At 38.7% G+C, this 1153433-nt stretch overlaps 47 protein-coding genes, 11 long non-coding RNA genes, 4 other non-coding genes and 1 pseudogene across 86 annotated transcripts; 36 read left to right on the top strand and 27 right to left on the bottom strand.

The window, feature by feature from the left end:
* The first annotated feature begins 29005 nt into the window (after positions 1–29005).
* LOC141658119 (small nucleolar RNA R71) lies at positions 29006–29112 on the top strand. The gene has a single exon (XR_012549023.1). It is a non-coding gene; the product is annotated as a small nucleolar RNA R71 (small nucleolar RNA).
* Positions 29113–91973: 62861 nt separating this feature from the next.
* On the top strand, positions 91974–94561 carry LOC141655719 (replication protein A 70 kDa DNA-binding subunit B-like). Its single transcript, XM_074462784.1, has 9 exons — positions 91974–92135; positions 92546–92813; positions 92959–93058; positions 93145–93272; positions 93360–93438; positions 93519–93630; positions 93847–94025; positions 94147–94267; positions 94427–94561. Exons 1-9 carry the CDS (start codon positions 91974–91976, stop codon positions 94559–94561), a joined length of 1284 nt encoding a protein of 427 aa, XP_074318885.1.
* Positions 94562–137377: 42816 nt separating this feature from the next.
* On the top strand, positions 137378–137889 carry LOC141656225 (uncharacterized). Its single transcript, XR_012548432.1, has 3 exons — positions 137378–137486; positions 137572–137733; positions 137821–137889. It is a non-coding gene; the product is annotated as an uncharacterized LOC141656225 (long non-coding RNA).
* Positions 137890–154658: 16769 nt separating this feature from the next.
* Positions 154659–154765, top strand: LOC141658244 (small nucleolar RNA R71). The gene has a single exon (XR_012549140.1). It is a non-coding gene; the product is annotated as a small nucleolar RNA R71 (small nucleolar RNA).
* Positions 154766–161131: 6366 nt separating this feature from the next.
* On the top strand, positions 161132–161821 carry LOC141655718 (uncharacterized). Its single transcript, XM_074462783.1, has one exon. The coding sequence runs from the start codon at positions 161132–161134 to the stop codon at positions 161819–161821; it is 690 nt and encodes a 229-aa protein (XP_074318884.1).
* A 7967-nt stretch (positions 161822–169788) lies between these two features.
* On the top strand, positions 169789–176465 carry LOC141657784 (uncharacterized). The gene is made up of 10 exons (XM_074465123.1): positions 169789–170343; positions 172228–172287; positions 172432–172680; positions 173000–173076; positions 173743–173819; positions 174805–174937; positions 175016–175203; positions 175813–175864; positions 175952–176008; positions 176262–176465. Exons 1-7 carry the CDS (start codon positions 169914–169916, stop codon positions 175169–175171), a joined length of 1182 nt encoding a protein of 393 aa, XP_074321224.1. The 5' UTR covers positions 169789–169913; the 3' UTR covers positions 175172–175203; positions 175813–175864; positions 175952–176008; positions 176262–176465.
* A 1892-nt stretch (positions 176466–178357) lies between these two features.
* On the top strand, positions 178358–180855 carry LOC141657785 (F-box protein CPR1-like). The gene is made up of 3 exons (XM_074465124.1): positions 178358–178483; positions 179357–180528; positions 180691–180855. Exon 2 carries the CDS (start codon positions 179390–179392, stop codon positions 180491–180493), a length of 1104 nt encoding a protein of 367 aa, XP_074321225.1. The 5' UTR covers positions 178358–178483; positions 179357–179389; the 3' UTR covers positions 180494–180528; positions 180691–180855.
* An 811-nt stretch (positions 180856–181666) lies between these two features.
* On the top strand, positions 181667–184857 carry LOC141657782 (F-box protein CPR1-like). Its single transcript, XM_074465122.1, has 3 exons — positions 181667–181800; positions 182311–183611; positions 184326–184857. Exons 2-3 carry the CDS (start codon positions 182455–182457, stop codon positions 184372–184374), a joined length of 1206 nt encoding a protein of 401 aa, XP_074321223.1. The 5' UTR covers positions 181667–181800; positions 182311–182454; the 3' UTR covers positions 184375–184857.
* A 2282-nt stretch (positions 184858–187139) lies between these two features.
* Positions 187140–193397, top strand: LOC141656224 (uncharacterized). The gene is made up of 2 exons (XR_012548431.1): positions 187140–187355; positions 192952–193397. It is a non-coding gene; the product is annotated as an uncharacterized LOC141656224 (long non-coding RNA).
* A 2078-nt stretch (positions 193398–195475) lies between these two features.
* LOC141657781 (uncharacterized) lies at positions 195476–197208 on the top strand. The gene is made up of 2 exons (XR_012548865.1): positions 195476–195959; positions 196677–197208. It is a non-coding gene; the product is annotated as an uncharacterized LOC141657781 (long non-coding RNA).
* A 3357-nt stretch (positions 197209–200565) lies between these two features.
* LOC141657780 (F-box protein CPR1-like) lies at positions 200566–208415 on the top strand. Of its 9 annotated transcripts, XR_012548861.1 has the most exons (6): positions 200572–200674; positions 201095–202402; positions 203356–204418; positions 205581–206146; positions 206445–206491; positions 206640–207034. XR_012548861.1 is itself a non-coding variant. In XM_074465121.1 (2 exons), the coding sequence occupies exons 1-2, from the start codon at positions 201249–201251 to the stop codon at positions 202830–202832; spliced, it is 1161 nt and encodes a 386-aa protein (XP_074321222.1). In that variant the 5' UTR covers positions 201128–201248; the 3' UTR covers positions 202833–202916. The 9 variants fall into 9 exon arrangements, 1 of the variants encoding a protein (XP_074321222.1); XR_012548858.1 differs by lacking the exon at positions 205581–206146 and having other exon boundaries at positions 200566–200674; positions 203450–204418; XR_012548857.1 differs by having other exon boundaries at positions 200576–200674; positions 203450–206146.
* Positions 208416–298212: 89797 nt separating this feature from the next.
* LOC141655717 (uncharacterized) lies at positions 298213–298758 on the top strand. The gene has a single exon (XM_074462781.1). It carries the CDS (start codon positions 298213–298215, stop codon positions 298756–298758), a length of 546 nt encoding a protein of 181 aa, XP_074318882.1.
* Positions 298759–322512: 23754 nt separating this feature from the next.
* Positions 322513–322779, top strand: LOC141655716 (small ribosomal subunit protein eS27z-like; annotated as a pseudogene).
* Positions 322780–343413: 20634 nt separating this feature from the next.
* LOC141657779 (hydroxymethylglutaryl-CoA lyase, mitochondrial) lies at positions 343414–348340 on the top strand. Its single transcript, XM_074465120.1, has 8 exons — positions 343414–343907; positions 344715–344882; positions 344969–345119; positions 345453–345632; positions 346432–346512; positions 346617–346780; positions 347148–347284; positions 347823–348340. Exons 2-8 carry the CDS (start codon positions 344716–344718, stop codon positions 348194–348196), a joined length of 1254 nt encoding a protein of 417 aa, XP_074321221.1. The 5' UTR covers positions 343414–343907; position 344715; the 3' UTR covers positions 348197–348340.
* Positions 348341–360519: 12179 nt separating this feature from the next.
* Positions 360520–377114, top strand: LOC141657773 (protein argonaute 4A-like). Of its 3 annotated transcripts, XM_074465112.1 has the most exons (22): positions 360520–360601; positions 361790–361845; positions 362562–362781; positions 362867–363315; positions 363393–363529; positions 363628–363725; positions 363926–364023; positions 364123–364285; positions 364379–364495; positions 364586–364693; positions 365026–365088; positions 365176–365289; positions 365379–365544; positions 365643–365893; positions 366005–366138; positions 366244–366309; positions 366469–366532; positions 366617–366728; positions 366814–366887; positions 366980–367074; positions 367175–367206; positions 367298–367713. In XM_074465112.1, exons 3-22 carry the CDS (start codon positions 362566–362568, stop codon positions 367474–367476), a joined length of 2736 nt encoding a protein of 911 aa, XP_074321213.1. In that variant the 5' UTR covers positions 360520–360601; positions 361790–361845; positions 362562–362565; the 3' UTR covers positions 367477–367713. The 3 variants fall into 3 exon arrangements, with proteins under 3 accessions (XP_074321213.1, XP_074321214.1, XP_074321212.1); XM_074465113.1 differs by lacking the exons at positions 367175–367206; positions 367298–367713 and adding an exon at positions 376963–377114 and having other exon boundaries at positions 361790–361865; XM_074465111.1 differs by lacking the exon at positions 361790–361845 and having other exon boundaries at positions 360551–360601.
* Positions 370920–372537, top strand: LOC141656223 (molybdate transporter 1-like). The gene has a single exon (XM_074463064.1). It carries the CDS (start codon positions 371009–371011, stop codon positions 372434–372436), a length of 1428 nt encoding a protein of 475 aa, XP_074319165.1. The 5' UTR covers positions 370920–371008; the 3' UTR covers positions 372437–372537.
* On the bottom strand, positions 376208–844677 carry LOC141657771 (protein CELLULOSE SYNTHASE INTERACTIVE 1-like). 4 transcript variants are annotated; one of them, XM_074465108.1, is made up of 8 exons: positions 844233–844677; positions 843689–843856; positions 839712–839782; positions 836023–839068; positions 831951–834495; positions 830856–831310; positions 829491–829607; positions 828684–829196 (listed from the first exon to the last, which is right to left on the bottom strand). In XM_074465108.1, the coding sequence occupies exons 3-8, from the start codon at positions 839720–839722 to the stop codon at positions 829053–829055; spliced, it is 6318 nt and encodes a 2105-aa protein (XP_074321209.1). In that variant the 5' UTR covers positions 839723–839782; positions 843689–843856; positions 844233–844677; the 3' UTR covers positions 828684–829052. The 4 variants fall into 4 exon arrangements, 3 of the variants coding, with proteins under 3 accessions (XP_074321209.1, XP_074321210.1, XP_074321207.1); XM_074465109.1 differs by having other exon boundaries at positions 844008–844321; XR_012548856.1 differs by lacking the exons at positions 828684–829196; positions 829491–829607 and adding an exon at positions 376208–376628 and having other exon boundaries at positions 830775–831310; positions 844233–844346.
* Positions 377147–377951, bottom strand: LOC141657778 (diphthamide biosynthesis protein 3-like). Its single transcript, XM_074465119.1, has 2 exons — positions 377847–377951; positions 377147–377613 (listed from the first exon to the last, which is right to left on the bottom strand). The coding sequence occupies exon 2, from the start codon at positions 377580–377582 to the stop codon at positions 377331–377333; it is 252 nt and encodes an 83-aa protein (XP_074321220.1). The 5' UTR covers positions 377583–377613; positions 377847–377951; the 3' UTR covers positions 377147–377330.
* On the top strand, positions 379290–382578 carry LOC141657770 (uncharacterized). Its single transcript, XM_074465105.1, has 6 exons — positions 379290–379419; positions 380597–380650; positions 380738–380786; positions 381294–381334; positions 382150–382209; positions 382311–382578. The coding sequence occupies exons 1-6, from the start codon at positions 379354–379356 to the stop codon at positions 382362–382364; spliced, it is 324 nt and encodes a 107-aa protein (XP_074321206.1). The 5' UTR covers positions 379290–379353; the 3' UTR covers positions 382365–382578.
* On the bottom strand, positions 383770–386110 carry LOC141656222 (10 kDa chaperonin, mitochondrial-like). Its single transcript, XM_074463063.1, has 3 exons — positions 385849–386110; positions 384931–385070; positions 383770–384013 (listed from the first exon to the last, which is right to left on the bottom strand). The coding sequence occupies exons 1-3, from the start codon at positions 385951–385953 to the stop codon at positions 383965–383967; spliced, it is 294 nt and encodes a 97-aa protein (XP_074319164.1). The 5' UTR covers positions 385954–386110; the 3' UTR covers positions 383770–383964.
* On the bottom strand, positions 390979–396478 carry LOC141657768 (uncharacterized). Of its 2 annotated transcripts, none has more exons than XM_074465104.1 (5): positions 396380–396478; positions 396194–396288; positions 392369–392439; positions 392186–392272; positions 390979–391598 (listed from the first exon to the last, which is right to left on the bottom strand). In XM_074465104.1, coding segments are annotated over exons 1-5 (540 nt in total). In that variant the 5' UTR covers positions 396382–396478; the 3' UTR covers positions 390979–391313. The 2 variants fall into 2 exon arrangements, with proteins under 2 accessions (XP_074321205.1, XP_074321204.1); XM_074465103.1 differs by having other exon boundaries at positions 391249–391598; positions 396383–396475.
* Positions 399368–418982, bottom strand: LOC141657772 (uncharacterized). Its single transcript, XM_074465110.1, has 35 exons — positions 418599–418982; positions 417242–417409; positions 417040–417129; positions 416739–416875; positions 416527–416617; positions 416185–416267; positions 415950–416056; positions 415296–415448; positions 414791–414855; positions 414041–414128; positions 413819–413897; positions 413616–413724; positions 413432–413491; positions 413189–413307; positions 410442–410811; positions 410163–410347; positions 409739–409811; positions 408365–408515; positions 408096–408265; positions 407650–408000; positions 406566–406733; positions 406133–406426; positions 405765–405941; positions 405224–405487; positions 404282–404380; positions 404011–404195; positions 403343–403678; positions 402628–402781; positions 402431–402541; positions 402127–402294; positions 401788–401914; positions 401129–401284; positions 400946–401058; positions 400806–400865; positions 399368–399788 (listed from the first exon to the last, which is right to left on the bottom strand). The coding sequence occupies exons 1-35, from the start codon at positions 418803–418805 to the stop codon at positions 399609–399611; spliced, it is 5448 nt and encodes a 1815-aa protein (XP_074321211.1). The 5' UTR covers positions 418806–418982; the 3' UTR covers positions 399368–399608.
* On the bottom strand, positions 420134–423021 carry LOC141657767 (tubulin beta-6 chain-like). Its single transcript, XM_074465102.1, has 4 exons — positions 422888–423021; positions 421574–421974; positions 421161–421430; positions 420134–421076 (listed from the first exon to the last, which is right to left on the bottom strand). Exons 2-4 carry the CDS (start codon positions 421965–421967, stop codon positions 420394–420396), a joined length of 1347 nt encoding a protein of 448 aa, XP_074321203.1. The 5' UTR covers positions 421968–421974; positions 422888–423021; the 3' UTR covers positions 420134–420393.
* Positions 429421–429503, top strand: TRNAL-UAA (transfer RNA leucine (anticodon UAA)). The gene has a single exon. It is a non-coding gene; the product is annotated as a tRNA-Leu (tRNA).
* On the top strand, positions 456591–459186 carry LOC141657774 (putative pentatricopeptide repeat-containing protein At1g69350, mitochondrial). Its single transcript, XM_074465114.1, has one exon. It carries the CDS (start codon positions 456717–456719, stop codon positions 459156–459158), a length of 2442 nt encoding a protein of 813 aa, XP_074321215.1. The 5' UTR covers positions 456591–456716; the 3' UTR covers positions 459159–459186.
* Positions 459268–464356, bottom strand: LOC141657775 (uncharacterized). The gene is made up of 3 exons (XM_074465115.1): positions 463654–464356; positions 460791–460954; positions 459268–460554 (listed from the first exon to the last, which is right to left on the bottom strand). Exons 1-3 carry the CDS (start codon positions 464255–464257, stop codon positions 459487–459489), a joined length of 1836 nt encoding a protein of 611 aa, XP_074321216.1. The 5' UTR covers positions 464258–464356; the 3' UTR covers positions 459268–459486.
* On the bottom strand, positions 499635–503928 carry LOC141657776 (leucine-rich repeat receptor protein kinase EMS1). 2 transcript variants are annotated; one of them, XM_074465117.1, is made up of 2 exons: positions 503725–503928; positions 499635–501282 (listed from the first exon to the last, which is right to left on the bottom strand). In XM_074465117.1, exon 2 carries the CDS (start codon positions 501114–501116, stop codon positions 499980–499982), a length of 1137 nt encoding a protein of 378 aa, XP_074321218.1. In that variant the 5' UTR covers positions 501117–501282; positions 503725–503928; the 3' UTR covers positions 499635–499979. The 2 variants fall into 2 exon arrangements, with proteins under 2 accessions (XP_074321218.1, XP_074321217.1); XM_074465116.1 differs by having other exon boundaries at positions 503729–503916.
* LOC141656221 (uncharacterized) lies at positions 504744–506690 on the top strand. Its single transcript, XR_012548430.1, has 3 exons — positions 504744–505570; positions 505675–505969; positions 506195–506690. It is a non-coding gene; the product is annotated as an uncharacterized LOC141656221 (long non-coding RNA).
* Positions 532334–533167, bottom strand: LOC141656220 (uncharacterized). Its single transcript, XM_074463062.1, has 4 exons — positions 533068–533167; positions 532858–532942; positions 532643–532738; positions 532334–532492 (listed from the first exon to the last, which is right to left on the bottom strand). Exons 1-4 carry the CDS (start codon positions 533145–533147, stop codon positions 532385–532387), a joined length of 369 nt encoding a protein of 122 aa, XP_074319163.1. The 5' UTR covers positions 533148–533167; the 3' UTR covers positions 532334–532384.
* LOC141655714 (F-box protein CPR1-like) lies at positions 554525–555718 on the bottom strand. The gene has a single exon (XM_074462780.1). It carries the CDS (start codon positions 555716–555718, stop codon positions 554525–554527), a length of 1194 nt encoding a protein of 397 aa, XP_074318881.1.
* LOC141657766 (jasmonate-induced protein homolog) lies at positions 587886–589625 on the top strand. The gene is made up of 3 exons (XM_074465101.1): positions 587886–588034; positions 588223–588568; positions 589352–589625. Exons 2-3 carry the CDS (start codon positions 588242–588244, stop codon positions 589541–589543), a joined length of 519 nt encoding a protein of 172 aa, XP_074321202.1. The 5' UTR covers positions 587886–588034; positions 588223–588241; the 3' UTR covers positions 589544–589625.
* On the top strand, positions 598348–600388 carry LOC141656219 (uncharacterized). Its single transcript, XR_012548429.1, has 3 exons — positions 598348–598399; positions 598497–598605; positions 600307–600388. It is a non-coding gene; the product is annotated as an uncharacterized LOC141656219 (long non-coding RNA).
* LOC141657765 (uncharacterized) lies at positions 682044–684243 on the top strand. The gene is made up of 3 exons (XR_012548855.1): positions 682044–682133; positions 682957–683303; positions 683938–684243. It is a non-coding gene; the product is annotated as an uncharacterized LOC141657765 (long non-coding RNA).
* On the bottom strand, positions 684966–687009 carry LOC141655713 (uncharacterized). Its single transcript, XM_074462779.1, has 5 exons — positions 686819–687009; positions 686413–686485; positions 686202–686295; positions 685459–685575; positions 684966–685365 (listed from the first exon to the last, which is right to left on the bottom strand). Exons 1-5 carry the CDS (start codon positions 686849–686851, stop codon positions 684966–684968), a joined length of 717 nt encoding a protein of 238 aa, XP_074318880.1. The 5' UTR covers positions 686852–687009.
* On the bottom strand, positions 687721–697942 carry LOC141657764 (citrate synthase, mitochondrial-like). 2 transcript variants are annotated; one of them, XR_012548854.1, is made up of 21 exons: positions 697871–697942; positions 697549–697607; positions 696325–696387; positions 696175–696216; positions 695847–695912; positions 695672–695737; positions 695415–695528; positions 694581–694644; positions 694288–694370; positions 693894–693943; positions 693727–693804; positions 693035–693163; positions 692903–692945; positions 692679–692765; positions 691415–691516; positions 689829–689936; positions 689701–689751; positions 688946–689019; positions 688774–688825; positions 687913–688324; positions 687721–687809 (listed from the first exon to the last, which is right to left on the bottom strand). XR_012548854.1 is itself a non-coding variant. In XM_074465100.1 (20 exons), the coding sequence occupies exons 2-20, from the start codon at positions 697597–697599 to the stop codon at positions 688229–688231; spliced, it is 1419 nt and encodes a 472-aa protein (XP_074321201.1). In that variant the 5' UTR covers positions 697600–697607; positions 697740–697805; the 3' UTR covers positions 688020–688228. The 2 variants fall into 2 exon arrangements, 1 of the variants encoding a protein (XP_074321201.1); XM_074465100.1 differs by lacking the exons at positions 687721–687809; positions 697871–697942 and adding an exon at positions 697740–697805 and having other exon boundaries at positions 688020–688324.
* LOC141656218 (uncharacterized) lies at positions 761835–764044 on the top strand. The gene is made up of 3 exons (XR_012548428.1): positions 761835–761959; positions 762057–762165; positions 763883–764044. It is a non-coding gene; the product is annotated as an uncharacterized LOC141656218 (long non-coding RNA).
* On the top strand, positions 767884–772502 carry LOC141657763 (uncharacterized). The gene is made up of 2 exons (XM_074465099.1): positions 767884–768166; positions 770493–772502. Exon 2 carries the CDS (start codon positions 770499–770501, stop codon positions 772416–772418), a length of 1920 nt encoding a protein of 639 aa, XP_074321200.1. The 5' UTR covers positions 767884–768166; positions 770493–770498; the 3' UTR covers positions 772419–772502.
* On the bottom strand, positions 773333–777928 carry LOC141657762 (prohibitin-1, mitochondrial-like). The gene is made up of 6 exons (XM_074465098.1): positions 777739–777928; positions 776417–776594; positions 775649–775765; positions 774488–774658; positions 774138–774350; positions 773333–773817 (listed from the first exon to the last, which is right to left on the bottom strand). Exons 2-6 carry the CDS (start codon positions 776591–776593, stop codon positions 773611–773613), a joined length of 885 nt encoding a protein of 294 aa, XP_074321199.1. The 5' UTR covers position 776594; positions 777739–777928; the 3' UTR covers positions 773333–773610.
* Positions 779932–785462, bottom strand: LOC141657777 (elongation factor 1-beta 2-like). Its single transcript, XM_074465118.1, has 6 exons — positions 785221–785462; positions 784295–784411; positions 783424–783502; positions 780870–780990; positions 780371–780484; positions 779932–780275 (listed from the first exon to the last, which is right to left on the bottom strand). Exons 1-6 carry the CDS (start codon positions 785304–785306, stop codon positions 780112–780114), a joined length of 681 nt encoding a protein of 226 aa, XP_074321219.1. The 5' UTR covers positions 785307–785462; the 3' UTR covers positions 779932–780111.
* On the bottom strand, positions 792126–797447 carry LOC141657761 (transcription factor GAMYB-like). Its single transcript, XM_074465096.1, has 5 exons — positions 797332–797447; positions 796605–796693; positions 795116–795476; positions 792969–793929; positions 792126–792650 (listed from the first exon to the last, which is right to left on the bottom strand). Exons 3-5 carry the CDS (start codon positions 795467–795469, stop codon positions 792379–792381), a joined length of 1587 nt encoding a protein of 528 aa, XP_074321197.1. The 5' UTR covers positions 795470–795476; positions 796605–796693; positions 797332–797447; the 3' UTR covers positions 792126–792378.
* Positions 844678–851282: 6605 nt separating the features above from the next.
* On the bottom strand, positions 851283–854621 carry LOC141656217 (uncharacterized). 2 transcript variants are annotated; one of them, XM_074463060.1, is made up of 8 exons: positions 854292–854621; positions 853326–853582; positions 852632–852703; positions 852480–852547; positions 852264–852405; positions 852099–852176; positions 851923–852012; positions 851283–851671 (listed from the first exon to the last, which is right to left on the bottom strand). In XM_074463060.1, the coding sequence occupies exons 2-8, from the start codon at positions 853548–853550 to the stop codon at positions 851570–851572; spliced, it is 777 nt and encodes a 258-aa protein (XP_074319161.1). In that variant the 5' UTR covers positions 853551–853582; positions 854292–854621; the 3' UTR covers positions 851283–851569. The 2 variants fall into 2 exon arrangements, with proteins under 2 accessions (XP_074319161.1, XP_074319162.1); XM_074463061.1 differs by having other exon boundaries at positions 851283–851662; positions 854292–854620.
* Positions 854622–854827: 206 nt separating this feature from the next.
* Positions 854828–859693, bottom strand: LOC141657760 (uncharacterized). Its single transcript, XR_012548853.1, has 4 exons — positions 859485–859693; positions 858527–859291; positions 855220–858150; positions 854828–855130 (listed from the first exon to the last, which is right to left on the bottom strand). It is a non-coding gene; the product is annotated as an uncharacterized LOC141657760 (long non-coding RNA).
* Positions 859694–861105: 1412 nt separating this feature from the next.
* Positions 861106–864604, bottom strand: LOC141657759 (uncharacterized). Of its 2 annotated transcripts, XM_074465095.1 has the most exons (3): positions 864311–864604; positions 861684–863050; positions 861106–861389 (listed from the first exon to the last, which is right to left on the bottom strand). In XM_074465095.1, exons 2-3 carry the CDS (start codon positions 862995–862997, stop codon positions 861351–861353), a joined length of 1353 nt encoding a protein of 450 aa, XP_074321196.1. In that variant the 5' UTR covers positions 862998–863050; positions 864311–864604; the 3' UTR covers positions 861106–861350. The 2 variants fall into 2 exon arrangements, with proteins under 2 accessions (XP_074321196.1, XP_074321195.1); XM_074465094.1 differs by lacking the exon at positions 864311–864604 and having other exon boundaries at positions 861684–863253.
* A 33767-nt stretch (positions 864605–898371) lies between these two features.
* LOC141655712 (uncharacterized) lies at positions 898372–900593 on the bottom strand. The gene is made up of 3 exons (XM_074462777.1): positions 900536–900593; positions 899176–899731; positions 898372–898867 (listed from the first exon to the last, which is right to left on the bottom strand). The coding sequence occupies exons 1-3, from the start codon at positions 900591–900593 to the stop codon at positions 898372–898374; spliced, it is 1110 nt and encodes a 369-aa protein (XP_074318878.1).
* A 2102-nt stretch (positions 900594–902695) lies between these two features.
* LOC141657757 (RINT1-like protein MAG2L) lies at positions 902696–907253 on the top strand. The gene is made up of 5 exons (XM_074465093.1): positions 902696–903081; positions 903234–903338; positions 904308–904426; positions 904795–905884; positions 906336–907253. The coding sequence occupies exons 1-5, from the start codon at positions 902787–902789 to the stop codon at positions 907172–907174; spliced, it is 2448 nt and encodes an 815-aa protein (XP_074321194.1). The 5' UTR covers positions 902696–902786; the 3' UTR covers positions 907175–907253.
* Positions 907254–908710: 1457 nt separating this feature from the next.
* On the top strand, positions 908711–914333 carry LOC141657756 (cyclin-dependent kinase C-2-like). The gene is made up of 12 exons (XM_074465092.1): positions 908711–909021; positions 909977–910058; positions 910172–910262; positions 910347–910376; positions 910815–910924; positions 911026–911098; positions 911181–911301; positions 911436–911553; positions 911954–912093; positions 912173–912230; positions 912672–912742; positions 913323–914333. The coding sequence occupies exons 1-12, from the start codon at positions 908912–908914 to the stop codon at positions 913849–913851; spliced, it is 1533 nt and encodes a 510-aa protein (XP_074321193.1). The 5' UTR covers positions 908711–908911; the 3' UTR covers positions 913852–914333.
* A 934-nt stretch (positions 914334–915267) lies between these two features.
* On the bottom strand, positions 915268–920167 carry LOC141656216 (L-ascorbate oxidase homolog). The gene is made up of 4 exons (XM_074463059.1): positions 919903–920167; positions 919143–919748; positions 916930–917442; positions 915268–915812 (listed from the first exon to the last, which is right to left on the bottom strand). The coding sequence occupies exons 2-4, from the start codon at positions 919694–919696 to the stop codon at positions 915512–915514; spliced, it is 1368 nt and encodes a 455-aa protein (XP_074319160.1). The 5' UTR covers positions 919697–919748; positions 919903–920167; the 3' UTR covers positions 915268–915511.
* Positions 920168–927560: 7393 nt separating this feature from the next.
* LOC141655710 (uncharacterized) lies at positions 927561–927971 on the bottom strand. Its single transcript, XM_074462776.1, has one exon. The coding sequence runs from the start codon at positions 927969–927971 to the stop codon at positions 927561–927563; it is 411 nt and encodes a 136-aa protein (XP_074318877.1).
* A 3840-nt stretch (positions 927972–931811) lies between these two features.
* Positions 931812–934738, bottom strand: LOC141656215 (L-ascorbate oxidase homolog). Its single transcript, XM_074463058.1, has 4 exons — positions 934314–934738; positions 933289–933894; positions 932619–933131; positions 931812–932331 (listed from the first exon to the last, which is right to left on the bottom strand). The coding sequence occupies exons 1-4, from the start codon at positions 934571–934573 to the stop codon at positions 932031–932033; spliced, it is 1680 nt and encodes a 559-aa protein (XP_074319159.1). The 5' UTR covers positions 934574–934738; the 3' UTR covers positions 931812–932030.
* A 1199-nt stretch (positions 934739–935937) lies between these two features.
* On the bottom strand, positions 935938–936010 carry TRNAR-ACG (transfer RNA arginine (anticodon ACG)). The gene has a single exon. It is a non-coding gene; the product is annotated as a tRNA-Arg (tRNA).
* Positions 936011–941654: 5644 nt separating this feature from the next.
* On the top strand, positions 941655–947793 carry LOC141657755 (uncharacterized). 3 transcript variants are annotated; one of them, XM_074465089.1, is made up of 4 exons: positions 941655–941926; positions 944063–944204; positions 944479–945339; positions 947556–947793. In XM_074465089.1, exon 3 carries the CDS (start codon positions 944494–944496, stop codon positions 945295–945297), a length of 804 nt encoding a protein of 267 aa, XP_074321190.1. In that variant the 5' UTR covers positions 941655–941926; positions 944063–944204; positions 944479–944493; the 3' UTR covers positions 945298–945339; positions 947556–947793. The 3 variants fall into 3 exon arrangements, with proteins under 3 accessions (XP_074321190.1, XP_074321192.1, XP_074321191.1); XM_074465091.1 differs by having other exon boundaries at positions 941655–941948; XM_074465090.1 differs by lacking the exon at positions 941655–941926 and adding an exon at positions 943339–943677.
* A 55772-nt stretch (positions 947794–1003565) lies between these two features.
* LOC141656214 (uncharacterized) lies at positions 1003566–1004597 on the bottom strand. Its single transcript, XR_012548427.1, has 3 exons — positions 1004493–1004597; positions 1004069–1004384; positions 1003566–1003640 (listed from the first exon to the last, which is right to left on the bottom strand). It is a non-coding gene; the product is annotated as an uncharacterized LOC141656214 (long non-coding RNA).
* Positions 1004598–1015718: 11121 nt separating this feature from the next.
* LOC141656213 (endoglucanase 12-like) lies at positions 1015719–1021236 on the top strand. Its single transcript, XM_074463056.1, has 4 exons — positions 1015719–1016243; positions 1017559–1017866; positions 1018895–1019668; positions 1020610–1021236. The coding sequence occupies exons 1-4, from the start codon at positions 1015835–1015837 to the stop codon at positions 1021009–1021011; spliced, it is 1893 nt and encodes a 630-aa protein (XP_074319157.1). The 5' UTR covers positions 1015719–1015834; the 3' UTR covers positions 1021012–1021236.
* Positions 1021237–1021767: 531 nt separating this feature from the next.
* On the top strand, positions 1021768–1024136 carry LOC141655709 (endoglucanase 12-like). Its single transcript, XM_074462775.1, has 5 exons — positions 1021768–1021951; positions 1022018–1022325; positions 1022551–1023148; positions 1023239–1023411; positions 1023738–1024136. Exons 1-5 carry the CDS (start codon positions 1021768–1021770, stop codon positions 1024107–1024109), a joined length of 1635 nt encoding a protein of 544 aa, XP_074318876.1. The 3' UTR covers positions 1024110–1024136.
* Positions 1024137–1025100: 964 nt separating this feature from the next.
* LOC141657754 (type II inositol polyphosphate 5-phosphatase 15) lies at positions 1025101–1035221 on the top strand. Its single transcript, XM_074465088.1, has 9 exons — positions 1025101–1026256; positions 1027876–1028128; positions 1028962–1029772; positions 1030125–1030249; positions 1030522–1030606; positions 1031422–1031833; positions 1033134–1033257; positions 1033540–1033900; positions 1034632–1035221. The coding sequence occupies exons 1-9, from the start codon at positions 1025500–1025502 to the stop codon at positions 1034986–1034988; spliced, it is 3285 nt and encodes a 1094-aa protein (XP_074321189.1). The 5' UTR covers positions 1025101–1025499; the 3' UTR covers positions 1034989–1035221.
* A 1195-nt stretch (positions 1035222–1036416) lies between these two features.
* LOC141657753 (acetolactate synthase small subunit 2, chloroplastic-like) lies at positions 1036417–1043538 on the bottom strand. Its single transcript, XM_074465087.1, has 12 exons — positions 1043229–1043538; positions 1041981–1042194; positions 1041720–1041803; positions 1041046–1041114; positions 1040300–1040383; positions 1039674–1039823; positions 1039343–1039429; positions 1038911–1039015; positions 1038692–1038814; positions 1037868–1038020; positions 1037045–1037110; positions 1036417–1036729 (listed from the first exon to the last, which is right to left on the bottom strand). Exons 1-12 carry the CDS (start codon positions 1043435–1043437, stop codon positions 1036646–1036648), a joined length of 1428 nt encoding a protein of 475 aa, XP_074321188.1. The 5' UTR covers positions 1043438–1043538; the 3' UTR covers positions 1036417–1036645.
* Positions 1043539–1097171: 53633 nt separating this feature from the next.
* LOC141657748 (uncharacterized) lies at positions 1097172–1102760 on the bottom strand. 3 transcript variants are annotated; one of them, XR_012548850.1, is made up of 4 exons: positions 1102201–1102760; positions 1101472–1101824; positions 1100981–1101350; positions 1097172–1099978 (listed from the first exon to the last, which is right to left on the bottom strand). It is a non-coding gene; the product is annotated as an uncharacterized LOC141657748 (long non-coding RNA). The 3 variants fall into 3 exon arrangements; XR_012548849.1 differs by lacking the exon at positions 1097172–1099978 and having other exon boundaries at positions 1100604–1101350; XR_012548848.1 differs by lacking the exon at positions 1097172–1099978 and having other exon boundaries at positions 1100604–1101027.
* A 9313-nt stretch (positions 1102761–1112073) lies between these two features.
* LOC141657752 (COMPASS-like H3K4 histone methylase component WDR5A) lies at positions 1112074–1116258 on the top strand. Of its 2 annotated transcripts, XR_012548852.1 has the most exons (3): positions 1112074–1112838; positions 1115688–1116030; positions 1116088–1116258. XR_012548852.1 is itself a non-coding variant. In XM_074465086.1 (2 exons), the coding sequence occupies exons 1-2, from the start codon at positions 1112179–1112181 to the stop codon at positions 1115973–1115975; spliced, it is 948 nt and encodes a 315-aa protein (XP_074321187.1). In that variant the 5' UTR covers positions 1112096–1112178; the 3' UTR covers positions 1115976–1116067. The 2 variants fall into 2 exon arrangements, 1 of the variants encoding a protein (XP_074321187.1); XM_074465086.1 differs by lacking the exon at positions 1116088–1116258 and having other exon boundaries at positions 1112096–1112838; positions 1115688–1116067.
* A 4772-nt stretch (positions 1116259–1121030) lies between these two features.
* On the top strand, positions 1121031–1122519 carry LOC141657751 (uncharacterized). Its single transcript, XR_012548851.1, has 2 exons — positions 1121031–1121149; positions 1121599–1122519. It is a non-coding gene; the product is annotated as an uncharacterized LOC141657751 (long non-coding RNA).
* Positions 1122520–1124013: 1494 nt separating this feature from the next.
* Positions 1124014–1132036, top strand: LOC141657747 (uncharacterized). 2 transcript variants are annotated; one of them, XM_074465082.1, is made up of 15 exons: positions 1124014–1124182; positions 1125205–1125902; positions 1126108–1126420; positions 1126722–1126868; positions 1126955–1127043; positions 1127207–1127299; positions 1128129–1128255; positions 1128689–1128753; positions 1128842–1129016; positions 1129232–1129429; positions 1129525–1129572; positions 1129696–1129827; positions 1129954–1130036; positions 1130720–1130835; positions 1131546–1132036. In XM_074465082.1, the coding sequence occupies exons 2-15, from the start codon at positions 1125307–1125309 to the stop codon at positions 1131617–1131619; spliced, it is 2256 nt and encodes a 751-aa protein (XP_074321183.1). In that variant the 5' UTR covers positions 1124014–1124182; positions 1125205–1125306; the 3' UTR covers positions 1131620–1132036. The 2 variants fall into 2 exon arrangements, with proteins under 2 accessions (XP_074321183.1, XP_074321184.1); XM_074465083.1 differs by having other exon boundaries at positions 1124017–1124182; positions 1125217–1125902.
* Positions 1132037–1133941: 1905 nt separating this feature from the next.
* On the top strand, positions 1133942–1140333 carry LOC141657750 (V-type proton ATPase subunit H). The gene is made up of 11 exons (XM_074465085.1): positions 1133942–1134226; positions 1135382–1135507; positions 1136348–1136450; positions 1136562–1136634; positions 1137396–1137461; positions 1137569–1137686; positions 1138203–1138400; positions 1138606–1138731; positions 1138971–1139096; positions 1139279–1139458; positions 1139767–1140333. The coding sequence occupies exons 1-11, from the start codon at positions 1134191–1134193 to the stop codon at positions 1140013–1140015; spliced, it is 1401 nt and encodes a 466-aa protein (XP_074321186.1). The 5' UTR covers positions 1133942–1134190; the 3' UTR covers positions 1140016–1140333.
* Positions 1140334–1141955: 1622 nt separating this feature from the next.
* Positions 1141956–1142543, top strand: LOC141655708 (uncharacterized). The gene has a single exon (XM_074462774.1). The coding sequence runs from the start codon at positions 1141956–1141958 to the stop codon at positions 1142541–1142543; it is 588 nt and encodes a 195-aa protein (XP_074318875.1).
* A 1177-nt stretch (positions 1142544–1143720) lies between these two features.
* LOC141657749 (chromatin assembly factor 1 subunit FAS1-like) lies at positions 1143721–1153056 on the bottom strand. Its single transcript, XM_074465084.1, has 12 exons — positions 1152420–1153056; positions 1149642–1149741; positions 1149342–1149489; positions 1149144–1149267; positions 1147794–1148158; positions 1147405–1147722; positions 1146816–1146897; positions 1146586–1146723; positions 1145459–1145872; positions 1145222–1145365; positions 1144145–1144187; positions 1143721–1144055 (listed from the first exon to the last, which is right to left on the bottom strand). Exons 1-12 carry the CDS (start codon positions 1152813–1152815, stop codon positions 1143898–1143900), a joined length of 2430 nt encoding a protein of 809 aa, XP_074321185.1. The 5' UTR covers positions 1152816–1153056; the 3' UTR covers positions 1143721–1143897.
* Positions 1153057–1153433: the final 377 nt, after the last annotated feature.

Here is a 1153433-nt window from a genome sequence, read left to right as displayed (position 1 = left end):
GAAGCCGATTTGGCAGCTTCACCTGCCTTTGCCCTCTCAGCTTCCTCCCTGGCCTCCTTCACCTTAGCATCCCGGGCCGCCTTCTCCGCAGCCTCCTCAGCGGCCTTCGCCGCCTTTGCCTTCTCCGCCGCCTTTGCCTCCGCAGCAGCCGCCTTCTCATCAAGAAGCCGGTCAAAATCTTGCCACGTGAAGGAGCTTTCAGGAAGGAGCTCTTTAATTACATCCCTGGTAGCATCTTCGGCCTGGTCCCGTGATCGGGCACATATGTCAGGGATGATGCGTTTCGGCGTCTCAATGTCCTTCTCCCTACGGGCAAGGATAGCCTATGTGTTCTTGTGCTCCTTCGCCTCGGTAGAATGCGAGCCTTCCATCTCTCCTCTCGCTCAACCATGGCCTTATAGCCGCCCTCAAATTTGTCTTTCTCCTCCGGCGACTTAGCGGCGTCGGCCTCCCATGACCTCAACCTTGGCTCTCTCGGCTAGGACCGCTTTTTCAGCGTCCTCCCTAAGCTTTCGCTCAGCGAGGAGGTCCTTCTTGGCGGTCTGGGAGTCCTCCCTCGACCTCTCAGCCTCCTTCTTAGCAGCAGCAAGATCGAGCCTAAGCCGTTCAAGCGCAGGGGCAGCTCGAGCCATGACCGTTTCTTGCTCCATAATATGAGCGCCGGCTAGTTTAGTCCACTTCGCCAGCCTCTTGGACAACCTTGCGCCCTCCGCCACAAGCTGAGCGGGGGAAACCTTCTGGGATGAGGAGTCGGCGGTGACATTTTGATCGCCCGTCTGCATAGGCTGCTTCTCCAATTGTCGTTCAGTGCGAACGACAGCTGGCGGCGGTTGATCTACAAAAAATCCAGACAAAGCATCCATGTCAACATTCATTGACATGTCAGAGAGCCTGTCATCAGGAATGCCCAATGAACCTGCTAAATCCGAGCCATGGGTAAGATCCGTACCGATCCCGGCCTTCTTGGGCGGAGGGCCTGGTCCCTTTCCTTTCCCAGCCTCTGTAATAGAATAAGAAAGCGCGGCGTTGCCTCTTTTCTCTTATTTGAAGGAGAAGGACCCTCCACAACGGTGACCTCCTCTTCAACATCGACGACCACCTGCCTCTTTTGGACAACGGGGATTGAAGACTGAGCTGGAGTTGCCGCCGTTGCCACCGTAGACGTTGTCTTAGGTCTCCGGCGCGGCACGTTACCGGCAATATGCGCTTGAGCCGCCGCCACATCCAGTGCCTTCAACTGCTGCTCCATAAGTTCGTGAGGGGCCGGTCTGCGATCACGTGGCGCGGCCTTAGGATGCAGCTCAACAACTCTCCCGTTCTCGTCAAGTCCCAACCTCTCGAGGATGGAGACAGGCAGTTCCGGGCCAAATCGGTCTGCAAAAGAAATGAAGCAAGAGTTAAGCAAAAGAAATAAACCAAGGCTCAAATACAGAAACATAAAAAGCAAAGATGGGCCTCATACCGACCCCACTCACCCTGGCTGAGGGCCGGTATGAGGCCGACGTGGCAGAGCAGCTCATCCTGATGAACGATCTGCGTCGGAGGCATCCATCCCTTCGGCGTGCCATCCTTCTCAGCCTCTAATGACCTCATTGCCGCGTTTCGTCCTCATTAAGATAGACCTTCATGGCGTCCATCTTAAGCTTATTCCGGGAGACATATTTGTCATGCTCCTCTTGATTCTCACACCGCAAATTGACGCGGCTCTGAAAGGACCGGGGCAGTGGATAGTCCTCCGGAACCTCGACGTATACCCACCGCCCCTTCCAATCCTTGCAAGATGTCAACTTGGAAACGGTGACATAACCCGCCTCGGTCTGTATGCTATACCACCCCGTGCCACCTAGGGTAGACTGCCGAAGATGGTGGAGCCGGCGGAATAGGTTCACCGTTGGGGCCTCCCCTTTAAAAAGACATAACCATACAAAGCCAATAATCGTCTTGATGGCCAACGGATGCAGTTGGGCCACGGCGACATTCATGGCTTTAATTATGGCGACAACGTATTCATTCGGAGGAAACCGGAGCCCATACTCCGGTGTCCGATGTACACGCAGAGTACAACCCTCGGGAGGGCAACAGACGGCCTGATCACCCTCAGGAACAATTATTTTATACCCCCTGCCGAAGGAGTAATGATCTTCAAAAGGTCGAACAGAACAACTAGCAAACTTGTTCGTCGAAGCACGATCAGGATTGATCGAACAGGCGTCGCCGTGCCACGAGAAATGCGGCCTCTTTACGACAGAAGGGGTCGCCTCATCATCGTCATCATCAAAACCCTCCAAAAATTAAGGATCAATTTCAGGAGAAGGCGACTTGGGACCCCCAAACCCTATCGGGGTGACAACCAGTGGCTCATGTTCATCAGGATGCGACGGTTCGCCCCCAAATAAGCAGAGGTGCGGCTTGAGCATGCGAGAAGACATAGTGACAACAAAAACTTAACAATTAAAAGTTGGAAAAATTTGTTTGTTTACCTTGGAAAAAGTGCTACGCCGAGTAACGCTTTGAAGACTAGAGAGAAATTTCTTCGAAAAAACTAAGAGAGGGGAAATTTTTTTGAGAAAATGAAGTTTGATGGCCAAAAAACGGGGCACACTGCTCTATTTATAGAGCAAAGCCCATGAAGCGGACCAATCAGGGCAAAGCCCATGAAACGTCCACCAATCAATGCCAAGCCACATGTCAAACATGCAACCACGGAATGTCAATCGACATACAGTTACAAATCTTCTTCGACACGCTCCTTGGTATCTACTTGCTAACGGCCAGCTGATCAACAAAGCAAAGACAGCACCGGCCGGGGGCAATCAAAAGCACACGGCACTCTCAACCTTGGTCTCGGCCAGCGCCATTTTCTTTTCCACATTTGATGTCCATTACACATCCATGTGGAGGGGGGGATACGGTACGGCCTGAACAGAACCAAGCCGAGGAAGAAGAAGCCGGGGAAGAAATTCAACTTGCGCAGAATACGCTCAACACTCATCGAAGGTCCATACCACGGCATAGACTACGCTGGGGGCAAATTGATGGGCCATATTCTGCACCCGCTGACCGAGTCAACATATTGAGCAAGGTCAAAGATATCCACAGCAAGTCAACGTATTAGACGGCCCTAACTTAAGCGCGCGCGACTGTCGGCTGTCACTTGGGTCTCGGTCTCGGCAACTAGGCAGCCGAGAAACACATCCGCGTACTCACATCCAGTCCCCTCGGCATGGAGTCAACCAGGCCAGCCGGCCTGCCATGGGTCCCCCGGCCGAGGGTAGAACAGTCTTTCCACCTGCTCTGCCACTTGGCCACTACGTGACAAAAGGTGAAAGTCTATAAATACTCCTCAATCCTCATCGAGAAAACGATCCACAATTCATCCTAAAACTCACTAATTAATCTGGTATAAACTCTCTTATCTCTCTACAATATACTTTGCCAAGTAACACACAACTTAATCTCTTTAAGTTTACTGACTTGAGCGTCGGAGTGAGTACGCTCGATACCAAGTCGAGCCCTCAGTTTTTTCATCTTAAACAGGAAAGAGCGAAAGGAAGAGACAAGCAAAGACATCATTCAACAAGCTTACGTGGTCATAATCCTGCTCCGGAATTACACCCGGAACAAAAAGTATGAACCAAATGTTCCTCTGAGCCCACTTTAGGGCCCACTCTCGACGAGTCTCGGTAGTATGTGCCAATGCAGTCTGAGGAACGGTGTCAAGCTTAGGAATCTTCTTCTTAAGGCCCACTTGCCTCATCAATCTCTCCGGGAAGATTCATATCATGAATTTCAAGCCAGGAATGCGAACTTACCGAGTAGGATCTAAAGATGAAACTCCAGTGACTGACCTGAGATGCCACCATGGCACAATCCATCGGATCAAAGGACCACCTTCATTGTTAAACTTGTTCTCCCAATAATTGTAAACCCAAGTGAAGTCCACCATGTAGAGCCTGGTTCTCATTGCAACCGACCGAGCATGATATCCTGGCACATTAACTGGGGATCGATCAACCGCAAACGCTCCATGAGCCAAACCTACCAAGAAGACGGGAATTAATGCCTAACCACAAAAAAAAAAAAAAGACGATTGGCATTGTACAAAGTGGTTCTTACGTGCAAAATGATAGGACTTCCCAAATAAGGAAGCTCGCGGTTGGCTTTTCTATTATCCAGCCCCAAAATGATCTCTCCTAGGCACAGACACGCTGGGCTCTTGCGCAGCTCAATTTGTTCAACCAAGCTCAAGTAACGAGGATCCCCTCTCATTTCCTTATCAACATGCCCTTGAAGGACATAACCATGCAGTAGGCAAAACCCGAATGCCCTACGCCTCGCCACATAAGAGATAGAAGGGTCTTCCCTGTTTATGAATCGATCAATAAAGTCAAGCATACGGACTCCTTTTGAGGTCACAAGACGGTCAACCTCAGCTTTAGTCAGTCCAAGCAAATCTCTAAATATACTTTTGTACCCTTGAGAGCTAGAGGGTATGGCAGGCGTGTAACACCCCGTAATTTCGGACCGTTATTATTTTGCGAAAGTAATTTATTAATCAAGTAAAATGTGATATTAATGTATTTGAAGTAATAATAATTCAAAGAAATATAATTTTATTATATTTTGAAGTAAAGTATTTATTTTGATAGTTTCGAAATGTTTAAAAATAGTTTAAACCGTGTAAAAACTTTTTATTTCGAAAAATGGGCATATCGGGAAAAAAATGACAACCCTTTTGAAAATTGGATAAACGATTTTGGAAATGGGTCGTATGAGTATTCAATTTTCTTGTAATCTCGTGTTTAAGAACTTTGGTCTTGTCGGAATTTGCGTTTGACAAACGGTTCTAATTATCGTCGAAACGAGCCAAAACCGACTCGTAAAATCCCGCCTAAAACCCGTCTCCCTCCTTTCCTTTCCCGCGGCACACCCCCTTCCCCTTCCATTCTGATTTTTTTTTCTTTCTTTTCCATCTACTCCAAATAATTCCCAAATCAAAAACCACCATTTTTATACAAAATCCAAGCTAATTTCACCATAATTCACTCGTTTCTAGTCCGATTTTCACAAAATTTATATTTTCGGAATCCTCTCTTCGAGATCTACATCCTTGTAGGTTTTAATTTCAGTTTTCATTAAGTCAATTTAAGACGATTTTGGCATAATTTCGGTTTTTATGCTAATTGTTGTGTTTTTATTGTTTATTTAGGTGAAGATTTAGAGGTCGAGTTTGGGGACTCGTATATTGTTGAAGATAGTGGTTAGTTGGCAGATTAGGGTTTGGTGTTCAAGGTGCCAATTGCTCATTTTGTTGCTAAAGGTAACTATTTCGAGTTACTCGACGAATAAATGTCACAACTTTGTTTTCTTGTATGATTTTGTGATTGTTGTTTGAGTAGTTAATTTTCACATGATAATATGGGTTAAATGCATGTCTAATTCATGTCTTTTGTTAGTTTAAGTTAACATATTAGTATGGGGATGATTAATTGATGCTTCAGACGATGTTAAACTGAACAAAAATGGGGAAATGGAGGGTTAGGGGTGGCGGCCAGCAGGCCCGGCAGGCCCAGGCAGGCCCACGGCTGCCTTGGGGTTGGCCCGGGTTGGTCCGTTGCTTGTTTCGCGGTTTTTCATGCATTATTTGTCATTTCGGGTTTATTAATGTTATAATTAGTATAAGTAACAAATGGGTAATCTTTTGAAATGAATCATATTAGTAGTAAAAAAATTATGTTGATGGTAAAAATTATGTTTATATTGGTAGTTGCACATGTTAGGATAGATTATAAAATGAAATTTTAATGAATAGGCTCAAAATGAATTTTATAGCGATAATTGTAATGTTTGGATGATTATCAAAATCGAGCCTTGGTCCCTTTGACTGAATCGATGTCAGTCAATTGTGTGATTGGTCAGCCGCAATTTAACCCGTACCTGTCGCAGGACTGGGGTTGCGGGTAAAAATTTGGTTGGATGAAAATTAATGTGAAAAAGGGATAATTGGCCTTATTCTTGTTTTAGGCCATTTGTTAAGTTTTTAGTTCACATGTGTAGTTGGTTGAATTTAATAGTTTCTTATATTGTAGAAACGGCCCTAGATTCCCTAAAACCTTTAATATTGTTAATATTGCTAGAATTGGAATTGGTATTGGATACTTCTTGCAGGTTGTTGTGTTTGTCATAGATAGGCCTTTATAGTCTTTGACGAGTATATGTTCACTGCTTAATAGCCTTTGTGTTCCTGACTTGGTGGGTTTATATCCAAGTTGGGGCATGACCTCGTTACTTATTTTGAGAGTAAGTGGTCAGCTTAAGTACTAGCCAACCCTTTGGTGGACTCCTTAGGGTACTCATGTGGTTTTATCATGAGTCTTGGGTGCGGTGGTGTGTATCCGCATGTCTAGGTCTGCGCAGATTTTAGGCTAGGGTTGTGTTGTGTCTTGGCCATGTTTTGATAGAACCTCTGAGCCAAGATACCGGTTCGATTACCTTCCCTACCTCGTGGTATAGACTCGAGTTACAGAGTGACTATTGACGGGACTAAGAACTTATGCCTGTCTTTGATATATTGTCCTTTCTTGTATGGTGATTTTATGAATTGTAATAGGTGAGATGTAAGCCGGTTATAATTGATAAAGTTTGGATTACTGGTTGTTATATGTTTCACATGATAGTTTAATTTGGTCAGTCTAGTGTTAATATGTTAGAATACTTGATAATTAAATTATTTATCATGTTGTTTACATGTTACACTACATGTTACACTAAATATGACATTTCGTGGCTGGGAGGACTCGAAGTTACTCCCCACTGAATTGTGGCTTTCGTGTTTGTATAAAATGCGATCGACAGGTTGATGATGATTAGATGGGGTCACAGACGAGCTAGTGAGCAAAAGAACCTTGGACCTAGTTTGGCTATTTTTGTAGTAAACCTTTTAACTTTGGTTGTGTATATATTTTGAAGGGACATATGTCTCCCTCTTTTACTTTGGTTTGTATCACTATATTTTCTTGTCTTTAGCATAGTTATGTAAATTAGTTTGTTAGTATTTGCAGGTTTTGGCACTCTACATTTGGGAATGTTTGTGAATGGTTTAGAAAAGTTTTTAAAATTACAGGTTTTATCTAGTTGAACCAATTACAAACATATCCTGTCAGTTTTTCTGTAGAATTTACGTGTTTATTTATCGCTAAATGTGAGGGTGTCACAAGGCGCATGTTCCGGATCCAATCCTCCAATTGCAGCAATTTCCTCAGGGAAAGGACAGATATCGCCTCCAGGGAAGGCAAACACATGGAAATTAGGATCCCAATATTCGAGACAAGCATCCAAGAAAGGTTTCACAATCTTCACCAATTTGAGGCTCAAGATTGATCCCAAATTAAAAGCACCCATGTCATGCTTCTCAACGTTTGTAAACTCGTTTGTCCACTCTTTGAGACGGTTTTCAAAGGCATCCATAACTTTTGAATTTTTCTATGAAAATCCGAGAGTTTTTATGAAATAGACAGAAGATAGACGGAGGAATTATGTGAATAAAAGCTTCCCCGACGTCTCTATTTATACTAAAATTTGTTTCCTAAATTCCGTCAGAACTGACCAACTTGGGAAATGGCGCAGCACCTGCTGCGCCTCTTCGAAGGGTCGCAGCTCGTGCTGCAACTCTTCCCCAGAAGGATTTCCGTGATTTTCCGCTTTGGATCTTTCCTAATTTCTTTTGGGTATAATTTCCTATTCCTATAGGTTATTATTTTGGTAATTCGGTCAAATTACCATATTTTATGTTTCCTAATCTTCCGGACACGCTTTTCGAGACGAAATCGACATTTTCGCCAACCAAGCACACTTACCCATTTCATTTTATTTTCCTTTTTGGGGGAATCATTTCACTCCCGTTTCACATTTTATTTCAAACCTACACATTTATTTTTAAGTTTTTCTTTTAGGGGGTAGCCCTCCCTACCGCCCCGTCCGGTCATTTTTGGCAATTTTTTTGCATTTCGCTCATTTCTGGGCAATATTTTTCACACTCCCTCATTTCTGGGCAATTTTTCGCATTTTTAGGTCTTTTTTCTCATTTTGCGTTGATTAAAGCCATATGTATAGTGTGTGTTTTACGTGAAATTCTATGTAAATTTCGGCAGCATGACTGCGTAAACCGTCATCTACCAACCTGTTTCTAAGCTAACCTGCAGGAACAAACGTACAACCCGGCAGCAAAGGCATTCAGGCCATCATATATACAACCAAAATGCTATATGTACATCAAACTGGGGGCTCTCGCCCAAAAAAAAGTCCGAAATGAAGTCATAAATGTACAAAGTATATACAATACAACCGACGACAACAAAAGCGAAGACAACTACTCATACTCGCCACCCTGCTCGGCGACCCTCGCCTCGAGAGCAGCAATCTCGGCGCCCCTGACCTCCAACTCCCTCAACAAGCGAGCTGTCTCCTCCTACGACCGTGCCAGCTCACGCTCCAGGTCGCGCTCCCTCTGCAAGTGACAAAGAAATGCCTCATTTAAATCATTTCAAACAAAACGCGAGAAATTACAACAAAATTCAAAATAACGGGAATGAGAGGTTCATACCTGTCATCCTCGGCCACCAGCAAGTGCCTCGATGGCTGTAGCCCGCAGCCGGTTGGTCACCCTCCACAACGCCACATGCCGAGACGGCGCCACCTGCATTTCAATAAACAAAATATTTTCAATGAAATGAACAAATGTGTGCTTATACAACAGCAGAAGTCGACCGAATCTGGGGCTTACCCTCCTAACCAAGTGCTGCCACTCCTCCAGGCCAGCATCTGTCACCTCCTTGCCGAAGTAGCGGAGCTCGGAGATCCTCGTCATCCCCGCCGCGTCAGTGTACTCGAAGGTCTCGGGGTACGCTGGGGGCTCGATGCCCGCCACCTCAATCTCCTGCAAAATTTAAATGAAGTCTTTACATGATGATCATTCGTCGTTTTGTCAAATCAATTCAAAAAAGGGAAAATGAAATACTTACCACGATCGGCCAGTACTCCAGCCTCTGGCGAACAAACAGAGAGTACTCCTCATCAAGAAGGAGAAGAGCGTCGCCACCAACGTCCGCCAGGTCAGCCTCCCTCTCAGCATCATAAGGCTTCCTAAACATCGTCCGAGGAGGATCGATGAGAACCGTGAAAGCATCACGAGAACACTGAGGAGTCAAACGCTCGCCCAGATACCACACTGGACTCATGGACATCCTCAGCAGTAACCGACTTGAGCTCTTAGGTCGAAGGACCTCAGCCACGAAAGGTGGAGCGTGGGGGTAGTCCACCCATGGTCTGGGCACCCACTAAAACAAGCAAGGTGTCATTCTTATGATTACTTCTGAGAAGCAATGAATAACAATGAAAGCAAGTGATTGAAAATACTTACGTCACTCAGCTTCAGGGCATTCACGCCCCGTCAACAAATATCGTAAGAAGAACGCTGGCTCTTCCTACGACACACCACCCAGTCCCTCATAACTGGGTAAGCCCTCAGCTCAAGCTCCGTCCTCTTGGGCGCGAATCCCGGAAAGTAGGAGTACACCCACGCCTGCAAAGCGAGACAATCGATAATGATCTTTCACGATTCAATAAAAAGAAGAATTAATGATCTTTCATGATACGAAATGAAGGTTCATACCTCCAACAGCAGTCCAGGACCGACAGTAGCAGGAGAAGTCCCCTTCTCCAGCAGCTTAGGATGCACCATGGCCCTCATGTAGCGAGTGAGGACCGCAAAGCCAGGAGTGACCCAGTCCCAACGACCTAGGTCACTCAGGTCAGAAAGAAACGGAAGAAACTTTGTCGATAGCCTCTCTCCCCTTGTCTCCAAGGTAGAGTGAAGACAAGAACCACCAGAGCCACATACGAGCCCTCTGCTCCGCAGTACTAGCAGGAGGAGCCACCTTCCTCCCATCCATCGTCACCAACGCCGGGATCTTACCCGCAAAGTAATCCCTGACGTAAGTACTCGTCACTAACTCGGGAACCGCAACAGCACTCTCCGCCAGGTTCCAGCCGATCAGCCTCCTGGCCTCAGCCGAGTCCACCCTCATGGTCGTCGACGGCCACACCACAGCCTCCTCTCCACACGGCAGACCATAAATTATGCCGTAGTCCTCCAAAGTGACCCCGACCTCACCAAAAGGCATGTGAAAGGTCGAGATCGTGTCCCAGTACCGATCAAGGAAGGCTCGAATCAGGCAAAGGTTAGCCTGAAGCTTCCTTTCCTTGATCACCCTCCACGCTCCCACCAAGGCTCCGAAAGCTCCTAGCTCGATGATGGCCCTCTCCTCCTCCAACAGTCTCTCGTAGGCCTCCATCATCGTCATGTAACCGTAGAAGGACCTCAAGTTCCCAGCCTCCTGTATCGATTCAAGGAAATGCTATCTTTAGCACGAAAGCGAATGAGAAATGAAATTACTGGAGAATAAAGGAGGAATATTAGAAACGAAATGACAAGTCTAAAGCTAACCAAACTCCTCGCCGTCCTGTAAGACAGGTGGCTCTCTGCTGCCTAAATGAGATGTCGGCCATCCCATTTCTCAGCCCACTCGGGTGCGCTCGCTAGCTGGCGACCACCTCGTCCGACATTGGCCCGCCTCGGGACCTCCTCCTCAACGACCTCCTCAAACACCTCCTCAAAAGCAAGAGAAGGGTCGAAGTCGGTGTCCACGTCCATGGGAGCCCTCCCCGACATAGAAGCCATGTCACCTGCAAAATCAAAGTAAATTAGGCCGCGTCAAATGACGACGAGCCTCGGTGAAGGTGATTTCAAGCCTTTCAAGCTCCGAAAATGGCCTTTTCTCGCTATCTTTTGCCATTTATTTCAAAACCCGACCGCTCATATGGTAAAATGGGTCAAGTTAAGTTTAAGTTCAAGCCTAGTCATGGGTTTGAGTCGGAATTTCGGCAGCATTTCGCTATAGCGGCGATTATGCCCTAGAAAAGTGTCTTGAAAACGCCGTCACAAATCAAAAATCCGAAATGGTAAGAAGTTTACCCATCACACAAGGATTCCAAATACCAAATTTCATCACAAATGGGCAATCCTAAGGCCATTTTCGAAGCAATTTTTGAAATAGCTGAGAGACCGTCTCAATTTTACTCAAATGCTCAATACTCAACAAAAAATCAAAAAGAACACATGGTTATATTCCTAACACTACCAATTATCCATTTCTAATATCAATTTTACAAGGAAAATACATTTGGGGGAAAAGCCCCAAATTTTCGAGTTAATTGGCTTGAAAATCCTAATTTTTTCGATACAAATCAAACAAAATACGGATATTAAAGCAAGAATGAGACACATACCTCTATTAGTAATGATTAATGGAAGGTTTTGATCAAATTTTGGTGGAATATCGGTGGAATTTGAGAGAGTTTAGAGAGAATTTGTGTTTTGTTATTATGATAAAACACGGGTTTTGTCGAGTTTTTGCTCAGACAGGGACGAACTCAGGAAAGGACGCAGCAGGTGCTGCGCTTCTTCCAAGAGTCGCAGCTCTTGTTGCGTGTAATACCCCGTATTTTAATGATAAGTTATGAGAATAGTTTATGTAATTTAATAATTCATTAAAGGCATTTCTAATAATGAATTACAAATAAGACGATAATTAAATAATAAAATAAGTAAAACAAGTCGGGAATTGGGCTTAGCTAATAATTGAGTATTGGACCATGTGACATTAAGTAATTGGACTGAAATTTAGTATAATAAGGTTAGAGTATAATCGGGATTTGCATCGGAAAATAATTATAATATAATATGGAAAGGTAGTAATTATATTATTACTAATAATAATTTATGACAATAATAGATTAGTAAAGATAAAATAAGGGAATCCTACCTATGATATATGTAATAATAATAATATAATTGTGATAATAATAATATAATGATAATTATAAAAATAGTAATTCCTATATTAATTGGAATAGATAAATTATATAGTTTCCTAATTGACCTCGCATTCTCTATAATCCTACCCTATAAATACTATATTAAATCTGAGAAATAAATCACAAATTAAGAGGAGGAGCTTTTGGAGACGGGATTAGCAAGCGGTAAATAATAGGTAACAATTTCTAATCTTGTTTTATTTTCTTATACAGCTGAATGTCAGACGATCTTATGACACTTAGAAACTTACCCAAACCTTGACGGAATGAGACCAAACTTTGGGAGGTGGTTCGTGGGGTTGCAAGGGTTGGAATGGGTGTAGTGGTGGTGTCAGGGATGGCCTAGGGTGGCGGTGGCAGGCGGCTAAAGGTGGCTGGTCAGGGGGTGTTGTGGGTTAGGTCATGGGTATTTGTAGTGGGTAATTGAACCCCTAATTGGCCGAGTCTTGACCTGGGCATGGTAGGGTTGTGATGGGGGGAGGTAGTTGACCACCGTAGAGGTGTTGGCGTGGTGTCAGGTGGCGGCTGGTGTTGGTGGTGGCCGGAAATCGTGAGAACAGGGGTTTTGTCGCAGCTGTTTTAAGACGAGTGTCGTGTCTTCGTTAGGGGACCATTGGGGGAAGTGGGGACCACTCCTGGAACCACCGTGGGACAGTGGTGTCAATGGTGGTGGCCATAGGTGGTGTGGGTAGCTGTGGTGGTGTTGGCGAGTGGTGTTTTACACGGGGATTGAGAATGGTTGGTGATGTGATAACGGGTTGTGAGGGGGCTGGTTAGGGCGCGATTTTTAGGGCTGCTGGTGGTGGTTTCACAGGTGGTAGAGGGGTGGTTGGGTGAGTCGTGGTGTGGTCTAGGAGGTGGCAGGTTGGGTGTTGAAGGTGGGGGTTTGTGGTGTTGGGTATGGTGGGCTTTATGAGGGGTGTTTGTGACGGGTTTTACATGGGTGGTTGTTGGGTTTGGCTTTAGTTTTAAGACGGGTTTTTATTTGGGTGACTCGAGTTTGTAATTGGGTCGGGTTTTAATATCGTGACCTTTAATAATTATAGTAAATAATTAATTTGAATAATTAAATAAAATAAATAAATAAATAAATGAATAAGTAAAGTTAGTAATTATAATTGTTGAAATTGTTATTATTATATAGGTGACGGAAATTGTGAAGAGTTTATAATCGGATATGTGAGCTTTAATTATTGGATTGCGTAATTGGAGTGCTTGCTTGCCAGGTAGGAATTTCCTACTCAACTCGGTTTTATTGTTCAGTGAATGAATATTTAAATGTGACGATTTATGAGGTGAAGGTTAATATTGTGATTTATTGGAAATAGAGTAATTGTGTATATGTTGGTTGAGCAGTAGGACGGGATTGTCATTGAGTATTGGATTGTTGGAGAGTTGATTATTTAGTTCAGCATAACACGGAGGGTGTTACTGCCAGTTGTGCATAGCGAGCAATCGTTACTGCCAGATGAGCATAGTAAGTAATTACTACTGCCAGTGATAGTTGTGCATAGTAAGTAATTACTACGCCAGGTGAGCATGGTACGCAAGTACTCGCCGATTGAGCATAGCACGGTGTTAAGGGGTTGTGCTCGCGAGACGTAAGTGAATTGTACGGATGAAGTGATGAGAATTTGAAGGATGTTTATTTTGGTTGGATTATTATTATTGTTGTTTAGTGTTATTCCTACTCAACCATTGGTTGACATGTTTGCTTCTGTGTCAAAATAAAACTGATGCCTACTTTAATTGATGGCATCCTGTGGTGAACCATTTAATATTTCCGGTTAAATGGGGAGCAGATTTAAATAGCAGGTTTTGAGTTAGCTGGATATGGGGAGCTTGGGCGTGTGAGCTTTCGGACCTGCAGGAGTCTAGATCACAAATGTAGTTATATCACTTTATTTATTTCCGCTGCTAGTTGTTAATATTTATATTAAGTTTTAGTTGATTAAAATTGTAAAACTTATGTAATCATTAAAGTTTCAATTTAAAGTACTTTGGTATTGTTGTACCTTGTTATTCACTACCTCGGGAAACCGAGATGGTAACGCTCTCATTTACTTGGGAATGTCTAGCTAAAGACTCCCGAATAAATGGGGGTGTTACATTGCGCCTCTTCCCCAGCTTCCCTCCAACTCAATTTTCAAAAGTTTGTTACAAGTTCGTTATTTATGGGCCCATCTTTGGTGCGCCTCTTCTCCAACACTATATATCATACATTTGGTCCCTTTGATATTTATCCTTCGTCTGGACCAGTATCTTCGAGAAAACTTTGAATCGTCGCAGTATTTTATCTTCGAGCAGACTGTGAATCGTCGCAGTACTTTATCAAACCCAACAAAGATGTTTCATCAAGACTTCGCTTGCAACAACGAGCGGATTTTCGACGGTGTTTCGACACGCCTTTATCAATATCCTATTATTTTCCCAGCGAGAGTTCATGACAACTGATTGTACTTCTCAATAGATGGAGTTCACTTAAGACCGACGCGAGCATATTTCCCCCAGCAGTTTCTACCGACGTCCTGCTATTCTCAACGTTCCTTCCTGTGACTCTCCTGCCTTCAGACATCAAGTTATCTTCGGATCAAAGAGTTTTGCCAAAGCGTCTTCAGTCTTGCTTCACCCAGGGGTATCTCAAGTATGGTTTCTTCTTATGGTTGGCGAGCCTCCTTACGTAGTCTAATGGACTTTAAAAGACCCTCCCCGGAAGTCGACAGACTCTAAAATGTTCCCGACGACAGGTCCTTGGCTCAGATCCTTGAGCCGCCTCGCGTCGCCATAGTCGTCAGGTTGTAATCTTCGATTGACCTGATGGCTATACTTTGACTTTCGCCTTGTCCAAGCCTCAGTCAAAGTGGGGGCTCTGTAGATACCTCATTTCTGCACCTCCCGCAAGCCACCCGGTGATGATTGGGCCGCATGTTTGGTACACGGAATGATTTATGACAGTTCGTAAGTTTATCGTCAAGTGATAGCTCAAATACTTGTGTCTACCCCTTAGTTGTCATCTACACGCCATTATGGTTATTTTGACAGTAATTAGAGTTCATTTGGAGTCCGGGTCAAAAACCGTCTTCATTTTATAATAAACCGTTTAAAATGCCGAGTCAGAATGTTCTGGAATATTCCGGATATTTCTGTTCCATAATTAACTTTTATACATCTTTTGGTAAAATATATCCCGAAATCATATTTTGAAGAATAAGGAAGTCAAGATCTACCGCAATTCCATAACAGAAACGCGGAAATCTTTCTTCCGCGGGAGGAAACCTCTGGGGAAAGGACGCAGCACCTGCTGCGCCTCTTCCAAGGGTCGCAGTGGCTGCTGCGCCTCTTCCCCAATCCTTTTCTGCGTATTTTCAGATCTTTTCGAGATTTGTTTCCAAAGTTTCAGTCATACCATAATTTCTCCATGTGATTAGTATAAATAGGGACCTTCGTTCCTCATATTTCTCACGCGAGTGTCCGCCCTTCTCTTCTCCCTTTGCATTCTAAGATCGTCTCTAAGCTTATTGACGTCTACGTGCTTGATCAATCGACCACGTAAGCTCAGATCCTTCTGAGTACCAGTCTCGTTGCATGACCGACCAATTTGACCAACTCCACTCAATTAATCAAATCAATTCAATTTAAATCCTCTAACGAGGGCACTTTCATCATACATTCGAGTCGAGCAATCACTAATCGTTAACTTAGTTAATCTCGTATCGTCAAACATGCAAGGCTGAGGGTGTAGATCCCATATTTCATTATTGTATTTTATTATTGTATCAATTAATGTAAGGTTTACGTCAAAAATATGTTTAAAACCGATTTATAAAACCCTTGGTCAAACTTATTTTTACGGATTAACAGAAGACAGACGTCGAGAAGAAATGCAGCAACTGCTGCGCCTCTTCGAAGGATGGCAGCATCTGCTGCGCTTCTTCCTAAGGCTGCCGCAGTTTCTGCCTTTCTTCTTCTTCCTTTGTTCTTTGTTAATTCGTCTCTTTTGTTCTGTTTTTTTTTTTTCTTATTTTCCTCATATTCCATTCACCTAATAATTATAATACATAGTTTATAATAATTTAGCGCCTTAAACCTCGACTTAAATCCCTTATAATCAATATTTGCGGGTTTTCGTCATTAAAATCAAACCCGGATTTTAGAGATTCGATTTGTTCATATCAAATCTCTGGAATTCGACTTTTGTATATATTTTCATCTGTTTATCATAACTTTCTTAATAGTTCAACCTAAACAAACCTAATTAATTTGTACTAATTTAACCTAAATAACTTGTAATTAATCTCTTATTAGTTTTAGTCCGCTCAATTTGTTTTTATCGCTTTTATGACTAATTCACGTGTAAATAACCTGCTAAATCACTTTCATCCGAGTCAAATATCAATAATCGATCATTAAATCATCAACGAACATTAACAACACGCAGTTCTGACTTCACAGCCAGAACTCACCTCAGGAACAGACGCAATGACCACTGCGCCTCTTCCAAGGGACGCAGCATTGCTGCGCCTGTTCCGGGATGACTCCTGTCTCTGAACTTCCGTTCTTGCTTTGACCTAATTCATTATTTACGTATTAATCGACTTTTAACCCTAATATCACCTCTTAATCTGTCCGTATTTTCTAACCTAATTATTTTTCCTTTCTTTTCTCAAATTATCCGTCTTAAATATATTTTTGACGTAAATCATTAAACCATTGTAATTATTGTAATCTATTTATTTATTGTACTTTATCATTTTGTATCGTTTGTTTGCTTGTTTTCACATGTAATCAATCTTAAACCCTAATTCGACATTAATGTATGCTAAATTACATGTCCACCGACATAGTTAATTTTCACATGCTAGGATCAAAACATTGGATGTTGCATTGCATGCATATAATCGACAACATATCGAGTATGAATAATTTCCCTAATCATTAGTAGAGGCCGCTATAGAGGCGGACGGGATTAGGCGTTCGATCAAAAGAGCTTCCTAATACGTACCCTCACCCCTTACTCCAGATCTCTGTGAACATCCGTGTTCATTGGCATCCACGAGAGTCATTCTAGACATAGAATGCTAAGGGTAACGAGTTCTTAGTGTCTATGTCATTACTTTGTGTCTTGACATGACGCGAATCGAACGGTTTCTAATTTTTCACAATAAATTGGTGGCGACTCCACAAATGCAAACGCTTGTTTCCTAAGCGCCCCCGTGGGCCCCCCGTGTCCACAAAACAATTAGACAATACTATATCAACCTAATTTAACATTTTATATACTTGATTTTGCATGGCTTCCCTAGCCCCTAGACTAAGCAAAATTAGCTACTCATAATGCAATGTAAACTATAAACTTTGTTGTAAGAAATGCTAAACATGATTGTATGAATTATATAAACTAAATGATATAACATGTAATAAAAATAATACTAATGTAATATAATAAACGTGCTAACGAATAACTATGAGATAACTAATTAGAAATGTAGAATTGTAAACTAGAAATAGAAATACCGTAATGGAGATGAACTTGCAAGGAAGAACAAATAACCAAGTGAACTTGAATAAGGAATGCTTTTATTATAACTTGAATGTAGAACAAAATGTTGAAATATTACACTAAGGAAAGCTTAAACAACTTGTAAACTAAATATGAAAACTAATGAGAGAAATTATGCTTAAGGCTATTGTAAAGTGTATGAAAGACGTGAGAATCAGCTCCTCCTTGGATGCATACAAGTTCCCTTTATATAGGACTTGGAAGTGAAAAGTAAAGAGCCTAAAGACAGCCAACCCCGATCGGGGTTGCCAGCCCTGATCGGGGGCGTGTGTTTCTAGATTAATTCTCTTAATTACTCAATTAATTGCTCGAGGAATCTCTGTGTTTATGTTTAATGCTCCTTAATCATCCGGTAATGCTCTAAATTCATAGAATCCTAAGCTTCTTGGTATCCAATGCTTACACCTTAATATGAACCTTCATTTTTGGGCTTGACTTTGCTTTTGACTTCAATTGTAATTCTTACTTCAATCCATCAAATCTTCATGCAAAACCCATGCAAATACTTCATGCTAGTCCAATCTTGTTCCTATTTAGCTTAGTGAACTTGGTGTATGCTAAAATAATAGGAAAAAGCCTCTAAATGCTTAGAATCCTACAAAAATGTAACAAACACAACAATACACCTAGAACAAAAGATTAGCTTATAAATATACTATTTAAAGTATGATAAACAATAAAAACCGAGCTAAAATGAGGGGTAAAATTATATATAAAATGAACACATCAAACTCCCCCAAGCTAAACCCTTGCTTGTCCCCAAGCAAGAAACCAAATCCCATCAATTGCAATATCCCAAACAAGCTAAGCATAATGATTTAGAAACCCGAAACAACATGGGCAAGGAATAAAGCAAAACATGGATGAGATTTAAACGACGGCGTAGCATGGAAAACTTTGAATGAACCTTTAACCTCTTGCATGATCTTTTGACTTATGGACTCTCACGGTGCACTCAAACTCTTTTTATGCGAAAGGACAATTTTGGGAAAGTCCGGGTCTTGCCATTCCGAGACCTCTTCCATTTGCACATCCTCCGCAGCCCGAGAGGATTCCGCCTCACCTCTTCTCCTCTTAGAATCACCTTGGGTAAGAGGTCTTCTTGGTGCCATTTTTCTAAAATTTAAGACAAAAATTCATCTTAAGGCAAACCAAAATTCATCCAAATAGACATAATAGAACAAATTAGTGAACTAATTCATACTATAAACATGAATAGAGTATTCTACAATCAATTTCTAGTACAAATAAGCACAAAATCAAATTCCCCTCAATTAGAGTTAGGGTTTGCAAAACTTGATTAAATTGATTGAAATGGATGAAATTAAAGAGAAAAGGGGAGAAAACTTACTTGTTGATGTTAATGGTTGATTGATTCTTGCAAAATGATGAAGAACAAGATATTTCTTGTGATTTTTAGTGAAGAATAGTGAAGAAAATGATAGAGAAAAGAGGAGGAATGTACCGTTGGGTTGTGTTAGAATGATAGAAAGAGTTTTGCTTTACCCGTGTTCAAGAGAAAAGCCACGAAAATACCAACCCACGTCCCCGATCGGGGCTGGCAACCTCGATCGGGGTTGACCACTTCTTCGCGTTTTTGACTTGCTTCCGTGTTTAATCTAATTCCGTCCCATTTTTCGAAAACTACGCCCCCGAACGGAGTTCTTGCATGGGGAAGCGTGCCATATTCTCCTCTAAGTCTCCTTTCTTCATTTTCACCTATAAATCACAAAAAGAAACATCGTCAAGTCGAGTATTTTATTACTAATCTACGAAAAACAGTAAATTGTAGAAAATTAAAAACAAAAATAAATAAAAGCAAATAAAAAGCCTGGGTTGCCTTCCAAGAAACGCTGGTTTAACGTCCCGCACGACGTAAGAAGCTATTTGATCAAGTTTCGTCCTTGAGCTTGCCACCAACAAAGCTCCATTTCTTAGCTCCTTTTGCATTCCGCAACCATTTGAAATTGTTCAAATAAAATTTCCCTTTCTTTTTGGCACTCTTAGCAATAGTGCCCTTGGCATCGTCACCTACAAAACAAACAACACCAATATCGTCCTCAAACAAATCTATTAGTAAGGATCCAAGCGTAGTAGAGGCATTAGGAGAGTCCACAGTGTTAAATAAATAACAAGACTCTTGTAACATTGGGCTTTTAATGGTATTGTTTTTTCTAAAGGAAACCCGGTCATCACCCACTTCTAACGTCAACCTCCCATTTTTCACATCAATTAGCGCACTCGCGGTGCGTAAAAATGGCCTACCCAATATAATTGGGGTTTGTGAGTCCTCGGCCATATCAAGTATGAGGAAGTCAACGGGTATGAACAACTTGCCAACTTTGACGGGTACATCTTCTAAGACGCCTAAAGGCCGCTTTAAAGAACATGATACTTGTGCATTTTAGAACATCCATGTTGAGTTTTTCACAAATTGAATAGGGCATGACACATACACTAGCACCTAGGTCGCAAAGGGCCTTATCGATTTGATATGTGACTATAGTGCAAGGAATAGAATAGCTACCGGGGTCCTTAAGTTTCGGAGGAGACTTGTTTTGTAAGAGTGCACTACACTCTTCGGTGAACGCAATGGTCTCAACCTCATTGAAGGATCGCTTTTTTGAGAGGATTTCCTTCATAAACTTTGCGTAAAAGGGGACTTAGGTAAGTAATTCAATAAATGGGATGATGACTTGAAAATTCTTACAAACTTCCAAAAACTTACCGAACTTATCTTCCTCCTTGTGCTTTGCTAGACGATGGGGAAACGGTACTTTAACAACTTCCTTTGGAGGAGCATCCTCCACATCTCTCACTTTCACTCTCTCATTTTCAATAGGAACATCCACCTTCTTTGAAACGGCATCACTCTCCTTAGCTTTAGGAGAGACTTCCTCAACAATTTCCTCGTCACTTTCTTTAATTTGGGCATATGGGGCTCAACATTCGTGGCATCAAGCTTGCTATTTCTCTTTAGCATCAATAACCGATGAGGAAATGGCACACGATCTTTAACAAGAGGCTTTTAACTAGCCTTCTTTTTGTCATTTCCCCCAAGCTTGGCCTTTTTAACAACCACCTCGTCATCCATGGTCATAGAGGGTCCATCATAGCTTATACCACTTCTCAAGGAGATAGAATTAACGGTCTCGTGTGGTTGCGTACCTTAGGGTGGTAGTTGGCCGATTTTCCTTGAAGAGTTAGATGAGGCTAGTTGAGCCACTTGTTGCTCCAACATCTTGATTGCAGCACTATGAGCTTGATCATTCTTTTGGATTTGAGACAATAATTCCCTTTGTATTTGTACTATCAAGCCCTCAAGTTTACCTCCTCCTTGGTTGTTTTGTTGTGCATTTTGTGGTGGAGGTTGATTTTGTTGGTAGTTTTGTTGAGGTGGCCTTTGTTGGTTTTGATAACCCGGTGGAGGATTATACTTTTGTTGTTGAGGGACATAGGCATTTTGTTGTGCTGGAGGTTGAGGGCTAAGCACATTTTTGCTAGTTGATCCGGACGATGTCGTCACTCATCCAATCAAACACATTTATAATACTCAACATACAACTAGTTAGCGGTAAGTCGAGGTCGATCCATGGGACGGTGTGCTTTTGGTTCTAAGTCTATCTATCTCAATTTATGCTAGTGTCACGATTTGATGGGGTTTGTAGTTGTGTTCTAGGCTAATGCAAACAATAAGGTAAAACAAGCAATAAAAGGAAGGATGTAAATAATTGATAAAAAGTGCTAGGATATCATGGGGGAATAGGGGATTCATGGTGTTGATCATACAAACATGTTCACAATGTTGCAAGCAATTAATGTTGTGGGGGAACCGAGTTGGTTTATGTCTTACGGTTCATAGGAAGAGTTGGGTCCCGGAGCCGAATCGATTAGATTGTACAACACCTACAAGTCGACTTACTTTCCTCCTATTCAACTTCTATGCATGGTCTAACAAGACTCGAGTTGGTTTATATCTTACAAGTCAAGTTGAGTAGATAAGAGATGGTAAAAATGCAAGGATTCATAGGCTTAGCATTTCATCAAACATAACATGTGCATAAAGTTGACATCACAACAAGCAAGCAATTTAATCATGTGAACATATTAGATTAAGCATGAATCAATCCCCATGTTTGTTTCCCTTAATTACCCACTAATCCTAGCTAAGAGACTACTCACTCATTATCAAGTTTAACATGCTAACAAGGTTGTCAATCATATTAACAAGGTAAAACATGATGAACAAGTAAGAAAGATTAACAATAATTAAAACAAGGATTAAGAGAGTTATACCTATGGAGATTCCAAAATAATAATGCAAAGAATAATAGAAGAAATTGATGATTGATGGAAGGTTGTCAATCTCCCAATAATAACCCAATAATCTTCAATTACCCAATAATAAACTTGAATAATAAACTTGAACAATAATTAAGGAGAGATTAATGTGTAATTTGTGTGGAAAGATTGAGATTAATCTATTCTAATCTACTCCTAATCTAATCTAAGAAAGCTTGATTTAATCTAATAAAACTTAGTTCTAATCTAATAAAACTTGATGGTTTGATTATTACAAATGGGGTATTTATAGTGGAAATTAGGTGGATGCATTAGGGTTAACTAAGGGCTAAACTAGTAATTACACTTTTGAGATTTGAGAGCGGGGAGAAGCCGGTATTTTTCGAAGGAAGGGCGTCTTTCATGGAGCTTGAACAACACGAAAATTGTCTTTGTGTAAAGGAATCCGAGCGGATTAGTGTCGGGACGGGCGGATTGTAGCAAGGGAATCCGAGCGGATTTGGAGCAAGACGCTCGGGCAAAAAGAGAGGAAATCCGAGCGGATTTGGAGCAATCCGAGCGGATTTGGGAGGACGAGCGTCTTCAGCGCGGGACGCGCGGATTCTGTACAGCTTCTTTGTTTGAGCTCGGATTGTAAAACGGACGTCATTTTCTCATCCGGACTCCTATTGGAGTGATTCAAAAGCCTAGATCGCTTGTTTTTTCGACGCCGTTCCATCTAGCATATTTTCAGAGCCAAAGGAGCAACCCTTGGTTTACGTTCCGAGCAGTTTTCTTCATGAATGGCTTCCTTGCTTTTCCTCCTTGCTTTAAACCTTATGACCCTTCTATATACTCTTTATTCCTACATCTTTGGTCATCATTCTTGCCTCTTCTTCATACTAGTCCATCTAATATCATCAATAAGCTTCCAAATATGCACGAAAGACGGGAATTTCCGCCTTATTATCTCCTTTTCTACAAAACATATGAAATGCGATAGAAAAGCAAATAGGAAGGTTTTGACGGATAAAATGGCCAAAGAATGTTATAATAGTATGCAAAATAGGCTCAATTAGGGGACTAAATGTGCGTAAATAATGTTCACATCAAATATCCCCAAACCGAACCTTTACTCGTCCCGAGTAAAGAGGTGACTAAAATCAGACCTTTATTTAAACTAACCTAATAACATAACCGATATGAGACAATTAGCGGGTCTCACTCCGCCCCTTCAACTCACAACAAGACAACCATGAGGTAGGATGCCTTCTTGCAAGGCAAGGTGGGTCTTGCCAAAATGGCGACACATCCAATCATTAAGCATACAAAATCAAGTAATGGATGCATCTACAAAAGAATAGCCACTTTCCTCATCTAAGTGGCGGAAATTATCTACAAGGGAAGCAATTCAAGGGTACACACTCCTTCATAGATACAATTTTTTCAAACTACTAAACCTAGAAGGATACCAATAAATCACCTCCAAATTGTGTCAAGCTAGGGTACCTTTGTCCTCAATCGTTAAATGCTTTTGTCAAGAGTAGACTCCCTATGGCGTTAGAAACACTGGAGGATCACGGAATTCTCCCTCTTGCCTAGACAAGAAGAAGGGTCGTCCCCTCTCTACCAAGCACAAAAATGGATAAGATGGAAAAGGGATCGATAGTATTTGAGTTTCATTTTGGGAGTTTGCTTTCATTGTTGTTTTTCCCCCCAATTTCTTGTGGCATATAACATTTGAGAACACTTTCTTTTTGCCATTTCTTTTTGATTTTTGGCTTTTCAACACTTGACAACTTTCAACTTTTTGCATTTTCTTTTGAACATTTTCAAAGTCACCCCAATTAGTAACGAGGGTGCCTTATATTTAAAGCTTTAGGAGTTCTATTTTTGCTCCTCTTTTCATTTGATGCATTTTTTTGCAAACTTTCTTTCACTTTTCATTTCATTGAACTCAAATTGATTTCTTTTTTTTTTTTTGCCCATTCCCTTTGATGACAAAAATATATGGTAGAACATGGATGAATGATGGTTGCATGGTTTCAAGGGTCACCTTGGAATAAACGGTAGCCAAGGAGTTATCACACCACAAGGTACTCTTGACTAAGCCTTAATCCATGGGTCAAAGGATACTATCATGACACATCCTAGGGTGTTTTACAAGTATTCTAACAAGCAAAGTCTTAAGAAGAAAAAGTATCTACTAGGGCCTATATACACTTGTCAAGCTTCCGAAGTAGACGGTTTCGCAAAATTTTTCTAACCATGCAAACTACATGCCATGATGCAACTAGCATATATACATCCTAATGCAAATGATTCTACCAACTAATATGCCATATAAACTAAATGCAAGTCCTAAGTTCACATTGTTTTTACCGCATCAATCAAAATAAAGCCACATAGTCATTAACATAAAGAGGAAAAAGGAGATTGGAAAGATCATACCATGCGGTCTTCAATATCCTCATGTCTCGGATGTGGCGTAGTCGATCAATGTGAAAAAGGATGGACAAACACAATATATACAAAACAATATGTACAAGACTACACTAAAAAGGAAATGAACTTGTTTTTGGATTTTTGAATTTTTCAAATTTTTATGGTTTTTTGTTTTTATGAAATTAAAAGACATATTTTTATGCATTTTTGGGATATAAATTCCCATCCCCTACTTTATTTTGGACATTGTCCTCAATGTACATGTAGGAGTAGGAATGAAAAAGAAATACATGTTTTTGGATTTTTGATTTTTTTGAAATAAAGTACAAATGCAATGATATGGTATGAATGAATGCATGCTCTAACTAAATGCAATTCTATATGACATATATAACAAATAAATGCAATCTAAACTATACTATATGATGCATGATTTCTAGTAAACTATGGTCACTTATGATCAAACCTCCCCAAACCGATTTAAACACTATTTCTAGTGTAGAAAAGAAATAGGTTTGGTCATTAGTAACTATGCATGAATTCTAATCTATATGCAACTATTTACATGAATCATGTGAGATATATTACAATGCAAACTATACTATTTGAACTCACTAATGTAAATGCAATATGAAATATAATACAAATGCAAGCTAAATGTATATGTATATAACTAAATGCAAGTGGAAAAGTAATGCAAAGTGAAAGGAAAGGATATCTTACAAATGGTGGTTTGAGGGAGGACTCCACCAAACTCATTCCTTGTTGCCATGATTATTGATGTTGTCCATGTTGCTTAATGCTCTCAACAACCGGTCAAAGGCTTTTGAATGGGCTTCATGTAAGCATAAATAGGAGATTGGTGATGTCAAAACGTAGTTTACCCATCTTGGCTTGGAATAGAACTTGCCAAATACTCTCCCATTTGTTTTGCCCTTGGCACTTGGCTTCTTACAATGCTTCAAACCAACAAGCCCATGATTTTTGTCAATGCAAGGTATGAAGTATTGCCCATATTCATCCGGAGGCTTCCACTCTTTACCACCTCTTTCAAATTCTATGATGATAGAGCATTGATTCATCAATCCTTCAATAGTAGAAGGAAAGTTCTCATTTCTTTGATGAGGGGATAGTTGAAGGATAAGATGTGGAGGAGTCAACTTCTCATCATTGAGGTCATTCATGCTTTCATTATCTTCACTTTCTTCTTGACCCTCCTTAGAACTTGAACCATTTCCAAAGAAAAGAGCTTCAATTTCTTCCAAACTATGATCAAAGATGCCAACATCATAGTTTTCCTCTTGACCTCTCAATTCCCCAAAGATTGCAAGTTCAAATTCATCAACCTCTTCTTTCAAAGTTTTACCTTCACTCCCATAAGTGTCAAGGGAACACACTTCCTCCACATGGGTCAAAGAGGGAAATTGTGGTGGGAGGTCTTCCTCATCATCATCATAGGTATCCCAAATTGGAGAAGCAAGGCTAGTGTGTGAGCTAGATTCATTAGACAATTTAGACAAAGTGCTTGTCTCATAATTGGCCTTCAACTCACATTCATCATTGCTCTCCACCCCAACATTATGCTTCAATTCATCATCCACTCTTGGTTCATAATCAATCAAGCACTCCCCTTCCTCAAAAGTTACATCTTCATATTCACATCCATCATGAATGTTTGTAAAGTTGGGTACAAGTTGGAATATGGGATGTTCAATACTTATGAATTTAGGAGGTGGTGGGGGATTCACAAGAGTAGCTTCATAATGCCATCCAAATTCTTCTTGACCCTCATTATTTTCCCTTTCTTCTTCATTTAGCATTTGGGTGGCTTCCATTTGGGCAATTTGATTTGCCAACTTCTCGCCATTAGTAACAATGTTTTTGAGAACATTGTCCCTAGCTTGGCTCTCTTCTAGCATTTTCAAGAAGAGATTTTGTTGGCACCTTAACATTTGGAGAATCACACTTTGCATGTCAAGATTATGCTCATTCTCTTGTTGTGAGCACATGGGAATTTGGTGGTATGGGTGTTCATTATAGGATGACATTTGGCATTGATTGTAAAGTGGGTTTTGGGAGGGTGGTTGTTGTGGATGTAGGATGTGGGGGCTTTGGTAAGAAAAGTTGGGGTAGTGGTTAGGACTTTCATTGTATGAGTTGTAAGGTAGGTTTGTTTCAACTTGCTCCAAAAACTCCCCATACCCATGGTAGTCATACTCAAAAGATTCACCACATACTCCACGTGCCAAGCCTTCGGTCATCATCATAACTAGGACAAAGATATAACTACAAACAAGGAAACTACAAGAAAACGGTAAAAACAATCCTTGAGGAACAAGTTCCTCAAGGTGAAAGCAAAATCAAAATAGACAAACAAGTAAGAACTTAATCACATAACACCGTCCCCGGCAACGGCGCCATTTTGATCCGGACGATGTCGTCACTCATCAAATCAAACACATTTATAATACTCAACATACAACTAGTTAGCGGTAAGTCGAGGTCGATCCATGGGACGGTGTGCTTTTGGTTCTAAGTCTATCTATCTCAATTTATGCTAGTGTCACGATTTGATGGGGTTTGTAGTTGTGTTCTAGGCTAATGCAAACAATAAGGTAAAACAAGCAATAAAAGGAAGGATGTAAATAATTGATAAAAAGTGCTAGGATATCATGGGGGCATAGGGGATTCATGGTGTTGATCATACAAACATGTTCACAATGTTGCAAGCAATTAATGTTGTGGGGGAACCGAGTTGGTTTATGTCTTACGGTTCATAGGAAGAGTTGGGTCCCGGAGCCGAATCGATTAGATTGTACAACACCTACAAGTCGACTTACTTTCCTCCTATTCAACTTCTATGCATGGTCTAACAAGACTCGAGTTGGTTTATATCTTACAAGTCAAGTTGAGTAGATAAGAGATGGTAAAAATGCAAGGATTCATAGGCTTAGCATTTCATCAAACATAACATGTGCATAAAGTTGACATCACAACAAGCAAGCAATTTAATCATGTGAACATATTAGATTAAGCATGAATCAATCCCCATGTTTGTTTCCCTTAATTACCCACTAATCCTAGCTAAGAGACTACTCACTCATTATCAAGTTTAACATGCTAACAAGGTTGTCAATCATATTAACAAGGTAAAACATGATGAACAAGTAAGAAAGATTAACAATAATTAAAACAAGGATTAAGAGAGTTATACCTATGGAGATTCCAAAATAATAATGCAAAGAATAATAGAAGAAATTGATGATTGATGGAAGGTTGTCAATCTCCCAATAATAACCCAATAATCTTCAATTACCCAATAATAAACTTGAATAATAAACTTGAACAATAATTAAGGAGAGATTAATGTGTAATTTGTGTGGAAAGATTGAGATTAATCTATTCTAATCTACTCCTAATCTAATCTAAGAAAGCTTGATTTAATCTAATAAAACTTGGTTCTAATCTAATAAAACTTGATGGTTTGATTATTACAAATGGGGTATTTATAGTGGAAATTAGGTGGATGCATTAGGGTTAACTAAGGGCTAAACTAGTAATTACACTTTTGAGATTTGAGGAGGGAGAAGCCGGTATTTTTCGAAGGAAGGGCGTCTTTCACGGAGCTTGAACAACACGAAAATTGCTGTAAAGGAATCCGAGCGGATTAGTGTCGGGACGGGCGGATTGTAGCAAGGGAATCCGAGCGGATTTGGAGCAAGACGCTCGGGCAAAAAGAGAGGAAATCCGAGCGGATTTGGAGCAATCCGAGCGGATTTGGGAGGACGAGCGTCTTCAGCGCGGGACGCGCGGATTCCTGTACAGCTTCTTTGTTTGAGCTCGGATTGTAAAACGGACGTCATTTTCTCATCCGGACTCCTATTGGAGTGATTCAAAAGCCTAGATCGCTTGTTTTTTCGACGCCGTTCCATCTAGCATATTTTCAGAGCCAAAGGAGCAACCCTTGGTTTGCGTTCCGAGCAGTTTTCTTCATGAATGGCTTCCTTGCTTTTCCTCCTTGCTTTAAACCTTATGACCCTTCTATATACTCTTTATTCCTACATCTTTGGTCATCATTCTTGCCTCTTCTTCATACTATTCCATCTAATATCATCAATAAGCTTCCAAATATGCACGAAAGACGGGAATTTCCGCCTTATTATCTTCTTTTCTACAAAACATATGAAATGCGATAGAAAAGCAAATAGGAAGGTTTTGACGGATAAAATGGCCAAAGAATGTTATAATAGTATGCAAAATAGGCTCAATTAGGGGACTAAATGTGCGTAAATAATGTTCACATCACTAGTATAAAACAAGTTCGGATGGAATTTTGAATTCGGGTTATAGGTATTGAAAAAGGTACCCGGTGGATATGAACTTTGTCTAAAAGCTTGAAAAGCATTTACCTCCTCAATAGTAGCTCGGCAATGAGCGGTGTAATGACCGGCACCTCCGCAACCATCACAAACAATGATTTGACTTGTTGAAGACACGACATTGAGTTGTTGTAGGGAATCTCTAGCATCTTTTTCCGCCAATTGTTGTTGGAGTAAGGCAATTTGAGCTAGCAAGACGGAGTTGTCGGAGGATTCTTCTTTACCTTTGAGTGGCACACTTCGGGAATTGACATATTGTGCATCATGGACCGCCATATATTCGATCGTGGCTTGAGCAATATCGGTGTCAATTTAATCAAACCGCCCATTGTTGGCGGAATCAAGAATCCTTCGAGACTCGGCACAACATCCATTGTAGAATGTTATAGCTAGAAACCAATCATCTAGCCCATGATGTGGGAATTGCCTTTGTAGCTCCTTGTACCTCTCCCAAGCTTCATATAAGCTCTCAAGAGCTTATTGACGGAATCCGGTGATTTGGCTCCTCAAAGTTTGAGTTTTCTCCGGTGGGAAAAACTTTTGATAGAAATCAAGAGCCAATGTCTCCCAATTGGTGATTCCCATGGCGGTGCGGTCAAGGCTATTGATCCAAAGCTTGGCCTTGTCCTTCAAAGAGAAAGGGAAAAGTATTTCCCTTATTTGGGCTTGAGTGAAGCCCGTTTGACGTATCATGGAGCAATAGTCACAGAAATTTTGCACATGCAAATTGAGATCCTCCAAAGGACTTCTCCCAAATTGCTTCCTCTCCACAAGGCTAATAAAAGCCAGTTTGATCTCGAAGTCCGGCGCGGTAATTTGAGTAGTTGTGATACCGGCCGGAAGCATGGCCGCGGTGGGCTTTGAGTGATCGGAAAGTTTCACCATCTTTTTGGTAGTAGGTGGTGGTGGAGATGATGAACTTGAAACCTCCTCCTCTTCAAGAAATTTTAGATCGTCTAGGTAAGACTTTCTAGCACTTTCAACTTGCACGGGAGAAACGGCTTCTTTCACTTCCCTCCAAAAACGTCGTCTTCTCCTAAAGGTTTTTTCGGGATCGGAATCCGGTGAAAGCAATTCTCAACTACGAGAGGACCTGGGTATAAGACAACAATTTCTAGGAAAATAAAAAGTAACGGTCTCAAGGAACAAGTGTTCCTCAAGACAAAAGAAAACAAGATAAAAAATCGACAATTCAAAACGTAATAAAACCGTGCTTCCCGGCAACGGCGCCAAAATTTGATAGGTTTGTCGTATACCTATGCAAAGATAATTACCCTAGACACAAATTAATGTAGCAATAGGGGTCGAACACAAGGAGACGGGAATTGCGTTGTAAAATGCTATGGGAAAATTTCTATCAAGATCGATTTCGTTTTGTTTTGTTTGTTTTTTGGTTTGTTGATTAACAATGATAAAAATGTAAACTATATGTTAAAAGGGAGTCTAGGGGATTCGGGTCACACATGCAAAGGTAAATATACGATTATGATAAACTCGGTAATAATAACATTGTCAATTGATTAGGCTTAGAGACACCCACCTTACGGCATTAGTGTCAACCATATATCGGGTCCTAGAGAAACTTTCATCCATGACTAGGTCGTCCTACTACACATGCTTAGTCTAATTCAATTCCGTGCCTCTCGACTTTAGAACGAATGAACAAACTTAATCGATGAATAAGGCCTTTAAACATAGATTAAACGTGACGATGCAAACATGTGATAGAAACAGTTAGACAATACTATATCAACCTAATTTAACATTTTATATACTTGATTTTGCATGGCTTCCCTAGCCCATAGACTAAGAAAAATTAGCTACTCATAATGCAATGTATACTATAAACTTTGTTGTAAGAAATGCTAAACATGATTGTATGAATTATATAAACCAAATGATATAACATGTAATAAAAATAATACTAATGTAATATATTAAACGTGCTAACGAATAACTATGCGATAACTAATTAGAAATGTAGAATTGTAAACTAGAAATAGAAATACCGTAATGGAGATAAACTTGCAAGGAAAAACAAATGACCAAGTGAACTTGAATAAGGAATGCTTGTATTATAACTTGAATGTAGAACAAAATGTTGAAAGATTACACTATGGAAGGCTTAAACAACTTGTAAACTAAATATGAAAACTAATGAGAGAAATTATGCTTAAGGCTATTGTAAAGTGTATGAAAGACGCGAGAATCAGCTCCTCCTTGGATGCATACAAGTCCCCTTTATATAGGACTTGGAAGTAAAACCTAAAGAGCCTAAAGACAGCCAACCCCGATCGGGGTTGTCAGCCTCGATCGGGGGCGTGTGTTTCCGGATTAATTCTCTTAATTCCTCGATTAATTGCTCGAGGAATCTCTAGCTATGTTTATGTTTAATGCTCCTTAATCATCCGGTAATGTTCTAAATTCATAGCATCCTAAGCTTCTTGGTATCCAATGCTTACACCTTAATATGGACTTTCATTTTTGGGCTTGACTTTGCTTTTGACTTGCTTTTGACTTCAATTGTAATTCTTACTTCAATCCATCAAATCTTTATGCAAAACCCATGCAAATACTTCATGCTAGTCCAATCTTTTTCCTACTTAGCTTAGTGAACTTGGTGTATGCTAAAATGATAGAAAAAAGCCTCTAAATGCTTAGATTTCTACAAAAATGTAACAAACACAACAATACACCTAGAACACAAGATTAGCTCATAAATATACTATTTAAAGTATGATAAACAATAAAAACCGAGCTAAAATGAGGGGTAAAAGTATATATAAAATGAACACATCAGTTTGTTGATTAACAATCCATGCTTCATACTTTTTTGCTTGGGCTTGGAAACACACTCTTCCATAGTCATGCTTGGTCTTCGTTAGTCTCGTGAACTCGTATGCTTGCTATTTGACGGAAAAAGCTACTAAAAGCTTAATTTCCTACAAAACACAATGAAACAAGCAAATACAACTAGAACACGAAATTAGCTCACATAATCACTAAAACTAGTGCAAATGACGTGTAAAAATAGAGCTAAAATGGGGATAAAATCATGTATAAAATGGACTTATCACATATAAGTTAAAAAAAATCAATATATTTAATTATCTATACGATAATATATCTTATCATCATTTATTTTTTCATATCTTATCATCGTTTCTTTTTTTAGCGTTTATAATTCTTCCCACCAGTAAAAAAAAATTCTCCCAATAATCTTTCAACACAATACTAACCATTTAATCTAATTTGAATTATAGTTTACAAATAAATTTATAGAAATTTCTATTTTGAAAAAGTTCTTATAAGTTGAATTAATTACGTAGCTAAAAAAATGAAGATAATAATAATAATAATAATAATAATAATAATAATAATAACAACAACAACAACAACAACAACAACAACAACAACAACAACAACAACAACAACAACAACAACAACAACAACAACAACAACAATAATCGTGAATAAACACTAATAAACATAACAATATCGTAGCAAAATAATCTTTATTCGTGGCGAATGTTTAGTAAATTGTGGAAATATATTTTGACGATATATTATGCCAATATAGGTATTGATTAATAAATTTTTTTTCTTACGGGCCCTTTTTGTCATCAGAGCTCAGTCCGACCGCAAATTTGGGTTTGCATAACACCACCAACGTGATATATAGCTAATTACGTGAATTTCACGAGTAATAAAACTAGTTAATTATATTAATTGTTGTTTTTTATAAGAGAGAATTCTAAGCTACCTAAAAGGCCAACACTATCAACATGCTTTTCATCTCCGTCAAAGAATGAGACAACTAAAATCATTAGATCCTTAAAAATATAAATAAGCTCGATAAAAAAGTAGATTTTTTGACAAGCAAAATCAACATGTTTTTCTACATTTTTGCAGTTTATTTCTTGAAAGATTTGGAGTTTTTTTTATAAAGAAAAAGTAGGTAGTTTTGATTTTCTAATATAGCCAAATATTTCTGCTATATCTATGACAGTAACAATAATGCAGTATAGAGAATAGAGATAGTAAATATCATACCTTGTGAATCATCAAGGTTGTCTTATCAGTAATACCACCAAATTCCACATTTTCTTCTTGCTTTTTGATTGAGGTCACTACCAGGCAGTACCAGCATAACTAGTTTTTTTATTAGAACTCAAACAAATCTTCTGATCAAGGTATACAACTTGCTGTTGCATGAACATAATTTTACATCACTTGCATATCTATATCTATATATAATATAAAAAGACAAGATTAAACATTACCTTTCACCATTCATCTTTTAAGATCATTAGAACATGCAACCTCATCATTATTATTTAAAAAAAAAATTGAGAAATTATAGCATTAAACGCAAATGAAAGCACAATAAATATTAAAATTTGTGTTTTACATGTTAAGAAAATTAAACTTAAAAGTAAAATCAGTATATCTAATTATCTATACGATAATATTACATGGCATGTCGTGTGTTTAATTAACGAAATTTTACATTTTTCTTAGCTTGTTATGACGCCATCTCACAACTATGTAAAATTATTAAACTAACCCTTTCACTTATATATTAAATTTACTAAAATTCCTTACAAAGGTGTCCGTATATTTTGTAACATATTGGTAGGCTATCACACACCTATGCAAAAATAAATACCCTAGACACAAATGAATGTAGTACGTAGGGGTCGAATTCACATAGAGACGGTAGTTGTAAATTAGTTGTTATTGGGTGAATTTTATCTTGAGTCGATGAGGTTGATTGATTGATTTGATTTATGTTGATGTAAAACAATAATAAAGAAGAAATCTAGGGAAGTCGGATCACACATGCAAATATATGTAAATGTTTATGTCAAACTCGGATTAGATAGTAATGATAATTGTTTAGGCTTAAAGACACCCACCTACCGATATTAGTGTCAACCATAGACCGGGTCCTAGAGAAACTCTCGTTTATGACTAGGTCGTCCTACTACACATGCTTAGTCTAATTCCTTTTCGTGCCTCTCGACTTATAAAAACGAATTAACAAATTTAATCAAAAATTGTGATCAAGAATCAAAGATTAACAATAAGGTACATGTATGTTATTCTACAAACTATTATGTGATCACTAAGCATCCTAATTTATCATGTTACAAATACTTTTTATGCATGGCTCCCTTTATCCCCTAGACAAGATATACTACCCTTGCATTATGTAAATTAAGCTAATGATGAACAAAATGGTAAACATAATGATAAAGAAATAATATTAGAAATAAATTACCTCAACAATGGAAATGGAAATGGAATTGGAATTGAAGAAACAATGCAAAAGGAAATAACTTGGAAATGAAAATGTAAATAACTTAAATTAAAATTGTTTATAACATAATGGAAATGCTAAAGGGAAATATAATCTAACCTAAACTAAGAACTAAAATGAGAGTATAAAAGTGGTGTAGAATGTGTGTAAGAAGTGTCTAGGAAGTATTTGTAGTCTACACCCTTTATATAAGAAATGAGGGTTGAAACTTAATATAAATACAAGGGGTCAACCCCAAGTATTTTCTCTTAATTGCTTGATTAATTACCAAAGGAATCCTAAGTGAGTTATTAACTCAACTTCAATCCTCCGGTTAAGGTGCTGTTTGGCCAAGCTTTAAAACTGTTTTTCTAACTGAAAAAGTAGTAGCTAGGCCAAACACCCTAAATTATGGAGTTTTAAAACAGCTTTTAAAAAGTCAAAAAGTAATAACTTACCCCCAAAAGTAGAAGTAGGTATTTTCTACTTCTACTTCTACTTCTACTTCTACTTTTCACATAAAGTGCTAAAAATTTATTACTAATGTGTTTTTTTTTTGTTTTTTTTTTTCCAGAAGAGCATTACTTCTTTATATCAGTTGGTCTTGCTTCAGACGGGTTATTTTGGTTTGAAATAATAAGATGAGATTTTGTAACTATTTTACAACCAAATGTAACCACTATTGAAAAACAAGTTATGATAAGCGGTAACACTGGTTGTATCATTGTGGTTACATTTCACCATAAAATGATCACATATGACGAAAAGCTAAGTGACCATCTAAAACAAGAATTTGTATCTTTACAATTCTTGTTATAACTCCACTTTTTCTCTTCTCGGCTTGACTAAACTTATACTCCGTAGAAGTCTTACACCGTGAGACCGTCTTACGGTGTGATATCGTCTTATAATTTGTGAGACCGTTTTACATATAAGTAATATAATTAACAAAAAAACAAAGTGAAAAAATAGGATAAAAGTAAGTAGGCCAAACATATCAATTTTTTAAGAAACTACTTTTACAAATGTTAGGCCAAACAACTTCAACTTTCTTAAAAAGTAGTTTCTTAAAAAACTCATTTTAAGAAGTAAAAACACTTTTACATAAACTTGGCCAAACAGCACCTAAATGCTTAGTGAGCATCCTAAGAGCATCCAATGAACATCCCAAAACTTGTTTCAAATCTCTTCACTTCTTGATTAAATGCTAAAGGGATCTAATATGAGTCACTAATCTCATCTTAATTCACCCGGTTAAATGTGATATTAGCATCCAAAGAGTATCCTAAGCTCGCTCTAAATTGACTTGGTCTTTGGACTTTCTTTTGAGCTTGACTTTCATTTTGCATTATCAATCCATGCTTCATACTTTCTTGCTTGGGCTTGGAAACACACTCTTCCATGGTCATGCTTAGTCTTCGTTAGTCTCGTGAACTTGTATGCTTGCTATTTGACGGAAAAAGCTACTAAAAGCTTAATTTCCTACAAAACACAATGAAACAAGCAAATACAACTAGAACACGAAATTAGATCACATAATCACTAAAACTAGTGCAAATGACGTGTAAAAATAGAGCTAAAATGGGGATAAAATCATGTATAAAATGGACTTATCACATATAAGTTAAAAAAATCAATAAATTTAATTATCTATACGATAATATATCTTATCATCATTTATTTTTTCATATCTTATCATCATTTCTTTTTTTAGTGTTTATAATTCTCCCCACCTGTCAAAAAAATTCTCCCAATAATCTTTCAACACAATACTAACCATTTAATCTAATTTGAATTATAGTTTACAAATGAATTTATAGAAATTTCTATTTTGAAAAAGTTCTTATAAGTTGAATTAATTACGTAGCTAAAAATATGAAGATAATAATAATAATAATAATAATAATAATAATAATAATAATAATAATAATAATAATAATAATAATAATAATAAGAATAATAATAATATTATTATTATTATTATGAAAAGACATTTACACTTACATCTGAATTTTGATTTTCTGCCTTTCTGTAATTCCCAGAAAACCCATGTGCTCCTTGGTGAAAAAAACTTTATTTTCAGAGGCTTTGCCAGAGTGTTTAAGCTTAATTATGAGCTGAAATTCAGTATTTGTGAAAAAAGCATACATGTTGTTTTCTAATTCGGGAAGTTGGTAAATAAGCGTATATGAAGGATAATGTGGTGCGATAAAGGCTTGATTTAGAGAGTTTGATTCAGAAAGGGATGATTTTACTATGTAATAGAATGAGTTTTGTGGAGGATCATTAGTGTTTGTGCTAGAGGCAACGTTTTCATGTGGGTTCTTAAAATATCTTGCGGCTGCATGAGACATTTTTAGGGTTTAGTAACAGAGAGGAGTGAAAAGGAAGGAAGGAAAGAAGAAGAGATATGGTAATAAAATTGAGATGAATGGGGGGTGGAGTAGGGTTTTATGATGAGCCACATTCAACCGTTTTCTTTTAGCTTTGTTTAAAACTAGTTTTAATCCCGTGCAAAAAATGCACGGTTTATTTTTTGATTATCACATACGAAATATTTTTCGGTCAATACGATTATAATTAGAAGTATTTAAAACTTTATTTACATTATTTTTAAGCGAAGCAATATCATAAAAAAATTATTATTTTGAGATTATGATTTCTAATATAGTGTAGATATATGGCAGTTATACGACTTTTAGATTTTGTTAATGGTTTTTTTTGTCCAATATTAATTTTGGAGATTTATAATTATTTAGTAAATCTTTTCTTTTTCTTATGATTTCAAGTCATAAAGCTGTATATTATAGCTCTTAATTTTTAGACTATCACTAATTTTTAATCTTAGTGAGTGATGTTTTTTAATATGATATTTTATTTTAATCTTAGTGAATAATCATCAAGTCCGTCAAATTTCTACTTTTACTATCCTTTTTTTCCCTAAATTTAACTTTAATTGTCTTCTTTCTAAATTTGGTTAGAAAAATGGGTAAACTATCAGTATTATCCCTACTCTTTTAACTATCACTCCTCTTGACAAAATGACAATATCTCTTATTTCTCATGATTAAAGGAATATAATTGTAATATTACCCTTATTTCTTAATTTATCCAAAAATAAAAAGTAGGAAAAAAAAGTGGAATGAAGGGAGTATAAGAGTGTACGTAACATTCATGGTTCCTTATCTAGCAACTATTTGTATCTAGCTAATTACTATTATTAAGTTAGGTTATTCTATGATATAAGACGGTTTTACAAAAGAGTTAGTGAAATTTTATTTTACCTTAACCCAACTTTTAACCTAAAAAGATAGTCCGTATATATTACGGCCCATTCTAAATAGATAGTAATCACATGTATGTCAAGCCCAAAGACATACTCTAATGAGTCCACCTCTTCCATTGAGTCCCTAAGTCCTTCTAAGGGCCATTGGATGTACTAAATGGATGGTTGAGATGGATGGAGAGGAAAGCGATTACAGACTATTAAAAAGAAAAGGAAAAAAATGTGGATGGTTGGATTGAAGAGGATGGTTGAGATTGAAAATAACAAAAAAATATTCTCACTAATCAATTTCTATCATATAATTAATTGTTTTTCACTCTTTAATCGCTAATTTAATCACTTTTGAGTTTGAGTGATTAATGAGTATAAATGGGATATTGTAGGAGTTTTACGAGTGTAACTGTAACTTGTAGAAGTGTAAATGTGATATTTTAAGGCGGTTTTTTGTAACTCTGATATTGTAGAAGTTTTATGAGTGTAAATGTAAGTTGTAGGAGTATAAATGTAATCTTTTAAAGCGGTTTTTCTATATAAAATTTTTGAATTTATACAAATTTAAAATTTTACAGGTGTAACTCTTAACATTTTACGAGTGTAAATTTGAAGTTTTTCGAGTGTAATTTTGATTTTGTTGTGCCGGAAATTTTGAATTTATATAATTTTAACATTTTACAAGGGTAACTTTGATGTTTTATGAGTGTAATTTTGATTTTTTTATGACGGAAAATTTAAATTTATATAATTTTAATATTTTACGAATGTAACTTTGATGTTTTACGAGTGTAAATGTAATATTTTAAGAGTGTAAATTGATTTTTTAGGCAATTTTTTTATATAAAAATTGGAATTTATATAATCTTAACATGCTACGAGTGTAAATTTCATGCTTTACGAGTGTAAATGTAAGTATTTTAAGTGTAAATTTGAAGGTATACGAGTGTAAATTTGAAGTTTTACGAGTGTAAATTTAATGTTTTACGAGTGTAAATTTAATCTTTTGAGTGTAACTTTGGTCCTTTACGAGTGTAACTTTAGTCCTTTATGAGTGTAACTGTAGTCCGACCACCAACAAACACCACCACCGTCCGACACCACCAACCCACCCTCATAAAAAAAGTAGACCTTTTAAAAAAAACCTGAAAAATAAGGCAAAAAACTAGATCTGAAACCAAAATAATAGAATACAAGTGTAACTCTAAGGAAATATGAGTGTAACTCTGATGAAATACGAGTGTAAATCTTAAAAAGATATATATAACAAGACGAATTTAAACAAGTCGAGATTAGAAAAATATATAAAACAAAAACAGATTTGAAAAAATATAAAACTAGTGTAAATTTAAGGAAATACGAGTGTAAATGTGAGGAAATACAAGTGTAAATTTAAAGAAATACGAGTGTAACTGTACAAAAACACAAAAAAACCAGATCTGAAACCACCAAAGTGTAACTTTGACATAATAAAATATAAGTGTAAATCTGAAAAAAAAAAATATAACAAGACAAATTTAACAAGACGAGATTTTAAAATATAAAACAAAGCGATATTTAAAACACGAAGACTGAAAAATATATACTTCCTATTTTCCAGATCTGGGTTTGAATATGAACAAAACCGACTTGAATCCTCCCCTTATATAAAGGCAAGTGTTAATGCCACGACATTAAATGTTAATGCCACTGGATCTTACCTCATAAAGTTAGAAGATATAATTAAAAATTATAGAAGTGCTTCACCTAATTGTCGTGGCATTAGTGTATTGTGTCGTGGCATTATGGCTCCCCTATATAAAGAGAGTAAGGTGATCTACTATTCCTAGGAATAGTAGAATGAATACTTGAAATTATATGTTTGTTTATTGGTTTTTGGGTTAGTTTTTGTGGGTTGGTGCATTTGGATCATTGCAATTACATCCCTAACCCCTTAAAAAGTTTATACTTGAAGTAACTGTAGCTATGAATAGTGTAGAAGCAAGTTTCCCCCCTACCGTTGGATCTTCCCCTCTGTATCTCCACCCTCCATTTTTCATTCACTTACAACCACATCTTCTGCCTTTTTTCCAAAGCCACTCATTCCTGTCTCACGCTCATTCCTCACTACTCATCCCACCCAGTTCCTCACAAATATCACAATACCATTATGATGCGACGATGCAAATATCTTTCTTCACTACAGGCATCCATATAGGTAGTTATCATCCTCTATGATGCTTTTTTTGTTGATTTTTTTCATTGATTTTTTTTCAGCTTAATTTTATTTGTTACGATTTATTGTTAAATATATGGTTGTGGTTGAATCAGGCGATCTTAAAAAAAATAGGGCTTGCTCTCATACAGAAGTGCTCTTTGTTAAGTGAGTAGTTTCTTGTTGTCAGTCCAATATGATTGTTGTCAAGTTATTTCTGTTTACTTCTTATGTCGGAGTGTGATAATGATTTTAGGGTTGGAAAGTGGTTAGATTTGGAACTACCTGCAATTTGTTTGCGTTGATTTGTAGGTTCCGTGAGCTGCTTTGAGCTTTCCAGTTTGATTAAGATGCTGTTAAGCTTTTTTTAGTGTTAATCCTTTTACTTATGTCTCCTCGAAAGGTATTTTACTCCTTATAAGCGTTTTTCCTTTCATTTTTATGGGGTAAACTCCGGGACTTGCGCCTTATTAGTAATTTCCCGTTCCTTTTTTTTATTTTCTGATTGTTCAGGTTTGGTTCCATTTTTTGAGGTTTCTCACTGACTGGATCTGCTGTTATTAGGTTTGTTTACAGTTGTTATTTATTATTATTGATTGATTATACTACTACTTTTTTTACCTTCATTATTAGTATTCGAATTATTACTGATCTCATTATTATCGCCACAATCCTGGGCCTGGAGCTGTGGACATGAACACGGTCTTGGGGCGGGATTCGGCATGAGCCTGGAGTCGTTCGGACCTTTGAGGAGATGCTTAACTAGGAGGGCTACTGTTTTGGATGGTGTGTTAACAAGGTATTATTAGTATTGTTATTGTTATTCCTTCGTAAGACTTTTATTTACTCTTCAATTGTTGTGCATTCAGTTTTGTACTGTCATAATATCAGCCTTGTTGCTGTCCCTATATCGATTGTATAACGCTTTATCTTTGTTGTGACTGCAGTTTTTCGTGAATTGCGGTGTTCCGGAGTAAAAGGCGACGAATGGCTTTGTGTTGTCTTCTCGGCCCAGATTGTGGTTTGTGTAGTGCCATGGGTATGGGGTTATCATCTAAAGTCTGCTTGTTTACTTATCTCTGCTTGAGAGACTTTGCTATTAAGCTAATGATATGTTCTTTCTGTTCATTTGTTTCGTAGGATTCTAAACAGCTGTTGATTGGCGCCGTTGAACAGGTTGGCCTATTTCTTGGGGCATACGTTCCAATACAATTGCGCTACATCTTCCTTTATCGATTGTATAACGCTTTATCTTTGTTGTGACTGCAGTTGTTCGTGAATTGCGGTGTTACGGAGTAAAAGACGACAAATGGCCTTGTGTTGTCTTCTCGGCCCAAATTGTGGTGTGTGTAGTGCCATGGGCATGGGGTTACCATCTAACGCCTGCCTGTTTACTTATCTCTGCTTGTGAGACTTTGCTATTAAGCTAATGATATGTTCTTTATGAAAATTTGTTTTGTAGGATTCTAAAGAGCTATTGATTGGCGTCGTTGAACAGGTTGGCTTATCTCTTGGGTCATACGTTCCAATACAGTTGAGCTATATTTTCCTTGTTCGTTTGACCTGATTTGTTACTCCCCGTAGTGACCGCCTAAATTTGTGACCATTAAGTTAATTAATTAATTTACTATTTGCAGGTTGATTTTGCGGTAACCATGTCAGCAATGGTTAATGTTCTTTCTTTTTTTGGAAACTGCAATGTAAGCATTTTCACACTTTCTCTATTGTTGTGCGGCTTCGGTTGCCAAGTTGCTCTGGTTTATCTTAATCCTTAATGATATAGTAATTAACCTCTTACAGAGTTTTTACTCGTGCAATGTAATGATGAATAGTGCTGCCCCAGGTTCACTTTTAAGCCGTTGGTGTTTCTTTTTGAATCTCCACCGTCTAATTCTCCTTACCTTGCACTCACATCCTCATTTACACATCCTCACACAGTTATTGCGATGCCGCTCTCCCATCAAACCCTGACACTCTATCGTCAGAACAAATCCTACAAGATTTCGCTAGGAATTCAGAAATCGTGCATTGTCTGCAAGGTATTTCCTTGAACATTAATTGAGTTTGGCTTAGTTTAGTTATTATTCAGGATAAGGTGTTATAATTGTTCCTTTATTAGATATAGATTGGTGTTGGTGTTTTGATAGCTCTTGAGCGCTTACCTTATGTTGGTCGTAAATTGATTTAGGTGTGATTGTTGTAAGATTATTGCTATGTAAATGTCGTGTCCGTATTAGAACTCTAATTATACTTTGTTTAGGGGTTATACTTTAGCATTGTTGTGCTCTTCATTATCGTCGCTGTTAACGTTGGTGATGCAATTGTGGTTGTTATTATTGTTGTTGTTATTATTAACAAATTGTTCATTAGTTTGTATGTAGGATCGACAAGCTTGATACACTCATGTCTTTGGAAGTGTGGTTTCTAATTGTTTTGTTGCCTAGACAGTTTTATAACTGAGTATTAGGCTTAAAACTCCTTGTCGCTGACGGTATTCTTGTTTTAGTGGTTGTTACTGTTGTGGTTGTTGTTTTTTTGTTGCTACTGTTATTTCTGAATTATTTGTTGTTATACATATAGGGCTAAAGAGTAAGGTAAAGCCTTGTCTTGAACACCCAGGTGGCTTTCCTATTCAGACATGACAGTGCCTGGTAGGCGCCTGCAGGATCTGCTTTTTTGTGGAAAATTTTTGAAGGGTTTATCTAGAGAAAACGGAATTCTTGAACTTTTTTAGACTTCCTAACCTTTTCTGTATGTTATTTTTCAGTTTTTCAGATTTCTTGAACCTTTCGAGATTTAGGCAATGTTTTGTGTGGTTGCTCCTGCCATGAGTGAGCTATTCATCCTCTTTTTTTTTTTTTTTTTTTTTTTTTTTTTTTTTTTTTTTTTAATGTTTGACTACTTTTTAATTACATTTAAAAATATGTACATCTTGGATTGATTCGCTGCATTTACAATTCTTTTTTTTTTTTTGTGTTTTTAAACAGAGATGCATTATGTATGTCCTGGCCTTCGAGAAGCGTTTTTTTGCGCCTACGGTTATAAGCAATTTCCCTTTTAACGCCTGGTTGTTTCTTTAGCTGAAGTTGTATTGTTTTATTAGATAGACTTTAATGATATATTCTGAGATGTGTACATTTTGGTGGTCTCACACTATCAGGTGCTTACATCATACTGACTGCTGGACATTTGGAGTATGGCTGACAGCAAAGGCGACAAAAGATAAGGCTGATTCTTTTTGTTTCCCTCTATGTGAAAGTCCCCTCTTTTGAATGTCTTCCTTTTTTTAAAAAACAAAAAAAAATGCTTTAGAGACTGTCCTAACTTGTACTTTATGTTGTCTTGTGAATTGACGTGTTTTTTGAACTTTACCAGTTGTCGGAATTGTCCTGCGTTGTTGTTTTTGCCAAGGGTGGGCTATTCATAGGAGCCAGGAACAGCCTTATCTCGAACACACAGGGGACTCTCCTACCTAGAAAAAATGGTGCTTGGTAGGCGTTTGTAGATTGTGCTGTCTGGGGATTTTGGTTTTTGTATTTATAGGGGGGGGGGGAATGTTTTTGAACATCTCCTAACCTTTGCTGTATGTTTTTCCTTGGATTTACAAATTTCTTGAACTTTTCTAGAAATGGGAAATGTCATGCGTAGTGACTCTTGCCAAGAGTGAGATATTCATATGTTTTTTAAGTTCAACGACTTTTTATAGTGGTTTTAAAATTTACAGTTCAGTTGAATTCCTTTCATTTACAGGTTTTGAGAATAAAACAACAGAAATATGTATTAGTTATGTACTGGCCATTCGGAACCGTTTTCTAGCGTCTACGGTTATAAGCAAATCCACTTAAAGCGCCTGGTTGTTTATTTAGATGATGCTGTATTGTTTTATTATTTATTCTTAAATGATTTATTCAGAGATGCGTGCTTTTTGGATTCCGTTTTTTTATGTTTGGCTACTTTTTAATTGCATTTTAAAATATGTACATCTTGGATTGATTCGTTGCATTTACAATTCATAATTATTTTTTTTTTCTTTTTTTTAAACAGAGTTATGCATTATGTATGTCCTGGCTTTCCAGAATCGTTTTCTTGCGCCTACGGTTATCAGCAATTTCCCTTACAACGCCTGGTTGTTTATTTAGCTGATGTTGTATTGTTTTATTAGATAGACTTAAATGATATATTCTGAGGTGTGTAACATTTGGTGGTCTCACAATATCAGGTACTTACATCATACCCAATCCTGGACATTTGAAGTATGGCTGACGGCAAAGGCGGCAAAAGATAAGGCTGGTTCTTTTTGTTTCCCTCTATGTGAAAGTCACCGCTTGAAAATAACTATTCTGAGGTGTGTTAATTTGGCGACCTTTAAATACCAGGTGGTAGTTCTAACCAGGAAACTAAACATGTGGTGTACGCCTGCCAACGTAGGCGGCGATAGATAAGGCTTCTTTACTCGTGTTCCTGAATTTTTAGAGGCACAACTTCTGGCCATTATCACTGATCTGTGATTATTTGAATTAAGATTTACGTGTGGGTGGGTTAGATTGGGCAGGTAGCTGCTGAATGCCTACAAATTGGAAAGATTTATTGTCCTTGTCAGCATAATCATTTAAACAATATCCTGCAGGTTGCGTTGTCACTCTGAGGGTTATCTTTAGTAGTTAGCAAATGTGCTTGACATATTAATTTTTTTTTTAAAAACGTGGATTATCTTTCGGTATGGCTAGGCATGCTGGACCTTGTGGAATTGGCAGAACAAACGTATATCTGTGGCCAAGTGGTTATGCCTCGGACTGGTGCATTTTGACAGGGGGTCAGGGTATGTGTGCTGAAATGATCGGCCACCCGTGTACCAACTAACACTGGTGGACCCAAGCTGCGCTACCTATGAGGCTTTGTTGGCTGACCCCAAACCAATGAAAGTTCTTACATTTTTTTTTTAGAAAAAAAAAAGAGAGAGAGAAAAAAAAAAGAATTCTACCTGCGTCTTTGATGCTTGTAGTGTCTTGAAATGGCAATTTTGCTGGTGCTTACCAGTTCGGGTGTAGGTGGTCCTAGGACAGGCCGCTAAACCTAACATTTTACGGTACAATGCATAAGCGATACCTTGATGAGTTCGACTAACATTTTCATGTTTGTGCCTGCAGGTATTAACCGTTTCGAGTTGTAAACTGCCAGGCTGCAAACTGTAGTTTACACACCCACGTCCCTTGTGACACTAACGTTAAGTTGTGTGAATTGCAGATAAAGCAACAAATTAAATCCCAAAGTGTTTGGGCAGGACGCCGTGCAACTTAGCTTGTTGATTTGGAATATGGAGTGGGGTGTCGCCTTTATCGGACAGGTATTTATAAGGCACCAGAAAAAAGGGTCAATGTGTATTAGTCGTGCCTGCAAAAAGTTTTGAAAAAACACATTAACAGACTAACTGTTGGCGGCATATCCGTTTTTGTTTTAAGCGTCGACTCCCTCTTACCCCCCCCCCCCAACCAACCACCACCCCTACCCTCCCCCCTTCTACGTAGCTTGCCACGCGTACCTGGCGGGCATCCCACAAAGCCAAGGCATTATCACTATTGCCACAGACGTTATTTAAAGGGAAGGCAACGATTGGAAATTGTAACCATTCGCTGGTGCATCCAGTGATGCCCTGATGGATTTACTCACATGTTACAAGTAACTATATTTCTTAGCCGTTTCTTAACGGGCTTCAAATATGCCTGGTTATATCGAATAGTGTAATCACCAATTATTGTTGCTACGCCAAGCATGTTCATACCAACCATTGCTAGGGCTAATTCCGAGTTATAATCTTGGAATTTGGAAGTTAAAGTGCAATACCGCTACACATGCATACAATCTATCGGTACGTTTCGCTTCTCTATGCGTTTTAAAAGAATGCGCACTGCTGCATTCGTGTTAACACAACCCGTGCCCTGTGCAATCGTAAATGGTGACGACGATCCGTGACCGGCAGTTCTCTAAGCTCGTCTTTTCCTCCTTTGCTTGTGTGTATACTATGTACTTACCATGCCCATGTTTTTCTCATGGACAGCTATATGTAACGTTGGCAAAGGCACTGAAGGCGTCACAAATTACAATGACCACAGCGTCGAGGCCAGTAACAACACTCGCAACTTTTGACAAGAATGTCATGTCATATGAAGCTTCCTTCCTTGCTGGTAAAGTTTCAGCAACTACCACCTAATGTAACACCCCCTCATACCAAGGTACCTTACCAAGGACTACCCTAGCATGAAAGGCTGTTACCATCTCGGTTTCCCGAGGTTAGTATATCAAAGTTACAATTTCCAAACAACATTTATCAAAGTATAAAAAGTTATGAAATACATTATCTCAGACCAACTCAAAATAAACGTACGAGGTCTCAATACAAATGAGATCCAAGACATCTAAACTCATAGGAAGCTAGACTTGACGTGGTGACTCCCCCTGACTGTCCCATAGCTAAACATCTGCATTACCTGTCACAATCTGCTCACCATCCCCGAATGGATCACCGCAGGTTTTACAAAACAACAACACGGGGTCAGTACTACTCAATCAATATAAGACAACAACAATACAACCAGCTGATCATCGATCTCACACAAGAATCGACTACACACCGAAGTGTGTAGCCTGCCCATTACCCATCGCAACAGGTAATCCTCGCCGCCAGTGGGTGATCGCAGCCCATCCCCACCTAGTCCAGCTCATCAACGAGCGACTAACAATCCCTGTCCCTTAATGTGCACATCCCCTCCCGTGGCGGGTTCCACGGAGGGCGAACTAGGGTGTGAAGCCACTCCCGCAAGTGACTCCACCACAATCACAATCACATGACATCACAGCCATCTCAATCCGCTCATACCAACGTCGTCACAACAATCTCCATACTCCGATGATCAGCAGATAACAACAATTACAACAAGCACAATCTCAAATCAATTGAGAGTAAACTGAGTAGGGAAACCCTACCTTAGCAATCCGCTTACGCTGCAATCAACCATACGAATGCATAACGAATATCACATTGTCACCTACAACAATAATCACATAATACAATTACACTTTGCACAATCCCATTTTCCCCAATTCCATATATACAGTAACCCCAAAAGAACACAATTGACAAGGGGATGAAACTTACCAACAGTAGAATAAGAAACTACACGCAAGGATCACGACGATTTGCACACACAACGAGATTAGAGGATGATTAGGGAGTGATTTGGGAGAGATCGTAGAAATGATAAGGCTTTCCAATGATATTAGAAACTGACGCGGAAATAAAATACCCTAAACATTCCCTAATCAAACCGTCGAAATAACACTCCGCCAAACCGGACACTCGGTCGAGTAAGTGTATACTCGGCCGAGTGTCCCATACTCGGTCGAGTGTTCACTTTACTCGGCCGAGTGTTCCTCGGTAGAACCAAAACAACACACATCCTCAGCACTACTCGGCCGAGTAGGCTCTACTCGGTCGAGTAGTCACCAAGGAAAAACCGTAGTGTTACACCTAAAGGTAAGCTAAAGCTGAAAACACTGCTACTTGTCATTTACTTCTATGAACACATTAATGATATACATTTATGTATGGCAAAGAATTACAGATTTTTTGTGTATTTTATGATAGGTCGTCTCAACAATCAACACTAAAGAGGTCCATTTGGAAATCAACATTTGCAAGCCACGATCTATGGCTTACTATGTGTGGAACCGACATGTAAAGAATGTGTTACCTGATTTTTGAACGACGCCGCATTCTGTTGTCATGAAAAGCTGGAACAGCTGCCATTCGTGCCTCCTCCTATATTTTGCTGCACAGCTGATATCAGTTGTTTGCGAATCTTGTAAACTCTTGTAAATAACTGTAATGCACCAAATGCTGTATGTACTCAAAACATGTCACTACGACACCCTCGAAGTTTAAATTTGAATTACTGGAAAGTTGATGTCAAAAATCTCCCTACTATATGTCAATTAAATATGAGTTCCAGCACTGACATTTGTTCTTTTTGGGCAAGCACCTTCTAATGATTCAACCACAAATAAGTGGTTAACAGAGCATTTGCAAAGGAGGGGAATAAGCTCCCCTTTTGACTTCTCTTTCCTCGAATGAGGAACACCATTGTTGCACCCACCTCTCCATTTTTTTAGGGTTCCACTGTTTCTAGAGAAGGCTCTCAACAAAAAATATCTACGCATGCCATCTGCCTTATAAACAATCTAATTTTTAACATTTACAAATTTTTAAAAATAAATGTTTCTAGGCTGTCTTCCTTTTGAAAAGAAGAAAAAAAGACATCTACGTATTCATTTGCAAACGGGGATTATGGTCTGACAAAGTTTAATTGCTAAAAAAATGAATGGCCATCCATAACTACCGGTAACAAATTTAGAAAAATAGTTAATTCAATTCCTAAGCTGAAATATTAAACTAAGTAATTAGATTAAAATGGAAAAAAAAAAGAAAAAAAAATGCTAAATTAGAAACAAGGCATCTCATGTGTTTTTTTTAAAAAGAAAAAAAAAAAAAAAGGCACAAACGAAAAAAGGACATACCTCGAAAAAAATGACCTTTTTTTTAAAAAACAAAAAAAAAAGTATACGAATAAATATCTAAAAAAAGTAATAATCTAATTATCCTTTATACAAATTTAGACGGGTTTACCCATTTACAACACACTATAGTTTTAATACCCAATAGACAAATGTATCAGATGATCAAGCTTTCCCAAATAAAGAATTAATTTAAAATTCAGAAAAGTTTTACAAATTCCGTATATATAATTGCCCTCAAAGGAACTTTTCGTTAATACACTCCAACACTCCATAAGCCATATGCGGCTCTGTATTTGCTGTCACTATTGTGTTCTAGGTGAGTAATTCACAACGAATGTGCAATATACTTACAGTCGATTGGCTACTACAAAAAAAAAAGAAACGAGGCACATTATGCCAAGCAAACAACGGATAATCTAATCTTCATGCGTAATTATCATACTTAACTTTGATATCAAATAGCTAGATGCATACGAAGGTAGTTGATGTACTAACATAACATATTAATGAGCCAACTTAAAGGACCATATGTTTGAATTACCGTCAAATTAAACGGTACTTCACCAGCTATAACTGGTCTTGATATTTACATTTAACAAAATGGTTTAACAATGGATATAAGTATCAATAATACAAAGTTATAATTCACAAGTTTGGCGTACATTTATACGTATATTATCTATGTTATGTTTATTTGGGTGTAGGTATCAAATCTGGATACGGATCAGTTTTAAGACTTAAAGGTTATTTTGTTTTTCTTCAATATACCTATCTTTTGTGTTAAATAGATAGTGCATCCAATTAAACTATATAGATTACTTTAAAAGAGGTATCCCTTAGAACAATAGTCTAAATAATCACTTTTGATCGTAAATATAAAACTTCAAATTCTGCATTTCGTGCCGGTTACTGTTATAGGATTCATTTAAATTTTTACTATATAGCTAAAATAAACATTATATAATCAAAAATAAATTCAAGAAATGATAGGGTGCCGAATATCAAAATTAAATGGTTAAGCTTAAAAAAATAAAGTACGTCCTAATATAACATATTAATAGGCCACTTTGAGAACCATATGATCGTATTTCCCTAGAATTTAACAGTTATTCACTAGCTATAATTGTTTCTGGTGATTACTTTTTAAAAATGGTTTAACTATATGACAAGTAGAACCAATTGGGTATGAATGATCGAATTAAACCTCAAATTATTTCTTTAAATAGAAAGAATAACAGAGCAGTAAGACACCCAAAAATAGAAAAGGACAACAAATGATTAGAACAGAAGGAGAAAAAGGTAGCATGGACATTTAATCAGCCTAAATTATGTACAAAACACAAGGCACAATGACATCAATTTGATGTGCCATCACTGTTCATTTGAATGACTAATGAGACTTCCAATCCCAACTAACCACAAGAAAAGATAGAGTTTTGCATTACTCTGCCGCCTTGGACAACGGGAATTGCTATTTAACATGCAAATTATACTAGCTTTCATCATTACTAATTAATAGCTCGTCCACCTAAATTCTCATTAACAAAAACTCTACCAATCACAAGACAATCAATTCATTCTATTCTAATTAACATAAAATTATTGGCATATAAAATTATTGTTTTTTTTTTTAAAAAAATAAAGAGACATGCCGAGATTCAAATGCACGAGGCCTGTTTACGTAAATGAAGCGGACAGGAATAAGTTCGTCAGAGGTTACAAAGATTGGAAGAAGGGTACGTTTGTTGGTCAAGATATCTTTACAACTAACAAGGTAGAAAAGGAAATCAAGAGTGGTGATGAAGAGGCACACGAATTTCTAAGTTTAGAGCATTTGGTGACCGATGTCTTCAACAAGCTTGACAAACCGGGGAAAAAGAACATGTCTGAGGTTTGCAGATGTTGGGCCAAGTGGTTCATAATCGGCACTGACACATCAAAGGTCAGTCGTGATTATAACTCACAATTGGTAGGGGAAAATGATGGGAACATGATTTGGCATTACAGGAAAGGCAGGTTAGTCGTAAGATTCTGTGCATGTAACTACCGTGACACTGTGAAGGAAAAGCGAGCATTTCACACGAGGTTGGAGAAAATACGAGCGGCCGAAGAGAGGTACATCCTTTACGCTTCCGAAGCGTCTGGGAGTGAAGGGTACTACGACTCTGACTAAGTGCCAAGGCTTTCCGTAAGCACGTCTGATTTTCGGTTTAAAGCATTTTAAAATAGCCTAACCTCCAGTGTCGATATTTTGCATGTAAATTATGGACTTATGTAGGGTGATTGCAGGTAGTTATGCAATGCTATGCAGATTAAACATCTCCAAACCTGCTAGGCTTGCCTTTGTTTACAACATTGGCCATTTTGAACTTAGATTGTGATGTTTAAGAAGTGTCTACGTCTAAGTTTGTTTCCTAAAACAATGTTATTAGGGGGTCTGTAATTTAAGTGTATATAAGGTCATGGGCTGCAAGCCTTTATGCAACTGTAGTATTAGCAGTTGTTCTTCGCTTACTGAATAATATGCAGCGAACTTTCAACTAAACGCGTTTGGTTACATTACATGTCACAATGTTCATTTTGCTGTATTGACAGTAGTTCACAGAATACCCTAAAAAAAAACGGCGTCTACTTAGCAGTAAGGATATAAGGTTCATTATATTTTCGACAACAAACTATAGCTACTGATGGGGCATATTCTGCACCGCTGACCAAGTCAACATATTGAGCAAGGTCAAAGATATCCACAACAAGTCAACGACTCAGACAGCTTAGCCGATGCAACCCATCGGCCTGTCACCTGGGTCTCGGCCTGGCAACTGATCAGCCGGGACACATATCCGCGTACTCATATCCAAGACCCTCGGCCGGCCTGCCATGGGTCCAGCGGCCGAGGGTAGAACGGTCTTTCATCCTGCTAGCCACTTGGCCACTTGGCCACTACGGGACAAAAGGTGAAAGTCTATAAATACTCCTCAACCTTCATTGAGGAAAGGATCCACAAATTAACCTAAGAATCACTATTCATCTGGTAATATCTTCCTTATCTCTCTACAATACATCCTTAGCCGAGTAATAACAACTTATCCCACTAAGTTCACTGACTTGAGCGTCGGAGTGAGTACGCTTGGCACAAAGCCAAGCCCTCGCCTGTTCATTGTTGCGGTGTGAGGCCGAGAGGAACAATAGAGACGTGAGGAATCCAACTCGAGACATCATTCTACAAGCCACGGGTGGTAACAATACTTGCTCTGGAATTACACCCGGAACAATTGGCGCCGTCTGTGGGGAAGACACTAGAAGCTAGTCACATTCATTCCCAAACAAAAAAAAAATACACACAAAAAACCCACCCCCAAAGCCAAGAAGATGTCGAAAGAACAAGAGGCATTCGTGACCGACGAAACCGAATTCTACCAAGATGATACCGTCCACAAATCTGGAGTTGTGCAACCCTCCGCCGGTCAAGTGATTCAACCGGAATACGGGATGCCAATAATACCGGATACTCCGCTGCTTGCCGACCAGGTCACCATCATGGGACATGTGGTTGACGTAGCAAAACTGAAGATGCTCCTGGATCTAATCGAGAGTACGCCGGCTCACACTGTCACGCCGACAAGAGCGACGGAAACCGTCCAGGAGACCAGGGCCCAAAATGTGACCCCCAGAAACTTAAACGGAGCATTAGGAGAAGCCGACCTCGTAAAGACACGGGGGAGCCCAAAGTGGTCGTGGTGAACCTAAGTCCTTCTCGCACTCGTGAGAAGACTGCGTCGCCGCGGCACGAACGAGGCACACCCCGGGGGAGCGAGAGAAGCCCAACTCGTCAGAGTTGGAGAAGAAGCCCGACTCGCGAGTCGAGGAGAAGTCCTTCTCGCTACGAGGAGAGAAGCAGGACTAGGAATGCGAGGAGCCGATCGCCGCGTGTCGTCCGACATGTGGTCGCAACCCTCGGCCGCCACGTCCTTGATACTCCGGTGTCGACTAAGCCGGGTTACCACCTATAGCATACAAAGGGGAAGGTGACCCGACCGACCACGTCGAGGCTTACGAGTCTCACATGTCGCATGGGAGCAACCCGATGAGGTTTGGTGCCGAATCTTCCCAACGACACTGCATGGGATGGCACAGAGTTGGTACAAGGGGCGCCCGACGGGTCGATATCTGTTACGCCCGACCTAAAGGACGCATTCTTAGCCCAAGATATTCCCGCAACAAGAGGAGGGCCGTGGAGACATCGGACCTCCCGACTATCGACAGGAGGGAGGCGAGTCTCTCCGGAGTTATGTGAAGAGGTTCGACGCCAAGGTTGACAGAAATTCGTGAGTCGAAGCAATGAACCGGCAGCCTTCGCGCTAATGAAAGGCCTCCCAAGAGGAGACTTAAAAGACGAGCTCATCAAACGCGGCGGCTCGACCTTTGACGCTTGAAGATTGGCCGATCAAGCCATTAAAGTGGAGGACTACCACAAAATGGGTAGGCCCAGTAGGGCCGACCACTCGAGAAGAAGAGCCACCGGGAGAACAACCCGAATGAAGAGCGCCGTGACAATAATAGGTCACGGTCAAGCGATCTGCCAGAAACATGACTCGGCGGGCGCGGGGAGTTCGCACCGTACTACCGTAAGCGTTCAATAATCTCACCCCTCCGGTCGATCCGCGCCGAGGTCTTCACCCCGAGCAAAAACGAAGGTCGAAGTGGGAAAGGCCCCTAGGGCGAGAAGTGACGGTGACACGAGCCGATCGTGAGTACCACGCCACACCGCCACTTAACAAACGATCACGCATTTGAAAAACGCTATTGAAGATCTAATCCGAACGGGAAGTCTCGGCAAATACGTAGTCGGGGCCGAAAAACGATACCGACAGGACAAATAAGAAATCCGTTTTCGAGCGAGTAGGAGTAGTCAATGTCGTCATCGGGACAACGAGAACGGTGGGTCCGCTCATGGGCACAAACGGCACCTGAATGAACCATATCAGGCCATCAACTTTGTGCCCAACACAGCAACCCCCGCTTCCAACATCCCCGACATGACCATTGGGAAGAAAGACTACGAGGGAGTCATCGCCCCTCACAATGACCCACTTGTGGTCCACCTAGACATAGCCAACCGCTTGGTAAAGAGATGCCTGATTGACACGGGCGCCTACACGAACATTATGTACAGAGAATGTTTCCTCGACCTCGGTCTGAAGGTTGAAGACTTGAGCCCCTACAAACCGTTGTACAGTTTTTCTGGGGCCGGTCTGGTACCCTTGGGATCAATCAAGCTACCAGTAATGTTCGGCGAGGGAAGTGCGGCCAGGAATGTTATGTCCGAGTTCGTGGTTATTGACGGCTCGTCTGCCCACAACGCCCTCATAGGCCGGGTCACTTTGAGCGAAGCCGACGCTGTGATGTCCATCCGGGCCCTAACATTAGTGTATATCTCGGACCGGGGGGAGGCGCATAAGCTCATCTCGAAGAACGAGGAGGATCCCGGTTTATGGGAGGTTTACGCTAACGGCCCCTCCACGACGAATAGCTCGAAGGCCGACATCGTTATTATCAGCCCAAACGGAGACGTGTTTGAGCACGCCTTGAAGCTTACCTCATTGGCCTCAAATGAATCCAGGTACGAGGCGGTGATAACCGGAGTTGAGCTAGCTAAAACCGCCGGGGCAGAGCGTATCATGGTGAAGACAGATTCACTCTTAGTGACCAACCAGATCAGAGGAGAGTACGAAGCCCAGGACTACGGGACGATAAAGTATCTAGTGAGGGTGCGAGTGTCGCCGTAACTAAAATCCTTCCGATAAAGATACACCCCCAGATCCGGAAACGACCGGACCATCGGCATGGTCGAAGGAGCAGAGTCCGAGGAGGTAGCGATTGATCCGGGCCGCACCGTAACCGTCGGTGTCAACCTGGAACCAAAATTCAGAGCCGACCTCCTGGACCTGCTGAGGAAGAATAAAGTTGTTTTCGCATACTCAGCGGCCGAGATGCCAGGCGTGAGCCGGGAGGTGATTGTTCACAAGTGAACGTACTCTCCACCGCCGCCGATCAAACAGAGAATAAGGAACTCCTCGGCCGAGAAGGATGAGGCCATCAAAGCCGAAGTAGATAAATTACTAGCGGCGGGTTTCATCATGCCTTGTACTTATCCTGAGTGGTTAGCCAATGTTGTAATGGTGAAGAAGTCATCGGGGGCATGGAGAATGTGTGTAGACTTTACCAACCTTAATAAAGCATGCCCCAAAGATTGTTATCCCTTGCCTCGAATAGATAGTTTAATCGACGCCACGGCGGGCTACACCATCTTTGAGCCTTTGGACGCCTTCTCGGGGTATCACCAAGTATTTATGGCCGAGGAAGACATGCCTAAATGCGCATTTATCACTGCTAACGGCACATACATGTACAAAATGATGCCGTTTGGTTTGAAGAACGCCGGAGCAACGTACACAAGGCTGGTGGACAAAGTGTTCCAAAATAAAAAAGGACGAAACATTGAGGCTTACGTCGACGATGCTATTGTAAAAAGCAAGTCCGACAGCGAGCATTTGGCCGATTTACACGAGACATTTTGTTCACTAAGGAAATACAAGATGAAGCTCAACCCAATGAAATGCAACTTCGGTGTCCGGGCAGGTAAATTCCTAGGTGTACTTGTCAGCGCCAGAGGCATAGATGCCAATCCGGACAAAGTCCGAGCAATCCTAGACCTGCCGGAACCAAGGAATCGAAAAGAGGTTATGATGCTCACCGGGAGAATGGCGGCTCTCGCCCGTTTCATCTCTCGGTCAGCCGACAAAAGCACCCCATTCTTCAAAGTGTTGAAGGGGAACAAAGACTTCAGCTGGGGGGAGGAACAGAGCACACGCCTTTCAAGCAATCGAAAGCTCATCTTCGACTCTCCCAACTCGTCTGTGCCGGTCTTGGCCGGGGAAACGCTATACCTATACATAGCGATTACCTCGGCCACACGTCGGTCTTTGTGATCATCAGGGAAGAGGATAAACAGCAACACCCAATCTACTTTGTCAGCCATACGCTGTTGCCCGCCGAGAGAAATTACCCATTAATTGAAAAAGCAGCCTTCGCCGTCGTCGTTGCCGCGAGGAAGTTAAAACCCTACTTCGACGCACACCCCGTGACGGTCCTAACCGATCAGCCATTGGAGAAAGCCTTGGAAAAATTCGAACGATCCGGCAGGCTCATCAAATGGGCAGTGGAACTCTCCGCCTTCGGCATTCAGTACAAACCAAGGCCTTCGATAAAAGGGCAAGCACTTGCAGATTTCCTGGCCGAATGCACATATCAAGAAGAGCCAAACCCAGGTGTATGGGAGATTTACACCGACGGCTCCTCCACGACGAATAGCTCAGGAGCCGGCATCCTTATCATCAGCCCAAACGGGGACGAGTTTGAGTATGCCTTGAAATTCACCTTCTCGGCCTCGAACAACGAATCCGAATACGAGGCAGTGATAACCGGAGTCGAGCTAGCTAGGGTCTTTGGAGCAGAACACATTGTGTTGAAGACAGACTCACCGTTGGTTACTAACCAAATCGAGGGGAGTTTGAGGCTCGGGACGACGAATGGTAAGGTACCCGGAAAGGGTAAAGGCCGACATAGCGAAATTGAAATCTTTCCAAATCCAATGCGTTCCCAGATCCGAGAACAACCGGGCCGACGCTCTCTCAAAACTTGCCAGCTCAACCATCAAGAATATCACCAAACCGTGCTAGTAGATATCAGGACCGCTAAAAGCATCACCGACGCACTCTGCACGGTGGGCAACATCGAGGCCGTGACAACGTGGATGACTCCCATAATGAAGTACAAACTTGCAAATGAGTTGCCGGAGGACCGCATTCTCTCGGCCAAGATAAAGAGGATCGCCGCCAGGTACGTGTTGTTTGAAGGTGAATTATACAGAAGGTCCATAATAAGACCACTCTTAAAATGCGTCGGCCCAGCCGACGCAGAGCTAATTTTGACAGAAATTCACGAGGGCATCTGTGGTCATCACATGGGGGCAAGAGCGCTGGCCCACAAAGCTCTCCGAGCCGGCTACTTCTGGCCCACCATGCTTGCGGATTCCAAGGCTAAAACCAAGAAGTGCACGAACTGTCAAATGCATGCTCCGGTGATACACGCTCCTTCCCGGGACCTACAACCGGTGCTTAATCCCCTTCCCTTCGCACAGTGGGGGATGGATATGCTAGGGCCATTCCCAACGGCCTCCGGAGGAAGGAAGTTCTTGATCGTCGCCGTTGACTACTTCACCAAATGGGTTGAAGTCAGTAGCAAGACGCAAAAACCACGTGGCCGTCGAAAGGTAACTGGGAAAATGTTATAACTCGTTTGGATTACCCCAAGTAATGGTATTTGACCACGGCCGGGAGTTTTGGAGCGACTGATAATGAATCGGCTAGAAGAGCTTGGCATCAAGTTTGCATACTCCTCCGTCTGTCACCCACAGAGCAACGGGCGGCGGAGGCGCCAACAAAACCATCCTCAACGGTTTGAAAAAGACAGTTGAAGACCTTAAGGGAAGGTGGGTCGATGAACTACCCGGTGTCCTGTGGTCCCTTCGGACCACGGAGAAAGAAGCAACGGGGTACACCCCCTTCCACTTAGTCTACGGCTCCGGCGATCCCCCAATCGAAGCGACGGTGCCAACATTCGTAACGGCTACCTTTAACCCCGGTTGAAAACGAAGAGGGCCTAAGAGCCTCCCTAGACCTGGTCGAAGAAAGCCGAGATACGGCACGCCTCAACTTGGCGGTATACCAAAACCGGATGAAAAGAGCCTACAACCGAAGAGTCCACAAAAGGGACTTAAAAACAGGAGATCTGGTCCTAAGAAAGTCGGCCGCCACCAACAAAGGAAATATTCATGGAAAATTAACGCCAATCGGGAGGGACCCTACAAAGTAGTTGAAGAGATGAGGCCGGGTACATACCGCCGTGACATGAGGGGCGTGCCTTTGATGAGCCACTGGAACACCGACAACCTAAGAAAATACTTTGTATAAGCGGCGGAGGTGTCCAAAACCATTGTCGGCACCCCGGCGCGTGTTTATATCTAGTGAAGAAACATCCAAATTTTCCGTCGATTTATCTCCTCCGTGGTCGATACGCTAGAAGAAACGTATACTCGGGCAATTGAGACGCAAATCTAGCGATCAATATGCCTACACAGCTTCGAACGCCGTCGAAGCCGCAACCCCGATTACCTCGGCCAAAGCCGAGAGCGACGGGAACACGCGGTCGATACGCTAGAAGAAACGTATACCGTGTAATTGAGACGCAAATCTAGCGATCAATATGCCTACACGCTATTTAACGCCGCCGGCCGCAACCCCGATTACCTCGGCCAAAGCCGAGAGCGACGGGAACACGTCGGTCGATACGCTTAGAAGAAACGATACTCGGTGCAATTGACGCAAATCTAGCGATCAATATGCCTACACGATTTAACGCCGCCGGCCGCAACCGATTACCTCGGCCAAAGCCGAGAGCGACGGGAACACGTCGGTCGATACGCTAGAAGAAACGATACTCGGTGCAATTGAGACGCAAATCTAGCGATCAATATGCCTACACGCGATTCTAACGCTCGTCGAAGCCGCAACCCCGATTACCTCGGCCAAAGCCGAGAGCGACGGGGAACACGTCGGTCGATACGCTAGAAGAAACGTATACTCAGTGCAATTGAGACGCAAATCTAGCGATCAATATGCCTACACAGTTACGAACGCTGTCGAAGCCGCAACCCCGATTACCTCGGTCAAAGCCGAGAGCGACGGGGAACACGGCCGACACGCTAAAGACGTTAAACACACAGTTGGGACATGCATTCAAACTGCCTCGGTCATGCCGAGGGTAGGAACGAAGGCACTCAATTAATAACGCAGAAAGACAAACGAGGAATTGTGATCGAAGCCCTGGCCAAGCCAAAGGCCGATAAAACGAACTTTATTGAAAACAATTACAGAGAAAGTACAGACGACGGCCGTCCCCATAGGGATAAGCCTAAACACAACCTACCAGGAGTTTTACTAACAAAACAAGGGAAAGAAAAGCAAAAGATTACAGACATATCATTTGAAGCGCCAAAAGTGGCAGGGAGGAAAGGCTCAATAGTTGGCCCCCGAACAGCTAAAGCTATCCGAGATGCCGGGTGAGTCTGGTGACGACCGCCCGTCTCCCTATGCCTCGTTGCCTCCATCGCAGTCAAAGAAGCATCTTCGGTGGCCGGCTCAGAGGAGGGCTCGACATTTTCAAGTCCCTTTAGCCTCTCACCCTCCTTCACCTTTGCATCGTAGGCCGCCTTGGCCTCAGCTATCTGAGCCGCCTTCGCCGCCTCCGCCTTCTCCGCTTGCCACTTCCGCAAAGATCGCCATCTCATCCAGAAGCTGCTCAAATTTATCCCACGGGAAGGAGCCGTCAGGGATGAGCTTTTTTATTGCCTCCCTGGTCGCCTCCTCGGCCTGGTCCCGGTATTGGGCGCACAGTTTAGGGAGGAGATCATCTTGAAGCATTTCGATATCCTTCTCCTTTTGAGCAAGGGAAGCCCGCGTATCCCTAAGCGCCTCCGCCTGGTTATGGAATAAATCTTTCCACTCGTCCCTCTTGGCAACCACGGCGTCATAAGCGCCCTTGAACCGGTCTCGCTCCTCCATCAACTTGGCGGTGGCAGCATCAGCATCCTCAACTTTGGCTCTCTCGGCCACCAGCAGCTTCTCAACCTCCTCCACACGCCTCTTGGCAGCAAAGAGGTCCAGCTTAGCCTTCCCGGCTTCCCCCCTTGAAGCGGAGAGATCAAGCTTGAGCTTCGCGATCAACGGCGCAGATTGGGCCACGCTCTTTTCCTGCTCCATGATGTGGGAGCCGGCTAGACGGGTCCACTTCACCAGCCTCTTAGATATTCTCTCACCTTCCGCCACGAGCTCGTCGGAAGAAATCTTCTGGACCGAGGAGTCAACGGTGACATTTCTATCACCTGTCTTCTCAGGCTGCTTCTCGAGCCGCCGCTCAGTGAGAACGGCAGCCACCGATGGCGGATCTACAAAAAATTTACACAGAGCATCCACGTCAACACGCATCGACACGTCAGAAAGTCGGTCATCGGGAATGTCCAACGAACCAGCTAGGTCTGAACCGCAAGTTAGGTCCGTACCAGTCTGGATCCTCTTAGTCGGAGGGCCGGTTGGGGCAGTCTTCTCCCCAAAGAACGGTGGAAGCAGGGCAGTGGCACTTTCCTCTTCCTCAGAGGAGAGGGGACCTGAGCAACGGTCACCACCCCACCAGTGATATCGACGACCTCCAAATGATCCTTCGGGACCGCTGGAGTCGAAGATGGGGCTGGCACTGACGCCGCCGCCGTTTTGGACGCCGCCTTCTTTGTTCTTTTCGGCACGCCTCCGAGAACCCGTGCCTGGGCCGCCTCCGGATCCAAACCCTTAAGCTGCCTGTCCATCAGCTCTTTGGGAGCCAGTCTGCGATCAAGCTTGTTAGCCGTAGGACGCCGTTGAACAACCTTCCCGTCCTTATCAAGCCCCAACCTCTCTAAGGTCTTCTCGGACAGACCCTGGCCAAACCGGTCTGCAAGAAATCAAGCAAGAGTTACATAAAGGAAGCGAAACAAAGCTCTAAAACAGGAATACAACAGGCAAAGATGGGCCTCACACCGACCCCACTCACCCGATTGAGGGCCGGATGAGGCCGACGCAGAAAGCGGCTCATCCCGCAGATAATCCGAGTCGGGGCAGCCATCCTTTCTCAGCATCAAACAGCTGCCTCGCCCGTTCTTCCTCCGCAGTAAGAGGGACCATCGAAGCGTCCATCTTAACTTTACCCCGGGAGATACATTTCTCGTATTCTTCCCGGCTCTCACACCGTAAGTAAACAAGGCTCTGGAAGGACCGAGGTAATGGGTAGTCCTCAGGCACTTGGACGTACACCCACCGCTGTTGCCAGTCCTTACAAGAAGTAAGCTTGGACACGGAGACAACGCCTGGCTCCGTCTGCACGCTGTACCACCCCACTTTACCGGAGATCGAAGGCCGTAGATGGTGAAGGCGGCGGAATAAGTTTACTGTTGGGATCTCCCCCCTAAAGAGACAAAGCCACACAAAGCCAACTATCGTCCTCATGGCCAACGGATGCAGTTGGGCCACAGCAACATTCATAGCTTTGATGATGGCCACGACGTATTCATTCAGAGGAAACCGGAGCCCATACTCCAGATGCCTGATATACACGCCCGATGTGACCAGGGGGAGGGCAACGGACCCGACCCTCCTCGGGGATAACGATCTTGTACCCATCACCGAAGGAGAAATGGCCTTCGAAAAGATTCCCGCCGGAGCAGTGGCGAATTTATTAGTCCGGGCGCGATCAAAACCGGTTGTGCAGGCCTCGCCATGGTCGGGATAGACGGCTCTCAACAACAAGAAAGAGTCCTCTCACCATCGAAGGAGTCCTCTCATCATCATCGCATCATCATCCTCATCCTCCAACTCCTCCTCCGAGGTGGTGGATCAACTACGGGAGAGGGAGACCTAGGACCCCCAAACCTTATCGGGATGGCCTCTAGTATCCCCTCCCCATCAAGACGCGACAGGGAACCCCAAGCGCTAGTCCCAGCGTCGGCGAGAAGACATGATAGCAATGATTATTTAACAAGAGAAGAAAGGAAATTTGTTTGTTTACCTTGAAGAAAACACTCACGGAGTAGCAACCCGAAAATTAGAAGACAAAGAAGGCCTTGGAAGTTTAGAGAGAAGAAAATTTTGGAGAATGAAATTGGTGGCCAAATTCACGGAACAACTGCTCTATTTATAGAAAAAAAGCCCATAAAGAAGGACCAATCAGAGAACAGCCCATAAAGCGTCGCCAATCGATCGAACAGAGACACGTGTCGGACATGCAACCACGGAATGTCAATCATCGCAACGATTAAACGTCAATCAACGCAATAAAGTGATCAAGCGTCTTCAACACGCCCTTTCATATCTCTGCCCATTCATCTTCCTCAACAAATTCCTAGGTATCGCTCTCTCCGCCGCCACACGATCAACCATGCTAAGGAGCACCTACTGGGGCAATCAAAAGCAACCGGCACTCCCAACCCTGGTCTCGGCCGGCGTCACTTCCTTTTCCACATCGGATGCCCTTTACACATCCATGCGGAGGGGGGATATATATGGTACGGCCTGATAAGAACCCGGCCGAGATAGAAGAAGCCGATCTGAGAAAAGTTTCAAAATTACTTTCGCAGAATATACGCTCAAAGATACATCGGAGCCCATACCACGGCATAGACTACACTGGGGGCAAATTGATGGGGCATATTCCGCACCGACCAAGTCAACATATTGAGCAAGGTCAAAGATATCCACAACAAGTCAACGACTGGGGACAGCCTTAGCCGATGCAACCCATCGGCCTGTCACCGGGTCTCGGCAACCGATCAGTAGGGACACATATCCGCGTACTCATATCCAAGACCCTCGGCCGGCCTGCCATGGGTCCAGCGGCCGAGGGTAGAACGGTCTTTCATCCTGCTAGCCACTTGGCCACTTGGCCACTACGGGACAAAAGGTGAAAGTCTATAAATACTCCTCAACCTTCATTGAGGAAAGGATCCACAAATTAACCTAAGAATCACTATTCATCTGGTAATATCTTCCTTATCTCTCTACAATACATCCTTAGCCGAGTAATAACAACTTATCCCACTAAGTTCACTGACTTGAGCGTCGGAGTGAGTACGCTTGGCACAAAGCCAAGCCCTCAGTTCGTTCATTGTTGCAGGTGAGGCCGAGAGGAACAATAGAGACGTGAGGAATCCAACTCGAGACATCATTCTACAAGACACGGGTGGTAACAATACTTGCTCTGGAATTACACCCGGAACAGCTACCAATATAGTCTGCGCTTAAAATCCTAATTGTATTTACTAACTTTCTTAGAAATCATTTATATTTCAAAATTTAGGGGGAAAGCTGGTCACTTTTGATGTTAATTGGTGATTGATTAATGAGTTTATTGGTTAACAACTTCTGTTATACTACAGTTAGTTTACGAACAGTTTTTTTTAGGATTAATTCCGATAAGGATCAATGGAAGTTGCTGAATTAAACTGACTTGACTGTTTCAATAGGCATTTGAACTATGATTGATTTCTAGGCAATAATTGGATATATATGAAGAGTCAATTTATGGACAAGGTAAGTAGAATTTACAGTTCATAACGCAATTTAAACAAAACTATTTTAAGATGGTAGTGATTTACAGACAAATGTCTACGGCATACAGAAATTTAGCCTCTGAATTCAGTTCACAGCTCAGTTACAGTCAAGCAGTAGTTCGATTGCAGAACATTAGCTTAGCCAACTTACAACGATTAAAACTGAATAGTTGAAATCAGAGTGTAATATAAAATAATTAAGTCGAGTGCATCATTATGTATCGTAGTTACTCTCGATATTAAGATTTGTTAAGGTGTATGTTAATATATACGGAATGCTATTTGTGGGATTAAAAGTACATCTAACCGGTTCATTTTCAGTATTACTTGAGGTATAGTATAGAGTCAAACAAAGTTACATTATTGGGTAGTCACTGCTATTGTTTTAGTAGTTAGAAAGGACGATGGTATAGTATGGTTGACGCTAATCGGTGATGTAATTTGATATTAGTAGGCACTTTAAAATTGTTAAGTTCAGAGATACTTACTATAAAAAAGACTTTTTTACCCAAATGGAATTGGTGACTTCAAGGTTGTATTGACTATTTCAGATGATTGCCTAACGATGTCGTCACATGTCTTTGTCCGAATGCGTTGCTAGAAAACTGAGTTATCATTTTTTAAAAGTGGATTGTGTTCAGCGCCGGTTACATTATATTTAAATATTGTGAAAAGTCAAACCTATCCGTCAGAAACATTTCATGTGCACTAAATCGTTTGGGACAGATCGTTGAAGTATCTCGATTATGTTGTGTTCATCTAAGGTTAATATCATTCAGGACTAGGTCACTCGGGTTACAATTATTACAGTTATCTGCATTGTTCTGTGTCGTATTTTGTCTGCGATAAAATATAACGAGCATTTCCAGTATGTTATTTATGTCAACCAACTGCAGCCAATCTAGGTATTAAGCCTCTATGATATTGAATTATAGACTAACAAATGTATCTAAGTGCCAGTATATTTACTAGTTAGTAACAAGATCTCTACTGCCTACCTTATGCATTGTATCTTGACAAGTTAAAACAACACAACTGAACATTTACTTCTGGAAAAAACTTTTGTATTTGGTATCTCAGGCACATAAGCCTCCACATATTTTATGGATAGCAAGTCAGATGGACTTAAACTACTCACCTTAACAATTTCACATAAGCCTCCACATATTTTATTGAAAACTGTAATTTGATATTAGTAGGCATTTTAAAATTGCACATATATTAGTAGGCACTTTAAAATAGCCGAAAAAAAAAGCAATATAACATTTTAAACAGTTGCCTAGGGCTACTTTGCGAACATGTTGCCTTTTTTATAAAATTCAACCTTCTTCTTCTTCTTCTTCTTCTTATTATTATTATTATTATTATTATTATTATTATTATTATTATTATTATTATTATTATTATTATTATTATTATTATTATTATTATTATTATTATTATTATTATTATTATTATTATTATTATTATTATTATTATTATTATTATTATTAATGACAACGACAATCTTACTAAATACTATGACGATCCTAAAGATTTTTTTTCAGATTTGGTCTACCATTCAACAAAGTTTAACGAATTACAACAAGGAATAGAACTTATGCTTTTGGAAATTTAAGAAAGAACTGTTAACTTGAATAAAAAAACGCAAATAATATTAATCAGACCAAAGGAGACGAAAACGGGGAAAAAAAATGTATCAGGCAACACGAGAATTATTGACGAACAATGAATCAGTATCTGAATTAGACAGTATTCAATGGCCAATAAATAGGATTGTATAAATATTAAGGATTGAGATTAATAGGGAATGGTAACAGACAACCAAACCAACATATACAATTAATATGGCTGGAAGTTGGAAAGATAATGTATGAACATAGTAGAACAGTGTTTTGGGCGCAAAAGTGACTGCCTAGATTTCAGACCTAAGAGTATATATAACATTCAGATTAGACTCAATCAAATGGCAAAAACGTAAAGAAAACAACTAGGGCAAAAAAATATATATATATATAGGAAATGGGAGATCAATTTGTATACCCATACACATGCATCCTTGCTAATGTGTCGGGGAAAATGGAGGAGGATCGATATGTACCGAGAAATTTAGAAGCATTACCGAACATTCTCGACAGATATGGGTATACTATAGAAGGACTAACCATTACCAATTGCACAAAGGCAGAACATTTCAGTGGTATAGTTCGCATTGAATTTGGAAGTGAAGATGAGTCGTGCAGATTAGCATTCAAATTGCAAGAGAAATTTGAATCAGTAGGACGTAGCAGACAAGATTTCTTTTCCGAGTACAAACCAAGACACGGACCATATCTATGGGTGGCAACAAAAAAGGATGCAGAGTACTTTCCCTGCACACCGATGTGTAAGAAGGTCCCTTACATATTGCGACAACAAGGAAGGCAACTCGCTGATAAGGGCCAAGTTTGCATCTACAGTTGCATTAATCTCAAACTTTAAGATATAAATTAATACTATTGTTGTCATCACTTTTAAACAATGCATTTCGCGTCCCTATAAATGTCGTTCATCAATTAGTGGCTGTATAACTGTGGTTTAAATATGATATCTAAAGTGCGAGTTAATGTCCTGTTATATTTACCTTTCACATTTCATAATTACTTGCACAGTAGATTGGATGCGTGTGGTAATGCATGTGTATAGTAGTTTTACTTTATTATTTTGTCTTTTAAAAAACACCTGTGCTGCCCCTTTACCCTTGAATTTAAGAACATACATCCGTATTGCTACTTTTGAAACCCGCGGACTTTTAACATATTATTCGTAGTATCCTTATCCCAGTCCTAAATTATTTGTAACTGCTTCTCGTGATTGTTAGAGTCCTACGAACCTCGCATACCCTTAGGTTGGTCTGACTGTTTTTCAGGCAATAGTATTGGTCTGCTTTAAGTATATTTTCACTATTGAAGCATCGTGCTTGTTTTCTCGACATTGAATTTATCGTAAATTGTGAGTATATATAAATACAATAACAAAACTGTTTTAAACGTATATGAGAAATATACTAATAAAGTAGCCTATACTTTAATTAACGATCCATGTATAAAAAAAAAAAAGGCAAGAGATGACTAACTAAATGACCTAATGTTTTAGAATGAATATGTACAAGTTTTTTGTTATTTTTATTTTCCTCCTTTTTAAATTTAAAATGGAATTATATTAGATAGTTTAAAAACAAAAATGATGCGATTTGTAATGTTTTTATTGATGCCAACATCCAAAACTTTCCATATATTCCAATTTGTTTTTTTTTTTTTTTTTAAAGAATCTGAAAATAATATCTTATGATTAGGAAATGGTTAAAATCGTTTATTATTGCAACTAATTTGCTATAACCGGTTTCATATTGTCTCGTGATAAACTCAAGCACCATTTGAGGTGATTAGCAGTCGTATTCGATTTACTTATAAATGATTTTACACCACAGACTGGTTGATGTGCCAATCATAAACTTGTACTCTCACCGACGCACGACGAAAAATTAAAACGCCTACTTTCTTATGCATTACTTTTTAGGCTCTGACTTTGAGATAGATAAGTATCTTCCTGCAAGCCTTGAATTCGTCGTTATCAATCGCTACCCTATTATGAATGCCGATTTTAAGTGTGCGTATGTGTACACGTGTGTGTGTGTGTGTGTGTGTGTGTGTGTGTGTGTGTGTGTGTGTGTGTGTGTGTGTGTGTGTATATATATATATTTATATACACACACACACATGTATGTGTAATTGTTATCTTGGAAAATTAAGTTTTGAACGGTACAAGAAACTAAGCTATTTTTAAAATTAACTTTTACATTTTTTTTTCCGTCACCGCAACCAGCCAACTTCGCACACACCTTATGTCTACACCAGGACTGAAAATAAATTTATTTATTTTAAATGTTTTTTTTTTATTTTTTAAAAAGAAATAAAAACAAGACCCCAAAAAAAAAAAAATGTTCCGGAGATAGCGTGTTGTTGCAAGGATGGGATGGGTTCTGCATTGTGCTTAGAAAATAAAACGATTGAAACAACAAATTTACGATAACTAATACTCTGTACATTTCTATCGGGAATTTAGCAACTTGCACCGTCCCACAAATTCAGGGTTGTCCGGCATCAGCCTGCTTGTGTAAGCAAGTCAACCAAACAAAGAAAAGTCTTACAACAACCCCACACAACAATATGAGGCCAACATAAACAAAGAGGTACAATTGCCATTACCTATCACTATTCTACTTAACAGTGCACATGGAAAACACAATTCCTAGAAATGTGCAAAGCAATTTGTGGCCTGCAATAAGTAATTAAGATTACCATGAAATAAGGGTAGAAATTGTACAACAGGTATGACACCATGCTAAAATAACTTTGCCAACTAACAGCTACTACAATTGGCTTACATTCTAACTAACTCTTTCCATATGAGATACAACTATATGTTTCAATTCATTACTATGAACGCTTAGATTGTATATATAATTACATACATTAACACAAATGGGATGCTTGTAATTGCTATGAACGCTAAATAAAGAGATTTAACATAACGATCTTAATGCCGCATTTCATTACAACAAAAAGGAATAGGATAATCACATACATAAAAACAATCACAAAAAAAAACAAAGCAATAAAGAGAGGCACACAAAAAGGTAAATGTCATTGCCATAAACTGCTTCGGTCTTCTCAATTGCAACAAGGCCGGCGTTAAACAAAAAAAACCAGGCACTTCCTTTATGAAACGCTTATTAGTAATGCATAATGATCAAAAGCTCAAGTTTCATATGTTAAGGTCTAAAAAGGTAAACAACAACTCTAAACCAAAAATAAAGAAACACAAAAAAAAGGGAGGAAATAAATTTGAACAACACACACACGTACGCACACAAAAGGGAATTAAACAGATAGTAACTCAAGATTAAGTAAATACTTTGTTATCACTAACCACGGATTTAGCCTAGCCCCTAACTGAAATGATCTAAAAGTAACTCTTGAACATTGGTTATCCATATAAAGTAAATGTTATAAACCGATTAACCCGAGAGTCGCAATTATACTTGCTTCAGTAGTATATTTATAAAATTTACTTAGAAACAACCAATGTGTTCTTGTGTTATATACACACACACACACACACACACACACACACACACACACACACACACACACACACACACACACACACACACACACACACACACACACACACACACACACACACACACACACACACACACACACACACATATATATATATATAGAGAGAGAGAAAAATATGTGTGTATACTTATTAAAGTACTAGAACCTTAGTAACTAAACACTAAAGGATAACTATGAGTCAAACTAACCCAACAGAGAGTACCATGGGTAATGCATCAGAATATACACCACCGTCTCCCTCAGACTTAACAAAGGTAATTTCTGCACATGTTATTACATCTAGATTTCTAACGTTTGTACGTATTCATTAGTAGCAAATGCATTCTATAGGTTAACTTCGAATGTTAATTTTTTGCGCTCCTATAGACCATTTTGGTTATGTTATGACGTTCAGTTTTCCGCCTGTTTCTGTAATAATGTGCATCCTTACTGCTTGGTGATAGCACTATGCGCATGTTACTGTCTGTGACTTGCTATTCATAGTGCAGGCTAAATGAAATAAACTATATGAAATGAGCAAGGTAAACAAGGAATAATGTGCTTTGATGTGGGTAACTTTGGACATTGAAATTTAGTTGGAAAGAATTTGCAGTTTTGTTGGCATACGTGAAATGATCTGTTACGTACCATAATTTTATATGTATGTGTGTGAGAATTCAACTGTTCAATCAAATTCTGAATTTATAGTTTATGAGGATCAATTTAAATAGCAAAGATAGGCCACACGATTTGACACACTTAGAAATATATCCATTTTAAGATCTTAATAATAGATTCATGCTGTTTAAATAAAATTAGTATACTACTAAAATTTTAGACTAGGTCTAACTTTAGTTTAGTAACATAGTAATTGCTTGTGTTCGATAGTGTGCCACGTGCATTGAAACGTGCATAAACCAACTGATGTGTTGTAGTGTAAAATAACTCGCATATAGTAAAAAATGTTCTAAAAATATATGTGTAAACCCTAAATCTAAACTCTTAAATTTAGACCTGCTTGTTTAACTTGACCCCCATGAACGGTAACACACTTGAAATAACCTTAGATCCACTCATCGCATGCTTTGGGTAATTTACTTCAAAAACAGCCTGCATATTCCTTTTCCCAATAGATAAAACGGCTGCTGTTTTAACAACATTGGCAACAACCCTTATTAACAAAAGATATACTCAAATTACAGGGTTTATGTGCTGCACCTACACAAGTAGTAATACCTTTCCAACCCTTGATTGAGCAAATAGCCGAATGTCTAAGATTCTCGAGTCCTGAGTATCGGTATGTTAATGGGACCAGTAATAGCGTCTACCTTTCACTCCGCACAGAAAGTGCGCCAGTAGCCTTAATATACACTGGTGGTCCAGCATTAACTCCTGAAGAATCATGTGAGCATGCAGCAATGCAGGCTGTTCGTGATATCATGACCAAGTACAATGTTACGGTTAGGGATTTTACCCATACCAGGAGAGAACTGATGCAAAGGATGGGTAGGCTTTACAGATTGAAAAGGCTAGAGTTAGAAGAACTTATAAAAGGCAATAGAAACACCCCACTAAATGAGGAGCCCACGGAGGCCAAATCGGGAACCCCCAAGAGTGTTACTCTTGATTATGTTTCCCTATTGGAGCTTCTAACCCAGAAATTCCCAATCCACTGCACGACACTGCATACTCTTAGGCATGGGAAGGAAAGGTATACTGCATTTATAACTGTGTCCGTTCCAGGAATGGTAACTGGAAACAAGGAATTCGTGAGCGACTGCTTCAACTTTCCTGAGTGCGCAAAATACGATGTAGCCAAGAAGGCAATTGAATACATCATGCCAATTTTAAACCTTGAGATTATAGATGCAAACTACGATACTCCTGACACTAATCGTATTGCCCTCGACTCAGCCCTAGAGCGAGAAACCTATCTTCCTACAAAAGCACGGCTAACAGGCGTAGAAGAGGAATTTGAACCATCGTGCTTATTCCTTGAGGAGGGGGCCACAACTCCACGTGCTGCTGGCTTTCAGATCCCTCGTCCCAAGGACCCTCCACCTCCACCTAAGAAATTAAAGTTTTGCACAACTTTCACGCATAAGGCACATGTGCGCCCTGCACGAGCTAAGCCCCCCACTATTTTAGAGTTTCAAAAGATGTGGAGGCAATGTTTGACCGTTTCAAAAAGGCATAAGTACATGGTCTACTAGGAATCCCGCAAATAAAGACAAAAGTTTGGTTAAAGTTCTATTTTGGCACCAAGTGTTTGATGTGCAGGCTGACAACCGCACCAACCCTCCGTTTTCGGAATCCTGCTCAATAGGATTATCTTGTAACCTTTTGACACTAAGACAGTGTTTATGTATATAAGTTGTACTTATGTTCCCGTATGCTTGTAATATATTTGGGATGAACGTTTATGTTCCCTACTACTTCTTATTTGTAATTTTATGCTTGCATTTCCTATCCAAGAAACGATGCATTCGGCGAGGCTATAGAACTGTCTGGAGCATCCTTACAGCTTATATTTACAGACTGAGACTGGTTACCACCCGTTTTATCGTAGGCCGTACTCCTACTACTAAAACAAAATGTCTATAAGTAAACTTATGACTGTATAATACAAATAGGAGATACACCCCCATCTAATAGTTGAATTAACACGAATAGTATATGAAGTGGACAACTGAGTGAATGAAGCTTGTAATTCTCAACTGCATATTTAGCATGAATTCTAATATATTACGTGCTGTGCTTTAAATAGGTGATATTAATTTCTATATGAAAAGGGAAAATACCCTCTTTCAAAGTAGTCGAGCCCTAAATACTTGAATACCGTTGTTAGTTTAACATTAAATATGCCTTATTTTGAGAGTATATGTTTTGAAAAAACAGGTTGTGACAGGCCAGTGTAATTGCGACCATTTGCTATATGATATTTAGTAGACATGTAATCCTTCGTTACAGTTACCGCATTTGTTGCAACCGGAACTGGGTGTGATCAGTAGTCCGTGGTTTGTATAATCTCCCAATCTTAACCAGTTGACCAAATAACTTCCTCTGTTTTACGGTGTTGTTTGGAAAAGTGATCTGCCCCCCCCCCCCCCCGTAACACTTTAATTCACAATCTTACATTTCCTAACTTATACTGTTGCAGACACAAGGATGTAGCTTGACACGGAGCCGTACCCCACAGGCAGTCTGTACCATGGCTGTAACACCTCCTACACCGATTAGGCGTTCGAAACGGTCTAGAGCGACATTCGTAACTGCTGACCATTCAGAAACAAGGTATCGTTTACAGCGTGCAATCCTTTATGGGTAGAACTTAACAAAAAAAATATTTTACTTTATACACTGTCAAATGCAGTAATGTACCTGAAACGCCTATACGACCGAAGCCTAAAAGGCAAAGGAGGTCCCGAGCCCACCGACAAACAAGTGAATCACATTTCCAAACTGCTGTTTATGTTACTGGTATATCGTTAAAAGGAAGTGAAAAACTAACCCCTTTGGAGCTACTGTTTGCACAGACTTACCTGCAGCTCACGTTGCACAACCATTGCCTACAGACCAGTTGGTACTTCCACAGGGTCGAGTTTGTACTAAATGCAACGCCGTAAAGATTGCATATGAATCCCCATTGTTCTGCTGTGTTGATGGAACAATCCACTTGCCTACAAATGCATTTCATTTCCAAACATACGCAAGGATGTATAACAACCTCTTTGCCTTTAGCTCATTGGGTGGAGATTATATAGCATCCACTCAGAAAGGTATTTACGTCTTTCAACTTCATGGCCAAATCTATCATAACATACCTAAATTGCTTCCCGATAATTGTAAACCCAAATATTTGCAGCTATATTTCTACGATGGCCAACATGAAGCATTGAATCGCATTGGATGCTTCCCAGAAATCAGAGGGGATATCGTTAACACCCTTATACAAATTACGCATAACAATCCTTATGCACGTTTCTTTCGATTCCTAAGAGAACTACCTATTAATGAAAATACCCAAATAAGAATTCACAGGAATACTGTCCTAGACCAACGGGTGTATAATGCACCCACGTCTGATGAGGTTGCTGTTATCTGGACAGATAACTCGTCATCTAGCGAATCTAACACAGCATACATAACTGTGACTGCGAAGGATAACCAGTCCCATCGAATAATGTATTACTATGTGTTAGGCCCAGTTTAGCCTGGTCTGACCATAACCTGGCCTGACTCAACAAGGCTGATTGATCAAGACAAGAACCGGACAAATCTGACTACTGTTTAACTGCTGAAGAATATTATGGCAAGAAAACTACTAAATCCTGGAAAAGAAGCCTGATAGTCAGTAAATCATAGCTTGGCGGAGTACTAAAAATAACCTGGATCAAGCAGATAAACAAGAAATGCGATTGAATAAGCCAGATAACCGTGCCCTATTCTTAAGGAAGACCAAGTCCAAACCTAGAACTATATAATCCATGAATCTGGACGGAAAGAAAGGAAAAGGCTAAGGATTGGTTGAGTTGAGAACGGGTCAAGCAAGCTAATAGGAAGCATGCCCTATTATTCCGGTGACAGTTCCTACAATTTGGGGAAGAGGTTGCTGATTATAGACGTTGCTCAATATAAACGTTAGGAGGGAGAAAAATATAAATAGGAGATTTCCAACAATTGTAAAGTCATTCATTATTGCTTAATTTTATCTATACTTTATCTTTTTTTACTCTTGAGCATTTGAATATTCTTTCAACATTGTGCCCGGTATATCAAAACAATAAAAACGTTATTCTTTATACTCATTTCTTTCTTTGTCATTTATTCATACCATTCTAATCTTATAGAACTAGATACCCTGATCACTATATAACTAAGCCGGATTCCTTCAGGAAAATCCTGCTAAAACAATTGGCGCCCACCGTGGGGCATCTAGTTCTTCAACCAATAAAATTCTCCTTATTATCTCTCAATTAATATTCACACACAAAAATGGTGGAACTCACCGCTGAACAACAATTAGCGGCTGCTCTGGCCAAAATCAAGGAATTGGAAACAATCCAAGAGAAAGCGGCTCAGTCAAGTAAATCAACAGTGAAGGAATCGAGTCTAGCCTTGAAGAAGAAATTGGAAAATCGGGCTTCGGGCTCCAAGACCAGATTCGAACCAGGAACCCCATTCTCATCCATCATCAAAAACATAGACTTCTCTAATTTTGGAACCCCGGAGAAGGATACATTATCCAAGCACTCCAACTATTCCCAATGATGAGACAAACAAAACCGAAGCCGCAATAATGATGGCTATGCTTCAGGAAATCCAAAACTCCACAACAAAATAGAAAATATACCCGGAGTACGGACCACTCGTGGCAAGTAGAAGTTGAGCTTTGCGGATTCACCCTTTGCAGATGAAATTGCAAAGATTGATCTACCAAGAAATTTCTTGTCCCATCCATGAGAACCTATGATGGAACTTCTGATTCACAAAATCATGTTGCCATATTCAAACAAAAAATGTTGGCTGCCTCAATACCCAGTGAACTCAGGCAAGTCTGTATGTGCAAAGGCTTTGGCACAACCCTGACTGGGGCAGCATTACAATGGTTCATCAATCTCCCAAATGGAGGTATCAAGAATTTTGCAGAATTGATCAATGCCTTCAATCAACAATTCGCAAGTAGCAGAGATATGGCCAAGAGACCAAGCAACCTGTTCAGGATAAAGCAGCTTCCTGAAGAATCTCTCAAGGAATTCTGGCCGATTTGTCAAAGAAAAGGTGGCCATTCCAAGATGCGATGAAGAAACAAAGCAGAGAAGCATTCGTGCAAGGAGTCCTGCTCGTGGTGATATTTATGCAGATCTGACCAAGAAAGCATGTCCAACCTTTGCCACCGTTCAATCCATCGCCTTAGAGCATGTCAGATTAGAAGAAGACCTCAACTTCAGGACGAACTCATCCGGAGGAAAGCAGGGCTATGGACATACTAACAGGAAAAGCTCCTAACAGAGAAAGGAAGCAATCCCGGATCGGCACCATATTCCGGGCCGAACGATCCGAAGTCAATATGGCACAAGAACATAAAGGTAACCTCTCTAGCCTCCCAACTATTCCTGAATATAACTTCTCTATTAATACTGCAGGATTAATCAAACGCTGGAAAACCGGGAGATGCGGTCGGATGGCCAAAGAAGTCCGACAATCCAATCCCAGGAAGGATCCAACAAGATGGTGTGACTTCCATCAGGACATCGGACACACCACGGAAGAATGCATTCAGCTCAGGAAACAAGTGGCATATCTTCTAAAGAAAGGCTACTTGAAAGATATAATCCAATGACCAAAGAATAAAGATGAAGGACAAAATAAGAGAGACCCGGGAAGCGGCGAGAGACCCTCCTCCTCCTCCTCCCATCTATGAAGTCAAATTCATAAATGGAGGATCGAAATCTGTGGTCCGACCAGACTCTGCAGCCAAGAGGATATCCAGGGAATCCGGACTTCAACCTCCTCCCAAGCCCGTGTCATTGCCTGCTATCACCTTTGATGACTCGGATCTGCAAGGAATATCAGGTCTACACCATGATGACTGGTAATCACTATGCAAATCGGCACGACCAAAGTATCAAGAATCGATAGATGGAGGAAGCTCAATCAACCTGGTGATGCTTGACGTCCTTAAAGCTATGAAGATAGACGAAAGCAAGATCATAAAGAAATCCAGCGTCCTGGTTGGATTCAGTGGAGAAACAAAAAACACCACGGGAGAAATCGGCTTGCCTACCTATGTGGAGGGCGCGGCTTCATATGAGAGATTTGGAGTAATGGATTGCTTATCCTCGTATAATGTAATCCTGGGCAGACCATGGATCCACAATGTCAAAGCAATCCCATCAACATATCATCAATGCGTGAAAATTCCAACAGAATGGGGATAACCACCATCGAGGAGAACAAATTTGCTCAGAATGTTACACTCAGGCTTTGAAACCCTCAAAGTCGTAAGTCCCTTGCATAGCAATTAAAGTCACCTGTCGGGGAAGAATATATAGCACAAACACAGATGGAAACAGGAGAAGTCATATTAGACCCAGAATTCCCTGACAGAAAAGTACTTGTAGGGTCGATGCACCGACTCAATCGGACCAAATCTGGTCGGCTTTCTTAAAACTAAAATGTCTTGTTTTGCTTGGTCACATTTTGATATGACTGGTATAGATGCTAATGTTATTACTCATAAGTTGAACATTGACAAATCCTTTAAGCCTCAGACAAAGAAAAGAGAAGAAAATTTCTGCAGTAAAGGCACGAAATTATCAACCAAGAAGTTGACAAGCTCTTTGGACATGGGAATGATCAGGGAAGTGATGTACCCGACCGGCTTGCAAACGTGGTAGTCGTCAAAAGAAAAATGGCAAATGGAGAGTCCGTGTAGATTACACCGACTTAAACAAAGCCTGCCCAAAAGATCCATTTCCCTTACCACACATCGATGCAATGGTAGATGCCACTGCAGGCCACGAAATGTTGACATTCATGGATGCCTCCAGCGGATTCAATCAAATAAAAATGCATCCAGCAGACCAGGAAAGCACAGCTTTCATCACTGAAAGAGGTATATATTGTTATACTGCTATGCCCTTTGGATTAAAAAATGCAGGTGCAACCTACCAAAGGCTAGTCAACATGATGTTCAAAGATCAGATAGGAGACACCATGGAAGTCTATATAGATGACATGGTAGTCAAATCAAAAAAGGCAGAAGACCATGTCAAAGACCTGGAAGTAGCCTTTCAAATATTGGAAAAATTCAATATGAAGCTCAACCCACAAAAATGCCACTTCGGAGTCTCAGCAGGCAAATTCTTGGGCTACATGGTGACAAAGAGAGGAATAGAAGCCAGCCCTGAGCAGATCAAAGCTATCCTGGAGCTAGAACCACCAAAGACAGTCAAAGATATACAAAAACTGACTGGAAGGATAGCAGCCCTGAACAGGTTCATTTCAAGATCATCAGAAAGATGCAAATCGTTTTATAACCTGCTAAGGAAAAACAAAGACTTCCAATGGACCCCTGATCATCAGGCTGCCTTTGAAGACTTGAAAATATATCTATCCTCCCCCCCTTTACTGGCAAAACCAGTCAAAGATGAACCCCTGACAGTATACCTGTCAGTCACAGAAACTGCTGTCAGTGCAGTCCTGGTCAAAGAAGCAGACGGACAACAGCACCCTGTCTACTATGTAAGTAAAAGTCTACTGGATGCAGAAATCAGGTATGGATTACTAGAAAAATATGTTTTAGCTTTAATAATGAGTTGCACAAAATTAAGACCATATTTTGAGAGTCACCCTATAATAGTTAGAACAAATCTTCCTATTAAGTCTGTACTTAGGAGACCAGAATTGTCCGGACGAATGTGCAAATGGTCAGTCCAGCTAAGCACATACAATATAACGTTTGAACCAAGGACAGCAATTAAATCACAAGCACTAGCAGATTTTGTGGCTGATTTTAGTCCAACCCTAGAACCTGACCTAATAAAAGAAGTAAATAAACTGACCAGCGACCAAACAGACCTAGAATGGACCCTATTTGTCGATGGAGCAGCCAATACAAGGGGCACAGGCCTAGGTGTAGTACTAAAATCACCACAGGGGGATAAGATAGTACAGGCTATAAGTTGTGCATTTGAGGCCACCAACAATGAGGCAGAATATGAAGCCCTGATAGCCGGATTAAAGGTATGTATTGATCTTGGTGTGCAAAATTTAAAGGTACGCACTGATTCCCTTCTTGTCTCCAACCAGGTAAATGGCATATATACTGCAAAAGACCCCAAAATGATGCTTTATCTAGATGTTGTTCAAATGCTAAAATCAAAGTTTAAAAACTTTAATATTGACCAAATTTCCAGGGACTTAAATACCCAGGCCGATGCCTTAGCCGGCCTAGGGTCCAACTTTAGTCCCCTTGATTTTGACAAAATACCCATTGTGCATTTATTAGAACCTGCAATAAACAAACAAGATGAAAGTTTCCCAATCTACATTGCTAATTCTTGGACGAAACCTTACTATGACTGGCTACAACAGGGAATCCTACCCTTAAATAAGCAAGATGCCAGAGCACTGAAAATAAAAGCTGCTTCGTATACTATTATTGACAACGTGCTTTTTAAGAAATCGCAGGCCGGACCTTACCTCAGATGCCTGGAACCACAGGAAGCTGAGCAGATATTATCAGAAATCCATGAAGGATACTGTGGAAATCACAAAGGTGGAAGAAGCCTGGCAAGCAAAGTACTCAGAACAGGATATTATTGGCCCACCTTAAGAGCCGATTGCCTGGATTTCAGCTCTAAATGCAAAGCCTGTCAGATTCACGGACCATACATCCATCAGCCATCTGAGGAACTACATTCCATATCCGCACCCTGGCCGTTTATGAAGTGGGGCATGGATATAGTAGGAAAACTACCTCAAGCACCCGGACAGAAAGTTTTCATGCTAGCAATGACTGATTACTTCTCCAAATGGATAGAAGCTGAATCATACAGGCAAGTCAAGTCGAGAGAAAGATGTCATAGCATTCATCAAACATAATATCATATGTAGATATGGCATCCCCTCTGAAATAGTATGCGACAATGGCACACAATTTGTGGGAAAAAGAACAGCAGCCTTCTGTGCTCAATGGAACATCAATCTGGTAACATCCACGCCAGGATATCCAAAAGCCAACGGTCAAGCTGAATCCAGTAACAAAGTGGTGATCAGCTGTATAAAGAAAAAGCTGGAAAGAAGAAAAGGTAGATGGGCTGAAGAGCTCCCCCTGGTCCTTTGGGCTGAGAACCACGCCTAAAACATCCACCGGCCAAACCCCTATTCCTTGGTCTATGGATGTGAAGCGATAATTCGCCTGAGGTGGACATTCCATCGGCCAGGTGTAGCCTAAACACAACAACAAACAACATACCTCTAATGGAGGATAGCCTGGACTTAACGGAGGAGCTAAGAGATGCAAAGAAGCATCGATTAGCAAAGATACCGACAAAGAGTTGCGAAGCTACAACAAACTGTCAAAGCCAGGGTATTCAGGGTAGGAGATCTCGTTCTCAGGAAAGTTTTCCAAAACACAAAAGAAAAGAATGCTGGCAAATTGGCCCCAACCTGGGAAGGCCCCTATCTGATTGATTCAATTGTTGGCCAGGGAGCTTATAGACTACAAACCCTGGACGGCGAAATGATCCCGAGAGCCTGGAATATTACACATTTAAAACTATTTCACATATAGAATATATCGCACAATCCAGGTATAACTTTTTACTTCAAATACTTCTTGCCTGGAACCTACATGTATGATACTTGCAATTACATGAATAAATGCCGTATATGATTTCTTCAATTTATATGTCCAAACACTTATTTATATTCTCATATTCATTTAGCGAAATCTTCAACACTTGTTTTACATATTGCATTTTAATTAAAACAAATCTCAAAGATTGGGGCCACCCCACCAAATATCCAACGATACCCAAAATTGGGTTGCAAAATAGGCCTTTAAATATCGAGCTCAACATACAAGCCCGGAACATCTATTCCTGAATTGTATGACATAGGTGGTTATAAGCCCTCCAGACAGGCAACAACCCCACCCATAACACATTAAACTGGCATGATCATCGAATAATCGCCCGATCGATCGAATAATCGCCCGATCGGTCGTAAAATCGCTCGACCAGTCGAATAATCGCCAGATCCAAGACATATCCAACATCAATACCTTATCAAAACACAAAAAGAAACAAAACAAAGACCAAATATTTATTCACCCAAAATACTGGTCCCACCTAATAACCATCCATCCCAGGGACATTCCCCCTGGATGGGCCAAAAAATTCCTTAAAACTCTAAAAATTCATTCCAGGGACATTCCCCCTGGATAGACCAAAACCCAAAAGAAAAAAAACTAAGTTATTTTTGAGCCGAAGAACCGACTCACAACCATCCACCATCTCCGATCACGGACTTTGCCTTGGAAGGAGGGGAATCCACTTCTTCTTCTTGACCCATATTGGCCAAATCGGATATCGAGCATCCGAGTGTCTCATCTCGGTCCGGATTCCAATCACCCGATCGATTCTCGGGTCCCTCATAGCATCAACCCGACCTTTTCCGAAGAAGTACCGAGCCGCATCGCATCCCAACCTCGCCTCCACTAACTCCTTTTCAAGCAGCAAGCTCTTCATTCTTTTTCAACCCGATCTGCATTGCCCGCTTCTCGGCCTCCAACTCCCGACTGACCGACCTTCTCGGCATTTTTTGCGACCACCTCACAAACTATAGCGCCCCTGGTTGACTCCTTAGCTACCGCCAATCGAGATTGGAGCACCACTTCATTACCCCTGGATGAGTGCAGGTCATGGTTTAGCCTATCCAGCTTTTCCTCCAAGCCAGTAACCTTGGCACAGGCGTCCCTAAACCGACAAGCGAGCTTGACCCCAAAGATCCAACCCCGCGTACATACAAAATCAATTAGGCAAATACAAGGTAAAACAAAAAGCATATAAACTATAAAAAACAGATCCCTCTACAACTAACCTCTCTAGCACGGGAAGCGAGTTCAAGAAGCCTTTGTTACAAGAGAAGTCAGAATAGAAACCACCCTGGTAGATGAATCAAGGGTACTAGCAGACAACAGTTGGTCGCTCATCCTTGCAGAAAACTCATCTATCCGAGCCCGGGCATCATCCATGTCATCAATCCTAGCAGGGCACCGCCTTATACTCCTAAGTGGCCGAGCCGGGATAATTTGTTTCCCTCCTTCCTCCTCTTCCGAGAATATCATCTCTCTCTTCCTTTTTGAGCCCGGACGACCTCGGTGACACTATCCCGGGCGGATCTTGAGGAGGCTGGACATCGAAATCGGGATATCCAAAGTCTTGTCACTCCCACTAGTCTCCTGGCTCTTGACCTGCATTCAAGCAATCCTAGCCACCCCACCTTCAAATCCTTGGCGAAAAGCTAGCCTGACCTAGCGAGAAGACCTAAACACCGGATACATAAAAAATATACGTAAATATCAAACCAAAAAGCGACAAGAAGACAATGCCAAAATAAAAGCATGCAGAAGACGTACGGGAAAGAGCAAGTAGAACTAGGCTTGCCTTTGGGTACTCGACCCCGATCGTTTGGTCTTCATATACCGGGGCAACAACTCCCTGCCCAAACTGGCTGGCCAGGTTCTTTCCTCCTCAGGAATAGCAAGGAAAGCATCTATCCTGGAAATAGCCTCCTCATCCAGAGGATCACAACTCCAATCAGGAGCTACAAAAACCACCAAAATTACACAGGTAAGAATCGAAATCCATCAAATTCATATGATATATCGCAAAATAAAAAGGTACAAGGAACCTACCACTCTCAAGGAGGATATCTCGAGTAATCAAAGCCTCGATCCCAAAGTCTCGGTCCGGACAAACAGGAAAGTCTTTGCCCAATTCTTATCATCTCCAGAATCCAGGTTAGTAATTAATGGAGACATTTTCGATTTTATTCTCAAATTAAAACGACCATCAACAGGATTTTTCATATGATAAACTCCTTTAATATCGTTAATAGTAATTACAAGATTATGTTTAGCACATAAATTTTCAATAGAGTGGATAAGTTTCCAAACCATTGGCATAATCTGAAAAGGTGATACCTCCATAGCACGAATGGTATCAATCATCAAAGGAGTAAAAGGCAACTTACACCGCTTTGAACGCCCATTCAAAAATACAGAACCAACCAGGTGAGACCAGTTGGCCCGACCGGGGCAGGATTCGGGATCCACACTTGGTAGATTCGGGAATTATTTTCTTCTCCCTTAAAATCTTGTCATAGTTCGTTTTTAGCAAATTCTCCTCAGGGAAAGAAGAATCAAGAGATTGAAGAGCAAAGTGAATACGAGAATCCCGATACTTGAAAGCCCACGAAAGCGGGAGGATCAATTTCCTTACCTCCTCCTCTTGAATATCCGTGGATTCAGGCTCAACACAGTAGCAGCAGCAGCTCCGGGAAGCGGGCGTTTTTGGCTCCCATATTTTTAGATTGTTTGATTTATTGAAATTGTCGAGAATATGCAAAGTAACAGAACAAGATTACTGAGAAGAAGGGAAGAATTTCAGAAGAATTTTAGAAGAATATTTAGCAAAGAAAGTGGAGGAAATTTGGTGAAAGATAATCTTGCCCTAAAATACCGTATTTATAGAGAAGTGAATAACGGCATGAAAAACCTAGGAATTGCAAAACTGTCAGCATGATGTCACGTAGCCGTTGCAGTGTTCAACGGTAAATAGGAGTCTAAGAGTCATTGATTAAGTGTAAGTCTCTTTATTGGTTAACCCGGTAAATTTGACATCTCACCCCTGGCCGGATCCAGCACGGGTAAAATGTCAAGGGGCAATTGTTAGGCCCAGTTTAGCCTGGTCTGACCATAACCTGGCCTGACTCAACAAGGCTGATTGATCAAGACAAGAACCGGACAAATCTGACTACTGTTTAACTGCTGAAGAATATTATGGCAAGAAAACTACTAAATCCTGGAAAAGAAGCCTGATAGTCAGTAAATCATAGCTTGGCGGAGTACTAAAAATAACCTGGATCAAGCAGATAAACAAGAAATGCGATTGAATAAGCCAGATAACCGTGCCCTATTCTTAAGGAAGACCAAGTCCAAACCTAGAACTATATAATCCATGAATCTGGACGGAAAGAAAGGAAAAGGCTAAGGATTGGTTGAGTTGAGAACGGGTCAAGCAAGCTAATAGGAAGCATGCCCTATTATTCCGGTGACAGTTCCTACAATTTGGGGAAGAGGTTGCTGATTATAGACGTTGCTCAATATAAACGTTAGGAGGGAGAAAAATATAAATAGGAGATTTCCAACAATTGTAAAGTCATTCATTATTGCTTAATTTTATCTATACTTTATCTTTTTTTACTCTTGAGCATTTGAATATTCTTTCAACATTGTGCCCGGTATATCAAAACAATAAAAACGTTATTCTTTATACTCATTTCTTTCTTTGTCATTTATTCATACCATTCTAATCTTATAGAACTAGATACCCTGATCACTATATAACTAAGCCGGATTCCTTCAGGAAAATCCTGCTAAAACACTATGGGTGCTACGATCCTTTGAAGTACCCATTACTTTTCCCATACGGAGAGTGTGGGTGGGTGCAAGGGCTTCAAAAGCTAAGCCCAAATGCAGCCCAGAAAGGAACCAATGTTCATAACAGGGTATCTTCGGAACTAAGCCAGACCGTCGAGTGCCTGTTAGAAGATGAATCAAACCGTATGTAACCTTACCAGTATAACTTACTTACGTGATTATAGATTTTCAGTAAGTGGTAATAAGAGCGACATCTGCATTAGCTAATTGTTTGTGCATGACAATAACAGGTGCCGTACAAATATATGGCCCAAAATCCAAGATTGTTTCATGCCGCCGGTATTATTGTTACAAATTGCAAAACCGCCCCGGAAATATGCTGCTTAGGACAGGACGGTGTTTTCAGCAGTATGTGGTTGACATGTACATTAAGATCGAAAACACCCAACTTGATTATTTTCGAAACCATCAACAAACGATACGGGCTGAGTTATACCAAGGAATTCTTGATACTGTTGGGGCATGCGAGCATCATGCGGCAAACATTGGCAAGAGGGTTATTTTGCCACCGTCTTTCTTGGGAGGACCCCGAGACATGAAAAAGAGATATCTGAACTCAATGGCTCTTGTTCATAGGTTTGGGAAACCAGATCTGTTTGTCACCATGACCTGCAATGCTAACTGGCCTGAGATAAAAGATCAACTAGCCTCAGGAGAGGAAGCTCAGAATAGACCAGACTTAGTGGCTAGAGTATTCCATGCTAAGCTTCTAGCGCTGAAGAAACAAATTGTAGAAAAGCAGATCTTTGGCGAAGTAGCTGCGTACGCATATGTAGTTGAATTCCAAAAAAGGGGTCTCCCTCATGTCCACTTCCTTATCATTTTGAAAGATGGGTACAGGCTGAAATGCCCAGCAGATTTTGACAAATTTGTTTTTGCTGAAATACCGTCTATGGCAAACCCATCCCTTCGTAAGTCTGTGCTTAAGCACATGATGCACGGTCCTTGTGGCAATCTTAATCCTGCATGTGCGTGTATGAAACATCCCAATACACTAGGGCGCTGCAAGTTTAATTACCCAAAGCCCTACACGTCTAAAACTATAATTAATGGGTCTGGATATCCGGACTATAGGAGGCGCAACACAGGCGAGGTGGTTGTTATACGGAAGCACGATATGGACAACAGATGGGTTATCCCTTATAACCCATACTTATTGGCACTGTTCGACTGCCACCTGAATGTTGAAGTATGTTCAACAATGCACGCAGTGAAATATTTGTATAAGTATATATAAAAAGGCCACGACAGGGTATCCTTCAGTTTAGCTGAAGGTGAAGAACCTCAAGCAGTAGATGAAATTTTGCAATACCAAACAGGCCGGTGGGTATCTCCATGCGAAGCAGCTTGGGGAATATTTGGTTTTGATCTATTTGAGACACAACCACCGGTGATGCCCCTGCAGGTGCACCTCCTAAACATGCAGACAATACGCCTCCGGCCAACAGATAATTTGGCTGATGTAATTGCTGATGAAAAAAGAAGTCGCACACCCCTAGCTGAATTTTTCAGGACAAGTGCTACCGAAGGATGTCCCAAACTATTGTACGGGGAATTCACAGAACACTACCGTTGGGACACTGGATCTAGAACTTGGGAAAAAAGGAGGAACAAAGTTATTGCAATTGGCAGACTGGTTTTTGTAGCGCCAGCCGAAGGTGAAAGGTTTTTTCTAAGGCTGTTGTTACTACACATCCGAGGTCCCACCTCATTTGAGTATTTGAAAACGGTTGACGGATACGTATGTGCAACGTTCCAAGAGGCAGCCTTGCGACACAGGTTGCTTGAAGAAGAGGATGCCGCTGAATTATGTATGGCAGAAGCGTGCGCAATGCAGATGCCTATTGCACTTCGCCGCCTTTTCTCAACATTGCTAATTTTCGCCCAACCAAAGGACCCATCTTTGTTATGGAGTACACACTATGAATCGTTGTCAGATGATTTCCGATTTTAATTTCCTGACGACCCACTAAAAGTTAGTCAGCTAACAGCTCGTGCAGTCGAGAGGTATTTAGAATCTATGGGAAAGACAATGGCAGAGTTTGGACTGGATCATCTAGATACCTGTACTGATGACGACGTTCGACGCACTAGAGATATAGTTGATGCCCTAGATGCAGCAATACCTGAAGACTGCAGATTGTGTAAATCACTGTTGAATCCAGCTCAGAAAGAAGCATTTACAACAATTATGGAACATATACAGTCCTCGAAACAAGGAGCATTCTTTATAGACGGACCGGGTGGCACCGGTAAAACTTTCTTATACAAAGCATTGTACGCTGAGGTGCGCATGATGGGAGAAATCGTCTTACCTACAGCATCTTCAGGAATAGCTGCAGCTAACATACCCGGCGGGCGAACAACACATTCGCAGTTCAAAATACCCTTGGAATGTGACATATCTCTGGCATGTGACGTCCCCAAGCAAAGCAGCCTAGCTGCATTGATCCGTGCAGCAAGCTTGATAATTTGGGACGAGGCTTCAATGTCGAAGCGCCAGAATATTGAGTCTCTAGACCATCTTCTTCGAGACTTGTGTGACCCAACCCAACTTTTTGGGGGAAAGGTAGTTGTATTCGGAGGTGACTTTCGGCAGACACTTCCTATTCTACCTCGAAAATCACAGCATGAAGTCGTAGAAGCGAGTTTGTTCAGCTCACACCTCTGGCCAAGGCTTATTAAGTTTAGCCTGACTGAAAACCTCTGTGCTAAAGATGATCCGGAATTTGCAAAGTTTTTACTTGCACTTGGCAATGGCGAGTTACAGACAAAAGAAATTGAAAACATTGAACTACCGGATGGTATTGTTAGAGTTCTGGACCAGACAAATCCAAATCCAATTGCTGATTTAGCGGCACTTGCATTTCCAGAATTATCACTTGGGACATTTGACTCCGACCTATTTACAGATCGAGCAATTTTAACACCCTTAAACGACGATGTTGATGCCATTAATGACGCTCTAATTGACCAGTTTCCTGGGCAATCTGTAACGTACACAAGTTACGATTCAATGTTAGATGACACCTGTGCAGTCTATCCTACTGAGTTCATCAACAAATTAAATCCTGGGGGAATGAGTCCTCACAAACTTATACTTAAAGAAAATTGCCCTGTTATTATGATTCGGAACCTCCAGCCATCATTTGCCTTATGCAATGGCACACGACTGATATGCAAGAGGTTCTTACCAAATACAATTGAATGTGTCATTATGATTGGGCAAAACAGGGGAGACATCGTGCTGATACCACGGATCAAACTCCGCCCAGCTCCTTCAGCTAACTATCCTTTTCAATTCCAGAGGAACCAGTTTCCATTAAAGCTCAGCTTTGCAATGACAGTCAACAAGTGTCAAGGACAAACTTTAAGCCAGGTAGCTGTGTACCTACCTCGCCCGTGTTTCTCTCATGGGTAGCTATATGTCGCACTATCCAGAGCGCGGAAAGCAAAACAAGTTACAGTTGTCGCGGCACCAGGCCCAGGAACAGTTCCAGCTACCTCTGTCAGAAACGTCGTATCATATGAAGCTCTAACCCTTTCCGGAATTGTATCACCTACTACCACTTAAAGGTAAACTATTGCTGCTGACTTACTACCTGAACATTACATCTCTTGACGGATTATTGTTAGGAATTTAATCACAACGAATATTAACGATTTTTAATTGTATTTTACAACAGGCTTTGAATAAACAAGTAACACTGACGCTGTGCACCTGGAGCTACACACTTCTTGTACATTATCTACGCCTTACTATGCATATCGCTGCCATGTGAAAAAATGCATTACCTCAGCTTTGATTGGACCAGCGCTATTTTGTGATGAAATCTCAGCTCAATTGTTTAGTTGCCAGATGTGCCAGCTGCTATAAACTATAGTCCAATGGACGATTAATTAGCTTTTGGAAATATGTATGCCTCAGCAATAACTAAAATTTACAGTGCTCTACTAAATATTCTCTGTGCTAGGAATTGAACACTTAGGGTGTCCAATAAATAGAAGTTAGATTCCATAGAATGTTTATGTGAAAAAAGAACTTATCCTCTATGTAAACCAAATATTAGATATAATATTAAGGGTGATATTTTGGGAGGATGAAGCTTTTAATGATTCAATTCCAAGGAAAAAAAATACTCCCTCCAATTTCCTTAATTGTTCCTCTTTCCCTTTACATCCATTTTTCTTATTATTCCCTCTTTCCTTTTTTGGACAACTTTGTGTGGTGTAAAATCAATTTGATGTGGGGTCATGTGTATTGTGTGGTCCAAATTGATTCCTTTATTTCTTATGCCAAAAAGAAAGGGCAACAATAAATGAAATTGAAGGGAGTATCTATAATGGAACCTCCTTAAAGGGTATTTTAATCCTAAATAGATGGTATCTCAAAAAAGTTGAACGTAATTATACATGTATATGTGTACAACTACTTACTAACCATATTCACAATATCTAATGTAGTAATGCCATTATAACCTATATATTTGCTATTCAAGCGTAGAATTACTAATATCCATCTCACAACGATAGGACATAGAACTGCGTTATCTTCTAACAAAATATAATAATTCAATCAAATATAAACTACACGCAAAAACAACGGGGTAACTGGACAAAACAAGATAAAACAACTTAAATATTAAAACAAGGCAAAACACACACAAAAAAACAAAACCAAAAAAAAGAGAAAAAAAAAATGAAAAAAGAAAAAATGCGTACACGAAATAATAATAATGATAAAAATTAAAAAAAAAAACAATATTGTTTTCAAAGATATGCCTTGTTAATTGTTAATCATATATGAAAATTAATAAACTACTTAGTCTATACGGAGTATACAATTTTAAACGTAAATAACCGTTTACGGTACAGTCAAATATTACTACTAATTGACAATTCCACCCAATCAACAAGACTTACCACAATAAAAAGTACAATAGCTCTACATACCACATATATACAACTACCCTCACAAAATCCTTCCCTTAATACACTCCAACACTCCATAGGTCATAGGCATAAGGCTAATGACTGTAGCATAGTACTTCAATGTGTCCCTCTATCAGTAAAACAATATACCAAAAATATAAACCACACCACTCCTCAATACTGACTTTCATAAAAACAAGTAAAGCAAAGCTTTCAAAACAAGACTAACTGGAAAAATTGTATGTGATCTTACGATCTTCCTTCGACAGGAAACAATTCTAAATACCAACTGTGAAAAAGGTAACTTCCTTTAGACTGCTTTTACTTTCAACTATGTGTATTAGTAATTTACTGTTTACACTTTCAGTTTTTGTAATAACATGCATGATTATAATGGCAACTTTACAATGATTAGATTTGTAATATTTTATGGTTATGCTATAGAGAGTCCTACATCAATGGCATTCATGCTATTTATGTACAAACATTTAGCCTTGTTTAAATTTAAGGGCTTTTAAGTTCTAATGGTGTTAGAGGTCAAGTCAGGTTACCCTTGTTGCTCTGTTTAATACCTGCCAGTGTACAATTGTCAAACTGCTTAACAAGGCTTTCTTTTAGACCAACAACAGTGAGATACAGGTAAACGGGTCGTCGAACAATATAGCATAGGGCAAATCCAAATATAAGCCTGACGCAGTTGAAATCTAAACTTATCGCAAGTAAAAGACAATTCTCCTTTCAACACATTCATTACATTGACAGTGTACATACTATATTGTTCCTGAATTTCACGTGATATTGGAAACTATGAAACTTTCAGTTAAAATTGCACCTTCATATGTCTGGAACTCAAGCGGCATTGTTGTATTTCAATTTGCAATCAGATTATTTAACTAACAGTGCCGTTCTGTAAAGAATACCCAGAAATTATGTATTTAATTAACCTGAACACTTGCTTACATTCTCGCGGTGTTGCTTTCTATGCAGTGCACCGCCTATCATGACTGAAGGCAGGGTATATTTAGATGAACTGAACAGCAACAGCACAAATTACAGGGTCAAGGTTAAGGTTTTGCAGAAAGGGAAAGCCCAAAAATCTGCAAGAGATGTCCTCTATCAGACGGTGGTGCTGCAAGATGATAAGGCAAGTAACGTTTCTATTATAGTGTGTATATCTTGCATGCCAAGTTTATAGGAATGCCACTGTGTGTTATTAATTACCAGCCATCAATTTGTTATTTGTGTACTTAAGTCGTCTATATAGCTTTGTTGGATTTTGTCTACATTGAGTTGGTTATGTAAAACCTTTTAAGCCCAGCTTACTTTACATTTGGTAGGTTACTTCATGTAGATGTCATTGCGTTTCTGTTACTGTGTTTATAGGAACCCAAATAATAACCATCGCTCTTTACGTTTTGTAGACGACTACTATGAACACTACTCGCCGTATTTCACAAAAACTGCCGTGTTTTTTTTTTTTTTTTTTGAACTGAAATTATTTTTCTGAGTTTGAGAGACCTCTGTACAGGGACATAAAATGCGAGGGGTTCTATTTGGGGATCAGGTTGCAGCTCATGAAGAAGCGATCATGTGCAACGGGGTATATGAAATTGCAAATGCCCCAATCAGGCCAATGCAGGACCAATATAGGCGAGATCCTGCTGAAGTTCCATACACAATGGGTTTTGGGAAGCAGACACTCATCCGCCCGCTTGCAACTGCACCTGAGGCCTTACTGCCAGAATACCAGAATGTTTCTCAAGTACCAAAAACAGCAACACCTTACGACATATTTGGTAAAAATCGAGTATGCAGAATGACTTTGCTTACTTACATAATGTTTCTGTTTATTAACAAAAAACAAAATGATCCTACCAGACGTTGCTGGAATCCTGTTGTATGTCGAACCAGCTGCACGCGAAGTTCCCTCCAAACAAGGCCGCAAAAACACTGTTAGAGAGATAGTTATTACTGACCACAGGTAACGGTTGTCACAATTTTTAAAAACATACTGGACATACTGCCCTCCCAAAAAACTACCACCACCATCTATGGCCCAGTACTGAACAACCAATTGTAGTCTCAGCTTGGAATGATCTTTCAGAAGGCGAATGTGATAAGCTGGCTTCCTTGGTCGATAAATTACCTGTAATTGGCTTCACAGCTTTACGGGTCTCCAGCTATAGAGGTATAACCTATAACAGTGACATAACGCTTATCATGTTCCAATATATCTGCTGTATTAAACTGAGTATCATGCAGGCTTCTCATTAACATGCACCATGTCAACCATAATCAATACGGATCCTACAGGTCCTAAAATAACTGCCCAGATAGAATGGTATGATCTCTTCAGCTATAAACCTACGACATTATTTTCCAACTTCATTTTCAATGCTTAGTTAAATACCACCGCCCTTACTAATCACAGTTATCTTCTGTAGGGGGGGCCGAAACAGAAACTCCCTGAAAGATTTACAGTCAAGAATTTACAAGGTCAGGGACCCTAACACACCTACCCCTCTAATTACGTTGGGTGACCTCACTAAAAAAAGGTATAAGCAAATGGCCTGCAAGTGATCATCTTAGGAAAACAATATGTTATATGTCCACACTTAATATTGAATTGCCCTTACGTCCACTGTCTTACATTCGATGTCTCATGTGTAATTCGCAACAGGCAAACAAGACACTTCAGGACGAGCGGTACAAACTGAACGTCACAGTGCTAAAAGCAGACCTGCAGAAAGTTAATGCCTACTTAGGCTGTTCAAACTGTGGTAGGCGTACTGACTATGCTTCCGGAGAAACTTTCAAGTGTGAAACATGCACTAAAGATAGAGTTGTGTCAGAACCAAGGTAGACTACACGCACATTTCCTGTAAATGACGCACTCAAACTGCCTAATGATTAAACACGTTTATATTAGTAATTTATACACTTTAAACGCAGGATTACTTTCAATTGTGAAGTCTCAGACGGAACTGGACATATGGAAATAACAGTATTCACAACAGATACAGTTGCAATGTTCCAGATGTCGGCTGCAGATATATTCCATATGAAACATACGGTACGTTATCACATTTAAATAGCGTCTGCACTTATACCACTACAGAGCACTCTCCGGCATTCATAACAGCTGACCTTCCATACGTGAATAGCGAACAAATTAACAACACCATTTAGGGCCCAATCAGTACAACTTTAACTATGTTTTCTCAAACAAACCCCTAACAAACATTTTGAATGTAAAAAATGAGCACATGACATTGTGGTAGACCAACTAAATTAGATAAACAAGTAGGCTGGTTCAGCCAAAATACTGATTTAACATCAAAGCGTCATGAAACATAAACGCTGACCTAAGAAAACATTACAGATTCAATTCAAGAAAATGTCCTATTTGTAATCTCTAAGTTGGGCTATCCCTTACAACAAACTTTTAAAACTTTGGTGACGCCCAAACTCACAAGCTATTGTCCTCTCTTTCAGGACGACAGTATAACATTCAGGAAGGCTTGTGGACCTTTAAAGAATGGGCCCTTGGTAATTGAAGTTTCACCAAAGATTGCGCTATCAAGGAACAATATTTTGCAATGGGCTCTTCGCAAAATTGTTGCAGTACCATCACAACACAAAGATGCCTCAGAACAACCAGAAGCTAACACGGACGAACAAAACGAAGCTCACAGTTCAGAGACTGTGCCGATCATAGTCGGTTCAAATCAGCCAGCCTCGGTAGCTAGGAAATTACAATTTGAAGAAACAGAACAGCCCTCTACAAAACTGACCCTGGTTGATGTTGCAGTGACTTCCGACTATCCATCGTTACGAAAGCTTCCTGCGTCAGTCGTTTCAAATACTGAAAACATACAAATGCAGCCTGAAGCTCCTTCTAACACTGCTGAAAATGAAATTACTCATGCACCTGCTGTCTCTACTAATACGACTAAAACGCTTTCTGTGCCCACAACCCCATTGCTGAAACCACCCAAGGCTGAGAAAACTGCTCATGCACTCTAGAAACCCCAGCACAGAGCACTCCAAAGCGCCACACTACCAAGCAGGGTTCTGGATCGCCTACCAAAAAAAGGAAAAACACCAGCAGCTCAGCTGCAACCCAGTAGTCCCAGATTCGAACACTTACAAGTTGTACGTCTGCAGCATATGTGTAAATAGTAACTAAGACTGCCTCCTCTACTTATAAAGCCTTGACGGTGCACCTCCCATCCATTTCTGGAAAACGGAATGGTTGTATAGAGGCTATAGGGCGCCTCTAGCATTTTGGGAACACTTTTGCATACATAGCATTGTGTTCCGACCAAAAAGCATTCTGAGTTTTGCTTTTGGGGTTAAATGTATTGTTTTGGACCTATGCTACCCCAAAAAAAAAAAAAGAACATCGGAACTATTATGTTTAAGTAACTAATTAACGATCCAGACCGAGTTTCTTTTATGAATTAATCATGTTTATTGTTCCACTTAAATAATCATCTATGCGTAATAATTACGAGATTAAATTTCATAAATAAGCCCTATGAAAGTAATGGTTTCATTTAACAACGTGTAATTTACTCTCTAAACGTCTGCCAACAAAAACATTTGACAGTAGCTCTCTAAATTGGTCTGCCCTTTCACTGGTATACATCCATAAGCTTTACAAACAGACAGTAGAAAGTTAGCATTTTAGCGGGACAAATAAAACAAAAAAAAAAGTAAACAGTAACAATGGCAACAAAAAGAATATAAAAAATTGACACTGCACAAACCAGATGGTTCTATTGACAGTTGCACCTACATCTAACCAGTCCGTTGGAAACTAACTACATATCTTGCCTTCAAAACACAATCCCCTAAATTAAGCAAAAGAAATGTACTACTCAAAAGATAACAGTCTCCACAATATCTAAAGAGTATATGATTAGACCTTATAGAACATGCATAAATACAACATAGATAATCCATCAAACAATATTAAGATAAGATTAAAAGTATTACATAGAACGATATTACAATGTTACACAACAACAAAAGAAAAAACAATAATATAGATTCTGTTCTCGTTTACTAAACACAACAGCTTAAATATTGTTCTCGGCTCACCACATACTACACACCCACACCCCCACAACAAAAAAAAAACCATAAAAGCACTATCATAAAATTCAGAGATCTAACCACATATTGTAGAGGCAATCTTACACATCTTGCTCCAGCTTATCCAAGGTACACACATTTTTTCCCTGTTATTCTTCGAACCAAATCTAAAAGGCTAGCAGTCAATCACAAACAAACTTTTACGTAGTTTACCACAGAGATTCTGAATCTAAAATCCATCTAAACTTATCATACATAGCTGAATAGTAGTTACATTATTCGTGCTATATATTGTATCTGTACATCAAAGGATTTATTCTTGTATTACTGCTCCATTTCTGAAAAAATGCAGATCAGTATGAGACCTTTGAGGAAACATATTAGGGAATTCTCTGGCACAACTGGTCCGTACACTATTAAAGCACGGGTCATTGATATAACAAATGTGCGTTCAGCAACACCTGGAAGCCCCTTAGAGTACCAAGAAATCACCTTCCAAGATGACGAGGTACCTTTCAGATAATTGTATAATATTTCCTGATTAACAAAACTAACTTTGATTGCTAAACTACAACGACATTATATATCAGACACCTGCTTACTTGAGGTGTCCAAACAAATGTCATTGTTTGCTAAAAGTCGCAAAATCAAATTAAGATATTGCCTGAATTATTTTTTTTGTTGTTGTTTTGTTGAACTTCATCCTCTTAAAACTTATACTAATTTGACGTAGTCTGAACAGTTTTGTGTATGATTGTTGGTACGTTACATTTTCCCCGTGCATGACCAATTGTCCCCGGATTGACCTAATTATAATCAAAGGTCCTAAAATCGAAGCTATCATGTAATGCATACTCATATGTACTTTAACTTAACCACGACAAACCACAGTAACAGGACACGTTCCTGTCTATGCAGGGTACTATTATGAAGACCTACCTCTTCAATGAATCCTTAGAAGCATTTGAGGATATTATGCAAGAAGGCAAGGAATATGACATTGCTAATGCTAGGGTCGAACCAATACGTGCAGACACTTCAGGAAGTTCAGGAAATCAAATTTATGAAATTGATTTCAATATCGACACGATTATCTTACCTGTGCCCGAACTAGAAGTTTCTAATATGCCTAATTACGTGTTAATTGGAACTATCCCTAGAATAGTATCGCTTGATGTTCGCTACGGTAAGTTACAGAGCCATGAAATGTACATTCCAGTTTCAACTAATAATACACATACAATAGCAAGTGAAAGAAAAAAGATAGACAAAATAAAAAAAATAATAGATACATACGCCAAACTGCCATTTAACTATATCTACAATCCCAGATGTCTTAGGAGTTCTTATATATGTGGACCGGCGCTGCAATGATGCTAACTACAACTGTCGAACCTCAGATGCTTGCGAGGTAGTAATTGCTGATCACAGGTAAACTTTTAATTGTTGACGCCAAACTATGTATACGAAATGCTATACAAAGTCCAGACTTTACAAACGTCTCTTCCTGCATGTAGTCATCAGCAGGTGATGATGATAATAGCTTGGACAGACTTAGCCATTCAAGAATGTGCAGCATTACACTCTGTTGCAACAACCTTTCCAGTAGTTGGCTTCACAGCTCTGATGCCCTCATACCAGAAAGGTCCGATCTGAGCCTTGCCACATAAGTATATAGTAACTAAGAACATTGAAACTTACTTACAACAAATTATGATCTCTTATATTGCAGGCTTCTCACTCATAACAACGCATGCATCGTTCATAATTTTAAATCCACAAGTAGAAAAGGCGGTCTCACTCAAGGCTTGGTAAGCACGCATTAAATGTTTTGCGTGTCTATATGATATATTTGCTTGCCATATATATACATTTATTTACATTAATATAGGGCTAAGGAAAACGAAAACATGCTTAATGCAAAGAGACAACAGATATTCGAGTGTCGCCGTCCAACGCTCACACGCAGGATAACAACCATTGAAAGACTCCTCGAAAAGAATGTAAGTTCCATATAAATGTTACCTACATATTACACCCAAACACACTATTAAATGCAACAAACATACCTTATGACATCAACACTCATCACCAACACAATAAGTGTGCACAAGATATCAATACCGTTGTGAAAGGTATTTTTTTCAAGAATAATGAGCATTTCTCCCACAGACGCGCATATATAGAAAGCATTGATTAACAATTGGTACAAATTACAGGCGTACAACAATTTACAAGAGGAATTCCACTGGCTGCACGTTAAGCTGAACAACTTTAGCAAAGACGATGTACACCTGTACCTTGGTTGTAGCTTTTGCGGCACAAGTAGCAGTCAACCTAAGGGCTCTGTATATACATGTACTTCATGTTTAACAGCAAACATCATCTCAATTCCACGGTAATAATTCAACAATGCAAATCCCCCCCCCCCACCACACCCCACACCCAACCAACCAACTAACAACACTACAAACAAGACCATTATGGGTTCTTGACTGCACTCTGGTTTGAATATACAGAATGAGAACTACATTTGAAGCAGCAGATGCGTCTGGGGAATATACTCTAACGGCATCCACTACCAATTCAGAAAAGCTTGTAGAAATGGAGGCATTGATCTTGTATGACATGACTGTGCAGGTAACAACATTACTATACATGGTACCTTGTATATTTGCTGTCTGCCAAGTCCAACTACAAGCCCATAATAAGTTGTGTATATTATAAGAAACCTCATAACTCAATTTTAAAAAAAAAATGATCAGCTTACAATTTATGCACGCGTTTTGTGGTCTGCAGGAACGGGAAAACTACCTCGAGTACATCGAATCCAAAATTCTGAAAACCCATCTGTATGTACAAGTCGTCCCTACAACAGCTCTTTCCAGAACACAGCAACTAGAGTGGGTGCTACAACAAGTTTCTCTAAACTAAAAAAGCAAGACGTTTAAAAGCTACCTTGGCAAATTTTGACGCACTTCGTTCTTTTTAGCATTAACAAAGGTCGCCTAATATTAGGGTTGCACTTTATAAGCTGTAAAGACTTAAAACTAATTAGCTCTTGGCAGTTGCAGTTATTTAAAAATCAATAGCTTATAGATGCGGAATGTCTAATGTGTATAAATAACTAATCTTTCTAGAAATACTATTGTGTTTCCTTCTTATATGTTGTATACGCTGACGATATACCTTAAAAAAAACGAAAGAACAGTAACACGAATTGGGGGTCCGCGCCCGGGAGGGTGCGGCGCAACAACTAGTTTATATAAAAGAGAGTAAGGTGATCTACTATTCCTAGGAATAGTAGAATGAATAGTTGAAATTATATGTTTGTTTATTGGTTTTTGGGTTGGTTTTTGTGGGTTGGTGCATTTGGATCATTGCAATTACATTTTTTGGGCTGTTTTGTTTGGAGCTCTTAAACCTTGCCTGGTAGCCTTTTACAGTTTACTCTTATCGAGATTGTTAGGCTTGCCTTTTTTACACTCTTAACTTTGGCATGTTTGTACACTTTACCTTCTTTTTTTTGCTCACCTTTTAGTTGAGCCGTGTTACAGTTTTCGTTTCTCTTGGCGCATTTTTACATTTCTCGCTTCTCTTCGCCCTTTCTTCTTTTGCACAACTTTTAGTTGGCCCGTGTTACAGTTTTCGCTTCTCTTGCCCCATTTTTACAGTTTTTGACTTCTCTTGGACCATTTGTGGAAACGTACAACATTATTCCACTCTTAAGTCTTGCCTGTTTTACACTTCCCCTACCTTCGTTTGCTAATTTTCTTGCATTTGCTCCATTCCATGTTGGAGAGATTAGATTACTCGTACAACCAAACATTGAGAAGGAAAATCCATGTTCATCACCAACGGAAACATATTCAGAAAGTTTATTGTAGGCCAAATCAGTGTGCGTCCCAATACAAATCAGTACACTCATACTACTACACAAAACCGTGTACAATAAATCTTACATTGAACATAATTCCACAGCAATATTTGGCCCTTAAGTCAAAAACATAGTTCACAAACCAAACGACAAGGCAGTTGTATGACGATTGAATACACACCTTTGCACAATGCTAGCATATAATCATCAATTTAATTAAACAAGGACAGATATACAACAAAGACACGAATTATGTAGGCCACAACTATAAGCCAATGAACAACCAATTTATCTCATTTAAACAAGGACATATATACACACAAAGCCACGAATTATGTAGGTCACAACCAGGGGCGGACCCACCTGGTAGCAAGGGGTGGCGTCCGCTACCCCAAACGTAAAAAAATCGGTTTAGCGAATCGATTTTTGCTACCCCAAATATTGTTGAATAGTGGATAAATAGATATTAGTGCATCAAATATACAACAAATATCAAGTGGTTTAGTGGTAAAGGCTTTGTTTCTCACTAATGGTCCTGGGTTCAATTCCCATGAAGTGCATTTTTCCCTCTTTTTTTTTTCTCAACGCATTGATGCTTTGGCCTTTGGGTACCACATTTTTATGTTCTCGAATCTTTTCTCGAATCTTTTTTTAGAGAGTTTTTATGTTTCGAATCTAATCTTTTTTTAGAGAGTTTTTATGTTTCAAATCACCATAAATTAGTAATAAATATAACATGAATTGATTACTTTAGTTTGAAAGTAACAAAATTTTAAGTTATTATGTAAGCGATCATTGTACTCGTTATAAATATTGTAAATTAGATTAAACAAGTTATGTAATGTATATTTTTTTCGATTCTAAAATTTATTGATATACATGTGGCTAAATTTTTTTTGCTACCCCAAACTTTAAATTCTGGGTCCGCCCCTGGTCACAACTATAAGCTAACGAAAAGGCAATTTATTGCTTCTTTTTGTTTTGCCTCGAATTAGTGAAAAGCATTGGATTCTTTGCCGTATCTTACCATTGCCATTTTAAACTTTGCATAATTTTGACGTATATATAAGCCGTCTCATAAGGATATTGTAAATTGTAATTTAAGTGTGTAACTTTACAAATTTTTCTATCAGGCGACTTTACATAAAAAAGTTTGTAAAACGAAAATAAAAGACTTCGGAAATAAACAAGATAAGTAAGATATAATAAAATATTATAAAAGGTCATTGTTAATTAATAAAAGTTGCTTCCTAAAAAAATTGAGTAGATCTTCTAAGAGATGATCTTTTAATAAGTTTATTGGAGACTATTTTAAAATTTTAAGAAAAAATGGTACTAAAGATAATAAAATAAGTACAAATTATGATTAAAGATAAAATGCGTACATTTATTATGTAATTAGGAACGAAATTACCATGTCCCGATCAACAATAGGGTCACAAAATACAAATAAAAGGGTACAGAAGACGAAGCTTTTTTTTCCACGCTTTTATCGAGTAATACTTTTCTGCAAGCATTTAAATTAGTTTGATCGAAACCATGTTCTAAAATTGTTTGCAGGAACGGGTTAAATTCGCAAGAATACTTCGTATGGTCATTCTTAGACATGTACGAGTTGATGTTGGGGACCAAATATGCCTTTGGCCATATTGTATTGATTTCAATGACCCGAAATTTACCTGATATCCCAGGCTCTTCCAAAGGAGGTACTCCAAATTTTCGAAGGCGGGAAAAGTGAGCATTGCTCGGAATAATACCTCCGCCACGTCTAGAAGAAGGCCCCATGTCCTAAGCCTCAACTCTTCCTAAGGATTGGAGTCTCAGATTTTTTGAAATATGTCAAATTAATTACATTGTGTCAGAAAATGAAGCCTGTTTTGGCTACTTATAATCTTTATAAGTTGATTAGTGTTTTGATAATATCTGTATTTATTAAATTTTGTATTATGGAAGTTTAAGACAAACATGTCAAAGAATGTGACTTGTCAGGACATTTAACCATCAAAACATTTGACCTTGTAATAAGGTTTTTTTTGGTAAAAAACTATCTTTTATTTATGGTGTTCTGTGAAATACAAGGTATATATTACAATAACTAAAAGATTTTCCAAAGATTAACTTAGGTTAGAAATCATTATTGCAGAGACAGTAATAAAACTCTTTTAAGAGCTCTCTCTGACAATACTTAAGAGAATCAAAATATTTTGGGTTATGACTTCTATTTATAATTATAAGATCACCTTACCTTATGGTAATCTTCCGATGTGGGACAATTCTAATATTTATACATAATATATTCACCACACTTACATTACTTTTCAGTGTAAGACAAATAACATACTAAGTATACCATTTTTTTCGCATCTACTTTGACATCAACCCGATTTAATAATGAGAAAATACAATACAATCTACACTCTAATGATAGCTTTTTTTTGTCACAATCTAATTGTATAATTTTCATACGATACTTTTTTATCAAATGAAATATAAAGTTTTTATATCAAAATTATAAACATCACTTTAATATAATATAGAAAATGTATATATATATATGTAGATACCACATTTCTTCACCTCCCGCAAACCACCCGGTGATGATTGGGCCGCATGTTTGGTACACGGAACGATTTATGACAATTCGTAAGTTTATCGTCAAGTGATAGCTCAAATACTTGTGTCTACCCCTTGGTCGTCATCTACGCGTCGTTACGGTCGTTTTGACAGTAATTAGGGTTCATTTGGAGTGCGGTTCAAAAACCGTCTTCATTTTCTAATAAACCGTTTAAAATGCCGAGTCGGAATATTCCGGATATTTCTATTCCATAATTTTAATCTTTTCATCTTTTGGCAAAATATATCCCGAAATCTTGTTTTAAACAATAAGGAAATTGAGATCTACCGCAATTCCATAACAGAAACGCGGAAATCTTTCTTCCGTAGGAGGAAACCTCTGGAAAAAGAACGCAGCACTTGCTGCGCCTCTTCCAAGAGTCGCAGTGGCTGCTGCGCCTCTTCCCCAGCCCTTTTCTGCGTATTTTCAGATCTTTTGTAGATTTATTTCCAAAGTTTCAGTCATACCATAATTCCTCCGTGTGATTAGTATAAATAGGGACCTTCGTTCCTCAAATTTCTTACGCGAGTGTCCGCCCTTCTCTTCTCCCTTTGCATTCTAAGACCGTGCTCTAAGCTTATTGACGTCTACGTGCTTGATCAATCGACCACGTAAGCTCGGATCCTTCTGAGTACCAGTCTCGTTGCATAACCGACCAATTTGACCAACTCCACTCACTAATCAAATCAATCTAATTTAAATCCTCTTACGAGGGCACTTTCATCATACATTCGAGTCGAGCAATCACTAATCGTTAACTTAGTTAATCTCGTTTCGTCAAACATGTAAGTTTGAGGGTGTAAATCCCATATTTTATTGTTGTATTTTATTATTGTATCAATTAATGTAAGGTTTACGTCGAAAATATGTTTAAAACCGATTTATAAAACCCTTTATCAAACCTATTTTCACGGATTAATAGAAGACAGACGTCGAGAAGAAACGCAGCAACTGCTGCGCCCCTTCGAAGAGTCGCAGCATCTGCTGCGCCTCTTCCTGAGGCTGCCGCAGTTTCTGCCTTTCTTCTTCTTCCTTTGCTCTTCGTTGATTCGTCTCTTTTGTTCCGTCTTTTCTCTTATTTTTCTCATGTTCCATTCACGTAATAATTATAACACATAGTTCATAATAATTTGTCATCTTTAAATCCGACTTAAATCCCTTATAATCAATATTTGCGGGTTTTCGTCATTAAAATCAAAACCGGCTTTTAGAGATTCGATTTGTCCATATCAAGTCTCTGGAATTTGCCTTTTGTATATATTTCCATCTGTTTGTCATAATTTTTCTTAATAGTTTAACATAAATAAGCCTAATTAATTTGTATTAATTTGTATTAATAACTTGTAATTAATCTCCAATTGGTTTTAGTCCGTTTTAAGATTCATTCTTTATCGCTTTTATGACCAATTCGCATGTAAATAATCTGTTAAATCATTTCTACTCGAGTCGAATATCAATAATCGATCATTAAATCACCAACGAACATTAGCAATATGCAGTTCCAGCTTCACAGCCAGAACTCACCTCAGGAACAGACGTTGTGACCACTGCGCCTCTTCCAAGAGACGCAACATTGCTGCGCCTATTCCGGGGTTAATTCTGTCTTTGAACTTCCGTTTTTGCTTTGACCTAGTTTATTAGTTTACGTATTAATTGACTATTAATCGTAATATCACCGCTAATCTGTTCGTTTTCTAACCCTAATTATTTTCTTATTTTCCTTTTCTTTTCTCAAATTATCCGTCTTAAGTATATTTTCGACGTAAATCATTGAATCATTGTAATTTTATTTATCGCATTTTATCGTATCTTTATTATCGTTTGTTTGTTTTCACATGTAATCAACCTTAAATCCCTACTTCGACCCTATTGTATGCTAAATTACATGTTCACCGACTTATTTAATTCTCACATGCTAGGATCAAAACGTTAGATGTTGCATTGCATGCATATAATCGACAACATATCAAGTATAGATAATTTCCCTAATCATAGAGGCCGCTATCGAGGCGGGCGGGATTAGGTGTTCGATCAAAAGAGCTTCCTAATACGTACCCTCACCCCTTACTCCAGATCTCTGTGAACATCCGTGTTCATTGGCATCCACGAGAGTCATTCTAGACATAGAATGCTAAGGGTAACGAGTTCTTAGTGTTCATGTCACTACTTTGTGTCTTGACATGACGCGAAGTATTCGAACGGTTTTCAATTTTTCACAATAAATTGGTGGCGACTCCACAAATGCAAACGCTTGTTTTCCCAAGCGCTACGTGGGCCCCCCGTGTCCACAGTTTGGCGACTCCGCTGGGGAGTAATACACTTACGTGTTGCCAAGGGCGAAACTTGAACAAGGTTAGGGTATAGTTTATATGAGACAGTTGTCGGTTTTCATTACTTGATCTTCTTAGATCGTTTTATTCGGCCTTCCTAGGCCCAACCCAACCCATTCGACCAAACGTCCCATCTGGACGGTCCAAATTCTTATCTGGGCCTAAGGATGGATAGCGATTGACGTCAACCATACCATGATGCTTACTCATGTTTGTATCAAGGGCCTTCACTACTAGAGTGAATGGACTAGGAACCGACCTTACTCTTGTTTGGCACGGACCTCTCCACAGACCCGGGTTTGATTGCTCGGTATGGCAACCCACCCTTTTAAGCCAAAACTCTTTAAATGCACTCAGCATATCGTTATAATGCCTGTTTTAATGCTTGTATCATATGTGATCACCATTTTCTAAACAAAACCATGACGAATTTTGTAAAATCAAAAACCTTTTTTAAGATGTAAATATTTTCGAAAACTGGCGCAAATTAGCGCAAAATAAGTCGAAACCCTGTCCAAATATCGAGTCAAAATTCGGGTCTCAAAACCCATTTCAAAACCTCACTTCGAGTCAACACTCCTTCAACTACACTGCAGTTGATTAGGACAAACATTTCAAAACTTTGTCATTTTCAAACCTCACTCGACACAAGTGGCACACTCCCACTTCACAAGTCGAGTCTTTCCTTTGAGTAAGTGTGCTAGAGTGGTCGATCGTGTTTTGATTCGTCGTCGATCTCTTATCCAGTTTCCAAGATGCCTGAAACTAGTACCATAAGCGCCAGCGGTCAACCCCCAAATGGTAATGCTCAGATCCTAGCTGCGCTTGCTCGTCTCCAAACAAGCCAAGTCCAAGTTTATGATCGCCTCAACACAATTGAAGGCCGAATTGTTGCTGTAGAAACTAGACTCCCTCCTGCAGAAGATGAAGTTCCTAGTGAATTTGTGCCCGATAACCTTCCACCCTATGTTGGACCAGAAATCAACCCTCCAGTAGGTCTTACTAAAGCTGAGAAGCGACTCCAATATTTGGAGGAGCAACTAATGTACCTCAAAGGATATGATATCTATAGGGAAAACAATCACAAGTATGAGGCCGTGAGCGCCAAATTGCCAACTAACTTCAACATGACTGATATCCCAAAGTTCAAGGGACATGAAAACCCTTTGAACCACATTCGTGCTTTCAAAGACTACATGTCTATCAAAGGCATCGAACCTGAGATGTTCTTAAAGATCTTTCCTTCGTCTCTCGATAGCATTCCTAAGCAATGGTTCTACTCTCTAGAGCACAAGAAGATTGCCACCTGGGATGACGCCGCAATCGAGTTCGCTAAGCAATACGCGGATAATGCTGAAATCCAAGTCAATATGCGCATTCTAGAGGTTCTTACCCAAAATGAGAAAGAAGGCTTCACCGACTTCCTAAGTAAGTGGAGGAAGACTAGCACACAACTTGTGGAGCATCCGGATGAAGCTACCTTTGTGGAAAAGTTCGTGGATAACTTAAGACCCATTTATGCAAATCACTTGAGGTACCAAAACATTAAGACCTTCAAGGATTTAACTGTGCTAGGGACAAGAATTGAAGATGACATCCGTAAAGGACTCTTGTCCAAAACGGTGGGTCGTGGATATCAAGGTTCGACGAGTCGTTTTTATGGCTCTACTAGCAAGACTGATGAGGTTAATATTCTCGAATCATCAAAGAAGAATAACCCCCAAAGGAAGTTCACAAACATTGGCGACACGTACTCCAATGCTTTGAAAAGGTTGATGAAACAGGGTAAGCTCCAACCCATAGGGCCTACACCTGATCCAGAAAAGAAGTCCAAGTTCTGGGACGAAAATTTATATTGCGAATATAATAGAGGTAAGGGACACGATACAGAGAAATGTTACAAGCTAAAGCATGTCCTTCAAGATATGATCGAAGATGGTCGCCTACCCATACCTCCTGGAGGTAAGCCTAACAATACTCAGAATCCTCTTGGAGTTCTGATGATCACAAATGAAGAATCTATCTTAGATTGTTCACACCTTATCTCTCCGATCAAGGAGGAAGTCAATGGAATATGGGCAGACAATGATGAAGATGTCTACTTCCAGGATCTTCCCTTGATCAAAAGTGCCAAAAGTGTTACAGATGAGATTATCGCCACGATGCTTCGAGACAATCACCCCACAGCGTTAATCACTGAAACCAGTTCAGATCAGCAAAAAGGATGGAGAAAGTCGATCAAATGGACAAACAATCAAGGAAGACACTTCAAACTCACCACTGGAGAAGGAGAGATGTTCAAAGGAGAACCCGAAGACAACGAATTCGAGTCAGAGTCGGAGTCGAAGTCGGAGTCGGAGTCGGAATCAGAGTCGGAGTCTAGAGAAGTCCCTAGAGAGTCTCCTCCTATCGTCAATCCCAATCCCCTTGTTTCACCAAGCATAGCATCAAGTAGTCACAATAGCTTGGGAAATGTCTCAACAGCTGTCCCTTTACCGCCACTGACTACTGAACAGATGGCTTCTTTGTTTCAACAATTTTCAAATTTTAATATGAATAAATCAGATTCTGCTCACTCTTTGTGTTATTTTGAATAAAATTCTATTTACGATGATAATGAGGATGATCCAGACCCAGACTCAATCGAACTACCTCCCTACATAGCTAAAGAAATATTACAAGAGGGGGAAGGGGCACCAGTTATAGAGAACACTGAACCCATCAACGTAGGAACCGAACTAGAACCCCAAGAACTTAGGATAGGGACAACCTTAAGCCCAACCGAAAGGGCCAATTTCATAGACCTCCTACACGAGTTCAAATACGTTTTCACTTCGTCCTACAAAGACATGCCAGGGATTGACAGGGATATTGCAGAACACAGAATTCCAATCAAACCAGGTTTCAAACCTGTAAAGCAGAAACTTCGTCGGATGAGGACAGAATGGGCTCTTAAAATCAAAGAAGAAGTCGATAAACAATTCAAAGTCGGGTTCATCAAAGTTTCCGAGTATTCAGAGTGGGTGGCCAACATAGTACCCGTACCCAATAAGTATGGGTGAATCCGAGTTTGTGTTGATTTCAGAGACTTAAACAAAGCGAGTCCCAAGGACGACTTCCCCCTACCACACATCGACATATTGGTAGACAACACAGAAGATCACGCGTTGTTGTCCTTCATGAACGGATATGCAGGATATAATCAGATCAATATGGCCATAGAAGACATGCATAAGACTGCCTTTGTTACTCAATGGGGCACCTATTGCTATACTGTTATGCCATTCAGTTTAATCAATGTTGGAGTTATATATCAACGCACTGCGACCACACTGCTACATGACATGATGCATAAAGAAGTAGAGGTGTACGTGGATGATATGATTGTCAAGTTCAAAGATAGGAAGGGGTACATTGATAACCTTTGCAAATTCTTCCTAAGACTGCGAAAGTACAAAATGAGGCTCAATCCTAAGAAATGCGCATTCGGGGTGACATCAGGCAAACTTCTGGGATATGTCGTCAGTCAACGGGGAATAGAAATCGATCCTTCCAAAATCAAAGCTCTAATCGAAATGCCACAACCTCAGACAGAGAAGGATGTTAGGGGATTTTTTAGGCAAGGTGTAATATATAAGTCGATTCATATCGAAACTTACCATGATCTGTGAACCCATTTTCAAGAAGCTCAAGAAAACAGATCATACCGTATGGGATAACGACTGTCAAAGGCGTTTGACAAAATTAAGGAGATACTAGCCAAACCACCAGTGCTCATGCCTCCTCAACGAGATCAACCTCTTGGTTTATATCTCACAGTGACCGAAACAGCCATGAGGGCTATGCTAGCACAAACCGTCGGGAAAGAAGAAATAGCTATCTACTACCTTAGTAAGAAGTTCTTGAAGTATGAATGCAAGTACACACCTCTCGAAAAGACATGCCTCCCTCTTGTGTGGGCCACAAAGAAGCTACGTCATTACATGCTTAGCTACTCCGTCAAGGTGTACTCCAAAATGGATCCTGTCAAATACCTCTTCAAAAAACCCGTTCTCAACGGACGCTTGGCAAGATGGACCTTAATGCTCTCAGAATTTGATCTTAAATACGTACCTCTGAAGGTTATAAAGGGGCGTGCCGTTGCCGAGTTCTTCGCGGATAATCCCATCAATGACACCCAAGCAGTAGACACATGGTCATTCCCAGACGAGGATATACTACAAACCAATGTAGACTCTTGGGACCTTTATTTTGATGGAGCATCGAACCTAAGAGGATTTGGAATAGGAGTGTTGCTCATTTCTCCTGAAGGCGAGCATACACCACTTTCTGTCAAACTCGACTTCGAGGTGACAAATAATGCAGCAGAATATGAAGATTGCCTCATTGGGCTACAAGCGGCAGTAAGTTTAGGCATCAAAAATCTCCGAGTTCACGGAGATTCATCCTTGGTCATCAACCAAATTACAGGATCTTGGAAAATTCGAAGTGAAAGTCTAGCACCTTATCAGGCTAGGATAGATCAAGTTGCCCAATTCTTCGATCAAGTGACCTATCTAGACTTACCTCGAGAAGAAAATCATTTTGCAGACGCTCTTGCAAAACTTGCATCTCTGATTAACATGCCAGACGACATGGTATAAATGCCTTTATGCATCGAACGACGGTTAGAACCCGCCTATGTGCACCAAATTACAGATAAAGATGAAAACCCAGGGGAGCCTTGGTTTCAAGCCATTCTAAACTTCAAACTCAATGGTACATATCCACCAGATATGGATAAGAGAGGACAATGTGCTATACGCCTACTAGCTTCTCAATATATCCTCATGCACGGAGAATTATACAAAAGAACACCTCTTGGTGTGGTTTTACGTTGCCTTGATCATTCACAGGCACAGAAAGTGATGGAAGAAGTTCATGATGGAGAGTGTGGCCCTCACATGAGTGGACCAATGATGGCAAAGAAAATCACGCTCCTGGGATACTACTGGACCACAATGGAATCCGATTGCATCAAGTATGTCAGACATTGCCATAACTGCCAAATCTTCGGGAACGTGCAACATGTCCCTCCTTCGCTACTCTACACCATGACATCTCCTTGGCCATTTTTTGCTTGGGGAATCTACATCATCGGGAAGATCACCCCAGCCGGAATAGGAGGTCACTGTTTCATTCTGGTGGCTATCGATTATTTCACCAAATGGGTTGAAGCGGCATCTTACACTAGTCTCACAGCCAAAAACGTGGCAAAGTTCATATAAACCAATATCATTTGTCTATATGGTTGCCCACACGAAATCATCAGTGACAATGGATCACATTTTCAGGCTGAGACTAAACAATTGCTAGCCAAGTACAAAATCAAACATCACCATTCTTCGCCATACAGGCCAGAAGCTAATGGCGCGGTGGAGGCAGCTAATAAGAATGTCGTCACAATCCTCAAGAAAATGATTGACAATTATCGCGATTGGCCCAGTAAGATACCATTCGCCTTATGAGGTTATCGCACATCCGTTAGGACGCCCACTGGGGCTACTCCTTTCTATTTAACTTACGGCATGGAAGTTGTACAACCAGTTGAACTAGAAATCCCATCCTTACGCATTCTACTCGAAAGTTAAATTCCAGAAGCCGATTGGAAGAGAGATAGGTATGAAGAACTCATTCTCTTGGATGAACGAAGGTTGCGCGCATTGCATAATGTGCAAACATATCAGGCACGTATCAAACGAGCCTTCAACAAAAGGGTTAAGCCTAAAAACATCAAAGAAGGAGACGTAGTCCTCAAATCAGTTAGAGCGCTTCTACATGTCGATCCACGAGGAAAGTTCAAACCCAACTGGGCCAGACCATTCTTAGTCAAGTCAATACTCCCGGGGGGTGCGGTTAGGATCACAGACCTAGATGGGAATGAATTTGCTAATCCAACTAACCTCCACCAACTGAAACGATATTATGCTTAGCATAGGACAAAAAACGCGCCTCGCATAACACCCACGTGCCGCTCATGCGACACGAAATAAAAACGGCCCCTGGCTCGCTAAAATAAACCTTATGTCACCTTGCTCTTGCATTTTGACCATTAGTCATCCTCATATCATCAAATAAATTGAATTGTATTTTAGGAGTAAGTAAAGCTCGTGCTCATTTTCTAGTTCACTACAACCTCTTGCTTAGAACAATTATTCTTTTACATTTACTCGAACTACATTTACTCGAACTACGCGCAAGGGTTTGATTTCATTTTTTTAAATGAATACGTAGGCAATCCTTCACAGGATACAACCCGCCATCATTTTAAATGTAAATAGAAGGACAATTGCATTTGAAATTCGACAAGAATAATAAAAGAAAATCACAACAGTTTCATAACTAATTAATCTTTTATTCATTTCTTTCATAAATAATAATAATAATAATACGCCACATAATATAAAATGCTGAAAAATAAATAGGCTAGGATTCTAAAAACCCCACCATCTATTACAAATAATAATAATGATAATAAATAATACTACGACTTAGGCTACTCTTCTATCTTTCCCTTGCCTTTGTCATTTTTGTCATACTTCTTGTATCGACCACGAGCCGGGCGCTCCTGTGGTATCTCAGACCTAATAACCAAAGATCTCTCTCGCGGTCTAGCCTTACCATTTCGATCAACCACCATCTGTGCGGCAGGAGCGGTCTTCGGTTTCTTCGACGGGTGAACGGCTCGGAATTCGGCCTCTTCCTCCCCCGCCGTCAAGTACTTCTGGTTCTCCTTTGCTACCTCACGAATCTTGTAGTCAACGGGCTCGCGCTTCCTCAACTTATCGCGCTCCTCGGGAGTAGTAGCCTTCCGCCATTGCAAATATGAATCTGATACCCATAAGGAACCAACAGGAGAAAGTATAAACCACATGTTCCTCTGAGCCCACTTGAAGGCCCACTCTCGACGACTCTCGGTAGTATATGCCAATGCAGTCTGAGGAACGGTATCAAGTTTAGGAATCTTCTGCTTAAGGCCCACTTGCCTCATCAATCTCTCCGGGAAGATGCATATCATGAATTCCAAGCCAGGAATGCGTACTGACCGAGTAGGATCTAAGGATGACACTCGAGTGACTGACTTGAGGTGCCACCATGGCACAATCCATCTGATTAAAGGACCACCTTCATTCTTCAACTTGTTCTCCCAATAGTTGCAAACCCGAGTTAAGTCCACCATATAGAGCCTGGTCCTCATCGCAATCGACCGAGCATGATATCCTGGCATATTAACTGGGGGCTCGATCAACCGTAGATGCTCCATGAGCCAAACCTACCAAGAAGACAGGAATTAATGTCCAAAAAAAAGAAAAATCGAAAAAAAATAAAAAAAAGAGAGGTTTTTACCTGCAAAATGATAGGACTTCCCAAATAAGGAAGCTCGCGGCTGGCTTTTCTATTATCCAGCCCCAAAATGATCTCTCCTAGGCACATACACGCTGGGCTCTTGCGCAGCTCCATCTGTTCAACCAAGCTCAAGTAACGAGGATCTCCTCTCATTTCCTTATCAACATGCCCTTGGAGGACATAACCATGCAGTAGGCAAAACCCGAATGCCCTACGCCTCGCCACGTAAGAGATAGAAGGGTCTTTCCTATTTATGAATCGATCAATAAAATCAAGCATACGGACTCCTTTTGCGGTCACAAGACGGTCAACCTCAGCTTTAGTCAGTCCAAGCAAATCTCTAAACTTGCTTTTGTACCCTTGAGAGCTAGAAAGTATGGCAAACGCATTTTCTGGATCCCATCCTCCAATTGCAACAATTTCCTCAGGAAAAGGACAGACATCACCTCCAGGGAAGGCAAACACGTGGAAATTAGGGTCCCAATATTCGAGACAAGCATCCAATAAAAGTTTCACAACCTTCACCAATTTAAGACTCAAGATTGACCCCAAATTGAGAGCACCCATGTCATGCTTCTCAACGTTTGTAAACTCATTTGTCCACTCCTTGGACGGTTTTCAAAGGCATCCATAATTTGTGAATTTTCTTCTATGAAAATAGGAAAAATTTTATGAAATAGACGGAAGAAGGATGGAAGAATTATGTGAATAAAAACTCCCTCGACGTCAATATTTATACTAAAAGCTGTTTCCTAATTTCCGTTACAACTGATTAACCGGGGAAATGGCGCAGCACCTGCTGCGCCTCTTTGAAGGGTCGCAGCTCGTGCTGCACCTCTTCCTCAGAAGGATTTCCGTGATTTTTCCGCCTTGGATCTTTCCTAATTTCTTTTGGGTATAATTTCCTATTCCTATAGGTTATTATTTTGATAATTCCGTCAAATTACCATATTTTATGATTCCTAATTTTTCGGGCACGCTTTTCGAGACAAAATCGACATTTTCGCCAACCGAGCACACTTACCCATTTCATTTTTATTTTCTTTTTAGGGGGAATCATTTCACTCCCGTTTCACATTTCATTTCAAACTTACACATTTCTTTTTAAGTTTTTTTTAGGGGGTAGCCCTCCCTACCGTCCGGTCATTTTTGACAATTTCTTTTGCATTTCGCTCATTTCCAGGCAATGTTTTCACACTCGCTCATTTCTGGGCAATTTTTTGCATTTTTTAGGTCATTCTTCTCATTTCGCGCTAATTTAAGCCATATGTACAGTGTGTGTTTTACGTGTAAGTCTATGTAAATTTCGGCAGCATGATGGCATAAACCGTCATCTACCAAACCTGTTCTAAGCTAACCTGCAGGAACAAACATACAACCCAAACATCAAAGGCACTCCGGCCATCATATACACAACCAAAATGCTATATGTATATCAAACTGGGGGCTTTTGCCCTAAACAAGTCCAAAAGTCCAAAACAAGTCCAAAAGTCCAAAACGAAGTCCTAAATGTACAAAGTATATACAATACAGTCGACGACAATACAAGCAAAGACAGCTACTCCTGGTCATCACCCCACTCGGTGACCCTCGCCTCGAGAGCAGCGATCTCGGCGTCCCTGACCTCCAACTCCCTCAACAGGCGAGCTGTCTCCTCCTGGGACTGCGCCAGCTCCCGCTCTAGGTGGCGCTCCCTCTACAAATGACAAAGAAATGCCACATTTCAATCATTCCAAACAAAGTGCGAGAAAATTACAACAAAATTCAAAATAAAATAAGTGAGAGGTTCATACCTGTCGTCCTCGGCCGCCAGCAAGTGCCTCGATGGCTGTAGCCCGTAGCCGGTTGGCCACCCTCCACAGCGCCACATACCGAGACGGCGCCACCTGCATTTCAATAAACAAAATATTTTCAATGAAATGAACAAATGTATTCTTATACAACAACAAGAGCCAACCGAATCTGGGGCTTACCCTCCTAACCAAGTGCTGCCACTCCTCCAGGCCATCATCTGTCACCGCCTCGCCGAAGTCGCGGAGCTCGGAGATCATCGTCATCCCCATCGCGTCAGTGTACTCAAGGGTCTCAGGGTACGCTGGGGGCTCGACGCCCGCCTCTTCAACCTCCTGCAAAATTCAAATGAGGTCTTTATTCGATGATCATTCATCATTTTGTCAAGACAATTCAAAAAGGGAAAATGAAATACTTACCACGACCGGCCAGTACGCCAGTCTCTGGGGAACGAACAGAGAGTACTCCTCACCAGGAAGGAGAAGAGCATCGCCACCAACGTCTGCCAGGTTAGCCTCCCTCTCAGCGTCAGAAGGCTCCCTAAATATCGTCCGAGGAGGATCAATGGGAACCGTGAAGGCATCGCGAGAGCACTGACGAGCCAAGCGCTCGCCCAGATACCACACTGGACCCATGGACGTCCTCAACAGCAACCGACTCGAGCTCCTAGGTCGAAGGACCTCAGCCACGAAAGGAGGGGCGTCGGGGTAGTCCACCCAAGGCCTGGGCACCCACTAAAACAAGCAAACAAGGGGTCATTCTTATGATCGCTTCTGAGAAGCAATGAATAAACAATGAAGGCAAAGTGATTAAAAATACTTACGTCACTCAGCTTCAGGGCATTCACGCCCCATCAAGAAACATCGTAAGAAGAACGCTGGCTCTTCCTACGACACATCACCCAGTCCTTAACAACTGGGTAAGCCCTCGGCTCAGGCTCCGTCCTCTTGGGCGCGAAGCCCGAAAAGTAGGAGTACACCCACGCCTGCAAAGCAAGACAATCGATGATGATCTTTCACGATTCGATAAAAAGAAGAAGTAATGAGTTTTCATGATACGAAATGAAGGTTCATACCTCCAACAGCAGTCCAGGACCGACAGTAGCAGGAGAAGTCCCCTTCTCAGCAGCTCAGGACGGACCATGGCCCTCGTGTAGCGAGTGAGGACCGCAAAGCCGGGAGTGACCCAGTCCCAACGACCTAGGTCACTCAGGTCATAAAGGAAGGGAAGAAGCTTCGTCGACAGCCTCTCCCCCTTATCTCCAAGGTAGAGTGAAGACAAGAACCACCAGAGCCACAGACGAGCTCTCTACTCCGCGGTACAAGCAGGAGGAGCCACCTCCCTCCCATCCATCGTCACCAACGTCGGGGTCTTACTCGCAAAGTAATCCCTGACGTAAGTGCTCGGCACTAGCCCGGGAACCGCAGCAGCACTCGCCGCCAGATTCCAACCAATCAGCCTCCTGGCCTCGGCCGAATCCACCCTCATGGCCGTCGTCGGCCACACCACAACATCCTCTCAACACGGAAGACCATAAATCATGCCGTAGTCGTCCAACGTGACCCCGACCTCACCAAAAGGCATGTGAAAGGTCGAGGTCGTGTCCCAGTACCGATCAAGGAAGGCTCGAATTAGGCAAAGGTTAGCCCGAAGCTTTCTTTCCTTGATCTCCCTCCACGCTCCCACCAAGGCTCTGAAAGCTCCTAGCTCGATGATGGCCCGCTCCTCCTCCGACAATCTCCCGTAGGCCTCCATCATCGTCATATAGGCATAAAAGGACCTCATGTTCCAAGCCTCCTTTATCAATTCGACGCAAAGCTATCTTTAGCTCAAAGTGAAAGAGAAATGAAACGGCAAATGAATAAGGAAAGATGATGAGGAAATGACAAGTTCAAGACTTACCATACTCTTCACCGTCCTGTAAGACAGGTGGCTCTCCACTGCCCAAATGAGATGTCGACCATCCCATTTCTCAGCCCACTCAGGTGCCCTCGATAGCCGGCGACCACCTCGTCCGACGTTGGTCCGCCTCGGGACCTCCTCCTCAGCAGCCTCCTCCTCGAACACCTCCTCGAACACCTCCTCAAAAGCAAGAGAAGGGTCGAAGTTGGTTTCCATGTCCATGGGAGCCCTCCCTGACATAGAAGCCATGTCACCTGCAAAATTAGAGTAAATTAGGTCGCGTCAAATGACGACGAGCCTCGGTGAAGGTGATTTCAAGCCTTTCAAGCCCCGGATATGGCCTTTTCCCGCCATCTTTGGCTGTTTATTTTGAAACACGACCGCTCATGTGGTAAAGTGGGTCAAGTCAAGTCTAAATTCAAGCCTAGTCATGGGTTCGAGTCGAAATTTCGGCAGCATTTCGCTATAACGGCGATTAGGCCCTAGAAAAGTGTCCTGAAAAAGCCGTCACAAATCAAAAATCCGAGATGGTAGGAAGTTTACCCATCATACAAGGATTCCAAATACCAAATTTCATCAGAAATGGGCAATCCTAAGGCCATTTTTTAAGCGATTTTTGAAATAGCTGAGAAACCGTCTCAATTTTACTCAAAATGTTCAATACTCAATGAAAATTCAAAAAGAACACATGGTTATGTTCCTAACACTACCAATTATCCATTTCTAATGTCAATTTTACAAGGCAAAATCATTTGGGGAAAAAGCCCCAAATTTTCGAATTTTTAGGGTTGAAAACCCTAATTTTTTCGATCCAAATTAAGCAAAATACGGATATTCAAACAATAATGAGACACATACCTCGATTAGTCATGATTAATGCAAGATTTTGATCAAGTTTTGGCGGAATATCGTTGGAATTTGAGAGAGTTTAGAGAGAATTTGTGTTTTGTTATAATGAGAAACACGGGTTCTGTCGAGTTTTTACTCAGACAGGGACGAACCCGGGAAAGGACGCAGCAGGTGCTGCGCCTCTTCCAAGAGTCGCAGCTCTTGCTGTGTCTTTTCCTCAGCTTCCCGCCAATTCGATTTTCAAAAATTCGTTACAAGTTCTTTATTCGTGGGCCCATCTTTGGTGCGCCTCTTCTCCAACACCATATATCATGCATTTGGTCCGTTTGATATTTATTCTTTGTCCAGACCCGTATCTTTGAGCAGACTATGAATTATCGCAGTACTTTACCTTCGAGCAGACTGTGAATTGTCGCAGTACTTTATCAAGACTTCGCTTGCAACAACGAGCAGGTTTTCTTCGACGGTGTTTCGACACACCTCAATTATTTTCCCAACAAGAGTTCATGACAGCCGATTCTACTTCTCGAGATATGGAGTTCGCTTAAGACCGACGCAAGCAGATTCCCCCCAGCAGTTTCTACCGACGTCCTGCTGCCCTTCAATATTACGTTTTATTTCTCCTCGGAGTTTGACAAAGGAAGAAGTCTCAGGTATGGTTTCTTCTTATGACTGGCGAGCTTCCTTACGGAGTCTAATGAACTTTAAACGACCCTCCCCGATAGTCAACAAACTCTAAAATATTCCCGACGACAGGTCCTTGGCTCAGATCCCTTGAGCCGCCTCGCGTCGCCATAGTTGTCAGGTTGTAATCTTCGATTGACCGGATGGATATACTTTGACTTTCGCCTTGTCCAAGCCTCAGTCAAAGTGGGGGCTCTGTAGATACCTCATTTCTGCACCACCCGCAAACCACCTGGTGATGATTGGGCCGCATGTTTGGTACACGTAACGATTTATGACAATTCGTAAATTTATCGTCAAGTGATAGCTCAAATACTTGTGTCTACCCCTTGGTCGTCATCTACGCGTCGTTACGGTCGTTTTGACAGTAATTAGGGTTCATTTGGAGTCCGGGTCAAAAACCGTCTTCATTTTTTAATAAACCGTTTAAAATGCCGAGTCGGAATGTTCTGGAATATTTCGGATATTTCTATTCCATAATTTTAATCTTTTCATCTTTTGACAAAATACATCCCGAAATCTTGTTTTAAACAATAAGGAAATTGAGATCTATCGCAATTCCATAACAGAAACGCGAAAATCTTTCTTCCGCAGGAGGAAACCTCTGGGGAAAGGACGTAGCACCTGCTGCGCCTCTTCCAAGAGTCGCAGTGGCTGCTGCGCCTCTTCCCTAGCCCTTTTCTACGTATTTTCAGATCTTTTCGAGATTTGTTTCCAAAGTTTCAGACAGTCATACCATAATTCCTCCGTGTGATTAGTATAAATAGGAACCTTCGTTCCTCATATTTCTCACGCGAGTGTCCGCCCTTCTCTTCTCCCTTTGCATTCTAAGACCGTGCTCTAAGCTTATTGACGTCTGCGTGCTTGATCAATTGACCACATAAGCTCGGATCCTTCTGAGTACCAGTCTCGTTGCATGACCGACCAATTTGACCAACTCCACTCACTAATCAAATCAATCTAATTTAAATCCTCTTACGAAAGCACTTTCATCATACATTTGAGTCGAGCAATCACTAATCGTTAACTTAGTTAATCTCGTTTCGTCAAACATGTAAGTCTAAGGGTGTAAATCCCATATTTTATTGTTGTGTTTTATTATTGTATCAATTAATGTAAGGTTTACGTCGAAAATATGTTTAAAACCGATTTATAAAACCCTTTATCAAACCTATTTTCACGGATTAACAGAAGACAGACGTCGAGAAGAATCGCAGCAACTGCTGCGCCCCTTCGAAGAGTCGCATCATCTGTTGCGCCTCTCCCTGAGGCTGCCGCAGTTTCTGCCTTTCTTCTTCTTCCTTTGCTCTTCGTTGATTCGTCTCTTTTGTTCTGTCTTTTCTCTTATTTTTCTCATGTTCCATTTACTTAATAATTATAACACATAGTTCATAATAATTTGTCATCTTTAAATCCGACTTAAATCCCTTATAATCAATATTTGCGGGTTTTCGTCATTAAAATCAAAACCGGGTTTTAGAGATTCGATTTGTCTATATCAAGTCTCTGAAATTTGCCTTTTGTATATATTTTCATCTGTTTGTCACAATTTTTATTAATAATTTAACATAAATAAGCCTAATTAATTTGTATTAATGACTTGTAATTAATCTCCAATTGGTTTTAGTCCGTTTTAAGATTCATTCTTTATCGCTTTTATGACCAATTCGCATGTAAATAATCTGCTAAATCACTTCTACTCGAGTCGAATATCAATAATCGATCATTAAATCACCAACGAACATTAACAATATGCAGTTCCGGCTTCACAGCCAGAACTCACCTCAGGAACAGACGCAGTGACCACTGCGCCTCTTCCAAGGGACGCAGCATTGCTGCGCCTGTTCCGGGGTGACTTCTGTCTTTGAACTTTCGTTTTTGCTTTGACCTAGTTTATTAGTTTACGTATTAACTGACTATTAATCGTAATATCACCGCTAATCTGTTCGTTTTCTAACCCTAATTATTTTCTTATTTTCCTTTTCTTTTCTCAAATTATCCGTCTTAAGTATATTTTCGACGTAAATCATTGAACCATTATAATTTTATTTATCGCATTTTATCGTATCTTTATTATCGTTTGCTTGTTTTCACATGTAATCAACCTTAAATCCCTACTTCGACCCTATTGTATGCTAAATTACATGTTCACTGACTTAGTTAATTCTCACATGCTAGGATCAAAACGTTGGATGTTGCATTGCATGCATATAATCGACAACATATCAAGTATAGATAATTTCCCTAATCATTATTAGAGGCCGATATCGAGGCGGGCGGGATTAGGTGTTCGATCAAAAGAGCTTCCTAATACGTACCCTCACCCCTTACTCCAGATCTCTGTGAACATCCGTGTTCATTGGCATCCACGAGAGTCATTCTAGACATAAAATGCTACGGGTAACGAGTTCTTAGTGTTCATGTCACTACTTTGTGTCTTGACATGACGCGAAGTATTCGAACGATTTCCAATTTTCCACAATAAATTGGTGGCGACTCCACAAATGCAAACGCTTGTTTTCCCAAGCGCCCCCGTGGGCCCTCCGTATCCACAATATATGGGACAATTCTATTGTTTATACATAATATATTCACCACGCCTACATTATTTTTCAATGTGGGATATATAACATACTAAAAAGTACATATCTTTTATATCAAAAAATTTTGGGTTAATACCTAAGTTTCAAGGATGCCTCCTATTTATATTTATAGAATCACCCTACTGTATACTATTCTTTCTATGTGAGATAAATAATTTAATTATTTAGACGTAGTATGTTCATAATGTCTACATTATTTTTCAATGTGAAAAAAATAACATACCAAGAAGTACATGTCTCTTCTTAAAAAAACCACTATTGTATACATATTATTTTTCTTTGAAGGTAAAACCGCTTAGTCTCGATCATTAGATAAGGATCTCTACATCGTACATATAACGACTCATTAACGCTCTATTACTGCATTCAGAAGACAACCATTACTAAAATCTTTAGTTTTGTACTGTGTCAGGAGACTACCATTAGTAAAACCTTTAGTTTTGTATTTTTTGATTTTCTTGTTCATGTTCTTAACTCTTTCCCTGGTAGTTCTCAACGATTTCCACTTTATTTTTTATATCATATCGTAGATAATGATAGAAAATCTTAAGAGCTCTTTCAAACAATATTTATGAGACTCAAAAAATTTTGGGTGGATACAAGTTCCAAATATGCCTCCTATTTATAATCATAGGATCACATCACCTTATACTAAACTTTCGATGTGGGACAATTCTACTATTTATATGTAGTATATTCACCACACCTACATTATTTTCCAATGTGGGACAAAACATACTAAAAATTACACAATTTTACATACTAAGAAGTTTTAATATATGCAAATAATATAAAATCTATACTCTAATAATAGCAATTTTTACCACGAAGCTAAGTATATTATTATAATTTTTTTAACGATATTTCTTTGCCAAGTGAAATGTAAAAGTTTGATATAAAAATTGGAAATATCACTTGAATATAATTTAGGAAATATATATATTATAATAATTAAAAGATTCTCCACCTTATTTTTTACATCAAAAATTATTATTATTATTATCATTATTATTATTATTATTATTATTATTATTATTATTATTATTATTATTATTATTATTATTATTATTATTATTATTATTATTATTATTATTATTATTATTATTATTATTATTATTATTATTATTATTATTATTATTATTATTATTATTATTATTATTATTATTATTATTATTATTATTATTATTATTATAGAAGGATGCGCGCAGCTTTCATTAATTGAAAAACAAAAGTTTACATGAAATTGGTGGGGAGCCGAGAAACAAGCTGGGCTCCCACACCCTTAGCAACAGCAAAGCTAAGTCTAGTAAAAATGTAAGCGGCCACCCGAGCCCCCGCATCCTGAGATACCGAGAATTTCTGGATCCGCTTGAGCAAAGCAACAGCATCCGAACCCAACTCCCCAAGTGATGAGAAAGAGAAAGGAAGGAAATCATAACCCGCTGCCGCGCACAAATCCCCATACTTAGCACACTTACGCTGAGCAGCATCAGCAACAACCCGGCCAGGCACAAAATTCGTCATCCCAGTCTGAGTCAAAGGAGAAGACCCGGTCAAGTCAACGCACACATCACGCCCCCTGTCCCAAGAATAAAGCAGCAAATCCGCAGGACGAAGAGAACCCCCATGCCCGTCAACCAAACCAACATCAACCTCCTTTCCTGCAGAAATACCAGATCTATAGCAGATGTCGAAAAGAGTATCACGGACGACGTTATGACGAGGTTATTATTATTATTATTATTATTATTATTATTATTATTATTATTATTATTATTTGCAATTATTTGCAATTATTTGCAATTATTTGCAATTATTTGCAATTATTTTTGTTGTTGTATGTGAAAAAGGACGTAAAAATATATCAAGTTTCGGAAGTCAAACTAAATAATATTGCAATTATCTAATTAGCTAATACGAACCAGACTTATTCAACAAAAATAAAATAATTTAGTTTTGCAAATTATCTTCTTCCATTTGTGCAATTACATCATCACAACAATCATCATCATATGTGCTAATATACTGATAGCCACAAGCTCGCCGTATTACATGAATAATTTTTAAATAAAAATGGACCGTCTCACATTGTGAGACCTTCTTATTTTATAATGTGTTGTATAATTTTTTTATTACCCAAATTATTATTAAATCGAAAAATATTATGATAAATAATACTCCCTTCGTCCCGGTCATTTGTTATCTATTTCCATTTTGGGGTGTATCAGTGAATTGTTATCTATTTCTATTTTTGGTAAGCGATATATGTAAAGGTAGTGTGTAAGTGGATGAAATAATATTATTATATTACTTTGTTAGACACTCACTTGCATTTCTTCGGTACGGAGGAAGTAGATTATTTATTTCATAATATACTTAAACATTTTTAATTAATAATTAAGACAAGTCAATTCATTTCAGCTCTCTCAATTTCAGTTCAGCCTCAATAAGCTCACTTCAGCCTCATTAAGCTCATTTCAGTTCAGCTCAGTTCAGCCCTAATAAGTTCGGTTCAGCTCACTTCAGCCCCAATAAGTTCAGTTCAGCTCTATTCAAATTTAAAAGATGATAGGTTTATCGTGTACCTATGCAAAGATAATTACCTAGACACAAATTAATGTAGCAATAGGGGTCGGACACAAGAAGACGGGAATTGCGTTGTGAAAAGCTATGGAAAGATTCTTATCAAGGTCGATTTCGTTTTGTTTTGTTTGTTGTTTGGTTTGTGATAGACTTGTCGTATACCTATGCAAAGATAATTACCCTAGACACAAATTAATGTAGCAATAGGGGTCGAACACAAGGAGACGGGAATTGCGTTGTGAAATGCTATGGGAAGATTTCTATCAAGATCGATTTCGATTTGTTTTGTTTGTTGTTTGGTTTATTGTTTAACAATGATAAAAATGTAAACTATTTGATAAAAGGGTGTATAGGGGAGTCGGGTCACACATGCAAAGGTAAATATACGATTATGATAAACTCGGTAATAATAATATTGTCAATTGTTAAGGCTTAGAGACACCCACCTTACGGCATTAGTGTCAACCATAGACCGGGTCCTAGAGAAACTCTCGTCCATGACTAGGTCGTCCTACTACACATGCTTACTCTAATTCAATTCTATGCCTCTCAACTTTAGAACGAATGAACAAACTTAATCGATGAATAAGGCCTTTAAACATAGATTAAACGTGACGATGCAAACATGTGATAGAAACATTTAGACAATTCTATATCAACCTAATTTAACATTTTATATACTTGATTTTGCATGGCTTCCCTAGCCCCTAGACTAAGGAAAATTAGCTACTCATAATGCAATGTAAACTATAAACTTTGTTGTAAGAAATGCTAAACATGATTGTATGAATTATATAAACTAAATGATATAACATGTAATAATAATAATACTAATGTAATATAATAAACGTGCTAACGAATAACTATGCGATAACTAATTAAAAATGTAGAATTGTAAACTAGAAATAGAAATACCGTAATGGAGATGAACTTGCAAGGAAGAACAAATAACCAAGTGAACTTGAATAAGGAATGCTTTTATTATAACTTGAATGTAGAACAAAATGTTGAAAGATTACACTAAGGAAAGCATAAACAACTTGTAAACTAAATATGAAAACTAATGAGAGAAATTATGCTTAAGGCTATTGTAAAGTGTATGAAAGACTTGAGAATCAGCTCCTCCTTGGATGCATACAAGTCCCCTTTATATAGGACTTGGAAGTGAAATGTAAAGAGCCTAAAGACAGCCAACCCCGATCGGGGGCGTGTGTTTCCGGATTAATTCTCTTAATTCCTCGATTAATTGCTCGAGGAATCTCTATGTTTATGTTTAATGCTCCTTAATCATCCGGTAATGCTCTAAATTCATAGCATCCTAAGCTTCTTGGTATCCAATGCTTACACCTTAATATGGACCTTCATTTTTGGGCTTGACTTTGCTTTTGACTTTAATTATAATTCTTATTTCAATCCATCAAATCTTCATGCAAAACCCATGCAAATACTTCATGCTAGTCAAATCTTGTTCCTACTTAGCTTAGTGAACTTGGTGTATGCTAAAATGATAGGAAAAAGCCTCTAAATGCTTAGATTCCTACAAAAATGTAACAAACACAACAATACACCTAAAACACAAAGATTAGCTCATAAATATACTATTTAAAGTATGATAAACAATAAAAACCGAGCTAAAATGAGGGGTAAAAGTATATATAAAATGAACACATCAGTTTGTTGATTAACAAAAATTAAGATGTAAACTATATGATTAAAGGGAGTCTAGGGGAGTCGGCTCACACATGCAAAGGTAAATATACGATCATGTTAAACTCATGTAATGATAACATTGTCAATTGTTTAGGCTTAGAGACACCCACCTTACGGTATTAGTGTCAACCATAGACCGGGTCCTGGAGAAACTCTCGTCCATGACTAGGTCGTCCTACTACACATGCTTAGTCTAATTCAATTCCGTGCCTCTCGACTTTAGAACGAATGAACAAACTTAATCAATGCATAAGGCCTTTTAAACATAGATTAAACATTAAGGTGTAAACATGTGATAGAAACAATTAGACAATATTATATCAAACTAATTTAACATTTTATATATTTGATTTTGCATGGCTTCCCTAGCCCCTAGACTAATGTATTTAGCTACTCATATTAAAGTGTAATCTATAAACTATGTTGAATAAAAGGCTAAACATGATTGTAGATATGATATAGACTAAATGATATAACATGAAATGTGAGATTAAACTAAGTAGTAGAAATGAAATGCTACCGATGTAGTTAATGAAAACGTAAATAGAAATCTAAACTAAATAAACAAGAGTAAGAATTACCGAAATAAGAACTAGAACTTGAATTGCAAAGAGAACCAAATGCTTGAATTAACTTGGAACCAAATATTTAACATCAACAAAAACTTAACAATATTGAAACTAATTATGAAAACTAATGAGAGAAATTATGCTTAAGGCTATTGTAAAGTATGAAAGACGTGAGAAAATGAGATGCATTTGGATGCATACAAGTCCCCTTTATATAGGACTTGGAGGTGAAACGTAAAGAACCCAAAGACTGCCAACCCCGATCGGGGTCAGGTCACCCCGATCGGGGACGTGTGTTTCCAGCCCGATTGCCTTAATTATCCTCTTAATTGCTTGGAGAATCCTATGTTGGTGATTAATTGAGCGATTAATCACACAGTTAAGACCTTCATTCTTGGCATCCTAGGTAATTCTTACTTCAATCCATCTGATGGTAGTCAAGCTATACCTCGCAAGTGCACGATTTTATCGTTGTACACTATTAAGGGTCGATCCCACAAGGAGTTGAAAAGATTACTAATTGTTCTAATCCTATCGTTTAGCTGAGTCCGCAATAAGGGATGAAATGGTTATACTAGAACTACTAAAGACAAAGGAGAAATTAAACTAAATAGAAATTGGTAAATTAGCAAGAGGGAAATGAAAAGTTGTAAATCAAATAGATTAAAAACCTAAGACTCGGTTCTTCCCAAAATAATTTGTAACTCCACACAATTAAATCTCTAGGCTAATCATAAGGGTAGATAGGTGAGGAGGTGATGGCTCTAATTCGCCTAAGACCCCCCTCTCGGGTTCGAAATAGGACACTAGCACTACCCACCAACCCCCCTCTCGGGTTCGAAGGTCGGAATCCCTAACTCAATACCCGACTTCCCCAAAAACATGCATTTTTCCAAGGTAGTCCAATAGTTTCTAAGGTCATTAAGCCCCATCAATTTCCGGGTCATCCCACTCCTCCTCTCGGAGGTCGATTTCAAACGCTAATTTAGAGGTGCCCTACCCGGTTCTCCCTTTCGGTCTCAACCTAGGTTAGCAATAGGGTCGAATTCCGGGTATCCAAATCACAACCTAACCAACTCTCGTTGGTGGACAAGGGTCATAAATCGACACTACCCAAAATTCAATCCATAAACCCAAATCAATCCTCTAAACTACCCTCACCAATTTCCCCACATAATTAGCCTTTATGAGATTCTTTTTTTGATAAAATGTAAGCTTTCATTAAATCAAAAGAGAACGGAAACCATATCCCGATCGAACGAGAAATTAATCTCATTCGTCGAACAAACCCAAACAGCCCAAGCCCAAAGAGCATTACAATGGACAACAAAACCAAATTACAGAAATCTTATCTAGAGGAATCTAGTTAGAACGACCCATCGTCTTCCTCCTTCATCCTACTGTAGGCTACCAAGCAAACATCATCGCCCACACAATAATCTCATCCAATCATCCTCCTTTCTCTTCGATCTCTTCTGTGTTTGAGCAATCCAAATCTTGAGATCCTTGATTAAGTTTTCAGCGACTTTATGAGGTCTTAGCAGCTGCATCTCAAACTTGCATGTGTTCCTTTGCCTCCAAATGGAATAGATGAGAGCATTAAGAACGCCATTTACGACATCTCTCTTATACCCGGATCCATGGAATTGGATTCTCCAATCTAACAAATTTTGTCGAGGTAATTGAATGCCTAACCAAATCTCCACGATGCTAACTATATTATTACTGTAGCTGCAGGAAAAGAAGAGATGATCCAGCTGTTCCGCTCCTACTCCACAGATATAACAGGTATCGTCTGAGGTAATGCCAATATCTTTAAGCTTTGCATTAGTAGAAATAGCTTTGTGATGATAAAGCCAAGCTACCAAGCTATGTTTGGGTATCGTCAACTGGTTCCAAACCATCTTTGACCATTGCACCTCCTGAGTTTTCTCTCTGAGGAAATCATATCCTTTAGCTATGGAATAATCCCCTTCTCTTTGCTCTGTCCAGTCTTTAAGTAGATCTCTAACTTGACAAAGTTTCCTCCAATACCAGCTAGTGTCGGGTGTGGGACAGTAACTATGCCATTCTTGCCCTTTGAGATACGTGTGGTTGATCCACTTAACCCATAAATGATCAGCTTTATGAGAAATCCACCACACTAACTTGCCCAACGCTGCTTTGTTCCACACATAGTCATTTTTAAGCCCTAAACCCCCTTCTGTTTTGGGTCTGCAGACCTTGTCCCAGGCTACCAAAGAGGTTCTAGTATACTCACTTCCTCCATCCCAGAGGAAATTTCTGCAAATTGTCTCAATGCGGGCTATCACTCCACTTGGGAGAATGAACATTGTAGCCCAATAATTGTGATAAGTTTTTAGAACAGCTTTAATGAGCACCAGGCGCCCTGCATAAGAAAGCTTTCTTGCTCCCAATCCCCTAATTTTAGCAGTGATCTTCTTAATAAGAGGAGCACAATCATGGGCATTGAGCCTGGTAGTTTTGATTGGCACTCCCAAATATTTGAAAGGGAGACGGCCTTCAATACAACCTGAAACTTGAAGGATTTCTCTCTTGACTGTAGCTTGCATTCCATTGAAATAGGCATTGGATTTCCCCTTGCTTAACCTCAATCCAGAAGCTTTAGAGAAGGTAGCATATGTCCTCAGTAAAATCATTATAGAGTTCACATCCCCCTTACTAAAAAGTAGGAGGTCATCTGCAAACATGAGGTGAGAAAGCCTCATGGGTTTACAGAGAGGGTGATAGTGGAACCCCATAGTCTCAGTAGTATAATCAAGTAATCTGGTCAGGTACTCCATGCATATAGTGAAAAGAAGAGGAGAAAGTGGATCTCCTTGTCTCAAGCCCCTTTGACCCTTGAAAAAACCAAACATGTCTCCATTCAAATTCAGAGAATAGGAAGCTGTAGTCACACACTGCATAATCCATTCAATGAACTTCCTTGGAAATCTCATAGCATATAGCATTTGATGTAGAAATTCCCATTCCACAGTGTCATATGCTTTTTGGAGGTCTACCTTAAATAGGCATCTTGGGGAGGCCGTACTTCTAGCATATAGTCTAATGATGTCCTGACAGATAAGGATGTTCTCCATGATACTCCTTCCTTGAATAAAACCTCCCTGGTTCTGGGAGATTATGTCAGGCAACACCTTTGCAAGCCTATTACAAAGTACCTTAGCTATGCATTTGTATATGACATTGCAACAGGCAATAGGTCTGTATTGTAGCACAGTTGAGGGTCTGTCCACCTTTGGGATCAAAGTTACCAAAGTAGCATTAACTTGCTTGAGCATACTACTGGATCTAAAAAAATCCAGAATGGCCTCAGTGATGTCATCTCCAACAATATCCCATGAATCCTTAAAAAATTTGCTACTATAACCATCAGGCCCAGGTGCCTTATCATTAGGAATGTGGAAAATAATATTTTTAATCTCCTCTTTAGTGACTCTTGCCAGCAGCTGCTGTTTATGGGTTGCAGTACATGTTTTCCCCTTCCTCACAATATGCTTGTTAACCTGCTCAGTGTGACTTTGAGAACCTAGCAGTTGTTGATAGTAATCCAAGAAGGCTTTCTGTATTCCTTGAGCATCTGTGTGCAGTTTATTATTATGGTCTCTAATTTCATGGATATAATTCTGTTGTCTCCTTGCTTTAATGACCCCATGAAAATAGGCACTGTTGACATCTCCATCTGTGATCCAATGTGCTTTGGCTTTTTGCCTTAGATATGTATAATTTGCAACTTGGAGTCTAGCAGCTTTCTGATTAGCTTCATGTTCAAGCCCCATCAGGGCACAATCCTGTGGATGATCCATGAATTTGTTTTCAGAATGAATAAGTTCAGTCATGGCTTGATCTGCAGCATTTTCAACATCTGAAAACTGGCTTCTGTTCAATTCCTTTAGCCTGGGTTTGAGATTTTTTAATTTCTGAACAACCCTGAACATTTTAGTACCCCTATCTGGTTGTGCCCAAGTTTGAGAAATGATATGTAGAAATTGTGGGGCAGAACTCCACATATTGAAGTACTTGAATGGTCTATTGTGCTGACCCTCACTGTCCACCCCTTGTATCACACAAGGGCTATGATCAAAGGTACCTTCAGGTAAGAACTTGGCCACATGAGTTGGAAACTGAGTAGTCCAATCATGATTGACCAAGAATCTGTCTAATCTACTATACACTCTGGATTCTGGTACCTGCTTGTTATTCCAGGTAAAGTACGCTCCAGTTGCTTGACTGTCAATCAAATGGCAGAAGTCCAAGCAATCTTGTAAAGGTTCAGACTCAGCCCTTTATGAGATTCAATTAGTGAAATTACTCATATTGGGTCAAACCGAGTCCTAGTGGAAGACTACTCACTAATCATGGTCCTAATTGCAAGATAAACAATAAAGATGGAAACTTTGAGCATAAACATGGTGGGAAGATGAATTTTACTTCTAAGCATGCAACAATCCAACAATAATGATGAAGAAAGATAAATTAAACTAATAATGAGGATGATTAAACTAAAAGACACAATCTTTAGCAAAAACAACTCAAAAATTCAATCTTTAACTCAAGGGAATCAAAGACTCAATCTTTGGGTGAAAATAACAATGGTGAACAAAGAAAAGATGAACAGGAGAGAGAAAAACAACAATCAAAACAACAACTCTCAACAACTACTAGCAAAAGGGAACTAAAATCAACTATTGAAAACAATTGATGAACAAAGAAGAAAAAGGAAGAAGTAAAGAAGCAATACCAACTATGGAAGGATGAATAATGATGAAGAACAAAGTAAGAACAATAATAATAATCTTTGATTGATGAAGAATGATTGATAAGTTACAAGGGATTTGAGTTTCTCCTCTCTAACCTTACAAATTTCTTCTCAAACTAGGATTCGATCCCTAATTTTCTGGGAAATTAAGTATTTATATCAAGTACAAAGAGTTAGGTGAGAATACAAGAGAGAAACGAAATGCATTTAGGGGTATAATTATGCCCGGTCCGGGCAAAGTTTTACCCGGTCGGGTATAATTATGCCCGGTCCGGGCAAAGTTTTACCTGGCGGGTATAATTATGCCCGGTCCAGGCAAAGTTTTGCCTCTCGGCCGTAATTTGTCCTAGTTACTTCCATTCTTCAAGCGAATCACCTTCCAACTTCGTTCTTCTTATATCTTGGAGCACGGTACCTACAAAAAAGGGTTCATAAGTACGGGAAAAATGCTCAAAACATGTCCTACGCGAAGAGTGAAGGGAAAGTAATCGGGTAAAGCTCATACTAACTAAATGAGTTTATAATGATTCATTTATTATGACAAAAATGGGTCCGGGACATCAAAATATGGGGGTTAAAATGGTGTTATCAAATCTCCCCACACTTGACCCTTACTCGTCCCCGAGTAAGTCCAAAACCTAAGCACAAGAGACTACTGTAATATCCATCAAGAGTGTGTGCACAATATAAGCATCACTCAATTATTCTAAACTAATAGCCGATTGAGTATTAGCGCACTCAACGCCCCTTCAACTCACAATTTGACACTCATGAGGGAAAAGTTCCCTATTGCAAGGCAAGTTGGGTCTTGCTACAAAATTGCGATGCATCCATTATGAAAACATATAATCAAGCTATTAGAATGCATCTAATAAAAATGGTCCACTTTCCTCATCTAAGTGGCCGGATTTTTCGAACAACAAAACACGGTCTTGGTCGGGAGTACCGTCTCAGAAGTGCCAATTGAGGTGCCAACCCCTTAAGCATGGCTCAAGCAACCCTCGTGTGACCAATGCCCAAGAAACAAATTCAAGAGCGGGGTAAGGGGAGAAAAGGGCAAGACCGCCGAGAATTACAAAACCGACACGAGATTCAACCAAAGGACCCATGACTAAGGGGACCAAGGCAACGACATCCTCACGGTTTTCACTCGTCACTCAATGAAAGAACAACGTGATTTTTGTGACAAATAGTAACCAAAATCACTCAACTAACTCAACTAGCGAAAATGTGCCCGCAATCTAATGTGTAAGACCGTCCTATGTCCTATGAAATGCAACAATGGTAGAATGCACACGAAGTGAAGCAAGGGTTAAAACGGGGCTAAGGAGAAGGTCGAAACGGGATTGGTGCAAGCACCGTTTGGACATGTGGGGCTCAAATCAAGAATTGTCGACACATCACATCCCATATTTTATTGCAACACATGAGACACGTCTATGCCCTAACATAGCATTTGTGACAAAAATTATGCAAAAATTGCATAAACCCAACTCAAGTAGGAAAAATTTGATAAGACTCCTTTTATTTCAACAAATGGTAACGTCTACACCGTAACAACGACTCGGTTTCCCAAGCCATGCAAAAAAATGTGTAAACCCGACTCATCTTTGGAAAAACATCAATTCGCCCCTTTTTTATTTAGCAACGGCTTTTTCTACCCCATTTATTGATGAGGAGGGGTGTTGTTTGCCTTTTTCTTTTCTTTATAACGTATATACAACATGACTCACTATTTTTTGATTTTTCACGACATTTTCACTTTTCTATTTTGCTTTTCATTACAATTTTACAACCTCTTATTTATATACAAAACCAAATTCACATCGAAATCCGACCCAAGTGGACGTGCAAGCCATCCACCGTCACGACCCAAATCACCTCCTACAACACAACTACAAAAACCGACCAATTCTTGATTAAGGAAGGGTGGTTATGGGAATGTAGCTATTTTAGGTGGGTTCGCCAAATGAAAAGGCTAAGCTCAAAGGGGGTGAATCAAAAAGGGAAACGATGTAGGGGAGAAAACAAGGCTATTTGTCTATGTGAGGTTCATAAAAACTGATTTTTGCTTCATATCATGTGCACAAAAATGTAATACAATTTCACGGTCTAAGGACGATGCGACACACTTATGCGTAATGATGTGACACGCCTCGCGAGGAGACCTACTCTCGAACCTAGATGAGGGCGGGGTATGAATGTACCCACCCTAGGAGGCTCTACCCTTACCTTTGAGTAGCTAAGTCGAACCAAAGGTCTAGTCTACGGCCCTAGGTCTCACAAGATCGGTCTAAACTCATTGGTCAAGCCCTCCTTCCTCGGCTAACTAAGAGGCCACTGGTGCGAGTCACGAGGAGGGGAAAGGCACAATTGGGCACAATAGCTCATCATGGGGGTACTTGGTTCCCTTCCTTGACCATGTTCTTTCTTAAAAAATTATATACAAACTCAATGCAACATGAAGGAAATGCAACACATATTTACATGTGAACAAATGCATGCCAAAATTTTAAACAAACATGAAATGAAACGTGCAACAAGTTGGCTAATCCTAGCAGCACATCAACACTAAAAATCCAAAGTTCCCCGAAGGAACATCCAAGGCACAAAAAAAATCCCATCCTCCTCCATATTATACAACAATATAAAAAGAGAGAGAATGCAAAAGGAGAAAGGGGTAAGAACGAGTTTACCAAGCGGTCTTCTAGTCTCCTTTTTGCCTCAAATGGTCAACGTGCTATGCCAAAGGTTAGACAAAACATATATATACAATGCAAATTTTTTTAAATTTTTTTCTGAAAATTTTCAATTTTTAGGCATTTTATCTAAATTTTATCAAATTTACAAGTATTTACAATTATAAACAAATATTCACAAGAGTGGATATTTCCCTCCCCACACTTGAGATGTACATTGTCCTCAATGGACAAAAGCATAGGGAGTGAATAAGAAAAAGAAAGGAACCAATGTTGTCAGGATCGAGATTCTACTTTGGATCGATGGGGAGGGTAGGATCGAATCGGTAGAATCGGATCGTAGAATCGCAAGATTCTACAAACTCACTAAATATAATTTTTTACTTGGTAAAAACATATAATTGAAAATCAAAACACTTATTTATTAATATTTATTCATAAAATATTGGTAATTAATGATTTTAGTATCATTGTATGAACAACTTGCACGAAATTTGGGTTTTACGGTGTCATTATATAAAAAAATATATTAATTTTTTAATTATGGAATCGGATCGTAGGATCGTATTATGATCCCATCTCTAGAAATTTTCAAATTAATAGGATCGTAAGATTCTACAACTATGATAGAATCGTAGGATCCAGGATCGGTCAAGCATTTTTGGATCGTAAAATCGTAGAATCGTTGGATCGAATCGCGATTCTGACAACAATGAAAGGAACATATTTTTTTTTTTTGTTTTTTTTTTTCAAAGGGAAAATAACATATTTTTGTGATTTTTGTTTTTGAAAAATTAAAAAGACATATTTTTGTTGATTTTTGATATAAGAACTCCCTCCCCATACTTATTTATTTACATTACTTCCAAATGGAAATAAATGTGTGGAGGAAATTTAAATGAAAAGACATGTTTTTGTTGTTTTTTTAGGCCCTCCCCACACTTATTTATAGACATGGGAGGGCAATTTAGTGAAATAAAATAACATGTTTTTGGTGGTTTTAGTCATTTTTCAAATTTTTAGTTGGTTTTTATTTTGAAAATGCAATGCATGCTCTATTCTATGTGCAATATTGAAATACAATGCAAGCGATATTATATGGATGCAATAACTAAATGTGACAATATATTACAAATTGAAAGCTAATGCAAACCTATATGAATGCAATTATATGAATTTCTAACTAAATGCATGCGAGAAATTAAACATGAATGAGAGAATTTGGATTTAAAGGAGAGATCATACTTGTCATTTTGGATTGAATATGGGGAGCATACCGAAGGCTTTGGATTTTTAATTGGGGAGCAATATGACACACCCGACTACATCAAGGGTGTTGGTGCTAGGTGAAACGCACTGGACCAACTCTAGTCAAAAATACACTCAAAACAAGGTGAAGTAATACAAGGTCAAGGGTAAGGCAATAACACAAAGGCACCAACACAACCAAAACTACCAACCGGAAAGAAAACCGACATGGAAAGACAAACATAGAACCACCCCGCATGACACTCTTTACTTCTAAAAAAGTAGAAAAATCGTCTAAAGTGCACAAGAGTGAAAGCCGGAGTAAACAAGTCACCAAGAAACACACCACCTATTGGTAAAGGTCGGGTGGTGGTTGGGTCGGAGGGTCTTGGTTCCCTTGTTGACTCCATAAGTGGAGTGCATCTAGTTGTGCCGACATGTCGGCTTGGACTCGAGAGATGTCACGGAGACGGTCGGTGTTCCGTCTACTATAGAGGAGGGATGTCGTGGCCATATTCCTCGTATCTATCATATAACCACGACTCTCCTCAAATATTCTATGATTTTCCATGACAATACGTCGGGTTTCCTCATTATAAGTTTGAGTGCTCAAACTAAGGTCCCGAGCCTCTCTCGAAAAGTCCCTAGTTTCTTTCATCAAGCCAAACATTTCCTCCCATTGATTGGAATTAGGTCCTTGGTATGAGTATTGGCTAGGTTGAGGTTGTGATTGGGGTTGCGATTGGTACCTAAACTCGGTCTCTTGGTGCATAGAGGCGGTGAAATCAAAATCGGAAAAGAAATCATCATTGGTAGTGGGGTTTTGTGGAGGGGAGCTAGGACGTTGGTCGGTCTCCATGGGGGTTGAAGACCCCCCAACGTCAAAGGTAGATTGGTATACTCCCCCTCCTTGTTCTTGTGTATGGACCTCCGGTTGTGGTTGTGGCCGGGGTGGGGGTTGGTGACTAGGTGCCTCTACATTGTCATCAAAAACTTGGGGTTGAGGTACCGTGGGAACTTGCTCGATAGGCTCCCTATCCCCTGGTCCATATAAAATGTATCCCATTTCCCAATCATACTCCTTCTTTTTCCACTTACGGTTCACACGCTCAAATTCATTGTCCCGATAAGGCATCCCCCAATTCAATGGGTTTGAAATTGTGGTGGCGGTAGGATTGGGTAAAAGTATAAATCGGTCATCGGTGATAGCATAGAATAGGTGACCCTTAATATCCCGAAGCCAAGGCAAATGGTCTTCCTCAAGCCAAATTCCCCCCTCCAGACTAGCATGGTTATGTTCAACCCCGAGTGAATCCGCTAATATCGAAATAAGCCCCCCACAAGAGATAATAGGACGGAGCTTAGCACTTATGCCAAGGAAGTGCTTGGCAAGGGCTGTGGGGATATCAACGGACCGCTCACATTGGAGAACGGCCTCTTGTATCAAGTAGAGGGCTAAGACACTACAATTATGATGTGTCTCACCCGAGGAGAAAAGGGAGGAAGCTAAAATCCTTGCGAAATAACGAATTACCGCATTTCTAATTTTGATGGAGCTTTCCTTACCACTAGAAAACTCCACCCTCCGAGAAATACGCCTCCAAAAGGCGTTACGGTCCGCAATGTGATCATTAGTTTGACCCGGTCTATATCCACCCCCCGGACAAGACCTAAACCCGAAGTGCCCCCCAAAGTCGGACAGGGACATACGGTGGAATTTCCCCCCCAATTGGAATGAGACAGAGGATTCACTATAATCATCTTTGAATTTCGCCTTGAAGGTAGCAAGGAATTCCGCCGCAAGGGTCGGGTAAGTCAACTCTTTAGCATCGTAAATTCTATAAATTCCTATTCTATTGCAAAGCTCGGCCACCTCTCCATTAATTCCCATCCTTTCTAAGGTCTCCCCACAAGCCCACCTAGTAGGCTCCCAAATTTTCGTCATCAATAAGTCAAATAACTTGAGATGCTTACTCGTTTTAAAAGTCACATTATAAACGGAATTAGTAAATCCGGGAGGAGCATTTACCTGTGACCTTGAAGATGAGCTGCCAATATTTAGAGCCCTTTGCCTTTTTGTTGCCATACTTCTTCACCTTGCTTGAAAAACCCCTAAAACAGTGCTCACCCTTGAAATAGATCCCGAAGTTGTCCCTTGAAGCTTCACAAACCCGAAAAAAACACGAAATTTTGCATCCCAAAACACGATGATAGGCTAAGAACGTCCCCAAGCTACTAAAAATGGACGAAAATTGATGAAACGGACGGAGGGTATTTTGGGAAAAAGGGGGAAACTCAAAATTTTTATGGGGATCTAGGAGTAGGGGTAGCAGGGATCACTTGGGTGAAATTAGGAGTGAAAAAGATGGAGGGGAAGTGTCTAAAATGGAGGATTAAGTTGAGTTATGGTGGAGTTTTAATGGTGGTTTTATGATTTTTGGAGAGAGAGTGTAAAAGGTAGAAGAAGGTAAGTGGAAATAATGAGAAAAAGGTGAAGGAAATCAGCCAAAATGGGCTAATTTCGAGTGACAGCCGAGGGGCATAATTATGCCCGGTCCGGGCAAAGTTTTACCCGGCCGGGTATAATTACGCCCGGTAGGGGCAAACTTTTACCCGGTAGGAGCAAACTGCTTTTAGGCCTATTTTTGAATTTTTTTCTGTCCTCCGAGAGGTATAATTATGCCCGTCACAGGTATAATTTTGCCCCTTGACTGCAAAATTTGCTATAATTCATCCTTAGAAGGCAAAATAGCACTCAATTCAAGCAAATTTAACCCTCAAAAGCAATCCCGAACTCGGTGTCGCCTTTCCATTGTTCCTTCAAACTTAGTTACACCCCCTCGGGACTCAAAACTTAACTCCTTAGACAACCGACTCCCATCTATTGACTCTCCAACATTGCAAGAATATTATTGCATGGGTTGCCTCCCATTGTGGACAGCGGGCCGCCCACGGGGGCGCTTGGTGAGGGTCGAAAACAAGCGTTTGCATTTTGTAAGGAGTCGCCACCAATTTTTATGGGAAATTGGAACCGTTCGAATACCTCGTGTCATGTCAAGACACAAAGTAGTGACATGAACACTAAGCAATCGTTACCCTTAGCATTCTATGTCTAGAATGGCTCTCGCGGATGCCAATGAACACGGGTGCTCACGGAGATCTGGAGTAAGGGGTGAGGGTACGTATTAGGAAGCTCTTTTGATCGAACGCCTAATCACGCCCGCCTCGATAGCGGCCTCTACTAATGATTAGGGAAGTTATTCGTACTTGATATATCGTCGGCTATATGCATGCAATGCAACATCCAAGTTTTAATCCTAGCATGTGAGAATTTTAACTAAGTCGGTTGACAATTAATTAGCATACAATTGGGTCGAAGTAGGATTTAATATTGATTTACATGTGAAAACATACAAGCAATAAAAGAAATACAATAAATATAAATTACAATAATGAAAATTACATTAATTACATTGGAATAGGCGATTTATGTCGAAAATACCTTTAAAACGGACAATTTGAGAAAAAAGAGATAAAAGAATAAATAAAAGAAAGAATAAACGAACAGGAATTAGCGTGATATTACGATTAATAGTTAGTTAATACGTAAGCTAATTAAACTATGTCAAGCGTAAAACGGAGTTGGGACGAACTCGGCCAGAAAAAGCGCAGCAGAGCTGCGTCCTTTGAGAATAGGCGCAGCGAGATTCTTTGCGAAATCATTCCTTGGCTTCGATTCAGTTCCGTGTGAAGCCGTAATTGCAAGCCGTTAATGTTAATTGATGATTTAAAGGATTAATTTAATTATTTACTCGGATGAAAGTGATTAACAGGTTAATTACATGTGAATGATGGTCATAAAAGCGATAAATATGAATGATACGGATGCAAACGAATTAATTACATGATGAAATAATGATGAAAACATTAATGAGTCCTATGTTGAAATAAATCAATTAGGCTAAATACGACGGATATACAACGAATATGCAATGAACATGCGAATAAACAGATGAAACTATATCAATGACGAATTCCAGAAACTCAATATGAACAAATTGAATCTCTAAAATCCGGGTTTGAATTTTATGACGAAAACCCGCAAATATTGGATTATTTGGGATTTAAGTCGGATTTATGATGATTAAGACATGTTAACGATGAATGAATAATATACATGTGATTATTAAATTATCATGTGAAAGAATTAAAGAGAAACATACGGAAACAAATAAGAAAGACGAATTACAGAGGACGAAGAAGAAGAAAAAAGCAAGAATCGCGGCGGCCCTCACGAAGAGGCGCAGCAGGAACTGCGCTCCTTCGAAGAGGCGCAGCAGTTGCTGCGTCTTTTCTCGACTGTCAGTCTTCTGAAAAATCCGTAAAAAAAGGTTTTAAAGACGGTTTTAGAAATCGGTTTTAATGAGGTATTTTCGACGTAAACTTTACATGAGTGATACAATAAAAATAAATACAATAAACAAATAAGGATTATACACCCTCAGACTTACATGTTGACGAAACGAGAAGGACTAAGAATATCGATTAGTGATGCTCGACGCGAATGCAAAGAGAGTGCCCTCGTAAGAGGAAAACGATTAAATTGATTGATTAATTAGATTGATTATTGGTGTAGTTGGTCAAACTGGTCGGTCATGCAACGGAGAGGCTGGTACCCGGAAGGATCCGAGCTTACGTGGTCGAAAGTTCAAGCACGTAGGCGCCAATTAGTAAGAACAAAGTCTAGAATGCAAAGGGAGAAGAGAAGGGCGGACACTCGCGTGAGAAATATGAGGAACGAAGGCTCCTATTTATACTAATCACGTGAAGGAATAGGGTTTCGGAGACTCTTTGGAAGTGAATCTCGGAAAGATGTGAAAAAGATACGTAAGACATGCAAAGAAGGGCCTGGGAAAAGGCGCAGCAGCCACTGCGTCCCTTGGAAGAGGCGCAAAGACTGCGTTGCGTCTATTCCAGGAGGTTTCCTCTATTTGAAGAAAGATTTCGCGTTTGAGTTATGGTAGGACGGAAATAATTCGATTATCTTATGAATATTACGGGATATTATTTGCCAAAAGATAAAATTTATAAAATATGGAATAGAAATATCAGAACATTCCGAGAATATTCCGACTCGGGATTTAACGGATTATCGAGAAAATGGAGACGATTTTTTACCCGGACTCCGAATGTACTCTAATTACTGCCAAAACGACCGTATCGGGACGTAGATGACAACTAAGAGGTCGACATTTAATATTTGAGCAATCACTTGACGATAATCTTACGAACTGTCACAAATCGTTCCGCGTATCAAACATGCGGCCCAATCATCACCGGGTGGTTTGCGGGAGGTGCATAAATGAGGTATCTACAGAGCCCCCACTTTGACTGAGGCTTGGACAAGGCGAAAGTCAAAGTATAGCCATCAGGTCAATCGAAGATTACAACCTGACGACTATGGCGACGCGAGGCGGCTCAAGGGGTCTGAGCCAAGGACCTGTCGTCGGGAACATTTTAGAGTCTGTCGACTATCGGGGAGGGTCGCTTAAAGTCCATTAGACTACGTAAGGAAGCTCGCCAGCCATAAGAAGAGACAATACCTGAGATACCCCTGGGTGAAACGGGACTGAAGGCGCTTCGGCAAAACTCTTTGGTCTGAAGATAACTTGGTGTCTCAAGGCATTAGGGTCACAGGGAACCTGAAGGAATCTCTTAACACTTCAAGGCTAACTCGAAGGCTATCTCTCTCGAAGGACCGAAAGGGGTTATACGAAAAGGGGTTATCTCGAAAGATATGAAGGCTTTGATTTGGGAACACGGAGAACGGCACCTGGTCGAACTCCGGGGAAATAAGAAATATTGAAAGCAAGCAGGACGTCGGTAGAAGCTCTGGGAATCGCTTGCGTCGGTCTCAAGCGAATTCTGGCAAAACTTGAGGTTGAATCAGCTTGCGTCGGTCTCAAGCGAACTCTTGTTGGGGAATATATTGACGACTAGGAACATCTTGATCGTCATGAGAGAAATCTTGAGTGAGCAGTACTGCAAAATACTACTGCGCTGGATAAAAGGATTTTGAGCAATACTGCAAAATACTGCTGCGCTGGATAAAATGGATTTGAGCAATACTGCAAAATACTGCTGCGCTGGATAAAATGGATTTTGATATGCAACAGTCCGCCGCTGGCTGATGAAATGCGGGCCGGAACGAAAGAAAATCATCGAAACGGACCAAAAGAATATAACAGCGTCAAGGAAGAGGCGCACCAAAGATGGGCCCACAAATAACGAACTTATAACGAATTTTTGAAAATCCGTATGGAGGGAACACAAGGAAGAGGCGCAGCAAGAGCTGCGTCTCTTGGAAGAGGCGCAGCGCCTGCTGCGTCTTTTCCCCAAATTGGCTTTCCTGCGTAAAAACGCGAAATCAGAAGGGATTGTGTTCATTATTTCGAAACACAATTCTTGCGTTTTCTCTCTCAAATCTTCACCATTTCCGCCAAGGTTTGATCCAATTGCACTAAACATTACTAATCGAGGTATGTGTTCCAATCTTGTATTAATCATCTACATTTGTTGAATTTTGAGCCGCGAGATTTAGGGTTTTCGACCCTTTTGATCGAAAATTTGGGGCTTTTCCCCCAAATGGATTTGTCGTGTCAAATTGACGTTAGAAATGGATAGTAGGCAATGTTAGGAACATAACCATGTGTTTGCTTCGAATTTTCATCAAGTTTTGAGCCCTTGAGTGAATTTTGAGACGGTTTTACAGCTAAACCGTAAATCGCTTCGAAAATAGCCTTAGGATCGCCCATTTGCGATGAAACTTGATATTTAGGATCCTTGGATGATGGGTAAACTTTCTACCATCTTGGAATTTTGGTTTGTGACATCTTCTCCAGGACACTTTCCTAGGGCATAATCGCCGTTAAAACGAAATGCTGCCGAATTTCCGACTCGAACCCGGAACTAGGCTTTGAATTGGACTTGACTTGACCCAATTTATCACATGAGTGATCGGGTTGGTGGTAACGTGGCCAAAGATGGCAAGGAAAGGGTGTTTTCAGGGCTTCGAAGGCTCGAAAACTCCTTAACCAAGGCTTGTCGTCATGTGACGCGGCCTGAATTTACTTTAATGTCGCAGGTGATGAGGCTTCTACTTCTGGGAGGACTCCCGTGGAGATAGACGCTGTTACCGTTGAGGAGGCTTTAGAGCAGGCCTTCACCGCTGCGGTGATGGCTGCTGAGTTTCACGAGGAGGAGGCCGTCGAGGAGGAGGAGATCCCGAGACGAGCCAACATCGGGCGAGGAGGTCGTCCGAGGGGAGCTCTGCGTGGGCCGAGACCTGGGAGAGTAGGCACCTCGTGTGGGCTGCAGAGGGTCACCTGTCCTACAGGACGGTGAAGAGCTTGGTAAATAGGAATTCACTACTCACTACCTATTCTCTTTCATTCTTTTTGTCCAAATTCCTTTCAAATTTCAGTCAAAACTAAAGATAGCTTTGTTTCAAATCATTATAGGAAGCCGGGAACATCAGGTCGTTCTCAGGTTACACGACAGCGATGGAGCACTACGAGCAGCTGTCGGCGGAGGAGAGGGCCATGATCGAGCGTGGAGCGTTGGTCCTCCTGGTTCGTGTCCGGAGGGATATCGTGAAGAGGAAGTTGCGGGCTAACCTTAGCCTGGTCCGCGCTTTCTTGGACCGATTCTGGGATACGACTTCCACGTTTCACCTGCCTTTCGGTGAGGTGGGAGTCACTCTGGAGGATTACGGCATGATTTCTGGTCTGCCGTGCGGGACCGAGGAGATGGTGTGGTCGGAGACTGCTATGAGGGCGGATTCGGCCGAGGCGAGGAGATTGATCGGCTGGAACTTGTCGCCGAAGGGTTGCGAAGGGGTTTAGTACCCAAGACTTACGTCCGAGACTACTTTATGGGAAGACCCTGGTGGTGACGATCGATGGGAGGGAGACGGCTCCTCCTCCTTGTCCGGTGAGCAGAGGGCTCGTCTGTGGCTTTGGTGGTTTCTGTCTTCGATTTACCTCGGAGACAAGGGCGAGAGGCTATCGACGAAGCTTCTTCCCTTCCTTTCTAACCTGAGTTCCCTAGGGCGCTGGGACTGGGTCACTGCTGGTTTTGCGGTCCTCATCCGCTTCATGAGGGTCATGGTTCGTCCGGAGTTGATGGAGAAGGGGACTTCTCCTGGTGCTGTCGGACCTGGACTACTGTTGGAGGTATGAACCTTCCTCTTTCAGACCAAAGTAAATTCCTTTCTTTACCAAATCACGAAAGATCGTCATTGATTATTCTGTTTTACAGGCATGGGTGTACTCTTACTTCCCGAGTCTCGCGCCCAAGAGGACGGAGCCGCTGGAGAAGGCCTATCCCGTGGTGAGGGATTGGGTGATGTGCCGGACGAAGAGCAAGCGTTCTTCTCACAACGTCTACCGGTGGGACGTGAACGCCCTTCAGCTGAGCAGCGTGAGTATCCCATTTATGCTCATTTATACTTCTTATGCTTTGCCTTCAATTGACCATAGAAATGATCTTCGCCTTATCTTGTCGCAGTGGGTGCCCAGACCTTGGGCGGAGTACGCTGGAGCGCCTTCTTTTGTCGCTGAGGTCCTTCGACCTAGGAGCCCGAGCCGGCTGCTTTTGAGGACGTCGATGGGTCCTGTGTGGTACCTGGGCGAGCGGTTGGCTCGTCAGTGCTCTCGGGATGCGTTGACGGTTCCCGTCGATCCTCCCAGGACGATGTTTAGGAGCCTTCGATCCGAGAGGAGGCGGACTTGGCCGGTGCTAGTGGCGACGACCTTCTTCTCCCTGACGAGGACTACTCGGCGTTCCTTTACTGGGAGGTTGGGCGTCGGCGGTAGTGGTGAGTATCTTTTACTTTTTCTTGATTTGATTTCACGGCGAAAGATCATCGATTAACGAGAGCTATTTGTCTTTGCAGGAGGTCGAGGCGGCGGGTATCGAGCCCCCAGTGTATCCCGAGACCCTTGAGTACACTGACGCGACCGGGAGGACGACGATCTCCGAGCTGCGTGACTTTGACGTAGCTGTGACGGATGCTGGCCTAGACGACTGGAAGCATCTGATTCGGAGGGTGAGCCCCTTGCTTATATAATTTTCGTGTAAGAACACATTTGATTGAATTTGTTCAATTTGCTGAGAATTCCTTTTGAAAATGCAGGTCGCACCGTCCCGGTTCGTGGCATTATGGAGGGTGGCCAACCGGCTACGAGCTACTGCCATCGAGGCACTCGTCGGTGGTCGAGGTCGTCAGGTATGAACCTTATTTGACTTTTGATTTTGATTTTTTGATTTCCAATTTTGCTTGAACCGATTGACATGAGCCAATTTGTTGTCATTTATTGGGGTGACCGCGATGGAGCGAGAGTTGACCTGGCGATCTCGGGAGGAGACCGCCGCTTGGCCGAGGAGCTCGAGGTTCGGGACGCCGAGATCGCCGTTCTGGTGGCGAGAGTTGCCGAGTTGGAGGGCGCCCAGCAGTAGCCTTGTGTAGTTTTGTAGACTTGTATATTTTGGACATTTGATTTTGAAACATTTTTGTACTCTGTTTGGGGCGCAAGCCCCCAGTTTGCTTGGATTTTTGGACTTTATTCGGGGCGCAAGCCCCCAGTTTGCTTGTAAATTTGTATATACGATGGCCTGAGTGCCTTTGCTGCTGGGTTGTGTTGCTTGTACCTGCAGGTTAGTTCTTGAACAGGTTTGGTAGACAGCGGTTTACACCGTCACGATGTCGAAATTTACATGGAAATTACGCAAGACATACATTTTATATACATAAGGCCTTAAACCAGCGCAAAATGAGACTCAAAAGAGCACAAAAATGCAAAAAAATGCAAAAATTTTGTCGGAAATGACCGGACGGTAGGGAGGGTTACCCCCTAAAAAAGAAAAAAGAGAAATCTGTAAGTGTAGAAATGAAATGTTGAAATGAAAACAAAAGAAAATTATTTCCTAAAAAAAAAAATGAAATTTACTTCCTAAAAATGAATAAAATGAAATTCATTTCCTAAGAATAAAAAATTTAAGTGTCATGAAATGGCGAAGGTGTCGATGTCGCCTCGAAATGTGTGCCCGCGAAAATAGGAAACTTGAAACATGGTAAACTGCTCGTATTTACCAAAATAAAATCCCGTAGGAATAGGAAATTATTCGTTATAGAATTAGGAAAGATCCAAACGCGGAAATCACAGAAAGTGAGCCTGGGGAAGAGGCGCAGCATGAGCTGCGTCCCTTTGAAGAGGCGCAGCAGGCGCTGCGCCTGTTCCCAAGCCGGTCCGTTCTGGCGGATTTTTGGAAACAACAATTAGCATAAATAGAAGCGTCGACGGGGCGTTAATTTACACAATTCTTCCGTCTCTTCCTCGTCTATTCACATAAAACTCTCAAAATAAATCTTCAAGAGAAAATTGTCATCATGAATACTTTGGAGATCCGCCTGAAGGAATGGACCAACGAGTTTTCGAATATGGAGAAGCACGACATGGGTGCTTATAACCTTGGGTCTTTGTTGAGTTTGAAATTCATTAAGGTAGTAAAACCGTTCTTGGATGCTTGCCTTGACTATTGGGACTCAATTATCATGTTTTCGCGTTCCCGGGAGGCGATATTTGCCCATTTCCTGAAGAAATTGCTGCTATTGGTGGGTGGGACCCCAAACATTTACCTGCCATTCCTTCCACTTCACAAGGGTATAAGAGCAAATTCAGAGACTTGCTTGGACTGACTAGACTTGAGGTGGATCGCTTAGTTACCCCGAAAGGCGTGAGAATGTTGGACTTTGTAGACCGATTCATTAACGGGGGCCGACCCCTCTGTTTCCCATGTTGCCGGGGAGGAGGGCATTTGGCTTTTGTTTGCTGCACGTGCACGTCTTCCAAGGACACGTTGATGAAGATTTGAGAGGTGACCCCGTCTTTTGGGTCTTATTGAGCAAATGGAGCGCGCAGAGCCCAGCTTGTTTATGCTTAGGGGAGATTATTTTGGGCTTGGATAATAGGAAATCCAACCGCGATCTGCCGTTTTTGGGGAGTCCCGTCATTTTGCAGGTAAAAGACATCTTTTCTTTTTTTTTTCTTTCTTCTTTTCTTTTTTTTTTTTTTTTTTTTTTTTTTTTTTTTTTTTTTTTTTTTTTCGTGTCTAATACCTGCTTTTGGTAGGTTTGGCTTATGGAACGGCTCCGATTGATCGAGCCCCCAGTTCATGCACTTTCCTATCATTCTCGTATGATTGCGATGAGGACGCGGTTGTACATGGTGGACTTCACCCGGAGTGCGATTATTAGAAGAACAAGCTGAAAAGTGATGATGGCCCGTTGATTAGGTGGGTTGTACCGTGGTGGCACCTCAAGTCCATCCTTTGGAGTGTCTTCTTTGGATCCCACTAGGTCCGTGCGCATTCCGGTATTGGAGTTCATGGTATGCATCTTTCCGGAAAGATTGATGAGGCAAGTTGGGTTGAAAGGGACGATCCCTAGGCTTGATACCGTCCCGCAGACTGCTATGGCGCTTACTACAGAGAGCCGAAGAGAGTGGGCCATTAAATGGGCCCAAAGAAACATGTGGTTTTTGAGCTTCTCCGCCAATGCTTTGTGGGTGTCGGATTCTTATCTGAGGTGGAGAAAGGCTGCAACTCCGGAAGAACGCGAAAGACTGAGGAAACGCGAGCATGTTGACTACAAGGTGCGCGAGGGAGAGAAAGACAAGGAGAAGCATTTGACAGAGGGAGAAGAAGAGGCCGGATTTCAGGTCATTCATCCTTCAAAGAAATCAAAGACTACTCCTGTCGCAGAGATGGTGGTTGGCAAGAATGGAAGAGTCAGGCCTCGAGAAAGACCGTTGGTGATTAGGTCTGAAGTGGTGCAAGAGCGCCCAGCTCGAGGTCGTGACGGGAAATATGACAAGAATGACAAGGGCAACGGGAAGATGGAGGAATAGCCCGAGTCTTTATTTATTATTTGATTATTATTATTATTGTTGTAATAAGAAGGAGGGATTTTTTAGAATCCTAGCCTATTCTATTATTATTATGTAACGTACTATTATTATTTTGGAAATGAATAAAAGGTTAAATGGTTATGAAACCGTTGTGATTTTCTTTTATTATTCTTGTCGAATTTCAAATGCAATGCAAATGTCCTTCTATTTACATTTTTAGATATAATGGGTTGAATCCCGTGAAGGATTGCCTACGTATTCACTTAAAAAAGCGAAATCAAACCCTTGCGCGTAGTTCGAGTAAATGTAAAAGAATAATTGTTCGAAGCAAGAGCTTGTGATGAACATAGAAAAATAAGCATGAGCTTTTGCTTACTCTGGAGGTGCGAATTTAGTTTATTTGATGATATGAGGATGGCAATCTTGTCAAAATGCAAGAGCACAGTGACACTTAGCTTATTTCAGCTTGGCCAGGGGCCGTTTATTTAGTGCCACAAGAGCGACACGTGGGTTTACGCGAGGCGCGTTTTTGTCCTATTCTAGGCATAGTACCGTTTCAATTGGTCGAGGTTCGTGGGGTTTGAAAACTCATTCCCATCTAGGTCTATGATTCTAACCGCACCCCCTGGGAGTATGGATTTGACTAGAAATGGTCCGGCCCAATTAGGTTTGAATTTTCCCCTTGGGTCGACAGGTAAAAGAGCTCTAACCGATTTGAGTACCAAGTCTCCTTCTTTGATGTTTCTTGGTCTAACCCTTTTCTTGAAAGCTCGTTTGATACGGGCTTGATATGTTTGGACATTGTGCAAGGCGCGCAGCCGACGTTCATCCAGGAGGATGAGTTCTTCATACCTATCCTTCTTCCAATCGGCCTCCGGGATTTGGCTTTCTAGTAGAATACGCAAGCATTGTATTTCTAGCTCGACTGGTTGTACGGCTTCCATGCCGTAGGTCAAATAGAAAGGAGTAGCCCCAGTGGGCGTCCTGACAGAGGTACGATACCCCCATAAAGCGAAAGGTATCTTGCTTGGCCAATCTCTATAGTTGTCGATCATTTTCTTGAGAATCGTGACAACATTCTTATTTGCCGCTTCTACCGCGCCGTTAGTCTGTGGTCTATAGGGCGAAGAGTGGTGATGCTTAATCTTGTATTTGGCTAGCAATTGCTCTGTTTCGGCTTGAAAGTGTGACCCATTATCGCTAATGATCTCATGTGGGCAACCATATCGACAGATGATGTTGTTTTGTATGAATTTTGCCACGTTTTTAGCCGTAAGACCAGTGTAGGAAGCCGCTTCTACCCATTTGGTGAAATAGTCAATCGCCACTAGGATGAAACAGTGACCTCCTGTTCCGGCTGGGGTTATTTTCCCAATTATGTCAATTCCCCATGCGGAAAATTGCCAAGGAGATGTCATCGTGTAGAGCAACGAAGGAGGGACATGTTGTACATTCCCGAAGATTTGACAATTGTGGCAGTGTCTCACGTATTTGATGCAATCGGATTCCATTGTGGTCCAATAATACCCCAAACGTGTGATCTTCTTTGCCATCATAGGTCCACTCATGTGGGGACCGCATTCTCCGTCGTGGACTTCTTCCATCACCTTTCGTGCCTGTGAATGATCAAGGCATCGTAGGACTACACCAAGAGGTGTTCTTTTGTATAATTCTCCTTGCATCAGAATGTATTGGGAAGCTAATAGGCGTATAGCACGTTGTCCCCTCTTGTCCATATCCGGCGGATAGGTACCATTAAGCTTGAAATTCAGGATTGCTTGGAACCAGGGCTCTTGTGCGATTTCCTCTTCATCGGTGATTTGATGGACGTAAGCCGGCTCTGACCGTCGTTCGATACACAAAGGCATTTCCATCATGTGATCTGGCATATTTATCAAAGATGCAAGTTTCGCAAGAGCGTCTGCAAATTGATTTTCCTCCCGAGGTAGGTGTAGGTATGTTACGTGATCAAAGAATTGAGCGACTTGGTCTATCCTAGCCTGATAGGGTGCGAGGCTTTCACTTCGGATTTTCCACGATCCTGTAACTTGGTTGATGATTAGTGATGAATCCCCATGTACCCGGAGGTTTTTGATGCCTAAGCTTACCGCCGCTTGTAGTCCAATGAGACAAGCTTCATATTCTGCGGCGTTGTTTGTCACCTCGAAGTCGAGTTTGACAAAGAATCGGTGTATGCTCACCTTCAGGAGAAATGAGCAACACTCCTATTCCGAATCCTCTTAAGTTTGATGCTCCATCAAAGTACAGATCCCAGGAGTCTACATCTGTTTGAAGTATATCCTCGTCGGGAAATGACCAAGTATCTATGGTTTGTGCGTCGTTGATAGGATTTTCTGCGAAGAATTCGGCGATGGCGTGACCTTTTACGACTTTCAGTGGCACATATTTAAGGTCGAATTCTGAGAGCATCAGAGTCCATCTTGCCAGACGTCCGTTGAGGACAGGTTTCTCGAAGAGGTATTTGACTGGATCCATTTTGGAGTATATCTTGACGGAGTAGCTAAGCATGTAGTGACGTAGCTTCTTCGTTGCCCACACAAGAGCGAGGCATGTCTTTTCGAGTTGCGAGTATTTGCACTCATATTCCAAAAACTTCTTACTTAGATAGTAAATGGCTCTTTCTTCACTTCCTACAGTTTGAGCCAACATGGCGCCCATGGCAGTTTCAGTTACTGTGAGATATAAACCAAGAGGTTGATCTTGTTGTGGCGGCATGAGCACTGGTGGTTTAGCCAATATCTCCTTGATTCGGTCAAACGCCTTTTGACAATCATCATCCCACATGGTGTGGTCTGTTTTCTTGAGTTTCTTGAAGATAGGCTCACAAATCATTGTAAGTTTCGATATGAATCGACTTATGTACTGTACTTTTCCCAGGAATCCTCTGACTTCTTTTTTTGTTTGAGGTTGTGGCATTTCGATCAGAGCTTTGATTTTGGAGGGATCTATTTCTATACCTCTTTGACTAACGGTGTATCCCAGGAGTTTGCCAGATGTTACCCCGAATGTGCATTTCTGAGGATTGAGCCTCATGTTGTACTTTCGTAGCCTTGCGAAGAACTTGCGGAGGTTCGCAATATGTCCTTCTCTTTCCTTGGATTTGACGATCATGTCATCTACATATACCTCAACTTCTTTGTGCATCATGTCATGTAGGAGTGTAGTTGCGGTGCGTTGGTATGTAGCTCCGGCGTTGATCAATCCGAATGGCATTACCGTATAGCAATATGTTCCCCATTGGGTGACGAATGCGGTCTTGTGCATATCTTCCATGGCCATCTTGATTTGGTTATAACCCGCATATCCATCCATGAAGGATAGTAACGCGTGGTTTGCAGTATTATCGACCAATATGTCAATGTGAGGTAGAGGAAAGTCATCTTTTGGACTCGCTTTGTTCACGTCTCTAAAGTCAACGCAAACACGGATTCTCCCATCCTTTTTGGGCACGGGTACTATGTTAGCTACCCAGTCAGAATACTCGGAAACTTTGATGAACCCGGCTTTGAATTGCTTATCAACTTCTTCCTTAATCTTTAGAGCCCATTCTGTTCTCATTCGTCGAAGCTTCTGTTTCACAGGTTTGAAACCTGGCTTAATCGGAATCCTATGTTCGGCGATATCCCTGTCGATCCCTGGCATGTCTTTGTAGGACCAAGAGAAAACGTCTTTGAATTCATTTAGGAGGTCTATGAAATCGGCCCTTTCGGTTGAGCTCAAGGTAGTCCCTATCCTAAGTTCTTTAGGTTCCAGTTCGGTTCCTACATTTATGGGTTCGGTGTCCTCTATTACAGGTCCCCCTTCCCCTTCTTGTAGTATTTCTTTGGCTACGTAGGGAGGTATTTCGGTCAAGTCTGGGTCTTGGTCATCCTCAGTATCATCGTAAACAGAATTGCACTCAAGATAACACAAAGAGTAAGAGAACCCGATTTATTCATATTAAGATTTGAGTAAAGTTTAAACAAAGAAGCCAACTGATCCATGGTCAGTGGCGGCAAAGGACGATGGTGGGGCATTTCCGAACTACGTGACTACTCGAGGCTAAGCTAGGAGAAATGAAGGGAGTGGGGATGACAACAGGAGTAGATTCTCTAATGACTTCTCTAGACTCCGACTCTGACTCTGAATCCGTCTCCGACTCGAATTCGTCGTCTTCTGGTTCTCCTTTGAACATCTCTCCTTCTCCAGTGGTGAGCTTGAAGAGTCTTCCTTGGTTGTTAGTCCATTTGATAGATTTTCTCCACCCTTTCTTCTGCTTTGTGTTGATTTCTGTGATCAACGCGGTGGGGTTGAAGCGATCGTCCTGAAGTATCATAGTAATGATCTCATCCTGCGCGGCCCTAATGAATCGATCTTCTCCAAGCAATAGGCTAACAGCTTGTTCGTCTAAGCAAGGTGCTTGACGGGTTTTGACGGTAGGAACCGTTTCTGGAGGAATGAAGTAGCAATCGTGAAAGATCTCGATTCCGGCTAACTTCCTCTCAAGATAATGCCAAGGTTCGGGAAATCCGTGGAAGAGCTCTGAACTTCCTTCTTGAACAAAGTATCCATTTAAAGTGGGAAGATATGGCCTCATTTGGACTTCTACGTGCTTGCGGTTTTGGACTTGGGCGAGCATTTCGAGGACTTCCTCTTTTGTAGGTTTGTACCCTAGTCCAAGTGGTATTCTTGTTGAGTTGCCTTCCTTGTATGGTGCGAAGGTATTCTTCCGAATTGGGTTCAAAGGCATTCCAGGGAAGTATCCCTGGGACTTGAGTATGTGGTTGACCACCAAGTTGGAGTAGGGATTATAGTATAAGGGTGCCAACTCACTTTCTATGACATTCACACTTTGGAAGCCCCCAAGTTCGTATACGGGATCCGCAAGGACTTGATTGTTTGATTGCTTCTCGATTATTGCCTTGATGGGTGACGAAGTGATCGTTACTACTTTGCCATTTAGTGGGATCTTAATCTTTTGATGAAGGGTGGATGTTACCGCTTTGGAAGCATGAATCCAAGGCCTTCCCAGAAGTATGTTGAATGAAGCTTCGATGTCCACTATTTGGAAGTTAACCTTCCGTTCGATTGGTCCCGTGGCTATGGTTAGGTTAGCAAGTCCAACCACTTTTCGTCGTGTACCGTCATATGCACGTACACCTTGATTGGTGGGAGTCCAATCCGACTCCTTCATGCCTAGCTTGTATGCCGTTTTGAGGGGTATGACGTTGACCGCGGAGCCATCATCTACCAAGGTCATTGGCATATTCTTCTTTAGACAAATGACAGTGATGTATAGAGCAAGGTTGTGACTAGCGCCAAAAGGTGGCAAGTCTTCGTCTGAGAAAGTAATAGGATTACTTAGCTTAGGTGATTCTTGGAAGACCAAGTTGACTACATCTTCAGGAGTGGAGTTATGTGCTACATTCAATTTGGCCAAAGCTTGCAGTAAAGCTTGGCGATGTGGAAATGAGCTTGCTATTAATTGCCAGACTGAAAGATCAGCCTTGGTTTTCTGTAATTGCTTGAGCAAATGATCAGTGGGGTCATCTTCGTTGTCACTTGGTGTGATGACGTTGGTTGGACCGTTTTGAGTAGTATTTTGATATGGGCGACCCGAACGAGTTAGGTGATCCACATCTTGGTCTTCACCATTTTGGACTATTTTCTTGACTAGGGAGTTTTCAATGAGATACTCGTCCTCATCGTCATCGGCCCAAACCCCATTAACTGCAGCTAGTTCCTTCATTCTCATGATGTCACTTTCTAGTCGTACGATTTGATCGACTAGTTTATCAACCACGGTGACTACTTCTTGCATAGTGGCATTTTGAGAGAAGATCAATGGTACACGTTCTTTAGGTATTGCGTTGGGATTGCGCAAGGTCGTTACCATGTTTTCTAGTTCCCACACTTGTCTATCTACATTCCTTGCCCATGTGATGAAGTCGGAAATGGTAGGGGAGATAGTGGAGTAGAGCCTTTCTTTCTCAATTGCATGAATTTCATTTTCGGTGGGAGAAATGAGGTGTGAGCAATCTAAGGTAGATTCGTCACTTGTAATCACTAGAACTCCAAGAGGATTCTGAGTGTTGTTGGGCTTACCTCCTGGTGGTATTGGGAGTCGACTATCTTCAATCATATCTTGAAGCACGTGTTTCAACTTGTAGCACTTTTCTGTGTCGTGCCCTTTGCCCCTATGGTATTCACAGTAGGAATTTTCATCCCAGAACTTGGACTTCTTTTCGGGTTCGGGAGTAGGTCCAATGGGTTGGAGTTTTCCTTGCTTCATTAACCTTTTTAGAGCGTTGGAGTACGTATCCCCAAGGTTTGTGAATTTCCTTGGTGGAGTAGTTTTCTTAGATGGCTCGAGAAGGTTAACTTCGTCAGTCTTGCTAGTAGAGCCGTATGAACGACTTGTGGACCCTTGATATCCTCGACCTACCGTTTTGGACAAGAGTCCTTTACGGATGTCATCTTCAATTCGTGTCCCTAGTACGGTTAAGTCCTTGAAAGTCTTGATGTTTTGATATCTCAAATGGTTGGAATATATGGGCTTGAGATTATCCACAAACTTTTCCACAAGAGTAGCCTCATCCGGGCGTTCAACTAGTTGAGTACTAGTCTTCCTCCACCTACTTAGGAAGTCGGTGAATCCTTCTTTGTCATTTTGGGTAAGAACCTCTAGAGTACGCATGTTGACTTGGATCTCGGCATTATCCGCATATTGTTTCGAGAACTCGATTGCGGCGTCTTCCCAAGTAGCGACCTTCTTGTGATCTAAAGTGTAGAACCATTGCTTCGGGATGGTGTCAAGAGATGAAGGAAAGATCCTTAAGAACATCTCGGGTTTGATGCCTTTGATAGACATGCAATCCTTGAAGGCACGGATGTGGTTTAAAGGGTTCTCATGTCCTTTGAACTTAGGGATATCCGTCATGCTAAAGTTAGTTGGCAATTTGGAATTGACGGCTTCATACTTGCGATTGTTTTCCCTATAAATGTCATCCCCCTTAAGGTACATCAATTGCTCCTCTAGGTATTGGAGTCTTTTCTCAGCTGCAGTTGTCCCTATGATAGGATTCTCATCTTTAGACTCGTCATCGGAAAAACGTAGTACTTCACCTTTAAGGGGAGGCAACCTTCCCTCTACATCAAAGATACGGCCTTCGATAAGTTCAAGGCGGTCATAGGTTTGTTCTTGAGTAATTTGCATTTGGGCTAGCGCGGCTAGGATTCGATCATTACTGTCTTGAATTTGCTGGAGGTTTGTTTCATCACTTGATCCGGGCATCTTGGAAACTGGATAAGAGATCGGCGACGAATCAAAACACGATCGACCATTCTATCACACTTGCTAAAAGAAGAAAAGTTTTGACTCGGGAAGTGGGTGTGTGCCACTTGTGTTGAGTGAGTTTTGAAGAAAGACAAGGTCTTTGAAAATGTGTGTCCTAGTCAACTGTAGTGTAGTTGTAGGAGTGGACTCGAAGTGAGGTTTTGAAATGGGCTTGTGGCCCGAATTTTGACGCGACAAACGGACGGAGTTTTGACCGGACTTTGCGCTAATTAAAGGCCTATTTCGAAATTCTTGTTTGAAAAAGGATTTTGATTTTTGAAAATTCGTCATGGTTTTGTTTAGAAGTGGTGATCACGTAGGGTTTACACATTTATACAAGCATTATAACGGGATGCTGAGTGCATTTAGAAGGGTTTTGGTTTAAAGGGTAGGTTGCCATACCGAACCATCAAACCCGAAGTCTGTGGAGAGGCTCGTGCCAAACAAGAGTAAGGCCGATTCCTAGTCCATTTCCTCAAGTAGTGAAGGCCCTTGATACAAACAAGAGTAAGCATCATGGTATGGATGACGTCAATCGCTATCCATCCTTAGGCCCAAATAAGAATTAGGACCGTTTAGACGGGACGATTGGTCGAATGGATTGGGTTGGGCCTAGGAAGGCCGAATTAAACGATCTAGGAAGACCGAGTTATGAAAACCGACAATTGTCTTGTACAAATTATTCCCTAACCTTGTTCGAATTTCACCCTAGCTACACGTAAGTGTATAATCCCCAGTGGAGTCGCCAAACTGTGGACAGCGGGCCGCCCACGGGGGCGCTTGGTGAGGGTCGAAAACAAGCGTTTGCATTTTGTAAGGAGTCGCCGCCAATTTTTAAGGGAAATTGGAACCGTTCGAATACCTCGTGTCATGTCAAGACACAAAGTAGTGACATGAACACTAAGCAATCGTTACCCTTAGCATTCTATGTCTAGAATGACTCTCGCGGATGCCAATGAACACGGGTGCTCACGGAGATCTGGAGTAAGGGGTGAGGGTACGTATTAGGAAGCTCTTTTGAACGAACACCTAATCCCGCCCGCCTCGATAGCGGCCTCTACTAATGATTAGGGAAGTTATTCGTACTTGATATATCGTCGGCTATATGCATGCAATGCAACATCCAAGTTTTAATCCTAGCATGTGAGAATTTTAACTAAGTCGGTTGACAATTAATTAGCATACAATTGGGTCGAAGTAGGATTTAATATTGATTTACATGTGAAAACATACAAGCAATAAAAGAAATACAATAAATATAAATTACAATAATGAAAATTACATTAATTACATTGGAATAGGCGATTTATGTCGAAAATACCTTTAAAACGGACAATTTGAGAAAAAAGAGATAAAAGAATAAATAAAAGAAAGAATAAACGAACAGGAATTAGCGTGATATTACGATTAATAGTTAGTTAATACGTAAGCTAATTAAACTATGTCAAGGCAGAAACGGAGTTCAGGGACAGAACTCAGCCAGGAACAGGCGCAGCAGAGCTGCGTCCTTTGGAATAGGCGCAGCAGTTGCTGCGTCTGTTCCTTAGCTCAGTTCTGGCTGTGAAGCCGTATTAACACTTAAGTTCAATTTCCGCATCATTTTCATCATTTCCATGCTAGAAGGTGAATGAACACTAGAGGTGAAATGGTGTGCTTGAGAGTGTTAACGTCCCTCACGCCGCTCAACGGTGGTGTTTGGCTCACTTCTTAGGTCCAAATGGTAAGTAGGTCTAGTAAAAGGGGCACTCCCATGATAAGGCTTAGTGTGGACTAAAGCCTCAATTTCTTTCTTTTCTTCGGGTAGACTAATGGAGTCTTGCCTACCTATCTTCCAAACCATGTTAGGGTAAGCATCCCTAAACCAATTACAATAAAGAAAATACTCATAATCTAGCCCAACCCCTTTTTCCCTAGACACAAGCAATGGTCTCAATTAGACCTGGCAAAAGCAACCCGACCCGAAAAATTTGACCCGAGACCCGAAGTGACCCGAACTACATCACCCGAATGTGACCTGAAAACCCGAATTGACCCGACCCAACCCGAACATGACCCGAGCTTTCTTGACCCGAACTGGCCTGACCCGAAAATAACTCGATCTGAAACCCCCAAACCCGAAAATGACCCGACAAAATATAACTCTAATTGAACCGAAAAGACTTGAAATGAAAATTTCTCTATTATTCATTGACCCGAAAATGACCCGACCCGAAACAACCCGACCCGCTAGACCCGGAACTGACCTGACCACAAACCCGAAACAGACCCGAAACCCGAAATGACCCGTCCCGACCCGAGTTAACCCGAAACCAATGAGAAACCCGAACTGACCCGACCCGAATTAACCCAGCCCGAACCCGACCCGTTGACCAGTTTTGCCAGGTCTAGTCTCAATGTGGTGTTCTCTTGGTTGAACCTACACAAGTGGTGAGCAATTTTTGTAACCAACCCTCCTAAGACAATACAACTATTCTTGGGGTTACATTGTTTGGTCAAGTGGACCGCAAAGTGGTAGGGGATATTGATTCCCCATGCATCATCACCATTAACATTCAAGAATGCACCCAAAATGTCTACCTCAATTTTCCTCACCGAGTGAGGCTCATTTCTGCCAAAAAAGGTCCATCCGATAAACCTTTGCCAAACCCTTGTGTCGGGGTAATATAAATATTGATGAGGGCAATGGTCCCAACTTCGAAAAGGGAAGTGAGAAATGGCATTCCATGTCAAAACGGGGTTATAAGAGTCGGGTGATTCGGTAGGTAAGTCTTTATGGGGCAATTGGAAGATATTAGCGAAATCCGCTAGGTCCATCTTATGGTCTTCATTAAACAATTGGAAGGTCACAAAAAGTACAACACCGGGTTTCCTAGACCTATGAAACTCAATAGAGCTTAAGAACTCAAGGGTGAGTTCGGGAAAGGTCTTATAATTCATTGTATAACAATGCTTTATACCAAGATTTTTAAACAAAGTCTTAACATTTTTCTCAATTCCAGTGTTGTTTAAAGAAGCTTGATTGATAAATTTAGTTGGTTTTATACCTTTGCTCTTTAGGATGACCCAATTGTCATATTGCTTTTGTGAATTGAAGATCACTCCAGGAAAATCCGGGTCTTGCCATTCCGGGACCTCTTCCATTTGCACATCCTCCGCAGCCCGGGAGGATTCCGCCTCACCTCTTCTCCTCTTAGAAACACCTTGGGTAGGAGGTCTTCTTGGTGCCATTTTTCTGAAATTTAAGACAAAAATTCATCTTAAGGCAAACCAAAATTCATCCAAATAGACATAATAGAACAAATTAGTGAACTAATTCATACTATAAACATGAATAGAGCATTCTACAATCAATTTCTAGTACAAATAAGCACAAAATCAAATTCCCCCAATTTGAGTTAGGGTTTGCAAAACTTGATTAAATTGATTGAAATGGATGAAATTAAAGAGAAAAGGGGAGAAAACTTACTTGTTGATGTTAATGGTTGATTGATTCTTGCAAAATGATGAAGAACAAGATGTTCCTTGTGATTTTTAGTGAAGAATAGTGAAAAAAATGATAGAGAAAAGAGGAGGAAGGTACCGTTGGGTTGTGTTAGAATGATAGAAAGAGTTTTTCTTTACCCGTGTTCAAGAGAAAAGCCACGAAAATACCAACCCACGTCCCCGATCGGGGCTGGCAACCCCGATCGGAGTTGACCACTTCTTCGCATTTTTTACTTGCTTCCGTGTTTAATCTAATTCCGTCCCGTTTTTCGAAAACTACGTCCCCGAAGGGGGTTCTTGCATGGGGAAGCATGCCATATTCTCCTCTAAGTCTCCTTTCTTCATTTTCACCTATAAATCACAAAAAGAAACATCGTCAAGTCGAGTATTTTATTACTAATCTACGAAAAACAGTAAATTGCAGAAAATTAAAAACAAAAATAAATAAAAGCAAATAAAAAGCTTGGGTTGCCTCCCAAGAAGCGCTGGTTTAACGTCCCGCACGACGTAAGAAGCTATTTGATCAAGTTTTGTCCTTGAGCTTGCCACCAACAAAGCTCCATTTCTTAGCTCCTTTTGCATTCCGCAACCATTTGAAATTGTTCAAATAAAATTTCCCTTTCTTTTTGGCACTCTTAGCAATAGTGCCCTTGGCATCGTCACCTACAAAACAAACAACACCAATATCGTCCTCCAACAAATCCATTAATAAGGATCCAAGCGTAGTAGAGGCATTAGGAGAGTCCACAATGTTAAATAAATAACAAGACTCTTGTAACATTGGGCTTCTAATGGTGTTATTTTTGCTAAAGGAAACTCGGTCATCACCCACTTCTAACGTCAACCTCCCATTTTTCACATCAATTAGCACACCCGCGGTGCGTAAAATGGCCTACCCAATATAATTGGGATTTGTGAGTCCTCGGCCATATCAAGTATGAGGGAGTCAACGGGTATGAACAACTTGCCAACTTTGACGGATACATCTTCTAAAACGCCTAAGGGTCGCTTTAAAGAACGGTCCGCCATTTGCAATGTGATACTTGTGCATTTTAGAGCACCCATGTTGAGTTTTTCACAAATTGAATAGGGCATGACACTTACACTAGAACCTAGGTCGCAAAGGGCCTTATCTATTTTATATGTGCCTATAGTGCAAGGAATAGAATAGCTACTGGGGTCCTTAAGTTTTGGGGGAGACTTGTTTTGTAAGAGTGCACTACACTCTTTGGTGAACGCAATGGTCTCAACCTCATTGAATGATCGCTTTTTTGAGAGGATTTCCTTCATAAACTTTGCGTAGGAGGGGACTTGGCTAAGTAATTCAATAAATGGGACGGTGACTTGCAAATTCTTACAAACTTCCAAAAACTTACCGAACTTACCTTCCTCCTTGTGCTTTGCTAGACGATGGGGAAACGGTACTTTAACAACTTCCTTTGGAGGAGCATCCTCCACATATCTCACTTGCACTCTCTTATTTTCAATAGGAACATCCACCTTCTTTGAAACGACATCACTCTCCTTTGCTTTAGGAGTGACTTCATCAACAATTTCCTCGTCACTTTCTTTGGGCATATGGGGCTCAACATTCGTGGCATCAAGCTTGCTCTTTCTCTTTAGCATCAATAACCGATGAGGAAATGGCACACGATCTTTAACAAGAAGCTCTTCACTAGCCTTCTTTTTGTCATTTCCCGCAAGCTTGGCCTTTTTAACAACCACCTCGTCATCCATGGTCATGGAGGGTCTCGTGTTGAGCCCTTCTCAATGAGATAGAATTAACGGTCTCGTGTGGTTGCGTACCTTGGGGTGGTAGTTGGCCGGTTTTCCTTGAAGAGTTAGATGAGGCTAGTTGAGCCACTTGTTGCTCCAACATCTTGATTGCGGCACTATGAGCTTAATCATTCTTTTGGATTTGAGACAATAATTCCCTTTGTATTTGTACTATCAAGCCCTCAAGTTTACCTCCTCCTTGGTTGTTTTGTTGGGCATTTTGTGGTGGAGGTTGATTTTGTTGGTAGTTTTGTTGAAGTGGCCTTTGTTGGTTTTGATAACCCGGTGGAGGATTATACTTTTGTTGTTGAGGGACATAGGCATTTTGTTGTGGTGGGGGTTGAGGGTTAAGCACATTGTTGCTAGTATAAGACAAGTTCAGATGGAATTTTGAATTCGGGTTATAGGTATTGAAAAAGGTACCCGGTGGATATGAACTTTGTCTAAAAGCTTGAAAAGCATTTACCTCCTCAATAGTAGCTCGGCAATGAGCGGTGTAATGACCGGCACCTCCGCAACCATCACAAACAATAATTTGACTTGTTGAAGACACGGCATTGAGTTGTTGTAGGGAATCTCTAGCATCTTTTTCCGCCAATTGTTGTTGGAATAAGGCAATTTGAGCTAGCAAGACAGAGTTGTCGGAGGATTCTTCTTTACCTTTGAGTGGCACACTTCGGGAATTGACATATTGTGCATCATGGACCGCCATAGATTCGATCGTGGCTTGAGCAATATCGGTGTCAATTTAATCAAACCGCTCATTGTTGGCGGAATCAAGAATCCTTCGGGACTCGTCACAACATCCATTGTAGAATGTTATAGCTAGAAACCAATCATCTAGCCCATGATGTGGGAATTGCCTTTGTAGCTATTTGTACCTCTTCCAAGCTTCATATAAGCTCTCAAGAGCTTGTTGACGGAATCCGGTGATTTGGCTCCTCAAAGTTTGAGTTTTCTCCAGTGGAAAAACTTTTGATAGAAAGCAAGAGCCAATGTCTCCCAATTGGTGATTACCATGGTGGTGCGGTCAAGGCTATTGATCCAAAGCTTGGCCTTGTCCTTCAAAGAGAAAGGGAAAAGTATTTCCCATATTTGGGCTTGAGTGACGCCCGTTTGACGGATCATGGAGCAATAGTCACAGAAATTTTGCACATGCAAATTGGGATCCTCCAAAGGACTTCCCCCAAATTGCTTCCTCTCCACAAGGCTAATAAAAGCCGGTTTGATCTCGAAGTCCGGCGCGATAATTTTAGTAGTTGTGATACCTGCCGGAAGCATGGTCGCGGTGGGCTTTGAGTGATTGGAAAGTTTCACCATCTTTTTGGTAGTAGATGGTGGTGGTGGTGGAGATGATGAACTTGAAACCTCCTCCTCTTCAAGAACTTTTAGATCGTCTAGGTAAGACTTTCTAGCACTTTCAACTTGCACGGGAGAAGCGGCTTCTTTCACTTCCCTCCAAAAACGTTGTCTTCTCCTAAATATTTTCTCGGGATCAGAATCCGGTGAAAGCAATTCTCCACTACGAGAGGACCTGGGCATAAGACAACAATTTATAGGAAAATGATAAGTAACTGTCTCAAGAAACAAGTGTTCCTCAAGAAAAAAGAAAACAAGATAAAAATCGACAATTCAAAACGCAATAAAACCGTGCTCCCCGGCAACGGCGCCAAAATTTGATAGGCTTGTCTTATACCTATGCAAAGATAATTACCCTAGACACAAATTAATGTAGCAATAGGGGTCGAACACAAGGAGACGGGAATTGCGTTGTGAAATGCTATGGGAAGATTTCTATCAAGATCGATTTCGTTTTGTTTTGTTTGTTGTTTGGTTTGTTGATTAACAATGATAAAAATGTAAATTATTTGGTAAAAGGGAGTCTGGGGGAATCGGGTCACACATGCAAAGGTAAATATACGATTATTATAAACTCGGTAATAATAACATTGTCAATTGATTAGGCTTAGAGACACCCACCTTACGACATTAGTGTCAACCATAGACCGGGTCCTAGAGAAACTCTCGTCCATGACTAGGTCGTCCTACTACACATGCTTAGTCTAATTCAATTCTGTACCTCTTGACTTTAGAACGAATGAACAAACTTAATCGATGAATAAGGCTTTTAAACATAGATTAAACGTGACGATGCAAACATGTGATAGAAACAATTAGACAATACTATATCAACCTAATTTAACATATTATATACTTGATTTTGCATGGCTTCCCTAGCCCATAGACTAAGGAAAATTAGCTACACATAATGCAATGTAAACTATAAACTTTTTTGTAAGAAATGCTAAACATGATTGTATGAATTATATAAACTAAATGATATAAAATGTAATAAAAATAATACTAATGTAATATAATAAACGTGCTAACGAATAACTATGCGATAACTAATTAGAAATGTAGAATTATAAACTAGAAATAGAAATACCATAATGGAGATGAACTTGAAAGGAAGAACAAATAACCAAGTGAACTTGAATAAGGAATGTTTGTATTATAACTTGAATGTAGAACAAAATGTTGAAAGATTACACTAAGGAAAGCTTAAACAACTTGTAAACTAAATATGAAAACTAATGAGAGAAATTATGCTTAAGGCTATTGTAAAGTGTATGAAAGACGTGAGAATCAGCTTCCCCTTGGATGCATACAAGTCCTCTTTATATAGGACTTGGAAGTGAAACGTAAAGAGCCTAAAGACAGCCAACCCCGATCGGGGTTGCCAGCCCCGATCGGGGGCGTGTGTTTCCGGAATAATTCTCTTAATTCCTCGATTAATTGCTCGAGGAATCTCTATGTTTATGTTTAATGCTCCTTAATCATCCGGTAATGCTCTAAATTCATAGCATCCTAAGCTTCTTGGTATCCAATGCTTACACCTTAATATGGACCTTCATTTTTGGGCTTGACTTTGCTTTTGACTTTAATTATAATTCTTATTTCAATCCATCAAATCTTCATGCAAAACCCATGCAAATACTTCATGCTAGTCAAATCTTGTTCCTACTTAGCTTAGTGAACTTGGTGTATGCTAAAATGATAGGAAAAAGCCTCTAAATGCTTAGATTCCTACAAAAATGTAACAAACACAACAATACACCTAAAACACAAAGATTAGCTCATAAATATACTATTTAAAGTATGATAAACAATAAAAACCGAGCTAAAATGAGGGGTAAAAGTATATATAAAATGAACACATCAGTTTGTTGATTAACAAAAATTAAGATGTAAACTATATGATTAAAGGGAGTCTAGGGGAGTCGGCTCACACATGCAAAGGTAAATATACGATCATGTTAAACTCGGTAATGATAACATTGTCAATTGTTTAGGCTTAGAGACACCCACCTTACGGTATTAGTGTCAACCATAGACCGGGTCCTGGAGAAACTCTCGTCCATGACTAGGTCGTCCTACTACACATGCTTAGTCTAATTCAATTCCGTGCCTCTCGACTTTAGAACGAATGAACAAACTTAATCAATGCATAAGGCCTTTTAAACATAGATTAAACATTAAGGTGCAAACATGTGATAGAAACAATTAGACAATATTATATCAAACTAATTTAACATTTTATATATTTGATTTTGCATGGCTTCCCTAGCCCCTAGACTAATGTATTTAGCTACTCATATTAAAGTGTAATCTATAAACTATGTTGAATAAAAGGCTAAACATGATTGTAGATATGATATAGACTAAATGATATAACATGAAATGTGAGATTAAACTAAGTAGTAGAAATGAAATGCTACCGATGTAGTTAATGAAAACGTAAATAGAAATCTAAACTAAATAAACAAGAGTAAGAATTACCGAAATAAGAACTAGAACTTGAATTGCAAAGAGAACCAAATGCTTGAATTAACTTGGAACCAAATATTTAACATCAACAAAAACTTAACAATATTGAAACTAATTATGAAAACTAATGAGAGAAATTATGCTTAAGGCTATTGTAAAGTATGAAAGACGTGAGAAAATGAGATGCATTTGGATGCATACAAGTCCCCTTTATATAGGACTTGGAGGTGAAACGTAAAGAACCCAAAGACTGCCAACCCCGATCGGGGTCAGGTCACCCCGATTGGGGACGTGTGTTTCCAGCCCGATTGCCTTAATTATCCTCTTAATTGCTTGGAGAATCCTATGTTGGTGATTAATTGAGCGATTAATCACACAGTTAAGACCTTCATTCTTGGCATCCTAGGTATGTTGGAATCTTATGCTTTCCACCTTGACTTGGACTTGAATTTGGGCTTGACTTTGATTGTTGACAACATTTGCATTACACACATTAGTCCATCAATTTCTCCATGCAAAACCCATGCAAATACTCCATGCTAGTCTAATCTTGTGTTCTTACTTAGCCATATAATTCTAGTTGCTCATCTTGTAGTATTTTGGCTCCAAAAAGCTTAAGTATCCTACAAAACATGTGGAAACAAGCAATTGCAACTAGAATAACAAATATTAGCTCAAAACACTATGATAAGTGCTAAATGACATGAAAAATGGAGCTAATAAAGGGGGTAAAACAATATAAATTATGCACTTATCAAAAGAACAGGTCCTTATTGTTCGTTCGTATTCCGTATACGATTGAGAACACATATTTTCGAGCATAAAAACATTTTCCAAAAAATACTACATAATAGAACATTACAAATAGGCCCGTGCATCGCACGGGCATTAAATCTAGTAGTTGTAAAACGGATCCAACCATATCCTATTAATGGGTAAAAGCGGTTATTATAAGCTCCCATTTTACGACAAGTTTGTGTACCTAAACCTGCCAAACAGGTCAATCGTTTCGGTTTCGGATCAGGTTAAATCGGTTCGATTTAAATGGTTTACCCCTATTTTCGATTTCAGTGTTATTTTGACCGGATTCATTTCAGTTAGTCACTTTAATTGGTTTGTGCTATTTCGAGTCGGTTACAGTTCGGGTTAGGTCAAGTTCAGTTCAGTTCAATTTCGAGTCATAATTTTCTTGAGTTTTCGATAAAAAAATTTAGCTTTAATGTATTGTACACTTTACGATTTGAATGTAATTATTAATAATATATTAATAAATAAAGAATCAATGAAAAAACACCAAAAATATGAGTAATTACTTTTAGTCAAAGTCAATTGGTTCGGTTCTTATCAGCTCCGATATATTCAAGTTCGGGTATCATTCGGTTATTATTGAATTCGATTAAGATTCGGTTAGATTCAAATTGAGTTGGGTTTCAAGTACTATTCAGGTTAGCCATTGGATGTTCGATCGATGATCAGCTCAAATATTTTCGATCGGTTTTATCGTTAAAAAAATAGGTTTTGTGGGTCTTAGGCCCTGTTCTTTCTGGCTTTTTAGAGCTGAACTGAATGGAGCTGAACTGAACTGAATTGAATGGAGCTGAGCTGAATGAATCGAATCGAGCTAAATCGAACTAAATGGAGTGAGTGAATCGAATCGAATCGAATAAGTGAGTGAACTTAAATGAATAAAACTAAACTGAACTAAGTTGATTGGAGCTGAATTGAACTGAAATAATATTAATATTAATACTAAATATAATAATAATAATAATAATAATAATAATAATAATAATAATAATAATAATTAATTAATTAATAATAATAATAATAATTATTATTATTATTATTATTATTATTATTATTAGAAGAAGAAGAAGAAGAAGAAGAAGAAGAAGAAGAAGAAGAAGAAGAAGAAGAAGAAGAAGGAGAAGAACACTAAAATAATAATAATAATAATAATAATAATAATAATAATAATTATTATTATTATTATTATTATTATTATTATAATTATACTAATTTGAATGATTAACTAGGTAGCCACCATGAACCACGGTTCACCATCAATCTAATTAGGTGAAATAATGGAGCACCGATTTGCTAGATTGATGTTCAAATTCTAGCCGTTTATCATCCTAATTTGACTGATTAGGTAGCTATCACGAAGTACCAACAATCCTTATTTAATTAATTAGATAAACAAAAATTGACGGACCCTAATTTCATCTTTAACAAATAAATAAAATTTGGTTGATTAATTAAAACTCAACAAATAATATTAATAATTGATAACAAGTAAATTAATTTATTATTTGATAAATTAGAATCCATCTTGTAAGTTTTAAGTCATTTGAGCAATTAAATTAAGTTTTAGGAAAAAATATTGATTTAAGAGTTCACCTGGTTCAGTTGTAGGTGAAAAGGGTACAAAATAGAACGTTATGAAAAAAAAATGTATGTAAAAGAGTAAATTTCGTATATGAAAAAATAATTAGATAAATAATAGTAATATTAAAATTAACAATGTTATTAATAATATTATTATTAATTAATATTCATATTCATATTAATAATCCCCCTATAATTAAAAGAATAAGAATCCTAAAAAAAATTTCCGCCTAAGTTGATTTATCTCTAAATGGGCCTTACTTTTGTCATAATTCTACACCTTAGCTGGGTTAAAGTTTTTAGCCTAAATAATCAAGTTTGCACCATTTATGACTAATAAAATAATAACCATAAATAGTGCATAGATGAGTTAGTACCGTAATCTTCGGAGATATCTTTTTGTAACTATGGAAGGTTCTATAAAACTAGAAAATTCATGGGTCTCAAACAAGAAAACGTGAATTCTTTTTAAATAAGGTAGATATTGATAATTTAATTGTATTCACTAAATAAGAAAATTAGTAATTATAATGTATTTCATTATATAATTCTTTTCATTAAAGTTAATCTTTTCTTCAAATTATATAATTTTCAATGAACACTAAACTATAATATTTTAATTAAAATATAAATAATATAAAAATATTAAATATTAAATCTTTTATTGATCCTATTATTTGAGAATGACTTGACTCATACTATGTATAAACAAAATTATAAATCGTTTTGATTACTTTCATAGAAAAAAGAATCAGAGAATTTTTAAATTGGACCCTCATTAGTTTTGTGATATAAAAAAAATACATTTCAGCACATTACTCAATTCTCTTAGATTAGTTTTCAGTTTTTTTTCCTCGAAACAAACTCAATAACGAGAAAAATGAACAATTACGTTAATGAGATACCACTATTATTTTACAGTTCAATTTTTTTTTCTCATATCAAAATATAATTACGTGAAATATGAAAATAGTATGATTAAGTAATACAAAAATAAAAATTCTTTAAATACATCACAAAAGTGATGTTCATGTGTGCAGTTAGTTGACCAATATATGATGTAGATGGGGAATTAATATTTGATGGGAAAATAGGCATGTTTTCATTCACAAAGCAACAACCAGCAGCTAGGGCAAACAGAAATAGGCCAAGGGAGGCATTGGAGACAAAGCCTATTGAATATATCACAAAACAAGTTATCAAACAATGTCTAATTGAGCAAGTTATACCAGCTATTAAGAGTGTATGGCCAAAAGGATTAAGCAAGCATATATGCATACAACAAGACAATGTCAGGCCTCATATCAAGATTGATGATCCTGACTGTATTGCTACTACAAACTCAGATGGATTTCATATTGAGTTACTTTTTCAACCTCCTAACACACCAGACCTAAACTGTAATGAGCTTGGCTATTTCAGAGCATTACAGTCATTACAATCTAAGGAGGCATCAAAGGAAGTGGATGAGCTAGTAAATGAAGTGATGCAAGCATTTGTGAATTACAGTCCAAGCAAACTTAACAACATTTTCTTATTATTACAAGCAGTAATAATAGAGATAATGAAATGTAAGGGTCATAACAATTTTTCACTCCCTCATATGGGAAAGGGTCATCTAGCTGCAATTGGTATGTTACCAAGTAATTTAATGGTCAATGAATATTTGGTAAGACAACGTATTGAATATATGCATAGAATAGGTAGAACACAAGGATTAGAATACCTAATGAATGAACTAGGATACCATGTAGAAGCTTTAGTTGTTCAGTTAAATGGAATGTAATGCATTGTAAGTTGGCAATTTGAAAGTTATGTAATTTTGAAGGGCGTGTGAAATGCAATGTGAAATGCTAAGTTCAGTTTTATGTTCAGTTTTAAGTTCAGTTAAGTTTACTTTAATGCAGTTATACATCAACTTTCAGGCCTATTTGGCCTCATCATTGAGTTGTTTAAAAGTATTTAAGCCTCCTACACACACACACACAATGAAGGTAAACCATGCTTATCAAATAATAACAGTAATGAATAAGGCAACAATAAATAAAGCTCTTAAACCATTAAGGAACAGTCATCATTGAGCACTCATACTGCAATTGAAATTGTTGAGCACACACATCCATTCAATGGTAGGCCATATTGTGGCATAACTACTTTAATTTAATGGCCATTAACCTATACTAATATTTCATCCATTCAACTCCACCATAATACCAACTCCTCTCATACCATTAAGGTAAAATCATCATTGAGCTAACAAGATCAGAATCCAATACTTCAGCTATAAACATAATACCCTAACACCAACAATATCATAACAACATCAACTCTCTGTCCTTTTTAGCCTCATCATTGAGTTGTATAAAGTATCCAAGCCTCATGCACACGCACAAAATGAAGGTAGACCATGCTCATCAAATAAAAACAGTAATGAGTAAGGCAACATCAAATAAAGTTTTCAAACCATTAAGGAACAATTATCATAAAGCTCTCAAATTGCAATTGAAATAGATGAGCATACACACCCATTCATTTGTATACCATGTGGTGGCTTAAATACTTATACTTAATGGCCACTTACCATTCAACTCTATCAAAAATCTAACTACTCTCAAACCATTAAGGTTCTTTTATCATTGAGCTACACTAATCTGCTACCAAAAAAACAACCAACTCACCCCAAACAACAAGACCCTCTCAATCCAGTAAGGAACATTCATTGAGGTTTTGTAAATTCAATACTACAGAGTAGAGATAAATTGTTGTAAGCAAGTAGACATACACAAAAACACAACACTAAACCAAATAATTGTGAACTAAAACCAACAAGACATAACTTTAAACACAAGAAAGTTGTCAAACCAATAACATTCAACTATAAACAATAACAATAACATGATACATACTTTCAACCAATATTAAATCCTCCATTGTAATATAACAGCAGCAAATACACAACACTAAATCAAGTAATTGCTTGTGAACTGAAACCAACAAGACTGAATTGTAAACACAACAAAATTATCAAACCAACAACAGTGAACCGTAAACAATAACAATAACATGAAACCTACAAATAAAAGAATCCAACCAATAAAAGATCTACAAAAAAAAGAAAAATATGAAAACAGAATGCAAACAAAACTACAAAAATACACACAAATCCTACAAATAATTCCTAATAGTAGTTAAATCTCATCAGCAGTTAAATAAAATGTTCAAGGTATAAAAATAATAATAAAAATAATAATAAAAGGTTTAGATTTAGGAATTAAACCAACACCTTTGAATAATTAACGCTTAACATTGAATTTAGCCGCATAAGCCATGAATTTTTTTAAGCTTGATAATAGAGACTAATTCTCCACATATTTAACATGCGCAATTTTTTTCTCATCAAATTTTCGACGCTTCTCAGCCATTCTCTTCAGATAACCATTTAAGTACCTTGTGCATGGTGATTCAGGCTCACTAGATCCACCACCCTCTACAACAATAGGACAGATACCAGGCAACTCAGCGTTCTCACGGGACTTAAGAATAAATAGAAAACCTTCATCGAACTCTGTTTCTTCAACTTGAGACCTTAAATCATCCGGATCTAGGGAGTCAGGCACTATTTGGTTTGGAGGAGATGGTTCAGGAGCATATTCATCATACTCATCAACTAACAAAGACAGATCTTTGGAGTCAGACTCTATCGTATTTAGAGAAGGAAAGTCAGGCTCAGATTCATCATCTTTAGATGAACCAAGCCTATACCAATCCAAAACACATTGAAGACACTCCTTGGAACAATTTGCATGTGAAGGCGCCATATTAATCTAAGAACGAAGATGAATGCTTTCAGTGATGGAGGGTGAAGAATAAGGACGATTATTGAAATAGGATGAAGAATAAAGACGATTATTGAAGGAGGATGAAGAATAAGGATGAGATCTTGCAAGTGACAGAGGAAATGGGGGAGAATAAGTGAAGGAGGCGGCGTTAGAAAGAGGGAGAGAATGGAGGATTAAGTTTCAGAATAATCTAGAGAGGGATGAGAGGAGTAAATGGGATATGAGTAGTTGGTTGTTGGTATTTGGGGTATGGAAAAATCTAGAGAATGTTGAACGGATTTTAGGGTATATTGGGTTGGGTTAGGAAAATTTGGAGGGAAGGCTTAGTTTAGTGGTTGGGTTAAGGGTTACAAATTGGCCCAGTTTAGTATTAGGGTGAGTTTTGAGTGTTTAATTTAGTGGGCCAACTAGTGGCATTGTGGGTAAATAAGAGATTGCCATGAGGATAAAATGGTCATTTTTCATGCTTTTTATGGAAAGTGGTAAAGTGGGGTTGAATGAATGAAAATAAAAATATGGTAGAGTGAAGTTAAATGGAGGAAGCATATAGCCTTCCACTAAGTGTTTTCATGGAAAAAATTTCAAAAAACGAAAATGGCACCGTTGACTACCTACATTGCTTTTATCACGAAGGCAGCTACGCGATCACTTGAATTGGGGCACCAGATATGGAGCAACGACGCGACTAGTAGTATCAAGCGAGTACACTCATCTTAAACAAATCCGTCCTCCCTTTAGGGACCGTCAGATCTAATCGATCCAAAGGCTGAGATCATATCCAACCAGCCAGTTAGCGTATGCGTATCACATACTCCCTCCTATTCACAATAAATTTTCCCTTTTATTTTTCACAACAATTAAGGAAGCATATCGCCCACCATATAAATAAATTTGGACCACACAAATACACTATCATACCAACCAATTAAATTTGGACCACACATACTAAGGGCAAAAATGTCATTCATTTATAACAACAAAACCTGAGTCACTCTCATTTATAAATATAATAAAAAGACAATCAAAAGCATAACATTTCATCATTCAACTATTTAAGAACAATTTATCAAGCCACATCATCATTTCTTATTTTGAAAAGAAAAAAGAAAACATTAATAAGCAAAGATTAGAGAGAAAAATAACTGGAAAAAATATCAAAAAATGAATTTGTAAACATTAAATAAAAATAACTAACATAATAAACATTAAACTTTAGCCTATTTAATTTTAAAATAAATTAAACAATAATTAAAAATTAAAATACATACTAAATTTTATAGTTGCACGTTTATTGTTGTAATAAGATAAAGACAAATAAAAGCAAAGAGAGAAAAATAACTGGAAAAAATATCAAAAAAAAATGCACTATAGTGCAAGAAGAAAAAATAATAAGCAAAGAAAATAAAAGATCAAACACATCAGGTGACCCATAAAAAGAAAAATAGAAAAACAACGTAAAATGTAAAAAATTAAAGCAAAAACACATCTCGTGCCAAAAAAAAATAGAATAACAAAGTAAAATATAGAAAAAATAACATAACACCCACTACGCACCAACAACCAAAAACATAAGCACAAACGTAACAATATTCGTGACAAAATAATAATAAACTGTGGCAAAAGCTTAGTACTTTGTGGTCATATACATAACAATAAATATATTTTGATGATATATTATGAGAATATATGTATTGATAAATAATTTTTTTTCTTACGAGTCCTTTTTGTCCGTAAGGCTCAGTGTTATCGCAAATCCGGCCTTGTATAACACCACCACTGTGATAACATAGCTAGCCCCGTGAATTTCACAGGTAATAAAACTAGTTTCTCTCATTCAATAGGATATTCTTTCTCCCTCATCGAAGTTGCTCTACATTTTCGCGTTCAATTCATTAATTTGGCTCAGAATTTCATCCTCCGCTGACAAATTTTTCTTCAATTAATTGTTACGGTTAGTTCGCTCATGTTTTTCCTTTGTTATTTTTGTTTTCTTCCATTTATTTGTTAATTACGCCTAAATTTTTAAAACCCTGGCTTTACTGTTGAGTTCGTGATCATCGTGTGCGAGTTTTTCAATCAAATTTGTTTTCCGATGGAAATTTACCTTACGTCTATGTATTTGATGTTTATTCTCTATTCTAGTTGATTATCAAATTTGTTTTCCGATGGAAATTTTAGCTTATGATTCAACTATTATGGATTTTGTTTCAGATGTCGATTCTCGAGATTCATATCTTCCAGATTAGAATCATGTAGAGTACTTTTGTAACAGATGTTCTAATCCATTGAGTTGGAAAGAGTCGTGTAGTTTTTGTTTCTAGGGAATTAGGGAAAGATGCTGCGAAGAACCCTAGCCAGCGCCGTTGTAAGTCTTTCGATTTAGCTACTCTTCTTATTGTTTTTTGTTTTTCAATTAGTTTAATATTGTTTTTTTTTTTTCAATTATTAGTTTAATATTGTTGATTTTTTAGTTTAAATATTGTTGTTTGTTTGTATCAATCTTATTCTTAGATTTTTGTTTTCGCATCTGGCTTTCTTCATATCAATTTATGTTTCTTTTTACTCCTCTTTCCATCTTCTTCTTCCTTTTCATCAATCAATTTTATGTTTTTTAATTGATTTTTGTCTTGTTTTGTTTTTGATTGAATACAGAAATCCTAGATTGCCCTAGGAATGTTAAAATATTATTGAGTACTTTGAGTGATTAACACTATTGTTTGTGTGTTTGATTTCATTTCAGATTTCAGCAAGGGCATTTTCAAGGAATTTTACCCGGTGCTCAGCCTCGTAAGCGGTTCCTTTTGACACCTCTCATGCTCCACAACAGGTTAAAATCCTCTTTCTATCTTCTTCTTCCTTTTCATCAATCAATTTTATGTTTTTTAATTGATTTTTGTCTTGTTTTGTTTTTGATTGAATCCAGGAATCCTAGATTGCCCTAGGAATGTTAGAATATTATTGAGTACTTTGAGTGATTAACACTATTGTTTGTGTGTTTGATTTCATTTCAGATTTCAGCAAGGGCATTTTCAAGGAATTTTACCCGGTGCTCAGCCTCGTAAGCGGTTCCTTTTGACACCTCTCATGCTCCACAACAGGTTAAAATCCTCTTTCTATCTTCTTCTTCCTTTTCATCAATCAATTCTATGTTTTTTGATTGATTTTTGTCTTGTTTTGTTTTGATTGAATCCAGGAATGCTAGATTGCCCTAGAATGTTAAAATATTATTGAGTACTTTGAGTGATTAACACTGTTGTTTGTGTGTTTGTTTTCATTTCAGATTGCAGCAAGGGCATTTTCAAGGAATTTTACCCTGTGCTCAGCCTCGGAAGCGGGTCCTTTTGACACCTCTCATGCTCCACAACAGGTTAAAATCCTCTTTCCATCCTTTTCTTCCTTTTCATCAATCAATTATATGTTTTTTGATTGATTTTTGTCTTGTTTTATTTTTGATTGAATCCAGGAATCCTAGATTGCCCTAGGAATGTTAGAATATTATTGAGTACTTTGAGTGATATATACAACGTAAATAATAGTAGAATTGTCCTACATCATAAAAATAATCCAAGTTTGGTGAATATATTACTTATAAATAGTAGAATTGTTCCACCTCGAAATATTAGTATAAGGTGGGGGTGATTATATGATTATAAATAATAATTAACCCACGTATATATTAATCTTTTATTTTTTTTTGAAAAGATGTTTTAAGAATATGTAAACAAATCATTAGACATAGAATGTAAACATTAAACCCTTATAACGTTTTTTTTTTTGCATTATAAATAAGTTAATTACCCCGTTGCAACGCACGAGCATACATTCAAACTAGTTCATAATATTTCATACTAGTAATTGATAGTAAAAGAAACTATTTGAGGGGGTTACCATCGATCAATGGTTGATGGAAGCGTCAGATTTAATTGATGGAGGCTAGGGTTTTTTAGAGAGAAGGAGGAGAAAGTTTTAATTCGTAAAGATTTTTTAATTGACTTTTTAAGCTGTAATATCTCGAATTTTTTTTATTTTTAAACATTATTTTAAAAACATGATTCAACTTAAGTTCGCGATTTCTTTTAAGTTGAATTATTTTAAACAAAATATACCAATTTGTAGATTTATAAATTAAAAATAAAGTTACTCTGGTATAAGGTGGTTTACACTTTACACTAATACTAGTATTGGTGCCCGACTTCGCCCGGGCTACCTCTAATTACCAATAATTTTTTTCCATTAAATAAAATTACATAAAATTGCATAATCCTTAAATTTATCATTAATATATTTTTCAATGACATAGCCTAAAATTACGATTATATAAATTTTGAGACAAATTCACTATTCCCGCTATTAATATTTTACTCTTATTTATGAAACAATAGTAATATTTACTTTCACTACTCTCGCCGTAATTATTGTTACTGTCATTACTGCCGCATTAATATTGGTTATTGTTACTGTCATTACTGCCGCATTAATATTGATAACTTCATTACTCTCGCAGTAATTATTGTTACTTTCACTATTGCCGCATTAATATTGATTATTTCACTACTCCCGTTGTTGTTTCTACCACTTTCACTAATCTCGTTGATAATATTGTTACTTTTACTGTTCAAATGAGTGATTACTATCATATAATTATATCCAATGTTACTACAATTCTTTTTTTACTGACGAAATTACTTTTATTACTTAGGCATGCAATTTTAAGAGGATTATATATTTATATAAATATATTACATATACGCATTAAATCAAATCGAAAGAATTATGCAATTTTATATATCATGGAATCTAACTTGAATTATTTATAACCTACTTATATTATATTTTTGTATGTTAAATAATTAACATCTCTATACATCTAATAAACTATAAAGTTTAATAAAATTGCATAGATTTTAAATTTAATATATAATTTTATGATGATAATAATTAATACCATAAGCGTGCATGTTTATACTAATTAATTATTTTATTTTAAGGAAATTGACCATCTTCTAGTCTTCTATAAATATTTAGGAAAATTATCAAGCATTTTCTTTCTTTTAGTCTCTTTGAAATTGACCATCTTAATTAATTATTTTATTTTAAGGAAATTAGTCATGTTTTAGTCTCTTACAAATGTTTAGGAAAATTACCAAGCTTCTATATAATTTAATTTTAACCCAAACTATATAATATTTGCATTGAGATCCCTTAATCGTGTATATCACACGGTGCTAGTGATTTAAAACTATATAATATAATTAATTTGTATAATTTTTTAAACTACATTGAAATCTCTTGGTTTCTGGATTTAATATATAGTATTGATAGTTGTAAAACGAATCCAACCAAATTCTATTAATGGGTAAAAACAGTTATTATAAGCTTCCATTTTACGACAAGTTTGTGTACCTAAACCTGCCAAACAGGTCAATCGTCTTGGTTTCGGATCAGGTTAAATCGGTTTGATTTAAATGGTTTACCCCTATTTTCGATTTCAGTTTGATTTTGACCAGATTCATTTCAGCTAGCCACTTTAATTGGTTTGTGCTATTTCAAGTCGGTTACAGTTCGGTTAGGTCAAGTTCAATTCAGTTCAATTTCGGGTCAAAACTTTATTGAGTTTTCGATAAAAAAATTTAGCTTTAATGTATTGTATACTGTCCAATTTGAATGTACTTATTAATAATATCATTAATAAATAAAGAATCAATGAAAAAACACCAAAAATATGAGTAATTACTTTTAGTCAAAGTCAATTGGTTCGGTTCTTATCAGCTCAGATATTTTCAAGTTCAGGTATCATTCGGTTATTATTGAATTCGATTCAAATTCGGTTCGATTCGAATTGAGTCGGATTTCAAGTATTATTCAGGTTAGCCATTGGACGTTCGATCAGTGATCAGCTCAAATATTTTCGATCGGTTTTCCGGTTAAAAAAATAGAAAGTTTTCTGGGTCTTATTCACGAAGCCCGATCAACTTAGAATAGATCCAATTGAAAGAAATTGTGGCGAGCATCAAGCTCTCAGAGGTGTGTTGTTCTCTCATGGCTCACTCGTATTACCCACATCTCCTAACGCCTCGGCTAGACCTGCTAAACAGGTCAGGTTCGAATCCTCCCAAACCCGTTGTTCACAGAATCGGGCAGACCCGAATGAAGAAGATAATCCGAATCCGAATCCGAGCTGGAGCAGTTAAAGATTGGAAAGAGTATGAAGAAGCAGTGAGGGATAAGGACCTTGGTAGAGCTCTTAAATTCTTAAAGTCAATTGATGATGCAAAGTATTCAATTCAGTCTACAGAATCGTCCGAGTCGACTCGGAGTCGGACCGAGTTAGGGTTTCCAGTAATTGAGAGAGATTGGGAGGTTTTGGATACATGTTTAAGTGCAGATGATATGAAGCTTGTTGCTAATGCTTATCAATTTCTCAAGGATAAATCTCTTTTGCCCAATTTTGGCAAATGCACTAATATTGGTAATTCACTCTTTTTCTTCTTTGTAGAAATTGAAGATATGGCGATTAATTATTACTCCCTCCGTCTCAATCATTTGTTTAATTTTGATTAAAATGTCCCTTACAATGAATATTAAAGGTAAACAAATGACCGTGATGGAAAAAGTAATATTTTTGTGTTTGTTGGGTTACATTAGCAACTAATTAACTGCCACATCATCGCTTTACGGAACAAGAGTAACCGAATCTAACTGTTGGTAGTTATTAATAGCGTCTGGGGGTAGAAAAACAGGGGTACAGTTGAGAGTAGGCAGGTTTCCCATATACCTCATTAGCTATGTTGCTCGGACTCTTCAATATTACCTCGTGTACGTGCAGTGGCAGAGCCAGGATCTTAAGTCAGCGGTGGCGGAAGGGTAATATTATAAGGCGACCTTGAAAAAATTCGAAAATTTTAACTAAAATTTTCGGAATTTCAAACCTTAGCAAGGCTACCGCCCCTGCTAACCCCCCCTCGGTCCACCACTGTGTACGCGTGTCGAACAGTGGACACTAGGACATGGATAGGATACTCGGACATTTCATTTTGGACCAAAAACATGATTTCCCCCCACCCCCCAAAAAAAAAATAGCCTAGTCGAACACTTGGATGTGCACCCGAATTGGATACTTCTAACTGAGTGTGGGCGACATAGCATATTAGCTGTTTTAAGATTTCAACTGCATGTTTTTTGAGATTAAAGCTATGGTTTTGCGAGAGTAAAACTGCAAGTGATGGACATGGTAGGTATTGGAAAAATCATGCTCTTGGCCTGGAATGAAGTGTCAAGATTACATAGTTTTTCTTCCTTTTTAATGCAAAAGCGTAAACTAGGTAGTATCACCACTTATTTCGAATTTAATGTATTGCGGGAATCTTGACCCATGAAGTGAAATGACTGAAAAAAAGAGAGAAAAGTTGGAATTGAAGGTTGAGAAGTTGAAGATTGCGAGAGTGGTTGAGGAATAGAAGTATTTGCATAATGTATGACCAATTAATCAATGAATTTGCAGTATGTAAGATTATTTGGACACTTTATAAATGAAAATTGAGCTTCATTGCAGATTAAGGAAAGTTAGAAGTTAAGCGAACAACTAATCAAAAGTTATTGATTCTTGAGATTGAAGAGTTTGATGGGTTAAAATTTAGGGCATATGATCAAGTTTGTGGGTGAATTGAATAAGATAAAATTTTGGATGAAGAGTTTTATGCGTTTTGGATGGAGTAAGGCTTATTACAAAGAGCAATTTCTTCTTTTCAGCTTCATTCCCCCCGGAATTAGGATGAGGTATCAACTCTTTGTCAAAAGTTGCTTATAAGGTAGTAATTTTGAAAAGAAAAATTTAAAAGGTAGTTTGAAAGTATTTAATTTTATTTTTAAATATAGTATTTGTGCTTAATGTTCTCAACTCCTGTGAAAAAATACGGCCATTCAACGTCACCATATTTTGTACACTGATTTGCTCAAGGGATGTATATTTTCGTGCAATTTGGTAATTAGACCTTATTTTCTCTTATGAGAATCGCTTTTGAGCCGGTGGTTAGACATTTGCTCACTTGTTCTCTGACTAGGTTTGTTGTTTACATTTGTTTGGGAAGACATGAACATATGTGTTGTTATTGTTTCCTGTTTTTGTAAGAAATATATGGCTGTGAGTTAACCACAAGACTTGTTCTTTAATTCAACTTTTATAGTTCCAAATTGCAATTATATCGTACTTGCTTTTTCTTCTTCTCAAGCTTTGTAGTCCTCAACTTCGTAATCAGGGATGCTGATCTCATGAACTCCCCTCTACATTATGTACTAGTAGTTATTATTCTTTCAGTAAATTTGACACCGTCTGTGTTTTAATTAATGTACTCAGTTATTGAAGGACCGCGTGATGTATCTCCGAAATTTCTCATGTCTTCAACTGGCTTGGAAGGTTTGTACTCGATTTACTGATGACATGAATAATTTATCTAGATACCCGCAAAAGTCACCATAGTTTCAGTTTTGCAGAATATGAGATTAAATATCTCATCAATTATATATATGATTTCTCATTGTGAACTTTTTCCTCTTGCAGTGTCCAAACTCGCTCCAAAGAAGTGGGGTATTTCTGGCACTTCCAGTGCTGTTTTATTTGCGTTTCTTGGTGGTGTATCTTATCTACTTAACCAGGGAATAGATTTGAGGCCAAATCTAGCAGGCATTTTGGGGTTAGCTTTAGCTGACTCTATTTTTCTTGGTGGCGCCTGTCAAGCTCAGATCTCTAGTTATTGGCCTCCATATAGGCGCCGCATCCTTGTTCATGAAGCAGGGCATCTTTTGACAGGTAAGCTATTGTGAGTTGTGACTCTATGAAAGAAAATGTTAAATTTTTTTACTAAATGATACACAAAATGGCAGGATTTGGTAAGACCATCAGAACCCTTTATCCCACCATTTACAAGGGGTACTGGGGTAAAATTGTCGTTACCAAGGTGACTTTTTTTGTAGAATTTAATACCAAACAATAGCTAATATCATTTAGACGGTAAGTAATGGACTAATGGCTATGGCGGACAACTCTACCCAAGTTTGTCGACGTCCTTTTATATAAAAAATTGCTGCAAAGTTGCTGAAAAACGTCTTTTATTGTAATGCATGAGCAGCATATCTCATGGGTTGTCCCGTTCGGGGGGTTATTTTGGATCCAATTGTGGCAATGCAGATGGGCATTCAAGGGCAGGTATATTTGGGTCTTCTATCATTCAAACAAGCTTTCAAGTCTGAGTAACAAATCCCATTTAACTTTTCAAATTTGCGTTTCATACAACATACCTCTCCTTTATAAGAGGCAAAAACTGTAATTTGAGGCTTCCAAATGGGTCATCCTGCCTGAGACCTTGATGATTTATTGTGCCAACATTCGCAATAATAAGAGCATTTGGTGCTCCTTATTATAGGAACTAAGTCACTACTTATATTTTGAAAGACACTATTTAATTGATGGCAAACTGGTAAACATTTGATCTGAATCCTTCTCTAATGTTATTAAGAGTTAAGACTGAATTTTCATGTTATGTCGTTTCATGTGACGGATACCTTGGGAAGTCTCAGCTTTGCACCATCCTGCCGCGCTGTCTCCGAATTCCATTTTTTTCTTTCCTGTTAGAAGATTAAAAAACCTTGCTACATTAATTGTGAAAATCCTTTCTTTTTACCTCTAAATGCTGCAGTACTTTGAACCTTTTTCTACTATGTTAGTAATCGACGGCAGTCAACCAGGTTTGATTGTACTGGATAGTCATCTGTCATTCATTCAGTCTCCACAAGACTGCAGGACTTATTAGATTTGTAGAGGTTGATGCTTAAGAGCATAATTATCCTATTTTGAGATCTACTTTTGTTTCAGGCGGGAACCCAGTTTTGGGATGAGAAATTAGAGAAGGAGCTTGCTGCAGGGCGACTTAGCAGTTCATCATTTGACAGGTAATTGCCCGGATTGCAATAATGTCACGTTTGATATTATTGGACTCAGAAAACCAATCTCTTTCTGTAACATGAGGCGTAATCGTGATCGCTGAATTTAAATTTAATGCAATCTTGATCACACCCTACATCGTTGAAACTTGAAACTATCAGCTCGGTTACATACTAAAATTGAAGGAAATGTAGTTGATTAATGTTCCAGGCGTTGAGCCGTATCTGTCTTCTGCAGCTGCTATGTTCAATAGTAGGGAGCTCATTCCATTTCAACATTAACTCTTGATCCGTAACTTCTATAGTAAATTCTCATTGAGGTCTGGTGGTTTTCTTTGGCCTTCGATTGCATTAGCTTGCCTTTTAACATAAATTATCGTTCATCATGAAAAAACTTTGAATCCTGTATTAATATGATTTCATGATTATAAGATGCTAAGATGCTAATCGAGACATGATGCAAAGCTCCTGGCCTCCCGCCAGTGACGGGGTAAGGGAATTGGAGTGCGCTGCCCTATCCCTATGTTAATAACACAAAGAAGCTATTTTCCAAGAACCTATAATGAAAATTGCATCGGTTGACTACTGCTGTACAATTAAAAGAAGTGCAACTGGTTTAGTGAGCTGGTTTGCTTTTTTCCACCATAAGCAAAACCTAAGAATAGTGGCAGGAGATAACACAACAATATATAGAAATCAACAACTCTCCTGTGAGACCACCGTACCATAAGCTTATGGTAAGACAGGTCCACTAAGAGAGTAACTCGTAGCAAATATCATACATTTATTTATAATTCAATTTTATTTTGACAAATGGACATATTATAATAATAGCGGACATATTTAAGTTAGACTTATAAATAGGATATATGAGGGTTATTATAGAATACCTGTTCAACTCCTTCTGTATAAATATTCTCAAGAGCACAACCAAGCAATCTTTATGTTTGTTTGGTTGGTTTTGTTAACCAGTTTCTGTCAAAAATTTGCTCAGGTACTGCATGGTACTTTTTGCTGGTATCGCAGCTGAAGCTCTTGTGTACGGTGAGGCCGAGGGAGGAGAAAATGATGAGAATTTGTTTAGGAGCATCTGTGTGCTTTTGCAACCGCCTTTATCTGTTCCTCAGGTTTGTTATTGACCTAATTTAACAAAGACGAAAAAGAATTCAACTGTATGAAATGATGTGCTCTCTCTCTCTTTTCAGATGTCAAACCAAGCTAGATGGGCAGTTTTGCAGTCTTACAATTTGCTTAAATGGCACAAGGATGCACATAAAGCAGCTGTTAAAGCTCTTGAACGGGGTTCTAGTCTAAGCAATGTTATAAAAAGTATCGAGGATGCCTTATTATCAAAGGGATAATGAGATTTTAAAGTTTCATTTCACCAGCAAAGGTATCAAAAAATTTACATCATAATCTTAGAGCCATAGTCCTTAATTTACTTTTATCTAGTCTAGGTTCATCATAATCTTAGAGCGATGAGTTTTTAATTTACTTCTCCTCCAAGGGTACGGTGCGACCGTTGTTGTATTAGGAGAAGCGAATCCAAGGGGCGGTTAGGTTGGGTTTTGGTTTCACTTTTATATAGTCTAGTTTAATCAAATGTGGAGGTTTGAAAAATTGGTTAATTAAAGTGAGTAAAGCATCAAATAATAAATGACAGTAAAATAGTCTAAGCAAGCAAATGACAAGTTGATACCTTAAAATCACTAATTAGGGTATTAGGGACATTAATGGGGTTCATATATCTAATGGAGTTTCAATGGGTTTTGAAATTTTACCAATCGAAAAATTACAAGTGCTTAATCAAGGCTCCCAACAAAAAAAAAAATTGAAGGGGGACAATAAAAGTGGGATGGAGGGAGTAATAAAATTGGTGAATAATACTACCCTAAGTTATTTATTAGGCTAAATAAGAGCCTCTTAACCCCTTACTCGTCCTCAAGTAAGCACAAGATTAAAACTAAAGCATGTTTTATTTTGTCCAATTTGTCTTCTTCAGGTTGCCTATCTAAATCTCGAAACGATGGACACTGCAAACGTCAACTTTCAAGGTTGCTGATTTTGTTAGATGCTCAGATGGCCATCTTTGTGTAGAAAATCTTCTTATGCTCGACCATTCCAACTATGTTTATGCTTAGGAAGAACAAGAAGTCAGAAACTCAAGCTAACTTCTACGGAGCATATTTTCCAGCTAGGTACATAATCACAAAGCACATTGTTTTTTGCATGCATTTTTTTTTGATCTATCTTCGTTTTAGTTTGGGTTTGGGCCGATGTTGTTTTATCACAAAGATATAAGCAGATATGCATCTTAATTGGCAAAACCGACTGCTGTTTAGGTTACGAATTTTGATCTTTTTGTAAGACAGAATGCATAGAAGTAGCATTGTCACGTATATTGATCTATAAGTTTAGTGCTGACGCTAGTGTTTCTCTTTCATTTTGCAGACATTAGTACAGATGCATGCAATACATTTTCATTTGAATTATATACGACGAGTATTGGTGGAATCAAGTTTGGTATCGCCTTAACGAGCTATAGACTGGGTCCATGCCACCCTTGAATCCTTGATTATGTAAATTGATTTCCGAGTTGTATCTCGCCTTTGGCTTTTAACAATAGCTTTGGCTAAATTGATGTTTGACAGGTTTCCTTGAGTTGTCTCGCGTAAAGTTTTTGACGAGTTAATCGTAACTGCAAGAGTTCAGATGATATACTGGATGAGATTATCTTTAGGCATATAAGAGGTGAATTTCACTTGTCCAGGTAAACTTGGTTAATGGCAGGAATAAAGAGGATAGTAGAAACGCTCGCTGGTAGAAATGCTCGTCCTTGTTGAGCAATAATGTTTTTTTTTTAAATGTACAGTATTTAAGATCTGATTTCGTCGCAGAAATTGATCTATACTTTTTTTCACGGAATTCTTTGAGCAAAAATAAATAACTTTATATCTTGTCGTAATGTTTCATAAGTCATAACTATATTTACGGTTAAAGTTTGCGAATATTGATCTTAAAAAGTCAACTGGGAACATCATGTAATTACGGAGGAATTATATAAATGTCTGAGTATTCTATATCACAAATTTATAAAGAAAACATGTGCATTTTGCACTAATTTATGACTAGTTAGGTGAATTACTTCACTTTTATTTATGTTCATATTCTTATTCGATTTGGGTTAAGTAAGATATGAGAAACATCAATCTATTTATATATAATGAAATCTTAAATGTTAATACTCCGTTTCAATTATATTATTTTCCTATGATTACAATGCTAAGGTAATTTATTTTCGCAGTACATTTTTTACTCATTACAGTACTTTTTTCACAAAACTTTCCATTTACTACCCTTCAATAAAAAAAGCTCAAAAAACCCTATTCTCCCAATTCCTAATTACTCTACAGAAACTTTTCAAATCAATCCAATTTCTTTGATTTGAATGCATAAAATGTAGTAATTGATTCATCAATTATGAATTATTGAACCTAATATGATGGCTAGTCGGTAATTATGGTAGGGGAAGCAACATAATTTTGCAGTGCAATGATTGATTGATATGTATTCAAACATAATTGTTGTTCTTTTTCCGTAATTTTTCCCATTTTCTTGTCAAAATTCTTCCAGTACATTTTATTTCACGTTTATTTTTCCAGAAATCTATCTATGCAGTATAACTTGACAGTAATATTAAGAAGAAGAAGAAGAAAGAGAGAGAGAGAGAGAGAGAGAGAGAGAGAGAGAGAGGAGGAGAGTGGGGGAATGGCGAGGGCAATTTGGGAAATAGTGTACTACAACGAGTAAAATGCGTACTGCGAAAATAAACACGACATAAAACCTGGCAAATGTGTCATTCAGTTCGATTTCGGATCGAGTTAAGTTGGTTCAGTATAAATCATGTGGACTTAAGTTTCAGTTTCAATTCCATTTCGCAAGGTTTATTTGGGTTAGCCATTTTAATCGATTTATGTTGTTTTCGAGTTGGGTGCAGTTCAGCTCAGGTCATTATCACTTCAGTTGAGTTTTGAGTCATAATTTTCTTGAGCCAAGGTAAAAAATTTAGCTTAAAGATACCTTAGACCATGTATAATAAGGAAGATTGACCTCCTCGTACTTTTCAATTTGAATGTAATAATTTATAGGGTTATTCAGGTTCAGATATTGTTTGATTATTGTTGAATTCGATTCCGCTTCGGATCGATTCAGATTGATTTGGGTACTATTCAAGCTACTCATACTGGATGTTCGATTGGTTATCAATTCAGTTATTTTCAATTGGTTTTCCGTGTTCGGGTTTATTTTAACAGGTCTACTCGAGACCCAAAAATAACCTGAATAGTGTGGCTCAAACTTGACTTAATAGACTCGGAAGTGCGCTAAAATGACCCAATAGACTCAAAATGACCCAAAATAACTTCTTTAGGACAAATCTTGACCCAAATGATCCAAACGACCCGGAACATCCCGACCTAAAAATAACCCAAACCATGTGATCCGACCCAACTAAGCCCAACCCGAATAACCCATTTACCCAAACTATTGCCACCTATTTACACCGTAAAATTCCTAGGATTATTTCTGGGAGATTAGTGAAATTGGGATTAATGTTCTAAAAAATGGGTTAATTGTGTTTTTATCCTGCAATTCTAATCAGAAATCGCAATTAGGTATGAATCAATTCACTTCTATTCATATTCATATTCTTATTCTGATTATTTTGTTATCTGTGTTTCTTATTGAAAATTGGGGATTTGTATTGTTTTTGTTAGAATTGACGATATAATTGATCAATGTTTTACTCTTTTTTTTAAGCAAATTCTGTTTCTTTTTCAATCATGCATAATGGGTAGCAATAAATTTGTTTGAATTTCGATTTAGTGATCACAGGTCTGGAATTAGGGTAACTTTAAATGGTTAATCTGGGTTTTCGCTTGATTGTAATTTGAGGAAGATAAATAAATAATTAAATAATCAGTAGCCTGATTAAGATAAGTATAAATTTGATTTTTAGTAGCCTGAAAATTGCACAAAATGTCAAAATAAATAAAAAACATTTCATTTTCGGGGAGAAAAATGATTACGCATCTGAGGTAGTACCTCATACCTTGTAGTTTTGAGCATATAAGCATTTTTTCTGAGCATATTACCATTTATAACTATAGTTTTTTAGCTTTTAGTGTAATGTTTTAGTAAATATGCTCAAAAACTTTATAAAGCTCAGAAAATAAACAATAAGAGGTACTACTCATATGTATAGTCTATGAACTGGTTTTTGGGTTACCCGGGAACATGAAATGTTGTACATAAATCTGCCAATGAATTTCCAGGTTGTTCTATGTATGCCACTGAGACTGAAAAAACGACGTATTAGCCAATCTATAGTTTACAAATGAAAAGTTTAAAGTTTGTTTCACCAACTAATTCGAAGTTTTTGAAGACATTGTTGTGCTTGCAAACTGTTTCGTGCACAAAGGCGACGATTTTTTCTCTTTAATTTGGGTGGCAAGCCAAATGATTAAAATATTGTATTTGTTTGACAGGTTAAAGAAATTGGGACGGAGAGAGTATTAATAATGTCGACTTTTCCCATTGATTTACTCACCGAAATATTATTACTCTTGCCCGCAAAAACTTTGCTACGATGTGCGGTTGTCTGCAAATTATGGTATCATCTTATTAGAGATCTTCATTTTGTTAATCTTCATTTGCAACGATCCCTTGCAACCAAAACCAACCTCCATTTTGTCATCAGAACCCCAATGCTTCATTTGACTGATTTCGACACTTTTGAGAACATCCGTGAGCTCGATTACCCTTTCAAGCATCCTGAGCATGGTGGCGTTGACGTGGTTGGTACATGTAATGGCTTACTCTGTCTTCTTGAAAGTGAGTACTTCCAGCTAATTATATACAACCCAACTACGCAAACAAATAGGTTACTCCCTTGGTTGCCTGTAGAGGAACAGTTAGCTTACCCTCATGGGCGTTTCAATTTTGGTTTTGGGTTTGATACCGTCTCTCAGGACTACAAATGTGTTAGGATTGGTCAGACCTATTCTAGCGACCCAGATTCTTATTATTGTCGAGTCATGGTTTATAGCTTCAATAATCATTCCTGGAGAAGGGGCCCCGATGTTCCGTATTTTTTTTATAATCATTATAGGAGCGATGCGTTGCTCCATGAAACAATGCATTGGGTTGGAGCTGGTTCAGGCGATGATCGTATGCCGCGACCTATTGTCGCTTTTAGTTTACAAGACGAGAGTTTTAGCTCTTTGACACTACCAGAGTTTAATGCGGAACATTACAGTTCCTTGACTGTACAAGTTTTGGATGGATGCTTGTGTTTTTTAGTCAGTTACTTAGGTGATTGCGATGTATGGATCATGGAAGAATATGGAGTGTCGGGATCATGGAAAAAGCTTTTTAAGGTTGTACTGCGTATATTTATAGAGCACGTGGACAGAATAATCTGTTATTCAAGTAGTGGCAAGGGATTATTTGTTAGAATTTCTCCTCTTCAGGTTGCTTATCTAGACCTCGAAACGATGGAAACTACAAATGTCAAGGTTGCTGATTTTTTCAGATGCCTAGATGCCCATCTCTGTGTAGAAAATCTTCTTATGCTGGATCATACCAACTATGTTTGGCAGAAACGAGGGCAAGAAGAAGGGTAAAAAAGAAGACAAGAAATAAAAAAAAAAAACTCAAGGTACATGATCACGAAGCACGTTCTTTGTAATAGTTGAAATGGCAAAAGCGACTTTAGTTACGAATTTTGATCTTTTGTAAGACAGCCCATAGAAGTAGCATTGTCACGTATATTGTTGTATAAGTTTAGTACTGACGCCAGTGTTTCTTCTTCATTTTGCAGACGTTAGTACAGATGCATGCAATACGTCTTCTGTTTGGATTGTATACAGCGAGTACTAGCGGCATCAAATTTGGCATCACCTTAACAAGTTGTTTCTGTAGACTGGATCCATGCGACCCTTTCCTGTACATTGATTTCCGAGTTGTATCTCGACTTTGGCTTTGAACAATGGTTATAGCTAAGTTGATGCTTTGACATGTTTCCTTTGGAGTTGTAACACTTAAAAAGTTTTTCCCGAGTTAATTGTAATTGCAAGAGTTCAGACGATATATCAGTGTGACACTGTGACGGCAACAATGTTTACTTGTACGTTATCAAAACGTTGTAGTACAAGTTCTTGGATGAGATCTTTAAGCTTACAAGTTACAACAGGTGAATTTCACTTGTCTGGGTAAACTTGATTAATGGCGGGAATTAAGGGGCTACTAGAAAGTAGAAACACTCATCCGCAGTAAAGCGGTAAGTGGATTATATATTTATACATCCGATGTATTACCACCAGTTTTATAGTTTTTGAGCATTTTTTGAGTTTTGTTTTAAAAATTATGAGTTTTACTTTAAAGTTTTTGAGTTCATTTACAAAACATTAAGCTCAAAAAATTACAATAAAATTCAAAAACATTACAAACTTTGTTAATTTGAGTTTTGACAGGAAAAAAAATTAAAATTTAACTTATAAACTTTAATAAGCTCAGAAAAAATACACATACGCTCAAAAACAAATAAAGTTTGTGGTAATAAGCTCAGAAAAAATACACAGATGCTCAAAAACATGTAAAATATGAGGTAATACATCTAGTGTATGTTCCTTTTTTCTCGAAGTAAAGTTTTTCAAAATGTAGTTAAAATCTGATACCTTTTCAACGGAATTAACCGTTTTTCCTTGTGATATGGAGTAGGACTTGACGTCCATTTTAGAGCTCCTAAAAATAATCCAAACCGTATGACCCGACCTGACCAAACCCCAACCCGAAACACCTTGAAATTCCAAGGATTATTTTGGGGAATAAATTTCTGTTTATCAATCACTTAAGTTTCTGAAAAATGGGTAAAAATAACAAATCCTTAACAAGAATTTATTCTGCAATTTTAATCAGAAATCGCAATTAGGTATGAATTACTTCACTTTTATTACTATTCATATTCTAATCTGATCCTTTTGTAATCTGTGTTTCTCATTGAAAATTGATTAGTGTTGTTACTCTTTATTTAATCAAATCATATGCTTAATTGGGTAACAATTAATTTGGTTGAATTTCGTTTTCATGATCACAGTTCTGCAATTTGGGTAACTTTAAATAGTTGAAATCTATAGTTACGAAATGAAAAGTTTAAAGTTGGATTCATCAACTAAATGATTCTGCCTGCAACCCGTTTCGTGCATAATTATGTCGATTTTTCTCTTCAATTTGGGTAGTTTGGACATTATTTCATACTCCCTCTGTTCCGTGACTAATTTACACTTGCTTTATTTTGTGAGGGGGAAATAAAGCAAGTGTAAACTATTGATTGTGACGGAAGGAGTAGGAATGACTAATGAGTCAAGTAAGGCATGTGGTCTTTCAACAGAACGATAGTCGATTGTATTTGAATGATTAAAGTATTGTATTTGTTTGACAGGTTAACATGTTAGGAGAGGAAATTCAGAGTGCATTGTCAGTAAATTCAACTGTGAGCCACATTTTTCTCTTGTATTTGTCTTTTTACTAGAAAGGGGACGATAATTTTGGGATTAAGGAAATTGGGACGAAGGGAATAATAATAATGTCGACTTTTCCCGTTGATTTGCTGACTGAGATATTCCTACTATTGCCCGCAAAAACTCTGCTACGATTTAAGGTTGTCTGCAAATTATGGTATCATCTTATTACAGATCTTCATTTTGTTAATCTTCATTTGCAACGATCCCTTGTAACCAAAACCAACCTCCACTTTGTTGTTAGAACCCCAATGCTTCATTTGACTGATTTCGACACTTTTGAGAACATCCGTGAGCTCGATTACCCTTTCAAGCATCCTGATCATGGTGGTGTTGGTGTGGTTGGTACATGTAATGGCTTACTTTGCCTTTACGAATTTGAATACTACCAGATAATGATATACAACCCAACTACGCAAACAAATAGGTTACTCCCTTGGTTGCCTACAGAGGAACAATTAGCTTACCCTCATGGGAGTTTCTACTATGGCTTTGGGTTTGATTCCGTCTCTCAGGACTACAAATGTGTTAGGATTGGTCAGACTTATTCTAACGACCCAAATTCTTATTATTGTCGAGTCATGGTTTATAGCTTTAATAATCATTTCTGGAAAAAAGGCCCTGATGTTCCATATTTTTTTTATAATCATTATGAGAGCAATGCGTTGCTCCATGAAACAATACATTGGGTTGGAGCTGGTTCAGGCGATGATCGTGTGCCGCGACCTATTGTCGCTTTTAGTTTACAAGACGAGAAGTTTAGCTCTTTGGCACTACCAGAGTTTGATGTGGATCAGTACATTGCCCTGAATGTAGCAGTTTTGGATGGATGCTTGTGTCTTTTAGTCAGTTATTTATATGATTGCGATGTATGGATCATGGAAGAGTATGGCGTGGCTGGGTCATGGAAAAAGCTTTTTAATGTTGTAAAACATGAATCTATAGAGCACTTGGAAAGGATAGTCAGTTATTCAACTAGTGGCAGGGGATTATTTGTTAGGATTTGCTTTCGTCAGGTTGCTTATCTCGACCTTGAAACGAAGGAGACTACAAATGTCAAGGTTGCTGATTTTGTTAGATGCCTGGATGCCCATATTTGTGTTGACAATCTTTCTATGCTGGACCATCATAACTATGTTTATGCTGAGGATGAACAACAAGGCAAAAACAACGGCAAGAATAAGGGTAAAAAGAAGAGAAGAAATAAAAAGAGAAACGCAAGGTGAAGATAATTGCTATCTATATATCTAGATCAATTATCCATTACTTTTGTTTCTATAATGCTAATTTCTACTCCCTCCTTCCCGGTCATTTGTTTTACTTTGGGGTTTTGGCACAAAGAATGGGGAGGAGGCATTTCGGGTGTTGTTATTGGTGACAAGTGAACAATATGTTATGTGGATGATTAAATTACCTTTCAAAAATATTCCTAAAAAGGAACGGTAAACAAATTAATGAAACACCCAAATATGGAATAGGTAAACAAATAAGCGGAACGAAGGGAATATCTTTTTCAGATAGGCACATGATCATGAAGCACAATGTTTCTTTTTGCATGCGTTTATGATTTACTCATCTATCTTCGTATTAGTTTGGGATTGGTTCAATGTTGTTTATTACAAAGATATACTCCCTGCAACCCAATCATTTGTTTACCTTTTTGATTCTTTGATAGGGGTATTTTAATTAAAGGTAAACAAATGATTGCGATGGGGAGAGTCGAAAATATAAGCTTAGTACTGGCACTAGTGTTTCTCTTTCATTCTGCAATTAGGACTAATGCATGCAAATATGCAATAAGTCTTCTATTTGATTTAAACACGGTGAGTATATATCTGTAGACTCGTTCCATGCCACCCTTGATCGTGTGGATCGGTTTCTGATTTGTGTTTGGCTTTTAACAATGGCTATAGCTAATATGTTGATGGTTTGACAGGTTTTCTTTGGTGTTGTCACGTGTAAAGTTTTTCCGTACCCAATTGTAAGTTTGTAACTTCCAGAGTTCAAAAGATATATCGGTGTGAAGCACAGTTACTATGCTACGATCTACGAAGCATGTACTATCAAAACGTCATTAATCTCGGTGAACTGAAGTAAGTGTAGTTGTCATATCACAAAGTATTTAATTGCGGAGTTAGCAATATAAGTAGTAGTACAACAAGTTGTAGTTCTTGGATGAGATCTTCTTCAAGCTCATAATAGGTGATGAACTCACTTCTCCATGTAAACTTAATTAATGGCCTACTCCACATGTATAAATAAGAGAGGTTACACTTATTGCTTTGCATAAGGTTGTGTTTAGAAAAGGTAACTGTGTGCTTGGATAAATTTACTGAAGTGAGCAACATTATTGATTAGTGCTGAACTGTGAGGCTCTTTTCGAGTTAATAATATTTACATTGTTGTGATCTTTGATGTGTTGTACTAGCGAACTCTGTAAATAGTACTATCATTTTTTTTCATGTATCCCTATACTATATATGTGCTGATTGTTTTAGTACTTTGTTATTTGGAAATTAAGAACTGAGCTCTTGCTTAAGTATTGGAAGGGGGTTTTGCGGTAAAGGTTTACCCTCCTGCATAACGCGCCTTTCAGTCAGCAACATCTGCATTTGTTGAGCAAGATGGGAGCAATCGGAATTTCCGCACTCTCTTCTTGAGGGGGGGTGTGAAAGGAAAATCCTTAATGATGTACTAATGAAGGTCCACAGAATGAATCATGGAACTAAGAAAACTGGTAGATGTGCATCCAACTCACAAAAGAGGTTAGAATGTGGATCCCTACTTAACTTTTTTTTATTCTCAACTAAAGATTGTTAGCTTTTGTTTAAATGTTGCTTCGTCTGAAAGCAGCTTTTTTTTTACTAACGATTGTTAGCTTTTCTTTAACTGTTGCGTCGTCTGAAAGCAGAAAAATATAATGAGTAGATATTGTAAGAAAGTTCAACTATTGTTCAACATAAATAATTTTTTTAGGCGGAGGTATCCGTCTTAAACCTTAAGACGGGTCATGGGTCAAATAGATACCAAATTACATGATAAGTTACTTTAGAAATACCAAAAGTCGTTTCTTTTTAGTACCATGTGGTAGTATTTAGATCCGTTTTAGAAATAAAACGGATACTCGTCTTAAAATTCAATGATAAAGTACTAGGAGTATCAAAGAAGGGCATGTGATGATGTGACAGCCTGTATTCCAAACTTTCCTGTGTCAGACGATAATAAAACAAAATTTAAAAGGTACTAAAAAGAGTAAACTATTGGCTATAAAAAATCATAAACAGAGGAATGTTTTTCTGCAATTCCAGTCAGAAATCAGAGTTAGGTATGAATCACTTCGCCTCTATTTCTATTCATATTTTAATTCTTTAATCTGATTCTTTTGTTGCTTATAAATTAGCCGTTCTTTTTATGTAACGAGACCGTCTCACACAATACAGCTCAAAATTTGATTAATGTTGACTCTCTTTCATTTTAATCAAATTCCGTTTCTTTGTTTCAATCATATGATTAATTGGGTAGCAATAAATTTGGTTGAATTCCGATTTAATGATGTATAGGTTAGAATTAGGGTAACTTTGAAGGGTTAATCTCAGTTTTCGCTTGATTGTAATTTGAGGGAGATAAATAAATAAATACGAAGTAATAATCAGTGGCGGACATAAAAAATTTCTTGACAGGATCCTTATTAAAATATTGTGACTATGATTGTGTGCCGCAACCTATTGTTGCTTTTAGTTTACAAGACGAGAATTTTAGCTCTTTGACACTACCCGAGTTTGGTGTGGAATATTACAATTGCAAGAACGTAACAGTTTTGGATGGACGCTTGTGTCTTTTAGTCAATTATATAGATTGCTGCGATGTATGGATCATGGAAAAAGACTTATAATGTTGTAAAACATGAATATAGAGTGTTCTTCCTAAAGATAGTCAGCTATTCAAGTAGTGGCAAGGGGTTATTTGTTATTAGGGGTCCTCCTCGTAAGGTTGCTTATGCCGAATTCTTCGGAATGATAGACACTACAAATGTCAAGGTTTCTTATCTTGACCTCAAAACGATGGAGACTACAGATGTCAAGGTTGCTGATTTTGTCAAATGCAAAGAAGGGTAAAAACAAGAAAAGAAATAAACAAAAGATGAACTCAAGGGTGAAACTAATTACTATGTTACTCAATTATCCAGTACTTCGATTTCTAAGGTAGAAGTAATATTTGTAGACTCAATCCATGCCATGCCATCCATGCCATTATCGTGTAGAATTTATTTCTCAGTGTTGTATTTCGACTTTGGCTTTTAATTCCAATGTTTACAACTAAGTTGATGCTTCAACAGGTTTATAACCGGTGAAAGTATACCTTTCAAGATTGATCCGGGCCGACTAACCTGACCCCGAAGTGACTAGAACCAGTATGATCCAACTCGAATGTTTATTATTTCAAACTGTCTATTATCAATAAAGAACATGATAATAATAGACCCGAGAATAACTCGAACCTAATTTGATCCGAATTCTTTCAAACCCGAAACATGACTGACCTGAGTTGACCCGACCCGGTTGATCATTTGTCAGATCTAGTTGAAAATAAAAACAGTAGTAGCGGGAGTTGTGTAAGTAACAATAGTAGCAACGAGAACACTGAGAGTAACAACAATAATAACACTAGTATTAAATGTGTCTCATAATTTTTAAAAAAAATAAAATAAAACAGATACAAATATTTGGACGATGACATTTTGTAAAGCCGCTAAGTTTCTTAGCGGTTTCATATAAAAATTGGAAAAAAAATAAAAAGTCATGACGTGGACACTATAGACCCAAATAGTTTCAAGTGAACCCTTATTATCTAATTATTTTGCTAATTAACACTCATTAACCAAAAAATTCCTTGAGTTGCTCACTGAGATATTCCTCCGCTTGCCTGCAAAAACTCTGCTACGATTTAAGGTTGTCTGCAAATTATGGTATCATCTTATTACAGATCTTCATTTTGTTAATCTTCACTTGCAACGATCCCTTGCAACCAAAACCAACCTCCACTTTGTTGTCAACACCCGAATTCTTCATTTGACTGATTTTGACACTTTTGAGAACATCCATGAGCTCAAATAAATACCCTTTCGAAAATGCTAATCATGATGGTTTTACAGTTATTGGTACAGTTAATGGCTTACTCTGTCTTTTGGTAAGTAAAAACAACCCTATAGAATTTGACAAACAAGAATTTGGACAAAGTAGAAGTTTTGTACGTGTGTTGTCTGCTTGTTCCAAAAGGAATTCACTAATTTATACAACCTAAGAGGAAGCTAGAACTAGGTAAAACCAAACGTTTGGTTATCCTATAATAAAGCTACATTAGTGCTAATAAAGATATGTACTAAGTATTATGTTAATCTAATAATAACACAATAGTCCAACACCCCCCCTCAAGTTGGAGCATGGGAGTCGGAAATGCCCAACTTGTCAAGCAAAACCATGAACTGCGGACGACCCAAAGCTTTAGTTAATATATCAGCCAATTGTGCTTGAGTATGGACATAGCATGGTAACACAACGCCATTATGAATATGAGTACGAATGAAGTGACAATCGACCTCTATATGCTTGGTCCTTTCATGATAGACCGGATTGTTGGCGATATGCATAGCACTCTCATTATCGCAGTGTAACAGAATAGGTGCAGGGAGATGAATTCCCATCCCTTCAAGCAATCCTTTCAACCACAAAATTTCACATGTAGCGGCGGTCATGGCTCTATACTCGGCTTCAGTGGAAGATAAGGCAACCGTGGCTTGCTTTTTAGTTTTCCAAGAAATAGGAGAACCACCGATACAAACGAAATAAGCAGTAATGGACCGGCGCGTAATCGGACAACTAGCATAAGCCGCGTCACAATATGCTTCAAGTCAAGAACCGAAGAGGCGAAAAAGAATCCCTTGCCCTCGGATTATTTTTCAAATAACGAACGACCGACTTAAAGTAAGCGGCGTCCCATTGTGTAGCTGTCGGTTTGTGCATGAATTGGGACAAAACATGGACCGAATAACTAATATCAGGACGAGTAAGACAAAGGTAAATTAATTTACCCACCAACCTTCGATAACTTGTACCGTCGTCGAGAGGAGCATCCTTAGCAAGAGCAAGTTGGTGTTTTTCATCCATGGGAACACTAGCAGGTTTACAACCAAGAAGGCCCGTCTCGGATAATAAATCGAGGGTGTACTTACGTTGACAAAGGAATAACCCCTTCGAACTGTGGGCAACTTCAAGCCCCAAAAAATATTTTAACTTCCCTAAATCCTTCATATAAAAGCATGTGCTTAAGTAAGATTTAAAGGCAGCTATAGCACGTGAATCATTGCCAGCTATTACCAAGTCGTCCACATAAATAAGTATGTGCATCTCAACTTTAGTCTTGCGGAAAGTAAAAAGTGAATTATCGGAAGCGCTCATAACAAAACCATAAGAAGATAAAGCTGTAGCAAGTTTATCATACCAACATCTCGGAGCTTGACGGAGCCCGTATAAAGACTTGTGAAGTCGACAAACTTTACCTTCGAATCCTTTACTAAAGCCAGGCGGCATGCGCATATATACTTCTTCCACCAAATCACCGTGAAGAAAGGCATTATGCACATCCATTTGATGTAATTCCCACTTTTTAATAGTGGCTACGGCTAAAAGAGTGCGGACAGTAACCATTTTAACCGTTGGAGCAAAGGTCTCTTTAAAATCAACACCGGCTTCCTGACGATTCCCGAGTACCACGAGGCGGGCCTTAAAGCGTTCAACGGAACCATCATATTTGTGTTTAATTTTAAACACCCACATACAACCAATAGGAATTTTCCCAGACGGTAAATCAGTCACAGTCCAAGTTTTATTAGATTCAAGAGCAATTATTTCGTCAGACATTGCTTTTCTCCACCTAGCATCGCCCATGGCCTCTTTAAAGGACCTAGGCTCAATATCCCGAGTAATCGCTGCAAGAAAATGACGGTGGGATTGCGAAAATTTATCATATTTCACAAAGTGAGATAAAGGATAAGAGCTACCTGAGACGGAATTGGCGGTGTTGGGTGACTCATTGAAGACCGTGTCAATGCAATCCCATTTAACATAATCTTTGTGATTTTTATTCGGGATCTTTTCGCGCTTGCCACGCCCCAAATTAGCACCCGTCGAACCCCCTGCAATATTCATTTCAGAACCAGAAATAACAGGGGCACTGTCTCTGTGAGTAGTAACGATGCAGTCCTCCAACGCGTCCAACACAGGCCCACTGTTTGCACCAGACCCAGTCACGGCACCACCTGCAGCAGTGCTACCGTGCTGATCAGAACTAGGTACGACGACCCCTGCATCCTCAGAACCAGTCACACCACTTCCACTGTCACCCACGCGAGAGTCGGGACTAGAAAAAACAGGCTCGACATCAGGGACAACAAACTCCTCCTCGACAAAAACAGTGTCATCATTTGAAACATTCGACCCGACTCCTGCTTCTTTTGAATAAGGAAAAATTTCCTCAATAAAGCGAACATCACGGGAATGGAAGTATTTACCCGACTCCAAATCAAACAAAGTCCAACCCTTTTTACCAAACGGATAACCGAGGAAAACACACTTCCTACTTCGACTATCAAATTTGTCAGTAGGATTGACATTCTTCGCATAAGCTAAGCACCCGAAGACCCGTAGCAACTCAAGATTGGCGGGTTTACCAAAAAGTAATTCAAAAGGTGTTTTGCCATGTAGAATGCGACTCGGTGTTCTATTTATCAAATGGGCAGCTGTTAATACACACTCGCCCCAAAATTTAGTTGGCAACGAACTCTGAAAACGCAAAGCCCGAGCAACATTAAGCAAGTGCCGATGCTTTCGCTCAACTCGAGCATTTTGTTGTGGGGTTTTGACCATAGAAGTTTCGAAAATTATGCCTTGTTCTCGAAAATAAGGAATTAAAGGTCTAAGCTCCGTGCCATTATCACTCCGTACTCTTTTAACAGTGGAATTAAATTGCCGCATAATTAAGGCGAAAAATTCTCTCATAAGTCGTGGAACTTCATCTTTCGATTTGAACAAAAAAACCCACACACTACGGGAATAGTCATCGACAAGTGAAAGAAAATACCGTGACCCACAAGATTGATTCGGGTCATAGGGACCCCAAACATCACAATGCAAGAGTTCGAACAAGTGCACCGCATTACTAGTACTCAACGGGAAAATGGATCGAGTTTGCTTAGCCCGAAAACAAACATCACAGTATTTATTATTATCTAAATAATGCTTAATATTCTTAATTGACGGAAAACACTCCATTGCCTTAAAAGATGGATGCCCTAACCGTTTGTGCCATAGACCGACATTCCCAGCAGCTTCGATTGCATTGACACGTCTTGGTTTTTCCATAGGCAGATGATAGAGCCCATCTATGAGTGCACCCTCACCAATCCTCGTCTTCAAGATACGGTCCTGAATAATACAAGAAGTTTTAGTGAAATTGATACACGCATCGTGGGAGGTTAACAATTGTGAAACGGACAAAAGGTTGCAAGTAAAAGTTGGCACAAAAAGCACATCATCCAGCGTGAAAGCAGAATTAATTCGGGCCTTGCCACGATGAGTGGCTTTTAAGCGTGCTCCGTTCGGCAAACCGACTGCAAGAGGGTTGATTTTAACACACTCAACCAATAGATCAAAATCTCCACACACATGTGTAGAAGCACCTGTATCGACAATCCAAGTGACCGCGTGCTTACCATGAAGACGAATATGATTAGCATCAATGGCGGGTTCACCGAACACCGCATTAGTTTGAGCAGTTGACGAGCTCGCCCCTGTTCCAGAGACCGAACGTGGCCCACGACCCTCCGGATAGCCGTACTTATCCCAACAGTTTGGCTCACTGTGGCCGGGTTTCTGACAGTGGGAGCATTTCAGACGTGGCTTCCCCTGTTTTGTCCCCTGCCCACTCTTTGGAACCGCAAGCGCCATGGCCGAGGGAGTCTCCTGGGTAATACGGTGTACTTCTTCTTCCTGCACGATACGAGAGTACACAGAATCCAAGGAAGGTAACGGTGTGATACCCAAGATATTAGAACGAGCAGTTGAATAGCAAGGAAGTAAACCCATTAAAAATTTCCGAGTTTGCCTCGTTTCACGACGCTGGCGTAACTGGACGGAAATATTACACCGACAACCGGTACAATCACAAGACGGAAGGACGTCATAATCATTGACATCATCCCAAAGTTTCTTTAATCTACCATAAAACTCCATGACAGATTCATCATCTCTTTGTTTGCAATCGGAAATTTCCGATTCCAAATGATACACCTTTATGCCATTTCCACGAGAAAAACGAGAACGGATATCGTCCCATAATTCCACCGCCGTATCGCGATATGATATGGACGATCGAATTGTGGGATCAATAGTATTAAAAATCCAAGCAATTACCGTGTAGTTAGCAGTGGACCAATCGTCCAGGTCCTCTGACTCCTCCGCCGGTCGCTTGAGGGAACCATCAACGAAACCCAGCTTCCTCTTTGCCCCCAATCCGTTACGGAAACCTTTAGCCCATTCCGTGTAATTCGAGCCTGTCAACACCACATGAGTTATTTTGGCAGAGACTCCATCGGAATGAGAAAGAGCGTAGACGGGTTTGGTGATATGCGGCGTGGGATTGGGTATTAAGTCGCCTGACATGGTTAGGATTCGAGAATGCGAAACCCAACTGATACCATATAGAATTTGACAAACAAGAATTTGGACAAAGTAGAAGTTTTGTACGTGTGTTGTCTGCTTGTTCCAAAAGGAATTCACTAATTTATACAACCTAAGAGGAAGCTAGAACTAGGTAAAACCAAACGTTTGGTTATCCTATAATAAAGCTACATTAGTGCTAATAAAGATATGTACTAAGTATTATGTTAATCTAATAATAACACAATAGTCCAACAAACCCGCTACTTATATACAACCCAACTACGCAAACAACTAGGTTACTCCCTTTGTTGCCGGTAGAGGAACAGTTAACCTGTAGGGAGGTTTTCAACTTCGGGTTTGGGTTTGATACCGTCTCTCAGGACTACAAATGTGTTAGAATTGGTCAGACGTATCCTTTCAACCGAAATCCTTTTAGCCGAGTCATGATTTATAGCTTCAATAATCATTCCTGGAGTAGGGGCTCTCATTTTCCTTATTTTATTCATAATGATTATTATTTTATTCCTGCGTTGCTCCATGAAACAATACATTGGGTGTCAGACTATGATTGTGACTAATGATTGTGTGCCGCAACCTATTGTTGCTTTTAGTTTTCAAGACGAGAATTTTAGCTCTTTGACACTACCTGAGTTTGATGTGGAATATTACACTTGCAAGAACGTAACAGTTTTGGATGGACGCTTGTGTCTTTTAGTCAATTATATAGATTGTTGCGATGTATGGATCATGGAAAAAGACTTATAATGTTGTAAAACATGAATATAGAGTGTTCTTCCTAAAGATAGTCAGCTATTCAAGTAGTGGCAAGGGGTTATTTGTTATTAGGGGTCCTCCTCGTAAGGTTGCTTATGCCGAATTCTTCGGAATGATAGAGACTACAGATGTCAAGGTTTCTTACCTTGACCTCGAAACAATGGAGACTACAGATGTCTAAGGTTGCTGATTTTGTCGAATGCAAAGATGCCCATCTCTGTGTAGAAAATCTTCTTATGCTGGACCATGCCAACTATATATGTTAATGTTGAGGAAAAAGAAGGGCAAGAAGAAGGGTAAAAACAAGAAAAGAAATAAACAAAAGATGAACTCAAGGGTGAAACTAATTACTATGTTACTCAATTATCCAGTACTTCGATTTCTAAGGTAGAAGTAATATTTGTAGACTCAATCCATGCCATGCCATCCATGCCATTATCGTGTAGAATTGATTTCTCAGTGTTGTATTTCGACTTTGGCTTTTAATTCCAATGTTTACAACTAAGTTGATGCTTCAACAGGTTTATAACCGGTGAAAGTATACCTTTCAAGATTGATCCGGGCCGACTAACCTGACCCCGAAGTGACTAGAACCAGTATGATCCGGCCAACTCGAATGTTTATTATTTCAAACTGTCTATTATCAATAAAGAACATGATAATAATAGACCCGAGAATAACTCGAACCTAATTTGATCCGAATTCTTTCAAACCCGAAACATGACTGACCTGAGTTGACCCGACCCGGTTGATCATTTGTCAGATCTAGTTGAAAATAAAAACAGTAGTAGCGGGAGTTGTGTAAGTAACAATAGTAGCAACGAGAACAGTGAGAGTAACAACAATAATAACACTAGTAGTATTAAATGTGTCTCATAATTTGGTTTATAAGTAGTATTTAACTTAATTATAATTTTGAGAGATGTTATATTAATAACAAGGTAGGAGAGAAAGTAGGGAAAATAACAATAGTAACAACGGAATTGATATACTACATACGGTGTATATATGAATCGATATACGGAGTATTACCTAGTAGAACGGGAAAGTTGACTTAACCCGAGAGTCAAAAATGACGTGAATTGTGTTACCTAAACTTGACTCGATAAATTTAAAGTGACTAAGTGAGCCAAAATGGCGTGATAAACTCGAAATGGTCCAAAATGTTCTTTAGGCAAAGTCCTGACCCAAAATATCAGAACATTCCGACTTAATAATAATCGAAACTAAAGTGACCTGACCCAACGCCAACCCGAATGACCCATTTAACAAGTCATATTACCCAAAAGTCCTAGGCTTATTTGGGGAAGATGATTGAAACTTGAAAGAATGGGTAAATTATGACAATTACAAATCCTTAACACGACCAAAGTTGGCTGGTGTGAGTGGTAAGGGCTCTCATCTCTTAAACAAGTGGTCAGGGGTTCGATTCTTGATTCTTGCGAATGAAAAAGTCAAACTTGGGATGGCCAACCCATTAAATCGCTTGAAGATCCGGGAGATCGGGCTTTAACCGCTTGTCGGTGAGGATACTTTCTGGTCAACACCAAAAAAAACAAATCCTTAACACGAATTTATTCTGCAATTTTAATCAGAAATCGCAATTAGGTATGAATTACTTCACTTTTATTACTATTCATATTCTAATAATTTAATCTGATTATTTATTATCTGTGTTTCTCATTGAAAATTAGGATTTTGTATCGTTTTTGTTAGAATTGACGATAAAATTGATTAGTGTTGTTACTCTTGATTGAATCAAATCATATGATTAATTGTGTAGCAATTAATTTGGTTGAATTTCGTTTTAATGATCACAAATCTGCAATTAGGGTAACTTTAAATAGTTAATCTATAGTTACCAAATGAAATTAATTAGTGCTTTACTCTTTATTCAAAGTTTTTGAAGTCCTTGTTCTGCCTACAAACCGTATCGCGTGCAAATGTGTCGATTTTTCTCTTCAATTTGGGTAGTTTAGACATTATTTGAATGATTAAAGTACTGTATTTGTTTGACAGGTTAACATGTTAGAAGAAGAAAATCAGAGTGTGTGCACTGCACTGTCGATAAATTCAACTGCTAGCCACATTTTTCTCTTGTATTTGTCTTTGAATTAGAAAGGGGACGATAATTTTGGGATTAAGGAAATTGGGACGAAGGGAATAATAATAATAATGTCGACTTTTCCCGTTGATTTGCTGACTGAAATATTCCTACTCTTGCCCGCAAAAACTCTGCTACGATTTAAGGTTGTCTGCAAATTATGGTATCATCTTATTACAGATCTTCATTTCGTTAATCTAGTAAACAGAATATAAATTCTATCCGAGCTAGATCGATCTTTATTATTCACTAAAGAATGATCAAAAAGTGGGATTTTTAAACAAATGAGGAATTGGGTTAAAATGTTACGAGAGGGAAATGAACTGATGTCTACAATACCCGGGTTTAATCAGATACAATTTGAAGGATTTTGTCAGTTCATTGATCAGGGCTTACCGGAAGAGCTTTATAAGTTTCCAAAAATTGAAGATACAGATCAAGAAATTGAATTTCAATTATTTGTGGAAACATATCAATTGGTAGAACCCGTGATAAAAGAGTATGGCGTGTGTCTTTTAGTCAGTTTGATACCAGAGATCAATGTGGAACATTACATTTCCCTGAATGTACAAGTTTTGGATGGATGCTTGTGTCTTTTAGTCAGTTATTTATATGATTGCGATGTGTGGATCATGGAAGAGTATGGCGTGGGTGGATCATGGAAAAAGCTTTTTAATGTTGTAAAACATGAATCTATAGAGCACTTGGAAAGGATAGTCAGTTATTCAACTAGTGGCAGGGGATTATTTGTTAGGATTTGCTTTCGTCAGGTTGCTTATCTCGACCTTGAAACGAAGGAGACTACAAATGTCAAGGTTGCTGATTTTGTTAGATGCCTGGATGCCCATATTTGTGTTGACAATCTTTCTATGCTGGACCATCATAACTATGTTTATGCTGAGGATGAACAACAAGGCAAAAACAACGGCAAGAATAAGGGTAAAAAGAAGAGAAGAAATAAAAAGAGAAACGCAAGGTGAAGATAATTGCTATCTATATATCTAGATCAATTATCCATTACTTTTGTTTCTATAATGCTAATTTCTACTCCCTCCTTCCCGGTCATTTGTTTTACTTTGGGGTTTTGGCACAAAGAATGGGGAGGGAGGCATTTCTGGGTGTTGTTATTGACTGACAAGTGAACAATATGTTATGTGGATGATTAAATTACCTTTCAAAAATATTCCTAAAAAGGAACGGTAAACAAATTAATGAAACACCCAAATATGGAATAGGTAAACAAATAAGCGGAACGAAGGGAATATCTTTTTCAGATAGGCACATGATCATGAAGCACAATGTTTCTTTTTGCATGCGTTTATGATTTACTCATCTATCTTCGTATTAGTTTGGGATTGGTTCAATGTTGTTTATTACAAAGATATACTCCCTGCAACCCAATCATTTGTTTACCTTTTTGATTCTTTGATAGGGGTATTTTAATTAAAGGTAAACAAATGATTGCGATGGGGAGAGTCGAAAATATAAGCTTAGTACTGGCACTAGTGTTTCTCTTTCATTCTGCAATTAGGACTAATGCATGCAAATATGCAATAAGTCTTCTATTTGATTTAAACACGGTGAGTATATATCTGTAGACTCGTTCCATGCCACCCTTGATCGTGTGGATCGGTTTCTGATTTGTGTTTGGCTTTTAACAATGGCTATAGCTAATATGTTGATGGTTTGACAGGTTTTCTTTGGTGTTGTCACGTGTAAAGTTTTTCCGTACCCAATTGTAAGTTTGTAACTTCCAGAGTTCAAAAGATATATCGGTGTGAAGCACAGTTACTATGCTACGATCTACGAAGCATGTACTATCAAAACGTCATTAATCTCGGTGAACTGAAGTAAGTGTAGTTGTCATATCACAAAGTATTTAATTGCGGAGTTAGCAATATAAGTAGTAGTACAACAAGTTGTAGTTCTTGGATGAGATCTTCTTCAAGCTCATAATAGGTGATGAACTCACTTCTCCATGTAAACTTAATTAATGGCCTACTCCACATGTATAAATAAGAGAGGTTACACTTATTGCTTTGCATAAGGTTGTGTTTAGAAAAGGTAACTGTGTGCTTGGATAAATTTACTGAAGTGAGCAACATTATTGATTAGTGCTGAACTGTGAGGCTCTTTTCGAGTTAATAATATTTACATTGTTGTGATCTTTGATGTGTTGTACTAGCGAACTCTGTAAATAGTACTATCATTTTTTTTCATGTATCCCTATACTATATATGTGCTGATTGTTTTAGTACTTTGTTATTTGGAAATTAAGAACTGAGCTCTTGCTTAAGTATTGGAAGGGGGTTTTGCGGTAAAGGTTTACCCTCCTGCATAACGCGCCTTTCAGTCAGCAACATCTGCATTTGTTGAGCAAGATGGGAGCAATCGGAATTTCCGCACTCTCTTCTTGAGGGGGGGTGTGAAAGGAAAATCCTTAATGATGTACTAATGAAGGTCCACAGAATGAATCATGGAACTAAGAAAACTGGTAGATGTGCATCCAACTCACAAAAGAGGTTAGAATGTGGATCCCTACTTAACTTTTTTTTATTCTCAACTAAAGATTGTTAGCTTTTGTTTAAATGTTGCTTCGTCTGAAAGCAGCTTTTTTTTTACTAACGATTGTTAGCTTTTCTTTAACTGTTGCGTCGTCTGAAAGCAGAAAAATATAATGAGTAGATATTGTAAGAAAGTTCAACTATTGTTCAACATAAATAATTTTTTTAGGCGGAGGTATCCGTCTTAAACCTTAAGACGGGTCATGGGTCAAATAGATACCAAATTACATGATAAGTTACTTTAGAAATACCAAAAGTCGTTTCTTTTTAGTACCATGTGGTAGTATTTAGATCCGTTTTAGAAGTATCAAAGAAGGGCATGTGATGATGTGACAGCCTGTATTCCAAACTTTCCTGTGTCAGACGATAATAAAACAAAATTTAAAAGGTAGTAATCTAGAAAACTAGTTAAGGTACTAAAAAGAGTAAACTATTGGCTATAAAAAATCATAAACAGAGGAATGTTTTTCTGCAATTCCAGTCAGAAATCAGAGTTAGGTATGAATCACTTCGCCTCTATTTCTATTCATATTTTAATTCTTTAATCTGATTCTTTTGTTGCTTATAAATTAGCCCGTTCTTTTTATGTAATGAGACCGTCTCACACAATACAGCTCAAAATTTGATTAATGTTGACTCTCTTTCATTTTTTAATCAAATTCCGTTTCTTTGTTTCAATCATATGATTAATTGGGTAGCAATAAATTTGGTTGAATTCCGATTTAATGATGTATAGGTTAGAATTAGGGTAACTTTGAAGGGTTAATCTCAGTTTTCGCTTGATTGTAATTTGAGGGAGATAAATAAATAAATACGAAGTAATAATCAGTGGCGGACATAAAAAATTTCTTGACGGGATCCTTATTAAAATATTTCAGCTATTTGTTCATATAAAAAACTACTATTAATTTAATTTTTCTAGCCTGAAAATTGGACAAAATAAATTATTGAATTTCATCTTCCTGTGTCATGGGAACACGGAACGCTTTACGTAGGTCTGCCAATAAATTTTCAGGCTATTCAACTTTGGGTTTGGGTTTGATACCGTCTCTCAGGACTACAAATGTGTTAGGATTGGTCAGACTTATCCTTTCGACCGAAATCCTTTTAGCCGAGTCATGATTTATAGCTTCAATAATCATTCCTGGAGTAGGGGCCATCATTTTCCTTATTTAGATTGTTGGGATGTATGGATCATGGAAGAGTATGGCGTGCCTGGATCATGGAAAAAGACTTTTAATGTTGTAAAACATGATCATAGAGTGTTCTTCCTAAAGATAGTCAGCTATTCAAGTAGTGGCAAGGGGTTATTTGTTATTAGGGGTCCTCCTCGTAAGGTTGCTTATGCCGAATTCTTCGGAATGATAGAGACTACAAATGTCAAGGTTTCTTATCTTGACCTCAAAACGATGGAGACTACAGATGTCAAGGTTGCTGATTTTGTCAAATGCAAAGATGCCCATTTGTGTGTAGAAAATCTTCTTATGCTCGACCATGCCAACTATGTTAATGTTGAGGAAAAAGAACTAAGGCAGAAACAAGGGCAAGAAGAAAGGTAAAGACAAGACAAGAAATAAACAAAAGATGAACTCAAGGGGAAACTAATTACTACTCCCTCCGTACCACACCAAAAGTAGTAGGAAAAAATTGAGTATTTAAGAAAAAGTGGAAAAAGTAAGGGTAAAGAGGGAAAAAAAATAGGTGGGGCATGTAATTGTGGGTTTAATTGGGGGTTGGTAGGTGAGGTATGTAATGACATTTTGTGTAAATATCAAATGAGTATAAGGATAACTTGGTAATATTGTGGGCCAAATAAGAAATGTTACCTTTGGTGTGGTACGTCCGTTTATAGTAAGTGTTACCTTTGGTCTGGTACGGAGTGAGTATGTTACTCAATTATCCAGTACTTGAATTTCTAAGGTAGAGGTAATATTTGTAGACTCGATCCATGCCATCTGATTATCGTGTAGAATTGATTTCTCAGAGTTGTATTTCGACTTTGGCTTTTAATTACAAATGGTTGGTTACAACTAAGTTGATGCTTCAACAGGTTTCCTTTTGGTGTACAGTAATAAGTGTAGTTATATCAGAAAGTACTTGTTTAATGGCAGAAATACTCGTAGTACTGTTGTAGTACAAGAAATTCTTGGATGAGAACTTTAAGCTTATAACCGGTGAAAGTATAGATTGATTTTCGATCAATTTAATTTCTTTACCTTACCCAAAAAAAAAAAAAAAAACGGTGAAAGTATACCTTTCAAGATTGATCCGGGCCGACTAACCTGACAACAAAGTGACTCGAACCAGTATGATCCAACTCGAGTGTTTATTATTTCAAACTGTCTATTATCAATAAAGAACATGATAATAATAGACCCGAGAATAACTCGAACCTAAATTGATCCGAATTCTTTCAAACCCGAAACATGACCGACCTGAGTTGACCCGACCCGGTTGATCCATTTGTCAGATCTAGTTGAAAATAAACAGTAGTAGCGGGAGTTGTGTTAGTAACAATAGTAGCAACGAGAATAGTGAGAGTAACAACAATAATAACAGTAGTATTAAATGTGTCTCATAATTTGGTTTATAGTATTTAACTTAATTATAATTTTGAGAGATGTTATATTAATAACAATAAAAGTAACTAAAGTAAAAGTAGTAGGAGAGAAAGTAGGGAAAATAACAATAGTAACAACAGAATTGATATATTACATACGGTGTATATACGAATCGATATATTACCTAGTAGAACGGCGAAAGTTGACTCAACCCGAGAGCCAAAAATGACGTGAATTGTGTTACCTAAACTTGACTCGATAAATTTAAAGTGACTAAGTGAGCCAAAATGGCGTGATAGACTCAAAATAGTCCAAAATATTCTTTAGGCAAAGTCTTGACCCAAAATATCAGAACATTCCGACTTAAAAATAATCGAAACTGAAGTGATCTGATTCAACGCCAACCGGAGCGACCCATTTAACAAGTCATATTACCTCATTACACCCCAAAAGTCCTAGGATTATTTGGGGAAGATGATTGAAACTTGAAAGAATGGGTAAATTATGACAATTACAAATCCTTAACACGAATTTATTCTGCAATTTTAATCAGAAATCGCAATTAGGTATGAATTACTTCACTTTTATTACTATTCATATTCTAGTAATTTAATCTGATTATTTTATCATCTGTGTTTCTCATTGAAAATTAGGATTTTGTATTGTTTTTGTTAAAATTGACGATAAAATTGATTAGTGTTGTTACTCTTTATTTAATCAAATCATATGATTAATTGGGTAGCAATAAATTTGGTTGAATTTCGTTTTAATGATCACAAATCTGCAATTAGGGTAACTTTAAATAGTTAATCTATAGTTACGAAATGAAATTAATTAGTGTTTTACTCTTTATTCAAAGTTTTTGAAGTCCTTGTTCTACCTGCAAACCGTATCGCGTGCAATTGTGCAAATGTGTTGATTTTTCTCTTCAATTTGGGTAGTTTAGACATTATTTGAATGATTAAAGTACTGTATTTGTTTGACAGGTTAACATGTTAGAAGAAGAAAATCAGAGTGTGTGCACTGTCGGTAAATTCAACTGCTAGCCACATTTTTCTCTTGTATTTGTCTTTGAATTAGAAAGGGGACGATAATTTTGGGATTAAGGAAATTGGGACGAAGGGAATAATATTAATAATAATGTCGACTTTTCCCGTTGATTTGCTGACTGAAATATTCCTACTCTTGCCTGCAAAAACTCTGCTACGATTTAAGGTTGTCTGCAAATTATGGTATCATCTTATTACAGATCTTCATTTCGTTAATCTACATTTGCAACGATCTCTTGCAACCAAAACCAACCTCCACTTTGTTGTCAGAACCCCAATGCTTCATTTGGCTAATTTCGACACTTTTGAGAACATCCTTGAGCTTGATTACCCTTTCAAGCATCCTGACCATGGTGGTGTTGATGTGGTTGGTACTTGTAATGGCTTACTCTGTCTTCGCCAATATGAATACTTCCAGCTAATTATATACAACCCAACTACGCAAACAAATAGGTTACTCCCTTGGTTGCCTAGAGAGGAACAATTAGGTTACCCTCATGGGCGTTTCAGTTTTGGCTTTGGCTTTGATACCGTCTCTCAGGACTACAAATGTGTTAGGATTGGTCAGACTTATTCTAGCGACCCAAATTCTTATTATTGTCGTGTCATGGTTTATAGCTTCAATAATCATTCTTGGAGAAGGGGCCCTGATGTTCCATATTATTTTTATAATCATTATAGTAGCAATGCGTTGCTCCATGAAACAATACATTGGGTTGGAGCTGGTTCAGGCGATGATCGTGTGCCGCGTCCTATTGTCGCTTTTAGTTTACAAAACGAGAATTTTAGCTCTTTGACACTACCAGAGATCAATGTGGAACATTATATTTCCCTGAATGTACAAGTTTTGGATGGATGCTTGTGTCTTTTAGTCAGTTATTTATATGATTGCGATGTGTGGATCATGGAAGAGTATGGCGTGGGTGGATCATGGAAAAAGCTTTTTAATGTTGTGAAACATGAATCTATAGAGCATTTGGAAAGGATAGTCAGTTATTCAAGTAGTGGCAAGGGATTATTTGTTAGGATTTCTCTTCTTCAGGCTGCTTATCTCGACCTCGAAACGATGGAGACTACAAATGTCAAGGTTGCTGATTTTGTTAGATGCTTAGATGTCCATCTTTGTGTAGAAAATCTTCTTATGCTGGACCATACCAACTATGTTTATGTTGAGCAAGAACAAGGCAAAAACAACGGCAAGAAGAAGGGTAAAAAGAAGAGAAGAAATAAGAAGAGAAACGCAAGGTGAAGATAGTTGCTATCTATATATCTAGCTCAATTGTCCACTACTTTTGTTTCTATAATGTTAGTTTCTATTTTTTCAGCTAGGTACATGATTACGAAGCAGGTTGTTTTTTTTTTGCCTGCATTTATGATTTACTCATCTATCTTCGTAGTAGTTTGGGATTGGTTCAATGTTGTTTTATCACAAAGATATACTCCCTCCGTCCCAATCATTTGTTTACCCTCTTTAATCCCTGTGAGGGGTATTTTAATCAAAGGTAAACAAATGATTGGGATGGAGAGAGTAGCAAATATGTGCCTTAGGCGTAAGTGGCGAAAGCGACTACATTAGGTTACGAATATTGATCTTTGGAAAGACATAACCCATAGAAGTAGAAGATATAAGTTTATTACTGTAACTAGTGTTTCTCCTTCATTATGCAGATTTTAGTACCGATGCATGCAATACGTCTTCTATTTTGATTAAATACTGTGAGTATTAGCGGAATCAAATATGGTTTCACCTTAACGAGTTATGTCTTGTTGACTCGATCCATGCCATTGTCGATCGTATAGAAATCTTTAGCTCAATTGTATGATCCAGGACTGGGTCGGGCCAAGTCCGCATGGATAAATAAGAGAGGTACACATTGCTTTGCATTAGGCGGTGTTTAGTAAAGAGAGCTGCTATTCGTTGACTCGTTGTCAACAATTTTACGATTTAAGGCATAACTCGGAGTTAAAGGAACCTTTGGATTGTTGTGTTATACCTCACAGCTTTTTAATAATTGCTTCGGTTAGTGACTAATTAGGTATTGGAACATTCTTCTGAACAGAAATTGTATTGTTTCAGCTTTATGTATTTTTGCTTTAATACTTTTATTATCATGTTGGGAGGTGTATTCTTCCTGACTCGAGTGTTGTTTGCTCTTGTATTTGAATATTCTGTATCCGCCTTTTTTGACGTGTTGCAGTAGTGTCTTCTAGTCTGCATCACCTAACGACGAAAATTATGGGGTGTGGTTTTTGTACAGCACACTGCCTATGACTGTATGATAATTGTGACAGATATGAGGTTGGGCTCTTGTGGTGGTTGCGTAGAGTTGTAGACTCAACGTGAAAGATTCTGTAGTTGCCAGTTAGTCGATACTGTGTTATAGGTGTGTAAATCTCAGTGTAATGGTTTGTTGACCATACTTTAGAGACGTGTGCTTGGATATGCGATCATGAAGATGATAAGATATGTTACTGATGATGATGTGCGCTGTTTGGAGCGTGATATTTCCAACTGATCAGAGCATGGATACAGAAAATTTCCTTAATCCTAATAATTTTAATGCACCTTCACATGATTGGTTATGCCAGAATCTGGTGATTGGTGTCGTTGATTGGGGAAGTGTTTTGGATGAGGTTCTAAAGACAGATAAACTTGTTGATTTTGACGATGCTGATCACGACAATTATTGCATTTTGGAAAAGAAAGAGGTGTATAGAAACAGTATGGTTGAGATTGTTTGGAGGAGTAGGACTGTAGAAGGGTGATGATGTATAAGAGGTGGGTTTCTGAAGACGGTGCGTGAGAAGGAGAGGGCAGCAAAGTAGGAACAGCACCAGCAGGACACTGCTATCAAAATTGTCTTAGACGGGAATGCAGTTTGGCCTCATTTTGATTCCTGATTCTGAATGAGTGATCCAGGAGAAAAACAACCTTTTAATTCACTCGACCTCCGTTAACCTTGGCTCCAAAATCTACTTTGGGAGAATGCATGACCCATGTGCGAGGATCCTCCACTTCGGCAAAGGCTAACTTATCACGTTCAGGTTTTCGACACTGATCACCAAGAGCATGGAATATACTTAAATCATATATAGCGGATGTACTCCGATGGTTTGTATTAAAGTAAATGCAGCTTGGAACAAGGATTCGAAGACCCCCAATGGGGTGGAATGTGGATAGCTTATTACACCTACATTGAGACGAATTGAGTTCGCGCAAGTGAAAGGGTTTGGTTTGAAAGATCCCTCCAAGCGAAACCGGTAAGTTTTAAAAAAGTTGAGTTTTTCTACATGGTCCCCTTGTGTTTTTTTTGAATTCTATGTGGTGTCCCTCGTTTTGTCGTAATTTTACTTCTAAATAAAAACCACAAAAAACAAAAAATATTCAATCACCATACATCAAATAAAGACAAGGATTGAGAATAACTATATCAAAACAGTACACAAAAATTGCCCAACCATCCAATTTTCCATGCTTTTTCTCCCTTTCATATTTCTGGCCATTGTTCATTTGTTCAACATATTCATGACATTAATTAAATTAATTTAGTAGGGTACAATTGTACGGAGTATTAACCATAAATGTCACCATCATCAACCATCTTAGGAAGCCATGAAATGTGGAATTTATGTCCGAAGTTGTTATTTAAATCGTGTTTAGATGAAATTATTTTGCAAAGTTATGTGGGTTGTGCATGGGTTTTTGTTTATAATAATAAGGTTTACACTTGTAATCTAGAATTTGTTAGAATTTCTGTTAAGAAAAAAATTGGACGGAGGGAGTTATTATAATGTCGACTTCTTGCGTTGATTTGCTCACTAAGATATTCCTACTCTTGCCCGCAAAAACTCTGCTACGATTTAAGGTTGTCTGCAAATTATGGTATCATCTTATTACTGATCTTTATTTTGTTAATCTTCATTTGCAACGTTCCCTAGCAACCAAAACCAACCTCCACTTTGTTGTCAAAACTCCAATGCTTCATTTGACTGATTTTGACACTTTTGACAACATGCTTGAGCTCGATTATCCTTTCAAGCATCCTGATCATGGTGGTGTTGATCTAGTTGGTACTTGTAATGGCTTACTTTGTCTTTCCAAAAATAAAAACTTCCGTGACGAATTTGAATACCACCAGCTAATGATATACAACCCAACTACGCAAACAAATAGGATACTCCCTTGGTTGCCTAGAGGGGAACAATTAGCTTACCCTCATGGGCATTTCAACTATGGCTTTGGGTTTGATAGCGTCTCTCAGGATTACAAATGTGTTAGGATTGGTCAGACATATCCTGGAGACCTAGCTCGTTATTGTCCATTCATGGTTTATAGCTTTTGTCAAGTCATGGTTTATAGCTTCAATAATCATTCCTGGAGAAAGGGCCCTGATGTTCCTCGTTTTTTTTTTAATGATTGTAGTAGCAATGCGTTGCTCCATGAAACAATTCATTGGGTTGGAACTGATACACACAATTATCATGTGCCGCGAGCAATTGTGGCTTTTAGTTTACAAGACGAGAATTTTAGGTCTTTCACACTACCAGAGTTTGTTTGGAAACAATACAATCGCCTGAATGTACAAGTTTTGGATGGATGCTTGTGTCTTTTAGTTTATGATTTATATGATTGGGATGTATGGATCATGGAAGAGTATGGCGTGGCTGGATCATGGAAAAAGCGTTTTAATATAAAACATAAAAGTGTAGACTACTTAGCAAGGATAGTCAGTTATTCAAGTAGTGGCAGGGGATTATTTGTTAGGCTTAGTCGTCGTCAGATTGCTTATCTTGACCTTGAAACGATGAAGATTACAAAGGTAAACATTGCTGATTCTGTCGGATGCCAAGATGCCCATCTCTGTGTAGAAAATCTTCTTATGTTGGACAATAATGCCAACTATGTTAATGTTGAGGAAAAAGAACTTACGCAGAAACAAGGGCAAGAAGAAGCGTAAAAAGAAAAGAAATAAAAAAGAGAAACTCAAGGTATAATTAATTTACTTTTATTTCTTTAATTAATAATGAGTATTTTTCTCATGTATGGTGATTTTCTCATCTCTGAGTTTCTTCGTATTAGTTTGGGATATGTTTGATGTTGTTCTATCACAAAGATATACTCCCTTTGTCCCGTTTTTATTTTTTGTGAGGGGTATTTTAATTGAAGGTAAACAAATACTGGAACGAAGTGAGTAGCAGATATGTGTCGTCGTATGTGGCAAAAGCGACTACTTTAGCAGATATATGAGTTTAGTACTGACAGTAGTGTTTCTCCTTCATTTTGCAGACATTAGTACCAATGCATGCAATACGTCTTCTGTTTGGATTAAAATGGTGAGTATTAGCCGAATCAAACCTGTTATCGGCTTACTGTGTTATATCTGTAGACTGGATCCATGCCACCCTTGTAGATCAATTTCCGAGTTTTGCCTCGACTTTGGCTTTTAATAATGTGACTATAGCTAAGTTGATGCTTTGACAGGTTTCCTTTGGAGTTGTCACGTGCAAAGTCTCTCTACCCAATCGTAACTTGATCAGAAGATGTATCGGTGTCACGCACAGTTATAATATTACGGTATACGAAACATGTACTATCAAAACGTCAGTTAATTTCGATGAACTGAAATAAGTGTAGTTGTATACCAAAGTACTTGATTGCAGAATTATCAATATAGTTATATACGTAGTCGTACAGCGAAATCTTGGTTATACAGGAGGCATTCAGCAAAGTTCTGTCCAATTTGGTCCAAGCTATATAGTCTGTCCATCCTGCTTTGTTTGTCCAAAGTATATTCACAGCTTGTACTATGCTGAAAAATTCTTGTGTCCTCTTGGAGGACCGTACTCCTTACACCTAATAAATAAAAAATTTATTTCCCCGTGTCCCAGGAATACGGAACGGTGCAAATAGATCTGCCAATGAACTTCCAGGTCGTTCTACGCGTGCCATAAAGACTGAAAAAACGTTGTATTAGCCAATCTATAGTCATGAAATGAAAAGTTTATATAAAGTTTTTGAAGTCCTTGTTTGCTCTGCAAACCATTTCATAGGAATGATTCTTGTAATGCATGTGGTCTTTCAATAGAATGATTATCGAGTATCTGAATGGTTAAGTTTTAACTTTGTATGATTGAAGTATTGTATTTGTATATCAGGTTAAGATGCTAGGAGAAAAAAAATCAGAGTACACCATCGATAAAATTCAACTGCGAGTCACATTTTCTCGTGTATTTGTCTTTGCATTAGTAAGGGGACGATCATTTTAGGATAAATAAAAATTGGGACGGAAGGAGTAATAATAATAATAATGTCCACTTTTCCATTTGATTTACTGACCGAGATATTCCTTTATTAATCAGTTACATTGATATATGATTTATTTACACCATTTTTTCTCTTTATTTTCATGCATTTCGACTCCGTTTGAGTCGTTTTTTGTGTATCTTACCTTGCATTTTATACCCCGATTCCCTAGTCTATGATATTATGTCCGTCTTGCAGGATTTGGGGCGGAAATAGAGGAATCGGAGCAAGGAAGACGATTCGAGAAGTTAAGCATGAAGAGAGAAGAGGAAGGAAGGCTCAGAAGAAGTTCCCAGCCGGTAGGCCGGCAGCTGGCTGAGACTCCCCCTATACTTGGCCAAGGAAAAAAGGAAGGAAGAGTTACAGCGAACTCCCGGCCGGGCAAGCCACCGGCGGCCGGTAAGTCGGCTGGGAGTACAAGAAGAAGAGCCAAGTTACAAGGAACTCCCAGCCGGGCAATCCACCGGCAGCCGGTCTGCCGGCTGGGAGTGCAGGATGAAGGATGGAAGTCAAAGGAAGGAGTGAAAAGTCAGGAGGACTCCCAGCCGGTGGACCACCGACAGCCGGTCCACCGGCCAAGCACACCTGATGACTTAATTTTCCTCAATTTCTTACAGAGAACTCCCAATCGGGCAGACCACCGGCGGCCGGACCGGTTGGGACTTCCTTTTCGCATTTTGATTTTGCTTGTAATTTCCAACCTAATTTCCATGTAAACTATAAATACCCCATCCCTTAATCATTTGTACACACAACCCTAGATCTGAAATTATTTCCCTAATTTTATGCAAACTCTCTTAAGCAAGCTTTAATATTTCCTTAATCAAACCTTAATTACTTCATAAATTAGCTTAGAATTAGTTGTTCTCAATTGTTTACATTTAGTATTGGGTTGTAAATTGAAGATTGGTGAAGATTATTCTTCTAGTTAATCCAAGATTGCAACTTTGTCTTAATTCTTCTTTTATTATTGTTTATCCTTCAATTGTTTACATTTCAAGTTGCTTGATTAGTTATCTTATAAACATGATTTTCTCTACTTGTTTCAAGTCTTCATCTTTTGTGTTTGTTATTGCAAGTATGTGTGAGTAGCGCCTTACTAGGATGAAGGGGGATCTCTTGTATAATTCTAGGGGAGGATTGAGACATAGGAGGAATGAAACTTTTGAATCTATGCTAGTTGATTTTGTCATGCACACAAGGTGTCTGTGAGAATGCTTGAGTGAGAATTTGAGCATGTAATCTATCTTTCTACTTGTTGGGTGAGAGCTTGACTAGTAATTAGGAAACACATGCTAAAATCAAGGTTGGGTTAATTAGGTAAGAGCTTAATCAATCTTACTCTAGGGGTTAGTCTCATATCGAGAGATCGAGTCTTCCTCTTGCATATGATCTTGGTTTCATCTTTCTATGTTTTTGTCCCTCCTTTCCTACTTGAGTGAACTCGGTGTCCTAGTTCTTTTAACCATCGTCCTTTATCATCTTAAGCTTTAGTCGTCTCTCTATTGTTTTTTTTTTTTTGAGGGGAGTCTCTCTATTGTTTTAGTTTAGTTTCTTAATTAGCTTAAATCAACTTACTTCCTTTTATCGAACTAAACTAGTAGCTTAGACAAACAATCCTAGAGCCATAACAACCGTCCTTTGGGTTCGACCCTCGCATACACGACGAAAACTCGTACACTTGAGAGGTTTATAAATATAAAATTACACAACAAGTTTTTGGCACCGTTGTCGGGGACGGCGATATTGGATAGGATTATTTGTTTTCATCTAGACTTAGTTCTTTTAATTGTTTTTTGTTTTCTCCCTTTGTCCTAGTGCAAACTTTGCATTAGGACTATTTGATCTTTTGTTGAGTGCATGAGTAGGTGCTATATCAGACCTCTTTTCCCGCTTGATCGTGAGATCGAGAAAACATTTCGGGCAAGAAGAAGACAAGCTCTATCGGCAATACGAAGATCTCCACCTTTTGTTAACCCATCAAACACCCATACTTTCACAATTGAGCATCTGAATACTTTACCCTCTTCCTCCACCCTATCACCTCTGTAATACTACGGTTTTCTATGTCTATGGGTACTCTATCGAGTGGGGCTTACTTTGTCGAGTAAGTATGTTTGGTTTTCGAAATAGTGTTCTGCTGACGGGTACTCGATCGAATAAGTGGGTTACTCGATTGCGTAAGAGGCACTCAATTGAGTAAGTGGCGTACTCAATCGAGTAAGTTAGTTTTTACGAGTATTTGGTCGGTTTTTTATAGCAACGCGAGATTTGTATATAAAGGATTTCTACCAGTTTCTTTTTACTTTTACATCATTCTAAGTTTCACAAAAGAGAAAACAAGGTTACGTAGCTCTCCTCTCTCGCATTGCTATCAGATCCCAAAGGCTTAATGTGTCAGATCGTCGTGTTCTTTACGCCGTTGAGTTCGCCGTGTCGTGCGTAAGCTTCTTGTATAATTTTTATAGCATTTCGTTGATTTTGGTTAAAACCCTAATTGGGTAGTTTTGGGGGTTTTGGGTGTATTGTGTGGCTTTGGTGGTAATTGTATATATATGTGTTATAGGAGGAGGATTCGTAGAGGAACGTTATTGATTAGCTGCTGTGACGGCCTTGTGGTTGCTATTCCAGGTAGAGTTTCACTACTCAGTATTGATTACATGATTGTGTTGGTAATTAACTGTTGATGTTATATAACGTATGGGCATTAGATTCTGATTTGGTGATTGTTGGTAGTGTGTTGTGATTATCGTATAACTGTCTGTGGTTTGCGAGGTACATCCTCGGCTGAGTGGGTCACTTGCGGGAGTGGCTTCACGCCCTTGATTCGTCCTCTGTGGAACCCGCCACAGAAGGGATGTGCACATTAAGGAACATGGGTTTATCGTTCGGATGAGATGAACGGGGCTTAGGTGGGAACGACTGCGGTCCCCCACTGGCGGTGTGGAATACTTGTTGCGATGAGTATTCTGGCAGGACTACACACAGTCAGGTGTATGGTGATGTGACGGAGTTGGTGGGTTGGATTGGTTTGTAATGTTGTTTTGTTGCAGCTGTTTGTTTTGTGTAATCAGTACTGACCCCGTTTAAATGTTTTAAAAACTGTGGTGATCCATTCGGGGGTGGTGAGTATTGTCTAGCTGGTATACTATGGATGCGCGCGGGATTAGCTGGGGATGGAGTTGCCACGAGTCCGATAGTAGTCTTCCGCTGTGTTGTCTTTATACTTTTGTTACTTCAGTTGTAGTTTGGTTTTAGATCTGTTGTGCTTTATTTTACAGTTGGTTTTGTTGTGTAATCACTTAAACTTATTTATTAAAATACGTTCTTTTATGGTCGATTTGATATACATTGCTTCGGGTAACCGAGATGGTAGCACTTTCATGCATTAGGTGGTCTTGGTAAGGCACCTTGGTGTATGGGGGTGTTACAATGTGGTATCAGTGCCACGATTTTGGAACCTGTAACTAATGAACCCAATGAATCTAGAGAGTCAAAATAAAATGAACCCGGGTAGGAGTTGTTAAGAGCTAATGCAAAGACTTGGGAGAGGTCCTAAAGTCGCGAACTCGCCCTACAACTTTAAACCGGTCACTATGGGGTGTCATGGGATCGCTATGTGTTTACTAATGTTCTATTGCGTATGTTGAATGATATGTTGTATAGAAATGTTGGAAAATGATTGCGGTGGAAATGTGGAATGGGGAATGTAGTAAATGATAAAGTGTTGTGAATAAGCATGTTGCATGGTAGTTGGTTTACAATGTTGTTTGTAATTGTTGGAAAAGTATATGAGAATGATGAATGATGTGGTGGAAAAAGAAAGTAGTTCATATATGATAATATGTGATGAATGATGATGTTGCAGGATGGATGACTTACAATGTGGCTATACTAGTAACATGTGATTAGGGGTTGTGATATGATTATACATAATTTTGTTTAGGTAAAGTTATATAATAAGTTCATATACTTGTCTATTGTTGTATTTGATAAGGCTAAAGTCGTATCACCAAATCAAAATAAAACTATCTCAAAACTAACAAGAATAGCTAGTGGTAAGACAGGTATCGAATCCACAGGAAGGCGATAATAGTCAGTCTGTAAATATTTAAATTGTCTAAAGGTAACCGTTTTCTTGGGGGTTTGTTTTGTTTGTTATCTAACCAACTAATTGCAAGTAATTTAAAAGGGTTTAAAACAATGATATTAAAGGTCTAGGATTTTCTGTTCACTAGGACGATTATATGGAGTCTCTTAATCAATTGCTAGATCTATCAAGTTGTCTAAGGTCACAAGATCGGTCGATTCTATTTATGCCCTTTAGATTAATTCTAACATGCGGTCGCTATAATTAGAAGCAATCTATCTGATTATCGCAGCCTATATTAATTTTAACCCGGTCGGTGAAAGGATTAATTCGCTACACTAATTAACAACTCAGGCCTAAGTTAATTAACTAGAATAAGAACAATAATCAAACGACAACTTATATGATTTTTCTAGCAATTAATCAATTTCCCTTTTCTAATTAACCTAGATCCCCTTCATCCTAGATGAGGGAATTAGCTACTCATGACTAAAGCAGTAACAACAATAATGATAATTGAAGACATGATAAAAAACATGAAATAAGAACAATAATTGAATAACATAAACTTGAATGATTAATTATTGAAGAAAGATTAGTACCGTAGCAAGGAAAGATTAAAGCTAGAGAGAGTATTCAGCCGTTCTAAGCAAAATAAAAGCATAACCTAATAATCCGGTACGAGTTTCTAATTTATAATACAAATAACTGTTTTAGGAAAATCCGGAAATAAATCTGCCAGAGAGGTTCCTCGATCGAGCCTGAGGTGACTCGATCGAGGATGATTGCTCGATCAAGCCTCAGGGGACTCGATCGAGGAACCAGCTTCACAGATGTCTTCTTCGTTTCTTTCACTTCTAGCCTTCATGCTACCTCGTTCCTCATGCCATGCTCCGTGTATTCCACTATGCCATCTCCGCTATGCTCATCTTAGCTTGATTATCCTCGTAATGCGTCATTTTTGCATTAAAACATAAAATAGCGGCAGTATCGACAATTCACTGAAATAAGGCATATAAATGATATAAAGGCACGAAAACGGTATATAAAATGGTATGAAAGGAGCTATAAAAGTATATATAAAAGTGATACATCAGTATTATATGCACGTGTTAGATGAAGAATGTGGTTGAAATGGATGAATTGATTGGAAAAGATGAAGTGACAATTGCATGAGAATATAAATTTGTGATTATGAATATGTTTAAGTGACGAAGTGAATTTGTAATATTGTTGTATTAGTAACATGGAAATAGGATTTGCAATGTATGAGTATGTTTTGTGTTACGAAATGTTATAAAATTAAAGCATGCGGGTAGTACATGATTGATAAGTTGAATGTTATATGAGCATGATAGATGTTATTGTTTGGCTTTTGGTAAGTAGTAACATGTGGTTAGGGATAGTGTTTTTACAAGTATCGAGTTGCTTTTGTTCACTTTGTTGATGTTTAAGTTGTTTGAAAGAAATCAAATAGTTATGTTGTTCGATTATAGAGAGGTTGTCTTTAAACCATTATAACTTGAGATGTATATATGATTTTGATGTGATTCCAATTGGAGGTGATAGCTTCTTCTGTTACGATTCCAACGATAGGTCACACGCCCACAATGACCAAGAAACGAGTGAGATATGACCGTTTTACAAAATTGGACAGTGGTGAGAAATGCGTAGGGTACTCGATCGAGTGGCCCTTACTCGATTGAGTGCTCCTCTTATTACTCGATCGAGTAACCCTTACTCGATCAAGTAGCCTTGGTAAATTCTTATACGTGCTTCTGACCTTCACCTACTCGATCAAGTAGGCTGTACTCGATCTAGTGACTCCTATTTTGGGTCATATGCTTATCTTTTGACTTTGTTGCATATTATGTTTAATTCAAAGGTGTTATTTTACTTCTTTATGCATTGTTTTACATGTGTGTTGGTCTTGATGCGTAATTTACCTAATCTTATGGTGTAGTGAGTGGCACCTTACGGTGGGTATGAGTTTGGTGGAGAGGACATGACTTATATGTAGTTGTGATGGATAGTGGAAAAAAAAGGAACATTGATGAGATGATTGAGGCATGGTGCAAGTTTTGTGAGACATGGTGAGTGAAATAATTGCGAATTTGAGTAATGTAAAGGTAAGTTATGTGACCAAGGAGTGATGTAAGTGTAAGGAACGTGAGAATGAAAAGGTTGAAAGGAAGGATGTGAATGGTAGCAACTTGGGATGTGTAAGGAATTATAGAGGGATATGGTTAGATTGTGTTGGTTAAGAATATATGTAATGAACGGTCGTTGTAGGAGGATGGAAAAGAGTGGTATATAGTGAATTTAGATGGAGACATGTCGCTACGTGGATTTGTAGATAGTGAGTGAGTTTGAGAGATTTGGTTTATTAAGAGGTGAAACTAGTGTGTGGTTTTCTTGGGCAATTAACGATATGAAACGAGTTTTGATTTGTGAGTGATAGCATGATGAGAGAAGATCCATGGTAAGAAAGATTGAGATGGTACTGATATGAAATAATGGAATTTGAGTTTTGGAGCAACGAAAAGGTAACTGGATTACTAGAGAGTTAGGTACAAGGAGTAAGGAGATGAAATATTAACTGGTAATGTTGAGTATAAAGAGAAAGAAGGATAAAAGTAAGTTGAGAAAAATATCGACCGGAGTTATGTGATATAGAAGTAAGGGATCGTCGAGATGTACGATACTATCACGAGGATGTGAGTTAATGGTTATATAGGAGTTTTGGGACAGCATGTTATGAGTTTCGAGGAATTAAGGAGAGTAAAAGTCGGTAAAATATTGACACGATATGAGATTTTTGGTGGGGAGTTAGGTGACGATATGACTACGGATAGAATTGGAATGAATGATCAGGTAAATGTTGTTGATGGATATGATGTACGTTATTTGGGATGCTAACCGAAGATAGGAAAGAAACCGTGCTATTTAGAGATGAGTGTAAGAGGTTTGATGTACGAACGATGGTAGTGTTGAGGTGTTGTAATTAGTGGTTAAGGGCGATGATAAGCAGGAAAGATAGCCATTTTAAAGAAGTTGAGTTTTGTAGAGGTCGGATTGGTATGTATGGTTGTGAGGGGGTATATAATGTGGACATAGGAGGCGGTTGCTAGTAGTTGAGTATTAGCTGTATCGTTATATTTAGCAGGAGGTGATGGTTATACGAATGGGAGAATATGTTATGATGGGCATACGAGTTAAGCTCGGGTGAGAGGTAACCTTTATCAAGTGGTAACTTACATGATCAGGATTGACTAGTTAGATGTGATTACGGGTCTTCATGTGTATAAATGTTTGTGTGAGGTTCTGACCTCACGAGAAGTGGTATGGTATGATAGTTATAAAGTTGTTATCTGAATATTCTGTAATATAGGTAGGGTACGGTAATCTAATGGAATAATATTCAAAAGTGATGGTTTGGGTGATCTAGCATGGCTAGTTATACTTGTATGTGTATTCATGATACATGTTTATTCTATGAAATGGTGTGGATGATATTCATGCGATTCTTATCTGTTCATTCCGTGTAATATGTTGCGTTGTGATCTAGTAAGGCGGTTTTGAGTAAGTCTTCTTGTCCAGGAAGTTATACTGAGTCAGTGTTTATGGGAATTGTGTAAGTTGTGATGTCTATCGATGTGGTTGTTGTGCCTCGGGTGGTGCTCCAGGCAGGGTACTTCGTGTTGTGACGTGGGTATTTTCGCGCTGCGGTACGGCTGATGGTGGCGGTGTTGCGATGCCGTCATCGGTTGTGGTGGAGTAGGCGGGATGATTATGAGACGAGTTTTCGAAAGTACATACCAGTTATACATAGATTGTTGTTTTGTTTGATGCTTCTTCCTGTGAGCTTTGGTCTGTACATATAGACGGTTGTTTTTTTTATTGATGTTTCTTACCAGTTTCAGCTTGGAGTGAGGGTAGAGTATGATATGAAAGAGAGTTGTGTATGTTTCCGTTGTTGTTATGATATAGTAATATTCTGTTGATGGGACACAGTTGCGAGAGGTTGTGGGAGTACTTGTGACCTTCTTTTAGACGAGGCATTGGTTGACATAATAATGGTAAGTGATTTGTAGAACATGTGTTGTACTGATCTGGAAGTTGCAGGTGGTTCATAATCTTTTATTGGGACAGTGAGTGTAGGGTGTTGGGAATTAGTATCGTGTTAAGATATGGATGAGTTTTGCGGTAATGAAAGAAAAGAAGTGGAGGATCTAGTGTGAGTGTGTGTAATAATTGTGAATCGTCAGTTATGAGTATGGAGATAGGTGCATGTAAAAAGGATTATGTCGTTTTGGCGGTAATAGGGAACAATTGAAGTATCGGTTATGCTAAGGATTTTGTGGTATAGGTTAGGTGGTGTGCCGATTGAATTGAGGTATGAGAACTGTTAGAGTAAGAGAGCCTTGGAAATAGGAATGGTTATAGGTGTTGAGGTTATAGGCGGTTATCTTTGACATGCAGTGATGATGAGGATAATGAGAAGGTATAGTTAAGGATCTAGTATTAGTGAGTTACGAGGACGTAACTTCTATCTTAAGAGGAGTAGGATGCGACAATGAGAGCTTGATGGTTGTACATGTTGCGGTATAATTAGGAGTTTGAGCTTTGGTGTAGAATAAAGGATGGATTTTTATTGTGGTTGATATTGTTAAAAGGTCATGATCGTGCTTATAGTAGTTCGATATTTAGGAATGGGAGAATACTTCGATAGTGTTGACAGTTGGATGATAATGTTTATGAGTGTGAGTAAACTTTGAGGACGAAGTTTTTTTTAAGGGTGGTAGAATGTAACATTCCGTTTGATGTTTATGAGTGTCTTGATAATGAATTTTTCTAGTGGATAATATGTTAGTGAGACGAAGTTGGCGGCTTTGGTGGATGGTATTTGGTAGTGTATGAAGTTAGTGTCGACAGACTATAATGTAGTTGATACCATATCGTGAGCCGTATTCTGGAGGTAGGCATAGTTGGTAGAGTTGGTGTTAAGAGTTCATGTTTTATAGGTTGCACTACGCCAAATAAGACATCCAATAACGGTCAAATAATGCAAATTACCGTTTTTAAATAGAAACACGGGACCGTTATTGCAACGACGGTTGTTAAATATATACAACGGTTGTACAAATAACAAGCGACCGTTATATAACATCAAGAACCGTTGTTAAATCTTAAGAACGGTATCAAATCCGTTGTCGTAGTTTACTATTGACATCGCCTTATCCTTCCAAAACCGTTTTTGATAACTGCTACCACAAGTAAACCACTTTTTGACAACTGCTGCCAAGGTAAAAAAGTTTAAAAATTGCTACCATATTCATTGGTTCGGTTAAAAGTCAGTACCAATCAACACCGAAGCCCAAATTTTGACTTGAAAAGACTAAAGTACCCCTTCTTTCACCTTTCTTCTTCTTTAACTTTTCTCTCTTCCTTCTTACCCAGCCATATGACTTCCCAACTTTATCACTCTTCTCTATCAAATTCACTTTCATCACTCTTATAATTTTCAACTTCATCAGCCTATCAGCCAAAAAGTGGTGGGTCGGGATTTGAGTGTCTTTATATGATTTAGGAGGCATGACTTCTTTGCCACTTAATCATCATCAAATCACAATGTAGTACCTTCTTCTCCAACATCTACTGATTTATTGTATTTATTTGCCACTATATTTGTTCTTCATCATACCATCTAAAATATCCACATCCATAAGTTAAATCGGGTTTAAAAACTTGCACTTAATGAACCTTCTCCCAGAGTTCTCTTCTGAACATACTTCAATAAGGCTACCGGAAACCAATATCCACACTTAGCAGCCTATAGATCGACCCAGCATAAAAAGCCCTAAACATTGTTGCAGGATTCAAATAACAAAAACCCAGATTTTGTAAAACTCTAATTTGAAAACAAAGGAGAGATTTAACAAGAATTAATGGAGTAGAATGGGAGAGAGTGAATGAATTGAAAGAAAATGTTACCTGATAATAGATTCAAAGTGAAAGATTGAATGAATAGATCTAATTGATGAAATAAAAATTAGGGAAAAACAAATGAGAAATGAAGAGGGATTAATGGAGTTGAAGAGTTTAATGTGTAAGGAAGAGTGAATGTTATAAAGAGGGGGGGAGGGTATAAAAGGAATAGGAAATATAACTTAATCTAAAGATTTGAAATGAATGGCTCAGATGATCTCATTTAGCCTCGTTTAATGAATTGGTACTAACTTTTAACCGAACCAATGAATATGGTAGCAATTTTTAAACTTTTTTTTTTACCTTGGTAGCAATTCTCAAAAAGTGGTTTACTTGCGGTAGCAGTTATCAAAAAACCCAATATTATATATAATAACGGTTCATTTCGTTATCTTATTTAATTGAATGTCAAAATTTAACAACGACTTTATTGCGTGCAAAACCGTTGTTATATTCATCTGTTGACAACCGTATGTAACCGCTATCTATTTATATTGATGAAATTTTGTCAACGGTTCTGCTTAAATAAACCGTTGTAAACGTTTTGAACTCGACAACGGTTATCGTTCGTTATCTTATATTTTTGGCGGTTTGAATGGGAGGGAAAATATGTCAACGGTTATTTATCTAAATAAAACCGTTGTCAAATAATTGTTTGCAACGGGTTGTTTTTAACCGTTATCGTTTTTATTTTTTTTTAAAATGATTTTAGCCTGTTCTAGCAGCTGCTGAAATGCTATTTTTTCAGCAGCGTTTGTAGCAGATGCTGAAATGCTATTTTTTCAGCTGCTACTAAAAAATAGCATTCCAGCAGCTGTGTAGTGCAAAATTTAATTCCTGTATCAAAATATTACACCCCGCAATCAATTAAACCCAGTTTAAAAACAGTACAAACAAGATGATCAACAGCCAAAACATAACTGCTATTGAGAAAACAAAAGAAACCAATACATAATGGATCTGTATATACACACTCGTACATAAAGAATGAGAAAACTATTGAGACGTCACTAATGAAATAACTGGCCCACATATTTCTCATCTGGTTGATGTCCTCTGGCGAATATTCTGGGGCTTTGTTGCGTATTTGTGGAAACTACAATTCAAAATAGACATAATCAAAATAGATGTAATACATGGAAGTATACAGAATTGAACTCAATTTACGTCTGAAATAGTTTTAAAATCACACTAACCCGTATCGGAATGGTAGATAGTTTTCTGTGGATAACCTCCCACATGGACTGGCAAACGTAAAAACCGCATTGTTTGTCGTCTGGTGCTTTAGGAGACTATTATATAAATCACACACAAATCAGCTGAATTAGATAATCAACCTCTCGCATAAACATTAATTAAATGATACGAGTAATTATTAAGAATTCACTTACTAATGGTGTGATAAAATTGGGAACAACGTCGCTTTCATATTTCCCAAATGGACATAATCTTTTTTTTGCTTCAAAAACACTAAATCATAAATATACACACATGCCATTATTATTTGCATATATATGTCTCAAGTCATACAATAAAAATGACATTATTGAAGGTTGTAAACTTACTCGGTTATCATCCTTACACAACTGTCATAGGGTTTGCCTTCGCGAGAGTCAATCCAGTACACTGTTTTTGTTTCCACTTGGATTGCCAGTAGCACCCAATGCTTCCTATTCATTTTGAGACATTGAACTGTTAGTTCATTTACACGCATTTAAGCATGTTAATTTCATTACAATAATCACGTACTATACATACATATTCTCATTGTAGGGGGCAAGCCATAGTTTTTTGGATGCCATCAACCGACGAGCGATACTATTGATTTGTTATTCGTATGAAATTCTATTAACAGAGAATGCCTTAGGACTCAAGAATCCGTAGGCGTGAAATGGGACCTTCCACTCATCGATCTAATTATTCAGGTACCTATTACGCCACATGGAACAAAGAATGTTATTGTAATTGATAATTTAAACAAACATCATTATTCGTAAATGACTTACTTCATCCAAATCAAAATGTGAACAACATCTAAATTGTCAAGGTTGACGAATTCCATCAGTTGATTCGGGTCCAGTATGGCTACATCATCTGCGGCCATAATTTCCTGTTCAATGTTAATCATGACTACATCCCCTCTAGGTGACTTCTTTACAGCCAGGTTGTGCAAAGCCATCAGCGAGGCGAAGCAGTTTTCATTTTTTTCTTGTAGTCACACGATTCATAATAATAATCATAAGCAGGCTTGACTGCAACAACTTCCGTTGAGATAGTAGTAATTGCTTTAGCTGCTGCCATGGCTTTGCTTAACTTCTGCAAATGTAAAGATTAAAGTACTTGTGTTAATATTCGTACCCTAATATATTTAAAGAACAATTAATAATTAACGTCTGCGTATACGTACCTTGGGGATGACAACATTGATGAGGTTATTAGGCCATTGCACATAAGAGCTCAGGGCTTCTTTCAAATACGTGACCTCCTCAGTAGGAAATGGTACTTGTACTTCCCCATACTCGTCTTTATATAATTGGGACACTTTCACTTTACAGCAATTGTGACGAAGGGCTATACCATGAACCTTAATTTGTTGAAGCCGGTCGTAAGCGAACACGTATCCCCTGGCAACAACAACTTTCTGTTTCCCCTGTAAATAGAACAGACGACAGGGCACCTTGTAATCGCCCTTCATGACAACTTTAATCAATTAGTACACATACATTCACTACCTTTAATAAATTTCATAAGTAAAAAATGTGTACTGAGATAAATAATTATAAACTAGCAGCTCTTACCTTTTTCGGTGTAGAAAAGAACGTCTGATCATCAACTACCTCAATCTCTTCCTGTGTCACGGCCTCCTTTTGTACATTAACACTTGTCTGATATCGATCCTCGGCTCCCACTTGAGTCTCCTGAGCCATTTCCTTCTCCCTTGCCATGTCCTCCTCGGCTTCCTTCTGTACATTAACACTTGTCCATATAACACGTACTGATTTTCCAAATCATATAACACATTGTATATATATAAGACATAAATATTATTACCTCTTTTTCCTCCTCCTCATCCTCCTCCTCCTCCTCCTTCTCCTTCTCCTCCTCCTCCTCCTGCTCCTCCTCATCTGCTTCCTTTATGACTTTTTGAACCATATCCAACTCTTTTTCTGATGGATTTTCCCCAGTTTCCAACATTCTCATCATCAACCAGGCTATTTTATGTAGTTGTGTAGTAGGATTAATGTCAGCATATATAGTTATAAATTACGTTGGTTCAAATACAGTATTTATAAATTACCTTATTGGAATCATCACCATTTCGAGTAGTTTTCGCAAAATACTTACTGATACCAACATGCGTCGATACTTCTCTCACACGACCTGGATGCTCTGCTTTGCCGATTGCCCTAGCAAAAATGTCATCACGTCCTTCGGGCTTCCATTTTTCTTCCTGTACCTCCTTCTCACAGATCCTCTACATACACATAAAACCATTAAGCAACACACAATTATTTAACTCCGACTACCAGTGGTAGGAGTGACATATTTATTCAAACTTACAATTTTCTCTTTGATTTCCTTGTCATATTCAGTTTTCGTCTTTCCATTCTTAGGAGTGTGACCTTCCACCCAAGCGTCGTGACGACTGAATTTTCCAAGCTTTGCCTACAATTCATTCATCACATTGATATCCTCTCAAAATATGTATGATTACGATGAACATATATAACATCCGACTAAAACACCTAATAGTCTAATACTATAAGAATTATGTACTTACAAGTTTCTTCTTAATCAATCTATAACTACCTCGGGAGCCGTAAAAGACGGTCTTTTTCTTTGAATTATTCGCCTCGTTCCTCTCACTCATATCCTTCATCAAATAAATTGTATCAAGAAACGTAAGGATGACCAAACACTAAAGTAAGTATAATTCTTTACTTATTATTATTAAGTTACCTTAAACTTGTCATACTGCCTATAAGCGATATAGCTATCCCAATGGTCTTGACTGACATACGGATACTTCTTTGTTGGTGGGTTCTTGTTCATCTCCCCGGTTTCCTTGTTGAACAAGTGGTTCTCAGCCATCTTTAACTTCCAAGAATTGAGGGCTTCCCCTGTCTTTGATTTTAGGTACTTATCATACTTTTCGGGGACAACGTAAGCTAACTGCATATATGATGAGCATAGTTGGTACAAGTGTTTCGGCTAATACACATATCAAGTAGTAACTTAATTTCACCAAAAACATTTATTATTGTATATATACATAACTTTATCCTGCTTATTAGCATGGTGTTCCGTATTTTACTCAGTTCATTGATACGCGGCGTACTGAGAGGCACATACCGTCTTACACAACAACCAATCCAACTCGCAAAATACCCGGCATACTCACCATATGGCAGCCAACTCCGCCTGTAAGTGTTTTCGGGCATTCACTGTCGGTCCCAAGCCTGGATAAAGGAGGAGGGTTGCGGTAGGTCTGTGGCAGCAAGCATAAAAACTTAGTCACATTTTATGGACATGAATCGGAATTCATACGTGTGGATTTTTAGTATTTGATGTTTTTTTGACATATTTAGTGTTTTTTATTTAATTTAAAGAAATTAAATTATTTATTCTTCTCTCTTTTATTACACTTTTTTACCAACCACTTTCTTATAGATTTTACTTGGTTCATTCCGGATCCTTAATTCTATTTCGGTTTTTAAAAATTGTTTTAATCTTTTCTCTCGATTTAAATTTTAAGTTTTATAAAAGAAATCCGGAATTCGATTTTAAAACCCCTAAGTTTACCTTGACTTTCCATTACATTTTCGTTCTTCCTTTTTGTTTTTCATTTTCCCTTTTTTTATTCGCATTTTGAGACTTGCGTTCACCCAAGGACGGTTCGAAAGGATGATTCATGTCAGCCGACCCCAAATCATTTTGGGATTAAGGCTCTGATGTTGTTGTTGTTGTTGTTGTTGTACTCAACATATGGCAGCCCCGTATCTTTATCTCATTGTAAAGGATTATGTATATTTGAATTTATTGCTTCTAGGGAAACCCCGTGGCGCATTCGACCCGAAGTGTGTTGCAAATTATTCTCATCACCTGAGTCGTCGCCTGACGCATTTCCATCGTTTCTTTTACGCTTTTGGACCATATCTAAAGCAGAAATTAATAAACAAATAATAACAATGCATACTTATAATAACAAACAAATCTACCGAGAGGAACGTTTATTACTTCTTTAAAGAGGAGAATCCGGATTGATCTGGCTCTGGCAATGGCGACGATGACGATGACTGCGACGACGATTGGTAGGCTGGTGGTAGAGAGGAATCTCAATGTTTGAGAAAAGGGGGGGGGAGCTCGGCGTATATTATGTGTGAATAATACGGAGTATAACACTTGCAAGACCTTGTTTATTGGAAAGTAATAAGCACGGTATAAGAAAAACCGTTATATTTTGTTTCCAAACAGACAACGGTTTTGTTTGAAACCGTAATTGATTCGTACTATCTACAACGGTTCAGAAATTACCGTTGTCTGTAATATTTTCACGTTGTTTGATTTTCCCGCCAAGAAATAAAGCATTATTTTTATATACATAACAACAGCCTGAACTGTTATAACTGTATACGTCCTTAACAACAGTTTGGGTATACCCGTTTTATTTTATATTTAATTGTGTTTGATTTTACCGCCAAGAAATAAAGCATAATTTGGTATATGCCAGCTAATTACAATATGTTTCTTAGAAAATCTTGCTTATATTTCCATTAATTTAAAGGATTACAAGTTTACACATAAAGAGTACAAAATACCACCTTACATAATAAACTAGGTAAATAACAATTAGAAGAAGAAATTTGACAATTAACTTAAGCCATGCCTCATTATTTTTGAGTTCTACGATATCCATGGTTAACTTCTTGCATTCTTCTTTTGCCTTCAATATTTCACTGTCATTTCCCCGCTTCGATTCTTCAAATTGATATTGTATACTTCTCACTTGAGTAATCTCGACATCCATGCTCTTTTTATCATTCACTAACCTGTTTATAACCTTCCTCTTCCACTCAGTCATTGGTTCATCAACCCACTTGAAGTAATTGCATCCACGCATTTTAGTCTCGGGATTATAGAATTTGCAAGTAAGAAACTTTCTTCCCGGATTTTGCAAAGTCCAAAAAGTCCTCAATGCTGCCGGAACTGAGCAATTACATGTCCCTGTTGAAATAGAGGAAGAAGAAGAGCTACCACTTGACATAATTTGAGTAATAAAAGAGAGAGAGAGAGAGAGAGAGAGAGAGAGAGAGAGAGAGAGAGAGAGAGAGAGAGAGAGAGAGAGAGAGAGAAAGAAAGAAAAAAATGAAGAAATAAAGAAAAAAAGAAAAAAATAAGGTTATTTAAAATAATGTTATTCAGCAATTGCATAATTTAACAAGGTTCTTATAAGAACCGTTGTAATTATCTTATTAATATCATCGAATTTCCATTTATTTTTAGAGGTGTTTATGATCTAACACGGTTTTTATGCACTACCGTTGTCATTTTTAGAGGTGTTTATATTCAAGATGAATGTTATTAATAAAGAGTAGAACAAGGAAAAAACGAGCATATATTAAAAAAACGAGCATATTATACAATGGCGAAAAAAAAAACAGTACAACAAGGAAAAAAAAAGAAACACAATAAAAAATAAAAACGACAAAAACAAACAGCTAACTAATTAGTAAATTAATTAATCAAACACCTTAACAGGAGTTTGACGAGGAGATGGGTACTGAGGATAAACTTGATTATAAATCAAGCTTACTATATCGGCATCACGACGGTGATCAAAATGAGGCACTTCTTCGTCTTCCCATGATTTCGGTACATGAATAAAACTGTACGGGATGAACTTTCTCATCAGATGAGCGTCCTCATCGGTGGCAACCCATATGTAAGGCCCAACGTATACATAACGATCCTTAGGGTCACCGTCATAATAGTCACTTTTGCCCCTTTGTTTGTCACGTGATGCATACCTTGCAGCGAGTTGTTTTGCTTGGCGAAAATCGTTAAGGCCATCCCCTCGAAACACGATCAGAGCATATCCAAGAAACCCACGACCATAATTCCAAGCCGGGTGGATTGCCCCAACATTTGAAAATCCATTCTCAATGAGGATGTCCCTCAATGGATTAAGAGACAAAGAAACTCGCTTCCCAGCAGAATCGCGTATGACTGGGAGATTGTGAATTATGCACGTAATCGGGTTGATATAGCGGGTTACCGATTGCTGAGATGGTGAGACACCCATTCTTTTAATAAATTATAGGGATATTCTACCGTGTACCCTCATGGTTTTCGGTTTTCTACGTTGTACCCCTCCTTTTTTTTATATTCTATGGTGTACCCCTAAACTCTATACATTAGTCTCTATCATGACCTTATTTATTGTCATTGCTAACTTAGTTTCTTAAATGACCTATTAAATCGTCTATTTATCATTCCAATTACTCGATAACCTACTCAATTAATTATTAGTTCGCCGATTACTCATTAGCCCAAGAAATAGTATACGAAACTTACTAATTTCAAAAAATCTCCATTATCATGTCATGAACCATAACATATGTTTTTAATAGTAGCTGGTGCTTATTAAAAGTGATCTGTGATGTTTCTTATATAGAATAGTGATACAACATTAATAAGTAAGAATAAAGGTCAAAGTACGGTCGTTTAATAGTGATAAAGTTAATGGAGAGTTAAACGGGGTTATGATGGAGATATAAATAAGAAGTTTAGGGGTATAATGTAGAATTTAAAAAAAAAAAAAAGAGGGGTAAAACATAGAAAACCGAAAAATTCAGGGGTACACCGTAGAATATCCCATAATTATATTATTATATGTATGTATATGTAGATTATTAAAAAAGTAAAGTAGAAAAGTTAGTAATAATAAAGTGATTCTTATTGTTACTGCAAATGTGATGCTATTTATAGTAGTATAATAAAGTTATAATTAATTAGATTAATTTCATCCATACGTTACATTTAAACTTGTATTAATTGTGCACGCATGCATGAGGTGAATAATGGTCAAACAACCTGTTCCGGGTGTAATTCCGGAGCAAGATTTGTTACCACGTAAGCTTGTAGAATGATGACTTTGCTTGACTCTCCCTTTCGGCCTCTCCTGAAACAATGAACAAACTGAGAGCTCGGCTTGGTACCGATCGAACTCACTCCGACGCTCAAGTCAGTAAACTTAAAGAGATTAAGTTGTGTGTTACTTGGCAAAGTATATTATAGAGAGATAAGGGAGTTTATACCAGATGAATAGTGAGTTTATTTGATTATTTTCGGATCCTTTTCTCAATGAGAGAAGTGGAGTATTTATAGACTTTCACCTTTTGTCACGTAGTGGCCAAGTGGCAAGTGGCAGAGCAGGTGGAAAGACTGTTCTACCCTCGGCCGAGGGACCCATGGCAGGCCGACTGGCCGAGTTGACTCCATGCCGAGGGGACTTGGATGTGAGTACGCGGATATGCCTCCCGGCTGGCTAGTTGCCTAGCCGAGACCCAGTGACAGCCGACAGTCGCGTCGGTTAGGTCGTCTAATACGTTGACTTCTTTGTGGATGTCTTTGACCTTGCTCAATATGTTGACTCGGTCAGCGGGTGCAGAATATGCCCCATCAATTTGCCCCCAGCGTAGTCTATGCCGTGGTATGGACCTTCGATGAGTGTTGAGCGTATTCTACGCAAGTTGAAATTTCTTCCCCGGCTTCTTCTTCCTCGGCTTGGTTCTGCTAAGGCCGTATCATATCCCCCCTCCACATGGATGTGTAATGGACATCAAATGTGGAAAAGAAAATGGCGCTGGCTGAGACCGAGGTTGAGAGTGCCGTGTGCTTTTGATTGCCCCCAGCCGGTGCTGCCAAGCTTGGTTGAACAACGGGCCGTTTGGCAAGTAGATACCAAGGAGCGTGTTGAAGAAGATACGTCGATTGGCATTCCATCAAGGAGCGTGTTGAAGAAGATTTGTAACTGTTTGTCGATTGACATTCCATGGCTGCATGCTTGACACGTGGCTCGGTGTTGATTGGTCGACGCTTTATGGTCTTTGACCTGATTGGTCCGTTTCATGGGCTTTGCTCTATAAATAGAGCAGTTAGCCCCTGATTTTGGCCACCAAAAATTCACTTTCTCAAAAAAAATTTCTTCTCTCTAGCCTTCTTTGACGAAACTTCTCTCTAGTTTTCGAAGAGTTACTCGGCGTAACACTTTTCCAAGGTAAACAAACAAATTTTTCAACTTTTATTTATTAAGTATTTGTTGTCATGTCTTCTCATTGATGATCTTTGGACCTAGTACTTCGCGCCGGGGGCTCCCCGTCGCGCCCGATGAAGAGGAGGCACCGGTTGTCACCCCGTTAACCGTTGGGGGTCCCAGCCGCTTTCTCCGAGATTGATCCAAAATATTTGGAGGATTTCGAGGATGATGATGATGATGTTGATGATGATGGTGATGATGAGGAAAGGGCTCATTCTCGATGAGGGAGGCCGCGTCTCTTGGATCACGGCGACGCTGTTCGATCAACCCCGATCGTGCCACGGACGAATAAGTTCGCTAGTTGTTCCGGTTCAGATCTTTTCGAGGACCATTACTCCTTCGGCAGGGGATATAAAATTGTTATCCCTGAGGAGGGTCAGGCGGTCTGTTGCCCTCCCAAGGGCAATATCGGCGTGTACATCAGACACCTGGAGTATGGGCTCCGGTTTCCTCTGAATGCATACGTTGTGGCCATCATTAAAGCCATGAATGTCGCCGTGGCTCAATTGCACCCGTTGGCCATTAGGACTATAATTGGCTTTGTGTGGCTCTGTCTCCTTAAGGGGGAGGCCCCAACGGTTAACTTGTTCCGCCGGCTTCATCATCTTCGGCCGTCAACCCCCGGTGGCACGGGGTGGTACAGCGTGCAGACAGAGCCGGGTTACGTTACCGTTTCCAAAATTACATCTTGTAAGGACTGGAAGGGGCGGTGGGTATACGTCGAGGTGTCGGAGGACTATCCGCTGCCCCGGTCCTTCCAAAGCCGCGTCAATTTACGGTGCGAGAGTAAGGGAGAGCACGACAAATATGTCTCCCGGAGTAAGCTCAAGATGGACGCCAGCAGGGTCTATCTTAACGAGGATGAGAAGCGGGCAATGCAGCTGTTTGAGGCTGAGAAGGATGGCACGCCGAAGGGATGGATGCCCCCGACGCAGATCATTCTTCAGGATGAGCTGCTCTGCCACGTCGGCCTCATACCGGCCCTCAGGCAGGGTGAGTGGGGTCGGTGTGACGCCCATCTTTGCTTTTTATGTTTCTGTATCTTGGCCTTGGTTTATCTTCTTTCGTTTAAGTCTTGCTTTGTTTCTTTTACAGACCGTTTTGGCCCGGATCTGTCTGCGGATATCCTCAAGAGGTTGGGACTTGGCGAGGACGGGAAAATTGTTGATTTGCATCCTAAGGCCTTGCCGCGTGATCGCAGACCGGCTCCTAAAGAACTCATGGACCAGCAGTTGAAGGCACTGGATGTGACTGTAATACTCCGTATTTATGGTCTTGGGGGTACTCTATCGAGTAGCCCTTACTCTGTCGAGTAAGGGTATGTTGCAGAATAAAATAGTTTCTGACCTGTTGGGCACTCGATCGAGTAGGGGGGTACTCGATCGAGTAGGGGGGTACTCGATCGAGTACCTTGGGTACTCGATCGAGTGTCCGGTTTTACGGGGGAGTTTTCTCGGGTTTTGTTAATTACGCGATTAAGGTATTTAAATCAATTCGTCTTTATTCTAAATCACTTTTTACAAAACCTAAAACCTGTTTAAGAGAGAAAGCAACTTGTCTTCTTCCTAATCGCGTTCTTGACAATTCCCGGAGTTCAGACGGTCGGATTGCATCGTAGTTTGTGTCGTTGGATTCCTTGCGTCGAGGGTAAGCTTTTAATATAATTTATATACTGTTTTGTTAAGGTTGATGAAACCCTAATTTGGGATTTGGGGATTGTTATGAGTAGTATTTGAATAGTAGTCTTTATGTGTTATATGTTAGGAGGAGAATTCATAGAAGAGGCGTTTTGAGACATTTTGTAGATACCGTCTGCGTGTTGTGCTTTCCGGGTAGGATTTCTACTCGTATTAGTCCCATAATGGGATATTGGTGATGTGCTGTAGTTAGTTGATTGATATATGATGATTGTAATTGTAATTGTGATTGTGATTGTGGTTGTGTTTGTGATGGTTCTCGAGATGCGTTCTCGGCTGAGTGGGGTCACTTGCGGGAGTGATCTCACGCCCTAGTTTCGCCCTTCGTGGAACCCGCCACGAAAGGGGATGTGCACATTAATGGACAGGGTTATCGCTCGTACGATGAGCGGGGCTTAGGTGGGAACGGCTGCGGTCCCCCACTGGCAGGGCTGGTCCAGTGGACAGTCAGTGATTGAGACGGTTGGTTGGATGTTTGTGTGTGTGTGGCAGTTCAGCTGTCTGTTTGTCTTATTGTTGTTATCTATTTTGATTGTGTGATTAGTACTGACCCCGGTGTTGTTTTGTAAAACCTGCGGTGATCCATTCGGGGATGGTGAGCAGATATTGAGCAGGTATAGAGATGAGTACTGGGATAGCTGGGATGGCCACGACATGACGATAGAGTCTTCCGCTGTAGTTTAGCATTTATTTATATTTCAGTTGAGAATAGATAGTTTGGAATAATGTATTGTACTTTCAGTTTGGTTTCGAGGATTGTATTTATTCATTAAACTATTTACAATAAATGTTGTTTCTGTTTTGTCTATTTGATTATCATACCTCGGGCGACCGAGATGGTGATGTCTTCATACCTGAGTGGTCCTGGTAAGGCACTCGGAGTATGGGGGTGTTACAAATGGTATCGAGCGACGATCCCGAAACCCGTAACCAATGAACTTAATGAACATAGGAGTCAATTAAAATGAACCCGGGGTAAAGGTTGTAGGAGCTAGTGCAAAGGCTTGGGAGACGTCCTAAAGTCGCGAGGGGTCGCCCTACAACTTTGAACCGGTCACAGGGGAACGTGTTTGTTGAGTCGTCTGTGTGATTGTTTAACTTGTGCAACAAAGTGATGAAGTGTGTTGATTGTTTGGTGTTGAAGTAGAAGGTTGAGCATGTGAAAGAGAATAATTATATGATTGAACATGTTAATGAGTGATAACAAGTTGAATGATTTACGATGTGGCTTTTAATAGCGTAATGAAATGAATTCGTAGTTAGTAGAAGGATGCGTAACATGTTTATGATGATATAATATGATTTATAAATTTAGCATGTTAGTATGTGACGTAATATGCGGGTATCTCTTACGTATTGGGGGTACTTGATCGAGTGAGACTGACTCGATCGGGTAAGTTTTTGGCGATTTTGAGTCCAGAATCGAGCTTTGGGGCACTCGATCGAGTAACTAGGGGTACTCGATCGAGTAGGGGGTCACTCGATCGAGTAGCATAGATACTCGATCGAGTGTGTATGAGATCAGAAGGTCTGTTTGCTTCTGGAGTTTGGGTACTCGATCGAGTACATGGGGGCACTCGATCGAGTAGCCCGTTACTCGATCGAGTGGGTTTGGATACTCGATCGAGTGGGTTCTGGGCAACGCGTGTTCGTGTTTTGAGGTTTAGTACGCGTGTTTATGTTTATCCCTTTCTTCTATAGCTTCAAAATGCCGCCCAAGAGAAATGCCTTGTACGCGAGAGCTGAGCTTATGACTACAGATGACATCGTTAAGATGTTGGAACACCAAGACGCTCTTACAGAGACCCTGAAGAGAGTAAACGAGGACAAGGATAAGAGTAAGGAGAAGGAGGTTGACCACGCTAAAGTCAGCCTCTATATCGCGAGGTTTAACCCGAAGGAGTACAAGGGAGTTGAGGAGCCTAACCACCTTGATAGTTGGCTGAGGGAGATGGAGAACATCTTTGGATTTAGTTCGCCGTCTCCGATGAGATGAGAGTGGATCAGCCGCATTCTATCCGAGGGAGGGTGGCAAATGGTGGGATTCGGTGAAAGTGAGTGCCAAGGAGATATATACCAACCAGGGGTTACCTGCTATACCTTGGGAGGAGTTTCGTAGGGCTGTGAGGAAGGAGTTCGTACCAGAGCATGTGAGGAGCAAGTTGAGGGAGGAGTTCGACAAGTTTAAGATGACGGCTGAGATGTCGTGGTCGAGTACTACAGGCAGTTCAATGAGAAATCCGGATATGCCGAGGACATGGGTTTGAGTGAGGAGAATCGGCTTTGAGGTTTGAGAGAGGGCTAACCACGAAGATTATGGATAAGTTACCCGTGGGAGTCCTTACTGATGTGAAGGAAGCATATGAGAGGGCCGGGAGAGCCGAGAGGCTAGTGGAGATGGCCGGAGAGGTCGGTGGTGAGAAGAGGAAGTCGGAGAGCGAGGGTGGTGGCCAATCTAATTTCAAGAAAGGCAACCACAATCAATCTAAGGGATTTTCTTCGGTTCGGGTTTAGTCTTTGGAACTTCCTTTGGGCGAGGTCGTGGGAGTGTGAGCAACAGTGGGGAGTGACCCGCTTTGGTTGTGGTGGCGTAGGCCACAAGAGACATGAGTGCACGAGCGCACCGGGATCTTTTCGAGACTCGCACGAGCTTTGCGAGCAATGAACACATTGGTGGATCATGGCCAAACCGGGAAGTCGAGCTATCGTAGTGGAGGCAACCGCAACGGCGGTAATTCTTATCGAAGACACCGATGAACAACAACAACAATCAAGGGTCGGGTGCTAAGCCGACGCATCCTAATCTTGTCCGGGGAGGTGGGCGGAAGACCGATGGCAAGTTGTTCATGATGGACAAGAAGGCGGTGAGGAGGATGCGCACGTCATCACCAGTACATTCCTTGTTAATGGTATTCCTACGTTTGTTTTGTTTGATTCGGGGCTTCTCGATCGTTTGTGTCTTGAGTCATGTAAAGCGATTGGGTCCGAGGGTATATGAGTCTGTTAGGGAGCAAGTTTTCATACCTTCGGTGAGTCTCGTATCGTGTGGGAGGTTGTTTAGGGATGTATCTTTGATAGTTGGGCAAGTCGATTTCCCCGTAGACTTGCTAGAGTTTCCTTTTAATGGTTTTGAGATGATAGTTGGGATGGATTGGTTAGGAAAGTATAAGGCTAAGATAGACTGTCATCAAAAGAAAGTGTCCCTAAGAGGCCCTAAGGGTGTTAGTGTGTCTTATCGTGGGTTTCTAGTCAAACCCAAAGTTAAGTTGATTGCAGCTGTCACCTTGAAGTCGTATCTGAGGAAGGGATGTCCTCTGATTTTGTGCCATGTGAGAGATGACCGGATAGAGAGCCCTAGCGATTGACGAGATACAGTGGTGGGAGAGTATGCAGATGTCTTTCGAGAGGAGATTCGGGGTTGCCACCGAAGAGGGAGATAGATTTCACCGTTGAGTTGAAGCCAGGGGACGGGGCCGATCTCTAAGGCACCGTCACCGTATGGGTCCTAAGGAGATGGAGGAGCTTAGGAAGCAGTTGGATGATTTGATAGAGAAGGGATACATTAGACCAAGTGTATCGCCTTGGGGAGCACCAGTTCTTTTCGTGAAGAAGAAGGATGGAACTTTGAGGTTATGCATAGATTACCGGGAGTTGAACCGTGTGACGATAAAGAACAAGTATCCTTTGCCAAGGATAGATGACCTGTTTGATCAGTTGAGTGGTGCAACGGTCTTTTCTAAGATCGATTTGAGGTCGGGATACCATCAGGTGAAGATTAGAGATGTGGACATACCGAAGACGGCTTTCACGTCGAGGTATGGCCATTATGAGTATGTGGTGATGCCATTTGGGTTGTCTAATGCGCCGGCAGTGTTTATGGATTTGATGAATAGGATCTTGTACAGTTCTTGGACCAGTTCGTGGTGGTGTTTATCGATGATATCTTAGTCTACTCTAAGACTAAGGAGGAGCATGAGGAGCATCTGAGGATAGTGTTGCAGACTTTGAGAGATCATGAGTTGTATGCTAAACTTTCTAAGTGTGAGTTTTGGTTGGAGAAAGTTGCTTTTCTAGGGCATGTAATCTCTAAAGATGGGGTAGCTGTGGATCCGGCGAAGATTGAGGCAGTGACAAAGTGGGAAGCAGAAGAATGTTCGAGGTGAGGAGTTTCTTGGGTTTAGCTGGATACTACAGGCGGTTCGTGAAAGATTTCTCCAAGATAGCTAGACCGATGACAGCGTTGATGAGGAAAGAAAACAGGTTTCGTTGGGATGAGAGTTGTGAGAAGGCGTTCCAAACCTTAAAGGAGCGTTTGACCACAGCTCCTGTCTTGGCATTACCTGAAGGGAGCGAGAATTTCGAGGTTTATACAGATGCTTCGAAGAATGGGTTGGGATGTGTGTTGATGCAGAATGGTAAAGTGATCGCCTATGCTTCTAGGCAGTTGAAGCCTTATGAGGAGAACTACCCTACTCATGACCTGGAGTTGGGTGCAGTGGTGTTTGCTCTCAAGATTTGGAGACATTACCTTTATGGAGCAATCTTTAAGGTATTTTCTGATCACAAGAGTCTCAAGTACATTTTCACGCAGAAGGAGTTGAACATGAGACAGAGGAGGTGGATGGAGCTGATTGGTGATTACGACATGGAAATCATCTACCATGAAGGAAAGGCCAACGTTGTTGCTGATGCTTTGAGTAGAAAGAGTGTACATTCCTTGTGTACAGCTCTATCTTTGATGAGGCTAAGAGATGAGGTAGCGAGCTTTGGGATTCATATGATGCAGAAAGGGGATGCTATGGGTGATATGACAGTACATATGGAGTTTTATGATGATATTCGAGGTAAACAGGCTTTGGATCCTAAGATAGTGGAGTGGAGAGCTGGAGTAGAGAAAGGGACAAAGTGTCGGTTTTCCATTCATACGAGATGGTAGCTTGAGGTTTGATGGTAGGTGGTGTGTTCCTAATGACGAGGAGTTGAAAAAGACAATCATGACAGAAGCGCATTGCACACCATATTCAGTTCATCCGGGTGGAGACAAGCTTTACAAAGATTTGAAGAAAACGTTTTGGTGGCCTGGGATGAAGAAAGAAACAAATTTGAGTTTGTGTCCGTTGTTTGACATGCCGAGGAGAGTTAAAGGGGAACAGAGAAGACCACAAGGTAAGATTCGGTCTTTAGAGGTGCCTGAGTGGAAGTGGGAATCCATTTCCATGGATTTCATTGTGGGTTTACCTAAGAGTCAACAAGGTAACAATATGATTTGGGTAATAGTGGATCGGTTGACCAAGTCAGCTCACTTTGTTCCAATGAAAGATACATGGACTAAGGCACAATCGGCTATGGCCTATCGAAAGAACGTGCTTAAGTTACATGGAGTCCCTAAGGACATAGTGTCTCACAGAGATGCGAGGTTTATATCAAGGTTTTGGAAAGAGTTGCAGGAATCGTTGGGAAACGACTTTGAAGATGAGCAAGCATTTCATCCTGCGACAGATGGGCAGACGAGAGAACAATCAAGACTCTTGAGGATATGTTGCGAGCTTGTGTGATGGATTTTGGTGGTAGCCGGGAGCAGAGGTTGGACTTGATAGAGTTTTCTTACAACAACGGCTATCACACAAAGATAGGAATGACACCGTTTGAGGCTTTGTATGGGAGGAGGTGTAGGAGTCCAATCTGTTGGGACGATAGTGTCGAGGCAAGTGGTTTTAGGACCAGAGATGGTACATGAGATGGTAGAGCAGATTAAGATGATCGGGAACGGATGAGAGCAGCTCAGGATCGACAGAAGAGTTATGCAGATCTACATCGTCGGGACATAGAGTTTCAGGTTGGGGACAAGGTTCTTCTGAAAGTGTCTCTTATGCGCGGAGTTATGAGATTTGGGAAGAAAGGCAAGCTAAGTCAGAAGTTTATAGGGCCTTATGAGATCTTAGAGCGAGTTGGGGAAGTGGCTTATCGTTTGGCTTTACCGGCTGCTTTGGAGAGAGTGCATAATGTGTTTCATGTATCGCAACTGCGGAAGTATGTGAGTGACCCGTCACATGTGTTGGAGGCAGAAAGCTTGGAGCTGGATGAGTCTTTATCATACCTTGAGGTGCCTAAGCAGATCCTAGACCGAAAGGTTAGAAAGACCAGGAGTGGTGAGACTGTGTTGCTTAAGATTCTTTGGTCTAACCATGAGACTGAGGAAGCTACATGGGAGGCGGAGGATATCATGAAAGAGCGCTACCCTTTCCTTTTTGATCAGGTATGTATGGTTACGAGGACGTAACCTTGTTTCTTTTAGGGGGGTAGGAGATGGTCGCGAGAGTTTTTAAGAGTTTTTACACCCCTTGTATATGTTGTGTCGGTATGTTTGTCGGGATAAGTTGGGTTAGTAGCATGTTTTACGTTGTGTTTATGTTGACCTTCGAGTCGGGAAGCTTATGGGAGTACCTTTGTTTGGTAGTGGTTTGAACTTCGGGGACGAAGTTCCTTTTAAGGAGGGAAGACTGTAATACTCCGTATTTATGGTCTTGGGGGTACTTTATCGAGTAGCCCTTACTCTGTCGAGTAAGGGTATGTTGCAGAATAAAATAGTTTCTGACCTGTTGGGCACTCGATCGAGTAGTCGGGGCACTCGATCGAGTAGGGGTACTCGATCGAGTACCTTGGGTACTCGATCGAGTGTCCGGTTTACGGGGAGTTTTCTCGGGTTTTGTTAATTACGCGATTAAGGTATTTAAATCAATTCGTCTTTATTCTAAATCACTTTTTACAAAACCTAAAACCTGTTTAAGAGAGAAAGCAACTTGTCTTCTTCCTAATCGCGTTCTTGACAATTCCCGGAGTTCAGACGGTCGGATTGCATCGTAGTTTGTGTCGTTGGATTCCTTGCGTCGAGGGTAAGCTTTTAATATAATTTATATACTGTTTTGTTAAGGTTGATGAAACCCTAATTTGGGATTTGGGGATTGTTATGAGTAGTATTTGAATAGTAGTCTTTATGTGTTATATGTTAGGAGGAGAATTCATAGAAGAGGCGTTTTGAGACAGCTGTAGATACCGTCTGCGTGTTGTGCTTTCCAGGTAGGATTTCCTACTCAGTATTAGTCCCATAATGGGATATTGGTGATGTGCTGTAGTTAGTTGATTGATATATGATGATTGTAATTGTAATTGTGATTGTGATTGTGGTTGTGTTTGTGATGGTTCTCGAGATGCGTTCTCGGCTGAGTGGGGTCACTTGCGGGAGTGATCTCACGCCCTAGTTTCGCCCTTCGTGGAACCCGCCACGAAAGGGGATGTGCACATTAATGGACGGGGTTATCGCTCGTACGATGAGCGGGGCTTAGGTGGGAACGGTGCGGTCCCCCATGCGTGGTGGTCCGGTGGACGATCGAGTGATTGAGACGGTTGGTTGGATGTGTGTGTGTGTGCGATTCAAATTGTCTGTTTGTCTTATTGTTGTTATCTATTTTGATTGTGTGATTAATCGACCCGGTGTTGTTTTGTAAAACTGCGGTGATCCATTCGGGGATGGTGAGCAGATATTGAGCGGTATAGAGATGAGTACCGGGATAGTGGGATGGCCACGACATGACGATAGAGTCTTCCGTAGTTTAGCATTTATTTATATTTCAGTTGAGAACAGATAGTTTGGAATAATGTATTGTACTTTCAGTTTGGTTTCGAGGATTGTATTTATTCATTAAACTATTTACAATAAATGTTGTTTCTGTTTTGTCTATTTGATTATCATACCTCGGGCGACCGAGATGGTGATGTCTTCATACCTGAGTGGTCCTGGTAAGGCACTCGGAGTATGGGGGTGTTACAGTGACGGCGGCTCAGGCGAATGTTGCCAGTAACGTGCCGCGCCGCAAACCAAAGGCAACGTCTATGGCGGCGACGGCGTCAACTCCGGCTCAGCCTTCAATCCCTGTGGTCCAAAAGCAGCAGGTGGTCATCGATGTTGAGGAGGAGGTCACTGTTGCGGAGGCTCCTCCTTCTTTGAATAAGAGAAAAGAGACCGAGTCTGCCGCCGCTGCCGTTACCGAGGCCGGTAAAGAAAAGGGTCCTCCAACCAAGAAGGCCAAGTGTGGTATGGATCTAACCTGTGGCTCAGATTTAGCTAGTTCATTAGGCGTTCCTGATGACAGACTTTCTGACATGTCAATGAATGTTGACATGGATGCTTTGTCCGAATTTTTTGTAGATCAACCGCCGCCGTCTACCGGTCCCTCTGAATGGCAATTAGAGAAGCGGCCTGTGAAGACGGGTGATAAAAATGCCACCGTCGTCTCCTCCTCCCCGAAGCCTTCCCCTGCCCAGATTAGGGCGGAGGGCATAAGGTTGTCCAAGATGCTGGCGAAGTGGGCTGACATGGCCGGTGCTCATATTATGGAGCAAGAAAAGGTCATGGCTGAAGCTGCCCCTGTGCTTGAACGGCTTAGGCTCGAGCTTGCCGCCTCTAAGAAGGAGGCCGAGAGGTCGGCGAAGGACTTCAGTGTCGCTAAGAAAGACCTCCTTGCTGAGCGAAAGCTTAGGGAGGAAGCTGACAAGGCGGTCCTAGCCGAGAGGGCCAAGGTTGAGGCTGTGGAGGCTGACGCCGCTAAGCTGCGGGAGGAGCGGGACAAGCTTCAGGCTACTTTCTACTTTGCTGTTGATAAGAGGGAAGAATGGAAGTCTCTGTATACGGCTCAGGCGAAGGCGCATCGGAACACGAGGGCTATCCTCGCCCGGAGGGAGGAGGACATTGAGACGCTCCAAAATGTCGTCATCCCTAACATGTGCGCCCAATACCGGGACCAGGCCGAAGAAGCCACCAGGGAAGTGATCCGAGAGCTCTTTCCTGAAGGCTCCTTTCCGTGGCAAAAATTTGACCAGCTGCTTGATGATAAGGCGGCTGCTGCGGAGGCGAAGGCTGCGGAGGAGGCAGAGGCGAAGAAGGCCGCTGAGAAGGCGGCCCATGCTGAAAAGGTGAAGGCGGCCAGGGAGCAGATGGCGAGCAGAAACAGGCATAGGGAGACGGGCGGTCGTCACCGGATTCAAACGGCCCTTCAGACAGTTTCAACTGTTCGGGGGCCAACTATTGAGCCTTTCCTCCCTGCCATCTTTTTTTTTGGCGCTTTCAATTCTTATGTCTGTAACCTTTTGCTGTACCATTCTCTTTTTTTGAACTTTGGTAGGTAGTGTTTAGGCTATCCCTATGGGGACGGCCGTCGACTTCTTTCTTTGTATTACCTGTAAACATTTCAATAAGAGTTTGTTCATTTTGCCTCCGGCTTGGCCGAGGTCTTTATCTCATTCTTATCTGAGTTGTCTTCTTTCGTTATTAGTTGAGCGCTTTTTTTTTTTCCGTTTTTACCTTCGGCTTGGCCGAGGCAGTTAGAATGCGTATCTCAACTGTACTTAACGTTTTTAAACATGTTGGCATGTCGGTCGCTTCCTCCTTCACACTCGGTCTGGCTGAGGCGTCATATTTGCGCTTCCCAACCGCCGCTGTGAACATGTTAGCGTATCGGTCGTTGTGTCCCCGTCACTCTCGGTCTGGCCGAGGCAATCGGGGTTACGGCGCGACAGCGTTCGTATCTGTAGACGTGTTGATCGCTTCCTCTTTCGCTCTCGGTTTGGCCGAGGCGTCCGATTTGCGTTTCTCAACCGTACTTATACGTTCCTAAGCATGTTGGTCGTTGTGGCGAGTATCAACTGTTGTTGGCAAGTCGCGTTTCCCTCGTTACTCCCGGCTTTGGTCGAGGCAACCGAGTTTACGTTTTGACTGCTTTCCGTATCTATAGACATATTGATCGCTTCCTCTGCCACTCCCGGATTGGCCGGGGCAGTCAGATTTGCGTCTTAACAGTGCTTATACGCTTTTATACTTCGGTAGTGACTGCCCGGCTTTGGTCGCGGCGTCTACTCTGGCATGACTATGGAGGGGACAAGTATTTTGATGGAAAACTTGGATCACTTTTTATAAGGTATAATCATACGTTGGGGTGTCCACAACGGTCCCGGACACCTCCGCCGCTATATGAAATATTTCCTTAGGTTGTCCGTGTTCCAATGGCTCATTAAAGGCACTACCTCCATATCTGTCAGCCGGTATGTCCCCGGCCTCATTTCTTCAACCACTTTGTAGGGTCCTTCCCAGTTGGCCGTCATTTTACCATGGATGTTTCCTTTGTTGGTCGCGGCTGACTTTCTTAGAACTAGATCTCCTACTTTTAAGTCTCTTTTGTGGACCCTACGGTTGTATGCTCTTCTCATTCGGTTTTGATACACTGCCAAGTTAAGCCGTGCCGTGTCTCGGCTTTCTTCGACCAGGTCTAGGGAGGCTTTCAGGCCTTCCTCATTTTCGACTGGGCTAAAGGTTTGCGTTCTGAATGTCGGCACCGATGCTTCAATTGGCAGGACGGCTTCAGACCCATAGACTAGGTGGAATGGACTGTATCCCGTTGCTTCTTTCTCCGTGGTTCTAAGGGACCCACGGGACGCCGGTAGTTCATCGGCCCACCTTCCCTTTAGATCTTCAACCTTCTTTTTCAGCCCGTTTAGGATTGTTTTATTAGTCGCTTCCCGCCTGCCCGTTGCTCTGAGGGTGGCAGACGGAGGAGTATGCAAACTTGATACCGAGCTCTTCTAGCCAGTTCATCACCATGTCACTCCAAAACTCTCGGCCGTGGTCAAATACCATGACTTGGGGTAACCCAAAACGAGTTATGATGTTTTCCCAGATTACCTTTCTCACGGCCGCCGTGGTCTTGGCGGGTACCGCGACAGCTTCGACCCATTTGGTGAAGTAGTCAACGGCGACGATCAGGTACTTCCTTCCTCCGGAGGCCGTCGGAAATGGCCCTAATAAATCCATCCCCCACTGTGGAAATGGCAGGGGGCTAAGTACTGGTTGCAGGTCTCGGGAAGGTGCGTGTATCACCGGAGCATGCATCTGACAATTCTTGCACTTCTTGGTCTTAGCTCTGGAATCCTCAAGCATGGTGGGCGAGAAGTAGCCGGCTCGGAGAGCTTTGTGGGCTAGCATTCTTGCCCCCATGTGATGTCCACAGATGCCTTCGTGAATCTATGTCAGTATGAGCTCTGCGTCGGCTGGGCCGACACATTTCAAGAGTGGTCTTATCACGGACCTTCTGTATAGTTCTCCTTCGAACACTAAGTACCTTGCGGCGATCCTTCTTATCTTCTGGGAGAGACTGCGGTCCTCCGGTAACTCTTTTGTTAGTTTGTATTTCATTATCGGAGTCATCCACGTCGTCTCGGCTTCGATGTCGCCCACCATGCCGACGGTCTCAGTGATGCTTTTAGCATTCCGATATCCACCAAGACGGTTGGTGACATTCTTGATGGTTGAACTGGCAAGTTTTGAGAGAGAGCGTCGGCTCGGTTGTTCTCAGACCTGGGGATGCATTGGATCTGGAAAGATTTCAATTTTGCAGTGTCAGCTTTTACCCTTTCCAGGTATCTTACCATCCCATCGTCTCGAGCCTTATACTCTCCTCTGATTTGGTTAGTCACCAATAGTGAGTCTGTCTTCAACACAATGTGTTCCGCTCCGGCAGCTCTAGCTAGCTCGACTCCAGTTATCACCGCCTCGTATTCGGATTCGTTGTTCGAGGCCGAGAAGGTAAACTTCAAGGCATACTCAAACTCGTCCCCGTTTGGGCTGATGATAAGGATGCCGGCTCCTGAGCTGTTCGTCGTGGAGGACCCGTCAGTGTATACTTCACATACTCCGGGATTTGGTTCTTCTTGATATGTGCACTCGGCCAGGAAGTCTGCAAGTGCCTGCCCTTTTATCGAGGGCCTCGGCTTGTATTGAATGCCGAGGCCGGATAGCTCTACTGCCCATTTGATGAGCCTGCCGGATTTTTCGAATTTTTCCAATACTTTCTCCAATGGCTGGTCGGTTAAGACCGTCACGGGATGTGCGTCGAAGTAAGGTTTCAGTTTCCTTGTGGCAACGACGACAGCAGAGGCTGCTTTTTCGATCAGTGGGTAATTTCTTTCGGCGGCCAGCAGTGTATGGCTGATAAAGTAGATTGGGTGTTGCTGCTTGTCTTCTTCTCTGACGATTACGGCACTGACCGTGGCCGAGGTAACTGCTATGTATAGATATAGCGTCTCCCCCAGCATCGGCCTGGACAGGGTTGGGAGAGTTTGAAGATGAGCTTTCGATTGCTGCTCGAAAGCCGTGCTCGTTCCTCCCCCAGTGAAGTCTTTATTCCCCTTCAACACTTTGAAGAATGGGGTGCTCTTGTCGGCTGACCGAGAGATGAAACGGGCGAGAGCCGCCATCCTCCCTGGCCAACATCATAACCTCTTTTCGATTCCTCGCTCCGTGAGGTCCAAGTATTGCTTGGACTTTCTCTGGATTGGCATCAATTCCCCTGGCGCTGACAAGCACGCCGAGGAACTTACCTGCCCGGACACCGAAGTTGCATTTCATTGGGTTAAGTTTCATCTTGTATTTCCTTAGTGAACAAAATGTTTCGCTCAAGTTGGCCAAGTGCTCGCTGTCAGACTTGCTTTTTACAATAGCATCATCGACGTAAGCCTCGATGTTTCGCCTTTTTTGATCTCGAAACACTTTGTCCACCAGCCTAGTGTAAGTTGCGCCAGCGTTTTTCAAACCGAACGGCATCATTTTATATATGTATGTGCCGTGTATGGTGATGAATGCGCACTTAGGCATGTCTTCTTCGGCCATGAATACCTGATGGTATCCCGAGAAGGCGTCTAGCGAGTGCTCGGCATAGTGTAGCCACTGCCCGTTGTGTCAATTAAGCTATCTATTCGAGGCAAGGGATAACAATCTTTAGGGCATGCTTTATTAAGATTTGTAAAATCAACACACATCCTCCACCCCCCTGATGACTTCTTCACCATTACAACATTTGCTAGCCACTCAGGGTAAGTACAAGGCATGATAAAGCCCGCCTCTAATAGTTTATCTACCTCGGCCTTGATGGCGTCATCCTTTTCGGCCGAGGACTTCCTCATCTTCTCGCTTGATGGGGCGAGCGTTGGAGAGCACATTGGCCTTGTGAACGATCACCTCTCGGCTCACGCCTGGCATCTCGGCACCGAGTACGCGAAGACGTCTTTGTTCTTCCTCGCAAGTCTAGGAGATCGGCTCGAATTTGGCTCCGTGCCGACACCGACGATTACGGTGCGTCCCGGGTCAATTTCCACTTGCTCGGTCTCGACTCCCTCGACCATGCTGACGTTGTTGGTGCTCATCGGATCACCCTCCTGTCGTAAGGATGGGCTCTTCCCCTTCTCTGATTTCTTTGCCACTTTGAGGGATTGCATGTTACACCCTCTGGCAGATATTTGGACATTGACAACTTCGTCTCTCTCGTCCTTTGAGACGAGCTTTTGTGCTTCCCCCCGGTCCGAGACATACATCAATGTCAGGGCCCGGATGGACATTACAATATCGGCCTCGCTCAAAGTGACCCGGCCTATTAAGACATTGTAGGTGGACGAACCATCAATGACCACGAACTCAGATAAAACATTCTTGGCTGCATCCGTCTGGACGAACATCACCGGCAACCTGATTGACCCCAGAGGTACCAGGCCAGCCCCCGAGAAGCTGTATAGTGGGTTGGTGCAGGGGCTCAGGTCCTCAATCTTCAGACCGAGATTGAGGAAGCATTCCCTGAACATGATGTTCGTATAGGCGCCTGTATCAATTAGGCACCTCTTAACCAAGTGGTTGGATATGTCCAGGTGGACCACCAGTGGGTCGCTGTGCGGGGCTACGACTCCTTCGTAGTCTTTCTTTCCGATGGTTATATCGGGGACGGTGGAAGCGGGGATCGCTGTGGTGGGCATAAAGTTGATGGCTTGGTAAAGCTCATTTAGGTGCCGTTTGTGCCCATTAGCTGATCCTCCATTCTCGTTTCCTCCGATAACCACCTGGATCACTCCCATCCTCTGGAATACTGATTTTCTGTTCGCCCCGTCGGAGCTCGTTTCTGGGGCCCCAGCTACGTACTTGCTGAGGGCCCCCTTTCGGATCAGCTCCTCGATGGCGTTCTTCGGATGCCGACAGTCGTCGGTCTTATGGCCGGGCTGGCCGTGGTAATCGCAAAATTGGCTTGCGTCGCCCTCCGCCTTCGTCTTGGGGGGTCTTGCCCACTTCTGCCCTTCATTCTTGCTCAGGGCGAAGACATCGGCCGGTGATTTGACCAGGGAGGTGAGACCGTGATACCGCTTCTGGGTGTATGGTCCCGAACTCCCCCCGGCGCCCGCCGAGCTCTGTTTCCTGTTAGATCTTTTAGGCCGTGACCTATTCATGTCACGGCGACCTTCATCAGCGTTGTCCCGGCGGCTCCTCCTTTTCGGGTGCCCAGCCACCGTGGCCTACCCAGGTCTTGTGGTAATCCTCCACCTTTACTGCACGGTGCCGCCATCTTTCTGGCGGAGTCCAGGTTGAGGTCCTCGCACTTGATCAGCTCATTTTTGAGCTCGCCTTTCGGGAGGCCTTTCATCAGTGCGAAGGCCGCCAGCTCGGTGTTCAGCTCACGGATCTGCTGAGCTTTCGCATCGAACCTCTTCACGTAGCTTCGTAGAGACTCGTCCTCCCCCTGTCGGATAGTGAGGAGATCCGATGTCTCCATGGCCCTTCTCTTGTTGCAGGCGTACTGGGCTATGAAGTTATCACTTAGATCGGCGTAGCAGTATACCGAACCATTAGGCAGCCCCTTGTACCAACTCTGGGCCATCCCATGCAGGGTTGTTGGGAAGACTCGACACCATACCTCATCAGGCTGCTCCCATACCGACATGTAAGACTCGAAAGCCTCGGCGTGGTTGGTTGGGTCACTATCCCCTTTGTATGATAGGGACGACAGTTTTAGTTTGGTTGGCACGGAGACTCCGAGGACGTAGGCACTGAGGAGCTGTCTGACCACGTGTCGAATGACGCGTGGCGATCGGCTCCTCGCAACCCTAGTCCGGCTTCTCTCCTCGTAGAGGGAAGGGCTTCTTGTTGCCCGACTTTGGATAGTCGGACTTCTTTCTTCATTTCTTCGGGGCGGGCCTCGTTGTTGCCGCGGCGACGCTGTCCTTCCGCGAGTGGGGTAAGGACTTTGGTCTGCCACTGGCAGCACGTGCTCCGCCGGCGTCCTAGTATGCATGGCTTCTTGTATCTCCCCGGACAAGTTGTTCGGGGTCACTTTATGGGCCCTGGTCACCTGCGGGTGTGCTGCCGTCACCGTCGTTGCAGCGGGGGTGATCGGCGTATTACCCATCAGGTCCAGGAATAGCTTTAATTTGGCTGCATCGACCACATGTCCCATGACGGTGACTTGGCCGTGACGGTGTTTCGGTAGTATTGGCATCCCGTACGCGGTTGAATTACTCGGGCCGGGGGGGCGCCCAATCTCGAATTATGGACTGTGTCATCCTGATAGAATGCAGTTTCGTCGCTCACAATTACTTCTTGTTGTTTTGACATCTTCTTAGCTTGTTGGGTGGGTTTTGTTTTGTGTTTTTTTTTTCTTTTTGTAAGGGATTTGACTAGCTTTTAGTATTGAATTCCCACAGACGGTGCCAATTGTTCCGGGTGTAATTCCGGAGCAAGATTTGTTACCACGTAAGCTTGTAGAATGATGACTTTGCTTGACTCTCCCTTTCGGCCTCTCCTGAAACAATGAACAAACTGAGGGCTCGGCTTGGTACCGAGCGAACTCACTCCGACGCTCAAGTCAGTAAACTTAAAGAGATTAAGTTGTGTGTTACTTGGCAAAGTATATTGTAGAGAGATAAGGGAGTTTATACCAGATGAATAGTGAGTTTATTTGATTATTTTCGGATCCTTTTCTCAATGAGAGAAGTGGAGTATTTATAGACTTTCACCTTTTGTCACGTAGTGGCCAAGTGGCAGAGCAGGTGGAAAGACTGTTCTACCCTCGGCCGAGGGACCCATGGCAGGCCGGCTGGCCGAGTTGACTCCATGCCGAGGGGACTTGGATGTGAGTACGCGGATATGCCTCCCGGCTGGCTAGTTGCCTAGCCGAGACCCAGTGACAGCCGACAGTCGCGCTTCTGTTAGGGGGTTGTCTAATAAGTTGACTTGATGTGGATGTCTTTGACCTTGCTCAATATGTTGACTCGGTCAGCGGGTGCAGAATATGCCCCATCACAACCAATAATAATAGGGCATACATTGGTAAAACCACAAACTTTTCAGTTTTGGATCTGTATTTAAAACGGTTATAAAAAAAACCGTTGTTTATTGGTGTAATATGACAACAGATTTACAAAAAAACCGTTGTTGATATATGAAATATGATAACGACTTAACAAAGAACCGTTATCTTTTTGTGTTATACATACGGTCAAAGAATCAATACTGCAACTTTGAATCAGAAAAAGTAAAAACTACAGGGCATGCATTAGTCAAATCACAAACACTAGAAAATCACAGATAATTAAATAATTTCTTTTAAAACGGATACTGTCCAACCGTTGTTGATATGTGAAATATGATAACGACTTAACAAAGAACCGTTATCTTTTTGTGTTATACATACGGTCAAACACGCAATACTGCAACTTTGAATCAGAAAAAGTAAAAATTACAAGGCATGCATTAGTCTTGTTAAGTAATTGGATCGTTGTGTTTTTACTAATTGGACAACGGTTTTTTGATAACCGTTGTGTTTCTTGTTAATTAATTGGACCGATTATTATTTAGCTTTTACCGTTTTCACTTTCTAATTCTTGACTTGTTAAGTTTCCAATTCTTATCTTATTATTATACCGGTTCCAATTCTTAATTTCTTATTATACCGTTTCCAATACAACCCAAACTCATTATATAAGTAGAATTATAATTTTCACAATCTTAACTTGTACCATTTGCACTTTCCAATTCTTAACTTGTTAAGTCCTCCATTAATTCCACATCGATTATGTCATCAAGTTCATCAACTTACAATGGTTCATATTATTCATCCGCTGACGATGATGATGAAGCATCATATGAACCTCTTGTAGGACCCCCAAGTAGATTTATGTACGCTAAACCCTTTACGTGTATCATTCACAATCTCCCGTATACAGAGGACGGGCATGGAAAGGCTATACTCTCGTACAGCCTTGACTGGTTAATAGGTTTGATTCGGTTAGCCGGATTGAATTTGGTTCAAACTATCTACCCGGACAATGATGCGCATCTTGGCTTCGGGAGGTGTGCCCTCATCGAGTTTGGCGGGGGTGAGGAGTGGGAATGCTTTCGTCAGGCTTGCAAACTTGAGCGGACATTCTATAACAATGACTCTTCGAGACTCTGGTTTGATCAGGATGAACAGCGGGTAGGCCCATATTTATGGGTTGCGAATGAATCTGACCGTCTCCTACTACTTTCGATTCTGCACCGCCAAGGTCGCATTGCCGAGCAGGGGACGGTGCCTTTGCAATGGGAAAACGACTGTGTGGATTGGGCTCAAGGTGAAAGAGACATATATGGTGATATTGTCTCTGAATTCCAGAGGATGGGGTAACAAAAAACATACTCCCTCCATTCAACTCCACACTACACATTTGCTTTTTCACGTTTGTCAACGCTTGTTTTACGCGATTTTTTTCTTTAGCTTGATATTTTAATGTACTCCTAAAAGCCTAAGTCATTATAATAAAAGTTTGATATTTTTGTGGTGATATTGTCTCTGAATTCCAGAGGATGGGGTTACAAAAAACGTAACAAAAAACATAAATAATTAAACTTTAATTCAAACCACCACCATAATCCAAATACAATTTACAATGCCAGATAATAATTAAAGACTTAATTATTAGAATCCGATGAAGTATTAGGATACTCATTATGAATTTCGATATAGATAAAGTCGTAGATCGGCCCTTCATTTTCACCGGGAAGCGCAGGTGGAATGGCCTCTCTCTCCCATGACATAGGCACGGTGGCATGAATGTGATGCTTCCTGCAATGTTTCAGCAGATGATGATCAAGATGGGTCGCAACCCATAGATAAGGGCCTTGTTGTTTATCATCCGAATAGAAGTCCTCTTTCCCCGCATCTTCCCCCGCAAATCTAGCCCCTAATTCTCTTGCCTGACAAAAACTATCATGGCAGTTGGCTTCATCAAACATGATAAAAGCGAAGCCTACAAACCTTGCTTGTTTATAGACACAGGGTACACTTTTTTAACCGCGGTGAAACCGGAGTTATGAAGCATTTCCTTCAACCACCCTAAATTAGGGTTTAAACCCTTTCCATTCACACCATAATGAACCGTTAGATTATGGAGTTTGCAAGCAAAAGGCTGTGCGTAATGAGAACGTGATTGTAGCTCACCAGCCATATTTTTTTAGAGAGATATTTAAAAAGAAATTAGAGAGTAAATGTTTGATAATTTAGAATTTGACCTAAAATATTATGAAGACATACTTATAGAATTATTTTGGTCAAATTGAATATTATTGGTCAAATTGAATATTTATTAAAGTTCAGTTTTGAATGCAGTAATCAAATTGAAAAATATAATCAAATAATGACAACGGTTGAATTGAAACACCGTTATCTCATAATAGACAATAATAACGGTTACAAAGAATCCGTAGCAATAACATAATAACGAGTAACAAAAACCGTTGCTGGTGTTAATTTAGTAACGGTTTTCGAAATGCCGATATCTTAAACTGGTAACGGTTTTCTAACAATCGTTGATAAGAGTGATTCTATAACGAGTTTTTAGGAAACCGTTAAAAGTTTTTGACAACGGTTTGTTAATCAGCCGTTGTCAAATTATAATAACAACGGTTTTCGTGGGAAACCGTAATTCCTATTAGCGCGATCTAGGTTTCCGTCAATATTTTGAAAACGGTAATCTAAGTTTCATTATTAAATGCATTAAACGGTTTTGATATGCTCCTTATTGATTGCCGGATTTGGCGTATTGTTGGGGTTTTGGTTTGAGTTCTTAGTTGCATTGTTGTTTCTTGATCGAGTTAGTATGTTTGTTTTGAGTATGGGTTGAACTTCGTGGACGAAGTTCATTTTAAAGAGGGAAGACTGTAATACTGCGGTTTTCTATGTCTATGGATACTCTATCGAATGGGGCTTACTCTGTCGAGTAAGTATGTTTGGTTTTCGAAACAGTGTTCTGCTGACGGGTACTCGATCGAGTAAGTGGGTTACTCGATCGAGTAAGAGGCTCTCAATCAAGTAAGTGGCGTACTCGATCGAGTAAGTTAGTTTTTACGAGTATTTGGTCGGGTTTTGATAGCATCGCGAGATTTGTATATAAAGGATTTCTACTAGTTTCTTTTTACTTTTAAATCATTCTAAGTTTCACTAAAGAGAAAACAAGGTTACGTAGCTCTCCTCTCTCGCATTGCTATCAGATCCCAATGGCTTAAGGTGTCGGATCGGCGTGTTCATTACGCCGTTGAGTTCGTCATGTCATGGGTAAGCTTCTTGTATAATTTTTATAGCATTTCGTTGAGTTTGGTTAAAACCCTAATTGGGTAGTTTTGGGGGTTTTGGGTGTATTGTGTAGCTTTGGTGGTAATTGTATGTATATGTGTTATAGGAGGAGGATTCGTAGAGGAACGTTATTGATTAGCTGCTGTGACGTCCTTGTGGTTGCTATTCCAGGTAGAGTTTCCCTACTCAGTATTGATTATATGGTTGTGTTGGTAATTAAATGTTGATGTTGTATAACATATTGGCATTGGATTCTGATTTGGTGATTGTTGGTAGTGTGTTGTGATTATCGTATAACTGTCTATAGTTTGCAAGGTGCGTCCTCGGTTGAGTGGAATTACTTGCAGGAGTGGCTTCACACCCTTGATTCGCCTTCTGTGGAACCCGCCACAGAAGGGATGTGCACATTAAGGAACATGGGTTTATCGCTCGTATGAGATGAGCGAGGCTTAGGTGGGAACGGCTGCGGCCCTCCACTGGCGGTGTGGAATACTTGTTGTGATGAGTATTCTGGCAAGACTACACACTTCAGTGTGTAGTCAGGTGTGTGGTGATGTGACGGAGTTGGTGGGTTGGATTGGTTTGTAATGTTGTTTTGTTGCAACTATTTGTTTTGTGTAATAAATACTGACCCCGTTTAAATATTTTCAAAACTGTGGTGATCCATTCGGGGATGGTGAGTAGTTGTCTAGCAGGTATACTATGGATGCGCGCGGAATTAGCTGGGGATGGAGTTGCCACGAGTCTGATAGTAGTCTTCCACTGTGTTGTCTTTATACTTTTGTTACTTCAGCTGTAGTTTGGTTTTAGATCAGTTGTGCTTTACTTTACAGTTGATTTTGTTGTGTAATCACTTAAACTTATTTATTAAAGTACGTTCTTTTATGGTCGATTTGATATACATTGCCTCGGGTAACCGAGATGGTAGCACTTCCATGCATTATGTGGTCTTGGTAAGGCATCTTGGTGTATGTGGATGTTACAACCTCTCCAATTCCACACAACTCTCCACCAAACAACTCTCCAATCAACTCACCACAAAATTCACCAACGCATTCACAATACTCCATCCATACCAACAACACCGAATCTCCTTAAAACAACCTAGTGAATGACGACATGGTGGATCAACCTATGGGATATTACAATAAGTCGGATCCCAATCGGGCTTGTTCGGCAATTGACTATGGAGCTCTTACTCCCAACACCTTTGAGATTCGACACCATGTGATAAATTACATGCAACACGATGTCTACCATGGGATGAAAAGTGAGGATGCCCATCAACACCTCACAACATTCAAGGAGAAAGCGGGTTCTATCAAGCATAATGGGGTAACCGAAGAGCAAATACTCCTAATGCTTCTCCCTATCACCTTGAAAGACAATACTAAGAAGTGGTTAAATTCTCATGAGCCGGGTACATTTACCACTTGGGAGGCTTTATCCAAAGCTTTCATCAACAAGTTCTACCCACCATCTAAAATCGCAAGAATTTGCCATGACATTCAAACCTTCAAACAAAGACTCATGGAAACTCTAAGTGAAGTTTGGGAACGTTTTAGATATCTCCTCTCATCTTGTCCACACCATGCTATCCTAAAATGTATGACCACCCAAACCTTTTTCCAAACTCTTGAACAAAGTTTCGAGACATGATCGTGGCGGCATCCGGTGGTAATTTTGACAACATGAACAATGCTCAAATCACGAAAATGATCTAAAATATTACCGATATGGAGAGTAGTTATGCTAGAGATGTGGACTACAAGAGTGAAGGGCCTTCTAAAATAGAAGTGGAATACAAGGCCAAATTGGATGACTTGACCAAGAAATTTGAAGAGTTTAAAATGGAGAAGAAACATGGGGACTTAAAGCATGTCAATGTCATTCCAAGGTTTATTATGTCCAAGAACCTAGGTCTCCTCCTAGACACTATCCTCCTCAAATAAATTGTGAATATTGTGGTGGTGTGGGGCATATAATCGATATTGCTCATCTATTCCACAAGATGACCAATAAGAATGCTTTGCTCTTCAAGGGCAAGGTGCACCGAGGGTCTCTTACCAACACCATGAGACCTTCTACCATGCCTTCCCTAACCAAGATCCCAAACTTTCTTATTCGGGGCAACCATTGAACCCCAAGTATCAACAACCACAATACATGCCTCCACCAAAGCCCGAACATTCTAGGAAATACAATCAAAACCAAGTTCAAGGCTCCAACTATCGGGGTCAATGTAACACCTCCTCATACCAAGATGCCTTACCAGGACCACCCTACCATGAAAGTATGTTACCGTCTCGGTTGCCCGAGGTTAGTACATATCAAAAGCGTCTGAACGAAACACATTTATTAAAGTTCTGTAAAGTATAAAGTTTACAACATCCAAATCCAAATACTGATTTAACAAAATACAACTCCAATGTCTGACAATAAAAGAAATCAAACTAAGACTCAGACGGTGATGCTATGACTGGTGATGACAATACTCCCATGACTGTCCCCAAGCTCACACTAGCAATACCTGTCAAGCCTGCTCACCATTCCCGAATGGATCACCGCAGATTCCACAAACAACAACGGGGTCAGTGTTACTCAAATAATAAGACAAACAAACGAAGTAATCAACTGATCATCTCCAATTCCCAATCATCTGTTCTCACACAGTAACCGACTACACACCGAAGTGTGTAGCCCTGCCAGATTACCCATCGCAACAGGTAATCCTCGCCGCCAGTGGGTGACCGCAGCCGATCCCACCTAGTCCAGCTCCTCAACGAGCGACAAACAATCCCTGTCCCTTAATGTGCACATCCCCTCCCGTGGCGGGTTCCACGGAGGGCGAACTAGGGTGTGAAGCCACTCCCGCAAGTGACTCCACCACAATCACAATCACATGACACCACAGCCGTCTCAATACCCTCACACCAATATCGTCACAACAATCTCTATACTCCGATGAACAACAGATACCAGTAATCACACAACAAACATGTCTTACAAAGAACAGTAAACTGAGTAGGGAAACCCTACCTTAGCAATCAACAGTGGAATGAACTCGAACAATCATAAAGGCTCCTCTACGAAGTCTTCTCCTATACCATAATCATATAACACAATTACACATTGCACAACCCCCATATTCCCAATTCCGTAAATGTACAGTAACCCCAACGAATACGAGTAACATAGAAATAGAACTTACCAACAGTAGGATGAGGAATTATACGCAAGAACTCCGAAGATTACACACACAACAATGATTAGGGAGTGATTAGGGAGAGATTAGGGTTAACGTAGAAATGTTGAAGTTGAAATGATGTTTTAAAAAAACTGACGCGGGATATAAAAATAATCTTAAACACTCCCTAATCAAACCGTCAAAATAACACTCGCCAGACCGAATACTCGGTCGAGTAAAGTTATACTCGGCCGAGTATCCGCTACTTGGTCGAGTATTCACTATACTCGGCCGAGTATCCATCGGCAGAACCAAAACAACTCACAACAACAGCACTACTCGGTCGAGTAGGCTCTACTCGGTTGAGTAGTCACCAAAGAAAATCCGTAGTATTACAGTCTTCCCCCTTTAAAAAGAACTTCGTCCCGACGAAGTTCACACTCCACTCTCAAACAAGGCACAACACAACGCAACAAAACTATACTAACCACATGTAACAACACCAAGGAACTACACAAGTCACCACAAAATTCACTACCCCGACTAAAAAGCAAAACAACAAAACAAGACAAAACACGACCGCGACCATCTCCTACCCCCCTAAAAAGACAACGGTTACGTCCCCGTAACCAAACATACCTGATCAAAAAGGTTAGGAAAACGTTCTCATATAGCTTCCTCGGGTTCCCATGTGGCTTCCTCCACATTATGATTAGACCAAAGGACCTTGAGTAAGACCGTCTCACCATTCCGGGTCTTACGAACCTTGCGATCAAGAATCTCCTTAGGAATCTCAGCGTAGGACAAGGATTCATCAAGCTCGATGTTCTCCATTTCAAGGATATGCGACGGATCGCTCACATACTTCCGAAGTTGAGATACATGAAAAACATTGTGTACCCTATCCAAAACTGGTGGTAATGCTAACCTGTAAGCTACCTCGCCAACACGGTCCAAAATCTCATAAGGACCTATAAACTTTTGTCTTAGCTTACCCTTTTTCCCAAACCTCATAACACCTCGCATAGGTGACACTTTCAAAAGGACCTTGTCACCTACCGCAAACTCAATGTCCCTACGGTGTAGGTCGGCATAGCTCTTCTGACGATCTTGAGCTGCTCTCATCTTTTGCCGAATTAACTGGACTTGCTCAACCATATCTTGTACCAGATGTGGCCCTAAAACCACCGTCTCAGAACTATCATCCCACCAAACTGGACTTCGGCATTTCCGGCAATACAAAGCTTCAAAAGGTGCCATCCCGATGCTTGTATGATAACTGTTATTGTATGAAAACTCGATCAGATCAAGCCTATCTTCCCAACTGCCCCCAAACTCCATAACACATGCCCTCAACATGTCCTCTAAGGTCTTGATGGTCCGTTCTGTCTGACCATCGGTTGCCGGATGAAAGGCTGTACTCATCTTCAAAGTTGTACCCATCAACTCTTGCAGATCTTGCCAAAACTTGGATATGAACCTCGCATCACGATCAGAAACAATATCTTTAGGTATACCATGTAACCGAACCACATGCCTCCTGTAACCCAATGCCAGCTGCATCTTAGACCAAGTATCTTTCATGGGAACGAAATGGGCTGACTTGGTTAACCGATCAACAATCACCCAAATCATGTTGTTACCTTGCTGTGACCTAGGCAACCCCACAATGAAGTCCATGGATATCGACTCCCACTTCCACTCGGGTACTTCCAAAGACTGAATCTTACCTTGTGGTATCCTTTGTTCACCCTTGACCCTTTGACAGGTCAAACATCTGGCTACAAACTCAGCTACATCTCTCTTTATGTTTGGCCACCAAAAAGTCTTCTTAAGGTCTTTATAATGCTTGTCACCACCCGGGTGAACTGAATAGGGAGTGCAATGAGCCTCCGTCAAGATCACTCTCCGCAACTCTGCATCCTCAGGAACACACCATCTCCCATCAAAACGAACACTCCCATCTGTATGGATAGAAAACCTGGACACCGTTCCACTCTCTACCCTAGACTTCCACTCCTGAATCTTAGGATCAAACTCTTGCTTACTCTTGATGTTCTTATACAACTCTGGCTCGATCGTCAAATCCCCGATGGTATCCCCCTCTCGAATCATAAAGATCCCCAACCTAGACATCTCATCCCTCAACGGCAAAGAAGGACATAGCTGTACATAGCGAATGAACGCTCTTCCTACTCAGTGCATCTGCAACAACATTAGCCTTACCCTCGTGATAGACGATCTCCATATCATAATCTCCGATCAGCTCCATCCACCGTCTCTGTCACATGTTAAGCTCCTTCTGAGTGTAGATATATTTTAGACTCTTATGATCAGAGAACACCTTAAAAGTTGCTCTATAAAGGTAGTGCCTCCAAATCTTAAGAGCGAACACAACTGCACCCAACTCCAGATCATGAGTAGGGTAGTTCTCCTCATATTGCTTCAGCTACCTCGAAGCATAAGCTATGACTTTCCCTTCCTGCATCAAAACACAACCAAGACCATTCTTTGAAGCATCGGTATATACCTCAAAGTTCTCACATCCCTCTGGCAAAGCTAGGATAGGAGTTGTGGTCAAGCGTTCCTTTAAGGTCTGAAACGCCATCTCACAACTCTCATCCCAAACAAATCTGACTTCCTTCCTCATCAAAGATGTCATAGGCCGCGCTATGGTAGAGAAATCTTTCACAAATCTCCTGTAGTAGCCAGCAAGGCCTAAGAAACTCCGAATCTCAGCAACATTCTTCGGCGATTCCCACTTGGTTACGGCCTCAATCTTACTAGAATCCACAGATACTCCCTTCTTAGATATCACATGGCCTAGAAAAGCCACTTCTTCTAACCAGAACTCGCACTTAGATAGCTTGGCATAAAGCTGATTCTCTCTCAAGGTCTGCAAGACTATCCTCAAGTGCTCCTCATGCTCTTCCTTAGTCTTAGAATAGACTAAGATATCGTCGATGAAAACAACCACAAACCTATCCAAGAACGGTGTAAAGATCCGATTCATCAAATCCATAAAAGCTGCTGGCGCATTGGTCAACCCAAAAGGCATCACCACGTACTCGTAATGGCCATATAGAGATCGGAACGCTGTATTAGGAATATCCTCATCTGCTATCCTCAGCTGGTGATATCCCGACCTCAGATCAATCTTGGAAAACACACCTGCTCCACTTAGCTGATCAAACAAGTCATCAATCCTAGGCAACGGATACTTGTTCTTCACTGTGACACGATTGAGCTCTCTGTAATCAATGCACAGTCTCATACTCCCATCTTTCTTCTTTACAAAAAGAACTGGAGCTCCCCACGGTGACACACTAGGCCTGATGTAACCCTTGCCTAGCAACTCATGTATCTGCTTTTTCAACTCTGCCAACTCTTTAGGTGCCATACGGTAAGGTGTTTTAGATATAGGACCCGTTCCCGGCTTAAGCTCCACGCTGAAATCAACATCCCTCTTGGGAGGCAAACTCGGTATCTCCTCAGGAAAAAAAATCTTCGAACTCTCTAACCACAGATATCTCAGAAGCTGTCGGTGGCTCTACTCGGTGGTCTCTCACATGACAGAGAATCAAGGGACACTTCTTCCTCAAACATGACTTTAAAGTCATCACAACTATGAACCTACACTTAGGCTTTACCACAAACCCTCTATAGGACACCCTAATACCCTTGGGATCCTTTAAGGACACCCTCTTTTGCCGACAATCTATCCTGGCATCATACTTACCCAGCCAATCCATCCCGACAATCACCTCGAACCCATCCATAGGAAACTCTAACAGGTCTACTGGTAAATCTACCCCTCCAACTACCATGGATACTCCCTTATACAACTTGAGACACGACACAGACTCCCCCGAATGTATGAACACATCATCTTTTACAACCTCAAACCTTCCTAAACCCATAGACACAGCATGACTCTTAGACACAAAAGAGTGTGTAGCCCCTGAATCAAACAAAACAAAGGATGGTACGTTATGAACAAGAAAGGTACCGGTAACTACATGAGCATCATCCTGTGCTTCCTGCTTGTCCATCATGAAAAGCTTCCCACTGTTTTTCTATCCTCCACCCTGAAGCATTGGAGGTACTTGGCTTGGCTGCCGAATCCTGAGTGGTGCTGTTGTTCTGGCGCTGATATGATCCACCACCACTGCGGTTGTAACCGCCCTGGTTGCCCTGTCTACCTCTATTGCCCCATGAACCTCCCGGTCGGTTACTAGCAAAACTCTGAGTCGGCCTCTGAGAAAAATTCCCTGACCGAGCTCCTGAACCAGTGTCGGGCTTGTAGCTCGTGCATTCCCGTCTTTTGTGGCCTATCCCACCACAGTTGAAGCATGTAAGGTTAGAGTTGTCACTCACACTCCGACCTCCATTCTTTCCCCAGCCCACGAGATCCTCCCGAGAAACCACTCCACCGAGAAAAAGCCTTAGCATGGTTGAAGTTCCCCTTCTTGTTGGTCGTCGACCGTTGCTTCTTCTCTTGTCGGCCTTCCTCTTTCCGCGGCAGTCCTCTCATCGATCTCTCTTGAGAGATCTACCATTCTCTCAGCTTGACCCGCTCTCAGATACACTTCCTTGAGGTCAATAGCAACCCCGGTTGGCATACGACTCACGATCTTAGCAGATAAACCCCTCTCAAAACGGAGAGCCAAACCTCTCTGTCCTAGATGCATGTCCTCAACATAACGAGATAGCTCCAGGAACCGATGGTAGTAGTCAGTGACTGTCATCTCATCCGTCATGGTGAAGGAATCAAAGTCGGATCTCATCTTGTGTCGGATATGCTCCGGCACGAACTGCTCCCTCATAGCACTCTTCAACCCAGACCAAGGAATAACTCCTTCCGCCTGGTAAAAAGCTCTAGCATCTTCCTTGACGTTTTGCCACCAAACTGCAGCTTCACCTCTTAGGTAGTACACTACCTGCTCGACGATCATGTCTTCGGGGCACTTAACCATTTCCATGAGAGCTTCAATCTCACGGTGCCACTTCTCGAGTAGCTTTGGTTCACCTACCCCATCATATGTGGGAGGGTTGAAGCGAGCAATGATGATGCTGAGCTGAGTAGCATCCATCGACTTCTCGTTCCCCTTTCCCACATTTTTGAGAGCTTTAAGGAGAGCCTCTTGTTGCTCAATCATGCGAGCAACCTCATCAAGAGTCATCTCAGAAGCTTGGATCTACGCGGGAGTTCTTTTGGGCGGCATTTTGAGCTGACAAGAAACAAGGAAACGTAAACACAAAAGCCTATGGCTCAAAATGTAACAACCTTCCGCCAAAAGAACACTCGGCCGAGTATACAACCATACTCGGCCGAGTAACGACTACTCGGTCGAGTATCATAGATACTCGGTCGAGTATTCGACTCCAGAAGCGAACGTCAAAAACTCAAAAACAACACTCGGTCGAGTAAAACAACACTCGGCCGAGTAGCCACTACTCGGTCGAGTATACTTACTTACTCGGTCGAGTTATCACATACAGTAGCCACTGCTACTCACTGCCAAACAATACTCGGTCGAGTACCTGCCCTGCTCGGCCGAGTCACAAAATAGACGGGTATACAGTATAAAGTTCTCTATCATGCTCACTATTCCCGCAGCAAACACATAACATCAAGGACTTAAATGCCACGTTATAACCATATCAACATACAATTCATGCATATTCTAATTCCAACATAACAAACATTCACAAACCCGTCACCTCCACCATTTCTCCAATCACCACACTTACAAATTTCATCACATACCCTTTTTAATTATCAACTATTACCACATGCATCTTCACATACATGTACATACCAAACCTAACTCTCATCACACTTCCCCATGTTACCGGCTCGAGTTAATGAGGGCCAATTTGCGACTCCGGGACGTCTCCCGAGTCTTTGCGGTAGCTCCAAACAACTCTCCCCGGGTTCATTTTATTTAGACTCCCTAGGTTCATTAAATTCATTTGTTTAGGTGCCGGAATCTTCGGCTCTGATACCACTTTGTAACACCCCCTCATACCAAGGTGCCTTACCAGGACCACCCTACCATGAAAGTATGTTACCGTCTCGGTTGCCCGAGGTTAGTACATATCAAAAGCGTCTGAACGGAACACATTTATTAAAATACTGTAAAGTATAAAATTTACAACATCCAAATCCAAATACTGATTTAACAAAATACAACTCCAATGTCTGACAATAAAAGAAATCAAACTAAGACTCAGACGGTGATGCTATGACTGGTGATGACAATACTCCCATGACTGTCCCCAAGCTCACACTAGCAATACCTGTCAAGCCTGCTCACCATCCCCGAATGGATCACCGCAGATTCCACAAACAACAACGGGGTCAGTGTTACTCAAATAATAAGACAAACAAACGAAGTAATCAACTGATCATCTCCAATTCCCAATCATCCGTTATCACACAGTAACCGACTACACACCGAAGTGTGTAGCCCTGCCAGATTACCCATCGCAACAGGTAATCCTCGCCGCCGATGGGTGACCGCGGCACCGATCCCACCTAGTCCAGCTCCTCAACGAGCGACAAACAATCCCTGTCCCTTAATGCGCACATCCCCTCCCGTGGCGGGTTCCACGGAGGGCGAACTAGGGTGTGAAGCCACTCCCGCAAGTGACTCCACCACAATCACAATCACATGACACCACAGCCATCTCAATACCCTCACACCAACATCGTCACAACAATCTTCATACTCCGATGAACAACAGATAACAGTAATCACACAACAAACATGTCTTACAAAGAACAGTAAACTGAGTAGGGAAACCCTACCTTAGCAATCAACAGTGGAATGAACTCGAACAATCATAAAGGCTCCTCTACGAAGTCTTCTCCTATACCATAATCATATAACACAATTACACATTGCACAACCCCCATATTCCCAATTCCGTAAATGTACAGTAACCCCAACGAATACGAGTAACATAGAAATAGAACTTACCAACAGTAGGATGAGGAATTATACGCAAGAACTCCGAAGATTACACACACAACAATGCTATGGGATGATTAGGGAGTGATTAGGGAGATATTAGGGTTAACGTAGAAATGATGAAGTTGAAATGATGTTTTAAAAAAACTGACGCGGGATATAAAAATAATCTTAAACACTCCCTAATCAAACCGTCAAAATAACACTCGCCAGACCGAATACTCGGTCGAGTAAAGTTATACTCGGCCGAATATTCGCTACTCGGTCGAGTATTCACTATACTCGGTCGAGTATTCATCGGCAGAACTAAAACAACTCACAACAACAGCACTACTCGGTCGAGTAGGCTCTACTCGGTCGAGTAGTCACCAAAGAAAATCCGTAGTATTACAGTCAAAGACAACATGACAATACCAATTATGTCCCATCTCATTAAAGAAACAATTACCGCAACCAACAACAAAACCCTCCATAACAACAACAAGGATACCAACAAGAGTATCAACAACAAAACCCACCGTCTCGACAACCTTTCAACCAACGACAAGGGTACTCTTACCCACCTCCACAAAATCAACAACAATACATTGAACCACCAAACTCGACCTCCTTTCTTGAGAAATTGTTAAGAGAAATGGATGCAAAGGCTGAGAGAAGAGAGGCTCAAGTAGACCAACAATTCAAAAGATTGAAGACCGAGCTCATAAATGTCCAAGCACATGAAATGACATGTGACTCATACATGACCAATCAAAGCCCTTCTTCTTCACAAAGAGCCCCACATTCATTGCCTCTTCAAGGTTCTCGTCCTAGGGATAGACCACCACCACACCAACAAGCTCATGTGGTAACCTTGAGGAGTGGGAAAGATTTAGAGGATCCTTATAAGGATTATGAACCCAAGAGAAAGAGAGATGTGATGAAAGATGGTGAGGAGAGTCCCCTGTGGGAAATAAGTCTGTATACTTCCCTTAAACTAGAAGGATTATAACGATTTAAAACAGATGATCAATGGTCATAAAATAAAATACATAAACAAAAGTAAAGGATTCAGAAATAACCTTTGGTCCTAGCAAATATGGCCTAAGAACAATATCAAAATTGATATTCGCCTATTAGTTGCACCCAAGACGATCTGAGATATGCCCTTTGATTATGCTAGAAATCAATCTAAAATTTTCTGTAAAATTTAATTGTCTTTGTGTTCTTGTGATGAGAAAGAGGAGGCTAGGTCAAGAAAAAGCATTAGGGTAGAAATAATTCTCCCCTTTTCTCTTATATAGACCGAATTACCAATTCAATTAGGAAAGATATTATTCTCCTAATTTTCGGCCAATAATGACCAAAATAAGGAATAAAAATTTCCTTATTTTTGGTCTTTCCAAAAATATATAAAGTGTGTTAAATTGTCATCTAGTGAGGATCGAACCCATGACCTCTTGGATTGTGTACCCTAACTATTACCACTATGACACATTCAACTTGTTGATATTAAATACAACTGATTATATTTAACTACGAATTAACAGATTAATTCGTCCAAACTAACCTTATATATATTTAATTAAATATAACTTATTATATTTAATTTACGAATTGATTAATTGTCTCAACTTAATATTATTTAATTTTCATTAAATAATTATCTCATCAACACATTGACTAACTTTTTAGTCATTTTGGGCATCAATGTAATTATATTTCTATAACCACATTTCTCAAACACGTCCTATAGGTGTGACCTTTAGGGACCAGTTGATCACCGCCATCTGTATGATAATAACGTCAAACTTTCTAGCAAGCCAACCGTTATTAGGTAAACGTTAATCAACTGATTAAATATACGAAGTATACCCTTGTGAACCTGTAAGAGATTTACAAATGTTATCACACTAATTTGTGGAAGACACAAGCTCCAACAAACTCCCACTTGTCCTCACAAGTGTATGTGCGATAACCGATTCTCATATCCTTTAAAATTTCTCCCACTCAATGTAAAACAATTTGCAAATCCGAATTCACAAAGGTCGTATTTTATAAGCGATCAGTATCAAGAGTGGTTTTCCCGACTAGAGAGTAACTTAACTGATAAACGAATCAACATTCGAGCATGGCCATGCATTTCAGTTACAACTCCTCGAGTGGCCCTGAGAAATAACTATACCTGATAAGGGATGGATATTTTCCTCAACTCGAATCCTGCAGACGTAAGCACAGTATAAAATGACCCAGAAAAAAATCTACTTAGCCCCAGTTACGGTAGACCGTGAGAAAGAAACCAAAGTCACCCAAAAACTGCCTTAATCTCAAGAGACAGTCGATAGTCAAAAGAATCGACTCTTAGGATCACCATGGAGGTCTTATCCACGACCTGGCACCGAATGTTATAAAACATTTAGGACTCCATGTCGATGTCACAATTGTGTCCTACGAGATATCCGTATAAATCGCCTCTGTGATTGGTCAGTCAACCTTTTGACTTATGGCTCGTTGAACCCACCATCAACCAACGTCACAAAATAATTACCTTGAGTTATCAGCTCACGTGGGCAATTAAGGACCAAAATATAATGTTTGTTCAGTTCACTTTGTGGTGTTCAAAATTGTCGTACAAATCCACATGAAAAACAAAATATATAAATATCAAAACGATGATGTCGTATAGAGTACATAAGAAAATGAATCTAATCCATAAAAGAGTACTACAACTTAGGAATACGTTTAATTCCCATGGAATTAACATGCCCTTCATGCTTATCTTGTCGTAATGGTTTAGTGAGAGGATCTGCTATGTTATCATCTGTAACAATCTTTTCTATCACTACTTCCTTTTGCTCCACGTAATCTCGGATTAGATGAGCTTTCCGTTGTACATGTCTAGACTTGTTGCTAGACTTTGGCTCCTTAGCTTGGAAGATGGCACCTCTATTGTCACAATAGATGGTGATCGGGTCATTCGAACTAGGCATTACAGATAGTCCTTGTAAGAATTGACGCATCCATATCGCTTCCTTTGCAGCTTCAGACGCGGCATAGTACTCGGACTCAGTCGTAGAATCTGCTGTAACACTTTGTTTGGAACTCTTCCGGTGATCAGCGCCATTAAGAGTAAAAACGAATCCAGACTGAGATTTTGAGTCATCTCGATCCGTTTGGAAGCTAGCATCTGCGTAACCGGTTGCGCATAGCTTTTGTTCGCCTCCATAAGTCAATGCCCAATCTTTAGTCCTTCGTAGGTACTTAAGAATGTTCTTGATAGCCATCCAATGTGATTCACCTGGATGCTGTTGGAATCGACTTGTCATACTCAATGCATATGCCACGTCCGGACGTGTGCATATCCTGGCATACATGATTGATCCTATGGCCGAGGCATAAGGAATCCGCGTCATGCGCTATTTCTCTTCCGGTGTCTCTGGTGCCTGAGACTTGCTCAAATGCACCCCTGGAGCCATGGGAAGAAACCCCTTTTTAGAGCTAGTCATGCTGAATCTCTCTAGGATCTTGTCTATGTAAGACTCCTGACTGAGAGATAACATCCGACGTGATCTATCTCGATAGATACGGATGCCCAAAATTCTCTGTGCCTCTCCCAGATCTTTCATCTGGAAATGGTTCCTTAACCATACTTTTACCGAAGTTAAGAGAGGTATGTCATTCCCAATCAGGAGTATGTCGTCGACATACAATATTAGGAAGACAATCTTACTCCCACTCGACTTGATATATAGACATGGTTCCTCGACCGATCGAGTAAATCCATTTTCTTTTATCACTTGGTCGAAGCGATGATTCCAACTCCTAGAAGCTTGCTTAAGTCTATAAATGGAACGCTTAAGCTTGCATACTTTCTTAGGATGTTCAGGATCGATAAAACCTTCGGGTTGTACCATGTACAACTCTTCCTCTAAAAAACCATTTAAGAAGGCGGTTTTCACATCCATCTGCCAAATTTCATAGTCATGAAAAGCGGCAATCGCTAAGATAATCCGAATGGAACGCAGCATGACTACGGGTGCAAAAATTTCATCGTAGTGCAAGCCTGGCACTTGGGTGAAACCTTTAGCAACTAGTCGTGCTTTATAGATATCTTGTTGACCTTCCACATAATGCTTTATCTTGTAAAGCCATTTGCATTGAAGGGGACGAACCTTAGCAGGTAAGTCAACAAGATCCCATACGTTGTTCTCATACATGGAGTCCATCTCGGATTTCATGGCTTCAAGCCATAACTTTGAGTCAGAACTAGTCATGGCACCTTTATAGGTTGCGGGTTCACTACTCGTTAAGAGTAGAATGTCATCTATGTCATGTTCCTCGACCATACCAATGTATCTGTCCGGAGGAATAGAGACTCTTCCCGACCTCCTAGGTTCCTCAGGAATATTCACCGCAGCCGGGATTGAAGGAATTGGTTCCTCCAATGGTTGCTCGGTATTTGGTTCTGGAATCTCCGACAGGTCGAAGGTTCTATCACTCTTTGCATTCTCGAGAAATTCCTTCTCTAAGAATGTCGCACTAGCCGCAACAAAAACACGTTGTTCGGTTGGCGAATAAAAGTAATGACCAAGTGTTCCTTTAGGATAACCTATAAAGTATGTCTTGACCGATCGCGGGCCGAGCTTATCCTCGTGTCTCCACTTGACATAAGCCTCGCAGCCCCAAACCCGTATAAAGGACAAGTTAGGGACCGTTCCCTTCCATAGTTCATATGGAGTCTTGTCAATGACTTTAGACGGACTTCGGTTAAGTATTAGCAAGCGGTGACGAAGAGCATAACCCCATAATGAGTCGGGCAACACGGTGTGACTCATCATGGATCGAACCATATCAAGTAGTGTTCGATTTCTCCGTTCGGACACACCATTCAACCGAGGTGTTCCGGTGGAGTTAAGCGTAGGGCAATCCCACGATCCTTAAGGTGTTGATCAAACTCGTGAGAAAGATACTCGCCACCACGGAGCGAGCGCAGTGTTTTAATCTTTCTACCCAAAGAGGTTGTACCCGATTATGGTATTCCTTGAATTTCTCAAAGGATTCACTTTTGTGCTTCATTAAGTAGACATAGCCATATCTACTTAAATCGTCCGTGAAAGTGATGAAATACCTATAGCCTTCTCGTGCGGTGATTGACATAGGTCCACACACATCCGTATGTATGAGTCCTAATAGGTCAGCAGCGCGCATTCCAACACCTTTGAAGAAAATTCGAGTCATCTTACCAATGAGACATGATTCACACGTGCCAAATGATTGAAAATCAAAGGCCGAGATAGCTCCATTCTTTATGAGTTGTTTTACGCGTTTCTCATTAATGTGTCCCATACTAAAGTGCCATAGATACGTTTGATCTTTGTCACCAACCTTTAACTTCTTATTCATTACGTGTAATATTTTGGTGGTCTGATCTAAAACATAAATTCCGTTCATGGAGACTGCCTTGCCATAAATCATATCGTGTAATGAGAAAATGCAAGAATTATTCTCTATTACAAATGAAAAACCAAGTTTGTCAAGTGTAGAAACTGAAATAATGTTTTTCGAAAGACTGGTACATAATAGCGATTATATAAAAATAACTCAAATCCGCTAGTAAGTGGATCACGTATGTTCCCCTCGAGACGGCAGCCACTCGTGCTCCATTCCCGACACGCAGTCCACCTCACCCTTTACGAGGGGTTCGATGTTTCGGAGCCCCGGCACATGATTACACGATGATGAGAACCACAACCAAGTATCTAGTACCCAAGTTCCGTAACTTGCGTGGTTAATCTCAATCATATGAATAAAAGTAGAAGAGAAAGAAGACACACCAACAGGTTTAACGCGACCTGCTTTTATGTCCTCATGATAAACAGGACATGTGCGCCTCCAATGCCCAGTCTTGTGGCAATGATGGCATTCCATGTTTTCGGTCTTGCTCTTTGTCGTGCCTGATGAGTTACTTGCCTCACCAGGCCCACTCTTACCTGATCCCGACTTCTTAAACTTCGGTTTACCTACCGCTAGGTCTGCTTGAGCTTTGCCCTTACCTTTGCCCTTGTTTGACACAACGAGAACATCCTGTTTCAAGCTCCCACTGAACTTCATGTCCTTCTCGGTCTGTACGAGAAGGGAGTGTATTCATGGGGACTTTTCTTCAAATCATTCATATAGTAATTCGCTCTAAAGAGCGCAAAACCATCGTGGAGTGAATGAAGCATGCGGTCAATCACAATGTTCTCGCTGATTTTACAATCAAGCGCCTCCAGTCTCTCGACATTCTCAATCATGCTGAGAATGTGTGGGCTAACCGGTTGGCCCTTCTGGAGTCTCGCATCAAAGAAGCGAGTGGTATGCTCATAGGTCACGATTCTCGGTGCTTTCGAGAATTCCTTAGTGAGCGTGGTGAAAATCTTGTTTGCACCTTGGGCTATGAAGCGTTTCTGCAAATTGGATTCCATTGCAAAAATGAGTACGTTTTTAATCGCACCCGCTTCCATGACGAAGTCGCTATACGTGGAGACCTCGTTAACTCGAGCCGTGGGGCCTAGGGCTGGCGGGAGGGGCTCGATCGAGATACTTGAGCTTCCCGTCGGCGGTGGCGGCATTCCGTAATGCCGCCTCCCATTCCGCGAAGTTTGATCCATCATTCTTCAGTCTAGTAGACTGATTCATCTGATTCTTAAAGATCCGAAGCCAGGACTCACGGTCCAATGTGGCACTTGGCATTGGGTTATCGAGGATGCCAGCCATTATGTTATTAGCAGTTAAAAAATCGTGATCTACGCTGAAAAAGAAAGAAAAACAAAAACGAAATAAGCAACTCATCGAGGTGATTTAAGTCTATTAAAAATTCATTTTAATCGTGTAGACTCATTGCACTTGCATAATTGATTTCCCTCAAGAATAATACAAGTGATCCCAAGACTCAATTTCCGTAAATTGATAAGCCAACTGTTTAGCTAGTTCTTCCGTAAGAACTCTTGGTCGATAGATTTCCGTAAATCCTATCTATAGTCCACCATAATCACAGGATCGTACGAGTGACCATAGTGTTGAGATAAAATAAGTCAATCAGATCCAACTTACCCGACGTAGAAGGGGTCATATTATGCCTACCGACGAAGAAGGGATTCATTGGAGTTCGACCTATAAAGACTGTTCTCAATTTTTGTTTATACGAGGAAGATCCCATCAACTTAGTTTAAATTCATTTTAAGTGAACGAAAAACTAGCATTGCATGAATGAATTGACTTAGGTGATGGCTTAATTAAAACGTGTGATATCTGTATATCAAAGAAAACTAACGCGTGACCTCTATATGAGTCAGTTTTCATGCAATTATTAGGTGGTTTGGTTTTTAGGCGGAATATGATGCAATCTATCGTTACGAAAAAATAAATAAAAGAATGCAAAACGTAAATAAAAATTCCTAGTGTGGCCTATCCTAGTAAAAAGAACATAATACAACTTTGGAATCCACCGTTGGACCCGAGAAGCTTGTCTTGATGTTCCATCTTTTTCATGCCGCGGGAGTGAGCATCCGGTCTCCATCTTTGGTCTTCTCAAAATTACAATTTAAAATTACAAAATATAAACCTATTTACATTCTAATTAAAACTGTAATTACAAGAAAAAAAATAAAATGGAGATACGAGATCTCAAAATACAACCAAGACCGTGTTCCATCATTACGGTAACACGTTCTACTAAGGCCACACTAAGTTACAACCGTTTGTAAAAATAAATAAATACGTAATGTAAGCATTCAAAACATTCAAAATAACGATAAATAAAATGCATCAACTAAAATAAAATTTATTCGTGACATAATTCCGTAATTATGTTAAATTTATCCAAACCACCAAAGACAATTAAAATTATGTGACAAAACCGCTTTAATCAACTTAATTTTAATTCATTACAATCCGTTACTTTAAATTGCTTTAAAATAACTAAATGGTACGTGAGTGAACCGTTTCACTATCAAGCGAATGCATAAAATCCGTATTATGCACATGTTAAGGCCAAAAAAAAAAAAAAAAACTCAAATTTTTTTTTTTCTTCACGTCTGGCCGTGAACAGTACCAAATTTTTATTTTTTATTTTTTATTTTGGAGCTGAAAACCGAGAGCTCAAAAAGCAAAAAAAACAAAAAAAAATTCCAACGGTACACATGAAAACCGAGAGCCTCAACAATCAAAAACAAGATCGATTTGTTAAAACCAATTGCAAGTTAATCTAATCCGTATAGAATTGAAACTACAATTGATACAACTTTAACATATTGCAATAATTATCGATTAAAATTACAATATGCAAAGAACAAAATAAAAACAAAACATCAACAATTACAACCGTGTAAACTGGACACGGTTCCCAAAGCAAAACGCAACAGCCAAAAAAAAAAATCTGCCGAGAGGAAAAAGGCTGCCGCACGGTTTTTTAAGCAACAAAATTATCGAATCAAATTCGTTTGATGAAAATCACATAGAAAAATTTACGTGGCCTCGCTCTGATACCACTTGTGGGGTAATATCCGTATAATACCCTTAAAATTCGGACTATAACGCAAAATTAACATGTGATTTATGGTCATAAACGAAAATACAATAAAAATGATAAAGGTAAAGAATCAACCTCGGGTCCTAGTGCAATTCGGCAAAATGAATAGAAATCAACGTAGATTTCCTCCTAATTGTTGCACCCAAGACCGTCTGAGATTATGCCCTTGTGCTAGAATGTATTCTCTAATTGCCTTGCAATATTGAGAGAATTTGTTGTGAGTTTCTTTAGATGTGAGATCTAGGTTTTGAGAGAAAAACTAGTTTTGGAGCCCGTGAAAATCACGGGATCGTTAATAATTGACTGTGTTTAAGTGTTTAATTTGTGAATAACTTATATGGAGTAGTCCAGTCCCCCTCTCTCAATCATTTGTTTATTTTTAATTAAAAAACACTCACAAATAATTATAAAAAAAAAAGGTAAATAAATGAACACGACTGAGAGAGCGGTATTTTAAAACAAAAGTTTAATACACTCCAAAATTTGTATTCTTGATGATATGCAAACCAAAATGTGAATAGCTTGGTTGTTTTGTACCGAGGACACAATCCGTCAAATTGAATTTTCGGGTACTTCTGGTCTTATGGACAATCTTAACGTCATAGAAGTATTGGAACATGAATTTGTGTTCCATTGTCGTCCCCTGTTTTCAAAGGATTTAAAAATATGAGTACAAGTTTCTACCAAAAAAATAAAACATTAAAAGAAGTCACTCTTCCATATATGAACAAATTGCATTGAAATTTATTTTCTACTACATATGCAGTTAAAAACCTCCTAACTTCGAAATATATAGCGTGATTACTTTTCATTCATTATCCTTTCTTTCTCTACAAATATATAACCTTCTTATTACTTCACTTATAGTAAGTACACATATATAGATATAGAATTTAAATAAATACTCCCGTCAAAATTCTAAAACTCGTACAATATGTATAATTATGCTAGTCTCGTAAAAATATTTCTTATCGAGTATGCAAAATAATTACGCGACGTTCAAAGCACATCCATTTTAGGATCGCATTAACATATACATACCTCCTACAATAACATCATTAATTAAATTATCAAGTTAATTAATTGAATTGACACCTCCAATTAAGACTATTAAATATAAATACATGAACAAAAAGAAAAGGAAAAAGGAGACACAAAATTCCAATAAAATACCTTAAATTACAAAGAGAACAAAAAAAACTGACTTTTGTAAGGACGGGTAATGTTGGTTTGGACAACCTGGTATCAAATAAGACAATATGAATTGGTATTTTGATGAGATTTTATAGAAAGAAAATCAATGACTCTCAATTTTCTCGTTTGAGTTGCTAATGATTCTTCAATTGCTTGTTTAATTAACGGTTCTTCAATTGCCTCTTTAATTAGTGTTTTTCAATTGTCTCTTTATTATTTAACCATTGCTTTGACCGGCTTAAAGATTACAGAATATGAAAGGTTTTTTTCACCAACTAACTTTGCATTTTGCCTCCTTATTTAACCATTGTTTTTATTTTCATTTTGGTGCATTTTAAAGTACTTTGCCCTATGTTTATCTTGAAAAAAATGGTCGTGAACTTTTATGTGAGCAACTTTAACAACTATTCCAAATAATTCCAAGGAAAAGTTACATATACTTAAAATATCACATTTTCTGTTATAATAATATACTCCGTAGTATATATAATATTAGATTTGGGACAAAAAGTAAGGGAGTAAAGAAAGGATCAAAACTTTATAGGTGAACTCTAATAGTTATTATTAGTAGTATAAGATGAGCAAAACTAATTACACATTTCTCGGAATCACGCAATAAATAGAGATTTATGCATATACGATTCTAAACATAGCTTCTTCATATTCGACCATATATTCATCAAACATTATAATCAAAACAATACTATTATACTTTATACGAAATATTAGCCTTTCCTAATTCAGGAGAAAATAAAATATAAACAAATCATTCAAAAAACCAAAAAATATTGTGAGTTATAGAATAGTATATTTGATGGAAAACAAAAACATGATTTAAATGCTTGAAAGCATTGGAATAAGCATTGGAATTGGAACAATGAATTGGAGAATAAGAATCGGTTTCTAACTAATTACTATTTATGCATATTATAACACTATGATAAGATCAAATTGACATATGTGCATCGTACTTTAACAATTTGGCTAAGCAATTTGATTTGTAACCTATTTGACAAAATAAAAATAGAACATAAGTGTTACAAAGGAGACTAAAGTGTAGGAAAGAGTGAAGGACAATAATGTAACAACATGTCAACAACTTATTAAAGATTTTTGCTACCATTCGATATTTCAAATACACCATTATAGAAAAAAGAAAAACCGACAAAAATGAAAGAGTCATCCAAACCAAGAAAAAAAATCTGTAAAGAAGATCCATAGCCATTATTTCGAATCTCGTGCATTGTTATTGATATATGAGTATGTCATCCTCCTATAATATTAATACAAACACACACACACACAAAAAATAACTAATAAAATTCTGATTAATTCAAAACATAGTAAAAATAAAAAGTGAAACAATTAATTTAGTTCTCATTGTATAATTTACCTACCAATTTTTTGAATAAAGTTGAAAATTCATTCTCCTGCATTATTAATAGAAACACAAAAAAATAACTGATAAGATTCTAATTAATTCAAAAATAATAACAATAAAAAGTAAAATAATTAATTTAGTTCTTTAGCTATACCTTACCTACCAATTTTTTGAATAAAGTTGGAAATTCATTCTCCTGCAATATTAATACAAACACAAAAAATAATAACAAATTAATACAAAACATATGTAAAATAAAAAATGAAACAATTAGTTTACTTTTCTATGTATACTTTAGGTGCTATTTTTTTGAATAAAATTGAAAATTAGGGTGAATATAATAGCTATATATATGAAAAATTCTATTACAAATTCTCTCAAAATTTTATGAATGAAAGAAAATTTAAAAATATGGTACATAAATACGAAGTATATATAGTAATGATGAAAGGAAAGTTAAAAGGTCATTTAATTAAATAATGGAAATAATGGTTAAATAAATAAGGTAGAAAAATAAAAAAAATTATGAGAGGGGATCAATGTTTTACATTTTTTTTTCTTTCTTTTTTGTGTTTATACCTTATATTTTTTAATTTTCTTAAATTTGTAATCCATATCACCTTTTTTTTACCATGTCACATTAAAAGTTGTCACATCACAATTAAATTTGCAATGTCACATTTTTTAGGTTAACCTTTTAATAAGATTTTATAGGTAGATAGAAATTATTATAGGTTTTATAAGGTTTATAGCCATTATACAACCATAAATTCCAATATTTTAATTTTATTTTTAATTTATTTTGTGGTATTATTTAATTGGATAATTGATTGCCAAGAAACTCAAGAGGTGAATTAAATAGGAAAAAACGTTAATGAAAATTATGGGTGTTAACTGTTAAGTAATATAAAGAGTTTTTTCAATTTATTAACATATTATATTATAAAAATTAATTAAATAGAAAAATAATTTAATTAATTTGGTGGGTATTAAGTATTATGAAGAGTTTTAGTCAATTTATTACAATGTTTAATTAAAAAAATGAATTAAATAGGAAAAAATGTTAATAAAAATGGTGGGTGGTAAGTAATATGAAGAGTTTTAATTAATAAGTTTTAATTAATTTATTAACATGTTTTATTACAAAAATTTCAATTTAATTATAAATTATAAATTTTATTAACATGTTTTATCACAAAAATTTCAATTAAAATGTCAATATTAAGTATAAATTATGAAATTTTGTTGTAAATTTCTAAGGGTTACATAAATTTGGGAAAACAATATATTTAATATACAAAAAGCTTTTAAGAATATAAATAATATCTTATAATATTATAGATAAGTGAATTAAATTAATTTATAGATAAATGAATTAAATTAATGCCATGTAATTTTTCTTACCTAATCAAAAAAAAATGTAATAATAAATTAATGCCGGTTGACGAAATGAGCTGAAAAAGGGGGATTGTCGTTATCGGTAGCAACGGTGATGACGTGAGCTTCAAATGTCTGGGTGGCTTTTTTTATCATACGTGGCATTATCTACGTGGACTTAATTAATCGTTTTAGGGTAGCCTTTTAATAGTATTTATAGATGTTCTCAAAACCCTAAAAATTTTGCAAAAAAATGATTAGGTTAGAAAGGAGGAGAAGCTCTCCTTTTGTTCCTTCACTCGGCCAACCGTGAGCCTACATGGGGAAGTGGGCTTCCACTTCCTCTTAATTTTACCTCGTGGTCCGGTTCGTAAAATGCTATATGTATATGACACGCTTTTATTATAAATCGTCATCGGTTATCGGTTATTAAAACATCAACTAATAACACGGATTAGTTGAAATATTAATACATGTCCGACAAAGACAATATTGTATAATTAATTCAATATACATCAATTAAATATAATCGTTAATATTTAATTTACGAATTAACTGTTTAATTCGTTTTAGCCATTATTATTTAATCTGGATTAAATAATTATCTGAACATCGCGTTTGACTAATTATTAGTCAATGACTCCGACTAACTGCTTAGTCAACTTTGGCATCAACATGACTGTATTTTCATACCGTCACATCTCTCAAACATATCCTATAGGTGTGACTTTTAGGGACCAGTTGATCACCGCCATCTGTATGACAATAACGTCAAACTTATCTAGCAAGCCAACCGTTATTGATAAACGTGGACCAATTGATTATAATACAAAAGTATACCCTTTGATCCTTTTAGAGATTTATAAGTCCTTGCACTAACTTTAAAGGACACCAGCCCCAACACCGCGATGTTATCATCCGTCGTAATCTTGTCAATCACTATCTCTTCTTGCTCCACGTAATCACGGATCAGGTGAGCTTTCCGAAGTACATGTCTAGATTTGTTGCTAGACTTTGGCTCCTTAGCCTGGAAGATGGCACCTCTATTGTCACAATAGATGGTGATTGGGTCATTCGAACTAGGAACTACCGAAAGCCCTTGTAAGAATTGACGCATCCATATCGCTTCCTTTGCTGCCTCCGAAGCGGCATAGTACTCGGATTTAGAATCTGCTACAACACTCTGTTTGGAACTCTTCCCGGTGACCGCAGCACCATTAAGAGTGAAGACGAACCGGACTGAGATTTTGAATCATCTCGATCCGTTTGGAAGCTAGCATCTGCGTAACCGGTTGCGCATAGCTTAGTATCGCCTCCATAAGTCAATACCCAATCCTTAGTCCTCCGTAGGTACTTGAGGATATTTTTGACTGCTATCCAGTGTGTTTCACCTGGAGTCTTTTGGTACCGACTCGTCATACTCAATGCATATGCCACATCTGGACGTGTGCATATCATGGCATACATGATCGAATTGCAGAAGCATAAGGAACACGACTCATGCGCTCAATACCTTCAGGCGTCGTGGGTGACTGAGACTTGCTCAACTGCATCCCAGTCGTCATAGGAAGGTTCCCCTTATTGGAGTTGGTCATGCTGAACCTCTCAAGAACCTTATCTAGATAAGACTCCTGACTAAGTGATAACGTCCGTCGTGATCTATCTCGGTAGATACGGATTCCCAAAATGCGCTGTGCCTCACCCAGATCTTTTATCTGGAAATGGTTCTTCAACCATTCTTTAACCGAAGATAGGAGAGGAATGTAATTCCCAATCAAGAGTATGTCATCGACATACAATATCAAGAATACAATCTTGCTCCCACTCGACTTGATATATAAGCATGGTTCCTCGACCGATCGAGTAAAACCATACTCTTTTATCACTTGGTCGAAACGATGATTCCAACTCCGAGAAGCTTGCTTAAGTCCATAAATGGAACGCTTAAGCTTGCATACTTTCTTAGGATGTTTAGGATCTATGAAACCTTCGGGTTGCACCATGTACAACTCTTCCTCCAAATAACCGTTTAATAAGGCGGTTTTTACATCCATTTGCCAAATCTCATAATCATGAAATGCGGCAATCGCTAAGATTATCCGAATGGAACGTAGCATGACTACAGGTGCAAAAATCTCATCATAATCCAATCCTTGCACTTGAGTGAAACCTTTTGCCACAAGTCGTGCCTTATAGATATCTGGTTGCGCGTCTACAGAACGCTTTATTTTGTAAAGCCATTTGCACTGTAGAGGTTTTACCTTATTAGGTAAATCAACTAGATCCCATACGTTATTCTCATACATGGAGTCCATCTCGGATTGCATGGCTTCGAGCCATAGCTTTGAGTCGGAACAGGCCATAGCACCTTTATAGGTCGCGGGTTCATTACTTTCTAGAAGTAAAACATCATTCTTCTCGACCATACCAATGTATCTGTCCGGAGGATGAGAGTCTCTACCCGACCTCCTAGGTTCCTCAGGAATATTAACCGTATCATCGTTGGAGGTACGACTTCCTCCATCTGTTCCTCGGTTGTTGGTTGGTTGGAATCTCCGACAGCTCGAAGGTTCTATTACTCGACTTGTTCTCGAGAAATTCTTTCTCTAAGAACGTCGCACTAGCCGCAACAAAAACTCGATGTTCGGTTGGCGAATAGAAGTAATGACCAAATGTTCCTTTTGGATAACCTATAAAGTATGTCTTGACCGATCGCGGGCCGAGCTTATCCTCGTGTCTCCACTTGACATAAGCCTCGCAGCCCCAAACCCGAATAAAGGACAAGTTAGGTACCGTTCCTTCCACATTTCATATGGAGTCTTGTCGATGACTTTAGACGGACTTCGGTTAAGTATAAGAGCGGTTGACAAAAGAGCATAACCCCATAATGATTCGTGCACTACTTGTGTGACTCATCATGGATCGAACCATATCAAGTAAGGTTCGATTTCTCCGTTCGGATACACCATTTAATTGAGGTGTTCCAGGTGGAGTTAACTGTATAGCGATTCCACAGTCTTTCAGGTGTTGATCAAACTCATTTGAAAGATATTTGCCACCCCGATCTGAACGGAGTGTTTTAATCTTTCTACCCAGTTGGTTCTGTACCCTATTCTGGTATTCCTTGAATTTCTCAAAGGACTCACTTTTATGCTTCATTAAGTAGACATATCCGTATCTACTCAAATCGTCCGTGAAAGTGATAAAATATCTATAGCCATCTCTAGCGGTAATTGACATAGGTCCACATACGTCCGTATTTATGAGTCCTAATAGGTCACTAGCGCGCATTCCAACACCTTTGAAGGAAATTCGAGTCATCTTGCCAATGAGACATGATTCACACGTGCCATATGCAGAAAATCTGAATGAGGGAATAGTCCCATTATCGACGAGTTTCTTTACGCGTTTCTCATTTATGTGCCCCATTCGACAATGCCATAGATAGGTTTGATCTTTGTCGCCAACCTTTAATTTCTTATTATTCATGTGTAATACTTCCGTGGTTTGATCTAAGATATAAATTCCATTCATGGAAACGCTTTTGCCATAAATCATTTCATTAAAAGAGAAAATACAACTATTATCCTTTATTGAAAATGTAAAACCGTCTTTAGCCAGCATTGATACGGAAACAGAAATAATGTTCTTAGATAAACTGGTACATAGTAACAGTTATTTAAAGATAACTCAAAACCACTAGGGAGTTGGATTACATATGTTCCCTTCGAGGCAAAGACTACTCGTGCTCCATTCCCGACTCGCAGTCCACATCACCTTTTTCGAGAGGTATGATGTTCTTTAGGCCCCGCAAATGATTACACAGATGAGAACCACAACCAGTATCTAGTACCCAAGTTCCAAACTTGCATGGTTAATCTCAATCATATAAATATAAGATGACATACCAACAGAACGACGCGGCTCGCCTTGATGTCCTCACGGTAGACGGGACAGTTCCTCCTCCAATGTCCGGTCTTGTGACAATGGTGGCACTCTATGTCACCGCCCTTGCTCTTTGTCTTGCCCTGTGAGCCACTAGTCTCACCAGGCGCACTCTTACCGTTTCCTGGCTTCTTAAACTTTGGCTTACCTACAGCTAGGTCGCCATGAGCCTTGCCCTTACCTTTACTCTTGTTGTGAATCGTGAGAACATCCTGCTTCATGCTCCCACTCAATTTCATATCCTTCTCGGTCTGTACGAGAAGGAGTGTAGCTCATGAGGACTCTTTTTCAAGTCATTCATGTAGTAGTTCGCCCGAAAAGGGCAAAACCATCGTGAAGAGAATGAAGCATTCGGTCAATGACAATGCTCTCACCGATTCTACAATTGGTGACTCAGTTTCTCGACATTCTCAATCATGTGAAGAATGTGTGGGCTAACCGGTTGGCCCTTCTGGAGTTTCGCATCAAAGAAGCGACAGGTATGCTCATATGTAACGATTCTCGGTGCCTTTGAGAACTCGTTAGTGAGCGTGGTGAAAATCTTGTTTGCACCTTGGGCAATGAAGCGTCTCTGCAAATTGGTTTCTATTGCAAAGATGAGTACGTTCTTTATCGCACCCGCTTCCATAACGAAGTCACTATAAGCGAATGACTCGTCGGCTCCTGCATTTGGGCCTGGGTTGACCGGTATTGGCTCAGTTAAATACCTGAGCTTACCGTCGCGATGGCGACATTTCGTAGTGCCGCCTCCCGATCCATAAAATTGGACCCATCATTCTTGATCGAGTGGACTGATTCATTTGGTCCATGAACATTTTTAGCCAGTTTGAACGATCTAGTGTGGCACTAGGCATTGGGATTGCGTTATTTCCAGCCATTTGTTGTAACAGTATTATTGATAATAAGCGTGTTCTACACTGCGAAAGAAGAATAAAATAATAAGCATGCATCGTTTTTATTTTAAGTCTAATGAACTAATGTCATAACGCGAAGACTCAAAAACATTTATACAATTGACCTCCCTCAAGAATTATATAAATGACCCCAAGATTCAATTCTCTGTAAATTGATAAGCTAACCTGTTAGCTAATTCTACCGTTAGAATTCTTGGTCGATAAATTTCTGTAAATACTATCTTTAGTCCATCATAATCACGAGAAACTCTTCGGACTACAATGTTGAGGTAAACTAAGTCAACACAACTACTTACCCAACGTAGAAGGGGTCATATTAGGCCTACCGACGAAGAAGGGATTCATAGATGTTTGCCCTTATAAAGACTAATCTCAATTTCCGTTTTAGAGGAAGATCCCATCAGCTTTATTTAAATTCATTTTTAAGTGAACTATAATCTAGCATGCGAGAATGATTAAAATAAGGTGATGGCTTAAAGACTGTGACATCTGCATGTCCATGAAAACTAACATACAACCTATATGAGTCAATTTTTATGCATTTTAGTAGTAGGTGGTTTGGTTTTAGGCGGAATATGATGCAATTACTAACATGTGAATGAAAAGCAATAGAATGAAAAACGTAAAAAAAAAAAAAAAAAAAAAAAAAGTCCTAGTGTGGCCTATCCTATCAAAATGAACAATAAATACAAGTTTGGAATCCATCCTTGGACCCGAGAAGCTTGTCTTGATGTTCCATCTTGATCCACATAGTGGGAGTGAGCTCCAATCTTCATCTTTAGTCTTCTTTGAAATACAATAAATAAAAATTACATAATTGACCTATTAATTACATTCTAATTTCAAAAAATCCAAAACTAAAATAAAGGAGATTCGAGATCTCATAATTACATAAGAATTATGTTTCCTTCATTACGAAAACATAATTAACTAAGGCCACACTAAGTATTACAAATTACAACCGATTGCAAAATTAAATACGTAAATAAAAATCATTCATTCGATTCATTCAACATAATTAAAAGCATCAACTAAAATAAATTAAACATACATAATACAATACATTAATTATGTTGATTAATTTATCCAAACCACCTATTTAAATTAAATTAAGTGACAATTCCGCAATTTAATCACATTAATTTCATACTTAATCCATATTAAACTTGTAATATGAATTCTATCCGTCAAAAATTTTAAACTGCTTTAAAATAACTCGGTATCATTAAATTGTGAACCGATTCACAATAACTAATTGGCCAAAATAAAAAATAAAAAACAAAATCCAATTTTTTTTATTTAAATTGGTCACGGCAAAAAAAAACAGAATTTTTTTTTTTTTATGTTTCAGCTGCACGGCTGAATATTTTAAAAAAAAAACTTTTCCTATTTTAATTTGGTAAATAGGAAAAACAAAGAAAACTTTCCATAATTTTTTCTTTTCTATTTCGGTAAAAAGGCAAAAAAAAATTTCCTATTCTTTTTTTTTTTCTTCTCTCTCGGTTTACCAAAAAAAAAACAAAACAATTTTTTTTTTTTATACGGTAAACCCTAAAAAACGCCCTTCCCCCCTTTTTTTTTCCTCTTTTGCGGCACTTATGCCCTAATTCAAAGATATGATGAAAAAGTTTAAGTTGCTATTAGGACATGATTTAGCAAATACATTAACAAACATGATTAATCGTATATGCTAAAACTATATAGCAAAAACGAATTCTTATATCAATGACATGATGATACTATATGTAATTTAACTTAATCTGCATTAAATCAAAATCTACCAAATTCTTCATATGATAATTTTAACCGATTAAAACAATGATATGATCTATAGAAATTGGTTATATATCATCAAACAAAAGGAAAAACGAAAAAGGAGAAAGAAAAAAACAGGCCGAAAAAAAAACGAAACCCTAATTTTTTTTTTCGAAAATCAGGTTATTGTTTACATACAATTTTTATGAAAATCATCAAGATTAAAATCGTAGCCTAGTGCTCTGATACCACTTGTGGGAAATTGTAGACACCTCATTTCTGCACCTCCCGCAAACCACCCGGTGATGATTGGGCCGCATGTTTGATTCGCGGAACGATTTGTGACAGTTCGTAAGATTATCATCAAGTAATTGCTCAAATATTAATGTCGACCTCATAGTTGTCATCTACGTCCCGATACGGTCGTTTTGCCAGTAATTAGAGTACATTGAGTCGGGTCAAAACCGTCTCCATTTTTCGATAACCGTTAAATCCCGAGTCGAATGTTGGAATGTTAGGATATTTCTATTCCATATTTCACGAGTTTTATCTTTTGGCAAATAATATCCCGTAATATTCATATAAAATATTAAGGAAGATCGGATTATTTCCGTCCTACCATAACTCAAACGCGGAAATCTTTCTTCAGCAGGAGGAAACCTCCTGGGAATAGACGCAGCAGTGCCGCGCCTCTTCCAAGAGACGCAGATGGCGCTGCGCCTCTTCCCAGGCCCTTCTCTGCATGTTCCACGTATCTTTTTTATATCTTTTCGAGATTCACTTCCAAAGAGTCTCCGAAACCCTATTCCGTCACGTGATTAGTATAAATAGGAGCCTTCGCTCCTCATATTTCTCACGCGAGTGTCCGCCCTTCTTTTCTCCCTTTGCATTCTAGACTTTTTTCTTACTAATTGGCGCCTACGTGCTTGAACATTCGACCACGTAAGCTCGGATCCTTCCGGGTACCAGCCTCTCCGTTGCATGACCGACCAATTTGACCAACTACACAATAATCAATCTAATTAATCAATTTAATCAATCGTTTTCCTCTTACGAGGGCACTCTCTTTGCATTCGCGTCGAGCATCACTAATCGATATCTTAGTTTTTCTCGTTTCGTCAACATGTAAGTCTGAGGGTGTATAATCCTTATTTATTTATTGTACTTTTAATTATCGTATCACAATTGTAAGATTCACGTCGAAAATACCAATTAAAACCGATTTCTAAAACCATCTTTAAAACCTTTTTTATGGATTTTCAGAAGACTAACAGTCGAGAAAAGACGCAGCAACTGCTGCGCCTCTTCGAAGGAGCGCAGTTCCTGCTGCGCCTCTTCGTGAGGCTGCCGCAGTTCCTGCTTCTTTTCTTCTTCTTCGTCCTCTGTAAATTTCGTCTTGTTTTGATTGTTTTGTTTGCTTGATTAATTCTTCGTCATAGCGGTATATAATTCACATGTATATTAATCATCATCATTAATTCGTATAATTCATTGTTAATCTGACTTAAATCCCGAGTAATTCAATACTTGCGGGTTTTCGTCATTTAATTCAAACCCGGGTTTTGGAGGTTCGATTCATCCATATTGAATCTCTGGAACTCGTCATTGATACATTCTAACCTGTCTTTTGTCATGTATTCATCATTAGTTCGTCATATATCATTATATCTAACCTAGTTAATTGATTTCAACAGAGGACTCATTAATGTCTATCATTCATTCATGTAGTTAATCCGTTTAATTCCGTCTCATTCATGTTTTACTGTTTTATGACCCATTCATATGTTAAACAACATGTTAACCACTTTCATCCGAGTAAATATCATCAATTAATCCATTAAAATCATCAATTGACATTAACGATTTGCAGTTCCGGCTTCACAGCCAGAACTCACCCTTGGAACAGACGCAGCAACTGCTGCGCCTCTTCCAGAGGGCGCAGCTCTGCTGCGCCTGTTCCAGGATGATTTCTGTCTCTGAACTCCGTTGTTGCTTTGACTTAGTTTAATTAGTCTATGTACAATCAACTATTATCCGTAATATCATCTTCTGTCCTGTTCGTTAATTTCTTTCTTTTATTCTTTTTCTCAAATTATCCGTTTTAAAGGTATTTTCGACATAAATCGCCTAATCCAATGTAATTAATGTAATTTTCATTATTGTAATTTATAATTATTGTATTTCTTTTATTGTTTGTATGTTTTCACATGTAAATGAGCATTAAATCCTACTTCGACATTAATTGTATGCTTAATTAATTGTTTCACCGACTTAGCCTAATCTTCACATGTTAGGATTAAAACTTGGATGTTGCATTGCATGCATATAGCCGACGATATATCGAGTACGAATAACTTCCCTAATCATTAGTAGAGGCCGCTATCGAGGCGGGCGGGATTAGGTGTTCGATCAAAAGAGCTTCCTAATACGTACCCTCACCCCTTACTCCAGATCTCCGTGAGCACCCGTGTTCATTGGCATCCACGAGAGTCATTCTAGACATAGAATGCTAAGGGTAACGATTGCTTAGTGTTCATGTCACTACTTTGTGTCTTGACATGACATGAGGTACTCGAACGGTTCCAATTTCCCATAAAAATTGGTGGCGACTCCATACAAAATGCAAACGCTTGTTTTCGACCTTCTCACCAAGCGCCCCTGTGGGCGGCCCGCTGTCCACAGTTTGGCGACTCCGCTGGGGATTATACACTTACGTGTAGCTAGGGTGAAACTCGAACAAGGTTAGGGAATAGTTTGTACAAGACAATTGTCGGTTTTCATAACTCGGTCTTCCTAGACCGTTTCATTCGGCCTTCCTAGGCCCAACCCAACCCATTCGACCAATCGTCCCGTCTAAACGGTCCTAATTCTTATTTGGGCCTAAGGATGGATAGCGATTGACGTCATCCGTACCATGATGCTTACTTTTATTTGTATCAAGGGCCTTCACTACTTGAGGAAATGGACTAGGAATCGGCCTTACTCTTGTTTGGCACGAGCCTCTCCACAGACTTTGGGTTTGATGGTTCGGTATGGCAACCCACCCTTTAAACCAAAACCCTTCTAAATGCACTCAGCATCCCGTTATAATGCCTGTATAAATGGGTAAACCCTACGTGATCACCACTTCTAAACAAAACCATGACGAATTTTCAAAAAATCAAAATCCTTTTTTCAAACAAGAATTTCGAAAAAATAGGCCTTCAATTAGCGCAAAATCCGGTCAAAACTCCGTCCGTTTGTCGTGTCAAAATTCGGGCCACAAGCCCATTTCAAAACCTCACTTCGAGTCCACTCCTACAACTACACTACAGTTGACTAGGACACACATTTTCAAAAACCTTGTCTTTCTTCAAAACTCACTCAACACAAGTGGCACACACCCACTTCACGAGTCAAAACTTTTCCTCTTTTAGCAAGTGTGATAGAATGGTCGATCGTGTTTTGATTCGTCGCCGATCTCTTATCCAGTTTCCAAGATGCCCGGATCAAGTGATGAAACAAACCTCCAGCAAATTCATGAGAGTAATGATCGAATCCTAACCGCGCTAGCCCAAATGCAAATCACTCAAGAACAAACCTATGACCGCCTTGAACTTATCGAAGGCCGTATCTTTGATGTAGAGGGAAGGTTGCCTCCCCCTAAAGGTGAAGTACTACGTTTTTCCGATGACGAGTCTAAAGATGAGAATCCTATCATAGGGACGACTGCAGCCGAGAAAAGACTCCAATACTTAGAGGAGCAATTGATGTACCTTAAGGGAGATGACATTTATAGGGAAAACAATCGCAAGTATGAAGCCGTCAATTCCAAATTGCCAACTAACTTTAGCATGACGGACATCCCTAAATTCAAGGGACATGAGAACCTTTTGAACCACATCCGTGCCTTCAAGGATTACATGTCTATCAAAGGCATCAAACCCGAGATGTTCTTAAGGATCTTTCCTTCATCTCTTGACACCATCCCGAAGCAATGGTTCTACACTTTAGATCACAAGAAAGTCGCCACTTGGGAGGACGCCGCAATCGAGTTCTCGAAACAATATGCGGATAATGCCGAGATCCAAGTCAACATGCGTACTCTAGAGGTTCTTACCCAAAATGACAAAGAAGGATTCACCGACTTCCTAAGTAGGTGGAGGAAGACTAGTACTCAACTAGTTGAACGCCCGGATGAGGCTACTCTTGTGGAAAAGTTTGTGGATAATCTCAAGCCCATATATGCCAACCATTTGAGATATCAAAACATCAAGACTTTCAAGGACTTAACTGTACTAGGGACACGAATTGAAGATGACATCCGTAAAGGACTCTTGTCCAAAACGGTAGGTAGAGGATATCAAGGTTCCACGAGTCGTTCATATGGCTCTACTAGCAAGACCGATGAGGTTAACCTCCTCGAGCCATCCAAGAAAACTAGCCCACCAAGGAAGTTCACAAACCTTGGGGATACTTACTCCAACGCTCTAAAGAGGCTAATGAAGCAAGGTAAACTCCAACCCATTGGACCTACTCCCGAACCCGAAAAGAAATCCAAGTTTTGGGATGAAAATTCCTCTTTGTGAATACCATAGGGGCAAAGGACACGACACAGAAAAATGCTACAAGTTGAAACACGTGCTTCAAGATATGATCGAAGATGGTCGACTTCCAATACCACCAGGAGGTAAACCCAACAACACTCAGAATCCTCTTGGAGTTCTAGTGATTACAAGTGATGAATCTACCTTAGATTGCTCACACCTCATTTCTCCCACCGAAAATGAAATTCATGCAATTGAGAAAGAAGGGTTCTACTCTACTATCTCCCCTACCATTTCCGACTTCATCACATGGGCGAGGAGTGTAGATAGGCAAGTTTGGGAACTAGAGAGCATGGTAACAACCCTACGCAATCCCAACGCAATACCCGAAGAACATGCGCCACTAATCTTCTCTCAAAATGCCACTATGCAAGAAGTAGTCACCGTGGTTGATAAACTAGTCGATCAAATCATACGACTAGAAAGCGACATCATGAGAATGAGGGAACTAGCTGCAATCAATGGGGTTTGGGCCGATAATGATGAAGACGAGTATCTCATTGAAAACTCCGTAGTCAAGGAAATAGTCCAGAATGGCAAAGACCAAGATGTGGATCACCTAACTCGTTCGGGTCGCCCATATCAAAATACTACTCAAAACGGTCCAACCAACGTCATCACACCAAATGACAACGAAGATGACCCCACTGATCATTTGCTCAAGCAATTACAAAAGACCAAGGCTGATCTTTCATCGGCAATTAATAGCAAGCTCATTCCCACATCGCCAAGCTTTACCGCAAGCTTTGGCCAAGCTAAATGTAGCACATAACTCCACTCCCGAAGATGTAGTCAACTTGGTCTTCCAAGAATCACCAAAGCTAAGTAATCCTATTACTTTCTCAGACGAAGACTTGCCACCTTTTGGCGTTAGTCACAACCTTGCTCTATACATCACTGTCATTTGTCTAAAGAAAAATGTGCCAATGACCTTGGTAGATGATGGCTCCGCGGTCAACGTCATACCCCTCAAAACGGCATACAAGCTAGGCATGAAAGAGTCGGATTGGACTCCCACCAATCAAGGTGTACGTGCGTATGACGGTACACGACGAAAAGTGGTTGGACTTGCTAGCCTAGCCATAGCCACGGGACCAATCGAACGAAAAGTTATCTTCCAAATAGTGGACATCGAAGCTTCATTCAATATACTTCTGGGAAGGCCTTGGATTCATGCTTCCAAAGCAGTAACATCCACCCTTCACCAAAAGATCAAGATCCCACTAAATGGCAAAGTAGTGACGATCACTTCGTCACCCATCAAGGCAATAATCGAGAAACAATCAAACAATCAAGTCCTTGCGGTTCCCATATACGAACTTGGGGGCTTCCAAAGTGTGAATGTCATAGAAAGTGAGTTGGCACCTCTATACTATAATCCCTACTCCAACTTAGTGGTCAACCACATACTCAAGTCCCAGGGATACTTCCCTGGAATGCCTTTGAACCCTATTCGGAAGAATACCTTCGCACCACACAAGAAAGGCAACTCAACAAGGATACCACTTGGACTAGGGTACAAACCTACAAAAGAGGAAGTCCTCAAAATGCTGGCCCAAGTCCAAAACCGCAAGCACGTAGGAGTCCAAATGAGACCCTATCTCCCTACCTTAAATGGATACTTTGTTCAAGAAGGAAGTTCGGAGCTCTTTCATGGATTTCCCGAACCTTGGCATTACCTTGAGAGGAAGCTAGCCGGAATCGAGATCTTTCACGATTGCTACTTCATTCCTCCAGAAACGGTTCCTACCGTCAAAACCCGTCAAGCACCTTGCTTAGACGAACAAGCTGTTAGCCTATTGTTTGGAGAGGACCGATTCGTTAGGGCCGCGCAGGATGAGATCATTACCATGATACTTCAGGACGATCGCTTCAACCCCACCGCATTGATCACAGAAACCGACACAAAGCAGCAGAAAGGATGGAGAAAATCAATCAAGTGGACCAACAACCAAGGAAGACTCTTCAAGCTCACCACTGGAGAAGGAGAGATGTTCAAAGGAGAACCAGAAGACGATGAATTCGAGTCGGAGTCGGAGTCAGAGTCGGAGTCTAGAGAAGTCGTTAGAGAGTCTACTCCTGTTGTCGTCCCCACTCCCTTCGTTTCTCCTAGCTTAGCCTCGAGTAGTCACAGTAGTTCGGGAAATGCCCCAACCACTGTCCCTTTGCCACCACTGACCGTGGATCAGTTGGCTTCTTTGTTTCAAATTTACTCAAATCTTAATATGAATAAATCAGGTTCTGCTTACTCTCTGTGTTCTTTCGAGTGCAATTCTGTTTATGATGATACTGAGGATGACCAAGACCCAGACTTAACCGAAATACCTCCCTACGTAGCCAAAGAAATATTACAGGAAGGGGAAGGGGGACCAGTAATAGAGGACACCGAACCCATCAACGTAGGAACCGAACTAGAACCCCAAGAACTTAGGATAGGGACTACCTTGAGCTCTACCGAAAGGGCCGATTTCATAGACCTCCTAAATGAATTCAAAGACGTTTTCGCTTGGTCCTACAAAGACATGCCAGGGATCGACAGGGATATTGCCGAACATAGGATTCCGATTAAGCCAGGTTTCAAACCTGTGAAACAGAAGCTTCGACGAATGAGAACAGAATGGACTCTAAAGATTAAGGAAGAAGTTGATAAGCAATTCAAAGCCGGGTTCATCAAAGTGTCCGAGTATTCTGACTGGGTAGCCAACATAGTACCCGTACCCAAAAAGGATGGGAGAATCCGTGTTTGTGTTGACTTTAGGGATTTGAACAAAGCTAGTCCAAAAGATGACTTTCCTCTACCTCACATCGACATATTAGTGGACAATACTGCAGACCACGCATTACTATCCTTCATGGATGGATATGCGGGTTATAACCAAATCAAGATGGCCATGGAAGATATGCATAAGACCGCATTCGTCACCCAATGGGGAACCTATTGCTACACCGTAATGCCGTTTGGATTAATCAACGCCGGAGCTACATACCAACGCACCGCAACTACACTCTTACATGACATGATGCACAAAGAAGTTGAGGTATACGTAGATGACATGATCGTCAAATCCAAAGAAAGAGAGGGACATATTGCGAACCTTCGCAAATTCTTCGCAAGGCTACGGAAGTACAACATGAGGCTCAATCCTCAGAATTACACATTTGGGGTAACATCTGGCAAACTCTTGGGATACGTGGTTAGTCAAAGAGGAATAGAAATAGATCCTTCCAAAATCAAAGCTCTGATCGAAATGCCACAACCCCAAACAGAAAAAGAAGTCAGAGGATTCCTGGGAAAGGTACAATACATAAGTCGATTCATATCGAAACTTACGATGATTTGCGAGCCTATATTCAAGAAACTCAAGAAAACAGACCACACCATGTGGGATGATGATTGCCAAAAGGCGTTTGACCGAATCAAGGAGATATTGGCTAAACCACCAGTGCTCATGCCGCCACAACGAGATCAACCTCTTGGTTTATATTTCACAGTAACTGAAACCGCTATGGGTGCTATGCTGGCTCAAACCGTAGGAAGTGAAGAAAGAGCTATTTACTATCTAAGTAAGAAGTTCTTGGAATATGAGTGCAAATACTCACAACTCGAAAAGACAAGCCTCGCTCTTGTGTGGGCAACGAAGAAGCTACGTCACTACATGCTTAGCTACTCCATCAAGATATACTCCAAAATGGATCCAGTCAAATACCTCTTCGAGAAACCCGTCCTCAACGGACGTCTGGCGAGATGGACTCTGATGCTCTCAGAATTCGACCTCAAATATGTGCCACTGAAAGTCATAAAAGGTCGCGTCGTCGCCGAATTCTTCGCGGAAAATCCTATCAACGACGCACAAACCATAGATACTTGGTCATTTCCCGACGAGGATATACTTCAAACAGATGTAGACTCCTGGGATCTATACTTTGACGGAGCATCAAACTTAAGAGGATTCGGAATAGGAGTGTTGCTCATTTTCTCCGAAGGTGAGCATACACCAATTCTTTGTCAAACTCGACTTCGAGGTGACAAACAACGCCGCAGAGTACGAAGCTTGTCTCATCGGACTACAACAAGCAGAAGTTTAGGAATCAAAACCTCCGAGTACATGGGGATTCATCACTAATCATCAACCAAGTTACAGGATCTTGGAAAATCCGAAGTGAAAGCCTTGCACCTTATCAGGCTAGGATAGACCAAGTGGCTCAATTCTTTGATCACGTAACCTACTTACACCTACCTCGAGAGGAAAATCAATTTGCAGACGCTCTTGCGAAACTTGCATCTTTGATAAACATGCCAGATCACATGATAGACATGCCTTTGTGCATCGAACGACGGTCAGAACCGGCTTATGTCCACCAAATCACCGATGAAGAGGAAATCGCGCAGGAACCCTGGTTCCAAGCAATCTTGAATTTTAAGCTCAATGGTACCTATCCACCCGATATGGACAAGAGGGGACAACGTGCTATACGCCTATTAGCTTCCCAATACATTCTGATGCAAGGAGAATTATACAAAATAACACCTCTTGGTGTAGTCCTACGTTGCCTTGATCATTCACAGGCACGAAAGGTGATGGAAGAAGTCCATGATGGAGAATGCGGTCCCCACATGAGTGGGCCTATGATGGCAAAGAAAATCACACGTTTGGGATATTATTGGACCACAATGGAATCTGATTGCATCAAATATGTGAGACATTGCCACAATTGTCAAATCTTCGGGAATGTACAACATGTCCCTCCTTCATTGCTCTATACGATGACATCTCCTTGGCCATTTTCTGCATGGGGAATTGACATAATCGGAAAGATAACCCCAGCCGGAACAGGAGGTCACTGTTTCATTCTAGTAGCAATTGACTACTTCACCAAATGGGTAGAAGCGGCTTCCTACACTGGTCTTACGGCCAAAAATGTGGCAAAGTTCATACAAAACAACATCATTTGTCGATATGGTTGCCCACATGAGATCATTAGCGATAATGGGTCACACTTCCAAGCCGAAACCGAGCAATTGCTAACCAAATATAAGATTAGGCATCACCACTCTTCGCCCTATAGACCACAGACTAACGGCGCGGTAGAGGCGGCAAACAAGAATGTTGTCATAATCCTCAAGAAAATGACTGACAACTACAGAGATTGGCTAAGCAAGATACCCTTTGCTTAATGAGGGTATCGTACATCAGTTAGGACGCCCACTGGGGCCACTCCTTTCTATTTGACCTACGGCATGGAAGCCGTACAACCAATCGAACTAGAAATACCATCCTTGCGTATTCTACTCGAAAGTCAAATCCCTGAAGCTGATTGGAAGAAGGATAGATATGAAGAACTCATCCTCCTGGATGAACGTCGGCTACACGCCTTACATAATGTCCAAACATATCAAGCACGTATCAAACGAGCTTTCAACAAAAGGGTTAGGCCAAGAAACATCAAAGAAGGAGACCTAGTACTCAAATCGGTTAGAGCTCTTTTACCTGTCGACCCAAGGGGAAAATTCAAACCTAATTGGGCCGGACCATATCTAGTCAAATCCATGCTCCCAGGGGGTGCGGTTAAAATCACATACCTAGATGGGAATGAGTTTTCGAACCCTACAAACCTTGACCAACTGAAATGATACTATGCCTAGAATAGGACCACACACGCGCCTCGCGTAAACCCATGTGTCGCTCTTGTGGCACTAAATAAACGGCCCCTGGCCAAGCTGAAATAAGCTAAGTGTCACTGTGCTCTTGCATTTTGACAAATTTGTCGTCCTCATATCATCAAATAAACTAAATTCGCACCTTGAGAACAAGCAAAAGCTCATGCTTATTTTCTATGTTCATTACAAGCTCTTGCTTCGAACAATTATTCTTTTACATTTACTCGAACTACGCGCAAGGGTTTGATTTCGCTTTTTTAAAGTGAATACGTAGGCAATCCTTCACCGGATTCAACCCAATATATCTAAAATGTAAATAGAAGGACATTTGCATTGCATTTGAAATTCGACAAGAATAATAAAAGAAAATCACAACGGTTTCATAACCATTCAACCTTTTTTATTCCATTCGCTTTCTAATAATAATAGTACGTTACATAATAAAAATAGAATAGGCTAGGATTCTAACAATCCCTCCTTTTTATTACAACAATAATAATAATAATCAAATAATAAATAAGGACTCGGGCTATTCTTCCATCTTCCCTTTGCCCTTGTCATTCTTGTCATACTTCTTGTCACGACCTCGAGCTGGGCGCTCATGCACCACTTCAGACCTAATCACCAACGGTCTTTCTCGAGGCCTGACTCTTCCATTCTTGCCAACCACCATCTCTGCGACAGGAGTAGTCTTTGATTTCTTTGAAGGACGAATGACCTGAAGCCCGGCTTCTTCTTCTCCCTCTGTCAGATGCTTCTCTTTCTCTTTTTCTCCCTCGCGCACCTTGTAGTCGACAGGTTCGCGTTTCCTTAGTCTCTCGCGCTCTTCCGAAGTCGCAGCCTTTCTCCACCTCAGATAAGAATCCGACACCCATAAAGCATTGGCGGAGAAGTTCAAGAACCACATGTTTCTTTGGGCCCATTTAATAGCCCACTCTCTTCGGCTCTCGGTAGTAAGCGCCACAGCAGTCTGCGGGACGGTGTCAAGCCTCGGGATCGTCTGCTTCAGCCCAACTTGCCTCATCAATCTTTCCGGAAAGATGCATACCATGAACTCCAATCCCGGAATGCGCACGGACCTAGTAGGATCCAAAGAAGACACTCCAAAGGATGCAGACTTGAGGTGCCACCACGGCACGACCCACCTAATCAACGGGCCATCATCACTCTTCAGCTTGTTCTTCCAATAATCGCAGACCCGGGTGAAGTCCACCATGTACAAACGCGTCCTCATCGCAATCATACGGGAGTGATAGGAAAGTGCATGAACTGGGGGCTCGATCAATCGGAGCCGTTCCATAAGCCAAACCTACCAAAAGCAGGTATTAGACACCGAAAAAAAAAAAAAAAAAAAAAAAAAAAAAAAAAAAACGAACGAAAACAAAAACAACAAAAAAAGAGAAAAAGAAAAGGTGTCTTTTACCTGCAAAATGACGGGACTCCCCAAAAACGGTAGATCGCGGTTGGATTTCCTATTATCCAAGCCCAAGATAATCTCCCCTAAGCATAAGCAAGCCGGGCTCCGCGACTCCATTTGCTCGATAAGGCACAAAAGACGAGGATCACCTCTCAAGTCTTCATCAACATGCCCTTGGAAGACATACACATGCAATAAACAAAAGCCAAATGCTCTCCTCCTAGCAACATGAGAGACAGTAGGGTCAGCCCTGTTGATGAATCGATCAATAAAGTCCAACATTCTCACACCTTTCGGGGTAACTAGACGATCCACCTCAAGTCTGGTCAGTCCAAGCAAGTCTCTGAATTTGCTCTTATACCTTTGTGAAGTGGAAGGAATGACGGGTAAATGTTCGGGATCCCATCCACCAATAGCAGCTATTTCTTCAGGAAATGGGCAAATATCACCTCCTTGGAACGCGAAAACATGATAATTCGGGTCCCAATAGTCAAGGCAAGCATCCAAGAATGGGTTTACAATTTTAATGAGTTTCAAACTCAACAAAGACCCAAGGTTATAAGCACCCATGTCATGCTTCTCCATATTCGAAAATTCATTAGTCCATTCCTTCAAGCGGATCTCCAAAGTATTCATGATGATAATTTTCTTTTGAAAATTTATTTTGGGAATTTTATGTGAATAGACGAAGAAAAGACAGAAGATTTATGTGAATTCAAACTCCATCGACGCTTCTATTTATACTAATTGTTGTTTCCAAAAATCCGTCAGAACGGACCAGCATGGGAACAGGCGCAGCACCTGCTGCGCCTCTTCAAAGGGACGCAGCTCATGCTGCGCCTCTTCTCCAGTCTCACTTCTATGATTTCCGTGTTGGATCTTTCCTAATTCTATAACGCATGATTTCCTATTCCTGCGGAGTTGTATTTTGGTAAATACGGGGAGATTACCATGTTTCAAGTTTCCTAAATTCGCGGGCATGCATTTCGAGGCGACGTCGACACCTTCGCCATTTCATCACACTAAATTTCATTCTCTCTAGGAAATAAATTTCATTTTCCTTTTGGGAAATAATTTTCTTTTGTTTTCATTTTTTTAACAAATTTCAACATTTCATTTCTACACTTATAGATTTCTCTTTTTTCTTTTTTTAGGGGGTAACCCTCCCTACCGTCCGGTCATTTCCGGCAAAATTTTTGCATTTTTTACGTTCTTTTGAGTCTTTTTTGCGCTAATAAAGGCCATATGTATAAAATGTATGTTCTGCGTGATTTCTATGTAAATTTCGGCAGCATGACGGCGTAAACCGTTATCTACCAAACCTGTTCAAGACCTAACCTGCAGATACAAGCGACACAACCCAGCAGCAAAGGCACTCAGGCCGTCATATATACACCAAATGAAGCAAATGTACAAGCAAATTGGGGGCTTGCGCCCCAAACAAAGCCCAAAAATGTTCAAAATCAGATGTACAAATCTACAACACTACACAAAACTACTGCTGGGCACCCTCCAACTCAGCAACTCTCGTCGTAAGAGCGGCAATCTCGGCATCCCGAAACTCGAGCTCCCTCAACAAGCGAGCTGTCTCCTCCCGAGACTGGGTCAGCTCTCGCTCCGAGTCACGGCCAGCCTGTAAACAGAAGTAAATTGGCTCATGTCAATCAATTCAAGCAAAATCGAAAATCAAAGAAAAAAAATCAAAAGAAATCAAATGAGGTTCATACCTGACGACCTCGACCACTGACGAGTGCCTCGATGGCAGTAGCTCGTAGCCGGTTGGCCACCCTCCATAGCGCCACGAACCGAGAGGGCGCGACCTGCATTTCAAAAGAAATTCTCAGTAAATTGAACAAGTTCAATCAAATGTGTTCTTACACGAAAGGTATATAAACCGGAGGCTCACCTCCGAATCGATCAAATCATCTAGGCCAAAGATCCGTCATCAGCCTACGTGAAAGTCACGCAACTCGGAGATCGTCGTCCTCCTGGCCGCATCGGTGTACTCAAGAGTCTCGGTACACCGGGGGCTCGATGCCCGCCGCCTCGACCTCCCGCAAGGACAAATAGCTCTCATTAATCGATGATCTTTCGTCGTAATTCTCAAAATCAAATCAAGAAAAAGTAAAAGATACTCACCACTACCGCCGCACGCCAACCTCCCGTAAAGGAACGCCGAGTAGTCCTCGCCAGGGAGAAGAAGGTCGTCGCCACCGGCACCGCCCAGTCCGCCTCCCTCTCGTCTCGCAGGCTCCCCGAACATCGTCCTCGGAGGATCAACGGGAACCGTCAACGCGTCCCGAGAGCACTGACGAGCCAAACGCTCGCCAGATACCACACAGACCCATCGACGTCCACAACAAAGAAGCCGACTCGGGCCCTTAGGTCGAAGGACCTCGGCCGACAAAAGGAGGCGCTCCAGCGTACTCCGCCCAAGGTCCTGGGCACCCATCGCGACAAGATAAGGCAAAGATCATTCCTATGATCAAGCGAAGGCAAAGGATAAGAAATATAAATGAATACGAGTGGGATACTCACGCTTCGGTGAAGGGCGTTCACGTCCCGCCGATAGACATTGTGCGAAGAACGCTTGCTCTTCGTCCGACACATCACCCAATCCCTCACCACGGGATAGGTCTTCTCCCGCTCCGTCCTCTTCGGCGCGAGACTCGGGAAGTAGGAGTACACCCACGCCCAGTAAAATGTAATAATCAAGAACGATCCTTCGTAATTCGATAAAGATAGGAATTCGCTATCAAAAGGGAGGATTCATACCTCCAACAAGAGTCCGTGTCCGACGACACCGGAGAAGTCCCCTTCTCCATCGCCTCGGGACGAACCATGGCCCTCATGAAGCGGATGAGGACCGCAAACCAGCAGATGACCCGGCCCCGCCGCCTAGGGAACTTAGGTCGAAAGAAAGGGAAGAAGCTTCAGCGATGACCTCTCACCCTTGTCTCCGAGATAAATCAAAGACAGAAACCACCAAAGCCACAAAGTAGCCCTCTCGCTCGGTGTGCGGCAGGAGGAGGAGCCGTCTCCCTCCCATCGATCGTCACCGCCGGGTCTTCCCCGCGAAGTAGTCTCGAACGTAGGTACCGGGTACCAAACCCTAAGATCGCAACACCTTCGGCGACAAGTTCCAACCGATCAACCTCCTCGCCTCGGCCGAGTCCGCCCTCATGGCGCTCTCCGCCACACCATCTCCTCGGCCCCGCACGCACTGAGATCATGCCGTAATCCTCCGAGTAACTCCCACCTCACCGAAAGGCGGTGAAACGTGGAAGTCGTATCCCAAAATCGGTCCAAGAAAGCGCGGACCAGGCTAAGGTTAGCCCGCAACTTCCTCTTCACGATATCCTCCGGACTCGAACCAGAGGACCAAACGCTCCACGCTCGATCATGGCCCTCTCCTCCGCCGACGGCCGCTCGTAGTGCTCCATTCTTTGTCGTGTAACCCGAGAACGACCCGATGTTCCCGGCCTCCTATAATGATTTGAAACAAAGCTATCTTTAGTTTTGGCTGAAATTTGAAAGAAATTTGGACAAAAAGAATGAAAAAGGACAGTAGTGAGTAGTGAATTCCTATTTACTGACTCTTCACCGTCCCGTAGGACAGTGACCCTCTCTGCACCCACACGAGGTGCCTACTCTCCCAAGTCTCGGCCCACGCAGAGCTCCCCTCACCGACGACCCTCGCCCGACGTTGGCTCGTCTCGGATCTCCTCCTCCTCGACGACCTCCTCCTCGTGAAACTCAGACCATCACCGCAGCGGTGAAGGCCTCGCTCTAAAGCCTCCTCAACGAGTGGCGTCTATCTCCATGGGAGTCCTCCCAGAAGTAGAAGCCTCATCACCTGCAACGTTAAAGTAAATTCAGGCCGCGTCACATGACGACAAGCCTTTGGTAAGGAGTTTTCGAGCCTTCAAAGCCCTGAAAACGCCCCTTTCCATGCCATCTTTGGCCATATTCCCGCCAACCCAATCACTCATGTGATGAATTGGGTCAAGTCAAGTCCAAGTTGAAGCCTAGTTCCGGGTTCAAGTCGAAAATTCAATAAACATTCCGCTATAACGGCGATTATGCCCTAAAAGGTGTCCCGAAAAAGTTGTTACAAACCCAAAATTCCGAGATGGTGGAAAGTTTACCCATCATCCAAGGATTCCGAATATCAAATTTCATCGCAAATGGGCATTCCTAAGGCTATTTTCGAAGCAATTTGCGGTTCAGCTGTAAAACCGTCTCAAAATTCACTCAAGAGCTCAAAACTCGACAAAAAATCGAAGCAATTACATGGTTATGTTCCTAACATTGCCTACTATCCGTTTCTAACATCAATTTGGCATGGCAAATCCATTTGGGGGAAAAGCCCCAAATTTTCGATCAAAAGGGTCGAAAACCCTAAATCTCGCGGCTCAAAATTCAACAAATGTAGAGGATTAATGCAAGATTAAGACACATACCTCGATTAGTCATATTTAAAGCAAGCTTTTGGATCAAACCTCGACGGAAATGGTGAAGATTCGAGAGAGAAATCGCAAGAATTGTGTTTCGAAATAATGAATACAATCCCTTCTGATTTCGCGTTTTTACGCAGGAAAGCCAAATTGGGGAAAAGACGCAGCAGGTGCTGCGCCTCTTCCAAGAGACGCAGCTCTTGCTGCACCTTTTCTTTGTGTTCCCTCCATACGGATTTTCAAAAATTCGTTACGAGTTCGTTATTTGTGGGCCCATCTTTGGTGCGCCTCTTCCTTGACGCTATTATATTCTTTTGGTCCGTTTCGATGATTTCCTTTCGTTCCGGCCCGCATTTTATCCAGCGCAGTAGTATTTTGCAGTACTGCTCATATCCTTTTATCCGGCGCAGTAGTATTTTGCAGTACTGCTCATATCCTTTTATCCAGCGCAGTAGTATTTTGCAGTACTGCTCATTCGAGATTTCTCCCACGACGATCAAGATGTTCCTAGTCGTCAATATATTCCCCAGCAAGAATTTGCTTGAGACCAACGCAAGCAGATTCAACCTCAAGTTTTGCCAGAGTTCGCTTGAGACCGACGCAAGCGGATTCCCCAGCAGTTTCTACCAACGTCCTGCTGCTTTCAATATTTCTTGTTTCCCCGCGCAGTTCGATTAAGTCTCAGGTATGGTCTCTTCTTATGGCTGGCGAGCCTCCTTACGTAGTCTAATGGACTTTAAACGACCCTCCCCGATAGTCAACAGACTCTAAAATGTTCCCGACGACAGGTCCTTGGTTCCGACCCCTTGAGCCGCCTCGCGTCGCCATAGTCGTCAGGTTGTAATCTTCGATTGACCTGATGGCTATACTTTGACTTTCGCCTTGTCCAAGCCTCGTCAAAGTGGGGGCTCAGAGACACCTCATTTCGCACCTCCCGCAAACCACCCGGTGATGATTGGGCCGCATGTTTGATTCGCGGAATGATTTGTGACAGTTCGTAAGATTATCGTCAAGTGATTGCTCAAATATTAATGTCGACCTCATAGTTGTCATCTACGTCCCGATACGGTCGTTTTGGCAGTAATTAGAGTACATTCGGAGTCCGGGTCAAAAACCGTCTCCATTTTCTGATAACTGTTAAATCCCGAGTCGAATGTTCGGAATGTTAGGATATTTCTATTCCATATTTCACGAGTTTTATCTTTTGGCAAATAATATCCCGTAATATTCATATAAAATATTAAGGAAGATCGGATTATTTCCGTCCTACCATAACTCAAACGCGGAAATCTTTCTTCAGCAGGAGGAAACCTCCTGGGAATAGACGCAGCAGGTGCTGCGCCTCTTCCAAGAGACGCAGTGGCTGCTGCGCCTCTTCCCAGGCCCTTCTCTGCATGTTCCACGTATCTTTTTTATATCTTTTCGAGATTCACTTCCAAAGAGTCTCTGAAACCCTATTCCGTCACGTGATTAGTATAAATAGGAGCCTTCGCTCCTCATATTTCTCACGCGAGTGTCCGCCCTTCTTTTCTCCCTTTGCATTCTAGACTTTTTTCTTACTAATTGGCGCCTACGTGCTTGAACATTCGACCACGTAAGCTCGGATCCTTCCGGGTACCAGCCTCTCCGTTGCATGACCGACCAATTTGACCAACTACACAATAATCAATCTAATTAATCAATTTAATCAATCGTTTTCCTCTTACGAGGGCACTCTCTTTGCATTCGCGTCGAGCATCACTAATCGATATCTTAGTTCTTCTCGTTTCGTCAACATGTAAGTCTGAGGGTGTATAATCCTTATTTATTTATTGTACTTTTAATTATCGTATCACAATTGTAAGATTCACGTCGAAAATACCAATTAAAACCGATTTCTAAAACCATCTTTAAAACCTTTTTTATGGATTTTCGAAGACTAACAGGTCGAGAAAAGACGCAAAGAATCGCCGCGCCTCTTCGAAGGAGCGCAGATTCTCGCCGCGCCTCTTCGTGAGGCCGCGCAGATTCCTCGCTTCTTTTCTTCTTCTTCGTCCTCTCGTAAATTTCGTCTTGTTTTGATTGTTTTGTTTGCTTGATTAATTCTTCGTCATAGCGGTATATAATTCACATGTATATTAATCATCATCATTAATTCGTATAATTCATTGTTAATCCGACTTAAATCCCGAGTAATTCAATACTTGCGGGTTTTCGTCATTCAATTCAAACCCGGGTTTTGGAGGTTCGATTCATCCATATTGAATCTCTGGAACTCGTCATTGATACATTCTAACCTGTCTTTTGTCATGTATTCATCATTAGTTCGTCATATATCATTATATCTAACCTAGTTAATTGATTTCAACAGAGGACTCATTAATGTCTATCATTCATTCATGTAGTTAATCCGTTTAATTCCGTCTCATTCATGTTTTACTGTTTTATGACCCATTCATATGTTAAACAACATGTTAACCACTTTCATCCGAGTAAATATCATCAATTATTCCATTAAAATCATCAATTGACATTAACGATTTGCGATTCGGCCAAAGCTTAACTCACCCTTGGAAATGACGCAAAGAATCGCCGCGCCTCTTCCAGAGGGCGCAGCTCTGCTGCGCCTCTTCCAGGATGATTTCTGTCTCTGAACTCCGTTGTTGCTTTGACTTAGTTTAATTAGTCTATGTACAATCAATTATTATCCGTAATATCATCTTCTGTCTTGTTCGTTAATTTCTTTCTTTTATTCTTTTTCTCAAATTATCCGTTTTAAAGGTATTTTCGACATAAATCGCCTAATCCAATGTAATTAATGTAATTTTCATTATTGTAATTTATAATTATTGTATTTCTTTTATTGTTTGTATGTTTTCACATGTAAATGAGCATTAAATCCTACTTCGACATTAATTGTATGCTTAATTAATTGTTTCACCGACTTAGCCTAATCTTCACATGTTAGGATTAAAACTTGGATGTTGCATTGCATGCATATAGCCGACGATATATCGAGTACGAATAACTTCCCTAATCATTAGTAGAGGCCGCTATCGAGGCGGGCGGGATTAGGTGTTCGATCAAAAGAGCTTCCTAATACGTACCCTCACCCCTTACTCCAGATCTCCGTGAGCACCCGTGTTCATTGGCATCCACGAGAGTCATTCTAGACATAGAATGCTAAGGGTAACGATTGCTTAGTGTTCATGTCACTACTTTGTGTCTTGACATGACATGAGGTACTCGAACGGTTCCAATTTCCCATAAAAATTGGTGGCGACTCCATACAAAATGCAAACGCTTGTTTTCGACCTTCTCACCAAGCGCCCCCGTGGGCGGCCCGCTGTCCACAGAAATAAGTCTGTATACTTCCCTTAAACTAGAAGGATTATAACGATTTAAAACAGATGATCAATGGTCATAAAATAAAATACATAAACAAAAGTAAAGGATTCAGAAATAACCTTTGGTCCTAGCAAATATGGCCTAAGAACAATATCAAAATTGATATTCGCCTATTAGTTGCACCCAAGACGATCTGAGATATGCTCTTTGATTATGCTAGAAATAAATCTAAAATTTTCTGTAAAATTTAATTGTCTTTGTGTTCTTGTGATGAGAAAGAGGAGGCTAGGTCAAGAAAAAGCATTAGGGTAGAAATAATTCTCCCCTTTTCTCTTATATAGACCGAATTACCAATTCAATTAGGAAAGATATTATTCTCCTAATTTTCGGCCAATAATGACCGAAATAAGGAATAAAAATTTCCTTATTTTTGGTCTTTCCAAAAATATATAAAGTGTGTTAAATTGTCATCTAGTGAGGATCGAACCCATGACCTCTTAGCTTGTGTACCCTAACTATTACCACTATGACACATTCAACTTGTTGATATTAAATACAACTGATTATATTTAACTACGAATTAACAGATTAATTCGTCCAAACTAACCTTATATATATTTAATTAAATATAACTTATTATATTTAATTTACGAATTGTGATTAATTGTCTCAACTTAATATTATTTAATTTTCATTAAATAATTATCTCATCAACACATTGACTAACGTTTTAGTCATTTTGGGCATCAATGTAATTATATTTCTATAACCACATTTCTCAAACACGTCCTATAGGTGTGACCTTTAGGGACCAGTTGATCACCGCCATCTGTATGATAATAACGTCAAACTTTCTAGCAATCCAACCGTTATTAGGTAAACGTTAATCAACTGATTAAATATACGAAGTATACCCTTGTGAACCTGTAAGAGATTTACAAATGTTATCACACTAATTTGTGGAGGACACAAGCTCCAACATCCCCCTCCTTCACCCACAAGTAGGGTTGACAACACTAAGAAGGGAAGGTGGGTGAATACCTTGAAGATGATGAGAACTTTGTATTGGAAGAAATAGTGGTTGAAAGAGACCAAGAAAGAGTGGTTGAAAAAAGACTAAGGGAAAAGAAAGGAATCAAGTGAAGTGGAAAACACCAAGCAAGCTTCCACTCCCGAAATGACCAACAACCCTCCAATACCATTTCCTAATAGAAGTAGAGTAATGAATGAGGAGAATAAATTTTCCAAATTCTTGGATATGTTGAAGAAAGTTGAAGTTTCATTACCTTTCACTGAGGTAGTGACACAAATGCCGCTCTACAACAAATTCTTGAAGGATGTGTTGACAAAAAAGAGGAGCATTGGAGGAGATGGTCTAGTGGCTCTTAGGGGCAATGTATTGCGGTCTTACTCAATCCCATGTCGGAAAAACTACAAGATCTATGTTGTTTTTATATTCCATGCATGGTGGGTAATGTGAGTATCAAGAGGCCACTTTGTGATCATGGTGCTAGTGTTAGAATACTTCCGCTCCCTATTGCAAGGAAGGTTGGTTTGCATAATATGATACCTACCTCTATGACCTTGAAACTAGTCGATAGGTTGGTACAAAGGCCAATGGGGGTCATTGAATATGTTTCGGTTAAAGCGGAAAATTTCTATATTACGGCGGACTTTGTGGTGATCCCCGAAGACCAACAAACTCCTATTATCCTCGGGAGGCCCTTCTTGGCAACCGGGGATGTCAACATAAGTGTTAAGGAATGGAAGCTCACTTTCAAAGTGGGAGAAAATGTGGTTGAATTTTCTTTGACCGGAGCAATGTCAGAACCAATGTTTGAGAGTGTCTATTCGGTAGACATGTTAGAAGAAGCAATTGAAGATGCAAAGGATAAATGCTCGGAGGAGCATTTGAAAGAAGATTATGAAGCTTTACCATCAATTCTTGATGAAAATGAGGGTAAGAACCCTCCAAAGATAGATCTCAAACCTTTACCCCTCCTCCCTTGAGTATGCCTTCTTTCCTGGTTATCATCAATGCAAACCTAATGGCATCTCAAAAGGAAAAACTCTTGAATGTCCTCAAAGAAAACAAGAAAGCCATTGGGTATAGCCCTAATGATCTCACGGGAATCGATCCTCGAATATGTATGCACCGCATCACACTTGAGGATGAATTCTCTCCTTCCGCTCAACCTATGAGGAGGTTGAATGAGAAATTGAAGGAGGTGGTGAGGAAGAAAGTTGATAAGTTGCTTGAGGCCAGAATCATATACTCCATCTCGGGAAACGATTGGGTTAGCCCGGTTTAAATTGTCCCCAAAAAGAGCGGTATGACCGTGGTTGAGAATGTGGAAGGTGAACTCATCTCCACCCGACCGGTCACGGAATGGAGAATATGTATTTATTATAGAAAGTTCAACTCCGCCTCAATCAAAGATCATTTTCCATTGCCATTCATCGATCAAATGCTCGAGAAACTTGTAAACCACTAGTATTTTTGCTTTCTTGATGGGTACTCCGGGTTCTTCCAAATACCCATACACCCGGATGATCAAGCAAAAACCACTTTTACTTGCCCTTATGGTGTCTTCACATATCGGAGAATGCCATTTGGGCTTTACAATGCTCCCGGAACATTTCAATGGGCTATGATGTCTATCTTTTCTAACTATATTGAGAAGTCTATGAAGGTGTTTATGGACGACTTTAGTGTCCATGGCACCTCATTTGATGATTGTTTGAAGAACCTCTCCCAAGTGCTCCAAAATTGCATCCAATACAACCTTAAGTTGAATTGGGAAAAATGCCATTTCATGGTGCAAGAGGGACTGGTTCTTGGTCATGTCATTTCTAAGAAAAGGATCCAAGTGGACAAGACCAAAGTTGAGGTGATTGAGAAACTTCCCCCACCCACCAATGTCAAGGGTGTGAGGAGATTCTTGGGTCATGCAGGGTTTTATCGACGGTTTATCAAAGATTTTGCAAAAATTTTGAAACCCCTCACCTCACTTCTTGCCAAGGACACTCCCTTCGTATTTGATGAATCTTGTGTTGAGAGCTTTTGTAGGCTCAAGGAAGCTTTGGTTTCGGCTCCAATTGTGAAACCACCCAATTGGGACCACCTCTTCGAATTGATGTGTGATGCAAGTGATTTTGCATTGGGAGCGGTCTTGGGTCAAAGAAAGACAAGAAGCTTCATGTCATTGCTTATTTTAGCAAGACCTTGGATAATGCTCAATGTAATTACACCACCATGGAAAAAGAGATCTTGGCGGTGATGTATGCTTTTGAGACATTTCGGCCATACCTTCTTTGCTCAAAAGTAACCGTGTACACAAACCACACCGCCATCAAGCAACTCGTGGTAAAAAAGGATGCTAAGCCAAGGTTAATTCGTTGGGTGTTGTTGTTACAAGAATTTGATGTCACAATCAAGGATAAATCGGGATCCGAAAATCTTGTTGCGGATCACTTATCACGGTTGATGAAATAGACTAGAGGGGATATTGATGACGGGATTCCCATTGATGAGTGGCTACCCGATGACTCTATCTTAGCTATCACGCACTCCGACCCTTGGTATGCAGATATTGCTAACTACTTGAGCTCTAGCTTTATTCCGGAAGAACTTCAGAACCAAGCTAGGAATAAGTTGAGATATGAGTCAAGGAGGTATGTGTGGGGAGATCCTTTTTTATATAGGAGATGTAATGATGGAATTTATAGAAGATGTGTCACTCACGAGGAAGGGAAATCAATCCTTCAAGCTTCCCATGCTATGACATATGGAGGCCATTTGTCCACCTCTAGGACCGAAGCTCAGGTTCTTCATTGTGGATTTTATTGGCTCTCTCTATTTAAGTATGCTTATGCTTTAGTCCATTCATGTGATTCTTGCTAAAGAAGAGGTAACATTGGTAGGCGAGATGAAATACCTTTGAACAATATCTTGGAAGTTGAACTCTTTGACGAATAGGGTGTGGACTTTATGGGGCTGTTTCTGTTATCATTCGGCAACCAATATATTTTGGTTGCGGTGGACTACGTGTCCAAGTGGATAGAAGCAATCGCCGCCCCTACTAATGATTCACGAGTGGTTTCCAAAATTTTCAAGGAGTATATATTCCCCCGCTTTAGAGTACCTCAGGCCATCATAAGCGATGGTGGGTCACACTTCATCAACCGCACCATTTATGTTTTACTCAAGAAATACGGCGTCCGACATAAAGTAGCTCTTGTCTACCACCCCCAAACTAATGGGAAAGTGGAGGTATCAAATCGGCAAATCAAGGCTATTCTAGAGCGTGTGGTGAATAGGTCTAGGAAGGATTGGAGCACCAAACTCAATGATGTGCTATGGTCTTTAAAGACCGCCTACAAGAACCCGATAGGCACTATTCCTTATCGCTTGGTCTTTGGCAAGTCTTGTCATCTACCTGTCGAGTTGGAACACCGGGCAAGATGGGCTCTAAAGGAGCTAAACTATGACTTAGATGTTGCGGGAAACAAGCGGTTCCTCCAACTCAATGAGCTTGATGAGTTAAGGTTGGATGCTTATGAGAATGCCAAACTCTACAAGGAGCGGACTAAGCAATGACACGATTCCAAGATCACTGGAAAAGAAATTGGTGTAGGGGACAAGGTCTTACTCTTCAACTCCCGGTTCCAATTGTTTCCCCGGAAGTTGAGATTCCGATGGTTGGGACCCTTTGAGATAGTGACCGTGTTCCCATATGGCTCCTTTGAGTTGAAAAACAACAAAGGTGAGTGCTTCAAAGTGAATGGGAAATGAGTAAAATTCTTCTATGAGGGTCAACCTATCGAGACCCAAGGTGAAATCGAGTTGGAAGAACCCCTATCCTTGGGGATGAGTAATCTCAATCATGAACAAGAAATGGTTTGTTGGAGTTCCACAAGAACCGCCATTTGTACATAGCATGCATTTAGATAGGTAATGGGAATTTTGGAACATTGATACTGGGCAAGTTGGATTGATGACGAGATGTCATTGTGAAGAAGACCAGGGCTCAATGGACAACAAGAGCATAACCTTCAATTGACCGAATCCCGACTTGATGAATCGGCTAAGAAAGAGGAAAACATGCAATTCAAGGCCAATTGAAGAAGAAGTTTTTAAAGTTGAAGAGAAATAAAGAAAACACGAAGACATGTACTCCCAGCCTGCCCACGGGCCGCCGGTGCATGCACTGGCTGGGAAGTTCCTGCATAAATTCAAGAAAATTTGAGGAAATACTGTGAAGGCTCTCCTAGCCGGTTGGCCGGCAGCCGGGCCACCGGCTGGGAAAGCAGTTCTTGGGAAATTGGTGTAAAATGACGTGGATCGGGGGTGTGAGCCGGCAGCCGGTCTACCAGCTAGTAACATCCCATTTGAGGAGAAAAGGCAAAAAATGAAGAAGGGTAGCTCCCAGCCGGCAGGCCGGCAGTCGGTCCACCGGCTGGGAGAACAACTGAGAGAAAAATTAATTTAAGGTGTAATCCCAGCCGGGGCACCGGCGGCCGATCCATGGACCGGCTGGGAGTTCTCTGATCATTTTTGAAAAAATCTGAAACTACCCATACTCCCAACTGGGGCACCGGCAACCGGTCCTTGGACCGATTGGGATTACTCTGACGGGTTTTAAAACACAAAAAACACCCAAATCAAACATAAACACCACGACTCTCCCTCCCCCTAGATACCCCTTTATCCCTTAAAACTCCACCAAACACCAGCAATCCACCACCAACTCCCTCTATTTCCCTCACCCTCTCATCCAATCAACCGTGGCACCAAAGAAAAGAGTCCGAAAGGGTGATTTGGCACTTCACCAAAATCGAACTAGTGGCGGCCGTGGCTAGTGACATGAGTCTCGATCCGGCTTTTCCGAGACTCCAATTCAGTTCTATCACCATGAAAGTTAAGTTTGTGCTTTTCAAACAACGTCCCCTTCACCCGACTCGATTTATTGATCGCCAATCGATGCGAGACCTAGGGTTAGATCGTGTCACCCATGATTTATTTGAGGGGGTTGGTATGAAGCTAATGTGTGATTTGCAAGAAAAGACTTACTCTAGACTCACTTGGGAATTCCTTAGTTCCCTTAGGATAGATAAGCACCGTCAAAATCAAAAGGTCGCTTTCTTGCATTTTCGTCTTATGAACAAAGACTTTTCATTGACCTTACCGAACTTTGTGGCGCATTTTGTGATAGATCCGAGCCCACCTCACAAAGCCGCCATCCAAATTTGGCATATATACATGGGGTGGACTGTTTTTGGCCGAGATGAAAATCACAACTTCCGAACGGAGGAGTTGGAAATTATCGGCTCTTACCTTTGCTCCAACCCTACCACCTTGAAAACCTGTGTGGCTCAACATATGGCCCTCCACCTTCACCGACTAAGCAATTCACCGAGGCAATCGACCCCAATTGTCGTGGGTGGCCTCATCACCCACCTTGCCAAACGCCTTATCCGGAAGTTGAATTTAAATGACATTAACTTCATCACCGGGGAGACTATGCTCACAAAGGATTATATCCAATATACCCTCAATTGGATAAAGAAAAACCCCTCGGGACAAACAAAACTATTGGCAAATCCGGGTGAACGGAGTGGATAAGAATTTCATTCCCCTTCTCAACTCGGACAAAATGAAAGTAGTCCCGAATTCACCGTACTACTTGCTTGAGATTGAGGCGGATGAAGACACTTCTACCGCCCAAACCCAAAACCCAAATCTCCTCTATGTGCGTGAGCGCCCGGTCATCGCACAACCCTCTTCGCGGTACACCATGCCTACCTCTCCTTTCTTCCCCGGACCATTCCAACAAGGGGAGGATCCTCAAGCCACGCATCCCAACCACTCCCGCTCCATCCTCAACTTATAGAATTCATGGAAGCCATGAAGGGAATGCGAACCGTCGCAAGTGAGAGGCTTGGTTTGCAACAAATAATGGACCGCCTCTACTTTGACCAATAGGTCGGGCAATTATCCGTGTACGACGACTATATAAGGAGGAAATACCGGCACCCCTCCGGCCTTCACCCCTCCTATTACCTTGCTCCGGATGGTGGGCATCCTACGGACGACACTTTTGTCTACGGCGACATCAACATGCACCCGGATTATTTTAGTGCTCCAGTCTTCCCCACTCCGGCTTCTACTCAAGGGGAGGGGTATGACACCCTGTGGTTCAGAGGAACCCCTTCTATCTTCGGTGGAGGAAGTGATGCTAGTGACTCGGGGGCGGTACGTAAGGTGGATATCGACTTGACAGTCTAGGGGTTTGATATGGCTGGCCCAATGGCCATGAACACGGATGATTTTATCCGTGAATCTGAGTTCGGTATCGGGAATGATGATGATGATGATGCGGACACCGAAATCGAGGAGGCCGGGTAATGACAGCCATCCTCACTCCCATTCGATCCAAATTCCAAGTATGATCCCTTTAATCCAAATCTCTCATTCATATTTCATTTTTGTATGCATTTAGCTAGTTGTAATCTATGTATAATTGTATGTCATATAGTTGCATTAGATTTAAATATTTGTAAAAAACGTCACATATAGGATTGCACCCATATAGGCTAGCTTGCATCATATTTCAATTTGTGCATTTAGTTAAAGCATGCATTGCATTTTATTCAAAAATACAAAAAATGAAAAAAATTGAAAACTCTCACAAAAATATATTTTTTTTCTTTTCATAATGCCTCCTATCCACACTTCATCCGTCACCGGATGTTGTATATAATAAGTGTGGAGAGGAGGCCAAAAAAACCCTAAAAACAAGTTATTTGATTTCAAAAATATCATAAAAATACCAAAAATATGTAAAAGTAAGTTTTTGGTGAGTTATTTAGTTACTCATCTCCATTATGTTTCAATAAGAAACATTTAAGTCCATGATGGAGGGACTTAATTCTAATAAGCTACATACCTATATCTTTCAAAGTATAAACTGGTTAAGTCACAAACGGAATAAATTAAAAAATAGATTACCTGTGGCTATTCGGTCCATTTTGCCCCACAAGGTACGATATACTTTAACTAGATTTTGTGTCTTCTTCCAGTTTATTTGCGAGAAAGTAATTGATCCCGTTGACGCGAAGTCTTTGCAAAACCTCGTTGTCACCTCTCTTTGTCTTTTGGAAATGTATTTTTTATCCTCGTTTTTCACTATCATGGTAAACCTGACTATTCACTTAGTTAGGGAGATTTTGTATCTTGGCCCCGTGTACTTGAGATACCAGTATCCTTTCGAAAGATTGATGAAAGTGTACAAGGACTACACATCTAATCGATATCGGCTATAAGGTTGTATTGTTGAGCGCGTTATTCTCGATGAAGCTCTTTCATATTATTACGCGCACCTCTCCAGTGACGAGTTAAATGGAGTTCTTAAGAATCGCCATAGTGACTGTATGGTAGGAAAAGGCATTAGGGGTCCTGTTGAAAAAATTGTGACACGTGACATGTTGCATTTAGCACATATGTATGTGCTTCACAACGATGATGAGGTGTAACCTTATATTCAGTAGAACCAAGATGAGTTCAAAGACGTTTACCCAAACAAGAGCGAGATGTGGATTGCAAACGAGCATAACAAGAGATTTGGAGAGTGGTTTAGGAATATTGTTTTAGATTATAAGAATCAGTATGGTGATGACATATCTCCTAGGTTAGTACGTCTCATCTTAGGTCCAAATGCGAGAACAACCTTTTATAGTGATTTTGCCAATAATGGATATACTTTTTACACCCGCGAGCAAGATGAGTATAGCACAATGCAAAATAATGGTGTTTGTTCTGAATTTGAGGCGCTGTAGTTTGCTAGTTCAAAAGATAAAAATCTTATTTGAGGAAAAATGCAATATTATGGTGTAATCCAAGAAATATTGGAATTTGATTACATTGATTTCAAAATACATGTATTCCGATGTAAGTGGGTAGATAACAACAATGGTGTTCGAAAGGATAATATGGGATTTACTTTGGTGAATCTTGATAAGGTTGGAAATAAGGATGATCCGTTCATAATGAGATCACAAGCTAAAAAGGTGTTTTATGTCAGTGATCCTATGGATAAGAAGTGGTCTGTTGTACTATCTATAAGGAATAGACGGGGTGCACCGGATCGTGGTGATGATGATCAGGATATCATATTTGAGAGTCTAGCACTACAACAAATAAGGACAAAGGCGACCATAGAAGGCGACTGTTCTCAATCGCCATTATAAATACAGCGACTAAGAACCATCGCCCGCACTTGGTAGCAAGGTTTAGTCACCTTTGGCGACGGGTCATAGTCGCCAATTTTGGCGACTGATTTTTTAAAAGCGGGCGACTGATAATCGTCGCAAATTAGCGACTGATTTTTCTATTCAGTCGCCAAATTGGTGACTGTCATCCGTCGCCAATAACTGGCCACGTACCTCCATTTGGGGGCAATTGGCGACGGTCATCAGTCGCCAATTTGGTGACGGTTTTCAGTCGCCATTTTGGCGACTGTTGTCAGTCGCCATTTTGGCGACTGTTGTCAGTCGCCAATTTGTCGCCATTTTTAATTTTACATCATAAGGTTGGCGACTATTTTATGTCGCCAAATGCCCAGTTTCAGTCGCCAATTGTACATGTTTTTAGCCTAAAAATCGTTTTTGGCCTAGCCAAATACGTAAAAACCTGCAAATAAACCAACAACACCAGCTGAGAACACAAGGGAAGCCAAACACGACCAAATTTTATAAATAAAATCATGTTTCATACACACAAGTACGAGTTTTGGTGCTCTAACATCATCCGACAATAAGACAGTTTTTTCTAAAAAACTACATAACCGGGAAACTTGCTCCCGCTCCACTACCACCTCCATAATTAGGATCTCTAGGATCATTGGCTTGCGGGCGCCACCCACTGTTGCAATTGGTGAAAAAGGAGTTCATCCTATCCATTTCCTCCTTCATCCTCCTTATTTCTTCATCTCTCTCGGCATCCCGCTTGTCCTTGGCGGCTAATTGAGCTTGGAGCACACTTACGATACCCGGGGTATAAGCTTGTTGTTAGGAGGAAATTGACCCTCTTCTTGTTGGAGGATCGTAGTAAAGCTCTTTTGCCGTCCCGGATCCGTACACATCTTTGGAACCCCTCAACAAGATCTAACCATAGCTCGTTGTCGTCAATGTCCGGGTTGTTCTTCTTTCGGACAAGGAATCGATCCTAAAAAATTGATAAAATGTTAATGGTTAGAGGTTACTTGTCTAAAAACGGATAAAACATATACTTCACACATTAAGAAATGTTTTTTTTTACACTTACATATAAGTCTTGATCTTTTGCCTTCGTGAAGATCAACTTGCCCTTGCTTGTCTTCTTTGCGTGAGTGTCAACAAAGAGATCTACAATCGTGGGCATCTTGCCCTTATTTTTCTTGGCCTTCCGGAAAAAAAAAAAAAACAAGGAATTGTTACTCAAACATGATAACTAATAAGACTAAATTAGAAGACTATTAAATTAAAAGTTAAGACTAATAACTTACACTTGACAACACTCGATCATGGAAAGATTGAAACCCTCCGTAATGAGTAGGCTCAACTTCCGCGTCCTTTTCTCCTCCTCTCTTGTTGATTTTATTCCGGGCCGATGCTTCCTTGAACTCGGGACTGTTCCGGGACTTGGTAAATTCCTCATATGACGCACCTATAATCATTAAAATATCAACTATTAATATAGATTCAAAATATGTAATGAATTTTAACTAATTACGGGTATTAAAAGGAACTAAATACCTTTCATGAAATATGACGCCTTCTTCCTCCTAGACACCTTATACATGTTGTCCCTTAGCCTCTTCTTGCCAATGTCATTATACCTTTGCCAAACTTGGCGCTCAAGGTCGGTTGGCCAATAGAACACACGCTACAAAAAAAGTAAACAAACTCATGATAAACAGATCAATAATAAGAAAATTAGAATAAATAAATTATATCTAATAATATATATTTTATAAATAGGTACCCGGAGGTTGTACATCTCCTTATCTTCATCACTAGCGTTACTCCAACAAGTGACGCCGTACGTCATGTTCTCTTGGGTGCTAGTAGTCACTCCACGAACAACCGACTCTTAAACCTGAAATCAAACATGTTAAAAATATAATTATATGAGGAAAAATATAATGTATAACATATGTCTAAAAAAAGTCATTTATTACTAAATAAAAAATTACAAACTAGGATGAATAAAAAATTACCAAAGACCGGTCGGATCAAGGATCATCCTGCCGTCAGTATGGCGGGGTATAGTGGCCTCCTCCTCCTCCTCCTCCTCACTCAACTCCGTAGTAGAACGGTTAACATCCACCTCCGACTCTCGGGAGCTACTACCTCCCCCACTAGAGCCGCCCCGATGCCTACCTCCTCCACGAGCCATGCGCACTACAATTGAAGAAAAAGTGTTAGCAGATATTACAGGATAATTATTATAAGATACAAAAAAATAAAACCTAATAAACAGATATAGAAGAAGAAGATAAAACGCTAATAATTGTTTCCAAATTTTGATATGTATATTTTCATTACCTTCTCTTACTCATCATCATCATCATCATCATCTTCTTCTTCTTCTTCTTCTTCTTCTTCTTCTTCTTCTTCTTCTTCTTGTTCTTCCTCCCTCTCCTCATCATTCTGTTCTTCTTCCCCCTCTTCTATCTTATCCCTCTCCTTATCATTCTCTTCTTCTTCTTCCTCTTATAACTGCTCCTTCACTTCTATCTCATTTGTATAAATAATTTCATCATGATCAACTGGGGAAAAAACTGTTTCTGATACAACTTCTTCTTGGAAAAAAGATGTATCAACTTCTGATCGTGCCTTTGTTTTAAAAACTGCTCACCATTACTTTTGTTGTCTATCATTACTTGTGCTCGGAAAAGATGCAAAATAAACTTGATGAGCTTGTTGTGCAAGTATAAATGGGTCATATTTAGAGTAGGTTCGAGTATGATTCACTTCCACGAGTTTGTAACGATCATGGACTCTCGTTTCAGCTACGGAATTATCCCTCCATTGACACTTAAATAAAACAGTTTTATAACCCCGATCACGGCCATTGTAGCACAACTCAAAGATATTCTCTAATATGCCATAATGAGAAGAAATAGTAACTCCGTAGTTTCATCTAGCCTCACAATTAGATAGCACATAAAGGTGGGCACGGTTATACTCCTTGTCATCCAGAAATCTTGTTCCCCCAGCTGATGAACACCCTATTTTATCTTGCATTTGGAAAAACTTGGGTATACTTGTGTCTAGTTCATCCGCTTCATCAATACTCAAGTGTTTTTGCTTTGGTCTCAATATTTTTTTCAAAGTAAAGAGAGCAAAAATTGGCAATCTCTTCCTTTAGGTAGGCATTGCATATAGAACTTTCCACACGAGCTTTATTACTAATTTTTTTCTTCGCATGATTAAGAAACCTTTCGAAAGAATACATCCACCTATATTGGACGAGTCCACCAACTTTAGCTTCATATGGCAAATGGATAAGTAGATGCTCCATCAAATTGAAAAAAGAAGGCGGAAATATCATCTCAAGTTTACACAAAATTTCTGGTATTTGCTCTTCTAAACGACTCATGTCCTCAACTGATATCGTGGAGGAACATAAATCTCTAAAAAAATGACTTATTTCTGTAACTGCATTCCAAACGGTAGTCGGGAGTAAATTTTTAAAAGCCACGGGCAATAAGCGCTCCATGAAAACATGACAATCATGACTTTTCAACCCTTTCAACTTCAGTTCCTTCAAATCAATACAACGGCTCAAATTGGATGCATATCCATCGGGAAACTTCAAGTTTCTTATCCAATCACACAATACCTTTCTTTGAGCTTTGTAAAGAGCAAATATGGCTTTTGGTTTAGCCTCATCCTTACGAATATGAAGTTTAGGACGATCACAAAATTTCTTCAATTCTATTCTTGAAATAATATCATCACGTGTCTTTCCTTTTACATCCATAATCGTATGAATAAGTGTAGATACCTCATTTCTGCACCTTCCGCAAACCACTCGGTGATGATTGGGCCACATGTTTGGTACACGGAACGATTTATGACAATTCGTAAGTTTATCGTCAAGTGATAGCTCAAGTACTTGTGTTTATCCCTTGGTCATCATCTACGCGCCATTACGGTCGTTTTGACAGTAATTAGAGTTCATTTGGAGTCCGGGTCAAAAACCGTCTTCATTTTCTAATAAACCGTTTAAAATGCCGAGTCGGAATGTTCTGGAATATTCCGGATATTTCTATTCCATAATTTTAATCTTTTCATCTTTTGGCAAAATATATCCCAAAATTATATTTTGAACAATAAGAAATTTGGGATCTACCGCAATTCCATAACATAAACGCGGAAAATATTTCTTCCGCAGGAGGAAACTTCTGGGGAAAGGACGCAGCACCTGCTGCGCCTCTTCCCCAACTCTTTTCTGCGTATTTTCAGATCTTGTCAAGATTTGTTTCTAAAGTTTTACCGTAACCCTAATTCCTCCGTGTGATTAGTATAAATAGGGACCTTCGTTCCTCATATTTCTCACGCGAGTGTCCACCCTTCTCTTCTCCCTCTGCATTCTAAGACAGTGCTCTTTGCTTATTGACGTCTACGTGCTTGAACTTTCGACCACGTAAGCTCGGATCCTTCTGAGTACCAGTCTTGTTTTGCATGACCGACCAATTTGACCAACTCCACTCAATTAATCAAATCAATCTAATTTAATTCCTCTTACGAGGGCACTTTCATCATACAGTCGAGTCGAGCAATCACTAATCGTTAACTTAGTTAATCTCGTTTCGTCAAACATGTAGGTCCGAGGGTATAAATCCCATGTTTTATTATTGTATTTTACTTTTGTATAAATTATTGTAAGGTTTACGTCGAAAACATGTTTAAAACTGATTTATAAAACCTTTTATCAAACTTATTTTCACGGATTAATAGAAGACAGACGTCGAGAAGAAACGCAGCAACTGCTGCGCCCCTTCGAAAAGTCGCAACATCTGCTGCGCCTCTTCTTTAGGCTGGCGCAGTTTCTGCCTTTCTTCTTCTTCCTTTGTTCTTTGTTGATTCGTTTCTTTCATTCGTCTTTTCTTATTTTCTTCATATTTTATTCGTAATTATAATACGTAATTCATAATTATTTTATCGCCTTTAATTTCCGACTTAAATCCCAAGTAATCAATATTTGCGGATTTTCGTCATTAAAATTAAACCCGAGCGAGTTTTAGAGATTCGATTTGTTCGTATCAAGTCTTTGAAATTCGCCTTTTGTATATTTCATCTGTTTATCATTATCCATCTTCATTAAATTGCAATAGATAAACCTAATTAATCTGTATTAATTAAACCTAATTTGTAATTAGTCCTTAATTCACTTTAATTCGTCCTAATTAATTTAAGTTTGTTTCTTTATCGCTTTTACGACCAATTCACATGTAAATAACCTGTTAAATCACTTTTACTTGAGTCGAATATCAATAATCAATCATTAAATTCACCAACGAACATTAACAATATGCGATTCCGCTTCACACTTTAACTCACCTCAGAACAGACGCGTTGATGACCACGCTGCGTCAGCGCTTTTTCAAGGGACGCAGCAAAGATCGCGCTGTTCGGTGATGTCTGTCTCTGAACTTCCGTTCTTGCTTTGACCTAGTTTATTAGCTTACGTACTAATCAAATATTATTTGTAATATCACCAATAATCTGTCTGTTTTTTAACCTTAATTATTTTCCTTCTCTTTTTTCAAATTATCCGTTTTAAATGTATTTTCGACGTAAATCATTAAACCATTGTAATTATTGTAATTTTAATTATTGTATTTTGTTTATTTTATATTTATTATCATTTGTTTGTTTTCACATGTAATCAACCTTAAATCCCTACTTCGACCTAATTGTATGCTAAATTACGTGTTCGCCGACTTAGTTAATTCTCACATGCTAGGATTAATATATTGTTTGTTGCATTACATGCATATAATCGACAACATATCAAGTATAGACGATTTCCCTAATCATTACTAGAGGCCGCTGCCGAGGCGGGCGGGATTAGGTGTTCAATCAAAAGAGCTTCCTAATACGTAACCTCACCCCTTACTCCAGATTTATGTGAACATTCGTGTTCATTGGCATCCAAGAGAGTCATTCTAGACATATAATGCTAAGAGTAATGAGTTCCTAGTGTCTATGTCATTGCTTTGTGTCTTGACATGGCGCGAAGTATTCGAACGGTTTCCAATTTTCCACAATAAATTGGTGGCGACTCCACAAATGCAAACGCTTATTTTCACAAGCGCCCCCGTGGCCCCCCCGTGTCCACAATAAGTAGCTCAAAGAAGTTCTTCTCTATGTGCATCACATCCAAATCGTGTCTGATCAGCATTGTTTTCCAGTCGAGAAGCTCCCAAAAAATACTTCTTTTAAACCAACCATTTTTTTTCTTTTTCAACTCTTTAAACTCTTCTTCAGTCTCATCGATAGTTGATGGCAAATCACGTACAACCTCTCATACCTCATCCCCTTGGAGTCGAACCGGAGCACTATCATGCACCTCCTTACCTTTTAAGAAATATTTCTTGTTCTTTCTATGGATATGTCCATCCGGTAAGAAACATCTATGACAATCAAACCAACTATTTTTTTTGGAATTAGGAAGATAAAATGCTTTACTCCTATCCATGCAATAAGGACATGCCTTTCGCCCAGCGGTTGCCCATCTGATAGTATACCATATACAGGAAAATCATTTATAGTCCATAACATTGAAGCTCTTAGTTGGAAATTTTGCTTCTTCGACACATCAAATGTTTCTACACCAACTTCCCACAAATACTTCAGTTCTTCCACCAACGGTTGTAAATAAACATCCAGATGGTTTTTTGGGTTATCAGGACCGAGGATAAGTAAAGAGAGGAAAATAAATTGTCTTTTCAGACAAAGCCAAGGAGGTAAGTTGTACGGCGTGGTCATTACGGGCCAACACGAGTAATTTCTACCAAACTGACCAAAATGGTCAAACCCATCTGTACACAAGCCAAGTCTCACATTGCAAGGTTCCTCGGCAAAATCAGGATATAACCTATCAAAACGCTTTCGCTCCTCTCTGTCACTCGGATGACACGTCTTTCCTGGTGTACGAGGATTTTTTTTTTGTGCCATCTCATTTGGTTGGCAAGATTTTTCGTGGCATACATTCTTTGAAGTCTTAGAGCTAATGGAAAATAAATTAATGTGTTTGCTGATATTGGTTTCTTTCTCTTTCCACTCCTCTTATTACCCTTCTTCCCCTTCAAAACAATATTTCCCTCACTTGTCTCATATTTATACCTTTGACATTTCTTACATTTGTCAAGCAAAGCATCATCTTTCCAAAAAAGCATACATCCTGTAGGACATGCACCAATCTTTTCATGTGAAAGTTAAAGACCTTTAACCACTTTCTTGGTATTGTAGAAATTTCGGGTCATAACATTATTATCGGGTATAACATCCTCAACCAACGTAGCAATACTATCAACAGCTTTAAATGGCATATTATACTCACATTTTAAAGCAACTATCCTGGATGCAACTTGTAACAATGTCATTCTGTTCCCCTCATATAAGGTTTTTTCGGAAGCACATAGCATGTCAAAAAAGGCTTTTGCTTTTGGGTTTGGTAGTTCTTCATCAATCATTGGTACACGATCGTCATTAATGAAATCATTAGAGTGAAAGGCATCAAGTACCATATCTCTATATGGGTTCTCATTTTGTTGGATTTGAAGCTCTTCGGGATAATATTTTTCTCCATGGGAGATCCAATTGTAGTAGTTTGGAAAAAAATCATTTGTAACAAGATGCTCTTGTACTTTAATGTCAAATAAATATTTAAAGTTTTTACATTTAGTACAAGGACACCTAAGTTTATGTTGTTCCAAATCATATGAATCTTGACATCTAGCAAATTCAATAAATCCACGAACTCCCTTTACAAATCTAGCGATAGGACGTTTCTTCTTATCTACTCTTTCTTCGTACATCCAACTACGTTCAGATCTCTTCATTTTAATCTAGACGATATATAGCAAACTAACCATTTTAAATAATATTTAATTTCAACAAAAAAATTTAACTTTAAATTTGTACTAACTTATCACATTATAGTACATCAACAATGGTTATCTCATCCTCCATTTTATGCTAACTTCAAGATTTCAATTGGGTCCTTATCACTCCAACCTAAATCCATCAATGTACGTCTCGAGTCACTAGCAAACACACATTTGTGATTTATTAATGAGAAAAAAATTCGGCAGCAATTCCCCTTAGTTCTCCAAATACACAATGTGGAATAGATTTATATTCCACATATGTATTCAGAGAACATTGAAGAAATTGCAACCAAACTCTTTTATCATTAATAAAATCACAACTATATGTTTACTACCTAAGTGACTTGAAACGTATAAAGACAGTCCCAAAATGGAGACTATTCAAGAATTGCTTTTAATGAATAATTCTTGAACGGGTACTAGGTCATTATATATTAAACAAGTTGTCAAAAAAATAAATAAAATTTTAAAAAATACAATTTATACATCATGCTCATTCTAACTTAATTTCGTCAATTATAAGGCAAATTTGTTTTATAACTAAAGTATGAAAAAAATTGACAATACTAACATTATACTACCTTCAACAATACTAACATTATACTACCTTCAACAATGGTACCGTACAAGCTCGGGCATGGAGAAGAAACCCCTCCACCAACTCACACGGCAAACAATATAGACCCCAAGCAAACCACCCGGAGATAACCACAACACCGGTCACACCGGCATAACCTTGTCCGGGACACTCTCTTCGACATCTGCTATAGATCTGGTATTTCTGCGGGGAAGGAGGTTGATATCGGTTTGGTTGATGGGCATGGTGGCTCTCTTCGTCCTGCGGATTTATTGCTTTATTCTTGGGACAGGGGGCGTGATGTGTGCGTCGACCTGACGGGTTCTTCACCTTTGACTCAGACTGGGTTGGCAGATTTTGTGCCGGGCCGGGTTGTCGCTGATGCTGCTCAGCGAAAGTGTGCTAAGTATGGGGATTTGTGCGCGGTAGCGGGTTATGGTTTCCTACCTTTCTCTTTCTCTTCACTCGGGGAGTTGAGTTCGGATCTTTGTTGCCTTGCTCAAGCGGATCCGAAATTCTCGGTATCTCAGATGATCTTGGGGCTCGGGTAGCCGCTTACATTTTTACTCGTATTAGCTTTACTATTGCTAAGGGTGTGGGAGCCCAGATTGTCTCTCGGCTCCCCACCAATTTCATGTAAACATTTTGTTTTTATTATAATGAAAGTTGTGCGCATAATAATAATAATAATAATAATAATAATAATAATAAAAAAAAAAAAAAAAAAAATAATAATAATAATAATAATAATAATAATAATAATAATCGTGACAAAACACTAATAAACATAACAATATCGTAGCAAATTACTATTAATCAGTGGCAAATATTTAGTAAATTGTGGAAATATATTTTGACGATATATTATGTCAATATAGGTATTGATTAATAATTTTTTTTCCCTTACGAGTTCCTTTTGTCATCAGAGCCCAGTCCGACCACAAATTTGGGTTTGCATAATACCACCAATGTGATAACATAGCTAATTTCGTGATTCACGGATAATAGAACTAGTTAATTATATTAATTGTTGCTTTTTATAAGAAACAATTATAAGCTATCTAAAAGGCGGACACTATCAACATGCTTTTCATCTCCATCAAAGAATGAGACAAGTAAAATCATTAGATCCTTAAGAATATATAAATAAGCTCCATAAAAAAATTTAGATTTTTTGACAAGCAAAATCAACAAGCTTTTCTACGTTTTTACAGTTTATTCCTTGAAAGATTTGAGTTTTTTTTTGTAAAGAAAAAATACGTAGTTTTGATTTTCTAATATAGCCAAATAAATAAATTAAGAAAAGTGGTACGGAGTATGATTTTAGGTAGCTTAGAATTTACAAACAAAATATAATATAAACAAGTTAAATGTTTTGATATCTATACCTTATTCAGCAGCTTCCTTTGTAATTTTCTCTCTAACTCCATTTCTAACTCAATCGTAGTTTCAATATCATGAACAGATCTGGTATCTTCAAATTTTGGATGATATGCATTCAAACTTATATCACTAGCCCACTTATCATTAAAATTTCTAGAAATATTTGCAAAACCAAACAAAAAATCCATATTAGCAAACATTATACTCCGAAATTACTAGCTCGGCAAAAAATTAACAAGAAGAAAATATTAAAAGACATTTACACTTACATCTGAACTTTGACTTTCTGTTCTTCTATAATTCCCAGAAAACTCATGTGCTCCTTGATGAAAAAAACTTCATTTGCAGAGGGTTTGTTAGAGTGTTTAAGCTTAATTATGAGCTGAAATTCAATATTTGTGAAAAAGGCATACATGTATTTTCTAATTCAGGAACTTGGTAAATAAGTGTATATAGAGAATGATGTGGTGCGATAAGACCTTGATTTGGAGAGTTTGAATCAAGATATGGAAATGATGATTTCACTGTGTAATGGAATGAGTTTTGTGGAAGAACATTATTGTTTGAGCTAGAGGCAACGTTTTCATGTGGGTTTTGAAATATCTTGCGGCTACATGAGACATTTTTAGGGTTTAGTAACAGGAAGGAGTGAGAAGGAAAGAAGGAAGGAAAGACGTAGTAATAAAATTTAGATGAATGAGGGAATGAAGTAGGGTTTTATGATGAGCCACATTTAACCGTTGTCTTTTAGTTTTGTTTGAAATGGACGACTCCAAGCGTTTATATGACGCTCTTTGAGAATTCAAACATTACCTCTCACCAATACTTATCCTTGAGCTCACATGTGTGGTAATTGGTAATACGTGTGAAATTGTGGGGCAAACCTTGTTAACCTAACTAGTATATATACATCCCGCGCAATGGACGGTATATATAGAGTATTTATTTTTCAGGGTGTTATTTATAATGGAAAATTAAAGTTATGAACGTGTATTTTTATGAAATCTATATATAATGTTTTACCATAAAATTAAGAATTCCATTTTATAAATTTTCTCCAATTATTTTAATGATTTTTTATGAAATCTATATTTTTTTACGATAAATTTGTTTGGAAAATTAGAAGGGTTCTGTGCGAAACCCACATATCCGGTCCCTTCAAAAATACGAAAATAATAATTATAAATATAATTTATGCTAAAAATCATCTTTTTTTTTCTAAACCAAATACGAGTATTATTTTATTAATATGATTGAGAGAATGATGAATTTTAAAAAGTATTATCTCAAATTCTTCACCTTTAGTTCTTATTATAAATTAATATAAAATATTTTCAAAATTATTAAATATAGTTAGTCCTAGAATTTAGGGCTGATTGAATCTATATATTACATGACAGTGTGTAAAGATATTATTATGCACGAGTGATAACTATGCCGTGAACGGACATTTTCTATGTCTATTTAGTTTAACGATCAACATTTAGGGCCCCATTCTCGGGACCCTATCCAATTGCACCACTTGTGTTGGAGTATGGTGTTGCTCCAAACTAAAATATGTAGTAAACTTATCCCACATTGGTAGAATAGTGGGGGAGTTACTACTTTATATATGGGAGTGAGTTATCTGGTGTTAACTAGATAATAGTGCAGAGACTATAGTCTCCCCACGTGCGCGCCGCCAACGCCGCCCGGCCCGGCTTGTGTCGTGTTCGTGATACGTAGTCGTGGGGCTACGTTTTTTCTCCGGGTCCAAACTAATTCCTCGAATTCTAGCTGTTGGAATTCTAGTCGTTGGAACATTATTACACAATAATATCTATACTTATTTCACTTTTTTTGGGCTACGTTTTTGCTCCGGGTCCAAACTAATTCCTCGGATTCTAGTTGTTGAAATTCCAGTTGTTGGAACATTATTACACAATAATATCCATACTTATTTCACGTTTTATTGCAATTGATTACAGGTTTTATGGCCATTAATCTGCAGATTTCTGGTATCCAATATGACTGTTGGAGCCTTTCTTTCTGTCTATAAAATGTTCAACCTTTTACACTTTTACACATCAGAAAATACACAAGACACTTTCTTCTCTTTTTTTCTCTTCTACATTCTATCATTTTGAGCTCGAACACTTCCCACTTCCGTCTGTGGAGTGCGCCATTGTGCGGAAGGAGGTGTTAACCCTGGAGTCGTTGACCAAGCACTACTAAAAATATAGGCAATAACACCCCATTAACAACACATACTAATGCGTAATAAGTAATAACGTTGTCAATTGGATTATTTCATTTTGGCGCAAATCAGTGAAAAGCAATAACAACGGTTAATTTGTTAAATCCGTTTTTAATGATAAACACAACGGTTGCTTAACTAGAAACCGTTGCCAATTAACTGAGAGTAATAACAACGATTTAACAAGTAATACTTAATAATGTTGTTAATTGGATTATTTTATTTTGACGCAAATCAGTGAAAAATAATAACAATGGTTATATCTGAAATCTGTTGTTATTACTAATGACAACGGTTATTTAGCTAGTAACCGTTGTCATATTAAAGTAATAACAACGGTTAATAGATTAGAAACCGTTGTCATTAGCTTTAGTGTGTAAAAACAAAAACAAACTCCCACATGGAGCACGCAAACACACAACACACAAACATAAACAAAAACACAAACACATAAACAACCGCACTCTCCCTCGCCGTCGCTCTGTCATCTCCGTCACTGTCGTCGTCGTCTCTCCCTCATCGTATTTGTCTCTTTACAGGTATATATCTCTTCAATATGACTGTTAGTGTGCGAGAGTTTCTCTCCCCATTTTCAGCCTTGACTGCTAAGTTATAGGACCTGTTTTGACTCCTCTAACTACTCTCAGTTTTTTCTATAAAAGAAGCACTCTACTGCACTTCAGAAACACAACACAACACTCACTCTTCTCTCTCTCTCATTTCTTTACTTCTAATCTTATAATATATTTCTGGGTAAATGCTTATCATCGTTCCAAAGCTCCTGCCTCGAGTGGGCGAGTCTAGGTGCTGCAGTGTCAGACCTTGGGGAACCACTGGCGCTTGCTGATTGCCACCAAAGTCGAGCCGAAATAGTTTTCAAGGCAGAGGCCTTTATAACTCGTCGCTGCAAATCGGTTATAATCTCTGATCTCATTCTTTCGTTGTTATTGCACCTTCGTGATAACACAATTCACGGGGAAATAACCTAAACTTGTTCAATTGCCATTAAGTAATTCACATTTCCCATGAATTAAGTTCCTATATGTTGTTTGGTTGGAGCATCTCAATTCCCATGGTTTTTGATAATAAATATTGTTTTACCCTTTATAACATCAATTACTCTAAAATATAAAAATTTTAAATGGTTACAAGGGTAAAATAGTAATTCTCAAATATAAAACATGTAGACATTGGGAATGATCAAGGGAGGCAAGGTAAGTCAATTCCTACATCATGTAGGAATTAAGTTCATGTAGGAAGTTCCAATTCAGGGGCGGCCAATGAAATTTCGAGGCCTTGTCTAACTTTTACTGAGAGGCCCCATATAATATGGTCGTAAAAAATTAACATGTTATTTTATTTTTACCGACCATTGAATTTTATCAATTGCATACTTTTATAATTAACAATTGACTGTATATTATTTTACTAGTAATTTTATTTAAGAACAACATATTCTACATGTTTTAAAATAATAATTATTGTATTAATAGAGACTAATGTACGAAATCTGAATTATATAAAATTTACTCATCTCTCTAGTTGCCTAATGTATGGTACTTCAATAGCGCTCCGTACATTGCAACTTTTGGTAAACTTGTTGGTACAGGATCAACTCTCAACTAGATTAATTTTAAGAACGTTGAACTTGAACATAATAAAGAAATCCATTGAAAATTTAATAAAAAAAATGCCCCCAATAAGGTTCGAACTTGCGTCAAGGCATTCAGTCATGCAAACAAATCTACTACACCACTATGCCACTCTCCTTATCTTGCTACAATTTGTAGTCTGAAAATACAAATTATGAGGCCCTTTACCCCTTCGGGCCCCGGTTCGATGAACCGAAATGCACGCCCTATGGGCCGCCCATGTTCCGATTCCTCCATTTTAGTTAAAAAAGACAACCAAACAAGTGGCTAAAATTCTAATTCATGTGATTTTCAAGTTCTCATGTTTTTAAGAGGTAACCAAACAACTGCTAATATGTACAAGTCCAAACTATCTAATAATCCTCGTATATATATGTTTCCTAATAATTTGTTCTTGTATGTGGAAAATTTGTATTTGTAATCTCCTATTTACTAAATGAATAGGTGATTCTACGTTTTTTCCGGTCTAACTATATTAACTTCTAATTGGGCATTTAATTTTGCAATCTACTAAACATACTGTGGGCCAAATCTGCAAGCTCAAAAAATATAACGTATAAATATAAAGTAAAAAATAACTATAATAACGTACTAAACTGGAACAATCATCAATCATTGTTATAATTAAATTATCTCATTAATTCATAATATATTAACAAGAATTAATTTCGCAATCATGCCAAAATTAACTTGAATAATAAAAGACTGGGCCGAGTTTTTTTATTTACAGCTGGAAATTTTAGTTGATTGGTTACGACATCTATCATTGCTAACACTAAATTTATAATTACTACAAAAAAGGCAATTTCAAAATCAATCAGTCGCAAACAATTTATACCATATAAAAAATCGACTTATACAGCCACAATGTCAACCATAACTTTAATTTGTTACCCTTTATACAACCTTTAACGTAAGAAAAAAAATCCCCATTAATATTTTCAAATTTACCAGATCTCATAAGACCCCACCTTTCACTGATCTTAATATGGCTTCATATATATTCCAAATCTCGAAATCTCGATATTTTGCAAATCATTTGTCTGCAGTTTTTCTCCATATATTAAACAAAAAATAAATAAAAAATTCATTGCCAAAATTAACTTAACTAATAAACATGCAAAGCTGGAAAATTTAGTTGATTGGTTCATATATTCCAAATCTCGATATTTTGCATATAATTTTCTGCAAGATATAAAAAAATCTTGCCAAAATTAACTTGAGTAATAAACATGCAAATAGTATTGCAATTTATTATACACTATGGTGTGAGTAATTATTTTAGTTTTTATTTTTATTTTGGTACAATAAGTACTACTTTTAGCAATATGAATAATTTTTAGTAACATGTAATGAGATTATTATTTTTAATAATAAAAATAATAGAGGTTAAGACAAAGATAATTTAAGTATCAACTAACGGTAGTAAACATCCTTTTTCTTACCTCTTAATACTATTATTATACATATTTTAAATTTAGTAAATTATAATATTAAATTAAAACTATAGTTAATTTATGTAAATAATTTAATTTAGAACGACTCTATGTAATAAAATCTATAAAATGCACAAACTTATGGGGTCAATAACCACTTACGCAAATAAAATACATACGACTAAAGTTATAGAGAGTAATAGGGAGTAACCTTATCTCCTAGAATACGATATAAAATCTTAACTTAACATATATATAGTAGTATATACGTGAGCAGCAAGTAATAACTGAGTTGTTCTCATTATTCTCATTATTACTTAATAATATTATCTCTTTATTATAAAAGCTACGAGTATAACATTTAGAGCTTTTCTATTGGTTCCCCTTTTTAGGGATTAAAAACCATTTTGTTTGTGTAGGGACCACCATGTTCTTTGATGGCATTTAATTTTCTTATAATTTTAATGATTCCAATAAAACAATACATATGTTAAACCATATAATATACATTTATTTACTACCATAATTCGTGAATAATAGAGCGACCATGAAAATTTATGAACATAAATTTGAAAAACGAATATTGAAAACTATATTCGGTGAATATTCCGGGAAAAAAATATAATTGACAATAAATTAACGAGTCAAATAATAATAATAATAATAATAATAATAATAATAATAATAATAATAATAATAATAATAATAATAATAATAATAATAATAATAATAATAATAATAATAATAATAATAATAATAATAATAATAATAATAATAAAACATAATACATAAAAATAAAAAATATTGATAAACAACAAATATAAAAAAAGTGAAAAATATTCTTAAAAAACAGAAATAAATCAAAGAGAAAAAACTTTTTGGCGTAAAATAATTGATGTATAAGTTTAGTAATTGCAAATAAACCATAGATCTACAAAGTTAAATAACAAAAATCAAAAATAGTTTTTAAAACATACACTTGAATAATTTATCACACTTAATTTTTATGTTGAATTATATTTGCGTTAATTTGTCAAACATATATATAAATAACAAAATATTTTAAAACAGATCCGTACATTTGTTGTACGGACATAAAACTAGTAATAATCTTATATATAATAAAATAATACAAAAAATCTTTCTTCTTATTCACTGGGTCAAAGCAACTGCAAAGTTAAGAAAAACATTTTTAAAACCCTACCCTAGCTGACCGTGTTAACCGTGTACTTATAAAACAAACTCTGTCTTTCTTCTTGAACACATCCTCCTCAAATCCAACAAATTGCCTTAAAATAATTTCTAAAAACAAAAAACGGTGTTACAAAACGATATAGATTTATTGAATCCACCGACGGAAGTCGAGAAAAGGAAGCACAAATTGAAGAGATTGGTTCCAATTCCTAACTCTTACTTTATGGACGTCAAGTGCCTTACCGAGAAGTGTTTCATCTTGACCACCATCTTTAGCCACTCTCAAACCATCATCGATTGCTCTTGATGTCAAGCTATTCTTTGTCAACCTACCGGTGGTAAGTGTCGCCTTACAGAGGGTTTATCTTTCCGTAAGAGGCGGATGTGATGATTCAGAAATGGTTTCTTTGTTTTTTTAAGTACATGTGTTAGGGTTTTGGGGTGTTCGAGTTTGTTACTTTATTTTATAATAATAATAATAATAATAATAATAATAATAATAATAATAATAATAATAATAATAATAATAATAATAATAATAATAATAATAATAATAATAGTAATAATAATAATAATAATAATTAGGGTTTTCTAGTCGGAATTCTTATTTAAGATAGTTGTCAAAGGGTTATTATTTGAACCGAATTCGATAATTTGTTTCCGTTTCACAATAATAACTTGTTTTTAGTTTTAGGTCGTTGTCGAAGTTCATACTGGATGATTATTAATGCAATTATTATTTTAAGAAATGTTTTGGTAATTTATGCAATACTCCCATCTACCAAGGAGTCTTAACAAGACCTTCTCTAGCACTCTAGCAGGTACGAGCGTTACCATCTCGGTTGCTCGAGGAATAGTATATCAAAACGTGAATAAAAGAACTATTACAATTAGTTACATATTTTAAACTCAACACCATAAAAGAAACATACAACTGATGAAACAAAGCAACTACGGTGAGACTACTTCATGCCAAGACTCGTGAAAGACATGCCATTGCAATGCACCCAGATAACCTCTATATATCAACACCTGCTAAGATTGACTGTTCACCATAATGGATCACCGCAGACACATAACAAGAAGAAAACACAGACAAAACCACACAAGGTCAGTAACTGAAGAACATCATACGAAACATGGTAGAACACAAGCACAAACCTCCAACTCTAGATCATCACCAATCACCTGTCTACATATTAAATTGTGTAGACCAGACATAATACTCATCGCAACAGATATTCGCACCGCTAGTAGAGATCGCGGCCTTACCACCTAAGCCCCGCTCAAAACCATAGAGCGAATAACCCATGACCATTAATGTGCATATCCCCCTTTTGACGGGAACCACAAGGGGCGGAACAAGGGCGTGAAGCCATTCCCGCAAATGACTCCACTCAGCCGGGGACGTACCCCACATATACACAATCATACTATTATACAATCAGAATTACCACACAATACACATAACCACTAATCAACAGTACTGAGTAGGAAAACCTACCTTTAGCAATCAGCAGCCAACATCGCATATATCCATATGAAGGCAAGGCAACCTCCACCAACACCTATCACAACCAGTAGGAAACCCATATTACTAACAACCATAACCATAAACAAAACCTAAGAATGACAATGATGACTTACCTATGCCTGGCATACCGGCGATAAAACCGCAACCCGACTCGAGCCTCCGTCCCCATGGTGTTTCCAAGTGTGAGGGATCCCAAAAAGGTTGAAAGATCGTGAGGGAGAAGAAGTGTCGTCGATTAGGTTTTGGGAGAAATGAAAATGAAAAACTGATTTGGGTTTACAACTTCACGATTTATATATTAATCGTTGAACCCGCCATACTCGATCGAATATGGAACTTACTCGATCGAGTGGCCTCTACTCGATCAAGTCACAAGACTACTCGATCGAGTGGCCTACTGTAACACCCCCATCTACCAAGGAGCCTTAACAAGACCTTCCCTAGCAGATACATGCATTACCATCTTAGTTGCCCGAGGAATATTATATCACAACGTCAATAAAAGAACTATTAAAGTTTATTACAAGCTTAACTCAACAAAAGAAAAGATATAACTGATGAACAAACAACTATCAACTACGGTGAGACTACTTTATGCCAATACTCGGTGAAATACTCGTCCCTCCAACGTACCCAGATAAGCTCCGCATATCAACACCTGCTAAAACTGATTGCTCACTATAATGGATCACGATAGACACATAACAAGAAAGAAAGACAAAAAAAAACCACGCAAGGTCAGCAACTGAAAATTAATAGACAACACAAGATACAGTACAACACAACAATCTCCAACTCCAATAATCCATCAATCACCTGACGAACCCGTAGGTAAAGTCCTGCCGGATTACCAATCACAACCGGTAATCCACACCGCCAGTAGGATCGCAGCCTTACCATGTAAGCCCTATTCAAAACCATAGGGCGAATAATAACCCATGTCCATTAATGTGCACATCCTTCTTGTGGCGTGAACCACAAGGGGCGAATCAAGGACGTGAAGTCATTCCCGATGATGACTCTACTGAGCCAGGGACGCACCTCGCACGCAACCACAACGATACTATCACGCAAACAACGAGATTATACACCACATATGACAACCAATCAACAGTACTGAGTAGAAAAATCTACCTTTAGCAATTATCAGCAACACCGCATTTATCCATACGAAAAAAAGACAACCTCCATCCATACTTATCGTAGGGAAAACCCTATTACTAACAACCATAACCACAACGAAACTTAAGGATGATGATGATGACTTAATTATGCTCGGCATTCCGGCGACAATACCGCGACTCGACTCAAGTATCCATCCCCATGGTATCTCCAAGTGTAAAGGATCTCAAAAGGTTGAAGGTTTGTAGAAGAGAAAGTGTATCGATAATTAGGTTTAGGAAGAAAAGAAAAAATACTGATTTGGTTTACGACTCACGACTTATAACTTATCACTGAACTCACCGTACTCGATCGAGTATAGGACTTACTCGATCGAGTGGCCTCTACTCGATCGAGTCACAAGACTACTCGATCGAGTATCCTACGCTAAATCGAGTTCCCCCATCCCATATGTTACTATAACGCAAGGTCGCTTGTGTGAAATGTTCTAAGGGTCTAACATGTGTCCAAGGTCACTCAACAGGCAGTCAACGGATCCCTAACGGGACGGGTATTACAGTATCCCCCCTTTAAAAATACTTCGTTCCCGAAGTTCAACTCATCCCCTCCCACAACCCGAAAGTGTATTCTAAGTCAAGATAACCAACCACAACCCAACCTCTCATGCCGACTAATCATCATCATCCTCTCATGCGAACATACTATCAACCACAACTTCATTCCGAGTCATCATTCACATGTTAACAATTAAGAAGGTACACAGCCACAAACTACCACTTCCATTTTACCAAACGGATTTAACACCATATAACGTCATACACCATACCAATTCGACACAATCAATTTACCTATTCAACAAACAATTAAACTATTAAATATTCCATGCATAAATCACCGACTAAATTATTCAACAAGCGTTTAAATCATCTAATCAATGATTAATATAACCAGCTACATGATTAAATTACTTCACGGATGATTAAATTACTTGAACAACAATTAAATTATTTAACATAGATAACAAATAAATTACCAATAAAGTGCTTAAAAGACGACATTTTTGGCATTTTTTCACGCGCGACTTACTCTTCCTCTCTTAAGAGAAACTTCATCCCCGGAGTTCACCTTTAAGATGAACCATATTATGATAAAACGTAACCATCACCTATCCTTGACATTACGAAATTAATATGCATTCACGTGGGCATATAGGATGAAAATAAATAACACAAAATGACTAAATTATGCGCAACAATACCACTCGATATATGTAAAAATTAAAAGTAATCTGCCGATGTGACATCATGATATTATTGTCGTCAACATAGTGCCACGTAACCATCCCAAAAGAATCACCAAACGATTAAAGGAATTTAACAACTTCATAGAACGACCATTAAAGAAAAGAAATTAGTAACCATACAAAATTACGACCATTGTTTATCTCTTGGATACAACCCATACAAAGGTATAAAACACGATATAATGATCAATGATCTTAATAACAACATATAGCGTCAAAAAGGTACTCCCATAATGCCAAGTAACGCCAGAAAACGGTTTATAAACACAAGTCGGGGCACTCGATCGAGTTAGGCTTACTCGATCAAGTACAGAGTTGGGTACTCGATCGAGTTTGACATACTCGATCAAGTATGCAAAGATCAGAATGCCTCTTAAGATGCACATACAGCCTACTCGATCGAGTTGAGGGAACTCGATCGAGTATCCTCAGTTCAGAATGTTCTCCAATGTGTGACAAGCAGAGAAACATACCAAAGTTTGGGGTTTTATCCCTGACATCATTGTACCTACGCGACAAATCCAGCAAATTCAAACAGAAAATACGACCTTATGGCCAATTACAAACCAAAATAAAATCCAAATACCAACAAAACAAATGTAAAAAATCCACACAAGTCCACTAAAACAAGCATAAACAAGGAAGATCGCTCGAGGTGAGCGCCTCGATCCTCCTCCATCTCATCATCTCCTCCTGCTCCCGAGGTGCCAGCTCCCGACGTACCTCCTCCGGTAGTAGCTCCCGTGCTGGGGTCTCTCCCGGTCCTCCATGGTGCAAGGCATCCATAGGGGTAGCTCGTAGGGGCTCCCCATGTAGCTGGATCCACCCTGTAGGAGTGAAAGACACTACTGTCGTTCCCCACGCCGCGCCACCAAACCAGTTGGGCCAAGCTGGTCTTTACACCCTGAACATAGGCCATCTCGTAAAGGTTCTGGAGCACCAAGGCGTTGGACACTCTATCTGTAAGCTCGCTCACCTGCATCTGCGGGCTGATAGAAGACGGGTAGCTGGGGTACTGGTATAGAGGAGGTCCATGATGCACAAACTGAGACTCCCCAACCATCTCTCTTGCTCTCTGGGGTCCTCTCCCCTCCCGAGGCACCTGGTCCTCCCTTCTGGCATGGTCTCCCCCAAACGGTTCAAGCATCTCCTCTAGAAGATCATCCATGATCAAGTACTTCTGATCTAAAAGGTTAGCCTCGACACTTCCAGGGGCAGCCTCAAGCCACGGCTCGGTCATAGGTAGGTGGTTTGGGCCAGGCACTCTCATCCAACTCCTACTTCGCACTCTCCAAGCTACACCCCCATCATCCAAAACCCGCAACCACTTCTGATGAATGAAGTAGGCCTTATTCAAGGTCGGGACAACCGGGGTCATGGGTTTGAGAGCTGAAGAAGCCTTAAAGGTGGTTAACCTCTGAGCTAGCCAGGTGGCGATAACACCGCAACTAAGGTGGCGAGTCGAAGACTTAGCCATCAAGACCAAACTAGCACATACTATAGCCGGAGCACTGTAAGCAAACCTCTTCTCCCGGGTGGGGTTAAGGTAAGATATCAACATCACCTGATAGGGCTAAAGTTGTATCACCTTAATCAAAGAAATCCTATCTCAGTACTAACAAAATAGCTAGTGGTAAGACAAGTATCGAATCCACAGGGAAGCGGTAATATTCTTTTTGTTAATATTTAGATCGTCTGAAAGTAACCGATTTTCTTGGGGGTTTGTTTGGCTTGTTTTCTATCAACTAATTGCAAGTGAAATAAAGATGATAAACAATAATATTAAGAAGTCTAGGGAATAGGTTCACTAGGTCAGTTATCCGGGGGTGTATCTTAATCAACTATTAGGTCAATCAAATTATTTAAGGTCACAAGTTTGATTAATTCTATTATGCCCTTTAGATTCAGTTTAACATGCAATCGCTATAATTAAATACAACCTATCTGATTATCGCAGCCTATATTAATCCTAACCCAGTCGGTGAAAGTATTAATTCGCTACACTAATTATAGAATCAGGCCTTAAATCAAATAATTAGAATAAGAACAATAATCAAACGATAGTTTATACGATATTACTAACTATAAATTCATAATCCCTCTTACTTCTGTTGGAGTAAGTGTCCTCAAAAATAGTGCGATCACATGTTTAATTCTCATGATAATAATACACAAGGGATGATTCAATTATATAGTCAACTGATCAACATTAATCGGTAATGATTGGCTAACTAAAGTTTGACATTATTGTCGTTTGACAGTGGTGATCAGTTGATCTCTTAAGGTCACACCTATAGGACAATTCTCTTAATAGATAAGTTAATTAATTGTATATCGATACAAGTTAATTAACTTCTTAAAATTAAACAATTTGTTTTGTGAGTGAGAATGAGTATCTTATTGTAATTTGATTAAATAAGATTTATTTTAGTAATTAAAAGATTTTATTACTAAAATTGATTATTGTTTATGAAACAATTAAAATAAGAATGATTGGTTAATTATAATTACAAAATGTTGTGAATTATATTAACATGACCCGTTTTATGCCATGTAATTATGAATTACTAGATAATTTGTTATTTGTGATTTAATTAATTTATAGATATTTAATTGTTAAATATGCATTAAATTGATTAATAACATGTTACATGCTACATGTTACATATTGTATGACCTTATTACAAATGACAAATTAACTAACATAAAATGGATGTCCATTTTATGAGTGAACCGAAATATTGGAGGGTTTTGGGGTTAGTGAGTATTTTCTTTTAATTGTTAAAATAAGACATAATCATTACCTAAAACTAGCCTTGCATACCTATGTTTTTAGAGAAGAGAAAAAGCAAAGGTGAAGGCCATGCATTGGCCTTCTTCACTCCCAAAACCGGCACCCCCTCCATATAATGAGAAAAGTGTTCTCATTTTTTTCCTTAATGGAATTCTAGCATTATTATATGATAATTCTCCCACATCTCTAAAATTAGTTTTAGATCTTTAACTTGTTCAAACAATATTCTAATAATTCATCCATATTACTAGTGTAGTAATTAGTATATTATTAGAACTTTATATTAAGGATTACTACTAGTATTATCTAGTTAATCATATTAGTAGTATTAAGGAGTTTTTATCTTGGATGCAACATTGAGGAGGATCTCTACACTTGAGATTTGTTGGAGGATCATCCATTTGCATTATAGCTCAAGAACAAGTGAAGGTATGAGACCTTACTTGTGCCCATTTCGTGCATTTCTCAATATAAGGAAACCGTTTTTCTTATTCTTGTGTTACGCATGCACTAGATCTTCCATGACTAAGTTAAAATATTAATTAGATTACTATTATAAATGTCTAATAATAGTTATATGAACCTAACAATTGGTATTAGATCATAGGATGTTGCATGCATAATCGATCTATAGTTTTTTCGAGTTATTAGTAGCTTAAATAAAACTAAAAATTTGTGAATTATTAGATAATGTCACGAAATATTATTTAATAGTGTATATTATGGCCCTAAAATGTATTTAGGTCATTTTGATGATTTATGGTATTTTATTGTTTATTTTAATGATTTTTAGTGATTTTATTACATTTTAATGGGTAAAATGGTATTTAAAATACTAAAAATAGTTCGACTTAGTTTTTGACCTTGAAATTTTTATATGACCTCACATGCATATTTTAATTATTGTATGTAAATTTTCGTATAATTTTTATTTATTTTGCATGATTTATGATTTTTATGAGATAAAAATGGAATAAATGGAGATAAAATAGTTTAAATTAGTTAAACATCGAAACAGGCCATGAAATTTTAATATGTTGTCACATGCATATTTTAATCACTGTGTGTAAAATTTAAGATGAACTTGATTCATTTTGCATGATTTACGAATTTTTAGTGTAAAAATAACATAACTAGTGACCACTTTAGCAAAAATAGCTAAAACGAATTACATGGCATGAGAAAATTATCTTAGGTTGAATTTATATTCCACTTATCAGATCTAAAGTTGAAAAATTGATTAGATTAATTTTCATATTCTTTAGATGTTTTATTTGATAAAATCGATAAATCGCAACTACATTTTTCTCGAAATAAATTCGAAAATTTTAACCTTGATTTTTGACATTATGAGTGTCATATATATATTCCAAAATATTAAAAAATTTAAAATTCAAATTTTGAAATTATTGTAATTTAATTTTGAAATTATTAGATTTTCTATTTTAAGAAGGCCATACTAGGAAATTTATTTATTGCTTTGTATTTATTCTTTATATGTTACATGCATTGCCAAATCGCCATAAACATCACATGCATATCATATCGAGTATTCGACCTTGTCAATTATAATTATCGATAGATCACTAATTTAGTTCACTTAAAAGAGATAGATAATAAATTGACAAGACCTTCACTTTTAAAAGATTGAGACTTAGCCTTACCAAATAGTAGGAACCCATGAATCTTAATTTTATAAGCAGTACAATACGATTTTTCGGGGTACTTCATTTGACGTTGGGTAAGTGAGGTAATAAGTAGTTATTACACTTCGAAAATTTGGTTGATCTCAACGAAGGTATTTGCGACCGTAGGCGCAATAGGTTCGGGCTAAAGATGAAATTAACGTAAATTCATCGACCGAGAGTTCTAATTATAGAAACGGTTAAAAGGGTTCACTCACCAAGTTATATTAATAAGAGATGTAGAGGGCCCGTAGGCTCACATCCAAAGATAATATGAATTTTGGGTCTCGGAATCATTTATATAACTGGGTGAAGGTCATTATATAAATGCTAAAACTTGCTAAAAAGTAGAAATTCTTGAAGTCAGTGAGAGCGATAAGAAGTAAGTACCTATCTTAATTGTTAAGGATAGAACTAGGCTAAAAAGAGAAGGTGTTAGACACTAAAATTGATACAAACCCCAAATAAGTAAAGATCAAGGAAGTTGCGCGTGTGACTCCAACATATTCCTCCTTGAATATCTATGACAGTGACATTGCATTCTTGCTAATTACCACATCATGAGTATTTGGCATACATAGGTGTGTTAGAATTAACGACCCCATTCATGATTTCTTGTGGATTTCATTATAATATTTGGCATTATCGTTTGACGACTAGCAAAGATAAATTCAGAAATTTACATGAATGGAACTAGGGTCGTTGTCATTTCATCCATGGACATATAAGTGTTATAGTGTACTCATTTTAGTTTTGTATTTAGAAATGTACCTCAATAATTGTTATGATGTACACTAACTCTAAATAAGAATATAATTCAAGTTTTTGTAGAAAAACGCAAAAATGGTTTTTCTATTATGCAACTAAAACAAGCGTTGTGCCCTTACATACCACGATTAAATTTATGGTGAGATCATACAAATCAAGGTAATTATATTCAAACTAGATATAAATGTCATATATACAAGACTCAAGTTGGTGACCCCTATCATATCTCAATTCTCTATTGAAAATCATATTTAGAAACTAGTTTTAACTAGTCTCCCAAACCATTTGATTGATAATCTTCTGGTGCATGTGAATCTTGTAATCAAAGCAAGTTAATTCATGACTTTTTTTTCTGGAAAAGGATTATGAATAGAGCAAGATATTCGCCCTATTTACACTTTGAAGTGTATGGTGAATACGATTTCAATCAGAGAAAGTTATTACTTCTTCATCTTTTTTACCAACGAATTAGGTAGATACTTGATATCCACTTAATGAGGTAAAAAGAGAAATTCCTTGAATAAGTTCAATGAATGTCTAAAAGGTATCAATACCTACAGATCATAAAACCAAAGTATTAGTACTTTGTTAAAATGGGGAACAATAAAGTGATGACTTTTATCTGCACCAAAGAGAGTGTGATATGGTATCGCAAGTTCACTTTCATTACGATATGATTGAATCTTTACATTATAGTTGGAGGTAGTTTCTGTTATAAAATTTGTCTGGCATTTAAATTTTCCACTAATATAAAACATGGTTAAAGCAATCATCTACTTTTCATATGAGATATAATTAGGCATGTTACCTGAATTGTAGCTTGTTTCGATAGTAAACATGTGCTCTCTCTTCCTACATGATCACAAGAACAAAGGGTTTGTGGCTCGTGATACCGTCTCTTAAAGAAAAGAGGATTATTTCTTAAAGATAGAGTGGGAGAAAATGTCCAAGAGCCACAAACTGAGAATAAGACGTAGGAAGATGTTCCTTCTTGGTCAAAATCAGTAATTATTTCTTCTAAACCTAAGTGGATAGGAGTCATGTTACATTTTGAAAGTAACAAACTTGTAACTTATTAAGATGCTTTATCTAGCTTCAACTCCGCAATAGTCTGAACTAAACATAAAATATGTTTCTATAACTTGGTTGATTGGTGGTAAGAGGTTTACACCAATTGCAACGCTTCGTTAAATTCGGATTTAATAATATTGTTTGACTGTTTGATTTTAAAATCATCTTGCATGAGTTTTGTAAATCGCAACTATCCTAAGGTAGGATACGAACTTAAGAAGAAATCTTAAGTAAACGTTAAGGAGTTGAATTGTATGTTTTGATCATGTGATAAATTGTCGAGTAGTTCTATTTATACATGGAGTTTAATGGGAGTAATATGGTGAATTATGGAAGACTTAGGAGAAGAATAATACATCTCTAAAGTATCCAGACCTATAAAGATAGTTCTAAGAGGATATTAGCGTTAAATGAATAATCTTATGTTAATAAGAATCTTGACAAGTTCAAAAGTATTGAACATGTAGAAATTGAATCCACATGCTTCTGTTGCGGGATTAATTCATTACACTAAGATGTATCACCATTCTTAAACTTTGGAGTATGACGAGAAGTTACAAATCGAATCTTTGAGAGAAATCCCTATATAGCCATATAGTTCATTGGTTAGTACTCAAGAAGTACTAAAGATATGAAGCTAAGTGATTAGTAATGATATGGATTTATGTGCAAGGAGTTACACAAAAATCATATTCTAAATACATAAGGATGGTTAGAGAACCATCTTGGCTATATTATTTAAGGAGAAAATCTGCTAGAAACATCCTAGGCAGTTGAACAATTAGAAATATACAACGGAAATTGAGTACACTTGCAATAATGAGATATGCAAGAAGGGAAGGATGATATTAGGATTTGGTTTTATGAATTGGAGGAACTATGGTAGTTCGTTCCAATAACCAAAGGTCCTATCCCCACACACTGTGAGGAAAGTGGGAGTTATTCAAAGGCAAGAGACCCTATGTCCAGATTGGATCTAGACACGTACTCAAAGAAATTCTTATAATACAAGATTATTCACAAGAATGAGAAATAGTATATAGTAAGGTTAGGAAAGTCTAAAGTGTTGCTAAAACTTGCTAACCAAGGCATTTTCATAGGCTAAGCATGATAAGTCATGCCATGTGACACCCCCATACTCCAAGTGCCTTACCAGGACCACTTAAGGTATGAGAACGTCACCATCTCGGTTACCCGAGGCAATGATAATCAAATGACAATAATGAAATGTACTTAATAAGAATAAAGTTTAAGTGATACAAGTCAAACTCCAAAACTGATAAAAGGAAATACAAGGTTCTCAAAATTGCCAACCACTAAACAACTACAAAAAGTTCGACACAACGGAAGACTTCTAAAACTGCAACGTGAAGACTCATCCCAGATATCCCATGCGCATCGTCTCATACCTGCTCAATAACTGCTCACCACCCTCGAATGAATCACCACAGTTTTTAAAACATTTAACCGGGTCAGTACTGATTACATAAAAACAACAACAACCATAATGAAACAGAAACACAGACAGCTCAAACAGCTCAAACCAATCCCCAGTCTCCATCTCCAATCTCCACACAACTGACTACACATTAAAGTGTGTAGCCATGCTAGTATACCCGTCGCAACAAGTACTCCACGCCGCCAGTGGGGGACCGCAGCCGTACCCACAAAATCCCCGCTTATCACCACTGAGCGATAAACCCAAGTTTCCTTAATGTGCACATTCCCTCTTGTGACGGGTTCCACATAAGGAGAACCAAGGGCGTGAAGCCACTCTCGCAAGTGACTCCACTCAGCCAGGGACGCGCCCGAAATATCACAGACAGTTATACAACAACAATTAATCAACAACCACTAAATCAGAATCCAATGCCAATATGATAATACAACAACAGTAATCACCAACCACACTTATGTAATTAATACTGAGTAGGGAAAACCCTACCTGAAATAGCAATCGCCAAGATCGTCACAATCAGCTAATCGAAATCGTTCTTCAATGAAATCACTTCATATCAAACATACAATCATACAATCACAATATAACATCAACAATACTCCTAAAACCCCCAAATTACCCAATTAGGGTTTAAACCAAAGTTAAGGGATCAACATAAAAACGGTATAAGGATCTTACCCACAACGCTACGGACTCAACAGCGCAAAGAACACTGAATTCCGACGACTCAAGCCTTGAGATTTGATTACAATGTGAAGAAGGAGAAGTAACGTAACTTGTTTTTGTCTTTTATGAAACTTAGAATAGGGTAAAATGAAAAGGAACTGACTAAAGATGATTTTATATCCTTCTCGCGATACTATCAAAACCCGGCAAAATGACCCGTAAGACTCACTTACTCGATCGAGAAAGTGACTTACTCGATCGAGTGACCCTTACTCGATCAAGTCCCCAACATACTCGGTCGAGTACCCTACATGCAGTCTACTGTTTTGCGTAAAAAGCTACTTACTCGACAGAGTAAGCCCCACTCGATAGAGTACCCTTAGACACATAACACCGTAGTATTACAGTCTTCCCTCCTTAAAAGGAACTTCGTCCCCGAAGTTCAACCCATACATACAAACAAACATACTAACTCAATCAAGACACAACAACGCAACTCACAACTCAAACAAAACCCCAATCTATAACATGAACTCTTAACACCAACTCCACCAACTATTCCTACCTCCACAACATGGCTCACGATATCGTATCAACTACATCATAGTCTTTCTCGACACTAACTGGTCAAACAGATCTGTAACACCCCCATACTCCAAGTGCTTTACCAGGACCACTTAAGGCATGGAAGTGCTACCATCTCGGTTTCCCGAGGCAATGATAATCATAAGACAATAACGAAACATACTTAAAAGTAAATAATGTTTAAAGTGATTACAAACCAACTACAAAACTGATAAAAGAAATACAAGATTCTCAGACGGTCTACTGCTAAAATTATCAAAGCTATAAAACATCGTCTGACACATCGGAAGACTTCTAACTGCCACGTGATGACTCATCTCAGCTATCCCATACGCGTCATATCATACCTGCTCAATAACTGCTCACCACCCCCGAATGGATCATCACAGTTTTTAAAACAATTAAACGGGGTCAGTACTAATCACACAATTTATATAATCCAACAACACAACAAGCAACACAGCTCAAACGGTCACACACACAATCACACCCACTCCAATCAATCTCCGTCACCAATCGTCCACCTGGACACCGCCAGCTGGGGACTGCACCGCACCCACCAAATCCCCGCTCATCATACCGAGCGATAACCCTGTCCCATTAATGTGCACATCCCCTCCCGTGGCGGGTTCCACGGAGGGCGAAACTAGGGCGTGAAGCCACTCCCGCAAGTGACTCCACTCAGCCGAGAACGCATCTCGAGAACCAGAGACAAACAATCACAACCATCAAACAGCAATCAATCAACAACCGTCACAATACCAATACGATAATATTCAACAATCACGAAACACCAACAATGCATTATGGGACTAATACTGAGTAGGGAAACCCTACCTGGAATGCAACACAAACATCAGACGATCTAGCAGCTGTCTCGAAACCTTTCCTCTACGAACCCTTCTCCTATACACATAATCATACAATCACTACCACATCAACATAAACATAGAAAACTCCCAATCCCAAAATTAGTGTTTAACGAAACTTAACGAAATACTATAAAATTGGTATGTAGATCTTACCCCTGACGCATGGAACACTATGATGCAAAGAACGAGATGATCCGACACTCCTAGCTTTGGGGATTTGCCAACAACGCAACGAGAGAGAATTACGTAACTCCTTTTTCTTTTGAAAGGTTTAGAAAGGATAAAAGTGATTAAAGAAACTGACGGAAACTTTTTATATTAAACTCGCGTTATTAGCAAAACCCGACAAAACAACCTCGTAAAACACACTTACTCGATCGAGTAACTGACGTACTCGATCGAGTGCCGCCTACCCGATCGAGTACCAAGGCTACTCGATCGAGTACCCTACAGGTCAGAAACTATTTTAAACTGCAAACTACCCTTACTCGACAGAGTAAGGCCCACTCGATAGAGTACCCAGAGACTCATAAAACCGTAGTATTACAAGATCATCTATCCTTGGTAAAGGATACTTATTCTTCACTGTAACCCTGTTAAGCTCTCTGTAGTCGATACACAACCTCAAACTCCCATCTTTCTTTTTCACAAACAGAACTGGTGCTCTCCACGGTGATACACTAGGTTTAATGTATCCTTGGTAAAGGATACTTATTCTTCACTGTAACCCTGTTCAGCTCTCTGTAGTCGATACACAACCTCAAACTCCCATCTTTCTTTTTCACAAACAGAACTGGTGCTCTCCACGGTGATACACTAGGTTTAATGTATCTCTTATCAATCAAATAATCCAGCTGTTTCTTCAGCTCCTCCAACTCCTTAGGACCCATGCGGTATGGGGCCTTAGAGATTGGTCATGTCCCTGGTTTCAGCTCCACATTGAAATCTATCTCCCTTTTTGGTGGTAAACCTGGTATCTTCTCCAGAAAAACATCTGGAAACTCTTCCACCACTGGTATCTGATCAAATGTCGAACTCACAATACTATGGTCTCTCATATGGCATAGGATCAAAGGACACCCGTTCCTCAGATAAGACTTCAATGTCACCGCTGCAATCACTTTGACTTTGGGTTTGACAACAAACCCACGATAAGACACACTAACTCCCTTAGGACCTCTCAAAGAGACTCCCTTTTGGTGACAGTCTATTCTAGCTTTATCTTACCCAACCAATCCATGCCAACTATCATCTCAAAACCGTCCATAGGAAACTCTAACAAGTCCACTGGTAGGTAAACCTGCCCAACTATCATAGACACACCTTTATACAACTTCCCACAAGATACAGACTCACCCGACGGTATAAAAACATCCTCTTTTACAGACTCAAACTCTCTCAAACCCAAAATCTTAGCATGACCCGACGATACAAAAGATTATGACGCCCCCGAATCAACAAAACAAAGGTAAAGACACCATTAACAAGAAAAGTACCCGTGATTACGTGAGCATCATCCTCAGCTGGCTTCTTGTCCATCATGAAAAGCTTGTCATTGGTCTTCTGTCCACCTCCATGGAGCCTACTAGCAGAAGTAGATGGCTTAGCAGCCGTCTCCTGTTTGTTGTTCGTTGTTGGTCTCTGATATGAATTACCGCCATTACGGTTAGCCCCACTGTTGTTGTTCTGACCACCCTGATTGTTCCATGACCCAGCCGGTCTGTTACTAGCATAACTCTGAGACGGACCCTGAGAGAAACTCCCCTGTGATGGTCTCTGGAAACCCCTGCCCACATCACTGGTGCACTCATGTCTCTTGTGGCCCATACCGCCACAGTTAAAGCAAGATATTCCCCGGTTGCTACTACCACCACCTCGGCCACGCCCATAGGAGGCTCCACCACTGAACCCCGACCCTGATGAGTAAGCTCTCGCTTGGTTATGGTTTCCCCTCTTGTAACTAGACTGGCCACCACCCTCTCTCCCAGCCTTCCTATTCTCGAGACCTCTCTCCCTATTCTCCTTCTCCATCTCTACCAACCTCTCAGCTCTTCGGGCGCGCTTATACACCTCCTTAACATCAGTAAGGACTCCTACAGGCAGCTTCTCTATGATCTTATATGTCAGATCCTTCTCAAACCTCAAAGTTAGGTTCTTCTGGTTCAACCTCATATCCTCAGCATACCTATAATTCTCATTGAACTTGTGGTAGTACTCAGCCACAATCATCTCCGGAGTCATTTTAAAATCCTCAAACTCCTCTCTCTGTTTGCTACGGACATGCTCAGGCACAAACTCTTGGCGCATAGCTCTCTTGAACTCATCCCAAGGTATAGCTAACTTCCCTTGTCTCACATACAGATCTAAAGCACTCTCCCTCACCTTATCCCACCATTCTCCGGCCGCATCTCTCAAGTAGAACGCAGCTTGTTCCACTCTAAAGTCCTCAGGACAATGAACCACATTAGGAATATTCTCCATCTCCCTATGCCAATTGTCGAGCAAAATTGGCGCTCCGGTGTCCATGTATTATTTTGGGTTGAAATGGGCTATGGTGACACTCATCTTAGCAAAATCCACCCCAGCCTCTTTATCCTTCCCAAACTTCTTTAAGGCCCCAGTCAGCGCCTCTTGATGCTCAAGCATCTTGGCAATCTCATCAATACTCATCATCTCGGCTCTAGCATACAACGCAGATCTCTTTGGCGGCATCTTTGAACTATATAAGAGAAGAGGTAAACATAAACACACATCCCACAACTTAAACACGTATATGGCCTGTGCAGAACTTACTTGATCGAGCAACACAACCCACTCGGTCGAGTTGCCCACTTACTCGATCGAGTGCCTCAACTCCAGAACCTGACCATAAAGCCTCAAAAACCTCACTCGATCGAGCCCCTGACATAATCGATCGAGTTGACCTCGCTCGATCGAGTCCCCCTACTTACTCGATTGAGTGCCCAAAAGGAGTACACTGTCCAGAAACGATATACACCCCACTCGATCGAGTCACACCTACTCGATCGAGTCATGTTGACTCGTATACTACCCGCATGCTCAACTCAACTACTTTCCAACCAACTATATATATAACTCGATATACATACGCATGTATATATAACAAACAACATCCTATTTCACATGTTTCTAATAAGCCACATTAGAAATCAATCATCATGCAATTCCGTTATTCATATCAACACATATACTCATGTCACTTACTCACCTTTCACCACAACATTCTCCATCCTCCACATGCATTCATCCACCGATTCATACAACACATTTCTATATAGATATGCAACATACTTAGATAAAAACATAACGATCCCAAGACACACCCCATAGTGACCGGTTCAAAGTTGTAGGGCGAGATCGCGACTTTAGGACGTCTCCCAAGCCTTTGCATTAGCTCCTAACAACTCTTACCCGGGTTCATTTTATTGACTCCCTATTCTTTGGGTTCATCAGTTACAAGTTCCAAAATTGTCGCTCTAATACCACTTTGTAACATCCTCATACTCCAAGAACCTTACCGGGACCACTTAAGGTATGGGAATGCTACCATCTCGGTTACCCGAGGCAATGTATATCAAATAGATAATAAAGAAACGTACTTTATTAAGTAAGTTTAAAGCGATACAAGTCCAAAACCAAAATTGTTAAACACAATACAATTGTGCCCAAAAAATACTAATCCAAATAAAATAAATAAATGTTTAAGACACAGCGGAAGACTTCTAGACATCTCGTGGCAACTCAACCCAGCTATCCCATGCGCATCATCTCATACCTGCTCAATAACTGCTCACCATCCCCGAATGGATCACCACATTTTTCAAAACATTTAAACGGGGTCAGTTACTGTTTACACAAAGCAATACAACAGAAACAATACAACAATCATGTCAGAATACTCATTGCAACAAGTATTCCACACCGCCAGTGGGGAACCGCAGCCGTTCCCACCTAAGCCCCGCTCATCTCATCCGAGCAATAACCCATGTTTCTAAATGTGCACATCCCCTCTGTGGCGGGTTCCACAGAAGGCGAATCAAGGGCGTGAAGCCACTCCCGCAAGTGACTCCACTCAGCCAAGGACACACCTCGCAAACCACAGACAAGCAATCACAGCCAACCACATTATACAACAACAATTACCAATTACCGATTCCAATATGATATAAATCAACAACAATGATCAACCATCAACAATACTATGTAAACAATAACCGAGTAGGGCTGGAATAAGTAACCACAAGACCGTCACAGCAGCTAATCAGTCATGCTCCTCTACGAAACCTCCTCATATAACACATATACATACTATTACCACCTAATCAACATAATACACCCAAAACCTCCAATTCTACCCAATTAGGATTTTAAACAAAATCAACAAAACAATATAAAAATTATACAAGAATCTTACCCTTGATGCGACGAACTCAACGGTGTAAAGAACACGACGATCCGACGATCCTAGCCCTTGGGATTTGCTAATAACGCGGAGAACAATGCAACGCAAATCTTTTCTCTCTTTGAAAGATTTTAGAAAAGTGAAAACTTATTAAGAAAAATGACGAAACCCTTAAATACTAATCACGCGTTATTAACAAAACCTGGCTAAAACAACCCGTAAGACCAACTTACTCGATCGAGTAAGTGACTTACTCGATCGAGTGACCCTTACTCGATCGAGTGTCACATGTACTCGATCGAGTGCCCATGAGGCATACTACTATTTCGTATAAAAACATACTTACTCGACAGAGTAAGCCCCACTCGATATAGTACCCATAGACATGGAAAATCGTAGTATTATAGGGTGAAAGCGGGTTGAGTTATATCGGGTTCAGGTTATGTTGGGTCAGTGATGGGTTAGAGTCGGTTCGGTTCATGTCGGGTCATCTTCGGGTCGGGTCATCAACGATTGACAAGTCGGGTCGGGTCATTAGCGGGCCAGTGCCAGGTCAATTTTAAGTGAAAATAATTAAGAAGAATGTGAATTTGATGTTATTTAAACCATTATTAAGCCAATTTATTATCAGGTCATCTATCGGGTTGAGAAAATATCGGGTCACGAGTCGGGTCAGCTCAGGTCGGGTTCAGGTTGAAAAAAAATAAGGCCGCTATTGGTTATCGGGTCAGGTCGGTTTCGGTTCACCCATATTTCGGGTTGTATCTGGTCGGGTCGGGTTCCTCGGGTCGGGTCAGCTTTTGCCAGCTCTAGCATTAAAGTCGCGCATACTCTTGCTCATGCGAGTCCTTGGTGGCTATGGTAGATATAGATGGGTCGAGGACCTTCCCAAAAACATTGTGAGCGTTGTTTCGATCAATTTTGAGTTGATGCATTAACCTCTGCGTGTTTGGAGCGAAAGAGGTGTATAGAAACGGAATGGTTGAGATTGTTTGGAAGGAGTATGATGGTGATATTGTACAAGAAGTTGGTTTTCTTAAGACGCGCGTGAGAAGGAGAGGGCAACAAAGCAGAAACAACAGCATCAGGACACTGCTATAAAGAAAAAATGGAATATTTTCGTCAAATCAAGGGATTATGCTTCCTTTGAGCTTAGTTTCGAATGATTGCTTTGTTCGTGGAGCATGATTATTCGGAGATGTCTCGTTCACTATACAAGAACTACTTAATTTATCGGAATATAACCAGATGATAGTTTTGGAGGGGTTTACGGCTGTTTCCAACATCATTTATCCTGAATAAATTTTGTAAAATTGGCAGTAGGGTTGTTTCTTCTTTGCCGAAATATGAAACGTAGCCACCTGGAATCTGAGGCCAAAGCGCGTAAAATATTTATACGACAATAAACTACATTAGAAGAGAATCCTTCCCGTCGAATGTCTAATTTTCATCTCTAATTTCAGTTTTATCTTCACAATTTTCAGTTTGGCCGTACGTCATATCTGTGTCGATTATAGCTAAGCTTGTCAATATCGGACCGTGGCACATGACATGTAAATGCCTATATCAAGAATCAAATTTAGCATTACCGAGCAAGGGTTGAGTGTCTTTTAGGTTGTTTTGATCACAAATTCTCATTGAAGACGGATAAAATCCTTCTCTTTAAAGAGGCTTCTCTCAAAGAGCTAAGTGTGAGGGCAAGTGGGGAAAGGGCCGTGAGAGGTCACAAGCTGAAGACTCTCAGAAGACTAATTGTGTTTTGATATCATGGATTCATGTGGCAACCAAAGTCTTAGGAACATTGAATTGAGGACCGCAATGGGGTGGAATTATAGCTTATTTAAAATTTAATGATCATAACATTAAACTATGCCATAGTATTGATCAAATATCGGACTTTTATTATCTAGACAAATATAATGAATTTGATGTCCAATTTTCGATTCGAAAATTAATCGGGTGTCAAATATTCGAAATCTTTCAAACCAATATTCGATTCGATTTCATATGTGAAAGTTTCAAATTCAGATTGTTACTGTATTAAATTTCGGATCAAATAAAAATCTATTTATTTTTAGGATCATTGGGTATTTGCTCAACCATACATCAAACATACCTGACAAAATTGACATGTCTCATATGGCATGACCTGGCACCCGAACTCAACGCCCGAGGTTGAATAGAATCCAAATTGACCCAACTTAATATAACTCAATTCGAATGTTTATTGTTTCATAATGATTATTATTAATTCAGCAACTCTCCTATAAGACCGTCCTATAACATATGACTGACCCAAAAGGAGAAAAGCCCAAAGTTAACATATAATTACATTCATATTTCAGTTTTATTTTGATTACCCGATATTTTATAATGAATACCGACATATTTAAATATGCAAGTTATCAAGATAAAGTATTATGCTAACAAAATAAACAATTTTTTTACAGATTTATTAACTTACTTAGTTGGGCTTTGGGCCATTAGGCTAGTCTTTTGCTAAAAATGGTCCTATAGAACAATTTGTGTTATTCATAAGTAACTTGATAGTATTTAAACCAAAATGACGTGAGCCCGAAATCAACCGATTCGATCCCAAATGTTACAAACCCGAAGCTGATTCAACCGACCCGAATTATCCCGAACCCGACTCGGTGACTGGCAAGAGGAGACTAAAATTGAGAATGTCCCCCAAGTCACATATTTTATACAATAATAATAATGGACCATTGTAATTGGTGGGAAAAGAGCACATAAAAATTGACCAAACTCCCAACTAAAAATTGCCCAACCACCCAATTTTCCCTCCTTTTTCTTTCATTTTTCTGGCCATTGTTCACCACCTTCATAAAATTGATAAATTAAATTAATTTATTAACCATAAATGTCACCATCTTATGAAGCCACACACCTCCTTTATTAATTTCATTCACACACATTTTTATTTATTTATTTTAATTTAATTTTAAATTTAATTTTGAATTCAATATGTGTTGATCTCATTTTCTGCACCAAACAACAAGAATGATTGATGAACTAACTCTCTTTACCTGATTCATGTTTATGTGTTACTTTGCCTACCTCAACTAACCCACCTACATTTCATTTGCCTTAATTTCTAAAACAAAAAAAATTGACAAAAAAAAGGGAATATTTTTTGTCAATTTGGGAATCTAGGGTTTTTTTATTCCTGAATTTTTAGGGGATTTTTAGTCCTTCTCTTCAACAATTCAGGTTTGTTTTGCTTAACCTTTTCTGGGTTTTTGATTTGGAAATATATGATCAATGAGCTGAACGAAATTGGGGGAATTAAATTGAATTTGAATTATTGAAATGTGTAATTTATGTCAGAAAATTGTTATTTAATTATTGTTTAGGTGAAATTATGTTGTAAAGTTATGTGGGTTGTGCATGGTTTTTGTTTATAATCAAGAATTGTTAGCATTTCTGTTAATCAAGAACTTATAATTATGGTTTCATTTTTCATTTCTTAGTGCATTTGTTTCTTGAATTGCTTGTGATTTCAAATAGTTTACTTTACTTTATTTTGCGAGGGGAGAATAAGTAAACGTAAACTATTGACTGAAACAGAAAGAGTTCTCGTTTGTAAATTGTAATAGAACAAGAAAGTCTAGTGTTGATTATTTGTTCCCTTCTTGTTTATAGTTATTTGTTGTGTAATTCAATATGGTTCTTAAGAGTGATGGTAATTATTTATGCACAAATTCTCGTATGAGACTGTTTCATGATAATATTACCGCGATTTATTTATTCAAATTATGCACATTAAATCTGGTTATTAAAGTGTTATAGAAACAATATATAGCCAACATGGCTAATTCTCATGAATCAACTTAGTTTAAGACTTTATGAGCAAGAAGGTTTCTTCGGTATTATTTATGATTTTTGTCTGACTTAGCTTGTTGTTTTCGTACATGATGTACATTGGTCTCTACAAATCGTGAATGAGCTTAAAGGTTGATGATTTCTCAATATGGCAAGAGTCGAGGCAGCTGATTAAGTTTTGATGTGTGCTTGTAGGATGTCGAGTTTGCAGGAGCCCCTTGGTTTTGACAAGCTACCTAGCATGAGCACTATTGATAGAATTCAGAGGTTTTCATCGGGTGCTTGTCGATCACAAGGGGAAGACTTGGGCATGGGAGTACGCTGGATTGAAGGAAGCCGATGCAGCACATCCAACAGCTGCAGGTCAGCGTACTCTCTTGGGATACGTCTCTTGTAAATGCATAAACTGTCTGCTGTTTTTTTTTTTTTACTGATCCCTCGTTTTTCAGTGAGGATTCTGAAGATCGTATGGAAGAAGTTTTTCCTTGGGGTAGGAAAAATCGAGACAAGTTCCCAGGCGACTCTTTCACCCGAAGGAGCCTGAGCCTAGGTAGGAATCATATGGCTCGAGACAACTGCACTAGTATCACAAGGAGTAAGGTAATAAAAACTAGTCTCCATTGGCTATCCTTTGTCTTGTGGAACTGTGAAATGATACCTTTTTTACCTTCATTTGGCAATAAAAACTTCTGCGGAACGTCTTATATGTGAGACTATTTTCTTAACGCTTTAGTGAATAGGAATACAGAACGATCTGAGTTGCTTACACGTGACACTGTCACATACGAGAGTAACCGTTATTTGGTCTGTTAAAGCATCCTTGTGAGTGGCAATGTGCATTTGGTTTGTGCATTTATTTATTTTCCTAAGTTTATACTTAAGTAGTTTCGTCTGTTGGCGTCATTCTTTTTGTGGTATTTTCGATTGTTTCAGGCTTTTTGTGGAATACCAACGCAAGTGAAAATTGTTGAAGTTGGCCCAAGAGATGGACTGCAAAATGAGAAGAACCTGGTGCCTACCCATATTAAAGTTGAGCTGATCCGAAGACTAGTCTCTACTGGGTTATCTGTGGTTGAAGCTACAAGTTTTGTCTCGCCAAAATGGGTACCTCAGGTATTAAAACTTAGTATTTGAGTTGACTGAGTTCTCATGTATTTACTTGCACAGGTTTTGTTCATATGAACTGAGTTCATTATGCTCCAATTTAAATTTTGGTTTTTTGTGTGACGCGTAAAATTCTATCCGGCCTTGGAAGATGCAGAGCCCAATCCAGTGCTCTTCTTTTCCTGCCTTAAAAAAAAATACACTTCTCCCACCCCTACCCACCCATCTTGAGATTGATTGAATCCGAGGTTTACGATTTAAGACAGTTTCTTGGTAAAACACTGAATTATACTCCCTCCGCCTCAAACAAATTCTTTACATTTGCTTTTGGACACTATTCACAACTCAAGAAAATCTTTAATATTCTCGACAATATATAAGAGAAAATATAGTCATGTGGGATCTTGTTTGATTCGTCTCTCTGAATAAATTAAGAATATCAAATTTTTATAATTTTTATCAAATACAAAATGAAAGATATTGATGGCGCAAAATGCGCCTCGATAAATATGAAAAAGTAAACGTAAAGAATCTGTTGAGACGGTGGGAGTACATTAACAGTGAGTGAGACCAACCCAAATCCTTTTAGGTATTTACCAATTAGTTATAAGGCCAATGGTTAGCACTTGTAAAGTTGTCTCGTATATAAAGTTTTTGTGTGAATTTAATTTGAATGGACATTATCTTTCATGTTTTGAGTTGGGGAAAACAATTGTGGTTAGTATAAGCCTTAATTTGGTCCTCCACAAGTTGGACTATCACTTCATGGTGCTAACCAGTTTTTTCTCTTTTCCAAAAATGTGTGCAGCTATCAGATGCAAAAGATGTGATGAACCAAGTCCGGCACGTTGATGCTGCACGTCTCCCTGTGTTGACCCCAAATTTAAAGGCAAGTAAATTTTCATGCTTTGGAGTTTGGACTTTCAGTACAAGTGTGCATATGTGATGTAGATTAGTCTCTTCAGTCTTCATAATTCGTCATTTTACTTATAGGGATTTGAAGCAGCTATTGCAGCTGGTGCAAAGGAAGTTGCTGTTTTCGCATCAGCTTCAGAAGCTTTCTCAAAGTCGAACATAAACTGCAGCGTCGATGAGAGTCTTGCTCGCTATCGTGCTGTTGTTTCAGCTGCTAAAAAGCTTTCAATTCCAGTTCGCGGGTATGCTTTCATCTGACTTGGCAAACCCGCTCAGCTTCTCATCTGGGTCGATTAATTACGGGTGGATATTTTGGGTATGGGTCAGTGCTGATTAATCTCTGAGGTGGTTTTATTCAGTCGGGTCAATCATCTCATCTTCGAGTTGGGGCTATTAAGGTTTTGTGTTTCAAATTAGTCATTTTCGTGTAACTGTGGATCTGTTCATTTTCGGGCCATATTTTCCATTCTTGGTGTACTTCGGGTTGTTTTTATGGGAGTTCCAATAACTTTTATGAGTTCAAAATTTGTTATAGTCTTAGCATGCTTGTTTATGTCATATTTTTGTATCTATCTAAATTGATAACTCAAATGTAGAATGCTTTTGTAGGTATGTATCATGTGTGATTGGTTGTCCTGTGGAAGGGCCAATTCCTCCATCGAAAGTGGCTTACGTTGCTAAGGAACTTTATGACATGGGCTGCTTTGAGATCTCCCTCGGTGATACTACCGGAGTTGGTACTCCAGGTAATGTCCTAAACCCAACGAATCCTCTAGGCCATTTATTCTCATACTCATCACTAAAAATTTCACATCTTGGCATTGTTACCCAATGCACGTCTTGATGTTGGTCAACAAGAAGTCTTGAATCTCAATAAAAATCTTACGCTTCCTGACATTAGATGATTAGATTACTTGGGCGTTCTGACCGTTTTTTCGGGTGTAAATGGAGCCACGGTGGTAGGTTTGATGCTAATGGTTTCTAACCCAGGTCATAAGTACCAGTGTAGTGTACCACCCCTCGACTTTACCAAGTAAGCTAGCTGACGTGTGCTGCTCATGTTCACCGTCTCACATGCTCATTCTAATATCTAACATTTGTTATACACAGTATGTGAAATGTGTTTTATTCTCTAATCTGGCCTCATTAAATCAAATTTGATATATTCCATGCCGCCTCAAATCCTCATTCTAACATTTTGTAATCACGGTGTATAAACACGTTTTTTAGTCTTCCATGCCGCCTCAAATCCTCTCTCTCATACATGTTCTTCCTTGAGTACAGGCACAGTAATTCCGATGCTCGAAGCTGTAATGGCTGTTGTTCCTGCTGAGAGCATTGCTGTACATTTTCACGACACTTACGGTCAATCTCTTCCCAATATTTTGGTCTCGCTTCAAATGGGGATAAGCACAGTCGATTCCTCAATAGCAGGACTCGGGGGTTGCCCCTACGCAAAGGGAGCGTCGGGAAACGTGGCCACCGAGGATGTTGTGTACATGCTTCATGGACTTGGAATCCGGACTAATGTAGACCTTGGCCAGCTGCTGTCAGCTGGTGAGTTCATCTGCAAACACTTAGGTCGTCTGTCTGGTTCCAAAACCGCCATTGCATTGGGCCGTGTTGCTGCCGACACCTCGAGGATCTCAACTTTGTGAAGGTGATGGCATGAGATGAATATCATCAACTCATCAAGTAAAGAGAGGTGAATTTGTATCAATTATATATTCTGAAAATGTATGAACTACTTATTACATACACATTGGTTGGTTAATGAAATACGGTATACGCCATACAGAGTATAAGATAAGATGCATTATACTCCAAGTTAAGACGACACTCAGAACCAATTTAAATAAGACAAAAATAAATAAATAAAACGGTTGTGAGAAGTCTTAACTTAAGACGGTCTTAAGCAAGATCTACTCGTTCGTTCGTATCATACATCGCATCGACTTCCGACTAATTTTATACTGTAACTTAAATAAACTACACTGCATGCCGTATGAAAAACCAAGCAAACTATGTATCGCCATCAAGTCCAACATGGACAACAAACATTGAACTTTTTTTTAAAAAAATGTTCAGGTAAAAAGAATATTGCGTTTTAGGTTTGCCTTGGTAAAAAAAAGGACGGTAAAAGAAAGATTTGACTGCGGAACCGTATAAGGTAGGAAAGTCTCAAGTATAGTTCTAAGGGAAGGAATTGACACCTATTCCGAGCAGGGAGAACATGCCATACGATAGAGAGATTCTAAAATTGTAGAGTAAACTATTTACACATTATAAGTAACTCAGTCCGTCTTGCTTTAAACCGTCTTATTTCAGACCATAATAAGACCTCTCACAAGTGAGAAGCACATGGGTGGTGGGACACTCTCATGTGCTTTCCCACTCACACCCTAAATGGGTTTTTTGTAGACCTGGCAAAACAGGTCAACGGGTCGGGTTCGGGTTGGGTCAATTCGGGTCGGGTCAGTTCGGGTTTCTCATTGATTTCGGGTTAACTCGGGTCGGGACGAATCATTTCGGGTTTTGGGTCTGTTTCGGGTTTATTGGTCGGGTCAGTTCGGGTCAAACGGGTCGGGCTGTTTCGGGTCGGTTCATTTTCGGGTCAATGAATAATAGAGAAATAGCCATTTCAAGTCTTTTCGGTTCAATTGGAGTTATATTTTGTCATTTTCGGGTTTGTTGGTTTCAGAACGGTTCATTTTCGGGTCGGATCAGTCATGTTCGGGTCGGGTCCGGTTTTCGGGTCACATTCGGGTGATGTAGTTTGGGTCACTTCGGGTCTCGGGTCGGCTTTTTCGGGTCGGGTCAATCAGGTCGGTTACTTTTGCCAGGTCTAATTTTTTTGTGAGAAAAAATGGTATCCGTCTGATTATTTCAGACGGATATAGCGGTCTGAAATAAGAATTTGTGTAACTACGATCGGTTTTGTTATTAACAGATTTGGAAGTACGGCTACCTTACGAAGTGACTTTCTCATAAATAGAACTAACATTCAATTCAATAACAATAACAATAGTGTTAATTAATGAAAACAAAAAAATAACAAAGCCACTACGTGAATATTCTACATGGTATCCCTCAATTTTTCGACTTTCTACATGGTACTCTTACATTTTTTAAAACATACATAGTACCCCTAATTGTTGTCATTATCACTAAATGTACCCCTAAATTTTTTTTCCGTTAATTAAACTCAGTTTTAGGTGTTAAATGATTACTTGGACGCGTAACCAATCTTGTCTTTTATCATCCCATGACATAAGGACTTTATTAGGCTCAATATTCATTTCTGGACGTAATAATTTGGCAAGGAATCAATAAATTTTTCGTCAAATTTAGCCCATATATATCAATAAATATTAGGATCGGGATGGAATAATAAATGACAAATTTGGTTACGTGTCCAAGTCATTACCTAGCGCCTAAAACCAAGTTTAATTGATGAAAAATAAAATTTAGGGGTACACCCAGTGATAATGACAACAATTAGGGGTACCATGTATGTTTTAAGAAGTGCATGGACACCATGTAGAAAGTCGAAAAATTAAGGGGTACCATGTAGAATATCACTTGTATTAATAATGTCATTTACGAGTTACGGCCGTGGTAGAGTAATTTTCATACGAGATCAGTAAAAGCTTAGGTAGTACATCTTCCATTTTTTTATATATGTCGTTTTAGACTTTTGTACAGAAGAATTTATGAAAACTAAAGGCATTGATTATGGAAATCTTGAAAATAAAATATTATTATCCTTAACACTACCTCTTATTGGTTAATTCTCTCCTCAACTAATCAATTAAATGCATAAAAAAAAAAGTGAATGTGTATGGGAAAGAAAAAAGTGCATTGGAAAAGAAAAACAAGCTCTGAAACCACATACTCCCTCCTATTCTAAATAACTGTCCCATTTGCCATTTTCGTCTATTTACATAACTGTCCCATTTGCCATATTTGGATATGGTTTTTTACTTTCCTACCCTTAGCTCTTTTCTTTATTTACCACCTCAACCACCCATAACCCATCATATTCAATATTTTTCATTATTTAACTCATATATTCTTACCCCTATACAATAATTTTCATTATTTTAACTATATTCTTTAATTTCCGTACCATTTCCTTACCATTGTCCAAATGGGACACTTATTCGGAATAGAAGGGGGGCTGATTTATATCGACGACGTTTTAGTAAATATCGACGACGTTTTTCAAAAAAAAGACGATAACTACCCTTCTACTCATCTAACACTTCCTCTCAAATTCAACTAAAAATCAACTAAATTAAAAAAAAAAATCAACAACAACAATTAACAACATGACGGATCCCGAATCACCGGTACTTAAACAACTTAATCGTTTCATTATTTGGTTATTTTTTTTTTTGTGCATCGTTAAATCTGTTTGATAATTGATTTACATCACGTATTAACCTTTTTTTTTTTTTTTTTGGCAGCTGTAAAAGAAAACTTTCTTACAATCTCATAGCTCGTTTCGCTAGTCGATGAGCCACAGAATTCAGGCTTCTAGGAATAAAACTAAAACTAATACAATGAAAGAAAGGTAAACTAGCTTCAATATCAAGTAGGATTCCTTGTGTCAAATGGTGTCCGTTCTCCACTCCTGTGATCTGTAGCAAGATCTGTAGGCAATCAGAAAACACATCCAAATGAAAAATCCTATTAGCGCTAGCCCATCTTAATGCTTCTCGGATACCCTTTGCCTCAGCCTGTAAAGCAGATTCAGACCAAAAACTCCTGCCGCCTTCAAAGATGATAGAACTGTCATGGTCGTACGCCACCCAGCCAGCAGCAGACACTAATGACGTATGCCATCCAGCATCCACTTTGACCCTAATAGTATTACACCCTCTGCCCGTGCCTATCAGATAAACCGGGAAACTATTTTCCAGTTTTTCCCGAACTTCATCACGCTGAAGACCAGGGAAAAAACCCTTTGTTCTTACCATCCCTTGGGTAGCCTCATAAGCAGCAATTGCCTCAGCAGTCGTCTTAGTTTGTAAATTGTAGAAAGCCTCGGGCGAGAATGAATCCCCTCTAAAAACGAGATTATTACGGGTACACCATATGCACCAGATGGTAGCAATCAGGCTAATAACCAAAAAACTCCCCGTTATCAGCTTCCGAAAGGTAATTAATCCAATTAATAATCCATTCTCCAACAGGCATATGGGAATCGTTGCAAGTTCGAATTCCCAAATTAGAGGAAGACCAGATCCTAGCTACAATATCGCAATCTCGGAATAGATGATTCAAAGTCTCGACATTATCCATACCATAACAAAATCTACATGAATGGTCCACACCTATTCCCCTTTTTTGGAACTCCGACCCATTAGAGACGGAATTAGTAAGGATTCTCCAAACTAATACTTTCCATTTCGAGGCCCGTGGAGTCTCCATGACCTCTTTTTACAGAAAGCAACACATGACCTGCTAATTCTAGATAAATCCTTCTCATTACAAGCCTTGTTAAGGTAAGAATCGAGAGCAATACCATATCCGCTTTTAACCGAATAAGTACCTGAAGTAGTATGCTTCCAAAAAATCATGTCAGTAGGTTGTGACGAACACAAAGGGAGGGCCAAGATTTTAGATCGCCATTCTTCACTGAAAAGCTCGGTTATTAGCTCTTATTCCATTCCCCTGGCCCTAACAGAAGGTCTTTGACCTTAAGATTTAAGGCAATCGAGACTTGACCCAGATTTAGGCTAGGGTTCATGCTAGGTGTTTCCCCATTAACCCACTTAGTGCTCCATATGTGCATGTCGGAGAGTTACCCCACTTTCCAAGCGCAATTTGGGAGAATAAGATCAAGCCCCCGCAGCAGACTTCTACAACCCCATGACAGATTCGAGGTATGTTTTGCGGACATGGAAGCAGGACCAAACGAGGAGGGGAGTACTTTGTCTCTGAAAACTTTCCCAAAGAGCGTGTCTTGCGCCGTGATCAACTTCCAGGCTTGCTTGGCCAGGAGAGCTTGATTTAGACAAGAAACGTTCCTAATCCCAAGACCTCCTCTACTTTTTGGAATACTTAGAAAATTAATACTACACCAGTGCACCGTCTTAGACGATCTCAAGCCCGCCCACCAAAAATGTGACAAAAGAGAATTGATTCTCTTGGCCACACTTACCGGTATTTTAAACACCGATAGGAAGTGGTTAGAAATAGTGGACAGAACAGAAGAGATTAGTGTAAGCCATCCGGCTGGTGACAGAAAGATCCCATTCCACGAGGAGATCCGCTTCTTAACATTGTCAACAAGCGTGGAGAAAATATCTGCTTTTGAGCTTTCAAAATCCGTGGATATACCCAGATACTTACCAATGCCCTTGTTATTCCGGATGTTAAGGATTTTAAGTCCCGCAGAAGCACGACGAATCGGAGTGCTTGGGCTAAAAATAATACCAGATTTTTCATAATTGATAGTCTAGCCCGAAGCCTCACAAAACCGCCTAAGAATTCCATCAAGCTGTCGAAAAGCATCCTTTTTATCCGTCAAAAAGAAGATAGAGTCGTCAGCGAAAAATAAATGCGAGAGAGGTGGAGAGGACCGGCTAAGCTTAATGCCCTGCAACCGTCCACAACTAATAGCAGCAGAGATATTACGGGACAAAACTTCCATACAGAGAATGAATAGATACGGAGATAAGGGATCCCCCTGCCGGATGCCACACCTAGGCCTGAATTGTTTTAAAGGAACCCCATTGAGTAACACTTCATACGAAACAGTAGACACACAGTTCATAATTAATTTTACCAAATTGTCAGGGATTCCCATGCACCTTAAAGTTTTAGAAAGGAAGGTCCAATGGACCCTGTCAAAAGCCTTGCTCATATCAGCCTTAAAAGCAAACCGACCATGGCGGCCTTTTTTATGACCGTTGATGTTGTGAATTGCTTCGTGAGCCAAGAGAACATTATCACTAATATGTCGTCCCGGAACAAAGGCATTTTGAGAGTCCCCTACAAGATACCTCATAACCCTTGCAAGCCTATTAGCGATACACTTGGTGATGATTTTCATAATAACGTTGCGTAGACCGATAGGACGGTAATCTTCTACTGTCTCCGGGTTCTCACATTTTGGAACAAGCGTAATAAAAGTTCTATTCATTTCTTTGGAGATAAAACCTGAATTGAGGGCGGATAACGCAGCATTAATAACATCGTCCTTAACAACATGCCAACATCTCTGAAAAAACGCAGCTGGGATACCATCAGGTCCCGGCGACTTTAACGCCCCTAACTGAAACGTAGCACGTCTGACATCCTTGGCCGAGAAAGGCTTCTTAAGAAAATCGACATCGTCGTCCTTGACCCGAACATCCACATTGGAAAAAAGATTAGAGCTACTCGACTCCCTTTCTATATCTGCTCCAACAGCCTCCTCATATCCCGGGTTAAAGATATTATAGAAGTGATTAAAGAAAAGCTCACCCACCTGATTCTCATCAAATGTCCAGGCATCATCTTGCAATTTTAAGCCGAGGATAAAATTATGCCCAGCACGACCCTTAACCCAATTAAAAAAATATTTAGTACAAGTATCCCCATCAACGTTCCATTTCAGTTTTGCTCTCTGCCTCCAGAACATGGCGAATGCTAAAGAAAATTCTTTAAGCTCCTCATGAACCTTATTGTATTGTTCCTCATTACCTTCATTGACAGCCACATCCATCGCTGCCTCTAATTTTTCATCAAATTCTTCCCATTTTCTATTCCATTGAAATCTTTTTTCGATGGACCAGTGTTTCAATTCATATCTTACTGATGCAAGCTTTCTCATGAGACGAAAAGCAGGCGAACCCCTAATACGTGTCCTCCATGTGTTCTGGATAAGACCCAAACATTCCTCATTTTCCAAATTCCACCATTCTAGTTTGTAAGGTTTTTTTGAAGGGCGTTTGATCAGATGGAGATTGAGCTCAACGGGAGCATGATCAGAAAGTTGGATTGGAAAATGCTTAACTGCAGTGTTTGGAAAATTAAGTAACTACTCTTTAGAACCGAGAGCTTTATCAATACGCTCATAAACTCTTTTGTTTCCCTTTCGGTTATTGCGCCATGTAAACCTTGGCCCCTTAAAAGGGATGTCCACAAGCTCGTTATCAATTTTCCAGCAATTAAAACTATTAGCCCCTGCAATTGGTCTTTTGCTTCCGCTTACTTTATCACATTTGTACTCAAGATTGAAATCACCAAAAATAATAAACGGGTACACGAAAGATTCAATCCAAGTCGAAAGCTCCTCGAGAATCGGCAGCCTTAATGAACTATTCGGTTCACCATAGAAGAGGATCAAGTACCATGGCAAGCTAGCATATTCATCCACCAGGAGGATAACAAAATTACTATACACTACAACACTTTTCATTTTTAGACCCTTCCTCCATCCAACCCAGAGCCCACCTGAGGCTCCAAGAGCATCAACCCCGTCAGACTCCACAAAACCAGAAGAACGAAGTAACGAGTTTACATGATGGACACTACACTTAGTTTCCGCTAGAAATAAGAAATCATATTTATTACTACTTACTAACGCTCTTAATTTAGGAATTGCAGGGGAGAGCGTATCATTGAAATCCCTACAATTCCAACTCAAACCTTTCATGGTGCACGAGGAGGTTGAATAGGGCCAACCTCCGCAACTCCCATATCAGCAAACTCGATGCCAGTAGCGACATCATCATCATTATCACTAGGATTCGACAAATCCATATCTTCAATGTTGTCACGGAATCCATGGTTTTTATTATACAAACCATGTTGAACCGAACTTCTAGCATCATTTAACTCAGCAGAAAAACCCTTATCCCTCATAACCCGTGCCTTCTTAACTATAAGAGTCACGTAAGCCTTTGCATAACCCACCGATATAAGCGCACCTTCATTGCCAGTAGCAGGATCCGGTTGAGACAAGCTTTTCCTCTTCTTAATCCCAGCAACACTAGCACGATTTTCACTCTCTAAGGGCACAGAAATATGATTTGATTCCGCCATCCCCAAAAACCAATGAATTACATTTATATTTAACAAGATGCAAATCCTTTATAGCATGGTCCCCAACTACTTCAAAGAACCGGACCTTTCCCTTAACATTATCAAGCATCAATGCCATTGAGAGAAGAAACATCCATCCGCAATTCCTTACCCTTCCTTACAACTGCAGTTGGTGCCAATGCACCAGTAGTACTCTTTCGCCTTACTCTAGGGGGTATAACAACACCCTTCATCCTAACTTTCTCCCCCACATTCAGAGATTGCCCAAAGTTAAGAGGCAACATGGGATTAACCTCCCCCGAAGCTCCACTCGGAATGGAGACTACCACAGAACCTCCATCAGACGTAGTAGTAATCAGACCATCAGACGAGGAAGCGTTAGAGGAAGCTAACATAACCTTGTTGGTCTGAGATTGCTTAATCATGTTCTTTGCCTTACATGACAACAAGATAGCGGCAAAGACTAATATGAGAACCAAAGATTACAAAGTGAAACTTGTAATCTGCTAGTATCTTTAATGTGTGATTTCTTTTCAACAATGTTCTATTCATAAAGCCTAAAGTGGCTGTAAAACACAAGCGTTTTGATTTGCTTATTATCGGATGAGCTTTTAGACTCTCATTGCGTTTTCCTGGGACTAGATTACAGTAGTTAATGAGTTCAGTCTTTCTCCTTTTAATAACCGCATAAGTACGATAATTCGGGTCCGGAACATCATTAACTACTGGAAATGAAAATGGGCATGACGAAAGGATAAAAGATGAATAATGAACCTTTGGCAGATCATTTGTGCGTGCCTCTTCCTCCACTTGAACCCTTTTTTGTTCTGGCGTAAACTCAGTTGTAATTTTCGATTCCCCAGTGTTCTCAACACTCGACTGAAGTTCCTCTATATCCGCATCGTTGAGCGTTTTAATTTTGATATTAAGGAGAATAGCTCTCTTATGGTTAAAGAAAGACAGCTTCTTTCCACTTTGTAGAGATTGATATGCTTCTCTTGATATGCAAACTAATTGGTTGGATTTTCGATCGAAGAATTGAAGCTTGGAATGGCTTTCTGTATTATCTCCAGTAGAGCCACTCATTATTAGAACTTCTCCTCCAATGCAGATTATTGTAATTGTTGTTTTCGGAGAAGTTGAGTCGTTGTCCAATCGAATCCACATAGGCTGAGCTAATCTTTTATTCTGTCGGCACTCTTCAGTGATCAAAAGCTCCGTTGATTGTATCGTTAATTTCATTCGTCGGCAAATTCCTGTTCAATTGAATGAGAGAATGATCTGGGGATTTTTTGCAATTTTTTAGGGTTCGAGGTTCTGATTTGGGGTTTTTTTCTCTCTCTAGGAGGAGAGTTCAAACTGTCAAGCAACACTGATTATCTGTTGCGTTTCACGTATTAACTTAGTAATAGCAAACATTGCGATTTTCTGCGTAAATCTGAAATTTGTCCCTCGAAAGTTGAGCCATGGACGAAAGTTGAAAACCAACGTTCAGCCCATGGTCCAAACGTTGGAAATGAACGTTCACTGTGGTCCAAACAATGGAAATCCACGTTCACCGTGGACCAAACGTTGGATTTCCACGTTTGGCCACGGAGAATTTTTTTTTTTTAAAAAAAAAAAAAAAAAAATCACCATGGGCAAACGACCAAACCCAACGTTTGTCCATGGGCAAACGGCCAAAACCATCGTTCCTCCATGGCAAACCTCAAAAATTCACGTTTCACCATGGATTTTTTGTTGAGTGTTGGTGGTGGTGGTGTGCGGCGGCGGCCGTCAGGCAGCATGGTGGTGTGGTGGTGTGATGTTGTGAAAAGTTGGTGGTGGTGGTTAATTGGTGGATTGGTTTTTTATTGTTTTGGTTTTTTGAATTAGAGAGGATAGTTAGTTTGTTAGTGAGAGAGTAGGAGTAGTCGACGTCTTTTGCAATGAAAACTTCGTCGATATTTACTAAAACGTCGTCGATATTTACGAATCAGGAATAGAAGGGAGTATAAACTATAAAAAGTTAATTTCTCTATAACGACGTATATTATAAAATGAAGGGAGTAGCTTTTTAGTCACTACTTCCTTCATTCAACTCCACTCTACCACTTTCCTTTTTCACGTTTGCCGACGCGTTTTTTATGCGCTAAATATCATTAGTTACGTATTTGCAAGAATTATAAAAATTAAATATTTTTAATTTACTCGTAAAGAAGAATTAAACAAGATCTCACATGAATATATTTTCACTTACGTAACGAGAGAAAATTGAAATTGAATACTCACTTGTGAATAGTGTACAAAAATGAAATTGGTAGAGTGGAGTTGAATGGAGGAAGTATTTATCAATAAGTGATGTTTAAACAGATCAAAGCGTCTTGCTTGTGACGGGTTAATCCCGTCACAAGCTGAAGACCTCTCACAAAATGGGAGAGGGACAAGGTGGGGCACCCCCATGTGCTTCCCACTCACCCCTTAATGGGTATTTTGTGAGAGAAAACAGTATCCGTCATAAACTTGTGACAAATATCGCCCGTTTTCAATGAGATTTTGTGTAAACAGATATGATTTGACATCCATGTGGCTATTAGTAAGCATTTGTCATGTCAATCAAGTAATTAATTGATGAAATTTGGTTTGGTTTCTACCCCTATTCAACCGTAGTCCGTCTCATCGGACATTATCCGTTACAAGCTGAAAATGGATAGTGGTGCTTTCATAAAGTACAAGTGGGCGTGGATAAGTGGGGTATCCATTTCCCCTCACTTGCACTATCCAATTGCATTTTGTGACGAGAGAGACACTATCTGTTTTCAGCTTGTGATGGATAGTGTCCGTCTTCAATAAGAATTTGTGATTCAACGGTCATTTATAGCAATTAAGATCTTTTTCATTTCTTTTACTTAATTTATTATTCATTGCTGATTTCTTTATATTACTTACTCCATTTAACTCCACTCTATCACTTTGCTTTTTACGTTTGTCAACACATATTTACATGGTAAATATCGTTAGTTACGTATTTGCAAAAATTATAAAAACAAAATATTTTTAATGTACACGTAAAGATGAATTAAACAAGATCTCATATAAATATATTCACTTATATGTATTGAGAGAAAATTAAAACTAAATGTTCACTAGTGAATAGTGTAGAAAATGGAAAGTTGTAGAGTGGAGTTGAATAGAGGAAGTACAAAATATGTTATTTCACTCCCACATCATCATCATCCATTACTTTCGTTTGTGATCGTTAAATCGAGTCATGAAATAATCTAAGTCGTTCAAATTAAATAGAAAGGGGATAAATGTAGAAAATCCAAATCCCCTATTTGCTAAAAGAATAGGTGATTTTTATTATTTTCCCGCCAAAATGCATATTCTTTAAAAAGAAAACTAATGATAATTATTTTCATTCACTAAATAAGAAAACTAATAATTACAATTTAATTCATCTACTATATTTTCATTAAAATTATTTTTTTTTTCATCAAACTATAATATTTTAATTAAAATAATAAACTGATATATAAAATTATAAATTGTTTAATCTTTTATTGATGCTATTATTATATTATGAGCTTACCCTGTTAAAAACAAAACTTAAATCATTGTTATTAGTTTCTTGACAAAAAAACATTAAAAAAAAACTCATTAGCTTTAGCTAAAAAATATTTTCATTAAAATAGATTTCAGCTCATTACTTAATTCTTCTTAACTATTTTAATTTCCATTTTCAATTTATCAAATAAAATACAATGATGAAAAAACAATTATAATGTACCAATGTTATATATAAGTAATTTTATAAAAATATTAAATTTAAAGTATCATGCATGTATTGCACGGGGTCTAAACTAGTTGAAAAAGAGTTTGATTGACTTTCATTTGCAATGAGTTTTGTTAATTTAGTCAAGTACCGTAACTTTTAAATTCTAATCTTTAGAGTTTTCAACTATAGTCTATAGTTTTCTAGTTAATTAATGTATTATGTATAGAAAATTTACATCTTATACTTAAATTTTATATCGATAAAAATTGGATTTTTAAGTGGTTAAATTAAAATATCAAATACAAGTAATTATTTTGTATAGTGTTTAAAAGAGATTCGTTCGCGGGATTTAAAAGCGGGAAACCAAGCACCAATGTACAACGTAACGCCATGAGATACCAAAAGCACCACTTTATTTAAAAATCCCTCATCATATTCATTTAATTTAATTCCATATATTATTATTATTACTCGTAATATGCACTTTGTATGGAATACAAGAAGGCACGATATAACTAAATGATCCGTTATTGATAGTGGTTAAATTAAAATATCGTATTTTTCATTTTAAATTTGTTTTTGTGAATTTTTTTTAAAAAATGTAAATATTTTTTTATATCACAATCATTTATACTTCCTCCATCGACTGTACTAGTCAATTGTTATCTATTTCTCTTTTTGGTGTATCACTCTATTATTATTATTATTATTATCTATTTTTATTTTTGAAAAGTTTACACAAGTAAGCAAGTGGACATTAAAAGTAGACAAGTGGACATTAAAAGTGGACAAGTGGATATGTGAGAGAAGTGTTTACTTTATCATTATTTTTCTCTTTTTTTGGCCATTTTCGAGATCTTTGTGTCAAAAATAAACAGATAACAAATTATCAAGACGAAATTATGGTCAAAATTTTAAAGTAGCGAGTTGTTGTAACCCTTAGAAAATAACGCTGATGATATTTAAAAGCGAATGGAAAATTATTTTATCCGATTTTTTTTAATATAATTTTTGACCCCACATCTTATCTTTGTCCTCATTTTTACCACTTATTTTTAATCTCTTTAATTACATATCGGATTATAAAATGGATGGAAGGAGTAAGTAACAACACTTTATTACAAGTCCTTTTATTTTCTCACCCATTTATAATAGACGATTAGGTGGATAACATTATAACTCAAGTTAATATTGAAGTCTCTTTATTTTCACACTTCATTAGATTGAAAAAAAAGTGCAAAGAAGAAGTTGAGAGCAAAACCCTACGGTTTGTTCTACCCTCCCACTCATTAAATTTTTGTTTCTTCTTTATCAAGTATTTTTCATCTTGTTTTGTTATTTCCACATGCAATATGGATTAATTAATTATTGTTCTCGTGATTTTGGTGTTTTTTTTTTGTGCATCCATTTTAAGAATAGTGAATTTTTCATGTTTTTGTGAGAACTTATGAACAAATGAGTGATATTTTGGAATTTAAACATTTCATTCCTTTGGTTGATTCATTTTATTTACAAAAGTTTGAGAAGAATTTGGTAGCAAAAGTATTAGAATAAAATGAATCGAAAAAGCGATCCTTTAGTAACCTACTCTTAAATATCTTTATTTATGTCCGATTATAATTTGTTTATCTATTCTATTTTGAGATGTCTTATTCATTTGTTATATTTTTTTATTGGAAATGTTTATGAGTAATCTGATCATCCATATATATGTCTGATTGTAGTATTATTCGCTTATTATCTAATAACAATAATCCAAATGGTCCATACTTCTCTCATTCTCTCAACATCAAAATTAAAGGTAAACAAATGATCAGAATGAAGTGAATATGGAGAAAATTAAAAGGAACATACATCGGATGTATTACCTCAGATTTATTTGTTTTTGAGCATATGTGTATTTTTTCTGAGCTTTTTATGACCTCAAACTTTACTTGTTTTTTAGTATTTGTGTATTTTTTCTGAGTTTATTATAGTTAATAAGTTAGATGTAATTTTTTTTCCGTCAAAAATCAAATTTAACTAGACTATATGAAATATTTTTGAGCTTTGTTGTAATTTTTTTAGTTTAATATTTAAGGAAATGAACTCAGAAACTTTATTGTAAAACTCATAATTTTTAAAACAAAACTCAAAAACTTTAATATAATGCTCAGAAACTATAAAGTTGGTAGTAACTAGTGACAACTTTTTTTCCATATATTTTGCATGTGTAAATAGAAAACATGAGGCACAAAATGGTACAAAGTTAATTATTCGCTTGATTGACATTTAAAGTGTACAAAATTAAACAAATGGTCCATACTTCTCCCATTTTTAGCGAATCATGTCGAACAGTCCATTTTTCTACAAGTTCTTTAAATGGTAGCTTACGTTATACTACAATAATCATGAACATTTTTTTTTTTGTAATTCAACTCAGTTTTTATATTTTAAAGTCATTTTATTGGTGTAGGTCAACTTCAAGTTATACTGTAGGTTCGGGCAGGGTCAATTCGAGTTATCAATCAGGTCGGATCAATTTCTTTCAGGTTTAGTACAACATTACTTGCATGGTACTCCGTATATTTTATGCTTGAATTAATTAGACCTGTCAAAATTCGACCCGACCCAAAAACCCGACCCGTCCGACTCGTTTTTAGGGTTACAAACCCGGTTTTTTTCCGACCCGTGACCCGAACCTGAAATGACCCGTTATTTTAGGATCGAGACCCGACCCGAACGGGTCGACCCGTTAGGTCAAGGGAAAATCATGAATTTTATTAAAAATATTAATATTTATATATTATATTTAAAAATATAGTTAAAAATTATTTTTTTATTACTTAAAATTAAAAATTCAACTAAAAAGTCAATTTTATATAACTTTTATAATATTTAATAATAAAATAATTATTTAAAAAACTTTATTTTAATAATTCTATCAATATAATTATTGTATAGGATGAATATGATTAAAATAATATTTTAAATTTAAAAAATCGTTTAAAAAAGACCCGTACTTGACCCGACCCGCATTCTGACCCGACCCAGGACCCGACCCGCCCGACCCGTTTGACAGGTCAGCTTGAATGTTTTATTGTTTCAGGTTTAGTACAGCATTACGATCATGAAGTTTAGATCGACATAATATATAGTCGTCACCTAGAAATGAAAACATGAGGAATTGCATTCTTCTTTAACTGACAATGTTTATTGCTGTACTGTGTTGTCTTTGTTTGTAATAGAAACATGGCGAGCCATAAACATGAGTCGGGTCTTCCTCCTTTGCCTCCACTTGTGCCAGGTGTTACACCAATTGTCGTCCTTCCAGAGGAGTCGTCAGCACCAAAACGTGTTCCCATGCCACGAAGAGGATTAGGTACGAGAGGTCAGAATATTCGGCTCTTGACCAACCACCTTCAAGTCCGTATGCCTAACTCAGACAACTTCTTCTATCAATACAGTGTAAGTAATATAACCGTCCGTCTTACACAGAACGTACTCATACAATGTTACATTTCTAATATAGATATGTATGTTGTGCGTGCAGGTTAAGATAAGTTATGAAGATGGTCATCCTGTTGAAGTCAAAGGCATCGGGAGAAAGGTTCTCGACAAAGTACTTGAAACTTATGGAGGATCTGAACTACATGGTAAGCAGTTTGCTTACGATGGAGAGAAGACTCTTTTCTCTCTCGGACCTCTAGTAGGTAACTCTGAACTACAAGGTAAGCAGTTTGAATGTACTGTGGTGTTGGAGGATCAACGCTCTAATAGGTCTGGTGGGGATGGTAGCCCGAGTGGTGGAAGTCCGGGCCATGGTGATAAAAAGAGACTCAAGCGACCAGCGCGTTCAAAGATTTACAAGGTTAATTTGAGCTATGCTGCCATGATTCCTTTGAAAGCAATAACTGATGCATTGCGCGGTCAAGAGACTGAACAGTTTCAAGATGCTGTCAGAGTACTGGATATCATTCTGCGACAAAATGCAGCAAGGACGTTAGTCTTCACTCTTCAAGTCCTTCCACTGTTTATTTTTTATCGGAATATATTTTACCCTATGCAATGCAATGCAGGGGTTGTCTGTTAGTGCGACAGTGCTTCTTTCGTGATCACCTGCGCAACTTTGTTGACATTGGTGGTGGAGTGCTTGGATGCAGGGGATTTCACTCTAGTTTCCGGGCTACTCAGGGTGGTCTCTCGCTAAACATGGGTAGGCCGTATGCTCTTTGATTTGGAATTGGAAGAACACGAGTAATTTCATTGTTGCGAGTATAAATCTCTACCTTATTCACATCATGTGTTGTATAGATGTGTCAACCACCACGATTGTTCAGCCCGGCCCTTTGCTGAACTTCCTCGTTGCAAACCAGAATGTTCGTCATCCTCAGTATATTGATTGGACCAAGGTGACTCCCTTCATCATTTACATTTTACATATACCATGTGCTGAAGGCTGCCAGGATTTGAACTCGTGACCTCTTCGTCACACTGGCTCTGATACCATGATAGATGAAACCATCTCAACCAAAACCTTAAGGTGATGGTTGAAGCCCAACTATTATATTTATTCCTATTAATAAACTCGTATATGTTTGCCTTGTCACAGGCTAAAAGAACTCTGAGGAATTTGAGAATTTCCGCTCAGCCAACTAACATGGAGTACAAGATAACCGGGTTAAGTGACAAAAGCTGTAGACATCAAACGTATGTTACGGACTTACAGAAATAACTTCTCGTTGGCTAGTTATTTTTATTCAGCAAGTGGTGTTGCGGCGATAAACAGAACTGTGTTATTTCCTGCAGCTTTGAACTCAGACAGAAAAATAGTCAAGGAGAATACGAGGGTGTTGAGATAACTGTCTACGACTACTTTTTGAAGCACCGCAACATTGATCTCCGTGACTCTGCTGATTTTCCTTGCGTTAATGTAGGGAAACCAAAGCGGCCTGTTTACATTCCTGTCGAGGTAACGCTACACCAAGGCCTGTTTACATTCCTTCTGATCTTCATTTGATACAGTATTTTGAGCTTCCGTCATTTTTTCCCCTTCAAATGACAGCTTTGCAGCTTAGTTTCGCTGCAACGCTACACCAAGGCTTTATCGGGTTCACAAAGAACATCACTTGTAGAGAATTCACGTCAGAAACCTCGCGACAGAATGGCTGCCCTGACTGAGGTTTGAATTACTACTAATAAATAAAACGATTTCCTAGTTTAAATTCACCGTCTGGTAGTTAACAGTTTTTTATTGCCATTTTCATTATAGGCCTTGAACACCAGTAATTATGGATCAGATCCTTTGCTTCGCTCATCTGGCATTGCTATCAACAATCAATTTCTTGGAATTGAAGGCCGGGTGTTGACAGCACCAAAGGTAACTACATCAATTTCGATGCATTGGTAGACTCCTGTATAGACTTCAGAAACACGTAAAACAATTTTTTTTAATGGCGAGGGGGTTGAGTCCCCCCGGGCCCATGCATTCCCGCACCACCACATGGACCATGTAAGCCACCCCCTTCAGGGGCTGCAATGGCCAAGTGATCATCACCCGAGCTGGTAGTCAAACCCGGGACCTCTCAACTCCTGCATTTCTAAAAGCTTCAATCTTTAACGGGGCTACCACTGGACTAACACCACTTGGTTCACGTAAAACAATTTTGTCTGTGCATTGTCGAAACTGTATGCTAATTTATGTATCTGCAGCTGAGAGTCGGAAATGGTGAAGATTTAATCCCACAAAGAGGTCGATGGAACTTCAACAAGAAGGTACTACACTACGAATTCAACGCTTACCTTCTTTGATCAATGTCTCCTTATGCAATGCTGGTATTGACAGTATGTGCATTTATGTAGACGCTGTTGGACGCAATAAAATTGGAGAGATGGGCAATTCTTAACTTCTCTGCACGTGTCGATATGGACAGCTTGAAGAGAGACCTTGTAAAGTGTGGGCAAAACAAGGGAATGGTAACATTAATGCATACAACCGCGGCTTCTGTTCTTTCTATATATATATATTCTAATAACATCTTATGTTTTTTTCTCATTTTGTTAAGAGGGTAAATTATCCCCTTGGTGTTTTTTTCGAGAGTTCTCAAGATCGAAGTTATCCAGCGGAAAAAAGAGTGGATATGATGTTAGAAAATGTGCAGAGCGAACTGCGTGAGCCGCCTCAGCTTCTTCTGTGTATTCTTTCAGACAGGAAAAATTCTGACATTTATGGTTAGTTTCTAGTGTCCTCTCCCCTACTTCCTTTTTAAGTTTAAATTTACGTATTTTATAATTTCTATATTAATGGTTGCCATTTTTGAATATTAAAGGTCCTTTGAAGAAGAAATGTCTTGTTGATCTTGGTGTTGTGACCCAATGCATCGCCCCAAAAAGATTAAATGATCAGTATCTGACAAACGTCTTGCTGAAAATAAATGCTAAGCTTGATGGACTGAACTCGAAACTTGCAGTGGAGGCTGCTGAGTCAATACCTCTGGTTTCTGGAGTTCCTACTCTAATTATTGGGATGGATGTCTCACATGGTTCGCCTGGACGTGCTGATATCCCGTCAATTGCAGCAGTAAGACTTGTTTTACTGGTTCTCACTTCTCAGTAACGTAGACAGTGTTCTACTGCTTGGTGACTTACGCCAGTGTCGATTTTTTTTTTTTTTAATCAATGTTGTATTTAGGTTGTGAGTTCTAGGAGATGGCCATCAATTTCTTGTTATCGAGCTGCAGTGCGTACACAATCTCCCAAGCTCGAAATCATAGATGGTTTATTCAAACCTGTCGCTGGTACTAATAAAGATGAAGGCATGGTTAGGTATGAATGTGTATGATCATCTGGTAATAATTGCTAAATGTGATGTCATAACCAGAGCTTTTCTGCTGAGGCGCTGACGGTACTTCTTTTGTTGTTGTTATCCAGGGAATTGTTGTATGACTTCCACGACAGTAGTTCCGGAGCGAAGCCTGAACACATAATCATTTTCAGGTTGATTTTCAAAGATTAGTCGCGCGGTTTCATTACTCATAGTAGACTGTCTGTACATATATGTTGCAGTGAGAATGTTTTCTAAATTTTACTGTCGAAACTTTACGTTCATCAAATTCGTTGGGTGACGACTCATTTGTTTGTGACTGGTCTATTCAGGGATGGTGTCAGCGAATCACAATTCAGTCAAGTCTTGAACAAGGAACTTGATAAGTTTAAAGAGGTGTTTTACAGTTTGTACTATTTTCGATCTTATTCCTCATCTACAACACCAACTAATCATTATCTTCCTCCGTTTTTTGGACAGGCCTGCAAGTATTTACAGGAAGATTATTGTCCAAAGTTCACGCTGATTGTAGCACAGAAGAATCATCACACCAGGTTTTTCCTGCACAACTCTCCAGACAACGTACCACCTGGTGAGTCATCTTACTGTTCTGATCCTGTATATTGCAAAATACCGACTTCTCCTGTAACAGTTGTAATTTTTGTGTGACTGTGAAGGAACTGTCATTGACAACACCATCTGTCATCCGAGGAACAATGACTTCTTCATGTGCGCCCAGGCGGGAATGATAGTGAGTATCAGATAAATAAATTATGATTATCTTTGCATTCTTCTAATAAAATGTTAAAAATTAATTAAACTTTATACGCTCAATGACTGCAGGGAACTTCAAGGCCAACGCATTATCATGTGCTGCATGATGAGATTGGTTTCGCAGCTGATGATTTGCAGGAACTAGTTCACTCCTTATCCTATGTGTAAGTGTTTGAACACGTCTGTCAGTCCGTGTATGGTGTATGGCATATTACCTGGTTTCATCTCACAAAATGTATCATTGTGTATAATATTAATGTGCAGGTATCAGCGTAGTACGACAGCGATCTCTGTTGGTAAGTACAGTTGTTGTTGCATTGCTCTTGAAATTTTATTTGCAAAACCGTGCTGAAATGTACTAATACTGTTTGGTATGCCCTGGTGCAGTGTCGCCGATTTACTATGCTCATCTGGCAGCAGCACAAGTAGGGCAGTTCATCAAGTTGGATGAATTCTCAGAGACCTCGTCAAGTCAAGGAGGCGACATCACTACTGCTGGCAATATCCAAGTCCCTCAGCTTCCTCCTTTGAAGGCTAATGTCCGGAACTCCATGTTCTTCTGCTGAACACCTTCAAACTTTCGTTAAGTAGTTACTGTTAAAATGCAGATACTTTTATCATCAAGGCTTTTGTTTTTTCTATGGGTTGAACATTGTGGTGGACAATGTTACTCGGACACTTAACTTAAACTGCCGTGTTGTGTGTCCGACAATAAGGCAAGTGGTGGATTAGCTTGGTTTTCAATTTTTGTAAGCAGTACTCCAACCGTGATTAAAAGCAAGTTTCCGTCTTTATTCTGTTAATTAAGTTCCTTAATGATTATGAGTTTTGAATGTCAAATGTATATCCGAGTGTCATAGGGTAAAAAATCAGCTGGTCTTGTTTAAGTTTAAAACGAGTCAAAATCGTAAACAAATGAACAAAATGAAGGGAGTATTTTATAAATTTCGACCATCTAGTATTTCTGTGTCCCTACTCCCGAGCAGTGTTTGTGTATATCTTAGAGTGTTATTCACCCTTTTTTTTTTTCTCTCCAACATATTTCAATATCCTACTCCGTTTGTTCCAAATTAATAAAACAAATATTATTTTAAACATTATTAGAGAAAAAGATCAAAAAAAGTTTAGGAGGTCTTTGGCATTTCTCTAGAAATAAGATGCAATTAACAAAAACAAAACAATTCCACATGTTTACTTTATTATTAAGGAGTATTGTTTAATGGCACTCTTAATTCGTGTGCCATATGATGAAATAGCTCATCCATTATAAGCATCATATGTAAACTAATGAGCCAATCCATTTACTGTCAATTACTCCGTAATTTTAAGATAAAACTTTCTTAGACGTATGAAGTAGACTCTCTTCTTCTTTTATGAGTGCCAGACCCGATAACAAAATTTAGGTGTTGTTTGGCCTTACTTGTGTAAAAGAGCTTCTCCTTTTTAGAAGGAGTTTTTTCACAAGCTACTTTTTGAAAAAAAATTATTTGTTTGGCCATACTTTTGTAATAGCTACTTCTTATCAAATTTATATGTTTGGCCTAACTTTCTATCTAGCTGTTTTTTTTTAATACTCGTTTTGTTTGTAGAATCATTATTTGAATAAAAACAAATTTTTAAAAATTTAATGTAATCACTCGAGAATTGTACTTAAAACATATGATTACTCTTCAAAATAGTTTTATACACCTTTGTCGAATCAAAATTACGCCGATAAATAGTTGGAGTTGATGATTGATTACATGGTACTTTAATGGTGTGTATGTGAGAGAGACAAAGGATTGTGCGGAAGAGTGTAAATGGAAACACCAATAACACAAAGATATAAAGGGGTAAAGATTTTGGAGGCAAAAAAAAAAAAAAAAAAAAAAAAAACAATTGGCGCAAAACACTTGGATTTTTTGGTGCTTCCTTGAAAAGTAGAATGAGAAGTAGAAAATTGTTACTTCTACTTTTTGGGGCCTAGAATGAGTTTTTGACTTTTCAAAAGTAGTTTTACATTTGTATAAATTATACTGTTTGGTCTGACTTCTCATTTTCCAGTTAGAAAAGCACTTAAAAAGCTTGGCCAAACAGGCCCTTAACATGCCAGGACATCATGTTACGCGTTTGAATATGAAATGAAGGGGGATTTTGTTAAGCAAATAGCAAAGGTTATATTGGTCTTTCTTTGTTAATGATAAATTGATAATATGAACGTCACTCTCAATCGAAGTTGTCAACCACAGCAAACTGCATTGATTAATAGTGCACTCTACGTCAAACACAATTCAACTGTTTTTTACTTATCGGACTTTTAGACTATTATGAATAAAAAAGACAAATTGAAGAAGGAGGGTTTACTTATTAAGTTGCTTTCAGTATTCCGAAAACAATCTTTTTTAAGTATTTATGAACTTAGTTTATGCCTTCTAAACTTCGAGTCTACCGGCCACGGATAGTGTTTTTCCATTCTAAACAAAACCTTATTATACTCGTAATATATAAAAAAAGTCAACGATCCATTACTCAACACTCAACAGTAATAAATTCATGCGGAAGTGGTCATGCATGCCTCTTTTATATCGCCATCCATCCAATTCCCAACCTTACTACGGAGGTATGCCTTACCCGAGTTACACCTAAGGCCTAGGGTCCCTGTCTATATGCACAAATTCTTATTTATGACAGATATATCCGTCATAAGCTTGCTTATGACGGGTAAAATATTATCCAGCTGAGTAAATAAAGACAAACACTTTGTAATTCCCTAGACTTGTTTTATCTATACAAGTGGGAAATACTTGATCCGTGACCCGTCATAAGCTTGTGACGAATATACCCATTACAAAGAAGACTTATTGGTCTATATGAATAAGACGATCACATTTTGTGAGACGATTTGCTTTACACAAATTCTCATTGAAGATGGGCATATCCGTCACAAGTTGAAGACTTCAGCTTGTGACATAAGACTTGTTGTTTACTTTATTACAACTATTAATGTAACTTGTTTTAAGTTTAAAATGAATACGTCTATTTTAAATAAAAATTTGTGAACTTTAAAAAGTTTTATGAATATTCACGACCGTTTATGAGTATATTTGTTAAAACTTGACCTTATTAGTTCTATTAATTCTTTTAGGTATGAGACTCGTAAATTTTGACCCAGGATCTGGTTGATCGTGATTCAAGCTAAGCCGTCGATTAAGGTTGGAATTGATCTAGACCGCTTGACTAAAGGCTTAAAATTAAGTTGATGTATGATTGACATTTTTATATTAATATATTCCGTAGTAAATAATAATTATTTAAAAATATTTTTTAAAGTGAATAGGCTAAAAATATATACTTGATTTTCAAAATGGTAAAAAAATACGTCATTATTTTCCTCTTATATTCTGATCCTAAATTGGCCCGTGACATAAAATATGTATTTCATAACCAATAAATCACAATAGCCACATCCCGTGGATCATATTTGTTTCTATTACAGCCCTTGTTATAAAATGACCCTTTAGTAAGGGGCCAATTAGATGCTCTAAAATGAGAAGAAATCTCAAATACTCCTAGGCATATCCCTCACATATTATACTATATACTCCGTATAAGATTATACTATGACAATTACTTAAAAAGTGATCATTTTAAGATTAAAAATGACTATTTTATATTAAAAAGTGAACAATTATTATTATTATTATTATAAAATGACCAGTTTGTAAAATTGATCACTATTTATTATAAAGTGTTCACTTATTATCCGTTGCACGACGGTCATATCCAATTATTACTACGAGTAGGTCTTCTGAGAGACGGTTTCTCAATAAATTTATTGAAATACAATTTTAAGAAAAAATGGCATTAAGATATTAAAATAGGTACAAATCATAATTATAAATAAAATTGGTACATTTCTTATGTAAAAGAATCACGAATACAAATAAAAAGGTATAAAAAACTGGTCTCTCAGTTTTAGACTTTTAGTGTACAACCTACAGTACTATATATATATATTCCCATGTAAAATACAAGTGTTTATGCACCTACCAACCTCTCTATTGAATACACCAAGGTTTGATAAAGAGTAATTCACAAAATTCCATTTAATTTTTCCAAATGGATTCACAAAACCAACTTGAAATGTCACAAACTCAACCATCAAACCAAAAAAACGAAAAATTCCCCTACAAATTATGGTACAACCTTAAAGAAAACCTTAGTTTTAAGTCAAAATGGGGTGAATTAAATGGTGCAATGGGTGATTTAGGCACATTTATACCTATAATCCTAGCCTTAACATTATCAAGAAATCTTGATTTAGGTACTACCCTTATATTCACAGGCATATACAACATTATCACTGGTGCAATCTATGGTGTACCAATGCCTGTACAACCCATGAAGTCGATTGCGGCCGTCGCTATATCGAATCCTGACTTTGGTGTACCGGAGATAATGGCTGCGGGTATTTGCACTGGCGGAATTTTATTTGTTCTTGGTGTTACACAACTTATGCAACTTGTGTATTGGTTGATACCTCTTTCTGTTGTTAGAGGTATTCAATTGTCACAAGGTTTATCATTTGCAATGTCTGCTGTTAAATATATAAGGTCTAAGCAAGATTTTGTCAAGTCTAAGAGTTTAGGGAATAGACCTTGGTTGGGTTTGGATGGTTTGTTGTTGGCTATTGTTTGTGCATGTTTTATTATTCTTGTAAATGGTGGTGGAAAAGAGAGGGAAAATAATGATCATGAGAATAATGATGAATTAATTAATAATTCTGATGAGATCCGCTGCAATAGTGCTGGTATGATCGCATCTAAAAAGAAGGGTTTTAGGAGGGTTTTGTTTGCTCTACCAAGTGCTTTCATTATTTTTATATTAGGGGTAGTTTTGGCAATTGTTAGAGGACCTAAAGAAGTGGGCAAGGGTTTTAAGTTTGGACCCTCTTCTATCCAAATGGTCAAAATCTCTAAACAAGCATGGAAAGATGGGTTTATCAAGGGGACAATTCCACAATTACCCTTGTCGATACTGAACTCTGTTATTGCTGTGTGTAAGCTGTCGTCTGATCTATTTCCCGAAAAGGATTTCACCGCCACATCCCTTTCAGTCACGGTTGGGATGATGAATTTAGTCGGGTGTTGGTTTGGTGCCGTGCCAACTTGTCATGGTGCCGGAGGCCTAGCCGGGCAATACAAATTCGGGGGTAGGAGTGGAGCGTGTGTCGCACTTTTAGGCGCGGCCAAGTTGATAATTGGCATTGTCTTAGGGAGTTCAATTATTAAAATTTTGGACCAATTCCCGGTCGGGGTCCTAGGGGTGCTCTTATTATTTGCTGGCCTTGAGCTAGCCATGGCTTGTAGGGACATGAACACAAAGGAGGAGTCATTTGTTATGCTACTGGTCACGGCTGTTTCCCTTGTCGAATCAGGAGCATCACTCGGGTTTTTGTGTGGAATTATTACTCATTTTCTTCTTAAGCTTAGGATCATGGACAAGGTGCAATCTTTCCCTGCATTATGGATGCAAAGAAGCCAATGATCGATCCTACATTCTTATGGTTAAAATGTCGAGTAACAATTTAATTGGATGATGCCCGTGTGATGTACGATAATTGATTTTTTTTAATTTTTTTTACAGTTATAATTGAAAATTTCGTACTTTATTGTGAAGTTATAATTTTTATTCCTTTGTGTGCGAAGTTGTTTTGTTGATGACACCAAATATGGTTATCGCGTTTGAATGTTTAATAAGACTCTAATCTTGATCAAATTATTATGAATTCGTTTTCTGTGTCTGGTGAACGAGTAATTAACTTATTAGGAAATCAATTAAAAAATACGAGTAATTAATAAAAAATGGTACGAAAAGAAATAAAATGGATATGTATAATACAAATTGAGATACTAATTAAAATGCTTACAATACATGATAAAATAGGTACAAATATTGCGAAAACATATAAGAAATGAGTGACATTTGAGCCATAATAATAACTAATAGTCTAATAGAAGGGTCTGGAAAATAAATAAAAAGGATATATTAAAGCGGTTTTTTAATAACTTATTGAGAGACATGTTTAGACATGAAATACAAAGGGTAAATAATGCCTTAACCACCAAGTAATAAGGTTAAAAATTGTTATTGACATGTGAAAGTCACCATTTTAGAAGGAAGAGTAACGTCGTGGGAAGGCAAACATCTTAAATTTGCGCAACAAGGTATATGTGATATCATGCAGTCGGTGTAAAAGCCTTTCTGTAAGCACTCGGGGCGGCCGTCGAGTGCGACATTACTTGTTTCATCAGTCGACGGAGTATCGGTGTCGCATAAACCGGTGGTGGCTAACACTAACACCGCAAAGGCAGCAACCATGATTAATATCATCTTATTATTCATATTTGTTTACTAAATTATTATTGAGATAAGAATTGTGTGTTTGATAATAATGAATGAATGCCTTTGAACTCGACTCACCCTTTTTATTCTTGTTCTAATTTTGTCGTCATTTTCTAATGTTTGAATTGTCAACACTGACTTTTCTATTATACATAAAACTTTGTACTCGTTTTAAACCTTAAAACAATCTTATCTTTATTAATTCAGAAGACAATACTTCCAGGACGTGCCACATCATTAATTCATCTTTTTTTTTGGAAAATTCATGTTATGGTGGACTCGTTAGTGTGCAATGTATTATTTCTTCAGAATTCCGGCTATACAAACATGCGACAAATTCCGTCTTAGAACAAATACTATGAAATAATATTATGAAATAATTTTATACATTCCGAATAAATGAAATTAATGGCATATAAGCGGAATGAATTACAAATCGGAATAAATGAAACTAATTACAAATAAATGAATTACATTATCTTAAAAAAATAATAATAATAAAATTACATAATTACGAGAAGGAATTACATTTATTTACGGGATTGAATTGTTAATTGCTAATTCTTCATGTTAATATTTGTTAATTCAGATTGTTAATGTTAACATTATCTATTACACATTAATCATGTACATCACGGAATGTCATCTATTGCCCAATTATTATAATAGAAATGCAAATTTAAATATTCATCAAAAAAATATTCATATCGATCTAATACATACCCGTGCAATTTTGCACGGGTTTAAAACTAGTTAAATATAATAGATGAACAAAATAAAATGTTAAGGACTAAAGATGTACGCAGTACCTATCAAAATAAAGGTACTATTGACCTGTTTAATTTTAAAACTAATAAACATTCATAAAAGACTAACTATTTCCAAAAAGAAAAATATAAATATTAGTGTTAATATGGAGAATAATTATTCAAGGTGAAGATAAATAAAGCTTGGCCATACAATGAAGTTATGTTTTGGCAGCTAGTCGTGCTTGTGACGGGCTAATCCCGTCACAAGCTTGTGATCTCTCACAAAAAGGGTGAGGGAACAAAGTGAGGCACCCCCCATGTTCTTCCCACTCACCTCTTAATGGGCATTTTGTAAGAGGAAACGGTATCCGTCACAAGCTTGTGACGGATATCGTCCGTCTTCAATGAGATTTTGTGATGTTTTGGACCCATATCTTCAACAACTTGCACTTGAATTATGTTCACAAATTAAGAAAAATCTTGAGCATTAGTCTAGGGTCGTTCCCGACATCTTGGGGTCCTGTTTTGTGAAACAGGTTAAGGCTCCGTTTGACAATGTATTTCAGGTACTTTATTTAGTTAAAGTAGTTTATTTGACCAAAATTTCAGGTATCTCATTTTTGTTATAAGCGTGTGGCAAATAGCTTATTTAACCAAATAAGCTAACTAAAATGTACCACCTGGTGAGTCGTCTAACTGTTCTCATTCTGTTCTCATTGATTGTGAAAGCAGAGGGACCGGATGGTATACCCATAGAAGTTTGGAGGTGCTTCGGGGAGAGAGGGATTGAATGGGTAACCATGCTCTTCAACAAGATTTGGAGGAGCAACAAGATGCCATCGGCTTGGAGGAAAAGCACTCTTGTCCCTTTGTACAAGAACAAAGGTGATGTCCAAGAGTGTTCCAATTATCGGGGAATTAAACTTATGAGTCATACAATGAAGTTATGGGAGCGGGTAATCGAGCAAAGGCTTAGGAGATATGTAGACATCTCGGAAAACCAATTTGGATTTATGCCCGGGAGATCGACTATGGATGCGATTTTTATCATGAGACAGTTGATGGAATACCATCGGGACAAGAAGAAGGATTTGCATATGGTTTTTATTGACTTGGAAAAGGCATATGATAGGGTACCAAGAGAAGTACTTTGGTGGGCTTTGGCGAGAAAGGGTGTGTCGCGAAAATATATTGACCTCATAAAGGACATGTATGAGGGGGCTAGTGCAAGTGTTCGCACTAATGTTGGGAGAACGGAAGAATTTCCTATTACCATCGGGGTGCATCAAGGTTCCGCACTTAGTCCTTTTCTCTTTGCTATAGTTATGGATGAGTTGACAAGGGATATTCAGGACATCCCTTGGTGTATGATGTTTTCTTGACGATATTGTGTTGATTGATGAGACAAAAGAGGGGTGGAGAGAAAGTTGGAATTGTGGAGGCAGACTTTAGAGACTCGTGGGTTGGTGGCGAGGAGTAAGACCGAGTATTTGAGGTGTCGATTCACTAAGGTGGCGGGGTTGAGATCGACAGAGGCGGGGAGTATTATTTTTGATGGGAATGTTGTTGAGGGTTCGGATTTTTTGGATATCTAGGATCTATTATTCAAAAAGATGGGGAGTTAGACGGAGATGTGGCTCACGGAATTAAAGCGGGATGGTTGAAATGGAAGAGTGCTTCGGGGTTTCTATGCGATAAAGATATGCCCCAAAGATTAAAGGGAAAATTTTATCGCACGGCAATTAGGCCTGCCCTACTTTACGGCTCCGAGTGTTGGGCCGTGAAACATTGTCACATTCAAAAGATGAGTGTGGCGGAGATGCGCATGTTGAGGTGGATGTGCGGACATACGAGGAAAGATCGGTTAAGGAATGAGGTGATTAGGGAAAAGGTTAAAGTGGCGCCAATAGAGGACAAGATGATGGAAAACCGACTAAGATGGTTTGGCCATGTGAGAAGGAGACCTATGGGACGCACTTTTGAGGTTAGGAGGTGGAGACTTGGAGAACGAGAAAAGGTCCCTAGAGAGGAGAGGAAGACCGAGAGACAGACATGGTTGAGAGTGATAGAGCATGATATGAGAGTTATGGGGCTTGAGGAGAGTATGGTGACGGAGAGGGCACAATGGAGGGAAAGGATACATGTGGATTTTTAGTATTTGATGTTTTTTTTGATGATTTAGTGCTTTTATTTATTTATTTAATTTAAAGAAATTAATTTATTTATTTTTCTCCCCTTTATTACACACTTTTTCAACAACCACTTTCTTATAGATTTTACCTGGTTCATTCCGGATCCTTAACTCTATTTCGGTTTTTAAAAATCGTTTTAATCTTTTCTCTCGATTTAAATTTTAAGTTTTTATAAAAGAAAGACGGAATCCGATTTTAAAACCCCTAAGTTCACCTTGACTTTCCATTACATTTTCGTTCTCCCTTTTGTTTTTTATCTTCCCTTTTTTATTCGCATTTTGAGGCGTGCGTGCACCCATGGACGGTTCGAAAGGATGATTCATGTCAGCCGACCCCAAATCATTTTGGGATTAAGGCTCTGATGTTGTTGTTGTTGTTGTTGTTGTGAAAAAACTAACATTGACAGCAGTATCTGTCATCCAAGGAACAATGATTTCTTCATTTGCGGTCAGGCGGGAATGATAGTATCAGATTGCAGGGAACCTCAAGGCCAACGGATTATCATGAGCTGCATGATGAGATTGGTTTTGCAGCTGACGATTTGCAACAACTAGTTCACTCCTTATCCTATGTGTAAGTGCTCAAACATTCTATCAGATTTTTTAACTCTGATTTGTAATAATCAAATTATCAGAATGTCGAAAATACTTACGCTGACTGTCAGTCCGTGTATGGCATCTGCCCTGGTTTTTAATGTATCAGTGTGTATAATAACAATAATGTGCAGGTATCAGCGTAGTACGACAGCCATCTCTGTTGTTATGTACAGTTCTGGCATTTCTCTTGAAATTTTATTTGCAAAACTAACAATTTCCATTGCTCATTGTGTTTGGCCTGTCTGTAATCCATCTTTTTAAGGTAAACAATTGAGTGAGACGGAGGGAGTATATATCTAATCTAAATATCTGCAATGATTCAAAACTTTTTCGCATTTCAAGGAGCATAACATTCCATCTGCCAATTTCGATAAAGAAAAAATTAAGCTCAATACTCGTCTTCTACATCAAAAATTCCAACAGCAATCAGAAGCATAACATTTCATCTACCAATCTATAAAGAAAATACAAGTACAAAAACAAGGTAAAAACTGATCCATCAAGCGACAGCGATAGGCGGCTGTTGCTTAGACTGCGGAAAATGAGTAGAATTATTATCAGAATTAAAATCTTCAAGATTGTAAACAACAGTGATGTAGAGAGAACAGCTAGGACAACGAGCGATCTCTTCGCCAAGACGGAGATCGTCTTTAGTGATTTGAAAGAGGTCTCCGCAAGGGCAAGGGTAGGTGTATGCTTGTATCCCTTCGTTCCACTCCATGTCCTCTATCTCTACTTCGTCGTACGACATTGATTCCAAATTAGGGTTTTGAGAGACGAAGCTGAATGGAAAGGAATGAAGTAAAATAATTGCGGTTATGCAAACAAATTACGGTATGTATTTTCGCAGTACGAGTTTTACAGGTCGGTAATGGCTAGACCAAGGGGGTCGAACAGAGAATATAGGCTAACAGGTCGGTAATTTCGGGTTTGGGTAAAATACGGGATTAATATTAGCAATCCAAGTACTGTATTTATTAAACTAATAATAGCAAATTCAATAAACAAAAATTACCAGGAATAAAGAATGAGATTGAGAGGAGAGGTGAACTGCTGGTGAAGGCCGAATTCGAGAATGAGGGAGAAGAGAAGAGAAGAGGAGAGAGAGGCTTACGGTTTTTCAAAAAGAAATTAGAATGAGATTCTGTGCTTGCCTGCTTAGTTGGTTATTATTCACTTATTTGGGATGGGAATTGGTTCGGTTTATCGCGGCGGTGAATTTCTGAACCTAAAAGCATAGGTATGTTTGGGTTTGGGTTCGGGTTCGGGTTTAAAGTCTGTTTCGAAATGTTAGTCGAGTCAAGCGGATCGGATCATTTTCGAGGTAATAATTAAGAGAGAAAAAAAAGTACATTTTAAGTGGGTCGGATCAGTTTTAGTGATTGATGGTCATTTTTGGGTTGGGTTGTTTCGGAGTGGTTTGGGTCGGTTCAATTACGGTTAGATCTGGTAAACGGGTCAATCGGGTCGGGTTCAGGTCAATTTAGGTCTCTCATTGATTTCGGGTTTCGGGTCAAGCGGTTCGGGTTACATCGGGTTGGCTCATTTTTGGGTCAATGAATAAGAGAGAAAATATCGTTTTAAGTCTTTTCGGTTCAATTAAAATTATATTTTGTGGGGTCATATTCGGATTGGGTGGTTTCAGATCGGGTTAAGAAAGCTCGAGTCATTTTCGGGTCGGACTGGGTTAGTTCGGGTTTCGGATCACATTTAGGTGATGTAGTTTGGGTCAATTCCTAGTCTTGGGTAGCCTTTTCAGGTCGGGGTTACTTTTGTTAAGTATAGTTACGTTTCATTCTAGGATCAGGTCAATTCTGATTTTGGGTTACATCAAAGTGATCAAACTATCAAAGTATTAGCATATCAATTTCAAATCTCGGGTCAATCTTTTTTAAATTGGAAAAGTTTTACGGATCCGGTTATATCTATCCACAAACATTCCTACTTAGAAGTGTATTTCCTATCAAAGTAAGAAATTGAAAAACTAGCCAATTTTTTTTGGAAAAACTATAAAAGAGAACATTGATGGGAGATGAATAAATTAAATTAAATTAAATTAAATTAAATTAAATAAATTTACCTCGTGCACTTGTAACTTAACGACTAGAGTCGTAATTTTGTCGGGTGTGTTTATATTATACTCCCTCCAATTCATCATAATGATCCCATTTGAGATGGACACAATACTTAAGAAAAATGAATAAAAATGAATAAAGGACAAATGTGGGGTTTGTTGATAGGAGAGAGAGATGAATTATTAGGAGTTAAATAAGGAGTTGTGGGGCCAAAACATTAAGAAAAATAATAAAATAAGAGTAAAAGAGTTGTGTGGGGTTTGGTAATAGGAGAGAGGGATGAATAAAATAAGAGTAAAAGTTACCAAAAAAGGAAAGGGGAACATTACTTGAATAATCCGTTTCGGGAAAGAGGGAACATTATAGCGAATTGGAGGGAGTACAAACAAACAAGTACAAGAAGGTTTGTTAAAGTTGAGTTAAGAAGATCTACCACACCAAACTTCCATGGATTCTCACGAATTTAACCGCCTTCTTCTCCTCTTCCCTGTTGTTCGAACTCGCCATTACTCTGTAATTTTTTTATCTCTTCTCTCTTTATTTATTTTAATTATATTATATGTTTTGGAGCCTTCATGTGGGTTTTTGTGTATTTGGATTTAAATTCATTATTTGGATTTTATTTGTGATTTTTGAGGAAGAAGAAAGATTGAATCAATCTTTTAATTGAATTGAAATCTAGGCATAGGCTAGAGGTGTAAACCGGGTCAAAGCTGGTCGGGGTCGGGTCATATCGGGTTCTGTTGTGTTGGGTTAAAAACCGGTTTGGGTCGATTACAGTTCATAATATCGGCTTATGTCATATCTGATCATCACCGGGTGACAAATCACATGTCAGATCGAGATAGGTTTGAATCAGTTATCAGCATATATTTTGTCATACTCCCTCTGTCCCGGTCATTTGTTGACTTATTCTATCTTGGGTGTCTCAGTCAATTGTCGTTCTTTCTATTTTAAGAATGAACTTATAAGCAATTTGACCATTCACACTCAATTTGGTCCACTTGTCATTTAGTAATTGACCCCTCCTCTTTCCTTGGTCTTTGTGACAAAACCAAAGGACGACTATTGACCGGAACGGAGGGAGTATAATTAATTTTGGATCAATAGTTTAATATTAAAATGATTTATAGGTATATTTAATTTAGGTTTGAGTGAACAATTAAGATGAATGTCAATCCGCTAGCTGCGCTTCAAGCTAGTGATGTTTTAGCTAGTGCATCACTAAGATTATGAGTAGCTTCTTTCTGGGGTTAGAGGCGACAATGTGTACAATTAGGCTACTCTAGTTTCCTAATGCTGGTATATGGCCTGGAATCCACGGATTGATGTTGTGCTGAAGCGTGAATACCTCGTGTTGGGCCTCTGCTACACCGGTTTCCACTGTCCATAATAGTACGATATTGTTTGCTTTGGGGCAAGCACTCACGGATTTACATTTGGGCTCCTTCCCAAAAGGCCTCGTACTATTATATTCTTTGGACACTTACAAAGATGATCTTTAACCTTTACACTACCAATGTGGGACATGGGTTTGCACCCTAACATTTATATGGTGGGAAGTGTGATGGGTGTATAGATTCATGTAAGGTTTTGGGTATAGAATATCTTGAAGTGATTTAACTGAGTTGTCGGTTTTTTTAATACTTTGTGTTCTCCATCTAATTAGTATGTTGATTCTATTAAACAGCAGGCTGATGCACAATCATCGCGTCAAGCAACTTCTGGAGTAACAAGGAACGAGGTATTCTTTTGAGCTTTTTGGTGGTTTTGTGCTGCGAGATTGGTTTTGTTAGCGTATGTGTCTTATGTAAAGCGTTTTCGTGAGCAGGTAAGAGACTGGCAAGATGCTTGGGGTGAGCAAGAGACCAAGACACAAGGTATTCATTAACAAGTACTCCGTATTTGTTTTATACTTTTAATTTGTCGGAAATCTTGCTTTCGGTTGGGTAAGGGAGTCGGATATACGTACTTCTTTCCCCCGTCTTAAAGCACAGCGAAGTTGTTTATGGATGACAGATAATGATAATTGCGCTATAAATTCATGGACACTCCACTAATGTACGATCCAAGAAGCATAGTCCATTTTACTTTATTCCGTCATTATCCAAAGCCATAGAATAATTTGTCGTCAGCACAATTGAAAATGAACAGAGTGAAATTACGTATTTTTAGAGTAGATATATTTTTAGATAACCCGAGTAATTCTTGGTAAAACCGCAGCCAGCCAGAAAGAGACACTGATAATTTCACTGGCTCTATATGAGAATCAATAAAAATATGATTTTCAATTTAGTAGGATTGCAAGACGACATGTTGTCTTGAATGACGCACATAGTTTGTTAGATGATTGATTTAACATATTTATTCGCTTTCTCGTGTCACAGATGTCTTCTGGGGTAAATTAAGGTCTGCTGCCGAACAAAAGGTAAGCCTCAGAATTAATTGATTTGCAATTTTCTAGCTTCTCCGAAGCATATGAATTTTGTTTGTTATGGTTGTCTTTCATCAACTCTGGTTGCTCTTTAGTTGTACGACTTTTACCCTGAATTTGGTTTCTAGATAGCAGGCGTGTAATTATCTCGAACCTTGAATTTTTGTTGGTGATCTACAAAGGGTAGTGAATGTTAGCTTTACGGTGCTATTCTTTTTGTAAAGTATTTATCCGTATAAAAATGCTCGGTAATAGCACAGAAGTAGTTCTTCCTTGCTGCCTTTGAGGGAGGCCTTGATCATTTACGCGTATATCTTCTTCAAATTCAGACAACCTTGTATGAATTCTGTATCTTTGTAGAGAGCATGGTCAAATTAGAGCAAACATGATTGACCTAATAATAGAAACGGGAAATATAGCAAATTCTATATCCCTGATGTAGAGAACCCTACATAAGCGCCGTAGGTTTTCGACTCATTTAGTTGATGTTCTCGTATAAGAGGGATTACTAAATTATTTACCAAACTAATTGCAACGATCTGATGAGGAATGTAATATTTGATTCCCATGAATACAGCATTCCTTGTTATTTCTTTAATGTTTTATGGTTCTATCTTTTGCAATGTGTACAAGTTTGAATGAGTGGATATGTCGGGCCATATGAAGAGTTGAAGTAGCATAATTGATACCCGTTTACCCTTAATTTCTCTTAATATTCTGACTGATCGACACTGATAATTAAGAACATGAGTATCCAATGAGCTTTCCGTTTACTGGCTGTATAATTAGTGCTTGGCGTCCATCTGTAGGTTGGTTCGGCAGGGGCAGAGAAGTTCTGCGACGCCTTCCAGAAAATATATCACAGACTGGTATTCCTCTACGGCTTTTCTGTTTCTGTCTTTACTCCAACACTGTTCTCGCTTGTTATTCTTACCGCCCTTCTTATATGTTTTGGTGCTGTTTATTTTAGGTGTACAAAGAATTAAGTAAAGAAGTCATTGAAAACTACTTGAATTCGTGTTGACATGTTTCAAAGGATTCACCGGTAGGGAATGCCTTGCTGCCGGACTGCCTTCTGTTCCGGAATTCTATTCGCTGCAAGACTCCGCATAAACTTGACTGCGGACTCTCTTTCCAGTAGTTTTATGATTGATTTCATCTGTACTCTATGTAACTTATAAGATGATTCTTCCAAGACACATTGTTGATCATAAAAGTGCCGGTTTTTATTCTTCACATGTTACTCTAGAAGAATTTTTGGCAGCAGTCTTTTTTTTTTTTTTTTGGGTCGGTTTTTAAAAATCGTTTTAATCTTTTCTTTCGATTTAAATTTTAAGTTTTTATAAAAGAAAGACGGAATTCGATTTTAAAACCCCTAAGTTTACCTTGCCTTTCCATTACATTTTTCGTTCTTCCTTTTTGTTTTTCATCTTCCCTTTTTTATTCGCATTTTGAGGCTTGCGTTCACCCATAGACGGTTTGTAAGGATGATTCGTGTCAGCCGACCCAAATCATTTTGGGATTAAATGATGTTGTTGTTGTTGTTGTTGGTGCGGAAGAGGGGCTTTTGCCCCAATACAAAACAGAAACTAAATAGGAACTAAACGGGGAATAGCAGCCCCATGTAAGTCTTCACGAAGAATCGTACGAATACCGTCGGGAGTATCAAAGAAGGTAGGCAGCCGTTTTTTTTTTTTTTGTGCAAAAGAGAAGCCCCGATACAAAACAGAAACTAAATAGAAACTAAACGGGGAATAGCAACCCCAGTAAGTCTTCAGGTAGAATCGTATGAATACCGTCAGGAGTAGTATCAAAGAAGGTAGTGGTAGACTTGGAATTAACCCCTTCATTAGCTAGCCAATCCGCCGCACGATTAGCTTCGTGAAAAACATGCTCCATTTTAACCGTCCAATGCCAACGGACCAAGGTGCATTTAACGAATTTATACTATGCATAAGTAAATTTTGAAAACCCGGATTTTAAAAGGACAAACTAGACCCCAAACCTAACCAATCGACTTGTATCGTCTATCATCGTCTAACCTAAGAAAGTCGCTTACATACAAATTTCCATGGACAGAGCCGATAAAACAAATCTGAACTAACTTAACCAACAAAGCCAATTTTAAGATACGACTGGTACGAAATCCAAGGCCAAAGTGATATGAAATTGAGGCAACCTGTGTAATTGTTGTACGACTGAAATCGCGCTAATGTAGAAAGCCAGAAAGGCACAACTACTTTTGCACTTGAGTCCTTACGGTGAAGACTAATGGGACTAACAGGGTGATTCACGGCGAAGTGCAAATGTGCAATGCAGTACTGCTACATAACTGTCTGATTGCACACCTTCATTAATTGAAATGCATCAACGTATCTGGAAACGTTTATGCAACTATAATATTTAGGGAGAGAAAAAGAGATCACAAATGATCCAACTCTAGTTCAAACGTCGATTAAAATGAGCCGTCCAAGCAAGTTACAATCTCAAAGGAGCATTACTAGTATAAGTTCCATAACAAGAACATGACAATTTAATTTGTGATCTAACTTCATTGAAATCATAGGTTCAAACAACACATCAGGGCTACTATAGCTGCGATCAAACCGCCACAAAACCAGAAATCAGTCGTGCAGAGTTCCAAGAACGTCCTCTTCCCTATAGAGATGGTATCTGCAACCAGTATTCACAGCGCCCACATATCAGTAAAACTTAAGTTGAAGTATTAGATCTTTTACTGGAGTATTTACTGCAGTAAAACTCTACCATGATCAAAACAACGATAATAGTTGATCAATAATATAGGATTGTTTCCCAACAGCTCTTTTTTTGGTGAAGGGAATCATGAAGATAATTTTGATACTGACGGAATTTTAACCCAGGTCTCCTGAGTACACCATGTCGAAAGAGAGGATTTTGAAGACTCGCATCTATGTTCAAGTTATCTATCTGAAAAAAGAAAAATAAGCACAAACAACCGTTTATGTAAAAATGTACTCCCTCTGTCCCGAGCAAAACATTTGCTGTCCTTTTCTATTTTGGGTGTCTAAGTCAATTGTTGTCCTTTCTATTTTAAGAAGCATTTGATGAACAATTTGGTCATTCGCACTCCATTTGCTCCACTTGTCATCTAATAATTGGCTCCCTTCTCTTTCCTTGGTCTTTGTGCCAAAATCAAAGGACAACAATTGACCAGTTAGGAGGAAGTAGAAGGCAACTTCACCTCAGCCTTACCACAGCATATATGCCATATACTCGTCGGCATACCAATAAAATGTAACTTTTATGTCTCCAATAAAATCAATATCCTCACTATAAAACAGTCCTCCAATGCAATACTTGACGGACTTTATTATTTGGGTCATACGAAAATAGCCCCCCCTCTTTGAACACAAGGTAAACTTGCATACATCCGACCACCTTACTCCTCATTTGCAAGAGCTCTTGGTACACTAGGGTAAGACTATGGTGATGGTGCATACGCTAAAGACTCCTCAAGTATCATAATTGTACGAGTATCGAGTGAAGAATATATGAAATGTCAGAATATACAGGGCTATCAACGGAGTAACAAAGAAAGAGAAACAAACGTTTTATCTAGAAGCTTGAACTCTTGGCCACCATATTCAGGCAATAGAACAGTGTCTCCTTCCTTGAGGCTCACTGGAATCACCTTCCCATCATTAGTACGTCCTCCAGGGCCGACTGCTATGACTTTCCCGGAGTTCAGCTGCAACACATTAACAAGAACATGCTTACTTCTTCCATCATTCAAATTGTACTACTAAAGCTATTAGCATCGCATTCACCTCTACCTCAATCATTTGTTTACCTTTTTAATTCTTTGTTACGAGTATACACTAACCACATTACATACTTTCCATATTCCTATTCCTAATATTCCCCCTTGACTTTGTATTACATTTTCGCTCTCCCTTTTGTTTTTCATTTTTTCTTTTTCTATTTGCATTTTGAGGTGCGTTCATCCAGGGACAATTCCCAATCATTTTGGGATTAAGGCTCTGTTGTTGTTGTTGTTACTTTCTACACAATATTCAAACTTCCTACTTTTTTAAGGCACACAGCCACATACATGATTACATGGGATTTGTAAGTGGCATTTGGTAACATAAATAATTAACCGAGACCCCCACAAATGAAATACGTAAACAAATGACTGGAACAAAGCGAATATCAATCAACCAAGAATGCTACCACATACCCATCTCAGATAATCACAATTTATGTGAAAAGTAGCAAACTTTACGCAAATCTCATAAATCAATAAACATTATCCTTCACAACTTAATCCAAACAAACAATTTAGTTTATAAATTATGTCCAATTAAACAACAAAAATTTATAAACTAAATTAAGATACTAACTTGTTAATAAAATACTTCCTTCGTCTCCTTTATTTGTTTACCTTTGATTAAAAATACGCCTCACAATGAATAAAAAAAGGTAAACAAACAATAAAAGAAAAGGGGGGATTAATTAAAAGGGACCTTGGCAGAAGATTCAGGAAGCAGGATTCCAGCAGTAGTTTTAGCAGGAGCAGTAATCTTTTCAATCAAAATGCGATTCAATGTTGGTATTAATCTCTTTGCCATTATTGAAGAAAATCCCAGAAATAATTGATTTGAGTTGAAAAATGAGTGATTTGTTGAAGAACACAAGTGTGTGATTATATAAGAAGTTCAGATGGTGTGATCTGCAAGAAATTAATGAAAAGGTACTAGAAGTTTCTAAGCTAGTTAAGGGTAAATTAGGGATTACTGGATTAGGGTTTATGTGAGATTTATGGACGACTGGAGGTGGTTTGGTGACTTTGGTCCTAGACTAGAAACTTCCACTCCTAGTCAATCAGGTGGGTCAATCGGGTTGGGATCGGGTTATTTGGGTTTGCAGGAAGGAATACGAGATAACAGTCAGTTTGCGATAATAAATATTTGGGTCGGATTGAATGTAGTTGGATCAATTTGGATTTCAGGTCAAATTCGGGTCCTTAATTCAGGTGTGCAACGGGTTCAGGTCAGATATTCACACCGTGTCATTCGGGTGGGGGCAGTTTTTCAAGTCTACTTGTAGTCACTTGGGGTTTTGAATCTTTTGTTAGTAGGAGCAAGTGTAATTGATCCACATAGTTTTATGGGTTCGATGATGGCTTATGCAACAGAGCTCTGTGTATGGCACATGTATCACAATCGCCTACTTTGAGTTGTCGATTTTCAACTAAGAGTAAGTTTAATGGTTGGCTATTTGCTACTAGCTTGATAAATTCACATCATATTTTAAGCCATAACAATTTTAAGCTACCATATTATTCCAATGGTTTAGTCAGCTTTCATAAATTTAATTTAATTAATTAAAATATGTAACTAATTTTCCTATTGGTTGATTTTAAGTTGTTGACCACTTTAAGCTACTAGCTTAAACCAAGCCACTCTACATGGCTATCTCCGATGGTTTAGCTAGAGGTAGACACATTGGGTCTGGCCGGTCGGTGCAGGGCAAGGGCGGGCTGGCTGGGTAGAGCGACTGCACGGCACTAACATAGGACCGGCTGGCCGGTTTTGGTCGTGCCTGCACACCGCACTATAGGGGCGGGCATTTGGTTAAAAATTTTTTTTTTTTAAAAAACGGGGTAAAACCGGTCAAAAAAACCCAACACTAGCACGGCCCGTATGGTTGACCGGCTGGCCATGTCTTGCCGACGGCCGCGCATTTCTGGCCCGTAATGTGATCTTGGGTCGGGCATTTGGTCTTTGGTGGCCCGCTATGTTGTCCAAATTTCAGTATAATATTACTTGAAAGTAATTTTATGAAATGTGCGAAGTCTCGCTTAAACTGTTGGACTTGATAAAGGTAAATCTTAAGCTTATTCTCTTATGAAAACGGTAAAAATACCTTGATAATATGCATTCCCGTTGGTACAAAGTATGTAACAAGATGAATTGAAAATTTATAACCGTTGGTATTATTATTATATTCTTCATTTGTAACCGTGCTACGCTCAGCGGTAGCCTTTGTTGCTACCATATTAAATAATAGTCAGCTTATTTAGTTGCGGCACTGTTATATCTAGGGTCCAAACTCAAGACAAATATACAAGTCAACAGTCAATACCGTGGCGACACCGTGGCGAAAGTCGAAAATTTATAGAGAGGGGTTGTAAGGAAATACATGTGAGTTGGTTTCATACCATATTTGAGGGTTTGAGCATATATGATGGTCATACGAGTAATAATAATACTCCCTCCAATTCTGCCTATAGTTCCCTCTTTCCTTTTTGATGATAGTCACGTTTTGTTTCCTCTTTCCTTATTTGGTAATCTTTGTGTGGTCCAAATTCATTTTCATGTGGGGTAGGGTGTTTTGTGTGGTCCATATTCATTTTCTTATTTTTGTCTAAAAAGAAAGTTTTGGGAACTATAGGTAGAATTGGAGGAGTAATAATGTAGGCGGTTGAGTATTTGTGCTGATAGTGACTCTTTCTTTTTAACAATGCAAAACAAGTTGTGTGGTTGGCGAGCAATAGCAATAGTAGTTCTTAACATTGGGGTTATCACTAAGAACCATATTTTTAAAGTTCTTCTATTGCATTGAAAAGTTGTTCTTATTTTTAAGAATAAAGTTCTAAAATAAGAACCAAGTTTTTAAATATGGGAATGTGTATAACCAATAAATTAGCTTTGTAAAATGTGAAAAACACTTCAACATTGTCCATTTTTAAGTAAATTTCTTTTAAGAACTTTTATATTAAGTTCTTCCATTGTAAACAAAAGTTCTTAAGTATTGAAATTAGCTTTGTAAACAAAAGAACTTTATATAAAGTTCTTTTATTGCTATTGCTCTAAAACAATTTCAATTCTGGGTAATAAGTAGCTTCAAAGCTAACTTATGCAACTCCTCACCATACTTACTTTTATGACCCCCAAAACCCACCATTGAAATATTTTTGTCTTAGCTATCAAATCGTTCAATACACACTCATTGCAATGTATTATGAATTTCACATTAGGGGTGTTAACGAGCCGATCTGAGTTCGAGCTTGGCCTTGCTCGACTTGTGCTCAAGAATCAAAATTCAAGCTCGAGCCGATCTCGAGCTTATCCGAGCCTGAAAAAAATGTGTTCGTTATAAGGCTTGCGAGCTTTAAAGCGAGCTCGAGCCAAATTAGAGCCTAAATCGAGCTTATATAAAATTATTTATTTCTCTATTTTTTTTGTTCCGATATTTTCAATAATAAGGTTTGAAAGTTACATTTGGCAAGTCAACGAGACATTTGATACATGTGAAACAAAGATATAATCATGATATAATATTTTTATAAAATATGACCAATATCTTATGTAATCACACAAGTTCGAGCCGCTCACGAGCTTTTTGAGTCGAGTCAGCCTTTGCTCGGCTTGACTCGTTCTTTCTTTCGAGCCGATCTGAAGTTCCGAGATTTAACTTTGACCGGAAGCCGATTTAGAGTTCTTCATGAAACGATCTCGTCTCATTAACGCCCCTATTTCATTAAGCCTAACAACGGTCAAGTTGGCTGTCCATACATACATAGGCCAACAGCCAACTAACTAAATTCCAACAAGTTTTGGTCCTCAATTGTAAAAACAAAAATACATATGAATAACTAGCTTCATGGTCCTCAATAATCCTTTTTCAAACCAAGGAACGCAGGCGTAACTAAATTCGAAAAATAACAAATCAATTTATTAATATGAATAAAGTAATAAAAAAACTAAATGATATTACAACCTTAATTATTAAAGGTAAACAAATGAAATGAAAAGAATAAAGAATGATCAAACATTGACGGGGTTACACAAGAACAAAAGAGAGGTAGCTGCTGTGTTAGAAGACGAGTTGGTGGTATCAACTGCACCTAACTTCTCGTAATAATCAACACAAAACAAAGACAACAAGAGCTGATGAGCACCCTGCTTACTCCAAACCGGGCCGACCCGACCAACCACCGGCCCAACACATAACATGTAAAGACGTTTATACCCCCCTAGTGCAACCACTAGTGCCCGCACCCCTGGAGGAGGCGACACGTGTCTGAAACACACGTGTTCCCATATAGAATCATCCGACGTGGCAAGGTGGGACCATAGTCTACACACGCATTCCGCCACTCCTAAACTCCGACCGTCTAACCTCTTTAGTACTTCCACTACTATATCCCTGTTCTCATTTATCCTGAAACGCTTCGTTTTGGTTACACCATTGTCGTCCTTTGATGATGCTTTTTGGTTTGACATTTTTTTTTATTTATTTTATTTAATTTTGTTTATTTATGGTTTTGAGAGGAGAGATAGTAGTGTTAACTTATATACTAGAAGAAGTATAAAGAGGGGAGAGAAGGGGACAAGAGGAAAAGTGTGAACAAAATGAAGTAAACAAGTAAAACCAAATAAATAAATAAATAAATATATAAGTTGGGTGTTTGGAGGAGTGAGAGTGAATATATATAGATTATTTGAAGTTAACTTGTGTCATTTAATTCTTGATAGCTTGCTGATGGAGTGAGGGGAAGAGAGAGACCATAGCAGCGCGGATTTTTAAGACTTTGTTTCTAGCCTTTGTTGCTTTTTCCCTCTTCCCAACCCCGCTGCATTTACCCTTTTTTTTAACTTTCTTTTCAACTTTGCATTTTAACTATACCTATATTTTCATATTTGACTCATTTCTGGGTCGATTTTTTAAAGTTATACTGTACGAGATAATGGTCAGTTTGAGATAATAAACATTTGGGTCTAGACCTGTTAAACGGGTCGGGCGGGTCAGGTCTCGGGTTGGGTCATACGGGTCACAGGTTGAGTTAGGGTCAGAATACGGGTCAAAAAATAATTTTTAACGTCTTTTTTAAACGATTTTTCAAATTTAATTTTTTTTTTTTTAAAAAAGTAAAATATATTTAATATTATTATTTTAATCATATTCATCATATACAATAATTATATTGATATAATTATTAAAATAAAGTTTTTTGAATAATTATTTATCATTTAATATTATAAAAGTTATATAAAATTGACTTTTTAGTTGAATTTTTAATTTAAGTAATAAAATAATAATTTTTTAACTATATTTTCAAATATAATATATAAATATCAATATTTTTAATAAAATTCATGATTTTCCCTTTGACCCAACGGGTCGAAAAAAACGGATTTGTAACCCTAACAAAACGGGTCAGGCGGGTCAGGTTTTCGGGTCGGGTCAAGTTTTGACAGGTCTATTTGGGTCGGATTGAATATAGTTTTCGAACAATTTGGGTTTCAGGTCGAATTCGGGTCCTTAATTCAGGTGCGCAACGGGTTCAGATCGAGTATTCACAGCGGGTCACTCGGGTCGGGTCAGTTTTTTCTGTCTACACTTATAGTTCACTTGGGTTTTGAATCTTTTGTTAGTAGGAGCAAGTGTAATTGATCCATACTAATTCCATAGTATTGATTACGACGGCGGTGTTATGGTATGAGATCGACAAACAATAGTCTAAGACGCCTTCATAATTTTATGGGTTCGATGGCCTATGCCACAGAGCTCTGGGTATGGCTTGTGTATCAAGATTTGCGTGCAAGGCGGAGAAATCAGACGTGACAACTGACCAGCAGTCCACGGAGCTACATCGAGAATCATCATAATGATGTAAAAATACCTTGATAATATCCATTCCCGTTGGTACAAAGGACTCCGTATATAACAAGATCCAACATTATCCGAGTGTCTCAGAGGGCCCAGCAAATCGCCGGAAAGGAGGTTGGATTATATAAGCTGAATTACTCATTGTTAACTAAATTGGGCTGAGTATTCCAGAATGACTACACTTTCATTTTAAGAAGTCCTTAACACAGATGAATCAAAATTTGATAAAACACACCGAGAGACACTGCGACAGCAAACCAAGGACATCGGTACAAAAGAGACTTCACTATTTGATTCCCCGGTTGAAATTTGCTTAATGACGCTGTTTTCCACCGCCTTTCTTCTTGCCATGATTCTTGTTACCACCCTTCTGCTTTGTCTTCCCTTTGCTGACTGGAGGAGGGCCATGATCTTCATCTCTGGCAGTTGGAGTTGTTTTTAATAAATGTTTAACATCAAGAACTCCATTTCGGAAAACCCCTTGACTTGACTTGAGAACAGAATCTTCAAGCTTGCGTCTCTCGGGACGTTGCTTGCTGCTGCTGCTGCTGCTACTAGTTTTCACCATACTTTCCCCAGAACGTCCACACAACAATTCCTGCACAAAGAAAATGTTAAATGATTTCATGTCATTGAACACACCACCAACTTATGCGAGACGGTCTCACGTGTGAAATCATCCCACCCAAAAAATTAAATGAGGAACACGTTAAGGGCTTGGGTTATTCTCAACAAAAGGACTTCTCATAACAGATGGTACGATGTGACACTAGCCCAATTCAACTCGAATCCCATCAACAACAACAACAACAACATTACCCCAGTGCCTCAATGGCTCCCGCAAATTGCGGGGTAAGGGGGGGTCGGATGTACGCAGCCTTACCCTTGTGTTAGAAACACAAAGAGGCTGTTTCCGAATGACCCAAGATGAAAATTGCGTCGAGAAATGTATCGAAGGACTGCTACTTCACAAGAGAAAGAAGCGCAGCCACTTTAGTAAGCCATTTTGCTTTACTCCATCATAATCCAGAACCAAAGAGTAATGAGTCTTTGGCTCCATTGGAAATATGGAGAATAACTCGAATCCCATCAACCCACAAAAAAAATTAAAACTAATAAATTACGGGACCATATTAAATGAGAATTTGTGAAAACAAATAGACATCAAGAATCCAATTAAACTACCTGATGTAACCTCTTTTGTTCTCTAATTTTGTGGTTCTTCATTTGTAACCGTGCAACGCTCAGTGGTAGCCTCTGTTGCTTAGTAGCCTTTCACAGATAGAAATAATGGTAAGCTTATTTACTTGCAGCACTGTTATATCTATGGTCCAAACTCAAGCCAAAATATACAAGTCAAATCAATACCTTGCCACCCAAAGAAACAACTTTCTTGTTTTGTAAATCTTTCCTCTCTTTCCATGTCATGTCGGAGGATCCTGAAGCATTATCAACAACAACAACAACAACAACATCAGAGCCTTAATCCCAAAATGATTTGGGGTCGGCTGACATGAATCATCTTTTCGAACCGTCCATGGGTGAACGCACGCCTCAAAATGCGAATAAAAAAGGGAAGATGAAAAACAAAAAGGAAGAACGAAAATGTAATGGAAAGTCAAGGTGAACTTTGGGGTTTTAAAATCGAATTCCGTCTTTCTTTTATAAAAACTTAAAATTTAAATCGAGAGAAAAGATTAAAATGATTTTTAAAAACCGAAATAGAGTTAAGGATCCGGAATGAACCAGGTAAAATCTATAAGAAAGTGGTTGGTTAAAAAGGGTAATAAAGGAGAGAAAAATAAATAAATTAATTTCTTTAAATTAAATAAAACAACACTAAATCTGTCCAAAAAACATCAAATACTAAAAATCCACATGTATCTTTTCCCTCTATTGTGCCCTCTCCGTCACCATACTCTCCTCAAGCCCAAGAACTCTCATATCGTGCTCTATCACTCTCAGCCATGTCTGTCTCGGTCTTCCTCTGCCTCTAGGGACCTTTTCTGTTCTCCATCCTCCTAACTGGTGCGTCCATAGGTCTCCTTCTCACATGGCCAAACCATCTTAGTCGGTTTTCCATCATCTTGTCCTCTATTGGCGCCACTTTTACCTTTTCCCTAATCACCTCATTTCTTAACTGATCTTTCCTTGTATGTCCGCACATCCACCTCAACATGCGCATCTCCGCCACACTCATCTTTTGAATGTGACAATGCTTCACGGCCCAACACTCGGAGCCGTAAAGTAAGGCAGGCCTAATTGTCGTGCGATAAAATTTTCCCTTTAATCTTTGGGGCATATCTTTATCGCATAGAAACCCTGAAGCATTATACAATTTTTAAAAGTTTGCAAATAAATCCAAGTCTCTTCACCAATACAATATGATGCATAGATAGCCAGATGGTCCAAGGGGTTGGTCAACCTCTTTATATAAGTGCAGAGATGGGTAGATGGTGTATGTGTACCGATTGGCTAACCTTTATACAAGGTGACGACGGATACTAGAGACCTTGTATAGTCAAATAAGCAACTTTCCATGTAAAACCATGCAAGCAAAAAAATATACATTGGTGATAGATGGCAAAAAGGCATAGGGAAGCTATAATAATATATTACATTCACGATTGTTGCTTATCCTAGTTGGCTAGTCACAAAGAATGTTAGCAAGCCGCAAGGATCAAATGTAGGATCAAATAAACTTCTCCATCTAATAAAGCAAAACAGCCTCAAACTGAAAGAACGTTCTTAAAATGTGACTAAGAAATGGTGCCGACAACCCAAACTCATTTTGACACAGCCGCTTCAGATGGTTCGAAATGCCAAATTTGAAGGGTATAATTCACATTCAAGACAGCTTTCGGAGACACCGTGGCGAAATTAATTGAAATTTGTAGAGAGGGGTTGTAAGGAAAAATGTGCACAAGATCCATGCCACATTTGAGGCTTTGAGCACATATGATGTGATACACATGTCGAATAAAGTGTCATGCGAGTAATAATAATGTAAGCGGTTGAGTATTAGTGCTGATAGTGACTGTTTTCGCTGGCGATTTTAATGCTTAAAACTTATGGTCATATATCATGATGCAAAACAAGTTGTTCTGTGGTTGGTCACTATAACAAAACTCCCCTTCATGGGTAAGAAGTAGCTTCAAAGCTAACTTATGCAAATCCTCACAATACGATTATGACCCCCAAAACCCACAATTGAAATTTTTTGCCTAGATTCAAGAAATTTGACTTAGCTTCAATAACTCAATACCCACTCATTTTGCAATGTATTATGATTTCACATAAAAATGCTCACTCAGATCAACGGCAAAACTCCAAACAAAGATGGTTCAGACACGATTTTCAGCACAAATTAGACAGATTCAAGATTTCATTCAGGCTAACATCAAGTACACTAAGTTGGTTGTCCATACATGCCCTACTAAGTTCCAATATGTTTTGGCCCTCCGTTGGATAGGTAAGATAACCAATTGTAAAAACAGAAATACACATAAAGAACTAGCTTCAAGGTCCTCGATAACCCTTTTCCCGGCCATATGGAAAGGATTGTCACTTGTGTAAATTGATCTAATTTGTTCTAGCACAGTTAAAATAACCAAAAATTCAGCGATAAATACTGTTTTGGTAGGTCCTTAAGAAGGGTGGGGTCCCTGATGCTTTGATACAATAATGAAAGGAGAACTTTGTGGAAAAATAGAGGGGATATGACCATAGATTATAGCTGGGTGACTCAAACTTGCTAGACTGATTAGGAGAAGAATAAGGAAAAAACCAAGGAAAACAGACGTGGTACTTCTGAAGTTCAGTTTCAGGTTCCAATTTTAATTATAAATTAAGACTAATCCAGTCGCCAAAGTATCAAGTGATTTCCCCCACCCCTTAGTCGCAGCTCCCTCCTCCGGAAGGAAAATGAAAAAAACAACATACCGTGTAGAAAATCTAAAGTTAGTATGAAGAGGTCAGACCAACAAATCAACCTAGAACAAAAACTGAACCTTTTCAGAACACACTCAGCTGTTTTTTTCCGAAATATTGCAAGAGTAACCTTACTCGTATCCAATGGTCTGTCAAAGAAGATATCAACCAGAATCCCTCTTCTTATCCGGCTCGGGGAAACGAGGAAGTGGAGGAGGAGGATGGCAGCGTCTCAAATCTGAACTTGAAGCAAAATGGGTCAGGTTTAGACCTGTCAAACGGGTCAAACGGGTGGGTTTTGGGTTCGGACAAATTAACCTTGCAGATTATAAACTTTCCGATAGTGCACTGCAGACCTTACTACTAAACTGAACCACACTACAAAAAAACAAATCAGCCAAGAATTTTAAACCACAAACATTCCACTTCTCCAACAACAAACAAGAGAATTCCACCCAGCTCAGCTCAATTAACAACATATCCGAATTATAAATTCCACAACAAAAGTATAATTTCGAACCAAATATTTGCATCTACTTTCACTTAGCAGCAGTAGCGGAAAGCGTCAACAATTGTAATATACTCACTCCGTCGCAATCATTTATTTAACTTTGATTAAAATACCCGTCACTACAAAACTGAACCACACTACAAAAAACAAATCAGCCAAGAATTTTAAAGCACAAATCACCACAAACATTCCACTTCCCCAACAACAAACAAGAGAATTCCACCCAGCTCAATTAACAACATATCCGAATTATAAATCCCTTTATACTAAAAGAATAAGAAATCTCCAAATTTTCCCGCCTAAATGAATTTGGCTATAATTGGGCTTTCTTTATATCATATCTGTAATTGGGTTTTCATTATATTATATCTACAACTAAATTATACTGAACTTTTCTTTTTCCACCGATTAATACAATTATGTCGCAAACTTCATATTTTCTTTAATATTCCTTTCTAAAAAGTCGCGCATTCGCGCGGGATCTATACTAGTTCCACAACAAAAGTATAACTTTCAAAGTAACTCGACTAAATTTCGAACCAAATATTTGCATCTACTTTCACTTAGCAGCAGTAGCGGAAAGCGTCAACAATTGTAATATACTCACTCCGTCCCAATCATTTATTTAACTTTGATTAAAATACCCGTCATAATGAATCCGTCTCAATGAATATAAAAGGTAAACAAATGACGGAGACGGAAAGTTAATTAAGCGTAATAATAAGAGATAAAAGAGAATAGAAGAAGAATACCTAGAAGTTGAACTTCTTTGATAATAGAGCGAAAGTCGATAACTTTGCCATTAATCTCCATGATATTCTTCGACTTACCACTAGGCGGTTTACCCCTAATCACAAAAATTAAATTAATAATACGGTAAAAATACGATTGAGATAATTGTACAGTGAAATAAAAAGAGAGTAGAGAATAAAACATACATGATGATGATATGTTTGTGATGTTATGGAAGGAAGAAATTCAAGGTTTGAGCTTTTCTTGAGGTTGTTTTTTGTTAATGGCGGAACGGCTCGGGGAAACGAGGAAGAGCAAGAGGAAGTGGAGGAGGAGGATGGCAGCGTCTGAAATCTCAACTTAAGGAAATGGGTCAGGTTTAGACCTGTCAAACGGGTGGGTTATGGGTTCGGTTATTTTGGATTCGGGTAAAATACGGGTCGGGTTTATTTCGAGTTTGAAGAATACGGGTCGGGTTTAGGGTCAGATTAATGCCTTTTTAAAAAAAAAATCATTTTCTTCAATTTTACTTATATACTCTTCATTATTCTTAAATTTTTATTATTATCTAGTTTAATACGTAGTATATGATATTAGTAAGATTAAACATTTTTTGCTTAATATATTCAACATCACACCGTTATACGAACCGGTCGATACTGGTTCCGGGTCGGGTTGGGTAAAAAAAACGGGTCAATCAACATCTTTTTCTGTCATTTTTTAAAACTTCGTTTATATGTAATTCTTACCAATTATACCTTTTATCTCGTCTTGTTCGTCTTAGTCAACTTTAATTGTCACCATTCTCGCCATCATCATCATCATCATTATCCCCACTAACTCCTTAAGTACGACAATGAGACTCAAATAAGATGACAATGTTGACGTGACATGTGATCTGAGGTGATGAGGTGGCAGTGCTGACGTGGAGTGCGGTTCCACGTAATACGATGAAAGTGACGGTGTGGCACACACTTCGAAGTGATGATGTGACATGTGATCGAGATGATGACGTGGTAGTGCCGACATGGAATGCGGTTTGATGTAACACGGTGAAAGACTGAAAGTAATGGCGTGGAACACACTTCAAGGTGATGATGTGGCATGTCGTACGGATCAACGTAATATGGTGAAAGTGACGGCGTGGCACACACTTTGATGCGATGACGTGTCATATTGTTTAAGGTGATGACGTGGCATTCCGTATATATACATATCTTTTCTTAAAAATTTTTAAGGCAATACCTATTTGACATTATCAAAATTAAGGAAGATATATTGTCTTGACCCAATGGTCAACCCGTTACGGGTCGGGTTTCGACCCGCTATTTACGGGTCAAAATGGGTTCGGGTATTTTTGGGGTTCGGGTTGAAAAAACCAAGTTATTTGCGAGTTGGGTTACAATCGGTTTTCGGGTCGGGTCAAGTTTTGACAAGTCTAGTCAGGTTATGTTTGCTTGCCGATTCTCATGTAAGACGGTCTCTTAATATAATAATACTCGTAATGATCATATCTTTTTTTTTAGGGAACTCGCAGCAGCTACCTTCGATGTGCACTGGGTAAACCCTCGGGTGTACGTGATAGCCTGCAAACCACGTATACTAGGTCTATTAGGCATGGACTCAGACCAAGAATGCTCCACAAGATTTTGATTTATATCTTGGGTGAATAAGAGCCGCTGGAATTTCTTAAGACAAATATAATTGTTTAAAGATCAAAACGAGTCAATAACATCATCTCGAATAGATAAATGAAATAAGGTTTTTGTTAGGCCTTATTTCGCTTAATTTCAGCTCTCGTTTAACCGACTTCAGTTCAGCTCAGCTTATTTCAGCTTTATTCATCTCAACAGACTTATTTTGAACTTTACGTTTTGAAAAGAGTCAATGATTGAAGTACTTAAAAGTGAGTCTCAAAAGAGTCTACCATTAGATTGTTTACACTTTTCAAAACGTAAAAAAGAAATATTTCAAATATTTCAAAAATTGTAAACAATCTACTTAATGATGTATTACATCAGATGTACTACATCAGATGTATAATCCACTTACTGTGAAATAGAGGGAGTATTATAAAAATAAAGAGTATTTTATTGTGATCACTATTTAAGCAGCAGTAAGTCTTGTACGACGATGAGACAGAGAAATACAATCTTGCATTTGTTTGTTGTGAACTCTTCATCGTCCGAATATGACTGTCGCATACTGATATAGATAAAGGGAGAAGTCACCCCAAAACCTAGCTCAAATGTTGGACTCACAAGTTTTAACAAGACCAATGTGAAGACATTTATTTACAATGCATCGTATCATTCACGATGCTCCGCATCCAGGGTCCTTGCATGCTGGCTAGACTTTCTAGCCTCGACGTACGATGCAATGCCGACGTCAGCAGTAGCAAGCTTTGCGCTAGAACTTTTTCCAAGCCCCCGGTCGAACACTACAATACTGACATCATCTCTTTGGGCACGGGGATGCAGAAGGGTGGTGGGCCTGGTGGGTGGCTCTCTGATACCATTGATATAGATAATGTGAGAACCTATCCAAAAACTAGCTCAAAGGATAGTATAGCCCAATTTTTTTACATTTGCCATGAATCGTATATTTGTATCACACAAAATCATCAAAGAATTACTCCGTATTAACTAGATCACCTCATACTGCACGTTGAAAGACGCCTAAGCGCAAATCAGGTTTAGTCATTGGGTTGCCTTAAGATCGAATCCAAATTTGATTCACATTAATATATAGCAAGATTTTGGATAGTTTGGATTAAAAGTAACACAAATTCTTATTTGTGACGGAGGGTATCCGTCACAAACAAGAGACGGTTACCATATTGTCTCACAAAAAACCCATAAGGGGTGAGAGAAGGAGCACATGGGGTGGGATCCCACCTTGTCCCCTCTACCCATTTCCACTCACAAATTACCCGTCGCAAGATCCGACCCGTCACAAGCAAGACTTATTGAGTAAGTAATGTCTAATTTTACCAACTCCACGAATGTACTATAAGCAGACCGTGTGGCTGGTGTGCAGATCAATGCAAGTTATTTCAGCGTGAAAATAAGTCGAATAACATTCCAACATGATATTCGTACTTATCTCCCGCGAGCAATAAGTAATTGGATCCATTGTTGATCTGTCAATCAGAGTTGAGTTCAAAAAGTATGAATGCCAATCAAGCACCACAGTTCTAGTAAATTGAGTGTCTCTTACATTGAATAATAATTTAATATGTAATCGCAAATGTAACAGATGAATATTCTGATCTACCAAAGCTGCAAACCCATTTTAACTAATAAGCGTCTGGCTCAGACGCTCAGTGGGTTTCTTAACTCTCACTTTGACGATCTGACTCTATTGCGCGCGCATGTGTGGAGGTATCGTCCCATAATTTCCCTAAGTCGACATCAATTAGTTGATTAGCATGAGCTACAAATTTTCAAGGATAACAAGACAGTTCTTCAGCAATGACTTGGCCTGATCATTCTTTTCGGTTTCATACAATTCTGAAACACTTTCCTTGAGTTCTTTATCTACGGCAGGTTGTGGTTGAACAGCTTGGCATAGATCGAGCACTTGTAACAAGCACTCTGCTGCAGCAACATGGACCTGGAAGGGTAGATTAGGAAATTAAAATTCTGAGACCATCATGAGATAAAGGAGATGCTTACCATCATCAGAAAGCGAATATCTCAGAAAAGAACCATGTTAATGGAAGCAATGTAACTACTATCAACGAAACATGATGTGTTTGGTTGTCGGGGTATTAAGTCATTACATAATCAAAACAGAGTATCAACTATCAACGTCTCAACGAATTAGCCCAAAAGGAAAACTATATTCCTGTCCAATTGATTTATGCTTTTAAATGGGGACGACAAAAAATAAGAAAGGCATAAGTTGGAAAATTTGTGTGCAATCCAATACTTCTACAGTTATACCCCTTCCTATTCTTTAGAATTTCCCATTTATCAAAATTTCCCTCTCAGATTTTGAAAAGTGGAGTAATTCTATAGACATGGAGGAGAAAAAGGAACATACATCGGATGTACTACCTCAGATTTTATTTGTTTTTGAGCATATGTGTATTTTTTTTTGAGCTTATTACCTTAAACTTTAATTTTTAGTGAGCATGTGTGTACTTTTTGTGAGCTTATTAAAGCTAATAAGTTTAGATTTTAAGTTTTTTCCGTCAAAACTTAAATTTAACTAAGGTTATATGTATTTTTTTTTTTGAGTTTTTATTATAATTTTTTGAGCTTAATATTTATTTAAGTGAATAAACTCAAAAACTTTATAATAAAACTCATAATTTTTATAACAAAACTCAAAAACTTTATTACAATACTCAGAAACATAAGACAGCCTTTCATGTATTACAAACGCATCAACCGTATAATAAGGTGACAAAATACTGTGTGGTCATCTAGTAATTCCCTGTCTGTTCAAATATTATTAATCAGATCAGTGACCGGATTGGTCAAGCAAAGTTATCATTTAGTTCCATACAAAGACTAATGGAAGAGGATTTAATGACAACTAGAGGAAATTCCATTATACAAACCCATCTTCGGAAAAAAAAAATTATTCACAAGGAACCATAAAGGAACAAGAACCACAACATACCTGACCAATCTTTACTGTGATAATACAGTCAACTATTTTGCTTGAAACAGTGGAGAAGAGCTGAAATAAAGAACACGGACATGTCAGATACCAAACTATATTCAAGAATGAATAAAGGGGATAAAAATAACGGGCAAAACCTCGTGCACAAATGATGCAACACCAGCAGTTGAAATATCTTCTTGAGATCCTACTGGAGTGGCTTTTAACTTGGAACAGAGCTTCTTAATTGACACAAATGCTGACACTTTGTCTGTTCAAAAAGAGGGTATGAGAAACAATAACTGTACACACTTGAGGCAGGAAATTAAATTGCACATTACCTGCCCATGGCAACGCAGGAGACAAGGCGTGAGATAACAAGGACATCAACTTTTGCTGTTGTTTAAGCACGTCGTCTAAGGAGGCGATATTTATGGACGACGTAGTACAGTCTAAAATCTTACTACGTGGTACATAGCTCTTTTCTTCACCCGAATCTGCATTGGTATGGACGAAAGTTCAAAAATCATTAAAGTATCATCGATTTAAATTATCTTATCATAGGGCATGTGACCGATTTGTGTTAGAGATCCAGACATGAACTTCAAATTAAGTGACTTCCTTTTACATAGTAATCACCGAATAAGTAGTACTGTAGTAAATCTTTGCACGAAAATAGACATAAAATTGGTCGAAGAGGCCAGACCAAGAATTAAAGTATTAAACACAGGACAGTATGGATCAAATCATCTCATTTAGGACAAAATCCGGGACTCAGGCAGCCTACCTCAAATACAAATTACAGTCTGGGAGCATTAGTAATTATTATCAAGTCTGTTCTAAGTCCCTCATGAAAGCTTTCCCTTTTCCCAGATATAATAGACAAAAAGCAAGAAGGAATTCTTAACATAAGAAGTACTCCATATAATGGAACTAATAGCAAAATTAATAAAAGTTATGATAACAAAGGGTGCGATAGAAGATCTGCAGGTGAGCTTACCGGCTTTCAGAGAACCACTTCCTGAGGGTTCTTGTATAGTTTTAGTTCCAGCAGTTGGATTGAACATCTCGTATAACAAGGGGAAGACGACATTAAAGAACTCTGGTGAACCAAAAGCACTGATCACCTAAAAGAGAATGGCAGGATACTGTTATTGTCAACCTTATAGATTAATTAATATTAAAAAGAGCAATGTTATTGTCAGTCAACATAAAATGAGAGATTGGAAAAGAGAGCAAAAATTATATGAAGACAGGTATGAATGATGCTAGGGTTCCAATAAGGGAGAAAAAGGAAAATGTAGCAGCTCATAGATAGGCTTTGGGTAGCATACAATACCTGCTCTAGAGCACACAAAGCTGCTTCTTGAAATTTTTTGTCCTTCTTAGCACAAGCAGTGGTAATAACGCTTAAGATAGCATTTGGCACCGATGAGTCATGAGAAGCTATAGCCTTGTGGCAAGATGTACAAAGGGAAGCTAAAGCTGGCAAAAGAGCATCCTTACCCTGTTCCAGATCGTTCAAAAACCATATTTGAGGGTCGGAGTTGAGCCTTAGACTGAATTGGAGGATTATTTACATAACCAACAAAAATATGTAAAACTCAAGTCTCAAGAAAGAAGTAATGAAAAAACTACGCCACCTCCCAAAGTCGACCAGGGATCTCCTTCAACAATAAGTTGAGCAGCACTTGACAATGAGTAGACAGGGACTCCCGCAATGTTTCACTAAGCTTCGTAATTGCCTGAGCAGCCTGTTATGGATCAAAGGAACCAATATATAGCTGAAGATGATAATGTAAACAACCAAACTTCATGACGGAAAACGCAGTGCACTTACATTTCTTTTGGAACTCCATGATGATGACACGAAGCTTTCAGTAATCAATGATACAATCTCTCCCAAATACAATTGAAGTGTCACATTATCACCACTTGTATTTTCTTCCCACAGCTCTTCAAATAGACCAGAAACATGCTTGTCATCTTCAAATCTGTAATAGTTTCATGAATAGTGTCTGTAAATTAAGACGCTGAAAATACTACCCCAGAAGTATAGTTTCAAGAATAGTGTCTGTAAATTAAGACGCTGAAAATACTACCCCAGATCCAGCATCAGCTTTTACAGCACAATAATAACATCCTTAAGATTGAATCACATAACTCTAACTCATGAAGCAAACCAATTCTCCCCAATAACACCTGACTTGGCATTTTAGGATAAGGTAAGTTGCCCATTAAACTTTCAAACTGCATTCAGCATGCAAATAAGCTTTCGGACCAAACCCAGGGGAAACATCAGAATATGTTTAGCCCCATAGAAAGAATGCCCCAGGGTATGGTGTATTACACCCCTTACCCACTCAGGTAGGACTGTAGTCCCCATACTTCAATGGGACAAAAAAATCATACAGACACGATTTTGCATGATATGAGAGAAGGCACGCTCACATCCTCAAATGTAGTTCAGAGAGAGAACAAGATCAGAAAATCCAAGTTCAGAAAAGCAAGCAAAAGATATATTTTTTTCTCGTAACCAGAAGCGCATTCCACACCTTAAAATGAAGATAACAGGTATGAGTGTCACATAATAACCACTCAAAACATCGGAAGCCATGGAGGCACAGCTTTTCAACAGAATTGCACAGGAAACCTGGGCATTCCTGTCACCTGCTTGTAATGCTGCAATGTCATCAATGATTTTTTGGGCCTGTGAAGGAGTTGAATACTTCAGTACCAATGCAAAAGCACTAGCAAACGCACGTTTAGCAGAACCACTTTTTTCTTCAATGACAGCAGGAAACAAAATCCTTAACAATACTCCTGTGAAGGGTTTGATCTCGAGGTTAACTCTTTGCACCAGTAAAGTGATAAAAGAGGCTACACCAACCCTGAAACCCAACCAAAAATTAATTAATTGCTACACAAATGGATCAGCTAAAAAAGGACTGAATTAAGTTAAAATGGATCATTTTGGTTAGCCAACAGCTAACATAAATACATAGCCCGCGTGGGGGGTATTTAGTTATTTACGTTGATCAGAGGAAAAGATATGCATAAGCTCCTAGGTCGTCTGCATATCAGGGAAAATCAAACAGCTAAAACAAAGCTAAAAAGCCAACACCATGAACACAACCCCACTAAAAAGATACTTATGTAAGAAAAGTTTGAGATGAAACATCATGTGCATTGTCAACAGAAGCAAGTCACTAGGTTTCTATACCTGGTATTGAGACCAACTCCAGATCTGACTAACTGAGAAAGCTTGGGAACCAAAACATCTAATGATGGCTTGTCCACTACATCCACGCAGAGTTCAAGAGTTTCCCACATAGGAGAGCCTTTTGCAATTGAAATCCGTAAATTTTCAAGCTTATCCTTCTGTATACCAACGTTTGCTGCATGAAGCTTGCCATAAACATAAATGATATCTGTCAGTTTTAGTCCTTAAAGCCAGCAGCACACCGAGATAGAAAGTTTGTATTTTACCATACCTCAACATAATTGAGCCCTGGATCTTCTAAGCTAGACAGACTTTCCAGCATACAAGTCACTAGATCTGCCAAATGTGGACGGATAGCAACACCTGCACCCTGTAATGCAAGAAAAGTATCATAACTAAGTAAACCACCACCACCAACAACAACAACAACATCAGAGCCTTAATCCCAAAATGATTTGGGGTCGGCTGACATGAATCATCCTTTCGAACCGTCCATGGGTGAACGCACGCCTCAAAATGCGAATAAAAAAAGGGAAGATGAAAAACAAAAAGGAAGGACGAAAATGTAATGGGAAGTCAAGGTGAACTTAGGGGTTTTAAAATCGAATTCCGTCTTTCTTTTATAAAAACTTAAAATTTAAATCGAGAGAAAAGATTAAAACGATTTTTAAAAACCGAAATAGAGTTAAGGATCCGGAATGAACCGGGTAAAATCTATAAGAAAGTGGTTGGTGAAAAAGTGTAATAAAGGAGAGAAAAATAAATAAATTAATTTAACAGAAAACCATGTCAAACCCCAAAAAAGTACTCCATCATCAACATGCAATTGACTAACAAGTGTAATGAAGTTCATGTGGAATACATCATAAGCAAAAATTGACATAGCAAATCAAGAAGTTATGTTAGAACATCATCACGAGTATCAAGGAAAGTCCTATTGTCCCATATTAGAATAATTAGCCAACAAATTACACTGTCTGAAAGATTGTAAACAACACCCACATGTAATGCATAAATCTCTCCAGATACAATTTAAATGCAGGCCCACACCGTTCCCTACAACTCCAAATAAGATATTTATGCAGTAGGTAAGCACAAAAAAAAAAAAAAAAAAAAAAATTGCCACAATGTGTCATCCTTGCACAGTGATTTGCATTTTATTATGACAAAGTCTCATAAAGGATGAATAAAAAAAAATTTATTTCATGCAAACCTTTGCAAGCTTCATAACCACTCCAATAGATGCCTTGCGTATGCTGTCAACTTTACTCATAATACCTTCAGACAACAGCAGTGGTAGAACAACATCCATGGCTTTGCTGGTATCTGATTTATCAGTGAGAGAAGCATCACAGAGCCTTATAGTGAGGGAACTGACAGCACGGCATAACTTATCACCGGAATTTCTAACGGTCTCCTTTATATCATCCATAGCACGGAAGGCATTAATCCAAATCCTCTTCAAATGCTTTCCAACCTGCCAAAATATGGGAGTGACAGTGAACATTAGATAAAATGTAATGGTCAATTGAATTGAGGAACCCAGCTAACAGGAAGAAGTAACGATGGGCCTCAAGACAATAAAATTATATTTGATTCCCAGCAAATAAATGCATGTTCAACAACTTAACACGCACTCTTAGTACCTTATGTACATCTCATACAAAAAATTATCTAAAAGCAAAAAAATCAAGCCCCTAGAATAAAAGGATTGTTATTTATAGCATCCAGAGTCTTCATAACATGTTTCTTACTTGTTCAAACCTGCGTCCTTGAATTATATCTGCTAGAGCAAGACATGAAGACTGGCGAGAACGCCAAAGCCTGGATCCACATTGCGTTAATAGGTCGTCAATTATAGGATCTAGGAGTTCATCAATAGTTTTCTTTGGATCAGCTACAAGTGACTTCCATATGTGTGCCATAGAATCCTGAAATTAACAGAAATAGAATTTAAAGAATAACATGTTTCAACAATATGCTCATTACTGTCGACAGAAAACATCACAGCAATGGTAAGTTGGAGAGCGTAAGACAAAAGATCATTCATACAAATATGCAAGACTAGTATGGAATATGGATAATGTCAAGCTCTGGAAGATCAGGATTCAGGAACACTCACTTGCACATTCTTATCAGGATCATACTGATAGCGTACTAGCCTCGGAACTAATACACGAAGATGAGGTTTGAGAGCATCCCCAGCGTGCTTTGCTATTCTTGAAAATCCAAAAGCAGCTCCCCTCTTAGAATTTAAAGCCGCCTGATAATTAGCTAGGTCCATGAACTTATATATCAGGTCTGGCTGGCCCATCTCATTTGCCAGGTTGCAGAGCTCCTTGTATGTAGTCAATTTACCCCCACTGGGACTTTCACCAATAGTGCCTTCTTGAAAGACTTGTGAATCCTCTACCAACTAAAGGTTGCAGACAGAAAGAAAAAACAGAAGAAAATCATTAGTTTTCTACCACACACCATTTATCGCTGGATCAAGTCCTACGCTATCGCTGGATCAAGTCCTACGCTATATGCTCTGTAATATGCAGTGTAGTTACCTTGACAGCTCTCTTCCTCTTCCCTGAGCCAGTCAACGTGCCAACAAGTGCATTCACCAAATTCTTTTTCATCTGTTCATCACCAAGCTCATACACAAGACTCATTCCTTGTGATGCTAGCTCCTGAGTAAGTTCATTTTGCTCGCCCAATAGGTGCGAGAAGGCTTCCTGTTTATAAGATGGAAAGGTTTGTAAGTAAATTCACCGTGGTCACTCAATTAGCATTCACGACTATGAAAATCCAAACCCCATCAAAGAGAAGGTGTATGAAAAGTTTTCGAGATTTTAATACATGTTGGTACAATATCAGACCAAAAAGTATTCTTTAGACCGATGCAATGACGCCTGAATTACAACGACGACAACAACAACAACATTACCCCGATGCCCCCAAAGACTCATGCGGGTCATGCCTATGCCAAGGTAGGATGGGGACCACATCCCCGATTTATGAGTGTCTACAGGCATTGGGTTAATGAGAGTAATGCAACAAAAGCCAACACATCGTGTAAATTTGAGAAGGAAGTTGCAAGACATGGTAAGAGTCAATGGGTTTGAACAATAACCGACAAGTACAACACACATGAATAAACCATTAGCTACCATTAAAAATATATCATAACAACAAAAGCCTGGTAAGGGTGTTCACTGTTCAATTATAGTGTTTGAAGAGATTCAAACTTTAAGAATAACATTCAAGTTATTGATCCATAACGCTTACCCCCTCTCTCCCGGAAAAGGAAACAAAAGATGAAGAACCCTCTCTTCTAAGTGAACAGTGCTAACAAAATAAGTGGCATGGGAAAAAAACAAAAGGCTTATGCTCAATAGAAATCCATAGCTCTAAAACATTAGACATAAAGCTCCAGAAGAAACTGCTCATCCTCAAAGATTCTTCGCCCAGCAGCACCACAATTCTCTTTCATTTGTTAACAGTGAAGAGGCGACAGCCTTATCTCAATGTATATGTATGCAAGATATGATTTGGTCCAAATAAAAATCAAGTCAAAGTCAACAGAACACTACTAGACAGTAATCTTACCATGTAACATTGTAACAACCATATTATAGTGTAACAACCAACCTGAATCTCAGGAAGCAATTGCTGAATAGTAGGGTGATGCCCACAATACATAGTTAATGATAACAACCAAACAGTCCCCGCACAGCGCTCCTCTTTTCTGCTACTGTATAAAAGATCGTCAAATATCTTTTTGGTTATCGAACTCCTTGCCAATACTCTAGCATCGACACTAGCTTCATTCTCTTCGGTATAGGTTTTCTTTAGCCAAGAGGAGGATACATCTTCCAAAAGAAAATTTGAAGTCATAGAGAGCGAGGTGTAATTGGTTTTCAGAATAATATCAGCATTCACAGGAACAGTGCCCCAGAGAAATGCGAGAGCCTCCCCAGCAGCAAATAGAACATCTTCAACCTGTACCGATTTCAGATTTTCACTTTAGCATGCCACTTTCCATATAAGACATACAACTATATCATTAACAAGACATAAGCAGATAGCAATGACACCTTTGAGCGGCAGAGACCAAAAATCAGCTCCAGGGCAATGTCGAGGGATGAAGGTGACACTTCCTTCATGCATATATGCCCCAGAGCAATAGCAATTTTCTTTATTGCTTTTATATCTTCTCCAGCTAAGAGTTTAGTCAGCTTATCGCGCACAACAGTCAACACGGACTCTACAAATGTTTCAATGACAGCAATTAGTAATCGTTAACTATTACAAAGTACAAAGTAAATCAAAAGGCACCAATGGAATTCAGTTTTGTATGCGCCACCTGGACCATCATCACAAATAACTGGCGGTAGTGAACCACGCAATCCGATATGTCCAAGTGCCTGCATTGCAATTGAAGCTAATGCTGGAGTCTCAAGGTTGACAACATCAACCAGACGCTTGATTGTACCAGGAAAAACCGCCTCTAACATCTGGTGTCAAACAGAATACAAATAAATCCTTCTGAGAAATAATCGTGCATTTTATCTAAATCACCAACATAGAAGGCACAACTCTGTTCTATTTATGACAACTAAAATATGTAACAAAAAATATATAAAAGAACAGTGCCAGCTTTCTATTTAAAACCAGGCTTTAACCAACAAAATTCCAAGAATCACTGTGCAACCACTTCACAACCTAAGGCTATGTTCTTTAAACAAAAAACATTACAAAGAGGGAGAACATAGAGGACAAAGCCTCCTTGTTAAAGCATTGCATGAGTTTTCCAATTCTTTGAAGCAAGGCATTGACACACCCTTGAAAGCATTAATTGATTAAGCCGAAAGCACCACCTCCTCCAAGCAATCTTCTTTTATCACCCTCTCCACCATCTAAATCTTTTCCCCCTCTTCTTCCACCTTGACACACCAACCCTTTCAAATTTTACAAAGTTTATCCTCCCAGTATTCCCTGGCCACATAATATCACCCTTGTATCTGTCATTCAATCTCTGGTCTACACTCTACAGTCACTAACTGCCTAACTCGCTCAAAATACATACCATAACCACCATTTTACACTACTACAATGTTATCCATGTACCAGGCGATTAATCAATCATGCATGACAAAAATCTTGGATTTAGACAACAGCAAAAAATAGATCCAGCAACAATTATGTAATGCAAGGATAGAAAACGCATGCTGACGAAGAAGAAACCCATTAAGTTCAAACCCTTCATGCTAGCAGGGAAGACACCATAAATGACCGTATAACATGGGAAAGGCCATAAACAGGTAGGTTGTGGAGATCAAAGAGAATCTAAAGGTGACTTAACAAGCATTATGTATCTCTTATGATAAAACTAATGTGTCTGATTCAAGTGAGAAAAACGCAAACCCCTTATGTCTACCTCCTTTAGAGATGCTCCACTGGTACCCAAAATTCCAAATGCTTAAAGTCTTAAACCACTAAATAAATATAGAACGTAAATGGAATAAGCCACATTGTCCGCTCAAAGCCAACTATTTTAGAATAAATCCAATGACATAACTCTGCATATAGCAGTACCACAAAGGTCAGAAGCTGAGAAAATGCATCACATATTCACATCTTACTCCAACTCCTCTGACACGCCAATCACATTGGGCACTAAACAGAAATTGTAAAACCATAAGCCACGAGTCCATATAAAAGTATACAACTATCGAACCTCAGGTGCTTCTGACATACTCTCAGCAGTGACAAATCCAATTGCGCATAGTACTCCATGCTGTGTTTCAAACCTGAAATCAAACAAACCAAGAAAAAGACGTTCAGTAAAAACCATTAAATGTAATACTTCCATCAGTCCCAAAAAGATTGTATCAAATTTTATTCAAAGAAATACAGTAAAATCCCCTCAATGCCCTTCTAAACTCATTAGAATTGTTGTCCTCCCCTTGACCACTTTCAGTTGGCATATTTTGATTCACGCTACAAACAGAAGAGAATATAACCATTTACATCTATTAATTGAAAGTGGTCATTTTTATTTTATTTTATCTGTATGGGTGTGTGTGTGGTGGGGGGGAGTGGCAATGCTGCTTCGTCCTTCTGGGAGTAGAAATTAGAAGTAATAGTGTACTGGAACAAACCTCGTGTTTTGTGTTCCGCTATCAGTAGAAATCAATTCACTTATCAGCGTAGATGTTGCAGATGCATGGCAAGCTGAAGAAGCTATACCAAGCAAACGAGCAGCAGATTCACGAGTATCCATGTCAATGTGTCCTAGAAATTGTTTTAGCCAATGTACTTTTGAAGCATACCGAGATGCCAATAGCTGATAGACAAAGCAGAAGAAATCAACACCGGAGAATAACAAGTAGCAATAGAGGAATTGATAATTTAAAAAAGACGTAAGTACGTAACGATACCTTAGGACAATAAGTTGCAATTACAACTAAAGACTTGGAAGCATTAGCGTGCAACTCAGCAGATCCTTCAACAGCCATTGCATGTTCTATAAGCAAGCACAACACATCTACTGTAGGCTCGAGTCCATCTGAGTTTGAGTCTTTTTGTGACATCTCAAACTCGAAGCACTTAAGAAGAAATTTTATCATTGCATCATATGTTTTAGATGGAAAAAGAAGTTGTTGTTCCCTCATTTCCGTGCACTCCAAAACTTTTGGTTGCTGCTTGACAATATAATCCAGCATGTCTCTCACTCTAGGATAAATAAGATCTATCTTTTGGCTAATAAATTTTCCTTCATCCAGGGCCAATCCCTGTATTGCCATTTCCCTACAAAGAGAAATATAGGTAAGAGACAAAAGTAAATTAAAATCATTATGGAGTAGAAACAATTGAAGTAATTACCATATCACAATTCACAGGGATGCATGATTCTAAATCCTAGAGTGAAACTCATGAAAAATACAGAGATACATAAATAACTAGCACAGGTTCTACAGGAACAGCGTGCCGTAAATCCGGGACACACTGCTCAGATGATACACTCATCCATGAATCAAACAAGATAACTAACACCCCGGCTTCTCGCTCTATCTCTCCGTCTCCGTCTCCTTCCCCTACCCTTATCTCTGAATCCCACATCCAAATTCCACGGTTTGTGCAACTGTAGAAGTACAAAAAAGGGGAGAGGGAGGAGGGTTTAGATTAATGCAGGTTTGCAGGATTTACAAAGTGGTAGCCAGATAACATACTCCTATGGAGCGGGCCATGTGGGAGATAACGATTATCAGCTACCAGAACTCCAGAAATGTTTATAGCAGAAACTCTGGCAGTCTGGCAGACAGGCAGTGGAGTTATCTTAATGGCTGGCAGATCAGGAAAAAGGTAGTCAGGTCCATGAAAGCCTCCACGTAGGTCAAAACTACTTTGAACTTCTACCTGACCCTGAAGGGACACTATTGTCTATACTCTATACTACTATAGGAAATTTCAATTCCGATTTCAATACCATTTTTGACAAAATCAAACAAATATTGCATCAAACCCATCATAGCGTAAAAGAAATTTAAGTACATACTAGAGGCGATAAAGATGGACTCAGAGACGGCAAGTGAGAAAAAATTACGATAAAAATAGAGCTGAAAAACAAATTAGCAAAGGCGCAAAACAGAACGTAAGTTGACACGCACACACCACACATCACCAAACAAAAACACAGAAAGGTTTATGGCAATTCCCTAAATGAAAACATATACATCACAAAATACACACACTATCTACCATGGATACTTTATATGAATTCATATATACTACTCTATCCTAGTCTATTTAATCTTCCCCTTTGTTTTGAGGGAAAACTAAGAAAGATGGCAAATTCACCCATCTACTATTCTACTCTAAATCCCTCATATTACCACACTCTCACATCACTCACTTGCCTCTCACCCAACATCCACCCATTAAACCATAATCGCGAACCTGTCCCGAACGACCACCCACACAGCCCAAAACCACCGCAACCCAGCCCCAGACAGCACCTACCCCCGGAATTTGGGGACCAATTCTCCCAAACACCACTTACTCACCGCAACCCAACCCCAAATACCACAAAACCGCCGCAAGTCCGCAACCCAGCGCCAAATACTTCCAAACCGCCGCAAACACCACCAATCCAGCCATAACCACCACCAACCCAGGCAAAAACAATCATGTTTCCTCACATACCACCACTGGGCGTGCTCCCTCACCGCCCCAAACGCCCACCTCAACACCAAAAAACATGCCAACTATTCCAAATTTGACCTCTTCCTCTGAAACCACCACTCCACATGCTCGAAATTTGCCTCATAGCCCTCAAAAACTCTATATCTAAGGGTTTCAAGGGTGATGGTAGGAATTCGGGGGTGGGTCATTGAGGGTTAAGTGGGTATTTTGGGTGGGTGGATCATGTTGGTATGGGAAGGTGATGTTGACGGTGGTTTTGGTGGGGTGGGGGCGATTTCAAGGCCGCCGGTGGTGAAGGGAAGAGAGTGGTAGTGGTAGTGGTGGTTGTGGATGATGGGTGTAAAGTGTAATGAGTGGTGGGCATGAGAGAGATGGGATGAAGCTAGAGGTGGCAATCGGGTTAGTCGGGTCAGGTCATTATAGGGGTCATATCATTTCAAGTCATTTTTTTTTATCAATTTTAATTTTAGACCATCATTTGGTTTGGTATTAAGTCAAACATATCAAGTTAAACACTAAATAACTTTCATTTGTATCAATATTAAGCTTAATAATTATCGGGTCATCAATCTTATCCGGTCAATGTCGAGTCAGGTTATATTAGGTCGGGTTTGGGTCATTGATTATCAGGTTGTATCGGGTGGCGGGTTCAAAACAGGTCGGGTCAAATCAATTTTGGGTTGCTATTTTTTTTGGGTTCTGTAGGAGCGAGTTTATTGGGTCAGGTCAAGGTCAAGGTCAAGTTCGCGAGTGGGTGTGGGTGTGTTTTGTCTATTCATGATTCATGAACAATATTGTATGTCCAAATAAGGAAATAGGGAAGAAATGGTGACTAAGCCCACTGAGGAAATAGGGAAGATTAAAAAAGATTAGGAGGGAGTATAAGCTTTTAGATATCCTATGGCTCAAACAGATTATAAAGGATACAAATATTACAAGTGAAAAAGAAAGAATTAAGACTGGAAGCACAGCTTAGAGCTACCTTATGTCCAACTTCGGATCTGCTGCTGCAACCATGCATAAAAAACGGCTAGGACAGTGCTGCAGATCAAACAAAGATGTAGCCCACCTCACTGCAGAAAACCGCACCTCACTTTTGTCCTAACGAGCATATACAAAAAACAAAAGGCGTCCAATTGAGGAAATGGATTTTCACAAGGGCGAGGCTGATAAACAGAATCCGGTTTGGTTAAGGAAAAAAAATCAAAAATCAAAATTGACGCACCACTTGGGAATTATCAAGTAAGAGTTGCTCCAAATCTATTAATATGTTTGATGGAGCTCCCTGTTGCAGAAAAAGTCACAACATGCCACATGTGAGTGAGAAATAATTCTGGATTACATCAGTGAGTGTATGGTTATTCACTTATTCAGTCTCACAGGTAAAACTGCTGGCATGACTGTATTACCTTATAGGCAACGGCAAGGGAAATCGTAGCCTCTTGAATAACTAAACGAAGAAACTGAGACTCAGACTTCAAAGCATCAAAAAGTCGAATAGCCATGTCTATCTTATCCCTGTAGAATCATCAAAGCAGAAGACGCTTTCAGAATAAAACACTGAGAATAAGTCAATACAGCTAGGCCATGCGGGATAGCTATTGTGAATCACCTGAAAAGCTGAGGCATGCGCTGAGCAAGAATTCCAATTGCTTGATAAGCAAATGTCTTAGTCTCTCTAGATATAGCATCTGAGCAAACAAATGTAACAAATCATTATGACAAGCTCTACCCCGTAAAAACAAAGTTCAGCATGAAAAACTAACGCGCTGCTTTGACTTACAAATATTTGTACAAGTGTACAAACCATGAATCTAGTTATCTAGCAATATACCTGTTTCCTGATTGCTTGTTCCTTCAAGAGATTTCAGTATCCCACTTAAGATAAGTGGCGCCATTAGCTTAAGCTGATCCATTATTGCCTGAACAAAGAAAGGACAGTGGAAAAATCATGTAACACGACAAGCAATGAAGCAAACCGCTCAGTCATGAAGCCTTAAAAAACAATATAGTAACAAGGCCCTTTCACAGACCATAAGAGCAGAAATCGTTAGGTTTTACTGGTTATCGATGTCCACTATGAAAAGCATAGTCAAGCGAAAGGAACGTAGGCAAATAACTGAAATTACTCCCATTGAACAATCGCAAGGATACCCACCTTCACCAAGACACCAACTACAATTGCCACATCATACAGAAGAAACTACTGGAATAAAAACCAAATAATCTATAATCTATGCATTCATTTTTCATTTAATAACAATCACACAGTTCTCAAGAATAGAAAGCAGTTTCTTTTACTAGAATTTATCAAGGAATAACATTTAATCATGAAAGAAATTAATAAATGTAAACCAAAGGATTTTTGTATCTGTGCATACAAAAAAATAATGTTTCAAAAAGCTGAAATGTTATCATCTATCTACCACTGAATGCATGCATTTCAAAGGCTGAGACCTTAAGGGAAAAAATCAGCAGGATTTGAAGATATCAAGATTTTGAACTTCCAGGAAGTGATTATACATGCAACAGTGACAGGTTATTCAACATATTAAGTGAAACGCTTCTAGCTCAGATCCCTCACATGTTTAAGAACCCAGAAGGCAAACTCCATTCCTGACTGCTTCAACCTTGGTGCTGTGCCACTTCCTAATAACAAATTAAATCACATTCAAGGTAGAAAATCAGATGGGTTTATGGGTATACACAGAACAACATAAATTTTCCTAAGTTCACTCTGGAATGTTTCCATTTTGAGTGGAGCCAAAGCTTCACTATTTCTTAGATTATGATAGAATAAGCAAATGACTCACTCAATTGATTGCATTTCTTTCAATTTCAAAATAGCATTTATTCGATGTGATTCTCAAAGCAATTTTCATAACGAGTCATTTAGAAACGAAAACAGCTTGTCTGTGTTGACAATACATGGGTACGGTTCCATAGATCAGTGTTGAACATAGGGATCACGACTGAATAGTTTAAGAGAACAGACGTTCAAAATCTCCAGACATCAGAAATCATGAATTCTAGAAAGAGCTTTGCGCAGACCTTATTTTCAATAACCATAGAAAGCATAGAAAATGTACCATAGATACAGGCAAAAATGCACTGCAGTGTTGAAGGGAAACAATTTGCTGCTGTGATGGACCGACAAAAAACAGACATCAGCCTGATCTTCAATGAGTAATTTGCAGGTAAAACTTTATGTTCAGGAGCAACATTTTCAGCAGTTGTACTTCCTGTGAGTAGAGAAAAAGGGGTCACAAGAACGAGATATTTTTGTTAAACACAATCTACTCAAAAGTTCTTAAATAAAACTATAAAAAAAAAACCTGATGCAACATAAAGAGAAAAGATGATTGGTAAAACAGCCAGATGACATTTAATAGATGCTCATCTCAAAATGAGATAATGCATAATATGCAAGGTGTGACTATACAGCTTATTTAAGAGTTATCACCGTGATGTCTTTATCAACAAGGAGATTGTAGAAATTTCCAATCAGCTAGATCGATTTGAATGAAATAAAAGAGATTCACTTTCTCACATTTATTTTTAATAAGCTTCAAACCAACTGTATTTAAGGACTAATTTCAAGAATGTCTGAAATCAGAAGATACGACAATTTGGTAGAACCCAAAGTAGCAATACGGAAGAAGTGTTTGGAATTCTAAAAATGAAACTTCAATAAATAAAAATCAATATCTGTGCTCAGAAAAAGATGATCTCAAGGAGATTACCATTGAACAATAAAAACAACTTCGTGATAAGAGCTCGATTATCTAAATCAGCAGCTGCACCTTTCTTCTTCAAAAGCTCCTCCCCTCTCTTGGTAACAGTCTCTTGACTTGCATATATTCATCAACATACGTTATCAGGATGTACACCTCTTAAACAACGGAAAAAAACGGGATGCAACATCATAGAAGGTGGATCACCACAAGCCAAAAACACAACTTCATACAGTAAGAATACCTATCTGCACAGGCAGCCAGAAATATGGAGTAACCCATCTCTGCTGGAAGGTCCATGGAATCAATGATGTTGAGTATACCCAACTAGAGGAAACACAAAGAACCAGGTTAAAAAGCAGTGAAACTGTAGAAAAACTGCGAAAAAGAAGCTAAAATAGTCAGTAACTAATGCTCTTTAATTCATAATATTGATATCAATTAGCTGCGGGGACACCCTTTGCTCTAACCCTCCTTCACATAAGTCACACAACAAAACAAATTCTCTTTACTAGTAAATAGTTATCCATTCTCAAAGAATGACATCAAATCCTAAGGCATAAAAAATGTATAAAACGGATGTTACCTTCTGTTTCAAGAGGTACTCATTCTTTATCGGCTGTTTCCCAGTAATACGCTCCGCCTGAGACATGGAAAGACCAGCTGGACATGCTCCGCTGAGGGGAATCATATCAGAGGATATAGCAACAAGAGAGAGGGGGATAAAAGGACGAATAAGGGAAATAATTGTGAGAATTATGGATGTTTATGGTAGCTTTGAGAATGCTAGAAACACACCTTTGAGATGACGGTTGATACAAAATGGCATGGAGGCAAAATTCAACAAATAATTCACAGTCCTGGGAACCTCTAATCAATCTATACTTCACAGCAACCTCATCCTCAACATTAACAGAATGGGCTTCGCCAATTACCTACTTCCAGCAAAAAAAAATTATAAACAGGGCGTCCAAAGAGTTGCTTCGGAATAATGGTAAGAGAAACAGAAAAAATTATTATACAGTGGCCCTTAAAATGTGGGAAAGTAATGATTCTAAAGCTCGAAAATGATAGTTTGTATCAGAATGTGGAAGTATACCTTCAATACCACTCTTAGCACTATTGCTTGATGCTGAGGAGGAAGCTTCGAAATGTTTACCAAGAGATTTGGAGCCATGGTTTTCTTATCCTAAACATGAACCATAACAAACGAAATATTGTTGAAAAGACTTCTACATTAATTCACGAGTAACTTAATTCTTTCCAATTCAGCCGAAGGAATATAGACAACAAACTCAAACCTCTATGCGTGATCGATCAAATGCCATCTCAATATAAATAATGCAGAAGTTCCGAACCATAGGAGCAGCTGTAGCTTCAGTATACATACTCCACAGATCCAATAATGGCAAGCCAATTTCTAGTTCATGTTTCACTCGCTTGTTTACATGACTCAATATCTCAAGTACCTATTTTCAATTCAGAAGAAAGATATATCATCAGATATAATCACAATCCGGCTCAGGGTGCATTATGTAAATGCATTCGAAGGTAGCTATATTTTCAAATATCTCAACATGTGTCTGTGAAGTATAAAGTAAACCATACATATGCTACTGTTTGCCCATCTAAAATTGCATTTAAGGTAACACTCTTCTAACAGTTCTAAGAACGTGATCAGGCACAAAAGCCAATACGTTGATACTTGCTAAATTGATCTATGGGACACAACAGTCGCATTAACCCAGCAACATCATAGCAGCTAACTGCAATACAAGTTGATTGAATGATCCATAGCAAATGATCATATTCAAGAACGATTCATTTCCGCTACCAATACACTGTACTCAGCAATGAAACGCAACACCATAAATCTGGCGTTCGCATATTCGATATGCTATTCGCAGACTAGGCACCACATAATATCAGTGATTACATCAAAATACGTCTGACAAAGTGACAATATCACACTGAATTAGAACTGCCAGAAGCAAATGCAACGAGAAATTACTCTATCCTCAGCACTACGCACCATACAGAATTAATTGCGACAACTCAACATCCGTCTTTCAAAATTATTAACTGCTAAGCCTACATGACTGTAGCATAGACCTAGATACCAAATCAACTATTGACAAAGGACAACCCAGGAAATGTAAAAAAACACTCAAATTACAGGAATTAAGTGAATGGTCCCCGGAAACCACGCTATTCGACAACTACTCAATCCTACAGCCAATATTCTGTGCATTTCCAGATCCATAAATTCTACTTCGAAATTTCAGCATTAAGCACCGCACATAATCGACTACTACAATTCAATAATCGCCAACAAAATCACGCTAACACAACAATAACCGGAGCATAAACACAATCAAAAATCTCAAAATCAATCAAAAACACTCAAAATTACAACATAAAATTGCGAACAAACAAAAAAAACCAAATGAAAACCGAAATCATAGAATCAAGGACTACAATTTACTAATTGACAACAAAATCACTCTACACGACAAAATCTGAAGCATAAACACAATCAAAAACCTTAAAATCAATCCAAAAAACTCAAAATTACGAAATTAAATCACGAACAAACAAAAACGCGAAATGAAAAGCAAAATCATAGGCAAAAAAGAGAAGAATAAACTGAAATTCGACCTTATTGCGAACAAGAGACGATTGAGTACATAACGCAGCAATAGCGCGAGGAAGAAGCCTGGAGAGCAAATTTTGAAGCTTAGAATCGTCGCAAAAAGCTAAGTTAGTGAGCATTTTATCAAGCATTTCTTCTCTCTCTTTGTCCGACATCGTCGCAACAGTTGACCATGGCGTCGAGGGTGACGTGAGCGATGATGCATCCGCCATTGATGTTCGAAGTGTAAGCTTTTTCGAGTAGTGAGATATATTTCAAAGGTGAGTAAGGTTTCCAGGAGTTGAGCAAATTGTATTGGTAATGTATACTGAATGTTTTTGCGTCTGGTCCCTTGCACAAGTTAAGTTAAAGTACCCTAACCCGTCAAAATTAGCTCTTTCTAAAACAAAAATCATTACTATAACCCTGCAATTTTGTACTCCGTCTCATCATATATCTACGTTTAATTTTGACACAAAAATCTAGGAAAGTTGAGAGTATCAATTATAACAAGTAGATCAAACTAAGTATGGAAGATTTGTCCATCAAAAGCATTTTCAAAATAGAAACGTAAACAATTGACCGAGACACCCAAAATAAAATAGTTAAACATGACTGGAACAAAAAAATAGTTAAACAAATGATGGAACAAAAAAATAGCTAAACAAATGACTGGAACAAAGGGAGTATATCCTAAATATAATAGTGTACTATTAAGTTATTTTTCATTAGCATTGGTGTTAAGTTGTTTTAGTGAGATTAAAAGTTCCGAGCTTTGAAGTGATGAAAATTTCTTGCTGAAATCATCTTTAGCTAAATTATTTAGTAAAGTTCAAAGAATAAGTTGTTAGCTTCGGACGTGGCGAAAAAAAAATCAGTCCTACATTCCTAGGTACACCTCATTTATACCAATTTAGATCCTCTTCATTTCTTCTTCTCTTCATTTCCTTTCAACGGCCCAGATTATATTTTAGAACGATCTAACCGTGCAAATGGTTGATACGTAGTATAGTAATGTGAGAGGAAATGAACAAGAAATGAAGAGGATCTTTACTCCATTTATAGGTAGTATAATTTGAACTCGCTCCTCTTGGTATTCCCTCATTTTCACTATAATCGCCGTACTTGACCATTTACGGTCTCTACGAGTCTACAATGGCAATTTGACTGTATGTTTCGGCATTTTATGCTACCCTTTTGGGCTGAAAATATAGCTTTCTATAAGTGTTTTTATTACTTCATTAGACTTTTTTACATCATGCAAATGTTTGGTTAAGATAATAGTACGGAGTAGATTTTTATTTTTTTAGACAAAGGTGTAGTATTTTATAGAGACTATGAAAAAGGAGATGACAAAGTATACCGTATACGATTACATACCAAAAACTAGCTATCATACAAACTGGAGAATACTAGGGTCCCCAAAACAATTTCTGCAAGTCTGTCTCATGCAAATTTGTGTTTATTATGAGAGATTGAGAGCAACCTATTGATATGGCATCCATCTACCCACTAACTCGGTCAGTCGAACCGTCTCCATTTGTGGTGATAGAATACGATGGAAAAAGAACATCACAACATAATATGCTGGTAATCCTTGATTCATTCTGAAGAACATGACAACTATGGTCTATGAACTACTATGTCATATGCCATATTAAACGCACAAATCTGAACACAAGCATACCACAAACATCCAAAGTACAAAACACTGGCAATAGAATCGACGAAAAAGAGAGTATATAATACATAAGACTACTACCACCCAACTCTCACTAGAACAGGAAAACAGGTCATTTTTCCGGAACTTAATTATCCAAGTTACTGCTGGTACTCATCCAATCCGTCCTCTTCCTCATCTTCATACTCTTCTTCATCAGCGGTGGCATCCTGATACTGCTGGTATTCTGAGACGAGGTCGTTCATGTTACTCTCAGCTTCTGTGAACTCCATCTCGTCCATACCTTCACCAGTGTACCAATGCAAGAAAGCCTTTCTCCTGAACATAGCTGTGAACTGCTCGCTCACCCGTCTGAACATCTCCTGAATGGAAGTTGAGTTTCCGATGAAGGTTGAAGCCATGGAGAGACCGACTGGGGGAATGTCACAGACACTCGACTTGACATTGTTAGGGATCCATTCAACAAAGTAGGAAGAGTTCTTGTTTTGGACATTGATCATTTGCTCGTCAACTTCCTTGGTGCTCATCTTACCACGGAACATGGCAGAGGCAGTGAGGTACCGCCCGTGACGTGGATCAGCGGCGCACATCATGTTCTTTGAGTCCCACATCTGTTGGGTAAGCTCGGGTACTGTTAGAGCTCGGTACTGCTGGGAGCCACGTGAAGTCAGAGGGGCAAACCCGACCATGAAGAAGTGGAGACGAGGGAATGGGATAAGGTTCACCGCTAGTTTACGGAGGTCAGAGTTAAGTTGACCAGGGAATCGAAGACAGCAGGTTACACCACTCATGGTAGCAGAGATCAAATGGTTCAAATCACCAACTGCAAATTAAAAGTTAATTGGATCAAACATCTTGCAGATATAATAGATCGGAGAAGAAAGTTGAAAGGTTAAAGTATACTCACAGCTAGGCGTTGTGAGCTTGAGAGTCCTGAAGCAAATGTCGTAGAGAGCCTCATTGTCGAGCACCATACACTCATCTGCATTCTCAACGAGCTGGTGAACAGAGAGGGTAGCGTTGTAAGGCTCAACAACAGTGTCCGAAACCTTGGGCGATGGAAAGACTGAGAAAGTAAGCATCATGCGATCAGGGTACTCCTCCCTAATCTTTGAGATGAGCAATGTACCCATTCCCGATCCAGTACCGCCACCAAGTGAGTGACATACTTGGAAACCTACACAATCACACGCATTCAGTAAGACAGTAACAGCAAATCAATATCTCAATATTTAAAAATTTCTTAATCTGAAGTATTTCATCACCAAGATAGAGAAAAACGAACAAGTGACCAATAGCAGCGATGTCAAATGGATATACCTTGAAGACAGTCACAGTTTTCAGCCTCCTTCCTTACGACATCAAGAACAGAGTCAATAAGCTCAGCACCCTCGGTATAATGTCCCTTAGCCCAGTTGTTTCCAGCACCAGACTGTCCAAACACAAAGTTATCAGGACGGAAAATCTGTCCATAAGGTCCAGTCCTCACACTGTCCATAGTACCAGGCTCAAGATCCATAAGCACTGCACGGGGGACAAATCGACCGCAAGAAGCCTCATTGTAGTAGACATTAACCCTCTCAAGCTGTAGATCTGAAGTACCGACATACTTTCCGGTAGTATCAATGCCATGCTCAGCACAGACAACCTCCCAAAACTTGGAACCAATTTGGTTACCACATTGTCCACCCTGAATGTGAAGGATTTCCCTCATTTTGATTCTGCAATGACATAAAATCAATTGTTTCAGTGATACGTCAAAAGCCAATTTAACAATTTTAATCAGACAGATCAGCAATTCCACATTACAGTATTCAGTTCCGATTATTCAATTTACACTGTCTACTATAAAATGTAGTCAAACACTCGTATTCAACAACACGAATCTACGATAGATAACACGTAAATCATGTACTTAAAATAATATTCCCATAATATTCCCATAATAAGACAACCATCTCAGCTGCGAATTCTAAATCACATAAATCCGAAGGAGACTCTGATCTAAACCAAACATCTCAAAATCCTCGACAAGATTTACGATCTAGTATCGTAAATTCTAAACTATCTCAAATACATTCACATTATCAAATCTGACCAGCCACTACAACAATCACTCAATCTTAAAACATACACTAATGACACTCATTTTTTTTCCTATAACAGGTTTCTAGTACTTAATCCCTAATTCATCGACAAATATCGAATCGAATACTCTCGCAAAACCTAATTAATTCAATCAGGAATTACACTCTCTCCTCAACAAACAAAGCTCATAAATCATAATCAACAACTACATCAACAACATATACATTCTACACAATGCTAAATCAATAAATCTACAATTTCAGAAACAAATCTCTAAACTTAAAACATTAAACATAATCATGCATCTTACTGTAAATCGTCAATTACTCTATAGATCTAAACTTCTACCAATACAATCACATCAAAACATCATAATACATTAATCTGCTACAATATAAACCTTAAATCTTCAACAGATCTAGAAAATGTTACGACATTTTAGCACAAAAAAAACGATCAAATGCTCAATTTACAACACAAAAACAAATCAAAATGCAGTAAAAAAAATCAAAATAAATCAAAGAATTAGCAGAGAAACGAACTTACAGAAGATGAGACTGTGAATGTAGATTTGAAAAATGAGAGAATTGGGGGAAAATTGAGGAGAGAGAATGAAGTATGAATTATGAAAGGGTAGAAATGAACCCTAGAAATTGTTAAATAAGAAAAATCTGCAGACTGTAAATTAAATAAAATAAATTGATGATAAATAATTCAGGGGTATATTTGTCATTTAAAGGTGGGAGATAATATTAAATATAAATGTTTCCCTCCAATTTGAGGAAGAGACGTTGGATTGAGAAGATGGACAGTGAAGATGTGAGGAGGAGTTGTCGGTTTTCAAAATTTGAAAAAGTTTGGGATTTGAAATGACGGAAATAGGTCTTGGGGGACTTGGGATGGGAGAGTGGTGTGGGATGTGTGAGTGTTGGAGATTGATTGTTCACGTGACAGTTACGTTTTGCCGATTTGTGTTGTGGTGTGGGCCGTGCTTTTGGTTTATGTTGAAAGCAATGTGGGGATAATTTTGATTAGTGCTGTCCATGTTAGTGATGAAAATTAAAGAATTTGATTTTATATGAGTTTATAAAATAAATCTTTTGTTATTCTTAAAGTTGGCAAAAGCTGATCCGATCTGAAGAATCGACCTGAACAGCCTGAAATCTGACCTAATAGAACTCAGAAATTGGGTGAACCGAAACCGACTCGATCCGAGGTCAAACCAACAACTGAAAACTAATATGTCCCCGACTCGAGCCCGATATTAACTCAGCCCGATTTTGACCCGACAATAAAATTAGCTTAATGATAGTCCAAATAAGACCAATTTGATATTTATCTTAATTTTTAAGCTTAAAACTAAAACAAAATACATCTTTAACTTGTTCTAACAGGAGAGACTATCAATTAAATAAAGAAATAATATATGTTTATAGGCTGACCCGATAGTGACCTAAGTTAAACCCGTCTCGACCTGTTTCCCGATTATGACCGACCCGACAATGATCCGAAATAAACCGTAACCTACTTGAACCTGTTAACAACACGGCACAACCCGAACCCGATATTACTTGGCTCGCTTTGACCCGATGATAACCGACCCGAGTGATCTGATTGTCGCCGCTAATTATTCTCTACTGTCTTATTCATCCTACATGACAACATGAACATATTTGACTCAATTTAAGTTTAAGACTAACATCTTTGTTTTAAATGGGAATTTGTCTTTATTACCCGGTTCGTCTTTCTTAAAAATTAAGACGGTATATTAACTTTAGTACATATTTTCACCATTCCAATTAGTTTTATTGTTCTCGTTTCTCCTAGATTTATTCCAATCATTTCATACTTCCTCCATCTCGAGCATTTTTTTAGCTATTGCATTTTCATTTCTCAGTAATCTGTTTACCTTTTTAAGTAATATATATTGATTTTTATGGGTAATTTGATTCTATATAAAAACATTAGGGTCTACTTGTAAGTTGTAACCAATAACAATGATCATAAATATTCCCATCTTCTCACTGTGGTATTAGTATCAACCAAGTTGATCAAATAAACCGAAACAGAGGGAGTACCGGAGTAACATGCTTTTCATTTTCTGTAGAATAAATGGAATGATGCTAGGTCCTCTTATTGGCAGGCTTACTAAGTAGTATGGCATCTCTTTAAGGTGAACCGATCAGTGAGGATTGACAAAATTGACCTGATCTAAAGAATTCAACAATTAAATAGATGATTAATATTTGAATTGACCTGAACTTGCTCAAATTTCACTAATCTAGAAGGTTAAAATTTGATCTTTGTTCATAAAAAGGCTTGATCTAAACTCGACTAATTTTCGAGTAAACTCAATTTTTTTTCTTAAGATTCCAATGTATAAGAAAAATCCCAAAATTTAATACTCATTTTCGACTTGCACTAGCAACTCTAGCCAATGATCACTTGATGGTTAGCTCATCAATCAACTCACTAGTTTAGACCCCGTGCAATAAATGCACGGTATATAAAGTTTTTTTTTTTAATAAATTACCTATATAATAGTGTCTCAATAATTGTTCGTATTTTTGTCATTATGTTTTTTTTCCGAGGAAAAAAGTTGAAAGGAAAATTGAATAAGAGAATTTAGTTATGTGCTGAAAGTTAATCTAAAGAAAATAGTTTTTATATATACCCTAAAACTAATTATTTCAATTTATAAATTATATCAATTTTTTTCTTGCGAAAACATAGTTAGTGATTTACGGTTCTGTTTGATACGTAGGATGGATCAAGTCTTTCTCAAATAATAACATTAACAAAATATTTAACAACTTATAATTTTGTATAAATTTTATTAATCCTCTATTTACTAAATGAATAGGTGAACTCTCATTTTTTCCGCCTAAACCATATTCCTAAAATGTAACTTAGTATTTTTAACATATATTATAGGTATGGTAGGTGATTAATGACACAATCTTTTAAATTTAATATTTTGCATATTTTACATTCTGCATAAATGTATCCCCATTCTTATATGATAAAAAAAATGGTATACTTTTGTTTTAAACTAGTTGCCCCTCCGCGCGCGTTGCGCGCGGAGATTCAAAGATAAAATTTGTATTTTCGTAAAACTATTTTGTTTGCCATTAACGACATACAATATTTGATTACGAATAATTGTACAGCAGCTCTAGCCTTCGGACGCTTGTACAGCTTTGCCCATATTTCCGTCACCAGAGCAATATTTGGAGTGTTCGTTACTACTATGATACATCAAATATATATGGAGAGACAAAAAAGGGCAATTCAACAAGAAGCTTCGACAAGCGGACAAGCCTCATTCTTTGCTATTCATAGTCGGTATGTGCTTCAGTTGTTCCTCTCATTGACCATGGGTGCCATCTCATCATAATATCAAACATGATCTTGTTCCACATATCAATCGGTCAAGGCAAGCACCAATGCACACAATCGTTTTGAACCCGTTCCTTGATCCCATCGGCAAATGGGTTAGGATACATGTAAGGACCCGGGTGACCATCGGGCCTTAACATCACCAATTCACATCCAATGTCGCGACCCTTACATTAGGTGTGGTATTTTGATCTCTGTTTAACAGCCTTAGCGTCTTCTACTTCATCTAACTCGCCTTTCCTCATATTAGCATCCATACCTTCAAGAAATGACCTATTGAATAAACCAGTGATGAATACTACGATCGACGTGTCTGCTTCAATGTCAAAAGGAAAATGAATATTGCGACAATTACCTGGACAAAGCACAAGAAACTTCAATTACTCATCTGATAATGGATATTAAGGGACGCAATGAATACCTCGATGCCACAAGAGCTCCCACGAAATGTGGGTCAAAGGGACGCAGACTAACTCCCGTGTTAACACAGACTTGCTCTTGTGTTAACAAAGAGGCTGTTATGTTGTCACATGACTGAAAATAAAAAATGTATTCGAGCATTGCATTGAACTCTCTACTGCTTCACAATAAAAAGAAGTGCAACCACCTTATTGAACCATTTTATTTCATTCCATCAAAATCCAAAACCTTATAGGTAGTCTTTGACTAACAACAGAAATAAAATGAATAAGAGATGGCAAAAGAACAAGGAAAACCTGTAGTATCAGTTATTCTCAATTTAATAAATATAGTGTTGACGTCTTTCCTTTCTCCCTGCACTGTAAGGTCTCTAGTTGGTCCAGAATGAGAATCGTCCGCTTGTTTTGTACTGGTATTAGAATTATTTCGAGTAACCCCTGCAAGTTTTTACAGTTGATTAAAAGAAAGGTGAGAAAGACCTTAAAGTTGTCTAGCAAACAAGCAAAGCCATGCCTGGATGTTATAAATTAACATGCAAGGAGCGGCCAATGTTTTCTGCTGGATCAACATCTGACAAGAAAGGATCCCACCGGAGTTCTTTGGCAGTCAATCTTTCAAGCAAGTGAGCAATACACTTTTCTATAAATCTTTCGGTGCATCAACAGTAAACTCAATGCCATCAAGAGGGGGAAATGCCATCTCCTAAACTTATTATCCTCCCCGTTTGTGTACACTAAATTAGGAGGTGAAACAGACGATAACATGTATAGCAACAATTCCAACTGATTTCTTGCCATAGAATCTCCTACAAAAGCCAAATGTTTCCCTTCAATAATCCACAAAAATGATTCTGGATCAAACCTTTGAAGATTACACTACCTAGATCTCCATTTCCAATAAAGATAACCCATATCAGGCCTCCCATGGCCTATGCAATTCTGCCCATCCTTAATTGTTCCACAACTTTTAATTAGTATAAAAAGACCTGACAAATTGAGAATTTGTGGGGAAGGAAATTCTTGCTACGACATGAGCAGTTTGAATGTTCAATTTCGCTTGTAACATAGAACATAATTGAAAGTTAAAAAAATAAAGCACAACCTACAATCATAATTAATCTGAGCAAAGTCGAAACATATCCATTGCTCTGATCCTTCAGACGATCTGCTCAACACTCTTCGGACAATCAATGGATCCTCCTAGGGCAGCTAGATGAACCCCCCGCTCCCCTACCAGACATACAACAAGCAAACGGAAAAAATGAATTAAAATTTAATATTCTGGAAACTAAAGCTAAAACTGCATCGATTATTTACAGAGATAGAATTCGTTCCAAAGCAACATAGAAGTAAAAAAAAAAGTGCCTCTGTCTTTCACTCACCCAAGGAGTTGGAAAGGAGTTTGGTAAGTAGTGAGGTTTCTTTTAATGTCAAGATGACAAAACATTTCTGAAACTGTGATGGAAGGGAAACATGTAGTGTTCAAACTACAATCAGGCGAGAAATCAGATTGTATATTGCACCAAAAGTAACACCCAACATGAAGTAACGTAAGAGTACCAGCATGCTCATGCTCATGACCCACTTTGGACAGCATGCTCCAAAGATACCACAATGCCCTGCCTGTCAGCAATATTGTACGTCAAAATCACCAAGTAAAATACGCAATTTTTTAAGGACGAGCACAAATGGCAACATAGACAACCAAAAAAGTGGCCCAACGTCAGTAGATATTAAACCTAAAGTCACTCCTGGGAAAAAAAAGTAACTTAAATATCATGTTCTCTTTCGCCTAGAGTATGATTGGTCAAGTTAAGTATAAATAAACCTCTAATGTCTTGGATTAACCTAAAACATGATGGTGATAGCTACACAAGTTGAACTACCCACATGATCTTTTAAATAGGTATGTTTGAGGAGGTTATGAGCGTTTCTAAGTTAATATGAACTTAGAATATAATCTGAGCTATAAACTGCGTAAGTGCATACTCTCTGAAACTTATGAAAAACTTAATACCGAATTAAAGTACCCTACCTCGAAGCCCAATTATGTTTAGGCATGAGGCATGACACTGGCCCTGGATAAAAGGACGACGCTGACCCTAAACTGAGTAATCATTGGTCTTGATCCAACTTAGTAAACATAGAGCTAAATATGCATAGGGGATAACAACGCCATTTGAGCGATGATGCAGGAGTAACTATGAAACTCAATTCTGTTCAATATAAAATTATAAATGGAAAATCACCTTTTAAAAAATCCATTAAACGCAAATTCATGACGCTATAAGCTGCCCAGACCTAGATTTAACGAATCAAAGCTTAATATCCAAGTTTTGCTGAGATTCACATCAGCAATATAAGATTCGTCAACCCAAAAAGCGCAAAGGAATTAGCACAAATCAATCGAAAAATGAAGAATCAAGGTAAGAAACAAAACCTTGACAAATGAGTTCGTTTAACTAACTGAAACTCTAAATCCAAAATGAAAATAATGCCAACAATCAATGGATTTCTCATCTTCCTAACTCGTTTTTGTAAACCATAACGCAAAAAAAGAAATAACTAACTTAATCTAAAATGAAGCTGTGTAATAGGAGTAATTGCCAAAGGATTGCACGAAGAGATCGAGTTTGAATCAACTACCTGCACCCATCTTTGTTGCTATTGTCCTTTGGTTTCACTTTAGCATGACCCCACCTTTAATAATCGACAATCGCCTGAAATAAAATCGCAATATCGAAATAAATAATCACATACTGATAAAGCCAATCATATATGACGGCAATAACAAGGTATAGTTACTAAACAAACCCAAACGACATAAAGAAATCAGAAATTTAGGTGTAATTCGAAGTCTAATCCAAACACCTAAATTAGAAAACCCTATTAATGAATGAATGTCTCCGGTAAAACCAAATTTAGGTATAATGTGGGTAGGATAGGTGATGAACAAACCTGCCAACGCTCCACCGTCACTTATCACTTTTGGCCACCACTGACGTCGAAATTAAGGTACAGATAATGAAGGAAGAAGGTACAGAGAATGAAGGAAGAAGCGACCAAGAAAGAGAAAGAGAATGATAGAGAAACAGATGAGCGAGAAAGAGAAAAAATATGTTTAGGAATATGTTTAGGGTGAGTGAACAGTGGCGCATGTGCAGGGGAGGCTCCTGTTACTGCTCTACTGTAGCTAAGGCAATATTTTCCAAAGTTCATACATTTAGAAGGGTCTTAGATAATTGTACAATGAACATTAAAGCTGGTTTGCCCGAGTGGTTAAGGGGGAAGACTTAAGATCTTCTGCACATAAGTGCGCGTGGGTTCGAACCCCACAACCAGCATTTTAAATCTTTTCAAATACCTTATTTGCACGATTTTTTAGACAATAATCTTCTATTTACTAAATGAATAGGCGAATCTAGAATTTTTCCCGCTCAAATTTTTTTATCTATAAATATTGGGCCTTAACATGTTTAATAGCTATCTGGTATTGGGCTTAACATTTTTGCTCATTCTATAATCTATACAAATGTTGGCCTACCTTATATATAATTCTTATTTGTGAATATTTATACAAAAATATATTCTACCAAAATATTTTACACTATGTCATATTATATCTCAAAAATTCCGTGCATTAGTACGGGATCTACACTAGTAATATATAAAGACGTTAAAACAAAAAATTTCAAATACCTTGTCAGATTTCAAAAGTTGTTGGGCCAAACTAAAAGTTCATTTTAGACATATATACATAATTTCATATTGAGATAGTTGAAAGATGAGTTAATGGTAAGATTAGTACCTGAACTTTGCTTCTTTTTTTTCCAGTTAAGGGTTTGAACTATCAAACTTTACAGTTAAGGGTCTCAAACTTAACACTGTTAACTTTTGGTTGTTAAAGCTACTCATAACAGCCATATTGTTCTTGAAACACACAAAAAACCAGCTATAACAAAATATTGTTAAAGCTACTCATAACTAGCCATATTATAGTGTACCCAGCTCCATCATTTGTCCTTAAATCTTCCGCTAGCAACATTAGAAACCAACTACAAGACTCGGTATTCTCCACATCCACCACAGCCCAAGCAATAGGGAACATTTGATAATTCCCATCCCTGCCAACAACCACCAACAATTGTCCTCCATAAGGACCTTTAAGCCAACAACCATCGATCGAAATAAATGGTCTACACCCAGCAAGGAAACCTTCCCTAACTGCAGCAAAACAAATATACATTCTACGAAAGACATTATTTTCAAGCTGAAATTTTACAGTATTATTTTGATCAGACCTCAAAATCTTAGCAGCGAAATTATTCAATAAACCATATTGCTCTTTGTACTCCCCAACAATTAGATTTAAAGCACACTTTTTAGCTCTAAAAGCCATATGCAATGACACTTTAAGCCCGAGTTCGGTCCATACGGATTGAATTATCTGGTGAAGTTTCAGATAAGGATTTGATTTGAACTTCTTCAAATAATGTCGAGCTATCCACTTACAAGTAACTTTCTTCACCATATGCTTTCTTCCACAAGAATGAACTCCGTTGTAGGTCTTTACTTTCAAATGCTTTTTATTTTTCATTACTTGCGCACGACTATCAGAATTCTCCCGCCTTTTTTCGGTATGATACGCGTGGGTCTGATTCATTATTTGGGAAGGTTATTTAATGGTGTTAAGTTTGAGTCCCTTAACCGTAAAGTTAGATAGTTGAGACCCTTAACCGTAAGAAAAATAAAAAATCGGGTACTAGTCTTACCATTAACTCGTTTAAAGATAGATTATTAGTGTAGATCCCGTGCATATTTACACGATTTTTTAGACAATAATATATAAAGACGTTAAATATTATAATTTGGTAATACTCCGTATGATTAAGCGGTGTAAGAGAACAAAATTGATAGTTTACACACCCAATAAGATTTGTTTTTTGAGGTACACCAAATAAGATGATGTTTAGACTTAACCTAATTAAATGAATAATTTAGATCGTGTGCGAATGCACGATTTTTTAGATTGTAATATGTAGAGAAATTAGCATTTAGCAATTAAACTATGGGGTGTTGGGTAAATGGCATATTGGCCGATTTTTAGCATATTCAAAGATTTTAACATGCGTGATCAATCAATATGCTAATTTTGAGTGGTGTTAGTCCAGTGGTAGCCGAGTTAAACCTTGAAGCTTGCAGAAATGCAGGAGCTGAGAGGTCTCGGGTTCGACTACCAGTTGGGGCGATGATCACTTGGCCACTGCAGTGGTGCGGAAATGTATGGGCCCGGGGGGATTCAACCCCCTCGTCATCAAAAAAAAAATGCTAATTTTAGTGTTTGGTAAATAGTATATTGAAATAGCATATTTAGGGTCAATACTCAATATGATGCTTAGGGGTGAGCAAAACCGGATATCCGATACGGTTTTGGAAACCGTATCGGATATCCGCTTTTTTAAATCTCCTTTTTTAATATCCTTATCCGATGCGGTTTTTTCGTGTATCCAGAAACCGTATATCCGGTTTTTCCGTATATCCGGAAACCGTTATCTGGTATCCGTTTTTCAGCCTCACTTATGTAATTTAAATTTTTTTTTTTTCTATGTGTGTTTGTTGGTTTTTTTCGTAACTTGAAAGTGTTTTAAAAAGTTATAAGGGTAAATAACTTATAAAGTTTAATACTAATAAGGTTTAAACACCAACATATTGTATATTTTGTGATTTTTGTATATATTTTAATATTTTATTCTAGAAAAAAGGCAACCGTATCGGATACCGTATATCCGGTTTTATATTTTACCGATCCTTATCCGATACGGTTTTTAAAGAACCGTATCGGATATCCGGAATTTCGTATCGGATATCCGGAAATCCGTATAATTAAATCCGTATAGCGTATCAGATACGTATAATAAAACCGTATCGTATAATTTTGCTCAGCCACCACAAGGACCATGCATTCCCATAAGGATATTTTATTATACATATATCGGCATATCCGTATAGCATATCGGCATATCATACATCATGCAAATTATATATATATATATAAGAGAGTTTTTTCAAGCGATCTAAGAGCGTCCACATCATCAAAAATTGTCCCATATGTTTCCTATAATTTTCCTATTTTATAATAGAATTGTCCCACATCGAAAGATTAACATACGATGGCTGATCCTATGATTATAAATAGGAGGCATTCTTGGAATTTATGTATCAACCAAAAATCTTTTGAGTCTCTTAAATATTTTCTTAGAGAACTCAAGTATCCTGAGAGACGGTCCCTCCTTCCCCAAGTTTTAGTGAAAAAATATAGTGGAGAGCTTTTAATTATTTCCTATATTAAATAATAAAAATTAATACACCAAACAAATAAAACGTAAATACAATTGTAACTTTGTAAGAAGATGAAGAAAATTGTATACGTAAGTACAATTGTAACTTTGTAAGAAGATGAAGAAAATTGTATGAGGTATTGACGTATTGTCACATGAGTCATGGATAAATAAAACGTAAATACAATTATAAATAAAACGTAAATAAAATTGTAAATAAAACGTACTCGGTAGTTAAGTTCGCAGTATATGGTTCATGTTCTTTGAATAAGAAGAGTCATGGAGCTATAAGTTTAAGGTCGTCATAAAATAAGTAGTGATGGACGAGTTACTTCTTGGTTTGTAAATAAGTGATCATCACATATGCAAAAGATTGAGCTTTTGACATGTTTGACTTAACAATCTACTAAATTGTGTGTTTTGTAAATGACATATTAAAATAGTAGATTGAGCTCCGATCTACTGTTTTCCAACATGTCGCTCCCACGAGCATAATCACTTTAGTAGATTGTATAAAATGAATATGTCTATAATTTACACATGTATACAACAATCTATTAATCTAAACACGCTAATTACCAAACACTTATACTAAATCTGTTAATCGTAATATACTAGTCAAACATGCCAATCAAATCTGTCATTTGTAATCTGCTTAACCAATCTGCTTCTGTTAATTATAATCACGAGTACCAAAACAGAGCCATCGCTATTAGCAAAGATATTCAAAAAAAATGAGAGATTCCGCTAATATGCTATCTGAATATGCTATTAACCAAATACGTAAAATTAGTAGATTGATTGGTCAAACTGCTATTTAAGCCGGAATTTACTAATTTCACCAAATATGCTGTTACCAAACAGGGCCTATAAATAGGAGTTATCATTGGAACTTATAAACTAACTCAATTTTTTTTGAAGCTCTCAACTATTGTATAATTAGATTAAATTCATGGTAAAAATTATGTGAAATCTATAAGTTTTTATAATAAAGTATACAATCTCTCGAGTATTGTATAATTAAATATGAGTTAATTATGTGAAATCTATACTCTAATAATATTATTTTCATAATTTTTGTAACGATATTTTTTTGACAAATAAAATGTACTCCCTCCTATTCCGAATAACTGTCCCATTTACCATTTCCATTTATTCACATAATTGTCTCATTTGCCATATTTGGACATGTTTTTTTGACTTTCCTACCCTTGACTCTTTTCTTTATTTACCACCGCAACCACCCCTAAACCACCATATTCAATACTTTTCATTATTTAACTCATATATTCTTACCTCTATACAATACTTTTCATTATTTTAACTTCATTCCTTAATTTTCGTGTCATTGTCCAAATGGGACAGTTATTCAGAATAGGAGGGAGTATAACTTTTTATATAAAAATTAGAAATATCACTTGAATATAATATAATATAAAAGTATAAATTATAATAATTAAAAGATTGTATACTTTACTTTTTACATTCAATAATATTATTTATGATACTTTCCTAAATTAATTTTTCGGAAACTCCGCCTTGATAATCATCTGACGTCGGACAATTCGACTATTTATATATACTATATTCACCACACTTACATTATTTTTCAATGTGAGATAAATAACATACTTAGGAAAACATCATATACGGTATTTTCTCATTATTAATTGGGCTGAATGTCGAACTAGGTGCGAAAAAAGATTGTGTACTTCTTACAATGTTATTTGTCCCACATCGGAGTTATCTTTGGAACTATCTTTTAAGGAGTTGTTTGGTTCACTATGGGAAGATAAAGTTCCTAGGAAGTTAAGTTCATGTGAATTTGTAATTCATGTGAATTGTAAAAATGTTGTTTGGTTGTCATGTGGAAAATGAATTCATGTGGGAAGTTGCACTTACCAAGGGGGGGCTAGGTAAGCAACTTCCTACATTATGGAGGAATTGAAGTTCCTTACTTCCTTGGGAAGTTATAATTCCCATGAAATGGGCAACCAAACAACATCATATTTAAGCAATTCATGGGAATTTCTACTTCCCATGATTTAAGAGGACAACCAAACAACCCCTAATAAGTCTCTTAATTATTGTCTTATTAGAGTTTCTATTATTATCTCCTTAATAATAAAATTTATTTATTAATTAATTATTTTTCTCGCATAATTAATAAACGGTAGGTATCTATGTATTTATCATTTGTTTTCTTTGAAATAGATATTTTAATCATATGTAAACAAATGATTAGATCTAAACATTAAAATTTTAAAATATTTTTTTCATTATGACCAAATTGCAACGCACGTGCATTCAACCTAGTATTGCAATATAAGGAAGTGATATTAACCCCGGTTTCGTCCTATTATTACCCGATTATGAAATTGCACTAGTATTCAATTCAATATTCATATTCATGCCGGGGCAGAAAAGGAAAATCCGAAAAGAACATGTGAGGTGGGGGGTTAGCATTGCTTGTTTAAGTAGCAAACTAGCAACAACTCTTATATCGTTATTATCTGCAATTGAATGATGTAGATTGTAGATCTATGAATGAAGTGATAATAAAGATGTAGAGTCACATGTGACAGGAACGTAGTAAGGTTTATATTCCATCACATGTGATCCGCCAGCCTTCTCTACACACATACTTACTACTGACAACAACCCTCATTATATCATGTCTTGCTTTCAACATTTTTCAACATTTGATCTATACGGAGTATAATAATACTATTATAAGTACAATTCTTTGATTAAACTTCACTCATCCTTGCTCACATTCCATCTCAAGCATCTTTTTCTTGTACATGTTGATATATACGGCCAAACATCAGCAGCTTATCCTACTCTTCCTCATGTAGCTAGCTCCCTTCCTATAAACATGGTACTTGAATTGGGGGGAGGAAATAACATTATTGTTTGTTACGAGACCGTCTAATTAGTCAATTACACATATGCGGAGTAATTCACTAACAAATTTGTACATTATCTCATCTATAGCCATCAATTCTTTACATTTATTTTTGACACATATATAACCTAAATAAAGAAAAAACGTATACATGCCTTCAAAAATATAAAAAAAACTGAAAAGATAACATATAGAATCAAAAGTTTTTTGTACATAAAGGTAAACAAATAAATGACCAGGAGATAACACTCAAATAAAACTGATGGGGCATATTCTGCACCCGCTGACCGAGTCAACATATTAAGCAAGGTCAAAGATATCCACAGCAAGTCAACACCTTGGACAAACTTAATCGACGACCGGTCGGCTGTCACACTTGGGTCTCGGCTAGGCAACTAGCCGTGGATACACATCCGCGTACTCATATCCAAGACCCCTCGGATGGAGTCAACCAGCCGGTGGCTCGCCATGGGTCCCTCGGCCGAGGGTAGATCGATCTCTTTCCACCGCGCCGCCACTTGGCCACTTGGCCACTACGTGACAAAAGGTGAAAGTCTATAAATACTCCTCAACCCTCATTGAGGAAAGGATCCAAAATAATCGATTAAACACACTAATCTGGGTATAAACTCCTTATCTCTCTATAATATACTTTGTGCCAAGTAACACACAACTTAATCCCTTTTAAGTTTACTGACTTGAGCGTCGGAGTGAGTTCGCTCGGTACCAAGCCGAGCCCTCAGTTTGTTCATTGTTTCAGGAGAGGCCGAAAGGAATAGTCAAGCAAAGTCATCATTCTTCAAGCTTACGTGGTAACAAATCCTGCTCCGGAATTACACCCGGAACAATTGGCGCCGTCTGTGGGGATCAATACTAAAAGCTAGTCAAATCCCTTACAAAAAAAAAAAAAAAAAAACGCAAAACAAAACCCACCGAGCAAGCTAAGAAGATGTCAAAACAACAAGAAGTAATTGTGAGCGACGAAACTGCAATCTACCAGGATGACACAGTCCCTCATTCTGAGATCGGGTAGTCCCCCACCGGCCGAGTAATTCAACCGGCGTACGGGATGCCGATAATACCAGAAACACCGCTGGCCGCCGGCCACGTCACTGTCATGGGATATGTGGTCGATGCAGCCAAACTGAAGCTATTCCTAGACCTGATGGGTAATACGCCGATCACCCCCGCCGCAACGACAGTGACGGCAGCACACCCGCAGGTGACCAGGGCCCATAAAGTGACCCCGAACAACTTGTCCGGGGCAATACAAGGAGTCATGCATATTAGGACGCCGGCGGTGCCCGTGGTGTCAGTGGCAGACCAAAGTCCTTCCCCACCTCGCGGGAGGACAGCGTCGCCGCGGCAACAACGAGGCCCGCCCCAAAGAAATGAAGAAAGAAGTCCGACTACCCAAAGTCAGACAACGAGAAGCCCTTCCCGCCACGGGGAGAGGAGGGGGACAAGGATTGCGAGGAGCCGATCGTCGCGTGTCATTCGACACATGGTAAGACAGCCCCTCAGTGCCTATGTCCTCGGAGTCTCCGTGCCGACCAAACTGAAGATGCCGTCCCTATCATACAAAGGGGAAAGTGACCCAACCGACCACGCCGAGGCTTTCGAGTCTTTCATGTCAGTATGGGAGCAGCCTGATGAGGTATGGTGCCGAGTCTTCCCAACAACCCTGCATGGGATGGCCCAGAGTTGGTACAAGGGGTTGCCTAATGGTTCGGTATACTGCTACGCCGACCTAAGGGATAACTTCATAGCCCAGTACGCCTGCAACAGGAGAAGGGCCGTGGAGACATCGGATCTCCTCACTATCCGACAAGGGGAGGACGAGTCTCTACGGAGCTATGTGAAGAGGTTCGACGCAAAAGCTCAGCAGATCCGTGAGCTGAACACCGAACTGGCGGCCTTCGCACTGATGAAAGGCCTCCCGAAAGGCGAGCTCAAAAATGAGCTGATCAAGTGCGAGGTCCTCAACTGGACTCCGCCGAAAGATGGCGGACCAAGCCGTAAAGGTGGAGGATTACCACAAGACTGGGTAGGCCACGGTGAAGCCGGGCACCAAGAAAGGAGGAGCACGGGAGAATATCGATGAAGGTCGCCGTGACATGAATAGGTCACGGCCGAAAGATCTAACGGAAATGAGAGCTCGGCGGGCGCCGGGGGGAGTTCGGGACCATACACCCAGAAGCGGTACCACGGTCTCACCCCCCTGGTCAAATCACCGGCCGAGGTCTTTGCCTTGAGCAAGAATGAAGGGCAGAAGTGGGAAAGACCCCCCAAGACGAGGGCGGAGGGCGACGCAAGCCAATTTTGCGATTACCACGGCCAGCCCGGCCATAAGACCGACGACTATCGGCATCTGAAGAACGCCATCGAGGAGCTGATCCGAAAGGGGGCTCTCAGCAAGTACGTAGCTGGGGCCCCGGAAACGAGCTCCGACGGGGCAAACAGAAAATCAGTATTCCAGAGGATGGGAGTGATCCAGGTGGTTACCGGAGGAAACGAGAACGGAGGGTCGGCTAATGGGCACAAACGGCATTTAAATGAGCTATACCAAGCCATCAACTTTGTGCCCACCACAGCGATCCCCGCTTCCACCGTCCCCGATATAACCATCGGAAAGAAAGACTACGAAGGAGTCGTAGCCCCGCACAGCGACCCGCTGGTAGTCCACCTGGACATATCCAACATGGTTAAGAGGTGCCTAATTGACACAGGCGCCTACACAAACATCATGTTCAGGGAATGCTTCCTCAATATCGGTCTGAAGATTGAGGACCTGAGCCCCTGCACCAACCCACTATACAGCTTCTCGGGGGCCGGCCTGGTACCCCTGGGGTCAATCAGGTTGCCGGTGATGTTCGGCCAAGACGATGCGGCCAAGAATGTTCTATCTGAGTTCGTGGTCATTGATGGTTCATCCGCCTACAATGTTCTGATAGGTCGGGTTACTTTGAGCGAGGCCGACGCTGTAATATCCATCCGGGCCCTGACATTGATGTATGTCTCGGACCGGGGGGAGGCACAAAAGCTCGTCTCAAAGGACGAGAGAGACGAAGTTGTCAATGTCCAAATATCTGCCAGAGGGTGTAACATGCAATCCCTCAAAGTGGCAAAGAAATCAGAGAAGGGGAAGAACCCATCCTTACGACAGGAGGGTGATCCGATGAGCACCAACAACGTCAGCATGGTCGAGGGAGCCGAGACCGAGCAAGTGGAAATTGACCCGGGACGCACCGAATCGCTTGCGGTGTCGGCCGGAGCCAAAATTCGAGCCGATCTCCTAGACTGCCGAGGAAGAACAATGACGTCTTCGCGCACTCGGCCGCCGAGATGCCGGCGTGAGCCGAGAAGTGATCGTTCACAAGTGAACGTGCTCTCCAACGCTCGCCCGTCAAGCGTAAGATGAGGAACTCCTCGGCCGAAAAGGATGACGCCATCAAGGCCGAGGTAGATAAACTATTAGAGGCGGGCTTTATCATACCTTGTACTTACCCGGAGTGGCTAGCAAATGTTGTAATGGTGAAGAAGTCATCAGGGGGGTGGAGGATGTGTGTTGATTTTACAAATCTTAATAAAGCATGCCCTAAAGATTGCTATCCCTTGCCTCGAATAGATAGTTTAATAGACGCAAATGCAGGCTACACTATCCGAGCTCGCTCGACGCCTTCTAAGGGTACCATCGGTATTCATGGTCAAGAAGACATGCCTAAGTGCGCATTCATCACCATACACGGCACATACATGTATAAAATGATGCCGTTCGGTTTGAAAAATGCTGGCGCAACTTACACTAGGCTGGTGGACAAAGTGTTTCAAGATAAAAAAGGGCGAAACATCGAGGCTTACGTCAACGATGCTATTGTAAAAAGCAAGTATGACAGCGAGCACTTGGCCGACTTGAGCGAAACATTTTGTTCACTTAGAAAATACAAGATGAAACTTAACCCAATGAAGTGCAACTTCGGTGTCCGTGCTGGTAAGTTCTTCGGCGTGCTTGTCAGCGCCAGGGGAATTGATGCCAATCCAGAGAAAGTCCAAGCAATACTGGACCTACCGGAGCCGAGGAATCGAAAAGAGGTTATGATGTTGACCGGGAGGATGGCGGCTCTCGCCCGTTTCATCTCTCGGTCAGCCGACAAGAGCACCCCATTCTTCAAAGTGTTGAAGGGGAATAAAGACTTCAGCTGGGGGGAGGAACAGAGCACAGCTTTCAGGCAACTGAAAACTCATCTTCAAACTCTCTCAACCCTGTCCATACCGATGCTGGGGGAGACGTTATATCTATACATAGCAGTTACCTCGGCCACGGTCAGTGCCGTAATCGTCAGAGAAGAAGACAAGCAGCAACACCCAATCTACTTTGTCACCCATACACTGTTGCCCGCCAAAAGAAATTATCCACTGATTGAAAAAGCGGCTTTTGCTATCGTTGTTGCCGCAAGGAAACTGAAACCTTACTTCGACGCGCATCCCGTGACGGTCTTAACCGACCAACCATAGGAGAAAGCATTGGAAAAATTTGAACAATCCGGCAGGCTCATCAAATGGGCAGTAGAGCTATCCGGCTTCGGCATTCAATACAGGCCGAGGCCCTCGATAAAGGGGCAAGCACTTGCAGACTTCCTGGCCGAGTGCACATACCAAGAAGAATCTCAGCCCGGCGTTTGGGAAGTATATACCGACGGGTCCTCTAGGGCAAACAGCTCAGGAGCCGGCATCCTTATCATCAGCCCAAACGGGGACGAGTTTGAGTATGCCTTGAAATTTACCTTCTCGGCCTCAAACAACGAATCCAAATACGAGGCGGTGATAACTGGAGTCGAGCTAGCTAGAGATGCCGGGGCGGAACACATTGTGTTGAAGACAGACTCACTATTGGTGACTAACCAAATCAGAGGAGAGTATGAGGCTCGAGACGACGGGATGGTAAGATACCTGGAAAGGGTAAAAGCTGACACCGCTAAATTCAAATCTTTCCAAATCCAATGCTTCCCCAGGTCTGAGAACAACCGAGCCGACGTTCTCTCAAAACTTGCCAGTTCAAGCATCAAGAATGTCAGCCGGACCGTGCTGGTGGATATCAGGAATGCTAAAAGCATCACTGAGACCGTCGGCATAGTGGGCGACATCGAAGCCGAGACGACGTGGATGACTCCGATAATGAAATACAAACTAACAAAAGAGTTACCGGAGGACCGTAGTCTCTCCCAGAAGATAAGAAGGATCGCCGCAAGGTACTTGGTGTTCGAAGGAGAACTATACAGAAGGTCCGTAATAAGACCACTTTTGAAATGTGTCGGCCCAGCCGACGCAGAGCTCATACTGACAGAGATTCACGAAGGCATCTGTGGACATCACATGGGGGCATGAACGCTAGCCCACAAATCTCTCCGAGCCGGCTACTTCTGGCCCACCATGCTTGAGGATTCCAGAGCTAAGACCAAGAAATGCAAGAATTGTCAGATGCATGCTCCGGTTATACACGCACCTTCCCGAGACTTGCAACCAGTACTTAGCCCCCTACCATTTGCACAGTGGGGGATGGATTTATTAGGGCCATTTCCGACGGCCTCCGGAGAAAGAAAGTACCTCATCATCGCCGTTGACTACTTCACCAAATGGGTCGAAGCTGTCGCGGTACCTACCAAGACCACGGCGGCCGTGAGAAAGGTAATCTGGGAAAACGTCATAACTCGTTTTGGGTTACCCCAAGTCATGGTATTTGACCACGGCCGAGAGTTTTGGAGTGACACGATGATGAACTGGCTAGAAGATCTCGGTGTCAAGTTTGCGTACTCTCCTCCGCCACGCCACCCTCGCAGGCGGCGGGCGACGACTAATAAAACAATCCTAAACGGGCTGAAAAAGAAGGTTGAAGATCTAAAGGGAAGGTGGGCTGATGAAATACACGGCGTCCTATGGTCCCTTAGAACCACAGAGAAAGAAGTAACGGGGTACAGTCCATTCCACCTAGTCTATGGGTCTGAAGCCATCCTACCAATTGAAGCAATGGTGCCGACATTCAGAACGCAAACCTTTAACCCAGTCGAAAATGAGGAAGGCCTGAAAGCCTCCCTAGACCCGGTCGAAGAAAGTCGAGACACGACACGGCTCAACTTAGCCGTTTACCAAAACAGAATGAGAAGAGCCTACAACCGAAGGGTCCACAAAATGGACTTAAAAGTAGGAGATCTAGTCCTAAGAAAGTCGGCCGCCACCAACAAAGGAAACATCCATGGCAAAATGACGGCCAACTGGGAAGGACCCTACAAAGTGGTTGAAGAAATGAGGCCGGGTACATACCGGCTGACAGACATGGAGGGTGTGCCTCTAATGAGCCACTGGAACACCGACAACCTTAGAAAATACTTCGTATAGCGGCGGAGGTGTCCGAGACCGTTGTGGGCACCCCAACGCATGATTATATCTAATGAAAAGTGTTCCAAGTCTTCCATCAAAATGAAGAATCCCCCTCCATAGTCCTACCAAAGTAGACGCCGCGGCCAAAGCCAGGCAGTCACTCCCGAAGTACAAAAGCGTATAAGCACTGTTGAGACGCAAATCTGACTGCCCCGGCCAATCCGGGGGTGGCAGAGGAAGCGATCAATATGTCTATAGATACGGAAAGCAGTTAAAATGTAAACTCGGTTGCCTCGGCCAAAGCCGGGAGTGACGAGGGAAACGCGACTTGCCCACAGCAGTTGTTACTCGCCACAACGACCAACATGCTTAGGAACGTATAAGTACGGTTGAGAAACGCAAATCGGACGCCTCGGCCAGGCCGAGAGTGAAAGAGGAAGCGATCAACACGTCTCAGATATCTAACGCTATCGCGCCAGTAACCCCCGATTGCCTCGGCCGGCACCGAGAGTGACGGGGACACAACGACCGATACGCTAACATGTTCACAACGGCGGTTGGGAAACGCAAATCTGACCGCCTCGGGCGGTGGAGGAAGCGACCGACACGCCAACATGTTTAAAAACGTTAAGTACAGTTGAGATACGCATTCTAACTGTCTCGGCCAAGCCGAAGGTAGAAACGGGAAAAAGCGCTCAACTAATAACGAAAGAAGACAACTCAGATGAAAATGAGATAAAGATCTCGGCCAAGCCGGAGGCAAAATAAACAAACTCTTATTAAAGTATTTACAGGTAATACAAGAAAGAAGTCGACGGCCGTCCCCATTGGGATAGCCTAAACACAACCTACCAAGAGTTTACAAAAAGAGAAGGAACAACAAAAGGTTACAGACATAAGACATTAAGTGCCAAAAGATGGCAGGGAGGAAAGGCTCAATAGTTGGCCCCCGAACAGCTGAAGCTATCCGACATGCCGAGTGAATCTGGTAACGACCGCCCGTCTCCCTATGCCTGTTTCTGCTCGCCATCAGCAGCAGTAACAACATCACCATCAGTGGGCGACCCAGAAGCCGACTTGGCAGCTTCGGCTGCCTTTGCCCTCTCAGCTTCCTCCCTGGCCGCCTTCACCTTTTCGGCATGGGCCGCCTTCTCCGCAGCCTCCTCAGCGGCCTTCTTAGCCCTCGCCTCCTCCGCATGACCTTTGCCTCTCCGCAGCAGCCGCCTTATCATCAAGCAGCTGGTCAAATTTTTGCCACGGGAAGGAGCCGTCAGGAAAGAGCTCTCTGATTACTTCCCTGGTAGCTTCTTCGGCCTGGTCCCGGTATTGGACGCGCATGTTAGGGATGACGTCAGTTTGGAGCATCTCAATGTCCTTCTCCCTCTGGTCGAGGATGACCCTCGTGTTCCGATGCGCCTTCGACTGAGCCATATACAGAGACTTCCATTCTTCCCTCTTCTTAACAGCAAAGTCGAAAGCAGGCTGAAGCTTGTCCCGCTCCTCCCGCAGCCTTAGCGGCGTCGGCCTCCGCGGCCTCAACCTTGGCCCTCTCGGCTAGGACCGCCTTCTCAAGATCCTCCCCGAGCTTTCGCTCGGCCGAGGAAATCATTTTCGGCACTCGGAAGTCCTTCTTCGCCTTCTCGGCCTCTTGCTTAGAAGCATCAAGCTCAAGCCTAAGCCGTTCAAGCGCAGGAGCCGCCTCAGCCATGAGCTTCTCTTGCTCCATAATGTGAGCACCGACTATTTCATTCCACTTCGCCAGCTTCCTGCACAATCTTGTGCCCTCCGTCACAATCTGAGCGGCGGAAATCTTCAGGGACGAGGAGTCGACGGTGACATTTTGATTGCCCGTCGCGATCGGCCGCTTCCCCAATTGCCGTCAAGATGGGGACCGGCCGGTGGCGGTTGATCTAAAAAAAATTCGGACAAAGCATCCATGTCAATATTCATTGACATGCCAGAGCTTGTCATCGGGAACGCCTAATGAACCAGCTAAATGCAACCGAGCCACAGTTAGATCTGTACCAGGCTTGGCCTTCTTGGTTGGAAGACCCATTTCTTTACCGGCCTCGGTAGCAGCGGCAGCAGCAGACGCTGTCTCTTTTCTCTTACGTAAAAGAGGAGATTCCTCTGCAACGGTGACCTCCTCTTCGACATCAACAACGACCACCACCTTCTCCTTTTGGACTGCTGATGACCGGGTTTTGCCGTCACTTCCGGTACCAAAAACTATTTGTAAAGTAACCCAATTTAAGTAGTATAAATCGGGGTCGAACCACAAGGATGGTGGGGTTAGGCTACAAGTCTTTGTCACTAGTTCTAGTTTAGTCGGATGCAAAACATGTGAATGATTACTACGCTAACAAACTAGGCTAAAACAATAGGTAAAAACACACACAAGACGGAAACAAGAGAGGAAAAAGCTAGGGTCTTTGGGTTTGTTTGGGTAGGGAGAGGGATATGCAAAGGTCTACTAGAAATGGGTCACGGTTTCGGTCAAGGAATCGAAGCTAGTTTCCTAGTCACCTTAAGTTCACCATAAAACTTTCATATTATGTCAAACTCATCACATACATGCTATCAAACACTCTTATTCACTCTCATGTAAAGAAATGTTAAGCAAAATTCAAAGAAAGGTAAGAACTTTCATTCACCCATTTCATCGAACACCTTCAATGCAAATATGTAAAGACTCGATTTTTAACCCATATTCAAATGTAAACAACTCATTATCATCCCTCATGTTTACCTAAACTCCCTCTTTAACCCTAGACTAATTCTACTCAAACATAGTTAACACAAGCAATACACATACACCAATACTAACCATGCCAAACATGGTTAGCAACAAGATTAAACAAACAACATAAGATGAAATGAAAAACATGTAAACAATTGAAATAGAATGAAATTAAGATAAGAAATATACCAACTTAAATTAAAGGAGCAAACTTGGATTGAAAAATGGAGGATGAATGTCTTCTTGTCTTCCAAAATTACAACCCAAAATTAATTGTAAACTAATTAAAGGAGAGAAATTTGAATACTAAGAACAAAAGAAAGATTACAAATTTAATTAAAGAGAAATTTAGAGGAAAAATAAGATGGGTTTTTCTATCTAGATCTAAACTACTCCTAATGCCTACTATTTTTCTATTTCTCTTCTATTGCTGCGTCTGTCTAATGTGTGCGTCTAAAATGTAGAGTTTTCAGTGTGTTATATAGTTCCACAATAAAGAATGAAACGACATGAACATTTAACAAAACGCAACATCACTTAAAATAGGGGCAAAGACGTCTTTTCAGCTCTTCTTAATCTTTTCTTCAAAAATGCATCCAGTCCAAGTGAATTAATCAAGCACAAACACCCAATCTTTGATGAATAATGGTGGCTCGTCGTGGGCTCAGTAGTTCGCAGGTGAGCACAGCCAGGCCATCGACGGAGAACGGATTTCTCTAGTGGCAGGTGCAAGACGAAGCTGTTGCTCGAGTTAATTGGTGCGGCAGTGGTGGAGTTTGGTTCAATTAATGGTGGAGGTGGAGAGGAGAAGCGGAGAACGAACTGAAGGGTAGCCGCTGGTTGTTGTCGGATTCGATGTGGGGGCGGCCTGATTTTAGGAGAGATCAGGGGAGTCGAGTATGGTGGTGGTGCAGCTGAGATGCGGGTATGGCGGAGAGACGAAAGTGGTGTCAGGGCTGTGATGATCTGAATTGGACTCGGGTTGCTGTTGGAAAGGCCGACTGAGTTGCTGCTTGTGGGCACGAATGAAGGAGGTGATATGGTGATGGGTTCATTTCGGGTGGTGGTACTCGGAGTTGGTGTTGCCTCGGTGGCTTGAGCAGGTGGTGGTCGGGTTTGATTAATGGTGGTGATGATGTGAATTGATTGTGTGTGTGAATTTGAGATGGAGGGTGAAAAATTGAGTTTACTGGTAAGATGAAGAGTTGATGATGGTTTTTGGTCAAGATTTATTTTGGCCTTTGACTTTCTCCTTGTCCTTGTTTTATCATATGCTCTAGTCAATTTATTTTGGTTTGTCTTTGACCCGTCTCATTAACTCGGATTTCCTTTATTCACAATCCACACCTACAAAAATTAAACAAACGAAAGCAATACCAATTTCTCCGAAAATGTGACAATGCCGACTAATTATTATAAGTTAGCTAATTAAATGAGCTTTTTAATCAATTAGGCACGCAAAATCGAGTCGGAATAAGGTATAAATGAGGGGTAAAATACTACCAAAATACTACTCATCAAATCTCCCCACACTTAAACCTTACTCGTCCTCGAGTGAGCTCATTAAATTAACTAAGACCCGTAATAAAAAAGCACTATCTAAACTACTAATATCCGATGAAAGGCAATTAACGGGCCTTCTCCGTCCCTTCAACTCACATTGAAATGCAATGAGGTATGCATTCCAATGCAAGGCAAGTGGGGGCTTGCGGAAAATTTTGATACATCCAACATTTAAGCACGAAAATAACACATAGGATGCATCGCAAAAAGTCAAGCCGCTTTCCTCATCTAAGCGACCGTTTTGTTTTCAATATCAAAGGTCTAGGTCGGGATATACCGGCTCAAAGTCTCAACAAGGTATCAACCCTCTACGAGTGGCTCAAGCAACCCAATACAACAACCAAGATGCCAAGGAAACAAATTCAAAGGCGGGAAAAAGGAAGCAAGGCTAAAAGTCCAAGATTGACATGACACGACACAAGATTCTACCAAGAGAGACCCATGACTAAGGGGACCTAGACTACCGACTTCCTCGCGGTTTTCACTCGTCACTCATTGAAGAACGGGTGTTTTCATGTGACAAAAATTAACCAAAAACACTCACCTACTACGACTCGTGAAACGTGCCCGCAATCTAACGTGTAATTCTATCCTATGACCATGTGAGATGCAAAAAGGAAGAATGCACACAAGTTGAAACAAAAGGTTGTAACGGGGCTTGGGGAACGGGTCAAAACGGGAATGGTGCAAGCACCGTTATGGATAATGAGAGGTTACATATCAAGAAATTGTCAAATTTCCCTTTCTTCCCAACTTATTACAACAAATGAATGAATCAAAAAGAACATGATATTAGTTGCCTAAATCACACAAAAATTTGAAAATCCGACCCATTTGGAAAAACATCATTTCCCCTTTATTTTGCAACGCCTTTTTCTACTCCTTTAATGATGCATAAGGAGTGTTGCTCGGCTTTTTCTCATCAAACATAATTCAAATACATAACAAGTAAATTTCTTTTCTTTTCATATTTTTTTCTTTTCTATTTTTCTTTTCTTTTTCAAAACCTCTTTATTCAATTTCTTGCCAAATATAAATACAAATGTTCCAACACACGTGAAGTGAGCTCAACTTCACCAAATTAGGACTCAATACCCCCAACTCATGCAACCACAACCATGACAACTTCTTGATCGAGGAAGGATGTTTTTGGAATGTAGTTGATATAGTAGGTTCCAAATGAAAAGGCAAGGCTCAAGGGGGTTAAACAAAAGGTTGTCCTAATCTAGAGGGTAGAAACAAAGCTTAGTTTGGCAATGTGAGGTTAAAACAAGTATATGCAACGAGTTTGTTTCAAAATTGTGTACAAAAATGAACACCTCATGGTCTAAGGGCCGAATGACACGTTTATGCGTATGAACATGACACGTCTCGCGAGGAGACCTACTCACAATCCTAAGCGGGGGTCGGGTATGAATGTACCGACCCATAGGAGGCTCTAAACCTCACATGTATGTAGTTAGGTCGAAGTCAAGGCCTAGCCTACGGTCCTCTTGGTCTCACAAGGCGGTCAACACTTTTCTTTCAAGCCTCATTTCCTGTATCTCAGCTGCACCACCACCATCCTCGACTCCCCTGATCTCTCCTAAAATCAGGCCGCCCCCACATCGAATCCGACAACAACCAGCGGCTACCCTTCAGTTCGTTCTCCGCTTCTCCTCTCCACCTCCACCATTAATTGAACCAAACTCCACCACTGCCGCACCAATTAACTCGAGCAACAGCTTCGTCTTGCACCTGCCACTAGAGAAATCCGTTCTCCGTCGATGGCCTGGCTGTGCTCACCTGCGAACTACTGAGCCCACGACGAGCCACCATTATTCATCAAAGATTGGGTGTTTGTGCTTGATTAATTCACTTGGACTGGATGCATTTTTGAAGAAAAGATTAAGAAGAGCTGAAAAGACGTCTTTGCCCCTATTTTAAGTGATGTTGCGTTTTGTTAAATGTTCATGTCGTTTCATTCTTTATTGTGGAACTATATAATACACTGAAAACCCTACATTTTAGACGCACACATTAGACAGACGCAGCAATAGAAGAGAAATAGAAAAACAAAGAGGCATTAGGAGTAGTTTAGATCTAGATAGAAAAACCCATCTTATTTTTCCTCTAAATTTCTCTTTAATTAAATTTGTAATCTTTCTTTTGTTCTTAGTATTCAAATTTCTCTCCTTTAATTAGTTTACAATTAATTTTGGGTTGTAATTTTGGAAGACAAGAAGACATTCATCCTCCATTTTTCAATCCAAGTTTGCTCCTTTAATTTAAGTTGGTATATTTCTTATCTTAATTTCATTCTATTTCAATTGTTTACATGTTTTTCATTTCATCTTATGTTGTTTGTTTAATCTTGTTGCTAACCATGTTTGGCATGGTTAGTATTGGTGTATGTGTATTGCTTGTGTTAACTATGTTTGAGTAGAATTAGTCTAGGGTTAAAGGGGGAGTTTAGGTAAACATGAGGGATGATAATGAGTTGTTTACATTTGAATATGGGTTAAAAATCGAGTCTTTACATATTTGCATTGAAGGTGTTCGATGAAATGGGTGAATGAAAGTTCTTACCTTTCTTTGAATTTTGCTTAACATTTCTTTACATGAGAGTGAATAAGAGTGTTTGATAGCATGTATGTGATGAGTTTGACATAATATGAAAGTTTTATGGTGAACTTAAGGTGACTAGGAAACTAGCTTCGATTCCTTGACCGAAACCGTGACCCATTTCTAGTAGACCTTTGCATATCCCTCTCCCTACCCAAACAAACCCAACGACCCTAGCTTTTTCCTCTCTTGTTTCCGTCTTGTGTGTGTTTTTACCTATTGTTTTAGCCTAGTTTGTTAGCGTAGTAATCATTCACATGTTTTGCATCCGACTAAACTAGAACTAGTGACAAAGACTTGTAGCCTAACCCCACCATCCTTGTGGTTCGACCCCGATTTATACTACTTAAATTGGGTTACTTTACAAATAGTTTTTGGTACCGGAAGTGACGGCAAAACCCGGTCATCAAAATGGCGCCGTTGCAAGGGACAAATTAAAGAATATTTCCTCCCTCATTGGAGGAGAATGATCAAAACCAACAAGCAAGGGACAATCAACAACATAGGAGACCCGATTAGTCTCCTTGTCCCTCACTTCTCCCTTCCACTCATCCATTTCAAACACAAGTTTTTCAAAAATGGGAGGGGAGACATCATAATCATCAAAGGTATCAAGAAGGGGGGTTTCAAACGACTTACCCATGCAAGCTTTATCAAGTAAAGGAGCATCATACTCCACATCAAAAGTCATAACCTCAAGCAAAGGGGCATAAGAAATGAGGTCAAGGTCATCGGTGGGTATAAGGGACTCATCCTCACCGCAAAAAGGTACCTCAAATCTCTCAAAAACGGGTTCACCAAGTAGGTGCACCTCACATTCCCCTTCACAATCGGTGCTCATACTCTTCTCCTCATCAAACATAACCTCCAATATGGGTGTAAAAGAAATGAGGTCTATGTCATGGGTGACTACAAGGAGTTCATCCTCACCACAAGAGCAATCCTCAAATCTCTCAAAAAGGGGCTCATCAACATCAAGAGAAATATCCCCTCCCTCATCAAGGCTATCCAAGGTATCCACAATCTCATGGTCACAAATCTCAATTCTAGTAACATCCTCTCTCATAAGCAACTCCCTTTTCACCACCTCATGGTCCACATCAAAAGACACACCCTCAAATTCACATAAACCAAGGTACTCAAATTTCTCACTAAGAAAACTACTTGGTTCATTTAACCTCACATCACCATCATCAAATTTCACGCTCTCTAACTCACAAACATAGTTTGGTGAATCATCAATCGGAAAGTGGGGTGTAGATTGGAATGAGGGATGCGGAAGTTCTCTTGAAAAGGTGCGAGGTGGTTCACAAAAAAAGTCAAAGACATGCACATCATTAACATCATTCATCATATAATCATCAATGGGGATTTGGGGAACATAAGAGGAGCATACATCATAATTTTCTCCAAAATCACCACATGGTTCACAACTTGATGAAAAAGATTGCATATTACAAGTATTCATCGGGAGAGGGGGGTAGGCATATGAAGTGCAAACTTGAGAAGTATGTCCTACTCCTCCACATGTCGTACAAGTGGAATAGAAATCATTTACACCATGCATATTCATAGGAAGTGGGGAAAAGTGATAAGGAGGGGCATCATGGTTAACCATTCTTGACTCGGAGCTTCTAGCCAAGTAAGTAAGAAGCTCCCACCTCTCACCATAAGTCATGCAAGTAAATGTCCCATTACAATGTTGCTCAATGTCATCCCTCACTTCATCAATAACGCCATTATAGATCATGTGGCAAAACTCCCACTCTTGAACATCCAAATTAAACATGTAGACATGTTGCTCAAGTCTTTCCCAAAAAACATGAAATGGTTCATACGGAAATTGCGGATAATCAAATATCATTTTTTTTGTGTTTTTCAATTTTTTTCAAAAACAGTAAAAGTGACTAATCCTAAAACTAAACTAAGTCTTATATCTAACTATGCACCATCCCCGGCAACGGCGCCATTTTGATGACCGGGTTTTGCCGTCACTTCCGGTACCAAAAACTAATTGTAAAGTAACCCAATTTAAGTAGTATAAATCGGGGTCGAACCACAAGGATGGTGGGGTTAGGCTACAAGTCTTTGTCACTAGTTCTAGTTTAGTCGGATGCAAAACATGTGAATGATTACTACGCTAACAAACTAGGCTAAAACAATAGGTAAAAACACACACAAGACGGAAACAAGAGAGGAAAAAGCTAGGGTCTTTGGGTTTGTTTGGGTAGGGAGAGGGATATGCAAAGGTCTACTAGAAATGGGTCACGGTTTCGGTCAAGGAATCGAAGCTAGTTTCCTAGTCACCTTAAGTTCACCATAAAACTTTCATATTATGTCAAACTCATCACATACATGCTATCAAACACTCTTATTCACTCTCATGTAAAGAAATGTTAAGCAAAATTCAAAGAAAGGTAAGAACTTTCATTCACCCATTTCATCGAACACCTTCAATGCAAATATGTAAAGACTCGATTTTTAACCCATATTCAAATGTAAACAACTCATTATCATCCCTCATGTTTACCTAAACTCCCTCTTTAACCCTAGACTAATTCTACTCAAACATAGTTAACACAAGCAATACACATACACCAATACTAACCATGCCAAACATGGTTAGCAACAAGATTAAACAAACAACATAAGATGAAATGAAAAACATGTAAACAATTGAAATAGAATGAAATTAAGATAAGAAATATACCAACTTAAATTAAAGGAGCAAACTTGGATTGAAAAATGGAGGATGAATGTCTTCTTGTCTTCCAAAATTACAACCCAAAATTAATTGTAAACTAATTAAAGGAGAGAAATTTGAATACTAAGAACAAAAGAAAGATTACAAATTTAATTAAAGAGAAATTTAGAGGAAAAATAAGATGGGTTTTTCTATCTAGATCTAAACTACTCCTAATGCCTACTGTTTTTCTATTTCTCTTCTATTGCTGCGTCTGTCTAATGTGTGCGTCTAAAATGTAGGGTTTTCAGTGTGTTATATAGTTCCACAATAAAGAATGAAACGACATGAACATTTAACAAAACGCAACATCACTTAAAATAGGGGCAAAGACGTCTTTTCAGCTCTTCTTAATCTTTTCTTCAAAAATGCATCCAGTCCAAGTGAATTAATCAAGCACAAACACCCAATCTTTGATGAATAATGGTGGCTCGTCGTGGGCTCAGTAGTTCGCAGGTGAGCACAGCCAGGCCATCGACGGAGAACGGATTTCTCTAGTGGCAGGTGCAAGACGAAGCTGTTGCTCGAGTTAATTGGTGCGGCAGTGGTGGAGTTTGGTTCAATTAATGGTGGAGGTGGAGAGGAGAAGCGGAGAACGAACTGAAGGGTAGCCGCTGGTTGTTGTCGGATTCGATGTGGGGGCGGCCTGATTTTAGGAGAGATCAGGGGAGTCGAGTATGGTGGTGGTGCAGCTGAGATGCGGGTATGGCGGAGAGACGAAAGTGGTGTCACGGCTGTGATGATCTGAATTGGACTCGGGTTGCTGTTGGAAAGGCCGACTGAGTTGCTGCTTGTGGGCACGAATGAAGGAGGTGATATGGTGATGGGTTCATTTCGGGTGGTGGTACTCGGAGTTGGTGTTGCCTCGGTGGCTTGAGCAGGTGGTGGTCGGGTTTGATTAATGGTGGTGATGATGTGAATTGATTGTGTGTGTGAATTTGAGATGGAGGGTGAAAAATTGAGTTTACTGGTAAGATGAAGAGTTGATGATGGTTTTTGGTCAAGATTTATTTTGGCCTTTGACTTTCTCCTTGTCCTTGTTTTATCATATGCTCTAGTCAATTTATTTTGGTTTGTCTTTGACCCGTCTCATTAACTCGGATTTCCTTTATTCACAATCCACACCTACAAAAATTAAACAAACGAAAGCAATACCAATTTCTCCGAAAATGTGACAATGCCGACTAATTATTATAAGTTAGCTAATTAAATGAGCTTTTTAATCAATTAGGCACGCAAAATCGAGTCGGAATAAGGTATAAATGAGGGGTAAAATACTACCAAAATACTACTCATCAACTGCAGGGATTGAAGGTTGAACTGAAGTTGACGCCATCGCCGCCGTAGACGTTGCTCTTGGCTTTCGGCGCGGCACGTTACCGGCGATCTTCCTCTGAGCCGCCCCCGCATCCAAAACCTTCAACTGCTGATCCATGAGTTCGTTTGGGGCCGGTCTGCGATCGCGTGCCGTGGCCTTAGGATGCAACTCAACAACTCTCCTGTTCTTGTCAAGTCCCAACCTCTCGAGGACGTCGACAGACAGTTCCGGGCCAAAGCGGTCTGCAAAGGAAACGAAGCAAGAGTTAAGTAAAAGAAATAAATCAAAGTTCAAAAACAGAAACATTAAAAGCAGAAATGGGCCTCACACCGACCCCACTCACCCTGTTCGAGGGCCGGTATGAGGCCGACGTGGCGAAAGCGACTCATCCGAAGAATGATCTGCGTCGGGGGCATCCATCCCTTCGGCGTCCTATCCTTCTCAGCCTCAAACAACTTCATTGCCCGCCTTTCGTCCTCATTGAGATAGACCTTCAAGGCGTCCATCTTAAGCTTATTCCGGGAGACATATTTCTCACGCTCCCCCCGACTCTCACACCGCAAATTGACACGGTGCTGGAAGGACCGGGGCAGTGGATAATCCTCCGGAACCTCGACGTATACCCACCGCCCCTTCCAGTCCTTGCAAGAAGTAAGCTTAGAGACGGTGATATAACCCGGCTCAGTCTGTATGCTATACCACCCCGTGCCACCCACGACATTCTGTCGAAGGTGGTGAAGCCGGCGAAAGAGGTTCACCGTTGGGACCTCCCCTTTGAAAAGACACAACCATACAAAACCAACAATCGTCCTGATGGCCAACGGATGCAGTTGGGCCACGGCGACGTTCATGACTTTAATAATGGCAACAACGTACTCATTCAGAGGAAACCGGAGCCCATATTCCAGGTGTCTGATGTATACGCCGATACAAACCGGGGGAGGGCAACAGACGGCCTGACCCTCTTTAGGAATAACAATCTTATACTCCCCGCCGAAGGAGAAATGATGTTCAAAAATTCAGAACGAACAAGCGGCGAACTTGTTTGTCCAAGCACGATCGGGACCGATCTTTACAGCGCGCCGTGATCCAAGAGATGCGGCCTCTCCTCATCAGAATGAGCCCTTTCCTCATCATCACCATCATCACCATCATCATCAACATCATCATCATCATCCTCGAAATCCTCCAAATATTTTGGATCAATCTCAGGAGAAAGCGGTCTGGGACCCCCAACGGTTAACGGGGTGACAACCAAAGTGCCTCCTCTTCATCGGGCGCGACGGGAGCCCCGTTGTAAGTACTAGGTCCAAAGATCGGGTAAGACATGACAACAAATACTTAACAAATAAAAGTTGAAAATTTTGTTTGTTTACCTTGGAAAGTGTTACGCCGAGTAACGCTTAGAAGACTAGAGAGAAGTTTCGTCAAAGAAGGCTAGAAAGAAGAAATTTTTTTTGAGAAAGTGAATTTTTGGCGGCCAAAATCAGGGGCTAACTGCTCTATTTATAGAGCAAAGCCCATGAAACGGACCAATCAGGGTAAAGCCCATGAAGCGTCAACCAATCAACGCCTAGCCACGTGTCAAGCATGCAGCCATGGAATGTCAATCGACAAACAGTTATAAAACTTCTCCAACACGTTCCTTGACAGAATGCCAATCGACGTATCTTCTTCAACACGATCCTTGGTATCTACTTGCAAACGGCCCATTGTTCAACCGAAGCGGCAAAGACCGGTGCCGGGGCAATCAAAAGCACACGGCACTCACAACCTCGGTCTCGGCCGGCGCCATTTTCTTTTCCACATTTGATGCCCTTTACACATCCATGTGGAGGGGATACTGATACGGCCCTGAGCGAGAACCAAGCCGAGGAAGAATAAGCCGGGAAGAAATTTCAACTTGCACGAATACGCTCAACACTCATCGAAGGTCCATACCACGGCATAGACTACGCGGGGTCAAATTGATTGGGCATATTCGCACCCGCCGACCGAGTCAACATATTAAGCAAGGTCAAAGATATCCACAACAAGTCAACACCTTGACCAAATTTAATCGACGCGACCGGTCGGCTGTCATTACTGGGTCTCGGCTAGGCAACTAGCCAGTCGGGATACACATCCGCGTACTCACATCCAAGACCCCTCGGCATGGAGTCAACCAGGCCAGCCGGCCTGCCATGGGTCCCTCGGCCGAGGGTAGATCGATCTTTCCACGCTCGCCACTTGGCACTACGTGACAAAAGGTGAAAGTCTATAAATACTCCTCAACCCTCATTGAGGAAAGGATCCGAAAATAATCAGTTAAACACACTAATCTGGTATAAACTCCCTTATCTCTCTACAATATACTTTGTGCCAAGTAACACACAACTTAATCCCTTTTAAGTTTACTGACTTGAGCGTCGGAGTGAGTTCGCTCGGTACCAAGCCGAGCCCTCAGTTTGTTCATTGTTTCAGGAGAGGCCGAAAGGAATAGTCAAGCAAAGTCATCATTCTTCAAGCTTACGTGGTAACAAATCCTGCTCCGAAATTACACCCGGAACAAAAACAAATGTTAAAAATTGAATGGTCTCAAGTCTCAACGTCATCTACACCTTACCAATTAAGTAACAACTAGACACGATGTTATTGGATTTTGTTACATCCAGAATTGTTAAATCTGAACGCAATTAGTCAATATATTTGAATCTCCTAAAAACAATTTTAATTGGAATATAATTTACATTGTATCTATTAGATTTGAAAAATAGGATCACATATAAGTTGTTATCCATCTTGTCGTACGAAACTTAAAGAGTGCGTGATCAATCACCATTCATATCAACAAATGTTTTTTCTTCACCCTTTTTGGTACTAACATTCATTTTCTTCGAATATACTACATTATATGTGTTAGCGTATCACCAACCAATTTAACGATTTTCCTAATTCAATGTCCTTGCATATCAAATCATCAATTCATTATCTAATTTCGTCCTATAAGTTATGGCTAATAAATTAAATGATCATCCTCTTAGCAATTTTTCCTAATTTACCTTAAAAAAACACATTAGAATTTAAATCTTCCAAAATCTGGCCATATATAACCTTTCAAATTATGGCTATCTACAAAGTAGAGATGACCAAAATGCCAGCTCGTCTCACAAGTCGAACCTGAGCCACCATACGTCAGGCAGACCCGCCCAAACCCGTAAAAAAACTAAAAAAATGAAGATTTTGTCTACCCGGAGTCCTGGACCTAACTCAGGCAACACGCAAAGGCTAGAGTGGCCAACCCGACTTGCTTTGGTCCGACCCTATGTCCATACCTAGTGCCCACCCTAACCACCTCAAGAACCCAAGTAGGGATGGAAATAGATCGGGCTGGATCAGGTTTTGCGAGATCCAAACCCGATCCACTTACTTAATGGATCCATATTCAAACCCAATCCATATCCAAAATTTTGAAATCCATTTCCAATCCATTCTGCCTTTTTCAAATCCATATCCGCTCCAAATCCATACCCGATCCACCATATAATCCAAAACCCGATCCAAAACATCCTTTGGTCATATAAAAATTCATCTAATATGACAAATTTGACATTTCAAGCTTAATAAATCCAAATTTTTCAAAAATATTTGAATGGATCGGGTTCGGGTATGAATGAATCAGGTTTGAATTTGGTTCGGGTTTTCCAATGGTGGGTTTGGATATGGGTTTTTAAATAGTTGATCGGTTATGGGTTTTCAAAAGTTGGATTTGGATCGAACTTTTTCCTTCGGTTCGGTTCGATTTGGTTTAGGTTCGGTTTGAGGCACTATTGCCATCCCTAAACCCAAGTCACACTAGTGACAGCACAAATTGCCATCACTTTGAAAATCTGTTACAAACTCACCATTTTCCCTCCAAAAACAAAACCTACAAATTTCATCACTTCACAAATCACAACTCACCATTTCAACAATCCAAACCTTCTTCTATGAACAATCATCCTCGTTTTTCGCCTTTAATTTCTCCGATTTCCTCATTACTTAAACCCCAATTTTCGTCTCTTTTCTCAACATCTTCATCTCAATTTCTCTCATCAACTACCGTAGATTTGCTCCCTCTGCTTTCCTCCATTAAATCCCTCAATCAAACCAAACAATCCCACGCTCTCGCTCTCGTATACGGCTCCCTCCCGTCAAGCGTCTCTCTTTCCGCTTCCCTTATTCTAAACTATGCCAAATTCGGTTCCCCACTTTCGAGTCAAATTCTTTTCGAAAGTACGGTTTTTTACTGTAGAACTACGTATTTGTGGAATACCCTTTTGCGGGGTTTTGCTATTGCTGGTGTAGATGATGTTTTTTGTGTGTATAATCGTATGATTCGGACCGGTGTTCGACCTGATGATCATACTTTTCCTTCTGTTTTTAAGGCATGTGCTGATCGTCGTTTCGTTGAGAAGGGTAGAGAGGTTCATGGGTTTGCGATTAAGGCGGGTTTTGATAGAAATGTGTATCTGGGAAATACCTTAATGTTGTTATATAGTGGTTGCGGATATATGGGGAGTGCACGTAAGGTGTTTGAGGGTATGCCTGAGAGAGATGCTGTTTCATGGAATACTATGATCGGGGCGTTGTGTTCTCATGGGAGGTTCGATGAGGCGGTTGGTTCTTATTTGGAGATGAAGGCAAGAGATGAACTTTTGCCGAATGCAGTTAGTGTTGTAAGTGTCTTACCAGCTTGTGCGGAGCTCAAGGATGAGGTATTGTCAAGGGTGATTCATGGTTATGTGGTTAAGGTTGGGACGATTTGTCAGGTTCGCGTTGGTAATGCATTTGTGGATGTGTATGGAAAGTGCGGGAAGATGACGAGTGCTGTGCAAGTTTTTGACGAGATAGCAGAGAAGAATGTAGTGTCTTGGAATGCGATAATTACTAGCTTTGCGCATACCAAGTGTTACGCTGATGCCTTGCGTATGTTTAGGTTAATGATTGAATCGAAGGTAAAGTTAGATGGTGTCACTATCTCTAGTATGCTGCCTGTAGTAGTGGAGCTTGAGTATTTTGATGTGGGAAAGGAGCTTCATGGGATTAGCATTAGAAAGGCACTTGACTCGGATCTATTCATCTTGAACTCATTGATTGACATGTATGCGAAATCAGGACATATAGCTCAGGCTTCTGGTGTTTTCGATAAGATAAGTAAGAGAAATGTCGTTACATGGAATGCCATGGTTGCTAATTTTGCTCGAAATAACAAGGAGTTAGCTGCAATTGGACTTGTGAAGCAAATGCAAGCTGTAGGTGAAACTCCCAATTGTGTCACGTTCACAAACGTTCTTCCAGCTTGTGCTCGAATAGGTGCAATTGCCCCAGGCAAGGAAATTCATGCAAGGTGCATCCGAAATGGAATTGCATTCGACATATTTGTTTCGAATGCATTAATAGACATGTATACAAAATGTGGCTTCCTGAACTTGGCCCAAAATGTATTTGACAACTCCCTTCGAGATCAAGTATCATACAACACACTAATAGTAGGTTATTCACAAAGTGAAGAATGTTTGAAATCCCTGTATTTGTTTGAAGAGATGGGGCTCATAGGTTTGGAGCGGGATACAGTTTGCTTTGTGGGTGCTATCTCGGCTTGCGCAAATAGTACTTCACTGAAACCTGGCAAGGAGATTCATGGATTTGTCATGAGACGATTGCTTCACACACATCCTTTTGTTTCGAATGCTCTCTTGGATCTTTATATGAAATGTGGGAAAATTGACATAGCTCAAGAAATATTCGAAAGAAATCTCAAGAAAGATGTTGTCTCATGGAATACAATGATCTTAGGTTATGGCATGCTTGGCAAATTCGAGATAGCTATTAATCTCTTCGAAGCAATGCGAGAAAACACTATAAATCCCGACTCAATTTCATATATAGCGGTTTTATCAGCTTGTAGTCACGGGGGATTTGTTGAAAAGGGGAAGAAATACTTTGACGAAATGCAGGCTAAGAACATCAAGCCGACTCACATACACTACACTTGCATGGTCGACCTTCTTGGCCGAGCAGGACTAATGCAAGAGGCTTTAGATCTCATTAGAGATCTTCCGTTTGAACCTGATGCTCATATGTGGGGTGCTTTGCTCGGGGCTAGTAGGCTCCATGGGAATATAGACGTGGCAAGATTGGCTACAAAACATCTCTTTGTGTTACAGCCTGAGCATTCTGGATATTATGTGCTTTTTTCTAACATGCTTTCAGAAGCCGGGAGATGGGATGAAGCAACAGAGGTCCGAGACCTCATGAAGTCCCGAGGGGTCAGGAAAGATCGCGCGTATAGTTGGGTTCGTGGCCGTGGTAAGGTTCATGCTTTTATGGTAGGGGAAGAATATACAGACAGGTCAGGACTAGATTCGTCTCTTGCATATTCTGCTTGACATTATAGCTCTTTGATGTATAAACTGTTATCTTTAGCCGGCGACCACAATTCAGATTTATTTTGCAGAGGTCAAGTAATTTAGCTAGTGATAAGCTCTACACAGCATAAGAAAATGATCTTACAATTGTACCTGTCATTCATCGGAAACTTTTTTCGTGTGATTACAATGCCAATCAATAAAGCTTTCAAAAATGACATTCTATTTTCAGAGAATCCTCTTTCTGATACAATTTTGGTTTACTATATACTAAAATTCACAGTACTGTCGACAAAAGAGGATATTACATACAGAGTGCCTTGGGGGTATGCTAACGATTGCTGGTTTGTCATGATTGGTGACAAACTACGGCTTTGCAAGACGAGTCAACATCGATGATCCACATCCCCAGTTGTTGAAGACGGCCTCTTACTATATCAGCGTCAGTTGATGGCGACCAAGTAATCATCTTCGTATTAGTTGATACTGACTGGTTCATGTCGGTTGTCTCGAGTTTTAAACTCACTCCAGTATCATCAACGATGTTTAATCTAATTCCTATGTTATCGAAAAACTTTTCAACAACGTCACCAAAACTTCCACCATCACGACCAACTAGAGACTCTGTCATATCAGCAAGTCTCTGCACAAACACATCACCCCAAATATTGCGAGAGGAGGAAGAGATCCTAACAGCAAAGTGCCGAGACCCCTTGCCAACATAAAAGTCAGAGGTACGATCACCGATGTCAAGTAGTGGGTTGTTGGTCAATGGAAGCATATTTCCGGAGATAACCCAAGTGTCAAACCAAGACTCCAAACATTTTTTTATTACATACGCCTGCACCACTGTCTCGCTAATGAGTTCATGATGGGAATTCTTACCTCCCGTGATGCTGTCAAAGACCGACTCTGTCACAATCACGGGATGTCCTCTTCTCGGTAAATCCCTCAACAAGTCCGATTTCCGTTGTGGGACAATAAAAATGTAATTGCGAATATTAAGCCTCTCAAAGTGACAGATCAAATTGTTGATGGCCTTCTCTGAAGCTTGCGATACACTGACCAACAAAATCGGCTTTTGAAGTTCCATGGTGTGAAGGATAGATCCTACATCATCAAGTACCTTAATGACTCTTCCCGGAAGTACTTTCCTGAAGCAAAAATCATACCACTGTATGTTACTCAAAGGATTCATAGTGACAAGATCAATATCACGAGAGTTTCTATCCAGAAGTTGGGAATCTGGCCCAGCTGTTTTCCCATAATTTACACCGGCATCTCTGTGAGAGACGGTAAGAGCCCGTTCATGAGGAAAATTTGTATAGATGTTAAAATAGCCGTGTGAATGAATGAACTTAATGAACCATGGTGTCCATATCCGCTCTCCCATCTTTTTGTACCATCCATTTGTCACCTGCAAAAAACACGGAACCTTAGGAATTTCGAAACTGTTTCGCAGTAAATTTTATGTGAGACGATCTCACATCTGAAACCAACCCAAATTCTTATTTATTCCTCATTTAAATAAAGGGTCGATGGGTTGGTTTCAAATGTTAGACTATCTCATACAAGCTTTTCAGGTACAGGCTATATCGGCAATAAGTACTTTCTCATAAAAAAGTAGTTGATTCGGAAGAAAAAGAAAACTACCATTCCCTCCAGAAACGGCTTAATTCCTCTTGCTTTGTGATCATCATACCAAAGGCGGAACTCTTTCCAGGGTCTTGGAAAGAGAAGCTGGCCCCAGGTTCCAACTAATTGGTATAAAAAGAGTTTAGATTCACTATCCAGATTCATTTTGTTTCCATGTTTACCTGTAGTAACAAAAAGCATTGCAGAATGTGATAAACTTGGAGCCGCAGATGATTCCAGAACATAGAGATCACAATATCGCCATTATTTCAACTTTCAAGGTAAAACAAGACTCCTGGTTTTTACAATAGTCATTCTTACATTACGAGCCATTCATCTTTCAAAAACTCATTGAAAATATTATGGAATATATATTCCTATGATTCATTTAGCTGCTCTCTGAGGATGAAGTTTCATAAATTTTTCTCTAAGTATATCTTGTTTATCTGAAGTCAAACCTCACCACGAAAAACGACTTGAATAACAGAATGGAGGGGAAATATGTGAGATATCCACAATCTTTCTTAGCTACTACAGTATATTTTAATGTAATAATGCTAGGGTAACGACTTGTAGCGGTGTCTAGGAATTGAGAAATTAAACCAACAATGAAAACTAGAAAAACTGTTCTGAATAAGGTGGACAAAATCTGTTAAAAGCCTTTCAGTTTGAATTTGATGTCGTACACATGTTGTAATGGAGGCTAACTGGAAAATCCGTATCCTGAACTAGACCCAACAATGAAACTACCTTCCATATAAAATGGGGTTGCTACCAATATTAAAAATATATACCTAAAATAAAATTACTCTATGCAGTAGTAATTTTCCAACTCCAACGAAAGAAACCAACTTGTAACATCAGACGGAGTATATGTAAGAAGAGTAACAGCATAAATTGCTCTTTTGGTTAGCAGGAGGCTAAAAAACATAAGTTCCCAATTCCCATCCAAGAGCAATATCATCCACAGCGCCCATTAATTCTACTGCTAAGATGTCCTGATGTACACGCTAGTAGCGAATAAGCTCTTAGTAGCTCAATTCAGGTTAAAATTAACTATACCATATCCATACTTTCCTCAACCCAAGATTTTGTTCCACAAATTAGACATAAGAAGCCAACTTCACAAGCTGATGATCTCCTCGAAAACCCTTCGCAAGGAAAATAAACAAAAAGAACTACGCCAACCAAGAACAACTCCCTTGTATTGAACTTCCTGATTGGGATAAAACCCAATGACATAAATGTGTTTTGAAATCAAGTAAGAAGCTCAAATCCTCAGTACTTGATAGTTGATACTTATATCTCATCAAATTAGCAAACAAAAACAAGCTACCCAGAAAAGCTTAACACTAAAATCTTCTCATTAACATATCCACAACTGCTAAATGATCCTCAGTAATCATCGCAGTCCATCTTAAAAGCCAAACATAGAATCAAAGAATCTAACTTTATCGCATTTAATAAATGACCATGTACTACACAAACAGAATGGAGGGGAAATATATCCACAATCTTTCTTAGCTACTACATATTTATGCATTAATGCTAGGGTAACGATTTCTAGGAATTGAGAAAGTAACCCAACAAAGGAAACTAGAAAAACTATTCTGTTTAAGGTAAATACAATCTGTTAAAATTTAAAATCTTTCAGTTTGAATTTTATGTCGTAAAAATAGAGTTATGGTGGATGCTAACTGAAGATCAGTATCCTGAACTAGACGCAACAATGAAACAACCTTCTAAATAAAATGGGATTGCTACCAATATTAGAAATATAACTAAAATAAAATTTTCCAACTCCAACGTATGAAACCAGGCAACTTGTGACATTATATATCTACGCAGAGTAACGGCGTAAATCACTCTTTTGATTAGCAGGATGCTAAAAAACATGCATTCCCAATCCCATCAAAGAGCAATATCATCCACATTACAAAATGCCAATTAATTCTAATGCTAAGGATGTCGTGATGTGCACGCTAATCGCGAATAAGCTCCTAGACACTCAATTCAAGAAAAAATAACTACACCATATTCATACTTTCTCCTCAATAATTCTCCTAAGATTTTGTTCCACAAATAAGCCATAAGAAGCCAACTTCACAAGCTGATGATCTCCTCAAAAACCCTTTGTAAGGAAAATAAACAAATAGACCTACATCAAAGAAGTACAACTCCCTTGTATTGAACTTCATGTTTGGGGATAAAACCCAATGACATCCAGAACAAATCTTCTCACTAAACACATCCAGAACTACTAAATTACCCTCAGTAATCATCACACTCCATCTTAAAAACCAAAGAAAGAATCAAAGAATCTAACTTTATCCCAACTAATGAATTATCATGTACTCCATACTAAACAACCAAACCCACTTCATCTAATTCCCAACTATCAATCTTATCACCCTAACTCATAAAATACACCACCACCATGACCACGACCAACATTTACCTAATACCCGAAGGGCTCTCCCAAATCACGGGATTAAGGGGTTGGATGTATGCTGCCTTACTTCAGTCTTAACAATACAAGTCATTTCCGAATAACCTAAAAATCTAAACTGAAAATTGCGTTGAGAACTAAATTGAATAACTGTTTCTCCACAATAGAAAGAACCGTACCTAATCTAGTGAATCATTTTGCTTTATTCCATCGTAATCTACGACCATAAGTATAAATTAACTTCGGCTCCATCAGAACTGGATAAATTAACCCATACATTACATTACATCACTAAACAAAACAATAAACAACCAAAAACAAGTAGAAAGGGTAAGGAGGGTCGGATGTACGCAGCAAAGAAGCGGTTTTTAAACGACCCAAAATGAAAATTGCGTCAAAAACAACAAAAAATTACAGGGAATACCTGCCTACCTGGGACAAACCTAGGACGTTGAAGAGAAGCACCAAAAACCCAAGGACTAAAATTATTGTCATCATAATAATAAAACAAAATCAACTTCTTCAAAAACAAATAATAATGCGGCGAAACCTCAAGATCATCTTCAACAACAAAAACAAAATCATGATCATTAACAGGCCACCAAGCTTCCAACCATTGTCCTTGCAAACCCACATTAACAGTTCTATAATGAACAACTTTAACCCCATGTAACCACTCAAACCCATCAACAAACCCTAAAATCTCCTTAAAAGATTCCAACTTTTGTCCCACATCGGTGGAGAAAGAGGAGTTGGGGAAGTGGTCGATGTATATATGGAGATGGACTGTGTCATTGGCGTAATTGGCGGATGATAAGGAGTGTAGGCAGCGGGTTAGGGAGTGGAGGCGATTGTAAGCTAGGAGTTTGATTGTGAAGGTGAAGGTGTGGTTTTGTGGGGAGAGGATTTGGGTTGGGAGTGGTGGGGATGGTGGGGTGAGTGTGTAGTGTGAGAAGAGGAGGAGGGTGATGAGGATTAGGAGGAGGTAGAGGAGTGTGAAATGGTGTTTTTTTGGTTGTGGTGGTGGGAGGGCCATGGATGGTGGAGGAAGAGGAGTGTGTGATAATGGAGGGTTTGGTCATTTGCCTAATTGGTATGGAATGAGTGTGGGTGTAATTGGGGATTTGGATCATTGTGTGAGCAGAGTCCATCTCATTGAAGACGGCCACTATCCGTTACAAGTTGAAGACGGATAGGGACCATCTCATAAAATGTACAAATATGTGGGAGGGTAGGCGCATTTTTTCCGGCTTATTTTCACCCATTTCGATTAATTTCATTTCTATTGATTGATTATTTCGATTCGATTGATTCAGCTCCATTGATTGATTAACTCCATTCGATTGATTATTTCGATTGATTATTTCAATTTCCATTAAATTCAAATTTCATTTAAACTTTACTAATTTAAATAATAGTTATTATTAATTTTGTTAACAATAATACTATTTTTTAAATATTAATATTATTTATTATTTATTATAATTATAATTATAATTAATAATATTGTTAATAATTTATTTATTTATTATTATTACTATTATTATTATTATTATTATTATTATGATGATGATGATGATGATGATGATGATGATGATGATGATGATGATGATGATGATGATGATGATGATGATGATGATGATAATGATGACTATTATTATTAAAATGAATAATAATGTTATTAATGTTAATGTTGTTGTTGTTGTTGTTGTTGATATTATTATTACGGTTTTTCTATCCTATGCCCACTAGGCATAGGATAAGAAACCTAAAAAGGGAAGAATTAATGATGTTTTTCTTGAAATGTGATAAGATATTGCAATTTTCCATAAAAACATCATTAATTCTTTCCTTTTTTAATTTCTTATCCTATGCCTAGTGGGCATAGGATAGAAAAACCCTTATTATTATTATTATTATTATTATTATTATTATTATTATTATTATAATTATTATTGGTATTATTATTAAAATTCATAACATTTATTGGTATTATTATTAAAATTCATAACATTTATTATTAATATTATTAATGAGGCACACCGAACCGACTTGACTCACTTACCAATACGGGGTCTTACAAGTCAACACGCTTGCCAACATGGTTACAAATTCGCTTGGTACCCTACGAATCACAAATCGTTAAAATCGAATTCTATCAAGTTGAATACTGAAAATACATGTAACACATTTTCTATAAGCGAATCGCGAATCGGTAAGGCGTATTCATAGCGAATATGATAACCGTGCTTGTCAAACCATCATTAAAAGAGGGCACAGAGACCTTAGCTTCAAGCAAGGTCCCGACTACCCACCATTACCGTAAGGCATCAGAGAATGACCTTTTGCATACCCTCTGAGGCCTTTGTTACGCGTGAAAGATCCATCCGAAGAGAGCAAGCATTGGCTCGAGATGCCATATGAGAGTAGGGCGTTGACTCGACCTGAATTCGAGCAACGCTTACTTGAGTGTTTTTATTCTAAACAATTATTTTACTAATATCATTATTAATATGACCTTATTATTTATTATTGTTATTAAAAAATATTATTAGTAGAAAAATACTATTTTTTCATTATTATAATTTATGATTATTCATATATAATATTATAATTTTTTTCTTATAAATATTAATTTTAGTATTAATATTATACTATGAAATATGAATATGAATATATTATAGTTGATAATAACAATAATATTGAATACTATTATTATTATTATTATTATTAATATGATTATTTGATTCAATTATTTCAATTGACTTTATTCGATTCGATTCGATTCGGCTTGGCTCACTCTATTCGATTCGATTGATTGATTGATTCGATTCGACTCCATTCGATTCGATTCGATTCGATTCGGCTCCATTCGATTCGATTATTTCGATTCGATTCGATTCAGCTCCACTCCATTCGATTCGATTCGATTCAATTCAGCTCTAAAAAGCCAGAAAGAACAGGGCCTAAGTGGGGTATCCAATTCACCCTCACTTGCATTAATCATTTGCATTTTGTGAGAGGGATACTATCCGTCTTCAGCTTGTGACGGATAGTGTCCGTCTTTAATGAGAATTTGTGTGAGTACAATTTCTTTTAGATAGTCTATTTTAAAATGGTTATGTTCGTGTTATAAGGGTAAAACAAGTTCCATATCAATAGATCGAATAGGTAGAATTTCAATAACGCATGTAGCTAGCCATGTATGTCGAGCTGTGCACTAGGCCAGGCCAAGGGGCGGGCGGGGCTAAGTGCTAGCAGTTTAGACATGACACTAAATAAGAATCGGGCAGGTTTGGTCAGGGACGAACCCAACCCACTTAGTAGCGGGCCAGGGTGGACCGGGTTGTATCACCTTTGTTTTTAATCTTTTAGTGTTGGGACCGGGCCGCTGGAACTCGGCCCACGAGACCGAGCTGTGTCGGATTAGACCACTACGATGCACACCCCTGCATGTACGTCCTTATTATTTCCCCAAGTGTAATTTAATTTTTGTTTAGGTCATAAGAAGTAAAGTCCTCCTATCTACTAAAAGAATATGATTTTTTTACGTTTTCCCTCTAAAAGCATCTTTTTAAATAAGGGAGATAATTACAATTACGTGCATTCACTAAAAAGGGAAACCAATACTTACATTTTTATTTCATTAAATTATTATCTTTTAATTAAAATTAATCTTTTTATCAAATTATACGGAGTATTATTTTCACCTAAATATAAAATATAATCTTTTAATTAAAATATAAGTAAATGATTATAAAACTATAATTGCTAAATCTGTTATTGATACTATTATTTGAGAATGACTTGACACATACTAAATATAAAACAAAACTCTAAATCACTATTATTACTTTCGTGACAAATTTTTTTGAGAGAACTAAAAAATTAAAATCACTAGCTTTGTGGATAAAAAAATATTTTGTTTAAAATATATTTCAGCACATTACTCAATTCTCTTGATTAACTATCAACAAAGCAATATACAGTAATGAGAAATATAGACAATTAATTGAATATCACTATTTTATAAGTAATTTATTTATAAAAAACTATATATATCTTACATTTATTACACGGGGTCTAAAATAGTTCTCTATAAGATACACACAACGACACAGACACTGCTCGGGAGTCGGGACACACAAATACTAGACGGTCAAAATTTATAAAATACTACATATGAACACACACAGATTCTCCTACGAAAATAAAACCTCCCACATCTTATCTATATTAATACAAAAGACAATACTCAATTCTCAGCGCGCCACGTCATTAATGCAGTTTTTTTTTTTTGGGAAATTCATGTTATGGTGGGACCCGTGAGTGTGCAATGTATTTATTTCTTCAGATTTCCGTCTTTTCAAATATGCGATAAATTTCGTCTTACAACAAATTCTATGAAATAATATTATGAAAAAATTTTATGAATTAATATTATGAAATAATTTTATACATTCCGTGTAAATAAAATTAATAACATATACGCATAATGAATTACAAATGCAAGTAAATGAAATTGAATTACATAATTTTTAAAACAAAATTACATAATAATAAAATTACATAATTTCAAGAAGGAATAACATTTATATACGGCAAACGGCATCACATAAAACGCAAATGAATTACATACATATGTCAAAGTTGATTATATTTCTTTTATCCGGATGTAAAGTTTTTTATGTATGCAATTTTTATTTACAAGAGCAGATTACATTATTTCCTTATAAACCAGTGTATGTGAACACGTGTTTGTAACAAATTTAAACATAAATTATGTAGATCGTAGATTTAGTCCAACTAGATAAGTACAATAGGAATGCAAAAACAAATATACATCCAAAAACATTAATACCGGCCCAAATATATATCCGTGCAATTTTGCACAGGTTTAAAACTAGTAAAACATTTAGACCCACATCCAGACTAAATAATTTTCACAGGTCACCTCATATAGATAAGATTCCCTCTTCCCATTTTGAATCCACTAAGGCCCTATTCTTTTGGACTTAAAGTCCATCTCTATAAGTTAAGTTCAGCAAAATTAAGTTAAGTTCAGAAAAGTTCAGTTCCTATAAGTTAAGTTAAGTTCAGCAAAATTAAGTTCAGAAAAGTTCAGCAAAATTAAGTTCAACAAAATTAAGTTCAACAAAATTAAGCAAAATTAAGTTCAGCATAATTAAGTTCAGAAAAAATCAGTAAAATTAAATTCAGAAAAGTTAAGCAAAATAATAAGTTTCATAATATTGACGAGTTTTAAAAAATAGATATAATTTTCGTTCAAATCAGTTGTATAAACAATCCGAGATTAATTATTATTCTATATAATTTTTTTTTAAAAAAAGCATTTATTTCAAGCCCATAGGCCATATTCTTCCATATCCCCTAAGGCCTAACCCACCCATTAAAACGACACAAGCATCAAAACCCTCACAACCCTCACTCTTCTGCCTATCCCATTTATTATTCACAGTCGTCACTCCTCGGTCCTCTCTATCTCCAACCGTTTTCATTCAAAACTCCATTTTTCTTCAGGTTTATTTCCTTTACTTTCTCCATTTTGTATATTTTTTTAATTAGTCTGGTTCTGATTTTATACGGATGCACACTCTTGGGATACCTGTTATACAACATGAGAACATCCTAGGGACAACAGATTCAGGCATGTTTGATAAGAAGCGGAAAAAAGCTATGTGCAAGGTGCGAAATAACATAGTCAAGAACATTTGGCGAGGCAATGGATTTGACGGGGTGAGCTCAAATGAAGATGAAGAAGAAAGTGACGAGGAAGATGATAATATGGAACTAGATGATTAGAAAGAAAAAAAAAATTAATGTGATTTACTTTTTATTTTTATTATGTATTAGGTAATGTGTACGAACATATTAATTTATATAAATAAAGTATTTTATAATCTTCACTTGTGTTATTATTATTATTATTATTATTATTATTATTATTATTATTATTATTATTATTATTATTATTATTATTATTATTATTATTATTATTATTATTAGTAGTAGTAGTAGTAGTAGTAGTAGTAGTAGTATTAAGTGAAATTAAATTAAGTTAATTTAAGTAAGATTATTTTAGTTCGGAAAAGTTCAAGTTCAGCAAAATTAAGTTCAGAAAAATTCAGCGAAATTAAGTTCAGAAAAGTTCAGCAAAATTAAGTTCAGCAAAATTAAGTTCAGAAAAAATAAGTTAAGTTCAGCAAAATTAAGTTAAGTTCAGAAAAATTAAGTTAAGTTAAGCAACTTTAAGTTCAAAAGAACAGGGCCTAAGAATCTATTCTATCAATTGTGAATATTTGTCTCATTTCGTACAAAAAATAATATGTAAATATTTTACTGAGATGGAGGAAGTATAAACGACAAAAAAGAGTGTCAATGCTCAATAAAGATTGGTAGCGTCGTCTTGATAGATACACAACCTTTGTTTAGACTATATAATGTCGTATGTTTACATAGTTAATTTAAAATTGACCTATATGAACTATGTAATGTTTATTGAGCAAATTTTAAAAAGTATAGATTCGATTAAATAGAATAAATAAAGGTTTTTTTGATAACTGCTACCACGTATAATTCAGATTTTACTAACTGTTACCAAAGTAAAATTTCCTTAAAAACTGCTACCAATATTGTCGGTTCGGTTAAAACTAACTACCAAATTACCACAAACCTCCACTACAAGAAATCAGTTCTCAGGCGACTAAATTAGGCGACAGATTTTCGTCGCTAAATGCAAAATGGTGACTGAAATTCGTAGCCACATCCCCGTCGCAATGACTAGTCGCCTAAATTTTCTCGGGCGACGGATTTCGGTCGCCAAATTGGCGACGCCTGTTTGGTCGCCATTTTGCAACAGATAGGCTACAGAATATGGTCGCTAAGATAGCGCGACGAATATGCCTGTGGTTGCCAATTTGGCGACCGATAAAGCAACATCGGCAACTGAACATGGTCGCTAAAATGGCGACGGATATGCCTGTGGTCGCTAAAAATGGCGACGGATTGAGCATGATTAGCGACAAAATTCAGTCGCTAAAATGGCGTTGGCCATATCGTCGGTCGCCAATTTGTCGCCACCTTTAAAAACGAATCAGAAAGTTAGCGACAAACCGTGGTCGCCAAAAGTTCATTTTCAATCGCCAATTTTTCTGATTTTGCAAGAAAATTTACATTTAGCTCGAGCCAAATTCATATAATTTGAACCTGCAATTAAAACGTACAACCCAACAACATGGACAACATGTAACACCCCCATACTCCAAGTGCCTTACCAGGACCACTCAGGTATGAAGACATTACCATCTCGGTTACCCGAGGCAATGATAATCAAACAACAATGAAGAAACAACGTTTATTATAAATGATTAACGAATAGTTACAATCCTCCAAAACAAACCAAAAGTACGGTACATGTTCTCAAACTGACTGTTCTAACTGAAATGTAAATAAACTAAAAACTACAGCGGAAGACTCCTATCGTCATGTCGTGGCATCCCAGCTATCCCAGTACTCATCTCAATACCTGCTCAATATCTGCTCACCATCCCCGAATGGATCACCGCAGGTTTACAAAACAACACCGGGGTCAGTATTAATCACACAATCAATATAAACAACAATGATAAGATAAACATGCCTTAATCAATCACACACACACACACAACCAACCAATTCCCATCATCTCAATACCGATCGTCCTTTGGACCAACCCCGCCATGGGGACCGCAGCTGCCGTACCCACCAAATCCCCGCTCCACATAGTGAGCGATAACCCTGTCCATTAATGTGCACATCCCTTCTGTGGCGGGTTCCACAGAAGGCGAAACTAGGGCGTGAAGTCACTCCCGCAAGTGACCCCACTCAGCCGAGGCCACGCCTCGCGAACCATCAACAACGATCACAACCACAATTACAGTACAATTATTATATCAAACAACCAAATACAATACATCAACCAATATCCCATTATGGGACTAATACCGAGTAGAAATCCTACCCGGTATGCACACAATCGCAGACGGTCTCTCTCTTTGAGTCAATAAGCCTCTTCTATGAACCCTCCTCCTATCATACAACACATAGAGGCTACCACATCACATACTACACATAAAACCCCCAATCTCTAAATTAGGGTTTAACCAAATCAAAGGAAATACAATAAAAAGGGTACATAGATCTTACCCTTGACGCAAGGAACTCAACGGTACGAACAACGACAAGAACCGGACCGTCCGAACTCCGGAATTGCTAAGAATGCGATTAAGAAGATGAACTTGTTTGCTTTCTCTCTTAAACAGGAATTTAGGTTTTGTAAAAGTGATTTAGAATAATGACGACGAAGCTTAAATACCTTAATCGCATAATTAACAAAGCCCGAGAAAACTCCCCGTAAAACCGACTACTCGATCGAGTACCCAACAGGTTAGAAAGGGTAACGCTCTTTCATAGCTTCCTCTGGCTCCCATGTAGCTTCCTCGGTCTCGTGGTTAGACCAAAGGATCTTAAGCAAAACTGTCTCACCACCCCTAGTCTTCCTAACCTTTCGGTCTAGAATCTGCTTAGGCACCTCAAGATATGATAAGGACTCATCTAGCTCTAAGCTCTCTGCCTCTAACACATGTAACGGGTCACTCACATACTTCCGCAGCTGCGATACGTGAAACACATTATGCACTCTCTCTAATGCAGCTGGTAAAGCCAGACGATAAGCAACTTCCCCAACTCGTTCTAAGATCTCATAAGGCCCTATAAACTTCTGACTTAGCTTGCCTTTCTTCCCAAATCTCATAACCCCGCGCATAGGAGACACTTTCAAAAGAACCTTGTCCCCAACTTGAAACTCTATGTCCCGGCGATGTAGATCCGCATAACTCTTTTGTCGATCCGAGCCGCTCTCATCCGTTCCCGATCATCTTAATCTGTTCCACCATCTCATGCACCATCTCTGGTCCTAAAACCACTTTGCCTCAAAGCACTATCGTCCCAACAGATTGGACTCCTACATCTCCTCCCATACAAAGCCTCAAACGGTGCCATACCTATCTTTGGTGTGATAGTGTTATTGTAAGAAAATTCTATCAAGTCCAACCTCCGCTCCCGCCTACCACCAAAATCCATCACACAAGCTCGCAACATATCCTCAAGAGTCTTGATTGTTCTCTCGTCGCCGTCTGTCGCGCAGGATGAAATCTTTGTACTCATCTTCAAAGTTATTCCCAACGATTCCCCGCAACTCCTTCCAAAACCTCGATATAAACCTCGCATCTCTGTCAGACACTATGTCCTTAGGGACTCCATGTAACTTAAGCACGTTCTTTCGATAGGCCATAGTCAATTGTGCCTTAGTCCATGTATCTTTCATTGGAACAAAGTGAGCTGACTTGGTCAGACGATCCACTATCACCCAAATCATGTTGTTACCTTGTTGACTCTTCGGCAAACCCACAATGAAATCCATGGAAATGGATTCCCACTTCCACTCAGGTACCTCTAAAGACCGAATCTTACCTTGTGGTCGTCGCTGTTCCCCTTTAACTCTCTGGCATGTCAAACAACGGGACACAAACTCTTTGTCTCTTTCTTCATCCAGGCCACCAAAACGTTTTCTTCAAATCCTTATATAGCTTGTCTCCACCTGGATGAACTGAATATGGTGTGCAATGTGCCTCTGTCATGATAGTCTTTTCAACTCCTCATCATTAGGAACACACCACCTACCATCAAACCTCAAACTACCATCTGTATGAATAGAAAACCGGGACACTGTCCCTTTCTCTACTCCAGCTCTCCACTCAACTATCTTAGGATCCAAAGCCTGCTTACCTCGAATATTATCATAAAACTCAAGCTGTACTGTCAAATCACCCATGGCATCTCCTTTCTGCATCATATGTATCCCAAAACTCGCTACCTCATCCCTCAGCCTCATCAAGGATAGAGCTGTACACAGAGAATGTACACTCTTCCTACTCAAAGCATCAGCAACAACATTGGCCTTCCCTTCATGGTAGATGATCTCCATGTCATAGTCGCCAATCGCCTCCATCCACCTCCTCTGTCTCATGTTCAACTCTTCTGCGTGAAGATGTACTTGAGACTCTTGTGATCAGAAAATACCTTAAAGATTGCTCCATAAAGGTAATGTCTCCAAATCTTGAGAGCAAACACCACTGCACCCAACTCCAGATCATGAGTAGGGTAGTTCTCCTCATAAGGCTTCAATTGCCTAGAAGCATAGACAATCACTTTACCATTCTGCATCAACACACATCCCAGCCCATTCTTCGAGGCATCAGTATAAACCTCAAAATTCTCGCTCCCTTCAGGCAATGCTAAGACAGGAGCTGTGGTCAAACGCTCCTTTAATGTTTGGAACGCCGTCTCACAACTCTCATCCCAACGAAACCTGTTCTCTTTCCTCATCAACATTTGTCATCGGTCTAGCTATCTTGGAGAAATCTTTCACGAACCGTCTGTAGTATCCAGCTAAACCCAAGAAACTCCTAACCTCAGTAACATTCTTTGGTGCTTCCCACTTTGTCACTGCCTCTATCTTCGCCGGATCCACAGCTACCCCATCTTTAGAGATCACATGTCCCAGAAAAGCAACTTTCTCTAACCAGAACTCACACTTGGACAGCTTAGCATACAACTCATGGTCCCTCAACGTCTGCAACACGATCCTCAAATGCTCTTCATGCTCCTCCTTAGTCTTAGAGTAGACTAAGATATCATCGATAATCACCACTACAAACTGGTCCAAGAACTGTCTGAAGATTCTGTTCATTAAATCCACAAACACTGCCGGCGCATTAGACAACCCAAACGGCATTACCACATACTCATAATGGCCATACCTCGACGTGAAAGCTGTCTTTGGTATGTCCACCTCTCTAATCTTCACCTGATGGTACCCCGACTTCAAATCAATCTTAGAAAAGACTGTTGCACCACTCAACTGATCAAACAGGTCATCTATCCTTGGCAAATGATACTTGTTCTTTATCGTCACTCGGTTCAGCTCCCTGTAATCTATGCATAACCACAAACTCCCATCTTTCTTCTTCACGAAAAGAACTGGTGCTCCCCACGGCGATACACTTGGTCTAATGTATCCCTTCTCTATCAGATCATCCAACTGCTTCCTAAGCTCCTCCATCTCCTTAGGACCCATACGGTACGGTGCCTTAGAGATTCGCCCCGTCCCTGGCTTCAACTCAACGGTGAAATCTATCTCCCTCTTCGGTGGCAACCCCGGAATCTCCTCGGAAAAACATCTCGCAAACTCTCCCACCACTTTGGTATCTCATCAACTGTCGGACTCTCTATCCGGTCATCTCTCACATGGCACACGATTAAAGGACATCCCTTCCTCAGATAAGACTTCAAGGTGACAGCTGCAATCAACTTAACCTTGGGTTTGACTAGAAACCCACGATAAGACACACTAACACCCTTAGGACCTCTTAAAGACACTTTCTTTTGATGACAGTCTATCTTAGCTTTATACTTTCCTAACCAATCCATCCCGACTATCATCTCAAAACCGTTAAAAGGAAACTCCAGCAAGTCTACAGGGAAATCAACTTGCCCAACTATCATAGATACATCTCTAAACAATCTCCCACAAGATACAGACTCACCCGAAGGTATGAAAACTTGCTCACTAACAGACTCATATACTCTCAAACCCAACTGTTTAACATGACTCGAAGACACAAACGACTGAGAAGCCCCCGAATCAAACAAAACAAAGGTAGGAATACCATTAAGAAGGAATGTACCGGTGATAACGTGCGCATCTTACTCAGCTGCTTTCTTCTCCATCATGAATAACTTGCCACCGGTCTTTCGCCCACCTCCTCGACAAGATCTTGGCCGAGGTGGTCGGCTTAGCACCGACCCTTGATTGTTGTTGTTGCTCGCTGGTGGTTTCGATAAGAATTACCGCCGTTGCGGTTGCCTCCACTCGGTAACTCGACTTCCCGGTTTGGCCATGATCCGGTCGTTGCTCGCAAAGCTCGCGCAGTCTGGAAAGATCCGGTGCACTCGTGCACTCATGTCTCTTGTGGCCTACACCACCACAGCTATAGCAGGTCACTCCCCAACTATTACTCACACTTCCACGGCCACGCCCAAAGGAAGCCCCAAAGATCGAACCCAGGACCCGGAAGAAAATCCCTTAGGCGATTGTGGTTGCCTTTCTTGTGATTCGATTGGCCACCACCCTCGCTCTCCGACTTCCTCTTCTCACCACCTAACCTCTCCTGAGCCATCTCCACCAACCTCTCGGCTCTCCCAGCCCTCTCATAAGCTTCCTTAACATCGTAAGGACCACGGGTAACTTATCCATAATCTTAGGGGTCAACCCCTCTCAAACCTCAATGCCAGATTCTCCTCACTCAAACCCATATCCTCAAAGATACCTAGACTTTTCATTGAACAACTGTAGTACTCGCCACAGACATCTCAAATAGTCATCTTAAAACCATCAAACTCTTCTCTCAACTTACTCCTCACATGTTCCAGCACAAACTCCTTCCTCACAGCCCTACGAAACTCCTCCCAAGGTATAGCGGGTAAGCCTTGGTTTGTATATATCTCCTTAGCACTCACCTTCTTCGAATCCCACCACTTGCCACTGCCTCCCTCGATAGAACGCAGCCTGTTCCACTCTCATCTCATCAGACAAAGTGAACCAAATCTAATATGTTCTCCATCTCTCTCAGCCAACTATCAAGAAGGTTAGGCTCCCCAACTCCCTTGTACTCTTTCGGGTTAAACCTCGCTATATAGAGGCTGATTTTTGAGTGATCAACCTCCTTCTCCTTATCCTTATTCTTATCCTCATTCACTTTCTTTAGGGTCTCAGTAAGAGCATCCTGGTGCTCTAACATCTTAACGATGTCATCCATGGTCATAAGCTCAGCTCTCGCATACAAAGCAGTCTTCTTGGGCGGCATCTTGAAGCTATATATAAGAAAGGGTAAACATAAACACACGTACTAAACCTCAAAACACGAAAACACGCTGCCCAGAACCCACTCGATCGAGTTCCCAAACACACTCGATCGAGTAACGGGCTACTCGATCGAGTGCCCCACGTACTCGATCGAGTACCCAAACTTCGGACCCAAACGGACCTTCGATCTCTTACATACTCGACCGAGTGGCTAGGATACTCGATCGAGTGACCCCCTACTCGATCGAGTACCCCTAGTTACTCGATCGAGTGCCCCAAAACTCGATTCTGAACTCAAAACCGTCAAAAACCCACCCGATCGAGTCAGTCCCACTCGATCGAGTCATGCTAATTCATAAAAGCTACCCGCATGTTACGTCATATGCTAACATGCTAAACTTTATAAACCACATTATATCATAATAAACAAGCTACGCATCTTTTCTACTATCTACGAGATCATTTCATCATGTTATTGAATGCCACATTGTAAATCATCCAACATGTTATCATCTCATCAACAAGTTCCCACATATCACCATTTTCTTTCGCATGCTCAACTTTCTACTTCAACACCCAACAATTAACACATTTCATCACATTCTTACACAAGTTAACCAAACACACATACGACTCGACAAACACTTCCCCCATGTGACCGGTTCAAAGTTGTAGGGCGACCCCTGCGACTTTAGGACGTCTCCCAAGCCTTTGCACTAGCTCCTACAACTTTTACCCCGTATTCATTTTAATTGACTCCCTATGTTCATTAGGTTCATTGGTTACAGGTTTCAAGATCGTCGCTTTGATACCATTTGTAACACCCCCATACTCCAAGTGCCTTACCAGGACCACTCAGGTATGAAGACATTACCATCTCGGTTACCCGAGGCAATGATAATCAAACAACAATGAAGAAACAACGTTTATTATAAATGATTAACGAATAGTTACAATCCTCCAAACCAAACCAAAAGTACGGTACATGTTCTCAAACTGACTGTTCTAACTGAAATGTAAATAAACTAAAAACTACAGCGGAAGACTCCTATCGTCATGTCGTGGCATCCCGGTCCTATCCCGAGTACTCATCTCAATACTGCTCAATATCGCTCACCATCCCCGAATGGATCACCGCAGTTTACAAAACAACACCGGTCAAGACTAATCACACAATCAATATAAACAACAATGATAAGATAAACAGACATGTTTTTAACTGTCACACACACACACACAACCAACCAATTCCCATCATCTCAATCCGACCGTCCACTTTGGACCAGCCCGCCAGTGGGGACCGCAGCCGTACCCACCAAATCCCCGCTCCACATAGTGAGCGATAACCCTGTCCATTAATGTGCACATCCCTTCTGTGGCGGGTTCCACAGAAGGCGAAACTAGGGCGTGAAGTCACTCCCGCAAGTGACCCCACTCAGCCGAGGCCACGCCTCGCGAACCATCAACAACGATCACAACCACAATTACAGTACAATTATTATATCAAACAACCAAATACAATACATCAACCAATATCCCATTATGGGACTAATACTGAGTAGGAAATCCTACCTGGTATGCACACAATCAGACGGTCTCTACTTCACGAGTCAAAAAGCCTCTTCTATGAACCCTCCTCCTATCATATAACACATAGAGGCTACCACATCACATACTACACATAAAACCCCCCAATCTCTAAATTAGGGTTTAACCAAATCAAAGGAAATACAATAAAAAGGGTACATAGATCTTACCCTCGACGCAAGGAACTCAACGGTATGAACAACGACAAGAACTGACCGTCTGAACTCCGGGAATTGCTAAGAATGCGATTAAGAAGATGAACTTGTTTGCTTTCTCTCTTAAACAGGAATTTAGGTTTTGTAAAAGTGATTTAGAATAATGACGACGAAGCTTAAATACCTTAATCGCATAATTAACAAAACCCGAGAAAACTCCCCGTAAAACCGGCTACTCGATCGAGTACCCAAGGTACTCGATCGAGTACCCCCTTACTCGATCGAGTGCCCCAGCTACTCGATCGAGTACCCAACAGGTCAGAAACTATTTTATTTCGCAACTTACCCTTACTCGTCAGAGTAAGGCCTACTCGATAGAGTACCCCAAGACTTATAAATACGGAGTATTACACAACACACAAGATGGCCACTAACGTCACATTTTATACAACGACTGAACGACCTCAAATCCGAATCCAAGTTATTACAAGTTACTAACTAACTAAGAAAGTTTGGTTCCAAATCCAAGTGACGCCAATTCACAAATCTAACTAAAATGTCCGGCAGGTCACAAAGATAACTAAAAGGATAAACGACCAACAACTCACTCAACAACACGACAAAGTAGCTCCCGCTCCACTACCGCCTCCTTCGGAAGGATCTTTAGGATCCTGATTTTGTGGACACCATCCCGGGTTGTAAGACAAGAAGTAAGTGGTCATATACTCCATTTTCTCCTTCATTTTCCACAGTTCTTCATCCCTTGCGGCCTCCTTTGCTTCTCATGCTTCCTTTTCGGCCTTCCTTTCTTCTCTTTCGGCCTCAAGTGTAGTTTGAAGTTGAGCCACGAGGGCACATATGTTTGTTTTTGAGAGGCGGGTGTTCTCGGATTTTGTCGGTCGTAGTAAAGTTCTCTTGGCATCTTACCCTTATTCTTGGCCGCCTTTCGGAAAAGAAAAACAAAGGATAAATTATAAAGACTAATTGATACTTTAAGTCCTAATCTCAAATATAATCTAACTTATATAAAAAATTAAATATACGACGTACACTTGACATTGCGCGATCATAGAACGATTGAGAACCTCCATAATGAGTAGCCTCAACTTGTCCATCTTTCTTTCCTTCCCTTTTATTGATATGTGCTTGAATCGACTTCTCCTTAAATTCTTTGGTATTTCTTTTGTTCATCAATTCTTGATATGCATTTGCTATAATAAAAAAAAATTAAATACAAAAGTGACTAATTAAATAGATAAATTTGACGATAATTTGAACTAATTAAATACAACCATCAAAAGTAACTAAATACCTTGCATAAACTGATGCGCTTTCTTCCTTTTAGCAATCTTATACATGTTATTTCTTAACCGCATTTTAGGCCAATGAAACTTTTGCTACACAAAATAAAATATTCGTTAGTGAACACAAATCACTAATAAGCTAATATAAGAAAGAAATAGAATACATTTACATTAAAATATTAAAAAACATACTCGAAAGTTATTGAACTATCCCTCCTTATCTTCTTCGCTCGCATCTAACCAACAAGTGATACCCTTGGTCATCTTTTGGTGAGTACTAGTGGTAACTCCTCGAACTACTTTTTTGGAATTAAACCTGAAATTAATAATGTTAAATACAAATTTAGATTAAAAAATGTTTATATTAAAAAAAGTTAACTATTAATAAAAATAAATAAAGATAAGATCTTACCAAAGGCCCCTTATGTTAATTATGATCTTGTTATATTTGGTGTACGTGATAGGGATTCCCTGATTCGCCTCCTCCTCCTCAGTCTTTTCCTCCTCTATGGACTGCTCAACCTTCGTGTCCTCCTCCTCATGCATACTACGGCCCCCACTAGAGCCACCTCGCTGTCTACCACCTCGACCGCATGCCATTATATAACTACAATTAAACAAATAAAATTGTTATAAAGTGTTATTAAAATAAAACACAATAATAAAACATAATAACATAAAAAGGTTATTATAAAACACAATAACAAAAATTGAATATTAGAAAACACAATTACAAATTAAAAATTGTTAGCAAAAATATGAAAAAAATAATACCAATTTATCTTTCGTCATCGACATCATCATCATCATCATCATCCAACTCCATATGATCATCCTCCCCCCCTCTCATTATCCTCTTCCTCTTGTTCTAAACTTCTAACCCCTCCCCTCCCGCTTCTTTCTCATTCACGTAAATGATTTCATCAACTGGAGATAAAAATGAGTTTGATATAATTTCTTCTTGAAAATTTGTTGTATCAAATTTTGATCTTGCCTTTGTCTTAAAGACCGCCCATCATTGCTTTTGATGTTTATCATTACTCGTGCTTGGATAAGAAGCGAATTATACACTTGATGAGCTTGATGTGTAAGTATAAATGGATCATACTTCAAGTATGTTTGATTATGATTAATTTCTACGAGTTTGTAATGATCATGGACTCTTATTCCGGCTACGGAATTATCTTTCTATTCACACTTGAATAAGGCGGTTTTATAAGCACGATCACGCCCATTATAGCACAACTCAATGACATCCTCTAATATGCGATAATATTCATTGTCATCAAGGAAAGAAATTGTAACACCATAATTGCACCTAACCTTCCCACGTTTTAACCTTTCGTGAAGGGCCAAAGGCCAAACTTCTTACTAAATCATCTTGGATATTGCACTCAATCACATGGTTCCGAAACCACGGTGGAAATTGATCATCATATTTATTCCAAACATCACTTCTGCTCACATTAAGATGTTCTTTAATGAAATCTGTCACAAATTGCATTTCATATGGCTCCAAGATTTCACAATTAGAAAGAACGTAAAGGTGAGCACGTTTATATTTCTTTGTCATCCAAATATCTTCTTTCCCCAGTTGACGAACACCCTTCATCATCATGTGTTTGGAAAAACTCTGGTAAACTCTGGTAAACTTCTCTCTACTTCATCGGCTTTATCAATATTTAAGGTGTTTGCTTTGGTTTCTATGTTTTTCGAAGTAAAGAGAGCAAAAATTTGCAATCTTTTCCGTTAAATAGGCATTGCATATATATCCTTCCACCTGAACTTTATTACCAATTTTTTTTTCTCCAAATGATTAAGAAACGTATACATGTAATTGATGAGGTTATTTATTAATAGGCTAAATTATATAAATAAAAAATAATTAGAATTGCAATATTACTAGTTAATTCTAACGTATCTTTCAATGGATACATCCACATATATTGGACGGGTCCACCAACTTTTGCTTTATAAGGCAAATGGACGAGTAGATGCTCAATGGAATTAAAGAATGAAAGAGGAAAAATCATCTCAAGTTTACATAAAATTTCTGGAATTTGGTCTTCAAGACGAACATGTCATCAACCGATATTGTGGACGAACATAAATCTCGGAAAAATTGACTAATCTCTGTTACTGCATTCCACACGGTAGTTGGGAGGAGATGTTTCAATGCAACGGGTAATAAGCGCTCCATGAAAACATGACAATCGTGGCTTTTCAACCCTGCTTGCAACTTCAAATTCTTAAGATCAACACAACGTTTGAAATCGGATACATATCGATTAGGAAACTCCAACGTTCTTAACCACTGACACAATGCCTTCCTTTGAGATTTATCAAGAGCAAAAATAGCTTTTGGCTTAGGCCCTTACGAATGTGAAGTTTTGGACGATCACAAAAGCTCTTCAACTCTTTTCTTAAAGCAATAGTATCCTTGGACTTTCCTTCTACATCCATAATCGTATGAATGAGTTGCTCAAATAAGTTCTTCTATATGTGCATTACATCCAAATTGTGCTTGATTAACAATGTATTCCAAATACGGAAGGTCCCAAAAAATGCTTCTTTTAAACCAACCGCTCTTCTTCTTCTTCAACTCTTTAAACTCTTCTTCAGTACCATCAACAATAGATGGCAAATCACGTATCAAATCCCATAGTTCAACCCCTGGAAGCTGATCCAGAACATTATCTATCACTCCTTACCTTTAATAAAAATTTTCTTGTTCTTTCTATGTAGATGTCTATCCGATAAAAAGGTTCTATGACAATCAAACCAACTTATTTTTTTTGGAATTAGGAAGCCAAAATGCTTTGCTCTTGTCTATGCAACAAGGGCATGCTTTTTGTCCCGCGGTAGACCATACAGATAGCATACCATGGGCGGGGAAATCATTTATGGTTCATAAAAGTGAAGCTCTTAGTTGAAAATTTTGCTTTAAGGACACATCAGATGTTTCCACACCAACTTCCCATAAATGTTTTAACTCTTCTATCAACGGTTGTAAATAAACATCCAAATGGGCTTTTGGGTTCTTAGGATCGGGAACAATTAGCGACAAGAAGATAAATTGTCTTTTCAAACATAACCAAGGTGGTAAGTTGTATGGCGTGATCATCACGGGCCAACACGAGTAAGGTTTACCAAATTGGCTGAAAGGGGCAAATCCATCCGTACACAAGCCATGTCGCACATTGCGGGGTTTCTCGGCAAAATCAAGATAAATCTTATCAAAACACTTCCATTCTCTCCATCACTCGGATGACACATATTTCCCGATGTACAAGGATTTTCTTTGTGCCATCTCATTTGTTCGACAATATTTTTTGTTGCATACATTCTTTGAAGCCTTGGAGCAAGAGGAAAATAAATTAATTGGTTTGGTGATATTGGTTTCTTACTCTTTTGACCCCTCTTATTACCCTTCCTGCCTTCTCCTTTCAAAACAATATCTCCCTCACTTGTCTCATATCTACCCCTTTGACATTTCTAGCACTTGCGCAAAACATCATCTTTCCAAAAGAGCATACATCCTTCAGGACACGCATCAATCTTTTGATGCGGAAGCGGAAGGCCTTTAACAACTTTTTTGGTATTATAGAAACTTCAGGTCATGGCGTTATTATCAGGGATAGCATCCTCAAGCAAAGACGCAATACCATCAACGACATTAAATGACATATTAAACTGACATTTCAAGGTTACTATCCTAGAGGCGGTTTGTAACAATGACATTATGCTCCCTTCATATAAGGGTTTTTTCTGAAGCATTTAACATTTCAAAAAAGGACTTTGCTTATGGGTGTGGTTCTTGTTCAATGATAGGTTCGTGGTTGTCATTATAATTAAAAGTAGTAAACTCCAAAGCATCAAATACCATATCTCTATATGGGTTCTCATTTTGTTTGATTTAAGGTTGTTCGGAAATTGGAGAATATGATTCTCCATGACAAATTCAATTATAATAATTTGGACAAAATCTATTTGTATAAAGATGTTCTTCTACCTCAATGTAATATAAATATTTTAAGTTTTAGCATTTAGTACAAGGACACCTAAGTTTATTTTTTACCAAATCATATTCATCTTGTTGTTTAGCAAACTCAATAAACTCAAGAACCCCTTTTACAAATCTACTAGTAGGACGTTTCCTCTTATCTACTCTATCTTCGTACATCCATTTGCGTTCCGATCTCTTCATTTTAATCTAAAAAATATTCCAAACAATTTTGTAACAATAAATCATACAACATTATACTACTTATTTTTTAAAAAGACTAACAATTTACTAAAGTAATATCATACTATTATACTAATTTACCACCTTCAACAATATTAATATTACACAATACAAAATTATACTAATTTGGTAAATTCACCAATACTAACATTAGACTAACTTTAATTATACACTACAAACACTATACAATACTAAAACTATACTATTTTTTGTCAATTAAGTATATTAACATCATCAAAATCACCAATACATTGCCAATTACAACCCTAATTCAAATAATATTACCAATTTCACAAAACCCCCCAATTTATATTCACCATAATTATCAATTTATACCAACCGTAACTAATTAAACATCATAACAACATCCAAATAACTAACTACAAGAACAAATTCAACAAACAAATAAAAAACTACACTATAATTAACATATACTAACAACATTAATATTAACTAAACTAAAATTAAAATATACTAACCAAAATAAAACTACATAACCTAAAATTAACACACTAAGAACACAAATATGCTAAATAAACGAATTAAAATGACAAATTAAACAAATAAAACTAAAATTAATCTAAGAAATTGAAATTATAAACAAAAATACATACCTTCAAATGAATTTAGTGGTCGTTGGTGGTGGGGTCGGAGTGGTCGCCGGTGTTAGGGTCGGAGTGGTGGGGTGGCGTTGATGGCAGCGGTGGTGGACGTTGGTGGCAGCGACGTCGGATCTGGTCGTCGTTGGTGGTCTCCTCTTTTTTTTTTAAAGTGAATTAGTAAAGTAAGAGAGAGGGGAAGGAAATCTGGTTTAGTATTAGTTAATTTGGCGGGCGACGGATATTGGCGACGGAAGCATTCACGGTCGCCAAAATGGCGACGCAATTCAGTCGCCCCTTTCAATTTTTCGGTCGCCATGTACATTTAATGTACGGAACAAAATCGTCGCCAATTTGGCGACGAAAGTCAGTTGCCCGAATTATTTATCAGTCGCCAGTTTGGCGACCATTCTTTTCTGTAGCCTAGTTTGTTCGACCGAGACCGCAACTCTTGTAGTGCTCCTATTTGCGCATGAGAAGACAACAATACATTAATACCTCTATTTGACACTCCCCTCACTCATATCATTCATTTACCCAAACAGACCCCCTCTAGATGTAACATAATCTTTTAACTTCCCCCATCCTTTCACCTAAACTAAATTACTTCCCAGTTAAATTGGGGATGGGAAAATCATCTCAACCCTTTAAACTTCTTCCCCAAATTGAATCCTAGATTAGGTTCTACATCTAATCTAAATCCCCAATTTGTTCCAATCTCAGGTACGTTTTTACTTATTCCCCAAATTCCTCTCTTTTCGTAGTCAGTCGTTTTTAATTTCATTGTTTGTTGGATTCACCATTGCCCCCATTCGACATTGCTACAAACCTAGAAAATGAAAAATGAAGAACCCAAATTTGAAAAATTACAATGATCAGATCAAATAGAGGAAGAAAAAAGAGGAGATAGAATAATTACTGAAAAGAAAAGTCGAAATAAGAAATGGGAATCAAATTTAATGGAATAAAGAGAGATATACTTTGAGAATGAGAATTAAAATTGGTGAAATTGAAAATTAATTGAGGTATTGATGAATGAATGAATTAGAAATATATGAGGGAGGGGATAATGGCATTAAAAGAAGAAAAATGACAATTTGAAATGGATGGCCGAGATCTTCTCTTTTTGCTTCCTAACTTGATGTGGTATTTAGTTTTAAACCGAACCAATAATATTGGTAGCAGTTTTTTAAAAAAATTTTAATTTTGATAACAATTGGTAAAATCTGAATTATACAGAGTAACATTTATCAAAAAAGCCTAAAATAAATAACAAGCTAAGAAAATAAAAAATGATCTAATATTTCTATTTTTACAACTACCAATGGTGCTCAAAATTTCATAGGTAAAAACAATATCATTTTTATAATTTTAATACGACTTTTCAACGAATAATTCGCACGGTATCCCTGAAGTTGACCACTTTGCACAAAATATTCAAATTTTTGATCCGAAAGACTTATAGAGGTCATAACTCATGTTTACGAACTCAGAAAGTGAAGATTTTTTTTCTTCAAATCGATCATCTTTCCGAGTACTACGATTTCAAAAAAAAAATTTGACGAGTTTGGAACTCGTGACCAGGAGATATGCTCACTCAAAGTTTGTTCGGTCGAAAAAACTTTGACGCACAATAACTCTTAGTAGCGGAATCCAAATGCGATACTTTTTTTTTTTTTCAAATTGTAGTTCTTGGAAAGATGAGCGATTTGGAAAAAAATTCGTCACTTTTGAAACCCGTAAACACGAGTTATGACCTCTTTAAAATTTCTGGATAAAATTTTTGGATATTTTATACAAATTAGCAAACCTTAGGGATATTGTGTGAATTATCCAAATTTTTAATTAAAGCATCATTTAAAATCCACATGTTGTAATTGTTGGTGCATGAATCATGATGGCATCGTATTCGCGCACCATAAGATTACAAATTTACAATAATATGCATGAAGATCTCTTGTACGTACAACTTGCATCAATCGCCTATAAATATCGACACAAGATTGTCATTTTAAAGCAAATTAAGCGTAGCATTTCTTATCTAGCTTGCATTGATCAACCTAAAGGTATATAATCTTATTTTTTTCTCCTATTTCTAGCTTTAATTATCACTTCTTTATTATTTTCATGGCAAGTTTGTATAAGATCATCAGTTTAATTAACGTGACATATATATGTGATAAATTGATAACTGTTACAGACTATAAATTATTTAGTTGTTTAGGGTGTAACTTTCAACAATGGCTTCAAACCAAGATCAAGGCTCAGTGGTGGGGGCCGTTCAAAATAACCGGACTCAAACCCTAAAGTTGTACGGAACCTACAGTTGGACCGGGAGTTTCGTAGATGGGCCTGTTGGGTCTATCAATGCGGGAAGCACTGTCCAATTTGGACACCAGGGGTCCAAGGCTGCATTAATTTATGGTGAAGATGACCAAGCTTCCAATCCTGCTGGATACCTCCTGGCTTGGTCCATGTCTGACGGCCCACTTCGGGTAACTGTTCTATGCTCGTTTTGTCTTAATCATTTATTTATCTTTATTTTTATAGATGGGCCCACGTTGATGATAGCTTAAGCAAAACCCTAAATTAATGAAACCCTAGAAATTATTCAAGGAGTACAGCTAAAGGTAGACAGTGGGCCGGGTTTGTGTGGGCCGGACTGGGTTGGGTTGGTCGAGAGTGAGCCCGAGCCCACATTACGGGTTGATAGTGGGTGGGTTGGGGCGGCCAGACTAGGGATTTGGTGGCCCTGAATGAACCAGTCCGGTTGGGCAAAAAAAGGATAGTGGACCAGACGGGTTGGGTGGTGTAGGCTGGGAATGAGTGAGCCCCAGCCCGGCCTGGTTGGAATAAAGGTATTTCTAAGAATGAATTTAATTACCTTCCTCATCTTTCTACATATTATTATCGATTTTTCTAACGTGTGCCCTATTAATGCTGAATGCCGGAATATGTTACGGAGTAAAATTAATTAAGCTTATGCTTCTTTTGTGTTGTCCTAAATTGGAATAAAGGTGTACGTGAAATGCGGACCATTGTCTCAAGTGTACTACGACGGATGGGAAAACGCAGCACTCACCAACCTTAACTCCTCCGGCACTGATAGCTCCTATGAAGACGACAGCACGTCGAGCAGTGCTCAAGCTACTATCCAGGACGCAAGCGGTACATTCCCCCTGTCCGAAGTTGGCGCCAACTTCAACTAAAACTGTTATCATACATCCTCGTACCAGTTATATGCATGTTCATCATAAATTCTTGTTTAAGACGATCGTACACTATTTTAGTGTGTGACGTGTTTTAAGAGATTAATTGATACGAGTTCATGTTTTGATATACTTATAAAATATATGAAATAAATGTTTGGGAGTTAAATATGTGATTATAAACCGATCAAGCTTAGACGGTACTAGCTAGTGAGATAGATGCAACATGCATGCATGTTGGATATCACTTGTTAATTGTTACTCCGTATAATAAAATAATGATCTTGATTGTGTTGGGATGTAACTATGTATACATAATAAGAAAAAAGCTTTATTTGCAATGGCTCAGAGCCATCAACATTAAACAAGCTCAGACCAGTTAATCATCATATCCAGGTCTTTAGTCAGAGGCTTTGATATTATGTTAAAAACCATATCAATCAAAAGTTTAAGCTGATAGTTATAGTAGATTGGTTTTATACTCTAACAGGATTTAGCTTAGGTTCGGTTCGATTCGAGTTGAGTCGGGTTTCATGTACTATTCAAGTTACTCATATCGGGTGTGCGATTAATTATCAATTTAGATATTTTTGGTTGATTTTTCGGGTTCTGGTTTATTTTGCCAAGTCTAATTATTCATCAAGTTGAACAAAATTTGGATTATTAGGTGAAAGGGAATTTTAGGTTTGAATTTGTGTTGTATTGAGAGCTAAATATTTGTTGATCACAAATTCTTATTTAAGACATATATTATCTTAAGTTTAAACGGGTCAAATATACCTATATAGGATGAATAAGATAAAAGCAGAATGCATTGAAAAATGTAAAAGATTTGTCCTATATACCCATGTGGGTTGATATTTGCTCCGTCTTAACCTTAAGACGGATAGTACCGTTTTAAGCAAGACTAGCCGTTTGTTAATATAGTTTTACAATTTAATTTTTTGTCATGGGAGTCTAAAGTGAATCTGTAAAACCCTCGTTTAACCAAAAGGCTTTAGCAAGACATTCTCAGTTAAATGTGACTGTTATCATTTCGGTTGTCCGAGGTAGCGAATAACATAAGACGAATAATAAAAGGTCTTTAAATAAAATTGCATAAATACTGTCACCCCATCATGTGGGAGACATAATAGGAAAAAAAGAAATTCAGTGGGTCCCTCACCCCATCATGTGAAAGGTCTCTCAATAACGTTATTGAGAGACCGCCTCTCTGGAGTTTTTGTATTATTAAATACAGTGGAAGTCTAATTAACTGAATAAGCTAAGTAAATATCGTCATAGCTAAGTGACCGTCTCCTCTTAGTACTCAAACCGTCCCACTCCCACGCAACAGCATCCAAGCCATGCATGAAGGCTAACCCATTAGCAACTCCCTTAACAATCTTAATCCTCAATTTCCAAGATAAGGGTGATATCCAATACCCTTCTGGTTACTCGGGAGGCAATGATGGTAGGTCTTGACAAATCACACTTTAGATAATAGAAATGGCAATAATATATCTCAAAGTGCTTATGTGTCAATAAGAGAAGTGATGGGACACAAGATGAGACACGAAATGGGACAGAAGATCTGCACTGATATTAAACGAGCTAATATCTCGGTCAAATACCTATATATAAAATTATTATTATTATCCTAATAAATATAAATCTAGCTTTTTCCTCTTAATAATTTACTAGTTTAGCTCACGTGCAATATATGCAAGGATTTTTATTTATTTTTATTTTTTTTAGTATATTATATTTATGAAATTTAAAGTAATTAATCTTTTTTTTTTACGTTTCTCATCGTTATATTTTAATTTGAAAAATCAAAGTCAAAATCGTATTAATCATGAAATGAGTATTTCAATGAAAGTTTTTCCTATTACCGAAAGACTAATGGTGTTATTTTATAAAATTTTATTGATAATATATTTTTAGCCGCAACTTTTTATCGTAAAAAATTAATGATTTTTTTTGTATGATTCTTCAAAAAAAAAAAAAGAATTCATTTTTATATCGTAAAAAGATTGGAGATAATTTTGTGTAGAATGTAAAATACTAAATGACATAAATATATAAATCTGAAAGATTATGTATATTATAGCCCACCATATTTATAAAATATGCTAAAAATAACAAACTTTATTTTAGGAAATATGTTTAGGAGGGAAAATTTAGAGTTTTACCTATTCTTTTAGTAAATAGGGGATGAGAAAAATTATCCTAATCGAAGTAGATCTAATAATTTATGAGAAACTAATTCTACTAGGAGTAGATCAATTATTTATGAGAAAAATAGTACTAATAGAAGTGGATCTAATAATTTATCCATTATTCTTTACAAAAATAATAATAGGATAATAACTTTATAAGAATATCTATTTTAGAAATATTTATAACGCAAAAAGGTCATATAATAAACTATAAAAGTGTTAAATTTGCTTATTTTATAAACATACAATTACTCTTTGTGAGAAAAAAAAAAAACAAAAAAGATCCTAATTGATGAGTGGTTACAAGCAGTGCAGATCTTCTGTCCCATTTCGGGTCTCATCTTGTGTCCCATCACTTCTCTTATTGACACATAAGCACTTTGAGATATATTATTGCCATTTCTATTATCTAAAGTGTGATTTGTCAAGATCTTAAGGTGATGGGACACAAAATGAGATATAAAAGTGGGACAGATGATCTCAACTCGGCTACAGTGCAGATCTTCTGTCCCATTTCGTGTCTCATCTTGTGTCCCATCACTTCTCTTATTGACACATAAGCACTTTGAGATATATTATTGCCATTTCTATTATCTAAAGTGTGATTTGTCAAGATCTTAAGGTGATGGGACACAAAATGAGACATAAAAGTGGGATAGGTGATCTCAACTCGGCTACAGTGCAGATCTTCTGTCCCATTTCGTGTCTCATCTTGTGTCCCATCACTTCTCTTATTGACACATAAGCACTTTGAGATATATTATTGCCATTTCTATTATCTAAAGTGTGATTTGTCAAGATCTTAAGGTGATGGGACACAAAATGAGACATAAAAGTGGAACAGGTGATCTCAACTCGTTTAATATCTCGTCTTCCATATAACATCTCGTTTAATATGACATTGATTTAGTCAATCATATCATATCTTGTTTAATATGGCATTGATTTAGTCAAATATTGGTTTTGATATGATCCTAATTGACAGGATATCTTGTATTATATAAACATTGATTGACTAATGAGAAAGGCAAGCTTGGACGATACAAGATATCCTATCAATAGGAATTCTAAAAAGGTTGAACTCTTTAATATCTTCGAAAAGTTCCTACTTTATATATATGTGTATTGATTGATAATTGATTATTTAACGTACACAAATATAATATAAGTAAGTATGTTATATCTCAGAAACTATTAAAAACATTAATTTTTTATTTACTCTTATTTTAAATATATTTATAACTACATAAATACCACCTAAAAACATCTTATCATCACTTTTTTTTTTAAAAAGAAATTCACCCACTACTCTCATTTGATTATAATTTTGGTTGTTCTTTTGTTAGTGCATAAGGGCATCGTATTCACGCACCATAAGATAATTAAAGAAACGGAAATAGGGTAAAAGTTTCTGTATTGATAATAATTCACATAATACATGACAACGTCTTATATACACCCTAAAAGAATATATGCAAGATCTTGCTTTCCTATTCTAAGGCCTATAGTTAAGGTAATCACAATAGCTTACACAAGAATTAAAGTATATACGGAGAATATTATGGGCATCGAAATATCTTCTCAATACTCCCCCTCAAGTTGGGACACTCGGCAATTTAACACCCAACTTGGACTGAAGATATTCGAATGCTTCTCCGCCCAGGGCCTTAGTAAATAGGTCTGCTATTTGCTCCTTGCTCCGAACATGTGAAGCTGTAATGGTTCCTTGAACGAGATGATGACGAACGAAATGACAGTCTATCTCAATATGTTTCGTTCTATCATGAAAGACCGGATTTTTAGCAATGTGTAGTGCAGCTTGATTGTCACAAAATACCTTCATTGGCTGGTGGTGCTTTACTCCAAGTGACGCAAGAAAAGATTTTAGCCAAATGAGCTCACTTGTTACTCCAGCTAAAGCTCTATACTCGGCCTCTGCTGTGGACTTTGCTACTGTAGTTTGCTTTTTCGCTTTCCATGACACCGGTGTGTTCCCTAATGCCACGTAATACCCAGTTAACGACCTACGTGACAAAGGACAGCTTGCATAATCGGAGTCCGAGTATCCCCGCAACGACAGATCACATTGTTTATCAATTACAATTCCTTTTCCCGGGCTGTTCTTAACATATCGTATTACCCGTAACGCAGCATCCATATGTTCCTTTCTCGGAGCATGAACAAATTGCGATAGTATATGTACCGAATAAACTAAGTCAGGTCGTGTTATTGTTAAATAGATCAAACAACCCACCAGCCTGCGGTACTTCATAGGGTCACGTAACATGTCTCCATCCGCCAGCGATAAATTGTGTTTCGGTTGGATAGGGGTACTTGCTGGTTTCGCCCCTTCCAAACCCGCTTCTGCAATTATCTCTAACGCGTATTTTCGCTGGCTAAGAAAAAGTCCCTTGTTTCCGTGTGCTACTTCTATTCCCAAGAAGTATCGTAATTTTCCAAGGTCCTTTACCCCAAAGCTCCGGTCAAGAAACTGTCTAAGGCGTATGCTAGCCTCGTCACTGTTACTCACAATGATCATGTCGTCCACATATACCAAGAGCCCAAGAAAAACTCCATCTTTATTGTATGTAAATAACGAGTAGTCGGCCAAGGATTGTACAAAACCATACTTTATCAATGAATTGGTCAATTTTGCAAACCAATTTCTGGAAGCTTGTTTTAATCCGTAAAGTGATTTTAGCAATCGACATACCTTATTTTGGCCCTTTGTGTCGTATCCTGGTGGCATTCTCATATAGACCTCCTCACTCAAGTCACCATGGAGGAAAGCATTGTTTACATCTAATTGAGCTATCGACCATCCTTTCGCCACTGCCACAGCTAGAAGACACCTTACACTCGTCATTTTGGCCACTGGAGCGAAGGTCTCATGGTAATCAACGCCTTCTATTTGGGTATATCCCTGCGCCACGAGCCTTGCTTTATAACGCTCTATAGTCCCATCTGCTTTGTATTTAACTTTGTATACCCATTTGCAACCAATGGGTCGCTTTCCTGCTGGTAAATCGACCACCCTCCAAGTACCATTAGTTTCCAAGGCATTTATTTCCTCGGTCATAGCTCGTCTCCACTCCGGTGTTTTGGCCGCATCAAAGTAATTATGTGGCTCTCGTACTGCGTCAACTTTTGCTAAAAAATTCCTGTAAGATTCTGAAAAATAACTGGTTGTAACATAGTTAGCTATTGGGTAACGCGTACCTGCCTTTGACGATGAAGACTGAGACGAAGGAGTGCTTGGAACGGGGTTTATTATGCGGGTCGATTTACACACATAGTCACTTTTCCAATAAGGGTCAAATTTTTGGCGAGCACCTCGACCCAATTGTTCTTCAACTACTTCACCACCTTGAGCTGCATTATCAACTTCAGGAGTTGACTCATTATTTTCAATGATTTCTTCCTCCTGCTCTTTATCCAAATTATCACCGTGGACTTTTTGATTCTCCTCAACATAGGGGTTTGCATTTTCAACATTGATTTCATTTCCTGAATTGTCTAAATTATCGTAGCACTGCTCGAAATTGTCGAGCTGAATACGTGAGTCTACCCCATCAGATGAATGTGACTTTGCTATATTTGAATGATCATTTACTAAGTATGGAAATACGTGCTCATAAAAAACGACATCCCTAGACACAAACGACAATTTTCGCTTCAAATCATACACTTTCCACCCCTTTTTACTTTGTGGATATCCAATAAATACACATCGTTTGCCTCTTTCATCGAATTTATCTCGGGGCTTGTCTTTATTGTGAGCATAACATAGACTACCAAACACCCGCATATTATCAAGTTTTGGTTTTTCTCCATACAGTAATTCATAAGGTGTCAATCCATTTAGTATTCGAGTAGGAGTCCTATTAATGAGATATGCAGCAGTCAAAACACAATCCCCCCAAAACTCAATCGGAAGGTTTGCTTCAAACCGTAGGGCTCTAGATTTTTCTAAGATATGTCTATGTTTTCTCTCTACTCTTCCATTCTGTTGTGGAGTGTCAACATTACTGGTCTGAAACTTGATGCCACATTCATTATAATATTCTTTCATGGTTCCTGACAGAAATTCGGTTCCATTATCACTTTGAACTATTTTGACTTGTTTTCCGAATTGAGTTTTAACCATTTTGCAAAAATTAATCATCAATTGGCTCACTTCTCCTCTATCTCTCATTAGAAAGACCCATACTCCTCTACTTCGATCATCCACAATGGTCAAAAAATAGTGAGCTCTAGTTAGACTCTCAGCATGGTAAGGACCCCAAATATCGCAATGAATAAGAGAAAACAAATCACTACTCCGTTTATTATTTAATTTGAAAACAGAACGAGTTTGTTTAGCCCTACAGCAAGAGTCACAAACTTCACTAGAATTCCAAAACAAGTCACTACCAATTAAAGGCTTAAAATAAGGTAAAATACTGCTCGAAGGATGACCAAGTCGTCTATGCCAGAGTCGTGCATCATTCCTTGTACTCGTCCTTGCTACAGTGTCTTCCCGATCATTCTTCAAGTAATAAACCCCGTCCTTGAGCTCACCCCGTCCAATCTTCATCCTCGTAGACTGGTCCTGTATAACACAATAGTCAGGATAAAAGGTTACAACACAATTATTTTCCCTAATCAATTGTTGTACAGAAATTAGGTCGCAAGTCAAAGACGGGACAAATAACACATCTGCTAAAATAAGATTTTCATTTATTTTAACGCTTCCATATTCATGTGCTATTATATGAGAACCATTCGGCATTCCCACTGTAGACGGTCTACCAATGACTCGTTGTTGGAGTAGCTCACGTCGACCAGTCATATGGTGTGATGCTCCACTATCGATCATCCAACTGCCAAAAAACATACCTGATAATTTCTGATTTTGACTACCTCCTGCCTTTCCTGCTAGAAAACTGCGAACACGGTTTATTTCCTCGGGTGTTAGGTCGTTACGCTGACTGTCTCCTTCGCTTGTGGCCGTGGCATTAACAGTCTGATAATCATCGCCTCGACCACCTCCACGACCTTGTCCACGGCCTCCTCTCCTTCCACGGCCTCGGCCTCTAGAAGGATACCCATGTTTCTGAAAACACTTGTCTTCTGTGTGCCACGGTTTTTTGCAATACGTGCATCGTGGCGGTTTTATTTCCTCCTGTTCGCCATTCGCATCACCCACGGCTGCTTGGACAGCCATTGCAGCTTCAATCACTTCTTCCTTGCCCTTTGTGACGGCTTTATGCCTTTCCTCTCGCAAAACTAAGGCATAGGCTCTGCTTAGAGACGTCACATCATCCTCCATGAGCAAGTTTGAGCGAATGTGTCCGTATTTAACCGTGTCGAGTCCCATCAGAAATTGGTGGACTTTCTCTTCCTCACGTTCTTTAGTAAAAAACGTCGCTGCTCCACATGTGCAATTCGGCATCTTGCTGTAATTACCCAACTCATCCCATATTGATTTGAGTCGAGTGTAATAGTCGATGACTGACTGGTCTTTACCTTGCTTGCACTCATTAAGTTCAGCTTTCAATTGATGCACTCTTGGTGCATTGCCAGCGGAAAAGCGCTCTTTCAATTCCTTCCATATCTCAGGCACCGTTCCGGAGAAGGTGATGCTCGAATGAAGTCGTATTTCAATGGCGTTTCTTAACCATGCTTTAACCATGGCATTGCACTGACGCCACGCGACAGCTTCAAGAGTTTCTTCTTCTCCGGGTAATACTTCTGGTCTTTTAATCGTACCTTCGACAAAAGCCAACTTATTTTTGGCGTCAAATCCATTCCTTATTGCGTCAGCCTAAAGTTCATAATTATCACCGTCAAACTTGATTTGTGTTAACGACAATGAAGGACTATCCGAAGGATGGAGGTACAGAGGGGAAGACGGCGGGATTGTATCGGCTTTCTTGCCACTGCCGCTTCCTTTACTTGCTTCGGAAGAAATAATTGGTCCCGTCATTGTGGTGTTGTGTAATTGGTATTATGGTTGTGATAGGAAGGTGAATTAATTAGAGACTCAGGATCGATGACAACTGCTCTGATGCCATAAAGAAACGGAAATACGGTAAAAGTTTCTGTATTGATAATAATTCACATAATACATGACAACGTCTTATATACACCCTAAAAGAATATATGCAAGATCTTGCTTTCCTATTCTAAGGCCTATAGTTAAGGTAATCACAATAGCTTACACAAGAATTAAAATATATACGGAGAATATTATGGGTATCGAAATATCTTCTCAATAATAATACTTCAAACCAGTTGGAAATGACTGACGAGGGGAAAACTGAGGTGAAAAAAACATCACATAGCTTTAGGACGACCGGAAGCGTAAAAAATAATCGGCCGGGTCAAACTCTAAAGCTATATGGAATCCACAGTTGGGCTGGGGATTTTCTCCAAGCGCCCAATGGGTCCATCAATGATGGAGGCTTCACCCGATTTGTGCAGTATGATTCCAAGGCTGCACTCATCTATGCAGAAGAAGATCAACAAGCTTCCAATAATCCTGCTGCATACCTTCTGGCTTGGTCTGCTATCGACCGTCCACTACGGGTAACCATATGACTCTTCCTATATTTATTTACGTTTATTTTAGAGTTTTTTGTGTTTTACCACCTATTGAGTACAAAACTTTACAAGTTACCACCTATTGAGTGCATTTTTACTAATAGCCACCTATTTTTTAACATAATTTCACAATTCACACCTATTTTGCATTTTATTGACGTTCTTTCTTATTTATCGTCTTGTTTACGTTTTATCTACTATCGGTTATATTCAAGGACCAAACTACCCCTTATTATTACACACACTCCCTCATACAACCTTTACAAAATTAGACCTCCAGCACCAATCTAATTGAAGGCGTCATTCACTATCAGGGTTCATCAATTTAAGATGCCAACTTCGAGCATGCATGTTTTCCCTCTTTCTTATTTTCGTTTTCGTTTTCGTTTTCGTTTTCAATTTATGGAAATGCAACAACAATTAGATTTGTTTGTTAATTGTTTAGCTTTATTTATCTTTCTTCATACTGGGTTATTTTATGATAATTTTGGGTTATCCATGCTCTGAAATCAAGTAATTCTGGGTTGTTGAAATCAATTTCTTGGTTTTTTATGTTCTAAACTCAACAATTATTGGGTTATTCTCCTCAAATTTCTGGGTTCTTATGTTTCGAACTCAACAATTTCTGGGTTGTGCAAGTTGAAAGTCTTAGTTCAATAATTTCTGGTTTTTACATCAGTTTACACTCAATGTCAGATATAATGTCGTCATCAAGTGAAAGTAGTGCAATAGTGTTGGTGTTAGGAGTGCGACTGTGGACTCCCGGCTGTCCTTGGGGAATCATAGACACCAAACAACATAGGGAGGAGATTTGAAGGATGTAGAAAGTTTAAACCTAATGTAGGAAATCACCGGGAAGCTTCAATATGATAATCAAATACCCAGATTTGATTTATAGGGTTCTAATAAAAATTAAAGAGAGATTGTAAATCAAAATTGGATGACGAGAAATCAAGTGACTTGCGTTTAATGAGTAAGAAGATGGGGACTTTGTGTAATAGTAAGGGATAAAGGGTAGTTTGGTCTTTGCATGTTACAAAGAGTCGACAAAACGTAAACGAGACGATAAATAAAAAAGAACGTCAATAAAATGCAAAATAGGTGTTGATTGTGAGGGTTACCTTCAAAAATAGGTGGTTATTAGTAAAGATCGACTCAATAGGTGGTAACTTGTAAAGTTTTGTACTCAATAGGTGGTAAAACACAAAAAAACCTTTATTTTAAAATCAATTATTTCCAAAACCATGCGACTATGATGTATAGCGAGGCTTTTTTTTTTTTTTTTTTTTTTTTTTTTTTTTTATTTTTTTTTTACTGAAAAGAGCTGAACTGAATTTAATGGAGCTAAACTGATTGAACTGAATTTAATGAAGCTGGTCCGAATTTAAATAAGATTAATTTATGAAAATATGAACGGAGCTGAATTGAAATGAGTTAAAATTAAGTTCAAAATTAAAGAACTGGGCTGGGGCCTAGGTAGCACGGACACTTTTCCTAATCAGCCGTTCCGTGTCCGACACCGTGTCGGACACCGACACTCCTCGGACACACGTCGAAACGTGTCGGACACCTACAAAGCCGTGTCTAACTTTCTACATTTATTTGGGCACGTGTCTGATGCGTGTCCATGGTATTTCGGCCGTGTCCAACGCGTGTCCGTGACTTTTAGACATCATTTGGGGTGAATGATGTTCTTTAAGCGTGAAATGAGCTGTCGAAAGAGATAGATTAGAAGATTCGTTTTGATGGTAAATGAAAACGAGTTATAATCAAGGGCAAGTTTTAGTTTCACTTATTTAAATTTAATATCAAATACTTTTATAAAAATAAAATCGAATATTTATAATTATAAAATATATATTTTATTAAATTTAAATAACGTGTCCCGTGTCCTAAATTTCAAGGGATGCCGTGTCACGTGTCCGTGTCCGTGTCGTGTCCGTGTCCCGTGTCCGTGTCCGTTTTTGTGCTACCTAGGCTGGGGCTAATTCCAGGAATCAAATATAAAGTTGACTACTGTAGATTTTAAGCTATACTAATTGCATTGATTGACGAGCTAAACATAAAAGAATCAGTTGGTCTTGCTTCAGACGAGTAATTTTGATCTCAAGTAATAAGACAAGATTTTGTAGCCATTTTACAGTCAAATGTGACTACTATTGATGTTGTGCGGAAGCGATACGGAGTAGATGCAAAAATAAAAGACACAAAGATTTAACGTGGTTCACTATCAATGCGATAGTTACATCCACTAGGGCGAGGGTGAATAATTCACTGTGTCGGGAGAATTACAGATTTACAAAAGATGAGCATTGAGTTTTTCTATATCTGCCTCTTAAAACTCTCAACATTTACCTCACAAATCTCTCCTTAAAGAATAGTTAAGTTAGAGTACTGTTTATATTTTAATCTACCCTAACAATGACTAATACAATTAGGAAATATAATAAACAAACTTATTAAAATAAGCTAAGGAAACCGTCCTTTAGCCAGCTAAAGAGCAAAGATAAAAAATATAGGAAAACAAGAAAAAGTCTAACGGGACCCACTAACTTTCATAGAAGCAAAGTAAAGTCGCAGGCTAGAGTGCCTGAAATAAGTCTTCAATGACCGAAACAAGTGCGACCCGCAGCACTATCGCCCGTCTTTCATCTTCTTTTCTTCCTTAGGCTAATTTTCCATTCTTTAATCTTACTCCGACATATTCCCGTAAGCGACATACGAGTCACATACTAACCATTGAAAAACAAGCTACCATAGTATAAGCTATAACACTGATTGTACCATTATGGTTACATTTAACCATAAAATGATCACAAAGTGAACTAATCTCTTGTGTGGTAAAAAAACGTTGAGTTTTTTTTTAAAATTTTAATTTTTTTTTTTAAAAAGAAGGCGACCATAAATAAATGACAGTTCTCTAATAAAAAGAATACTCCTTGCTTGGAATTTAATATTTCTGACATATGAATGATTATTAAACTACATTTTTGTTTTTCTTTTTAAGAAAGTGACGTCGAGATTGGTCGTCATCCGATAATGCTAACTTATTTTCTTTTTCCATTAATTGAAAGGTGTACGTGAAGTGCGGACCACTGTCTGAAGTATACTACAATGGCTGGGAAAATGCAACACTCGCTAACCTGAACTCTTCCGGTGGAAAGAGCTCCGCCCAAGACTGCGGCACATCAAGCAATGCTGAAGCTTATATTGATGCCGATTTCCCGCGTTACTCCGTTGGAGCCACCTTCAACTAAAACTATACTCATATTTTCGTATTATTACTATATCCTATTACCTATATAAAAAAGGGTGATGGTTGACTGAAAGAAGGACTTTGCTTAAATTTTGCGGACTTTGCGTAGCTTTTAATATTCCCCAATTCCACCTTTGTCCTTCAATCCAACTTTTCCACCTGACAAATTTGCCCCTCATATTAGTCATATACTCTGTATAAAATACGAATGTAATATAAAACATTGTTTACTTCCAAACTATATACTTACCTGACACATGTATTTAAATTGATGATAAATTGACACCTTGCTATGCCGAATGACTAAGAAACTTTCATAAATCCTTATACCATAATTTTTATGTACCTATACAACAAAAATTAAATTAAGTCCATCCGTAGTCTTAATTTTACCGACAAATACTAATAAATTATTCCTACTCAAACTTCATCTACCTTATCAAACCATTGTATCCTCTGTAAATCAAGTCCATCCGTAGTCTTAATTTTACACATGTATGTCAAGATTACACCATACGTACACACAAGTTGTGGCATGAATATGTATGGTATTGTCAATCACTTGTGAATTGGGATCAATATAAACTTCAAATCCTTGTATGGCTTCGCTTTCAGCAAACCACTATTTCGGTTACGAGGCTACAGAATTCAACATGTCAACAACTTCAGACATTAGAGGCCTTTCTTTAGGCTTCTCACTTGTGCACAACTTAGCGACCTTCATAAAATTATAAACTTCGTCGTCCCTTAAACTCTCTTTAGGAATACTAGTATCAATAACTTCTAGGTGCTTATTTTCCGACATCCTTTTCTTGGCCCACTCGACCATCCACAACTCACACCCATCGTCTCTGACAGGCCAGTTGGGCCTTTTACCAGTGGCTACCTCGAACATCAAAACCCCAAAACTATAAACATCGCCTTTGACAGAGGCTGCTGTGTAACCATTTCTGTACTCTGGTGGCATGTACCCCATGGTACCGGCAGCTTGGGTAGAAACATGGGAATGAGCACCCTCAATGCTTCGGGCCAGCCCAAAATCGGCAATGTGGGCCTCAAAGTTGTTGTCCAATAACACATTACTAGATTTGATATCCCTATGCACAATAGCAGTATCCAAGCCATGCATGAAGGCTAACCCATTAGCAACTCCCTTAACAATCTTAACCCTCAATCTCCAAGATAAGGGTGATATCCAGTGCCCTTCTGATAACTCAGGAGGCAATGATGGTAGGTCTTGTAGCCACTCATCAAGGCTACCCTTTTCAATGAACTCGTAAATAAGAACACGATCAGGACCCGACATACAATACCCTAGCATCTTGACAATATTTTTGTGACGGAGCTTTCCTAGGGTTTCCATTTCTGCCCGGAACTCACGAAGCCCTTGAAAAGCATCGGGGCTGAGCTTTTTAAGAGCGACTGTAACCCCGTTTGCTAATTTTGCTTTGTATACCAACCCAAAACTACCGTCACCAATAATCAGTTTGGGGTTGAAGTTATTAGTAGCTTCATTTAGCTCCGCCATTGAGACTTCCTGGAGGCAGGGGTCGAAAGAAGCTGACTCGCCAGCGGTGATGGAGTTGGAAGAGAGTTCATCAGTCGCATGTCCACTTGTGGTTTGACGTGGATGAGTTTGGGGTAGGGTCTGCTCTAAACGCTGAGATTTGTTTTTGCATTTGCAGATTAGGTAAACAAATAAGAAGATGGCTGAAATTACACTGAAGCTGGCTACTCCTGAGAGCGAGATTTGGAGTAACTGATTCATGGAAAGCAAACAAAGGAAGAGTAAACGTGTCCCAGAGAAAGGGGTTTCGGAAGTATTAATTTTGAGCGGATTAGAGAGAAGAGAGTTGTTATGAAGGAGTGGCAGACACTACATTTAATGTGAATGCAAGTATTTTCCGGTTGACGTGGCATAACCTTGATCAGAGCTGACAAAAGAAAGGTAGAAACAAAACATGAGCACAAGACATCATAAATTAATCAAGCACAAAAACTAAGTGGTAAACAACTGAAGAATGGATAACGATGTCAGGTAAAAGTATAAAAATGAAAAATTAAAAGCCGATAATTCCATTAGCATTCATGTCTCCTAGACATAGTACTATACGTAGCAGATTTTAACGTTCAGACTGCTGAAGAACACCTAACACAGTAACTAGAGTTTTAAACCTTAAAGTGGTAACTGTGTTAGTTCAGAAGAGCAAGGAAAAACAGATTAAGTAGCGGCAAACTTTGAGCTACCAGTTCAGGTTGTTTAAAGTGTTTTGGCTGTAAACCGTGTTGTTAAATGTCTTAGAAACAAAAACAAGTTTCCCATGATGAATGCAAATGCCGCCTAAAGATTAATGACAAAAACACATAACAAGGGTTCAAAAACTTAAGTGGAAAATTTTTTAATGAACAAATAAGTTTCTCCTTTTGAGAGCTTGAACCAGACTACAATCTAGTCTAGTAGAATTAAAACAACACCCAAATGAAAGCCTAAAATATGCACAAACTACAACAATACGATCATATGAATTAACATGTTTTGGGCATTTTCAGACACCAACTCAACTTCAATTTTGATTCATTATCAGGTCAAATACCCCAGTTTAACAGAATAATAGTTCCTCCACTCCAATTTTATTCCCCCTTCGCCCTTTCAATTTTTTTTTTCAAATCAATTGTTCACTTTCTATTTTGGGTAACGAAAGGAATGTATTTTCAATATTATCCCCCTCCCTCCAACACTATTTCTCAAATCCGAGATATCAATTAGAACGGAAAAAAATAATATGATAATTTGAAGAAACCCAATCAGCAATTAGCACCTAAGGGTGGGTTTGGATTGGGGGATTTGGAGGAAAAGGAAGGGGAGGGTTTGTAGGGATTTTATCATTTGTTTGGTTAGCAAAACGGAGGTGGAGGAATTCAGAAGGGGGGAAAATTGAATCCTTCCTTCCTTCCTCCAAACCAAATTATTCACCCTTCTACAAAAGAATGATTTGGAGGAAAACCACCTCATCGATTATCTCTCCCTTCCCTTCCTTGCTTTCTTTTCCCCTCCCCTCCATCTCCCTCCTATTTTGGCATATCTGCCTTAAATTTAAAACGGATCAATATGGTCGTCTGGAGAGGCGGCGGCTTAGGGCCCAAGCTAGAAAGGGGCCCATTATTCAAAGTTTTAAAATAATAATAGTGGTAGGAAAAGAAAAAAAAAATCTAATTTAGTAAAAACAAAGCAATGCTTTTCTAATTTCTCACCCTGACTCTCTACTCTTTTTTTTTTTTTTTTTTTTCTCTAAGACCCGAATTTCCAACTCTTTTCTTCTTTAATTGGAAATTTAGAATTTAAAAACTCATCTTCTAATTCCTAAGCAACGGTTTCTTAATTTCAATGGCCCAAGATATAAGATATATGATCATTGATTGACTGATGAGTCGATCATAACCTTAAAGCTTCAATTGAGATGGTCTTCAAATGTGGTAGAGTGAGGCTCTTGATAAAAGTTAACGCCTTAATTAAGAGTTAATCTTCTTCCACTACCACCACCCTTAATCCACCTTACACAACCCCAAGAATTGCAGCAAACCCACTATTAATGTTTTGCCGCAACTCCTTTGGTCAACCACCGCCAAAATTATTGGCCACCAGCCTCTTGGCCAAATTACCACCAAATTTGCATTATCTCACTACTAAAATTCGACCACCACACCTTTGGTCATTATTAATATTCGGCCACAACCCCTCATGGTAGATATTATTTTTAAGCGAAAGCAGCAAACCACTCGCCCAAAACCCGGCATGGCTCATCCCAAAATTATGACACTATCCTTCTCTCAATACTAATTTCGGCCACCATATATTTAATCAATTTACCAGAAAGTGACAATAATGAAAAAAAACTTGACATGAGTAATTATTAAACCCAGAAATTAGAATTGAAAATAAAGTATATAATTTAAGACAAATAATCTTCTTATTCTTCTACTGGATTTACTCCAAAAGGATAAGAGGACAATTATCTAGAGTAATTGATGCATTTTTTTTGTAATTGGAAAGGTATACGCAAAAATAAAATTCAAACACCACTGATTTCACATGCATTAACTAGCACATGTACATTATCCCTGAAAATCAAATAAGCAAAGCTCAATGTTTAAAGCATTCATTCATTAACTAGCACACTCTTCGACAAATCATCATCAATAAAAACAGACGAAACATATGAAACTAAGAACAAATTAATATCAATTGAATAGCAAATTAATACAGTAATAATTTAAGGGCAAATTCGTTTGAATAAAAAACTGAATAGCAAATTCGTATGAGATTCAATTCAAATAAGCATATGAAATTAAAAACAATAAAAAGTAAAAAATCATACTTGCTAAATAATTGATGGATTCGAAATAGGAATAAAACAAGAGGGATTTCTCCTTCTTGCTGGTCGTCGTCTTCGCCGGTCACTATCGTCGTCGGCTGCCGTATAATCTCAGTTTATGGTAGGTGGGTTTTGGGTTCAAGGAAAGAATTGGGATTTTGGTAAAGAAAGACAGTCAAATAGAAGTCCATATTCGAGTTCATACTTACATCGGTTGAGATTGTTTTCTCCAAATAAGTAACAGTTCTAAATTTATTCATAAAAGTAAAGCAAACTAGATTTTGTGCCCGTGCGTTGCACGGTTTATAAATAATGTTTTATTTTTAATTGAAGTGGTAGAATATGTAAGTTCTTGAATGTGAGAACGGTAAATTTGCTATCTTAAAGTAACTAATGACTTTGAAAATAAGTGTAGTCGGCGTTGTGAATTAATTTAAGTTTAGTCTCTCTAATTTCAATTAGTCTTTTGTACGATTGTGTTATATACTGCTCCGTATTATACGGTCTTCATTGGCATATTATAAAATCTTTATTGTCATCAATACAAATCAATCAATAGGTCTTGGTATAGACGGGTGGGGCGAACAGACGGGTAAAGACCTCTAATAAAATGGGTAGGGGGGACAAGGTGGGGCACCCCCATGTGCTTCCCACTTTATGGCAAATGGGTATTTTGTGAGAGAAAATGGTATCCGTCTATACGTATAGACGGATAGTGTCCGTCTATAATGAGAATTTGTGCAAATCAATATGCATCGGTCTTTCATAAAAACTGATGTCCATTTAACTTCACCTTCAATCAATATCAATCAATCAATATATCAATATATATATATAAAATAGGCTTTTTTCAGGCAATTCTAGAGACTCCAAATTTTTTGAAACGCTCTAATTAAAATAATAATATTAGTCAAAAACAGAATTTTAATCTTAATCTTAAAAGATAAAATAAAAGATAATATATCAAACATAAACAAAGTAATAAAAAATAATCCTCCGTAAACAATTGAGATCAAACCAAACACTAAAATATAGTTTTATATATAAACTGCACAGCCTATATGACGATGCAATGAGAAAAAATAATGAGCCAACAAGCTACAATCCCTGGGAACAGGCTTCAATGATACCGTCTCAGTTCTCACAACCCTTTTTTCAACTCAAGCTCTATGGCTGCACCACATTGTGGCCAAATGGGCCACAATCAGCAACAACCTTTCTTGCTGCAGCAACAGATGATGATGGGCCCACAACACCAGTCACCGACTATGAACCCCTTTGGGAACCCTAATGCAGCCAACGGATATGGTCCGGGAATCCCTGTTCAAGCATACAACCCATACACAAGTTTGTTATAGTTGGTACTGATCTGATTTTTTGCTATAAGCACAAGGAGAAGACGATGATCAATGGGTATTCAACCGATTTTTTGTTCTGGTGATGGGAGCGCAGAAAATAATTTGTGAAAGCAAACACGGGTATTTTTTCGTGACCCTCAAAGCAATACTGATGTTTTATTGCAGTAAACATTGCACATAGTTGGTAGTATCACCCTTCGTACTGACAAAAAAAAGACAGATGGGCATCAACATTGTATATGCCGAAAACGTTGCACATGGTATGGGCATCAAAATTTGTCTTTGATTAGATTATTCGTTTGATTTTTGTATGGTATGTCGTCTCGATCTTAATAAGGATTAGCCACGCTTTGATATTTTTCTTTTCCGTACTGTTTGTACTGTCTCAGCCGAGAAGTTTATGTAGGAAGACGCATTTTGTGCCCTTGTTCATTTAACCTATATGGAAATCATTTCTCTTAGCCTTGGTTGCCCCGAACTCTCATTGTATGGTAAGACGCTGCCAACAAAATTTAGGATTCCTTTTATTTTTTATGTGTCTCATATGTGTATTAGTGTACGTGATTTGAGACGTGTACTGTCATTGGTTTTTCAGGGGTATTACCTTGCAACATTATGGGAATTGACTCGCCTAGACTCAATCACAAAAGCACCTGTTATACATCACTTCTCGGAAAGCATTTCAGGGTTTATGACAATCCGGTGTTTCAGGAAACAAGAAGGATTTACTCAGGAAAATGTGAACTGGGTGAATGCAAATTTGTGCATGGATTTTCATAATAATGGATCAAATGAATGGTTGGGCTTCCGTTTGGAATTGCTCGGGAGCTTACTTCTTTGTTCATCGACCCTTTTCATGATTCTCCTGCCTAGCAAAATCATCAAGCCAGGTTAGTTTTTTTCTACTAACTCCACCCAAAATAACCCGAACCAAATTGATCTGATCTGACCCTTATGTATCCTACCTTACTGACCTGTTTGCTAGGTGGAAGCATAATAAGGATGCGTAACATACATAATTCAAATCTTGCATAACACATTTTTCCAAAAAACTTCAAAATTGACTTGAATAGTTCTATACTGATCTGAAGCAACATATTTTTCTGTGTTAACAGGTGAGATACAGACCTACTACTCCTCTGGTGATAAAGGGAATAACGTTAAACAATTAGAGCCTGAGGGCCTGGGAGAAAAAGTAGGTGTTGTTGGAAGAACCGGAAGCGGGAAATCGACACTGATTCAAGTGTATTGTTGGAAGAACCGGAAGCGGGAAATCGACACTGATTCAAGTGTATTGTTAGAGTAATTCATTCATACAAGTCTTTTTATGATTATTGTACTAAATGACATGGGACTCAGAAGGATATTGTACGCATTGTTTTGGAGTGTAGAGTACAGTTTTCTTCGCAACATCAAGTTCATTAATCTTTTACTAATCTCATATTTTATGGAACGTTGTTATTATTTGTTTTACAATTATCTTGATTTGGCATTATTACAAACGTTAAGCAAACGAATTAGGTATGCTCCAAAGATCATGTTTTCATGGATCATTGCATTCCTAGAATTTCACATAGGTATACATACATGTAAATAAGACAATAAACTACTCCGTACTTCGTACATATTTGGACTGTATAGTATGTGAAGTACCTTCTAAATCATTTCGTTTGTTTTGTTCCTCCTCCGCAACTAAAGGGCGTATATATTATATACTATTCAATACAAATATTTAGACGTTAAATGTCAGCGAAACTTTGATACTATGAATGGGCAGGGGTTATAGTGCGTCATTGAAACTTCGGTACTACGATATTAGTAATCAAGTAGGGTTTGATGTTGCTAGAAGCTTTATTAATAAAATTAAGCAATTGTAATATATATTGATTGATATACTACCTATACATATTAATACTTTCTCCATTTTACTTTTATTGTCCATATTTCTACTTTAATTAAAATTACAACTTTAATCTATCCCTTAAATTGAAGGGAATGAGAATAATGTTATTATAATGAATATGAATATAGTATATGCTGATTCTAAGAAAATACGCAGTAGAAAGATAGGCAGAATTACAGAAAAATAATTCTAGAGATTAAAAGTATCAAGAGCATGTGGCGTTGGCCATGGTGATTGATATATAGGTAAGATGATATATATATAAAAATTAAAATATTTTAACTAATTTTATATAGTAGCTTAGTCAAATCAAATTTGCCCTCTGGTGGTGAATTATTAGAAATAGAATTCTAACGTCACACAATAGCTACCGTCTAAGTTTCATATATATATTTTGCTTTTATCTAATTTTATTTTTCTAATAATTGTCTTTAAGAAATTTAAACCATTATACATTTTAATAATTATCTTTAGTAATTTAAAAATTAATTTAAATTTGAAGGGTATTAGTTCAAGGCTAAATAAAATTGGATTTAATATGTATTTTATGTACAATGTGGACTCTATCTATATATAAAGAGGATAATTATTGCTAATGCAATTATTAATTATCTGGGATAAATTAGTTTGGATTAGATAATTATTTAAATTAAAAATTATAAAATAAAAATTTAAATTTAAATATTTTTTTAAAATAAAGAGCTTGATAAATTAAATTTGACTCCAACAATAATTTCACATTTCTGTTCATGTCATCCACAATATCTTACCATTTTAGTTAATATTGAGAGGTGAACCAATATTATAACCCGTGCAACGCACGGGCACAAAATCTAGTAGACATCAGACAATACAATATCTGATGTATACATATTTCCCCAAAATCAATTTAAAATCTCACCCAATCCATTAATTTTTTATCGCTCAAACTCTCCATCCCTATTCCCTCAATCCCTCATCTCTATTCCCATCACCATTCTTCCTTTACTTAGATCTCGATACCTGAATAGGCCAATCAGCTCATGGCGTTGATTTCTTTCAAACGGTCTCAATTAGTAAACAACCTGGTTTACATGATTTCTAGGGTTTTAGATCCCAAAATACGCCACAATTATCTATCATTATTTCAAATGTGTTGCATTTTTGTTATGTTCATTGATTTCTTTAATTTTGATTGTTATATATGATTTTGCGGTTTGGTCCATCCCTATCTTCTTTTTTGATTAATTTTGAATTAATTCGTTTAAATTATTTTAGAGGTATTTACATTATCAGTGGTAGTATGATTGTTGTTGCTATCCAAGCTCCTAGAATAACTCCAAGAATCCAATAGGTCTTGCTTAAGATGGATATCTGTCTTAGGTATAAAACGATTCAAATACCATCCCACCTGACGGATATGCCAAACCAGAATAACGGTCTTTTCATGTTTCATTCTAATTAAAAATTATGCCAATAATCTTATCATGTTTCATTCTACCCCTCAATGTATCAATTTCATATAGGTTCTATACTCCTATGGCTTGTTGGTCACCATGAGAGGTCATACATTGCGATACGGTCATATTTATAGAAATGTATCATCTCACCTTGTGAAACCGTCTTACCCTATCGTCTTTATTATAGTTATACTCATAACATGGTAGTGATTACCACTTCTTCTTTAGAAGAAGTTCTAGTTCAAGGGGTGCGGACTGTAAGGTCCAATACAAACACAAACACGAAAAAGTAATTAGAACATAATCGAGTTTCTTTGCATAACTATCTAAGCATATCATTTGATAGAGAAAGGATTTACACTGAAATACTCAAATGTTTGAAAATAATTGTCTTTCATCTTATTTCATGTCCAGTTAATAGTGAGTTTCATTTGGATTTCATCTTATTTCAAATCCAAATACAATCATATCCTTAACACAACCCTTGTATTGTACTCTTTTAATTACAATAATAACAAAGCATTAAAAAGTTATGAGTAATAGACCTAAAGCAAATGTATAAGATGTCGTGCGAGAAGCCTGTCGAGCAGAAGAGGATGGAGCAGACATACGGAGTGCAAAGCCAGCAACTTCAGTAGGTTGCGACAAAGTCATGATTGAACCACACGCTCCTCTTGAGAGATTGCCTGTAACACAAAAAAAAACCTATTATAAGTGATCATAAAACAATTTCAAACGAAAAGACCTGTTAGATCATAAAAATAAACCAATTTGGCAAGATAAGAAAAAAAAAAATACAATCGCATTAATAATACATAATACATCTTTAATACACATGAAAAATTTGGCTGTGAAAGAGATGGAGATGGGAGAAGTTGTATATATATACATAATACGTAATAGTTATCTATTCATAAAGATAGAGTTTGTTTTAAGTTAGGAGATTTAAAACTCAAACTTATATTATTATTTTATTTATTACACATATTTTTTTATCACAAAGCTAAGATAGAATTTGTTTAGTATTGGAGATTTAAAACTCAAACTTATATTATTATTTTATTATATAAGTTAATTGGATAAATAGAAAATTAATTAAGTGTTTTAGTAAATTTGGAGTCTCTCAAAATGCCTGAAAAAAGCCTCTTTTATATATATATATTGATTTAACAAAAATAACTCAATCTTTGATATGTCTTTTAGAAATAACCCAACCTTTTAACTTAAACAATAATAATCCAACCTTTATATTTTTGTCACAAAAATATCCCAAAATCTCTCCTAAACTAATTTCTACCTGATATTGAGAAATGATATTTTGTAAATTAGTTTCATAATACATAAAGTTTCTTTTGCGATACCATAGTTAAAAAAAAAAAATCATAACCACAAAATTTGAAAAATTATAATTTCCTTAGTTATAAATGGAAAATTAATTAATAAAACAAATATATAATTTTTTGAAAAAAAAAATAGTTTGGAAAAGATTGCAAGTTTCGAACTTTTTTAAGCGAAAATTTGTAGAGTTGATAGCCATGTTTGTGATTTCTCAATGAATAAAAAGTTTGGTGAAGATAAAAGTTTGGATCTTTTTAATTTTCTAATTGATTATTTGATTTTATGTACTGTTAATAAATTATATATAAAGATTTATGAAACTGTTTTACAAAATATCATTTCTCAATATTAGGTAGAAATTAGTTTAGGTGAGATTTTGGGATATTTTGTGACAAAAATACAAAGGTTGGATTATTATTGTTTAAGTTAAAAGGTTGGGTTATTTCTGGAAGACATATTAAAGGTTGGGTTATTTTTGTTAAATTTGCCTAAAAGTAAAGAAAAAATGAAAGTTAGAGGGGAAATTATTATTAAATGAGTTTGAGAGAAGGAAATGGAGATGATCGTAATCCGGAAAATAGAACCATGTGTGTTACTTTATTTGTTAGGCTAATATTTAATTTTTTTTTAAAGTATACGGGTCTAAGGGTCGGGTCTCGGTCCCATAAATCAGACTCGGACCCGAACCCGAAATACTTATCTAAGACTCATACGCGGCGACGCATACTCGCACGGGTCTCAAAAATTCAGATCCAGACCCGACCCATTAGGGTACGACCAAAGGGTCTGGGTCGGGTCCTCGTCCCGCTGCCATCCCTAGTCATGACTCTCAAGTCATGAGTGTATAAGTGGTGGGTTTGAGTTTGTTTGGAAGGTGTCTATTTATACTTTGTATAATGGTAGAAAGGCTTTTGAATAAGGGTTATTATGGAACAAGTATATAGGTTACTAAATAATTTTGTTCGACCCATGCCATTGTAGGCATTAAAAATTTATTTAAGTGTCGAAAATCAAATAAATGAATTAATTTGAGTTAATAATAAATAAGTTACTCAATTTAATTATATTTGTCCCTTTTAAATCAAATTTGGGTTATTCCGAGTTATTCGGATCCAAACAAAAGTCAATTTGGGCCAACTTTGCAAACAAGCCGAAAATGGGTCTATGGCCCAAAGCCCGCGAAAGCCCAACTTTTCTCTATAAATAGAGGAGAAGTTCATTTCATTTGGAGAGATAGAAAAACTCGAAGAAAAGAAAAGCTCTGGAATTCTCTCTGAAAATCTCGTGAAATTCAACGTAAGCAGTCAACAAGCACAACAAATTCGTGCCGCCTGCGCAAGAAGACTCAAACATTCAAACTCGAATATTCAAATATTCAAACATTCAAGAGAGACTTAAGTCGTTCGAGCCTCTCAAGAATACAAGTCAACGTCGCGCGTAGAGTACATACACCCTCTACACGTGCACCCCTGTAAAACGCACGCGTACCCTGTTTATTTAGTTAGAATCAGAGGATTATTAGAGATTGTACACGAACTTTTCTGATATTAATAAAAACTCATTTTGTTTCCTTATTTTGTATTTCAGTTATCGCAATACAAAATTTGTCGTTACAAATTTGGTGAACCCGACGTGAAAATCTCTACCTCTCATCTCTACTACTTTACAAGCCAAGTCTACTAAAAAAGGATGTCTACCAAGCAGGACACGTCACCTGACGCTTCCAAGAAGACCTACGCAGCTATCCTACAAGGCACTCCCACTGCTGCTACCTCCCCAGCTGTGCAATCAGTTGACATCTGCACTAGAGGAATGACAAAGAAAGCTGCTATCAACGCTGCTGCTACTAGCCTACGCTCTGCACATGTCCCTACCAGGCCACACAAGATCTCTGTTGCCTCCATAGCTGCTGCTGCTACAGCTATCCTTGCTGCCTCTACTCCTTCGCGTGAAGAGACTCGAACTTCTAAGGTCGACAAAAACGCTTCCCCTTGCAAACCTAGGGCGTCACCAAAAAAGAAGGATGCCTCCACTCCTATCAGCGCTTCAGTCATGGTGATTGCTGGTTCTACACTTGAGGAGCAAGTCCAAAGCATGAATAAGCTCCTTGAAAAGATGATGAAAGAGAATGAAGAAAAGAACAAGAAGATTGATGAACTTCAAAAGGAGGTGGTGGAGCTTCGCGAGAAAAAGATCTCAAGTGAACACACTGACTCTGACAAGGATGATGATACTGATAAGGACGATGACAAAGATGATACTGGAAAGACTTATGGCAATGAAAATGGCGCTTTCACTGAAAAGAAGCTCCAGGAGTTGATAGCTAAGACAATCAAAAGTCAGCTAGGTGAAAGTTCGACAAGCAGTGGGCGCTACATCAAGTCTTACACTAAGAGGATTGACAGTCTGCGCATTCCTCTTGGTTATCAGCCTCCAAAGTTTCAACAGTTCGACGGGAAGGAAATCCAAAACAACACATCGCCCACTTCGTCGAAACATGCAACAATGCTGGAACTAATGGTGATCGTCTAGTCAAGCAGTTCGTATGTTCTCTTAAAGGAATTGCTTTTGATTGGTACACAGACTTGGACTCTGAGTCAATTGACAGTTGGGGTCGCATGGAAGACGAATTTCTTAACAGGTTCTACGGCACTAGGCGTATCGTCAGCATGAGCGAACTAACAAACACTATGCAATAGGAGGATGAACCTGTTGTCGACTACATCGATCGATGGCGTGCATTGAGTCTGCAATTCAAAGATCGCTTAAGTGAATCCTCAGCAGTGTAAATGTGCATTAACAGGATGATCTGAGATATTCTTTATATAATGAAAGAGATCAAGCCGAAAAGCTTTCCAGAATTGGCAACCCTTGCTCACGACATGGAAATTACAATCAAAGGGCGTGGCAAAGCTCGATCAACCTCTTCTAAGGCACCAAGTGAAAAGAAGGAGTTCAGAAAGACAGATAAGGGCTTCAAGTCGATAGGAAAAGAGGCAATGGTCGTCGAAACCAGCGGTTCGCCCGTTAAGATCTCATCAAAACCTAAGTTTGAAAAGAATAAGGAGTCATATGCTTACAATTATCAGCAGAACAAGCCCACATTAAAAGAGTTACAAGCTAGGAAGTACCCTTTCCCAGACTCTGACTTATCTGGAATGCTAGATGACCTTCTGGAGAAAAAGGTTATACAATTGCCAGAGTCCAAGGGACCTGACCAGGCTAACAAGACAAGTGATCCCAACTATTGTCGCTATCACAGACTGATAAGTCATCCCCTTGAAAAATGTATAACACTGAAAGAGAAAATTATGCAGCTCTCCAGAAACAGTAGCTACAAATCAAACTACTGCAATATTGGAGCAGCATGAGGAGCCAACGATGCATCGTGGGTGGGATGTATGCATGTTGCAATTTGGAAGCCTTGAACCTGTTGCTATATGGTTTCAAAAGCCATCTTCATCGATATCCCCAAAAGCAGGATTAGGTCCTCAAGATGAGAAGAATGTAGATGATGATGACGAAGGGTGGACCTTAGTCATTCGCAAGAAGACAAAGAAACAAGTATGGCAAGCAGTCGAACATGTCCATCATCGACGAAAGTAATCAAAGAAGATGAAATCCTGCATGGCTGATGGGGAGAAGAAGTCTGAAACAGTGGTCAAACCATGTGTCTTGCCTATCAATATGCCTAAGCAAAAATCGTTGAGTCATATTGCTCTAGAGGAATTCCTTCCAAGAGATTTCTTGAACAATGTTACCGTATGTACCATTTCTGCAGTAGGTCATGATGATAAAGAAAAAGTAAAGGAAAACGAAGCAGATGATGCGGTACCATCACAACAATTGCAATCTTACCCTCAGAAGGAAAATGAAGTTGTAAAGGCTCTCAACGCCCTTCCCTCGAATATGGGGTGGAGACAAATCTTTCACCTGCCGAAAGTGAAGCGTCAGATAATACTCCAAGGACTTGATAAACCAGAACTATACGCTGGCAAGATGACAGATGTAGGAGAGCTTGCAGAGCAGTCAACACAATGTGTCTCTTGTAATGCAGCCTTGACCTTTTCAGATGAAGATCTGCTTCTTGGTTCCAAGCCTCACAATAGGGCGCTTTATGTGTCAGGCTACATTCGAGGACAAAAAGTCAACAAAATCTTAATAGATGGAGGCTCAGGAGTAAATCTCATGCCCAAAGCAACCATGAAAGAGCTAGGCATCACAGTTGATGAACTTTCTTACAGTCGAACAGTAATTCACGGTTTCAACTTAAATGGAGAGCGGGCTATTGGCCTGATTCGTGTAAACCTTAGCATGGGTGACTTGTCATCTGAAACACTCTTCCATGTCATCGAGGCCAAGACATTATTCAGGTTATTATTAGGTCGACCACGGAAACATGAAAATGGAGTCGTTGCATCAACCCTCCATCAATGCTTGAAGTATTATCGCGGGGGCGAAAGGAAGATAAATGGAGACGCCAAGCTTTCACTAACGCTGACTCTTTCTTCGCTGACGCAAAGTTCTTTGAAGAAAATGGTACTTCTAGTGAGTTCATGCCAACTACCATTTCTTCAACTGGAAAAGGAGGTAAGATGAAAGAGAATACCAAAGAAGATGTTGTTGCAAGTCATGTTAAAGAAAATGATAAGCAAAATATAGACAACGCTAAAAAAGCATCTACTCCTGTTACATCACTCAAGAAACAAGAAATGCCACAGAAGTCTACCTCGCCGTATTACGGTATATTCCCAAGTCTCGCTGCAAAGAAGGAGATAGTCCTTTTGCAGAATGTCTAACAAAGAGAGATCTTAAAGACAAAATTAAACCAAGTCCAATGATCAAGCAAGAATGGATGGTGAAAGTCACCACACCTCTTCCAAGTTCAAACCAAACTAAATTTATGAGACCTCCTCCAGTTGGTTTCGTCTGTTCATCAAATCAATCATCAAGCGATCAAAATGTGGGAATATTTGATTCCAACGCATACAAGCTACTGGCAAAGGCAGGTTACGACTTTACAAAATCAACTCCGCTTGGGAAAGTTGTAGAAGTTGAACCATATGGGCTTAACAAAACGCAACAGGAGTTGTTCAAGCAAGATGGAAGCTTTATAGAGACTAAAGCGGGGCTTGGTTATAAGTCTCCCACACCCGTGAAGATCAGTGCTCGTAGGAACAGAACTACTACATCTTCACAACATATCACAGTGGAAGAGGCTGAGGAGAATGAAGCAGAAGACATTAAAACACTATCAACATCTTCAGTCTTCGATAGGATAAGTCCACAGATACAGAGAGCCCGTCCTTCTGTATTCGACAGGCTGGGGAGACCGAGTCCTACAAAAAATCGTCCTTCTGTCTTCACTCGACTGGATAAACGAGGAAAAATGAAGTTAAGTCGTCAACCCCTCCGCCATGTACAAGAAAGAAAGGTGCATTAAGTGATCGTTTAGGTATTCGTTCAAACATGGTCTTCACTCGTTTAGGAGCCTCCAATAATGATAGTGGTAAGACTCTTCTGTGCTCAACTTATGTGGAAGAAAACGATGAAGAAGTAAACATAACTGATGATTTGAGAAGCGCAATACCCTCTCGCATGAAGCATTTGTAAGCGGTGGACATCATCCATCATGAGCCACTAAAAGTACGAAGACGAGTATTAATTCTCACTGGTCTGTCCTCAAACAATGTTGAAGAGTCTAAAACCTCCATCTTCACACTCACGTGATGCAAAAGACTTGGAAATGGTTACTTCTTATCATATCACTGCAGAAGAGATACCTGATGATTGTGAAGAGGTAGAGGCTGACAAGGCACCTGAAACACTTGAAGACGAGGTACACTCAACCGTAGATGATTTAAAAGAACTAAACCTAGGAACTGATGAAGATCCTCGTCCAATCTACGTCAATGCTCTGTTGACTAAAGAGGAAGAAGAGGAATACTACAAATTGTTGGTTGAGTACAAGGACGTCTTCGCTTGGAGCTACAAGGAAATGCCTGGACTAAGCCAAAAAATTGCAGTTCATCGATTGGCAACTAGAAAAGGAATCAGTCCTAGAAAGCAATCTCAACGTCGCTTTAGGACAGAGCTTATACCTGAAATTGAAAAAGAGGTTAACAAACTCATTGAGGCTGGATTTATCCGTGAAGTCAGATATCCTACCTGGATAGCCAACATTGTTCCAGTCAGAAAGAAAAATGGGCAACTACGTGTATGCGTCGACTTCAGAGATCTTAATGATGCATGCCCAAAGGATGACTTCCCTTTGCCAGTTACAGAATTGATGATCGATGCAACTACTGGCCACGAAGCACTCTCGTTCATGTATTGCACTGTTGGATACAATCAAATACAAATGGCACCTGAAGATCAAGAAGCAACGGCATTTCTCACACCAAAAGGGATATTTTGCTACACAGTCATGCCATTTGGACTCAAAAATGCCGGGGCCACATATCAGCGAGCAATGCAAAAGATCTTTGATGACATGTTACATAAAATGATAGAGTGTTATGTCGACGACGTGGTTGTCAAATCAAAGAAAAGAAAAGACCATGTTAAAGACCTTCAGACCGTCTTTGAGAGACTTAGAAAATGTCAACTCAAGATGAACCCACTCAAGTGTGCATTCGGCGTCACATCCGGGAAGTTCTTGGGGTTCGTGGTAAGGCATAGAGGCATTGAAATCGACCAGACAAAAATCAAAGCTATCAACGAAATGCCAGAACCAAAGACGTTAAAGCAGTTGCGCGGGTTGCAGGGACGTTTGGCATACATTCAAAGGTTTATCTCTAACCTAGCAGGACGTTGTCAGCCTTTCAGTCATCTCATGAAAAAGGATGCTCCATTTCAGTGGGATGAAAAATGCAAACATGCTTTTGATAGCATAAAAAAGTACCTGGCTAGTGCACCAGTGTTGGGGGCGCCGAATCGGGAAAACAGCTCATTCTATACATCGCCGCACAAGAACGTTCGCTGGGGGCAATGTGTGCGCAAGAAATTGAAGACCGCAAGTAGAGAGCACTCTACTACTTAAGTCGTACCTTGGTTGGAGCTGAATTAAATTACTCGTCCATAGAGAAGATGTGTCTTGCTTTGGTGTTCGCCATCCAGAAGTTGAGGCACTATATGCAGGCGCATACCATACACGTGGTCTCAAAAGCTGATCCAATCAAGTACATACTCTCAAGACCAGTCTTATCTGGAAGACTTGCGAAATGGGCAGTGTTAAACAGTATGACTTAATGTTTGTGTCTCAAAAAGCAGTAAAAGGTCAGGTTATTGTAGATTTGTTCGCTGATCATCCAGTCCCGACAGAGTGGTAACTTTCAGATGAACTACCAGGAGAAGAAATATTTTACGTGGACATTTTACCTCCATGGCAAATGTACTTAGACGGTGCTGCAAGGTGAGATGGAGCTGGAGCAGGAGTTTTGTTCATATCTCCGCAAAACCATGTAATGCCATACTCATTTACACTCACACAGTTTTGCTCAAATAACGTAGCAGAATACCAAGCTTTGATATTAGGTCTTCAAATGACAATTGAAATAGGCGTAAGGGACATGGATATTTACGGAGACTCACAATTGGTGATCAGCCAAGTCCTCGATGAGTATGAGGTAAGAAAGGAAGACTTGATTCCCTACCATCGACAGGCGTTGCAACTGCATAATCAACTTGATTCCATCAATATTGGTCATGTACCGAGGAGTGCCAACAAGTTGGCTGACGCACTTGCTAACCTTGCAGCCACTTTGGCACTGGGGGCAGAAGAATTTATGCAAGTGTCAGTCTGCAATCGCTGGGCAATATCTTTGCTTGAAAGAGTAGAAGATATAGATACAACAAACATGATTTGCGTCTTACACGGTGATGAAGATGGCGGCGCCTTGACCTATCATCGATTTCTTGGACCACCAAAAATTACCCGATGATCCCAGGCACAAGGTAGAGGTACACCGAGCGTGCTCCAAAATTTCTTCATTACAAAGGGACGCTCTACAGACGCTCTTTCTTGGGACACTGGTTGAGGTGTCTAAATAAAGATGAAGCCACTGAAGCAATACACGAAGCTCACTCTGGCATTTGTGGCGCTCACCAATCTGTACCTAAACTTTATGATCGTGTAAAGAGAATGGGGTATTATTGGCCAACCATGGTTCAAGACTGCATGTACTTCGCAAAAAAGTGTCAACCCTATCAGTTCTACGCAAACTTCATACATCAGCCACCAGAGCCATTACACCCGACTGTTTCTTCATGGCCCTTTGAAGCTTAGGGACTTGACATTGTGGGACCTCTCACTCCGAAAGCCTCGAATGGACACGAGTATATTCTCGTTGGTACTGACTATTTCTCAAAATGGGCAGAAGCCATCACATTACGGGAAGTCAAGAAGGAAAATGTTGTGAATTTCATCCGAACTCAAATAATATATAGATATGGTGTACCACAACGTATCATAACTGATAATGGGAAACAATTCGATAACCATATGATGACAAGTTTAGGAGAGAAATTCAAGTTCAGACAATATAAGTCATCGATGTACAACGCTCCTGCAAATGGTTTGGCTGAAGGCTTCAATAAAACCCTTTGCAACTTGTTGAGAAAAGTAGTAGCAAAATCAAAGCGAGATTGGGATGAAAGAATTGGTGAGGCATTGTGGGCCTATCGTACCACATACAAAACTCCTACTCAAGCAACCCCGTATGCGTTGGTGTATGGAGTAGAGACTGTGTTGCCATTAGAAATTCAAATCCCATCCTTACGCATTGCTATTCAAGAGGAACTTACAGAAGATGAAAATGACAAGTTACGTTTAGCAGAGTTGGAGGCACTCGATGAAAAAAGACTAGAGGCCCAACAGAAGCTCCAATGTTATCAAGCAAGGTTGTCGCGAGCATTCAACAAAAAAGTACGTCCTCGTTCTTTTCAAGTAGGAGACCTAGTCCTTGCAATACGAAGACCAATTATCACCTCTCACAAGCCGGTTGGGAAATTACCTCTAAGTGGGATGGCCCGTATGTGGTACAAGAAGTTTACACAAATGGCGCATACAAGATTGTGGATGAAGACGGTGTACTCATAGGCCCAATAAATGGGAAATTTCTCAAACGTTATTACTCTTGAAACAACACCATGCTCCTAAGCAAGAGCGTAAACTGCAAGCCAGGCTCTTAAGCAAGAGCGTAAAATGCAAGCCATGCTCCTAAGCAAGAGTCTAAACTGCAAACCTTTATGAACTACGTCGGCTTGATCTTGTGAAGTGCTATTTCTACTTTGCAAGTACGTAGGCAACTTGGGTGAACATGTAGCCTGAGTGCAGCCACGAAAAAAAATGTGTATCATACCTCAAAACAAAACAAAAAACAACCAAAAAAAAAACACAACAAAAAAAAAAGAAAAAAAAATCAAAAATTGAACTACGTCGGCTTGATCTTGCTAGTTGCCATATTTGTCACCTTGCAAGTACGTAGGCAGCTTGAGTGAACATGTAGGTCGAGTGCAGCCATCCCTCCAAATAAATACCATTTCCCTTTCACTACTATGTAGGCTTTGATCTTGTGAAATACCATTTTTTTTTTTACTTTGCAAGTATGTAGGTGACTTAGGTAAAACAGTAGGTCAATACCCCGTACCGCATCTTAAAAAAAAAACCCAAACGTTGCTTGGCGTTTTCATAAAAGGATGAGCATCTTTTTAAAACTAATAGCAACTAATTCTTTCTGCGAGCAAACATTTTTGAAAACCGTCTCTGCAAAAAATGGAAAAAGCCATCTTCTAAGACCATCATCAATCAACAACTTCCGTGAAGCCTTGATAATAGTCTTCATGAAACTCTATGAGATAATTTGGTCTTCAAAAGCGTCAATGGTCTTTGAAAGACTCCAATACTCTTCGTGAAGCATTTCTCTTCGAGAGGCTTGAATCACCTTCAAATCTTCCGTCTTCAAATATTTATAGACACTTCAAGATGCATCAATTATCTTCAAATCTATGTGTGAGCTCCAAAATAGCCTAAACGGTTTTCAGAAGCAAGTCTTCAAATAACTTTCCAAGACTTCCATCGTCTTCAAATAGTTTTCAAGACTTCCATCCTCTTCATGAATCTTCAAATAATATAATACTTTTTCAAGTAACTGTAAGAATACTTCAAAGAATCTTCGAAATTATATTCACACTGTCATAATCTTTAGAGTCATTGGAAAGTTTGAGTAATCTCCAAAGCTTGGCAGCCATGATAACTCATATATATGATAACCGAAATGATCATGCGTGTTCATTGCATGGTAACTCATATGAGAATCAGAATGACCAGGGCTCCGGCTCGACATGGGATATGATAATTTGATGAGGTCTTCAAGAAATATACCTCACATGATAACCGAAATGACCCAACGGGTTCATTGCATGGTAGTTCATGTAAGAATATAAATGACCTGCTGAAGTAATCTTCAAGTGTTGATAGGTCGGTTCATAACATGATAACCGTTAACTGACAAGATCTCGCCTAGAATAAGGAAAAGTCTCGTCTGAAGTAATGAATTCTCGACGGAACACATGGACAAGAAAACTTGGAATAATAAAACCTCCAACGGTTGATGGACCAGGTTCATTACGCGACGGCTCGTAAGAATATGTAAGGGGCCTCCTGGAATGATGAAATTTCCATGAGACAGGGAAATAAGCTAACTTGCTTGACGATCTCTGGGTTAGGAATAATCGAACACTTGCACACGACAAAAAATGACCAACCTCTCGCTTTGTTCAAGGATATGAAAATGAGAACAGGATTACATCAATTTCAAACCAGTACATAAACGGTCTTGCGAGGTGTTCCTGGCAGCGGTTTGGACGCACTCCATATATCTGGTCTTGGAAATTTGCGTTGTCATTTTGCCCATGCCTCTCTCGATTCAAATTTGACACCGTTAATCTCACACCAAGTCGATAATCTTCAATGTCGAACCAGTACACAAATGATCCTGCTTGACGTTCTTGGTAGCGGCCCACAGTGACTCCTTTCTTCTGGTTTTGAATATCAGGTTGTTGAAAAAGTCGAAAACGGTACTTGAACTTGTCGCTCCGAATGTATTTCAGCAACCATCAATCACCATGAATCTCAGTGAAGTTTGGCTCGTCGACGATTCACTTCGATGCACACTGTACAACAGTTCATGAATTTTGAATGCTTAGTTGATGGCTATGAACATACAAGCTGCAAACAAAAAACAATAATGATGTCAGATACTCAAATAATATGAATTATCGAAGTGGAATGAGGATTGTATGTTCACTGCTAAATGGCAATGAGATGGCAAATGGTACAATGAGGTTAAGGCCTTCGCCAAGTTTATATAGGACTCGTTTGCCGCTCAATACAGCTTACTTATTACCATGAGAGCATGTTTTCAATTGGGTAAAGAATTCAACAACAGCCAACATTTTTCTTATTGGATGAAGGATGAACCACCTCCAAGTTCCAACAAAATCCAATAAGAAGGCCGTTAAAACCAAATTAAATTTATTTTGCACAATTCTTACTCATGAGGTCATGACTAACATAATGAATGATGTAAGCTGCTTTTATTACGTAAAGAAGTGCGAAATTGGCCACTTACAAATATACTCCAGAAATAAGCAACACGTTGTGAGACAAATATGAATCCAGATGTTACCCGTCAAGGTTATAAAATTACTAGGGTGATAAAAATTCAAAATGTCATCCGTCAAGGTTATAAAACTACCAGGGTGACAAAAATTTAAGTGTTATCCATCAAGGTAACAAAATGATCAGGGTGGCAGAGACTCAAGTGTCGTCCGTCAAGGTTACAAAATGACCAGGGTGATATAAATATCGAGAAGAGCCGCCAGTCATCCGTCAAGTCAGATAATGATCGACAGGATGGCCAAAAAAATGCTATCGATGCAACATGATGGATGCCCGTCGACTTCCAAGTCAAACCAAAAGAATGTGTCGAGACCCCACCACGCTGAAAAATATCGAAAGTGGGCATGACAAAGTCTCGAGGGGGCAATTTGTAGGCATTAAAAATTTATTTAAGTGTCGAAAATCAAATAAATGAATTAATTTGAGTTAATAATAAATAAGTTACTCAATTTAATTATATTTGTCCCTTTTAAATCAAATTTGGGTTATTCCGAATTATTCGGATCCAAACAAAAGTCAATTTGGGCCAACTTTGCAAACAAGCCGAAAATGGGTCTATGGCCCAAAGTCCGCGAAAGCCCAACTTTTCTCTATAAATAGAGGAGAAGTTCATTTCATTTGGAGAGATAGAAAAACTCGAAGAAAAGAAAAGCTTTGGAATTCTCTCTGAAAATCTCGTGAAATTCAACGTAAGCATTCAACAAGCACAACAAATTCGTGCCGCATGCGCAAGAAAACTCAAACATTCAAACTCGAATTTTAAAACATTCAAACTCGAATTTTAAAACATTCAAAGTCGAATATTCAAACATTAAAACATTCAAGAGAGACTCAAGTCGTTCGATCCTCTCAAGAATACAAGTCAACGTCGCGCGTAGAGTACATACACCCTCTACACGTGCACCCCTGTAAAACGCACGCGCACCCCCTACGTGGATCGTGCACGCGTACCCTGTTTATTTAGTTAGAATCAGAGGATTATTAGAGATTGTACACGAACTTTTCTGATATTAATAAAAACTCATTTTGTTTCCTTGTTTTATATTTCAGTTATCGCAATACAAAATTTGTCGTTACAGCCATCATGAATCATCACTACTAAAGATACAGCCTATAACAACGGGTAAAAACCGTTGTAAAAACAAAAAGCGGACGTTGTTAAAGCGGCCGTTGTAGAAGGTATTTACAACGGTTTGCTTATTTAGTGAAACCGTTGTCTAAAGTATTCACCACGGTTAAAAGCCGTTGTTGTTGGGTGTTCTCCGTTGTGGAAAGTGTTTCAAAATTTTGGAGGGAATGATATAACAACGGTTGTCGTATGTATAACCGTTGTTGTAACTTTCCCTCCAAAATTGTGAAGTCTTTGGACAACGGGTTTATGGTACATACCCGTTGTTGAAAGTTTTTGTAACAACGGTTCTTTGTGTTGGAATATGTGTCCTCCGACAATAATGCGATCACGACTGTTGATCATGATGATCACATGTTTAAGTCTCATTAAAATGAATACAATTGGGAAGTAATTTTGTTACTGTCAACTGGTCAACATATATCGGTAATGATTGGCTGACTAGAGTTTGACATTACTGTCGTGTGACGGTGGTGATCGATTGACCCCTAGGTCATACCTAAAGGGCAATACACTTAATTGATTATTTAATTAATCGTATAACGTTGCGAGTTGATTAAATTACTTGAAAATTGACGGACGATTTTGGAAGTAAAATTTACGTATCAAATTGAAATGTGATTAAATGAGATACGGTCTGAGTAATTAAATTGTATAATTACTCGGATGAAATAAATTGTTTAATGTAACAATTAAAATGAATGAATTATTATAAATTCAATCAGTTGAAATTTATAAATGGTAAAATATTTTGGCACAAGTAATTATGAAATTACTAAGTCGATTTTTATATGTGACGTATTTTTATTAATACGTTGAATTTTTAATATGTTAAAAAATTACATAACAAATATGTGTGGCATGAGACATGTAACATATAGACAATTGACAAAATAATATGGACTCCATATTATGTGAAAGTGCCGAAATAATGTAGGAGGATTAAGCTTAAATTGTGTTTTTATTTTATATAAGAAACATAATGATTAAAAGCTAATAGTAGCCATGCAACCCTATTTATCTTGTGAAGAACAAATTCTCCATGCATTGGCTCACCCATAAAGGCCCTCTTACACGGTTTTGGGGAAGACCATTTATCATTGTTTTTCTCTATAATTTTACCAAATAATATACTAAAGCTAGTGTATTATTTTTCATTCTATTCCATTATCAAACATAGAGATTTTCTAGAGAAATAAAATCCTCTCTTCTTCTCTCTAAAACCGAAAACACATAAGGGTTTTATAAAGTTTTTGGTTCAATTTTCACTACATTAATATTATACTAGTACTTATAATATTAATTAGATTAAGTGTTAAGCCTTGGGTATAAAGCATAGGGAGAGATCTTACACTTAGATCTTCATTCTTCCATTGGAATAAGCTCAAGAACAAAAGAGAAAGGTGATCTCTTTTGTGCCCTAATAGCCGAAACATACAATGTAAGGATATGATTTCTCCTTTATTTATAATATTGTTTGCATGCATAAGTTCCGTAATTAATTTTATGACAAATTATTTAGACATATAAGAATATGTTTTATGTATATGAATCTACATTTCCTTCAATCGGTATCATGAGCCACGGTTGTTTGCATGCAAATTGGTTAAAAGTTTTTCCGAGTTATATGAATAACAAAATAAAACTTGTAAAATTTGTGTTATTATGATATATCACGAAATAATTACATGCATGTTAATATTTCTGGTCCTAAAGTGTTTTAGGATTTTTTGGTTAATTTTTCGGATTTTTATTGTTCATATTCAATAATAATGACATTTAAATGTGATTTTATGAGTAAAAATGTCATTTTTGGTCGAAAATTAGCTATACTTCGAATTTTCACTTGGTTTTTGGATATGTTGTTACATATATTATTTTGAGATAACCTGTAATTTTTCATAATTTTTGCACTTGTTATGCTCGAAAAATGATTTTTTCATTTTTAAATTCGGATTTAAGAGATAAATAGGTTAATATGAGTTAAATTTCGAATCTGGTCATAGAAAATTTATATGTTGTCACATGCAATTTTACAAGATGTGTGTAAAATAATTGGCTATAAAGAAGTCTTTTAGCATGATTTATGAATTTTTGAAGAAAAATGACATAAATAGTGACATTATTAGTTGAAAAATTAATAAAACATAATCTATGACTTAGGAAAAACGTCTAATGTTGCATTTTATTATATTTTTCCAGATCTAAAATGAAAAGTTAATGAAAATAATTTTTCCATGTTTTTATGATTATTTTATTAAATATCGATAAACCGCAACATTGTTTTTCCGGAAAATTTTCGAAATTTTTAACCTAAGATTTTGAACATTATGAGTGTCATGGAATTTTTCCAGAATGTTCATGAATTTAAAATTTCAAATTTTGAATTTATTTGAAATTTTGGATTTATTTGAAGTTAAATAGCTTATTTTTGTAATTTTTGGTCCATTTATGAACAATTTAAGTAAATAAAAGTTAATTATGGTCAAATTATTAGTGAAGACTATATTTTGAGTCCTAAGAGGTTAGGGTAATTAACTTATGCATAAATATGAGTTTGTGCATTTTTGTGATTATAAAATGTTGAAATCACGCGAATCCGTAAAAACCGAGTAATATACGATATTGGCAAATTAAAAGGCGATTTAGCATAAAAATTGAGCATGTTCATACATATTATAATGCTGCATTTTCTTATGATTGTCATAATTTTAATTTATGTAATTTTGAATTATGTAATTTTACTTAGTATGGCCTTAGATTTTAATTGGTATTTCCCGAAATGTATGGGAATATCGATTCGGTTGTAATTTTTATTGTGATCTCGTATCACCGTTTTGTAATTTAATAGATTTATTTTATTTTAGTTACAAATGTATAATAGGAAATTATGTAATTTATTATGTAATTTTATTCATTCCGGAGTTCCCAAAGACGGATTTCTTCAAGAATGGCGATACATAAAGACGGTGTTACCTCGAGATGCGTGCCACAATCGAAGTTCAAGGGACCAATGGAGTTGGTTTCCGAATATGTAATAGATTAATAGTTTTTCTATTTTAGGAAAGGCCATACTAGGATTTATTTATTTTATGCTTGCATTTTATTTTATGTCACATGCATCGCTAAATCGCCATAACTAAACATGCATTGTTTTTATCGAGTTTATCGACCGTGTCAATTAGAATTATCGTAGTTCACCGATTTAGTTCACTTAAAACGTGATAGATAATAAATTGACATGACCTCTCGCTAAAACAACTAATTGAGACATAGCCTTACCAAATAGTAGAAACCATGAAAACCTATTTCGCGAGGGAGTGCACTCGGCTACCCCGGGGTACAAACCTTGTTACGTAGGGGAAGTGGGTGATAAATGTCTAATCCACCGAATTCATGTTGATGAGGGTTTCATCGGCTACCCCGTGCCTAAATTAATATGGGTTTGGATAATGGACACATTTATTCGAAATTTGGATTGAACTCAACAAAAGTATTTGATAAGGGTTTCATCGGCTACCCCGTGCCCTTGTTGATGTGTTTTGGGCTATAGATAAATATTAGAGTAATTTTATCGACCAAGAGTTCTAAAAGTAGAATCGATTAAAAGGTTAATCCACCGAGTTATATTGATAAGGGTTTCATCGGCTACCCCGTGCCTAAGTTGATATGAATTTGGGTCTTGGAATCATTTATTATAGTTGGGTAGAGGTCACTATATAAATGTTCATATCTTGTTAAATTTGCAAGTATGATTTAAAAAGGCAAATGTTAATATTTCCTTTCCTCCATATTTGTAGTGCATTACAATGAATCCAACAAATGCTACCGCACCAATTACTATTGAGTCATATCACCATGTTCTTGACGACGTATGCTCCAACAATAATTTCGATACAACTAGAGAACTTCATTTCGGGATAGGTTCGGATGGAAACCTTAATTTCATCACCACTTCTAAACCACCCACTACTACTAGACCTCGTGTGAGTCCGTCTCAGGAAGACTACCTCATACGATCTATAGGATCTTTGTCTCTGGAAGATAAAGATGCCAAAGCTAGTGGGAGCTCTAGCAATCAAGTCCTTGCTTCCAAGGGTAAAAGGTTCAAGAAGAAAGGGAAGAAAGTCAAAAACTTCAAGCAAGTTAATGATGAATGCCATTATTGCTATGGCATGGGACATTGGCTAAGGAATTGCCCTATGTATTTGCGAAATATAAGGGAGGGACTCATTACTCCAAAAGGTACAATTCCTAAAGAAATTTATGTTATTGATATAAATTATACTTCCACTACGACATGGGTACTAGATACCGGTTGTGGTTCTCACCTTTGTAATCATTTACAGGGTTTAAGAGATGTGGAGAAGCTTAGCAAGGGAGATGTGGATCTTCGACTTGGAAATGGAGCTCGGGTAGCGGCCGAATCCAAAGGAACTTATGTTCTAGCTTTGCCAAACGGTTTTGAGTTGTATTTGCATAATTGTTTTTATGTTCCTACTCTCTCTAAAAACATTATTTCAATCGCCATGCTAGACATGGACGGTTTTTGTTTTGTCATTAAGAACAATCGTTGCTCTATTTCTAGGAATGATTTGGTTATTGGCCAAGCTTCCTCCATAAATGGCATTTACATTTTAGAGACCTCAAATCCGACAAATGATATTTATAACATTCAATCAAAGAAACTCAAAACAAGTGACCCAAGTGAAGCGTTCATTTGGCATTGTCGATTAGGTCACATAAACGAGAATCGCATCAAAAGATTAGTTTCGACTAATGTGATTACACCATTTGATTACCAATCATTTGGTACGTGCGAATATTGCCTTCTTGGCAAAATGACTCGTAATCCTTTTAGCGGTAAAGGGACACGAGCTAGTGAGCTATTGGGACTCATACACACCGATGTATGTGGACCAATGACTATCACCGCTCGTGGTAATTATGACTACTTCATAACCTTCACCGATGATTTAAGTAGATATGGGTATATCTATTTAATGAAACATAAGAGTGAAGCGTTTGAGAAATTCAAAGAATTTCAAAACGAAGTAGAGAACCAATTAAACAAGAGGATTAAGGCACTACGATCCGATCGTGGTGGTGAATACCTTAGCCTTGAATTTGATTCACACTTGAAAGGTTGTGGTATCATATCACAACTTTCTCCACCTGGAACACCACAACTAAATGGCGTTGCCGAAAGGAGAAATCGAACCCTACTTGATATGGTTCGATCCATGATGAGTCAAACCGAGTTACCGAACTCGTTTTGGGGATTTGCAATCAAAACTGCAATTCTATCCTTGAATAATAGTCCCACTAAAGCCACCGAAAAGACTCCATTTGAGACATGGAAAGGAAGAGTTCCTAATCTATCCTATATGAAAATTTGGGGATGTGATGCTTACGTCAAGGCTAAACCCGACAATAAGCTTGCCCCAAGATCCGAAAAATGCATCTTTGTAGGTTATCCTTTAACCTCCCGAGGTTACTACTTCTACAAACCTCAAGAAAACAAAGTGTTTGTGTCTAGTGAGGCTGTCTTCTTAGAAAGTCAATTTATTTCTAAGAGACAGAGTGGGAGAAATTTTGAACTTGATGAAGTTCAAGAGCCACAAACCGAGATAGAGACGCAAGAAGATGTTCCTTCGTCGTCTAACGCGGTTGCACCTCCTCCACTAAGAAGGACGGGCCGAGTAATTCGCCATCCCGATCGATATGTGGGACTTATCGAGGAAGATGGAACACTCGATGTGTTGCTTATGGAAAGTGACGAGCCCGCCACCTACAAGGCCGCAATCTCTAGTCCTAATTCCACCTTATGGCTTGAAGCCATGAAATCCGAAATGGACTCTATGCTTGAAAACCAAGTTTGGGACTTGGTAGATTTGCCTAAAGGGGCAAGACCCCTCCAATGCAAATGGATATTCAAGGTCAAAAATGGCATAGAAGGACATGACGATGTCTACAAAGCTAGGCTAGTGGCAAAAGGATTTACCCAAGTCCAAGGTCTCCATTATGATGAGACCTTCGCCCCCGTAGCCATGCTAAGATCCATACGGATTATGTTAGCGATCACCGCATTTCATGACTATGAAATTTGGCAAATGGATGTCAAAACCGCTTTTCTAAATGGGCATTTAGAAGAGGAGGTGTACATGATACAACCCGAAGGTTTTGTTGATTCTAAAAATCCTAACAAAGTGTGCAAGCTTAAGAGATCCATTTATGGTCTTAAGCAAGCATCTAGAAGTTGGAATCATCGATTCAATCATGTTATAAAAGAAAATGGTTTCACTCGAAATATTGAGGAACCATGTTTATACATGAAATTCAGTGGGAGCAATGTTGTATTCCTAATCTTGTATGTCGATGACATACTACTCATTGGAAATGATATTCCAATGTTGTCTTCAGTCAAGAAGTGGTTAGGTAACCACTTCCAAATGAAGGATTTAGGAGAGGCACAACGCATATTAGGTATCCGGATCTATAGAGATAGACCCAAAAGGATATTGGCACTTAGTCAAGAGTCTTATGTTGATAAGATTCTTCGACGATTCAGCATGGACAAATCCAAAAGGGGTTTGGTACCAATGGTAACCGGAACGATATTGAGCGGACTCAATGTCCCTCCGAACCCCATGATGTTGAACGCATGAAGTTGATCCCTTACGCTTCATTTGTTGGATCAATCATGTATGCCATGATATGCACACGTCCTGATGTCTCGTATGCCTTGAGCATGACGAGTAGATATCAAGCAAATCCAGGAGAGAGTCACTGGATTGCTGTCAAGAACATCCTTAAGTACTTGAGAAGAACTAAGGACTCTATCCTTGTGTTTGGAGGAGACACTGAGTTGCGTGTTACAGGATACACGGACTCAAGTTTTCAAACAGATAGAGATGACATGAAATCACAAGCTGGTTTTGTTTTCATGCTCAATGGTGGTGCCGTAAGCTGGAGAAGCTTCAAGGAAGTCAGAATCGCGGATTCAACAACGGAGGTGAGTACATAGCAAAGATCGAGGCTGCCAAGGAAGCTATGTGGATCAAGCAATTCACGGAAGGTCTAAAAGTAGTACCTACCGCCGATGATCCCATCACTCTCTATTGTGATAATAGTGGGACGATCTTCCAAGCTAAGGAGCCGAAGTCTAGTAATAGATCTAGACATGTACTTAGAAAATATCATGTAATAAGAGATTTCATTGAAAGAAAGGAAATTGCGATTTGTAAGGTTGGGACGGATGACAACATAGCCGATCCGCTCACCAAGCCTTTATCGCAGGCTAAGCATGATGGACATGTTACGTCCATGGGACTTAAACGTGTACCAAATTTCTGTTAGATTTTGAAATGAAATAAAAGTGTTGTTTTTGTTCATGTTCATAATCACATTTGTCTTTTATCTTTAATTTATACTTTGTTACATCCATACGGGTTGTAGAGACAATTGAACCCCGTTAAAGTGAACACGGATTAACATAGTATTTGCCCATAGTCACTTGTATGAGGTGACGTCTCGAAGTGACTATAGTGTGAGGTGATTGATGGCAAGTTCAAGTGCCATAGAGTCATGTGAGATGACTAGTCGATCACATAGGCAGACTGTCAAGAACATTTTGTCGGGCCTAATGACCGCTTATAGAGTTCTGGCAAATTTATATAGCCTGGTCGTGGCGAGAGCTACTATAGTATTCAAATGAGTCGATTCTTTTGACTAAAGACTATTCGCCGAGATGGCATAGTTTGGATTAACTTTGATTTGTGTTACTACGACCTTCGTAAATGGGGTCAAATGGGCATATTTTGGGTTATGATGGTGTGGCTAGTCGAAGGGAATGAGTGCGATAGGAATTGTCCACCCCTAGTCGGGGTTATAACAATATCTCGGGGCCACTCGAGGAGCAATGGCGGAAATGCGTGGCCACGCTCGGAAGGTATCCGGTGTGGATAAATCCGGTCAATCGGTTATTCTCCGGATCGAGGAAACCACTCTCGATATGATCACTTGCAAGTACGACCGAAAGACACCTTGCATTGAGTGGGAGATAGTAATAGGACAAGAGAATTGGTGACGCACACTTGTCGAGGACAAGTGGGAGATTGTTGGAATATGTGTCCTCCGACAATAATGCGATCACGATTGTTGATCATGATGATCACATGTTTAAGTCTCATTAAAATGAATACAATTGGGAAGTAATTTTGTTCTTGTCAACAATTGGTCAACATATATCGGTAATGATTGGTGACTAGAGTTTGACATTCGTCGTGTGACGGTGGTGATCGATTGACCCCTAGGTCATACCTAAAGGGCAATACACTTAATTGATTATTTAATTAATCGTATAACGTTGCGAGTTGATTAAATTACTTGAAAATTGACGGACGATTTTGGAAGTAAAATTTACGTATCAAATTGAAATGTGATTAAATGAGATACGGTCTGAGTAATTAAATTGTATAATTACTCGGATGAAATAAATTGTTTAATGTAACAATTAAAATGAATGAATTATTATAAATTCAATCAGTTGAAATTTATAAATGGTAAAATATTTTGGCACAAGTAATTATGAAATTACTAAGTCGATTTTTATATGTGACGTATTTTTATTAATACGTTGAATTTTTAATATGTTAAAAAATTACATAACAAATATGTGTGGCATGAGACATGTAACATATAGACAATTGACAAAATAATATGGACTCCATATTATGTGAAAGTGCCGAAATAATGTAGGAGGATTAAGCTTAAATTGTGTTTTTATTTTATATAAGAAACATAATGATTAAAAGCTAATAGTAGCCATGCAACCCTATTTATCTTGTGAAGAACAAATTCTCCATGCATTGGCTCACCCATAAAGGCCCTCTTACACGGTTTTGGGGAAGACCATTTATCATTGTTTTTCTCTATAATTTTACCAAATAATATACTAAAGCTAGTGTATTATTTTTCATTCTATTCCATTATCAAACATAGAGATTTTCTAGAGAAATAAAATCCTCTCTTCTTCTCTCTAAAACCGAAAACACATAAGGGTTTTATAAAGTTTTTGGTTCAATTTTCACTACATTAATATTATACTAGTACTTATAATATTAATTAGATTAAGTGTTAAGCCTTGGGTATAAAGCATAGGGAGAGATCTTACACTTAGATCTTCATTCTTCCATTGGAATAAGCTCAAGAACAAAAGAGAAAGGTGATCTCTTTTGTGCCCTAATAGCCGAAACATACAATGTAAGGATATGATTTCTCCTTTATTTATAATATTGTTTGCATGCATAAGTTCCGTAATTAATTTTATGACAAATTATTTAGACATATAAGAATATGTTTTATGTATATGAATCTACATTTCCTTCACTTTGTTTAATACCCGTTGTTGTAATTTTACCTCCAAAATTGTGAAGAGTTTTAACAACGGTTCTTTGATTAAAACCTGTTGTTGAATATTATGCGCGGGTATTTGTGAATGTCATTCACAACGGTGTTATTTTTATTAACCGTTGTGAAAGGTATTGACAACGGTTTTTTTAGTAACCGTTTTTATTACGAACTCCTATTGTTTTGAAAAAAATAAATTTGTTTCATGCCATTCAAAAACCTGCATATATACCAGCACCAGCATAAATCACAGCTGGGTTCATCAGAACTCAATAGATTCAATTCAACCACAACAGCAGCTGCATCATATATATATACTTACAAGGAGTTGAATTTACATGAACTAATCATTCCCTAACTTCAACAAAAAATTTACTAATAAGTTGATCTAAACTCTAAGTATCATGCATTTCTAATATATTCTAAGACGTAGTTGCCCCACATGTCTCTTACCTCGTCTATATCTACACTTGAGTACTGCTCAATCTGTTGTGACGGGTTGATTGCATACTGCGGCAAAAACAAAGAGAAGACATTATGGTATATATAGCAGCAAGCAAGACAACATTAGCAACATCATGATATATATAGCAGCAAGCAAGACAACATTAGCTCTAAATTAAAAAAAAGTAATAAACACATGTTTAAATTATTACTAACCTTGTCTGGAATAACGAGATATCTTCGCCTAATAATCTCCAACATGAACCGACAAGCGTAGTATCCACATTGTATGCTATCTGGCTGGCGAGGGGCCTATTATTACATAAAAAAAACAGACGAGAGAAGGCTCACATCAGAATATTGAACTTTAGGTATTGTATTAGTATTAAACACAGATTTTGCACTTAATGTTATTGTATTTGAGCACGTACCCCTGTTATCGTAATAAAATCAGGGCCAACATCAGAATCTTCCGTGGGTTGATCCTGCTCGTTTGCTCTTTTCTTCTTAAAGGCCCTTTTTTTAAAAAATAAAAAAGGAGGCAGAAACTAATTTTGTTAGGGGCAAAAATATGAAAGAGCTTTTTTCTATAAAGAAAAAATGAAAATGTTATTATAAATAAATCAGTATTATAAACTTACATATTAATCAAGTGCTTAAAAGTCTCGCTTGGTTGATTATGTAAAGAGTCCAACCAGAAAACTTTATTCCTTGTCGGCATGATGGCTGCTAGCACCCAATGAGTCCTACATCAAGAGACATCATCATTATTAACATGTACATATATTAGGTATGAAAATGCAATTGTAGGGGGAAACGTAATATTAATTTGTTTATTACCCTTTTTCATTATAAGCGCCAAAAATCAACTTCTTGGTTGTCGCCAATTGCTGAGCAATATAATCTACCCGTTGTTCGAACGAGAAATCCGGAATAAATAAAGATAAAACATAGGGGCACAGGAATCCGTATAGATCAGATGGAATATTCTTCTCGGGGATCACTCTCAATTTCAATATCCTACATTATTACGGTATTAATTCCGGTATTTAAAACACTATCTAGTAGTCAGAATATTAGACTATGAAATTATTTATTAAGAAACTTACTTCATCCAAACAAATAGGTGTTGGACATCAATCTGGTCTAGGCCAGCCCATACGGCTAGCACATCCCATGATATATGTGCTTGGCGCTCAGCCCCTAGAATATCCTCCTCGAGCGGAATAGCTATCAATTGCTCGGTGGCTATGCGATGGCTAGCCTCCTCATGCAGTCTCTTCATCGTCACCGTTCTTACTTTTTGCATGTAATTCTTCCCTTTATATTGTGTGGAGTTTAAACTCCTAATTTTCAGGTCCGGGAAAGAATGAGTCTTTGATTTTGTGCTACTACCACCAGCCTACACATGTAGTAGATAATTAAAATAATAAAAAATCCAAAGGTAACATATCCTAGTTGGAGTAATAAAAATAAAAGCGTACTTAATTAAATACCTCGTCAACCTGCTCTTTCAATGATGAGGTAGTAGTAGCAGGTAAGACTGGTGGGGACTTAGGCTTATCCGCCAAAGCCGCCTTTTTTGTTCCCTACAAAAAAAAATATATATAAATTTAACATATAAAAACATTCAACAATTAAAAATGTAACATATATATAAAGGTATTTCTTCTAACCCCAACTGCTTTCTGCTGCTGAGGCGGCGGAGATATCTTCGCCAAGTAGATGTGAGTATCAGGCCATTGGATGAAACTTCCAAGCGCATCTCCCAGAATGGTAATGTCGTCCACGAATCTGGGACAGCGGTTGAAAGTTTTCATGGCTGGATTGATTTGTAGTTATCTCTACTATTCTATGATTCGGCAAAAGTTTTTCGCCATGAATAACTACGAGTTTCGCTGCACTGATTTGTTTTCTACGAGACCCCGGCCAACACGCACATATGGCTTTTCGATTCTATTATGGTCAGCAAGAATAAGCGGCCTCTTGTTTACGCTTTGAAGAATATAGACATACATTATTATATCTTTGCAAAAACGCAAAGCATTCAAAAGATTTTGCAAAATCGCTTTGTCTCAGCCGATTTTTGCACAAACTTCAGCATTCATATAAATTTAACTAATTAAACACTTCATGCATACTCATCGAAAACAGGGAACCTGACTTGAAGGGGATGTATCTTTGTTTTCCATCAACCGTCTTCTCAAGTTGTATCTCCTTTTCAGACCCATTATTTACCTAATAAAATTAACCAATTCAATGGCACCATGTCAGAAGTTATAGCATTAGAGCTGGCAGTGAACACACCCCCTGATCTTACCCAAAAAAAAAACAAAAGAAAAATAAGGAAGTATTAGGTACCTGATCGGCTTTAGTTGTTACAACTTCAGAAGCATTATTAGGTACCTGATCTTTCTGAATCTCGTTGACCGATACTTCCTTCTCATGTATTGCCAAGGTAGTAGCGGCCTCTTGACCAATCTGTTGTACCTTATTATTACCCCCTTGAGAAATGACATCCTCCATCATCTTCACTTCTTCTTCGGAAAGCTTACCTCAAAGATTCGGCTTTAGTAGTACGGATGCCATTAATCAAGTTTGCTTGCCAAGAATGTAATATGTCACAATTTTTATCCCAACAATAACATGTGAATTGAACTTAAATGAAAATAATAGAATATTACCATGTCAGCCTTCTTTTCCTTAGTCTTCCTTTTCTTCTTTATCTGGGCAGTTTTCCCATAATATTTCGTTACTCCAACCTGTAACGGGACGCCCCTCAAACTACCTGGATGTTCGGGTCGGCCGATCGCTCTAGCAAGAACGTCATTGCGACCCTTTCGGGAGTGAATTTCCTTCTTCTACCTCTTTCACTACGTTATCCTATAATATATTAAATAAACTTCAAATTATATTTGTGACTAAAATAATAAAGTTAGTAATGAACTCGTCTTAATAAAATAATGCTTACTATGTTGGCCAAAACTTCCTCATCATATTTGTCACGCGACGACCGGGATCCTTTAGGCGTGTGCCCTTGTTTATAAGTTACATGCCGATCCACCTCTTTCACTCCCTTTGCCACCTACACATTAACATGGTAACATTTATACACGTAAATGTGTATCAATGCAAGTCCAAGTGTGATTAAAAAAATAAAGTCTCACAGGGGAATAATGCATGCTACTTACGAGGTCCTCTTCTATCTTTCTGTAACCGCCTCGAGAACCATAGAATTTCCCCTTCTTGCATGAAATGTTAGCACGATTTCTTATGCTAACGGCCTTCAAATAATTATATAAAAGCGCAAGTAGATGAGATAATAAAAAGATTATATAAAGGACTCATTAATTAAAAAAATGATAGGTAAATCGTTAAAAGGCGAGGATATTTAACTGAAACTTCTCGTAGTTCTCATCTTTTGAAAAGATCCCATTCTTCCGCTTGATGGTGGGACACTTGTTTTCCGGTGGGCTCTTACGCATCTCCCCGTTGCCTTGTCCACATACAACCAATCCCTAGCAACGCCACACTTCCACCATTTTTGTGGACATCCGCCGCCTTATGCATTAAATACTCATCATGGCTTTTATCGGGTATAATAAAGCCTTCCTTTACACGAGCCAAGTATAACTCCGCCAATTTTGGATTCAAAGTTCTAACATCATTTAAATGGATAGGTACAAACTGTCTTGTGCAAGCACCAATCCAAGCGGAGAAAAGACCCGCATTTGGACCAAAGAGGGAAACCCATCTCACTCCATGTTAATTGGGCAATTTTGTTTAGCGGCTATATTTCGCAAGGACTTTCTTGCACTTCGTAGCACCCCTCTCACCAGGCTTATTATCACCAGGCTCATTATTCTTTTGACTTCTTTTACGTTTTTCACCCATGATAATCCTAAAACCCAAATATGAATGATATAGTAAATGAACAACTTAACAACGTACATGCAGAGTATTATCTAAAACCCTAAACCCTAATAGGAATGAAAATTTAAAACAACAGATTGAGCTTCTAAAATCTTAAACCCTGATAAGAGGAGTAAAGTAGATGATGCGGGATGATAAATAAGATAACAAAGAAGACGAAAAACAAACAGATGCATGAAAAAGAAACAAGATGATCGTCTTAAAACCCTAATGACGAAACACAAAATTAAAGTGAACATACCTGTTGATGATGATGATAAAGAGAACGAGCAGGATGATAAGGGAAGGCAACGGAATCTGGGCTTTAAAGCGGGCGACCCCGGCGCGACGAGAATGTAAAAAGCGAGGAAGAGAGTAGAATTAACTCAGGATACCCAACGGTTGAACTAATAATAATGTTGTGTGTGTTTGTGTATGGCATCTTTGTATGGGTTTCTATATTAGTTTTTATTAAGACAAACTATTGACAACGGGTGCTCAAAGAAGAACCGTTGTTATATGTTAATAACAACGGGTCAATAATAGTAAACCGTTGTCAAAAGTTTATTACAACGGTTAAAATATACCCGTTGTAATATATTTTCACCAAATTAACGCCAAAATGAAATATGTCAAAAAAAATAATTGACAACGGGTAGAGGTACTACACCCGTTGTTGAAAGTATTAACAACGGGTAATTTAAATATAACCGTTGTTATTGTCGAACCTCTTTTTTTTTTAAAATTACTGTAATTCCATTACAGTCCAAACCTGTAACAATACATATCTAATGTGAGAAGCACCATATCGCAACATTATTCAGCAATTTCAACACCAAGCATCCACATCTAATAATAAGATCAAGAAAATAAGACAACACAAAGATGCATGCATGCATCGTGTCGATGAACTATCTCGGGCTCGGGGACGTTTCTTGGATGTCATAGTTTCTTCGTTAACCCAAATACCTTCACCATGGTCATCATGCATATAGATGCTTTCAGTGTCCTCATGATCAGTGTCAACATCGTCGAAATAAGATACAGTGGTAGACTGATCCATTCCCTCAAAAACGACATCCTGATCATCATCACCATTATCGGATGGACTACTCCTTCTTTTCCTTATAGACAAGTACAATGAGACCACTTCTTATCCATAGGATCGGTGACATAGAACACTTGTTTAGCTTGGGATGCCATTATGAAAGGATCATCCTTATTATTGCCAACCTTACCCAGATTGACCAACGTAAATCCCATCTTATCCTTTCGGATACAATGGATGTTGTTATCAACTTGATTACATCGAAACAAAGGCATTGTGAAATCAATGTAATCTAGTACCAATATTTCTTGAATAACACCATAATAAAGGCATTTTCCCCAAATAGGCTTTTTATCTTTTGAAGTAGCAAAGTGCATTACCTCAAATTCAGAACTCACACCACTATTTTGCATTGTGCTCACCTCATCTTGCTCGCGGGTGTAAAAAGTATATCCATTAATGGCAAAACTGTTGTAAAAGGTGACCCTGGCATTTGGACCTAAACCAAGACGTAGTAACCTAGGAGAGATGTCATCACCAGTTTGATCAGTACGCTGTAAGACAATATTCCTAAACCACTCTGGAAACGTCTTCGTATGCTCGTTCGCAATCCACTTCTCGGTCTTGTTTTGGTGATCGTATTTGAGCTCATCTTTGTGTTGTTGAATATAAGGTTGCACCTCATCTTCGTTGTTTAGCACATACATGTGTGCTAAATGCAACATTTCACGTGTCACAATTTTTTCAACCCGGCCCCTAATACCTTTTCTTAGGAACGCCAATCAACTCCTCAGGGGAGAGATGAGCGTAACAATATGAAAGAGCTTCGTCTAAAATAGCGCGTTCAGCAATACAACCTTCCGGACGATACCGATTAGATGTATAATCCTTGTAGACTTTCATCAATCTTTCGAAAGGATACTGGTATCTCAAGTACACGGGCCCAAGGTACAAAATCTCCCTAACCAAGTGAATGGTCAGATGAATCATGATAGTGAAGAAAGAGGGTGGAAAATACATTTCCAACTGACAAAGAGAGGTTACAACGAGGTCCTGCAATGAATCCGCGTCATCGGGATCGATGACTTTCGCATATGGATTTGGAAGAAGAGACAGAATCTAGTTATAGCATATCTTACCTTTTCAGGTAAAATGGAACGAATAGCCACAGGTAGTAATTGTTGCATCAAAGTGTGACAATCATGTGACTTTAACCCGGTGAGTTTTAGGTCTTGCATCGACATTAGGCTTTTGATGTTCGACGAATAACCATGTGGCACTTTAATTCCATTCAAGCATGCACATAACTCTTTTCTCTCATTCCGTGAAAGAGTAAAAGCTGTTGGCGGTAAAAATGTACGATTACCTCTCTTCTGTGGTGCCAACTCTAGCCTAATACCCATCATTTTCATATCTTCCCTAGCTGCGGCGTTATCCTTTGTTTTACCAGGAACATTCAGAAGGGTATTGATAATATTATCACAGACATTTTTCTCAATGTGCATGAAATCGAGGCAATGCACGACCTCCGGTCAGGCCAATATGGAAGTTTATCAAAAAATATGGATCTTTTCTTATACCCACGAGTAGACAATTTAGAGCCGCTCTTCTTCCCATAATCTATCTCAATATGCTTTACTTTCTGATAAACTTCATGCCCACTCAAAATTCTAGGAGGTTGACGAAGTTCTTGTCTTCCATTGAATGCTTTCTGCATCTTGCGATAACAATGGTCATGAGACAAGAACCTCCTATTTCCCATATACACATACTTACGAGAAGACTTCAAGTATTCAGACTCGATATCCTCCCCACACAATGGACAAGCCTCTTTCCCATGAACTGTGTGCCCAGAAAGGTCGCCATAAGCCGGATATTCAGTTATTGTACACAATAACATCGCTCTCAAATTGAAAGTTTCGTTCTTATATGCATCAAATACTTCTATCCCACTATCCCACAACAATCGGAAATCATCTAGAAGAGGTTCCAAATATACATCTATATCATTTCCAGGTTGTTTAGGGCCGGAAATTAACAACGACAACATCAAATACTTTCTTTTCATGCAGACATATGGAGGTAAGTTATAAATAGCCAACACTACTGGCCAAGTACTATGTTGGCTACTCATGTTTCCGTGTGGGTTCATTCCATCAGTGGACAGCGCTAGACGTAAGTTTCTAGGTTCATTGCCGAACTCGGGATACTTAGCGTCGAACGATTTCCATTTCTTACCATCCATAGGGTGTCTTAGCTTTCCATCATTTATTCTTCTGTTTCATGCCAAGTTAACATTTTTGCATCATCGGGATTCGCATAAATCCTTATGACTCTTGGTATCAATGGAAAATACCACAACACCTTAGCCAGGATCCCTTCCTTATCCTTATAACGCCACTCCAAACATTTAGGGCAATTGGTTAAGTTTTGATATAATTTCCGATACAATATGCAATCATTTGGACATGCATGTATTTTCTCATATTTCATACCCACTCCTCTTATTAGTTTTTTCGCCTCATATGTCTTAACAGGTAGAACATTACCATCAGGAAGCAACTCCTTTATCAAGGCTAAAAAACTAGTGAAACACGTGTCACTTACCCCATTTGCCCCCTTGATATTATACAACTTCACCACAGCCGACATTTTTGTGAACTTACAACCAGGATACAGAGGTGCTTCAGACTCACACAACTTCTCATACATGTTGTTAAGGTCATCCCAATTACTAGTGTCATCACCTACATCTTCAAAAGCAATGGACTCATCATCATTCTCTTCATTATCTATAGACCCAACATTCAACTTCTCTACTTCCAACTCTTCCAACTCAAAAAACTCGGCAAACTCAGGATCATCAGTTAGCCTTTCGTGTACCTCAACATCATCTTCTTCAGAGTTATTCTCTTCCTCTAATGATTCCCCATGAAAAATCCAAAGTGTATAGGATCGACTAAATTTCCACTTTTCTAGGTGTATTTTAACGTCCAGAAAAGCCATATAGCTAATATTACCACATCTTTCACAAGGACATGCAATACTAGAAGAACCTTTCAAATTGTTCGAAACGAATTCATAAAATTCAGCTAAACCATCCTTGTAGGTGCGGTCACTCATATTTGCATCAATCACCCAAGTTCGAGTCATTATTCTACATTCGTAATAATAGGCAACTAATTCAGAAAATACAATAATAGGCAAACAAATAAACGAAATTCAGGAAAGCAATTAAGCTAAATTATCAACAAATTAGATAATAACCCAAAAAATCCTATATCTATAAGCGTTGCTAAGAAACATATATATACCCGATTGATAAACACGATGAGGGAGAGAAGACGTGACAATGTGACGGAGATGAAGACAGAGAGACGATCGGGGAGGAATGGAGGATGATATAGTAGCAGTATTAGCTTGTGTTTGTGTTTTGTAGCGTATAGCAGAATAAAGCAATATGTCGTTCTTAAGATTTTCATAATATTAATAACAACGGTTATTGAGTCTACAACCGTTGTTAAAAAGTATTAAAAACGGGTTCTAATATAACCGTTGTGATTACTTTTCACTAATTTGGCGCCAAACCATTAACAACGGTTAAAATTTAACCGTTGTTATTAGTTTTTTCATTAACAACGGTTGTTTAAGTATGACCCGTTGTTAAAACCAATAACAACGGTTAACAACACAGAACCGTTGTAATTAAGTTTGGTAAAATTCACGGAATCAATTCTACAACGTGTTTTGATGATTTTCGTGAATAAGCGTTGTTAAAGGGCCGTTGTGGTTGCCTGTATTTGTAGTAGTGCATCAATGTTCATTACAACATAATCAAACCCATTCTAAGACAACATACGTCTCTCTTAAAATTAAAACGGGTCAAATACACGTCATTTGCATAGATAAAGGCAAGTCTTTCGTTAATATCTAGACATTTTGGTTTTGTCTTATCTATGAAAGTGGTAGTTATTTGACCCGTCTTAAACTTAAGACGGATATTGCCCGTATTAAATGAGAATTTGTGTTCTGAGATGATATCTCATGGATAAACATATTGGCATATTGTTTTAACATACGAAGTGGGACGGGTCCCGCGTCAGGTCATATGTGTCGGGTCAGGTACATGTCGAGTCGTACGAGTCACCGAACGGATTAGAGTCAGAATAATGTCAAGAAATAGTTTATAACGTCTTTTTTTACGATTTTTTTAATTAAATTTTTTTTTTTTTTAAAAATGTCAAACATATTTAAAAATTTTAATATTTTAATTCAATGTTTACAATATATATTGATATACTTCGTATTACTAAATAAAGTTTTTTTAGCAATTACTTTATTTTTAAATATTATAAAAATTATATAAAAATAATTTTTTAAAAATAATTTTTTAATTGTGTTTGAAATTTTAAGTACTAAAAATAATATTTTTAAAATTTTTTTTTTTCAAATATTATAAATAAAAATTAATATTTTAATAAAATTCTTGATTTACCTTTGACCCAACGGATCGACCATTTGGGTCGGGTTTCGACCTTAAAATAACGGGTCAAACAGGTCGAAAGTTTTGGGATTTGACCTTCGAAAAAAGGGTCGAGTTTGGACTGATTTTTGGGCCGGCTCAGAATTTGATAGGTCTACTGTAAACCTATAACACTATTATTTTAACATATGTGCTATATGTGAAATACATAGTTAAAAATATTTATATAACAATCTATAACAAATGATAGGCATTATCTTCCAAGGTCGTGTTTACGCATGACTAGCTTTACGTGGCTATTTCAAGGGTCGCAAACAAAAAAGGGACTGGAGATTTTGATTTGTAATAATGATACGTAGTGTTTAAATAACTTTTTGAGAAGTTATAGTAGTCCATCTTATTCTCCATCTTGTTCCACATTGCTTTCACAATTATTTCAGGTATCACCCCCTTTATAAACCTCTGAAACTCACTCATCTGATGTTTCCAGATGATTTGCTCCTGTTTTGCAAAATGACATAGTTAAGGGATATCATGTAAATTTTTCATTTTTTTTTTCAATTAGAGTTATGTTTTGTCATGGTCAATTTTTGGTAGGGTACTTTCGGGTCGGGGCATTTCGGATTTGGTCAGTTCAAGGTCAACAACACGCGGGTTATGTTAACTCGGGTTTTGGGTCACATTCGGGGGTTGTAATTCGGGTCAATTTCGAATCTCGGGTCAGCCTTTTCAAATCGGGTGAGTACGTTTTGCCAGGTCCTTTAGTCTAATTACTACTTACTCCCCAATTTCTTCAAGAAAATCTCCTTCAAAACTTTGCAAATCCCGCCTTTTCGATTCCCCTAGCCAGAATCTCTCTTCTACACTCGAGATATGATTCTTTTTTTCCCTCTTTTTTTTTTAATTCTTGCATGTAACTCTCAATTCATCATGGAACGATTTTTTTTTTCTTTTTTTTTTTTCATTTTTGAATTAGTCAATTAATCGTTTGTGCAAAATTTTGAGCATTTTAGAAGAGATTGTTGTTAAGTCATTATTGCTAGTTTTAGTGGTTAAAAAAAGTGTGTAAGAAGGATAACACTTCCCGAAAGATTTGTTAAGCGTGTTTGGTCAACGGTTTTGGAATGAAATGGAATCATTTGATGGAGTTTAGTATTCGTTCCGTCCCGATCATTTGTTTTTGGCACAAAAATTAAGAAACTTAAGAAAAGAGGAGTAGACCATTTGAAGGTAGTGTTATTAGGTGACAAAGGGACAATAATGAAATTAAAGGTAAACAAATGAATGAGCCATCTGTTTTGGTAAAAATTTACCGATTATGAATTAATTATGTGAGTGATAGTGATTACTCTAATGCCAATTACGGTTTGGATGCAACAATGACAGTGAACGAAGAAAAGACAAAAACGAAAGAAAATGACACGGAGGATTTTTGGTGACGCGGAAAACCCGGTGTGGGAACAACCGCGGGGGGAGTCGGAATCCCACCAAATTTGTACTATGATCGAGAATAATATGCCCAAGTAAGGAAATACAAGAATGATTTTAGCTAATGAATTATTGTTAATGGCTGATGAGAATTTCGAGGGAGTTGTGTTGATATTACTCGAGTTCCACTGAATGCCCCTTGAACGTTGTCCTCCTCTTGCTTTATATAGTTTTCAAGAATAGGGTTGAAGTTGGTAGACTTCCTCCTGCCTCTGCTCCTATATTCATGGATGGTTACCAAGAAAATAGGTAGTGGTTATTACAAAAAGTCAAAGCCCAACTCTTTCCTCTTTTTCGTACGTGTGTTTGTACTTAGCCCAATTTGTGTTTGTTATTGTTTGATCCTGTGGTCCACAATGTGCCACCTCAGCTATCCTTCTCTCCCCCTTTCTACCAACCAATGCGTTCCACGTGTCCATCCTCTTACTGCTTTTCCCAGTCAGTACAATGCCACGTCAGGAGTGATAAATAGTATTTTTTATCCCTAACAATTGCCCCCAAATTTCCGTCTCAAATATTTTTAGGCGGGAATTTCTGTTGTGCTGCGGAGAACTGACGAAGTTTTTGCAGTTATCTTGGTTTCTACAACTTCTCCTCTTAATAGCTCTTCAACCGCCACAATTACTATCCCACTCTCCCACTAACTCTTCCTCTCTCTTTATATCCCCTCGGTATTCGCCAAAACTCCCCACCTTCTCACTTCTCCATCACCATCAATCACCTTCATCTCTTCTTCCTAAAAACTTTCTCTCCTTCTGCCGGTTGCTTTTCCCCAGGCACTTTATCTTCAACTTCGTTTTCTTTTCACTTCTTCGCATATCATGTCGCAAAAATCCGTTTCTTCGACCTCGGATCCATTGATGCCGTCTGACGACTTCCTCTCCGGCAGCGTCCTTTCCGCTAAACATTCTTGTGATTCTGACTTTACCTATTATATCAAGAAAACCTTTGGTTTCTCTGATAATGTGGTGTTTCACATTCCAACCCCCGGCCAAAAAGTCGATTCAGTGAGGGCGGGGTGGATATGTTTATATGAATATGCCTTCCGTCTGGGTTTGAGGTTTCCTTTTCCTCCTCTGGTTCAAGAGTATCTGAACTTGAATCATTTGGCTATTTGCCAAGTGGCTCCATATACTTGGCGGATATTGTTGGCGATTGATGCTATGAATAACCGTTTTGGTTATGAGATTGGTCTCCCGGACCTTGCACACTTGTTCTCGGTCAGGTCCCTTGCTCGGGGTCAGGTGACCATTCGGGTTCGAGACGGGGAAAAGAATTGCATCATCTTCCCCGTGAAGCCGGATGACAGCAAGTGGTTTTCCCGCTTTATTTTCGTGAAAATTGACACTCTTCCTGCTCCGACTGACTACATTATCGTGTGCGCGATCACCGAGCCAGTACTTGCATGCCCTTATTCCTGTGTAATTTTCTTTGATGCTTATATTTCCTTACTTGGTTTTTTGTGCAGGTTTGTGCCCCTTGCCTTTGTCTCCTGACAGAACCGCATCTCTTTCCAAGCTATTCAGTCCACCTCCAGAAAATAGGACCTTTCCCAATCTGGTCCAGGATTCTGCTGCTGCGGTGAAGAAAACAGCTGCTGAAGAAAAAGATTCAATGTCGACTAGTGCGTTGCTCTTCCCCTTTTTGACTTGGTTCTGTTTCCGGATTTTTCATATATCTGGTTCTGACTTGATCTTTGCTGCTTCCAGGTTCTGCAAAATCTAGAATTTCACTGGGGGATGTTCTGGCTCAGCGTGTGAAAGAGCATGTTACGGTTGCCCCTAAGCCTGCTGAGAAAAGGAAGTCTACCCCTGCTCCTGGTTCTGGACCCCGTCCCAAGAGGAGGTCTGCTGCTGCGAACCGGGCTAAGGAGCAATCTCCCATTGAAGCCACGCCTCTAGCTGTGAGGCCTCCGTTACCTGGGCATGGGTTGTCCGCTTCGGGAATCCTCACATTCCCGGCTACTCCGATTCTGTCTCACCACGCCTGCGCTTTGGTTCAACCCCAATATCTGAAACTATCCCTGCTTCTGGGGCGGCCTCTGGTTCCAAACCTGCTCCTGCTTCCAAGGATATAGTCCTTTCATTTCCAGATGACTTTGGTAAGGCCAAATCTGAACGCAATCTGGGCCTGATGGATCAGTTGCTGTTTCCTGCTCCTGAGTCTGTGATGGGGTCAAGGGCTTTGCGCTATTTAGCAGATCGTGCAGCAGAGCAGTCTTTTGAGGTAATATGCGTTTGATTGTCTCTGAAGAATCCTCCTTTTCTCTTTTGACATTTCGTTTTGGTTTGGCAGTCCTTCCAGATGTCCCTGTATCTGAGGAAGAAGGTTCCTTTTATGGAAGCGGAAAATGCCAAATTTCAGAAGCTGGCGAAAGAAGCAAATGAGGATAGGCTTAAGGTTCAGGCTGATCTGGATGGATCCCAAAGTCTGCTGCTGGAGGAGGCTGCTCAGAAGCAGAATTTGCAGAGCAATCTTTCTGCTGCCGAAGAGCGGGTTTCTGGTGCTGAGAAGAGAGCTGCCGATGCCGAGGGGGAGGCTGCTGATGCTAAAAAGAAGGCTGCTGATGCTGAAAGGCGTGCCTCAGAAGCTGAAAGGCGTATCTCAGAGGTGGAGAAACGTGCTTCTGATGCGGAAGCTCGTGCTGCCCAGATTCAGGAGGAGAAGGCTTCTGAGGTGCAGGTGTTGAAAAGGACTTTGGTGGATGCTTTGTCCTATGCTGCCCTGGAAACGAAGATCGACTGTATAAAGATGTTCGAGAAGGGGGAGCATTCGGCCTGGGATTTAGGAGCTGAAGAGGGGAGGCTTGCTGCTACTTTTCCGGATGGTCTGAATCTGGATATATTGGCTGGCATGGTGGAGCCCGGTACTGCTCCTGCTGATGACCCAGGTGCTGAGGAAGAAGTGAATTCTCCTGCTCCTGATGCTCAGGTAGCTGCTTCTGAAGCTGTGGAGCATATTGACATAGATTAGTTTCCCTTTGCATCTGAAAGACTTTGCTAAGTTTAGTTAGTTTTTGGCCCTACGGGGCATAACATCTTTATTTTGAACAGTTTATGTACTTTTGGTCTGGCTCTGGTGCCAGACGTACTTTGCTTTTGAAACCTAAGTATTTCTTAATGGTTATCTCTTTGTGTCGTACCGTTTCTGGTGCTTTGATTTGTGCATGCATGTCGTTTGTTTGGCCATCGCTGTTAGATTGCTGGCTAAGGGGTCTAGTACGCCCTACTCGTCCAGAGGAGTCAGGCTTGCGTGGGTGCTAATGCATCGCGGGAGGCTGGTTGTCCCGGTTGTACGTGCTTAGCCACGGACACACGCCTTCTGTAGTGAATACAGACCTTGCCAGATTAGTTTGCATTTTTATTCACTTGGCCTAAAAAATTTAAATTATTCAAGGTGGTTTTGCAACTTAGTACTTGTTAGAGTTAAAGTACGAGCAAGGCTTTTAGAACCAGAAATGTTGGATTCAAAAATAACGTTTTTAGAGCCAGAAAACATTCAGAATCAGGAGATATCCAGACCCAGAGAAATAAAAAATATTTTATAAGCAGGAAAATATCTTTAGAGCCAGAAGAATTTTTGGAGACATAAAAGTATTCAGAGACAGAAAAATATTCAGAGCCAGAAAATATATAAGGCAATATATAGAACCTGGCTGGGCTGTATCTCGTAGGCTGAGTACCCGGTTGTTGACCCTGCTGGTGATTTTAAATAAAATATTTTTTCAAGTGTGTGATATTCTAGGATCTGGGAACCATTTGCCCCTCCATAGTCATGAGTCGGTAGGCTTCATTTCCAACTGTGCTTTCTACTTGATATGGTCCCTCCCAGTTGTAGGCAAATTTCCCTGCTTGCTGATTCTTGGTATTCTGGAAGACTTTCCTCAGGACCAGATCTCCCACCTGCAGAGTTCTTACTTTTACGTTCTTGTTGTAGCTTTTAGCCACAGTCTGTCGGTAGGAAGCCATCCTGATCTGGGCGCTGGTTCTGAGTTCATCTATCGTGTCCAGGCTGCTTGCCATTTCCACCTGATTCCGGTCTTCTGTGATGCATCCATATCTGTGGGTTGGGACCCTGACTTCAGATGGGATGACTGCTTCTGCTTCGAACACCAGGCTAAAGGGGGTTTGTCCCGTTGCAACCTTTGGTGTGGTTCTGTCGGCCCAGAGAACCAGAGGTAGCTCTTCTGCCCATTTGCCCCCAATCTCTTCTAGTTTCTTTTTTAAGTTTTCAATGATAATCTTGTTGCTAAATTCGGCTTGTCCGTTGGACTGGGGGTTCCTGGGAGTAGATTTTTGCAACGAGATATTCCACCTAGCACAAAAAGCTTCCGTCTTATTTCCAATGAATTGAGACCCATTATCGCATATAATTTCAGATGGAATGCCAAACCTGCATATGATATTGCGTTTAATGAAAGATATCACCTGGGTTTCTGTAACCTGGGCGAATGATTCTGCTTTTATCCATTTGGAAAAGTAATCCGTCATGGCGAGCATGTAGACTTTGTTTCCTGGTGCTCTGGGTAATGGTCCCACGATATCCATCCCCCACTTCATGAAAGGCCATGGTGAGATAACCTGGTGCAGAGGCTCTGCTGGCCGATGGCTAACATGAGCGTGCCTCTGGCAAGCGTCGCATCTTTTTGCGAATTCCATGGCATCTTTGCGCATTGTGGGCCAGAAGTATCCTTGCCTCAGTGCCTTGTTAGACAGGCTCCTGCCCCCTGCATGGTTTCCACATTCTCCACTTTGTGGAGAGCATACAAAACGACTGAGACTCTTCCCGATCCAGGCATCTGAGGTAGGGTCCAGCGAGGGATTTCCTGAAAAGAACATTATCGATTAGTAGGAATCTGGATGCTCTCATTTTAAAGCCCCTTACCTCCTTTTTATCTGCTGGTAGGACGTCATTCTGCAACCAGTCTAGGTATGGTTTCCTCCAGTCTGGAGTATTTTCTTCGCTGCTGGTGTTGCACACTTTTTCTGCTTCCTGCTGAGATTTTAGTGTTGCTAGCTCCAGCACATGGACAATTGGTATCGTGGATATAGTTCCTGTCTTGAAGGTTGCCCCCAGGGTGGCTAGTGCGTCTGCTTCTGCATTCTGCTCCCTGGGGATTTGCTTGATGTTGAATGTGACAAACTTAACTTTCAGCTCTTTTGCTACATCTAGATATGCCATCATCCTGGGGTCCCTGGCTTCATAGCAGTCATTAACATGGTTAACTATAAGCTTAGAATCACTGCAAACCTGAAGGTGTCCGATTTTGAGATCGAGCCGCCTTCGGACCAGGATTAGTGCCTCATATTCTCGCTTCGTTGTTTGTGGCTTTGAATTCACATCGTACGGCCTGGACTATGAGGTCTCCCTGGGGTGATTTGAGGACCGACCCTACTCCCGCTCCTTTGGCGTTTGAGGCTCGTCCACATGTAACTCCCATACTTGTTCTCCTTTGTCTTCTTCCAGATTCGGGATGTCTGTTCGGCTGGGTCCGGAGTCTTTGGGCAGAAGTCGACACAAAGACCGCGAGCACGAGACTTTATGGCCGTACGGGGTTCAAACTTCAAATCGTACCCGCTCAAATGCACGGACCATTTAGCCATTCGTCCTGACAATTCTGGTTTTCTCATGATAGTTTTAAGAGGATAATTAGTTATCACAGAAATAGTATGAGACTCGAAGTAAGGACGCAGTTTATAGGATGCAGTAACTAGTGCGAGGACAAGTTTTTCTAGGGAGGTGTACCTGGTCTCTGCCGGAAGCAGAGACTTACTGATGTAGTATACCGGATGTTGTGATCCTTCCTGCTCTCGTACTAGCACTACACCGATCGCCATTCGTGGATCGATGAGATACATGAAAAGTAGTTCTCCTGGCTCTGGTTTCGATAGGAGAGGTGGGGTGCTGAGATAGCGCTTCAGCTCCTGAAATGCTTTCTCGTGGTCATCCGTCCACTCGAATCTTTGGCTTTTTCAGAGTATATCATAGAATAGCCTGCATCCGTCCGAGGATCGGATATGAATCTGTTTAAGGTCGCCACTCTTCCGGTCGGTATTTGGACGTCTTTTGGTTTCTGCGGTGATTCCAACTGCAGAATTGCTCTTATTTGTTCTGTGCTGGCCTTTATCCCCCTCTGGGTCACCATATACCCCAGGAATTTTCCGCTGGATACTCCGAAGGTGCACTTCGTAGGATTCAGCTTCATTTGGTATTTCCTGAGGGTATTGAAAGTTTCTGCCAGGTGCTGGTGGTGCTGTGAAGCCTGCTTCGATTTGATGACCATATCGTCTATATATACTTCCATAGTTTGGCCTATTTGTTCTTTAAACATCATGTTTACCTGACCTACGATAGGTAGATCCTGCATTTTTCAGTCCAAAAGGCATGACATTATAACAATATATACCTCTCTCGGATCTGAATGCTGTCTTCTCCTGGTCACTGGGGTGCATCTTTATCTGGTTATATCCGCTCCAGGCATCCAGGAATGTCAGCATCTCGTGGCCCGCAATAGCATCTACCATGGCGTCTATGTGTGGTAGAGGGAATGGATCCTTTGGGCAAGCTTTGTTTAAATCCGTGAAATCGACGCAGACTCTCCACTTGCCATTCTTCTTTGGGACCACTACCACATTAGACAACCACTCTGGGTATTTTACTTCACGAATTTTTCCTGCAGCAAGCAGGTTATCTACTTCTTGATTTATAACCTGGTTTCTTTCAAAAGCAAATTTTCTTCTTTTCTGCTGCACGGGTTTGTAGCTTGGATCCACACTTAGCTTGTGAGTTATCACACTTGGGTCTATTCCTATCATATCATCATGTGACCAAGCAAAGCAATCTATGTTAGTTCTCAACAACCGAACGAGTTCTGCACGAGTCTTACCTCTACACTCAGATCCAAGGAGAATAGTTCGTTCTGGATGCAGCGAGTCCAGGATGACTTCATCTAGTTCTGCTTGTTGTGGCTCAATATACTCGTCCTGGATGTGCTGGCTCTGTAATTGCTATGCGGGCGAACCTGTTGTCGGCTTCAGAGCCACTTTGTAGCAATCCTTAGCTTCTTCCTGATCCCCACGTATTTCTTGCACCCCCCAAGGTGTTGGAAACTTCAGGCATTGGTGGTACGTTGAGGGAATTGCTTTCATCTCGTGGATCCAGGGCCTCCCAAGGATTACATTGTAAGTAGAGGGCCCATCAATAACCAGATACCTTACCTGTTTGTTTACACCCCCGGCGTAGGTTGGGATGATGATTTCTCCTAGGGAGTGCTTTGTTTCGCCGCTGAAACCAACCAAGGGAATTGCCTTCTTTGCTATATCTTTCTCGGTGAATCCCATGCCTTTGAGCGTTTCCATCATGATCAGGTTGACGGAGCTTCCGGTATCCACCAGGATCTTTTTCACTTTGCAATTTCCTATGGGAAGTGTGATGATTAGAGCATCGTGGTGCTGTTCAGGAGTAGATCCTGCGTCTGTTTCGTCGAAGGTGATTTGTGGCGGGATTCTCGGTGGTTAACTCTGCAGGAGCTCTCAGGTCTGTCTCCCTTAGTCCTGGTTGCATGCCTCTTAGCTGCGAGTATGTCACCCACACGACTCCGATCTACCTGTAATGACATTCACAATTCTAGAGCAATGAGGAGGAGGAGAGGGCAGAACCTGATCTGCTGAATTTACTCTGGTTGTGTTTCTGGGTAGGAGGTGATCCAGGTTTCCTTGGTCATAGTGAAATTTGACTTCCTTTCTGAGGGAGTGGCATTCGTCGGTGTTGTGAGTGTTGCTGCCGTGGAACTCACACTTTTTGCCTGTGTCTCTGTCGTTTCTTTGAAGTTTCCTTCGGAAGTTTTGGCCATCGACTCTGCGTCCCAGCTCCTTCAAGGCTTTGAATAATCCTGCAAGATTGGTAGTGAAACCATACTCACTTACTTTCGGAGGCAGATCTGCTTCGGACTTTCCTTCTGAGTTTCCAGAAACTTTATTCACGCTTCTGCTGTAAGGTTTGGCTCTTTCGCTCTTCTTCTCTACTGGAGCCTTTCTGGATACTGGGTCTGAATCATAAGTGCCTCTTACAGGTGCAGAGTCTTCTTCCAGCCTCATGACAGCAATTGCCTTCGATTGCACCACCTCAAAGGTAGTGCACGGATGCATGGTTATTTCCTTGTATAGTTGTGAATCCTGGTGCAGCCCTCGGCGGAAGGCTTGTATAGCGGTTGCTATATCGCACCTTGGAATTGACACCTTCTCTTTGTTAAACCGGTTCAAGTAATCACGGGTAGATTCCTCAAACCCTTGTACTAATCGGTAGAGGTCGCTGGTCTGCTTCTCTGGCTTTCTGCTGCTGGCGAATTGTTGGTTGAAGGCATTGACTAGGTCGGCAAAGCTGGATATGCTCTTGTTCGGTAAGCCGACGAACCACCTTTGCAGGTCGCTCCCGACGGTGTTGATCCGAAACCTTTGCACATGCAAGCTTCCTTTAGAGATCCGATTTGCGGTTATCACCATCATTTTTCGCTTGTAGTGGTTGATATGGTCAAGTGGATCTGTGGTTCCGTCGTAGAGTGTCATAGCTGGTGGCACACATCCTTTAGGAACACCGATTAGAGCTATATCATCCACGAAAGGTGAGTCTGCGTAGCTATCTTTGGCTGCTTTCTCCAGCGGGCGGGCTACGCACGGTATCCTATACATTAGCTCCCTCGGCTCCTGGTATTCTTTGCTCCGGTGAATTACCCGCTCCTGCAATAGGGTTAGAAAACAGCGGAAAGGAACCGGCGGGTGTGCCTCCTAGCAGCCGCTCCGAAAAAGTTGGCCTGGTCTTGGATGACGGTTATTCTTGGTGTTGCGATTATGGATCCAGCCGCCATCCTGGTGTGTCTGTTGTAATCCTCCGATCCAGGCTCCACCTGGTGAACTAACTGCAGGATGGAATTGCTGTATTGGGGACAGATCTAGATTGCCATCCCGGTGTCTGGTGTGCGGGGTACCTGAAAAGGGTGGAAGGTCGAGATCGAGAAGGGGGCTAAACAAAGCGTTACTGTTTGTTTGTAGGGTGGATGGATTATCGAATGACGAGATATCCCAATCTACTTGGCTCGATTGGTTCTTGGGTGCTACCCCGCAAGATCCCACTGGTAACTAGTTCGACGGGATTGGCCGACCCGATCCTCGCGGGTTGGGCCGGAGCCTCCGTCTGGCCGATCTTGGTTTGGATTGTCTTCTTTGTCACGATTTGAGCCATCATATTCGGTTGTCTTTCCTCGGATCCTCAACGGCCCGACGCAGAATGTCCATCCCGAATCATCACCGCATCGGATCGAGTCTTTGGTGACCCTCCGCCGGAGAGCTTCGCACCGAGCCTTCCGGGTCGACTTACGGATGCGATTTCTCCTCTGCTGGGGCTGCTTTCCCTGCTGGATTTGGACTGACCGGATGCACCTACTGCCTTCGGAATCTGTGGCGGCTTCTGAAGCTGAGGTATGGCTCTGGTTGCCATCTTGCCGAGGGGTCGTCTCGGTGGATCTTTGGGGATGCGAATCGATCCCGCGGATGCGAAGTGAGTCCTGCCGAAGGTAGGGTGACATGCTCGGCCTTTGGAAGGGTTCTCGCCGGTTCCGGACATTGTAACGGCTGGTTCGGTTTTGCGAGGCTTGGCTATAGAAAATGATCACTATGCCCCACGGTGGGCGCCAAACTGTTTTGGTAAAAATTTACCGATTATGAATTAATTATGTGAGTGATAGTGATTACTCTAATGCCAATTACGGTTTGGATGCAACAATGACAGTGAACGAAGAAAAGACAAAAACGAAAGAAAATGACACGGAGGATTTTTGGTGACGCGGAAAACCCGGTGTGGGAACAACCGCGGGGGGAGTCGGAATCCCACCAAATTTGTACTATGATCGAGAATAATATGCCCAAGTAAGGAAATACAAGAATGATTTTAGCTAATGAATTATTGTTAATGGCTGATGAGAATTTCGAGGGAGTTGTGTTGATATTATTCGAGTTCCACTGAATGCCCCTTGAACGTTGTCCTCCTCTTACTTTATATAGTTTTCAAGAATAGGGTTGAAGTTGGTAGACTTCCTCCTGCCTCTGCTCCTATATTCATGGATGGTTACCAAGAAAATAGGTAGTGGTTATTACAAAAAGTCAAAGCCCAACTCTTTCCTCTTTTTCGTACGTGTGTTTGTACTTAGCCCAATTTGTGTTTGTTATTGTTTGATCCTGTGGTCCACAATGTGCCACCTCAGCTATCCTTCTCTCCCCCTTTCTACCAACCAATGCGTTCCACGTGTCCACCCTCTTACTGCTTTTCCCAGTCAGTACAATGCCACGTCAGGAGTGATAAATAGTATTTTTTATCCCTAACACCATCCTAAAATGGAAATGGTAAACAAATGATCAGGATATAAGGAGTATTTGGTTACGTGATTTTAGATTGGAGTTAGAAATTCGATGAATTCTAAATTTATTTTTAAAATGGCCATCAAGTTTCCAACTCAATTCCTACTAGAGTGTAACAAGTAATCAAACCAAACAATTATCTTTCGGGTTAATTCGAAGTTGTGATCGTTTTAGCTTGAATGATGGATCATGTGTAAGGCTGTTGTACGGTATCAATTGCAACATAAATTACTTTGCTTCTATTATTAAAGATGTGGTGCATGACATAGATAAGGTCCTTTAGTGTTACTACTCCAGTATGGAGGTCCTTCACGATTGTTAGTTTCATTTTTCGAGCATCCCATATGGTCGGAAATAAAACTAATTTCCTGTTGTGGTCATACGTTGTTAGCTAGAACGGTCTTATTCCAGAGTTTGGTGATTAGCATTATTAGATTGTATGTCATTCATACGGTCATTTCGAGTAGAAATTTTCCTTTTTGCATTATCGTTAGAGATTACTTGATTTCAATAAGAGCATAATAATTCGTACTAGGTATTAAGTTAATTAATTGTCAGACAGGTGTTGAGATATATATGTGCAGATTTCGACATATCGTGATTAGGAAACTATATCAACATTATGTGTTGAAATTATGCCTCACATTTATCATTTCAATAAAATTGAAATATGTGAGTTTATGAAAAACATACAATAAGAAAAAAATTGTCTGTAGTATTAAAAGAACAAGAAGAATGGCCGAGAGTAATTAATTGCGTTACAATGCAAGTGGAACAAGCGATTCTGCCCATGACCTTGCATATAAGCTAGCATCTTCCGGCAAACCAAGAGTTTGAACCTCACTGTTGGTTTGAGACACGAGATCACAGCAAATGAAGCGTCTAAGCTTTTTCAGAGGCCCTATGTGGATTTTGCGCCCGTCTCTTAAGTAAGCATAATCAAAAGGGCTAATATAATCCCGCCAGTAAGGCGAGTCATGCTCATGCTGCCAGCGATATTGATCTGTTGAGCAGCGAAACACTGGAGTCCAACAATTGTCTTCTGTTATCATCCATATATCAAAAAGGGATCCGAGGATCAGTACATGGGGTCGCCCCTTTAGAACCCGCACTGATAGTATATGAGCGGGATTAATATGCTTAGGTGTCGACATCTCTTCATACCTGTGACTCGGAAGATCAAAATGCATAATCGCTTTAGGTTGTAAGCCATCCTTTAAAGTGAGCCAATACAAAGAGTTGTTAGCAATATGAGCACGAGATGGATCAACACGAAGACCCTGAGTCGGACTCTCGATCTTCAACCATGAATTATCTTTCAAACTGTACAGATAAAACTCGAAATCATCATTTTGATTTGGAGTCGTAATGTGGTGGACAGAACTGAAAATCTTAAAATCGTCAGCATTGTAATCATAGACAAACACGTCTTCGAACTCTATTGAGCGATACAACTCGTCATCGGGCATTATTGAGCGACACAATTCTCTCATCCTCAGTCTTGGAATTTGTCTATAATCCCGAGTGGCCGGGTTGTAAAGGACAAACTCCTTTGCTTTCCCAAAACATACCACTCCATTGCATATGCCTATAAATATGGGAAAATACAACTGGGAACTGTTCTCATACTGATATGACTCAAGGAGCTTTATGACGTCGGGATGTACAATAAGTTGAACAACGGGATGTTGAGGGTGGTCGAAATCAAAACACGCGAGGAAGGCCTCACCCCAATGGAGGAGAGCTACGCTAGCGTTTCGGATAAGGGATCGACCTAGATGGAGTTTGACAAACTCGGGACTTATAATCAGGTTGAGCAATGACTTCGAAGCGGACTTAAAGCGTAGAAGAGTCTTAACAGGCAGCCGTGATAAGATCTCCATGATAATGTCATCTGGAAGAGATCTTCGTCTTCGTCTACGTCTCCGTCTACGATTTCTGTTTTGCTTCATCCTTATGACGCTATAATTCTAAAGCAAACCAGACAAATTAGGGCTTAATTATGATTTACCAAGTTGATTTTCTAAATCACGTTTATAGTAAATCAAATTTACCTTAAATATTTTTTTTTTGTATTTACTAGATATATTTTTTTGTATTTAATAGATTTGGCAAATCTCAAAGCTAACTTTAAAAGGAGGAGTCCTACCAAAACTTAGCTTACACTTTATGAAATAAAGATAAAGATAATACGGGTACTAAATTTTCCCGCATAAATGAATTTGGCTATAATTGGACTTTTATTATATTATATTTGTAATTGGACTTTTATTATATCATATCTGTAATTGAGTTTTTATTATATCATATCTATTAATTTATTATTGGACTTTCCTCATATTATATTTACATCTGAATTATACTAAACTTTCCCTATTCCACCGATAAATACAAAATATTAATTATAATAAATTTACAATTAAATTTTAAATTGAGTTAAATATCATTTTTATTATTATTTTCTTTAATGTTTCTATCTAAAATACCGCGCATTATTCACGCGGGATCTATACTAGTAGTGTCTCATATAAGATTTATTTATCGTACCAAGTTTTACACTTCTATCCAATGGTGGAGCTAGGGGGGGTTAGTAGGGGCGCTCCCCCAAGGCGGATGGAATTTTCGATGTTTTTAGCTAAATTTTTTGAAGTTTTTTCGAGTTTACCTTATGTAATTAGTCATTCACCCAGCCTCCCTCAAGTTCAAATCCTAGCTCCGCCCCTGCTTCTACCATCTCTTTTTTGTGAAAAAAAAAATTATGTAGTTGAATGTGGTATTTTAGATGTACCCTACTCATTGTATATGTTTGAATTTTGCAACGTTTATCTTTTGGAGAAACTTAAATTAGCTTGGATATGAAAGCGTAATGAAACGTCTCGGTCACTTGTTGTTCTTTGGTTTTGGCACAAAGACCAAGGAAAGGGGAAAGTGTCAATTACCAAATGACAAGTTGAACAAATTGAGTGTAATGGTGAAAATATATGATTTTCTTGGTAGGGGTATGTGTGGACGCGGGCCCACGGGGGCGAAAAGCGAAGCAAGCTTTTCTCGTGCATTAGTGGAGTCGCCACCAATTTATTGTGGAAAATTGGAAACCGTTCGAATACCTCGTGTCATGTCAAGACACAAAGTAGTGACATGAACACCAAGAACTCGTTACCCTTAGCATTCTATGTCTAGAATGACTCTCGTGGATGCCAATGAACACGGATGTTCACAGAGATTTTGAGTAAGGGGTGAGAGTACGTATTAGGAAGCTCTATTGATCGAACACCTAATCCCGCCCGCCTCGATAGCGGCATCTACTAATGATTAGGGAAGTTATTCATACTTGATATGTTGTCGATTTATATGCATGCCATGCAACATCCAACGTTTTAATCCTAACATGTGAGAATTAGACCGAGTCGGTGAAACAATTAATTTACTCATACAATTAATGTCAAGGTAGAAATTTAAGTTGATTACATGTGAGAGCATACAAACAATATGATAAAGAAATACAATGAAAATACAATAAACGAAAATTACAATAATTACATCGGATTTATTGATTTATGTCGAAAATACATTCAAAACGGATAATTTTAGAAAAGAAAGAATAAATAACCAAACGAATAGATTATGAGTGATATTACGAATAATAGTTAGTTAAATACGTAATTAATAAACTAGGTCAAAGCAGAAACGGGAGTTCAGAGACAGAACTCAACCAGGAACAGGCGCAGCAGAGCTGCGTCCCTTGGAAGAGGCGCAGCACCTGCTGCGTCTTTTCCTTGGCTCAGTTCTGGTTGTGAAGCCGAAATTGCAATTCGTTAATGTTCGTTGGTGATTTTAATGCTTGATTATATTATTTGACTCGGATGGAAGTGATTAACAGATTAATTACATGTGAATGAGGTCATAAAAACGATAAAAGACGGACAAAACCAATTAGGACGAATTATTTACAAGATTAATAAGATTATTTACAAATATAAACTAACAAACTAATCAAATTAATTAGACTAAACAGGTTATTAATGACGAACTAATGGTGGTGACGATAAATAACAGATGAAAATATGTCAAGGATGAATTCCAGAGACTCAATATTGATGAATCGAACATCTAAAAACCGAATTGATTTTAATGACGAAAACCCGCAAATATGGATTATAAGGGATTTAAGTCGAGAATTGAAAGATGAATTAATTATTAAGAATTATTAATAAATTACAGGTTAAAATTATCATGCTTAAATTGTCGTGTTGACGAACAAAGAACAATTGAAAACAAAGCGAAAAACAAAAGGACGAACAAAAGACGAAGGAAGAAGAAAGGAAGCAGGAACTGCGGCAGCCTCACGAAGAGGCGCAGCAGGTGCTGCGTCCCTTCGAAGAGGCGCAGCAGGTGCTGCGTCCCTTCGAAGAGGCGTAACAGTTGTCGCGTTCTTCCTCGACGGTTGTCTTCTGATAATCCGTAAAAAGGGTTTTAAAATAAGATTTTACAAATCGGTTTTACACATATTTTCGACATAAATCTTACAATTGTGATTACAATAAATAAACAACAATAATTAAAAGAAGGATTTACACCCTCAGACTTACATGTTTGATGAAACGAGATGAACTAAGTTAACGTTTAGTGATGCTCGACTCGAATGTACGACTAAAGTGCCCTCTAGGAGGAATTAAACAGATTGATTAAGTTGATTGATGTGGAATTGGTCAAATTGGTCGGTCATGCAAAACGAGGCTGGTACTCAGAAAGATCCGAGCTTACGTGGTCGAAAGTTCAAGCACGTAGACGCCGAAAAGCAAGAGCGTGGTCTAGAATGCAAAGGGAGAAAAGAAGGGCGGACACTCGCGTGAGAAATATGAGGAACGAAGGTCCCTATTTATAGTAATCACGGAATTAGGGTTTAGGAAAGGAGAGAAAGATCCGGAAATAACCGACTTAGGTTAAACACGGAAACTTGGACAAAAAGAAAGCCTGGAGGAAAAGGCGCAGCAGGTGATGCGTCCCTTGGAAGAGGCGCAACACTTGCTGCGTCCTTTCCTCAGCGAGTTCCTCCTGCGCAAGAAAGCGCGTTTGATAGCCTGTCGTATTTTAGGCATAACTTCTCTACAAGACTCAGATTAAGGTAATTTCGGTGGCGTTAGAAAGCTAAGAAAGAGATCTAGAACTTTCTATGAAATAGGCCTGACCCAAAAAAGTCGTTATCACCTCGTAAAACGGGCCTAAAGGTTGGGTTATCATTTTAACTAAATGAAATGCACATTTTATAATGTAAACTTTAAGTTTAACCCAAAGAAGTGACATGGGACTCAAATGATATATAATCTCAACATTTATGACATCCTAACCTTAGGTAGACAAGCACATTGCTTTGACTTGGGATTTGACGGTTTTAGGAAATGAAGACGGTTTTTGCCCCGGACTCCAAATGAACTCTAATTATTGCCAAAACGACCGTAATGACACCTAGATGACGACCATGAGGTAGACACAAGTATTTGAGCTATCACTTGACGATAAACTTACGAATTGTCATAAATCGTTCCGTGTACCAAACATGCGGTCCAATCATCACCGGGTGGTTTGCGGGAGGTGCAGAAATGAGATATCTACAGTATGAAAGTAATTTCTGCATTGGTTTTGTTTTCGCTGTTCTGACTTGGGTTTTTTTTAATCTTGAGAAGCCCTCAATCAAGTTTCAATTATTGTTGTTGATATATGTGCGGACTCATTTCGGTATAGACAGGGCCGTCCCTGTAGTTTTGGGGGCCCTGTGCGAAATCTTAAAGTGAGGTCCTGGTAAAAAAATTATTACTTGTAAAAGAATAATTGGAAAAATATATGTTAACTATTTAAAGTAATTTTTATAAGGCTAACAATCCCATTGTGTAAAAATTTATACAAAATTAAACATGATGTAGGGTTCGAACCGAAGATCATTGACAAGTTATACCATAACTCTTACCACTAAATCAAGCTGATTATTATGATAGAAACTCTGCTAAATTAAATTATCAACTGAGACGGATATTTCTTGCGAATGGGGCCCCTTCAAGTCGGGGGCCCTGTGCGGCCGCACCGCTTGCACGACCCCTGGGTATAGAATGGGTCATCTAGTTTCTCTTTCGTCCGTTTTGTGTATGGTACTCTGAAGAGTTTATGGATTCAAGTACCTAAGAGGGGGAGGGGGTGAATTAGGTACTATTTTTTAAAAAAAAAATTCAACTTGAACTTTATTGAATTAAAGTAAGTTGTTTGATAATGTAGAAGAGTTGTGAATACATCGATTAAATTGAAGAATTAAACGAGTATTGAAATGTGAATACTTGCTAAAGCCCGAAGGTAACAATGGTTCTGACTGTTGCTATTCGTCTCTTAGCATATGAAGTACTGTAGACACCTCATTTCTGCACCTCCCGCAAACCACCCGGTGATGATTGGGCCGCATGTTTGATTCGCGGAACGATTTGTGACAGTTCGTAAGATTATCGTCAAGTGATTGCTCAAATATTAATGTCAACCTCTTAGTTGTCATCTACGTCCTGATACGGTCGTTTTGGCAGTAATTAGAGTACATTCGGAGTCCGGGTCAAAAACCGTCTCCATTTTCTGATAACTGTTAAATCCCGAGTCGGAATGTTCTGGAATGTTCCGGATATTTCTATTCCATATTTCACAAATTTTATCTTTTGGCAAATAATATCCCGTAATATTCATATTAAATATTAAGGAAGATCGAATTATTTCCGTCCTACCATAACTCAAACGCGGAAATCTTTCTTCAGCAGGAGGAAACCTCCTGGGAAAGGACGCAAAGAGTCTTTGCGCCTCTTCCAAGAGACGCAGTGGCTGCTGCGCCTCTTCCCAGGCCCTTCTCTGCATGTTCCACGTATCTTTCTCATATCTTTCCGAGATTCACTTCCAAAGAGTCTCCGAAACCCTATTCCTTCACGTGATTAGTATAAATAGGAGCCTTCGTTCCTCATATTTCTCACGCGAGTGTCCGCCCTTCTCTTCTCCCTTTGCATTCTAGACTTTGTTCTTACTAATTGGCGCCTACGTGCTTGAACATTCGACCACGTAAGCTCGGATCCTTCCGGGTACCAGCCTCTCCGTTGCATGACCGACCAATTTGACCAACTACACTAATAATCAATCTAATTAATCAATTTGTTTTAATCGTTTTCCTCTTACGAGGGCACTTTCTTTCCATTCGCGTCGAGCATCACTAATCGATTTTCTTAGTCCTTCTCGTTTCGTCAACATGTAAGTCTGAGGGTGTATAATCCTCTTTTATTTATTGTATTTATTTATCGTATCACTCATTGTAAGGTTTATGTCGAAAATACCTCATTAAAACCGATTTCTAAAACCGTCTTTAAAGAAACCTTTTTTACGGATTTCCAGAGACAGGCGTCGAGAAAAGACGCAAAGCAATCGCTGCGCCTCTTGAAGGAGCGCAGTTCTGCTGCGCCTCTTCGTGAGGCTGCCGCGATTCGCTTCTTTTCTTCTTCCTTAAATCTCTCGTAATTCGTCGTTCTTATTTAATTTCGATTGTTTGTTCTTTAATTCGTTCACATGATAGCATAATAATCACATGTATATTATTTATCATCATTAACATGTTTAGTTCATCCTTAAATCCGACTTAAATCCCTTATAATCTCATATTTGCGGGTTTTCGTCATTAAAGTCAATTCGGGTTTTAGAGATTCAATTCGTTCATATTGAATTTCTGGAATTCATCGTTGATATATTTTTATCTGTTCTTCATCATTAATTCGTCATCATTCATTATGTTTAGTCTAATTAATTTGTTTAGTTAGTTTGTTAATTCGTTCACTAATTAATCATTCATCCTTGTAATTAATCCGTCTTAATTCCGTCTCATTCATATTTTGCTGTCTTTATGACCCATTCATATGTAAATAACTTGCTAATCACTTCTATCCGAGTAAGAATATTAATCAATCCTTAAATCCATCCACGAACATTAACGATTTGCAGTTCCGGCTTCACAGCCAGAACTCACCCTTGGAACAGACGCAAAGAATCGCCGCGCCTCTTCCAAAGGGCGCGATCTCTTCTTACTGTTCAGAGATGATTTGTCTCTACGAACTCCGTTTATGCCTTGACCTAGTTATTTAGTTTACATATTAACTAACTAATATCCGTATTATCACGCTAATTCCCGTTCGTTAATTTATTTTTCATTCTTTTATTCCTTTTTATCAAATTATCCGTTTTAAAGGTATTTTCGACATAAATCGCCTAATCCGTTGTAATTATTGTAATTTCCATTATTGTAATTTATATTCATTGTATTTCTTTTATTGTTTGTATGTTTTCACATGTAAATGAATATTAAATCCTACTTCGACATCAATTGTATGCTAACTAATTGTTTACCGACTTAGTTAATAATTCACATGTTAGGAATAATCAATGGATGTTGCATTGCATGCATATAGCCGACGATATATCAAGTATAGATAACTTCCCTAATCATTAGTAGAGGCCGCTATCGAGGCGGGCGGGATTAGGTGTTCGATCAAAAGAGCTTCCTAATACGTACCCTCACCCCTTACTCCAGATCTCCGTGAGCACCCGTGTTCATTGGCATCCACGAGAGTCATTCTAGACATAGAATGCTAAGGGTAACGATTGCTTAGTGTTCATGTCACTACTTTATGTCTTGACATGACATGAGGTATTCGAACGGTTCCAATTTCCCATAAAAATTGGTGGCGACTCCATACAAAATGCAAACGCTTGTTTTCGCTTCTCACCAAGCGCCCCCGTGGGCGGCCCGCTGTCCACAGTTTGGCGACTCCGCTGGGGATAACGCACTTATGTGTAGCCAAGGGTGAAACTCGAACAAGGTTAGGGAATAATTTGTACAAGACAATTGTCGGTTTTCATAACTCGGTCTTCCTAGACCGTTTAATTCGGCCTTCCTAGGCCCAACCCAACCCATTCGACCAATCGTCCCGTCTAAACGGTCCTAATTCTTATTTGGGCCTAAGGATGGATAGCGATTGACGTCATCCATACCATGATGCTTACTCTTGTTTATGTCAAGGGCCTTCACTACTTGAGGAAATGGACTAGGAATCGGCCTTACTCTTGTTTGGCACGAGCCTCTCCACAGACTTCGGGTTTGATGGTTCGGTATGGCAACCTACCCTTTAAACCAAAACCCTTCTAAATGCACTCAGCATCCCGTTATAATGCCTGTATAAATGTGTAAACCATACGTGATCACCATTTCTAAACAAAACCATGACGAATTTTCAAAAATCAAAATCCTTTCTTTCAAACAAGAATTTCGAAAAAAAAAGGCCTTTAATTAGCGCAAAATCCGGTCAAAACTCTGTCCGTTTGTCGTGTCAAAATTCGGGCCACAAGCCCATTTCAAAACCTCACTTCGAGTCCACTCCTACAACTACACTACAGTTGACTAGGACACACATTTTCAAAGACCTTGTCTTTCTTCAAAACTCACTCAACACAAGTGGCACACACCCACTTCACGAGTCAAAACTTTTCCTCTTTTAGCAAGTGTGATAGAATGGTCGATCGTGTTTTGATTCGTCGCCGATCTCTTATCCAGTTTCCAAGATGCCCGGATCAAGCGATGAAACAAATCTCCAGCAAATTCAAGAGAGTAATGATCGAATCCTAGCCGCGCTAGCCCAAATGCAAATCACTCAAGAACAAACCTATGACCGCCTTGAACTTATCGAAGGCCGTATCTTTGATGTAGAGGGAAAGTTGCCTCCCCCTAAAGGTGTACGTTTTTCCGATGACGAGTCTAAAGATGAGAATCCTATCATAGGGACGACTGCAGCTGAGAAAAGACTCCAATACCTAGAGGAGCAATTGATGTACCTTAAGGGGGATGACATTTATAGGGAAAACAATCGCAAATATAAAGCCGTCAATTCCAAATTGCCAACTAACTTTAGCATGACGGATATCCCTAAATTCAAAGGACATGAGAACCCTTTGAACCACATCCGTGCCTTCAAGGATTACATGTCTATCAAAGGCATCAAACCCGAGATGTTCTTAAGGATCTTTCCTTCATCTCTTGACACCATCCCGAAGCAATGGTTCTACACTTTAGATCACAAGAAGGTCGCTACTTGGGAGGACGCCGCAATCGAGTTCTCTAAACAATATGCGGATAATGCCGAGATCCAGGTCAACATGCGCATTCTAGAGGTTCTTACCCAAAATGACAAAGAAGGATTCACCGACTTCCTAAGTAGGTGGAGGAAGACTAGCACCCAACTAGTTGAACGCCCGGATGAGGCTACTCTTGTGGAAAAGTTTGTGGATAATCTCAAGCCCATATATGCCAATCATTTGAGATACCAAAACATCAAAAGCTTCAAGTATTTAACCGTACTAGGGACGCGAATTGAAGATGACATCCGTAAAGGACTCTTGTCCAAAACGGTAGGTAGAGGATATCAAGGGTCCACAAGTCGTTCATACGGCTCTACTAGCAAGACCGATGAGGTTAACCTTCTCGAGCCATCCAAGAAAACTAGCCCACCAAGGAAGTTCACAAACCTTGGGGATACTTACTCCAACGCTTTAAAAAGGCTAATGAAGCAAGGTAAACTCCAACCCGTTGGACCTACTCCCGAACCCGAAAGGAAATCCAAGTTATGGGATGAAAATTCATACTGTGAATACCATAGAGGCAAGGGGCACGACACAGAAAAATGCTACAAGTTGAAACACGTGCTTCAAGATATGATTGAAGATGGTCGACTCCCAATACCACCAGGAGGTAAACCCAACAACACTCAGAATCCTCTTGGAGTTCTAGTGATTACAAGTGATGAATCTACCTTAGATTGCTCACACCTCATTTCTCCCACCGAAAATGAAATTCATGCAATTGAGAACGAAGGGTTCTACTCTACTATCTCCCCTACCATTTCTGACTTCATCACATGGGCGAGGAGTGTAGATAGACAAGTTTGGGAGCTAGAGAGTATGGTAACAACCTTACGCAATCCCAACGCGATACCCGAAGAACATGCACCACTAATCTTCTCTCAAAATGCCACTATGCAAGAAGTAGTCACCGTGGTTGATAAACTAGTCGATCAAATCATACGACTAGAAAGTGACATCATGAGAATGAGGGAACTAGCTGCAATCAATGGGGTTTGGGCCGATAATGATGAAGACGAGTATCTCATTGAAAATTCCGTAGTCAAGGAAATAGTCCAAAATGGCAAAGACCAAGATGTGGATCACCTAACTCGTTCGGGTCGCCCATATCAAAATACTACTCAAAACGGTCCAACCAACGTCATCACACCAAATGACAACGAAGATGACCCCACTGATCATTTGCTCAAGCAATTACAAAAGAACCAAGGTGATCTTTCGGTCCGGCAACTAATAGCAAGCTCATTCCCACATCGCAAGCTTTCCGCAAGCTTTGGCCAAGCTAAGTGTAGCACATAACTCCACTCCCGAAGATGTAGTCAACTTGGTCTTCCAAGAATCACCGAAGCTAAGTAATCCTATTACTTTCTCGACGAAGATTTGCCACCTTTTGGCGCTAGTCACAACCTTGCTCTATACATCACTGTCATTTGTCTAAAGAAGAATGTGCCAATGACCTTGGTAGATGATGGCTCCGCGGTCAACGTCATACCCCTCAAAACGGCATACAAGCTAGGCATGAAAGAGTCGGATTGGACTCCCACCAATCAAGGTGTACGTGCATATGACGGTACACGACGAAAAGTGGTTGGACTTGCTAGCCTAACCATAGCCACGGGACCAATCGAACGAAAGGTTAACTTCCAAATAGTGGACATCGAAGCTTCATTCAATATACTTCTGGGAAGGCCTTGGATTCATGCTTCCAAAGCGGTAACATCCACCCTTCATAAAAAGATCAAGATCCCACTAAATGGCAAAGTAGTGACGATCACTTCGTCACCCATCAAGGCAATAATCGAGAAACAATCAAACAATCAAGTCCTTGCGGATCCCGTATACGAACTTGGGGGCTTCCAAAGTGTGAATGTCATAGAAAGTGAGTTGGCACCTCTATACTACAATCCCTACTCCAACTTAGTGGTCAACCACATACTCAAATCCCAGGGATACTTCCCTGGAATGCCTTTGAACCCAATTCGGAAGAATACCTTCGCACCACACAAGAAAGGCAACTCAACAAGGATACCACTTGGGCTAGGGTACAAACCCACAAAAGAGGAAGTCCTCGAAATGTTGGCCCAAGTCCAAAACCGCAAGCACGTAAGAGTCCAAATGAGACCCTATCTCCCTACCTTAAATGGATACTTTGTTCAAGAAGGAAGTTCGGAGCTCTTTCATGGATTTCCCGAACCTTGGCATTACCTTGAGAGGAAGCTAGCCGGAATCGAGATCTTTCACGATTGCTACTTCATTCCTCCAGAAACGGTTCCTACCGTCAAAACCCGTCAAGCACCTTGCTTAGACGAACAAGCTGCTAGCCTATTATTTGGAGAAGACCGATTCATTAGGGCCGCGCAGGATGAGATCATTACTATGATACTTCAGGACGATCGCTTCAACCCTACCGCTTTGATCACATAAACCGACACAAAGCAGCAGAAAGGATGGAGAAAATCAATCAAGTGGACCAACAACCAAGGAAGACTCTTCAAGCTCACCACTGGAGAAGGAGAGATGTTCAAAGGAGAACCAGAAGACGATGAGTTCGAGTCGGAGTCGGAGTCTAGAGAAGTCATTAGAGAGTCTACTCCTGTTGTCATCCCCACTCCTTTCGTTTCTCCTAGCTTAGCCTCGAGTAGTCACAGTAGTTCGGGAAATGCCCCAACGACTGTCCCTTTGCCGCCACTGACCATGGATCAGTTGGCTTCTTTCTTTCAACTTTACTCAAATTTTAATATGAATAAATCAGGTTCTACTTACTCTCTGTGTTCTTTCGAGTGCAATTCTGTTTATGATGATACTGAGGATGACCAAGACCCAGACTTGACCGAAATACCTCCCTACGTAGCCAAAGAAATATTACAGGAAGGGGAAGGGGGGCCAGTAATAGAGGATACCGAACCCATCAACGTAGGAACCGAACTAGAACCCCAAGAACTTAGGATAGGGACTACCTTGAGCTCTACCGAAAGGGCCGATTTCATAGACCTCTTAAATGAATTCAAAGACGTTTTCGCTTGGTCCTACAAAGACATGCCAGGGATCGACAGGGATATTGCCGAACATAGGATTCCGATTAAGCCAGGTTTCAAACCTATGAAACAGAAGCTTCGACGAATGAGAACAGAATGGGCTCTAAAGATTAAGGAAGAAGTTGACAAGCAATTCAAAGCCGGGTTCATCAAAGTTTCCGAGTATTCTGACTGGGTAGCTAACATAGTACCCGTACCCAAAAAGGATGGGAGAATCCGTGTTTGTGTTGACTTTAGGGATTTGAACAAAGCGAGTCCAAAAGATGACTTTCCTCTACCTCACATCGACATATTAGTGGACAATACTGCAGACCACGCATTACTATCCTTCATGGATGGATATGCGGGTTACAACCAAATCAAGATGGCCATGGAAGATATGCATAAGACCGCATTCGTCACCCAATGGGGAACCTATTGCTACACCGTAATGCCGTTCGGATTGATCAACGCCGGAGCTACATACCAACGCACCGCAACTACGCTCTGACATGACATGATGCACAAAGAAGTTGAGGTATACGTAGATGACATGATCGTCAAATCCAAAGAAAGAGAGGGACATATTGCGAACCTTCGCAAGTTCTTCGCAAGGCTACGAAAGTACAACATGAGACTCAATCCTCAGAAATGCACGTTTGGGGTAACATCTGGCAAACTCCTGGGATACGTGGTTAGTCAAAGAGGAATAGAAATAGATCCTTCTAAAATCAAAGCTCTGATCGAAATGCCACAACCCCAAACGGAAAAAGAAGTCAGAGGGTTCCTGGGAAAAGTACAATACATAAGTCGATTCATATCGAAACTTACAATGATTTGTGAGCCTATCTTCAAGAAACTCAAGAAAACAGACCACACCATGTGGGATGATGATTGTCAAAAGGCGTTTGATCGAATCAAGGAGATATTGGCTAAACCACCAGTGCTCATGCCACCACAACGAGATCAACCTCTTGGTTTATATCTCACAGTAACTGAAACAGCCATGGGTGCTATGCTAGCTCAAACTGTAGGAAGTGAAGAAAGAGCTATTTACTATCTAAGTAAGAAATTCTTGGAATATGAGTGCAAATACTCACAACTCGAAAAGATATGCCTCGCTCTTGTGTGGGCAACGAAGAAGCTACGTCATTACATGCTTAGCTACTCCATCAAGATATACTCCAAAATGGATCAAGTCAAATACCTCTTCGAAAAACCCGTCCTCAACGGACGTCTGGCAAGATGGACTCTGATGCTCTCAGAATTCGACCTCAAATATGTGCCACTGAAAGTCATAAAAGGTCGCGCCGTCGCCGAATTCTTCGCAGAAAATCCTATCAACGACGCACAAACCATAGATACTTGGTCATTTCCCGACGAGGATATACTTCAAACAGGTGTAGACTCCTGGGATCTATACTTTGATGGAGCATCCAACTTAAGAGGATTCGGAATAGAAGTGTTGCTCATTTCTCCTGAAGATGAGCATACACCAATTGCTGTCAAACTCGACTTCGAGGTGACAAACAACGCTGCAGAGTATGAAGCTTGTCTCATCGGACTACAGGCGGCAGTAAGCTTAGGAATCAAAAACCTCCGAGTACATGGGGATTCATCACTGATCATCAACCAAGTTACAGGATCTTGGAAAATCCGAAGTGAAAGCCTTGCACCTTATCAGGCTAGGATAGACCAAGTGGCTCAATTCTTTGATCACGTAACCTACTTACACCTACCTCGAGAGGAAAATCAATTTGCGGACGCTCTTGCGAAACTTGCATCTTTGATAAATATGCCAGACCACATGATGGACATGCCTTTGTGCATCGAACGAGCCGGTCGAACCAAACTTATGTCCACCAAATCACCGATGAAGAGGAAATCGCGCAGGAACCCTGGTTCCAAGCAATCTTGAACTTTAAGCTCAATGGTACCTATCCACCGGATATGGACAAGAGGGGACAACGTGCTATACGCCTATTAGCTTCCCAATACATTCTGATGCAAGGAGAATTATACAAAAGAACACCTCTTGGTGTAGTCCTACGTTGCCTTGATCATTCACAGGCACGAAAGGTGATGGAAGAAGTCCATGATGGAGAATGCGGTCCCCACATGAGTGGGCCTATGATGGCAAAGAAAATCACACGTTTGGGATATTACTGGACCACAATGGAATCTGATTGCATCAAATACGTGAGACATTGCCATAATTGTCAAATCTTCGGGAATGTGCAACATGTCCCTCCTTCATTGCTTTATACGATGACATCTCCTTGGCCATTTTCTGCATGGGGAATTGACATAATCGGAAAGATAACCCCAGCCGGAACAGGGGGTCACTGTTTCATTCTAGTAGCAATTGACTACTTCACCAAATGGGTAGAAGCGGCTTCCTACACTGGTCTTACGGCTAAGAATGTGGCAAAATTCATACAAAACAACATCATCTGTCGATATGGTTGCCCACATGAGATCATTAGTGATAATGGGTCACACTTCCAAGCTGAAACCGAGCAGTTGCTAGCCAAGTACAAGATTAAGCATCACCACTCTTCGCCCTATAGACCACAGACTAACGGCGCGGTAGAGGCGGCGAATAAGAATGTTGTCACAATTCTCAAGAAAATGACCGACAACTACAGAGATTGGCCAAGCAAAATACCCTTTGCCTTATGAGGGTATCGTACATCTGTTAGGACGTCCACTGGGGCTACTCCTTTCTATTTGACCTACGGCATGGAAGCCGTACAACCAGTCGAACTAGAAATACCATCCTTGCGTATTCTACTAGAAAGTCAAATCCCGGAAGCCGAATGGAAGAAGGATAGATATGAAAAACTCATCCTCCTGGATGAACGTAGACTACGCGCCCTACATAATGTCCAAACATATCAAGCACGTATCAAACGAGCTTTCAACAAAAGGGTTAGGCCAAGAAACATCAAAGAAGGAGACTTAGTGCTCAAATCGGTTAGGGCTCTTTTACCTGTCGACCCAAGAGGAAAATTCAAACCTAATTGGGCCGGACCATATCTAGTCAAATCCATACTCCCAGGGGGTGCGGTTAGGATCACAGACCTAGATGGAAATGAGTTTTCAAACCCCACGAACCTTGACCAATTGAAACGATACTATGCCTAGAATAGGACCAAACACGCGCCTCGCGTAAACCCATGTGTCGCTCTTGTGGCACTAAATAAACGGCCCCTGGCCAAACTGAAATAAGCTAAGTGTCACTGTGCTCTTGCATTTTGACAAATTTGTCGTCCTCATATCATCAAATAAACTAAATTCGCACCTTGAGAACAAGCAAAAGCTCATGCTTATTTTCTATGTTCATTAAAAGCTCTTACTTCGAACAATTATTCTTTTACATTTACTCGAACTACGCGCAAGGGTTTGATTTCGCTTTTTTAAAGTGAATACGTAGGCAATCCTTCACAGGATTCAACCCATTATACCTAAAATGTAAATAGAAGGACATTTGCATTGCATTTGAAATTCGACAAGAATAATAAGTAGAAAATCACAACGGTTTCATAACCATTTAACCTTTTTTTCATTTCCAAAATAATAATAGTACGTCACATAATAATAGAATAGGCTAGGATTCTAAAAATCCCTCCTTTTTATTACAGCGACAATAATAATCAAATAATAAATAAAGACTCGGGCTATTCTTCCATCTTCCCTTTGCCCTTGTCATTCTTGACATACTTCTTGTCACGACCTCGAGCTGGGCGCTCTTGCACCACTTCAGACCTAATCACCAACGGTCTTTCTCGAGGCCTGACTCTTCCACTCTTGCCAACCACCACTTCTGCAGCAGGAGTAGTCTTTGATTTCTTTGAAGGACGAATGACCTGAAGCCCGACTTCTTCTTCTCCCTCTGTCAGATGCTTCTCCTTCTCTTTCTCTCCCTCGCGCACCTTGTAGTCGACAGGTTCGCGTTTCCTTAGTTTCTCGCGCTCTTCCGAAGTCGCAGCCTTTCTCCACCTCAGATAGGAATCCGACACCCATAAAGCATTAGCGGAGAAGTTCAAGAACCACATGTTTCTTTGGGCCCATTTAATAGCCCACTCTCTTCGGCTCTCGGTAGTAAGCGCCATAGCAGTCTGCGGGACGGTGTCAAGCCTCGGGATCGTTTGCTTCAGCCCAACTTGCCTCATCAATCTTTCCGGAAAGATGCATACCATGAACTCCAATCCCGGAATGCGCACGGACCTAGTGGGATCCAAAGAAGACACTCCAGTAACGGACTTGAGGTGCCACCACGGCACGACCCACCTAATCAACGGACCATCATCACTCTTCAGCTTGTTCTTCCAATAATCGCAGACCCGGGTGAAGTCCACCATGTACAATCGCGTCCTCATCGCAATCATACGGGAATGATAGGAAAGTGCATGAACTGGGGGCTCGATCAATCGGAGCCGTTCCATAAGCCAAACCTACCAAAGGCAGGTATTAGACACCAAAAAAAAAAAAAAAAAAAAAAAAACAAAAAAAAAAAAAAAAAAAAAAAAAGAAAAACAAAAAAAGCGAAAAGAAAAAAAAAAGAAAAAGAAAAGAAAAGGTTTCTTTTACCTGTAGGATGACAGGACTCCCCAAAAACGGCAGATCGCGGTTGGATTTCCTATTATCCAAGCCCAAGATAATCTCTCCTAAGCATAAGCAAGCTGGGCTCCTGCGCAGTTCCATTTGCTCGATAAGGCATAAAAGACGAGGATCACCTCTCAAGTCTTCATCAACATGCCCCTGGAAGACATACACATGCAACAAACAAAAGCCAAATGCTCTTCTCCTAGCAACATGAGAGACAGTAGGGTCAGCCCTGTTGATGAATCGATCAATAAAGTCCAACATTCTCACGCCTTTCGGGGTAACTAGACGATCCACCTCAAGTCGGGTCAGTCCAAGCAAATCTCTGAATTTGCTCTTATACCCTTGGGAAGTGGAAGGAATGGCAGGTAAATGTTCGGGATCCCATCCACCAATAGCAGCTATTTCTTCAGGAAATGGGCAAATATCACCTCCTGGGAACGCGAAAACATGATAATTCGGGTCCCAATAGTCAAGGCAAGCATCCAAGAATGGTTTTACAATTTTAATGAGTTTCAAACTCAATAAAGATCCAAGGTTATAAGCACCCATGTCATGCTTCTCCATATTCGAAAATTCGTTAGTCCATTCCTTCAAGCGGATCTCCAAAGTTTTCATGACGCTAATTTTCTCTTGAAGATTTATTTTGGGAATTTTATGTGAATAGACGAAGAAAAGACGGAAGATTTATGTGAATTAAATCTCCATCGACGCTTCTATTTATACTAATTGCTGTTTCCAAAAATCCGTCAGAACGGACCTGCTTGGGAACAGGCGCAGCACCTGCTGCGCCTCTTCCCCAGTCTCACTTCTGTGATTTCCGCGTTAGATCTTTCCTAATTCTATAACGCATGATTTCCTATTCCTGCGAGGTTTTCTTTTGGTAAATACGAGGAGATTACCATACTTCAAGTTTCCTAAATTCGCGGGCACGCATTTCGAGGCGACGTCGAAACCTTCGCCATTTCGTTACACTTAATTTTTTCTTTTTTAGGAAATAATTTCCTTTTAATTTTCTTTTGTTTTTCAACATTTCATTTCTACATTTCTACACTTATAGATTTCTCTTTTTTTTCTCTTTTTAGGGGGTAACCCTCCCTACCGTCCGGTCATTTCCGGCAAATTTTTTGCATTTTTGCATTTTCGTGTTCTTTTTAGTCTTTTTTGCGCTAATTAAGGCCATGTGTATAAAATGTGTGTTTTGCGTAATTTCCATGTAAATTTCGGCAGCATGACGGCATAAACCGTTATCTACCAAACCTGTTCAAGAACTAACCTGCAGATACAAGCAACACAACCCAGCAGCAAAGGCACTCAGGCCGTCGTATATACACCAAATGAAGAAAATGTACAAGCAAACTGGGGCCTTGCGCCCCAAACAAAGTCCAAAAATGTTCAAATCAGATGTCCAAATGTACAAATCTACAAAACTACACAAAACTACTGCTGGGCACCCTCCAACTCAGCAACCCTCGCCGTAAGAGCGGCAATCTCGGCATCCCGAAACTCGAGCTCCCTCAACAAGCGAGCTGTCTCCTCCCGAGACTGGGTCAACTCTCGCTCCGACTCACGGCCACCCTGTAAACAGAAGTAAATTGGCTCATGTCAATCAATTCAAGCAAAATCGAAAATCAAAAATCAAAAGAAATCAAATGAGGTTCATATCTGACGACCTCGACCACCGATGAGTGCCTCGATGGCGGTAGCTCGTAGCCGGTTGGCCACCCTCCATAGTGCCACGAACCGAGATGGCGCGACCTGCATTTCAAAAGAAATTCTCAGCAAATTGAACAAGTTCAATCAAATGTGTTCTTACACGAAAGGTATATAAGCTAGAGGTTCACCCTCCGAATCAGATGCTGCCAGTCGTCTAGGCCCGCATCCGTCACCGCTACGTCAAAGTCACGCAGCTCGGAGATCGTCGTCCTCCCGGTCGCGTCAGTGTACTCAAGAGTCTCGGGGTACACTGGGGGCTTGATGCCCGCCGCCTCGACCTCCTGCAAAAAAAACAAATAACTCTCATTAATCGATGATCTTTCGTCGTAATTCTCAAAATCAAATCAAGGAAAAATAAAAGATACTCACCACTACTGGCCAGTACACCAACCTCCCGTAAAGGAACGCCGAGTAGTCCTCGCCAGGGAGAAGAAGGTCGTCGCCATCGGCACCGGCCCAGTCCGCCTCCTCTCGGCCTCGCAGGCTCCCGAACATCGTCCCGGGAGGATCAACGGAACCGTCAACGCGTCCCGAGAGCACCGACGAGTCAAACGCTCGCCCAGATACCACACAGACCCATCGACGTCCACAACAAAGAAGACTCGGGCTCCTGGGTCGAAGGACCTCAGCAACAAAAGGAGGCGCTCCAGCGTACTCCGCCCAAGGTCTGGGCACCCACTGCGACAAGATAAGGCAAAGATCATTCCTATGATCAAGTAAAGGCAAAGGATAAGAAGCAAGTTTATGTAGATGAGATACTCACGCTGCTCAGGTGAAGGGCGTTCACGTCCCGCCGGTAGACATTGTGCGAAGAACGCTTGCTCTTCGTCCCAAGCACATCACCCAATCCTCACCACGGATAGGCCTTCTCCGTGCTCCGTCCTCTTCGGCGCGAGACTCGGGAAGTAGGAGTACACCCACGCTGTAAGAAACAGAATAATCAATGACGATCTTTCGTAATTCGATAAAGAAAGGAACTTGCTTTGATCTAAGAAAGGAAGGTTCATACCTCCAACAGTAGTCCAGGTCCGACAGCACCTGGAGAAGTCCCCTTCTCCATCAACTCCGGACGAACCATGGCCCTCATGAAACGGATGAGGACCGCAAACCAAGCAGATGACCGGTCCCGGCGCCTAGGGAACTCAGGTCGAAAGAAAGGGAAGAAGCTTCGTCGATGACCTCTCGCCCTTGTCTCCGAGGTAAATCGAAGAGAAACCACCACGCCCACAAGCGAGCCCCCGCTCATTTGTACAAGGAGGAGGAGCCGTCTCCCTCCCATCGATCGCCACCGGCGCCGGGTCTTCCCGCAAAGTAGTCTCGAACGTAAGTACGGGTACCAAACCCGACATCGCAACAGCCTTCGGCGACAAGTTCCACCGATCAATCTCCTCGCCTCGGCCGAGTCCGCCCTCATGGCGGTCTCCGGCCACACCATCTCCTCACCCCACACGGCACGGGTAAATCATGCCGTAATCCTCCGAGTAACTCCCACCTCACCAAAAGGCGGGTGAAACGTGGAAGTCGTATCCCGTAATCGGTCCAAGAAAGCACGAACCAGGCTAAGGTTAGCCCGCAACTTCCTCTTCACGATATCCCTCCGGACACGAACCGGAGGACCGAACGCTCCACGCTCGATCATGGCCCTCTCCTCCGCCGATGACCGCTCGTAGTGCTCCATCACCGTCGTGTAACCCGAGAACGACCGATGTTCCGAGCCTCCTATTATGATTTGAAACAAAGCTATCTTTAGTTTTGAATGAAATGTGAAAGAAATTTGGACAAAAAGAATGAAAGAGGATGGATAATGAGTAGTGAATTCCTATTTACGGACTCTTCACCGTCCCGTAGGGGGGACGGGTGACCCTCGGCAGCCCACACCAGGTGCCTACTCTCCCTGTGTCTCGGCCCACGCAGAGCTCCCCTCACCGACGACCTCCTCGCCCGACGTTGGCTCGTCTCGGGATCTCCTCCTCCTCGATGGCCTCCTCCTCGTGAAACTCAGCAGCCATCACCGCAGCGGTGAAGGCCTGCTCTAAAGCCTCCTCAACAGGAGCGGCGTCTATCTCCATGGGAGTCCTCCCAGAAGTAGAAGCATCATCACCTGCAACATTAAAGTAAATTCAGGCCGCGTCACATGACGACAAGCCTTTGTTAAGGAGTTTTCGAGCCTTCAAAGCCCTGAAAACATCCCTTTCCGGCCATCTTTGGCCATATTCCCGCCAACCCAATCACTCATGTGATAATTGGGTCAAGTCAAGTCCAAGTCAAAGCCTAGTTCCGGGTTCGAGTCGAAAATTCGGCAGCATTCCGCTATAACGGCGATTATGCCCTGAAAGGTGTCCCGAAAAAGTTGTTACAAACCGAAATTCCGAGATGGTAGGAAATTTACCCATCATCCAAGGATTCCAAATATGAAATTTCATCGCAAATGGGCAATCCTAAGGCTATTTTCGAAGCAATTTACGGTTTAGCTGTAAAACCGTCTCAAATTTCACTCAAGAGCTCAAAACTCGACGAAAATTCAAGACAAATACATGGTTATGTTCCTAACATTGCCTACTATCCGTTTCTAACATCAATTTGGCATGGCAAATCCATTTGGGGGAAAAGCCCCAAATTTTCGATCAAAAGGGTCGAAAACCCTAGAATTTTCGGCTCAAAATTCAACAAATATAGATGATTAATGCAAGATTGGAACACATACCTCGGTTAGTCATATTTAATGCAAGCTTTTGGATCAAACCTCGACGGAAATGGTGAAGATTTGAGAGAGAAAATTGCAAGATTTGTGTTTCGAAATAATGAAGTACAATCCGTCTGATTTCGCGTTTTTACGCAGAAAAGCCAAATTGGGGAAAAGACGCAGCAGGTGCTGCGCCTCTTCCAAGAGACGCAGCTCTTGCTGCGCCTCTTCCTTGTGTTCCCTCCATACGAATTTTCAAAAATTCGTTATGAGTTCGTTATTCGTGGGCCCATCTTTGGTGCGCCTCTTCTTCAACGCTATTATATTCTTTTGGTCCGTTTCGACAATTTCCTTCGTTCCGGCCCGCATTTCATCAGCCAGCAGCGGACCGTTGCGTATTGTTATCCAGCGCAGCATTATTTTGCAGTATTGCTCAATTCATTTTATCCGGCGCAGCAGTATTTTGCAGTATTGCTCAATTCATTTTATCCAGCGCAGTAGTATTTTGCAGTATTGCTCACTCAAGATTTCTCCCACGACGATCAAGATGTTCCTAGTCGTCAATATATTCCCCAGTAAGAGTTTGCTTGAGACCGACGCAAGCATATTCAACCTCAAATTTTGCCAGATTCGCTTGAGACCGACGCAAGCGGATTCCCCAGCAGTTTCTACCGACGTCCTGCTGCTCTCAATATTTCTTGTTTCCCCGCGAAGTTCGATTAGATCTCAGGTATGGTCTCTTCTTATGGCTGGCGAGCTTCCTTACGTAGTCTAATGGACTTTAAACGACCCTCCCCGATAGTCGACAGACTCTAAAATGTTCCCGACGACAGGTCCTTGGTTCAGACCCCTTGAGCCGCCTCGCGTCGCCATAGTCGTCAGGTTGTAATCTTCGATTGACCTGATGGCTATACTTTGACTTTCGCCTTGTCCAAGCCTCAGTCAAAGTGGGGGCTCTGTAGATACCTCATTTCTGCACCTCCCGCAAACCACCCGGTGATGATTGGGCCGCATGTTTGATTCGCGGAACGATTTGTGACAGTTCGTAAGATTATCGTCAAGTGATTGCTCAAATATTAATGTCAACCTCTTAGTTGTCATCTACGCCCCGATACGGTCGTTTTGGCAGTAATTAGAGTACATTTGAGTCCGGTCAAAAACCGTCTCCATTTTTCGATAATCGTTAAATCCCGAGTCGGAATGTTCTGGAATGTTCCGGATATTTCTATTCCATATTTCACAAATTTTATCTTTTGGCAAATAATATCCCGTAATATTCATATTAAATATTAAGGAAGATCGAATTATTTCCGTCCTACCATAACTCAAACGCGGAAATCTTTTTCTTCAAAGCGGAGGAAACCTCCCGGGAAAGGACGCAGCCAGTCTTTGCGCCTCTTCCAAGAGACGCAGTGGCTGCCGCGCCTCTTCCAGTGCCCTTCTCTCGCATGTTCCACGTATCTTTCTCATATCTTTCCGAGATTCACTTCCAAAGAGTCTCCGAAACCCTATTCCTTCACGTGATTAGTATAAATAGGAGCCTTCGTTCCTCATATTTCTCACGCGAGTGTCCGCCCTTCTCTTCTCCCTTTGCATTCTAGACTTTGTTCTTACTAATTGGCGCCTACGTGCTTGAACATTCGACCACGTAAGCTCGGATCCTTCCGGGTACCAGCCTCTCCGTTGCATGACCGACCAATTTGACCAACTACACCAATAATCAATCTAATTAATCAATTTGTTTTAATCGTTTTCCTCTTACGAGGGCACTTTCTTTGCATTCGCGTCGAGCATCACTAATCGATTTTCTTAGTCCTTCTCGTTTCGTCAACATGTAAGTCTGAGGGTGTATAATCCTCTTTTATTTATTGTATTTATTTATCGTATCACTCATTGTAAGGTTTATGTCGAAAATACCTCATTAAAACCGATTTCTAAAACCGTCTTTAAAGAAACCTTTTTTTACGGATTTCTAGTAGACAGACGTCGAGAAAAGACGCAGCAACTGCTGCGCCTCTTCGAAGGAGCGCAGTTCCTGCTGCGCCTCTTCGTGAGGCCGCGCAGATTCTCGCTTCTTTTCTTCTTCCTTAAATCCTCTCGTAATTCGTCGTTCTTATTTAATTTCGATTGTTTGTTCTTTAATTCGTTCACATGATAGCATAATAATCACATGTATATTATTTATCATCATTAACATGTTTAGTTCATCCTTAAATCCGACTTAAATCCCTTATAATCTCATATTTGCGGGTTTTCGTCATTAAAGTCAATTCGGGTTTTAGAGATTCAATTCGTTCATATTGAATTTCTGGAATTCATCGTTGATATATTTTTATCTGTTCTTCATCATTAATTCGTCATCATTCATTATGTTTAGTCTAATTAATTTGTTTAGTTAGTTTGTTAATTCGTTCACTAATTAATCATTCATCCTTGTAATTAATCCGTCTTAATTCCGTCTCATTCATATTTTGCTGTCTTTATGACCCATTCATATGTAAATAACTTGCTAATCACTTCTATCCGAGTAAGAATATTAATCAATCCTTAAATCCATCCACGAACATTAACGATTTGCGTCCGCTTCACAGCCTGGAACTCACCTGGGAACAGAGACGCAAGAATCGCCGCGCCTCTTCCAAAGGGCGATCTCTCTGCTTACTGTTCAGGATGATTTGTCTCGAACTCCGTTTTCGCCTTGACCTAGTTATTTAGTTTACATATTAACTAACTAATATCCGTATTATCACGCTAATTCCCGTTCGTTAATTTATTTTTCATTCTTTTATTCCTTTTTATCAAATTATCCGTTTTAAAGGTATTTTCGACATAAATCGCCTAATCCGTTGTAATTATTGTAATTTCCATTATTGTAATTTATATTCATTGTATTTCTTTTATTGTTTGTATGTTTTCACATGTAAATGAATATTAAATCCTACTTCGACATCAATTGTATGCTAACTAATTGTTTACCGACTTAGTTAATAATTCACATGTTAGGAATAATCAATGGATGTTGCATTGCATGCATATAGCCGACGATATATCAAGTATAGATAACTTCCCTAATCATTAGTAGAGGCCGCTATCGAGGCGGGCGGGATTAGGTGTTCGATCAAAAGAGCTTCCTAATACGTACCCTCACCCCTTACTCCAGATCTCCGTGAGCACCCGTGTTCATTGGCATCCACGAGAGTCATTCTAGACATAGAATGCTAAGGGTAACGATTTCTTAGTGTTCATGTCACTACTTTATGTCTTGACATGACATGAGGTATTCGAACGGTTCCAATTTCCCATAAAAATTGGTGGCGACTCCATACAAAATGCAAACGCTTGTTTTCGCTTCTCACCAAGCGCCCCGTGGGCGGCCCGCTGTCCACAAGTACAAGCTACAGAACGAATGTGACAGTATATAGAACTGTTACTCAAGAGTAAAGCAAATAAAGAAACTTAACGAAAACAAGTGCAGCGGAATAAAAGTAAACGAAGATGGAACACAAGATTTTTGAATTGGTTCGGCCAAAACTCAAGAGCCTACGTCCAATCTACTTTTTATTGATTAATTTAGTGATCTACTCCGACTACTACAAACCCGTACAATAAAAAGAACTCGCAACCTACTCCGGTTGCCACAAGAGTCCAAGGACTACTCCGTCCTAGAACTCTACACTCTTACTTAGAACGTTTACAAAGATCAAGTTTCCACGGACTGATTCTTAACAAGAATTGATATGGACAACTTACAAGATCAAACGGTTTATAAATGAAAGAGTTTAATACTTAAACCAACAGTTGTTGTGACTGTAACACTTGAAGACTTTGAAAGCTTTGCAAAATATTAAAACGATTTTAAACTTGAAAGCAATTTTGCAAACTCAAATAAATTCTCAGAAAAAGTCTTACTTTCAAAGTGAGGAGTGGTGCTCCTTTTATAGAGGGAGGACGATGAGTGCATTCTAGGGTTTGTGGTCAAGACCTTTGGTCATGAGACAAAAAGGTTGACCTTCCCAAACTAGCACTAAAAGGACTTCTTTCTAAGAAACAAAAAGAAGAAAAGAGAGTTTTTATTTAACCTTAAAAGATCCATGTGTTTTCATAAACAAGGAAGAGATGCCATTAGCAAGAGTACAATCCTTTGATAAACAAGGAAAGAGCCAAACCAAGTTCATGGAAAGACAAACAAAAGTTGGTTCATGAAAAGGAAAATCTTTTGAAATACTCTTTACAAACTCTTTTTTAAAACACCACTCTTTCAAATATTTTAAGATGTTTAAACTGGTTTAAGAAAACCCTTTTGTGAAATATTTGAAATGAAAGTTTTGCTTCAAGTGTGACGGGTCAAACGGGATAGTCAAGCATACTATTACCCGTTACAGGTAACGGTATGTCAGACTGTCACTATTACAAGTATTCTACTCTTCCAACTTTTACATAGCATGACCAAACGACTCAATGTCTTGAGTAGCAAAAACTTGACGATCCATGAGTAATTAAGACTAGCAAATTGATCGATTAAGCCTGAAATAGTAAACTAAGAGAACACAAGTTAAATGGGCATGTCATCATCAATTAAGAGAACCCAACATACTCAAACTTAGTTCAAGACATGATTTCAGAATCGGTCACTGTGGCCTGATCTCAGTTGTTTCGCTATAAATGTGGTCGATACCTCCTGAGAGTGTGGTTACTAAAACCTTTAAAACCTCCACATAACTCGGCCGTGATTTGTTGCATCAACCCTTGTTTTCGAATGAGCCAACTTTTTTTTAGAAAACTGGTGTTCCATTGTTGAGATATGTTGGTTAACTACATTTGTTTCGTTTAACTAGAATGAACAATCATGATTTGTTCCTAGATGATGTCGTTCTGTATCAGCATAAACTCGAAAAACCCGTCTTTCAGGAGCATTCTGCGGAAATTTAGCTGGAGAAAACAGAAAACTTAGTCTGATTTCACAATGATAAGCATATATACGGACTTGCGTTACTAAAACACGTAAATGACTTATATTACCACTCGATAGAGAATAATGTAGAGTCGAGTCCTCATAATAATAATAAAGTAAAAACGACAATTGAAGAACCGTGATCAATAATCTAAACGAGTAAAATTGCGTTATTACTATGCAAGTGGAACAAGCGATTCTACCGAGGACATTCCAAATAAGGTAAAATCATCCGGCAATCCAAGAGGCTGAACCACGCTGGTGGTTTGAGACTCGAGATCACAGCAAACCAAGTGTGCATGCTTGCTCAGAGTCCCTATGACGATTTTGCGTCCGTCTCTTGAGTAAGCATAACCCAAACTGGTAATATAATTTTGCCATAAAGGCGCGTCATACTCATATTTCCAGCGATATTTCTCTGTTGAGCAGCGAAACACTCAAGTCCAAGAATTGTCTTCCGATGTCATCCATATATCAAAAAGGGATCCGTGGATTAGTACATAGGGTCGCCCCTTTGGAACCCGCACTGATAGTATACCAGCGGGATTAATTTGCTTAGGTATCGACATCTCTTCGTACCTGTGACTCCAAAGATCATAATGCATAATCGCTTTAGGTTGTAAGACATTATTCTTTAAAGTGACCCAATAGAAAGAGTTGTTAGCAATATGAGTACGAGGTGGATCAACACGAATACCCTGAGGTGGACTCCCGATCTTCAACCATGAATTATCTTTCAAACTATACAGATAAAACTCGAAATCATTTTGATTTGGAGCCGAACTGTGGTGGACAGAATTGAAAATCTTAAAATCGTCACCAATGCAATCATAGAAAAACACGTCACTGAACATCATTGTGGGATTTTCTCTCATCTTCCGTCTCGGAATTTGTCTATAATTCTGAGTGGCTGGGTTGTAAAGGACAAACTCCTTTGCTTTCCCAATACATACCACTCCATTGCATATGCCTGTAATCATAGGATAGTGCAATTTGGGATTGTTCTCAAAGCGAAACGGCTCAAGGAGCTTTATGACGTCGGGATGTGTTGGAACAGTTTGTTTGTTTGTCCCACATTAGTGGGTTAAGAGGAATTAAGAGAGTTTATAAGTGAAAGTAGAATGATTATATTAGTTAAGATAAATGGGCCATTAGTGGAACAAGTGTAAATTCACTAATATGGGCCTTGATCTTTAACGAAGCACTTGGGGCGCTTGGGCGTTGGGTGATTCCGTATCACTAAATGTTCGTTTTGCAATTCCCGAACTGAATCCAAACCCTTGTTTTGCCCAAACAGAATGTCTGCACATTCCTAAACCAATGCAACTGTTCATTGTGCCTCCTCTTCAACACTTATAAATACAATGCTCTCACAACAATTCAGAACATACAAAAAATAGTAATCTCATCAATAACAGAATTATTATATTGGCTTACAAAGAAAGCAGTATTGTATCCTAGAGGAATATTACCCTTATAGTGGGGGATAATTTCCTTATAGTGGGGGATAATTTCCTTAAGGAAAGTATAATAAACGCCTTACTGCAATTCGTTTCTATTAATTGTTCTAAGAGGATGTATATCTAGTTGAACAACGGGACGTTGAGGATGATCGAAATCAAAACACGCAAGGAAGGCCTCACCGGAATGGAGGAGAGTTACGCTAGAGTTTCGTATAAGGGATTGATGTGGATGGAGTTTTATAAAGGCCTCATTTTGTTTAATAGAAGGAATTAAAACATTTTATACACCAGAAATCATCATATCATATCAAATATTATATTAAAGCAGAAATCAGCAGCCTATTTAATGGACACGTGTCAACACCCATATTTACGCCACGTGTCATTTGCTAGATTTCTAATACTAATAAAAAAATATGAGACATTATCCTAAAATTTTGTTTACAATTTATATCAAATCAAATGACACTGATGAGGCAAATTACGATACCCAAATTAAGAAAATATTTTATACTCCTAAAATTTCGTTTACATAAAGAAAATCTTGTCTATTATCTCCAACTAATCAAGATTCAAGATTGACACACAAAAAGGTAACTAATTAAAACAAAAATGCACTGTTAGTTTACAAAAAAATCAAGATTCCTTAAATGACAATTATGTAATATCTACAGAATATTATCTCCAAAAATATTATCTGCAAAAATATAAAAATAAAAACATTATCTCCAAGAATACTATCTCCAACTAATCAAGATTCCTTAAATGACTAATATATTTAATCAAATCATATATTCTACCGAATTTTTCTCCAAAAATATCGCCCAAAGCAACTCATATAATTTTAGAATATCTTTTAAAGAATACAACAGGCTGATTGATTGAATTAAATTTGACTATTTAAGTTTTAAATCTGACTAACTCAGACTTAATCATGAATATTAAGTGGGCGTTTAAAAAAAACTTACTTAAAATACGAGATTTTAAACTAATTGTCATGTGCATATAAATCATGTTATTTTCTTAAAAAAAGTTTGTTTAGATTTGAGAATATCCTAAAATACGGGATTCTAAATTTTCTAATCATCCTAAAAAATATATGATATTCAACCGGAATCCTCTACAAATCATAGTTAACAAAAATATTCAACAGAAATTCTCTACAAAAATATCGGCCAACGCAATTCATAGAATTTTAGAATATGTTTTAATGAATACAATAAGCTGATTGATTGAATTAAATTTGACTATTTAGATTTTAAATCTGACTAACTCAGACTTAATCATGAATATTAAGGAGTAGTTTAAAAAACACTTACTTAAAATACGGGATTTTACTTATTCTTTTTAAGTGTCGTATGACGTTCTATTAATGAATTGTTCTTTACCTTCAAAAAAATATGGAATTTCCATGTGCATATAAATCGTGTTATTTCCTTAAAAAAAAGTTTGTTTAGATTTGAGAATACCCTAAAATACGTGACTCTAATAATCTTAAAAAAATATATGATATTCAACCGAAATTCTCTACAAATCTTAGTTAACTAAAATATTCAACCGAAATTCTCTACAAAATTAATTAAATAATAATAAGTACTTCTATTAGCTAAGAGTGATAACTCGATCCATATAATAACATAATCATTTATTACAAGAAAGTCAACTATTAAAGAAATTACTCCATATGATTGTCATAAGTGTTTCTATTTCCTTAAAATAAAACTGTAGAAAATTTTTAAATTTCAATTGGATACAAAAATGATTTAGGAACTTTCTAAAATATATAATAAAAGATTCCCTACTTTGTGCACAATTATTTTTCGTTTGCAATACGATACTCCGTATTTTAGAATACTTTAATATTCCGTATTTTAGGATACTTTAATTTAGATTATATTTGTATTGTATTGTGACTGTTATACTCTTGCCTAAATTATTATTGCGATAAATAATGTAATTAAGATAATTATTAAATGTCCTTAATGAAAAGGAAAATGATATATATAACTCAATGGGTTGTATTTATGGAACTAAATAAGGAAAGAAGTTCTTAATATATACATTAATTGCATATATTACCCTAATAAAAATCTCATATAATATTTGAATTGAAATACTTTGTGTTTTAGAGCTAAAATTTAGGCTGCTAATCAACCACATATATACTTCGTATTCGATAAAGTTTCATCTTAACAAAATGAAAGTTACACTTTTTTTGCGAACACCCATTCCCATATCAAAACGGTCACTATCGATGCACGCTCCGTTAGATATGTCAATGTTCAAGCAAGGATTGGTGGTACACTAATAGGAGCGGTTTAGTAGTCCCACATATTTTGGTTTGTGTACAAATTGATCTGATTATAATCCCGATATCTTAATTATCAGAACAGAGAGACGGTTTCTCAATAAATTTATTGGGACACCAATTATAAGTTGATGAAGAATGGTACAAAAGGAACATTTTGAGTCATAATCAATCATAAAAGGGGTACGCCCATATGCTAAAATAATTATAATAATAATAAAAGGGGTATGAAAATTATATAAAAGGAGTTTAATAAATGGTCTCTTAATAATTTAATGAGGAACCGCCTCTCTAAAATTTTAGAATCTGTCGACTTGCAAATTGGTCTATTTATAAATTTCGATGTCCCACAGATTTTGTATAAGGGCAAGAAGGATGGTTATGTATGCATTTGAATTGCATAAATTAATGGGCATCGAATTAATTATTAAGTTCCAAATTATTCAAGATTACACTTACCTCTTTCCACATCTATATGTTGCGTAAGATTACACTTACCTCTTACAAACTTTTGTTTTTATTTCTAGAAGTTCTATCTTGCAAAACTGAGTGTTTTGGCTCTAATTTATTTTTCATTGGCCAGTCACACCATTTTGTGGTTGGAAAACAATATTTATTTCCAATTTCTAATTTCATTTACTTGGTGTATCAATGAGACAATGACTATTATATTGTTTTTAGTTTGTGTTTTTTATTTATTTAATAACAATACCAAATCACATGAAAAACTACACTTTTAAAGTCTTATTGAAATGTCCTACCCAATGCTTGACTTTTTATACTCATTCTATCCTCCCCTGATTTTTAATCTCTTATGCAAACCAAATCCCCGTAATCTACCACCCATAAAACTATTAATAATATTTGATGACTTGAAAGGCGAATGAAAGGGAAGTGACGATGCTGGGAGGTCGTGCCAAAATAGGGGGTTGCGATGGGTGGGTATAGATGAGGTGGGTGGCATAAGGGTGTATGTGATCATGGTTAGGGGCTGGTGATGTCGATTATGTAAGAGGGACGGTAGGGCGTAAGGGATGGTGGAGGCAAGATGGGTTTTGGGTGGTTGAAGAAGATGGGATATGGATTGCAGGGTGGTGCTTGGTTGTGTGGGCTGTGTGTTGAGACGTGAGTTGAAAGGGAGGTCGTGGTCAAGCGAAAGGGAGGTGTTGGGCGCGGTGGAGGCTTGGTCGTGAGTTTAGAGGTAATCGGTTAGTGATGGCTGGCACAGGTTTCAAGCTTCAAGACGATATCGATGGTGGGTGGGAGAGAAAATGATAGTTAAGGGAGAGAATTAGGTAATACGGTTAAAAGCGTATACGTATTGCAACAAGTAAAATAAATTGTATATTGCTTAAATAAACACGTTATGGTACCTACAATAATCTTTTATCCGCTTTTCAGATTCACCTATTAGAATATAAAAAGTTGAATTAAATAAATAGCAGAGTGCTTTGAAAAAAATTAAGAAATATAACTTTTCAAAAGCATATGGATAGGCAAAGTATATTTTTGTAAATTTAGTAATTTACTTTATAAAAAAATTATGTAAGTTTGTCTTTCAATAATACTTTTCATTACCACCCGTGCAGTGCACGGGTTTGAATGCACGGATTTGAAAACTAGTAAAAGGTTATTCCTATCATATCTAAATCATGATTTATTGACATTCGATTTTGTACCTTAATATATAAGGATGTTGTTTTAATTACATTAATCCCTGTTTTATTTTTGAAAATTCATTCAAAATTTACTAATTTTGCATCAAGGATTTTAACAATCGAACATGAAATTCATTGTTCGGTAATCGATTTTTTCGAGTTTATCGCAACCATATTTTCAAATGATATTTGTCGTGACGGAAAAAAAAATTGTGCCTCCTTGAAGGAAAATCCTGGGTCTGCCCCTGGCTACGCTACCGGAAAAAAGATGTAATGTAGGTTACTAGGTGGAGATGATAAACACCATTCACTCGTTTGATGTGACCATGGTCCGGACCACCCGTATAATATCGGTCCTTATTTCCTTGTACGTAAACTAGTAAAGCGACGTGACCATGATTTGGAACCATGCATCTATTATCCGTCCGTATGCATGCACACCTTAGCTTCTCATTTTAAGTGGTTACAACAATTTATGCACATGGGAGTACCGAGTATGGGACCAAATAAATTTAACCAGATTCAATAACACAAAATCTCATTGAAGGCGCAGACTATCCGTCATTCAAGATTTGAAAGACGGATAGTCTCTCACAAGATGCAAGTGGCAGCGATATCGTAGGTCTTTCCATTTTCCCTCCCACTTGCCAACCCACTTGTTTTATTGTGAGAGGTCTTCAGCTTGTGACGGATATTGTCCGTCACAAACAAGACGCTTTGATTCAATAAATCAACAATAATGACAATAATAAGAGGAAAAACGTGGAGATATGGAGATGAGACATGATATGCATTTGACGTAAAGAGTACGGAGATAAGACATTATTTGACCTATTTTAAGCTTAAGACGGATATTGTCGTCTTAAGCAAGAATTTGTGTAAGATATGTATGAAAGAAAAAAAAAATAACCTTGCACATGTGAAAAATTAACAAGTTATGTATAACTAGTGTAGATCCCGCGCAAATGCGCGGTAAATATAGACATTTTTAATTTTTAGTGTATTAGCTATAGATTTTAGATTTATATCTCGCGAATTTTTATAAAAAAAACAACTAATATTAAAATTAATTAAAAGAATTGAATAATTCCATAAATTGTGTTTTTTATGAAAATATTTTAACTAAATCAAATTTTTTTAAAAAAATCTTTTTTTGAAAAATCAGTTACTTTAAGTAGTGGGTCCAACATATGATGGTATAATTAGAAAAGTCAAAAATTGCAAGAAGTATCACGGTAGAATATTTGCAAAATCAATTAGTTTAAGTAGTGGGCCCAACTTAGTCCAGAAGGCAGGCCCAATCATAGTGGAAAACACTTGGGCGGGAAACTACTAAGAGAATTTTATTGTCTTAGTAGTAGGGGGGATTATGTATAAGTAATAGTAAGAATTACATAAACGATCGAGTCATCCGATAAATAATTGATCTTGCGTAAAAAGTTTCACACTTCTGAAGACTAATATATAATGAAAATGGTATTAAGTTAATGTATAACGGTTTTATACAAGCACATGATAATCATTATTTATGGACGGTCATAACTTTAATCGCATTTTTTTGTCGGTACCACTCCGACTATAAATATCAACTCAAGGTCGTCTATCCAAATCAAAGTGTAGTGTTGCTTGCATAGTTGCATACTCCCATTCTATCTCCCATCTTAAATCTCAAGGTATTTTATCTTTCGTTATCTTTTGTTTTGACTATTTAGATCAGCTTAATCGGAAAAAAAATATGAATAAATGTGTTATCTCTAGCGATGTTAATTAATTTTCGTGGGTTATTTTACTAACAAAAATAATGTAAAAAAAGAAATCGATAAATATACGTCTACTTACATTAAAATTAAATTTATACTAGGATTTAAGACTCGACAAAAATGGCTGATAAAGAGAAAGCAGACATAGAAGAGATAATGTCAACGGATATTGCAAAGGCTCTAATTGCGGAGGCTGAGCCCCGGAACACACCCTCAGTGATTGCGGCCGTTGGAAATAACCGGGGCCGAACACTGAGGCTGTACGCAACCACAAGTTGGGATGGGAGCTTCTTTACGCCCCCGCCCCAGTCTTTTAATGCTGGAGAAACTGCCCGGTTTTCACATAATGGCTCAAGGGGTGCACTCATTTATGGTCAAGAACAGGGGTCTCCCAATGCTGCTGGTTACCTCTTGGCTTGGTCCATGGGAAGGAACTTTGGTCGTCGGGTACGTATCTATCTCGAATTTTGAAAGTGCAGCTGTGCAGAAAAATAGAAAATGAGATGGCGTCACAAGAAAAAATATGTTAATTATACTAAGTTTTCATTATTATTAGTGTGATTTATGGGCGATTTTAAGGGGTACATGGGATTCATCTGCACCTCCAATAAGTCTAAAATCTATATATTTGGTGTAGACATTCATTAGTATGGATAAATGGGTTCAGCCCCAAATTTCCCAAAAATGGCTAAGATTATCAAATTTTGCTACTCATAATTTTTAAATAAAGAGCTTAACATAAGTATAAAATAATATGAGAAAATCGCTATCCCAAAATATTATTTTTAGGTTCGCCCCTGGGTTCAGTAGTAGAGAGTCCTAAAGTTGGTATGTTCTTGGATGAAATCTAATGTTCGATCTGATCTGATCTATCTGATCTCCGGGCGCTGTGCCCATTTTAATTCTGACTAATTTGTTAAGTTTTCGATTTTTTTTTTTTTGAGTTTGTCTCATAGCATTACTTTGGGATTAAGGCTCTGATATTGTTATCTTATAACATTACTAGTTCGTCCCCATTAACCTCAAATCCTGACTATAAGCCTATAACGTAACATTTATCTCGTAGTGACTTTAAGTCTTTAACTCTATAACTTTGTTTAGCCAAACCGCACATTTCAACATGTGACTAATTATATATATATAGAGTACAAATTTAGTGTCTCTATTTATAATAAGTTACCGTACTAAACTTCATTTTTGATGTCAATTTACGCTAATTTGGTTTTAAAGGTATACGTGAACTGTGGACCACTATCGGAAATCCACCGCAACGGCTGGGAATCAGCTGCTCTCACTTCACTCAACTCTTCCGGCGTAAGTAGTTCTGCCACGGACGACCAGACCGCAAGTAGTATTCGAGCTACAAACGCGGATGCAACCGGTTCATTCCCATTGGGCGCTGTCAGTGCCGTCCTAGCTTAACGTATTCTAAAAGGACAACGAGTTTGTACCAATGTATGGTAATGAAATATGTGAATGTTTAAATAAATTACTTGGAAGTTTACTGTGTTCTTCTAGAATGCTTTCAAATTTATGTGTCGACCAATAGTTTCAAATTGTACGTGTATCTTTTCAAAATATTTCCACGGAATAAATGCAAATACTATGAAAAAATAATGGTGTTTGTAAATACATGAGATCCAGAAAGCACGTACACTTCTACCACCTAATGTGTTCGTATTCGACACCATGTCAGAACACGACACTTGAAACTGTGTTCCACGCTTAACAAACCATAGATGTCTAATTTTTTATTGATATTTTTAATATTATGGAGTAACTCTCAATGACGTCGAGCAAAGGCATTTCAACTCATTATAATATAAAGGATTTTTTTGTGAAACATAATCTTAAAAAAAAAACGCTTTGCAAAATACTACCTTTAGAAAAAAAAAATTGTAAAACACAACCTTTAAAACCAAAAATTGTGAAACACTATTTTTTGGCCGGATTCCGTCAGCTTACCGGTGTCATAATAACTCGCACGCGCCATGTTTATTCGACTTTTTATGTTTTTTTTTTGTTTTCCCCCAATTAATCCCCCTCTTTCTTAACTCCCCAACAACAACCCTCTCTCTCTTTATCTCACTGTCATCCACTTCACCACTTCCCTGCCTCAATTTTTCTAAATAGCCCCCTCTTTTTTTTTCACAATCTCCAATGATAGTTCAGAATCTTCGTCAACACCGCTTCTCAAATGTCGTTGTGGCATCCTTGCCGCCTTAAAACTTTCATGATGGAAAAAAATTAAGGAAGAAGGTTTCTAACATGTAAAAATTTGAGATTGTTTAAAGTGATTTCAGATCTAAAATTAAGAAGTGAAAAAAAAATGGAAGGAAGAGTTTGGAAATCACACATTCACATTGATAGAGTAATTAATTTTAACTTTTTTTGGTGAACTGATAGCGTAATTAATGGCGAGTCATCACCAGATTTTTATTAATTTGGTCAAACTCCGGCTAAAAGTAGTGTTTCACAACTTTTTTGTTTTTAAAGGTTGTGTTTTACAATTTTTTTTAAAGGTAGTGTTTCGCAAAGAGTTTTTTTAAAGGTTGTGTTTCACAAAAAATCCTAAAATAAGTACTAGTATGGATCTCATGCAATGCATACAGCCATACACGATGTTTATAAAGTTTTATCTTTTAGTATATTATTTATAAATTGTAGTATATTATTTATAAATTATAAATTGACAATTCATTAATTGTTTAACGTTTATCATTATTCTATTTTGATTTGAGAAAAAATTAAAACAACAAATATATGGCATGAAATGTGTATTTTAATGAAAATATTTTTTTCCCACAAAATTCCAGTCGATCGACCAAAACCAAATTCAGCAAAAGTTCAGATAAGTCAATCGACTGGAACAAATGGTCGATCAACTTCTTTAGCAACACATACAGCAGTGATTTCTTCTCTTCAACTTGCTTGCTCACTCCCTCACGCATCTCGAGGCAGTAGTTCTCGAGCTTTGAATCTTTCAATTTCCAAAATGCAACACCGGGGACGGGTTTTGGCTTGTTTACACTCGTCTGGGTCCAAACCTGCATCAGGTACAAAATAACCCAAAGTAAAACATTCTTGGGAGGATAGTAGGTATTTGCTACATATTATGTAACACCCCAACTATTCGGCCAAGATAATTGGAGCATTACCATCTCGGTTTCCCGAGGCAGTGAAATCGGAGATACAATTTAAGAAGCAATTAAATAAATAACATGTTTAGTGAATTAAAAGTACTTAAATGAATAATGAAAAATTACAACTCATGACTACCAAGCTATTCTACTCAACTATGACCGACTCGGGTGTCACCCAACTCGTCCCTTCTCCCGCATGTCACCAAAGCTAACCTGTGAATAATTGTTCCCCATATGATCGGAAATATCATATGGATCAACACAGGTCACCCCGGAAATGGGTGACAATTACACAAACACACAACACGTCAGTTTCAATAACACATAAGGCGTAACAAAATAATTAAATATGCAATATGCTGATTTATATGATAAGACACGGTACACCAATATCACAATGGTACCGGGACACGCCCAGGCATACCCATAACCACCACCCGGTACCGGGACACGCCATGGCATACCGACTACCACGCTAGGTACCGGGACACGCCCAGACGTACCGGGTCAGGAATGTAACGCCCCGTAATTTCGGACCGTTAATATATTTCAAAAATAATTTATTAATCAAATAAAATTTGATATTTAAAGTAATTAAAGTAAAAATAATTCAAAGAAATATAATTTTATTATATTTTGAAGAAAATTATTTATTTTGATAGTTTCGAAATGTTTAAAAATAGTTTAAACCGTGTAAAACTTTTTATTTCGAAATAAGGGCGTATCGGGGGGAAAATGACAATTCTTTTGAACGTTGGGTAAACGAAATTGGAAGTGGGTCGTATGAATACTCAATTTTCTTGTAATCTCGTGTTTAAAAACTTTGGTCTTGACCGAATTTGCGTTTGACTTACGGATTTAATTATTATCAAAAGTCAAAAAACCGACTCGTAAAAATCCCGACTAAAAATCCCGCACCTTCCTTTCCTCCTTTCCTTTCTCCCTTCACGCGCACCACCCCTTCCTTTCTTCATTTTTCTGGTTTTTTTCTTTGTTCATCAACATTCAAACTCAACCAAAAACATTTCAACAAAAATTCAAGCTGTTTTGGCCATAATTTCTTCGTTTCTTATCGGTTTTTCACGAAATTTACCTTTCCGGAATCCTCTCGTCGCGATCTACAACTTGGTATAATTTAATTTCAGTTTTCTTGAAGTTGTTTTAAGACCAATTTTCGGAAATTTCGGTTTATATACTTATCTTTGTGTTTTAATTGTTTATTTAGGTGAAGAATTGGAGGACGAGTTCGGGGACTCGTATATTGTAGAGGATAGCGGCTAGTTGTTGTTAGGGTTTCGGTTTTGAGGTGCTAATTGCTCATTTTCTAGCTTAAGGTAACATATTTCGAGTTACTCGACGAATTATCGTCACAATCTTTGTTGTTTTTGTATGTTTGGTGATTTTTGGTTGAATAGTAGTTTTTACATGTAAAATTTGTTGCATGCATGCTTAATTTGTGCCTTTTGTTAGTTTAAATTATCAAAGTTGAATTGGAAACGATTAATTAATGTTCAGACGGTCTTTTACTAAACAAAAATGGAAAAAAATGGTGGTGTAGGGGGCAGGCGGCGGGTTTCAAGCAAGGCGGCAGCCACGGCTAGCCACGGTTGGCGGGTCGGTCCGTTGCTTGTTTCGCGGTTTTCCATGCAAAATTTGTCATTTCAGGTTTATTAATGACATAGTTAGTATGAGTACACTTTAGGAATTGAATCATATAAGTAATAAAAATTATGTTAATGGTAAAACTATGCTTATATTAATAGTTATCACATGTTAGGATAGTTTACAAAATGAATTTGTAAATAATAGGCTCAGAATGAATTATATAGGGATAATTGTAATGTTTTGTTGATTGTGCCGAAAACTGAGCCTTAGTCCCTTTGACTGATGCGATGTCAGTTAATTGAGTGATTGGTCACCATAATTTGACCGCACTCGCCGCAGGTGGGGTTGCGGGTAAAAATTCGGTTGTATGAATTAGATAATCGGCCTTTTTCTTGCTTTATGCCATTTATTATATCTTTATTCCACATGTTTAGTTAGTTGAATTTAAGTAGCTTCTTATATTGTAGAAACGGCCCTAGATTCCTGAAGCCTTTAATTTGGATAATATTGTTAGAATTGGAAATTTGTATTGAGGATTCTGTTGGTTTATCTGCTGAATAGACATTTATATAGCCTTTCACATGATAGAATGTTAGAATTTATGTTGGTAAGTAGGACTTTTTGCCCTCTTAAGGTTAAGTGGGTGTCTTACTTGACTTGTGTGGTGAGTCTTGTGTGGTGTGGGCTAAAGTATTCAAGTTGGGACTAGCTGGGACTAGGTCCTAGGTGAGTATTTCGGCCTTCATCATAGATAGGTCTTTATAGTCTTTGACGAGTATATGTTCACCGCTTGATAGCTTTTTGTTTCTGACTAGTGGATTTATATCCAAGTTGGGGCATGACCTCGGTACTTATTTTGATAGTATGGGGTCAGCTTAAGTACTAGCCAACCCTTTGGTGGACTCCTTAGGGTACTCACTTTGTTTTTAGAAAAATTGTGGGTCTTGGGTGCGGTGGTGTGTATCCGCATGTCTAGGTCTGCGCAGATTTTAGGCTAGGGTTGTGTTGTCTCTTGGCCATGTTTTATTAATATTAACCGCTGAGCCAAGATACCGGTTCGATTACCTTCCCTACCTCGTGGTATAGACTCGAGTTACAAAGTGACTATTGACCGTACTAAGAACTTATGCCTGTCTTTGATATATTGCCCTTTCTTGTTTGATGATTCTATGAATCATAGAAGGTGAGATGCAAGCCGGCTATGGTTGATAGAGTTTGGATTACTATTTGTTAAATGATTCACATGATAGTTTAGTTTGGTCAGTTTAGGGGTCATAGGTTAGATTACAGGGTAATTACATGGTTTATCATATTGTTTACATGTTACATTAATTTTGACGATTCGTACCGGGGACTCGAAGTTACTCCCCACCTGAATTGTGGCTTTCGTGTTTGTATAAAATGCGATTTGGGTTGTTGATGCTTTGTTGGGGTCACAGACGAGCTAGTGAGCAAGGAACCTTGGACCTAGTTTTTGGCTATTCTATTAGTAAACCTTTTACCTTTTGGTTTTGTATATTATTTGAAGGGACATATGTTTCCCTTTTCTATTTTGGGTTTGTATCTTTACTTCTTCTTATCATTAGCTATGTATGTAAAGTAGCTCATTAGCAACGCAGGTTTTGGCTCCCGCCTCTTGGGAATGTTGGATATGTTGTGATTGGTTTAGAAAATTTTTGAAATTACAGGTTTTTGGCTAGTTGAACCAATTACAAACATATCCTACCAGTTTTTCTGTAGAATTTACGTAATTAATTAAGGCTAGATTTAAGGGTGTCACAATTGGTATCAGAGCCAATTGCTCTCGACGCACGTTTGTGCACCCCACTTAGAATCACTTGACCTTTAAAAAAATAAACTTGAGAGATGGGTAGGATGGGTAGAGTTAGGATTTTATGTGGTAGTCTGTTTGTGATTGCTAATTGTTAGGTACTAATTGATTTTCTCTTTTGTAAGATGGCTCTCCAATAGAGGTAGATAATGCAATCTTACCTTAGTTTTCCAATCTCGTTGTTTATTCGTCTTTCAAATTCCTCTTCTCTCGCTTTGGTAACTACCTTTCAATTCTTTCTCCCGATTCATCTTAGGTTCGATTTCTTCTTATAATAAAGTCCATGTGGACACCTTCCTTTTATTCCGCAGGATAGTTCGCCCTTGTTCAAAGAGAACCCGATATTGAGAGAATGTAACTTTGGAGGGCGTGAATGAGTTGAGAAATTGATTGGTTAAGGTTTGAGTGGTATAGGAGAATATAACTTGGGATCCTTTGGTTAGACTTGTTAGTTGTGCATGATATGAGAGCCTAGTGAGTTTAGGAACACCTTTGGATTTATGTCTATTGAGAGCTTGTTTGTTATAGATGATTGAGCATGAGGTACTACCTTAGCACATAAGATGGTATGAACCTGAGCTACTTCATTTGAGAGTCTCGATGTTTCTTAGGGAGAATTAAAGGAATGATAGTCAACCCTAATCCTTGTAGGCCTGGAAAGGAATACAATAGGACATTGACGTTGCTTAAAGGTTTGGTATCTTACTTTGGAATTAGTTAGTTTGTTAAACCTTTTGAGTTGACCAAATCTAGTATAGAGTAGCCCTTGTTGACCTTTTAAATCATATCTGAATTTGGGAATTTTGGTGGAAAGTTGTTCGATGCAGTTCGTGAGTTCAAGGATGTGATTTCAATTTATGGTATCGGAGACTAGAAGTATTAAGTGGTGAGATGATGGAGTAGACAAGATATGGTACTTGGGGATGACATAGTAAGTGAAGTTCAATGACGAGAATTGTAAAGGAGATACTTTGGGACATGGGTGGTAACAAATGAATTTGTGTGGTGAATTGATTTTGGCTCTTAAAACCAATTGAGTTGAGGAATACCTACCATTGTGGAGTCCTTGTTTGTCTTATAATTTGGTAGACTTTTGGGGCTTTGTTGAGCACCCTAGTGGTGTAACCTTATCATATCAATCTTAAGCTTTGATGAGTGTTTGGTAAGCGGTAACCCTTTCATTGTGCCGCTTCTATTCTCCTTTCCTTTTCTTTAACGTTCGTTGAACCTTGTTTTTATGCCAAATCCTACGAATCTTCTTCTTGCCCGAGATATCTTCTTAACTCGAATACCTCTTATTTAGGTCAACCGTTATCTTTACGGACCGACTCCTTAGTTTCCTAACTTGTCAGATTCAGGCACCCTCCGGAAATGTTTCACCGTTTCTCTATTCCTTTATCACTTCTTATCTCCTTAGTATAGTTGGTACCTTATTGACCATGTTTACAGAGTTAGTGAGATGTGACTTGAGAATATAGGTTTGACTAAGTAGTCGAGTTTGTGATTGGCTTCCATAATCACTTTGGAGATGAGAGTTTGATAATGTATATGTTACCGTGCGAGAAATGTTAAATGTAGGATTATTAGTTGATTTTAGTGAGTGATATTGATTACTACTTGAGGTATGGTATGAGAGTGAGAGTAAGCTACATTATTGGGAGGTTTTAGCACTTGTTTTGGTAACTAGAAAGGGTAATGGTATGGTTGACACCAATTGTTAGGCTAAGGAACATAATTTCAATTTATGGTTTTAGGAACTCTGAGGTGATAAAATGTTGTTACAATTATGACCTTGTTCCTTGAGAAATTGAGGGTAAGCAAGTTTAGGATATCAAATTTGAAAGAATACTCCTTGGGGATGTTGATGACCAGAATGGATTGGTGATGTAATTTGGTATTAGTTGGCTCTTGTGAGTTCTGGAGTTGAGAGAGACTTAGTCTTGAGAAGAATTTGTTAATCCTATAGTTTTATAGACCTTGAGGTCGCATTGAGTACTTGAGATGATGGGACGGTGTTGTAGAAATGAGTGTAGTTCCGCTTTTGGCAATCCTTAATAAATAAAAGGATAGAGGACGTGAGATCCTATTAATTTTTCGGATTTTGGGGTTGGTATGTCACTACCTTGTTTTGAAATGAAAACCTTGTAGAATTTGAGGAACCCATAGTTGACACTAGTTGGATACGAATATAACTTTGTTGGAAGCCTTGACCTTAGGCTTGTGAAAGTTGTTTTGGAATGTTATTGTAAATTTGAACTTTATATCTAATCCTTTGAGGAATCTTTCTATTGGAATTGGAATATTGTTGGGAAATAGGATTGTGAACCTTTCTCGATGTACCGATCTTCCTAATTCCGATCTCTGACAATTGTATTCTTACTATTCTGGCTTGTTCCGTTGTGTTCGCCTTTATGGAACTCATTTGACCTCCTGAGTAAAGCGTCTTGTTCGTTGACATCTTTATTGACTTCATCCAAAAATTCCACCTTTAAAAGTTCAATTCCTTCTTGTCTGTTGGGTGTGAGTTCCCTATCGCGACTTGCACTTCTCGTTCCCGAGTTGTTTTCCATCTTGCATAGATTCTATATAGTTTGAGTAAACTTTTGGTTTATTTTTCCTTAATTTGGAGTGAAATCTACAAATTGACCTCTTTCTATAACATTTGAAAATGATTTCTCACTCTCTTTCAACCCTAATGTTCGATTGGATATCTAAGCTATTTCTCGTTTTGTGTAATGATTCCTTTTCTTACTCTTTTTCCGAGTTACTAAGCCTTGTATAATCATAATTAGTAAAGATAGTATTCTTACTATAGAATTTTAAACTAAAAGTTTGAAAATGCTTTTATGATTTTCAATGGTTTTAACATTAGTGAATGTTAAATCTCGTTGTTGGAGACGTCCCAATAATGGGTTTTCTCATTTATTGGTGTAGAAATATTTTTATATCTTGATATGAATATGGATGTTCTTGTCTGATCAACAAGAGTATCACCGCTTCATTGAAAAGATACCTATATTTTCTAATAACTATAATTTCTCCTTCTTAGTTTCGAGGACGAAACTTTTTAAAAGGAGGGGTGATTGTAACGCCCCGTAATTTCGGACCGTTAATATATTTCAAAAATAATTTATTAATCAAATAAAATTTGATATTTAAAGTAATTAAAGTAAAAATAATTCAAAGAAATATAATTTTATTATATTTTGAAGAAAAGTATTTATTTTGATAGTTTCGAAATGTTTAAAAATAGTTTAAACCGTGTAAAACTTTTTATTTCGAAATAAGGGCGTATCGGGGGGAAAATGACAATTCTTTTGAACGTTGGGTAAACGAAATTGGAAGTGGGTCGTATGAATACTCAATTTTCTTGTAATCTCGTGTTTAAAAACTTTGGTCTTGACGGAATTTGCGTTTGACTTACGGATTTAATTATTATCAAACGAGTCAAACCGACTCGTAAAAATCCCGACTAAAAATCCCGCACCTTCCTTTCCTCCTTTCCTTTCTCCCTTCACGCGCACCACCCCTTCCTTTCTTCATTTTTCTGGTTTTTTCTTTGTTCATCAACATTCAAACTCAACCAAAAACATTTCAACAAAAATTCAAGTTTGTTTTGGCCATAATTTCTTCGTTTCTTATCGGTTTTTTTCACGAAATTTACCTTTCCGGAATCCTCTCGTCGCGATCTACAACTTGGTATAATTTAATTTCAGTTTTCTTGAAGTTGTTTTAAGACCAATTTTCGGAAATTTCGGTTTATATACTTATCTTTGTGTTTTAATTGTTTATTTAGGTGAAGAATTGGAGGACGAGTTCGGGGACTCGTATATTGTAGAGGATAGCGGCTAGTTGTTGTTAGGGTTTCGGTTTTGAGGTGCTAATTGCTCATTTTCTAGCTTAAGGTAACATATTTCGAGTTACTCGACGAATTATCGTCACAATCTTTGTTGTTTTTGTATGTTTGGTGATTTTTGGTTGAATAGTAGTTTTTACATGTAAAATTTGTTGCATGCATGCTTAATTTGTGCCTTTTGTTAGTTTAAATTAACAAAGTTGAATTGGAAACGATTAATTAATGTTCAGACGGTCTTTTACTAAACAAAAATGGAAAAAAAATGGTGGTGTAGGGGGGGGCAAAAGAAGCGTGCCGGAGCCGTGGCAGGAGCCCACGGCTAGCTAGCCTGTTGGTTGGTCTGGTCGGTCCGTTGCTTGTTTCAGCGGTTTTCCATGCAAAATTTGTCATTTCAGGTTTATTAATGACTTAGTTAGTATGAGTACACTTTAGGAATTGAATCATATAAGTAATAAAAATTATGTTAATGGTAAAACTATGCTTATATTAATAGTTATCACATGTTAGGATAGTTTACAAAATGAATTTGTAAATAATAGGCTCAGAATGAATTATATAGGGATAATTGTAATGTTTTGTTGATTGTCAAAACCGAGCCTTAGTCCCTTTGGATCGATGCGATGTCGATTAATTGAGTGATTGGTCACCGCAATTTGACCGCACTGTCGCAGGTGGGGTTCGGGTAAAAATTCGGTTGTATGAATTAGATAATCGGCCTTTTTCTTGCTTTATGCCATTTATTATATCTTTATTCCACATGTTTAGTTAGTTGAATTTAAGTAGCTTCTTATATTGTAGAAACGGCCCTAGATTCCCTGAAGCCTTTAATTTGGATAATATTGTTAGAATTGGAAATTTGTATTGAAGATTCTGTTGGTTTATCTGCTGAATAGACATTTATATAGCCTTTCACATGATAGAATGTTAGAATTTATGTTGGTAAGTAGGACTTTTTGCCCTCTTAAGGTTAAGTGGGTGTCTTACTTGACTTGTGTGGTGAGTCTTGTGTGGTGTGGGCTAAAGTATTCAAGTTGGGACTAGCTGGGACTAGGTCCTAGGTGAGTATTTCGGCCTTCATCATAGATAGGTCTTTATAGTCTTTGACGAGTATATGTTCACTGCTTGATAGCCTTTGTGTTCCTGACTAGTGGATTTATATCCAAGTTGGGGCATGACCTCAGGTACTTATTTTGATAGTATGGGGTCAGCTTAAGTACTAGCCAACCCTTTGGTGGACTCCTTAGGGTACTCACTTTGTTTTTAGAAAAATTGTGGGTCTTGGGTGCGGTGGTGTGTATCCGCATGTCTAGGTCTGCGCAGATTTTAGGCTAGGGTTGTGTTGTCTCTTGGCCATGTTTTATTAATATTAACCGCTGAGCCAAGATACCGGTTCGATTACCTTCCCTACCTCGTGGTATAAACTCGAGTTACAAAGTGACTATTGACCGTACTAAGAACTTATGCCTGTCTTTGATATATTGCCCTTTCTTGTTTGATGATTCTATGAATCATAGAAGGTGAGATGCAAGCCGGCTATGGTTGATAGAGTTTGGATTACTATTTGTTAAATGATTCACATGATAGTTTAGTTTGGTCAGTTTAGGGGTCATAGGTTAGATTACAGGGTAATTACATGGTTTATCATATTGTTTACATGTTACATTAATTTTGACGATTCGTGGCTGGGAGGACTCAAAGTTACTCCCCACTGAATTGTGGCTTTCGTGTTTGTATAAAATGCGATTGACAGGTTGTTGATGCTTTGTTGGGGTCACAGACGAGCTAGTGAGCAAGGAACCTTGGACCTAGTTTTTGGCTATTCTATTAGTAAACCTTTTACCTTTTGGTTTTGTATATTATTTGAAGGGACATATGTCTCCCTTTTCTATTTTGGGTTTGTATCTTTACTTCTTCTTATCATTAGCTATGTATGTAAAGTAGCTCATTAGCAACGCAGGTTTTGGCTCCCGCCTCTTGGGAATGTTGGATATGTTGTGATTGGTTTAGAAAATTTTTGAAATTACAGGTTTTTGGCTAGTTGAACCAATTACAAACATATCCTACCAGTTTTTCTGTAGAATTTACGTAATTAATTAAGGCTAGATTTAAGGGTGTCACAAGGAAGCCAACCGATCCCCTGCCAGACGTCGCGTCTCAACCACATGCGTCCCTCCGTACTCAAGCCATTAATGTGCACATTCCCCTTAGAGTGGGAACCTCCAAGGGGCGACCCGAGCGCAAGACGGCCTCCCAACCGTTTTGCGTCTCCTCAACAATCAAGTATCACTACCAAAGACCTCCAACACAACACAAACACAACCATACATGATAAATGAAGGAACAATGTTAGAACACATTGGATTGATGATGCCAAGTCCCTTTGTTATTTGATTGTTTGCTCTTAGTTGAAATAATTAGTGAATGAAGCAATCAAATGGACTTTCAACAATGATTCAAGATGATCAAGCTAATCAAGGAAGTCAAGACAATGATATTTTCCAAGCCTTAGTCGACATATGTAAGAGTATGTGTAACATTCTCATTTAAGTCAAGTAATGGCAAAACCATGCAACAAAGATCTGTTGATCTTTGTGGTTTCTGGTACTATCATACGGAGGAGGAATTTCGACCAAATGTTTTTAAGTGTCAAAACTTTGCAAACTTTAAACCTTAAACATTGAATTTTCAAAAGCTTGAAAATAATCTGAAATTTTGGAGTCACAAGCCCACTTGACTAAGCCTCTAGATTTGTGCAAACACCTTTTACCAAAATGGCAAAGAAGACTTGTCAAACTTCTAAAGTAAGAAAAGCTTTTTGCCATTTCGGTAAATTGTCACATGTTGAGTGTAGAAGCTTAAGTTTTCTGATTTCTTAAGCCCCAAGCCTATAAGTCTAACACTTACCATCACTCAAAGCTATCATTTTAATATTGGATTTAATTTTTCAAAGTGTACTTACCTAAGACTAAATCCACTATAAATAGAGTGTCTTAGTCACATTTATTTCTCAAGACTTCCAAAACATTTATTGTAAAAACCTTGCAAATCATTTGTGCATTTAAAGCTTTGTTCTTCAAGTGTTTGCAAAACGTTTTTCTGATTTTAAGTCTTCAAAATTGTTTTCGAAAAAGTCAAAACCTCCAAGTATCAGTTCAGATCTTTGTGACATGATGAGTTTGTTCCATGATTCTCGTGTTAGATCTTCATTGTAATCTCCATGTTCATTTAAGTGAACTCTTGAGATTCAAGATTCTGTAACACCTTGAGATAGAACCCATAAACTCTTGAAGCGGAGTAGCTTTAAGTTTGAGTGCAACCGGAGTAGGTTGGCGAGTTATTTTCATTGTAAGGGGTTTAGTAAGTTTGAGTAAATTTCTAAACAAGCAATAAAATAACGGTTGGACGTAGGCCTCAGAGTAGAGGCTGAACCAATTTTTAAAAATGTCGTTTGTTTGTTCATTTACTCTTACGTTCTTCCACTTTGCTATTTCTCGCATGTACCTAATCAAGTTCTGTGTCACAGTAACCTATACCATGACATAGAACTGTTGTACCTTCTTGTGAACTTACATTCAATTAAGTTTCTCAAGTCTTGTACTTCTTTATTCTTAGCTTAAAGTAATTAATTAACTAAGTTAAGGATAAAATTTTAAAAAAGGTACACCTAATTCACCCCCTCCCCCTCTTAGGTGTTAATAGTTCTTAACTTTTCAATTGGTATCAGAGCCTCGTGCTCTTGATATTGGTTAAATCCAAAGAGTTGATCCTATAGTTATGGACGATTCAAAACACACTAAGTATCCCATTTTCAAGGGAGAAAACTATGCCTGGTGGAAACATCGCATGGAGCACTATGTCAAAAGTGCGGACTATGAATGTTGGTTAATCATTCAAAAGGGTCCCCTCAAAATCGAAGTGACTAATGCTGATGTCACTAGCTCCTTAAAAAGTGAGGATAAGTATGTTGAGGCCGACTATAAGAAAATCGAGAAAAACTCTAAGGCCATGTCCATTCTTCAATATGGGATCGGTGACCAAGAGATTAATCGTATATCTGGATGTGCTTCGGCCAAAGAGATTTGGGACACCCTAAACCTTGCTTATGAGGGAACGTCACAAGTCAAGAAATACCGTATTGATCTTCTCATGCAACAATATGAGATGTTCAATATGGAACGAGATGAGTCAATTAATAGTTTGTCTTCACGTTTTTCTAGTATTGTCAATGACCTTAAGAGTTTAGGTAGGAGTTTTCAATCCGAGGATTTAGTCCGTAAAATCCTTCGTAGCCTAACTGAAAAGTGGCAACCGAAGGTTACGGCTATTGAGGAAGCTAAGGACCTTTCATTGCTCACCCTTGATGAACTTATGGGCTCACTTATGGCTCATGAGTTAACTCTCATGAAGCGTTCTAGTGAAAGCTCTAAAGGGAAAGGACTCGCTCTTAATGCTCTCTCAAGTGATGAGGAGGATGAAGATGATGAGTTTGCAATGTTCACTAAAAACATTGTTGGCATGATCAATGGTCGAAACTCTCAAAGGTATAGCAACAACTCTAGTAAACGCCGTTTTCCTAAGAGAAGATCTAACTCCACTATTGGTTGCTTTAAATGTGGTGACAAAGGTCACCAAATCAAGGAATGCCCAAAGTGGAACGATATCAAATCTAAGGAAAAACGTGACTTTGCAAAACGTAATTACAAAAACAAAGTAATGACTGCTATTTGGGGCATGTCTGATTCTGAAGAGGACGATGTCCTTGAGGATGAATTAGACGCCAAACTTAGCATCTCGTCTAGTTCCTCAAAAATTGCTTCCAAATCATCAAAGAAAGAAGACATCAAGTGTCTTATGGCTCACTCCGCGGATTCAGACTCCGATTCAGACCATGAGGTAATTAAGCTCAAGAAAAAGGTTCGATCTTTCTCTAAAGACAAAATTTGTCTCCTCCTAGATCAATTCATAGATAAATGTTGTGTCCAAACTAATAAGTTGGAAGCTATGCAAATCGAAATTGAGGACATAGTGAGAAAAATGTAGTCCTAAAAGAAAGTCTAAATGAGAATGATCAACCTAGTTCCATGTTGAGTCTTGAAAAAGAAATCAAAAAGCTTCGAAAACAAAATTTGTTTTTAGCCAACAAAATCGATGAAACCGATTAACAGATCCTGCACTGTTGCATCCAGTTCTAACAAAGGAAATGTGTCATCACTAACACAAGAACGTGACCAACTTTTGATTGACTTAGCTACTCGTAACAACGAAAACGATGATCTTGTTAAGATTGCTGAAATGTTAAATGATGAGTCTAGTCATGTCAAAAGTGCCTTAGAACGAGCTCAAAAATCAAATGATGACCTTCTTGCTCAAATTGAGATGTTAAAAAGAGCTGAACAGACTCATGCCACAGAGGTCTCTACTGTTGCATCTGATTCGAGAAAAGAAGTAGATACTCTCACGAAATTAGTGTCTTCTTTAACTAAGGAACTTGACACTCTTCTAGCTGACCTCAAATTATGTCAAAGGGATAATAAACAATTGGAACAAATTGGGATGTTACTTAGTGACGAAGCCAGACTTGCAAAACAAGCTTTCGACAATTTAGGTAAATTGAATCTTAATCATCTTGCTAAAATTGAAACATTAACTAAAGAGCTAGATGAGGCTAAGATGTTCTACTTAAAATGGGAAGGAAGTCATAATGTTTTGGAGTTTCTCTTGAAACAATCACAAGAATATGAAAAATTTGCAAAGAATGCTGGACTTGGTTTCAAATGCAACAAAGAGCACACACTTTGTTGCACTCGAAACCAGGATCCAAGTCAAACCGACTTCCGAAGAAGAAGAAAGTATCTGGTCTTCCCGAGTACATCATTTGTAACTATTGTGGCAAAACAGGTCATGAGTTTAATGGTTGTGACAAAAGAGCTCGTGACTTAGAAAGAAACACTAAAAATGCTAAACAAGTGTGGATAAAGAAAGAGGAAGTCAAAAAGGTCGTTGTCAAGAAGGAGCCCAAACTTGTTTGGGTTCCTAAACTAAATGTTTGATTTCTTATAGGCATTAGTGAGGGGCAGCAGCAATTGGTACTTAGACAGTGGATGCTCTCGTCACATGACGGGATATGAAAACCAATTCCTCTCGCTAGAAGCCTACGATGGTGGCATGGTGACTTTTGGCGACAACAAGAAAGGTGAAATCATTGGTATTGGAAAAGTTGGTAAGTCAAAGTCATTATGCGTGGACAAAGTGTTGCTTGTCAAAGGTTTGAAACACAATCTCTTGAGCATTTCACAACTTTGTGATCGAGGTAATATTGTTGAATTTCTTGCTAGTGAATGTAGAATCATCAATGGAAAAACTAGAGAACTCATACTTGAAGGTAAACGTGTCAAAGATGTCTACATGACTAACTTGTATACATTGTCGGGTCAATCACTATCATGCATGAGTGTTCAAAAGAACAACCCTTGGCTTTGGCACAAACGACTTGGTCATGTAAATGCTAAGACACTTAACACCCTCAAGAGACTTGATCTAGTTGACGGCATTCCTAACATTAAATTTGAATTTAAATCACTTTGCGATGATTGTGTTAAAGGAAAACAAGTTAAGTGCTCTTTTAAATCCAAAAAGGTTGTTAGCACTTCCTTACCTCTTGAACTCATTCATATTGATTTATGTGGTCCCATGCGAGTTGTGAGTAGAGGTGGAAGTCGTTTTATTTGTGTCATTGTAGATGACTTCACAAGATTTGTTTGGCTTCTCTTCTTAAGTTCTAAGGATCAAACATTTGATGAGTTCTTAATTTGGGTAAAAAAGGTTCAAAACAAATTTGGTTATAAACTTGTCTCATTGAGATCCGACCATGGAACCGAGTTTGAGAACTCGTCATTTGAGTCCTATTGTAATGAGTATGGTGTTAGTCATAACTTTTCATCCGCAAGAACCCCACAACAAAATGGGGTTGTAGAACGAATGAATCGAACTCTTGAAAATATGGCTAGGACCATGCTCATTAGCTCTAAAGTCCCTAAGAATTTTTGGGTCGAAGCCGTAAACACGTATTGTTATATTTACAACCGTGTCATGATTAGAAAAATCATTGAGAAAACTCCCTATGAACTACTACGAGGAAGAAAACCTAATCTTTCACATTTAAAATGCTTTGGTAGTAAATGCTTTGTGCACAATAATGGAAAAGACAACCTTGGCAAATTTGATGCTCGTAGTGATGAAGGAGTTTTTGTTGGTTATTTTGATCATAGTAAAGCATATAAAGTCTATAACAAAAGGACTATGAAAATGGAAGAAAGCGTTCATGTAATATTTGACGAATCTAGTCTTTTTGTGTCAAACACACAGGTTGATGATGGGGATGATGAATATGATGATGATTTTGAGATTGGTATGATACGACATGAAATGGATCAAGTGGTAGAAGAAGCTGAGCAACAGTTGGAGCAACTGTTGCATGAGAAGGATGTGCAAAATTCAGGGGGAACTAATCGTCCTCCTACACAAGATGATGCTACCTCATCCAGGGGGAACAAGGATGGTGAAGAACAACCCAATCTAATCATAAACAAACCACAATCACCTCCTTCAAACAATCCTCATGCAACAGTTCCCTCTACTGTTGCAGACGAACAAACCGAATCCTCTAACTCACTTATCCCCAAGAAATGGAAAAAACCAAAGCTCACATCCTTTATCAAACTTAACTAGTGACCTAACCTCTGGAATAAAAACCAGATCATCGCTTCAAAATTTCTGTGCACACAATGCCTTCATCTCAAAAATCGAACTGGACCATGTCACAAAGAGCCTTGGTCGATGAATTTGGATGATTGCAATGCAAGAGGAATTGGAGCAATTCGAAAGGAACAAGGTATGGCATCTTGTCCCTAGGCCCTCCCAACGTACTGTAATTGGTACACGGTGGGTCTTTCGCAATAAGTTAGATGATGTTGGAGAAATCGTAAGGAATAAAGCTAGACTAGTGGTGCAAGGTTTTAACCAACAAGAAGGAATTGATTACGATGAAACCTTTGCACCGGTAGCTAGGCTTGAAGCCATACGAATGCTTGTAGCTTTTGCGTCTTTTCAAGGTATAAAGCTTTTTCAAATGGATGTCAAAACCGCATTTTTAAATGGATACCTTGATGAAGAAGTGTTTGTTGAACAACCTCCGGGCTTTATAAACAACGAGTTTCCCAACCACGTTTTTAAACTAGATAAAGCACTTTATGGTTTAAAACAGGCTCCTAGGGCTTGGTATGATAGGCTTTCAAAGTTTCTATTGGAAAATGGTTTCATACGTGGGTCCGTGGATAAAACGTTGTTTATCAAGTCACAAGGAGATGAACTGTTGCTTGTGCAAGTATATGTCGATGACATTATTTTTGGAGCAACTAACAATGTTCTTTATAAGTACTTTTCTGATTTGATGACCTCGGAATTTGAAATGAGTATGATGGGAGAACTTGGATTCTTTCTTGGTCTTCAAATCAAACAATGTGAAAATGGAACGATGATTCATCAACAAAAGTACTTAAAAGAAATGTTAAGTAAGTTTGAGTTGACTAATTCTAATCCTATGCCCACACCAATGGTGTCTAAAGTCAAGCTTGACAAAGACGAAAATGGTAAGAGCATTAGTGAAAAGGTATATCGAGGTATGATCGGTTCCTTACTTTACTTAACCGCTAGTCGACCAGACATACAATTTAGTGTGTGTGTGCTTGTGCCCGTTTCCAAGCAAATCCTAAAGAATCTCATTTCAAAGCCGTCAAACGGATTTTTAGGTATTTGATTGGAACACAAGGGCTATATCTTTGGTACCCAACTCACTACGAACTTGATCTTGTAGGTTTTTCGGATGCGGACTATGCCGGTGACACATTAGATAGGAAAAGCGCCTCGGGCATTGCTACTTTCCTAGGACCGTGTCTCATTTCATGGGCTTCGAAGAAACAAAACACCGTTGCATTGTCCACGGCCGAAAGCGAATATGTGAGTGCCGCTCTATGTTGTGCACAAATTCTTTGGGTACGTCAACAATTGCATGATTATGGCCTTACTTTCGAGACTACCCCTATTTTTTGTGACAACACTAGTGCAATTAATATATCAAAGAATCCTATACAACACTCACGAACTAAACACATCGACATACGACATCATTTTCTACGTGATCAAGTTGAGAAAGGTCATATTTGTCTAAGCTTTTGTAAAACGGAAAATCAAATTGCGGACATTCTTACAAAACCGTTAGAAAGAGAACAATTCGAAAGACTTCGGTCGGAAATTGGTTTATTAGGTGACATATCGCTAAATTAAATTACTTTTTCCAATGATTGACTAGAGGAAGGATTTACATGTAATTAAATTTTAGTTAATATGGTCAAATGCATGCAAATGTCGAACAAAATGAAATCAACGATTGTCTATGTGCACTTGAGTTATTTTTGCATTGAGCTTCCCAAATCACTTTATGTCCCATCATATCTAAAGCCTACACCCTAGCCTCACTCTCTCAACACTCAACCGTCCACTCACCTTGATTAATACACCAACCCCTCATTTACTTCATGTTTCCACACTAAAACTCCCTATTACCCACTAAACAAAAACCAACCCTCACCTTTTTCGGATTCCCAAAACCGTCAACACCCTTTCCCTTTCCACTCTCTTAAAATGCCTCCAAAGTTTTCAAAAGAAGTTCTTCAACTCAGAGATACATTTAACCCAAAGTACATTGCCAAAAAGATGGCTCCCAAAACCGCTGCCAAATCAAATGAGATCATCTCTGCCACTGCCAAACCAACCGTTGCACGAAAGAAGACAACCGCCAAAAGGGGCGGTGGTCGTGGCAGAGGAGGAAGAAGTAGGAATCCTCCTATCTCTCTCCAATTAGATGCTGAAGTGGACGTTGACACCGATGAAGAGGACTTCGGTTCTAAGGGAACAAAAAAGGATGAAGACATTCGAAAATCAAATGATGTTGCCGAAACGAATGAAAAGGAAGATCAATCAAGTGAAATGAAAGAGGGGGAACTTGAAAGTGAGAAATCAAAAGAGGGAAAAGAAAGCAAAGAAAAATCAAAAGAAAGTGAGGAAAAATCAGAGGGAGACAAAGAAAAATCAAAAGAAAGTGAGGAAAAATTAGAGGGAGACAAAGAAAAAGAAAGTGAGGAAAAATCAAAAGAGAATGAAGGGGATTCAAAAGAAAAAGAAAAGAAGGAGACGAGTGACGATGAGAAAGATGTTGTTGAAGAGAATGATGATGATGTGCTATTGAAAGATTTGGTGAATGAAAGTTTAGAGAAGAATGAGATGAGTAACATTGATGCAACTGTGGCATCCACTGTTGAAAAAATTAATGAAGATTCAAAAACTGATTCAACGAAGACGGAGCATGTTGAAGTGGTAATTGATGTTGAGGATCATGGTGATGCAAATGAAATGTTTGATGATGGGCTTGACCCATTATTTTCGAAACCAGCATCAAGAACCCGGTCCAAGCGAAAGATGCTTGAAATCTTCGGTGATGATGATGATGATGTGACACCGGAGGCATCCCCTCCAAAACCCAAAGTCACTCAAAAGAAAAGGGGATCCGGTTCAAAAACCAAGGCACCCAAACGGGCTCGTTATCATCGGGATTTGCCAAGCATAGATGAGAATGAGATCATTGAGGAGAAGGTTCCACTCAACACATGCATGGACCTTGTTATTGCTCCCTATGCCGAATCATTCAAGAATGACATCCTCAACCATCTTAGTTCTCTCGATCTTCCGGATGAGATCTTCAAGATATGCCACGGTATGCTGATTTGTTGCTTCCACAGTGGAAGGCGTTATAAGAAATCTTGGTATGACACCTCTCCTGCTTTTAAATACTTCAAAGAGGCTATGTATGCACAGGGTTGGGTGAATTTGTTGGACAAATATAGTCCCATGTACTTGTCCGAAATCATCCAATTCTATGCAACAGTCAAGGTAGATGTTGAATCTGGAACTCTCTCTGCCTTTATAAATCAGAAACCCTTTGTCCTTACAATCAACCAACTTGCTGCCCATCTGGACATATGTGATGTCGGGCTTACCTCCTTTCCCAAACGTGATTGGGGTGAAGTTGACGAGGTTACCTCTACCCAGGTCATGAAGGTTCTTCGACCTCATGATGACGATGGCCCTACCAACATATATGCCTTTGAATTAACCGCACCCATCCGGTTCATCTTTAACCTTGTTTTTCGTAACCTAGTTCCGTCCAACAATAGCCGTGGGAGATGTTCTCTCCTTGATATGCTCCTTATTCATCACATTGTCAAGCACAAACCCATTAACCTTCCTCGCCTTATGTTTCACCGAATTCTTGAGATGTCCACTAAGTTCCAAAGCGGCAACTTTGACAAAAATGCCGTGGTCCCTTATGGTATGTGGCTCTCGATCATCTTTAAGAGGGAGGGGTTAGTATTGAAAGGAAGCCCTGCAATTGAAAAATTGAGTGATGAAATGACACCGGGCCTTCTTTCTCGGATGAGTTTGGAGATTGAGGATGGGAAGTTGGAAAGGAGAAATCAGTCGGGTTCTACTGCAGGTTCTACTTTTGAAATGGGTGTGGTACTCGCAAAGTTGTATGAACTCCTTGGAATTGTGAATCGGTTGGTCAAAGAACAGGGCAAGTTAAGGGATGAAGTGGGTGATCTTCGCACTATGAATGAAGATCTACTTGAACGTCTTCAGAATGCCTCCTAAGCTCATGCCTCTTTAACCCGTCTCTCTTTATGAACCTTGGCTCTTTGCTGTTTTTTAAGACACTCTCTTGCACCTTTGGATGTTTGTTTTTTATCTTGTTCGAACTCTTTGTGTGTGTTTGAATCGTGTTGCTTGACTTTTGGACATGTTTTATCCTCCTTTGACGATGTCAAGAGGGGGAAGTAGTCTAATTATGCTATGTGTGATCTTCTAACTCTTAGGCTAACGTCCACCTTAATTATGTCTTAGCTTCCATGATTAGATGTTTTACTTTGGCCAAGCATGTTGCACCTTTCGACTACCTTGATCATGTTTATTAATTATGTTTATGTTGAAATTGACCAAAGATCGACTAACCATGGGCTAAGGGGGAATATCACACATGTTTGGACTTGTCATCATCAAAGGGGGAATTTGTTAGAACACATTGGATTGATGATGCCAAGTCCCTTAGTTATATGATTGTTTGCTCTTAGTTGAAATAATTAGTGAATGAAGCAATCAAATGGACTTTCAACAATGATTCAAGATGATCAAGCTAATCAAGGAAGTCAAGACAATGATATTTTCCAAGCCTTAGTCGACATATATAAGAGTATGTGTAACATTCTCATTTAAGTCAAGTAATGGCAAAACCATGCAACAAAGATCTGCATCTTTGTGGTTTCTGGTACTATCATACGGAGGAGGAATTTCGACCAAATGTTTTTAAGTGTCAAAACTTTGCAAACTTTAAACCTTAAACATTTGAATTTTCAAAAGCTTGAAAATAATCTGAAATTTTGGAGTCACAAGCCCACTTGACTAAGCCTCTAGATTTGTGCAAACACCTTTTACCAAAATGGCAAAGAAGACTTGTCAAACTTCTAAAGTAAGAAAAGCTTTTTGCCATTTCGGTAAATTGTCACATGTTGAGTGTAGAAGCTTAAGTTTTCTGATTTCTTAAGCCCCAAGCCTATAAGTCTAACACTTACCATCACTCAAAGCTATCATTTTAATATTGGATTTAATTTTTCAAAGTGTACTTACCTAAGACTAAATCCACTATAAATAGAGTGTCTTAGTCACATTTATTTCTCAAGACTTCCAAAGCATTTATTGTAAAAACCTTGCAAATCATTTGTGCATTTAAAGCTTTGTTCTTCAAGTGTTTGCAAAACGTTTTTCTGATTTTAAGTCTTCAAAATTGTTTTCGAAAAAGCTGTAAAACCTCCAAGTATCAGTTCGCTGTACTGTGACATGATGAGTTTGTTCCATGATTCTCGTGTTAGATCTTCATTGTAATCTCCATGTTCATTTAAGTGAACTCTTGAGATTCAAGATTCTGTAACACCTTGAGATAGAACCCATAAACTCTTGAAGCGGAGTAGCTTTAAGTTTGAGTGCAACCGGAGTAGGTTGACGAGTTATTTTCATTGTAAGGGGTTTAGTAAGTTTGAGTAAATTTCTAAACAAGCAATAAAATAACGGTTGGACGTAGGCCTCGGAGTAGAGGCTGAACCAATTTTTAAAAATGTCGTTTGTTTGTTCATTTACTTTTACGTTCTTCCACTTTGCTATTTCTCGCATGTACCTAATCAAGTTCTGTGTCACAGTCACCTATACCGTGACATAGAACTGTTGTACCTTCTTGTGAACTTACATTCAATTAAGTTTCTCAAGTCTTGTACTTCGTTATTCTTAGCTTAAAGTAATTAATTAACTAAGTTAAGGATAAAATTTTAAAAAAGGTACACCTAATTCACCCCCTCCCCCTCTTAGGTGTTAATCGTTCTTAACTCTTTAAACAACATTTAACATATGACCAAAAATATGAATTCAATCCCACATTCATACTAACCGACTCATAAGTGCACTAGTGAGGAAAGACACCCAAATATGCATACACAGTATTGAAACCGAGTAGGATAACCTACCTTTACGCATATTCCTCAAGATAATCGAAATCACCAAGTATCCATCTCATAAAACCGTCTCATCCTACATAAATCACGTCATAACTATCACAATTCACTCTATACTAAATTACAACATAAAATCCCTCATTCTTAGTTACTAACTATCCATTTTACATACCCAAATACTAATTAATCTCTCTTAATAAACCCTAATCCGGGATTAACATAAAACAAAGAGGAAAAAGGGTAGGATGTCGACTTACAAAGGTAGATCGGCGACTGGAAGGAGTGTTCCACTATTAATCCAAGCTTGAATGTCAAAGGCAAGGTTTAGGGAGATTTTAGAGATATGGGAGAGTATTTTAGAGTGAGGAAGAAGGAGAAGAAGAATGAAGGGATTGGTGTTGGGATAAGGTAAAATCCCGAAATATCATCTCTCGGGTACAGCTCAGCTCACTCGACCGAGTGACCGGTTCACTCGACTGGACTAAAACTATCAGATTTGGAGCAATTTTGGAAACGAAAACACTCAAGTGACAAACAAAAAAAACTCAGCTTGTTTAGGACTCAAGGTATGACTTAACTCGAACACAAAACAATGAATTAAGCCTAAGACTCGTCCAAGCACTTAGCAAAGGACTTATCCAACCTCCTAGAACTAAGCAAGGGGGTTTATCAAGCACAAAACAAAGATAAGCAAGAAAGAAAGCAGGCTGCTTCTTAGGGTTTTTGTCATTCAAAATAATCTGATTTTTGCTAAGGGTTGTGCTTGCTTTTATAGGACAAGCAAGACAATCCCCTCCCTTCATCTAAGAGTGCATCCTAAGGTCACAAAATAAGCTGCTAATAGTACATAACACGACAGCCAAGGACCTTACATGAAAACAGAAATGAAAAGGACATAAAGCATAAAAGATCGAAAATAAACTAATAGTACAACAATCCCTTGTTTACTAGCTCAAGTCTTGTTTATGCACACTTGGACTCACTTGGAAGACTTTAGCAAGGCTGCAAAAACTCTCCTAAGGGCCCTTGAGCTATGTTTGATCAAAAGAGGAATGTTGATAGCGACATATTGCACAATAGTCTAAGCATGCTCCAACTGTGGTCTTCATTGCACCCGGTTTTGTTTAGCTCCTTACCTCTTGATAGGAACCTCTTTGGGATACAAGTTCCTACAATAAAATGTCCTAAACTCACCAAGGAATAGTCCCAAGCTGGAAAAAGGCATGGCTTCTTAGACGGATCTCATGTTAGACCTCAATCTAGTGCAAGGTCCAAAACCGGGCTCTAAGATAACCTCCTCGGTTGATTTCTCTTCAATCTCCCCTTCTTGAAAAGGATTTTCCCTCAAATCCTCGCCATTATCATCTTCAATCTCTTCATAATAAAGGCTTAAATCCCCAACATTGAATGTGCCATGGACCTCATACTCTCCGGGCAAGTTAATCTTGTATGCATTGGACCCAATCTTTTCAAGGACTTCGAATGGACCATCCGCTCTTGGCATGAGTTTGTTCTTCCTTTTGGCTGGAAATATTTCCTTTCTTAAGTGTATTCAAACAAGATCCCCTACTTCAAAGTTCTTGGCTTGCTTAGGACCCTTGGCCCTTGCTTTGTATGCTTCATTGGTCTTCTCAATTTGCTTCTTAACTTGAGCATGGATTTGTAGCATTTGTTCAACCCTCTTCTTAGCATCAAAATCAATCTTTTTCCTTTGAATGGGTGCCAAATCAGTTGGCATGAGGGGGTTGGCGCCATAAACAACTTCAAATGGAGACTTGCTCGTGCTTGTAGAAGGAGCCCTATTGAAGGCAAACTCGGCTTGAGCTAGTTTGAGGTCCCAATCCTTCAATGACCTAGAGACCGTGCACCTTAGGATCATCCCAAGAGTCTTGTTAGTCACCTCCGTTTGTCCATCAGTTTGGGGGTGATGGGAGGTGCTAAATAAGAGCCTAGTCTTGAGTAGCTTTCATAATGACCTCCAAAAGTGGCTCATGAACATTGAATCCCTATCCGAGACAATAGACTTGGCCGGGAACTCCATGGAGCTTAACCACCTCTTTGAAGTATAAATCATCCACACTAGATGCATCCTCCGTTTTCTTACAAGCAATGAAGTGAGACATCTTGCTAAACCTATCCACAACAACCATGATGGAGTCCTTGCCTCTTTGAGTTCTTGGCAAAGCAACTATGAAATCCATGCTAATGTCCTCCTATGGCTGGTTTGGGACGGGTAAAGGAGTATAGGGGCCTGTTTTGAAGTAGGACTTGGATTGTTGACATGGAGCACACCTCTTGATCACATCTTGGACATCCCCAAGCATCTTAGGCCAATAGAAATGCTCTTAGAGTATGTCATAGGTCTTTTGAATGCCGCCAAAGTGCCCGGCAAGACCATTGGAGTGTGCCTCTCTTACCAACAAGCTTCTATAGGGACTCTTTGGCACACACAACCGGTTTCCACGAAACAAGAACCCCTCTTGGACCAAGTAATGACCCCTTTTAGCTCGTCCACCTTGCAATGACTCACACTCCTCTTTGAAATCTGGATCCTCCTTGTAAAACTCTTTCATGTGCTCAAATCCAAGCACTCTTTATTCCATGTAACTCAACATTATGAACCTTCTTGATAGAGCATCCGCAACCACATTATCCTTCCCTTCTATGTACTTGCTTGCAAAGTTGAATGATTGTAAGAACTCAACCCATTTGGCATGTCTATGATTGAGTTTATGCTGCCCATTGATGTACTTAAGAGCCTCATGATCCGAATGAATAACAAAGGGCCTTGGCTTGAGATAATGGCTCTAATGGGTTAAGGCTCTTATGATGGCATAGAACTCTTTGTCATAAGTTGAGTAATTGAGCTTGGCACCACTTACTTTCTCACTAAAGTAAGCAATTGGTTTGTGCTCTTGAACAAGGACAACCCCAATGCCGATGCCACTAGCATCACACTCAACTTCAAATAACCTATCAAATTTTGGTAAAGCAAGAATAGGAGACTCACATAGCTTTTCTTTGATGGTGTTGAAGGAGGCTTCGGCCTTATCTCCCCATTTAAACTCCTCCTTCTTCATACATTCAGTTATAGGAGCCATGAGAGTGCTAAAATCCTTGATGAACCTCCTATAAAATGATGCTAGCCCATGAAAATTCCTCACATCCGTGATATTCCTAGGTTTAGGGAGATTTTAGAGAGAGGGGAGAGTATTTTAGAGTGAGGAAGAAGGAGAAGAAGAATGAAGGGATTGGTGTTGGGATAAGGTGAAATCCCGAAATATCATCTCTCGGGTACAGCTTAGCTCACTCGACCGAGTGACCGGTTTACTCGACTGAACTAAAACTATCAGATTTGGAGCAAGTTTGGAAACAAAAACACTCAAGTGACAAACAAAGAAACTCAGCTTGTTTAGGACTCAAGGTATGACTTAATTCGAACACAAAGCAATGAATTAAGCCTAAGACTCATCCAAGCACTTATCAAAGGACATATCCAACCTCCTAGCACTAAGCAAGGGATTTTATCAAGCACAAAGCAAAGATAAGCAAGAAAGAAAGCAGGCTGCTTCTTAGGGTTTTTGTCATTCAAAATAATCTGATTTTTGCTAAGGGTTGTGCTTGCTTTTATAGGACAAGTAAGACAATCCCCTCCCTTCATCTAAGAGTGCATCCTAAGGTCACAAAATAAGCTGCTAATATTACATAACACGGCAGCCAAGGACCTTACAAGAAAACAGAAATGAAAAGGACATAAAGCATAAAAGATAGAAAGTAAAGTAATAGTACAACAATCCCTTGTTTACTAGCTCAAGTCTTGTTTATGCACACTTGGACTCACTTGGAAGACTTTAGCAAGGCTGCAAAAACTCTCCTAAGGGCCCTTGAGCTATGTTTGATCAAAAGAGGAATGTTGATAGCGACATATTGCACAATAGTCTAAGCATGCTCCAGTCGTGGTCTTCATTGCACCCGGTTTTGTTTAGCTCCTTAGCTCTTGATAGGAACCTCTTTGGGATACAAGTTCCTACAATAAAATGTCCTAAACTCACCAAGGAATAGTCCCAAGCTGGAAAAAGGCATGGCTTCTTAGACGGATCTCATGTTAGACCTCAATCTAGTGCAAGGTCCAAAACCGGGGTCTAAGATAACCTCCTCGGTTGAATTCTCTTCTTCGGCTGAGTGGCACTCACTCGGTCCAGTATACCCTTACTCGACCGAGTGCCGACTCACTTGGTCCACTTGGGGTTCTACTCGGTCCACTGGAAGTCTACTAGGTCTAGTTTAGGTCTTACTTGGTCTCGTCTGCGTATATGTGGGTTCCCTCACGCGTCCCTAGGTCAAAGTACGGGTCCCACAAATGCCGTGTATTACAATATTCCCCCCTTATAATGAACTTCGTCCCCGAAGTTCGCCACTCACTCTCTTTCCCAAATATTCCTCGGTCTACTCTCGGGCTTCTTTCTCGGTTCTCGTGTGTTCTCTTGCCATCATCACTCTTATTGTTACACAATTATATCCTCTCTATCCTAGGTCTAGTTCGTTCTCACTACTTTGCCACGTATCGTGCTCTCTAAATTTTTCGATATCGTGCTCTTTCTTCTCTAAATTTTTCGAGTTCTAACATTCACTCCCCCTAAAAGAGAACTTCGTCCCGAAGTTCGCTATAAGTTTCATGTGGCACAATTGGTAGGTCTATTATCACTATAAGTTGATATCCACTTGATGAGTATATGATTACCATATATGAACGTCCTTCATGACTAGGCCCCAACTACCCTTTAAATTTGACATATCATTGCATACTACATTGAACCGCTACTACTCATACTAGTATTACATATTCGTCATTATTTATTTACTTATCATTACTATTACTAAGGCATGTAAGTTTTTATATATACTCTATGTTATTATATAGTCACTTGTAGCTCCACGGTTCTCATGTACTACCCGAACAATGGCAAGATTAAATGTGAACAATTCATAAAAGTCCACCGTGTGAGGTTCCTATGGCCAATCAAGTTGTAATATGTCGGCATAGTCCAAAAATAAAGGTCAAATTTCGTGGTACTCGGTCGATTTTGGCACTTACTCGGTCGGGTAAAAGTCACTCGGTCGAGTGACAGGGTCACTCGGTCGAGTGAGGGTCTTTACAAGAGTTTCCAGAACTTGTTTTTCGGCCTACTCGATTGAGTGAAGGGGACACTCGGTCGAGTGGACCGCCACTCGGTCGAGTAAATAGGGCACTCGGCCGAGTGTCGCTGGGTAGTCCAAATTTCGACCATTAATGGCCTCTAAGCTTTGTTATGGTTGATCATACATGCAATGGGGTCCAAACGGTGATCACTACACCATCCTACTGTGCAAGGTCTACTAGTCTTGGCCTTATGGCCGGCTTACAACATAAAAATTAAATTGTTCAAAGTTTCAAATGATAATTAAAAGTCTCAAGGGATCCCGAATCATAAGGTCACCACTACTTGGAGGACTTCCTCTTCTTGCCAATGCTAGACACCCACTTTGCCCATCCGGAGCGACTCTTCACTGTCTTGCTTCCTCCTTCCGCTTGTTCCACCTCTTCTTCTTCATTTGCCTCTTCCTCTTCCAGTCCCTTGCGAGCCGCCGCCTCCAACACTTCATCAAGGTCCATGGCCTCTGTTTCCACGGATGTTCCCGCCTCACTTCCACTCCCTTGGTAGGCATAGCAAAGATAGATCCCGGCATCACCCATGTATGGGTCACACAAGTGTCCTACGCCGAAAGGAAAGTTGATCTCCCAATCTGATGGTTGGATACATAGGCCTTGAAAACTCCGGAGGTGTCTCCGGGTCCGGACTTAAAGCTAGGGCGGCGGTGGGCGGGTCGTACTCCTTGATTATAGGCCGTCTCGTGCAAGTCTCTCAACACAAGGTCAGTGTTCACTCGGTGTATGAGGTACGACATGGGATAGTTGGATTCAAAAGTGGGTGGGGCTTGGCCAAAGTTCCCAGCATAAGGTGGGGGCATCATAGTTGTAGGCATGGAGTGGGAAAACGATGTGGGAGCTTGCTCGACGGGAGCACGAGGTGAGGGGGGGGGGGGGGTAACGGGGGTGCCTCCCACTTCTTGGTGGCATCCTCTAGGTCAAAAGTGAGGCCACTAGGGATGGTATACATTTGGGCCTTGGGGCGGGGTGATCCCGCTCTTTCTAAAGGGGAAGTCGGCGATAGGTCCTCACCAGCGGGAAGCTTCATATACCACTCATCATCAATCCTCCAAGAATAGGTGCCGTCCTCCTCTCCATCTACTACCCAAGACTTAGCCCTCAACCAATCAAGATCAAAATAAACTACTTCCTTGGACATGGGTGCATCCACCGCCCCCGGTTCGTAAGCTAACAAGTTCTTGGCCAATCGAGTCACCAAGGCTCCACAATCTAAGGAGCATTGGTCCACCTCGGCCATCCTCAAAAGGGCAAGACACACCAAAGACACGGCATTGAAGTGGAGACGGCTTTCATGGCGGGGGTTAAGGTAGGAGATTAGGATCAATACCTCCGTGGAGTTGAGCTTTCTCGGGTCCCTCCTTCCATAGAGGAGGTTGGTCAAGGAGCACAAGAAAATCTTTACGACGGGGTGCTCAATGTCATTAGTATTCATGTTACTTACACTAACCTTTTCCTGCTTGTGTAAAGGCGGTAATATATACTTTGAAGCTTTCATATCCTTCTCAATCTTGTCATGGTGACCTACAACTCGCTTACCCATCCCTAGACGGTCGGCAAAAGCATCACTACTTAGGTTGAAAGGGGTATTCTTGAGCCTAAAACTCACCTTATGGGTCCCCTTGTCATAGGTGAAGGAGCTCAAAAACTCGAGGGTGAGGTTGTGGTAACTTATCTCCTCCAAAGTGTACAAACCCTCCAATCCAAGAACCGTGAAGATGTTATGCACCTCCTTTTCTATTCCTAGGGCTTCCAAGGCACTTACCGACATGCACTTGGTCGGGGCTATCCTCCTAGTGGCTAGGATCTCAAACTTGTCCCGGTGCTCCTCACTCTCAAAAGCTATGGACAGGTAGTCCGGGAGGGTGATAGCGGGTGGTGCTTCTTGTTGAGGTTGGCGAGCATTCCTTCCACGACCGGTTCTAGCATTACTTGTCATTCTACAAGAGAAGATCACACAAGATATGGAACGAGAAAGGTAAGAATTTGAAGCAAATTTTGAATATGGATAGAATTTTCTCAACTTCTCAATTTTATAGACACCAAATAAAAAGGGAATTTCTATTATAGTTTCCTTGTAATTTAGTTGACCTCTCCAAAAATTTCTTATGTTACATAAATTCTTTTCCGGAATATAAAGATTCTTGTGACATAGCACGGTTTTAAAACATGACCTTAATTATATGCATTATCCAAACTCATCACCCGACTTGTCAAATTTCGACTCAACCATGACGCACTACACTTTAAAGTTCCACTTAAGTGATTATAGGACATTACCATCAACAACAATTTCGCTAAAGTTGGTGGAAATAAAATTTAGCTTAGCTTGTCAACATTTAAAAGGAACTTGGGTGATTAAAATGTCATAAGAAAATTTTAAGTTGAATAAGTGAGTATAAATTAAAATTTGCTATAGTTATAGTCGAATTTTCAAGAGTTCAAGATAAAATTTCTTTTTAATCTCTCTTATAAAGTGGTAGTAACTACAAAATTCTTAATATTATCGCATAAGAAATTCATCATTAAGGTACAAAATGTATTATTCATGGAAATTTTAGAATAAAATTGGGAGAGTTTTTACCCAAGTTTTTAAGACAAAAATTGATTTCATTTTGGTTTACATAGTACATTATCAACCAAGATAGTAGTCCTATGAGGTGATTAAACTAAGTTTTGCTTATGAAAAATCATAATTTGGGCATGACTTGTCTAGAATTCGAAATTTTAAGACGGAGTTTTAAGACGAAATTTATACATATTATGAAAGATCCATCCATGACAACAAAAGTTAAGCCTTTGTTGTCCAACTATACACAACAACAATCACCAAAACCCAATCATTGACCCAAGAACACCCAATTCGAGTTCAACAATGGTGAACGAAAATTTTCTACAAAAATTTGATTTTTATCAACAACAATGGTATTAAAAGCTTACTAGTATCATGAATTAAGCAAAATGTACAACTAATTAACAAAACTCAAAGGATTTAGAAGTAGATCTAAGAAAATCAAATTTGGGGAAAAAGATGGAAGAAGATGAATAAGCTTACCTTGACCAAATTAGTGGGATTAGATGAGAAAAATGGAGAAATATGGTGAATTCCAAGCAAATTAGAGCAACAATGGAGGTTTTTGGGAGAATTTTGGTGATGAAAGAGATGAAGGTATGAAGATATGAAGATAAGAATGAAGAATTGGGGAAAATAAGGACTTTTAGCCGAGTAACCCAACCCGTGTGAACCCACTCGGTCGAGTGTTGAGTGCACTCGGTCGAGTATGAGTCCACTCGGTCGAGTGGATGACCCACTCGATCGAGTGACGGGTTTTCCAGAATATATGACCCCTGGAACCAGGTCCACTCGGTCGAGTCAAGGGTCCACTTGGTCGAGTGCTCGCTTACTCGGCCGAGTTGGTACTCGCACTCGGTCAAGTGACCCCGTTGGGTTTCAAATTCTCACTAAGAGCTTATCGACGGATTTCCTGCAAGGCAATACAAGGTTCGGGAGTCCACCACTTATCGGTGACTCGTCCCGAGTTAGCTCATGTGACACCAAGGTTGCCGATCCTTACTCCCTACATCCACACTCGCACTTACCTTGCCGAAATGTTGCCATTTATATACTAACAATAACACTATCAAGCATTAGATAACCGTATGATATGCACCAAGGGAATGGGATTATCATTTTCCAAGAGATGACAAGACATGTAAATTCATCCCTACACATGTGAAATTTCATAGCATGCAAGAGTGTAGCAACAACCATATCATTCATGCCATCATATAACGTTGCGCGATTGATTATCTGCTGGTCGTTGGTGGTGTGTTGGAGTTGTTGTGATGGTTGTTGATGAAGTTCGCGAGGTGCGTCCTCGGTTGAGTGAAGTCACTTGCGGGAGTGGCTTCACGCACTAGTTTCGCCCTCTGTGGAACCCGCCATAGGAGGGGATGTGCACATTAATGAACAGGATTATCGCTCGTTGATGAGCGGGGATTAGGTGGGGATTGGCTGCGGTCCCCCACTGGCGGTGTGGATTACCTGTTGCGATGGGTAATCTGGCAGGGCTACACACTTTAGTGTGTAGTCAGTTACTATGTGAGATCAGGAGTTGGAGGTGTGATGATCAGCAGTTTGCCTTTCTGTACTTGGTTTTATTTTGATTATACAGTAACTGACCCCGTTGTTGTTTTATAAAATTTGTGGTGATCCATTCGGGGATGGTGAGCAGATTGTGACAAGTGATGATGTTCACTAGCTATGGGGCCGTCATGGGGAGTCATCACTCGAGTCTAGCTTCCGCTGTCAAGAGTTTTATCATTCAGTTTTAGCATTAGTAACTTTTATTTTGGTTTTGGAATATGTAACCATTAAATCATTTATACTTTAATAATTATGTTTTGGATTGGTAACTTTGATATACTAACCTCGGGCAACTGAGATGGTGATGGTCTCTCATGCTATGGTGGTCCTGGTAAGGCACCTTGGTATGTGGGGTTGTCACAAAGTTGTATCAGAGCGACGATTCTGGAACCTAAAACCAATGAACATAATGAACATAGGGAGTCTAAATAAAATGAACCCGGGGAGAGTTGTTTGGAGCTACCGCAAAGACTTGGGAGATGTCCCAAAGTCGCATTGAGGCCCTTACAATGTCTAGCCGGTCAACATGGGAATGTCTTAGGAGTTATTATGTGTTTCGAGTAACGTGTGTGTAACTTGTAGTTGTGGTTTATGAAGTTTGGATGAAAGGAGAAGATGAATCGTATAGTTGAACATGATAAATTTTGAGCATGATATGTGATTTATTACTTGGCTTTCGAAAGGGTAGCGAAGTATAGTATATAGAATTGTATGTTTAAGTATGTTATCGTAAGTTTATGTTGTATTTAATGTACATGTGGATATGATAAAAGTTCACCTATGTACTGGTTTTTAGAAGTATTGAGTTGTTATTGTTTGCCTTATTCATGTTCAAGTTGTTTTGTTAAGAAAAATTTGATTTGTATGAAGACCGATTATGGTAGGGCTGTCTTAAAACTGTCATAAGTCGAGTTCTAGAAATGATATTGCTGTAATTCCAATTGGAGGTGATATCTTGTCCTCTTACGATTCTAACTATAAGTCACACGCCCAAAATGGCCGAGTAACGAGTGAGATATGACTGTTTTACGAAAACTGTACGTTGCTGAGAACTGTGTCGGTACTCGGCCGAGTAAGGTAATACTCGACCGAGTAAGGACTACTCGGCCAAGTATTCCCAATACTCGACCGAGTAATCCTTCTGTGACAATGGGTCAGCTTCTGGAGTCTAAAACTCGGCCGAGTACTATAGTTACTCGACCGAGTATCCTGTACTCGACCGAGTATGCCTTGTACTCGACCGAGTACCACTTTGGGCGGTCATTTTGAGTCGGTGGCTATGTTCTAACATTTGTTTTGAGTCATAGGGTATGTGCACACGTATGTTTTGGGTCTTAAAGGATTCTTTATGTATGTGGCGGTCTTGATACGTAAGTTACCAGATACTATGATGTGGAGAATGCCGGCTTATGAAGGATATGTGTTGGGTAGAGAGGACATGAGTATACGGGATTGTGATGGATAGTGGAAAAAATAAGTGAAGTTGACGAGTATTGAGATGAGGAGCACATTCTGTGAGCTATGGTGAGTGAATTAGTCGTTGACTTACGTGGTGTAGTGATGATCGTATATGGTCAAGTGAAGATAGAACAGTAATGTAAATTCGAGGAATGTTAGAAACAAAAGTTGAAATGAGGGATGTGAAAATTATGGTAATTTGGGATATATAGTGATTTCTGGAGAGGGACGATTATGACGATGTTGGGCAAGGAGATGAAAATGGTCTCTAGAGAGCTTAGATCGAGGGATGCCGCAATAAGGGTATATAGGTAGTAGTTGTTATGGAGATTTCTATTACTAGAAGGTGAGCCTAGTGTATAATCATTTGGGAGGTCACGGGATGAAGTGAAGCTTGGTTATCTAGGATTATTAGAAGAAGATGTAATGAATTAAATCATTGAGTGGGTAGATTTATCGGTGGAGAGTATGAGTGAAAAGTGTGATTAGAAGGATTGTTGATAAGAAGTGAATGAGAAATAATGACATAGGCTAATCGAATTTGATTTTTTTTGGAAGTAATGGAAAGAGAAGGATGATGGTAAGTTGATTGAACGTTAACAAGAATTAGGGGACATGAAAGTCAGGCATCATAAAATTGTGTGATGCTACCATGAGGGCGTGAGTTAAAGGAGTATATATATAAATTGCAGGATGACTTGTCAGGCCTGAGTTTGAGGATTTAAAGGATTAGGAAGTTGGTAGAGTGTTTGTACGGTGGGAGACTATGGTGGTGAGGTAGATGATTATCTAATCAAGGATAAAGGTTGGATAGTTATTGAGGTAAATTTTTTTGACGGATTTAATGTTCGTTATTTGGGGTGATAACCAGGAGAGGAAATGAATTGTTATATTTAGAGGTGATGGTAAGAGAGTAGTTACATGAAAGATGGTGGCGTCGTAGTGTTGTCACTAGTGGTTAAGATTGATGTTAAATAGGGAAGTTAGCTGTTCTAAAGAGATTGTTTTTGTAGAGGCATGATTAGTATGTATGGATGTGAGGGAGTATAAGATGTGGATATAGGAGGTGTTCGCTGGTAGTTGGGTACTGATGAAATGGTTACATTCGTCGGGTGGTGATAATTGTGTGTATGGGAGGATATGTTACGAAGGGCATCTGAGTTAAGTTCGGATGAGAGATATTCATTATCAAGTGGTAACTTACGTGATCAGGATTGGCTAGTTAGATTTGTTTATGGGTCCAGGATATGTGTACATGTTTATGTCAGGTTCTGACCTCACGAGTAATGGTATGGTGTGATAGTTATAAGTCGTTTTATGTTATTCCGTGTAATATGTTGCGTTGCGATTTAGTAAAGCGGTTTTAAGAAAGTCTTCTGGTCAAGGAAATTGTGCTGAGTCAGTGTTATGGGATTGTAAAAGTTGTGATGTCTATCGATATGGTTGTTGTGCCTCGAGTGGCGATCCGGGCACTATTATATAGATTGTTGTTTATTTACTGATGAGACAAACTTTCGAAAGTATATATCAGTTATATAGATTGTTGTTTGTTTACTGTTGTTTGCTGTCAGTGTCGGTCTGGGCATATAGAGTGTTGTTTTGTTTATTAATGTTTCTTACCAGTTTCAGCTTGGGAGTGAGGGTAGAGTAGGATGTGAAAGAAAGTTGCGTATGTTTCTGTTGTTGCCATGGTATGGTGATATTCTGTTAATGGGACACAGTTGTGAGAGGTTATTAGAATACTTTCGATATGAGGCATGGTTGACATAGTTGGGGCAAGAGTTTTGTGGAATGTGTGGGTGCTGAGTTGGAAGCGGCAAGTGGTTCGTGATCTTTATTAGGACAGTGAGTATAAGGAGTTGGGAACTAGTGTTATGTTGAGTATGGATGAGTTTTACGGCAATGAACAGGAGAACTTGAGGATCTAGTATGAGTGTGTATAACAATCGTGGATCGTGAGTTATGATTGTAGAAATAAGCCATGTATAAAGAAGTATGTCATTTAGCGGTAATGTTGAAGAGATGAAGTAGTGGTTATACTGAGGATTTTATGATATACGTTAGATGGAGTACATAATAATGAGAGGCACGAGAACTGTTAGAGAAAGAGAGCCCTTGATATAGGAATGGTTGTAGGTGTTGAGGTTATAGTGGGTTATCGTTGACATGCGGTGGTAATGAGGATTATGGGAGGTATAGCAAAGAACCTAGTATTAGTGAGTTACAAGGACGTAACATTTATCTTAAGAGGAGTCGGATGCGACAAAGAGAGTTTGATGGTCATACAGATTGCAATTGGAAGTTTGAGTGTTGGTTTAAGGATGGATTTACGTGATGGTCGATTTTATTATAGGTAATGCCAGTGCTTGTAGTAGTATGATGTTTAGGAGTGTGAGTAAACTTCGATAGTGTTAACGAATTGGGTGATGATGCTTATGTGTGTGAGTAAACTTCGAGGACGAAGTTCGTTTTAAGGGTGGTAGAATGCAACATTCCGTTTTGGTTTTTGGTAGTCGTTCTCGCTCGCTTGACGGATTGTGTTGGTATTAGAATTGTTAGCGAGTTAGTGGCTGTTGTGTTGTTGGCATTCGATGGTATTATGAAATTAGAGAGGCTATTCTACGGTTGATGCTAGGTTGAGTGGCGTTGTTGAGGTAGGCCTGGTTGGGTGAGTTAGTGTCAAGGTTGGAGGATGAGTGTTGAGTGGTGTTGGTTGGTAAAGTGGTATGTGTGCATACTATGTAGGTATGGGTGTGAACTTCGGGGACGAAGTTCGTTTTAAGGAGGGAAGACTGTAATACCACAGGTTTCGGTATAAGGGTTACTCGACCGAGTGGGCCTTACTCGGTCGAGTAAGGTGTTGGGTGTTAGGAGTTTGGGTTCTGGTGAGTCAGTACTCGATCGAGTATGAAGATACTCGGTCGAGTTGGGCGTACTCGGTTGAGTAATCCCTGTACTCGACCGAGTACCCGGTCGGTTACGGGTAATTTCCGGAAATTCGATTAAAAGAGTTGAGGGGTATTTATTATATTTCGTCAGTTTCTAAATCATTTTACAATCCCTAAAAGTTTACTACGACTCCCTCTCAACTCTATTAATCATTTTCCAAGCAAGGATCAAGCCTTTGTGATTCCGGATTCATCTAGCGTTGCATCTATCGTTGTTGTAAGTCTCTAGTTTTTCTAGTTTGGATTAGTTTGAGTTATGGTAAACCCTAGTTTGGGTTAATTTGTGGGTTTAGAGTTTGGTCATCATATGTGTGTTGATTGTTGATTATCATTGTTGTAGGTGACGATGTGGTATTCGTTATGCATTTGTATGATTGATGTTGGGGCTAGTGTCCTTTACAGTTAGTGCAAGGACTTATAAATCTCTAAAAGGATCAAAGGGCATACTTTTGGTATTATTATCAGTTGATCCACGTTTATCAATAACGGTTGGCTTGCTAGATAAGTTTGACGTTATTGTCATACAGATGGCGGTGATCAACTGGTCCCTAAAAGTCACACCTATAGGATACGTTTGAGAGATGTGACGGTATGAAAATACAGTCATATTGATGCCAAATTGACTAACCAGTTAGTCCGAGTTATTTGACTAATAATTAGTGTAGACACCTCGTTTCTGCACCCCTCGCAAACCACCCGGTGATGATTGGGCCGCATGTTTGATTCGCGGAACGATTAGTGACAGTTCGTAAGATTATCGTCAAGTGATTGCTCAAATATTAAACGTCAACCTCTTAGTTGTCATCTACGTGCCGATACGGTCGTTTTGGCAGTAATTAGAGTACATTCGGAGTCCGGGTCAAAAACCGTCTCCATTTTCTGATAGCTGTTAAATCCCGAGTCGGAATGTTCTGGAATGTTCCGGATATTTCTATTCCATATTTATCAAATTTTATCTTTTGGCAAACAATATCCCGTAATATTCAAAAGATAATCGAATTAAATCCGTCCTACCATAACTTAAACACGGAAATCTTTCTTAAAAAGGAGGAAACCTCCTGGGAACAAAAAGCAGTGTCGCGCCTCTTCCAAGAGACGCAGTGGCTGCTGCGCCTCTTCCCGTGCCCTTCTTTGCATGATTTACGTATCTTTTTATATCTTTCCGAGATTCACTTCCAAAGAATCTCCGAAACCCTATTCCTTCACGTGATTAGTATAAATAGGAGCATTCGTTCCTCATATTTCTCACGCGAGTGTCCGCCCTTCTCTTCTCCCTTTGCATTCTAGACTTCGTTCTTACTAATTGGCGCCTACGTGCTTGGACTTCCGACCACGTAAGCTCGGATCTTCCGGGTACCAGCCTCTCCGTTGCATGACCGACCAATTTGACCACTACACTCAATCAATCTAATTAATCAATCTGTTTAAATCGTTTTCCTCTTTCGAGGGCACTCTTTCCTTGCATTCGCGTCGAGCATTCACTAATCGATCTTCTTAGTTCTTCTCGTTCCGTCAACATGTAAGTCTGAGGGTGTATTAATCTCTCTTTATTTATTGTATTTTAATTATTGTATAACAATTGTAAGGTTTATGTCGGAAACACCATTAAAATCGATTTCTAAAACCGTCTTTAAAACTCTGTTTTTGCGGATTTCCAAAGAGATGTATCGTCGAGAAAAGACGCAAAGAATCGCCGCGCCTCTTCGAAGGAGCAGCGCCGCCTGCGCCTCTTCGTGAGGCCGCCAGATTCTCGCTTCTTTTCTTCTTCTTCAAATCCTCTCGCAATTCGTATCAAAATTGTTCCTTTTGTTTTGTTCTTTAATTCTTCATCACGGTAATTTATAAATCATATGTATATAATTCATCATTCATGCTTAATTAGTCATCAAGTCCGACTTAAATCCCTAATAATTCATATTTGCGGGTTTTCGTCATTAAATTCAAGTTTCGGGTTTTAGAGGTTCAATTCATTCATATTGAGTTTCTGGAATTCGTTGTTGATATATTTTCACCTGTTTGTTCACTAATTCGTCCTCAATTCATCATGTTTAGTTTAATCAGTTAATCGTTTGTTAGTTTGTTCATTAATTAACATCGACCCTTCACATAATTAATCCGTTTAATTCCGTCTCATCCATGTTCTACTGTTTTATGACGTATTCATATGTAAAATAATCTGTTAAATCACTTTCATCCGAGTCTAAAATCATAATCAGTCCATTAATTTACCAATTAATATTAACGATTTGCAGTTCCGGCTTCACAGCCAGAACGCACCCTTGGAACAGACGCAAAGAATCGCCGCGCTTCTTCCAAAGGGCGCAGATGTCTCGCGCTTTGTTCAGTGGTGATTCTGTCCCCGAATTCCGTTTGCCTTGACCTAGTTTGTTTAGATTATGTATAAACTAACTATTATTCGTATTATCACCTTTCGATCCGTCGTGTTTTATCCTTTTATTCTTTTATTCTTTTTATCAAATCATCCGTTTTAGCGGTATTTTCGACATAAATCATTGTCTCCAATGTAATTAATGTAATTTTCATTATTGTAATTTATCGTTATTGTATTTATCCTATTTCTTGTATGTTTTCATATGTAATTGAACATTAAATCCAACTTCGACCCAATTGTATGCTAATTATTTGTCAACCGACTTAGTTAAATTCTCACATGTTAGGATTAAAACTTGGATGTTGCATTGCATGCATATAGCCGACAGTATATCAAGTACGAATAAACTCCCTAATCATTAGTAGAGGCCGCTATCGAGGCGGGCGGGATTAGGTGTTCGATCAAAAGAGCTTCCTAATACGTACCCTCACCCCTTACTCCAGATCTCCGTGAGCACCCGTGTTCATTGGCATCCACGAGAGTCATTCTAGACATAGAATGCTAAGGGTAACGATTGCTTAGTGTTCATGTCACTACTTTATGTCTTGACATGACATGAGGTATTCGAACGGTTCCAATTTCCCATAAAAATTGGTGGCGACTCCATACAAAATGCAAACGCTTGTTTTCGAGCCCCTTCACCACGCGCCCCGTGGGGGGCCCTGTCCACGTTTGGCGACTCCTGGGATAATACACTTACGTGTAGCCAAGGGTGAAACTTGAACAAGGTTAGGGAATAAGTTTGTACAAGACAATTGTCGGTTTTCATAACTCGGTCTTCCTAGACCGTTTTATTCGGCCTTCCTAGGCCCAACCCAACCCATTCGACCAATCGTCCCGTCTAAACGGTCCTAATTCTTATTTGGGCCTAAGGATGGATAGCGATTGACGTCATCCATACCATGATGCTTACTCTTGTTTGTATCAAGGGCCTTCACTACTTGAGGAAATGGACTAGGAATCGGCCTTACTCTTGTTTGGCACGAGCCTCTCCACAGACTTCGGGTTTGATGGTTCGGTATGGCAACCTACCCTTTAAACCAAAACCCTTCTAAATGCACTCAGCATCCCGTTATAATGCTTGTATAAATATGTAAACCTTACGTGATCACCATTTCAAAACAAAATCATGACGAATTTTCAAAAAATCAAAACCCAAATTTCAATCAAGAATTTCGAAATAGGGCCTTTAATTAGTACAAAATCCGGTCAAAACTCTGTCCGTTTGTCGTGTCAAAATTCGGGCCACAAGCCCATTTCAAACCTCACTTCGAGTCCACTCCTACAACTACACTACGAGTTGACTAGGACGCACATTTTCAAAGACCTTGTCTTTCTTCAAAACTCACTCAACACAAGTGGCACACACCCACTTCACGAGTCAAAATTTTTCCTCTTTTAGCAAGTGTGATAGAAAGGTCGATCGTGTTTTGATTCGTCGCCGATCTCTTATCCAGTTTCCAAGATGCCCGGATCAAGTGATGATACGAACCTCCAACAAATTCAAGAAAGTAATGATCGAATCCTAGCCGCGCTAGCCCAAATGCAAGTTACCCAAAACCAAACCTATGACCGCCTCGAGCTCATCGAAGGTCGTATCTTTGACGTAGAGGGAAGGTTGCCTCCCATTAAAGGTGAAGTACTACAATTTTCCGACGACGAGTCTAAAGATGAGAATCCAATCATAGGGACAACCGGTGAGAAAAGACTCCAATACCTAGAGGAGCAATTGATGTACCTTAAGGGGGATGACATTTACAGGGAGAATAATCGTAAGTATGAAGCCGTCAATTCCAAATTGCCCACTAACTTCAGCATGACGGATATCCCTAAGTTTAAAGGACATGAGAACCCTTTGAACCACATCCGTGCCTTCAAGGATTACATGTCTATCAAAGGCATCAAACCCGAGATGTTCTTAAGGATCTTTCCTTCATCTCTCGACACCATCCCAAAGCAATGGTTCTACACTTTAGACCACAAAAAGGTCGCTACTTGGGAAGACGCCGCGATCGAATTCTCAAAGCAATACGCGGATAATGCCGAGATCCAAGTCAATATGCGCACTCTAGAGGTTCTTACCCAGAATGACAAGGAAGGATTCACCGACTTTCTAAGTAGGTGGAGGAAGACTAGTACTCAACTAGTAGAACGCCCGGATGAGACCACTCTTGTGGAAAAGTTCGTGGATAATCTCAAGCCCATATATGCCAACCATTTGAGATATCAAAACATAAAGACTTTCAAAGACTTAACCGTTTTAGGGACACGAATTGAAGATGACATCCGCAAAGGACTCTTGTCCAAAACGGTAGGTCGAGGATACCAAGGGTCCACAAGTCGTTCATACGGCTCTACTAGCAAGACCGACGAAGTTAACCTTCTCGAGCCATCCAAGAAAACTAGCCCACCAAGGAAGTTCACAAACCTTGGGGATACATACTCCAATGCTCTAAAAAGGCTAGTGAAGCAAGGCAAACTCCAACCCATTGGACCTACTCCCGAACCCGAAAGGAAATCCAAATTCTGGGACGAAAATTCCTACTGTGAATACCATAGGGGCAAGGGGCACGACACAGAAAAATGCTACAAGTTGAAACACGTGCTTCAGGATATGATTGAAGACGGTCGACTTCCAATTCCACCAGGAGGTAAGCCCAACAACACTCAGAATCCTCTTGGAGTTCTAGTGATTACAAGTGACGAATCTACCTTAGATTGCTCACACCTTATTTCTCCTACCGAAAATGAAATTCATACAATTGAAAAAGAAAGACTCTACTCTACCATCTCCCCTACCATTTCCGACTTCATCGCATGGGCAAAGAGTGTAGATAGACAAGTATGGGAGCTAGAAAACATGGTAACAACCTTGCGCAATCCCAATACAACACCTAAAGAGCGCGTACCATTGACCTTCCCTCAAAATGCCACTATGCAAGAAATAGTCGCCGTGGTCGACAAGCTAGTCGATCAAATCATACAACTAGAAAGTGACATCATGAGGATGAGGGAACTAGCCGTAATCAATGGAGTTTGGGCCGATGACGATGAAGACGAATATCTCATTGAAAATTCTTTGGTAAAGGAAATAGTCCAAAATGGCGAAGACCAAGATGTGGATCACCTAACTCGCTCGGGTCGTCCATACCAAAGCACCACTCAAAACGGTCCAACCAACGTCATCACACCAAACGACAACGAAGATGACCCCACTGATCATTTGCTCAAGCAATTACAAAGAACCAAGGCTGATCTTTCAGTCTGGCAACTAGTGGCAAGCTCATTTCCACACCGCCAAGCTTTACTGCAAGCTTTGGCCAAATTGAATGTGGCACATAACTCTACTCCCGAAGATGTAGTCAACTTGGTCTTCCAAGAATCACCGAAGCTAAGTAATCCTATTACTTTTTCAGATGAAGACTTGCCACCTTTTGGCGCCAGTCACAACCTTGCTCTATACATCACCGTCATCTGTCTAAAGAAGAATGTGCCAATGACCTTGGTAGATGATGGCTCCGCGGTCAACGTCATACCCCTCAAAACGGCACACAAACTAGGCATGAAAGAGTCGGATTGGACTCCTACAAATCAAGGTGTACGTGCATATGACGGTACACGACTTAAAAGTGGTAGGACTTGCTAACCTAACTATAGCAACAGGACCAATCGAACGAAAGGTCAACTTCCAAATAGTGGACATCGAAGCTTCATTCAACATGCTTCTGGGAAGACCTTGGATTCACGCTTCCAAAGCGGTAACATCCACCCTTCATCAAAAGATCAAGATCCCACTAAATGGCAAAGTTGTGACGATCACTTCGTCACCCATCAAGGCCATAATCGAGAAACAATCAAATAATCAAGTCCTTGCGGATCCCGTCTACGAACTTGGGGGCTTCCAAAGTGTAAACGTCATAGAAAGTGAGTTGGCACCCTTGTACTATAATCCCTACTCCAACTTGGTGGTCAACCACATACTCAAAAATCAGGGATACTTCCCTGGAATGCCTTTGAACCCGGCTCGGAAGAACACCTTCGCGCCATACAAGAAAGGCAACTCATCGAGAATACCACTTGGACTAGGGTACAAACCCACAATGAGAAGAAGTTATCGAAATGCTTGCCCAAGTCCAAAATCGCAAGTATGTGGGAGTCCAAATGAGGCCATATCTCCCCACCTTAAATGGATACTTCGTTCAAGAAGGAAGTTCGGAACTCTTTCACGGATTTCCCGAACCCTGGCATTACCTCGAGAAGAAGTTAGCCGGAATCGAGATCTTTCACGATTGCTACTTCATCCCTCCAGAAACGGTTCCTACCATCAAAACCCGTCAAGCACCTTGCTTAGACGAACAAGCTGTTAGCCTCCTATTTGTAGAGGACCGATTTGTTAGGGCCGCGCAGGATGAGATCATTACTACGATACTTCAAGACGATCGCTTCAACCCCACCGCCTTGATCACGGAAATCGACACAAAGCAACAGAAAGGGTGGAGGAAATCAATCAAATGGACCAACAATCAAGGAAGACTCTTCAAGCTCACCACTGGAGAAGGAGAGATGTTCAAAGAAGAACCAGAAGACGACGAGTTCGAATCGGATCGGAGTCGGAGTCGAGAGTCGAGTCGAGTCAGAGGAGTCATTAGAGAGTCTACTCCCGTCGTCATCCCCACTCCCCTCGTTTCTCCTAGCTTATTTTCAAGTAGTCACGGTAGTTCGGGAAATGCCCCACCATTCGTCCCTTTGCCGCCACTATCCATCGATCAGTTGGCTCATTTGTTTCAACTTTACTCAAATCTTAATATGAATAAATCAGGTTCTGCTTACTCTTTGCGTTATTTTGAGTGCAATTCTGTTTATGATGATACTGAGGATGTAGGAACTGAACTAGAACCCAAAGAACTTAGGATAGGGACTACCTTGAGCTCTACCGAACGGGCCGACTTCATAGACCTCCTAAATGAATTCAAAGACGTTTTCGCTTGGTCCTACAAAGACATGCCAGGGATCGACAGGGATATCGCCGAACATAGGATTCCGATTAAGCCAGGTTCCAAACCTGTGAAACAGAAGCTTCGACGAATGAGAACAGAGTGGGCTCTAAAGATTAAGGAAGAAGTTGACAAGCAATTCAAAGCCGGGTTCATCAAAGTTTCCGAGTATTCTGACTGGGTAGCTAACATAGTACCCTTACCCAAAAAGGATGGGAGAATCCGAGTTTGTGTTGACTTTAGGGATTTGAACAAAGCAAGCCCAAAAGACGACTTCCCTCTACCTCACATTGACATATTGGTAGACAATCGCGAGACCACGCATTACTATCCTTCATGGATGGATATGCGGGTTACAACCAAATCAAAATGGCCATGGAAGACATGCATAAGACCGCGTTCGTCACCCAATGGGGAACCTATTGCTATACAGTAATGCCGTTTGGACTAATCAACGCCGGAGCTACATACCAACGCACCGCAACTACACTCTTACATGACATGATGCACAAAGAAGTCGAGGTATATGTGGATGACATGATCGTCAAATCCAAGGAAAGAGAGGGACATATCGCGAACCTTCGCAAGTTCTTCGCAAGGCTACGGAAGTACAACATGAGACTCAACCCTCAAAAATGCACATTTGGGGTAACGTCTGGCAAACTCCTAGGATACGTCGTTAGCCAACGAGGCATAGAAATAGATCCTTCCAAAATCAAAGCTCTGATCGAAATGCCACAACCTCAAACAGAAAAAGAAGTCAGAGGATTCCTGGGAAAAGTGCAATACATAAGTCGATTCATATCGAAACTTACGATGATTTGCGAGCCTATCTTCAAGAAACTCAAGAAAACAGACCACACCATGTGGGACGACGACTGTCAAAAGGCGTTCGACAGAATCAAGGAGATATTGGCTAAACCACCAGTGCTCATGCCACCACAACGAGATCAACCTCTTGGTTTATATCTCACAGTAACTGAAACTGCCATGGGAGCCATGCTAGCTCAAACCGTAGGAAGTGAAGAAAGAGCTATTTACTATCTAAGTAAGAAGTTCTTGGAATACGAGTGCAAATACTCACAACTCGAAAAGACATGCCTCGCTCTTGTGTGGGCAACAAAGAAGCTACGTCACTACATGCTTAGCTACTCTGTCAAGATATTCTCCAAAATGGATCCAGTCAAATACCTCTTCGAGAAACCCGTTCTCAACGGACGTCTGGCAAGATGGACCATGATGCTCTCAGAATTCGACCTCAAATATGTGCCACTGAAAGTTATAAAGGGTCGCGCCGTCGCCGAATTCTTCGCAGAAAATCCCATCAACGACGCACAAACCATAGATACTTGGTCATTTCCCGACGAGGATATACTTCAAACTGATGTAGACTCTTGGGATCTATACTTTGATGGAGCATCAAACCTAAGAGGATTTGGGATAGGAGTGTTGCTCATTTCTCCCGAAGGTGAGCATACACCAATTCTTTGTCAAACTCGACTTCGAGGTGACAAACAACGCCGCAGAGTATGAAGCTTGTCTCATTGGACTACAAGCGCGTAAGCTTAGGCATTAAAAACCTACGAGTGCACGGGATTCATCACCGATCATCAACCAAGTTACGGGATCCTGGAAAATCCAAAGTGAAAGCCTAGCACCCTATCAGGCTAGGATAGACCAAGTGGCTCAATTCTTTGATCATGTAACCTACTTACACCTACCTCGAGAAGAAAATCAATTTGCGGACGCTCTTGCGAAGCTTGCATCTTTGATAAATATGCCAGATTACATGATGGAAATGCCTTTGTGTATCGAACGACGGTCGGAGCAAAGATATGTCCATCAAATTACCGATGAAGAAGAAATCGCACAAGAACCCTGGTTCCAAGCAATCCTGAATTTCAAGCTTAATGGTACCTATCCACCAGATATGGACAAAAGGGGACAACGAGCTATACGCCTACTAGCTTCCCAATACATCTTAATGCAAGGAGAATTGTACAAAAGAACACCTCTTTGTGTAGTCCTACGTTGCCTTGATCATTCACAGGCACGAAAGGTGATGGAAGAAGTCCACGACGGAGAATGCGGTCCTCACATGAGCGGACCTATGATGGCAAAGAAAATCACACGTCTAGGGTACTATTGGACCACAATGGAATCCGATTGCATCAAATACGTGAGGCATTGCCACAACTGTCAAATCTTCGGGAACGTACAACACGTCCCCCCTTCGTTGCTCTATACGATGACATCTCCTTGGCCATTCTCCGCATGGGGAATTGACATAATTGGGAAAATAACCCCAGCCGGAACAGGAGGTCACTGTTTCATCCTAGTAGCAATTGACTACTTCACCAAGTGGGTAGAAGCGGCTTCCTACACCGCTCTTACGGCCAAAAATGTGGCAAAGTTCATACAAAACAACATCATCTGTCGATATGGTTGCCCACATGAAATCATCAGCGATAATGGGTCCCACTTCCAAGCCGAAACCGAACAATTGCTAGCCAAGTACAAGATCAAGCATCATCACTCCTCGCCCTATCGACCACAGACTAACGGCGCGGTAGAGGCGGCTAACAAGAATGTCGTCACGATCCTCAAGAAAATGACTGACAATTACAGAGATTGGCCAAGCAAAATACCCTTCGCTTTGTGGGGGTATCGTACATCAGTTAGGACGCCCACTGGGGCTACTCCTTTCTATCTGACCTACGGCATGGAAGCCGTACAACCAGTTGAGCTAGAAATACCATCTCTGCGCATTCTCCTCGAGAGTCAAATCCCGGAAGCCGATTGGAAGAAAGACAGATACGAAGAACTCATCCTCCTGGATGAACGTAGGCTACGTGCCTTACATAATGTCCAAACATATCAAGCACGTATCAAACGAGCTTTCAACAAAAGGGTTAGGCCAAGAAACGTCAAAGAAGGAGACTTAGTGCTCAAATCGGTTAGAGCTCTTTTACCTGTCGACCCAAGGGGAAAATTCAAACCTAACTGGGCCGGACCATATCTAGTCAAATCAATACTCCCGGGGGGTGCGGTTAGAATCACAGACCTAGATGGGAATGAGTTCTCAAACCCCACAAATCTCGACCAACTAAAACGATACTATGCCTAGGATAGAACGTAAACGCGCCCTCGCGTAAACCCACGTGTCGCTCTTGTGGCACTAAATAAACGGCCCCTGGCCCATTTGAATGTCACTATGCTCTTGCATCTTGGCAAACTTGTCATCCTCATATCATCAAACAAACTAAATTCGCACCTCCAGAGTAAGCAAAAGCTCATGCTTATTTTCTATGTTCATTACAAGCTCTTGCTTCGAACAATTATTCTTTTACATTTACTCGAACTACGCGCAAGGGTTTGATTTCGCTTTTTAAGTGAATACGTAAGCAATCCTTCACGGGATTCAACCCACCGTCATATTTAAAATGTAAATAGAAGGACATTTGCATTGCATTTGAAATTCGACAAGGATAATAATAGAAAATACCAACGGTTTCATAACCATTTAACCTTTTCATTTCATTCATCCATTTTCTAATAAAAATAGCACGACAAATAATAAAAATAGATAGGCTAGGATTCTAAAAATCCCTCCTTTTTATTACAACAATAATAATAATAATCAAATAATAATAATAAGACTTGGGCTATTCCTCCATCTTTCCCTTGCCCTTGTCGTTCTTGTCATATTTCTTGTCACGACCTCGAGCCGGGCGCTCTTGCACCACTTCAGACCTAATCACCAACGGTCTTTCTCGAGGCCTGACTCTTCCGTTCTTGCCAACCACCATCTCTGCGGACAGAGTAGTCTTCGATTTCTTGAAGGATGAATGACTTGAAAGCCGGCTTCTTCTTCTCCTTCAGTCAGATGCTTCTCTTTCTCTTTCTCTCCCTCGCGCACTTTGTAGTCAACGGGCTCGCGCTTCCTCAGTCTTTCGCGCTCTTCCGAAGTTGCAGCCTTTCTCCACCTCAGATAGGAATCCGACACCCACAAAGCATTGGCGGAGAAACTCAGGAACCACATGTTTCTTTGGGCCCATTTCATAGCCCACTCTCTTCGGCTCTCGGTAGTCAACGCCATAGCATCATGGGATGTGTCAAGCCTAGGGATCATCCGCTTCAACCCGACTTGCCTCATCAACCTCTCGGAAAGATGCATACCATAAACTCCAATCCAGGAATGCGCACGGACCTAGTAGGATTCAAAGAAGACACTCCGTGATGAGACTTGAGGTGCCACCACGGTACAACCCACCCGATCAAAGGGCCATCATCGAGTCTTGACTTGTTCTTCCAATAGTCACAGACCCGAGTGAAATCCACCATGTACAACCTCGTCCTCATCGAAATCATACGGGAATGATAGGAAAGTGCATGAACAGGGGGCTCGAGCAATCGGAGCCGTTCCATAAGCCAAACCTACCAAAACAGGTATTAAACACCCGCAAAACGAAAAAAAAAAAAAAAAAAAAAAAAAAAAAAAAAAAAAAAAAAAAAAAAAAAAAAAAAAAAAAAAAAAGGAAGAAGGTGTCTTTTACCCGTAGGATGACGGACTCCCCAAAAATGGAAGATCGCGGTTGGATTTCCTATTATCCAAGCCCAAGATAATCTCCCCTAAGCATAGGCAAGCGGGCTCCTCGCAGACTCCATTTGCTCAATAAGACCCAATAGACGGGGATCACCTCGCAGTTCTTCGTCAACATGTCCCTGAAAGACATATACATGAAGCAAACAGAAACCAAATGCTCTCCTTCTAGAAACATAAGAGACAGTAGGGTCGGCCCTGTTGATGAATCGATCTATAAAATCCAACATCCGCACGCCTTTCGAAGTAACAAGACGATCCACCTCGAGTCGGGTCAGTCCAAGCAAATCTCTAAACTTGCTCTTATACCCTTGAGCAGTAGAAGGGATGGCAGGTAAATGTTCAGGATCCCACCCGCCAATAGCAGCAATTTCCTCCGGAAAAGGACACATATCACCTCCTGGGAACGCGAAAACATGATAATTTGGATCCCAATAATCAAGGCAAACATCCAAGAACGGTTTTACAACCTTAATGAGTTTCAAGCTCAACAAAGACCCAAGGTTATAAGCACCCATATCATGCTTCTCCGTGTTCGAAAATTCATTGGTCCATTCCTTCAAGCGGATCTCCAAAGTATTCATGATGATAATTTTCTCTTGAGAATTTGTTTTGAGAATTTTGTGTGAGGCGACGAAGAAGAGACGGAAGAATTATATAATTTAAAGCTTCGTCGACACTTCTATTTATACCAATTCTTTTTCCAAAAATCCGTCGAATCGACTGCTTGGGAACAAAGCGCGGCACTGCCGCGCCTCTTCAAAGGGACGCACTCATCATGTCGCGCCTCTTCCTGCACTCACTTCGTGATTTCCGTGTTTGGATCTTTCCTAATTCTATAACGAATAATTTCCTATTCCTACGGGATTTTATTTTGGTAAATCCGAGAAATTTACCATGCTTCAGGTTTCCTAAATTCGCGGGCACGCATTTCGAGGCGACATCGACACTTCCGCCATTTCAGCACACTTTAAATCATTTCTTTTGACATAATTTTATTTTCATTTTAATAAATTCAATATTTATATTTCTCCATTTTCTAACTTATAGATTTCTCTTTTTTCTTTTTTAAAGGGGGTAGCCCTCCCTACCGTCCGGTCATTTCCGGCAAAATTTTTGCATTTTGGTCCTTTTGAGTCTCATTTTGCACTAATTAAAGGCCTTATGTGTATATAAAATGTATGTGTTGCGTGATTTTTTCTATGTAAATTCCGGCAAAGATGACGGCGTAAACCGTTGTCTACCAAACCTGTTCAAGAACTAACTGCAGGCACAAACAACACAACCCAGAAAGAAAGGGACTCAGCCGTCGATATGCAACAAAAAGCAAATGTACAAGCAACCGGGGCTTGCGCCCGAACAAGGTACAAATGTACAAGCAACCGGGGCTTCGCCCCAAACAAACCAAAAAGACCAGAATCGGGGCTCGCGCCCCAAACCCACCCAAAAATGCTTCAAAATCGATGTACAAAACTACACAAGCTATTGCGGGCGCCCTCCAACTCGGCAACCCTCGCCGTAGAAGAGCGGCGATCTCGGATCCCGAAACTCGAGCTCCCTCAACAAGCGAGCCGTCTCCTCCCGAGCTCGGGCCAACTCTCGTCCCGACTCGCGGTCACCCCGCAAACAAGAACGAATTGGCTCCTCGTCAATCAACTCAATCAAAACTCGGAAATCAAAAGAGGAGATCGAAAAATGGGTATAAAGGTTCATACCTGACGACCTCGACCGCCGACGAGTGCCTCAATGGCCGTAGCTCGTAGCCGGTTGGCCACCCTCCATAGTGCCACGAACCGAGATGGCGCGACCTGCATTTCAAAAGAATTCTCAGTAAATTAAACAAATTCAATCAAATGTGTTCATACACGAAAACTATGCAAAATAGGAACTCACCCTCCGAATCGATCTTTCGCGGTCATCTAGGGCAAGATCCGTCCACCCACGTCAAAGTCACGTAACTCGGAGATCGTCGTCCTCCCGAGCGTCGTACACTCGAGGGTCTCAGGGTACTCTGGGGGCTCGATGCCCGCCGCCTCAACCTCCTGCAAAGACAAAACGACTCTCATTAATCGATGATCCTTCGTCGTAATTTTCAAAATCAAGTCAACAAGAAAACAAAGGATACTCACCACTACCGGCCAATAGGCCAACCTCCCGTAAAGGAACGCCGAGTAATCCTCCTCGGGGAGAAGAAGGTCGTCACCACCGACACCGGCCAAGTCCGCCTCCCTCTCAGCCTCGGAAGGCTCCCTGAACATCATCCTAGGAGGATCGACGGGAACCGTCAACGCGCCCGAAGCACCGACGAGCCAACCGCCGCCCGATACCATACAGACCCATCGACGTCCACAACAAGTGAGCTCGACTCGAGCTCCTAGGACGAAGGACCTCAGCAACAAAAGGAGGCGCTCCAGCGTACTCCGCCCAAGGTCTGGGCACCCACTGCGACAATATGAAGGCAAAGGTCATTCCTGTGATCAATTCAAAGCAAAGGACAAAAATATGAATAAATGCAAATGGGATACTCACGCTGCTCAGCTGAAGGGCGTTCACATCCCGCCGGTAGACATTGTGAGAAGAACGCTTGCTCTTCGTCCGGCACATGACCCAATCCCTCACCACAGGATAGGCCCTCTCCAACGGCTCCGTCCTCTTGGGCGCGAGGCCCGGAAAGTAAGAGTACACCCACGCCTATAAAACAAAATAGTCAATGACGATCTTTCGATCTTTGATAAAAGAAAGGAATTTACGTTGATCCAAAGGAAGGTTCATACCTCCAACAAGAGTCTGTGTCCGACAAACGGCGCCAGGAGAAGTCCCCTTCTCCATCAACTCCGGACGAACCATGGCCCTCATGAAGCGGATGAGGACCGCAAAACCAAGAAATGACCGGTCCCGGCGCCCTAGGGAACTCGGGTCGAAAGAAAGGGAAGAAGCTTCGTCGACGAGCCTCTCACCCTTGTCTCCGAGGTAGATCAAGACAAGAACCACCAAAGCCACGCACGAGCCCCCTCGCTCGCCGTACAAGGAGGAGGAGCCGTCTCCCTCCCATCGATCACCACCGATGCCGGGGTCTTCCCCGTAAAGTAATCTCGAACATAGGTACTGGGTACCAAACCCGCAAGACCGCAACAGCCTTCGGCGATGTGTTCCACCGATCAACCGCCTCGCCTCGGCCGAGTCCGCCTCATGCCGATCTCCGCCACGTCATCTCCTCGGCCCCCACACGGCGGACCGTAAATCATGCCGTAATCCTCCAAGGTGACTCCCACCTCACCAAAAGGGAGGTGAAACGTGGAAGTCGTGTCCCAGATCGATCCAAGAAAGCGCGGACCAGGCCGAGGTTGGCCCGCAACTTCCTCTTCACGATATCCCTCCGGACCGAACCAGAGGACCAAACGCTCCACGCTCAATCATGGCCCTCTCCTCCTCCGACAGCCGCTCGTAATGCTCCATCGTTGTCGTATACTCCCGAGAACGACCGGATGTTCCGGCCTCCTATTATGATTTGAAACAAAGCTATCTTTAGTTTTGAATAAATTTAAAAGAGATTTGAACAAAAATAGAAAAGGATAGGTAATGAGTTAGGGAATTCCTATTTACCAAGCTCTTCACCGTCCTGTAGGACAAGTGACCCTCTGCAGCCCACACAAGGTGCCTACTCTCCCAGGTCTTAGCCCACGCAGAGCACCTCTCGGTGGCGACCTCCTCGTCCGAGATGGGCCCGTCTCGGAATCTCTTCCTCATCAGCGGCCTCCTCCTCCGGGAACCTCTCTGCAGCAGCCCATCACCGCGGCGGTGAAGGCCCGCTCCAAAGCCTCCTTAACAACAGCGGCATCTACATCCATGGGATCTCTCCCGGAAGTAGAAGCATCACCGCAACGATTAAAGCAAATCCAGGCCACATCACATGATGACAAGCCTTTGTTAAGTAGTATTTCGAGCCTTCAAGGCCGGAATCGCCCCTTTCTCGGCCATCCTTGGCCATATTCCCACCAAATCAATCACTCATGTGATGAATAGGGTCAAGTCAAGTCCAAGTCAAGACCTAGTTCCGAGTTCGAGTCGAAAATTCGGCAGCATTTCGCTATAACGGCGATTATGCCCTAAAAAGTGTCCTGCAAAAGTTGTCACAAACCAAACTTCCGAGATGGTAGGAAGTTTACCCATCATCCAAGGGTCCCTAATATCAAATTTCATCACAAATGGGCAATCCTAAGGCCATTTTCGAAGCAATTTATGATCTAGCCGAGAGTCTCAAAATTCGCTCAAGGGCTCAAAACTTGATAAAAATTCGAAGTAAGTACATGGTTATGTTCCTAACATTGCCTACTACTCATTTCTAGTATCAATTTGGCATGACAAATCCATTTGGGGGAAAAGCCCCAAATTTTCGATCAAAAGGGTCGAAAACCCTAATGTTCGCGGCTCAAAATTCGACAAATATGGAAGAGTAATGCAAGATTAAAGCACATACCTCGATTAGTCATATTTTAAGCAAGCTTTTGAATCCAACCTCGACGGAAATGGTGAAGATTTGAGAGAGAATGGAGTGATTTATGTTTCGAATGAAATGAACATAAACCTTCTGATTTTCGCGTTTTTTACGCAGAATTGCTGAATTGGGGAACAGACGCAGCAGGTGCTGCGCCTCTTCCAAGAGACGCAGCTCTTGCTGCGCCTCTTCCTTTGTTTCCCTCCATATGGATTTTCAAAAACCCGTTATGAGTTCGTTATTCGTGGGCCCATCTTTGGTGCGCCTCTTCCTCGATGACATTTTATCACTTTGGTCCGTTTCGACGATTTCCTTTCGTTCCGACCCGCATTTTATCCAGGTCGATGATATTTTGCAAAGTATTGTCCAAGTTCATTTTATCCCGCAGCAGAAGAGATTTCGCAAGATTGCTCAATCATTTTACCAGTAGCAGAGTATTTTGCAAGATCGCTCATTCGAGGGTTCCCTACGACGATCAAGATGTTCCTCGTCGTCGATATTTTCACCAACAAGAGTTCGCTTGAGACCGACGCAAGCAGATTCAACTTCCAAATTTCGCCAGAGTTCGCTTGAGACCGACGCAAGCGGATTCCCCCAGCAGTTTCTACCGACGTCCTGCTGTTTTCAATATCTCTTGTTCCCCGCGAAGTTCGATTAAGTCTCAGGTATGATCTCTTCTTATGGCTGGCGAGCTTCCTTACGTAGTCTAATGGACTTTAAACGACCCTCCCCGATAGTCGACAGACTCTAAAATGTTCCCGACGACAGGTCCTTGGCTCAGACCCCTTGAGCCGCCTCGCGTCGCCATAGTCGCCAAAGTTGTAATCTTCGATTGACTGATGGCTATACTTTGACTTTCGCCTTGTCCAAGCCTCGGTCAAAGTGGGGGCTCTGTAGACACCTCGTTTCGCACCCTCGCAAAACCACCCGGTGATGATTGGGCCGCATGTTTGATTCGCGGAACGATTAGTGACAGTTCGTAAGATTATCGTCAAGTGATTGCTCAAATATTAAACGTCAACCTCTTAGTTGTCATCTACGTGCCGATACGGTCGTTTTGGCAGTAATTAGAGTACATTCGGAGTCCGGGTCAAAAACCGTCTCCATTTTCGATGTTTGTTAAATCCGAGTCGGAATGTTCGAATGTTCCGGATATTTCTATTCCATATTTATCAAATTTTATCTTTTGGCAAACAATATCCCGTAATATTCAAAAGATAATCGAATTAAATCCGTCCTACCATAACTTAAACACGGAAATCTTTCTTAAAAAGGAGGAAACCTCCTGGGAACAAACGCAAGAAGCAGTCTGCGCCTCTTCCAAGAGACGCGGTGGTCGCCGCGCCTCTTCCCAGGCCCTTCTTTGCATGATTTACGTATCTTTTTATATCTTTCCGAGATTCACTTCCAAAGAATCTCAAACCCTATTCCTTCACGTGATTAGTATAAATAGGAGCATTCGTTCCTCATATTTCTCACGCGAGTGTCCGCCCTTCTCTTCTCCCTTTGCATTCTAGACTTCGTTCTTACTAATTGGCGCCTACGTGCTTGGACTTCCGACCACGTAAGCTCGGATCTTTCCGGGTACCAGCCTCTCCGTTGCATGACCGACCAATTTGACCACTACACTCAATCAATCTAATTAATCAATCTGTTTAAATCGTTTTCCTCTTTCGAGGGCACTCTTTCCTTGCATTCGCGTCGAGCATTCACTAATCGATCTTCTTAGTTCTTCTCGTTCCGTCAACATGTAAGTCTGAGGGTGTATTAATCTCTCTTTATTTATTGTATTTTAATTATTGTATAACAATTGTAAGGTTTATGTCGGAAACACCATTAAAATCGATTTCTAAAAACCGTCTTTAAAACCTGTTTTTGCGGATTTCCAGTAGACAGACGTCGAGAAAAGACGCAAAGAATCGCCGCGCCTCTTCGAAGGAGCGCAGCGCTTTCACGCGCCTCTTCGTGAGGGCGCGCATTCTCGCTTCTTTTCTTCTTCTTCCGTCCTCTGCAATTCGTATCAAAATTGTTCCTTTTGTTTTGTTCTTTAATTCTTCATCACGGTAATTTATAAATCATATGTATATAATTCATCATTCATGCTTAATTAGTCATCAAGTCCGACTTAAATCCCTAATAATTCATATTTGCGGGTTTTCGTCATTAAATTCAAGTTTCGGGTTTTAGAGGTTCAATTCATTCATATTGAGTTTCTGGAATTCGTTGTTGATATATTTTCACCTGTTTGTTCACTAATTCGTCCTCAATTCATCATGTTTAGTTTAATCAGTTAATCGTTTGTTAGTTTGTTCATTAATTAACATCGACCCTTCACATAATTAATCCGTTTAATTCCGTCTCATCCATGTTCTACTGTTTTATGACGTATTCATATGTAAAATAATCTGTTAAATCACTTTCATCCGAGTCTAAAATCATAATCAGCCCATTAATTTACCAATTAATATTAACGATTTGCGATTCGCTTCACACGAACGCACCCTTGGAATGACGCAAAGAATTTGTTGCGCCTCTTCCAAAGGGCGATGTCTGCGCTGTTCAGGGTGATTTCTGTCCCCGAATTCCGTTTCTGCCTTGACCTAGTTTGTTTAGATTATGTATAAACTAACTATTATTCGTATTATCACCTTCTGATCTGTCGTGTTTTATCCTTTTATTCTTTTATTCTTTTTTATCAAATCATCCGTTTTAGCGGTATTTTCGACATAAATCACCTGTCTCCAATGTAATTAATGTAATTTTCATTATTGTAATTTATCGTTATTGTATTTATCCTATTTCTTGTATGTTTTCATATGTAATTGAACATTAAATCCAACTTCGACCCAATTGTATGCTAATTATTTGTCAACCGACTTAGTTAAATTCTCACATGTTAGGATTAAAACTTGGATGTTGCATTGCATGCATATAGCCGACAGTATATCAAGTACGAATAAACTCCCTAATCATTAGTAGAGGCCGCTATCGAGGCGGGCGGGATTAGGTGTTCGATCAAAAGAGCTTCCTAATACGTACCCTCACCCCTTACTCCAGATCTCCGTGAGCACCCGTGTTCATTGGCATCCACGAGAGTCATTCTAGACATAGAATGCTAAGGGTAACGATTGCTTAGTGTTCATGTCACTACTTTATGTCTTGACATGACATGAGGTATTCGAACGGTTCCAATTTCCCATAAAAATTGGTGGCGACTCCATACAAAATGCAAACGCTTGTTTTCGAGCCCCTTCACCAAGCGCCCCCGTGGGCGGCCCGCTGTCCACAATTAGTTAAAATGTGATGTTGAGATATTTTATTTAATACGGATTAAATAAAAATGGCTAAGACGAATTAAGCGGTTAATTCGTAAAATTAAATATAAGCGATTTATATTTGATTAATGTATATTGGATAAATTAATTATACGATATTGTCTTTGTCGGACATGTATTAATAATTCAACTAATCCGTGTTATTAGTTGATACTTTAATATCCGATAACCGATGACAGTTTATAATAAAGACCGCGTTGTATACATTTTAGCCTCGGACCACGAGTTAAAAATAAGGAGAAAATGGAAGCCCATTTCCTCCTAATCCACTCGGTTTGGCCGAATGAGAGGAAACAAAAGGAGAGCCTCTCCTCACTTGTAACCTAATCTTTCATTTTGCAAAAGAAATTAGGGTTTTGAGAAACATTTCTCTCAAAACTTTAGATCTCACATCTAAACAAAACTCACATAACAATCCTCTCAATATTGCAAGGCAATTAGAGGATTCTTTCTAGCACAAGGGCATTTCTCAGACGATCTTGGGTGCATCATTTAGGAGGAGATCTACTTTGATCTCTCATTGCCAATTTGCACTAGGACCGAAGGTTAATTCTTGTGCTTTATCATTGTTCATTGTTTTTCGTTTATGACTATAAATCACGTATTAAATTTGCGTTATAATCCTATAATTTAAGGGTATTATACGGATATTACCCCACAAGTGGTATCAGAGCGAGGCCACGTAAATTTTTCTATGTGATTTTCATCAAACGGTTTGAATCGATGATTTTTGATGCATAAAAACCACACGGCAGAAATTTTTTTTTTTTTTGCACGGCTGGATCTTTCTTGAAATCCGTGTCTTGTTTTTACACGGCTGTCTTTAATTCCGTGCATTGTTCTTTTTGTTTTCGGTTTTGATTTAATCTTTGCATATTATTTTGTAATCGATATTCATTATAATATGTTAAAGATCTATCAATTGCAAAACGATAAACCGTGTGGCTTTTAGGTCTCGGCATTTTTTTATGTGCCACGGCCTGTTTTTTCTTTGGGAACCGTGTCCAGTTTACACGGTTGCATTGTCGATCTTTTGTTATCTTTTCGTTCTTTGCGTATTGTAATTTTAATCGATAATTATTGCAATATGTTAAAGTTGTTTCAATTGTAATTTCAATTCTATACGGATTAGATTAAATTGCAATTGGTTTTTTACAAATCGATTTTGTTTGCATTGATGAGGCTCTCGTTTTTATAGAGCCGTTTAATTTTTTTTTTTGTCTTTTTGATGCTCTCGGCATTTCAGCAAAGAAAAAAAAAAAAAATTCCGGGTACTGTTCACGCCCAGCAGTGAAGAAAAAAAAAATTTTGTTTTGTTTTTTTTCTCGGCCAATTTTGCATAATACTGACTTATGCACTCGCTTGATAGTGAAACGGTTCACCCACGAACAATTTAATTACTTTAAAACGATTTAAAGTAACGGATTATCATGAATTAAAATTAAGTTGATGAAGCGGTTTTGTCACATAATTTTAATTGTTAAAAGGTGGTTTGGATAATTTAACATAATTACGGAATTATGTCACGAATAAATTTAATTTAGTTGATGCATTTTATTTATCGTTTTTGATTATTATGAATGTTTTTAATTACGTATTTATTTATTTTTACAATCGGTTGTAACTTAGTGTGGCCTTAGTAGAACGTGTTACCGAAATGATGGAACACGGTCTTGGTTGTATTTTGAGATCTCGTATCTCCCTTTTTATTTCTTTTAATTACAGTTTTTATTTAGAATGTAAATAGGTTTATATTTTTTAAATTTTAATTGTAATTTTGAGAAGACTAAAGATGGAGACCGGATGCTCACTCCCGCTACATGGATCAAGATGGAACATCAAGACAAGCTTCTCGGGTCCAACGGTGGATTCCAAAGTTGTTTTATGTTCTTTTTATTAGGATAGGCCACACTAGGAATTTTTATTTACGTATTGCATTCTTTTATTTATTTTTCATAACGATAATATGCATCATATTCCGCCTAAAAACCAAACCACCTAATTATTGCATGAAAACTAACACATATAGAGGTCACGAGTTAGTTTTCTTTGACATTCTAATGTCACATGATTTTAAGCCATCACCCAAATTAATTCATTCACGCAGACGCTAGTTATTCGTTCACTTAATATGAATTATAATTTAGTTGATGGGATCTTCCTCGTATAAACAAAAATTGAGAATAGTCTTTATAGGTCAAACTCCAATGAGTCCCTTCTTCGTCGGTAGGCATAATATGACCCCTTCTACGTCGGGTAAGTTGGAACTGATTGACCTATTTTATCTCAACACTATGGTCACTCGTACGATCCTGTGATTATGGTGGACTATAGATAGGATTTACGGAAATCTATCGACCAAGAGTTCTTACGGAAGAATTAGCTAAACAGTTGGCTTATCAATTTACAGAAATTGAGTCTTGGGATCACTTGTATCATTCTTGAGGGAGATCAATTATGCAAGTGCGAGAGTCTACACGTTAAAATGAATTTTAAAATAGACTTAAATCACCTCGATGAGTTGCTTATTTCGTTTTTGTTTTTCTTTCTTTTTCAGTGTAGAACACGAATTTTTATAACTGCTATAACGAAATGGCTGGTCCTACAAACGACCCAATGCCAAGTGCCACATTGGACCGTGAGTCCTGGCTTCGGATCTTCATGAATCAGATGAATCAGTCTACTCGACTGAAGAATGATGGATCAAACTTCGCGGATTGGGAGGCGGCATTACGGAATGCTGCCGCTGCTGACGGGAAGCTCAAATATCTATTAGAGCCCATCCCGGCAAACCCAGGTCCCACGGCTAGAGCTAATGAAATCGCCAAGTTTAACGATTTCTGTATGGAAGCGGGTGCGATTAAAAACGTGCTCATTTTTGCAATGGAACCCAATTTGCAGAAACGCTTCATAGCCCAAGGTGCAAACAAGATTTTCACCACGCTCACCAAGGAATTCTCGAAAGCACCGAGAATCGTGACCTATGAGCATACCACTCGCTTCTTTGATGCGAGACTCCAGAAGGGCCAACCGGTTAGCCCACACATTCTCAGCATGATTGAGAATGTCGAGAGACTGGAGACGCTTGATTGTAAAATCAGCGAGAACATCGTGATTGACCGCATGCTTCATTCACTCCACGATGGGTTTGCGCTCTTTAGAGCGAATTACTATATGAATGATTTGAAGAAAACTCCCCATGAACTGCACTCCCTTCTCGTACAGACCGAGAAGGACATGAAGTTCAGTGGGAGCTTGAAACAGGATGTTCTCGTTGTGACAAACAAGGGGAAAGGTAAGGGCAAAGCTCAGGCAAACCTAGCAGTAGGTAAACCGAAGTTCAAGAAGTCGGGTTCAGGTAAGAGTGGGCCTGGTGAGTCGATCACCTCATCAGGCGCGACAAAGAGCAAGAATGAAAACATGGAATGCCATCATTGCCACAAGACTGGGCATTGGAGGCGCACATGTCCTGTTTATCATGGGGACTTAAAGGCAGGTCGTGTTAAACCTGTTGGTATGTCTTCTTCTTCTTCTACTTTTATTCATATGATTGAGATTAACCACGCAAGTTACGGAACTTGGGTACTTGATACTGGTTGTGGTTCTCATCTGTGTAATCATGTGCAGGGGCTCCGAAACATCGAACCCCTCGTAAAGGGTGAGGTGGACCTGCGTGTCGGGAATGGAGCACGAGTGGCTGCCGTCTCGAGGGGAACATATGTGATCCAGCTTCCTAGCGGATTTGAGTTATTTTTATATAATGCTATTATGTACCCAGTCTTTCCAAAAACATTATTTCGGTTTCGCACTTGACAAACTTGGATTTTCATTTGTAATAGAGAATAATACTTGCATTTTCTCATTACACGATATGATTTATGGCAAGGCAGTCTCCATGAACGGAATTTATGTTTTAGATCAGACCACCGAAATATTACACGTAATGAATAAAAAGTTAAAGGTTGGTGACAAAGATCAAACATATCTATGGCAATGCCGTATGGGACACATTAATGAGAACGCGAAAACAGCTCATCAAAATGGAGCTATCTCGGCCTTTGATTTTCAATCATTTGGCACGTGTGAATCATGTCTCATCGGTAAGATGACTCGTATTTCCTTCAAAGGTGTTGGAATGCGCGCTGCTGACCTATTAGGACTCATACACACGGATGTATGTGGATCTATGTCAATCACCGCACGAGAAGGCTATAGGTATTTCATCACTTTCACGGACGATTTAAGTAGATATGGCTATGTCTACTTAATGAAGCATAAAAGTGAATCCTTTGAGAAATTCAAAGAATACCAAAATAGGGTACAGAACCTATTGGGTAGAAAGATTAAAACACTACGTTCAGATCGTGGTGGCGAGTATCTTTCTCACGAGTTTGATCAACACCTTAAAGACTGTGGGATTGCCTTACAGTTAACTCCACCTGGAACACCTCAGTTAAATGGTGTGTCCGAACGGAGAAATCGAACATTACTTGATATGGTTCGATCCATGATGAGTCACACTGTGTTGCCTGACTCATTATGGGGTTATGCTCTTCTGTCAGCTGCTCTAATACTTAACCGAAGTCCGTCTAAAGCTGTTGACAAGACTCCATATGAACTATGGAAGGGAACGGTCCCTAACTTGTCCTTTATACGGGTTTGGGGCTGCGAGGCTTATGTCAAGTGGAGACACGAGGATAAGCTCGGCCCGCGAGCGGTCAAGACATACTTTATAGGTTATCCTAAAGGAACGCTTGGTCATTACTTTTATTCGCCAACCGAACAACGTGTTTTTGTTGCGGCTAGTGCGACATTCTTAGAGAAGGAATTTCTCGAGAATGCAAAGAGTGATAGAACCTTCGAATGTCGGAGATTCCGGAACCAAGTACCGAGCAACTATTGGAGGAACCTATTCCTTCAATCCCGGCTGCGGTTAACATTCCTGAGGAACCTAGGAGGTCGGGTAGAGTCTCTATTCCTCCGGACAGATACATTGGTATGGTCGAGGAACATGACATAGATGACATTCTACTCTTAACGAGTAGTGAACCCGCAACCTATAAAGGTGCCATGACTAGTTCTGACTCAAAGCTATGGCTTGAGGCCATGCAATCCGAGATGGACTCCATGTATGAGAACAACGTGTGGGATCTTGTTGACTTACCTGCTAAGGTTCGTCCCCTTCAATGCAAATGGCTTTACAAGATAAAGCATTCTGTGGAAGGTCAACAACATATCTATAAAGCACGACTAGTTGCTAAAGGTTTCACCCAAGTGCCAGGTTTGCACTACGATGAAATTTTCGCACCCGTAGTCATCTTTGCGTTCCATTCGGATTATCTTAGCGATTGCCGCTTTTCATGACTATGAAATTTGGCAAATGGATGTGAAAACCGCCTTCTTAAACGGCTTTTTGGAGGAAGAGTTGTACATGGTACAACCCGAAGGTTTCATCGATCCTGAACATCCTAAGAAAGTGTGCAAGCTTAAGCGTTCCATTTATGGACTTAAGCAAGCATCTCGGAGTTGGAATCATCGCTTCGACCAAGTGATTAAAGAAAATGGATTTACTCGATCGGTCGAGGAACCATGTCTATATATCAAGTCGAGTGGGAGCAAGATTGTCTTCCTAATATTGTATGTCGATGACATACTCCTGATTGGGAATGACATACCTCTCTTAACTTCGGTGAAAGTATGGTTGAAAAACCATTTCCGGATGAAAGATCAGGGGTGAGGCACAAAGAATTCGGGCATCCGTATCTATCGAGATAGATCACGACGGATGTTATCTCTCGATCAACTCTTACATAGACAAAATCCTAGAGAGATTCAAAGCATGACTAACTCCAAAAGGGGTTTCTTCCTATGGCTCCAGGGGTGCACCGAGCAAGTCTCGTGCACCGAGACACCGGAAGAAAAAGAGCGCATGACACGGATTCCTTATGCTTCGGCTATAGGATCAATCATGTATGCCATGATATGCACACGTCCAGACATGGCATATGCATTGAGTATGACAAGTCGATTCCAACAAAGCATCCCGGGTGAATCACATTGGCTTTTGTCAAGAACATTCTTAAGTACCTACGGAGGACTAAAGATTGGGCACTGACTTATGGAGGCCCACAAAAGCTATGCGCAACCGGTTACGCAGATGCTAGCTTCCAAACGGATCGAGATGACTCGAAATCTCAGTCTGGATTCGTTTTTACTCTTAATGGCGCTGCAGATCACTGGAAGAGTTCCAAACAAATGTTAAAGAGATTCTACGATCGAGTCCGAGTACTATGCCGCGTCGAAGCAACAAAGGAAGCGATATGGATGCGTCAATTCTTACATGGACTATCTGTAGTGCCTAGTTCGAATGACCCGATCACCATCTATTGCGACAATAGTGGTGCCATCTTCCAAGCTAAGGAGTCAAAGTCTAGCAACAAGTCTAGACATGTACAACGGAAAGCTCATCTAATCCGAGATTACGTGGAGCAAAAGGAAGTAGCGATAGAAAAGATTGCTACAGATGATAACATAGCAGATCCTCTCACTAAACCATTACGACAAGATAAGCATGAAGGGCACGTTAATTCCATGGGAATTAAACGTGTTCCTAAGTTGTAGTACTCTTTTATGGATTAGATTCATTCCCTCTTGTACTCTATACGACATCATCGTTTTGATATTTATCTATTTTGTTTTTCATGTGGAATTGTACGACAATTTTTGAACACCACAAAGTGAACTGAACGAACATTATATTTTTCAGTCCTTAATTGCCCACATGAGCTGATAACTCTGGCAATTATTTTGTGACGTTGGTTGATGGTGGGTTCAACGAGCCATAAGTCAACCGGTTGACTGACCAATCACAGAGGCGATTTATACGGATATTTCGTAGGACACAATTGTGACATCGACGTGGAGTCCTAAATGTTTTATAACATTCGCTGCCCGGTCGTGGATAGGACTTCCATGGTGATCCTAAGAGTCGATTCTTTTGACTATCGACTGTCTCTTGAGACTAAGGCAGATTTTGGGTGACTTTGGTTTCTTTCTCACGGTCATCCGTAATAAGGGGCCAAGTAGATTTTTTTCGGGTCATTTCATGTCGCGCTTAGATCGGAAGGAGTTCGAGTTGAAGGAAATATTCAGCCTTTATCAGGTACTCGATATTTCTCAGGGCCACTCGAGGAGCTGTAACTGAAATGCATGGCCATGCTCGAATACGAATTCGTTTTATCAGTTAAGTTACTCTCTAGTCGGGGAAACCACTCTTGATCCAGATCGATTGTAAAATACGACCTTTGCGGATCCGGATCTGCAAATTGTTTTACATTGAGTGGGAGAAATTTTTAAATGAATATGAGAATCGGTTATCGCACATACACTTGTACGGACAAGTGGGAGTTTGTTGGAGCTGTGTCCTCCAGTTAGTGCGGATAACGTCATTGCACATACACTTGTACGGACAAGTGGGAGCTTGTTGGGGCTAGTGTCCTTTACAGTTAGTGCAAGGACTTATAAATCTCTAAAAGGATCAAAGGGCATACTTTTGGTATTATTATCAGTTGATCCACGTTTATCAATAACGGTTGGCTTGCTAGATAAGTTTGACGTTATTGTCATACAGATGGCGGTGATCAACTGGTCCCTAAAAGTCACACCTATAGGATACGTTTGAGAGATGTGACGGTATGAAAATACAGTCATATTGATGCCAAATTGACTAACCAGTTAGTCCGAGTTATTTGACTAATAATTAGTTAAAATGTGATGTTGAGATATTTTATTTAATACGGATTAAATAAAAATGGCTAAGACGAATTAAGCGGTTAATTCGTAAAATTAAATATAAGCGATTTATATTTGATTAATGTATATTGGATAAATTAATTATACGATATTGTCTTTGTCGGACATGTATTAATAATTCAACTAATCCGTGTTATTAGTTGATGCTTTAATATCCGATAACCGATGACAGTTGTGGACAAGGCCCTCGGGAACTGCGTCCGCGGGATCCACACTAGGCATAATCGACTCGAGGTTCTTTCGAATCGAATTAAGACATATTAGAGTCGCCACCAAGTTTTTTGGGAACTTGGAACCGTTCAAGTCAACTTTACACTTTTCATCGAAAAGCATAAAGCCAATCGACTACGAGTGATTAAAGATAAAGACTTGTACCCTATATCACTCGATTTGAATGACTCTCGTAATCCAATGGTATTTAGACGGATCCACAAACCATAGATCTTGAGTAAGGGGTGAGGGTACGTGTTGGGAAGCCCATAAGGACACCCAACCCCGCCCGTCAATAACGGCCTCTACTAAGTCAAGTGTCGGAGTTCAAACAAGGTCATAGCTACTACGATATATGAAATGCAAACATCGTTTTAACCCTAACATGTGAAGTTTCTATGTCGATTTAGATGCAACTAAACTAACTTTGTCAAAGTTGTAATTTAGCATGTGGGTTGATTGATCTAAGCAACATATGAACGAAAGCAAACAAGGCTTAGGGGGAATGGGGGAGCCGTTGGGATCTAACTATTACAAACAAGGCATTTCATGCCGACACAACAATAAATTAAAGATACAACTCGATCTAAATACAATTGCTACATACAAAACCGTACACGATACATAACATGGCCATTCGGCCTAGGAAACCGTGCACAAAGGGGTGACTCACGGCCTACATGACACACGGCCTTGGGTCACTCCTCGTAATGCGTGCTTTCACTTAATCTCATCGAATTAAACATAGGGTTACGCACCAAAGCATGCATTAGCATGAATCGGGCCATGTTGCTTTAAACAACATGCGATTTACTACGCTCTTACATACATTGGGGAACAACCGTCTAACCAAATAAGACTAAGGGTTGGAGAAAGAAGTTTTGACTCGATAAAGAAAACTAACTCGAAAATTACAACTCGATAAACAAACTATAAATTATAAGCTACAAAACGACAAAGAACAAATGATAAACAAGAAAAGAAAAACGAAATGAGAAAGACGAGGGACACGGCCAACTCAAGGCCCAAACCAACAGCCACTCTCACGGCCAAGACAAGGCCATCCTAGTTCCTAGGTTAGGTTCATTAGTTAGATCGAATGATTGCGAAACGGATTAGAAAACGAGTTAGAAAACAAGTTATAAAACAGGTTGATCGATTGAGAAGAAACGCGCGAGTGTGTATTCTACACGGCCTAAAGGGTCCAATTAGGTCACGATATCATAAGATTAATGCTTACTTGTCGAGTGTCAATAGGAAGGTGCTAATCACGCACTCCTATGCTAGCGAGAAATCAAGTGAAAAGAAAGAAGTATTCAATTAGGTTATAGAATTGTTAATTGATTTTAAAAGTTATGTCGATGCCACCTAACATGTCTAATTAGGTTGTTAAATTCTTCTAATGTCATCTAACTACGTCATATGTCAACGATCAGGGGTTAAACTAACATACAACGGATCCTAGGGTGTGTCGAATTGGCCGAAATAACAAAGGGGTCAAAAGCGAAGAGCGAAGTTAGAGATTCGTTTTATTTATGCCCTACCTTGAACACGAGGATATGTAAATGAGACGGGGGTGTACGACCGACTGATGTAGCGGTTTATTTTCCCATCTCAAGTCAACGCGGGTGTTCATGGTGGTACTTTAACTCATACTCGGACTAAACTAGTTTCATAGTTAATTAGAACAACCGATAAACAAAACGATAAACAAACAAAAACAAACTATAAAAAACAAACATAAAAAAACGAAATAAAAAAGGAGAAAAGGGAGGATTTGATGCACCCTCAACCTACATGTATCGTTGACACCGTCTTGGGTCATAATCGATGGTAGATTTTATCTCGAGAGGCCGTCGTCGACGAAGAAACAAAGCAAACACGCGTTTTTGGCAAATCTGGACAGCAACTTTCAAACAATGATTTCTCCCTCGTTTCACGATGAAAATTCGATTTAAAAGATGTTTTGAAAACTAGAAAGAGAGACGAACAGATATCTTAAAGCAACCCCTGCTCGTTTTGAGTTATTGGGCAAGAAAAACGAGCACAAACAGAACTGGACAGACAGGAATAAACCGCGAAAACAGAGTGTATAACACTCTGTTTTTCGAGGGATTTCGTGTACTCTCAAGGGCAATTTGGCTCGTAAATCTTTGTCTAATGTGTAGATGGATGTTATGTGATTAATTAGGAACAAGAAACTCGAGTTTTGATGGAGGTTTGAAGGAGGAACGAATTGTTTTTCGAGGAAGACACACAAACAGTTTCAGTTTGTATGTCGGTTTTGTGGAGGGTTTTTGAGAGGCAATTAGGGTTTGTTTCTGAGGTTTAAAGCTTGTGGGTGATGGTAGAATGTATGGAGAACTTAGAGGAATGAATTTATGGTGAAGGGGTGGTATTTATAAGGAGTTTCGAAGGGTAGAAGTAGGGCAACAAGCAGTCGGGCCTGTTTCGCGCATAGCTGCTGTCCAGCAGCTTTGGTGAGGGTTTGAGAGGTTTTGTGAGGGTTTTTCTTGGTGGTTAAGCTAAGGTAATATGGGTAGGATACTAGGGTATGGGTTAGGGTTAATGGGCACGGGTTTTGGTGGTGTTTGGAGCGGGTTTTGGACTCGGGTTTGAGCTGCAAAACAGGGGGGCTGCTTTGTGTTTTGCGCGGGCTGTTGGGGGTGATTTGGGACGGGATTTGGGCCATGGTTATGGGGTTCGAACTGGGGTTGGATGGGTAGTGGTCTAGGTTGGTTAGTGTACTCGAGATTCGTGCCAACTCGTAAAGAAAACGGGCCCAAAAACCGAGCTATAATCGAGCTCTAAAACACGTGTTTAAAACGAGTTCTTTTCGATTTTTAAATCGATTCTTCAAATCGATTAACACATTAAAATAAGTGATTTTTCAAATCAAATACACTCATAAAATGATTTTTCAAATCAAATATTTATTTTATTTTCAATAAAATAAACTTGAGAAAATAAATTCTAAAAAAGCTTTAATTTAAATATCATTTAAATTAGTAAAATGAATTCACTTAAAAAACATTAATTTAAATATCATTTAAATTAATAAAATACTTCATCGACGACGCCCATTCTACATCGTAAAACGAGCTCCAAATAATGACAATGACAACTAAAGAATACATGTGTCCTATCATCATCGGGTGTTTGTCTGGTTCTCTATAAATTCCAATATCGACGGATACGGGTATCTCTGAGCCCCCACTTTGACTGAGGCTTGGACAAGGCGAAAGTCAAAGTATACCCCAGGTCCCTCTCGACCTGAGGATTCTGCGGGTCGTTTATAGTCCATTAGACTTGCGTATATAAGCTCGCCAGCCATAAGAAGAGATCATACCTGAAACTTTGCTGGGGATTGACTCTTGCTTCTGTTGTGTCAAATTATCGTCGTTGGTCGTCGACCCATAAAATTGCATATATGGTGGATTGAGCCTTATCCTTAGGCGCCTACGTATCCGTTTCTGACGGAATCAAACCCGCATCGTAGTTAAGCTCGCGACACATGCCCAAAGTTTATCATCTGCTGGCGTTTGTCCAAAATTCATCATCTGCTGACATTTGCCCAAAATTTATCATCTGCTGGCAGGTACGCAAATGGGATGGGACTTTCCGAGGAGGTTGCCGCCGCTTTCATCATTTGCTTTCAGCTATGGAATTCTTCCATTTCTTACTCTTGTAATTGAATTGGATTCTTGGTGGATGTCATCCTTTACATCTTGATAATGGTCTCTGAAGCCAACGGCTTCAGAGCCCTCAGTTTGTGATGGCTCTAAAGTCGAAGACTTTAGAGCCCCCAGTTGAAGCATATCCTGCTATATTTGAAACATAGAAAATGTACGAGCAATAATCACATAAGCACATTTGGATCATCGATCTTAAAATTGGATCGTTTGAAAGATTGGGTCATCGACCCGAAAATTGAATTTGAAAATTTTGAATAATTGGGCCATCGACCCGAAGTTTGAAATTGACATCACTTGGAATGTTGGGCCATCGACCCTTCGAAATTGAATTTGAAATTTTGAATGATTGGGTCATCGACCCGAAAATTGAATTTGAAAATTTTGAATAATTGGGCCATCGACCCGAAGTTTCTACTACTTGGACCATCTATCCACAATTCGCAAAAAGTTTTTGGAATTTTGAAATTTTGAATTTTTTTTTTTTTTTGAAATCGAACCTTGATGGGTGAGCATGAAACACGACACGGACACTCTGTGTGACTTGCAAACAACGTGGGCGTAGCCCGCTACCGGAAAACAAAAAAGGAAAATAAAACCGTAAGTGTGCACGGGTTTTAATTCAATTATTGACTTGTTGGGGGTAGAAATGTAAATTGGCCGTTCCGGCGCCAAAAGATGGCAAATGGGAATCACAAGGTCGTCGGACTTGGGACAAAGATATCGTATGGCATGGGCGTGCTCCGAAGGGCACATGGGAATCAAGATCACTTGGCATTGACAAGGTGGATTAAACTCACAGAGCAACAACGTTGGCTTCGCCCAGACAGTAAACAGAGACTGATTTTATGAGAGCACTTAGACATCACACATCACTCTTGTTGGGAACATTCTGTCACTCTCCTCCTCGCCTCCTTTCTTTTCAGCGAGTTTTCATCATTTCTTGCCACCGCCTTCTTTCTTTTCAGCGGGCTTTTACTATTTTTCTTCCACGCCTTCTTTCTTTTCAGCGGGTTTTTCATATTTTCTGTTCCCAACAAAAACCTACATCTATTTGACTGAGCATCTTTGCCTACACCGTTAGATAAAGCTCATTCCGAGACTTGACACTACTCATCTGAACCTATATCCTTATCCTGGCCTACATCGAGTGCTAAGACCGACCCAAACAAAAGGTGGCTTCATTTGGACTTGGTTAAGACCCGTAAGAAACCGACAAGATGACAACTTGGATGATGAGTGGATTGAATCCCTTATTCTGAAGGACTGCCTACGTATTCGCGTGGAGCGAAATCAAATCCGACGTAGTTCGATTTTGGTGCATAAACATGGCATTTTGATTGTGTGTACACACTCGAAGGTTTCACCTAAGGTATCATGTCGCATCCCATTCTATCCTGTAAGGTACTGTAAAATCCCGTGTCTAGGGTTGGTACAAAAGGCTTTGGTTCTTTGGGATGTGGACCTTGGTAAAAAAAAGGTTTGAAAGGTAAACCATCATTCTGAAGGTTCGTTTTGTGGTGTTAAGGCCAAGGGCTATGGCTTATAACGTGGTTGGAAATTGTGTCTCAGGTTTGATGAAACCCGAGTACAAATGGGTTGGGAATCGATGTGGGTTCAAATTTCCATGTCTGGATCCTAAAGGCTTGGGTGTACTAACACAAGCTGATTGATTCTCAGAATCCCTAACTATTCCCCCGTAAATGCCTCGGGACAGACTTAGGGGTATGGATAACTGCTGATGGTACTACCTGACCATTTTGGCTTCGCCTTTGAACTTTGATCAATATTTTGGCATTTCTTTTTCTTTTCTTCTTCTTCTTCTTCTTCTTCTTCTTCTTTTTTCTTTTTTTTTTCCTTTTTTTCTTTTCTTTTTCTTTCTTTTTTTCTTTTTCTTTTTCTTTTTCATTTTTTTTTCATTTTTCCAATTTTTCTCATCTTTTCATTCTTTTTCTTTTTTGTCTTCTTTCTTTGAAAATGGTCTTCTATTCATTCTCTTAGGCACAAATGGATACACCTTGAAAACTGGGCTTCGCCAACTAATTTGGGTCAGAACTAACAATTCCTTGTTAGAACGGGTTGGTTTCTTCTCTCTTTGAGAGGGGATGATTCTATAGGGAAAAGGCTTGCCTTCCGTCATCGATAGGGGAAACAAGGAGCTAGTCCGGGTTCGTCATAGAACCATCTAAAAGCTTGTCATAAGCACTGGTTCTGATGGAGGTTTTCTACCGCCAGACATGGAATAGGTAAAGGAATCAAACACGGGATCCTATTGTACCTTACATTTTGAAACGGGACATATTTCTACCCCAGGGATGCCTTAGAGTGTGTTGTGCATTTTATCATGTTTCGGAATGATTGAGGATTGGGAACAAGACATATTGGGAAACGAAACTGCAACCTTTTATTGGAATGGCAAAAGCTTAACAGACTCGAAAGAACGATTCCTAGGACACGCCCTAGGTCATCGCGGAACAAACGACTCAACTTCAAGAAAAGAAAGTCCTAGACTCGACTCGACTAAGATAAGAAAACAGATCTGACTCATAATTTTCAAATCTAGTTTTGAGCTTTCCCTTGTTCAGTTGTCAACTTAGATGCTCGGCTCTTGTCCTTGATCCCTTTGATGGTCTGCCTCCATCCCGAGGTAGTCCTCTGAGGATCTACGCCAATGATGAAGGTTGGTGAATCGAATTGTCTTTTATTAACTTCGTTAATAAGAGGAGTACATTCTAGAGCAAGACTCCCGACTTGAGTTTCATTCTTCGGGTTTGCCAAGAATTCAAAGCAATCCACAAATATTTTCCCGACAAACACCCCTTTCAAGTGACATGGGTGGATAAGATGGGAATAATCGACATTGTCTTCGACAGAAACAAAGTTAGCGTGATCGCCAAATGGATTGGTGATGTTATTGGGTTTAACAGTTGGGATTGGGAGTGTTCCATTCTCAATCATGTCTTGGATTTCGTGCTTCAGTCGATAGCACCTTTCAGTATCATGGCCTTTCCCTTGATGAAAGGCACAGTAGGCATTTGGTTTATACCATTTACCTTGTTGATCAGCGGGAGGGTCCGGAGTTGGACCAATAGGCTTCAGCTTTCCTTGGGCTACGAGCCTTTGGAGAGCGTATGTATAAGTGCATCCGATATCGGTGAATGCCCTTGGTGTTTGGCGTTGCGACTTCTTCGATCGCCCTTCTAAGAGATTGATGGCTTCATCAATATGGGCCGTTGCTGGGGCCTTTCCCTTAGATGATGAGGCCCCTTGGTACCCTTTCGGCTTTTCAGCCTCTGCCATTCGGACATCGTCCTCTACCTTTATCCCGATTTTTATCAATTCTTTGAAAGAACCAAAATTCTGGTATTTCAGAGCATTACGGTAAACAGGTCGTAAATTCTTCACGAACTTATCTACCATTTCAACTTCGTCAGGCTTCTTGGCTAATTTCACGCTTTCAGCGCGCCATCTTGCGAGGAATTCAGTAAAGCCTTCTTTTTCCTTCTGTGTCATTACCTCCAAAGTCCTTATGTTGGTCTGAATCTCGACATTGTCAGCATAGTGCTTACAGAACTCCACCGTAATATCTTCGAAAGTGGGGAAGTTCTTAAGGTCAAGATTATAGAACCACGCCTTCGGGTGTTCATCCAAAGATTGGGCAAAAATTTCAGAGAGCATGTCAGCAGGTACTCCCTTCAGTGCTAAGTACCCTTTATAGGCCTTAACATGGTGGATCGGATCTTGGTGCCTTTGAACTTTGGGATGTCAGTGAGTACCATGTTCGTGGGCAACTTATCCTGAACTGGGGCATAGGCCCTAGCATTCTCATAGTGGATGTTCTTCCCCTGGGAGAGCTTCAGACGGTCTTCAATGAACTTGAACCGTTTCTCCAGATCAGTCAGAGGTGGGGTGGATGAAGAGGAATATTCACCCAGCTTGAATTCGATCGCATCCATTCTGGTCATCATGAGGTTCACGACCTCAGTGAGTTTGTTAACAGCATCTTCCATTGCTTGAAGTCGGGTTTTTGGCGGCCTTTCTACAAGAAAACCCCGTACTGAGTCAATATTTAAATTAAGAGCCCCTGCACACTTAAGGACACGACCGCAACTTGACTCAAACAAAGACTCGACTTGAGATTGACTAACCAGAGGTTCGACTCACGGTTGGATCTAGACCTTGGTTCATTTTAGACTCGACAAAACGACATGACTCAAACTGTCATAAATTGGTTATAAACCGGACTCGGTGTGGCCAAACCCGTGATTGGATTAACATAGCCCATAGGTTCGGGTGAAACGCCCTAAATGGCCTAGCTTGGGCGTTTTTGTGGACTATCCTAGACCAAAAGGTCGACCAACATGACTCAAGGCCCAAGAGGTGAGCTTGGGTGACCCAACAAGGTCGTGTTCTAGACTCTTAGAACGAAACACACCCGGCCTAACACGGCCATGACCCGGACACGACTCGACGTATTTCATGCTTGGTTGAGGTTCGAGAAACATTTTGGATTGATTTTGATGAAAATGAAGGATTGATTTGAAAACGAGATTTGAAATGGGCAGCATGCCGGCTATAAAAGCTCATTTTTGGGCCGAAAATTCTAGTCCTATTTGGGCAGCATTCCGCGTTTTTAAAACCATGCTATTTTGAAAGTAAGTTGTTCAAAAGTTCGGTTTTGAAAAGGACATGGGAATTTTCGAAAAACAAGACTCGGGAAAACACATTGCACATTGTCATTCTCATGTTATTAGGATGTATGCTCCTAGACATCTCTAAGTCTCGGCAAGTCTTTTATAAGAAGGTCTATGCCCTCCATCCTTTTGCGGTCTTATAGAGCGAGGTGTCTTAAGGTAAAGTACCTAGAAGATCGTCCCCACCCCCAAGAACCACGCGAGGCGAAGTGGAAGCGAGCAATGTGCAGCTTCCTGGCATAGTGGGACGTCGCCCCCCACGCATCACGAAGAAACGCTGGGACGGCCCGGGCAAGTCCTTAAGGGTTTATGCATGAATCGTAGCACTATGAGTAATGTTTTACTTTCCAACACTTTCTTTTCAAGTTTCACCTCGGAGGAAAAGACCCTAGAAACACAATGTAACTAGTCCTCTTTTCCCAGTGAGTCGCCAAACTATGGACAAGGCCCTCGGGAAGGCTGCGTCCGCGGGATCCACACTAGGCATAATCGACTCGAGGTTCTTTCGAATCGAATTAAGACATATTAGAGTCGCCACCAAGTTTTTTGGGAACTTGGAACCGTTCAAGTCAACTTTACACTTTTCATCGAAAAGCATAAAGCCAATCGACTACGAGTGATTAAAGATAAAGACTTGTACCCTATATCACTCGATTTGAATGACTCTCGTAATCCAATGGTATTTAGACGGATCCACAAACCATAGATCTTGAGTAAGGGGTGAGGGTACGTGTTGGGAAGCCCATAAGGACACCCAACCCCGCCCGTCAATAACGGCCTCTACTAAGTCAAGTGTCGGAGTTCAAACAAGGTCATAGCTACTACGATATATGAAATGCAAACATCGTTTTAACCCTAACATGTGAAGTTTCTATGTCGATTTAGATGCAACTAAACTAACTTTGTCAAAGTTGTAATTTAGCATGTGGGTTGATTGATCTAAGCAACATATGAACGAAAGCAAACAAGGCTTAGGGGGAATGGGGGAGCCGTTGGGATCTACCTATTACAAACAAGGCATTTCATGCCGACACAACAATAAATTAAAGATACAACTCGATCTAAATACAATTGCTACATACAAAACCGTACACGATACATAACATGGCCATTCGGCCTAGGAAACCGTGCACAAAGGGGTGACTCACGGCCTACATGACACACGGCCTTGGGTCACTCCTCGTAATGCGTGCTTTCACTTAATCTCATCGAATTAAACATGGGGTTACGCACCAAAGCATGCATTAGCATGAATCGGGCCATGTTGCTTTAAACAACATGCGATTTACTACGCTCTTACATACATTGGGGAACAACCGTCTAACCAAATAAGACTAAGGGTTGGAGAAAGAAGTTTTGACTCGATAAAGAAAACTAACTCGAAAATTACAACTCGATAAACAAACTATAAATTACAAGCTACAAAACGACAAAGAACAAATGATAAACAAGAAAAGAAAAACGAAATGAGAAAGACGAGGGACACGGCCAACTCACGGCCCAAACCAACAGCCACTCTCACGGCCAAGACAAGGCCATCCTAGTTCCTAGGTTAGGTTCATTAGTTAGATCGAATGATTGCGAAACGGATTAGAAAACGAGTTAGAAAACAAGTTATAAAACAGGTTGATCGATTGAGAAGAAACGCGCGAGTGTGTATTCTACACGGCCTAAAGGGTCCAATTAGGTCACGATATCATAAGATTAATGCTTACTCGTCGAGTGTCAATAGGAAGGTGCTAATCACGCACTCCTATGCTAGCGAGAAATCAAGTGAAAAGAAAGAAGTATTCAATTAGGTTATAGAATTGTTAATTGATTTTAAAAGTTATGTCGATGCCACCTAACATGTCTAATTAGGTTGTTAAATTATTCTAATGTCATCTAACTACGTCATATGTCAACGATCAGGGGTTAAACTAACATACAACGGATCCTAGGGTGTGTCGAATTGGCCGAAATAACAAAGGGGTCAAAAGCGAAGAGCGAAGTTAGAGATTCGTTTTATTTATGCCCTACCTTGAACACGAGGATATGTAAATGAGACGGGGGTGTACGACCGACTGATGTAGCGGTTTATTTTCCCATCTCAAGTCAACGCGGGTGTTCATGGTGGTACTTTAACTCATACTCGGACTAAACTAGTTTCATAGTTAATTAGAACAACCGATAAACAAAACGATAAACAAACAAAAACAAACTATAAAAAACAAACATAAAAAAACGAAATAAAAAAGGAGAAAAGGGAGGATTTGATGCACCCTCAACCTACATGTATCGTTGACACCGTCTTGGGTCATAATCGATGGTAGATTTTATCTCGAGAGGCCGTCGTCGACGAAGAAACAAAGCAAACACGCGTTTTTGGCAAATCTGGACAGCAACTTTCAAACAATGATTTCTCCCTCGTTTCACGATGAAAATTCGATTTAAAAGATGTTTTGAAAACTAGAAAGAGAGACGAACAGATATCTTAAAGCAACCCCTGCTCGTTTTGAGTTATTGGGCAAGAAAAACGAGCACAAACAGAACTGGACAGACAGGAATAAATCGAAAACAGAGTGTATAACACTGTTTTTCGAGGGATTTCGTGTACTCTCAAGGGCAATTTGGCTCGTAAATCTTTGTCTAATGTGTAGATGGATGTTATGTGATTAATTAGGAACAAGAAACTCGAGTTTTGATGGAGGTTTGAAGGAGGAACGAATTGTTTTTCGAGGAAGACACACAAACAGTTTCAGTTTGTATGTCGGTTTTGTGGAGGGTTTTTGAGAGGCAATTAGGGTTTGTTTCTGAGGTTTAAAGCTTGTGGGTGATGGTAGAATGTATGGAGAACTTAGAGGAATGAATGTATGGTGAAGGGGTGGTATTTATAAGGAGTTTCGAAGGGTAGAAGTAGGGCAACAAGCAGTCGGCCTGTTTCGCATAGCTGCTGTCCAGCAGCTTTGGTGAGGGTTTGAGAGGTTTTGTGAGGGGTTTTCTTGGTGGTTAAGCTAAGGTAATATGGGTAGGATACTAGGGTATGGGTTAGGGTTAATGGGCACGGGTTTTGGTGGTGTTTGGAGCGGGTTTTGGACTCGGGTTTGAGCTGCAAAACAGGGGGGCTGCTTTGTGTTTTGCGCGGGCTGTTGGGGGTGATTTGGGACGGGATTTGGGCCATGGTTATGGGGTTCGAACTGGGGTTGGATGGGTAGTGGTCTAGGTTGGTTAGTGTACTCGAGATTCGTGCCAACTCGTAAAGAAAACGGGCCCAAAAACCGAGCTATAATCGAGCTCTAAAACACGTGTTTAAAATGAGTTCTTTTCGATTTTTAAATCGATTCTTCAAATCGATTAACACATTAAAATAAGTGATTTTTCAAATCAAATACACTCATAAAATGATTTTTCAAATCAAATATTTATTTTATTTTCAATAAAATAAACTTGAGAAAATAAATTCTAAAAAAGCTTTAATTTAAATATCATTTAAATTAGTAAAATGAATTCACTTAAAAAACATTAATTTAAATATCATTTAAATTAATAAAATACTTCATCGACGACGCCCATTCTACATCGTAAAACGAGCTCCAAATAATGACAATGACAACTAAAGAATACATGTGTCCTATCATCATCGGGTGTTTGTCGGATTCTCTATAAATTCCAATATCGACGGATACGGGTATCTACAACAGTTTATAATAAAGACCGCGTTGTATACATTTTAGCCTCGGACCACGAGTTAAAAATAAGGAGAAAATGGAAGCCCATTTCCTCCTAATCCACTCGGTTTGGCCGAATGAGAGGAAACAAAAGGAGAGCCTCTCCTCACTTGTAACCTAATCTTTCATTTTGCAAAAGAAATTAGGGTTTTGAGAAACATTTCTCTCAAAACTTTAGATCTCACATCTAAACAAAACTCACATAACAATCCTCTCAATATTGCAAGGCAATTAGAGGATTCTTTCTAGCACAAGGGCATTTCTCAGACGATCTTGGGTGCATCATTTAGGAGGAGATCTACTTTGATCTCTCATTGCCAATTTGCACTAGGACCGAAGGTTAATTCTTGTGCTTTATCATTGTTCATTGTTTTTCGTTTATGACTATAAATCACGTATTAAATTTGCGTTATAATCCTATAATTTAAGGGTATTATACGGATATTACCCCACAATTGATTGCAGTGTAGCGGATTGCGAAAAGGTAGGGTTTCCCCTACTCGGTTTACTGTTTAATCGTTATAAGATTATATGGTAATTGTTGTGCGATTGATTATCTGTTGATCGTTGTTGGTGTGTTGGAGTTGGTGTGGTTGTTGTGATGGATGTTGATGATGTTCGCGAGGTGCGTCCTCGGCTGAGTGGAGTCACTTGCGGGAGTGGCTTCACGCCCTAGTTTCGTCCTCTGTGGAACCCACCACAGGAGGGGATGTGCACATTAATGAATAGGGTTATCGCTCGTTGATGAGCGGGGATTAGGTGGGGATTGGCTGCGGTTCCCCACTGGCGGTGTGGATTACCTGTTGTGATGGGTAATCTGGCAGGGCTACACACTTTGGTGTGTAGTCAGTTACTATGTGAGATCGGGAGTTGGAGGTGTGATGATCAGCAGTTTGCCTTTCTGTACTTGTCTTATTTTGATTATACAGCAACTGACCCCGTTGTTGTTTTATAAATTCTGTGGTGATCCATTCAGGGATGGTGAACAGATTGTGACAGGTGATGATGTTCACTAGCTATGGGGCCGTCATGGGGAGTCATAACTCGAGTCTAGCTTCCGCTGTCAAGAGTTTTATCATTCAGTTTTAGCATTAGTAACTTTTATTTTGGTTTTGGAATATGTAACCATTAAATCATTTATACTTTAATAATTATGTTTTGGATTGGTAACTTTGATATACTAACCTCGGGCAACCGAGATGGTGACGGTCTCTTATGCTAGGGTGGTCCTGGTAAGGCACCTTGGTATGCGGGGGTGTCACAATAGGATGTTTGATTGCCAGTATATGATGTTGGGAATGTGTTGGGGGTCGCTTTTGCACGAATCGGCATAGTGTGGCAGGGTACTCGACCGAGCAGGAGGTACTCGACCGAGTATCCTGGCATTCGACCGAGTGGGAGGGGTTGTGATTTTTGCAGTAGCTACTAGAACATGACCACTCGACCGAGTAGAGGCAGTAGTCGACCTAGTGGGGCATACTCAGCCGAGTACCTGAGGTACTCGAGCGAGTATGCTTTATGTGTAATTTTGATCAGCTACTGGAGTCTGAGCACTCGGCAAAGTAGTCAGTATACTCGACCGAGTGGCTTGTACTCGACCGAGTACCTCCGTGTACTCAACCGAGTACCTCTTTGGCGGATATGATATTTTATTTTGAGCCGTAGGCTATGTGCTTACGTTTGTCTTGGTTATTGAAGCTCAAAATGCCGCCAAAGAGATCTACCGCACATATCCAGGCTTCTGCGATAAGCCTAAATGAGATCGCCAGAATGATCGAGCAATAAGAGGCACTCACTAAGGCCCTAAATAATATAGGGAAAAGAAAAGAAATAGCTGTTTATGCATCCCGTTTGAGCACCACTATTTCCCGTTTTAACCCTACCACCTATGAGGCCACGTGCGAGCCCAAACTGCTCGACAACTGGCACCGGGAGATGGAAAGTGTGTTGGAAGTTGTTCACTGTCCGGAGGATATGAAAGTGGAACAGGCTGCGTTCTATCTGAGGGACGAGGCTGCGGTATGGTGGCATCGGGAGAGGGAGGCTGCACGGGAATTATAAGAACTTGGGTAAACCCGCGATTCCTTGGGCAGAGTTCAACAAGGCAATGAGGAACCACTTCGTTCCAGAGCATATCCGTAGTAGGTTGAGGGCCGAGTTTTGCTATGGTTGATAGTATGACCGTGGCTGAATACTATCACAATTTCAATGAATTGTCGCGTTATGCGGAGGACATGGAGTTGAGTTAACTGAGTCTGGCTATCCGTTTCGAGAGGGGGCTATCGCTGAAGATTATGGAAAACCTACCGGCTGGAGTGATTTTGGATCTAAAGGAAGTCTATGAGAGAGCGGGTCATGCGGAGAGATTGGTTGACATGGCCAAGGAGGCCAAAGAAAAAGGAAGTGAGAAAAGGAAGGCTAAAAATGAGGGTGGCAACCAGTTAAGCTATAAGCGTGATAACCACAACCAGGCCAGAGCTTATTCTGGTGGGTTTAGTTTTGGTGGGGGATCTCGTGTGTGGGGAAGAGGTGGTCGGAGTACGAGCGAAAACTCTACCTTACAATGCTTCAACTGTGGCGGGATATGCCACAAGAGATTTGAGTGTAAGAGTGCTGGGGGAGGAGGCTTTCTGCCAACTTATCAAAGGAACTACTCACAAACTCCGAGTAAGAATATGGCGAGTAACAGGTCAGCTGGGTCATGGAACAATCAAGGAGGTCAGAGCAACAACAATGGCGGCTACAACCGCAACAATGGTGGATCTTATTAGCGCCCGAACAATACTGTGAATCAGAATTCGGCGGCTAAGTCTACTACATCGGCGACTACTGTCCAAGGGGGAGGGCAGAAGAGTAGCGGTAAACTCTTTATGATGGGTAACAGGCGGCTGAGGATGATGCGCAAGTCGTCACAAGTACTTTTCTTGTTAATCATAAACCAACTTTCGTTTTGTTTTATTCAGGGGCAACCCATTCGTTTGTGTCTAGAGGTCATGCTTTAATAATGGGTTTGGGGGAGTATGAGTTGGTAAAAGATAATATGTTTATACCATTGGGGGAGTCAGTGTTATGTCATAAGTTGTATAAAGGGGTGTCTATGGTGGTTGGACAAGTGGACTTACCGGTTAACTTACTTGAGTTTCTTATGGATGGGTTTGAGGTCATAGTCGGGATGGATTGGTTGGGTAAGTATGAGGCTAAGATAGACTATCGTCAAAAGAAGGTGTCCTTATAAGGTCCTAAGGGAATGAGAGTGTCATATCGAGGGTTTGTGGTAAAACCCAAGGTAAAGCGGATTGCAGCTATGACTTTAAAGTCGTGTTTATATGATTCTTTGTCATGTGAGGGATACTCCGGTGGAGGAGCCATCGGCAGCAGAGATACCGGTTGTGAGTGAGTTCGACAATGTCTTTCCGGAGGAGATACAAGGGTTACCTTCTAAGAGGGACATTGACTTCAGTGTGGAGCTTAAACAAAGGACGGGGCCTATATCTAAGGCTATATACCGTATGAGACCAAAAGAGTTGGAAGAGTTGAAGAAGCAACTCAAGGAGTTGTTGGATAAGGGATACATTCGGCCTAGTGTATCGCCTTGGGGTGCACCAGTTCTATTCGTGAAAAATAAAGACGGTATTATGAGGTTGTGCATCGACTACAAAGAGTTAAAACATGTCACCGTGAAGAACATGTATCCTTTACCGAGGATTGATGATCTTTTTTACCATTTAAGTGGGGTTGCGGTATTTTCAAAGATTAATCTAAGGTCGGGTTATCACCAGTTAGGATTGCGGATGAAGATATTCCTAAAACAGCTTTTCGGTCGCGGTATGGCCATTATGAATATACGGTGATACCTTTTGGGTTGACTAATGCGCCAGCGGTGTTTATCGATCTTATGAACCGTATTTTCAGTCCGTTTCTGAATAGGTTCGTGGTGGTTTTCATCGATGATATCCGAGTCTATTCCAAGACCAAGAAAGAGCATGAGGAGCATTTGAGGTTGGTACTGCAAACCTTGCGAGACAACCACCTATATGCTAAGTTGTCTAAATGTGAGTTCTGATTGGAGAAGGTGGCCTTTCTGGGCCATGTGATTTCAAAGAATGGTGTAGCTGTGGATCCTAGTAAGATCGAGGCGGTGTCAAACTGGGAAGTACCAAAGAATGTTGCTGAAATTTGGAGTTTCTTAGGTTTGACTGGTTATTACAGGAGGTTCGTGAAGGATTTTCCTAAAATTTCTAGACCTATGACAGCTTTAATGAGGAAAGAGACTAGATTTCGTTGGGATGAGAGTTGTGAGATGGCGTTCCAAACATTAAAGGAGCGTTTGACTACAGCTCCCGTCCTAGCTTTGCCTGAGTGAAGTGAGAACTTCGAAGTTTATACTGATGTTTCGAAGAATGGATTGGGATGTGTCTTGATGAAAAATGGAAAAGTCATTGCCTATGCTTCGAGACAGTTGAAGCCGTATGAAGAAAACTATCCTACTCGTGATTTAGAATTGTGTGTGGTTGTATTTGCTCTGAAGATTTGGAGACACTATCTATACGGGGCAACCTTCAAAGTGTTTTCAGATCATAAAAGTTTGAAGTACATCTACACTCAAAGGGAGCTAAATATGCGTCAGAGGAGGTGGATGAAGCTGATTGGGGATTATGATATGGACATCATCTATCATGAGAGGAAGGCTAATGTGGTTGCAGATGCATTGAGTAGGAATAGTGTGCATCCGTTATGCACTGCCATGTCATTGATGAAATTGAAAGATGAAATGACTAAGATGGGGATTCATATGATTCGCAAGGGAGATGACATTGGGGATTTGACAATCAAGCCCGAACTTTATGATAACATTAAAAGGAAACGGGTACTTGATCTCAAGATTCAAGAGTGGAAGACAAGGGTAGGGAATGGTATGGTTTCGAGATTTTCTATCATACATAGATGGGAGTGTCTGATTCGGTGGGAGGTGGTGTGTGCCTAATGATGCTGAGTTGAAGAAACTGATTATGACGGAGGCTCATTGCACTCCTTATTCGGTATATCCGGGAGGTGACAAGCTCTATAAGGACTTAAAGAAGACGTTTTGGTGCCCCGGTATGAAGAAAGAGGTAGCCGAGTTTGTGGCTAAGTGTTTGACTTGCCAAAGAGTCAAAGGTGAGCAGCGGAGACCACAAGGTAAGATTCGGTCACTTGAGGTGCCCGAGTGGAAATGAGAATCGATTTCTATGGACTTTATTGTGGGGTTACCGAGGACTCAGCGGGGTAATAACATGATTTGGGTGATTGTCGATCGTTTGACAAAGTCAGCTCATTTTATTCCAATGAAAGATACTTGGGGTAAGATTCAGCTTGCTAATGGATATAGGAAGCATGTGGTACGGCTTCAGGGGGTACCAAAGGATATTGTGTCGGATAGAGATGCGAGGTTAATATCACGGTTTGGGCAAGAGTTACAAGATTTGATGGACACTACCTTAAAGATGAGCACGACGTTCCATCCTACGACAGATGGTCAAACTGAACGGACCATCAAAACCTTAGAAGACATGTTGCAAGCTTGTGTGATGGAGTTTGGTGGGAGTTGGGAAGATAGACTTGATTTGATTGAATTTTCATATAACAACAGCTATCACACGAGTATTGGGATGGCACCATTCGACGCATTGTACGGGAGGAAGTGTAGGGTCCCAGTTTGTTATGATGATAGTACTGAGGTTGTGGTTTTAGGACCACAAATGGCACAAGATATGGTTGAGCAGGTACTTTTGATTCGACAAAAGATGAAAGCAACTCGGGATCGGCGAAAGAGTTATGCAGATTTGCATCGCAGGGATATCGAGTTTGAGGTGGGTGACAAGGTTCTTTTGAAAGTGTCACATATGCGCGGCGTTATGGGGTTTGGCAAGAAAGGGAAGTTGAGTCATAAATTCATAGGTTCATATGAGATTTTGGATCGGGTAGATGAAGTAGCTTATCGGTTAGCTTTGCCACCATCTCTTGATCGGGTGCATAATGTATTCCAAGTGTCACAACTTCGAAAGTATGTGAGTGATCCATCTCATGTACTTGAGGTAGAGAATATTGAGCTAGATGAAACTCTTACTTATGTGGAGGTGCCAAAGGCGATATTGGATCGTAATGTGCGCAAGACAAGGAACGGTAAAACCATCTTGCTTAAGATGTTATGGTCTAACCGCAATGTTGAAGAGGCTACATGGGAGCCGGAAGAGGCAATGAGGGAGCGTTATCCACATCTTTTTTATCAGGTATGTTTGGTTACGGGGTCGTAACCTTTGTCTTTCAAGGGGGGTAGGAGATAATCGCATGTGTTTTGGATAGTTTTGAGGTCAGTTTGGTTGTGTTTCGAGTTGTGTGGACATAGTTGGTAACGGTTTGAAGTATGGTTGGTGTCTTTCCGAGTTGGGTGTTCTTTTCGAGTTTTGTGGTTAATAGGTTGGGTTATGCATGTTTGTAACAGGTATGGAGTGAACTTCGGGGACGAAGTTCGCTTTTAAGGATGGAAGACTGTAATACCACAGATTTATGGGCACAGTGAACTCGGTCGAGTAGGATGTACTCGACCGAGTGGGTCGTCGAGTGTTTTTAGACAGGCTACTGTTTTGGGTGCACTCGGCTGAGTAGTAAGAAACTCGGTCGAGTAGGGCGTAATCGGTCGAGTATGTCAGGTACTCGACTGAGTACCCGGTCTGACGGGTTATTTTTCGTGGTTTTGATTAGAATGATTGAGGAGTATATATTAAACATTTCCGTCATCATTAACATTTCAAAATCACTTTTACAACCTAATTCACTCCTTAATCATCCTAATCAACTATCAAGCGAGGATCTATCATCTCGGTGTTCGGATTTCGTAGTTCGCACGTCTATCGGTTTGTAAGTCCTAGATTTCTACCTTTTTGCTTTTAGTCGATTTTGTTGCAAACCCTAAATTGGGTTGGTCTTTGGGAAATGGTTAATTAATGTTGGATTATAATTTAGTAATTTCTTGATTATGATTGTTATGTGAAGATTTCGTAGAGAAACAGTTCTAGCCTCATTGTTGTGTTGATTTGCGGAGTTTGCGAATAAGGTAGGGTTTCCATACTCAGTCCTTTGTACGATTGTCGTTCAGTGATGTGGTGATTGTATGATTTCCTATTGTGATAGTATTGTGGTGACTTGGTATTATTGATATCGCTGGTATTGATTGTGGAGCCATTGTAGGGAGATGGTCTTCACCCCTACGTTCGCCCCTAGTGGCACCCGTTACAAAGGGGATGTTCACATTAATGATCTGGGATCGATCGTTACGTTGAGCATGGTTTAGGTTGCAAGGCTGCGGTCTTCCACTGGCGGTATAGGTACCTGTTGCAATGAGTAACCTGGCAGATCTAAGCTGCGGTTCAGATAATGTACTTGGAGGTTGGATATTGTATTGTTACAAGATTGAATTGGATGGTTAATTGTTGTTGTTGTAGTCATGTTTTATTGGGCAGTTGACTGGCCCCTTTCGTTGTTGTAAAACCTGCGGTGATCCATTGGGGGATGGTGAGCAGATATCTAGCAGGTTTTGGTTGATTGAGCTTATCGCAGGATGATGGGAGGATCGCCGATTCTAGCTAGCTTTCGCTGTCGTGTCAACATTAGACGATCACTTTTACTGGATTTTGTATTTTCAGTTTTGGATTTTTGGTATTGTGGTTTATATCCGACTAAACTTTTATTCACTTAAATTAAATGTTCTTTTATGGTCTATTTGATATTCTACCTCGGGCAACCGAGATGGTAGCACTTCCATTTGCTAAAGTAGGCCTTGGTAAGGCACTTTGGTAGATGGGAGTATTACAATGACAAGCAGATAGAATAACTTCCCCCCACATAAAATCAGATAGCCCAGAAGATAATAACATAGCATTCATCATATCCTTTAAAGTTTTATTTTTCATTTCAGCTACACCATTTTGTTCGTGGGTATAAGGGGCTGAAAACTCCTGTATAATACCATTTTTCTGACAAAATTCCACCAAAAAAATCAGATTTATATTATCCACCATGATCTGATCTTACACGCTTAATCTTCCTATCAAGTTGATTTTCAACCTCAACCTTATAAATAATAAACATATTCTCAACCTCATCTTTACTTCTTAACAAATAAACTTTAGTATACCTCAAACAATCATCCACAAATGTTATATAATACCACCTTTTTACCTCCTTTACTCTCACAACTCTTATAATCACCCGGGTCGGTATGAATAAGTTATAACAATTCAGTTTACCTATTGGTCACTTCCTTAAAAGGTTTCTTTAGAGTGTTTTGCTTCCACGCATACTTGACATTTATCCATGTCATAAGAAATCAGATTAGGCAACAAGTTCATTATTTTCATGCGTTTAATGGATTTAATGTTAACATGTCCAAGTCTAGAATTCCAAATATCAACGGACTCAACGATGTAAGCAGAAGAAGTAGATGCATTCATTTTAACATCAAGAACAAATAGACCACCATTACAAAAACCTTTGCCAACAAACTGACCATTCTTAGACATGACTAACTTATCAGACTCGAGATTAAGTTTAAGACCAGCCTTATTAAGTAAAGCACCAGAAATCAAATATCTACGCATGTCAGGCACATAGAGCACATTGTCAAGAGCTAAAACTTTGCCAAAAGTGAGTTTCAGCCTTCAGGTGCACCTTACCAATGCCGAGGACTGGAACCTTGCTCGAGTTGCCAACATTCACGACCTCTTTATCATCAACATCTGTGAGCTCCTTGTAAAGATCTTTGTTAGGGCAGATATGACATGTAGCTCCTATGTCAACAATCCATTCCACCAAGCTTCGAACCAGATTTATTTCGAAAACCATTGCAGCAATTATATCATCACCCTCACTTGAACCCTTGACAACATTACTTGTGGCTTGTTAGATTTGTAATTCTTGTATCCACCATGTTTTTTTTTTTGGCAGCAGTAAAGAAAGGTTCCTTATACAAAGCACACCTGCATCTCTAAGTCGGGTGCAAACACTACATTATTATAACAAAAACTTAAACTATGGACGGGTGTTCTTAAAAAACGGGGTTTCTTCAAACAGTTGCCGAAGTAATATTCTGAAGATGTCATATCTTTTCTTTTCTTCGCTATTTGAGCTTTAGGAGAGTACATGCAACAAGACACACTTACGCCACGAGGACGTAGAAATTTATGGGAGAAGGATCTACTTATACAGAAAGTAGATAAATTGTGTCTTGGAGATTCATCCCCTTTGCTATAATTCTTCTTTTTGATGGTAATTCTCCTTTTCTCGTTACCACGATGATTAAAAGGGCACCTGCAAAGCATAGACGAAGAAGAGGCGCATGATAGCTTATCAAACGAAGAGATCTTACGCTGCTTAGGACAAGCTGAAAATATGAAAGGTTGATGGACTATCGAATCATTCAGAACTTGAGAACTTTTTGAGCTGGCTATGTCGTTCACCGAAGAGTCGGGCAAGCTTGAATTATGAGCTACAACTTTAGTAGTTCCATGGAAGATTTGATTACCAGAGGGAATAGAGGAAACACCCGAACTAACAGACGCACTCGAACTTGCACTAGGAAGATCATGGTTCACATTGATGATATTTGAAGAAGTTATGTCTTTGTTCATGACAATCGTCTTAAAACTTTGCTTTTTATGACGTCGCCTCCTTTTTTTCTTCTTACAGCCTAAAGTGCCTCCCTCCATAGTTGTCTCAATCTTAAGGACCCGAATTGTAATAGTTGACAATTCCTTCTTATTGTAAAAGCTCAACTTTTTTCCTTCAAGGAGCTTTTGATAAGATTGTCCGTGGATCCTTAAACGGGAATTTCCTCCATCTTTTTTAGCGAACTCAAGAACTCTCTCATTAGAAATATGATCATTCTTCTTTAAGCTAGCCTTCAGATCTGTACCACAATTACCTTGAGCATCCTTAACCTCCATATTCACTCTCTCTTCTTTAGCCTTTACTTCCATGACGTTTTGGCCACCCATCACCTCCGTGATCACACTTTCACTATCCTTTATATTGTAGTCAGATTCCGCAACCTGATCTTTTATACTCACATCAGAATCAGCCGTCTTCTTCATATTTTTCCCAACCACGCCAACCTCAGGAGCGACCTCTAAAACACGTTTACCATTTTTCTTTATGAGAAGGTGGCCTTTTACAACATCTAATTCCCTTAAAACATCTTTATTCCTAGGTTCGACCACTAACGCCTCAACTAAATCCACTTCAGCTTCCAAAAACCTCTTGAACTTCACACATGCAACTGCCCTACGAAAAAGCGCCTTAACATTACGAGGAAATTTGTTCAAAATCATAGTGCACAAATCAACAGCAGCTCTGTATTCCTCAAGCTTAATAGCACAAGCAGCGAGATTAGAGTTAAGGGAAACCGCAAGGTCAGATAACGATTGGACATCTTTTCCTCCAATCATTCCGAAACTTATACCCAACAGTTTACAAGCTTCGTCATAACAAGCTGCGGCCCTGTCAAAAAAATTTTGCCTAAAAAGACAATTCCCCTTGTCTTTAAGCTTCTTCACCTCCACCAAAGGCGACCCCTGAAGATTCATAAAACAGCCAACCATCCTCTCCCCATCACCGTCCATAAACCCGTCATTAACATGGGCACAAGCAAAGTCTTCAAAAAACTGATGACAAACGGTAGAGGAATCCATAGGTTCCACACCAGAGGAAAAGAAACCAATCACGCAAAAAAAAAGCTCCTACTCAGCAAGAAGGGCAACGTTGGGGAGACAGAAGATGATCCCACAACACAAAACGAAAACTCGAAAAGGCCCAGCAACCAGAAACCAATAGAAATCAACACCCAATAAAACTAATCAGACTTAAAGATCGGAGAGAAATCAGCTAAGAACAACCCAACAACAGCGATAACAGACCGACAAAGCCGAAAAGTACTGAAAGCTTATTGAACTAGACACGGACTGGACTATTAACCGCTAAAACCACAAGACAGGGAAGAAGGAATCACCGGTATTGTTGCACGAAAGCATGTCACTGAAGAGAACCGCCCCAAGGAAATCGCACCACTTGATGGAAAAACGCGATCATGATTGAAAACCAATCGGCCTTGATAGCAAACAACAGACCAGATGAGTAAACAAAATCCCTAAAAACTACACCTATCAGAAACCACGACGATCAGAGTAGAACAAGTTCGGCTCGCCGGCGACGGAATGGGTGATAGCGTTGGGGAAAGCGGCCGGCGAGCCGAGGAACAGGCGATTTAATTAGGTTTTAATTTGGGGGAATTTTCTCTCTCTTGGAGACTTTCTCTCACTATTGTCTGTTGTATCCACCATGTTGATTGTTGTCTTTCTTTTGGAATTTCCGACCAAGTGCATTATTGCGATTCCCTTGATTTTGTTGTCTTTCCTCATAAGCTTTCTTGGCCTTGCACTTGAAAGCAGGATGGCTAGGCTTGGCACACCACCAACAATTTCTTGTCATTGTCTTATTGATTAATCAGAATTTTGTAGTTTGTTGTATTGATCATAGCTCCTCTTGCTTGTACCTATATTCCTGTATTTAACAATATTAGCTTTAATAGTGTTAGTAGCATTAGTCCTGGCACGATCTTGACTCCTTGTAGCATACTCAATCTTGATATGACCAACTAGCTCCTGCAATTTCATATCATTCTTCTTATGCCTCAAATGTTTCTTATACTCATCCCAACTAGGAGAAGGCAACTTCTCAATAATAGCATTAGCCTGCATATTCTCACACAACACCATCCCTTCACCAAGAATTTCAGAAACCAAATTTTCATACTCATGTATTTGATCCATAATTAGTTTACCATCAGCAATCTCAAATTTAACCATCTAGCAACATACTTCTTAGTACCAAAATCATCAGACCTATAGTTGATTTCTAAGGTATCCCAAATTTCCTTAGCGGTCTTAGCTTTACAATAGATGCCAAACAAGTTATCGACCATATAGTGTAACATGACACCTCTAACGGTTCTATTGTCTTTTGCAAATTTGTTATCAGGTTTGATAATTTCAGACGAACTAAACACTTTAGTGGATTGTGGTTCTTGAAATAGCACATAATCAATCTCATATTGCGAGAAATAAAACGAATTTTCTTCGGACCATCTCCTATAATTTTTTCCATCTAAGAGTTCCGTCTTACTAAGGTCATGAAGGAATAATTTTGTGTGGCATACTGAAATGGTTAACAGGGGTATTAGGAGTGGTTGTAATAATTGTGTTATTGACATTGGAATTTTCAGAATTTTCATTTGGGTTTGTCATTGTTAAAAACAGTTCCCACTTATCTGACCGAAAACTACCTTAATCGAGACGCCGTGTAAGACACTGCCCTGAGTCAGTTAGACCCCCATTATGATGCGTCTGGGTACCTTGGTCACCGACTCCAGGGTTAACGCCTCCTTCCGCACAATGGTGCACTCCACATACGGAAATGGGAATTGTTCTCACAAAGATAGATTATAGAAGACATAAGAAGAGAAGAGATAATGTTTGTGAATTTATTTGTGTCTAAGTTGTGGAAGAATGGGGATTTTATAGTGGAGAAAAGGCTCCTCCAACAATCACATAGAGATACCAAAATAATGGTGTTAAATCTAGTAATGGATGACCATAAAATCAGACAATGAATGCGGAATTGACTTTGTAATAAAATTGCAACAATTAGAAAAGAATCTGATGTAAAATTCAGACCAACAGCAAAAAGGACCCCACCCCACATGTGTCACGAACACAGGCGGATGGCGAAGACGCGCGCGTGGGGGGAAGACTATAGTCTCTCCTCTACAGTCTAGTTAACACTTGGTAGTGCACATCCATATATAAGGATAACACTCCCCCATTATTCTTCCTAGGTGGAATAAATATTGTCACATTTAATTTGGAGCAGCACTATACTCCAACATACACAAAAATTCTTGTTATACTCTTCACATACAATAACAAAAACATAGAGAATATAAATAATTCTTGATGGGAATAATTCTTTAATTAGCTTTTCTTTTGAAGTGGTAACAAGAATTTATGCAGCTTGAACCGAAAGCAAATTCAACACTTTGTATGATCAAGAAGGAAGTAACGTACAACTCTCTAGATGCAAGAATCTTTTTTTTTTAGTAGGAGTGCAAGTGTTCAACATGATTTAATCTCTCTCTTTTTTTTTTTTACCACGTTTTTCCTCCAAGCTCTAGCATGGAGTATTTATAATACTCCTTTGTAATATATTGTGTCGAATCCTAAGTATTCTTTATTTTATCATGCCGAAAAGCTATAAACTACTACACAAATTTTCCCTCTTTCTCGATCATTTGTTTACCTTAAGTTTTTGCACAAAAACCAAGAAAAAAAAGGGAGACCATTTATAAATACAAAGCGTCTTGCTTGTGACGTACTATATCCGTCACAACCTGAAAACGGATACTCCTCCTCTCACAATAAAGCGAGTGGGAGGGCAAGTGGGTAGGAAATGGAGCACCCAATAATAATGTCACTTGCTTTTTGTGAGAGGGGCACTATCCGTCTTCAGCTTGTGATGGATAGTGTCCGTCTTCAATGAGAATTTGTGTTATAAATATAATATACTATTGGATAACAAGAGGATCAAGACGAGGTGGATGATCAAATAACTTAAAAAAGCATTCCAAAATTAAAAAGGTAAACAAGTGACTGAAACATCCAAAAATAAAAAGGGTAAACAAATAACTAAACATATTTAGATCATTTCATGTGAATTGGATATAGGAATCGAAATCATGTGAGTTATAAGTAACCACATGAATCCAATTATTACATGAACTAAACGATACCTAAGATAAAAGAAGTAGAAAATTATTACTCCGATTAATATTATGTTTTTAACACTAGAATTTGTTAAAACAGCGTAAAACTAATTTGTTTAGTTTGTCTCGAGCCCTATGATATACAGAAGTATACTTTGTATAAAACAATCAATTCAAAGAACATTACGAAGGAATATTAAGTAACTTCAAGGTATCTTGAATGTGTAGCATCATAACATCTCTAGTTTGAAATTAAACAATAATAAAACTAATAATTTCGGACAAATCACAAACTGTTGTGCGGAAGCGTGAATATCACGTGTTGGGCCTCTGCTGCATCTGTGTCCACAATCCATAATAGTACGATATTGTCCGCTTTGGGCCAAACCCTCACGGATTTACTCTTGGGCTCCTTCCCAAAAGGCCTCGTACTATTATATTTAGTGGATACTTATAAAGATGATCTTCCATCTTTATTCTACCGATGTGGGACATGAGTTTGCACCCTAACACAAACATTTACCAATATACTTAAGTAATTAACTAGCAATATTGCCTCTGTATTTTAAAATTTACGGTTAATGAATGTAACGTGAATAGATCGAGTATTATACCTTATGAGGAGGTCATGCATCATGGTTGCATTTTCTCAATAGTTTTAATAGCTACTCATCTACGGTAGATAGATGATTATTATACATTATAATATTCGTGATAAACATCACAGAAAATTACGTCGATAACAAGCAATGACGGAGCTAGGAGACCACCACCCATATAACGAAAACTATAACTAAATTGTTGCCCAATAAACTCAGATAAAATTGTTTGGAACAAATATTATTAAGTGGGGAGAATTAGATGCAAATGATGAAAAGCCAAGGCCAATGATTTCCGCGAATATTATGTTCCAATCATTGTTTCTTTCCGGTCTCCACGGCCTTAACATTTGGTATCCAAACCCGAATTTTTAACATCTACGTATAAATGATACAAATTCTTTGGCTATGCACGAATCAATTGACATCTACTATTAAACATTATCTTTATTTGATTATTTGAAAATATCAGTTTATAAACTCTAACCACAATTACGAATCTACGATATAAAATGTAAAAAACATTTTGGTATGATACAATATTAAAATAATCACATTCACCGTATTTAGAAATCGTAAAAGTCAAATAGAAATATTTTAAATTATCAAGCACTAATCCTCAAGTGAGACGGCTTCTCAATGATGTTTACATTAAACCTCTCATACAATATAATGTACTACTTCATTCTATTCATAATAAATTTCTCATTTCATTTTGACACAAAAATTAAAGAAACACGTTATTCCATCATATAAATAAATTTAAACCACACAAATACACTACCCACCATACAATTAAATTTGGACCAAACAAATACTTACCAAAAAAGAAAATAGGGAAGTTATTGTGAATAGACAGAAAAAGGAAATAGGGAAGTTTATATTGAATAGGAGGGATTATAATATAACTAGTCATTATCAATGTTACCTTCTTTTTTTGTTAGTTACTAATTTCGTAAATGTTATTCCCTCCGTCTCGATCAATAGTTATCCGTTGCTTTTAGTATAAAGATTAAGAAAAAAGGTATGGGTGAATTTGGACCACACAAATCACTTAACCCCACATACACATGAAAAATAACCCACAAAAGATTACCAAAAATGAAAATTTATAACTATTCAATGATACACCTAAAAATGAAAATAAATAATGGAGTATATTCCCATAATCAGAATAATTTAAATTAAGACAGACTCGTGCTCATTCATCAATAATACAATCAAGAAAGTCACGGGGTATTATCTTTATTAGTTTTATTTAATATTTATGTCTTGCCTAGGTATGACTTTGTAGTGCTAGTTTTAGCTCTTGGGTTTCTTGTGCTACTTAGTCGAATAGCTTTCTTTGTTGCTGATAAAACATTGTAAGTTTCTCTCCTGCTGTTGTCAAAAAGAAAAAAAAAACAACTTTATTCGTTAAGCCACTCAATATCGAATATCGATTCCTTATTCTTTGGAGTTCGTTTTATAAGATAGTAATTTTTTAAAACTGATATTTATAATTATAAGGCGTAAAATTTAATTGACCCTACAATACAATCAAGAAAGTCACGGGGTGGTATCTTTATTCGTTAACTTAACCCACTCAAGATCGAATATCGATTCCTTATTCTTTCAACCATGCATGATCGAGGTGAGAGCATCTTATACGTACTCATCATTAACACTTGCCTCTCATCATAAATAGCAGTCCAACATACATTGGCTTTTACCAAATCAAATTAAGTATACCGTTTCTTAGCTTACTTGCATTCTACCATCTCAAGGTATAATTCTCTTTCTCCTTACTTCCTTAGTATTCTTATTATTCGTATATTGGTTTTTTATTAGAATACACGTTAGGAAAACCGTAATATATCTCTTAGTTTAACATTTTAACTGTAGATCGACCAGGTTCTCAAATATTTAAAAAATAAAAAATTACTCTTTGTGAGATTATGTTCATCCCATTTTGTTTATTTGTCAAAAGTAGAGATGTGCATCGTAGCGGGCCAATCGGCCTAGCCCGGTTTTGTTGGTCGAGTTTTAGTGCCCCGTCAGCTCGGCACAACCCGATGTCATCCACGGGCCGAGCTAGTGCCGCAACTTCCTCGTCCCCCGGTCCAAACATTAATAAAAAAAATATAAAGGCTCAGCCCGGCCCAGTCTGGCCCGCTACTCATTGGGTCGGGGTTGGGCCTGACCAAACCAATCCGGCACTGACCCGGCGCAGTCCAGTCCTCATTTAGTGTTGTGCCTGGGCTGCTGGCACTCAACTCAGCCCGGCCCAGCGCACAGTGGCTCTACTCGAAGGTGACGCTTGATCCATATATTTTCATTAACAAATATTACTACTTTTCTTGAAAAGTTTGTGAAATTATTTTTATTAATACGGGTAAATTTCACGGGATTTTCCTAAGATTTGCCTCTTTGCACATGATAATTGATATATTCATCTTTTTAATTTAAATAAAAACTTTGAGTGACCATAACCAGCTTGTATTAAGGTATTGAAATTTTACTCAAAACTCAAATTCTTAAAATGTTACCATATCAAAATTCTGGCCTTAAAACGTCCAAATCATCAAAATCTTTGTTTTGTGTTTGTAGATATTTGCACAATGGCTTACACAAAAATGAGTAACATAGACCAAGAAGTAGCAGAAATAACAAAGATGGAAGTGACAAAGAGGATGAACATGGAACCGAAGATCAAGAATCAACCCGGGGTGGTAGCGTCCATAAGAAATAATCGCGGGAAAACTTTAAGATTGTACGCAACCACGAGTTGGACCGGGAATTTTCATACGGTGCCAATCGGGTCGCTCAAAGTTGGTGAAAGGGCCCTATTCTCCCACAATGGCTCTAAGGGTGCACTCATCTATGGTCAACATACCGATGTTTGTAATCCTGCCGGATACCTCTTGGCTTGGTCCATATCTAATGGCCCTCTCCGGGTACCTATTACTCCCTCACTTTTTAATTCTTTCCGTTTTTGGCTTTCTTAACACGTGCCCACTACCAGTGGGCACTGAGGCACATGTTAGAAAAAACCTTACATGAAAATAAAGAACCTTAATCTAAGAAATGTTGAAATGGGATTCTTTAATAACTGACCGAGCTATAAAAAACACGCGAAATCTATCATTTCGCGTGGTAGATTTTGGCCCTGTTTGGTACTCAACAGATTATAATTAGAAGAAGATTGGTCAAGCAGATTACAAATGACAGATTTGATTGGCATGTTTGATTAATATATTACAATTAGATTTAGTAAAAGTGTTTCATAATTAGCGGGTTTAGGTTAACAGATTGTTGTATACATGTGTAAATTATAGACCAATTCATTTTTTACAATCTACTAAAGTAAATATGCCTGTGGGAGCAGCATATATATTGGAAAACAGTAGATTGGAGTTCAATCTACTGATTTAATGTCATTTACCAAACACGTAATTTAGTAGATTGTTGAGTCAAACATGCTAAAAGTCTTGAATATGCTGAAATTTTATCAATCTACTGTTTGCCAAACTCCCTCTTACTGTCCAAAAATCGGTTTACTGACAAGTTTTTGTGAAATTTTGTTTCAAGGTATATGTGAAATGTGGACCATTGTCACAAGTGTACTACAATGGCTGGGAAACTGAGGCTTTGGCAAATCTCAATTGTTCCGGTACTGAGAGTTCCGCCAAGGACAACCGCACAAAAAGCAGCGTCCAAGCTCGAATCCAGGACGGAAGTGTTACATTCCCATTGGGAACCATTATAGGGAGCTTCTCCTAGCCGTATGAAACTTATTATGCCGTTTTATTTGATTGTACTAAATACATACAGACGATACAGTATCGCCAACTCGATTGAAAAATAATGTCAATACGAAGTTGAGTTCATGTTATATATAGTTTGTGTTATTGTGATATATTGTTGCATTGAGTTCGGTAGTAATTGAGACGAAGTCATTTTTCTTCAATATCGGTCACCAATTCACCGTCACCAGCCAAAGACCAAAATGCACATCGATATCAATATAGCTGAAACCTGAAAAGGTACCTGAAAACTTAAAAGGTACCTGAAACCTGAAAAGGTAGCCGATAAGTTAACTGAAAATTAGGAGTTAATAAGATTACTGATTATATAAAAAATTGTTTGGCAAACTAACTGAAAAGGTAACTTATTTTGATAAAATGATGTAAAAGGATATAATAATAATTATTTAATATATTATAAATTGAAAAGTTAAAAAGTTAACATTACCAAGAATCGGGTACCTGAAATGTGAAATGCTACTATTTCATTTCACCTAGCTTATCTTGTCAAACACTTCTAAAAAAATAAGCTACCTTAAATTTTTCTCAGAAAAAGCTACTTCAGTCAAAACAGGTACCTAAAATGTCTTGTCAAACGGAGTCTTAGTTACTTAGATATTACCCCCGTAGTTGGTAAAGTTATGATAGGTGGTGTTCAAGATATGGGTTCAAATCCCGTCAACATCAAAATCTCCCTTTACACCGGGAAAAAAAATACTCCTGTGTTAAGTAAGAGACCTAGACATGAAAATCTAATTCAGACTAAACTATGTAACAATATTTACTTGGTAGTTCTCGTACAAGCTAATTCAGTCAGTCCTCTGCGTCGTAGTCTTCATTATCCTCTGTCCCTTCACTCGAGCTGCTGAACATTACAGGATCGTTTTCCATAGTCTCCATTTCACGATATGACCCACTGCAATGTTCTTCGTGTACAGTTTCCTCAACAGAATGTCCGGTAGTAGGAACCAAGACAGGATTACCATTCTCGTCCAAATCAAGATTTAGGTCAAAGTTTCGAACACATGTTGACATCTTTCTAGCACTTGTTTGTAGGTCATTCATGTTGAAATCATCTTCGAACTTATCACACTTAGTTGCTCGATTACCTCTACCTCGTCCTCGTCCTCGTCCTCGTCCCTTTACCCTGACATTAGTGTAAGCTGTTGCATGCTGATTACTTCCATTCTCATCTTCATAGTCAGCAAGTTTTCTGATTCACAACAGCATTCGTATTATTAGCAAATATTTTAGGGTAACGCGGTTTAAATACGAAACCAGACAATTGAAATGTTATTTTACATACCTTTTCCTTCCAGTTAGTCGATCATCACTCCTCGCAGCAGAATCTTCCAATTCAGGAACTTTATTTAGAATATCTCTCAAAAAATCGAAATTGTTGAACCTCTGCACACACTGCTTCCTGCAAATGCAAAATAAACTTTGCTGAGAAAAAATATCCACCCATCTATAATAGGTGGGTCGCTATCTAAATAATCGAACAATTACAGTCATGACGCTGTCTAACAGCCAACAGCAATCACTCACGGTAGCTTGTCAGGCTGTGTACATGCTCCACAGATAACACGGGTCCTTTTCACTGCATTTTGTCCTCACTCATGCGCATCCCGGGGAGGTCACCCATCCTAAGACTACTCTTAGCCAAGCACGCTTAACTGTGGAGTTTTTTCGCATGGATAACTAGAAAAGAAACTGCACTTTGTTAATATGAGTAGTACTTTCGATCCTTTTAAGCACTAGTCATATTTCAGATTTTAAGCCTATCAATGGACCTCTTCAAGGAGTTACCCCACCCGAATAACGTCTTCGGTTCAGTGGAGTATTACAACACTACGTCTAAACCTAACCCAAACTGATCAAGAAAGAGCCAGCAGTTTACCGAATATATGAGAAAAGTTTATCAGATCTTAAAAACGTATGCAGAAACTTATTTTTGACACGAAACTTAAGAGGAAAGATTTTAAAGAACTTTGCTTTGCCTAAGGCTAATATGGTAAACGAAACAATTGAATCAACTAGTGAACTTACAAATGCAATGAACTCAGTGTCTTTGCTCCTCGAGTAGCTGTTATTTCATATGTGCGATCACAGAGTTCTTGCAGAAATAGCTCCAGGGCTTTAGCTGCACACATAAAAGTAATGCTTCAGTTACAGCATCAGTTAAATAAAAGAACTGAATAATTGATGAAAACCGAATACAGAAATAGATGACAGCCCTACAGGCCGTTTATCGACTTACAAACTAGTAGTGGCACAGCCATGGCTATCTTTCCGACATCATCATCAGATTGCATAATCTTCTTGATTCTCGCCTGTTAAAGAAAACATTCAATAAGCAAAACTTAAGGCAATTCACACATATCACTTCACCGCAAAGAATAACAAGCAAAGCCGAGTAAAAACCAGAATTACAAAATTCAGTTCTTTGTTTTTAATTCGTACAGCTTAGCTTTTGGTTGAGTTGGTTTCTGACAGTTTGTGAAACAGATTTATTCGGTAGTGCGCACTTAAATGTGTCATGATATTTGTAAACGTTAATCCGTTTTACACGATTTAGTGTAACAGTAACACGGCTTTACATGAGAATAACTGTATTCGAAAATTAAATAATAAGAAAGCTGAAAAGAGGAAGAAGAGGGATGTACAGCAGGAAAGCGTGTGTCAAGTCTTCTCTTCATGATATCAATCTAAGCGTCAATGAAACTGCGGCGGTTTCGAAACGTCGGGAAACGATGTTATGGAAAGTTGTATGAAGACTTGTCTTGATTACGGAAGAGTTAAAGAACAGAATTTAAAGGCTTGAAATCTTGAATCTTCGAGTGCATACAACAATTCTAGAGAGCATATCATAGTCTCCAAATAAAAGTGCACAAGTATTTTTATATTAGTTAATATCCTACGTAATTAGGAGTTTAATTTTATCCTATACTTAGTAAATAATAGGGGCATAGGATAGAAAATCCGTTTAAAAAAATTAAAACCTAACATAATTAGGAAAATTAGATAAAATAAGGAAATAACATGATTCTTTGATTTTTTTTCAGTCTGGGCCACTCGCGACTCTGTGAGAATCCAGGCGAGTCGTGACTAGTGAGTTGTTTAGGACTTCAATCCAACTACTGGCGCATCATTAATCCAACCCACAAACCATTGTGAGTCTTGTGACGTACAAAATCAATCCAAAACCTCACAAATCCTTTGCAAGCCATTAAAACACCTAATTGTGATGAAAAAACGACACTTAACAACGGTCGGTCAATCGGGTTGTGTGGTAGGGGCAATTTAATTATGATAATTTCTGACATACGTAAAATGCAGATTAAAATAGAACATTTTGAATTTGGATTCTATTAACTCTATTTGAATTTCATCTTCGTCTGATAAAAGCATATTAGGTGAATTTGTGTTGGGTCGCTTTGATGAACCTGTCATGATTTTGAATGCAACTCATTTACCTATTACCGTACAGTAAAAAGTTAACGCCTTTTATTCGAAAATTATTAAAACCAGACCATTTGACACAAGTATAGTGCTATTAAAACACACATTATTCAAAATGTCGAAGTGAATAACCGAACAACAGTGTAACTTATACGGAGTATATAAGTATATAGTAGACAAGTTATTGTTGTATCACTCGGATGTACATTCAAGAAGCCATGGATGATCAAACTGAAAACCTAATACTCCGTACGAGTTTCAGTTTATTGAAGTCTTTTTACTCGTATAGTCTTCTTACACAGAAGCTGCTTTTACAAAGAAAAGTTCGAACCAAATATGACTAATAGTTACAAACTAATCTCTCAACCTCATCTATTTCTTCAAAAAAATCAAAAAAAAAAGTTGAGAAGAACTTTTGAAAAGAACGTATATAAAAACGATGCCACAACGGAAATATATAAAAAGTCGCTGCATCTCCCTAACTTCCTTCAAGTAATTAGTCCATCAAGCCTACCTTATTGTAAATCAGGGCAAGCAGGGGATAACAATAGATAGACTCTGCATACAAGCTTTCTTTATGATCCCTATCCTCGTCTCATAATGTGTTCTTAATATCAAACTGCTGCTTTGTTACAGTGCTTCTCAAGCCATTCCATCGTCACACTCTTTGGTCTTTCTAAGGGCAACCCAAGAGCTCGATCCCAGATAAGCTGGAAATGGAAAACCGATTTGAGACAAAAATCGCATAAAAAAGTAATTCAAGTATTCTCTCCATCTATATTTAGAATGTCCATGTTTGACTTTGGTGGTTAAACGATGTTAACTTCGGCCAATAATTTTCATGTTTTCCTTTTTCCTTTTCCCTTTTCCCTATTTAATCGGTTTCTTTCACTATATTTTATGTATGCCAGTCATTGACAGTTTCAGAGCATGATTCATGTCCGCCAATCCCAAAATCATTTTTGCGATTACGGCTCTGATGTTGTACAACTTTTAAAAATGACAAATTTTATGTTATATCTCTGCATATATAATTGAGAAAATTAATGCTCTAAATTGACACCTTTAGACTACAAAATTTAAGTGGGGACAAAATTGAATATATTTAGGTTGGAGATATTATATGATGAAATTAAAAGGCAACCGCAGTGTATCAAACCTGAGAGCAAATTCCGATGCTCCTTGAGACTCCAAACAGTACAGTGTAATACCTGACAGTTCAGGGGCATATTTATGATTCAATTAACTTCTGTAAATTTGAGCACGATTAATAAATTAATGAAATGAAAAAAAAAAAAAAAAAAAAAAAAAAAAAAAAAAAAGATAAGGACCTTGCTTCCGTCAAACCATAATGGTTCAGCAACACTCCACTGTGGGCGTCGACATTTGGCCATGGATTCTTAACCTGCACTCACCACAAATGTCAAAAAGATAAAACTACCGATTCCGAAATAAAAGGTTACAAAACTTGCCAAGCAGAAAATATAAGATGGCACATTCTGAACTTGAAACCAAATTGCGGTGTTGTAGCCTGTAGGTATGTTACTTTGACTCTGCACTACTTGGGTTGTAGTGTTGTACCCATGCCCGACTGTTACCAAATAGACATTATCCTCGAAGAGCCACAAAAGAAAGTCTGCTTGTTTAGTAGGATACTAGGATGTATAAAAGTCTTATAAACAAACTATTTATTTCACTCAAAAAAACTCAAGACTTCAAGTTTGTTAACATATTTTTCTTTGGAAGAAGTGTGCCGGCAGTCCGGCACCTGTATCCCCTCACCTGTAGGGCAAAGTCCATGTGGCTAAAAACTGAATGATTTTGGGGTTCAACACTTGGATGTATCCTGTGTACCCGAGTCCTAGTAAAATTAGCTATATGCACACACTCAAAAAACACTAACTGTTCGCATAGCATTTTTTGAAACTGAGACAAGAAATCGGTTGCATTGTTTTAATGATAAACATGCTCCCCGGGTTTGCAAAAATGTTCCAATGAGGCACAAGGCATAGGTTTGGAGAGAAATTGACTGCCTTCCTGATCATATTTTTTTCAGAGAAGGAAAAAGGGGTACGAGTAAGACTACCTTTCCAAGATCTGTCAGAACAGGAGGCACCACTTGGTACAGCTTCGACACCTGCAGAAACCAAAGTTGTCTGAGAAACTAGGGAAGGACGCCACAATTATTTGCAAGAGAACATATTTCAATTATACCAGTTGGAAAAGTGGATCATCAGGCAAGTGCTTCAATGCAAATTCTCTCTGGCACATGTACCTTGGATCTGTTTTACGCAAAACTCCGTGGCCAAATCCAGGAACAACCTATTATTTTGGAGGGAGGAATTTTAACTACTACAACATATATCACAATTCACAAATAAAACATTGCATGGAAGTGTTAAACTAGAGCATTCTTAACAATGAGTGAGAATTTAAAAACTCAAATCATAGATTAAATCTTTACTTATTAGTCAGGCTAAAGTTATTGCTAATTTGCTACTCCGTACAACTTGGTAAATTATGAAGGCAACCCTGTCAAAAGGGCCATCACATGTTCCCATATTACATGAAATACGGAGTTTACTGCAAGTTTAGAATAATACCAATTTTTTATGATTTAAACATAGCAAAGTCCCAAGCATATTTTCACTAGTGAAAAGATGTGGAAAACTAATGCGGAAATCTGGTAGAAGTGGAGAACTTCAAGTCTTCAATTATCTCCGTTTCATAAGCTTATATTTCCACGTGAAGACGCTCATTGGCGGAGATTTACAGTCAAGAAGATAGATTGTACATTTTAGTTTTATACATTTACCATTCAAGCTCAATGGAGAAAACAGTTACTTCTCTCTGAACATATCAGTTTTTTGAAGTTCTAAAATAATTGCATCAAAACAAAGCAATTTATCTCAGGTCCAAACAAACCTTATTAGCAATTACTACATCAAGACTACCATCCCCTGTAACAGGAAACGGCTGCGGTCATTTGCTTGATTACACCACTCAGATTAGAAAATGAATTTATTTTATTTATTTGTGAGAGAGGAAAAATGAAAAATAAAATAACCTTGAATTACCATTTCGTGTCACACTAGTGACTTGTTCAGTTAGTCTTGAGATGATTGATATCCTAAGAATAGAGAAAGTGAAAATTGATTATAAATTGTTTTGGTGGGCGGGAAGTAGACCTTCAAACGGGTCGGGTAATACGGGTTATGTCAGAATGCGGGTCGGGTCGGGTCAAGAAATAATTTCTAACGCCTTTTTTTAACAATTTTTTAAATCAAAAAAATATTTTTTTAAAACGTAAAACACATTTAAAATTGATATTTTAATCATATTCAATGTTTACATTAATTATATTGACATAATTATTAAAATAAAGCTTTTTTAATAATTATTTTATTATTATATAATAAAAGTTATATAAAATTGACTTTTTAATTGTGTTTGTAATTTTAAGTAATAAAAAAAAAAATTAACTATTTTTTCAAATATAATATATAAATACTAATATTTTAATAAAATTCTTGATTTACCTTTGACCCAACGGGACGACCCGTTCGGGTCGGGTCTCGACCCTAAAATAACGGGTCATTTCAGGTTCGGGTCAAACGGAGCGCCGGGTTGAAATTTTCGGGTCTTAGCCTTGAAAACGGGTCGGGTTGGGTCGTGTTTGTGGTCCGGGCCATAATTTGACAGGTCTAGTGGGAAGGGACAGTAGAGAAAATTAGAAACTAATAATTTCAATTTCCAACATTGAATTACCACAACTAACGAATCAAAAATATTTTAGTCACCTTGCCACTGTTCAATGTTTTCCAGACGTAATCTTTCAATTGCTCGGTGGTGATATTCTGTCCGCATTCTTCAACAACTGACTTGATCCACAGCAAGACTTCCTGACATGTTAATGTGAATAAAATGAAAAACCATAACACAAGATTATGCTGGCCACATAAGCCTGGGTAACTAGGAGAATAAATCAAGGAAAGAGATGCAAAATATTGCAATAAATTTTACTAGACTATGAAGTATAAAAGACAAACTCGGAGATGAATACAGAAATCAATTATTGTAGCTAATACGATCGTCAACACTTGGAATCTGATCAACAGAAACTCCTTTTATGATAGCATAAAGCCACTGCTATGTGTTTATGCTGAAAGAACTGAATCTGAAATGCAATAGTTTCATTGACTAGGAAACAATGCTAGCAAATAAAAGACAAACTCGGAGATGAATACAGAAATCAATTATTGTAGCTAATACGATCGTCAACACTTGGAATCTGATCAACAGAAACTCCTTTTATGATAGCATAAAGCCACCGCTTATGTGTTTATGCTGAAAGAACTTAATCTGAAATGCAATAGTGTCATTGACTAGGAAACAATGCTAGCAAATAAACATCATTGATACGTTAATGTGGCAAGCGCTGAAGCTAAAAATTATGTTGATATGTACAAAAGTAGCTAAAAACAGGAAATTCATTAAGAAAAAGAAGACAAGAAGAACACTAAGGGTGTGTTTGGATTGAGTGATTTGGAGGGAAAAGAAAGGGAGGGAGAATAGGGAATTTAAAATCTCTTGTTTGGATAGCAAATGAGGGTGGAGGGAAATGTTGGGGGAGAGATTTGGAAGGATCCATTTTCCCTCCTTCAAGCCTAATCAAAATCTCTCCACAATAGGCAAGATTTGGAAGGGAATTGTATCCAAACAACCACACTCCATTGCCCCTCCCCTTCCCTCCTCTCCCTTTCCCTTCCCTCCTTCCCCCTCCTCTCCCTTTCCCTCCACTTTTGCTATCCAAACACACCCTAAAACCTGAAGTACTCGAACAAATCAAAGAGGAAGATGATGACGAAGAGAAGATTACAATTAAGAAAAAAAATATGTTCATTGCAGCCTATATAGATGACACCATTTTTTCAATCAAAACATTCCTAATAGAGAATTTTCCTTAGTCAGCACCAAAATTTCAAGCGAAGAAGCGCGCTTTCATAGTCCCTCAAGTCTGCTCAAGAAGGGGTGGGGTTACTGAGGTAGTTTCAGAATCTCTACCTGGTTCGCTAATCCATGAAGTGGGCCAGCCAAACCATTCAGTGCAGCTGCAAAAGACAGATAAGGGTCTGAAAGTGCGCTACCCACCTACACAGTGGTCAGAATACTCGGTTCAGCATTTACAGCAAAAGAATGCCTCTGTTTCGCAGCTGATTTCGTTAGCAAGAAAAAAAAGCTATTCTAGAAGCAAGATAAGCAATGGCTAGAGTTTTAAGACATTTTACCAGATGCCCAGTGTGTGCGCTGACATTTCCTCCCTCATGATCACTGAAAATAAGATGAGGAATATTGATTAGATAAGTTTTAAGGAGGGAGACTGAAGGAGATTAGTTAAATAAACATAAACTTATCCTTACGTGTGAATTGTGATATAAAGTCGCATCAGCTCAAGCATCTGAGGGCTATCAAATCCCAACATGTGAGCAAAATTACCACCGTAGTCAAGAGAGTCATCTAGTGGTATTGTTTGACCATTCTTATACATCCTTCAGCAAGAAAATGATAAGGTTGAGATTCTCAGTGGTTGATCTAGACTAACCAACCAATCAAAGTTGTAATGATGACACTGAAATTTGAACTCTGTGGAGACCAACCCATGCTACAATATGTCAAGTTTGGCTACATAGACGAATAGACCTAACTACTTGGTAACGCTTATTCTTATTCAGCAAATAAGATGCTAAAAATATTATCCGAGTTGCCACTTAATTTCTGAATGAAGTCTTGAGGCAAGAAAGATCCTGAAGTGGATGTAGATAGCAGGTTGTCAGACCAGAAAAAAGGAATCTAATTCAAAACACGCAAAGTACGTTTACCAATATATGAGATCACTAATACATTGCTTCTTTCATTTAACTATGAACTCCATGAAACATAATAAAGATGATACGCATACTTAAAGTTCATTTTTTCAAAACATGGAGGCCTCTATGTCAAAACTAAGGGCTCAACTTTTGAGCAGTCTCCCTTAAACAAACACCACCAAAAAGCAGTTGCTTCGATCCACAGTTCAACCATATCCTGCTGTGAAACAGAACATTTTACTGACCTTCGATATACATAAGCAGCAACAACAGGAACTTTGGCAATCAGACTAAGACAGTCCTCATATGTTGGTTCCCAAAACCTATATTTATATTCACGGTCAGGATTCAGGACTAACTATTATGAGAAAACTACAAGTAATGAAGTATAAACAAATCATGAAAGACTCACTTTGATTTATGGATTCCCTTCTCATATGCCTTCTGAAACTCACTTTCAACCTGAAAAAAGAAATGTAATGTCATACAAATTGTAACCTAGGCATGCAACGCTAGATTCAACTGCAAAGGCATATGACTTATAGGTAACTAGCTAAAATGATCACAGTCAACAGCAGACTCTAACCGCATGGAAAAAAACTAAGCAATGAAAGGACAGGGAATGTAATATGTATTCACAAAGGCTTCGATACAATCATTTGGAAGTTGTTCTCGTCGGATACCATCCAGAATCAACAGTATAGCTTCAAATGCAAGCAGAGCAAATGTATAATAAAGCGGCAAAAGACTCAGTAGCTAGCATCTATACTACAACAGGAGGAGAAAACATGAAATCTAAAGTTAACCTGAAGGGCCATGACACCAGTAGCAAACTGAGTCATTGGATGAGCAGTGACAGGCAAAGCATCAATAGTTTTGTAGACGTGGTCTGCAATGACATATAGAACGTCAGTGATTATGCTGCCAAAGGGTAAGCTTCAATTCACTTACACAAGGACAGAGAGAAGCACAAGCAGACACAAAGCCAGATAGATACTACACAGAAAAATTACAAGCTTAAAACAACTGTGTTTTGCATGCACATGTCAATGTAGAGTCGCCAGAAAATTCTGTTGGAGGGAAGTTACAAGCCAAACACCTGGGACAGAAGCACGGCTCCGCAGATCTGCTGAAAGTGCATCCACTTGTTCTTTGCTGGGTACCTAAATAGTCGAACACGGAAAAAAACACAATTTGACTTACAGAGTACATTCTGCAGATAGCATCAGATGCAAGAAGCTAACATATGAGTACATATCCAAGGAAGCTACAACAAAGAATACCCATCTAGATGTCTCGTGTCAGACCCTGGTGCCAAATGGTAAACATGCAAGCACTTTGAGTAGGAAAAAACTGCTCGTTAGAGAAAAGTCACAATTTCAAGCACTCTCAAACTTTAATATACATTCATTCATATGGAAATTTAGAGGCTAACAGAAGTGGTAGCAGCAAAATCTAGTCCCACACTAATATAGAGAAAATATACTCCCTCCATCTCATTTTTAATATTCTATTTGCCCTAAAATTATTGTCCCTTTCCTAAATTTAGTAAAGAAAAAATTCTTAACCTCCAATATTGCCCCTAGATAATCAACTACCATCTACTAACATTGTCTCTATTCCCTTTAATTCGAGGGGTAGGATTGGTATTTCATCACCTTTCCTAAAATCATCCCAAAATGGTAAGAGAGACAATAAAGCTGGGATGAAGGAAGTATAATATACTAGTTACCAAACCTTAATCATAGTGATCCAATTACCATTTTGATATAAGATGAAACAGAGATATTAAAGCATTATATTCCTCCAACTCAATCCTCAAACAAGGAGAAATGATACGTGGGGATTATACTAGATGTAACCATAACAGACACGGCTCTAGATTTCACTATATCTGGAGACATAATCCTTGAATTTGTAAGGGGATACTTACTTTTCCAGTCAAAAGTAGCCAAAGAAGTCCTTCAGGCAATGGCTCTCCACCTGGCTTGGCAGCAGGTAAGAGTTTCTGACACTCGGGGATAGATAAACCTCTAAAACGAATACCCTGAATATAAACATAATAATTCATCAATAATTAAAAAAAAATAATAATAATAAAGCCTACATGTATATTGAACCAATCTCAGCGAATAGGAGGAAAATTGCCCTCAATTAAAATTTTAGCTAAGCATGAGAGAACTATTATACCTCTTCTGCGTCAAGTAGAGATGGTTCCCAAAGCAAACCTATCATGCCTCTCATTCCACCCAGTACCTATTATATTGGACGGAAATCTCAAGAAAGCTGTCTACAGAATTACAGGTTAACATATCACTCTTAAAAGTAATTCTAATGTGCGAACTCAAAAAAATTAAGCCCATACCATGTCAACATTAATTTTTCCAAGCTGAACATTTCCGTGTTCTTTCTTTAACTTCTTCAAGCGCTCCTAGAGAGGAAAGAGAGAGTATTAGTAAATTTAACGAAAAAAATTGCAAGTCAAAATGCCTGTACAGTTGAAAAGAGAAGCTAGATGATCATTTGCAGGTCGCAATCCACACTAAGCCTATAGCTCCAATCCTTAAAGGCGTCAAACATCTAACATGATAATCTTGCACCCTCAAAAAAGTGGCAACGGACTTCAGAAAAGAGAGAAGGGAGGGCTTGAGAGAGAAATAAAATTCCAAAAGAGCTAAGATTAGCAGATTCACCTGCTGCTCTGGAATCAGTTCTTGCAACTCTGAACGAAGATCCTACATATCAAGACATAATTTAAAAACAAGGCAAAAAAAGCAAATAAGAAATTAAGAATTCATATATTTAACATGGCAAAACAAGAGGAAAAATCAAATATATATTACAAGGTTAGAGGAACTTTGCAACTGGATCCATCTGGCAGAGCTGCTTAGGAATGGTTGCTGACCCTGTGAGTCAAAAATAAATCAGATACAATGACTTACTGGGAAATTGGGAATATTATATTGCGAACTCACGGAGTCGTTCTCTAAACGTTTCTAATAGTAGATTTATTTGAGTAACAATCAATTAACTCGAAAAGAATCCAAACCAAACTAGGTTAAACAAAATATCCAACAGCAGTGCATTTACTACAAGCAGAGGCAAGTACTACAAAAGCATTTTCGCGTGTGTTATGAACTGAAAAATGCTCAAGTGCTGTATCTGTGAAATTCCGTTCTTTCCTAAACGGCCCAACCCCACTCCAGTGTAAAAGGAAGAACACCCAGAATTCTAAAGGGGAAAAAAGACAAGGATATCACTAATCTCATTGTTGGGAATTTCGGATCAGTTACCCGAGCATAGAAATCAACAGCCCCCTCCCCCCGGGGGAAAAACTCGTATTCACTAGCTGGTTAATTATAATCTGAAGCAAAGGTCCAACCTTTTATCATCCTTTTATGTTTCAACTAAGCCAGTCTAGATCAAACATCAACCGTCTCTCCCAAGTTTTAGTGAGGTCTTCTAAGAGACCGTCTCCCACTATAACATGGAAAATAGAAATTAAATAACTCCCTCCCCTCATCATGTGAGAGGTTTCTCAATAGCGCTATTGAGAGACCGTCTCTCTAAAGTTTTTGTGATGAAACAATTATCTAGTTTCGCGTCAAAATCGTATAAATAACAGTTATAAAAAAAAATTGTTCCAACGGAAAATCATTTAAACGTCCTAGAATTTTCTACACACGTGATGAAATTGATGAAAAAATAACCTACTTTCGACTGGAAATTGCATCAATTACTAGCACAATTATCAAAAATAATATCAAACGAAAAATCATCACTAGTTTCGAGTCAAAATCACATCCAATAACACAATTTTACAAAGAAAAAATCAAATGAAAAATTACTACAGTAACCTACGGAGTACTTCAGAGCCAAAATAGCATCAATTACTAGCACAATTATCAGAAGAATATATGAAACTAAAAATCATCACTCTTACAGATAATTTTCAACACAAATGAAACAATTATCTAGTTTCGAGTCGAAATCGCTTCGAATAACACAAATATCAATTCAAATAAAGTATAAAATGCCGAAAGTGAGCAAAATAGAAGAAAACTTACGATTCGTGATCGTAGCTTCGAGAGAGCAGATATACCTCTGAAGAACGACATTTATCAATCTACATCAACATAATAACACAATTATAAAAATAAAAATAAAAATAAAAAAAATAAAAATAAAAACTAATTGAGGTAATCAAATCACTAACACTGCAAAATTAGAAGGAAAACACAGATTTAAGGACGATTACAGTATAAGAAAATTGAGTAAATTGCATGCAATTATAGCTACAATTTAGGAATGATAATAACGAACAAAATTAAACGAAATCGAAACTCAAGAAGATTAAGATAAAGCAGTTAAAAACGTGAGAGAAAGAACCTTCTTGAACGAGAAATTCGGTAGCAGAAATGGCAGCAATGCAGAATGTTGTAATCACGCTCTTTAAGAAGAACTTTCTTTTTTTTATGCTCAAAAATGTGCTTTTTAGGGCTTGTTTGGGATGAGGGTAATGATTAAGAAAGTAATAGACATAAAATAAACTAAAAAATGGAGGGAAGGGATGGAGTTGGTCATAGAGATGGCAATCCGGGCCGGGCTAAGGCGGGCGGCACGGGCACGGCACGAGTCCGGCACGGGCACGGCACGGCACGACACGGATGAATAATACTGATGGCACGGGCACGGCACGAACGGGTTTGAGGCGGGCCGCGACTGCATTTTTTGGAAATTCCTGTGCCTAGGCACGGCACGGCCCAAGCACGGAGGGTCCAAGACGAACAGGCACGGCGGGCTCGACACGGCACGGCCCGAGATTTGGCCCGTTTCTTAATTATTTAATTAAATTCCATTTTTTAATATCGTTTTTTAATTATTTAATTAAATCTAGTACATTAAAAATACAAGTAATCAACTAATCAAGACATAAAGTACATTAATATTTAATAAAATATATATTTAAATCGTTAATATTCATTATTTATATAAATAAAAGTGTATTTAGAAAAAAAATACTAAGGTTATTGGGCCGGCCCACGTGCTAGGCACGATTAGCCCATGGGCCAGGCACGGCCCGAGCACGAAATTGGGCGTGCCAAGTGCGGGCCGCGGCGGGGATTTGGGTGAGTGGGCCAGGCACGGCACGGCACGGCCATCCCAATATTCGTGCCTGGGCCGGGCCATTTTTTGGGGAAGGCACGATGGGCCGGCACGCGGACCGGCCCAGCACGACCCAATGCCAACTCTGGGGTTGGAGATAGAAATGGATAAAAATGGAGAAATATTGTTAATAGTCCCTCCATTACGGGAGTAATTGTTACCCACCTCCCCTTCCAAGTAATAATTACCTCCATATAGAGGTAATAATCCCTCCCTCACCTCCTCTTTCCACCCTCCACAACCACCACAAAGCACCAATCTCCTCCCATTTCTTCTTATTTTAGTTCTCATTACTCCCTTAATCATTACTCTCATCCCAAGCAAGCCCTTAAGAAAACGGGGCGGGATGAAAACGGGGCGGGATCAAGGGTAAAAAATGGTTTCAATAATTCTATGCAATTCTCAATATAATTAGGAGGGTGTTGGGTTTTCACAAATAATATCCTACAACCAGATGTATAGTAGTATTGTATTAACTGCCTTAAAGTTGTTGAGCTCTTACGCAAAGTTGTTGAGTTATTTTATAAAGTCATTGAGCTTAATAATTATTCTGTTAAACTCAACTTTGTATCATAACTCGATAATTTTGTTAGTAGCGCTCGATAACTTTATAACAAAGCTCAACTAAATTGAATCAGTTGTATATACAACTTGTTGTATAATACATTAATTGTTTGGTTTTAATGTTTAATTAGAGGCTTTTGAAATGGTGTTAATTCTAATTATACCTCAAATTCTCAATCCCTTAGAATTTCATATCAGCTTTCTTTTATGGGTATAAAACTATATTCCATCATGCTATAAACTTAGGACTCGTTTGATTGTCATAAGGAAATTAATTTCCCATGATTTTACAAAATATATGGATTGGCAAATTCATGTAATTTGCCCCAACACTCGTTTGGTTGACATTCAAGAGTTAAATTGACACAGAAGTTTCAAATTACCTAGAGGGGGGGCTACGTAATAAAACACCTCCATTATGAAGGAGTTGGCAATTCATGAGAAAAAAGAAAATCCCATGATTTTGGGTAACCAAATATCTCTCATTTTTCCAAATCATGAAATTTTCCAATTCACCGATTTTTATGAGGCAACTAACGAGGCCTTATAATGAACCAAACAAAAATAAGGAATGGATTTACAACCCCACTGGTATGATATTCCATTCCATTCTATAATGTTGAATCAAACGACCATTTAGTGTTATTTTGCCCATTCAAAAATGTTCATATATTGCTAATTTATTGCAATTGGTTTCTCTTGTGACGGACTAGGTAGCACGGACACTCCTCCTAAGTAGCCGTCCCGTGTCCGACACAATATCCGACACGCGGACACCCGACACTCGTCGGACACCTTTTTCCTAAACATGTTATAGTTTAGACGAGCAATAAAATGTCAAAAGAGATTAATTAGAAGATGGGTTTGGCTGAAAAATGAGAATTAGTTATAGTCAAGGTCAAAGTTACCTTCACTTATTTAAATTTAATATCAAATACATTAAAAAATAAAATCATTCGTTATTTATAACCATAAAATATATATTTTATTAAATTTAAATAGCGTGTCCCGTGTCCTAAATTTCATGGAATGCCGTATCACGTGTCCGTGTCCGTGTCCGTTTTGGTGCTACCTAGGTGACGGATCACAAATTATAACGGATAAAATGTGATCATTTTATGATAGAAATAAGTAACCAACCACATAATTTTATTTATGAGATAATTGTTATGAGTACATCTTGTCAAGAAATTATCTCAACCAAAAGTTTAAACTGATGGTTGGAGTCCCAAGATCAATTTTATACTCTAACATGCCCCCTCACGTGAATGCTCTTTGGCTTGGAGTGTGGATGCAACTTCAGGCCTCCCTATACCTGGTGTTAATATTCCACTTTAGAATTGAGAAGAGTGAGATTCGAACTCGTAACCTTTTGGTCACACTGCCTCTAATACCATGTTAGAAAACGAAGAGATTGATTTTGAGTGTGATGAATATTATTGCAAGGGAATAAAACTTTGTATAGTTTGCATGTACATATGAATTAAGGAAAGGCGAGATACTAATCTAAATATACCTAAACTAATTACAAGAGAAATATACATGAAGTAATGAGCAAGAAACTAATATCCAGAACTATAGACAAGATATTATTTACTAACACGACCCGCAAGATGGACGCCCCCGAGGACAGGCCAATATTGGAACGTAGATCATCATAACGAGGTCTCGGAAGAGGATTGGTAAGTAGGTTAGCAAGTTGATCATTACTAGCAATATGTTGAACACGTAGCTACTGGGATTGAACACATTCCCGAACAAAGTGAAACGCGATGACAACATATTTCATAAGAGAATGGAAAACATGATTAGCAAAGTAATGAATAGCCCCGAGATTGTCACAATAGATAACATGAGTCGTAGGAGAAGAAATGTCGAGGTCAAGAAGAAGAGATTGAACCCATCCGAGCTCAAAAGTAGTGTCTAGAATAGCACGGAACTCCGCTTTAGTAGTGGAATGAGTAAGAGTACGCTGCTTACCAGAAGACCAGGTGATCAGATTGCGGCCAAGATTTACAAAATAACCCGAAGTGGAAATGAAATCATCCTTATCCCCAGCCCAATCCGTGTCGCAATAGGCGTGAAGACGCAATGGAGAATTAGTATACAATTGAAGACCAACATCAAGAATACCATGAAGATATCGAAGAAGATGTTGGGGCTGGTGTCCTTTACAGTTAGTGCAAGGACTTCTAAATCTCTAAAAGGATCAAAGGGCATACTTTTGGTATTATTATCAGTTGATCCACGTTTATCAATAACGGTTGGCTTGCTAGATAAGTTTGACGTTATTGTCATACAGATGGCGGTGATCAACTGGTCCCTAAAAGTCACACCTATAGGATACGTTTGAGAGATGTGACGGTATGAAAATACAGTCATGTAGATGCCAAATTTGACTAACCAGTTAGTCTGAGTTATTTGACTAATAATTAGTCAAAATGTGATGTTGAGATATTTTATTTAATACGGATTAAATAATAATGGCTAAGGCGAATTAAGCAGTTAATTCGTAAATTGAATATAAGCGTTTTATATTTAATTAAATGTATATTGAATAAATTAATTATACCATATTGTCTTTGTCGGACATGTATTAATAATTCAACTAACCTGTATTATTAGTTGATGCTTTAATTACCGATAACCGATGACAATTTATAATTAAAAACACGTCGTATACGTTTTAGCAATTTGCGAACCAGACCATGAGCTAAAACTAAAAGGAAGTGGAAGCCCACTTCCCGAGTGAGCCCATGGTTGGCCGGCCAAGAGAGAACAAAAGAGAGGTTCTCCTCTCTTTTGTAACCTAATTCATTTTGATAAAAATTTTAGGGTTTTGAGAGACATTTTTCCTCTCTAAACCTAGATCTCTCATCTAAAGAAAAACTCACAAAAATAATCCTCTCAATATTGCAAGGCAATTAGAGGATTCATTCTAGCACGAGGGTATTTCTCAGACGATCTTGGGTGCATCATTTAGGAGGAGATCTACTTTGATCTCTCATTGCCATTTTGCACTAGGACCGAAGGTTAATTCTTGTGTTTTATCATTGTTCATTGTTTTTCGTTTATGACTATAAATCACGTATTAAATTTGCGTTATAATCCTATAATTAAAGGGTTTTATACGGATATTACCCCACAAGTGGTATCAGAGCGAGGTCACGTAAATTTTTCTATGTGATTTTCATCAAACGATTTTTGAATCGATGTATTTTTGATTAATTTTCATTCGGCTGAAAATTTTTACCTCTCGGCATTTTTTTTAATGCTGCGTTTTTTTTGTTTTGTTTTGTTGGGAACCGTGTCTTGTATACACGGTGTTGATTGTTCTTTGTTTTCATTTTGATCTTTGCATATTGTATTGTAATCGATATTCATTGCAATGTGTAAAAGATCTAACAAAGTGATTGCATAAAATTTCGTGTGGCATTATTTTGTCTTGAAAATTTTTTTGGATACCGTGTGTTTTTTAAATACACGGCCTGTTTTGTTTTGCCTCGTTATGCGTGCCACACAATTTTGTTAGATCGTTCGATCTCTTGTTTTCAATCATTCTTTACATGTTGTAATTTTAATCGATAATTATTGCAATATGTTAAAGATGTATCAATTGTAATTTCAATTCTATACGGATTAGATTAAATTACAATTGGGTTTTATCAAATCGTTCATTTTGATCTTTGATGCTCACGGTTGATTGAGCCGAGAATTTTTTTTTTGTTTTGTTCTATTGTTTGCTCTCGGCATTTCAGCAAAGGAAAAAAAAAAAAAATTCTTTCCTGGTACTGTTCACGTACAGCAGTGAGAAAAAAAAAATTTTTTTGGTTTTTTTTCCGGCCTTTATTGCATAATACGGATTTATGCACTCGCTTGATAGTGAAACGGTTCACCCACGTAAAATTAAGTTACTTTAAAACGATTTATAGTAACGGATTATCTCGGATTAAAATTAACTTGACTAAAGCGGTTTTGTCATATAATTTTAATTATCTTTGGTGGTTTAGATAAATTTAACATAATTACGGAATTATGTCACGAATAAATTTAAATTTTAGTTGATGCATTTTATTTATCGTTATTTTGAATGTTATGAATGCCTTTCATTACGTATTTATTTATTTTTGCAATCGGTTGTAACTTAGTGTGGCCTTAGTAGAACGTGTTACCGTAATGATGGAACACGATCTTGGTTGTATTTTGAGATCTCGTATCTCCATTTTTATTTCTTTTAATTACAGTTTTTAATTAGAATGTAAATAGGTTTATATTTTGTAATTTTTAATTGTAATTTTGAGAAGACCAAAGATGGAGAACCGGATGCTCACTCCCGCTACATGGATCAAGATGGAACATCAAGACAAGCTTCTCGGGTCCAACGGTGGATTCCAAAGTTGTTTTATGTTCTTTTTATTAGGATAGGCCACACTAGGAAATTTTTATTTACGTATTGCCTTCTTTTATTTATTTTCGTAACGATAATATGCATCATATTCCGCCTAAAAACCAAACCACCTAATTATTGCATGAAAACTGACACATATAGAGGTCACGAGTTAGTTTTCTTTGACATTCTTATGTCACATGATTATAAGCCATCACCCAAATTAATTCATTCACGCAGACGCTAGTTATTCGTTCACTTAATATGAATTATAATTTAGTTGATGGGATCTTCCTCGTATAAACAAAATTGAGAATAGTCTTTATAGGTCAAACTCCAATGAGTCCCTTCTTCGTCGGTAGACATAATATGACCCCTTCTACGTCGGGTAAGTTGGAACTGATTGACCTATTTTATCTCAACACTATGGTCACTAAATGCGATCCTGTGATTATGGTGGACTATAGATAGGATTTACGGAAATCTATCGACCAAGAGTTCTTACGGAAGAATTAGCTAAACAGTTGGCTTATCAATTTACAGAAATTGAGTCTTGGGATCACTTGTATCTTTCTTGAGGGAGATCAATTATGCAAGTGCGAGAGTCTACACGTTAAAATGAATTTTAAAATAGACTTAAATCACCTCGATGAGTTGCTTATTTCGTTCTTGTTTTTCTTTCTTTTCAGTGTAGATCACGAACTTTTAAAAGCGCTAATAACAAATGGCTGGTTCTCACCGACAACCCAATGCCAAGTGCCACATTGGACCGTGAGTCCGGCCGGATCTTCATGAATCGGATGAATCGGTCTACTCGATCGAAGAATGATGGATCAAACTTCGCGGGACCGGGAGGCGGCATTACGGAATCTTGCCGCTGGCGCCGACGGGAAGCTCAAATATCTATTAGAGCCCCTCCCGCAAACCCAGGTCCCACGGCTAGAGCTAATGAAATCGCCAAGTTTAACGATTTCGTCATGGAAGCGGGTGCGATTAAAAAAGTACTCATTTTTGCAATGGAATCCAATTTGCAGAAACGCTTCATAGCCCATGGTGCAAACAAGATTTTCACCACGCTCACTAAGGAATTCTCGAAAGCACCGAGAATCGTGACCTATGAGCATACCACTCGCTTCTTTGATGCGAGACTCCAGAAGGGCCAACCAGTTAGCCCACACATTCTCAGCATGATTGAAAATGTCGAGAAGCTGGAGACCTTTGATTGTAAAATCAGCGAGAACATCGTGATTGACCGCATGCTTCATTCACTCCACGATGGTTTTGCGCTCTTTAGAGCGAATTACTATATGAATGATTTGAAGAAAACTCCCCATGAACTGCACTCCCTTCTCGTACAGACCGAGAAGGACATGAAGTTCAGTGGGAGAATGAAACAGGATGTTCTCGTTGTGACAAACAAGGGGAGAGGTAAGGGCAAAGCTCAGGCAAACCTAACAGTAGGTAAACCGAAGTTCAAGAAGTCGGGTCCAGGTAAGAGTGGGCCTGGTGAGTCGAGCACCTCATCAGGCGCGACAAAGAGTAAGAATGAAAACATGGAATGCCATCATTGCCACAAGACTGGGCATTGGAGGCGTACATGTCCTGTTTATCATGAGGACTTAAAGGCACGTCGTGTTAAACCTGTTGGTATGTCTTTATCTTCTTCTACTTTTATTCATATGATTGAGATTAACCACGCAAGTTACGGAACTTGGGTACTTGATACTGGTTGTGGTTCTCATCTGTGTAATCATGTGCGGGGCTCGAAACATCGAACCCCTCGTAAAGGGTGAGGTGGACTGCGTGTCGGGAATGGAGCACGAGTGGCTGCCGTCTCGAGGGGAACATATGTGATCCACTTCCTAGCGGATTTGAGTTATTTTTATATAATGCTATTATGTACCAGTCTTTCGAAAAACATTATTTCGGTTTACGCACTTGATAAACTTGGTTTTTCATTTGTAATAGAGAATAATACTTGCATTTTCTCATTACACGATATGATTTATGGCAAGGCAGTCTCCATGAACGGAATTTATGTTTTAGATCAGACCACCGAAATATTACACGTAATGAATAAAAGGTTAAAGGTTGGTGACAAAGATCAAACGTATCTATGACACTGCCGTATGGGACACATTAATGAGAAACGCGTAAAAAGACTCATCAAGTATGGAGCTATCTCGGCCTTTGATTTTCAATCATTTGGCACGTGTGAATCATGTCTCATCGGTAAGATGACTCGTATTTCCTTCAAAGGTGTTGGAATGCGCGCTGCCGACCTATTAGGACTCATACACACGGATGTATGTGGACCTATGTCAATCACCGCACGAGAAGGCTATAGGTATTTCATCACTTTCACGGACGATTTAAGTAGATATGGCTATGTCTACTTAATGAAGCACAAAAGTGAATCCTTTGAGAAATTCAAAGAATACCGAGAATAGGGTATGAGAACCTATTGGGTAGAAAGATTAAAACACTACGTTCGGATCGTGGTGGCGAGTATCTTTCTCACGAGTTTGATCAACACCTTAAAGACGGTGGGATTGCCTTACGTTAACTCCACCGGAACACCTCGGTTGAATGGTGTGTCCGAACGGAGAAATCGAACACTACTTGATATGGTTCGATCCATGATGAGTCACACCGTGTTGCCCGACTCATTATGGGGTTATGCTCTTACATCATTTTGCTCTAATACTTAACCGAAGTCCGTCTAAAGTGTTGACAAGACTCCATATGAACTATGGAAGGGAACGGTCCCTAACTTGTCCTTTATACGGGTTTGGGGCTGCGAGGCTTATGTCAAGTGGAGACACGAGGATAAGCTCGGCCCGCGATCGGTCAAGACATACTTTATAGGTTATCCTAAAGGAACACTTGGTCATTACTTCTATTCGCCAACCGAACAACGTGTTTTTGTTGCGGCTAGTGCGACATTCTTGGAGAAGGAATTTCTCGAGAATGCCAAGAGTGATAGAACCTTCGACCTGTCGGAGATTACAGAACCAAATACCGGGCAACCATTGGAGGAATCAATTCCTACAATCCCGGCTGCGGTGAATATTCCTGAGGAACCAAGGAGGCCGGGAAGAGTCTCTATTCCTCCGGATAGATACATTGGTATGGTCGAGGAACATGACATAGATGACATTCTACTCTTAATGAGTAGTGAACCCGCAACCTATAAAGGTGCCATGACTAGTTCTGACTCAAAGCTATGGCTTGAGGCCATGCAATCCGAGATGGACTCCATGTATGAGAACAACGTGTGGGATCTTGTTGACTTACCTGCTAAGGTTCGTCCCCTTCAATGCAAATGGCTTTACAAGATAAAGCATTCTGTGGAAGGTCAACAAGATATCTACAAAGCACGACTAGTTGCTAAAGGTTTCACCCAAGTGCCAGGTTTGCACTACGATGAAATTTTCGCACCCGTAGTCATGCTGCGTTCCATTCGGATTATCTTAGCGATTGCCGCTTTTCATGACTATGAAATTTGGCAAATGGATGTGAAAACCGCCTTCTTAAACGGTTTTTTGGAGGAAGAGTTGTACATGGTACAACCCGAAGGTTTCGTCGATCCAGAACATCCTAAGAAAGTGTGCAAGCTTAAGCGTTCCATTTATGGACTTAAGCAAGCATCTCGGAGTTGGAATCATCGCTTCGACCAAGTGATTAAAGAAAATGGATTTACTCGATCGGTCGAGGAACCATGTCTATATATCAAGTCGAGTGGGAGCAAGATTGTTTTCTTAATATTGTATGTTGACGACATACTCCTGATTGGGAATGACATACCTCTCTTAACTTCGGTGAAAGTATGGTTGAAAAACCATTTCCAGATGAAAGATCTGGGTGAGGCACAAAGAATTCTGGGCATCCGTATCTATCGAGATAGATCACGACGGATGTTATCTCTCGATCGGAGTCTTACATAGACAAAGTCCTAGAGAGATTCAGCATGACTAACTCCAAGAAGGGGTTTCTTCCTATGGCTCCAGGGGTGCATTTGAGCAAGTCTCAGGCACCAGAGACACCGGAAGAGAAAGAGCGCATGACACGGATTCCTTATGCATCGGCTATAGATCAATCATGTATGCCATGATATGCACACGTCCCGACGTGGCATATGCATTGAGTATGATAAGTCGATTCCAACAAAGATCCAGGTGAATCACATTGGTTTGTCAAGAACATTCTTAAGTACCTACGGAGGACTAAAGATTGGGCATTGACTTATGGAGGCCCTCAAAAGCTATGTGCAACCGGTTACGCAGATGCTAGCTTCCAAACGGATCGAGATGACTCGAAATCTCAGTCTGGATTCGTTTTTACTCTTCAATGGCGCTGCATCAGTGGAAGAGTTCCAAACAAAGTTACTGTTACAGATTCTACGATCGAGTCCGAGTACTATGCCGCGTCCGAAGCTACAAAGGAAGCGATATGGATGCGTCAATTCTTACATGGGCTATCCGTAGTGCCTAGTTCGAATGACCCGATCACCATCTATTGCGACAATAGTGGTGCCATCTTCCAAGCTAAGGAGCCAAAGTCTAGCAACAAGTCTAGACATGTACAACGGAAAGCTCATCTAATCCGAGATTACGTGGAGCAAAAGGAAGTAGTGATAGAAAAGATTGCTACGAGATGATAACATAGCGAGATCCTCTCACTAAACCATTACGACAAGATAAGCATGAAGGGCACGTTAATTCCATGGGAATTAAACGTGTTCCTAAGTTGTAGTACTCTTTTATGGATTAGATTCATTCCCTTTTGTACTCTATACGACATCATCGTTTTGATATTTATATATTTTGTTTTTCATGTGGAATTGTGCGACAATTTTTGAACACCACAAAGTGAACTGAACAAACATTATATTTTAGTCCTTAATTGCCCACATGAGCTGATAACTCTGGCAATTATTTTGTGACGTTGGTTGATGGTGGGTTCAACGAGCCATAAGTCAACCGGTTGATTGACCAATCACAGAGGCGATTTATACGGATATTTCGTAGGACACAATTGTGACATCGACGTGGAGTCCTAAATGTTTTATAACATTCGGTGCCCGGTCGTGGATAGGACTTCCATGGTGATCCTAAGAGTCGATTCTTTTGACTATCGATTGTCTCTTGAGACTAAGGCGGATTTTGGGTGACTTTGGTTTCTTTCTCACGGTCATCCGTAACAGGGGGCCAAGTAGATTTTTCCTGGGTCATTTCATGTTGTGCTTAGATCGGCAGGAGTCGAGTTGAAGGAAATATTCAGCCTTTATCAGGTACTCGATATTTCTCGGGGCCACTCGAGGAGTCAGAATCGAAATGCATGGCCATGCTCGGACACGGATTCGTTTTATCGATTAAGTTACTCTCTAGTGGGAAACCACTCTTGATCCGGATCGATTGTAAAAATACGACCTTTGCGGATCCGGATCGCAAATTGTTTTACATTGAGTGGGAGAAATTTTAAATGAATATGAGAATCGGTTATCGCACATACACTTGTACGGACAAGTGGGAGTTTGTTGATTTGTGTCCTCCGATTAGTGCGGATAACGTCATTGCACATACACTTGTACGGACAAGTGGGAGCTTGTTGGGGCTGGTGTCCTTTACAGTTAGTGCAAGGACTTCTAAATCTCTAAAAGGATCAAAGGGCATACTTTTGGTATTATTATCAGTTGATCCACGTTTATCAATAACGGTTGGCTTGCTAGATAAGTTTGACGTTATTGTCATACAGATGACGGTGATCAACTGGTCCCTAAAAGTCACACCTATAGGATACGTTTGAGAGATGTGACGGTATGAAAATACAGTCATGTAGATGCCAAATTTGACTAACCAGTTAGTCTGAGTTATTTGACTAATAATTAGTCAAAATGTGATGTTGAGATATTTTATTTAATACGGATTAAATAATAATGGCTAAGGCGAATTAAGCAGTTAATTCGTAAATTGAATATAAGCGTTTTATATTTAATTAAATGTATATTGAATAAATTAATTATACCATATTGTCTTTGTCGGACATGTATTAATAATTCAACTAACCCGTATTATTAGTTGATGCTTTAATTACCGATAACCGATGACAATTTATAATTAAAAACACGTCGTATACGTTTTAGCAATTTGCGAACCAGACCATGAGCTAAAACTAAAAGGAAGTGGAAGCCCACTTCCCGAGTGAGCCCATGGTTGGCCGGCCAAGAGAGAACAAAAGAGTGGTTCTCCTCTCTTTTGTAACCTAATTCATTTTGATAAAAATTTTAGGGTTTTGAGAGACATTTTTCCTCTCTAAACCTAGATCTCTCATCTAAAGAAAAACTCACAAAAATAATCCTCTCAATATTGCAAGGCAATTAGAGGATTCATTCTAGCACAAGGGTATTTCTCAAACGATCTTGGGTGCATCATTTAGGAGGAGATCTACTTTGATCTCTCATTGCCATTTTGCACTAGGACCGAAGGTTAATTCTTGTGTTTTATCATTGTTCATTGTTTTTCGTTTATGACTATAAATCACGTATTAAATTTGCGTTATAATCCTATAATTAAAGGGTTTTATACGGATATTACCCCACAGAAGATGCTTAACGGCGTATCAATGCAAATCAGTGGGAGAAGCCAAGAATTGAGCCAGTTCATTTACTGTGAAAGAAATATCAGGACGAGTGAGAGTGAGATCCTGGAGTGCGCCAATAATAGCACGATAATCAGTAGGGTTAGAGAGCGGCTGACCATCATGACGACACAAGGGAGGATGCGAAGTAGTAGGAGTCGGAAGCTGATTTGATTCATGCATCTTATGACGTTCTAATAAATCAAGAATATACTTCGATTGAGTGAGTAATGAACCATCGGAATTGGGCAACACTTTCACAACCTAAAATAAGATAGAGGATCCTGGTCCTTAAGTGAGAAGCGAGTAGAATGAGTGTGAATAAATTCCTGTAAATAAAAGGTAGACGGACTTGTAACAACAATATCATCAACATAAACCAATAAGTAAATAGGAGAAGACGAAGTAGAACAAAGAAACCGAGACAGATCAGAAGGAGAGGAACGAAAACCATAAGAAAGCAGGCCGGATTTGAGTTCATTATACCAAGTTCATGGAGCTTGCTTTAGACCGCATATCGACTTTGAGAGTAAGCGTATGTGAGACGAAGAACCTTTATCAACAAAACCAAGCGGCTAGGCCATATAAACCGTGTCGTAAAGAGACTCTTGAAGAAAGGCATTATTGACGTCGAGTTGGCGAATGGGTCAACGATTACCGACGGCAAGAGAAAGAAGAAAATAGACAGTAGTAGGCTTAACAACTGGGCTAAAAGTCTATGAATAATCATGACCCGGACGTTGGGTGAAACCCTCAGCAACTAAACGAGCCTTATACTTTTGGATTAAGTTATCATGATTACATTTAATCCTGACACACCCATTTACAACCAACAACTATATTTCGGTTAGGGGAGGAAAAGACAAGAGTCTAGCTTTTGTTATTATAGAGGGCAGTTTATTCGTCAAGCATAACCTGACTCCAATGGGGAATAGACAAGGCTTATTTACTTTGACAAACATAAGGAGACTGCGAAGAAGACACAGTAGCAACCTTTGCATACTTCGGGCTAGGTTTGTGAATGTTGTTCAAGAGTCTAGTGGTGATAGTGCGAGTGGGAGGAGGAGGATGGATTTGATGAACCGTAATTGAGGGAGGGGAAGTGACGGGAGAGGACGTTGGTGAGGCAGGTGAGGGGAGTATACAGATGCAAGGGAGGAGTCGAGTGAGGAAGGGGAAGCAGGAGTAATATGTAATACTACGGTTTTATGAGCCTCTGGGTACTCTATCGAGTGGGCCTTACGCTGTCGAGTAAGGGTGTTTTGCTTTTTAAAATAGTTTCTGACCTGTAGGGTACTCGATCGAGTAGCCTTGGTACTCGATCGAGTAGGCGGCACTCGATCGAGTACGTCAGTTACTCGATCGAGTGGCTCGGTTTACGGGTAATATTTTGTCGGGTTTTGTTAATGATGCGAGATAAGTATAAAAGGTTATCCGTCACTTTTCTTAGTTTCTTTTATCTATTCTAAAACCTAAGTGAGGAGAAAAGGAGCTACGTAGTATGTCTGTCATCGCATCATTAGCAAATCCCGGAGCTAGAGGTGTTGGATTTCATCGTTCTTTACACCGTTGTGATCCTTGTGTCGAGGGTAAGCTTTACATATAATTTTTATACTGTTTTGTTAAAGTTGGTTAAACCCTAATTTTGGGATTTGGGGTTTTCTATGTTTTGTTGATGTTAGATTGTGATTATATGATTATGTGTATAGGAGGAGAGTTCATAGAAGAAAGATTTTGAGACAGCTGCTAGATCGTCTGAATAGTGATTGCATTCCAGGTAGGGTTTTTCTACTCAGTATTAGTCCCATAATGTGTTGGTGGTGATTTGTGATTGTTGATTGTTATCATACGAGTATTGTGACGATTGTTGGTTTTGATTGTTGTTTAGTAGTTGTGATTGTTTGTATCTGTTTGTGTTCTTCGGTGTGCGTCCCTGGCTGAGTGGAGTCACTTGCGGGAATGGCTTTACGCCCATTATTCGCCTTCTGTGGAACCCGCCACATAAGGGATGTGCACATTAATGGATTTGGGTTTATCGCTCGACGAAGATGAGCGGGGATTAGGTGGGAACGGCTGCGGTCCCCCACTGGCGGCGTGGAGTGACCTGTTGCGATGGGCACTCTGGCAGGGCTACACACTTTAGTGTGTAGTCGATGATTGTGGAGTTGGTGATGGAGTTCGGAGTATATCTGTGACGATTGAGCTGTGTTGTTTGTTGTGTTGTTGGATTATATAAATTGTGTGATTAGTACTGACCCCGTTTAAATGTTTTAAAAACTGTGGTGATCCATTCGGGGGTGGTGAGCAGTTATTGAGCAGGTATGATATGACGCGTATGGGATAGCTGGGATGAGTCATCACGTGGCAGTTAGAAGTCTTCCATTTTGTGTCGACGATGTTTTATAGCTTTGATAGTTTTAGCGAGAGACCGTCTGAGAATCTTGTAATTCAGTTTTGCAGTTTTGGTTTTGATCATGTAATCACTTTAAACTATATTGTTATTTAAATTATGTTTCTTCATTGTCATTTGATTATCATTGCCTCGGTTAACCGAGATGGTAGCACTTCCATGCCTTAAGTGGTCCTGGTAAGGCACTTGGAGTATGGGGGTGTTACAAAATGGTATCAGAGCGACGATCCTGAAACCTGTAACCAATGAACCTAATGAATATAGGGAGTCAAATAAAATGAACCCGGGGTAGAAGTTGTAGGAGCTAATGCAAAGACTTGGGAGACGTCCTAAAGTCGCGAACTCGCCCTACAATTTTGAACCGGTCACTATGGGATATGTGTCGGGATCGTTATGTGCTTATTGTGTGCTTTGTGTATCTATATAGTAGTATGTTGTATGAATTGATGGATGCATGCATGTGGAGGATGGGAGATCTGAGTTGAAAGATGATGATGACGTGAATTGTATGTTGGTTGATTGTAAAGCATGAAAGTATAATAATTGATATATATAATTTGGCATGTTATAATTATGAAAGGAAAAGTGTTTTGTTTATATATATATAAAGCGATGCGTAAGTATATATGTTGTTGTAGTCGTTTTGAGTAAGAGTATAGAAAGTTGGGAGTGTGAATTAAACATGTGTTGGGTGAATATGTTGAACGAATATGGTGGATAAATATGTGGCATGATGGATGAATTAGTGGAAAAAGATGAATAATCGTTGTATGATAATATGATTTATGATTAATCATGTTATATAATGAAAGTTATTTTATAATGTAGTTATGCTAGTAACATGTGAATAGGGGACTTGATGTCATGTATTTGTGATTTTGTTTACGAAAAGTGATAGAATAAAAGCATGTGGGTAAGTCATGATTGGCAAGTTAAATAAATTATGTGCATGATGAATGTTGTTGCTTTGCTTTCGAAAATAGTAACATGTGATTGGGACTACTGGTTTTATGAGTATTGGGTTGTTTTTGTTTACCTTGTTGCCGTTTAAGTTGTTTGGAAGTAAAATCAAGTAGTTGTGTTTTTCGATTATAAAGAGGTTGTCTTTAAACTGTTATAACTTGATATGTATAAATTATTTTAATGTGATTCCAATTGGAGGTGATAGCGTGTTCTTTTAAGATTCTAACGATAGGTCACACGCTCAAAACGACCAAGAAACGAGTGAGTTATGACCGTTTTACAAAAACTGGACAGTGCTGAGAAATGCAGGTACTCGATCGAGTGGCCCACACTCGATCGAGTGCACCTTGGTACTCGATCGAGTACTCCTTACTCGATCAAGTAGCCCCGGATAATTTGTTATACGTGTCTCTGACTTTCACCTACTCGATCGAGTAAGTCATTTACTCGATCGAGTGGCTTGTACTCGATCTAGTGACCCCTATTTTGGGTCATATGCTTATCTTTTGACTCCGTTGCATATTATGTTTAATTCAAAGGTGTTATTTTACTTCTTTATGCATTGTTTTACATGTATGTTGGTCTTGACGCGTAAGTTACCCAATCTTGTGGTGTAGTGAGTGGCACCTGTGGTGAGTATGAATTCGGTGGGAGGACATGAGTTATATGTGGTTGCGATAGATAGTGGAAAAATAAAGGGAAGATCGTTATGGCTTAATTGAGACATAGAGCATATTTTCTGAGATGAGATGAGATGAGTGATATGATTGTGTGTTGAGTAACGTAAAAGTAAGTGAATATGGGCAAGGGGTAATGTGAGTCTAAGGAACGTGAGAATGAAAGGATTGAGAGTAAGGATGTGGATAGTGGCAACTTGAGATGTGTGAAGAATTATGGAGGGAGATGGTTAGGAGTCTTGTGGGTTAAGAATATACATAGTGAAAGTTCGTTTTAAAGGGGTTGAGAAGAGTGGTATATAGTGAACTTTGTGGAGACATGTCGCGAGATGGATTTGTAGACAGTGAGTGAGTTTGGGAGATTTGGTTTATTAAGAGGTGAAACTACTGTGGGATTTCCTTGGGCAATTAACGGTATGAAAGGAATTTTGATTTCTAGAGATGTACAAAGGAGATGCAATTGTTTGAACAGTGAACGTTGATTTTATGGATAGTGTGACACCCTTAAATCTAGCCTTAACTAATTACGTAAATTCTACAGAAAAACTGGTAGGATATGTTTGTAAATGGTTCAACTAGTCAAAAACCTGCAATTTCAAAAAATTTTCTTCCTAAACCATTCACAACCAATCCAACTCAAGAAGAGTGTCAAAAACCCTGCAAAAGCTGATAAACTAATTTACATACATAACCAAAGACGCGGAAATATAAGGATACAAACCAACATAGAAAAGGGAGACATATGTCCCTTCAAATTATATACAAAACCAAAAGGAAAAGGTTTACTAAAAGAATAGCCAAACTAGGTCCAAGGTTCCTTGCTCACTAGCTCGTCTGTGACCCCAACAAAGCATCAACAACCTGTCAATCGCATTTTATACAAACACGAAAGCCACAATTCAGTGGGGAGTAACTTCGAGTCCTCCCAGCCACGAATCGTCAAAATTAATGTAACATGTAGTACAACATGTAAACAATATGATAAACAATGTAATTATCATGTAAATCTAACCTATGACCCCTAAACTGACCAAACTAAACTATCATGTGAATCATATAATTCAAATAGTAATCCAAACTTTATCAACTGTAACCGGCTTACATCTCACCTATTACAGTTCATAAAATCACCATACAAGAAAGGGCAATATATCAAAGACAGGCATAAGTTCTTAGCACGGTCAATAGTCACTTTGTAACTCGAGTCTATACCACGAGGTAGGGAAGGTAATCGAACCGGTATCTTGGCTCAGCGGTTAATATTAATAAAACATGGCCAAGAGACAACACAACCCTAGCCTAAAATCTGCGCAGACCTAGACATGCTGTGACACCCTTAAATCTAGCCTTAGTTATATACGTAAATTCTACGGAAAAACTGGTAGGATATGTTTGTAAATGGTTCAACTAGTCCAAAAACCTGCAATTTCAAAAAAAATTTCTAACTAAACCATTCACAACCAATTCCAACTCAAGAAGAGTGTCAAAAACCCTGCAACAACTGATAAACTAATTTACATGCCATAGCTGAATAGAAAGTAGAATGATACAAACCCAAAATAGAAAAAGGGAGACATATGTCCCTTCAAATAATATACAAACCAAAAGATAAAAGGTTTACTATAATAATAGCCAAAAACTAGGTCCAAGGTTCCTTGCTCACTAGCTCGTCTGTGACCCCAACTAAGCATCAACAACCTGTCAATCGCATTTTATACAAACACGAAAGCCACAATTCAGTGGGGAGTAACTTCGAGTCCTCCCAGCCACGAATCGTCAAAATTAATGTAACATGTAGTAAAACATGTAAGCAATATGATAAACAATGTAATTATCATGTAATTCTGACCTATGACCCCTAACTGACCAACTAAACGATCATGTGAATCATATAATTCAAATAGTAATCCAAACTTTATCAACTGTAACCGGCTTACATCTCACCTATTACAGTTCATAAAATCACCATACAAGAAAGGGCAATATATCAAAGACAGGCATAAGTTCTTAGCACGGTCAATAGTCACTTTGTAACTCGAGTCTATACCACGAGGTAGGGAAGGTAATCGAACCGGTATCTTGGCTCAGCGGTTACTATTAAGAAAACATGGCCAAGAGACAACACAACCCTAGCCTAAAATCTGCGCAGACCTAGACATGCGGATACACACCACCGCACCCAAGACCCACAACTTTTTTTAAAACAAAGTGAAGTGAGTACCCTAAGGACACCACCGAAGGGTTGGCTAGTACTTAAGCTGACCCCATACTATCAAAATAAGTACCTGAGGTCATGCCCCAACTTGGATAAACATCCACTAGTCAGGAACACAAAGGCTATCAAGCAGTGAACATATACTCGTAAAAGACTATAAAGACCTATCTATGATGGAGGCCGAAATACTCACCTAGGACCTAGTCACTAGTCACAAACTTGAATATTTTAGCCCACACCACACATGACTCACCACACAAGTCAGGTAAGACACCCACTTAACCTTAAGAGGGCAAAAGGTCCTACTTATCAATATAAATTCTAGCATTCTATCATGTGAAAGGCTTATAATGTCTATTTACAACATACAATCCCAACAGTTCCTCAATAAGAATTCAATACTAACTTCCAATTCTAGCAATTTTAACAATATTAAAGGCTTTAGGGGAATCTAGGGCCATTACTACAAAATAAGAAGCTATTTAAATTCAACTAACTAAATAAGAAGCTATTTAAATTCAACTAATTACACATGTGAAATAGAGATATAATAAATGGCCTAAAACAAGAAAAAGGCCGATTATCTAATTCATTCAACCGAATTTTTACCCGCAACCTGACCCTGCGACAGGTACGGGTCAAATTGCGGCTGACCAATCACTCAATTAACTGACATCGCATCAGTTAAAGGGACTAAGGCTCAGTTTTCGGCACAACCAACAAAACATTACAATTATCGCTATAAAATTCATTTTGAGCCTATTAATTACAATTTCCTTTTGTAAACTACCCTAACATGTGATAATTATTAATATAAGCACAATTTTACCATTAACATATTTTTTTATTACTAGATTGATTCAATTCAAATTACTACCCTTTTGTTACTTATTCTATTCTAATATTAATTAACCCGAAAAGACCAAGATTGTACGAAAACCCGCGAAACAAGCACGGACCGACCCGGGCCAACCGTGGGCTAGCCGTGGGCCTGCCACGGCCTGCCACGGCCTGCCGGCCTGCTGCCCGTCACCCTATACCTCTTAATTTTCCGTTTTTTCTTCATTTTAACTCGTTTTAACATCATTCAATCATTAATTAATCGTTCCATTACTAATATCCTAACTTAAACTAACCAAAAGGCTTAAATTAAGCATGCATGCAACCATATTTTAACATGTGAAAATTATTACTTAAACCAAAAATCACAAAACATCCAAAACAACAAAGATTGTGACGATCTTTCGTCGAGTAACTCGAAATATGTTACCTTAAGCTAGAAAAAGAGCAATTAACACCTTGAAAACCCAAACCCTAACGACACTAGCCGCTATCCTCTACAATATACGAGTCCCCGAACTCGTCTTACAATCCTTCACCTAAATAAACAATTAAAACACAAAAATTAAGCAAAAATACCGAATTTCCGAAAATTGGTCTTAAAATAACTTAATGAAAATTGAAATTAGAACATACTATGTTGTAGATCGTGGCGAGGGATTAGGAAAGGTAAATTATGCGAAAAACGGACTAGTAACGAAGAAATTGTGACGATTTTGCTTGAGTTTTTATATAAAATGGAGTTTGGAAACTTAAGGATGAAGAACAAGGCAAAAATCAGAAAAAGAGAAAGAGAGGGAGAGGGGATGCCGCGTGAGGGAGAAGAAAGGAGGAAAAAGGGAGTGCGGGATTTTTAGTCGGGATTTTTACGAGTCGGTTTTGACTCGTTTCAATAATAATTAAATCCGTAAGTCAAACGCAAATTCCGTCAAGTCCAAAGTCTTTAAACACGAGATTACAATAAAATTGAGTATTCATACGACCCATTTCCAAATTCGTTTACCCAACGTTCAAACGAATTGTCATTTTCCCCCCGATACGCCCTTATTTCGAAATAAAAGATTTTACACGATTTAAACTATTTTTAAACATTTCAAAATTATCAAAATAAATACTTTTCTTCAAAATATAATAAAATTATATTTCTTTGAATTATTTTTACTTTAAATACATTATTGTCAAATTTTACTTGATTAATTAATTATTTTCGAAACATATTAACGGTCCGAAATTTACGGGGCGTTACAATCACCCCTCCTTTTAAAAAGTTTCGCCCTCGAAACTTAGAAGGAGAAATTATAGTTATAAGAAAATATAGGTATCTTTTCAATGAAACGGTGATACTCTTGTTGATCAGACAAGAACATCCATATTCATATCAAGATATAAAAATATTTCTACACCAATAAATGAGAAAACCCATTATTGGGACGTCACCAACAACGAGATTCAACATTCACTAATGTTAAAACCATTGAAAATCATAAAAGCATTTTCAAACTTTTAGTTTAAAATTCTATAGTAAGAATACTATCTTTACTAAATATGATTATACAAGTCTTAGAAACTCGGAAAAAGAGTAAGAAAAAGAATACCTTACGAGAATAATTCAGGATATTTAGCTAACATAGAAGCTTCAGTCTCCCAAGTCTCTTCTTCGACATTTCCACAACGCCAAAGAACTCGGACTAGAGGTACAACTTTGCTCCTAAGTTGCTTGTTGGCTTTGTCAAGAATCCGAATTGGCCTTTCTTCAACCACCAAGTTAGGCTCCAATTCAAGAATCTCTTCTTGGATTATATGACTAGGGTCACTAATGTACTTCCTCAATTGAGAAACATGGAAGACATTGTGAACCTTGCTCAGATTTGGGGGCAATTCTAAACGGTAAGCAACAGGACCAATCTTTTCAATCACCTGAAAAGGTCCAATATATTTAGGGCTCAGCTTCCCTTTAACGCCAAACCGTTTCACCCCTTTCATAGGTGACACTTTAAGGAATACTTGATCATCAACCTCAAAGGAAAGTGGTCGACGACGGACATCAGCATATGATTTTTGACGGTCCTGAGCGGCTTTCATCCGCTCCCGAACGATCTTAACTTGTTCAATGGACTCGGTCACCAAATCAGGTCCTAACATTGGAACATTTTGGGTTTGATCCCAACAGACAGGAGTACGGCATTTTCTACCATACAGAGCTTCATATGGTGCCATTTTAATGGAAGCTTGATAGCTGTTGTTATAAGAGAATTCAACCAAAGGTAAACATTTCTCCCAAGAAGTTTGGAAATCTAAAGCACAGGCACGAAGAAGATCCTCTAAAGTTTGAATTGTCCTCTCAGTTTGACCATCAGTGGCGGCATGAAAAGCAGTGCTCATTAATAGTTTACTACCCAAGGCCTCCTGTAATGCAGTCCAGAAACGAGAACAAAATCGAGGGTCTCGATCTGAAACTATATCTTTAGGAACCCCATGATAGCGCACTATCTCATCCACATAGGTACGAGCTAGAACTTCTAATCTCCAGGTCTCTCTAATGGGAATAAACCGAGCACACTTAGTCAATCGGTCCACAACCACCCAAATAGCATTCTTCCCAGTGGAAGTCCTGGGTAAGGCCATCACAAAGTCCATGGAAATAGACTCCCATTTCCAAAGAGGAACATCCAAGGGTTGAAGCAAACCCCCGGGCTTTTGATGTTCTATCTTTACTTTCTGGCAGGTGAGGCATTTACTGACATACTCCATAACTTCAATTTTCATCCTAGGCCACCATAATTGCAATCTCAAATCTTTGTACATCTTGGTACCTCCCGGATGAATGGAGTAAGGAGAAAGGTGTGCTTCATCAAGAACTCTTTTTCTTAAATCAGCTGCACTCGGAACATAGATTCTACCATGATAACGGAGATACTCATCATCATCAATCTTACAATCCTTAGCTTGCCCAAGTTGAATTTTAACTCGAATGGATATGAAAGTAGGATCATTAGGAAGGCAAGTACGGATCTCACGGTGGAAGTCAGGTTCAGCTGACATGGCATCAAGATGATGAGAGCCCCTTTTTACAAGGCTTACTCCTAGTTTTTGAAGTTCTAAAGCAAGTTCAGGAGGTAATTCCCGAAAAGAATTCAAGGAATGACAGGATTTTCTGCTAAGAGCATCAGCCACCACATTAGCTTTTCCTTCGTGATAAATTAGATTGGCATCATAGTCATTCACCAATTATAACCATCTCCTTTGTCTCATGTTCAACTCTTTTTGGGTAAAGAGATATTTCAGGCTCTTGTGGTCGGTATAGATGTTGCAATGGACTCCAATGAGGTAGTGTCTCCAAATCTTCAAAGCATGTACTACCGCAGCTAATTCAAGATCATGAGTCGGGTAGTTAACTTCATGAACTCTAAGCTGTCGAGAGGCATAAGCAATGACTTTCCCTTTTTGCATCAAGACACAACCTAAACCATGCTTAGAAGCATCACAGTAAACATCAAAGTCCACTCCTTCTTCAGGTAAGGTCAACACCGGAGCGGTAGTCAACCTCTTTTTCAATTCCTGGAAGGCATTTTCACATTCTTGAGACCACACAAACTTAGACTCTTTCTTCAACAAAGTGAGTCATCGGCCTAGCAATCTTTGAAAAATCCTTCACAAATCGTCGATAGTAACCCGCCAAGCCAAGAAAACTACGGATTTCAGAAACATTGGTTGGACTTTTCCAATCAACAACGGCTTCAATCTTGGCAGGATCTACCATAACACCCTCTTTTGAAATGACGTGCCCAAGGAAGGTCACTTTAGGTAACCAGAATTCACATTTAGAGAATTTAGCATACCATTTTTCACGGCGCAAAATCTCCAAAATAGCACGAAGGTGTTGGACATGTTCTTCTTCAGATTTAGAATAGATCAAGATGTCATCAATGAACACTACAACGCATTTGTCAAGGTGTTCTCTGAAAGTACGGTTCATCTGATCCATGAATACAGCTGGAGCATTGGTCAAACCGAATGGCATCACCGTAAACTCGAAATGACCATATCTCGTACTGAAAGCAGTTTTAGGAATGTCAGCTTCTCGGACTGGAATTTGATGATAGCCCGAACGAAGATCAATTTTGGAAAAAGTAGAAGCACCTCGGAGCTGATCGAAAAGATCATCAATTCTAGGAAGAGGATATTTATTCTTGATAGTAACTCGGTTAAGTTCACGATAATCTATGCATAATCGCATAGATCCATCCTTCTTTCTTACAAAGAGAACAGGAGCACCCCAAGGTGAAAAGCTAGGTTGAATAAAACCTTTGGCAATCAAGTCATTTAGCTGAGTCTTCAGCTCTTTCATTTCGGTGCCACCTATAAGGAGCTTTAGCAATAGGGTAGGTACACGGGAATGAGATCAATAGCAAATTCAACTTCCCTTTCGGGAGGAATTCCGTAGCTCATCCAGGAAAAACATCGGGAAATTCACATACTCTTTGGAATGTTCTCTTTAGGAGGCAGAGAAGAAGAATCGAAGTAGTCACCATACACAAGAAGGCTTGATGACCCTTTTTCATTGCATTGATAAACTTCATAGCTGAAATTAATTTAGTACCGGTTTGTCTTTTAACCATTTGATAAGACACACGGTGACCTGAAGGGTTTGTAAGAATTATTTTCTGGTCTCGACATTCAAATCGAGCATGATGAGTATGTAACCAATCCATGCCCAAAATGACATCAAATTCTTCAAGTGGAAATTGGAAAAGATTTCTTTGGAAATATAGATCCCACAATAGAAATAGGAACTTCCGGATAGATTTTTGAGCAGGAAAAGACATCACCAGAGGGTAAAGATATAGATGTGCTTTCTTCTTGTGATGATTCAAGTGATAATTTGTTGGAAAGTTTTATTGAAATAAAAGATAAAGAGGCACCCGTATCAAACAGTACCAAACAAGGAGCATCAAAAATAGAAAATGTACAGGTAATGATATCAGGATGTGCCTCAGCTTCAGCTCGGCTCATAACAAAGATCCGACCCTTCGGCCTCACAGGCCTCATTGGGGTGATAGGAGCAGTAGGAGCTGTCACCTTCCTCTCCGGGCAAACATTGGCCTTGTGGCCCGGTTTGTTGCAAGAAAAGCATATGACAGGGTCGATGAAGCATTTACAGGGTGTCTTTGGTTTCTTGCAGTTATAGCACAGTCGGTCTCTAGTACCTTTAGTGTCACTAAAAGCTGAAGATTGACCACCCCGGTTAGCTTGAACATTAGAAACGAATCTTCTCTTGTTTGAGTCAGAGGGAGAAGAGATGAACCTAGGTGATGGAGTAAAGGGCCTAGAAGAGGGATACAAAGGCCTCTTGCCAAGACTAGAACTAGTTGCACGAGCTTCATTTTCAATTTCTTTCAATGAATTCTCGGCCCATAAAGCATCATTGTAAATGGAAACAAAGCTAGTGGAATCCCGACGGACCATGCTTTTGATCTTAGGGGAGAGCTTTTCAAGATAGAAGAAGGCTTTTTCATTGTCATCCTTCACTAATCTAGTGGCATAATGAGCCAACTCATTGAATTTATCAGTGAAGGTCTGAACTGGAAGGCTTCCTTGCTTCAACTCCATGAATCCCTTCAACCTCGTGCTTGACTCTTGAGGATAGAAACAGCCTCCACTAACTCCTTGAAACGTATCCAGTCAAATCCTGGTTCAGCTGAAACGGTAGGCCCAGTCATGGACCACCACCGGTCTGCTTCTCGAACAAGGAAATGAGAGGCTAGCTTCACTTTATGTTCCTCCTTGACATCATATAGAGTAAAGCTTTTCTCCAACTCCCTAAACCACTCTGTAAGAGCAGCTAGATCAATCTCTCCACCATAAGTGGGAGTGTTGATTCGGGTCAGCTGATTAGCCACCCAGGTATAGGTGCCTGGAGTACCCTCAGCAGGCGGAGGAAGAGGAGCTTGTTGATTTTGTTGATTTTGGAGAATTTGAGTAAGAACTAATAAAATAGCATCATCAATGTCTCTTCTTGGCGGAGCCATCTTTCAAAAGGGAAAAATTTAATTAGTACCTATCAATTAGCAATCACAAACAGACTACCACATAAAATCCTAATTCTACCCATCCTACCCTTCTCTCAAATTTATTATTTAAAGGTCAAGTGATTTCTAAGTGGGGTGCACAAACGTGCGTCGAGAGCAATAGGCTCTGATACCAACTGTGACACCCTTAAATCTAGCCTTAGTTATATACGTAAATTCTACGGAAAAACTGGTAGGATATGTTTGTAAATGGTTCAACTAGTCCAAAAACCTGCAATTTCAAAAAAAATTTCTAACTAAACCATTCACAACCAATTCCAACTCAAGAAGAGTGTCAAAAACCCTGCAACAACTGATAAACTAATTTACATGCCATAGCTGAATAGAAAGTAGAATGATACAAACCCAAAATAGAAAAAGGGAGACATATGTCCCTTCAAATAATATACAAACCAAAAGATAAAAGGTTTACTATAATAATAGCCAAAAACTAGGTCCAAGGTTCCTTGCTCACTAGCTCGTCTGTGACCCCAACTAAGCATCAACAACCTGTCAATCGCATTTTATACAAACACGAAAGCCACAATTCAGTGGGGAGTAACTTCGAGTCCTCCTTACCCACGAATCGTCAAAATTAATGTAACATGTAGTAAAACATGTAAGCAATATGATAAACAATGTAATTATCATGTAATTCTGACCTATGACCCCTAATCGACCAACTAAACTATCATGTGAATCATATAATTCAAATAGTAATCCAAACTTTATCAATCAGAACCGCTTACATCTCACCTATTACGTTCATAAAATCACCATACAAGAACGGGCAATATATCAAAGACAGGCATAAGTTCTTAGCACGGTCAATAGTCACTTTGTAACTCGAGTCTATACCACGAGGTAGGGAAGGTAATCGAACCGGTATCTTGGCTCAGCGGTTACTATTAAGAAAACATGGCCAAGAGACAACACAACCCTAGCCTAAAATCTGCGCAGACCTAGACATGCGGATACACACCACCCCACCCAAGACCCACAACTTTTTTTAAAAACAAAGTGAAGTGAGTACCCTAAGGACACCACCGAAGGGTTGGCTAGTACTTAAGCTGACCTCATACTATCAAAATAAGTACATGAGGTCATGCCCCAACTTGGATAAACATCCACTAGTCAGGAACACAAAGGCTATCAAGCAGTGAACATATACTCGTCAAAGACTATAAAGACTTATCTATGATGGAGGCCGAAATACTCACCTAGGACCTAGTCCCAGCTAGTCCCAGCTTGAATATTTTAGCCCACACCACACATGACTCACCACACAAGTTAGGTAAGACACCCACTTAACCTTAAGAGGGCAAAAGGTCCTACTTATCAATATAAATTCTAGCATTCTATCATGTGAAAGGCTTATAATGTCTATTTACAGCATACAATCCCAACAGTTCCTCAATAAGAATTCAATACTAACTTCCAATTCTAGCAATTTTAACAATATTAAAGGCTTTAGGGGAATCTAGGGCCATTACTACAAAATAAGAAGCTATTTAAATTCAACTAACTAAATAAGAAGCTATTTAAATTCAACTAATTACACATGTGAAATAGAGATATAATAAATGGCCTAAAACAAGAAAAAAGCCGATTATCTAATTCATTCAACCGAATTTTTACCCGCAACCCCACCTGCGGCAGTGCACGGGTCAAATTGCGGTGACCAATCACTCAATTAATCGACATCGCATCGTTAAAGGGACTAAGGCTCGATTTTAAGCACAACCAACAAAACATTACAATTATCGCTATAAAATTCATTTTGAGCCTATTAATTACAATTTCCTTTTGTAAACTACCCTAACATGTGATAATTATTAATATAAGCACAATTTTACCATTAACATATTTTTTTATTACTAGATTGATTCAATTCAAATTACTACCCTTTTGTTACTTATTCTATTCTAATATTAATTAACCCGAAAAGACCAAGATTGTACGAAAACCCGCGAAACAAGCACGGACCGACCCGGGCCAACCGTGGACTAGCCGTGGGCCTGCCACGGGCCTGCCACGGGCCTGCCACGGCCTGCCGGCCTGCTGCCCGTCACCCTATACCTCTTAATTTTCCGTTTTTTCTTCATTTTAACTCGTTTTAACATCATCCAATCATTAATTAATCGTTCCATTACTAATATCCTAACTTAAACTAACCAAAAGGCTTAAATTAAGCATGCATGCAACCATATTTTAACATGTGAAAATTATTACTTAAACCAAAAATCACAAAACATCCAAAACAACAAAGATTGTGACGATCTTTCGTCGAGTAACTCGAGATATGTTACCTTAAGCTAGAAAAAGAGCAATTAACACCTTGAAAACCCAAACCCTAACGACACTAGACGCTATCCTCTACAATATACGAGTCCCCGAACTCGTCTTCCAATCCTTCACCTAAATAAACAATTAAAACACAAAAATTAAGCAAAAATACCGAATTTCCGAAAATTGGTCTTAAAATAACTTAATGAAAATTGAAATTAGAACATACTATGTTGTAGATCGTGGCGAGGGGATTCCGGAAAGGTAAATTATGCGAAAAACGGACTAGTAACGAAGAAATTGTGACGATTTTGCTTGAGTTTTTATATAAAATGGAGTTTGGAAACTTAAGGATGAAGAACAAGGCAAAAATCAGAAAAAGAGAAAGAGAGGGAGAGGGGATGCCGCGTGAGGGAGAAGAAAGGAGGAAAAAGGGAGTGCGGGATTTTTAGTCGGGATTTTTACGAGTCGGTTTTGACTCGTTTCAATAATAATTAAATCCGTAAGTCAAACGCAAATTCCGTCAAGTCCAAAGTCTTTAAACACGAGATTACAATAAAATTGAGTATTCATACGACCTATTTCCAAATTCGTTTACCCAACGTTCAAACGAATTGTCATTTTCCCCCCGATACGCCCTTATTTCGAAATAAAAGATTTTACACGATTTAAACTATTTTTAAACATTTCAAAACTATCAAAATAAATACTTTTCTTCAAAATATAATAAAATTATATTTCTTTGAATTATTTTTACTTTAAATACATTATTGTCAAATTTTACTTGATTAATTAATTATTTTCGAAACATATTAACGGTCCGAAATTTACGGGGCGTTACACATGCGGATACACACCACCGCACCCAAGACCCACTATTATTCTAAAAACAAAGTGAGTACCCTAAGGAGTCCACCAAAGGGTTGGCTAGTACTTAAGCTGACCCCTTACTATCAAAATAAGTAACTGAGGTCATGCCCCAACTTGGATATAAATCCACTAGTCAGGAACACAAAGGCTATCAAGCAGTGAACATATACTCGTCAGAGACTATAAAGACCTATCTATGATGAAGGCCGAAATACTCACCTAGGACCTAGTCCCAGCTAGTCCCAGCTTGAATACTTTAGCCCACACCACACAAGACTCACCACACAAGTCAAGTAAGACACCCACTTAACCATAAGAGGGCAAAGAGTCCTACTTACCAACATAAATTCTAACATTCTATCATGTGAAAGGCTATATAAATGTCTATTCAGCATACAAATCCAACAGTATCCTCAATAATTATTAAATACCAAATTTCAATTCTAACAATATTAACCATATTGAAGGCTTCAGGGAATCTAGGGCCGTTTCTACAATATAAGAAGCTACTTAAATTCAACTAACTACACATGTGGAATAAAGATATAATAAATGGCCTAAAACAAGAAAAAGGCCGATTATCTAAATCATTCAACCGAATTTTTACCCGCAACCCCTGACCTGCGGCAGTGCACGGTCAAATTGCGGCTGACCAATCACTCAATTAACTAACATCGCATCAGTCAAAGGAACTAAGGCTCAGTTTTCGGCACAATCAACAAAACATTACAATTATCGCTATAAAATTCAATTTGAGCCTATTAATTACAATTTCATTTTGTAAACTATCCTAACATGTGATAACTATTAATGTAAGCACAATTTTACCATTAACATAATTTTTGTTACTAGTATGCTTCAATTCAAAATACTACCCATTTGTTACTTATACAACTCTAACATTAATTAACCCGAAATGACCAATTTTGTACGAAAAACCGCGAAACAAGCACAGACCAACCGGGCCAACCCCTAAGGGGGTTTTGTGGTCGCCGTGGGCCTGCCAGTTCTTTGGCCGTCCCCTACACCACCATTTTTTCCATTTTTGTTTAGTAAAAGACCGTCTGAACATTAATTAATCGTTCCCAATTCAACTTTGATAATTTAAACTAACAAAAGGCATAAATTAAGCATGCATGCAACGAATTTTAACATGTGAAAACTACTACTCCAACAAAAATCACCAAACATCCAAAAACAACAAAGATTGTGACGATAATTCGTCGAGTAACTCGAAATATGTTACCTTAAGCTAGAAAATGAGCAATTAGCACCTCAAAACCGAAACCCTAACCACAACTAGCCGCTATCCTCTACAATATATGAGTCCCCGAACTCGTCTTCCAAATCTTCAGCTAATTAAACAATAAAAACACCATAAATAAGCACAAATACCGAAAATACCGAAATTTCATCTTAAAACAACTTAATGAAAACTGAAATTAGAACATACTAAGTTGTAGATCTCGTCGAGGGGATTCCGGAAACGTAAATTTCGTGAAAAACCGTCAAGAAACGAAGAAATTGTGTTGAAAATTAGCTTGATTGTATAAAAATGAAGTTTTGGTCTTTTTAGAAGGTAGAAGAAGATAGAGGAAACAAAATCAGAAAAAAAAAAGAAAAGAAAGGGGAAGGGAGCCGGGTAAGGGAGAAAGGAAAGGAGGAGAACGGGTTTGAGTCGGTATTTTTCGAGTCGGTTTTGACTTGCTTCGATAATAATTAAAACCGTAAGTCAAATGCAAATTCCGACAAGACCAAAGTTTTTAAACACGAGATTACAAGGAAATTGAGTATTCATACGACCCATTTCCAAATTCGTTTACCCAATGTTCAAACGAATTGTTATTTTCCCCCCGATACGCCATTATTTCGAACTAAAAAGTTTTACACGGTTTAAACTATTTTTAAACATTTCGAAACTATCAAAATAAATACTTTTCTTCAAAATATAATAAAATTATATTTCTTTAATTTATTTTTACTTTAAATACTTAAATATCAACTTTTATTTGATTAATAAATTATTTCCGAAATATATTAACGGTCCGAAATTACGGGGCGTTACAGATAGATTAGAGGCAAGTGTGAGTGATAGCATAATAAGAGAAGATCCATGATAAGAAAGAGTGAGATGATATCGATATGAAATAATGGGATTTGAGTTTTGGAGCGATGAGAAGGTAATTGGAGCACTAAAGGGTTAGATAGAAGTAATAAGGAGTTGAGCTATTAAATGGTATTGTTGAGTATAAAGAGAAAAGAAGGATAAAAGTAAGCTGAGAAAAATGTTCACCGGAGTTATGTGACATAAAAGTAAGGAATCGTCGAAATGTATGATATTATCAAGAGTAAGTAAGTTAATGGTTATACAAAAGTTTCAGGACAACATGATTAATCATGAGTTTCGAGGAATTAAGGGAGTATGAAGTTGGTGGAGTATTTGCACGATACGAGATTTTTGGTGGAGAGTTAGATGATGATACAATTAAGGATAGTATTGGGAAGAATGTTGAGGTAATTTTGTTGATGGATTCGATGTTCGTTATTTGGGATGTTAACCAAAGATAGGAAAGAAATCGTGATGTTTAGAGATGGGTGTAAGAGGTTTGATGTCCGGGCAATGGTAGTGTTATGGTTTGTGACTAGTGGTTAAGGGTGATGGTATATTAGAAAGGTAGCAATTCTAAAGAGGTTGATTTTGTAGAGACCAGATTGATATGTATGGTTGTGAGAAAGTATAAGATGTGGTTATATGAGGCGGTTGTTAGTAGTTGAGTATTAATGGTATGGTTACAATTGGAAGGGGGTGATGGATATGCGAATGGGAGAATATGTTATGAGGGGTGATAAAGTTATTTTCAGTCGTTTACCTTAATCAAAATAAATCCTAGCTTAGTACTAACAAAATAGCTAGCGGTAAGTCAGGGTCGAATCCACAGGAAGGCGGTGATTATCTAGTTTGTTTATATTTAAATCTGTCTGAAAGTAACCAATTTTGGGGGTTTGATTGTTTGTATGCTAATCAACTAATTGCAAGTAAATAAAAGATGTATAACAATAATATTAAAAGGTCTAGGGATCGGGTTCACTAGGTCGCTGTCAAAGGGTAGAGTTTAATTCATTGATTGAGCAATGTATATTGTTGAAAGTCATATGATCGGTCGATTCAATATTTCTTTTAGATCTAATTTAACATGCGGTCGCTATCATTAAATTATCTCTATTCAATTATCGTGGCCTATACTAGTCTTAACCCGGTCGGTGATAATCCTAGTTTATGCAAGACTAATTAATCAATTCTGATCAGTAATTAACTAATTAGAAGTAGTATTATAATCAAACAACAATTAAGAGCAATTTAACAATCAATTCATAATAATCCCTTTTCTAACAACCTAAGTCCCCTTTCACCCTAGATAAGAGATTTAGCTACGCATAATAGAAAGAAGAACAACAATAACATTAATAAGAAACATGATTGCAAGCATAAAAGATGAACAATGAAATAAATGACTAATAATAAAGGAAAGATTAAGAACAATACCGTAAATAGCTAGATCCGGAAGTAAGAACAATAAATAAACTAAACTAAGTATTTTAGAGAGTTTTCTAAGGTAGCTATACTAAACCTATGTAAAATAAGGCATAAAATAACCTAGGGTACGAGTTTTGATATTTATAGCAATACATAACCGAGTTAAGGAAAGTTGCGGGAATTATAAAATTGGAAGGTTCCTCGATCGAGCCAAGGGTGACTCGATCGAGGCACCAAAGTTCAAGAACACCCAACTCTCGACATTGCGAAATTTAGTTGATTAGGTTGGTTCCTCGATCGAGTCGAGGGTGACTCGATCGAGCATGAAGTTCCTCGATCGAGCCAATGTTGACTCGATCGAGGCACCAATTTCCTGCTTCGCGCACTGAACTTCAAACGGCCGCCATTTCTTCGTTACTTGTCAGAAACAAGCGATTTTCGCGGCGTTAGAAACCTAAGAGGATAGGCTTTCACCTCTAATTGGAATCACTTGAAAATATATTGTAGAACTCTAGATATGGATCTTCAAAGTAGGCACTTGTAATAAGAAGCTCTTTTCTTCGTGTTTTCTTCTTAACTCCTCTTCCTTCATTCTTATGGATTCTCGTGCCACGCTTCGTGTATCCCTTCATGCTCACTCCGCGATGACCATTTAATTACTTTGATCCTCAAATGCATCATTCCTGCATTAAACATCAAAAGGCGGAAGTATCGACATTCTAACATAAAAGGCATGTAAATGATATAAACTACACGAAAACCGTATCAAAAGCAATTAAGGGGAGGCATAAATATGCATATAATTATTACTCATCAAGGGGTATACGAGTTAAGCTCGGGTGAGAGGTAACTTTTATCAGGTGGTAACTTATGTGATCAGGATTGACTAATTGGATGTGATTACGTGTCTATGATGTGTATAAATGTTTATGTGGGGTTCTGACCTCACGGGAAGTGGTATGGTGTGATAGTTATAAAGCTGTTATCTGAATGTTCTGTAATATATGTTGGATACGGTAACCGAGTAGTATGATGATTAAAAAGATAATAATTTGAGTGATCTGGCATGACTGGTTATACTTGTATGTATTCATGATACATGTTAATCTGTGATATGGTAAGGGGATGATATTCATGAGGTTATTATCTGTTTAATTCATATAATATGTTGCGTTGTGATTTAGTAAGTGGATTTGAGTAAGTTTTTCTTGTCTGAGAAGTTATTCTGAATCAGTGTTTATGGGAATTGTATGTAGTTGTGATGTCTATCGATGTGGTTGTTGTGCCTCGGGTGGTAATCCGGGCACGGTACTTAGTGTTGTGATGCGGATATTTTTGCAATGCGGTGTGGCTGTTGGTGACGGTGTTGCGATGCCGTCACCGGTTGTGGTGGAGTAGGCGGGATGATTATGATCGAGTTTCGAAAGTACATACCAGTCATACATAGATTGTTGTTTTGTTTGATGTTGCTTCCTGTGAGTTTCAGTTTGTACAGATAGACAGTTGTTTTGTTTATTGATGGTTCTTAACAGTTTAAGTTTTGGAATGAGGTTAAAGTATGATATGAAAGAGAGTTGTGTTTGTTTTCGTCGTTGTCGTGGTATAGTGATATTCTGTTGATGGGACACAATTGTGAGAAGTTGTTACAGTACATGTGATCTTGTTGTAGATGAGGCATTGGTGCACATAGTCATGACAAGTGATTTGTGGAACATGTGTTGTACTGATATGGACGCTGCAGAGGGTTCATAATCAGATTTTTGGGACAGTGAGTGTAGGGTGTTTGGAATTAGTGACATGTTAAGTTATGTATGAGTTTTGCGGTAACGAAAGAAAGGAACTTGAGGATATAGTGTGAGTGTACGTAACAGATGTGGATCGTGAGTTCTGCTTTTGGTGATAGGAGTTTTATATAGTTTATATAGAGAGGTATGTCGTGTTGCGGTAATGTGGAAGAGTTAGAGTGTCTCTTATGATCAGGATTTTGTGGTATTGGTTAGATGGCATGCCGAATGAGTTGAGGTATGAGAACTGTTTAAGTAAGAGAGCCTTGGAAATAGGAATGGTTATAAGTGTGAGGGTATAGGCGGTTATCTTTGACATGTGGTGGTGGTGAAGATAATGAGAGGATATAGCTAAGGATCTGGTATTAGTAAGTTACGAGGACGTAACATTTATCTTAAGAGCAGTAGGATGCGGCAAGGAGAGTTTGATGGTTGTAGGAGTTGCAGCAGATTTAGAAGTTTGAGTCTTAATGGAGAATATAGGATGGATTTGTGTTATGGTTGTTTTTGTTAAAAAGGTCATGGTCGTGCTTGAAGTAGTTCGATGTTTAGGTATGGGAGAATATTTCGATAGTGTTGAGAGTTAGATTGTAACACCCCGTATTTTATTAAGTTGGATAAAATTCTTTTAATTGCTATTTTGAATTTAATTACATCATTTAACGATTTATATATATTTATGCATAGCTAATTAATTAATTTCATCATAATTCGATACGTTAATTTTAATAATCATTAATAAGTTTATTTAAAGTTAGTTCGAGTTTATTGAAATTAGTTCGAGTTTATTTATTTAATAACTTCCGTTTCTTTACGAGTCCTTATGAAAGTTGTTTTAAGTAAACCCGAGATGGATTTTGGGAACAAAACCGTCCAATTAGCTATTTTGAGCTTATTTCACTAAATTAGCAATTTTTATTAATATCCGTTAGTTTTGTAAAAATCGCTAATAATTCCGATTCAAGCTGATATTGTATTATTTACGTTAACTAGCTGAGTTTATTTTATTTTCACTCATTAAATTTATTTATTATTGATTCCTTTTTATTCTTTGAAACTTTTACTTAAATCGGTTAAATTTAACTCAAACGGTTTTAATAACGATCGAAGTTTCTTAACGATGAAGAAACGTACGTATAATAAATAAAGCGCAGGCAAGTTGCTCCTCTTTATTCTCACGTATCCCCTTATTTTTTTCCCTTTTCTTCTTTGTTCTATCAGAACAAACAACAACAACAAAACCACGCTCAACCTCCATTCCCGTCCCCCTTCAAACTCCGATCCCGACTCCGTTTCTCATCCGTTTTCAATGATTTTTGTTCCATAGCGCTCCTCTCGTCGTTCCTGTCAATCCGTTGTAAGTAAAATTCATTTTCGTCATTTATTTTTACAAACCCAATTTATATTTTTAACTTTATTTATTATAAGACGGTTGTAGGTGCTGAGATAGACGGTCTGGTAGAAGTTTTGTTAGTCATAAATGATTAGTTCAATCGGAAAAAGGTAACAATGATAGGTTACTCGATTTTACTTATAAAATATGTTTATTTCGAATGCTGGTTAGTCTGTTTTATAGTTGAGACGGTGTATAATTATATAAAGGGATCATTATGGATGTTAATTAGTCAGTTGTATAGTTGAGACGGTGTATACTGATATGTGGAGATGATTGAGACGGTGTATACTGACCTCTAGGGATCATTTGGGATGCTAGCTAGTAAGTAGTATATTTAAGACGGTGTATGCTGACATGTAGGGATTGTTTTGGACTGATTTGGACTCTGTGTTAGGGCGATTTTTGTAGTCTTTAGGGACTATTTTTGGGTTGCTTTATACTTGTGGATTTCCGCTCTAAAACCGTTTTAAATGCTGACTTAGTTGGCTCAACTAGGACTGTTTTTAGGCGCGAGAATGGAGTCTTAAGGGGACAATTGGTACTCCGTTTTGGGCAGGGACGAGAGCTGTCATCGTGGGTTTTCACTTTGCATTTGAGGACTGGAGTTGGGGTCGAACTTAGGCATCTTTTGGGTTCTATTTTGACCTGATTTTTGGGTCGGAGTTATGAAGTAGGGTGAAGGGTGGCTATGGGTAGTCGGGTGGTGGTCGTGTCGGACTCCCTGTGGCCTAGCTGTGGCCTGGCCGTGGCCTAGCTAAGTCACGAGTTTGAGGCCATGTGTAGTTGGTGGTTAGGCCGAGTTTGAGGTTGTCATTATAACTTTTGAGCCGTGTCTATAATTTGTTTTGACGCTAGTTTGGTTTATTTAAAATATAATTAAATTAATTTCCGTCTCATATTTTATATAAAGATAATTCTTTAATATCGTCCTTTCACATAATTATTTTAGGTGGCTCATATGTGGTTGAAGATGAAGAGTAATTTTGGGTTTTAGAAGATTTCTCAAGTTTATTGCTTGTCTCTTTGCTAGCTTAAGGTAACTATTCCGAGTTACTCGACGAATTAATGTCACATTAGTAGTTAATGTGTGCCTGTTGTTTGTTAAGTGTTTAGGTGATTGATAATGTGTTACTTTCGTTTTTCACATGATAGAAATTAGAAATAGCATGAGAATAATATTGCGATAAATTTTGTAATTTGGGCCAAAGTAGGCCAAGACTCGAGTGGGCAGATTGACCGAACGAGTTTGGTCAAACTAGGTTTAAACCAGTCAGCCTCGATTTGACCGATGACCCGTCGCGGGACTCGGGTCGAGGGTTTGTCTTTGAGGTGAGATTAGTTGTTATTGGAGGTTTTATGTTATGCCTTGATATTCGTAATTATCATTTCACATGTTGGTTGTTGGATGAATTGGTTGCCTTATACTTCAGTCTTCTTGTCTTTGCCATTTTAGCTTGTTCTCATAGATTATGGTATTGTCGGTTAGCTGGAATTTGGATTATTATTGATATTGAGGATATTGTTAGATTGTCTGCTGAATAGACATTTATATAGCCTTTCACATGATAGAATATTAGAATTTATGTGGGTAAGTTGGACTCTTTGCCCTCTTATGGTTAAGTGGGTGTCCTATTTGTCTTATGTGGTGTGGGCTAAAATATTCAAGCTGGGACCTAGATTGGTTTTATTTAGGTCCTAGGTGAGTATTTCGGCCTTCATCATAGATAGGTCTTTATAGTCTCTGACGAGTATATGTTCACTGCTTAATAGCCTTTGTGTTCCTGACTAGTGGATTTATATCCAAGTTGGGGCATGACCTCGTTACTTATTTTGATAGTAAGTGGTCAGCTTAAGTACTAGCCAACCCTTTGGTGGACTCCTTAGGGTACTCACTTTGTTTTTAAAAAAATTGTGGGTCTTGGGTGCGGTGGTGTGTATCCGCATGTCTAGGTCTGCTTGTGATTTTAGGCTAGGGTTGTGTTATGTCTTGGCCAAGTTTTATTAATATTAACCGCTGAGCCAAGATACCGGTTCGATTACCTTCCCTACCTCGTGGTATAGACTCGAGTTACAGAGTGACTATTGACGGTGCTAAGAACTTATGCCTGTCTTTGATATATTGCCCTTTCTTGTTTGATGATTCTATGAATCATAGAAGGTGAGATGCAAGCCGGCTATGGTTGATAGAGTTTGGATTCCTGGATGTTATGTGATTCACATGATAGTGTAGTATGAGTCGGTCTAGTATTCACATGCTAGGACTATGTGTTGTTATATTGTTGTTCACATGATAAGCACGATTGTCTAACATCTATATGCTAAGGCATTGTGTGATTCGTATTCATATTCTTATGTTTACATGTTATATTAATTATGACATTTCGTGGCTGGGAGAACTCGGAGTTACTCCCCCACTGCATCGTGGCTTTCGTATTTGTATAAAATGCGAATGACAAGTGTAGGTGATGCATATATGGGGTACATGGACGAGCTAGCGAGCAAAGTAACCTTGGGACCTAGACTGGTTTTATTTCATTGTGACCCTTAAACCCTTTTTATGTCACATACATTTTAGGGACATATGTCTCCCTTTCTCATATTTGGTTTGTATAACTTTGTTTAGCGACTTTAGCGATGTTTCATTCATGAGATTTATTTTGGACCTTGCATGTTTGACACCTTCCCTTTTGGATATCTTTATAACGAGTTCGGGTTTTAAAAATTAAAGGTTTTTACCCAATTGAACCTACTACAAACATATCCCGTCGCTTTTTTCAGTAGAATTACGTGTTTACTTTTCATGCAATAAATGAGGGTGTCACAGTTGGTATCGAGCATATTTGCTCCCGACGCACGTTTGTGCACCCCAATATAAATAACTTGACCTTAAAATAATAAACTTGAGAGATGGGTAAGATGGGTAGACTTAGGACCTTATGTTGTAGTCTCTTTGTGTTTGCTCTTTGTTAGGTACTAACCTGTTTGTTGATTGTCATTTAATAATTGTTGCGTTCTTGGATCAATGACCGTGAGCTTATCAATAGCTGGAGTTATTACCCTTATTATAAAGAAATTTTTGAACTAAAGGTTTTGAAAATATTTTAATGTTTTTCACTGGTTTTAACGTCAATTAGTGTTAAAGCTTGTTATTGGAGACGTCTGATAATTAGTTTTATCATTTGTTGGTGTAAAAATGTATTTTTATGTCTTTGAATTGGAATATTGATATTCTTGAGTGATCGTCAAGAGTATCTCCGTTCCATTGAAAGGACACTTATATTTTACGAAGATCAAGATTTAGTGCCTTTTGCTGAGGATTGAAGATTTGTTCAACCTTTGAAGAGTGCTTCTACTTCTTTGAAGACGATGTTCCTCGTTCTTTTTGTATCTCGTCTTATTCTTAATCTCTTGGTGCTTATCCTCCTTCTAAACTTCCTTCTGTTTTACTTCAAAAGCTAGTCTTGTACTCCTAACTTGTTCTTTGTTCCTTGCTTACCCTTCCTTAACGCCTTTTTGATAGTACTCTTTCTTTTGAGGAGATTGTTTGTGTTTGACCCTTAACCCTGGCTTTGAGAAGTCGTGATGTTAGAAAGGCTTAGGTAAGGTGATGAGACATACTTAGTGATTCTTATACCTAGTTCCTTGACAAAGTGAGTATAATTGATCGGTGGAATTTTGTGTGTTAAGTGTGAGTTGCCTATGATATTAAGATTATGGAACTTAGCCTTGCTGTTTATACTTGGAATTTGAGGATTTGATAACTTGAGTATTGTTGCTTGGGGAATTGACATGGCGTAGAGTTTATGATGAGAGCTTGGAAAGAAACATCTATAGGACGTGTTGGCCATTGGTGATAAAAGTGTGACTTGGAAGTTTGAGTTGAACTCGAGATTAGCGTAGTCGGTATACTTTTGTGAGTGTTGTGCTGATTACGTAGGAACCATGTTAGGTGAGAATTGTTGTTAGCTTTAGAATCTCATTCGGGTATCTACTTTGCGGTAATGAGGAATTAGTAGCCAGAGTTCTTGAGATGTAATTATAAGTTGGGATCGATGGATGTTGGTGAGATGAGTTAGAGGTTTTGGGTGGTTGCCTTGTGATTTGGAGAATGTCACCATCTATGCTTTAGGTTTCGAGAGTATAACAAGACCTCTTTGGGGTGATAGATTATGGAAAAGGATTTTTGAATTGGGATTTTGATTAAGGGTTGTACCATTTTGAGAAACTCATAGTTGACACTAGATGGATATGAGCATAGCTTTGTTAGAAGCTTTGACCTTGATCTCGTGGAGGTTGTTTGTAGATATCTCAGGATTTAGAGTGGTGAAATCACACTTATAGTGAAGTACCTTGTTTCTTGGAATAGCTTAGGATGAACTAACATAGGTGTTTTGAGGAAATTCTTGGAAGTAATGTGGTTCTGAGATTTATTTTATTAGGAAGTTTTCGGAACCGTTTAGGATGATGTTATGTTTGGGATATGAGTATCTGGCGTTTCCTTGTTGTCTCATTTCCCTTCTTCTTTCACCATAAGCGTGGTCGTTCATATCTCTCTTCCTCAATTCACCATGCTCCTCCTTTAAATTCGATGCTGATAACCTATATAATTCTACCTTTGCCATCCTTGTTGACCTAACTTCGACTCTTACCCTTAGGAAAGTTCACCATAGCTCTTTTGGTTGGTTAACTTTGGACTCTCTTAGCGTACTTTGTATTTTGATGTCTAAGTTACTTTTCTTTTCGTACAATTTCTAAACAATTCAAACTATCATTTTTGATTCATTGTTAAAAAAATATGTTACTCCTACAAAACTTTACCTATTTTAAAGGTTTGAAAATAAAAATTTAATTTAGTTCCCATTTTGATCTTTGAGCATCGACTCCTTTATCCTAAATTTTGATTGTTAAACCCGAGTTGCTTTTAAATTTTGTTCAATTTCTAATTAACTTTGATTTGTTTATGATTCTTTGTCAAAATTTAATGTTATATTTTCACGAACTTGACTCCTTTTTGAGTTTAACCCTGAATCCCTTAATTTTCATTTGACTTTTGCGAAAGAAAAATTTGAATGGATTGCCATTTTCACCTGGTTTTTACGTTGATGGGATGTTAGGACTCGTTATTAAAGGCGTCTAATAACTTGTTCTACGCTTGTCGGCGAATAGTTTTTGTTTTAAATTTGTCTCTGACTTGGAAAGTTAGCGTTCTTGTGTGCACGACAAGAGCAATTCCGTTCCATGAATGAGACGTATATTTTTGAAAACTCTTCATTAATGTTTTTGAAAGTATTTTGATTTTTGATTTATACAAATGATTTGCCTTTGACCTTATCTTGGATTTGGAATGTGATGTTCTTGAATGCGCAACGAGAGCACTTAGTTCCTCGATGAGAATCTGGTTCTGTCGGAAAATTTTATTTGAAACTTTTGAAAGAATTTTGATTCTTACGATAAGTGACCTTTTAAATGTTTTGGTTACCGATTCCAATTTCAGTTTTATTTTTATAACCTTTCATTTATACTTTCAAGTTTCGAGGACGAAACTTTTTAAAAGATGGGGTGATTGTAACACCCCGTATTTTATTAAGTTGGATAAAATTCTTTTAATTGCTATTTTGAATTTAATTACATCATTTAACGATTTATATATATTTATGCATAGCTAATTAATTAATTTCATCATAATTCGATACGTTAATTTTAATAATCATTAATAAGTTTATTTAAAGTTAGTTCGAGTTTATTGAAATTAGTTCGAGTTTATTTATTTAATAACTTCCGTTTCTTTACGAGTCCTTATGAAAGTTGTTTTAAGTAAACCCGAGATGGATTTTGGGAACAAAACCGTCCAATTAGCTATTTTGAGCTTATTTCACTAAATTAGCAATTTTTATTAATATCCGTTAGTTTTGTAAAAATCGCTAATAATTCCGATTCAAGCTGATATTGTATTATTTACGTTAACTAGCTGAGTTTATTTTATTTTCACTCATTAAATTTATTTATTATTGATTCCGTTTTATTACTGAAACTTTTACTTAAATCGGTTAAATTTAACTCGAAACGGTTTTAATAACGATCGAAGTTTCTTAACGATGAAGAAACGTACGTATAATAAATAGCAGGCAGACAAGCTGCTCCCTCTTTATTCTCACGTATCCCCTTATTTTTTTCCCTTTTCTTCTTTGTTCTATCAGAACAAACAACAACAACAAAACCACGCTCAACCTCCATTCCCGTCCCCCTTCAAACTCCGATCCCGACTCCGTTTCTCATCCGTTTTCAATGATTTTTGTTCCATAGCGCTCCTCTCGTCGTTCCTGTCAATCCGTTGTAAGTAAAATTCATTTTCGTCATTTATTTTTACAAACCCAATTTATATTTTTAACTTTATTTATTATAAGACGGTTGTAGGTGCTGAGATAGACGGTCTGGTAGAAGTTTTGTTAGTCATAAATGATTAGTTCAATCGGAAAAAGGTAACAATGATAGGTTACTCGATTTTACTTATAAAATATGTTTATTTCGAATGCTGGTTAGTCTGTTTTATAGTTGAGACGGTGTATAATTATATAAAGGGATCATTATGGATGTTAATTAGTCAGTTGTATAGTTGAGACGGTGTATACTGATATGTGGAGATGATTGAGACGGTGTATACTGACCTCTAGGGATCATTTGGGATGCTAGCTAGTAAGTAGTATATTTAAGACGGTGTATATTGACATGTAGGGATTGTTTTGGGTGATTTGGACTCTGTGTTGGGGCGATTTTTGTAGTCTTTAGGGACTGTTTTTGGGTTGCTTTATACTTGTGGATTTCCGCTCTAAAACCGTTTTAAATGCTGACTTAGTTGGCTCAGCTAGGACTGTTTTTAGGCGCGAGAATGGAGTCTTAAGGGGACAATTGGTACTCCGTTTTGGGCAGGGACGAGAGCTGTCATCGTGGGTTTTCACTTTGCATTTGAGGACTGGAGTTGGGGTCGAACTTAGGCATCTTTTGGGTTCTGTTTTGGACTGATTTTTGGGTCAGGTTATGAAGTAGGGTGAAGGGTGGCTATGGGTAGTCGGGTGGTGGTCGTGTCGGACTCCCTGTGGCCTAGCTAAGTCACGAGTTTGAGACCATGTGTAGTTGGTGGTTAGGCCGAGTTTGAGGTTGTCATTATAACTTTTGAGCCGTGTCTATAATTTGTTTTGACGCTAGTTTGGTTTATTTAAAATATAATTAAATTAATTTCCGTCTCATATTTTATATAAAGATAATTCTTTAATATCGTCCTTTCACATAATTATTTTAGGTGGCTCATATGTGGTTGAAGATGAAGAGTAATTTTGGGTTTTAGAAGATTTCTCAAGTTTATTGCTTGTCTCTTTGCTAGCTTAAGGTAACTATTCCGAGTTACTCGACGAATTAATGTCACATTAGTAGTTAATGTGTGCCTGTTGTTTGTTAAGTGTTTAGGTGATTGATAATGTGTTACTTTCGTTTTTCACATGATAGAAATTAGAAATAGCATGAGAATAATATTGCGATAAATTTTGTAATTTGGGCCAAAGTAGGCCAAGACTCTGAGCTGGGCCAGATTGACCGAACGAGTTTAGTCAAACTAGGTTTAAACCAGTCAGCCTCGATTTGACCGATGACCCGTCGCGGGACTCGGGTCGAGGGTTTGTCTTTGAGGTGAGATTAGTTGTTATTGGAGGTTTTATGTTATGCCTTGATATTCGTAATTATCATTTCACATGTTGGTTGTTGGATAAATTGGTTGCCTTATACTTCAGTCTTCTTGTCTTTGCCATTTTAGCTTGTTCTCATAGATTATGGTATTGTCGGTTAGCTGAAATTTGGATTATTATTGATATTGAGGATATTGTTAGATTGTCTGCTGAATAGACATTTATATAGCCTTTCACATGATAGAATGTTAGAATTTATGTGGGTAAGTTGGACTCTTTGCCCTCTTATGGTTAAGTGGGTGTCCTATTTGTCTTATGTGGTGTGGGCTAAAATATTCAAGCTGGGACCTAGATTGGTTTTATTTAGGTCCTAGGTGAGTATTTCGGCCTTCATCATAGATAGGTCTTTATAGTCTCTGACGAGTATATGTTCACTGCTTAATAGCCTTTGTGTTCCTGACTAGTGGATTTATATCCAAGTTGGGGCATGACCTCGTTACTTATTTTGATAGTAAGTGGTCAGCTTAAGTACTAGCCAACCCTTTGGTGGACTCCTTAGGGTACTCACTTTGTTTTTAAAAAAAATTGTGGGTCTTGGGTGCGGTGGTGTGTATCCGCATGTCTAGGTCTGCGCAGATTTTAGGCTAGGGTTGTGTTATGTCTTGGCCAAGTTTTATTAATATTAACCGCTGAGCCAAGATACCGGTTCGATTACCTTCCCTACCTCGTGGTATAGACTCGAGTTACAGAGTGACTATTGACGGTGCTAAGAACTTATGCCTGTCTTTGATATATTGCCCTTTCTTGTTTGATGATTCTATGAATCATAGAAGGTGAGATGCAAGCCGGCTATGGTTGATAGAGTTTGGATTCCTGGATGTTATGTGATTCACATGATAGTGTAGTATGAGTCGGTCTAGTATTCACATGCTAGGACTATGTGTTGTTATATTGTTGTTCACATGATAAGCACGATTGTCTAGCATCTATATGCTAAGGCATTGTGTGATTCGTATTCATATTCTTATGTTTACATGTTATATTAATTATGACATTTCGTGGCTGGGAGAACTCGGAGTTACTCCCCATCTTTGTGGCTTTCGTATTTGTATAAAATGCGAATGACAGGTAGGTGATGCATATATGGGGTACATGGACGAGCTAGCGAGCAAAGTAACCTTGGGACCTAGACTGGTTTTATTTCATTGTTACCCTTAAACCCTTTTTATGTCACATACATTTTAGGGACATATGTCTCCCTTTCTCATATTTGGTTTGTATAACTTTGTTTAGCGACTTTAGCGATGTTTCATTCATGAGATTTATTTTGGACCTTGCATGTTTGACACCTTCCCTTTTGGATATCTTTATAAAAGGTTCAGTGTGACACCCTTAAAAATAACATTATCTAATTACTTAAATTCTACAGAAAAACTGGTAGGATATGTTTGTAAATGGTTCAACTAGTCAAAAACCTGCAATTTCAAAAAAAATTCTAACTAAACCATTCACAACCAATCCAACATTCCCAAAAGACGGGTGCCAAACCTGCAATTGCTACAATCTAACTTACTTAACACCGCTAAAGGTAAGAAAATACATAATGATACAACCCAAAATGGAAAAGGGAGACATATGTCCCTTCGAATTATATACAAACCAAAAGTTAAAAGGTTATTTACATAACCAAAAGATAAAAGGTTTCTACAAAAGAAAACCAAACTAGGTCCAAGGTTCCTTGCTCACTAGCCGTCTGTGACCCCCAACAAAGCATCAACAACCTGTCAATCGCATTTTATACAAACACGAAAGCCACAATTCAGTGGGGAGTAACTTCGAGTCCTCCCAGCCACGAATCGTCAAAATTAATGCAACATGTAATGTAACATGTAAACAATTTGATAAACCATTTACTTATCATGTATTCTAACAAATGACCCCTAAACTGACCAAACTAAACTATCATGTGAATCAGATAACAAATAGTAAATCAAACTTTATCAATCAGAGCAGCTTACATCTCACCTATTACAGTTCATAAAATCACCATACAAGAAAGGGCAATATATCAAAGACAGGCATAAGTTCTTAGCCCCGTCAATAGTCACTTTGTAACTCGAGTCTATACCACGAGGTAGGGAAGGTAATCGAACCGGTATCTTGGCTCAGCGGTTACTATTAAGAAAACATGGCCAAGAGACAACACAACCCTAGCCTAAAATCATGGAGACCTAGACATGCGGATACACACCACCGCACCCAAGACCCACAACTTTTTTTTAAAACAAAGTGAAGTGAGTACCCTAAGGACACCACCGAAGGGATGGTTAGTACTTAAGCTGACCCCATACTATCAAAATAAGTACCTGAGGTCATGCCCCAACTTGGATATAAATCCACTAGTCACGAACACAAAGGCTATCAAGCAGTGAACATATACTCGTCAGAGACTATAAAGACCTATCTACAGCATACAATCCCAACAGAATCCTCAATACGTATTCAATACTAATTTCTAATTCTAACAGTAGTAACCATATTAAAGGCTTCAGGGAATCTAAGGCCATTACTACAAAATAAGAAGCTATTTAAATTCAACTAAGTAAATAAGAAGCTATTTAAATTCAACTAACTACACATGTGAAATAGAGATATAATAAATGGCCTAAAACAAGAAAAAGGCCGATTATCTAATTCATTCAACCGAATTTTTACCCGCAACCCCGATCCTGCGGCGAGTGCGGGTCAAATTGCGGCTGACCAATCACTCAATTAACTGACATCGCATCAGTCAAAGGGACTAAGGCTCAGTTTTCGGCACAATCAACAAAACATTACAATTATTGCTATAAAATTCATTTTGAGCCTATTATTTACAAATTCATTTTGTAAACTATCCTAACATGTGATAACTATTAACATAAGCATAGTTTTATCATTAACATACTTTTTATTACTAGTATGAATCAATTCAAAATACTACCCCTTTGTTACTTATATTAGTTATAACATTACTCAACCTAAAATGACCAATATTGTACGAAAACCGCAAAACAAGCACGGACCAACCCGGGCTAGCCGTGGGCCTGCCACGGGCCTGCCACGGCCTGCTGCCCGTCCCCCTACACCACCTTATTTTTCCATTTTTGTTTAGTAAGAGACCGTCTGAAAATTAATTAATCGTCCCCAATTCAACTTTAATAATTTAAACTAACAAAAGGCACAAATTAAACATATATGCATACAACAAATTTATCATGTGAAAACTACTACTCAAGTAAAAATCACCAAACATACAAAAATCAAAAAAATGTGACGATATTTCGTCGAGTAACTCGAAATATGTTACCTTAAGCTAGAAAATAAGCAATTAGCACCTCAAAACCCGAACCCTAACAACAACTAGCCGCTATCCTCTACGATATACGAGTCCCCGAACTCGTCCTCCAATTCTTCACCTAAATAAACAATAAAAATACCATAAATAAGCACCAATACCGAAAAATACCGAAATTTCATCTTAAAACAACTTAATGAAAACTGAAATTAGAACATACTTAGTTGTAGATCTCGTCGAGGGGATTCCGGAAAGGTAAATTTCGTGAAAAACAGATAAGAAACGAAGAAATTAGGGCGAAAATAGCTTGATTTTATGTAAAAATGGTGTTTTTTGGGAAATGTTAGGGATGAAGACAAGAAACCAGAAAAATGAAGGGGAATGAGGGCCTGGTGCGCGTGAAGGGAGAAAGGAAAGGAGGAAAGGAAGGTGCGGGATTTTTAGTCGGGATTTTTACGAGTCGGTTTTGACTTGTTTCAATAATAATTAAATCCGTAAGTCAAACGCAAATTCCGTCAAGACCACAGTTTTTAAACACGAGATTACAAGAAAATTGAGTATTCATACGACCCACTTCCAATTTCGTTTACCCAACGTTCAAAAGAATTGTCATTCCCCCCCCGATACGCCCTTATTTCGAAATAAAAAGTTTTACACGGTTTAAACTATTTTTAAACATTTTGAAACTATCAAAATAAATACTTTTCCTCAAAATATAATAAAATTATATTTCTTTGAATTATTTTTACTTTAATTACTTTAAATATCCAATTTTATTTGATTAATAAATTATTTTCGAAATATATTAACGGTCCGAAATTTACGGGGCGTTACAATCACCCCTCCTTTTAAAAAGTTTCGCCCTCGAAACTTAGAAGGAGAAATTATAGCAATAAGAAAATATAGGTATCTTTTCAATGAAACGGTGATACTCTTGTTGATCAGACAAGAACACCCATATTCATATCAAGATATAAAAATATTTCTACACCAATAAATGAGAAAACCCATTATTGGGACGTCTCCAACAACGAGATTTAACATTCACTAATGTTAAAACCATTGAAAATCATGAAAGCATTTTCAAACTTTTAGTTTAAAATTCTATAATAAGAATAATATCTTTACTAATTATGATTAAATATGGCTTAGTAACTCGGAAAAAGTAAGAAAAAGAATACCTTATGGAAATAAATCAAAATTTCATTTTCAAATCTTTAAAAATAGGTTAGGTTTGCAGAAGTGACTTAAACTTTTATGAATGAATTGAAACTGGTGGCTTGAAAATTTAGAAGTTGTACAACACGGAAAATAACTTAGATAGCATATAAAACAAAGTATATTAAGATGATTCAAATTTAACTAATCAAAAAGAGCTATAATGAATTTCATGGGGTAAGAATTGAAGTCAAAATTACAAGGATGTCAAAGATAGAGTTTCATAGATTACCAACATCAAACTTACGAGAGGAGTATGATAATGTAAGGAAGAGAGATATGAGTGGTAACGCTCTTGATCAAGGAAGAATGGAGATTAGACACCAAGGAAACACCAGACACTCTTATCTCAAATAACAACATCACTCAAAACGGCTCCGAAAACTTCCTAACAACCAAACTCATAACCACATCACTCCCAAGGGTTTCCTCAATCGCTTATGTTACCTCTTCCTATCATATTCCCTGGAACAAGATATTTCACTATAAGTGTGATCTCATCGTTCCAAATCCTCAAACATCCAGAAACAACTTCCACAAGCCTAAGGTCAAGACTTCCAACAAAGCTGTATTTGTATCCCACTAGTGTCAACTATGGGTTCCTCAAAAAGTAAACCTTCAATCAAGAGTCCCAATACCATGCTCTAAACTCCAAGAGAAGGTTCCTCAAATATTCCACAAGGTTCTCATTTCAAAACAAGGTAGTAACATACCAACCTCAAATTATGAAAAATCAATAGGATCTCAAGTTTCTCTATCCTTTTACTTATTAAGGATTCTCAAAAGCGGAACTACACTCAGCTACACTCAGCTACAACACCGTCCCATCACCTCAAGTACTCAGTGCGACCTCAAGGTCTATAGAACTATAAGATTAGCAAATTCTTCTCAATACTAAGTCTCTCTCAACTCAAGAACTCTCAAGAGCCAACTAATACCACATCACATCACCAATCCATTCTGGTCATCAACATCCCCAAGGTGTATTCTTTCAAATTTGATATCCTAAACTTACTTACCATCAAATTCTCAAGGTACAAGGTCATAATTGTAACAACACTTTATCACCTCAGAATTCCTAAAACCATAAATTGAAATTATGTTCCTTAGCCTAACAACTGGTGTCATCCATACCATTACCCTTTCTAGTTACCAAAACAAGTGCTAAAACCTCCCAATAATGTAGCTTACTCTCACTCTCATGCCATACCTCAAGTAGTAATCAATATCTCTCACTAAAACTAACTAAATAATCCCACCTTTAAAATTTCTCACACGGTAACATATACATTATCAAACCTTCATCTCCAAAGTGATTATAGAAGCCAAACACAAACTTGACTACTTAGCCAATCCTATATCCTCAAGTCACATCTCACTAACTCCGTAAACATGGTCAACAAGGTACCAACTATACTAAGGAGATAAGGAGTGATAGAGAAACGGTAAAACATTTCCGAAGGGTGCATGAATCCGATAAATTAGGAAACTAAGGAGTCGGTCCGTAAAGATAATGGTTGACAAAAATAAGAGGTATTCGAGTTAAGAAGATATCTAGGGCAAGAAGAAGATACATAAACTTTGGCATAAGAACAGGGTTCAACAAACGTTAAAGAAAAGGAAAGGAGAATAGAAGCGGCACAATGAAAGGGTTACCGCTTACCAAACACTCATCAAAGCTTAAGATTGATATGATAAGGTTACACCACTAAGGTGCTCAACAAAGCCCCAAAAGTCTACCAAATTATAAGACTAACAAGGACTCCACAATGGTAGGTATTCCTCAACTCAATTGGTTTTAAGAGCCAAAATCAATTCACCACACAAATTCATTTGTTACCACCCATGTCCCAAAGTATCTCCTTTGCAATTCTCATCATCGAACTTCACTTACTATGTCATTCCCAAGTACCATGGCTTGTTTACTCCATCATCTCACGACTTAATACTTCTAGTCTCCGATACCATAAATTGGAATCACATCTTTGAACTCACGAACTACATCGAACAACATTCCACCAAAATTCCCAAATTCAGATATGATTAATAAGGTCAACAAGGGCTACTCTATACTAGATTTGGTCAACTCAAAAGGTTTAACAAACTAACTAATTCCAAAGTACGATACCAATCCATTAAACAACGTCCATGTCCTATTGTATTCCTTTCAAGGCCTACCAAGATTGGGCTAACTATCATTCCTTTAATTCTCCACAAGAAACATCGAGACTCTCAAAAGACATAAATCCCAAAGTGTTTCACAACTCACTAGACTCCCATATCAAGCACAACTAACAAGACTAACCAAAGGATCCCAAGTTATATTCTCTTATACAACTCAAACCTTAAACAATCAATTTCTCAACTCGTTCTCACCCTTCAATGATACATTCTCTCAAAACCGGGTTCTCTTGAACAAGGGAATTATCCTACGGAATAAAAGGAAGATGTCCACATGGGCTTTATTATAAGAAGAAAACGAACCTAAGATGAATCGGGAGAAGGAATTGAAAGGTAGTTACCAAGGCAAGAGAAGAGGAATTTGAAATACGAATAAACAACAAGATTGGAAGACTAAGGTAAGATTGCATTATCTACATCTATTGGAGAGCCATCTTACAAAAGAAAAAAAAATCAATTAGTACCTAACAATTAGCAATCACAAACAGACTACCACATAAAATCCTAAATCTACCCATCCTACCCATCTCTCAAGTTTATTATTTAAAGGTCAAGTGATCCTAAGTGGGGTGCACAAACGTGCATCGGGAGCAATAGGCTCTGATACCAACTGTGACACCCTTAAAAATAACATTATCTAATTACTTAAATTCTACAGAAAAACTGGTAGGATATGTTTGTAAATGGTTCAACTAGTCAAAAACCTGCAATTTCAAAAAAATTTCTAACTAAACCATTCACAACCAATCCAACATTCCCAAAAGACGGGTGCCAAACCTGCAACTGCTACAATCTAACTTACTTAACACCGCTAAAGGTAAGAAAATACATAATGATACAACCCAAAATGGAAAAGGGAGACATATGTCCCTTCGAATTATATACAAACCAAAAGTTAAAAGGTTATTTACATAACCAAAAGATAAAAGGTTTCTACAAAAGAAAACCAAACTAGGTCCAAGGTTCCTTGCTCACTAGCCGTCTGTGACCCCCAACAAAGCATCAACAACCTGTCAATCGCATTTTATACAAACACGAAAGCCACAATTCAGTGGGGAGTAACTTCGAGTCCTCCCAGCCACGAATCGTCAAAATTAATGCAACATGTAATGTAACATGTAAACAATTTGATAAACCATTTACTTATCATGTATTCTAACAAATGACCCCTAAACTGACCAAACTAAATTATCATGTGAATCAGATAACAAATAGTAATCCAAACTTTATCAATCGTAACCGCTTACATCTCACCTATTACGATTCATAAAATCACCATACAAGAAAGGGCAATATATCAAAGACAGGCATAAGTTCTTAGCCCCGTCAATAGTCACTTTGTAACTCGAGTCTATACCACGAGGTAGGGAAGGTAATCGAACCGGTATCTTGGCTCAGCGGTTACTATTAAGAAAACATGGCCAAGAGACAACACAACCCTAGCCTAAAATCACTGCAGACCTAGACATGCGGATACACACCACCGCACCCAAGACCCACAACTTTTTTTTTAAAACAAAGTGAAGTGAGTACCCTAAGGACACCACCGAAGGGTTGGCTAGTACTTAAGCCGACCCCATACTATCAAAATAAAATCGAGGTCATGCCCCAACTTGGATATAAATTCACTAGTCAGGAACACAAAGGCTATCAAGCAGTGAACATATACTCGTCAAAGACTATAAAGACCTATCTATGATGAAGGCCGAAATACTCACCTAGGACCTAGTCCCAGCTAGTCCCAGCTTGAATACTTTAGCCCACACCACACAAGACTCACCACACAAGTCAAGTAAGACACCCACTTAACCTTAAGAGGGCAAAAAGTCCTACTTACCAACGTAAAATCTAATATTCTATCATGTGAAAGGCTATATAAATGTCTATTTACAGCATACAATCCCAACAGAATCCTCAATACGTATTCAATACTAATTCCTAATTCTAACAGTAGTAACCATATTAAAGGCTTCAGGGAATCTAGGGCCATTACTACAAAATAAGAAGCTATTTAAATTCAACTAAGTAAATAAGAAGCTATTTAAATTCAACTAACTACACATGTGAAATAGAGATATAATAAATGGCCTAAAACAAGAAAAAGGTCGATTATCTAATTCATTCAACCGAATTTTTACCCGCAACCCCCGATCTGCGGCAGTGCACGGGTCAAATTGCGGCCGACCAATCACTCAATTAATCGACATCGCATCGATCAAAGGGACTAAGGCTCAGTTTTCGGCACAATCAACAAAACATTACAATTATTGCTATAAAATTCATTTTGAGCCTATTATTTACAAACTCATTTTGTAAACTATCCTAACATGTGATAACTATTAACATAAGCATAGTTTTATCATTAACATACTTTTTATTACTAGTATGAATCAATTCAAAATACTACCCCTTTGTTACTTATATTAGTTATAACATTACTCAACCTAAAATGACCAATATTGTACGAAAACCGCAAAACAAGCACGGACCAACCCGGGCTAGCCGTGGGCCGCCACGGACTGCCACGGCCTCGCCGCCCGTCCCCTACACCACCTTATTTTTCCATTTTTGTTTAGTAAGAGACCGTCTGAAAATTAATTAATCGTCCCCAATTCAACTTTAATAATTTAAACTAACAAAAGGCACAAATTAAACATATATGCATACAACAAATTTATCATGTGAAAACTACTACTCAAGTAAAAATCACCAAACATACAAAAATCAAAAAAATGTGACGATATTTCGTCGAGTAACTCGAAATATGTTACCTTAAGCTAGAAAATAAGCAATTAGCACCTCAAAACCCGAACCCTAACAACAACTAGCCGCTATCCTCTACGATATACGAGTCCCCGAACTCGTCCTCCAATTCTTCACCTAAATAAACAATAAAAATACCATAAATAAGCACCAATACCGAAAAATACCGAAATTTCATCTTAAAACAACTTAATGAAAACTGAAATTAGAACATACTAAGTTGTAGATCTCGTCGAGGGGATTCCAGAAAGGTAAATTTCGTGAAAAACCGATAAGAAACGAAGAAATTAGGGCGAAAATAGCTTGATTTTATGTAAAAATGGTGTTTTTTGGGAAATGTTAGGGATGAAGACAAGAAACCAGAAAAATGAAGGGGAATGAGGGGCTGGTGCGCGTGAAGGGAGAAAGGAAAGGAGGAAAGGAAGGTGCGGGATTTTTAGTCGGGATTTTTACGAGTCGGTTTTGACTTGTTTCAATAATAATTAAATCCGTAAGTCAAACGCAAATTCCGTCAAGACCACAGTTTTTAAACACGAGATTACAAGAAAATTGAGTATTCATACGACCCACTTCCAATTTCGTTTACCCAACGTTCAAAAGAATTGTCATTTCCCCCCCGCCCCCCCGATACGCCCTTATTTCGAAATAAAAAGTTTTACACGGTTTAAACTATTTTTAAACATTTTGAAACTATCAAAATAAATACTTTTCCTCAAAATATAATAAAATTATATTTCTTTGAATTATTTTTACTTTAATTACTTTAAATATCCAATTTTATTTGATTAATAAATTATTTTCGAAATATATTAACGGTCCGAAATTTACGGGGCGTTACATTCAGGTTTTAAAAATTACAGGTTTTTACCCAATTGAACCTACTACAAACATATCCTGTCAGTTTTTCTGTAGAATTACGTGTTTACTTTTCCGCAATAAATGAGGGTGTCACATAGATGATGGTGTTTATGAGTTCGATAGTGTTGAGAGTTGGATGGTGATGTTATGAGTGTGAGTAAACTTCGAGGACGAAGTTCCTTTTAAGGGTGGTAGAATGTAACATTCCGTTTGATGTTTATGTGTATCTTGATATTGGATTTTCTAGTGGATGATATGTTACGGAGCTAGCAGCGTTTGTGGACGATAGTTGGTTATGTATGGAGTTGGTGTTAAGAGTTCATGTTTTATAGGTTGGGTTTTCGATTGAGTTCTTAGCTATGTTGTTGTGTCTTGGTCGAGTTAGTATGTTCGTTTTTATGTATGGGTTAAACTTTGGGGACGAAGTTCTTTTTAAGGAGGGAAGACTGTAATACTACGGTTTTATGAGCCTCTGGGTACTCTATCGAGTGGGCCTTACGCTGTCGTGTAAGGGTGTTTTGCTTTTTAAAATAGTTTCTGACCTGTAGGGTACTCGATCGAGTAGCCTTGGTACTCGATCGAGTAGGCGGCACTCGATCGAGTACGTCAGTTACTCGATCAAGTGGCTCGGTTTACGGGTAATGTTTTGTCGGGTTTTGTTAATGATGCGAGATAAGTATAAAAGGTTGTCCGTCACTTTTCTTAGTTTCTTTTATCTATTCTAAAACCTAAGTGAGGAGAAAAGGAGCTACGTAGTTTGTCTGTCATCGCATCATTAGCAAATCCCGGAGCTAGAGGTGTCGGATTTCATCGTTCTTTACACCGTTGTGATCCTTGTGTCGAGGGTAAGCTTTACATATAATTTTTATACAGTTTTGTTAAAGTTGGTTAAACCCTAATTTTGGGATTTGGGGTTTTCTATGTTTTGTTGATGTTAGATTGTGATTATATGATTATGTGTATAGGAGGAGGGTTCATAGAAGAAAGATTTCGAGACAGCTGCTAGATCGTCTGAATAGTGATTGCATTCCAGGTAGGGTTTCCCTACTCAGTATTAGTCCCATAATGTGTTGGTGGTGATTTGTGATTGTTGATTGTTATCATACGAGTATTGTGACGATTGTTGGTTTTGATTGTTGTTTAGTAGTTGTGATTGTTTGTATCTGTTTGTGTTCTTCGGGGTGCGTCCATGGCTGAGTGGAGTCACTTGCGGGAATGGCTTTACGCCCATTATTCGTCTTCTGTGGAACCCGCCACAGAAGGGATGTGCACATTAATGGATTTGGGTTTATCGCTCGACGAAGATGAGCGGGGATTAGGTGGGAACGGCTGCGGTCCCCCACTGGCGGCGTGGAGTGACCTGTTGCGATGGGCACTCTGGCAGGGCTACACACTTTAGTGTGTAGTCAGTATTGTGGAGTTGGTGATGGAGTTCGGAGTATATCTGTGACGATTGAGCTGTGTTGTTGGATTATATAAATTGTGTGATTAGTACTGACCCCGTTTAAATGTTTTAAAAACTGTGGTGATCCATTCGGGGGTGGTGAGCAGGTATTGAGCAGGTATGATATGACGCGTATGGGATAGCTGGGATGAGTCATCGAGTGGCAGTTAGAAGTCTTCCGCTGTGTCAGACGATGTTTTATAGCTTTGATAGTTTTAGCAGTAGACCGTATGAGAATCTTGTAATTCAATTTTGCAGTTTTGGTTTTGATCATGTAATCACTTTAAACTATATTGTTACTTATTGGCCGATTTGCAAACTACTACCTATTATAGTCAGAATTTTTCAAAATACTACATATTATATTTTTTTATTCAAATTACTACCTACAAAGTTACAACTTTTTCAAAGTTACTACTTAATCACTAGATTAAGAATTTAATTGACTGTTATTAAGTAAATTCCATTGAGTAATCCCCTTTTAAAATTTAATCCTAAATAATCTACTCATACGACCTTAATACTAATCCTAAATTCCTAATCCATTTTTAATCTTTCTTATTCATCATCTTCATCCACCCACCGCCACTACCACCATCAACATCCACCACTCTCAAAACCAACCACTATTAATAATCACTACCTTCAACACCCACCACTATTTATCTCACTCTAGGTGACCACTATTACACTACGACCACCATCAACTTCCACGATTATAGCCACACTCGCCGGAAATGTTTCACCACCATGACTAACATTGTCGTTAGCCTCCTACTATCATTGTCGAATCGTCCTCCTTAGATCTAGGGTTTTCGATTGGTGGGGACTTGAGCTGGTTGTGGTGGGTTAAAGGCGGGACTCTGGCGGCATTATGGATGGCGGATGCGGATTAGGGCGTGGCTGGATTAGGTGGTGGTGGTGGTGGGTATGACAAACATTGAAAATAGTGGGACTGTGGTGACTTTGTAGAGGATGATTCTTGTGGTGGTTATAAAGGGTGAGAAAGATGGTGTTAAATGGGTGTTTAATGAGGAAAATTTGGGTAAATCACATTATAATTTTATAATATGAGTTTTTGATTAGTTTACCTCAATTAAGACCTAATTTAGGTATAAGGTAGCAATTTAGGAAGATTAGTAACTTTGTAGGTAGTACTTTGAACAAAAGAGCATAATATGTAGTATGTTCAAAAATCTTGTCTATAATAGGTAGTATTTTGCAATTTATCCTTATTTAAAGTATGTTTCTTCATTGTCATTTGATTATCATTGCCTCGGGTAACCGAGATGGTAGCACTTCCATGCCTTAAGTGGTCCTGGTAAGGCACTTGGAGTATGGGGGTGTTACATAATAGGAGAGTGAGGAGAGGTAGGAGACACGGGAGAGGAAGGGGTAATGGGTTCTGTAATACCCCCTATGTTTAAGGACCCTTTTGACCGTCCCTTTTGACCACGGAAGACCTTAGGAGGGGATAGATGAGAGGATAAGTGAAGATAAGTGACTTATGCGGTTGGTTGCTCGACCTAGTAGAGACTACTCGGGCGAGTAGTGAGAACACTCGACCGAGTAGGGCTTACTCGGCCGAGTAGGGCTTACTCGGCCGAGTATGAGAGTACTCGACCGAGTATAGCCGCTGTTGACGCGTTATTATAAAACGAAAGTTCGCAAGTCTTATTTCATTTTCGACGGTTCCATTTCACTCTAACCCTAATTTATCCATCTCTCACCTATCACCCACCTTTTCCCTACACTGTCATCTAGTCTAGACATTAACCATGGAAAGGGACGGGATTACACGTGAAGGATGCGTGCGAGGATGTCGCCGTTGTCACTGTCGGTTCGCGTCACTAGGTAAGTCGTTGTTTTGTTGTCGTTTTCAGTAGGCTTTTGGGGTAGTCTTATAACAGGATATGGTTACCGTTTGTAGGATGCGTCTCGGAGTCTTACTTGGCTAATTGTGGATGCATTTTCATGGTTTGGCGATAAGGTAGGGTTTCCCTACTCAGTTCCTGTTTAATTAATTCGAGATTATGTTGTTTTGCGTACGATTGTTTGTCTGCTGATCATTGTTGGAGTGTTGGTGTTGGTGTTGTGATGATTGTGGTGAAGTCACTTGCGGGAGTGGCTTCACACCCTAGTTCGCCCTCCATGGAACCCGCCACGGGAGGGGATGTGCACATTAAGGGACAGGGATATCGCTTGTTGATGAGCGGGGCTTAAGTGGGGATTGGTTGCGGTCCCCCACTGGCGGCGAGGATTACCTGTTTCGATGGGTAATCTGGCAGGGCTACACATTTCGGTGTATAGTCGGTTACTGTGTGAGATCGGGAGACCGGAGGAGGATGATGATCATTGATTATTTTCTGTACTTGTCTTGCTCTGGTTATTCAGTAACTGACCCTGTGTTGTGTTTTCAAAACTGTGGTGATCCATTCGGGGATGGTGAGCAGTTGGTTTAGCAGGTACAGTTGGTCTGTTTGCTGATGGGCTTGGAGGGGAATCGAGTCACCACGCTACCGGAGTAGATGTCCCGATGCATGAGCTTAATAGCTGTCATAGTTATTGTAACGCCCCGTAAATTTCGAACCGTTAATATGTTTCGAAAATAATTAATTAATCAAGTAAAATTTGACAATAATGTATTTAAAGTAAAAATAATTCAAAGAAATATAATTTTATTATATTTTGAAGAAAAGTATTTATTTTGATAGTTTTGAAATGTTTAAAAATAGTTTAAACCGTGTAAAATCTTTTATTTCGAAATAAGGGCGTATCGGGGGGAAATGACAATTCGTTTGAACGTTGGGTAAACGAATTTGGAAATGGGTCGTATGAATACTCAATTTTATTGTAATCTCGTGTTTAAAGACTTTGGACTTGACGGAATTCGCGTTTGACTTACGGATTTAATTATTATTGAAACGAGTCAAAACCGACTCGTAAAAATCCCGACTAAAAATCCCGCACTTCCTTTTTCCTCCTTTCTTTTCCTCTTACACGGCATCCCCTCCCCCCTTTACCTTTCTTTTCTGATTTTTGTTCTTAGAATCATCATCATCAACATCAAACCCAAATAAAAACACATTTCATCCAAAATTTAAGCTGTTTTGGCCGTAAATTCTTCGTTTCTTGTCCGTTTTTCGCATAATTTACCTTTCCGGAATCCCCTCGCCACGATCTACAACTTAGTATGTTCTAATTTCAGTTTTCATTAAGTTATTTTAAGACCAAATTTCGGAATTTTCGGTTTATATGCTTATTATTGTGTTTTAATTGTTTATTTAGGTGAAGGATTGGAAGACGAGTTCGGGGACTCGTATATTGTAGAGGATAGAGGCTAGTGTCATTAGGGTTTGGGTTTTCAAGGTGTTAATTGCTCTTTTTCTAGCTTAAGGTAACATATTTCGAGTTACTCGACGGATTATCGTCACAATCTTTGTTGTTTTGGATGTTTTGTGATTTTTGGTTTAAGTAATAATTTTCACATGTTAAAATATGGTTGCATGCATGCTTAATTTAAGCCTTTTGGTTAGTTTAAGTTAGGATATTAGTAATGGAACGATTAATTAATGATTGAATGATGTTAAAACGAGTTAAAATGAAGAAAAAAACGGAAAATTAAGAGGAATAGGGTGACGGGCAGCAGGCCGTGGCAGGCCCACGGCTAGCCCACAGTTGGCCCGGGTCGGTCCGTGCTTGTTTCGCGGGTTTTCGTACAATCTTGGTCTTTTCGGGTTAATTAATAATAGAATAGTATAAGTAACAAATGGTAGTAATTTGAATTGAAGCATACTAGTAACTAAAATTATGGTAATGGAAAAATTGTGCTTATATTAATAGTTATCACATGTTAGGATAGTTTACAAAATGAATTTTATAGCTATAATTGTAATGTTTTGTTGATTGTGCCGAAAACTGAGCCTTAGTCCCTTTGACTGATGCGATGTCAGTTAATTGAGTGATTGGTCACCGCAATTTGACCGTGCACATCGCATGGCTGGGGTTGCGGGTAAAAATTCGGTTAAATGATTTAGATAATCGGCCTTTTTCTTGTTTTAGGCCATTTATCAAGCTTTTGTTCACATGTGTATAGCTTATTGAATTTAATAGTGACTTGTATTGTAGAAATGGCCCTAGTTTCCCCTGAAGCCTTTAATATGGTTACTATTGTTAGAATTAGAAATTAGTATTGAATACTTATTGAGGATTCTGTTGGGATTGTATGTTGTAAATAGACATTATAAGCCTTTCACATGATAGAATGCTAGAATTTATGTTGATAAGTAGGACTTTTTGCCCTCTTAAGGTTAAGTGGGTGTCTTACTTGACTTGTGTGGTGAGTCTTGTGTGGTGTGGGCTAAAATATTCAAGTCGGGACTAGTCGTGACTAGGTCCTAGGTGAGTATTTCGGCCTCCATCATAGATAGGTCTTTATAGTCTTTGACGAGTATATGTTCACTGCTTGATAGCCTTTGTGTTCCTGACTAGTGGATGTTTATCCAAGTTGGGGCATGACCTCAGGTACTTATTTTGATAGTATGGGGTCAGCTTAAGTACTAGCCAACCCTTCGGTGGTGTCCTTAGGGTACTCACTTCACTTTGTTTTAAAAAAAAAGTTGTGGGTCTTGGGTGCGGTGGTGTGTATCCGCATGTCTAGGTCTGCGCAGATTTTAGGCTAGGGTTGTGTTGTCTCTTGGCCATGTTTTCTTAATAGTAACCGCTGAGCCAAGATACCGGTTCGATTACCTTCCCTACCTCGTGGTATAGACTCGAGTTACAAAGTGACTATTGACCGTACTAAGAACTTATGCCTGTCTTTGATATATTGCCCTTTCTTGTATGGTGATTTTATGAATCAGTAATAGGTGAGATGTAAGCGAGTTCTGATTGATAAAGTTTGGTTTACTATTTGTTATCTGATTCACATGATAGTTTAGTTGGTCAGTTTAGGGGTCATTTGTTAGAATACATGATAAGTAAATGGTTTATCAAATTGTTTACATGTTACATTACATGTTACATTAATTTTGACGATTCGTGGGTCGGGAGGACTCGAAGTTACTCCCCACTGAATTGTGGCTTTCGTGTTTGTATAAAATGCGATTGGAGTTGTTGATGCTTTGTTGGGGGTCACAGACGAGCTAGTGAGCAAGGAACCTTGGACCTAGTTTTGGCTATTCTATTAGTAAACCTTTTATACTTTTGGTTTGTATATAATTTGAAGGGACATATGTCTCCCTTTCTATTTTTGGTTTGTATCCTTATATTTCCGCGTCTCTAGTTATATATGTAAGTTAGTTTATCATTTACATTTGCGGGGTTATGACACTCTTCTTGAGTTGGAATGGTTGTGAATGGTTTAGGAAGAAAATTTTTGAAATTGCAGGTTTTTGACTAGTTGAACCATTTACAAACATATCCTACCAGTTTTTCCGTAGAAATTACGTATTTAAGTAATTAGATAACGCTATATATTAAGGGTGTCACAGTTGGTATCAGAGCCTATTGCTCTCGACGCACGTTTGTGCACCCCACTTAGAAATCACTTGACCTTAAAATAATAAACTTGAGAGAAGGGTAGGATGGGTAGAATTAGGATTTTATGTGGTAGTCTGTTTGTGATTGCTAATTGTTAGGTTTGTTGATTGTTAGTTATTAGTTTTGGTGCCACTAAAGGTTGGTTATGCCAAATGTAGAATGCTTCCACTTTCTTGATATTTCTTTTCGTATTCAGTGTATCTTACCTTAATCTTTCATTTTCGTTGGTCATTCGTCTTTCAAATTCCTCTTATCTCGCCTAGGTAACTACCTTTCAATTCTTTCTCCCGTTTCCTCGTAGGTTCGTTTTCTTCTTATAATAAAGTCCATGTGGACACCTTCCTTTTATACCGTAGGATAGTTCCCTTGTTCAAGAGAACCCAGTTTTGAGAGAATGTATCATTGGAGGGCGTGAACGAGTGGAGAAATTGATTGTTTAAGGTTTGAGTTGTATAGGAGAATATAATTTGGGATCCTTTGGTTAGTCTTGTTAGTTGTACTTGATATGAGAATTTAGTGAATTGAGAAATACCTTGGGATTTATGTCTATAGAGAGCTTGTTTGTTATAGATGATTAAGCATGGATACTACCTTAGCACATAGGATGGAATGAACCTAAGCTACTTCATTTGAGAGTCTCGATATTTCTTGTGGAGAATTAAAGGTATGATAGTTAGCCCTAATCCTTGTGGGCCTTGAAAGGAATACAATAGGACATTGATGTTGATTAATGGATTGGTATTGTACTTTGGAATTAGTTAGTTTGTTAAACCTTTTAAGTTGACCAAATCTAGTATAGAGTAGCCCTTGTTGACTTTATTAATCATATCTGAATTTGGGAATTTTGGTGGAAAGTTGTTCGATGTAGTTCGTGAGTTCAAAGATGCGATTCTAATTCATGGTATCGGAGACTAGAAGTATTAAGTGGTGAGATGAGGGAGTAAACAAGCCATGGTACTTGGGGATGACATAGTAAGTGAAGTTCAATGACGAGGGTTGTAAAGGAGATATTTTGGGACATGGGTGGTAACAAATGAATTTGTGTGGTGAATTGATTTTGGCTCTTAGGACCAATTGAGTTGAGGAATACCTACCATTGTGGAGTCCTTGTTAGTCTTATAATTTGGTAGACTTTTGGGGTTTTGTTGAGCACCTTAGTGGTGTAACTTTATCATATCGATCTTAAGCTTTGATGAGTGTTTGGTAAGCGGTAACCCTTTCATTGTGCCGCTTCTATTCTCCTTTCCTTCTTTTTAATGTTTGTTGAACCCTGTTTTTATGCCAAAGTTTTACGTATCTTCTTCTTGCCCTAGATATCTTCTTAACTCGAATACCTCTTATTTTTGTCAACCGTTATCTTTACGGTCTGACTCCTTAGTTTCCTAACTTGTCAGGTTCATGCACCCTTTGAAAATATTTTACCGTTTCTCTATTCCGTTATCACTTCTTATCTCCTTAGTATAGTTGGTACCTTATTGACCATATTTACAGAGTTAGTGAAATGTGACTTGAGGATATAGGTTTGACTAAGTAGTCGAGTTTGTGATTGGCTTCCATAATCACTTTGGAGATGAGGGTTTGATAATGTATACGTTACCGTGTGAGAAATGTTAAATGTAGGATTATTAGTTGATTTTAGTGAGTGATATTGATTACTACTTGAAGTATGTTATGAGAGTGAGAGTAAGCTACATTGTTGGGAAGTCTTAGCACTTGTTTTGATAACTAGAAAGGGTAATGGTATGGTTGACACCAATTGTTAGGCTAAGGAACATAATTTCAATTTACGATTTTAGGAACTCTGAGGTAATAAAGTGTTGTTACAATTATAACCTTGTTCCTTGAGAATTTGATGGTAAGTGAGTTTAGGATATCAAATTTGAAAGAATACTCCTTGGGGATGTTGATGACCAGAATGGATTGGTGATGTGATTTGGTATTAGTTGGCTCTTGAGAGTTCTTGAGTTAAGAGAGACTTAGTATTGAGAAGATTTAGTTAATCCTATAGTTTTATAGACCTTGAGGTCGCACCGAGTACTTGAAATGTTGGGACGGTATTGTAGCTGAGTGTAGCTCCGTTTTTGGCAATCCTTAATAAATAAAAGGATAAAGGAACGTGAGATCCTATTGATTTTTCGAATTTTGGGATTGGTATGTTACTACCTTGTTTTGAAATAAAAACCTTGTAGAATTTTTGAGGAACCCATAGTTGACACTAGTTGGATACGAATATAACTTTGTTGGAAGCCTTAGCCTTAGGCTTATGAAAGTTATTTTGGAATGTTATTGTAAATTTGGACCTGATATTGAATCCTTTGAGGAATCTTTCTATTGGAATTGGAATATTGTAGAGGATAGGATTGTATCAAGGATTAGCTTATGAGTAGACTTGTCGAGGAGTGATTCAGATGGCTCTTTGGATTAGTGTGGCCTCTGATTGTTGCCTTGTTGATGTTCGGAGGACCTAGTAAGATGACTCTGTGGTTGGAAAATTGAGTAAACCTTTCTCGATGTACCGATCTTCCTAATTCCGATCTCTGACAATTGTCATTCTTGCTATCCTGGCTTGTTCCGTTGTGTTCGCCTTTATGGCACTCATTTGACCTCTTTCTATAACATTTGAAAATGATTTCTCACTCTCTTTCAACTCTAGTGTTCAATTGGATACCTAAGCTATTTCTCGTGTAATGATTCCTTTTTCTTACTCTTTTTCCGCGTTACTAAGCCTTGTATAATCATAATTAGTAAAGATAGTATTCTTACTATAGAATTTTAAACTAAAAGTTTGAAAATGCTTTTATGATTTTCAATGGTTTTAACATTAGTGAATGTTGAATCTCGTTGTTGGTGACGTCCCAATAATGGGTTTTCTCATTTATGGGTGTAGAAATATTTTTATATCTTGATATGAATATGGATGTTCTTGTCTGATCAACAAGAGTATCACCGTTTCATTGAAAAGATACCTATATTTTCTTATAACTATAATTTCTCCTTCTAAGTTTCGAGGGCGAAACTTTTTAAAAGGAGGGGTGATTGTAACGCCCCGTAAATTTCGGACCGTGAATATGTTTCGAAAATAATTAATTAATCAAGTAAAATTTGACAATAATGTATTTAAAGTAAAAATAATTCAAAGAAATATAATTTTATTATATTTTGAAGAAAAATATTTATTTTGATAGTTTTGAAATGTTTAAAAATAGTTTAAACCGTGTAAAATCTTTTATTTCGAAATAAGGGCGTATCGGGGGGAAATGACAATTCGTTTGAACGTTGGGTAAACGAATTTGGAAATGGGTCGTATGAATACTCAATTTTATTGTAATCTCGTGTTTAAAGACTTTGGACTTGACGGAATTCGCGTTTGACTTACGGATTTAATTATTATCAAACGAAAAAACCGACTCAGTAAAAATCCCGACTAAAAATCCCGCACTTCCTTTTTCCTCCTTTCTTTTCCTCTTACACGGCATCCCCTCCCCCCTTTACCTTTCTTTTCTGATTTTTGTTCTTAGAATCATCATCATCAACATCAAACCCAAATAAAAACACATTTCATCCAAAATTTAAGCTGTTTTGGCCGTAAATTCTTCGTTTCTTGTCCGTTTTTCGCATAATTTACCTTTCCGGAATCCCCTCGCCACGATCTACAACTTAGTATGTTCTAATTTCAGTTTTCATTAAGTTATTTTAAGACCAAATTTCGGAATTTTCGGTTTATATGCTTATTATTGTGTTTTAATTGTTTATTTAGGTGAAGGATTGGAAGACGAGTTCGGGGACTCGTATATTGTAGAGGATAGCGGCTAGTGTCGTTAGGGTTTGGGTTTTCAAGGTGTTAATTGCTCTTTTTCTAGCTTAAGGTAACATATTTCGAGTTACTCGACGGATTATCGTCACAATCTTTGTTGTTTTGGATGTTTTGTGATTTTTGGTTTAAGTAATAATTTTCACATGTTAAAATATGGTTGCATGCATGCTTAATTTAAGCCTTTTGGTTAGTTTAAGTTAGGATATTAGTAATGGAACGATTAATTAATGATTGGATGATGTTAAAACGAGTTAAAATGAAGAAAAAAAACGGAAAATTAAGAGGAATAGGGTGACGGGCAGCAGGCCGGCAGGCCGTGGCAGGCCTGTGGCAGGCCCACGGTTGGCCCGGGTCGGTCCGTGCTTGTTTCGCGGGTTTTCGTACAATCTTGGTCTTTTCGGGTTAATTAATAATAGAATAGTATAAGTAACAAATGGTAGTAATTTGAATTGAAGCATACTAGTAACTAAAATTATGGTAATGGAAAAATTGTGCTTATATTAATAGTTATCACATGTTAGGATAGTTTACAAAATGAATTTTATAGCTATAATTGTAATGTTTTGTTGATTGTGCCGAAAACTGAGCCTTAGTCCCTTTGACTGATGCGATGTCGATTAATCGAGTGATTGGTCACCGCAATTTGACCGCACTGCCGCAGGTGGGGTTGCGGGTAAAAATTCGGTTGAATGATTTAGATAATCGGCCTTTTTCTTGTTTTAGGCCATTTATCAAGCTTTTGTTCACATGTATAGCTTATTGAATTTAATAGTGACTTGTATTGTAGAAATGGCCCTAGTTTCCCCTGAAGCCTTTAATATGGTTACTATTGTTAGAATTAGAAATTAGTATTGAATACTTATTGAGGATTCTGTTGGGATTGTATGCTGTAAATAGACATTATAAGCCTTTCACATGATAGAATGCTAGAATTTATGTTGATAAGTAGGACTTTTTGCCCTCTTAAGGTTAAGTGGGTGTCTTACTTGACTTGTGTGGTGAGTCTTGTGTGGTGTGGGCTAAAATATTCAAGATGGGACTAGCTGTGACTAGGTCCTAGGTGAGTATTTCGGCCTCCATCATAGATAGGTCTTTATAGTCTTTGACGAGTATATGTTCACTGCTTGATAGCCTTTGTGTTCCTGACTAGTGGATGTTTATCCAAGTTGGGGCATGACCTCAGGTACTTATTTTGATAGTATGGGGTCAGCTTAAGTACTAGCCAACCCTTCGGTGGTGTCCTTAGGGTACTCACTTCACTTTGTTTTAAAAAAAAAGTTGTGGGTCTTGGGTGCGGTGGTGTGTATCCGCATGTCTAGGTCTATGCAGATTTTAGGCTAGGGTTGTGTTGTGTCTTGGCCATGTTTTCTTAATAGTAAACCGAGCCAAGATACCGGTTCGATTACCTTCCCTACCTCGTGGTATAGACTCGAGTTACAAAGTGACTATTGACCGTACTAAGAACTTATGCCTGTCTTTGATATATTGCCCTTTCTTGTATGGTGATTTTATGAATCGTAATAGGTGAGATGTAAGCCGGATTCTGATTGATAAAGTTTGGTTTACTATTTGTTATCTGATTCACATGATAGTTTAGTTGGTCAGTTTAGGGGTCATTTGTTAGAATACATGATAAGTAAATGGTTTATCAAATTGTTTACATGTTACATTACATGTTACATTAATTTTGACGATTCGTGGCTGGGAGGACTCGAAGTTACTCCCCACTGAATTGTGGCTTTCGTGTTTGTATAAAATGCGATTGACAGGTTGTTGATGCTTTGTTGGGGGTCACAGACGAGCTAGTGAGCAAGGAACCTTGGACCTAGTTTTGGCTATTCTATTAGTAAACCTTTTATACTTTTGGTTTGTATATAATTTGAAGGGACATATGTCTCCCTTTCTATTTTTGGTTTGTATCCTTATATTTCCGCGTCTCTAGTTATATATGTAAGTTAGTTTATCAGCTGTTGTAGGGTTATGACACTCTTCTTGAGTTGGAATGGTTGTGAATGGTTTAGGAAGAAAATTTTTGAAATTGCAGGTTTTTGACTAGTTGAACCATTTACAAACATATCCTACCAGTTTTTCCGTAGAAATTACGTATTTAAGTAATTAGATAACGCTATATATTAAGGGTGTCACAGTTATCACTTTATATTTCGTTATATAGTTTTGGGTTGTAAAAGTATAAAGTATTATAACATAAATGTTCTTCTATTGTTTATTTGATCTACTACCTCGGGTAACCGAGATGGTGACACCTTCATACACTGGGATGGCCCTTGGTAAGGCATATTGGTGTACGGGGGTGTTACAGGTTCGGTGGAGGGTCGTTGCGGAATAAGGGGAAGGACGAGTGGACGTAAGTGTTGAGAAAGGAAATTCGGTTTCGATAAATTTTACGCGGCGAGATGTGTAAACACGACTGGTAGTAGGATCAACGAAATGGAAAGCGCTTTGAGTAGCGGAGTAACCAACAAAGATACAAGGTTTAGAGTGAGAGTCGTGTTTGTGCGCAGCATAAGGTTGAAGCCAAGGGTAGCAAAGGCACCCAAAACTCCGAAGTTTGAGATAATTAGGCGGTTTTTGGAATAGCTTAAGGTAGGGGGAGGCGTTAGACGTTCAGCATAGCCATTATGCTCGGAGTATGAGGAGGACATATGAGATGAGATATGCCAGTGAGAGATAAAGGAGTGAGCTTAAGATATTCGCCCCCGTTGTCAGAAAAAACCTGGATTATTGGACGATGAAAAGATTTTCTCAACAAGGACTTTAAATCTCTGAAAAACATTGAAAGAGTCAGATTTTTTGAGAGGATTGAGCCATATATATTGTTTATAATGGTCAACAAAAGTTACATAACATTTGAAATTGTCATAGGAGAGAATATGAGAAGTCCATACGTCAGAACAAATTAATTATAGAGGAGCAGAAAAATGTAAAGTTGACTCGAAAAATAATAATTTGTGACTTTTATTGATATCGCACGCATTAGAATTTGAGTAGCTATGAATAGGAATTTGTAAAGGAAAAGTAGTACATAAATAATTAAGGATAACCTTTGAGGGATGGTCGAGCTAGTGATGACGTAAGATGACTTAGGTGCACTTGTACAGAGGAGGGGTGCCATAGGTAGACTCGTCTTCAAGGTTGCCTTGAAGACGAACTTGAGATGTTTTGATATCCTTAATAAGAAAAGAAGCACGGAGAAACTCAGTGTAAGCATTATTTTCAAGACAAAAATGAGAAACAGAGAGGATATTACGGGAAATACGAGGACATGTAATACATCATAAAACTTTAAAGAAGAAGAATGAGTGGAATGATGAAAAGGGCCCATATTTGAGATAGGAATGGATGTACCATCGTCAATAAGAACATCATCGGAGCCGTCATAGGTATTGTGAAGGAAAAGATTTTCAAGATCATTGGTAAGATGATGACTTGCACCACTATCAACGATCCAAGGACGGGATGATGAAGAGGGCACGACAGAGGCCATGTATGCTTGAGCTTGAGCATGTTGTCTATTGTTGTTACTAGGAGGAGGAAACGGGAAGTCAGGGATAGTGAGATTTGTAAAGCCACTCTTGAATTTGCGACAAATCGTGAGGTAATGACCATGGTATTTGAAATATTGGCAGCGGCCCTTGAAAAGAGTTAGAGGGTCAGTTGAGGGAGCAGGAACGGGCTTGGGAAGGAGCGGTGGCTGGGTGAAAGAGCGAGGGCAAGAGCTGTTGTAATTGGGACATGTCTGTGCAGCAAGAGTAGTGACGAGATAGGCTGGTTGTGGTGGGGGAGCGGTTTGCATAATGGTGAGTTCATGATTAATTAATTTTTCATGAAGCGAATCGAAAGAGATGGCGGTATCACGGGCACGGATGGATTTGATACATGTTTGATATGTGCTATCGAGGCCACGAAGAATTTTAGCAATGATGTCTTCGGCATCCATGGGTTTGCCGAGAGCATTAAGTTTGTCGGTATAGGTTTTGAATTTGGTCATGTAGTCGGATATGGAAATATCACCTTTAGAGAAGGAGTCAAGGGCATCCTTGACTTGAAGGAAATGGCCCCGTTAGGGGTTTGCATACGTGTTAGCAAGGATGAGGCAAGTTTCACGTGAAGTTGTGGTATTGGTGAGAAGGGAAGCAATGTTGGTGGTAACGCGCCAGTGATGGCACCAAGGATAAGACGATCTTGGCGCTGCCAAGCATGAAGAGCAAGGTTCGGTTTGGTAGTTGTTGTGGCTTCATCGGTGAGAGTAGCGAGAGGAGCGGGATGTTTGCCATCCACGAATTTCAGAAGGTCGTATCCGAAAAGGATATTGGAGAGTTGAGTTTTCCAGTTGAAATAGGTAAGAGGAGTGAGTTCTTTACATTGAGAGAAAAAAACATCGATAAAAGGGAATTTGGATCGTTTGAGTTTGGGATGAGATTTCATTGAGGAGCCATAGAGAAGGAGAAGAAGACGGGTTAAGGGAGGAAACCGGAAAAAAAAAAAATGAGAGTAGTTAGGGTAAGATGAATCTTACAAGCTCGATACCATGTTAGAAACTATCTCAACCAAAAGCTTAAACTGATGGTTGGAGTCCCAAGATCGGTTTTATACTCTAACACATCTTATCTTATCATAAAATGTAAACATTTTTCAATCTCGAATGAGAATTTGTGAATCCATAGATAACGATGAGACTCAAACATATGCGAAATTTCTTAAGACATTAGATTAATTTGATGTTATTTTTTAAATTTCAGAATAAAATTAATGTATCGAGTCATTTTCTTTCGAACCACATACATTATATGTCTTAAGTTTAAGACGGGGTAAGTACATATCACTTGTGTGTATATAAGAATGCATAAGGCAAAACAATATATTTGTCTTATATAAACAAGTGGTATGATACTTGAGTACTTGACCCGTCTTAAGCTAGACAGATAGTGTCGTCTTAAAAGAGAATGTATGAAAATTTACATAACGATTAGATTAAAAAGTCGGCAACAGTTGTAGAAAATGACATTATTAGTCAAACTCCCGACCACTTATTTAAAAGATGAGATCTCTTACCACTCAAACCATACCACTTGTTTAAGTAACTTTGCAATATGGAGTGTTTTACAAAAAATTACATAACGGTTAGATTGAAAAGTTGGCAACAGTTGTAGAAGATCACATTAATTGAATTGACATACCGTGACTAATTAACATGTTCACACGTCATATCAAATATTAGCGAGATATAATACTAAGTTGTCAATAAATCACGTTTGATGATAAAATGATCGATTACTTGTAATAAATATATACTATGACTAATTAAGATGATCACATACATTATTGAATATCATTGAGATACGATATCAAATTGTTAATAAGTAAAGCGAATTTACCTTGAATTAAGATAATGTGATTTACATTTACTGTATTACCCCTTCAAACCTCAAGTAAAATCACCGCCATCATTCACCCACGAGGCCACAACACATGTTAACGATCCATAAATTCAAAACCTGAATATCATAAACTAAAGACCTCCTCACAATCCTAAAGAAAATTAAAGTAAAACGACACTAAAAAAAGTACTTTGTATAAAAGGAGGAACGTGAGAAGTATGAATTGAAGACGGTCTTAATCAAAAACGGTGATTAGAGGATATCGAAAGCCATTTTTCCTCTTTTTTTACCAAATGGTAAAAAGTAAAAAACTTTGACCACCAAAACACCAGAAACCAACAAAACGGCCACGTCGACTCCCCAAAAACATTACCTGCATGAATCAATTCCAGATTCATTTCATTTAATACGCAGAAAATCCCTCCAGATTACTTTTCCTTTTTCCCGTAATTTTCCCCCCTTTTCAATTCCCAATTCATTTTATGTATTTATTTATTCTTCCCCCTTTTCCCTCCCATTATCATCGTCGTCTCAACAATCAAAAACCCTAATTTCACATCATTTCAATTTTGAACTCCAAATTCTCCTTCTCTCCTCTTCATCTTCATCTCTCGATCTATTCTTCGATTCAATCAATCCTTTCTTCATCTCCAGGTTCGTTCAATTCCTCATTTTATTAAAATGAAGTTTCCGTAATTTTTTTGAGCTTTTTTTTTGTGTTGTTTTATTGTTTTGCTGTTTTTTTGTTGCGGTTTGATTGAATTTATGCCATGGCGTTTGTTGAGAATGTGTTGCGAGCACCGGAGTTTCGCATTTTGGGAGATTTTTGATTGAATTTGTGGAATTAGGGATTCGCGCTTAAATTTTAGAAATGTTTGGTTGATTTTATTGATTAATTGTTGATTTAATTTGTGTAAAGCGTTAGAATAGTTATGATCAATGATCGAGAGACCTTTATGAAATTAATGGATGCACATAAGTAATTTTGGTCAATTTTCCCATACGACGTAAATTGGCTTAAGATTACATGTATGTGAATCATATTTTTTCGAATATTGGAGGGAGGAAGATTATTCGCTCGTTTGCTCGTTTGTTATTTATTTATTTGGAGGGGGTATGGCCTATGGGGTTACAAGGGAGTTAATCAGGGTGGTTATCAAGTTCATGGCGACATTACTGTAAAGACGGGAAAAGGTGGTTGAATGGAAGAAGTAATTAGGCGTCGGGCTTTGGTTGGTATGAATGTATGATTGTGTTCAAGTTGCGGCAACTGGTGTTGAGATGTAAAATGTCATTTTTGTAATCTATGCAAGTAAAGCTGCTTTAGTTAGTTTATGTAGGAACTATGAACCAATAGAAGAATCGAGAATGTGAGTAGCTTACCTCCTCCTTGGATGCAAACCCAGGTTTCATGAGTTTCTATGGCACAATCCTTTGTGGAGGGGTGATGAACCAGAGGGATGAGTTGGAATGTAGGTTATGGGGAGCGAGAACTAGAAGATTGGCATTGCTAATTCCGATGTACTTGTGAAATTAAATGAGATTGGTTTTGTTAATATTTTATATAATTCCCGTCTATTTTTTTAAGAAAATGGTTATATTTGGTCAACGAGTTTCTGAAATTATTGAGTTGGACGCTTGTACCCGTTTATTTACGTGCTATAAAAAATCATTGTTTCATGAAACCAAATTGTTAAACAAACTGAAAAATGCATGGTTTTTGGTTTTGTCGTTCGCAGATCAGTTCAGTCTTGTGCGCACCCTTATGCAAACTGTGTAGTTTAATTGGTTATAGAGAGATTACCCGAGGGATAATAGTTGACCGTAGGCGCAGCTAATAGCACATTTTAGGTTGTTTTTCTAAGCCTTCTAATCATGGTTTATAACTATTTTAGACACACTTACCTGAGTAGTATAAGTTTTTTTCTTGGGCTTTCAATCTTACCTTAAAAGATAGTGACTCAAGTGGTCTGAATAAGATGAGTGCCAAAATGCCTCAAAGCGCCTTCTAAGTTTGGTATAGATTGCAAAGCACCCATCTGTCCCATTATGCACATCTTTACCTCTTTTCTTGTGTAAACTTTTTAAAAATTCAGAAAAGGCTATTATTCCACCAAGTTTTATTTGTAAAGTCTCTAATAGTTCACAAAAAACTTATGCTTAAGAGGCACACATTTTGTTGCTACACCCTGGCCTTGGAGCGTTGAACACGTGTTGAAATACCTTTTATGATAAATCCATCTTTTGATTGTGAAACAATGAATTTACGATGCAAAAAGATGCTATTATTGTAAAATTTGAAGTATTAATTATTTGATGCAATTCTCAACCCATATCGGTCATTTGATAACAACCATTAGGAACACACGAGTTAATGATGCTATTATTGTAAAATTGTTAAATCAAGTTTTCGGCATTTAGGATTTGGTCGGCCGGTTCTCAAACTGAGTCGTCCTTATTGAAACCAATTTGTTGGGAACTAGGTCACGAACGCCATTCCCGGGACCTAATTGAACACTGAATTTCAACATTGTAGAATAGTAGTACTAAGTTTCTTCATGTACTAGGCTTCTGATATTGTGGCTAACCAATTCAAGATTTGCGGTTACACTTTGTTGAGATTTTTGGTTATGTTGACCATTTGTTTGTCAACTGGGCAATTAGATGGCTGGTGGCTAGTGATTCAAAGTCTGTGCTAAGGCACATGAAACTTCTTTTGTAGTCTGGATTCTACATGTTCTATGTAGTATAATTTTCCTACTTCTCTGTGTTGTTGGCAACAGATTTCCCTTTTTATTTCGGGAGGAAGTAGTTTCTGTTTCATTTTTCATGAGTTGCTTTATCTTTCTCTTGCAAAAACAAGTGATTTTCTGGGTTTCTTGGGGTTTCGTAATGTTATTGCTAATATCACTCAATTTGTTATCTTCTGCCAACTAATTGCTATTTCAGTTCTGAAATTTTGTTTTTGTACGTCTCACAGGGTAAAATGTTGTCGGTTCCTAAATCCAAGTCAAAGGACCAAAAGGCAGCAAAGGAACAAAAAACACCTTTAAAGTCCACTGTGGTATTAAATGGTGGTAACGGACTTCCAGCCAGTGCCTATAATCCACTTCTGGGAACATTTCTTACCCTTGATACATCATCTACATCTTCCCCTCAAATTCTTCATGGGAATGGTCGTTTTGGAAACATAGACGATTCAGAAAGTCATAATGGGGGTACTCATGGAAGTGGAGGTGATTGTGATTCTGCCTCTAACAATGATACTCGGTCTGTGGAGTCGGAAGATCAAAATAAAGAGAAATCTAATGCTCCCAACAAGTTGGGGTTGGTCCCGGGGGCCGACAATGACAAGCGAGAAAAGATACGCCAGAAGAATGAAAGAAAGCATCAACGTCAGAAGGAAAAGCGGGCCCAAGAATTGCATGAACGTTGTAATGGATATCTCATGTCTAGGAAGCTAGAGTCTCTTGCTCAGCAGCTTGTGGGCATGGGATTTTCACATGAAAGGGCGACTATGGCTCTTATTCTAAATGAAGGTCGAGTAGAAGAAGCGGTCTCTTGGCTTTTTGAAGGAGGCGAAGATTCTGATAGACATAAAGATAAGAGTCTGGCCTCCAGGAATAACAACTTGAAGATTGATATATCTGATGAGACTGCCCGGATCGCGGAAATGGAAATAAAGTTTAAATGCTCAAAACAAGATGTAGAAAGAGCAATTGTCTCTTGTGAAGGTGATTTAGAGAAGGCTGAAGAAGCCTTAAAGTCACATAAACCGGAGCCAGCAGTCGTTCCGCCAAAGCCCGAAGAAAATGTAAGGCTGATACAACCAAAGCCCAATTCAGTGCCCTTGATACTTCAAAGACGGGATGATAAAGATGTTACCAACACCAAATTTCCGGCTTTAGTTGGGTTGGCCCCAAAATCTATGTCTAAAGCTGTTCTACCAGTTACAAGGTTTCAATCTAAAGTAGAGTGGGCAAGACCACCCTCGGAAAAGAATTGGCCGGTCGGAGGAGGGTCGACCCCCTCAGTTTCACACTCACTATCCCCACCTCTACAGGTATCGCCTCCACCGTTGAAGGGCGAGTCTTGCTATGTTCAGCAGGGATCAGTGAGGGAGCCTGTATTAATGATGCAGCGGATCCAGTCGGTAAATACCAAACTTGCCCCTGTGACCAGCATAAGTTCATCTCCTCCAGGTGGAGCTGTTAGCTGGTATCCTTCTAGCTCAGATGTTATGAAGTCAAACGAATTTTCGCTGCACATACCTAGCACTAGAAGCCCTAGCCCGAACGACCCGTATTATCACCCTAACCAGAGCCAACATCAACATCAGGCGTTTATGTTGGGTAGCAGTAGTCAAATGGATAACTCGGTGTCCAATCGGGTAAATGAACCATTTCCAAGAATGGGTGCATCCCCAACCCAACCGTTAAATCCGGGTAGTAGTCCAATGGTAAACCGGGTAAATGACCCATTTTCAAGATCAGGCCCATCCTCAACCATTTCTGCAGCTTCCGCTGTGGGGATGTTCTCTGGACTCGGGTCTACCTATTCGCCGAATTTGGTGTCACCAGTGGACTGGAATACTAGTAGTTCCATGCAGCCATGTGACTACACAAGCATAGACTGGAGCTTGGATAAGAATTTTCTCTCAACAAAACCCAACGGTTTATGGCTCAACTTTGGCCCGTACTCGAGTGGCAACCATTCAGGGGGTGTCAACTTAGCTTTGAGACCTTCGTCTTTAAACGGGAATGATGGAGCGAACATGGGATTACAGGATGGTGGGGCAGCGACAGCTGATTCATTGGCTGCTGGTTCTCACGAGTGGACTTCACCTTTCGAGGGGAAAGATCTTTTTAGCTTGCCTAGACAGACTGTTTTTTCTCCCTCACTGTAGGATCTGTGGTGAGGGATATTTCAATTCTGGTGAATAAAAATGAAAAAGAAAAAAAAAGGGACGTTTTTACAGTTTGTGGTTGAATTGTGTCTTTGTGTTCGTTCTGATGCTTTTGTTTCCTTGTTATTCTCAGTAAAAAAAAAAAAAAAAAAAAAAAAGGCATTCATTCATACGCTTTCATTCGTTTTTAACTTGGTAAGGTGTACAACGTGCAAATTACTCTCAGGAGGTGAACAACTCTCTCGGTAAAATCACAGGCACACATCGGTATACTATTTCTCGGAACACAAAAACTCGAGAAAGACTGTTTCGCTATTGAGAGATCTCTCACATAATGGAGTGAGGGACCCACTGAATTTCTTTTTTCTCTATTATGTCTCCCACTAAATTAGTGGGAGACGGTCTCTCATGAATTGGTGAAGTATTACCTACAATGGTCTGCGTCAAATCTCACATACGCACATTTAGCTAATTTTTTTCTCGAAAATGATAAAGTTTTACCAAAGAGCTCTGTGGAATCACAGCACTCCGGCTTAATCTTCCCTGCTACATCATCTTTTTCATAGTTGAAGCGAGGGAACGAGTGGAAGCGAAAGAGATGTAGCGAGTAGAAGCCTTTTTTGTTTGTCCTATTTTTGGAGGGAGTGATAACGAAGAACAAGGTCCAGCGGCCCCTTCCTTGGCTGCCCATCATAAAGGGCAAGTTTAACTGGTGCCTCCTGGATCATATAATCCAGAATAACACTGGAAGGTGACATATCCGCTGTCTTTATTTGACCCCAAGAATGGATTGGATCGAAACGACTTTACTATTGTGATGAGTCGGAATAGTTTCTTACTTTAGGAGTTGAGGGTACGGCAACCTGATTTTTACTTGAAAACAAGAATAAAAATGAGAGTAGGAGACGAGGATGTAGTTTTCAAAACACCGAAAATAAAATAAAACGTAACAATTAGGTCTCAATTCATTGAGTAAACAGTAACAGAGCGAACAATTGTCACCACAGGCTGCCTGACTGCTTATTTAGTAAAGTACCCAACTACTGAAGCCCAGACATTTCAAGAGTTGACATCTAATCACCGGAAAATATTGTCAATAACGAAGCTTTACCAAAAGTTTCTCAGGGACAAAATCTCCTACACTTTCCCACAGATAATGATCGTCTTCTGCATATCCTGATGACATAGTCTTTCATCGCTTTCCAGCAGCAGCAGCAGCTACAGCCCCACCCTTATCGCTGAGATTGAGCAGCAAATCATTTGAATTCAAGAGAATCTTGTTGGATGCATTAGCGAGAGTGTGAGCGATCTCCCTTGATGCTTCAATTTGCCTCAAAGTTATGAAGGCTGGATTGTTGGCAATAGCTTGACCAATAAGTTGAGCACTCTTGGCCTCTCCCTGCAGATCAACAGTTTCGACATTATTATTCATCGGCATTCACAATAACCTTCGAGACACCAACAGAAAATGTGGCCCAGTATAACAGAACGTTAATTTTAACCAAAAAATGATTCATTTTCCCCACAGAATACATGTGGTACCTATGAACTGTGAACCTAAATTACAGGAGGAACATGTAAATGATTGCACTAAAATACAATTCAGCATCATAAGCGAAATATTGGACACCCAACTAGCTGGAACATCCTATATTGATGGCTTTTGAATATTTCACCGGTCAAAACGCAAAAGTAATACAGCTAAAAAGGTTTCCGCACCTGAGCTCTGATAATGGCACTCTTTTTGTCTTGCTCAGCTTTTTCCACAATGAACTTGGCTCTTTCAGCTTCTTGAGCAGCCACCTGCTTAGCCTCAATTGCTTGTGTGAACTCCCTGCCGAAGGTAAGCATAGTGATAGAAACATCATCCAGAGCAATGTTGAAGTTTGCCGCCCTCTCTGTTAAGACCTTCCTTATTTCCCTACTGACAGCCTGAACAGTAAGCAAATAACTTAATGGAACGTAAAAAAAAAAAAAGAAGTCCACCACTTTCCCAGCATAAAATTGATGGCATTTTATAAATACACATAATAATATAAATGACGGATGAAGAAAATATTGGGGCTTACCTCTCTCTGAGTAAGAAGCTGACTAGCATTGTACTGAGCTACCACAGCTTTCAGAGTTTCATGGATTATGGAAGGCAAGACCCTCTCATTGTAGTTCTCACCGAGAGTACGGTAGACAGTTGGCAACATTTCCGGCAAAGGACGGGTAAGAACTCTTAAACCAATCTTGACCTGCAACAAAAAATTTTTATGTTGGTTTATATATAGCCAAAAAGGCTATTCAGTATCTAGGTGAAACTTAAAAATTCTCGTCCACAGAGTACGGTTGCTTCAAACTTTTTAACAAGTAAAGAAAATATCAATATAAGGTCAAGGTGTTGCCCATGTATAAAAACACCAAGGAGAGAGCCGTAAGGCGTAAACACAAAGGGAGCTGGATGCTCAAGTTTGCCAGAATCACAACAGACAAAGAAGGTCTGTGAAAAAGCTAAAATAAAAGCAAGTCTTCTGCAAAATTTTAGTAAAAAGGTCTCCGTGTAAGATTTAACAACATAGGGCCATCAAAGAACATAATTGACTCACAAGTCATGACAGCAGTAGCAACAATGTCTATAAGACATTTTTGGCAATGAAAGTCACCAAGATTAGCCATGCAGTTTCAAATATACAAGTTTGAAATAAATCAACAAGCTCCAGCCATAAACACTCAACAGTTAGAGGAACTGGGGCAACAATCAACACTAATATAACTAAATTTTCTAAACCAGACTGTGATATGGCAACAATCCCTACTACTTACTATTACCAAACTTCAGCTGTTGTAAAATTTTGGCCTCGACTAGATAAAAAAAATGAAGATATTTAATGAACTTTAGGAAAATCAAGTACGTAATATAACACTGCAGTCATGGAGGGCTGTGATTAGATATTGCCCTGAAAGAAGCATCCTATAACAGAGTGCTGTATAATCAGCCAACACTGTTATTTGTACTGTGTCAGTTGCTACTAGGAGGCCACGGTTGAAGATGGAAGAGACATTCTCTTTTCAGTATGGAAGGCTGAATATGTGGGCACAACAACTACTGACAAAAATAATGGATTTCAAACAAGTTTGCACACAACAGAAATCAAGAAACAAAACAAACATCATCCAAGAGTGAAGTCCATGAGCACAGCAAATGTAAAAGTTCAAAGTGGTACAAGGGAGAAGTAAGAGGTTACCATTTGAAGATCACGGCTTCCAGAAGTACTCTCCACTAGATGAGGTCGTGCACGGACGTCATAAATGACGGGTCTCTCAAACCATGGAATCATGAAATGTGTCCCTTCAGGGTAAACCTGTCCAACCGAGTATTTTGATAAATGAATTGCGGCCCTAAAAATATTGCAAGCTAGAATGCCAAACTTAAAACACATCAGCAAAACATGAGCTGTACCATGAATACTACAGAGTACTTGAGTATGAGATATCCTACTAGTTCTTGAGTATAGGACACTAGGATAGGACCCCATGGCTCACACAAATTGCAGTGGGGTATAAGCACATCAATAACAGCACGGTGTGTTCTGTAAAAGGATCTTGTAAAACAATTTTACACTACGATAATGTAAATCATCACTCAAACAAAACACAAACTTCATTTAACAAGGACATTCGATCAATATGCAGTTTTACAATAATATAATTATGGTAGTTACTAAGCATCTTTTTATAGCCTTGTAGAGGTGTATGGGTGCAATAACATGCATTCCTACTCCTTACAATTATATCAGTTTTACATGGCCAAACATTTTAACGATTTTCCATCTTTTGTTATACAGACGCAACACCATATGTGAGTGCTTTTATAACATTCAATGTCAACAAACAAAGACACTTTATGGACATGAAACACAAGTTAAAAGTGGGAGTAAAAACAACAATCTTGCAATCACGTAGATAACACACAACGTTAACCACCATAGTTGGTAAGCTTAACAAAAACAAACCTTGTCCTTGATACCATAGACACGGTTGAACACAATAGCTCGATGTCCACCATCAACATTGTACAGACTGTTAGCAGCACCATACAAGCCAAGAGCACCAATAATCCCAACCTTAATCAAAGCAGACGCAGCTCCACCACCAGGCACATTAGGAACTTTGACATTTTGGAAATTCATTCTTCAACCAGCAGAAATGGACAAGATCCATGCAAATGAATAAACGATTACACTCAAATTCAATAACAACTTCAAATCTAAAAACAGTCCAACACTAGAAGAACCAATAAACATTTACAAGGGAGCAAGGCAGATGCTGCTAGCATCAACAACATACTATCTTACTAGAATATCCTGTCCCACTACACAGCGCAACATAAAAAATGCAGAGACAAAAGTTTCCCTTTATCCAATCAGAAAACAGATCATTCAAAATGAGTCAGAGCATCATACTTATCCATAAGCATATCAATCTCACTAAGAATCTAACACCCAACAAATCTTGTGCCGCTTTTGTAAACATGAATGCCATTTCATTCTGACGCAACAAATAATTAGCACAATGTAAAATTCTAAACAAAATATTAACCAATCATCTGCGGAAAAAGCTCATATGGGACCGTTGTATGCAAACAACGGACCCATCTCATGTGATCCACCTTACTTCTTATAAACGACTAAATAAGTTGGTTCTACACAAAACAGTACCATACACAACTAAAAGATCATCGGAATACGAAAACCTTCAAGCTTGTGTCAACAACAACATTAACCCTTTAACCCAGTGCCTTAATGGCTCCCCCAAAACTTCAACCTTGTATACTAAAGTACTAAACAGACAACCGCAAATGAAAAACCGTAAATCAAATCAACCCACATCATTAAACCCCAAATATCATCCTACAATCAATAAACATCACAACATAACAAACTCAAACACGCTTAAAAGATTAAAACAACACAAACCCAGATGAAATTTGGTCAAAATGAGTCAAATCAACAGGTTAATCACTACAAAATCTTTGATTTCTAAACCTGCAAACTTTAGATCTATTCCCTCCGTACTAATCATTTATTTACCTTCTTCTTTCTTTCGAATCGGTAATTTAATCAAAGATAAACAATGATCGGATACATTTCTAAACCAACAACAAGAACAAATTCAACATTTCTTCACAAACATACAAAAATATAATACCAAAAAAAAATGCAATAACAAAATACAATAAAAGAAACAGTAAATTAATTAAAACACAATTAGTTGAAAAGCAGATTAAATTAGAAATTCCAGAAATTGAGAAGAAGAAGAAGAGTAGAGAGATTACATGGTGGCGCTAGAAAGAGGGAAGAAATCGGAATTGTTTGCGGAGGTTTAGGGTTTTAGAGGGTTGAAGGAGAAAGTAGATGATGTATAAATGTTGTTTATTTTGTGACAAGTGATAAGCATAAAGAAATAAAAAGGAAAATTCACAAAGGAAAAAAAAAAAAAAACAATTTTTGTGAGTAGTCTTGCACAAAAAGAAAGGCATGTATTACCATTTACCAACTTATTATTGATTTTATTATTAGGTGACCCTTCAAAGTTCAAATTGGTTGGGAGGAAAATTATAATAAAAACGAAATATAAATTTGGAGGCTTTGTAAGTTTGATCGTTTTATTTTAGACGGTTGAATAAATTGGGAGATTTTGTAAAAATATACGATTGTAGATCAGTTTGTATCGTTTTATTTCGGAGTGTTAAATTTCTATAATATTCCGTAGTATTAAATAAAGTGTATAGCAGGGAATTAGATTTGTACGTCGTACACAAAACACAAGTTTAATTTGTGTTTAATCTACGTTAAAATAGTGTTGATGTTTTTTTTGGTGGCGGGAGATACAGGAGCGATTTTAATGCTGGCGAAGTTTGAACACAGATCATGAGTACCAACCAACTCTCATGATTTACCAATAAAGCTAGTTGGGATCTACAAAGCAAGACATATGCAACAATGTAATTTGACATTTCATCTACTTAGTTTAACAATTTCGACAATTCTAATTCCACCTCCGAGACCTTCTAATGTTGAGATTTATGTCCGTTGGAACCCGCCGCCACATGGGTGGATGCTACTAAATACGGATGGTGCCTCAAAGGGCAACCCAGGACCGGCCGGCGGGGGTGGAGTATTTCGAAATGAGGCAGGAGACTTCATATCGGCGTACCATTTCTCGTGTGGTATTTGCACTTCCATGAAGGCCGAATTGCTTGCGTTACTCGCCGGTCTGGAAAGGGCTAAGGCGATGCACATCCCGCGTCTATTGATCAACATGGACAATTCTCCATGTGTAAAGTTAATCAATGAAGATCAACTAGTAAGTAACAATCTAAAATTTATTGTCGGAAGGTTCAAAGAATTGATTCAAAGCACTACATGGAAGGTGAAGCTAGAGCACGTGTACCGTGAGGCGAATAGAAGCAGCGGATATTTTAGCTAATCGAGGAATTAATTCAAGTACCATTCCTACCTATTTAGATGTCCCTTTTAATGAGCATCGGACGATACTTCGAAAAGATGTTTTTGGGGTAGCTATTACCCGTGTAATAGCTAATAGTTAATCATATCGGGGCTTTGCCCCTCTTTAGCACCCCCAAAAAAAAATCTACTTAGTTTAACAAAAATGGTACAAAGTATCAAATTAGTCTTTTAAGTCCAATAACATATTAAACTCGCAAGAGATAGAGAAAAATGAAAAGACCAAATCTATTTCAAATCTAATTATAAACTACTCCGTACTAAACATTTAGGAGATATTTGATAAAAACCCTCATTCTCTTGGTTAGTGTTTGTTTACTAAATCGATCGTTCATTTAATCATTCTACTTACCCTCTTCTTAGCCCAAATTCCTCTACACCCATTTTTCCAAACATATGAAGTATGACCCTAGGGTATATGTATATCCCATTCTCTTAACCCAATTTACCCAAACCTAACCACCAATACCCACCAATCCACCATCACCGCACTCTCCCTCATCAACTCACCATGATGATCACCCCACCTGCCACCATCGTCATTCAGTCACACCACCAGCACCACCGACCCAACCTTGCTACCCTCATACATTAAAAAGCCGCTGCATCTCACGACACCCTGCCATCACCACACTTTCCACTCCCACCCCCCACCCCCCACCTTGATGTCTTCACAGTACCGATTCACTACAGCTTGTCACTTGTCACATCCACCCTCTAAAATGCAAACCACACCCTAAAACAACTTTTCAAACACCAACACCACTGCCTCTCCTCACCCACCATACCCATCGTCGAAATCCCCTCCCAAATCCAGGTGCTTTCAATGGCAGTTTATAAACAATACATCTTGCTTAGAACCGAGATATTCCTTTCATGTCAAACGAACAAGGATCAAGTCCGATTTACTACTGATCATTCTTGTATGTCAGTTTCGTTGTTAACTTATTTAGTCAATTACGGTTACGGTTGGAAAAAAAAAATACTTGGATTATACTCCATAAGCTTGAAAAATTCACTTCATAAGCAACAGCCAGTACAATAGTCCAGTGATGATATGGTCAAGCAAGTCAACTCATGAAAAACACAACCAAACAAATACTTCCCAAAAAAACCTAGGACCTGATAGACCCGGGCTTAGTAGCCCGATTAAACAACCGGTTTTGTATACGTGGCCCGCCTTAGATTTTGTTGAAGGCAACAATATCACAACTCTGGATGTACTCGCTGGCGGGCTCGACAGTGAGGTACTCTTCAATGAGGTGGTCGACTGAGACAAGGTCATCAACGATGGTCATCATGATTTGCAATTTCTTGATACCATACCCAACGGCAACCAATTTTGCTGTAGATATATTGCAACAAGATGGATTAGACATCAACAGAGAAAAAAGGTGAAAAGTAATACAGCAAAGATAAAAGCAAGAGTGAAAATATTACATGCTCCCCAGTTAAGGCCTTCCATCTTGATACTGCGAACAGTTTCTTCTAGTTTCTGCATGTCGGTCTCATCATCCCATGGCTTCACATCCAAAAGAATCGAGGATTTTCCACCTGAACACGAAAAGACAAAGTGTAAGTATTAATGTTCAGGAGGCTATTTGTTGTAGAACAAGAAGCATACACATACATAGTTCATCAGGTAAACTTCACTCTATTATTGTCTGAGGCGGGGCACAAGGCCGGTAAAATTATAAAAGGAAATGGACTCTTTTGTAGCAGGACATATATACCAAATATGAAAATCATGCCTCAAGAGACTACATAAAACAAGAAAATCACTCTTTTACTAAATTCTTCCACATACAACTAAAATATATAGCCTTCGAGAGCACAACTTATTCCTACATCCTAACTCTTTAGCAAACAACTTCACGAACCATAGAGATACAGCCCATAACTTTATCCAAAAAAAGTACTACGTTAAAAAGAAACCCACTTTCTTTCTTTTTGGCAGATGCCTTTTTAGCTGCCTCTCTTGCTTCAGCAGCAGCCTTGTCTTCCTCGGTTTCATCACCAAAAAGATCCAAATCATCGTCATCTTCTTCTGCAACCGCTTCCTGAGAATTAAAAACGTAGATGTTCACAGAAAGTGAAAATGCAAAAATGGCAACAAATGGAACAATGCCCTGAGAATTGAGTTTTCACATTTATAGTGAAAACCTAGTAGCAGAATGTGAATCGGAAGAGCAACTGGCCATTTGAATATGTAAACTAATCATATATTCAGATACTAATCCTACAACTATTGTAATCACAAGAACACAAGATCCAGTGAAACCCTCCACAGTTCACAGTCCATCCTCTCGCATTGGCCATTGGCCATTTCTGGTGGTAAATATATTAAGAAACCGAAAAGCTGTTGATTAATTTAGAACGGGTCAGCTAACATCACACTGAGAAGCTCAAAAGACTTGGCTTTAAACATGGTCTCTAGACACAACATTCTAGATTCAACACACAACACCTTACTTCTACATAGGCAGAGTGCAGCAAAATCCAGTTATACTACAAAGGTGTTGCTGCGGAAATTTCTGAAGGTTTGCAAAAGATCATTACTAAGAGCCTAAGAGGCACACTTGTGACATGCAAGAACACAAGAAATTAATAAACAGGAATTTGAAAAATAATTACTACACATGTAAAAAAAACCACAATAGCCAAAATCAACAAATTAGAAAATTTGACATCAACCAGAAAAAATCAACATTAACAATCAACTTGTATAACATCTATATCTAATTATAATACAGAAACCACTAAATATCTATTAGGACACGTGTCAACTGTCAAACATTGCTTTACTATTTTCCCACCCACCTACGAAATACTCCCTAATAGAAAACCTAGAACTCTTTGAACACTGATCAATCCATATTCTTTAGCCGTCATACATTTCTCTACCTTCACACAAAAATTTCTACTCTAAAATCTGTTTTCATGGGTAGAAGAAAATTTTGATTCGCATTGAAGCAATTATCACCAAGAGTCCAAATACACCATTAAATTAATAAAAGACTAATAACAAATTCAATCCATTGATAATTTTGTAGGTATGACTACCTCGCTATTCATCTCCATGTGTTTTGATTAATTGATACGGAGTATTATAATTTTAGCATTCTTGGTTTGTTGCATGTGAACTGTAAAGACTGGAAAATATAAGTGCGGTAATTGATATGCTGTCTTTAATGCTCTCAAAAATGGATTTGATTATCATAGATTTCAATTATTACTTCTTTGGTCGCCATTGTATTACTGTTTTACAAATTTATGGAGAAATATCAAGACGTGTATTGATAAATCAAACTTGACTAATTTCGTATTGTATATATACATTTGAAAAGATTAATGCTTGAAATTTGGTTAGTTTAATTTTAGTTATCAAATTTGTCGCTGAAATTAATCGTTGTTGTAATTGATGATTCTTAAACAAATATTTGATCATGCTGAAGCCAAACAACTCATGTTTTTCATACTCCCTTCACATCTATTTGTTCTACAGTACACCCACTTGCTTTATACAAGGTCTCCTAGACCATTGTTTTATCCATTTATATGTTGTTTTTGGAGATGAAAATAATTTTTTATTAAAGAGTTTTTTTATAACGAATTTAATTATGTAAATATCATGTTATGAAATATTATATTTTATACTTTATTAATGGTCAAAGTTTTCAAATGTTGACTTTCAAAAAGGTAAAAGGGTAGAACCGTAGAACAAATAGATGGTCAAAGTTTTCAAATGTTGACCTCCAAAAAGGTAAATGGGTAGAACAAATATATGTGGAGGGCGTAATGGAGTATTATTATGCTCCAATAAATCTACTTATGTACGTTAATCCATTCAATTTTTTCTCTCTTTATTTCCACAGTCGATTTTTTTTCTAAGTTGGTCATATTGTCATCAAATTTAGTCGTCTCCAGTCAAACAATACTTTCTAATATAACTTACTCGAAAAAAACGTAGGATAGCAATAGAACCATACGCACTTATATATCCTCTAATTCAAAGTGGTACATTTCTTAAGAAATACTCCGTATAATAAATTATACAAATGTAGAGAGGAGGTGGTCACTTGCATTAGAGGAAGGTGTAATACCAAAAAGAAAAAGTGGAAGAAATCAAAGAAATTCAACGAAAAGGAAAAGTTGAAGAAATCATAGAAAAGGAGTGAGCATCAAAATGAGTTCTTTCCTATTACCTTCCTTATATGCTCACACATAAGGTCAACTCAAAAAAAAAAAAAAAAAAAAAAAAAAAAACATATTGTTAACTTACTTAAAGCACTTAGTGTGCCGAATTTTATACACATAAATATGATAATTTATCATCACAACAAAAAATTGTACAATGCCGCTATATATGTACCGGTGCAACTTTGCACGGGTTTTAACCTAGTGTACTTAGATTCTTAGAAAAGATGTAACGTACTAGTAACAAAATAACAAAAAAAGGTAACAAGGTTGAAAAACATATTCAGGAAACAAACCTTTTTCTTTTCAACGGGAGCAGCGGAAGCAGAAACTTGTTGGCTTGAGAATCTCACTCCAACAGCTTGGCCAGGGAAACTGCAGCAAAAATGAAGAAAAAGAAAATACAAATTACTCTTGAGACAGTCTTTCAAAGGAAATGAAGGGTCAAAGAGCCGAAAAAAAATGACACCCAACAACACAAGAGAAAGGGACACAGATTCTTAACAATAACAAGGTGACATTTGAAAGACCAGTTTTGGTTAATAATGGATAGGAAGGACAAAAGTTCAAATACAACCCAAGACATCCAACACAGCCTAGAAGTAACATTCTAATGAAGTTCTCCCCACTTCTTTCCATTACTAATTGTAAAACAGACAGAACACATGCTAAATTTACGACTTTAGCAGTTATTGGAGTTCCGCAAAGATTATTCTCATTCTTTGGATTCTTATGCGAAGCAAATGCACAATTGCAAGCAAATACTCCCTCCATACCAATCCAAAGGTAACATTGACCAAAATGGCACTATTCATGGTCGTTGGGAATCTTCGATATTATTCTTAATCTATAAGACAAAATATAGTCATGTGAGATCTTGTTTGATTTATCGTCATGAATGCTATAAGAATATCAATTTTTTATAATTTTTAATAATGTGTAACTAAAGATATTCACGTTGCAAAACGTGTCTCGGCAAGTGTGAAAAAGTCAATGTTACCTTTGGATTGGTATGGAGGGAGTAGCATATACTGGTGTCAATCACATAACTATCAATCCATCACATATATATGATCAATCATCCCAACTCACACAGTATGAGAAGCTCCAAATACAACTACATATAAAAATAAACATTTAAAAACCAAGAGGAAAACAGTAACAAACCTTGCAGCAAGCTGCTCTGACACACTTGCGTACCACTTGCTTGCATTAGGATAAGCATCACTAGGTTTCTCTACTACTGCACCATAGACCTTGATATCATCCTTGGTAATTGCATCCCTATACATATAGAAATATAGAATCAATATTTAAGCCAACTTCGAATAAAAAATATTCAAGAATTTGAAGTTGCAATATGTTCAAGTCAAATGTAACGGAGGAAGAATTAGCCAATGTTCGCTCATCCAATCCAATCAGTCATAGTGCTAAACTGCTAATACGAAAAATCTCCAAATATAGGCATATCAACAAACTATAGTAAACTAAGCCTGCCACGAATAATCACTTCAAAGGGTACTCGACGATTTTACTTAAAACACTATACTTTTTGAATATAATTTTACTTCATTTCGATATAGTTGAGTTCATTTTTTGTTCTTCAAATAATTTAAGTTCAGTAACTATAGTTAGTCAATATTCAATTGTCCACTAGAATCTATTGGCGTATCACTATATCGAAATTTTCGCAGTCCATTCGAATCACACAAACTGATACTATAAGCTAATCACAGATCCAATCAAATACCCAAAATTTAAATTTCCTCGATTTCAGCAAAAAATTAAGTACACACTCATACAATTGTAATGAAGATCAAAACTATATATTTAACCAACATATCAATTTGATCAAAAAATACTTTCAACAATTACTTCAAATACAACATAAACTTGCAAACTTTATAACAATTTGACCGAGAAAATTCAAATTCAAATAACAATTACACGAACTAATGCGTTTAAATGGGAGATTACTGAAAGAAAAAGGGGGCATAACACACAAATTCAGCATAAAACTAAGCCTAGAAAAAATCCAAATTGAAGTACGAATTAATGCGATTAAAAGGGGGATTATTGAAAGAAAAAATTACCCAGAGATGTATGATTTGGCAGAAAGGTGGTCTTCGAGAGATTTGAGACCAGATTCAGTGTGGAGATCCTTGAAAATCACAGCCATTGATTTGATTTTGGTGAATTTGAGAAGCAAGAAGATCGAATTTGAGAGATGGGGTTTTGCGATGCGGAGGAAAAAAGAGGGATTTTTCGGCGTAGTTGGGATTTAGGGTTTTATAATAAGTGTGTCTTAAAACCCTAGATTAGTATATTCTCCTCCTTGATACTTTTGCGACTAGGTGGGTGCATAATCGGGTCCGGATCGGAACCGTAATTAAAAATTTCGATCTAGTATCCGTTCAAAGTTTTTTTAAAAGTTTTGTTTTTTTGATCCAAACTCGGTTTTTCCCGATCTAGAACTGAATGGATCGAAAACACGGAAATTTACTTTTTAACTTTATTATTAGGTTAGTTTACATAAAATTCTTTATAAATGTTCTTAAAATATGCTTAATTTGTCGTTATTATACGATAATAATACATACTTCATTTTTATAAGTATAAATTACTGAATCGTTTATAAAGTTAACATAATTAGGTGAGTACGGAGAAATTTCGGTCCAACCAGTCCGATCCAATCATGGACCATAATTTTCCTGTCTATGATTTTTCAAGTCATTCCGATTCTGCTCCGGTCCGAACCGGTCAATCTACCAATCATGGACCATAATTTTCCTGTCTATGATCGATCACCTTCTTTATTATATTAAGCGATAATAATCGAGATTGCTATTAAGCCCAAGTGTGACATCTCATCTCTTAACATTCGCATGCTTGGAAAATCCTTGTTTGGCGGATCATCACGGACTCTCTTTCGGTGGGTGCTGAATTTAGTCGAAGGAATATCAACTTGGACCCCTCCTGCCCGTTGTGTCGTGACCCGGGTTCCATCGAGTCCCTTATCACCTTTTTTTGTGATTGCACGTTGGTAAAGAGGTTATGGGCATCCTCCTCTATCGGCTTATCCACGGATTTTGTTGAGTATGTCGGCGTCAAAGAGTGGATTATTAATTGGATTAAGTTCTTTGATTCAAGAGATGATTCTTCTTACACTTTAATCCTTTTTCTCTCCTTGCTGTGGTGTATTTGGCGTCTTCGGAATGAGGTGGTTTTGTCAGATAAACCTTTTTCAGTGGATTTCTTCTTCAATCTTCACGCAAGCATTGCCAAAATGGCTTTGGAGGCTCAGGATTCCTCTTTGTCTAGAGTCATTGATGCTAGGTGGAAGTTATATGACCCTATTGACACTCTCAGAACCGCTATTAGTAATCACTTCCCGTTCTTCGTGGTGGGGGATAAAGGCTCCTGCAAACCTTTCCGCGCTAAAGTGGACGCTAGTTGGAGGGAGTCTTTACATGCTTCCTTAGGTTGGATTGTGTACTCTCCTGAGGGGGAATGCTACAAAACCTTTGCTCGTAGCTTCGTCGCAGAATCTGCCATCCAGGCCGAAGCTACTGGTTTGAGGGACCTTATCTCGTGGGCAGCGGGTTGTAACATCCTCCATCTGGATGTCTCCTCTGACTGCTTACAACTTCTTCTTCAACTAGCTGGAGTAGAGATTCCTCATCATATGACGAAGGGATTGCTGCAGGATATTGAAAGCTGTTTTTCCTCATTTCATTGTCTTTGTTTTAGTTTTTTACCATGTCGTCTTAATAAGGTTGCCCATAACTAGGGATGGCAGTCCCACCCTTACCCTGTGGATATCCATCCACCCGAAATTAAATGGGTGGGATATGGATGACGAATTTTTTTCGATTTTAGGGTAGGATATGGACATGGGTGAATTTAGGGTGGGATATGGATTATCGTCCCTCACCCGTTTAACCACCCTGTGGATATCCTAAATTAATTTTTATAATTAATTTTTTATTAAGTTAATAATTATTTAGATCATTAATGATTTCCCTTCAAAAGTATATTTTTTTACCAGAAATTTTATTTAATTTTAATATCATACTGTTATTTAGGAAACAGCAACTCTCCTATAGGACCGTCCTATATCATAGGACGGGCCCAATAAGGAAGAGTTAGCCCAATATTTTGAATTAAAAGGAAAAACTAATAACACACAAAAATTAGTTTTAATCAGTTTTTTTCAACCCTACCCAATACCCACTACTCTTGCACGATGTAAACAAAATAAGAAGTGAGAAGGGAGAATTAAATGGCAGTTTAAAATGACTTTTGCACGATATCAGGACAATTTTCGCTAAAGCATCTAATCAGAGCTGTAGAACCATTAAGTCTATTTTAAATAACTTTTGCACGATATCAGGACAATTTATCAATTTTGACAAATCCACATTTCAATGCACTAGAAATATTGACCGGCCTCTTCGAGAATCCTTTAGAGGTATTCTTCATATGAACGAGGAAGCTCACCTAGGTAAGTACTTAGGCTGTCCCATAATTGATAGTAGAGTTACTAAAAATACTTTCGACAGTATTATTCTTTCCTCTCATAATCAACTATCAAAATGGAAAGCGAATTCTTTATCACAAGCAGGTAGACTAGTTCTAATTAATGCAAATTTAGCCTCGAAAGGAACGTTTCAAATGCAAAGCTTCTTGCTTCCCTCATCAATCCATAAAAGATTGGACAAGATTAATAGAGATTTTCTCTGGAATAAGAATCCCTCTCAACGATCCCCTAATTTAATTGGATGGCAAAAAGTCTGTTTACCGAAATCTTCGGGTGGACTAGGAATCAAAACGTCTGAAGCAGCTAACAAAGCTCTTCAAATGAAACTCTTATGGAAAATTCTTATGGACAAGGAAAATATATGGGTCAAAGTGATAACTAAAAAATACTTGAGAAATTGTTCACTTTTTGACCATAAGCCAAACTCAGTATCCTCTTGGCAATGGCGTAAGCTTATGAGTCTTCGAAATCTGTTTAGAAAAGGACTAAGATGGCAAGTAGGTGATGGTAGCAACATTAAGTTTTGGTCTGATAATTGGATTTTTTCACACCCACTTACAAGCATTATGATTGATGATGATAGTAACCGTGACCCTAACCTTTTGGTTAAATATTTCATAACCTCAGACAAACAATGGGATGTCTGTAAATTATCCAGTCTAGTGAATGACGATATAGTTAATCAGATTACTAACATTCCGCTACCACATAATGATATTCCAGATACCCTCATTTGGGGGTTGTCATGACAGAGGACTTTCTCTACCAAGACAGCAACTTGCTTAGCGCAAGATTTGTTCGATCAAGCTCTTGACAAATGTGAATTTCAATGGATTTGGAAATTGAATATTCCTCCAAAATTGAAATTTTTTCTTTGGAAAACCTGTGTTGACGGTCTCCCAACGAAAAGTAGACTTCTTAAGAGTCATATTGATGTCCCATCTCATTGTGTTCTGTGCAACAATCCTATTGAAAGCAAAGATCATTTCTTTTACGAATGTCCCTTGATTGGATCTGTCATCCAAGACCTGAACATTATTAGTTTCAATGAGTTTGTGTCAAAATATGATAATATTACAAGTCAAAGTTTTCAAATAAACTTAATTTTCTCAAAGATTTAATTTCAAGAGATGATTTCACTAAGATTATCTTTATTTGGTGGAATGCATGGTTTCATAGAAATGACATTATCTTTAATAATGTTAACTTAAATATCAAAAAACTTATTACTTTATGTAATAATAGCATTAAGACCTGGAATGTGACGAGATTTAAGGATCTCAACAATCCCGAGATAGAAGAGTCAGCTAGAAACAATCCTAGGAAGGAAGAAATTTGGTGGGAAAAACCTAGAAACGGTTTCCTAAAGCTAAATTTTGACGGATCGAGAATAGAAGGTAGTAAAATTTCGCCTTAGGATATTCAATAAGAGATCACAATGGTAAAGTCGTTTTGTTAGGAGCAAAAAAGTGCGGCTCCAATAGTATTCTTGTTGCGGAAGCTCTCGCTTTAAAAGAAGGCATTTTAGCAGCTAAATATTTAGGAATCTCAAAGTTAATTGTGGAGGGTGATAATTTATGTGTGATTAACTCGATTAGAGGTACCTGGCAAATTCCTTGGGAAATTTCTAGTATTATTAAGGATGTAAAATTAGACCTTCATTTTTTCGATGAAGTGATAATTAAACATTGCTTTCGTGAAGCCAACAAGGTTGCTGACTTCATGGCTTCTATTGGACATTCATGTCCAACTCTTTCGAGGTGGTTTGATAGCCGGTGGCTTCAACTTACCTTACTCATTCGAAAGGATGAGATAGGTTGGTCCTACCCCAGAGGATCAACCTAGTTTTCTTACCTTATCAAAAAAAAAAAATAAAAAAAAAAATAAAAAAATAAAAATGGCAGTTTAAAAATGAAAGCAAAGAGGAGGTGAGATGGTGAGCATATATACTCGTAGATAATTGTATACTAAGCTTATCATTATAGAATAGTTCTCCAACTAAAATTATAGGTTTATAAGCTATATCTTCAACTGTTTAGAATTAACATAATTATATGTTTAATTTGAAAATTTGAAAATTTGAGATTTTTATTATTTTTAGATTCTCTTACGATTAAACAACTTTCTCTTAATCATTTGTTATCAACTTAAAGGTCCGAGTTTTAAAATGAAAATATTGTGTTTCCACCTTAAAATTTTGACCATACAAATTAAAATAAATTTGCAGTTTTATGGTTAAAATCATGAGTCTTTAACTTAAAATCAAAAACAATCGAATATATCTTTGACACCTCAACTACAACTTAAAATCTCAAGTTTTTCGGTTAAGATCCAAAGTTTTTAGCATGAATCCTAAAGTTTTTAAATTAAAGCCCTAAGTTTATTCAGAGTTCAATTTAAGATCTACTTAAAATTACCATGCTAGCTAATAAGGTAGAACCTAAACTATTATAATCTAAAACATTGTTAACTAAGCTTAAGATACATAATATATCACTTAAAACACTGTGTCTTCAATTTTAAATACTTATTGATTGACGGTATCAATGATGATCACTGTATTCGTTTATTTCACCCCTTCAAATCATTCCATTTTATAATTTTAGTGCAAGAGATATTTTATAGCTAATATGGGAGTCGAACCCATACCTTGTGCAGTGCACATGCTCTCCCATTTGAGCTAATTAGCTTTCGACAAAATAGAAATTTAAATTCTAGACCTTTCAATTCTTTATTTTTTCTCTAAAACAAAGTTTTTAACTTAAAAACCCAATACCTTAAATTAAAATCCAGGTTTAACAACTGGATACTAGAGTTTAGAGATTTCAACGTTAATTATTCCCGATGTTCTGAAGTTAAAACAAAGAGTTTTCAAACTAAAACCTCAAATCTTTACAGTAAAATTTGTCAACTTAAAATAATGGGTGTTAGCTTGAAAGATTTGATGGCAATCCATCCATTTAAAATATTTTGTAAAAGAAAATTGTATCATCTACCATTTCCATTACAACTTATCACCATTAGAAATTAAAAAATGCTTATAACAACGTAACTCATTAGTCATGTCATTCATTTTGTTAAATTAATATTAAGTTAATTTTTGTGTGCATAATTCAATAACCAAGCATCCTTTATATTAGGTGTACAAATTAGGAGGTTTCCGTATCGCAGAAAGATACGAATAACAACATAATTCTATCGTTAATGACAACTCGACTCCTGACAATAATAAACTTCCGCTATCGATGTCTAGCGATCTATTCTGTCTCGACTTCTATCTCGTCACACATTTGATTAAAAAGATATGAGGTAGATTGTGAAAATGGCAATAAAGAAATAAACCTTGTGAATGATACAAAAATACAAATAATTCTCAAGTATGTTACAAATAGAAAAAAAAATAGGTTGAAAACATACCTTGTTTTAATGCGAAGATGAGTGCATATTATAATACCAGGTAGAAGGTGGTTGATCTCCGATTGTTCACTTAAAGTTAGAGTTTTAGGAGGTTTTGATTGAGAGATGTTTGTTTGTTGATGGTGATTCAGAAAGCAAAAATGGATTTTGTTGTTTGATTGTTGATGGTGATGCAGAAAGTAAAAGTGGAGAAAAGGGTGAAAATATTGGTTGCGATGGAAAAATAAAATGAAAGAAAAATGGTAAATAGGAAGTTTGTAAACTGACAAGGATTTTATTGGGCTTTTTAGTTGTAGGGCTGGTCTTATGATATGAGACCGCCCTATTAAACAATTTGTGTTTAGGAAAAGTAAAACATGTGTTTATGTGGATATTGTTATTTTCACTAATCAAAGTAACTTACTTTTGTTAATTTAATCAATAATATAATGCGTTGGTGGTTTCTTTGTAGTTGGCGCGGCGTATTTGTATGGTCACCTTTTTGAAAACACTTTGTTGTTGGATATATCTTGAGTTCTTATTTGTTAACACATATTGTTATTTGAATTATGTATACCTTTTAATTTTATCGCAATAATTTTTTTACGATATATTATCTTTAAATTTTATAAGCTGTAAAAATATCCAACGGGTACCCGCTCCACCCGCTTCACCCGGTGGATATGGATATGGATGGATGGAGAAATATTAAATGGATGAGGGTGGGATATGGATGACCATAAATTAAATGGATATGGATATGGATATGGCTCCACCCCATCCATATCCCACCCATTGCCATCCCTACCCATAACCTAGCTAGAGCTGAATTGGGCTTGTAGGTTTCCTTTTATTTACAGCTGCCCAAAAAAAAAAAAAAAAAAAAAAAAAAAAAAAAAAAAAAAACATTCGTTGTCTAAGAGCTAATATGTCAAAAGGAGCCGAAATGATACACGAGATTGGACATAAAAATGAGATAGGTAATCTAGGCTCGCTGAACCCTTTGAAATTGGATAATTTACGTTACTCTGGAATTTTCAGACTTCAGTAACATCTCATAAAAATAAAAGCCGGTACTCGCAATAATATGGTAAGACGTTCATATATCATCTCAAGATTCTCAACACCGATCAACCAAATCAACAAAAATGGTCCCGAAAAGCCTCAAACTTACACCATTAACGGAGAGAATACAACAAAATGCATGACCCGAGAAATGGTTCGCTAATAAACTAGAGTATATCAACTTTGCTCTGGGAAATGAAGATGTATGGTCAAATGAATGCAAATAATCAAATATCGCAAAATCAATCAATCAATGATTCTTAGACGACTCAGGGCCAAAGTTTTGATTTGATTCAGAAGGCAGATCATCTGCTTGCTTGCAGTCATAACTGAGATCCTCGCCAAGAAGCGCTCCAACATCTGCTGTGATAAATTGTTCTTTGCTACGAGCAATCCGATGCCCAAACCAAAACGAGTCGAGTAATGCATCTGGTCTTAAGTACTCTAATGGCCATGAAATATCTTTCTTTTCATCTGATTCCATCGACGTCCAATCTAATAGTTCTGGCTTAATGCTGAATCCTGCATGAATGAGTAAAGTTATAAATCCATTCAAGTGCGTTCTATGTTACTCGGTCATTATTTTGAGTTTAGACACGGGGACTATACCCTAAAATGATGATATGGGTGCGGGATACGTGTTAGAAATATTTGGAGTTTTTGTAATGTTGAGATGTTTGAGAAATACAAGGCTTAAAATCACCAACTTTCCAATTAAACGCTTCATACCGAGTCTGAAACAGATTTCATACCCATATGGCCATATATCCTTGAGTGGCGTTTCAGACAGACTCCTACAAACCTCTTTAAATAATATGGAATAAAGGAAGAGATACTCACCGGGAGCGGTCTCAGCTGACTGGGGTTCATCTGAAGAATTCCCACCACTTCCAGGAGTGTAGTCGACGAACACAGAAGCCGCAGATTGGCTAAGTGGTGATATTGGATCGCCACAAGAATCCCATCTCTTTTCACTTACATTTCGAGATGAAGACTCAACACAATCACCTGCCATATAGGAGGCTTCTGGCATCGACTGGTTTGAATTTTTCATGGACTGTGATTCATAAACAATGGCCTCCAATAGGCCACTGTTCCTTGGAGAAGGACAACTTGAATAACTGTGCTCACTCAAAGGAGATTGGATTAAGGTATCGACAGTCTCAAGGGAAGGTAGCGGGGATGATGGTGTGTCCCACCCACCTACTTGAGATGCCGAAAATTGGAGTGAAGGGAGCTCCATCTTCATCGCCTCTAAATTGGGCTCTGAAGAAGGGGATTTGCCATTTACAGGGGTATGGCTACCAGGAATCTCCATTAGGGAGGCCTGATTGACTTTCAAATCTTGATCGTATGAAAGAGATGACCAAAGAGACCGTCCTGCAGAAAGCCTCACAAAGGGGTCATCGTCATACGGGTCAAATACACCAGAACCAGAGAATAGGGTTCCCGTCTCTCTGAGACGTTTGTTAGGGTTAAGTCTGGGTAACATGTAACCAAAACTTTGAGACGAGCCTGCATTTTTCCGAAGTAGGCTGCTAGTAGTAATGTCGAGCATTGCTGGTGAACGGCTTAAAACTCTCTGATTTAGCTCTAAGTTTTTAAACTCAACATCAGGAATGTCAAAGGCATCTGCATGTGATGCATCTTCACTTCCTGTAATCATGTCGTCACTTTGTTCAGTTTCGTTCAATGCTTGCACATGAAGATCAGGGGGGTAAATGGGTAGTCCAGCACGTTGCAATTTCTTAATTCGGGTATTCCAGAAGTTCTTTATCTCATTATCTGTACGTCCTGGTAGCTGGTTCGATGAAGAACAAACACAAAAATCAGCAGAACAAACAATTTTGAGGCACTTTGGTTACAGGAAAGGAAAGGAAATTCCATGTCACGGAAGCATGTCCCAAAGAATCACATTTTAGGCATGAAGACTCAAATAAAACACAATCCCTATCACACATAAAACACACTCACTGACAGCCTTTCTTCCATACACAGACAAAAACGTAAACATTATAAATGTGTTGTCAAAGAGAAGAGACAAATTAATGAACCATGTAAAGTATCATAAAATAAGGAGATTGTCCGGCATGATTCAGCCTTTCTTCCATGAGAAGGCAATTCTACGTCTCAAAACTTTGCACTGGGTGGGTCCAGAGTCCCCTGATTCCAGTAAGACTTCTATATCCTTTTTATTCTTGGAGAAGGGCTAGTAACCTAAATCCCCACAATAAGCCAGTATACAACAAACAACAACATTACCCCAACGACTCAAAGGGGAGCGAGCTGTATCCTAACCCTTTTCTACTGTCTGCTATTTCACAATAAAATGAAAGACAAGAAATTTTAGTGAGCTTTTTGGCTTTATTCCATCACGATAAATCAATCAAGTTCGTATATCCTAAGTAAACGAATGGGTGAGACATAATGGCAGCTCCATTACTGCAGAGACAGTGGCTTGTAAAGCACAGCGAAAACAACTAAGGACTCAAAAAACTTAAAATGAATTCCGTTACTAGATCCATAACTTGGAAAATAATACATATGAATCGAAAACAGATCTATTAATACTGGTCACTGCCTAGTCCAATGGCCATCCTTGTAAGGCTAGAGTCTCAGAATGGCAAAATAAATGGGACTAGAGGGCACCAAGTCAAAGTCACGCAAATATTACTCACATATCCTTAAGAGTTAGTAACTTTACGTTCCCATCTCAAATGTTATAGTTAAACACGACGAACATGCTATGCCATTTGTCACGAACTCACACTTGTCATAAACTATGCCAAACTAGATGAAAATCTCTCTCTTTTTATAACACTAATTATACTGGGTACTTCCAACTTCTCCTTAGGACAGTTATCAAGGAAATATGTCGAAAAGATATTTCACTTTTAACATTTGTCAAATCTTCAATCGAGATTCGAGCATGATAGGCAGGCAGTAACACAATTGCAAAACATAAAACTGATCCAAACAAACAATACCTCAGCAGCCATACGGGCCCACTTATTTCCCATCTTTGCATGAAGTTCTATGATAAGAGTCTCCTCTTCTTGAGTGAATGCACCTTTCTTTAAATCTGGTCGTAAATGGTTAGCCCATCGTAAACGACAACTCTTTCCACAACGTGAAAGTCCTGAATGTTTTTGGACAGCATTCCAATTACCCTCCCCATGCTTTGTAACATATTGGACCAATATTGCATCCTCAGCTGATGTCCATGGACCTTTCTTTAGAAGAATCCCTTCAGAAGAGTTTCCGCCACAAAGAACCTCTTCCGTGGAAGGAGAAGTTTTCCGGCACCTTGAAGCCTTCCTGCTGTCACCGTTACTCGTCATAACACACCTGGAAATGACCCACATTATGAGAATGTGAATAAATGCTTTAATCAATGCATCAGTTGCATGCAAAGCTAACAAAATTTCACAAAGAAAATAGATGTATTGTGCAAATGACTTCGGAGCTCTAGACATGTTACAGCCTCAATCAACTAACACTAGTTAGCAAAACAAGCTTAATGTTATGACATACATGGTGACAGACATAAGAGCCCGGATCTTTGGCGTCCTAATTAATAATTTCGTTATCTTGTGCACGTGTGTGAATGTGGTGGTTCATTATAGCCTAATGATGAAGGTTATCATACATTTCTGTGATGAAAGGCGGATATTCAAATCTTCTACGTTATCTTCTAAGCTAACATGTTAAACTACTTGGAAGTCCCTACAAAGTTAAGACAAGCCCGTGTTTTAAAACCGTGCAAATATAAAAGGATAGCTGTGAGCCTGTGACCGTGTAGCCAAATATGAGCTAATAAAAATTCCTCATACCGTCATACGGGAAGGACACACAGCGGAGAAAATTGTTGTTGCATGCACTTGGCCATAGCATTGTCATGAACAAGACCAGTTCTATGTTTAGTAAATCACACAAACACCATTATCAGAATCCCACATTGTCATTCCAGAAACTACTCCACAGAATTGACAGTAACTCTATACGACAATTTTTATCCCAGACACTGAACTGCAACCTGAGTTATCAAAATTTTGAAGTTCATCACAGCCACATATTCACATATTGGGCCGATGTTAGTCGCATTTACAGTGAAACGGCCGGCCTGGACGGCCGATTCTGAGATCAAGTCTCAAACCAAGATTTAATACTACTATGTCTGCATACCAACAAGTCATTTACTGCTGTATTCATCTTTTAATTACAGGGTTAACAGTTTTATTATATGGGCATACCCGTCTTACACATGATTCATGAGAATATATTAGTCACAAATGCAATAATAAACTGTGCTTCGTAAACACAAATTATAGAATAAGACCGGGTGAGACGTACTTTTATAGGTTAAACACTCATTTATTACTATCAATAAATGAGTTTTTTTAATGTACAGTGTGAGACGAGCACGTCTAACTCAATAATTACTACTAATATTTAAATTGATAGAACAGGATTCACCTGAAACAGTAGAACTGCAATGATTTCCACAATTTTGCAATAAAACCTCTCAAAATCTGACAGAATTGAAGCAAACGCCACCAAATTTTCTAAAAAAATATTGTAAAATTCAAAATCTAATCAAATAAATAAAATGCCGAAATTTGTTCAAAATTCACTCAACTCAAGAGAGTGAATCTGATTTAAGAACTTCAATCTACGAACTCAAATTTCGTAACGCAGATTAAAATTAAACCTCCAAAGTTCAAAACTAAACTCAAAATTATAAAATCGAAAATTCTCAAAATCAAAATTATATGATACCCATAGGAATTCAATATCAGAATTTAATAAAGTAACGCAAACCCAATTCATATTTCATGAAATTATCACTGCCCATATCAACAAAAACTCGATCAGATCCAAAATTCACCAGAAAAATTGATTAAAAACACCAAATCTTTTCAATTTTTTTTTTCAAATTTTCAATTAATTTAATAATTTGCAGTCAGCCATAATCAATGAAGAATGAAGTCATAGATTGAAGAGATAAATCTAGAGAGAGAAAGAAGAAGAAATGAGGTTGAGTATGAAGGAAGGGAGAAAAAAGTAGAGTGAGAAACGCAAGTAAAAAAAGTTGAAAGATAATTAAGAAAATTAAAATTAAAATTAAAATAAATAAAATAAAATTGAAGGGAGAAAATGGTGAAAAAAGGGAATGAGATGAGATGGGGTGTGAGGAAAGTACAGAGAGCTTGTGCTTCACCAAGTGTTGTTGTTGCTACTTCTCTTCTCCTTCTTTCTCCATTTTTTCTCTCTCTTCTTTCTCTCTCTCTAAAATGATTTTTTTATATATTTTATTTAATTTTTTGATTTTGAGATATAATTCGATTTTTAAATAAAAAAATAGAATAAGATATGTCTCGATTATTTGTTTATCCTTAATTAAACTACTCTCAAAAAAATATTAGAGATAAATAATTAATATAAATAAATACTCCAGTATACTCCCTCCATTTAATTCTACTTTGCATGTTTCTCTTTTGCACCATATTTACAGGCGAGCATTCAACCCCAATTTTCTCTCAATACATATGTTAAAATATATTCATGTGAGATCTTATTTGAGTCGTCTTTAATACTATACTAGTTTGAATGCCCGTGCGTTGCAACGAGGTAATTAACTTATTTATAATGCAAAAAAAAATGTTATAAGGGTTTAATGTTTACATTCTATGTCTAATAATTTGTTTACATATTATTAAAATATCTCTTTCAAAAAAATAAAAGATTAATATATACGTGGGTTAACTCTTATTTATAATCATATAATCACCCCACCTTATACTAATCTTTCGATGTGGGACAATTCTACTATTTATACGTAGTATATATATTCATCAAACCTGCATTGTTTTTCAATGTGGGACAAATAACATGCTCAAAATTACACCATCTTTTTTGCACTTTGTTTTTTCAATGTGGGACAAATAACATGCTCAAAATTACACCATCTTTTTTGCACTTTGTTCGACATCCAACCAGATCCTGAATACCGAATACGGACAATTGCTACTCATTATATCTAATAATTATATTTAAATTTAATAATATGATCAAGTACTTTCCATTAATATTTGTACGTTGTTTTTCTTCAATTTTTTTTATCATAATTGAGATGCAGAAATTTCCCGTGATACCCCTTAATTTTGTCAGATTTTCCATTTAACCCCTACTTTTAAGAATCTGTCTATGGTACCCTTGAGGTTCCATTTTTTTGCCCATGGTAACCCCTAATGTAAAGGCTGTTAAATGGGCATTAAGTTTGATGGGTGACAATAAAACAACAACTAAAAAATAATATCCCCTTTATTGTTTTATTGGTACAGATATCTCTCTCTTTTAAATGAAAATTTAATTAACTATATCATTGTAATATTGTAAATTTCTCATGATAACCTTGAACTTTGATAGATTACATATGGTACTCCTAATTTTAAGTTTCTACAAATGGTACCCCTATGTTCACTTTTTTTTTTCCCAAAATACCATTTGACAACTTCCGTCATCCTATTACATGGCACCCCTAATTTTAATTTGTTTTCTATTTTTTTTATCATAATTAAAATATCTGCAAATGATATGAACATATACTCTAATGATAGAACTTTTTTAAACACAATTCTAATTATACTATTTAAATGTAGTATATTTACCACACCTAAATTATTTTCCAATGTGGGACATACAAAATCTATAGGTAGAAAATATAATGATATAAACTTTCAAGAGCTCTCCAAGACAATACTTAGTTAAGAGACTCAAAAGATTTTGTGTTGATGCCTAAGTTCCAAGGATGCCTCCTATTTATAATCATAGAATCACCCACCTTATGCTAAATTTCGATGTGGAAAAATTCTATTTTTATATGTAGTATATTTATCACACATATATTATTTTTCAATGTGAGACATATAACATACTATGAAATACACCATCTTTAATATGTACAAATTATATGAAATCTATATATACTCTAATGATAACATTTCTTACCATGTATCTAATAATATTATTTTCATAATTTTTTTACCGACATTATTTTGCCAAATGAAATGTAAAAGTTTTTATATAAAAATTAAAAACACCACTTGAATATAAAATAAGAAATACAGAGTATATATTATAATAACTAAAAGATTTTCCAAAGATTAACTTAGGTTAGAAATCATTATTGTAGAGACAGTAATACAAACTCTTTTAAGAGCTCTATCTGACAATACTTAAGAGAATAAAAAGATTTTGGGTTATAACTTCTATTTATAATCATAAGATCACCCTGCCTTATGGTAATCTTCCGATGTGGGACAATTCTAATATTTATACATAATATATTCACCACACTTAAATTACTTTTCAATGTAGGACAAATAACATACTAAGCACACCATTTTTTTCGCAACTACTTTGACATCAACCCGATTTAATAATGAGAAAATACAATACAACCTACACTCTAATGATAACATTTTTTTGTCACAATCTAATTATATAATTTTCATACGATACTTTTTTGTCAAATGAAATATAATTTTTTTAAATTTTTTGTCACAATCTAATTATATAATTTTCATACGATACTTTTTTGTCAAATGAAATATAATTTTTTTAAATTATAAACACCACTTTAATATAATATAGAAAATGTATATATATATGGGACAGTTCTATTATTTATACATAATATATTCACCACACTTAAATTATTTTTCAATGTAGGACATATAACATACTAAAAATAACATATTTTTTATATCAAAAATTTTGGGTAATACCTAAGTTTCAAGGATGCCCCCTATTTATATTTATAGAATCACCATACCGTATACTATTCTTTCGATGTTAGATACATAATTTAATTATTTAGTCATAGTATGTTCATTATGTCTACATTATTTTTCAATGTGAAAGATATAACATACCAAGAAGTACATGTCTCTTCTTAAAAAAACTACTATTGTATACATATTATTTTTCTTTGAAGGTAAAACCACTTAGTCTCGATCATTAGATATGAATCTCTAAATCGTACATATAATGACTCATTAACGCTCTACTATTGCATTCAGAAGACAACCATTAGTAAAATCTTTAGTTTTGTACTGTGTCAGGAGACTACCATTAGTAAAACCTTTTGTTTTGTATTTTTTTTATTTTCTTGTTCATGTTCTTAACTCTTTCCCGGGTAGTTCCCAGCGATTTCCACTTTATTTTTTATATCATATCGTAGATAATAATAGAAAATCTTAAGAGCTCTTTAAAACAATATTTATGAGACTCAAAAAATATTGGGTGGATACATAAGTTCCAAATATGCCTCTTATTTATAATCATAGGATCACATCACCTTATACTAATATTTCAATGTGAGACAATTCTACTATTTATATGTAGTATATTCACCACACCTACGTTATTTTCCAATGTGGGACAAAACATACTAAAAATTACACAATTTTACATATTAAGAAGTTTTAATATGTGCAAATAATATGAAATTTATACTCTAATGATAGCATTTTTTACCACGAATCTAATTATATTATTTTAATAATTTTTTTAACGATACTTTTTTGCCAAAATGATATGTAAAAGTTTGATATAAAAATTGGAAATATCACTTGAATATAATTTAGGAAATATATATATTATAATAATTAAAAGATTCTCCACTTTATTTTTTACATCAAAAATTATTATTTATGATACTTTCCTAAATTAATTTTTGATGATGTGGACGCTCTCAAATCGCTCGAAAAAACTCTCTTTTATATATATATAGATTAAAAATATCTAACTTTTATCATTTTTGCAAATACGTAGTTAAAGATATTTACCGCGTAAAAGTCGCATTAACAAACGTGATAAAGCAAACATGTAAAGTGGGGTTGAATGGAGGGAGTAAATATTTTAAATAAATGATCTCTTAGATAACTTATTAGGAGACATCTACCTTTTTTTTTGTTTGATTGGCACTCGGTAAATTATCGGGTATACCGTATACGTGATAGCTTGCAAATCATGTATATCACCCACCCTAATCTAGGAGGCATAGCTACGTATCATAAATACTAGGTTAAAAGCCTGTGCGTTGCAACGGGTTAATTAACTTGATTATAATGAAAAAAATGTTATAAAACATTAATATTTACATCTAATCATTTGTTTACATATGATTAAAATATCTCTTTCAAAGGAAATAATTGATAAATACATACACGTCTATCGTTTATTGATTATGCGAAAAAAATAAATAATAAATAAATTTTGCTATTAAAGAGATAATAATAGAAACTCTAATAAGACAATACTTAAAAAAAACTCTAAAAATTTTTGGCTGATATTAAAGTTACAAAGATGACTCCTATTTATAATCATAGGTTCACCCCACCTTATAGTAATTTTCCGATGTGAGACAATTCGACTATTTATATATTATATATTAACAACACCTACATTATTTTTCAATATGGAACAAATACCATTGTCAGAAATACACTATCTTTTTCGCACCCAGTTCGACATCCAACACGATTAATAATGAGAAAATATTATACTATGTTCGTATGATTTTTCTATTCTTATATATATGATATGATATGATATTTTTCTAAGTATATTATTTGTCCCACATTGAAAAATAATGTAGATGTGGTGAATATACTACATATAAATAGTTGAATTGTCCACATCAGATGATTATAAATGTGGAGTTTCCTAAAAATTAATTTAGGAAAGTATTGTAAATAATATTTTTGGATGCAAAAAATAAAGCGTAGAATCTTTTAATTATTATAATTATAATTATAATTTATTATAATAATTAATATGTTCAATGTGGGACAATCATATGTTCACTCCACTTTTGATAATCTTTCGATATGAGACAATTCTATTATTTATATGTTCAATGTGGGACATAAAACATACTAATGGTTTCGATATGAGACAATTCTATTATTTATATGTTAAATGTGGGATATATAACATACTAATGGGTGCCTGGTTGGCTAGTTTGGAATAGAATGAAATGGATTGAATCTATTCAAGTGTTTGGTTGGGTGATTTTGGAGGAGTTAGATACTCAATAGATTTTAACTCCATCCCAACCCCTTGGAAACTCACACCCACCTTCTCCCCTTCAAGAAACCCCATTCCTTCCCCTTACTTATTTAGATTAAACCAAACAACTGTGAGATGGAAAGGTTTTGGAATCTCATACATCTATGATATCATACTCCGTTCCATTCCTTCATTTCGAACCAAACGACCCTTAAGAAGTATATCATCTTTAATATATGCAAATAATAACATTTTTTTTACCATGAATATAATTATATTATTTTCATAATTTTTTTAACCATATCATAAGATCAGCCCATTTTATGGTAATTTTCCGATGCGGGACATTTTTACTATTTAAACATTATATATTAACACCACTAAATTATTAATGTGGGACAAAAAACATACTAAGAAGTGCAAAGTATACCATCTTTTTTCGCACCTAGTTCGACGTCCAACCCGATTATTATACTATGTTTTTTTCTTTTTTTATCATAATTAAAATATGTGCAAATGATAAGAAATCTATACTCTAATTATAGAATTTTTTTTTATCACGAATCTAATTATATAATTTTCATAATTTTTTAACGATACTTTTGCGAATGAAATGTAAAAGTTTTTATATAAAAACTATAAACATCACTGAATATAATATAGAAAATATATATTATAATAATTAAAACATCCTCCAAATTATTTTTTATATCATATTATGGAGATAATGCTACAAACTCTTAACTCTTAAGAACTCTCTAAGACAATACTTGAGAGACTCAAAAGATTTTGGGTTGATATTTGAGTTCCAAGGATGTCTTCTATTTATAATCATAGGATCAGCTCACCTTATGTTAATCTTTCGATGTGGGAGAATTCTAATATTTATAACTTCAATGTAGAACATATAACATATTAAGAAGTACATCATCTTAAATATGTGCAAATTATGTGAAATTTATACTCTAATGATAACATCTCTTACCACGAATCTAATTATATTATTTTCATAATTTTTTTTAGCGGCATTATTTTGCCAAATAAAATGTAAAAGTTTTCATATAAAAATTAGAAACATCGCTTGACTATAAATATAGTAAATATATATTATTATAGTAATTAAAAGATTTACCACTTTATTTTTACATCAAAAATATTATTTATAAAACTTTCCTAAATTAATTTGTGATGATGTGGACAGCCTAGAATCGCTCGAAAAAAATTCTTTTTATATATATATATATATATATATATATATATATATATATATATATATATATATATATATAGAGAGAGAGAGAGAGAGAGAGAGAGATATATATATATATATATATATATATATATATATATATAGAGAGAGAGAGAGAGAGAGAGAGAGAGAGAGAGAGAGAGAGAGAGAGAGAGAGAGAGAGAGAGAGAGAGAGAGAGAGAGAGAGAGAGAGAGAGAGAGAGAGAGGCCGGATCCGGTGAGGCACCTCATTATGGCGAGGCGGCCGGTCTCACCAAATTACTACCTTGGGCTTTTCGATTGAGAGTAACTAAAGAATGATGCGGTATCATACGATGTTATGTAATGGACTGTTAATACGATCTTTCTTCATCATCAAATACGATCTCAGCCATCTTTCCCAAATCAATCTCCATAACCTAATCAATTGAAGCAATTGTTCGTAGATTGAAGAGCTAGGAAGAGATGATGACCACAATCCTAACAAACACAGGAACTCACACAGTGACACATATGACATAACACATTACCCAGAAATTCCCCAATTTGATGAACACAACAATGGCGGCAATTACTCCATTTCAAACCCTAGCTCTTCAATCTAATCACGTGTCGCAACAATGGCGGCAATCATCTCTTCCTCCGTCATCCTTCTCTATCAACCGCCATTACCATTCTTCCTGCAATTCGCTTACAGTTCGCCGCCAACGAACTCTCATCACTACTAATGCGACTCGAAATCCCTCGTCGAATAATCCGAACCGTAATCCTCAACAATTTAATGATGAAAACGAAGGTGAATTTGATCTTGTTGTGAAAAAAGTGACGCAAATTGCGCTGTGGAGTATAGAAGGCGTATATATCATCTGGCTTTTCCTCCTTCCTTACGCTCCGGTTCGTTACTTATCTCTTCTTATAATTACTAGCGGAGCCAGTATTTGTTTACCTTTAATTAAAATAAGGCGTATATATCATCTGGCGATTAATCCAACTCTTAACCCAGGGATGACTGCAATTCTGCAAGTGAAAAAAAAAATGATTTGTTCAGAAACCAGACTGTGCAGAAAACAACGTAATTTCATAGCTACTTTCATTTACATCTGAAATTAGGTATTGTTACATATTCCGTCCGTCTCAATTATTTGTTTGAATAAAACAGGCAAACACCGTACAAAACAACTTGGAGATTAATGTATGACCGTACCTAAGAGTCACACTTTACTTTGTGCAAGTAATTTTTATCTGCTCACAATACATACGGGAAGGCATGATCTGAGGAAGACTCTAACCAGACTAACTTTTATTATTAGGACATGAAAGGCAAAAGAACGTACCATTTGTCGGTGCATTGCATTTGGACTTTCTGTCGTCCTGTTTATAAAATATGAAGCTTGGGGAAAGCTGAATTTCTTACATGTACGAATTCTATGCTTCTTAATCAATCATTTTATGATTTTTATCTCTTTGGAGAGCTACCGTAATAAGGAGATTATTTGTTATTATCGACCGTGAACACCTCAGTTTACGGTATAAGATAGTTAAAGACCCTAGTATCAAGTATTCTGTAATATTCGTTACACTTTTAAGTTAACCAGTTACTCCCCTTCATATATTCATTTACACAATTTCAAAAGCCAAAGCATTATTAGATTTCAAAAGCCAAAGCATTATTAGATTACACAATTTCCTCCTTCCTTACGCTCTTTTCCTTATTTGGTGAATCTCAGACCTTATTTTGTGAATCTCATACCTCATTCAGTGAATCTTAAGGCTTGTTTTGTGAAACTTGATCATCATAAGTGGTTAAAATCACCTATGTTGCTCTTTTCTTTATTAGGTGAATCTCAGACTTTATTTTGTGAATCTAAGACCTTATTCAGTGAATCTTAGAGCTTGTTTTGTGAAACTTGGTCATCATAAGTGGTTAAAAACACGTTTTTTTTCTCTTTTCCTTATTTGGTGAATCTCAGACCTTATTTTGTGAATCTCATACCTTATTCAGTGAATCTTAAGGCTTATTTTATGAAACTTATCATCATAAGCGGTTAAAATCACCTATTTTGCTTTTTTCTTTATTAGGTGGATCTCAGACTTTGTTTTGTGAATCTCAGACCTTGTTCAGTGAATCTTAGAGCTTGTTTTGTGAATCTTAGAGCTTATATTGCGAAACTAAAAGGTAATATTGTGAAACGTGGTCATAAATGGTTGAAATCACCTATTTTGTTCTTATTCTTATTTTGTGAATCCTAGACCTTATTTTGTGAATCCTAGACCTTGTTTTGTGAATCTCATACCTTATTCAGTGAATCTTAGAGCTTGTTTTGTGAAACTTGGTCATCATAAGTGGTTAAAATCACGTTTTTTTGCTCTTTTCCTTATTTGGTGAATCTCAGACCTTATTTTGTGAATCTCATACCTTATTAAGTGAATCTTAAGGCTTGTTTTGTAAAACTTGATCATCATAAGTGGTTAAAATCACGTTTTTTGCTCTTTTCCTTATTTGGTGAATCTCAGACCTTATTTTGTGAATCTCATACCTTATTAAGTGAATCTTAAGGCTTGTTTTGTGAAACTTGATCATCATAAGTGGTTAAAATCACCTATTTTACTCTTTTCTTTATTAGGTGAATCTCAGACTTTGTTTTGTGAATCTCAGACCTTGTTCAGTGAATCTTAGAGCTTGTTTTGTGAAACTTGGTCATCATAAGTGGTTAAAATCACGTTTTTTGCTCTTTTCCTTATTTGGTGAATCTCAATCCTTATTTTGTGAATCCCATATCTTATTCAAATGAATCTTAAGGCTTGTTTTGTGAAACTTGATCATCATAAGTGGTCAAAATCACCTATTTTGCTCTTTTCTTTATTAGGTGAATTTCAGACTTTATTTTGTGAATCTTAGGCCTTGTTTTGTGAATTTCACAGTTTGTTTTGTGAATCTTAGAGCTTGTTTTGTGAAACTATAACGTAATATTGTGAAACTTGGTCATAAGTGGTTGTTGAAATCACCTATATTTCTCTTTTCTTATTTTGTGAATTTTAGACCTTGTTTTGTGAAACTATAAGGTAATATTGTGAAACTACAAGGTAAGGACTAGAGCACACCTCGAGAATCAATTTCTTGATCATTCCTCTAATGGCGGGGAGCGAGAGATAAGGGAACAACTCACATGATGAAAACTAGTGGAATGATTTAATTATTTTAAAACCAATTAGCTCAAATGGCAGAGCGTTGTGCAATGCACAAGGTGTGGGTTCGACTCCCATGTTGGTTATTGACGCTCTTTGTTACTTCAAAGCCTAATTGGTATTTCTCTAGTGGACTTTTGGGTTTTGGCCTTTTCTGTCATGTCCAATTGCACCCAATTTAGATAATTTCTAACATTGACTTTACAAAGGACTCAAAATTGTAATCCTTTGCTCCTTTAGTGGCTCGACGTTTTGGCTTATGCACGCCGTTTGTGCACATCTAAGTTTGAGCTTCTTCTACTCTTCCTCAATTTTGCACATCTCAGTACGGATTTGGCTAACTCATCCTCAATGTTATTGTATTTAAGTTTAATACACTAGATTCTTAAATTAACTAGGCTATATGAGATTCGAACTCATACCTTTGTGCAAATCGTGAGCAAGATTTGCACATGCTCTCCCATTTGAGCTAATAGCCGTTAAGATATACGAGTACATAACAAAGATCAAATAAGGGGAACCTTAAGCTAATAGCCTTTAGATATGCAACAATGAAAAGTCAGATACAGAATGTGTAACACTCGAAAGATGAAGCTATAACGGAAACAATCACTATGACAGTTGTACGGTCTCTCAAGATGAATGCAAGAGAATCAAGGCCGCGTTTGGACTGAACACTGCAAAAGATGGGCATGTAACCCCAACGACGAAGCCTAGATTTCCACTCAACTAGAACCTGGGTATAGCATTGAAACAGACTATTCAGATACAGAATGTGTAACACTCGAAAGATGAAGCTATAACGGAAACAATCACAGCAAACAACACAAACCGCACGAACAACATAAACAGTAAGCAACAAGTGTCTTGATAGTAAACCGTAAGAACTAGAAACTTCATAACATACAAAACTCAGACTTAGCTGGAATACTCGGGATCACAAATGGACGCTGAATCACATTCAATTCACTTCCACAAGTCTAACCAAACCCACTCTTAAGCTAATTCACATATAGATGTCTACCAGATAATATACAACCTCGTTTCAACTTGCTCCCACAATTCATAATCAAACCATCAATGTGGAACCTAATTGCTCATTCAACTCTCAGTAATGGACGCAAATCATCTCTATTTCAGTAAATATACTAAGTAGGTCTGTAACACAAGCTTCAAAACATAGTATTGCACACACTTCTAAATCAGTCTTTTGTGTTAACCTACGCTTACGACAACAGAAAAAACACAGTGATAAGCAAACAATCATATTTAAACCAGGCTTCAACCTATTAACTTCAATCTCACGTGGTTAAAACTTAAAATTGAACCACGACCACATTCCATCGTGCTCTGGAGACTAGATAACCTATTTCCTTAGCCAGCAGTCAGCACTCATCAAACTAATCAGCGTGTATATGCTAACACATCCTACTGTGTTGAGGATTGAGATATTGTTAAACACACTACACATCAGAATAAGACGACTACCAGAATCAACAAAACCACTACTAGGAAATTATTCAAGTGAACAACTATTCAGCACAGTCCTAGAATGTTCAGTATCAATCAATAAGCGAGCTAACAATTGATTCAATAAATTCAACGAATAAAATCGAATTTAGACAGGATAAATACATGATTAACAGATAAGAAAAGAGGAAAATGTGAAATTAGCTGACCTAATTGGGAAATGAGGTGAAAATGGAGATGATCGGCGTGAATCGACGGAGAAAACCCTAGAAATTGGGGAAGAACGGAGTTCACCGGAGGAGCTCGGTTGAAGATGATGAATTGTAGAGAGGAGCTCGGTTGAAGATGATGAATTGTAGAGAGAGAAAGTGGACGAAGTAAATGAACTTAAAATGTGTGCGTTAGTTAATTAGAATTATATAGGGGACACGTGGCAACATCTGGTGTGTCTCTAATTTTTAGATCCAATGGTTTAGAAGGTGTCCAGCCGCCTCACCCTAAGAAGGGTGCCTCACATGATTCAATCTCTCTCTCTCTCTCTCTCTCTATATATATATATATATATATATATATATATATATATGTTGGGGTTGGTGTCCTTAACAGTTAGTGCAAGGACTTGTAAACCTCTAAAAGGATCAAAGGGCATACTTTGGTATTATTATCAGTTGATCCACGTTTATCAATAACGGTTGGCTTGCTAGATAAGTTTGACGTTATTGTCATACAGATGGCGGTGATCAACTGGTCCCTAAAAGTCACACCTATAGGATACGTTCGAGAGATGTGACGGTATGAAAATACTTTCATGTAGATGCCAAAATTGACTAACCAGTTAGTCCAAGTTATTTGACTAAGTAATTAGTCAAATATGTGATGTTGAGATATTATATTTAATACGGATTAAATATCATGGGCTAAGCGAATTAACAGATTAATTCGTAAAATTAAATATACGTGATTTATATTTAATTAAATGTATATTAAAATAAATTATAAAATACTGTTTTGTCGGACACGTATTAATAATTGACTAACCCGCATTATTAGCGATGCCTTAATTTCCGATAACCGATAACGAGTTTATAATCGACCGCGTCATATACATTTAGCCATTTGGGTTCGGATTATGAGTCAAATAGAAGAGGAAATGGAAAAGCCCATTTCCTCCCCATGGACTCGGCTTGGCGAATTAGGAGAACAAAAAGGAGAGCCTCCTCCTTCGTAAAAACCGAATCATCATTAGTGAAAGAATTAGGGTTTCAGAGATTAATTTTTCTCTCAAAACCGAGATCTCTCATCTCGACAAAACTCACATCGAGTTCTCCCTATATTGCAAGGCAATCGGAGAACACTGTTCTAGCACAAGGGCATATCTCGGACCAAGTCTTGGGTGCAACGATTAGGAGGGAATCGCTTAGATTTACGATCTTTACGCCGCAATTTAAAGGACCCGAGGTTATTTCTTGTTCCTTATCGTTTCTATTGTTTTTATCGTTTTATGACTATAAATTGCATGTATAAATTTACGTTATAGTCCTGCAATTAAAGGGTAGTATACGGATATTAACCCACAAGTGGTATCAGAGCGAGGCCACGTAAATTTTTATATGTGTTTTTCATAAAACTATTTTTGAAACGATGTTTTTGTGCTTGAAAACCCGTGCCAGTATACATGAATTTGTTTGAAACCGTGTCATGTATTACACGGCAATTTCATCTTTTTCGTTTTGGTTTTATGCATGTTGTTGTTTTATACAGAGATTATAACAATATGTCATGTTTTATCAATTATCAAATTTGTTTTGATGCGTTTTGATCAAAATTTTAATTGATTTTATCTCAAAATCGGTTTTCACGAGGGTTTTGGTTTTTCGAGGTTTTCACCACTTTTGCATTCGATCGAGCGTATTTCTACTCGATCGAGTCTGTTTTTGTCTTGTTTTTGATCGATCGAGTCCCTGTTGTACTCGATCGACCTTGTCTCAAAACCTTTTGCTCGATCGATTCCTTCTTTGTACTCGATCGACTTTTTCAAAACCCCTCCGCTTTCGATCGAGTTGTCCTCGTACTCGATCGAGTAGATTTGTTGATAAAGGTACTCGATCGACCACCGTATTGTCGATCGAGCACCTCGATTAGCATACCTCACGATCAACTTGCAGTTCAGTCGATCGAGCTCCCCTGTCCCTCGATCGAGCACTTATGTCCCTGGATCGAGGGATTTCGTCTTTAGCAGCTTTGAAAATTTGTTTCTTTTGATTTAAATTTTCCTTTGGCTTTAATATGTACTTTATCCGGATATAGTACACTCGCTTAATAGTGAATCGGTTCACTCACGTACCATATAGTTGTTTTAAAGTGTCTTTAAAATGACGGATTATAATAGATTAAAATTAAATGATAGAAGCGGTTTTATCACACGAATTTTAATCATTAAAAGGTGGTTTGGATAAATTTAACATAATTACAGAATTATGTCACGAATGAATTTGTTTTAGTTGATGCTTTTTTATTTATCGTTTTGTTGAATGCCGTGAATGCCTTTTAATTACGTATTTAATTTTACAAGCGATTGTAACTTAGTGTGGCCTTAGTAGAACGTGTTACCGTAATGATGGAACACGGTCTTGGTTGTATTTTGAGATCTCGTATCTCCGTTTTGGATTTTTCACTTGTAATTACAGTTTTAATTAGAATGTAAATAGGTTTATATTTGTAATTTTAATTGTAATTTTTGAGAAGACCAAAGATGGAGACCGGATGCTCACTCCCGCTACTTGGATCAAGATGGAACATCAAGACAAGCTTTTCGGGTCCAACGGTGGATTCCAAAGTTGTATTATGTTCTTATACTAGGATAGGCCACACTAGGAAATTTTTATTTACGTATTGCATTCCTTTATTTATTTTTCGCAACGATAATATGCATCATATTCCGCCTAAAAACCAAACCACCTAATTTATTGCATGAAAACTGACACATATAGAGGTCACGAGTTAGTTTTCATTGACATTCTCATGTCACACGTTTTAAGCCATCATCTAAATTAAATCATTCACGACAGACGCTAGTTATTCGTTCACTTAAAAATGAATTATAATTTAGTTGATGGGATCTTCCTCGTATAAACAAAAATTGAGAACGGTCTTTATAGGTCAAACTCCAATGAGTCCCTTCTTCGTCGGTAGGCATACTATGACCCCTTCTACGTCGGGTAAGTTGGAACCGATTGACCCATTTTATCTCAACACTATGGTCACTAAATACGATCCCGTGATCATGGTGGACTATAGATAGGATTTACGGAAATCTATCGACCAAGAGTTCTTACGGAAGAATTAGCTAAACAGGTGGCTTATCAATTTACTGAAATTGAGTCTTGGGATCACTTGTGTCATTCTTGAGGGAGATCAATTATGCAAGTGCAAGAGTCTACATGTTTAAAATGAATTTTAAAATAGACTTAAATCACCTCGATGAGTTGCTTATTTCGTTTTGTTTTTCTTTCTTTTTCAAAGTGTAGATCACGTTTTAAACTGCTTAACATCAAATGGCTGGTTCAAGTGATAACCCAATGCCAAGTGCCACATTGGACCGTGAGTCCTGGCTTAGGATCTTCATGAATCAAATGAATCAGTCTACTCGACTGAAGAATGATGGATCCAACTGCGGACGGGAGGCAAGATTACGGAATGCTGCCGCTGCCGACGAAAGCTCAAATATCTACTTGAGCCCATGCCGCCACACCCAGTTCCCACGGCGGGAGCTAACGAGATCGCTACTTATAACGATTTCGTCATGGAAGCGGGTGCGATTAAAAACGTGCTCATTTTTGCAATGGAATCCAATTTGCAGAAACGCTTCATAGCCCAAGGTGCAAACAAGATTTTCACCACGCTCACTAAGGAATTCTCGAAAGCACCGAGAATCGTGACCTATGAGCATACCACTCGCTTCTTTGATGCGAGACTCCAGAAGGGCCAACCGGTTAGCCCACACATTCTCAAAGATGATTGAGAATGTCGAGAAAGCGGAGACCTTTAAGCGTAACATCAGCGAGAATATTGTTATCGACCGTATTCTTCATTCACTCCACGATGGTTATTCGCAATTCAGAGCGAATTACTATATGAATGATTTGAAGAAAACTCCCCATGAACTGCACTCCCTCCTCGTACAGACCGAGAAGGACATGAAGTGCAGTGGGAGTTCGAAACAGGATGTCCTCGTTGTGTCAAACAAAGGGAAAGGTAAGGGCAAAGCTCCGGCAAACCTAACAGTAGGTAAGGCGAAGTTCAAGAAGTCGGGTTCAGGGAAGAGTGGTCCTGGTGAGTCGAGTAACTCATCAGGCATGACAAAGAGCAAGAGTGAAAACATGGAATGCCATCATTGCCACAAGACTGGGCATTGGAGACGCACATGTCCTGTTTATCATGAGGACTTAAAGGCAGGTCGTGTTAAACCTGTTGGTATGTCTTCTCTCTCTTCTACTTTTATTCATATGATTGAGATTAACCACGCAAGTTACGGAACTTGGGTACTTGATACTGGTTGTGGTTCTCATCTGTGTAATCATGTGCAGGGGCTCCGAAACATCGAACCCCTCGTAAAGGGTGAGGTGGACCTGCGTGTTGGGAATGGAGCAAGAGTAGCTGCCATCTCCAAAGGGACATATGTGATCCAGCTTCCTAGCGGATTTGAGTTATCATTATATGATTGCTATTATGTACCCAGTCTCTCTAAAAACATTATTTTGCTTCGCGCTTGATAAACTTGGTTTTTCATTTGTAATAGAAAACAATGCTTGCATTTTCTCATTACACGATATGATTTACGGCAAGGCAGTTTCCATGAATGGAATTTATGTTTTAGATCAGACCAATGAAATATTACACGTAATGAATAAAAAGTTAAAGGTTGGTGACAAAGATCAAACGTATCTATGGCACTGCCGTATGGGACACATTAATGAGAAACGCGTTAAAATGACTCATCAAACATGGAGCTATCTCGGCCTTTGATTTTCAATCATTTGGCACGTGTGAATCATGTCTCATCGGTAAAATGACTCGTATTTCCTTCAAAGGTGTTGGAATGCGCGCTGCTGACCTATTAGGGCTCATACACACGGATGTATGTGGTCCTATGTCAATCACCGCACGAGAAGGCTATAGATATTTCATCACTTTCACGGACGATTTGAGTAGATATGGCTATGTCTACTTAATGAAGCACAAAAGTGAATCCTTTGAGAAATTTAAGGAATACCAGAATAGGGTGCAGAACCTATTAGGTAGAAAGATTAAAACACTGCGTTCAGATCGTGGTGGCGAGTATCTTTCTCACGAGTTTGATCAACACCTGAAGGACTGTGGGATTGCCCTACGCTTAACTCCACTGGAACACCTCAGTTGAATGGTGTGTCCGAACGGAGAAATCGAACACTACTTGATATGGTTCGATCCATGATGAGTCACACGGTTTTACCTGATTCATTATGGGGTTATGCTCTTTTGTCAGCCGCTCTAATACTTAACCGAAGTCCGTCTAAAGCTGTTGACAAGACTCCATATGAACTATGGAAGGGAACGGTCCCTAACTTGTCCTTTATACGGGTTTGGGGCGGCGAGGCTTATGTCAAGTGGAGACACGAAGATAAGCTCGGCCCGCGATCGGTCAAGACATACTTTATAGGTTATCCTAAAGGATCACGTGGTCATTACTTTTATTCGCCAACCGAACAACGTGTTTTTGTTGCGGCTAGTGCGACATTCTTAGAGAAGGAATTTCTCGAGAATGCAAAGAGTGATAGAACCTTCGACTTGTCGGAGATTCCAGAACCAAATACCGAGCAACTATTGGAGGAACCAATTCCTACAATCCCGGCTGCGGTGAATATTCCCGAGGAACCTAGGAGGTCGGGAAGAGTCTCTATTCCTCCGGACAGATACATCGGTATGGTCGAGGAACATGACATAGATGACGTTCTACTCTTAACGAGTAGTGAACCCGCAACCTATAAAGGTGCCATGACCGATTCGACTCAAAGCTATGGCTTGAGGCCATGCAATCCGAGATGGACTCCATGTATGAGAACAACGTGTGGGATCTTGTTGACTTACCTGCTAAGGTTCGTCCCCTTCAATGCAAATGGCTTTACAAGATAAAGCATTCTCGTGGAAGGTCAAAGCAAGATATCTACAAAGCACGACTAGTTGCAAAAGGTTTCACCCAAGTGCCAGGTTTGCACTACGATGAGATTTTTGCACCCGTAGTTATCTTTGCGTTCCATTCGGATTATCTTAGCGATTGCCGCTTTTCATGACTATGAAATTTGGCAAATGGACGTGAAAACCGCCTTCTTAAACGGCTTTTTGGAGGAAGAGTTGTACATGGTACAACCCGAAGGTTTCATCGATCCTAAAAATCCTAAGAAAGTGTGCAAGCTTAAGCGTTCCATTTATGGACTTAAGCAAGCATCAAGGAGTTGGAATCATCGCTTCGACCAAGTGATAAAAGACAATGGATTCACTCGATCTGTCGAGGAACCATGTCTATATATCAAGTCGAGTGGGAGCAAGATTGTCTTTCTAATATTGTATGTTGACGACATACTCCTGATTGGGAATGACATACCTCTCTTAACTTCGGTGAAAGTATGGTTGAAGAACCATTTCCGGATGAAAGATCTGGGTGAGGCACAAAGAATTCTTGGCATCCGTATCTATCGAGATAGATCACGACGGATGTTATCTCTCGATCGGGAGTCTTACATAGACAAAGTCCTAGAGAGATTCAAAGCATGACTAACTCCAAGAAGGGGTTCCTTCCCATGTCCTGGGGGTGCATTTGAGCAAGTCTCGGGCACCAGAGACACCGGAAGACAAAGAGCGCATGACACGGATTCCTTATGCTTCGGCAATAGGATCAATCATGTATGCCATGATATGCACACGTCCGGACGTGGCATATGCATTGAGTATGACAAGTCGATTCAACAAAGCAACCAGGTGAACCACATTGGTTGGCTGTCAAGAACATTCTTAAGTACCTACGGAGGACTAAAGATTGGGCTTTGACTTATGGAGGCGATCAAAAGCTATGCGCAACCGATTCTGTGAGATGCTAGCTTCCAAACGGATCGTGATGACTCGAAATCTCGGTCAGATTCGTTTTTACTCTTAATGGCGCTGATCACCGGAAGAGTTCAAAACAAACTGTTACAGCAGATTCTACGATCGAGTCCGAGTACTATGCCGCGTACGAAGCAACAAAGGAAGCGATATGGATGCGTCAATTCTTACATGGACTATCCGTAGTGCCTAGTTCGAATGACCCGATCACCATCTATTGCGACAATAGTGGTGCCATCTTCCAAGCTAAGGAGCCAAAGTCTAGTAACAAGTCTAGACATGTACAACGGAAAGCTCATCTAATCCGGGATTACGTGGAGCAAAAGGAAGTAGTGATAGAAAAGATTGCTACCGATGATAACATAGCAGATCCTCTCACTAAAGCATTACGACAAGATAAGCATGAAGGGCACGTAAATTCCATGGGAATCAAACGTGTTCTTGAGTTGTAGTACTCTTTTATGGATCGATTCATCCTCCTTTGTACTCTATACGACATCATCGTTTTGATATTTTATATATATATATTTTGTTTTTCATGTGGAATTGTACGACAATTTTGAACACCACAAAGTGAAATGAACAAACATCATATCTTGTTAGTCCTTAATTGCCCAAATGATGATAACTCGGCAATTATTCCGTGACGTTGGTTGATGGTAGGTTCAACGAGCCATAAGTCAACGGGTTGGTGACCAATCACGAGGCGATTTATACGGATATTTCGTAGGACACAATTGTGACATCGACGTGGAGTCCTAAATGTTTTATAACATTCGTTGCCGGGTCGTGGATAGGACTTCCATGGTGATCCTAAGAGTCGATTCTTTTGACTATCGATTGTCTCTTGAGACTACGGCAGATTTTGGGTGACTTTGGTTTCTTTCTCACGGTCATCCGTAACAGGGGCCAAGTAGATTTTTTCTGGGTCATTTCATGCTTGCTTAGATCGGAAGGAGTCGAGTTGAAGGAAATATTCAGCCTTTATCGGGTACTCGATATTTCTCAGGGCCACTCGAGGAGTCAGAATCGAAATGCATGGCCATGCTCGAATACGGATTCGTTTTATCAGTTAAGTTACTCTCTAGTCGGGAAACCACTCTAGATACAGATCGATTGTAAAATACGACCTTTGTGGATCCAGACCTGCAAATTGTTTTACATTGAGTGGGAGAGATTTTAAATGAATATGAGAATCGGTTATCGCACATACACTTGTTCGGACAAGTGGGAGTTTGTTGGAGCTTGTGTCCTCCAGTTAGTGCGGATAACGTCATTGCACATACACTTGTACGGACAAGTGGGAGCTTGTTGGGGTTGGTGTCCTTAACAGTTAGTGCAAGGACTTATAAACCTCTAAAAGGATCAAAGGGCATACTTTGGTATTATTATCAGTTGATCCACGTTTATCAATAACGGTTGGCTTGCTAGATAAGTTTGACGTTATTGTCATACAGATGGCGGTGATCAACTGGTCCCTAAAAGTCACACCTATAGGATACGTTCGAGAGATGTGACGGTATGAAAATACTGTCATGTAGATGCAAATATTGACTAACCAGTTAGTCAAGTTATTTGACTAAGTAATTAGTCAAATATGTGATGTTGAGATATTATATTTAATACGGATTAAATATCATGGGCTAAGGCGCTTAATTAACTTGATTAATTCGTAAAATTAAATATACGTGATTTATATTTAATTAAATGTATATTAAAATAAATTATAAAATACTGTTTTGTCGGACACGTATTAATAATTCAGCTAACCCGCATTATTAGCTGATGCCTTAATTTCCGATAACCGATAACAGTTTATAATCAGACCGCGTCATATACATTTAGCCATTTGGGTTCGGATTATGAGTCAAATAGAAGAGGAAATGGAAAAGCCCATTTCCTCCCCATGGACTCGGCTTGGCCGAATTAGGAGAACAAAAAGGAGAGCCTCCTCCTTCTGTAAAAACCGAATCATCATTAGTGAAAGAATTAGGGTTTCAGAGATTAATTTTTCTCTCTGAAACTGAGATCTCTCATCTCGACAAAACTCACATCAGTTCTCCCTATATTGCAAGGCAATCGGAGAACACTGTTCTAGCACAAGGGCATATCTCGGACCAAGTCTTGGGTGCAACGATTAGGAGGAATCGCTTAGATTTCTCGATCTTTACGCCGCAATTTAAAGGACCCGAGGTTATTTCTTGTTCCTTATCGTTTCTATTGTTTTTATCGTTTTATGACTATAAATTGCATGTATAAATTTACGTTATAGTCCTGCAATTAAAGGGTAGTATACGGATATTAACCCACAATATATATATATATATATATATATATATATAGAGTTAGGATCTATTGAGTCTACCTTCTTAGGGTGAGTCCGTCCTACCAATCTAGACCGTCAGATAAAGGAGATCCAACGTCCAAGATGTAATGCGAGTTAGTAAGGGTAGTTTTGTAATTCAGGCTTTGAATAAGATGTCGTCCTCAACTCGTTTTTGTCATTCCAACATTTAACTCATTCTCTCTCTTCTTTATCTCTCCTCAAATTTTCTCTCATCAAACTTCATTTCCTTTATCTCGTTCCAGCGCATCTAAGTTCTTCAATTTGGCACCAAAATTCATCATGCAATGACAACTATTTCTTCTATTCATTGTTATGGTTAGTTTTCTGATGATTTTCCTTTGTTACTTTTTTGTTTTAATTTCAATTTTCGTTTCAATTACGCCTATTGTTTAAACCCTAAATTGAGCGTTTTAGAGTTCTAGAAAATTGTGTTCGATTTTTCTATCAATTTTTCTATTAAATTCGTTTTAATTGATATCTATTTTCCAAAACCCTAATTTTGACGTACTTCACTATTTTGTCACTTTGTTTTCTGGATTCCTTATTTTTAGTTTAATAAATTCGCTTTATGAATTTTTTTTCTCAGTTTCAAAGTATTTTTGTGTTAATTGTTCTCGATTTTGTGCGAAATGGTAAGGAAACCAATAACAATTGTGAAAAGTTATTTGATGTCAACTGGATAACTTATCTATTGCTATTTTATTGAAATTTATAATATAATCTGCATAAATTCAAGATTCTTTTGATTCAATTCGAACAATTTGTCAGCTTTCTGTAATTCTAAGTTTAGCTTGATTCATATTAACACTAACGTATTGTGTTTCTTCTCAATTCTTTCTTGCTTTTAGAAATTTTCAACTGGAAAATGATTCGGATTGATGGCGCAATTGAGCAAGGAGAAAGCGTGAATAATATGCGTACAGGTATTACAATATTTTCCTATTTCACTTCGATTTTTTTTACTCCCTACATAACTACTGAGTACAATAATATTCCGTACACATTTCTCACAATAACAATTATTTGTCATTCCCATTACCTCATCCAACAAGGCTTGAGTTTAGCAATTCGTAACTCTTTGTTACTCTAATGCTATATGTGTGTTATTATAATGGTGTAAGTGTGTTATTGTAACGATATAAGCGTGTTACTCAATGACAAATTTGCTGTAATGGAAGAATGGTGTTCTGTTACTTTAATGCTATATGTGTGTTATTATAATGGTTTAAGTATGTTATTGTAACGATATACTTGTGTTACTCAATGACGAATTGCGATAATGGAAAAATGGTGTTATGTTACTCTAATGCTATATGTGTGTTATTATAATGGTTTAGTTGTGTTAGTAATGGTGCGTTTGTTTGAATCAGATTAAGGGATTTGCTTTGAATTGCTATTTTGTTACTGGGTTTTTCTTGATTTGTTTCAAGATGATCCATTGTTTTAAATTTCTAATTTCGAGGTTCTGAATCGGTCCGTGTTCTTTGATTGTGTTGTTAGGTCTTGCACCAATTTTCTAATTCCGTGTTTTTGCACCGTAATTATGTTGTATGCTATGATGGTACAAAGAAGAGTGGGCAAAATTGTGTATTGATGGTGAAGCACAAGTCGATGCATCTTGTGCTTAGTTTAAAAGTGTGCCTCAAAGTGTGCTTAAGCCAATAATTTAGTAGGCACTATTCAAATCCAGTCGTTGCGCCTAACGAGCCACACTACTAAGTTCTTGTATTAACATTCCCTGGAAATTGAATGTGAAGATGAAAGTTTTGATTCAAAATGTGACTCGTTGTTATATCATGTCTCCCGTGATTTTTATGAAGTTGGGAGGAGGTAAACTGGAACTGTAAATAGAATTGACCCGTTTTTAGACTACCCATTGTGTGTTGTAGAGTGTAGACCGATTTGAGTTATTTTGAGTATGATCAGGCCTACTTAATTTATATTCATTTTTAGTATTGCTATTACTATCGATTGTCGCACAATTATTAAGGAATTTTGAGTTGTGGGTTGAATTATCATAAACGGACCAATAATGAATATCATGTCCTGACCATTCACATCTTGAAAATAAGCATTATCACTTGTCCTACCTATCTCATGATGGTTTGTTAGTTTGTTATTTATCTAATTTCTATGCTAGGTAATGCCAACAACACCTAGTTTCCAACATAATGAAAAAGATTTGGAAAATCTTAGGCCTTTGTGACAAGAGAGGGTATGAAAACAATTGTATAGTTACTCATCATTTCTAAATAATATATTTGGTTGGTAAGAACGGCCGATTGTCGTAGAGATTGTTGAATGTCGAGGTTTGAGCTAGGGTCAACTACCCATTTCTAGTAAAAAGGTTAAAAATACCAATTCGTGAGTTTTTATAACTACTTTAAAGGCTATTAGCTCAAATGGGAGAGCGATGTGCAAATTTTGTACAAAGGTATGGGTTCGAGTCCCATATAGCCTAAATAATTAAATGATATAATAATTCAATGACTAGACTTTGCCCGATACGAGCAATGTAGTAACATACAGGATGAGCCATCCGTAATCATATTCGGGCATGTAAACCTAAGAATGAGCGCAGACCATTATCAAACACAAGCGTGAAACAAACATGTAGTGCATTAGCCATTGTTGTAGCACTGCAAAGGTAAGAGACTCAGATAGAGCATGTGTGAAATGCTTATCCAAAGCATGTCCTAGTTGAATTGGGCTCATCTACACATGACACCAGGTCAGCAGTGTTTTAGAGTAACATTTGTTAGCCTTTAAAGTAACACTAGTTAGCCTTTACAACAACACTAATATACAATAACCAACATGGGAATTGAACCCACATCTTGTGCATAGCACAATGCTCTACCATTTGAGCTAATTGGTTTTAGGTAAGATTAAAACATGTATATTCACAACGCAGAACAATGCCCGAGATTCGTTCAAATATATTTTTAGCCTAAAAAGGAACAAATAAGATAAATAAGTTAGGACTTAAGATGCACCAATAGAACATGCATATGAACATGGGTGTGTTATAATGACAACAAAAACGTATTACATTAACAAGTAATATGTGTTACGATGATCGTAAATATATGGTTACTATTTGGACAAAATTAAATGTCTTATAATACTCATGTGTTACAATAATAGCTAAGATGTGTTACAATAATAGCTAAGATGTGTTACAATAACAAAATAATACTTCATATGTTCTTTGGAACCACTTAATATGAGTTATAGTAACTGGCTATGTGGTACAATAACATTATTCATGGATTCTAAAGAACAAAAATAATTATGTTTTACAAAACCCCAAACGTGTTATACTAACGGTTAATATGTGTAACAATAATAACTCTTATGCGTTACAATAAGAGCACTCATACTATTATGCGAACAAAAATAATCGTGTTACAATAACTTCTAAACATGTGTTACAATAATCATAAAGATGTGTTACAGTAACAACCAAATACATTACACTTTCATGTGAATCTACTTTCAGTTCGAATATGTTCAAAAAACATCAATCAAGCTCGATATCATGAAACAATATCCAGAAAATAATAAATAAAGTCATATATAAACTATTTACAACATCAGATCAAGAAACTCGTTGAGCATCAGAGCACGTATAATTTCTATTTCAGTTCAAGATAAACAACACAATACCTGAAAAAATAATAAATCTGCAGTACAACGCAATCTCTTTTTCTCAGGAGAGTTCTTATTCGAAGCATAAATTTGTTCTCGATATAAAACACAATTAAACAATATCATACAATCTTGCATATACTTGTTTAAAGTATTAGGCTAGAATAATAAATGCATAGTACAATTAAAGTAGAGAGATCGTAAAGATAATTAATCGTACTTGATTCATCTATGTAAATTATACAATCGACATTCGATTTTTCACTAAACTAATAATCTGCATTTAATAGATTGAATTTTCTTACAGATTTGTTGATCTTCGGCCTAAATCTGCAACATTACGCCCCAATTCATGATTTTATTGATATTTTCAGTTGCAACGCTAGATTCCTCCTTCAATTTTTGGATTGAAATTGTAATTTTTGATGTTATTTGATTAAATTATTGAACTCTTTCCTTATACGATAGATTTGGGGATGTTAAGAGAGAGAGAGACGTTGGAGTTGAGAGAGAAGCAGAAATGAACAAGGAATAGGGCGATATCGCGGGAATTGTTTTTGATAAATTGAGCGACGTGGCACAATCTGAAGCGTCTATGCTATTAGATCCTATGGTCTAAAATGATAGGACGGACTCATTTAAAACCCTGGACTCATCGGATCTCCGCTGTATATATATATATATATATATATATATATATATATATATAGAGAGAGAGAGAGAGAGAGAGAGAGAGAGAGAGAGAGAGAGAGTGGTTCTTATAAGGTCCTTACATCCATTGAGTCCCTAAGTCCTTATAAGGGCCTTTGGATGGAAGGGATGGAGGGATGAGATTTCATCTTGATGGAGGGCCATAAATCTCCCTCACTAATCTCCCTCACTAATCTTGTACAACTCCATCCTAATTTGTATAACTCCATCCTCATTCTAATTCTCCCAACTCACTCACTCATTATTCACTCTCTCACACTTCTCTCATCCTTCTTTCTCTCTCATTTTTCCTCTCATTCTCTCAAAACAAAAAAAAAACCCAAATAAAACACAAACTAAAAAAACCCACCCGACCTCCCTCCTCCCAGCCCACATCCCTCCACCACGACCCTCCCTCAACCACCAGCGAACCAACAACAACAACCAGCAACAACCAGCAACAACAACCAGCAACAACAACACCACGACAACAACAACAACAACTCCACGACTCCCTCCTCCCTCTACCACCGCAACAACTCCACACCACAAACCACCAGACCCACCACCACCACCGAGAAACCCACACGACAAACCCACCTCACAAACCCACCAGATCTAAACCCACCCCCGACAAACCCAACCGACACCCTAAACCCGACACCCTAAACACCAGCAGCCACCCTCCCGCCGTCCTTCCTCCTCCTCCCGCACCTCCTGCCGCCAATACTCCCTCCGCCGCCTTCCTTCCTTCCTCCTCCTTCCATTTTTTTTGGTTTTGTTCTCTACTGCGTTTTTGTTTTTGTTTCTCTACTGCGTTTTTTTGTTTTTTTGGTTCTTTGTTTTTTGTTTTATTTTTGTTTTTGTTCTTTGTTTATTGTTTTGATTTTTCAGATTTGTTTTGTTTTGTTTTGTTTGTTTTTGTTGTTTATTAATTTTTTGGTTTTGGTTCTTTGTTTTGTTCCTTCCTTCCTTCCTCCGCCAGTACTGCGTTTTTCTTTTCTTTTTTTTCTTTTTTTTTTGTTTTATTTTTGTTCTTTGTTCTTTGTTTTGTTTTTGTTTTGGTTTTTTTGTTTTTATTTTTTTAATTGGTTGTTATTGTTATTTGATTTTTTGGACTAAAGTTATACATCTTGTCTATTAAAGTTATACACTGCGTGCATTAGAGTTATACACACGATATTTAAATTTGGTTTTGTTATTTGGTTTTTTATTTAGATTTTTTTTTTCATATTTTTCATATTTATTGTTTGATTTTTTTACTATTTACGACTAAAGTTATACTTTTTATGACTAAAGTTATACATTTTATGACCAAAGTTATACATTTTATGACTAAAGTTATACATTTTATGACCAAAGTTATACAAAAAAAGACTAAAGTTATACAAAATTTGGACTAAAGTTATACAAAAAATTGACTAGAGTTATCTATTTGTGACTAGAGTTATACATTGTATGACTAGAGTTATACATATGTTTTGATTTTATTTTTTTTATTGTTTGGTTTTTTTACTATTTACGACTAAAGTTATACATTTTATGACTAAAGTTATACATTTTATGACTGAAGTTATACTCTTATGGATTAAAGTTATACAATTTTAGACTAAAATTACACAAATTTGGACTAAAGTTATACAATTTTGGACTGAAGTTATACAAAAATAGACCAGAGTTATACAAAAATGCACCAAAGTTATACAAAAAATGGACTAAAGTTATAAAAAAAATTGGACTAAAGTTATACAAAAATTGGACTAAAGTTATACAAAAATGAACCAAAGTTATACAAAAATGAACCAAAGTTATACAAAAATAGACCAGAGTTATACAAAAATGCACCAAAGTTATACAAAAAATGGACTAAAGTTATACAAAAAATTGGACTAAAGTTCTACAAAAATTGGACTAAAGTTATACAAAAATGAACCAAAGTTATACAAAAATAAACCAAAGTTATACAAAAATAGACCAGAGTTATACGAAAATGCACCAAAGTTATACAAAAAATGGACTAAAGTTATACAAAAAATTGGACTAAAGTTCTACAAAAATTGGACTAAAGTTATACAAAAATGCACCAGAGTTATACAAACATGCACCAAAGTTGTACAAAAAATGCACTGAGTTATACAAACATGCACCAAAGTCCATTTTTGTATAACTTTAGTCCATTTTTTGAATAACTTTGGTCCATTTTTGTATAACTCAGTGCATTTTTGTATAACTCAGTGCATTTTTGTATAACTCTAGTCCATTTTTTGTATAACTTTGGTGCATTTTTTGTATAACTCTGGTGCATTTTTGTATAACTCTGGTTCATTTTTGTATAACTTTGGTCCATTTTTGTATAACTTTAATCCATATTTGTATAACTTTAATCCATTTTTGTATAACTTTGGTTCATTTTTGTATAACTTTGGTTCATTTTTGTATAACTCTGGTTCATTTTTGTATAACTTTAGTCCAATTTTTTGTATAACTTTAGTCCATTTTTTGTATAACTTTGGTGTATTTTTGTATAACTTTGGTCATAAAATGTATAACTTTAGTCGTAAATAGTAAAAAAATCAAACAATAAATATGAAAAATATGAAAAAAAAAATAATAACAAAAACCAAAAAAACTCATAATAACAAAAACAAAAAACCAAATAACAATAATAAAACCAAAAAAAAACAAACCCAACCAAACCCGAAATCTAAAATAAACCAAATAACAAGATTTAAAACCCGAAATCTTTAAAAAAAGTATAACAAGAAGAGATTTGAGAAAATGAATAAAAAAGGAGAAGTAACAAAATAAAAGAAAATAAAAGACAACAACAAAAAATGAATGGAAAAAACAACTCAAAACATGAAAATAAAGACCAAACGAAAAAAAAAAAAAAAAAAAAAAAAAAAAAAAAAAAAAAAAATGGTGGCGGTGCGGTGGCGGCGGTGTGGTGGCGGCGGTGGTGGGCGGTGAGTTGGTGTCGGGTGGGATAGTGGTGGGTGGTGGTGAATGAGGAAGAGAAGAATGAATGATTTATTTGGGTTTTTTGATTTAATTGGATTTTTTGGGTTTTTTGATTTAATTGGATTTTTTGGGTTTTATTTATTTATTTGGGTTTTGGGTTTTTTATTTATTTGGATTTTTTGGGTTTTTATTTTTTGGGGTTTTAGAGAGAAGATGAGTTGTGTGATATATGAGAGAAGTGGATGAGAGGAAAAGAAGTTATAGTGAATTAGTGATTAATTAGAAGGATTAGTGAAGGAGGAGAGAATGAGTGATATTAGTACATAAACACACTTTTGGAGGTTGATCTTGGCCATCCATCTCACTCCATCCAATGGCTCACAATAGAACTTATGGACTTAATATATGTAAGGACCTTAGTTGATCCTTCCTCTATATATATATATATATATATATATATATATATATATATATATATATATATATATATATATAGAGAGAGAGAGAGAGAGGGATCCGGTGAGAACGATCACTCGGTGCAAACGGTGAGAACGACCTACAATAGTAATTTAATCAAAAAATCACGCGTGATTTCGAAAAAAAAGCTAGCACGCACTGTGACTAAACCCGATTATTTGACCAAAAAATCCAAAAAATCTCTTTTCTCTCTACTTTCCAAAACTTTTCCTCAAATCTAATCAAATATTTTTCATGAAAACACAAGAAATTCGCGAAAAACACACGGACTATAGCCGCCAAAATCGATTTGAAATTGATCGTAATCAATCGCGTTGATCATCTAATTGATGTACTGATATAATATTTTTCTGATTGATTTGGTGTGATTGATGCATTAACAATCGATTTTGTGATTTCGATTGGCATTCCAGAATTATTTCAATCGTAGAAAATTATGGATGTTGAGGGTTCTAGCGATTTCGGGGAACATACTGATGCGATTGTTCCAGCTGTTAGCAATGATATCGTGCAGTCACCGTCTCATCTAGGTATGTACATCTGAAAATCAGATGAGATGAGTCTTTTATATTAATCGTTACAATAAAATCGTCTGATTGATGTATCTATTGATCATTTTGATGCGTATTCATACTAATTTAAACATATGAAGACAAATTATTACGATTGCTGCACGTGTATCGTTAGCCTGATTGGTATTATAAATTGATGAGTCTGATGGATATGAACAGTTATCTTACCGGTCTGGTTAGTGTATGTGATATGCAGTTTGTTTTAGAGTTGATTATTACACTTGCTGATCAAATTTCTTATGCACGCTATACAGTATTCTGTTTGTTTCAATATCATGAATATTAGTATAATTGATGTATTTGCCTTATATGGAAAACGTGCCTGGTAGAAGAACGAAACCGCCCTTTATAGACCAACGTATATGAAAGACATGTATATTAGTATAGTTGATGCGTTTGTGTTTTGTCAGTAGCGTATCTAGAATTATAATTAAGGGATATACCGATTCGTGTCATAATAAACATTTGACTTTTCATTTCGTGACAAAATTATAAGACATGATTGATGTATCTTGACGTCTACGTTAAGTAGACAAGAATGAAAAATACTGAAATTTCAAATGATCGGCACAACTTTCGAGATAATTTCTTTGGTTTTTGTTTTCTAATTGATTTTGTGCTTTTGACTAAATTAGCGTACACGAAAATTATATTTGTTGTGCATTAGTTATTTGAGCACGCTTATACCCTTATTGTTCTCTTGTGTAGCGTGCATAGATGCAGGCTCACCAATCATTGAGACAAACCCGAAGGAAAGAATACCCGTATGTGCGCCAGAATTGAAGCCTGTTTTGGGTATGATCTTTGATAAACTAGATGATGGGCTAGAATTCTACCGATGTGAGACCTGAGACCATTTGTAGAACAAGACGAGTATTAGACATAGGGGACCCGACGTTCTTTAGTTGGTCAGAGAGAGTCTTGAGGTGTTGACAATAAGCCGACGTGTTAGCAAAATCCGCATGGATGTATGCGAGAACTCATGCTCTAAGAGTTATCGCTCGAGAATGTTGATTGTCTTGAAAAATGTCACGGACACGTCCCCAACACTCCTTGGCGATTTGGGACCACCGGATTAGTCACAGTGGCATCAAGAATATCTCATTGTTCCTTTTCCTCGTCCGTTGCAGGCGGCTTGGGACCACCGACACTTGACAAGACGATGAAGAATAGATTGGACTTCGTGTGATTTAAGAAAAGAGTGGACCAAAAAGTTTGTTGGTCATTGTCCATACCGAGTTCCACCGTCGCATGATTCTTGATATTATTAAAGGCGGGGGCCGGATGAAATGGAGATAATTTCGTATCCAGCATGATGTTGAATTGACGTGAGGTCGATGAAAGGGGAGAAAGAAAACCGTGAAAGGAGGTGCATTGTTTATGGGATTAATATTCTTTTAGGGTGCTAATATTTGCAGTACACATTTTACTAATCGCAGTACGTTGTTGACGATTATGCCCCTCTCATTTCCCCTCCCATGTTTTTGTTTCCAATGTGTTTTCTAGTTTCCTCTCTAATTCATTAACTGCGCACCAAAAAAAATTCATTAACACTGTCAACTACCACCGTCATCAACTACCTTTATACCACCACCACCATCGTCGAACGACCACTCCCACACACCTATCCTTCCCGTATGTGCATGCCCACTCCCATACACCAATTCTTCGATCAAAATCCTGGAACAAATTCACCAAAACAAAGCGGCGTCGCATTAAGTGCAATAACAAAGTTCGGGGAAACAACGTGATTCATAAATGGTGGACTATATTGATTTCCAAATAAATATTTGCATGTATGGGTTGACTTTAGGGTTGATTAATTTTAAAATAAACCCTAATTAAAAACCTAATTAAAAAAGCACAAAAATAAATACCCTATTTTCAATATAAACCTTAATTAATCTTTTATTTACTATATGAATTGGCGAAACTATACATTTCCCGCCTAAAACATGTTTCCTAGAATAGGGTTTTGTATTTTTAGCATATGTTATAGATATTTACATGACGGGTATAAATGGGCATTATCTTTGGATTTGAATATTTATAACATTCAATATTTCACATTCTTCATAAATTTATCTCCAGTCTTTATATGATAAAGAACTTTTTTTTTTTCGTAAGATTGATTATTTATGATAAAAAGTTGCCGCTGAAAAAAAATGTCATTAGTAAATATTTATAAAGTAACGTGATTAATTTCTCGGTAAAAAAAACACTCATTTCATGACTTCTTACGACTTAATTTTTTATTTCTCAAATCAAAATAATGATGAGAAACATGAAATAGATAAATTGTCAATTTAAATTTTACAAATAATACACCGAAAAGTAAAACTCTATAAATACCGTGCATACATTGCACGAGGTCCATACTAGTGATGGATTAATAAATTAAATACCCATTTTACATTCGAGTAATCATTAATAATTGAAGAATTTGAACGAGTTTGAAGGAGGTTAATGATAACAATAGATAGAAGGTGGGGAGAAATAGGTTTGATGTTTTTTTTGTCAAGTGCAGACAAATGAAAAGTTTAGTGTAAAAAGTACTGCAATAAAAAATTATATTCTTTTATTTAACTTTTTAACATATTTTGTCTTACCCTCAGGCCTCACCTCAAACTCCATTAATTGAAATTGTGATCCTAAGCGCTAAAAAGGAAATAAAAAGAGGGAGAAATGAAGAGGATCCCAATTGCAAACAACTTTACCGAGTCCTAGAATAAATAAATTAAAAAAAAAGAAGAGTAATGGATTCATTATTAGCACTTAGCAGTGCCTTTGTGAGCTCAGATTACAAAAGAATTGACGAATGAGTGATTGTCAATACACACACATGTATACTACAAACAAACATACAAAAAAATGTGTAATTGTTACTACAAAATACAGTGTAATCTCAGAAACTCTGTACAATTTCACGACAATCATACAAAAAGACAAAAGGTGCACGGGATAGAAGTATAGCACAGAAGAAGATGAAATCTCGACAAGAATCATCGCAAAATTTTGCATGATTAACAAGCTAATCTTCCTTCCCTCTGTTCTAACCGTGTCTTAACTCGAGCTAAAAATTTTACTATTTGGAAGTTCACCTTCTTCGACATAATAAATACAGTCAATCACTGTTTGTTGGACCATTGAAACTCGATTTCTAGATTTCTTGACGCACCACTTTTGCTTTCAGGTAGCAGCGTATACTCCCCAGCAACTGCTCCCAGCATCACCACTCTGTCAATCTGGATAGTGACCTTACCAAATGAACTCTGTCAAAAGGACAAAAAATTCGAGTTAACAAATAAGAAAATGCAAATATGCAATAATCATGGTGGAGATGATCAGATGAAACTCGGCAAATGTGCAATCTCCTGTATTGTATTACCAAGTCTCTTGGGCATGTCATGTGTCTGAGTGTCAATTTAGGAATTTTGTAGAAAATCTTTAGAGTGTGGGTCTTATATAAATCTCCAAGTGTCAGTGTCGAATACGGGCATGCGAGGTAATATGAAGAGTCGAATTAAGCAAGGTCTCTTCTAGTAAAATGGCTCCTTAGTCCTTACCTTCCCAACTTTGCTCTTGTTCTTGCAAGAAATATGTAGTTTTTGGCCCTTCGGAGGACTCTCAAAAGACCAGGTGAAGCTTTCATCCCACTCCGGATTAGGACCGGTAGATACAACCTGTAAAGAACTCATAGTCAACATAATGGAACAGATACTACGATCTCATCATAAGGACTAAAAAAGATGCACCACTTCAAATCTATGTAATTGTCAAGTATAGTAAGCTATATGGAAGTCGCACCCTCTTGGTGGATGTAAAAGATCTAGTACGGAGTATAAATTAAATTTTCACATAAAAACACTAGCGTAAAATTAAAGGTTAATGTATCAGGATGTAAAAGATAAGACAATATGGAATTGCAAGTTACCATAAAGATAAAGAAAAATGAAATTAGAAAGAAGCGTCGAAAATCATGTGGCCGTCATAACTCTAATATTTAGCTTGGGACTAAAAACTTAGTTTCTTTTTTGACAGCCAACACTCAGTATCCGTTTGGTGAAACACGAAGAAAATGTGGGGAGCGCGGAGCGGTCTACCCATTCATTTGCTTTCTATACCTAGAAGGAGACTTCCTTAGCTGTTAGTTAGTTCAAGTAGGGCTGAGCAAAAAATCCGATTATCCAAACTGATCCGATATCCGATCCGAATCCGATCCGAATTTTTGGATATCCGATCCGAAAGTTAAGTTTGGTTTGGATATCTGATCCGAAATCTTTGGTTTTGGTTTGGATATGGATACAACAGCAACAACATCAGAGCCTTAATCCCAAAATGATTTTGGGATATGGATATCCCAAAATGGTTTGGATATGGATATTAGAATTAAAACATTTGGATATCCGATCCGATCCGAAACTATAGTTTTTTAGTATAATTTCGAGAAAATAAAACTTTATTTGATACAACAACTTAATTAATGTTTAAAATATTAGAGAAATATCTAAGTGGTACTTAAATTTTATGTCAAGAACATTGGAGTATGAATAATAAAGAAAATCATCATGTAAGACTATGAATATAATCGTGTTTCAAACTTAATTTTAAAGTAAATTCAAAAGTATGGATATCCGATGGATATCCGCATCCGATCCGATTATTTTGGATATCCGAAACATTTGGTTTGGATATTGGATATTGGATATCTAACTTCAGGATTTCTAATATGGATATCCGATCCGAACTAGCACTTTGGATCGGATACCCGATCCATACTCTGCCCTAAGTTCAAGAGTGTCTTATTTGGACAATTCTTCAATTTCAGATTTAAATTCCATCAGTGATACTGTGATAGCTCTAAAATATCGTGTTCTGAAATAGTTAGCAAGTAGAACTAGCTGGACCTAATGAAGCTATAGAATACGTACCTTTGTTTGCCTGGGTGGAGTATTTCCTAATGTAAGCTTGCAAAAGACGCTTGCGTTTCCTACTGATTGCCTCGTATTGTTTCCACGTTTAATAATTACAGTAAGAGTTCCGGGCAAACACTGCAACAAAAATTCAGCTTTCTCTTGGAAACGAGGTGGGCCGGATTGGATCAAATATTGCAGCAAAGGAATTGCATCAGCAGCAGCTATTGATTGAGCACGAGATACTTCGGCAGGGCATGCAGACCAAGCTTGTCTCAGAAGAAATAGAGCATCTAAGGCAGCTTCTTGAGTTCCCTCTGAGCCTGTTTTGAGAGAGGTCACAAGATGGGGTATACTTAGAGTAGCAGGTTCAGAGGCTCTTAAACGTGGGAAGTTTCCAAATAATGCGTTTAGTGCTTTCAAGTACTCCTCATTCACAGTTCCACTTGCCCACAAATCCTTTTCAATAGCAGCTGCGGGATGAAGAAACTCATTATTAACCAAAATTTACATTAGCTAAAAGAGGTAAATAGAAAGACTGGCAAGTTTACAACTAAAGTACTGCAGGCTTGAGGAATGTTCAAATTTATTTATTGACGACACCTATTTCATGGGACCACCAAGCAACTCTAGAAGCACATATGCCAGTTTTAATTTATTTAATTCTGGGACCTGAGGCAGTGACGCAAGGCTAAGATGAACCAATAAGGTACAGATAAAATGACAAGGTGAGTAACTAAAGAGAAACTGACAAAAGTCCACCGAAATTCCCATATAAAGAATTACGCCCTTAGTAAGATAAATTTCGGAGATAGTTCAATTCTGCTTAATCCACAGCACCAAAACACCTTTCATCATCAGCGCCTTTAGAGACTAGGATAATAGTTTCATTTGATAATATGTGATGTGTATATCTTTATATGGCTAATAGCTCGCTACTGCATAACCCACGACAAAAACGTTACCCCATTGCCTCAAAGGCTACCATTACAAAAACTAACTAGATCACACCAATTAGGACAGGAAGTAAGGGGTCACAAAGGGAAGTTGTTAATACAAAATTAGATGCAATTCTACATAAAAAATCCTCCTATAATCAAGACAGGAACGTACCTGTTATAGCCCTCACAGTTTCACTTGAAGCATACTCCTGGATTGTATTGTTGGAGAACAGAAGTTTAATAAACATTGCTGCCTGAATCAAAGTGTCTGGATCGCTGGAACCAATGAGATCAAGTATAACCTGGACCCCACCCGCTTCCGCAACTGCTCTTTTGTTTGACCGGCTACATGTCACAAGGTTCTGCAGAGCACAAATAGCCACCACTTTCATTTCTTCCGTGGGCTGGTCTTCAAGCAAATTAACCAAGGCCCGACAAGCTGAAACAGCATCAGCAGATCGAGCAAGAGCCTCATTCTGGAAAAGATTACCCAAAGCAAGAGTAGCCAACAATCTTGCCTGCTGACCTTGTGTTTGTGGGTCCAGAAGGTACTGAGACAACGGTACGACAGCGGCCCTACATGCTTTAGACTCTCTGATTTTTACATTATTCAACAATACCTCCAGCAATCTAGCAGAAGTGTCCTCACATTGATGACATCTAAGAAGCTCCAAGAGAGCCTCAATCGCACCACTTTCAGCCATTGCTTCAGCACTGGTTGAATCATCACTTTCCAACACCAGGAGAGCATTCAATGCCCCAACTACAGTATTTTCTGAACCCGAATGGAGCAATCTTACAAGAACAGCAATGGGAACTTCCAAATAAAATTCAGAACTGAATTGTAGAATACAAGACAACACAGAGGCTGCAGATTCCCACAAAGCATGAGGAAGTGAAGGATCGGCTAGGAGTATCACCTTGGATAACTCAATAACACCACCCTCTTTAGCGATTTCATTTGGCCAAATAAGTGCAATGCTAACAAGAGCCTTTATAGATCTTTGCTGTAAAATGTGAATGCCAGATCCAAGAGCTCTTACAAGGGGACCAATAACTTGTTGTGTCAATGGATCCCTTTGCAGGTGTTCCTCTAACAACAAATGGGATAAAAGCTCAGCAGCCAGTTGTTGTACAGCTGGAATGTGAGAGTCTAGCAATGGTATTAAAGGTTCAATAGCCTGTTGAGAGGTTAAGCTGTAGTCGGCACGACACTGTGGATGCTCCAATATATTAACGAGAACCTGCAAGGCACTGTGCTGTCCATCTGGACCAAAATCGGATCTTGATAGCAACAAGAGAAGAGGCTCAACAACTTTAGCTGCTGATGAGCTTTTGGCAATCGTCGCATTATTTGTCAATATTCGCAGCAATTCTGCAAAAGTGGCAGAAAGAAAATCAGGTGCTTCATGAAGTATATCAAGTATGCTTTCTATAACCCCAGCTTTCACCATTTCCATCTTGCAAGATGGTCTATCTTTTCCCAGCTTCACCAGAGCTCTTGAGACAGCCTCATGGAGCAGGTAATTCCTGCTGTAAAGTAGGCCAACTAGAGGAACAACTGCACCATGAGCCGAGACTAGTTCAGCCAACTGCTCATCATCTAAAAGTTTATCAAGAGCACGGACAACTGAGTGCTGAGCTGGAGTAAACTCTGTAACAAGAAGAGAGACAAGTGGATCAACACATCGAGCTGCAGCCAAAGTAGACCTTATTCTAGTATTTGCGAACAGAACAGAGCAGAGCTCGGCAGCATCGCCCTTAAGTTCCATGGAACAGTTAGATGATAGGATCCTGCAAAGAACGTCTACTGCGTTGACTTCAACATCGGCCACAGCTAGGGCTTTTGAAGGATTCTCACTTAGCAACCTAACCAATGCAGCAATTGCAGCATGTTGTTCTCTCTCCAGGCCAGAATTCAAAACTTCCACCAATGGCTGAACAGCATGTCTAGCAGTTTCGGCATTCCTCACATGGTCTGCAGAAAATAAGCTTTCCAAAGCTTTGGCTGCACTATACCTTGCACCTCTGCCACCTAAGCGTAAGACAGCTATAAGCTGAGTCACTGCACCAAATGCAGATTCATGCCTGCATATTTCAGCAGTATCAAACAGAATTCCCAATAGATCAGTAGCTGCTGCCTCAGTTGCATCTTGAGGACTGAGTGAGAGATATTTAGTCACAGCCTCAAGTGCCCCTGATTCTACCATCATCATCTTATTTGAGGGACAGTCTTTTGCAAGTTGGGCGAGAAGCCCTAGTGCCAGAAATGGTGCCCCAGGACGATCAGGAATTGGCTTGAGTAGATCAACAAGGGCAGGTATAGCCTTACGAGAAGTAGCTCCAACTCTAATGTCATCAACTCTAAACAATCTTTCTAGAGTCACTTGATCAGGATAACTAACCAAAGAAAACTCTTCCGACAATTTCAAGAGATCATATATATCTTCATCAGCACAGCCAAGCAAAGTAATGAGTCCAATTGCAGCACCTGAGTTCGCAACAGATAAAAGAGTTCCCCGGCTACCATTACAGACCAGGCTGGCTAGCGCTTGTGCAGCAAAATATCTGTTTGCCGGTTCTTCAGACCTTAGCAAATTTGCAAGAATTGGAATCGTTTTCATGGTTGCATGTCCTCGTATTATATCTCTATCTTGGAACAAAATGGCTAGCAGTAAAGCATAAGACCACGTGCTACTATTTTCACTGAAATCAGTCTGCAACAGCCAACATAAAGAGCATAGGTCAAGAAGTTTTCATACAATGCACTTCATCATAGATCATCCTAATGCATTGCAAACACTCAAAAACAAGATAACAAAGACTTATCAAGTTGTTTAATACAACAACATCAGAGCCTTAATCCCAAAATGAATTGGGGTCGGCTGACATGAATCATCTTTTAGAACCGTCCCTGGGTGAAACACAAAATGCGAATAGAAAATGGAAAAGTGAAACACAAAAGGGAGAGCGAAAATGTAATATAAAGTCAAGGTAAACTTACAGGTTTTAAAATCGAATTCCGGATTTCTTTTATAAAAACTTAAAATTTAAATCGAGCGAAGAGATTAAAACGATTTGAAAACCGAAATAGAATTAAGGATCTGGAATGCCCTAAAGTAAACCAAGTAAAATATATAAGAAAGTGGTTGGTAAAAAAGTGTAATAAAGGAGAGAAGGACAAATAATTTTTGAAAAAAAATTAAATAAAAACACTAAATAAATATGGCAAAAAAACATCAAATACTAAAAATCCACATGTATCCTTTCCCTCCATTGCGCCCTCTCCGTCACCATACTCTCCTCGAGCCCCAGAAATCTCATATCGTGCTCTATCACTCTCAACCATGTCTGTCTCGGTCTCCCTCTACCTCTAGGGACCTTTTCAGTTCTCCAAGTCTCCAGCCTTAACAACCATGTCTGTCTCGGTCTCCCTCTATCAAGTTGTTTAATATGATGAAAAAAGATAGGAAGGAATACAAGGGAAGAGAAAGGAACCACAGTCCTGTTTCTATTGTTCAGTTTAGCTAATGAAAACTAAAATGAATCATATAGGTTGGAACCTTCTTTGAGTTTATGGAAATGGACTATTTATCCTAGTTGTGAGAGGGGAACACCCCTTTTATGTGGTATTTCACATTGAATCAGATCACATGGCTTTGATCTAGGTTTGATAAATTTGAAAATGGACATTTTATGTAGCTGGAGGATGACCTCTACTGAGGTTTTATTGATTATCATCCTAGAATGATTTCTAAGGAGCTCACATGTGAGATAGGAGTGTTGAAGACCTCCTATCTGATATGCCCACACGTGAGTGGCCCACTTTCATAAAAGAAAACACAGTTGATTACTTTATAAAACCAACAACAAACTCCTCTCACCAAACTTTCAATGTGCTTCTGTAGTCGATTATCTCTCTCTCTCCTTACAAGTGTGGCTAGCCAAACTGAAATCGAGACTAATTAAATAGAAAATTAATTGTTAGCTTCCTTCGCATCCAAATTCCTGCCATTTGGGAGATCTATTTGAGAAACATTTTCCAAGGGAAAGCAAAAAAAATTCTATCTTGTTAGCTTTTTATTTTCTTCTTACCGTTACAAAACTAATGATTATAAAATGGGAAAGTGGCTACTTCCTACCCACCCAATTCCTCCTCACCAAACAAGCAGCAAGTCTGACAAACATTTAAGATAGACTAGCAGATATAAAACAGGTTTAAACAAAGCGTCATACATATGTACCTGAGTGTAAGCTGAAATTTTATCAGTAACAACTTCAACTGCTCCAGCTTCCATGATCACGAGTTTACTTTTATCGTCACAAGAAGCAAGTACAGAGAGCAGCCAGACAACGATATTGGTACCATGCATGATCCTTCGACTCACGGCAGCTGCTATATTCTTTGCCTCTTCTTCATCCCACTGCAAGCAAATGCTTACTGCCCCTTGCTCATCAGCCTCCTCATCTTCCAAAGAAGATTGAGAGATGGTAAGCACCTCCACTAGAGCCTGAATGAGATATGTACATAAATATGAGTCATTCAAGTCCTCCACCACTCTCTGACGACTAACTCTGGCTGCACAGGAAAGGAGTGCAGCGCCTCCAATCCTAACATTGGTGTCCCTTGAGCTAACAACCCTTCTAGAAATTGACGCAATACAACCAGAGGAACTACAAATTAGTTCCCCTAGTACAACAAGTTGATCGTGGCAAAGCCTTGATAGTATTTCAATAGCTTTGTCTTGCAATGCTGGTGCTGAGTCAGCTAAGCATGCAACAATTGGAGTAATGTGGGTTCGAGATTCTGCAAGAACCGACCATGCCGGCCTGATTTTCTCGCCCGGAGAACCTGCTCTTGATAGATATGCAAGTGCATCTAAGGCTTCTGATGTTGCAAGAGACCCATCATTTGCCAGGTCCAAGAAAGATACTAAAGCAAGAACTGTACCCGCGCGGTTCACACAGTCACTCAGAGAATCATCAATCACACGTCGCTGTAACAGACGAGCAATCGCAGCTGCTGCATGAGTTTTACCAGAGAGAGTGCCCTCGCGTAAAACCCTTGTGGCTGGCAAAATCACATCTTCAGGTAAAGCTTTTTCTGAAATTTCATCATCTAATAGAGCATTAGCTACAGCACACGTCGCCTGTTCTGCAACTTCAAGAGCTGAAGAACTTGAAAGGGAAAGTAAACGATGCATTGTATCCCTAGCAATGGAACCCACCTCTGGGCTTTCCCTTACTGAAAGAAAAACAGCCGCAAGACAACAAGAGGAAGCTACTAAAGTCTTTTCTGATTCTGAATTCAGGAGCTTCGTGGCTGACCAGAGAGTCTTAACAGCAATGCTGCTCTCACGCAAGTCTTTTCTGAGTTGAAAAATTCCAGCAAGAGAGGATGCAGACTTTGCCTGAGTTTCGTCCTTTGTGGAGCTCAATAATTTGACGATTGTCTCAATTGCATCATTTGCAGCACTACCCTCCCGCAAAATATCATTAAGGGGCACCACAGCTAACATACTTTTCAAGGCATCCAGAACATAGATTTTAGATTCGGGAAGTTCACTGGTTAGAAGCGCAGTGAGTTGACTGATGGTAGAAGTATCTGACTTGTGAATTAGATGGTTCAATGTTTTGGCTGCAATTTCCTTCCCATTTGAACTTCCATTCTTTAGTAACCACAACAGAGCAGGAACAGCATCAGCACTTTCAACACACGCTCGTATATCTTCACTGTGATTACAAAGGTTTCCTAGAATTGTAGCAGATTCTTCTTTAGCTTTTGGAGAACCAGTCTCCAATATCTGAACCAAAGGAGGTATTCCACCAGCTGCCGTGATGGCCCATTTGCTTTCATCATTCTCATTGGAAAGGAGAGAAAGCAATGCAACCGCACATTCTTGCTGCTGCTCTGACGACAAACCTAGAAGTGAAATTAGAAGCTGAACACCGTCACGCCCTTGAAGTGCATGCCAGAGACTGCTTTCCTCGCAAGTTTTCAAGAGAGATTTTACCAGCTCGTCTTGAACTTCATTAGAAGCCATTGTGATCAAACCGACCAGTAAGCGCTTTGCATCAGCATTTGTAAGCTTGCGTGAGAGTATAGAATTCCCATACAAACTAGCCAGTGCCTCTATGGTGCGCTCCTGTATGAGAAATGGCATGTTGGGCTTAAACTGCTTAACCAACGTCTGTTCAACAATTTGAGGGTCTGAGGCTCTTGTTGACTCAGCTTCAGCATCATATATCATAAGAGCAGAAGCGAGGGCTCCTAAAGTATCAGCAACTTGAGAAGGTGAAGTGCAAGATTCAAGGCTTTTTCCCAAACTTGAGATGACAGAAGACAACCCACCAGATATGTTTGCCAGAGCGCACATTGCATTTTCTTGCAATGCTTGTGCATGTTCACCTTGCATAAATTCTTTTGACGGAGCAATAGTAGCATTTATCAACGCTGGTATACCATTACAATTAGCTATCTCCTTCCTTGCATCTTTGCTCTGGGCTGAAAGGGATTTAAGAGCCCCTGCAGCTTCTGCCCTGACAGCTGCTTCATTACCAGACCCTAACAACTTCAGAAGCTGTTTCACTGCCTCGCCGGCTAAGACTGTAGGACAGATAGATGCGTCCTCCATCATCATACAAGCAAGGAGATAGCAAACATTTGCCTGCGTACCAGGTTGTCCAGAAGTCAGCAATTTAACGAGAATACCCACCCCTCCCGCTTTAACTGTTGCCGGCCAGAATCCCTCGGTACTTCTACATAGGTTCTTCAAGGCTCCAGTTAGTAAATCATCAACCAGTTTCCCAGATTCTCGCCCTCTCTCTAGCAATCCCCACAGCACTGGGACAACCCCTTCAGTAGAGAATATCTTTGCACCTACATGATCCCTAGCATCACCTTGCGAAACCGCATATAATGTCTTTGCAGCAGCAATCTGGCCATCAGATGAGCTGGACCTCAGTAACCCAAGCAAAGGCGGAATGCAACCACCAAGCAACACTTTCACCCTAAGCTCGTTTTCCTTACAAAGAGATCCTAATACACGAGCTGCTTGTATTTTGATTGTTAGTGACCCCGACCTCAATAGAGAAACAAGCACAGGAACTGCCTGTGAGTGAGAGCCTACAGCACTCAACGCATTTTCACGAGTCTCAATAAGTTCTTGCAACTGCCTCAGAGAATACTCTTTCTCTTGCATTGATGTTGAATTCTGTCTCAACTGCTCAACGCATTGGGCAACACTTGCTAGTGTCCCATCCGGATCCTCCATGCTGGTTGTACGGTCTCTGCACAGTCAAGAGATGATTAAAAGTCACATAAAAATTGTGTTATATCTTATAACTCTTGCTTAATGAAGCCACTGTGAGCTTTCACTTGGTTGTCTTTAATGCGTGTTTTGTGGTTCATAATTCTCCATGAGTTTGAGACAGTACTAAGACGCTTGTCTCGGTTCAACGAAACCCGCGTGACCAATAAACCAGGGATGCTGATATGATAAATGGTTCACAACAGTGGGTATCCTGAAGATGATTATGCGAAGGAAACCATTGAAACTACAGAGCAAGAAAACAACAAAATACAGCAAACATATCGGGTCGATTACGATATAAATCCGACAACTAGAGTGACTTCAGCATTTTACGAGTTGTTTTCCTTGCATAATTTATATGACATCCAGACAAAATGTATATGTTTTGTTGACCATTTCATTGTTTGTGAATTATGGAGATTTAGTATATAAATGTATCCCAAATTTTTATTTCATACATGAATATCAATAACATTCAGGTACTTAGCTCCAGCAAGCGGAACCAAAGCTGGAGACATAAGCTGAGGACAAGAGGCAGTATCCCACAGTACGTAACTGATCGGTTGAAACTCATGAAAACAGCATACGTAAACCAGTAACATATGAACTAGGGTACTAACCTTAGACTCATTTTTGTAGTTAGTGGAGTTGGAGGTTCTGAACTGTGGACTTTTCCATCCACATTTCTTTCCTGCAAGTACAAAGAGTTGTTAGCAACCAGTAATATGGTACATATAAATATATAACGACTGAAATTTTAGCCTAATAATGTTTTCAAGAATCGAATGAAATATAAACAATATGGTCAGCTTAATGAGACAACATTTATCCATGCAACAGACTAACTATCAGTTTATGTTTCGTAATTCTACCCATCGTAATCAGCATATATTTGAGCTTGCTTATCAAATCCCTGAATGATAGTAGTAATAGTAATATTAATAGTAATAATGCATCTGCATTATTCCCCACATTGTAAAATTGTAACGACATTTCGAGTATTTGTTAACTATGCACCTAAATGCAGCTAAATTTCATGCTTATTCTAGAAATCTTTGGACCTAAGCAATCTTCAGTGCTAAAACCTGATGTATGATCACATCCAAAGGTCCATTTGCAGAGACAGCGGAAATGTGATCAAAACAAACATCCCACCCATTCAAATACAATTAATTCATACTTTCAAAGGATCATAAACAAACTCAGGGCGGTCTAATGGATTTAAGAGGCCCTGTTCTAAATATCAAAATGAGGCCCCAAATTATAAGCAACCCACAATGTATAAAGCACCAAGGATTTTACTTTTTACTTTTTTTTTTTGGAAATTACCATATTAGTGATGATATTCTGATTCCATGGAAATAAGAAGCGTTTGTTTGGAAATGGGTGTTTATTTCCGCAGTAGGTATTTTACTCATTACAGCACCGTTTCCCGAATTGCCCCTCATTTTCGCTTCACTCCAATTCATTAACTGCCCTCATCTCTTTCATCTCCCTTCTCTTATCTCAATTCCTCCCTTTTCTCTCTCCTGCTGCAACCGCCACTATCACCAACACTTACCTCCACCTACCGATCAACCACCAACACCCTTCACCGCTTAGCACCGCCCCTTCTACAACCACTACCAACTGCACCAAACTATCTAATCTGACAAACTTTAGGTTGTTATCAAGAAGGTAGGCCATTCCCCATTTCTGTCCTCCAATTATGCTCAAAGTTTCGAGATGTTGAAGATATTAGCACATTGCCAAACGAGAGAATAATTGCACAAAAGAAGAAAACAATGGAGTGCAATTTCCAGAACAAGATGGTATTGGTCTTCAAATAATTATCAGTGACCTAACTGCAAAACCAGTCGACTGTCACCACACTGACAATCCACACCGGGGTTCGCTGCTGTCTATCACTGGTGCCCATCCCCCATCCCCCGCCACCCAAAACCCTAAATAAAATAATGGAAGTCTAAAAAATACATAAAAAAAAAAAAGAAAAAAAAAACATTACTTTGCTCACTAATTTGAAATTAACGATTTAGATGCATGTTTACATCCAAATCATCATTCATAATTGAATACAACAAACAACAACATCAGAGCCTTAATCCCAAAATGATTTGGGGTCGGTTGACATGAATCATCTTTTCGAACCGTCCATGGGTGAACGCACGCCTCAAAATGCGAATAAAAAAGGGAAGATGAAAAACAAAAAGGAAGAACGAAAATGTAATGGAAAGTCAAGGTGAACTTAGGGGTTTTAAAATCGAATTCCGTCTTTCTTTTATAAAAACTTAAAATTTAAATCGAGAGAAAAGATTAAAATGATTTTTAAAAACCGAAATAGAGTTAAGGATTCGGAATGAACCATGTAAAATCAATAAGAAAGTGGTTGGTGAAAAAGTGTAATAAAGGGGAGAAAAATAAATAAATTAATTTCTTTAAATTAAATAAAAAAACACTAAATCTGTCAAAAAAACATCAAATACTAAAAATCCACATGTATCCTTTCCCTCCATTGTGCCCTCTCCGTCACCATACTCTCCTCAAGCCCCAGAACTCTCATATCATGCTCTATCACTCTCAACCATGTCTGTCTCGGTCTTCCCTCTGCCTCTAGGGACTTTTTCTGTTCTCCAAGTCTCCACCACCTAATCAAAAGGCCCATAGGTCTCCTTCTCACATGGCCAAACCATCTTAGTCGGTTTTCCATCATCTTGTCCTCTATTGGCGCCACTTTTACCTTTTCCCTAATCACCTCATTCCTTAACCGATCTTTCCTTGTATGTCCGCACATCCACCTCAACATGCGCATCTCCGCCACACTCATCTTTTGAATGTGACAATGTTTCACGCCCAACACTCGGAGCCGTAAAGTAGGGCGAGCCTAATTGCCGTGCGATAAAATTTTCCCTTTAATCTTTGGGGCATATCTTTATCGCATAGAAACCCTGAAGCACTCTTCCATTTCAACCATCCCGCTTTAATTCTGTGAGCCACATCTCCGTCTAACTCCCCATCTTTTTTAATAATAGATCCTAGATATCTGAAGAAATCTGAACCCTCAACAACATTCTCATCGAAAATAATACTCCTCGCCTCTGTCGATCTCAACCCCCCCGCCACCTTAGTGATCTCAACCCCGCCACCTTAGTGAACTGACACCTCAAATACTCAGTCTTACTCCTGCTCAGCCTGAACCCACGAGTGCCTGAACCCACGAGTCTCTAAAGTCTGCCTCCACAATTCCAACTTTCTCTCCACCCCCTCTTTTGTCTCATCAATCAACAAAATATCATCAGCAAACATCATACACCAAGGGATGTCGTCCTGAATATCCCTTGTCAACTCATCCATAACTATAGCAAGGAGAAAAGGACTAAGTGCGGAACCTTGATGCACCCCGATGGTAATAGGAAATTCTTCCGTTCTCCCAACATTAGTGCGAACACTTGCACTAGCCCCCTCATACATGTCCTTTATGAGGTCAATATATTTTCGCGACACACCCTTTCTCGCCAAAGCCCGCCAAAGTACTTCTCTTGGTACCCTATCATATGCCTTTTCCAAGTCAATAAAAACCATATGTAAGTCCTTCTTCTTGTCCCGATGGTATTCCATCAACTGTCTCATGATAAAAATCGCATCCATAGTCGATCTCCCGGGCATAAATCCAAATTGGTTTTCCGAGATGTCTACACATCTCCTAAGCCTTTGCTCGATTACCCGCTCCCATAACTTCATCGTATGACTCATAAGTTTAATTCCCCGATAATTGGAACACTCTTGAACATCACCTTTGTTCTTGTACAAAGGGACAAGAGTGCTTCTCCTCCAAGCCACATCTTGTTGCTCCTCCAAATCTTGTTGAAGAGCATGGTTACCCATTCGATCCCTTTCTCCCCGAAGCACCTCCAAACTTCTATGGGTATACTATCCGGTCCCTCTGTTTTCTTTGACCCCATCTTCCTTAACGCCTTTCTAACTTCACTCTTTTGTATTCTACGCACAAATTCCCGATTAACCATGCTTGGTGTTACCTCTACATCCCCAAAACCTTGTTACTGATGTCCATTGAATAAATTATCAAAGTAAGAACTCCATCTAGCCTTTATTTCGTTATCCTGAACCAGAACCTTGTCGTCCATATCTTTCACACATCATTCATAATTGAATATATAAATAAATTTGATTGATTTGAGAGATTACATGACTAATAATCAAGGGAATTAGGTTTAGCTATTTGTTTTAGCCAAGGGTGAACAAGTGGAAAAAATTGAGCAAAATGTACTGGAAAAAAGTACTGCGAAAATAAACTACGAAAACAAGATTTGTGAGTGATATTTGGCCTAAAACTTAGCATGTTACTTTTTTCTTAAAAAACAAGAAAATGAAAACAAGTAATTTGGGACCCTCTAATTTTACGGGGCCCCATTTATGAGAACCTCTTGGAACCTCCCCTTAGATGGCCCTGAACAAACTCAAAAAAAAAATCTTTAGATTCATACAACCTTTGGAACAACCATCCTTATCAAAACACATACATATATCAATAAAAATCAGCAAAAAGCAAATGTAGCATGATATAGATAGGAATCAGTACCAGATCATTTGGCGAATGGCCGTTGCCATTACTGCCAGCAAACCTCCGAGCAGTCGCGGCCGCCAGCTTTATAATTTAAGCAAACAAACAATGACTAGATTCAATACTATTACCGCGATTTCTGGTAATCAAAATTTATCCGGTTTAAAATCCAAGCATCACAGTCTCCTGTACAATGACCAAAGTTAGTAAATCAATTTCAGATCATCATTTAATTATCAAATTAAATAAAAACTCATGCATATAAAATGTAAATCTGAAGTAGAAATGAGTAGATCGAGTGAAATGAATAAATTGATCAATCTGAAGAACTACTTACAAAATTGAGCTGAATTGTACTGAAAATTAATACGCATATATTATATTTTACAAATTCACGCACATTATCCGTCTCAAGCTTAAGACTGATCAAATATGGAGTATATAATATTTATGTGTATATAAATGTAGAAATGCAGATGAATTAGACAAGTAGAGAGAAAGCAAAAATGGAGGAATTAATGGAGAAAGAAGCAGGAGATCTAGAGAGAGAAAGAGATAGGACCTTATGAGACTGTCTCACTGTCAGCAGTAGAAAGGCAAGTGAAAGAGAGAGAAGTGGAGGAAATTGAGGAAGAGTGTGTGAAAGCTGCTGATGAACCTTAATTATATAATTTCCATTTTTCTAATTATTCTTATTTTCATTTTTATAATGTTAATTGCGACTGATGATGGATATTGCGTAACAAACAAGGGAAATTTTAATTACAATCAAATCAAACCAAATCGAAATTAAAAGGTTTGGTAGAGGGTGATTAATGTAGCTAGTGTTTTCGATTACGGTTGATTTTATAAGAATACGATTTGGGTAAATTCTGAATATATACCAGTAAAAGAGTAATTTTAGCTGAAATTAAAGTATGCCTAATAATTGAACAATCAAGTTCTTCAAAAAAAAAATAATTGAACAATCAAGTGAAGTAATTATAGGGAGAATTACTGTAAGTTGTAATGGGGGTAAGACAACAGTTTCTGTTTTATACTGTTGAAATAAGACAGAGAATTCACATGAGTGATGATGGGAATACAGGGAGGACTAAAATTGACAGACAAGCTATCCCACCGACACATCCCAATGTCTGCATTTTCTTATTTTTGCAATTCGGCTACTCCCTTTTCCTTCCTACTCCGTTTTCCTTTTTCTTTGGCTAGTCTTGCTAAAACGAAGTTATTCCTAAAGGCATTAGTAATAGAGGTTTGTCAAAAGGTTTGTAGGATGATGTGTCAATTATTTTAGAGATTTGCCTATAAAACCTCTATTGTTGGACATGAGTGTTGAGGTTCATGGATGAGAGGGGTTACAATATAGTATACAGGTTTGTGGAAAGAGAATGTGAGGGAAGAAATAATATAATGAGTCATGTTATGAACCTTGAAGAGGTTTATTTATTGTTGCTATGAGGTTTGTAAGTAAATGAGTTGTATATTATCTTATGTGGCATTAGAACAACGTATTGAAGGTTTGTCTATTGCTAATGCCCTTAATAAATTTAAAACGGTTCATCCTTTATAAAGGAGTATTTTACTTTTCTCATGCATTTTGTTTTTGTTTATTCATCCTACATGGACATATTTAACCCGTTTTATATGAGAACTAGTGTAACACCCGTGAAAATTCACGGAGTTATTTACAAATATTTAAATAAAATCTCTATTAAACTTGTAAAATAAATGTTGGACGATAATTTACGGGAGACATTGAAGACCTGAAATAATGTTGTTGTCGAATGTCAAACTATATACATCTATTTGTTTTATTAGGAAAATTAACCAAAATAACCCAAATTTCAGTCATGCTTCCCATAAATCACATGATTACAAAATTCCGGCAAAAATAAATTTTAAATTACTTAGATTAATACAAAAATCTCATTTTGAACAATTGTGAACCATTAATGTAAAGTTTAATGTAAAATTCGGAAGGAGATTGAAAGAGCTTTATTAGTAAATGCTTCTACATTGTTGCACTGTTCGCCTTGTCTTCAAGGTAAGCTTGCTTTTCGGTATTTATTTGTATAAAAAAAACATTTATGCTGTAAACATATAAATAAAGTATAATATTCTACAATTTTAGTGTGTAACAAAACTCTATTTATTTTCAAAAGTTAGTCTTGTGTAACACGATTTTATACTAATATAGTTCTAAAGTTAGTGGGTAAAACTAAAAGCTCTTTTGTAAAACGATTTTATACGATTTTAAGTATCAAAGAATGATAAAAAGTGGCTTGTGTAAAAGTGACTGTTCTGCGGACATTGCATATAGTGAACATACAAAAAATGAAACATTAATCCAGATGTAAGTTCCATTGTATGCATTGCTTCTGCATTTCATTTGTCGTCATAAAAAATGACGAACCATAGCATTAAAATTTTTGAACGCACCCTTAGGCTTAGTAAGATCCTTGCGAATAAGCTTGTGACCGCATTTATACCATAAGAAGGTTTGCCGTTAGACATTGAACAGATTCCTGACTGCTTTGCTGCGTGAGCTGAAAATTGTGCACAGATTTCCTCTTGTGGAGCCACGTATTCCTGGCTGCTGCCAGGAGCTTCAACCTCACGGACTTCCATAAATGACTAAAAAGGAGGGAGAGTCATGATTTCTTCTCAATACTGTTCGATGGATTACTCATTAACAACAATACTATTATAAAGATTTGCGCTCTTGACTTGGGTTTTGAAATACTCCCTCCTTCTCAATCATTTGTTTACCTTTGCTTAAAATACTTCTTATAAAGAATATAAAAGGTAAACAAATGGCCGAAACAAAGGGAGTAATCAATAATCCGTCAAATCAAGGATGTCTATTGTCTAATGAAAAATTTAAAATATATTAAAACAGATTCAAATGAGACATCAAAGTCCAGGTTCAGAACATCATCAAAATGTTTATTTTGTTTATTTGAAGTCAAAAGGTAGAATAGTTTTAGGCATAACATTAAACATGGTTTGAGACTTCATCACAAAATTAACAACTTCTCCTTTAACTCGGTTAATAGTTAATACACTATAAATGCTGCCATGCTTATACTGTCTCAGAATACGGTAGTGTTAAACTTCAAATATTGTAACTTGATTCCGTAAAACCCATGAAATCAGAAAATATTGTTCGTTATATGTTCAAAGTTACATGATTAACTAAAAAAACAAATAGAAGGAAGGATAAAATTAGCAGAAAATATTAATGTAGATTTATATAAGAGCTAGTATCCGATTGTCTCAACTCTCAACTTATTATATAAAAGGAAAATAAAATCAAGTCGCATTATAAGGTCGTCAAAAAATTTTGTACTCAAGAATCTGCAGCCCGAGCCAATAACATACACATATAGAATCGATAAGAACCAAAATTAAAGAGCAGTAACAAAAGTCACCCAAAAAAAAGCAGTAGCAGTGATAAGAAAAGATGTAGTAAAAGAACTTAGATCGTCTTACCATGATTAATAAAAAGAATTGAGAATAATACTACAATATCAACATTGTAATCGCAAACCACCCTAGAGTATACGAAACACACAACCAACCCAATGGAGAGGTGGAGGTAGGATGAAGTTCAGGGAAAGATGGAGAGATTGAGGCAGGATGAGGAAACAAAACGATACACAATGGCGAACATGTTGTTTTCTAATTTATTGGAGCTGGCCGATTGGAGGATTGTTACTTTATTCTACACTTTATAGTCAAAACCTTCACATCTCTTTACCCACCAAACTTTCTTAGCCTACCCGACAAATTAACCCGATAAACGAATGAACAAAGTGCAATGCAGCCATCAAATAACATCCTTTCCTATACGACTATGCTAAACTTTGCACCGAAATTAGCCACTATATAGCAACAATCAATACAAACAAATACACTAACTCATTCAACACTAACTCATTCGTTCAAATATTACATCTTTAGATCATAGGTTAAGACTCAGTATCACAAAAATTAGGGTTTCAAATTCCAAAAAAAAAAAACCTTCAAAAAGCACACATTTTTACAATTACCTGCTTATGATGGGTCAGTGCTCACTGAGTCGAATGTTTGCCTTGATGGATTATCGCATAAGATCAAAAATTTGAGAGTGGATTGTTGGAGATCCGGAAGTTGGAGAGTATTAGAGATTCTTGTGAATTGAAATTACTATATTAGTTTTGAGAAGAGTGAAAAAATAAATTTACAGGGATAATAATGGTGAGAGGGTAGGTAGAATTTTTAGGGTCTTTTCTGAATATACAGGGATAATAATTTTGATCATTAGCCACAAATTTCAAACATTCATTTTAACAAATTAAATAAAATATTAACAAAAATCACAAGAATTAAGTTGAATAACCTGGAAATGCATTGAAATTGCTCCACCAAACAAAGAGTGCTCATAAAATGCATCTTGCGCCATTTTCATCAATTAAATACAACCCATAATTCTTATTTTTATATACTTTGATTAGTAACTGTAATAAAAGAAAAACAAAGTATCCAAAATGGAGTAAATATTAGAAGTCAATAGAAAGTATGAAATCACAATTAATTAAGTTGAAAGAATGAAGGTAAAAGGAGTTAAAGAATGTTGTTGGGAATGGAGTTAATGGACTGGATTGAGAATGCCGAGTAACCGGGAGAGTAGAAAATTGAAGGAGGAAGATGTATTGACGGATCATCATTTTCTTATCTCATTTCAAAGAAGAAAGTTCTTCCTGAAATAAAACAATCAGAGATGGGAGTGGCTAAAACTGGGTAAAAAAAAGACTTTGGAAAATGGTATTGTGTGGTAATCTAAGGATGGAATGATAATGACTATTTTACCCCTCTATTTTGTAATGAATAATTAAACTACATAAGTGAATGGACCATTTTGTCCAATTTATGAGAGAGCTCCAAATGTTAGTTTTGATTGGCTGAGAAAGACTGAGATTGTGAGAGTGAAGGAGAGGGCTTCTAGAGTGGTTTTCTGAAAATTGGTTGCGCCACATCAGTATTTTTACATGATTCTTTTATATATATAATGATTTGCCTTTTTCATTGATACGAGTACTTTGCTTTCCCATTTATGTTTTCTCCTTACACAAATTCTCATTTGTAGTTTGTAACAAGCAAACATGGCCATTTTATTATAAAACATACGCCGTTTATCCCAAATTTGTTGTCTTTTTTTTCCCAAAATAATTGTCCTTTTTTTTAAATTTAGTAAATATTTACACTACAAATCACTCATCTTTTCTATATTGGTATTTTTTTTTTAAATCCACCAAAAATAAAAAGTAAGACAATATAAATAGGATAAAGGGAGTAAGTGAGTAACGATTATCTAAGAAATGGTCACATTTTCTTCATCGCCAAATAGACCAACTGCAACAGCATTACATTAGCAATAATATATTGTCTCTTCAAGAATTTTAATAATTAAAAAGAAATAATGAAAGTAGTATTTTGCTTTTATTTTTGTTAAAAACCTAATAGTAAAACTAGCATAGATTCCACGCAAATGAACGATTTTTTAGATATAAATATTAGAGAATTTAACAATTTTACCACTGTAATAACTCCATTTGAAATTTAATTATAAAATTTACTTTTAGATAAAGATCTTAGAGTATTTAACAATTTTACCACTGTAATAACTCCAAGTTTAGATCCCGCACATAATGCGCAGTATTTATAATGTTTTTATTTTTGTATTACTTAAATCATGCTAAAGTAACACCTAATTAATTTTTTGTATTTCACTATAAGTTTCCTAAAATAACTCCCTTATGAAAGTTAATAATTACTCCCTTTTATAAACCACTTTTCTAAAATAACTCCCTTATGAAAACTTTTTAATAATTTACTCCCCTCAAATGTTTTCAGGTCAAAAATTGCATCCATTTTGAAGCTCCGGTGACAAATTCCGTCAAAATTCAATTTTTTTGATTTAAAGCATACTTTTATGACGAAAATGCCCTTCTTTACTCTTTTATATACTTCATGTCTTTTCTATCTCCCTTATACTCTTCCCATCATTCATCCACTTCAATTCTCCCCTCCGGTGGTCTCGGTTCAACGGCACCACCTTGCTCATCCGCACCTAACAACCTCCTGCTCTTTTAACTCTTTCGCCGAGTCTCGCAATAACCACATGCAGCCACCAATGAACGCCGTTTGACACACTATTTGAGCCCAGATGGCACGATCACCACCGTTATACTCCTCTACCAACGTGACCAGGCGTCTGTCACCAAGACGGCCATCGGGTGAGAGTAACACCAGAAAACAGCGCCGCCATCTCCGACGATCGTCATCAATCATCGTGGTCAGGTCGTGATTTGTGTTCAAGTGACCCGAGGAATTGGCTTGGCCTAGTTGGGTATGAAATTGAAGTAAAGAAGTAAGGAAGAAGGAAGCAAGAGGATTTAATTGATTCCATCGGGTGAACTTTGGATGACGAGCAATTGGGGATTTTAAACTCAGAAATTAGGGGTTTTGAATCCAGAAATTACGGTTCAAACCCAGAAATTAAGGGGTTCAAACACAGAAATTGGATCGTTGGTGTAGCTTCGGTGTCAGGTTTTCGCGCTGTTGATTTGAACTCGTTCCGATGTCGGGTTTAAAACGGAGATGGATGTGAATCGAATAGTTTCTATGATGATGAACAGTTATGGTGGTGATGTAAAATTGTAAATGAATTTTAATTTTAACTATCTAAATCAATGGCAATGAAAGTGGCAGTGGCATAGAGGGAAAAAAACTGTAAAATTGTAAATGAATTTTATGAATTGAATTTTGGTTTAACAGAAATCCCATTGTTGATCAGAAAATGAGGTAAAAAGTGAAAAGATGGGATGTCTAAAGCTAATCTCTAAATATTGACGCAAGGGCAAAACGGTCATAATAAAAGAATTTTCACCGGAATATTGAAATGGGTGCAATTTTTGACCTGAGAACATTTTATGGGAGTAAATTATTAAAAAGTTTTCATAAGGGAGTTATTTTAGGAAAGTGGTTTATAAAAGGGAGTAATTGTTAATTTACTCTACAATATATTCACACAATAATAATATTAAGGAATATCCTTAATATTATTCTTTACACATGTTGCCCATCCTCTTAGCAAGAGGGAGATGCTTACTTCCTCTATTTTCCTCTAATTTTAGAGGAAAGCTTACATTGACCCTAGTGCCCACAAACCCATCATTATTTGTCTGTTGCATAATAATTCTTTTATTTTTCTCTTTTATAGAATTTTGAGATTATTAAAAATAAGAGATTTAATATGAGAGGATCCTTTCTATTGTGGGAAAAAATAATGGAAGAGGATGATAATGGTGAGAAATGAGATTGATGAAAGAGAAAATGAGGTGTCGAAAAAATAGAAGAAGAGTGGAAAAATAGGAGGAAGATAACATCCTCTCTATTGTGAATGCTCTTATACTCTTATCTATATAAGTGATACAAAGTATGTTATTTGATCCGTTTTAATTTTAAGACGAAAATATCCTAGGAGAGATATTGAACTTCTCTTGAGGCAATAAGCCAAACGACCACCATGACCATGAAATAGCACCCGGGAAAAAGGGCAACAATCAAGGACACGAAAATAAAAACCATCTAGCATTAAACAAACAAGATCATGTTTCATGATACAAGAAACTATGGAGTATTTACATTTCATTTCTCTATACTGGTAATGTACATAAGATGTATCTTTCTTTTTGTTTGTGTTATATTCTAAACCCTAGACGGTAACCGTCGTAACCTAACCCTAATGATAGTCGGCCCTAATAGGCCTAATATCCTAATAATAATCCTTTCATGGGATAGAATCGGCGAGATCTGCCGGATGTTATACAATGAAATAAGGCAGTCTTGATGCTTTTATGTGATTTGAATGACATGAGAAGGCTGTTGTTGATCCAACGGCTCGGTCTCTTCGTCAGATGACATAGCTGATATACTAGCAACAACATCCTGAACAACCTGATCATATAAATATAGATCAATTAAGAAAATAACATATCAAATACAATAAATAAGGCCATGGTATAGACTAACGTATAGAGAGTTCATGGATACACCATAGAATTTCAAAAATATAGGATACACCATAGAATATCCCTAGAAATTTTGTTAACTAGGCCTGTCAAAATCTGACCTAGGACGCAAACCATTTTTAAGGTAATGAACCGGACCAACCGGAAAATGAGTAGTAAATAAAGTACGAAACATACATCTTGGTTTGTTTGTCGTCTTAGTCCGGTAACTGCCATCATGGTAACATAAACAAGCAGCAAAATCCCCGCAATTCGAAGTGCTGCCAGCTGAAACACAAGTTAATTATATTCAAAAAATGATGAGATTTCATTCAACAAGGGATCCAAATTTAGTGAATCTCATCTCAACTTACGATGAAAAGCGGTAGAACGAATTCAGAACCCCCAACCATGATTGGCAGAGTATGCCTTAAAATCAACAGGCCAATAAACTGTATAAGAAGAATCAATTTAGTATGATGGGCTGCGGAAACAAGGAAAATGAGATGATAAAAGGGTCAAAGATAAGATTCTCATACAATTGCTGCAACTGCAAATCTGAAAACCAGACTTCTCGAACAAGGTTCCTCATAGTCAGAATTTATCAGAGAATGTTCACTGGAAACTGTTTGTGGCAATTGTGCCAAGGCTAACTCTCTTCTATTTATCTCCCAACTTCTCCTGCAAAAAGGCATCCATCCTTTCATGTTGATGCATTAATGAACCTGATATTATGTAGTAGAAGAGAAATTCACCTGAAATTGACGGGGATGCGCCCATACTTCAATAACGGTGGGGGTGACCGATAACCTGGTTCAAATTTCTGCATTCGAAATAACGTCTGTTTTATTTACTGTTAAATTTTAAGACATGAACCACGCAAAGCAGCAATGCATATGATACAAACCTGATGGCAAATCTCACAAACAGTATCACCTTTCTCGTTACACCATCTCTGCACACATCTTCGATGAGCATACTGCAGGCATTACAAAACTACTTCAGCATGCAACTACAACACATACACTTTGCCATTAAATCAATCTTCCATACGAATTACTGTTATGAAAAATAAGATAATTAATCAAGTTATTCATTCATCCAACTAGTCATGAGTTCGTGTTAACTAAACAAAATCATTACAGTTTTGCAATATTTTTTTTTTTCAGTTTTCATGCATGCTAACCATGTTTCCCTTTATTGATATTTTAAGTTACCAAACTACCCTTTATTATTAGTAAGTTTAAAATTTAAATTTCGGTAGAGAGCTCAAAAACTTGAGTAATTTACAATTATACCCAGGGTAGCACTCAAATTGAGCGTCACCCGGTGGCGCTATCTTATTTTCCTTAAACAAATGACTGGGACGGAGGGATTGTTAATTACCAACTAGGAGTAATAATCACCAGTTTGATAAATAGAATAACGTAAATGGATGCTTTTATTTAATTCCATACAATTATACAAGTATCATAAATGCAAATCATTTAACAACCTTTGAGTACTAGCTTCAATGATTTACTTTTAGCATCAATTATTATTATTATTATGCAAAAGAGGTTGTTTTAATCATTAAATCTAAGGGAAAGAAGAAAACAAACCTTCAAGCTACCAGAGCAAGAACAAGGAGTCTCCATATTAGAATCCAAGTCTTCATCTTGGCATATCCTACACTCAACCAATTTCCTCGGATACGAGACGACATCTTTTATGTCTATCTTCGGTACCAAGTACTCTTCATCGTCCTCATAATCCACTTGAATCGCGGCATGTAATGTTGACTCTGTAAGTAGCCGGTTCACGAGTAATGCTAAATGATCACCCATCTTCAAATAATAACTACTTGTTTCGAAACGAGCTTTTCTACAACCCAATCAATCAAAGTACAATTACCCTTTATTACAATTTCTTCAACTCTTTGGAACTGAAAGTTACGAAAATCACGTCATTAATCACTAGTTAGAAGAGTTGATGAACCAATATATTTGCGAATAAATAATCAAATAATTATTATAAGGGCTTAAGGGAGTTGACGAACCAAAATATTTGTGATCAAATTTTGGTTAACCTAGTAAGTTGAACAACCATAACTACATGTTGTATGCAGTTAATTAAAAAATAATATACTAGAGAATTTTTTTAATAAAAACATAACAGTTTACTACCCACGACGTATAACTGGTGCCCATGACCAACTAACGTCTAAACTAAAAAAAACGTGATAAAAATTCCATTAAACACTGAAAATAAAAAGCGGTCCGTCTTGTTCATTTGCTTACTTTTCTTTATTTTTTCCTTATTTTTTGTGAAGGATCGATTGAGACGGAGGGAGTATTAAAAAAAAACGATAAAAAAGCACCTAATCTTTGAGAAAGGTTGATAATTTTTTCCAACAAATTGGGAAATTTGGGAAGTACTCAATTGAAAACAGAAGTGAAATGATTGAAAAGGTTGAGATAGAGGAATTCAGAAAAAGGGTATGAATAATGAATCATAGAAAAGCAAGACTCTTTTTAAGAAACTAACTAAAAAAAACAAGAGAATAATTATAAGGAAAAGAGACTTACAAAGGAGGGAAATGAATCGAATAACGTGAAGGAGGATTAAAATTGTTTTGTGTTGATGATTATGGAAGTCTGGATAAAAATTGAAGCAATAGATTGAGTGAAAAGAATATATAAATAATAACAATAACTAGTTCTAGGCACAAAATTGCACGGATTAATTTTATAATTCTAATAGTTATGCAAGTCGGTGCCTATGATATGGGTTCAACCCCGTCGGTATTAAAATCGATGTCGTAATTCCCTTTACTATTTAGTATTTTAAAGTGTCTCGAGTAATAGAGACAACTAGATTTCATGCCCGGCTGTTGGCCGGGTAATACCATAACAATGACGTAAATGATGGTCTGTTTGGTAAACAACAGATTAATATCTTGTGACTTTCCACATTAGGTTACTAATGTGTGCCCTTAGGACGCACGTTAGGAAAACCGGTCTTCATAATAAGGTAACCAAGAGAGATCAATAAGAAAATATAAGCAGGTAGCACTTCCAGCTTTCAAATAAGCGACTTGAAAAAAATAGCACGCGGAGGAATCGCTAAAAAGGGCAAGAACAAAATTACATGTTTTACCTTCCGAAAATAAGGCACATTAACGTAAAACAGAAGAATTTAGAACAAATATCGACATTGAATTGAGAATCAGAGAAAAAAATCATGCCTAGATGGGATAAATCAGAGATAAAATGGACATTGAACAAATATCGACATTAATTCCTTATCATCATCGCCATCACATCAATTACTCATCGTCATCGTATATGCATAATGCCTTGTTAAGTTGTCAAATACCGGGTTATAATATCCAGTGTCGTCTGTTGCCTGGAATGTTATGGTCATTCTGCATGCACAAAATGTTTGGTGGGTTAGAGTCTGATTTTGTGTGGGAGTGATCTGCAATGATAAATATTAAAATAAGCCAAAACTTACATGTCAATGGGAACAGTTAAAGCTGTGACGGAAGTGCTGAAGCTCTCCTGGCATATCCCGCATACTGCTTCCCCAATCAGGTTCTTCATATCACTGCGACCAGGTAAGACAATACAACTATCATTAGAACAGAATCTCTATAACTCGGTTGAGGTTAAATAAAATTACCGCTAATAAGTAATAACCACCTAAGCAAGGCAGCTCTGCCTTTCTTTAGACATTAACGAATTCCTAAGAAAGTTTCAGCCTTTGAACATCAAAATAACAAGATGCTCCCAAAACATGTCACAACTCCATTTCATAAACAAAATTGATCGAGCCGATGTAAGGGCGTTAAGCACTACTTCCACAGTCTGAGTCATTTGTTTAAGTATGATTAAAATACCCTAACAAAGACTAAACAAAATGATGATTTTACAAATCACAAGGCAAAGATCGGTTCACATAAGTAGAAAATTAACGCATTCAGAGGTGCAAAAAAAATATAGCGCCACATTAAAATTGTCCTGTATATGAAAACTTGCAATCTGTAAGCCACCAACCCACCCAGAAAACAAAGATCAAAATAATAAACATTGAAAAGACGCTAATGGAATACGAAAAATGAATTAACACAATCAAGCGGAATTTGAATAATTAGAGTCAGAATCAATGCCTCTAGATCTGAGCTGAAGCTCTCACTCCGCAACCAGCGACAACTGCAACCACAACAACGACAATATCTAAATCTATAAAAGCAATAAAAGGAAGGCAACAAACACTCCGAATGCAGGCCCAGATAATTTTTTTTCAATACGGCCTGGCAACCGAGCTGTCGCAACATTATGAGCAGAGTCGGAGTCAACAGTGAGAGTGAATGTAGCCAAGAAACCATCAAGTACTTGGAAGGATTTTTTGTCAAACACCACCTTTAATATAGGGCACTTTGTAAAACACCACCTTTAAAAAAAATTCTGGCTTTTTACCACCTTTAAAAAACAAAAATTGTTAAACAGTACCAAATGGTCGGGGTTTGACTAAAATTAAAATAATTCCGGCATTGACTTCATATTCGACTACTTCCTCACTCCTTCACTTTCTTTCCTCACCATTATCACCCTCCAACCCTCCTTCCTCGAGACTTCTTCACCCTCCTTCCTTTGTCTTTCACCTTTTTCTCTTTTCTTATGAGTTTGTGTTGGTATCTAATGTTTCATTTTCCCCTAATTATCTTCACCAATTTCTTAAGCCAATACAAAAATTTTGATTATTCATCTTATCTTTTAAATCAGTAGTCCACTTCTAGGTTTAATCTATCAAAAGCTAAAGAAGCATGAGTGAAACGGATTGTACCTCATCAATATCTGCTATACCTTCGCCCCTACATGTCCTCATCATAAGGTGGAGGATGAGGAATGTTGGGCAGCAATAGTCTCTGCTTTTTACTAGTTAGAGGTACTGTATTCGCAACCGCTATTATACACTTTTTATTGCATCAAATAGATAGGAGAAAGGAGCGGAGATAGTGTAGAAAAAATGGAGGGAAAATTTGGAGAGAAATGAAAAGAATAAAACAGGTAAGTGTCGGAGTTTTCTATTCTTACCCAGATTCCGGCCATTTGGTACTGTTAAACAATTATTATTTTTTAAAGGTGGCAAAAAACCAAAAAAATTATTTAAGGTGGTGTTTCACAAAACACATTTTTATAAGGTGCTGTTTGACAAAAAACCCTACTTGGAAATGCAATCATGCAACATAAAGGTACAAGTCATGACTGAAACATGTTCTAGACAAGCTTTTATTCATAAACCACTGACGATAAACCACTGAAGCATGATTCCGATGACACTTTATTCATACACAGAATGACACTATATAGCTCATCTTACCACTCGTATTTCATCCAAACTCAAGATTAATGTGCAAATACGATAGAGGACTGGGTGAACCTTTCAGGGGTTTTCTAAGATCTTAGATACTCAGTCTTGACAAACGTAGGACTGTCTTACCGAAATTTTACCATACAGAAAGGGTACTATGGATGAACAAACAACACGGCCTCGATTGCTTTTTATGCGACCAAAAAACTTTTCAACTATAGCTAGTGTGAACTCCATGGTGGTGCCTCGTCCTCTACTGGTGATGAGGTTTCCATCCACCATAACTCTATTCTCTATTTCGCTTGGGCCTGACAACTTACTGCACATTGTAGGAAAAGCGGTGAAACCCAGAAATGAGACAACCGTTTATCACATACCGAATAATAGAGAACACTCAAGTTTCTTTTCAGTAAGGGAAATGTTGTACGACTAAAATGTAAAACACGAGATAGCATAAGAGTAATGACTATCGAAGAGAGTAACTTTCTGAATATATTCCATATTTTTGGCAGAAAATGATGTATTGGAATGTCGGGTCATGTCCAGATGTAGGAAATATGAGACACGCAGCCAAATTGAAGTAAATGCGCATAGAATAGTTTATAGATTGTTCAAAATGTTGTGATCGAGTTACCTTCAGCAAGCCATGAGGTTCAAGGACTAAGGCAGACGAAGCACATATGGCTCCATAAGGCCCCCCAGATCATACGCCTCAATTGCATATTATCCAACACATATTATGATATTAGGATACTTGGTTCATCGATAAAAGTTCTAATCTTGAGACTCATGAGATCCCTCTACAAAAGAATGGACTACATATAAAAGACAAATAAATAACTATAGGATAAAATGAACTTATCAGAAATGGGATTTTCCACATAGGGCTTTGTGTCATCTACCTCAATTCTCATTTTGCAGCGATAAAATTATTGTACAACCCCACCAGAGGCCTCTCTAGCAACAACAGAAGGATTACCATTAAGCTCCATGACAGCAACAGTAAACACCTCATCCTCTGAGATCTACTTGATTGACATTATGGATTAAACACACAAGCTGTGAACTCTCCTGCATTACCACCAGAAAAAAATCAGATCTAACAGAAGATAGAAGCATTACATCAGTTGTTCCGTCCTTAAAATATCACCAGAAATATCAGATATGAAGCTTCAAATGGACCTGGGATTCGCAAATGGATATAAAGCATTTTTATCCTTTAAGATACGTTTAACAGAAATACGAATATCACTAATTGAATACGAAAGGGCCTCCAACTACAACAACATCGCAACAACCCGACTTCAATCTAAGACCTTATTTACAGAACCTAATCCCCAAAAAAACCCACGACAATAGAGCCGACATCGCACCAACAGATGCATGTTACCCGCCTAATATAAGAGACGATATTAGCCTGAAATCAACAACAAAGAATCCATCTTACCGATGCTAGGTTCTGTTGAAGGCGTCGTATTTAGGGGTGAGGAGCAACAAACGGCCGAGAATGAGACGAGCCGAGTAGAAGAAACCCAACCAATTAACGCTGCTCATACCAATTTTGGCATCACCATTGTTGTTCATAAAACCAAAAAAAAAGGTAAAAATCATGAATGTTATGTTATGATTAAATATGAGTAACCCTAAAACCCCAAGAAATTGAATTGAAACCTTGATGGCAACAACAGTACCGACTGCACGGTGGACCCCTAAACCCATTACTGAGTTACTTCTGTTTTCAGAGACAGAGCAAGAGACCATCAGAAAAGAGCCTAGATAGTTGCCAGTTCATAAATAGCAATACACAGGGCACTCACTTAAGGGGGACAAATGCCTGAGCTGCACGTCCCCCGTGAAACACGCTAACTACAGCCGCTTAGACTGGCACAACCACACACCTACTTGTCTCTCCCTAAAAGTAAGACATAGAACCCAATACTAAGTTAGAGTTCACAAAAGGAACACTACTTCTCACAGCGAAATCTGACAGCCCACATCTACTGCACCGGGCATCTAAAGCAACACGCATTGCCAGCTCATTGTTTAGGAAGCACCACCGTCTAGTCCTAACGCAAAGGAAAGACGCAAAAGGGAAAGTCCATAGCAGATCCCGCACATACAGAAAAAACAGCACTGACAGCATCAGGTAGGCATGGCTTTTGAGCAGATAATAGATGTGGTCAGTTAAAGAGTGGCATCACAAAAGCAAAACCTGCAAACAAGAGGCGATGGAGACTTGTCAAATAAACAAAACTTGACTTTGCCACGCCTCATACCAAAGAGTGCAAATCACTCTCGACAATTAGGTAGTAAGAATATGGACAGTTATCAAGTAATTGGTACACTGTTCATGAACATACGATTCCGGTACCAAATACCATGGTAATAAATCGGGGTAGGACAACCTGCAGCTGAAGACCACCATAAAAAGCAGCATCAGATCATGCCAGAACCCATCACCAAAACTCAGAGCTCAAGTAACAGGTCGTCGAAGCATTAAAAGAAGCCTGAAAATTTAAGGATCATGTGAGCAACAAGTAGTCCGAAAATGCTAGAGCCAGCCATGAAAATTAAAGGAAGAAAACATGAACATCGCAATAAAAGAACAGACTAATGTGAACCTGACGATAAGTTATAAGTCATCCGCCTGGGGCATCATGAAGTTAATACACCAATCCCTAAATTCTGAGACCGGCACACCTACATTCCAACCAAGCAATCCCACAGAGAATCTGAATAAAAGCAAGTTTTAATTGCAATACAAGCGAAACTCAACAACACGGAGAAAATTAACAGCAACTCTATTTGACAGCCATTGAACTCTCACTATGCTAAACTGCCTTACTCGCAAACAGCGTCAACCATCAGCTAGATTTTAACGATCTCATTACCACAGCAATTTCATACAACTCTATTGAAGGCACATAGAAAGAACAACACACGGCAACAGCAATGGATAACCCAATAAGTCAATAACCCCACCCAACACAAAACGACCAGCTAAAATTGTGCCCCAAGTAGTACACCCTAAAAAAGAACGCAGTACAGTTCACAGTGAGGAGATACGAAGTGGACAGAGATGAATACCCAAATTTTCACTATACACTAATAGCGCGCAACAAAGACTAACGAAACCCACGAAAGTAAAACCTTACATCGTCCGACACGTAGCACCAACACTGAAAACACAGCAAACGAAACAAAACAGTCAAACAACAATCAGTTAAAGTAATACGTAAACAATCTTACCTCAAGTTAGTCGTAAAAATCCAGGTGAAAAATAACGATATGAAACTGAATAAACTATTAAAAAAAGAATTGATAATGCGAAACAGGTAAAAACCAAGAAAATGTAAAATCAAGAACCAAACCATGAAATTCAACGAGGCAGCAGCAGAAAACAAAGAGCAATTCTGGCCCCAGGACTTTTCACCAACGGCAACCCCATGCCCCGGGACTTCAGGCTAATCAAATGTAAACCAAATTTAAAACCTGGAATTTATCCAAACTCGAGTAAGAAATAAAATGAGTACATGACTATGTTCCCCCTTTCAATCTCCTCCACGACCTCGTAACGACCTTCAACAATAAACACAGGGTCGGTAAGAATACAATAAACTTGTAAATCGCCGAAAATTTAACAGCAACAAAATGCATAGCAGTAAATTAAATTAATGATTCGATTATTTTCGAGTGTAATAGTAATTAATTTAGCTACGAGGACTAAAACCCACCTTTCACCAACGGCTCGATCATCATCCTACAGCTCAGAACAAGATCACAATAACCCAATTAGCGGTATATACAACGCAAACAAGATCATAACAACCCATTATAAAGTACAACCATTACAATCAACAGCGCGCAGTGAGATGTTCTAAACATTAGAGCTACAATTTTTAAAGATAAAAAGCGCAAAAACCTAAATCGAGAAATATGAGGGGAAATAGTAGTATAACGAAATAGACGGGGAAAGTAATCGCGACGTGAGGATGAAGCAGGGGATGGGATTGGGATTAAAGAAGAGAGGTGGAAAAAAAAATATATAACAAACAAAATTATAAGTAAATTAACAAATATTCTCGTTTCGAACTTTGTATCTATAAATAGAATACTAATGTAAAGGGAGATCAAACTTAATTCTGAGTACACAGCAAAAATAAACAAGTCCGGCAGTGAAAACTACTAGAACAGAAAACGAGTGGCTCAAACTAAAAGATAAACAGACTCCTCCAATTGCGAGGTCCTCCATTGGCTTTGCGCAACTTCTCCTATCTCTCAGTCGCATTCTCGCATCCATTGCTTGGCAACTGCAAACAGCAAGAGCAACATAATTTGATCATAAATTCCAATAGTGTAGTCAGTCCAACAGCCTGGTAACTACTACAAGAAGCTTATATTATTTGACTACGACATCATATATAACTGCACAATGCAGTGAAGATCTTAAACTTGTACTTATACTGGTACTGGAAACCAAACAAAACCAATATCAATTCAGTAAGATTTTTACGGAAAATCAACTCAAATCACATAGGACTGATATTTGAATGACATAACTAAATATTAAAGGCAAGGACTGAAGTAGCGACATGCCCAATTACCTCTTCACCAGCATCCATAAAGTTCAGGAACGGCTTAAAAGTAACAGCATAATAATTACAGTCTGTACGCCCATCACCATCATCTTTTACACCACAAATCGTGTCAAGGGTGTCCGTATTTAAATTGTATGCAAATATTGAGGATTTGACCATAAGGTATACAACAGCAACATCTGGGTGCCATGCAAGCACAATTACACGAACCGTTGCATCAAGGACCACTTTGGATAGATGTTCACGGGCTACTGGCTTGCACCATTGTCTTGCAGGCTTGATCTCAATCAAAGGGACCCACGCCCACGCATCAATTTGGGTGCAACCCGCTTTCCAAATCCAGAGTCCAGTGGGGTTGTAGTAGGAAAGATAAAGGCTGTTTTCACACTCCCAAATTTTTGTGTTATTCATTACACCTGCAACGACGACTTTAGGCAAAGGAAAACAGTATTGACTCATCTCAGAATTCATGGAGCCCTCGAATTTCAGTGCTACGCCAAGGCCCTTGTTTGTCAACACATACAAACACAAAACTCCACTTTCATTGCAAACTACATAATTTAATGCATGCCAGTAGTTTCCTGGCGCCATAACTTCAGCGTCCAGCATCATATCATATTTTTTCCACGTACGAGTCATCGAATAGTAGACTTCCGTGATGCTCAATTGGGTAGAAAACATGACAAAAATAAAGCCAGACCTTTGTTCGGTGAGACGGGAAGGGAGTTTGATGATGTGACCACCGATTTCCCAAGTATTGTGGCATTTAAAACCATGTTTTGCCGTAGTCGGGGACTTTGGCACAACATAAATTTGCTTAGTGGCTGGATTGCGCACTTCCCAACTGGCATCATGAAGAGCTACCACAATCAAACCTCCGCTCACAGTGAATGCAAGAAACCGCTTATCACGAGCACGCTTTGTGAACTTGTATATTATTGAAAAATCAAAGGATAAGTCAGCCAGCAACCCACTTTCAAAGCCACTGGAGTAATATAAATTATTTTTGGGAGTGTTGAAGCGTGTGATGAAACACGTCTTGGTCCTCAAACAAATGTAGCAAAAAGAGTCTTTTTTATCAGGTCTAAGGCATACAAGAAAGAGACCGCACAGAGGAATATACATAGGGTCGGTGTCGATTATATTTCCCAGGGTGAAGATATTGTTTCTCCACAACTTACACACACATCGACTTATGAAGAGAGACTTGATAGGCAATCTTGAAAAAATCTCGAGCCATATTTCATCAGGCACATACTTATGACTTTGTTGACGGCGACAGGTTACAAGGGAGCATTTCTCACCATTAATGATCACCATTATTGGTGGAAAGTTAAAGAATATAGTTCAAGACCTCCGGCTGTAAAACCATACTTTACAGTCAAATAAAAGCAGAGCCAAACATGTAAAATATAAACCAAATGTTCATTAAAATAACCAAATAGTCCAACGGGCTGACAAGATTCTGAATTCTAAATTCGAAAAATCCATGTTTAACGTGTTTTTTTATGCTACTCTGCAACTCAAATATGTCAATTACCACTTCTTCTACCATAGTGTACTTCAATATGAAAGAAGTTGTTTTAGTCATACACTCATACCATTAGACAATTGGAAATTGGATAGTTCAGCCTATATTAGATCAGATAATTAACAGCAAGACTACTTTAAAGTGATTGACTAGTGGAAAGTAAAGGAGCGTTCAATGATAGTATTGGAAACATTAGCTATTAGCAAAAAGAAAGCTTGATTATCTGTCGATTTTTTGCCTGTTATTCGTAAGCGTATCCAAAGAATGCTAATTGCACAGTTACTGAAACATTTATCCCCTGCCATAAAACAGGGGATTTGAAAATCAAAAGGAGCCATGGCCTATGTTATTCAGACTCGTGTAGAAGTATCCGACACGGGCACGTGTCCAAGTGTCGGAGTCGGCTATTTTTTTGAAAAATATGCATATTTGGTCTAAAATGAAGTGTCCAAGGGTCATACCCATGTCCGAGTGTCGAGTGTCGGACACGGGTACGCGAGGAAATTAGAAGAGTCTGAGTAACATAGCCCATGGCAAATAAAGAAAAGACTAGCAAACTTGGGTGTTAATGATAAACATAATCCAGCAAACGAATGAATGTTATAGTAGTTTCATAAACATCTTTTTTGCATTTATATACATTAAAATTCTTGTGTTGTGTTGTTATTAGATTGAATTTATATTTATCTAAAGTAGACGGTTTGCGTAAAATGCTACACACTCAAATTACTATAATGATATAACTATAAAATTGTAAAATCAACTTTGAACGGGTCCTAGCCTAGTTATTTCTACCATCCTTATCGGTTTTTTTAAACTACTATGCAACTGAAATACATCAATTACCACTTCTTCTACCATAGTGTATTCAATATAAAGGAAGTTTTTTTGTCATTAGACACTTGGGAATTCAAAGTGATTGCACTAGTGGAAAGTAAACAAGCTTTCAACGATAGTATTGGAAACATTACCTATTAGCCGCTCCGTCTTAAGGGAGACCTATATGGGGTTTAAGACGGATTTAAGTGGGCTTTCTAAAAAAGGGAGACCAACTGACATGAATAACACCAAAAAAATCATTAGAGCAAGAAGCATTCAATACCTTCCACCTTGATTATGTCAAAACTGGAGACTTTTTGGAAAAAATTAAGTTACAAGCCACCGCCGTGCATCTATGATAACAAAGAAGAAAGCAGATATTGAGAAAATAATAAAACGAATCAAATCAAATCTAATTAAAAGGAGATGTAGACTGTGCAAGTTGCAACCAATCCTCCTCATATTGTTGATACCGACGGAGAGGGAGCAGTGGTGGGAAGGGAAGGGGAGCAGTGATAGAATAATTGTAAGGGAAATTCACACCGTACCCTCTGCTATTGACTAATTTCACTTGTACGAAAGCCCACTTAAACCCCTTCAACTTTTTTTTTTTTTTTGAGGAAAACCCCTTCAACTTATTAGTTATTCTCACTTATATTAAGTAGAGTAAATGATAGATGTTGAGGATAAATTGTGGGAAGAATGGTAAAAGGTGAATGTTGAAATTACTTGAAAATGAGGTGGAGTCATATAAAATGAATTTGAAGGGAAAAATGATGTCTCTTGAAGAGAAAACAAATATTTCAATTATGATATGCTTCTTCATATCCCGTATTTAGTATTTACTAAATGAATAGGAATTCTCACATTTGTTCAAGCATCTTTTTAAATAAGAAAGGTAGCTACAATTATGTGAATTTACTAAAAAAGAAAACTAATAATTACATTTTTATTACATTAAATTTTTATCTTTTAATAAAATTAATCTTTTCATCGAATTATATTATTTTTCACCTCTAGATCCAAACTATAATATCTTCATTAAAATATAAATAAAATTTATATAAAACTATAAATTGCTAAATCTTTTATTGATACTACAGTATTATTTAAGAATGACTTAATACATGCTACATACCAAACAAAACTGAATCACTATTATTACTTTAATGACCCAAAAAAATTGAGATGACTAAAAAATTGAATTCATTAGCTTTGTGGGTAAAAAATATTTTGTTTTAAAATATATTTCAGCAAAAAATCTCTTGATTAATTGTCAACAAAGCAAAATACAATAATGAGAAATCTGGACAATTAATGAAATATCACTATTTTATAAGTTATTTATTTATAAGATAATACTATATATACCGTGCATTTATTGCACGGGTAAATGCACGGGGTCTAAACTAGTTGTTTATGAAGCCTTTAACATTTTATTTGATGCCTACGCACCAAAAAAACATCTTACTTGATGTCTTGACGGTAATTAACACTTCTTCCGCAATTCATAATGACAAGCGAGAATTCATTTCACGTCTTAATTGTTGGCGCTTAATATTATGGACTTATGATCACGATTTCTATGTAACTAGGATGTTGAAGTGTTGATTTCCTTAAAAGTAAGGGTACAAATAAAATTAACTTATACTTGAGGGGTATAAGTGAGAATAACTAGGAAATTGAACGGGTCTAAGTGGGTTTTCCTGAAAAAGAAAGAGTACAGGTGAGATTAGTCCATATCTGAGGGGTACGAGTGAAAATTTCCCTAATTATAATTATGTAAATAATTAGCATATTATTTGTTACCTCTGGAAACCGAGATAGTGACGGTCTCTCATGCTAGGGTGGTCCTGGTAAGGCACCTTGGTATATGGGGTGTCACATCAACATTAGGCTTTTAGCTAGGGTCGTGCTTTTTCACATACGAATTTTTACTTTTTACATACGTTTTTTACAACTTTACTCTTGTCACTTTTTTTTTCCTCCTTCACTTAGTTGATTTTTTTTATTTAATCTCTCTCCCTTCACCTCTGACAACCCACCCTCCGGCATCCGACAATACACCCTCCGGCGACCATCATCCTCTTCCCCGACTGTTCTAGTACGACATTCGATCTCCCGCACCTTGCCCTTGCACTGAAATTCTTGATGTACGAAAGATACAAATGCGTGATATCCACAAAATTAACTTTTTGTCATTTGAATTATGTTCTTATGCGGCTACAATGGTCATGCGGCTACAATGATAATGACAATATGATAGTAATCAATTGAGTCTTACCCTACAATGTGGCTACAATGATGATTTACATATTTAATTTTCTTTTTGTTATTTTTTGACATACAAACAAGGGAGGATGGCCACTATAACCTCACCAACCCAAAGATAAATATTTTATTTTTGAACATTATTTTTTAAAAAACAAATGATCACATGACAACAAATGATCACATTCTTTATTGTGCAAGACTGTAATTAACGACAAACCTCTCCGCCCTCTATATATAGGCATATCTTTCCTGCAACACATGTACATGATTTCCAAACTCAAATGAGCAAGTATTTTGCAGTCTATCACTTGCCATAAACATTTATGATCTGTAACAACACCCATGCTGTCTTATCCTCCGCTTGTCACGGAACCCACGAACCCAATTGAGAATGAAACTGACTACCGCGCTGTCGTTGGTAGTCTTCAATATCTCTCTCTCTCTCTCTCACAAGACCCGACATTGCTTTCCCCGCCAATAAACTAGCTCAATTTCTTACCCACTCCACCGCCACCCGCTGGGCTGCCCTCAAACGGTTGCTACGCTACCTATATGGCACCCTTCACCTAGGTATCCAACTCACCAGGTCCTCTCCACTTTGCCTACATGCATATTGTGACGTCGATTGGGCAAGTGGTTGGTATATATCCAACTATTCTCATTTAAGACGGGTCAAATAATACCATATGCTTTTAACTTCTAAGTTAACCGTTGTTCCTGCTATTATTTAATTGCATCTGTTTGTGCAATAGTTATAGTTTCGAAAAAAAACACAGAAATTTTTGATGGTTGGTAACAAAAAAAAAATATGATTGTGCAATCAGTGGAGGAGACAGGATGGGGCCAACTAGTGATGGAGTAAGGTATACTTGGAAAACATCGAACATTTTAGCTGAAAATCAAACCCTTTTTCATTGTTCATCGGGCGTCCCCCCGGATCCATGACTGTGTGCAATCATTCAAACCATATAGGGGTTACCAGAGTTGTCGGAAATTCAAAACTACAAATAACTTATTAAATGAACGATGACTATATAGCGATTATGGTTGTGCTTCTATGATGGGTAAAGCTCGGCATTTGATGATTTAACTCCCATTTGGAGCTAAATTTGGTTTATGCAATCATTGACCTGGCGTAACTCAGCTAATGTTAATTGATACAGAGCTAAATTCACAATCTTTTTTGATTAAATTTGCTTTTTTATGTAAATTGAGTGTCTTAGACATTCTATTAATCAAATGTTCTAGGGTAGAAAATGATCAAATTGTGGTGGAGTGTTATGTATAAGTCTATAAAATGGCATTGAGGGTAGCTGGGGACGACGAATATACCTTCACTATAAGATGGCATTGAGGATACGTAGCTGCGAGACTAATATACCTTCACTATCGTTGTCACTTGTCACGTGAATTGTTCATCATGATATTAAAGCAGTAAATATTTTGCAAACTAGAGGCATTTGACACTAATTTATAGGGTTACTTTTGGGGTTAATCTTTTATAATGTTGTGGCTTGATAAAATCATCTACTGCATAAATTTTTTTGCAGGTTGTAATTTCGAATTAGCAAAAATCTGCTCTGCTGGATATGATGTAAAGCCAGTAGCTTCAAATGGGCATTATTTTCAATCTCATTAAAATTGGATCTATTTAACTTCCTCAACTCAAGTTTAAGGGATTTCAGCTTGGTAATAAGGTGAAACATGAGAGTGCCTCTATTATTACCATCCCAAACACTCTGAATAGTAGGCGGAAACTCAGAAGCCAAGGCCCACATATTGAAGTACTTGAACGAAGGCCTACTACTACTCAAAGCATCCTCAAACTGAATAATACAAGGGCAATGGTAAAAAAGCCCTTCATAGTTCACACGTAAAGTGAGCATGAAGGCATTTGGGAAACTGAAGTAGCCAGACATCTCATGTTTATTAGACCAAGTGAAGAACAAACCAATGACCTTCATATCATGCAGTCCACAATAATTAACACACACTCCTGGAAAGGCCTAAGCTCAGCAAAAGAATCTTCAAGGTGATTCTCATAACACTTTCATCCTTCTTAATTGTCTGAACAGTCCTCTATAGTGCCGCCATATTCAGAGCGTCCAAGAAAGTCATACCTCGAGAGACATACAGAGATAAACTCCCATTATCATGTCTAATGGCTAGAGACAACCCTAGCTTGAGAATGAAGAGTTTCTGATCCTTTATGAAGAGGAACAGTAGGAGTTCCAGGGGTAGTAACTGGTACTGCTTTCTAAGCACTGATCAAATTGTTTAGGAGCAGGCACCTTAGTCCTCCAGACCTTTTTCTGAGGTAACTTACTTTCCTGATTACTCCTCCTCCTACACATCTCATGAGAATGCCTAAACCTCTTACACAAGGAGCATGAAATAGGCAAACAATCTTACTCCAGACGAATGGACTACTTATTCCCTAACTCATCTAAGAACTCAAGAGATTTTAGCATATTTTGATCAACAGCTCTACAAGTAATGAAGTAATTAAGCTATGCTGGTGCTAACAGCTCTACACCAGACTGTTTAGACCTTACACTAGTAGAAAAAATACAATAGGCTAGCGCATAAGACTACTGTTGTAGTTAATAACCGTAGCCTTAAAATTTTCGAAAATTGGCTTTAGAAAAAGCTACGGTTGTTTTCGAAAAACCGTAGCCAAAAAATAAAAGGCTATGGTTAATCTTAAGAACCGTAGCCAAAAATAGTTGGGAAAATGAAAAAGCTACGGTTTATTCATAGAAGTGATAAAACCGTAATCATATATTCACCCAAATTAGGTTTTAAGTTCACCTCACCGGCCTCATAAGTCATAACCTTTGCAATCTCTCATACCTCAATGAATTTCCCCAATCCCCCCCCCCCCCCTAAATCCCTAATCTCAGAAAACTGCATATGTCTTTATCTAGGTTTTTTGGAAGATGGTCGTTCTCGGTGTTCACATGGTGCCGCAACCGCATCTCTCTGCCCCCACTCTCACTGATCTAACAACCGACGGGACATCACTAATCCTCACGGCCGACGACCACCAAATCAACAGTGACTAAGAGGTTAACTTCCCCTTTTGTATTTCCTCTTATTTTCGCCTTTTTGAATTTTTTTATTTATAATTGTGATGATATGATTGTTGTTTGTGTATTCCACGGGTTCAATTATATGAGATTTTTCTTTAGAATCGACTATTCGAATCAATTTGTGAACCAATAATATAGAACAAGTAGTATGAGTAGTGAGCTTAGCTTGACTACACGGTATTCGAAGTTGTGATCTTTGTTTATTGTTACTGTCGTGATTAGCAGTAAGTGATGGATAGTTGTTGTACATTTACGGCTTACATTTATGTATAATTGATGGCTTGAAAGCGTCAAGGTGTTGTTGTGATGTACTTTTTTGGCGCTGTTTTACAGTTCAGACGAGGTCGTGATAGCAGCAATACAATCAGGCATCGGGTTGATGTTTATTTTATCCATGCTCTTGCTCATACTTTGGCAAAATCTTGTAATTGGATGGTACACTTTGTTGTTTATGTTTATTCATTTAAATTTGTAGCCTTTCAGTTGAGTATCATTATTTTTCCGAGCTTAGAAAGTGTTCATGCTGCAAATTGTGTGAAAACATGGCATGGAGTAGTTGACACTCATGTAAGAGCTTTGTTTGTTTCAACATAGATGTGTATTGAAGTCCTATGTGTATTGATTCTTTAGTGGTGAATGTGTAAGGCAGCTAAGCAAGTATAGAAAGTTGCAAGAAGATTGTGACTTTTTATCAAAACATTTGTACTTTTAACTCTCTCTACCCTTGTCTTCAGTGAGTTTACTAATTAAACTAGCTCACAATTGAAGTCAGATCTTCTTGCAGGTTAATAATAATCATATAGAGAGCCAGATACTAAGCAACGCATGGCTGATGGCTTTAAGTGTGTTAGAGTTCCCCACATACTCTTTCAGCTGGTGAGTCTTCTACGTTTAGCACAACACACATTTAACCATAGATTCATCATTTCTCAATTGATCCATGAGCTAAATTTTCAAATTGCTGTAAATGGATGGTATACTTTGTTGTTTATGTTTATTCATTTCAATTTATAGCCTTTGAGATCAGTATCATTGATTTCTGTCACTAATTAGAAGACTATATTGCTAATAATTTAATAATGATAGCGGCTGTAAAATCTACTCCTTCCTCTTTCTTACCGATCTTTCTTCATTTACTCTCATATCCTTATTTAGACCATGTTTATCAATGGGTCTACTTCACCAAGGTTTATCCATACATATATTATTTTTTATTTACAACCTAATTTATCAAACCCACTCTAACTTTTCTACCTTTATCAACACCTTCCTTTCACCATGGTTTAACATATTCTTTATTATTTTTCCTCCCTAAATAAAAAATCATTTTATTTAGCAATCAATTTTTATTTTACAAAGTCGGTTATATTTACGTCAATGAAAAATAGTACTGTTTACGAATTTACTTTTTTTTTTAATTATTTTTTAAAACCCTTAATTTTTTTAAAAAAAATTTGAAAAAAAAAACGATATTAAATTTAAAACTTAATTAACACGATTACTTAAAAAAAACGAATTTACTCAACTTAATTAATACGATTACATAAAGAGCACTAAAACTCGAAATTACATTTAAAACTTAATTAACACGATTACTTAAAATAACATTAAAATATCAAATTACATATAAAAGAAACGATAAAATCGATTCAAATTCATCTCACTAGTTACGATTACCAAATTTTTGCCAAATATGCACAACTAGATCATTTTTTAGACCGTTGTGAGTCTCTCTATCACGGATTTGTACTCGCCTTTGCATATAGGTAGTTAGGCTTGATGGTCGGGTCGAATATTGAGAAGGCCCAACGATCGTTCTAGTGGTTCTATTTCATTAGGATTTTCAGAACGAGATTGCTCATACATCTCCACTACTTTTCCCCGTCTTGTGAATGAACTTTGGTTTTTGCCGGTAATGGTATTGGTGCTACTAAAAACCCATGCCGACATTAGAGCTTCATCTTCCTTCTCTCGCCATGTTTTACTTGGCCCTTTTGTATTTGTTTTTTTTGGGAGCTTGAGAAGGAGAAGGTTGTGTATGCTCTACACGAATTTGAGATGAGTTCGGAAACCAATTTAGATCTACGGTATTATTAACATTTTGAAAAATATGAGAACGTGGAATGTTTTGAGAATTATAATGCATATTGGAATGCATTTGGGAGCTCGGAGGATTTGAAAAGTTAATATAACTAGGTAAATTTGAATAATTTTGGGATGGTAATTGTTGAAAATTTGAAACATTTTGATTATTTTGGTAATAATTATCTTGCGAATGTCGTTGTGAAGTGGGATTATCTTGCAAATCTAACAAATTTTGAAAACTTTTATCCATATTTTATGTGAGGAACTATTTTATATATATGTATAAATTTTTGAGTGCTAAAAGTTTTTTTTTCTTTTTTTTTGGAGATAAAATGGAGTAATAAGAGAAGGTAGAAAATTAAAGTGGGTGAAAATATATCAAAATTGGTCTCTATTTATAGATCATGAAAAAATATGACTGTTGGTAATTTTTTTTTTTTATATAGTATTTTTTAAAATATAGCCGTTGCAAAGTTTCTAACGGATATAAAATAAAGACCAATAAGAACAAGCCAAGTGTGAGCGTAAGAAGGGAGATGAGTTTTTTTGTACGTGAGGTTTGTTTTTTCTGATTTTGCCAACCTTTGAGCCAATTAATGATGGACATGTGGCAAGGTTTACTTCACTTTGCAGAGGTCTTCTGCACACCCACATATCTACAAAGTTTGGTTGGGGTTGATTTTTTTATAGTTGTTTTGCTTTGGACCTTGGACCTAGACCTTGTTTCTAACCCTCGTTAAACTTAGTCTTAGTTTTACATATATTTTTTTCAATGTTATAGGTGAAAAATAATGACACTTCAAGGTTATCAAGTTTTCATGAGAAACATAAAGAGAAACGACGGGTGATCTATCAACATAGACATGTTATCATTTTTTCGGGGTTATTGTTTTAGGATGTATCTTGTGACCGTGAAATATTAGCTTTTGTTGTTAGAGCATCTGAGTTATACTCCGTATATGGAAATATGTATGTATACTGATCTTGTTGGTTTATGATATGAAATAGACCAATTTTAAGTGGTTTCAAGTTCTCTATTAATCCAAGTGGTTTTATGTCGATAGGTGATGAAATGTAAATTATATTTGATATTAGATTGCTTCTATTTGCGACCGCTGTGAACAGTGGAAAAAAATGGGCATTTCTTATACAAAACGCATGGAGTTTTGGCTACGGTTGTACTGTTAAGAACTGTGGCCTTGTGTATACTTTTGGCTATGGTTATTTACATTAATCGTAGCCTTAAATTCACATATGGCTACGGTTGATAACCGTAGCCTTTTCTTCCCCACTTAAGGCTACCCCTTGATTTACTACGGTTGTACAACCGTAGCCTTATGTCAATTTTAACTGTGGCCGTATGTCATTTTTGTACTAGTGTTACTTTCAATCTCCTATTGTTGTCATTTAAAAAGACGTACGACAGACCTTTACTTTTTAGAGTTTATACCTTACTTTTAACATGCTAAATCTTGAGGTGTTGCCCGAATTAGAGTATAAAAAATGGGCAGAATTTCACTGGTGATAGATAACAAACTCGAGGATTATCCCTGATATTGCCAAGTTTAATAAAATCTTTGATGTTCTGGGCTTGCGGATTTGCACGTGCTTTACTAAAATATACGGTATCTTTTTTCCTTTGATTGTAGGTAGAAAAAGAGTTCTCTAGGAAATCTAGTATACAAGCAACAACTTTTATTTTACTCGTACAACAAAATACGGAAATTTGGTTCAAAATAATACAGTAGTAATCAAGAAATTTGCTCATACATACAAATACAAAAGCAACAATCATCTTATATTCTTTTATTGAGTAGTTAATCAAAATTATAAAACCAACAGCCTTGGCAAATTATCAAGGGCTTTGTTCTCCACTATTGGATATCAAAACTATAAAAGCAACAACCTTGACGAATTAAGAAGGGCTTTGTTCTCCACTATTGGATACTAATCACACATTTACAGCAACCAATTTGGTCTAAAGATTGTATTCAATACTAAAAGAATTGCTTTTATTTGTACGATATCCATACCCGTTGAGAATCTGGTTCTTTCGGGCACTTGCGGATGTTATGATCTTGCAATTCCAAGTTGTAGTTGAAGGCAAACTTGATTTGCAGTACTGCCAAATTCGTCTTGGTCTTTGCTCCGATATCCGGGAACAACTTCTTTGCATTCTTCCAATTGCAAAAGAGGGCAGGGTAGAAACCATAGCGCTCTTTCAATGCTTCACTCAATGCACCCAATCGAATCAGACGCCGCCAATTTTGGTTTCCTCGTATGACATTTCGTTTAGGGTCTTCAAGAATGCTTTTCAAAGCACCGTTAATATCGAGCGATTTGAATAAGCCCATGGCAACACGAAAATATTGTTCCTAATCGTAGTTGCTAAACTCTTTTCCGTGATCGACCCATTGGTGCATCCAATATGCTTTTTCATCGGGAAACGTAGCGCCAAACGCGAGACATTAAGTTGCCTTAGAAAGACGTCCTCATTCTAGCCAAAGTTAAAAACAATAATAATCGTTAATAAATATTTGTAATTACCGAGACATTTTAGGAATAAACAATCATATACAAACAAGAAATACAAGAAACAAGAATCAAGAAACATGTTTTTGGATGGGCCCTCAACATTGTTGTAATAATCGTTATCATAATCAAGAAACAAGAAAAATTATTACCAAAATTGCGAGTTCCAAACTAGCATTAATTAATAAATAATCATATACAACCAAGAATCAAGAAACAAACATTTGTAATTACGGTACAACCATGAAAGAAGAAACATGTTTTTTTTTGGATGGGCACATTGTTGTAATAATCGTTATCAAAATCAAGAAACAAGAAAAGGTTATTACCAAAATTGCAAGTTTTAAAGTTGCATTAATGTCTTCTTCTTCCTCTCTTGGACAACGGCCAAGAAGGCCATTAACTCTATTGGAGGGGCCCTCTACATTGTTAAGCTAGTTAAATTATTTTGTTGTCAAATGTCAAGAGCGCAACTACAATTTTTAAATGATCTTGGTTATATAAGTTTAAGGTTGATATCAATGGTCAACTTCCTTGTTTTTTTAAATGTTTTTTTTTATTTACTCTTTTTTGAATCGAAAAAATATTTTTAAATTTAATTAAAATAAGTTTAATACTTTAAATGTTAACCATATTCAATACTTACAGTAATTATATGAAAATAATCTTAAAAATTAGGTTATGTTAATAATTATTTTATGATTAAAAGTTATAAAAGTTCCTACTTAATTGTGTTGTAATTTAGAGTAGTAAAAATATATGTTTTTAACTTATTATTTCAAATATTATATATAAATATCAATATAGTATCAAAAAAATTATTTAGCGTTGACCCAATTGGTAGATCCCTTCGGGGAGGATTTCAACCCTATATTAACAGGTCATTTCAGTTCGGGTCAGACAAGTCGCGAGTCGAGATTGTCGATTCTAGCCCCGGAAAAAACGAGTTAGATCGGGTCAAATTTTGACAAGTCTAGACATACCCCTTTCGTTATCTAATACTCCATTCATAGACAAACACAGCATTTCTCTTATACACACTTGTCAATGCACAAATCTATAAAATATAATTAAAAGGCCACCATAAAATGACAAATAAACGCCACCTAGACAAAGCCACGTAGGATCCAAAAAGCCACATAGATTAAAATTTAATGTGACGTGGCATATTTAAATGTGATGTTGCATATTTTTAATGTCACATGGCGAAATAATGTGACATGGATTATCAATTTTTTATTATTACATGATATTAATCTATAAAATATAATTAAAAGGCTACCGTAAAATGACAAATAAACGCCACCTAGACAAAGCCACGTAGGATCCAAAAAGCCACCTAGATTAAAATTTAATGTGACGTGGCATATTTAAATGTGATGTTGCATATTTTTAATGTCACATGGCGAAATAATGTGACATGGATTATCAATTTATTATTATTACATGGTATTAATCTATAAAATATAATTAAAAGGCTACCATAAAATGACAAATAAACGTCACCTAGACAAAGCCACGTAGGATCCAAAAAGCCACCTAGATTACAATTTAATGTGACGTGGCATATTTAAATGTGATGTTGCATATTTTTAATGTCACATGGCGAAATAATGTGGCATGGATTATCAATTTATTATTACATGATATTAATTTAAATCTTTTATCTATAAATTAATTTAATGCACTTATATCTATAATATTAAAGGATATTATCATTATTCTTAAATTAATTTTATATATTAAATATATTGTCTTCCAAAAATTATATAACCCTTACAAATTTACATCAAATTTCATGATTTTTAATTAATATTGACATTTTAATTGATATTTTTGTAGTAAAATATGTTAATAAAGTTCATAATTTATAATTAAAATTGAAATTTTAATTGAAATTTTTGTAATAAAACATGTTAAGAAGTTAATTAAACCTCTTCATATTACTAAATACTCACCATCTCCCTTACTACTAAGAGAATAAAAATTCTCTTAGTTTTCCCTCCAAATGCCTCTATCTAAATAAAGAAACAACTAAAACTTTCTTTCTTTAAACTTGATGGGGCATATTCTGCACCGCTGACCAAGTCAACATATTGAGCAAGGTCAAAGATATCCACAGCAAAGTCAACGACTCAGACAGTCTGGCCGATGCAACCCATCGGCCTGTCACCTGGGTCTCGGCGACGACAACCCGGTAGGGGCACATATCCGCGTACTCATATCCAAGACCCCTCGGTCGGCCTGCCATAGGTCCATCGGCCAAGGGTAGAACGGTCTTTCCACCTGCTAGCCACTTGGCCACTACGTGACAAAAGGTGAAAGTCTATAAATACTCCCCAACCTTCATTGAGGAAAGGATCCACAATTTAACCTAATAATCACTATTCATCTGGTAATATCTCCCTTATCTCTCTACAATACGCATTTAGCCAAGTAACAACTTATCCCTCTAAGTTAACTGACTTGAGCGTCGGAGTGAGTACGCTCGGCCAAAGCCGAGCCCTCAGTTTGTTCATCGTTTCAGGAGACCGCAAGGAGAATTCAAGCAAAGACGTCATTCTACAAGCTACGAGTGGTAACAAATATCTGCTCTGGAATAACACCCGGAACAATTGGCGCCGTCTGTGGGGAAAGACACTAGAAGCTAGTCACATTCATTCCCAAAAACAAAAAATAATAAACAGAAAAACCCACCCCAAAAGCTAAGAAGATGTCGAAACAACAAGAGGTAGTCGTGACCGACGAAACCGCATTCTACCAAGATGATACCTTTCACAATTCTGGAGTCGTGCAGCCCTCCACCGGCGGAGTAATCCAGCCGGAATTCGGGATGCCGATAATACCAGACACGCCGCTGCCCGCCACCCAGGTCACCATCATGGGACAGGTGGTTGACGTAGCAAAACTAAAGATGCTCCTGGACCTAATTGGGAATACGCCAGCTCACACTGTCACGCCGACAAGAGCGGCGGAAACCGTCCAGGAGACCAGGGCCCAAAACGTGACTTTGAGAAATTTGAACGGAGCACTAGGAGAAGCCGACCCCGCCAAGACGCCGGAGGAGCCCAGAGTGCTAGTGGTGGACCTGAGCCCTCCCCGTACTCACGAGAGGACAGCGACGGCGTCGCGCAAAGACCGACGAGGCTCCGCCTCGAGAGAAGCCAGAGAAGTCCAACTCAGCAGAGTCGGAGAGGAAGCCCGAGTCGAAGAAGGAGTCCTTCCCGCTACGAGGAGAGGAGCCGGACCAGGAATGCGAGGAGCCGATCGCCGCGTGTCATTCGACACGTGGTCAGACAGCCCCTCAGTGCCTATGTCCTTGAAACCGCCGTGCCAACCAAGCTGAAGTTGCCGGCGTTCACATACAAAGGAGATAGTGATCCAACCGACCACGCCGAGGCTTTCGAGTCTTACATGTCGGTATGGGAGCAGTCCGATGAGGTCCAGTGCCGAGTCTTCCCAACAACTCGCATGGGATGGCTCAAAATTGGTACAAGGGCTTCCGACGGTTCGGATATCTTGTTTCGCCGACCTAAAGGACGCCTTCGTAGCCCAGTACTCTTGCAACAAGAGGAGGGCCGTGGAGACGTCGGACCTCCTAACTATCAAACAGGAGGAGGTCGAGTCTCTACGAAGCTATGTGAAGAGGTTCGACGGCAAGGTTCAGCAGATTCGGGAGATTAACCCCGAACTAGCGGCTTTCGCACTGATGAAAGGCCTCCCAAGGGGAGACTTAAAAGATGAGCTCATCAAGTACGGGGGTTTGGGCCTAGATGCCGCTAGGAAGATGGCCGACCAGGCCATCAAGGTGGAAGACTATCACAAGACCTGGGTAGGCCCCAGCGAGGCCGAGCCTTCAGAAAAGAAGAGCCGCCGGGATGACAACCCGGATGCAAGACGCCGTGACAATAACGGGCCACGGTCCGATGAGAGACGCCGTGACAATAATAGGTCACGGTCTGACAGATCTGCCAGGAAACAGGACTCGACGGGCGCCGGGGGGAGTTCGGGAACGTTTTACCAAAGGCATTACCATGATAAAACCCCTCTGGTCGTATCGGCCGCCGAGGTCTTCACCCTGAGCAAAAAAGAGGGTCAGACATGGGAAAGGCCCCCCCAAGCCAAAGGGGGACGGTGACACGAGCCAGTACTGTGAGTACCACGGCCACACCGGTCACCTCACTGACAACTGCCGGCATCTGAAGAATGCCATTGAAGAGCTGATCCGTAAGGGTAGCCTCGGCAAGTATGTTGCCAAAGGCCAAAAAACTGACGCCAACGGTTCAGATAAGAAATCCGTCTTTCAACGGATAGGAGTGATCCACGTAGTCATCGGGGGCAACGAGAACGGTGGGTCGGCTCATGGGCACAAACGGCACTCGAACGAGTCAGATCGGGCCATCAACTTTGTGCCCAACACAGCGATCCCCGCTTCCAACATTCCCGATATGACTATTGGAAGGAAGGACTACGAGGGAGTCATCGCCCCTCACAGCGACCCACTTGTAGTCAACTTGGACATATCCAACCACCTGGTGAAGAGGTGTCTGATTGACACAGGCGCCTACACGAACATCATGTTCAGGGAGTGCTTCCACAGCCTCGGCCTGAAAATCAAGGACTTGAGCCCCTGCACCAACCCACTGTACAGCTTCTCCGGGGCTGGCCTGGTACCCCTGGGTTCAATCAGACTGCCGGTGATGCTCGGCGAGGGGAATGCGGCTAAGAATGTCCTAGCTGAGTTCGTGGTCATTGACGGCTCGTCCGCCTACAACGTTCTCATAGGCCGGGTTACTCTGGGTGAGGCCGACGCAGTGATGTCCATCCGGGCCCTGACACTAATGTATGTCTCGGACCGGGGGGAAGCGCATAAGCTCGTCTCCAAGGACGAGAAGGACGAGGTGGTCAACAACGAGATATCTGCCAGAGGATGCAACATGCAATCCCTCAAAGTGGCAAAGCAGTCAGAGAGGGGGGAAAGCTCATCCTTACAACAGGAGGGCGACCTCATGGATGCGACCGACGGCTGACAGGGAAGGAGCGCCTCTAATGAGGCATTAGGAAACTGGTAGACCTTGTATAGCGGCGGAGGTGTCCAAAACAGCTGTGGGCACCCCGACGCATGTTTATATCTAATGTAAAATCGACCAAGTCTTTCATCAAAATGTTCATTTTCAGGCTAGTCACTAGCAGGAAGAAGATGCCGGCTCACACTGTCATACCGACAAGAGCGGCAGTCTCTATCAAGAAACCGACGCCGGCTCACACTGTCATGCCGACAAGAGCGGCAGTCGTTATGAAGAAGCAGACGCCGGCTCATTGTCGTCATACCGACAAGAGCGAGTCTCCATCAAGAAATAAAGCGTCGTCGCCGAGTCACCCCAAGTAGTAGACGTAACGGCAGTCACCCCCAGAGGTGTGGCGCCGTCGCAGTCACTCCAAGTGGTAGACGCCACGTAACACGCTATCAAGAAACAGACGCCGGCTCACACTGTCATACCGACAAGAGCGGCAGTCTCCATCAAGAAATAAAGCGCCGTCGCAGTCACCCCAAGTAGTAGACGTAACGGCAGTCACCCCCAGGTGTGGCGCCGTCGCAGTCACTCCAAGTGGTAGACGCCACGTAACACGCTATCAAGAAACAGACGCCGGCTCACACTGTCATACCGACAAGAGCGGCAGTCTCCATCAAGAAATAAAGCGTCGTCGCAGTCACCCCAAGTAGTAGACGTAACGGCAGTCACCCCCAGAGGTGTGGCGCCGTCGCAGTCACTCCAAGTGGTAGACGCCACGTAACACGCTATCAAGAAACAGACGCCGGCTCACACTGTCATACCGACAAGAGCGGCAGTCTCTATCAAGAAACCGACGCCGGCTCACACTGTCATACCGACAAGAGCGGCATTCGTTATGAAGAGGCAGACGCCGGCTCACACTGTCATACCGACAAGAGCGGCAATCACCCTCAGGAAGCAGACACCGCGACAGTCACGACCAGCAAAGTTTATTCCCGCAAAAGCAATCAAAATGCCTTAGAAACGTTGAACACAGTTGAGATACGCACTCTAAACTGCCTCGGCCAAGCCAAGGCGGAAACAAAAAGAGACGCTCAATTAATAACGTAAGAAGACAACTCAGACGAAGACGAGAAAAGACCTCGGCCAAGCCAGAGGCAAAGTGAAAACGCTAAAAACAGTTGAGACGCTCAACTATTAGCGCAAGAATATGAAATAAAGCAAAGGCCTCGGCCAAGCCGAAGGCAAAAGAAACGAACTCTTATTAAAAATAATAACAGGTTACAAGTGAGGAGAATGCAGACGACGGCCGTCCCCGTAGGGATAAGCCAAAACACAACCTACCAAAGTTGTACAAAATACAAGGAAAGAAAAGCAAAAAGTTACAAATATGTCATTTGAAGCGCCAAAAGATGGCAGGGAGGAAGGGCTTAATAATTGGCTCCCGAACAGCTGAAACTATCCGAGACGCCGGGTGAGCTTGGTGACGGCCGCCCGTCTCCCTATGCCTGTTGCTGCTTACCACCAGCAGCGGTAGCAGCATCTTCTTCGGTGGGCAACCCAGCAGCTTTCCTAGCAGCCTCAGCTTCGGCAGCCTCAGCCTTAGCCTTCTCAGCAGCCTCAGCTGCCCTCATTTTCTCGGCTTCCTCCTTGGCCGCCTTAGCCTTCTCAGCAAGAGCTGCTTTCTCCGCAACCGCGTCCTTCTCTATCCTCACCCTCACCGCCTCCTTGGCCTTCTCCACCGCGGCCTTCTCCTTAGCTTCCTCCTTGGCCGCCTTAGCCTTCTCAGCAAGAGCTGCTTTCTCCGCAGCCGCGTCCTTCTCTATCCTCACCCTCACCGCCTCCTTGGCCTTCTCCGCCGCGGCCTTCTCCTTAGCTTCGAGCTTGTCGTCAAACAGCTCGTCAAATTTGTCCCACGGAAAGGAACCATCAAGAGGGAAGAGCTCCCCAATCACTTCCCTGGCAGCTTCTTCGGCCAGATCCCGGAATTCGGCGCACATGTTAGGGAGCATGACGGTTTGGAGCATCTCAATGTCCTCCTCCTTTTGCCTAATGATGGCCTCTTTGCTCCGAATCACCTCCCCCTGGGCCTTAAACAGGTCCCTGGATTCGTTCCTCTGCTGGAGATAGAGGTCGGCGTGCCTCTGAACAAGGTTACACTTCTCCAGCAGCTTCGCAGCTTCGGCCGCCGCAGCCTCGGCCTTGGCTCTCTCAGCAAGGACCTCCTTTTCAGCGTCCTCCCTGAGTTTTCTCTCAGCCAAGAGTGCCCTCTCGACATCTCCCCTAAGCTTCTGCTCATTGAGGAAATCCAGCTTCGCCGACACGGCCACCTGCTTGATGGCATTACGCTCAAAAATAGATTGAGCCACGGCTTTCTCCTGCTCTATGATGCGAGCACCGGTCAGCTCGTTCCACCTCGCCAGCTCCTTGATCAGCTTCGTGCCTTCCTCTATAAGCTGGGAGACGGAAGCCTTCTGGGATGAAGAGACGGTGGTGACGTTTTGATCACCAGCCTGCAGCTGGGAGAGGGAAGCCTTCTGGGATGAAGAGACAATGGTGACGTTTTGATCACCAGCCTGCACGGGGTTCCCCTCCACTTGCTGCCCAATAAGAGCGACGGCCGACAGCGGTTGATCTACAAAATTTAAGGAAAGCATCAGTGTCAACACACATTGACATACCAGAGAGCCTGTCATCAAGAGCACCTAATGAACCGGCTAAATTTGAGCCACATGATAGATCCGTACCATGCTTGGCCTTCTTGGCCAGAGGACGCATTTCCTCGCCAGCGGTGGAAGCTGTCTCCTTCCTCTTACGGACAAGGGGAGATTCTTCCGCATCGGAGTCCTCCCCACCAGTGATATCAACGATCTCCACCGTCTCCTTCTTAGGGGGGGGGGATGGGAGGTGGAACCGGTGTCGACGCCGTCGCCGCCAAAGACTTTGTTTTTCGCGTCCGGCGCGCTATGCTGCTAACAACCTTCGCCTGGGCCTCCTCCATGTTCAAGCCCTTCAGCTGTTGTTTCATGAGATCATTTGGCGACGTCCTGCGGTCATGGGCTAGAGCCTTGGGATGCAAGTTAGCAACGGTTTTATCTTTGTGCAGCCCCATTCTTCGGAGGATATCCTCAGACAGGTCCGGTCCAAAGTGGTCTGCGAAAGAAACAAAGCAAGAGTTAAGTAGAAATAAATCGAAGTTCGAGAAACACGAACATTGAGAGCGGTGATGGGCCTCACACCGACCCCACTCACCCTGTGCTAGGGCCGGTATGAGGCCGACATGGCAGAGCGGCTCATCCTGAAGAATGATCTGCGTTGGGGGAATCCATCTTTTCGGCACCCCACTCTTGTCCACCTCAAAAGCCTCATCATGACTTCTCATCCTCCTTAAGAGGGACCTTGCTGGCATCCATTTTAAGCTTCTTCCGGGTGACCCATCTGTCATGCTCCGCCTTAGTCTCACACCGCAAATTAACTTGGTGCTGGAAGGAGCGGGGTAGCGGATAGTCATCCGGCACCTTAACGTACACCCACTGACCTTGCCAGTCCTTGCAAGAAGAAAGTTTGTCAACAGAGACATAACCCTGCTCCATTTGCACACTGTACCATCCGACGCGGCCAGAGATTGATGGTTTAAGATGATGAAGCCGGCGGAACAAATTCACCGTTGGGGCCTCTCCCTTGAAGAGACAGAGCCAGACAAAGCCGATTATGGTCCTCATAGCCAACGGGTGCAGTTGGGCAACGACAACGTTCATGGCTCTAATGATGGCCATAACGTACCCATTCAGCGGAAACCGGAGCCCGTACTCCAAATGCCGCATGTATACGCCGGTGTAGCCCGGTGGAGGGCAACAGACGGCCTGACCCTCCTCAGGGATAACAATTTTGTATCCCCTACCAAAGAAAAAATGGCCCTCGAAGAGTGTCTCGCCGGAACAACTGGCGAGCTTATGAGTCCAAGCACGATCAAGACGGACCTTACAGGCGTCGCCGTGATCCATAACGTACTGCCTCCCCTCATTAGGACGAGGCCTTTCCGCATCATCACCGAAATCACCGACATCATCATCATCCTCCCATTCCTCCAAAATTTGAGGATCAACTTCAGGAGAAGGAGACCTAGGGCCTCCCGACGCAGGTTTACTAGGTCCAGCATCAGCAGAAGACATGTTCGCAACAATTACTAACAAAATAAAAGAAAATTTGTTTTATTACCTTGAAGAAAAACACTCGCCGGATCAAAGACTCGAAAGATCAGAAGAAAAAGAAGCCCTTGAAAAGTTTAGAAAGATGAAGATTTTGGAGAAAATTTGAGAAAATGAAATTGGTGGCCAAAATCACGGAATAACTGCCCTATTTATAGGGAAAAGCCCATAAAGAAGGACCAATCAGGGCACAGCCCATGAAGCATCAGCCAATCAGCGAACAGACACGTGTCAGACATGCAACCACGGAATGTCAATCGTTGCAACAGTTGAACGTCAATCAATGCAACAGTGACCCAGCGTCTTCAACACGCCCATTCACATCTATTCGCCTATTCATCTTCCTCAACAAATTCCTAGGTATCTGCTCTCCGCCGGCCACATGATCAACCAAGCTAGGAAGCACTGGCCGGGGGCAATCAAAAACAACCGGCACTCTCAACCCTGGTCTCGGCCAGCGTCACTTTCTTTTCCACATCGGATGCCCTTTGCACATCCATGTGGAGGGGGGATATGGTACGTCCTAACAAGAACCAGGCCGAGATAGAAGAAGCCGATACAGTAGAAGAAGCCGATGCAGAAAGAATTTTGCAAAATACTTACGCAGAATATACGCTCAACATACATCGGAGCCCATACCACGGCATAGACTACGCTGGGGGCAAATTGATGGGGCATATTCTGCACCGCTGACCAAGTCAACATATTGAGCAAGGTCAAAGATATCCACAGCAAAGTCAACGACTCGAGGCGGTCGGCCGATGCAACCCATCGACTGTCACCTGGGTCTCTTGTGCAACTTTGCCACCGGGGCACATATCCGCGTACTCATATCCAAGACCCCTCGGTCGGCCTGCCATAGGTCCATCGGCCAAGGGTAGAACGGTCTTTCCACCTGCTAGCCACTTGGCCACTTGGCCACTACGTGACAAAAGGTGAAAGTCTATAAATACTCCTCAACCTTCATTGAGGAAAGGATCCACAATTTAACCTAATAATCACTATTCATCTGGTAATATCTCCCTTATCTCTCTACAATACGCATTTAGCCAAGTAACAACTTATCCCTCTAAGTTAACTGACTTGAGCGTCGGAGTGAGTACGCTCGGCCAAAGCCGAGCCCTCAGTTTGTTCATCGTTTCAGGAGACCGCAAGGAGAATTCAAGCAAAGACGTCATTCTACAAGCTACGAGTGGTAACAAATATCTGCTCTGGAATAACACCCGGAACAAAACTATTATCTTTCATTAAAATATAATCTTATAATTAAATTTGAATCTTATAATTAAATTCAAAATTATGATTTTTCATCAAAATAAAATAAAATTGATAGTAAACTATAACCTATAAGTTGGTAAATTTTTTCATTAAATGTCATAATTATAACTTTATAGAATAACTTAACACATAGTTACCATTAACTTTGTGACAAAAAATTCATTAAAATAATTGGAGAAAATTTATAAAATTTCATAAAAATACACCTTCATAACTTTAATTTTTCATTATAAATAACACCCTAAAAAATAAATACTCTATATATACCGCGCAGTTGCGCGGGATCTATACTAGTTATTTACTAAATGAATAGGTGAACTCCAAAATTTTCCCTCCAAAAAGCATATTTATAAATAAGGAAACTATTGATAATTTAATTGTATTCACTAAATAAGGTAATTAATAATTATAATGTATTTCATTATATAATTTTTTTCATTAAATATTAACTTTTTCATCAAATTTTATAATTTTCACTAAAGACCAAACTATAGTATTTTAATTAAAATATAAATATTATAAAGTTATAAACTAATAAATCTTTTATTGACGCTATTATTTGAGAATGCCTTGACTCATACTATGTATAAACAAAACTATAAATCGTTTTGATTTCTTACATGACAAAAACAGATGAGAGAATTAATAAAAATTGGAATCATTAGCTTTGTGGTAAAAAAATAGTTTATAAAAAATACATTTCAGCAAGTTACTCAATTCTCTTTGACTAATTTTCAGTTTTAATTTTTTTTTCTCGAAAAAATATACAATAACGAGAAAATGAACAATTAATTAGATACCGCTATTATTTTGCAGTTCAATTTTACTCAGTTTTCTTAAATAATTTTACAGTTCATTTCTTTTTAGAAAATATAGGCAGCCACATAATTAGAAATATCGTAATGAATAAGTAATTTTTTTAAAAAACCATCATATAAAAATCAAAAATAACAAATCATCTTAATGACAATATGATTTTAATTTCTTTTTAAATCATTGATCATTGATATCACTACTACAAATCCAGACAACTACAACGGCCCTTTAACAACGCTTATTCACGAAAATCACCATAAGACGTTGTAGAATGGATGACGCGAATTTTACCAAACTTAATTACAACGGTTCTGTGTTGTTAACCGTTGTAATTGGTTTTAACAACGGGTCATACTTTCAAAACCGTTGTTAATATAAAAACTAATAACAACAGTTTACTCTGTAATACATTTTAACCGTTGTTAATAATTTGGCGCAAAATTAGTGAAAAGTAATTACAACGGTTTTGTTAGAACCCGTTGTTATTATGTTGTAACAACGGTTGTAGACTCAATAACCGTTGTTATTAATGTTATGAAAAACTTAAGAACAACAGATTGTTTTATTCTGCTATACGCTACAAAACACAAACACAAGCTAATACTGCTACTATACACAAATATCATCCTCCATTCCTCCCTTATCGTCTCTCTCTGTCTTCATCTCCGTCACTGTTGTCACCGTCTTCTCTCCCTCATCGTGTTTATCAATCATGTATATATGTTTCTTAGCTTATTAACTATTTCTTATTAAGATTTTCAAGCTATATATAGATATAGGATTGTATGTTCAATTTCCTGGCCTATGAATGTCGATTATTTTTGAATTTGTGATTTTTTTGGGTTATTATCTAATTTGTTGATAATTTAGCTTAATTGATTTCCTGAATTTCGTTTATTTGTTTGCCTAATGTTTTCACGTACAACTCTTTCATTAGTGGCTATTGTAAGCTTAGAAAAGGATGAATGTTATTCTGTCTACTTTTAAGGAAATGTTTGAAAATCGATTGGCTCCAGATGAAGTGAATGTTAGTTCACATACTATTTAAAGAAGGTAAGAAAAAAGAAGCAGAGAGTATTGTAAAGTTAATGGCAGCTAGAAATCAGGATCCTATGGTGGTCATCTACGATGCTCAGATTGGGTGAAGACTACAAGGCATGTTGACAAGAGAGCTTTGTATTTGGTGTTATTGTCGTGACTTCTAAGAGTTTAAGCACCAATTGTCGACGTGCACCTTTTTTTGAAGGCTCTCATAAGCATTGGTCGATGGGTGGTGCTTCTTTATGGGCTCCTGGTTTCTTCATTCTCAGAAGTACCTCTTCTAGAAAGGTAGCCTATTACATCGTGACTTTTTTTTCATGTCCCTTCATTTTGTATATAAAGATATTCTTTTGATGAGCCATTGAAAAAAAAAAAATCTCAGGTCATTCCTCAAACAACAGTCGCGTGATTATCATTTCTTTTTTAAATATGACGACTTCTTGTATCTATTACGAATCGAGAATTGGATGAATGTATACGTTTATTTAGTTTCTTCTGTGTCTTGTGTACATATGTAAGTAGGGAATATATACTAACTATACAATGTAAGGGAGGAAACATAATACTCCGTATTTACAACTGCTAGAAATCGTCTAATGGAGGAAACATAATATTTACAACAGCTAGAAATCGTCTAATGGTGGCAAGGAAATAATTGCCTTCTATGGTGAGGAGCCGTTGTAAGAGAGCCGTTTGGGGGCTTTGTATGGGCTTTGCATATGGGCTTGTATTACCCCCCCCCCCCCCCACTCAAGTTGGCGCGTGTAAGTTAGAAACGCCCAACTTGGATAGTAAACTGTCGAAGGGCGTGCGGCCAAGAGCCTTTGTAAATATGTCCGCCAATTGTGATTTTGTGTGGACGTAGCTTGGTTTGATGACGCCTTTCATAATTTCGTCCCGAACAAAATGACAATCCACCTCAATGTGTTTAGTTATTTCATGAAAAACGGGATTGCGGGCTATGTGGAGAGCTGACTGGCTATCACATGCGAGGTCAATGGGCTTGTTGTGTGGTATGCCGAGAGATTGAAGGAGACCTTTGAGCCATTTGAATTCACATACCGTATATGCCATTGCCCTATATTCGGCCTCTGGGAAGGATTTGGAGACCGTAGTTTGTTTCTTAGTCTTCCACGATATGGGTGACCCACCGAGGAAGACTATGTAGGCGGAGATCGAACGTCGGCTCATTGGACAAGTTCCCCAATCCGAGTCACAGTAGGCGTGTAGTGTGAGATCAGTTGTAGAGCGGAGAAGTAAGCCTTGACCCGGGTTGTTTTTGAGGTAGCGAACAACTTGAAGCGCGGCTTGCCAATGTTCTAATCGAGGTGTATGCATAAATTGTGCAAGAATATGCACCGAATAGATTAGTTCGGGGTGTATGATAGTGAGATAGACAAGACGGCCCACTAGGCGACGATACGGTTGTGGGTCGTGAATTAAAAGAGATTCGAAGAGAGCAAGCTGGTGGTTTGGTTCCATTGGTACATACGCGGGCTTGGACCCCAGAAGACCAGTTTCTGTTAAAATGTCCATCGCATATTTACGTTGCGAGATAAAAATCCCACTTGAATTTCGAGCAATTTCCAACCCGAGGAAGTACTTTAGAGGACCCAAGTCTTTCATATGAAAACAGGAGCTGAGATAGTCCTTAAATCGAGTGATCATGATGGCATCATTGCCGCAAATAACCAGATCATCAACGTACACAAGAACGTGGATGTCGATATTGGGTTTGGTGATGGAGAAAAGAGAATGATCATAGGGACATTGTGTAAAACCATAATTAGTAAGAGTGGAAGCAAGTTTGGCGTACCAACATCGAGGAGCTTGGCGAAGGCCGTAGAAGGATTTGCGAAGGCGGCACACCTTGCCATCGTTGGACTGATCGAACCCTGGTGGGAGTTTCATATATACCTCTTCGTGAAGATCACCGTGAAAGAAGGCGTTGTGGACGTCCATTTGGTGGATATCCCATTTCTTTGCCGCGACAATAGCTAGAAGAGTACGGACCGTAACCATTTTAACTGTTGGAGCGAAAGTCTCTATAATCGATCCCTTCAACCTGACGATTGCCCATGACTACAAGGCGGGCTTTGTACCGTTCGATAGATCCATCAGCATTATATTTGATTTTGTAAACCCATTTTGATCCAATCGCCTTTTTGTTAGACGGTAGAGCTTCAAGTGTCCAAGTATTGTTTCGTTCTAGTGCGTCAATTTCGCTTTTCATCGCTTCACGCCATTGCGATACCTGCATAGCCTCTTTGAATGAATTTGGCTCGTGATTGTTGGTCACGGCCGCTAAAAACATTTTGTGAGTAGGAGAAAACTTTGAATAATTAATAAAATGGGAAATGGAGCGGGTACGAAGACGATGATGATGCCGAGGTGAAATGCGTCGAGGGGCCAATCGGTGGAGGAATAAAACCTTTGAGGCGTGAGCTTGGAATCTTGGGTCGGTGCCCTTTCCCCATAAGAGGAGTGTCGGTGTCGTTGGAGCCGGGCTGATCAGAGGTGGTAGAGCCGGGCTGATCAGAGGTGGTAGAGGGAGTGTCCACGGTGATAGTGGGTCCCATGGAGGTGTCAGGCTGGGCGGTGGGAGTAGTGTTGGGTGGTTGGCCGTGGTCCAGGGAGGATGAGGGTGTGTTTGGCTTGTCTTGCGTTTGTGAGACAAGTATATGTTCGATCGGAGTAAAAATATCATTAAGAAAAGAGGAGATGGTGGGTTGAGTGTCATGTATGTTTAAGGATTGATACGGGAATTCATGTTCGATGAAGACAACATCACGAGATAATAAATAAGTATCGGTGTCTAAATCGTAGACATGCCACCCCTCTTTGCCAAAAGGGTAGCCTAGGAACACACATTTTCGACCCCGAGGAGCAAATTTGTCACGAGACCGATTAATGTTTTTGGCATAGCAAAGGCACCCAAAAGTGCGGATATGATTTAGTGGTGGCGATTTCTTAAAGAGCATTTCGTACGGAGTTTTGCCATGATGAATAGTGGATGGAGTACGGTTGATAAGATAGACCGCACCTAAAATACATCCCCCCCAAAAACGAATGGGTAGACTAGCTTGTAAAAGAAGAGCACGGGCAACATTTAAAATGTGACGGTGTTTACGTTCTACCGACCATTTTGTTGAGGAGTGTCGACGATGGAGGTTTGAAAAAAGATCCCATTTTCACGAATGAAATTTTCAAGACAAGTAAATTCGGTACCGTTATCACTACGAATGATTTTTATTTTCTTTTGAAATTGTCGCTCCACCATAGCGAAAAAGTTTAACAAGGTTTGACGAGTATCACTTTTACGACGTAACAAATAGACCCATGTGGAACGGGAAAAATCATCAACGAGAGTTAAAAAATATGTAGACCCACATGATGCATTTTCGGAGTAAGGACCCCATAAATCACAATGTAAAAGATCAAAAATATCGTCCGCCAAGTTTGAACTAACGGGAAAGGGAGCGCGAGATTGTTTTGCGCGAATACAAATATCGCAATTTTTGCTATAAAAATCAGAACGATTATTGTTTGTTTTATTCAAAACAGAAAGAAAACGAGAAATATTGGTGGAAGGGTGCCCCAACCTACGATGCCAGAGCTCAACCATATCAAGATTGTCGGTGGTAAAGGCGTGTACCTCGTCAGTTCGAACACCTTTCAAGAAATATAGTCCCTCTCGTTGTTCACCCGCACCAATCACCGTCTTCGAGGAACGGTCCTGGATTAAACACATTTGTTGATAAAATTGAATTGTTAGAGAAGTGTCAAGTAATAAATTGGAAACAGAAATCAAATTACATTGTAAATTTTTCGCATATAAAACATTGCGTAAAATAAGACGGGAGGAAAGACGAATGTCACCGCTTGGAGTGGCGATGGTTAAGTCACCATTAGGTAAACCGACAGATAAAGGAGTAATGGCATGAATATGTGGGAAATAATCTGTATACTTCCCTTAATTTAAATGATTATAACGATATAATTAGGATGATCTATGGTCATAAAATAAAATACATAAGCATAAGTAAAAAGATCTAGAATTAACCTCGGGTCCTTGCAAAATTGGCCTAAGAACAATACCAAAGTAGGTATTCGCCTATTGGTTGCACCCAAGACGATCTAAGATATACCCTTTGATTATGCTAGAAATCAATCTAAAAATTTCTGTAAATTTTAGTTGTTTTGTGTTTTCTTGTGATGAGAAAGAGAGGCTAGGTCAGAAAAAGCATTAGGGTAGAAATAATTCTCTACCTTTCTTTTATATAGACCGAAATACCAATCAGATTAGGAAACATATTAGTCTCCCAAATTTCGGCCAACCTGGACCGAAATAAGGAGTAATATTTCCTTATTTTGGTCTTTCCAAAAATATATAAAGTGTGTTAAATTGTCATCTAGTGAGGATCGAACCCGTGACCTCTTGGTATGTGTACCCTCACTATTACCACTATGACACATTCAACTTGTTGATTATTAAATACAACTGATTATATTTAACCACGAATTAACAGATTAATTCGTCCAAACTAACCTTATATATATTTAATTAAATATAAGAGTAAATTATAAATTACTCCCTTATAAGTTGCACTTTTCTAAACTTACTCCCTTATAAGTTTTTTTTTTAAAATTACTCCCTTAAGTTGACCTCAGGTCAAAAGTTGCTACCATTTTCGAACTCTGGGGTGTATTTCCGTCACTTTTTGAATTTTCCCTCCATTTCTCTAAACTAATGACGAAAATGCCCCTGTGATTCCTCCACCCTATGTTAAATCACCCATATTCCTCCTTATCTCGGTCAACTGCCCCACTAGTCGCCACCCCATCCTTGCTCTCCGACACCCCACTAGTCGCCACCCCATCCTTGCTCTCCGACATCCCACCACCTGCCCTTCTCCCTAATGAGAACCTCACCATCCACCTTTATTTAATCTTTCTTGCCCCGATTGCGTTTTTTGCCGATAACAACCACCACCGGAGAGCGACGTCCTCAGCGATTCAACCACGAAAAATAGTGACGAAACCAGTTTCAAGCTTTAATTTTGCCGACAACGTCGCCGGAGATATTAGCTTATTGAATTTGTACGTGCGTCGTTTTTGGTAGATCCAGCGTTTTGAATTTATGTTGACTTACGGTGGGGCCGGTTGGGATAGTCGTCGGAGAGCCTAGGGGTAGTTGGGGTGATGACGGTGGTGGAGGTTGTGCGGTGGTAGTAAGGTGGATCTAGGAAACAAGGAAGAGAATGAAGCTCAAGAGGAAGAGAATGGACTGGGTAATTTTTCAAAGGGCAATTTCGTCCCTTTACTTAATTTTTCACCCGAGAACTAGCTTGATAGCAACTTTTGGTCTGAGGTCAATTTAAGGGAGTAATTTTAGAAAAAAAACTTATAAGGGAGTAAGTTTAGAAAAGTGCAACTTATAAGGGAGTAATTTATAAATTACTCTAAATATAACTTATTATATTTAATTTACGAATTTACAGTTAGTTCGTCTCAACTTAATATTATTTAATTTTCACTAAATAATTTTCTCATCAACACATTGACTAACTTTTTAGTCATTTTGGGCATCAATGTAATTATATTTCTATAACCACATTTCTCAAATACGTCCTATAGGTGTGACCTTTAGGGACCAGTTGATCACCGCCATCTGTATGATAATAACGTCAAACTTTCTAGCAAGCCAACCGTTATTAGGTAAACGTTAATCAACTGATTAAATATACAAAGTATACCCTTGTGAACCTGTAAGAGATTTACAAATGTTATCACACTAATTTGTGGAGGACACCAGCTCCAACAAACTCCCACTCGTCCTCACAAGTGTATGTGTGATAACCGATTCTCATATCCTATAAAATTTCTCCCACTCAATGTAAAACAATTTGCAAATCCGAATTCACAAAGGTCGTATTTTACAAGCGATCAGTATCAAGACTGGTTTTCCCGACTAGAGAGTAACTTAACTGATAAACGAATCAACATTCGAGCATGGCCATGCATTTCAGTTACAACTCCTCGAGTGACCCTGTGAAATAACTATACCTGATAAGGGTTGGATATTTTCCTCAACTCGAATCCTGCAGATTTAAGCACGATGAAATGACCGGAAAAAATCTACTTAGCCCGATTACGGTAGGAGACCGTGAGAAAGAAACCAAAGTCACCCAAAAGCGCCTTAATCTCAAGAGACAATCGATAGTCAAAAGAATCGACTCTAGGAACACAATGGATGTCCTATCCACGACCTGGCACCGAATGTTATTAAACATTTAGGATTCCATTACGTTGTCACAAAAAGTTGTCCTACGAGGTATCGTCATAATCTCGTATCTGTGATCGATCAGTCAACCGTTTGACTTATGGCTCGTTGAACCCACCATCAATCGACTGCACAATATAATAGCCGGAGTTATCAGCTCACATTGGCGATTACGGACAAAACAAATATAATGTAATTCAGTTCACTTTGTGGCGTTCAATGTTGTCAGTACAATCCACATGAAAAACAAAATATTATATATAAAACGATGAAGTTATAAATAGTATATGAAAAGATAATGTATCAAATCCATAATCAAGTACTACAACTCAGGAACATGTTTAATTCCCATGGAATTAACATGCCCTACATGCTTATCATAATTCAACGATTCAAGAGTAGTAGAATCGCTACAACACACTAAGAGTGAAGACGAACCGGACCGAGATCCGTTTGGAAGCTAGCATCTGCGCAACCGGTTGCGCATAGCTTAGTATCTCCTCCATAAGTCAATACCCAATCCTTAGTCCTCCGTAGGTACCGGGATTCTTTTGGTACCGACTCGTCATACTCAATGCATATGCCACGCCTGGGCGTGTCCATATCATGGCATACATGATTTATCCTATAGCTGATGCATAAGGAACACGATTCATGCGTTCAACCCCTTCAGGCGTCGTGGGTGACTGAGACTTGCTCAACTGCATCCCAGTCGGCATAGGAAGGTTCCCCTTCTTGGAGTTGGTCATGCTGAACCTCTCAAGAACCTTATCCAAATAAGACTCCTGACTAAGTGATAACGTCCGTCGTGATCTATCTCGGTAGATACGGATTCCCAAAATGCGCTGTGCCTCACCCAGATCTTTCATCTGGAAATGGTTCTTCAACCATTCTTTAACCGAAGATAGGAGAGGAATGTCATTCCCAATCAAGAGTATGTCATCGACATACAATATCAAGAATACAATCTTGCTCCCACTCGACTTGATATATAAGCATGGTTCTTCGACCGATCGAGTGAAACCATACTCTTTTATCACTTGGTCGAAACGATGATTCCAACTCCGAGAAGCTTGCTTAAGTCCATAAATGGAACGCTTAAGCTTGCATACTTTCTTAGGATGTTTAGGATCTATGAAACCTTCGGGTTGCACCATGTACAACTCTTCCTCCAAATAACCGTTTAAGGAGGCGGTTTTCACATCCATTAGCCAAATCTCATAATCATTAAATGCGGCAATCGCTAAGATTATCCGAATGGAACGTAGCATGACTACAGGTGCAAAAATCTCATCATAATGCAATCCTTGCACTTGAGTGAAACCTTTTGCCACAAGTCGTGCCTTATAGATATCGGTTGCGCGTCTACGTAACGCTTTATTTTGTAAAGCCATTTGCCTTTGTAGAGGTTTTACCTTATTAGGTAAATCAACTAGATCCCATACGTTATTCTCATACATGGAGTCCATCTCGGATTGCATGGCTTCGAGCCATAGCTTTGAGTCGGAACAGGCCATAGCACCTTTATAGGTTGCGGGTTCTTTACTTTCTAGAAGTAAAACGTCATTCTCCTCGATCATACCAATGTATCTGTCAGGAGGATGAGAGTCTCTACCCGACCTCCTAGGTTCCTCAGGAATATTAACCGTATCATCAGTTGGAGGTACAGCTTCCTCCATCTGTTCCTCGGTTATGTAATTATGAGACAAGAACTTGTTTTTGCTATATAGTTTTAGCATATAAAATTAATCATGTTCATTAATTCACTTGCTAAATCACGTTCTATATGGCAACTGTAAACATTTTCTTCATCGATTTGTTTTAGGGCAATTCTTGCCGCAAGTTTTATTGTGACGGCTGTTTTATTTTTTTTTGCCGTTGGTATTTTTTTTTTTTTCTTTTTCTGTTGATCTTGTTCACGTGAATGGTTTTTTTTTTTAAAAAAAAAAAAGAAAAAAAAAAAAAAAAACTGTTTTTAGGTTATTTTGATTTACCGAATCAGAAAAAGAATAGGAAAGTTTTGTTTTTTTTTTCTATTTGCCGCATTAAAAAAAAAGGAAAGTTTTATTTTTATTGCCGGATAAAAAAAAAATATATATATATATTTTTTTTGGCTGTTTTTCTTTTTCAGCCGAGTGCTGGAATTTTAATAAAAAAAAAAAAATTTGGTTTTGCCGAGACCAAACGAGAATTAAAAGTTTTTTTTGTCCAATTAGTTATTGTGAATCGGTTCACAATTTAAATGATACCGAGTTATTTTAAAGCGGTTTAAAATTTTGACGGATAGAATTCATATTACAAGTTTAATATGGATTAAGTATGAAATTAATGTGATTTAATTGCGGAATTGTCACTTAATTTAATTTAAATAGGTGGTTTGGATAAATTAATCAACATAATTAATTTATTGTATTATGTATGTTTAATTTATTTTAGTTGATACTTTTAATTATGTTGAATGAATCGAATAAATGAATTTTAATTACGTATTTAATTTTTTGCAATCAGTTGTAATTTGTAATACTTAGTGTGGCCTTAGTCAATCATGTTTTCGTAATGAAGGAAACATGATTTTTATGTAATTATGAGATCTCGAATCTCCTTTATTTTAGTTTTGGGTTTTGAAATTAGAATGTAATTAATAGGTCAATTATGTAATTTTAATTATTGTAATTTCAAAGAAGACTAAAGATGAAGATTCAAGCTCACTCCCGCTACATGGATCAAGATGGAACATCAAGACAAGCTTCTCGGGTCCAAGGATGGATTCCAAACTTGTATTTATTGTTCATTTTGATAGGATAGGCCACACTAGGACTTTTACTGTTTTTTTTTACGTATTTCATTTTATTGCTTTTCATTCACATGCTAGTAATTGCATCATATTCCGCCTAAAACCAAACCACCTACTACTAAAATGCATGAAAATTGACTCATATAGGTTGTATGTTAGTTTTCATGGACATGCAGATGTCACAGTCTTTAAGCCATCATCTTAGTTTAAATCATTCTCGCATGCTAGATATTAGTTCACTTAAAATGAATTAAAAAGTTGATGGATCTTCCTCTAAAACGGAAATTGAGATTAGTCTTTATAAGGGCAAACATCTATGAATCCCTTCTTCGTCGGTAGGCCTAATATGACCCCTTCTACGTTGGGTAAGTAGTTGTGTTGACTTAGTTTATCTCAACATCATAGTCCGAAGAGTTTCTCGTGATTATGATGGACTATAGATAGAATTTACAGAAATTTATCGACCAAAGAATTCTAACGGTAGAATTAGCTAAAAGGTTAGCTTATCAATTTACAGATACTTGAGTCTTGGAGTCATTTATATAATTCTTGAGGGAGGTCAATTGTATAAATGTTTTTGAGTCTTCGCGTTATGACATAAGTTCATTAGACTTAAAATTAAAACGATGCATGCTTATTATTTTATTCTTCTTTCGCAGTGTAGAACACGCTTATTATCAATAATATTGTTACAACAAATGGCTGGAAATAACGCAATCCCAATGCCTAGTGCCACACTAGATCGTTCGTCCTGGCTAAAAATGTTTATGGACCAAATGAATCAGTCCACTGATCAAGAATGATGGGTCAAATTTTTGGATCGGGAGGCGGCACTACGGAATGCCGCCATCGCGATGGTAAGCTCGGGTATTTAACTGAGCCAATACCGGTCAACCCAGGCCCAAATGCAGGAGCCGACGAGTCATTCGAGTATAGTGACTTCGTTATGGAAGCGGGTGCGATAAAAAACGTACTCATCTTTGCAATGGAAACCAATTTGCAGAGACGCTTCATTGCCCAAGGTGCAAACAAGATTTTCACCACGCTCACTAACGAATTCTCAAAGGCACCGAGAATCGTTACATATGAGCATACCTGTCGCTTCTTTGATGCGAAACTCCAGAAGGGCCAACCGGTTAGCCCACACAATCTTCACATGATTGAGAATGTCGAGAAACCGAGTCAGTCGAATTGTAGAATCGGTGAGAGCATTGTCATTGACCGAATGCTTCATTCTCTTCACGATGGTTTTGCCCTTTTCAGGGCGAACTACTACATGAATGACTTGAAAAAGAGTCCTCATGAGCTACACTCCCTTCTCGTACAGACCGAGAAGGATATGAAATTGAGTGGGAGCATGAAGCATGATGTTCTCACGATTCACAACAAGAGTAAAGGTAAGGGCAAGGCTCATGGCGACCTAGCTGTAGGTAAGCCAAAGGTTAAGAAGCCAGGAAACGGTAAGAGTGCGCCTGGTGAGACTAGTGGCTCACAGGGCAAGACAAAGAGCAAGGGCGGTGACATAGAGTGCCACCATTGTCACAAGACTGGACATTGGAGGAGGAACTGACCCGTCTACCGTGAGGACATCAAGGCAGGCCGCGTCGTTCCTGTTGGTATGTCATCTTATATTCATATGATTGAGATTAACCATGCAAGTTTCGGAACTTGGGCTCTGATACCACTTGTGGGAAATAATCTGTATACTTCCCTTAATTTAAAGGATTATAACGATATAATTAGGATGATCTATGGTCATAAAATAAAATACATAAGCATAAGTAAAAAGATCTAGAATTAACCTCGGGTCCTTGCAAAATTGGCCTAAGAACAATACCAAAGTAGGTATTCGCCTATTGGTTGCACCCAAGACGATCTAAGATATACCCTTTGATTATGCTAGAAATCAATCTAAAAATTTCTGTAAATTTTAGTTGTTTTGTGTTTTCTTGTGATGAGAAAGAGAGGCTAGGTCAGAAAAAGCATTAGGGTAGAAATAATTCTCTACCTTTCTTTTATATAGACCGAAATACCAATCAGATTAGGAAACATATTAGTCTCCCAAATTTATTTAACCCGGACCGAAATAAGGAGTAATATTTCCTTATTTTGGTCTTTCCAAAAATATATAAAGTGTGTTAAATTGTCATCTAGTGAGGATCGAACCCGTGACCTCTTGGTATGTGTACCCTCACTATTACCACTATGACACATTCAACTTGTTGATTATTAAATACAACTGATTATATTTAACCACGAATTAACAGATTAATTCGTCCAAACTAACCTTATATATATTTAATTAAATATAACTTATTATATTTAATTTACGAATTTCTGATTAATTGTCTCAACTTAATATTATTTAATTTTCACTAAATAATTTTCTCATCAACACATTGACTAACTTTTTAGTCATTTTGGGCATCAATGTAATTATATTTCTATAACCACATTTCTCAAATACGTCCTATAGGTGTGACCTTTAGGGACCAGTTGATCACCGCCATCTGTATGATAATAACGTCAAACTTTCTAGCAAGCCAACCGTTATTAGGTAAACGTTAATCAACTGATTAAATATACAAAGTATACCCTTGTGAACCTGTAAGAGATTTACAAATGTTATCACACTAATTTGTGGAGGACACCAGCTCCAACAGAATATTAGTAAAATGGGAGAGACAACCTGACATGTGATGGGAGGCGCCGATATCAATAATCCAAGATAGAGAAGAGTAATTACCATTAAGACCAATTAGGATTCTCTCCATTTCTTTCTCTCCATTTCCTCTCACAATCCATTTAATAATATATTCCCTCTACACCCTATTAAACCTTTATTTTCTTACATAAATCTTGAACTGTTTGATATTAGCAGCATGCAATCCGATCCGTTGATAAGAAATGGCCTCTCCATTTCTTTTTAGGAAATGGAGAGGATCTTGACTCCATTAAGGCGGTCAGTAGGCTCGAATTTTCGGGCTTTCCACATCTGCGTAATTTCCTCAAGCTCTTGGGGATTTAAAGAATTAAAGTCAATTTTGCCCAGAGCATTTAGAGAGGAATTGGACGACGCAACACCATTAGCACCATTACCATGACTTCCATTACCGTGACCAGTGGACGGGACAATACTCGAGGCTATGTGAATGCGAGGAACAAAGCCGTGAGCAGAGCCTTTGTGGCGGTTTTGCTGAGTTCGGCCACCACGAGGATCTGGAATGTAAACGGCTTGACTCATATCAGTAGCATTAGGATCAATTTGTATACGATCTCGGGGACGGTCACCCCACCAGTCGGGAAAATTCCCCGTTACCAAATAACATGTGCGAAGATAGTGACCATGTTTTTGACAAGCAATACAAAAAGGTCGATTGGGATTATTATGGCGATCAGGCTTAGAGTCACGATTACCCCCACTAATAGGAATATTTATAATAGCTGGGCCTCAACCATCACCTTAAGGTTTTGGTTGAGATGGTTCATCTATCATGGTATCAGAGCCAGTGTGACCCTTCGGTCACGGGTTCAAATCATGGCAACCTCAAAACTCCTCAAAAACTCGAAGTGAAAACCCAGCACACGGTACGGGGGAGCCGGTGCACAACCAACCACTCTTCAAGCCCAACGGATATTTGAGTGAGAGAGCGTAATAAGAATATTTATAATAGTTGGGCCTCAACCATCACCTTAAGGTTTTGGTTGAGATGGTTCATCTATCACCCACCCCCCAACAGGTTTTGAGCCGTGATTTACACGAGCAGCAAAGGCCATTGGGTCTGGTTGAGAGTCGGGTTTATTAAGCGAGAAAGAGCGGACTCCTTCCTCTTGTAGGAGTCGATTGTAAACAAGATTAAGGTTAGGAATTGGGTCAGTTCCGAGAATTTGAGAGCGCGCATTATCAAAACGGTCATCTAAGCCAATTAAAAAATCACGTACCCGTTTTTTCTCGCGACGAGATTCAAAGATGCTTACCCAGTCGCAGGGGCACGTTTTGCACGAACAGGACGGAATAGGGTCGTGTTCCATCAGGTCGTCCCATAAACTTGTGATACGGCCATAGTAAGCCATAAAAGACTCCGTATGAGACAGTCGACAAGCGATGATTTCTGCCTGAAGACGATAAACCCGAGCATCATTTCCTTGGCAGAATTGTTGCTGGATGTTTGTCCAGACCAAGCGTGCTTCAGGGCGATATGCAATCGATCGACGAAGTTCAGTTTCAATAGAGTTGAATATCCAGGCAGTAACGAGGGCATTGGTGGAACGCCACGTCTTGAAATCTGTCGCGGATTACGAGGGTTTGGTAATAGAGCCATCAATATACCCTAGTTTATCTTTGGTGAGAAGGGCGAGACGAAAGGCGCGAGACCATTCATCATAATTATTTCCGGTAAAAGCAACATGTGTAATATTGCTCCCCGGATTTTCGACTTGAACGACGGAAACCGAAGTAGTGTTTTGGGAAGACACGATCTCTGATTTTGTCATACTGTATTTTTTTTTTTGAATAAGGAGAAAAGGAGAAACAGACGGTAAAATAACAAAGGAAAAGACCTAGCTGATACCATATTACGAATCGAGAATTGGATGAATGTATACGTTTATTTAGTTTCTTCTGTGTCTTGTGTACATATGTAAGTAGGGAATATATACTAACTATACAATGTAAGGGAGGAAACATAATATTTTCAACAGCTAGAAATCGTCTAATGGTGGCAAGGAAATCATTGCCTTATATGGTGAGGAGCCGTTGTAAGAGAGCCGTTTGGGGGCTTTGTATGGGCTTTGCATATGGGCTTGTATTAGTATTTGAAGTACCCCTGCTAGAAAGGTAGCCTATTGTTTAGTGGGAGACAGTTGTTAGTAAAAGGCACAAATTGTCTTAAAGACACCACAGTCATTTGTTTGACTTCGGCTAGTTCTTTAAACTTTGGTGTCTACGCCCTACGGTACACATAACCCTTGATTGTTGGTGTTTACCATCTGTATGTCTGTGTTTAGTGTAAGAATTGATTCAGGGAGGGGCAGTGAAGGTTGATGCTTCAGATAAGAATGAAACCATGTGTACGTACGTCTGTGCTAACAAATTCCGTCAAGTATTCTAAAAGCTGCCTCATTCGGAGCCACACCATTCTGAAACATTGCTTTCAAATTAGTCAGTACATGTTCATCCTTTTCAGCTTGGAGTAACTACGTAATCAAGTACTTAAAAGTTGCAACATCCAGGCGCACCCCTTTGTGATCATAGTTTCAAACGTCTCTTGTGCTTTGTGCCTTTGTCTGCCAGTCCAATTCTACAAAATCCCTATGCATTCATGTTTTTTTATTCATCATCAGATCCATTATGTTTTCTGCTTCTTTTATCTTCCCTTCCTAACTCGAATACATCTGATTATCTGAGCGGATAATAAAAAAACGATCTACTCTCAAAACAAACACTCATACTTATGATTTTCTCACTATTTAGTAACACTATTTTGAATTATTCCTATTCAAAAGTAAAAAAAAAAAAATGAGTGTTCGACCAATTTATTGTCATTTCAACTCAAATGCAATTCTGAAATAACATAAACTAATTAAGGTGGCTAACTGAACTAAACTCGATTGGAATCAAAACTGAGGTTGATTTGAATGACACGTTGGTCAATCTCTGACACATATATAACCTGATAAAAAACAACTGACCCGAATGTCATGAAATGCAGAAACAACATACCCAATATCCAAAATGACTTGATTGGTCCAGTCTATTTATCCAATAAGTCTTGCTGCAGACCGGTAATATTCGGTCACAAGCCGAATACAGGGTAAAATGTGATCCATTTAAGACGAAATTATAACTATTAAAGTTAACAATTTTTTAAATTACAACGGTTTGTCATTAAAATGGTCACATTTTCTAATTAAAATGACGATATTTGACCGGTCTTCAACTTGTAGCAAAAAATGATCGTCTTTAATGAGAATTAGTTGAATCGTTTTTTAAAATAATGCTGAAAAATAAAATAATTATCGTTTCGGGTCGGAATAAAAGTTAATTGTCAAAATGGTGTCCAACTAGGATAGGAACACCCAAACCTAAAAAAATATTAACCCCAACCATATGCCCCCATATCCATCACCATTTTCACCCAACTTCATTCTAACCCCACCATTACCATTTACCACCACTACCACCACCACAATCACCACACCCCACCGCACCTACCAACCCGACATACCACACGCCTGCACCCACTGACCCAACCCATCCATCGCCGCGCCACAGTCATCGGAACACCACCGCGCCCACTATTCCAGACATCAGACCACCGCCGACATCCACCCCACCAATGCCACCGCCACTTCCATGCATCCTCAATCGACGCCGTCGTTTACCCAGACGTCGTTCACCTCCCCTAGGCCTTTCTTGCGTTTGTTGTGGACTGCTAGTTGTGTGGTGGTCGTTGGAAAATAGTGCTCGGTTTGGGTCAGTGGGTGCAGGCGTCGGGTATGTCGGGTGGTAGGTGCGTTGGGGTTTGGGGATTGTGGTGGCAATGGTGGGGTTAGAATGAAGTTGGGTGAAAATGATGATGGATATGGGGTATATGGTTGGGGTTATTTTTTTTTTTTAGGTTTGGGTGTTCCTATCCTAGGTGGACACCATTTCGACAATTAACTTTTATTCCGACCCGAAACGATAATTATTTTATTTTTCAGCATTATTTTAAAAAACGATTCGAATTAGTTTTATCCAATCCCAAGACCCAAATATATGTCACATTTAGGGTAAGATTATTGGTAGTCTTGAGATAAGACTTTGGTAAGTCTTGAGACAAGACTCATTTAAGACTACCAATAATCACCTTAGTCTTTACAAAGTCTTAATAAAGTTTTAAGTTGAGTCTTATAAATCCAAGACTCAACTTAAGACTTCGGATGAGTCTTGACCCCACATAAAGAAAAATTATCCAATGGGTGAACAACATGTGTCATTTCTTTTTGTTAAAATAATAAAGTTGAGTGAAAAAGTAGAGTCTGAGGTGAGTCTGACGGATACCGTATAAAGTCTGAGGTAAGCCTGAGATGAGTCTGAACAATAAAGAAATAATAAAAGTTAGTGAAAAACTGTTGTGGCAGAGTCTTAAGACTTTGGAGGGTCTGACCGGTAATCTCACCCTTAGCCTAGATGATCTAAACCGATTCGACCCGACCTTTGACCGACGTGCAAAGAATAATTTTCAAGTTCGAAAACAAAAATGGACGTCGCTGCCACCGATTAACACACAATGGAGTGAGGAATGAGCAACAAAAACAAGTCAAAAACATCAAAATCCCAAATCTCAACCCAGAAAAATGGAAAACAACAACACCAAAAAAATCCTACCAAAACTAACAGAATTACCAAATCAAACATTAGGGTTTATCAATTCACAAGGGTTTATAAATTCTTTCAATGATCATGCAAAACTTCAAGATTTATCCATGGAAATTGATTCTAAATGTACCCATCTTCAAAATCACCTTAATTACCTTCATACAACACTTTCATCCTTGTTAGTTTCCTCTATTTCTCATTCTATTCGATCAAAATCATCTCTTGATGATCTTATTGTTAATTTGGAGAATCTCAGCATCATTTCTTCTTATTGTATGTTATCCTTTTTAGTAGATTGTTTATTATATCGGTTTTTCTAACGTGTGCCCATAGCTTTTTATATCGGGTTTTCTAACGCATGCCAAAATGATTTATTGAAATGTTGTAAATTTTGATGGGTATTGTTGTTTTTGGTGGATTGACAGATGGTAATAGGGTAGAAAGAAGGAATGTTGAGAAAATGGTGGACAATGATTTGGGTTATATCGCAAGAGAGTTGCGACGTATTGATAACATTCGCCAGTATGCTGGTAAGTAGACTTGTATGTTTTTAATTTATGTGTTTTTTATGAGGTAAAAGTTTAATCTTGATTTGTAATTTGAGAATTTTGAAAACTTGAATTCTGTCTATTGCCAATTGTTGATGTATTGCTATAATCATTGTTTTTGAATGTTGACGAATGGTAGATTTCGTCACAAGTAGGACCAACCTAGTTCATTCTTTCGAATCTGTCCGTCTCATTGTAGACGGATGGTGACCCTCTCACAAAATGCAAGTGGGAGGGCACGTGGGGTATCCATTTTCCACCCACTTGCACTATCCACTTACATTTTGTGAGAGAAACGCTATTCGTCTTCAGCTTTAGACGGACACTGTTCGTCTTCAGCCTTTTTTGTATAGTGGGGTTACAGAGTGACCCGGCTAGGAGTGAGTATGGCTTCCCTAACCCATTTGCTTAATGATAATGGAGAGTGATTGGGATATGTAACTGTAACTGCCTGAATGGGTACCGAGTAAGGAGTAGTAAAAGAATGAGGTTACGTACTGGATACTGTATGTTTTACTCAGTGTCTTTCCTGAAAACAACGTCGTGGTGCTAGAATGCAGTGTAATCAGTCAGTTATTTGTATTGCTTGACAATTGACATGACTGGTTTCGATTCAAATTCTTGTCCTGTGGGTTTGTACTTGCTCCATTCCATTTATGTTTTCCCCATTTAGCGTTGGTAATCAAATGGTGCCAACCTTGACCCAACGGTTTCTCATAATATCCGACAATTACATCCTTGTATGATGATAATATGAAAATAGTTGGTTTGAAGATTTCAACATGACCGATTTTACGTTGCAGATCAACATAATAATTTGAAGAAATTGAGGTCAAAGTTGAAATAAGCTGACCACCAAAGTAAATGGGGATAATGAATTTCGTATGGATGTAATAAAGCAGACGCAACATAAATGTATTTTGAAACATAATGCAAACTTTAATGTATCAGAGGCCGGGGTAAAGTTGGAAGCTTTGGTTGGAGATCTTGAAGACGCAGCATTATCTGCTCTAAGTCGGCACACTGGACATACGTTTTCGAGATCCCGTCAAAATTCATCGATCCCGGGAGTAATTGCCTAGTTTGCTCTGCTCTCCTTCCTTTCATGCATTTGCCATATATTCTGCTCACATAAACATGAAAAAACAATTTTTTGGAAAGGAGGAGGAAATATTTGGAAATTGGAATAACATGCATCTGAACTGGCAGATCAATGTGATACTACAAGGGGTCTTGGAAAATTCATTAAAAAAAAAAATTCATAAATCATTTTGCTCATATTTGGTGCTGAAAGAATTAAAATCTACCGTATAAGTTTTGTACAACGTCACCAATTTTCAACTGAACACCATAAACATTTTTTCCCAGGTCCGCTTTTGCATCTAAGTACTGTTTTTTTCTTTTTAATTTATCTTTTTATTTTTTTGTGGAGGCGTAGGACTTAAATGGGAGCCTCAGTAATGTTCACTGGGCTGTAAAGGCAATCAACGGAATCGAGGAAGTTCTGCTGGATGTAATGAAAGCCCACCCACAATGGTCTAATCTCTTGAAGACCGTTGATGGCAGAGTCGATAAAATATTATCTAGGCTAAGGCCGCAAGTCATTGCTGATCATCGCAGTCTTCTTGCTTCTCTGGGATGGCCTCCCAAACTTGTGACCACAAGCATGCAAACTGGGGATGCCACAGGTATCCCAAATCCCTTGGTTCTGATGAAAGGAGAGAAGAAAGAAAGCTACTCTCAAAGTTTTCTTGCTCTTTGTGCATTGCAACACGTTCATTTACGAAGAGAAGAACGACACCGTCTTATATTGGGCCAAAAGAAGCAAACAAATTTTCGGCTTTGGGCCATTGATGAGCTTGTCACGCCAATTGCATCCAAAATTGAACATCATTTGTCTAAATGGACAAGTCAGCCTGAACTCATGTTTGCGCTTGTTTACAAAGTTACACGTGATTTTATCCAAGGAGTCGACGATGTTTTACAGCCTCTAATTGATAGGGCAAGGCTACTGAGTTGTAGCGCAAAGGAAGCTTGGGTATCTGCAATGGTGCAAGTTCTCTCGAACTTCTTAGCGAAAAACATGTTCCCTGTTTTTGCTGTTAGATACCGAGATAAATCCACTCAATCAGATGTTATTTCATCCTGGCTGAATCTGATCGACCACATTGTGAAATTCGATAAACAAATGCAATCCTTTGTTAGTTCAGAAACATATTTATTCATGGCCGGGCCATCAATAGAACTCGTCAGAAGTATGTCGGCATTGTCGTTGTTTTGTGATAGGCCTGATTGGCTCCATATTTGGGCCAAGGTAGAGCTCAAGGATGCCTGGAATAAACTAAAAGCTGAACTGAAGGATGAAAAAGCTTGGTCATCTGGTAGGAAACTTGGAAATAGTCGAAATATAGAGAAAGGAATTGAACAGTACTGTCTTTCTACAGGGGAAGATCATAAAGCTCCGCAAGTTGCAGAATTTGTCCTCAAGACAACAGGGGAATTGATCCAAAGATGCCAGACGTTGCCAGGTACAACTCATCCCTACAACATTCCCGTAATGCCTCTATAGTCCAACAGATTGCTGGGTTAAGGGAGTCAAATGTGTGCAGCCTTACCCCCGTGGAAGGGGCTGTTTTATATGAGCATAATGCAAATTGCTTTGAGAAAGGGATCAAATGACCATACTACCTCCATCTCATCTATGTTTCTCTCGTTGACTTTCGTAGTTAACTTTAACCTTTAGTTTCTCACTATATACATTGGTACAATTTTTTCTGGAAAGATAATATGAATGTAGTTTACTTTGAACAAAAAATGACGAATTTGGCAATATTGCACCTTCACGTATATTTGGAGAAACTAATGGTCAAAGTTGACTATCGAAGTTAAAAAAACAGACCATATAAATGGGATGTATGGAGGTAGTACTTTACAATAAAGAAGCATAGCCGGTTTATTGAGCCATTTTGATTATTTCAGGTACAGCTCGTCGAATCCAATTTATTAAATCTGCACCAGTCAAGTTCCTTTGGCAGTTCGTCAAAATTTTGCTGGCAAGGCATTCTAGCACTGAATTTCCGACGTATGATGTAGAAGAAACCCTGATTAGGGTTTGTCAATTGGTCAATGCTGCAAGGTTTTCTGAGTTCAAACTGCGGGAATGGAGCGATGATGTGGATATTTTGGAGCTGACTCTTGTTGAAATGGGGAATGATACTAATAGCCTCTTTTTTCATGAAGAGGTTGAAAGCTTAATTGAGATGGAGACAAATTGGCTCATGGAAATAATCACACACATTCTCCGACACTTCCAGGACGCCTCGTCCTGCTACTTCCACGATATGAGGGAGTTTGAGCTAACCTTATCGGCATCCAATGACAATTTATTCGTTTCCAGTGATCTTGTTGTCGGATTGGATAACTTAAGAGACATGCTTCTTCTAGTCAAGGAACATCTAAATGCTACCGACTTCTTGGACACCTGGCGTAATGTAGCTGAAGGGTTAGACCATTATATCTTTCACAGCATTATGTCAGCCAACATTCGTTTTTCCGAGGAGGGGGCTAAACAGTTTACAACCGATATTGAAGGGCTATTCCTTGTTTTCAAGGCCTTCTGTTCACGCCCAGACGCATTTTTCCCAAACATTCGAGATTTTCTGAAGCTCCTGAGATTGGGTAAAGAAGAGGTGACAGGTTTACAGTCTACCCTCTTAGATAGTGCAAAATGTTCGGACTGCTTGTTATCTCATGGTATTTCAAGTTTATCATTTGATCAGGCATTGAAAATCTTGAACAGTATAATTTTTTCGGCCTGAAAAAACTGTGCTAACTGCTACAGTAGCTTTTTGTTCTTGACTTCTTGTTAAGTTTCTAGTGAAAATTGAGCTGCGAGAACCGAGTATATACTGACTGAAGCACTGGTTTTCAGGATTACATGCTCGGAAACAAAAAAAAAAAAAAAAACTATCTTAGGCTATGAAGTATGCACCTATGCCTGTCGGTCCAAGTATTGTCCACCCTGACCACCCATATCCTAGGGCGGAGCAACACCAGATATCGGTTCTAAAATCATGAATTTTGAGGATTCAGATCCGATCTGAATAATTCGGATATTTGAAAATCCAGTATTCGAAAATCCGGATATCCAGATTTCAAGAACCGGATCCGATCTGGTTTGAAGGCAGAATAGAGTCGGCTTCAGCCTGGAATGGGAAGGTCTCAAAAGGACAATTCAGTCCATAACGCCATCGCTTGCATAATTTACACATATCAAAACCGCAAATTTTACATCCCCTATCTACTAAAAAAATAGGTGGTTCTAAACGTTTTCCCTCCAAAAACATTTTTTAAATAAGGAAGCTAATTACAATTGCGTCAATTTATTAATAAATAAAGAAACTAATAATTATATTTTATTTCATTAAATTATTATCTTTTCATTAAAATTAAATCTTTCCATCTAATTATTATTTGGTATCAAATATCCGGTTTTAAAATTTCTCAATCCACATCCGATCCATTTTAATCGGGAATATTCATATCGGATATCGATATTCAGATTTTTCAATTCGGATTTCAGATCGAACTCGGATAAAAAATTCGTATCGGATGTGTTTACTAGCCCTACTAAATCTAAATTTTATAATACATGTGAAAAATAGTGATACTGAAACTCATTAGTGAGGACTGAGGAGTGACTAATAACGATCTCAATCTTGAGTATTGTTCCGGGTGTAATTTCGGAGCAGTGTTGTGACCACGTAAGCTTGTAGAATGACGTCGTTGCTTGTCTCTTCCTTTCACTCTTTCCTGTTTAAGATGAACAAACTGAGGGCTCGGCTTGGGGCCGAACGTACTCACTCCGACGCTCAAGTCAGTAAACTTAGAGAGATAAGTTGTGTGTTACTTGGCAAAGTATATTGTAGAGAGATAAGGGAGTTTATACCAGATTATTATGGTTTTCGGATATTATCAGATGATTTTCTCAATGAGAGGTGATGAGTATTTATAGACTTTCACCTTTTGTCACGTAGTGGCCAAGTGGCTAGCAGGTGGAAAGACTATCTTACCCTCGGCCGAGGGACCCATGCCGGGACGGCAGGCCTGGTTGACTCAATGCCGAGGGGACTGGATGTGAGTACGTGGATATGCTTCTCGGCTGGCTAGTTGCCTAGCCGAGACCAAGTGGTAAAGCATTTGCGTCGATTAATTTGTTAATATGTTGACTTGCTGTCTTTTAGCTTTGACCTTGCTCAATATGTTGACTCGGTCAGCGGGTGCAGAATATGCCCATCAAGTATGAAGTATGATAATAGTGAATAATACACGTGAAATAGTGAATACCGAAACTCAATACCGGGCTGACTAAAAACGATCTCAATCTTGAATATTCGGGAGTCGGGAGTCGGGAGTCGGGAGTCTCGTACTCAACACACCATCCTTGGCTCCCCAAATTGAAGAGCTTCCTCTTTTCATCATACTTTCCTTAATAATTCAAACTCAAAAACGAGGAAATTCAATTTTCCCTCTTTTTCGCGGAAACCCTAGCTTCAATGGCTGGCGCTGCTACTGGTCAGCTCAATCTTCACGAATCACCATCATGGGGTTCTCGTAGCATCGATTGTTTCCAGAAATTGGAACAAATTGGTGAAGGCACTTACGGGTAATTTCTCCCTTTTTTCAATTAATTGTTTCTAATTTTTAAATTCCTCTTTTTCAATCATCTTGTTCTATCAGAAAATCCAATTTCTGTTTTTTTTTTTGGGAATTTTATATTTGAAATTTTGGGATAGTTCTTAATCAAGTGTTATGCAAGTTTTGTAATTGTGGCTTCTTTTGATGTGAAAATTCGTTTATATATCGCAAAATTTATGATGTATTTGTGACTGTGAGAGGAGAATGATTTGAACTTAATGGAAGGTTAATTAATTGGGTTTGATTCAATTAGACTGGGTTTTAGTCTCGTTGTTTTATGTAATTATAAGACTTTATCTAAGAGTACAATGTGTATGTGGTATGTTTTAAGTAGAGCTCCATGTGTAGGTACAGGCCACAATTTGAAGATTGTAATTCAAATGAAGAATTGGTGGTTTCTTTGTGTTTATTTTCGGGAATTAGTTGCCTGTTTATTGAGCTTTTTTAGGTCTGTTTAGCTTTCTTGGATGGTTTTAAGGTGGCGGGCAATTTGATCGAACTCTCGTTAAATTTTTGGTATCTTTGGCTTCTGTCGCTTTTCTTGGGGTCTGAAGTCGAACTGATTTTGTGGAAACTTAAATCACCAAGGCACACCGTGCAGATAAGGTGCAGCTATTGTTAGAATTGACTTCGTTTCTTTAATTCCTGGATAACAGTCTTTAATACCCGTGTTCGACCAGTGGTAAAGCTTAACTGATTTTGCGCGATACCTTAAATGTATTTCGAAATTTGTTTTTATGTTTTCTCCAACAAGTTGAATAGATCTTGAGTCTCCCTTATTCTGTTTTTCTTTAGGGCTCAGCATTTCCTTACTGGATTTAAAATCTTTACTGTCCTCATTTTTATCTCTATTGTATGTGTGAGAAATTAGCTCACTGTATGTTTTGTGGCTCTTTTTTACCCCGTGATTTCCCCACTTGCAGGCAAGTTTACATGGCTCGGGAAATTGAAACTGGAGAAATTGTTGCTTTGAAGAAAATAAGAATGGACAATGAGAAGGAAGGGGTAAGCGTTGATGCAGTATTGGTTGTTAAAACAGTTAATCCTACATTTTTTTTAATAATCGTTTGGTTTATGGATGGTTATAATGAACATATTGTTTTACAACTGGCTTGCAGTTTCCTATCACCGCCATACGTGAAATCAAGATTCTGAAGAAGCTGCATCATGAGAATGTAATTAAGCTAAAAGAGATTGTGACATCTCCAGGTAAATATATGAGCAATTTGAAACTGCTGTTCACATTACTGACCATTGGCTTGCTTATAATTTATATTGCACGCTTCTTTCCAGGTCCTGAAAAAGACGAGCAAGGGAGGCCAGGCAAGTAGCATTTTGGCTGGTCTTTATGTGTTCTATATGCCACATGCTTCCTTAGTTTGGAAAAGTGTGCCCAACTCAATGCTCATTGACGCACGATCCAAAACGTCTTGGACTCTTGGGGGCGCCTTTAGTGTGCCCTGTGCATAAGGCGCAGCAAGCAATGCGTCCTAATATGCATATTCCATATTTTTGTTGTCTTCTTTTAGCTCTTCTAGTTTGCCCTTCCCTTTGCCCATCGTTTATAGTGTTCATGTTAATATTTTATTTTGAAAATCAACTTTGCTTGCAAAAATGGTGCACCTCTTGTGCTTGATATTTGCGCTTTATCCCTCATGGGCACTAGCCCTCTTATCTTGGCGTGCCTTGTGCTTTTTTAAACTTGGCTCTTCTCAGTCCTCGATGTTGTTTCTGAAATTGGAATTCCCTGCTCTTCCACAGATGGTAATAAATACAAAGGTGGCATCTACATGGTTTTTGAGTACATGGATCATGATTTAACCGGTCTTGCTGATCGTCCTGGGATGAGATTTTCTGTTCCACAGATTAAGGTACTATGGCTAGTCTAAGTATCCTTCTGAAATCCCTATACTAGGTTCTGCATTTTTATCGAGTAAATTAACTTAAATGACACTGCTTTTGTGAATTTCAGTGTTACATGAGACAGCTTTTGACAGGACTCCACTACTGTCATGTAAATCAAGTACTTCATCGCGACATCAAAGGTTTATTGATGTTACCAATTCTCAGTTTGTTCCTTGACTTCCAGATGTGAATTAATCACTGTATATTTTATAATTATTGCAGGTTCAAACCTTCTTATAGACAACGAGGGGATGTTAAAACTTGCAGATTTTGGTCTCGCCCGTTCCTTTTCAAGTGATCATAATGGGAATCTCACCAACCGTGTCATTACACTTTGGTATAGGTATGTAATTACATAATTGATCCGATGGATGATGTTGACCTGAGAAGTTTCTTAATCATGTTGCTTGCTTATCTTCTGCCGTTTTCATTTGACTGCATTTGGTTATTAATTATGTTTGATTTTTACTGAAACAGGCCTCCAGAATTGCTGCTTGGTAGTACAAGGTATGGTCCTGCTGTTGATATGTGGTCAGTTGGATGTATCTTTGCAGAGCTTCTCCATGGCAAACCAATCTTTCCTGGGAAAGATGAGGTATGTAGAAACTGATTTAAATGAGTGCTGGACTAATTAGTGTTTCCTCTTGCAAAATTGTCATTACTTTAGGGCAATTTCTTTACCTTTTCAGGGTGATTTTTTTTTGTGGGCACGTGGGGGTGGGGAAACAAGGGCAATTATGTATATTGTCGATCCACAACAGCATCTCCGGTGCCTCAACGGCCTCCATCTGTGGCGGGGTAGGGGGTAGGTGTCCGTTATATGCAGTTTGTCACGTGTTAAAACAGTGAAGTTGTTTTGGTGTGATGTATGTTGTCGCTTTCAGTTCCAAAAAATGATCTTGCCATTCATACAAGGAAAACTCTGTATCTAAACACTCGCACACTGTTGTGCATCCTACTGATTTCTGATTAATTTGAGCCTTGCATCGTTGTAGCCAGAACAAATAAACAAGATTTTTGAATTATGTGGAGCTCCAGATGAGGTCAACTGGCCAGGTGTTACAAAGCTCCCATGGTACAGCAATTTTAAGCCAAACAGGCCAATTAAAAGGCGTCTCCGGGAGTACTTCAGACAGTAAGTCTTTATCTTATCACTTGCCACTGGTCATTAATATATTCGTTGTCGATAGTGACTTATTATACTCTTTTGGTAGCTTTGATCGCCATGCTTTAGAGTTGCTGGAGAAGATGCTGGCTCTGGATCCAGCACAGGTTGGTTGATTAGCTCTCATAAACATCAAACATCGTTTTTTTATTCCTTCTGTTAAAGGGAAAACTCTAGCTATCATCTTGTTGCTTGCAAAGGCCAACCATTTTGTTGTTAATAGGCTGTCACTTGCTGCAAAAGTTGTACTCCCTCGTTTCTTTGATTCTTTCTAACAAAGAACTTCAGGAATACATTATAAACAATATTGGGTTTATTGCGTTTATTTTCACTCTCCCAGTCCTACTTGTATCCAGAGTAAAGAACAGCTTTGTCATTTTCTATAAATATTAAACTAATAAAGTAGTCTAAATATACATCTCAAAACTAGACTCGGAAGATTTCAAAGAAACAGAGGGAATATTTTTAAAACAAGTTGATCAGTGCTATATTCCATATCCTCAATTTCTCAGTCACTCAATAATCCAATTCATCCAATGCCAATGCAGAGGATCTCTGCCAAGGATGCACTTGATGCTGAGTACTTCTGGGCTGATCCACTGCCTTGTGATCCTAAAAGGTTATCTTCGTTTCATTTATTTTATCTTTGCATTCCATTTCATTTCATTTATCTTTGCGTTCCACGTATGCTCATTTTGTGATCTAAACTAATCCAACTGCATTTTTATTCCAATTGAGCTTAAGAATCGCTGTTTTCTGGTTGTGGATTATGATGGAATAAAACAAAATGAACTAAACTTGCCGCACTTCCTTTGAAGTGTCGTTAAAATGGAATACAATGGACTGAAATATGAAGTTCAGGAGGTATACAGTTACCAGTTTGGATTTGTTTGGTTTGGTTATCGCTCCCACTCTTGGGGGAATGAAGTAAGAACTTGGAGGACAGTGATGTCTGAGATTACAGGGGTTGGAATAGAATTAGGATCACTTAAGTATCAAACTCCATTCCAAAACCTGATAAACATCGACGTGGATCATATCCATTCCAATTTCCAAAACACTCAACCAAACTCACTCAATGTTAAGTAGCAGTAAGGCAGACTGGGCAGTCTACATCCAACTCCACTTACCCGCCATAGGCGGGACCATGTGAGGCACATGCGTAATGTTGCTGAAAAACTTATTCCCTGGTTGGACAGTTTGCCAAAATATGAAGCCTCCCATGAGTTCCAAACAAAGAAGAAACGTCAGCAGCAACGACAGCATGAAGAAGCAGCAAAACGTCAGAAACTTCAGCACCCACCACCACACACTCGCCTTCCACCCATTCAACAGACTGGGCAGACCCGACCCGGACCCAACCAGCCCATGCATGGGTCTCAACAGTCCGGTCCCCCCAATTCAGGCCATCACTATGGGAAATCCAGAGGACCTTCTGGAGGTTCAAACAGATATCAACAGAGTGGAAATCCCAGTGGGGGTTATGGTCACTCTAATCGTCCGAGTCAAGGTGGTGATAGAGGATATGGTAATGCCCCTTACCAACAGGGGCGTGGCCAGCCGTATGGTTCGAGTGGAATGCCCGCCGGTCCACGTGGTGGTGGAGGCACTGGTTATGGAAGTGGACCAAATTATCAGCAAGGTGGTCCTTACGGTGGTTCAGGTACGGGACGGGGATCAAATATGATGGGCGGCAACAGAAATCAACAGTATGGTTGGCAGCAATAGTGTTGAAACGCTGGACTCTAACAAAAGGTTGAATCATGCTAGAAGACGAGGAGCTGAAAATCGTAAGAAATTCCTCTATTCCTCATTTAGAGTGCTCTAGGTGCTTTAGTACAACTCATGTCATAAACCTGAAGTTGTCGAATGCTTGAAGAGTCGGGATAGGTATTGAAACCATGTTCGCTGGTCTGTAATCTCAAGTATCAAACGAGATTGTTCGAACAACAAATTGTGTAGATGTACGCACATAGTTGTGGATTTTTTTACATATAGAAAATTCAGTCTTGTTATCCTAGTAAAAAAAGGTAAAAAAAAAAGAGGAAAGCCCTTTAGGATCAGCTTTATTCTGCCGATAGTATACTAACCCCCTTCCCCCTTCCTTTTGTCCCACTGGTTATTTCTGAGGGATCCAGCTTGTAATATACTCCGTCCTCAGTATGTGTAATGCTTATCATGCTGTGAAATGAAGTTCCAAGTTCTCGATTTGCATATGTTCATTTTTGGTTTACACCATTCGATTCAGTCTGTATTTAAGTTAAATACGGCCACATGAGAGGTAAAACTCTCGTCCAGAGTGTTGACATTGCTTCGTTCCTGGAGAACCTAACTTAAGAACTTTGGTTGAAACTAAGTCGATTTCTATTCTTAGTTATGTCTGCTGTAGTAGCTTCTTTAAAGTTTCAAGTTTTACTGGTATTTTTCCGTGTACACTGTCATCATGTTACTGAACCTCGGATATATATAATGATGAAATTTGGTGCAAGTTTTAGTATCAAATTCAATTGTTCAAATATTTGTTGAACTATTTTCTTATTGTTGTTTTCTAATTTCTTTCGGACAAATGAAACATTGGTATGACAGTGTCGGGATATTCGGAGAGTCGGGATAACAGCCATCTCAAAACAAATGTAACTTATTTAGTTTTCTTTATTTCTCATTGGCTTTACTGGCTACACGAGCTCACATCTGTTGAATTTCAGGGATATTCTCTCGTGTACCCCTTAATTTTTTCGTTTTCTAAAATGTACCTTTCTTTTCTTGCAAAAAAAAACTTTGACCGTCAATAACTTTTGGCTACAAGTTTAGAATACGATAAAACTTTTTTTTTTTCAATTGACCGTCTTTAAGAGGTCTTCAGTTTGAAAAAGAATTCACCGACGTCTCAGCTCGTAGTCGGGAATTATGGCCGGTCAAAATTTATTCGTTAAAAAATAAAAGATTTGACCAACCATAACTACCGGCTACGAATTCAAAAAGCGGTGATTTTTTTTTTTCAAATTAAAGACCTTGATGAGATAATTGGTTTGAAAAAAGATAGTCGGTCAAAGTTTTTTTTTTGTGAAAAACGAAGAGCACACCTTAGAAAACAAAAAAGTTGAGGGGTATACGAGAGAATATAAATAGCAAACTATATTTGGTAAAAATTTCATGTTATATATATACCTCTAACTTTACATTTTTTATTGCGAGTTTTATACAAACTAAATGACTAATTCACACTCTCTCCTTTTTATTCCTCCTTAATTTTGCTGCAGCAGTGCCGTTTTTCTGTTTTTCTACCAGCAACCCAGAAACATTGTCATCCAACCATTTGTGCTTCTTCTCCTCTCTACCGCGAAATTTATATACCGAAACTTGTCACAAAATCTTGAAAAAAATTAGATTATAAGGTGTAAGGCGGAGGTTTGGGCAGGTCTTTGACGATACCACAGAGGATGGCATTGTCAGGGAGGTTGTACTCATCTCGGAGCACACGTTCAGCGCTTGGAACGCTGATGTAGAGTTGCTGCCCTAAGTAGGCTCGCTCCGAACACTCGTTCCTTAAGCTCCACATTCCTACATTGTCAAATGTTAACAGTATTGCAGCCCAAGACCTTGGATACACTTGAATGTTGTTCTTGCTTACTGCATCCAATAGGTTGTAGTTCTTCCTCTTCTCCGGACTCCATGTTCCCACCTCGATCCTGTATTTGAGATTGAAATCGTGTTTTTCGTTTCAAAATGACAATTAAATTGACATTTTATCAATGCTTTAAAGACTCGAGTAACCTTCATGATATAAGAAGCATATTTAATTTATGTCAAAATCCATAGTTGTTTTCGTTACCTTCTTGTATTGTGAAGTAACCGAGTATCATAACTATCATTGTATTTTATGACGCAATTTTCATTTTTAGTCATCGGAAGACAATTTCTCCGATTTTATAAGCGTTTAGTAGACTTGTCAAAACTCGACCCGACCCGAAAACCTGACCCGCCAGACCCGTTTTTAGGTTACAGACCCGTTTTTTCGACCCGTGACCCGTTTGACCCGAACCCGAAATGACCCGTTATTTTAGGGTCGAGACCCGACCCGAACGGGTCGACCCGTTGGGTCAAAGGTAAATCAAGAATTTTATTAAAATATTAATATTTATATATTATATTTGAAAAAATAGTTAAAAAAATATTTTTTTTTATTACTTAAAATTACAAAAACAACTAAAAAGTTAATTTTATATAACTTTTATAATATTTAATAATAAAATAGTTATTAAAAAAAAATTATTTTAATAATTATGTCAATATAATTAATGTAAACGTTGAATATGATTAAAATATTAATTTTAAATATGATTTACATTTTTAAAAAATATTTTTTTAATTAAAAAAAGCGTTTAAAAAAGGCGTTAGAAATTATTTCTTGACCCGTATTCTGACCCTAACCCGACCCGTGACCCGTATCTAACCCGACTCGTGTTCGACCCGACCCATATTCTGACCCGACCCATATCCTGACCCGACCCGCCCGACCCGTTTGACAGGTCTAGCGTTCAGGCACCTGACAAATGTCGTTATATTTATGTAGTCCATAACAAATCGGAATATATAAAATCAGTGGCGTTTCTAGGATCTTCGTATTGGGGGTTCGAGTTTATATAGAATTTTATTTTTCTCGAACCCCCAATGGCCCAATTCATATTCTTCTTATTTTTATATATTTCTTTTCTGGCATCAGTGGGGTTCACATGAACCCCACTAGAAACGCCTCTGTATAAAATTGCTCGAAGATAAACAATGCAACGAAAGCAAGAAACTTACGCGACAGGGAAGAAAGAGTAGCCAGCCAAATGCCAAGATTGAACACTCTTCTCATGGTTCTCAAGGATGATTTCAATATAATCGCGGTGAGTGAAATTAAGCACAATTGGTTCAATACCAATTTTATCAAGCTGATCTATATTTGCAGGAGGAGTATCCGCAATCACATCGTACTTAAACACCTTCTCCGGCACTTTATAATACTCGGCTAATTTAAATGGTGTTTCCGGGTCAGTGTGTGAGACACCGTTGATGGCGTACCTTAGCTTGCCATCAACGGTTCCGGCTGTGTTAGCCAGCTTAACGGTTCTAGTTATGTTGATCTGACCATAATGGTATGACCCCTGTGGGTTTGGCCTAGCTGCATTCGAGGTTAGGTTCCACTTGAAAGACTGGAATTGGTTTAGCGACCAAGCCCATCCGGATGGAGCATCGGGTAGGACGTTGGATGCGGGTCCCTTCCCGTTTTCATACCGGATTTTGGCCGTGCTTTGGAGGTGGTACTTGGTAAACCTGGTCGAACAAAGGTTATATATGTTGTTAGTACGAGAAAAAGGATTACGTATCTGAGGTAGTATAGTTTTTGAGCATATATACATTTTTTCTAAGCATATTATCATTTATAAATATAGTTTTTGAGTAATATTATATTTTTTTAGTGTAATGTTTTAGTAAATGTGCTCAAAAAGTTTATACTAAAGCAGAACTCAAAAACTTTAAAATAAAACTCAGAAAATAAACAATAAGAGGTACTACCTCAGATGTATAGTCTATGAACTGTTGTTAGTACCTCTGCGTTTTATTTTATTTTCCAATGTAAACGATTTTAACCATTATTCTCTCGTATACCCCTAAACTTTTTCGTTTTCTAAGGTGTACCCCCCGTTTTTCACAAAAAAAATTTGACCGACAATAATTCTCTGTTACGAGTTAAGAAAACGGTAATTTTTTTTTTCAAACCAATTATCTCGTCAAGGCCTCAAATTTGAAAAAAAAAATTCACCTCTTTTTGAACTCGTAGCCAATAGTTATGGTTGGCCAAAGCGTTTTTAATGAATAAACTTTGACCGACCATAATTCCCGACTACGAGTTGAGACGTCGGTGAATTCTTTTTCAAACTGAAGATCTCTTATAGACCGTCAATTTGAAAAAAAAAAGTTTATCGTATTCTGAACTTGTAGCCAAGAGTTATTAACGGTCAAAGTTTTTTTTTTGCAAGAAAAGAGGGATAAATCTTAGAAATTGAAAAAGTTAAGGGATACACCAGAGAATATCCTTATATATTTTTTCGAAAAAATGACGAAATGAGGAAATTTTTTTACCACTCGTACGAAAACATATGACATTTTACATTGCATTCTTGCGTATATACACATTTTTTCTAAGCATATTATCATTTATAAATATAGTTTTTGAGTAATATTATATTTTTTTAGTGTAATGTTTTAGTAAATGTGCTCAAAAAGTTTATACTAAAGCAGAACTCAAAAACTTTAAAATAAAACTCAGAAAATAAATAAGAGGTACCTCAGATGTATAGTCTATGAACTGAGGTTATTAGTACCTCTGCGTTTTATTTTATTTTCCAATGTAAACAATTTTAACCATTATTCTCTCGTGTACCCCTAAACTTTTTCGTTTTCTAAACTGTACCCCTCGGTTTTCACAAAAAAAACTTTGACCGACAATAATTCTCTGTTACGAGTTAAGAAAACAGTAATTTTTTTTTTCAAACCAATTATCTCGTCAATGCCTTGAATTTGAAAAAATTTTTTTACCTCTTTTTGAACTCGTAACCAGTAGTTATGGTTGGTCAAAGCTTTTTTAATGAATAAACTTTGACCGACCATAATTCTTGACTACGAGTCGAGACGTCGGTGAATTCTTTTTCAAACTGAAGACCTCTTATAGATCGTCAATTTGAAAAAAAAAATTATCGTATTCTGAACTTGTAACCAAGAGTTATTAGCGGTCAAATTTTTTTTTGGCAAGAAAAGAGGGATAAATCTTAGAAATTGAAAAAGTTAAGGAGTACACGAGAGAATATCCCTATATCTTTTAAAAAATGACTAAATGAGGAAATTTTTTTACCACTCGTACGAAAACATATGACATTTTACTTTGCATTCTTGCGTATATTTGAAGAAATTAATCGTCAAAAATGGATATTTAAGTCGGAGACTAGGAATCAAATTAAAGACGGGTTTATTACCTGACGGATGCGACCATATAATAGTCCTTAGGATCTTGATCAGCAGTAACAAGAACACCAAAACATTGACCAAGATGAACATCAATTGAATCATAAACATTTTGGACCGTATGTGATCCCTCCATTTCGACAACCTTCATCTTATGGCCTTGAATTCGGAAATTCAATGAATTTTTTAACCCAACATTACATATTCTATACTTGTAAGTTTTACCGGGCTTCATGGTAAAAAGAGGCTCTTCTTTTTCATCTCCAACTTTACCTTGTTTACCATTAATTAGTACACCATCTGGCCTACTTAAGGACCGGCCTTCATCTAAGGTCTTCCTTAGCGTGGCGTGGCTTTTTTTGTACCAATCCCCGATGAGAACCGTGTAGTCGTCCTCTGGGTCAGCGTAGGGGACCGGGATTAGGAGTCGACTATTGATACGTAGACCCCCGAACCCTCCACCGGCCCTTTGGAAGCCGGTGGTCGGGTAATAAAAGTAGCTTCCTATTTGATCTTTTACTTGGAATCGGTATGTGTAGTTTGTGCCCGGTGCAATCGGGCACATTGTTCCTAATGTACCGTCTTGCCACGAGTTTTTCCTTTGTTGAATTCCGTTCCTATTAAAAATACGCAAAATATTTAAATTAACGGAAATAATTTTTTATAAACGAAATATATGAATTAGAACTAGTTTTATTACCCGTGAAAATCACGAGTTATCTCTAGGAAAATTAAAAATTTAGAATATATAATGGGTATGTACTACCGTACCATGTGAATAGTAATGGCTCGTCGAGCTTGTTAAAGACATTGAGGACGATATTGTTGTTAGTCGTGGTATTCAAATTAGGTCCCGGAAATTGGCCGTTAATTAGAATAACTTGTTGAGGTACGCCTAAGGGCGATTGTGTACCATATGTAACGTGCCATTCGAAAAACAAGTATGGATCTTCCGAATGAACGACCGATAATATTGTACAAAATAATACTAATAATAATAATAATAATGAGGATGATAATTTGATCCCTTCACCCATATTTGTTTGATGTATAATAATTTTTTTTGCAAGATTAATTAAAATTGAAGATGTTTGTTTTATAAGAAAATGCTTCAAATGACAAGCTAGCAACCGCATTAATCTCCATGCATGTAATTGATTGATCTTCCTATCATTATGCATTTCCTTCCAATGAATTTCTATTTTAAGTCTCTTAATTTTGACTCCATTTCTACATAAAATATGTGCCTCATATGCAATTTATGGATTATACCACCACTTATACCAGTTGTACGGTGTAAAATCTGAGCTTTGTAATAAAGTATCCGAGTTTTTCATTTTTTCCATTTTATTATTTTTTCTTAAATCCACCCAAAATAAAAAGCAGGATATTATTTTTTTAAAGTCTAACAAAGCGCGTACTTAGTTGCATCAATAAAGACGGGGGATTTTGAATCCGAGACCTATTATCCACAATACCATTGTCTTAACCAGGCCACTATATTAAAACATCTTCGATGAAAAGTAGGATAATATAAATGAGAAGGCGGAAGAATATAAATAGGGGGATAGGAGACTAATTTACCAATGATTGTCTCAAACAAAAAATCTGTGTCGGTATTAACTATATTAAAACTTTAAATTTAGTGTTGAAAGTACTATCCTACATACGAACTATTAAAAAAATTAGAACATGTAATTGAATTGAGTGCATAATTTCTCTCAACTAATGAGGTAGAATGTAAGAAAAAAATGGCGACTATTAGAAAAAAAAAATGCTTGATAAGGGCAGGGGCGGATCCAGGAATTAAAAGTATGTAGGGCTAGGTCGAAGTCGGTTCTCAGTTGTCATGTGAAGTTATATGGTTGCATGTATGTAAACTCCACGTAGTTTATTATCGTAGCCTTGACCAAGGGTCTTTTGCCAAAATAGCCGTTTAACTCAAACTATTTTCCAAAATAACCATTCTATAAATTTAATTACCAATATGACCATCTAACTTATAAAGTTGTCATAAAAAAAAAGCTAAACAATTTTTTTCTTTTCAAATTTATTTATATTCCCTAAAAATAATACAAATATATAAAAATTACGAAAAAATTCTAAAAAACTGAAAAACAGTAATATTTCAATATTATTTTCGGAAAATTATCCATGAATCTACTTTTAATTTTTGAATGAAAGCCTATGATTTTTTCTTTTTAGTTTCACAAGAACATGTAAATATACTTTCATAAACTATTGTTTACAAAAAAAATAAGAAAATGCATTTATAAAAAAAAAATGCAATTTTCTTTCTAATTGCCAAAACAATGATAAACTTAAATAATTTTTTAAATTAAATTTGCATACTATGGTTAGTTACTTAGTTATAGTCATATTACTATGTTATATGGTTATTTTGGTAAATATAATGGACATATGGTCATTATGGTAAATAGTTTAGACCAAATGGTTATTTTGGCAAAAGACCCCTTGACCAATGGCAAAACCACTTTAATTAGAGTTATACTATACTAATTTTTTCTTATAAAAATATCCGAGCAAGTTTTTAAAAAGTATTTACTCGTATAAAAATATTTTCCAATGCTACCCACAATTTTGTTAATAATTGCTTAGTAAATTAAATTAACAAACCATCTTATCTTACTATCCCGTCTACCTTTTAAAAATACGGAGTATTCGTGTTTTTTTAATTGTTAAAATGACTAATACTAACCTTTTTGGAATTCAACTTAATGATGCAAGTATTTATTAGTAACTTTCTTTACAAACAAAGACCATATTATTACGATTTAATTAATGCGGCAACAAAAAAATAGGGAAAAACACAAGTTAAATACAAAGAGTATTGAAAGGACAAAAATAAGCAAAAATTGAAAGCAGTAGGTATCGAACCAGCGCCTAGCATCAATGCCACAACCTTATGATTTCACCTTTTACCAACTACACCACTCTATTTTGCTGAATATCTAATGAACTATAAGATTTTAACTCTGAAAATGGGTTGGGCTGTAGCCCATACAGCCCAGTAGCTGGATCCGCCCCTGGATAAGGGTATAAGTATGATAGTGATAAGGTATAAGCATGTCTAAGCAACAGATATAATCAAAATGTTATAAACATGATTAAGGATGATATAGAATAACTTGAAAAGATTAAAAGCATGATGTTGATAAGTGTATGAGTTAAAAGGGTGATATATGGAGTAATAACTTGAAAGGATAAAAAATGATACTTCGTAATAGTTTAATTATATAATGCGTCAATTATTAAGGTTGATAATAGAGAATCATTTGCTCTAAACGCTTGAATAATGTTAATTGTTTTTTATTCGTTTGTGGTTACTGTTTGGGCCAAAATTGGCATAGTGATTTGTTGAAGGACGAGCCCATTTGGTTGCTGCCTAAGGAGCTAGGCCGTGGGGATAAATCAAACACAAGGAGCCCAAGAGCAAGTGGAATCTGCCTAAGGAGTTGGGCCAAGGAGCGTGCAACGGTAGGAAGGCATGCTGTCAAAGGATGCCCATGTTTTGGAAAGCCGCCAGGGAGGCTTTAGGGAGAATTCAAGGAAATTAGGGAGAATGGAGGAAGAAGATTCGTTTATGGAAAGAGTTGTGATAGAGCTAATATTCCTTACTATAATCCGGGTAGGATATATATAGGGTTCTTACCCTATAAATAGCCAATGAGTCAAACGAGAAAGGGCATTCAAGATCTCACGCATACACGCAACCTATTGTGCTAGCTAGATTTACATTCCGTCTCCATTGTACTCATTCTCTTATTAACAAAGCTAGTGCAATCCTTGGAAGGGTACCGTCCCTTCCCGCGGTCGTTTCCCACATTGGGTTTTCCGCGTCACCAAATCCCACGTGTCAATCTTTACTTACGTACTTAATTCCTTTATTCTGCATTAAACACGAACATACAATCAACATACAACGAGTAAGATCGCATTGACCTCGCTTAACCTAATTCGGTAAAAATTACCAAAACAGTTACAATTCATTTTAATTATTTTTTTGAGTACACATTTCTCTCATAATATGGATAATTTATATATTCAAACTTATACAATGCTGCAATTACAAATTTAAAATTTAATTATATAAGTATATATATATTATCTATATACGCACGGGTTCTAAGCTACTAATAGAGTAAAAGTGTTACCACATACTTTTTTTTGGTGGTACTCATCCACGGACGGGTTTTCCTCTTTCATGGACGTAAATGATCATTATACCCTTTTATTTTAATGAGTTTATTTACTATTTCATTCCAATTCAACTAGTTTTACCCCATGCAAAATTGCACGAGTTTGGTTATTAAACTTGTTATTACAAATTAAAAGTTTAACTAAGTTACACAATATTGAAATCAGAATCCCACAAAATCAAATTTTAAAGTACTAATCAATATCATACATAAATAAAAAGTAATAGAGTTTACACATAATTTAACGACAGTACAAAGTCGGTGTTTTGAAAATTATACTCCAAATTAATTGTTATAAGAGGCCTAATACTCCGTAATATTGAAATCAGAATCACACAAAATCAAATTTTAAAGTACTAATCAATATCATACATAAATAAAAAGTAATAGAGTTTACACATAATTTAACGACAGTACAAAGTCGGTGTTTTGAAAATTATACTCCAAATTAATTGTTATAAGAGGCCTAATAATATTGAAATCAGAATCACACAAAATCAAATTTTAAAGTACTAATCAATATCATACATAAATAAAAAGTAATAGAGTTTACACATAATTTAACGACAAAGACAAAGTCGGTGTTTTGAAAATTATACTCCAAATTAATTGTTATAAGAGGCCTAATAATATTGAAATCAGAATCCCACAAAATCAAATTTTAAAATACTAATCAATATCATACATAAATAAAAAGTAATAGAGTTTACACAATTTAACGACAGTACAAAGTCGGTGTTTTGAAAATTATACTCCAAATTAATTGTTATAAGAGGCCTAATTTGGAGGTTTAAGGTCAAATTTCAAATATGGAGGTTCATAATATCTTTTTAGAAACACAAAATCTCATTGAAGACGGACGATATCCGTCACAAGCTTGTGACGGATACCATTTCCTCTCACAAAATGCTCATTGAGAGGTGAGTGAGAAGCACATGAGGGGTGCCTCACCTTGTCCCTTCTCCCTTTTTGTGAGAGGTCACAAGCTTTGAGAGGTGAGTGAGAAGCACATGGGAGGTGCCCCACCTTGTCCCCTCTCCTTTTTTGTGAGAGGTCACAAGCTTGTGACGGGATTAGCCCGTCACAAGCAAGAATAGCTGTATTAGAAAAACGGGGTGTTAAAATCAACGGTTTTTTCCCATGGTACCCTCGAACTTTGTCAGATTACACATGGTACCCCTCATTTTAAGTTTCTGCATATGGTACCCCTGTGTTTACCTTTTTCTTTCCCAAAATACCCCTTAGCTGACTTCCGTCATAACTCCGTTAATACTTTGACTAATGACCTTTTTTTTTGTTATTAATACACTAATCCTCATATCCAATACACTAATTAATCCTAATTTTATACAATAAACTAACTTTAAAATCAATTCCCAAACCACATTATAATCATCTTCTTCAAAATCACCCAAAAAAACCTCCTTTTTCACCCACCACCATATGAACCACCATCATCATGGTTTAGCAAATCATTCACCCAAAACAATCCTCGATCCCGCCGCCGCAATCTGCATCATCATCCGACGTTGACGGGATTAGCGCTGTCAGAGAGAAACCCACAATCGATTTCCAAATCGATCAATTGAAAACCACCTACCTCGAACCTCCGTCGACAGAAAATGACGTGGCAACGGCGACGACAACGAACTGTTTCTCGCACCTCCGTCTTCTCCTTAACCAAACCCGCAACCACCTCCGTCTGAATTTGTTGGGTTTTCTGGGTTTGGTTTCATGATTTGTTGCAAATTTTCAGCTTCAAATTTAATGAATATTCTTGGGTTTATTCACTTATGATAGATTAGGTTAATTGGGGTTTATGGGTCGTGATTTCCCTTCAAATTTACAGCTTCAAATTTGAGTAATTGTTGATTTATGATGAATTAGGTTAATTGGGTTTTTGGGTTTTTCTGGGTTTTTCTGGGTTTTGGTGGTCATGGTGTTGTTGAAGGAGTGCGGAATGAGAGAGGAGGGAAAGAGGACAGAGGCCGTACGGTGGTGGGCGAAAGAGGAGGAGTATAGAATGGTGGTGGGTGAAAGAGGAGGAGTGCGGAATAAGAGAGGAGGGAAATAGGAGAGAGGCGGTAGTGGTGGGTTGTGGACTGGTTTGGCGACGTCGGCATGGTGGTGGTTGACGAGGACGGGGCATGTGGCCGCAGTTAAGAAGATGATGATGGTGGCTGGTATGGTGGTGGGTGAAAGGAGGAGTGCGGAATGAGAGATGAACATGATGATTAGAGTATTAAATAACATAAAAAAGGGTCATTAGTAAGAGTAAAGTAACGGAGTGATGACGGAATGTCAGCCAAGGGTATTTTGGGAAAGAAGAAGGTAAACTCAGGGGTACCATATGTAGAAAGTTAATTTGAGGGGTACCATGTGTAATGTGACAAAATTCGAGGGTACCATGGGAAAAAACCGTAAAATCAATAACAGTAAGTCGCCTTTGTGACGGGTATATTTGTCACAAGTTTGTGACGGGCCAAATATGACCTATATGGCTATAAGGTAGATAAAACAAAAATAAGAATGTATAAAAAATCACAAATAAATTGTCTTTATTTATCGAAGTGACATTATTTAATCCGTCACAAGCATGTGTCGAATATTACCATTTAAAACTTAACCCAAAGAGTCATGACTCATGACATAAGACAATCGATCCCACAAACCCACATTGAACATTCGGTGGGTTAGACAACTGTTTTATACAGCGTAATAGTATGCTGCCCACCGACGTCTGATAAAACCAGCAGCAAATACTACTGCTTTAATTTCTTTTCTGAAATAAACTGTGAACCCCACTAATTAAAATCCACCATCATTTATTACCCTTGATTAAGAAATCTAGCTCCGTATATATATATATACATGCATAAACCCCCAACATTTAGTATTATAACCACAAATCATCATTTTTATTTAAAGTTGTTGCAAGTTGAATTGGTTAGTAATGGCATCTCTTGTATTGTTGGTATGTGAGTTTTTGCATCCTCATAACATTCATTTGGCATACAATTATAATACCAACAAAGAGAAAAACAATCAAGAATTGAACAAAGTTGGAGAAGAAAAGGGGAAAAGCAGGGAGACTGATTTAATTGTACAAGATGAAGAATTATTGTTTCATTTGTGTCTTGATTCTCAGCTTATTTGGCCTTAAGCATTCATTCTTAAATAATGCTTATTGACTTATTGTAACACTCACTGTATTACTGTAATTATTGATTAGGGGGATTATTAGTCGCTAATCCTAAAGTTTTTTTTTTTTCCTTAAATAATGCTTGTTTTATTAATTTGGGATGAAAATGTAATTATACCTTGATTGTACAATGCTTATATACAAGTGGATGTATAATCATATTTGTGCTTCATATGACAACCTAGCTATCGCAAAGTAGCCGTGTTAATCACATATAGGTGTTAATCGGTTAACCTTATTTTCGATTTCAGTTTGATTTGCTTTGGTTCAGCGACGGAGCCATGATTTAAAGTAAACGAGGACGAAAAATTAAAGTAGGACGAACGGGTAATTGTATAAGGTAATATAAGGTAATAAGGTAGCCTCGGGAAATATTCGAAAATTTGAACAAAAACTTCGAAATTTCATACGTTAGCGGGGGCGAGCGTCCCTACTATCCCCTCTTCGCTCCACCACTGTTTGGGTTCATTTCAGTTGGCAATTATAATCATAATTGGTTTGTACATAGTTGAGCCGGGTGCGTATCAATCGGATCAATATGATGAGATTAGATTAGTTTCGGGCCTCAATATTTTTTACTTACATGCTAATTATATCTCCTAAGGTTCATTATTTTTTATTTTGAAAATGTAATAAGGTTTTTTTTTGTCAAACACAACTTAAAAAAACAAAAAATCAAAAACCACCTTTAAAAAAAAGTTTGTCAGCTTAAAGCATTTCTAAACCTCTATTTGCAACCAACAACCACCACAAACAACATAACTACGACCTACCTTACACTCCCCCTACCTACATACCAAATTTCAGACCAAACAAAGCATCATAACTCCATCAAAAGACCCACGAAAAAACCCTGTCCACCCACTGTAAACCCAGACCTTACACTCCTCTCTACCTACATACCGGCCTTACTTTACACACAAATCGACCCCATATAAGGCCACATTTGACCAATGTGCTAACAACCCTTTTTTTTTTTTTTTTTTGAAGAAAACACTCGAAGAGTGTTACGATAGCATAGAAATATCAAAGAGTACAGCACTTTGAGCAGTCGGTGGTAAAACATTCGACCATTCCACTCGACCAACAGTTCTAGGATTAACATGAGCTAAACAATGCGCTACACTATTATTGACCCGACTCGTATAAGACCATAAAACTGACTCAAACTCGTTACTTAAAATAAGAATGTCATCGATCACTTGTGCGAAAATGCTACGCCCCTGCTTCCTTCCTTTGAGCGCCTCCACAAGCTGCAAACAGTCACTTTCCATAACCACCTTCCTCATGCCTTTCTTTCTAGCCTCCTCCAATCCGTCCCACATCGCAACCGCCTCCGCCACACTTGGCTCCCACCACTCGTCTCGAACAATAGCTGCCCCCCACATCACTGTCCCACTTCCATCCCGACAAACCATGCCCGAGCTAGTTCCTTCCCCTTCCTTCGCACCCGCATCCACATTTATCTTAACGTATCCACGCGGCGCTACAGTCCACGCCACCCCTTTCTCCTCGCTTCTTTCGCAGCCAAACCCCTTACACCGTAACCCCCTAGCTCCAACCCCTCCTCACCCTCACACCACACGTCCCGGACCCTTCTAACAATGCTCTCTGGATCAACCTCCACCCCATCAAACACCACCTTGTTTCTCCTCTCCCAAATAGCCCAACAACCCAACATAAATTTTCCATACTCCAAGGCACCCACATCTCTCCATTTCTTCTCAATCCAGCTGCGAACTTCTCCCGTCCTCTCCTCTTCCTCATTCGCAAAGCCCAACTTCTCCCATACCCACCTCGCAACCCCACAATCCCTAAACAAATGTATACAAGACTCGTCAGACAAGTTACAAAAAGAGCAAAGAGAAGACTCACCTCCCATTCGAGCGACGATGTTTGCCTTTGTTGCTAAAGCGTCATTACACAGCTGCCAAAAGAAGAGTTTTACGCGTGGCCAAACCGGTACTTTCCAGAGTTTGTTCCAGAAGCATTTCATACTCGTAACATCCGACTGCTCCGCCATCTCCAACCAGTGCCCAGCCATCATTCGGTAAGCTGACTTTACACTATAAATGCCATTCCGCTCCCCACTCCAATACCACCCATCCCGCGGCTTGTTCGGACTTAGTCGAATATTAGTAATTCGATCTCGCTTAAACGGTAAGAACAAATTAGCTATACTATCCATGTTCCAACCATTTTGGTCCGTGATCAGCTGAGCCACGACCATCTCCTCGTGACCAGTCGGGCAAGGCGAAATAACCCTTCCCGTCTGCGTACCCGACACCCAAGCATGCCCCCACACCCTTGTCGATGCCCCATCCCCAATCCTCCTCCTCAATCCTTTCTCCAACGTCCCCCGAGCCTCTAAAATGCTGCGCCAAGCATAGCTAGGATTGTGCCCAATCCTCGCTCCCAAGAAATCACCCTCCGCATAATACTTCGCCTTCATCATACGGGCCCACAAACTATCCGGGCAAGTCAACAATCGCCAAGCCTGCTTTCCCAAGAGAGCAAGATTAAATAAACGGAGATTACGAAAGCCTATCCCCCCGTGGTCCTTTGGCTTACACATCCTTTTCCAAGCTATCCAAGATATGCCTTGGAAAGCTTGTACCCCCATCTTTCCAACGAGTCCAAGAGCACCTCAAATCGACCTCGTTTACCATCTCAAATATCGCCTGAAATTAACCCTATTGCAAGTGGTTAGGAAATGCTTTAAGTTGACGGAATCCGGCCAAAATGTCGAGTTTGACAAAAAAATATACTAAAGGTTATGTTTGACAAACTTTTTTTTTTAAAGGTGGTGTTTGGAAATACTTTTTTTTTCAAAGGTTGCTTTTTTTAAAGGTTGTTTTTGGAAAAAAAAAAATCCATGTAATAATAAGTTAAATTCACTATACTAAATAAAAAGAATTAACTAGTGAACTCATGAAATTGGATTGTTTTCATGAGAAAATAAATCTCTTTTAATTCAGGTCAATGAGTTCAGTTAGAATCAGATCAGAAGATCGGTATCTTACGAATATGTAAAATTCTATTCAACTTTGATTCAGGATTGAAAAGAGTTTTACGGACGATTCCGGTAAGTCAAATCCGATCTTTGATCGAATATCAATTCAAAAACTTTTAATAATTTGTGAAATTAATAGTTCATTTTGACTCGTCTCTCAATTCAATTCAAATTTTATAAGTCCAGTTAATTTCAGTTCAGATTAAAAGGGTTTCAGTTCTAAAAAAATGCCTAAACCCAAAAAATGGGTCAAATTATCCCGAGGTCTTAATATACTAACAGGTGGAAATCAAGTTACTCAGTTGTAAAGTGGATCAAGTTATCTCAAGTCCGAGTTATGTTGGGTCAACTACATGTTGGAGGAGTGGGCCGGGGTAGGTTTATGTCTTGTCATCACCGGATCAAGTAATAATCGGGTGATATGTATGCTTGGTTCATTTCATGTGATTTTATCAACATAGTTTATTTTTCATGTTCAGACCAATTTTAAATGTTACAATATTTCAAGGTGTACTCGTTTTAGGATCTGTTTGACAAAATTAACTGAAAAGGTAGTTAAAGACTGAAAAACTAACTGAAATCTGATAAGGTAGCTGAACTATAGGAGCTGATAAGGTAACTGATTATATAAAAAAATGTTTGACAAACTAACTGAAAAGGTAGTTGATTTTGGTGAAATGACGTAAAATGATATGATAATTATTTAATAGTATAGATTTTCTTTTTTTTTGACAACAAGCAAAGAATAACTTACATTATTCCAAACGTTACGAAGTAAGCTATTCGACTAAGTAGCACCAGAAACCTGATGACCAAATCTAGTGCTACCAAGCCATTCCTAAAGATTACATAAACATTAATAACTATAAAAACTACAACAAGACAAACTAGAGCATCGAGGGCATGTTGGTGAAGGAAGGAGCAGGAATAGCCACGGGCCATAGAACAAGCTTCATACACACGGAAGACCTCCAAATACCGTCGTACATACGAGCCGCAAAGTGTCAATAGCAAGGTGTACTTACGCTCTTGCGATAAGAGCGTAGAAAGACAATATGGTAAGCAAGACTACGAAGTCTGCCACCGACGGAGATAAATCTCCTACACCTTAGAGATCGAACCCTCTGATCGTAGGACCAGCAGATCAAGAAATCCGACATGCAATATCCAACAAGAACACGAACCCACGGGGACAGGACACCCATGCTCATAGTCGGTTGCGAAGTTACCATAACCCTAGAAAGGATAAGAGACACGACACTACGAGCCACCCCAAAGATTAAAGGACAGGACACCCATAATCCAAAGGAGGTTTAATTTTTATTAAACAGAACAGAGAAAATAACAGCAACATGAAAGATGAGACTTAGACCACCGAAGCCATCCAACCCAACGCCTCATCCAACCCAACTAAGACCAACCCGACCACATCAAATCAAATCAGGTACTTTATTTTCCAAATGCTACTCTAGGTAGAATTTCATTTCAAGTAACTTAGTTGGTTAAATAAGCTACTTGTCAAACGCTTACAAAAAAATAAGGTACTTGAAATTTTGGCCAAATAAGCTACTTTGACCAAATAAGGTATCTGAAATGCCTTACCAAACGGAGCCTTGGTTTTACACTAAAACAATTAAAAAGAATGTCAATTTGATCTTATTTAAAGTACTATTAAGTTAATCCGTATTTGGGTCATCAATTGAGTTGGGTCAATACAAAGTCATGAGTTATCCCATGTTGCTTTCACTTTGGGTCGGGTTAGGGAAACAAGGGTTGTTAATGGTAGGCTATCGATTTTCAGTTGACCAAATCTTTAGGTTTTACAGGACAATGGTTTGACCGGTGTGAGTTAGGTTCTCCAGGTTAGATCAGCTTTTACCACCTCTAATTAAAAGAGACTAGGATATAGATAATAGGTTACATGTTTATGGAGTAGCTTTCACGAGAAAATCTATAAAATTAAAAATGGTTCAAATAATTTTAAACAGAATAGTTATATGAGACAATTTTATAACCACATTAATCTAATAATTAGAATGTGAATAGATATAATATAACTTATTTAAAAAACCAAAAATTTATGTTAGATATTCATATACATTAATAATTTGTCATTTTTCAACTGTACTCACTCAATCATAAATGCTAACAAAACTAAGAGTGCATATGCATCACAAAACTATAAAAAGCTAAAATAAAATAAAATAAATTAAGCATCTAATAAAAGGACAATATATTTGTTGAATTTTTTGTTTTCTAATTTTTGTATAAATTTATTATATAACATTACTTGAATAATACAACTTAATCACAATAATAATTCTATAACTCTTAGGGATACAATAGATTGCCTCACTCAAATTGTTGTTGTCAACAACATATTCTCTATCACTCAAACAAATATTTATAAGCCTAAAACATCAATTAAATTTCTATATTTGCGTTGAATTTAAATTAAATTAAATTAAATGGTGTAAGGTGGAGGCCTAGGCATGTCCTTAACAATGCCACAAATTGCAAAAGTGTCAGGAAGACTGTATTCATCCCTTAGTGACCTCTCTGGTGAAAGAACACTAACATACATTTGTTGTCCAAGGTAAGATCTTTCCAAGCACTCATTTCTCACGTTCCACATTCCGGAATTGTCGAAAGTTAGCATGATTGCTGCCCATGATTTCGGGTATACTTGTATTGTGTATCGGCTTGGTGCGTCTAGGAGATTGTAGTTCTTCCTCTTCTCGGGGGTCCAAGTCCCGACCTCAATCCTGATTTGGAAAACGTAAAGTATTAGTCGCGCGTGCAAAATTAGTGTTGTTCATAGACGGACAATTTTTTACAAAAGTCTACATTATTCTCGGTTTATGTCTGACCCAGGAGTCAGGACAAAGCTACGTTCAAATTTTACCTAGGGCCAAAACAGTAATATAACAACCTATATTTCTAATCATGGCTTTGATTCAAAAAGCTCACCCGGGCCGTGGCCTGGTCAGCCTGTGCTCAGCTTGACTCAAACTCGTATTTGATCACTATAAAGAAAGAAAAAGAAGCTTACGCGACAGGGAAGAAAGAGTAACCGTCCAAATGCCAAGTTTGGATGCTCTTCTCATGGTTCTCAAAGATGATCTCAACAAAGTTCCTAAAGGTAGCATTGAGCACATTGGGTCCCACAGTGAACTTGTCCAAGGTATCAATGTTAGCCGGTGGCTCATCACCGATGACATCATACTTGAACAGCTTGTCAGCCACGCCGTAGTACTCTGCAAGCTTCAATGGGGTGTCTACATCAGTGTGGGAAGCACCATTGATTGCATAACGAAGCTTGCCATCAACAGAGCCAGCAGTGTTAACCAACTTGATGGTTCGAGTAATGTTGATTTGACCATAGTGGTATGAGCCTTGTGGGTTTGGCCTTGCAGCGCTGGCGGTCAAATTCCACCTAAATGACCTAAACTGATTCAAAGACCATGCCCATCCGACTGGTGCCTCGGGTAGGACAGTTGATGCAGCTCCCTTTCCGCCTTCATAGCGTACAATGCCGGTGGCTTGGAGGTGATACTTTGTAAACCTAATCACACCAATACATCCAAGTTAATTAAAACTGCTTCATTGTGGCCAGCGTATCAGAGTATCAGAGCCAGCGTGACTAAAAGGTCACAGGTTCAAATCCTGGGAGCCTCCAAAAATCTCACAGGCATAAGAAAGTTCAAAGATGATGAAATTACCTCGAGGAAGCGACCATGTAATAGTCCTTAGGATCTTGATCAGCAGTAACAAGGACAGAGTAACATTGACCAAGGTGAATATCAAGTGAATCATAGACATTCTGAACAGTGTGGGACCCCTCAACTTCAACCAACTTCATTGTATGCCCTTGAAATCTAAAGTTAATCGAGTTCTTCATACCGACATTACAAATCCTGTATCTGTAAGTCTTTCCTGGCTTCATTGTGAACAAAGGCTCTTCATTCGAGTCACCAACCTTACCTTGTCTACCATTCATCAACACACCATCTGGCCTAGCCAAGGATTTTCCCCCGTCGAGACGTTTTTTAAGGACTGTGTGGCTGTCAGCGTACCAGTCACCGACTAGGACAGTGTAGTCGTCTTCAGGGTCAGCGAAGGGGACTGGGATTAAGAGACGGCTGTTGATTCGTAGACCACCGAACCCGCCTGCTGCCTTTTGGAAGCCTGTGGTTGGGAAGTAGTAGTAACTTCCAATTTGATCCTTTACTTGGTAATGGTATGTGTAGTTTGTTCCTGGTGCAATTGGGCACATTGTTCCTGGTGTACCATCTTGCCATGAATTCTTCCTTTGTTGAATTCCACTCCTATTCAAATAATTTAAATAAAATAATCATATCATATTATTACAAAATGGAACGTTAATTATTCGTGACACCACCAGTTGGAACAGTCTCTTTATTAGAATGCATGTGAAGTTCAAGTTATCTTAGTTACCGTGTAGCCTAATAAATAAGACACAATGTAACATTAAATAACAAAAAACAACGAATGCATAAACATACCAAGTGAAGAGCAAAGGCTCGTTAAGGTTATTGAAAACATTAATAAAAAAAACATTTCATGTAAAAAAATCATATTATATCTTACTAAATCGAACATTAATTATGGGACAGTCTCTCTATTTAGACGCGATATAATAACTACATTATTAGTAGGCCTCCGAAAAAAGAATGCATTATTGACTTTAAAAAAAAAAAAAAAAAAAAAAAGTGCATAAACATACCAGGTGAAGAGCAAAGGCTCGTCAAGGTTATTGAAAACATTAATAACGACATTGTTATTGGTGGTGGTATTCAAGTTCGGGCCAGGGAATTCATTGTTGATAAGAATAACTTGTTGAGGTACACCCAAAGGGGATCGAGTCCCATAACTAACATTCCAAGTGAAAAACAAGTACGGGTCCTCGGCCCGTGCCATCATGACAACCATAGAGAATAGCCATGGCAACAACAATGAGGAGGTAATTAATTTAATCTTTCCCATGTTAATTGTTACTTAAACCTATATAATTTGAGCTAACAAGGGAAAGGATATTTAAGGACCCTCCTTTAAAAAATAAATAAGGTATAATAATTTTTTAGCTTAAGAAAAATAATGTGCCTTTGTGTAAGAGATATTGGGAGCCTAGCTACTCAATTCTTGTTAGCTAAAACTTGTTCATAATCTCATCCTACTTATACTCAATGCATGGAAGATTAACAATTGTTTTTGCTTACCCAATTTTCTTGTGTAGTCTCCCATGATTTAAGGACAACCTTCCAATGTGTCCTAATTGTGGTTTTTGTTACTTCTAAATATTTTCTATAAAATTCTAAAATGGTTAAATGTCTAATTTTAGTGTTGATTATATATGGATAGTGTTCTTAATTGCTTTTGTTGTAATGTCCTAAGAACAATTAAATTAATTAGCTATGTTAATAATAAACATTATAGTTATCTAAGTGCTAATTAAGTTTTGTTAGAAAAGATAAATTGTGAATGGGACTTTTGGAATTGCCCTGACTTGGTCAATTTCAAATATTGCCTCCTATATAATCTTATGTTACATAAATTGGAGTATATTTATTGTTTCTCAAATTTTGAAACACTCACTTTTATTTTCGATATTTCTAAAAAGAAGTGGTTAAATATTATGAAATGTATAAAATTATAGGATAAAATATCTGTCGCAATGAGATTAATTACATAATTTTTACCGAGGCGGTTTCCTTGAAAAAGTTTAGTGCTTAAAAACAAACACATATTCTTGTGGAGGTTCAGCTTACATAATACTTTGTGTATTTATTTGTTTTTTCACTTTTTTCTTTTTAGTTAGACTAAAATGGTTATGCCGATTTTCATAATTATGGATACGTTTTACACAACAATGATGTAAGAAAGCTTAACGAGTCACGAGTGGACTAACTCAAAATATATCATCATATAGTTTGAAAATAAGAACTTTAAATATCGCAATCATCTTCACAACAATAGCACCAAAATATATTTCAATCTACGGTTACAAATTTGATGTGGGGATTATTAATCACAAGTCAAACATTTTTTTTACATTTTATTATTCGTTCAACTAAACTTTATATTTTATCCGCAACTCTTTTATATGACCGCGTTCTATGATCCTTAATTCCTAATGTAGGACGGACCCAAAATGAGGAAAAAGAATTTTTTTGACTAGTGTAACAAAATATGCTCACGAAAAAAAAAAAATAGAAACTAAAATTTTTAAAATATGGGCTTATTTGTGCGCAATCAATGTGGCCCGGTAGGTGTTAGGACTCATCAACTAATTGGGGCAGCCTAACTAAGACTTGGCCCATCACTGAAGTTAAAAAGGGAAGAACGAAAAACGACTCCGCTGGGGATCGAACCCAGAATCTCTGGTTTCGTAGACCAGCGCCTTATCCATTGGGCCACGGAGTCGTTGATGTTATACTAACCTGGTATAAGTTATTTAATTAAATCTTAATTGTGTGAGAAAAAAAGGGATGTCATATGATCTTTCTTTCCTTGATAGATGAAATACTAGTTTTCTTACCCGTACGTTGTACGAATATTAAAATAATGTGTGATAAATTTCACAATAAAATGAAATATAGACATATTACACCGTTCATATCTAAGATTTTATGTATGCCGCATGACCAACAAATAATTCCTGTTAACATAATATTGACATAAGAATAAAAGAGTGTTGATTAATAAAATACTTTTTTTTAGGAAAATAAAAACCAATATGAAGTTTATATATATGATACTTGGACTATTGGTTTTGTATTGGGGTTTAGGTTTCTTGTTGGTTATGCTTATTAACCTTGGTTCTAATGTTTTTGTATGGTGTGTTGACACTTTTTTTTTTATCATTGGAGTCCCTTGCCTATGTCTCATTCATTATTTATCGTTCATTTATATATTTTTCACTTGAATCATAAATGTGGAACTTATAATTTGTTTAATTACGTCATAACTATATGAAATGACATATTTTATTTATAATAAGAACTTTAATTCATTCATTCTCATTTATTTATCGTATTTCAATTATTGGTGATTTAATCTACTTGAATAATTGGATGAGCCGTATTCATGTAAAATTACCATTATACTATACTTTTGCTTGGCTTATAATTATACCTCACTTGTGCTGTTCTGGGAAGTGCGGGTTTATCTCACTCTTTGCCCACCTCTTCCGTGCTGTTCTGACGAATTTGGTATACCCGACTTCCGTTCTGTTGCCTGGGTCTTATATGTGAGATGTTTATTACATACTGAGAAGGTAATGATTTTGTGTGGTTCTTAGGTGTCTACTTACGGTGGTGTCATATTGTGTAGCAAACTAGCTTGACTATCCTTACGCCTCACTTGTAATGTTCTGGCAAGTGCGGATCTAACTTACTTGTGCTGTTCTGGCAAGTATGGTTATCTCTTTTCTTTTTCGCCCCACTTGTGTTGTTCTGGCAAGTGCGGGTTATCTCATTTTATTTCCGCCACTTTTGTGTTGTTATGGCGATTGGGGTACTCAATTTCCGTTCTGTCATCGAGTCTTGGATGCGGGTTGTTCTGCCGCATGTCGAATCGGAAGTGTACAGTCCGAGAGTCTGGCCAGATTGAGACTCGGACCGTATTATTATCGTAGTCCTACCAAGGAAATCTGAGTTTTAGAGAGTAAAAGTCTTGCATAGTTATGAGTCTTACATATGCCATTTACCATGAGAATGATACCTTTTGATTGTTTGGATGGTAAGAGTCTTTTGGTCCTATTGAGCACTACGGGTGAGATGCAGGCCACCTAGTATCGATATGATCGGCGGGATAATTGATGTTCCCATTCGTATTTATGGTGAGATGCAAGCCATAAGTATGCCTGGGACATTAGTAGCCACGTCCCATCTTATATGTTAAAATGATTTCAAAGTAAATGGCTACTGGTTTTCATTCACATGTATTCTATTGTTGGCCTTCGGTTACCCATTGCGCATGATATCTATGATTTACTTAGAGTTGTGTTACCATGTATGATGCATTGGTCGGTTTGTCTCACACGTATGTCTCATATGCCATTGTTCTTGTTTAACCTCACATGTAGAGAAGACAATGGGCCGTGCTGGGCCAGCCCGCGTGCCGGCCCTTCGTGCCTTTCTCCAAAATTGGCCCGGCCCAAGCATGGATATTGGGCTCCTCGGGCCGTGTCGTGCCAGGCCCACTGATCCAAACCTACGCCGTGGTCCGCTCAAGGCACGGTCATTTTCGTGCTCGGGCCGTGCCTGGCCCATGGGCTTTTCGTGCCTTGTCTGTGGGCTGGCCCATGTGCTTTAATATTTTTTTTATTTTAAAAAAAATGTTATATAACTGATATATTTTTATTACTTTTTGTTTAATAAATGATGATTAGTGGTTTAAATATATATTTTATTAAATATTAATGTACTTTTTGTTTAATAAATGATGATTAATGGTTTAAATATATATTTTATTAAATATTAGTGTACTTTTTGTTTAATAAATGATAATCAATGGGCTATTCTTCGGAACGGGCCGTGCAAGGCCCACCATGCCTGGTGCGTGCCGTGCTCCACCGTGCTTGGGTCGTGCCGTGCCTGGGCACAGATTTCTGAAGAAAATCGCGCCGGAGCCCGTCTCAAGCCCAGTCGTGCCGTGCCCGTAATTCCTCGATTTTCTCATCAGGCCGGGTCGTGCCGTGTCGTAGGCCGTGATGGCCGTGCCGCTGTAATACCCGGTATTTTAATATGATATTATATTAGGCCGAGTTACCAGCTGGGTCGTGTAGTGTATTTTTGACTCGGGTAATTATGTGACTCGGGTTTTAATTAATCTAACTAGGTTAGGCCTGTATCGTCTTAATAGCACCTATCCTACATGTATAACCCATCTAACCAAACCCTAATCTCCCTATCACCATATTCATTTTAACCATGAGAAAAGAGAGAAAAGAGAGAAGAGGGAGCCGTGTGTGAAGGGAGTCGCGTGAGGAATTGCGAGGCGATTTCTCAGCCTATTCTCATCCTATTTCGTAAGTAGACTATCCTATTACCTCTTTATTCAATTATTAGCATAATTATAGTAGAATTGGGATAATTTTCGTAACCCTAGAATTGGTTTGGGGGTTTTTGATTATAAATTGTATGAGATAAATGAATGGAATAGTTACAGCAATTTACAGATTCGTTGGTCTGTGTTATTTGAGTGTTTTACCTGTCTTAAAGCCGTGGGATGCAAAAAGTTTAAGAAGAGACTCATGTTTATTCCAAGCCTAGTTTATGCCTGTGAAAATTGGTAGCATTTCACCGTGTAGTTTTTCCTGAAGAAATTATTTGTGAACGTCTATCTAAAAAGTCCGCAAATCAGTAGAGGCTGAAAGATTACTTCTAAAACATAATTTAGATATTGAATTGGTACTGGATCTTTTTCATATATTTAATTTAAAGAGTTTAGATGAGTTAGGCGTTGGTTTTACTTAAGAATCATTTGTCAAACTCGTTTTATGAATCAATACTTTTTAGGCGACGGTTTCTGTCAGTTTTTGGAAATCAGTCTGAAAACCCTTGATAAGTTTGGAATTTAAGAAAGCACGTTGGATATAAATTGTAGCTAAGACTCATGGGGTTCCAATTCAATTGGCCTTGCATCAATTCGAATTTTCTGGAATTAGTTATTCATTTTATACCGAGTCTGCCATGAGTAGGAAAATCAGGAAAAGTCGTGTTTGTTCTTTAAATTGATATTCCTATTAAGTTATGATGAGTCTAGGTTATGTGCATGATTAATTGACTGAGTAGATGGTAATTATACATAATTATGTTATGTAGGTGATGGATAAGTGAAGGATCATAAGTGATTGCTTGTGTGTGCTTGGATTACGAAAGGTAGGGAAATACACTTGACTTATTATCGTTGATGTTGAATTGTGTTGACTTGTTTGTGTTTCGTATGACCAAACTGTGAACGTTGACTTGCTTCGTGGTTGTTGATTTACGTTATGATTCATATACTGGAAGGTGATTGACTGAATTGATCGTATTGAGTATGTTATCACAACATTTGGTAACCGGCATGATTTTATGATTGATCAGTTCAAAGATATATATATTGTGTTGCATTAATTTCTTTTGAGCATTCATATGCATTGGAGATAGAGGATGTTGTGGTGATGTGGTGTGGTGAAGATGATGTTGTGATAAGGCCCAGGCGGGTTCTGCAGGACTTGCCCTGGTGTCCTCAGCGAAAGTGGCAGATCGGCTACGGTCGATATATAGTCTAGGGGGATCGGTATGGTTTGGGTGTTCCGGGTTATGAGATATGAGTTGAGATGGAGATGAAGGTGACGGAGGAGCATGCATATCATATTTTGTTGTTTCATTGTATTCCCTACTCAACCTCGTGGTTGACCCTGTGTATTCGTGAACACCTGTGACGATCCAAATATTGGGGAGCAGGCTTGACAGGTTTATGAGATAGGCTGGGAGCTTGATGGGCGTGAGACACTGGATCAGAAGACTTAGTAGCTAGATCATCATTTAGAAGACTTTCACTTTCATTTATGTTAGTTCCTTGTAATTTGATGTAAAAGAGGTTTTGTAATAATTAAGTTAAAGTAATTATATATTTTGCCTTGGAGTTTAATTTGTTATTCACTACCTCGGGAAACCGAGATGGTAACAGTCCGGTTTATTAAGGAATGTCTTGCTAAAGGCTCCTTCATAAATCGGGGTGTTACAGCCGCCCACCAGCCCGCGACCCTTTATGCCAACTCTACTTACATGTATTGGATATTGTTCACATGTATTGAATATTGACTATGCCTTATATGCTATAATATGTTCTTGTTCATTTGTGTTTTGATATAATATGGTTGGGAGAACCCTGAGTTACTCCCCAGTCCCCACTAACTGTGGCATTCATTTTAATGAATGAACAGGTTGCAAGTTGGTGCTTATTTGGGGTTTACGACGAGTGAGTTAGCGAGCGTTGTACTTACAACGATTGGCCCTACACGTAGTAGTTTCTAGTAATGTATAGTACCTTATTTGTGTGTTATCAAGGGATCGGAATCCCTTGCATTCATTTAATTAAGTTAATATTTATATAAAAGCCTTTTTCTTAACTTTTCATTTCTTTATGTTTTATTGAACCCACGCTTTGAACTTAAAAAGTTTTAAAAATTTTATAAGTTCCGCTTCATTTTACTAGTTTTATGTTATGTTTATTGCGGGGGTTCACATCCGGGAGGACGACACTCCTTACACCTACGCTATTATTATATTATATTTGGTAGATTGTTTTTGAGGGTAAGGAGTACCGTCCTCCCGGAGGACTCAAGAATTTTTCTTGATTAAAAAGACGGGTTTGGACGGGAAATGAGAATGCGGGAGTCACAATCAAGGTCAAGTTTAACCTTCATTTATTTAGATTTAATTAATATCAAATACTTTCGAAGTTTTTAATCAAAGTTTTCCAACTTTGAGATTTTTCACCCACACTGGGATCAATTCCAGGCTCCGTTCCTGCATAGTAGTCTCAAGTAGCTCGATACCAAAAACAAGCGGGTCATCATTTATAAGCACGTCAAAAACGACTCATACTTTGAAGTTAGTTTGTTTTTGGCGATGACGATGGTCGAAGGGTATCTCCTTCCAACAGTTAGAGCAATCTATTTCGAGGTTTTGAAGACATCTTAGTTAATGGGTAAACTCCTGGTAAATTTGATTTTTTCATTCGTAAGAGACGAAAATCGAACCTCTGCCCAATTGTTTAAGAGATAATAACCCACCACACATTCACCCTAATGTTTCTGATACCGAGTCGTACCCACTACAACTAACATATTCACATACGGAGTAAGATTATTTTTAACTGATAATACGGTGGCTCTACCGATCCGATCCTAGGAAAAAAAAACGGCCAAACTATTAAATATACTAGTCGTCCTAAACTCCAATAAATAGGTGCCCATGACTATACAATACTATAGCTATCATGATGATTATAACTTATTTATGATTATGAGTAGTCCATACTATAGTATAGACACACTACTACTACTACTAGACGACCCTGCGCTGCCCTAAACATTAGCCCTGCCCTGTCCACACTAACTATATAACCTACATTTTTCACTTTCTCCGCGCCTCCTTAGCCTTTGCTCTTGGGCGTCCTTTTATTATCATTATTATTTCCTCTATATATTACTCCATTTCATTTTCATTATATATTCACTCTTTTTCTCTACAAAATTAATTACTAAATAAATTATTATTATAATAATAATAATAATAATAATTATATGCAACATCATCATCATCATCATCTTTATATTTCAAGGTAATTTCTTCATGTTTTTCCGGTGAGTAACAAATTTTTACGGCGAAGAAACTGCAAGTTTTCCATTATTATTGCACCAAACACTTTATCCTTCAAACTTGCATGATCCCTCTCTTTTCTCTCTTTTTTATTTATTTATTTATTTATAGTATTATTATTATTCTCCTTAATTATCTTCTTCAACTACTCAAGTAACACCAAGCTAACTAAACCAAACTCCAAAGCAAGGGATTATTTAATTAAAGTTTAATTATTGTGTGAGACGGTCCCATTTATTGTGATGAGTCTATCTTAGAGTGCGAAACCGTTTTATTTTATAATTTGTGTTTAATTGTTTAATTTAAATGATTTTGTTATTTAATTTGTTTATTGTGTGAGAATTAAGCAAACTTTTAATTTCTCTCTTGTTTTTTGTTTAAGAATAAAAAATAATTTTTTTGAAGGGTCTTTTTCTTCATAGTTTTCATCAACTAGTTGCAAATCGAGGAGGAAAATAAGAAATTCTTTTTGAAAAAAAAAATAAGGGTTTGACTGATTTGTTCGAGGAAAACTCATCATGATACTATAGTACTAGTATTACTCAGCTCATGCTAGTAGATAGTTAGATAGCTAGCAAGCTACAGCCTACAAGTAACATTTAATTTCATTAATTTGATTTTGTTTGTTAGTAACAATAATTTATATAAGATCGTTGTATAACCTATAACACACTATATAAAATAGCTTAATTACTGGTAATAATGAACGAGATACGAAAGTTATTGTAACTAGTTGGTCTCTTGGGTGTTAGGTCACAAATTCTAATAGAGAAAATGTGACATTTTTATCATAAAAAGTAACAATTCACAAATTTTTATTTGTTAAATGTTACTTCGTATAATTTATAGAAAATGCTAATATTTTTTTGTTATTATAACGATTTAATTTAAATATTTAATTATGTTAAATGGCATGATCCCAAGAAAGAATAAAAGAATATAGAACTAGTACTAACTTCACAAGTCCCATGGTCAAAAGGGTGTGACTTGTGATGTGAGTGATTAATTTTTCTCTTTGTTAGGACCCTTAAACTATATATTAATATTATTATACACACAACATTATATTTATTACTAATATAAAGTGTACTAAATCGCGTACCATATGGTTTAGGAAGCTTAATTAAGATGATCCCAAGATTAACTAATAATAACCCCCCACATAAAAAGTCCAAATTCTTAGCTTTTTACAGGTCAATTACATTGTATTTGTATGGAAATCAGTAATTCTTGTGTGAGACGGTCTCACACTGTGAAACGGTCTAAATATATAAAAAAAAAACTTATATATTAGCACTAATTTAACAACTTTTTTATATAAATGAATCGTCCTACGGTGTAAGACTGTCTAATTTTATAATTTATAAATTTTTTTAGCAAATTAATTAAAAATATGTTATACTATTAGTGTAATAATTATAATCCGTACTATATAGTGTATGAATTTGATGAAATCTATGAATTTTTAAGCAAGATCTCGTTTGACACACATGTATACAAACACACACACGCCCTTTCTCCTTTGAAATTGGTGTAATCTCTCTTCCCTTTTACTTTCCCTACACGAGATCCAAACACTCTTCTTCTTCAACACTTCTTTTAACTCCATCTTCCAATTTCGAACAAGTCAGTTTTTATATCGGTCGATTCCAAATCATTTTTACTTGTCTCTAATCGAATAGTTTTATATTAGTCATCTCCAAACTATTTGTGGTAAGTAAGTTACTATATACTCCTATGCTTTATCCACAACTCATTATCTTGTATTCAGTGTTATTTTCTCTGTTTCAATTATTTATTAGTTATTTCAAATTATTTACGATAAGTAGTAATTATGATTTATCGAAAACTCATTATCTGGTGTTCATTATTACTCTCCCTGATCTGTTTTAATCATTTATTTAAATAAATTAAAATTAAAACGAAGGGAGTAATAATATGTAATGTATTTACGAGAATTATACGTATATTTGTATGTTTTTATTTGTAGTTAATTATTATATAACCTATATAAGTTGGTGTATATATTTAGAGTAATATTTGGAAATTTGTGGAAGTGGTAATAATAATTTGTTGACTTTGGAAAACAAATTGACAGCTAAAAAAATCCTTGAAAGCTGCTGCACATCGATCATACAAACAAGCTACTCAAGTCACCAGAAGTTCCAAATTGGAGAAAATCCTCTCAACTGTTTTTGAAAGCTTCCTCCATATCTTTCCTTCATTTACATATATATCTGGTACATCTTCTTTTCTTTTCATTTTTTTTTATCATAAATAATAATACGGACTAATAAATTATCACTCCGTATTATTTATTATACTATTATCGTTATTATTATTATTTTCATAATAATAATAACGATAATAAATAATTAGCGTCATCTGATGGAATTCTTGACGCTAATTTTTTTAGAATAATTGAAAACCCGCCTTTCAAACTGGGGAAATGTTGTTATATATCGTAGTGTCGTGTATTAATTTTGTGTTTTTATTATATGAATTTATGAACAGAAAAAATTAGAGAAGATGGCATCAGCATCAAATTCGCCATGTGCGGCGTGCAAGTTCTTAAGAAGAAAATGTCAACCAGAGTGCGTTTTTGCACCATACTTTCCACCTGACCAACCTCAGAAGTTTGCTAACGTGCACAAGGTTTTCGGAGCTAGCAACGTGACGAAGCTGCTCAACGAGCTACACCCTCATCAGCGGGAAGACGCCGTAAACTCACTAGCTTACGAGGCCGACATGCGACTCCGAGACCCTGTGTACGGTTGTGTCGGTGTAATCTCGTTGCTTCAGCACCAACTCCGCCAGCTCCAGGTGGATTTATCATGTGCTCGATCGGAGTTGTCCAAGTACCAGAACCTAACTTTTTCGCCTCCAAGTGGTGGGGGTGGGATACTGGCGGCTGCTCTTGCGGCCAACAACACTGGCAGCCTTAGTGGGTTGGCCGCAAGTGCATCCCCTAACCACCACCACCACCACTCGCTCGGGATTGGACTACTAGGGATCGGTGGTGGTGGTGGTGGTGGTGGTGGTGGGGGAGGAACTGGTGGTGCGAGAGAACACCACCACCACCACCAACATAACTTATACTCGCACCACCAGTTCTTCCCCAGCAACAACCATGTTGGTGGTGGTGGTGTTGGGATTAACATTAGAGGGTTTGATATGGCGGTCGGTGGTAGTGGGGGACATGGCTATGATGCTGGATTGTTAGCTATGAACATGAACGTGTCGGCCACCGCGGCCGGGATTGGTCCACTTGGTCAGCTTCCTACTGCTAGAGCTGCTGGAGGAGATGATCGCAGGAGTATTGATCCATCTTAATTTTCTTAGGGTTTTCCTATTTCTCAACAAACCCTACTATAGGTAATTTCCCTTTTTTTTTTTTTTTTTTTTTTAAATTATCTTTTTTTTTTCCTTAAGAACATTAAATTTCTAGCTAAATAGAGTAATTATATGTAGATTAATAATTGTTGTGGAATGTTAGATACTCCTACTTTTAAGCTGAATTATCCTCAGAATGAGAATATTTGTTTTTAATCTGTTTTCACTTTTCAGTGTATGATTAATGCTGAGTAATAAATAGAGTATATATATAATTAAAAAGTTGAAAATATAAAGATCATATTGCTTAATACTAATAATAATCTAAATTATTTAACTACTAATTTTTCAAATCCGATGTTAGTTATGTTAGAAAAACCGATATATAATAGCCTAAAGAAATTGACCCCTAATAAGCACAAAACAAAAAATTAATTCTCCAATATGGAGTATGATTTAAAATTTCATGTTTTAATTAAGAAATTATGTTTTCTAATGTAATCATCTTCTTGTAGTCAATTGTTGGTCCTAAAATTTGAATACATTTACTTGTATACGAAGTTATGGTTATGGCTTTATGTTAGAATTTAATTAATTTTAATATTAATGTACGTTAGACACAATTAAGTTATGCTTGAATGAAGAGTTGCTAATTAAAACACACTGACTCATTTCTGACATTGTGTCTAAGAATAAGAATTTGAACACTGTAAGTCAAATGTTTACATTTCTCTTAAAAATTTTACCTACTAGATCAACCTTCTCAATCCATCCTACGTCCGTAGTAAATCAAAATTTGCTAAAATTAATCTAATTGATGTGTCGTATTTATAAAGACTTTTAATTACATGTTGTCCGACCCGTTACATCTTTACTTTAACTTTTAATACTCCATCCCATCCAGACCAAATTTTCGAAAGAGTTTTGTTTGATGTTTTTCTCTCATTTGGTTGTGGGCCTCTTAAATATGACTACTCACTAAAACAAATGCATACTCAACCATTTACTAGTCCAAAACTAATTATTTGATAGTTAATGATTGTAGGCATTCATGACTTTGCATTAATTAATATGGCCATGAATGAATAAACTTCAATTTAATAGAAAACAACACAAAATAGTATTAAAGAACTCATAATTACTACTCCGTACATTGTACTAGGAAAAGGGTTCTGAGACGCCACAAGCTTGTGACGGACAAGTAAGACTTGCTCGTAAGTTAAGCTTCTTAGCTTAGCTTGGAACGTTGAATTTTTTGTTGGTCCTTTTATGAGTAGTACAAAATATGAATTGAGAAAAGTGACAAAAAGGTCATGATTAGGGTTTTTGTAGCAAAAAGATGGAAAAAAAAAAGAATTAAAACAAGAAGATAAAAGAAAAAAGAAGACACAATAATTTTATGTTGATGAGGTCATGTTATAAAGGGCCTTTTGTACTGATTTACTAATAATAGACAGCAAATAATGCGCTCAACCACGTAATATAAACCCTCTCATACACATATGAAATCTTGTACTTCATATCTCTTCCTTTTGCACATTTGTGTTTTGTTATTTTGTCAATTGGTCACTTATATGTACTCTATTATGTGTCAACAATTTTTTTCTAATAAATTGTTTTAACCTTTTTTTCGATTTGTAAGAAATATTTTAATTAAAAATAAATAAATACTGTACAGTAATGTGATAACAAGAAGCAATTTTACGAGTTTTAATTTAACTGATATATGTATGTATGCATGAAATAGAGTTTTTAGCTGAATATTTATTTCAATTCAAAACCTGAAAATGTCACCTAGATGATTGTGTAACCATTTTTTTGGTTCAAAAGAACGCAATATATCGCAGGTTAGAATCGAACTCTCGAGTTCATAGTTAGGATAAAAGAACATCTACTACTTGAACTAACTCTTTTTCTTACGATTGTGTAACCATGATGTTGTCTAATCCAACCACAATTAGTCTTGCTTATAACCGGTCTAAGTTACAAGGAAGGGGTGTTATACTGGTATGCACCATCACATCTGAAAAAAGTGTTCGTTGAGATGATTTGATCCCCTCATTGTAAATTATTCTCATTTACAACGGTTGTAAACACGATTTTGTGATCCAAGAATGGTTATTGTGATGTAACGATTATATTTATTATGAGATTATGAGATCTAGTCAGTGTTATGAAAATAAAAAATTATTTTCGCATACTTTTATTTTGGAAATTTAATTTGTCCATTTATTTATAAATTAATTGTGATAATTTAGGTCATTTTGCAGGTTCATAAGGGTATTGGGAGTGACTATGGAATTATCCATGATGATGAGAGCGAAATATGAGGATTAAATGCAAGTGATAAGGACGAAAAGGATCGAAGATAAAATGTTGGTCATATATATCATGAACATCTATGTTACATTAATTTTTTTTGCCATATATATGTACCTATTAATTATTCCTCTAAAACTTTTATGGAACTAATACAATACTATGGTTTATTTGGTACGTAGTCTTGTCACTTGGGCCATTACTTGTCGGTGTTTTGTTTTATCTCACTTAGATACGTAAATTAAGTACCACAATATGTCCTTGGAGACTTTGGAATAGAGTTATAGAGAAATTAAGCTTGACTCATGGATTAATAAGTAGGTGCTTGTCTCTAACTCGAATTATCTAAAGCTTAATTCAGTTGATAAAGAAACCTTCGAAATCATATCATGAGATAAAAATAATTTATCGCTTTATACCAAATTTTATTACTGACAATTATTTTAAGTGAATAATTCCTCTTCGAGTTGAAATAGGAATATTCTCCAAAAGACAATGAAGGTCGACTTTCATTGTCTTTTGGAGAATATTCCTATTTCAACTCGAAGAGGAATTATTCACTTAAAATAATTGTCAGTAATAAAATTTGGTATAAAGCGATTTTATATATACATTTTAACTAAAATATTGCTACAAAAATAACATTCACAATAGTTGTGTATTTTGATCTCATAAAACTATTACTATTATGGTAATATATTCTATTAAAATGACAGCTTTTTTAAAATATGGTAGGAAATATATATACTCCGAATATGAGAAGATACTAAAATTTGTTTTTGGTGTAAAGGAAGTTACAAGCTCGAGTTTGATGCTGACATGATTTGAACCCTAAGTTATGAGCACCAGCTCTCATCCCCTATAGACTAAAAGAATAACACATCTATATTATTCCCGCTCAAGTTTCCCGCTCATCTTTCCCCCATACAAAATATTCTCTTCTAGAATATTCTCTTCTAATATATTGTAGTCAAAATATTTTAGTCAACTCATATATGGAATATTTCTACTACAATATTCTACGAAATCAATAATAATATTGCCGTCAATCACTAATCCCCATATATGAAATATTTCTTATGGTTACATTTTACATATAAAAGTACATTTACATTAAATTAAATTCATATTCAATTTATTAAAATAATATTAATACACTTGATGGGGCATATTCTGCACCCGCTGACCGAGTCAACATATTGAGCAAGGTCAAAGTCAAAAGACAGGAAGTCAACGTATTAGACAGCCTAACCGACTCAACCTGTCGGCCTGTCACTTGGGTCTCGGCTAGGCAACTAGCCAGCCGGGAGGCATATCCGCGTACTCACATCCAGTCCCCTCGGCATGAAGTCAACCAGGCCAGCCGGCCTGCCATGTGTCCCGCGGCCGAGGGTAGAACAGTCTTTCCACCTGCTCTGCCACTTGGCCACTACGTGACAAAAGGTAAAAGTCTATAAATACTCCTCAATTCTCATTGAGAAAACAATCCAATAATCCACAATTCATCCCTAAACTCACTATTAATCTGGTATAAACTCCCTTATCTCTCTACAATATATTTTGCCAAGTAACACACAACTTAATCTCTTTAAGTTTACTGACTTGAGCGTCGGAGTGAGTACGCTCGGTACCAAGCCGAGCCCTCAGTTTGTTCATCTTTACAGGAGAGAGCGAAAGGAAGAGTCAAGCAAAGACGTCATTCAACAAGCTTACGTGGTCACAAACACTGCTCCGAAATTACACCCGGAACAACACTAACTTTCTAGAATTAACCTTTATAAAATTACCGTGCTGTAGCACGGGTTGCTATACTAGTAACTTATCAACTAAACTAGTTAACACTTGAATTTATGATTGAAACTCCAACATGATTTGAACCCTAGGTTATGAGCACAAGCTCTCATAACTTATCAAATAAACTAGTTAACACCGAAACCCCAACATGATTTGAACCCTAAATTATGAGCACCAGTACACAAAACTTATCAACTAAACTAGTTAACACCTGAATGTAACCGAAACCTCAACTCATATTTCTTCCAATTTTACTTCACCATACTAGCTACTCTCCAAATTCTTCCTACTTATCTGTTTGTTAGAACACTTTGACAATGATTAAAAGTTGGTCAAATTCACAATTATACTTAAGCAAAGAAGGCTTATATTTGTTGTTTATTTGTGTCACTTCCATGCATGCATAAATATATGCAGTTAATCAAGCTTGAAATTCCCAATAAAAAAGGGGGGTTTCTGCCTATAATTCATTCAAGCTGACCATACCCTTTCTACACATTAATGTAATACTGCTAGCTAGCTAGTTGATTTCAGGGCCATGATGATGATGATGAGATATTAGTGACCAGAACAAAGATTTGAAAATTTAATGCAATTCAATCAATCAATAAATAAGTTCCATGAATTGCATTTTAATGGCCCTATAATACTAAATGCCTATGATATAGAAACTTAAATGCCATTTAAATACCTAATATGACAATTATTCTTGATGGCAGAATAATGATTTAAAGTTAGGTGAATGAAATATTTGGAGGGATCAAATTAAATGGAGAAATTTGAAATTAATACAAATAAAAATAGAATTTTCAAAGTTTTCATAGATTAAATGAACTGCATTGTCCTTTGTCTAAAAAAATGAACTGCATTGTTTTTAGTTTAAAGGGAGTCACAACTCATAAAAGCAATTTTAATGTTAACGGAATTCGAACTCAGATCATGAGTACCACTTTTTATGGCTTACCAACTAAGCTAGTTAATATCTATAAATTGAAAGAACTCCATTGTTAAATCTACACTCCGCCATTTGGAAGTTTATTCTAGAATAATTAAGCTTTGTTAAGTAAAGATATTAATTACTTGTTAAACTAGGGTGACAATCACTTGTCTTATTTTTGTGTCACCTATTATGTTCTGTTTTTATTTATTTTATACCTTTTAACACATCGCTGGATGAAACAATTAAAATGAAGCATAGAAAATATTAAAAACAAAATGAAACACTAAAATGATACAGAAAATCCTGGCTCAATAAACTAATCCGAGGAAGGTGGCATTTAGGAGTCAAAATATGAATGTGCAATAATTAATGGCTGATTATTAGTGCGGAGTCATCAAGATTTTAAGGCAAAAAATTCAGCTAGGACAAACATGTATTGTCATGAAGTAAATTAGAAAAAAAGTTGGAAAATTAACAAAAAAATTTCAATTTTTTCATTTCCCAACGGTGAAAAGCGTTCATACTAACCCTTCCTTGCTCACCCCAAGCTGATTTACTACTCTATTAAACAAATTGTAATTAAATTGACTTGAAATGAAAATCTAGCAAAGGAAAAAAAAGGACCTAAGAGTGTAACACAAGTTGGAAGTAAAAGAAAAATGGAGATAATATTTGAAATCACAAATTCTCAGTTGTGATGGGCATATCCGTCGTAAGTTTGTAACAGATTAAGTATTACCCATATGGAGTAGATAAGACAAAAGCATAATGTCTAAGGACTAGCAAATTTTTTTGTCCTATCTACCTACATGGTAGTACTTAATCCGTCGTAAGCAGGGGCGGACCTAGGATTTAAAGTTTGGGGTAGCAAAAAAAAATTTAGCCATATATATAGCAATAAATTTTAGAATCGAAAAAAATATACATAATCACATACTATAGTAATCAATTCATGTTATATTTATTATGGAAAAATGCGAAAAATGCACTTCATGGGAATTGAACCCGTGACCTTAGTAAGAAAACAAAGCCTTTACCACTAAACCACTTGATATTTGTTATATATTTGATGCATTAATATTTATTTATCCACTATTCAACAATATTTGGGGTAGCAAAAATCGATCCGCTAAACCGATTTTTTTACGTTTGGGGTAGCGGACGCCACCCCTTGCTACCTGGTGGGTCCGCCCCTGACTCGTAAGCTTGTGACGGAAAGAGGGAGACTTGCTGATTTGAAATTAATGGGAAAGGCTTGGCATTAGGGAGAGGCAAAGACAGGCGGTTGCAGAGGCAGAAAGAGAGAAGATTAAGGGTATTGTCAGGGGTTTGCATTTATGACTCAATGCCTGCTTTCCTCTCTGTTTGTTCTCTCTTTCAAATTCCCAATGCTCTTCTTTGATTCAACCCTCTTAATTTAGTGTCTAGACCGATTTGTAAATAAGCACATGTAAATGTCAGCTAACTTAACTGATAAATTTATAAAAGATAATATCATTTATGATTTGAGTTTAAATCCTATTAACACCATTGTAGCGCATGTAAAATTGTGATGAATACGTGATAGTGTGTTGTATAAAAATTAATGTTTATACCACTTCGTAATTTGTTTCTCCTTCTGTCCCGGTCAATTGTGTTGTCCTTTGGTTTGGCACAAAGACCAAGGAAAGAGAAGGAGGTCAATTATAAAATGACAAGTGGACCAAATTGAGTGTAATTGATCAAATTGTTCATCAAATGCAATCCTAAAATAAAAAGGGTAACAATTGACTGAGACGTCTAATAATGAAAATGGACAACAAATGACCAGGACAGAAGGAGTATTAACAAGGGATTTTATAATACCGTAAAGTGTGAAAATGATCGGAAAAATTCTTGATTATGAAAGTAATAATAATAATTCAAATATATATTAAAATTGTGTGGCAATCTAGCTTATACCATGCATATATGTTAGAATATAAAATCGATTTTGGGATTTTAACTATCAATTTAAACTTTTGGTTGAGATGATTTCTTGACATGGTATGAGAGAAAATGTGATCAAGAGGTCACGCGTTCGAATCTCGCCTCTTCAATTTTAAACTAGAATATTAGTACTAGATATGGGGAGACCTGTAGTTGCAAACTTTTGATTGAGATAATTTTTTGATAATATATAATTAATTTTTTTTATTTGAATGGTATAAAACTCAAAAAGACAAGAGAGAACTAATTAGAATTTATTATTATTATTAACTTTCAACCGTGTAGAAAATTGCATGGATGATAACAAAGAGAACGAAGGTACTTGGAAGCAATGATGACATTCTGCCCCCCTTTAAATGCTCACTCCTTTCTTGATACATCCATCCATCAGGTAGCTGACGCATTCCCCTTAGCATGCGCTTTTCTTTCCTCTATCTTCTCAACCTATTTTCCCTCTATTGTTAAGGGTAAGACGATTTTATATTGTAAGACGATTTATTTTCGTAAAAGAAATCACTCTTCTATTGTTAATAAATAAGTTATCTGTTTATACAATAGGTCTGCTCTCGTTGTAAGTCTGTCTCACGCAGCGATTTTTTTACGTACAGTACATCATATTGTCTTTGCAAACAATATTGAATTGGCAAATTTTGAAAAAAGAAAAATAGACGAATTATTAAGAGTATAGGACGGTTTTATATTAAGTACGAACTATGTTTTCTAACTTAACCGAGCAAATGATATACTCATAATTCAGATATAAGACCGTCTCACAAAAGACTAACTAATTTAACGGTAAATTTTGCTTAAAACCTTTGCAAGTTATACTGATTGCAAATGAAAATTTGTGCTAATTCATCTCAATGTAGTAGGATGGGTAGTTAACATAAATTCCCATATTAATACCTAATTTTGTCCCTAATATATCTTTGTTTTATTTTTCAGTTTAACATTTTTTATATAGATCAAAAGAATATGAAATTTATATAATTGGATTAGTTGTAAAAATAATTTAATGCTTATTTATGATAATAAAGATAATATTGAGATACAAAAATAATTTGATACAAAAACATGTCAATTGTCACATCAAGGAACATAGATGACAAGACTCTATATGTGTCCCCCTTTGGCTTCTGTTGGAGGTGGTTGAGTTGTGAAAATATGGCAACCCTAACTGTTTATGTTATCATTTTTCTTGAAAGCACACTGATATAGTTGACTCTTTTGATCTTTCAGGTCAAATCTTCTCATCATCTTTATACAAATACACATTGAACCAATCATTCTCCTATATATACACACTATAATGTCTATACACCACATATATAGATAGTAGCTAAATAATTTCATTTTTTTTAAGCCAATTTCACTTTAGTTTTTATCAATAGATTTTAGTTCATATGATACTATACCTAATATATACTCTCTATATTCCGGTCATTTGTTATCCTATTCCATTTTGAAGTGTCTCACTCAATTGTTGTTATTTCTATTTGAAGAATGAACTCGATGAGCAATTTGATCATTCACACTCAATTTGGTCAACTTGTTATTTAGTAATTGACCTTCTCTTCTTTTCTTGGTCTTTGTGCCAATATCAAAGAATAACAATTGACTGGAACATGGGGAGTACCCAGTAAATAGTTTACATTTGTTTTTAGCAAATGTAAACTAGTTTCTGGGACAAAGGGAGTGTATATTAGGTGGGGAGTAAAACAAATTCTTGTTTAAACACAGACATGTCCATCTTAAACAAGAAACAGGTTATAGCAATTTCACGGTGAAATCTAGGTTTTTTTTTTAATGGAATGAAACGATCATAAATTAAAGATGGGTAGCAGTTCGGTTACATCAAGGAGGGGGGTTGGGGGTAGTGGCGTACTTACCATTACAAAATCAATCGTACACAAATCGATTACAAAATATGGGGCAAAATCCCAATTAAAACATCAATTATGTAAGCTAGTGTACGTCTTTAATGGCAAAATGAGCAATAGTATCCGCGACTTGATTTGTTGATCTCTTCTCAAAGACAACTTTATCAAATCTAGCTTAATCAATGTTTAATCCTAATACCTCATGTAGTCATGGTCATTAATATTCTCTTATACTCGGTGATGAAACCAGAATTTAAAGGTATTAAAAAAAAAAAGCGAGATGATAAGGTAACATTGGAAAAAAACTTAAATTTTAACTAAATATTCAAACATTTCAATGTATATCTGGAACGAGCGCCCCCGCTAACTCCTTAATTTAGCCAATTCATATAACCATAAGATATAAGTTGAAGGTTTAGTATCCTAATAATAACTTTTTCATTAATGTTTAAATTTAACTAAAATAAAATTGGAGAGCATAGCAAGGGAATTATTATGTACTCCATAAAACTCCATATATATCTCCTAAAAAGCATTAATTTCGCGATGTTTCTGTGATTCTGACCTTTGCATGGGTTGATCCCCCACTATTTATTCTGTGTTTGTAGTACAATCACTGTTACTACTATCCTACTCTATGCAAAACCTTTCTTTATTTATTTATTAAAAAATATAAAAAAATAATAAATGGTGGGATTTTGCCAACTCAATGAAGGAGCATTAAATTGGATAGTGCCAACACAAAGATAAAACTCTGGCAAAATGAAAGGTATAATAATTTTCATAAAAAAATAAAAAAATAAATATATAATTTATTTATTTATAGTTAAAATAGCAAGCAGTAAAATAAATAAAATAAAGGAGATTGATTGTCTGATGAAAAAAGGTATAAAGAAGTGGCACATCCATCAAATCTTGACCTGTCAATAAGAATATAAGAATAATAGTAATATAAGAATAAATCTAATCAAATCATATCAAATCTTTCAGATCCGTCCATGCATGCCATGCATGCATATTTGATATACCTAAGCTAGTTTATTGTGTTGACTATTCCTCCCAAAGAGCTACGTTATGAGCTACTAGTACTAGACCTCACTCAAACCATTGATTTAAGTTAGGTCTAAATCAAATTAGCTAAAAAAAGGTTATTTAAAGATCTGATTGCACAAATTATAGAATAAGGCCGCTTTATAATATAAGGCGATTTATTGTCTGATTATGTACTATATCCATAAATCTAATGACGTACTTAACTCACAAATTACCATTGTATAGTTGTATATTGTACAACAGTTTGATACAAAAATATTTCGTTTATGATAATACGAGATATTAACGTGTACAGTTTGATACAAAAATATTTCGTTTATGATAATACGAGATATTAACGCAGACTTTTAGTTAAAATTGGGTATAGTTTAGTATATGCTCACATGCACCAGTGGCCGAGCTAGGAGAGATTTGCAAAGACGGTTGTCATCTCTCAAAATTTGCAATTTTTAACTATTTTTTTTTCTAATTTATGTTATTTTCAGTAACATTTTTTTTAATCTTTTTTTTTTTTATGTTACTCCTTATTCATTTGTTTGCTTAGTATCTTTGACTTAATTCGAAAGCTAATCTAAATATTAAGAGCAAGTCCAATGGTTTGGCTTAGGGACTTGCTTGCAATTTTTTTAAAATTGTAAGCAAGTGGCTAAACCATTGGACAAGTACATATAGGGTAGCTTAAACCAAGCAACTAGCTTCATTAAGCTAGTAGCTTAAATGACCCTACCACAAAATTCAACCAATAGAAATTAGTTTGCTTAATTAACATATGAGTAAAGCTAGTTAAACTTTTGGCTAAACCATTGAAATGAATTAGTAGCTCAAAAATAAACTAGCTTAAAATGTGATGTGGCAATGGTAAGCTAGTTGAAACTAGCTTACCATTGGACTTGCTCTTAATTCAAAAATGCTCCCTCCATTCCAAAGAATAATAAGGAGTAAATAAAGGGAGTAGTAGACTAGTAGTGAATACAAATAGTGGAGGACACCCACATTTCACAAAGCTAAAGCCTTTATTCATATCATCCCTTTATTTTTGTAACGTCTTAAATATCATGAATTATTTCCATTTACACAATAACCGAAATAAATCATTCTAAACCACATTTATACGAGAAAGCATGACAAAATAAGCTAATTTTTAGCCTCCAGAAATAAAAATGCATAAACTTTATAACCAATTAAGCAAGATCATCCATTAAAAATGGGTAAACTATCATTAATGCTCCTCTAATGCTAATCAATATTTGTTTCATTATAATCAGGAGTGAACCTAAAAATAAAATTTTGAGGTAGTGAATTTTGTTTTATGTTATTTTATGTTTATGTTAAGGTCTCATTTAAGAACTTTTAACTAGCAAAAATCGATAATCTCAACCATTTTTTAAAAGTTTAGGATAACGAATACTACCCTTCTGCTTTACTGCTAGTTAAATTTCCACTTAATTATAACACTAAAACTACAAATATTAAGATACATAAATGAAAATAAATGGAGCACGGCAATCAAAAAAAAAAGGGAGAGTAAATGAGAAAAGAACAGCACGAGGGGGGCTGATAGGTGTTTCTCTTATTCTTTATCTCTTCTCTCCTCAATTACATCTCTTTTGTCCCCCTCTTCTCTTCTTCTCCCTGTTTTTTTGTACCAACTCTTTCTCCTCTTGTTTTATTCTTACATCCCATTATACCCCATTCTTTTTGCTTCTTCTATGTCTATACAATAATGTCTTTAAAAGGGTACAGACTCGGTAAGTCTACTGAGAGACCGTCAAGTGAAAACTCATGAAAAAAGAGGTTTATTACCCTAGAGATTCTACTCGACTAAAATTCGAACTATATCAGATGGTATACACAAAGGAACATAGTATTAAATGACTTCTTCTATTCATACAATGATAATACAATGACTTCTTCTATTCATACAATGATAATAGGATTATCATGGACAATTAGCAAGTCGAATACGAATTTCGTTGAGCAAGACAATTGTACGTAATATGGACCCGGTTGCGAGCTTAGGTAAAACTTTCTAAATAGTATTACGGTTTTTATAACGTGTGTACTTATGACATAGTTAAAAAGCTAATTAGAGAAAAATTTACAAGATTATTTCATTAATTAATTATGGTAAATACTACTATACTAGTTTGTACATCAATTTTTGATGATATTTTTAAGAGTTTTTGTTTATTTAATTTCTTAATCAAAATCTCACAAAAAAAAAATTATCATTTTTTTTCTTTCTTTAAACATGTACCCCGTAATAATATTTGGCAATTATTATACAACTAATAAATTAAATATTGAAAAATTAACTTTTTGATTATCACTGCAACGAAAACATAATAGGGCTCAATTTTAAGATTAGATAAAATTAAAGAGATTCAGTTATCAATTTTGCGAATTACTAAATGAGCTATTGTTCTCTTTTAAGACGGACATATTCGTATTAAGAGTAAAACGAGTTAAAAAAGCACTTTATTTGGATGGATAAGATAATTATCTTTCTAATAGCAAGGCATTTTGCTTTTAGTTCATATATTTTATTAAACTAATTTCAAGCGTAAATAAATATGTCTATTTTATAAGATGTGTTATTTTATTTTTTTTGGGTCTAACGAGACGCGTACTTAGTCGTATTAAAATAAAGGGGAAACTAAATTCGAACTTAAAACCTATTATCTATAATATCTCAGTCTAAACTACTAGATTAAGACATCTTCAATACAAAATGTGTTTATAAGTCATGAAAAAAATGCTACAGTTTGACCTTACAATAAAAAGACAAAAATGACCCTGTCATGAGTTAGCTAAGCTGGCAAGTGAACAGGGAAAACAGAAAGAGGGATTTTGACTTTGACCACTTTTACAATAAAAATGAGATGAATGCGATTGGTGCTATTATATTGGACGGCCCAATTCACTGCTACATAAAGCTTCCCACCTTATAATTTGGGTGCTCTTTCATGCTATGCTCAGAGTGTTAACTGTTAATAACATGGATTTTTGGGACCTTGTAAATCATTTTTTTCCTTTTTTTTATGCTACAATTCTTCAGAATTGTCCCATTTCTAAAATTTAAGGAATAGTTTAATTAAATGGGTAATTTCAAAGAATTGGAGGGAGTATAAAAAAAAATGGTGTTCGACTTTGTTTATTGGGGCCTCGATGCAATGGTGGATGTTGCAGCCAAGCTCTAAATCATTAACTTTGTATATGAATATATACTACTCAATCACCAAGTCAAGAGATGTCGGATAATAATTTAATACAAAATTAAGAAAATCTAATGGGACCACGAATTAGCTCACGTTAGTCCATGGGTCGTAGGTAAGAGAACTTGGTCGGTCACTCTACCCGAAAACACTGCTGACATTGCTTTTGCGGATAGTTTATCAATGAATTAATTCCCTTACGGGTTTTTCCAATTAAAAAAAAAAAAAAACAATCTAGTGGGGATCGAGCTCAAAATCCCAGCATAATTAAGATCATCTACTAATTCAATGTATTTTAAGGAACTCTTTTTTTTTTTATTAAAAAATTGAAGAAAAAAAAATCTACTCTCACCATCTGCTATGCTTTGTTATTTTTGAATTTACTATGAGCTTAAAAAATAACTTAGTATTCTCCTTAGTCCTTCCCATCAAAATCGTTGTCATAATATTCTCCAGTAATCTTATCTCATCATCTACAATGTATGATGCACTAATTAGAGGTGGCAATTGGGTTAGTCGGGTCGGTCATATCGAGTTCGGGTCATATCGGGTTAGTCTACCATTTCTGGTCGAGTCGGGTCATTTCGGGTCAACTGATGTATTAGGTCGGGTCGGGTTTGGGTCGGGTCATTATCGGGTATGGTGATTTTATTTAATTACTTCAATTTTAAATCATTAAAATTAGTATTTCAACCATTATTTGGTTTAGTTACTTTATTATTTAGTTAAATGTATCAAACTAAACACTAAATCACTTCCCATTTGATCAATATTAAGCTTAATAATTAGCGGGTCAATACCCGGTCGGGTTTGAGTCGGGTTCAGATCACTGATTGCCGTGCCGTGTCGAGTTACGGGTAGGGTTGGTTCTGTAATACTACGTTTTTCTAAGTCCTGTTACTCGGCCGAATAGGGCTTACTCGGCCGAGTAATGCGTCGTGTGTTTCTAGTCAGGCTACTGTCCAGGAATACTCAGCCGAGTATGCTCTATACTCGACCGAGTATCCAGTCTGACGGGGATTATTTCCGCGGTTTGATTAAAGACGATTAGAATTATAAATTGAGATTGACTGTTTCACTTTTCACTTTTTACAAAACCTAAAACATTCTACGTAACTCTAATCATCTCTAATATCTCCCAAGATCGTTGATTGTTCGTGAGTCCTTGTTCATTCCTCTCTTGCGTCGATAAGCCACTAGTCCTATAAGTTTTGTCAGTTTGTCTTTTAGGGTTTACCCTAGTATTGGAATTTGGGGAAAGGGGTTATTTTGTATAATTGTTATTGGATTGTATGAGTGTTGTTAGGTGGAGAATTCGTAGAAGAGCAGTTCTAGCTTCATTGTTGACTCGTATCAGAATTGTGGTAAGGTAGGGTTTCCCTACTCAGTTGATTGCGTAATTAATTTAAGATTGATGATTGTGATGTTGTGATTTAATTGATATGATTAATATTGTTGGTTGATTGTATTCTGGAGTATTGGAGTTGTGATGGATTGATTGTGATTGTGAGGCGCGTCCTCGGCTGAGTGGAGTCACTTGCGGGAGTGGCTTCACGTCCTTGATTCGCCCCTTGTGAAGCCCACCACAAGAGGGGATGTGCACATTAAGGAATATGGGTTGTTGCTCGTTGTGATGAGCGGGACTTAGGTAGGCAAGGCTGCGGTCCCCCACTGGCGGTGATGATTATCTGTCGCGGCAGTAATCTGGCAGGACTACACACTTAAGTGTGTAGTCAGTTATGAGATGTGATTATGAGTTGGAGATGATTGTGGAAAAGTTGCTTTTGACATTGTTCCCTCTGAGCTTACTTTAATTATGCAGTGAACTGATATGACCCGTTGTTGTTTGTAAAATCTGTGGTGATCCATTCGGTATGGTGAGCAGATTGTGACAAGTGATGATGGTCTTTAGCTATGGGGACAAGATGGGGAGTCATCACTTCGAGTCTAGCTTCCGTTGTTACGAGTTTAGCTGTTTTGATTTCAGTTGTTTGAGATTAGTAAATATTTCTTTTGGTTTGGTTTTTGAGACAATTGAATAGTTAACTTTATATACTTTAATAAATGTTTTGGAATGGTTAATTTTGATATACTAGCCTCGGGTAACCGAGGTGGTAACAGTCTCTTATGCTAGGGTGGTCCTTGATAAGACACCTTGATATGTGGGGGTGTTACAAATTGGTATCAGAGCGACGATTCTGAAACCTAAAACCAATGAACCTAATGAACATAGGGAGTCTAAATAAAATGAACCCGGGTAGAGTTGTTTGGAGCTACCGCAAAGACTTGGGAGATGTCCCGAAGTCGCACTGAGGCCCTTACAATTTCGAGTCGGTCAACATGGGGGTGTCTTGGGGATCGTTGTGTATTTAAAGTTATGTGCATTGTACTTGTAGCTGTGATTCTTATGATGTGTTGGATGAAATGAGAAAGTGGATTGCGTAGTTGGACATGATAGACTTTGAGCATGATGTATGATTTATTACTTGGCTTTTGAAGGGTAGTAAAGTGTTGAGATATCGAATTGCATGTTTAAGTATGTTCTCGTAAGTATATAGCACGTTATTGGCATGACTCGGCCGAGCAGGGCGGGTACTCAACCAAGTAAGGGATACTCAACCGAGTGTTTGTTGTGTATATGAAGCAGTAGCTACTGGTTGTGATCACTCGGCTGAGTAAGAGGGGTACTCGACCGAGTGAGGCATGCTCGGCCGAGTAACATGTATACTCGACCGAGTGTGTTTTATGTGTTTTTGAGGTTGGCTACTGGAGTGGAATACTCGGTCGAGTGGTATCATTACTCGACTGAGTAGTCCTTACTCGATCGAGTATTTCACAGTACTCGGTCGAGTAATTCTTTGGCGGAGGTTTTTTTTATTATTATTTTGAGCCGTATACTATGTGCGTACGTTTCTTTGGTTATATCAGCTCAAAATGCCGCCAAATAGGTCAGCTGCATACATCCAAGCTTCTGAGATGTCTGTGGATGAGATTGCCCGTATGATTGAGGAGCAAGATGCGCTCATGGAGGCACTCAAGAACGTGGGTAAAGGAGGTGAGAAACCGGTGGACGCATCCCAACTAATCACCACCATTTCTCGCTTCCACCCCTCTACTTATGAGGGCACTGGTGAGCCGAAGCTGCTCGATAACTGACACCACGAGATGGAGAGTCTTCTTGAGGTTGTGAAGTGTCCGGCAGAGATGGCGGTAGAATAGGGGGCGTTCTACGTAAGAGGTGAGCCTGGGGTTTTGTGGCAAAATGTGAAAGAGGATGTCAGGGCATACTACAAGGACTAGGGATACGATGCTATACCGTGGGCAGGCTTCAAGAGCGCTATGAGGGAGCATTTTAATTTGTGCCGGAACACATCCGTCACAAGCTGAGAGCCGAGTTTGATTCTTTCACCATGGCTGATGATATGACTGTCACGGAGTACTATCACCGGTTCCTAAAGTTGTCACACTACACAGAGGATATGCAGTTGGGTCAATGGGGTTTAGCTCTTCGTTTTGTTCTATAGGACTATTTTTAACAAAAGATTAGCCCACTAGCACAAAACCCGGCTAAATAAATTAATAAACTTATAAAAAAGTAGTTTGTTTTCTTAACATAATATTTTATTGGGTAACTTTCATATTTAAATATGTTTCTATTTATTATAAAATATCCGTTAATTAAAATAAAAGCGAAATATAAATATAATTAAATGTAAACTCTAGGCTTTTCTACTTTCTGGCTAGTCCTATGCTATAGGGCGGTCTTAATAAGAGTTGATGCGACATTTTGATAGGTAGAATCCAACTAATTAATTACATCAAACAAGGCTTCTAATTGTGAAAAAATGGCCTTCAGTTGAATTCACAAGGGCCTTATAGCCCAACCATTAGATTCATGCAGAAGTACTAGAACCTGGGTCTCTTTATGTTCGCTTGCGTGGTACGGAGTAAACAACTGCCAACAACTTGGGCCGTTCTACTGTTGGACGGGCCCATATTAGCAAGTACGGAGTAACTTATTTTAGATCGTAGTTGCTCTTTTATAGGACCAAATGATAATAGAGCTGGTCCATAAAATTAGCATTTAGTTTTATTTATATTTTAACTTTATTTTAATAATCGGTTATTTTATAGGAAGTAATAAATAGTGACATATTTAATCTACAATCAATATAAAAGATTTGGTTATCAAAATAATGACTATACATTTTCATTATGTGTATAGAGAAATTGAGTCAACTAATTGTTGATGCAAACCGGGTGGGTCAATGGAAGGGTTTCAAGAATCAAGACTAGTCGCGACGGTGCGTTCCTAACCGATGATATTGACCCACCCGGTTTACATCAATAGACGAAATAAGCCACTTAAGTTGGAGTCTTGAAACAATTTTAGGTTAGAATGCAACTTAATAAGGAGTAATTTTAGAAAAAAAAATTCAAGAGGGAGTAATTTTAAAAATGTGGATTTAAAAAGGGAGTAAAATCTAATTAACTCATAATATTAGGTGATGCAATCAACCATTTCCACACGTTTATTAATTTTATTTCAAGATCAAAACGACGTGTTACATGATTTCTCCCAACAAATTTAGGAGTTGTTTGGTTACCCTCTTAAATTATGGGAAGTAGAACTTTTCATGAATTGTTTAAATGTGATTATGTTTGGTTGCCCATTTCATGGAAATTAGAACTTTTCTAGGAATTTTAATTCATCCATAATGTAGGAATTGTTTACCTAGCCTCCCCTTGATAAGTGGAACTTGCTAGATGAATTCACTTTCCACATGACAACCAACCAATATTTTTGCAATTCACATGAATTTAGCTTCCTAAGAACTTCATCTAGTGTATAAAATGATTATACCCTAAATTACTGTTAACATATACTATAACCTATATACTATTCTTAAAGAAAATTAGTTATTAACCGCTGAACTAAATTTTAATTGCTATCAATTTGGTGGGGTTATACTCTTAATATGAGAGTTTTAAGAGCTTTGATAGTTGATAACTTGATAATATGCCGAAGATCGATGTTCTAATTGTAATACCCTGATTTTCTATCTATGCACTCGGCCAAATACATCAGAGTACTTGACTAAGTGGCACTCACTCAACCGAGTAGAGTGACTGAGTGTCTTCTGGGTTTTAGCCCATGTTCTATTCAGGTGTCACTCGGCCCCGAGTGGCTGGTGCACTCTACCGAATGCCTTCGAGCACTCGACCGAGTGTACGGGTTCATGCCTAGTTTCTGCGTGTCAGGCTTCGTGTTTTGGGCCTTACTATATAAGCTTCCATTTCAGTTTCTCTTTCATTTTGAAACACTAAAAACTCTCTCTACTCTATCTCTACCACCGTAAATCCTCGCAAACACTCTCAAATTTTATCCTTTGGAAATTTTCTCTTATCTTGAGAGATTTGCACTTAAGCTTCACTCTTTCTTATTTCTTTACATTTGTAAGTTGTTATTTACTCTTTTTCCTCCTTTTAATTATTAGTAGTAGCCCCAGATTTTGGGGTTTTGTCTTATGGGGATTTAATTAGAGTATTGGGTAATTAGATGCTTTAATTAAGGATTTATGAGTATTATATTGTTGTGGGAGATGTTTGTGTAAGTATTACTCGATTAATTGAAGGATGTGGCTTCTTAGAGGAGGATTAATGTGCTTGCTTGTGCTAATTGGAGTTTGCTAAAAGGTAGGGTTTTCCTACTCGACTTCAATTGTATAAATGCCTACATGTGTCATTATTATGTTGCTGCATTATAACGTGATTATTGTGAGTAATTGTTGTTAGTCTCACAATAGTGTTTAGATTTCATGGTGGCATGATAATGGATTGTTAATATTGATTTCATGATATCATTAGAGTTGCATTATAACATGTTAATTGGGGAATTTTATCTTGAGTTAGTATTGTGGTTGTTGGTGTACATGAGTACTTGGCATAATTGACATTATCACAAGAGAAAGAGGTCGATATGGCAAGTGTAATACTCCACTAAACCGAATACGTTATTCTTGTGGGGTACCTCTTGAAGAGGTTCATTGATAGGTTTAAAATATGACTAGTGCTTAAAGGGATTGGAAATACTACTCATATCAACAAAGGCACTTTCTTTTCTGGTTATCCATGAGAAAAAACTCACCAACTAAGCGTGCTTGACTAGGGGTAGTATTAGGATGGGTGACCTCCTGGGAAGGTTCTCAGGATGCGCACGAGTAAGAACAAAATGCGCTTGAAAGGACCCATCTTGATCTGTGGACCATGTACACATCCTGAGGAGCTACCGTGAATGGCCGCTCCCGAGCCTAGATTTGGGCCGGGGTGCTAGAGTAAGAGTCATTCTTGTGAAAGCATTATACTTGACATATTGTGTGCATATTGTGTACACGTGATTGTGGTGGTTGTTGGCGGAGTTGTTATATTGTACGGTTGTTGAGGAGACGTAAGGCGGTTTGGGAGACCGTCTTTACGCTTGGGTCGCCTTTTGGGGGTGTCCCATCGTAAGAGGGACGTACACGTTAATGGCTTGATTATGGAGGGACTCGTATGGTGTCACGACGTCTGGCAGGGATCCGGTTAGCGCCCGTGCTCGATACCACGGACGTGTCCCGAGTAGCTGTTTTACGGACTGTGGTCCGACTGTTTGGTGGGCGGTGTTGCGGTGCCGTCACCGGGTTATATATGGAGATGGTTTGTGGTGGATGGATACTTGTGATTGTGTGCTTCATAGATGCATTGCATAGTCATGTCCACCTGTTAGGTCGTGAACATTTGTATTATTGTAACTGACTTGTGTTGGTTGTGTGTAACTTTCGCCTGCTTTAATTGGAGTGGCCTGTGATGAACCATATGATATTTTCGGTCATATGGGTGCAGTTTGAGTACAGGTTTAGATAGGGTGATAATCGAGCTTCAGTCGGCGTTGTGGATGTAGAGAATATAAATTGTATTGAATAGTTTGAATATTATTGATAATAAAGGGATGCTTATTAGCTTATATAGCAATTACAAGACGATAGTAATTGGAAACTCAATCTAACTAGAATATATCATAAAGATATATTTGACACAATATAGAAAACTAGGACTATGACAATCACAATATTACCATATTGTGAATTATATTATAATAGAAATATTATATTCCTTATACGCCCCCGCAAGATGGACGACCGGAGGGGAAGGACAATCTTGAGAAGAAGAAGACGGGACCGCAATGTTGACCCATGATAATCTTGAGAAGGAGAGGACTTGAGAGCAATGTTAACCCATGAGAAGTTGCAAGACATAGACGAGTGGTAAGTCGTAGGAGCCTTAATTCTGCCATAGTGAATAAGGGAGGAAAAGAGAGAACGTGGAGGAGCCTAGGACGCCAAGGATGTGCGATAGTTGAGCATAGGGTGAGACTTGATGATATTGGAAATGAAATTTGTACGGTGTTGTACGTAGTCGAATTTGATCGTTGGATCAAGACTTGTAGAGAGGAGATGAATATTTGGTGAGGGAATTATGTGTGAAAGATTAAGTGAGGAAACTGACCCGAAGAAATTTGGAAGGGTCAAGAAAGAGACATTAATTTGTGTGAGAGAGGGAAAATTATTCCAAAAAATTTGGAACAGCGAAGAAAAATAGCATAAGTTAATTGAGAAAGTGATGGTGGCCAGAGGAAACGATGGCCGAAATTTAAAGGACATGAGTAATTTGTGAAAGATTGCAATAAGGTTAGGGCATACTCTTAGAAACATGTCATGGATTTTATTTTGTGAGAGGGGAAGAAAATTATTCCGTATGTTGGAAAGGGCGGGAGAGACATACTCCGTATAATTTTAGGAGATAATAACGGTGACCAAGAGAAAGAGGGTCAATATGGAGGCATTAAGAAATTGAGATAGAAAATTTGAGATGAGGTAAACTTCATATATTTGAGGTAGACGAGTAAATTTGAGATAAGAAACGGGGTAATTTATAAGCAAGGTACGAGATATGCATAATAAAGATTAAGAGGGATAAAGCAGGGGGTAAACCTCAATAGAGATTAAGAGAACAAGCGAAAAAGCCAAGTGGCTAGCAATATGCGTCGAGACGGAAGAAAGAACAATGTAAGGAAAAGCAAAACATGACTTTGCTACGTAAGAAAGAGTAGGGCAGAAGTAGAAATTGTCTGAAAGAGGACACAACCATTATCACGATAGCATTAAGGAAAGACAAGGCTTTGACGGTGGACGTAAATTTGAGATAAGTGATTGGTGGGCTTATCAGTTTGTAAGAGAAATAAGAGAGCGCAACTGGGCAAGGACAACCAATTTAGAAGAGGAGCAAAGTTTGAGGGAGCTTGCCGTCAACAAGAGAACGATGAGAAGTGCAAGACTTTTAATTGTGAGATATGATTAAAAGAAGAGAAGATAGGAAAATTGGTTGAACAATATTATTCGAAAACCAAATAGGTAGCTAGCAAATAGCAATATGTGCTTAGAGACAAGTAATTAGGACTTGCAAATTTGTACCTCCAACTAAGGAAGAGCAAGGTCAGAGTGTAAATAATGGAATGGCTTGATGATGTCAGTAAAAATTGTAGAGAAAATATCGAAAGATGGCCATAGGCATGTTAGTTTAAAATTGCAGTAACAATGAAAAGGAAAAGAGATAACCGAATTTGTAGTGACGTGGTAAGAGAGCCACTGCCTTGAAAACTATATTTCCGGTACGACCGTGGTGGCGATCAGCAGATGACCGGTAGTTCCCCAAGGATTTACACTACTGCACTCAGGCACGCCCACTCGAGACTGAGAGCATTGGAACGACAAAATTTGTTTTACCCAGAAATTATAGAGAAAATGAGAAGAGAAGAAAAGAGTGTGTTATTGTGTATTCTGAAATGAAGAATGTCTCGTTTATATAGGATAAATTTAGCAGGTGAGGAGCCAAAAATTGATTCCGCATTAACATCAGTCAAACGTGATTAAGGAGCCATTAACGCAAAAGATATGGCTCTTAATTGCAGACGATTTGACAGATGCACCTGGTCACTTTCCTATAAACGAACCTGGTCACTTCTTCCTTAAACAAAAATACGCAGCTCTGGCCCAAAAAGATAGGCACAGCCCGCCGCAGGCGATTGACAAATCCCAAATCCCAAATCCCGAATTCCGAATTCCGAATCACGAATCCGGATCCGGGCCGGGACGCGTGTCGAGCCTGAATTAAGCACCTCGCAAAGCTTCTACAAAAGCCTCCCATGACCCACTAGTGATATGGTGAGGAGTGTGGTCATATATAAATACAACAAACACTCTTTTCCTCACCAATGTGGGACAATTGAAAAAATATACATGGCATAAAAGCCCCTATTTCCAACAATCCCCCACTAGGGGCGCCAGAGACAAAGAAACAGAATTCCTGGGTAAAGGAAGGATTGTATACTTAGGTATCAATATCTTTCGATTTGAATTGACACTTTAGTGAGATGAGGAAACAACTTATTTACAGCGAGAGAATATCTTGCGATTTGAATTCCTAGCTGAGCTTCGGTCGATACCCCCCACGACACATATCATACCTTCAGAATTATGATCGTTCCGCGATTTCAAAGTGCAACGCGCTCTTTTTAGAGCATTGCGTTTACCTCGGTACTAATAGATGTGTTTAGAAGACTTCTCATAGTCTTTATAGTCAACACACCTACGTAGGTGGCTCAAGTGCTTCTCAATAGCACTTCTTGCATGAGCCATTAAGGACATAAGTCCAACCTTATGTGTGATTCATCAAGTGCGTCTCAAAAGCACCACTATTTAAGGCTATGAATCACATAAAGCCATAGGAATAGAAACTTTAGGCCTAGTCACTCTTGACTTAAGGACTTAAGTCCCATTCCCCTCGACGTTTCAACGACTAGTCTCCTAGTCAATCCCTTAGTAAAGGGATCAGCCAAATTGCTTTCGGACTTCACATAGTCCAAAGCGATAACTCCATTATCAAGGAGTTGTCTAACTGCAGCGTGCCGATTCGAATGTGTCGTTTCTTAGCATTATAGACACTATTCTTAGCAAAGACCAATAGTGCTTGTGAATCACAATGTAAGGAGACCGGAATATTTTGTCCCATCCCCACATTGGTACATCTGCCAACAGGTTTTTCAACCAATCAGCCTCTTGACCTGCCAACTCAAGAGCTATGAACTCCGACTCCATGGTAGAGCGTGCAATACAAGTCTATTTAGAAGACTTCCACGATATAGCACCTCCACCCATGGTGAAGACATAACCACTAGTAGAACATATCTCATCGTTACCTGAAACCCAATTTGCATCACAATATCCTTCTAACACAGTAGGAAGTTTACTATAATGCAAGCAAAGGTCAACTGTTCCTTTTAGGTATTTTAGTAAACGACGAAGAGCATTGCAATGTTCACTACTAGAGTTATGTGTGTAACGACTCAGTCTACTAACTGCATAGGCAATATCTGGTCGAGTACAGTTCATAAGAAACATCACACTACCTAGGATTTTAGCATACTCTTCTTGGGATACACTCTTACCCAAGTTCTTACATAAGTGTATACTAGCATCGTAGGGTGTCCTAGCAGGCACATCATCAAAGCAGTTAAACTTTTTCAACACTTTTTCCACATAATGAGATTGACTTAAAGAAATTCCTTTAGAGTTTCGAATGACCTTAACTCTTAGGATCACATCCGCTTCTCCTAAGTCCTTCATCTCAAATTGTGATGACAAAAATTCTTTGGTTTTAATTATTACCTCCAAATTATTACCAAGTATTAACATGTCATCAACATAAAGGCATATAAGCACACAATCAGATTCTATTACTTTTGAATAAACACATGAATCAGAATTGTTTACCATAAAGCCATTACTTACCAAAGTGTTGTTAAATTTCTCATACCACTGTTTAGGTGCTTGTTTCAGACCATATAGTGATTTATTCAGTTTACATACCTTATTCTCTTGACCCTCTACCACAAACCCTTCAGGTTGCGACATATAAATCTCTTCCCTTAGCTCACCATTCAAAAAAGCAGTTTTGACATCCTCTGATGTATAAAAAGGTTATGAATAGCAGCTAAGGCGACAAGAGTTCTAATAGTCGAAATTTTGGTCACGGGTGAATAAGTATCAAAATAATCAATATCTTTCTTTTATGTAAAACCTCTAACCACAAGTCTAGCTTTAAATCTTTCTATTGTACCGTCAGGTCTCATTTTCTTTTTGAAAATCCATTTACTCGTAATGGGTTTACTACCTTTAGGTAAATCAGTCAACTCCCACATCTGATTAGACACAATAGAATCAAGCTCACTTTTAATAGCATCTTTTCAAAAATTAGCATCAATGGATTTCATAGCCTCATTGTATGTTTGTGGACAGCGGGCCGCCCACGGGGGCGCTTGGTGAGAAGCGAAAACAAGCGTTTGCATTTTGTATGGAGTCGCCACCAATTTTTATGGGAAATTGGAACCGTTCGAATACCTCATGTCATGTCAAGACATAAAGTAGAGACATGAACACTAAGCAATCGTTACCCTTAGCATTCTATGTCTAGAATGACTCTCGTGGATGCCAATGAACATGGGTGCTCACGGAGATCTGGAGTAAGGGGTGAGGCACGATTAGGAAGCTCTTTTGATCGAACACCTAATCCCGCCCGCCTCGATAGCGGCCTCTACTAATGATTAGGGAAGTTATTCGTACTTGATATATCGTCGGTTATATGCATGCAATGCAACATCCATTAGATTAATCCTAACATGTGAGAATTAGGCTAAGTCGGTGAACAATTAGTTAGGCATACAATTATGTCAAAGTAGGATTTAATGCTCATTTACATGTGAAAGCATACAAATGATACAAAACAATAAAGATTACAATGATAGAAAATTACAATAATGAAAATTACAATAATTACATTGGAATAGGCGATTTATGTCGAAAATACCTTTAAAACGGATAATTTGAGAAAAAGAATAAAAGAATAAATTAAATCAATTAACGAACAGGAATTAGTGATATTACGGATATTAGTTAGTTAATTACGTAAGCTAATTAAACTAAGTCAAAGCAGAAACGGAGTCCAGGGATAGAACTCAGCCAGGAACAGGCGCAGCAGAGCTGCGTCCCTTTGAATAGGCGCAGCAGACGCTGCGTCTGTTCCTTGGCTCAGTTCTGGCTGTGAAGCCGTAATTGCAAGCCGTTAATACAAATTGGTGATTTTAAAGATCGATTAATAATATTTACTCGGATGAAAGTGATTATCAGGTTATTTAACATATGAATGGGTCATAAAAACAGTAAAACATGGATGAGACGGATGCAAACGAATTAATTACTAATAATTTACGTGAACGAATGATTGATTAATGACATGGTGAATGAGATAGGTTAAACACGATGGATTAATAACAAAATAATGACGAATATGCGAATAAACAGATGAAAATATATCAATGATCGAATTCCAGAAACTTAATACGAACGAATTGAATTTCTAGAACCCGGAATTGAATTTAATGACGAAAACCCGCAAATATGAATTACTTGGGATTTAAGTCGGATGAATTATGAATTAAACATGTGAATGAATTATGAATTATAATATACATGTGAATTATATGCTATGATGACGAATTAACAAACAAACATATGAAAACAAATAAGAAAGACGGAATTACAGAGGACGAAGGAAGAAGAAAGGAAGCAGGAACTGCGGCAGCCTCACGAAGAGGCGCGGCAGGAACTGCGCTCCTTCGAAGAGGCGCAGCAGTTGCTGCGTCCTTTCTCTTCGTCTGTCTACTGGAAATCCGTAAAGAGAGATTTTTAAAGACGGTTTTAGAAATCGGTTTTAATGGTATTTTCGATGTAAATCTTACAATTGTGATACGATAATTAAAATACAATAAATAAATAAATAAGGATTATACACCCTCAGACTTACATGTTGACGAAACGAGAAGAACTAAGATATCGATTAGTGATGCTCGACGCGAATGCAAAGAGAGTGCCCTCGTAAGAGAAAAACGATTGATTAATTAAGTTGATTGATTAGTGTAGTTGGTCAAATTGGTCGGTCATGCAACGGAGAGGCTGGTACCCGGAAGGATCCGAGCTTACGTGGTCGAATGTTCAAGCACGTAGGCGCCAATTAGTAAGAACAAAGTCTAGAATGCAAAGGGAGAAGAGAAGGGCGGACACTCGCGTGAGAAATATGAGGAGCGAAGGCTCCTATTTATACTAATCACGTGAAGGTTTAGGGTTTCGGAGACTCTTTGGAAGTGAATCTCGGAAAGATATGAAAAAGATACGCGGAACATGCAGAGAAGGGCCTGGGAAGAGGCGCAGCAGCCACTGCGTCTCTTGGAAGAGGCGCAGCACCTGCTGCGTCTATTCCCAGGAGGTTTCCTCCTGTTGAAGAAAGATTTCCGTGTTTGAGTTATGGTAGGACGGAAATAATCCGATTTTCCTTAATATTTAATATGAATATCACGGGATATTATTTGCCAAAAGATAAAATTTATAAAATATGGAATAGAAATATCCGTAACATTCCAGAACATTCTGACTCGGGATTTAACAGCTATTAGAAAATGGAGACGGTTTTTGACCCGGACTCCGAATGTACTCTAATTACTGCCAAAACGACCGTATCAGAACGTAGATGACAACTAAGAGGTCGACATTAATATTTGAGCAATCACTTGACGATAATCTTACGAACTGTCACAAATCGTTCCGCGAATCAAACATGCGGCCCAATCATCACCGGGTGGTTTGCGGGAGGTGCGGAAACGAGGTGTCTCTGAGAGCCCCCACTTTGACCGAGGCTTGGACAAGGCGAAAGTCAAAGTATAGCCATCAGGTCAATCGAAGATTACAACCTGACGACTATGGCGACGCGAGGCGCTCAAGGGGTCCGAGCCAAGGACTGTCGTCGGGAACATTTTAGAGTCTGTCGACTATCGGGAGGGTCGTTTAAAGTCCATTAGACTACGTAAGGAAGCTCGCCAGCCATAAGAAGAAACCATACCTGAGATACCCCTGGGTGAAACGGGACTGAAGACGCTTCGGCAAAACTCTTTGGTCTGAAGATAACTTGGTGTCTGAAGGCATTAGGGGTCACAGGTATTTTGAAGAAACTTCTTAATACTTCTGAAGGCTAAACTCCGAAGGCTATCTCTCTAAAGGGAAGGCTGAAGGATGATTCTCTCTAGAAGACTGGAAGGGGACTTAACTGAAAGATTACTGATCGCCTGGGAGTATCTGCCTGTCTCTGTCCTCAAGCAAACTCTCACTGGGGAACAAAATGATGACTTTGGGGAATCTGCCTGTCTCTGTCCTCAAGCAAACTCTCACTGGGTGATTAAAGCGATGACTTTGGGGAATCTGCATGTCTCTGTCCTCAAGCAAACTCTCGCTGGGGAATAAAACGATGATTTTGGGGAATCTGCCTGTCTCTGTCCTCAAGCAAACTCTCGTTGGGGAATAAAACGATGATTTTAGGGAATCTGCCTGTCTCTGTCCTCAAGCAAACTCTCACTGGGTGATTAAATTGACGACTAGGAACATCTTGATCGTCATGGGAGAAATCTTGAGTGAGCAATACTGCAAAATACTACTGCGCTAGATATAAGGATTTGAGCAATACTGCGAAATACTGCTGCGCTGGATATAAGGATTTAAGCAATACTGCAAAATACTTTTGCGCTGGATATAAGGATTTGAGCAATACTGCAAAATACTGCTGCGTTGGATACTTACCTGCATGGTTAGTAGCCACACAAGGATGCAATCTAATATATGCACGTAAGCAATTATCACATGGACCTCGAATGAGGAAACACATAGGCTTTGCAAAAGTTGTTTCTTTATAAAAGTCGTTTAAAACTTGTTCAAAGAAGCTTGTCGTTTGTAATGCGTTATGCATATTCAATGGGCTTTAGACACGTGACTGACATGACGTAGACCTTTGTACGGATGCAGAAGGTAGACTTAGGTTTGACTGACGCGACACTAACTTAGATTTGACGCGACACAAGGATGACTTTGACAGACTTTGCTTAAGCATGCGCAACTCCTAGCCAAGTGTGGGTGACAATGCGTATCAGTTCCAAAGGCATAAGAATTGCAAGAAAGATGGGGGCATATAAAAGCAAGGCATGAGCCATGGATCATCTGTCTGCTAGGACTTCTTTCGCCACCGTTTGCTGTAAAAGAGACTCCTCTTGAGGCACGATGACTTTGAGAATCGATCTAAGACCTTTGTCATCGTCCGGACCGAGTACTAGCTAGACTTAGAGGAATAAAGGAAGGGTGGCATCTTGGAAGAGAAGCCCCCAGGATGAGAAGATGACTCTGGAATTCGGTAAAAAGGAGGCTGGGCGACAATAAGGAGCCCCCAGTATATAGGTGTAAACGGAATTTGTGGTTGGACGGTTGAAAGTTGGGAAAATTGGGATGGTTGATAGTTGAGGTTGAAAGTTGATAGTTGAGGTGGTTGATAATTGAGATTGAAAGTTGGAAGTGGGGATGGTTGTGTCCTTGAGGACTGCCTACGTATTCACGTGAAGTGAAATCAAACCAGATCGTAGTTCAAGTTTGGTTAATTTTATTTGAGTGTTGTGGTTGTATCCTTCTTGTGTAAGAAAGGACTGCCTACGTATCCACCTGAAGAGGTGAAATCAAACCATGCTCGTAGTTCAAGTATGTGCCTAAGCTATGTTGTTAGGACCTAAAAGTGCATGGGTCAGGAAGGTAGTATTCCTTTGGTGACTCCAAGAATCGATTTGAGATAACTCCCTCTGATCATAGACCAAAGAGGTATAATTAAGTTTGTAAAAATTTCCTTGTCGTGTGAGCACATTTAGAAGTGGACCCTAAGGATGTTGGGTATGTCCCATTCTGGGTAGCAAAGTATTTGAAGACTCCGTGTATGGGTCAAGGTGAAACTGGATTGGATATTTGGAATGTGGAGCTCGGTAATAAGAGGCTTTAGTGAAACAAATCTCTGGAGCTTAATTTTGTGGAGTTAAGGCTTTATGGGGCTACGGCTTGTAATGTGGCTCGGAAATGGAGTCTCTTGGCTTGATGTAGCCCGAGCACATAAAGGTAGGTTAAAATGACGTGGGTTCAAATGTCCATGTCTTGGCCCTAAAGGATGGGTATACTTGACGAGCTTGAGAGGATTCTCAAAATTCCTAACTATCTCCCTGTAACGGTCTCGAGAAGGACTTAGGGTGTGTGATGTATGAAAGGCTAAGTAAGGGTGCTAGCTGACCATCTTCATTGATGTCTTGATTCTATAGAGACTTCAGCAGTATTCCGCTCAATATTGTTCTAGGCTTGTTCTTGATTCAGACTCAGATTCTTGGTCTGGAATATATCTCGGCTTTTTTGCTCAGATTTTTTATTCTGGTTTTTGATTTTGAAGATGGATTTGACCTTGGGTATCGACATTGACTTGCTTGATTGAGCCTTATTCTTTTGGCTCTTTTGTGTTGGATTATGGGCATAATTGTGGCCTTGGATATTGACCTCAGTTTCTCTTGATTGAGCCTTTTGTCTTTGATCACGGCTCGTATCGTCTTGGACTTGCTTGCTACCATGGATTTGGGTCAGACTAGCACCTTTGGTGTGAAACGGGTTGGTCTTTTAGTAACACGGGTTGTTTATTGTGGGGAATGGGCTTGCCTTCCGTCATGGATTGTTAACAAGGGAGACGGTCTGGATTCGTCCTAGAATCTCTTGAGATATGCTCGTCCTAAACTAGGGTTATATTGTGGTTTCTATTGCCAGACATGGAATAGGTAACAAAAGAACACAGAGTCTTAGGTCCTCTACAACTTTGAACGGAACATCGTTTAAGTGCACTCACATCGATTGACACGCGTTGTTGTTGTTCATTTTAAAAAAATGTCTCAAACCAATTCTTGTTGTCACAGGAAATGGTAAAGGAGGAGATATGATAGAATATGTGGATTGAAAATTGTATTTTTATTGAATTGAGTAATGAATGTATTTAACATAGACTTGAGAAGACATGTGACTCGTGGGACAGCCCCCAGGTTGTCACTAAGAATGAAAGTGGACACAAAGAAAGACACTAGAATAAATATTATGGGATAGAAAGCCTAAGACTCGGACTCGGACTCGGACTTTGACGCGATCTTAGATCTAGACTCGTAATCGTCGGCCCATGCTTGAGCATTTTCTCTTCCAGCAACTGGCTTCGGCATCTGACTTTGAGCATTCATCCATTTGAGCACCATGTCCTCATCATTGGGAATACTAGAAGGGTAAAGGCCCAAGAGATCTTCCTGTCTTTGAAGAGTAAGACACCCATGAGGGTCATTCTGTTCTCTTAACGGATCAAGGGTCGATAAAGATATCTTGCCGTGATCGAGCATATAGTGGATGGTATATTTGAGTTTGGAGCATTCTTCAGTGTCGTGCCCATTACCCCTATGGAATAAGCAATATTGAGAACCGTCCCAGAAGCGACCTCTCCTCTCGTACCTAGGGTCTGGGGTTGGACCGATTGGTTGGATCAGTCCTTTGGCAAAGAGTCTTTTAAAGGCTACCGTATAAGGTATGCTTAAATTGTGGTATGACCTTGAATGCCGAGTTCCTCTTTCCGGTGAAGATTCTATAAACTTTACGTCGGTATTGCGGATTGTTTGATTGTTGGGTTTAGATGTGGACGGTGAACCTTTTTGGATGACTTCATTGATACGAACAATCTCTGCCGATAAGTTTTCAACGGTTTTGATGCCACCTTTCAAATGAGAGGCGTAAAATGGGTGTAGACAGTCAATAACGCCCTCAACCAATGTCGCCTCCTTCGACTGATCGGGCATTTGTGAATCTATTTTTCTTCTTTTCACCAAATGATTGGTGGATCTTTCATCTTTTTGATCATCTGTGATATTGAACTCCCTATAAGATCGCTTAACTTCTGTACCCAAACATTTTAGGAGTGAGATAGAAATCCTACCATCCTCAATCCCGTCTTGTATAACATGCTTGAGCTTATAACAATTTTCGGTACCATGCCCCCTACCCCTATGGTATTGACAATATGAATTGCCATCCCACAATTTAGATTTCTTTTCTTGATCTGGTGTAGGTCCTATTGGTTGAAGAAGACCTAGAGTGGATAATTGGTTTAAGGCTAGGGCATAAGGTATTCCTGGATTTGTAAATGACCTGGGAGAGTTGTTTAATTCCTTTGAGGAAGGCTCCATGAGGTTGCCTTTGATTTTGGCTCCTGGATGAGAGAAACTAGGAATAGATTGCTCACTTTTTGCTTTCTCCTCGAGACCATGAGGTTGAGGGTTTGTCTGGGTCTTAAGCTTCTTATCCATCTCATCAAATTGATTCCCCATGTGGGAAAGCCGAGAGTTTAGAGTATCAATGGCTCCCTCTATCTTGGAAAGCATGAGCATTCCACTTTGGACATCGTCCTCGTTCGGCGCTTTGATTTCTTTGTCATCACGAGGATCGAGAAGATGAGAAAAGTCTAGGAACGATCCTTCATCGTATTTAGTGCTGTTAGACCCAGGAGGGTCGGTCCCATCGAATTGCTCCACAAATGGTGGCATTGGAAGCTTGCCATCCTCGATTATATCTTGAATAATATGCTTCAAACAAAAGCATTCCTCTGTATCGTGTCCCTTACCTCGATGGTACTGACAATATGAATTGCCCTTCCATCTAGGCAGTATCTTTTCAGGGTCCGGGGTTGGACCAATTGGATGAAGTTTCCCTTGGGAAACTAGTCTTTGTAGAGCTACTTCATATGTGATTCCGAGGTCAAGGAATTCCCTATGAGCTCGTCCCGGCCTTCTGGGTGGAACTTCCAAGAGGTTTACTCCCTTGCCTTCATTGGCCTTCTTAGATGGGTGAGTTGTGATGAAGCTATGCCCTAGCCTTGGGGTATGAGAAGACGGTAAAGGTTTCATCATGCCTATTTTGTTTTCCATATTGATGACACGAGTTCTCAAGTCTTCAACGGTGGCCTGAAGCTTAATGACTGCAGCACTTAGTCCCTCGACTTCGACAGATAAACGTTCTTGAACACTTTCATTGGAGGTTGCAGAATTCCTACCGAGAAGAAAGTGATGCGCATTATAACTTGATTTGACATGGGATCACGCATACTAAGGCAACAAACAAAGGATACATGACGAGACGAGATGACTAGACTCTTGACTTGTGAATCTAGGAAATGTCGTGAGTGACCTCTCGTGTTTGGATTCATGGTGTTTGACCTTGACCTTTAGACTCGAGTGTTGACTTTGACGGAGTGACCCTTATATGACTGACCTTATTGACGGGATTGATGACACATGTTGATTCTGGACCCGAGGTTTGCTTATAGGTGTTAAGAAGACTGTTGTAATTTAGACTCAAATATGAGGCCCATTAAGACTCGTGTGTTAAGTCTCGGAACGTGTGACTCGAGTGTTTAGATCCTAACTGAATTGGGGTAGGGGGTCCAAAATGACGGCGTGACGCCTTAGGACTTGACTTGAATTTTGAAAAGACCCAAAATGTAAAGGAAGACGGGTTTATGACTCGACGGAGTTCCGACTAGGACATAGTCGGGTTGAATTTTGACTCTAACTTTGCCCAGTTGAATTTACATATTTACATGGTTTGAAAATATTTTGATTAAAACATTCTTTTTTCTTTTTTTTTTGGACTTTTTTCTTTTTTTTTTTTTTACGTTTTTTTTTTGTGTGTATTTAGTTTTGAAATGGGTTTGAGGCCCGAAGTTTGACTCGACATATGGACAGAGTTTTGACTGGGTTTTGCACTAATCAATGGCCTTTTTCGAAATTCTTGTTTGAAAAAAGGGTTTTGATTTTTGAAAAATTCGTCATGGTTTTGTTTAGAAAAGGGTGATCACGTATGGTACATATATACAGGCATTATAACGGGATGCTGAGTGCATTTAAAAGGGTTTTGGTTTAAAGGGTGGGTTGCCATACCGAACCATCAAACCCGAAGTCTGTGGAGAGGCTCGTACCAAACAAGAGTAAGGGCGATTCCTAGTCCATTTCCTCAAGTAGTGAAAGCCCTTGACACAAACAAGAGTAAGCATCATGGTATGGATGACGTCAATCGCTATCCATCCTTAGGCCCAAATAAGAATTAGGACCGTTTAGACGGGACGATTGGTCGAATGGGTTGGGTTGGGCTTAGGAAGGCCGAATGAAATGGTCTAGGAAGACCGAGTTATGAAAACCGACAATTGTCTTGTACAAATTATTCCCTAACCTTGTTCAAGTTTCACCCTAGCTACACATAAGTGTATTATCCCCAGCGGAGTCGCCAAACGTGGGACACGGGCCGCCACGGGGCGCTTGGTGAGAAGCGAAAACAAGCGTTTGCATTTTGTATGGAGTCGCCACCAATTTTTATGGGAAATTGGAACCGTTCGAATACCTCATGTCATGTCAAGACATAAAGTAGAGACATGAACACTAAGCAATCGTTACCCTTAGCATTCTATGTCTAGAATGACTCTCGTGGATGCCAATGAACACGGGTGCTCACGGAGATCTGGAGTAAGGGGTGAGGGTACGTATTAGGAAGCTCTTTTGATCGAACACCTAATCCCGCCCGCCTCGATAGCGGCATCTACTAATGATTAGGGAAGTTATTCGTACTTGATATATCGTCGGTTATATGCATGCAATGCAACATCCATTAGATTAATCCTAACATGTGAGAATTAGGCTAAGTCGGTGAACAATTAGTTAGGCATACAATTATGTCAAAGTAGGATTTAATGCTCATTTACATGTGAAAGCATACAAATGATACAAAACAATAAAGATTACAATGATAGAAAATTACAATAATGAAAATTACAATAATTACATTGGAATAGGCGATTTATGTCGAAAATACCTTTAAAACGGATAATTTGAGAAAAAGAATAAAAGAATAAATTAAATCAATTAACGAACAGGAATTAGTGATATTACGGATATTAGTTAGTTAATTACGTAAGCTAATTAAACTAAGTCAAAGCAGAAACGGAGTCGGGACGAGAACTCGGCCAGAAGCAAAGCAGCAGAGCTGCGTCCCTTTGAATAGGCGCAGCAGACGCTGCGTCTGTTCCTTGGCTCAGTTCTGGCTGTGAAGCCGTAATTGCAAGCCGTTAATACAAATTGGTGATTTTAAAGATCGATTAATAATATTTACTCGGATGAAAGTGATTATCAGGTTATTTAACATATGAATGGGTCATAAAAACAGTAAAACATGGATGAGACGGATGTAAACGAATTAATTACTAATAATTTACGTGAACGAATGATTGATTAATGACATGGTGAATGAGATAGGTTAAACACGATGGATTAATAACAAAATAATGACGAATATGCGAATAAACAGATGAAAATATATCAATGATCGAATTCCAGAAACTTAATACGAACGAATTGAATTTCTAGAACCCGGAATTGAATTTAATGACGAAAACCCGCAAATATGAATTACTTGGGATTTAAGTCGGATGAATTATGAATTAAACATGTGAATGAATTATGAATTATAATATGCATGTGAATTATATGCTATGATGACGAATTAACAAACAAACATATGAAAACAAATAAGAAAGACGGAATTACAGAGGACGAAGGAAGAAGAAAGGAAGCGAGAAGCTGCGCGGCCCTCACGAAGAGGCGCGCAGAATGCGCTCCTTCAAGAGGCGCAGCGATTCTTTGCGTCCTTTCTCTTCGTCTGTCTACTGGAAATCCGTAAAGAGAGATTTTTAAAGACGGTTTTAGAAATCGGTTTTAATGGTATTTTCGATGTAAATCTTACAATTGTGATACGATAATTAAAATACAATAAATAAATAAGGATTATACACCCTCAGACTTACATGTTGACGAAACGAGAAGAACTAAGATATCGATTAGTGATGCTCGACGCGAATGCAAAGAGAGTGCCCTCGTAAGAGGAAAACGATTGATTAATTAAGTTGATTGATTAGTGTAGTTGGTCAAATTGGTCGGTCATGCAACGGAGAGGCTGGTACCCGGAAGGATCCGAGCTTATGTGGTCGAATGTTCAAGCACGTAGGCGCCAATTAGTAAGAACAAAGTCTAGAATGCAAAGGGAGAAGAGAAGGGCGGACACTCGCGTGAGAAATATGAGGAGCGAAGGCTCCTATTTATACTAATCACGTGAAGGTTTAGGGTTTCGGAGACTCTTTGGAAGTGAATCTCGGAAAGATATGAAAAAGATACGTGGAACATGCAGAGAAGGGCCTGGGAAGAGGCGCAGCAGCCACTGCGTCTCTTGGAAGAGGTGCAGCACCTGCTGCGTCTATTCCCAGGAGGTTTCCTCCTGCTGAAGAAAGATTTCCGTGTTTGAGTTATGGTAGGACGGAAATAATCCGATTTTCCTTAATATTTAATATGAATATCACGGGATATTATTTGCCAAAATATAAAATTTATAAAATATGGAATAGAAATATCCGGAACATTCCAGAACATTCTGACTCGGGATTTAACAGCTATTAGAAAATGGAGACGGTTTTTGACCCGGACTCCGAATGTACTCTAATTACTGCCAAAACGACCGTATCAGGACGTAGATGACAACTAAGAGGTCGACATTAATATTTGAGCAATCACTTGACGATAATCTTACGAACTGTCACAAATCGTTCCGCGAATCAAACATGCGGCCCAATCATCACCAGGTGGTTTGCGGGAGGTGCAGAAACGAGGTGTCTACAATGTTTTCGGATCATCTTCTATTAAAAATGCTGAAACAAACTCATCACTAGCACAAACAGTGTAACCATGTTCATACAGCAATGTTGAAACAAAATAAGGTCCAAAGTTTTTAGGACATCTAGGTCTCTTAGTCCTTCTAGGTTCAGCAACATGATCAATAGAAGTGCTGCTACTAGCATGTGAAGAGATATCAATAGATGTAACAGGAAAACTAGGAGATGAATCAACATTCTTCTGTAATGGAAAAACATGCTCAAAAAACACAGCAGCTCTAGCTTCAGATATAGAACGATCACTCAAAGACATGAATCTATATGCAGAACTATTTTGAGCATAGCCTATAAAAACACAATCATAGGTTTTAGGTCCAACTGTAGGTCTTCTAAAGTCAGGTAAACCCACTTTAGCTAAACACCCCCACACCCTTAGGAAGCTCAGGTTAGGAGGATAGCCTTTCCATATCTCGTAGGGTGTCTTGTCTAACTTCTTATGAGGTACACGGTTAAGAATATGACAAGCCGATATAATTGCTTCCCCCCACATATCCTCAGAAAGGCCAGAACTTAAAAGCATACCATTCATCATTTCTTTTAAAGTTCTATTTTTTCGTTCAGCTACTCCATTGGATTGAGGTAAGTAAGGTGGACTAGTCTCATGTATTAGACCATTTTTGTGAATTAAGAAAGGCCAGAAAACTAGGACTATGACAATCACAATATTACCATATTGTGAGTTATATTATAATAGAAATATTATATTCCTTATACGCCCCCGCAAGATGGACGACCGGAGGGGAAGGACAATCTTGAGAAGAAGAAGACGGGACCGCAATGTTGACCCATGATAATCTTGAGAAGGAGAGGACTTGAGAGCAATGTTAACCCATGAGAAGTTGCAAGACATAGACGAGTGGTAAGTCGTAGGAGCCTTAATTCTGCCATAGTGAATAAGGGAGGAAAAGAGAGAACGTGGAGGAGCCTAGGACGCCAAGGATGTGCGATAGTTGAGCATAGGGTGAGACTTGATGATATTGGAAATAAAATTTGTACGGTGTTGTACGTAGTCGAATTTGATCGTTGGATCAAGACTTGTAGAGAGGAGATGAATATTTGGTGAGGGAATTATGTGTGAAAGATTAAGTGAGGAAACTGACCCGAAGAAATTTGGAAGGGTCAAGAAAGAGACATTAATTTGTGTGAGAGAGGGAAAATTATTCCAAAAAATTTGGAAAAGCGAAGAAAAATAGCATAAGTTAATTGAGAAAGTGATGGTGGCCAGAGGAAACGATGGCCGAAATTTAAAGGACATGAGTAATTTGTGAAAGATTGCAATAAGGTTAGGGCATACTCTTAGAAACATGTCATGGATTTTATTTTGTGAGAGGGGAAGAAAATTATTCCGTATGTTGGAAAGGGCGGGAGAGACATACTCCGTATAATTTTAGGAGATAATAACGGTGACCAAGAGAAAGAGGGTCAATATGGAGGCATTAAGAAATTGAGATAGAAAATTTGAGATGAGGTAAACTTCATATATTTGAGGTAGACGAGTAAATTTGAGATAAGAAACGGGGTAATTTATAAGCAAGGTACGAGATATGCATAATAAAGATTAAGAAGGATAAAGCAGGGGGTAAACCTCAATAGAGATTAAGAGAACAAGCGAAAAAGCCAAGTGGCTAGCAATATGCGTCGAGACGGAAGAAAGAACAATGTAAGGAAAAGCAAAACATGACTTTGCTACGTAAGAAAGAGTAGGGCAGAAGTAGAAATTGTCTGAAAGAGGACACAACCATTATCACGATAGCATTAAGGAAAGACAAGGCTTTGACGGTGGACGTAAATTTGAGATAAGTGATTGGTGGGCTTATCAGTTTGTAAGAGAAATAAGAGAGCGCAACTGGGCAAGGACAACCAATTTAGAAGAGGAGCAAAGTTTGAGGGAGCTTGCCGTCAACAAGAGAACGATGAGAAGTGCAAGACTTTTAATTGTGAGATATGATTAAAAGAAGAGAAGATAGGAAAATTGGTTGAACAATATTATTCGAAAACCAAATAGGTAGCTAGCAAATAGCAATATGTGCTTAGAGACAAGTAATTAGGACTTGCAAATTTGTACCTCCAACTAAGGAAGAGCAAGGTCAGAGTGTAAATAATGGAATGGCTTGATGATGTCAGTAAAAATTGTAGAGAAAATATCGAAAGATGGCCATAGGCATGTTAGTTTAAAATTGCAGTAACAATGAAAAGGAAAAGAGATAACCGAATTTGTAGTGACGTGGTAAGAGAGCCACTGCCTTGAAAACTATATTTCCGGTACGACCGTGGTGGCGATCAGCAGATGACCGGTAGTTCCCCAAGGATTTACACTCTCGCACTCGAGGCACGCCCACTCGAGAGGCGAGAGCATTGGAACGACAAAATTTGTTTTACCCAGAAATTATAGAGAAAATGAGAAGAGAAGAAGAGAGTGTGTTATTGTGTATTCTGAAATGAAGAAGGTCTCGTTTATATAGGATAAATTTAGCAGGTGAGGAGCCAAAAATTGATTCCGCATTAACATCAGTCAAACGTGATTAAGGAACCATTAACGCAAAAGATATGGCTCTTAATTGCAGACGATTTGACAGATGCACCTGGTCACTTTCCTATAAACGAACCTGGTCACTTCTTCCTTAAACAAAAATACGCAGCTCTGGCCCAAAAAGATAGGCACAGCCCGCCGCAGGCGATTGCCAAATCCCAAATCCCAAATCCCGAATTCCGAATTCCGAATCACGAATCCGGATCCGGGCCGGGGACGCGCGCGTGTGCGAGCTGAATTAAGCACCTCGCAAAGCTTCTACAAAAGCCTCCCATGACCCACTAGTGATATGGTGAGGAGTGTGGTCATATATAAATACAACAAACACTCTTTTCCTCACCAATGTGGGACAATTGGAAAAATATACATGGCATAAAAGCCCCTATTTCCAACAATCCCCCACTAGGGGCGCCAGAGACAAAGAAACAGAATTCCTGGGTAAAGGAAGGATTGTATACTTAGGTATCAATATCTTTCGATTTGAATTGACACTTTAGTGAGATGAGGAAACAACTTATTTACAGCGAGAGAATATCTTGCGATTTGAATTCATAGCTGAGCTTCGGTCGATACCCCCCACGACACATATCATACCTTCAGAATTATGATCGTTCCGCGATTTCAAAGTGCAACGCGCTCTTTTTAGAGCATTGCGTTTACCTCGGTACTAATAGATGTGTTTAGAAGACTTCTCATAGTCTTTATAGTCAACACACCTACGTAGGTGGCTCAAGTGCTTCTCAATAGCACTTCTTGCATGAGCCATTAAGGACATAAGTCCAACCTTATGTGTGATTCATCAAGTGCGTCTCAAAAGCACCATTATTTAAGGCTATGAATCACATAAAGCCATAGGAATAGAAACTTTAGGCCTAGTCACTCTTGACTTAAGGACTTAAGTCCCATTCCCCTCGACGTTTCAATGACTAGTCTCCTAGTCAATCCCTTAGTAAAGGGATCGGCCAAATTGCTTTCGGACTTCATATAGTCCAAAGCGATAACTCCATTATCAAGGAGTTGTCTAACTGCAGCGTGCCTGATTCGAATGTGTCGTTTCTTAGCATTATAGACACTATTCTTAGCAGCACCAATAGCTGCTTGTGAATCACAATGTAAGGAGACCGGAATATTTTGTCCCATCCCCACATTGGTACATCTGCCAACAGGTTTTTCAACCAATCAGCCTCTTGACCTGCCAACTCAAGAGCTATGAACTCCGACTCCATGGTAGAGCGTGCAATACAAGTCTATTTAGAAGACTTCCACGATATAGCACCTCCACCCATGGTGAAGACATAACCACTAGTAGAACAGATCTCATCGTTACCTGAAACCCAATTTGCATCACAATATCCTTCTAACACAGTAGGAAGTTTACTATAATGCAAGCAAAGGTCAACTGTTCCTTTTAGGTATTTTAGTAAACGACGAAGAGCATTGCAATGTTCACTACTAGAGTTATGTGTGTAACGACTCAGTCTACTAACTGCATAGGCAATATCTGGTCGAGTACAGTTCATAAGAAACATCACACTACCTAGGATTTTAGCATACTCTTCTTGGGATACACTCTTACCCAAGTTCTTACATAAGTGTATACTAGCATCGTAGGCTGTCCTAGCAGGCACATCATCAAAGCAGTTAAACTTTTTCAACACTTTTTCCACATAATGAGATTGACTTAAAGAAATTCCTTTAGAGTTTCGAATGACCTTAACTCTTAGGATCACATCCGCTTCTCCTAAGTCCTTCATCTCAAATTGTGATGACAAAAATTCTTTGGTTTTAATTATTACCTCCAAATTATTACCAAGTATTAACATGTCATCAACATAAAGGCATATAAGCACACAATCAGATTCTATTACTTTTGAATAAACACATGAATCAGAATTGTTTACCATAAAGCCATTACTTACCAAAGTGTTGTTAAATTTCTCATACCACTTTGTTTAGGTGCTTGTTTGACCATATAGTGATTTATTCAGTTTACATACCTTATTCTCTTGACCCTCTACCACAAACCCTTCAGGTTGGGACATATAAATCTCTTCCCTTAGCTCACCATTCAAAAAAGCAGTTTTGACATCCATCTGATGTATAAAAAGGTTATGAATAGCAGCTAAGGCGACAAGAGTTCTAATAGTCGAAATTTTGGTCACGGGTGAATAAGTATCAAAATAATCAATATCTTTCTTTTATGTAAAACCTCTAACCACAAGTCTAGCTTTAAATCTTTCTATTGTACCGTCAGGTCTCATTTTCTTTTTGAAAATCCATTTACTCGTAATGAGTTTACTACCTTTAGGTAAATCAGTCAACTCCCACATCTGATTAGACACAATAGAATCAAGCTCACTTTTAATAGCATCTTTTCAAAAATTAGCATCAATGGATTTCATAGCCTCATTGTATGTTTTCGGATCATCTTCTATTAAAAATGCTGAAACAAACTCATCACTAGCACAAACAGTGTAACCATGTTCAGACAGCAATGTTGAAACAAAATCAGGTCCAAAGTTTTTAGGACATCTAGGTCTCTTAGTCCTTCTAGGTTCAGCAACATGATCAATAGAAGTGCTGCTACTAGCATGTGAAGAGATATCAATAGATGTAACAGGCAAACTAGGAGATGAATCAACATTCTTCTGTAATGGAAAAACATGCTCAAAAAACACAGCATCTCTAGCTTCAGATATAGAACGATCACTCAAAGACATGAATCTATATGCAGAACTATTTTGAGCATAGCCTATAAAAACACAATCATAGGTTTTAGGTCCAACTGTAGGTCTTCTAAAGTCAGGTAAACCCACTTTAGCTAAACACCCCCACACCCTTAGAAAGCTCAGGTTAGGAGGATAACCTTTCCATATCTCGTAGGGTGTCTTGTCTAACTTCTTATGAGGTACACGGTTAAGAATATGACAAGCCGATATAATTGCTTCCCCCCACATATCCTCAGAAAGGCCAAAACTTAAAAGCATAGCATTCATCATTTCTTTTAAAGTTCTATTTTTTCGTTCAGCTACTCCATTGGATTGAGGTAAGTAAGGTGGACTAGTCTCATGTATTAGACCGTTTTTGTCACAAAACTCGGCTAAATAGTTTGATTTATACTCGCCTCCTCTGTCAGACCTTACCCTTTTGATTTTTCTGTCAAGTTGGTTTTCGACCTCATTCTTAAAACTTATAAACGAATGTTCTGCTTCATCTTTTGTCTTAAGCAAATAAACACGGGTGTACCTTGAACAGTCGTCTATAAAAGTGACATAATAATTTTTACCACCTCTACTTGCAACATTTTTGAAGTCAGCTAGGTCGGTGTGAATTAGCTCAAGAAGACTCGTTTTCCTAGTGGTAACTGGTTTACTAGGTTTCTTTGTGAATTTAGCCTCAACACAGCTAGCACATTTAGAGAATTCTTGACTCGACAAACTTGGAATTAAACTCATAGTTCTAAGTTTTTTAATGTAGTCAACATTCACATGACCTAATCTACCATGCCAAACATCAATAGACTCGATATAAGGTAGTAGAAGCAATATTATTAGAAACGAATCGGTGTTCAATACAAAAGACCTCGAGAAAGATAACCCTTGCCCACAAATTCCCCATTACGCGACATTGCCACCTTGTCAGCCTCAAAAACAAGTTTCAACCCAGCTTTGTTTAATAAGGCACCAGACACAAGGTTTCGACGTAACGAGGGTACATACAAAACATTATTTACAGCAAGTGTTTTCCCCGAGGTGAGTTTGAGAAAGAGCTTGCCTTTGCCTTTGATCGGTGCGGATGAAGAGTTACCCATGAAAACGCATTCCCCATCGCCTACCTCCTCGAACTCAAGCAAATAATCCCTTATCAAAGCCAGAGGTGTCTAGAAGCGCCAGTGTCCAAGACCCATTCAGCAACATTACCCACCACATTAGCTTCCACAACCACAGCAGCAATGATGTCATCAGTCATAGCATTGGCTTCAGCAGATTTCTTTTCGGAGCATTGGTAGGCTTTATGACCAGCTTTTCCACAGACATAACAAACAATTGGCCCCTTTGGTTTCTGAATCTTAGCAACTGGTTTGGTATGCTTCCCTGGACCATTTTTCTTAGCAGGACCCTGGTTCTTCCCTTGACCAACCTTGGCCTTACCCTTACCCTTGAATTTCTCAACATTGGACGGACCACTCGACTCAACCAGATTAGCCTTGACAGAAGCATTAGAAGCATTTACAAACACACTAATGGTTTTGTCTTTGAGACGATTTGCCTCCTCGGTCCTCATGTGACTCACTAATTCTTGGAGGGAAAGGTCTTTTTTCTTATGTTTCAGATGGTTTCTATAGTCAGACCAGGAAGGGGGGAATTTTTCCAGTAACACATTTGCTAGAAAAATCTCATCTAGTTTCATCCCTTCATTAACTACGTCAAACACGAAATTCTCATAGACATGAACTTGTTCCATTATAGGTTTGTCATCTACCATCTGGAACCCCAGCCAATTCCCAACGACATACTTCTTTTTACCCGCATCATCAGCCCCATATTTTTTCTCAAGTAATTCCCATATGGTTTTAGAAGATTTATGAACCATAAACAAGTCAAATAGGGTATTAGTCATAAGATTAAGGAGGTGAAACCTAACTGTTTTATTATCCTTATCATGTTTTTTAATAGCCTCTTCATTTGACTTGACTACAGAAATTGCAGGAGGTGTGGTCTCAACAGAGATGATGCAAAGCAATTTCGATTCTGCGTAGGCGGGTCGAGAAAATAAAACGTAATCAATTTCAAATTGTTCAAAAAACATCAGTAATTTTTGAGACCAACGCTTATAGTTCTGACCATCTAAGGGTTCGACTTTTGACAAATCAGGAGCATTCTTAGACATGATCGACATTGTTACAGCAACAATAATATAGTTTTCAAATTGTTAGTTTAAAATTGCAGTAACAATGAAAAGGAAAAGAGATAACCGAATTTGTAGTGACGTGGTAAGAGAGCCACTGCCTTGAAAACTATATTTCCGGTACGACCGTGGTGGCGATCAGCAGATGACCGGTAGTTCCCCAAGGATTTACACTACTGCACTCAGGCACGCCCACTCGAGACTGAGAGCATTGGAACGACAGAATTTGCTTTACCCAGAAATTATAGAGAAAATGAGAAGAGAAGAAGAGAGTGTGTTATTGTGTATTCTGAAATGAAGAAGGTCTCGTTTATATAGGAGAAATTTAGCAGGTGAGGAGCCAAAAATTGATTCTGCATTAACATCAGTCAAACGTGATTAAGGAGCCATTAACGCGGAAGATATGGCTCTTAATTGCAGACGATTTGACAGATGCACCTGGTCACTTTCCTATAAACGAACCTGGTCACTTCTTCCTTAAACAAAAACACGCAGCTCTGGCCCAAAAAGATAGGCACAGCCCGCCGCAGGCGATTGCCAAATCCCAAATCCCAAATCCCGAATTCCGAATTCCGAATTCCGAATCACGAATCTGGGCCGGGCTCGGGCACAGGCGCGTGTGCGAGCTGAATTAAGCACCTCACAAAGCTTCTACAAAAGCCTCCCATGACCCACTAGTGATATGGTGAGGAGTGCGGTCATATATAAATACAACAAACACTCTTTTTCTCACCAATGTGGGACAATTGGAAAAATATACATGGCATAAAAGCCCCTATTTCCAACAAGGCAGAGTCGCACAAAGGCTTGGACAAGAGAGATGAGAAAAGAGGATAAGCATATTGGAAGATGTGAGAAGGAGATTTTTTTTTTTCTTTTCTTTTTTTTTTAGAGAGAGATTGACGAGATAATAAGAAGGGCTAGAGTAATTATTTTCTTTTGATATCGATATCACGAGAACTAAAGGATTGGAACGAGAAAGAAAGATTTTTTTTTTTTGAAGTTTTAAGGGATAGGCTAATTATTAAGCCTGCCGGAGATGGAAGAGATGACAGTCATCTCCGGCCGGCAGCGGAAAGACGGTGGTGGTGGTTGTTTTTGTAGTAGGGTTTGTGTAAGCAGAGGTCCCTAGGATTTTACCGTTCTGATACCATGTAGAGAATATAAATTGTATTGAATAGTTTGAATATTATTGATAATAAAGGGATGCTTATATAGCAATTACAAGACGATAGTAATTGGAAACTCAATCTAACTAGAATATATCATAAAGATATATTTGACACAATATAGAAAATTAGGACTATGACAATCACAATATTACCATATTGTGAGTTATATTATAATAGAAATATTATATTCCTTATAGTGGACACTCTTGGAGTCGAGTTGCTTAGTCCTATGGTAAATGACGTAGACCTTAGTTGAGTCGGATAATGTATAAATCACATTTGTTATTCATTTTTATTCCGGGTTGCGAAACGTCGTCGACGTTTTATAACGAATCGTCGACGTTTTTCATAAAAAAGACGCAACTTACCCTTGACATACATCTCTCTTACTCTCTCCTTTTTTCCCTCTTACACTTTATTCACCAACCATTTGAATCCCCACAAGTCCACGACCCAACCACCGCCGCCGCTACTGCCGCCATTAGCCCCACTGCCACCACGGTACTGCTACCATACCGCCGCTGCACCACTAACCACCACCGCCTCGCCGCCACGGTCACAACGGAATTACCAAATGAGAACGGAGTTGATTAAAAATCGCACAAGACATTCATGAAACGAAAAATCTAAAAGAAATCAAGGATTACAAACAAAATCATGTGAAAATTCGTATAAACAAATTCATTTGAATACTCTCAAAAGATCAATGCCATATACTGAAATTCAACGTGATGCTTTGATGAAAATTGTTACTCCGCTTGACGAATAGAAACAAAAGATATATTGGACGTTGAATCTCAACGTCAAGTAGGGCTAGGGACGTTGAAATTCAACATTGGGTGGGGAGGGAGACGTTGAGTATTCACGTCTGATTTGGTCACGGACGTTGAAATTCAACGTCTGACCCATGGTCGGACGTTGAATTTTAAAGTCTGTCAATGGTTCGGACTTTTTAATTTTATTTTCACTGTTAATTTTGTATTAAATTTATTTGTCTAACGTTTTAATTTCGTTAATGCAGATGACGATTATTAACAAGGCAATGTCATGAAAAGAGTTGACGATTCGTTAGATAATTATTAATTAGTTAATTTGCCGATGATTCGTTGTTTGTCATTGAATTTGATTAACAAAATGCTGATTTTTTTTTAAAATTTGTTATTTGGGAGAATTTGGTAGAGAATAGAGTAGAGAGAGAGAGAGTGCAAGGGTAGTCTTGGTCTTTTTTCTAAAAAAACGTCGACGATTCGTTATAAAACGTCGACGACGGCCCCTTTTTTATTCATTATGTAAGTCATTAAATATGTTATTATTTAATAGGAATAATCCAACCAACCTATGCCTATTCTTTTCAGATTAATCTATACTAAGGTTTAACTGAGAAAAATTTGAATTTCTGTATCATTTATCTTTCATTGAACTTGGCCTAATTTCAATAATTCAATCTGTTACAACCGGTAAACTATCACGTTACAAAGTTGTGGGCCCATTTTTTGTTCTTAATCCTTCTGGATCTATTACTTCCCCATTTTCCTTTTCTTCCTCCCCCTCGATTATTTTTTCATTTTCACTGTCTCTTAATTCTTTCATTTGTTTTTCTTCATTTTTAATTGTCAAAGTTCTATTTCTTAATTATTTCCCCCTTATTTGTTTGAAGTTGTTAATTAATGAAGAAATAATTAAGAGATGTAATTAAGAAAATAAATGGAACTGTTTATGAAGAAGCTTTCCATGAGATTATTGCTGGTAATGGATCAAACGCAATGTCCAATCTTATGCAACAACTTTATGATATGTCAATGGAACTCAATGATTTCAAAAGCAAGTGTCAGAGTGACAATGAAAGTTTGGGTTATCTCGAAACAAAAGCTCATGGAAATTCAAGAAAACGGAAAGCTGAAGCATTAGGTGTTGGTGCTTGAAAATTTAATCGAAGACAAGTATATATCCTTGTTTAAGGTCACAAATGAACTTCACAAACTAATTTAATTGGTAACAACGGGATATCTACATAGTATAAAAGCTGAGTTTTTTTAAGCTTTTTGATTGGTCGAGAAATTTTAGGAAAAAAATACATTTGTTTTGTTAGTGGTGGGGACCATTTGAAAGAACAAATTAATTAATTTCAGTTCTTTTCTTTTGCGCATTTAGTTTTGCAAATTCATATGTCTATTCACTAAGTTGTATACCAACGTTGCATTATTATATTAATAAAATTGTTATTTAAAATCTACTTTATGCACCTCCGCACATTAAATTTTAATAAATTACTTTACAATACCCCAAAAAAATCTACTTTTAATTTTATACAAATTTAAGTCAACAAATAAAAGTAACTTGCAAAAGGAAAATCGATTTCTGAATCCAAATAATATAATGTGATTTCAGATTATGTATAATATATATTTTACAACTTTTTAAGTAATTTTACTCTCCAATCTTTGGAGAGTAATGTATTTTTCATATCTAGCTTAGTGTATTTATGAACGTGATGTTTACTTTTTTTCAAGTTTCTTAGTAAAAATTCATTATTAAAAATATCCGTGCATTTTTTGCACGGGATTAAAACTAGTATACTTGGCTGAAGTCGGCAATTTGAATGATACGCTTTTAGGGGTCGTTTGGTTGCCCATTAAATTACACAGGAACTTTAATTCATGTGAATTGCAAAATGGGTAGGTTGTTTGGTTACCCCAATTCACATGAATTGGAACTTCCCATGAATTCCAATTCCTCCATAATGGAGGAAGTTGCTTACCTAGACCCCCCTAGGTAAGTGGGAATGCCTACATGAATTACAATGCCTACATGTAACCAAACAACATTTTCTAATTCACATGAATTCTAAAATCATGTGATATGACACTTCCTAGGCATTGTAAGTTCCCGTAGGTAACCAAACGACTCCTTAGTCTTTGAAAGTACATTGGGGGAGTCTGATTAAGAAAGGAATTTAGGGTTAGATTAATTTAAACAGTCATAAATTTAGGGATTTTGTTTTAATTTAGGTTAGATTAATTGAAAAGAGAAACGAATTTTGGGTTTTGTTTTTAATTTGATTTAGGGATTTAAAGAGATTTTCTTTTGTTTAAAGTCAAAGTTAAGGAACCGGTTGTTCAGGTCTCTCTACCACAAGTTCAATGAAAGATAAATGATGCGAAAATTCAGATTTTTCTTAGTTCTTAGTATATGGATTAATCCGAGAAGCATAGGCATATGTTGGATTATTCCTATGAAATAATCATATTATTTACATAAAATATTACTTAATTGTAGTTCTGATTCACTGCATCGGGAAAACGAGATGGTGACATCTCCCGATTACCTTGGCTGGGTAAGAAAGGGGTGTTACACTAATGCTTTATTATATGGTACCACGGATGTTGTTAAACTATTGGGTACCATCTATCCAGTTAAACAAAACCGATTCTCTTCAAAACTTCACAAGATCTCAAGAACCACTGTTAAGATATACTATAAAAAACCGAAATAATAAAGGATATGCAGAAGCGGAACAGGAGATCTTTGTTAGATGGAGAATTTATTTTGTTTGATTCTTATAGATTTATATCTCGTCAAATTTGAAGTAGGTCTCGCTCCTAAGAGATTGTCCCTCAATAAATTTATTGGGAGACCAATTATAAACTGATATAAAAAATGTACAAAAAATAATAAAAAAATGTACGTATACTATTAAATCGAGTATTAATAAATATGATTATATTACATGGCAAAATAGGTACAATTGTTATGAAAACATGTAGCAAATAAAATAGACATTGTGATCACAATCCATAATAACAAGGGTACGAAAATTACATAAAGTGGTACGATAAAATGGTCTCTCAGTAGCTTAATGAGAATCCTTCTCTTCAAAGTTTTTGTGATTTGCCATATTTTGTAGATGTATGACTTTATTAACGAAATGATCTATTCGCTAAAATAAAGAGGAATATATATAATTTAAAATAAATTACTTTACCTATCATAATTAAATAGTTTTATTCTTTAACACTATTTTAAAACAAACATTATTAAATTTCGGAAAAGTACTTGCATTAAACTTAGAATTAACGATCTCACAATTTACTATAACTATAGTAAATGTATTTGATCATATAAGTCAAACATCATCTCTATAATAACTTTACACAAGGCTTCAATAATGAGCTAGGAAATAAAAAGTGGGGAATCATACATCCACTTGTCTCTTGTACTTTCTTAATTCTTATTGAAGGATGTAAAAATGTTGCTTTGCACAAGAGGAAAAGTTGATTTTACCGAAGTGACTTGGGTGTAGTGGTGTGCGGGAGTGCCTCAAAGCGTTGAATAATTCAACGAACTGCGATGTCTCGGGTTCGATGCCCTACACAGGAGCATTGAGGTATTTGCACGGTGGCCCTTTGGGGTCTGTTAAACGAGGTGCCGGCTTTTCGTACTGTCGCGTATCCTCGCGGTTTGGGCTCTCCGAACTCTTCTTTATGATCTCTGGTGTTCTGTACACTCGCCATAGTTCTGACTAGGCGGATCCTCTAAAGATTGAAAGGAAGTCATTTCCCCGTTCAAAAAAAAAAAAAGTTGATTTTCGTTTTATTTGTGGAAATTAGGCCAAGTATTTACCTACGTCCGAGTTAGAGCTGATCATGGGCCGGGCCTATGTGGGCTTGGGCCGGGCCGTGATGATAAAAATGGCCCACATGTGCGGGTTGGGCCGGACCGGGCCAAATGAGAGGACCTATTTAGCGAGCCCAAGCCCAGCCCTTATGGGCTAAATCGGGCTTTTGGGCCTAAATGGGCTTTTCGGGCCCTAAAATTTACGACTTACCGAACGAGATAAGTAGTATAATACCTTCAACTTGTACTTTAAATGTGCACTTAGTATAAAAAAATCGTACAAAATATGATGAAATACATATGAATTAATCTCCAAAAATAGAATAAAAGACAATCATCGACACATTATAATGTTTAATCATATCTAGTAGATATGATTTATGTTACGTGAACATCGCTTTTAAATCTCAATAAATATATACACGAGTTTATAAGGAATTATATATAAAATTTACGCTACTTAAAGAAATTTTATAAGAAAAATATTCCTTAATTAATAAATATGGGCCGGGCCGGGCCAAAATTTGGGCCAAATGCTTGGCCCAAACCCGGCCCAAAAGTACATAGGGCTTTTTTGGGCCGGCCCATGGGCTTTTTTGGGCCAAAATAAAAGGCCCAAGCCCTTCAAAAAAGCGGGCTGGGCCGGGCCGGGCCAATGGGCTTGGGCCATTTGATCACCTCTAGTCCGAGTATGGGTGCATTGGTATGTCAGCAAACTAGCTGTTGCTTTTCTGTAATGAACAATTTTGATATTTATGGATATGGTGGGCATATTCGTCGTAAGTTTACAACGAGTCAAATATTATTTATGTGAGTAGATAAATTAAAAGCATCTATTTTTCCTTAATTGACATCTTAAATTTAACATTTTTGAATGTTTTTTCGACTGCTATAGTCTATAACTCTATAAATACGTTTTTTAAGGATATATATTATTTTTTCTTGTTTACGTCCTTTTTGTGTATTACAATTTTGCTTAAAACAAAAAAGTAGATAATTAATTAGGACAGAGCAATAATAATAATAAAAAAAAAAAAGACGATATTTTTCACGAAGGTCGATCCACGTACCCAATCTTGGGTTTGAATATTATTTTCCTAGGAATAGGATTTCATTGATTTCTCTTTAGGGGAAGAAAATCACATCATGATAATAATTCAAAGTACAAATGCGTGTCTAAGTATTTTGTTAGTTTTGGGAATGGAGTAAAAACAGAAAACAATTGAGTACACTATGAATTTGTAAATTGTGATGTTTGAAAATGAGGTTCAATGACAGTTGTTTACGTACGTACATACGTTCATCTCTATCGAAGCCAGCTTAGAGTAGTTTCTATTTTAATCAAGCAGCCTTAAATTTAGAATAATAAGACATGCATAAAGATGCACTTTAAATGCGTATTTTGTCAAGAAATAGAAAAATAAGAGCCTTACCTTAGTTGCCATCCTACATGAGTCATGACATCCTAGTTCTTAAATCTTAAGCATGCCTTGTTTATTAGTGACTCATTTTGCCATTTGATTTGAAGGAAATGCTTGCAAATGCTAATGATAGTAGCTAGATTTGTGAGATTTGTAAATGTTAGAAGTATCCCGGTTATTTGTTGTCCTTTTTCATATTGGGGTGTATCAGTCAATTATTGTCATTTATATTTTAAGAATGAACTTGATGAACAATTTGATTATTCACAATCAATTTGTTACACTTGTCATTTAGTAATTGGCTTCTTTCTATTTTCTTGTCTTTGTGCCAAAACCAAAGGACAACAATTGATCGGGACGGAGGGAGTAATTGTTATTGATTGAATATCGTATTTACAATTAGCGGTTGAAATTCCGTCATCAAAACGTACAGTTATTATTATAATGACTTCGTTTACACTTTACACACAAAAAAATACATTTAGAGAAAGGATAATGAAAATCAAAACGTAACAAACGTGTTTTAAAACTTGTTTATTATTTTTCAGATATAGCGGATCAATTGAATGTTATACAAAGATTGATGGAGAAACTGAGTATATTTGATTTAGAAACTCTATTAGGCCGGAAAAGTGATATTTCCAGTATTAAATTCAACAACGGCCTGAGTCACACCCAAACGAAGGAAAACGAGTTCTAATCTTCTCTAATTCTCCAATATAAAATTCTTATATATGAAACTCATACGAGTTCGAGCATACTCAGGCTCTGTTTGGTAAAACTAACTGAAAAGGTAGCTGAAACCTGAAAAGGTAGCTGAAAACTGAAAAGCTAACTGAAACTTAAAAAGGTAACTGATAAGGTAGCTGAAAATTAGGAACTGATAAGGTAGTTGATTATATAAAAAAATGTTTGTCAAACTAACTGAAAATGTAACTGATTTTAATGAAATGACGTAAAAGAATATGATAATTATTTAATATTATAGATTTAAAGGGTAAAAAAGGAAAATCAAACTAAATCAGGTACCTGAAATCTCAAATGCTACTCTAGTAGCATTTCATTTCAGGTAGCTTATTTTGTCAAATAAGCTACTTGCCAAACGTTTACAAGGTACCTGAAATTTTGATCAAATAAGCTACTTTGACCAAATCAGGTACCTAAAATGCCTTGTCAAACGAAGCTTCAACCTACAATAACATGCAAATTCATCTCTTCCTATTTTGTTTTCAAGCTCGGACATATTCTTATGAAACAAAAATATTAGGAACATTTTGAAATTAAGTGTGTACTAACACTTTGACATAACTCTAACCCTAATTTAGATGTTTCAATTTGGATAATTTCAATTTGGGCACATGACCTCTAGGCTCTAGGTGCTGCTACTCTGTGGACCTCACATTTGAACTAACTAGTCGTTGCGTCGCGCCCTCCCGGGCGCGGAGCCCCAATTCGGTTTATCATTTACAAAAAAGACTAACTGAAATTCTGTTGAGGTACCGTGCGTTGGCGTATAGAATAGAATGTTAATTACTTTGCCAATTTGGTCTAAACCATTTATTAGACATATCGGGAACCTTACTCCACTATTTTGGGTGGTCAAATTCATATAGGATGACTTAGGGGTTGGAGTGTACAATTTTACAATTGGGTCACGAATTTGGACAGTGCAGCACTGTATAGTCATAATAAAGGCACGATGATACATGCTACATAAGATTAAGATGGAACAAAGTAAGGAATAAGGAGTAAGAGTAGGGTTTGTCTAGTAGTCATATGTAACTATCCGCTACACCCAGAAATTAACTGCTAGTTTTATTTCCGATACAGCTTTTCGTACAACTATTTTTGGGCTATTTAACCTGAAACATTTCCTTCTGATGCTTGAAAGTGTGCACCTGTTACAAAAGTGTACCGGAAGTTGACAAGATAAGCCTGAACTGTTTTGTGTTTAGATTAGAGAGACAGACTTGTTTGAGCACCCACTTATTCTTCAATATCTGCCCCATTTTTTTTTTAAAAAAAAGCAGCAGCGGCGAGATTTTTGTAACAAAATTAATAAGCACCAACCATTTACATAAATTCTAAAATTGCAGTAGCCATATTGCTCCAAACAGATCAGTGTAGCAAATGATGAATTGACATATTAGACAAGTACCATACACACACTGCATATGAAGCATGTTTCTCTAAAGTTACTAACATTTATCTAGAGATCCTTCACCCGTCAAAACAACTATGGATTTCGTTTTTACTGGTAGAAGCAGATCCTTAAAATGATTATACCACAAATACACTCAACCCTGACTCTTGCGCCTTAGCCTAAATGAGTAGTGAAAACAACCCTGCCATCAAAATAGGTTACCCTAAGCCTTAGTTATCTTTTTATGCATCTTCAAAGGTCTCTTGTAAGGCGAAGGTTTTACATTTAATACTGATAGTGAGCCATAAGTATATGTCCCTTCCTATGAGAATTTACATATGTTGACTTAAAAGGTTCGAGTCTTGTATAGAGAAACAAATCACTAAAGCGGTTAAGACTACCTCTAGAATTACGTGTTCCCTAAGATACATTCCCATTTAAAAAAAGGCTTCTTGAAAAATGCAATGTGAATAGCTACCTTCATCTCCTCGATCTTCTCCTGTCGATTTGAGCTATAGTCCTTCAACTTCGAGGATGTACTCCCACTCTTAAAGTGACTCAGTATTCGAACACCGCCAAAACGCCCGTCTTGCCAGGTTCTAGGTTCTAGTACTGGGCCTGATTGTATAAACCTAAGCATGATTTAAATATAGTGGTCACATACAATACATATGCACCTCAACTTACACGTAAATTTGAGAGATAAAAGGTTTACTTCTCATCCAAGCTGTCCCCAAGTGTCTTCTCCCAACAAGCTTTAGAGCTAGAAGGTCAACAAGAATCAGATCTCCCTGTGACGAGGAAAGCATTCAAATTAAGTGATAAGAAAGTATGAGTTTCTCAAATTAACAATCGACCACAGTCAAAATCCTCATGCTACCAGTAATAGAAAATCAGTGCATTAATTCACGTGGGCACTGTGATAGCGGCAAGGTGAATGAGAGGGAGCGGGATACAAAGTAAAATTTGATGCTAGTAGCTGAGAACATTTTTTAGCAGCAAATATGATCCATAAAGTCACAAGACCCTTTAGTGAATCTAGCTGGTAGCGCCTTTATAACCTTACTTTTGGTTCCCTTTTCAATGGTTCCCTCCGTAAAACCCCAAATATTAGCACAAACACTAAGTCATGCCATAAACAAAGGCTTGAAAGCAATGACCAAATCAGTGGCACAATACAATCAGTTCTAATAGTTGCATCAATAAGTGATGTATTAATCCACAACCTAAAGGCCTATGTCCATCGTCAGAAACGTCAATACCTATCTAACTTCGGAGCAATTAAGCGTTAAAACGAAAATATAAGCCTTAGAAAATGTTCAAGATCTAAAAGACAAGCAAAGAGTTGGTAAAAGAAGGAAAGGCGGGGGAAACGATTAACGATTACCTGCAACTCTGCAAGGTTCTTATGGTTGTCGTCCGACCACTTAATAACAAAGGAGTTGCTACTGAGGTGAAACCTGAAATTATCGCGAAGCATTACCACGAAAGTTAGTAGTACGCTAAATCTATCACGCATAAAACAACGAAAAAATAACGCCCGTCACAAACATATGTCTAACTGGAACACGACACCGACACAAGCACAGAATACTAATCACGAGCGAGAGGCATCTCAATAAGGTCTTCCATTATGCTTGGTATCATAATAGCTGAATCTAGGCGACATATGAGATTAGCTACCAGGGTGCAAGGTTTAAATCAAGCGACACAAGAAGAAGACATATGGAGATATAAAGCGAGGGGTTTTGCCTATATTTAGCTCTTGAATTTAGAGCAGACAGAGATAAGGTAGAAGAAGCATAATGAAAGATTGCTAAAAAGGAGGAACACTGAAAATTATAGCAAAGTGAAGGCAATTGTCAGTTCTACAAACTAATTAGACAGTCCTGGAAGACAAATGGAATATAAAAGGCAGTATAAGAGTTTAGTGGTGCAACATTATGATACTAATCCTAAGCTACAATCCCAACACTCTTGCAATGCTTCGCAACAGCTGACTTTAGGAGCATTTTAATAAAATCTTTAACATAGACTACACCATACGAAATCACACATTGATAACAAGAGCTATTGCGCAACCAAAGCTCACACAGACCGAAAATATCTATCATGCATTTTTTCCCCTTCTTTCAAGTATAATACCAAAGCAGAAGCAATTCCTTCTGAACACTGAAATTTTGTACTGATATCATTTCCTGACGATCTCCTACTTAACAACGAGCAATTCTTACTGCTATCGTTTTACTTTAATTCTTTAAATTAATTCCTTTCAAGAAAGTGATGCCATCCCTATAACTAAATCAAAACCCAATTTTATTTCAGAAATTATCCCCAACTCTAGTAAGAACTAAAAAACACAAACTTAAATGTAAACCAATAGGCGGAGCTAAAATATAGACAGAAGAGTTCGTCGTATTTAAGACAGATTAAAGTTTACAAACATACTTATTGTAACTAACATTAAGTGAACCGTACAATACTGAAATGGGTTTGCAAAGGAAAATAGGGAAAAAAATTCCGTAAATGAAATTGGTTAGCAATGACGTGCTCACCAAAATAAATTAACAAATTAAGAACTTGAATGAAAACAGATCTCACATAAGGGCAATAATACGCTAAGTCTCAACACTCACTACCAATGAGGCAGACCCCGGCCAATTGTATTAGTATTGCCAAACAACTATCCCGTTCTATAATACAGACGCAGAAAGCAGTCTTCCTGAAACACCCAAACTATCTCCCGTGCTGCTGCCTAAAGCGACGGACAACTATATATATAGCAGGCAAAAGAAACATAAACTAAACACAAAATTCCAGTAAACCCCACTCCCGCTTCAAACAAACACCAACGGAAGAATAAGTACAAATCCAATCCAAGGAAACCCTAAAATAATAACAGACTCGAGATAAACCCAAACATATTACACAACCAACAATCCAACATCTCTTTAAAACCCACACCATTCTTAACACGCCACCCTAACAGACTAACGAACTAAGCAAAGAAGCCCTAAAACCCAAACATAAAAGCATCTAAAAGCCTAAGACCACATTCAGTAACCAAGCTGCAAGTCTGCAACATAAATCGGAAAGGGACATGTAGATGATACTTATGCAGATGAAATTGAATGACCGTAACTACATTCCCGTTTAAAAAAAACTGTCAGATGATTGATTAAAAACCCTGTAACATATCACAAGACATATCACAGCTACAATACAGAGCCTCAGCTCTCGAGTAAGCAATGATCACCCCGTGAGCCTATGACATCCGTACCGCCTTTGAATCCATCAATCAAAACGATTCTTGTAACTATAAAATAAATCCTTTAAAGGGAGAAGTAAACACTTAGAACAACACCTCATAATTAAGAAACTAACAGAAACGGTACCAAGGTATTGCAACAGCCAGCATGATCGGCAATCCTAGCCGAGCGACAAATACAAACAGGTAACCCCAAACCGCGTTGTGACTACAACAGTAAGCAGATGCAAGCGCAGGCCGAGGAAGGTGATGTAAAGGAAATAGGGGAGCAAACAAAAAGGTTCACATAGAGTAATAGACGAACAAACTAAAGGATCACATTCAGCGACGGGCCAACACAGAGAGCCAAGGGTTCGAATAGTAGCAATGCTAACCTTAATAAACCACCACCATAAACATGATAACTTTACTTAAGGCAACTTAAGTAACCGATGTTCTGACATCTTTGATACACAATCCCTCACACAGTTGCAGCAATAACAGCTAAGCGACATTCGACCAAACCAATATGCAATTAACAAACATACGAAACCACACAATGAAAACAAATGTTAAGTCGGCAATGAGGGAAACCTAACCAGGCTCTTCTGCGACGAAAATATATTCAAGCTTGTGCCTGTCAAATCAATGAGTCTACTTTCTTAGTGTACACATTTTCGATAACAAGAAAGCAATAAGTCTACTTTCTTAGTGAATACAAATTTTCGATAACAAGAAAGCCAGAAACCATAGTAATGCATTAATGCCTCCATACCTGATGTATGCTTCATCCCAAATAATAAACTTCCTGTTCAAACATGGAAACAATTAATTAATACTCAGTAAAAAGTGGTTGAAATTCAACATATTACACGCACTACTACAATCACGAGATTATAACTCAAAATTACAGGAAAACGCGTATTTGAATAGATTTGCCAAAAAGGAGAAACAAATAAAATGAGAATGGATATGAAGTCATAATACCATTGCTAATTTGAGAGGAAATGAGCTTATTGACAAAGTGAATTGCATAACCATGGACCGAGACCGATGCTTACCAAGTGATCCACTGTATAACAATAAGAACCAACAGAAAGTTAAATGAGGCACTTCAATCAACCAACTAACGATACTAAATTTGCAAAGAACAACAATAACCCACGAAAACTAAGCAAAGACCAATTTCAATCAAATCCGAGATTCATAAGTATGCAAATATATCGGCGAAGCAATCTAAATAATAAAAAGAAATGCAAACTGGCGAGTGAAAGATTGAGCAAAAAATAGCACATACCAGTATACCACACAAAACTAAGATCTAAGAATGGCCTACTCTAAGATCTAAGATCGAAAAATATGGCCTAATCTAAGATCTAAGAATGTATGAAGAGTCTTATTTGACTAAAGTGTCCAGTCGTGTGGTGTTTAGTCCACATTGTTCTCGATTAGAGACGATTTTAGAAATCTAAAACCAAATTAAAACCACCGATGAAAAAGAAAAACACCCAACTTACCCCAGAATGAAAATTAAAGACAAAGTTGAACTAAGCCAACACAATTTATAAAAAACAACAAAAAATAGCAAACTGGCAGCAAAAATTTTACACCTAAATCAAAGCTTCGATATATATTAGCCAGGTGGTGAAGCTGAAACCCTAGAAATTGACAAGGTTGAGTGGCTCAGAATTAGGGTATCAAAGTGTAGTTGAAATAAATTGTACTTTTTAAAAGGATAAAGTAATAAACGTAGAATCTGACGCAGTGACGTCCACGAGTCAAGCTGATTCAACTCGGTCAGGTCATTTGATGCTTACTTGTTGATTCTTGCTACAAATAAAAGGTAATCAAAGTTAAATGGCTTCTCAGAAAGCTAAAGAAAGGTAAGAACAAAAAGCAAGAATCAACAAGGAAACAAGAATCAACAAGGCACCAAACAACAACAACAAAAAAGTCGAACGACACAAGATTCAACAAGGAAACTACCTTAGAGTTGATCTCCCGAATAGTAGAGGATCGAGGAGAAAGTAGTAGAGCTGTAAGTAGAGCAAATAGGAGAAAGTAGGCAAGAATTGTGTGGTTTTAAAGGGAAGACATGTATGAGAGAAAGAGGAGGGAATGAATGGTTGAAACACGGATTAATTGGGAATGAGAGGCAAAATGAAAAAGATAGGGAATGAAAGAGTATAAAACATAGAGTGGAAGGTGAGGATTCAGAGGGGGGAAATCAAGGGTGGGGAGGCAATGAAAGTGAGTCCAGAATTTTTCAGAATCTACAGCTGCTACAATAGCTCATGCAGCTGCATAAACAGTAAACAATAGAACAATAAATCAGCTCAAACCACACCTCAAGACCCAAATTTATCAACCTCATTTCCTGAATTTGCTAAAACAATAACTCACTTATCAACTTAATCGTAATAAAAACTGAATTCTCACAGATTAGATACACTGAAAAATCTAAATACGGCTTGTTGCCGCATCCCTCCTCAATTTCTTTTCAATTAACAGATACTTCATTGATACCTCACATCTTCGGAAAACATATACAATCAAATGGAACCGACTAAGTATTAACATAAATGAATTCATCTCACTAAAATCATCATCCTATAAATTCCTGGCACTAAACCAATAAAATCTACAAACAAAGATTCAAACTTCATCAAAACCACACACAACCTAATTATCAAAAACCATAACACGAACATCAATTGAACAAACTTACATCGGGAGGACAATCATTGAGTAAACAAGGAGATGACGATAAATTCTGAAGAAGCTTCAAATTCTGCTCCAACAATTCAGTCATCCGCTTATTCTCGTTTCGGATATCGTTCAATTGTTCCACAGAAAGAGCGTAATTGTGTTCGTCGGCGTGAAATTGGGAATTAGGGTTATTATGTTGGTGGTGATGAAGGTGTTCGACGGCAGACCAAGCGAGTTCCGCCACCTCTACTGCTTCATGTGCGTGCCCCATAAACTAATTGTTTTTCCCAAATCAATCTGCCATTCCCTCTGTTTGCGCCTAAACTGCAAAGAAACTACAAAAACAGAGCTCGCAGAGCACCAACATCAATATCGTAACCCCCTAACAATAATAATAATGAAATAAAAAACAGAAAATGAGATTAAGATTTAAAAGTAAATACCTTTTGAGAGTGTGAGATGCTAGGTTTTGCTGAGGGAGTTGTATTGAGGAGTGAGAAGCAAAGATGGAGGAGAAGGCGAGAATGAGTGGAGTGGAATAGAGCGTTAGAAACAATGGGAAAAGGGTGCGGTTGTGAGTAAAAGAGAAATGGAGGGCTGGGATCACAAGGGCGATATCAACGGCAGAGGGTCATTTTCAGCGATACTATTCATCGCTACAGTTGTTCCAAGTTCATTCTTTTTAAAGGGTGTAGATTCCACCTTTTACATGTCCAAAAAGTCCACACATGTTGTCAAAAAAAAAAAAAAAAGTCCACACATAGTCTCACTTTTGTTTCTTCAAATAGAAAAATATTTTGTTTTTCTTTAATTTAGTGGTATAATAGTATATAATACACACATACATTAATGAGCAGATGACAAATTTTTTGAATATAATTAAACCGTTAGCTTTCTAAATACAATTCATCATTTAATTAATACGATTTTTGTGTTACCAAACAAAACAAAAAGTTCTTCCATAATTTACCTATATCAATCAATCAATCAATACTATATATTAAATCCAGAAACCAAGGGACTTCAATATAATTAAAGAAAGTTATACAAATTAATTATACTATATAGTTTTAAATCACTAACACCGTGTGATGGACCCGATTAAGGGATCTCAATGCAAATATTATATAGTTTGGGTTAAAATTAAATTATATAGAAGCTTGGTAATTTTCCTAAACATTGTAAGAAACTATAACATGGTCAATTTCCTTAAAATAAAATAATTAATTAAAATGGTCAATTTCCTTAAAATAAAATAATTAATCAAGATAGTCAACTTCAAGGAGACTAAAAGAAAGAAGATGTTTGATAATTTTCCTAAATATTTATAGAAGATTAGAATATGGTCAATTTCCTTAAAATAAAAAATTAATTAAAGGAGACTAAAAGAAAGAAGATGTTTGGTAATTTTCCTAAATATTTATAGAAGATTAGAATATGGTCAATTTCTTTAAATTAATTAGTATAAACATGCATGGTATTAATTACTATCACCATAAAATTGTATATTAAATTTAAAATCTATGCAATTTGATTAAACTTTATAGTTTATTAGTTGTATAGAGATGTTAATTATTTAACATAAAAAAAATATAATATAAGTAGGTTATAAATAATTCAAGTTAGATTCAATAATATATAATATTGTATAATTCTTTTGATTTGATTTAGTACATATATGTAATATATTTATATAAATAATAATCCTCTTAAAATTGCATGCCTAAGTAGTAAAAGTAATTTCGTCAATAAAGAAAAGAATTGTAATAACATTAGATATTGTTATATGATAGTAATCACTCATTTGAATAGTAAAAGTAACAATATTGTCAATATTAATGCAGCAATAGTGAAAATAACCATAATTACGGCGGGAGTAGTGAAATTATCAATATTAATACAGCAGTAGTGACAGTAACAATAATTACGACGGGAGTAGTGAAAGTAACAATGATTACATGCAAATAGTGAAATGTTATTACTATTGTTTCATTAATAAGAGTAAAATATTAATAATGGGAGTAGTGAATAAAATATATTAATGATAAATTTATAGGTTATGCAACTTTAATAATTTTATTTAATGAAAAAAAAAATAATGGTAAGTAGAGGTAGCCCGGACGAAGCCGGACACCAATACTAGTAAATTACAAAACTAATACTCCGTATCACCGTATGTGATAGTCCCATACATCATTTAAAGCATTATCAAAATGCTATTAGAATTATTTATGTTAATAGTTAACTATACATCCTAAAATATATAGAGGCGAAACATTAACGAAAAAAAAAGGTCATTCGATAGAGATAGCCTTGAAAGATAATGGCATAATAAAATTCATCCCAACTAACACCTTTTTTCGGGGTGATAGTGTAATACACCCTTTCGTTGTAATTTACAACGGTTAAGGAAGACTAATTGTAATAAAATATACAGCATTATCAGAAAATGATGAACAATTTTAGGTTTGTATAACAGATTAGGTTGAAATTGTTCCGGGTGTAATTCCAGAGCAAGTATCGTTACCACCCGTGGCTTGTAGAGTAATGTCTTTGGTTGGATTCTTCTTGTCCTTATCGTTCCTCTCGGCCTCTCCTGCAACAATGAACGGCGAGGGCTTGGCTTTGTGCCAAGCGTACTCACTCCGACGCTCAAGTCAGCAAACTCAAAGGATTAAGTTGTGTTGCTTGGCTAGGTATGTATTGTAGAGAGATGAGGGAGATATTACCAGATGAATAGTGTATTTAGGTTAAGTTGTGGGATCCTTTCCTCAATGAAGGTTGAGGAGTATATATAGGCTTTCACCTTTTGTCACGTAGTGACCAAGTGGCCAAGTGGCTGATCAGGTGGAAAGACCGTTCTACCCTCAGCCGATGGACCTACGGCAGGCCGGCCGAGGGTCTTGGGTGTGAGTACGCGGATATGTGCCCCGGCTGGCGGGTTGCCATGCCGATACCCTGGCTAGCAGGCCGATGGGCTGCATCGGCTAGGCGGTCTAAGTCGTTGACTTCTTTGTGGATATCTTTGACCTCGTTCAATATGTTGACTTGGTCGCCGGTGCAGAATATGCCCCATCAATTTGCCCCCAGCGTAGTCTATGCCGTGGTATAGGCTCCGATGTATACTGAGCGTATATTCTGCGGAGTAAGTTTCGAAAATCTCTCTGTACCGGCCGTACCATATACCATATCCCCCCTCCGCATGGATGCGTGAAGGGTATCCGATGTGGAAAAGAATCAAGACGCTGGCCGAGATCAGGGCTGAGGGTGCCGGTTGACTTTGAGATGCCCCCGGCCGGTGCTCCCTGGCTTGGTTGATCGGTGGCCGGCGGAGACTAGGTACCTACATATTTGTTTGCGGGAGATGAACAGTCGAAGAGATGTGAATAGGCGTGTTGAAGACGTTTGGTCACTGTTGCATTGATTGACATTCAACTGTTGCGACGATTGACATTCCGCTGTTGCATGCTTGACACGTGTGTGTTCGCTGATTGGTTGACGCTTCATGGGTTGTGCCCTGATTGGTCCTTCTTCATGGGCTTTTCTCTATAAATAGGGTAGTTATTCCGTGATTTTGGCCTCCATTTTATTTTCGAAAATTTTTCTCTAAGATCTTCATTTCTCCAAACTTTCAAGGGTTTTCTTCTTCTTAATCTTCGGAGTATTTGATCCGGCGTGTGTTTTTCTTTAAGGTAAACAAGCAAACTTTTTATTTTTTTTCTTGCTAGTAATTTGTTGTGAATCATGTCGTCACGATCTTTGGACCGGTGAACTGCGTCGGGGGCCCTAAGTCCCCTTCTCCTGAAGTTGATCCTCAAATTCTGGAGGAATGGGAGGATTCTGACTCTTTTGGTGATCTTGGTGATGATGCGGAAACGTCTCGTCTTAGCGAGGGGAGACAGTACGTCATGGATCACGGCTATGTCTGTAAGATCCACCTTGACCGTATTGGTCCCGTGAGCTTGCCGTTGTTCGGCGGGAAGCTTCTCGAGGGTCATTTTTCTTTGGTAGGGGATACGAAATTGTCATCCCCGAGGAGGGTCAGGCCGTTCTTTGCCCTCCGTCGGTCCTATCTTGGCGTATACCTGCGGCATTTGGAGTACGGGCTCCGGTTTCATTGAACGGGTATGTTATGGCCATAATTAGAGCCATGAACGTTGTTGCCCAATCGCACCACCTGGCCATGAGGACCATAATTGGTTTTGTCTCGGCTTTGTCTTTTTAAGGGAGAAACTCCGACGGTGAATTTATTCCGCCGACTCCATCATCTCAAACCGTCACTCTACGGCCGTGTTGGGTGGTACGGTGTGCAAACGGAGCGGGGTTATGTCTCTCACGACAAACCTTCTTCTTGCAAGGACCGGCAAGGTCGGTGGGTGTATGTTAAAGTGCCGAATGACTATCCGCTGCCTCGTTCCTTCCAAAGACCAGGTTAACTTGCGGTGTGAGACTAGGGCGGAGCATGACAGATGGGTCACTCGAAAGCATCTTAAAATGGATGCTAGCAGGGTTCCTCTTACGGAGGATGAGAGGGCCGGCAACGAGGCTCTTTGAGGTGGACAAGCGTGGGATGCCGAAAGATGGATTCCCCGACGCAGATCATTCTTCGGGATGAGCCGCTTTGCTATGCTCGGCCTCATACCGGCCCTAGCACGGGGTGAGTGGGGTCGGTGTGAGGCCCTCCACCGTTCTCAATGTTTCTTTATTTTCGAATTTTGATTCATTTCTTCTACTTGACTCTTGCTTTGTTTCTTTCGTAGACCACTTTGGACCGGACCTTTTCGAGGATCTTCTTCGGAGAACGGGCCGCACGAAGATAAAACCGTTCCGACTTGCATCCCAAGGCTGCAGCCCATGACCGCAGGATGTCGCCGAACGATCTCATGGAACAGCGGCTGAAGGTCTTGAGCAAAGAGGAGGCGCAGGCGAGGGTTGTTAGCGGCGTGGTGCGTCGGACGCGGAGAACAAGGCCCTTGGTGGCAACGGGGTCGACACCGGCTTCAACTCCCATACCCTCCCCTAAGAAGGTGGAGATTGTTGAGATTCCCGATGAGGGGGGTTCTGACGCAGAGGGATCTCCCCTTATCCGTAAGAGGAAGGGGACGGCTTCTACCGCTGGCAAGGAAGTGCCTTCTCCGGTCAAGAAGGCCAAACATGGTACCTATCTAGCTCGTGGCTTAAATTCAGCCGTGCCACTAGGTATTTCTGATGGGTCGATATCGATATCGATGTTTTAACCGATTTTCGCAGATCGCCCGCGATCGGCTATTGCTCACGTTAGGCGGAAAGCGGTGGGGTCCTCTGCGCGCAGTTGGTGGTCGTGGCACCACCGTCAACCCTTCATCCCGAAGGCTTTCGTCTCCCGGCCCGCAGGCTAGTGGCGATTGCCACCACCGTCCCTTCATCCCGAAGGCTTCCGTCTCCGAGCTTATAGAGGAGGGTACGGAAGCTTATTAGGGGAGCTGGCGAGGTGGAACGTGGCTACCGCTGCTCGTCTCAGGGAGCAAGAGAAGGCCGTGGCTCGGGCTGTTCATGAGCGTAATGCCACTAAGCAGGTGGCTGCATCGGCGAAGCTGGATCTCCTCAATGAGCAGAGGCTTAGGGAAGAAGCTGGGAAGGCGCTCTTGGCAGAGAGAAAACTCAGGGAGGACGCCGAAAAGGAGGTCCTTGCTGAGAGGGCTAAAGCCGAGGCTGCGGCTGCCGAGGCCGCGGATCGGCGAGGAAATGTGAGCTCGCTCAGGGGCGCGCCGACCTCTACCTCAAGCAGAGGAACGAGTCCCGGGACCTGTTTAAGGCTCAGGCGGAGGTGGTTCGGGGCAGGGATGCCATCATCAAGCAAAAGGAGGCGGACATCGAGATGCTGCAAACCGACATGCTTCCCAAACTGTGCGCCAAGTTCCGGGATTTGGCCGAAAATGCTGCTAGGGAAGTTATCGGGGAGCTTTTCCCTCTTGATGGCTCCTTCCCGTGGGGGCGGAGTTCGACGCGTTGCTTGATGACAAGCTCGAGGCTAAGGAGAGAGCCGCGGTGGAAGAGGCCAAGGAGGCGGTGAAGGCGAAGATGGAGAGGGAGGCGGCCGCGGAAAAGGCGACTCTTCTTGGCCGAGAAGGCTAGGGCGGTGAAGAAGAAGCCGAAAGGATGAGGGCGGTGAGGATCTTTGAGGCCAAGGCCGAGGTCGCTAAAAGGCTTCTGGGTCGCCTTTCTTTGAAGAAGATGCGGCTTGATGAGAACAAGTTTCTGAGATCCGCTTTGTCCGGGGGGCCAATTACTCACCCTTCCTCCCCATTTGTCTCATGATACATGAACATAGTGGTAGTTTTTGTCTTCTTTTTGTACGACCTTGGTAGGTTGTGTTTCGGCTTGTCCCTATGGGGACGGCCGTTGTCTGTATTCTTTTCACTTGTAATTTTATAACTTCTAATAATAATTCGTTTCCTTTGCCTTCGGCGTGGCCGAGGTCTTTGTCCCATCTTCGTCAAAGTTGTCTTCCTGTATTCTCGTTTTGGAGTGCGTATCTCAACTGTGCTTTTAACGCTTCCAAGACGCTTCGTCCGTTTTTGCGGGTGTAGTGTGTGATGACCGTTACTGTCGTGGTATCCGCCTTATGAGGGTGATTGCCGCCCTTATCGGTACGACAAGATGAGCGCGCTAGTTTTTTGACAGAGAATCCCGCTCTTGTCGGTATGACAATGTGAGCCGGCGTCTGTTTCTTGATAGCGTGTTACGTGGCGTCTACCACTTGGAGTGACTGCGACGGCATCAAACCTCTGAGGGTGACTGCCGTGGCGTCTACTACTTGGGGTGATCTGCGACGGCGCTAATTTCTTGACAGAGAATGCCGCTCTTGTCGGTATGACAGTGTGAGCCGCAAGATCTGTTTCTTGATAGCGTGTTACGTGGCGTCTACCACTTGGAGTGACTGCGACGGCATCAAACCTCTCGAGGGTGGCTCGCGTGGCGTCTACTACTTGGGGTGATGCGACGGCGCTAATTTCTTCTTGAGAGAATGCCGCTCTTGTCGGTATGACAGTGTGAGCCGGCATCTGTTTCTTGGTAGCGTGTTACGTGGCGTCTACCGCTTGAGGAGCTCGACGGCATCAAACCTCTCGAGGGTGATCGCTAGTGGCGTCTACTACTTGGGGTGGTGCGACGGCGCTAGTTTCTTGACGAGAGAATGCCGCTCTTGTCGGTATGACGGTGTGGCCGGCATCTGTTTCTTGATAGCGTGTTACGTGGCGTCTACCGCTTGGAGTGACTGCGACGGCATCAAACCTACGAGGTGTGCTGCCGTGGCGTCTACTACTTGGGGTGACTGCGACGCGCTAGTTTCTTGACGAGAGAATGCCGCTCTTGTCGGTATGACAAAGTGTGAGCCGGCAGATTGTTTCTTGATAGCGTGTTACGTGGCGTCTACCGCTTGGGTGCTGCGACGGCATCAAACCTCGAGGGTGACTCGCCGTGGCGTCTACTACTTGGGGTGACTGCGACGGCGCTAGTTTCTTGACGAGAGAATGCCGCTCTTGTCGGTATGACAGTGTGAGCCGGCATCTGTTTCTTGATAGATAACTGATGGGAAGAACCTTGCTTTGATGGAAGGCGGGGATGTTTTTGTTTTCACCAGGTAAAAAACATGCGTTGGGGTGTCCACAGCTATCTTGGACACCTCCGTAGCTACATAAAATTTTACAAGACTACAAATGCCCTAACGACTCTAAATACCCGAATCAGCCACTAGTCGTATCCATGAGGTCGCTCCCCGCTTGTAAGGACGGACTTTTCCCTTTTTCGGACTTCTTCGCCTCTTTGAGGGATTGCATGTTGCAACCTCGGGCAGCTATCTGGACGTTGACCACCTCATCCTTCTCGTCTTTGGAGACGAGCTTATGCGCTTCCCCCCGGTCCGAGACGTACATCAGTGTTAAGGCCCGGATGGACATCACTGCGTCAGCCTCGCTCAGGGTGACTCGGCCTATGAGAACGTTGTAGGCGGACGAGCCGTCAATGACGACGAACTCAGCTAGGATGTTTTTGGCCGCGTTCTTTTCGCCGAACGTCACCGGGAGTCTAATTGATCCCCGTGCACCGGCCCCCCGAGAGAAGTCGTATAGGGGTTGGTGCGGGGGCTTAAGTCTCGACCTTCGGCCGAGGCCGAGAAAGCACTCCCTAAACATGATGTTCGTGTATGCACCTGTGTCAATCAGGCACCTCTTGACCAGGTGGTTGGATATGTCCAAATTGACTACGGGTCATTTGTGAGGGGCGATGACCCCTTCGTAGTCCTTTCTTCCGATAGTCATATCGGGGATGCTTTGAGGGGATCCTCGAGTTGGGCACAAAGTTGATGGCCTGATATAGCTCGTTTAGGTGCCGCTTGTGCCCATGAGCGGACCCTCCGTTCTCGTTGCCCCCGATGACAACATGAATCACGCCTATTCGCTCGAAGACGGACTTCCTATCTGAACCGCCGGCGTCCGTCTTTTGGCCTTTTGCAACGTACTTGCTGAGGCTTCCTTCGGATCGCTCCTCTATAGCATTCTTCGGATGGCGGCGTCGTTGGTTAAATGGCGGTGTGGCCGTGGTACTCACAAGATCTTGGCTCGTGTCGCCGTCACTTTTTGGCTTGGGGGTCTCTCCCACCGGCCCTCGTTCTTGCTCAAGGCGAAGACTTCGGCGGCCGATGCGATGAGGGGGTTTTTTCACTATACCGCCTCACGGTGGTACGCCTCAATTCCACCGGCGCCCGCCGAGTCTTGCTTCCGGTCGGGTCTGTCCGACCGTGACCTATTATGCTCATGGCGTCTTCCATTGGACCGCGAGCCGGTGTTGTCGCGGCGTCCTTCGTCCTGACTGTCCTGCTTGCGACTATTCTTTTCCGAGTGCTCGGCTTCGCGGGGATCTTCCCAGGTCTTGTGGTAGTCTTCCACCTTGATGGCTTGGTCGGCCAATTTTCTGGCGGCGTCCAGGCCCAGGCCTCCGCTCTTGATGAGCTCGTTTTTTAAGGCTCCCCTTGGGAGGCCCTTCATTAGTGCGAAGGCCGCCAGCTCGGGATTAATTTCTCGAATCTGCTGGACCTTTCCGTCAAATCTCTTCACATAGCTCCTGAGAGACTCGCCCCCCTCCTGTCTGATAGTCAGGAGGTCGGATGTCTCTACGGCCCTTCTCTTGTTGCAGGAGTACTGGGCTAGGAAAGCGCCTTTCAGGTCGGCGTAATAATACACCGAGCCGTCAGGAAGCCCTTTGTACCAACTCTGAGCCATCCCATGCAAAGTTGTTGGGAAAATTCGGCACCAGACCTCGTCGGGCTGCTCCCATACCGACATGTAAGACTCGAAAGCCTCAGCGTGGTCGACTGGGTCGCCATCTCCTTTGTACGACAGAGGTGGCAGCTTGAGCTTGTTCGGCACCGGGACTTCTAGGACGTAGGCGTTGAGGGGCTGTCTAACCATATGTCGAACGACGCGCGGCGATCGGCTCCTTGCGTCCCTAACCTGGCTTCTTCCCACGTGACGGGAGGGGCTCCTTCTTCGACTCGGGCTTCTTCTCCAACTCGCCGAGTCGGACTTCTCTGGCTCCTCCGGTGAGCCTCGTTCGTGTGGCGGGGACGCTGTCCTCCCACGAGTGCGGGAAGGACTTAGGTCTACCGCGCCCACTTTGGGCTCCCGGCGTCTTGACGGGTCGGCTTCTCCTAGTGCTCCGTTCAAATTTTTCGAGTCACATTTTGGGCCCGGTCTCCGGACAGTTTCCGCCGCTCTTGTCGGCGTGATGTGTGAGCGGGCGTATTACTAATTAGGTCCAGGAGCATTTTCAGCTTTGCTATGTCAACCATACGTCCCATGATGGTGACTGGTTATCGGGCGGCGGCGTGTCGGGTATTGGTGGCATCCGAACTCCGGTTGGATTACACACGGTGCATGGGTGTATGACTCCAGAATTGTTGAAAGTATCATCTTGGTAAAATGCGGTTTCGTCAGTTACGACTGCATCTTGTTGTTTCGACATTTTCTTAGCTTTTTGGGTGGGTTCTTGTTGTTTTTTTTTTTTTTTTTTTTTTTTTTTTTTTGGGAATGAATGTGACTAGCTTCTAGTGTCGTTTCCCACAGACGGCGCCAATTGTTCCGGGTGTAATTCCAGAGCAAGTATCGTTACCACCCGTGGCTTGTAGAGTAATGTCTTTGGTTGGATTCTTCTTGTCCTTATCGTTCCTCTCGGCCTCTCCTGCAACAATGAACGAACTGAGGGCTTGGCTTTGTGCCAAGCGTACTCACTCCGACGCTCAAGTCAGCAAACTCAAAGGATTAAGTTGTGTTGCTTGGCTAGGTATGTATTGTAGAGAGATGAGGGAGATATTACCAGATGAATAGTGTATTTAGGTTAAGTTGTGGGATCCTTTCCTCAATGAAGGTTGAGGAGTATATATAGGCTTTCACCTTTTGTCACGTAGTGACCAAGTGGCCAAGTGGCTGATCAGGTGGAAAGACCGTTCTACCCTCGGCCGATGGACCTACGCAGCAGTAGCCGAGGGTCTTGGGTGTGAGTACGCGGATATGTGCCCGGCGCGGGTTGCCATGCCGATACAACTGGCTAGAGGCCGATGGGGCCGATCGGCTAGGCGGTCTAAGTCGTTGACTTGCTGTGGATATCTTTGACCTCGTTCAATATGTTGACTTGGTCAGCGGTGCAGAATATGCCCCATCAGAAATATAAAACAATATTTTTTGAAACTACCAAGTACACTAATTAAAGAATTTTAAAAAGTATTTCCATCTTTTTTATTAATAAATAATTGACAAACTATATATATTACTCCACCATATAGATAATGTCTTCCCTCATAGGAGGGTTAATTACAAATCTCAGAGGTTGTATAAATCCGAGTTGATTTGAATATTTTTTTCACTTTTGAGAAAAACACTTTAATTAAAATATTCTAAGATATTCTCCTTTGATTACTATATCATTTGGGACAGTTTTTTTTTTCTTTTTTTGTCAAATAAGGCATAAGATCAGCATAATACAAAGGGTAAAGGGATTTCAAACACGTGATCTTTTATCACGATACTTCCGCCTTAAGGCCCTTAACTACTACCTTAAAATCTCTAGGATACAATTATTTGTAGGATGGAATGATTTTATCACCTAGAAAAGTCTTATACTGCGTACAAAATTTAGGGCGATGATAACGCCACTACCATTTTTGTTAATGCCACTCAAATTGTGAGAGAATGGATAGTAAGATACCCATATAATTGACTTGTAATTGAGTGACATTAACAAAAATGGTAGTGGCGTTAACATTACCCAAAATTTAATGATTTAATAGTACATGCATGGTCAAACACTATTTAATTATTTATACGTTAGACTACCCTAGTTATCATCACCACCATAAATCACCTTCTTTAATCACCCCATCCCCTAATCCCTAATTAATCCTCTTATATAATCTATTTTTAGAAATCTTTTTATTTTTGTGTTACAAACTTTTAAACACGCTTACATGTAAATTACACCAATACCCTCCACCAACTTTCCACAACACACATTCTCTTTTTTTCAATTCCTTTGTTCTATAAATACACTAGTCTTTCAACCATTTTCCCCTTCCTAGTACTAGTCCAAAAAAAACTAATCACTCTCTCTTTCCTACTCGATCACAACAACAACAACATCAGAGCCTTAATTTTAAAACAAATTCGACTCATTTCAACAACAACAACAAAGCCTTAGTCCAAAAATTATTTTAGGGTCGGTTAAAATTACTTTTAGGCCGATTCTCGAAATAAAAATGCATAATTCAAATTTATGGGGAGGTTCATTTGAGGTACAAAAGGATTTAGACCAAGAGGATCGCGACGAAAGAGTAAAAACAATCGAAGATTGGGATAAATCAAGTCTATTTTACCAAGAACATCTTAATAATCCTCATGATTTAGATGAAATACAACAAAGTTGGCTATTAGCACCACAAGAATCTCGTAAAAACAGGAAAAATAAGTACGTTGATTTGGGTTGCATTGTTGTAAGCAAGAAATTGGTGAAATGGGTATTTTGGTCATTTTTCATTGCATTCATTGTTATAGTCATGCCTATAATTATCGCTAAGTCTTTGCCTAAACATGAGCATGGACTGCCTCCGCGTGATAATTACACTCTTGCCCTTAACAAGTCTCTTCTCTTCTTTGATGCCCAAAAATGTAAGTCTATTTTTCTACTCTATTTCTTAGTCATTAATTCTCTTGGTTTTTTCTTAAATGAGTCATAAATATTATACCGATAAACATACTCCCTATGTTTGAATTATTTATTTACATTTAATTAAAATAGTCATCACACATAATTATAGCTAGCTCATTTTCCTTACTTTTAAACATAAATTTGAATTTGAATATTTGATCACACATATATGTAAAAATGAACATTTTGGCCATCACAAAAAAATGGGTCGAATCATTCTATCTTAGGAAAATATTTTTATAATCAATTTTGAGATCATCAATTTATGATTTTCTACCTTATAAATAATATAATGGGGCTGATTTACTAGAAGAAATAAATTATTAATCCATTTTTTACATAGAGGGGAAATTTTCAAAATAATTGACTTACTAAAAATTGAAAATTTCGAAATTTACAAGTCTTGGGCAATACTTACTACTGTAAATGACTAAAATGATAGTCGGAGTATAGTTGGACGTAACTACGTAAGTGCTTGCTAGGTTCATGCATATGCCATATTAAGACGTTACACTAAATTAATGTCATACGAGTATATGTGATGTGAACGTGGAATTATATATACAGATTTCATTGAAATTTTATCAACGCAACTCAGTAAAACACACGAAAGAGGAGGATGGATACGTATTTGAGATTTATCGTGCACAATATCTTTGTCTTAACTATTAAACTAAAATATCTTACTCTCTCTGGTTTTATGTAATAAACAATATCATAATTTTTTTGGATTATCGGGCTATAAATGATTATAATTGGATTATCTTCTAATAAAATGTCTTTTCTACGTAGTATATATTGTTGTGGTATTGTTGTGGTGAGATTTGAACCCTTGACTTTTTAGTTACATGACTCTGATACCATGTCAATAAACTATCTTAACCAAAAGGTTGAGCTGATGGTTAGAGTCCAAGATCAATTTTATACTTTTAACACAATACAACTTCTATTCTAAAAAACACGTAGAGACTGTTTTCGAACACATTTATTTATAATTGTTCCTCCCTAACACGTAGTCGTGAATTACAAACCACATATACCTGGTGCTTAATATTACACTTTAGAAATTAGGGGCTGTGAGATTTGAACCTGTGACCTTTTAGTCACATGGCTCTGATATCATATCAAGAAACCATTCTAACCAAAAGATTAAGCTAATGGTTAGAGTTCAAGATATATTCTAGAAAACGCGTAGAGACTGTTTCCGAACACATTTATTCATAATATAACTATTTCGAATGTGTTGTAACATAGTTTGTGTTTGTTATAATATAGCTGGGAAATTACCAAAGCATAATCCGATTCCATGGAGAGGAAGCTCAGGATTAAAAGATGGATCAAAATTGAGTGATGTAAAAGGAGGATTAGTAGGAGGATACTATGACTCTGGGGAGAATACTAAGTTCCATTTTCCGATGGCATTCGCGATGACAATGCTGAGTTGGAGTGTCATCGAGTATCCTCACAAGTATCAAGCCATTAACGAGTATAATCATGTTCGAGAGCTCATCAAATGGGGCACTGATTACTTGCTTAAAACCTTCAATCACTCTGCCTCCACCATTGATCATATTTATAGCCAGGTTTGTTTATTTTAATTAATCTGTCGTCTTTCGAACACTTATCGTGTTATATTTAGCTCCATTGTACATAAGATTATGGTGGGATAAGCCGTAAGGACGCGGAATGCTTAATTTTACCTATGTTGTGAAAATGATTGCTTAGTTAATAAAATCATGAGCGGTGAGAGGGCTGAGAATCGGTCCAAGACAGGACCAAACCGTATCGTATCAAAGACCGAATCTAAAACTTTCGGTCTTGTACCAGACCAAACCCAAAATATTTAGTCCGGTCCGGGATTGGACCGAAATGGATCTAAAATTAGTTTTTTTGACTATTTCGTATACGATAATTAAATTTTAATTCTGCTAAATAAAATGCATTTAAATTATTAGACGACTTTTTTATGAAAATCATTGACAATACTAATTTATAATGTCTTTTGAAGATATAATATTAATTTGATTTATAATAATATTTTAATGTTGCGTCATTAAAAGCATGAAATTTGGTTCATTCGGTCCGGACCTAAATTAACCGGTTTTGGACTGGACCGGACCGAAGACCAAACCGTGAAAAAATGAGGATTGAGGACCGGACCAAAATAATTAGGTCCAGGTTTGGTCCATACCAAATGGTCCGGTCCGGACCTAAATTAACCGGTTTTGGACTGGACCGGATCGAAGGCCTAACCGTGAAAAATTGAGGACTGAAGACCAAACCAAAATAATTCGGTCCGGGTTTGGTCCGGACCGAATTATTTTGGTCCGGCCCTCAATCCTCATTTCTTCACGGTTTGATTTATAATAATATTTTAATATTGCGTCATTAAAATCATGAAATTTGGTCCATTTGGTTCAGACCTAAACTAACCGGACCAAAATAATTCGGTCCGGATTTGGTCCAGATCAAATTATCCGGTCCGGTCCATTTTCCCGCTCCGAACCTAAATTTGCTCACCCCTAATTAATATTCATGACCTGGTTCAGAATTGCCTCGCGGCTCCCTTTACACACAAATTTTGCTAACTCACATTCACATCGACATTCAGGTGGGCGGTGGTCAACCGAAGTCAACAGTTCCGAGTGACACAACATGTTGGGAGAGGCCAGAGGACATGGACTACGACCGTCCTGTACAAACAACCCGTAAAGGCCCTGATCTTGCTGGAGAAATGGCAGCAGCATTAGCAGCGGCTTCAATTGTATTCCGCGACAATAGAACCTACTCGAAAACACTCATCAAAGGAGCAGAAACCCTGTTTAAATTCGCAAGAGACGCCGAAAAAAGATCTCCCTATAGCAGCGGGGGAAATGCCATGATTTCAGCATACTATAACTCAACAGGATACTACGACGAGTTTATTTGGGGTTCGACTTGGTTGTATTATGCAACGGGGAATAAAACCTACATTTCCTTAGCTACTAATCCAGATCTATCGGAGACTGCTAAGGCGTTTAGGATGAACACGAACACGAGTTATTTAAGCTGGGATAACAAATTGCCTGCTGCAATGCTGTTGTTGACGAGGTTTAGGATGTTTTTGAATCCCGGGTTTCCGTATGAGCAGACTTTGAGTCAGTACCATAATGTTGTTGGGTTGAATATGTGTTCTTATCTTAGCCATTTCCAGGTCTACAATCGGACTAAAGGAGGTTTAATAGAGTTAAACAACGGAGGGCCGAAACCATTGCAGTATGTGGTGAATGCAGCATTTTTGGCAAACCTGTTTGCAGATTACATGAATGTGACCGGAGTTCCTGGTTGGAACTGCGGTCCTACTTTCTTCCTCGCCTCTGAACTTCGTAAATTTGCGACTTCTCAGGTACTAATACTCGAATCTTCTCCCCATTGTTTTTTTTTTTGTCAAAAACTACCTAAAATTTACCTCATTTTCATAAATACTACTATCTATAGATGTGTTGTGGCTTACGCTTTATATATTTTGTCGAATACTACCAAATTGAAAAATCCGATCAAATTAGACAAAATTCTAACTCGAAAAAACATTATTTAATTTTTGGCATTGAACACATTATTTACTATACTTAACCACCGCCAACTGTTTTGATTAGCTACTAACACATTTATTTCAATTTGTTTTACTACAATTTTGACTAGTTTGGCGGAGATTGTGGCTAATTTGGACAAAATGATTAATTCGATTGGCATTTTGACTTATTTGTTGGAATTTTAGTTAATTTGGAAAAAAAATTGTCGTATTTGCTCATTAATTTCAATTTGGTAGTTTTCGACAAAAGTAAAAAAATATTAGCTACTCTCTCGCAAAATTAAAAACTTTAGGTAATATTTATGAAAATGAGGTATATATTATGTAGTTTTTGACAAAAAAAGAAAACTCTTTTCTATTCATAACCAAACGACCAAAACCAGGCCATATGTTCATTTTCCTGGCAAATACTTAACATTTTGTGACTTTACCAGCTAAACAAGTCGATATCAAATTCCAATTATATACTTGTATATAACATGGAACTCATTTTTTGATTGAACAGATAGACTACATTTTAGGGAAGAACCCATTAAAAATAAGGTAAATATTAGGTAGTTTTTGACAAAAAAAACTCTTTTTCTAAACTGAGTTATAGAAGTTATAGAAGTCCGCATTCATAACCAAACGACCAAAACCAGGCCATATGCTCATTTTCCTGGCGAATAACATTTTGTGACTTTACCAACTAAACAAGTCGATATCAAATTCCAATTATATATACATAACATGGAACTCATTTTTTGATTCAACAGATAGACTACATTTTAGGGAAGAACCCATTAAAGATGAGCTATGTGGTGGGATATGGAGACAAGTACCCGAAACACGTACATCACCGAGGAGCTTCAATACCGCGCAATGGAGTCAAGTACTCATGTAAAGGAGGATACAAATGGAGAGACAGCAAAAGTCCAAACCCACACATATTATATGGAGCCATGGTTGGTGGACCTGGCAAATCTGATAAATTCCTTGATGACCGTAAAAACAGCCGCTACACGGAGCCCACATTGGCCGGGAACGCTGGTCTAGTGGCGGCTCTTATTTCGTTGACATCAACCGCTGGTCCTGCTGTGGACCGGAACCTTATGTTTTCCGGTGTCCCGCCTTTGTACCCTCCAAGTCCACCCCCACCAGCACCCTGGAAGCCTTGAAAGAGTATTAGGAAGCCGTAAATGATTATACTAGGAGATTTAATTTATGTTCAATTCTCGTCTCGACGAGAGCTTAAAGACACTAGGATAATGTTACTGTTTTATAGAGTGAAATCGCGTATCTACCAATTTTGTCGAAACCATAAAACCATAATGGTGAATGTATGTCTATACCATGTTAAGCAATCTTTTTTATAATCATGATCACATTAATGAGCTTATCAACTACATTAGTATTGACCTGGCAAAACTGACCCAACCCGATACCCGAACTGAGGACCCGAGCATGACCCAAAACCCCAAATTGATCCGAACGAATTTGACTCGACCATAATGTTTATTATTGCAATACTTGCAAACTGATCATATCCCTAAATAACTTGATAATAATAAACCTGAAAATGACCTGAATCCGAAATGACCCTATCTGACCCGAATTGACTCGACATAGTTGACCCGTTTGCACTTTGCCAGGTTTACTTTAGCCATGTTCTTTGATCCTTGACTGAAGAAGGCCATATTCCAAATCTTGGATGTGGAAGATTGACTTACAGGTTTTACACATGGTCATGTACTGGCCTAGCTGAAGTAATACAGCAATGATAAACTTATATACTAAAGTATTAGTTAATTTTCGGTCAAACTTAATGACTTTGTTTAATTTAATTATTTCTCAAGATTTCATACCAAGATTTGGCACTAGTGGAAGTGATATATAAATCAAATCAATCAACACTAACATTGATCAATACAGCAATGTTGAACCTCATTGCCTCACAGGCCTTGAAACGGGTCATTTGGTCCATCGTTATCGCTACCTGGCTAAGCGCGGCAAAACCCATATCTGCAACCTCGTCTCAAACCGTGCCTATGCAAAGCTCAGATGACAGTTATTCTGCTGCTCTACATAAAGCTCTGCTGTTCTTCAATGCTCAGAAATGTAAGTGCATCATATTCATCCCTTCTTTCATTTTTACATGAATATATTTATGAGATTATGGTGCAGCCGGAAAATTGCCTAAGGATAATGGAGTTCCATGGAGAGGGAACTCAGGAATGCAGGATGGATCACAGTTGAAGGATGTTAAGGGTGGTTTGGTTGGTGGATACTATGATTCCGGCGAAAATACTAAGTTTCATTTCCCCATGGCTTTCACCATTACAATGCTAAGTTGGAGCGTCCTTGAGTATCCTCATAAATATCATGCCATTAACGAGTATGACCATATTCGCGAACTCATCAAATGGGGATCTGATTACTTGCTGAAGACATTCAACACGACTACTTCCAGGATCGACAAAATCTATACCCAGGTAGGGACCGTCTTCTATTATTCAAATTTCCAATGCACCAGTAGGTCTCATGAGAGACCGCTCTCACTAATTTAGTAGGAGACATAATAAGGAAAAAAAGAAATTCAGTGGGTCCCTCACCCCATCCTGTGAGAGGTCTCTCAATAATGCTATTGAATACTCTAATATCCCCAATGACATGAACTGCTGGTGCATCGGAATACTGTAAACCTTATGATTCTACAGGTTGGTGGTGCATTGGAATACTCTAATCTCCCCAATGACATGAACTGCTGGGAGCGGCCAGAAGACATGGACTATCCAAGGCCAATACAAACCACCTACGCAGGTCCCGAACTGGCTGCAGAAATGGCTGCAGCCTTAGCTTCAGCCTCTATGGTGTTCACCGACAAACCTGCATATTCCAACAGACTGATCAGGAATGCTGAATCACTTTTCATATTTGCCAGGGACCGGGAAAGAAGAAGTCCATATAGTCGTGGTAACCCTTGGATCGAGCCATACTACAACTCGACAGGGTACTTTGATGAGTACTTGTGGGGTGCAACATGGCTGTACTTTGCCACTGGTAACTCCACGTACCTGTCGTTGGCTACTAATCCGACTTTAGCTAAGAATGCTATGCCTCGGAAATGGACAAGGAAAACGCATGTGTTAAGCTGGAATAATAAGCTTCCAGCCGCGTTTATGTTACTGACGAGGTTGAGGACAATGCGGTCCCCTTTTTACCCCTATGAAGAAATGCTTTTTGAATATCATAGGCTCACTAAGCTTTCCATGTGTTCTTATCTCAAACCCTTCCATCTATTTAATTGGACTCGAGGTATGAAAAATCAGACAGTCAATTGTAATTGCGGTCTTTTTTTTTTTTTGACAACGATAAACTGTAATTGAAATCGACTGTTTTTTGCAGGAGGCTTGATACAGCTCGAGAATGGAGGATCACAGCCTTTACAATATGCCGCGACTGCTGCTTTTTTGGCAAACTTATTTGCTGATTACCTGAATGCTACTGAGACTCCTGGATGGCTCTGTGGCCGAAACTTCTACACACCCGATACTCTCCGAAAGTTTGCATCATCTCAGGTTTACATCCATCTTTCAGTCATAACTAGAGCTGGACAACAGTGCGGGTTGGCCCGGCCCGTCCCGCCTTACCGGGCCCCATATTCCCCAGCCCGCTGACCCACTCAGCAATGCGGGCCGGTCCCGGGTTTCTCTTTTCCCCAGCCCACACTACCCTAGCCCGTCTAATTTTCAACCCATTTTATCCAACCGGGCCGATTCAGGGCCATCACTCCCCAACCCGGCCCGCCCCTGGCCCGTACTGAACCGGCCTAAAGTCATAACTAGCAAATTCACCAGCCTATTCTAGATGAACTGACATTTATAAATTTTTATGCATAACACAGATAGACTACATCTTGGGGAAGAACCCGTCGAAGCTAAGCTATGTGGTTGGATACGGCAACAAGTATCCAAATCGGGTGCACCACAGGGCAGCTTCGATCCCATCAGATGGTAAAAGATACACATGTAAAGGCGGATACAAGTGGAAGGACAGCAGACAAGCCAATCCAAATATCATTGTAGGGGCCATGGTTGGTGGACCTGATAGACTTGATCGTTACCAAGATGATCGTGCAGACAGTGGCTCGAGTGGACCCACATTGGCTGGAAACGCGGGGCTCGTGGCAGCGCTTGTCTCTTTGACTAGTAGTGGAGGTCATGGTGTTGATAAGAATCTCCTGTTTTCAAACATCCCGCCACTCTGGAAACCGTAACTATCAAATCATATCCAGTATTAAGAACAAAAGCTGGTAAAAATTGAAATTTCGGGTTAATAGTGTTGACGAACTCATGTACAATAAGCGGATAGCATTCAAATTCCGTGACAGAAATATCAACAATAGTATATCCAACAAGAATATTAAACTCAACTTACTGCGGTATAAGTGTATAACCCAGGCTGTCAAAAAAAAAAAAAAAAAAAAAAAGTGTATAACCCAGAAGATATTAACGGATTGTATTTCATATTTCTTTTATTCTATTATTTCACCTAAAATTTCAAGACATTAACATCATTCCAACTTTTGAATTAGAAAAATCAATCCTATTCATAACTTATTCTCAATTATAATATCTCAATTATCTCTTAGAGCCTTTGAAAATCCAACACCTCATGTTATAATTAAGTTGGCAGTAATGTTAGCAACCCTATGACTCACGACTTCACGAGTGCTTGCGTAGACGGCGGGTAAAGCTATAGAAGCTAGTTCATTGAATTGCCAATCTAAAAGGGCACACCTATTATATAATTGACCATTATGTTTTCATTAGCAAAATCATTAACCCCATCAAACTTAAGCTGTCACATACAAAGTATCTACTTTGACAAGTATTATGATTATGATACTGTTGTATACTTAAGACGGATATAACCTTCTTAAATACTCCCTCCATTCAACAATTATCACCCCATTTCAATATAATACCTCTCACATATAATGGAGAAATGGGGTGATAATTGTTGAATGGAGGGAGTATGTTCTAATTTGACTATCCATCCACCAAAACTAATAAAACTTGATAGAAGATATTACGGTATATTACAATATACCGTCGTAATCGGAATAATATCAGTATTAGAAATAAGTTATAGTATTATATTGCAATATTAGTTAATAAGTCTTGCACCGGTGTACTAAAGTACGAAGGTCAATGCTCACAAGTTGATCTTCATTTATAATTTTGAGACACACGCTTCGTTTCCATATGAACCAACAACTTAGGAAAACATTCCGGATCCTCACGAATTGCAATCTGGTAGCCAATGCCATGAATTCCGCTCTCATGGATGTGCATACACCACAAGAAAAAGCAACCACCGAGACAAAAATGCCAATTTCATCTCGAATTTACTCTGCCACCTCCGACAACACTATCTTCGATTGTTAAGACACACGTTAGAAAAATTGATAGCTCGAAAACGTTGAAATCGGGTGACTATTGACAAGCCTACTTTCGAACAATTATTTGGGCTAAAATAATAGTTCGACTGGCCCCACCCACACTTCCCCCAATCCATAGCTGTCCCCTCATTACCGTCCAACTAACTATACACTCTCCCTCCATTTTCTCTATCTATAACTACCACTTTCCCTCTCTTCCGCCATGGACGACGCCATGGATTTACTCTCACCTTCCTTCGATAACTCCACATCAATCTCTTCTCGTACTCCTAGAATCTTCGATCGCTTCGATTCTTCTTCATCTTCCGACGCCGATGACTTCTCTCCGTCGTGCTCCACTTCCGACGCTTCCGTCAAAACCGCTGGTAAAAAACTCGATTACATGATTCAATTCCTCGATCGTAAACTATCTACCTCAACTTCCATTTCCGAATCAACCGCCGCAATAACCACCGCAAACTCCGCCGTATCACTGCCGGAATTCACCGGCGCCGCAGAATTCGACGGAATGTTTAGACCGCCGGTTCGGTCGCCTGTCCGACCCGACCGGCCTCCTTGCGTTGAGGTCCGGCCTAGACCGCTGCGGGAGTTGGAGATTGGGCGGGGGTTAAAGACGCTGACGTGTACGGCGGAAAAGTTGTGGGCGGGGGGAGAAGATAGGATTAGGGTTTGGGAATTGAAGGATGTGTTGACGACAGCGGGAGGTGGTGGTGGTAGTAGTGAGGGGAAATTGGGGGATGAGATGACGGCGGAGTTTACGGAGTCGTGGCAGGTTGGTGAAGAGGTTGTGTCCATGGTGGCGGATGAGGGGACCGGGGTTGTGTGGAGTGGACATAGGGATGGGAAGATTAGGTGTTGGAGGATGGAGAGTGGGAAGATGGAAGGGGACGGGTTTCGGGAGTGTTTGTCGTGGCAGGCACATCGTGGGACGGTTTTTTCATTGGTTGTCACTTCTTATGGTAAGTGGTCGAGGTTTGAACCTCGAAAATTCTTAGTTATACCGGGTGTACATGTTCGCATATTAGTCAATAATACCATTATCATTTGTATTTGTATTTGTATTTGTATTAGTTTTTGTTGATTCTGTTTCTTTAATATCATCTTGCGATTCCTAGTTTTAGCTGATCTTGGAAAGATTGGGGGATAGTTGATGTTATAGTTATGTTCACTTAAAGGTAGGTTAAGATAGTTTCGTCCAAAGAAAAGGACTTTAGTGTGTAAAGTTTTGATCTTGGAAAGTTATTATGTGATGTAGGCAGGTGAACCTCTAGTGTTTAGTTTGTAGAATTGGAGAGACAATTATTTGGGAATGAGAACTTTCCTAGGAAATGCAGCATTGCGAACATGAGTATGCGTAAGTCATATATAGGAAGTCTATAATACGGAGTAGTAGTTTTTGAGTAGTACGTACTACGTAGTACTTTTAATTGATGAGAAGATATGGTGATGCGGTTTATTAATTTGATCTCTGCAAAATGAGAAGAAGTGTGATGTGAAGCTCATGTCTTGGGTTGTAGCAAGTTAGTAATTTTTGGGAAATGGAACTTTGTCTGAGAATGTAGAATTGTAGATGTATGGTAAGTGTGGTAATGTTGCTATTTGGGTCTTCGCTAGAATTATGTGATAGGCTTGGTAGTTGAAGAAGCTACTGTATGTCTGTATGTATACACAATACAACATTCAAGCATGTCTTAGGGAATTGGTATTGGAAACCAATAAATACGGATTTGCGGGTGTCTGTGAACAGAAATGTTTATTTGTGAATGATGTTACTCATCCTTTTCACTCTGTTAAATGATTGGTTGACTCAAGTTTTCACTTCTGTGATTATGATAATGTGTTACGAACTTGCTGTATACGAGTGTTCAGAGTTGATTTCTTAGCATGAGCCTGACAGTTGAGATGCTAGGTTGGTGCAGACTAAGTGATGAAAGGAAGTGAAAGGAGATACTACTTCCCTGCATTTGGCTTAAATTAAGTATGAAATTGAGTTGGATTTTTTGAATAAGATTTTATCCTTAGCTAGAAGTTGAATTTACCTCCCACATAAGTTGGTCGAATTGGAGATAAACAATGCAGATAACCATATAGATTTTCACATTATGCTCAACAATTCTTTGTATAAAGTATTGATTCAGCTAAACACAAATTTTATAAGCACTCGTACAAACTATGCCAAACAATGGAATCACTTGACTGGTTTCATTACCTCCCCAATCCCTTTTGTCCTTTAAAAAAAAGGTGTTATTCTTCAGTCCTGGGATTTTTTCATTCCATGGTGTTGCTTTTGATCTAGGCTACCATATGAGTGGAGTAGTGTTATAACCATCAATTTTGTTATTGCACACAATTACACAAATAAAGTGTCCGTTTCCACCACATTATATAGGATGCTGTGGGTCTAAATTTACTCAAGTTGCAAGTTCTGATGTTCAGACATGTACGCCCCTCACTCAAAGTAATAGTACCAATAAATTCATGTCAGAAATCTGGGATGAAGGCTTTGTTGTTGACTTGCTGTACATATTTGTGGCCACAATAGTTGCTAGGTTACTAATTTAGGTTTAATTGTCCTCAGGTGATCTCTGGTCAGGATCTGAAAATGGTGTCATTAAGATCTGGCCATGGGAAGCTATTGCAAAAGCACTGCCCCTGAAGGCAGAGGAAAGACACATGGCTGTTTTGACAGTTGAGAGGTCTTATGTTGATCTTAAGAGCCAAGTCACAATAAATGGTGTGTGCTACATGTTCACGTCAGATGTGAAGTATTTGCTGTCAGATCATTCCGCAGGAAAGGTCTGGAGTGTTGGACTTTTTTTGTTTGCTATATGGTACGTAATCACCCAAAATTGTGTATAGGCACTGCATTCCTTTTACCAGCACCATTAACTATTGTCTCAAAGGCTCCTTCCAATGTGGTTCATTGTGGGATAAGGAGCGGATGTATAAGGCCTTACCCCTATGTTTACAACATAGAGAAACTGTTTTGAGATGACTCTCAATGAAAATTTCATCCAGGATTGCATGTGTTCACTACACTTCCTGTAGCCTCATAAATAACTATAGAAGTTGTGCTGGGGTGTAATTACTGCTGAAGAAGTAAGGGCAAGTGCAATGGAAGAACTTTTTAAAACTTTTTAAACGTTCTTCCATGGCCATGTCATATTTTGACAATCTCAAAAATTAAGTACTTTTCGACACAATGGAAGAACTTTAATAAAGTTCTTTAATGGGACCATAATTAATTTGGTATGTCTACCAATTTTCTTGGTTTTTGGAAGAACTTGGTTCTTTTCAAACTCAGTTTGTTTATTTAAGAACCAGCTTTTTTATGCAATGGGACAAACTTTTTTTTTAAAGGTTCTTATTTATAACCCCAATACAAGAACATCCCATTGCAAATGCTCTAATAAATATATAGAGTACCTAATAAATGATACAGAATCATGTATGCTGTGAGTAAGATCAAAATTATGCACGTGGTTCTCTTTTGGAGTAATACGACAATCAAGGGGAGTGGGGATGTTAACCATAAATTGTACCCAGTACCTCAACCATAACCACTAGCCTAGGACATCTTTGGTTCTCTTGCTAATTCTATTATTAGTAGCCATTGTCATTTTATTGCATGGGATTTTCATTTGGTCTGTCAATACGCAAACAGGGATGCCCGAACTCGAGAGCTGCTGAAAGTCTTCAACACTGATGGCCAGGTGGAGAATGGGGTGGACATGTCTTTGATGCAGGACTTGACAGCTGAAGATGAGATAAAGATGAGGTTTATTGCTGCTTTAAAGAAGGAAAAACCTCAAGCGTCTTTCGGTTTCCTGCAGCGCTCACGTAATGCCATTCTAGGTGCTGCTGATGCAGTCCGTAGAGCAGCAGTCAAGGGTGCTCTGGGAGAGGATAATAGGAGAACAGAAGCAGTGGTTGCGGCAGTAGATGGAACAGTTTGGACGGGGTCTACCAGTGGGCTTCTTGTTCAGTGGGATGAAAATGGCAATCGTGTACAGGAGTTCCAGTATCATTCCTATGCTGTCCTCTGTCTTGCTACTTATGGTTCCAGAATTTGGGTGGGTTATGTTAGTGGGACCGTGCAAGTACTTGATCTTCATGGAAAGCTCCTTGGAAGCTGGGTTGCTCACGGTAGTCCTGTGATTAAAATGGCTGTCGGGTCTGGCTACGTATTTACTTTAGCAAGTCATGGTGGTATAAGAGGGTGGAACATTTTATCTCCGGGACCCATTGATAGTGTGATTCGTTCTGAGTTGATTGGCAAAGAGTTTTTGTACACAAAGCATGAGAAGTTGAAGATTTTGGCCGGTACATGGAATGTTGCTGAAGGAAGGGCTTCTGAGGACTCTCTCATATCTTGGTTAGGCTGTGCTGCTTCTGATGTTGATGTTGTAGTTGTTGGTTTCCAAGAATTGGAAATGGGTGCAGGTGCTCTTGCAATGTCTGCTGCCAAAGAAACAGTGAGTTTTCTTTGTGTAGAGTTCTTTAGGTCTCATTGATATCACTTCCACCCAATTTGGTGCAACCAATATAAGTGAGTTATACACATAATTCTCCACTGCCAGTATTTAGCTGAGAGAGCATGTCTTATGCTCTAGAGACTAGCAGCATTTTTTTATTCGTGAATGCAATGGATCTGTCAGATATTGTCCTTGTAAACAGCCAGTATGTCAATCAAGATCCATGCCAGATTTTAATTACTTTTTATTGGCACTTTTTTTGTCCCACTCAAATTCTGCAGGCATCACTTCTATCTTGATCTGATTGACATAATCTCAGGAATGATAAATATTTGTACAATCCCTTCTGCAGGTTGGATTGGAGGGTAGTTCTGTTGGACAGTGGTGGCTTGATTCCATAGGGAATATTTTGGATGAAGGTTCTACTTTTCAGCGTGTTGGTTCTAGACAATTGGCAGGTTTGCTGATTGGTGTTTGGTGAGTATAGTTGTTTTAGACGAAAAATAGACTTGTTTTGTGCTATATTTATAGTTAAGTATACGGTGCTCTAACAACACTACCAACATTCGGCCATCGCCTAAAAAGGCTCTCACTAATGGCGGTATAAGGGGGTTGGATTTATGAAACCTTACTTTATGAAACCTTCCCCTTCATTCTTTTTTTTAATCCCTTTCCTTTCCCCTCCGTAAACCTAACTGCTCCTAAAATTTATGAATTTAATTTTTTCTACGATCTCTTTCATGTTTCAGGGTGAGAAATAACCTTCATGCTCATGTTGGGGATGTTGATGCTGCTGCAGTACCATGTGGATTTGGGCGTGCCATTGGTAATAAGGTAAACTTTCAATTATTGGTGCACCGTTACTATTTGTTTATGTATGTTGCTCAGGTGATGACTTCTTCTAATCTGTAGCATCTACGTTTGTAATCCACAATAAACGGCTATTTGAAGATGTTAAGACTAAAGAAGGCTCCATTGTTTTTTTTTACGGCCCATTCTTCTGGATTCTTACTATGTCCTTTTTTATTAAATTCCTTTTAAATTCACTAGAAGGCTCTTAAAAATAAATAATACTAACTAGGGAAAACTGATCGGTCAAGGGATGTGGATTTAGAAATTAAAGTGTAAAAAAGCAAGGATTCCCCACCGTAATGCTACTTTCTTTGGTTTCTTTACCAAAAGCAAGCCATATGAATTCTGAGAATCAGATGTAAGTATGTTTTTATTTTGGATTTTGGAGCCATATTCCTCACTCGAATCGAAACTTGTGTTACCTTAATGTCGTAGATAAGATTACCCACGATAGTTTGAGAGCATTATTACTAATATCTCATTTTGTCAACGCTCATCACTTTTGTCTTTTTTGTTTATGGGTGTCGCTACCCATTGTGTCTTTTTGTTTGTAAATGGGCATCGTCTCTATGATATCTTTTTGTACATGGACCTCGCCGTCCTGCTGTTCATTAATTGATGTTACTTATAAACAAATTGCTTGTCTATTTCTTCTAATGCTGCAGCAATTTGGCTTTGTATGAAATTGTTAATCTAATTACATGTGGCTCTTAGACTTGTTCTTTACTAATTTTGATCTTAAATAATTTCATATCCTTTTATTCTGTGTCTGATCTGGCTTTAGGTTTTTGTTTCAGGGTGCAGTTGGCTTAAGGATGAGAATCTTCAACCGAATAATGTGCTTTGTAAACTGTCATTTTGCTGCACACATGGAAGCAGTTACCCGCCGAAATGCTGACTTTGACCACGTGTACCGCTCAATGGCTTTCACTCGGCTACCATGGGGGGGAGTTCGCTCTGCTGAAGTATTCCCTGAGTTATCTGAGGCTGATTTGGTCATTTTTGTTGGAGATTTCAATTATCGACTTGATGGTATATCTTATGATGAAGCCAGAGATTTTATTTCTCAAAGATGCTTCGATTGGCTCAGAGAGAGGGATCAGCTCCGAGTAGAAATGGAGGCTGGGAGAGTATTTCAAGGGATGCGTGAAGCCATTATCAAATTTCCTCCCACATACAAGTTTGAGAAATATCAGCCTGGTTTAGCAGGTAATCTCCTTATTAAATTTTGGGGCTGTTTGGTTTAGTGTTTATATTATATATAGGAAAAGGAAAGGAAAACCAAATTAATGATATCCTTTGATAGTGTGCTTGTTTCACCATTGAATGATACCCTCAAGGTTGTGGAAACTCCCAAATCCCTCTATTTCCATTCCCTACCCCAGGCCAAGGGTTGGGAAACCCTTACCTTATCACGACCCTCCTCTCCTTCCTCCCACCACTGTCCAACGTTGACGACCACCTCCGACGACCTAACACCGTCAACCCCATTTCCTCCCTCGCCGCTGCCAACTTCTCCCACCTCTAACCACCAAAGCCTGACCAATGCCACCCACAAAACCACCGTATTCCACCCTAGAACAACCACCTCTTACCCGTTGGAAACTCACCTCACCCGCGAAACACCACCTTCATCCTATAATCCCCCTCCCCCACCCTGACTGTTTTTCAGGACGGGTGAGGGAGTTTCGGGGTTTGGAGAGGGAGTTTCTAGGGTAGGAGAGGTGCTTCGGTGAGTGGAGGGAGATTTTCGGCAGAGTAGGGGTGGAGCATGGTGGGAGAGGGTTTCAGGTGGGGTGCGCTGGTTGGTGTGCGCGGTGGGTAGCGGAGAGGTTTAGTGTTGTGTTGGGTTGTTTGGTGGTGGTTGTTGGGTTGTTTGGTCTAGGTGGTTTAATGGTGGTTAGTTTATTCTTTTTCATGGTTCAGACTTCAGACCAAACACACAGGTATCAACAGTTATTCCATGCCTTTCCCTTGTATCCCTTTCTTGACTTCTTTTCCCTGTGTGAACCAAAACACACACATAATGTCTGTGTGATTGTTGATTGCTTTCTCATGGTAGTAAAGGATAAAGTGGTAGGTACTGTTGGACATTCTGAGCCCAAATATACTTTTTAATTAACTTTTTCTCCAAGTTAATCTATGAGTTTTCTGGAATTTTACATATTTTTAAAACTCCCCTTACAGGTAGCTTTAGTACTACTCCATACTATATAACTTGAGAACTGAAACATTGGTACCGTCGTACACTCGTACAGATACAATTTGTGTTTTCTTAAAGTTTTCACATTAGTCTTTTGGTTCAAGGCGCTATTCTTGGTATTTGAATTTGAGCAGCTTCAAATGTAGAGTAACTTTCATGAATGTCTTGAACTGAGCTTAAAGTGATGGTGAGTGGAGATGTATATTGTGGATATATACTGAACAGAACTCAGGGTAAAAATGTGAGCCCACTGTCCCTATTATTCGGCTTTGCAAATGTTAATAATTTGTTATTTATTTGACACAGGGTATGATGCTGGTGAAAAAAAGCGCATTCCTGCTTGGTGTGACAGGGTTTTATATCGTGACAACCGCTCCTCTTCAGTATCTGAGTGCTGCCTTGATTGCCCTGTTGTCTCCTCAGTTTCAGAGTAAGTTAGTTACCTTATATTTAGGGAGGACATATTCAAGATATTTCAGGACTATTTGACTTAAATACCCTTACAATTCCATACTATAAAAGTAACATGAAAAATCTTTCCCCATTTCGATCATATGCACTAATCAGTTCAACTCCCGTGGAAATTTGTATCTGTATGCAAGTCTTTGGCAATATGGAGTCACTATAAAACCTATTTGTCCGAAAGCGCCATGAAGAGCAACTTTAATGGTTTCTTCACACTTGCCATTGTTAACAACTTTTTCTTTACCAGGTACGAGTCTTGCATGGACGTGACTGACAGCGATCACAAGCCTGTGCGCTGCATATTTAGTATAGAGGTTGCTCGTGTCGATGAAGCAGTAAAGAGACAAGAATACTGTGAAATTATTGAAACCAACCAGAAAATTCAGTCCCTACTGCAAGAACTAGGTAGAGTCCCGGAGACTGTTGTCAGTACAAATAACGTAATTCTTCAAGATGATGGTACATCACTTCTCCGCATCACAAACGAAAGTCCTGCTGTTAAAGCAATCTTCACAATTATTTGTATTGGTGAATCCGCCATCGACGAGACTGGATCAGCTTCTGACCACAGTCCAAGGGGTTCATTCGGCTTCCCTCACTGGCTGAAGGTATATTTTTTTTTTTTTCTGCTTTCATCCATTCAACTGTTCTTGAAATAATATCCTACCCGAGTGTGAAAGCAAAAAAAAATCACTTTAGTTTTGACCATCAATTTAGTAGAAATAGATTTTAAAGCTTTCTATCATCTATTTTGGGCATGGAGATGGAAGCCTTTTTAGGGTAGACTTACTGGGATGAGACCATTATTCTAATCACATGTTAGCTTTCATGGAAGATTGTATCTATCTGCTTTCATCCCATATTGACCCGACCTGCTTTGCCTGTTTGGTAGGTCTAGGGTACAAAAATCAGAAAAGAAAATCTCTTGTTTCGCGTTACATTAAATGTACGCAGCCTTATCTTTGTGCTGAGAAGCTGAATCTGGATGACATATAATGAAAGATGCATTGAAAATTGCATCAAATAACTAATATTACACTAAAAAAAATTAGCGCAACAAGTTTAGGTGGTCATTTTGCAAATTCTGTTGTAATTGAGGACCAGAGAATAGTTAATCTTTGGCTTCGGCAGAACGGAAATCCATTTATGGCTTAATTACAGAAAGAACATTACCTATGTGCTTCAAGGGCTCCTGCAAAATGTGGGGTAAAGGGAGCTGTATTTACGCAGCCTTGGCCTAGCATGGTCACAAGATTAAAAATTGAAGGCTTAAAGGTTTTCTTGATTGATTACGATGTAACTGCTCAATTTTTTCTCAAGTATAGTTTCACATGACCAGGTAACACCGGCAAAAGGTTTGATCGAGCCTGATCATACAGTGGAGATCACGGTTCATCATGAGGACTTTCAGACCCTAGAGGAGTATGTTGATGGTGTTCCGCAGAACAGTTGGTGTGAAGATGCCAGGGACAAAGAAGCCATACTGGTAGTGAAGATTCACGGAAATTGTGGCACTAAGGTCACTGATCATCGCATTCGTGTTCGTCACTGCTTTTCAGCAAAGAGAAAAGGCTTGGGCCTTAAACCAATGAGAGAGGAGAGAAAAGTAGCGAATGTCTTGCATAGGTCTAGCATCCAGGACCTCAACACGTCACATGACGTATTTGATCATTTAAGTAAGCTTCATACTCCTTAGGGCTTAACCCGTTAATCTCATACATCTTCTCTTTGCCCTCTTTTACTTGACCAGACTTCTTGGTCAAAGCTGACGTGAGGGCGGTTAGGTTTTTTCAGTGGCTGTGCCTAACTACCCTTGTGTAAATAGAAGTTCTAATAGAATTTCTCCCTTTTACTTCTTGGCTTTCTCATATAATCGTTTTCAAACGATGATTTATATTACCAACCCCAAATCATTTTGGGATTAAGGCTTTGTTTTTGTTGCTTTCTCTCGTCTTTTATCGATTCGGAAGTGCTCTCCACAACCCTCTTAGATTTGACCGTTGATGGGTGAATAATTCAACCGTTGGCAAAGATGTCTCGGCAGTCGGCACTACTGTTTCTCTCTCTCATTTTCCCTCTAAAAAGGGGTAATAAGAAGAGAAGTAAACAAAATCGTATAGCTCGGAAGAACATTGGGAATTGTGAGAACATAATTTCCTCTCATTGTTGTAGTTTGTGCTAATTATGTGCTCCAGTGATGTGATTATGGGAAGGAATTTGAAAATGCTGGATTTTTCTTCGCGGTGCTGTGGCGAGACCTGCCTGGTCTATAAACCTGAATTCCTGCTGTACACTAGATTTTGTGGTATTGATCTGCCTATTTGGTAGTAATAATTGAAATGCACAAATTCTCATTTGTGACGGACACTTTTCGTCACAAGCTTGTGACCTATCGCGTAATGCAAGTGGGAGAGAGCTTCTGGCCGTCACAAGGGAGACTTATTGATTGAAAGGATGGTGACTTATTGACTTGGCTAAGGTCATTATTAAACTAAGGTTGGCTTTATCCAATTTTGAATTACAGAGAGTCAGCGAGTTATATATTTACTTCGTATTTTAATTGTATCTGTTGTTTAAAATCGGAATACAGTGTTGTAATTGCAGCTTGATTTTAATATCTGTGTTGCTTTAGTTTTTTGGTTGCAAAGGAGCTATAATGCCGAATATATTGATTGATGTACTTGGGTTTTGAACACCGGTCATGCGTTAATAAACTCGTGATTTTTTGTTGCTGCCTCGAACGCTCCTGTTGAATATTAGCGAGCTATAAACTCGTGATTTTTTGTTGCAGCTTGATTTTAATATCTGTGATTTTTTTATACTTGATTTTTGTGCAAAAGCAATACAGAACCTCTTATAGAACTGGAGCGAGTGCTTGTTAATTACCCTCTCCGTTTCCTTATATGAATTGCGGAATCAAAAACAAAAGGACATGGTGTGTGTGTGTGTGTTCGCGCAATCAAGATTGTTTTTACCCATTTGGGTTGGTAGAGTTTAATAACTCCCAAAACTTGAAACTTTGTTGCTGTTTATTATCAAGGCTCTCTTGATTCAGACACCTACAATCTGATTCTGCACTGAGCCTTTTAAATGTATATACTGAATACTGCGCTAGCTCTACTCATGACGCCAACGACAAGGGGGGAGAAATAGTTCTTCCCTTATCTCCGAGTTCACAGAAATGGCATAATAATTTAACATCTTTTTTAGATTGCATCTTGATTTTCTCAGCAAATTGTTCATACATAAAATATCTAGTTATTTTCCGCAAATTTCAATCATAGTCCTACGCTCTTACGTGATTTAAGGAACACCGCAGCATGATTGATAAAAGCATCTCAGTCCTACATCGTCTACATGGGAAGAGCGTATCCACGCAAATAAGTTGAATCCACCCCGGATTCTCGAGCTAACGCTACCCTTCCTGTCCGAGCCACCTACGATGAGAGGAAAGTCGTTACAGTTCACAAATACTCACATTTACGCTTGCCTTCAAGGAAACCTAAGCAAGATGCGCGCGCACAAACATTTAACTAACGATTTGGTTTTAAAATAGTAACTACATTTTCCCTGGTAAATATATGATGGAATAAAACCAGGAAAACATATCATTAAACTGTTACTAATTCTTATACTTTGAAGCCACGGTTGGTTAGATGCAATTCCCAAAGCAACTTCATTTCTCGGGGTTTTCAAAACAAGGTACGTGAATAAGTCATGAACAATCGTTGAAAGAAAAAGAGTGTACAGACCTCACAAATGCCGTAAGGTTCCAATAACCTCTGCAACGCAACCATCTTATTTATATCACCAGTAAGCTGCGAAGACAAATCACAAGTGTAAGACTAACCTTTAGCGATCTTGAGAACAACTCTCTACATGAGACTCACAATAAAGAGACCCAAAGGTTGTCGAGTCTTAAGGCGGGTCTTTGGAGTCCAAGACTCATCTTGAGACCGATGGATGTTGAATTGCGAGTGAAATAAGTGAACCCCATATATTGCTTTACAGTTTAGATGAGTACGAGAGATGAAGTAAGAAAATAAGAGTTCCATTTGCACCTTAAAAATAAAATATTCCGTAGTACTCTAATATTAGTTCGTGTTAAGACTCAACGTTGGGTTTGGCCACCGTTTGGGATATAGATAGTCTAAGACATATTAACCTACACAAATGACCAGAATTATATTTTCCTCCTGAACTTAAATTGGTTTACACAAAAAACTTCATATCAGACGGTCTCTATACGCCTCATATACAGTACTCCCTCAATCCCTCCGTCCCAATTTTATTGTCCCCTTTTCCTTGTTTGTTCATCCCAAAATTATTGTCCTCTTACTAAATATATAAAAATAGTGAATTACCCATCTGATCCCTAGTTAATTAACATTTTTATTATCATTGATTGGGAATTCACAATTTCACAAGCTAACTTGATTAGTCAAGGAGTAGTAATGCTATTTGGCCACAATTTCGAAAATCTCACCTTTCATCGACGGGGACAGTAAAATTGGGTTGGAGGGAACAATACTCTCACTTAGTAACCTATTTTTTATCACATTGCATGTTTTTTACCTGTAAAGTAACAGTATGGTCAGATACATCCACTGCTTTGGCGCGGAAGATGTTGGCAATATCAAGAACATCTCTTCTAGCGGAAGTATTTGCAGCAACTTTGATCAACATCAACTCTCGCTCAGCAAATGGCATGTGTGTAAGGTCCTGAACCTGCAACAATGACCTTTCCACTGTCACACGATGCCAATCTCTTCAAACCACATTTAGGTACTACGTAATACTCATACAAGTCACCTTTTGCAAAGCTCTTGGAAAATTTTAGGAAAGATTAGGGATAAGATGGATAAAGAATTATAAATGAAGGCAGCTCTTTAAGAAAGCTATGACCCTGCGACATTAATACTAGAGCGGTAGAGCCTGACAATGGAGTTCACTCGTGAACTGGTTTCTTATAGTTTAGTATATACTTGAATCCAGTTTAGGGTAGTCAACATAACAAAAACTCTAATTCGGGAATCAAACATTGAACCATGCAACCCCAATGCTACTACATTGAGAACAACATGAGGCAGCTACCACAATACTAACAAGAGCATATACAAATACCGAATGCATATTATTACCTCTTTCTCTATGTAAGTCATTATTCGTAATTCGAGATATTCACTTCTTTCTTGAACATTTCTCAAAATATGAGCAAATATTCTGAAATGTACTATTTTGGAAAACATTGCAATTAATGCAAGTACTTTTTCATAAAATCGCAAGTCAAAGGCTTACCTAGAGAGAATAAACGCCTTAATATTATGAAAAAGTAGGGAATAGCTTTATCTTGTTTAAAGATAAGGTGACAACATTAACAAATATTATAAGGAACTCACTTCATGAAGATCAATTATTTTGTTAAGCTGCTGAACCAATCTCCCAATTGACTCATCATTCCCAGGAATGACGGTTGTAAGACGAGAAAGACCTTCCTTTTCAGCAGGTCCAACTGCCAGGCTCTGAGGAGAGAAAACAGAGAAATATCACTTCACTTAACACGATGGGTCGATGGGGTTTCCAGCATTCATGTTTCAAGAGCAATCAATGATGCCAACCTGAATATTATAACCCCTTCGAGCAATCACCCCTGTAACAGTATTGAGAACTCCAGGAACATCGTTGACGAGCATGGACAAAGTATGCGACCTGAGCCCACTTGACTGACATCATATAACAAGCATATCAGGAGACTAGAAGAGCAGATAGTCATGTTACAATTAAATGACCTTCAATTTCAAGCCAAAAAAAAAAAGATATAAGATCAGAATGACAGCGTAAGGATAAGCTGAAAGATTTTAAATTTACAAATTCTCAAATCAGAATAATTTTCAGGAGGGGGGTAGCCAAAGCCAAGTAGGTATATCATCAGCCTTTATCTTTATAAACCCTTAAACAACCCAACACATTAGCTGAAACTTTTGTATGTATCAGTTTCGACAAAATGTAAAAATAAAAAAGAAAGATTAGGAAACGTCCAGGGTGCTTACATCTTCATCATAGAGGACACCCCAGTGAGCATCAAGTACTTGATTCATCCTAAAGTTATCGTAAGATTCCACAGGATAAACATCACCCTTCATAAAAATAAAGCAGTTTTTAGTCCAATAAGCAAAAAGTATGCAGATTACACAGCATCAGTAATTCAGTAGTTCCGAGGAAGGAGAACATCTCAGTGAAACTCAATGCCACACAATGCAATATAAAAGATATATAAGTGAGCAAATCGCGTAAAGTCACTAAGAAAAAAATGTCGTTCGAGCCCAAGGGAGAAAGACAGGGATAAAAAAGAGGAACCATGAAGAGAAAATTTTCACATACTCCTGTTGATAGATCAGGGTTGCCGTTGAGGCTTTGCTTTGCTGACTCAACAAGACCATCAACTACTTTTTCTTCTAGATCTGGATAAGAAGCAGCAGAAAACCTCCAGAAAGGAGCTGTCTGACCCATCCTTTCGCGTCTTAAAGCAATCTAAGGTATCAACACAAATAACCATTTCTGGTGTAAGCTTCTCACCCTTAGAACTCGGAGAAATAGTCAATAGTGGAAGTCAAATACAAAAGGTCGATAAACTACCAACAACATGGTTGCTTGGTTCGGAGTTCATTCGGCTGATTCTCGAACCAAAATGTCCCTAATAGAATGGATTTTGTTTGCGAACTTCGTTGTGTGTCTTCATATTTGATCTCATTTCAAGTAGGTAGGTTTTGAAGAACTCAACCCTAGACCTTGAACCGAGTCGAACCCCGAACCATGCAATGCAGACATACAACAATATAAACTCCCTTCGATTCTTTGGAATCGCCTCGCTTTTTATGATTTGTGAGGACTATTTTAAACAGATGGGGCAAGTCCTAAGAATCAGAGGAAGTAATTTTTTGGTATATGATATGACATGGTTGTCTTTTTGAAACTCTGAATGTTGTACAAATGTCCGAAAACCTAACCTTTCCTGTCCTAGCAATTTCTTTAATTCCAAATTTGTTGAAATTTCTCAGAACAGCAGCCAGTTTTCCAGGATCCCCAGTCACCTGTGCATCACCAGAAACACTGTGGATCAAAGACTAATCAAGTACCTCAACTCAGACATCAAAGCTTAGTATTACAAGGTTCGAGGCACAACAAGACAACAAAGCAGTGAGAACCTGTCATGACTATCAGCAAGCCTCCTGCACACAAGGTACAGTGTTTTGCAGACAAATATGCATTTTAAGATAAAATTATGTGCAACGATTCCCCTTTTTTTGGATTTTGCAAAGGGCTAACACATGAATAAATAAAATAAAAGGATGATGAGTGAACGGAAGGGATGGCAATTGGATGCTACTGCGCCTAGCTAACTGCCCTTTTTACATTATAAGATGCACCAAGTTTTGTGCTTCACTGAGCTTTTTGCCTAGGCACGTGTTTTTATATGGTGTTTCTATATTATCAAGATGGCTTTAGGGTAAGGTTCTTAAATTTGAGAAAAAATAGCATCGCCATGATGGCATTGTTTTAAATTAAGCATCAAGAGGACATTGGAGTAAGCTTAATAAATTCAAGGAACAAATGACACCACGAAAGTGAAGGAATTGCAGACTATTCATCTCTATTATTGCACAAACAATTCAAGCCACAGAACCAATACTAAAAGCATCTTCTGTAAGCATACAGTCTGCCACGTTTCACAGTGCCTCACAAAAGCACACACCTCAACAGTTAGCGAGTTTTCTGAGATATCTACTATTTTTGCTCTGAAAATGTCCACCAACCACATAATCTGAAAACCACAAGTGTAAACACTGAAGTTAGTTACTGTAACATTGTTCACACAGGCACACTCAAAAGACAGAATCAGACTCACAGCTAGAGAAGTAGTAACGATTACTTTAACTACCCGTAACAAGTTTAGTAGCAAGGGTTAGGCAAACCAAAACATTGCTGGTCTCCACAAAGTACAATTGCTCATTCAACGGGATTTTATGGAAAAGAGGTAAGTCAAAGGAAAAGTTTAATGAATGATTAGAATATAATTAGGTTTAGTCGCGTAGATTAACACATAGTGCTTTGTAGATAGGTTCGTAAAAATCAAGACCGCTATCTAAATAACGAGGCAAAGTTTGATACTAGTCCCAAGCTAATAGTAAGTTGGGATTAGTTTGGCTAGACACGCTAAAGTTGAGATTACTCCCATTTACTATTCAATTCAACAATATAATTTTTCTCTTCAGTTTTAATTTTTCTTTTCCTATCCACATCCTCTGCGGTGTTTTTCTGACAAACCCCTATCCTACCACTTAAGATTTTAAGTATGCCATTCAAGTTCAACAATACACTACAGAAAGCTTCCAACCGAAGAATCATTGAATGTATAGAAACTGGTACCTCTGCACGGGTATTTGCATCTGCCTTAAGCTTTACAAGCATCAGTTCACGTTCAACTTGTGCCTCTTTTGACAAATCTTCAACCTGCAATGAACAAACTGGCTAAGGCCTAAGAACAAGAGGTAGCAGCACATAAGATCTCCTGTTCCACAGAAACAGTATCAAGGACAAGTACACACATGCATACTGCATGAGGTGTTACCTTGGGGCTTGGGAGGTATCATCAATGACATATACAAGAGAAAAAAATCCGAGAATTACCATTAAGACATTCACAAGCTTGTTAAGTTGTTCCACTACTTGCTGCAACACCTTTTCAGTACCACACACTACTATAGTAAATAGAGCCTTGTCCTTATTCAAACCTACTGCCAGTGACTCTATGTTGTATCCTCTTCGAGAAATAACTCCTGCAATTCGATTGATTATCCCGCTTTCATCCCCAACAAAAACCGAAATTGTGTGGCGCATTACTCTGCAAATAAAAGATAGTTATATGAAATATGGTCCTAGGACTCCTATATATCTTCCCACTTCCAGCAAAAGACACGAGAATAAGATACAGTAAACATACGACATAACAAATGACATGTGATTCTAATTTCTAGCCACGCTCACGTAACTACCTCAAGAATACCTCCCACCACGAAACCTAATAGCAGAGCCTAGGAACTCGCAAGGGATGATTAATTGATGCCCCTACAAAGCAATGATAAAATCTAATTTTTTGGTTAAAATTTTCCTCTTTTTTCCAACTTACTTGAAATGCATTACAAATTTGCCTTCAAAAAAAGTCAGTCAACATTTTATGATTCCTGACACCGAATAAACCCATGTCAGGGTTTAGAGGGGGGATGCGGAAAGCGGAAACTTTTACCAATTTCAGCTTCATTAGACTAAGGAAACATGAGTGATTCTTTCATTGTCTACACAAGTCCAAATTAGTTGGAATACAAATAAAAGTACATAATTTACCAACAACCTACTTTCAGAAGGAAACGGAACATAATTAAACTACAAAAGAGAGTGACACATTCTAATAATGGTTAATTAAGAACCTAATTCTCTCATTTGACCTAACTAACAAACATTCCCTCCGTCACAATCATTTGTTTACCTTTGATTAAAATAACCTCGCAAAGAATAAAGAATATACTTATATACAGTAAAAGGTAATCAATAGACTGGAACGGAGGGCGTAACATACAAAATTGCTTCCACCAAATCATTTTAATAGTAATTTTTACCATCAAAGTTCACTGCAATTAGCATCATTTAATAAAATTACTGTTTCCTACATAATTAAATGATAAATCATCAAGATTTAAGCTAATTTCTACACACCATCTTTACTTTACCATAAGCATTTCACCATGAAAGTAACTAATTTAGACATGCAAAAACAGTAAAAATTTATAAAAATTACAATATTCCATCAAAATTCGAACAAAAGGCAAAAAAAATATCATCAAAGAATAAAAATTTGAAAGAAAATGTAGAAATGATTACTTAGAACGAGTTGATACAGGAAGAGCAGTGACAGCAGCATTAGCAGAAACATTCATAGCCTTTAAAGTTGAAGTTCTGGAAGCGGGTTTAACTGTGTGAAAAATCGGAGCTCCGATTTCACATTTCCTTGAAAACCCAGTAATTAAATCAGGTTTAAGACATGGGTTTGCAACCATTTCGCCATTGATACAGAAGGAAGCAGCCGCCATTGACGAGGGATGGAGTAGAGAGAGGAAAATGTGTGTGTGTGTTCTGAGAGGGAGAGATAACACAAGGGTAAGTGGGGAGGGGATTGTTCAATGGAAAGTGGAAACAACTATTTATATAAATAGAATCGGAATCATTGTAAAAAAAAAAAATAGAATCGGAAAAAAAAATATAAATTGGATGTATTAACTATACTTTATTTGTTCGGATTAGCGGATGGTTTAGACCAAAAAAAAAAATACTTTATTTGTTTTTGAATATATTTGTATTTTTTCTGAGCTTATTACTCAAATTTTATTTGTGTTTTAGTATATGAGTATTTTTCTGAACTTATTAAAATTTATGAGTTAGATTTTAATTTATTTTTTCCGTTAAAACTCAAATTTAACTAAATTTATATGTAATGTTATTGAGTTTTATTATAATTTTTTTAGCTTAATGTTTAGGTGAATGAACTCATAAACTTTATAGTAAAATTCATAATTTTTAAAATAATACTCAAAAAATTTTATTATACTGCTCTGAAACTAAGTGGTCAGGGACGGAGCTATGCCTGGGCCGGATGGGCCATTTACCGAGCAGACTCTAAAAGAATAATACTCCCTCTCATTCATCATAATCTACCCATTTTGTTTTGGCACAATACTTTAGGAAAAGTATTGAAATAGGAGTAAAATAGTTGTGTGGGGTTAGTTATAGAAGAGATGGATGAATTATTATTAGTTCAATAAAGAATTGTGGGGCCAAAACATAAAGGAAAGTAATAAAATAGGAGTAAAAGAGTTGTGTGAGGTTTGGTGATAGTAGAGAGGAATGAATAAAATAAGAGAAAAACTTTCTAAAAATAGAGAGATGAACATTAGTTGAATAATTCGTTTTGGAAAAGAGGGAACATTATAGTGACTGGGAGGGTGTATAAAACAAGTAGTGAATTAGCAGTTGATATGTGTTTGGCATAGTGATAGCTTGTTAGACCATCCCCAAGCAAAAGGTCGACTTAATCGGGTCAATCATAATTTTTACTCTTAATCACCCCTTATTAACTTGACCCATTTTCACCCTCCCAAACAGAAGGTCACGACCTTGGTCAATTAATCCAATTATTTTTCACTTTCATCATTTCCAATCATTTTCCACATTCTTTACCCCACTAAAACTTCTCTCTTACTTTTTCAATTATTATTCTTAGTTGCTCATTCATGGACAAAGATTACTATTTAATGGACTTTTTGTCATAACTTTTCCATAACTTACCCTTCCCTCAAAAACAAAATAAACAAACTCTCTCTAATTCTCTTCCCCCAAAATTAATCAAATCCGTTCAATTACTCAATTATGTACGTTAGTTCTCATGTCGATCAAGTAGTAATTCAAATTTATTAACTATCAAATTAGGGAAATTAAATTGCTTTAGACTAATGGAATGAGGGTTTGAAGAAATTTTTTAGAACGAAAAAGGAAACACGCCTGTTCCGGGTGTAATTCCGGAGCAGGATTTGTTACCACGTAAGCTTGTAGAATGATGACTTTGCTTGACTCTTCCTTTCGGCCTCTCCTGAAACAATGAACAAACTGAGGGCTCGGCTTGGTACCGAGCGAACTCACTCCGACGCTTAAATCAGTAAACTTAAAAGAGATTAAGTTGTGCGTTACTTGGCGAAGTATATTGTAGAGAGATAAGGGAGTTAATACCAGATGAATAGTGAGTTTATTTGATTATCTTTTTGGATCCTTTTCTCAATGAGAGAAGTGGAGTATTTATAGACTTTCACCTTTTGTCACGTAGTGGCCAAGTGGCAGAGCAGGTGGAAAGAATGTTCTACCCTCGGCCGAGGGACCCATGGCTGGCCGGCTGGCCGAGTTGACTCCATGCCGAGGGGTCTTGGATGTGAGTACGCGGATATGTCTCTCGGCTGGCAGGTTGCCTAGCCGAGACCCAAGTGACAGGCCGGCTGGTTGCGTCGGCTAGGGTGTCAGAGATGTTGACTTGCTGTGGATATCTTTGACCTTGCTGAATATGTTGACTCGGTCAGCGGGTGCAGAATATGCCCCCATCAATTTGCCCCCAGCGTAGTCTATGTCGTGGTATGGACCTTCGATGAGTGTTGAGCGTATTCTGCGCAAGTTGAATTTCTTCCCCGGCTTCTTCTCCTCGGCTTGGCCTCGCTCAGCCGCATCAGTATCCCCCTCCACATGGATGTGTAATGGACATCAAATGTGGAAAAGAAAATGGTTGGGCCGAGACCGAGGTTGTGAGTGTCGTGTGCTTTTGATTGCCCCCGGCCGGTGCTGCCAAGCTCGGTTGAACAACGGGCCGTTTGGCAAGTAGATACCAAGGATCGTGTTGAAGAAGGTACGTCGATTGGCATTCTGTCAAGGAGCGTGTTGAAGAAGTTTTGTAACTGTTTGTCGATTGACATTCCATGGCTGCATGCTTAACACGTGGCTCGGTGTTGATTGGTTGACGCTTCATGGGCTTTGCCCTGATTGGTCCGTTTCATGGGCTTTGCTCTATAAATAGAGCAGTTAGCCCCTGATTTTGGCCACCAAAAGTTCATTTTCTCAAAAAAAATTCTTCCCTCTAGCTTTCTTCGAAGAAACCTCTCTCTAGTCTTCAAAGCGTTACTCGGCGTAACACTTTTTCCAAGGTAAACAAACAAATTTTTCAACTTTTATTTGATAAGTATTTGTTGTCATGTCTTCTGCTGATGTTGGACCCATACTTCTCTACTGGGGCGAAATCGTCGATCCCGATGAGCAGGAGCCACTTTGCCGTCACCCCGATAAGGTTCGGGGGTCCCAGGTCTCCTTCTCCTGAAATCGATGAGAGATATATGGAGGGTATTGATGATGATGAGGATGATGATGATGATGAGGCGACCCCTTCTGTCGTAAGGAGGCCGCCTATTTCGGGGCACGGTGATGCCTGCTCGATCAGTCCTGACCGTTCCTGGACGAACAAGTTCGCCAGTTGTTCCGGTTCTGAACTTTTTGAACACCATTACTCCTTCGGTAGGGAGTATAGAATTGTTATCCCTAAGGAGGGTCAGGCCGTTTGTTGCCCTCTCACGGGCTGTATCGGCGTATACATCAGACACCTGGAGTATGGGCTCCGGTTTCCTCTTAATGAATACGTTGCTGCTATTGTTAAAGCGATTAATGTTGCCGTGGCCCAGCTGCATCCGTTGGCCATTAGGACGATTGTTGGTTTTGTATGGTTGTGTCTTTTCAAAGGGGAGGCCCCAACGGTGAACCTCTTCCGCCGGCTCCACCACCTTAAACAAACCACCCTAGGCGGCCAGGGGTGGTACAGCATACAAACCGAGTTGGGCTTCGTCACCGTTTCCAAGCTGACGTCTTGTAAGGACTGGAGGGGGCGGTGGGTATACATTGAGGTTCCGGAGGACTATCCGCTGCCCCGGTCCTTCCAGCACCGCGTCAATTTGCGGTGCGAGAGTAAAGGGGAGCATGATAGATATGTCTCCCGGAATAAGCTTAAGATGGACGCCAACATGGTCCCTCTTAATGAGGACGAAAAACGGGCAATGAGGCTGCTTGAGGACGAGAAGGATGGGACGCCGAAGGGATGGATGCCCCCGACGCAGATCGTTCTTCAGGATGAGCTGCTCTGCCACGTCGGCCTCATACCGGCCCTCGAACGGGGTGAGTGGGGTCGGTGTGAGGCCCATCTTTGCTTTTTATGTTTCTGGTTTTGAACTTGTTTTATTTCTTTTGCTTAACTTCTTTTTCGTTTCTTTTGCAGACCGATTTGGCCCGGGACTGTCTGTCTCTGTTCTCCAGAGGTTGGGACTTGACGAGAACGGGAGAGTTGTTGACCCGCATCCTAAGGCCCAGACACGTGATCGCCGACCGGCTCCTAACGAACTCATGGACCAGCAGTTGAAGGCACTGGATATGACGGCGGCTCAGGCGAAGGTTGCCAGTAACGTGTCGCGCCTAGGGATGTCAATGGATCGGGTTCGGGTCGGGTGAAGCCTCATCCGTCATCCATCCGTCTTTTTAAAATCTCATCCAACCCGTCCGTCATCTGTGAAACATATCATCCGTCATCCATCCATCCATCATCCATGGATGAAACGGGTGGATCGGGTGATAAACGGGTGTTGTGCATTTATAATTTCAAGTTTAAAAAAATGATGATTTTTTTTTTTCTCTACAAAAATAAAGTTAGATAATTAATTTAGTTTAACTTTCTAGTGGGTAGGATTACAAAATATTTATATTGAGAGTAGAAAAAAATGAAAATTTAAATATTTTATATCTTAATAATGTGTTATATGTAATAAAAATTAAATAAAAAATAATAAAATCGGGTGATGGATGGATGGCGGGTGGATGGCGGGTGGAATTTCTTCATCCAACCCATCCGTCATCCACATCCGTTTCATCCGTCATCCATCCACCATCCATTTAATTCGGGTTTTCATCCATCTTTTAGGATCGGGTGGATCGGGTTTTGATGGATGCGGGTGAAATTGACATCCCTAGTCGCGCCGCAAACCAAAGATAATGTCTATGGCGGCGACGGCGTCAACTCCGGTTCAGTCTTCCATCCCTGTGGTCCAAAAGCAGCCGGTGGTCATCGATGTTGAGGAGGAGGTCACTGTTGCGGAGGCTCCTCCTTCTTTGAATAAGAGAAAAGAGACCGAGTCCGCCGCTTATTACACGAGTAGGTAAAGAAAAGAGTCCTCCAACCAAGAAGGCCAAGCCTGGTACGGATCTAACCTGTGGCTCAGATTTAGCTGGTTCATTAGGCGTTCCTGATGACAGGCTCTCTGGCATGTCAATGTGTGGACAGCGGGCCGCCCACGGGGGCGCTTGGTGAGAAGGTCGGAAAACAAGCGTTTGCATTTTGTATGGAGTCGCCACCAATTTTTATGGGAAATTGGAACCGTTCGAATACCTCGTGTCATGTCAAGACACAAAGTAGTGACATGAACACTAAGCAATCGTTACCCTTAGCATTCTATGTCTAGAATGACTCTCGTGGATGCCAATGAACACGGGTGCTCACGGAGATCTGGAGTAAGGGGTGAGGGTACGTATTAGGAAGCTCTTTTGATCGAACACCTAATCCCGCCCGCCTCGATAGCGGCCTCTACTAATGATTAGGGAAGTTATTCGTACTTGATATATCGTCGGCTATATGCATGCAATGCAACATCCATAGATTAATCCTAACATGTGAGAATTAACTAAGTCGGTTGAACAAGTAATTAGCATACAATTGGGTCGAAGTAGGAATTAATACTCATTACATGTGAAGGCAAGCAATAAAAGAAATACAATAAAAGAAAATTACAACAATGAAAATTACAATAATTACAAAGGATAAGGCGATTTATGTCGAAAATACCTTTAAAACGGATAATTTGAGAAAAAGGAATAAAAGAATGAATTAAAAAGAATCAAATAAATTAACGAACAAGAATTAGGGTGATATTACGGATAATAGTCAGTTAATAGGTAAGCTAATTCAACTACATCAAGCGTAAACGAATTCGGGGAGAACTCAACCAGAACAGGCAGCGTGAGAATAAGCTGCGTCCTTTGAATAGCAGCGACGCGCGCGCTGCGTCTGTTCCTTGGCTCAGTTCTGGCTGTGAAGCCGTAATTGCAAGCCGTTAGTGTGAATTGGTGATTTTAAGGATCAATTAAATTATCTACTCGGATGAAAGTGATTAATAGGTTATTTAGCATATGAATGAGTCATAAAAACAATAAAACATGGATGAAACGGAAATAAGACGGATTAATTACATGGATGAATGAAGGATTAATTAACGAATTAAACAAACAAAACTAATTAATTAGACTAAACATGATGAATGATGACGAATTAATGAGTAAACAGATAAAAATATATCAACGATGAATCCCAGAAACTCAATATGAACGAATTGAATTTCTAAAACCCGAATTGAATATTAATGACGAAAACCCGCAAATATGAATTATAAGGGATTTAAGGTCGGATTTGATACGAAAATTACTCAAAAGAATAAGATTCGTTAGAGTTGCAGCGGAATTAACTTAACTGAACAGTGCTGAAGACTGTTTAATTGTCGGATTTATATGATTTGAACGGTTTAGTAAACTGTTTGGATCAGAACGTGAACTTAGTAATTTTTATGTGTTTTTTTGTAATATAAACGAACAAGAAAATAAAAGGATATTTGTTTCGAAATATGTGAATAAATCGAACCAATGGGATATTTGCTTGAGCTAGACCTATAACTCAACCAATGGTGAACTATAATCAAGACCTATTGATTATAACTCGGGTTAATGCTTGAAAACGCGTCAAACAATAACAATTTGGAACGAAACGCGTCGAACCTAGGGTTTACAAAACTTGCAAACACAATAAAGCAACAGCTTCAATTTTCTTAATCAATATATCATATCATGCTTAAAATAAGAATACAATGACTCCTATTTATACTAACTAGAATGACTCCTAAACCGATTAAGGAAACAAGCTTCCTTAAACCGATCTCCTAGATCTACTCGTGTAGATTAAGACTTCTATGGCAATTCTAATTGCCTTATTACACACTCCTTAAAGATATAAGAAATACTTCTCTAAAACATAATAGGAAAACTGAATTTAGGAAACTAGTAAACTTTCCTAAAACCGAATAAGCTACTAATTAGGAAAGTAGAACTTCTAACACAAATAGGAAATAAATAACTTATACTAATTCAACTAAGATATGACTTCTTTTAGGAAAGAAGTCTCGACACCTCTTCCTTGGGCACCAAGTAACCGAGTAAATAGTTACTAAGACTGCTTCTTCTGCGCATATAACTGAACAGTCACGAAGACTGTTCATTTCGACCAGTTCTGGCATCATTTTCGTATCATCCCCTCCCCCTTCGAAAGGAATTGTCCTCAATTCATGATGCTTCAATCCTCCGGGATCAAATATGAACTTCACAAACCTGGATGCAAATTCATTTATAAGAAATAGTAATAAACTTGAATTATCTTTTAGTTCATCATCTTCAATAAAAACTTCAAGCTCATCTATCTTGTTTGCTTCTAAACTCCTCTCTTGCGTTCCATGTTCATGGTTTCGACTCCCCATTCTCCTTTTCTCGTGCCTTCCTCCCCTCCACCCTCCTTGCACAAGAATTAGAAACTTGTTAATATCTGCAAATTCAAGATCAAGTGAACATGATGATCTTTTAACAGTTGCAGCATTCACATCCATTAGAATACCGAACACATATGAACTATGCACCTCTTTCAACTCTATTGAGCCAAATAAAAAGTTATCATTGCCTTCATTATCTTCATAATTCCCCATTAACACCGAAGTGAAGAAAGTAAGATCAGAATCCCTATCACCATATAAGAACTCATCTACATACGATTCCAATGGTGATTTATATTCGCTCTTCATCAACATAGGTTTGTCATGAATTAGATTGCTATGAATCGAACTTAACTCCATTGTCGGTCCTTCAACAATTTCTCTTTGCTCTACTTTTTTGTTATCATCCTTATCTAAATTCACAATCTTTGAAACTTCATCTTCAAGAGCATCAACCGTTTCTTCATCACCATAATCGTCAAATATTGGTGGATGATTTAAATCCAGGGAAGAATCAATGGTGCTGTCTTTAAATTCCTCCTTGTTTAGCTCTTGGTCAAGTTCGTTTTCCATAGCAAACATTGTTAGACTCGATCTTTTGTCACGGCCAGAATGCATAACATAAATTGCTTCGGACGACATAGGCCTCAAGACGATTTTCTTTCCACTAGATGATAGAATATATTCATTGCTTCGACCTTTATGTGTCACATCTCTATCAAATTGCCAAGGTCTCCCTAAAATAATATGACAAGCATCCATAGGGACTACATCGCATAAAACCTCATCTTTGTAAGGACCCATTGCAAAACAAACTCGAACTTGTTGTGAGACGTTCACCTTCTTACCATTATCTAGCCAATGTAAAGTGTATGGTTTAGGATGAGTTGTAGTTGACAAAGCAAGTTTACTTACCATCTCGGATGAGGCGGCGTTGGTGCAACTTCCTCCATTTATGATCACACTACACCATCGATCATTCACTTGGCACTTGGTATAAAAGAGTTGATCTCGTTGCTCCGTGTTGATAAGTTCCATATTCCTTTCCCCCATAGGACCGTCTTGTTTTAAGGAAATCAAGAGCCGAAGCTCTGATACCAAATGATACGAAAATTACTCAAAATAATAAGATTCGTTAGAGTTGCAGCGGAATTAACTTAACTGAACAGTGCTGAAGACTGTTTAATTGTCGGATTTATATGATTTGAACGGTTTAGTGAACTGTTTGGATCAGAACGTGAACTTAGTAATTTTTATGTGTTTTTTTGTAATATAAACGAACAAGAAAATAAAAGGATATTTGTTTCGAAATATGTGAATAAATCGAACCACTGGGATATTTGCTTGAGCTAGACCTATAACTCAACCAATGGTGAACTATAATCAAGACCTATTGATTATAACTCGGGTTAATGCTTGAAAACGCGTCAAACAATAACAATTTGGAACGAAACGCGTCGAACCTAGGGTTTACAAAACTTGCAAACACAATAAAGCAACAGCTTCAATTTTCTTAATCAATATATCATATCATGCTTAAAATAAGAATACAATGACTCCTATTTATACTAACTAGAATGACTCCTAAACCGATTAAGGAAACAAGCTTCCTTAAACCGATCTCCTAGATCTACTCGTGTAGATTAAGACTTCTATGGCAATTCTAATTGCCTTATTACACACTCCTTAAAGATATAAGAAATACTTCTCTAAAACATAATAGGAAAACTGAATTTAGGAAACTAGTAAACTTTCCTAAAACCGAATAAGCTACTAATTAGGAAAGTAGAACTTCTAACACAAATAGGAAATAAATAACTTATACTAATTCAACTAAGATATGACTTCTTTAGGAAAGAAGTCTCGACACCTCTTCCTTGGGCACCAAGTAACCGAGTAAATAGTTACTAAGACTGCTTCTTCTGCGCATATAACTGAACAGTCACGAAGACTGTTCATTTCGACCAGTTCTGGCATCATTTTCGTATCAGGATTAAACAATGAATTTAAACATGTGAATGAATGATAAATATGTACATGTGATTATTGATGATTATGACGGAGAATTAGCAAAACAAACGAAAACAAATAAGAAAGACGGAATTTACAGAGGACGAAGAAGAAGAAAAGAAGCAGGAACTGCGGCAGCCTCACGAAGAGGCGCAGCAGGAACTGCGCTCCTTCGAAGAGGCGCAGCAGTTGCTGCGTCTTTTCTCGACTGTCAGTCTTCTGAAAATCCGTAAAAAGAGGTTTTAAAGACGGTTTAAGAAATCGGTTTTAATGATATTTTCGACGTAAACCATACAATAATGATTCAATAAATAAAATACAATAAATAAACAAGGATTATACACCCTCAGACTTACATGTTGACGAAACGAGATGAACTAAGATATCGACTAGTGAATGCTCGACGCGAATGCAAAGAGAGTGCCCTCGTAAGAGGAAAACGATTGATTAATTAAGTTGATTGAGTGTAGTTGGTCAAATTGGTCGGTCATGCAACGGAGAGGCTGGTACCCGGAAGGATCCGAGCTTACGTGGTCGGAAGTCCAAGCACGTAGGCGCCAATTAGTAAGAACGAAGTCTAGAATGCAAAGGGAGAAGAGAAGGGCGGACACTCGCGTGAGAAATATGAGGAACGAAGGCTCCTATTTATACTAATCACGCGAAGGTTTAGGGTTTCGGAGACTCTTTGGAAGTGAATCTCGGAAAGATATAAAAAAGATACGTAAATCATGCAGAGAAGGGCCTGGGAAGAGGCGCAGCAGCCACTGCGTCTCTTGAAAGAGGCGCAGCACCTGCTGCGTCTATTCCCAGGAGGTTTCCTCCTGCTGAAGAAAGATTTTCGTGTTTGAGTTATGGTAGGACGGAAATAATCCGATCTTCCTTAATTTTTATCATGAATATTGCGGGATATTATTTGCCAAAAGATAAAATTTGTGAAATATGGAATAGAAATATCCGGAACATTCCAGAACATTCCGACTCGGGATTTAACAGTTATCAGAAAATGGAGACGGTTTTTGACCCGGACTCCGAATGTACTCTAATTACTGCCAAAACGACCGTATCAGGACGTAGATGACAACTAAGAGGTCGACATTAATATTTGAGCAATCACTTGACGATAATCTTACGAACTGTCACAAATCGTTCCGCGTATCAAACATGCGGCCCAATCATCACCGGGTGGTTTGCGAGAGGTGCAGAAACGAGGTGTCTACAGAGCCCCCACTTTGACTGAGGCTTGGACAAGGCGAAAGTCAAAGTATAGCCATCAGGTCAATCGAAGATTACAACTCGACGACTATGGCGACGCGAGGCGCTCAAGGGGTCTCGAACCAATGACCTGTCGTCGGGAACATTTTAGAGTCTGTCGACTATCGGGGAGGGTCGTTTAAAGTCCATTAGACTATGTAAGGAAGCTCGCCAGCCATAAGAAGAGACCATACCTGAGACTTCTTTCTCGAGATGCTTTCGGAGTTGCGTAGGAGCTAAGGTTAAGACCTAAAAGATATATAAGGATTGTGCTAGGGTATGGGGACCCTAAAGTAAAGCATCGACGGGAAGGAGGCCAAATATAAGTTCAACTTAAGGGGTAAACCGAAGGTTGGGTACCTAAAGGTTTATGAACCTAAAAGGAACCGGGATCCTATGGTTAAAAAAGTCCTAATTTCGGGTTTACGAACCTAAGAAAGAAGGCTTTGGGTTTGGGAACTTCTGGAGAACGACACCTTTGACGAACTCCGCGGGGAAACAAAAAATATTGAGAGCAGCAGGACGTTGGTAGAAAGCCTGGGAATCCGCTGCGTCGGTCTCAAGCGAACTCTGGCAAAACTTGAGGTTGAATCTGCTTGCGTCGGTCTCAAACAAACTCTTACTGGGGAATATACTGACGACTTTGGGGAATCTGCATGTCTCTGTCCTCAAGCAAACTCTCGTTGGGTGATTATATTGACGACTAGGAACATCTTGATCGTCACGGGAGAAACTTCGAGTGAGCAGTACTGCAAAATACTACTGCGCTGGATAAAATGATATGAGCAATACTGCAAAATACTGCTGCGCTGGATAAAAGGAACTGAGCAATACTGCAAAATACTGCTGCGCTGGATAAAATGCGGGCCGGAACGAAAGAAAATCATCGAAACGGACCAAAAGAATACGGTAGCGTTGAAGAAGAGGCGCACCAAAGATGGGCCCACAAATAACGAACTCATAACGAATTTTTGAAAATCCGTATGGAGGGAACACAAGGAAGAGGCGCAGCAAGAGCTGCGTCTCTGGAAGAGGCGCAAAGACCGCTGCGTCTTTTCCCCAATTTGGCTATCCCTGCGTGAAAACGCGAACTCAGAAGGATTGTGTTCATTATTTCGAAACACAAAATCTGCAATTTCTCTCTCGAATCTTCACCATTTCCGTCGAGGTTTGATCCAAAAGCTTGCATTAAATATGACTAATCGAGGTATGTGTTCCAATCTTGCATTAATCATCTACATTTGTTGAATTTTGAGCCGAAAATTCTAGGGTTTTCGACCCTTTTGATCGAAAATTTGGGGCTTTTCCCCCAAATGGATTTGCCATGCCAAATTGATGTTAGGAATGGATAGTAGGCAATGTTAGGAACATAACCATGTATTTACTTTGAATTTTCGTCGAGTTTTGAGCCCTTGAGTGAAATTTGAGACGGTTTCTGACTAAACCCCAAATTGCTTCGAAAATAGCCTTAGGATTGCCCATTGGCGATGAAATTTGACATTTGGAATCCTTGAGTGATGGGTAATCTTCCTACCATCTCGGAAATTTGGTTTGTAACAACTTTTTCAGGACACCTTTTAGGGCATAATCGCCGTTATAGCGAAATGCTGCCGAATTTTCGACTCGAACTCGGAACTAGGCTTTGACTTGGACTTGACTTGACCCAATTTATCACATGAGTGATCGGGTTGGCGGGAATATGGCCAAAGATGGCCGGAAAAGGGCGTTTTTTAGGGCTTTGAGGGCTCAAAAACTCCTTAGTCAAAGGCTTGTCGTCACGTGACGCGGCCTGAATTCACTTTAATGTTGCAGGTGATGAGGCTTCTACTTCTGGGAGGACTCCCATGGAGATAGACGCCACTGCTGTTGAGGAGGTTTTAGAGCAGGCCTTCACCGCTGCGGTGATGGCTGCTGAGTTTCACGAGGAGGAGGCTGCCGAGTAGGAGGAGACTCCGAGACGAGCCAACGTAGGGCGAGGAGGTCGTCAGCTGAGGGGAGCTCCTGCGTGGGCCGAGACCTGGGAGAGTAGGCACCTGGTGTGGGCCGCAGAGGGTCACCTGTCCTACAGGACGGTGAAGAGCTTGGTAAATAGGAATTCACTACTCATTATCCATTCTCTTTCATTCTTTTTGTCCAAATTTCTTTCATATTTCATTCAAAACTAAAGATAGCTTTATTTCAAATCATAATAGGAGGCCGGGAACATCAGGTTGTTCTCGGGTTACACGACAACGATGGAGCACTACGAGCGGCTTTCGGCGGAGGAGAGGGCCATGATCGAGCGCGGAGCGTTCGGTCCTCTGGTTCAGGTCTGGAGGGATATCGTGAAGAGGAAGTTGCGGGCCAACCTTAGCCTGGTCCGTGCTTTCTTGGATCGATTCTGGGATACGACTTCCACGTTTCACCTGCCTTTCGGTGAGGTGGGAGTCACTTTGGAGGACTACGGCATGATTTCTGGTCTGCCGTGTGGGACCGAGGAGATGGTGTGGCCGGAGACTGCCATGAGGGCGGATTCTGCTGAGGCGAGGAGGTTGATCGGCTGGAACTTGTCGCCGAAGGTCGTTGCGATCGTCGGGTTTGGTACCCGCACCTACGTTCGAGACTACTTTTGGGGGAAGACCCCGACGCCGGTGACGATCGATGGGAGGGAGACGGCTCCTCCTCCTGTACACCTGAAAGGAGGGCTCGCCTTTGTGGCCGTGGTGGTTTCGTCTTCGATTTACCTTGGAGACAAGGGCGAGAGGTCGTCGACGAAGCTTCTTCCCTTTCTTTCGACCGAGTTCCCTAGACGCCGGGACTGGTCATCTTTGCTGGTTTTTGCGGTCCTCATCCGCTTCATGAGGGCCATGGTTCGTCCAGAGCTGATGGAGAAGGGGACTTCTCCAGGTGCTGTCGGACCTAGACTGCTGTTGGAGGTATGAACCTTCCTTTTAATAGCAAATTCCTTTCTTAATTGAATTACGGAGGATCGTCATAGATTATTCTGTTTTACAGGCCTGGGTGTACTCCTACTTCCCGAGTCTTGCGCCGAAGAGGACGGAGCCACTGGAGAAGGCCTATCCCGTGGTGAGGGATTGGGTGATGTGCCGGACGAAGAGCAAGCGTTCTTCGCACAATGTCTACCGGCGGGACGTGAACGCCCTTCAGCTGAGCAGCGGGAGTATCCCACTCGTATTCATTTATATTTCTTATCCTTTGCCTTTAATTGATCGTAGGAATGATCTTTGCCTTGTCTTGTCGCAGTGGGTGCCCCAGGACCTGGGCGGAGTACGCTGGAGCGCCTCCTTTTGTTGCTGAGGTCCTTCGACCTAGGAGCTCGAGTCGGCTGCTGTTGTGGACGTCGATGGGTCCCGTGTGGTATCTGGGCGAGCGTTTGGCTCGTCAGTGCTCTCGGGGCGCGTTGACGGTTCCCGTCGATCCTCCGAGGACGATGTTCAGGGAGCCTACTGAGGCTGAGAGAGAGGCGGACCTGGCTGGTGCCAGTGGCGACGACCTTCTTCTCGTTGGCGAGGACTACTCGGCGTTCCTTTACGGGAGGTTGGCGTACTGGCCAGTAGTGGTGAGTATCTTTTTACTTTTCCTTGATTTGAGAGTTGTGACGGAAGATCATCAATTAATGGGGGCTATTTGTTTTTGCAGGAGGTCGAGGCGGCGGGCATCGAGCCCCCAGTGTACCCCGAGACTCTTGAGTACACCGACGCGACCGGGAGGACGACGATCTCTGAGCTGCGTGACTTTGACGTAGCGGTGACGGATCGGCCTAGACGATCGCGGCAAGATCTCGATTCGGAGGGTGAGCCTCCAGCTTATTTACCTTTCGTGTAAGAACACATTCGATTAAACTTGTTCAATTTGCTGAGAATTTCTTTGAAATGCAGGTCGCGCCGTCCCGGTTCGTGGCACTATAGAGGGTGGCCAACCGGCTGCGAGCTACTGCCATCGAGGCACTTGTCGGTGGTCGCGGTCGTCAGGTATGAACCTCATTTGATTTCTTTTGATTTTTGATTTTGGTTTTGTTTTGAATTGATTGACATGAGCCAATTTGTTGCTGTTTACAGGCTGGCCGCGAGCTGGAACGAGAGTTGGCCCAGGCTCGGGAGGAGACGGCTCGCTTGTTGAGGGAGCTCGAGTTTCGGGATGCCGAGAATGCCGTTCTTGCGGCGAGGGTTGCTGAGTTGGAGGGTGCCCAGCAGTAGTTTTGTGTAGCTTTGTACATTTTGACTTCTGTTTTGAACATTTTGGACTTTGTTTGGGGTGCAAGCCCCCAGTTTACTTGGACATTTGCTTCATTTGGTGTATATATGATGGCCTGAGTGCCTTTGCTGCTGGGTTGTGTTGTTTGTATCTGCAGTAGGGATGTCAATTTCACCCGCATCCATCAAAACCCGATCCACCCGATCCTAAAAGATGGATGAAAACCCGACTTAAATGGATGATGGATGGATGACGGATGAAACGGATGATGGATGACGGATGGGTTGGATGAAGAAATTCCACCCGCCATCCACCCGACATTCATCCATCACCCGATTTTATTACTTTTTATTTAATTTTTTTTACATATAACACATTATTAAGAGATAAAATATTTAAATTTTCATATTTGTCTACTCTCAATATAGATATTTTTTGAACATACCAACTAGAAAGTTAAACTAATTAATTATCTAACTTTATTTTTGTAGAGAAAAAAAAAATCATCATTTTTTTTAACTTGAAATATATAAATACACAACACCCGTTTATCACCCGATCCACCCGTTTCATCCATGGATGATGGATGGATGGATGACGGATGATATGTTTCACGGATGACGGACGGGTTGGATGAGATTTTAAAAGGACGGATGGATGACGGATGAGGCTTCACCCGACCCGAATCCGATCCATTGACATCCCTAATCTGCAGGTTAGTTTTGAACAGGTTTGGTAGACAACGGTTTACGCCGTCATGCTGCCGAAATTTACATGGAAATTACGCAAAACATACATTTTATGTATATGGCCTTAATTAGCGCAAAAGGACTCAAAAGAACGTAACATGCAAAAATTTTGCCGGAAATGACCAGACGGTAGGGAGGGTTACCCCCTAAAAAAAAGAAAAAAAGGAAATCTATAAGTGTAGAAATGCAGAAATGAAATGTTGAAAGTCATTATAAATGAAAACAAAAGAAAATTATTTCCTAAAATGAAATTTATTTCCTAAAAATAAAATTGAATTTATGTACTAAAAATAATAAAAAAGAATTAAGCGTGATGAAATGGCGAAGGTGTCGATGTTATCTCGAAATGCGCGCCTGCGAATTTAGGAAACCTGAAATATGGTAATCTTCCCGTATTTACCAAAATACAACCTCGCAGGAATAGGAAATCATGCGGTTATAGAATTAGGAAAGATCCAACGCGGAAATCACAGAAGTGAGACTGGGGAAGAGGCGCAGCATGAGCTGCGTCCCTTTGAAGAGGTGCAAAGAGGTCGCGCTACTGTTCCCGTGCTTGTCCGTTCTGACGGATTTTTGGAAACAGCAATTAGTATAAGTAGAAGCGTCGATGGAGTTTTAATTCGCATACATCTTCCGTCCTTTCTTTCGTCTATTCACATAAAATTCCCAAAATAAATTTTCAAGAGAACATTATCACTATGAATACTTTGGAGATCCGCTTGAAGAAATGGACCAACGAATTCTCGAATATGGAAAAGCACGACATGGGTGCTTATAACTTTGGGTCTTTGTTGAGTTTGAAACTCATCAAAATTGTAAAACCATTCTTGAATGCTTGCCTTGACTATTGGGACCCGAATTATCATGTTTTCGCGTTCCCGGGAGGTGATATTTGCCCATTTCCTGAAGAGATAGTTGCTATTGGTGGATGGGATCCCGAACATCTTCCTGCCATACCTTCCACTTCCCAAGGGTATAAGAGCAAATTCAGGGACTTGCTTGGACTGGCCAGACTTGAGGTGGATCGCCTAGTTACCCCGAAGGGCGTGAAAATGTTGGACTTTATTGATCGATTCATCAATAAGGCCGACCCTACTGTCTCTCATGTTGCTAGAAGGAGAGCATTTGGCTTTTTTTTGTTGCATGTACATGTCTTCCAAGGGCATGTTGATGAAGACTTGAGAGGTGATCCTCGTCTTTTGTGCCTTATCGAGCAAATGGAGCTGCGCAGGAGCCCAGCTTGCTTATGTTTAGGGGAGATTATTGATCGATTCATCAATAAGGCCGACCCTACTGTCTCTCATGTTGCTAGAAGGAGAGCATTTGGCTTTTGTTTGTTGCATGTACATGTCTTCCAAGGGCATGTTGATGAAGACTTGAGAGGTGATCCTCGTCTTTTGTGCCTTATCGAGCAAATGGAGCTGCGCAGGAGCCCAGCTTGCTTATGTTTAGGGGAGATTATCTTGGGTTTGGATAATAGGAAATCTAACCGCGAGCTGCCATTTTTGGGGAGTCCCGTCATCCTACAGGTAAAGACACCTTTTCTTTTCTTCTCTTTTTTTTTTTTTTTTTTTTTTGTTTTTTTTTTTTTTTTTTTTTTTTTTTTTTTTTTTTGTCGTCTTCTTTTTTGTTGTCTTTTTTTTTGTTTGGTGTCTAATACCTGCTTTTGGTAGGTTTGGCTCATGGAACGGCTCCGATTGATCGAGCCCCCAGTTCATGCACTTTCCTATCATTCCCGCATGATTGCGATGAGGACGCGGTTGTACATGGTGGATTTCACTCGGGTCTGCGATTATTGGAAGAACAAGCTGAAGAGTGATGATGGCCCGTTGATTAGGTGGGTCGTACCGTGGTGGCACTTCAAGTCTGTCACAGGAGTGTCTTCTTTGGATCCCACTAGGTCTGTGCGTCTTCCGGGATTGGAGTTCATGGTATGCATCTTTCCGGAGAGATTGATGAGGCAAGTTGGGTTGAAGCAGACGATCCCGAGGCTAGACACCGTCCCGCAGACTGCTGTGGCGCTTACTACCGAGAGCCGAAGAGAGTGGGCTATCAAATGGGCCCAAAGAAACATGTGGTTCTTGAACTTCTCTGCCAACGCCTTATGGGTGTCAGATTCCTATCTGAGGTGGAGAAAGGCTGCGACTTCGGAAGAGCGCGAAGCGAGGAAACGCGAACTCGTAGACTACAAGGTGCGCGAGGGAGAGAAAGAGAAGGAGAAGCATCCGGCGAGGGAGAAGAAGAAGCCGGGCTTCAGGTCATTCGTCCTTCAAAGAAATCAAAGACTACTCCTGTTGCAGAGATGGTGGTTGGAAAGAATGGAAGAGTTAGGCCTCGAGAAAGACCGTTGGTGATTAGGTCGGAAGTGGTGCATGAGCGCCCAGCTCGAGGTCGTGACAAGAAGTATGAGAAGAGTGACAAGGGCAAAGGGAAGATGGATGAATAGCCCTAGTCTTTATTTATTATTTTATTATTATTATTATTGTTGTAATAAGAAGGAGGGATTTTTAGAATCCTAGCCTATTCTATTTTTATTATGTAACGTACTATACTATTAGAAAATGAATGGAATAAAAAAGGTTGAATGGTTAAGAAACCGTTGTGATTTTCTTTTATTATTCTTGTCGAATTTCAAATGCAATGCAAATGTCCTTCTATTCACATTTCAGATATAATGGGTTGAATCCTGTGAAGGATTGCCTACGTATTCACTTTAAAAAAAGCGAAATCAAACCCTTGCGCATAGTTCGAGTAAATGTAAAAGAATATTTGTTCGAAGCAAGAGCTTGTAATGAACATAGAAAATAAGCATGAGCTTTTGCTTGTTCTCAAGGTGCGAATTTAGTTTATTTGATGATATGAGGACGACAAGTTTGTCAAAATGCAAGAGCATAGTAACACTTAGCTTATTTCAGCTTGGCCAGGGGCCGTGTATTTAGTGCCACAAGAGCGACACATGGGTTTACGCGAGGCGCGTGTTTGGTCCTATTCTAGGCATAGTATCGTTTCAGTTGGTCAAGGTTTGTGGGGTTTGAAAACTCGTTCCCATCTAGGTCTGTGATTCTAACCGCACCCCCTGGGAGTATGGATTTGACTAGATATGGTCCTGCCCAATTAGGTTTGAATTTTCCCCTTGGGTCGACAGGTAGAAGAGCTCTAACCGATTTGAGTACTAAGTCTCCTTCTTTGATGTTTCTTGGCCTAACCCTTTTGTTGAAAGCTCGTTTGATACGTGCTTGATATGTTTGGATATTATGTAAGGCGCGTAGCCGACGTTCATCCAGGAGGATGAGTTCTTCATATCTATCCCTCTTCCAATCGGCTTCAGGGATTTGGCTTTCGAGTAGAATACGCAAGGATGGTATTTCTAGTTCGACGGGTTGTACGGCTTCCATGCCGTAGGTCAAATAGAAAGGAGTAGCCCCGGTGGGCGTCCTAAGCGATGTACGGTACCCCATAAAGCAAAAGGTATCTTACTTGGCCAATCTCTCGTAATTGTCGGTCATTTTCTTGAGAATTGTGACAACATTTTTGTTTGCCGCCTCTACCGCGCCGTTAGTCTGTGGTCTATAAGGCGAAGAGTGGTGATGCTTAATCTTGTATTTGGCTAGCAATTGCTCGGTTTCAGCTTGGAAGTGTGACCCATTATCACTAATGATCTCATGTGGGCAACCATATCGACAGATGATGTTGTTTTGTATGAACTTTGCCACATTCTTAGCCGTAAGACCAGTGTAGGAAGCCGCTTCTACCCATTTGGTGAAGTAGTCAATCGCTACTAGAATGAAACAGTGACCTCCTGTTCCGGCTGGGGTTATCTTTCCGATTATGTCAATTCCCCATGCAGAAAATGGCCAAGGAGATGTCATTGTATAGAGCAACGAAGGAGGGACATGTTGTACATTTCCGAAGATTTGACAATTGTGGCAATGTCTCACGTATTTGATGCAATCAGATTCCATTGTGGTCCAATAATACCCCAAACGTGTGATTTTCTTTGCCATCATGGGCCCACTCATGTGAGGACCGCATTCTCCGTCGTGGACTTCTTCCATCACCTTTCGTGCCTGTGAATGATCAAGGCAACGTAGGACTACACCAAGTGGTGTTCTTTTGTATAATTCTCCTTGCATGAGAATGTATTGGGAAGCTAATAGGCGTATAGCACGTTGTCCCCTCTTGTCCATATCCGGTGGATAGGTACCATTGAGCTTGAAATTTAAGATCGCTTGGAACCAGGGTTCCTGCGCGATTTCCTCTTCATCGGTGATTTGGTGGACATAAGCTGGTTCTGACCGTCGTTCGATGCACAAAGGCATGTCCATCATGTGGTCTGGCATATTTATCAAAGATGCAAGTTTCGCAAGAGCGTCTGCAAATTGATTTTCCTCTCGAGGTAGGTGTAAGTAGGTTACGTGGTCGAAGAATTGAGCGACTTGGTCTATCCTAGCCTGATAAGGTGCAAGGCTCTCACTTCGGATTTTCCAAGATCCTGTGACTTGGTTGATGATCAGTGATGAATCCCCATGTACTCGGAGGTTTTTGATTCCTAAGCTTATCGTCGCTTTCGTAGTCCGATGAGACAAGCTTCATATTCTGCAGCGTTGTTTGTCACCTCGAAGTCGAGTTTGACAGCAATCGGTGTATGCTCACCTTCGGGAGAAATGAGCAACACTCCTATTCCGAATCCTCTTAAGTTTGATGCTCCATCAAAGTATAGATCCCAGGAGTCTACATCTATTTGAAGTATATCCTCGTCGGGAAATGACCAAGTATCTATGGTTTGTGCGTCGTTGATAGGATTTTCTGCGAAGAATTCGGCGACGGCGCGGCCTTTTATGACTTTCAGTGGCACATATTTGAGGTCGAATTTCGAGAGCATCGAGTCCACCTTGCCGTACGTCCGTTGAGGACGGGTTTCTCGAAGAGGTATTTGATGGGATCCATTTTGGAGTATATTTTGACGGAATAGCTAAGCATGTAATGACGTAGCTTCTTCGTTGCCCACACAAGAGCGAGGCATGTCTTTTCGAGCTGTGAGTATTTGCACTCATATTCCAAGAATTTCTTACTTAGGTAGTAAATAGCTCTTTCTTCACTTCCTACAGTTTGAGCTAGCATGGCGCCCATGGGCGATTTCGATTCTTGTGAGATATAAACCAAGAGGTTGATCTCGTTGTGGCGGCATGAGCACCGGTGGTTTAGCCAATATTTCTTTGATTCGGTCAAACGCTTTTTATAATCAGCATCCCACATGGTGTGGTCTGTTTTCTTGAGTTTCTTGAAGATAGGCTCGCAAATCATCGTAAGTCTCGATATGAATCGACTTATGTATTGTACTTTTCCGTGAATCCTCTCGACTTCTTTTTTCGTCCTGGGGGTTGCGGCATTTCGATCGAGCTTTAATTTTAGAAGGATCTATTTTATTCCTCTTTGACTAACCACGTATCCCAGGAGTTTGCCGACGTTACCCCGAACGTGCATTTCGAGGATTGAGCCTCATGTTGTACTTCCGTAGCCTTGCGAAGAACTTGCGAAGGTTTGCAATGTGTCCCTCTCTTTCCTTGGATTTGACGATCATGTCATCTACATATACCTCAACTTCTTTGTGCATCATGTCATGTAAGAGCGTAGTTGCGGTGCGTTGGTATGTAGCTCCGGCGTTGATTAATCCAAACGGCATTACCGTATAGCAATAGGTTCCCTACTGGGTGACGAATGCAGTCTTATGCATATCTTCCATGGCCATCTTTATTTGGTTATAACCCGCATATCCATCCATGAAGGATAGTAATGCGTGGTCTGCAGTATTGTCTACTAATATGACGATGTGAGGTAGAGGAAAGTCATCTTTTGGACTTGCTTTGTTTAAGTCCCTAAAGTCAACACAAACACGGATTCTCCCATCCTTTTTGGGTACGGGTACTATGTTAGCTATCCAGTCAGAGTACTCGGAAACTTTGATGAACCCGGCTTTGAATTGCTTGTCAACTTCTTCCTTAATCTTTAGAGCCCATTCGTCCTCATTCGTCGAAGCTTCTGTTTCACTGGGTTTGAAACCGGCTTAATCGGAATCCTATGTTCGGCGATATCCCCTGTCGATCCCTGGCATGTCTTTGTAGGACCAAGCGAAAACGTCTTTGAATTCATTTAGGAGGTCTATGAAATCGGCCCTTTCGGTAGAGCTCAAGGTAGTCCCTATCCTAAGTTCTTGGGGTTCTAGTTCGGTTCCTACATTAATGGGTTCGGTATCTTCTATTACCGGGTCCCCCTTCCCCTTCCCGTAATATTTCTTTGGCTACGTAGGGAGGTATTTCGGTCAAGTCCGGGTCTTGGTCATCTCTCGCATCATCATAAAAGAATTGCACTCGAAAGAACACAGAGAGTAAGCGTAGAACCGATTTATTCATATTAAAATTTGAGTAAAGTTGAAACAAAGAAGCCAACTGATCCATGGTCAGTGGCGGCAGAGGGACAGTGGTTGGGGCATTTCCCGAACTACTGTGACTACTCGAGGCTAAGCTAGGAGAAACGAAGGGAGTGGGGATGACAACAGGAGTAGACTCTCTAATGACTTCTCTAGACTCCGACTCTGACTCCGACTCGAACTCGTCGTCTTCTGGTTCTCCTTTGAACATCTCTCCTTCTCCGAGTGAGCTTCAAGAGCCTTCCTTGGTTGTTGGTCCATTTGATTGACTTTCTCCATCCTTTCGCCTTTGTGTCGGTTTCGTGATCAATGCGGTAGGGTTGAAGCGATCGTCTGAAGTATCATAGTGATGATCTCATCCTGCGCGGCCCTAATGAATCTGTCCTCTCCAAACAAAAGGCTAACAGCTTGTTCGTCTAAGCAAGGTGCTTGACGGGTTTTGACGGTAGGAACCGTTTCTGGAGGAATGAAGTAGCAATCGTGAAAGATTTCGATTCCGGCTAGCTTCCTCTCAAGGTAATGCCAAGGTTCGGGAAATCCATGAAAGAGTTCCGAACTTCCTTCTTGCACGAAGTACCCATTTAGAGTGGGGAGATATGGTCTCATTTGGACTCCCACGTGCTTGCGATTTTGGACTTGGGCCAGCATTTCGAGGACTTCCTCTTTTGTGGGTTTGTACCCTAGTCCGAGTGGTATCCTTGTTGAGTTGCCTTTTTTGTGTGGTGCGAAGGTATTCTTCCGAATTGGGTTCAAAGGCATTCCAGGGAAGTATCCCTGGGACTTGAGTATGTGGTTGACCACTAAATTGGAGTAGGGATTGTAGTATAAAGGTGCCAACTCACTTTCTATGACATTTACGCTTTGGAAGCCCCCAAGTTCGTATATGGGATCCACAAGGACTTGATTGTTTGATTGTTTCTCGATTATTGCCTTGATGGGTGACGAAGTGATCGTCACTACTTTGCCATTTAGTGGGATCTTGATCTTTTGGTGCGGGGGTGGATGTCACCGCTTTGGAAGCATGAATCCAAGGCCTTCCCAGAAGTATATTGAATGAAGCTTCGATGTCCACTATTTGGAAGTTAACTTTTCGTTCGATTGGTCCTGTAGCTATGGTTAGGCTAGCAAGTCCAACCACTTTTCGTCGTGTACCGTCATATGCATGTACACCTTGATTGGTGGGAGTCCAATCCGACTCTTTCATGCCTAGTTTGTATGCCGTTTTGAGGGGTATAACGTTGACCGCGGAGCCATCATCTACCAAGGTCATTGGCACATTCTTCTTTAGGCAAATGACAGTGATGTATAAAGCAAGGTTGTGACTAGCGCCGAAAGGTGGCAAGTCTTCGTCTGAGAAAGTAATAGGATTACTTAGCTTCGGTGATTCTTGGAAGACCAAGTTGACTACATCTTCAGGAGTGGAGTTATGTGCTACACTTAGCTTGGCCAAAGCTTGCAGTAAAGCTTGGCGATGTGGGAATGAGCTTGCTATTAATTGCCAGACTGAAAGATCAGCCTTGGTCTTTTGTAATTGCTTGAGCAATTGATCAGTGGGGTCATCTTCGTTGTCATTTGGTGTGATGACGTTGGTTGGACCGTTTTGAGTAGCATTTTGATATGGGCGACCCGAACGAGTTAGGTGATCCACATCTTGGTCTTTGCCATTTTGGACTATTTCCTTGACTACGGAGTTTTCAATGAGATACTCGTCTTCATCATTATCGGCCCAAACCCCATTGATTGCAGCTAGTTCCCTCATTCTCATGATGTCACTTTCTAGTCGTATGATTTGATCAACTAGTTTATCAACCACGGTAATTACCTCTTGTATAGTGGCATCTTGGGAGAAGGTTAGTGGTACACGTTCTTCGGGTATTGCGTTGGGATTGCGTAAGATTGTCACCATGCTCTCTAGCTCCCAAACTTGTCTATCTACACTCCTTGCCCATGTGATGAAGTCGGAAATGGTAGGGTAGATAGTAGAGTAGAACCCCTCTTTCTCAATTGCATGAATCTCATTTTCGGTGGGAGAAATGAGGTGTGAGCAATCTAAGGTAGATTCATCATTTGTAATCACTAGAACTCCAAGAGGATTCTGAGTGTTGTTGGGTTTACCTCCTGGTGGTATTGGGAGTCGACCATCTTCAATCATATCCTGAAGCACATGTTTCAACTTGTAACATTTTTCTGTGTCGTGCCCCTTGCCCCTATGGTACTCACAGTACGAATTTTCATCCCAGAACTTGGATTTCTTTTCGGGTTCGGGAGTAGGTCCAATGGGTTGGAGTTTACCTTGTTTCATTAGCTTTTTAGAGCGTTGGAGTAAGTATCCCCAAGGTTTATGAACTTCCTTGGTGGGCTAGTTTTCTTGGATGGCTCGAGAAGGTTAACCTCATCGGTCTTGCTAGTAGAGCCGTATGAACGACTTGTGGACCCTTGATATCCTCTACCTACTGTTTTGGACAAGAGTCCTTTACGGATGTCATCTTCGATTCGTGTCCCTAGTACAGTTAAGTCTTTGAAGCTTTTGATGTTTTGATATCTCAAATGATTGGCGTATATGGGTTTGAGGTTATCCACAAACTTTTCCACAAGAGTGGCCTCATCCGGGCGTTCGACTAGTTGAGTGCTAGTCTTCCTCCACCTACTTAGGAAGTCGGTGAATCCTTCTTTGTCATTTTGGGTAAGAACCTCTAGAGTACGCATGTTGACTTGGATCTCGGCATTATCCGCATATTGTTTAGAGAACTCGATTGCGGCGTCCTCCCAAGTAGCGACCTTCTTATGATCCAAAGTGTAGAACCATTGCTTCGGGATGGTGTCAAGAGATGAAGGAAAGATCCTTAAGAACATCTCGGGTTTGATGCCTTTGATAGACATGTAATCCTTGAAGGCACGGATGTGGTTCAAAGGGTTCTCGTGCCCCTTGAATTTAGGGATATCCGTCATGCTAAAGTTAGTTGGTAATTTGGAATTGACGGCTTCATACTTGCGATTGTTCTCAATGTAAATGTCATTCCCCTTAAGGTACATCAATTGTTCCTCCAGATGTTGGAGTCTTTTCTCAGCTATAGTCATCCCCGCGAGAGGATTTTCATCTTTAGACTCGTCATCAAAAAAACGTACTTCACTTTTAGGGGAAGGCAACCTTCCCTCTACCTCAAAGATACGACCTTCGATAAGTTCAAGGCGGTCATAGGTTTGTTCTTGAGTGATTTGCATTTGGGCTAGCGCGGCTAGGATTCGATCACTATTCTCTTGAAGTTGCTGAAGATTTGTTTCATCACTTGATCCGGGCATCTTGGAAACTGGATAAGAGATCGCGATTTAATCAAAACACGATCGACCATTCTATCACACTTGCTAAAAGAGGAAAAGTTTTGGCTCGTGAAGTGGGTGTGTGCCACTTGTGTTGAGTGAGTTTTGAAGAAAGACAAGGTCTTTGAAAATGTGTGTCCTAATCAACTGTAGTGTAGTTGTAGGAGTGGACTCGAAGTGAGGTTTTGAAATGGGCTTGCGGCCCGAATTTTGACGCGACAAATGGACGGAGTTTTGACCGGATTTTTGCGCTAATTAAAGGCCCTATTTCGAAATTCTTGTTTTTAAAAAAAAGGATTTTGATTTTTTTGAAAATTTGTCATGGTTCTATTTAGAAATGGCGATCACGTAGGGTTTACACATTTATACAAGCATTATAACGGGATGTTGAGTGCATTTAAAAGGGTTTTGGTTTAAAGGGTGGGTTGCCATACCGAACCATCAAACCCGAAGTCTGTGGAGAGGCTCGTGCCAAACAAGAGTAAGGCCGATTCCTAGTCCATTTCCTCAAGTAGTGAAGGCCCTTGATACAAACAAGAGTAAGCATCATGGTATGGATGACGTCAATCGCTATCCATCCTTAGGCCCAAATAAGAATTAGGACCGTTTAGACGGGACGATTGGTCGAATGGGTTGGGTTGGGCCTAGGAAGGCCGAATTAAACGGTCTAGGAAAACCGAGTTATGAAAACCGACAATTGTCTTGTACAAACTTATTCCCTAACCTTGTTCGAGTTTCACCCTAGCTACACGTAAGTGTATAATCCCCAGCGGAGTCGCCAAACTGTGGACAGCGGGCCGCCCACGGGGGCGCTTGGTGAGAAGGTCGAAAAACAAGCGTTTGCATTTTATATGGAGTCGCCACCAATTTTTATGGGAAATTGGAACCGTTCGAATACCTCGTGTCATGTCAAGACACAAAGTAGTGACATGAACACTAAGCAATCGTTACCCTTAGCATTCTATGTCTAGAATGACTCTCGTGGATGCCAATGAACACGGGTGCTCACGGAGATCTGGAGTAAGGGGTGAGGGTACGTATTAGGAAGCTCTTTTGATCGAACACCTAATCCCGCCCGCCTCGATAGCGGCCTCTACTAATGATTAGGGAAGTTATTCGTACTTGATATATCGTCGGCTATATGCATGCAATGCAACATCCATAGATTAATCCTAACATGTGAGAATTAACTAAGTCGGTTGAACAAGTAATTAGCATACAATTGGGTCGAAGTAGGAATTAATACTCATTACATGTGAAGGCAAGCAATAAAAGAAATACAATAAAAGAAAATTACAACAATGAAAATTACAATAATTACAAAGGATAAGGCGATTTATGTCGAAAATACCTTTAAAACGGATAATTTGAGAAAAAGGAATAAAAGAATGAATTAAAAAGAATCAAATAAATTAACGAACAAGAATTAGGGTGATATTACGGATAATAGTCAGTTAATAGGTAAGCTAATTCAACTACATCAAGGCAGAAACGGAATTCAGGGACAGAACTCAACCAGGAACAGGCGCAGCAGAGCTGCGTCCTTTGGAATAGGCGCAGCAGACGCTGCGTCTGTTCCTTGGCTCAGTTCTGGCTGTGAAGCCGTAATTGCAAGCCGTTAGTGTGAATTGGTGATTTTAAGGATCAATTAAATTATCTACTCGGATGAAAGTGATTAATAGGTTATTTAGCATATGAATGAGTCATAAAAACAATAAAACATGGATGAAACGGAAATAAGACGGATTAATTACATGGATGAATGAAGGATTAATTAACGAATTAAACAAACAAAACTAATTAATTAGACTAAACATGATGAATGATGACGAATTAATGAGTAAACAGATAAAAATATATCAACGATGAATCCCAGAAACTCAATATGAACGAATTGAATTTCTAAAACCCGAATTGAATATTAATGACGAAAACCCGCAAATATGAATTATAAGGGATTTAAGGTCGGATTAAACAATGAATTTAAACATGTGAATGAATGATAAATATGTACATGTGATTATTGATGATTATGACGGAGAATTAGCAAAACAAACGAAAACAAATAAGAAAGACGGAATTTACAGAGGACGAAGAAGAAGAAAAGAAGCAGGAACTGTGGCAGCCTCACGAAGAGGCGCAGCAGGAACTGCGCTCCTTCGAAGAGGCGCAGCAGTTGCTGCGTCTTTTCTCGACTGTCAGTCTTCTGAAAATCCGTAAAAAGACGTTTTAAAGACGGTTTAAGAAATCGGTTTTAATGATATTTTCGACGTAAACCATACAATAATGATTCAATAAATAAAATACAATAAATAAACAAGGATTATACACCCTCAGACTTACATGTTGACGAAACGAGATGAACTAAGATATCGACTAGTGAATGCTCGACGCGAATGCAAAGAGAGTGCCCTCGTAAGAGGAAAACAATTGATTAATTAAGTTGATTGAGTGTAGTTGGTCAAATTGGTCGGTCATGCAACGGAGAGGCTGGTACCCGGAAGGATCCGAGCTTACGTGGTCGGAAGTCCAAGCACGTAGGCGCCAATTAGTAAGAACGAAGTCTAGAATGCAAAGGGAGAAGAGAAGGGCGGACACTCGCGTGAGAAATATGAGGAACGAAGGCTCCTATTTATACTAATCACGCGAAGGTTTAGGGTTTCGGAGACTCTTTGGAAGTGAATCTCGGAAAGATATAAAAAAGATACGTAAATCATGCAGAGAAGGGCCTGGGAAGAGGCGCAGCAGCCACTGCGTCTCTTGAAAGAGGCGCAAAGACTCGCGTCTATTCGGGGAGGTTTCCTCCTGCTGAAGAAAGATTTTTCGTGTTTGAGTTATGGTAGGACGGAAATAATCCGATCTTCCTTAATTTTTATCATGAATATTGCGGGATATTATTTGCCAAAAGATAAAATTTGTGAAATATGGAATAGAAATATCCGGAACATTCAGAACATTCCGACTCGGGATTTAACAAAGTTATCGAGAAAATGGAGACGGTTTTTGACCAGGACCGAATGTACTCTAATTACCGCCAAAACGACCGTATCAGGACGTAGATGACAACTAAGAGGTCGACATTAATATTTGAGCAATCACTTGACGATAATCTTACGAACTGTCACAAATCGTTCCGCGTATCAAACATGCGGCCCAATCATCACCGGGTGGTTTGCGAGAGGTGCAGAAACGAGGTGTCTACACAATGAATGTTGACATGGATGCTTAGTCCGAATTTTTTGTAGATCAACCGCCGCCGGCTGTCCCTCTCACTGAACGGCAATTGGAGAAGCGGCCTGTGCAGACGGGCAATCAAAATGTCACCGTCGACTCCTCATCCCTGAAGCCTTCTGCCGCTCAGCTTGTGGCGGAAGGCACAAGGTTGTGCAGGAAGCTGGCGAAGTGGAACGAACTAGTCGGTGCTCATATTATGGAGCAAGAAAAGACCATGGCTGAAGCTGCCCCTGTGCTTGAACGGCTTAGGTTCGAGCTTGCTGTCTCTAAAGAGGAGGTCGAGAAGGCGAAAAAGGACCTCCAGGCCGCCGAAAATGATTTCCTCGCTGAGCGAAAGCTCGGGGAGGATGCTGAGAAAGCGGTCCTAGCCGAGAGGGCCAAGGTTGAGGCTGCGGAAGCTGATGTCGCTAAGCTGCGGGAGGAGCGGGACAAGTTTCAGGGTGCTTACGACGCTGCGGTTGAAAAGAGGGAGGAATGTAAGTCTTTGCATTCGGCTCAGGCGAAGGCGCACAGGAATACAAGGGCTATCCTCGCCCAGAGGGAGAAGGACATTGAGACGCTCCAAACTGTCATCATCCCTAACATGTGCGCCCAATATCGGGACCAGGCCGAAGAAGCCACCAGGGAAGTAATCAGAGAGCTCTTTCCTGAAGGCTCCTTCCCGTGGCAAAAATTTGACCAGCTGCTTGATGATAAGGCGGCTGCTGCGGAGGCAAAGGCTGCGGAGGAGGCAGAGGCGAAGAAGGCCGCTGAGGAGGCTGCGGAGAAGGCGGCCAGGGAGGAAGCTGAGAGGGCAAAGGCAGCTGAAGCTGCCAAGTCGGCTTCTGGGTCGCCCACTGATGGTGATGCTGTTACTGCTGCTGATGGCGAGCAGAAACATGCATAGGGAGACGGGCGGTCGTCACCGGATTCACCCGGGCCCTTCAGACAGTTTCAGCTGTTCGGGGGGCCAACTATTGAGCCTTTCCTCCCTGCCATCTTTTTTGGCGCTTTCAATTCTCATGTCTGTAACCTTTTGCTGTACCTTTCCTTTTTTTGTTGAACTTTGGTAGGTAGTGTTTAGGCTATCCTCATGGGGACGGCCGTCGACTTCTTTCTTGTATTACCTGTGAACATTTTTAATAAGAGTTTGTTTATTTTGCCTCGGCTTGGCCGGGGCTTTGATCACAATCCTTCATTTAGTTGTCTTCTTTCGTTATTAGTTGAGCGCTTTATTTTTTCTTTTCGTTTTTACCTTCGGTTTGGCCGAGGCAGTTAGAATGCGTATCTCAACTTGTACTTAACGTTTTTTAAACATGTTGGCATGTCGGTCGCTTCCTCCTTCACTCTCGGTCTGGCCGAGGTGTCAGATTTGCGCTTCCCAACCGCCGTTGTGAACATGTTAGCGTATCGGTCGTTGTGTCCCCGTCACTCTCGGTCTGGCCGAGGCAATCGGGGTTACGGCGCGACAGCGTTCGTATCTGTAGACGTGTTGATCGCTTCCTCTTTCACTCTCGGTCTGGCCGAGGCGTCCGATTTGCGTTTCTCAACCGTACTTATACGTTCCTAAGCATGTTGGTCGTTGTGGCGAGTATCAACTGCTGTTGGCAAGTCGCGTTTCCCTCGTCACTCCCGGCTTTGGCCGAGGCAACCGAGTTTACGTTTTGACTGCTTTCCGTATCTATAGACATATTGATCGCTTCCTCTGCCACTCCCGGATTGGCCGGGGCAGTCAGATTTGCGTCTCAACAGTGCTCATACGCTTTTGTACTTCGGTAGTGACTATGGAGGGGACAAGTATTTTGATGGAAAACTTGGATCACTTTTATAAGGTATAAACACACGTTGGGGTGCCCACAACGATCTTGGACACCTCCGCCGCTATATGAAATATTTCCTTAGGTTGTCTGTGTTCCAGTGGCTCATTAGAGGCACTCCCTCCATGTCTGTCAGCCGGTATGTCCCCGGCCTCATTTCTTCAACCACTTTGTAGGGTCCTTCCCAGTTGGCCGTCATTTTACCATGAATGTTTCCTTTGTTGGTCGCGGCTGACTTTCTTAGGACTAGATCTCCTACTTTTAAGTCTCTTTTGTGGACCCTACGGTTGTATGCTCTTCTCATTCGGTTTTGATACACTGCCAAGTTAAGCCGTGCCGTGTCTCGGCTTTCTTCGACAGGTGTCAGGAGGCTTTCGTGCCTTCCTCATTTTCGATCGGGTTAAAGGTTTGCGTTCGAATGTCGGCACCGCCGCTTCAATTGGCGGGACGGCTTGGACCCATAGACTAGGTGGAATGGACTGTACCCCGTTGCTTCTTTCTCCGTGGTTCTAAGGGACCATAGGACGTCGGGTAGTTCATCAGCCCACCTTTCCTTTAGATCTTCAACCTTCTTTTTCAGCCCGTTTAGGATTGTTTTATTAGCTGCCTCCGCCTGCCCGTTGCTCTGAGGGTGGCAGACGGAGGAGTATGCAAACTTGATACCGAGCTCTTCTAGCCAGTTCATCACCATGTCACTCCAAAACTCTCGGCCGTGGTCAAATACCATGACTTGGGGTAACCCAAAACGAGTTATGATGTTTTCCCAGATTACCTTTCTCACTCACGCCGCCGTGGTCTTGGCAGTACCGCGACGCCTTCGACCCATTTGGTGAAGTAGTCAACGGCGACGATCGGTACTTCCTTCCTCCGAAGGCCGACGGAAATGGCCCTAATAAATCCATCCCCCACTGTGCAAATGGTAGGGGCTAATCACTGGTTGCGGAGTCTCGGGAAGGTGCGTGTGTACACGGAGCATGCATCGACAATTCTTGCACTTCTTGGTCTTAGCTCGGAATCCTCAAGCATGGTGGGCAGAAGTAGCCAGCTCCGAGGAGCTTTGTGGGCTAGCGTTCTTGCCCCCATGTGATGTCCACAGATGCCTTCGTGAATCTCCGTCAAGATGAGCTCCACGTCGGCCGGGCCGACACATTTCAAAAGTGGTCTTATCACGGACCTTCGGTATAGTTCTCCTTCGAACACCAAGTACCTTGCGGCGATCCTTATTATCTTCTCGGGAGAGACCTGCGGTCCTCCCGGTAACTCTTTTGTTAGTTTGTATTTCATTATCGGAGTCATCCACGTCGTCTCGGCTTCGATGTCGCACACCATGCCGACGGTCTCAGTGATACTTTTAGCATTCCCGATATCTACCAAAGACGGTTCTACGACATTCTTGATGCTTGAACGGCAAGTTTTGAGAGAGCGTCGGCTCGGTTGTTCTCGACACTGGGATGCATTGGATTTGGAAAGATTTCAATTTTGCAGTGTGAGCTTTTACCCTTTCCAGGTATCTTACCATCCCATCGTCTCGAGCCTCATACTCTACTCTGATTTGGTTAGTCACCAATAGTGAGTCTGTTTTCAACACAATGTGTTCCGTCCTCCAGCACTCTAGCTAGCTCGACTCATTATCACCGCCTCGTATTCGGATTCGTTGTTCGAGGCCGAGAAGGTAAACTTCAAGGCATACTCAAACTCGTCCCCGTTTAGGCTGATGATAAGGATGCCGGCTCCTGAGCTATTCGTCGTGGAGGACCCGTCGGTGTATACTTCCCATACTCCGGGATTTGGTTCTTCTTGATATGTGCACTCGGCCAGGAAGTCTGCAAGTGTCTGCCCCTTTATCGAGGGTCTCGACTTATATTGAATGCCGAGGCCAGATAGCTCTACTGCCCATTTGATGAGTCTGCCAGTTTTTTCGAATTTTTCCAATGCTTTCTCCAATGGCTGGTCGGTTAAGACCGTCACGGGATGTGCGTCGAAGTAAGGTTTCAGTTTCCTTGCGGCAACGACGACAACAAAGGCTGCTTTTTCGATTAGTGGGTAATTTCTTTCGGCGGCCAGCAGTGTATGGCTGATAAAGTAGATTGGGTGTTGCTGCTTGTCTTCTTCTCTGACGATTACGGCACTGACCGTGGCCGAGGTAACTGCTATGTATAGATATAGCGTCTCCCCCAGCATCGGCCTGGATAGGGTCGGGAGAGTTAGAAGTAGGGATGGCAGTGGGTCGGGGACCCGACCCAGACCCTGAGGGTCGGACCCTAATGGGTCGGGTATGGGTCTCATTTTTTCAGACCCAATGGGTATGGGTCGGGTGTGGGTCTTAAGAAAATATTTCGGGTCCGGGTCTAAGTTATGAGACCCATACCCGACCCTTAGACCCTTTATTAAAGAAAAAAAATCAAAATTACAACTTTTCTGAATTCATACTAGCAGACTGTAGAAACCCAACTAAAGTCTCTTTCTCTTCCCCCATCCCATAAAGTGATAAAACTCAACCAAACTCTTCTGACAATACCACCATTCCACCACTGACACAAGAAAACCACCACCACAAAGACGATACGCGATTGGCAACCACCTCTCTAATAGCCGCGACCGACAACCACCATTAACGGCAGATTAATAAACTCATAATGTTAAAGTAGTATGATTTTTTTTTTTAATATTATAGACCCTATAATCGTTAATCTTGTTACTAAAGTGGTCGAAACTCGGACTGGTAGACTAGACCCTACCCTTACCCATAGGGTCCGGGTATGGGTCCTCAAATTTTAGACCCTTACGGGTCTGGGTCGGGTACGGGTCCAAAGGGAAAATCTCGGGTCGGGTACGGGTCTAGGCGGACCCTACCCAGACCCTACCCATTGCCATCCCTAGTTAGAAGATGAGCTTTCAGTTGCCTGAAAGCTGTGCTCTGTTCCTCCCCCCAGCTGAAGTCTTTATTCCCCTTCAACACTTTGAAGAATGGGGTGCTCTTGTCGGCTGACCGAGAGATGAAACGGGCGAGAGCCGCCATCCTCCCGGTCAACATCATAACCTCTTTTCGATTCCTCGCCTCTCGGTAGGTCCAAAGATTGCTTGGACTTTCTCGGATTGGCATCAACCCCCGGCGCGCGCCGACAAGCACGCCGGGAACTTACCGCCCGGACACCGAAGTTGCATTTCATTGGGTTAAGCTTCATCTTGTATTTCCTTAATGAACAAAATGTTTCGCTCAAGTCGGCCAGTGCTCATTTCGTCGACTTGCTTTTTACAATAGCATCGTCGACGTAAGCCTCGATGTTTCGCCCTTTTTGATCTTGAAACACTTTGTCCACCAGCCTAGTGTAAGTTGCGCCAGCGTTTTTCAAACCAAACGGCATCATTTTATACATGTATGTGCCGTGTATGGTGATGAATGCGCACTTAGGCATGTCTTCTTCGGCCATAAACACCTGATGGTACCCTGAGAAGGCGTCTAGCAGGCTTAGCATAGTGTAGCTTGCCGTTGCGTCAATTAAGCTATCTATTCGAGGCAAAGGATAGCAATCTTTAGGGCATGCTTTATTAAGATTTGTAAAATCAACACACATCCTCCACCCCCCTGATGACTACTTCACCATTACAACATTTGCTAGCCACTCAGGGTAAGTACAAGGCATGATAAAGCCCGCCTCTAATAGTTTATCTACCTCGGCCTTGATGGCGTCATCCTTTTCGGCCGAGGAGTTCCTCATCTTTCGCTTGACGGGCGAGCGTTGGAGAGCACGTTCACCTTGTGAACGATCACCTCTCGGCCACGCCCGGCATCTCGGCGGGCCGAGTACGCGAAGACGTCTTTGTTCTTCCTCGGCAGTCAGGAGATCGGCTCGATTTTGGCTCCACCAACACCGACAGATTACGGTGCGTCCCGGGTCAATTTCCACTTGCTCGGTCTCGGCTCCCTCGACCATGCTGACGTTGTTGGTGCTCATCGGATCACCCTCCTGTCGTAAGGATGGGTTCTTCCCCTTCTCTGATTTCTTCGCCACTTTGAGGGATTGCATGTTACACCCCTCGCGGATATTTGGACATTGACAACTTCGTCTCTCTCGTCCCTCGAGACGAGCCAGGCCTCCCCCCGGTCCGAGACATACATCAATGTCGGGCCCGGATGGACATTACAAAGATCGGCCTCACTTAAAGTAACCCGCCTATCGAACATTGTAGGCGGACGAACCATCAATGACCACGAACTCGGATAAAACATTCTTGGCCGCATCCGTCTGGCCGAATATCACCGGCAACCTGATTGACCCTGGGGTACAGTGCCGGCCTCCGAGAAGTCAGATATCGGGTTGGTGCGGGGGCTCGGGTCCTCAATCTTCAGACCGAGATTGAGGAACCATTCCCTGAACATGATGTTCGTGTAGGCGCCTGGATCAATTAGGCACCTCTTAACCAAGTGGTTGGATATGTCCAGTGGACTACGGTCGGGTCATTGTGCGGGCTACGACTCTTTCGTAGTCTTTCTTTCGATGGTTATATCGGGGGACGGTGGAAGGGATCACGTGGTGGGCACAAAGTTGATGGCTTGGTAAAGCTCATTTAGGTGCCGTTTGTGCCCATTAGCCGACCCTCCGTCTCGTCTCCTCCAGTAACCACCGGATCACTCCCATCCTCCGGAATATCGATTTCTGTTCGCCCGTCGGAGCTCGTTTCCGGGGCCCCGCCTACGTACTTGCCGAGGGCCCCTTTCGGATCGCTCCTCAATGGCGTTCTTCGATGCCACGATCGTCGGTCTTATGGCCGGCTGTCCGTGGTAATCGCAAAATTGGCTTGCGTCGCCCTCCGCCCTCGTCTTGGGGGTCTTGCCCACTCTCGCCCTTCATTCTTGCTCGGGGCAAAGACCTCGGCCGGTGATTTGACCAGGGGGGTGAGACCGTGGTACCGCTTTTGGGTGTATGGTCCCGAACTCCCCCCGGCGCCCGCCGAGCTCGTTTCTGTTAGATCTTTCGTGCCGTGACCTATTCATGTCACGGCGACCTTCATCAGCGTTGTCCCGGCGGCTCCTCCTTTCTGGGTGTCCAGCTTCACTGTGGCCTACCCAGGTCTTGTGGTAATCCTCCACCTTCACGGCTCGGTCCGCCATCTTTCTGGCGGAGTCCAGGTTGAGGTCCTTGCACTTGATCAGCTCATTTTTGAGCTCGCCTTTCAGGAGGCCTTTCATCAGTGCGAAGGCCGCCAATTCGGTGTTCAGCTCACGGATCTGCTGAGCTTTCGCGTCGAACCTCTTCACATAGCTTCGTAGAGACTCGTCCTCCCCCTGTCGGATAGTGAGGAGATCCGATGTCTCCACGGCCCTTCTCTTGTTGCAGCGCATCTTGGGCTATGAAGTTATCCCTTAGGTCGGCGTAGCAGTATACCGAACCATTAGGCAGCCCCTTGTACCAACTCTGGGCCATCCCATGCAGGGTTGTTGGGACGACTCGGCACCATACCTCATCGGGCTGCTCCCATACTGACATGTACGATTCGAAAGCCTCGGCATGGTCGGTTGGGTCGCTATCCCCTTTGTATGATAAGGACGGCAGCTTCAGTTTGGTCGGCACGGAGACTCCGAGGACATAGGCACTGAGGGGCTGTCTGACCACGTGTCGAATGACACGTGGCGGTCGGCTCCTCGCACCCCTAGTCCGGCTTCTCTTCTCGTGGCGGGAAGGGCTTCTTGTTGCCCGACTTTGGATAGTCGGACTTCTTTCTTCATTTCTTCGGGGCGGGCCTCGTTGTTGCCGCGGCGACGCTGTCCTCCCGCGCGTGGGGTAAGGACTTTGTTCGCCATGGCGACGCACGGGCTTCACGGCGTCCTAGCGTGCATGGCTCCTTGTATTGCCCCGGACAAGTTGTTCGGGGTCACTTTATGGGCCCTGGTCACCTGCGGGTGTGCTGCCGTCATCGTCGTTGCAGCGGGGGTGATCGGCGTATTACCCATCGGGTCCAGGAATAGCTTCAATTTGGCTGCATCGACCACATGTCCCATGACAGTGACGTGGCCGGTAGGCATAGGTGTTTCTGGTAGTATAGGCATCCCGTATGCCGGTTGAATTACTCGGCCGGTTGGGGACTGCCCAATCTCAGAATTAGGGACGGTGTCATCTTGGTAGAATGCGGTTTCGTCACTCACAACTACCTCTTGTTGTTTTGACATCTTCTTAGCTTGCTGGGTGGGTTTTGTTTTTTTGTAAGGGATTTGACTAGCTTTTAGTATCTTTTCCCACAGACGGCGCCAATTTTTCCGGGTGTAATTCCGGAGCAGGATTTGTTACCACGTAAGCTTGTAGAATGATGACTTTGCTTGACTCTTCCTTTCGGCCTCTCCTGTAACAATGAACAAACTGAGGGCTCGGCTTGGTACCGAGCGAACTCACTCCGACGCTCAAATCAGTAAACTTAAAGAGATTATGTTGTGCGTTACTTGGCGAAGTATATTGTAGAGAGATAAGGGAGTTAATACCAGATGAATAGTGAGTTTATTTGATTATCTTTTTGGATCCTTTTCTCAATGAGAGAAGTGGAGTATTTATAGACTTTCACCTTTTGTCACGTAGTGGCCAAGTGGCGAGCGCAGTGGAAAGAAGCTGTTCTACCCTCGCCGAGGACCCATGGTGGCGGTGGCCGAGTTGACTCCATGCCGAGGGGTCTTGGATGTGAGTACGCGGATATGTCTCTCTACAATTTGTGGGGTTGCCTGGCGAGACCCAAGTAATGACAGTAAATTTGGTTGCGTCGGCTAGGGTGTCAGAGATGTTGACTTGCTGTGGATATCTTTGACCTTGCTGAATATGTTGACTCGGTCAGCGGGTGCAGAATATGCCCCATCAACGCCTGTACAAACTACATGGCATACTGTTGAGTAGTATTTTAGTCGTATTTTACCCCTCATTTATACCTTAATCCGACTCGATTTTGCGTGCATTAATCGATTAATAGCTCATTTTACTATTTAATTAGAAATAATTAGTTTTAGTATATTTATTGAAGTAGTTATTGTTTTTCGAGAGTTTTGTACTGCTCTTGCTACTTAAAATTTTGTAGGAATCGATTGCGGTCGAAAGAGGCAAATCGAGAAACAAGTGGATCAAATAGGCCATAATTGTCCGAAATTAATATTGATCAAGTATCGTCCAAATGAAGTTGATGCATTTTGTTATTGGGTGTGGGCTGTTTCATTGTGAGAAATACAAGTAAACAAGTTGCCATATTTTGATAAGAAATGGTCTTGTTGGTGCGTCATTTGTTGGGCCACAATTTGGTCCTTGTTTTGCTTGTTAGTTGGTGGAGATATTTATGCATTGGGCCATTACTCTTGAGTGGTCACGGTATGCACATGCGAGACAACGGGAAGCTGCTTCACATTTTCAGAAGCGAGAAACAATAGGCAGACCATATTATTCAACCAACCCTTCAATTTAGACGCACACATCAACTTTAGACGCAGCAATAGAATAGGAGAAATAGAAAACAGTAGCTTAGCATTAGGAGTAGTTTTAGATCTAGAAAAACTCATCTTATTTTTCCTCTCAATTTCTCCCTAATTAAATTTGTAATCTTTCTTTTGTTCTTAGTATACAAATTCCTCTCTTTTCAATAGTTTACAATTAGTATTTTGGGTTGTATTTGGGAGACTTGAAGAAATTCCTTCTTCCATTATTGTCCAAACTTGCTACTTTCCTCTTTGTTGGTACAATTCTCATCTTTTGTTTACATTACTTTCATTAGTTTACATTTCTTATGTTGTTTTATCATTATTCATCTAAAGTAGTAATCTTTATCATGTTTACTTGTTTATTGTTGCAATTTGTTGTTAATTTCTCACCCATGAACATGAGTGAGTAGTCTTATCTAAGGTCATAGGGGGAATTTGGGTAATTAAGGGGATGAATTTGGGTTGTTAACCTTTTGAATTGGGTGATTATGTGGTTTCTACTCTTAATGCATTTGAAGTGTTTGTGGAAATGCCTCAATGAAAATTGGACATCTCATTAACATGTTTGGCTTACCTTGGTGCATTGTGCTATTAGATGGTTATAAAAGTGTTTATAGATGAGTTTTAATGAAAGTTAGAACATCTCTTTGATGCATTCGGTCCGTCTTGGTGCTCATGCTATTGGGTAGTCTTTATGCTTTATTTGTAGCTAGTTCATCTCGATCAAGTGACAACTTATTGAGGAGCTTAAGGTGACTAAGAAATTAGTCTTAAACCCTTGACCACTATTATTACCCTTCTCTTGTTAGACCTTGTTTCTCCCCCTAATTGCCCTTTGTGAACCCAAAGACCTTAGTCTTCCCTTATTAATTAAAAACAATTTCATTTAGTTTAAATTTTATACCTTGTTGCATCTTAGTTTATAATTAATCAACTTTATTTTTATTTGACTAAATTGAGACTTAAACGGACTAAGTATACACCCCCGCCATCTTTGTGTTCGACACCCGAATAAATACTACTTTTATTGGGTTCTTTATAAATAGTTTTTGGTACCGGAAGTGACGGCAAAATCCGGTTATCAAAATGGCGCCGTTGCCGGGGATGGCGTTAGGTTATGCTTAGTTAGTTAGAGTCTTAGACTTAGTCTTTACTTGTTGTTTGCTTGTTTGAGTAGTTTCTTGTTTCTTGTAGAGTGAGTGTTTTATTGCTTACCCCCTAGTGCCTAAAAACACTAGGAGACTAACGGTTTGTTGAAGTATATGCCTAGAGGAAACGGTAATTTTTTGCTTAGTGACCCGGAATCGGAGTGGCTCTTTAGAGCTTTAATAAGAAGGACCTTAGCAAGGATTGAGAATTCCGACTTGGCAACTTTAAACCAAGGTAGCTCATCCACCCAATCTCACTAAGAAACATTTACCAAAGAACAACCAAACAACACAATTTATCCCTTCTTAAAAAATGAAAAAACACCAAAAATATGTATTTAATTTCCGAATTTCCTTCACACATTTATTTCCATTGAAAATATGTAAATAAATAAGTGTGGGGAGGAAATTCCAACATTTTAAAAATACAAAAACATGTTATTTATTTTCAAATATTCAAAAAAAAAAAATCCAAAAACATGTTCTTTAATTTCGAAAAAATCAAAAACCACCAAAAATATGTTGTTTATTTTTCTTATTCTCTCCCTATACTTTGTTCCATTGAGGACAATGTAAATTTCAAGTGTGGGGAGGGAAATATCCACTTTGTGAATATTGTCTATATTTGTTCATATCATTATATACTTGTAAATTTAAAAAAAAAAATTAAGAAAATGCCTAAAAATCGAAAAAAATTCCAAAATTCCAAAAATATTGCATTGTATATATATATGTTTGTCTAACCTTTGGCATGGCGCATTGACCACTTGAGGCAAAAGGAGCTAGAAGAACGCTTGGTATAATCCTTCCTATCCCTTACTCCTTTTACTATTCTTTCTTTTTGGTATCTTGGATATTTTGAAGGAGAATGGGAATTTTGTTGCCTTGGGTGTCTCCTTGGGAGACCGTTTGGATTGTTGGTGTTGATGTGCTGCTAGGATTAGCCAACTTGTTGCACGTTTCATTTCATGTTTGTTTAAATTTCCGCATGCATTTGTTCACATGTATATATATGTTGTGTTCCCTTCTTGTTGCATTGAGTTTGTATATAAATTTTTGAACAAAATTTGGTCTAGAAAGGGAGTATGATACCCTCTATGATGATATTGTCTAGGTCGTGTCTTTCCCCTCTTAGTGGCTTGCACCTTGTGACCTCCTTGTTAGGGTGTTTGCTTGCAAATACCCGGGAAATGAGGCTAGACCGGAAAGTTTTGACCACCTTGTGAGACCATAGACCGTAGACTAGGCCTAGATTTCGACCTAGCTACTCAAATGTGAGGATTAGAGCCTCCTAGGGTCGGTGCATTCATACCCGACCCCCACTTAGGATTGTGAGTAGGTCTCCTCGCGAGACGTGTTATGTCTAGACGCATAAGTGTGTCATTCCGTCCTTAGACCGTGAGTTGCTTTCCTTTTTTGCACATCTTATGAAACGAATTTGTTTACATATACTTGAGCCTCACATAGCCTTAATAAGCCTTGTTTCGACCCTTGCATTGGTTCCTCTTTTGATTCACCCCTTTTGAGCCTTAGCCTATTTCACTTGGCATAACCACAAAATGAACTACATCCTATAAACGACCTTCCTTGATCAAGAATGAGTCATGTTTATAGTAGTGAGCTAGGTGGCGTCTTGGGTCCTATTGGGTCGGAGTATTGGTTTCTTTTGGCATTTGTGCATAAATGAATAAGAGGTATTAATGTTGAAATGAAAAAAAAAAAACAAAATAGAAAAGTGAAAAAAAAATTGTGAAAAATCCAAAAAGAGTTAGTTGTGTTGTATATATATGTGTTAAGAAAAGAAAAAGGCAAGCAACACCCCTACTCATCATTTAAAGGGGTAGAAAAAGCCGTTGCTAAATAAATAGGTCTTATGATGTTTTTCCAAGTGAGTCGGGTTTACACAATTTTTGCATGAATTTGGGATACAAATTCTTTGTTAGGGTGTAGACGTTATTCATTGTGTTCAAATAAGGGCCGAGTTGAAAGGTTTGTATAAGGATTCTAACATTTTTCCAATTTGAGTCGGGTTTATGCAATTTTTGCATAGTCTTGGGTAATCAATTCTATGTTACGGTATAGACGTGTCTCATGTGTTGCAATAAGAGATGGAAAAAGCGGTATTTTGGCTATTCTTGATTTGAACCTCACGTGACCAAATGTTGCTTGCAACAATCCTGTTTCGTCCTTCTCCCTAGCCCCGATACAACCCTTGTTTCATATTATGTGCATTTTCCCTTTTTGTTTGCATCTCACTTGGTCATAGGATTGTCTAACACTCTAGATTGCGGACACGTTCTCACGAGTCGTAGTAGTTGAGTGCTTTGAGTACTTTTTGTACACATAAAAACACCCGTTCTTTAAATGAGAGACTAGTGACAACCGTGAGGAAGTCGGTAATCTTGGTCCCCTTAGTCATGGGTCAATTTGGTCGAATCTTGTGTGTGTCATGTAAATCTCGAAGGTTTGGCTTTGCCTCCCCCTTTCCCGCCTTTGAATTTGTTTCCTAGGCATTTGGTTGTCATATTGAGGTTGCTTGAGCCACCATTAGGGCATTGACACCCCGCCAAGACTATGAGACGGTATCTCCCGACCAAAACCTTTATTTGTTCAAAGTAAAACGGCCGCTTAGATGAGGAAAGCGGTTTGATTTTTGTGATGCATCATATATGTTGGCTTGTGCTTAATTGAATGATTGCATCAAAGTTTTCCGCAAGCCCCCACTTGCCTTGCATCGGAATGCATACCTCATTGTATTTCAATGTGAGTTGAAGGGACGGAGAAGGCCCGTTAATTGCCTTTCGTCGGATATTATTAGTTTAGCTAGTTCTTTATATTATGGGTCATGGTCTAGTTTAAATGAGCTTACTCGAGGACGAGTAAGGTTTAAGTGTGGGGAGATTTGTTGAGTAGTATTTTAGTCGTATTTTACCCCTCATTTATACCTTAATCCGACTCGATTTTGCGTGCATTAATCGATTAATAGCTCATTTTACTATTTAATTAGAAATAATTAGTTTTAGTATATTTATTGAAGTAGTTATTGTTTTTCGAGAGTTTTGTACTGCTCTTGCTACTTAAAATTTTGTAGGAATCGATTGCGGTCGAAAGAGGCAAATCGAGAAACAAGTGGATCAAATAGGCCATAATTGTCCGAAATTAATATTGATCAAGTATCGTCCAAATGAAGTTGATGCATTTTGTTATTGGGTGTGGGCTGTTTCATTGTGAGAAATACAAGTAAACAAGTTGCCATATTTTGATAAGAAATGGTCTTGTTGGTGCGTCATTTGTTGGGCCACAATTTGGTCCTTGTTTTGCTTGTTAGTTGGTGGAGATATTTATGCATTGGGCCATTACTCTTGAGTGGTCACGGTATGCACATGCGAGACAACGGGAAGCTGCTTCACATTTTCAGAAGCGAGAAACAATAGGCAGACCATATTATTCAACCAACCCTTCAATTTAGACGCACACATCAACTTTAGACGCAGCAATAGAATAGGAGAAATAGAAAACAGTAGCTTAGCATTAGGAGTAGTTTTAGATCTAGAAAAACTCATCTTATTTTTCCTCTCAATTTCTCCCTAATTAAATTTGTAATCTTTCTTTTGTTCTTAGTATACAAATTCCTCTCTTTTCAATAGTTTACAATTAGTATTTTGGGTTGTATTTGGGAGACTTGAAGAAATTCCTTCTTCCATTATTGTCCAAACTTGCTACTTTCCTCTTTGTTGGTACAATTCTCATCTTTTATTTACATTTATTTTCATTTGTTTACATTTATGTTCTTTACTTAATGTTTTCATTCAAAGTTTCTATCTTTATTATGTTTAGCATGTTTGTGTGTGTATTGTTCCATGTTATTGTTAGTTTTTCATCCTTAAACATGTGTGAGTAGTTCTCCTCTAGGGCTTAGGGGGATCTCGGGTCTATAATGGGTACGATTTTGGGTTAGAATTATAAGGAATTGGGTGTTTTATTGGTTGTCACTTTCTTGCACATGAAGTGTTTGTAGAATTGCTCCTATGAAAGTTTGAGTATTTTCTCACATGTTTAGTTGTCTTGGTGTCTATACTAGTGGATGAACAATCTTGGTGTGTAGACTATTGGATGATCTTTGTGTATGTGTGTGACGGGTTTTAGTTAATCACATGAAAGTGGGTTAACGAATTCTAGGTGCCCTAAGACATTAGGCATAATTTCTTGACTAATTGAATCACCTATTCCCCATATTTGCCTTGTTTCATGCCCAATAACCCGAGTGAACCCGAAAGCTCTAGTCTTTCTCATATTGATTAATTACATTTTCATTTAGTTTAATTTGATATCTTATTCGCATCTTAGTTTACAATTTAATCAACCTCTTTCATTTGTTTGACTAAACTAAAGACTAAAACGGACTAAGTATACACCCCCGCCATCTTCGTGTTCGACACCCGAATAAATACTACTTTTATTGGGTTCTTTATAAATTGTTTTTGGTACCGGAAGTGACGGCAAAAACCGGTTATCACATACATCCAATATAATTGACGGGGAACGGACCTGCTCATGGATTAGTATCAATAGAATACTTTGGGAGGCTCAAATGCATGACAACTAAGTTACCAAATTCTTACTTTGCTTTACAAACATCACTGTATAATAAGAATTGATAAGTTTGCGGATGGATCTGCAATTGTGACGTAAATTGAGATGAGATAATAATGGATGAGGGTTGAGAAATCTCGCTTAGTACTCCTCTCAGATTTTAGGAAATAACCGACTCAGTTGAAACGGGTGGTCCGGTGGTCTGAGTGGTGCGGTGGTTAGTCTGGTCGGTGATTGGTTGGTGGTTCGTTGGTGTGGGTAATTGAGAGATTTATTAGATTCAATTAAGATTAAGATGGAAAATGAGGGCCTAGAAATGACAAGGTATAATGGTCATTTATGTCCATGATTGAGTAAATCATGTCCATGAATGAGCATGACCCTTATTATTTACTAACTAAATATGCACAAGTTATTTTTGTATTTTTCACAAAATAAAAATAGTCCAATATGTTAAATATTAATTTAATGGGGTACACTACGGAAAAAATTATTAAATAACAATGTTAAAATTTAAAAATTGAAAAGACGATTTTATTGACAACAAAACAAACCGCAAACATAATTAAAAAAACCGCATAAATAATTAAAAAAAATAAACGCATACATAATTAAAAAGAAAAAAAAAAGCAAACATGATTTGAAAAAACATGAAATACTATTTGAATATTGAGTATTTAGTTTTCTTTTTTTTTTAATTATGTTTTTAATGTTGTAACCAATCACAATTTGCCACATGGAAGGTCAATCCTTGTGTCAATTTGAGCAAGTGAAGGTCATCAATTGACCTCTTCTCGCCTTTTCAACCTTGAGCCACCCTAATCTTTAGCTTAATATTGGATTAAGATGACCTTCCACAAATTGACCCCCGGGGTGGTCTTACATGTTAGGCAAGTGTGGCAGTAGTCCTTGAAATCAAGTGTTCAAATCTGGGAGATCACAAATTCTCACTTGTGACGGATATTATCCGTCACAAGTGAGTGACGGGTCACCTCCCTCTCACATAAATTCAAGTTGGAGGTAAGAGTGTCCGTCACAAGTGAGACTAGTTGCTGGGAGTAATTTATCGAAGAAAACAATGTACTCGTATAATTTAAGTATTTAATTATGTGTTTAATATGTAATCTAAAAATATTACACCCTCGTTCCAATCATTTGTTTATCCTAATTGGGAGTAATAAATATCGACAATGTTGAAGAAAGGTGTGAGGCCTATGATAAATGAGTATAGGTACCGACTGTAACACCCCCATACTTCAAGTGCCTTACCAGGACCGCTTAGGTATAAAGATGCTACCATCTCGGTTGCCCAAGGCAATGATAATCATAAGACAATAACGAAACAACATTTAAATAGTATAACTTTAGTGAATAAGATACAATCCAAAACCAAATACCAAAATACGGTTACATGTTCTCAAAACCAACAACTAAAAGAAATGTTTGATAAACTAATCATGCTACAGCGGAAGACTCTATCATCAGACGGGTGCACATCCCAGCTATCCCATGTAACTCGACTCATACCTGCTCAACAACTGTTCACCATCCCCGAATGGATCACCACAGTTTTTAAAACAATAAACGGGGTCAGTACTAATCACACAATCTATATAAACCAACAACACAAGAAAACAACACTCAATCATCACAGATATACTCCGAACTCCAATCCCAACTCCACATTCGACTACACACTAAAGTGTGTAGCCCCCGCAGAGTGCCCATCGCAACAGGTCACTCCACGCCGCCAGTGGGGGACCGCAGCCGTACCCACCAAATCCCCGCTCATCTCTGTCGAGTGAAAAACCCAAATTCCTTAATGTGCACATCCCTTCTGTGGCGGGTTCCACAGAAGGCGAATAATGGGCGTGAAGCCACTCCCGCAAGTGACCCACTCAGCCAGGGACGCGCCCCGAATAACACAGACAGATACAAACAATCACAACTACTATCAACAACCAAATCCAACAATCGTCACAGTACGAGTATGATAATATTCAACAACCACAAAACACATTATGGGACTAATACTGAGTAGGGAAACCCTACCTGGAAAGCAACACAGTCAGACGATCTCACAGCTGATATCAAAAGGCTTCCTCTACGAATCCTCCTCCTAACATACAATCAGATAATTACTACCAATCAAGAAACATAACAAAAAACCCCAAATCCCCAATTAGGGTTTAACTAACTTTAACGAAATACTATAAAAACAGTACGTGGATCTTACCCTCGACGCAACGATTACAAAGGTATAAAGAAACACGAATTCCGACCTTCCAAGCTCCGGGCTTTGCCAACAATGCGATTGATGCGAAGAACGTAGTTTGTTTTCTCTTTTGAAAGCAATTAGGTTTGTAAAAGTGTTTAAAGAAAGTGACGGAAGTAATTATATACTAAATCGCATTATTGACAAAACCCGACAAATCATCCTCCCGTAAACCGGCTACTCGATCGATTAGCTGAGATACTCGATCGAGTATCAAGGTTACTCGATCGAGTACCCAACAGGTCAGAAACTATTTTAAAACGCAACACACCCTTACTCGACAGAGTAAGGCCCACTCGATAGAATACCGAGAGACTCATAAAACCGTAGTATTACACCGATAAAATGGATCAAATTGGCCCCAGTCATAATTTTGACCTAGCTTCGTCCCTGCAAGTGGTGGTAGTACATCGAATGTATGATCTACTAGCGAATCGAACTCGATAAATTTCACAAAAAAATTGGAGGGCCGGTTTATTGAAAAATCACTTTTGTCGTAACTTTTTATCTAGGATTAGTTTTTTGTACCTTTTAAATTTCTTTTTCATTTGATACATTTTGTCATGTCATGACAACTGTATATATTTTATCTATATATTGTAACCATTTTTATTAGTAGCCATTTTATATTATGCATACTCATAGGGGCGTCTTAAAATAAATGGAGGTTTGGTGCACCAGAGAAAAAATGAGGCCCCAAATATGAATAAGAAGTGTATTATATGTCATGTTTTGTATAGAATTTCATCAATAAAGCTTTTAAATTCGGTGGTTAAAATCGGAGGCCCGGTTCCACCGCCCGTGGCCTTAGACACCCCTGCATACTCATTTTGTCACTTTTTGTACCAATTTTCCATCAATTTGTAATTGTTCTCCCAATAATTTATTGTCCACTTGCCATTTAATAACAACATCCACAAATGGCCCTCTTTTCTCCTTGACATTAAGTAGACTATACAACCAGTTGTACTAGTTGTATAAAATAAAACTCGAGCTTTATAATGTGTTTATTTAAGCTAGGACCTACAGATTGCGAGCTGTATTGAAAGAATCCGAGCTCCATTATAAAAATATTGAACTTAAAAAATTAGAATGAAACTCAAAAATAAAAGATATAATCTCAATTAGATTTTAATTTTTGACATTAAAAAATTAAATATAAACAAAAAATTATAAAAACTCGAAAAAATACACATAAGCTCAGTCAAATTGGGTATGGTTGTACAATGCTTCTATACAATCAGTTGTATAATACGGAGTAGTATTTGTGTCTCCTTGGTCTTTGTTAATCCTTTTACATAAAAAAATAATAATTTGAATTAATGCCCAGAATAAAACTGAATTGAATTAAAGTGGAGAATGAGACTATAAATTAAACTCAGCCAAAATTAAGTTCAGAAAAATAGGTTATAAGCTGTAAATATTGTGATACACTTTAAAAAAAATTTGGTACGAGAAATATCCAAGATAAATAATACAGTGAATAAAAAACACATAAAAGTAGTACTGAATATATTTAACAAAGCGTCTTGTTTGTGACGGACACTATCCATCACAAGCTGAAGACGGATAGTGTCCCTCTCACAGCAAGGCACGTGGGAGGGCAAGTGGGGGAAACATGGTGCACCCTATGAATAATGCCACTTGCATTTTGTAAGAGAGACACTATCCGTTTCCAGCTTGTGACGAATAGTATCCTTCTTCAATCAGTTTTTGTGTATATTCAAAGCGATAGAAATTCGGATATGCCATTAATCGACTAATCGTACGCAGTACATAGTACTACTACTGTGTAACGAAGACATTTTGGACTGTGCGGGAAGTTGAATGTAGATGAATGTCATTAAACTAATTTGGAGACCTTTACTTGTTGATGAAAAGGAAAAGATACAAAGTATTAAAAATTAATAAATGAGTACAAATTTATAATACGCCCTCCATTCAAATGAATATAAATATATAATACCTTTGATCACCTCACATCTACCAAAAACGTACAAAATGCATTTTAATAGAGGAAGTAGCAATGTAGCATACTTACAAAAACTATTACTGTATTCATTTATTTTAGTCAATCGAATTTTACCTCACATATACCAAACAATTATCAAGCGGAATGAAAGAAGTACCGAGTGCTATATCAATAATAATGACCATTAACAACGTTATTAAAACACAAATTGTTGGGTTCTGTAAAGAATTGAGTTATATTATAATTGATGAGATAATTTACAAGAGGAAGTCAGGCTGCTATTTATACACAAATACAAAGCTAGGTTAATGTAACAGCAATAGCTAACTACACTAGTCTAAAGCCTAGAACTTAGGAAGATAAATATTAACAATTAACAAACTGAAGACTAGGAGTAAAACGTGGATTCAAGTATTGACTTGGTTGTTGTGCTGCGTTTTACTTTGCTCGAATGTAGACGATATTTTATCCTTAATATGCTCCCGCAAGATGGACGGTCGGAGAGTAAGACCAATCTTGGATACTAATGAATCAAACCGAGCTTTTGACAGTGGCTTTGTTAGAGTGTCTGCAATTTGATCATCGCCATTAATGTGTTGGATACGAATGACACCCAATTGAACTTGTTCACGTACAAAATGGAATGCAAGTGCTAAATGCTTCATACGGGAGTGAAACACCGGATTTGCCGAGTAGTTTGTAGCACTTAGATTATCACAAAATATAACAGGAGTACGTGGTAAAGAAATGCACAATTCAGAGAGAAGCGATTTTAACCATAGCATTTCCGAAGTAGTGTCTGCAATAGCACGAAATTCGGCCTCGGTAGAGGAGCGAGAGATAGCACGCTGCTTTTTCGAGGACCATGAAATAGGGTGCTGACCAATAAAGACAACATAACCAGTAGTAGAAAGATAATCATTATGATCACCACCCAAATCAGCATCACAATATGCATGTAGATTAAAGGGATTGTGTTTTCTGAAATGTATACCATGATGAATCGTACCCTTTAAGAACCGAAGAAGACGTTTTAAAGCGCACCAATGAGTAGAGGTCAGATGAGTAAGAAATTGAGCCAACTTATTAACGGAAAATGCAATATCAGGCCGTGTAAGAGACAAGTATTGTAAGCTTCCAACAGCAGCGCGATAATTGGTGGGATCAACAACAGGTAAAGAATCTTGACGGACGAGCGGCGGATGAGGTAGCATGGGAGTGGAGGACGGGCTGCAATCAAGCATGTCAAAGCGAGTAAGAATATCAGAGACATACTTGGATTGATTAACATGAAAACCGGATGAAGTAGGAGTGATTTCCATGCCGAGAAAATAAGAAAGGGGACCTAAATCCTTCAACGAAAATCGAGCCGAAATAGCCTGGATAAAACGAGACACCACCGTAGGATCAGGACCTGTAATAATAATATCATCGACATATACAAGCGCAAATAGACAAGTGTTAGTACGGCCATAAATAAATAATGACGAGTCGGATACTGAGTTGTGAAAACCGTAGGAAAGGAAATAATTCTTCAATTCCGTATACCAAGCACGAGGTGCTTGTTTGAGACCGTAGATAGCTTTACTTAGTTTACAAACATAATTGGGAGTATCGATATTGGAAAAACCCGGAGGTTGAACCATGTAAACGGACTCAGTCAAGGTTCCTTGAAGAAAGGCATTATTAATGTCAATTTGGCGCATAACCCAGTTATTAGAAATGGCAAGGGAAAGTATAAGACGGATGGTGGTAGGCTTAATAACGGGGCTAAAGGTTTCAGAATAATCGAGACCGGGACGTTGATGGAATCCTTTAGCAACAAGACGAGCCTTGTGTTGCTTTAGGGAACCATCCGGATTATATTTTATGCGAAACACCCATTTACACCCAATGACATTATGAGCGTGATCGGGAGGGACAAGAGTCCAGGTTGAATTACGAAGCAAAGCATCATATTCGGACTGCATTGCGGCTCTCCAACTCGGGTCAACTAGGGCTTGCTTAATGGTAGTAGGAGTAACATAGGTAGAAGGAGCAGTAGAAAGTTTTGCATATTTCGGGTTCGGTTTGCGGATATTGTTGGAAAGCCGAGTAACATGAGAAGGAGGGGGAGGAGGAGGTGGGGGTGGGGATGCGGAACCAGAGGAGGTGGCAGTAGGGTTCGTGGAAGGGAGAACGGGAGAGGTGGCGGTAGGGGTTGTATTGGTGGGAGAGGCAGGGGAAGCATTAGGAGAGGAGGCAGGGGATGTGATAACAGGGGAAGCAGAGGACGAAATTACTGGGAGAGTAAGGGAGCACCATTCGAAGGAGGTAATAGAGGACGGGTTTTGAGAGAGTTTTAAAATATCAGAATAAGGAAAAGTGTCATCAAGAAATCGAACGTGTCGGGATGTATAGACACGTGAGGTAATAGGATCGAGACATAAATAAGCACTTTGGGTTTGAGAATATCCAAGAAAGACACATTGAATTGATCGGGGGTCAAGTTTGTGCTGCGTATATGGGCGAAGCCAAGGGAAACAAAGACAACCAAAGCTATGGAGTTTGTGAATGTTTGGTTCTTTATTGAATAAGACGGAATATGGGGATTTATTTTGAAGAGTGGAAGTGGGGAGACGATTAATAAGATATGTGGCAGTGGCGAAAGCATAGGGCCAAAATGAGGTCGGAATACGAGCATGAGTAAGTAGCGAGAGACCCGTCTCGACAATATGACGGTGACGTCTCTCGGCAAAGCCATTATGCTCCGGAGTGTGCGGAGGTGAAGTAAGAAAATTTATCCCGTTATTGTGGAGATGTTCAGTGAGTTTAATAAATTCTCCACCATTATCGGAGTAAAATTGACGAATCGGCTTATTAAAGAATTTTTCTATAATAGCTTTAAATTTGATGAAAGTGGGTGCAGTGTCGGATTTTCGTTTGAGCGGATAAAGCCAAATATAGTGACTAAAATGATCGACAAACACAACATAATATTTGAAGGAGTCGGGAGAAAGAATAGGAGATGTCCATATATCCGAGAAAATTAAATCAAGAGGGGCGGATGACTGTAAAGAAGAAAGTGCAAACGGAAGCTTATGACTTTTATTGACGTGACATGAAATACATTGATCAAAACTGGAAAGACGTAAATTAAATCTAGAATTTAAAAGCTGCATAATTTTAATGGATGGATGTCCTAGACGATGATGCCATGAAGATGAACCGGGTGAGATAGCTATTTGTGCTTGAGGCGGAGAGAGTATCCAAACGTACATGCCATCAATTAGATGCCCTTGAAGAAGGAGTGCTCCCGTCTGAATGTCATGAAACGAAAAGGAGTCGGGTAAGAATTTCGCATAAGCATTATTATCATAACAAAATTGTGAGACGGAAAGAAGTTTGTGAGAAATTTTTGGTACAATAAGAACAGCTGAAAATAATAAAGAACGAGAGCGAAGAGGAAAAGTAAAAGAACCAGTGTGTGTTATGGTGAGAGGAGAGCCATCTCCAATAAGGAGATCATCAGGGCCTTCGTACGGATGATGAATGGACAGGGTATTGAGGTCGTCGGTAATATGATGCGATGCACCACTATCAACAACCCAAGAACGTGGAGGCTGGGTATTGGAGTGGGAGGCCGTGTTGGCTTGAGGACGAGGGTTACGATTTTGGCGAGTAGGAAATACAACATTCGGGTAGAGGCGTTGTAATAAGGGACAAGCAGAAGCTACATGGCCGACTTCGTCACAAAAGTGACAACGGCCACGGTAGGGTTTCGGATAGTTTTGTTGTTGACCTGCGTTGGACTGATTGTAGCGATTGGTGTTGCTGGAATTATTGTTGGAAGTGTGGTTGGAATTGTTGTAGCGGTTGGAATTGTTATTTGAATTATTGTAGTGATAGGGACGGGGTTGATTTGATTGGGAAAAGCGAGAGGAGGAAGCAACATGGGCAGATGGCTGGAAGGCAGGAGTGTCGGGTGGGGATTGTTTCAGACGGAGTTCTTGCTGAATGAGTTTTTCATGGAGATCCTCAAAGGTAATCGGATTATCGCGAGCTCGGACATGTTCAATGACAGAGCGATATTGAGTTTGATTGAGGCCAGTGAGAATTTTGTTTGTGATATCGTCAATATCCATCGGGTGCCCAAGTTGAGCAAGGTCATCGGTGCAAGCTTTGATAGAGGTCATGTAGTCAGTGATACTCATGGTGTCAGTGTGGGAAATGTTTTCTAGGCGGTCCTTAATCTGAAGGCGATGGCCGCGTGAGGAATTGGCAAAGGTTTTGGTGAGTGTGGACCAAGCCGCGTGAGAGGTATGGTCATTGACAATGAGACCAGCGATGGGAGACGAAAGAGTGCCCGTAAGAGCACCTAGGATAAGCTGATCTTGACGATACCAAGTGGTGTAGGCGGGATTAGGTTTGGTGGTGGGTTCAGTTGCAGGAGGAACGGCTGCAACGGTGGTGGTTTTGGGAGGTTCGGGATTGGTACCATCAAGATAGGAGAAGAGTTGAAGGCCATTCATTATGGCACGGATTTGAAAACGCCACTGACAGAAGGTCATTGTATCCTTAAGTTGAATACAATTGGAAAGAGTGACAAGGGTAAGAGGAGAGTCGGGATCGGCTGGGTTGGCGAGTTGGAGGTTGTTGTTGGCCATGACAGGGAGAGGAAAAAGGAACGGATGACTGAGAACGAGAACAGGGAACAAAAACCGAGAAGTCGTTTTATGATCGTGAGGATCGAAGGACTCGTGATACCATGTAAAGAATTGAGTTATATTATAATTGATGAGATAATTTACAAGAGGAAGTCAGGCTGCTATTTATACACAAATACAAAGCTAGGTTAATGTAACAGCAATAGCTAACTACACTAGTCTAAAGCCTAGAACTTAGGAAGATAAATATTAACAATTAACAAACTGAAGACTAGGAGTAAAACGTGGATTCAAGTATTGACTTGGTTGTTGTGCTGCGTTTTACTTTGCTCGAATGTAGACGATATTTTATCCTTAATAGGTTCCTTATGTTGATGATAACATGCTTATTTGATTTGTGTCATCTTAATTTACCTTTTCAGGATATATGATCATATCAAGCATGGATTAAGAAGTGTTGAAGTTGTTAATCATCCCATTATATTAAGTCAAGTGTCATCTAATGTACAAGTGAGAAAGTAGAGTATATTAGAGTAATAAAAAAATCCAGGACGATCGTTGCTTTCACGAGTAAATTTTGCTTGGATTATTGCCACAACTCGTAAAACTTGAAGTCCCTTTTTATCTTTCAAAAGCTTTCACGTGACTCCTATTTTTCAAAGATAAAAATCAGATTTTTATTAAGGAGATGGTCTTCATTAAAGAGTGGTTTGAATTATTATTTTCAAAATGTTTCCTCTTTATGCAAATTCAACCCTTTGGTTCTTTAAGAAAACAAAGAATGCTTTTTGCCATTTTAGTGTCAACTTGTCATCATGTGACTTGTCTTTTCTCTCTTTGTTTTCTGAATTTGCAAGAGCTTTTAAGGTTATCTTTCAAACACTCTTTCTCTATTCTTACCTTTGCAAAAGAGGCCTTTTTGGTGCAAGTTTTGGGTGGTTGCAAATGTCCTTCACATGTGAGTTCTTTGACCCTTCAAAACCCTAGCAACCCCTTCACTCACCTCCTCTATATAAACCGTGCCATCCTCCTCATAAAACCCAAGACTTCTTTCTGAATTTATTTTCAAGTTTGCAAATTTGTTTTTCAAAGTTTTAAAACCGTGTCATTTGCAAAACCTTCAAAGAGTCTTCAAGTTGTTACAGTCGTGGCTACTGTTACTTTTATACTAAACTCTCTTGCTTAAGAATTGTTGATCTTGTAAAAGTTGTCCATCTCTATTCTTTGCTAAGAATATGTTAGTGGAAACTTGATCCTATAACATTCTAAGTGTGTTAGTAGAGTTTAGGACGGAGTAGTCTTTAACTCTTGGCAACCGGAGTAGGTTGCGAGTTGGCAACCGGAGTAGGTTGCGAGTTAGCTTGTCATAAGAACGGAGTAGTTCTTGTACTAGCTTTACAACCGGAGTAGGTTGGTGTCTTTTATTGTAAGGGTCTTTTAGTTGTCGGAGTAGATCACTAAAAGAAAGCAATAAAAAGGTAGATTGGACGTAGGCACTTGAGTATTTGCCGAACCAATTCAAAAATCTCGTGTTCATTTGTTTTACTTTACTAGTTTGTGGTCCGCACCCTATCGGGCGCGGTATTCTATTGGTTTACGTTAGCGTTCAACTCCGCCTAAGTTAATGTGCCTGATTACTTACACGTATAATTTTGTTAAATGTCGTATATAAAACATATTTTGTAATTAATTGTCAAACGTTCCACTCCAAAGAACACACAATTTACAAGATTCCATTAGACGTAGGTTAGAATGGGTGGCACCATGATTGAGGTAGTGCTGGTGGTTTATAGGGGTTTACTGTGGTGCATTTCAGGTCCGTTTTGAAGACCTTCAAGGTATAATACTGTCTTCGCTGATTATATTTCTCTTTATCCCGGTCACTTTAGATGGGTTGCTAAGCTATAAGTACCCTTGTTCAATCTTGTTCTGCTCTCATGTGTTTGTTTTGCAGTTATCAGATGCGAGCCTAATAACAAATTTATGGAGGAAGTATATTGATTATTGTTCATCAGAATGTATAAGAAATAAGAATACCTTTGCATTATGTAATCACCATATTTCCCTCCAATTTGTCTATTTAATTCCTCAAGTTTTTCATTTCCATTTACAGCTTTCTTTTGTTTCTCTTTATCTCATTTCCCTTCAATTCTTGTCATCCTCCTTTCGCTTGTTCCCCCGTCACATGTATTCCACTTTTTACTCTTTATTCCATCTTATGTTCCACTGCGCTTTCTCCTTCCACCTACCACATCAGCCTTCCCTTCCTCTCCTCCTGCCATTTCCCTCTATCCTTCCCGCCCGCCACAATCCATTTTCTCCCCCTTCCCTTCTCCCGACCCCTTCCAATCGGTTTTCACCTATTTCTCTTGCTCCTCCTTATCCCATTCCCCTTGTCGCCGCCTCACCCCCTCATAACCTCATATTCATGCTTCCTCATTTTCATCCCTTTCTATTCATCTCGTTATCCACACCCTCATCCTCTCCCCCCTTTTCTCGTTCTCAAACTTTTCGTGCCCCCCTTTCCTCTTCCTCCTTTTGAACGTCTCCTCTTTCCCCATCCTCTTCCTCTTCGGTGTTACCGACTCCTCCTTTTCATTCTCATCTACCTTTTACCTCTCATCTTCATATATATCTTGTCCTCCTAATTTCTCCAAATCCACTCGGTCGCTCTTCCTCCACCTTCTCCTCTTCATCTCACTTTATTTTCCACTCCACTTTATACCCCTCTGCCCCCATCTCATATCCCCCTTCCCTTCCTCTCCTCCTTCTCTCCTTATTTCCCTTTCTCCTCCCCCTTCTCCAATGTCGCTAACTCCTACCCTTCTTTTTCCTCCTTTCCCATCTGTCATCGCCTCTTTTCCATCCTCATCCTTCTCGCTTTACCCTGTTGCCTCCTTATCCTTGTTCTCTACCCATTCATCACCTCCTCCTCTTCGTCGTTTTCATCCCTTCATATCCATCTCCTCCTCTATACCTCCAATTTTCTTCATTTCCTCCTCATCCGCCTCCTCTGCCACTCGTTTTTCTCCTTATTTAACTTTCCTTAGCCTATCTCCTCTCATTATTGTCTACTTCTCTTTCCCATTTACTTCTACATCCTTACCCTCCTTTCCATCTTCCATCAACATATCACCAAAAAAACACCAACTTATAAACCATGTTCCTTGCAAAATTTCTTTCAATCATCCTTTATAGGCATCTTCCCTTACTCACATGACACCTTGACTTATCAATATCATGTTTTTGATCCCTTAATTTGACATACTTTTCGTCTTCTCGTAGATGACTTAGAAAACCTGGGGAGACTACATATACACAACGGTGAAGTACATTACCCCCCTCCACTACTTGCCTTTTTATGTGAGGGGAAAGTCAAATATAAATAACTATTGACTAAAACGGAGGGAGTACTTACATATAATTTTTTCTATCCCGATCATTTACTTACCTTTTAATTATTTTGAATAATTGTTATTTTAATCAAATATAAATAAATACTGGGACAAAAGAGTATAACATAATTAATTCAATCGTATGTCGTAAATATGTAATTTTAAAGATCCATAGCACATACATTCATAGATACTCTAATTATGCCATCAAAGAGAACGTGAGGAAGTGAAAGCGAATAATTGCTTCTGAAATTTGATTCCAAACCAGGCTTTAGAAGAGGATGGAGAAAACGAGGCTTCACGAGGTTGATAAATCATTATTTGTCATTTTAGAGTTTTAAGATATTGACCACATTTTAGTCAAGTGACATTTAATAAATAGAATTGATATCTATGTATGGACATGTAGAAATATACTTCCTTCGTCCCGGTCATTTGTTGTCCTTTAGTTTTGGCACAAAGACCAAGGAAATGGGAGTGGCCAATTACTAAATGACAAGTGGAATAAATTGAGTGTGAATGATCAAATTATTCATCAAATTCATTCTTAAAATAGAAAGGAGAACAAATGACTAAGACACCCTAAAATGGAAAAGGACAACAAATGATCGGGACAAAGGGAGTACTAAATTGCAATTATTATTATTTCTGTCTGAAATGGTTACTTTCACAATCACTGGCTCTAATATGAGATATTGACACCGATTTTTTTATTTTACTCCAATTTACGGTACCGGGCAGTTTTATTTAATTGAAAGTTGGGGTTGGATATTGACTTATTTCCCTTACTCTTTCCCTACATGTCCTCCTTTCCTTACCTTTTTCCCGTTGTCTATGCCTCATTATAACCCACCCGTTATGCCTTTCCTCCTCCTCCTCCCCTTCTCTTTGTCCTCTTTCTTCATCTTTCATTTCCCTTACGACTTCTTATTCTCCTACCCCCGGTCCAATGTTGTCACCTTTCTCCCTTGATTTAAAAACAAACAAATTAAAATCAGATTTATATTTGAATCAATTATGGAAGGCTCACAATGATGAATACTACTGTATTTCATATCTAAAACTGTGTAAATTATTGACCAAGTATAATAAGCACATGTACACAACTACTCGCTTAAGCAATGCATCTCCTTACACCCGCTACTACCCACGACAATTTCAACTCATTAAATCATTCCAACATCACTATCATTAATGGCCAAAGTAGTTTTTCAAATCCCTTCTTTGCTCAATTTTATCACCAAATAAGGAATCACCTCAGACTTTTCCCTTTTGTCGGTCTAAGTCACAAACTTGTTTATTGAAACAAATAACACTCTCCCTCAAATAACAGTTTGAACACAAAGACATACGGAGTATATTAGATAGTTTCTACTTGAGATAAACTCTTTAACTTTATAATATTATGAAGAAAACATAAGGAAATTTTCTTGTTTAACATGTGAGACCGTCCTCATACAAGACTCATTGAGTCATTGACTTATTAATTATGGGTTGTAGCTATAAACTAAGGATAAGTTAGATACTTGGATAAAAACACACACCAATGCCTGGGATAAACACGACAACAAATAATAGAGCAGATTCACATACAAGGCCCAACAAAATTTATTTTCCATCAATATTAGGACTTCCACAATTCTCACATAAAAAATAGCCTTGAAAGAATTTAATAACTTAGGCATTTCTCGTAACACCACCACCCAGGCACCCAATTGACAAGCTGAAAGCTTATAAACCCTAAACCCTAAACCCTAAACCCAGTTCTCTTTTAACTCTCTTTGTAGGGATTAAACTAATTATGCCGAATACATAAAGCAGAATTGTTTAAGCCTACTCGAAAGTTCTACTATGGTACATTTAAATGCCACCCAGAGCTTCAAAACGATGATACATTGTTGGTCCTTTCGTCAAGAAGATAATCGGGCGGCTATATGGACAAAAATAGAGGCATGCAAACCAGTATTACCTTGTACAGAACCTTTTTCTCTTGGCAGTCCCCTGATGCGGATGCATCTGCGCAACAGCATATATCTGGAATAAGCTCACATATTTGAATGCAACTGCATGTTTTTCTTCTTTAAATGGAGACGGGTAAGTCTAGATTTTAATGTAACTGCATGTTAACACGAGGTAAGTTTTGACACGAGCTATTCACTTAGAAAGCTGCAGCTTTAAAGTGGTGCAATCCTACAAGCTAATTCGTGGTTCTAAGTTCTAACTACTTCTAAATGTCAACACTGCAATTTAGAGTATGACTGTATGAGACACCCATTTAAGAGACACATATCTAAGAGACCAAACAGTATGAGTGTGTGACAGTATTAGGTGACCATAACCTAAAGGTTAAAACAACAATATTTTCCAATTAGTCTAAGAGACCACAATTTGAAAGAAAACATAAGTAACTAATCCCTCGGTTAAAGAGATGTAATAACGCCTGAAAAGAGAAATACTTACTAAGCATTTTTGTCTCTTTATGACTGGTTCCGGCATCAAAGGGGTGTTGTCTTCAACAATTGGTAACAAATCTAAGTACCTATCGTACTAAGAGGAAGGCTGAACTTGGCCTAATTAAACAAATATGCCGGAGTAATAGAAAACAATGGCACAAATAAATAAACTAACTATGAAAGATACAGAACCGATGGAGTCAATAGTTTGAGGCGAGGGAAAAAAAAGTAGTACTAAATTTGCCAAATTTGAACAAATAATAGTAAACTCACCATAGAAAACCAAAATGTAGAGAATCAGAGGATTATATGTGTCTATAATTTTTGACGTAAACTCCGACATGATCTCCAGTTTCATATCTGAGAACAAAAGGATGGTAAACTATAAGGATTATGGGTTAGCTATAATCAAGCATGAATATTTGAAAGCTTCTATTCAGATAAATCCAAAAATAGACACATATATTGGGAAAATATTAAACCGCCAAAAGAACCACCAGTCTGCACTATATAAGTTTCAGTGAAGAATTGGAATTATAGCTAACATTCTGATAAATTTACGCATTCAACCAATCACATCCTTCTATTCTTGATCGGCTTCATATCCCAAGTGTTGGATAAAGAGTTCACTTGAATATGACAATATGACTGTAGCAAAAGACTCAAATACAACATAAACAACGTGTACATGAGGCATCAAAAATTTTAAAGAAGTAAGCTAGCTCTGGTATTATACCTTGACTTATTCTTACAATGGACAGATTGCATCTACCAGCTCTCGATTCTCGTCGTCCTCAACAAGGACAACTACAAAAACATACCAGAAATTCCCAGATTAAGCAATAACTGGAACAATCAAACTAACATATGATGAACAACTAAATAAATAAATAAAAGCTAATAAAAGGATTGATGTAGCTTTAGATGGTGAAATCATAATCATTGTTGTAATCGCTATCATCATCATCGATGTAGCTTTAGATGGTGAAATTGTTGGAGGGCCATCCTTGTCGAGAGTGTAATTGAATCGATTGGCACTCATTTGCAGATATAAAGCTTGTGATTGGATGATCAGTGAGGAAGCCGACTTATTATTGAAAAACTTCACCGCGAATTCCCTGGGAAATTGATCCATCTATACTATATTGAGTAATGATGGTAAGAAATAAGGCTAAGTTAGAAGCAATCGAGAATTAGCTGAACAATTGAGAGGAAAATGGATGGGAATTAGCAATTGATAGTAAACGGATGGGAATTAGCTGAATAATTAGGAGGGAAATGGATGAGCAGACAATTTGGGAATTCTGCAAAAATCTATTCCCTGCTGTTGCTGTTGCAAGTCCATGTGGTTTGAGGTAAGTGGAAAGAGTAATGAGTGGTCTGGATCTTCCAAAGAGTGATGAGTGGCCTGGATATTGCAAATAACTATTGCGGACTGTTGCATAGCAAATACGTACTATTCATAAGAAACCCACAAGGTGAAGTTTACACATTTTAGGGGGCGTTTGGTTTGGGGGAATTAGGAAAGGGAAAGAGAATAAAAATGGTTGATTCCTTTTGTTGTTGTTTGTTTGACAAAAAGAAAGGGTAACCCATACCCCCCTTGGCCCTTACCCCCTAAACCATTCTCATCCATACCCCTCCCTCCTCGGCAGTTCATACAACCCCATAATCCCTTCTTCCTCCTACTCCCTATTTCCACCACTCCCACCAACACCCACCACACCCTCCCACACCGTCAACCACTACCACCTACACTCTACACCCACCACCAGCGACGCCGACACAACCACGCTACCCCATATCCTCAGCCACTAAACACCACACCAACACCTTCAGTAACTCTCCCACCCCACCAACCACCACCAACACCTTCCTCGGCCACACCCCTACAACCGCCCGACGCCGGTCACCACCAACACCTTCCTCGGCCACACCTTCAGTAATTTGGGATGTCTCATTAATGTTCCTTTTTTTTTAACAGTCCTACAAAAATTTCCAAAAGGAAAAACCAAATTCTTAGACGTAGCAATACAACTTTCCGTCACGAACACTGTTTGGTGCAGCCGTGCAGGAGTCATGAGCATCTCTCAAATTCAAAAGAAAATATCACCCTTAATTCCAAATTAATCCACTCAACTTAAATCATTTGTTTAAGTCTCCTCGCTTCTTACTCTCAGTTTTTGCTTTTCCAATAAGCTCTTGATTTCCCGTTCACTAACAAACACTTGTCAACATGACCCAAACCAGAAAATTCATCAGCTTCGCGAGTGTATAATCATGGTAAATAGTAAATCCATGATGAGACTTTTAGATAGAAAACTTGTCTTAGTTGTCTGCCCGATAACTATGACTACATAAATCATGGTAATAAATCATGGGGAGGGGTTTTCAAAGGGTTGTGGTGGATTTTTTAGAATGAATAAGGTGTTTAGGGTCGGGATTGTGGTGTTTGTTGAGGGCGTGAGGCGCGCGGTGATTAGGTTCGCCGTGGGGTACCGTGAGAAAGATCGTCGGCGCCGCTACTTGTGGTGGTGTCGGTGTAGATAATGGTGGCAGGTGGTGGGTAATGGTGGTGGAGGTGGTGGATGTTGGCTTTTAATTCCCTTTCCCTCCAATTGTCAACCAAACACCCAAGTATAATATGGGTGATCCCATTCATTTCCCTCTCTTACCCTTTCTTGATTTCATTCTCTTACCCTTTCCCGTACCAAACGCCCCCTTAGTAGTTAATGATTTCCGCTGCAATTTACTTTGTTTGTTTGTTTTGCTTTGCTTAACCTTAGAAGTAACAGTTCATCATACTGTTACATTTGGTCTGCAGTCGTATTCCACAAATTGAGACAAATAGATACAGTACAGTCAGAACGATTGTTAACTTTCATACTTCAACAAACATTCATCGTGATACTTGTTCAATCTTTCAATATTATTCAAAGTATCTTCTCATCTCTTTTGTTCTCGTAACTCACTTTAATTCAATAAAGTTGGAGTTATAAATTTTTAAATAGTACCTAATTCACCCCCTCCCCCTCTTAGGTACTTGAATCCATAAACTCAACACAAATAGACCGTAAACGTCATTATCAAGTCACAAATTCTCATTATAGACGGATACCATTTTCCCTCACAAAATACTCATTTGCCATAAAGTGGGAAGCACATGGGGGTACCCCACCTTGTCCCCCTACCCATTTTATTAGAGGTCTTTACCCGTCTCTTCGCCCCACCCGTCTATACCAAGACCTATTGTTATCAAGTTGTAATAATCTTATCTATATTAATACAAAAGACAATACTCAATCCTCAGCGCGCCACGTCAATAATGCAACCTCTTTTTTTTTTTTTTCTAGAAATTCATGTTATGGTGGGACCCGTTAGTGTGCAATGTATTTATTTCTTCAGATTTCCGTCTTTTCAAATATGCGATAAATTTGGTCTTGCAACAAATTCTATGAAATAATATTATGAAAAAATTCTACTCGTATGAATTAATATTATGAAATACGGAGTAATTTTATACATTCCGTGCAAATAAAATTAATAACATATACGCAGAATGAATTACAAATGGAAGTAAATGAAATTGAATTACATAATTTTTAAAACAAAATTAAATAATAATAAAATTACATAATTACGAGAAGGAATTACATTTATATACGGGATAGAACATAAAACGCAAATGAATTACATACATAATTTTTTAAAACTACATGGTACAATATTTTTTGTTTAAAAAATAATTCTTGATGGCGTATTTACTTGGAGTATAAAATATTCATGTATTTTGGTTAATATTATTGTACCATGCAATAACATAACAACATAATTTTTTAAAACTACATGGTAAAAAAAATTTTGTTTAAAAAATCAATCATGACGGAGTATTTACTTGGAATATAAAACTCGGCAACTTAACTATCAGCCGCGCACACCAAAAATGGTAGGTGACAATGATAGGCAACCGAGTTAATTTAGTCTTCAACTAGCATTTAAAGCAAATTTTAATTTTTTTTTACTCTAAAATAACAAATAAATTTTAATTTAATTTACAAGTGATTAAAAAAAATTTAATAAATATTTTTTTAAATTTTTTTTAATAAATAATTCACAATTGTTGTAATAAATATTTTTTTAATAATAACAATACGATAAGTTAACAGTCGAAAAACTTTAAAATATGTTGTTTTTAGAAATGCAAAATCAAATATACATCTAAAAACATTAATACTGGCCAAATACATACCCGTGCAATTTTGCACGGGTTTAAAACTAGCTTCAATAGTGTCATTTGATTTTTTGTTTGTCGTCGCCTTAATTGTGTGGCTTATGAACTAGCTCATTTAGGTAATTTAAAATTCGGTAGAAGGGTTTGGAATACGTCATTACCAAGTTGTACTGAACATTTGGCCGATGGTAGTTTGATTGGTAGTGGTACGGATTAATCCCACTTTGGAATTTCGGGGAAAATAAAAATTAGACCGTAAACAAAGTACTCCCTCCACACATCTATTTTCACCCCATTTGCTTTATTGCGGTCTCCAAGGCGGCACTTTGACCGTAATTTTCGACGTCTATATGTTAATTTTTTTTCTTGAATTTTTTTTCGTGAAAGTTATCATGAAAATAAGTGTGAATGTTTTTATTTTATAATCCAATAATTTTTATTCTCCAAATTATTTACGGTCAAAGTTCGGAAACTTTGACCTCCCAAAAGCAAATGAGGTGAAAATAGGTGTGTGGAGGGAGTAATAAAGATTGACATTAGAAACATTATTAAAATCATAAAAAGAAACACGTGAGAATTTTTGTGGTAAATAATTGCTTGTATGAAAGATCTGATCCAACTTCCAACCAACAATAATTATGTTATTTGAGGAATTTAGATCCTCTCCATTTTTTTTCTAATACCTATATTTTAATATATTTTATTTTTTCGTTCATTAAAACTTTATTTTTATGTGATGATTATAAGCATTAGATTATCACAATAATTAATTTGAGCCGTTCATAGGAATAGAGTTTCTTTTTTTTGAAAAAAAATGGAGAAAATTCAGACCGGTATTCGAGTGGAAAGACAGGAAAGGCAAGTGCTTTCAACTAGTTTCAACTTTCAAGAGTGCGCATGGCATCTTCTGTTGGCTACTGAGTCCAACATGTGAGTATTGAATTGGACTACCAAACTTTGTTTAAAGTTGGGCTATGGAACTACTCGTATCTAGAGTGGATTAACGGTGCGGGCCATTTCGGCCCAGCCCGGCCCAACCCACATAAGTGGGTCGGTTTTTCTTAGCACAGACCGCGTGTTAGCCCAGCCCATCCATCTATCCGAGCCGGGACAGTGCCCAAAATTTTCGGGCCAGTTCGGCTTGGCTCGCTAAAAATTCAAAAAACACTATATGGGCTGGGCCCGGGCCAGACAATATAGAACCCAGCCTGGCACAGCCCAGCCCAACCCATTTTTAGTGTCGGGCCTGGGCCACAAATTGACAGTCCAGCTCAGTGTACACCCTTACTCGTATCAACTATGTGGATTTATCGTCGAGTTGTTCTTCCTTAACACGGACTATTTTTGTCTAGAATAATTATATGAAATTTTGAGACTATTTAACAGCTAGTAAATGTGACCGCTTTTGAAAAAGAAAAAGGTTATCAATAAGTTGTAACACTAACTGGACCATTGTGGTTACATTTGTCATAAAATGGTCATAAAACCGATTTTAATGTTTAAGACAAAAATGACCGTCTAAAACAAGAATTTGCGTTTATCATTAGCCTTTGTACAAATATATTTACTAAGGTTACCAATTTTTATATACCGCAAATATTAGCTAATTTACTTGATAAAGTTACTAAAAGTGGTATACTATGGTATTCATAATACTCCTATGAATTTAAATTCCGTTAATATTATATACACCCTTGTAACTCATCAGGCATCGATATCTCTCTTGACCCAATAGTAGTAGATCCCATCGTTACCGTTTTTCGACGATTTGAAGCATGTAGTCTATTTCTGCGTTCATGGGCATCAGGCATCTGCAAAATACCCGTAATTGTATTAGTAATTAAATAATTAACAATTAACTAACTACGAAAATAATTTAACATAATGAATATATTTATACAAAAATACGTAAAACTAATTGAATAAATACGTAAATTAATGACACCAAACTAATTCAATTATAACATATTAATAACAATATAAAAAAAAGAATTTACACTTTATTTTGCAAAAAAAAAAAAAAAAAAAAAAAATGGCTGAAACGTGTTAAAGACACGAACATGTGAGACACGTTTCTGCCCATGCATAAACGTGTAACCCACACGCAACAACCAAGGCATGAACGTGTCACCCACACGTTTCCGCCAGGCCAGTTTCGCGCAAACCACACGCACGTGCCCAGGCCTAAACGTGTAATTTACACGATTTGGCGCAGCCCATTTCGCATAAATCACACGTTGGGGCCAAATTCCTTTTTTTGTGTGTTTTTTTTCCCGGGTTCAAATTGTCACATATTTGCCTCTAATCTTGTAAATCTATACAAATTTGGATTTAATCTCGTCACATATTACTTATCCTAAGTCACCCTATAAACTAATCTACACTAATTTAACAAAATTAACAAGATTGCAAAAAAAAATTAGCAAACATACTTAGGCCCTGATCTTTTGGACTTAAAGTCACTTAATATAAGTTCACTTCAGATCCTATAAGTTCAGTTCAGATCCTATAAGTTCGATTCGATTCGAGATCCTATAAGTTCGATTGATTCGATTCAGATCCTATAAGTTCAGTTCAGATCATATACCTCACTTAATTTAAGTTCATTTGAGATCCTATAAATTGATTTGATTCAGATTCAGATCCTATAAGTTGATTCAATTCGAGATCCTATAAGTTCGATTCGATTCAGATCCAATAAGTTGATTCGAGATCCTATAAGTTCGATTCGGTTCAATTCGGGATCCTATAAGTTGGGCCGATTCGAGATCACATAAGTTTGGCCAAAAGAACAGAGCCTTAGGCCCCGTTATTTTGGACCGAAACTTATAGATCTCGAATCGAATCGAACTTATAAGATCCGAATTGAATCGAATCAACTTATAGGATCTCGAATCGAACTTATTGGATCTCGAACTTAATCAACTTATAGGATCTCGAACTTAATCGAACTTATAGGATCTCGAATCGAACTTATAAGATCTCGAATCGAATCAAGTGAACTTATAGGATCTCGAATCGAACTTAAATTAAGTGACGATAGGATCCGAATCGAACTTATAGGATTTGAATCGAATCGAATCGAACTTATAGGATCTCGAATCGAACTTAGGCCTGTTCTTTTGGACCGAAATTGTCTCGAATCGAACTTAATGGAGCTGAATCGAATCGAATCAACTTAATAGAGTGAACTAAATCGAATCGAATCGAATCGAACTGATTCAATCGAATCGAATGAAATGAAAATAAAAGATTATAATAATAATAATAAAACTAATACCAATAATAATAATAATAATAATAATAATAATAAATATTATAAAAATATTATTCATTATTATTATTATTATTATTAATATATTAATATAATATAATAATAATCTAATAATATATATAAAAAAAGAGTCATATAATAATAAATATAGTAATAATAATATATTAGGAATATAAAAGATAACATTAATAATAATAATAATAATATAATATTAAATAATACAATAAATTAATTATAATAATTAAAAAATAAATACGATAAGTATAATATAATATAAATATTATAAATAATTTTAACAATTAATAATAATAATAATATGTAATATAATAAAAATAATAATAATAATAAATATGTTAATAATAATAATAATAATAATAATATTAATAAATATGTAATTAATAATATTAATGAAAATAAATATATTAAATATAAATAAAATAATAAAAATAATAATAAAAATAATAGTAATATAATAAATATAGAAAATATATATTAGTATAATAATAAGAATATTAAATAGATTAATATAATAATAATGATAATAGTAAGAATATAAAATAAGAATAATATTATTAATGTTGAACTAAATGAATCAAATGATCGAATGAATCGAATCGAATCAATCGAATCGAATGGAGCGAATCGAATCGAACTTATTAGAGTGAATCGAATCGAATCGAACTTATAAAAACTGAAATTAAGTCCAAAAGAACAGGGCCTTATAGGATCTGAACTGAACTGAACTTATAGGATTTGAACTGAACTTATAGGATCTGATCTGAACTAAACTGAACTTATGGGATCTGAAGTGAACTTAAATTAAGTGACTTTAAGTCCAAAAGAACAGGGCTTTCTTGTCCCCCCCTCCCTTTAGATTTTTGTTGTTAATTTTCAAGCGGATTTGAATTTGTTATTTTTGAAGCGGGATTATTTTGAAGACGGAAATGAAAATAAACAAGATGATGGCGTATAAAGGAGCAAGGGGCAAAATAGTAATTTGTTAGGGGCGACATGAGTAAAATTAGGGGCGACGTTTAGCAAACCTCATTTTTAAGGACAAAAAGATGGTTTTTGAGTTTTTAAAAAACTACTTTTAACATTTAGAAAAGGAACGTGCTTTTTCACATACGGATTTTACTCTTTCACATACACCTTTTACAATTTTATCCCTATTATTATTCCCTAACCCAATTGATTCTTTCTCAATTTTCTCATCTCCCTTCACCATCAACACCACATCCATTCAGTCTAGTCGTCGGTCAACGTTGTTTCATCAGACCGCACTAAACAACAAAAAGAAAAGAAAAAAGAAAAAGGAAACAAAGAAGTGGCGTAATGAAGCCTGCAGTAGATTCCCTAGTCCAATAGTGCGAATGATGGAATGAAATATGAATGAATGCTTTTGAGCAAAACATTTGTACAAAAAACGATAATAATGCCCTGTTCTTTTGGACTTAATGTCACTTAATATAAATTTACTTCAGATCCTATAAGTTCAGTTCAGTTCAGATCCTATAAGTTCAGTTCAGATTCTATAAGTTCAGTTCAGTTCAGATCCTATAAGTTCGATTCGATTCGAGATCTTATAAGTTGATTCAGATTCTATAAGTTGATTGATTTAGTTCAGATCTTATAAGTTGATTCGAGATCCTATACCTCACTTAATTTAAGTTCGATTCGATTCGATCTTATAAGTTGATTCGATTCGAGATCCTATAAGTTGATTGGTTCAAATCCTATAAGTTCAGTTCAGTTCAGATCAGATAAGTTTCAGTCCAAAAGAACAGGGCCTAAATTACAACAAATGGTCAGATGTTGCTATTGGTCAAGGCACCCTAACATTTGTCTCAATACCAATTATGGAGTACCATTCAATTATATCAAACGCAGCACACCATCTCCGAACCACTGCACAACCATCGTCCATCACCCGGAATCACCGTGTATTCATCACCAGGAACCACCACGCCTTCCTTGATAATTGATGATCAAGTAAACAATTAATTTCACTAATTAACAAAACCTGATAATTTCCACTAAACATATTAATAATTGTTAAAACAATACAATTATTCCACTAATTGGAAAATTATAATCGATTATTCAAGTTTTTAGAACAATTGGATTCAAATTTAGGGAGAAATGTATTAAAAAAACTTAATTTGTCTAGGTTTAGGGAAAGGGTATGAGAGGAAAAATTAATGAAAAAATGTATATGAAAGAGTAAAGTCCATATGTGAAAAAGTAATGGTGTGTTTAGCCAATTTTTGTTTTTTAACCGAAAAAACACTTTCAAAAGTTTTGCCAAACACACACATACATCTTAGTTTAAAATTTTTGCTTAAGCCTAAAATTTGATAAGGTACTATTCAAGAGTATGTATTATATTAAGAACACAAATTATTGTCTAGGCAACCTTATACAAATGTATTGTAAATAGATCAGTCTAATAGCTACTTTTAAACATTCTCAGGCCATTTTATGTTATTAGTAGGATTCGCTGAATATAATATATTAAGATAAACCCGTTGTATAAGGGCCAATTAAAAGCGAAAAAACCTATTCACAAAACTTGAGGGAAGGGTGAAGATAAGATGGGAGTGCTCGTGAGCATTCTGAACTCTACTCGGTAAAACTCGATCAAAGCTTGGCTAGTACAAGTTTGACTCGGGTTGGGAGTTCGGTTTGAGAACTTAACGAGGTCAAGTCGAGTTAATTTTAGGTCGGCTCCAAAAGTTCGCGAACATACCAAAATCGTGTGATTGGATAATATATTCAATTTATTTTATAAAAATATTTATCATGGTTATATCTCTATTTTAACATATCAAATATTATCAACGATTTGCCTAATATTTTACTATAAACCTTCGAATCTCAATTATTGAAAAACATTTTTTGGAAAAAAATAAAATAAAATTTAACAATTATATTCTAGTTGAAGTTAAGATTTAAATACTCAAGTTTTATAACAAGCTTATTTTCTTGACTTTTTCTATTTCAGATAAATTTGTGTTTTTTTTATCGCAAACACAAATCAAACAGATTAAACTTGTGCTCAACTCGACTCGACTCGACTCCACCCGACACGTTATCATGGAGAACTAGGGTGGTGCCCTTTAGGTCTCTTGCCTTCTAAAACCCTCACATACCCTTCTCCAGTTCTCCCAAAACCCTCTTACATCAAACCCCTAACCCTCGAATCAAAAATGTCAACAAAGGACACCACAACAGCACAAAAAATCCCCAAATACACCCAATCACAAACCCTAACTCCCCATAAACGCCCAATTTCATCTCTCAAATTCTCCTCCGATGGCCGCCTTCTCGCCACCGCATCCGCCGATAAATCCGCCGTCGTACACTCTCTCTCCGCCACCTCAACCACCGTCTCCAACACCTTTATCGGCCACGATCACGGTATCTCCGACGTTGCATTTTCTACTGATTCTCGTCTCCTCGCAACTGCTTCCGACGATAAAACCGTCAAATTGTGGGATGTATCCACGGGTCAAGCCGTTAAAACCCTAATTGGGCATACTAATTATGTGTTTGCGCTCAATTTTAACCCGCATTCGAATTTGCTCGTTTCTGGGTCGTTTGATGAGACTGTTAGGGTTTGGGATGTTAAGTCTGGGAAGTGTTTGAAGGTTTTACCTGCGCATTCGGATCCAGTTACTGCGGTTGATTTTAATCGAGACGGATCGATGATTGTTTCGAGTAGTTATGATGGGTTGTGTAGGATTTGGGATGCTTCTACTGGTCATTGTGTTAAGACTTTGATTGATGATGAAAATCCGCCTGTTTCTTTTGTTAGGTTTTCGCCGAATGGCAAGTTTCTTCTTGTTGGGACTCTGGATAATACTCTGGTATGATTTCGGTTTTCGCTTTGTTTTTGATGTTTTAGATTTAGGTTTATTTTGTTTGATTGTTGTGGGTGTAATGTTTTTTTTGGGGATTTTTATGTGCTTGTTTGTGAATGTGATTAGTGATTACTTAGGGTGGTGCGTTTTGTTGTGAACTGAGGTGCCCGATTTCGTGTTCTGTTAATGGTGCATTTGGAGCTACATCGAGAATGTCTGGCAGTTAATTGGTAGTACAGTTTTGGAGTCGGGATGTAAAGCTGGGGCTAGAACATAGATTGAAAAATTCTAGAGGGCGAATTAGCAATGTATTCTGTAGTAGAGTAATCTAGGAAAAAAAATCGATTTTAAGGTAAGTGGATTAGACTGAATCTAGTTGTGCAATAAGATATCCAATTTTGAGTTTCATCAAGGATGCATTTGGAGGCTTGGAGCTACGTGGATATGAGTAAATGGCTGTTTTACTAAAAAGTATTGCAATAGCCTAATATTGAAAAAGGGGTTTGAAATTTTTAATTTCAAGTTTGTATTTTCGTTGCTTTGTATGCCTGTTAGCCTCCTTTGGTCAGCCATTGACGGACGGTAGGAAGTGCCCCCCCCTCCTCTTTCCCTAAGGGAGGCGGTGGTGGAATTAGGTTTTAGGGGCGCACTACAAGCTTAGTTTAAAAAAGCGCGCCTTGGATGAGGCACTAGCCAAAACGCCTCGGTGCATTTTAGGTGCGCCTTTTAGACAAGGCTCACCTAACAAGGTTAACTAGTACGCAGTCTCCATATCTTTTAGACATGGGCACATGGCTCACCTTTTCTTTTCCCCATTATTCCTAACTTCACGACATATTAGCCTGGAAAACTCCTAAAAGGCTATGTCGGCATTGGAAATTACAAATTTGTTATCAAAAATAGGGCGCCTCACGTCCAAAAAGGCGCGCGCCTTTGCTTTGCACCTTAGCCCCTTAGCGCCTTGCCCATTTTCAAACTAAGACTGCAAGAGTGCAGTTGTACCAACGACTGATTTTAATCTTTGGTTATGGTTTCCTATGTGAGTCAGGGTTTTAAATAGCGGTATCGGTCGCGATCGCGGTAACGGAGTCGCGGGATCGTCCCCGACTCGGCCGTCGGGCTATGAATCGCTGTTATCGCGGTGATATTTATTTTACAAGCTTTTGTAGACATTTCATCATCTATTGACTATTTCATATAAAGTTAAGATTAATTCTACTAAGGATAATTAATTTGATCAATGTTATACAGTTTCTAAGAGCTTTTCATTAAAAAAAAAAATGGCCACTACAAGTTATAACTCGTTCACATCGGGTTCATCTCGGGCTGTATCGGGCCGAGTTGGCCGATACATGTTATAAATCGGTCGTCTCGGCCGATACTTTCCTGTTTTCAGTTTGCCCGATACATCTCGGGATATCTCGTATCGGCGGCCTCCGATGCCGATACATCTCGGGCGATACGGTACGTCTCGGCCGAGATTTAAAACCATGATGTGAGTTTAAAAATTTCTGATGTGGAAGCTTTCATCCTGGAGCATGATAAAGTGCTATGCGAGGTTTATATTTGGTTGGTAGTACAAAATAGAATGATGCTCGTGGGAAGTGACACTTTCATAGGATTGGCAACATGTAAAATTTGGTTATGTAGGTTTTTGTGAAGCAAAAGCAATGCTTGAGTGGCGTATCCGATATAGGAACCTACTTTAGGATTTGATTGTTATTGCAGAACGGAGGTTAATTGGGTGTTGAGCTACCGCGTAGTCTTGCGACGCGTTAGGTACTGATTATAGGAACTTACTTATGGGAAGTTTTCAGGCATGTGGAATGCAGGTGGGCAGGGGGTGGGTATTGCTATGAAAGGGTCTGGTATGTTAGGGGTAACACTTTTTTTTTTTGTGTGTATGTGTGTGGTTATGTCATCCTATATTGAGTATACACGTGTAATGTTGAAAGTTTGATCTTGGACTTGGAAGTTGGTACTTCGTGACTTGGTGTGATCTATGTGCGGTTTGCAAGTTTGAAGTATAGCAATTATTGTGTGAAAACCGAAACTTTGGTAGTCCATGTGACTTGGTATACAGGATTTAGGAGTACCACTTTTTTTGTGTGGGTATGTCATCCTATATTGAGTATACACGTGTAATGTTGAAAGTTTTGATCTTGGACTTGGAAGTTGGTACATCGTGATTTGAAGTGATCTATGTGCGGTTGCAAGTTTGAAAGTGTAGCAATTATTGTCTGAAAACCTAAACTTTGGTAGTGCACGTGATTTGGTATACGTGTTTTTGTAGATTTTGACGAAGCATATTGCTATGTTCGAGTGATATGTTTTTCAGAACATGTGATTGTAGCGGTATTTATTTGGCAAATGTATGATTGATTTTTAATAATGTGGTTGTATATCCGTGTTTCGGTGGGTGCTTTTATGTTCACTGTGATGCCAGACTTGAAATTTCTGAGACATTGAATCTCCCGCCTCCCACCCGAGACTGCAAAAAAATCTGTTGTACGAAAAAACTGCAGTTTATATGGGTACTTGTTGATGTTCTTGATGTCATAGTGGAAGTTTCCGCAACATTGAATCACCCACCTCCTACCCGTGACTAAATAAAACCTGTCATACAATGTTGTTGAAAACTATCATCTATCATCAGCATATCCTTAAAAATTGTTAAATATCATCTCATTCTCCATTTGTTTATGGGAAAGGGGTTTTAGGAAATATTGAATCCATCCCACCTGGTTTCATTTTTATAACTGGTTCGGATTCCTTAGCTGAACCTATCAGCATATGTAATATGGGACTGACATTCTGCCCTAATTGATTCCTTTATCTGAATGTTCCTTTGGCAGAGACTATGGAACTTTTCAACTGGCAAGTTTCTGAAGACGTACACAGGACATGTAAACTCAAAGTACTGCATCTCATCAGCATTCTCTATAACAAACGGCAAGTACATTGTCAGTGGTTCAGAGGACAATTGCGTCTACTTATGGGAACTTCAGTCAAGAAAAGTCGTTCAAAAGTTGGAAGGTCATACAGACACCGTCATATCAGTTGCTTGCCATCCTACCGAGAACATGATTGCTTCTGGTGCCCTCGGGAATGACAATACCGTGAGGATATGGACTCAAGATTAGTATGTACTGAAACAGTCTCGAACATTTTAGACTAGAATTATCCTTGATGAGAACAGTTGGGACTTCTTTGTCAAAAAAAAAAAAAAAAAAAAAAAAAAAAAAAAAAGAACAGTTGGGACTTGGGATAGGTGTTTCATATGATTGTCTCATGTCTGTGGCTTCGTATCGACTCTGCAATTGTCTGTAATTGGTAGGTTAGATTTCCCCAAACCTGGCATGGGTGTTGGTTTAACTTTCATGTGTAGAAACTTGGTATCCCGCATCTAATTCTGTATTTTCCCAATTACTCTTCGTTTGCTTTCGATTTTAAATGTGGGGATCCTTGTATGACCATGTAAAGGTTATGTGGAGTTGCATTAGAGTTATACTCCTAGAATGGCAAAAGAAAATCCATCAAGAAAATGATGTTGAATTTTACCCATTGAATCGAAGTTTGATATAACATGCGATTTATTTTTAATTAGCTAATGTTTAATAACCGAAAACGGCCATATCTAGATTGAGTAATACGGAGTATGTTTTACCATTAACTAGTTTTGTAACCCGTGAAAATCACGGGTTTGGCTTTTTTTTGTTGGTTTGTTTTCGCTGTATTGTTCGTGAAAGTGTTTTTCGCCTTTTTTCTGTACTTTCTTTTTGACTTGGAGATATTATAGTTAGAGGCGGCAACTATTGACATGATACGAAAACACGACACGAACCCGGCACGAACTTTGCGGGTTAGGTTAAGACTTTGTGACCCATTTAAGTAATTGGGTCGACATGGACACGACATGAAATATAAATGGGTCGGGTTACGGTTGAGCTCTTTTGACACAAACCCGACACGACTAACCCATTTATTTAAAAGTGTCATATTATATTTGGATTGAATCAATAATTCAAACAAACAACTTAAGAATATGCAATTTCATTCATCATTTTTGAGATAATAGGGCTATAAAGCTTAATTTAGTTTATTAGTTTATTGGGTTAAATGGGTTAAAAATGACCTGCTAAAAGATAAACGGGTTAAACAGGTCGGGTTGGGTTATGGAAAAATTAAATGGGTTAGGTTAGGGTTGATACAAATGACCCATTTATGTAATTGGGTCGGGTTAGGGTTAGGGTTAGGGTGGTGATGACCCGTTTAAAGTTGACACAAACACGAACACAATACGACCTGATCTGTTTGCCAGGTCTAATTATAGTTAGGGTATTTTGAAAATTTGTGATATGAGTCGAAACTACGTAATGAGGAATAACACCAAAACCCCTGAATCAACATGATAGTTTGATTTGTCTTAATACAACCCCTAAGTTAGTATTCCATTTTAATATTCGAGGATTGTAACCACTAAATCAAAGTTACTTAAGGGAAGAAAAATACTTGGTATATATGCCACTAAAAAAATATTTGGTATATGTGAAATAAAAGTAAAAAGAATAAAATATTAATTGTTTATACCTCGACATTTCACGTTTATATCCTTGGTAAGTACACTCTGAAATTAAACAAAAATAAATTAGAATCCAATTAAATAGAGTGTAAAAGACTAAATAAAAGTATGCAAATAAAAATTATAGGTGAATGAAAGTCCCGCCGCCTTTTGTGGTCTTATTTATAATCTTGAGTTATACGAGTTTTAATTGATATATCTCTTGAGTTCTCGGTTATAATTGATCTCCACAAACCCTCTTAGTGCTAATGATAAATGAGAGTTATTGAAATTAGACTTTAATGAATTACAAGGGGTTATAAGATGTAAATATTATTTTAATGAGTCAGTTTAACCAATTTTTATTTTTTGTCTATTTAGTTGCCAAGATCATTAACGATAGAGTACTGGAAAATTTAGTGCATATTTATCTTAGGGTTTTTATGGAAGTTCTAACATGATCACTTAGTCATTTATTTAACCAATTTTTATTATTTATCTTTATAGTTACCAAGATCATTATTCATCTAGTTATGAAAAATTTAGTGCATATTTATCATTCTTTGTCTTTTTAGTTACCAAGATTATTATTCATGGGATTATGAAAAATTTAGTTCATATTTATCTTAGAAAATTTATAAAGGTTCTTAAATGATCACTTAGCTAGAGTAAGATGATGTCACTTAACACTTAAATGCTCAAAATATCATTTCTATGTTATTGTATAGATAATATTGATAATAACAATAATAACAATAATTTGTGAATGAATGGACTATAAAAATATCATGTGAAATAAAATTAAATGGTTTAGGTAGCCTTGTGATTGTATATATAATAATAATATCGTACGAATTAATGGATTATAAGTCATTTGAAACAAAATTAAATGTTTTAGGTAGCCTTTGTTTAACTTTACCCTTTTAATTATAATTAATTAATAATAATATAATAATTTGTGGATTAATAGATTAAAAAAATCTCATGTGAAATTGGATGTAGTTGGGTGAAATGTAAATAATAAAGTACTCTTTTTATTTTCCTTTTTTTGCTCTTTATTTTGGCTTGATAATTAATAAAGAAATAAATTAATTAATTAAAATGTATAGAAAGTATATTGATTGCTTATCCTATGTAAATTTAAATTAATTATTAGTGACATGTGAAATAAAATTAATTGCTTTTGCCTAACCTTTTAAAAAATATTAAAATTAAATTGTTATGTATAGTTAATATTCTAAATTGCTGGATTTCTATTGTGAGTTTTCTTTTCTAATATTAAACGTTGATAATAATCTATACTAAGCTATTAGTTTCATTAGGTAATATTAAGATAAGATTCATCGGAACCATTAGTAATAATGCGCCGTTAAAATGAGATGTATTATAGGTTAGTGACACACATGTTCATAATTTTTTGTTAAGATGTGTAATTTTTTCCAAATAGAGAGTTTCATGAAATTCTTTTATTATTTTCACCAATAATATGTACATAATTCCATAAAAGTCGTGTGATGATATGTTAATCACATACGAAAGTCATATATTCTTTGAATTGCTTTATTACATGGAACTTTTATGTTTTTTCCAGCAAGATATTTTTTTTTTAAAAAAAAATGTTCAAGGTTAAGAAAATAGTGAAAACTCTACTTTAAAATAAGATCTCATTGTAATAGAAAGATGTGAATCCTTTTATATGATTTCTTACATTGATTATGTACGTGGAACTCTATGATAATACATAAACCAAAATATAGTCATTTAATTTTTATACCAAGCGTCCTACTACATATAAAACTTTAATATAATCTTTCGTTATAAACCATGACAAACTCTAATCTTGAAACATCTGCAACATTCTAGAGTTAACGCCTTAAGGCTACCGATTATTAGACTTCGATTTTGTTGATTGAATCCTGAAAAAGAGGTAGCAATAATTAATACTATAAAATAAAAAATAAAAAATGTAGCCTTGTCGAAATTAAAGCAAAAAGTATCTTTAAGATAGACCAAAGGTAATACACACAAAAAAAAGAGTAAAAAATACACGATAAACCAAAATATATTCATTTAATTGTTATACCAAGCGTCCTACTACATACGTATAAAACTTTGATATAATCCTCGGTTATAAACCATGACAAACTTTAATCTTGAAACATTTGCAACATTCTAGAGTTAAGTGTGATTATTAGACTTCGATTTTGTTGATTGAATCTTGAAAAAGAGGTAGCAATAATTAATACTATAAACTTATTAAACTGTTAAAACAAAAAATGTAGCCTTGTCGAAATTAAAGCAAAAATTATATTTTCTTATAATTAATGATAAATTAAACATTCGACTTCAACTTATCTAATGATGTGTAGTTGTGAACTTCTTTTATGGTAGGAGTTATATGAGATGTAGAAAAAATGTAAATATCAAACGCTAATACATGTAATGCCTTATAGAAAAAATATGTAAGCCAAGCAATACCTCATTCTGCCTACATTCATTTTCTATCTGCCCACTTCAAATGCAACATCGACGTACACATGATGCTAATCCAAAATTGATGAGATTCATGGGAACTTAAATGTATACCTTTGAGATCAAGTAGAGAAATTTTACACAGGCAAGCAAAGAATTTATTTCATACGGTAGTGTTGAAGCATGAAATTTGTGTTGGTTTAGTTTATATAAGGATGTATGCATTTAGTGATGGCTTTTGGAATACGAAGAGGTAAAATATTTATTAGTTGTTTAATGTTGGTTAGATGTATGTTTTTCAAACTTAGGTTATACAATATTTGACACCAAAGGTCATGAGATAGTCTATCTATAAATACACAAAAATAATTAATTAAAAGATAAGATTAAGAAGTCAATGCTGCTGGCATTTTTTATGTGAACGTGTCATTCCATAGTCAAACGTGGCATTTCGTTAATCAAAGGTGGCATTTCATGATCATACGTGGCTTTGTCTACGTGGACTTTATGAGTCATTTTAGTCTAGGCTTTTAATAGTATTTTATAGATTAATACTTATAAAAGAAAACTAGTCATTGCATTAATATAAGATTTTTACTTACTTTCATAGTTTCATTGTAGGCTTATGAGAAAGCTCCAAATAGGAAAATGAGTTTTTTTAAAATAATGCTCAAAAATAAAGTATTTGTCGTGTTGGGTGGGTTGAAATTATTTGTCAAAATCGTGTCTGCATAGGCTTGGATTTTCTAAACCTGGAGCACAGACTAAACACGCAATAATTGGCAATGGGTGTTTATAGTAAGTGAGAAAGATGGACTTACAAAAGCTTTTACAAAATGCAAGAAACCAAATACGTCAGTGGAATGGCAGGTCTCTAGATGCAAACACGCCACTCCTAGTGGCGTGTATTTCCAGCAAATAATGACAGAGAACTCTTATAAAATGTACAACCCAAACACGCCATTGGGAGTGGCGTTAGCACAAAACGCCCACCATTGGCAATGACGTGTTTAGTCTGTGTTCCAGGTTTAGAAAACTAAAGTCTGCGTGGACAACATTTTAACAAATACTTTCAAAACAAAATAAAACCACAAATATTTTATTTTTGAACATTATTTTAAACAATTGTTCCTATTTCTTACAATAACTACGTGTATGAAATAAATAAATAAATAAATTAATTAAAAATGGAGATTTGGAGAAAATAAACACTACCCAGAAGAACATCAACTCATTAACCCTCAACTTCTCACTTCTCGATCCATTTTTCCGCTACTTCGCAAGGTTTGTACTCCATTTAATTCCTCAATTAATTTCACAAATTAGTAACTAATCTATTTGTTTATTTTGATTTGTTCTATATTGATGATTCAATTGATGTAATAATTGCTAGGGTTTTCAATTTCTTATAATTATTCAACGTAGTGAATTAATCCCCTTTTACTTAGGGTTTGTAATCTAATTCGCATTATTTGTTGCTGTTTGAATTATCCTAGGGTTAGTCTTAATCAAAACATTGCATTTTAGAGAAGATTATTATAATGATTCGTTTTCATAATGTTATATTGATTATTTATCTGAAAAAAAATTAAATCTTTGATGAATTTCTGGTTAGCAGACTGTTAATTTGTGATTGTGATTGTGTCGGTATCGGTGTCGGTTTGAGTTCAATTTGATCTGGATTTTCTGTAAATTCCTTTTGTTTGATTCAGTTTGTATCTGCATTTTTTTAGCTAGAAGTTTCCAATGGCTACCAGAGCGTTTTCGATTATTCGCAAGAGTTCCCTTGTTGAATCCCTAACTCAGGCGAGCTTCTGTTCGCCTAGTTACACGAGTATTAAGCATAGCATATCACCAATTGCTTCTCATTATGCTTTGGGGAAAGAGTTTACTAAGCCAGGGGCGTTTCTCGGGTCTGGGAGTTTGACTAGCAGTCCGGGTTTGGGGTCGATTGTTGCGCAGCCACATTGTCAAGCTTCTTTGGGAAGTTCTTGGATATCCCAATCTGCTCGCTCATATTCGACTTCAGGGATGTACCCGAATATAAGGCTTAGATTCCAGAAACAGAGAAGAAATAGGGGACCGATAAAGGGAACAGTAATTAATCATATTTCGTTTGGCAAATATGGTCTTGAAGCATCGGAATCAGCCTGGATCACGACTAAGCAAATTACAGCAGGGCAGCTAGCAATCAAAAGAAACATGAAAGGCGGGAAAATTTTCTTAAGGGTATTTCCACATAAGCCGATTTCACTGAAACCTGCTGAAACTCGTATGGGAAGAGGGAAAGGAGCTGTTGCATTTTGGGTAGCTCGTGTGAAAGCTGGCCGTATACTGTTTGAAATAGATGGCGTGCCGGAAAGTGTAGCACGAAGGGCTATAACAGTAGCAGCATCGAAATTGCCTATCAAGACCAAATTTGTCAAATCATTGGGATAAGAACTAGCTTTTTTTGTGTTTCCAATTGTCGCAGTTTGGATGAACATTGACTTGTTTTTGGAGCGAGCTCGAATGCCAAGACCTTGGTTCACATATGTTTTTGTTGCATTGAGATAATAGCATAGTCTCTAAGATATCTTTGTTTTAGAGTAAGCAAACCTGTTTGAAAGATTTGTGTCCGCATTCTTATTTGATCTGTGCTGTCGTTTTTATCAGTTTCCGGTAGTTCTATGACATGAAGATGGAATCAGTTGGTAGTGGGCCTGGACCGACTCTAACTGGCTAGTCCGGGTCGGTCCAGATCACTTTTTGAACATTATAGAGGAAATGACTATATACTCCTGATGTTTCATGACATTCTATAATAACCTGATACATGCATTGCAAGTCTGTAACTAATAACTGTTTCTTGACAAATCAGCTAGCGTAAAACATGTACAATGCTGTGACCTGAAGATGTAACCAACTGGTAGTGGACCTGGACCAACTCCAACCGGCTCGTCTGGGTCGGTCTAGATCACTTTTTGAACATTGTAGAGGAAAATGACTATATACTTCAGATGTTTCATGACCTCCTATAATAACGTGATATATTATAGTGTAACTCTAATTGTTTCTTGACAAATCAACTAGCGTAAAATATGTACAATGCTATGACCCGAAGATGTAACCAACTGGTAGTGGACCTGGACCGACTCGAATCAGCTCGCCCGGATCAATACAGGCTACTTTTGAACATTATTGATGAAAATGATTATAATCTCCAGGTGTTCAGAACATTTTATAATAGCGTGACACATCCACTCTAACTAATACTCCGTAATTGTTTTTTTTGGCACATCAACTAGTTTAGATTTTAGAACATGTACAATGTAGTCAATGTTGTGTGGGAGAGAGAGCTTTTAACACTGTATCTGCTAGTGCTTATTCATTGTCTTTTACGATTGCCTGTTTTTAGAGAGAATTTTCCAAAATTTATCATTTCTTTTTACAAAAAAAATAATTATAAATCACTTCCAAACTCATATTTTCATTGTTACCGTCATTTACTTAATCAATTATTACATAATTTATTTTAACAATTTATAACGATTAATTAATAAAATATAAAGTTTTGTTTACTAAAGTAGCATAGGAATCAATATTACTCGATCTTTTCCTTTAAATACAAATCAGCATACTATTTTCATTTTAATGGACAATTAATCTCATGTAAATTATCTCGCAGTTTGACTAGTAATCTAAGTCAAGGTATACACCTATAACATAAACCATCGTAATTAATAGGAATATTCAATTCAATATATGCGTATTTAATTCACTTTACACAATAATTTTGTTCAACAACAAACGAAAAAGAAAATTCAAATCCAACATTGCAACTTGCAAGCAAACCTAACAAAATAAAACCAGCGAGTTACCGATAAAACATCGAAAGTATGGCCCCGAGGTTAACCAGTACCTCGAACGTAATCCACATGTTTATTGTTGCACACTAACCATTAGCCTTAAGTACTTTAATAATAACAAACTCAAAAATAACTAGAATATGAATATCCCAACTTCATTACTCGAGTTTTTCCAAACCTTGCAAACCCTACTACTCGTACCTAAAGTGATCCTCCTTCTTGAAATGACCGCTCTTTACCCGACCTAACTGACCCGACCTGATTAACCCATTTGTTGGATCTACTCTTCTTGGGCCCAACATCATCCAATAATTTGACCCAAAAAAATCATCAAAATATTTGACCCAATATTTGACTAACACACAAACCTCACTTTCTGACTTTTCTCTAACTTCCCCAAGAACATCCCACTATTATTTTTCTTCCAGACAATTATCGGCTTCCGAGCTCAAAGATCTACGCATTTTAGGTAATTTTTTCTGATTATCAATATTTTCTCGAATTATAGTCTTATCGTTTTAATGATGATATGCAAGTAGTAATAATCTGGAAAAATGTTGATTTTTCGGTGAAATGTTAATGTAATTGTTCCTAATTTGTTTCGCAATTATTGTTGTGATATTTCTTTAATCGCCATTTTTATTGATTTGATTTTGTGTGGTTCAATTTTCGTTTTAGTTTTGATCGTATGTTGTTTATGCTGATGTGAGTGAATTTTTTTTGTGTAATTACTGGAATATTGGTTAGTGAAATCAATTGTTACAGATTATATCCCTAATTTAATTCCTAGTGTATCCGGTAATATTTCCGGACCGGATTTTTGAGTTACTATTTGTCAATATTTTCGCCATTGATTCCAGTTTTTGTATGCTGTTGTAGTGGACTAATTTAGTTCTGTCAGCTTATAAGTCATCTAGATAGTGTATAATTCGGTGGAATTATACTGTAGTGAATAATTCGGCGGAATTTGTTTAATTTGCTAATGTACAAGTTTTTGAGAAATAATCGCGTTCTTGGATTGACCTTGTGATATGTGATATTTAAGAGTGAATTTGACATTATTTGGCCAACTAGTTGGTTCATCATTATGGTTATATGTGTTCCATTGAGTGTATGGGCACATTTTAGGGTTTTGCGTGCCGAACTCACGTTGGAAGGCCCATGGCAGATGATGTTGTAAAATTGTTTTATGCACTTTCCCCTCTCCTAACAGCCTCACATCACCTATCTTATCAATAGTTAGTGTCATGAAAGACGGTCTCATAGACCTATTAACCTTCTAAAAAGTGATTTTACGGTAAATACCCATAATATGGGTTTGTATCATGGGCATGGCTATTTATCATGAGCCTGTATCAGTTAATAATTTGTGTTTTACCTATTGTTATGGTATTCACCACCCTCACATCGTTATTCTTGTGTCAATTACTTGGCTAGGTTAGTTGCTATGTTAGTGAGATGACTTCTACCCATTTTTGATTTTTGCTTCAGGAGTTATTGCAGCTGTTTACGTTCCTGATTGAAGTTCTATGGATGTCTACATAATAGTGACTTTGCACTAGAATTAGTTTTAGTTTCAACTAGACGTTGTTCATGGCTACTCGAACAATATTGCGGAGGAGGGGAGCTGTTGTCAATGCATTGAGCCAGCCTAGCATCTCTTATCGTTATTTCTCAAGCTTTGAACTTGGACCGTCAACTTCTGCTCCTAGTTCTGGGAATTCAAATTGGTCCGCGGCTCTTCCGTCTCTTGATTCTGATTCTAGGAGAGAAAGGGATTCATCATTGGTAACTAAAGATAAGTTACAGCTTCTTACTTCTGCGGGGCTCCTACGGAAAGACTTTGGTGGAAGTCCAGCCTTCAGATCCGTTAATGGACGCCTATACTACGGATCGTCTCTGGGAGCCACGTGGATAACACAGGCACTGCGCCATTCATCGACAGCAGCAGGTCAACCTGAGTATCGAAGTAGTAATGACAAAAATGAAGAAAATGTAGCCTCTCAGAAGAAGGAAGCGTCACCCGAAGAATGTGATCAAGCTGTTGAAGGTCTCAGTTCAGCTAAAGCTAAAGCCAAAGCTAAGCAGTTGCAGGAATCTCAAAAGACTGAAAGAGCTATACTTAGAAAATTATGGGCGAAAATTTTAGGTATTGGGCCTGCCTTGAGAGTTGTGGCATCAATGAGCAGGTACATCCTTAGCGGCTGGAAATCCAATTCTCTCTCGATACGTTCCTCAGTAAATCCGATCCGGACCAAGAAACATTGGTTTTGGATCCTGTTTGAAAATGTTTACACCGCTATCCATGGATCCGCCCCTTATTTCCTTGACCTTTTATTTGACTGGTAATTTTGTTAATTTTCATAAAGCTGACCTGTTTTCTAATTACAATAGAGAGGACTGGGCTAACAAGCTTCACCACTGGAAGGATCATATCAAATCTGGTGCTCAGCATTATTGGTTGGGTACAAAGCTACTCTGGGCTGATGTTAGGATTAGCTCAAGACTTTTAGTGAAGCTTGCTGGTGGAAGGAGTCTATCAAGGAGGGAGAGGCAGCAACTGACCCGCACTACAGCTGATATTTTCAGGCTTGTGCCTGTTGCAGTGTTTATCATAGTTCCATTCATGGAGTTCTTGTTGCCTGTATTTCTGAAGCTATTTCCTAACATGTTGCCATCAACATTCCAGGACAAGATGAAGGAGCAGGTAATGATAATGATAATGATGTTATTTGATTTGTATGTTTGTGGGTTTAGTCTTGAAACAGCTTCCTGTTAAAGATTATTTACTGCCATGAATGAGTGCTTGTACAATATAGAACTGTTTAAAAGTTATAAAAATATATTGCTTATAAGTTACAATCACTCATTTTTATAGTTTTGGTATTTGTAAAGATATGACGAATTGATGATGAACAAAGGTTTATTCCACTGTTTTAATTATTTGTACCACATTATGCACTCGTAAGGCCTTAAATGCTTTGTTCTGTTCTTAAATATTTTGTTAGGAGCAACTGAAGCGCAGGCTAAATGCTAGAATAGAATATGCCAAGTTTCTTCAGGAGACGGTGAAAGAGATGGCCAAAGAAGTGCAAAGCTCACGTAGTGGTGAAATTAAGCAAACTGCAGAGGATCTTGATGAATTCATGAATAAAGTAAGGGATCATTGTCTATATATCTTCCGGCACTACCTGCTTTTGGTCATGTTGCGTTTTACTAACCAAACTACAATGATAAACAGGTTAGGAGGGGTGAAGACGTGTCCAATGAAGAAATTTTGTCTTTTGCTAAGTTATTCAATGATGAATTGACTCTGGATAACATTAGCAGGTTAGTGGATACATCATTTTGACGTGATTGTTCTCTTGTTTTTTTTTTGACAAGCTAGTTTTTTTTATTGAAATTTGATGATATAACAATTCATGAATAAAGTAAGTGGCCATTTCTTGTTATGTTTACGATAATTAATAACTTTGGACTATATCTCATGCAGGCCCCGGATAATTAGCATGTGCAAATACATGGGTATCACGCCTTTTGGAACAGATGCATACTTGCGTTTTATGCTTCGTAACAAGCTGCGGAAGTAAGTGGTCAATATATTACCAAATTTTTTCTGTGAATATCCTACATAATTGCTCAAGACTTAACCTTTTAGTTAATAACCATTCACACATCAGTATATCACATTAAAATTAACTTTAAAATGTCCTATTTTCCCACAACTCTCTTCATCCTTTGCATTAATTTTCTAAGTACTCTTGAAAGACCCAACAAATATGACCATTAAAAATATCGTGGAGGCCCAACACATGTTAGCCTGTTAGCCACCTTAGTTTGGACCCTCGGCGATCTCACCAAAGTACACTTTTTTAAGCCCGTGTCCTAAGAACTCCAAAGTGAAGCGTGTTTGCCAGAAGTAGTCTAAGGATGTGCAACTTCTTGGGCAAATTTCCAAGGGCGTGTATGAGTGAAGACAAATTGTTTCTGGATGACATGAGAGGATAAGATGTTACAAATGGTATCGCAGCGACCCTCTGATCATGTGTTAGTCGTGGAATGCCAGGTCATCCGCCTAGACGTGGCTAGGGAGGACTTTGGGGCTTGTAATACCCCAAATTTACGAGGAACTTGGTTAAGGTTTTAAAAGCTTAATGGGATTGGTAGGACCACCCATACTAACAAAGTGCACTATCTTTTTTGAAAGCCCGTTTGCTAAGACCTCTACAGTTAAGTGTGCTTGTTGGGTTTTGGGGAATTGTGAGATAGCTAAGGGCGTGATTAAAAAGATTGCTCTTCTTCTTATTCTTTCCTTGTATAAATGTAGCGAAGGTGGTATGGTGTCTGGTATGGTGTTGATCTGTCTCTAAATGAAGGTATCAATTTCTCAAACTCTAATTATCTTATCTTGGAAGGATCAAAGAGGATGACAAGATGATTCAAGCTGAGGGTGTTGAGTCACTTTCAGAGGAAGAGCTTCGTCAAGCCTGTAGAGATAGAGGCTTGCTGGGTTTACTTTCCGTTGAAGAAATGCGTCAACAGGTTTGCTAGATCTCCTTTACTATTCGCCAGATTTCTTTCTGACAGAAGCTTGGGTAAGATGGTCTTACACTCCTAGTTTGGACGGGGTAAAAATTCAAGGCTTGAGTTGAGCTGGTCAAGTTTTAAATTTAACATCAAAATCTTGAAAGCTCAAATCGTCTTACGTCTTACACAAAACTTGTTCCTTTCCGCTATACAGGGTTGTGTAATGTCATGATATTGTGACTTGAGCACTAATTTTTTTTCATCTAATCAGATGTGACATCACTTTGAAATTGAATCCACATATATCAATGTTGTACTGATGTTTAAGAATTGTTAAATACGTTTGTTGGTAATTTGTTCATTTTGGTCAATTCTTATGAGCTATCTAGTTCAGTATTTTTTTTTTTTTTTTAAAAATATTTAATCATTCAAGATCTCATATATACAGCTGCGTGATTGGTTGGACTTATCTCTGAATCACTCTGTTCCATCATCTCTTCTAATTCTTTCCAGGTGAGAGGAGTGCTTTGGTTTTCAATCTTGCATTTGGCTATTTCCTGATTTTATGACTATCTCATGATTTCCGTTTCTTCTCATTAAGATCCTTCAATGTGTCTGGAAAAATCCACCGCGAGGAAGCTGTTGAATTTGCAATCTCCTCTTTGCCAGATGAAGTTGTTGATACTATTGGAGCCACATCATTGTCATCAGAAGATACTGTTTCTGAACGAAGGAGGAAGTTGGAATTCCTTGAAATGCAAGAAGAATTGATTAAGGTTGTTGTCCCTTCATATCCTTTATGACCTCCGAGTCTATACTCCTATACTCTCTCTAATCTTCAGTAGGCCCAGCCACCCATTCCACTTGTTTGACTGACACTAGCGTATTAAGTCTGTATTTTTCATGTGTCCTTTGGTTATACGTTTTGTCTTCTAAAATGCGTTCTTTCTAGATAGAAGTCATGTTGAGGTTTTCTTACATGATGTTGTAGGAGGAAGAGAAAAGAAAGGCAGGAGAAGAGAAGGCAAAATTAAAAGAGTCTACTGCTGGTCAAATAGATGTGGCTTTGGATAAAATGGCAGATCAAACTCCGGCAGAGGCAGAAGAACATGCAAAGGATGCATTGCTAGATACTGACGACCAACTTAATGAGCTCAGCCGTGCATTGGCTGTTCTAGCTTCAGCATCTGTAAGGCGGATATTATGATGTTATATATCTAGTGTGAATATGCATATTTATTTATTAATCACAGTCGTGACTGGCATTTATTTTGTTTACTCTAGTCAGTTAGCAGGGAGCGGGAGGAGTTCCTGAGGCTTGTAAATAAGGAGGTTAGTAGATCTTTTCTCATATTAACTGAGCCATTGTCACACGATTAACACCCATGTTAGTGTTCAAATACTTTAAACAGTGCTGAGAGGATCAATGCTTTATGTGATTTACTCTGTTTTCAGGTAGAGTTATACAATAGCATGGTGGACAGAAAAGAAGGAGAGGTAGAAGCTGAAAAGGCCTACAGAGCTGCTTATGAAGGCACCGAGGAAGATTCAGATACAACTGCAGTTTCTTCAGCCCTTATAGATAGGGTAATGTGGAATCTTTGCACCTTCGGTCATTGATCCTGTTTATATTCAAGTTGCTCTTCTTAACTGAACATAGTAAGATTCTTAAGCCTGTAAAATGTATTGACTGGCCTATCTGGTTTAATTCAGGTGGATGCTATGCTTCAAAAGCTTGAAAAAGAAATCGATGATGTTGATGCTAAAATTGGTGATCGTTGGCGATTACTAGACAGGTAACAGTTGTTTTCTGTATGTTTATTTAAAAATACTGAGGTCACTGGGTGATGCATGATTGTTATGGTTTCAGCCTTCATGCATGTTAGTTTACTCAGTAGTCAGTTGTATGTATAATGTACGACTGACCCATGGCCTGTTGTAAGAGTGAAGACTACTTGAAGTTGTAAGGGGTAGTATTTGGAGGAACTTAGGAACTTGGCTGTTACCTGTAAATTATGTTAAGAAATTATACTGTTGATTAGGTTACGAATGCGGCGAAGCCACGAAAAGAGTGTAGAGACCCTAACGACTTAACTTAAAATAAAATCCTTAATAATCACTACACAAATGACCTAACGATAACCACCGACCTCAATCCGAGCTAACATGTATCTGAAATAATCCTATCTGAACGCCCGTTATAATCCTTAGCATCATGGCACCTTTGACGGATTATTGTTTATGTGTCGTGTACTCATGTGGGTCATGGAACCTGTGCATAATCTGCAGTTGAATCTGGCTGCACGTTCTCTCTAATTTGTTTCTATGATTATAATTAAAATCTTGAATGTTCTTCAATTGTTGTTGGGCCACAGTCTGGATAAGTAAACATATTAGCAGGTGTAGATTGCCGGTTCTTCTACATAATGGGAGTCATAATATGTGTGACGTGCTATTCATGATTTACATGTTATGATAGGGACTATGATGGGAAGGTAACTCCGGAAGAAGTAGCTTCAGCAGCTGCATACCTCAAAGACACGCTGCACAAAGATGGTATCCAGGAGCTTATCAGCCGGCTTTCGAAAGACAGAGGTTTGTGCCTTCATTCATCCATTCCCCAGTTTCCCTTCCCCACTAACAACACTTCTACCCCATGCCATCAAACTTTGTTACTTGTTCGGGTGTGTGTAGAGCGTAGACTCATTTCAAATACTTTGTAGTCTTAGGATCGGGTCCGGTCATTTCAGGTATATGTCAGTTCAAGATGGGTCATGCAGGTCTTCGTCAGCCCGTCGGGTCGTGATGTGTCATGTTTTAAGGGTTTATGTCATCTAATCTAAAGATAAAACAGGCCTAGTTTTGAATTGGTCATTTCAGATACAGGCATCATTTGATTAGCAAAAAAGTCTTGGTCAACCACTAGTCGGACTGGATCATTTTTGAGTAATTCTGGTTGGGTGCAGTTTGTGTTAGTTGGTCAGTTCATTCTGATTTCTGGGTGGATCAGTTACTAGATCTAGTCGGATATATACAACCTAACTGTGTCGAAAACAGAGAGAATATTTCTATATGACCCACAATGAAATTACTTGAAGAACCCAAAATCTTACCCCACCCCACACGGCATACCCACCTGACGAGTCAAACTCATGACTATTTCCACTAGCAATAGCATTCATTTCAGATTCTCCACTGGTGAAAAAAAGATCATCATCTTCTTGATTTATTACTCGAGTATAATTTTGTTACACTAATCTCATTCTTGTCCAATCTTGCTGATAATGTGAAACTAATCTGACCAGATGGAAAAATACTAGTTGAAGACATTGTTAAGCTAGCCAGTCAGAGGGATGACGACGATGAGGCATCTAAGTGAGACAGATTAATAGATTCATTCACCTTCAACATTTCTTGACTTCATTGATTCGGTTGATATTTCAAAAAGTGCTTAATACTGTCTGGAATTTTGTCAAGGATGTCCAGATTAGTGGATGTGTTGCCTTGATTTTTGCTCTAGGGCAACTCATACTCTTACCACCACAATCCGAATTTGTAATACGTAGTAAAGAGTAGCGACTCCTTTCAAGTCGCAACTACTTTCGATAAAGATAGGGAGAAAGGAAAGGGTATAAATATGAGCATTTGAGTTTGAACTTGGTCGCATACGCACGGTGAAGTACATCTAGAAGCAGTGCTATGTTTTTTTTTTTTTTTTTGAAATAATGTTGATCGCTCTTTACTGTGATATATAAAAGGCAAACTTGATTAAGATAAGAAATTCATAGTAGTTTTGTAACATGTGTGTCTGTTTTAAAGTATCCAAGATTTGGGCAATTGCCATGAGCCTCTAATTTATCCAACATTGATTATAAAATTTGGCAACGCCTCTGGTTTAATTTGTGGAAGAGGACTATCTACCTTTTTCCTCCCACCTTTTTTTTTCACCTTTTCCCTTTACTCTTTTATAATCGGTTAAATTAAGATATATTGTGTGGGGTTGGATGACAAGTGGATGAAGCAAAATATATTATATTTTAACGTCGAAGGTAGAAAGGAAAAAGTAGATAGCAATTCTCTTTGTGGAGATGTCTTTGAAAATTGTTCATAGCGGTTTATTTGGACACAGATAAAGATTTAGGAGTCGTTTGGTTACCCTTTTTGTAACACAAGAATTGTAAGTTATGTACGGAGTAATTTGCAACACAACTTTGAATTTGCAAAATGAGTGGGCTTTTTGCGTTAGTTAAAGCATAACGATGGATATTTAACTATAATTCCTAACCAAACGACTCCTTAAAGTGTTTAGCTTATGGAGTATTATAATTCACAAAATATTGTGACATTGTGACAAATATTGAAAGATTGATTTATCTTTCAATATTGTTATTGTACTTACGGGTTCCGTGACATTTGTTATTATTGAAAGATTGATTTATCTTTCAAATTCTTCGACCATTGTTTATAACACTTATGTCAATATTTTGATATCAAATAATGATTTTTATTATTTATCAATATATTAAGGTCGTAGTTATAAAATTAACTTAAAAAAGTCATAGTTGCTTTTTTTTATCTCTTTTGAGGAAATTTTTAGCAAAATTTCTAGAGTGAAAACAAATGAAAATAAATAGTACTCCCTTCATTATGGTTATTTATTTATCTATTTTTTTTACGGAAAAAGTCAGGATAGAGAAGACTATTTGTAGCCATTATTATTATTAGATGTCGCGTCTAACAAAATTACAAAATGAATGTGGTTGATCAAGTTGTCCATCAAAAATAATAAATAACACCCAAAAATAAAATGGGTAAAGTATAAGGCGGTCTTATAAGTTTACTGTAAAACATGATCATTTAATAACCGTCTTTACGCACTAATATGGTAAATTTTATCTATTTCAGACTATAAGTAAGTCTCTTAAGATATACTCTCATAAATAAATTTATTACATTTTACAATTCACGTAACAACGGTATTACTCGCAATAAGCAAGTATGAATTAGAGTGAAAGATAAAATAGTTACGCTTATTATGAAAATAGGTACGAAATTAAAATTTACTTTCGATCACGATCATCAATAGAAAGACACGAAAAGCACGTATACAATGGAAGAGTGTTCTTGTTGTCTTGCAATAGCTTAGTGAGAGTTCAAGTTTTTGTGTTGCACTTCTTTTATGTAAAATCGCATTCCCCTAGCTATATACTAAGAGAATAAAATTTCTCTCCAAAGTGCCCAAGCTTATATATGGAAACAAATTAAATTTTCATTTATTAAACTAATTTTCCATTTAAAATAATCTTTTCATCGTTAAACTTAAAATATAATATTTTAACAAAAATAAAACAAATTTGGTATAGAACTATACTCTATGCATATAAACTGTATCTTCTATTATTAACTTCGTGACGGAAAAAAAAATTATTAAAATAATTTAAGATAGTTAAAATATTTTCATAAAAAAACACAATTCATGGAATTACTCAATTCTCTTGATTAATTTTAAGTTAATTATTTTTTATAAAAATTCATTGGATATAAATCGAAATTCTGTAAGTAGAACAATAAAAATTAAAAGGTCTATATTTACCGTGCATTTACGCGGGATCTACACTAGTTATACAAATAACCATTGATCACGCTAAAAGTGCACTCACAATATCAATATCTTTGTGTAAAACCGTCTTACACCCGACCCGAGTACCCGACTAACTAATCAATGATCAATGATAAAATAGAGATCTATTCTATCCACGAAAGCACGTCGACTAACACCCGATCCCCCTCTCTTTCTCAATCTCTCCTTCGTCTTTGTTTGTCTTCTCTCTGTTCATCGATCTACTTCTTCTTCTCTCTCTTTTTTTTTTTTTCTATTTAATTTTGTTGGGTTTTCAGTATTTCCATAAATTCCGCCATTAATTACCATCTCCGTCTTCATCATACACAAATGACGATTGATCATGCTGAACTCACCACTGATCAGGTTTTTTTTATCCCCATCTTATTTTTTTAATGCCCTTTTGTTAATAATTCATCATTGTTATCAAATTAATTGATTTAGTTTGTTAATTATTTGGTTAAATTGTTGATGATCATATGTGGGATTCAATCATTGTGTGTTTAATTTAGTGTAATTTGGTTGAACAATGTATGTTGATGGGTCAATTGATTGATTGATCAGTAAAGTTGCAAACTTTTTTTATTATTGTGGTTAATTATTGTATTTTTTGGGGGGTATGATTGTTTGATTTTGATGGGTATTTAAATGTGATGATGATGTTTAGACTCTCGATTCATACAGTTGAATTGTGTGGAAAGAAATCAGTGACGGTCCGAAACGGTTAGATAATGGTTGTAAGTTGCTTGTTTGAACTTTGATGGGTTGATGAAGGAGGGGAATTGACTAATGCAGATTGGATTACCAAGCAATTACTTGGTGGTGATTTCATGGATGGAAATCGCATAATGGCGTAAAAGAAGGAAGGGGTATGTGAATGGTGGATTGAACTCGAGTTCTAAGGTGGACACTTGGTAGCGGTTGTTTAGACGAGATGGAGTCAGCCATATTTGTGGAATTATGGGGTTTGAATTCAGAACTTGAGAGTCCTTGATCATGCTTTTTAGATGGGTGTTGAAATCTAGTATAATTATTAATGTTGGCATTTAAAGGTATCGGTTTTATGAAGGGAAATTGTGACGTATTAGAGAAAATCCAATTTAATTTTTAACATTGTTTTTATAGGTATTGGTTATGATAAGGAAGCTGCCATACTTGATTAGAATATTTACGGTTCTGCAATCATCAATGCACGTAAATTCAAGTGTAGCCCTGCTTCATAGTGAAAGGGGTGTCTTGAATCATTTTGTAGCTAGTGCAACCTTATCTAGTCTGTCCCTCTATCAACTATGTAAAACATTATTGCATCTTCCGCAGCAACACTCATTAAAATCACTTATCGTGGACATACTCTTTTAAGTTGAGATTAGAGCACTATTTGCTGATGTTCGTTGAAGTTGAATGTTGGTTTGGCTTATAACTTTGTGGGAGTATAGTTTTAAAGTGATCTAAAAGATCAGTGTGAACTAATATATTTTTGGTCTTGTTGTCTAGTCTTATTCTTATCGTGTCTTCTTTCAGGTTCTCAGAAGGGACATTCCATGGGAGACCTACATGACTACGAAGCTGATCACAGGAACATCCCTTCAACTCTTGAGGCGTTATGATAAAAAATCAGAGAGCCAGAGAGCATCCCTTCTTGATGATGTAATGTACTCTATGTAATTACTTTTCAGAAGAGTTTTCGCTAAAGCCTTTTCTGTGTTCGGATAAGCTCCTCCTCCTCCAAACTTTCTTTTAATTTGAATCTATAAGTAGATCTTAGTTATCATATATAAGGGAGTCATTAGCATTCTTTATCAAACTAGGAATTAATCATTTCTCGCTAGCACCTGTTTCACCTTCTTTTTGTGAGCTATTTTTTGTTCGGATAAGTTCTTCCTCCCCAAACTTTCTTCTAATTTGAATCAATAGGCGGGTCTAACTTATCATCATATAAGGGAGTCATTGGCGCTCTTAACCAAACTAGAAATTTATCCTTTCTTGTTGGCGCCTGTTTCACCTTCTTTTGTTAGCTTGCTTGAGCCGGTGCACTTTACAAATTCATATTGCATCAAGACTTTAAAATGACATTGATTTCTTTTGTTAATATTTCTATTTTCTTATTTCATCATGTAGATTTTTGCTGAACTGAACCTTACTTCCTCGACATTTTTTTACTCTCAACCTTTTGAAAGTTAATGTCTACTTTATCCTTTCGGTTCTGGCTTACGTATATGTAGGCTTAACGTTTTGAAAGTTAATGCCATCTTCAGCTCCCGCTATGGATCTCCATTTTAATAATTTCTCCACTTGCTCTTTACCTTCTGCTCATGGTTCTTCAAAAGTTAAACCTTTAGCCTTGCTAAATTTAATTTCCTGACTTTTTCAAAATGACTCATGTTAATGATCTTGAGCATCCACTCACATCCTTGCTCCATCTATTTTTATACCTTTACATTGTCTTACTACCTCATTTATAGTAGTTTGTTCTTGTAATTTTAACAGGATGGTCCAGCTTATGTTCGAGTATTTGTGAGCATTCTTCGCGAGATATTCAAAGAAGAGACAGTTGAATATGTCCTTGCTTTAATAGATGAAATGCTTACTGGTAAATACGGAGCTCTCGTTCGACACTTTTATGTATATGTGCTGATCTTAGTCTTAGAACACCTTGTAATGCATATTTTTTTGCAATAATGTATGGTATCTCCAATTGCAGCAAACCCCAAGAGGGCGAGAATGTTTCATGATAATTCACTTGCAAATGAGGATATTTACGAACCATTCTTAAGGCAAGTATCAAGTGTTATTTCTTGGCCCTTCCGTTTTCTATTTTCTCACCCTATATAAAAAAAAAAAGTTCTGTATCATTTACGTATCGACAAAAGTGAGGTGATCCCTATAAGTTTTTGTTTAGGGTTGGTAGGCTGAAATGCTGACTGTAGAAATAATTAGTTACCGTATGAGAGGAATAATTTTTATTCATCCTCACCCTGTTATGGACCAATGCTGGTTGTTTTGTATTCCGCTGTACACTTATTTTTAGTAATTGGTCAATTCTCTTCAAGCTCGCTTTGCCGTTTTTAAGCAAGCTTTGGATTTGAATTCAGGATGTTTTACTGGTCAACAGTTGAAATCTTCATCTATATAATATAGGTATTCGGAACGAGTGGTTGACATTATGGCTTGCGTTGAGGGTCTGGGGTATTCTTGTTATGGACAGTAATGCTGAACATGAACTATTTTCTGTGACCAGAGTACCAGACAGGAGGGGATGATAAATGTCTAACAATATGCTTAGAATGTTTTTGAGTTTTGACTTGACCACCTCGCTTCTATTAATCTATGGTTGGGTGGTTTTCCACCGAGTGACTATACTGTTATTTGGTTCTTCAAGCTGTTAGAAGGGTAGACTATTAGCATGAAAGTGAGGGGAAGCTCGTCTGTAACCCATAGTCTTCTTGCGTTTTCAATTATCTTGCATGACCTTGTTTAATATGCTTTATTGATCGTGTTCATCTACCATGACACGTTTTTATATGGATTTGTCCAGATTGCTGTGGAAGGGTAACTGGTTCATTCAAGAGAAGAGCTGTAAGATACTTGCTCTGATTCTCAGGTATTGAGATTTGATTTACACCTTTGAGTAATTAGCAACATGGTTCGTTGACGTACTTAAAAAATATTTGACATACTAAAAAGAGTAATTTTATATGTTCGTTGTAGTGCGAGACCCAAAAACCAGTATGGTGGAGCTATGAATGGTGAAGCATCGGACTCCAAGAGCAAAGTCGCTACTATTGGTGATGTCTTGAAGGGATTAATTGAGTGGCTGTGTGCACAGGTATGGGACTGTTCTATAAAGTACTCCTTCCATCCCATTTACTTTGTCATGTTTTGACCTTGATTGTAAGAAGATGTCGACTTTGATGCCCTGATTTGACTATGATTATTAAATGATGTTGACTTCGACCAATATTTTCTCACAATATACAACAGTAAAAATTTGTAGAAATTGATAATATGAACGTAGATGATTTGTTACATCAAACATTACAAGTTTTAAATTGTATTTCTACATATATTGATAAAATTAGTGGTTAAAGTATACATTGGGTGATTAAAGTCACATGGGGCCAATAATTTTGGGAGGTAGGAAGTAGGAACTAGGTAGTATACCTTAGTACCAGATGTGTTGCGTATATTCTTGAAAAGACTGGTAGCATTTGTTAACTATTGTGCTCGTTTTATTGTTACGTGGTGCTGAAGATGTGGGGATCAAATTTTCCTCGTAATTTTCTAGATGACCCTTCTATTATTTTCCGTTAATTAATCACAATCTTCTACGAGTATTTTGCAGCTTAAGAAGCCTTCTCATCCTAGTCGGAGTGTGCCTACTGCTGTCAGTTGCCTAGCAACCTTACTAAAAGAACCCTTGGTTAGGTCATCTTTTGTTCAAATGGATGGAGTCAAGCTACTGATACCATTGATTGTTCCAGTATCGAATCAGTCAGCTGCTGCATTAACATCTTCACAATCCAGTCAGCCTTCTATGCAGGTAAGGTTTTCAGTATTCCTTCAATAAACTTTACCACTATCTTGTCACCAATTCATAGAATCATTAAAAAATGAGTAGAGTTGTATAAATGACTGCTACTTCACTTTTAGAAAATGAGTAGCCAATTTACCTAGTCATTTTGCTTTATTTCGTCATAATCTTGAAAATGTCTCCTAACATAGTTGCCTCTTTCATCTATGAACAGCTCCTTTATGAGACATGTCTCTGTATATGGCTATTGTCGTACTATGACCCTGCAGTTGAATACTTGGCCACTTCTAGATGCTTGCCTCGTCTGATGGATGTTGTCAAAAGTTCTACAAAAGAGAAGGTAGACATACTAGATTTTTCGTTTTTTCCTCCTAATTTTCAAACCACTTGACTAACTATCGTCACATAAACACACCTAAATATATTTTGTGTTGCTGGTCGAATTCCATTACCCTCTGCAGTAAAAAAGATGATCAGAATTCAGAGATCATCCCACCATTTGGCCACTGAAGTTACTGGTCACACAGTGCTCAGAAATATATTTTAATCTGATAACTCGCATGTTTGAATCTATGATAGGTGGTTAGAGTCATTGTTATGACTTTCAAGAATCTGCTTCCAAGATCGACATTTGGTGCCCAGATGGTGGACCTTGGAATGCCGCAGATCGTTCAGAATCTGAAAGCTCATGCTTGGGGCGACGAGGTGAGGAATAATTTAGTTTGTTTGGTCAGAATTCAAAAACATGTAACAAGATACTAGGACTGTCCATAGCGTTTGGCTGAGGACAGACCTCTTGTTCTTCTACTCTCTTTTCCAATCGTCAATGATGTCGTTGCTTTATCCAACTTATATTCCATAATTTTTTTTTTTTTGCGTGGCAACAGGACCTTGTGGAGGCCTTAAACCAGCTAGAGGAAGGCCTGAAGGACAATATCAAGCTGTTGAGTTCATTCGACAAGTATAAGCAGGAAGTACTTCTAGGTCATCTTGACTGGACCCCTGTTCACAAAGACGCTTTCTTTTGGCGTGAGAATATCACCAACTTCGAGGAAAATGATTTTCAGGTAAACTTCTCCCTCTCTCCTTATGTTGATATGTTCAGTTGTATGGCCATAAACCATATGCCCAGTGACGGAGCCAGGATTTTAAGTCAGCGGGGGCGCAAATTTTCAGCAGGGGCGAAAGGGTAATATTATAAGGGGGTCGAAAAAGTTCGAAAATTTTAACAAAAAAAATTCGAAACTTTCAAACTTCAGCGAGGGCGACCGCCCCTGCTAGCCCCCCCTCACTCCACCACTGCATATGCCCATCTATGGCTCCCATTTATCTGTGCTAGTCATAACTTCGAGGAAAATGATTTTCATGAATGCAGATCTTGAGAGTGCTCATAACCATATTGGACACCTCCAATGACCCGCGATCCCTCGCTGTTGCTTGCTATGATCTCTCACAATTTATTCAGCAACATCCATCCGGGAGAATCATAGCCAATGATCTTAAAGCCAAGGAACGGGTGATGAAACTAATGAACCATGAAAACGCCGAGGTTACCAAAAATGCATTGCTTTGCATCCAAAGGCTTTTCTTGGGAGCCAAGTACGCAAGCTTTTTGCAAGCTTGAAATCGGGATCTTATGAAGTTTTCATTATATTTGTATGAGATGTTTCGATGGTTGATTATTGTTTTATATCTGGTAATAAACAGTTTTCATGTCGATGTCATTGAACGCGCAGGATGGCATGAACAGTGAGATGAAACTGAGGTCGCCTCTAGATTGTTTTTTTTTTTTTTTTTCTTCTTTTTGCTTTGCAGAGTTTTGATTGTTTTATTGTAATTTGCACCTGTCATTCACTGTATAATATTTTCCACATTTCGGATGTGCGCAGCTTGCTGCAGAATAAAATTTATTGTTCCCCTCCAATAATTTTTCATATTGAATGGAGTATAACTATAATATAATGTCGACTTGATTCATGGATTATTAAACCAAACCAACAAACCATTTGGTCTAGTCCAGGTAAATGGTCGAACCATAAATTCACTGGTTCGAACCTAATTTTGCGTGTCAAGTTATTAATCGGACTAGTCTCAGATTAACCATTAATATGAGACTAGTTGTCTATTATAAAAGGTTTTGGTATTTTATCTAAAGTTTTCAGTTTCATTAAGGCAATGTTTTTTTGATCTAAAACTTTCTTTACTAAGCTGAACTAGACTCGAATAAAGAACAAAAAAAACTAAACTGAGCTTAAATTCCGAAGAAACACAAAATTCTCATTTGTGATACACACTTTTCATCCCAAGCTGCAAGTGGAAAAGGAATTGTGAGGAGTCGCAAGCTTGAGACGGTCACAAGCGAGACCTTCTGCCTATACCTGGCAAAGCTGACCCGAGACCCGAAAGTAACCTGAACTTGCTTGACCCGAATAAGACCTGAAACCCAAATTGACCGGACCCGACCTAGACCTGACCCATAATTGATCCGATCCAAGATGACTTAAAGTGACCCAAAATGAACCGAAACGACAATTACTAAGTCATATTAATGTTATATACATCCAAATAACGTTTCATTGGTTACAACTAGACTTGGCAAAATTGAGCCGATCCGAAAAGGCTTGCCCGAGACCCGAAATTGACTCGAACTACATCACCCGAATGTGACCAGAAAACCCGAATTGACCCGACCCGGTCCGAACATGACCCGACAAAACATAACTCTAATTGAACCGAAAAGACTTAAAATGATTTTTTCTCTCTTATTCATTGACCCGAAAATGACCCGACCAACAAACCCGGAAAAGATCCAAAACCAAAATGACCCGACCGGACCCGAATTAACCCGAAATCACTAAAAGACCCGAACAGACCCGACCCGAACCCGTTTGCCAGGCCTAGTTACAACCATTCCTCATAAATAGTTAAATCTGTAAAATAGTACTCCGTAGTTCTTAATCAATATAGTACCTAAAGTGTTTTAGTCATTAACCCGAAAGCGACCCGATCCAAAATGACCCATAACCGAAAGTGACCCAACCTGAAATGACTCGATTCGATCCAAAATGTATAACAGACCCAAAATAACCCAACCATACCTGACTCGAATGACCCATTTACCACCTCTACTTCTGCCAAAGAAAATGATTCAAGTCCCTCATGCAGTGTACTAGTATCCTCTCTTGTATGAACAATGCATTCAAAATCACACATTACCAAAAGTCCTCAACAACACACCCCACGTCCCCACCACACCACACCAACCATGTCCAAACAATACAAAACTCCCCCAAAATACGGATCTAAAACTTTCAAGTCTTACAATTATCACACTAGCCGTTGCACCCTTTACTGTCTTCCAACATTGGCCCCACCTAAACCCCCAACAATCACTTACTTTCCAAAATATGACCGTTACTCCCTCTTCCTATATCTCCTCCCTTCAAATCCCTCCCTTCACTTCACAACTCACAACTCACACACTCTCTCAATTCTCCTCCCTCCCTTACAACCCTCAATTCCCCTTCTAATTTCCTCGAAAACCGAAAAACTCGAAAAAAAAAAATGGGAATCCAATTAGGACAAATATCAAACAACACCCCACATTACAAAACCAAAAAACTCTACTTATACAGCAACTACATCCTCTTAGGTGCAGCAACAAGCTGCATTTTCTTAACACTTTCTCTTCGACTAATTCCGTCTCTTTGTGGGTTTTTCTTCATTGCTCTCCATCTTCTCACCATGCTAGCCGCCTTGTCCGGCTGTCACGCAGCCGCACAAGGCGGTTCAAGGTGGTTTCTCACACACATGGTTACTACTGTCTTGACTGCTATCTTCCAGGGATCATTGTCAATCCTGATTTTCACTCGAACCGAGGATTTTTTGTCGAAATTGAAGTCGTATGTGATGGAGGAGAATGCTGCTGTTATTCTGAAGATGATTGGTGTACTTTGTGTTGTTATGTTTGTGTTGGAGTGGGTTGTTTTGACTGTTGCGTTTTTCTTGAAGTATTACTCTGTTGTTGAAGGTGGTAGTAATGGAGGTCATGGTGGTGATAACAATGGTGGTGGTGTTAAGAGGAGTAATAAGGTTGCTAGTGATGAAGAGATGGGCTACTTGCCTTACCCTTCTGCTTCGTTTCATGTTTAATTTAATTACGAGTTAGTCTCCTGGAAGACGGATCTTTTATAAGAAAATCGTGAATTATGTACAAACCCGTTGTCAACAAAATCTTGTGTAAGACGTCCTTACACAGGAATTTGTGGGTTACTATTATGTTTTTTTTTTTCTTTTTAGTTTGTTGAGTATTATTGGGAGATTGGGGAATTCTTTCATTCATGAAATTTGTATTTGCTGTTTTTTCTGGTGAGTTTATGTAATGAGAGCTATATATTATAGTGAAATTGATTTACTAATAGATATGCGGTTATGAACCTGAAATGACCCGTTATTTTAGGGTCGAGACTCGATCCGAACGGGTCGACCCATTGGGTCAAAGGTAAATCAAGAATTTTATTAAAGTATAAATTGTTTATATATTATATTTGAAAAATTAGTTAAAAAAATATTTTTTTTATTATTACTTAAAATTACAAAAACAACTAAAAAGTTAATTTTATATAACTTTTATAATATTTAATAATAAAATAATTATTAAGAAAACTTTATTTTAATAATTATGTCAATATAATTAATGTAAACGTTGAATATGATTAAAATATTAATTTTAAATATGATTTACATTTTTAAAAAATATTTTTTTAACTAAAAAAATCGTTTAAAAAAAACGTTAGAGATTATTTATTGACCCGTATTCTGACCCATATGACCCGACCCGTTTGACAGGTCTAATTGTGCATGATACTCCCTCCATTCATCTCGTTTCCATACACGTATTTAAAATCAAACGTATGGAATGAATAAATCGAAAGAGTACCTAGGTTATTAAACTAAAACAGGGGAAAATCGCATTTTCATATACATTTTTAGATCATGCACCATTGAAAGAGTTCAAAGTTTAAGACATTAGAAAGACTAGGAAACATCAATCATGGCCATGAATAACGAGTACAAGTTACATGGCAATGATTGTTATTGTTACAGCTATAAGAAGATATGCATAAGCATAACGAGTAAGAGTTACAGGGCCACAATTGCTATTGGTTACAACAGCTATAAGAAGATATGCATAACTAGTACTCCGAGTTACACGACTCTCTTTAGCAAGTTGGGTCCTATACTAGAGCTGTTCATGGGAAGAACAGGCAGGCGGTTGCATCCAGCCTCCTCAGCCCGGAAAAAAAAAATGGAATGCGATGCATTTTCAAAAACAAAATACATAGGTCCATCTCATCGCAACAATACAATTTAGGCCTGGTCCGCATCCAGCTTAAGTGCATCAGTGGATCAACACCGTAAAATACTGTGACTAGTTTACAAGCCTCAGCGTAAGTCAGAGGTGAACTTTGAACAGGACTCTTGAGAAAATCTGAAGGTACGCTGGTTACACGTTTTTCGCGGATTCATGTGGTTGCTGGGAGGATGAAACATGTTTCATGGGCTCGGGAGATGACTCACAGAGGTTCACAACAAGGCGAGCAGGAGGTAAACACCGTTTAGAGAAAAACGTGGCAATGTTTTTTGTTCCCAATTTGGTTTTCTCTGCAATTTCAGTATGCTTACAATGAGAAATACTGTAGAAGATTGATAATTGAAAGAAACGTGGGAACTCGGAAAAGCATGATGCATACCTGGTGTTGCCATCCCTAGTTTACCCAAGATATCTTTTTTTACCTGCATCATACAAGCGAGTTTAAGTATAAAGGTGAAGCCAATTAATCTGATAATTCATAATAAGACATCTCAGCTGTCTTCCGCAAGAGAGTTTCTGGTGAACAGCACTTTTCCTTTCCGTACTATAAGCATATTCTCTGTCCCCAATTTCATAGGGGGCTCCCTCAAATGGCTGTGTAAAGAGGTTAGAGACTCATACTTGGAGGTGCATAGCAGTTACTCTTATGTTAGCTACACAAATATTCTTATTCAATGGCGCATAACAAAAATTGACTAAAGAACTGCGACTCCAAAAATGATAGAAGGAGTTGGTCGTTTTGCTAAATTCAATCATAACCGATAACATTTGAATTGCAGATCTCTAACTCCATAGAAATGTGACCAATATACATTCAAAAAACAATATTAGTTGAAGATTCATAGATAATTTCCGATTACTAGAATGACATGGTGACACCATTCTGAATACTTTATCAAGCTGAGACGCTAGAAAATTGTTGCTCTATGAATGCAGCGAAAACCCAATCTGACTATGAGCCATGGTATGAAATTGGGCTGCAACATCGCATTGCCACTTTTGTAAATGTTTCCAAGATGAAGGACAAACTTCCTTTGAGACAAAATCAGTTGCATTTCTGACACACAAATCAAGATCAAGGCATGATAGTGGATTCCGTAATCCCGAATGATGACAACAATTAATACTCCCTCCATTCCATTTAAATTGTCCTACATTTCATTTTTGTACATCCCATAATTATTGGCCTTTTCCTATATTTAGCAAAATAATGTGAATATAAACTATCACCCCTCTAAATAACATATTGGCAAGAGTAATGCGGTTTCTTCATAAGTTAAAAGGGTAATAATAATATATCATCTGTAGATCTTCAATGTGACTTGTGACCAACAAATGGGGACATTATAAACGGTGGAGAGTACCATATATAGTGATATATGCACCCTAATATGCAAATATTTTCAACTGTTCTAGAAATAATGAAGGGATAAGGCAACATGAAAAGGACACCAACCTTCCATCGATTAGCAACAGGGTCATAGTCGGATATTTCACGCACTTTGTTTTTCAAGAGAGTTTTGGAAACATCGGGAAAACTCTTCTGCAAGGCGTCTAGTAATCTGCCCATACCCTGTGCGCAGGACTGAATAACAGATACCTGAAAACTCACCACAAAAAGTAAAAACCAGGCAAATGTTTGGTTGACGTAGCTAATAACATAAAGATGCTCAGATATATATATGCCCCTTACAATATTAGGAAGGTCAGAATCTGGTATTGTTGTGGCAACTGCTGATGCAGTTGTGCAACCCTTGCTGTTCGAAGAAGAAACGTCGTGTTTTTCTTCATGTAAATTGATATTTGGTACCTCTATACATGATCCACCCGGAAAAGCAAGAATACTTAGAGCTTGTAAACACATTTGCTCAACCTTTAGAGTACCAGAGAGATCTTCAGCTGATAACAAGTTTGTTTTCTCATGCATCAGATTTATGATGACTAAAGGCTGGTTCTTTCTAAGTGCATTCTCAGTTAAACTGCGCAGATACTTCTGTTGTCTGGTCCAAGAAGAACACTCCTCACCCTCAGCTTCTGCCTTGCGACTAGGTGAGCTATTCGTAACTTCAGCCCCAAAATCACTTTTGCTTCTATCATTTTCAACTCCCTGCAAAATGAAATTTTAGAAACACCAAAATAAAAAGGAAAACACTTCTCCTTGAATGCATGAACAGTTTTTTGTGATTCGAGTACAAGATTCAGCAGTCATGGATAATATGGACACCTATTGATAATGATATCATCGAGAACTGCCTTGAGTGTTTCTCAATGCGTATCTACTGGGCCGCACTTCACAGGGCAGTTAAAGTTCAAGTCAAATGATATTGACTACTTATTTGCATAATTTAATATTACAAAACTACAATAATAAGCTAAGACATATTTTCAAGAACCTATTCCAAATTGGAGGGTAGAAGCCTCTCTCTCTCTCATTCACGATAGAGATTGTACAAAACAGTGATTTTCAGGTCAAACCCACTTGCAAACTGAAACTACTTCAGAAAAGCCTTTTCTCACTGAGTCACTTACTCTGGATATACACGTTTTATGTTACCTTTTCCACTAAGAAGGAAATGCGAGTTCCGTTTCTACTCACCTACTGGTCAACAAGTCACCCCGCAACCAATAAAAGTTTCCAAGGAAAAACAAAAATAAGAGTAATTCAAGTAAAAGAAAAAGCTTCATCCTAAAGAAAAAGGAATCAAAAGGAAAAATAAATAATCAGGAGCATAATTTTAAACTAAGTAAATAAACAATAAGACGAAGAAGGCCATCTTTTCAAGGATGAAAGCAAAAGACAAGACCATTAGAACCATGTACCTCGCTTTCTGACAGATAACCATCAGGTACAAAAAAGCCATCCTCATTCTCTTCCTCATCATCACCTTTGCAAGAACCTTCATCCAAAACCTCTTCATCTTCTTTGTCGGAATCTGAGAGGCTTTCACCCGGTTCCTCCTGTACAGTAGAAATCAAATTTTTTGTTAAATGGATAGTCTAAGTAATCATACAGATGACATTCTGTAGATACATTATTACTCTGTATATACCTCCTCCCACTCTTCATCACTGTCAATTTCATAATCTAGATCAGGATCTTTTTTAAATGGATGGCGTAATCCAACGACATGACTGCAAGTTTCAATGATCAAAAACAAGAAACAGTTAGATGTCATGCAGTAAGTAGAAACTCAAATCCAAATAACTTGTATTATTTGTTCACTTAATGCTAAAAATCTCAAACAATCGCTGATTACAATTCAAACAGAAATCGTGTAATTTTACAACTGGAAAATATGCCTCAAGAATGTGACAGCACCAGCATAACCTAATTCATCGTAGCAGACTTTGATTGGTTATTATGAGAAACACTGGTGGTGTGTTCTAATTACCATGACAAAATAGGGCCTATGATCTAAAAGTCTAGACAAGGATAACAAAAAAATAGATACATCCCCTCTCTCTGGAGTTCACCAACCCGTGGTATGTCCCCATACAGCTATACCCCCATGAACTCATCTTTATCCCACTACTCGAAAGTGCATAATCCAGCATGACGCGGACAGAATTTTACTACTCCAGATTGCCCCAGGGACATTACAGGTCATCAAAAATGAACTAAGCCAAGTTAAACCTTACCTTTTCTTTGGCCAAATCCCATAAAATGCAGGCCTATTGCTCTTATCGAACTGCAGGAGTTGTTTTCTACGGAAACACTTTCTGGTACCTTGTGAAGAAAGGATTGAATGATCATGGCATGATTTGCCATCACCACACATTTCTCCCTGTCTATCTACAAGGCCGTCTACACCCAAGTCATCATCACCATTGAGTTCGTTATTTGTAGTCAATTTCAGCTCTTTAATTAGCTGCGTCTTAGGCTTGCGGCGAGTTCCCCAATGGTGCTTGTTTGATCGTACTGAATGGCCCGTGAGGCGCCAGGAGTTCATATGGCATCTGCGTAGCAGAAGCCTTGTAAATATTCAAGAAAGAACTTAACCACTTAAAGACAGTTTTGTAAAGCTTACTTGCGAATCTCCTGGACATCAATGTCACATGTATGTTGTAGGGCAGAGTCCATCATCAGAGAGACTGATTCAAAAGTATTTTCCCTCTTATTGACATTTGAAATAGATGTAGCAACACCTGTGGATTGATCATTCTGGGATGTTGAAGTAGTCCTGCTCTTTTTAAGAAAGCGTTCCATTATTGAAGCTTGCTTCTGAACAGCAAGCTGTTTCTTAAGTTCAGCTTCTTCCTTCTCTTTTTGACGCTGTTCCTTGTCAGCTTCTTCCAGCTTCCTCTTTAGGTGTTTTCTCATTTCAGAATCTTCCTTTTCTCGTCGCTTTTCCTCTCTCTCAGCTTCAAGTTGCAATCGTTTTCTCTCCTTTTCCTGAAAAGGACAATTGAGATGAACAATATTATACAAGCAGCATGAAACCAAAATGACATCAACTCCATATGCAATTATGACCAAATATGGTAATGCAAGAAAAGTTCACTTTGGACATACAAGAGACAATTTATCAGCTAGTACAAACACATAATGCATCTCTAGGGCAAAAGCATGATTTTTATTTTTCTCAGCATCGCTCAGGTAAAGAAGCATTAATTGTGCTTTGTGATACACAACAGAATACTATTTTTAAAAATTAAGCATTTATGCTTTTGCACTGAAATATATGCGCCTGTGTGTTATGGACGAACATTCTGAAGCAATTTCGTCAAGACGTTTCACCTTCATGGAGCAATTATGTCACTACTTAACCTTACAAGTTGAGCATCAGAGCCTACTATTAACCTCTACAAACAGTTCTCATAACCAGAGGATCATTTAGGGTGCAAACAGAATTATTGATAAGCATATATAACTATAAATTTGGTAGCCTCTAACTGCATGTTACAGCTCCTCCGATACTCAAGTTCAACTCCTCCTGGCTACTACTTCTGCAGATCTGTCCCCCTGCGCATTACCTTCAAGCCTTCAATCTCTAGTGCACTGGTTTGAGGCCCGTGGTCTATCTTGGTAGATACATTTTATCATTTCTTCTATGTGTTGTTTTAAATCAATTTGCAATTTCACAATAATAGAGGTTTCTGATTTCTATAAGGAAAAAAAAAAAAAAAAGCACTGTATCTAATCGACTAATATCAGTATGTTACGATTTTGAAATAAGAACTTTAAGTATATTAACTCAGAGAAAACAATAAATCAAACAGTGTAATTTGTAACCAGGCCCTCCAAAATTATTAAGATGGTCATGTTGCGCATACAGCTTGTAAACATTTAACTACTGCCCTAATGTTCCTCTGGTAATTACCATAACAGAATGGGTCAACACAGCAACTACAAAATCAAATAAGAATCTGTCACATACACTCTGCAGTTTTTCCTTCTGGAGCTCGCGGTCCATTTTTTTCTTCTCCTTCTCAGCTTTAAGTTTGTTCTTCTCAAGCTCCTTAACAAGAGATGTTCCTGTCTTCTTTGCCTCTTTTTCAGCCCTGAAATAGTGCATTAGTATTTAACCAATAAAAATAAAAAGTAATTTTCATACTGTCAGTGTAAAGCTACATACATTTCAGAATCATTTTTCTGGGCCAAGCTTTCGACAAGCATTCTGATATCTGCTTCTGATAGAATTTTCTTGAGCTTCTCTGTAGCTTTTGTCATACTGTGTTTGCAAGATAGATTATCCTCGTACTTTTTCAAGGAGGTTATTACATCTGAAAACAGAACATGTAATAAATTTGGAGAGCACCACAAACATATAAATACAACATTGCTCATTGCAGCAATATAAATGCCAATGTTATCTTCACCACCTACAAAGAGTACAGCGACACTCCCAAAGTCAAGAAGAAAGACAAGTGGTTACCTTGGACTGCAGTGATCCTCTCACTGATCTTTTTACGACAGATGCGACGAATTTTTAATGCACCGCGTAACGAACTTGGTAAAAGTTTCATGTCTCTCGTCTGCAGACAAAAATTTATAAAATATCAACACAATGATAAAAATATGACAAGTAAATAATAACAGCAAAATGAGGCTATAAAATGTACAGAAAATATCCTTACTTTGTAATTATAAATTTATAGTAATACAGCTTTCATCTCAAGTCATTCGGATATAGCCTCTTTGTGTTGCTAGCAACACAGGGATAAGGCTGCATACATTTACGCAACTCTCCCTTACCCTGCAGCTTGCAGGAGCCATTGAGAGACATTGAAGCGTTGCTATAGTTGTTGTATTAATACAAGAAGCAACATGTGGGTCTACTTGCTACATAAACATACTCCAGATGAGCTAATTAAAGGTTGCAACTCATAGAGACCGTATACCTACAAGGTTTACACTAGGAAGAGACACCCTACAATAGGGTTGATGAGAGAACAACAGTTTAAAGAGGCTTATATCAACAACATTACCTAACGCCTAAGGATTCTCACTCATGGCAGGAGTACGGAATTGGAATTTAGATAAGCTCAGGCATACATGTGTTAAATAAACGAAGGGAATGTTTCAAAAGGCTCATACGAAAACTGGTTTCAAAAGTACATAGACAAACTACTATTCCACAATAAAACAAACACAAACAATTTAACAAGTTGTTTTGTTTCAGGTAAAGACATGTTGCCATAACCTCAATGTTAAAAGTGTCTCAAATGCACTTAAGCCCAAGACTCACTCATTACTTCAGTAGCACTAGCCAAAACACCTAAGTGCACCTTAAGTGGCCAGCAAAATCAATATTCTTCTTCCTAGTTCTTTTAATACTCTTTTCTCTTTGGCAAATTATTTCAAACGTTTATTCTTGTTTGCAAAAACTGTGCGCCTCATGTAAACAAAACACACGGGTTTGCCTTGCACTTTTAACTTTTTAAACATAAGATTACTACTGAGCTACCAATGGTAACATCAGACAAGCAAACGCAGCAGCAATACAATTTAATGTTGCCTAAATTGCGGTTAAAGCAAAGATCTCTATAAATATCATGAAACAATAATCTAGTTCATTACAACAACAGCAAAAATATTATTATCCATAAGGGCTCCTACAAATACGAGCATAAGGACATCTTAATCTTGTTGACACAATCTCACCATTATCTAAACAATAAAGACATTGGCGGAACCATGATTGGTAGATCCGTCGATTAAAGGTACAAAATTTTCAACGAAGCAAACTATTAATGCAATAAGATATCTGGAAAAAAAATATAAATTATTAACTAAAAATCTAAATACACATCAGTAGTTTACAAGTACCCCAAAATGAATTGAAATTTTAAAAGGAACAAAAGCGCGGCCCAATTTAGTAACACATTTATTTAGCTACTAAATTAAACTAATTCATCTATATCTAATAACAAGTCTTGACTCAATTACAAGTCGAAGAGAATAATCAATCTATGAAACTTAGCGACTATAACTCATCAATATCTATAACCAAAGAATAAACAGTCTCCGAATCCATTATAAGTCAAAAAGAATAATCAATCTCATAGGATAACTAAATTAATCTAGAACATTTAGCGACTACAACTCGTCAATATCCAGAACCAACAAATAACGAGTCAAAACGAATAATTAATCTCATAAAATAACTAAATTAATCTAGGACATTTAGCGACTATTACTCATATTTATCCCGAATCAAAAAATAAAGTCTCTTTCACTACTATACAAGTCAAAAAGATTAATCAATTTTATCAAACAACTAAATTAATCTAGAACATTTAGCTACTATAACTCATCGTCCACAACAAACAAATAATTAATCTCATAAAATAACTAAATTAATCTAGGACATTAGTTACTATAACTCATTTTTATCCGGAACCAAAAAAAATAACAAGTCTTTCACTCCCATACGAGTCAAAAAGTTAAATCAACTTCATTAAACAACTAAATTAATCTAGAACATTTAGCGACTATAGCTCATCATCTAGATCCAAAACATAATCACTCTCATAGAATAACTAAATTGATCTAGGACCTTAGCAACTATAAATCATTTTTATAACGAACCAGAAAATAACGAGTCTTTCACTCCAATATGAGTCAGAAAGATTAATCAATCTCATTAAACAACTAAATTAATCTAGAACATTTAGCGACTATAACTCATCATCCAAAACCAAAAACTAACGAGAATAATCAATCTTATAAAATAACTAAATTAATCTAGGACCTTAGCTACTAATCTACTATGACTCATTTATATCCGACCAAAAAACAACAAGTCTCTAGCTCCATTACAATAATTAATCTCATCAAACAATTAGACTAATCTACAACATTTAGCAACTATATAATTCATCAATATCCGGAACCAGAAAATAACGAGTCTTTAACTCCATTACGATAATTAATCTCGTCAAACAATTAAACTAATCTAGAACATTTAGCGACTATAATTCATCAATATCCGGAACCAAAAAATAACGAGTCTTCAACTCCATTGCGATAATCAATCTCATCAAACAATTAAACTAATCTAGAACATTTAGCGACTATATAACTCATCAACATCCAGAACCAAAAAATTACGAGTCTTTGGCTCCATTACGAGTCGAAAAGAACAATCAATCTCATCAAACAACTAAATTAATCGAAGAAAAAAGAATACAAATCTGAAAAATAATCACACCTCCCAACACCAAAGGCAAGAATCAGATTCATCTTCAAGCACATCAGCATCACCATTAGCAACTCCATAAGAAATCCTTTGTCCAACAAACAACACACTAGCTTTAACACTAGCAACCGTAACACCATCTCTATCCTTCATCTTCTCGTAAATTTCATTAGCGAGTTTCGAATACGAACATCTCTTCTCCTCCAACAACACCGCAATCGCCGCGTTTAAATTCACATTATCCTTGAATAAGCACAAAGATGAAGTAATGTCGCTGTTTAATACTTCATTAAAGTAGTTGAATAAGCTGTTTAGTTCATCATTTAGGGTTTTTAATCTCAATTCTTTCTCCTCTAGTGTTAATTGAGTTTGCACTCTCTTCCGCTTCATCGAAACCTTCTCCTCCATCGATTCGATGTTCCGAACTCGTAGGGAGATTCTAGGGTTTGTAAGATTCGATTTTGAGAGTGGATTTGTGCGATTGAAGTCACCAATTGGGGATTTTGGGGTGAAATGAGAAGAGATTTGAGAGGGGAAAGCGGAGAAATTAGGGTTAGAAAGATTGAAAAATTGGGGAAAATGGTTAGGGATTACTGTTTTGGTTCAACTTTATGGTGATGAAAATGAAAATGTTGGGGAGTATGAAAAATTGAGAATTTGGAGGGGCGCAATGTGTTCCCGCCATTTATCTTTTTCGATTTTATGACATTTGGCGCATCTTTTTGTTTTTCTTTTTTCGGGATATTGCGTTGTTGTTGTCTTGCTTATTTCAAATTTCAATGGACCAAAAGTTGCATCAATAAACCTAAAAAAAATCCCCAAATTTTCCCCAGCCGATTTACCACCGCCGCTTCACCTCTCTCGCCAGCGGCCTCAAAAATTCTCAACAGGTCGTCGGCGAGAGCCCTTCACAGTCCTACGTCTTTAGATTTGCGTTTTCCGTTACTTCCTCTCAAGCTTAGCCTCTTTTCCGGTGGCGTTTCAGATCGATTTCTGCTCTTTTCCCTTGGTTGCCATCGGTATTTC

This window comes from Silene latifolia, chromosome 5 (assembly GCF_048544455.1).
Source record: "Silene latifolia isolate original U9 population chromosome 5, ASM4854445v1, whole genome shotgun sequence".
Taxonomy (NCBI): Eukaryota; Viridiplantae; Streptophyta; class Magnoliopsida; order Caryophyllales; family Caryophyllaceae; genus Silene; species Silene latifolia.
Note: the sequence above shows the minus strand (reverse complement) of the source record. Positions and strands in the feature narration are given on the sequence as shown.

Excerpts from the sequence above, each read along its gene's own strand:
- LOC141657776 (XM_074465117.1), bottom strand. The coding sequence starts at position 501,116 with ATGAATCAGTTACTCCAAATCTCGCTCTCAGGAGTAGCCAGCTTCAGT.
- LOC141655719 (XM_074462784.1), top strand. The coding sequence starts at position 91,974 with ATGCAGATCAGTATGAGACCTTTGAGGAAACATATTAGGGAATTCTCT. Across the intron at positions 92,136-92,545 it reads TCACCTTCCAAGATGACGAG|GGTACTATTATGAAGACCTA; the intron begins GTACCTTTCAGA and ends CTGTCTATGCAG. Across the intron at positions 93,631-93,846 it reads AAAGACTCCTCGAAAAGAAT|GCGTACAACAATTTACAAGA; the intron begins GTAAGTTCCATA and ends TACAAATTACAG.
- LOC141657759 (XM_074465095.1), bottom strand. The coding sequence starts at position 862,997 with ATGGTGATCATTAATGGTGAGAAATGCTCCCTTGTAACCTGTCGCCGT. Across the intron at positions 861,390-861,683 it reads TTATGGATGCTGGTGAAGAG|TTGCCAAGCAATGGATGCGA; the intron begins GTAATTGGGCAT and ends TGCTGTTTGCAG.
- LOC141657761 (XM_074465096.1), bottom strand. The coding sequence starts at position 795,469 with ATGACGAGTAACGGTGACAGCAGGAAGGCTTCAAGGTGCCGGAAAACT. Across the intron at positions 793,930-795,115 it reads GGGCCCGTATGGCTGCTGAG|CTACCAGGACGTACAGATAA; the intron begins GTATTGTTTGTT and ends TCATCGAACCAG. Across the intron at positions 792,651-792,968 it reads GTCAGCTGAGACCGCTCCCG|GATTCAGCATTAAGCCAGAA; the intron begins GTGAGTATCTCT and ends TCATTCATGCAG.
- LOC141655717 (XM_074462781.1), top strand. The coding sequence starts at position 298,213 with ATGGTGGGTAATGTGAGTATCAAGAGGCCACTTTGTGATCATGGTGCT.
- LOC141657782 (XM_074465122.1), top strand. The coding sequence starts at position 182,455 with ATGTCGACTTTTCCCGTTGATTTGCTGACTGAGATATTCCTACTATTG. Across the intron at positions 183,612-184,325 it reads AATAAAAAGAGAAACGCAAG|GTTTTCTTTGGTGTTGTCAC; the intron begins GTGAAGATAATT and ends ATGGTTTGACAG.
- LOC141657780 (XM_074465121.1), top strand. The coding sequence starts at position 201,249 with ATGTCGACTTTTCCCGTTGATTTGCTGACTGAAATATTCCTACTCTTG.
- LOC141657755 (XM_074465089.1), top strand. The coding sequence starts at position 944,494 with ATGGCATCAGCATCAAATTCGCCATGTGCGGCGTGCAAGTTCTTAAGA.
- LOC141656220 (XM_074463062.1), bottom strand. The coding sequence starts at position 533,147 with ATGCCGACAAGGAATAAAGTTTTCTGGTTGGACTCTTTACATAATCAA. Across the intron at positions 532,943-533,067 it reads TTTAAGCACTTGATTAATAT|GGCCTTTAAGAAGAAAAGAG; the intron begins GTAAGTTTATAA and ends TTTTAAAAAAAG. Across the intron at positions 532,493-532,642 it reads ATCTCGTTATTCCAGACAAG|TATGCAATCAACCCGTCACA; the intron begins GTTAGTAATAAT and ends TTTTTGCCGCAG.
- LOC141656216 (XM_074463059.1), bottom strand. The coding sequence starts at position 919,696 with ATGTGCCCGATTGCACCGGGCACAAACTACACATACCGATTCCAAGTA. Across the intron at positions 917,443-919,142 it reads TATATGGTCGCATCCGTCAG|GTTTACCAAGTACCACCTCC; the intron begins GTAATAAACCCG and ends TTGTTCGACCAG. Across the intron at positions 915,813-916,929 it reads TACTCTTTCTTCCCTGTCGC|GATCGAGGTGGGAACATGGA; the intron begins GTAAGTTTCTTG and ends TCTCAAATACAG.
- LOC141657784 (XM_074465123.1), top strand. The coding sequence starts at position 169,914 with ATGGCTCACTCGTATTACCCACATCTCCTAACGCCTCGGCTAGACCTG. Across the intron at positions 170,344-172,227 it reads TGGCAAATGCACTAATATTG|TTATTGAAGGACCGCGTGAT; the intron begins GTAATTCACTCT and ends TAATGTACTCAG. Across the intron at positions 173,820-174,804 it reads AGCAGTTCATCATTTGACAG|GTACTGCATGGTACTTTTTG; the intron begins GTAATTGCCCGG and ends AAATTTGCTCAG.
- LOC141655714 (XM_074462780.1), bottom strand. The coding sequence starts at position 555,718 with ATGAAGCAAAACAGAAATCGTAGACGGAGACGTAGACGAAGACGAAGA.
- LOC141656223 (XM_074463064.1), top strand. The coding sequence starts at position 371,009 with ATGGATTCACAAAACCAACTTGAAATGTCACAAACTCAACCATCAAAC.
- LOC141657752 (XM_074465086.1), top strand. The coding sequence starts at position 1,112,179 with ATGTCAACAAAGGACACCACAACAGCACAAAAAATCCCCAAATACACC. Across the intron at positions 1,112,839-1,115,687 it reads GGACTCTGGATAATACTCTG|AGACTATGGAACTTTTCAAC; the intron begins GTATGATTTCGG and ends TTCCTTTGGCAG.
- LOC141657747 (XM_074465082.1), top strand. The coding sequence starts at position 1,125,307 with ATGGCTACTCGAACAATATTGCGGAGGAGGGGAGCTGTTGTCAATGCA. Across the intron at positions 1,127,300-1,128,128 it reads CTTCGTAACAAGCTGCGGAA|GATCAAAGAGGATGACAAGA; the intron begins GTAAGTGGTCAA and ends TTATCTTGGAAG. Across the intron at positions 1,129,828-1,129,953 it reads CTTCAGCCCTTATAGATAGG|GTGGATGCTATGCTTCAAAA; the intron begins GTAATGTGGAAT and ends GGTTTAATTCAG.
- LOC141657754 (XM_074465088.1), top strand. The coding sequence starts at position 1,025,500 with ATGGACGACGCCATGGATTTACTCTCACCTTCCTTCGATAACTCCACA. Across the intron at positions 1,030,607-1,031,421 it reads GGCGTGCCATTGGTAATAAG|GGTGCAGTTGGCTTAAGGAT; the intron begins GTAAACTTTCAA and ends TTTTTGTTTCAG. Across the intron at positions 1,033,258-1,033,539 it reads GTTGTCTCCTCAGTTTCAGA|GTACGAGTCTTGCATGGACG; the intron begins GTAAGTTAGTTA and ends TTTCTTTACCAG.
- LOC141657749 (XM_074465084.1), bottom strand. The coding sequence starts at position 1,152,815 with ATGGAGGAGAAGGTTTCGATGAAGCGGAAGAGAGTGCAAACTCAATTA. Across the intron at positions 1,145,873-1,146,585 it reads GTTATCTGTCAGAAAGCGAG|GGAGTTGAAAATGATAGAAG; the intron begins GTACATGGTTCT and ends TTCATTTTGCAG. Across the intron at positions 1,144,056-1,144,144 it reads ACTAGGGATGGCAACACCAG|AGAAAACCAAATTGGGAACA; the intron begins GTATGCATCATG and ends CTGAAATTGCAG.
- LOC141657770 (XM_074465105.1), top strand. The coding sequence starts at position 379,354 with ATGGATTCTCACGAATTTAACCGCCTTCTTCTCCTCTTCCCTGTTGTT. Across the intron at positions 380,787-381,293 it reads GCAAGAGACCAAGACACAAG|ATGTCTTCTGGGGTAAATTA; the intron begins GTATTCATTAAC and ends CTCGTGTCACAG. Across the intron at positions 381,335-382,149 it reads GGTCTGCTGCCGAACAAAAG|GTTGGTTCGGCAGGGGCAGA; the intron begins GTAAGCCTCAGA and ends GTCCATCTGTAG.
- LOC141657762 (XM_074465098.1), bottom strand. The coding sequence starts at position 776,593 with ATGAATTTCCAAAATGTCAAAGTTCCTAATGTGCCTGGTGGTGGAGCT. Across the intron at positions 775,766-776,416 it reads TCTATGGTATCAAGGACAAG|GTTTACCCTGAAGGGACACA; the intron begins GTTTGTTTTTGT and ends TCGGTTGGACAG. Across the intron at positions 773,818-774,137 it reads GTGCCATTATCAGAGCTCAG|GGAGAGGCCAAGAGTGCTCA; the intron begins GTGCGGAAACCT and ends GTTGATCTGCAG.
- LOC141657763 (XM_074465099.1), top strand. The coding sequence starts at position 770,499 with ATGTTGTCGGTTCCTAAATCCAAGTCAAAGGACCAAAAGGCAGCAAAG.
- LOC141655709 (XM_074462775.1), top strand. The coding sequence starts at position 1,021,768 with ATGTTGAACCTCATTGCCTCACAGGCCTTGAAACGGGTCATTTGGTCC. Across the intron at positions 1,022,326-1,022,550 it reads TCGACAAAATCTATACCCAG|GTTGGTGGTGCATTGGAATA; the intron begins GTAGGGACCGTC and ends ATGATTCTACAG. Across the intron at positions 1,023,412-1,023,737 it reads GAAAGTTTGCATCATCTCAG|ATAGACTACATCTTGGGGAA; the intron begins GTTTACATCCAT and ends TGCATAACACAG.
- LOC141657775 (XM_074465115.1), bottom strand. The coding sequence starts at position 464,257 with ATGGCCCTCCCACCACCACAACCAAAAAAACACCATTTCACACTCCTC. Across the intron at positions 460,955-463,653 it reads ACGTCCTAGGTTTGTCCCAG|GTAAACATGGAAACAAAATG; the intron begins GTAGGCAGGTAT and ends TTGTTACTACAG. Across the intron at positions 460,555-460,790 it reads AGCCGTTTCTGGAGGGAATG|GTGACAAATGGATGGTACAA; the intron begins GTAGTTTTCTTT and ends TGTTTTTTGCAG.
- LOC141657753 (XM_074465087.1), bottom strand. The coding sequence starts at position 1,043,437 with ATGGCGGCTGCTTCCTTCTGTATCAATGGCGAAATGGTTGCAAACCCA. Across the intron at positions 1,039,824-1,040,299 it reads AAATTGCTAGGACAGGAAAG|ATTGCTTTAAGACGCGAAAG; the intron begins GTTAGGTTTTCG and ends TTGATACCTTAG. Across the intron at positions 1,036,730-1,037,044 it reads AACCTTACGGCATTTGTGAG|GTGGCTCGGACAGGAAGGGT; the intron begins GTCTGTACACTC and ends CTCTCATCGTAG.
- LOC141657767 (XM_074465102.1), bottom strand. The coding sequence starts at position 421,967 with ATGAGGGAAATCCTTCACATTCAGGGTGGACAATGTGGTAACCAAATT. Across the intron at positions 421,431-421,573 it reads AAACTGTGACTGTCTTCAAG|GTTTCCAAGTATGTCACTCA; the intron begins GTATATCCATTT and ends GTGATTGTGTAG. Across the intron at positions 421,077-421,160 it reads CAAGCTCACAACGCCTAGCT|TTGGTGATTTGAACCATTTG; the intron begins GTGAGTATACTT and ends TTTAATTTGCAG.
- LOC141657750 (XM_074465085.1), top strand. The coding sequence starts at position 1,134,191 with ATGACGATTGATCATGCTGAACTCACCACTGATCAG. Across the intron at positions 1,135,508-1,136,347 it reads GAGCATCCCTTCTTGATGAT|GATGGTCCAGCTTATGTTCG; the intron begins GTAATGTACTCT and ends TAATTTTAACAG. Across the intron at positions 1,137,462-1,137,568 it reads ATACTTGCTCTGATTCTCAG|TGCGAGACCCAAAAACCAGT; the intron begins GTATTGAGATTT and ends TGTTCGTTGTAG.
- LOC141656213 (XM_074463056.1), top strand. The coding sequence starts at position 1,015,835 with ATGCATAATTCAAATTTATGGGGAGGTTCATTTGAGGTACAAAAGGAT. Across the intron at positions 1,017,867-1,018,894 it reads TTGATCATATTTATAGCCAG|GTGGGCGGTGGTCAACCGAA; the intron begins GTTTGTTTATTT and ends ATCGACATTCAG. Across the intron at positions 1,019,669-1,020,609 it reads GTAAATTTGCGACTTCTCAG|ATAGACTACATTTTAGGGAA; the intron begins GTACTAATACTC and ends TTGATTCAACAG.
- LOC141655708 (XM_074462774.1), top strand. The coding sequence starts at position 1,141,956 with ATGGGAATCCAATTAGGACAAATATCAAACAACACCCCACATTACAAA.
- LOC141657756 (XM_074465092.1), top strand. The coding sequence starts at position 908,912 with ATGGCTGGCGCTGCTACTGGTCAGCTCAATCTTCACGAATCACCATCA. Across the intron at positions 910,377-910,814 it reads AGACGAGCAAGGGAGGCCAG|ATGGTAATAAATACAAAGGT; the intron begins GCAAGTAGCATT and ends GCTCTTCCACAG. Across the intron at positions 912,094-912,172 it reads CTCCGGGAGTACTTCAGACA|CTTTGATCGCCATGCTTTAG; the intron begins GTAAGTCTTTAT and ends CTCTTTTGGTAG.
- LOC141656222 (XM_074463063.1), bottom strand. The coding sequence starts at position 385,953 with ATGGCAAAGAGATTAATACCAACATTGAATCGCATTTTGATTGAAAAG. Across the intron at positions 385,071-385,848 it reads TTCCTGAATCTTCTGCCAAG|CTGAACTCCGGGAAAGTCAT; the intron begins GTCCCTTTTAAT and ends AATGTGTTGCAG. Across the intron at positions 384,014-384,930 it reads TTCAAGCTTCTAGATAAAAC|ATACCATCTCTATAGGGAAG; the intron begins GTTTGTTTCTCT and ends TACTGGTTGCAG.
- LOC141657772 (XM_074465110.1), bottom strand. The coding sequence starts at position 418,805 with ATGGCGGATGCATCATCGCTCACGTCACCCTCGACGCCATGGTCAACT. Across the intron at positions 415,449-415,949 it reads GTTGTTTTTATTGTTCAATG|GAAGTACAACTGCTGAAAAT; the intron begins GTAATCTCCTTG and ends CTCTACTCACAG. Across the intron at positions 414,856-415,295 it reads CATTTTTGCCTGTATCTATG|GAAGTGGCACAGCACCAAGG; the intron begins GTACATTTTCTA and ends ATTTGTTATTAG.
- LOC141657774 (XM_074465114.1), top strand. The coding sequence starts at position 456,717 with ATGAACAATCATCCTCGTTTTTCGCCTTTAATTTCTCCGATTTCCTCA.
- LOC141655712 (XM_074462777.1), bottom strand. The coding sequence starts at position 900,593 with ATGTTTCAGAATGGTGTGGCTCCGAATGAGGCAGCTTTTAGAATACTT. Across the intron at positions 899,732-900,535 it reads TAGAATACTTGACGGAATTT|ATTTCAAGACGTGGCGTTCC; the intron begins GTTAGCACAGAC and ends AATCCGCGACAG. Across the intron at positions 898,868-899,175 it reads GGCTCAAAACCTGTTGGGGG|TGGGGGTAATCGTGACTCTA; the intron begins GTGGGTGATAGA and ends TATTCCTATTAG.
- LOC141657766 (XM_074465101.1), top strand. The coding sequence starts at position 588,242 with ATGGCTGATAAAGAGAAAGCAGACATAGAAGAGATAATGTCAACGGAT. Across the intron at positions 588,569-589,351 it reads GAAGGAACTTTGGTCGTCGG|GTATACGTGAACTGTGGACC; the intron begins GTACGTATCTAT and ends TTGGTTTTAAAG.
- LOC141655713 (XM_074462779.1), bottom strand. The coding sequence starts at position 686,851 with ATGAAGAGAAGACTTGACACACGCTTTCCTGCT. Across the intron at positions 685,576-686,201 it reads ACACTGAGTTCATTGCATTT|GAAGCAGTGTGTGCAGAGGT; the intron begins GTAAGTTCACTA and ends TTGCATTTGCAG. Across the intron at positions 685,366-685,458 it reads CGACTAACTGGAAGGAAAAG|AAAACTTGCTGACTATGAAG; the intron begins GTATGTAAAATA and ends GTTGTGAATCAG.
- LOC141657771 (XM_074465106.1), bottom strand. Across the intron at positions 839,069-839,711 it reads ACTACAAAAATGAGTCTAAG|AGACCGTACAACCAGCATGG; the intron begins GTTAGTACCCTA and ends TTGACTGTGCAG. Across the intron at positions 829,197-829,490 it reads ACAAGAGCAAAGTTGGGAAG|AGTTCATTTGGTAAGGTCAC; the intron begins GTAAGGACTAAG and ends TCCTTTTGACAG.
- LOC141657757 (XM_074465093.1), top strand. The coding sequence starts at position 902,787 with ATGGAAAACAACAACACCAAAAAAATCCTACCAAAACTAACAGAATTA. Across the intron at positions 904,427-904,794 it reads AAAATTCATCGATCCCGGGA|GACTTAAATGGGAGCCTCAG; the intron begins GTAATTGCCTAG and ends GTGGAGGCGTAG. Across the intron at positions 905,885-906,335 it reads AAGATGCCAGACGTTGCCAG|GTACAGCTCGTCGAATCCAA; the intron begins GTACAACTCATC and ends TGATTATTTCAG.
- LOC141656215 (XM_074463058.1), bottom strand. The coding sequence starts at position 934,573 with ATGGGAAAGATTAAATTAATTACCTCCTCATTGTTGTTGCCATGGCTA. Across the intron at positions 933,895-934,313 it reads GAGCCTTTGCTCTTCACCTG|GAGTGGAATTCAACAAAGGA; the intron begins GTATGTTTATGC and ends TTATTTGAATAG. Across the intron at positions 933,132-933,288 it reads TACATGGTCGCTTCCTCGAG|GTTTACAAAGTATCACCTCC; the intron begins GTAATTTCATCA and ends TGGTGTGATTAG.
- LOC141656217 (XM_074463060.1), bottom strand. The coding sequence starts at position 853,550 with ATGGGTGATCATTTAGCATTACTCGTGAACCGGCTACTTACAGAGTCA. Across the intron at positions 852,406-852,479 it reads CGCATCCCCGTCAATTTCAG|GAGAAGTTGGGAGATAAATA; the intron begins GTGAATTTCTCT and ends GCCTTTTTGCAG. Across the intron at positions 852,013-852,098 it reads TCGTTCTACCGCTTTTCATC|CTGGCAGCACTTCGAATTGC; the intron begins GTAAGTTGAGAT and ends CTTGTGTTTCAG.
- LOC141657778 (XM_074465119.1), bottom strand. The coding sequence starts at position 377,582 with ATGTCGTACGACGAAGTAGAGATAGAGGACATGGAGTGGAACGAAGGG.
- LOC141657764 (XM_074465100.1), bottom strand. The coding sequence starts at position 697,599 with ATGTCGTTCTTCAGAGGTATATCTGCTCTCTCGAAGCTACGATCACGA. Across the intron at positions 694,645-695,414 it reads GGCTACTTTTGACTGGAAAA|GTACCCAGCAAAGAACAAGT; the intron begins GTAAGTATCCCC and ends TCGACTATTTAG. Across the intron at positions 691,517-692,678 it reads TTCATGGATTAGCGAACCAG|GAAGTCTTGCTGTGGATCAA; the intron begins GTAGAGATTCTG and ends TTAACATGTCAG.
- LOC141655710 (XM_074462776.1), bottom strand. The coding sequence starts at position 927,971 with ATGGTTTGTCGGGATGGAAGTGGGACAGTGATGTGGGGGGCAGCTATT.
- LOC141657777 (XM_074465118.1), bottom strand. The coding sequence starts at position 785,306 with ATGGCTGTGATTTTCAAGGATCTCCACACTGAATCTGGTCTCAAATCT. Across the intron at positions 784,412-785,220 it reads GCCAAATCATACATCTCTGG|GGATGCAATTACCAAGGATG; the intron begins GTAATTTTTTCT and ends CTATATGTATAG. Across the intron at positions 780,991-783,423 it reads CTCCCGTTGAAAAGAAAAAG|GAAGCGGTTGCAGAAGAAGA; the intron begins GTTTGTTTCCTG and ends TTTAATTCTCAG.
- LOC141655718 (XM_074462783.1), top strand. The coding sequence starts at position 161,132 with ATGTTTTCATTCACAAAGCAACAACCAGCAGCTAGGGCAAACAGAAAT.
- LOC141657785 (XM_074465124.1), top strand. The coding sequence starts at position 179,390 with ATGTCGACTTTTCCCATTGATTTACTCACCGAAATATTATTACTCTTG.
- LOC141657768 (XM_074465104.1), bottom strand. Across the intron at positions 392,440-396,193 it reads CAAAGAAGTTCAACTTCTAG|GATCCTCCGACATGACATGG; the intron begins GTATTCTTCTTC and ends ATAATGCTTCAG. Across the intron at positions 391,599-392,185 it reads AACAAAAGAGGTTACATCAG|GAATTGTTGTGTGGACGTTC; the intron begins GTAGTTTAATTG and ends TTCTTTGTGCAG.
- LOC141657779 (XM_074465120.1), top strand. The coding sequence starts at position 344,716 with ATGTCGAGTTTGCAGGAGCCCCTTGGTTTTGACAAGCTACCTAGCATG. Across the intron at positions 345,633-346,431 it reads CGCCAAAATGGGTACCTCAG|CTATCAGATGCAAAAGATGT; the intron begins GTATTAAAACTT and ends AAATGTGTGCAG. Across the intron at positions 346,513-346,616 it reads TGTTGACCCCAAATTTAAAG|GGATTTGAAGCAGCTATTGC; the intron begins GCAAGTAAATTT and ends TTTTACTTATAG.
- LOC141657773 (XM_074465112.1), top strand. The coding sequence starts at position 362,566 with ATGGCGAGCCATAAACATGAGTCGGGTCTTCCTCCTTTGCCTCCACTT. Across the intron at positions 363,726-363,925 it reads AGTATATTGATTGGACCAAG|GCTAAAAGAACTCTGAGGAA; the intron begins GTGACTCCCTTC and ends GCCTTGTCACAG. Across the intron at positions 366,533-366,616 it reads AACTTGATAAGTTTAAAGAG|GCCTGCAAGTATTTACAGGA; the intron begins GTGTTTTACAGT and ends TTTTTTGGACAG.